This window comes from Orcinus orca, chromosome 6 (assembly GCF_937001465.1).
Source record: "Orcinus orca chromosome 6, mOrcOrc1.1, whole genome shotgun sequence".
Classification (NCBI taxonomy): Eukaryota; Metazoa; Chordata; class Mammalia; order Artiodactyla; family Delphinidae; genus Orcinus; species Orcinus orca.
In genome coordinates, this window is record NC_064564.1 from 71,919,650 (window position 1) to 73,073,082 (window position 1,153,433).

Genomic DNA, 1,153,433 nt, shown 5'->3' on the forward strand with positions numbered 1-1,153,433 from the left:
ACAGAGACTGGCAAGTGCTATTTTCATGCTCTCCCTTTGCCATGCTCCAGAGCATAACTGTCCCTCGGGTGAGAGCTTTCACATGCATCTGATGCCCTTATTTTGCTGGCCACTGCCTGGAGAACACCTCTTGATCGCCTAGCTCTGGAGGCCAGGGTAGCTTGTGTTCCTGGTCCCATAGGACTATAAGAATCAGTGTCACCAGAAAAATCCGGTGCCCCAATTTTTGTGGCTGCTGCCAGCAAGCACCTCTACACTGCCTGACTCTGGTAGCCATGGGGCCTATGCCAGTGGGTCCCACAGGACAATAATCAATGGAGAAAGAGTTCTTAAATAGCTACCATCCCCAGAGAATGGCAAGAGGCAACAGACCCAGGAGTTCAGTCTGTGCAGGAGACCTATAAAAAATCATGGCTGCAGCCTGAGGGACAGGCTTCTGATTAATCACACTTCTGGGGGCTGTCAATATTTTCCAGAGGTCTGGGAGAGGGGTACTATCTTCAAGTTCTCTCATTGCCATGCTCCAGAGTGCCAGTGTCTCCCAGAGGGGAGCTTTACACATGTCTGGTACCCTGGTTTTTATATCCAGTCCTCACTTTTTGCAGCTTCTGCCCAAGAGACGGCCCTTGACTGGCTGGCTGTGATGGCCAGGGGGGCTTGCATTCCTGGGCCCCACAGGACTGTGGCTATCACAGAGACGGTTCTTGGCAGAACACTGCACACAGAGCAGACTGAAATATACCCTCACCCCAGTCTTTCTGTGAAGTTGGCCTCTTTACTTGTCCTGGAGCTTTGGCCTGAGAAGCAGGCTTCAAATTTGGCACACAGCGAGTGGCCTACGAAGTTCTCAAGGGATACAGGCCATGGATGCCATCCTGGTGCTCTCCCTCTGCCTTGCTCCAGCTGGCTGGTATCTCCCAAAAAACAGCTTATACACTTGTCTGGAGCCACAGCTTTTTTGCCACCCAGGGATACCTCCAGATTTCCTGGCTCTGGGAGCCAGCAGGGTTTACACTTGGAGTCCCACAGGACTCCATATATTTCCATAGTATTAAAAGCTGCTGCCTGAGGATCTGGCTTCCTATCAGCCTGAATCTAGGTAGTGAGAACCTCCCCCTGGGACATGGACAGGTCTTGGCACACCCTCAACTACTGGGAGCTATTAACAATATAATAGGTGCTTGGACAATCACAAAGGTTTGAGAGGAAACCAAAGGCTAAGGCAGGGTTGAACAACTTTCATCTGCTACACAAGGCCATTCCTTTAGGACTGAGAGAAGTGGTGGTTTTATCTACTGCACATAGGGAGTCAAGAAAACGAAGGAACAGAGGAATATGTTCCAAACAAAATTACAAAATAAGAGCTCAGGGGGAAAAAAGGCTTAATAAAATGGAGATAAGTAATTTATGTGATAAAGGGTTAAAAGTAATGATTATGAAGATGCTCAACAAACAGGGGAGTAAAATAAATGGACACAGAACTTCAACAAAGAGTTGGAAAACATAAGGTATCAAACAGAAGTCACAGAGCTGAAGAATATAATAACAACTGAAAAGTACACTAGAGGGTTCAGCAAGAGACTAAATAAAGTAGAAGAAATAATCAGCTAACCTGAAGACAAGGCAGTGGAATTCTCCCTATCAGAGCAGCATGAGGGGAAAAAAATGAAAAAGATAGTTTAAGGACTTAGGGAACCATCAAATAGGGTAACATTCACATTATAGGGCTCCCAGAAGGAGAAGAGAGAAAGGCAGAAAAATTGTTTGAGGAAACAATAGCTGAAAAGTTCCCTAAATTGAGGAAGAGAACAGCAATCAGATACAAGAAGGCTAGAGAGTTCCAAATAAGAGGAACCCAAAGAGATCCACACCAAGACACATTTTCTTAAAATGTCAAAGCTTAAAGATAAGGAGAGAGTCTTAAAAGCAGTAAGAGAAAGCCAACTTGCTACATACAAGAGAATCCTCATAAGATTATCAGCAGATTTTACAGCAGAAATTTTGTAGGCCAGAAGGGAATGGCACTCTTTCAAAGTGCTGAAAGAAAAGAAAAAAAAAAAAAAAACTTCCAACAAAGAATACTCTACCTGACAGTGTTATCATTCAGAATTTAAGGAGAGATAAAGAGTTTTCCAGAGAAGCAAAAACTAAAGGAGTGTATCACCACTAAACTGGTCTTATAAAAATGTTAGTGGGACTTCTTTAAGCTGAAAAGAAACTGTATTAATTAGTAACAAGAAAATATATGAAAGAATAAATCTCACTGGAAAGATAAATATAGAAAAGTGTTAATCAATTTTAAAGCTAGTATGAAGGTTAAAAGACAAAAGTAAAAATAACTGATTACAATAATTAACACAAGATAAAAAATATAAATGTAATATCAAAAACAGAAGTTGGTTGGTTGGAATAGAGTAAAAATGTAGAGCTTTAAAATGAGATCAGTCTTAAATTGTTATTGACTTAAGACTCCTACAGATATAAGTTGTTATATGTAAGCCTCATGGTAACACAAGGCAAAATTTTGTAGTAGATATATAAAAGATAAAGGAATTTAAGTCTACCAGTAAAGAAAGTCATCAAACCACAAAGGAGAGGAAGAGAAGATGAGAACAGAGAGGAACTACAGAACAACCAGAAAACAATGAACAAGTGGCCATAAGTTCCTACTTATCAATAATTACTTTAAGTGTAAATGAACTAAATTCTCCAATCAAAGACATGGAGTGGACGAATGGATTAAGAAAAACAAGACCCATCTATATACTGTCTAAAAGAGACTCACTTCAGATTTATAGACACACACAGACTGAAAATGAATCAGTGGAAAAAGATATTCCATGCAAATGAAAACAACAACAAAAGCAGGGGTAGCTATACTTATATCAGGCAAAATAGACTTTAAAACAAAGAATATTATGAGAGACAAAGAAGGGCATTCCAAAATGATAAAGCAGTCAATCCAACTAGGGGACATAATATTTGTACACCCAACATAGTAGCACCTAAATGTAAAAAGCATATATTAAAGACCTAAAGGGAGAAATAGACAACAATACAATAATAGTAGGAGGCTTTAATACCCCACTTATGTCAATGGATAGATCATCTAGGCAGAAAATCAATGAAGAAACCACAGCCTTAAATGACAAATTAGATCAGGTGAACTTAACAGATATATACAGAACATTCCATCCCAAAGCAGCACTATATACATTCTTCTCAAGTACACATGGAACATTCTCCAGGATAAATCATATGTTAGGCCACTAAACAAGTCTTAATAAATTTAGGAGAAGTCATATCAAGCATCTCTTCTGACCACAGCAGTATAAAACTAGAAATCAGTTACACGAAGAAAACTGGAAAATGCAAAAATATGTAGAGATTAAACAAGATACTACTGAACAATCAATGGGTCAAAGAAGTCAAAAGAAAAAAAATACCTTGAGGGACTTTCCTGGTGGCACAGTGGTTAAGAATCTGCCTGCCAATGAAGGGGACATTGGTTCGATCCCTGGTCCAGGAAGATCCCACATGCCATGGAGCAACTAAGCTTATGTGCCACAACTACTGAAGCCCATGCACTCTAGAGCCCACGTGCTGCAACTACTGAGTGCATGTGCTGCAACTACTGAAGCCTGCACGCTCCAGGGCCCGTGTGCCACAACTACTGAGCCCATGTGCTACAACTACTGAAGCTCATGCACCTAGAGCCTGTGATCTGCAACAAAAGAAGCCACTGCAATGAGAAGCCCATGAACCACAATGAAGAGAGTAGCTCCTACGTGGCACAACTAGAGAAAGCCTGCGTGCAGCAATGAAGACCCAATGCAGCCAAAAATAAAGATTAAAATTGAAAAAAATTTTAAAAATACATTGAGACCAAAAAAAAGAGAAAGAAACAGAACATACCAAAATTTATGGGTTGCGGCAAAAGCAGTTAAAGGGGGAAGTTCATAGCTATAAATGCATACCTCACACAACAAGAAAAGTCTCAAACAACCTAACTATACACCTCAAGGAACTAGAAAAAGCAGAACAAACAAAGACCAAAGTTAGTAAAAGGAAATAACAAAGATCAGAGCAAAAATAAATGAAATAGAGACTAAAAAGACAATAAAAAAGATCAAGGAAACTAAGGGCTGCTTTTTGGAAAGATAAACAAAATTGACAAAACTTTAGCTAGACACAGCAAGAGAAAAAAGAGGACTCAAATAAATAAAATCAGAAATGAAAGTGGTATCAATTATAAAATATAATCAATTATAATTGATACCACCGAAATACAAAAGATTAGAAGAGACCAATACGAACAATTATACACCAACAGATTGGATGATCTAGAAGAAATGGATAAATTACTAGAAACATACAACCTTTCAAGGCAGCTGTGAAGAAATAGAAAATCTTAACAGACCGATTACTAGTAACAAGATTGTATCAGTAATCAAAAACTCCCCAACAAACAGAAGTTCAGGATTAAGTGGCTTCATTGGTGAATTTTACGAAACATTCTAAGAAGAAATAATACCAACCCTTTTTCAAACTCTTCCAAAAAACAGAAGAGGAGGGAATTCTTCCAAACTCAATGTATGAGGCCAGCATTACCCTGATACCAAAACCAGACAAGGATGCCACAAGAAAAGAAAATGTCAGGCCAATGTCCCTAATGAACACAGATGTAAAAATCCTCAACTAAATATTAGCAAACCAAATTCAACAATACATTAAAAGGATCCAGTGGGCTTTATATCAGGTACGCAAGGATGTTTCAATGTCCATATTAACAAAATGAGTGGTAAAAATCATACGATCATCTCATTAGATGCAGAAAAACATCTGACTGAATTCAACGTCCATTCATGATAAAAACTCTCAACAAAGTGGGGATAGAGGAAACATACCTCAACATAACAAAGACCATATATGACAGACCTACAGCTAACATCATATTCAACAGTATAATGCTAAAAGCTTTTTCTCTAAGATCAGGAACAAGACAAGGCTGCCCACTTCCACCACTTTTATTCTACATAGTATTGAAAGTCCTAACTAGAGCAATTAAGCAAGAAAATGGAATAAAAGGCATCCAAATTGGAAAGAAAGAACTAAAACTCACTATTTACAGATGACATAATACAATATGTAGAAAACCCTTAAGACTCTACCAAAAAACTGATAGAACTAATAAATGAATTCAGTAACGTTTCAGGATACAGGATCAATGCAAAAACTCTCTTACATTTTTATATGCTAATAATGAACTATCAGAAAAAGAAACTAAGAAAACAATCCTTTTTACAATTACATCAAAAAGAATAAAATACCTAGCAATAAATTTAACCAAGGAGGTGAAAGACATGTATACTGAAAAGTACAAAATGTTAATGAAAGAAACTGAACACAACACAAATAAAAAGATACCCTGTGCTAATGGATTGGAAGAATATTGTTAAAATGTCCGTACTACCCAAAGCAATCTACTAACTCAATAAAATTCTTAACAAAATTCCAATGACATTTTTCACAGAAATAGAACAAACAATCCTAAAATTTGTATAGAACCACAAAAGACACTGAATAGCCAAAGCAAATTTGAGAAAAAAGAACAAAGCTGGAGGCATCACATTCCCTGATTTCAAACTAGAGTTGGCTCTTCAACAATGGAGGGGTTAAGGGCACCAACCTGCCACACAGTCATCTGTGTGTATAACTTAACAGTCAGCCCTCCATATCTGCAGTTCCACACTGCTTGCGTAGTACTGTAGTGTGTATTTAGTGAAAAATCCAGGTATAAGTGAATCCATACAGTTCAAACCCATGTTGTTCAAGGGTCCACTTATATTACAGAGTTATAGTAATTAACACAGTACGTTATTGGCATAAAAACAATCACACAAGTCAATGGAACAGAAGTAAGAGCCCAGAAATAAACCCACACATATATGATCAATTAATTTATGACAAAGGAGCCAAGAATACACAGTGGGGAAAGGACAATCTCTTTAAGAAATGACGTTAGGAAAAGTGGACAGCCACATGCAAAATAATGAAACTGGACCACTATCTTACACCATACACAAAAATTAACTCAAATGGATTAAAGACTTAAACATAAGACCTGAAACCACAAAACTCCTAGAAGAAAGATAGGTGGTAAGCTCCTTGACACAGGTTTTAGTAATGATGTTTTTAATCTGACACCAAAAGCAAAAACAACAAAAGCAAAAGTAAACAGGTTGGACTAGATCAAACTAAAAAGCTTCTGCACAGGACAGGAAACCAGTAACAAAATGGAAAGGTAACCTACTGAATGGGAGAAAATATTTGCAAATAATATATCTGATAAGGGATTAATATCCAAAATATATAAAGCATTCATATGACTTAATAGGAAAAAATACATATACCTACTTAAAAATGGGCAGAAGATCTGAATAGGCATTCTTCCAAAGAAGACATACAGATGGCCAACAGATACATGAAAAAGATAAACAAAGTTGATAAACTTTTATCCAGACTCATCAAGAAAAACATGGAGAGGGCCCAAATCAATAAAATTAGAAATGAAAAAGGATAAGTTATAACAAACACCACGGAAATACAAAAGACATTAAGAGACTATGAAAAGCCACTATGTGCCAATAAAATGGACATCCAAACAGAAATGGACTAATCCTTAGAAAGGTAAAATCTCCCAAGACTGAACCAGGAAATGGAAAACATGAACAGACCAATCGCAACTACTGAAATTGAAACAATGATTTAATAACTCCCAACAAACAGAAGTCTAGGACCAGATGGCTTCACAGACGAATTACATCAAACATTTAGAGAAGAGTTACCATCTATCTTTCTGAAAATATTCCCAAAAATTGCAGAGGAAGGAACACTCCCAAACTCATTCTGACGGCACCATCACCCTGGTACCAAAACCAGACAAAGATACCACAAAAAAAGAAAATTACAGGCCAATACCACTGATGAACATAGATGCAAAAATCCTCAACAAAATACTAGCAAACCAAATCCAACAATACATTAAAAGGATCATACACCATGGTCAAGTGGGATTTATCCCAGGGATACAAGTATTCTTCAGTATCTGAAAATCAATCGGTGTGATACACCACATTAACAAATTGAAGAATAAAAACCATATGATCATCTCAATAGATGCAGAAAAAGCTTTTGACAAAATTCAACATCCATCTATGATAAAAAAAAAAACAAAGAAACAAATGTCTCCAGAAAGTGGGCAAAGAGGGAACCTATCTCAACATAATAAAGGTCATATATGACAAACCCACAGCTAACATTCTCAACAGTGAAAAGCTGAAAGCATTTCCTCTAAGATCAGGAATGAGACAAGGATGCCCACTCTCACCCCTTTTATTCAACATAGTTTTGAAAGTCTAGCCATGGCAATCAGAGAAGAAAAAGAAATAAAAGGAATGCAAATTGGAAAAGAAGAAGTAAAACTGTCACTGTTTGAAGATAACATGATACTATAAACAGAATATTCTAAGGATGCTGCCAGAAAACTACTAGAGCTCATCAATGAATTCAGTAAAGTTGCAGGATACAAAATTAATACACAAAAATCTCTTGCATTCCTATACATTAACAACAAAATATCAGAAACAGAAATTAAGGAGACAATCCCATTTACTACTGAATCAAAAAGAATAAAATACCTAGGAATAAACCTATCTAAAGAGGCAAAAGACCTGTACTCTGAAAACCATAAGATGTTGATGAAAGAAATCGAAGATGATACAAACAGAGGGAAAGATGTACTGTGTGCTTGGATAGAAAAAATCAATATTGTCAAGATGACTATACTACCCAAGGCAATCTACAGATTCAGTGCAATTCCTATCAAATTACCAATGGCATTTTTCACAGAACTAGAACAAAAAAAAATTTTAATTTGTATGGAAACACAAAAGACCCTGAATAGCCAAAGCAATCTTGAGAAAGCAAAATGGAGCTGGAGGAATCAGACTCCCTGACTTCAGACTATACCACAAAGCTACAGTCATCAAAACAGTATGGTACTGGCACAAAAACAGACATAGATCAATGGAACAGGACAGAAGGCTCAGAAATAAACCCACGCACCTATGACCAATTAGTCTAAGACAAAGGAGCCAGGAATATACAATGGAGAAAAGACAGTCTCTTCTATAAGTGGTGCTGGGAAAACTGGGCAGCTATGTGTAAAAGAATGAAATTAGAACACTCTCTAATACCATACACAAAAATAAATTCAAAATGGATTAAAGACCTAAATGTAAAACCAGATATTTTAAAACTCCTAGAGGAAAACATAGGCAGATCACTGTTTGAAACATATCGCAGATATCTTTTTGGATCTGTCTCCTCCTAGAGTAATGACAATAAAAACAAAAGTAAACAAATGGGACCTAGTTAAACTTAAAAGCTTTTGCAAAGCAAAGGAAATCATAAACAAAATGAAAAGACAACCTACAGAATGGGAGAAAATATTTGCAAACAATGTGACCAACAAGGGATTAATCTCCAAAATATACAAATAGCTCATACAGCTCAATATCAAAACAACCCAATAATAAAATGGGCAGAAGATCTAAACAGACATTTCTAGGGACTCCCCTGGTGGTCCAGTGGTAAAGAATCTGCCTTCCAATGCAGGGGACACAGGTTCAATCCCTGGTCAGGGAACTAAGATCCCACATGCCATGGGGCAACTAAGCCCGCATGCTGCAACTACTGAGCTCGTGTGCCTCAACGAGAGAGCCCGTGTGACAGAACTACAGAGCGCATGCACCACAACTGGAGAAAACCCACACGCCACAACTAGAGAGAAGGCTGCAAGCCACAACAAAGACCTGATGCAGCCAAAAAAAATAATAGACGTTTCTCCAAAGAAGACATACAGATGGCCAAAAAGCACATGCAAATATGCTCAACATCACTAATCATTAGAGAAATGCAAATCAAAACTCCAATGAGGTATCACCTCACACCAGTCAGAATGGCCATCATCAAAAAGTCTAGGGACTTCCCTGGCAGTCCAGTGGTTAAGAATCCACACTACCATCGCAGGCGGCACAGGTTTGGTCCCTGGTCAGAAAACTAAGATCCCGCAGCCTGCTCAGTGCAGTGCAAAAAAAAAAAAAAAAAAAAAGTCTACAGATAATAAATGCTGGAGAGGATGTGGAGAAAAGAGAACCCTCCTACACTGTTTGTGGGAATGTAAATTGATACAGCCACTACGAAGAACAGTATGGAGGTTCCTTTAAAAACTAAAAATAGAGCTACCAGGACTTTCCTGGTGGTCCAGCGGTTGAGACTCTGTGCTTCCAGTGCAGGAGGCATGGGTTCGATCCCTGATCGGGGAACAGGGATCCCGCATGCTGCATGGTGCAGTAAGTAAAGAAGTAAAATAAATAAATAAATAGCTACCATATAATCCTGCAATCCCACTCCTGGGCATATATTTGGAGAAAACCATAATCTGAAATGATACATGCACCCCAATTCATTGCAGCACTATTTACAATAGCAAGACATGGAAGCAACCTAAGTGTCCATCAACAGATGAATGGATAAAGAAGATGTGGTATATGTGTGTATGTATATATATATATATATATATATATACATACACACACAATGGAATATTAGCCATAAAAAAGAATGAAATAATGCCACTTGCAGCAACATGGATGGACCTAGAGATTACTATACTAAGTGAAGTAAGTCAGAAAGAGAAAAATACCATATGATATCACTTATATGTGGAATCTAAAATATCACACAGATGAACTTATTTACAAAACAGAAATAGACTCACAGATATAGAAAGCAAACTATGGTTACCAAAGGGGAGGGAAGGGATAAATTAAGAGTTTGGGATTAAAATATACACCCTACTATATATAAAATAGATAACCAACAGGGACCTGCTGTATAGTAGGGACTCCCTGTATAGTACAGGGAATTATACTCAATATCGGTAATAACTTATAATGGAAGAGAATGTAAAAAATATATACACACACACACACACACACACTCATATATATAACTAGATTACTTTGCTGTACACCTGAACCTAGCACAACATTGTAAATCAACTATGTTTCAATAAAAAATTTTTTAAAAAAAGAATCTCAACATCACTAATGATCTGGAAAATGCAAATCAAAACCACAATGAGTTATTACCTCAAACCTGTTAGAATGGCTATTACTAAAAAGACAAAAAATAGCAAGTGTTGGCAAAGATGTGGATAACAGGGAACACTTGTGCACAGTTGGTGGCAATGTAAACTGGTGCAGCCACTATTAAAAACAGTATGGAGGTTTCTCAAAAAATTAAAAATAGAACTACCATATGATCCAGCAATTCCACTTTTGGGTATTTATCTGAAGAAAATAAAAACACTAACTCAAAAAGATAAACGTATCCCCATATTCACTGCAGCATTATTTCCAATATCCAAAATACGGAAGCAACCTAAGTGTGTCCATCAATAGTTGTATGGATAAAGAAAATGTGAATATATATATATATATATATATATATATATGGAATAATGGAATATTATTCAGTTATAAAAAAGATTGAAATCTTGCCATTTGTGACAACATGATGGACCTCGAGGGAATTATGTCAAGTGAAATACTGCATGATCTCTCTTAAATACTGACTCTAACAACAAACAAACAAAAAACCGACCTCATAGATACAGAGAATGAATTGATGGTTGCCAGGGGTAGTTGGGGGAAGAGGTAGCAGAAATGGGTGAAGGGGGTCAAAAGGTAAACAATTTTTTTTAAATTTTTTAAAGAAACTTAGTCTACCAGTGGTATAAAGTGGACCACAAAGACAAATTTTGAAATGCACTAAGTGATATGCAGATTTAATACTGTTGGAATTGAGAGGGGAGTTCAAGATGTTATAAATGTACATCCAATTATTCCCAACTGATCCAAGACAATGTCGTCATGTACAACTCTTAGGGATTTTACTGGCAAAAAAAAGTTTAGCATGGATGAGAGTTAGCTATTCCCCCGCACCCTTGTTTAACACGATATGATGAAAGTCAGTCTTAGATCAAATTCTGCCTCTCACACCTTTGCTGAGCATTACTACAAGCAAGCACAAAACTGTCCATACAACTTGTTTTGTAACTCTGATGAAGTCCTGCTCTTCACCAGTTTGGGTGATTTGATCACACTTTGCATGACAGGTTCACTCATACCAGATGAGATAATATTCCTTTAAATGGACATGAAACAACCAGAAATGCGTTAGACCCGAAGTCTGGCCATGGAACTGCTGGGTGTTCAAAATTTGGGAACCACCTCTAAGGGTAAAGCACATAGAACTTACACCCAGTTCACAAAATAATGGGGAGTGTCTGAACATTTTAGCCAATCTATTAATACATATCTTGAATATCTGTAATTTCTCAGTGAGAGTCCATTTCTAACATTCATCATGCTAATGACAAGCCATCAATTTAATAAAAACCCATTTCTGACATTTGCTGTACTAATTAGCAAAGCATCTGTCTGGTATTAATCAATATATGGATAGCAGATGCACTTGTGATAGCACCTCTCTAATCACTTAGGAAGGTAGAGTGGGGCTAGATAATGGAGAATACGGTACAGAATTTCCACTTAGTTACACAGGTTTGGCTTTGTTTTTGTTTTTTAAGGCAGGGGAGTAACAACTAGAACTTGAATTCAGGAAGATTCATTTGACCATCAGATTTGAGGGAAGGGGGGATGACATGTGAAAAAGATACTGAAAGCAAGTAGGTGAATAATAAAGCCACAACAGTTGCTGTCTAAGAATAGAAGTGGAGAAGTGGAAGAAAAGTACAAGAGCTATTTATATGTAGAATATATAAAAATACTGATTCTGCCTACCATGTGTGTAATGTTTGGTCTCTCACATATCACCTTTAACTTTGATAGAAACTATGGAAAATGGATATTATCTTCATTAAGGGTGAAGGTTCAGAGACATTAAATTGACTTCCAAAAGTCACAAACCTAGTAAATGCTAGAATTGGGACTCAGAGCCAGGCAGTGTGCTACACTAAAAAGAGCATGGGAAATGGCAAAGTTTAGGAAGTAGGCGAGCTTGGGGTGAAAGATATACATGCTTTTTTTGGTGAAAGTGTAAAACTGGGACTACCTCTGAAGTGAGTAATTTAGCAATATACTTTAAATAAGTATCCCCTTTGACTTAGCAAATCCACTTATAGCAATTTATCCCACCTATATACTCTCACATGTATTTCTAAGCATATGTGTGAGAATATTATTAAGTTCAATATTCTTTGAAATAGCAGTAGGTTGAGGATGAGTTAATAAATCATGGTGCAAATATCCATTTAATATAATAATGTACAGTTGTCTGTTTTTTATATACTGACATGATCAGATCTCCAGGATGTATCAATGAAAAGAGCAAAGTACTGAAGAGTGTGTGTGTGTGTATGTATTTGTCATTTGTGTTTAAAAAGAAAACACACACACACACACAGAGCTACATTTTCTGTCTCTTGAAGGATACAAAGAAACTAACAGTGGCTGCCTCTGAGGAAAGGAACTAGATAATTGAACAACAGATTGGGAGGAAGATTTATTTCTCACTAGTCCTTTTGTATGTTTTGAATTATATACCTTTTATTACTTTTTAAATTGTTTTAAGAGAAAAAAAGAGTATGGCCTCTGAACTCAAGGAGAATTTGTTTCTTCTACTTAATTAGCTATGTGGCCATGTCCAAGTTATTATTTTCTAATTTATTGTGACCACATTATAGAACATATAAAAAAGAAACCAAAAAGTCTCTTAAGAAGCCAACACTCAAGACACAATCACTATAAAACTTTGGTGTAATTCTTCCTAGTCTTTTAAAAAACCTGTACTTCTTTCTGGTTACAAAGTAAACAATTTAACTTTTAAATGTATTACAAAATTTATTGGTCCATGTAAGGTACAGAGATTTATTGATGAAGATTTAGAATAATGAGTAGAAAGTACTTAAATATTTGTTTATTGTTCAATAAATGCATCATATTTTCCTGTTCAGGTCCAGGAACTAGCTCTTCTTTATTGACAAATCACCCTTTCTGGCTAATATTATATCCCACCTGGAGAAAAAAGTAGCAACTGTGTTATTACTTTAAATACCATAACTCTTGGGAATTTGTTTATACTGAAACAATATAGGTCATCTCACCTATGCAGTCCCCCAGTACCAATTATTTAATGCTGGTTACATTATTGCTCCCTAGAGTGCAGCATCCAGCCACTTCCAGTGACTGTCAGAGAGGGACACTGTGCTCTTTGATGATGAGAGCAAGTCTTACCCTGAGTATGCAGGAAAACAAGAACCATCATTCATTTTCTAGTCATGTAAAATTTACCATTTGGAATTTTATAGCATGAAAATAGAACAACAGATTTTCCAACAGTGACTTCTCCTGAGCTCTTTAGGCCAGAATCACTGCATTCCTAGACCAGGTTCTCACTCTCTGTTGACCACACCCCTGCCTTCCGCACAGTACTGCCAGGAGAGGAGGAGAAGCAAGGGGCCCATGTACAACAGGAGAACAGCAGCCCCATTCAGACAAGAAACGTCTGACCCTTGTTGGGCATGACTTAAGACCAGCCTGGGAGAGCACAATGTAGCCACATCAATCCAAGGCAAGACAGGACATAAATTGGAAGGGGCTGTTGGCATTATGGAGCAAAAGTTGCAAAAGCCCTGAGAGCAGGAAGACAGATCATCTTTGAGCATCTTTGTTAAACCACTTTGTTTTGTCTCTGTTACAGTAGTACAGAATTATCACACTCCCATATACAACTGTCCCTCGGTATCCTCAGGGGGATTGTTTCCAGGATCCCTATGGATACCAAAATCCTTGGATGTTCAAGTCCCTTACATAGAACAGTGTAGTATTAGCATATAAGCTATGCACATCCTCCCTGATACTTTAAGTCATCTCTAGATTACTTACAATACATAATACAATGCAAATACTAAATACATAGTTGTAAATACAATGTAAATGTTATGTAAAGAGTTGCCAGTCCTTGGGGCTTCCCTGGTGGCGCAGTGGTTGAGAGTCCGCCTGCCGATGCAGGGGACATGGGTTCATGCCCTGGTCCGGGAAGATCCCACATGCCACGGAGCGGCTGGGCACGTGAGCCATGGACGCTGAGCCTGCGCGTCCAGAGCCTGTGCTCCGCAACGGGAGAGGCCACAAACAGTGAGAGGCTCACGTACCACAAAAAAAAAAAAAAGAGTTGCCAGCCCATCGCAAATTCAAGTTTTGCTTTTTGGAACTTTCTGGGACTTTTTTTTCCCTGAGTTTTTGTGATCCATGGTTGGATGAATCTGTAGATGCAGAACCCAAGTATATGAAGGGCTGACTTTATTGGATATTGAAAATCTTTTTAATTTTCATAAATCTGGTAGGCAAGAAAAATAGTATTTTATTCTTGCTCTAATTTAAACCATCATTATATTACTGGGGTTGAGCCTATATTTATGTTTCTCAATCATTTGTATTTCTTCTTTAAATTATCTGTTCACGTTCTGTGCCCATTATTTTCTACTAGGGACTTTTTCATTCTGATTTTTAGGAGATCTATCTATATCTATAAATATATATATATATATATATAATCTCCATTTTCCCATGATATAAGTTATAAAAAGTTATAAATAGTTTTCCCAATATACCTTTTGATTTTGTTTATGGTGTTTTTAGTTGTTCTAGATAAGACTTGTTGGCTTTGTGGGGTTTTTTTTCAATTTTGTTTTAATCAGATTTTTCAATTGCAATTTTATGTCATTTCAGAAAGGTCTTTCCTACTCTTAGATGATATCAATAATTTACTAATATTTTCTTCATTATGTTTATACTTTTGCTTTTACATTTATATTTTTGTTTTGTCTATAGTTGACTTTGATATAAGAATGAGGGAGGGATCAAGCCCCACCCCTACGCCCCCCAAAAAAACCCAATCAGTCGTGCCAATACCATATACTAAATAGTCTACCTTTCCTCCATTAGTTTGAAATTCCATCTTTATCATCTATTAAACCCCAATCTGTATTGGGTTACATTGGTCTATTACCATATTTTTTAAATTACTAATTCTCGACAAAATATTAGCAAACCGAATCCAACAACACATAAAAAAGACTATACACCATGACCACATGGGATTCATCCCAAGTTCACAAGAATGGTTCAACGTATGCAAATCAATGGGATACACCACATAAACAAAAGAAAAGACAAAAACCACACCATCATCTCAGTAGATGCAGAAAAAGCATTTGACAAAATTCAACATCCATTCATGATAAAAACTCTTACCAAAGTGGGTAAAGAGGGAACATATCTCAACATAATAAAAGCCATTTATGACAACCCACAGCCAACATAATACTCAGGGGTGAAAAGCTGAAAGCCTTCCTGTTAAAATCTAGAACAAGACAATGATGCCCACTCTCACCTCTTCTATTCAGCACAGTATTGGAAGTCCTAGCCAACGCACTCAGGTAAGAAAAAGAAATAAAAACTATCCAAATTAGAAGGGAAGAGGTAAAAGTGTCATTATATTCAGATGACATGATACTATAGATAGAAAACCCTAGAATTGATCAATGAATTCAGCAAGGTAGCAGGATACAAGATTAACATACAGAAATCGGTTGCATTTCTTTACACTAAAAATGAAATATCAGAAAGGAATGTAAAAAAAGAATCCCTTTTAAAATCACACCCCCCAGGCTTCCCTTGTGGCGCAGTGGTTAGGAATCTGACTGCCATGCAGGGGACAGGGGTTCGAGCCCTCTTCCAGGAGGATCCCACATGCTGCGGAACAGCTAGGCCCGTGTGCCACAAATGCTGAGCCTGCACTCTGGAGCCCACAAGCCACAGCTGGTGAGGCCTGCGTGCCTGGAGCCTGTGCTCCACAACAGGAGGGGCCACCGCAATGAGAGGCCCGCGCACTGCAAGGAGGAATGGCCCCCGCTCACTGCAACTAGAGAAAGCCCACGTGCAGCAATGAAGACCCAACGCAGCCAAAAATAAATAAAATAAATTTATATTAAAAAAATTGCATCCCCCAAAGATAGAATACTTAGGAATAAAACTAACCAAAGAGGTGAAACACTTATATACTGAGAACTATAAAACATTAATAAAGGAAATTGAAGATGATTCGAAGAAATGGAAAGATATCCCATGCTCTTGGATTGGAAGAATATTGTTAAAATGGCCATCCTGCTCTTTCCACCATCTTTCTGTGCCGCCATATTGGTGTGCATGAATGTCCTGGCTGATACTCTCAACAGTATCAACAATGCCAAAAAAAGAGGCAAACGCCAGGTTCTTATTAGGCCATGCTCCAAAGTCATCGTCAGGTTTCTAACTGTGATGATGAATCATGGTTACATTGGCAAATGTGAAATCATCGATGATCACGGGGCTGGGGAAATTGTTGTGAGCCTCATAGGCAGGCTAAATAACTGTGATCAGCCCCAGATTTGACGTGCAACTCAAAGATCTAGAAAAATGTCAGCATAACGTGCTCCCGTCCCATCAGTTTCTTTTCATTGTACTGACAACCTCAGCTGGCATCATGGACCATGAAGAAGCAAGACGAAACACACTGGAGGGAAAATACTTGGATCTTTTTCTAGGGATGTAATACACACATGCAAATAAAATGCCTCAGAGGACATCCAAAGCAATATACAGATTTAATGTGATCCCTATCAAATTACCCATGAGATTTTTCACATAAGTGTAATAATAATAATCTGGGAAAATATTATGAACAACCTTATGCTAGTAAATCCAACAACTTAGATAAAATGGGCAAATTTCTTGAAAGACACAGATTACCCAAGCTTACCAAGGAAGAAATATATATAACCCGAAAAGCCTATCTATTAAAGAAATTGAATTTGTAGTTTAAAACATTCCCACAAAACTTCAGGCCCATAGGGCAGCACAGGTGAATGCCACTGAACATTTACAAATTCTTCATAAACTCGTTCAAAAAATTAAAAAGGTGAGAATACTTCCCAACTCATTTTATGATTACAGAATTACCCTGACACCAAAACCAGACAAAGATATTACAGAGAAATGGCAAACCAATATTCCTATGTTATAAACACAGATATCAAAAATCCTAAACAGAGGGCTTCCCTGGTGGCGCAGTGGTTGAGAGTCCGCCTGCTGATGCAGGGGACGTGAGTTCGTGCCCCGGTCCGGGAAGATCCCACATGCTGCGTAGCGGCTGGGCCCGTGAGCCATGGCCGCTAAGCCTTCGCGTCCGGCGACTGTGCTCCGCAATGGGAGAGGCCGCAACAGTGAGAGGCCCATGTAACACACACACACACACACACACACACACACACACACAAAAATCCTAAACAAAATTTTAGCAAATTGAATCCAAAATTTATAAAAAGAGTAATACATTTGACCAAGTGAAGTTTATCCCAAGAATGCAAGATTGTTTTGACACTTGAAAATCCACCAGTGTATAATTCATCATATTAACAAACTAAAGAATATTCATCTATAAATATATAAATAATTATTTCTGATTATGTCAATAGATGCAGAAAATCATTTGACAAAATCCAACATCCATTCCTGACAAAAACTCTCAGAAAAGTAGGAATAGAAGGAAAATTCTTCAACGCATTAAAGGGCATTTACTTAAAATCCTACAACTAGCATCATACTAAATTGTGAAAAACTGAATCAATTTTCCCCTAAGATCAGGAAGAAGACAAAGATGCCAAACCTCAACATTAAAGATTCCAGCCAGTGCAATAAGGTCAAGAGATAAGAAATAAAAACCACCTATATTGGAAAGGGAAGAAGTAAAATTGCCTTTTTTTCCACAAATGTCATGCTCCCCTATATAGAAAATCTGATGAAATCTATAAAAACTCTACTAGAGCCCATAAGTGAGTTAAGTGAATTTACAGGATACAAGATCACTATATAAGAATTCGATTTCCGGTTCAAGATGGTGAAATAGAAAGATCCTGAACTCACCTCTCACAGACCCACCGAGTCTACAGCTACATATGAATAAACTTCCTCTGGAAAAAAACTTAAATGTTGGCTGAGCATGGACTACACTGGGCAAATGAGAAGAAAACCACATTAAAATGGGTAGGGGGCTTCCCTGGTGGCACAGTGGTTAAGAATCTGCCCACCAATGCAGGGGACACGGGTTTGAGCCCTGGTCTAGGAAGATCCCACATGCTGCAGGGCAACTAAGCCCATGTGCCACAACTACTGAACCTGCGCTCTAGAGCCTGTGAGCCACAACTACTGAGTCCATGCACCTGGAGCCTGTGCTCCGCAACAAGAGAAGCCACCGCAATGAGAAGGCCGCGCACCGCAATGAAGAGTAGCCCCCACTCACTGCAACTAGAGAAAGCCCGCACGCAGCAACAAAGACCCAACGTAGCCCAAAATAAAATAAACAAAATTTTTAAAAAAGGGGGGTAGGAATGGCTGGAACACAATCTTGCTATACATACCACTGTTGATACAGTGACCCCAAATCAGGAGGGAATTCAAAACCCAGAGCTTCTCCCTGAGGATTGAAGGGTATCAATCGCACATCAAGCACTCCAACTTTTAATACTTGCACCTGAGAGATGAACCCCCAAATACCTAGCTTTGAAAACCAACCAGGCTCACATCCACAAGATCCACAGAACTGTAGCAATCTGAGAAATGGCTCTAGAAGGGTTTGCACACTTAGACTCACCCTCCCCAGGGCTCAGCTGAGGCAGCAGATTGCATTTAGACCTTGAGTGAAAGAGGTTCGTTTTCATATATTAAAGCACTGGCCTGGGGGGCAGGCATCTATTTTTACACACACATCTAAGAGCTGTTGAAACACTCTCCAGAAACAGAGACTGGTGGGGGCCAACTATGTGCTGTCACTCCGCCTTGCTTAGCCAACAGTCGCCCTCTTTTTCTTTCTCTTTTATTCCTATAGGCCTCATTTTTATGCTCCACTACTTCCTCACTGCAGCCAGTGGGCATCATCTTCATGCTCTTAATTCTGCTGTGATCTAGAGCACCAGTATCTCCCAGAAGGGAGCTTTGACATGTGTCTGATGCCCTGAGTTTTGCAGCCACTGTCTAGGGGATGCCCCTTGATTGCCTGACTCTAGAGGCCAGGAGAGCATGCATTTCTAGGTCCCCTGGGGCTGTAACAATCAGAGAGACGGTTTTTGGTAGGCTACCACGCCCAGGGCACTGCACAGCAGACTCAAACACCCTCCCAGTCATTCTGTGAGAGAAGCCTATTTGCTGGTCCAGGAGCTTTGGCCTAAGAGATAGGCTTCTGGTTTGATACACAACTAATGGCCTAAGGAAGCGGTCTCAGGGAACAGAGGCTGGTGGGCACAATCTTTGTGCTCTCCCTCTGCCTCACCAGCTCACCAGTATCTCCCAGAGAGGAGCTTATGCCCTTGTCTGGCACCCTCATTTTTGTAGCTGCTGCCAAGGGACACTTCCACATGATCTGGCTCTGGTAGCCCGTAGAACTATAACCAAAGAAAAAGAGTTCTTAAATAGCTAACATTCCCAGGGCACAGCAAGAGCAAGAGACCCAGGAGCTCAATCTCTCTGTGAAAGAGGCCTATTAACTAATCATCACATCACAGATGCAGCCTGAGGGGCAAGTTTCTAATTAAACACACATCTAAGGGCGGCCTGTAATCTTTTCCACAGACCTCAGAAGGGGGGGCTCTGCCATCCTCCGGAACACCAGCATCTCCCAGAGGGGAGCTCTCACATGTGTCAGGTGCCCTGGCTTTTACATCTGGTGCTCTGGTTTTTGCAGCTACCAACCAGGGGACGTACCTTGACTGCCTCTGCTCTGGTGGCCAGAGGGTCTTGTGTTCCTGGGTCCCAAGGGACTGTAAGAATTGGAGAGGTAGTTCTTGGCAGGCTACCAAATCCAGGACACTGCGCAGACAGAAGACTGAAACACACCCACGGTCATTCTGTGAAAGAGGCCTAGTTGAATCTCCTGGAGCTTTGGCCTGAGGGGCAGCTTCAGGTTTGGCACACATCTAGGGGTCTATGGAGCTGATCTCAGGGAACACAGGCCAGTGGATGCCATCCTTGCACTTTCCCTCTTTCTCACTAAGGCTCAGTGGTACATCCCAGAAAAGAGCTTATATTCTTGTCTGGAGCTCTGATTTGTATGACTTCTGCCGAGGGGACACCTCCAGATCACCTGGCTCTGGTGGTTGGTGGTCCCACAGGACTGTAGACCAGCCTGTGGTTCCACAGGACTGTAGATATTTGCAAACTTTAAAATCTGCTGTCTCGGGGTTTGGCTTCCAATCTGTCTGAATCTAAGTGTTGACTGAGAGCCTCCCCTTTTGGGACGTGTAGTACAGGTCTTGGCACACCTTTAACTACTGGGAGCTATTAAAAGTATAATAGGTGCTTGGACAATCACAAAGGCTTGAGAGACAACCAGAGGCTAGGGCAGGGTTGAACAAGATTCATCTTCTACACAAGGCCACTCCTTTTACACTGAGAGAAGTGGTTGTTTAATCTACTTCAAGAAACCAACACAGGGAGTCAAGAAAATGAAGAAACAGATGAATATGTTCCAAACAAAAGAATAAAAGCTCAGGAAAAAAAGAAAACCTTAACAGAATGTAATTTACCTGATAAAGTGTTCAAAGTAATGGTTATAAGGATGCTCACTGAACAGGGGAGTAAAATAAATGAACACAGTGAGAAATTCAACAAAGAGATAGAAAATATAAGAAAGTACCAAACAAAAGTTACAGAGCTGAAGAATAACTGACCTGAAAAGTACACTACAGGGTTCAAAAGGAGACTAAACAAAGTAGAAAAAAGGAACAGTTAACTTGTTGACAAGGTACTAAAATTCACCCAATCAGAGCAGCAAAAGGAAAAAATAAATATAAAAAGGAAGATAGCTTAAGGGACTTATGAGAAACCATCAGATGGGCTAACATTCATAACATTAATGGGCTAACATTATAGGGCTCCCAAAAGGAAAAGACAAAAAGGGGCAGAAAAATTATTTGAAGAAATAATGGCTGAAAACGTCCCTAAACTGGGTAAGGAAAGAGCATCCAGATCCAGGAAGCCCAGGATCCAAGTTCCAAATAAGAGGAACCCAGAGATCCACACCAAGACACATTTTCTTAAAATGTCAAAAGTTAAAGACAAGGAGAGAGTCTTAGAAGCAATAAGACGAAAACAACTTGTTACATACAAGAGAATTCTCATAAGACTATCAGCAGATTTTTCAGCAGAAATTTTGTAAGCCAGAGGGAAAAGCACTATATGTTCAAAGTGCTGAAAGAAAACAAACAAATTACAACAACAAAAACTTCCAACCAAGAATACGCTACCTGACAAAGTTATCAATCAGAAGTGAAGGAGAGATGAGGAGTTTTCCAGGCAGGCAAAAACTAAAGGAGTTTGTCACCACTAAACTGGTCTTTCAAGAAATATTAATGGGACTTCTTTAAGCTGAAAAGAAAGGGTATTAATTAGAAACAAGAAAACATATGAAAGAATAAATCTCACTGGAAATGTAAACATAGAAAATCACTTTTAAAGCTAGTATGAAGGTTGAAAGACAAAAGTGGTAAAAATAACTATGATTACAACAATAAGTAACACACAAGATAAAAAGATATAAATGTAATATCAAAACCATGAAAGTTGGATGGAATAGAGTAATTGTGTAGAGCTTTAAAATGAGATCAATCTGGGCTTCCCTGGTGGCGCAGTGGTTGAGAGTCTGCCTGCCGATGCAGGGGACATGGGTTCGTGCCCCGGTCCGGGAGGATCCCACATGCCGCGGAGCGGCTGGGCCCGTAAGCCATGGCCACTGAGCCTGCGCGTCCGGAGCCCGTGCTCCACAACAGGAGAGGCCGCAACAGTGAGAGGCCCGCGTACCGCAAAAAAAAAAAAAAATGAGATCAATCTTAAGTTGTTATTGACTTAAATAAGATTCTTATTATATGTAAGCCTCATAGTAACACAAAGCAAAATCTTATAGTAGATATACAAAAGATAAAGAGAAAGGAATTTAAGTATACCAGAAAGGTATCAAACCACAAAGGGAAAAAGGAAGAGAAGATGGGAACAAGAGGAACTACGAAACAACCAGGAAAACAATGAACAAATGGCAGTAAGTCCCTACCTATAAATAATTACTTTAAATGTAAATGAACTAAATTCTACAATCAAAAGAGAAGAGTGGCTAAATGGATTAAAAAAAAAAAAAGTCACACCTATAGGCTGCCTATAAGAGACTCACTTCCAATGTAACGACACACAGAGACTGAAAGTGAATCTATGGAAAAAGATATTCCATGCAAATAAAAACAAAAAAAGCTGGGGTAGCTATACTTATATCAGACAAAATAGACTTTAAAACAAGGACTGTAATAAGAGACAAAGAAGGGCATAATGATAAAAGGGTCAATCCAACTAGGGACATAACATTTGTAAATATGCATCCAACACAGAAGCACCTAAATGTAAAAAGCAAATATTAAAGAGCTAAAAGGAGAAATAGACAGCAATACAATAGTAGTAGGGGGCTTTAATACCCCACTTATATCAATGGATAGATCGTCTAGGCAGAAAATCAATGAAGAAAGCATGGCCTTAAATAACATATTAGACTAGGTGAACTTAACAGATATATACAATATACAGAACATTCCACCCCAAAGCAACAGAATATGCATTCTTCGAGTGCACATGGAACATTCTCCAGGATAGATTAAGTGTTAGGCCACTAAACAAGTCTTGATAAACACAACAGGACTAAAACTATATTGAGCATCTTTTCTGACCACAGTAGTATGAAACTAGAAATCAATTACATGGAAAAAACTGGAAAATCCAAAAATATGTGGAGATTAAACAACATGTTACTGAACAACCAATGTGTTGTTCAAGAAGAAATCAAAGGGACTTCCCTGGTGGTACAGTGGTTAAGAATCCACCTGCCAATGCAAGGGACACAGGTTTGATCCCTGGTCCAGGAAGATCCCACATGCCGCGGAGCAACTAAGCCTGTGCACCACAACTACTGAGCCTGCACTCTAGAGTCTGTGAGCCACAACTACTGAGCCCACATGCTGCAACTACTGAAGCCCACGTGCCTAGAGCCCATGGCCCGCAACAAGAGAAGCCACTGCAATGAGAAGACTGCACACCGCAACGAAGAGTAGCCCCCACTCACTGCAACCAGAAAAAGCCCACGTGCAGCAATGAAGCTCCAATGCAGCCAAAAATAAACAAATAAATTTATTTTAAAAAGAAGAAATCAAATAAGAAATTTAAAAAATTTCTTGAGACAAACAAAAATGGAAATACAACATAGCAAAGTTTATGGGTTGCTGCGAAAGCATTTAAAGGGTGATGTTCATACCATATGATCCCACTTTTATGTGGAATCCAGTGCAAACAAAACAAAAACACAAAAAACAACTAACCTAACAGATACAGAGAATAAATTGGTGGCTGCCAGAGCAGGGGGGTTGGGAAGTGAGAGAAATGGATGAAGGGGGTCAAAAAGGTGCAAACTTCCAGTTATGAAATAAATAAGTTATAAGGATATAATGTACAGTAATGGTGAATAGTCAACAATACTGTATTGATTATTTGAAAGTTGCTAAGAGTGGATCTTGAAAGTTATCACAAGATAAGAAAATTGTTTTTAACTATGTAAGGTGACAGATGTAATCTAGATTTATTGTAGTGATTATTTCACAATGTATACCAATATGGAATCATTATGTTGTACATCTGAAACTAGCATATTATATGTCAGTTATAGCTCAATTAATTTTTTATAAAGAGAACTAGTTGTATTTCCATATTTTAGAAATGAATCAGAAATTGAAAATTAAAAATATAGTTTATAATGTCATCAAAACCCAGAATTCTTAGGAATAAATCTATCAAAAAATGTGAAAGACATACACTGAAAACTACAAAACATTGCTGAGAAATTAAAGAAGATCTAAATAAATGGAGAAATACATATTGTTCAGAAGTTGGAAACTCAGTATTGTTATTATTTTTCCAAATTTATCTCTAGATTCTGCACAAGCTCAATCAAAACCCTAGCAGACATTTTTATAGAAACTGACAAGGTGATCCTAAAATTCATATAGAAATTTGAAAGACTGAGAATTCTCAAAGCAACTTTGAAAAAAAACAAGGTTTGATGGCTAACACCAGAAGATTTCAATAATTATTATAAATGTAAAGTAATCAAGACAGTGTGCTATGGAGATAAAAATAGACAAATCAATGGAACAGAATAAAGAGTCTATAAATAGACACACATACATACAAACAACTAATTTTCAAGAAAATTGTCATGAGAATTTAGTGGAGAAATGATAGCCTTTCATCTGGAACAACTGAATAGTCCTATTTAAAAAACAAAGCAAATAAACCAAAAAAACAACAAAAAACCCACTTTGATCCATATTTTGCAATATATAAAAAATTAACTCAAAATGATCATAGACTTAAATATAAGATCCCAAACCATAAAACTTCTAGAAGAAAATGGGAAAACTTTTGTGATCTTGGGTTAGGTAAATATTTCTGAGATATGAGACCAAAACACAATTTATAAAATATCAAAATTTTCAATTAGACTTCATCAAAGTTTAAAACGTTTGCTCATGGAAAGGACTGGTAAAAGAAAAAATAAAAAGACAATACATCAAAAAAAAAAAAAAAGAATACAGATTCTTTTCAAGTGCACATGGAACATTCTCCTGAATTGACCACATACTGTAGCACAAAACAAACCTCAACAAATTTAAGACTACAGAAATTATTTCGAGCATCTTTTCTGACCACAACAGCATAAAACTAGAAGTTAACCACAGAAAAGGCAATGAGAAAAAAAACGATTACATGGAGACTAAACAATATGCTACTAAAAAGACCAATGGGTCAATGATCAAATCAAAGAGGAAATTTAAAAATACCTTGAGACAAATGACAATGAAAACACAACCAGGGACTTCCCCTGGTGGCACAGTGGTTAAGAACCTGCCTGCCAGTGCAGGGGACACAGGTTCGAGCCCTGGACCAGGAAGATTCCACATGCCGCGGAGCCACAAAGCCTGTGCGCCACAACTATTGAGCCCGCATGCCACAACTACTGAAGCCCATGTGCCTAGACCCCCTGCGCTGCAACGAGAAACCACCGCAGTGAGAAGCCCATGCACCACAATGAAGAGTAGCCCACGCTCGCCGCAACTAGAGAAAGCCCGTGCACAGCAACAAAGACCTGATGCAGCCAAAGATAAATTTAAAAAATAAAAATAAATTTAAAAAAACCCACAACCATACCAGAAGTATGGATGCAGCAAAAGCAGTTCTTAGAAGGAAGTTCAGAGTGATACATGCCTTCCTCAAAAAATAGAAAAATCTCAAATAAACAACCTAACCTCCACATAAAAGAATTAGAAAAAGAAGAACAAACAAAACCAAAAGTCAGCAGAAGGAAGGAAATAATAAAGATCAGAGAGGAAATAAATAAAATAGAGATTAAAAACAATATAAAAAAATTAGTAAAACCAAGAGCTGGTCCTTTGAAAGGGTAAACAAAATTGACACGTCTCTGGCCCAGGCTCACCAAGAAGAAAAGAGAGAGAATCCAAGTAAATAAATTAAGAAACAAAAAGGAGAAATCTCAACCAATACTGCAGAAATACAAAAATACCATAAGAGAATACTATGAACAATTACATGCCAATAAATTCCATAACCTAGACAAGTTTCTATACAGAAACATATAGCCCACCAAAACTCAATCAAGAAGAAATCGATAATGTGAACAGACCAATCACTAGAAGTGAAATAGAATCTGTAATTTAAAAAACAAAAATCTCCCTACAAACAGAAGTCCAGGACCAAGTGGCTTTACAGGTTAATTCTACCAAACATACAAAGAAGAAATTTTACCCATCCTTCTCAAACTCTTCCACAAGAACGAAGAGGTGGGAACACTCCCAAAGACATTCTATGAAGTCACCATCACGCTGATACCAAAACCAAAGACACCATGAAAAAAGAAAATTACAGGCCTATATCTTTGATGAATATAGATGCAAAAATTCTCAGCAAAATATTAACAAGCTGAATCCAACAACACATAAAATAGATCATACACCATGACCAAGCTGGATTCATCCCAGGGTCACAAGGGTGGCTCAACATATGCAAATCAATGTGATACACCACATCAACAAAAGAAAAGACGAAAACCACACCATCATCTCAGTAGATGCAGAAAAAGCATTTGACAAAATTCAATATCTATTTATGATAAAAACTCTTACCAAAGTGGGTATAGAGGGAACATATCTCAACATAATAAAAGTCATTTATGACAAACCCACAGCCAATATAATACGCAGGGGTGAAAAGCTGAAAGCCTTCCTGTTAAAACCTAGAACAAGACAAGGATGCCCACTCTCACCTCTTCTATTCAACACAGTATTGGAAGTCCTAGCCAAGGCACTCAGAAAAGAAAAAGAAATAAAAGGTATCCAGATTGGAAGGGAAGAGGTAAAAGTATCATTATATGCAGATGACATGACACTATAGATAGAAAACCGTAAAGACTCCATACAAAAACTACTAGGACTGATAAACAAATTCAGCACAGGAGCAGGATACAAGATTAACATACAGAAATTCGTTGCATTTCTTTACACTAACAGTGAAATATCAGAATGGGAATGTAAAAAACAATCCCTTTTAAAATCTAACCAAAAACAAACAAACAAAAACTTAGGAATAAACCTGACCACAGAGATGAAAGACTTATATGCTGAGAACTATAAAACATTAACAAAGGAAATTGAAGATGATTCAAAAAAATGGAAAGATATCCCATGCTCTTGGATTGGAAGAGTTAATATTGTGAAAATGGCCATACTACCAAAGCAATCTACAGATTTAATATGATCCCTATCAAATTACCCATGACATTTTTCACACAAATAGAATAAATAATCCTAAAATTTATATGGAACCATAAAAGACCCAGAATTGCCAAAGCAATCCTGGGGAGAAAGAACAAAGCAGGAGGCATAACCCTCCCAGGCTTCAGACAATACTACAAAGCTACAGTAATGAAAACAGTGTGGTACTGACAAAAAACAGACATATTGGTCAATGGAACAGAATAGAGAGCCCAGAAATAAACCCACACCCCTATGATTAATTAATCTTTGACAAAGGAGGCAAGAATATACAATGGGAAAAAGTCTCCTCAGCAAGTGGTGTTGGGAAAGTCGGACAGCTGCAAGTAAATCAATGAAGTTAGGACACACCCTTACACCACACACAAAAATAAACTCAAAATGGCTTAAAGACTTAAACATAAGACATGATATAAACTCCTAGAAGGGAACATAGGCAAAACATTCTCTGACATAAATCGTACCAACTTTTTTTAAAGTCCATCTCCCAAGGCAATAGAAATAAAAACAAAAATAAACAAATGGGGCCTAATCAAACTTACAAGTTTTTGCACAGTAAAGGAAACCATCAACAAAAAGACAATCTACAGAATGGGAGAAGATATTTGCAAATGACACAACCGACAAGGATTTACTTTCCAAAATATACAAACAGCTCATACAGCTCGACAACAAAAAAGCAAACAACCCAATCCAAAAATGGACAGAAGACCTAAATAGACATTTCTCCAAAGAAGACATACAGATGGCCAATAGGCACATGAAAAGATGCTCAACATCACTAATTATTAGAGAAATGCAAACCAAAACTACAATGAGGTATCACCTCACACCAGTCAGAATGGCCATCATCAAAAAGTCTACAAACAACAAATGCTGGAGAGGGTGTTGAGAAAAGGGAACCCTCTTGCACTGTTGATGGGAATGTAAACTGGTACAGCCACTATGGAAAACAGTATGGAGGTTCCTTAAAAACCTAAAAATAGAATTACCATATGATCCAGCAATCCCACTCCTGGGCATATATCCAGACAAAACTATAATTTGAAAAGATACATGTACCCCTATGCTCATAGCAGCACTATTCACAATAGCCAAGTCATGGAAACAACCTAAATGCTCATCAACAGATGAAGGAATAAAGAAGATGTGGTACATACATACAATAGAATACTACTCAGCCATAAAAAAGAATGAAATAATGCCATTTGAAGCAACATGGATGGAACTAGAGATTATCATACTAAGTGAAGTAAGTCAAAAAGAGAAAGACAAATACCATATGATATCATTTATATGTGGAATCTAAAATATGGCCCGAATCTAAAATATGGCCCAAATGAACCTATCTACAAAACAGAAACAGATTCACAGACAGAGACAGCAGACTTGTGGTTGCCAAGGGGGGCGGGGTGGGGGAAGGATGGAGTGGGAGTTTGTGGTTAGCAGGTGTAAACTATTATATATAGAATGGATAAACAACAAGGTCCTACTGTATAGCACAGGGAACTATATTCAATATCTGTGATAAACCATAATGGGAAATCATATAAAGAAGAATGTGTGTGTATATATACATATATATGACAATTACTTTGCTGTACAGCAGAAATTAACATTATAAATCAACTGTACTTCAATTAAAAAATTAAAAACCATCTGACATTTGCAAAAAAAGAAAAAGAAAAAAGACAAGTCATGAACTGGACAAAATAATTTCAGGGCATATATCTGATAAAGGGCTTATATCCAGACCATATAAAGTACTTCCAAATTAGAAAATAACCTAATTTTTTAAATAGGCATAAAGTTTCAACAGAAAATTCACTAAGGAAGATATGCAAGCAAATAAGCACATTATGAAGTTCTCAACATCATTAGTCATTAGGGAAATGCAAATTAAAATCATAACTGGATACAACTACACACTCACTGAAATGGTTAAAATCAAAGAGATATAGTACCAAGGGTCAATAAAGACACAGAGGAACTGAAACTCTCCTACAAGTGTTGGGAAAGTAGAATGACATAGCCACTTTGGAAAACAATTTGCCAGTTTCTTAAAAAGTTATACATACACATACCATATGATACAGTTATTCTACTCCTAAGTATTTCAAGAGAATTGAAAGCACATGTCAATGCAAAGATTTTTACATAAATGTTTATAGAAGCTGTCTTTGTAATAGCCAAGTGCCCATCAATAGATGAAAGGATAAGCAGTAAGCTATGGTATATCCGTGCAATGGAATATTACAAGGATAAAGCTCAAAATAATTATGCTGAAGTGAAGCCATAGTCACCACCCCAAAATAAACAGAACTGTATTATTTCATTTATATAAAATTCTTGGAAATAAAAACAAATTTCTAGTGTTAGAAAACAATCAGTGGTTGCCTGGGTATGTGGCAGAGGTGAGTAGAAAGGAATGGGATGGAGCAATTATAAACAGGCGTGAGAAACTTTTGAGACTGATAGATAAGTTTATCTTGATTGTGATGGTTTTCATGAGGGGTATACGTATGTCAAAATAAATTGTGCACTTTAAATACATGCAGTTTCTTGTATGTCAATCCTAATTCACCAAAGCTATTAAGATCATTGATTTGATAAAATATTGAGAACTTAAAAAAAAATCAATCTGACAGACAGATTGGGGGATAAAAAGAGACTTTCATTCCAGAGCAAATCATAGCATGAAAGTTAATTCTTGCAAAGTCTTGCCTACTTGTTTATGTTTGTTGGTTGTTTTGCCTTATCTATTGTTGATACTAATTCCTTGGAGTCTCCAAAAGAGGGTTTTGATATAGAATGAGCAAAAATTCTCTCCTTTGAAATTAAAAACGACCCATTTGTCATCATTATAGAGGGAGGAGAAGCGTTTCTCGGCTGATTATAACCCAAACTTGTTATGAACTGTGGAATTAAAGAAACCTCAGCTAAAGTTGGAGTTGGGACAAGCCTGTAGGGGGAGCTGTCATGGGTGCCATATATCATCAGTTACTCCGAACAGGAAGAAACCTACGGATACAACTCCGACAGGAAAGTGTTACCTATATTACTATTCAGCAGGAAGAAAAAAACTCTGCCCTGGGACAGTCCAGCCAATCAGAAAGTGTAGCAACCCAACCAATGGGAAGCCTTCATACTTGGGACTCCCAACTTCCTCCAAGGGATTCCTTATTACAGCTGCCCCAACTCTCCCCTTTCTCCTATAAAAGCAAGTTCCCCTTCCTTGTTTCTGGATTTGCCTCTTGTCCACCATAGTTCACATATTCTGAATCCAACTCCTCCGACTGCCCCTGAATAAACTAGTTTTGCTGGTAAAATATCTATATTATTAAAATTGACCGAAGTTATAGCCAAAGTCTAGTCTTAAAAATCATTACTGAGTACAAGGGAAGTAGACTGCCCAGCTTGATAAATTGATTACCATTGTGTATTCTGAGGGAGATAAGAATATAAAAGAAGAAATAGACCTAATGTGGAAATATAAAACTACTCTGTATAAATCTGGATTCATTTTACAGAAATAAGTAGGAAGACTTTGGAACCCATAGAGCTCAGGTGGAGAGATTCTGTTCATTATCTGTCCTCTTGCCTCAGCTACAGCTTCCAAATGGATGAAAAGTCTTTACAGAGAGGCTGCGTTACCATGGAGTACAGTTTTCTGCTGGATTTGGGTCTAAGGAGAACACAAGGGAGGAGTATAGAGAGATGGCTGGCTTGTGTCTCAGTGAGAATTATGAAAGGCAGGTGAACAAGAGGACAGGACACCAACGCTTGTTTTCTTGCTTGGACTTCGCCATTTGACTGTTCATTATAGTATTCTGGAACTGTAGTATACAGTTACTGTTTTCTTCTTGTGATATTCTCATCACATTCTTTCTGCTGCTCAGTTCCACACATTCTGGCTCTTCAGAAACTAAATGTTAACGAATTTAAAGTGACAATACTGAATGAAGCAACCTGTGAGATGCATGGAATATTAAAAACTTAATAACTGGAACCAGGATTGGTTGCTATTGGCATAAATTTTGTATGTATACCCAAATAATAATGCCACCCTTTGAGACTGTCTTGGAACAGTCATTTGAAGTTAAGAGAGACACCCCCGCCTAAATCAACAAAAAACAAGAACATGGAAATGAGGAGCTGTTTGGATAAATGCATTCTTTCCACTTACTGTGCACCAAACTCAACTTTAAAAAACAGTTAAAAGATTAAAGCCATTAAAACCTGCCTTAGTTAGAACATTATCAAGAAGCATTTAAAGAATACTTCATTTCTAATACTGTTTTATTGGTAAAGTACCTTTAATTTTGCCAAAGCAATTTCATATCTCTTTCTCACAGGCTTTAATTATAAAAGCTATCTTAACACTTTACACATTTACATACAATTTCCTCCATCACCTAGCCAAGAAAATTTCCACCAACATTGCATTTTTTAACACAATATACGTATGGCCATTATTTTTCCCTTTTTTTTTTTTTAAATTCTCAAATGTATTTTACATCCTGGTTCCCTTCTTCTGACTCATACTCATTTATAGACTTTCACATTTCTATTCTTTTTAAGACCCATTGTTCTTCCTCTCCTCTCACTTGAAAAATATCCATTAACGAGTAGCAAAGAAAAGCATCTTGGTATAGGACAGCCTGGAGGCTTTGGAGCCATGGAGACCTGTACTTGGAAGCTGGCTTCAATGCCTACCTTGGACTAGTGACAGAACACCTCTCTGTTTCTATTTCAGCATCTGTAAAGTGGAGATAGTAATGGTATCCGCCTCACAGGGTTGTTATGGAGGTTAAATGAGATGATGCACGCTCCAAAACAGCCACCCTCACTCCTCCCTTTTTTTGCCAAGTACTCTCAGGATCTTTTTATATTAATATGTTAATACCAGCACTGGTTGAACTCCATACCCTGTGCTCAGTAGATTATATATACTATCTTATTTAATCCTTACAACCACTATATAAGTCCTAGTATCATCTCCAGCTTGCAGAGGAGGTATCTAAGGCTTAAAAAAAAAAAATCAAGTCACTTGTTTACTCAAAGTTACACAGTGGGTAAGTGGCAGGACTGAGACTTGAGCATCCCCTTTCTTGTTTCAGAGCCCGAGCCCTGGTCTACTGACTGCCTTCTTGCTGAATTTCTGTATCTGACTGACCTCCATATCCTTCTTTTGGAGAGATCATATTTTCCTTCTTGTTCTTTTTTAGATATATTTTCTAACTTTGGTTTTATATTGGTCTTATCACCTCAAATATTTTGCCAACCCAAAATGGATATAAACAAATTTAGTACTGAAATTAATTTTTTTTTTTTTGTACAAAACCTGTCCCATGAGTTCCCATCTTTAACTTTGAATCCTGTAGCCACTTTCTGACATTGTAGCAATCTTGCCTGCAAATCCACTGACTCCTTAAATCATCTTTGAGATTGCCTGGCATTTTAAATGTCTTGTATCATCCTTCTCATGACTTTTTCACGCTGTCTTTGTCCGTTGGGTATCTTTTTCTCTCCAGAGCCATACTCCCTCCTTACCAATCTTAAAACATAGGCAGTAGAAATTCAGAATTTTCTCTCCCATTCTATCTTCTTCACATGGAAATGGAATAATGGAAAATTATTCTAAATTCATCGGACCTTGTGCAATAGCGCCTGACTGAGTTGTTGCTATTTGACTTCTGAGGCTTATAAGCCTCTTCCTCCTGTGCCCCACATCTGGGCAAGTTGACAAGACAGCTCAGGTGCCCCCTCTTTCGATGCCAGCAGGTGGTTCAAACCTCACAAGCCCCTACCCACCTGCAGAAAGCTTCACCCTGACCTCAGCCCCTAACCACAATAAAACCCACACCACTCTCCTCTCCTTGCTCTCAAGTCATTTTGAATAAACTTGGGGCCTCCTCTGCTCTCTCCAGAAAGTCTTGTTATATGAATAATAAACCTTTCCATACCTCTTGCTGTGGTGGAGGCATCATTAATCTTGACGTCTGAACCAAATTTGGGGCAGAGGGTCCATTCTGTTCCTGCAGAGTCTCCACAACACCTTGTGCTCAAGGAAGCCTTGGTTCTTCTTCCTCTCATGAATCGCCTTCTGAATTTGCTACCTTATAATATTTGGTACCCAGAAATTGCTCGACTGCCTCACTGCTGTTCTAATGCTGACTCTTAAATCTCCCTTGAGCTCAGTGTATCTCCTGATTTTTTTCCCCTTGTTTTCTTAGTGTAGACCAAAAATTCTCACCAACCCATTCCTTATTTTGTACTTCTTTATTACTAATATTATTCCCCCTTTCTTCTGTGTTTATGCTTTTCTACTTTGGGTTGCCTCTTGCTCCAGTTTCTGTACTATACTCTTTATTCACTTCCCACAAGTATTACCGAATGCCAGACATGATCACACAGAAGCAGACAGAGTTACTGGGAAATGAGTATTTCCAGTCATGGTTTCACAATTTTTCAACCAGCAATGACTCTTCTACCTTAACAAACAATGGTTATATATGTAGAGTGAAGGTTACAAATACTGCCTATAATTATTGGAAAGTTATACTTTAAAAGTCATTTATTTTCAATTGGAAAGGTAATATATGTATATGGTACATATATAGTAGACAAGGAAGGCTCCCTCTTACCTCAGAGTTCCCTCCCCTTCCCCAGAGGCAATCACTGTAACAGTTTATTAGGTATACTTCCAGAAGATTGCAAAGCAAACATTTTATATGTACATATATGTGTGTATGTGTATACGTACATGTGTATATACATACAAGCATATTTTTAAATTATACTTTTATATATACTTATAGATACGCTTAAAAAAAACCTCACAAATAGAAATATGCAATACTAATGTGGACATGAGAATCAGAGAGCTTGTCTATCTTAAATTCTGTGTCCCCAATGCTCAGACACTGTCTGGCATTTAGAAGGTACTCAATAAATAGTTTTTGAATGAATGAATAATGCTATTCACAACATCTATCCTGAGAAGTTTCCCATATCACACGTACGTTCTACCTCATTCTTTTTAACAACAAATTTTATTCCATTTTCTAAATTTGTCATAATGTTTTTAATTGAGGCTGTGTGATGGATATTTAGGTTCTTTCCAACCTTTTCTTTATAGCAGATTAAATTTATGACAAACAATCTATGCAATGCTTCTCACATGCTGCTTTTACACTCTGATGCTTATAAAACTTTTTCAGGAATATGCCATAAAAAACTGATCATCCTATTAGAGGTTTGGGGTTTTCTGTTTTGAAGAAAAGCTGCTTAAACGTGACAGAAATACCCAATAGAAAATGTGGAACGTGTTGACAAACAGGCAAAGTGGCATCCCTGACTGAAAAAAATTTTAAGTAGTTTAGAACAAAGCAGTTGCTTAAAAATTTTTAACTTGTAAAAGCTCCCTGGGGCTTCCCTGGTGGCGCAGTGGTTGAGAGTCCCCTGGTTCGTGCCCCGGTGTGGGGAGATCCCACATGCCGCGGAGCGGCTGGGCCCGTGAGCCATGGCCGCTGAGCCTGCGCGTCCAGAGCCTGTGCTCTGCAACGGGAGAGGCCACAGCAGTGAGAGAGAGGCCTGCGTACAGCAAAAAAAAAAAAAAAAAAAAAGCTCCCTGGAATGAACAGATGTTATCTATCTGTGAATTGACTGTAGGAGACAGTGTTTTGTTTGTTTACCAGTTTGCTCTTGGACAATTTACTAGGAATTAGAGATTAATAATTATAAACAATGAAAGTATTGCTTACATAGCAGAATAGGTATAAACAATTTAAAATAACTCAAATATATCAGATTGAAAGGAACAAAAAAGTCTGGGAGGGAATCCCTGATACATTAAAATTACCACCTGGGTCCCGGACCCTCTCATTCTGGAAAAAACAGACCCTAAAAGAACAGTTGGTCAATGTAACATTGCAATGCTGTTTGATTTATAATGGATAAACTAAGTAACACAGACTAAAAAAATGTGAAATATATTTGGAAGATGCAAAATGGAGAATCTCACCAATGTGCCCTCCGAAGAAGGAAACTTAAGAACTGAGAGATTGATTCCCCATAAATGCCTGATTCACAGAACCAAGATGATCTCCTGACCAATGAACACCCGCCAAGAATCTCTCTCCTTCCTCAGGGTAATGAACTCACTGCTTGGACTCTGGCTGGATGCCCCCTCTTTGCACTCCCTGTCCATAAATACAGCCCACCCTAACCCTCAATGGACTGGCCTGTAGCTTGCTGGAGCATGCATTTCCCAAATTGCAGTTCCTCTGCTATTCCTGGCTCAATTTCTAGTAACTCGAGTTTGCCTTAGTTTACCTCTTTGTTTAGGTTGACAAAGTTATATCATTAGAAGCTAAATTTAAACTAGCTGAGACAAATTAGGCAATTCACTTACACACAATTGGGAAGTACAGGGTGAAACAGGCTCAGCTGTATCCAAGGTTTCATATATCCTCAGGGTTCACTCAGGTTCTGCTTCTGAGCTCTTCATCCTCTGTACGTTTGTTCTCTTTTTCTCCTTCACACAGTTTTTTCATGCAGCCAGGAAAGATGGCCCTTCGCCGTCCCAGACTCATACAGTCCAACTTAGCAAATGCAGCAGACAAGCACTTCTTCCCCAACATTGTTGGGGCCAATCTGAATATCTGGGAGAGACAAGGTATGGAAGCCCTCAAAGGATGGGGTTGGGTTGGAGGGATGCTACATGAAGATAAGGTCAAGCTACTAAGAGCTTCGGGGCAAAGACAAGAGTAAACAGAAAGCTGTAATTTCATGATGCTGTGTGCTCAGGAGCCCAGAAGAATGAGCAGCCGAATCTTTGTTTTTAAAAATGGACTCAACCTTCCATGGTTAATAACAATGTTGCCTCATCTGAGTAAATGCAGAGTCTTTTGACCAAATTTCTACTTCAATTCTCTAAAGTGCAACATTTTCTCATGAAAAACTGTATAGTAGTTTACTCAGCCCCTTTCCCCACCTTCCTCCCACCCACCACTCCCCCATCTCAAGAAAAGAAGCTTATTCTGACTTTCAAATGAGCGACGTTTTCTAGTCTATTTCCCCAGAATATGTTGACCTTATTGTTTCAATTGTGTTTCTGTATATGTTATCATCAAGATTTCAAATAGTATTTGGGGGGATGGGGGAGCACAGAAGCACCGGGAAAAATAAATGCCAGTTTCAAAAGTAAACTTCAGGCAGCCTCATTTTGAAATGTCTTTTGGAGTACATGTAAACTCTCAGATATTTAAATTGGACGACACAAAACGTAAATATTTAAATGTTGAGACATTCCTTCATAGGATTCTGAAGAGAAAAAAAAATGATAAGACTTGATAATAAAAATAAAACTGAAACACGCATAAAGGATGACTCGTTTAGGTAAATTTCTCAGAGGCCAACTGGGATTTCCATGGGTGGTGATAACAGAAAATCATTTTTTAGGATGCCCAAAGCTGATTACCTAAGACCAGCAGAGAAACACAGAAAGTGATTGTAGGCTTTTAAAAAGTGACTTTGATTTCTATAGAAAAAGAAAACAGTTTTAGCCATTACCAGAGGTACTTAGGAACAGTACCTTTCACGTCAATGCTGATCTCGACCCAGAAAGATGATAGAGAACAAGCGGTTTAGAATGCATTTATCCGTGGCTCCCTTAAAAATGGGGGAAGTTAGCTGGAATCTTGGGCGGCATAAACACTACATAATGAAATTAATCAGCGCATTCTAGAAAATAATAAAAGCTTGGAGAAGCTACAGACGATTTAGCACTTCCTCTCTGGGAGATCTCTGTCTATTTATAACTGTTATGCAAAAGAGTAAAAAGTCTGGCCTCGGCAGGGGTCTAAAGTCTGCAGGAACCTCTCGGAAAAGACCCCAGTAGAGACAAGGCGCTGAAATCAAGGGGCTAAAGGGAGTAGGGAAGGGCTGGTATCCTGTTGCTTTAGGAAAATGGGGAAATTCTGCCAACACTGATGGTTTGCAGCTAGTAAAAATGCAAAGAAGATACAAGATCTTAAGGTTTTTCCTAGGACTAACAGAAAGCAAGCGTATTCTAAAACTGGTCAAATATGGTTGTTGAGAGCTGGCCACAGAAGAAAACCTGCCTGCTCTGAGTCTCCAGGCGGTGTGGTATTTCTGCCTGAGAACAACACAAAGGTCTCTTAGAATAAGCAAATCGAATTCGGTTTGGCTTTGTTATTATCACTCAGACACAGGGCTGTGGCCCTTTAAATCCTGCTCACATGTGTAACATTTTGCTTAGTTAGTTGCATTTAATAGATTTTTACTTTATGAAAGAACTATAAACGGAATGGACGATATGTTGGACTCACCTTCCAATTATTTAGGCTCATTGTACCTATTTATAAAATTTACGCAGCCAGAGCTGGCCAGGTTGCAGATAGTCTCCACCAAAATACCCATTCTCAGAGGAGAAAGGAGAAAAAAAAATCTGCAGAGGCTCTACCCAAGACACCCTACTGTCCCTGTTAGGGGACTGCCCTTTGCACTATGCAACAGAATACTTACCATTAGTATCTGAACATCTCACCTACAGAGAAACGTGACAGTAACAGTGGTCTCACTGCATAGGAATCCTCACATGACAAAGAGATCACAGGGTCCCTTGAAAGCAGCATCTCCTCAGATGCTTTTTTATAAAGTAAATAACAAGAGAGGCCAACGACAAAGGCAGTGTTCTACTGCACTGCTGATTAAATATCAATTGAAACCTATGATAAAAAACAAATCTGAAATAATTACTTAAAAATAGGTATATAACCTAAAAGCTTAACCCTAAAAGCTAGTCTTCACCACTAACTTGGTGGCTCTTAACTAACAGACAGGCAGAGCATCTAGAAAGAAACATGCAGCCTTAGCTGTACCAGGCTTGCATTTCAAACCTATCACAGACTTCACTGAAGTTAAAGAAAAAGGGTGGAAATGGAAACTTCAAAACTCAAGCCTTCAAGAGACATTTATTTTGATTACTTAAAAAATGCAATCCTGTGAGCACCATGTCTCATATTTAAAGCTGGTCTTTAAGAAATACTTAAATAAGAAATAGCCTAGAGCCTAGATAAGAGCGTAGCCTAGGGTCTAGAGCCTAGACTTTTTCTGCAAAGAGCCGGATGGGAAATACGGCTTTGTACTGTACAGTCTCTGTCACTGATCCTCAACACTAAAGGTGTGTGACAGCAGCCATAGACAACATGCAAATAAGTGAGTGGTTGTGTTCCAATAAAACTTTATTTATGAACACTGACATTTGAATTTTAAATCATTTTCAGGTGTCTGATATAAAATTCTTTTTGATTTCTTCAACCATTTAAAACTGTAGCAGCCATTCTTAGCTTGCTGACTCTATAAAGACGGGCTGTGGATCAGATCTGACCAGGGGCCATAGTTTGCTGACCGCCACACAAACACCACCTGCCCATTCCACTTCACACTCTTTTGTAAACAAAGCCTAATGTAAGAAAACGGGACCCACCCATGAGAGAGAAACCAGGTGGTAACTCCTAGGATTAATGGAAGGCCATGTTAATTCTAGGGGTGAGAGATGGAGAGAACAAATATTTCTTGAAAACCTAGTACTGTGTTTAAGTCTTACTGATTTACTGCTCACAACAATACTACTACACTGTGTGTACTAATGTACTACTAATACTATAGTATTACATGTACATGCACACTTTTCATAGTTGAGGAAAGCGAGACTCAGAAAATTTAAGAGCCTTGCTTCCACCTGGTTCCCAGGTAGGGTTTGAACATGCGTTGGTCTTTTCAGAAAACCTTCAATGTGGTATTGTGACCTGGGAAGAACTGAGTTGATAGTGAAGATGGGAAGAACACAAGTTGCACTCGGAAGAGATGAAGCTCGAGAAGCAAGGGCTTTGATGCCGGGGTGACGAGAGCACAGCAGCTCCAGAGGCCACCCCAAATCAACCCAAACCAACGGGAGGATGTGACCCCCCCCAGGTTGGCCTGCCACAGTAAGAGAGGCAGCCCAGAAGCAGACCATTAACAAATCTAATTTAATTAAGGCCAGACCATATAACAAGTTAACCCCAGTTGAAGAGCTAGGGCTTTAATGTTGCCGCTTTTTACAACTGTAATCTATATTTACTTTCTAGAAACTTTAGAAAAATACAGATAATATAAAAATTGCCCATCGAGATAATCACGTTTAACATTTTTGTGTAATTTAAATTCTTCTAGCCTTCTTCCTTTATGTTTTAAAGTGGGACTACGCTGTTCGTACCACTTTGCACCAAATATATCACGAACATGTCTCTGTGTCATTTCTCAAAGTTTAATTTGCAAAATGTCCCCCAAAACAAAGCAAACTGACCATAATCAAACAGGTTTGTGCAATTCTGCACTGTCAGCGCCTCAGATGTTAACAATGCCTGCTTGATTAGAGCAAAGGTTTGCAAAGATCTCCATTGGAGAAACCTGGTTCACCTTGCCCAGAGTATCCCTTAACTTATTTAATCATGGGATCCTTCTATAATGTAACATTTGGAAAATTAATGTTCTACAGAATATCCTTTGGTGAAAAGCTGTTCTATATCATTTGTAATGGATGCACCATATTCCACTGTTATTTAAAGAGTTCATTTGAGGGCTTCCCTCGTGGCGCAGTGGTTAAGAATCCGCCCACCAATGCAGGGGAGACGGGTTCAAACCCTGGTCCAGAGAGATCCCACATGCTGCGGAGCAACTAAGCCCGTACACCACAACTACTGAGCCGGCACTCTAGAGCCTGAGAGTCACAACTACTGAGCCCACGCACCTAGAGCCCATGCTCAACAAGAGAAGCCACCGCAATGAGAAGCCCGCGCACCGCAATCAAGAGTAGCCCCCACTCACTGCAACTAGAGAAAGCCGGAGCGCAGCAATGAAGACCCAATGCAGCCAAAAATAAATAAATAAAATAAATAAATTTCTAAAAAAAAAAGATTCATTAGAACTAAATATTGAGATTGTTTTCAAATTTTCACTATTATAAACAATACCACCATTTACACTTTTGCAACTTAATTTTTGCAGACTTTCATGATAATTCCTTGGACATGCAATTGCTTGGTCAAGGATATGAACACTCTTATAGTTTTTAAGAAATGGATGTTATCATTTATAGAATTTTGTTTCACATGAGAAAGTGAATGCTACATTTCACTTTTATTTCACTAATGATTAATACTTAGACATTTAATCAGGCAAATTTTTACTAGGTGCTTTATATTGTGACTATGCTAAAAGCAACATGTATTGATTTTACAGAGCAACTGAAACTCATACACGGCTGATGGCAGCATCTACTAAAATGAATACATGTGAACTCTATGTATTAGTATTCTACCGCTGTATAACAAATTACCACAAACTTAAAAGCAAAATCATTATTAGCTCACAGTTCTGTAGATCAGAAGTCCGACCCAGTGTGGCTGGGTTATCTGCTCAGGGTATCATAAGGCTGAAATCAAAGCGTTGGGAGGATTGCATCCTCATCTAGAGGCTTTGGGGAAAAAGCCATATCCTATTTGTTGGCAAAATCCAGGTCCTTGAGTTTGTAGGACTGAGGTCCTGTTTCCTTGCTGGCTATCAGCGGAGGGCCACCCTCAGCTCCTAGAGACCACTTTTCAGTCCTTACATGTGGACCCCTGTATCGTCAAGCCCCCAAGGACGCAGCAAGGATCCCTTGCACTTCAAATCTGACGTGCCCTTCTACTCCCGACTGGAGAAGACTCTTGCTTTTAAAGCAGTTGTTGTGATTATATTAGGCCCACCTGGATATCTCCCAATAAAGCCCACCTGGAAAATCTATCATTAGGGCATGGATTCTTGGGGGCTATTTCTAGTATTCTGCTGACAGCCTCCTATGACTTCAGCAGTTCCAGGCCTAGATATATACCCAACAGAAGTGAGTACATATGTTCACCAAAACACATGCACAAGATTGCTAATAGAAGCACTATTCATATTAAGCAAAACCTGGAGAAATTATTCAACAACAGTTGTGGAATATTCTTATAATTGAATACAGAAATGAAAGTGAACAAACTACACCTACTTACAACGACATGAATGAATCTCATAAACATAATGTAGAGTAAGTAGATAAATGTGTTTTGTGGGAGCAAATGGAGGGGTACCTAACCCAGCCCAGAAAGTCATAGAAAGCTTCCTGGGGGAACGTACAGCTTTCACTGCAAAGTATTGGGGGAGTGATGGAGGAAGGGGAGGACAGCACTGAATTTTAAATTTAAAGAATAATATGAACAGAAGTAACACATTTGTAAAAATTATAAGCAGATGGGTATTATGAATGGACGGCAAAATAGTGGGGAAAAAAGGTGTGCCTAGCAAATTTGGCAGGGATCAGAACATAGAGAACCTTGAAAGCCACATTAAGAAGATTGACCTTAATCCTGTGGGACATGGGCAGTCCTTGTGAAAGGAAGGACATGGACAGTTTATATTTGGGACACTGACACTGCAAAGTGGAAGATGATGTTAAAAGAGGAAAACATGGAGGAAACTAGACTGGTTAGGAGGCTATTCAAGGAATACAGGTGAAAGATGATGGGAGCCTCAGTTAGCTGGAGGGAAGAGGAAGAGGGACAATATAAGAAGCATGGATGCCTCATACCCACCTCCCTTCCAGACATCTCTTCTTAAAGTCTTAAGAACATTTTTATAGTTTTTAAATTCTTATGGCCCAACTGTTTCCTAGAAAACATGTACCAATCTGGATTCCCACTAACAATATGCCCATCTCCCCCAGTTCTTGACAAAATGGGTGCTTTATTTTTTAAATCTTCACTAAATGCATAGGCAAATATGACTGTACCTCATTTTTTTTATATTGTGTTTTTCATTGAAAGCATGGTGAACATTTTAAAATATTTATTGACTTTTTGTCAATAAATAAAGTGTCAATTCATACCATTTGCTGGATTTTTCTAAATATGTTTTTTCATATTGACCTGTAAGAAGTTATATATATTAAAGTACTAACCCTTTTTTAAAAATATTTATTTATTTATTTTTGGCTGCGTTGGGTCTTTGTTGCTGCGCATAGGCTTTCTCTAGTTGCAGCGAGTGGGGGCTACTCTTCGATGCGGTATGCGGGCTTCTCATTGCAGTGGCCTCTCTTGTTGCGGAGCACGGGCTCTAAGCACGCGGGCTTCAGTAGTTGTGGCACGTGGGCTCAGTAGTTGTGGTTTGCGGACTCTAGAGTGCAGCCTCAGTAGTTGTGGCAAATGGACTTAGTTGCTCCTTGGCATGTGGGATCTTCCCGGACCAGGGCTCAAACCCATGTGCCCTGAATTGGCAGGCAGATCCTTAACCACTGTGCCACCAGGGAAATCCCAATACTAACCCTTTTGAAGTGCATTTTTCCATATCTGTACCTTTTAATTTTGTTTAGGCTAATTTTTCATTTATAATAGTTTCACATTATTAAATAGTTAAATCTATTAATCTTTCTGTTATTGGTTTCTACCTTTAGATTTGTATATTTGAGTTCTCCCCCAAATCATGATTTATGAATCTTCATCTATATTTTCTTCAAGTGCTTTAATCATTTTATTTAAAGCTTTAATCGATATAGGAGTTAATTGGGTATATAGTATGATGTACCTTGATTTTTTTTCAGATAATCAACTGGCTAAACACAATGGATACTTCCTGTTTTCCCCATTGATCTGGACTGTCACTCTTACAAAATATATTAAAGTATTATGTCTTTAAAACAGGCTGTAATTCCTGGTAGGGCAAATTCTCCCACTTTTCTTTTACAAAATATTCTTGACTATTCTTATAAGTCAGGGTTAAACTAGCTTCCTACAGTGAATTGAGTCGTTTCCCATCATTTTCTATGCTTTATGTTTTAACAGTTTAAATTCTAAAGAAAATATTGGTTCCCTAAAGATTTGAAAGATTTTGCCTATAAAATTACCTGGGTGCTGAAATTCTCTGACATTTGTCAACTTCTTTTATAGTTTTTGGTCTATACTGTGCTATTCATCAAAATTGTTCTTCTCCTAGGAAAGCCATTTAATCAAAATGTCCAAAATTATTAGATCATTATATCTATAATCTCTCTTTTCATTCGTAATATCATGCATTATTTAGATTTTCTATTTTTCTTGTTTTGCTTTTCAAAATTAACTTTTACTGGTCTTTTCAAAGATCCACCTCTTGGGTTTATATGTCAATCTCACTTTAATTTTATTCTCTCCTCATGCTTTTCTCAGATTTTGCTCAATTTCTGGCTTCTTGAATTGATTGTTTTATTTGTTCATGGATAATAATAAAAACATATCAGGCTCTGAATTTTTCTTCTAAGTAAAGCTTTTGGGTATATCTTGGATATACAGTTTTCACTATTTTTATTGACTTAAATGCTGATTATAATTTGTATTTTCTCTTTGATCTAAGAATTAGGACAATATTTTAATTTCTGGTATTTTAAAAATTATCCTTTTATTGTGAATTGTTCACTTTATTGCCTGGTGGTCAGAAAATGTAGTCTCTAATATGTTACTTACAGTCTCATTATATCATATTTTTGTACACATTCCACGAATATTTGAAAAGAATATGCATATTACCAAAATCCTCTCTTTTTTGGATAAGACTGTAGTTTTCATGAAATTCTCCTGCTGTTTTTTGTTTGTTTTTTATTTTTCTTTTTATGTATTTTGATGGAATGTTACTAGCCACTGTTATATCTTCAACATAGAATGTGCCTGTATAAAGTAATCCCCTCTTTCATCCAGTTTTTTTTACATTAAATTCTATTCTTTTTTGTTTTCAGTATGACTACTGCTGAATTATTTTTGTTGGCCTCTGCCTTAATCCTTGTCATTTCATTTTAGGTGAGGCTCTAGTGAAATATGCTCACGCGCACATGCGCACACACACACACTTTCATATTTTGATCCAAATTGAAAAATCTAACTTTAAATAAGGAGATTTAGGTGACACGTGGATTCTAATTTCCTTATTTTGTTTGGTTTTCTTGTGTCTCCTTTCTTTTTCCTATCTTGTGCTGTGTATTGATCAAGGCTGTTTTTGTTTTGTTTTCATTTTCTACAAATTGTGCAAGACATGACTATACTTCCTATTTATGATTTTCCACCTCCTGATTACTCTTCCCCCTACCCAACCAGAGGTCTATTTCCACTATTCTAATGTACTATTCCACTATTCTAATAAGTCACCAATAACCTCAAATACCTAAATACTGTGGACACATTTCAGTACTAGTCTTACTCCAGACCCCAGTGACATTCAACATAATTGATTACTCTGCCTCCCCAACTGCCCCTTATCCTAGGACCCTGCAGTTTTCTAAGTCTTGTTACTTCTTGAGCTAACTTTCTATCTCCCCTCCCCTCTGTTCTAGACTCTAACCCTCTCTCTCTATTCTACCACAGGTGATCCCATTTCTGTGGCTTCAGTTACCATCAGACATGATTGTGACTTCCAAATCTCCACTCCACACCACTTTTCTGAGCTCTAAACTAGTATACACAATCGTTCTCTCAACATGTCCACGTGATGTCTGACGGGCACATCAACCTCAACATGTCCCCGGACGAGTCCATGACTTTCCTTCACACCAGCTTTCTCCTTTCCTCCACCTTATCAAACTTCACTAACCTGTTGCTCAGGCCATAATAACCTGAGGGTCATGATGGGACCTTTTCATCATTCACCCCTGACATCCTAACATCTTCAAGTCCAATGATTCTGCCTCAGAGGTGTTTTTGGAACTATTCACTTCTTCCTACTTCCACTGGTCCAAATAACCATCATTTCTTGCCCGGACAAATGCTAGTCTCCCTGCTTCCACTCTTGCCCCTCTAAAATCCATTTTCCACCCAGCACTCAGAAAGAGCTTCTCGAAATATATATCTGATCATAACCTTCTTCTGCTTGCAAACTTCCATGACACTGCCCGGCCCTGCCCTTAGAATCAAAATCAAACATCACATTGTAACCTGCAATACCAGGCCCCGTGATATGGCCCGTGCCAACCACCCCTACTTCCCATCCCCTCTCATCTTCCTTGTTTATACTCCAGCCACCCCTTGAGTTCCTCCAAAATCCTGATCACCGTCCTGCCAAACTCCTCGTACTGGCTCTCCTCACTCCCTCTACATCTGTAGGCCTGGCTCCTCCGTGTCACCCAGGTCCCAGCTCAAATGTTTAAGTCCCCTCAGGGAGACTCATTCTAAAGTAGCCTTTCCCCAACACTCAAGTCACCCAACTCTATTTCCATCATAATTCTTATCACCATCCAAAATCACATGGATAATTTGTTTACTTGCTTATGTGTTTCCATCCACTAACACATAAACTCCTTGAATGCAGAGAGCTGGTACGTTTTTGTCACCTTCCTGTCCTCAGTGACAACAATGTGTGGCACTAACAGTTGCTCAATAAAATGAGTCAAATGCAAATAACCTGCTGCAGGCATAGACAGATGGAGGGTTGGATTCAGCAGATCCAGATTTAAATATGGTGTATACCACTTACTAGATGTATCTTTTAGCAAGTTAGTAATTTCCTCATCTGAAATATGTGGATAACAATGGTATCTTCTGTAAGGAGCTGTACAGAGCTGCTGAAAAGATAAAATGAGAAAAAAGTCCTAAACACTCGGCACTGTGACTAGCATACAATAAAACCTTAACAAACACTAGCTAGCTAGTATATATCTATACTAGATTATACTACAATGACAGGTTTTAGATTCTCTAGACTAAATTACACACACACACACACACACACACTTTGGTGTTCATCTTCACTTGGTTTAATGGGTCTATTGTTTTGCCTTTGAGACTTCAACTTGTGTGTTCTTATCAATATCATATCTCAAGAGAACAATCTGAGTAATATCCTCTGACTAGTTCCTGGCACACACCAGAACAGTTATGAGCTTTATAAACCTCTTTAAGTGATTTACCTGAAATATAAATATTCCCCTCCAGTATAATACAGTGATTTCACGTGGCCGCCGTTCCATCTACTTCCTCAGAGGTCTGTGAATAGTAAATACACACAGGTCTACACAAATATCTCACGTGTTGAAAGGCCCAGGGTAAATCATCTTTGCACTCATCACAAGTTAAAGAAGTAACCCCCGTTTGACAAGAACATGCCCCTTTTATAACACATAATGGCTGGAACAATTCAATCTTTATCATTTATTATTTTTATTTGGACAACATATATACATATGTACAAAATACCTACTGTCAGAATCCTCTTTTATAATTTCATTTGATTTACAAAAACGGGACAGCAAAATAACTTAGGTCACTAATACTGTACAAAAATAAAACTGATTAAACAGTTGTAAAGATCAGTATCTTACAGTGTTACAGATCATTCATCTGTTGTGAAAGAACATCTCAATCTATCCAGAGTGATGAGTACTGTGCTTAATCTACCTGCAAACTGACAACGAGTCAGTTTCTGTAATTATAACTATACCAAATATAATTCTCAAAAGAAGCATGATGTAGGGCTACACCTTAAAGCCACGGCATCGTTCCACAGTGGTGAAGGGCTTTCTTCTTCCCTAACCAAGGAGAGGAGTTATCTTAACTCTAAAACTATTAAATTTTCCAGAATATGACAGCTACTTACAGTATTAGATAAAACAATTTTTCTTTCTTTTGAAACACCTGCAACAGTCTTTCAAAAAATTCAGTTTGGTTAAAAAAGTAAACAAAAATTACTATCCTCCATTTGGATTTTTTTAAGTTAAATCCATGGTCTTTTTAATATAAAAAGTAATTGTTTCATAGTTTTAGTGTTCAACGAACTCTAGTAGTCCTATTTGAACCATATCTTGATAGAGTAAATCTAATTAGAATGCTGGTTCCTGTTTTGTGACATTTTAAAACAGGATTTATCACAAGGAATAAAAAGCCTTGAGTTTATACGTTATGTTACTATAACATATAAGAGAATATCAAATGTGTGTTCTTCAACGACTTGAAAAGGCAAGTAGCAACTTTTTTGGGGAAGTAAATTGTGCATTTTTTTTTTAAAACAAGTTGCTGCATTTACAACCATCTAAGTGCTGGACAAAAGCCACATGTAGATTTACTCCTGAAACTACAAAGATTGTCTTTCACTGACTTTGCTTGGTTTTCCTTCATTTCGTTCTGTGAGGGAAAGATGAGTTTGTACAAGTTAGTGGGTTGCTAGGCAACGCCAAACTCCTCACTCACTAAAAGGCAGCATGCAGAGGGTCACAAGCAGAACCATTCCATGAGTTCAGTAAGAAATAGGCAGCCTAACCTATTTCATATGGAAGAACAGATGTCCTTAAAACTTATTTTGGACACAGAAATTAAAATTTGGTTTAAAATAAGCGTTTCAAAAATCTGAAACAGAGGTAGAAAGTGTTCTTTATTTTTCCTGACATGTTTTCCCGTGAGAAAACACTTTCCTTTTTATCCCATGGACTGCTCCCAGTCCCTAATGTTAAAAGCAGTTCTCTTTACAGAACTACTAATACAACTACGCTGGTTAAACAAACAAAAGAAAAACACCGTGCTAGTGATGGCTACTGTATTGGAAGTTGGAGTCAGCTGTGACCCATGCCGGCTGCAGGAGCCCACACTGGTTCTGAACTGGAAACAAGCATGTGTCAGGTGAAATGATGAATTCACCCCAGGTTTACACAACACATCTCATAGCACACGTATAAACTAGAGTGCACCATAACTCCCTGTTTTAAATATCAGATAAAATTGTCAGAAAACGTTGTTTCTGATGAAAAAGAAGAATATGTAAACATTTCCCCCACGATCACTGCTGACTCCCCTATTTGAGGTTTCTTCTCAACGATGAAAACTCGGTTCATTTTTCTGACCACGTAAAGGCCAAAATTAAGTTTTCAGGTAAATGGCATATTATGCATATAGTGGTTGAGGCCATTTTAGACCCCTGGATACGAGATCTTATAGTGGTGAGGCTACTGATGTAAAAGATACAGTGTTGTGTTTTCATTCCTATATGTTCCATGTGCCTTCCTTCTCCAAAAGGGATGATTTTGCGCAGTCTCCTCTGAAATCATCGTGGTATCTTCCCTTAGCGCTCACTACTTATAGGGGTATGTTATTTTTCTTTTCACATTTCAGCTCCCTTTTCCTTTTACGTAACTCTTGCACCTGTTAGTGGCGGTTCTGTAGGAACATGGGACGGTAACCGACAAACCTCTTCCCCAAAGAATAAACGTTTCCAGAGCTAGTTACTGTTATGCGCCCATTCAAATAAAACCCAACAGAGTCAAAGCCCTCGCCCTTCCTGGCATTATGGTACAATAAGAAGAGGTTAATTAAAAGGACCGGAAATTTTGGAAAAGTTAATAGCGTTAAAATTGTTTGTTCTTTTTTAAATTAAAAAATATATATACTACCCTCCTTCTCCTTCAGCGTCTGTTGTATATATTCTGCCCTCACATCTCTGCCATGATTTCATAGGGAAACGTGTATACTGTAAAATAAGCAGATTATAACGTGGTTCCAAACAGAATGTCTGCTTCTATCCTTAAAGCATGTATTTAACTTATTCATCCTCTGCGTTAGAAAATAAAAGTGCAGCTTATGTTCAAAAAGTACAATTCATACAAAGCAAGGTTTGAAAGTTCTGTACTTACAGTAACCTTTCAAAGGTGTGTCTTGATTAGTATAAATTCATACTGCTTACCCATTGGCTATAAGTAACTTTTTTGTTTTCAAGTCTTTAGATGACAGATCATGCTGGAGTAGATGTGCTCTTGCTTGCATAAAGACAGCTGTGCTATGGCGTTTCGTATCTCAAAAGGTAACGTGATTCAAGAGAGTGGTTTTGCTAAAGAAACTGAAGCACACTCGTCATTACATTAAAAGGTAAGAAAACAATTCTGAGAGACAGCAAGCAGAAAGGGCCCAGAATCACTGCGTGATGCTACAAGTCAACTCACCCAGTCAGACATATGTACACCAGTGTTGAATCTTTAAAATTCTACCCCAGTCTTGGCTTTAACCCCCTCCCCACACCTGCCACCCCTCCACCCACCCCCAAAAGAAAATTAAGGAGAGGAAAAAAAAAAAAAAGCATTTATCTTCCCTCCAACAGTCAGAGACGGTTCAGAGTTGCCTCTGCAAGGGGGACCAAGTGTTGACTTTGATCTTAGGCTACAATGTGCTTTTTAAAAACAACGCAGGGAGAGGAAAATTAGACTAGTGACCAAAGAACAGTGACTTCCTGTGCTGGCAGCACGCCTCTTCTGGGCCGTGGTTCCCACCTGTCTGTCTGTTCGCTGGGAGTAGTTCGTCCTTCCGGGTCCGTCCCTCCCTGGCTCGGGTGGGCAGCACCTCACAAAGGGTTGGCCAGCGCCTTTTTGGATCGCTTGATCATGCTGGGGTGGAACTCCGTGTGCCGCCGGGCGTGCTTGGTCAGGTGGTCGCTCCTCATGAAGCGCTTCTCACACAGCGGACAGCGGAACTGCTTCTCCCCCGTGTGGGTCCGGTAGTGGCGGGTCAGCTCGTCGGAGCGAGAGAACTTTTTAAGGCAGTCTGGCCACGTGCAGGGAAAGGGCCGTTCACCTAAAAGAAGAGAATCAGGGACACAGGTTAAAGAACGTGTAACCGAAATTCTCCAGGCTGGTCCTGGTCAACCATCCCCATGACTCAGAAAATAACTCCTTTGTGTTCGGGGCTGAATTGTGTGCCCCCCATTCATAGGCTGAAGTCCTAACCCCCAGTACCTCAGAATGTGGCTGTATTTGGAGATAGGGTCTTTAAAGAGGTGATTAAGGTTACATGAGGTCATGTAATCTAATGACTGGTGTCTTTATAAGAAGAGGAGATTAGGTCACAGACTCGCAGAGGAAAGGCTGTGTGAAGATGCTGGGAGAAGACGGCCAGCTACAAGCCAGGGAGACGGGCCTCAGAAGAAATTGACTCTGCCAACATCTTAATCTTGGACTCCCAGCCTCCAAAACGGTGAGAAATAAATTTCTATTGTTTAAGCCACCCAGTCTGTGGTACTTTGTCATGGCAGCCCTAACAAAGTAATACCATGAAGAAATTGCTGAGAATCATCTTCTCTAGGTAAATGAGCTTGCTCTTTGTACCCAATGGATCCCCAAGAGCCTTGGAAACGATATTTTCCAGTTTTTGTCTACACGGTTGCTGGTTTCACGAGTTCTCTCCGAGGAGTCAAAAACCTTAGCCCTTTGCTAAACTTCCTGGCATTGTACAGATGGAAGAGAACTGGGGCATCTAATCCAACCAACCTCCCACCAGAGGCAGGCATCTCCCCTTAAGCTCCTGAATGTGTGGCCACCCAACCTCTGCCTGAGCAATTCCGGTGGCAGAGCCCCTTACCTGCCAAGGAAGCCTGCTTGTTTCTGAGCATCCCTGTAATAAACACTCTTATTGATGTGAAACCTGCCTTCCTGCGAAGGCCATATCTTAAGTTATATTGTCTTAACACTAAAAATTAGTTTTTTCCCTCTGCCACATAATAATCCCTTAACTATCTGAAGACTGCTATCATGCCATTCTCTAATCTCTTCTGGTCTAGTTGAAACAATCCCAGTTTCTTCCATATTTCTCATAAAAGAAGAACTCACATAATTCTAAAATAATAACATAAGCGCAGGCACAGCACTAAGGGTTTCACACGCATTATCTCACTGACTTCTTACAGGACACCCCACGGAGGTGGCCCATTTTACAGATGAGGCTTAACACTTGTCAGAGTTTCCACATCCCTCCCATTACGGTTGCTCTCCTCAGATCCACGCTATTGTCTCCCCGTCCCACTTAAAACGCAGCTAAGCCCGCCCTCCAGACATGATCAGGCCAGCACTGGGGGCCTCCTGACCCCTGCATTGGCAGGGGAGAGTCTGTGTCCATGTTTGTTGGGCAGGACACACACAAGCAGAAAGGCAGAAAGAGCTGCTTAAGATCAGAGGCTTGCTTGCTCTTCTTGTGAGTGACTGTCACCACCCCCCAGCTCTGAGCACCTGCCTACCTACTCCTCACACCTTTCCAAGCACAGACCAAAGCAGCTGCTTCACAGACTCAGGACACAGACTCTGGTTTCCACAGAACTCTCCAGACACTCCTTAGGTAGGTGTGAGGAGTGAATCTTTTCTCACTCCTGTTCCCACCTTCCTGGGACCCAGAGAGAGGCTCAAAGGGCCTGGAGCTGCCCAGCGTGGTGCATCTGAGTCATCCAAAAATGATTCTTTTCCCCCAGCTTCTCCTAACCTGTGCCAGAGATGTGAAAATAAAGATAATAACAACAAAATACCTCTATCACCTTCGTGACTAAGGTTTTACTTGCTGTTCTCTAAGCACAGATATAGCCATCACGCCATGTACAACCTACCTGCTCTTATGGGAAACCTGATGTGGGCAAAACAAATTTGTATAAACAGATTCACTATACACAGGTCTAAGTATAAGTATTTCCTCACTGAGCTCTAAGCTGAAAAGCCACAGCAGCAAAAGGCAATAGCAAGCCAGTGAACCCTGAGCCCTACCCAAGGTGGATGATGCACAAGGATACTCAGAGGGCCAAAAAGAGAGGGAGAGGAAAAAAGAGCTTCAGACTGAACCCTCTGAAAAATCCAATGACATGGAGTTGAAAACTACACTTTTGCAACTTCTGTTGGATTAAAAAGCATTTTTACCCAGTTCAGCAGAACTTTTGAGCAAAAGGCAAAATGCAGGTTATCATAACCCAACAAGGTTAAGCTTCGCTGGGCAAGGACAGCATCCCGTCTGACCTCCGTGCTACTTGTGCTGTCAAGCATTTAGTAAAGGCCTCAGCTCTGTGCGTGTGTGCGCGCTGAGTCTGCTCAAACTCCAGGTCGCGCAGGTGACCAAATCCTGCTCAGAAGTTCCCAGACCACAGGAATATTTCCGGGCTATTTCTGAATCAGACTGCAGCCAAGTCCTCACTAACCCAAATGAAGAATCTATGGGAGAAGTGTTCTTTAAACATGTTATGTTAAAAAATATAATGAATAGTTAGAATTCATAGCGTGATAAGTTGTAAAAAAAAAAAAACAACAGACCAAAAACCCCTGTCTGTTGTCCCTTTCCTGAAGCCCTCTCTCCACTGCTTGAGGATTTGCTGGGGAGGAAAACAATGACAAGGAAAAGTTCTGTGTTTTCTCAACACTTGTTAGGACAGACACCCATCAGAGGTTGTTTCCTTGAAGGAGTGGTAATGTGGTTTAGTTATTCACCGGCACATGTTTCTTTCAAGCGAGTCATGAGGGGAGATTAATTTATTTGAACGGATCTGTGTCCACTGTGGGAAAAATGGGTCAGAAGACCACTCTACTGTGTGCTAAGACTGGAAAAGAAATAAGGCACCCCTTGTTTTAACAAGATGGAAGTGATAGTCAGTGGGAAATCGTCATGAAGCCTGAATCAGCTGCATGTACTGGAGATCTATTAAGCATTTATATGCTTATGATTTACAAAGATTTCAAGTGTAATCAGGGTCCATTCCCATCGGATTCCCTTTCGGTCTAGCTTATGGCTACACACTCTTCACTGCCCCTCACAGTTGGCATGTGATTGTTCTCATTGCTTCTAATCCAGGTGCTGTCATTGACCTAGCATCCTTTTCCCTGAGTGCTTCAGAGACACAGGGTCACCCACAGAGCCCAGAGCAAATAAGAGCCAACAGTAGCCTTTGTTAGATTCATATAACGTGTGTAATTCAAGCTTACAGTTTCCAAGCGTTTAAAAATAGATCTACTTGGAAGTGAGTTGCTGGTCTAAAAGCTCTAGAATCATTTTGATTTTTCTCAGATCCTTTGGAAAAGCATTAGGGGCTTTTGGTCAATGATCTAAATCAGGGGTTAGCAAACTATGGACCATAGGTCAAATCTGACCTGCTGGAATAAACACCATTCCTATACTTAGTTTTTACCTAATGGTTGAAAAAAACCGAACAGTAACATTTTGTGGCAGGGGAAAGTTATATGAAATTCAGGTTTTCATGTCCGCATACAGAGTTGCACTGGAACACAATCATACTCATTGTTTATGTATTACCTATGGCTGCTTTTTCACTACAACAGCAGTGTTGAGGAGTGATAAGAGATCGTACGGACCACAAAACCTAGAATATTTACTATCTGGTCCTTTATAGCAAGTTGGCTGACCCCTGATCTCAACCTGCAGGCCTGAATTTCTATCTAGTGTACACCACAATCTGTAATTCCAAATGTCTTCAGGAGCCAGACACATAAGAAAAGTGGGTGAAATGCCAAGTATATTAGACCATGGATTGTAGAGGAATCTGGGGCCAACTGGGGAGTGCTTTCCACACATAAAGGCATTCAAATTCGACACTTGATGAAACACTGTGCCAGCCAAGCAGTGTGTGTTCAGGGGACCTGGATTCTTCTTGGGGATTTGCAATTTGCAGCCCTATGAAATCATCCACCTCTTTAACCCAGTGGAGAGTTTGCATACAACCTATATTATAGGATGCATTTCCACGTGTTAGTTAATGATAGACACATATTAAGGTATCTAGAAAAAGATACGTGTTTTTTTTTTTTTTTTTTTTTTTGCGGTACGCGGGCCTCTCACCACTGTGGCCTCTCCCATTGCAGAGCACAGGCTCCGGACGTGCAGGCTCAGCGGCCATGGCTCACGGGCCCAGCCGCTCTGCGGCATGTGGGATCTTCCCGGACCGGGGCATGAACCCGTGTTCCCTGCATCGGCAGGCGGACTCCCAACCACTGCGCCACCAGGGAAGCCCCAGGCCCTTCCTTTCAGCTCAAGGCTAAGGCCCCCAAAAGAATGGTTAACCTTCTTTATACAGAACAAATCATATGGTAAAGCAACTATCAGTTAAAGAATATTTAAACTTGTCTTTCGTATTAATGAGAGAGTTACCATCCTCCTGGGGGAAAAAAATAAAAAAGAACAGACATGTACTCGTGCTTTATTTCTGGCCTTCACAGGAAAACACACCCAGAGGCAGTGACACAATAAAGTCTGCTTTACTGGAGCAGAGCTGGTAACAGCACAAGTTTCTGTGCATTCTCATTATTTATATACCACTTCCCTTCCCCTTCAGCAACAAGCTCAGCGCCTCTCACTGACAGACTCAGCTCTGAGTATAAAACATACTGGATCAAAACGGCTACTGAACACTGCATCAAACGTGTAAAAGGCTTTCTTTGCAGAGACAGGTCAGGCCTCCAGAACTCTCCTGGGTCTCCAGTGGGTTCAAGAGAAGCGGAGGGGGGGCCTTCTGGCTATGCACTCGCTAACTTGATGGCTCATTGCTTTTAAGGAGCCTCCACCCTACCCGGTGATTAGTTGATGATGTCAAGTGAAGCTTATTCTTCTCGGTAAAGTCATGAAGTGAACAGTGGTGAGCTTTCCATATAGAGGGAGAATGAGGACAAGTACGGGGATTGCTAACTGGATATATCCAGCCTTGTCCAAGCTCCCCAGAGCTCAGATGGACAGCCATTGCAGTCCTGGCCTAGGGTCTCGACCCTCCCCCTCCCCCCTCTGATCCTCTCTCTTCCCCTCCCACAACTCCACAGAAGAGCCCAAAATGGGCTAAACTTAATTGGGTTTAAGAGGGTTAAAAATACCAACTCTGAAGCTTCCACTGCTTTGAGGAAAAGTAACCCAATCTAGTAAAACAAATCTAAGGGAATTGGGCCTCCTTTTCAAAATAGAACTCTAAAAATGTCAATTAATAATCATAGCTTCACACAGATGTACAAAATCAAGGCTGTTTCTTGAGGAAAAATAGTGTTTTTCTTAATTACAAAAAAGCAACTAGGATTCCAGAGATAAAAGGATAATTTGATATTGGAAAATCATAATGATATTACATGTCATTTAATAGGTTAAATTCACCCCCACCCACACTCATATCTTGCCTTCATAAATTCAGAACAATATCTGATAAAATTCAACATCCATCCCTAATAAAAGCTTTTAGGAAAACAAAATAGTTCCTTAACAGGATAGAAAATATAGATTCAGACCTTTCCCCAGCAGGGTCAACAGTAAAATGAAGGCCGCATTCCCACGGAAGTCAGGCAAGGCAGGAATGGACTCCTGCCCCAATCACTGTAGCTATTTAACGTTGTTCAGGAAATGCTAGTGAGTGCAATTAGATAACAAATTAAGAAGTAAATTGTGGGAAGGAGGAGGCAAAATAAGAATTACTTGCAACTGATACAACTTCCTATTTGGAAAGTCTAAGATAACAAAAGTTAAAAATGCAGAGCAGAGACTGGCACAGCACTGTAAATCACCTATACTTCAATAAAATAATTGAAGAAAAAAATGCATTCATAGGTGTAAATATACAAAAGAGCAATGGTTTTCTTATATGCTAAGCATAGTCAGTCAGGATAAGCCCACCAATAAAGTTCAGGACCTGCATGAAGAAAATCATAAAACTACGATATGAAAGGAAATGAATAAATGGGACATTTCCCATGTCGCATTGATGGCAAGACCCAATGTTCTGAATATGGCAATTCTGTACAAATTCATCTATGAAATTAACACACACCATAGAAATTCTTTTTTCTTGAACTTGACAAAATTATTTTAAAGTTCATTGGGAAGAATAAATACCCTCCACTTGCCAAGACAATTTTGGAATAGAACAATAATAAATGAGCACTTGCAATACCAGTTATTAAAATGTATGATTAAAGCTGCAAAAATTAAGACAGTGTGATACCAGCATAGGAAAAGACAAATCAGTGGAGCAGAGTCAAGTCTGAAGATAAACCCAAGACTACAGGGATGGGCATTTCAAATCAGTGAAGAAAAGAATGTTTAATTCAATAAATGGCATAGATATCTGGTAAAAAAAAAAATTAAATCTGGATCCCTACCCTTATCCTTACACTTAAATGAATTATTTACATTTACTGTACACGTAAATGTAAAAAATAAAACCATAAAGGTAAAAGAAATTATAGGTGAATATTTTTAGAATCCTGGAATAGGGAGGGACTTCCTAAACATGAAATCAAAGGCAGTACCCTATTTGAAGGATAGTTTTAAAATACTTAAAAATGTTAAACTTCTGCATGGTAAGATACATATACATAAACACACACACACATAAGTAAAAAAATTTAAGAACCAAAACAGTGAACGAATAAAGGAAATTGCAGCCTATGACAAAAGGTTAAAATCTGTGGTACAGAAAGGACACTAGCAAATCAAAATGAATAGCCCAACTTAATAAAATTGGGCAAGGATGCAAACAAGTAATCTATAAAATAAGAAATACTAACATCCAATTAATAAATATATGAAAATACAGTCAATCTCATAAGTAATCAAAACATGCCAATCAAGACACCAATGAAATACACATCAGGCTGGTAAAAGTGTTAAAAAGTATGTTCATATACCTATCATTGATGGTGGCATGAGGAAATAGGCATGGGTGGAAATTAGAATTGTTCCAGGACCACCTGGCAATACATTTGTCCAGGAATTATTTGTGGTAACAATCAGGGAGGAACACAAAAATATACAAGGATACCAACATTGTTTATAAAAGGTAAAGCTTGGTGACAACCTAAATGTCTAACAATAAAGAACTGGTTTAATACTTTAGTGTTCCATACAGTGGAATAATATGTGCCTGTTAAAAAGGTACTAGATTATTCTATACAGAAGATGTTAGCAATACACGGCTAAGTGAAAAGAGCAGTGCATGATCTGCTGTGTATGTATGTGAACTTCTAAGGAGAGGAAAAATCCTGGAAGAATATATGCAAAATATGAACAACAGTTATCTACAGGTGAGGGGATAATCTCTACTTCTTTTTGTAATTTTCCCCTATGTTTTCTGATTTTTTTAAGCAAGTACAAATTTCTTTTATAATCAGAAGTCAGAAAAGTCTTACACAAAACAAAGGTAACAACTGTTTTGATGCATATGAGGTCAAATTTTTCCACCAATGGGTTGATCAAGATCCGATTCCATTCGAGGGGTGGGTGGTTTACACTCTATTGAGAAATAGACTCCAGTGTCCAAGACCAAAGAAAGGCAAAGAATCCTTCTGCTTCCTTCTCAAATTGTTAGAAAGTGAGAAACTTTCAGAGTAAGCTACATGTGTTTTCTCACTCCTCCCCCACCTCCTCCTCTCCTTCGAGAAGAGACAGGAATCTCCCTTCAGATACCAAGTGACACAGGCAGCGATGGCAGGGCTGCCCCACCAAGGAGCAGGCTCCTTAGGAAGCAGGGGGAGAAAGAGGCGCAGATACACAAAGCCCAGAGCCCAGCGCAGTGTTCCTGGTGGAGCACCAGCCCACACAGTTGCCGCAACCTGAAGCCATTGACACCCCACTGTCCATTATCATCGGTCCTCCTTCCCCATGGGAAAGCAATGCTAACCTGCAGGTACAAAATGTGAGCTTTGCTTTACTGTTTTTCATTTCCACACCCAAGTGCAGAAGCACCCATACACTTGCATCGTCTGGGTATAGCCAATTCTACATTTCCCTGCATAAATCATTCCAATTAATATCAAACTCAAAAATCAAGAAATTAAAAGCCTCCTGTTCGCCAGAAATGTTGCTACTACCTACACAGGTAGATGTCCTAAAAAGATAAAAATTCTTGATAGCTTCAGAAGAATCCTGCCTGAATGCCATCCCATCACATTATGGTTTGCTCCTGGCCTCTCTCTCTGAATCCCTCTTGTGGTTTGGTTTCCTTTTACATTTCATTTGTTGATACAATGGACTCACTATAGAGTCTGGATGTGAGATTTTACTTCCTGGTCCCTGTGATTATCTGTGGAAAGCAGCCTGTCTCCATACTTGAGGTTCTGAACTGGGAAGTGGGTGTCCGTAACGTCTGCCATGCAGTACTTCCTCACCGGAAGCTGGTGCCTAGCTATTTGGAAGCAAGCCTGTCCGAATATTGCTTGCACATTCCCAACCTCAACTGATCTGTGAGATGGCACATGTGCCAGGACCTCAGAAAGGAAGACAACAGACAATAGAGTCTTGACTCTTTAGGTTCTCAACCCAGCAAGAGATATATCATTATGCCTTGATGTCTCCATTACCTGGCCCCCAGCTCAGCCACTCTGAAATGGCAGAGACGTAAGGTGACCTACCCACGTCCACACAGCTAGGTCCAGGCCCAGATTAGCCAATTCCCACGACTGCATTCTTCCTCCCATCCCAGCCTGTACTGCCTCTGCCCAGTTCTTTGTGGAAAAGAGAAATAGTAAATAACCTACTAGGCACTAAACATTGAACAGGATATGTAAGTTTGATGGCAAAGCTATGCTGAGAACGTAGATTCTTTGAATCTTTGCATTCTGGGTTATTTTTATGACCATCTTAATTCAAACCCATCCTGTTTCAGATGAAGCCAACTCAAGAGAGCCAATGACTCGCCCAAGGACATCCTTAGAACCAGTTTTCAAATTCTAGCTTCAGTTCTGAGCACTGAACAAGATTAGAGGTGAAAGCAGAACACACGCCTTAACTAAATGTAGAGACAGCCTTTTTCCGTGTTTTTCTAATCCTCTTACTCCCAGGCCCTCCTTTCCAGATGCATTGCCTCGGGGAGGGAAGAGACAGTTTAAAACAAGTAAGTTGCTGCTAAGCTTGAGGTTTCAAAATAGAGCTTTAAAAATGTAAAGCAGACCCTGAAATCCTCAAATTCTCTTAATTTGCCAGAGCTTCGTAGCAAGACCTGAGCTATAGGGAGAGAAACTGGAGGAGCTGTGTTTAGGGAACAGATACAGAGGTCTGAGAAGTGCAAGCGTTCTGGACTCTCCTATTAGAAACAGTCTTGGGCAGTCCCAGAGGCCGACCACTGCTGCCTGGCCCACGGCAGCCTGGAGCCTGTCTGAGCCTCTCTAGGGAAGTCGCCACACACACCAGGGCACCTGAGGAGCTGGGTAGCCAAGCTGAGAAAAGGGTCTCAAGTGTTTGCCTAAGTTTCCACCCCTCCTAATGTTTCATCTAAGGACCAGGACCCAAGCTGGTATAGGGCACCCTGGGGGAGACCAGCAAGGTCAAAGGATGGCACGCAACACGGACAGCCCTTCCATGATGCTGGAAGAAGAGGTGAGGCTCTTGCCCACCAAGTAGATCACTCCCAGGAGAAAGAAAGGCAAAAGGAGAGACAGAGAGAACTCTGATTTTGTGACTATGTACCCAAAAGAGAATAAAACTTAACACAAAAGAGACTGAGAGACCCCAAATTGCCAAGATAAAGTTTGTCCACCAACAGCAGAAATGGTGGGGAGGGCAGGGGGGCTCAAGAGAACTCAGTTCTCTTCGGCTCAGAAAAGACAATGAGCAAACCAGGAAGACACAGGAGGCTGCTGTCTGGTTAGTGGATGCCTCCTCTACCTGCCACCCAGGTCACGGCACTCGCAGTGACCCAGAGTGACTAGTGACGGTGCTCCAGCATCAGGTTTCCAGCTGTTTCTCTCCGGGCTCAACCTCTGTACACTGCTGGCACGAGAGTAAGGCTGCGATGACCATAGATCCTACTCACACATGCCACATGCGCCATCAACACATCATTTTTCCAGCTTTTACGGAGTGAGCCACTAATTCATACAGTCTGGTGTTTGTCACCAAAGACCACGAAGAACGGCAGGGTTGAGCTGTCCAGCTCTTACCAAACAGCCCCTGCCTGACTCCCTCAGCCCTCCTGGGGCAGGCGTTCCTGGACAGCGCTTTGAAGTTTGGGAGCAAGCAGGGCACTGAGAAAAAATGACTCAGGTCAGAGGTGCAGATTGTGTCTCTTTCACACTGGGAACTCCCGCTTCGGTGGGTAATGCTCAGCAGACAAGCATCCTGTGGCTGGCCATGGGTATGAATTGCAACACCCACGGGGGAAAGCAGCTGTTTGGTTGTCATTCTGCTTATTTTCATTAAAACAGCAATGGTACAAAACTACTGTAGAATTATGACAGCATAGGGATTTAAGTCATTTTTATATGTTTTTTTAAGTTATTTTTAAGATCTAATTTTTGCCTCTTACGATTTATTGCGGTGTTTTTGTTGGGCATTACGTACACCGAATAGATTTCTGAATCCCATTGGGAAACACCATATAAACAGCTCATCTTTGTAAAGACAAGGCCTCTCTCTATTAGCACACAGGGTGACAAACGTTCATGTAAACACAATTCATTTCTCTGGGCATTAAAATAGACGACTGGAATTAAGACCAAGTGAACGGTGCCACTGATCACATTGTTGCCACTATACGTGTTCCGTGTGAGGTTTTGGGTACTGGCTTCTAGAACATCCACTGAGCAGGCCTATGGGGCTGATCCTGACGATAAGAAATACGTGTTGAAATAATCTATCTTTTACAAAGACTATTTAGTATACAGCTATCTTATAGGTTGAACTCCAGAGAGAGTTCAGAGCTCTTTCTCTTCAAAGGGGAGAAAAATGAGAGAAATTGTTGTCATACTAATCTGTCTCTCATTTTGTCAAACTCTGCCTTTGGGAATATCCTGTCTGTAGTTCTAAATGGGTGGATCGAATGAACAGCTGCTGGTTTTGCCTGTCTGGCACCTATTGCCTCTTTGGGGTGATAAACAGCACACCTTGAATTTCCTTTTGGAAACCATTCCTTCCTCACTCTGAGTTTACGTAATTCCAGGCGGGCGACCCCACACCCCAGGCCCAGAGGTTGGATGTGACCCAGCTGTGCCACAGTGACTGAGTTCAGGGACAGGCACAAAATTCTGTGTTCTGAAGCCTGAAGCCTGGGACTTTTGCTGGAATCACTAGGAAAGGGGAACTGTCTTTCCACAGGGCTTGCTGAATTGGCAGGATGGGAGTCCGAACTGCTGGCAGCTATCTTACCACCGTTCAGAGACAGCCTGCGGGTGAATGAAGCCAAAGCAGAGGAGAGCAAGGCTGGGCCAGGGAGAGAGGAAGGCACTGACCACCTGTATCCAGAGATCCCTAACACTAGAGTGACCCCAAAGGCGGTGGAAATGGCAACCTATGAAGTTCTCATTTTTACTAAGCCAGTCCAAGTTTGGGTTCTGTTCCTTACAACCAAGAGGCTTGATTAAAACAGCTGTGGACCCACAACTGGGATCTTTTTCAATTGGAAGGATGAAGGTTCTGGATAGCTACTGGAAAATACAGGATAGGTTTGGCCAGGTCCATGATTTCTGAAGGTATTCCTCACCAAGCTTCATAAAAACAAGCCAGAAGCCAGAGCTAGAACCCAAGAGTATAGACAATGGTGGCTTCGGGGCCAAAGCCAAGAGAGCCATGCAGAACACAGGGTCTCTTACTACTGGCAAGAACCCAAGGAGTCCTCGTCAACAACCATTCATGGTGCAACTCCAAGCACCTAGAAACATAGTAGGAAAACTTCAGAGTAACCTTGGACTAAGTTAACTAACTCCAATTCCCCCTATAAAATGAGAATAAGAGTACCTTCCTATTGCATAGGACTTCTGGGAGTTTAAATGTAACAATGTGTGTAAACCATTTGGCTTGGAACTTGGAGTGTAATACATGCTGGATGCTTCATTATTATCACTATCAATAGCATTATTACTAGTATTAATAATTTATAATTATTACTATCAACACTATTATTATCCACAACATTCACAGTACCTGCTGTCAACATCTAGCACACCTCTTTGCATGTAACAGTTACTCGATAACAAGTATTATTTAAATGAATGAGCTGCTGCTGGATTAATGTGGAACTGTAAACAAAAATTCTAAGCACCTCAAGGGCTTCTGGCCAACACATGTAGATTATTTTTAATTGTAATACTTAGTATATGGAGACACTGTGCTAAATGCATTAAATACCTCATCTGAATTAAGTTTCATAAAAACTCTATGAATATATAATTACTGAACTCCATTTTACAGATGGGAAAACTGAGGCTCAGAGAGTTCTCATAATTAGAAAGTGGCAGAGGCAGGATTCAAACACAGGTCGGAGGGACCCCTAAGCCGGTGTTCTACTGGCTCTACCTACTGCCTCCCTGCTGAAGGTAGAGACCTCTCTGGAGACCCCTCATCTCCAAGTTCCTTAGGGTGGCCTGGTTTCCTTCTCACAGGCCTTACTCTGCTTTTCTGACTGCCTCTGTCTCATCAAAGCTGGCTCCCTGGAAGGGAGAGATGGTAAAATCTCCATCTCTCTGATGAAAGAGGATCTGTAAGATTCCTTCCAGTTATTAAATGTCCATAATTCTCAGGCAGAATTTTTGTGCTTTTGTCTATTGCCTGCCTCACTGCCCCACTTCGGTTCAAGTCAGGTCTCTGGGAGGCACTTCTAAAACAACGGAGACTCGCCATGGAAAAACGTTCACACTTCGTTTAATACAAAATACTGCTGCCTGCTTTTCAAATCCTTGTCATTAGTTTTGTATGACTTAAGCTCCCGTCTCTTTATTTTAATCTATTTAAATAAAGTCCTCACTTCAAAAAAAAACAAAAAAAGGGCTTAATCAGGGCCGAATTCCATTCTGCTGTTCAAATTTGCGATCATTTTCAATTTTGGTTAAAAAAAAAATACACATGCCCAGTGGTCCTGGGCTTAGATGGTGAGCTTACTGGTTCTTGCAGCTCTAGAACCTTTAGATTTCAGATCCAGACGTTCAATTCTCATCTCAAGACTCGAAAGGCTGATAAACTGAGATTACAAGGGAAGCCTGCGGGTGCACCGTTGTAAACATGGGCTTTAATCACAAATAGAAAGGATGCCTTGGAAAATCCCACGCATGAAAAATGGATGCCTCTCACTCCCTTAGTGGGAAAGGCATTCTCTATGAATAATAACTAACATTAGTCCTATTATTTGCTGAGGGGACCGTTTGAGGCTGGGATAAGACAAATGTCTACTCCTGGCCTTAAAGCACCAAAAAGGTATTAAAGTTTCGGGAGGGCTCCAGGAAGGGAGGAGTAGGAAATCCCACAAGCAATGGCCTTGGCCGCTCCCATAATAAAAGGGCAGAGCTTCCCCCACCCCCACCCCACCCCCACCCCCCCACCCCCACCCCACCCCCACCCCCCCACCCCCCCCACCCCCCCCACCCCACCCCCACCCCCCACCCCCCACCCCACCCCCCACCCCCCCACCCGACTGACTCCACCTCTGCCCTTTCACTCCGTTAATTTGGTTAATGCAAAGCAGCTCTTTAAACCAAGGTTAAAACAAAACAAAAAAATGTTAACCAGATTGAAAAATCCTCAGGAGACCATGGGGGAAAGGAATCCAAACCTAAGAACTGCAAAGAATTCACAGTGAAGGAAGATCTCCATTTGGCTAAGCTCCAGCCTGGAGCACTTCAACTTCCAAGGACCCCATGTCCTCATTGTGCTGCTGAGGAAACTGAGGCTCTGGTAGCTTCTACGCTCTGCCCAACGTTACGTGCCTGCCAAGGCAGAAAGCCAGACTTTGAATCCTGGTGGTGTGCTTCCAAACCCTCCAGAGCACCCCCAATGCTTCAATGGAACAACCCTCATCTATCTGAGAGGGTTAAAAAAAAAAAGCATTCACTTTTTTACAGACAAAATGATGGATGTGATGACCTCTCAAGGTCACTTCCAACATCCAAATTCTATTCTTTTGATACTAACAACTGCTTACACCAAATGCTCTGAGTTGGGCTTAGGCCTGTGACTAACTTCCCAACAAAAAGTGGGGCAGAGCAAGAGACAGGACTGCTCAAAGACCACAGCAGAGGATCCCATTTCTTTCCCTTTTTAACTGTCTGTGGGCTTTTCTCCTTCCTTTGCCCCTCCTTTTTGCCTGTGTTGCATAGAAACAGAAACTGCCTTTGTACCAATTACTAGGCACTAATTTACGCTCTTCAGTGGGGGCGGGGCTTGCTGGAGAAACATTAGGAAAAGGTGGGAGGGTCGGACGTGGGGGAGGATTCTAGCAGCAGAGGCCTGGAATGCTGCAAGCTCTTTCTCCAAGCCTGAGAACAGACAAGAGGAGGAAAGAAAATTTAAAAAGTAACTGGAAAAAATTTTTGGAAGACTAACAAAATTGACAAAGCTGGCTTTTCTTTTCTTTTTTTTTAAATCAAGTATGCTCACGATCATAAGGCATTCTGAAATCAAAATGATGGTCAAGAAATCCGACTCTAACCAGGGCACCACGTCAGGTTGCTTTAGGGGCTCCTGAACGAGTGAATACTGGGAAATCACCCACCCACTTTTTTTCTCAATGAGCTTTTTAAGGAAGACCATTGTCAGCCACTTTCCCAATATGTCACATTATGTTTCTCCCTGGGAAGTTAAATCGGGGAATTTCCCACAGACATTGCAGAATGACTAGTTCCTAGGATAAGCGTCAACAGTTGAGCCAGGAATGTATATCTGACCCTTATGTTCAGAGTCTCAAGAACTGATTTCCCTCAGGTTACATCTTTGCGTCTGAAGGTAATGGGGTGTTACCATCAAAACAGCACGCTGTGGACTCTGGTACCTCCCTCCCTGACCCAGGCTCCACTTGCATTCCTCCCCTCTCTCTTCTCACCACTCACAGATTTGAGAGGAAAATCACGGGAAACAATGGTTTCACTCTGTAATTCTACTCCACTTGTATTTTCTGTTGTGAGACAGTAATCCCGCCAGCAGCAGCAGTTCTTCTAAGGCAACCCCGCTTTGTCTTGCTAGGGCAGCTAGGTGCAGGATGATGAAGGATGGGGTGGGGGGGGGAGGGAAGTGAGGAGGGAGCAACTGGTCCTTCCTACCTCCAGGACCAGGAATAACGAGCTGTTAGGCCCCCTCACAGGCCTCAGTCCCCAGGGTGAGATTACAGCAGTGAGCTGGGGCTCAAGCAGCTGTGGGCCATCTTTCCTTGGAAGCAAGGGAGCCTCTAGCCTCTTGTCTGAAACCCAGAAGCAAACCCTGCAGGACATCTTTGCAATTCTTAGACTCCTATCATCCTCCACAGCTAGAGCCTGTTTGCAGTCCTTTGCTCTCATTTTTTCCCGACAGGTTACATGAGCCTGGGTCTAGACAGTCTCACTGAGGATGGGGATGGGGGTGAAATCGCCCCCACAGGGCAAAGATTGTCTCTTTGGCAGGTTATAAAAGTCTTAGCTATTACAATGGTTTGTGGCCTTATAAAGGGGCACAGTACATAAGCAGCTCTACAGTATGTCTGTGGTACTAAAATGTCACGGGGAGAACAATTATAGGGGAAAAAATGGCTAATCTCCTTAGGGGAGAGAAAGTGGAAGAAAAGGTGGCAAAACGATGATCTATGCAGGCCCCACTCACACTTAATTGTAAATACATCTTGGATGAAGCATGTCAGGCTATGAAATACCACTCTACATCACTTTGGGGAGCATTATGGAAAGAAGAAGGGGGCAGAGAGGTGGTTTCCTTCAGGACCAAGGCACAGGGCCTCCCTTCTACTCAGGAAGAGAAGAGCAAGTGGGAAAGACTGGGCAGGGGCGAATTAATGGGCTGCCCAGAGGCCATTTCAACACCCTGCCCTGTCCCTCAACCGCTGCCTCCTGGGTAACGGAAGTGGGTTCTTCTCATACCTCTGATGGTACTAGACTCTCCCGAACCAAAAAGTTGACTCCAAAGCTTTTTGTAGCAATTAAGGAAGAAGAGTTCACGAGGCACAGAGCAGGCCTGGCTCCTGTATAAGCAAACTTTTAAAACTTTAGTCTCAGGGAAGGAAATCCGCCTGAGTTAGAGCTAGCCAGTGATGGACGTTGCTAGAGGGGCCAGAAAATCTATTTCCTGTTTGGAGGATAACTTCCATGGTGGGAGCTACCCAGGTCCCCTCCACCAGATATTATAGGTAGCCCAGAGAAATGTTCAAACAGGATAAAGAGAAACAGAAGCAGCCACTGCTGGCTGCTTTTGCAGCTCTTGTCTTTCCTTGTTTTTCATGAACTTCCTTCTGCCCTATTAAAAAAGTACATTGTTTTAAAATTTTTCCCGCAAAACTGGGGTGTGCTGATTGGGATTTAGGGCTTTCTGGTTTGCAGAATCCTGTAAGCAGTGTCCTTAAGCTCAACCCACTGTCACCATTTGGGGACAGCTGATTTAAGTCCCTCCAAAAAGATAGTAAAATTGTACCCGGCATGGAAGTAAGGCCTAAGGTTTCTATCACTGCGATGGCAACCTAGCATGACTCTACATCAGCTGGTTCTGATGACTTTTGAGCTGGAATTTGGATGCAGTTGTTTACCTCTCCAAAAGATACCCCCATGTGTCTATGTGTGCGTGGGTGTGCCTGTGTGCATGCGCAGGGTGACCACAAAGTTAGGAAACTTGGGATAATCCTTTTTTCTTTTTTCTTTTCGCGGTCCTAGAGAGGCTGAGGGGACGTGGGAGAGGGTCTGGGGAGTCAGTGGGTTTGGGTGTGGGTTTGTGGACGCCAATTTGGGGTGTGTGCTCAGAGGTGGGGGGTGGCGTGTGGATGTGGGGTGTGCCAAGATAAACTTAAAGTGGGTTGCATTTTCAAATAATAAGCTCAGTATGTTTTCAGGAAAAGTACTCCAATGGGTCTAATACTTAATCAGAAACAATAAATACACTCTAAAGTGTCCAAAAGGTCTGGAGACAGAAAAGTTCATATTCCTTGTACTTTTTCTCAGATTAACCATGGATCCACTGCTTAAATTTTAGAGGTACATCACCTGAGAAGACATCTGATCTAGAGGGTGAAGAAAAACAAACTGAACACAGTATTAGAAAATGTAAAGTACTGTACTACTTAAAAGTAAGTTTCTTCTATGTTTCCTGATTTTAAGCTCTGCCCAGTACACACAAACTATTATCTTTGCACAAGAATCCAAGTTCAGAGATAGTACCCTATCTTGTGGATTGAGAAACTGAGGCTCAAATAGAGAAGAGACTGCAAACTTAAATGCCAACAGAGACCATGTAAATGATTAAAATAAGGGACACTGCCTCATATAAAGAACCGTCAGTTCAAGCCAATTGTTGCTGGGCAGGAATTCAGACGCAGTATTGCCAGTTCATTCGATTTTTCCAGAGAAGCCAGAAATCTGGATTTGTGTGGAAATCCTGATTTTTCCATGTTAGTAACAAAATCTTTACAAACCCTGTGCTAGTCAAGCCAAACAAATTTGCAAAGCAAATTCCGCAGCAGACCTCTAGTTTACAAACTCTGAACTAGGTTAACATCTCACAACTGGGAAATGGAAGGACAAATCAGAACCCACCTCAGTCCACCTCAAAGGGGTCTTTTCTCTTAGGATACTCTAGAAATAACTGCACTGAACTAAACACAATTTTAAGTGTCTCAACTTCTAAAGCCACTGGTTCTGGGACTTCCCAGGTGGTCCAGCGGTTAAGACTCTGCACTTCGATCCCTGGTCAGGAAAGTAAGATCCCGCATGCCATGCAGCGTGGCCAAAACAAATAAATATATAAATAAAGCCACTGGTTCTATAAAAGTGGCATCTGTATGAGACTCTAGGAGGATAGGAGCAAGCAGCAGGAGGGATTCTGGTTGGGCCATATTGTGCAGGGGGGGGTGTGGCTGGAATTTTAGTTCTTAAAAAGTCTTCACAAAATACAGACATTCCAATTGCTATCTCTTGACCATCTTCTGGGTTTAATACCAGCAAAAAGTAGAAAAATTTAAAAAAAAATTTTCAATCAAGATGCTACCCCACCCTAAAGACAATCTAACTGGAAGCTGAATGGGAAACTTCCAAATGCATGAGACCTCCTACGAGTCTCTTATTTAGAGTATCCCTTGCACACACCTTCTCTAGCAGGAGTACACTTCTGACAGTCTTTACAGAGGCTGAGGTTTTTGTCCAACCATGTCCTAGCATTACAGAGCCCCCAGACATAAATAAGACACCTGCAATTACCACATCACTAGTTTCAAAAGACTGACTGTAGCATATAAAATGGGATTAACACTTCACTTCGTTTTCCACTCTGGACTGTGTAAAAGGTTCTCCTGAAACAACTGAGCTCACTTGCCTCATGGAGAATTAAAGAGCAGCGTGCGTGCACGCACACATTAGCAGCCATTTCTATATGCCTGAGAAAATCACTCAGCAGAACGGCCCAGAATGCTCTTCTGAGTTGGACAGACTCAGGGAGCTAACAGAGAAGCTCCGCAGGCCTCCCCAACTGCACAACTGGGCAGCTCCCTGAAGGAGAAAGTGCCTTTGCTCAAGGTGGCAGTGGGTGTCCCTGTGAGCTGAACTCTGGGAACATGGCTGACACAGCCAGGCCCGCCAAACAGCTGTTGGTGAGTAACACCCTCTGGTTAATATACCCCTACTTCACCCTGGGAGCCACGCTAAAGGTCACATCCCCCAAGCCAGGCACATCAACCTTACAGACACAAACTTTAAAATGTGCTGTTTTACGGCAACCTAGATGACAACCGCAAAGAGAACCTGATTTTGCATTAACCATGAGGAGGAAATTCAGCTTTACTCCGGTGCCAGCAGCCACCTCCACAAGAAGCACTTTCCAAAGGAAATAAAATATGAGATGCAGTTACGTGGCCTCTCTTTAAATAAGCAAAACCAAACCAAACCAGCCAATGATCATTTTGAAACCACAGGCCCAGGGCCTCATCTTAAAAGTACCAACAATTACACCAAAAAACGACAATACTTTCCAAGTAACTCCAACAACCTCCTCTTAAACATGGTGTTATAGGACAGAGGGAAAGGAGTTCATGAGAGGACCAAGCACTGTGCTTCCTTATCAGAACAGCAGCTGTAAAGGAACCTTATTAAAGATGGGGAGACAGCATGGTCAAGTGTGAATGCTTTCCAACTTTTTCTGAATATGTGAAACAGAACCAACAGAATTGGCTGACCAAGGTTCCTATAAGTCTCCAAAGCCCATTTTATACTGCAGATGTCTTACCAGCCACATGCATCTGATCAGCCCTGCCTTTGGCTCTCCCTGGGAGAGACCCTTCCACGGGGCCTCCAGAACATCCCAACGTTCATTATCATCAGCCTTGACCTCCGGCAAGAACCACACCTCCTCACTAACTGCTCTATTCAGGGTGGCGGGTGCGACCTAAATCACGTGGGAAAAAATCCACTCTGAAATCTCATTAAAAAAGCTAACTAGTTGTGAAGTTAACCAACCATCACTTGATCAAACTTCTCTGCTGCCTGAAGCAGTGTTATTTTAAACCTCTCTGGGGACTCTTGGCCAAATTTAAAACCACCTTGGCAAGCCCTGAAAAGTAGCAAGCATACAGCTAACCGAGCCCTTAGTCATCCCTAAAAGGTTCCATATAATGTGCGCCGCTTCTCTCCAGGTTTCGGCCACTTCGCGGCAATCCCACAAGACAGTAAAATAAAAGATACGCCATTTGACTGTGCCCCCCAACCCCCGCCAGCGTCTGTCCAAGTGGGGTGGCCCCAGAGTCGCCGGGTGCGGGAGTCCTGGGGGGGGCGGGGCGGGACAGGGGAGGGGCGGCACCACTCCCCATGAAGCCACGCACATCGGCTGGCACTCGGCACTCACTCTGCCCACCAGGTTAAGGCTCTCCGTGGCTTCTAGAGGCTGAGGACGATTAAGGAGTGAGCTTTCCGTCTCTAACCGGTTCAATCATTTTAAAGAGTTAAACAGCATCTCATCCTAAGTATTTGCACCCTTTCGGCCGAGCGTGGTGTCCTTTAACGCCCAGGAAGGCTGCCCGGCCAAAGGTTAACTAACCCGAGAGTTGGGTGGGAGAGGGAGACGCCGCTAACCTGTATGCACTCTGTAATGGGCTTTGAGATGGGAGGATTTTCCATAGACTTTCCCACAGCCACTGTAGGGGCACTTGTGCCTCTTTTCGGAGGCGTGTTTCCCCTTCGCAGCCACTCCAGGGTGGAGGAGGGAGAGCGGGCTGGGCGCGCTGCCAGGATCCTGTCTCTCCTCCGGGCTGTGGGAAGGACTCGACCCAGATTCGGTGGTCACGTCGCTGTCGGATCCCATATCCTCATCTGGACTCTCCAGGCTGTCGCTGCACACCGAGGGGGTCTGGATAGGTCGGTACTTGTTCAGGTCCAACAAGCTCTTGGCGATGGTGACCAGCGTGCAGTAATCCTTCCAGGTGTCCCCCGGGTCACCATGCTCCTTGGTCACCTCGCGCTCAGGTAGTCGCAGCCGCTCGGCGTCCGGAGCGCCCCCATGCTCCGGCACCGCAGCGCGGTTCGAAATGGAAACCAGACACTGGGCAGCCACGAAGTCCATGTAGGCGGCCGCGGACATGGTGCGGGCGACAGCAGCCCCGGAGGCGCGGCCAAACTTGGCGGTGGCTGTGGAGGTTCAGCTCGCCGTGCCCTGGCCTCGGACGACGAGCGCGGCGCGGCGCGGCGCAGCGGCCAAGGGGGCGGGGGCGCGGGGCGCTTCCGACTCGCAGGAGCGCCGAGGCGACCTCAGCCCCTCATCTTTACGTAACCGGCAGCGCCTCCGCACGCAGCATCCACGGCCCCGGGCTCCGCCGCGCTGCCGCCTCTCGCCGCCTCCGGTGCCCAGAGCCGGGCGCAATCCGCCCGACGGGCGCGCAGTCTGCTCCGAGCCGGCTCCCCTGGAAAGATGCCACACGTGGCGGTCGTCGCAAGTTTATTCGACCGAAAACGCCCCGAGGCGCTGGGAGAGGAAACTGCAAGAGAGGTACACGCCCTCGGCCGCCTTTTCAGTCCAGCCAAAGCCCTAGGACATTCACCCAACCACCCGGACGTGGGTGGCAAGGGCCGGACCAAGCGCCAGGTCTAAGAGACACTTTTCCCCCAGTCCACTGACGGCTTCTGAGCCCCTGCTCTTGCCGGTCCGCACCGTTCCGGCATTCTCTCGCTCAGTAACAATTTCGCAGAATCCCATCACGTCACAATCCAAACCCCCTCCAATTGGCCAGTGGGGAGGGTGATTCAACTCTGTTTACTTTCTTCCTCTGCCAGTCAGAACAGCCTTTCGGTGGAGAGGTGCGTCTAGAACTGAGGCGTGCGGCCAATCCGACAGTTCTGTTTCGATGCCTCGTGCTACCTCTACAGCCTCGAACGCTGACATTTAAAAGGGTAACAGCCGGGAGGCTGGAAAGGAGCAGCCGCGCATCTCTGGGAGTGTCTCTCAATCCCTTAGCCGGTCCAGGCCTCTTGGCTTACGTTCCAGCTTGCGGAGCTGTGGGATACACCTTCCCTACTCGGTTGCGTTCCTTCTTACGACAAAAGAGAACTTCAGTTTCATTTTCCAGCTCGCAAACAGTTAAGTGACTTCCTGCAAACGCTACAGTCCCAGCAACCAGTCTTCCAATCAAAAGTAAGTTGGTTGATGTCACTGACATTGGCTCAGCCAATCAGAAGGGCATTCCGAAGGCCAGAGCTGCACACTTGTAAACGCGAAGAGCTGTAGTGAAACTGAACACATCCTTGTACTTTGTGTTGCTGATGGGAAAATCGAGATATGTATGGGAGGGCAGTGGTGATAAATAAATGCAAAGTGAGTCAATAATTTAAAAAAAAAACAATTAAATATGTAAGGCCAAGTTGCTCAAGAATAAACACAAATGAGAAAGCATCAATTCGTTTTTCCATTTCGGGATGCAGCATACTTTGGGGCAGATTTTTAATAATTCTTCCACCCAATACATTAACTATGACTAATTCATCTTAAAAATGCAGAGCTGACAAAAGTTCTGTTTTAAAGCATAGTCCTTCTTCTGTCTGGCTAGTCTTACTTTGAAACGCTTCATCTTTTCTTTTGTGATACCTCAATTCCTCTCCTTCCCTCGTGCAATTTATTCTAAGGAAGCTGTTTTTGTTTTGTTTTGACGCTATTGTAACCTCCCTAAAATAAATGGAGACAAAAATCCCTGCATAACTTTTAAAACTTTAAAAACAACATTCTTAGCTCATTTTCTTTCCACAGACTCCTGTGGGATGTTAGGGCGTGTATCCCTTCCCTCACTTAACAGATATGAAGACTGAGACGCAAGAAAGTGACTTGTGACAGAACTCCATTGAAAACATAAATCTGATTCCTAGCTCTTCGGGCTTCACAACTGAACTCTTTGGTTTTGTGAAATATTAACTCTGCTTAACAGATTCTTAAGAACTGGAACCAGCCAGAAATCCTTAGCCATTGAATATTGTGGCATTACTTGATTAACAATTAGTATGACTCTTAGAGTCTGATTAACTATGTTCGCCTCTCCCTCTGTAGGAATGATGGGGTTGTTTTCCATCTTGATAGCTGAGAAAAGAATCTATCTAGGGCCAATGTCTCTTCCAGGAGGTGTACTATCTGCAGAATTGATTAAAAATACATTTATTTTCCTAAGTGGGTGTGAGGGATACCTGTTTCTATGTGATGTAGATCCAGTGAGGTCTAACCATACCCCCCACTGGCTATTAGCCTTTGTTAAGGTTTGGGAAAGTTACATCAGGTTCTTGGTCTCTAAAGGAAGGGTCTCAAATTTACCCTTCTAGTTTGAAGTCTACTGTAGTTTATTTCGACTTTGCTTTTAAAGTGGTACAGAAAGATCCTGCAGTAGGTGACTACACGGGAAAGGGAAGCTTAGAAAGGGGGTGCTGGTCAACTAAGAATATCATCGTCACCATCCTACTAAGGTAGGTGGTAGGCACATGTAAAGTGAAGCCATCTTAGAGTTCTTGTATTCCAATCCCCTTAATTTTAGAAAAGAATTCGCTGAAGCCCAAGGGAGTCTGCCTACTTCATGATTTTTCTGGGACAAACTCTGTCCCCAAGGATACAAGATCAGTTAGAAATTTCACATTTGCTTGCCTCTTTAAGGTCCACCACAAATACCAGCAAGATCTCTCTAGGACTCCCATGAGCACAGCCTATACAGTCTCTCAGATTTGCATTGTAACTGGCATTGCAGTGGGCACCTTCAGAGAGCAGAAAGCCCTAGAGTTAACATCGGGGTTATTCCAGAAAAGAAGGAAAGTTTGTATCTTTCCTTGAAGATTGTAATCCAGGAACTTGAATAAGTCAATCATCATAGGTTTTTGTGTTTTTTTCTATATAGACTTACTTCTTGCCCTCTTCTCTTTAACTCCCTTTAATTTAATTTTGTTTGGAATGGACATAAACCCTGAACTCTTCCAACTCATTCATTTCAGAGCTATACAAGAAAGTAATAAAATACAACTCAGATTTCATTTACATGAATTTCTCTCACACACTTAAAAACATAACTACTACTTGATTTAGAATATCTTTTTAAACCCAACAATTCTAGAACTGTAGACTGCTTTCTCCTTTTTCTCCTCTTCCACGTATTCACTCTCCAGATATTTATGTTTCTGTCAGTGAGTTAGGCATGGGGGAATACAGAAATGAAAAGGCAGTCTGTCCTCAATGAGGCTTATATGTTAAAAACAACTATAGATATAGATAGATATAGATATCTCACAAGTAATAATTCCTACATCAGGATTTTTTCTTGTGTTTTCAACAATAGGATTTCCTTTCTGTACTAGAGTGCATATTATAATTTAAACCAATTAATGCTGTTTTGCCAGCATGTGGTTGTCCCAATTAAAATTCTGGCAAAACAAATTATCCCAGATCAATGTGAATCATTCCAAATTGCAATGAATAATTTATAGTAAAGTATATATTATGCCACATAAATATAAGAAGTCTGTTTTCCCCCAAGTTAATCTTTGTAAATACACATTTCAAATCCACACAAACCAACTGGGAGGAGCACAGGCAATCGAAGACTAGAACTGTGCTTACAGTTTGTAAGCATGCATTTTCCTCCCTAATTTCTGCCTAAACCTTGGCTTTATTTTCCCAGTTCTCAAGAACAATGGCTTGTAGCAAGAACATCTAAGTCTGATTTTCTGTGCATCCTAAAGTTTTTATTATCATTATCACCCTCCTAAGAGGCAGCGCCTACAGTGAACTGATTTTCAGTTGATTTTCAGTTTAGGCCAGCAAGGGGCAGGGAACTGGCCTCCTGGGCCTGAGAGTGGCTGTGTGACCTTAGGCAACCTCTTAGAGCTACGTCCTTATCTGTGAATTAATGGGATTAGATGAATACATCTCTGTAGTCCCTTCCAAACTCCAAATACTCCAGGGGTCCTCCCTCCAACCAAAAAATTCTAGGCAAGACTTGGGTTCTTTAAACACCACCTCATCTGCTGTGCATTTACAAATGCAGCTCTTTAGGACAGTGAAGGTGTCTTAATTTAATTGGTTAGCAGACACAAACATAAATTCGTCCCAAATCCCTTAAATCCTTTATTCCTTAATTTCTTGTTATAATGCTGCTTCTTTCTTCAAACTAGTTTGTGGGAAGCAAGTGGGGAGGGGGAGGGGTCACAGAATCCCACCCTTTTTCCTAGGCCAGTTTTCCACCCCAGCTCTTAGTGAGATATTTCCAGGCACACGCAGACCATTCCCAGGCCCCTTCCCTGGAGGTTTTAATTCAAATGGAGGGAGCTAATCACCTGGAGCTTAATCTAAAATACACGTTGCCCAGTCTCCCCCTTGCCCAAGGCTCAGGGACTTTTAGGTTAAAATCGCACTCTGTAGGTAGTGGGTTCCAACGCTGGCTTTTCTCCCTCTTTCCTGCTGGGAGGCGTGGACGGTGCTGGGCAGAGCTGCCAGCCTCCCGGTTGGAAGGAAGAAGAACAGATGGCCCGCTGGGGGTAGGGGATCACGTGTCGGACCTCACTCTGGGCTGGATCCAGACTTCTTTCAGGACCCAGGTCCTTCGGCTTCATTGATCCCACCAAGTCATACAGGGCATACTGGGGGGCGGGGGTGCAGGAGGAGAAGCAGTGTTTATTTTAGTGAAACCTGGGTAATTAGGGGAAGGTGGCAAGTTTGGGGAGAAGGGAGGAGGCAAGAGGGGCTGAAGGGATCGGGCTTCCAACAATGGCGGTGTGCCTGGATTTGAAATGCAATCAGGTAAAGCCCTCCCTATCTGTTGTAATACCCGTGGCCATAACGACAGTTAACACGCAGGTGCTGGAGAGGGAGGGGGGCCTCCGGCCCGCGCGAAAACTTGCACGACGCCCTACTTTGCTCTCGCTCCACTTAGCAGCCTTCCGCAAAACTCCAGGCCTCTCCTTTGCCGAGCCGAAAGGCCACCCGTTCATGCATATGTAGGAGGATAAGTTTAGCTCTCAGCCCCGCGCGCTCGGAGGAGCCCCACGCCGCGCGCACGGTGAATCACCCGAGCTCGGGGGCGGGCGCTCGGCTGGGGCCGCAGACTGGCGGGCGGCGCAGCCACTCGCCGGCCGCGCGCCCCGGCCTGGCGTCGCCCTTTTAAAAAGTCTTCCGCGGGCGGCCGCCGCAGCAGCAGCCGGAGGAGGCGAGTTCATCTGAGGACAGTCCCAGTTCTCAGAAATCCCTTCCCTGCTGGAACATCAAGCTCCCTTTACTGCAGTTGAACAAACTGCCCTAGATTAGGGGATGAGGAACCCGCCCCAAACTCGTGCAAGAAGCTCTGGGCGCCCGCGCCCGCGTGAGCTAACCTTGAAATTAGCCCCTGCACCCGGTCGGGAAGGGGTGGGAGTGGGCGGAGGCTGCTCGTTGGGCCCTCGCGGCCCAAGCCCTAGGGTTTGCGCCCTCTGTGCGTATGGCCCCCGTTTCATAACCCTGGCGGGGTTGCATTAAAAAAAAATTCCCTGGGGGAAGACAGGTGTGTGTGTGGGGGACTGGGGGGAGGAGGCACCTTCTCCATCACCCACGCCCGCGAGGAAGAGGAAAACCTGCCCTACGGTCCCCTTGGGAACACTGCGGAGTAGGGTGTCGGATGACATCAGCTTCTAAACATAGCCCGCACCGCACCCCAACTCTGAGCGCCGCGAGCTGGGCTAGCGCGGGGGACGGGGGAGAGCGGGGAGAGCGGGGGAGGCGTGTGCTGCCGGCCGCCGGCGGGGTGGGGCGGGCCGGCTAGCCAGGCTGTGCGGGAGGAGATGACTTTGCAGGAATCGTGCTCACGGAGTTTGCAGGCAAGCCTTTCCCGCGGTGGTCGGGCCACTGGATGCTGGGGCCACGAGGTTAGGAAACATTCGTGCCATTCCGCGCTCTCCCCTGCCCCACAAAAGCCACACGCACGCACGTAGCCCTTGGATCTAAGCTGCCTTTGTTTATATAAATCAACCCATTCCCCAGCTGTAGCCGTAGCGCCGGGCTGGGTCGGTCCGGGGACCCTCCGCGCCCTCCAGCCCCGCGCCGGCCTCCAGGCTAAGCCTGAGAGGGGGTCGGCGGGCCCTCCCGGTGAGTCAGATGGGCTGTGTTTCCTGTAGTTGTTGTGGAACAGTTTGTCCTTTTTAACCCCCCGCCCTCCTCCCCCGCCCCACCCCCCGCTCGGTCTCCACCCCCTTGGTAAATATAGCGCTCACGTTTCATCATCTCTTTGTCCAACGAGCGCTAGACACCCCGGCCCGCGGCCCCCGCCGCCTCCCTCCTCCTCCCGGCTCGCGGTTACCTCACATAACCCCGCGCGGGCAGGCGGCGGCAGCAGCCTGCCCCGCGGCCCCCGCCAGCCCTGCACCCCAGCGCTTCCCGCCGCAGTACACTCCAACCTCCCTCCCAGCCCCTCCCTTGCTTCCAATTCCCACTTAAGTTGTGTCCCCAGGCCCTCGTCCCACCCCCGACCCCCGATACCCCCGTGTCGTGGGGACCGGGTTGAGAAATGTGCATGTGCTGGAAGGGAGACACCCTTTTCCCCAGCCCCAGGCGGCACCCCACGCCCAGGCCAGTACTGGATCTTCCACTCACCCATCCTCCCCCTTCCCAAGGCCGCCCCCTGTTCCCCTCCTGAGCGCAGGTGACAGCTGCTTAGACAGTGTCTGATTCACCGACAGCTGAACCAGCTACGAGTACTTGGGGGTGGGCGCTTCGTGAACCGTCTCCCTCCCACCCCGTCACCCCAGAGGGGGAGTGGGCTGGTGGGTCAGGAAAGGCGAGGTGGGTGGGTAACAGCCGAGGAGCGCTTGCTTACTGTTTGTTCCCTCTCTCCCTTCCCCTCCCAGTTTCATTTCCACACATACAGCCACCCACCGGGGACCGGAGGCGGCTGGTGTTCTCTGAACGCAGGGAACTGGCTCTCTCTGTGGTCTTCTGTTTACTTCCCTCCTCCTCTCCCCCTCCCTCGTCCTCGCCCCCACCACCCCACGCCGCCTCCCGCCCCGAGCAGCTGGGAAACCTGCAGCAAAACACTGCAGTCATGAGACTCGAGCTGCGACTCGAGCTGCGGCCTGGGTTTGCCCTGCCCTGCCTTGCCCTGTGTCCACTTGGGGCACGTTTTTGTCCTGGAAAGGCTCTTGGGGCTCCCCATCCAGGAATGTGGCAGAGGCCTCCCTCCCTCTTCCTCTCCCCTCTTGGCACCAGGTATCGTCCTGTGGGGGCCCTGCCGGGCTGCCTTTTGGGCCAGGGCTCTGGGCCACTGCCATGAGTGGCCACCTGTCCAGGGACAGGTAGTGAGAGAGCTGACGGTGTGTAGGAATTCGGCATCCAGGATGCCGCAGAGCTGGCTTACTTGTTATCACAGGCTCTCCCGTTCATGACAGGGTGCCCAAAGTTCCCTGCTGACCAAGGTTTCAGGCAGATCCCCGAGACCTGCTCCCAGGGACACACCCTCCCCATAGGGAATCTGGCAAAACCTTCCCTTTCAAAGCTTGCTTCCCAGCGGGGAAGAATTCAAGCTCTCTCCCTAAGGAAGCTGAATGAACAAAGAGCTCTGAGGAGGTCATGAGGGTTGAGCTCTGGGTGCCGCCTGCCTGAAGTTCACCCCATTTAAAAACCACCGCTTCACCACTGCTCTGCTCCACTACCATGGTTACCAGTTCCCTGTCCTTCCGCAGCACAAATGTTGCACAGAGGCAGAAACAAACGACGGCATTTTAAATGTTCTTTTAAATATCCAAAACACTGCCTTGGTATTTTGGTAGCAGAGAAGAGAGTGAAAATCCTGACAGTTCCCTGGTTTCCTTCTGACCCTGTAACCCTGAATAAATCCCTCACCCTGGCTGGCCTCTCAGAGCCAAAGGAGGGAAGGGAGCTTACTGAGATACTAGAGAGTAGAATTCAGAAGAGTAGGTCCACCTACACCCAGAGAATTAATACCCAAGTTAGACTAGTTCTCCCCTCTGCCCTCCAGCTGTAAACCCCCAGCTGCTCTGAAGTACCTGCCATAAGACCATACCAAGCCCTGCTTGTCGCTATGTTCTGCCACATCTCTCTCGTGCACCCGCCCCCCCATCTGCCATTCCCGGAGATTCTAGCATCTGACAGCAGAGTTCCGCACCTCCACCTCATTCCTGCTGACATTTCTGGTGAATTTAGCATCCTTGTAGAATAATGACCCAACTGAAACCCTAGTATCTAAACTGCAACCATATCCCCTTCCACCCTACTGTCATGTGGGTACCCTGGACCTTTGCATCACCAAATAACAGCACCACCGCTGAACTGTTCATTTCAAGCATCCTGTTCCCTGATCAACACGTCTTTCCCTTCCAGCTTATTTACTCTAATAACCCCATTTGAACAATTCTTTGCCCCCATTTTGACCTCTAATCTACTTTCCCACTGTTCTTCATTGCCCTTATATTCTCATATCTCTCCTACGCACATTAGATTTCATAGTCATCACTATATCATCCCTTTGCATACACTCCTCACTTCCTTGTTCCTGGGACTACCTGCCAGGCAAAACCCTGATTCTGTCCAGCTTAACACGCTGGACAAAAATAACAGTGTTAACTGTTGTCACTAAATTTATGACCATAAATCTCAAGTGGGCTCTCAACACTGCCCTTCTGCATTTCCCTAGTCAGTTTACTTTCCCACACTCTGAAACGACTGCATTGCACCTCTATCCTCAAATATCAACACCTCTCCCCTTCCCCACTCTGAGCTGAAAAATTTACTTCTCATTTCACTGAGAAAAATAAAAGCAATTTTACAAGAACTACCTCATCTTCCCACCCCATGGCTTCCATCCTACCTGCCTCTCTGCTCGACTCTGCCTTCCCTCCTGTCTCATGTATGTAGTGTCCCTGCTCTTATCTAAGGCAAGCCCTTCCATTTGGCACCATGATCCCTTCCCCTCTTGACTATTTAATGACTGCTCCTGAAATTATCTCCTCATCTCCTGCTCATCAATTGTCCTCTCCTAAATAATTCACTTCAGCACAAAAACATGGTGTACACCCTCCTGTCTTTATATGTACACATATGTCCCTTTAGCCCCATATTCCCCTCTAATATTACTTTAATTTGCCATTTTTCCTTGGCTGCAAACACCTCAAAGTTGCCTGTATGCCCACACCTCCTATTGTCTCTTGATCTCATGGCAATCAGACTTTCACCCCCATCAGTTCACCAAGACCACTCTTGTCAAGGTCACAAATGACCTCCATCCTATGAAATCTATTGGACAGTTATTTCACTTCATCAAAGAAGACTAAGAAGAGTGGGCTGCGAAGTAAGAGGAAAACAGGAAAATATGGAATCCTAGAAGCCAAGAGAAATTGTTTCAAGGAAAAGAGTTTAATTAATTCCTTCTTAGTCTCCTTAGAGGGACTCTTTTTCAGCTCTTCTCCTGGCTCTCTAAGAACTGGGGTGCCCCAGGGCCCTATCCTTTGCCCTTTTCTACATCTATATTCTCTCTTGGTGACTTAATCCACCCTGAAGACGTTAATACCTTCTATATGCCAGTGGCTGCCAAATCTTTATCTTCAGTCCAGACCTGTCTCAAACGTCACACTTGACTAACCATCTATTCCTCACCCCCACTTGAAGATCTAACAGGCATCTCAAACTTGACATTTTGAAACTGAACTACTGAGTATAACACAGGGAATTATATACTGAATAGCTTATAATAACCTATAATGGAAAATAATCTGAAAAAGTATATAGATGTGTATAACTGAATCACTTTCCTGTACACTTGAAACACAACATTGTAAGTTAACTATACTTCAATAAAAAGAAATAAAATTGAACTACTGATTATTTCCCCCCCAAAAGGCTCAATTCAAAGACCCCCCCCCATCTTAGATAAAGGTACTCCTGTGATTCTGATTGCTCAGGCCAAAAACTAAGGAGTTATTCGGATGCCTCTCTTTAATCTATACCCCACAGCAGATCCATCAGGAGCTCTTGTTAGCTGTATTTTCCAAATACAGCCAGAATCTAGCACTGCTATCACCTTCATCTCTTGTATAGATAACTTCAGTGGTCTTCGGCTGGGCTTCCTGCGTCCACCCCTGCCCTGGTTCCTTTTCTCAACACAACTGCTAGAGAGCTCTTTTAAAAACACACGACAGGTCACATCTCTCCTCTGCTCAAAACTCCAGTGATTCCTGTCTCAGGGTGACTGCCAAAGTCCTCACCATGGGGACGGGGCCCATACCATCCACCTGAAAGGTGGCTGTCTGACCTTCTCTCCTTCTTGCACCCCCTGCCTCATTCTGCTCCAGCCACCCTGCCCACCTTGCTCAGCTGGGAACTTTCCAGCCACATTCCTGCCTTAAAACATTCGCAATGGCTCTCCCATCCACCTGGACCCTCTTCTCCAAGATCTCTGCCTGCCTCACTCCCTCACCTCCTCCAAGCCTTGGCGCCAATGTCCCCTTCTAAGCAAGGTCTGCCCTGGCTGTCCTATTTGTACTTGCAACTCCTGCAGTTGCCCTTTTCTACATTGTCTTCCCATGGCACTTATCATTCCCACATGCTACATACTTTGCTTATTTGTTATATTTGTTGTTTATTATCTGTCTCCTACTAAATACAAGCTGTTTGTTCACTGATGTATTCTTAGTGTCTAGAACAGGGACTGGCAGATAATAAGCTCTCAGTAAATTCTGCTGAATGTAAACAGGGGATAAACAGCTGTAATTCTGTTTGAACCTTGCTATATACCAGGCACTCCAAAATACACTCTGTGTGGTCTTAGTACTTCTGGTTTATAGATGAGGAAATTAAGGTTAGGAGAGAATCAATGACAAATCCAGGCTCACACGGTGGCGAAGCTAGGATTTTAACTCAGTACTCTGAATCCAGAGCACATGCTCTTTAGCACTCTATTATCGTGCCCCTGTATATGTAGAAGCTGTAAGGCAACAGTGAGTTCTTTCAGCTGTGGCGAAGCACATTGTGACGTATGCAGATGTCACCTGAGTGTGTGGCAGCCAGGTGGGTCACACAGCCTCCTTCCCTTACTCTAGATGCTCGTGCTGAAGAAAGGGTGAGGGTGATGGGCAAGGACATGGCCATGTATTTAGCTTGCACTACAATATTTTGGCTACTTATGAAGATGCTGAGCATATTTGTAGAACAGAGGCAGCATGGTGCAATAGATTTGTTTCTTGTTCACCATGTATTTTGAACAAAGACTGACTGGAGTCTCTTAATTCAGGACCCAGGTTGCTGGAACAGCCACTATTTGGAACATTCAAGTCATAGTTTCTAATTACATCTCATTTGTCACATCTCATCCATAAAGGGAACAAGAAGAACCATAATCCTTCCATGTGCCCAGATGGCAGAGAGCTAGAAATAGTTGTTGGGCCCATGTCCAGTATTACTGACTATGCTTTTTGTTGGACCAACCCTCTTAATAGATACCAACTATAACTCTGGATAAAATATAACTGGATAAAATTACCTGAGGCTCCTGAAGAGTGAACAAAAGCAGGCAGATAGTGGACGGGAGTTACATTTGGAAGAAGGGAATGACATGAGGAGAATTTCCTGTTTATTATGGCTTTTAGCTTGTGTGTAGGTCCCAAATTGTATCATTTACAGTGGCTAAAATACTGACAGAAAGGCAACAATCTTACTGGCTTAAAGAGCCAGGGGATAAGTTTTGGGGCACCCACAAATGCTGGTAAGTAAGGGAAGAAACTCCAGAAAAGAGAGAGCTAGAGAGGAGGAGCCCCAAATTCTAGGTATAAACTCTGCCCAAATCTCTGGCTGATCGCTGAATCATACATGCATGCGACAGACTACAAGCACCCCAGGTAAAAAGACACAAGTGACCTGAAATCTGAGCAGCCACTCACTGTAGGGGAAATGGAGTTTTGCCGTTTGAGTTCAGCCAAGTTAACTGTTCACTTAAATGAAAAAAATCAATACTCTTTAGAGGAATATAACAGAATCCACAGTGTTTACAACCTGTTGTCCACAGTATCCAGGGCATATTCCAAAGTTACTTGACATATCAAGAAACAGAAAAATATGACCCACTCACATCATAAAAGACAGTCAATGGACAACAACCCCTGGATAACTCAGATGTTGCATATTGCAGATATGAATTTTAAAGCAGCCATTATACTCATGCTCAGGGGCAGAAAGAAAAATATGCTTGTAATGAATGGACAGGAGGTCTCAGTAGAGAAATTGAAACAAACAAAAAAATCAAGTGGAAATTTATAGAATTTAAAAACAGCAGGTAGAAATGACAAGAGCCAGTGAACTTGATGATATCAATAGAAATTACGCAATCAGAAGACAGAGAGAAAAAAATGGGGAAAAAAAGAGCCTCATGGATCTGTGGGTCAATATCAGAATATCTAATACATGTGTCATTAGAGTCCCAGGAGAAGAGAGAGAGAGAATGGGACAGGCAATGTATTGGAAGAAATAATAGACGTAAAATGACATATTCAAAAAGGTCAGTGAACACTAAGCAGCATTAATACAAAGAAAACCACACCTAAGCACATCATAGTCAAGCTCCTGAAACATAAACACAAAGAGGAAATCATAAAAGCTGCCAGAAAAAAGTCATATTGTATAAAGAGGAATAATGATTTGAATGCCACTGACTTCTCATCAGAAGCAATAAAGACTGGAATACAATGAATGACATCTTTGAGGTACTGAAAGAAAAAATTCCAGTCAAACCAGATTTCTACATCTAGTGAAAATATCCTTCAAGAATGAAGGCAAAATAAAGATAATTTCAGATGAAAGAAAACCAAGAGAATTTGCCACCAGCAGGTCAGCACTACAAGAAATGCTAAAGGAAGTTCTTTGGGATGAAGGAAAATCAACTCTGATAGAGACTCAGCTCTTTAGGAAGGAATAAAGAAAATCAGAAATGGCAAATACGTGGGTAAATATGAAAGACTTAAAACATTTCTTTAAAATACATATTAACTATTTAAGGCAAAAATTATAACATTGTCTTGTGAAGTTCACCATAATGTATGTGTACTACATATAATAATTATAGCATAAAAGATGGGGGAGGGCAAGTGAAACTCTATATTACAAGATTTTTAAATTTTATGTGAAGTGGTATAATATTAACTCTAAGTAGATATACTGATGTACAGGAAATTAATGACTACATGGTATACCTTCCCAAAGAGTTCACAGTATGGTGGAAGAAGATATATGTCCAAAAAATTACAACATAGTGGGGTATGTGCAAACAAAACAGGTTGTACAAAGACAAAGACCTCTGGGATTCCAAGGAATCAGTAATTAGCCCTCCTTGGGGGGTAGATAAGTAAAGGCTTCATGGTAGCAGTTATATTTGAGCTGGGTTGTGAAGGATGATTAAAAAATAAAAGAGGAAGAAAGGCATCCCACACCTGGCATAGATGTGAGGGCAAGATGGTGCGGAATGTGTTTGGGGCACCAAGAGTCATCTAATTCTTCCTGTGGGAGTGGCAGGAACTATGAACCTGTCAAGAAGGGCCTAAAAGAGAAAGATAACTGTAGGGTAAATATGGAGGATCAACTGAGGCAGAGAGAACCTGGAGGCAGGAAACTAACTGAGAGGTGATTACAAAGAGAGATGGTCACAAAATAGCATCGTCCAAGCTTAGTAACCAACTGAATATTAGGAGGAGTCCACAGTAAGCCCCAGGCTTATGAATGTGGGGACTGGTGCCATTAACTGAGATAGAAAGAAAACACTGGAGGAGTGAATTTGAACATGGGGGCAGAGACTGGAGTAATTAACTTAGTTTTGACACTTTGAGTGTGATGAGCCTGAGGGCCATTGGGTGTCCACCCAATATCAATTCTCCCATTTCTTGGGAGATGGCAGAGTCTGGAAGATCTTCATGCATTCAGTGGCCATGAGGGAAGCCAGCCACAGGGTGAGTTGGACAGACAGAAGTCAGATCAGAGAGTTGGAAAGGAACTGGGGTCTTTGATCCAGTGAGTTAATTACTCAAATTGACCCTAAAGCTTATACAACCTGCGTATTTTCATGGTACATGAACAAATAAGTACTCTATTTTATAAAGCCAGTTTTGTTATGGTGTTTGCAACACAAAGAGCCCAAATGATCTATTTAGACAGAGATGGCCAGTAGGCATTTGGAAAGATAGGACTGGATCTCAGAAGAGTCTTAGGGTTTAGAGAAGTCAATTATCCGTCTAGGTTGAGACTGGGGTTATGGTAGTGGATGAGATTGTCCAGGGAGCAAATGTCAAGGGAAAAGAGAAAATGATGGTATACATGCTGAAGTGGAGAAGAGGAGAAAAGGTGTGCCTCAAGAGCCAGAGGGGGACTTCCCTGGTGGCGCAGTGGTTGAGAATCCACCTGCCGGTAGAGGGGACGTGGGTCTGATCCCTGGTCCAGGAAGACCCCACGTGCCACGGAGTAACTAAGCCCTTGCGCCACAACTACGGAGCCTGCGCTCTAGAGCCCGCGAGCCACAACTACTGAAGCCCGCGCACCTGGAGCCCATGCTCCACAACAAGAGAAGCCACTGCAGTGAGAGGCCCGCACAAAGCAACGAAGAGTAGACCCTGCTCGCCTCAACTAGAGAGAAAGCCCGCGCACAGCAACGAAGACCCAATGCAGCCAAAAATAAAAATAAATTAATTAAAAAAAAAAAAAAGAGACAGAGGAAAAGAGGGTCCAGAGAAAGGGAGTTGTTACCCGTGATTAAATAGGATGGGGACTGGATTTAAAAATTAAGAGGTGATGGGGCAGTTTGGTGAGTCACACAGTTCACTTCCTAAACAAAAACTACCCCTCCCCTCTCCTTTCTGGCAGAGATCCCTTGATCTCAGAAAACGTAGGCTTATCTCTGCTCTGGAGGTGGGCATGTGACTCGGTTCTGACAACTGGGTGTAAGGAGAAGAAATTCTGTTCATTGAGCCATTCAGATCCCCTCACACAGCTGTGTGAGGGTAGGATGTTTAGATCTGTTATGACCGTGAGAAGAAGGCCAAGAGGATATCTGAGACCAACCCAGAGCCCTGTCATTGGTTAAGTGCTGAACTGCTAGCAGTGACCTACTTCTGGGCCTGTTTATGAGGAAAATCATAGTGTTTGTGTTTAAGCCACTGCCAGTTGGATGCTCTGTTATTTGCAGCCTAACAGACACATTTAGCAAGAAATGTTTCAATAGATTAGGGGCACATGAATCAAACTCAAATGAGCTGAGGTGTGAACTATAGGTAAACACATATCATCAGAGCCTATGGTGTGGTTTTGCAAGAAGTTGGAAGGTTAAGGGTAAAAGCAGATGTAGGGGTATATGGAGGGAAGGAAAGATCATCGGAACATTTTTTTCTAGATTGCAAATACTTGAATACGTTTCATCGAGAAGGAGAGAGTGGTTAGGCACAAATTTAAAATATATGAAGGAGGAGATCACCGATCAAACAAGGTACAGAGGGAAAAGTGTCTCGAGAGCCCAGAAGGAAAGTGTAAAGCTCTGTCTTCCTTTGAGGCAGAAAGAAGACTGTGAGCCTGGTTGAAATGCGGAAGTTTGGAGGTGGAAAGAGGAAAGCCCTGGGGAGTTCATGCCTGTTTTCTTTGTGAAGTAGAAACAAGGTAATCTGTGCAAGGGAGATGATGGGGAATGTGACAGAGGCCACGGGGAAAGTGGCAAGGGTTTGGAACACCTGTCATCAGAATAAGCCACCTTACTTATATCTCCTTGCACCGTGCCTGGCACATGGCAGGTTCTGTCTGCTGGAAGAATGAATTGACTCAATATGAGTAATAGGATCGTTAAACAGCAACAGCTGCCCAGCTGAGATGGTAAACCATGCATTTGTGGGGCTTTCTTAATAACTTTTATTTCTTGTTACGCAATGAATGTATTTTCGTTGTAAAAGAGTTAAAAAATACAGATAAACTCAAAAAAAAGAAATAAAAATTAATCATACCCCACAAACCCAGAGGTAACCGTGGTTAATATTTCAGTATATATTGGTTTTGTCCTCTTTATGCACAGCTATACATTAAAAAAAAAATAAAAGCGAGATCAGGCCATACATATTTTTGTATAACCTGTTCTTCAGCTAACAAGTCAGCTGAACAATTTCAGCTAACAATTCTATGAATGTTTTCCACATTATTTTACATTCTTCTACCTTATTATTTAAAAGAATTATCTTTTGAATAAGTAAGCATTCACATGGTTCAATTTAAAAAGTTTAAAGGGATATGTAATGAAAAAACTTCCCCAACCCTGTCCTTCAGCTAACTAGTTACCCTTTCCAGAAGCAACTAAGTTTTTTTTTTTAAAATCCCTCCGGCGATATTTTATATATATCCAAGAAATACACATATCTTGCCCACATTTTTACACAAATGGTTATATCATAGCAGTGTTCTGCATCTTGCTTTGCAAACTTAATAATATATCTTGACGATCACTACAGATCAATACATACAGTTTCCTCACATCTAAGGACCGCCATAGAATTCTAATACAAATGTACCTTAACGAGTCCCCTGCTGCTCAGCATTTAGGTTACTTTGGGTCTTTGGGAATTTCAAAAAAGACTACTTTAAATAACCTTTTTTCACTTTCGAGCAATACACTAGAAGGATAAATTTCTTAGAGTGTAATTCTGAGTTAAAAGCTATGTACATGCATTTGTAATTTTGATAGATGTCAAACTGCTCTCCCTAGAGTTTGTACTATGTACATGTACAAACTCCGTACAGCAATGTATAAAAGTATAAACTAGCAATGTATAAAAGTGCCTGTTTCTCCACATCTTCATCAATGAGTTGGTTAAAAAGCTGTTTGACCTTTGCCATTCTGATTGATAAAAATGATATTTCAGCCTTTAAATTTTCATTCTCTCATTAGAGGTGAGGTTGAGAACTTTTTCATATGTTTGAGAGCTTTGGATGTTTCCTTTTTTAACCCATAGCTATTGTCCATTTTCTTTTGGACTGTAGGCTTCTTCCCTCTAGAGTCTTTTTATATTAGGATATTAGCCCTTTGTCTTTGGTATGAATCACAAATATTTTTGGCCAATTTGTCATTTGCCTTTTATCTTTGCTTATTGTGTTTTTGCCATGCAGAAGTGGTTTTTTTTGTTATTGTTGTTATATTTATCAGTTTCTTATACTTCTAGATGTTATTTCATAATTTTAAAGTCCTTCCCCATTCATATTATAAAATAATTGTCCCATGGCTTCCTCTAGAGCCCTTATGATTTCACTGATCAATTTTAAATGTTGTTGTTTTTTTTTCTGGTGTACTTTGTGAAGTATGTACCCGATTAAAATTTTTCCAAATGATATCTAGCTATTCCAATCCTATGTTTTGATTTTATTTTTTTAAAGATATAATCATGTCATCTCTGAATAAAGAGTTTTTCTTCCTCTTTTTGAGCTTCATACCTTTTATTTCTTTCTCTTACCTCATTGTACTTGCTAAAAAGTCTAGTAAAATGTTGGCTGAAGTAGGGGGAGTGAGCATCTCTGCCTTGTTCTTGATCTTCCCTGAGAGCAAACAGGTAAAGGACGAGCTGGCTCTGTGCTGCCAAACTGCTCTCCACAAAGTTTATGACAATTTGAAGTACTTTGCAGTATATGGAGTTGCCTAGGAAACCATAACCATTAAGTATGATGTTAGCTGTAGGTTGTAGATACACTTTATCAGATGGAGAAAGTACCCTTCTATTCCTAGTTTGTTGAGTTTTTATCATGAATTTTGAAAAGTGCTTTTTCTACATCTATGGTGATCGTGTGCTTTTTTTGGCCTTTATTCTGTTAATGTGGTGAATTATATTAATTTATTTTTGAATGTTAAGTCAACAGCACTTCTGGAATAAACCACAGTTGGTTATAATTTATTATCTTTTCATATACTGCTTGGTTCTATTTGCTAGTACTTTGTTAAGGATTTTCATGAGGGATATTGATCAGTATCCCTCCTACTGGTCTTTCCCTGTAATGTCCTTGCTATGTATTGATCTGAGATACCACTTTAGTCATATACTAAATTTCCATAAATGTTTGAGTCCATTTCTGGATTTTATGTTACATTTTGTTTCATTAATATTTGTCTTTCCTACCTCATTATCATTAATGGATGCATTGTTGGATATCTGGGAATTGGCTTTTTCCAGGGTTCTGCTACTACAGACAATGCTGTAATAAAGAGTATTTTGGCTAGATCTTTTCCCATTCCATGATTATATACTTAGTATAAGTCTTTAGAGGTTGAATAGCTGGGTCAAGGAGTAGATATAATTTTAAGAATTTAGCTACTTTTCAACCAGTGTCCCATCAGGAAAATAAAAACCATGGTAATTGTTTCAATCAGGTTACCTAATTTAAGGAATAATTATTATTGTTGGAAGGACTGAAGAAGCAAAAAGCGGAAGGTGAGATAACCCCTACATTAGTAACTGCAAGAAGCCACTACCAACACCAGGATTACAGGAGCAAACAGGAGGAGGTAGTGTTGCGAGAACCCAGGACACTCTCACACCGGACACTGATGAAGACTTGTACTTAACTGTTGAAACCACTCACTCTACTGCTAGAATCACTGCAGGATGCAGGAACCACAGTCACCACCACTGCAGCTGCTGGAACCAAGGGATGCTCCACTGCTTCTGGAGATGGAGCCAGAAGCAGAGGGGGATACAAATGCCTTCTTCCTTCCTGCCTTTCAGGTGCCCCTCCCACCCCACCAATGCCTCCCATTGACTGAACCCAATCAGAAGCAAGATGGCAAAGAAGTCTGGAAAAATAGTTTACAGAGTCCAGCTCCATGTGATACAGAGACACAAGGCCAAGCAAGGTCAGCTTCATGGCCATTCCATCTGTGCAGCTGCACAGGGCTTCATCCTTAGAAGAGCCCCATGCTGTCACTCTTTTGAAATTTGTGTTGAACAAACAGTCTAGCATTTTTGTTTTGCACTGACCCTGCAAATTATGGATTTGGTTCTGCAGAGCCACAGATGGGCAAAAATGGAGCTGACAGCAAAGAGGAAAATGCCAGGACTGCTACGTGTTGCCAAATTGCTCTCCACAAGTTTATATCAATTTGAACTTAGTACTGTAAAGAGGTGTCTGGGAAACCAACCATAAATTAGTTATAGCACTGATAGGCAAGTTCCTAAGTTTCCCCTAAACAGTTCCTAACAGTTCCAAAAGCAGAAAAGTTGTCGAACTAGTTCTCTGGCCTCTCAATTCAGAGAGTCAGATTAGTAACCCTCTTTGAGATTTGGTATGTAATTTCCCTACCTCACCTCTTCAAGGAGGAAACAGATCTGACTGGGGAATGTGTTGACTGTGATAAAATTCATTATGTAATTGCTTTTGTATTTGCATATCTGGTCTATCATTACATTTACCTTTTATTGCTCTTCTTTCTATGTCTTGTTGGAGCAGAGAAAAGGGTGAGTCAGATACTCAGCAGCAGTTGGGGTTTTGTGAGGCTCAGCAGGCCGACTTCCAGATGCAGAGCCTCTGGACATGCTCCTGGATGCAGACAGCAGTCTGCACATTGGCCCTGAATAACCCAGCAACAGTATGGGAATGGGGGAGGTGGTCAGAGAAGGGCCTTGAGATTTTGGTATGGTGGTTACATTACAGCAATGACCAGAGCATGCCATGTCACTGAAGGAGGTGCGCAGGTGATGTGGAGAGGAAGTAGAGGGACCTCACAAGGAGCTCAGAACCAATGCTCCAGCCCTTTAGGGACCAAGAAGAGGCCACTCTGGGATAAGACACTTTCAGATATACGCCCCCTATAGTCTCCCCTTGTCTGTAGGGGATACATTCTAAGATCCCAGTGGATGCCTGCAACTGTGGATAGTACTAGACACTATATATACTGTATTTTCCTGTACATACATACCTATGATAAAGTTTAATTTATAAATTAGGCACAGTAAGAGATTAACAATAACAAATCAAGAGAAAAATGATAACAATATACTCTAATAAAACATATGTGAATGTGGCCTCTCTCTCTACCTATCTTACTATACAAATTTAATGCATTTTCTATCTGAACTAAGCACTTATCATGCACTGTGGCCGTAACTTTTGCAGTTTGAAGTGCAACAGCAAAACTAGTACAAATTTCTTTTTCCTTCTTCACAATTTCACGAATACAAGATTCGTTCTCAACCATAGACCTTAGCAACGTCAGCAAACGATTTTTAAAAATCGTTTATTTAACTATTAAATCATGAACTTCCACCTTTTCACTTAAAGGAAGCACTTCTGGCTTCTCTTTGGCATATCTGAATGGCCAGCATCACTACTCTTGTGCTTTGGGGCCATTATTAAGTAAAATAAGGGTGACTTGAACACAAGCACTGAGATACCACGTATGATAACCAAGATGGCAGGATACTCTGGACAAAGGCATGATTCATGAATCAGGTGGGATGTAGCGGGACAGCACGAGATTTCATCACGCTACTCAGAATGGCACAGAATTTAAAACTTATGAATTGTTTATTTCTGGAATTTTCCATTTAATATTTTTGGACCCCAGTTTACCGTGGGTAACTGAAACCATGAAAAGCAAAACCTTGGATAAGGGGGACTACCATACCTGCTGCAGTTGTCTGAAATGTCCTCCTTAACAATCCATTTCCTGAGCTAGAGCATGGAGCCCATAAGTAAGTTTTTACAGTTACTCATAAAGGAAGCAAGTCATTCACTCATCATTCATTCATTTTTCAATAGATTGGGCCTCCATATATGCCAGCATTGGCACAAGGGATATAATGGTGAACAGAACACACATGACTACCGTCTTCCCAATCCTATGTTCTAGAAGTGGCGGGGGTGGGAGAGGGGGATAATCAATTGCAATACAGTGTAATTAATGCTATGACAAGAGGATTAAAAGGTGCTACAAATAAAACATAATAGGGGTCCTTCACCTTGTCAGAGCATCAGAAAAGGACTGAGAGCTAAGCTGAGTAGGATTTAGGCAAGCAAGGAGGGGAACTGGGTGGAAGAACGTTCTAGGAAGAAGGAATAGCAAGTATGAAGGTCCTGAAGTGAGAGATCAGGCTACATATAAGGAACTGAAAGTAGTGTAGCCTGAGAAGGCAGGGGTGAAGAGAGGTGAGGCTGGGAAGGACGGCATGGGTCAGATCTTAAATGGCTGTGAATACCCATATGGCTTTTATCCTAAGGGCAATGGCAAGCCATTCAGGTCTCTATCCAGGAAAGAGACATAGACTTGTATTTTAGAAATACCACTCTGCCTGCAGTTTAAAGAATGAATCAAAAGGAGCCAAGATTAGAGGAACGGAAATGAGAGTCCAGGGAACAGATGGAAGTAGCGTGGAATAGGACCGTGGCAAAGGAATGGAGAGAAGTAAGCAGATTCTGGATACAGTTAGGATGAAAAACTGACGAGACTTGGGAATCAGGTTTGGTGGAGAAGGGCAAAGGAGAGGGTAAGGATGTCTCCTAGGTTAACGGATTCAACAACTGTGGAAAGCAGATTTGTAGGTGAGGATAAAGAATTAGGTTTTGGGGGAGCTGACTTTGCAGTGTCTGCGGGACAGTCCAGTGGACAAGCCTAGTAGACAGCTGGCTAATTATTAGCCACTAACTCCTCACCTTAAATTACTTTATTACAGATGAACAACCTAGTTAACTTAAAGTTCTAAAGGAATACGATACAAGTACTTTTGTTTTGCTGAAGGAGAGAGGGCTAAGTAAAAGCCCTGAACTATCTCCTACCTCAAATTCATATGCCCTCCTAGAGTTCATCCTCCTACCTCTGGCTGACCTAAACTTTCTCCTTGAATCTCCAGTGTAGCACTCTCTCATTGCTTTCCAAGTTGTCTGTTGACTCACCAGTGTCCTTTATCAGATTATGAGTTTGAAGCAGGATCTCTGTTCAATTCATCTTTGGATTTCCAATGCCTTATAGGGTGCCCTGAACAGGGTATACCCATCTCTCACTCAATGACTTTAATTTGTACTGAAAATTCTGCTACTATGTGAAAAGCTATTACATGAAAAAAAATCTCTATTCATTTTAACGGGAAAAATTGTGTTGTATCCCATCCCAAGATACCAAACAACTTTACAGATAAAGAAAAATGTATCAGTTGAACAATGAAAATAAATTTACTTAAGTAATAAACAGCAATTTGAAAGCTAAATCAATACAGTTTATACATAAAACAATGTATTAAAGGCTTACTGTACTTCTTTATCTTCTTTCTTGTTCAATTTTTCAACACTTTGGAGACTTTTGCACTTACACGGGGTTAAAAATAAAATTATAGCATAGAAAAATACCTCTATGGCAAAATAAAAGTTAAACATGAGAGTGCTTCGAAATATATGGAAATAGTGCATGCACTCAACAAGTCAAAGAGTCATAGATGCTGCGACCTCTTCAGTCCTCTCATTGGGCCCATGTACACAAAACAAAATGTTTGGAGTTTATATAAACATGGCTCACAATTTAAATTGGTTCCAAATAATATTCCCTACAATAAACCTGTGTCAAGAAAATTGGTGAGTGGGTTTTTTGCTTGAAACCCCAGTGAAGAAATATTACTTCTTGTTCATTATTTATTTAGTAAGGTTTTGAGTGAAAAAGTTGTTATATCAAAAATAAAGTGGTATGACCCAGCAATCCCATGGCTGGGCATATACCCAGAGAAAACCATAATTCAAAAAGACACATGCACTCCAATGTTCACTGCAGCACTATTTACAATAGCCAGGTCATGGAAGCAACCTAAATGCCCACTGACAGATGAATGGATAAAGAAGATATGGTACATATATACAATGGAATATTACTCAGCCATAAAAAGGAACGAAACTGGGCCATTTGTAGAGACGTGGATGGACCTCGAGACTGTCATACAGAGTGAAGTAAGTCAGAAAGAGAAAAACAAATATCATATATTAATGCATATATGTGGAATCTAGAAAAATGGTACAGATGAACTGGTTTGCAAGGCAGAAATAGGGACACAGATATACAGAACAAACGTATGGACACCAAGGGGTAAAATGGCGGGGGATGGTGGTGGGATGAATTGGGAGACTGGGATGGACATATATAAACTAATATATATAAAATAGATAACTAATGAGAGCCTGCTGTATAAAAAATACATTTAAAAAAGGAAAAATAATAAAGTGGTATAACTTTTCAAAGGCTGGGATGGTGAAAAGTTGTTAATATGTAAAAGAAAACATGGAAGTTGAATCAATAAACGAATAACTGTAAGGTTCTCTGTCAGTAGGAACCCTTGTTGTATGAGAGAAGCCTGAGAAGACTGGGGAGCAGACGATGGTGGAGGAGGTGAAGGTATGCCCAGAGGAACATGGAGAATTCCAGACACCATTTATTGACCATTTAGGACATGTTAGGTGTAGTGACAAGATGATCTCATTTGAGACTTCATTCTTCCATCTTGTCATTTTGTGGAAAGCTGTATACTGTTCAATCATCAGCCTTTTTCAGTAGTATAATTCCAATGAATCAAATATTTTCTAGGATAGTACTAATTTCAAATATTTTGTTCTATTGTCAGATCATGTGTTTCATACTTTGGAAAATATGGTGCTCACAGGGAGACTATAAAGACCTGGGACAGGGCAAAATAATTTTTTGGTGTGAATGAAAGAAAGGAAGGAAACAACTGCTGGCTGGTATACTTTGGGGTAGAATATTTAACTATGGGGTGTCCTTACTGCTATGCACACAGGTTTTTGTGTCTGTTTTAGAATTAACTAGAAATATTTGAAGTAAAGAAGACTAAACTCTCAGGCTTTAAACATCCTAACCACTGACTCTTACCTTAAGTCCTGGCCTCCTTGGTTACAAAGTTGGGAAAACAGGAATCTGGGGTGAATGAATGAGTAAGGAATGGAGGGTTCATTCCACCTTATATTTTACTTCATTCATTTATGATGATTCTTCTCCAACTTTTCTACCAAAATATCCTAATAGGCCAGAAGAGTGAACCACTGAGATTCTAAGGGCTTGCCACAAAGAAAAACAGCAATTTCTTGTCATTTCTTTGAAGACTGGTGTTTTATTACAACGACTCAGGAACTTTGTATTGATGCTACATATCTATATGTATTTTAATATAAAAATATAAAAGTTTTTTTTTCTTACCCAAATGTAATGGTAAAATTGTCCCCCCAGAGAGACTGGTTGTATAGTACTTATTCAGTGGCTTTATGTGTAGTTCCCACCGCCATCACTGCCACATGACCACATACTCCTAATTAGGGTGCATATCCTTATGAGTTCAAGGGTAAATTGATCTTTGGAGTTTCGTTTTAATAATTTAAACATGTGTTTACTTACCAACAGTATGTAAACTCTTTCTTTGACTGGAAACCTCAGGGAGGATCTCTCTACCAAACAAAGGGATCGTTAAGCAGTCGGGCAGCTGGGGTAAACCCTGTGATGGCCACTATCGCTTCTGATGTTGATCAGGAACACAATTACTGGCAAGGCTAAACAAATGCACTCCCCACACACACAAATTTAGGGAGAATATGTGGGACAACACCGAAAGTTGTGAGCCTCCAATCATTAAAAACTCTACAAATAAAAAATGTTGGAGAGGATGTGGAGAAAAGGGAACCCTCCTACACTGTTGGTGGGAATGTAAACTGGTGCAGCCACTATGGTAAACAGTATGAGGTTCCTCAGAAAACTAAAAATAGAACTACCATATGATCCAGCAATCCCACTCCTGGGCATATATCCAGACAAAACTCTAATTCAAAAAGATACATGCACTTCTATGTTCATGGCAGCACTATTCACAATAGCCAAGACATGGAAACAACCTAAATGTCCATCGACAGATGAATGGATAAAGAATATGTGGTATATATATACAATGGAATACTACTCAGACATAAAAAGGAATGAAATAATGCCATTTGCAGCAACATGGATGCAACTAGAGATTATCATACTAAGTGAAATAAAGTCAGAAAGAGAAAGACAAATACCATATGATATCACTTATATGTGGAATCTAAAATAAGACACAAACCTATCTACAAAACAGAAACAGATTCACAGACATAGAGAACAGACTTGTGGTTGCCAAGGGGGAGGGACACAATGGGGGACTGGGGTTAGCAGATACAAACCATTATATATAGGATGGATAAACAACAAAGTCCTACCGTATAGCACAGAGAACTATATTCAATATCCTATGATAAACCACAATGGAAAAGAATACTAAAAAAAAGAATGTATGTAAATGTATAACCGAATCACTTTGTTATACAGCAGAAATTAGCACAACATTGTAAATCAACTATACTTTGATTTTAAAAATTTTTTAAAAAGAGCATATGGGATGGGGAAAAATAAAATAATATTCACAAAAAGAAAGATGCAGGCCTCCAAACACAGATTTTGAATCAACATTTGGAACAACATCCCTGTCCCTTCCATAAGGGTTAAATTCTTCCATGTAGACAAAGGCTTTTGTGTTTTGAGGCTTGGTATAAGAATTAGCTGGAGAAATCTGTAAAGATTGTATTGTAAGTTCATCCTCCAATCAGCATCTTTGCTCCAATGATACCGATGATAGATAAAAAATAAAATGAGAAAGTAAAACTACATAGCCATGCTCAAAGGCAAGATAAACATTTGTTGATCAGAAATGGAGCAGAAAGACAAATAGTGAGTAGGCCTGAAGCAGCAGGCCCTGGGTCCAAATCAGGCAGAAGCAGTGAAGAAAGTTTTTGCTTGAAGTGGGGCATTCACACTTAATTAGATGTGAAGAAAGCCTCAAAATAAATATTGTACTTGAGAAGGTAAAGAGAAAATAACAGAGTAAATCCAAAGAAAGTAGAATCAAGAAAATAGTAATTATAAAACTGAAATTAAGTAAAACAGAAAACTAAGAAACAATATAGAGTCTCAACAAAGCCCAAAACTGATTTTTTTTTTTTTTTTTTTTTTGGCCACACTGCATGGCATGTAGGATCTTAGTTCCCTGACCAGGGATTGAACCCACGTCCCCTGCATTGGAAGGTGGAGTCTTAACCACTGGACTGCCAGGGAAGTAACCCAAAACTGACTTTTTGAAGAGTTTAATAAAATAGTCAAATTACTGGCAAGATTAATCAAGGGATAAAAGAGAAATGTATAAATAAACAGTATTGTGATCATAGCTATAGACACAGATTTAAAAATTCACAGGTGATGAATATGAGCTAGGTTATGACACTGTATTTTAAAACTTAAATGGAATGGACAATATGCTGGAAAAATAAAATGCACCAAAAAGTGAATCAGGAAGAATTATCAGTAACTATTTAAGATATTGGCTTAGTAATTTTAAAAATCTTCACTTAAATGACACTAAACCCAGATAATTTTACAAACAGGTTTTACTAAATCTTTAAGAAACAGATAATTCCTCCTGTACAAATGTTCTACAGAACATCAAAAGACAGAAAACTGACTACTTCGTTTCTTAAAACCAGAAAAAATATCTTTAAACCTAATTTCAGAAATGACATACCATCCCATCTGCCTCATTACCATTAGAGGTACATCACTAGGTCCAGCCCACACTAACGGAAGGCATTACACAAAGGTGTGAATACCAGGAGGTGAGGATTACTGGGGGCATCTTGGAGGCTGGCTATCACAATCAGAATATAGGAGAAAATGTTCATAATTATTCTAATAAATGAAACGAAAACATTAGTTAAAATTTAAAGTATGTTCATGATAAAAGACTTAAATTAGGAATAGAAGGAAAAGTTTTTACATTAATATAAAGTACATTCCAAAAATCTATAAGAAACATGATACTTAGTGGTGAAATTCTATAAGTAGCAGGTATACTTTCAACGGACTTACAGAAATCAAATCCTATAAATCATTAGTAATCAGCTAAGATATGTAACACTAAAAGATTCCATTCAAAATATCAAACAAAATTGTAAGGTACTTAAGGTTCAATATATGCGCAAGACTGTTCTGGAGAAATATATAAAATGTGTCAAGAGACATAAAGGAAGATCTGAATAAAAGGAGAGAGAAACTGGTTTCATGGATGGAATGACTAAATATTTTAAGGATGCCAATTAGTCTAAATTATTCTATAACTTTAAGCCATTCCAAATAAAATCCCTGAGGTAGCTTTGAACAGTGTCAATTTAGCTAGGCAGGAACTTTGTTACCCAAACTTACCTTCACTGAATGGTCCTAGGTTAGGATGAGCCATAGGAAAAGTCTGCGTGAAGACTGGAAGGTGGAGGTAAAGCAGTAGTAATTTTTTATGCTCTGAAGTTCTGTCTAGGGCCAGGCCCTGTTGCAACTCATGAGGTAGCAGCTGCACCAAGTCTGTTGACAATTCTATGGTGAAGGGTGCCAGCTTATCCTGAAAATCATCTGTATCATGGAGGTTGGGGGCAATGAGAGAAAGACACAGGTTTGCCCTTGTGGTTTCCTACTTGTCTCTGCTCCGTCCTTTTTTTCTTGTTTCCCTACTACTGGCCTTGTTGACTTCAGGTCCAACACCAGACACAGCCCTAAAAAAAATCCCTATTCTGTATCATTCATAGTGGTTGTGAGTTTCTGATCAATTCCTAATTAATGCAACTCTTAACTAATGCAGTCCCAAAGAGGCAGTTCATAGAAATTGACAGGCTGATCTGAATATTAATTTGGAAGATGAAGAGGCCAAGAACAAGCTAAGAGAATTTTGAAAACTTAAAGAAGGTGGGTGGGGGGAGACTTGCTCTGGCAGATATCAAGACTTATTATACAGCTATTTAATCAAAACAGTATGATACTGGTGGAGTCTAGGCAAAAAGACTAATAGAACAGAACCGAGAGACCTTAAAGACTCACAAACATACATGAAAACATAATATATGATAAAGGGGCATTACAAATCAATAGGGAAAATGAACTATTCAACGTTGCTGCTGTGGCATTTGGATATCTTATATGAGAAAGAATTAAAATATATCTCTACATTCCATCATACTAAAAAAATACATTCTAGAATATCTAAAGCTCTAAATATAAAAAGCAAAACTTTAAAAAGAATTATAGCAGACTATCATTTAGGATAAGGAAGAATTTCTTAAACAAAGCAAAAATTACAACCATAAATGAAAAATTAATAAACTTAACTATACTAAGAAAAAGAAGAAACTTAGTCTAAGTGATAAAAGACACCAAAAAAACAGTTAAAATATAATTATATTTTGGGAGAAGACTTTGCATTACACACAATATACAAAAGATAAGCAAAAAAAAAAAAAAAAACAACCCAAAAACAAACAAAAAAAATCCCCAAAGGATTAGCATCCAGAATACACAAAGAACTCCCGTAAATACCTGAGAAAAAACCTACTAACCAAAGAAAACGGAAAACAAGAAAAGAATACAGACAGGAAATTCATAGAAGATGCTGACCTGAAGGGGAAGATGCTCAGTCTCACCAGTCATCACAGAAATACAAAGTAAAATGAAAATGAGATATTATCTCATACCCATCAACGAAAATTAGAAGTCAACAATTATAGTGAGGGTGTGGAGAAAAAGGAAACCTCACACACTGTTGGTGAACATAAATTGGGAGGACTGTTACAGGAATAATTTGGTAATATCTATGAAAGTTGGAGATATATATACTCTACCACCAAGCATATATCCTAGAGAAACTCTCACGAGGATTTTATTGCCGTGTTGTAGCAGCAAAAAATGAAAACCAAAAGTCTATTAAAAGAAAAATGAATAAAAAAATTGAGGGCTATTCAGATAAGGGAATAGCATACAACAACTAACTGAATAAATTAGACCTGTAAGTAGCAATATAAATGAATCTCAAAAGCATAATGTTTAAATTTTAAAAAGCAAGTTTCAGGATCCTATGTACTATCTTTTATGCAAAATTTAAAAACACCCTCAAACAATGCCAGCTACTGTTTATGGACGCATATATATGTAGTAAAAAAATAAATAAAAAGATAGATTTAAAGGGTAAACACGATTTTCCTGATTGTGGTTACTTCTCAGGAAACAGGATCAGAGAAGGGTCCAGATAAGTTTCCAAGTGTAGCTGTAACATTTAGAATAAAGATTTAAAGCTAATACAGTAAAGTATTAACATTTATTAAGTCTGGGTGGTGGGTACTATGGCTTATATTATACTTTCCTATGGTGTGACATTTTTCATAATTAGAGAAAAACAAATACTAGTGGTGCTACGGACTGAATGTTTGTGTCCCCCCAAAATTCATATGTTGAAGGCTTATACTCAAGTGTGATGGTATTTGGAGTTAGGAGTCTTGGGGGGGTAATTAGGTCATGAGAGTGGAGCCTTCACGAATGTGATTAGTGCCCTTACAAGAAGAGAAACAACAGAGATGATCTATTTCTCTGTCAGGTTAAGGATACAGAGAAGGCAGCCATCTGTGAACCAGCAAGAGGGCTCTCACCAGGAATCAAATTGGCCAGCAGGGCAACTTGATCTTGGACTTGCCAGCCTCTAGAACTGTGAGGAAAAAAATGTGTGTTCTTTTTTTTAAACAGATTTTATTTTTATTTTTCCATTTTAAAAATTTTATTTATTTTTGGCTGTGTTGGGTCTTTGCTGCTGCACGCAGGCTTTCTCTAGTTGCAGTGAGCAGGGGCTAATCTTTGTTGCAGTGCATGGGCTTCTCATTGTTGTGGCTTCTCTTGCTGCGAAGCATGGGCTCTAGGTGCGCGGGCTTCAGTAGCTGTGGTTCGCAGGTTCTAGAGCGCAGGCTCAGTAGTTGTGGCGCACAGGCTCAGTTGCTCCACGGCATGTGGGATCTTCCCAGACCAGGGATCGAACCTGTGTTCTCTGCATTGGCAGGCGGATTCTTAACCACTGCGCAACCAGGGAAGTCCAAAATGTCTGTTCTTTAAGCCACCCAGTCAGTGGTATTTTGTTATGGCAGCCCGAGCTGACTCAGACAAGTGGACAACCTGTGATTCCCCTAGACCTGACTTCTCCCAGAGATGTAGGCTCTGCAGAGAACCTTGGCAGGTGGTCTGATTTTACATCCTGAGGACTTGCTCTGCACACCAGTCCAGAAGGCCTTCATGTGATCTCCCTGTAGCTTCCTTGGCCCAGGGCTGTGTTGCTGTGGTCAGCACACGGGCTGACATGACTTTCCTCTCTTTGCAGCCAACAAAACTGCTATCACGTCCCATCTCTACTCCTACTGCCTCAGCTCAAAACAATCTGGAACAGAGAACTGCCTCCTTCTCCATCTACCATCTACCTGGCATGTGGATTCCTTGAAAGGTAGATATCTTATTCTCCCCTCTTTGCCTTTTCTTCTTCTCCCTTCTCTGTTTTTGCATTTGCTTCTCTAGTTTCCACACAGGACCTTATTGTTTCACTGTGCGTCCGCTTTGCTCTCTCTGGTCTGTCCTGGTGCTCCATTTTTTTGGATCTGTTTCCTCTGTGTTTCTGCCCATTTGTTCCCTCTGCAATTTCCCAATACATGTATGTGAAGACTGGTGAGAGTTTCCCATCCACAAACCAATGGGAAAACCATAGGAATCTCTGAGTATGAGCATTACATGGACAGAAGTAGATCACAATAAATTGCAAAACAACTTCAGCATTGTAGAGTCTTAAAACCCCCAAGACAGTAGCCACTGTAATTCCATATATCTAAGTGAAATTTTATTCAAGGCTTTCTTTCTTTTCTCTCTTTTTTTTATTTTGGCCACTCCAGGTGACATGTGGGATCTTAGTTCCCCGACCAGGGATTGAACCTATGCCCTCTGCAACGGAAGCACAGTCTTAACCCCTGGACCGCTAGGGAAGTCCCTCAAGGCTTTCTTAAGCTTTCAGTTCTATCCAAGGCATTCTACTGATCAGGCCTAAGTGTTTCCCTTCAGTTCATTAGATTAGTGAGAGTTGGGACAAAGATGGAGTAGAAGGCTAATACAGAGGTTCTCCCAGGGATCTACAATGATTATAGCAATCTTCTTTGGATCAGTAAGCAGTGGTCTTCAGTCAGCTCTTAGCTTCTAGCTCCTTGAGTCTAGTGTTTGCAGTTGAAAGGTTTATGACTTTTGCCTTGGAGGCACCTTCCATACTGCAAGATCTATAATGGGGTTTTGGATTTGACTGGAGACTAAAAGAATCAACTGACCAGATAAAATTTTATCTTGGTGTTAGGCTGATTTCAATAAATTATAAATTGAAGTAGCCACAAGTAGGCCACCCATGCAGCCCAAGTTCTATGAACAGTGGTTTAAGATGTCAGTATTCTCATAGTTCATATTTCCATGCTGGATCTAATGGAAATTTTACTCAACACAGCCACTTAAGAGGGAATAGCATGTGAGTTATTTTAAAAAGACAGTCTGTCTTCCCTTAACACTTTTATCCTTTTGGTGTTTTATAAGCATCTCTGTCACCTGAAATAGAGGCAAGCATTACCACTCTCATGTCATGGATGAAGAAATGGTGCACAGACATTAATTGACTTTCACCTTGCAGGGCAATGGCTGAGTCATCCAGTGTCACAGGTCTCCTTTTTGCTGCTTATTCTATAGGACAGCATCACCTCGTGGTCAGTGAGTTAAAGCTGCTGGGCTCTCCTACGGAGGCAGGCAGTCTGTTGGTGACCTTGAGTGACTTTCATTCTCTCTGGATGCTCATTTTCTTGCTAGAAGTCTGGACAATGAACCCATACTTCTGATTGTATCTTTCTTTTTTAAAATTAGGAATGACGGATTGCCAGTAAATCAGAGGTAAGGGATTCCATACAACATTTAAGCACAGAACCTCCAGGTTGGAAAGGACCTAGAAAGGGCAGCTGTCAGGGTGGCCCTGAAATTTTGCCTTACAGGGGAATTAGTGAACGAGTTTAAAAACAAACAAACAAAACAGATTCTTGAGCCCATCCTACTGAAATGGAAAATACCAATATGAGGACCAGAATTCTATATTTAAAAAATCACTCCAGGTAGTCTGGTGCAGGTTTAGAAACCATGGCTTAAGTGGAAGCCCTCCAAGTGCACAGGAGAGGGGACATGGTCTGCAGCTGCTGGGGGTCAATGTGCACTGTAAATAAATAAGCAGGGGATCAGAAATGCAACCCATTTAAAAGCAACTGAGCAGATGAAAAGATGGACTGGGCAGAGGTGTGGAAAATCCTGGAGTCTGTTTTTGCCAGTAAGTCCTCCAACTTAAGTATGGAAGGATGCTGAAAAGAGCCCAAATGGAGTGAGGCTCAGCGTTGACTGGCTGTGTGATATGGGCAAGCCATTCCCCCTCTCTGTGCCTCAGTTTCCTATATGTAAAATGAGACCATGGACTTGTTGATCTATAAGTTGCTCCTACGACATTTTGAGATTTACCTAATGTCCTTTTCGACGTGAACATGCTAATTCTAAATGTTGCCCAGTATCCTAATCTTTTAATATAATGCTTTGTGGACCCAGTGCTTGTCCCACTGTTTTCAAGTCCTGGGTGTCCCCGAGCAGCTGAATGAAAGCTGTGCTCAGCCTCTGAGTCAGTGCAATTGCCCACAGAACTCAAAGCATTCTAAGATGGCTTTCTGCCACCTTAGGCTGGAAAATCAACCTCCAAGAAGGCAAGTTCCAGGGAAGGGAGGCAGAAGCCTAGACTGCAAAGGCATTTGGAAGAAAAGGTGGTTTGGTCTGGAGGAAGGTAAGTATCCTGCCACACACCTCTGCCTCAGGTGAGGGTAATTCTATCTGCTGCTTGCTGATTCAGAAGGTGACCAGAGAAGGTTCCATCAACTGGCAAAGACTGAATGCTTTCCAGTGACCATGCTCATCTTACCCCTGGGTCATGGCTGCTCTTGGCAGGAAAAGCATGTAATGGTTATAGTTGCTGGCACCAGTGTTAGCTGCTCAGGCCCAAGCTTGGCCAATGAGAGGAGGCTTAGTAGAGAGAGACTTGCATTAGGAGAAGCATCTTGGTAGGCCAGAAATGATCAAGTGTTCACCCTGACTGGAAAGGAACCAAAAGAGAGGAAAGGAACCAAAAGAGAACAGTTTAGGTAAGAGAGCCCAAGGCTGAGGAGGCAAGTGCTAGGTTTTATAGGGTTTTTGTTACAGCCAATTAAATTCAATGGAGAAAACATTTGTTGAGCACCTACTATGTATCTCAAACTGTGCCAGGATTCAGGAATTCAAAGAGAAACAAGGCAAGGTCCCTTTCTTTAGGTGTTTATAACCTTGTAGAGAAGTTCTCCATAAGAACAGACACAACATATCATTCTAGTGGTGAAGCCATGGCAAGGGAGGAGCTTACAGGGTCTCAGGCAGCAGGAAATGAAGGCAGATAAGGTGACATCTGAGTAGGACTTTGCTTGGAGAAGGGAGTGGACAGCCTTCTAGGCAGAGGAGACAAAATTAGCAAAGGCAAGAAGGTACAGGGAGCAGGTTGGAGGTGCGGGGGCCCTAGGTACACTCGGGAAAGAGGAGGGTGGAGAGGTACAGCTGTAGACCCAGCTAAGGAGCTGGGCTGTGTGTGTGGAGGGGGACTTTAGCAAAGGGGGTCTCTTATCATAGTCATGTTTGTGTTTCAGAAATATTGTTCTGGAAGCAGTACAGAGGATGAGGGGGTGGAGGGCAAGAACAGAAATTGAACACGTATTAGGAGGTCAGGGAAGAAAGGCAGCAGTAGAGAGGCTGCGTCAATTTTGTCCTGGGCCACAGAATGGATCTGGTAGCTGTCTGGATGTGGGCGGTGCATGAGAGAGATGCACAAAGGCTCGTTCTTGGTTTTCTGGCTTGGATAATGGGTTCTGGAGAAACCACTTCTCTCCCTTCCTTCCCTCCCCTAAGTCTGTATCTGTTGGGCTGGGTGGGATCCCACTTTCTGCTTTTATAACAATCATCTCATATAACTCAGAAGCAGGCAGTCGAGGGACACAGTTTACGGTACAGGGAGTTCTTAGAGGCGCCCATAAGAAGAAAGTACTTAAAAATAAACTTTTGGGGCTTCCCTGGTGGCGCAGTGGTTGAGAGTCCGCCTGCCGATGCAGGGCACACGGGTTCGTGCCCCGGTCCGGGAAGATCCCACATGCCATGGAGCGGCTGGGCCCGTGAGCCATGGCCGCTGAGCCTGCGCGTCCGGAGCCTGTGCTCCGCAACGGGAGAGGCCACAACAGTGAGAGGCCCACGTACCGCAAAAAAAAAAAAAAAAAAACTTTTGTAAACTGGTTTTAGGGACTGTGCATTATATGGACTGTCTATTAATCTTGAAAACAAAATACATAAATAATTGTGAAGCACTCTCACATACTAAGAAGCATACAAAATAGGAATGAAAACTCTGTGACTGCTCACAAAGCAAATTTTGATGCGGCCATCATGCTGGGCAACACTGCCAGCACCCCAGCAGCCCCTTTCATGTCCTCTTGTCCTGCCACCTACCACCCTCCCCTGCAAAGAGAACCACTCTCCTCATGAAAGTACTTTAAAAAAAACACACATTTGCAAATTAATATGACATAAAAGCAAATCTTATTTTCCCTTTTCCAATACAGGTTAATTTTTCTTCACCTTAGTCTGACTTCAGGGGTCCTGAGACAGTTATTTGGTTCAATACCTACAGTAGTTGCAAAATTGTGATCTGGACTGCCTGTTGCCCTGTGTCTGTGTAAGCTAAGCTGTGGTCTTGATCAATTAATCACCTCTGTAACTTTTTGTAGCTGATACAGCTGTGAGTTTACAGAAAGTCCATTTATCTTGAGAGAGGCATTTGCTTCTGTGTAAACAGTGGTGAGTACCAAACCATTTAAAGGGAGGGAGGAGAAAAGAAAAGAAGTCTGGAATCCTAACATTTACTTATTTAGGTCCTGAGTGTCTTTATAGGCTTGAGGAGCTGTTGTTTTGTTTTGTTTTGTTTTTTAACAGGCTCTTAGAATTACCGGCTCCAGCCACCGCTGATACATCCGACACTTTCATTCATCGCAGAGGGAGTTTTGTATGGAGAGAGGGTCTACCTAGAGGGAAAGGGTGGACGGCGCAGATCTTTGGTCCACTGGAGCAAGCCAGATCAGGAGAGGGGCAGGCAGTGGAGCAAGAGGCATTAGGAAGATTTGGAAAGACCCCAGAATTGGCAAGAAGGCAAGCAGCCCCTACCCCCTCTGCCATCCTGAAGGCAGGCTGGGCCATCCTCTCCAAGTTCATGTCAAGGTTTACGAGGGTCAGTGTGTTTGTGCTGGCCTGGACATTTTCACAAATTGCTCTGTAGTTGTTTTTATTAGTTTTATTCCAGCTGTTGCTCCAGGGCCCTTCTGGCAACCAGGCCTTCCAGGCTGGCTTGGAATGACTTGTTAATTGACTCAAGTCATGAAAAGGTGCCATCTGCTTTGAACTCTTGCCTGTTCCAAGGCTGGACAAATCCCAGGCATGCACCGTAGGAAAAGCCATAATGAGGCTCACACCTCCAAGTTTGCAGTGCCCAGCTCTGTCTGGTCAGGTGTTAAGTGCAGGGGTGAAATGCGAGCCCAGGGTGATGGGTTTGAAGAGTAAACAGGCCCTGAGAATGTGTTTCCTCCTGGGTCCTAAGCGACACCAGGCTTGGGAGGAGATTTCACAGCATTCCTGTCAAAACCCTGCAGTTAATAGCATCATGATGTCCCAAATAAACTCACAGATATCAGTTACTCCCTGTGTTTTCACTTCACACCAACTCTCCACAGATGCGTCTCCACTTGGGAAAAACTTGGGAAGAGGCCTCAGTGAGATTTTTCCTGTGAAGCTATTCGTTTTATCCCACTTCAGAGAAAATAAGAAAAATCTTAAGGAGGTTTAGAAGGAAGGCCACCTGATGTAAGTGATGTGTACTGCTGTTGAAATACTTTCTCATTTCATATATATTATTTACAAGTTATGGCAAGGGCAGCATCAATGGACCAAAATATTTATTGAGTTTTGTGAAATATCTCCCAATAGTAGCATTTTTAAAAAGTGTTACATCAACTGTAGTGTGAAATTGACTTCTATCTCCTCCAGTACGATGTGTAATCAGACTACCTCTCCTTGATAAATTTTGATGGTTTAAAATGGACCCAAATTCAAGCATACCTCTTAAAGTTATACCTTAAAGAAGGGGGTCCAGTGTGCTGTTATTTGTGGATCAGGAGAGATGAGTCACTAGTGGAAATCCGAAAATAGAATGTTCACTAAGGTTAGAAAGACTGCCTCAAAATGCACCACTAGTGCAGGGTGTGGCAGGTGGGGAGTAGTGACAGACGGAGGAAGAATGAACAGATTTAGGAGACATATCAACCAAACGCCGTGTGTAGACCCTGTGTGGATCCTCATTTGGACAAACCAAGTGTAAAACAAAACATGAGACGATTGGAGGAAATAAGACAGTGACTGGATACTTGATGACATTAAGGAATTCTTTAAAAAAAATTTTAGGCATGAGAATGGTATCATGATTATGTTAAACAAAGAGTTCTCAACTTCTCATCTTTTGGAGATATGTATTGAAGTGTATACAAATGAAATGATACGATGTCTGCAATTTGTTTTAAAATAACCCAAAGGGTCAGGGTGAGGGTTAAGTGTATGGTGAAGGAAGGGAGGCAAGCGATGAAATGCAGTTGGCCTTGAGTTGATAATTGTTGAAGATGAAAGATGGATGCAAGAGTTCTGGGTTTACTGTATTATTCTCTCTACTTCTCTACGTTGAACATCCATTATGCAAAGTTAAAAGTGAAAGAACTCAGTGGGCTCTTGGCCCTGTTAGCTTTCTTTGGTAGGGGAGGGAAAAGGTATTAAGGATTTCCTCTCTAATTGGGCATATAATTTTTACCTTTATTAAATTTAGAGTAAAGAAATCTCATTGGGGCTCTTCCTAATCTTATGATTCTTTGATGATACGATTCTGTGAGATTGTGATCAGCTGCTGCACCGGTCACAGCCATCATCAGTGGTTGCTCCACACTAGGGTTGGTGGAGGCAGAAAAGGAAGGGATTACTCCCCACTGGGAAGCTGCTGGTTTTTTACTTACAGGAAGTCAGGGACCTTGTCTGAATATTCATGATGGGGTGGGGAGATGTGAAATAACAGAATGTTATGCTTTGGGGCACTTATATAAACGTGGGTCAGGAGAGTAGCTGCAGCTTGTGTAATAAAGCTCATTTTAAAGAAATACAATATCTTAGGCTCAAAAATAATTTGTACCTTGTAGTGGATTTCCAATGCTATCACAACTGTATCAGTTACCCATGTCACGTAACAAATTCCACCAAAGTTTAGTGGATGAAAGCCACAAACGTTTATTATCTCACAGTTTCTGAGGAATCAGGAATCTGGGCCCCAGAAGACACGCTCTTGTCCCCTAACAGCGCTCAAGCAATGGCTGGTAAGATTGGGTCTATAAATCCCCCAGTCCTCTCATCTCTCAAGTGTTCTAGTGCTCTACTTCTTGGGTTCAGCAGTCTTTCTGAATGAGTCCACCCTATTTCTCTACTTCCTGTTTTCCTTTCAGGGGTCAGCATGTAAGAACTTCTCTGCTTCTAGTCTCTGGTGGGGTATAAACATGCTAGTTACCGCTGGCCAGTCCCAAAGTCACTCTGTGCTTGTGGAAACCTGGACAGACTGTGGCTTGATCTCTGGACATTCATTCATTCAATAAGCCCTCACTGGACACCTACTATGTGCCTATCTTCATGTTAGGTTTTGTAATAACAAAATTAATGAATGAGTAAATGGCCTCAAAAGTTTTGCTTATTAGAAAGGTATAAATAGCACCTGAGTTTCTGGACATGAACTTTTTGGCTCTCTGCCCTTCATACACAGTTAAACTGAGACTAAAGGAAAGAAAGGCCTTTATTCTTTTACCTGCTGTGTTGTTTTAAAATTTTACCAAATGTACAATGCTCAGAAGAAACCCAGACAGAAAGATATCTATGGTGTCTAAAAATGTACAAATCCATCTCTCTAAGAGCCATGGTCAGGTCAGCAGTCACACCTCCGTCAAGGGTGGGATGCAGACTCTCAACCCTTTAACGTTTTTAAAGCCACCACGTATTATTTTTTAGAATGGTTTTACCTACCCAAGAGTAATGCTCACTAGCCCTTCTTCAGAAGTTGTGCAGTCTTCCAAGAGAGACATTTAATTTTAGTTAACTGAATCAGCCATTTACTCTGTTTTTCTAAACCCTCCACCACTCTCAGGCAATGTGAAGAAATCTCTCCCCAAAGGAAACCGTACTTTTGGACACTTCATGTAAGCGCTTTCCACTGCTGCATTCAGCAGGTCGGCGGGGGCAAATCTCAGGGGTTTGCTGAATGTCTGGCACAATGGGGTGCATAATAAATGCTCCTAAATTCTTATTTGACTAATGGATTGATATGTCTCATTAGGGCTTGGACTGTGCCTGTGTCCCCCGTACCTGGTGCCTCATACCTTTTAGGTGCTCAACCAAAATGCTGAATGAACACATGAGTAAATCTTACTGGGAACTAACGAGTTTTGTAAATCCAAAAGTCTGCTCTTAGGTCGACTCATTTGATTCCTTTCTAGCTCTGGGCAGTAAAATAAAGCAAGGCTATGACTTTAGGGTAATTTTGCTTATGTTCTGCATCCTTTTTGGGAAGAGGGGGAAAAGGTTATCAGGCAGAGGCACTGTTTACCAACCACCAATCTGACCTGCCAGCCCATCCTCTATCCTCGGGAAGTGCCACTCCAGCCAAGTCACTGAAGAGAAAAACAAAAACAAAAACAAAACCCCCAGGTTTCATTGTTACTCCTTTCCCTCATGCAAGAGCGCCATGACTCAAAATCCAGAGGAGTGGCCCAAGGGGCTGTAAACAAAGTGAAACTAGAAAGTTAGGACAGAAGACGACTCTGGAAGAAGAGCACCATTTCTGAGCCATTCTTGGGGACCTCCACTGTCACCTGAAGCCTGGCTTGTGTCTTGGCTCATGCTGGGGAATGCTTACTCCCTACTCATGATGTTCCTTCCATGTGGACGGCCTTTTATTACGGCAACATTCCTGGCCTTTCCATACCCTTTTACTCATCCCTCCCAGGAGAGGCTAGGTGACGTAAGAGAATGATGAGCTTGAGACAGCGAATTGAGTCCTGTGGCTCAGTTTCTCCCTATCCTTGGGACTGGCCGGTCGGCAGGCAGCCCCCATTCTGCTCTGCTGCTGCATCGTCTACATAGATCAGCCTTCGCCTCGGTTGGGGTTTGTAATCACTCAGTGCTGCCTATGACTGGGTGAGTTAAGTCTGCCTAATTCTGGGATTCAGCATTAGAAAGCTCATTATTACTGCACACCCCAGACACATCTTCCCACCCAGCCTTTCTGAGTAATGTCTTAGTTTTGGCTGCTATAACCAATTATCATAGACATAAATATCAACATTTATTTCTCACAGTTCTGGCGGCTGGGAAGGTCCAAGATCATGGTCAGGTTCTGGTGAGGGCCCTCTTCCTGGTTTGCAGGTGGCTGTCCTTTCTCTGTGTCCTCACATGGCATAGGGCAGAGAGAGGAAGCAAGCTCTACCATGTCTCTTCTTATAAGGACACTAATCCCATCTTATATCCCACCCTCATAAGGCCCCGTCTTCAAATACCATCACATTGGGGATTAGGGTTTCAACATGTGAATTTGGGGGGCACACAGTCAGCCTATAGCAAGCAATAAAGATGGTATTTTCATCTCCATCTCCCTAACTCCTCTTTTTCTTGATTGGTTCCGAACTTGGGTGAGGAAGGGATTCCCTCAAATAACAACAGCTGAGGTCTAGTATTTGGGTGTAGGGGTGCTGATGTGGTTGAAAGGACCAGGGACAAGCAGACAATGTTTCTTTGGTTCAGTCTTTAACCAGTTTGCATGGAACAAATCCCAGTTTCTTTCTTTGCGTGCCTGCATCCAAGACTGCTATAGCACATTCCTATAGTTGTCACTCCCTCCCCTACATGAGCTGTAACACTCCACTGTTGCTGTTTTGATGCAGCTGCTGCAGACATTTTTCCCCCAGCATCCACCATATGATAACATCATCAAAGAGAGGGGGGAACTGTAGGAACACAGAGCAGGAAGAATGGGCAAAAGCACTCCAAGGAATAGCCCTCTAGGCATCCTTCTTTAAGGCAAACAAACAACAAAGCAGATACTCTGAGACTCATGTTTCATTAGGTTAAATTTTTCCAATAAGGCATCTTGGTTCTACATGCAAATAAAAATCTTCTGGAGCCAATCTCAATAGCTGAATGGGCCATGTCTGAATCTGACATATATATGCAATAATGCTATATATAATAATATACAATAATGCTATATATACACATATATCTTAGGATTTAACACTACAGGTGAACATACATATGCACAAAGAAATATCTGTGTACACATACATTTGCTACATATAATAGAACAACTCTTCCCCAATAGCCTTTAAAATTCAAAGTCAACAAAGGTAAGGAAGGGACTGTTTCCATATTTCTGCTGCCCTCCAGGTTAGCTCTCTGAATCAAGCCTCTCTCCCAAATTGGGATTTAATTTCCTTGGAAAGGGAGTATATGGAAGACAAGAAGTTAAGGAGCCAGGTCCTTTTCCTGACCACATCACTGGCTGTATGACCTGGAGCATCACCCTCCTGCTTCACTACCTGAATTTCACTGCATAGTAAGTATGGTGGAGGCTGTGCTGTACTGGCTCCTTTAGCTCCAAATAGCCAGTGATTTATAGGTAGCCAGAGGAAGATATGATTGGAGGGAGAAGGTGGTGAGGTTTAAAGAAATAGGAAATATGACAGTCCTCATTCACTGGAGAGCTATGTGTTATACAATTGGCAAACGACAGGGGTTCAGACATTCCAACTGAATGCACTGCCCATCTCATCAATCAGTGCAAGAATGATATAAGAAACGGTCAGTTTTGCACCCTTCAAAAGAAAGGCCTTTATAGGTGTGACAGTTGTAAACAGACTTAGTACAGTGGTGGGGGGGTGGCGGGAGGGAGGGAGCGGGGCGGGAGAGAGAAAGTGTGGGGGAGGGAGAGAGAGGAGAAAATATGCTGTGTGTGTGTGTTTGGCAGTCTTTTGCCTACTGTGAGGGACACAGTGGTGGACCAGCCATGGTCCCATCCCAATTGCTTGCTGTCTCTGGCAAGGGAGGTCAGCTATAGGCTCAGGAGAAACTGCTCCCTAAGAGTGGGACAGGTAAAGTGCTATGGAATTTGATAAACTAGAAGTGAAATATAAAACTTCCTTTTTTAGTCAACAAGCATCTACCGTCAGATTCCTTCAGGGGAGGGCCCCATGTAATTCATGTTTGGTTCTCTCACCTTGCTTATGCCACAGAAGCATGATGAATATTTACTGCATGTACTGGCAGCACACATTACTTACAAAACATTGCACTTGAATTGTGCTTAGGCAGGGACATACTTTGAGAACTTTTTTTTTTTTTTGCGGTACGCGGGCCTCTCATTGTTGTGGCCTCTCCCGTTGAGGAGCACAGGCTCCGGACGCGCAGGCCCAGCGGCCATGGCTCACGGGCCCAGCCGCTCCACGGCATGTGGGATCTTCCCGGACCGGGGCATGAACCCGCGTCCCCCGCATCGGCAGGCGGACTCTCAACCACTGCGCCACCAGGGAAGACCTTAGAGAAGCTTTTGTGCTCATCACAACTCTGTGCTAGAAAGATCTGATTTGAGATGCTTAAACTGCGTTTCTTATGTATTTACCTTGATCCTTTGTGCTTTCTGTTTTCCAGTTCCTAATCATTCAAGCTTTCTCTTTCTCCAAAAACATTCAGATGGCTTAGTCTGATGGAACTGTGACTGTCTTACTAGAAACACAGCACTTTGCAGAGCTTGCTTTGTATAAAATTTCTTTTACTGTCTACCAGTGGCAAACTGACTGTTTCCCAGATACAGGAGTCTAGGTCTTAAGGCTGGAAAGAATATTCTTAAAGTGGGAGAAGCAAAATGGCTCTAGGTTCCTGGTGCACATATTATGCTCTGAGCCATAGCTATTGCTGCTATTATTACTAATTAAAACTACTCATTTAATGTTCATGGCAAATCTCCAAGGTAGGAATTGTGACCTGTAATCTACAAAGGAAGGGACACCCAATTTGATGAAGGTTCTATCACTAATAAAAGGCAGAGCCAGTATTAGACCAGACTCGAAGATCTTTTCCTTTGTTGGACGAATGATTTAATGAATGGATGACTGGTGATATCACGACATGCACCAGTTGGACTTTCACTAGGAGTTGACCTGATTGTTGATGTTCTGCAATTCTTTTGGTTTCCCCCAAATGTTGGCATGATTCATTATCTAAATTCAAGGTAAGTTATCTGATGGGTCTAAGTCACGGTACTCTGGTAAGTTCATGAAGTCGCTTCTTAACTAAGCATTTTAGTGAAAGAGGCACCATCAATCAATGAACAAATTTAACTCTTTGTATGTTGAGACCTAGGTGCCCACCAAGGTGAATTTATGGCAAGTTGGCATTCAGATACTCTCAAATGCTCATTTTCACTGTTCCTTTCCCCATTCTAACGTGGATAATATGGAGCAGCACTGAGTAAATTTAAGCTCTCCGGGCTCTCTCCTCACTCATGTGGAATGAATGAGCCCAAGGTGAGCACCCAGGAGGCCATGGGGAAGAAAAAAAGGACTGGGGTGGTTTATATCTTGCAAGTCAATGTTTGAAAAATGAGGAGTAACTTATGACTTTTATTTAGAATTTCCTCATTCTTCCTCTTCTTGTTCTGTCGATTTTAAAGTCCTAGGTGTACTTTGTTGTTTTTCCTGATAATACAGGCAGCTAAAATGTGTATCATCCTTAAGGACTTACAGATGAAACTCTGTGGGAGGTGTCATTACTGTCATTTACAGAGGTTCTAAGAGTCTCGGTGCCCAGTCTGGTCCACTGGCTCCAAGTTCAGGGCTTCTCTAGAGTCGCAGGGTGTTCTCCTGGGAGCCTCTCCTCTCTTCCCTCCACCCCCACTTAGGGACTGTCACTTGCTTTGGAGGAGCTTTTTTTTTTTTAATTTTTGGCTGTGCTGGGTCTTCGTTTCTGTGCGAGGGCTTTCTCTAGTTGCGGCGAGCGGGGGGTCACTCTTCATCGCGGTGCGCGGGCCTCTCATTGTCATGGCCTCTCGTTGCGGAGCACAGGCTCCAGATGCGCAGGCTCAGTAGTTGTGGCTCACGGGCCCAGTTGCTCCGCGGCATGTGGGATCTTCCCAGACCAGGGCTTGAACCAGTGTCCCCTGCACTGGCAGGCAGATTCTCAACCACTGCGCCACCAGGGAAGCCCTGGAGGAGAATTCTTATGTAGAGTTCCTAAAGCTTTGGATTTTCCAGACTGTTCCACAGCCTCTCAGAGATCAGATCACAAGAGTTTGCCCTGAAACACACACAGTGATTTCTGTGCTAGATACTGACTTTTTGGTATTTCCTGCTGGAGCTCTGTCTGGGTGGAGTTCTTTTTGGAAGCACCAGAGTTTTCCTGTCTGTGCAGTTGATTTTGAAAGCCTTAAATAAACTCTGTTGTGATGTGTTCAGAATCATAACAACTCATCAACTATTTATTAAGCACCTACTATGAGCCTGCCACTGTTGTAGCAGCTGGGGATACACTGGTGACCTCAGCAGACCCTGCTTTCAAAGAGCTTTCAGTCGGGTCCAGGACACAGATTAGTAAACAGGCATTTGCCCTCCACGTGGTGAGTGCCATGAAGGACAAAGTCCAGGGTGCTGGAGGTGGGAGGTGCGGTGCAAATAGCAGGGGCTGCGAACCCAGCCTTGGGAGTGGCAGGGCTGGGAGGGGGGGGCGGTGCCAGAGGCTTCGCAGAGCCAGAGCTGGCTAAACTGTATCCTAAATATAAGAAATCAATTTTTATAGAATCTGTTCTCAATTATCTGCATGCAAATAGATGATTCCACTTGGTTTGCAAGAAAACTTTTTTCAAGCCTGCTCTTCAATGGCTTGAGTGTCTCAGCTCCCTCTAGGTACACTGCATGTTAACACAGAGGCACCAAATCTCACCCACTGAGGCACCCACTGAGAGAGAACTTGTCCGAAGGAAGGTTTGGGCCCAGATGAAACACTGCATTTCCTGCTTGGAATGAGAAGGGAGAAGGGAGGTCAGGCAGGGAAAGTGAAGGGCTTCCCAAGCTTCCAGCAATTCAGGTCTTTATAGGGAACTTCACTATTTCACCTGAATTGTATTTTCAGGAGGCCAAGCAGACACATCTCTATTCAAATACCAGATAGGCAACAAAACACGTTCTAGAGCCACCAGATGTAAATGGTTCGTGGATTATTCCCTTTTTAGATTCTCTGGGCCATTGTTCCCCTCCATTGGTGCAAATAATAATGACCAACTTCTTGCCAAAAGAAAAAAATGGGGGGGGGTGGCGGATGGGGAACAGTACAAAGGCATCTGCATGTCTGGCCACATGGAGGTCCCTGAGACTGGTCTTGGATCTACTTCTGATCCCCTGGTCAGGCAATAAAACGCCTATTTGATTTTGAATAAACTTTACTAAGGTATAATTTACATGCAGTAAAACACACCCACACCCATTTTAAGTATACCACTCTGTGAGTTTTGACAAACGTATACACTGGTGTAATCAAGACTTGGGACATTTTCAACTCCCAAAAGTTTCCTCATGCCTTTCTGCTGCTGCCCCAGCCCCTGCCCCAGGCCCTGCCCCAGGCAATCGCTGACTGGCTTGCTGTCACCACAGATTAATTTTGCCTGTTACAGAATTTCCAACATACGAAATCATACCATACACATTCTTTTGCATCTGCTTTTTTCACCCAGGATAACAGTTCTGAGATTCATTCTTGTTAGTGTATCCATAGTTCATTCCTTTTTATTTAAAATGCTGTTTTTTGAAGTAGCAAACAATTGTTCGGTGTACCACTTAGGAAGATAAGCAGAGCTAGGAAGTCCCTCTGGTATAAAAATTCTACCAACTTGTCCGGGTAACGCAGCCCTGAGAATTGCATCAGGCTGGTACAGATCTCAGTTAAGAAGTAGCCAGGCATGTAAATTTTCAGGAGTCCAGAAGGACAGGGAGAGATGCGGCCTCAGTGAATGATGGGACATATTACAGAGGATGACGGGGCTATTTGTTCAGTTCTATTATGAGCTCAGCGAAATGTGACAATCCTGGGAAATATAAATATATACTGCTATATTTATACACGTGTTTGTCTCGGGAGACCTGGCGGGGAGTGGTGGGTGGTAGTGCTTCCTTCAGGATTGGAGCAGGCAGAGATGACTGGGCAGAGTAAGCCTGTTCCAGGCCACATCAATGCCTAGTCAATAAACAAGACTTACAAGGAGAGTATTTACTGAGCACTTACTACGTGTCAGGCACTAAGCTCTGTTCCTTATATGCGTTGCTTCCTTTAACCTGTCCCTGTATCCTGTGTGGGAAAGGCTGCCGGTGCTCTGCCCGCATCCCTTCACAGCCTTTCCCCGTATTCCTGTACACTTATCACCATGTGCTATGCTCCCAGCAGCCAGCACCCTGGCTCTGTGTTGGGGGACAGTCCTTGAGCTACTGGAGCCACTATTGCTTCCCAGCCCGGAGAGCAGAAGTGCCTAGGATTTTACTGGTAACGAAACAGTGCAGGGGGACAAGTGCCCCAGCTCCCAGTGGCACCTATCTTGTCTCCAGTTCTCCCCTCCGTGGCATTTTGCTTCGTCTCAACCTTGCTTGGCCTCCTTCCCTTCATGTTCCCGTTCTTCAGCTTCTCTAGCAGTTTCCCCTGGGGACACTTCCCAATAAACCATGTTCACATGAGGCCTTATCTCAGGATCTGCTTTTGGGGACCCCAAACTTAGACTGTAAAACTTACTACCACTGTTTTACGAATGAAGAAACTGAGACTGTCACATACACACACACCATCCACACTCCTTTCCTGCTCTCCCTCCTTGCCTCCCTCCCTTCCTCTCCCTCCCCTCCCTCACTTCCCCCCTCTTCTTTCTGTTTCTCTATTCTCTCTCTCTCTCTCTCTCTCTACTTATCCTTGAGCTGAAGCCTTGAACTTCACTTTCTCAGGCAGCCTTCCTGGCTCCCCAGTCTCGGTGAAGTTCCCTGCTTATGCTCTCAGAACCATCCTTTGTAGCACTTATCTTGATTCTCAGTTTACAATGATCTGTGTGATTATTTCACTAATGACCACCTCCCCTGCCAAACTGCTGGCTCCAGGTCAGGGGCCCTGTCTCTGGTGCTCTTAGTTTTATCTCCAGCACCCTAGCAGAGTTTCTAGAACATAATAATAGTCCAATGAATATTTACTGAATGAATGAATGAGTTGAAGTTCCTTTCAGATGCTACCTGGCCTCTCAGATACTGCTCATCCTCCTAATGGGCCAGAAAAGCGTAACGTACAACGTTAAGAGTGACGAAGGTCTCCTGCCCAATTCTGTTCTTCTGGGTACTGAGGGAAGAGCCATATCCAGAGCAAGGTGAGAGTACTTTGCTCTAGGGGACTGAAATTTAGCACCAACTGCAGAGCTGAATCTAGAGGTGGGCCTGGAAGGCTAGGAAGAATTTGAATGGATTATTCAGAGGAAATTTGAATACTATTTTAAAGAAACACAATGTCATTTAAAAACACACACATTCTTGGATCTCTGTACTTCTTAACAAAAGTACAGTTAGTCCCGAGTTCTCATTAGGAAGCCGATAAGCATCTATTTCCTTCTACTCCAGCAGTGATGATTCCCCTGCTACATAAAATTTGCAAACTGCTTTGGAAGCATTTATGGAGAAAGGTGCCATATGAATGTATGAGATTATTGAAATAATTGCTGATTTAGAGATTTCCCATGTGGATACTTAAAATATACCCAGGCACACACATACACTCACACCCCACACTCAGGGTACTTCCTGCTCTGATCGGCAGGGATAAATTCTCCTACCTGACAGGTGACTGTAAATCAAGAAGTGTGTTTTAACAGTCACCAGCTCTCTGCTTCTGTGTGCTGCTGTCTCAGGCAATCCTTCACCTCCTGGGACACAGGACCTGAAGGATCTTGGCACTTCTCTGCACTGCACATGGGGAGGGGGTGCTTAGCCGCCAGGTAAATATTGACATGCTGTACATGAGCAGTGAATATAAACAACTCAGGATATCCTTAGAAAAGTTCATCTCTGGATCCACCTTCTGTCTCACCAATAGGTAAGAAAATAGAAAATCATGAGTTCCCCAGTTTTTTTTGCCAAATTAAAACAAAATAGTTTTGCAACAATATAAAAGCTGGAAAGTATCTGAGAGTCAATAAATGCTGAAGAAATAGTTCTGACGGTAAACACATGTCCTTATTTCTACAAACACTGACAACTGGATTAGATTACTGGACTTGCCCCCTCTCACCCTATCCCTCAAAATCCTACCCATCAATGTTTGCTCGGATTAGTGCCAATAAACCAGGCTGTTCTTGTCCAGTACCTTTGCACCTGCTGCTCTCTGTGACTGGACTGGAACGCTTTTCATTAATCCAGGTGGGCCGGGGACACTTTCTGATATTGCAACACCCGGCCCCAGATTAAAGGATCACCTTTAATCTCCTTTATGAAGCTCTTCTTGACAAACTCTCCCACAGCTAGAACTGCCACTTTATCCTGTACAAATGTGACTGCACATATCTATTTAACACAAACACGACTGGGCTCGCTTCAGAAGTTCTGGCTCACACTCTGCACGGTTTGAGGCCATAGTCAACACTTCATTGCTACTCAATTGCCCCCTTGTGACCTCTCAAGTCACCTCCCAAAGTATTTTGAGTAATGTATATATATATTTTTTTTTTGAGTAATGTATATTTTACAGAAATGCTCACAAGGGAGAAAAGTGGAGGGCTTACATTGAACACCATATGGTGAAACTTCATAAATATCCCCATTAAAAATCTCTGTCATTCCCAAAGCCTTTTCTCGCGTTGCCAGCTGCCTTATCCCCTCTATCTCCTCCACTTCCATGCTCCTCCCACCCCTGGGTTCCTCACCACCATCCCAATTCCGGTTAGCAGACTAGCCATTTCAGCCCCTTCTGCTTCATAAATGCACATCCTTGAAATTTTAGATCCTATTCATCAAACAAAGTATCTCTTTGAGATCAATTCTCTTAAAAGGCAATGGTAAAAAACCAAACACATTTCTTCTTCCACGAAAGACTTACAGGTGGGAATCAAGCCTTATCTACCTTTGCAATTTCTATGCAAAATATTTCAAATATTTGTGAAATGAAAGAATATAGCCATAGATTAAAATCCAGAAAGTTCCACTGTAATCATGGCTTCTCCTGTTTAAAGATTTTTTCATGGCTTCTCAAAGCAATGCTTTGGCCAACTGCCATTTCTCCCTGACTTGAGCACTCTGCCCAGCTGTGATGGGCCCTTTCCCCTCAAGCCCACCCGCATTCTCGCCTTCAGGCACTCATTCAGTGGTCTCTCCAGGCCTGGAATTACCTATGCAGTTCATGAGCGTGACTAGTGGTGCATTACCCTCACCCTACTGAAGGCCAAGGTGGATGCAACTGGTCTGCTCCTGTGGGTCCATCCAAGGCCTTCACTCTTCAAGGTTCAATGCAGGCCTTCACTTCCTAAGGATACGTCACTGAGGTCTCTGGTCCAGGCATAATTCTCTCTTGAGTCCTTAGGACATGGCTTGAATGCATCCGTGCCAATGGCACTTCATCTTTCAGGCTTTCATTGTTTGGAATTTGGGGCATGAAGCATTAAGGCCATTCCTCTTCCTAGAATGTGGTCATTAATAGGTCTCTATACCAGATTTTTCAGGTTTTTCTCCATTTCCAGACTCGTGGTAGGTTTGTACTTATCTAACCTCTGAAGTTATGTGGGGCTGTTTAATTTGCTTTGGCTAAAGAAATATGAGCAAAACTGACATGAGCCCCTTTAGGGAAGAAGCTCTCAGAGGAAGAAGCAGTAAGAGCTGGTGACTGGTCTTCCCCCCGACACTGGTGGCTGGCAATGACTGAGATATCTAGTGGACTGTCATGGAAGTCTGATAGAGGACCCAGCTGATTCACAATGGGTATGTGGTGTAAGAACTAAACTGTGTTATGCCATTTAGATTCAGAGGTTGTTTGAATAATTAATAACATAAATAAAAATTAAATAATTGTGTGTTACTACAGCACAATCTATCCTATCTAGACTATGAGTTCCTTGAAGGCAGCGCTCATGCATAACTCACCTTTCTATCCCCCAGAGTGCACAGCACAATGCCCGATGCATGTTCAATAATTATTGCTGACTGATTACATACACTGAGATAAAGTAAAATATCAGAGGTTGGATAGTAGGACTTGGCGTCAGAACTTGGAGACTTCCGTCTCTGAAAAACCAAAATCAACGTACACGATGCTTCCAACAGTGTTCTAAAAAGATCCTTGCATACAGGGAGGCAGACTAATATAATGAAGGGAACCTGGGCTTTCAAGCTGGACAAACCTGGGTTCAAGTGCGAGCTCTACCACATACTTGGCTGCATGACCTTGGGCCAGTTATTTAAGCTCTTTGACTCTGGGATAACATCACTAACTATCACATAGGGTTATTATGGGGATTAAATGAGAGAATGTGTGTAAAGCACCTGGCATATAATAAATGGTCAACTAATGTCACTCTCTTAGGCCCTCCTCCCATCAAGTATGTGTGGGTGGGTATGAACCTGGAAACACTTCCCTTCATTTCTTCTCTCTGAGATCTTGGTTACTTGCCTAAGTCCCTGGATTGATTTAGCTTGGTCTACCTCAGATCCTCAGGGTTTTCCTTTTGCTGTCCCATGCACACTCTGCCCTTTTGAGAAAGTCCATCTGCAACTGGCTGGAGTTGGCAGGAGCCCTTGGCAAAGGAGGTCCAATGGGGGGAAGTGTTTTTGGGACAGGCTGTCTGCTGCGAAAATGTTAAACAGGACCCTTGGTGAGGTGGGTATAGTCAGGGAGGTGATCTCTGTGGGGGAGAGAGAATTCAAGACGTCACGGTACGCAGCTCCAGGGAAGCCCCACCTTGGCCTGGGCCTGGCTCTAATGTCAGATGATTCTTCTACTGAGCCCTGGGATTGTTTCAGTGATGGCAGCAGGGAAGTCTGTGAAATGATCTGCCATGACTGACTCCTTCCCCACGCCGGGGCTTTCTGTGGTGCCCAAGGGCTTGCGTTTTCTTGAACTCCTGGCTCAGTGAGCCTTGTGTTTACAGGTTTATGCACTGCACCTGACTGAGTCCTTGAGGCCACCCCCTCCCCCGCATCGCCAAGTAGAAGCCGTGATGTGGCATGACCAACCACCCCAAAGGTGCTTGTGTAACTTGTTGTTCAAAGTCTTGGCAGGAGCTCTGGTCCTGAAGTGAGAAAGGGTGTTTACATTCTGGAAGAGCAGTCTCGAGAAATGTCTTACATCAAGGCTATTCCCGACCAATCCCTGCCCCCCAGCAGCTTTCTCTGTGGGATGGCTGTGACAGCCAAGGTGGTCTGGGACATGGAAGACATGAGCCTGAACATGAAAGAAGGTCGGCTGTGAGGAAGCATCCATCAAGCCCCAGGGCGGCCACTGCCCTGTGTAAACTCCATCCCTGGTCGGGGAGGAAGCTTCCTGAGGACAAGTCTTTTCTTGGCCCGGTGCCTGCTGCAGTGCCTAACACAGAGCACAGTGCTGGGTACAGGTGCTCAACAGACTCCCAGTAAGTCAATAAATTGTGAACTACGTGGGCAAGAAAATATTTGAGAGCACACATTGGTGGAAGTTCTCAACTGACACCCCAATTAACAGCTTTCTCTGAACAGTACTTAAATTAATAATAACAATGGTTACTATTTATTAAATACCTACTCTATGCCAAGCAAAGGCATATATTGTTTCCTTAAATTCTACAATAGTCAATAGTTCTACGAAACAGGGATTTCTCTCCCCGGTTAACACCTGAGGGAGGGCACAGCGGAGGAGACTCACAGGCACAAAGTCTGAGAATCTCATCTGAGACCACAGAGACAGTAAGCCAGGATTCCAAATTCCTCACATGCACGGAAGCCCCTGCATTCCCACTTGCCATTTCTCTACGCTTCTCCCCCCTACCCCTGCCCAGTTCCCCATCTCTGGGTCCTGCAGCGTCTGCAGGAAAGGGTGACTTTAAAGGAGGCGTGGGGCAGCGATTCTACTCCCCTGCTGCGGGCAGTTGTGCATTCTCTGTTTCTTCCTCTAGCAAATAGGTTGAATCCAGCATGGAAGGAGCACTGGGTTAGCAGCCCCATTCCAGATGTCTGTTTCGTCATCCTGAAGAACACCCACCCACGTTCAGGGCCTTCTAGTACCTCAGTCCCTCAGCCCTCCTCTCCTGGAGAACCCCCTCTCCTCCCCTCCAACCTTCCACTACTGACACATACAGCTTCTCTTTCCTTCCTCCGCTGACTGGCTTCAAGGCCAGGTTTTCATTTCACGAGAACCACCTTGCTACAGGTATAATTCTGTAGACAGTCCCTGGCACCAAATATGCACTCAATAAATATTTACTGAATTGCGTGCTAAATTCTAGACAAAAGAAGAAAAGGCTGCAGATCCAGAAAGAAAACTGAAAAGCTGAGGGGGTGGGGCAGGGGTGCAAACACCAGCTTGACTCTTTCCTTTCATGGCCTCACTCCCCCTTAGTAGGGAAGCAGCCACGTTATTTAGTGTTAATGCTGTCATTTGATTACAGTAACATCCAAACAGATTGAAAAGCTCCAATCAATGCCAGAGCAGAAGTGCACACGCAGGGGGCTGTTTCCTTGGAAATGTTTCAGCTATAATAACTCTCCAAAGAGAAATATCCAAACAACTTTCCTGACCCTCTGGAGAGAAGAAATAACAATTGGACAGAAAGTCGTGTGTGTGTGCTTGGGGGGCGGGGGGCGCATGCGCGTGTGGCTGCACCTTCTGCGTGTCCTGTCCACGGGGTGCCTTTGACAGCCTGTCTATTCAAACGCTGGGGCCATAGGCTGGCGGCGCAGTGCCTGCCGCCGCGGTGGCTGAGATCACGCTGTTGATTTTGTTTTACAGAGAGCAGCCCAGCCTGTTGTGAAGAGTACAGAATGTTCTCTTCTGTGAACTGAGCTTGAACTTTTCCAACCCACTTTGTTTGAGGAATCATACAGACACAGAGGGGAAAAAACAGGGAAGATAACCCCCAAATTGTTGAAATCATTGTGTTCTCTCTGATTTTGGCCCTGATCATTTGCTTTTCACTGCTCGAAATGAAAAATCCCAAGCATTACAGTTCTCGGAAGAACAAGATGCCTGTGATGTCCTTTCTCTGAGTCAGTACTCCAGCTTCCACTTTGGAAAGGAACAAGTCTGTCACCATCTCTCCTAGATTTCTTTCTTTCTTTCTTTTTTTCCTCTTAGGCATTCAAGGGACAAAAACAATAAAAGATATTTTCCTGTAGGGAAAGGAAAGGCCTCCTATGCCTGTGACTTCTTTCAGGTGTTCAAGCTATCATGATGTTACAAACAGTGGTGCCCAATTTACTGTATGGCCTGAGAGAATTGATAGTAAGGGTTCTGAGTCATTTGCCTCCACATGAATCACCAGCTTGAGACACAACCAATGCTTGGTAAGGTGGTCTGAAATTTCTCTTTGAAAACAATCTTTGCCTGGTCTTAGGGCCGAGCCTCAAATTTGGGGGCACATTGATAAATGGTTTAGGGGGTCTGCTTGGAGGAGCTGAATGTGAGACCTCTATAGGATAGGCAGCAGTAGTTTTCCAACTTACTATTTTTTAATAGCAGTAGATTCCTTTCTTTATGCTATAATTAACCAAAACTCACTGGTAAAGCAGAAGAGTACAATTTTGTGAGAGCTGCATGTCTGAGTCTTCTACTTATGCGTGCACATGTGATACTGGTCAAGTCATGCCTTGTAAAACTCAGCTGGTGAAAGGGGCTTGTCTTGTGTACTTACAGAGTCATTCCTAAGTGTCCAGTGCTACACTGCTATGCCAATCAAAGACGTTCTCTTGCATTCAGAGCTCCACCTCCTACGTCATAGCTGAGGGGCTGCTGTCTTGTAGATCTTACTCACTGCTCACTGCTGGCAACTGGGAGATTCCTACAAGAGTGTCTTTACTTCTGAAATGATGCTAGTTCCTGGAGGGTCCCTGTGATCTTTTTTTTTTAAAGTCAACATGCCATCAGAATTTTGGTTGATTAGTTCATACATTCTATAAACTCCCATTGAATACTTGGTATGTTTAAGTTATTAGATGGGACTTAGGGGTTGGGAGATGGATAAGATATGTTCACTGCGTTCAGAGAGTTTGTTGTCCACTGGAAGAGGCAGAAATACACACACACACACACACACACACACACACACACACACATAATACTGTATACATATGTACTACAAAGGAGGTTGATGTTATGTCCAACGGAAGGACAAGGCTATAAACTGTGAATGTAGAGTATCACAGGAACAAGATGAGGATTCTAATAGGTGGAAGTTGGGTCATGTGCAGTCTAGACAGCAAAAGAATGAAATCATGGATTATCAAATAAGAAATGATGATAGGATACGGTTCAAGATGGCAGAGTAGGATGTGTGCTCACTCCCTCTTGCGAGAGCACCAGAATCACAACTAACCGCTGAACAATCATCGACAGGAAGACACTGGAACACATCAAAAAAGATACCCCACATCCAAAGACAAAGGAGAAGTCACAATGAGACGGTAGGAGGGGTGCAATCACAGTAAAATCAAATCCCATAACCGCTGGGTGGATAACGTAAAACTTGGAGAACAATTATACCACAGAAATCCACCCACTGGAGGGAAGGTTCTGAGCGCCATGTCAGGCTTCCTAACCTGGGGATCCGGCAACAGGAGGAGGAATTCCCAGAGAATCAGACTTTGAAGGCTAGTGGGATTTGATTGCAGGACTTCGACAGGACTGGGGGTAACAGAGACTCCACTCTTGGAGGGCACACACAAAGTAGTGTGTGAATGAGGACCCAGGATGAAGGAGCAGTGGCCCCATAGGAGACTGAATCAGACCTACATGCTAGTGTTGAAGGGTCTCCTGCAGAGGTGGGGGGTGGCTGTGGTCACCGCAGGGACAAGGACACTGGCAGCAGAAGTTCTGGGAAGTACTCCTTGGTGTAAGCCCTCCAGGAGTCTGCCATTAGCCCCACCAAAGAGCCTGTAGGCTTCCAGTGCTGGGTCACCTCAGGCCAAACAACCAACAGAGAGGGAACCCAGCCCCACCCAATCAGCAGACAAGCAGATTAAAGTTTTACTGGGCTCTGCCCACCAGAGCAACACCCAGCTCTACCCACTACCAGTCCCTCCCATCAGGAAGCTTGCACAAGCCTCTTAGATAGCCTCATCCACCAGAGGACAGACAGCAGAAGCAAGAAGAACTACAATCCTGCAGCCTGTGGAACAAAAACCACATTCACAGAAAGATAGACAAGATGAAAAGACAGAGGGCTATGTACCAGATGAAGGAACAAGATAAAGCCCCAGAAAAACAACTAAATGAAGTGGAGGTAGGCAACCTTCCAGAAAAAGAATTCAGAATAATGATAGTGAAGATGATCCAGGACCTTGGAAAAAGAATGGAGGCAAAGATCGAGAAGATGCAAGAAATGTTTAACAAAGACCTAGAAGAATTAAAGAACAAACAAACAGAGATGAACAATACAATTACTGAAATGAAAACTACACTAGAAGTAATCAATAGCAGAATAACTGAGGCAGAAGAACGGATAAGTGACCCTGAAGACAGAATGGTGGAATTCACTGACACAGAACAAAATAAAGAAAAAGAATGAAAAGAAATGAAGACAGCCTAAGAGACCTCTGGGACAACGTTAAACGCAATAACATTCACGTTACAGAGGTCCCAGAAGAAGAAGAAAGAAAGGACCCGAGAAAATATTTGAAGAGATTATAGCTGAAAACTTCCCTAACGTGGGAAAGGAAATAGCCACGCAAGTCCAGGAAGCACAGAGAGTCCCAGGCAAGATAAACCCAAGGATAGATATGCCAAGACACACAGTAATCAAACTGACAAAAATTAAAGACAAAGAAAAATTATTAAAAGCAACAAGGGAAAAATGACAAATAACATACAAGGGAACTCGCATAAGGTTAACAGCTGATTTCTCAGTAGAAACTCTACAAGCCAGAAAGGAGTGGCATGATATATTTAAAGTGATGAAAGGGAAGAACTTAGAACCAAGATTACTCTACCTGGCAAGGATCTCATTCAGATTCAGCGGAGAAATCAAAAGCTTTACAGGGCTTCCCTGGTGGCGCAGTGGTTGAGAGTCCGTCTGCCGATGCAGGGGACATGGGTTCGTGCCCCGGTCCGGGAGGATCCCACATGCCGAGGAGTGGCTGGGCCCATGAGCCATGGCTGCTGAGCCTGCGCATCCGGAGCCTGTGCTCCGCAGCGGGAGAGGCCACAACAGTGAGAGGCCCATGTACCACAAAATAAAAAAAAAAAAGCTTTACAGACAAGCTAAAGCTAAGAGAATTCAGCACCACCAAACCAGCTCTACGACAAATGCTAAAGGAACTTCTCTAAGTGGGATACACAAGAGAAAAAAAGGACCTACAAGAACAAACCCAAAACAATTAAGAAAATGGTAATAGGAACATACCTATTGATAATTACCTTAAATGCGAATGGACTAAATGCTCCAACCAAAAGACACAGGCTGGCTGAATGGATACAAAAACAAGACCCATATATATGCTGTCTACAAGAGACCCACTTCAGACCTAGGGACCCATACAGACTGAAAGTGAGGGGATGGAAAAAGATATTCATGAAAATGGAAATCAAAAGAAAGCTGGAGTAGCAATACTCTTATCAGATAAAATGGACTTTAAAATAAAGAATGTCACAAGAGACAAGGAAGGTCACTACATAATGATCAAGGGATCAATCCAAGAAAAAGATATAACAATTATAAATATATATGCACCCAGCATAGGAGCACCTCACTACATATGGCAAATGCTAACAGCTATAAAAGAGGAAATAGACAGTAACACAATAATAGTTGGGGACTTTAACACCTCACTTACACCAATGGACAGATCATCCAGACAGAAAATTAATAAGGAAACACAAGCTTTAAATGACACAATAGACCAGATAGATTTAATTGATATTTATAGGACATTCCGTCCGAAAACAGATAATACTTTCTTCTCAAGTGCACACAGAACATTCTCCAGTATAGGTCACATCTTGGGTCACAAATCAAGCTGTGGTAAATTTAAGAAAACTGAAATCATATCAACCATCTTTCTTTTGACCACAACGTTATGAGATTAGAAATCAATTACAGGAAAAAAAATGTAAAATACACAAACACATGGAAGCTAAACAATACATTACTAAATAACCAAGAGATCACTGAAGAAATCAAAGAGGAAATCAAAAAATACCTAGTCTGTCATACAGAGTGAAGTAAGTCAGAAAGAGAAAAAATTACTGTATGCTAACACATATAAATGGAACCTAAAAAAAAAATGGTTCTGAAGAACCTAGGGGCAGGACAGGAATAAAGACGCATACGTACAGAATGGACTTAAGGACATGGGAAGGGAGAAGGGTAAGCAGGGACGAAGTGAGAGAGTGGCATGGACATATATACACTACCAAATGTAAAACAGATAGCTAGTGGGAAGCAGCCACATAGCACAGGGAGATCAGCTTGGTGCTTTGGGACCACTTAGAGCAGTGGATAGGGAGGGTGGGAGAGAAACACAAGAGGGAAGAGATATGAGGATATATGTATATGTATAGCTGATTCACTTTGTTATAAAGCTGAAACTAACACACTATTGTAAAGCAATTATACTCCAATAAAGATGTTAAAAAAAAATACCTAGAGACAAATGACAATGAAAAGACAACGATCCAAAACCTGTGGGATGCAGCAAAAGCAGTTCTAAGAGGGAAGTTTATAGCAATACAATCCTACCTCAAGAAACAAGAAAAATCTCAAATAAACATCTAACCTTACATCTAAAGGAACTAGAGAAAGAAGAACAAACAAAACCCAAAGTTAGTAGAAGGAAAGAAATCATAAAGATCAGAGCAGAAATAAATGGAAACAATAGCAAAGATCAATAAAACTAAAACCTGGTTCTTTGATAAGATAAACAAAATTGATAAACCTTTAGCCAGACTCATCAAGAAAAAGAGGGAGGGACACAGTTTTTCGAGGCAGGATCCCTCTGTGTTCCCCTTTGCCTGGCAAAGCAGAAAAGCTATCCTTTTCTACTTCGCCCAAAACTCTGTCTCTTAGATTCAGTTTGGCACAGGTGTACAGAGAGGCTGAGCTTTTGGTATCAGGACTCCTGCAGGTCAAGACAGTCTTGAGGGCCATGGCTAGTGAGGGGCAGGGGTCGTTAAAGAAATACCGACTCCCATCTTGTTCTGTGCTTTACCCAACCTGAAAAGAAAAAAATCACCCCTCTGATAAATGCTTATTGAGGGTCTACTCTGGTCTGGGATGCAGGAGGTGGGGGGCTGGGGGGTCAGGCAGGTCAACGAATGATGCATTCTTATGACAAAAAGATGCAGTCGGGGGCGGGGCTGGGGGAACTGTGGCACATGAGAGGCAAGCCCCATCTAAAGGCATCCACTAATAAAAAACGTGTTAAACACATCCCCTCTGTGTTTTAAACCCCAAGAGTGAATGACTTCTCCCTTTTGGGAGTTTACCATCTAGTGGGGAAAATCAGGTAAGCTACAGACAAATGAGGTGCTATGAGAATATACTGTTTCTCTCTCTAAGTATATATGTATATATACATATAGAGAGAGAGAAAGAGAGGTACGGGGGAGGGAGAAATGGGGTGGGGGGAGGGAGAGGGAGACAGGGAGAGAGGAGAGGTGGGAAGTGATGTCTAAATTGAGACCTGAAAGGTGAGTAAGGCTGAAATAGGCACTGGGTGGTGAAGGTAACTGAGATTCCAAAAAAAAAAAAAAAAGAAAAAGAGGGAGAGAACTCAGATCAATAAACTTAGAAGTGAAAAAGGAGAAGTTACAACAGACACCACAGAAATACAAAGCATCCTAAGAGAAAACTACAAGCAACTCTATGCCAATAAAATGGACAACCTGGAAGAAATGGACAAATTCTTAGAGAGGTATAACCTTCCAAGACTGAACCAGGAAGAAATAGAAAATATGAACAGACCAATCACAAGTAATGAAATTGAAACGGTGATTAAATATCTTTCAACAAACAGAAGTCCAGGACCAGATAGCTTCACAGGTGAATTATATCAAACATTTAGGGAAGAGCTAACACCTATCCTTCTCAAACTCTTCCAAAAAATTGCAGAGGAAGGAACACTCCCAAACTCATTCTAGGAGGCCACCATCGCCCTGATACCAAAAGCAGTCAAAGGTACTACAAAAAAAGAAAATACAGACCGACATCACTGACGAAATAGATGCAAAAATCCTCAGCAAAATACTAGCAAACAGAATCCAACAACACATTAAAAGTATCATACACCATGATCAAGTGGGATTTATCCCAGGGATGCAAAGATTCTTCAATATACGCAAATCAATCAATGTGATACACCATATTAACAAATTGAAGAAGAAAAACCATATGATCATCTCAATAGATTCAGGAAAAGCTTTTGACAAAATTCAACACCGATTTATGATAAAAACTCTCCAGAAAGTGGGCACAGAGGGAACCTACCTCAACATAAGAAAGGCCATATACGACAAACCCAAAGCAAACATCATTCTCAATGGTGAAAAACAGAAAGCATTTCCTCTAAGATCAGGAACAAGATAAGGATGTCCACTCTCACCACTATTATTCAACATAGTTTTGGAACTCCTAGCCACAGCAATCAGAGAAGAAAAAGAAATAAAAGGAAAACAAATTGGAAAAGAAAAAGTAAAACTGTCACTGTTTGCAGATGACATGATACTATATATAGAGAATCCTAAAGATGCCACCAGAAAACTACTAGAGCTAATCAGTGAATGTGGTAAAGTTTCAGGATACAAAATTAATGTACAGAAATCTCTTGCATTCCTCTACACTAATAACCAAAGATCAGAAAGAGAAATTAAGGAAACAATCCCATTCACCACTGCAACAAAAAGAATAAAATGCCTAGGAATAAACCTACTTCAGGAGGTAAAAGACCTGTACTCAGAAAACTATAAGACACTGATGAAAGAAGTCAAAGAAGACACAAACAGATGGAGAGATATACCATGTTCTCGGACTGGAAGAATCAATATTGTGAAAATGACTATACTACCCAAAGCAATCTACAGATTCAATGCAATCCCTATCAAATTACCAGGGGCAGTTTTTACAGAACTAGAACAAAGAATCTTAAAATTTGTATGGAGACACAAAAGACCCCGACTAGCCAAAGCAGTCTTGAGGGAAAAAAACGGAGCTGGAGGAATCAGACTCCCTAACTTCAGACTATACTACAAAGCTACAGTAATCAAGATAATATGGTACTGGCACAAAAAAAGAAATATAGATCAATGGAACAGGATCGAAAGCCCAGAGATAAACCCACACACCTATGGTCAAGTAATCTATGACAAAGGAGGCAAGGATATACAATGGAGAAAAGACAGTCTCTTCAATAAATGGTGCTGGGAAAACTGGACAGCTACACATAAAAGAATGAAATTAGAACACTCCCTAACACCATACACAAAAATTAACTCCAAATGGATTAAGACCTAAACGTAAGACTGAACACTATAAAACTCTTAGAGGAAAACATAGGAAGAACACTCTTTGACATAAATCACAGCAAGATCTTTTTGACCCACCTCCTAGAGTAATGGAAATAAAAACAAAAATAAACAAATGGGACCTAATCAAACCTAAAAGCTTTTGCACAGCAAAGGAAACTATAAACAAAATAAAAAGACAACCCTCAGAATGGGAGAAAATATTTTCAAATGAATCAATGGACAAAGGATTAATCTCCAAAATATATAAACAGCTCATGCAGCTCAATATTAAAAAAACAAACAACCCAATCCAAAAATGGGCAAAAGACTTAAATAGACATTTCTCCAAAGAAGACATACAGATGGCCAAGAGGCACAGGAAAAGCTGCTCAACATCACTAATTATTAGAGAAATGCAGAGCAAAACTACAATGAGGTATCACCTCACACCAGTTAGAATGGGCATCATCAGAAAATCTAACAATAAATGCTGGAGAGGGTGTGGAGAAAAGGGAACCCTCTTGCACTGTTGGTGGGAATGCAAACTGATACGGCCACTATGGAGCACAGCATACAGTTTCTTTAAAAAACTAAAAACAGAATTACCATGTGACTCAGCAATCCCACTACTGGCATATACCCAGAGAAAACCATAATTCAAAAAGACACATGCACCCCAATGTTCACTGCAGCACTATTTGCAATAGCCAGGTCATGGAAGCAACCCAAATGCCCACTGACAGATGAATGGATAAAGAAGATGTGGTACATATATACAATGGAATATTATTCAGCCTCAAAAAGGAATGAAATTGTGTCATTTGTAGAGAGGTGGATGGACCTAGAGACTGTCATACAGAGTGAAGTAATTCAGAAAGAGAAAAACAAATATCGTATATTAATGCAAATATGTGGAATCTAGAAAAATGGTACAGATGAACTGGTTTTCAAGGCAGAACTAGAGACACAGATGTAGAGAACAAACATATGGACACCAAAGGGGGAAAGTGGGGCGTGGGGTGGTGGTGGTGGTAGGAGGAACTGGGAGATTGGGATTGACATATACATAATAATATGTATAAAATAGATAACTAATAAGATTCTGCTGTATAAAAAAACAAATTAATTAATTTTTAAAAAGAAACAAATCATGAAGAGGGAAGGTCTTTGTGGTTAATAGAACTGTGTACACTATTTGGGTAGTAATGAGTAGTTCTTGTGGCTGAGCAGTTATTGCTAGAGTATGTACGAAGAAGCAAAAAAAAAAAAAATAGATTGAGCCTAGATTGGGGATGTCTACTTTTTCATCTCATGCCCACAGCTAGTCTTTTTTGCTGAGTTTGTAGGAAGCCTCAGAATCTTTCTCAACGCAATTCTCCAAAAAGCCACCACTAATCAGCTGGGATTGGCACTTGAGATAAAACCATCTGTCATTCTTTGCTTGGGCCTTAAATCCTATCCTTACACATTTGCATTTTATTTTGTTGTTCTTGGGAAGTTATTGCGTGTTTCTAAGAATCAAGATGATATGAGTGAATGACATGATTCAACCTGGGTTTTTGTAAGGTAGCTGATGGCCATGGGAAGGATCCATGGGAAAGGTGAGACTAGAAACCATGGGAGATCAGTAAGAAGACTACACAAATCATCTAGAATCCTGTGAGTGGGAGGGAAAAGTGGGTTGGACAGATGAAACATTGGGGAGGTAGAAGTGATAGGACTTGGTGATGATAGAGGAAGTAAAGAAGACTTGACAATACTGAGTTTTCTCATTTGGGTTACTGAGAGGCTAGAGGCTGCTATGGTCTGAATGTGTCCCCCAAGATCCATATGTTGAAATACTAGCTTTCAAAAATGATGGTGTTAGGAGATGGGGTCTTAAGTCATGAGGGTGGAGCCCTCATGAATGAGATTAGTGCCTTAGAAAAGTGACCACCACCAAGAGGGCTCCCTAGTCCTTTCCATCGTATGAGGATACAAGAAGTCTGAGACTTGGAAGAGGGCCCTCACCCAATCATGCTGGCACCATGACCTTGGACTTCCAGCCTCCAGAGCTGTGAGAAATATATTTCTGTTATTTATAAACTATTCAACCTGTGATATTTTGTTATAGCAGCCTGAACAGACTAAGACTAAGACAGGGGCCAAGAGAAGGAATACAGGAAGAGCTTTTTACTTTTTTTTTTAAATAAAGGGAAGATGATACACTATGCTTCAGATAGGTTGAATTTGAGGGATATGGGACATCTTATGGAGAGAACTCGAGCCATCATTTGGAAATACATGTCTGGAGTTAAAAGCTAAAGAAGTAATTCAGGATTCAGCCACATTAAAGGAACCACTGAAAGCCTTGGGAGTTGATGTTATCACCTAGAAAAAGAGCTATGCAGGTCACTTACAGACCTGTGGAAAAGAGGGCCTGATTATACCTTGAGAGATGCTTACACCAGCGGAAAAGTATCCAAGAAATAACACAAGTTTTTTTTTTTTTTATTCCATTAGTCTTTTATTTTAAACATCTTTGTTGGAGTATAATTGCTTTACAATGGTGTGTTTAGTTTCTGCTTTATAACACAGGTTTTTAACAATATGGGGCACCATTCGTTTAATCTTCTACTCGTGTATCTGATTCTTCTTTAATATAGAAAAGTGACTCACCTGGATGTTACTTGTTTGGTGTCTGTGTGAGAATTAAAGAAAAAAGGTAGTTTTCTCTTGCATATCCTTTAAGGCAGTGTTTCTTATGCTACTGTTGGCTGATCATGTCCCACAATAAGAAATACATTTTACACATACATACTTAATTATGTAACTAAAACAAAGGGCTTTATGGAACAATATCTGCCTGAATCTTCTGCAATTAATGCCATTTTCAATTTTATTCTATTCCATTAAAAAAAAAAGGCTGGTTGGGTCCCAGTAAGTTGATATCACAACTGCTAATATATGGCTAACTGCACTGTGAAAGACATGGGGATTAAGGGGCTGTGGTTTCTAGAAATCTACTCTCCCTCTAGTGGTTGGCATCTTTCAGGAGAGAACAGAGCTTACTAGTCTCAGCTCAGCCTGAAGACCCCTGGAGAAAAGCTTAACTCCATCTCCAAAGGCCTCCCTTTCCTGTAAGGATTTTTAACTTTGGGAGGAAGCCTAGGTGAATTCTACCAGCAGTGTTGCTTGTTTGGTTGCCAGATGCAAATACGACTATTACTACTGCTGCTGCTGCTGCTGTTGCTAATAATAATAATGACATTTTTAAAAAAACAAATTTATTTATTTTATTTATTTATTTTTGGCTGTGTTGGGTCTTCGTTGCTGCATGCAGACTTTCTCTAGTTGTGGCAAGCGGGGGCTATTCTTCCTTGTGGTGCATGGGCTTCTCTTGTTGCAGAGCATGGGCTCTAGGCACGTGGGCTCCTGTAGTTGTGGCACGTGGGCTCAGTAGTTGTGGCTCATGGGCTCTAGAGCGCAGGCTCAGTAGTTGTTGCACACAGGCTTAGTTGCTCTGTGGCATGTGGGATCTTCCCAGACCAGGGCTTGAACCCGTGTCCCTTGCGTTGGCAGGCAGATTCTTAACCATTGTGCCACCAGGGAAGCCCAATAATGACATTTATTGAGTCAGGCACTTTACATAACATTGTTAACACAATTCTCATAATAAGCCTCTGAGGAAAGTACAATTGTTACCTCCATTTTACAGATGAGAAATACTGAGGCTAAGGGAGATATGCCCCAGATATGCCCCTGATCATCCAGCCAGTGAATGGTGAAGCTGATATCCAAACTCAGCTTGCAGAATAGCGAGTGACAGTAAGCTATATCTTCTTTGGTCTACCTGGGCCTCCATGTCATCGCCATCAGTCCCTCGTGTGGCAGGGCTTGTTCTTTTCTCACGGCACTTGTTACTCCTTCTCTCGATGGAGCCTCCATGCGTTTAAAAATTTCTTGAATATAATCAAATATCTGACACGCATTCAGGAAGTGGAGGCAGGAAAGGTAGCAAGAGAGAAAGAGGAAGCGTGGAGCAGGTTGATGAATGGACTTTTGAGGCTGGGTTGCAAACAGCTATCTGAAAGGGTAGAGGCCAGACCTTCATCACCTTTACCTGGCGACAGTGTCTGGACTAATTCCCCGCTTCCATCTTCACCTCTGACAATCCCTCCACCCTCCCCATCTCCACCAGGCTTATCTTTCCAAAGCAGCACTGTCATCCTGCTTCATGCTTCCTGCTGACACTGCCAACTCATCCTGTCCCAAACTGAATGCTTCCTCCCTCCCTTCAGTGCTACCCTTCAATGCTAACCCTTCTCACCCCACCCTGTGTCTACTCTGCAGATGGTCATTCCAGACTTGCACCTGGCCCCACCCACTATTTCCCCACACAAAGCTCAGTCTGGCAAGTTGTCTCTCTGTCCCTGGATGCGCGGGGCTTGTCTGATCTCAGTGGCTGTGCCCCCATTGTGCCCCTGCCTGGAATGCACCTCTACCCCTCCCCCTCTCTATACCTATCCATCCTTCACAACCCAGTTCAGATCTTGCCTCTACCCCTGATCTCTTCTTTTATCTTTGCATCTTTGCTTTTGTATCATCCATTTAGGAACACCACTAAATACTGTAGACTATTTAAATGATTCATGTTTATACTGTTATCCAGATTCATTCATTTATTCATTTTAAAACTATTTATTATTGAATTGCCTATTAAGTTTCAGACACAGGAAATTCAATGACAATGAAGGTCAGAAGAGGTGTCATAACTCCAGCATCCACAAACAGGGCCAGCAGAGTATAGTCCAGAGTTGTTGTTTTTGATACTCAGCTTCCATTCACCTTCTAGGAAAATACTCCAATTATCTTTTGGGCACCTGCTTAAGTATTGGTCCATGTTGGATGAGCAGGGCTGACCTCCCCACCTTGAATGAGAAGTAGGCATATGACAGAGGCCAGTCCAGGCCAGTGAGAGAATTGCATTTCCCTGGTCATAGCTATTGGTTCAGAGATGGTATGCAACTCTGGCTAGGCCACTGGAAATTAACCCCAGGTTTTTGCTAGAACTATCCGAGGATGCTAAGCTGGTTGAACCTGAGCCAGGAACTTCAGGCAATTATTACTGTCACCACTTGTAGAGGGCCTGTCTGAAGATGAAGCCAACATGGAGGAAATCAGAGTGGAGGGATGGAAAGTGACTGATTCTGGATGACATCTCTGAGGTGCTTATGTACCTTAACATAATAAATTATCTCGTTTAGGTCGGTTTCTGTTAAGATTCTGTAATCTACAACTAAAAAGGTTTCCCTAATTAGCCTAGACTGATTCCCATTCCAGTTTAGGTTGGGTTGAGGGTCAGATCAAAGTGAATCTATTGATTTAGCAAGACTAAATGGGTATAGAGGAGCACTGCCTTTTTTCCTGTATAAATCCTTCCCTCATCCCAAGGCAAAAGAAATAAAAGCAATAATAAGCAAATGGGACCTAATCAAATGTAGAAGCTTTTGAACAGCAAAGGAAACCATCAACAAAATGAAAAAACAACCTACGGAATGGGAGAAAATATTTGCCAATGAGATGGCCAACAAGTGGTTAATATGCAAACTATACAAATGTCTCATACATACACACATACATACACAGGAATATTACTGAGCCATAAAAAAGAATGAAATTCTGCCATCTGCAACAATGTGGATGGACCTAGAAGTTATATGCTTCATAAAATAAGTCAGATAAAGACAAATACTCTATGTTATCACTTACATGTGGAATCTGAAAAATAAAACAAACGAATGTACATAACAAAACAGAAACAGCCTTACAGGTAAAGAGAACAAATTAGCAGTTACCAGCGGGGAGAGGGAATGGGGGAGGGACAAGATTGGGGTATGGGTTAAGAGATACAAACTACTGTGTATAAAATAAATAAGCAACAAGGATATATTGATAGCCATTATTTTGTAATAACTTTAAATGGAATATAATCTTAAAAAATTAAACACTATGCTGTATACCTGAAACTAATATAATACTGTAAATCAACTATACTTCCATTTTTAAGAAGCAAAAAAAAAAAAAACCAAACAACTTTCCAAGTATTTATAATGTGCTGTAGTTTGTATGATCTGACCAGGTCCAGGAAAAAAAAAAAAAAGCTAAATCCAGTCTGTTTAAACAGGTTATCATTGCTTAGAATTTACTTTCTATATGCCATAGAATATGATTTTATAATAAAGAAATTTGGAAAAACTTTGTTTCTTTGAATTGTCATGGGAGGGGGAACATCTTCACCTTGCCCGTTCCACAGGACTGCTGTGTAGCCTAAATGAGATTATGAAGCAGTGGCGGTGCGGGGAGCAGTGCTCTGTAAACCGGGATTTGCAACCTCACACACCTGCCTGGGGCTGGGGAAAGGCAGGTAAGTGCCGGCGAAGCGCAGGATACCAGGCAGCCAGGAGCACAGGCCTGGGCTGAGGCAGGAGTCCTTTCTCAAGGGAAACACTGACCCCACTCTGGCTGATTAATGACAAGTGAATCTGGTCTTAATGTTGCCACAACTTTGGGGGAGAATACACACATTAATATTTGTATGCAGAATCTCTTAGTGTTAAGAACACTGAATGCCAAAAAGCACATTTGAGGACCAGATCATCATTTTATGAACTCTGAAACTGTACAGAGGTGGGAATCTGTTTAAAATCAGGTTTCTTGTTTTTTAGTAAATCACTCCATTTCTACAACTTACTTTTATTCCCATCGTTTTATGGATTGACTCATCTATAGACTGCTTTGCTAGGGGAAGAAGCATTCTCTATTTTCACAGGCACTAGAAAACATATTAGTTTGTTCTTTGGGAGTTTCCTAAGCTTTAAGGAGTTGACATGCTAGGTGGGGAAGATGGCCTGGGCAAGAGCCCTGAGCTGGAAGGAATCATACCTGCTGTATTAAGTGGTTTTTCAGTAGTCTGGCAAACCTCTGAACCAGGCTGGCTGGGCCAGGGTCAGGGTCCCTGGGATGGGTCTTGAGGCAAAAGGGAGGAGGGGAGTGTCATGGAGGAACACGGGTCCTGCTCACAATGGCCCTGCTTGTGTCCGGTAAACAGTATCAAGAGAGGCACAAGGGGGCTTCCCTGGTGGCACAGTTGTTGAGAATCCGCCTGCCAATGCAGGGGACACGGGTTCAATCCCTGGTCGGGGAAGATCCCACATGCCAACAAGCAACTAAGCCCGTGCGCCACACCTACTGAGCCTGTGCTCTAGAACCTGCGAACCACAACTACTGAAGCCCACGCTCCTAGAGCCCGTGCTCCGCAACAAGAAAAGCCACCGCAATGAGAAGGCCGCGCACCGCAACAAGAGTGGCCCCCGCTCGCCACAACTAGAGGAAGCCCGCACACAGCAATGAAGACACAATGCAACCAAAAATAAATTAATTAATTAATTTTAAAAAGAAAAGAGGGCTTCCCTGGTGGTGCAGTGGTTGAGAGTCCGCCTGCCGATGCAGGGGACACGGGTTCGTGCCCCGGTCCGGGCAGATCCCACATGCCGCGGAGCGGCTGGGCCCGTGAGCCATGGCCGCTGAGCCTGCGCGTCCGGAGCCTGTGCTCCACAACAGGAGGGGCCACGGCAGTCAGAGGCCCGCGTACCGCAAAAAAAAAAAAAAAGGAGAGGCACCAGGTAGAGAGTATTTAAAGTCAAAGGTAGGAGGTCACTGACAGGAGACTGGAGTTTTGTCACGGGAAAAGGAGGTGCTGAGAGTTAGATTTGAGTGAGACTCATTTGTCTTCATGCTTTTAGAAGCTGCTAGATTTTGAGATGAAATTTTGCCTGTGGGACCAGTTGATATACCTATGATGCTCCCTCATTCTTATGACTTTGGAGCATGCCGAGGGAAAGGAGAAAACCACTGTTTGGACATAAATGTCCTTAATAGAGTTCAGGAGTGATATGAGAAGCTACTAAAACATACAAATGTTAAGCTGATTTATACTGAACTGAATCACACCTTCTGAAGCTTGTTTTCCCACATTTTCTTTGAAAGTATCCTTAGTTCCTTCCCATACTCATTGCACAAGACCGCTTGTAAGCCCTCTTGAGTGTGGAGAAACAGCAGAACTCCTCAAACAAAAACCAAAGAAATATCAAAAGGCTTAAGACATCATATCATCATAATATCTAGAAATAAACAGAAATCAGGAAAGAGGATTTACTGTGGTTAATCCCTTTGTAAAGCAAATGTATCAATAGCATGTGTAGTCTCACCTAAGTTTTTGTGTTTTGTGGATCTGATTTTGGGTTTGCTTAAGGTAGGAGACACCTGTGTCCTATCAACACCTCTCCCCCAAAGTGAAGTGACTTTGAAATGAATGAACACGAGTAATTAATTACCACCATCATCAAATTTCCTTTCAACACCATACTATGTGGGTTTTCTATTTTGTGTTTGGAGTCAAATAGAGTCACAGCACATTAGAGTAGAAAGGGACTGTTGATATCCTTCATTCTGTCCTCTTCAACTTGCAGACAAGGACAAGGAGGCCCAAAGAGTTAGAAAGATACGCCCAGGGTCACATGATCAAGTAGTGGCTATAATGACACTCTTGGTCTTACACAACATCCAGTCCCTACTTCTTACTTTTCAACAGAATTCCAGTTTTGGCATCTATCCTTCCCCAGTGTGACTCAGGGATCACCAACATGACACCATTTCCAGATCCAGGGTAGATCCTGGTTAGTCTAAACCAATCAATGCATGGCATGCTCCTGGCAACCACTACTAATCGAGAGAGGAGTACGTGACCTATGGTGCACCAGTAAGACTGAAGGAGAGAAATTATGTCCTTTGCTTGGGGGAGAAGACTCCTTCTCCTGCATGGAGCCTCCAGTACCATTGAGAGGAAACTTTTCACCATCAGGGATCAATCTGATGCAGGTGTCCAAGCACAATGAGAGCACGGCTCAACCTCTACTAAGTGAGTCTGTTCATTATACCACACAATTGCCTCACAATTACTAGTAGCTCAGAATACTCTGCTGGCATCTGGGCAAAAGGAATTTTTCCAACTTTTCCAGGCTGCTGAGTAGAGGTGGTGAGTAGCCAAAGAATGGCACTGAGGGAATTTCTGTAGTTCAGTCTTTGGCCACTGAAACCTTATGCTGGTCCCCAGTGCTGTGAATGGCACTGCTCGCATTTGCATATGGCTAAGGGACAAAAGAGGAAGAAACTACCTGACCTAGGCAAGATATTTTAGTTGCAAGTGACAGATAATGCAATTCAAGCTGTCTAAATAATAAAAGAAATACATGGGCTTAAGTAAAAAGGATCTTGGGCGTGTGACTCACCTACAGGCTCAAATGCTGCCACTAGGACCCTGCCTCTAGTCACTTTTTGGCTGTCCTATCACTCACACTGTCTTTATTTATTCCCACATTCCACACGGGGTAAGACTGCAGCCAAAACCCCCAGGCACACCTTCTCGCCTGCTCAGGACCAACAGAAAAGAGATGGGTCTTGCTCCAGTCTCAGGTGAGGCAAATGTCTTAAAAGTTGGAGTGCCCAGTGCGAGGTAGGAACCCTTCGCTCCTCAAGGAGAAGTTCCGGGTTTTGAGTTCCGTCCTGCGGCGGGTCGCGGCGCTAGGGGGTGGGGGTGGGATTTATGGCGAGATTGTGTTTCAGCGTTTCCTACCTGCTTCCAGGCGAGTTTCCTCTCATTTGCCCGATGTGAAGGGGTCGCTCCGCCAGTTTTTAAGTTTTTCTCAGAGGCAATCCTTCCAAACTTCGAATTTGGTGGGTCCCCAACGAGCTCACGCCTTCCCGCTTCGCCATCTTAAACCCAACCCCTCTGCAAATATATTCTTGACTCTCATTGGCTCTGGTTGGATCACATGCCCTTCCTGAACCAATCACTAGGGCAGTGCCCTGAAGAGCCGGCCCTAAGTTACAAGTCTCTCCCTGGATTGAAGAAAGTGGACTGAGAATGGCAGCAGATACCCTGGGGGGAAATTACTGTTCTGTTTACCCAGAAGACATGCGAATAGGTTCTCGCTGAACAGCTCAATACCTAGAAGCTTTTCTAAATGTGCAGGGTTGTTTTGGTTTATATTGCGCAAAGAGCGGAGAATTTGAAATCAGAAAAATGGAGATTTCAGTCCCGGCTCTCTGAGTCTTTCTGGTCTCCACAATTGTTAAATGGGAGAGAATACCTTTACCCAATTTGATACCTGTGTTGTCCTGAGGCTTGAATGAGATCCTGTATAGGAAAGTACTTTTATAATAAATGTTAAGGGCTAAATCCAAATGAGGGATTGTCGTTGTTATTACTATTATCATCTTTTCTGAATTTTTCCCACTCATGCTCTGATTATGATGCAATGCTCTTTCAGGCAAGGCGTGGAAAGTAAATGCATCATCAGCAACTAGAAAGAATTTGGCCAGGGTTGCTATAAGCATATATACAATCTCTGTGAGAATCAGAAATAGACCCTTTCCTCCATCTCTGAGTGGTGCAGTTTCCAGGGAACATGGCTTGGCAGGGGAATAGGATCTTCATGCAGAGAAAAAGCCACCCCTTCCTCTAGGTAGACACCTGCATGCTAGGTTGCATGGCTTGGTGAGGGGAAAGCACACTGGATTTCAACTGTCCCTGCCCCGTTGACAGGAGGGCGGGCAGGCAAGGGTGGAGGGTTGTTCTGTGCAGTGCACAACCTGCACAACTGTACCCTGTGGACCTGACTTTGGTGATGAACCATTGAGGACGTTGAACTCTGAAAGCCTAACTCCTCATTTTCCTGGCAAAGTTCACCTAACCTTCTAAGACCATTTTATCAATTTCCCCTTTTCTGCACATTTTCACTTCATGCTGAATGCAGCAGTCTGTGCTGTCTCTTTTAGTTAACTACCCACTAGCAATCCAGATTCTGCTGGCTTTTCAGATGCTCATCGCATCCCACTCCAACTGCAAGGAAGAGAATCCTTCCTTTTAAACCGTCCTGATGAGTGATGTTGCAGAGGATAGCTAAGCCTTTAAAATGAGCACAGCACATTCTTTGCCCACAGTTGTCTGTTGCTGGAAAGTCAGATGCTGATTTCTCCGAATTGCTCAGGAAGATGGGATGCAAACACAGGCAGCTTCAACTAGATTGACCACCCCTGTTTGCTATTCTAAATCCTCCTGGTAACAGCAACTCCGGAAAGAAATTATTTGAACTAGATCCAGCCAGCCTCCAGGGAGCCGGGGAATGCCTTTGTGTTACTATGAGTGAAGGTCTTCCTATTCTAAAAGATTATCTGTCTCTTGTGTGAAAGATGGATAGTTAGAATGAGCTTGCAATGTTGTTGTGACCGTGTTGCCCCTTTCACTTCATCCTTGGTATCTTTTGGGGCACCTGAAATTACAGAAACTTTCCAACGCGATGTGAGCCAGGAGTTAACTGGTCACCATGACATCGGTGGTGTGGTTTAGGTAAATTGGGTCTCAGTTTAAAGCATGCTCAGGTGTCTTTTGCCTAGAAAACACCTTTGCTTGACACTGTTCTTCCCTCATCCCTCTTCTTCTTTACCCAGAAAATAGCCTGGTGTGCTATCTGCCATTTTCTCACTGTCTCCTTGCCTCTTTTACTTCCTCCTTCCTCCAAGTGTATGGTTTTTCCATTTGTCTCCCTCTCTCCACAGATCCATTCTCTGCCCCTCTTGGGCTCCTCTGCTCTGGGGTTTCTGGTTGGTTCACCCAATGGGAGGCATGGCAGGAAACTGGAGGGTGTGAGGGCTGTGGGATGAGGTGTGGGCTGCCTCTGACCCTCCATGGCAGCCTCATGAAGGCTCTGGTAGAGGCTGTGTCCCTCTGCAGCCCCAGTTCCTGGTGGGAGGGGTTCCTCCACGGCTCCAGTGTCACCACCCCCTCTCCTTCTCCTTCAGGCACAAGGATGGAAACAGCTTCCAGCAATCATGAGTCTCTGGGTGACTCATTATCTCTTTCTGGCTCCTTTAATCCTGCCTACACCTTATAAAGCCCCTTCGTGAAATTCTTCAGAGTCCAACTTTTTTGAGTGTCCATCTGTTTCCTGCCAGGACACTAACTATACAGCCTTCGTCCTCGCCACTCTTCCAGAAGAGCTCCCTGGCTGGTCACCAGGGACACTCAAAACAGGTACCCAAGAAAACCTCCCTGCTCTTCTTTTTAACCCCTCGTGCTTAGGTTATTTCTTCCTCTTTATCCTCTCCTCTCCTAGATGCTACCCTATCCTCCTTTTCTTCTACCTTTCCGCTCATTCTCTGACAAGAACTACTCTAATTGTTTCTTAAGTGGTCCTCTAATTTCCATTCCATCCTGCCCTATCTGGAACATCACCCATTAAAAAATAATATTCCCAAAACCCCTGGCAACAATTTATGGAGCAGTCTCACTCGGGATGGAGACGTTCTGGAGAGCTTCCATTTGCCCCTCTTGATCAATTCCTCCTTCTCCATCATGCTCTGAGTCCTGGGAGACAGACCTTTAGGGAGGTAGCAAAGGGCTCCCTTGTCCTCTAGCCTTCTGCTGGGCTCAGCCAGTTAAGAATCACTGGCAAGGACTCTAAGGGCAGGAGGAAGATAAGGTTGTGGTATTCATCTCCCAGGCTGCCTCCCAGATGGCCAGAGGGTCGGCAGTGGCTACATTTCTCTCACATAGACCACAGCCCCCTGCTGGGTAGCCCTTTCTACAGCCACACCTACTTCCTCGCCTTTGGACCTCGGGATGCTAGCATCTCCCTGCTACTGCTAGGCTTAATTTGCCCATCACTTGTAAATAGTCCTGTCCTATTAAACTCTCTTAAATTACCTCCATTTGAAGGTACCATGTGCTTCCTGCTGGGACCCTGACTGGTCCTGAGGCCCCAGTCACTGCTGTCAGTCAAGCTCTGCAGACTTTCCCTTTCCTATCACTGAGGGAGCTCTCATTGTATCCTGGTCATTTCAATTTATCACCACTTAGGTCCAGTCTGGTTAGAAATTTAATCTCATCTCTGACTTAATTCTCATCTCTTCTCTTCCCCTCAGGAATAGGGACCTGAGGGGGAAGGCATGGTGTACTCTTTCCCTTCCTGCCGCCTCTACCAGGCATCTCCTGTATGCAGGTGCTGGAGGAAGGATGAGGAAAAGGTACGGGTCTCTCTTTTCATAACCAGTTGCTGAGATAGTTTGGTCTTTCTGCCAGTGTCTCTGGCTAATGGAGGCTGTCTATGGAGCAAGAGTTCACATGCTGATTCTTGAAGGTTGGGCTAGGTTATGCTGTGGTAACACATCATTCCCAAATTTAGTAACTTACATCATTAACGGCTTACTTCTCTTTCCTGCTACATGTCCACTGCAGGCCACGAGAAGCTCTGCTCACCGGATCACTCGGACGCAGGCTCATGGGACAGCCCTCACCTCCAACACTGTCAGAGCCTACGGCGGGAACAAGAGCTTGCAGATCTTACACCAGGACTGAATCCGGAGGCATGGAATGACTTCTACTTGCATCTCATTGGCCAGGACTGGTCATGTGGCCCCACCCAACCAGAATGGGAACAGGAAGTACAATCTTACCACATGCCCAAAAGGAGTGCCCTGAACATTTGCACATTTGGGAGCAGCACTGATGATTACAACAGGGCACCCGTGTGAGTTCTCCAGAAGATTCAGCATGGCCTCCTTCTCTGGCAAGGAGGGTCAAACTCCTGGCTGAAGACCACTGTCCCTCCCCTCACATTACTGGAAGGATTACGTTCCATGGCATCTTCCTTCTGGATCTCCTCCCCTCACAGGCAGCCCTGGGTGACTGACAAGATGGCTGAAGCCCAGCTACTGTTTTTTAAAGAAAAGTATTGTGGTCAAATATACAACATGAAATATGCCAATTTATTTTTAAGTATACAAATGAGTGGTATTTAGTACATTCATAGTGTCGTGCAACCATCACCACTATCTAGTTCCCAAACCTTTTTTTTTAAGCATCTTTATTGGAGTATAATTGCTTTACAATGTTGTGTTAGTTTCTGCTGTATAACAAAGTGAATCAGCTATATGTATACATATATCCCCATATCCCCTCCCTCTTGCGTCTCCCTCCCACCTTCCCTATCCCACCCCTCTAGGTGGTCACAAAGCACCGAGTTGATCTCCCTGTGCTATGCAGCTGCTTCCCACTAGCTATCTATTTCACATTTGGTAGTGTATATATGTCCATGCCACTCTCTCACTTCGTCCCAGCTTCCCCTTCCCTCCTCCCCCGTGTCCTCAAGTCCATTCTCTACATCTGCATCTTTATTCCTGTCCTGCCCCTGGGTTCTTCAGAACCATTTTTTTTAGATTCCATATATATGTGTTAGCATACAGTATTTGTTTCTGACTTACTTCACTCTGTATGACAGACTCTAGCTCCATCCACCTCACTACAAATAACTCAATTTCATTTATTTTTATGGCTGAGTAATATTCCATTGTATATATGTGCCACATCTTCTTTATCCACTCATCTGTTGATGGACACTTAGGTTGCTTCCATGTCCTGGCTATTGTAAATAGAGCTGCAGTGAACATTGTGGTCCATGACTCTTTTTGAATTATGGTTTTCTCAGGCTATATGCCCAGTAGTGGGATTGCTGGGTCATATGGTAGTTCTATTTTTAGTTTTTTAGTTCCATACTATTCTCCATAGTGGCTGTCAATTTACATTCCCACCAACAGTGCAAGAGGGTTCCCTTTTCTCCACACCCTCTCCAGCATTTATTATTCGTAGATTTTTTGATGATGGTCATTCTGACCAGTGTGAGGTGATACCTCACTGTAGTTTTGATTTGCATTTCTCTAATGACTAGTGATGTTGAGCATCCTTTCATGTGTTTGTTGGCAATCTGTATATCTTCTTTGGAGAAATGTCTATTTTGGTCTTCTGCCCATTTCTGGGTTGTTTTTTTGATATTGAGCTGCATGAGCTGCCTGTATATTTTGGAGATGAATCCTTTGTCAGTTGCTTCATTTACAAATATTTCCTCCCATTCTGAGTGTTGTCCTTTCATCTTGTTTATGATTTCTTTTGCCGTGGTTCCCGAACCTTTTAATCACCCCAAAAGTAGACCCTGTACCCATTAAGCAGTAACTCCCTATTTCTCATGTCCTCTAGTTCTTGGTAACCACTAATCTGCTCTCTATGAATTTGCCTATTCTGGGTATTTCACATACATGGAACCATACGCTACGTGATCTTCTGTGTCTTAAGCACAGCTACTTTTTGAGGTGTCCTGGTGACCACGGGAAGCCCAGGCAGAACTGTGGTTCCAAATGGTGGCTGTGCAGGTGCCCCACAGCTGCCTTCTCTCTCCACCTGCTGTCACTCAGATTTCCTTTTCCCTGGCTCAGAGGGAGAGCAGCACCCTGCTGCCTAAGCAGGCAAAGGATGGCTGCCTCCCTGTCTTCCAAGTGCCTCAGTCTCTATGGGAATCCCTCCCAGACACCGGTGGGAGGTGGGGCGGAGAAGAAGGCGTGTCCCTGCTACACAGAGGAGGCAAAGCCACTGTGTCCGCATCCCTCCTGACCCCCGGCCCCTCCCCAGTGGAACTGCTTATACAGCTCTTCAAAGTGGGGGGGATTAGAGTGGAGCCACAGTTAATCAGTTGTGGAAGAGTGTGGTATCTGGCCCATCTTTTTCCTTTATTTTTCACAATATGTGTTACTTAACTGCTGTTGTTTTCAGCTGTGGTCCGAGCGCCAATCCTGCTGCAACAAGAAAGGCCCTAGTTTGATATCTTCTTATACATCATTTTGATAATGTTCCTCTCGCTCCTCGAACTTCCATATCTCACTATTATGAATGGAGAAATTCCAAAGGCTTGTCTTGGCATTCAAGGCTCTCTTTACCCCCCCACCCTTGCCCCTCTGCCCCAGTTATCCTCAATAGGATAGGTCAAAAAGCAGCCCCAGCCCAGAGTGTATTCCTCCTTGGCAAACTCCTCTGTGTGCTGTGCCCAGCTTTGTTTTTGTGTTTCTGGTTTAGTTTGTTTCAGTGGGAGGGACTGACTTGTGCCTTGGAGGAATTATTCCCAGCCCTGGAGAAATGCCTAGCCCAGAGCTATGGCCACATCCCAGTGCAGTCTGACCTTTCTCAGGATGGCCTAGAGCCACCCTAGACCAGAAATTGCCCTTGGTCATGCAGGCACTTGGAAGTGGGCATGCCCGGTGCCTGCTGCCCCACAGCCTGCAGGGGCCGGGTGCACTCTGTCTCCTTTTAGGGTTCCAACTAGCCAACTAGGTCTCCCTACGTCAGACCAGGCTGGCAGCATTCTGTGTTGAGGCACTCTGACTTTTGCAAATCCCGTGCTCCCCTAAAAGTGAAGGCAGAGGCTAGAGGCATAAGATGTTTCAAGAAAGTTCGCCACACTCCAGGCTTCCGTAAGGCCTATGACTTGGCTTGCATCCAGGTGAGGGCGGCCCACTGCCCTCTGTTGTCTAAACATTATCTCTTCACTTCAATAATGCTAAACATTATTCCCCTTCACAAAGACTTCTCACCTAGACCTCTACGGCAACTCTCCAAGAAGCTCTCTTCCTCTAAATTCTCCCCTCCAATCCATTCTCTCTGTGGCTGCTAGATTCATTTTGCTAAAGCCCTGTCGTATCTTGTTATTCCTCCACTCAAAAACCATCAGTGGTTCTTATATCCTGTGGTATAAATAATTAGTTTGTGTAATCAAGGTATCCCGTGCTTAACTCCAGAATGTACAAACCCCATAAATTCTGCCACCCCTCCCTGAGTGCAGGCCTGGGAGCTGAGGAGAAGGAGGGACAATATGTCATATCCCATTCCCAGTTCTGAGGGGTGCCACTTGGGGTGCTGGTTCTGGGATGCTCCTGCCGGTGCCAAACACCCTTTACATTTGGGACCCCCTCTTATCCTAGACTTTCCATCAGGCCCTCTAACAACATGACTTAAATGTACCAAAAAAGGGAAGTTCTAGATGAGATGAGAGTAAGCCGGTGATGGCTAGTTCTTGGCACACATGCTATCACATTTCTCCTCCCCTCCCGATAGCAGATGTGACTAATCCACATTTGCCCAGGGAGCCCAATGGAGGCCTCAAAAAACCTTTTCAACACTACTGTAGGCAGCCCCTACCAATCAACTGAACTTAGCAAGTGAGATGAAATCTGTTACCCCTACACCCAGCTCTTCCAGGGAGTGAAACTTTAAACCTTGTCAAGATGGATACAAAAGACACGGACAGGCCGCTAAAGTGGACCCACAAGTGGCCAGCGGCTCACTATTGTGGGATAATTGTATTATTTGGAGGTTTAACCACAGTTTTCCCGCTCATTTCATTATGCCCCTAGTCCTTCCCTGAATTCAGGCTAATGACATTCTGCTTCTAGTCTCTTGGTGAATGAATGACTCTGAAAAGGCAGAGAGAGAGCTAAGAGTCTAAACAGACTTTTGAAACTCCTGGCAGAGATGGTACTTTGAGGAAAAAAAAAGAGAAAAGCTTAAGTTTTGGAGTTTCAAAAGCATGTGTCATAAGGGGACTCAGAGCACAGAGAATATATGATGAGTAGAAAAAAAGAATGAAAACAGGCAAAAAGCGAAAAGCTCTTCAAGCGTGGAAGTCAGAGTGGGGAGAAGAAATATGGGGAGAGGTGGGCCTTTGGGAAGAATTTCTGTGCCCTGCATGGCCTTGGGCCAAGTCTGGGGGAGGAATGATGGCACCCCAGGTAGTTTTGAGAAACTGAGGCACAGGGCATGAAGGTTGAGCCCAAGGAAGTGCCCAGCAGAGTGTGGAATATGAAGGTCCTCAGACAAACCCTCTGAGTTTCTTGAAGCCCAGGATAGTGTGAGAACTGCAGCCTGGACCCTGTGCTTCTGAGAGTAGCACAGACGAGGCTCAGGGAGCCAGTGAGCAGGGGGGACCAGAACAATATGGCAGAAGACGGTGGGGGTGGGGACCCCTCTGTGATGCCAGCATGGTGGATGACGACACGGAGGACCTGGCGACACCTTCCCCTGAAATCCTGGGAGCCCTAAAGGAATGCGGATCTCCAGGAATCCTGAACTTACTGAGATTAAAGTCCTGCCATTGAGCAGAGTGGGAGCTGAAAAGGGGAACTTAATCACAGAAAGGAGAGTTATACACTGTGGGCACAGTTTAGCTGCTATCTGTATGCGTTACACATAGAAAGGCTCTCCTCAAACAATGAGGAGGAGGTAACATTCTCTGGCTCTTGACTGTGGCCTGGGAAACATACCGGTGGTCTCTGGTGGGAAGCGTCCAGCTCACGGCAAGGCTCCCCTGTATCTGTAGTACTGGCTGTGGATCTGGTCCTGCACTCCAGGAAGGAACGGCTGTACGGCCTTGGAGAAGACGCAGGGATGGGCAGCGGTGAGAGAAGCAGGAAAGTTGGCGGGGACAGTGCTGACTCCCAATACAGCGGTGTAGTTATGACTGTGGCCTGGAATGCACGGCGCTGATAGGAGATTTAATCAGAGTCGGCAAGGTGAGGATTTAATCCATGAGGGCCCCATGGATTGTTCGTGAATTCCTGGAGCACTGTAGATATATAAACCAGGCCGACTAAATAAGATTGGAGGGAAGGAAAGATTTTATGGCTCACAGAAGGTAGTATATTTCTGGGCCTGTTAGCCCTGTAAGAATAGGCAGGTTGGAAATATAAATATTTTAAAGAAGGGGCTAATTTAGGGCTTCTCAACCTTGGCATTATTGGCATTCTGAGTCAGGGAATTCTTTGTTCGGGGTGGGGATTCTCGTCCTGAGCATTGGAAGATGTTCAGCAGCATATCTGGCCTCTGCCCATCAGAGGACAGGAGCTCCTCCCCCACCCACCCCTGTTCTGATAACCAGGAATGTGTTCAGATAGTGCCATATGTCTCCTAACGTGCAAAATTGCCCCCAGTGGATTAGTTTAATGTTCTCCTCAAATGCAGCATAGACTAGGGGGTCATACAAAAAGAAAGTGGGGTCTATAGTCCAGTAAGTCTGGAAATGCTGAATGAAAACAAGCTAAACAGAGCATTTTATTTGTAGGGCTTCCCAGGTCTGCAATATGCTGTCGGATACATTAAATCTCCACGAGGGAAGATGTGGCATTAGCGTGCATTCAATACATGCTGGGCATTGCTTTTAGGTACGTTCATGGGCTGTAAACACAAGGGTTAATAACAACAAACGTGTCATTAGTGCTTTACAAGTGTTTGCCAAATAGATTTTGCATTTTCCTTATCACAATTCTCCAAGGTAGGTATAATTATCCCTTCTCAGAGGAGAGAGAATTGGGACTCTCTCGATTAAAGTATTTGCCCATGGCCACCCTGCCAAGAGATGGGGAGACTGGGGCTGGAACAGATTTAGATTCTCAGTTCCATATTCTCAACAGGGCTCTGTGCGGCCTCAGGGGCACGGCCCTGCGTTCCTGAAATGAATGTTTAGCCAGGGTCAAAGCACATCCTCACTCTTGGGGACATGGACTCCTTCATATTTACAGTTCTCCTGAGAGACACTGTTAGCTGCATCCACATTTATGCGGGCAAACAGGGGCTTGATGGAAAAATACTGGCTTATCTGTACGGTGAAGAAAGTTTCTTTTCATTACAATTCCTATGTAAAACTTTTTTCTCCTTTCTGAAAATGAGAATTATATAACTATGTTGTTTTATTTTCCCTTGGTTGCCAGGAAGCTCAGATTCAAACTTTCCATCTTGTCTGACAGTCTTGTGCCCTTTGCCTTTGCTTCTATTAATCATGTATTGTATGTACTTTTTTTTTTTTTTTTTTTTGGCTGTGTTGGGTCTTCGTTTCTGTGCGTGGGCTTCCTCTAATTGCGGTGAGCGGGGGCCACTCTTCATCGTGGTGCGCGGGCCTCTCACTGTCGCCGCCTCTCTTGTTGCGGAGCACAAGCTCCAGACGCGCAGGCTCAGTAGTTGTGGCTCACGGGCCCAGTTGCTCCGCGGCATGTGGGATCCTCCCAGACCAGGGCTCGAACCCGTGTCCCCTGCATCGGCAGGCAAACTCTCAACCACTGCGCCACCAGGGAAGCCCCTGTATGTACTTTTATATGGTATGAACACTGACTCAAAGGCTTTGTGGATAAGAAGGGATATAGTAATACATATAATTAATAAATGGAAACTTTTCAAAATATCCACCCCACATTAAAAAAACCCCACATTCTTTAAAAATGGTTCCACCTGATTTTATTTTCCTATTATATTGGAAAGCCCATGTGTGGATTGCAGCTAGGAGCAGTTACACTTGAGTGAAAGATAAGTAGCCATCTATATGGGATGATTAGTTTTTTTTAAAAAAATCAAACTGATATTTGCATAGTGTTCTGGGTGTACAAAGCCTTTGCATAGACATTCTCTTATTTGATCTCATCACCTGGCTTCTCCGAGAGCTGCAGCAGCACCATTAATGACTACTCTCATTTGACTGCTGATGAATAAACCCTGGCTCAAATATTTTAGGTGACTTATTTTTGCTTTCTAATGGTACTGGCCCGGACCAGCTAGTGGAAGAGTTTAGGAGTAGATCTGGGTCTTTTGCCTCCAAATGGGCTGTTGGGCTTGAGCAGGGGTGGCAAATCTGTGTTATGTGTAATCCACACATCCCTCCCTTCCCTCTGTCCCCGCCCAGACACACTCCAGGGGCCGAGAGGTGGCAGTTGCAGCCCCAATTGATCTCAGCTCTCTTTTCCCATTGAGCTCAACCCTAACCAGAGTCCTCAACACAGTGCCCCAAACATACCACCAGTGACATGATACAATACATCCCAGGACTAGACATCTTTTTAGAATTTTGTTAAACTCAAAAAATTCTCCAATTGTATGATTGTATACTAGATTAGAAACCCAAGATCATCAAACATGATGGATTTATCTGTAGCATCTGCATGGCAACTTTAAAAGTAGCAGTGTGTTAGTCTGCTTGGGCTGCCATAACAAAATACCCTAGACTGGGTGGTTTAAACAACAGAAATTTACCTCTCACAGTTCTGGAGACTAGAAGGTCAAACTCTGGGTATTGGCCAACTTGGTTTCTGGTAAGGGCCCTCTTCCTGACTGGCAGACAGCCCAGATTCTCGCTGTTCTCACGTGGCCTTTCCTTAGTGTGTGGGCATGGAGAGACAGAGAGAGAGAGATTTCCCTTTTCCTCTTCTTATAACTCCACAGTCCTATTGGATTAGGACCCTAACTTTATCACCTCTTTTAAACTTATCACCTCCTAAAAGCCCAATCTCCAAGCACAGTCACATTGGGGGTTACGGCTTCAACATACGAACATAGGCAGACAGTTTAGTCCATAGCAAGCAGATATGTCATTTAGGAGTAATTTTTATGCCCAAGGTTCATTCCAGTCTGGATGTGCTAACTTTTAAATCAGCCATTACTAATGGACTAAAAATAGCATAGCCAAACACCTAGAGCAAGTATTATACCTTAAAAAAAATCTGGTTGCTTCAGCTACATGGCACTGAATTCCCTTCTTAGCTGAGACTTGGAATCCTACACTCACAGTAACTGCAAGTCTCGCTCCGGGTCCAAGATTGTGACATAGGCCAATATTACAGGATAGTAGCTATAGAAGCTGTTTGGGAAGAAGGAAGAATGTCTTCTTAAAGGATGACTCAAGCAGAACCCAGTTCTCTGTCCTCATGTACTCCACAATGTCAGGGTTTTGGTTTAAAAACAAACCATTCATTTCTCCAAAGCCTTGCCTTGTGTCTGACTTGCAGAATAAATTAAGAGCGATTAAAATCAACATCCTCCTCATTGCACTGTATTGTTCATCATAAATTTGCTTCCTTTACTCTGGTCATAGATGATATAAGATCTCTATTATCATTGATGAAATCACAGCCTAGTGTTCTTCATCTAAGGATTGTTATTTAAGGCCACGTTCTTGTTCTTTTTGATCCCATTTTCTTAATTTCATATACATGTGCTAGAAAATGACCAAATGAAAAAGGAATCTTTGGACCATTGATTGACAATCATGGATCATCCTGTTTCCAACCTTTTTTTTTCTCTCTCTCTCTCTCCCTCTAAGTATAAGGGATCCTGAGCCTTGCACGATAAAGTCACAAATGGAACTAAATTATGCTGAGCAAAAATAACTTCTTTTACTGAGAATTTCCCAGGAGTTTTGATATTTTTGACTCTTACTCACTAAATATGGAAAACATTGAGACACCATGAGAAGCAGGGGAGCTGTTCTGCTTTTTTTAGTCCTTCTTTTAAGAAATCATTTCATCCCTTTAATGCTGTGTTCACAATATATCAGAAATTCCGTCCCTGTACAAAAGTCACAGCCCTTGGCATGGTCACAGTTTCTGGAGATGCTCTCTGAGCTTCCTTTTTTTTTTTTTTTTGCGGTACGCGGGCCTCTCACTGTTGTGGCCTCTCCCGTTGCGGAGCACAGGCTCCGGACATGCAGGCTCAGCGGCCATGGCTCACGGGCCCAGCCGCTCCACGGCATGTGGGATCTTCCCGGACCGAGGCACGAACCCGTGTCCCCTGCATTGGCAGGCGGACTCTCAACCACTGCGCCACTAGGGAAGCCCTGAGCTTCCATTTTTATATAAAGAGTATATATTTTTATATATATTTTATACAAAGGATTTATATACTTTTATATAAAGAATATATATGAATTATAATTTATATTTTCTAATGGTCTGGAAATGACAGAAATGGACATTTCACAGCATCTTTCATCTTTAAGGAATCAGGTCCCTTTAGACATAATCTCCTCTGTCTCCCATTCAACACAGGTTCAAAGTATTATCCAAATTCAGGGGGTGCATCAGTGGAAATATGGTGGAAAGTATATATATATATATATATATATATATATACACACACACACTTGTGTATAAGGGCTAGGGAGGGAATTTTGTCCTTCCTCATGCTTGTGTAAAATGCTTCCTTATGAAAGAAAGACATGATCAGAAACTTCAGGGTTTATTTTGAGGATATGACTGTGGAAGTCAAGAAGAGGTGGAGCAATGTGAGCAGTTAGGTGGCTCAGCTTCACTGAAAATGGACACATTGTCAATAATCCTTAGGACTCATTAAGAGTTTTAGCAGTTTGACAGAGATGTCAATCCAAGAGCAACCTAGTAACCTGCAATACTCCTGTTTCACATCTTCCCCTGGTGCCATTTAATGCATTTCTCTATCGCTTGTGGCGCATGGTGCGTGCAAATTTATAGTTAGACACAGACATTTGAGTAGATACTCCTCCTGCCCCCTCCCCCACGGCCCCCACTCTTCCTCCTCTTCCTTTTCTTGGCTAAGACTTCAGAATTGTTCTTGTATTTCTGTTTGGTTATCTCTCCCTTAGGGTTTGAGCCATTGATATTGATTGCCTGGATGCATCAATTCATTGGGGTTGCAAGATGGTAGCAGTCTAATTTTATCCTTCTTTACTGGCTGGAACACATCTATGAAGAGAAACTTTCCCACGTCAACTATTTGGTTGCCTTGACATACAGCTCCTTTGGAAAGCAGAATAAATGCTTGATTCTTTCCTTCTATTTGTTATTTTTCAAGATAATGAGTTGGCTCATTAGCATCTTCCAAAAGTAATCAATGATGATGTTTTAAAAAAAGTCACTATGAAAATATAGATATAAACATATTTGTTGTGTTTTCAATCTCTTAGTATCTTTATCTTTATTGATTGCCAAGTTCTCCCATTTTTGACCAATAGGCTGGTCCTGAGTCTTTGGTATGATCCCAGTGATCTTTGGGAAATTCCTTGCTTTCAGGTATGACAAAATGTTCTAGGTTCATCTTGTACACTTTTGGCTTCAGACCAGAATCAGCAATTTCTCTAAGTCAGCCTGGTTCCTTATAGTGGAAAATGATCTTTAGACTTTACTGTCAGGGGTGCCAGAGGAGTTCGTTAACACTGGCCTGGTCATTGTTTCAAAGTTTTTTAAGGGACAGAGATAGGGAATTTTAATTTCTGTTTTAAAGACACATTATAAATTCAAAGTGAAATTTCAAATTTAAATTCAGTTCTACAGGGTTTTAATTTATCAGCCTTATGTCTGTATCTCCTTTCTCTCATGTTAAAAATTATGATTTCTAATGATACAATATAACTGCTAAATTGCTTTATTCTTGCCCCTCTCAGTCTAAAAATAAAAATACCAACACCACAACCAATAATTTAATGACTAAAATAGGGTCTTTCTTTTTTTTGCAGTTCTATATCATGAAATGATTTAAATTAGTTCATCTCTATGTGGTTCTGCCACCAACTAGACATATGGTTAGGTTTATTTGCTTTATTCTGCTTCTTACTTCTCAGGTTGTTTTTGTATTATATTAACTTTGTTGTAATTATGCAAAATAGTAAATAGTTCCAAAGTTAAATCTACAAAACAAAGGTATATTCAAGGAAGTCTAGCCTTTTTCCTGTTCCCTCTACCTATTTCTTCCTCTGTCTATAGGTAACATTAAAAAATTGTTTTATTATTCCATTAAAAATTATAAGCAATGTGCATATATCTACTTATATCCTCCTACTTCTTAGATAAATGAAGTCTACCATACACACTTTTTCCCCTTCTTGTTTTTTTTTTTTTTGTATTTAACAATCTATCTTGAAGATTATCCTGAGTAGCATATAGAGATATTCCACATTCATAAAAGGGCATATTTTTCACTGTATTCATGTACTAACCAAATCTTAACAGTCTTCAGGACCACAAAGGAAAAAACAAGACCCTATTAGAAGAACCTTCCATACACAATTGCTGGAACTGTCAATTGTTGCAACCACTTTGAAAGACAATTTGACAAAATCCGGAACAGACAAAAGTGTTCTGGCTATAACTCAGCAATTCTCTTTCTAGAGAAACTTAGTGTTGAAGGTGTACAACATCGTTCATACTAGTGTGAATAAAAAAAGAAAACCCTGGGCTTCCCTGGTGGTGCAGTGGTTGGGAGCCCGCCTGCCGATGCGGGGAACGCGGGTTCGTGCCCTAGTCCGGGAGGATCCTGTGTGCCGCGGAGCGTCTGGGCCTGTGAGCTGTGGCCGCTGAGCCTGCGCGTCCGGAGCCTGTGCTCCGCGGCGGGAGAGGCCGCAGCAGTGAGAGGCCCACGTACCGCAAAAAAAAAAAAAAAAGAAAACCCTAAATGTCCATCAAAAGGAGAATGGCTAAATTAAATCATGATATGTTTAAGTGATAGAAAACTATATAGCAGGGCTTCCCTGGTGGCGCAGTGGTTGAGAGTCTGCCTGCCGATGCAGGGGACACGGGTTCGTGCCCCGGTCCGGGAAGATCCCACATGCCGCGGAGCGGCTGGGCCTGTGAGCCATGGCCGCTGAGACTGCGTGTCTGGAGCCTGTGCTCCGCAACGGGAGAGGCCACAACAGTGAGAGGCCCGCGTACCGCAAAAATAAATAAATAAATAAATAAACTTATAAAAAAAAGAAAACTATATAGCAATGAAAATGAATGAATTAGTTCAATAACAACCATACAAAATCTATGGGATGCAGCAAAAGTAGTTCTTAGAGGGAAGTTCATAGTGATACAGGCCTTCCTCAAAAAACAAGAAAAACCTCAAATAAACAACCTAAACTACCACCTAAAAGAATTAGAAAAAGAACAACAAGCAAAACCTAAAGTCAGAAAAAGGAAGGAAATAATAAAGATCAGAGAGGAAATAAATAAAATAGAGGTTAAGAAAACAATAGAAAAAATCAATAAAACCAAGAGCTAGTTCTTTGAAAGGGTAAACAAAATTGACAATCCTCTGGCCAGGCTCACCAAGAAGAAAAGAGAGAGGACCCAAATTAGGTCAATATATAACAACAAAGATTTCAAAAACACAATATTAAATTAAAAAAAAAACATTATAGAGTCAATCCAGTAACATCAGTTATGAAAAATTAAAATCTATGAAATAGTACTGTATGTCATGTATGGCTACATAAATAGATAGTAACAGTATTAAAACATGAATAAACATCTTTTTTTTCCATGAAAGAAGGGAACAGAGAGTTGTACTTTGTAAATTGAAGTGGTTTTATAGTGTTTTTCTCTCTGTTCCTCTGCTTATTGCTCTGCCTTGCCTTTCAGCTTTCCCTGATGATTTAGGATTGATTGATTGATATTTTCACTTCGACTCATCTGTGCCAATGGGTACCAAGAAAAAAGTATTGACCATGCTGGGCAGCAATGCATCCTGGGGGACCAGGGGGAGGAAACAGTGGTAGCTAAAGTAAGACAGAACCCCAAGGCCATAATTACTTGGTTACCTCTGCAACTTTCCAGAAGGAAGAATATTCTTGTATCAACATGTCAGATCTGTCAAAAGTACACAAAATCAGCTCCTGAAATTGTGAAATATCAGTTACAGTGTTATGTGTTCTATGACAGTGTAAAGTGCAAATTTTCATCATCGTAGAAGACAGAAACAAAAACTGAGCCCTGGGCAATGTTAGGCAGGAGCCACAGTGTTTTGGGTTGGGGGAAACAGTCTTACACCATGAGAAATGAGATTCAGAGCTACAGGACACAAACTGGCAGCCCACAGACATTTTTTGTTGAAACTGATTTCGAAAAAATAATTTGTTGAATTTTACTGAAAAATATAAAAAAATGTATTATTGAAAAATTTGTGAACATTTAAGTATTAGAGAAGTAGGTGAGGGAGATTAAGAGGTACAAACTTCCAGTTGCAAAATAAATGAGTCATGGGGATGAAATGTACAGGGTGGGGAATATCGTCAATAAGTATATAGTATCTTTGTATGGTGACAGATGGTAACTAGACTTATATGGTGATCATTTTGAAATATTATATAGAAATATCAAATCACTATGTTGTGTACCAGGAACTAACACAATGTTGTAGGTCAATCATACTTCAAAAACAAAGAAACAAGCTCATAGAAAAAGAGATCAAATTTGTGGTTACAAGAGGTAGGGGGTGAAAGAGGAAAGGGGGAATTGGATGAAGGTGGTCAAAAGGTACAAACTTACAGTTATAGGATAACTAAGTACTAGGAATGTAATGTACAATATGATAAACATAATTAATACTGTCGTATGTTATATATGAAAGTTGTTGAGTGTAAATCCTAAGAGGAAAAAATCATCACAAGGAAAAATATTTTTTTTCTATTTCTTTAATTTTGTATCTATATGAGATGATGGGTGTTCACTAAACTTACTGTGGTCATCATTTCATGATGTATGTAATTCATATCATTACGCCATACACCTTAAACTTACACAGTGCTGTACGGCAATTATATCTCAATAAAACTGAAAGAAAAAATGTATTATTCGAAAATGTATAAACATCTGTTTCGGAAGATTTCACATAAAAAAAAAATCCAGATTTCTAGAATTTATTGAAAAGAGAGATTTAAGAGAAAAGCTTTGATACCACGGGGCCCACGGTATAGTGAAACGGAGAGCCGTTGCCTGGAGGTGCTGCCCCCTTTAGGTGGAACATGTGCTCTCCTGCTAACCACAGTCCCCACCTGACAGTGCCACTTATTTACATTACCTGCCTGATTATCAGATTGGTAATGCCTGGTTTAGGGCAGTAGACAATGGCATTTGTATTTTCCCCCTAACACCTTTTCCTCCCTCTTAACATTTTAGTCATGTGTTTCTAAACTAAATTCAAATTGAAACTCAAAGGGTGTGCAAGACACGGCACCTAGGGCCTCACCATCCTTCCTTAGGTCTTTGTGTTTTGGGGAGGGGGCGTTGGACAGTGTGATTCAATTAAAATTACGATCAGAAGGTCCTAGAAACCCTGCTTCCTCAGTGGCAGGAATATGACCTTAGAGCTCATTCTTGGTCCTATGTGGCTGTGAAAGATGAGTAGGAATAGCAGAGTGCACCAGGCCGCCAAAAATAATTTTCACAATTCAGAATGCAGACCACTCTCTAATAGTTATAACACCCACAGAAACAATTCCCAACGAACTAAGTCAAATTAAGGATTCCTGCTCATCTAGCGAGAAAATAGATTAGAATGCGTCCCAGACTCCGTCCATGCCTATGGCATGGGGATGGGGTGGTGGGAGGGTGAGGGCTCCCCAGGTGGTCTCTGTCAGGAGAAAGGGAGGCCCAACAATAGGTTCAGATAGGTCATTCAACCAAGGGACTCATTTCTGCAGGGCAATCTCTCAGAAGATTTCCTATTCTATGCTGTGGGCGGAGGTGGGTTCAGACGAGTCAGTGCAGATTGAAAGACCCAGATGTGGCATGTAACTATAGCTAGACTTTTTCCAAAAAGTGGTCGCATGCATTATGTGAACCTAAGGATGTCGGGAAGAGATGATCCAAGGAATATCCACCACCACCACCAGGTTTCAAATTTCACTTTCTATCTCTGCTTCCTTGCCTGCCCGACATCCCATCATTAGAGTCATTCTTTGTATTCAGGCACTATCCCCAGGCATATCTCTTCTTATATAAATATCTTTTGGAGAGGCATTTTAAAAGCTTAAAAAAAAATTACTGCATGTGCCAGGCTGTTTCTTATGCATAAATTCATGCTCAAGGTTACATAGCTAGTAAGCGGTCACCAGGATTGGAGCTCCTCTAACTCCAAGTTTATTGCTCCATGCAGTGATTTTCAGTGTATGATCCTGGGACATCTGGGGGTCCTGGAGACTATTTCTGTTGATCTGTGTAATCAGAACTATTTTCTCTTTTTAAATTATACTTTTTAAAATTTTTATTTAATTAATTTATTTTTTGGCTGCGTTGGGTCTTTGTTACTGTGCACGGGCTTTCTCTAGTCGCGGCGGGCGCGGGCTACTCTTCGCTGTGGTGCACGGGCTTCTCCTTGTGGTGCCTTCTCTTGTTGCGGAGCATGGGCTCTAGGCGCGTGGGCTTCAGTAGTTGTGGCACGCAGGCTCAGTAGTTGTGGCTCGCAGGCTCTAGAGCACAGGCTCAGTAGTTGTGGCTCACGGGCTTAGTTGCTCTGCAGCATGTGGGATCTTCCTGGACCAGGGCTAGAACCCGTGTCCCCTGCATTGGCAGGCAGATTCTTAACCACTGCGCCACCAGGGAAGTACCAGAACTATTTTCATAGTAATATTAAGACAGTATTTGCCTTTTTTACTCTCATTCTCTCATGATTGTATGGTGGAGTTTTCCAGAGGCTACATGATAGGTGATATCACAGTGAATCAAATACAGAAGCAGATTTGAGAATCCAGTTGCCTTCTCTTAAGCCAGAAATGAAAGAGGTTTGCAAACATAAAACAATGCTGTTTTTCTTTTTTTTTTTTTTTTTTTGGTTTTTTTCACTTCGGAGCTTTTTGGAGTCCTCAGTAATTTTGAAGAGCTTAAAGCATCCTGAGATCAAACTATCTGAGAACCACTGCTCTGTGGCATAGCTGGTGTGGTGCCTAGCCATCTTCATCAGAGTGTCAGCTGAATTCCTTTTTCACCAAGAAGAAAAGAGAGAGGACCCAAATTAGGTCAGTAAGAAAGGCACTGGGTGTGGGAGTGGGGTGGGGAGAAGGATGGCCTTTGTCCATGGAGGATGCAGACTTAGACATGAGAAGATAGCAAGAAGGTCTTCAGGAGAAGGAGCGGGCGCAGAGAGGGGAGTCAGGAAGAGCTAGGAACGAGACTTTGTCCTTGCATGGGACTGATCGTTGGTTATTGTGATGTAGTGGCAGGAATCAAGACCTGGTTCAGAAGACTTGCTGGAGCAAAGCCACTTAGAAGTGGTGTGACCTGGGCAACTCACTTATCTTCACTGGGGCTTTAATTTGCTTGGCTGTTGGTTGAACTAAATCAGGATTTTCAACCCAGGATTATAGAATAATAGATAATAATATGTATAGCAGTAATTAAAGATAAAATAATAAAGTTGCAAAGTTTGTACACGTTTACTTAATAAAAAAATGAAAGCAGATTTAGCACTGTCTCCTATCATAATGTCACTCAACTCACTGGAGTTCAGATGTGCTCTCTTGAATGAGACTACTGCTGGCACAGAATGGCTTAGCCCAGGGAGCAGAAGTCATCATAGCAGAGAAGAGAGGCAAAGAGCCATCGAAAGACAGCTTAGTAAGTTTCTCTTTCAGCTCAAAGTCTCCAGAGGCTAAAACAGTGTTTGATGCCCATCCTGTTGACACATGTTCTTAAAGAACAGAAGAGGGACATACTTAGAAGGAGGGTCAGGAGTTATCAGACTAACCAGCCACACAGACCTGGGATTATTTCTCAACTCTGTTATGTGATATCTGCGTGTCCTTGAGCAAGAGATATAATCTCTCTAAAAGGGGGATAATACTGCCCATCTCCTAGGGCTGTGGTAGCTGTTCAATGTGAACATGTGTCAAACTGGCTGGCTCAGAGCCAGCACTCAGTAAACACCGGCCCTCTTCTCTTTTATCGAAGTGGGCAAATAGAAAACTGAAAGACAGCACATGGAAAGTTTGTCTTTTTTCGGTGTCTCTTGACGAGAGGGGGTGCTGCCTCAGAGGAGTGAGATTAGAGGACTCAGATGCTGAGTAAGAGGGGAAGCAATCTGGCAATGCTGTATCCTGAAGCTGCGCAGGTACGGAGATGCCATGTTGGTGGCCGCTTCCTTCCTGGCGGCCACATGGGAGGTCTCCTCACTCATATCTGCCCCCCTGAGTCTCACTTCCTGGGAGACATCATGGATGAACCACAGCCAGCAAAGACTCTGCTCCCCATTTATCATCTCTGGCTTGCTTAGTGGAGCCATTTGCTTTCCAACAGTTGAGTTGGATGAAATGGATTACATATTGTCAAAATAGAAAGCAATGAGATGTTGTGGTCATTCTTTTGTGATGTGGAAGTGGGAAACATTTAAGCATTTCACCTTAGCTTCACAGCAAGCTCAGGAAATAGATATTCATGACTCCAGGCCTCTCTCCCATTTTACTTATTGACTTTAACACAAAAAGTGCCTTATTCAGGTGTTTTAAAAGAACGACTTTCTTGGCACAAAAGTATTTGGAGAAGATAAACACTGACTAAAACTAAACATCATTTTACAGTACTTTATATAAATAAATATGGTAGGCAGCGATCTGAGAAGTGGTCTGATCTGGGCCAGACATCTGAGGCTGTGCAGGGCCAGTGTTCAACAGTGACACCCTGTGACAACAAGAAGTCATGGCAGCGGCAGACTGATCAGACCTAATTCTCACCTCACTTGAATGTGAAAGTAGGACTGATCCTTTGGATTGAGTAATTCTGGAGGGAGGGAGGGTGCATTTTGCAATCCGCTATGTAATAATTGATTCAGTCAAGGGCTGTATCAATGGTTACTAAAACCATTAGGTGAAAGGTCGGTGGGGGAACAGCACATTCACGTGTTAGCTAAGTATCACTCCACAGGTTGCTCACGAATTGTGGAGGTAAAATACATCTTTACATTGCAGAGATCTGGTGGTCAAACTTAGCACTACTATTCCTAGCAGAAACACCTGGCATTATGCGTTTCCTGGTGTGGTGTGAAAGTATGTAAGATACTTGTGAAGTATTCCTGCCATAAATGTTTAACCTGAATCTGATAAAGTCTTTAGACCAAGCTTTCAGTTTCCAGGAAATAAAGGGGACAGAGGAGCGTGAACAGGACAAAAGGAAATAATCATACAAATTTAGAGTGTGGGGCGTTCTGTAAGACAATTGGCCGTGACTCTTTGAAAAGTCATTGTGAAAAATTAGTGTTTGCTGGGGCCTTGCTCTAGGCTAAAAGGCTAAAGAGATATGTCAACCAAATGTTATGATTTGGGGAATAAAAATTAGCCACAGAAGTAATTTGGAAACAATTGGGGAAATTTGAATATGGACCAGATATTAGATGGCATTAAGGATTATTGCTTATTTTCTTAGGCATGATAATGGCATTGTGGTTATGGAGGAGAATATCAGTATTCTTAGGACATAAATTTTGAAGTGTGTGTAAGTAAAGTGTTTCAATTATTGCAACTTACTTTCATACAGTTTTGGAAAATAATATATACAGAGAGAAAGCACATAGAGCAAAAGGTCAATAATCATTGAACATAGGTAGAGGGTATGAAAGTCTTCACTGTCCTGTACTTTCAACGTTTCTGTATGTTTGAAAATTTTTATAGTTAAGAGTTAGAGCGAAAAAAGAGGGAGTGGGAGACTCAAGAGTTGTAACTTGTCTCAGCTAACAAGATGTGAGGGTTCAAAGAGATATGACAATAGTTGTACTGCATGTTTGTGGGACAGCAGCTCATACCGCTTTAAAAAAAAATAGCAGACGAAGCCTGTTCACTTAGAATACCCGACAGAGAGGAAATCTAGTTACGTGTCAACTCCATAAAGTCACGATGAGAAAGGCTGGGTGCTTAGACAGGGGTGGCTTTCTCATCAGCAGACAGTTCTTCATGAGGTAGAGGCAGGAAGCCTGATCTCAAGACATACTGAGGTAATTGAGGAGACCATTGGTGAACCCTCATTTGCAGGCAGAGCTTCCAGTTGGAGGGCTGGGGAATCTGTGGTTTGCCGGAGACTTGAAAGTGCACAGATGGCTCGCACTGCCTTCATCGGGAATAGATTGACTGACTTAATTCGGGATCTTTCTGTATCGACTTCAGTGCATTTGTTCAGCAGCTGTGGGGGAGGACGGGTGAGCGCCTGACGCTTGCATGATGGCTCACCCAGCTGTCAGCCTGATTTCTTCTGCAGACAGATGTTTCAAAATGACCCTGTGCTCTCTGCTTTGCCAGGCTCCATGGAGTCTCAGAACTCTAGAGCTGGAGAGACATTTGGTTCTTAACCTGGGTTTCAGAGAGTCTTCCCTTGGTGACTCTGGGTGGCTTTCAGGGCTTCCAGGAGCCCCTTTAAACAGTCTCCCAAATCTAAGCTTTTTTCCCTAAGAAGGGTTCCTAGCTTTCAATAGATCCCATAAGTGGTTATAATTCAAGAAATTTAAGAGCCACTGATCTGGTCCAACTTCTAAGCTCCACATAACAGACAGAGAAACCGAGAGAACAAATTAGGAAAAGAAGCAGTTATTAAAATTTTTGGAATGTCTGTTATAGGACTGACCTGGTTTTCTCCCACTGCAGACTGAGCTAATGGCCCGGTAAAATTGGTTGAATGAAACAGAGCCACTAGGGAGCTTTTGCTGTCAGCATAGAAACCCCAAATAGCAGAGACAAGTCTGGTCGAAAACCTTAAGAAGGCAACATAATTTAGGAGCAGCTCCTGCAGTCTCTGGAAGCCAGAGTCATGGGGGGAGACCAGTTAGGTTCTTTTGTGTGGATTACATTTGATCTCTGAGAGAAACTATCATTAAGAAAGATCTCTGTCAACAAATTCCATCCCTCCACCCACCTCCTTTCCCACATGACCCCTCCACCCACTGTCTTAAAAAAATGTGGGTCCCTTGGCAGGATTGACACAAAAGAGGCAAAAGAAAGCTTGATTTTCCTTTTCTTTTTTTGGCTGCACTGCCACATGGCATGGGGGATCTTAGTTCCCTGACAAGGGATTGAACCTGTGCCCCTTGCAGTGGAAGGGCAGAGCCCTAACCACTGGACCGCCAGGGAAGTCCCTCAGTTTTCTTTCTGAAACAGAGACAGCACTCTATTTGATGAAGCACTGCTGTGCTTACCAAATAAGACAGAAAGTTTCTTAATTGAACACTGAGAAGGATAGGGGTGTGTGTGTTGGGGGGGAATTATTGGAGAATAATTATAACTAAGAGCAATGTCATTTAAGTAATTTTTGAAAGGCTTCAAACATCTGGGTCCTGGATAGAAGGGCCTGGTGGGTCCTGAGGCTGCCTCATCTCCCCATCTCAAGATCCTTAACTTAATCACATCTGCAAAGCCTCTTTTGCCATATTAGGTAATATGCATAGGTTCTGGGGATTAGGACGTGAGCATCTTGGAGAGACCACTATTTAGCCTACCACACGAGGAATTTAAAGACACTGATGTTTCTAGACCCCAAAGGTGAACTACAGTCATGTCCCAGGAAGAGTCTAGAATTTTTCTCTTTTCCATAATTGCTTCTGTCTCTGTATTCCTTGTTTCTGTCTTTCTCCTCAGACTGACTTCCTCTGCAGCTCAGCCATATGTTGGAACATGATGGTAGACAATTCCTGAGTCTGTAAGTTATGGTTTCACTAGCCAGAGACTGTCCCCACCCCTACCTCTATTCCAAGTTCCCAAGGAAAAAGCTCTGATTGGCACTCTTGGGTCAATGTCACCTTTCGCCAAAGATGTAGCCAAAACTGTGGCTGAGAGAAAGGGTACAGCTCTTCCACATTGTATAAAACAACTGCCAGCAGGGAGGCATCTCAAAGGATGCTCAGCTGGGCACACAGTGAAAAAGAATCCTCTGGAAAGGATGACTGGTTACTCACCAGGGAATTAAGTTAGAGGTTGACATTTCAAACAGAATGTGCCAGCACTTGGTCAAGTGTTTTTCAAACAGTGAGTATCCATGAAATGTTTCTGGAATTAGGAAGAGTTGTGAAATTTCTTCAAAGTGTCTTTTTATCCAGGGGGTTTTATCTCCTTTTGCCTGGAATCCTGCAGTTCTTCTGACTGTACCTCTCCTTCCTCGGCCATGCCATATCTTTACATGTCACATTTTCGCCCAGAATTCTTCAGTCACTTTCTTTTTTATCTCAGAATAAAGTCCAAACTCTAACCTGGCATTTATGTATAAAGTGCCGAGTCACCTTTTCCCCATTCGGGACAGGAGAATAATAACGCCAGATTCACTGATGTACTGAGAAGATTAAGTGAATATTAGGGATTGTTATCCTCTCCCACAAGTCTCCAGCGTGAACCCTCTGCCCTTTCAGGTTGGCTGCCCAGGGCTCTCCCAGTGAGTCTTATGTGTTCTCATGGCTAAACGTTTGTTTTGCCTGGGACTCCAGCCCTGGAAATATCTGACCCTCACCTCCTATTTTTTCAGTCCTGCATATTACTTTGGGCCCTGCTAGGCTACAAATACTCATTCTTACCTCTTACTTCTAAGGGCATCTCTCCTCTATTCTGTGCAGAGTGTCAGAGTACATTACGTAGCCCAATAGCCCAATTTCCTGCCCAAATGTGAAAAACATCCACACGTTGCCTTTCTGGTGGCCATGGTGCTTCCACATGAACACTTTTAGTGTTGATGAGCTAAACTTGGGCTGCTCATCCCGTTTTTTCAGCAGCTCTAATTAAATAACTGCAATGTGTAATTATCTTTTTAGTCACGACAGTCTTGCCTTTTTAATAAAATTTTCAGTTCTTCCAGAGGAACAAAGTACCAGCTGGAAAGGCATTGATTGTACTTGTGCCTACAATTTCATGACATTAGTAGTTAAACCATTGCTACCACTTTTCTTTTCTTTCACCTTCACCATTTCTTGGGGGGAGAGGACTTGCCATTACAGGGCTTGTGATTATTGTGACCATGCCTAGAGCAGAAATAAGGCAAAGAAAACCCTCTTGATTGATGTCTATTTTTTTTTTTTTTTTGGCCACAGTGCACGGCATGTGGAATCTTACTTCCCTGACCAGGGATCGATCCCACTCCCCCTGCATTGGAAGCGTGGAGTCTTAACCACTGGACCACCAGGGAAGTCCCTGGTTGATGTCTATTGATACTTAAACCAACTTCACTTAGGCTACTTTAGATTAAACAGTATTTGAATTTTTGAAAAAAAAATTCTACTGCAAAACTTTTACTCCTTTCTCTCCCTTTTGGTGTATTCTCCCAGTCTTTTTACTATTTATATACAAATATATCCATATCTATACACTTGGTTTAGTTTTTATAAAAATTGGGATTACACTCTATATGCTGCTTTGTATTTCCTTTTAAAAAGACTTAACAATATACCAATGACACTTTTTCATGTCAATGTACAAAGATTTAATTATTTTTAATGGCTCCATGCGGTGGCACAATTGATCTATATTTTTCTCCTATTGAGCAACATATTTCCAATTGATTCTTGAATTCTGATCTCTTTACCTTAAAAGATATTAAAAAAGATAGGTGTGTGTGATAGTGTGACCATCACACTCCTATTCACAAATTCACCCAGTGTTAAGGGTTAAATTTTGCCACCCCCAAATTTATACGTTGAAATCTTAGCCTCTAGCACCTCAGAATTTGACCTTATTAGGGAATAGGGTCATTGTGGACACAATTAGTTGAGATAAGGCCATACTGGGGCGGGATGGGCCCCATACTGGTGTCCTTCTAGAGAGGGAATATTTGAATACAGACCACAGGGAGAACATTCTGTGAGGATGAAGGTAAAGGTCAGGGTGATGCTTCTATCAGCCGAGGAATATGCCAAAGATTGCCAGAAACTCACCAGAAGCAGGAGAGAGGCCTGGAACAGATTCTCCCTCACAGCCCTCAGAAGGAACCTATTCTGCCAATACCAGATCTTGGACTTCCAGCCTCCAGGTCTAGATTCAATACATTTCGGTTGTTTAAGCCACCCAGTTTGTGCTGTTCTGTTAGGGCAGTCCTAGCAGATTAATACAGTCTGTAAAAAAAAAAATTGTTTAGTGCCTGAGGTAAAGAATATTGGGGCAACAGTTCATGAATTTGAGTGAAGGCCTTTCTAGGGTGTCTGCGTTGTGTCATCATGTCTATCCGATGATATATTGTAAGATAATGACTGTGACACAGCCCAAGGCTTCTGGGAAACGGTTCATACTATAAAAAAGTAATGTGCTGTACGTTAGGGCAGAGGCCAAGTTAACGACCAGGGATCAGCCATGGTGAAAAGGAAATAATTACTGAGAACTTTCCACAGACAAGGGTGTGGTAATCCAGGCCTTTCTATGGTAAGCTGTCTTCCGGCTTTTAATCAAATTGGGTAATGTAAAAAAGGAAATGATGATATATTATCTCTAGAGAATTTAGTCTTTCTCTACCTCCATTAACACATCCTTCAAGGAAGCCCCATGTTGGTCTAAATTTGAGATTTTGGCAGCAAATGATGGTTGACCTGATTTTACAGGAAATCTGAGGGCACATGATTGAATATTGTATGTGTTACATAAATGTGCAGAAAGCTATGCCAGCCATTCCATTTTCAAAAAATTGACCAGACAGAGCCAGTGGGAAATGTAAAGATAAAGGTGCTCACTGGAACAAAGCCTCATTCTCAACATCAGGGTCCATGCTGGAGATGCAGCCCGTGAAGCTGGGGCTGCTTAGAGGTTCTAACCAGGGTGAAGCACTGTAACATTTGGGTGCTTATCAAATTAACGTTCCCCTCACCTTTAAAAATTGTGAATCACTATATTGTACACCTGTAGCTTATACAATATTGTACAGTAACTATGCTTCAATTAAAAAAATAATGTCCCCCTTACGTGGAATGTTCTCCTCCTATCGACTAGTTAAACTCCCCTTGTTTTTCAGGGCACATTCTGGTGTAGCCTACCCCATAGGGCCTTCCTTGCCCTGAGCCACAGAGCACTGTCACCCCTCTGAACCTATAGATTCTTACTTTTCATGCTCTATTTCTTAGGCGGCGAAATGGTAATTACAAAACAATATATGATTACACTTTATTACAGTTAGATTTAAAACTCCACAGGGGCAGGGCCTTTGCCTGCTTTATTCACCTTGGCACACTACTGGGCACAGAGTAGGTGCTCAGCAAATATTTTTTAAAATAAAAGACTGTACGTATATGTGTTCTGCAATTTCTTTTCCCACTATTATTTGAAGTGAAAATATTTGTGCTGGACAACAACACCCCTTCTCTGCTGGCTAGATATGACCCACAGACCACCAGTTGCAGCCTCTGCTCTACAAGTAATTTATGGAGCCCAAGGCAATTGTCTCTCTGTACCCCAACAATTCTTGGCATGAGAATGGTAGAGATCACATGGTGGCAAATAAATGCACAAGGAAGTCCAAGTCATGTTTTGAACTACTGAGTTTTTTTTTTTATTGCAAAACATTTGTTACAGAAATTTCAGAAAGTTTCTCCCGTAGTATCTGCCAACCTTTGCTTTGAATTATATATCTAAATGAACAAGCTCAAAGTGCACTGTGAATCCAATAAGAGACCTTTAAAAAAGAACAATTCCTCTAAGGATTTATATATATTTATAATGTCGATAGATATGCAAACCACTGTCTATCTATACACAAAGAACGAAAAGATGTATGTATCTTTAAGAAACCCAACTGCAAAATTGTTTATAGGAGTTCATTTAAAAATGATATTTGAATAATTTTCCCCATTATAAACTATGGTTAGAACGTTTACAAATGAGAGTCTAAGTTCTGTGTTATGAAACGGCTGTGAGTACAGTACACTGCATGGACTGTTCTGCACAGCAGGAGCAGCAATAAAAACTCAGGTCAGACACTGTAGTGACAGGAAGCGGACAAGCCTCGATACAATGCTACGGTACTCTTCTTCTGAATCTCCCTCACAAAGATCCTGAGTTTAGGTACAGAATGATGCAGCTAGCAAATATACATGCACATATCATTTGGGAGAACAGAAAGAACCCTGAGAAGGGTGAGTTTCTTTCCCTCCCGCCTCCATTCTCAGTGTATTTTGTGTATATACTCACTAAGTTGGAATCAAGAATATGATCCTGGTTGGCTCTGATTCAGAGGTCCCACACTATTGCCTCTGGGACTGAAAGCTGCTGGCAGACACGTTTGTTTGGCTACCACAGTGTTTGCACATCTGAAAGTGAATGTCTTTGCAGCAGGACACATGTTCTCTCGTGCCCTACAAACCCAACTCCTTCCTGTTGTCTTTCGCCAGCCCAGTTGACACATTTGTGTTCTGGATCCAGTCCCTCCACATATTTGAGTTTGCAACCCCACAATCTAGATGTAGATGGCCGGTGCTGATGACATGTGAGAAGCTGGGGTGAAGATGTGAGGGTTGGGATTCAGATAGGCAAAGAACTGATGAGGCTGATGCAAACACCAGCCAAGTTAGGAGCATGTGGGGTAAAGTTGCAGGGAGGATGAAAAGTCAGTGGGAAGGTGAGGGCTGGACAAAGTCTGAATGTTTGTAACCACTGTTTCAGTTTACTGTGCCAGTGTCCAGAGGGTATTGAGGTAATAGAAGCAAGAGTCAACTGGTCTGGCAAAAAACACCTTGTGCTGGGCCAAGAGAAAGGAAGAAAGTTAAGGGGGTGAAGAAGGCTATGCATCCAGGCACAAGGCTGAACACCCCTCTGTGTCCCACAGCTCTCAGCAGTCTGCCTGCTCCAGAGGAAGGCCTGGGTCAAGGTTGGCATTGATGCTCATCAGAAAGCCTATGGCCTTCTGGCCACACATGTCCTTTTCACTTCCCAGCACACAACACTGTGTAAATAGGCAATGGCCTGAAGGTTTAATGGGGCCAGCAGACTAGGTAAGTTAGGGGAGGGAAAATTCACCTCACTCTTACCGCCGTCGGGATTACTTGGCCACCGAATTCCTCTCTTAGATGACATGTAGAAACGGTCATGTGTTGATTTCATTATCAGCGATCAGTGCAAGGAATTCATCAGAGAAAAGGTAACACAACTACATTCTCAAACGAATTACAAAAGAAAAGGAAAAAAAATCTTGTTTTCCTTAAATCAGAACCAACCCCTCCTTTGGTTGACTCTAATCTGAGAAAGAGACTGTTTGACAGGTAAAAAGAAGCGAAAGCTTAGGCCAGTGCAGGCTGAGAGAAAAGTTCTCTCTACTCGTTGAGAAGCCATCATTTATAAGATGTGTAAATTGTGCAAATTGGTCCCTCTCTTGTCCAGATGTTGAATGGCTTCTAACAATGAAATGGTGATTTCCTTACAAGGCAAACTCTTCAGAGTCACCCAGTGCTCAATCACACACCCAGTCACCCATCTCTCACCCTCCCCTGGGCCAGGCTCACATAGAAGGTGAAAAAAGCCCCAAGGTAGGAGCGTGGTCATATGTTGTCCACTGGATTCATTCATACTGATATGTGGATTTCTACACTGTCGCGAATGGACTTCTCTCATCTCTGTTTTAGCAATTTGCACCTAATGGCCCTAAAGAATCAGAAACATGCCTTTCATATATCACAGATGCACCAACACCTAGACCTTGGTAAACCCAAGTGGTATTGGCTAGCTATATCCAGGTCTCGCATAGCTATAGGCCCTGTGGTTAATACTTTAGTCCATATTATTTGTTCAGAGCTTAAAAAAATAATAAAAAATCCTTGGTTGCTTTTTTGTTTTTAATTAAAAAAACTGGACATAATCCCCAAACAGTGTAAGAAGCCCGACATTTTGAGTGAGTTCCTAAGTGGTTTAAGTGTCACAGCAGGCAACAGTAAAATGTTAAGTGCCTTTAAAAAGTCAAAAGAAATGCATAAAGCAGTGCATGCATTTTGTTGCCACAAAATTAAGACTGGATTTGGAGCGGGATTATTTCATTTAAGTCACATTACTATTATTAAAGAATAGTGAGCTATAATGCAATATCTAGAACAAGGATATAACCACCTACACACTAGCATCACTTTATCTAGAAACAAACATATCAGTGTTACTACGTGAACATATTTATAAAATACTGTACACTGCTTCCACGTTGGGTTAGCAGATGTAAACAAACACCTAATTCAACTGGAGCTTAAAATACTATTTTCAGTTCATTTGTCATATAGTCTTTTGTATAACATGCCAGTTTGTCTTTCACAGAATCACAACTTGCCTACCACAGCTCACAGGGCTGGTTAGAAGATGCACATCAGCTTATACAAATATTTTACAGTGGTCTACGGGAATGTGGAAAACATAAAGCAGATCAGGAACAAAAGTGCCCATTTCACGAGGATGCTAAATAACATGGAATTGGGAACATCATTAATCCTTGCAACATGTGCTTCTTTATTGAATGTTACAGATTTGTAAATGATTATAAAGCTGTCCTGTAACGTTCATTAATACAACCACATGCTACAACTATGCTGAGTTAAACACGGGTTACATATATGTTTACATGTGTTTTATAATACAGCATTGCCCCACACACACTGAATGGTATAGCCTATAGATATAGCATGATCGATGACTGGATAATATTTATTATCATTACAGAAGTTAAACAGCCTAAACATTCAGAAAGATTAGACTGTACAGCCTCAGAAACTAGAATAAATGTGCTATCCAGTTATCTACCATAATATTATCTATAGAAACCATCTTTTAGAATACATTTGAAACATTCAGAAGAAACACATTTTGTGTTCTTGCAAGTACATTTTTCTCATTCGATTATTCTGATATATATTTTTTAAAGGGGGAACTTTCAAAGTGCTATATAATATCCTAGACCTGGAAGCTTAGACTTAAAAAAAAAATCCAGTTCTGTAAAGTGCTGCATTCTGACCCCTAATACACCTTCTGGCTGGAGAAATACTCAAACTAGTCACGGCAATTACACTCAAGCTTTCCAGCTTCACTGAAATCCATTAAGCAGGAGGTTTCTAAGTATAAGTATAAAGTATGTTGGTTAATCAGGAATTTCCACGGTCATTTTCATTAAACATCCTTACTTCTTTTCTTTTTCAAAAGGACTGAGTAATTTAGAACAAATCATGACATATAGTAGTATACAAAAATTGGCACCTTAGAAGTACATGATTAAACCAAAGCTATTTACTTCCTTGAGCGCTCTATGACTTTATTTACATTCCTCAATAACTTGCTGCTCACGGGCTGCTTAATTCACAGAGACAGGTAATTAACGTCCCCTCGATCAGGGACATGGTGAAATAAATGAGCTGGACACAAGCTGACTGTACAAGGCCACAGAATCAATGCCACATCGGTGTGCAGAACACCCAGAAATGGAAAGAAATGGATGGAAACATAATACACATGTAAGTGCACAGGAAAGAAATGGCTCATGAAAGTTACACGGGTTGTGTTTAAAGTCACTTAAATTTGGCTTATATATTTCACACACTTCACAAAAGATGTAAGAACTTCATTTTCATGCACAACAAAAGGACCAGGTAGTCACAAGGTCAGGGCTGTTAAATACTTTGTTTCCCAGGTTCTGCTCGGTTCTCTCCAGAAATCACGATGAATGGAAACACTCATGCTCATAATTTCTTTCCCCTACTTTCAATCTGGTCCAGAATGAGGCCCTGGAGGTGCTGTGATATCCTGCTCTGTGGTCAAAGAATAACGATTTCACCTCCTTCTTAGATTCCTCTACAGATTTAGAGAGGCTTCTGGCTTTGTAAATGTGCTCCATACGTAAAACCATCAAAGTGTTAGGATGTAAGTACATCAAACTAGCAAAAGCTAATCTAAGGAACAAAAATAACAAAATCTTGGTTCAAACTCTGGTGCTGAGACTTGGCCTTCCCGAGAGTCACCGAGGAATGGTCTTGAAATGTCAAGTGCCTATTACAACTGCGTTGATTATGAACAAACATGGTTCCTCCTCCTCATTATCAATCAATATGGAACCAGGGGTGCATGAACCCTTTAAGGTATATTGCAACTTTGCATGTATGTACATTTTTTTCTGGGAAGCGGGCCCAGAGGTTTCATTAGATCCTCATAGAGATTCGTGACTCAAGGAAGTTTAAGGGCAACTGATCTATTCTCAAATGTGTGTTCGCTGAGGGGGAAATAGCCAATATGGAGTTCAATAAAAATTTAAGTGTTTCTAGAGCAATTATATATGAGGGACTCTGGTGACTTATTTCTTATTCACTTAAATCCAAGGAGTGAAGAAGGAATTCTTTAATTCTTTATATGTGGCCACATCATTATCTCTACAACTGAAAAGCTTGTTCAGAAGGTTTTGGGTTTTGTTTAAATATTTAAAGGCTAGAGATTTTGTCCATGTACTTACTTGATTTCACATAATGAGACAATTTGGAGTTCATAACTACAGAGAAACAAAAGAGCCAGGTAGTATTTGGGGTCAGAGACATTAAGTCCTTTTCCTTAAAGATCTTTGTTCGCTTTGAAATCAGTGATCCAAATAGGAATCCGAAGATTTCTTTATCCCACTTTAAATTCAGATTCGGATCTAGAAACGTATGCCTATATTCTCGAGTCCATAATACTATCTGGCTTAGACTGGCTTGTCTATTCTGATTGTACTTGGCATAATCGCTTTGTGTAGGAGAAACCAGACTAAATGAGACGTCATGACAGCAAGTGCTTCCGCACAAAAAGGGGCAGAGGGAAGGTAGTGAGTCATGTTCTAGTTTGGTACAAGGAAAAGCTGAGGTCATAGGGATTTAAAAAATTCATAATTTCAACATCTGTCAAAATTTAACATAATGAATTCTTTCAATGGAACTCCTTGGATATTAAAAAATCCTGGTTATATCTCAAGGTGATAGAAAAGTCCAAGCCTTTTAAGAAAGCTCTATATGTCTGTTTATATACTATATATTAACATGTCTCCCTGGGTAAATGCATATATATGTATATAAGCAGCATATACTACAGAACTCTTTACATGTTTATTTGTTTTCTATTTTAGTCTACTGTATCTTTTTTATAACTCTGTGTATAAGAAAAATATTCATGGTATGCGTGCAACTGATGGCTTGGGTTGATACCAAACTCCCAGTCAATTCTAAGGTTATTTATGGTTTTGAAACTTCCTTAAAAAGTGCTTTGGAACATCCCATAAAAAAGATACCAGCCCTTGAAAAACTCCAATTAAATTTACGCTGAGCTCAGATTAAATGGCAAAACTCTAGGTATGAAAATATCTACATGTAACCAGATATTCATATACAAAATGCTCGCGTGATGAGTGGTACGGAAAATTGGCAGTTACATCCTGGAGACGTTCAGAAGACATGGTAGACTCATACAAATGATGAAGGTCACACAGCAGCATCACACATGACATGGATGGTGAGAAGATAACAGTATCCCATATGGCAGTTTTAGGTGAGTTCTGCCTACTATTTTTTTAAGTTCACTATTACATATTCAGTGAGTGGCTTCACTGATGACAGGTGAGATACAAAATAAATTAAAAAATATAAAATTATTTAATTACATTCATCCTGAGCTTGCTTGACTATACTTGAATGCCCACTGTTTATAATAAACCACTTGACATCTGTTTTTAACATCAATTCTTCTTTCATTTTGATTGCAATACAAAAAGGCATTTCTTTTCCCTTTTCTTCAAAAAAGATAAAAGTTGTGGCACCAGAAACGAATATATAAGAGACAGGTGAACTATGACTGTTACCTTGTTTTTTCTTTATAATGATCAATTACAGAAGTGTTGGCATGAGAAGGATGTGGGACGTTAGGTAGAACTGCTTGCTGCCGGCTTATACTGAATAAAAAGGATGCTCTTCATCAGTCACCAGTGATGGAGCCAATGTGAAAAGAAAACAGAATTGAAAGTTTAGAATATCTCATTTGTATGCTGGCTGTTCTATTTTATTTTTGCAATTTAGCCCTGCATCCTAAAACTCTCGATAACGGTCAGAAATGGAAAGATGACTCCTGGCACGGACAGTGCTTGAAGCCCCATTCATTCCCAGAACTCATGGCTTTCTGAAGTGACTAGTGATACACATTCATCTCAACCCTTCTTCTCCCTCTTTCCCCTCCCTGCCCATCAAGTGTGAACATGACTTAAATCCCATGTTTGGCACTGGGCCAGAACAAATGCTTTCTTGATCTCTGCCCAGAAGTCACCTTTGAATTAACTCCTCCCAAAGCAATATTTGTTTTGCTCAGCTAAGAATAAAGCAGATAAGTTTCAAGAAACGGGAACAGGTGAATTTGGGGGAGACTTTTAGGGCTGGATTCTTGAGCCTCCTGCAAAGCTTACTGGGAGGTTTAGTTGTGTTTGCTTTCAAAGCTGTGGAAAGCGGAGGTTCTGGAGAGTCTCCTCATGGACAGACTGTCCCCTCGGCCCTCTGGCTTGGAGGACTTACTCCTCTGGAAGGGATTTCTCAGGCTTGCTGCGTTCCGCTGCCTGTCGAGCTTGTCACTGATGGAGAAGCTCTTCCTGGTGTGTGCATATGGCACACTTGGCTCCTCTGCTGAGTAGCTGCTGGCACGCTCTAGCTTGGGAACTGTGATGTTGTTGGACAGGGTTCTGTCTGAATTATCACCCTCCTGGGGGCGTATTGCAATGGCGGCTCTCCGGCCCTTGGCCTCACTCTCCTCACTGTCAGAGCTGGGGTGACTCAGTTCTGCTTCTCGTTCGGGATGGCAGCATGATGAGTCCTCCACTTTTCCTCCGAGATCTCCTGGGAAGGTGGCTCTGTCAGCAATCACTTGAGGGGCATTGACACACCTTGTGTCAATACAGTCTGTAATACTTGTGTATTCTGCTGTTTTCACAGGCACCCCAATGTTGGCATAATAGCTCCTCAAAGGAGAAAACATAAAGCTGTGAGATTTCACGATGGGGGCCTCTTCTAGAAAGAAGGGGGTGGTGGCTAGGTAGCGGCTACTTTTGGAACGCTCGATGGTGTGGTACATTGGAGGGTCAGTGTCCCACAGGTTTTGGCATTCCGGGTGGTGGGTATAGTCTGAAGAAAAAGATTTAGTGTCCATGGAGGTGATGTCCTCGAAATCAGTGTTCCGGCTTGGAGGTCCGTCTGTGGGTGCAAGAGTTGCATAGGCACTACTTGAAGGAGCTGTGGAAGATACTGGAGCCGAAAAGCTTGGCTCTCCCAGCCCAAGGATGTTCATGGAATTGTCCAGAGGGTCTATATCACAGTGGAGCTCATCCATGGCAGAGACATAGATGTCTATACATGAAGACGGTCTCCTGGAATCAGGAACAATGGCCAAGGTGTTTGCAGGGGCTGCAGGAACTTTGGATTCTTTTGCTACAGAGTGGGAACTAGTGGCCCGGTGTAGGCTCAGGGACCTTTCTTTAAAAAGACTCTCCAACTTTTCTATCCCACCTTTGTCTTTCATACTGACTGAATAGAAAGAATGGCTTCGCACACGGGGCATTAGGGTTGGAGAAGTTGGGGACAAGGTCTCCTCACCTGCAGGATCTATACTCTCTTGGAGCTTGAAGGTGTTCCCCTCCTGGCTGTTGAAGCTGCTCTGGCGGACAATGTAGGCTGCGTCTGTGCAGTCTGAGGAGGTCCGCGAGCGGATTTTGTTGGACTCGGCCCGCTCCAGACCCGTCAGGCGCTCCAGAGCTGTAGCCATGCGCCCGATGAGGTCCTCGAGCTGCGCCAGCCGGATGTCCACGGTCTGGAGCGAGGCCCTCATGCAGTGTTCCCTCTCGTTGACTTCCTCCAGCCGCATGGACATGTTCTCCACCCTGGGAGGGAAAAGAGAGCCAGAGTCAGTTGGGGCTGGTTTCTCTGCAGGAGGCTGGAGAGCACAGAGGGGATCAGAGTTGCACCCAGACTCGGTGCCCTCGCTGTCCCACTGGAGGGAAACTAAGGGGGTGGGGACGAGAGGATGGCAGTGACCCTGTCACTGAGAATCACAGAATCTCCACCTTCTAGAGCTGGAAGAGGCTTTAGAGATTATTGAATCCAGCTGTTTTTAGCTACTAAACCCCTTTTCCCTCAGTGAAAATTAATGCTCAATCCTGATAAATAAACACCAAAGTTGAGTAGTTCTTCTTCAAGTAAAGTGGGCCGAAGCCCCACCTTTTCCCACCCTCCTGGCTTCGCTGTGGCTTGGGGCAGGGTTCAATGACCTAAATAAGTATTAGGGTGTTGGCTTATCAGTCACCAACAAAATGAGAATGTTACATTTGGATAACTTTACCCAGACTTTTGTAGTAGAATTGCAGAATGTAGCTATTCTTACTGCAGTGTACATTTAAATTTGTATTCTATGGACTGGGATTATGTTTATTTTGCGTTTATATAATAATCTTTTGTTGTTGTTGTTATTCAAAACAATCCTTTTAGAATGTAGTGCCTCCAAAGGAACTGATATAGTACTGTCACTGGGTCACCTGGAGCTGATCTAATTTAACCGAATTCTTTCATTAATAAAGGAAAATCAAACATCAAGAAATTCAGCCAAGATTACATAGAGTAATTTATGGTAAATCGCTCTGGAGTGGCTATCAATAAATAAATAGTCCTACTCCTCTGTCTCTGTCTCTCTGGGTAGCTGATCACAGATGCTTTATATTACAGTTATTTCTCCAGGTCTTGACCCTCCCCACTGGAAATTCTTAGGTGTGTGACCTGTCTCATATTCCTGTTCCCATTTCTGTGTTGCCAGCCCAATACATGCCAGGTGTCAATAAAGGTTCACTGAGTCAATCACCGTGATGAAGTTGATTTCAACTGTCCAATAGGTTGCCTGGCCATTTATTTATAAAGACGGAGACCACACATTTAAAATAAAATTGTGCCATATTTTCACCTGCTCAGATTAACTTGGAAGGGACAAACCAAAGCCAAGTTTTGGTTTGAGCTCAAACTTTCACTTTTAGATGCCTAAAGGCAAATCTTTTGGAGAATCTAAATAAGATCCATTCACAACTTTTTGGGGGAGCATAAAGATACTTTTCCAATACTTCCAATATGCACAGCTAATCACTGGCTGCTGACCCTTAAAAGGAACATGGCTGCATGCTTTACGAAGAGCGGTGGGCATCAGAGCTGGGTCCCTCCAGCTGGTGTAGTGGTGGTAGTGATGGCGATGGTGGGCTGACAGTAGCAGTGCCTCTATCAGAGAAGACTGTACATTTCAGTGCCAGAATGAAATGTGAGGCATGTGGCCCCCCTCGCTGAGGAACCTGAGGCCTTTTAAAAGCCTCCTCCTCTGCTGCTGCAGCCTTGGGGCCCATTTCTGCCTCTCTTAGCAACAACCTCCCAACTCACTCTACCTACTCTGCTCTTTTACCTCTCAGCTTCCCTTCACTGGTCCAAGGTTCTGGACTGCTCTCGAGAGCCCTGCTTTGGGAACATTTTTTTCTTTTGCTCCTTCCTGCTGCTCCGTAGCCAATCCAGAGCCTCCCGGGGTCCAGGCACACTCTGCCATCATGTCCAGGTGTATTTCCAGCAGACTTATAAATCGAGCAATTCTGTGTCTGGCAAACACAATGCTATTCATCCAGCTAACACAGATGATTCAGAAGGAAAATTCCACTTTCCTCTGTTTCACTTTGTTTTGTGGTATAAACATAGCCTGAGAAACAAATTACTTACAGTAATAAGTTTGTGTGTCTTACAGACTTACAATTCACTTCTTCACCATCTAGCCTATGGAGTTTTCAAGTATTACAATTTCATTTTTTTTTGTAATTCAATAAGCTTTGTGTAAGTGGACAAAAATACTTCTTCATTAAAGTCAGGAGAAGGACAGATGGTACATTTCTATAGAATGAGGAGTTTTGTTTGGCATACCCTAGGTACTGGGTCCACCTAGCTTTTTAGTGTTGGCAGAGTAACAAAAGGCAGTATAGTTTTCTTCCTCCCTCTCCTGCCCTTTCCTGGAGCCTGGTGTATACAAGGTCGGTATGGAAAGAGATAAAGATGCTCTCTGAGCATAAATGCATGCGATCATTAGTTTGAGCATGGTGAGCTATCTCCCTGCACTGTGGGGACCCTCCCCTCCCTGCGTCCCACCTCGCTTTAGCCCCAAGATCCAATACTGCAGAGAAAACTAGCAGGTGAGAGGCCAAGCTAAGGCACCAAGAGGCAATTGAAGACTAAGGACTTGGTTGTGGGGAATAAACGGAACCCAGAAACTAAGGAGACCAAGAGGATGGGAGGAAGAGAGGGGAGGTACAAGGAGGAAGAGGGTCGTCCAGGAAAGCAAGGAGGTGCCCAGTGGAGCCTCAAGAGCAAAGATAAAGAAGCATGGCTCCAGGGGATGGAAGTAGGGGAGGAAAGCCTGCTAGAACAGGGCCAAGGAGCTATTCTTCACCAAATCTTAATTCTCCTGTGGGCTCTGAGGTGCTTTGGAATGTAAGATTTGAATTTAAAAAAAGAAAAAAAAAAAAAAAGGACTGTTTGATCCATTTCCTTTCAGAATTCTAGATGTGTTTAACCACCTAATTATATCATCAATTAGGCATGGATATAACTGATAGGGGTTTAATGTAGGAGTTATAAAAGAATAAACGTTCCCAGAGTCAAGTTTACATATGCTTGTTCCATAAATAGAGTACTTCTCTTAATCTTTAAAAAAGAATTCTTGAAAAGTTATTTGCAAATGGGCACGCATCACAGATAAAAATAGGTCTGAGGAACAAACCAAGAGTTTCGAGTCATGATTGCAGTTTCTAGGAGCTGACTCTGGTCAAATAAATCAGGAGATAAAATGGAGATAAGAATTATAAGAACTTAAGGATCAATAAGAATTCTTACGGAGATAGATATGGGAAGTGACTAAGTAAGAAAAGAAAAAGGAACTGTGGAAAGGAAGATGCTGTATGAAGGAACACTTTATTTTTCTTTCTTTCTTTCAAATCTCCAGACCTTGCATGGCTTATTTCAGAATAACTCACAAGGCAATCACAATAGGGACCCAGCAGAACCCTGGAAAGATGTGAGGTGGCTCCTGTTCCCGGGAGGCCAAGAAAGTGACAGCCAGAAGCCCATTAGAGAGGACACAATAGGCTGGTGAAACAAACAAACAAACAAACAAAAACCAGGTAGTAAAACAACCAGCCTCTAACAGCCAATGTGATAAGGAAAAGGGCATTCAAAAGAAGATTCTGGTGGCACAGAAAATTTCAACTTCAATATGTAATTTCTTAAGGATTATTGTATTACCTTCCAGAAATTCATCTTCTTTTCTGATAACCTCAAAATGTAGTTAAAGGAAATATGGTAAAAGGAAAAAGAGAACTGGCAGACCATGCCTGCTCTAAATTTCAAATATTCCCTGGAGTGCCAGCAGTAGAATGGGTGTAGGATGAAGAGCAAAAACAATCCCAGAACGCATGAGCCCAATTGTGGGGACTCTTGCGGGGGTGGAGGGGGGCGGGGAGGGTATACTGACACAGGTTTTCAGATCAAAGGCAACGATGCAGAGCAGCTAAAGCGAACTCTTGCTTATCCACAGACTGACACCTAATTTGTGAATTATTTAAGTCCTTTAGGGTCACCTACCCTTCCCTTTGGGCCAGTTATCCTTCTCACTAACTCTGGAACCAAAAAAAGGGAGAAAAGTTTAAACTTGGTTCTATCAATGGAGAGATCAAAGATCAGTTTTAGAAAAGGTCATGGTGGCAAGTGGGTGAACTTCATGTTTTTTGGCTTACGTTATTTTTTGGATTATTTATAAATTTCATATATCCTAAGTTATTCCTCTCTCTTTGTTATGAAAAATTATAAGTTGTATATGCTATTAATAGTCATTGTCTAATACGTTTTAGATCCAGGTGAAGTGAAAAAAGGGCATAGAGCCCATTGGTTTGGGAAAGATAATGTTAGATTAAAAGATGACAGCAAGGAATAATGTATATCCCAGTTGCTCCAATTGTTACTGTCAAGGAGAAAATTCAAACTGAAACTTCTGACAGGTGCGGCCCTGCGGGTGGGTGATGGTGAGGATAAACTGGAAGCTCTAAGTTAGGGGTCTGAGAATCAAATGCCTATAGAAGGGTAGATCAAGTGAGTAGGTGAAGCAGGCAAGGCGTAAGAGAACAGAGTCAAGGAGTCTGTGTCAGCAGAGAGCACACGCAGTCCAAAGGCATTTGGAGTGAATTTTAACAATCATTGCAAGCTCAACACAACAGCCCTCTGTGGGCAGATGCTGCCCATGAGCAACCAGTTTGCAAATTCTGCTTTAAATGAGTTAAAGGAACCGGAAAAGAACTTCCATCTCTGATCAACAGAAAATGTACGTGACCCTTAAAAACCAAAGGGAAGTAAAAAGAAATGCCAGGGACTTCCCTGGTGGTGCAGTGGTTAAGAATCCACCTGCCAATTCAGGGGACATGGGTTCGAGCCCTGGTCTGGGAAGATCCCACATGCCGTGGAGCAACTAAGTCCGTGGGCCACAACTACTGAGCCTGCACTCTAGAGCCCGCAAGCCACAACTACTGAGACCGTGTGCTACAAGTACTAAAGCCTGTGCGCCTAGAGCCCATGCTCCATAACAAGAGAAGCCACTGCAATGAGAAACCTGCAAACTGCAACGAAGAGTCGACCCCTGCTCACAGCAACTAGAGAAAGCCCGCGTGCAGCAACGAAGACCCAACGTAGCCAAAATAAACAAATTAATAAAAAAAAAGAAAAGAAATTCCAGGAGACTGCAGATAGGAAATGTTTTTTCCTGACATGCAACATTCCTGGATTCTAGGAATTATGGGAGTTTGACATCAATTGTAGGCAGCATTACTGAATGGCTTAGTCGTAGGTAATTAAGCAGATGGTATCTTTTGAGTACTTTAAAGAGACAGGATTAGTTAACACGCAACTACATGGGCTCAATGTTAATCTTGTCTCTCTTTTGATAGTCTAGACTAATAGAGAGACACAGATGTATAATACTTTTGACGAAGTACATTGTGATTTTGGCAGGGAGGTTGACACACTGGAGTGACTAGAGAAATATGGACACCTGGCTGGCTGATTAACCGATGGGCCGATGTCATGAAGAGAGGTAGTTTTTGGAGTCATGCAATATCTTAGTTCTGTCTTGGTTCACCTGATCTGTGCTGGTGACATTTTGGTGGATTATGTTGAAGGCATAGTAGGTATGCTTATCAAGCAAACAATGACATAAAAAGAATAGGATGAAAAATTAATAGACTGATGATAAAATCAGGATCCAAAATTGTCCTTAAAATGCGAGAATAATGAGCCAAAGGGGGAACAACTTAAAGAAAAATTTCACAGCGATGAATGTTAAGTCTTGATTTTAGGTTAAAAACAAACATTTCACAAGAAGAGGTTTGAGGATATTTGAATTAGCTCACGTGAAAAAGCCCTGGTTTTAATTAACTGTAGTCTCACTCTGAACCAAAGACGTGACTTGGCTGCTATGATTGTAATGCAATCTCACAGCAAATAAAATGTATGGATCAAACAATAACTACCAGTTACTGAAAGCATAATATCTCACATATGTTATCTCAATAACTTTTAAGATTCTACAGTTAGGTATTAATACTTCATTTTACAGATGGGGACATAGGTTCAGAGGAGTTAAGTAACTTGTTCAAGGTCACACAGCTAGTTACTGCAGAAGTAGTATTAAAATCTTTCCATTATACTGTGTTCTTTCTCTTGTAACATGAAATGAACTGCTTGTTCTATTGTACTCTATGATTATTAGCCTAGCATATAGTAGATGACAAAAACAGTAAATGAATGAATAAAGGAATTGAATCTAGGCTCTAACTAAAACACAGAATTAAGTTCCATTTAGAGACTACATTTAAAGGGTGACGTTGACAATTTAAAGTGCATACTGAGAAAGTGAGCAGGGTAGTGGGAGACCTGCTGTATGCATGGTAAGTGGTTAAAAGATCTTGGGATATTTAGTTTAGAAAAGACAAAGCAAAGTGGGGAGATGATAGTGATCTTCACCTATGTAAAATACTTTCTCAGAGAGAAATGAATTTAATTTTTTTCTGTATTTATTCATAAGACTGGTATCTAAGGCAATTTCTCCTCTTTCTAGGAGGTGCTCAAATAGAGGCTGAGTGTAACGACTATGCATTCTTTCAAAGCAAAGTCCTTATATCCCCACCCCAACCCAGGCCCTGCTCAGTACCTGCTTGTCAAAGTGCTGTTGGTCAGGTGTGGGGGAGAAACACTGCTTTGGGTACAAGTAATCTGTATTCACTGACTTCCCGAACTTATTCTGAATGTAAGGTGCCGAATTTTGTATGTTCCACAGTGAATAATTTTGCACCGTCCTCTCCTACTTTAACTTTTATCTTGTCCATCGTATTTTATTCGTGGTCCCCAAAGTGTGGTCCAGAACCAGCATCAGCATCACCTGGGAACTTGTTAGAAATGCAAATTCTCGGGCCCCACCTTAGACATAGTGAATCAGAAACCCGGAGTGGGGACGGATGCCCAGCAACCTATGTAGTAACAAGCCTTCCAGATGATTTTCAGGCCTTCTAAAGTTTGACAACACTGAGTTAGATGTTTCTGGTTGTTCCTGCCTTGGGTGTACACTGGAACTCAATGAGACTGTGGTTTTTGAGGTAAGGGCCCTACCTTATTGTCTGGTATACAGTAAAGATCCAGTATGCATGTACTGAAACAGAACTGAACTAGTTAAAGGATGATGAACACAGAATTTGATGGAACAAACTCCAAGGATTGGTTATCTTCAGCCAATAGTCAAAAAATCCTCAGAAAAGAAGCCAGTCACCAATGTTGCTTAATAGTTTAGAAATTTGGTTATTTTAATATAATTATCACCAGCTAGATATCGTCCCAAATAAGTGAGGGCACTGGTTACAATCAATTAGCTCATTACATTCTGGAACTGTATTGCTTTAGATACATCATGGTCATTGCTATATAAAAATGGGAAAGTTGGGCTTCCCTGGTGGCACAGTGGTTGAGAGTCCGCCTGCCGATGCAGGGGACACAGGTTCGTGTCCCAGTCCTGGAAGATGCCACATGCCGCGGAGCGGCTGGGCCCGTGAGCCATGGCCGCTGAGCCTGCGCGTCCGGAGCCTGTGCTCCGCAATGGGAGAGGCCACAACAGTGAGAGGCCCGCGTACCACAAAAAAAAAAAAAAAAAAAAAAAGGGAAAGTCAAGGATTTTTCAGGATCAAGTTCCTCCAAGGTGTTAATGATCTCCTGAATATTGTATTGAGCCCTATACATACCATTTGGTGACAAAAATATGATTTAATAATGATCCATTTAAATAGACAATTATGGAAGTATATTTGTATTTCTAAAAAGATTCATGCAAATAGAACATGTATAAATAAATTGTATTTTAAAGGTAGCAGCAGGGGGAGAAGCATGGGGCTCACTATGTGAAAAAACCCTTTTCCCAAGTTTTTAGTAGAGCAAAGAACCAGCTCTTAATGTTTCTGATTTCAAATCTCTGTATTGAGGTTATCTAATATGAAGAGAAAATTATAAAATATTTTATATACTATATAGAATGTGCACAGCTAACTTCTGTAAATTTAACATATGTATTCAAATGTGTGTTTATACATACTTATCTATTTATCACTCTCTATCCATCTATCTATCCATCTAGCTAGCTAGTTAATGTACAACAGGACAGGTGATTTCACATGCCACTCCACTTAGAAAGGACATGGCCTAGAGAATGTGTGAGGTTGGTAACATGGACCCACTCTTCCCTTGGTTGATTCCCTTATGCACCTCGTGGTGCTTCTATTGTGCTGAGTATAATCCTAGTGTTTAAAGATGTTATTTTCGGGTACAATTACAAATGCAAAACAAACCAAAACTACCACCACCAACAACAAAAGCAAAACCTCAAATAAACACAGACAGAAGCAACAGAAGCAGAATGAGGCCCGGGTTTAAGTTCACTTCTCTGGCACCTGGGCTTGGCCGAGAACTCGCCCTGGTCCTCTAGGCCAGTGTTAATCCAGGAGGTCAGCTAACGCCTGGGACACAGGGAGGGTGCGCCTGCACGCTGTCCTGATTTCTGGGAATTGTTCATCTTGGTCATGCTCTGAAGGGTAGGGCTCTGTAACCACCCACAGAAGAATAGGGCCTTGGGGAAGAAGTCTCCTGGTGTGGGGTGAGAGCCTCAGTTGGAGGTGCTATAGTTCCTTTATGTTTCCATCCAAAAGGAATTGGTGACAAGGTCACAGTTTACATGCCCTGGTGTCTGTAACTCTCATTCTAGTTCCCCAGAAAGAAAGACAAAGACTTCCTTGCATCTTAACACTCCTTCCCCTACCTTTCTTTCCTCCCAGGTCTGTGGTTTTCTGAATCCAAAAAGCATTTCAAACATATGCTTTGGAAATATGTCTGAGCAATGGACAATGTGTCCACAGGGCACAATTTTCTGGGAACCACATGGCTATATGTCCATTAATAAATAGCTTTTTCAAGGCCTCAGCATGAGAGAGATCTTTAGATTTGCAGCTCCTTCCTCTGTTTACTGGAAAATTGCTTCACACCATATCATCATAAAATGCTCTATTTTGCAATGACAGATGTGTATAAAATCTGTGCATGGCTTTAAACTTTATTAATATTGGCTGAGTACCTATGGATACAATCACTCAATAGCATATGTGTATATACTCACTTATCTAGACTGCATTCTTTAAAGAAATAAAGGGCCAGGGACAGAAAAATGCCATTTGTGTAACTTCTACAGGGCCACTAGAGAAAAATGTATGACATGGGTAAGCAGACAAAATGTCATTTCATGAAAACTAGAGGCAACTGACTCAAATCTTAGAAGTCTGAGTCATATATCATCTGAAGTCATCAGTATATCATCCTTTTCCCATTATTTATAATTTGCTTCTGCCACTTTTATATTGAAAGTGCTTAAAATTTAAAGTTACACTAATGCTTTGTAACACTTGGGGTGTTCTTTAGAAGAGTAGTTCCTAAATGCTGGGTTTTGAGCGCCAGTCTACAGCAAAATAAGAAAATGTAAGTTCATTTACATAAACTTAGATTTATTAACCTTAAAGGATTCTCTTCTCTTCATTTTGAGATTTTTTTCTTACAGCCCTACTGGTCTACAAAACTATTTGGCCAATGAGATCTAAAATTATATAGTAAGTAAGTAAAAAATCTGCCTTTATTTCTTTGCTTTTATCTTGTTCTATAAGAAGAAAAAACAAAACAATTGAAAAAAAAACCCTCAACCATTATTCTATCTAATTCACAAGTCTCTTGCTATTGTTTATTCAGAAGGTATTGGGCACCCATATAAGCCAGGCACTAGGACCATCCTCACCTTTGGAGAAGATGCTCAGTGATCTACATGAAACACAAACTTGATGGAGAGTCTTGAGTTGGGCTGGGTCTCTCTTGGTTTATGTCTGGGTCAGAACTTTCCAATTTCTGGTCTGAGCCAGCAACTCTTGCCCTGTCCTGGACTCAACAATCTCTAGTGTCCAGGAAGGCGGCTGCTACTGCCTGCTGGAGAAGTCTAGGGTCTATAAGTCTGGGACTTTGATCTATAGACATTTCAGACAACATTCTGTTCTCTCATAAGCTCGATGGTTTCTTGGACAATAAAAATAAGCACAACGGGGTCCCTGTTTTTTTGTGGCCCTGCAAACAAAATCAATTGATAAGGCATGCCATGGTATAAAACAACCCCAGGAGGCATGTACCCATGGGAACACACCTTTCTGAAGTCACTCGTATCCTCTCATCATTGGACGAGTTGAATCGGTCATCCTTTTCTCTGAAATATTCCTCTATGCACTGCTCTTCAAAATCATGTACTTTCTTGAGCTCATCATCAGTTATGAAGAGCTCTGTGGAAAAGAAATGAGAGATATGAGGCAGAGAAGTAAAAGCGATGGCACCTGACTTGTGGGTCGAATGACATTCCTAATCTAACTCAAGGTTAGGGAATGGGGCCCAGATTCTTCACTGAGTCTCAAACTAAATCCAAATCTGGTCAGGCAACTTGTGTCACTGTCCTCTTTCTCTGTGTTAGATTCATTATGGGTCTCTGAAGCTCACCTGAGTATACCTGGTTTACTGCAGAGACCGGTTAGAATTATATATATCGTAAGGACAAAAATGTAGGTAAATAAAGGAAAGGGAAGCTATGCAGAGAACGGAGGTTTCTTAAAAACTCAACTTCTGGGCTGAGGAGTGTGGCAGACAGACATTGTTCATTCACCTTACTAAAAGCCCTTTGCAACCCAAGTTCCCTCTTCCCTCTTTCCACTACTGAGACTGGAAAGCCAAATACACATTTCCAGTGTCCGTTCAAGCTAGCAACAACCATGAGACCCAGTTTGGCTCAAGGAACAAAAAAAACCTGCTGCAGGAAAGGGTTGTGTATTGAGAAGAGATTTTGCTTTCCTGATAAACTGTAAGTATGTGGCTGCTTCTTTCTACCTTTTTTCCCCTTCATGCTTCTTTCTGCCCTGAACATGAATGTGATGACTGGAAGTGCAGCAGCTATTTTGCTACCATGAGACAAGACAGTGTGACAAGGAATAGCTGACTTGGGGTCTTTGACTTCAGTGAGTCATTGTTGAGCTCTGGGCTATTTATTTACCTTTTCACTTTTTGTTGTGTGAGAAAAGTAAAACCTTACATATTTGTGTTACTGTTAGTCTGGTTTTCTATTTATAGCTGGTAAACAAATTCATAACTGATTCAGTGGCAGAAAGAGCCCAGTGGAAATCTGAACCTTTTCTCCCCCTGAGCTTCTACTTGCCTAAATGGGTGTTTCAAATGGAAATAGTGAATTTTGGAATTCTTAACTCCTCTCCAACTTTCCAATTTTAATGTCTCGAAAGAAGTCAGGCATTGCTGTGTCAGAGAAGTTGTTAAAAGCTTCAGACTTAGAGAAGCAGTTGATTATTAAGTGGCTTTGGTTTCAAACTTTAGTTGCACTAGTGATCACCTGGAGGTCATTCTTTGGCCACAATCCTAGAGGCTCTGGTTCAGTAGATTTAGTGTACGTGGTCTATCTGACACACTTTGAGAAACCACGGTAGGTTGCTTGTATGGGGGCTGGATTCCCAATGGTTCTTAACTGTGGGTGGTACCCAGGGGATATTTAGGAATCTGCAGGAGCTATTAGTATTCAATGTGTGGAGGCCTGATGTGCTAAATCTCCTGCAATATGTGGAACAATCCTATATAATGAAGAATTATTCCACCCCAATGTCAATCTAATTTCCTTCCAGAAACACTGGGCTAGAAGGTGGTTGGTGGAGGGTCTTTTTTTTTTTTTGTCCTTGGAATCATGGAAAGCAGGACTGGTTTCCTCATGAAGCCATATAGGCACAACCCTTAAGGCTTGGGAAATGTTTAAGACCTAAAAACATGATAGATCCAAAAATGACCACGGAAAATCAAACTTAGTCACCTACAACTCAACTCATGTCAGGATGCTTAAATTATATATACTGCAGCATTGGGAGCATATTAACATGGTTGATATATCTTGTGGTGGGATGTCTGTAAAGTAAGAAGCTTAGAACCTATGAAGGTGCTAAAACAGCCCTGCTGGAGCCTGGTTTTATCTCACTAAGAAAGGTGTGAGGCTAAGAGTGCTCGCTTTAAGCCTCTCCTGTCTCCGTTCCAGCACCATTTCTCATCATGCATACCCTCCCATCCCTCCCAAGTCTTCGGAGCTGTGGGTAGGAAGCAGGAGGACCCAGGTGCCCAGTGGTCCTGCACGACCGCGTATAGACGTGGTGGGGATTTCTGCTCTGTAGTTGCGGGGGGTTGTCACTCAAAGCTTACTCAGGCCATAGTCCCTTTCATCTGGGTCACTCTCGTGTTTTCTCCATCGGCAACACAGGTGCTGGAATATCATGGTCATGTGGCTGAATATGATCAGAGGTGGGGGCAGAACGGGCCTTTCATGGAAAGTCATGATGAGCTGATACCTCTGAAACTTCCACACTTGGTTGGATATTGATTTTACCTCAAAAAATGTATTGCTGAAATAGAGACCAGAGAGAATCAAGTGAGGAAAACCGCTGCTTTCTGGAGCATCATGCCCCGCTCCTGCCTCAGTCTCCCTACTCCATTCCAAGGGCTCTGAAGAAGGACCCTCTTACTTAAAGACAGCGATGAGGAGGTTGACCAGCAGGATGTTTGCCACTAGGAGGTAGCAGGCCATGATGGCCGGCACGATCCAGGCTCCTGTCTTGCAGGGAGGCAGTTGGATTATTTTACCATCCTCTCGAGTCTCATTCTGTCCACAGGGAGCTGGAGGAAGCAGCACAGGCAAGATGTCAGAAATCGTGTGGCTCTGTGATAGAAACCACAGACTGAGTTGAAGGAGGGGTTTTTACATGAAGGAAAAATACAGCCATCTCAAAACAAACAGAAAAAGGAATTCCAGAAAAGCCAAAACAAACAAACGAAAGCTTCATGAATATCTCTAGGGGCTGTCTCTGCAGAGGGGAGTTGGTTCTGCCAGTCTCCCAAGTTGTCATCTGACACGAAAGAGGTGGGTGGAGCCCCCTGCTGGCTTGCCGAGTCCCTGGGGCACTTAGTGTCCCCCCAAGGAAGCCTGGTGAAGGCTTTCCCAGGGAGTGCAGAAGGGGCAGAGTCTCACTGCCCCGTCAAGTTACTTTCAAAATGTGCTGTGGAGGCCAGAAGCCGACAGCTGTAAGAGCAGCAGCCTCGAGGGGCTATTGACTCGGAATTAACACGGGGCAGCTGTTAATTGCTTCAAGAAACAACCCAGGGACTCTGAGTTAACGATTTGCTGTCTCAGTGTGGAAGGAACGAAACAGGGCAGCACCTTGGGAAGTATTTAGGGGGACTGTTGCTCAGTGCTCCTGATGGATGGCATTTCATGGGGAGGGGCAGTGAGGGGAGATGGGCCAGGACCCTGGAGCCTGTAGCCACCTGCTTTTTTTCCTGCAGCATTTCCATTCCAAAAATGTGCTTCCAGTGCACAGGGAACAAAACCCAACTGCATTGAATAAATGGGCAAATAGAGAAAAATAAAACATCTGACTGCACAGGGGACCATGTGGGGATCTTTAAAAACTGCCAATGCCCAGCTCCACCCCAGTCAATTGAACCAGAATCTTTGAGGGTGGCCCCGGCATCAACATTTCTTTCAAAATTTCCCAGGTAATTCTCAGGTGCCACTAACATGAGTCTACTGAACTAGAATTAGTCTAGAAACATTACATGATTTTTGACATGCTCTGAAGTCCAAAATACATCTCAATTTATGAGGGTTTTAGTAATATCAGGACACCAAGACTCTGTTTTTATAGCCAGAAAAAGATGGCCAAAGTGCTTCCTTTGGACCAGCCTGTAAGATGATCAGGTGTTGATGGACTCAGATGTTCTCAAGGAGCCAGCATCTTTTTTGTTGTTGGCAGCTGTGGCACTATGCACCCAAGACAGCCCTGCGAGAGGTTCTGATCATTTCCTCCTTTGGAAGGAAAACCCAATGATAGAGCCCACATTGGCTCCAGGATGAAGTCCAAGCTCTGAGGGTAGCTAGCCTGGTGCCACCTCTTGCTACTTCCCACCTCTCCCTCTGAGCACAAACTGGACCAAGTTTCTTGCAGTTCCTAGAACTGTCACGCCCTCTCTTACTTCCTGTTTTTTTTTTTTTTTTGCGGTACACGGGCCTCTCACTGCTGTGGCCTCTCCCGTTGCGGAGCACGGGCTCCGGACGCGCAGGCTCAGTGGTCATGGCTCACGGGCCCAGCCGCTCCGCGGCATGTGGGATCTTCCCGGACTGGGGCACAACTCGTGTCCCCTGCATCGGCAGGCGGACTCTCAACCACTGCGCCACCAGGGAAGCCCTATTTCCTGATTTTGAGCCATGCTTCTTCTTTCCCTTCCCAAAGGCCCCCTGACACCTTGCTCCCCCCACTCCCATGCTTCACCTGGATGAATCCTATTCACTTTTCAGTGCTTACTTAGCTTTCAGCTAAATTTCTGCTCCTTTCCAGCTGGGACTGGGATAGGTATTAACAAAGATCCTCTGCTTGACCAAACTCCACTCAGGCAGGCTCTTCTGAGCTCTTTTGTGGCCTCAACTTGTGGACTTCCATGCTTGTCTCTGCATTTGTCCAATTTTAGCAAGAATCCTGCTAAGTACGTTTAGCCAGAATCCCCATCCTCAATTTCTAATCACCATCGATATCTAATCAGTTTCCTCATTCTCCACCATCCTCCATCTGAAGTCTGATCACACTGGTCTGTCTTCAGTAAGAATCCATTACGTCAGGTAAGCCAGAACCCCCCTTACTCCTGATGTTTCCTCTTAGTGAACTTCCATCCACTGACCCACACCCAGCTCATGGCTATAAGTTTCCTTTTTTTTTTATTTCTTCACTCAGAGTCGAGCCCAATCTCTCTCTCCTATTACAGAACACCACTGCAGTAGCCCCCCTTGAACAAAGTCTTCCTTACCATTTTTACCAAATGTCATGAATAATTTTTTCTTTAACAAATAATCTTTTCTTTAGTAATTTTGTCTTCCATATAATCCCAGAACTCCGTTTGCTTGCCCCTTTGGGGGGTTTCTCAGCACTGTATCACTGCTGCCAATTTACTGGGCTCTGTGTCCTACATAAGATTTCCAGTGGTAACATATCTCTTCATGGTTTCCAATTACCTGGCTCAGTGCATACACACAGCACATCCACACATATCCACACATGAAAACTGTTGAGTGAATAAAGGTCACTAAACACAGTTTGGTTGTTGAGCACTAACATTCCCCACAGCTCTGCAAGCCTACTCATGATGGACAGTTCTAGCTCTAAGCAGTTGCTGGCTCCTTCCTTAGGTTCTTCCCAGAAATCCTGCCCTTGGTCTGGCAAGAAGCCTTCTCAGGCTCAACCAGATACCTGGGTCTCTGACACCCACTTGGCTGCAGGCCTCATGGAATGGCTCACTTTGCTTTTCTCTCCTCATGAAGCTTGCCCGGCCACCCTACCCACTTCCTCCTGACTTGACCTCCCTTGGGGTTGTCACTCCTGTGCTGCCCTTTTCTTTGGTTCCTGCTCAGATCTCTATGGGGAAGCCGACAAAGAGCAGGAGAAAGAACTGCTTGGGGTAGGGTACAAAGTGCACACAGTTCTTACAGGTGTGATCCCTGATTTCCATTTAATGATGTCATTCTGAGATTTCTCTTTACATTCTGGGAGAACGTAAAATAAACTTGTGTGGCGCAGAGCTCATCCAGCTTTTGACCCCGTATTTAGTGAAGATGCAGACACTTCCTCCACTAGAGAAGAAACCTTCTTCTAGCCTAAAGAAAAACCCAGGGAGAATAGTAGGTGCTCGCTAGTTTCAAGTGGCCGGTGCGCATTTCCATGGGTCTTCAGATAGTGTCATTAACATGTCTCTAGATCTCTGCTTTATTCCCCTACTAGTTGGAAAATTGGACCAACTCATTACCTTTATACAAGATTTAATGTCATCATGATTGGCTCTGGGAACTCTCTGCCAATTCTTTGGGTATTAATTTATTCCACCTTCCCCCACCTTTTTTTCATCCTGCCTTTATAGAAGTAGTATTACTTTAGTGGTTAGGAACATGCATTATAATCCGGCAGACCTGGGTTCAAATCCCAATGCCACCATTTTCAAATGATGCGACATTAGCTTACTCCATGAATTTCAGCCTCCTCATCTGTAAAATGGGGTAGTAATAGTATATATGGGGGGGAGAATGTCAAAATCATTAAATGAGAATGCATGGAAAGCACTTGGCTCAGTATCTAGCATACAGCACTTAATTAACATTAGTTGATGTCATGACTGGTATTGTTATTTTGTAATTAATAGACTTGAAGCGTCTCAAGGTTAGGGACTATGTCTTATTCCTCTTTACTTTACAATCACTAAGCAGAGCACTTATTCTACAAACATTCATTGAGTGGTTATAATATGCTGGGTACGGGAGATGCTGGGGATTAAAGAGACAGTCCCTGTTGCTAAGGAACTCACAGTTTAGTAGGGGGCACAGAAAGGGAATAGAACATTGCATTTAACGGGTGACGTGAGCTCTGCTGGGGGCTCTGAAGAAGCACAGCAGAACTGCTGCAGTCCTTCTAGCCTCGGTCACACTGAGCAGGCTGGTACTCAGGATTAGCCTTGAGGACTACCATCTAGACTCTACAGCAACACGTGCAGTATAAGTGAATTAGATGACCCTTGTGATAATGAAAATAAAAATGAACCAGTAAGAAACAGCCTTCATTTGGTAATATCAGCAAAGAGGCAGTGAACATTATATGCAGCAGTTAGTGCAAAGCATTGCTTTGTAATGGTTCCTAGTCGTGTCCTTGCTCAGAGCATTTATCTGCACTAGAAAGTGCTATGACTCAAACTTACAGATGTCTACCCCTGATGAAGATGAACTGGGTGCCTTAAAGCCCTGACAAGCAGATTTGGGGATAAGTTATCTGTTATAACTTATATAAGTTATAGTACCAACCAGTATCTGGGGGTTCATATTCCCAGGGAAATACTCCAGGGCACACAAACCCAAGATGGCCCATGGGTGGATGTTTAGGAACGTGTGGGCTGGTGGCTGCCATTGCGCCTCCTCCTTCCCTGCTTTGGAACCTGACACGAGTGGTTTTTCTCCCAACCCTCTTGCAAGAAGTAAATGCACAGTCACTACCACCCTCATACCAAGTGACATGTTGTCACCTCCCTCTTTGTTGATGACAGTCAGTGCAGGGTGCCTCTGGTGGATGTTTGGTGGTTCCACCTGCCTAGTATATACATTTCCCCTTCCTCTGCTAAGAGCATCCTGGTTTCCCTTTGTGGAGCTATTCCTCCCTACTCTCAGTCCATGAAGTTTGGGTGAAATGAGCTGCATGCAGTTCCATATTGAGGAAATTAATCAGTGTATTTTATCTCCTGATTGCAGTGATTAGTTCAGGGATGGACATGTGATCCTAGCCTGACCAATCAGAGCCAATGAGCATAAACCTTGGGACTTTTGCTAGAACTTGTATTAAAGAGAAGCTCTTTTTACAATGCGATATAAGTCTACCAAGCAAAGAGAGCCTGCCCAGGAGTGACTACATCACAGAGAAGAGAAACAGATTCCTGATTCAGCCATGCCTAAAACCAGAATTCTTCAGTTATATGAACCATAAAATTCCTTTTTTCCTTAAGTCAATTTGAATTGGGTTTCTATCACTTGCAGTGAGTCCTGGCTAATACAGTCACCCTTGCCTCCCTGTCCCCTGTCCACGGTCATTAAGGATGTTGATATTTTGTTTATACCACTCCTGGGAGGCAACATCTGGAGCCTTGGAGTAGCATGAAGAGATTGGAAGAGGCAACTGGCAATGTGAAATCTGACCTGACATCAAGGTTGAATCACAGTTTCAGGGTTTCAGGAGCCAGAGGCTCTGTTGCTCTTTTTCTTCCCCAAACATAGAAGAACTTAAGGGGTCTACACTGCTCAAAGCTCAATTGTCCTCTGACTCAGAAACTAATGATACAGATTTCACTTATTATCAAGTCAGTAGGGTAAACACACTTGGGAAACTGGCCAAAGTTTCCAGCTACTCCCAAAGTGAAGAAAACCTTGCTCTAGAAGCTGATCATAGATAGATTAGGCCAAAGAAGCCCCGGTGTGTGGGGGGGTGCGGGTACAGAGTGTAAAGCCTACATCTATGCAATTATGGCCAAATGAGAAGGGATCAAACATTTGGAAATGCAGATTCTCTACAGTTTATCTACGTGGGTCACAATGACACATCACAAGGCAGAAAGTTGGAAGTACATTAACGAGTAGGAGTGAAATGGATGACTGGGCTCTAGAACAATGATAGGTTGTGCAGTTATAATCCAGCCAGGTTACGCAGGTCAGAGTAAGAACGTCCTCCCCTTTCTGTACATGTTCTGGAGAGCAGCCTTCCAATGGCTGAAATTTTTTTTATCATAAATTTTTATAATAACTAAAATAAGGGTCAACAGAGTCCCTCACTAGAATGTAAGCTTCATGTGGAAAAGCATTTTTGTGTGTTTTGTTCACTAAAGAAACAACAGCTATAACACTGCCTGGCACATAGCAGATGCTCAATAAATATTTGCCAAATGAATGCAGGCAGGAATATCACATACTGTACATTTGACCTGCAATGTCAGGCATTTCTGTAAGGGTTACATTCGATCAATTTCACTGGGTCAGTGGTTGTTTTCCTATTTACTTCAAGATCTTAAGTGCCACCATGACCTGCTAACATGAGATGGTTCCTGTAAGAGCAAAAATCTGAAAGAGGGGAAAAAATAGATTCTTGATTATTTGTTTTTGCAATTAACTTGCAAAGGAACATGCCTGACTTCGGTAAAGGCTATAGAAAATCTCCCTTCTGAATGCTGTTGCATAAATCTCCACGGCACACCAGACATAACACCCCATCTTAAACTCACGGCAGACATTTGGTAATCAATCATTACACTCTTCTGTCAGGTTGTAGCCTTGGAATCCTTTTTACGACAAAACTCCCCAAAGCACGACTAATCAACTGAAGTTGACACAAGAGATGGAAACTTTCTCTTAGTTCTTTCAAAAATGAGAACATGAGGTCTCGGTGAAAGATAATTTCTATACCTCTTTTCAGGATCCTCCTTATGCCCGCATGGCCTGGCCTTTGCCCAACCTATACTACCTTGAAGTTGCCCAGGAACAAAAATGGGTCAAATTAGACATCCTGCTTTTCTTAGACCCTGACACTTTTGATGAAGGGCCACCTACATAAGTCCTGGGCTCCTGGACACTGCCCACTGCCCATTTTAAAAGTTACCTTTTAACATGGATACTTCTGGGACTTCCCTGGTGGTGCAGTGGTTAAGAATCCTCCTGCCAGGGATTCCCTGGTGGCGCAGTGGTTGGGAGTCTGCCTGCCGATGCGGGGGACGCGGGTTTGTGCCCCACTCCAGGAAGATCCCACATGCCGCGGAGCGGCTGAGCCCGTGAGCCGTGGCCGCTGGGCCTGCGCGTCCAGAGCCTGTGCTCCGTAGCGGGAGGGGCCACAGCGGTGAGAGGCCCGCGTACCGCAAAAAAAAAAAAAAAAAAAAAAAGGCTCGAGAAGAATCCTTCTGCCAATGCAGGGGACATGGATTCAATCCCTGGTCTGGGAAGATCCCACATGCTGTGGGGCAACTAAGCCCATGCACCACAACCACTGAGCCTGCACTCTAGAGCCCACGAGACACAACAATTGAGCCTGTGGGCCACAACTACTGAAGCCCGTGTGCCTAGAGCCAACGCACCGCAATGAAGAGTAGCCCCCGCTTGCTGCAACTAGAGAAAGCCCACGTGCAGCAACAGAGACCCAACACAGCCAAAAAAACAAAAAAACAAAACTAAATTAAAATGGATACTTCTAGTGGAACTGCTAATCCTAGTTTGTTATTTGGGATCCACTAAAGTGAAGGACAATAGAGATTTGAAATAAATAACTGTGGAAAGCATAGCGTGTGGCAGTCTCTGTGCTGTGTACTTCACATCAGCCATTGCACTTAAGCTTCCTTGCAACTCCATAACAAATGTATTATCCTTGCTACATAGTTGTAGAAACATGCACTGAGGGGTGCAATGCCTTATCTAAGATCACACAACTAATAAGGGAATATGCCAGAACCATTCATTCATCCATCCAAAAAATAATGAGTTCCTGCTACATGCCAGTGGGAATTGGCTCTGGAGATGCACTTATGAATGAAGCAGAAATGGGTCCTCCTCCCCTCTGACCCCAAAGCCTGTATGTATGCCTCTCTATCTCATACAGCCTTTCCAATGTAATATTGCTACTGACTACCTATGCAAGCTTCAGTGTAAGGCCCTGTGCTATGAGCCTTACCTATATCACCTTATTTTAATCTTTATAATACTTTGACATGGTGGATTTTATTGCCCCATTTAAAGGTGAAGAAGTGAGGCTCAGAAAATTTTAGTATCTCTGTCAGTTATTTCAGAGACAGTAAGAACAGAATCAGGATGTCCACACAAACCTGTTCAACTGTAAAGTATCTTTTCTCTCTGTGCCTCTGAAGGAAGAGCCAATATGGGGTTGAGAGGAATCTCAACTATGAACAAATGTAAAGACAGATTGATAGACATCTGCATTTTTCTTGTTTCCATCAACACGAATAAAGCCTGAGCTGTTCAGATCATGTACAAATGTACAGAACACTAAAATTCGAAGTGTGGAGAAAGAAATTTGATTCATATAATAGGTACCAGCTGTAGGCACCCACATCCCAAAGATTAAGACACTTGCCCTTTTGATTTTATCCTATAAGGCATGGGGAAAAGAAACATTTGTTTACTTAATACACATACCACACTGTTTCCAAAAAGCATGAGAGATTAAAAACGAAACACCAATATGTGATATAATGAGCATCATCTTTAAAAATATGAAGAAGAAGGATATTTCCAGAAGATCATCTCTTCCTCACCTGGCTGAAGAAACGTCTCAATAGCTTATTCCAAATCACAGGCAATGGAATAAAGAGCTTAGTTAAACATATGACTACATTTATCCTATTTTTTTTAAACAAAGGATTTTCAACTAAAAATCCATCCTGAAAAGCTAAGGAGACAAAGAGGATTTCCCCACCTCATTTTGAAAATCCATACAGTTTGCCATGGAGGATTTAGAATGCCATTACACAGCTCCTATGGCTTACTCCAAGGAACCAGATAGCTCTGCCTTTTTGGCCTTTTTCCTGACACACTGCTTTCCTTGGCAAGAGAACTGGAGATGCCTCCTTTTGTATGGCTGTATCTATTTAGAAGCTCCTGATCTAAGAGTCCTGGATAACAGTACATCCAGGCAGAAGTCTTCTTTATGTAAGTAAGGGGCTCTTTCTGTTTCTTTTAATAGGCTATAGTCAATGTCCTCTAGAAATGGAGGTCAGGAAGAACAGAGGTAATTGAATACCAGGTAAGCTCCAACTTTGTAGAGTCAAAAGCACCACCCACCAGCTCTTTTACTTCTTTTGTGGTTCATTTCTTTTCCCTTCCCCTGCCCTAAGTGTTGGGCAAGATGCAAGTTGGTAGTGACATGGTACAAAGGCAACCATGAGAAAGGAGTAAGAGGTCTCAGTTCCTCCATCTGTGAATGGAGGGACTTGGACTATTGATATCCCCTACAGTGCACTGCCCACACAACTCAGGAAGTCCAAGATGATTGTGGGATACAGGAACAGCTCACTAAGTAGCACTGAATTGGATAGTGAGAAAGTGATGACCTTTTCAAGCCTCTTTCCATCTTCCTGACTCCATCAGAGAGAATGCGTCAGTTTGAGGATAATATTTCTTTAACACTTCCTTCACATCTGCTAAACTTCCTTTTTAGTAGAGACTGGGCAGGCTGAAGGCTCAAGCATCTGGACAGAATTTCCTAACAATGCGGTGTTTTCATTCTGTTTATTTTATGCTCATTTTCTATTACATCAAATCACACTGATTTTTCAACTTACGGCCATGATGTAAATATTTTTCTTTTCTTTTTTTTTTTTTTTTTTTTGCGGTACACAGGCCTCTCACTGTTGTGGCCTCTCCCATTGCGGGGCAGAGGCTCCGGACGCGCAGTCTCAGTGGCCATGGCTCACGGGCCCAGCTGCTCCGTGGCATGTGGGATCTTCCCGGACCGGAGCACGAACCCATGTCCCCTGCATCAGCAGGTGGACTCTCAACCACTGAGCCACCAGGGAAGCCCAATGATGTAAATTTTTAAAAATAAATTAATTTAGGTTTTAAAATTGAGCCAATTGAACTAAAAACATTAAAGAGTGGACAGATGTTACAAAACAGTGAATGGTTTATGTGACTAACTAAAGGTTGGGAAACGCTAGATGATCTCTAAGCCCCATCTAGTCCAGACATTTTATTACTCTATGAATCTAAGAAGAGGAGCAGAAGACCAGAATAAGCCCCAGGCTGGATTATCTATCCCAGGAGCTTACTGTAGGGCACCTATAAAAGCTGTATTCTTTTTATTCCTGTCAGAAAAGCAAACAAATACCTAGCCCCCACTGCACAACAGAGAACCCAGCCACCACCAAGGGGGAAAAAACTCACCAATGACAGAGCCTTTAACTCTTCACAGGGTTAGGGTTACACATGCTCAGCTTTCAGCTATTTAGGAAACACAATTAAATTAATAAGCTTTGTTTTTTAATCTGGTGAATCAGAAAGCAGGATGTGCAACTACGGAAGCCTGCATGCCTAGAGCCCGTGCTCTGCAACGAGAGGAGCCACCACAAGGAGAAGCCTGGCATCGCAACAAAGAGAAGCCCCTGCTCACCACAACTAGAGAAAGCCCGCACGCGGTAACAAAGACCCAATGCAGCCGCTCCCCACCCCCTAAAAAGAAATACATATATATATAATATATAATATATATATATATTATATATATATGAAGCAGGATGTTATAAGCCTAGGTATGTTGTGTGTGAATTGTGGGCGGGGGAGGGGGGAAGGGGAGAACATCCAATTCCCTCTGTTATCTTGGTTCTGTATTTTAGTTATTCTTAACTTCTAGCTTTACCTAGAGACAAACATGTCATTTATTTGCTGTTATTTGAGAAGGATTCAAAATTCCAACCTTGGTAGTTCATTATTTGGGATCAGGAGTTAGTATCAGTAAGATCCTATACAAATTTTGCCGGCGAAGGATGTGTATCTATACTAGCCTGTTGTACGTGTCAGTGAATTTGTTGCCATGATGCAGCAGATTGATTGCATTAATAGCTCCAATTTCTCTCTCTGTATCCAACCTCCTTTGCCATGTGAGTTGAGAGTTTCATTTCTTTCAATAAACAGATAGGATCTATTTCCTTGCCCCTTGGTTCTGAGTTTAGCCATGTGAGTTTCTTTGGCAATGGGGATGTTAGCAAATGTGACCCATATAGAAGCCTGGAAAAAACCTTGAGTGTTTTTGTTTCCACTCTTCCACTTCAGCCATCACCACGAGGAACATGCTTGAGCTAGTCTTCTGGAGGATGAAACACGGGAACTTCTGCTCCCAGTCATTTCTGCTGTGGGAGCTAAGGTTGTTTTGGATCAGCTGACAGCCAGCTGACTCCCTGGCATATGCCCAAGCCCAGCCAAGACAGCAGAACCATCCAGGCAACCCACAGGCTCCTGAGCTCAATAAATGCTTACAGCGTTAAGCCACTGCCTTCTGGGGTGTGTGTCAAAGATATCTGATATACATGCTCCACTTCCCTTGACCTGCTCACAGCTAGAAGAGGTAGCCCTAGGTCACACAGGTTAACAAACCCTTTCTTAATTTCTTCATCCTCTCCCCTCAATTCAGATCAAATCCCATCATTACCCAAGGAGCGAGGAGCAAATCCATTGAATGACCAACGGCAAATCAGACTTGGTTTTTAGAAATTAAACTGAGATGCAGAGACTTTAGTTAGGTGATGGCAGGTACTTAATTGAAGATCACATAGAATCAGACCAAGTTAGGTCATTTAAAAGTAAAGCCAGGGACTTCCTTGGTGGCGCAGTGCTTAGGAGTCCGCCTGCCAATGCAGGGGACACAGGTTCAATCCCTGGTCTAGGAAGATCCCACATGCCACGGAACAACTAAGCCCATGCGCCACAACTACTGAGCCTGCACTCTAGAGCCCACAAACCACAACTACTGAGCCCACGTGCCACAACTATTGAAGCTCGCACGTCCTAGAGCCCATGCGCTGAAACTACTGAGCCCACATGCTGCAACTACTAAAGCCCGCTTGCTCTAGGGCCTGCGTGCCGCAACTACTGAGCCCGCATGCTGCAACTACTGAAGCCTGCACGCCTGGAGCCTGTGCTCCACAACAAGAGAAGCCACCGCAAGGAGAAGCCCACGCACCACAACGAAGAGTAGCCCCCACTTGCTGCAACTAGAGAAAGCCTGCAGGCAGCAACGAAGATCCAACACCGCCAAGAAAAAAAAAAAAAAAAAGGCAAGCAAGCCATCTGAGAGAGGAGAGGGGAAGGAACGGAAGGAAAGCAGACAGAGAGCTAGAGAGCAAGAGAGAATGAGAGAGATGATTGATTGATTGAGCCTGGAAAGAAGTGGAAAGAAGAGCAGACGAGTGGTCATGTCTTCAGATTCTGGCTTCCCAAAACAACTTCCAGCTTCATTTCCAGTCAGTTTATGTCATGCTTTGTTTCCTGTCTTTGAATGTTTTTGAGGTTTCCTCTTAGACACTTACAGTCAATCTTTCTTTATTTAATCTAGTTTGAGTGGGTTTTGTTTTCTTGCAAGCAATGTTTCTCTAGTTGAGGGCACAGCCATTAACACCTTAGAGAGAATCAGCTTCTCAGGCTGGTAGTTTCATCAGAGCAGGCCAAGATCTAGCAGGCTGGGAACTTATGGCAATTAGGGAGGGGGCTGGGGCCGGGGGATGGGGGGCGGGTAAGAGGCCCAGGGAAGGGTCGGAAAGGTGGGAATAAAAAGCATTTAACTTACAATTTTACAGAGGGCTCATCTCATTCCTTTTGATATTTGCCTAAGCAAAAATAGGATTAGATAAGCTTTTTTCTGCTTCAAACCAAAAACAAAAACATTCAGAGAAGAAGTCAAATAAATGATTTACTCTCCCAGATTTTGTGCTATGTCCACTTCCACTGTAACTCTTGACTGTGACGCTCTTGTACCAACTCCTCATGTTGGAAGAATACACTCTCCAGAGCTACAAGGGCAGAAACAGGTGTCCCTTCCATCCCAGGTGCAGGGAGCGTGATTCCCTTCTCATTGCCTTAACCGGGAAAGGCTTCCCCTGTGGGTCCATTCTACCTGAGCCACCACGCCTCACGTTAAGGAACACTCTTCTTGTTTTTGGTTAAAAAGGGACTGCATAATTTTTCAGAAACCCATATATCTGTCCTGCTGGCTGTATGAAGAGGGAGGAGCCAGGGCCTTCTTCAAGAGGGAGTGTTTTATGAAAAGAAACTAGCAAGCTGACCTCAGGGCTCTTTGCGCTGAGAAGGATCAGTCTAGCGAGCCAGGCTATGCATATCTCTGTGCGGATGTACATCAGGGAAACTAGGCTGGACCAGCTCCACGGAAATGATCCACAGCTCCTGCCAGCTCCCATCGGATTGCGCCCCCGGGATTACAGGACATAAAGGGAAACAATCAATGTGGCCCCTAATATTCAGGAATGTGCTTGTAAGCAAACACAAGCTCCTGCTGACATTATTTACAAATCCCCTGGTAAGTGACAGATAATGCAGGAAATCCATGTGTACTCAGAACTCACGCTCCTGGCTCAGCCTCCCGGCACACAGCCCTCTTGGGCTCCCTTTACTGCCCCCTCCAGACCCCAGGCTCTGTTCTCCCCGCCCTCTCTTTTTACTTTAAGGCCCCTCTGCCCACTTGTCTCTGTTTACTGCTAAAATGTGAGCTTTTCACACTTCAACTCCTGCTCTTCAAACAGCAAAGAATCCGGACCATAGTCAGTTTGTGTTCTACTTAAACCTCAACTGCTATGGGCGGGCTCAGATTCCAGGGTCCATCACTTGCTGTCATGCTGTGAATAGGAGTCCAACTGTATGCAGAATATAAACATTATTATTATTATAACAAAAGATTGGGTGACAGTACACCCTCGTACAGTGTGGACTACCAACTTTTTTCTTTCCCAGAGCAACGCTAGCACACATCAGTGAAAATAAAATAAACACTTTTATCTTGAAAGATTTATCTGTTAAAAATAAGAAACTCAGATGCCAATTAAGTGGAGAAGCAGGATGGGAGGAATAGAAAGGAGCAAGATGGGAAAGGCACTTCGCTGTTAATTGTGGTTTGAATATTTTAAATAATCTCCTTGTCGTACATTTCCTGTTTTGGGATCTATCCATAAGTGACCCATCTTATTAAATCACTCTTTGAAGTCACTAGACACAAGCTACTAATCTTAGTGAGCTCAGTTTGAGTCCTAGACCTGACATTTGCCATCTATGCACGTCATAGAGTACGTCAATTAAAATGTCTAAGCCAGATAAAATAACAGTAATGTTAATAGAATATAGTAGTAATAGAAATAATATTAATAATGATGATGATGCATGCCCAGACTCCCTCATCATTCATTCAACAAGTATTTATGAACCCCCTACGATGTGCCAGACACTGTTCTAAGTGTTTGGGATACACCAGTGAATGCTGCATCAGAGATTCCTGGTCTTCTTCAGCCTGCATTGGGAGAGGTAGGTGGACAGAAAATAAACAGCAGCATCAAAAATAAGTAAACTAAGTGGTGTGTTAGAAGGTGATAAGTGCTGTAGAAGAAAAGAAAAGTAAGGCAGGGCAAAAAGGATCAGGCGGGCGTGTGGGTGCCTGGGAACAGCCATGAGAAGGTGAGACGGGAACAGGCTCCAGTCTTGGATGAGGGAGTTAACCAAGCAGCAATCTGGGGAAAGGGTGTTTGAAGCTGCAGGCAGGGCTAAGGCAAAGGCCCTGGGGCAGAAGTGCTCCTGCTGTGTTCTGTGTCTGCCCTAATGCGGAGGAGAGCAGAGAAGAAAAAAGAGTGCTGAGGGGTGGAGGGAAGTCGAACTTCATGTGGGGCCTATGGAAGGACCTCCCAGGATCCAGTCAGATAATAAGGCATTGCTATTTATTGTAATCCTTATTGGCTGTATTAAAGAAGCTGAGTAATTCCCCTTCATCCATTCCGGCTCCTGCTGGATGGTTTTTTGATTTACTTAGTAAGCCCTCTCTTCGTTATTTCTGTTTTTCCCTATAGACCCCCGATGCCCTTAAATGAAATAGGGACCAACCCTCTGTCCCCAGGTGGTGAACTGAAGGCAGCTGAATCCTGGCCCTCCACAATCTGCAATGAACAGTAGCTCTCAGACTCCCTCTGTGTCCACCTACCATAAAGGGATGGAAGGCTAATGCGAACAGGTGCCTGGGCTCACCCTTTCTCTCAATCCTACCCACGTCAACAGCTATCCTCCCTTTATCGGCCAAACAAGCAGCCTGCTGAGGGAAAGCTGATTTCTAATCTAATTTGAGCAAAATCAACTTTTATAAATAGGAGAAGTCCTCACAGTATGAGGCTTGGGAGAGGGAACAAGGTTCTCACTAATGACTTCAGAGCACAATCCAGCGTTTCTCATTGCTGCTAAACTCCTCAGTGGTTGCTGCTTAGTGCAAACTATTTGCTGTACCTGGTCTGTCAAAGAACAATAAGCTTAGGGACAGGCAAAGCCCCTTTGTTCCTTAAGTATCCTAACCTTTCCCCGAGGCAGGAAACCTAACCAAAGGCTGTAGTCAACAGTTAGTCTGAAAAACTTCTAGGCAGTTTTATTCAACAGTGTGCCTACCCACCACAAAGTATATGCAGAGAAAGGGTGGATTTAAATTCTCATTTCTTTTCTTCGTGAAGATACGAAGGTTGTTACTTCTTTTTAAAGTGAAATAGATGGTTTATATAAAATCTGTATTTTTCTCCTGTACCTGGACAAAACTCACACATACAAAGATGTTGCTTTTTTCCACAAATGATCAACTGAGTTGACCGTGTTGATTCATGTATTTGAAAATTGGATGGCTTCACTTTGTCACTGCACAAAGTACAAACTAGTGACATGAGAGCCGACATACACACACAAACACACACACACACACACACACATTTTTTAAAAGTCTTTCCCAATTTTCATAAGCTTATGCCTCACGCAGCTCTACTCTAAGCAATGCTGTGCAGTGGCATTTCCTTTGGCCAAGCTGGTCTCAATAGACCTGTGGGAAAATCTGAAAACTAAACCAAAAAGCAGTATAAAATTGGCTAGTTTCTGGGTCCTACACAGAAAGGAAACAAGTTGGGCTTTTTCCACTGTATCCCTTGCCTAATTGTGAAACAAAGGCTGTTCTCTGGGCTCTGGTGGACCAGCTTGTGGGTTGCAAACTTGGGGAGTTTGTAAGTGAATGTTCTGTCTTTCTTTCTCTGTATCTTATACAACTATTTAGTAAAAAGAGGATGGTTAACATGCAGGCTCTGGGCTGCATGCTCAATGTTGACAGCAGGAGAGAGAGTGGAGAGAAAAGGAAGAAAAGCTAAAAGAAAGTTATGGGGTAAAATGCAGCTTGATTGCTAAGTTAGCTAACAAGATGTAAAGGAACAGTCTCCTACATGCATTTAATATATGACCTGGCTACAATCAAGTCCCAGTGCAAGATGCAATTCTACTTAAGACGACGTAAAACCAATGTCCGGTGGATTGAGTGTGATCATTGTTCCTTGGGGCCACAACAGAACATGTGGACTTGGACAGACATAAGGCAGATGGCCAGGTTTTTCACTACAACTTTGCAAAGAACAGGGTTGATATGGATCTGATGAAACAAGTTTCAAACTCAAGTACAACAAGCATTTATAATTATACAGCAAACAACTGTGGTTACAAACACCCTAGAGATGGGTGTATCAGATTCTATGCCAGATGCCTTCATATATATTAGCTCGTTTGTCATGATAACAAACACATTTTTTAAAAGATTATTAAGATTATGGAGGCTGATCATAAGACAAAGTGGTGGAAACCCTGCAAGAAACACATTAGAATTTCCCGCCCATTCATTTATTTTTTAGAAATTTCATTTGACAATCAATGAATAAAACACTTGTTATATTTTAGGCATTATTCTGCATGCTTTATAACTTTCAGCTCACAAAAATATGAGAAAAAAAATAAGGTGGTGTCTTAGCTCAAACAGCCATAAAACAAAATACCATAAACTGGGTGGTTTATATAACAGACATTTCTCACAATTCTGGAGGCTAGGAAGTCCAAGATCAAACAGCCAGCTGATCTCTCAGTGATCCCCAGTGAGAGACCTCAGCTTGGCTTCAGATGGCTACCTTCTCACTGTGTCCTCATAAGGCAGAGAGAGAGGAAGAAAGCTCTCTGCTGTCTCTTCTTATAAGGGTCCCACCCTTGTGATTTCATCTTATTACCTTCCAAAGGCCCCATCACAGTCACATTGCAGGTTAGGGATTCAACACAAGAATTTTGGGGGGACACAATTTAGTCCATAACAGGTGGATTCTATTATGTCCATTTTATAGGTGAGTAAACTGAGGCGCAAATAGGCAAGTAACTTGCCCAATGACACACAGCTAGTAAGAGAAAGAGACCTCAGAGCCTGGATTCAAACCTAAGATTCCATCATCTTAACTACCGCATTGTGCTATTTCTCACGGTCAGGGAGTTGAAAGTTACATTAGAGTCATGAAGGTTTGAATGTCCAGACATCTGTATTTAGTCTATCCTTGTGTTTCATTCTTTTGTCTGGATCAGTGGCTCTCAAGTGGTGATGTCCATAAGTAATACTCTTTCCATGTTATAAAGACTTTTGAGAGTAAGTTGGACCAGAAGTGACTTTTGGCCAACATGCTTACTTTAGAACCACATCTGTGTGGATAATACATTCAGTGTAAATGGAAAATGTATATTTATCACCACAAACATAATGAAAGAAATTTAAAAGCCCAGTTTTAATTTTATTTGTTGTCCAGTGGTGCCTTTGAAAATGAGTAAACTAATATTCTTTGGAAGGGGTATGAATAATTCAAGGCCAGGAAATATCATTTTGAGTGCCCTGGGCAAGGCGCTTCATCCCACAGGCTTGAAGACTCGATTTAAGCCCTTCTTGGGCCTCATTTATCCCAGTTAACTGTGTAAACAGTCTGTTTTTAACCCATGGAAACAGAGATTTCTCCATTTCACTAGAGTGTGTAGATGGGCCCAAGAATAAGCTGTTTGCTTAGGCATAGCTGTTTACACCCACCATGACTGATAGCTTCATTTAACATAGTAGTGTTGGGTTTGCAGTAGGATCTCTGTTGAGAAGAGGCTGAGGACCAAAATAGTGTACAATCAAGGAACAAAACCAAATCTTGTTTTGCTATGTGTTATAAAGAATAGACTATTATTTCATATTACTAGGTGAGTGAAGGAATTGGCTATACTGATGGTTACCATGGATATACACTGCTCCAGCTGGTCCCACATTACAACAGGAATCAGTGATGTCGAGTCGAGGACTATCAAATGAAGGGATTTGGCTTTACTAACTGGTAGAAGTCTGTGTGTCAGCATCTGAGACCAACAGAGATGTTCACAGTCATGTTTATGTGCTTCAAAATGCAAGAGAATTGCCACTGTTATGGCAGGTACACAGAGCCAAGTGGGCAGAGTGGTGCCAATAATACAGTCCTTGCAGTCTCTTTCATTTAATTAATTAAATGTTCATATGAATTAGTTAATAATTTTTTTATACTTATGCCTTGTTTAGGCCTGGCTCTAGTCTACGTTATATTTCTGCAGAACTGACCCAGAATATTGACCCACAAACAATCGTTCATGGGACTTAATTTACTCTATTTTGAGATTTAAAGAGATAAAGTTAAGGATGTTTCCATATTTTTGTAGATTTGGTGATCTGAATTATTTAATGCTCAAGATTTAAATTACTTTAGATTCTTAGACTCTTTATTCGTGTGGAATCGTCTTGCTAGGCAATCCATAGCTAGCCTAACTTAAGATATTGTACATGTAAAAATAATAAAACTGCATTTTAAAATATTCTGTAATTCAGACTTGTTGTTTTTTTTTTTTTTTTTTGCTAATTTGATTCATCTGATAGTTAAACTTAGTAGAGTTGTAGGTCATATTATTAAACGATACTTTAAAAAGTTAACTTGCTGGGGCTTCCCTGGTGGCGCAGTGGTTGAGAGTCCGCCTGCCGATGCAGGGGACATGGGTTCGTGCCCCGGTCCCGGAAGATCCCACATGCCGCGGAGCGGCTGGGCCCGTAAGCCATGGCCGCTGAGCCTGTGCGTCCGGAGCCTGTGCTCCGCAACGGGAGAGACCACAACAGTGAGAGGCCCGTGTACCACCAAAAAAAAAAAAAAAAAAGTTAATTTGCTGAAGAGAAACATTTGGGTACTTTTTTCTTCTCTGCCTAAGAGAATCTGGGTGTAAATTAAGTAGACTGAACATCGGGCCATTATGACATGACTGCTAACTGTTCAATAGAGTAGATCCAAGCACCAAATGTCCACTGAATGGCCAGCCAATCATTTAAGAGTAGGAAGAAGCTAGCCACTTGCAAATAAAATACTTGATTCCAAATATCTCCAGCATAGAAACATCTGAAATACCTTCTGTAGTCCATCTTCCAGTCCTTCACATTATGTTTCTCTCCTTCTGTTCCATTATCATTCATTCTCTCTTTTACTTCCTTATTTTTGAAGAGATTATGAGGTCAATTTTCTATTCCATCAGAATAACAATGTCATTCATTTTGAGCTGGCCAGAAAATACAATGTCCCCTTCTTGTGTGTCCTTCCAATGCAAAGCCCCTAGCAGCTCTACCAAGGTTTGACAGGAAAAGACTCTCCTATCCAGATTATTGGGTGATTATCATACCTACCCTCAAGAGTACTGATGCAAAGATAAATGAGTTGTTGATACATGTAAGACTTTAGACAGTGCCAGGTACACAGTGTGCGTTCAGTAAGTTCTGGTCATGTCTATAAGAGGCCCTCTAGCTGGTAGTCTTCCAGTCTAGACTCCTGACCCAGCTGCCAGGGTTCAAAGTTCAGCTCTGCCTCTCAAAATAGCCATACACTTTAGGCAAGTTACTTATTAGGTCAGACCATATGAACTTTCTGAGAGTAGATCATTTTTGACCTACAAAAATGGCAGCTTCACAGGGCTGAACCTAACATGGACCTAATATTCTCTGTGCCTCAGTTTCCTTACCCATTAAAAACAGAGGCAATGGGCTTCCCTGGTGGCGCAGTGGTTAAGAATCCACCTGCCAATGCAGGGGACATGGGTTCAATCCCTGGTCTGGAAAGATCCCACATGCCACGGAGCAACTAATCCTGTGTGCCACAACTACTGAGGCTGCACTCTAGAGCCTCCAAGCCACAGCTACTGAAGGCCCACATGTCACAACTACTGAAGCCCGCACGCCTAGAGCCCATGCTCTGCAACAAGAGAAGCCACCGCAATGAGAAGCCCGTGCACCGCAACGAAGAGTAGCCCCCGCTCGCCGCAACTAGAGAAAGCCCGTGCATAGCAACGAAGACCCAATGCAGTCATAAATTAATTAATTAATTAATTAATTTTAAAAAGAGGCAACAACCCTACTTCATAGGATTGTTATGGGGAATACATGAGTAAGCATTCATAAAACACGTGGGACAATGCCTGATTACAGAAAGTGCTATTTAAGTATTTACTATTATTATTTTTATTACCCTCACATCTCATTACTGCTTGACACAAACTTTTCCCAAGAATAGCCTGCTTCTGTCGATCAGCCTTTCTGTCTTGCCTGCAATGCCCCTCTCCCTCCTTCAAAGCTTGGTCTCAATTCATGTGATCGACCACCCCCACTCTATTCCATTTCTGCCATGTCTCTTCGCATTTGTTTATTCACTAAGGACAAGTTATTTTACATCAGCTGACAGTGGTTCCCATGTTGTCTTTGTCTTCTTCATATATTGACCCTGGAGTGTGAGGGTCCAGGAAGGTTATGACATTTCTGCTGTTTTAATTGTACCTTTTCATGTGATAATTATTTTATATCTTTAGAAAAATTAAGTGACATAATGTCTTAAGACATAATGTCTTCCTATGTTTTTTAAAAAAGACTAAAAAAAAAACCTTGAATAATGGACATCCACATGCCAAAAGAAATAAACATTGACCTAAATCTCACCTTATGAAAAATTAATTCAAAATGGGTCACAGATCTAAATGTAAAATGTAAAACCATAAAACTTTTAGAAGAAAACACAGGAGAAAATCTCTGTGACTTTGGATTGGGCAAAGATTTCTTAGAAATGACACCAAAAGCACAACCCATAAAAGAAAAAAAAACTGTTAAACTAAACTTCATAAAATGTAGAACTCTTCTCTAAGAAAGACATGGGTAGGAGAATGGAAAGACTACCCACAGACTGGGAGAAAATATTTGCAGAGATAGATCTGACAAAGGACCTGTGTCCAGAATATATAAAGAACTCTTACAACTCAACAACAAGAGAGCAAACAAGTCAATTTAAAATGGGCAAAAGATTTGCAGTCACTTCACCAAAGAAGACCTATGGGTGGCAAATAAGCACATGCAAAGATGCTCAACATCACTAGACACTAGGAAAATGCAAATTAAGACTATAACGAGATATCACCACAAGCCTATCAGAATGGCCAAAATAAAAATGAAACAAAGAGGAAGAAGAACAACAAAAGTGACAATACCAAAGAGGATGTAGAACAATCAGAACTCTCATACATTGCTGGTGGGAATGTAAAATGGTACGATCACTGGGAAAACAGTTTAGCAGTTACTCAAAAAGTTAAACATAGAATTACCACATGACCCAGAAATCTCGGTCCTAGGCATTTATCCCAGAGAAATAAAAATTTATGTTCACACAAAAACTTACACATGAATGTTTACAGCAGCGCTATTCATAACTGCCCCAAACTGGAAGCCACCAGAATATCCATCAACAGGTGAATAAGCAAACTGTGATACATCTATACAATGGAATCCTATTCAGCAATAAAAAGGAATGAACTAATAATACAAATTATTGATATGCAACACCATGGTTTTACTTTCAAGGGCATTTTGCTGAGTGAAAACAGCCAGTCTCAAAAGGTTACACACTATACGACTCCATTTACGTGATATTCTGGAATATAGTTGTCAGGGATTGGGGTCAGGGGGAGTCTGATACAAAGGAGTTTTTTGGGGGTAATGGAATGACTCTGTATCCTCATTGTGGTGCTGGTTACAGAAATCTATGCATGTATTAAGACCCACAGACCTGTATACAATCACCACTACCAAAAGCAAATTTGATTTATTATAGGCAGATTAAAAAAATATAGCTCCTTGCTTATTTTGATCCCTAGATCTACCTTGGTCAATAAAGCAGAAACCTGAAAAAAAAAAAAACTTGAATAATCTTAGGTTTATAGAAAAGTTGCAAAGGTAGTACAGAAAATTCCTGTGTACCCTTTACTCAGTCTCCTTTAATGTTAAGGTCTTACACTACTATTGTGCATTTGCTGAAATGAAGAAATTTATATACATTGGTATATTACTGTTAACTAAACTCCAGACTTGAGTCAATACTTTATCAGTTTTCCACTAATGTCCTTTTTCTCTTCCAGGACCCCATCCAGGATGCTACGTTGCATCTGGTCATCAAGTCTCCTTAGTCTCCTGGTTTGTGACAATTTCTCAGTCTTCCTTGTTTTTCATGATCTTGACAAAGTTTTGAGGAGTACTGGTCAAGTGTTTTGAAGAATATCACTCAATTTGTGTTTGTCGTATTTCTTTCCCCTCATGATTAGACTGGGGTTATGAAATTTAGGGAAGAATACCACAAAGGTCAAATGTCTGTCTCATCATATTCTACTGAGGGTAAATGACACCCACATGACTTCTCACTGGTGATGTCAATCTTGATACCTCTCTGGGTTATTTAACAAAGTAAAATTTTTACATAGAACTCTTGACATATTAAAGTTCCCAAGAGACTCTTCAAAGATAGTAAGTAGCAAAATTCCTAAAATCATAGTATTTTGAATTACCAAACATGCTTGTTCAGTTGTTATCAATCTTATCAGACCCAACACCTCTTTTTTATAATAAGTATTTTCTACTGCCTCCTTTACTGCTCTGAAATGAAATTTATTGATGGCATAATTTACCTGTATGCAAAATCAGAAAAACCAGAAAAATCAATATAATGTCCTAATTTTAAAATAAAGGGAAACTAAAAAGGCAAGTGAGTTATAATATAATAATAAATATTTCAATATATAAATGCTCAGGTCTGACTATTCCACAAGCCACAGTGAAGTGGTCAGGTGCTTACACCTACATGAAGAATCTCCACGTATGAGACAGACACAAATGTAGGCTGACAGATGACTCAAGTATAATGGGCAGGATTGTCACTGGTGAGTTGATTTTCTAAAAGGGTGAACAACCCTTGGGAAAGTTCCAAAGCAAACAAAATACCACTGCCATCAATCTTCATGGTAGTTTCATTCCTGGAAAAATTTACTGCTTATTAAAAACATGCAAAAATATTGTATCTTTAAATGTAAAACAGAGCTAGGCTCAGATAATCATAACCAGGTTTTTCACCTACATGAATGCCTGCAGGAACTCTGGAAAACTGTGTGGGACAGAGAACAATGCTTGATTGTGGAAGTGTCCTGTATATTGCAGGACAGGGGCCCTCCCTGGACTCCACCTACTGAATGCCAGTGGTCCCTCCCAATCAGGGAGGGCAAACAAAAACGCTCCTCAAGGGCTTCCCTGGTGGCACAGTGATTGAGAGTCCGCCTGCCAATGCAGAGGACACAGGTTCGTGCCCCGGTCCGGGAAGATCCCACATGCCGCGGAGCGGCTGGGCCCGTGAGCCATGGCCGCTGAGCCTGCATGTCCAGAGCCTGTGGTCCACAATGGGAGAGACCACAACAGTGAGAGGCCCGCGTACCCCCCCAAAAAAAACAACAACAACAAAAAGAAAATATGGAGGCCATGCTGCCCTGTCAAGACCACCACTCAACTAGTTTAAGTCCAATCAATTCAGTCCACAGCAAGGGGCTGGGTTTAGGTCCACGTAGCCAGCATACGAGGGCAAAACTTAGCCTGAAATTCAGGTCTGTGCTCCTGTTCTGCATGATCTGGTGCTTGCTGAGCCCTCAACAGTACCCATGGTAACCGCTGGATTGATGCTGATTGATCAAATCATGCAATTCACATCACATACACAAATACACACTTACATAAGCATGCACACATATATACACCACCACAACCACCACTATCATTACACTACAGCTAAATTCCTGTACCAAACCCTTCAAAGATTTTCCATTAAATGCAAGAGAAAACTCATATCCTTACACTGGCCTAGAAGGCCCTGGACAACTTGACCTTCATTTGCTCTTCAGTTTTTTTTCAAACTATATTTTCCCTTGAATGTTATGCTTCTACCATGCTGGTCTTCTCCCAGTTACTGACAAGAATGACCTCCTTCCTACCTCAGGGCCTTGGCACAGACTATTCCCCCTCCCTGGGTTCTTCTCCTACTCGTTGCTTGGCAAACTCCTACTTATTCTGCATAGCTTAGCTCAAAAAGTCACTTCCTCAGAAAGCCTTTCCCTGAGTCTCCGTGTCTGATGTTCTCATATTACCTCTATTTCTTGAACACACACTTAACAGAGCTTATGATTAAGTATCTGTGTGATTCTATGTTTGTTATCTGATGGCCCCACTCAGATTTTACTCATTACTGTGCCCCCAGCACCCATCATAACGCCTGGAACAGAGTAGGTTCTAAACATTTGCTGAATCCACGAATGGATGAGAAATTGTGTTAGCTGTCCAAAATGACTTTTGGGTTGGCTAGAAGGCAGACACAATAGGGCAAACAAGATCGTGGTTTTTCATTATGATCAGTAACAACAGAACCTTGGTTCTATTTTGCTGTAAAGAGAGAGAGGCATACTATTATTTGAGACAGATTGTTTTGGCTTAACTGTTTCAATGGGCTTTGTTTGAAAAGAACACAGTGGAATAGAGGATGCTGGAAAGCACCTTGTTGTTTGGATGACTCAAGGCTCCTGCACCTATTTAGAGCTGGCTTCCCTGCTGGAAGGGAACAGATTTGCAAACTTTGGCTTTATAGGACTCAACCCTACAAGCAACCACACTTCATCCTTTCCCTGTTTACTACCAATAACACCTTATCTCTGATTAGTCCTTGGTATTGTGCCTTTTAAAGTACAAATTTTGGGACTTCCCTGGTGGCACAGTGGTTAAGAATCCACCTGCCAATGCAGGGGACATGGGTTCGAGCCCTGGTCCAGGAAGATCCCACATGCCGCGGAGCAATTAAGCCCATGCGCCACAACTACTGAGCCTGCACTCTAGAGCCCGCAGGCCACAACTACTGAAGCCCGTGCACCTAGAGCTCATGCTCCGCAACAAAGAGAAGCCACCGCAATGAGAAGCCCACGCACCGCAACGAAGAGTAGCCCCCGCTCGCTTCAACTAGAGAAAGCCGTGAGCAGCAACAAAGACCCAACGCAGCCAAAAATAAATAAGTAAATAAATAAATAAAGTGCAAATTTTGTTTCATTCTTTCCCAAACTTCCAGTCCTTTGGGTATCACTTTCATTAATTTGGCACATCTGCACATCACCAGGGTTATTATTCATTAATGTTTTCTTTGAACACACCACACTTTGACATTGATGCAGATTTTAGCTTCATCATAAACATTAATATGCATGAACTCCTGTATTTCTTGGGCTTATTATACTCATTGGGGAAAGACTGCTCTTTTTCTTAACAGTGTTCCTGGAGGGAGGTTTACCAAGCCAGACCTCCTTACTGTCCTTAATTTGTTAGGAATACTGAAGCATAGAGAGGTTCACTAACTTGCTCCAGGTCACAGAGTTATCAGAGGTGACAGAACTGGGATTCAGAGTGCCTGGTTCTTGGTTCCATCATGGGCTGTCCCTGCTACAGTAACTCACACCATTCTTAACTGAGTTCTACACGCATACCAGGCACTCATGTGTAAATGTGAACTGCTATGGGACTAATGATCACTCCCCAAAGCAAACTTTTCTGTAAGATTTTTTTCACTGAGTATGTTATACCCAGTGCACAGTGCTGGTATCTCAGGGCTAACACTTTTAGCTGCCTCTTCCCAGTCTGTAATCTTCTGACCCATCTGTGAACACGTCTCATTTACAAGTGCTGTATTCTTGTTTACATTACTAAGATGTTCACAGTTCTGATGATGGATGCTGAGATGCTCATAGTGACAGGTCAATATCCTCTGTGGAGGTACAATGTGTTATTCATGTGGGTGTCTAATTCATCCATGATGGGTGCTTCTGAGAGCGTCCAAAGTATCACCATCCCAGTGTCGAAGCAACCCTTCAGTGAGGCCAAAGGATGGCTCCAACAGTGGAGGCAGCTCCCTTCCTGATCCTGGAAGCCACCAGCTTCTGGAAGATTCCCTACCCTCCTATCAGCACATGGTGGAGTGCTGTTTCCTGAATGACTGCAGAGTTGCTGATCTGTTCTTAAATCCAGTCCCTAACTTAGAATTAAGCCACACATTTGAACCCAGGATTTCCAGTATGGCATGTTATACCAAACTGAGCTGCTTTAGACCTTAAACTCCAGTCACGCTGGCATTCTTTCTGATCCTAGTTAAGCACAACTAATAGATCATTTTTACCACATGGCTTTTGTCCTTGCTGTTCCCTCTGTCTGGAATGTTCTTTCTCCAGTTCTTGCCACACTTGTTTTCATCATTCATATTTCAATACAACCTTATCACTTCAAGGTCTTCCCCTGACCATTCTATGTAAAATTGTACCCTAATTCCTCACCCCAATGACTCCCTAGCCTACTACTTGGATTTATTCTCTTTATGGAACCTATTACTATCCCAAAGTATCTTATTTGTTTACTAATTGTCTACCACCCTCCTGCCCCCAATAGACTGTAACTCCCACTAAGGGAAAGATGAGGTCTCTCCTGTACCACTTTCTCTCCAGGGCCAAGTAGAGCACTTGATAAGTGGTTGCTAAGTAAATGAATGCATAACTGTGGTCCAGTCACTGGAGCAAGGTGCAGGGGAGAAAGGAGGCCTGTGGAATCAGATGGAAGCAGCCTTCTGTTACAATGTAGAAATGAGGGCACTGACTTAGCAGTTAGACAGGTCTGGGTTCCAATTCCGCCTCTGCAACCCTGGCTGTGTGCCGTAAGGAAGTTATTTAATCTCTGCTCTTTCTGTACATCAACAGTAAATCAGGATTAAGTGGGTTGCAGTATATCCTGTGCCTGGTCTGGTGCCAGCCACTGTAATAGGATCTCAACAAATGTTAATTGACTTCCCTTCACCTAGAAATGCCAGAAGAAACCCATGAAACTCATGACACAGCCTTTGTAACACACCTGGCAGCTAATAAAGCACTCAGGCATCCTTATATTTAGTACAATCTGCTTAAGTGCAACTGCCGTACATTTTTCAAAAAGCAGTGACATTTTCGACATTTGGTTATCTTATGTAGACTCCTGACAGGTTGTATAATCTTAAATCCACTGAAAAGAATCTAGTCTTTTAGTGCCTGACCTGTTTGATGGAGACGTCCCCCACCCTGTATATTCAATTACTTGCTGTATAATAGAACCCATGCGCCATACACAGTTCCTCTGGTCATTGAACACTATGTTCCTCAGGTGGCATCCGTGACTTTGAAGTACTTGTCAGCAACTGGCTTTCCTGCAACTGTACTGCAACCACTTAGTTCACAGTGGCGTTTTACTTCTAAAGCCCTTGTTCAGAATATTAAAAAGGGCATGCCACACACTATTCCTTTGCTTCAAGGACTGTGATTTTGTAAAGCTGGATCCTGTGGTCTACTCAGGAGAGAGTCACTGGCTCCAGCACAATGTTTAAAAATGGTTTTGGGTTTGGTCCAGTGGTGTTAAGTTGGTCAGTAACTGTAACTATTGAGTCTGCTTATGGGGAGTGTGGTTCTCCTTCCTGCTTCATCTCAGATGATGAGCTAGACTGATTGAACTGGACAATTTCACAGGACTTCTGAGGTCACTGAAGCCACTTTCTCTGGTCATGCAGGATGACCCTTTCCTATTAAAAAATCACTGACATCTCTCAGATAAAAACTTGGGAAGTGTTGAAGTTTGCTAGATTTTACCTGGATCAGCAAAACACGTGGTGAATTCTGAATGATAAGAACTCTGGGTTCTCCTCATTCTTCACTGCAATGGTAGCTGGATTTATTCCATCCAAAACTGGTCCCCAAGAACAGGTGATGGGACCTACTGGTGTTTGCTGAAAGTGGCTTGTCATGTTGACCATTCTGACACCATAATTGCATGATGTCCTAACTTGGTCTTTGGTCTGAAGATCAAATGAGTGAGCAGAGTGGAGAGAGATGTGAAACTCTGTAAGCAATGGCAGATGGGGGCCTAGAACACTGTTCCTGGCATCAGGTTGTGAGAACTTGGGATCTTTTCAGATCTGTCCTTTAGGACTTTGCAGATGTTGACGGCAACTACCTTGTGCCATTTTTTTTTGAGAAGCAACAATAAGTTGAATTTTGGATTCTAATAGACAAGGTTTTCTCAACCTCAGCACTACTGACATTTGGGTTGGAAGATTTTTTTGCTTGGGAAGTTGTCCTGTGTAGTAGCATCCCTGGCCTCTACCACTAGATGCCAGTAGCATCTTTCGAGTTGTGGCAAACAAAAATACTTCTAAGCAGTGCTAAATGTCCCCTGGGGGTGGGGCTGGGGGGCAAAATTGCCCCCGGTTGAGAACCAGTGAGGCAGACCTAACTGTGGGAGATCCTGCGGTCACAAGAAAACTTGAAGGTATTCCAGCTTCTGTTGGCATTCCCGGGGCTTTTTTAGACATTTGAGTTTCCTGGGAAATAGATTTTTAATGGACCTGAAGATAAATAAAGGATGAACTAAAGGAAAAGGTGAGAGAGGGTGGTACCTGAATGCATGTGACTCCTCTCCTCTGTCTTCCTCTCTCTCTTGACTCCTCTTCTCTGTCTTCCTCTCTCTCTTTTGCATCTGTTAGTCTCCTAGCAGGGAGAGGTGGGGTGTAGGTGAGGAGAAACCTGGCTGAACTGGAGAAGCAGGAGTTGGGAACTCCAGCACCTGCAGCCTGAACTGGGGGGAGCCTGAGGCTTTTAGAACTTCAAGTAGTCCTGATATTTAAATTCAGGTATCAGCAATTTATTGCAGACAGCAGAGAAGATGGTTTTTGGAGGTAAGCCGGGCATCTGCCAGGGCCCTTGGCAAAACTGCAAGGTAGGCATAGTTGTTTCTGCCACCAGCTCTCTTTCCGAGCCTTCCACACACCCCGCCTCACTTTCCCTGCCCTCCAGGCACACAGTTGCCTCATGGTGCCCTCTGGGTGCTCAAAGTCTGCCTCGCCCTCCGTTGGAGCCATCTGCTTCCTTCCTTACCTGCCCCCATTTTAACTTTCCTTCCCTGAATGCTGATTTCAGCTTTTTTGGGGGGTTAAGATGAAAGATTCAAATACTTCACACTAAGGGGAGAAGAGTCAGTAGGTTTAACCCATTCAGGGGATGTTCTGACTCTTCGAAACTTGCTATTTCTCTTTTAAAAGACATTTTGGAACAAAGGGCTTTTCTACGGCTCACCGAGCTTCCCTAAAATGAGCATCATGGTTGTATACTTTCCAGCCACAATATCCCCACTGGCATTCACAACCTGCGAATTCCATAAACTACAGCCTTAACTTAGAAATGAGCTCCATACAAGGTAAGCTGTGCATTTCCCATAAGAAAAGATTCAAATTCCTTAGCCTGTCATACAAAGGCTTTACAATCTACCTTTCTAACCTCTTCTCCATTCATTCACTCAAATATGGTGAAAAAGATGGACATGAACCCCGGCCTTCACCCTCCCAAAATGCATATAGTCCAGTGGGGGATACACATAAGAAACCAAAAAAACCAATATGGTGCCATGTGTTAACCCAGGGTAGGTAAAGGAGGCTTGGGAGCACCTTGTAACGGGGACTAACCCTAACTGACCGGTCCAGGGAGGGAGTCTCACTTCTCTGCTGTCTCCACATGCCTACACCTGGCATACCTTGTCACCTCTCTCTAGCTTTGTGCATGATGGTCCCTCTGTCTAGAATGCCCTCTTATGATCTGTCTGGGAAACTCTTAATACCCTTTATGATCCAGCTTAACTGTTACCTCCAGGAGAATTTTTCTGGCTGTACTTTGCCTTCTCTTGTTTTTCTGCTTCAACACGTCCCCCTCACCCCACCCCCCCTCAAATAAAAGTATGTTCTTTCCTTTGAGTTAAGTCCTTATACATCACATCTATGGAAATATATATCATACTGATTTGTTTACTTGTCAATCATCCCTATTAAACATTTTTCGAAGCCAAGGCAATAATGTATGTTTCTTTTTAATCCCCAGCTCCTCGCACAGTGCCTGGCACACAGAAGCGCTCAGTAAATGTCACTGAATGAATGAATCCATTCTAACTAGAATCTAGAAAATGTGATAGCAGCCTGTCTGTTTTATTCCTTTTTATATTACATTGTGAGATATATCATATATACAGAAGAGTCCGTAAAACATATATGCCCAGTGTAAAATGAAAACCCATGTAACGACAACCCAGGTCAAGAAATAGCCCCTCAGGGCTTCCCTGGTGGCGCAGTGGTTGAGAGTCCGCCTGCCGATGCAGGGAACACGGGTTCGTGCCCCAGTCCGGGAAGATCGCACATACCGCGGAGCGGCTGGGCCCGTGAGCCATGGCCGCTGAGCCTGCGCGTCGGGAGCCTGTGCTCTGCAACGGGAGAGGCCACAACAGTGAGAGGCCCGCGTACCACAAAAAAAAAACAAACAAAAAAAACCAACAACAGAAAGAAATAGCCCCTCAGGTTTTAACCCATCAGTGGATGTCATCTACTTGAACTGGGTGTGTCACCATGGCAAGGACTCAAAATTCTATACCCGAGCTGAAGTTATTGGGGTCTTCTGCCAAGCATGCCCTCATCTTGAACCTCAGGCCTGATACTCTAGACACCAAATATCTGGCTGAAGGCCAAGCGATTCAGTCAAATGTCACTTGCCAGACAGAGTCTGAAATCTAGCAGCAGGAAGCTCTTCACTCCACTGGACAGTATCTTGTAAAAGATCCTGAGCACCTAACTTCCCCTCCTCACTGAGGCTGCAGGCTTATTTGGATTCTCGTCACATTTGAGAAAAAACAATTAACATGTAATCTTGCTGGCCCTGTCTGTTAATAGTTAACCTGTGTGGAGGTCAGTCTATTTTTTGGTTGTTGTTGATACAGATCAGTTAAAATCTTGCCACGTTATCAGAAGGGATGTACTCTGCTCTGCTTTGAGTGGAAATCAGCCATCTGCCTCGTTGCATTTGGTCAGGACACTGTGCCTGTGGAAAGGCCCGTAGTTACAGGATGCATGGCAACCACCTCCAGTGTGGCACAATGTGGAGTTGGCAGGGCTCTCTGGGTCTCATCCAGCCCCACTGCTGGGCTCACACAGCTCTCTCTTCCTTCCTCAGCTGCCCTCAACAACCAAATGCCTACCCTCCCTCCCTCCCTTCTTTCCTTCCTCCCTCCCTCCCTCCATCCCTCCTCCCTTCTCTCCCTCTCTTCCTTCCTCTCTTCTAGCTACCCAACAATCAATCTCTGCACAGTCTAGAATGATGACTTGTTCAATAAATATTTCTTGAATGTGGCTGTAATTCTCTTCTTGAATACAAATTCAGCTAAACTGCAGGAAGTTATCAACTCTAGGATCCCATTTGAGTTCACTTTTCTCTGTGTGTGTGTGTTTGAAGTATGAATCCATGATCACTACATTTAACTTAACCCAAATTTTAAATTCCTTTATAATAAACTTTTCATCCTCTCAATTGAAAATTTTCAAATTCCTTTATATGTATCATTGAAATCTTTTTTTATATTATGTAAAGCAGGTAACAACCTTACTTTCTTTCTATTCCTTATGTCAAGGGGTTTATTTCATGCACCAACTATTTTCTGAGCACCTACTTTGTGCCAGACAGTTTGAGATGCTGAGGCTACAGTAGGGAACAAGGCAGATGTGTTTCCAGCTCTCACAGAGCTGCTGTTCTGAAGGATTTTTATATACTAGAACTGAGCTGTCCCATAGGGTAGCAATTAGCAATGTGCAGCCCTTTAAATTAAAACTTCAATTAATTAAAATTAAACAAAAATTCAGTTTCTCATTCACACCGGCCACATTTCAAGGGCCCGCTAGCCACATGTGACTAAAAGTGCAGGACTAGATCAGTTCCACCATCACAGAAGATTCTACTGGACAGGGCTATTCTAGAAGAACTTGCAAGACCTACTACCATTCTGAGACTTTAGGAAATCCCTGCAGCAACACCATGAGACGATTTATTATGATTCCTACACATTTCCTTTGAAACACTGAGATTACATCTAGCATGCCTGGCGCCAATAAGTTTATTTTTATTTGGGGCATCCTGTTTTTACTTACAAGATGGTTAAATCAGTGTGGTGGGATAGCATTATGAAATACTCATTCACATTTCCCGCTTGTTTTGCAAGCAGGTAATGGCTCTGTATCAGGGAAGGAGGGGTTGCAAGGCACAACCCAGAGACAGCCTTTGAGTCTCTGGCTGCTTCTGTGGTCCGGATGTACCAGCTCTCAGGACTTTCAAGCATTTGTAGAAGGGGTAACAGAGAGAGGAATTTGGGGAATAGATGAAATTACGCTGGCGGGAGCAAGACTGGAGGGGAGAGGAAAGAAATGTGTGTCTGTGTGTATGTGTGAGGGTGTCTGGGAGTGAACGCCAGCTTGCATGTGCTTTGTGGGCGCAGGCTGCGTGGTTTTCCTGGCAGTTCTTTTGTGGGTAGCAGGACCCCAGAGGGAGCAACTGTCTAGGATTTGGGACTGTGGGGAGACCTCATAAGTCAGCTACACTTGGAGGGTCACACTGACAGGCATAATGGACATTTTAGCAGCAAACTGTGTGGACAGATTACTCAAAACTATAACGTGCTCCCACCCCCAACATTAACCCACCTCAGGGAAGGTAGAGAGGGCTGAGCCTGAGGTCATGATTCTCCCCCAGCATAAGGGGTAGGTGTTCAAAAGAGAAATAAGCAGAATTATAATAAAAAATAAAGTTGATTTTCTGGCAGCCTCTCCATCTGTGATCTGGGAGCCACACCCACTCCTCAGGCACCAGAGCAATCTGTCCCCAACACAATCTTGGAAGCCTGAGCAATGGCCACTCTAGTCTGCCTCTGAGACCTAGATCTCATCAGCGTCATCTGGCCTCTTATGCTACTAGGGCTCCAGTCTCCAGCTGCCTCAAAACTAAGGAAAAGTTATTCCCACCATACCTTTCTTACCTATGATCCTCTATATCTGCAATGCAAACTCCCCTGGTTAACTATCCTGCCTTATGCTACTGTCCTCATGTGATGTTGTGCTTTCTGCCCACTGAATTTTCCCATTTCTCCCTTTCCTCCCTTTCCCCAGAGCCTTCTGGAAAACGCTTACCACTGAACACAAACTCCTCTGCTTTCTTACACTTATCGTAAGAGCAATACCCCATATTCTTGGCTTAGCTAAACCCATTTTGTAGGAAGACACCACCTCCCTGTAACCTTCTCAAATGGAAATCCCACATTTCCGCTCATCTGCCAGTGTGGTTCCCATAAGTAACGTGTGCATTCTCGCTGACACTCTTTGCCTCTTCTAGACCACTGTTGTTCACTGCTGTACAAAAAGCCCTTCTCCTTTGGGTTTCAGATCATCCCGTTCAGTGTTCCCGTCCACCCCCTCTCTTGTCATTATCATGGACACTTCAATATCTGTAAGTGACAAACACGGAAGAACCTAGCTTCACGATGTGGGACCCTGATTCCAGCATATCCTAGAACCCAGTCTTATAGCCACTCCTGGACCTTATCATTATCCTAAATTGTTCCACCTCTCCATTTTGAATGCCCGTCTACCATTCTCTGACCACAGCATGTTATCATCACTACTCTCAGGATCCTTAGTCCCCAGTGCCCTTGGTGTTCAGGTTAGAATTCTAGTCCTTTGATTATTCTTTTTTCCTCCTAGGTACTTACCAACATTGTACCTTTATTTTCTTCATCCTCCATCCTAGACCTTATAATGCATAACTTTAAGAACCCTTGCAAGCCTCTTCAAAATCCCTAGGCCCCTTTCTTTCTGCCGTAATGGCACAACAAATCTTCAATCTTGACTTAATCCAACTATTTGTCTTTCCTGATCTGGGCTGCTGAGTCTTGACTGAGAAAACAGACAACCTAACTATGCAAAGAGGCAGCCCTAAGCAATTCTTTGATGTGTTTGGGTCAGTGACTTTCCTGAGGGGTGATTACAAAACAATACTCTTCTTTTCCAAGCCTCACTGCATGGACACCCCCAGGCCGTACGTATACACACTTCTCTCCCTCCCTTTTCCCTGGTAAATGCTTTGCCTTGCTACTCGGTTACTCTTACATCACCACTAAATGCAAATTCTCTGGCCAAAGTCACCAGTGACTTTCTAAAGGTCAAACTGAATGGACTCTTTCAAATATTCACCTAGTTGCACTCTTCTCTTGCATTTGATACTGCTGACTCCTCCATTCTCAGTGTTCTGCTCTGGCCTTCTCTTCTCTCTCTACTTGTGCTCTCTGGGAAGCTCACCCACTCCCATGGCTTTGACTGGTGGTAATATTCTTGAACCCCAAATCTGTATCTCCAGTCCAGCTTTTTCTACTTAGCTCCAGAGTTCTATATACAAAATAGTCTTCTTCATAATTTTTTTGGAATTCCAATGGAACCTTCAAGCTCCATCCAAGCCCAAGTGAACAAGTCCCCTTCCCCCCACAGTTCATCCTTCCTGCTCCTCTATCTCAGTAGATGACAGCACTGTTTAGACTGAGCCAGAAACCTTGGAGTGAACTTCATCTCCTCCATCTTAAATCCTCTCCCACTTCCCGCACTCCCACCTTCTGCACCGTATGACTTCCATCCAGGTCCTTCTGACTTTACCTTCCTGAAGTTTTATGCTGCCTATCTTCTCCATCCCAACTGCTACCGCATTAGCTAATGTCCTCCCACCTTCCACCTCCATCCCTTTTATGGACCCTTTACATTTTGCTTGATAGCTCCAACTAAAACATATATCATATCACGGTACTACCCTGAGCAGGGAGTATAACTCCGCTAAGATCTATACTCTTGTCTCTCTTCAGACCCATCTGTCCTGCTTCCTGCCTCCTGCCTCTCACCCTGCAGTCAGCCATATTAAACTACCTGCTGTGCCTGGAACTTTCCATGCTAAGTCTCGGTTTGGAATGTCATTCTTCTCCTTCACACCCCCCCTGCTCCCATCTGTCTAGCAAATATCTACTTAAATTTCAGGGCTCAGCTCAACCTTCCCACTCTTTGCAAGGCTTCATCTACTGTGCTCCTCCTTTCACCCCAGGAAGGACTGACTACTTTCTTTCTGGGGCTCCATCTCCACATGTATGGACCACGTCAGTCTGTCTCTCCTGGACTGTAAATTCCTTGAAGACAATGTCTCTGTCACATGCATCTCTGTACCTCGATGTTCAGCTCATAGTAGGAACAAAATAAATATTCATTGACTGAGAAATGAACAAATTAAAAATGGAGCCTAACCTGTGAGCAAAGGCTAAAATCAGCATGATGACAGTGGAACAAATGTTGGTTACAACAGTGAAATGAATCATCACAATGGCCTGTCTGCAGATAGTTCTGCTGTTTGTAAGCCCGCTAACCCTCAGGTTGCATTAGTAAACAAGTTGGGTGGGGATTCTCTAGAGTGTAAGCTGACTTTCAGGGACAGAAAATGGGGGTGGTGCCTCATATTGGCTTACTTCCTTAGCAATTTGCAAAAACAAAACCCAGCAAAACAATACCCCCTTTCCCAAAAGTTGGCACAGGCTCGAGTTTGTCTTTTCCAAAATACTTTCCTTCGTCAGGGAACACTCCCCACGCCACAGCTGTCAGGCATAGTGTGCTCTGAATCCATTAGAGAAGGTCAGTCCTGAATACCAAACAGATGCAGAGCCCTGAGTTTCCAGAACTGGAGTCTATGGCTTGAAATGCATAACAACAGTCATCTTCTGTGTTCTTGCTGTTCTAAGCTTCACCATAAGTAGGCATATTTTAGAGACCGGCCTTGAGCTATCCTAATTTCCACACCTGAAGTGAGCAACAAATGATTTGAGACAGAAAAGTAATACAGGAGAATGTCTGAGCTTTACATGCCCATGCATGCTCCTTGTTTCCTGACAAAAACAACACTTTAAATCCAGTCAACATCACAGAGACAACAAGCCTATAGAGTTTTTGAACCGCAAAACTTCAGTACTAAATAAACAAATGAGCAAAACCAAATCAAACCAAACAACAACACAAATATCCCTCTTACTCCAGATAACCTATTAATTTCAGACGGAAAGGCCCTAGGCAATAAGGGAAATAAAATGTGATCCATGCATTAGGTAGGTTGGATAGTTAATTTAGGGAGAATAGAAACGGCTAAATAATAAGTTGTCATGGTAGAAAGTAAGTTTTGGACATTCTGCTTCCACATTACTAACCAAACTTGTGAAAATACTCAAGAGAGACAGAAAAAAGGACTAAATTTAGATGCTGATTTAATGTATTCAAGAGCATGATTCATTTTCCCCCTGCCCTGGTACAGCCTGGGGAATCTGTGTGTATGGCAGGCAACGCAAAGATGCCCTGTAAATAAAGGGATGTCTCATTCATTCAGAGGCTCGAGGAAGCTAGAGACCCCGTTTTCTCTGCCAACAGAGGTGAACTTCCAAGCACCTCACACACAAAAACGTAGAACCAGATTTCTCAGCTGGCGAAAATCCATCTAATTTTAGCTTTGCCCCCGCCTTGGCATGAATGTGCTGGAAATTTATTCTGCTGTTCCTCTACTCTGAAGTGGCTTTTTTCCCCTCAGGCTCCAGTGGGATCCTGACCAGCTCTCAGAAGCCATGCAACATGGGTCATTTAATGAGATGCCCAGAAGGATATCATCATTCGGTAGCAATGCTTTTAGCAACCTGGAGCCCAAGTCCCCTCACGGTAGCCCAGAGATTGGGTCTTAGAGAGCTAGTATATATAACATAAATACCTGAGATTATTTTGGGCTATGTGAAAAAAACAAAAACCAGAAACCCACCAATCAGACAATGACAGCAGGTTCAATTCCCATCCATTAATCAGGGTGTTAGGCAAAGTGTCTAGAAGAGCAGATCATCACTGTTCCTTCCTGAGTTTCATTATCTGCTGTTTCCAAACACATTCTTGCACTCACTTCTGCTCCCAACACCAACGCAAATGTTTTAGCCTCTACAGATAATTAAGATTAAGGCTGGACTATCGTTTGTGTTAACCCAACTTGGCTTAGAGGTCAAAGTATATGTCATTTTGTAAATTTACATTCTTTTTTTTTTTTTCTTTTCTTTTTTCCTTTTGCTTTTAGTCTTTAAGCACATTTGGAAAGTAACCTTAGAAGTCTCATTCTAGCTTTTTTGGCCTTATTGATAGTCTCTGGGTTTAGGACTAACTACAAGAAAAAAATGGAATGTATATTAAAAATCTGTAGTTGGGTAATACTGCCTCCCAGAAGTGAGGGCATTAAAGCTGTCCTCCCTTCTGAGGTGTGAGACAGATGTTAATAACCCACCCCGAGGGCCCCATTATACAGCCATATACACTCATCTTAATTAAGAAACATTATTTCTGCAAACATGAAATGGGTTTGACAATTTTGCAGCTAAAAACAAGAAGAGTTAGACATGGAGCGCGTGCGTTACGTTAGCAATGAGCTGCTCTGAGAAGGTGTGCGAGGATGGGCAGCACTTGGAGAAGTCCCCACTGGGCACATCCACACGATGGGGCTGGTGGACCCTGGGCAGGGCTGTGCGTCCAGGGGGATATGAGATCTAATCAGCCTGAACACATGCTTCACAAACCAACCTGCACACGGCACAGAAAGGAGGCAAGACACCGCAGGGCAGCATAAACGATTTGTACCTTTCTCAAATAGCTCGGTACTTGGGTCTCCGGGGCAGTTCTGAACGTCTGGGCAGGGCCATCACCCAATCCCCCTTTGGCCCACTCAGTGCCATGACATGAAGACCAAATCATTTAGAGGACAGGGATGTTCAATGACTTTGGCCAAGTGTAATGACAGGTTTGGGGGCAGCGTCCTATACCCATTTGAGAAAGGACAAATACTCTTTAACACTCTAGACAGAAAACTGGCTGATTTAGCTTAGAACAGTGGCCACCATTGCAGCCAATTTCAGAATATCAAAAAGGAAGGTAAGTGGTCGGGGGGAAGGGTGTCATGAAGGTTACATCCATCCAAGGCTGAGTTGGCTACATACTGGGATATGTGGGATATGGGGTAGAAATTTATTCTCACACACAAAGAGCACCACAGATCTAATTAACAATGTGGGAAATCTCTATTCATACTTCACTCACACAGAACACTGCACTTCCATCTCCAGGGTTTTTTCAAGTTCTAAACTACAATCAGCCCTTCTTTTAAAATAACAATAATAGAACCTCTGATTCAGCCAGATGGTGGTGTTTGTTGCACTAGGCTGGGTTCACAGTACAACATCAATAAATGGCCACTTGTAGACGGACGGACAGAATCCCACTCATAAAGTACACCTACACCTCCCTCCTTCTCCCATCCCAAAATGTTGCACTGTCAAAAGACCCATAGGGGCTTAATTTCATTTGGGGAAAGAAAGGAAAGATAGAAAAAGTAAAATAATGTAAGTGGAAAAGCAATTTCTTGGGGAAAAATAGTACATTTAATCTCTGAGGAGAATGATCATAGGTGGGCTTTTTAAGTGTTGCTTTGCCTTTAGGGACCATTTGAAAAAAGGAATTCAAAAGAGTTTTCCCCAGTCCCTGGAAAGCTGTCTTGGTGAAGGCTGCACATTGTCAAAGATATTCCAACTGGGAGATGGAGTTAAAATTCTTGCTCAGTGAGATGGCTAAGTCTCATGAAATGAGTATTTGTTCCAATTAGGTGTTCCAAAAAACCTTCTTGCCTCAGATAACTCACTGTGAGAAGGAAAGAGTATTTGTTCAAAACCCGTCATGGAAGGGAAAATGAGAGACTGGTGTGTTCTGTGGCCAGTGTACACATGCTCTTCACAGGCCTGTAGGACTCACACTTTTTGGTGCTTTGTCCTTACTTTCCTGGTCTCAGTCCTACCTGGGACTGGCGGGGAGGGGGTGGGGCGGGGGAGATGCTGACTAGTTTCTGTTCCTGTTCTTAATAAGCTATACTACCTAGTTATATAATCCTAATCCATGTCCATAGTCCAGAGCTCAGATGGCTGGCCTGTCAGCAAAAAATGTTAGAAAAATGTTAATTCAACAATGTTGGAAGGATGTTATTTCTAGAGCTAAACTCCTCAGGGAAAATGAGAAATGGTTGCTCCTGGGATTCAACTCCTCCACACTGAAAGATATTTCTTTCCTGATGCTTTCTTCCCAAATAATTTCCCAGTGCCTGGTGTGCCCTGACATTTGATCCAAATAAAATGCTGGAACAGACTCCTAGGACACAACTATCTTCAAACTCTATACAAGAAGGGTATTTATTACAGAGAATCAGCATCTATTAGGGCATGAAACATCGGGGGCCTGCTGGCACTCGCTCCTCACAATGAATCACTTCATGATATAGATACTATTTTTTTTTCTGGCATTACAAGCAAGCAACTCATTTTATAACCTAAGGCATTTTCCATACTTTCAGGCTTCTTTTGAGTCTCAATAGCACATAATTTAAGACAGTGGGAAAAGGAGCTGGAGAATAGTTTCCAGTGCAAGGAAAACACCATGCAGATGTTTGCCCTCTTGAATTCTGATGGCGAAATTGAGAATTGTTTATTTGTTCTGAAGTCAAACCCAAGGAATTTATTTTTTAAAGGCTGGGGGCTGGGGTAGGGTGGGGAGTAGTGACATAATATACTCCTAATATTGAAATATTCAACACATGGCCCTAGGATTTTGAATCCCCAAAGAATTTAGACCTTTTTAAATGGTTCATTCTTGATCAAATTTGGCACAACAGATGTCACAGAAAGGACATACCTGAAAAAAACACCCGAGGACTACTTTGCTAAAATTGTATATTCACCTTCTGTAATTGTTTTTTTTCCTCCAAGATAGCAAGCTAGGAATCAGTCCTCTATCTTGAGCCATTTATTGAAAACAAACAAACTTGGAAAAGATATGACCCAAATGAAGTTAAATACCTGACTTTGGTGTATGAGAATCATAAACTTGCTTACGGTCTATCTGGTCTGCAAACACTTCCCCATAAATCATCCAATAGGGCATGTAGAAGATGTTCTTGGCCAATTTCCATGATGGCTCCTCGTTGGGAAACAGGATGGCTTGCCTGGCGACCCCAAAACTCATCAGCACCACCAGCATAATGATGACAAAGTACATCATGTCTATCATCTGGAAGGGTGGGAAAGCAGAGGGAGAAACAAAAGAAAACCAGAATGACCGAGTATTCCTGTGGTGCTGACATTGAAGGAAACCTTTGAAGGAGGTGCACTTTTGAGACTGCTGATAAGGGATGTTGACATAGGGAGCTGTGTTCAGGTAAGAGAACACTTGGTCTATTGAAGCCAATGTCTATACAAGCTTGTCAGTAACTTAAAAATCATTTTTAAAAAAAAGAAAGCACATGCACAGTGGAACCCCTCCATCTTCCACTGTTTTCTGTGGGACCTAGTCAAGACTAGGCATGAGAGTCATATAACACAGAGGCTTGAGTCTTTATATTAATGCAGTACTAACTTTTTTTCTGCTCCTGGGAAAGGCAAATGCCCTTGCTGGGTCTCTTTCTTCTTAGCAAAACTGGAATTGAGATGTTGAACTATTTCAACAACTATTGCAATGCTGTAAATTCCCTAAATTCTGAAAGGCTTATGGAGAGCTGAAAAGCTCAAGAAAATAATCATTTGTTAACAAGGCTAGGACAACCCAAATATCTACCTTATACCATCTTATTCTTGTGGCCCCTCCCTCATTGCATGCTATTCTATCACAAACCAGTCTCTCAGAGAACCACTTCTTCTGTGCTTTCTTCTGCAGTGCATCCTATCAGTTATGGAGGGTGTTTTTGTAGGCATTAGAATCAGGTAGCCTAATGGCCCATTCCTGTGTTTGCTGCTGAAATGTTGGATTTTCATCTCGACATGTTTATAAAATTCTCCACTCCATTCAAGTACAATGTTATCTCTTGTTCCTCTTTATTCCTTTCTTTTTTGCTTGTTTTCATGATACATGTTATCTGGGATCTGTTTCTCACATGCCAAATTACTTTCCTTTTATCACCGAAAGTAGATGAGGATGTACTATTATTTTGCCTGGCCAGAACCCACTGCCTCCTTCTTTCAGAAACAGTTCCCACCCACTTTGGCCCTAAAGGCAGGTGTCTTTTCCAGGCTGGGTTAATCATGGTACCTTTCCCTCTGGCAACAGTGACAGGAGGTAGGCATGTGACACAGACATGCCAACCAGAATTCCTTCTTCAGATTTTTTTTTTTTTTAACTGAAGCAGGAGAGAGAAGCTCCCTTACTCTCTCTGTAATGACGTGAATTCAGAGTGTCTGAGGCTGAGTCTCCCACTAGAGAAACTGACCAGAGTGAATGAAGCAGCTATTCCGGAGAGAAAGAGTGTGCTGTGATGGTAGTTGGGGGCCTGGCTGCAGTAGCTTTTAAGCCCAGTTCCATCATGCCCTGCTGTAAATCAATCTACCCCTCCTGGGCTTAAGCTAGTTGGAGATTGGTTTCTATCCCTTACATAAAACCACCTAATACAAAAGACTATCTTCCCTTGGATACCAAATTTCCTGAAGGAATGTCCATCCACAAAGAAAGACTGATGATAATTTTATCAATAGTAATGAAGGCTTTAAATTAGTTTTAAAATTTTATTTTGCAAGAATACGTGTCATGGTGCCAGTTATTGGAATTAAAACATTACAGCCTTCCTGTATGCCTTAGGACACTGGGGGCTCAATACATTTTAGGCCAATTAATCAACTTCCAAGGCAACTTAAAAATCTCTCAAGTATTGTCTGACTTTGAAACTAAATAAGAATCTCTCAAAATTTGATGTTCATTTGTATTTGTTCACTGTCCTTAAAAATATATGCTGGTTAATTATTCTTTTCACAACTTAGTGGCCTCAGAACTCTCTTAAAAGTAAACAAGCCAGCTGTGCTGAAACAGTTTTATAGGGAATGTGGGTCTATTTCTCAACCTCTCTCTCTCTTATAAAATTCTTTCATCATTTATTTACAAAAAGTTCTATTAGTGAGAAAACACAAATGGGTCCTTCATGTTATATTTATTTAGACTGATGAAAAGGTGGGTGGGGAGAGGAAGGTGTATACTTATGAGACTTAGGAACTAGTCTGACCCAAGAAAACTCAGCCAGTAAATACAGCAACTGTTCTAATTTCTCAGGACTGTTTTCATTCAGCTTGATTGTAATATCTATTCAAAGGGTCAAAACAACCAAAGAAACATTATTCCCAAACACTCAACTTTATACATTTCAAAAGAGTCTTAGCTTCCATACAAAAACTGGTATCTGTTGGAGTGAACTGCAGAAACAGGACATTATTAGCGAGAACTGGGTCTGGCTACCTCTATTTTTATTTTTTACTTATTTTTTAATTTACTTATTTAATTTATTTATTTTTGGCTGTGTTGGGTCTTCATTGCTGTGTGCAGGCTTTTTCTAGTTGCAGTGAGCGGGGGCTACTCTTCGTTGCAATGCGTGGGCTTCTCATTGCGGTGGCTTCTCTTGTCGTGGAGCACAGGCTCTAGGTGTGCGAGCTTCAGTAGTTGCAGCACACGGGCTCAGTAGTTGTTGTGCACGGGCTTAGTTGCTCCGCGGCATGTGGGATCTTCCTGGACCAGGGATCAAACCCGTGTCCCCTGCATTGGCAGGCAGATTCTCAACCACTGCGCCACCAGGGAAGCCCTGGCTACCTCTGTTTTTAAAGCTAAATTGTCCAATTGGTTCAATATGAAGAGAGCTGATTGTGTCTCATTCTTTCAAATATCCTTTGGTTGGTTTCTATAGAGGAGAGTATATACTGTAGCGGTTAAGTATGTGTCCTCAGGTGTCAGAATACCTGAGTTTTCACCTTGACTCTGGTAGTAAAAACAACTAGGTGATCTTGGGCACGTTGCTTGGTCTTGTTTATTTGTAAAGTGGGGAAAATAGTAATAATGCATATTATTTTTGTAAGGATTAAATGAGATAATGTGTGAAACACTTAATGTGGGTAGTTCTCAGTAAAAGTTTATTATTAGAATTGAAAGGAGGTCAGGCTGTGGAGTCAGATAGATAGGAGTCTGAATCCTTCCTTTGTTCCTTGCCTAGTTTGTTTGTTCAATTATGAAATGAAGATACTAAAACCTATTTCATGGGGTTGTAATGATGATTGACAAGTCTGACATGGCATTTGGCACATAGTAAATGAAACCTATTATTGTTGTTTTTATTCCACATTATATAAGTGAGCTTAGTGCTAGGCTTAGAGACCCATTGAGAAGTGGAATATGAAGAAAAGGGGTTGGAATTCCATTAAGTGATTCTGCATCTGAAGATTAATTGGAATCATACTTGATCAGTATGAGTCCAGGTACTTTAGCAGCCTGCAGTCCCTAGACCACAGGGCACAGTGAGTTACTTGGCTGTTTAGTACTTAACAGGGGCTCTCTAATGTTGGGGGCTTTCGGTATAACCACATCTGGGCATATTTTGTTAAGCCTCCAACCTGGCAGTCCATCCAGCTCACTGATAATTTCCATAGGCATAGTTTACCTACCTTCTGGATCGGTGACTCTATTACTGAACTAATTATCTTAAAAGCCCCATGAAAGCAAACAAAGCCCCCAAATATACTCATTTTCTACTTATGAATGACTTCACTAATCAGTCAAGAATAAGTTAGAATGTAGAAAAACTGCAGTACAATCTCTTTTGCTCACTCCACGGTAAGGTTTCATTCTCATCAAAACTGGGGATAATTATGCCATTATTAAAAAGATAGATATGAATTTGAAAATAATCTTACTGCATTAGTGTGACTAGTTATTTCAAGGATTTAAATGTGACTCAACCTCTTAAAACTAATATATCTGGCTTGTTTGGGTCTTTCCCAATTTTATTTATTGAAATAAGATAAGGTAATGATCAATTAAGAAAAACAACCAATCAGATAATGTATTCACCTAATGTACTGGTTCTCTACAGAGGGCAATTTGCTCCACAGGGGACATACAGCAATAGCTGGAGATGTTTTTGTTGTTGTGAGTGTTTGTGTGTGTGTGTGTGTGTGTGTGCACGCGCGCTCATGCACACACGTTACTGGCACCCAGTGGGTAGAGGCCAGGGATGCTGCTAAACATCCTATGAGGCACAGGACAGTCCCCCGCCCCCCAACGAAGAATTATCTAGTCCAAGATAGCAATAGTGTCAAGAATGAGAAAACTTGGCTTAATTTTGCAGCTGTTATAGTTCTTCACTTTCATTGGGTCCATTTGAGAATATATTTGAGAATTTCACATTTGAGAATCTCATAGATGTCTGTCCCCTCTGTCCAGAAAATTCACACACCTACACATTTTTATACATAAATTGTGTGGAAAGCCAACAGATCCTCTCTCCTAAACCTCTTCTATAGACTAAGTGGAGACTCTGCTTTTAGATGTGGAAATTTTCACCACCATCTCAAATTCATTACTGAAGTACAAAGATGATGTAAGAGTGTTATACAGTAAGATACACATTTGTTTCCTACTCAAAAACCCCCCAAATGAACTGGGATTCAGCTTTGGGTAAGTAACTCAAGCTTATTGAATTCAAGTTTTTCCACTCTAGAGTGGGCTTTGTAATATTTTCCCTAAACAATGCTGGTTTTATAAACACCAAGCTTTTGTACAAAAGGATTAGGAATAGAGCAAGTAAGTATGCTCACCGATTTTTCCTTTTTCCATTGTACTTTAACAACGGTAACAGATATAATTTATCAACTACCTACTGTGAGCCAGACACTGTTGACCACTTAACCTGTGTTATTTCTAACTATCACCACAACCTGAAGAGATATGCATTTATTATTACTACTTGGAAATGAGTAAACTGCATCTCAAAGAGGTTAATAAATTGCTCAAGGTATTATAACCCTTTCCTTTTAGATTCAAAGTCTCCCTCTCTTCGTATGAGTTTGCCAGTGCTTTTGTAGGAAGAGTTTTTGTTATTTAAGACTCATTTTAGTAGAGTTACATATATACACACACAAAAAATAATAATAAATATTGATTTGCTGACTGAAAGGTAAGCAGTAATGATGTAAATAGTAAAACCTGAGTGAGAATGATGAAGGATATCTGTGGACCAACTGTTCAACTGTTTCAAGAGCTGATACAATGGGAGTGGAGTGGAGGACATTAGGAATGAGATTTTTCAGTAAGAGTTGTTTGCCATAGTAAAATGGATGTACTTGGCTTTTCCATATATGCCCTGTAAAGGTTAAGTAAGGGGACACACTTAGAAAAGTGGGGTAACTGATAAAAAGCACTGAGCATCAGACTCTGATTCTTCCTCTAGTAAGTTTGGAGAGGGGGCTGATTTACTTGTGCATTTCCCAGGGTTACACCGATGCTGTCCCGTGAGGGCTCAGTCTTTATGGAGAAAGTCTGGAAACTAGTGTATGGTCCAGGAATACCGGAACAAGTCCACAGCCATATGTGGGAAGCGTATTAACTTGGCACTTGGGATTCTTTTTTTAAAAGAATAAGATAAGTAGGAGCATCAGTCTGGAACCTAGTTTTCAACAGATTCTGGAGCATCATTCTGGAACCTAGTTTTCAACAGATATCATTCTCCAGTAATGTAACAAAACACAAAATATTGACAGAACTTAATGTTCAACTCAAACTCAACCTAACTCAACTCAAATAAACTATGTTTTTTTCCCCTCTGTGTAGGGAAAGATGTTTTTCCAGAACTTCATTAAGAAAAAAGGAATCTGTTAAAAATTTACAGTGGAGATCCATACCTTCTCCGATATAAAATGCAACTTCTGTGTGAAGGCTCCCCTGACCAACCGTCTCTTTTCTATGCTCCTGAGGTATTTTATACACAACTGTGTTACAGCATTCTCACACTGTATGGTAATCACTTCTCTCTTTCTCTCATCATCTACCTTATTAAATGAGTGTCCTTACATACCCAACTCCTACCCAGGTGCCTGGCGCAAAATAGATGATGTTTATAAATATTTGTCAGTAAGTGAATGAGTAAGTGATAGTTAATCCTCCAGTTATGTATTAATAATATATAGATGTAATCAAACTTCTGAACACTCAAAAGGAATTAAAAAATAAAACACCCCCAGGGCCATCTCAGACATTGACAGCAGACCCAAATGAATTATTTCTCTCTTCCTATGATAACCACTCCTTCTCTGAGAACTTATAACATGGAATCAGAGGACCCTGCTTACCATTTTTCCAATCATCATTACATATGGGCCCAAATACTTGTTCACGCCGAAGATGTCTAATAGACGAATGTACCAATAAATGATGTTCACACAATAGATGACCCTCCCGTCACTCCTGAAGGGCTGGTCTTGGAGACGAAGGATCATTCCAACAGAGAACAGAAGGATGGCTATGAGGTCTGTGACATTCCAGTACTCTTGCAGCCACACCTTTACTTTTTGTAGCAATTTCCCTGGCTCTGACATCAAAATCTAAAAGTCAGGAAAGAGAGTGGGGTTAGGTTTGATTTCTGTCTATATTTTCAGCCCAGTTGCAAAGTGCTTGGTCTGTTAGCTGATATCAGTAGCTTGTTTTGTCTACCTGTATCTACTCATCTGGATGGCCTAAGCTTAGCTCAGTTGTATATAAGCAATTAAGTTTGTTCCTTTGGGATGCCTTACAATTCTAAGACACGCATTAGGGTTTTGCTATAAAATTATTGATTCCTAATACCCTGCAAATCTCCAAAATCCTCCTTCATCTCAGTAAACGGTATCACCATATTGAGCTACTCAGGCCACTAACTTAGGAGGACTCCTTCATTCCTCTTTCAGACCCATATCCTCTGCATCAACATGTCCTATTACCTATATTTCCAAATACGACCTAGTCCAACCACTTCTCACCACCTTCACTGTCGCCACTCTATCCTAAGCCCCATTACATTGCCCAGATGATTGCAACAGCCTTCTAACTGGTATCCCTGCCACCACTGTTGCCTGACCAGCCTCAATGTATTCTCTAAGCAGCACACAGAAAGACCTTTAAAAGCCTAAGCCGTGAGCTGGGTGGTGATTACACAGTTGTATGGGTAGGTAAAAACTCATCAAGCTGTACCCTTATGAGTTGTTCGTTTTCTTACTGGTGAATTATACCTCAATTTAAAAAAGAGAGAGACTTGAGAGACATATGAACAACAGCAAAACTAAAGCAAATTGTGATAACTGAATATTTAAGCCTTCTGATGGCTTCCATTACGAATACAGAAAGATCCAAACTCCTTACAGTGGCCTCATTTCATGTCCCACCATATCCTCCCCGTTCACTACCCTGAGGCCATAGTGGTTTGCTCTTAAGCATAACAAATCCATTCCATACTCAGGACATTTGCACTTGTTCCTTTTATTGGGCATTTTCTTCTCCCAGATTTTTACATGTCTGGGTTCTCCTTATACTCAAGGTCTCCACTCAAATTTCCCCTTCTTAGGAAGAACTTCCTTGACCACCTCCCTGCAGTGGTCTCCACACGCCCAAGCCACTAATACATTATCCTACTCTATTTTTTGAAGATTTTTATCACTATACGGGAATCTTCTGCATGCATGTATACGTGTGCGTACACGTATGCATGCCAGTCTAGCTAGCTAGCTATCTTCTATCCATGCATCCCTCTCAACATCCATCCATCTCTCCTCTCATCTATAACTGTAAACTTTGAGGACAGACCCTTTGTTTCCCAGGCCCTGCTACATAACAGACACTCAAGAAATATGTGTTGACTGATTGTTCCAGAGACACCTCATAGCAATTCCCCACTCCCTTGTATATCTTAACTGCTGGGTGGTACTCTGAATTATCTTAAATCTAGAGGGGCTTTTTGCTGCTCCACACTCTATGAAATGAACAGTTGGATAGCAGGAGTTGACACCCATTCTGCACCACAGGATGTTAGGAACCTGGTGAGGCTATACAGTAGGGCTACCTTCACGAATCACTTGTGTTTGCCTCTGAGACTTCCACCTCTTCAAGCCATGACACACCCCTTTCCCGACTCAGGACCTCTCAAAGGAGAGGAGTGCAAAGACTGGGGCCAGGTCTAATCTACAGCTATTTATTTGAATCCTCACGGTGCCTTTAATAGCTTGCCTTGGCCTGAAACATTAAGGAAGGGAGGTTTTAGTGAGTCAGGACTGGGGCTTGGAAGGCTGAGCAAGATACCAGGAGCCACGTGGCAGCCTCATTCTTCATCCTCTAGTGCCTCATTCCTAAACCCTAGCCCTTAGCATGCATCGGAATCACCTGGAGGGCTGGTGAAAACACAGTTGCCTGGGCCCCACCCCTGGAGTTTCTGCTTCAGTATGCCTGTGTGGGGCTTGAGGATTTACATTTCTAAAAGCTCCCAGGTCATGCTGGTGACCACAGGTTGGGAGCCACTGTCCTACCCATGAAGAATTCCTGCAGCAGCTATTGTCCTGATGGCTTCCCACCCAGGCTCCACCTTAACTAGGGGAAAAAACCTGTCTGTGCACAAGCGTACGTGCTGAGGTGGGGAATGCCTTAGAGTTTCTCTAACCCTTTGCCCACACTCGCCTAAGGTTTATAGTATATATGTATATGTATTTTAAATAGTTAAAGTATTTTTCTGAAATCTCAACGTAAAAAGAGATAAAAGCAGAGTGGCTGGGGTGAGGTCTCTCTTAGGATCCCAAGGATCCGGGGAGCGTCTCAGTTTGCAACCTCGCGGGGAGTGGAAAGAGCCGTGGGCCTAGGGCCAGGTCAGTCGGGTTTAAGACCCAGCTCTCCTCTCTAGCTGTGGGACGCAGAAAAATGGCTCAATCCCTCCTGGGTCTTGGTTCCCATACCTGTGCAGTGGAGATGTCTTCACAGCGCGCCAACGCCCTCACGAGTCGCGGGGAGGAGGCCCCACGTGAGAAGCTGCCTACCCGCAGCCGGGGGCAGTTACGCGCTATCACGTGATGACCGGGCTTGTTTGGCTGACTGCGCGCAGAAGTACGTATGCCGGAAGGGGCGGGCCCCGGGAGAAACCACAGCGCCTGCCTATGTCCCCGGAGGCGCGGAAGCCTACAGACTTTCCCCTGTTTTCAGGCTCCTGCGTCTGAGGTCTGGAGGGCCCGCGTGCTGTGAGGAGGCACCAGGCGGGACGCTCGGTGCCTGAGCATGTCCTTAATGGGTTCAGGGACGTGGGGTGAGGGGCCAGGGCGCAACCTCATTGGGCCGAAGGGAAGGTCAGATACTTAGGTGGTCAGTGCCTCCCGCCCCACTGCTTCCTCGGAAACAAGGACTCTTGGTTGACCCCCCCGCTGACCCCAGGCTCCAAAGCCTGCTCTCCCCGCTGTTATATGCCGCCTCAGGAGAAATGGATAGCCAGCCTGGAGATTCCTGGCAGCCCGCCGGCTTGGCAGCCTCTTCCAGAACAGTCCGTGGAGTACAGACTGCTCCCTGTCTTCTTCCAGTCTAGTCCCTGGAGAGATTCCAGTCTCCCTGCTCAAGTCTCTCCCTTTTCTGCTTGTCCTGGGGAAGGAATAGGCATCTGGGCTTTAAATCACAAAGCCAGTGAGCTGGCGCTGCACAGCAACAGAGCCCTCAGCAGTTGCGGCCTCAGTTCTCAGAGAGCTACACAAAGACCAAAGCGAATTTATTACTGTTTTCAGTTTACAAATGGGAAATGCACAACAGTGGTCAGGAAGTGGAAGACATTATGAATGGGAAAGCCTAAGAGTAGACAACTAGTTGGAATGAGGCAAAGGCAGCCACTTAAAAAAAAAAAAAAAAATCCAGTCCCTTATAAAATGGTACTCTCAGGATAGGGGCATGCTGGTTAGAATTTAAATATCCCCAAAGCAGTTAAAAAACCCAAGGAAGGGCTCTAAATATTTATACATGTTTGCTTTTTTAAAAAAAAGATCCCACTTTTTCTCTGGAGGAGAACATTCTAGAGCTAAGCCCTAAGAGAGTAAGGCCCTTTTAACCTTAGTAATGAAGGCAAGGGTGAATTTGTGGGTTTGTAGGAATCCTTTTTTCTATGGAGCTCAATATATTTTCCTACTCACTGTAGTACAGCAAGTAGGGTTGTTCCAGAGCTCTCGAGAATGCAGTGGACTTGACAGGGAGTAAGAAATGCAGAGGAATCATTATAACTTACAAGCCTGCCTCCCCTGTGGGCTTGGGAATGGGCTTTGGGAGCTTGTTGGGCAGGGTTGCAGAGCCCTCTGGTGGATTATTGCTTGACTACATTTATTCTAATGGCTCTGAATCTGATGACCCGAGGCTAGCTTTGACTTCAAGTCACAGGAGGGTGGCATTTTGATGGCTCCTTTTATGCGATGGCGTTGGGGGGAGAAGAGAGGGACCCACATCCTCAACCTGAAGGACAAGAAATATGCTCAATTCACTTAGGGCTGGTAGAGAGGCTGGTGCCCAGCAGGGACATAATAAATGTTGAGAAGGAATAAACCAGGGAATAAATTAATGAATGAAAGCATAGTTCCTCCTAGAGCTGCTGAAATGCATTTGCAGAATCATAGGTATTGGTGGACTGTGTCCAAAGAGACACAGAGTAAGGGGTTGCAATGGGAGTTAAAAGTGGAAAATTTAAAGATTAAAAAAAACTTTCTTAAAGTAGAAAAAATTTTAAAGTCATGTTTATCAGGACGAGGAAAGAGAGGTGTAAACAGTGTTGAAGACAACTGGAGGGTTTCTTGGGGTAAGAGATAACTCTAGCAGAAAACAGACTAGATCCCAAACATGCATGGACTGACAACCTATAAACACACACTGAAGCCTCCCAGGTCTGTCAGCAGCTGTGGAAGCCAAGTCCTTTATTTCTGTGGCAGTGTTAGAGAAATAGTTTCTGGCTTAACTTGGATCCCGAGTGTTCCATGATCCCCTCTATCCACAGATGTAACTAACCACTGTCTTTCTCCTCTGTTCTCTTTTATGAAAGCAGTTACCTCTCTCATCTTTTCTATTCCCAGGGTGAAAATATAGGAAATGACGATCCATTCCTGGGTGGAAGGCCAGCGCTCCATCTTCACTAACACGATATAGTTGAAGAGCATCAAGTATCCGATGTACGCCAGCTGTAAGGAAACACAATACAGTGCTCTGGCTGCGAAGACCTGGGAGCCCTGCCCTTGCGCCAGGCCACTGTGAGTCAGGACACAACAAGGTCAGCAAGCAGGACTAGGAATTCACGACGAAATGAACTTCTAGGCTCTAAATGATCAAAAGAAGTTTAAAAGACTGTGATTTTGAAATAATTTGATATACAATCTTCCTTTTGATCCTTGCGTGTCTCTGCGTCCCAGTACTTTGCTCGTACCTATGTGTCATGATGCACCATTTTGTTTTGCAATTCCCTGTTTCTCGTATTTTCTTGGCTAAAAATGGAACCTCTTTTCTCAGGGGCTGCTCTTGCTCATGCATGAGCCTTGGGTCCTTGAACTAGGACAGCACAGTGAATTTTTGCCTAATGAATGCCAGATAGATTAAATGTCTGTAAGAAGGAAAGGCAGACACATGCTATACGTGTAAATTGGTCAAACCGACATAAATAATAGCCCGGAATTTCTTGGAGCCCCACTTTAATTCTCTTCTATGTTAATGTCTTCTTTTTTCTCCTATCTTAATGTGCTTGGTTTGGCGGTACCCTGGGAAGGTTTTACCTCTTATCCCAGGCACTACTTTCCTGCCCTATCCAAGCTGGGATATTCCTTCCTGGTTTCTGCTTCTTTGAACAAAACAAGAGAAGACAAGCAATTTATAGGAAAGAATGAGTCTGTAAGGCCGACTGTGGCTTGGAGTAAGGTTTAATCCTCAGGAGGCACTAGCACTGCAGGTTGAGCCCTGATGGAACTAGCTGAGTTGCTGGATGTCCCAGGAAAACTCCTCAGGGTTCAGGTTTGGTGAATGCCACTGGACAACTCAGGTACGTCTAGATGAGTGGAGTATAGGAGGGCTAGTGAGGTTCTTACATAAGGGGCTGAGGAGCCTCTGGAGAAAAAAACTCATCCTAGGGGCAATGGCATAGAAGTTAAGCCTTTTCTAGGCAAGGCTTCAGGCCGAGTAAGGTACTTGCTGCCTTTAGGGGCCTCAGGGGCTGTGAATAGGAGCTAAGAGTGAATTTATTGAAATCGGCACTCTTTGGAGCTTAGGTAGCAAAGAACAGGATATGGTGTGGGCAAAAGGATTGAGACCTTGAGAATTTTGGAGATACAGCATGATTCTGGAGCCCTGGAGGCAGCTTAGAAGGTGGAGAAAGATGCAGCCTGGCTGGGAGACAGGGGAACGGGTGGCCCTGCAGAGCTAGAGAAACACTGCTTTCTCTACTAACGGACCTCTTTCCTTCCCTTTTTCTTTTTTCTTCTGCTTTTTTTCCTTTTTCCCCTTCTTTTCTTTTTCTCTCCCCTTTTCTTTTTCTTCCTGTTTTTTAAATCCCTTTTTCTTTTCTTCTCTTTTTCTTCCTGTTTTATTCCCTTTTCCTTTTTTTATCCTCCCCCTTTCTTTTTACCCTCCCCTTTTCCTTTTTTCCTCCCTTTCCTTTTTTCTTCCTTTTCTCCCCCCTTTTCTTTTTTCCTCCCTTTCCTTCTTTTTTATCCCCCTTTTCTTTTTTCTCCCCCCTTTTCCTTTTTATCCTCCCCCCTTTTCTTTTTTTCTTCTTTTTCTTATTTCTTCCCTTTTCCTTTTTTTCCCCCTTCTCATTTAAAAAATAAATGAATACATAGGTCCTTAATATGAGTCAAAGGTACTTTCTGAGACACTATTACACTGATGGATTTATAGACACAGAGATATAACTTTTCATCTCTTGAAGGGTGGGCATATATCAGAGTTGAATTGAGATCACGTATGAAAGTGAGACGGCAGCTGCATAGATGCTGGAGGATCAGCAGACCTCCTCCCCATCCTGAGAGATTCACTTTGGTATACGCCCCGCCCAAGGACCACCATTTATAACCATGCCTCAGTTCCTACCCCACCCTCTTCGGGATCATTAGCATGTTGTGAAAAACCTCACCTGAAAAGAGTCTACTCAATGTGAAAGCGTGTAGGATGGTGTTTAGAGTGTAAATCGTTTCATATGGTTCCTGTTTACCATTATACACTGGCATCCACTCTCTAGTCCCTGTGAGTTCTGTATTTTACAAAACACAAGGAAAGGACTTCAGTGGATAAACGGTGAAATATGCTCTTAGCCTCCTTCTGACCTGAAATCCTTCTCTCTTTCTAGTTGCTTCCTTCTCTTTGTTGGACCAAATTCCACTGCTTCCAGTGGGCCTTGTTAACTGCCCAGGTTTTGTCATTTTACTCAGTTCATTACAAAACATTCCAAAGCGTTATCTTCTCTTGTCACAGGTAGGCCCAGTGACACACACACAACTCTTCCAGAACCTCTTCATTTCAGTACTTAAATAACCCCTTCAATCTGCCTCTCTCCTCTGAACACAGGTCTAATGTACTTGTTTGGCAGAAGGACTAGTGTTGGTGGAAGGAATGTAGACGCAAAGTCAGTGAAACTTGGATTTAAATCCTGGCTCAAGTACATCCCAGCTGTATCTTTTTGTGTAAAATCACTTCGCCTGCCTGGGCCTCCCTTCTGTGAAATGGAGATGTTTGCTACCGACCCTGTAGAGCTTTCAGAAGGATGGGGGAGGGGAATATGCATCTACCTCCTGATACAGTATAGAGGCCCAATGAATGGTGACTGATATTATTATACACCTCTTTTTTCAAGAAACTTCTATGCCTCTCGCCTCCTCTTACCTCAGTCCTTCCTTCCTTTTTTACCCCCCTTAACTACTCATACCTCTCTTCTTCTTTTTTCTTTTTTAAATTGACCTCATTGCTTATGCCTCCTCCACGAACATCCTTTTTAGCTCCTGCCTATTTTTTAAATCAGTTACTCTACAATGCTTTTCTTTCCATAAACAAGCTACAATATAATATTTTGGGACAACTCTCAAAATACGGACTTCCAAAAATAGGGCTTTAAACATGTTTCAGTGGTACAACAGAGGACTGGATGCTGCCTTGGAAGAAACCTATCTTAGAACTCGCTAACATTCATGGGGCCTTGCTGCAGATAACCCTAACATGACATGCTTTAATGTGTGTGTGTGTGTGTGAATATATATTCACATATACACACACATATATATTCTGTAAGCATTAACAAGCTGTGTGTAGAATGCCATAGCTTCGAAAAGAAACAGAACCTTGTGATTCTTAAGTTAGTGGGAATCCTATAAGAATTTGTATTTTATTTGCTTATATATTTTTATAAATTTACCATTAACCAAGGTGCCTGACTCCTAAAGTATGAAATGCGAGCACCAAAGCCTGCTGAAGCTGCCTGGGGATCCCTGGTGGGGCCTGGCCATCCCCGCTTCTTCCCAGGCCTTTTCCTACTGCCACTAGAGCGTGGAGGGGCCCATCGTGTTAGCAGAGGAAGGAGTCTGTTCCTGCTGGAGAAGCCCAGAGCACACCCGGTGCCCTCTGACCTGGCACCACTTTGCACCTTGAACTGGCATCCTCTCCAGCTGGGCACTTGAAACAGGCCCTCACCACAAACTGGTCTGGGAGCCAGTTGGATCCCTGCCTCCTTTATTCTTGGAACAGAAGAGGACTCAACCTGCTCCTCTGGAAACTTGCTAAGACATGGAAGTGAGGTTATGTGGAAGTGAGGTGTGTCCTACCTTTCAGAACCTTGGGAGTGTAGAAGGGGACACTTTGGGAAATCAAGTTGGGAACTACTCTTACAGAAAAAAACACAACCAAAAGCAAATGGGCCCTTTGATCTAAAGCTGCATTTTACTGTTAAGCATCTCTGGGGACTTTAAAGATTGACACTCCGCATCTCCATTTACTTCTTTGAGGCTTTGTCAATACATATGGATTTCTGAAAATCATTGTGGAAACACAATCAGACATGACTGGAGCATCCAGTCTGATGGGTTTGTGGAGGGTAACCAGTCAGCCATACAGAAGGGAGCTGGACACGTGGGCCCCACTTCTCAAAGGGACAGCCTTACAACCTGCAGTATATGGTACAAGAAAAGCAGTATGCCCCAAGCTTCCCAGACCACAAGACTCACCTGGGAAGCTTGTTAAACACAACCGCTCGGGCTCCTCCCTGGAGATTTCATTTAGTGGGTCTGTGATAGGGCCAGGAATTTGCATTTCTAACACAATCCCTTATCATCATGGAAGTTTTGGAAATACCAGGCTGAAAACTCAGCCCTTTGTCTAGGGCAGTGGTTCTCATCCCTGGCTACTCATTACAACCACTTGGGAGCTTTGAAATATCCTGATGTCCTGGCTGTGCCCCAGAACAATGTCAACAGAATCTCCAGGAAAAGAACCCAGGCATCTTTTTAAGTAGATAAACGTATCGATTAAATAGAACTCAGGTTTGTTTTTTTTAAGCACTCCAGGTGATTCTAATGCGTAGCCAAGGCTCAGAACCACTGGCAAGGCATCTGTGATTTAAAAACATTCTGGGCTGATAGATAATTCTTGATACTACTACTGGTTTCTTTCATGCTCTAGATCAGGAGTCTGTAAACATTTTCTGTAAAGGACCAGATAATTTTTAAGGCTTTGTGGGCCAGATGGTCTCTATCGCAAGTAATCAACTCAACAGTTGTAGCACAAAAGCACCCACACTATAGGTAAATGAATGAGTTTGGCTGTATTCCAGGAAAACTTTTTTATGGACACATGAATTACATGTGAATTTCATGTAATTTTCATGTGTCACAAATTAGTCTTCAGTAGATTTTATTTCAACTCTTTAAAAATGTAAAAAACATTCTTAGCTCACGGGCCACAATAATGGGCAGTGGGCTGGGTCTGGCCTGTTAGCTGTAGTTTGCCACGCTCTGTCCTAGACAATTAAAGCAGTCTAATATAAGAGAAAGGTAGGTATTCAATAAATGATAGTTTATCATTGTTGCCTGGGTGGATGAATAAAACACTGACCTTTGCTCTGCAATGGGACCAGCCTAGGAATAACAAGTTACATTTATATTGTGCTTACGTGTTCCAGGCCCTGTTCTAAGTGCTTTACATATTTTAACACAGTTAATCTTTACCAAACCTTATAAAGTAGGTACTATTACTATCCCCATCTTAAGAAAACTGGGAACGTAGTGCTAAAGTAACTTGCTTAAGATGACACAATAATAAAGAGGCCCAGACAGGATTTCTACTTAGGCTGTCTGACTGCAAAGTCCATGCTTGCCACCACTCTGTTGTTTTCTGCAAGGTAAACATAGTGTATATCTGCATGCAATAGATAAATAGAAATGATTTCTGCATGCCTTAGTTATTTTTTTGGGGAGGGGGGAAGGATTTTTTTTAATGCTAATAAATTTAAACTTTAAATTTTTACTTCACTAAAAAGATCATATTTGTATTTTAATAATTTCCCATCCTCTTTGAAGACCAAACTTTAAATTATTGGTTTTCAACTTGTGGCAGTTTTACCCCACAAGGAGACATTTGGCAATGTCTGGAGACATTTTGGTTTCCTACTTGGGGGCTGGAGACTGCTACTGGCATCTAGTGGACAGAGGCCGGGGATGCTGCTGCGCATGGACAGCTCTCCTCAACAAAGAATTATTCCGCCCCACATGTCAATCGTGCAGAGGCTGGGAAAGCCTGGCTTAAAGCCAGCGTTGAGTGTTAGCATACAGGACCACACAAAAAGGACCTCATCTGGTCATTTGCGTCATCTCGGCCTCAGACTCAGATTATCCTGTTGCTGACTCAAGTGACTGGTGTGGAGCTGGTTGTGAAAAAGGCCAAAAATACAGATGCACTATCTTTCATCTGGCACAGCTCCACCGTTGGCTGGAGAGCAGCAGAGACAACCTGGGTCAAAGCTCACCTTAAGCTTAAAACATCATGAAAAACAGGGGCAGACGGGCCATTTCTCCCATATGAGGAGGCTATTTCAGGGATAATCTTTTATCTTGTGGGCAGAAAATATTTGCAGGGTGTGCTTACTGGACAGTATTTGCTGTGATTGTAGGTTGCTTTGCATGTTTTTTGCTGCTTTGGTTTGCATGTTGTTTAACGGTGTCAGAGCAAGAAAGGTTGTTTGATGACATACCGGATTGGGAGTAATTACACACTTCTGATCCCCATCTTTAGTGGTTTTCCTTTGAACACTCTGCTCAGCCCTTACCCACCAAATGTCCCCCCAAACCCAGGGCTGGTGTCTAAAATGGGCAACTCTGATCCATTGCTCATCCATCCAGAAAAGGGAAGCGTTTTGTAGAAGGACCTCTACTTCCCTTCTAGACTAGACTCATATTCATCTCACCTCTATTCTGCTAGTTCTCACTTTTACCATTTCCTTTCTTTTCTGCAAGGAGGAGAAATGTAGAAGCTGTGGAAGCTGCCTCACAGACTCCACAAATCTTGCAAAGCTACAGGAAAAAGCAAGGTCACAGAGCCATTATTCCTGCCTGTATGGTCTTTATATAATAATGACTTGTAGAAGAAACCACCCAGGTGTGTGAGAAACTGACATTGACTCTTTGTGGCCTTTTCTCCTTTAATAAAAGGAGAAAAGGAAAGATGCTTACAGTGTAGAACCAGAACTTCACAATGGGTGCATTGTAGAATTCATAGATTTTTCTGCCCAGGGGGATTAACCGGTGTCTGCTCTGAACTTCCTCTTCATCCTTCTTCCTGGAGGACTCCCCGTTGTTTCGTCCCAACATTGCCTACAGTGGAAGAGAACCAATACCATCACAGCAGGGTTCTGCAGAACATGTTTCAACATGTATCTCATTTTATAGATGGGGAAAGTGTGTTCATAGAACCTAACAGCTTTGTTCAGGGCCCCCAGAGATTTAGAGATTGTGCCTTCCCTAAGTGTGCATTTGCATTATACATAGAATCTATGTATCCTTTCCCTGGGATGGAAGGCCTTAGGGATACTTCTTGACCATTCTCTTCTCTTCCAGCCTGGAACCTCTGGAAGATGAGCTGTTGGAAGATACCCAGAGTTCTGAGAGACAGAAAGAGCGTAACCTGGAAAGGCCAGGAATCTATCATTCCTCCCAACCCCTCTCTCCCTTTATGTATCATGAAACAGGCAGGTCTGGGTTCTCTACTCATGCTAACGACTCTTAAGTCAAGGGTAAATTGGACTAGTAATACCTTATTTATCCGAAGGTGTTGAATATTCAAGAGGTTAAGTTATCTGTAGTGCCTGAACTTAGGAATGTCTACCCAACTCCTAGGCATATGCCTCGGTTCCCTGATTTCAAACCCTGTAAAGCCTGAATTACTGCTGGTGCTAGTTTGGTGATTCCTGGGCACACTGCCTTCCTCTGCGTGGCAGAGTCAACCAGATGGGACTGGAAGTCAGGGCTGACCAGAAAAGGCCCTAATCTCCCAAGTTATTACAGGTCTCCTTAAGAATTCACTATTTCCTCCTCATTTCTGACAGGAGAAGCGGCAACAACAATTAAACATCACAAAAAAGGCAGAACTTGAGAAAAAGCGGACACAGAAAGGGACTGGGTCCTACCCTGGACACTTAGAATCTGTGGCACCTTGGGCAACTCTTTTAACCTCTCTGAGACTTAGTTTCTTTAACTGTAAAATAAGGGTAGTAATAGCACCTGATAGAGGGTAGGTTTACAAATCAATCGGCATCTGGAACGTAATAAGTGCTCGGTAAAGATTAGCTGGTCTTTAAAGTGAACTAAGACCTTCTCGGGTACTCGTGACTGAAATGATCTAGTTGGGATCTCTCACAAGAAAAAAAAAGTATGATATTAGGCACCTATTACAGCACAATTTCTTGGCTTTAATTCTTTCCATATTGTTCTAAGCAAGGTTCGTTCTACAATGTTTGGGAAATGAAATTTTTATTAAGTGTGAGAACAGGGTAAAACCTTATAACTACTGAAGACAGATAAGAATTTGGGAGAAGAAAAAGTATAGGAATATGGGTTTAAAGTTGCAGATCTAATTACCAAAATAATTTACCTTGAAGTTGATAACAGAGACAACAACTAGATAATTCTGGTTTCAAACTACCTTACCCACAATATAGATATATTAGTTTCAACTATTTTTGTCATTGCCTCAAATATCCACTTTACTCAAATATGTAACAATCAACAAATGATTTACCTGTAACCATAGGATTTCGGGAAAGGGTAACTTCCATTCCTTTATGGACTCTCTGGCTGGAAAAGTACCTTGAACTAATGAATAGGTAAGATTCCATACTATGGCCCATCTAAGAATTTATTTTGATCAGTGAGCTGAGTCAATCTTTGTGATGGATATAGCACACTAGACAGCAATAGGGTTCTATAAATATCGATCATTGACCTCAGGAAACTCTGAAGTTACATGATATTTCTCTTCTATAATTCATAATATATGTAACATAATTATCCTACTTCTATTCTGCTTATTTATATGCTCAATAATACAAGACCATTTGGGTACACAATTAGATGAGAGTAAAGGCAGCTTGGAGGGTTTTAGGCATCTTGGAGAATGGCATCTTGGGGTAACCTCTAGGGACGGTGGCTTTCCCAACAGAGTTGTAACAATGCCCTGGGTCCGTGGATGTGTTGAGGCTTTATTAGGAAAAATTCAAGACACTTACCTAGCAAGGCAGGTAAAACAAAGTGAAAAACAGAACAATCTATTTTGCCTTTATTGTTCAAAAATATTTCAAAGTGAGTGCATTTTTAAGAGGCTTGTCTTTCATGGTTTAAGTAAAGCATTTTCGACATTTCATTAATTCCAGCTTAAGCAGCGTAACTTGCTGATTTTGTTGATTTCTTTTCCCAGTAGTCAAACATTTCCTTAGTCTACATTTCTTAAAGCAGATTGTAACAGGGTCAAATACAGACATGACTGCACGATATGGATTTCAGAATCTTTGCTGGCTAGACACAGATGTCAAGTCTGGGAAAGATCCTTTGAGGTGAACTAAGCTATTAAAGGCTACTAAAGTGAAGCAAACTGAAGCTGATATTCCATGTATAATTTTGGAAGGGCCAAGGGAAAATGTTCCATTCCAAGAGAGGATATATTGGTTTAACACAGAAGCTCAAATATCAATGCTATGAAGGGAGTGGAGTTGTCAACAAGCTGTATTCTCCAATCCTGTCTGGGGTGAGCTGAGACCAGTGGTCCAGCAGTAACAGAATTTGTCATTAGGGTGAAAGAAAGTGCCACCTTAAAAACAAGTGCTGTCCAACCCTGACTTTGCCAGCCCATAAGTCCTTTCCTTCCTTTCCTTCTCCCTGCTGTTTCAGCCTGTGGAGAATCAGCTCAGGCAGTAACGCTGTTGTGGTGTCTTCTACTTGGGTTCTCAGTAGACAACGGCGGGGGCTATTTGGGAAGTAGACTGCTCTTAGTCCAGAGATGCATCTTTTATTGTGGCTTCTTGAAAGATCAGATCCTCAAAACTCTGGACTGAGCAGGAGAGGCAGCTGCCTCTTTTGTTATCTTCCTTCAGACCCACCAGAAAGATACTGCTTTAGCTTCTGGCTACCTTCCTAGATTCCTTCTTTGAGCCTTCCTAGGATGTACACCAATGTCAAGGCCATGTCATACTTGACACAGGAGGCCCATGCGTCCCTACTGGATTCTTTCTACTACGTGGTGGACCAGACCAGCTGAGCTCCTACATTTGAGACTAGGAAGAAATTCTTTGCATCCCTTAGCTTTATCAGGTAAAAGCATGGCCAGTGGAGTCTGCATGCCTGGGTTCTAATCCTGGCTTTGCAACTAATTAGGTGGGTAACCTTGGACCATTTAACCTCTCTTGAGCCTCAGCTTCCTCATCTATAAAATGGTATAACAATAGTACCTACCTTGTGGGCTTGTTGTGAGGATTCCATGAGTAAGTGTATGGTTAAGCATTTAGCACCATTATAGCAATATTAGCAAACATCTACCATGTGCTAGGCACCAGTCTACATTAGTTACATGCACACTTGTTACATAGTTTACATGTACCTGTGAGCTAGTAATAATAATAATGTCATTATTCCCATGTTAGAGGTTAAGAAACTGTGCCCAAGGTCCCACAGTGAGTAGGTGACAGGGCAGGATTCTGGCTCCAGAGCGCACACTCTTTACCCCTCTGCTGAAGCATTCAATGAAGATTTTGTATTACTACTACCAATGTTTCTGCTAATGATCAAAATATCATTTCCTATCCTTGAAGGGGTTCAGAGGCCAAAATTATGGTAAGTTCTTCAGGCAAGACAGTCATTTGATCCTGTCATAGAGGAAAGCAGACTCCTCCACTAATTTATATAAGGATCCTGAAACTGAAAGCAAACATAGGACTTGAACTCAGTGAGTCAAAAGCAGTGAATGATTAATCAATCAAAAGAGTGGCCCGATGCATAGCCCCTGTTGTACTTGGGTCTGGGAATGTGCCTGCAAATAGATCTTTAGGAAGGACCTACTGAAGGAAATAGTGTTTATCTGGAGGAAAATCAATTCGCAGGGTGGTCCCACTTAGGATAATAATGCCAAGGCCTTTTGTCACCTGAGCAAAACCAATTTTTGTTTTTTCCCCAAACAGCTTCTTCTGGCTCGTCACAGTAATTGGTCAGGGTGGTGGGGAGGGTGGGGGGTATCCAGGAAGTCCTGTGGAGCTGTTGCCTTATGTCTCCAAAGCTCTGAAGCCTTGTTTGTCCCTTTAATAGCATGTGATGTTTTTAGACTTTGGATACAATCCAGTGGTAGTCATGCTGCTCCAGCAGGGGTTGCAGGAAGCTGTCCCATGCCCAGCTGCCCCATTCCCCCTACAGAACAAACCATCCATGCTCTATAATTATACCAGGAAGAGCTAATAAAAGCCTTCCATACAAACCCCAAAATTCAATTAGTGCTGTATTTGTGAGCCTGACCTCGAAGACAGATAAAGGCTTAGCTTCTGATCAGCACAACGGCTCCAGCTCAGTGGAGCCAGCTGCTCCCAAATCAGATTCCCTTTCCTTCTTCGTGTGCTAAGACTGCCACATCACCTGTTGTTTATAAAGTGTCGCCTGTTTGGAAAATTCAGGGTGTCTTGCTTCTGAATTTCATTGGGTTGTTGAGTGCCGCTTACCTGGCTGAAGGATTCGAATCAGTCCCTTTAGTTATGTTATTTGTGCACAGAGAGGACACTTATTTTTTCTTGGCTGCACCATGAGGCATGTGGGACCTTATTAGTTCCCCGACCAGGGATCAAACCTGTGCCCCCTGCATTGGAAGCACAGAGTCTTAACCACTGGACCGCCAGGGAAGTCCCCGAGAGGACACTTTTGTAATAACCTGGTCTCAATACTTAAATGAAAGTACCTGGTGGGAAGCTGACCTCAAGAGTTATTAAATCTTAAGCCATATCCATGGGAGAGGTGGATTAGGGGTTCTCCCCTCTGACAATAACTGAATAGTTTTTTTCTTACTGTCAGTTCCATGTCCTCTTCGTCTTTTTCCTTCGTGGGCTTCTCCGGTTCTTCTTGCTCCTTCTCTTGGAGGTGAATTTCCTGGGCCTGAGTCATATAGGGCATGTCATCTTTGTTCTTGAACTCCAAGCTGAGAATTGAAGGAGGAAGTAGAATTCCCAGAATTACCTAAAGTAATAATAATGATAATAATAATAATCACATTTAAAGGATTCAGATAAGGGTGGTTGCTTAGAATCAGAGAGCCTGGGGGGTGGGGTCTGTGTGTGTGTGATGTGAGGGTGTATGAGTGTTGGGTGTGCCCACAGTGGGGACCTGCATATCTGAATAACTAAGAACATCCATGCTAAGAGGGTCACTTCTGCCCACATGACTGGGAACTGTTAACTGTTAACTCACAGTAGCTCAGTCTGATCTTGGAGAAACAAAGCATCTTATCCAAATACATCTTATCCAATTAACACCTACTTTGCATGAGGGAAACAGAGGAAAAAGATTCTACCCAAGGCAAAAATGGGAAAAAATCCAGCTTCCCATCGAGTCACTTGATGGCACTTTGTGAAGTCAGTTCATACTTACGTCCACTGGCATTTATTTATTAATATGCCAAGTGGAACTGATTATGTGTCACCTGGTTATCTCTGTAAAAAATACTGTCCTAAGTTGACCTTGAGAAAGTCCATGTAGGAAAACTGTATTCATTTTAGAGCATCCCCCAGCATTTGCTACTATCCAACAGAAACCCCCCACACACACGTGGGCTCTGTATCACTATGAGAGTCCCTCTGCACAAATGCCCCAGGAGGCTCAGCACTGTATTTCTCTCATTATAAACCACATGCTTAAATCTCCACGTGATGACACTAAATTCATTGGCTTTTCTCATGAGAGGGCAATAATTTCATTCTCTATTTCCAGGGACCAAGTTTCTGAATGATAATACTGACATCTGATTTGTGTTTCCTAAATCTTCTCTCACCTCTTCCCTCAGTCCTAAAATGGTTCTGTGTACAAGGCTTCTGAATACAACCCTCCCTGAAGAAAGTATACCAAGGTGAGGGGCTAAGAGAGGCCATGAAGGATAAGTAAAAATGATTCTCAAGTAATGAGGCAGGGACAGTCTGTGCTCGAGTGCCCAGGGACTTGAGAGCAGCTAAGGGAAAGGGGAGAGTGGTGACCCTGACTAAGGGTGCCTGGCAGGCCTGGGAACGCTCAGGTGGCATGCCTGGCAGTCTTCAGGGGACATGACACCCTGTCCTCAGAGCTGAGAGCCAGGCTTGGCATTGTTTGCAGTGTAGTGATGGAATGCCCATGACCCACTTCATGGAACCCTTCTGTGACTCTGGGCCAAGAGCCCACAGAAAGGGTGGAGTTGGGGAGGGTTGCTGGTTCAATCAGGGTGGCCTCAGCAGACTGCTCTGGTCTGGTGGCCCTTTTATTTTGGGCTGACCTCAGAGTTACCTAGAGCAGGTAGTTCTAGGTAAGTATAAGCCTGGCTGGCTTCAGTTGTAACAGCCACAGACTCTAAACAGATAAAGCATTTTAAAACATTCTTTCCATCTTCCCTTCCCATTTTTTTGGTCTTTTAAAAAATTCTCTCAGTTTAATGTTTTGCTTGTAAAACACTGAAGAAAACAAAAAATCAAAAGCCACTTATTATCCTATTTCTTATACTTTCAACCCCAGGGGTAACCACTACAAACAATTTACTGTGTATCCTTTCTATTTTTTTTAATAAAAAAATGAAGTTGTACAAATAGAACTATACATGTACATGCTTTAAAAAAACCAAAGAAATGGACTCAGGCTCTACCCGTTGGTCTGCAACTTGTTTTCCTTCAATGAAAAATAGATCAGGATTATTTAGCAACATCTTTACATATAAATCTATCTCATTTTTATTTCATTTAAAAAATTTCTAAAGTACAGCTGATAAGAGCCAATGTCTCTTTATGGTGCCAAGGAGGGGCCAAGGCATTCAGGCTCACATGGAGGTGAAAGGTTGCCTAAGTAAGTGTCTCCTGGTGCAGCATGGCTTGTGACAGAGCAAATGATACCTCCTATGGTACCCCTGTGTGACCATCACCTTGGATCTTCTGAGAATATTACTGTCTAGGCATGCCATCTCTAAAGGTTCTGATTTAGCAGAACTTGGGGTAGGCCCTCGTCTCTGTATTCAAAAAAACAACCCATTATACAGAAGATTCTGATGCACAGTTGGGGCTCAGAACCACCCTCCCGAGTTAAGAGAATGCCCACTACCACTGCAGATTTGGCTTGGAAAGCTCCCACCAGCCCTCTGGCCCTCATAGCCAACAGGGCCTTCTGGACTCACTGACCTTGAGGCCTGAGTTCTTGCGCATCCGGAGCCGACCCATCCACATGTCCGTGAGCAACATCTGGCTGCATGTGTGTGCGATGAAGTCACGGTGCTTGGCAGCTACTGCGAGCTGCAGGCATGTGGCGTTGCTCCAGTTCTTCAGCTCATACGTCAGCAGTTTCATGGCCAGCTGCTCATCCTGCTTGTAGGACTGGTCCAGGAGCTCCACGGCCAGTTGGCCAAAGTCCCTGAATGAGAGAATGTGAGGAACTGTCTTTTGGCCATCTTGGAGACTTAGATGATGAAAGTGGGGACCCACTGGCCAAGCCACAAAGGGTGGTTGCTGAGTGGTCTAGTTGTTCCTTATGGGGTCTAGTCTGTTCATTCATTCATTCAGGCAACACCCATTAAGCATCTACTGTGTGCCAGATACCATGTTTAGAACTGGGGGTGTAAGTCAAATGAAGCACAATCCCTGCACTCAAGGCCCCCAGTTCAAGGCATATGGATGTGGAAGGCAGACCCAAAACCCAGAGTGCAGTATGTCTTCTTAAATGTGACAGACCTCAGTTCAGAGCTGGGCCTTGTCAACCATAAGTGTGTGATCTTGGACAGGTTACTTAAATTCTCTGAGTCTCATTTTCTTCAGGTGTAAAGTATGCATCATAAGGGACCTACCTCTTGAGGCAGTTGAGAGGATGAAATGAAATCTATATATCTGTATGTACCTCTGTATCTAGCACTGTGCACTGTAAATGTTAACTGTTTGTGTCCGCCCTCTGTGTGCACCATTGGGTTGATTCTGTCTCCCCTTGAAGTATTGGATAGCTCAAAAAACCTGTATCTGGGGACCACCTTCCCTTCTTCTCCCCTGACCACGCCATTTGCTAGGCCGTCCAACCTGGAGTTGTGGTTCAGCTCCTGGGAGATGTCATCAACCATGTCGTTCTCGGAAGCCTCGTGGGCCATGGCTTTGCAGAGCTTACAGGCCACCAAGGCCTTGGCCATGGCCTCCTCGCCGTGCTGCCAGAAGAACAGGGCCATCTTCTGCCGCTTCATCAGGACGGCCCACACCATCAGCTCATGAAAAGGGAAAGGGAAGTGGTTGATCTCAGGGTCATCCAAGTCAATGTCCACCTCTTCTTCACGCTTCTTGGTTGTCTTTCTTCCTCGCCTCAAGGGAACATCATCCTGTAATTTTAGGGAAAAAACACAGAGATGGAGTTAGAAATGAATCCACTCAATTCAGTAAATAGTTCTTGTATGTCTACTACTGGCCCAGCTCTGGAATAGATACAGAAAAAATGAACTGTCTTTTCCTAGCTTCTATTCTAAAAGAACTCACAAGCCCCTGAATGCCTAACTTTAAAACAAGTTATAATAAATGAATAAGCACAGTCCTATGGGAACATGTCAGTGTTATACTTTAATTTTAGAACAGTATTTTTTTTTTTTTTTTGCGGTACGTGGGCTTCTCACTGTTGTGGCTTCTCCCGTTGCGGAGCACAGGCTCCGGACGCGCAGGCTCAGCGGCCATGGCTCACGGACCCAGCCGCTCCGCGGCATGTGGGATCCTCCCGCACCGGGGCACGAACCCGTGTCCCCTGCATCGGCAGGCGGACTCTCAACCACTGCGCCACCAGGGAAGCCCTAGAACAGTATTTTTTAATGGGCTTTTTTTTTTTAACTTTTGTCCATTCTTTTCCTCTACAAGTAGGGTTATTTGTACCTCATGATGGACAGCACTACCCTTTCCACTGAAAAGACAAGGACATCCTATACTTGCAATTGGATATACGATAATAACCACATGAACAGAAGATGGGAGACAGATAATCTTTCTTGAGTTTCTGAATACTTCATTAGATGCATTTGTGAAGAATTTCTGGTCTTTGGATCTGTTGCCATTTGTAAACTTCCATGAATAGATTTCACTTACTGGAATTTATATGCTTTCTTGGTTTTCAAGTCAGTATTTCAAATAGGATTTTTTTTGTTTGTTTGCAATGCTAATATAACCCCATGATAGAATTTTCAAAGCTACTGTGACCTGCCCCCTCGACACTGGAAAAAATTTCACCTCCTTATTTTAGAATCATGTACTAAGCTCTACCACTGGAATGACCTTATATATATATATATATTTTGAAATGTGTAATAAAGAGAATAAACAATTGACACTAATAATTTAAGCAAACACTTACCTCCATTCCCAGCAGTTTCAAGGCTTTGGGCTGTTAAAAAAAATGTTATGCACAAAGTTAGATTTCTTTATAGAGGTAAGAAAAGAATCCTAATGTATCTTAAACAGGTAATGGAACAAATCTATTGTACCACACAGCATGTATTCATTTCACTAAATAAAACACCACAGGGGAAACTCTTTATAGAAATTCTAAGAGAATTAGGGATTTAGTGATTTTGGTAAATTACAGACAATTAGGAAACTGGAGAGGCATAATGAGATTGCCCGAGGGTAGAGCCTGCAGGTTTATAATCTCTTTTGTGGACCAAGATTTCTTCCATCATCCTAAAACCATCCCGCTAGGCCGACCTCTCCATGACATCAAGCACTTGAGTGAACAATGAGACAGTCAGGCAAACTATGAGATGTTTCCCAAACCTCTGAAAGACCTCTATTATCTGGAGACTTGGGATATTATTCAGAAATACTATATGTTGAGATGCTTCACGCTGGTTATCTCTCTTTGCTGCTGTCCAGTAGAGCAAGGGTGAGTGGGACCAGAGGGGCATGTGCTGACGGCAAAAGGCACTCACGGCATGGAAAGTGTAAGCACACACAGTAGCACCACCGGTGATGCTGGGGATGTGCAAAACAGGCACAGACCAAGACGGAAGAGAAGGCAACTCAGCAAATTATAGAACAAGATGGAACTCATACAGATAAAAATCTTTGGGGGGGGTCCTCAATAATTTTTTATAAATAGATCCCAAGAGCAAAAACCTTGAAAAGTGATGTGGTAGATAATAAGATTATTTGAATATAATTACTATTCTCTGATCATTAAGGTTCACCTTTTTTTTTTTTTTTTTTTTTTTTGCGGTACGCGGGCCTCTCTCTGTTGTGGCCTCTCCTGTTGCAGAGCACAGGCTTTGGACGCACAGGCTCAGCGGCCATGGCTCACGGGCCCAGCCGCTCCGCGGCATGTGGGATCTTCCCGGACCGGGGCACGAACCCGTGTCCCCTGCATCGGCAGGCAGACTCTCAACCACTGCACCACCAGGGAAGCCCAAGGTTCACTTTTTTTAAATGAGAAAAATTACTTTTTTAATATACAAAATGACTTATTTAGAAGTTGAGCATGTCATCTCAATTCATAGCATGTAGAAAAGCTAAAAAAGGTTCACTTTCAATGCCAGTTTCTGGTTTGAATTGGATCTAGTGAGGAAAAGAAAGAAGTGTAACACCCAGCATATTCCTTTTTTTCTTTTTTCTTTTTTCAACAGATTTGACGGCAGAGGGAAGAAGAGGCAGGGCAATTGCCTTGTCATCTGATCTCCCCCTTGGAGATGACAAAGCAGCCGCACTCCAAATCTACTGCACACTAGTCCTCCCCAGAGTCCAGGAAATGGGATTTGCTGCCAGCCTCACCCTCTTGGGGCCAAAGAGATTGTGGTAGAGCGTCCGGAAGCGCTTTCGCGTGTAGTTGCAGCGATAAGCCCCTCCCATCAGGTACTCGATCACCAGGCCGATGTCTATCAGGCTGATTCTGTAGTCTGGGGGCAGGTTCCCCTATCACGGAAGAATGGAACAAACAGACACATCCAAAAGACAGCATGGTTTACTAGGGATTCTATTCCATGTGTTCTGTAACTATTTTAGAGTAAAATAATAATAATAATTAAAAAAGAAACATATGAATGTATTATTATTCTGGTTAATCAATTCACCTTAAAATAGATCCAACCGAAACCTGGATATTCTCGCTTGGAAAGAAGACATAAGTTAAATAAGAAGATGCAGTAATCGTCGGCAATAACAGAAAATCAAAATATTTATTCAAGTCTTCAGCTGGGGAGAAAAAAACACCAGTGTAGCAGAAAGAAACACAAGGCTAGATATGGCAAATTCTACCACTCCCAGCCACTAGGAACTATGTCCCCCAGATACTCTCCCTGGACCCCCTCGCTGCTCTGCCTCTGACCCAGGCCTGTTACTGTCCTCTTGCTGATCATTTATTTCTTCACACTCACTGAATGAAGACTCCTTCCAGAAGACAACTGTGATTACCAGGGACTGCATCAGGTGAAATATGCTGAGAGCTCAAATATCTTTTATACAAAACTTCTATTAAACTTTTTAAAAAATTGGCACCCTTTTAATAAAAGGACAGCAAGATGGATGTCATGACAAAGTCCTTTATGAACATCCCCTGTGTTTAAAGAGAAAGAGGGGTGAAATAAGAGAAGTTTTATCAACAGAATATTTATTTTCTCAGAATTAAAGAGGTTTTTCATATTTTCTTTCAGAGAATAGTGCTTCTTAAGGACCTAGAGCTATGGTATAAGTTTAATGTTGTACATATAGATGCAAAAACAAGCGTTTTTATTATTATCTGCTCATTACTGGTTTCTACTTCAAAAGGGAACTCTATAGGGTCTGAGAAAATCCTTATTTTGTTAGGTCAAGGAAGAATTAGTTCTGTTTGTGGGAAATTCTGAGCTCACAGTGAGTTCCAAGGGGTACAAATGATCAAGTCTCACTGTCTGGTTTAGTTCCCTGATGCAGAAGTGTGCTCTATACCATGAATGGCAGGGGTACCACACCGTGTTAGAAGCCTGGCACACTGCATTCTTAGATACATTTTGGAGGGGCCTGAGGGCTTTGTCCACTTTGGGGTTTGTCTTTAATGGAGGATCCATCCAGGATGCTGTGTGAGATTCCTGCCACTTCATAGAAGTGGCTCATAATAGTGGTGGTTTTCCAACTTTGTGGCATCTGAACCATCTGAGGAACTTGGTGACAATGCAAAGGTCTGGACCCTATCCTGCTTCAAGTATGAGACTCTATGCACTTTATGAGCTGTCCAGGTGATTCTGAGGTCTACTAAGTAAAGTTCAGGTGGGATTACACAGCAGAATTGGGAAATTCATAGTATATGAAGATATCATTATCTCTAGGAAATTAGCTTATGTAGTTTTATTAACTGAAGGTAGGTTTTCAGTTATCCTTATCAGCTTTCCTATGGTCAACAGCAATCACTTGAAAGGGATTCAGGATTACAGGTGGCCCACTGTATCCTGCCATCAAACCTATAACTTCATATTTTTAATTGTTTTATTTATCTTTGTATTCCCAATGCCTGGTGTATGGTAGGCATTCAATTTTTTTTTTTTTTTGGTCAAAAATGTGAATAAGTAAAACACTGAAATTAATCAATGTATTTGGGATCAAGCCTCAGTTTGGGGTTCTTCAGTATTATGTTCTCAGTAACAACTAACTAGTTACAGTTTATGAGTCACTCCTGGGTGGGAAAGCCCCAGCTATCCTCTGGTTATCAAGAAAGACCAATTGTCTGACTTCTTTAAAAGGGAACTTAGAGAAAGATTTATTTTAAGGTAGTAACTTTTTATGTATTGTCCTTTCCATAAACATTAAACTGAATCTAAAAATATTACCTGTGCAACACTTTTTCTCCATTATTTTGGGCAGGTTAACAAGACTGCGCTTTCTGTATTGTCTGGCTCTTACTGGACGGTTAGGCGAGGCTATTATTTCAAGAGTAGAAGAGCCCCAGAGCTTCTCTGGGCACATCTCGGTCAGCCTCATCTCCTGTGCATTTGGCTCCTACACGGATGACCTCCAGAGGAGGCTCACCTGATCGGTGCTATTTTCCTTGGCACTGTGAAGCTGGCAGGGGGAAGAGTACTGGCTGCGAGTCAGTTGCTCTGGACTCTGTCCATCCTTCACAAATCATCCACTTTCCCTCAAGGCCTCAGTTTTCTTCCCAGTAAAAGGGGCTAAACTCCATGCCCTTTACGGTTTGTATTGCTCAAGTACCAGGTTTCAGAAAAATCCCCAAAAGGTTTATTGTGATGCTACTGAACAACAATCATAGTGGGTCTATGAATTTGTGCCTATTTTTAGTCTTGTAACAATTTTCCAAATTTAAAACGTGGGTAATAGTGAGCCTAACACCTGTATATTTCCTTTTGAGAAACGTATGTGTGAACATCAGTTTGAATTCTAAGAACAAGAACCAATATTGCCTGAAGACCAATAGTGAATGGCAATATTTATGCTTTTGAGGTCTCTGTAAGCGTGGGTTGTCAGGAAAGTGGTAATAGTAAAATCCAAAATAAACAAAAATTTTAGAGGGGCAACACTTTTTACAAATGTTCTGCAAACACTGGCAACATTGTTTTGCAAAATTTTATGCAAATTCATAAAGGGCTGATAGGCTTACATACTACCAAAGAAGGTGTTAGAATCTTCTTTTCCTAGAAATTTCTTATATAAAGCTTGATTATTTTGGAGTGATTTTTGTATGATCTGGTCTGAAGTAGGAGAAAAGATTCTGTGACCATTCTGGGTTACTGAGCTTTGAGTGATGGCCTGAAAGGAACTGGCCTGATTTCTGTTTGACTACAAGGGGGCGATGGTCACCTAATACAAGGCAATGAGGGTTCTCTCTCTGTACTTCAATTCATGCTCTGAAAACAGGCAATGTGGACATAGTTACTTCTAAGGTCCTGTCTGTTTCTAAAGGTCCAGTTGTTTGATCACTACATGGAAGGCTGCTCTTATTTCCATGCTGCCAGGTCACTGGCCAAAGACCCCTGTCCAGAGCTTCCAGAGTTGATGCAGTTTCTAATAATCTGCTGGAATTTGGTTAGTAGAGATGGAGGCTTAGAGAAAAGAGAGGGTAAAGGGTTAGACAGGGATGGGCTTGTGCTCATAACATCCACCTCCTTTAAAAAAAAGCAGAGAAAAATGCCTCCTCATATTCCACAAGTAATGTCCAAAAGCCTCTGGAGGAGTCTTCCTTTGCTTGTCTCCTTTTCGAATAGGAAGTCAATATACTGCAGTAATATTCATTCTGCCTGCTGTTTCTGTTATTCCCTGCTCCCCGTTTTTGGTAATTACTTTGGTAACTGGTAAAATCTGGACACTTATTTCCCATTTCATGCCTTAACAACACACAGCAAGCCACAGGATTCAAATAATTTGATCCACAGAGTAAAATAGAGAGGCTTGGATCCATGGGTAAGTAAATTTTACAACTTGAAAACATTGTCTCCTCTTTTTTCATGCCATGAGATACTACTCTGAGGCTAAATTTTAATCTATGCCATGCCTAAGGATGTCTTTTAATTAAAAGAATAACTTAAATTCACTTATTAGATCTGCTCTTCTAAATGCACTCTGTTTTTCAGATGTCAGCTCATGATATCACTATCAGATTTCAGCTGTTTAGGAAACTTTTTTTTTCTTTGAAACTCATAACAAGCCTTCAAAGAATACTGTTTCCTTCTGATGTATGCAAGGTATAAAATGATAGCTGGTTGTAAGATTTACCAAGGGAGAGTGGGGAAAAGACCAACCTGGTGAAAATTCATGGGAAAAGAGGACATTCCCTCAGTGTTTGGCATGGCAGTAGACTAGGCAACCAATCTTCTAAAAATTAAGAATTTTGAAAATTTGCATGAATTCAGCAGATGGGGTTATGAAAATGTCCTTTTTTTCCTCAAAGTGTGTCCGAAATGCTTTTTCTTTAAAATTCGGCAAAGCTCTGGGTCTTGATTCCCATATAACTGAATTTTAAGTTATCATAATCTCACCACTACTCTTACATAATACTCAAATATCACCCTTCTTTGGTGGGGAGGGATAATTGAGGCAATCTGAAGTATTAGTACATTTAAGAAAGAAAAACTACTACTTTAAAACATACAGAGGCACAAATTGAGCAGACAGTTAGCTACTAAAATGGCAAGTTAGATTTCATGGAAAAGCGGACAGACTCAGGCCACTCTGGTTTAATATGAGAGCACTGGTACATCCAATGGATTTATGCACAAGAAAGGTTCAGGGAACTGGGTTGGCTGATATTTTAAATTTCTGATTGATACTAACTCCACCTCATTGCTCCTAGATTGCTCCCTTGATATAAATAATTTAAGGTTTTGAAACTCGCTTGGGAGTAATTCTCCACGTTCAGTTCTGTTGGTTTCAAAGGATAGTTGGACTTGGAGATATGCTGGTTAACTTAATGATGGTCTGATAATTCCTAAATGCATTCTCTGGGTTCATTAGTTATTTACATTTTATTTTACAGACATATTATCAAACACTACGTTTAAGGTCCCGAACTGTGTTTCTAATTTTTGAACAGCATTCGTTTCATACTAGGGCTTATCACTTACTGATTAATTTTTGTCATAGATTAAATCAACTAACATGTACATAAAGTCCTATAACCATAAAGCACAAAGCACATGCTAATTATTATGTTCCTTAATTTTGAAAACTGTTTAAACTGCCCAAGATTTTCTTAGCATTTTAAACCTAGTTTTTGTAGATTTTGCATATCTTATTGGCATAAACTGTGAGGAAGATGTTTACCAATATTAATTTCTCTCTCATTCACTTCTTAAAAAAAACACAAACAAAAAAAACTCATTTTTAGCTACTTTCATCCATAAAACATAGACACTTACAGCTCCTTTGGCTACCATTGTTATTCTTTCTTGCTCTCCAATAGTCAGACACTCACCTTTATCATAGAAATAAATGGAGTCTGCATTTCCTGCCCCTATTTCTTCCCAAGGGAAGAAACTAAACATAGGCTTTTGTTTCTCCCAACCATATTGGCAGTCTCTTTTCTCAAGAAAAAGGATAAATTTTTCCTAAGCCATTTCAGTACTATCCTGAATGATTTGTTATTTTTTTCCCGCTACTAAGTTAGTAAGTAGATGAATCCTCGTATAACTATATTCTTGCTCTAGTATTTGGATCACACTTGAAAGAAAAATAAAACTGCTCCTAACTGATAGTCCTCCCAAATTCTTACCATCCTGTCCTGTCTTGTTAGTCTATATTATTTTTGAGGTATACCTTTAGCTAAGAAGTTAAAGAAAACCCTACCTTAAAAATACTCTACATGCCTTCCACTAAATGTAAGCAAATGTAAGAGGCAGCTAATGGAACTTCAGAAAAAAGAAAATGATATGCAAAGCAAAGTCCTACGAGGAAGAGAACCTATTAGGAGGGATTTCAATCATTTATATTCATTAAAATCTAACTGCAAAAATCTCTTTGAAAATCAGGCAAGACATTGAGAAGCTTGGTGATGGAGGTAGATGAGTGACTTTATATGAAGGCTTGGCCTGCCCAGTGGCTGGGACTAAGGGACAAAGGCACACAGCTGTCTCTTCAGAAAGCCTCATAATTCCTTCAGTGACACAGACTAGATTAAGGTGAGGGGGATATTTTACTTATTATTTTAGAAAACCTCAAAACATTTTGAGTTTTGAACATGAGCAACAAGTACCTTGGCAAAGAATACATGCTTGGTGTGTACATCTAATCTTCTGAGATACTTCTGTTTAGTTACCAGGAAATTTTACGCCAAGATAAATTAAACAAAATAGGAAGACTTGAGGAAAAGAGAAGTGGGTTTGTTGAGGGCAGGTATGTTTATGGCTTGAAATGAGGCAGACCATGCAAAGGTGTGATCTTGGCGAAATATACAGATGGCATAGCATCTATTTCCCTTGCTTTGAAAAAACTACAGGCTTCACTCACTCACACGGATGAGAAATTTTTCAGTAAGGTTGTGCAGAGATGGGAGTAAAGTTCCCAAGGGCCTACAGAAGGAGGTTTTTTAGTACTCTTTACTCATTATTAGCAAAGGTCCAGCTGGTTAATAGGTACATTATAATCAGCCCCAGGGCCTTTCGAAGGAAAAATTAGTAAGCGGCTACAGGACACCTAAAGGGTAGTTCTAGCCTATGACTTCCTATGAGATGAAGGAATGGCACTCTACTTTTTACCTCACTTTGTAGCTTTCTCCGAGTATGTCCTATGGAATTTGGCAAAGAATTGCTACCAACTGGTAGGTGGATATACCTGTGTATGTGTGTGCGTGTGTACATGTGTATGTGGTAGGGGAAGCGTCACCATTTATTTTATCCTTTGGTGTTAAAACATCACTTTCTGGGAACCCTGCCAAGCGTTCAGAACTGAAGCTACCTCGGAAAGAGATTTTATGGGGCAGAACAAGCACTTGGTTAAGATGAGATGTAACCTCCCTTTGCCTCATTTTTCTCATCTATAAATGGGAATAACACTATATAGTAAAAAAAAAATAAAATAATAACTCTACTTCATATATTTGTTGTGAAGATGAAATGAGCTAAGACACCTAGAAGGATTAGTGTCACATACCTAGTCATCACTAAATCCTAGGTACCATTACTTATGATTATGATTATTAAAGGATTTGAGTTCTAATTCTAGCTCCTTACCAACCACTCAGTACAGTTCTCACCTCCTTGTGTTTCAACCTCCTCATTTTTAAATTGGGCATAAATCTACTAGATCCAAACCAACTGGCTTTTTCCCCCATCAAATTTGATGATGAATGTGAAAAAATATATTGGAGAAAATAAAGTGTTAGCAGAATGGAATGTATATATATGTTGTAGTCTCTGTTTCTCTGAGACTTTTTGAGCTACGCTTACTATATGCTCTGTGTCATGCTAGATGTGGCGGTGATACACTGTATCAGGAGCTGGTAAATAAATATACCTTTCATGGTCAGTTGGATAGCATGGAAACGAGTTCCCCAAATAGTGAGGAGCACATGAAAAAATACAGGTAATGGCATAAATCCACAAGGCATGGGGGGAAAGCCTAGGGTTCCACTACCCGAAAGCATTATGTCCAATGAAAGCATCTAAAACCATGGAGACTGGCGATAAAACTGCAGCTGCATCATAAGCAGAGATGTCAAAGTTAAAAGACATACACGCACACTGTGTCCTGAAATGAGGGGGTCTGGCAGGGACAGGAATACTCTGGCAGCTCATGCAAAACAGGCACTTTCTAATCACAGGAAGCAGTCAAGACAGGGCCTCCGACCTGCAGTCGCGAGGGTTCTTACCTTTTTGACATCCCTGACCAAGTGGTACAATGTGTTTGAGGGCCCATGTCTCTGAAAACAATAAAGAAGAATCAAATGGTTTTGCTAGTCAGGGGCTCTCATTGGCAAGGCAACAAGGATCTGGAAGGAAGGGTTCTGGCTGGCGGAGGGGAAGTTCATTAAGATGAACCTTGTTCTAGTTGCTCAGTTGTACCTGTCTTTTCTAAACAAACACAGTGGCAGGTTTTTGGATTGTGGCTCCTCAAGAAAAAGCATTTGAGGTTCTAGATTCAAACTTTGCAAAGGAGGCCATCAACTCTGTGGACAGCTGGGCCAAAACATCATTCAAGAGGCTAGCTGTGCAGCAGGGGGAGACAGAAGGGCCAGTTTACTGCATTAGAAGTACAATTTGGCACACTGCCAATCACAACTTGTTTATTACCCATAATGCATGAGAAACTGGCTAAAGCAGGGTTTGGCAGACTTTTTCTGTAAATAGCTAGATGGTTAGTATCTTAGACTTCGTGGGCCATACAGTCTTCATCGCAACTGTTCAACTCTGCCATTGTGCAAAAGATCCTTACCGTTGCTTAAGGTAAGAATAAAGTGAAGTGGTTTGCCATTCTCTTGTCTTTCAGGAACAGGAATATCAGATGAAACACAGGATGCCTAGTTAAATCTGAATTCCAGACAGCCAATGAATAACTTCTTTTTTTGTTTTAATTTTCATTCATTTTATTAATTCTTAATGTTGAACTTTTATTTGTCATATTGATGGCCTTTTTTTTTTTTTTTAATCTGTTTTTATTTTTGGCTGTGTTGGGTCTTTGTTGCTGTGTGCAGGCTTTCTCTAGTTGCAGCAAGTGGTGGCTACTCTTTGTTGCAGTGCATGGGCTTCTCACTGTCATGGCTTCTTTTGCTGCAGAGCATGGGCTCTAGGCACACTGGCTTCAGTACTTGTGGCACGCGGGCTCTAGAGCGCAGGCTCAGTAGTTGTGGTGCACGGGCTTAGTTGCTCCGCAGCATATGGGATCTTCCTGGGCCAGGGATCGAACCCCTGTCCCCTGCATTGGAAGGTGGATTCTTAACCACTGCGCCACCAGGGAAGCCCTGATGGCCTATTTTGTATTTCTTTTTAGTATTCATGTATTTTTTATGTATCAAATTAAAAGTTTTAAATGTAACTATATCTCTTAATCTTTTGATTTACAGCTTCTTTTGCTTTTATGTTTCCTCATCTTTTTTAAATTGAGGTATAATTGACATATATTAGTTCCAGGTGTACAACATAGTGATTCGATATTTGTATATGAGGCAAAATGATCATTACAATAAGTCTATTTAATATCTCTCACCATACATAGTTCTTAGATTTTTTTCTTGTGATAAGGACCTTAAAGATCTACTCTCTCAGCAACTTTCAAATATGCAATACAATATTATTAACTATAGTCACTGTGCTGTATATTACATCCTCATGACATTTATTTTATAAATAAATTTGGAATTTTGTACATTTTGACCAATAACAATGAATAATTTTGAGTATGTCTTGTGCAATATGTGAGACATACTAAAAATTATTTGTTCTTTATCTGAAATTCAAACCTAACTGGGAATTCTGTATTTTTGTTTGCTGAATCTGGTGACCGTATTGGAAGATCTTGAACAGTGATGGCAAATCCTTAAGCACTGTTGGAACACATTCAAGTATTCAAGACAATCCCTGTGTACCGCCTCAACTACTGGTCCCTTCAGGCGGACATACTCATCAGAACTCTTTTTCCACTGAGGGATGCAGTATTGTGTAGGGATTAAACATGCAAACTCTGGAGTCAGAATGCCTGGCTCCAAACCTGACCCTGCTGCTTACCAGCTGTGACCATGGGCAAGCTGCTTAACTGTGACTCAGTCTTACTATCTATAAAATGAGGATAATACTACCACTTATCTGGTAGGGCTGTTGTGAGGATTAAATGATTAAATGTTTATAAAACTATTAAAATAGTGCTTAGAAAATGCTAGCTATTCTTATCACTGAGGCCATTCACTGTTCCATAATCCTTTTCAACAGAGTACTCTAGGGAACGCTGATTAGACTTGACTGGAGTGATGAAATCTATTGGCCTTTCTTGATCTATAACTTTCCTACTTACTTCTTTCCAATCATTGGAATAAATCACTCTACTCCCTTGATTCTCTAATTTATATGAAGGTCATTCAACTCTGTGTTTTCATTTATTTATTTTACTGAAAACCCCATTATTATTTTTCCCCAGTTTTATTGAGATAAAATTGACATGTAACATTGTGTAAGTTTAAGGTGTACAATGTGATGATTTGATGCTCGTCTATATTGTGAAATGTCTACCACAATAAGGTTAGTTAACATATCCTTCACCTCACTTAATAATCATTTTGCTGTTGTTATGGTGAGAACATTAAAGCTCTGATCTCATATTAACTTGCAAGTATACAATATAGTACTGTTAACTACAGTCACAATGCTGTATATTAGATCCCTGAAACATATTCATCTTATAACTGAAAGTTTGTACCCTTTGGCCAACATCTCCCCATTTCCCCCGCCCCTCAGCCCCAATTTTTTTGAGGAACCTCCATATTGTTTCCTATATTTTGTTCCCTTGTCTAATATTAGTTAACTGTATATGCATGAGTTTATTGCTGGGCTCTTGATTCTGTTCCATTGGTCTATGTGTCTGTTTTTATGCTGATACCATACTATTTCGATTACTGTATCTTTGTGATATAGTTTGAAATCAAGAAGTGTGATGTCTCCACCTTTGTTCTTCTTTCTCATGATTTCTTTGGCTATTCAGGGTCTTTGGTGTTTCAGTGCAAATTTTAGGAATTTTTTTTCTATTTCTGTGAAAAATGCCACCAGAATTGCATTGAATCTATAGATGGTTTTGGGTAGCATGAACATTTTAACAATATTAACACTTCCAGTTCATGAACATGAGATATCTTTCCATTTATTTGTGCCTTCTTCAATTTCTTTTATCAATGTCATAGTTTTTGATATATAGATCTTTCACTTCTTTGGTTAAGTTTATTCCTAAGTATTTTATTGTTTTTGGTGCTGTTGTAAATGGAATTGTTTTATTTCTTTTTCAGATAGTTCATTGTTAGCATACATAAATGCAATTGATTTTTGTATGCTGCTTCTGTATACTGAAACTTACTGAATTTATTAGTTCTAATAGATTTTTTGGTGGAGTCTTTAGGATTTTCTGTATACAAGATGCTGTTATCAGCAAACAGAGACAATTTTCTTTCTTCCTTTTCAATTTGGATAAAAATTTTTTATTGCTTTTTCTCCTTTTATTTTGGCCTAATTTCTCTGGCTACGACTTCCAGTACCATGTTGAATAGGAGTGGTAAGAGTGGGCACAATTTTCTTGTTCCTGATCTCAGAAGGAAAGCTTTCAATCTGTCACCATTGAGTATGATGTTAGCTATGGGTTTGTCATATATGGCCTTTATTACATTGAGGTGTGTTACTTTTATACTCAATTTGTTGAGAGTTTTTACCATGAAAGGATGTTGAATTTTGTCAAATATATTTTCTGCATCCACTGAGATGATCATGATTTTTGTCTTTCATTCTACTAATGTGATGTATCACATTTATTAATTTGTATATGTTGAACCATCCTTGCATCTAGGAAGACTCCCACTTGATCATGGTATACCATCTTTTTAATGTGCTTCAATTTGGTTTGCTAGTATTTTGTTGAGAATTTTTGCATCTATATTCATCAGGAATATTGACCTGTAGTTTTCTTTTCTTGCAGTGTCCTTATCTGGCTTTGCTATTATGGTAATTCTGGCCTCCTAAAATAAGTTTGGGAACATTCCCTCCTCTTCAATTTTTTTTGAAGAATTGGAAAAGAATTGGAGTTAATTCTTTAAATGTTTGGTAGAATTCACCTGTGAAGCCATCTGGTCCTGGGCTTTTCTTTGTTGGGAGGTTTTTGATTCCTGATTCAATCTCCTTACTTGCTATTGGTCCACATGCAGCCTTGGCTGATGGAGTGTACTCATGTAGCTGCAGGGTCTTGCAGTTCTAGGGTCTTGCATTTCCACAGCCGTGGCGGTGTGTGTCAGGCCAGCAGTGTACAGGTGCACAGCCAGAGGTGCTAGCTTTCAGAGTGTGCACAGCAGTGGAGGTCAGTCATGGGGGTCTAGGCTGGGTTCTTGCAATCGTGTAGCCACAGAGGCCTGGGCTGGCTGCTGGTGTGGACCCCAGGCGCCAGCAGGGGTGAGGGGAGAGGGAGTGGTGAGGGGCTTGTGTGACTAGTGTCTATGAGCGCAAGTATCTGTAGAGCAAAAGCCAGTGAAATCTGCAGGGCTCTGTGGCAGCTGTGCTGGCTATTGGTTTCTTCACCGGTGAAAAATGCCGGGGTCCTCTGCAGAGCAGGTCCCTGGGAACCGTGGTTACTCAGCCTTCAGCCTGGCTCATACTGTGTTGCTAGCTATCACAGTACGTCTCAGCTTTGCAGGTCTCTGGGCGGGGTGAAACCGAAGTGTGTCCTTTGTGCAGTGCCCTGAAAGGCTCACTGGCTCTCTTTTCCAGTGAGGGGAACTATTTCTAGCTGAGGAGCTTCCTCTTGGCACAGAGCTGTGCTGGCCTCAGGGGACAGGGTGATACAGACACAATGAAGCTGTTCTTCCTCTCCTTTTTGTGTGGTTATTTTCAGATATTTTTTGTTCCACTGTTTTGCTGAAGTTTCTTAATTGAACTCCTGAGCTCTCCTAGAGCTGTCTTTGTCTGTGGATAGCTGTCTAATTGTGGATCTTTGTCGGGGGTGGGGGGGGCGGGGATAGAGGCTGGGTCTACCACTCTGCCATTCTGGCCTATTATTACTGAAAGTCTTAGTATCCGGAACTGAGAAAAATCTGCAGAGAAAACAGAAACGTGGGGTCATTCCGCTAACTTGTTTTCTACTTCCAGCAGTGGGAATGTTACAGAGCCAGGGTGGCACCAGCTAATACCTATCACTGGCTGGGGACAGGCCAACAAGCTCCATCTCATTAGTGCTGTGGGTGGTGGGACAAAGAGGCACTGTGACAAATGAGGGGAAAACAGTTTCTGAGAAAGAAGCTTTGGTTCAGTACTGGCTTCCTTCTTCACTTAGAAATTCTGTTATCTTGAATAAGCCAATTCTCTTCTTGGCCTCAGTTTCCTCATCTGTAAAATGGGGGAAAACAATACCTACTCTTTAAACTTCATTGTATTTTAGTGAGTATCAGCTCAGAGCTGATGTACTTAACTCACTGGATACTCTCAACAACTTCATAAAGAGTAGGTTTTCTTTTGATTACTTCTTGGTATCCCTAGTGAATGAATTAACAAATCATTATAAAACAAAACAAAAAAAATCTTTCTGGGTAACTCCAAACAAGAGGTTTTTACATTTTATCCTATTATAGTGGAATGAATGAACTTCATAGCTCTGAGGATAACAAGATGGTGCAGGATAGTTAATCAGCCTCCTTTGATGCTTGGAGTTAAATCAATCCTCCTCTGCTGATTGCCTCAAACACCCTCTGGGCTTACAGAATAAAGTGTGTTCTAATTTCCAGAGCCGTATGCTTTTGTGTAAGAACCTGAGAACATTACCTTTTGGTGATCACGTAACTTTCTGCTTCTTAGATGCTGACAACTGAGCAGTTAAAACAAGTGGATTCTTGGTGACTTGGTGTTTGTTGTCTATACAGGTCTAAGGGAGCATTTGTGGAAAATGATCCATGCATTTGGAGGGGAGGGCAGGGACTCACAGACATGTGGGGGGCAGGAGAAGGTAAAACAAACACACACAAAAAGTAGAGAAAATAAAATGTGCCTTAGCTTGGTCCTACCGTATTGTACAATTCCTCTAGTCTGGAGATGGTGAGAAAACGGTGCATGCTTACTCCATTCTCTATGAGTAATTTCACAAAATCCACTCTGTCCAGAACTAGGGCATCCAACATGGCTTGCTCCAGAGACCCCACCTGCAAATCAAGTCAGAGTTAGTCTGACCCAGGGTCTAAGGATGTAGTTCTCTGGCATTCTCCTGAATAGTTTAGAAATGGATGCCTTTGACACCTGGTAAACCTTCAGCACCCCCACCCAAGAACATGCTAGCAAGAGTTTCCCAAACCCACTTCTGGGACAGTCACACTCTCTCCTATGTTTTGGGGCTTGTCTTTGCAAACAGAACACAAGGATCTCTAGTTCCAAAAGCTAATTCTTCCTTGAATCTCTTTTTTTGTTCTAGATTCTGAGAAGGTGCAAGGGTTTACAAGGTTTTCCCTCTTCCAACTCTCTGACCAAACTTCTACAAAACCAGTGAAGTGCCAAAGTGAGTACTTTACTGTCTTCACTGTCATCTTCCTTAGGCTCTAAATTGGACTCCTGGCTGACCTGAGAGGAGGGATCCTAGTAAACAGACCAGAAAGAAGGCTGCTCTTTTTTTTTAGTTAAGTGATACTACCTTGTCTCTGCCTCGCCCATTTCTACACAGAGGCCCAGTAACTATTTAGGTCATTTGGTCTGTTTACTAGGGTTTTATTTAACTTCTTTCACAAAAATTTCCCAGTGTCCAGATTCCTTGACAAATCTTTCCACACTAGCAATTCATTTGCACTAAATGAAGCCAGGGTTTCAATCCTAGGCAGAAGCTCTCTGGGGCAGAGGAAGGGTTAAAAAAGACCTGTACATGAAGGTGTTGCCCTGCAGTGATTCCAGGCACAGAAATCAAATCCCAGACTGTTGGCTGCCTCCTGGGCATACAAGCATACACCACCCAACGGCCAATTTTCCAAGTTTTTATTTTTGGTAGAGCCAGTTGACGGAAACAAACCAAGAACAGTTATATAAAGCTTTCGTTGACTCTGTATTGTTCTTGGGTTCAGGGAGGACCTGTGCTCAGCCTCCAGGACCAGATGGCACCGGCACGTGGAAGCCTGCTAATTCTGTATCCTAAGGTGCGACCCAGCCCCACACCAGCATGGGGTGCCGCCACATGGCAGCAGAAACCTCCGGGACAACCAGAAACAAACTGCTAACTCTGCTCCTTACTTAGTTTTAATGAACACAATTTTGTCTTATATATATTTTTTCAGGCATATAAAAGAAATGGCATTAGTTGCAGCTAAACATAGCTATCAAAGGCCACTCAGAGAGATGGAAATGTTTGGAACATTTGGAGCTGTGCTTTGTCATATCTTCCACCAGATGACAGTGTTTTCCTAAATATAAGAAAGGAAGCTGAGAATGAGGACAGCTACAAAGGAACATTTCCACCCTAAAGAAAAAGCAGCGGTTTCCTGGGCCGCTCTCAGAGATTCCTTAAACAAATACCCTTGCCCACGCAAGTGGGCTTTTCAGGGGTGACAACATATACTCTACCGGCCACTGTTGCCCATAAATAAAGATCTGGCTGCGGGCGATGTCGACTCTGTTCCAGGCTAAAGCTAAGCTCAGTTGGTCTGGGGCCGAGGCATTGGCTCCTGTGTGTAGATAAGTAGGAGAGAAGAATGAGAGAGAAAAAACAGCACTCAGTTATTATACCAAGAAGACCCACTCCATCGCTCTCCCATCCACCCCCTCTTCCTGGAGAGCAGACTTGGCTGTACAGCAGGGGTTCTCATACTTGGCCCTACCGCCATTTTGAGCAGGATAATTATCATGTCCTATATATTGTAGAATATTTAGCAGCATCTCAGGACCCAGTAGATGCCAACAGCACCTCTCCCACCAAGCCATGACAACCAAAAATATCTCCAGACATTGCCAAACGCCCCCAGGAGTGAAGGGAGACAATATTAACCCAACTGCTGCTCTACAGCTTTGCTAGTCAAGGTGTGGTTCACAGGGCAGCAGCGGCAGCATCACCTGGGCACTTATTAGAAAGGCAGAATCCCAGGCCCCACCCCAGACCTACTAAATCAGAATCTGTATTTCAACAAGATCCCAGGTGATTCCTATACATGTTGAAGTTTGAGAAGCCTGCTCTACAACACATTTTGTTTCTGCTGGCCAATCACTGGTTTCAAGGCATCATTTGAATTATATATTGCATGGTGATGGTGCCCTTGTCAAGAAAGTGAGCCAGCTTTAACACTGAAAGAAAAAGAGTTAAGAAGATCTTTTAAGACAAAGGCAAACAAGTGGCTGAGGTTTACTTTGATTTGTGAGTAGAAACCACTGAACAATTTTTCAGTTTCCCATTATTCTCCAGACTCTGTCACTAGATCTGCACTGTCTACGTGTGGCTATTTAAATCTAAACTAATTAAAATTAAATTAAAACTTTAATTCCTCACTCATAGTAGCCACATTTCAAGTGCTCAATAGTCGCATGTGGCTGGTGGCCTTTGAATTGGACAGTGCAAGTACAGAACAGTTCCATCATCACAGAGATGGTTTACTGGGACAGAGCTGGTCTAAATCAATGTATCCTGTCCATAAATGCAACCTGCCAAGCAGCGGGATGTGAGATTGAGAATGAAGAGAAAAATGGGCTACAGTCAGGATCTGAGTCTGCCATTTCACTGCTGTGTGGCACTGGACCTCTCTAAGCCACTGTTTTATCATCTGTAAAATGGGGACAATAAAAGTTATCCTGTTGGGCTTCCCTGGTGGCGCAGTGGTTGAGAGTCCACCTGCCGATGCAGGGGACGCGGGTTCGTGCCCCGGTCCGGGAAGATCCCACATGCCGCGGAGCGGCTGGGCCCGTGAGCCATGGCTGCTGAGCCTGCGCGTCCGGAGCCTGTGCTCTGCAACGGGAGAGGCCACAACAGTGAGAGGCCCGCGTACCGCAAAAAAAAATAATAATAATAAAGTTATCCTGTTTACCCAGCTGAGATGTGAGACTGAAATGGGATTATATAAATGAACTCACACGTGAACAGGGTTATTTCAATTCATCAATATCCTTGGTGCACTGAGCAAGACACATCCCTAAATATTTGCCAGACTTCATGCTGCTGGATGTCCCACCTCCAGGGGAGCAGGATAAAGAGATGACACTCTTTCCTGCATCAGATGTTTTCAAATGGCAAAGTATTAGGCACATCCACATGTTATCATATGTAATGTCCCAAATAATCCTGGGAATTTGGTCTTACTGTCTCCATTTGACAGATGATACTGAGGTCCAGAGAGGTTAAAGATCAAACAGCTACTAACAGAGGGTAAACAGAATAAGCATTCATTATGCCAGAGGTGAGATTCAGACTCAGTGCGTTTTCCCTTCATTTTGTCCCTGCTGATTCCGATGTTTGTGAAGGAAGGAGGGATGGAAAATGCTGATGCTGCCCATTCCTCTGGGTTCTTCATCAGTGGAAGCCCAAAGCAAGGAGCTGGGGATATGGCTGCTGTATCAGTGATTCCCAATCTCTGTTGTACATTAGAATCACCTGGGAAGGTTTTACAATATCCCTGTGCCCTGGTTGCACCTCAAACCAATGGTATCAAGGTGCCTTGGGTGGCAAGCCAGGCGCAGATAGTGTGTAAGATCTCCAGGTGTTTTCAATGTGCAGCAGAGTTTGGGGACCACTGTGCCACATGTTTCTTTCCTCTGCTTACCCTTACCTCTTCTCTCTGGGCTTTGAGATAATGATGTGAAGAATTAGGTAAGTGAAGTGTTCTCTAGATGACCCCTTCTCAAATTTGAGCATGCATAAGAATAATCTGGAGAGCTTTTTAAAACACAGATTCTTGGGCCCCACCTGCAAAGATTCTGATTAAGTACGTCTGGGGTGGGACCTGAGTCTCTGTATTTCTAACAAGCTCCCAGGCGATGCTGAGGCTGATGATCTAGGGCCACCCTTTGAATAACAAGGCCCTAGAGAGCTGCAGTGCTATGTTCCCTTCATAGGTCAAAGGGTCAAAGAGCATTTCTATTCTGGTGTCCAGATATTGATGGGTTCAGTATAAATCACATACTTGTAGTATATTAATTAGGAATTAAATTAATTGGAATGATAAATATTAATTCGGTTTACATAGGGATTTTTCCATTAAGAAAAGTATTTCTTGTCTCCTCAGATAACAGCAGGGACTGCAAGCTCATACCAGGGTAACTGACATGCATAAGTGATAAATAGGAATGTGTCAGAACGTACTGTCAACATTTTGAAGGAGAATGAAAAGTGAAGGCTCAATGGAGTTGCATTTGGAAAGGTAGCACTTTATGCTAACTTCCAGCTAAGGAAGCTTAGCTGCCCTATTGGTCCTTGCTGACCTGCTGTGATGGTTTAATCGTTCCCTTGCCATTTGTATGCCACAAATTTGTATGTCACCCAAGTCAACAGTAGCCACACAAATCTGAACAAGAACACAGCAGAAAGCAGTCATTGAGGTCAACGTGAGCTGCCTGAATGTAATCAGGTAAGTGTCAAATGAAAGCATGAAACTGATGAGTCTTAACTTTTCAAAAATTGAAAATATATCACTCAAGATTGGTGCTGGGTGACAGTTTGAATCAGTGGTTCTCAGTTAGGGTAACCAACCATTCTAGTTTGCCTGGTATAGTCACAGTGTTAGCACTGAAATTTCTGAATCCTGGGAGACCCCTCAGTCCTGCACAAACCTGGATGGCTGGTCACCCTATTCTCAACTGTGGTTGAACACTGAAATTTCCTGGAGAGTTTAAAATATACTCATGCCTGGGATGTATCCTCAGAGATTCTGATTTAACTGGTCCTGAGCACTGCAGTTTTAAAAGTTTCTTAACAGCTTTTAAGAACTAGAGGTTCTTAACGTCATTTACACGTTAGAATTGTGAAGACAAGGTTAAGAACCTCGAGTCTAGATAGTATATGGTCATTCATTCACTCATTTATTTATTTATGTATCAATTCAAAGATATTGACCTCATGCCTTCTCATATGGCAGGCACTATGCCAGTATGAAGACCAAGGTGAATAAGACAAAATCCTTTGTCTTTTGAGAGCTTACATTCTAGAGAAGGAGAGAGGTCTGTAATTAAATACACTATTTCATGCAATCATTCATTTATCTGCTCAATAGATATTTACTGAATACCTTCGGTGCCAGGAACTGTTTTAGCACTGAATGTCTGGTGGTGAACAAGATATCTAAGGTCACTCTTTTCACATAGCTTACTACTTACTTCTAGTGGAGGAGTGGCACTCAGAAAATAAATGAATAAATTAATTAATAAACAGTGTGTGTAAATGCTATGAAGAAGCAGAACTTTCAGAACGTGTAAGTGCTATGAAGGAGCAGTGTCATTCCCAGGATATATGGGACCTGTGTCTATATAAAAAATTTGAGTCATTCCAAATCAAAGTGGCAGCAACATTCTGGCAACCCATTTCATATGATCCCAGGACAAAAGTATTGTGCCAGTCAGCTGGAGTGATCTGCTGGCCAGGCTGCCCTCCGAAACCAAGGCTGGACATGGAGCCATTGGATAACCTCATAGCACAAGTCTGGGAGTACTTTGGGGCATCTGGTTGATCCTGTATGGGAAACAGAAGTTTCAAAAATGCCCTGAAGTATTGAAATGGGTCTGGGGTCTATGCAGGTCCTGGTGTCAGCTCAGTCCCTGCCCTCCCCACCATATGGTACTACAGCCCTAGCTGGTGCGGGATCCCTGGTGGCCATGGAGAAGGCCCTTGAAAGCACAGGTCTAAGGATGGTACTGATAATGATCAGGGTGGTGGAGCTGCTCTGTTAAAATGAGTGAACAGGAGACCCGCCCGAGAGTAACACTTGAACCGAGACCTAAATGATTAGAAAAAGCCATCATGTGAAGAATTGGGGGGAAAACATTTTGGGAAGAGGAAACATCAAGTGCAAAGGTCCTGACATAGAAATGAAAACAAGTAGGTATAAGACATTAAAATATGGTTTTATTATTTCCTCTTTCTACAGGTAATCTTCCCTGCATAAGTAATGGCCACACCTGGTTTTAAGGGATTAGTTCACTAGACAAATGAGAGGAAGAAAAGTGTTCTAGCAAAGGGAATCATGTATGCGAAGATTGGGGAGTTAAATAACTCAGTGAATTTGGAAAATTCATGGGAAGACATTGAAGATTCAATGCTTGGGGTATAGTGTGAGTTAGAAGCAGAGAGAGATGAAGCTAGAATAGAAAGACATAAATAATGTGGAGGAGTTTTGTTTTATCCTGAAGTCATGGAGAAACCACTGGAGGACTCTGTCTCAGAAACAACGCAGTCAGATCTATGACTTAGGAAAATCACTAGAGCAGTGTGAAGGATGGATTGGAAGAGCAGTGGACTGGAGAAGCAGTTAGGAAAGTTTTGCAGCATTCTAGGAAAGGGATAATGAGAACCTGAAGAAGCAGCTTTGATGGAAGGATATTTAGAAAGCAAAATTGATAGGCTTGGGTAAGATTTAAAGTGGGGAGCAAGAGAGAAAGAGAAGTCAAATGTGATCCCCTGTCTCCAGCTTGGGAACCCAACTGAGATTGGCAATGCAAGATATAACAAGCATTTGGGGGCAGAAAAATTTCATTCTTTAAGATGTTGAGCTTAAATGCCTGTGGTATGTCCAGGTGGGAATGACCAGAGGCCACTAGATATTGAGGTCTGCGGCAGGGGAGGGGTCAGGCCTGGAGATACAGATTTGGGAAACATTAGCATGAAGGTGACAAGAAGAAGACAGCAGAAGATGGGTAACTGAAAAACCAATACTTAAAAAGCATGAAAGTAAAGCAAATGTTTAGAAAGAAAGCACACACACACAAACAGAGAGATAGGAAGAGAACTGGAGATCATGGTTTCCTAAACTATGGAAAGAGAGGTTCTCAAGAAAGAGGGGATAGGCATTAGGGCAAATTCTGCAAAGAGAGCAAGTGAAAAGACTGGTCTTCCTTCTTCACAACTCTTCTCATTACTGAGCACTAGCTTATGCATCTATTAGTTTATTACTTATTTCCTTCACCAGAATGTAAACTGCAAGAGGTCAGGGACTGAGTCTTCTTTATTCACTGTTGTATTCTTAGAGTCCAAAACAGTGCTTGGCACATAATAGGTGTTTAATAACTATTTTTTGAATGAATAAATGAACCCAAAAGTGTGCACTGGATTTGGCAATTAAGAAGTCCTTGATGAAATCAGTGTGTGCACTGTCAGCAGAGTACGGGAATGGAAGCATGTCTCCTAACTCTTCCTTCAAGGAAATTATGATCTAATAAGAATGGAGGTGGAATGGAATAAAAGGAGAGATATGACAAGTATACAAATCTCTGTATCAAAGAACAAAGTGGTAAGTTCTGTAAAAGCTATACAAATAAGTCTAGAGCACTTCTTGTCAGTTAAGTCAGAGCAACTTTAAGGAGGAAGTAGAATTTTCTGAGAGATGGGGAAGGATGAGGGAGACTTGAACAAATGGAGTTTGTGGTAGGCTGAGTGATGCCCCCATCTCTCAAAGATGTCAACGTCCTGATCCTGGGAACCAGTGAGGCTGTTACTTTATATGGCAGAAAAATTTTGTTGCTGTAATTAAGATTTTGAAATGGGGAGATTGTCCTGGATTATCTGATGGGCCTTATGCAATGTAATCACAAGAGTCCTTAGAAGAGGAACATAGGGGGATCATAGCAGTAGGACATGTGAAAATGAAAGCAACAGGGTGGATTGATGCAAGGTAAGAGCCACAGTCACGGAATGTAGGCAGCCTCTGGAAGCTGAAAATGGCAAGGACATGATTCTTCTCTGAAGCCTCTAGAAGGAATATAACCCTGCTAACACCTTAATTTTAGACTTCTGGCCTCCAGAATTACGAGTACATTTTTGTTATTTTAAGCCACTAAGTTTGCGGTAATTTGTTATGGTACCAATTCTCAAACTTTAATGTGCATATTATTTACCTGGGGATCTTGTTTAAATGGTGATTCTGATTCAGTTGGTCTGGGGTGGGCTCCTAATTATGTTTCTCTAGACAGCAAGCATTAATTAGTTTTCTATTGCAATCATGATAAAATTAGTGCATGGACCCTTTCTCCCTTTCCTTTCCTCCACCATTCAGTTTTAGAATATAAGATTGTATTTTTAGTGTTTTACTCTGTGCTGTCAAATACGCTTATATTTCTTTTACTAATACTTGAATTGTGTCTTAAATTATGTTCCTTAGGCAAAAGGCATAGATATAATAATGGGCAAAAAGCCTACCAACTTTACCTTCATCCTTTTTCCTCCTGTTAATTTTTTTTGTTGTTATGTAAATGGAAAGTAACATTTACATTCTGTTCTGTTACTCAAATTCCCATTTTTATTTTTAGTCTTAGTTCTATTAGATTCTAGTAGCAATGCTCACAATTAGTGATTTTACCAACCTAGCATCTCTTGGTTGGTAGCTTGAATTCTCCAATAGTTTTTTTTAAGAGGAACTTAAGGGAACAATACTGCCAGGGTTCTAGACTGTTTTAAACTGTTTTGTTTTGCTTTTTCAGTAGTCATTGTAGTTGAATGACATTGGTTCAATATAAAATCTACTCCTCTATGGACTCCTGGCATTGAATGTTACTGTAAGAAGGTCTGAGGCCAGCTTGATTTTCACCTCATAAAAGACTTGATTACTTTTCCTGGTGGCCCAAAGTATCTTTTATTTTTCTTTGATGTTCAGTAACTTTACTAGGATTTTAAGTGTGGGTGTTGAGGATTCTGAATCCATTTTTTTCCTAGCATAACGCAGCCCTTTCAATATCCAGGTCAAAGTTTTAAAAATTTTGAATAAAAAAATTCTTAAATTATATTTTTAAATTAAGTAATTATATTTCAAAATATTTGTTCTGATCCGTTATTTTGGTTGTCTTCTTTGGAGTCACCAAGTATGTTTATGTTGGATCTCTTTTCTATCTTCTATAAATATTTTCCTCATTTCTATTCTTTGTGTCCTGCACTGGGGTTTTCACAATGTGTATCTGATCTTGTACCATTTTCTGTTTCTTCTGCAATTCTGTGATAATTTTATTTTTTCCCCCTTTACTTTATTCCTGAGTGCTATTCACATTTTATCTCCTCTTGCTGCCTCACCTACTCTTACCTGAATTTTGGTATTCCAACTCTGAAGTATTTCTTCATAGATAAGTGCTTCATTGAGATTTAATTTTTTTTAAAGTTCATGGTAAAGTATTTACTCATAATGTTCATCTGTTCCCTGGAAACATTTTTATAGAGTATTAGTCTTCTGTGAATACATTTTGCTCTTTTGTTATTTTTTTCTTAGAATAAATCTTATGCTAATTCCTTTTTTATTATTTATCATTCAGTGAGTTGGGTTATAATGGGCCCAGAGTAGCATTCCAGGCCAGTTATTACTCACAGCTGGAAGGCTTTCTTCCCAGCTACCATGAAGGAAAACTCTCTCCTGCAAACATGGCTTATCTGAATAATTCCATATGTGGCTCACCTCCTCTACTTACATGTACTAAGTCAGGAACAGGAGGGTCTCCTGCCACCATCCAACTCCCTCTTGTTCTTGCACATGCTGTTCCTGACAAAGGAGAGAACTTTGTACCTTAGGGTGTTCCTCACATCTAGGAATTACATTTTTGTTGGTGCTTTCTGAGGACTGTCACTGCTGGTTTCTCTCTCCTCAGCTTTCACCCTTTCCTCCTACAAATGTCCCACATATACAAATATTTTGGAATTTTTCCTAGTTTACCAAAAATGGAGTTTGTTTGCTGTTGTCTTCCTTTTTCATTATTGATTTTTGAAGCTTTCTAGGAAGATAATGATAAATTTATGTTGGCAGGTCTATACTGGAAGTCCTGAAGGATTTTGTAGGTAGAAGAGTGTTTTGATCAGATCTTTGCACTAGTAGTATTCCTCTAACTGAAGCATAGAAGATGGATAGGAATATGTTCAACAAGAAGCAGGAAGATCCCTTAAGAGGCCATTGCAATAATTCAGATCAAAAGTCCTGAAGGCCTAACGATGCTGACTGAGCAAGGAGGGAAAAGAAGGGATAGACATAAAGGAAATTATGGTGGTAAAAATGTCCAGAATTAACAAGGATTTGCTCACACAAAAGGAGGAAGAACTTGATGAAGGCTCTGAACCTCGATAGCCAAAAGGATGGCTGTTATATGAACATAAATGGTAGAAATTAGCTTTTTGGGCAAAGAATTTATTTTCATTTATTTATATTTATTTTTATGATAATTAATTTGATTGAATTTGACTACCTAGGGAGCAGGGAGGGAAGCTAGGGTCGGAGGTGAGTCTGGAGGTTATTCATGCAGATGTGCTGTTTAAAGTTATGGTACTTTTAAAGTTTGACAGAGGCAGAGTGAGGAAGTAAGAGGGTTTAATGAAAGAAAACAAAGGAGTAGTCAGAAAGGCAGAATATTCAGTATCTCTGACACCAATGAAAAATAAAAATAACTACCATCATATATACAATTACATGCCAGGCATTTTATATGTATTATCTCATTTAATGCTCACAAAGATCTGTACAGTGAATACCTTTATCCCCAGTTTGCAGATCAGAAAACGGAGGCTCAAAAATTTTTGTGAATAGAATATGTAGCTAAGCTTTTTGAGATTTTCAGAACTATAGTACTTACTTTTTAAGGAATTAAGAGGGCTCCGGAAGTTGTAAAAAAAAACGAGAAAGCAGAAAATGGCTGTCTTCCCCATATAAGGAACTTTAGAAAACATCTTGTCAACATGTAGCTTCATGTCATGAAATGAACATATTTCCAACAAAATTGGAGAAGGTAGGGGCAGAACTGTGTTGAGTATTTGTCCACTCTTTCTTACCTTGATTGTGAAGGATCTCTACTCACTAAATGTTATTCATAGTACTTACTACTAAAATCATTTTTAATTTATTTTTTAAAATAGATTTTCCTACTTTGGGGGATCAGAAACAAGATGACCTTGTTATATTTATGATATGACAGTGAAAAAAGCTTTTTAAAGTATACTCAAATAGATTCTATTTTATTCAAATTTTTATCCCCAGTCCAAAACACTTTGTGAGCCCCTCTTATGGGTCAAGAACTGTTGGTTGAACTAAACTGAACACAATGTATTAACCCTCAAAAATTCCATCCCTCTTTCTTTAGGACATATCATATAAACCACCCGAGAAAATGAAGACATGATGCTGCTCAGCCTTTGGAATAATTTTGAATCTGTCAATGTCAGTATGAGCAGAAAACAAAACATTGTGTAACATGTTTTAAGATTTATTATAAATCCTGTGTTAACAGTTTGTGTGTCTGCTGCTCTGATTTTGAAACACATATGTATATAGATAGAGAAGTTGGCATAAATTTTGTTAAATAAAGCAACTATAAAATTAAAAAAAAAGAAAAGAAAATAGAGGCTCAGAGAGGTGGATTAACCTGTAGAACTAGGCTTTAAATTGAGGCCTTCCCTCAAAATAGAAAAGAGTTGCAGTAAGAAGAGGATAAAGACGACATCAAGTCACTGAAAGCTGTGTGAATAAATTGGCTGGGATAGAATATGGAATGTAAGAATTTGCAGAGTGAGTAAGTCAGTCAAGAATTTAGAGTGAGTGAAGGGTGAGGAATGCTGGTAGAAAGGCAGGCTACCTTTCAGAGTTTGATGGTTAAATGAGAAAAGTAGGATGCTTCCTTGAGGGTCCTGGTGGAGAGGAGCCAGGTCTTCTTAGGTGACAAGTACCTGGAGCGTGTTTATAGCAGAAGGGAAAAAGCCACTGGTGAGGGAGGCATTGAAAATGTAAGAGGAAAGAAGAGCAAGTGTGTGATGGTTGAGTTCCTGGAGAATGGACGCCAGGGAGTAGTTGGTTTTAGCAAAGAGAGGTCTTCAGGGAGAGGAGGAAAAGCAATGAGGCTGAGTGAAGAAACATATTCATGAGAGGAAAAGAAGGGAGCTTAGATGAACCTAAATACTGTAAGTTAAGTAAGAGGGGATACCATCTGCTGTGAGTGAGAGGAAGTGGGGACTTGAAGAGAAGGAAGGAACATGGAGAATGTGTCTGAGGCTGAGGCTTAAAGAATGAAGCAGTTTTGGAGCAGAGTTAGAGCCCACCTGAGGTAAGGCATCCCAAATATGTCATGGCACCAATGGGTACATGTTGCAGGCAATATTTATTTAGGGACTTGAGCATCACTATTAGGGAAAGTTATGTTTTGTTTTGTTTTTTATTACCCTGAGGGTCACTAAACACTTCAGTGGGTTGTAAATAGAGCTGTGGACTCTCTTTGGGAGAGTTTCCAAATAAAAATGTTGGGTGAGTCATTTGACCTGGATAGTTAAGCATGGATAGCTGATGGACTGGGTGGTGGTGGGAGAGGGCAGGAGGTACTGACCTTGCAAGGTCTTAGTAGTGCATTGATTCTGTGATATATAGGATGATGCCGCCCATCCCTATATTAATTGAGGAACATTTCTTCTTGCTGGGATCTTTGGGCCTTTCCTTGTCTTATCTAAAGAATCTTGTCTGGATTAAATATTCTTCCCAGGAATTCTATTCATTTCTATCAATTTACTTTACTGGTAAGTTTTGCAACTAAATGCAGTAAGTCAGTGAAAACCCATCCATCCATTCATTTAAAGATTTCAGATTCTCTACCTACATGAAAACCATAAAGGTGGAAGGAAAGTAGTTGAAAGGCCCTGCCATGTGACTTGGTTGCTAGGATACACCTTCAGTTATCTCTCAGAGTAGAGACATGACCTAGCCTTGTGAGCATCTCTTAGGAATGCAGCTGCTATGTTGAGAAAAAACAAATTAAAGGCTTGAAACACACACATATAAAGTATGTGAGGTCTGTGGATAATTATTCTTTGCTCTATTTTCTTGCCTTGAATGAAAACTATCTCCTCTTGGTAAAAAAAACTTCAGGTAGACTCCCAGGAGAAAGTTAAAAGGAATCAGGAAAAATTGGATTAACTTTAGCTGAAGAAATTCGGATTTGGCTTGTAAGAGAAAACCCAGACAGCTGAGTGAAAGAGCCCTTTGTGGGGAGATGGAGTTTTCTTTCTTGGTTTATCTTTAGTAAATAAGAAAGATAATAATAACTAATATTCCTTTCATGCTTAGCTTGTGCCAGGCACTGTTTCTAAGTGTTAATGTACTGAATTCTCACAACAAGCTCTGAGGTGCCATTATCCTCATTTTACAGATGAGGAAGCTGAGGCACAGAAACTTGTCCAAGGTGAGATGGCTAAGAGGTTCAGAGATGAGATTCAAACTCAGGCAATCTGGTTTTAAGAGCTGAACTTTTCTTTTTTCTGATTCATACAAATTTAGAACATCATACCTACAACAAAAAGGGAAGCAGGCAAACAGGTTTTTGCTTCCTTTATCACAAAATAACCCACATTGCATTAATGAAGTAAGCCAGAATATTCTCTAATGCCCTATGATTAGGTCCAAAATTGACAGTAAAATGTTACTTAAAATTCACATATCAGCTTCTTTAATTATTATTATTATTAGTCAAGCCATTTGGGCTTGAGGTTTTATTTATTTATTAAAAACATCTTCCCCCAGTTTTACTGAGATATAATTGACATAAAATGTTGTACTAGTCTTAGGTGTACAATATAAATTTTGTTAACATCTATCACCTCACATAGTTACAAATTTTTTTCTTGTGATGAGAACTTTTAAGATCTATTCTATTAGCAACTTTCAGATATAAAATACAGCATTGTTAACTAAAGTCGCCATGCTATACATTACCTCCCAAGAACTTACTTATAACTGGAAGTTTGTACCTTTTGACCACATTCACCCATTTCACCTACCCCCACCTCCCACTCCTTGCTGAAATTCTTGATGTCTTCATTTCACTGCCTCTAAGGGCTGACTTTAGAGAAGAGAGCTGGATCCCCAGCTGTTTTCATTTACTCAACAGATTTTTATTGAATTCCAATTTCTCCATCAGCCTTTCTTTTAGGCCCTGGGGAAAACAAGGTTGAACCAAAGTTTCTACTCGCAAAGGGAAAAAAAAAAATATATATATATAAAATAAATATAAATATAAGTAAAATAAATATATATGTAATCTCCTGAGTCCTCCTTTGGATTCTATTATTGAGTCTCTTATTTTGGATAGAGTCCTTAGAAGACTACCTAAGAGTCATGCCAGTTTTTGAAGTGACCCAAAATGAATTCAGTGTTCTTCATTTCCTTTGGAACAGAAAAGATTGGTCCGAAATTGGGCTCCATCCACTCTACCCTACCAGCTCCATTCATTTCAATTATCCCACCTCTACTGCCACCCCTTCCTGATAGTCATAAATAGGAGTTCTCCATTTGAAAGTCTCATGCTGAAACGGAGCAGGACCCTATGGTCCTTTCCCCACCATGTCCACTGCCTGCCTTTCATCTGTAGAAAAACTTTAGTCAAAGAATAAATTTAATCAGAGAAGTGAGAAAATGCAGAAGCAAAGGAAAACAGTCAAACAGGACAAAATAATAAAAGTTTAGTCATTAAGGGACTTCCCTGGTGGCGCAGTGGTTAAGAATCCGCCTGCCAATGCAGGGGACACGGGTTCGAGCCCTGGTCTGGGAAGATCCCACATGCCGCGGAGCAACTAAGCCCATGTGCCACAACTACTAAGCCTGCACTCTAGAGCCCGTGAGCCACAAATACTGAGCCCGCATGCCACAACTACTGAAGCCCACGCGCCTAGAGCCCATGTTCTGCAACAGAGAAGCCACCGCAATGAGAAGCCTGCACACCGCCACAAAGAGTAGACACCGCTCGCCGCAACTAGAGAAAGCCCACGCACAGCAACAGAGACCCAAAGTAAATAAATAAATTTATTAAAAAAAAAAAAGTTTAGTCATTAAGCAAACTCAAGGACCTTTATTTTAGTTCCTCCTCAAGGGCTATAAATAATATTCTGAGCCATATCCTGTGAGCTGTTTTGTAGATACTGAAACCCCCACCAGGTGGAAGAAGTGAACTACATGATGACCAGACTGTAGCCATGACATAAGCTGCCACAATTCTGAGAACTGGGCTCAAAGAAATGGAAACAAACTGACCGGGAACTGAACACTAACTTTACTGAAAACATCAAGATGACACTGATCAGACTACAGCATGACCAACTTCAAGAGGACTGGCAGAACTGACTGTGCTGTTTCTGCATGTGGCCCCCTCCCTCCGCCCATAAAAGCTCTTGCCCCCTGATTGTCAGTTGCAGGGAGTCGGCCTTTGGGCAGGACTCCACCCTCCCCCACAGTTGCTGGCCTCTGAAATAAAGCAAACTTTCCTTTCCACCAGCCTTGCCTCTTTATCGGCTTCAGAGGGACAAGCAGCCTGACCCCACTTTTGGTAACAATATTGTAAAAATGAATACTTACAGAACAGTGACTTAGATGATATTTTTGTAAAAGGATTCTCTTTTGCAAAAGGGCTTATTCTTTCCTTAATTAGGAATGTACAAGTGTGTCTAAAGTATGATACAGTTCAAAAGATACAATTTACAAATACATTGTAAGGAAGGTACTGATTGGATAAAATGTTGCACACCTGTACAGGCAAAAGAAACCCTGTTTGGACATTCTTATATCCTGTTTATTTGGAGGCTCTGATTTTCAGTCTTAATAAGATTTTTAAAAAGTATCTTCTTCTTACAGACTCACAGACTTGGAGAGCAAACTTGTGGTTGCCACAGGGGAAGGGCGGGGGGTACGGATGATAGTTTGGCATTGACACGTACACACTGCTATATTTAAAATAGATAGCCAACAGGGACCTACTGTATAGCACACGGAACGCCGCTCAATGTTCTGTGATAACCTAAATGGGAAAATAATTTGAAAAAGAAAAAAATATATATCTTCTTCTTGATTTTAAATTCCTCTGAAAAAACAATTGGCATACTATTTATTTTGGATTTCTCTAGGCTGTTTATTCAATATAATAGGCTTAGTATTCTGAACTGCAGAGGTGCATTTCAAATGCTGCCTCTATAATAAAACTTCCCCTGAACCCGGGGTCTCTTTCATTTGCACTTTTTTAGCATTTTGTTTACATTTTACATTGGGGTGTGTACTCTACCATATTTTAAGATTTTGAAGACTTCGCAGCACTTAAGATAATGCCTTATGGTAGGTGCCCCAGTGATTAGGCTGTTTATCCCTGATATTACCTGGGGGGCTTGGAAATGTTACTTATCCTCCCAAGACCGAGTTTCTTCATGTTAAACAAGGTCAACAATATCTCCCTCAAGGGATTGAGGATTAAATAGAATAACAGATGAAAAAATTGTTTTGTTAAAGCACTGTGCAAATATTTTGAGTGTCTTACATGTTCCTGACAATAAATTTACCAGGTTAATAATAATATTTTAATAATTTTATCAGGTTAATAATGCCATTGCCATGTAGACACTCCTGGATGGAGAACAATTACCACACAGAACACCAACTGTATAGTGAAACAGTAATTCTCAGTAATTACTGAGAACAGTAATTCTCAGAATTAAGTACTGAGGTCCCTAAATTATCAAGGGCTTATATATATGTCAGAGTTGCCAATGGGTGTTAGGAGTGGTTTTACAAAAAAGGATCTTCCAGTCTCCTCACTGGAGGATGAAGACCCCAGCCACCAGCATGCTGGGAACCAAGTGGAGGGCGAAGGGCTGGGGTCTCAGCATCCAATATCTATTAATTTATTTAGCAACCCCATTGTCAGTTCTATAGCCTAGCCCTCACCTAGCACCTGGTGTCTCCTGGTGCAGAGAATATGTTTTACCCTCTTCAGAGAATAAATCTTTGCTTTTTGATTGGAGAGGGTTTTGGAGTGTACAGGAGTCTAGGGGAGTGGATATGGCATTCTGGCTACTTCTTTAAAAAGGCTCTGTGTGCCCCACTTTTCTGGGCCTTTTGAGCATTTTGAAGTGTAAGTCAGCTTGGTATTAGCTTAGTATTCAGTTTTCTTTGGTGTGTTATTTTCCATTCTTACATTGACTTTTCATCTTCCAGGTCTAGAAATGGCTTACACCACTTCTGATCACATCCCTTTGGTTGAAGCACAGTCACATGGTCCCGACCTCTCTCGAAGGAAGGCTAGGATATTTAATCTTCAGTGTGCAAGAAGAGAAATCAGTGTGGTGAACACAAAATATTGTTCTGCTCCAATGCTTTTAATAAATAACCAGGGCTCCCCTGGTGGCGCAGTGGTTGAGAGTCCGCCTGCCGATGCAGGGGACGCGGGTTCGTGCCCCGGTCCGGGAAGATCCCACATGCCGCAGAGCAGCTGGGCCCGTGAGCCATGGCCGCTGAGCCTGCGCGTCCGGAGCCTGTGCTCCGCAACACGAGAGGCCACAACAGTGAGAGGCCCGCGTACCGCAAAAATAAATAAATAAATAAATACATACATACCATTTACTCTTGTTTTAGAGGAATTCAGTGGAGACTAATAATAGTAGATCCACGTATTCAGTGGACCATATTTAACTAGGAATCTGTATTTTTTTTTATACATCAAGGAAAGTTTAGCCACCATTTATTGTTCAGAACATGTAAAAAATGGGGGTAGTCCTTAATATCTGATCCTGGCCATAGAGGTTTAGGATGCAGAGCAAGTGTTCTGGACTCCAATAACTTGAGTTCATGTCCAGACTCCATCAATTTCTAGCTGTGTGACCTTGGCCAAGGCAGCCTGCTTGTGCCTCAGTTTCCTCAAGTGTAAAATGGCTAATACTGATAGTACCTGCCCTACTGTAGTAGTGTGAGAACTAAATTAGTTAATGCTTGTACCATAGTAAGTGCCATATTAGTTGTTATTGTTACATGTTTTACTATTGTTATCACTATTACTTTTGTTATTAATGTAAACTATTCATTTTGGAATCATGCTCTTACCAATCTGCATGGTTATGTAATTCAGAATATTCAATAAGTGATTTAACTAATGGCTGATTCATTGCTCTCAGGCAAGTCAAGGAAGAAAAGGTATAATTCTGCAGCACTGCTGGGCAGTCGGCAGTGATGATGTCTTCACAAGCTGAGAGCTGCTCAGGAGCTTTGGGTTTGCAATTAGCTTAACGTGCACATGGCTTTGTTCCCGTGCCAATCCTGATGCATGAGAGAGCTGCAGAGTGAAAGGTGTTTACCTTTTGTGTAACAAGAGGCCAAGGATGACAACATGTGCCTCCAGAACTGGCTGCATGATGCAGGGAAGGAGTAACAGACCCGGACATCTGCAGACCTGGATCCCAGTTCCCCTTTGTCTGAACATCAGCAGAGGCCTCTCCCTATTCTAGACCTTTACGGTTCTATCCAGCTTTGTACTTCTACAATGAGACAATATTACGGACACGGTCATAATCTTGAAAATCTGCTACAAATGGCCTGCCACAGCTGCAGACCTGGGGGCCGATATTCACAGTTCTTGCAAGCATCTGAGCCTACTGCACATTGTAACTTGTACTGCTGGTGATTATGGCCCTGGAGCAAAGAACATCGTACTCTCATCTTCTGATTAGAGACATAAGTCCAAGCCCCACTCTCTCACTTACTACCTACATCAAAGGAGCTGAAGAAATCACTCTCTCCTATGAGTTGGCACCAGAACTCTGCTTAGGAAGGAGACTGTCTTTGTTTGTAAAAATACCCTGCAAAGCTGCTTAGGGTAGATGAGCCCTTCAGGGCCAGGGCCAAAATGTCAGAGAACAGGGATGAAATGCTCTGTTTGAAGGACTTTGTTTTACTCTTAGAAGGGAGCATGAAGAAGAGAACAGTGGGAGAAGAGGGGAAGAAGACTGTGAGACAGTGTGACATTGGGGAAGTCAAGGGTGAAGGATCCATGGAAAGTCCCTGTGTGAAACAGCCAAAGGACGTCAACATTGGAGCTGCCTGCTGTGCATCATTGAGAACTTCTCTTCCATCCCTACCTACTTTTTTAGAAAAGTCTACTATGTCTGTTAAAAGCTTTGTGTAAGTGAATTTTGCTTTTTGTTTTGAAACTGTGGCAAGGCTGAGTTTTACATTTTGCCTTCTGTGATGAGAAACAGAAATAACACATGTGGAATCAGGAACCTGAAGGCAGGGGTGACCAAGAGAACTTACATCTTCCAGGAATTTGCAGAAATCCTGGGGAGGATGTGGAATTTGCATTTCTGTGGATCACTGAGTTGAAAGGTTGGAGTCCACCTCAACGAACTTTCAAGGGGTAAGGAGGCCCAGTTTATGTCTAGGTTGTTTATATGACTTTGGCCAGTGACTGATGGGCTTGGGACTAAACTTCACTTCTTTCAATCAGTGGACATTTATTGAATGCTTAGTGTATGTCAAGCATTCTTCCTGGTATTGGGATATGAAGGCAAAGAAGACATAATACTTTTCTTCCGGAAACTTCCTAATTGGAAGGTGGGTATTGTAATCAGGATGCTCACTCTTCCCAGTTTAACCTGGACATTCTTGGTTCATTCTGCTTGTTCTGTCATAATTATCTATACCTCCCACTTTCATGCCCCAGAAGGCCCAGTTTGGAGATAAATAAACTGGCAACCATTCCACAGAGTTGTTATAAAGATTAGATGATAAGACTTATGCGAAAATGCTTTGTGAATTGTAAAACGTTACACAAATAAAAAGATTAAGAGATTTAAGTTCTTTTATTGCATTCTCCTATTAGAGACAAACAGAAATGTCCAAAATTGCTATCTACCATGGTCTCTATTATTGCTCTGAGATCTACTTGGATATGCAAGAAAATAAACTTGCCAGAAAATTAACTTCATTTTAAGGCAGCTTAGCATGTGCTCAACCATTTTCAAGATTAAATTTCTTTTGTGGTCTGTTCTGGTTATTTACATGTATGCTCAAGGGTGTTGTTTTTTCAAATTTATGTGTCCTTTCAAAATTAACATTTTATGATTCTGTTGGATTTTGGACATGGGGGACATCCTAATCCCCTAGGAATTTTTAAAGCCTGTTTTAGAAGGGGAAGAGTATCAACGCACTAAGTGTTCAGTATTTACCATGAAGAAGGCAGAGTGCCTGCCCTCAAAGAGCTTCCACTGTAACCATCTCATGCATCCCTTTTAAACCAACCCACATGAGAAAGGTACAATTTCCCTTTTCACAGTTAAGGGAACTGAGGCATACAGAGGTTAAATAATGTGGTCAATTCTACAGCCAGCAAAGAACTAGGAGATATATATATATATATATATATATATATATATATATAAACTTATCCCAAAGCCTGTTGATCATTTATTCATGCATCCAACAAATATAACATACTGAATACTGATGGTGTGCCAGGCACTGTGTATATGTGTATATCGTCATGAGTAAAACAGATGTGGTCCCTGTCCTCATTTCTAGTTTGGCATCATCATCATCATGATCTGTCCAACCATCATTTATTAAACAGAACTTTCCAGGTACTGTTAAGTGCTTCACTTGCATTATTAATTACAATTGTTACAATGACTATAAGTGAGGTATGATAATTATCTCAATTTTACAGATTGGGAAACCAAGCCTCAATGAAGTAAAGCAATTTGTTCAATCAGGGAGTAGCGATGCTTTGAGTATGGCTGTAATTCTTACCATTATAAGGCCCTTTACTGGTGGTCTCACTGTGGTAAGTACTATTCTGAGGGGTTGGGGTGGTAGTGGAGGATGGGGTGGATGGTGTCTAGTGGGGAAAGCCTGGGACGATTTGGTCTTCCCAGAATCATTTTTTCCTAAGGGATAGACTTTGGTCTTGGGGAAAAAGTGTTAAGATTGTAATCTCCTTTAAAATTTTTGGCAGAAATAATCAAGTACAGACAATTAAAACTGAAAAGGTTATAATGATTATAGTAATAAATAACAATATATAGTAAATAATATTCATAAATTTCATATTTAGGTCTACCTGAAGTGAACTGCCTGAGAATGCCTTGGGAGAATGTCTGAACCCTGATTAGTATTCATTTGACCTAGTTTCCATTTTTGTCTACTGAGTGAAGAATTTATTCCACTAAGGTGCATGAGGTGCTTGCATGTGAGGTAAATCTGACACTCTTTGACCCTCAGTACTTCTTTTAATACAACTGCAGAGACGTGTATATTTTTTAGTTGCTTTTGGTCTTCTCAGCACTCTTTCCTCCTCTACTTTCTGGCTACAGAACCTCTTTTTTGTGTTGTTGGGAATCTATAACTCTGAGACTCAGATGAAGCTGATCCCATCTTGTATTTCATGCTTACAGGGATTCTCCCATCTTATTTGCCACGGTGATGAATTCAGGGATGGGCACTGAACCAAGGCAAGCAAATCCAAATGCTCCCTGGGACTTCTCATTGTAAGTACGAGGAAAGATGGCTCTTTTGAATTGGGGTTTGCTCAGTGGATGGGATGTGAGCTTGGCACTACTGATCGCTGTTTTGCATAACAAGTGTACAGACTAACGTCTAAGAAATGGAGTATAGACCCTGATGACACCATTTGAGTCCTGCATGCTACTCTGCCTGAACTCACTTCACCCTCAGACTTCCTGGCTGTGTGAACTATTTTATTTCTTTTTGTTTGAACTAGGTTGAACTGTGTTTCTATCACATGTAACTAAAAAAATTCCTGGTTAAGTCAATATTTCACCAGAGGTCTAATCTTTAAAAATAAAACAAGTGTCAGACTATACTTCTTCTTCCATTACGTTAGGTTAAATTGTGTGCATTCTAGTTTCATCATTAAGATATTGTGCGTGCAGCTAAGATCATCTGGCAGCTGAGGGCCGTGGTAAGTGTTCTGAGAGTTTTAAGGAAGTCGATGTCCTGATCTGTTATCACTCGGATACCCGTGGAGTCAAAGGGACAAATGCCTGAAATCTCTGTGGCAGTGTAGAGCCAAGAAATCCTGGATGCCCCAAAGACTCATACATGTTTGTAAACAAAACAATAGAAGTTAGGAGACCTGAGTTTAAGGCTTGGCTCTGCCACTGATTTGCCTGATGATCTTGAATGTCTTTTAGACTCTTTGGCCTCAATTTCCAAGTTTGTAAAATGCAAGGGAGTAGCAAGGTGAAAGAGGGTATTGTGGCTTCAGGGTGGCTTTGGGATGAAGTAATAATAAGAGGCCAGTAGCAGACATAGGTCTGGGGGGCCCATGCTAAGGTTCTAATGCTCATGGCCAATCTGCTCCGTGATATCTAAGTTAAAGATTTGGCTAAAGAGGTAAAATGAACCATCAGGAAACAAGTGCATTTGGGGGAGCCTGATTTACAGTCAAAGGACACAAGGAAGATTAAAAGTGGTCTCATACAGAGAAGGGCTTAATAATACTTTTGTTAAGAATCTACACTGTAAAAAATACTGGGTGAATTTCATCTCTACCTGAAATATTTCACTGTTCTCCCACAGTTTACCCCCTTACGCCCTTTTAAACCTAAAATAAATATGCCACACATTTTGACTTTGGAGATATCTTTGGGACAAAATTTCATCTATTTCCATTGCATAATATTTAATAACTTTGCATTGCATATAAATGATGAAAGTGTCAACATGAATGTCTTTTTTGGCCTTAATAAAGCTATCTAAACAGTTCTGGGTTAAAAAAAAACAATATTAAAAAGAAAGCAATCATGCATGTGTTGTATTAAGCTGCCTACACACAGAAAAAAGGGTGGGAAAGATGGAACACATAATTAGAAATAATTTTTTAATTTTCAAAGCAGAGTCACAGTAAATTCCCATAAAACCTATTCATTAATCATCCAATTTTAAGCAAAGACAGCTTCTCAGTAAACATTCTAGGGTGTTAGTTACTTACGAAATGTATCTGGTGCAGAGAATTATTGGACAGAAACTACTTTAGAATATATGTCAAAATTTTTGTTTTATCAAGAATTAATTAAGCCATTTAAAAATGAGTTATTTAGCAAGACTAATTGTGTATTTATATCAGTACTAGTTTGTGACAATAATTCTGCATTTTCTAGTTAATAGAGTTGGAGGGGCATGCATTCAGAAGTAGTTTAAAAACATTAGATTTTACCCACTTTTATTTCAAATTTAGAGTTTTTTTTTAAAGATACAGTTTTAAAGGAAAATGACTCTGAAAACAGTGATTTTCATTGTTTTGTATGATCTAATCAATAGCATTCTTACAAGAAATTTTTTCTAAAGTTAGAACATATTGACTATTTCTTTTGGCATTTGAATTTTTATTTTAAACTTTCTTCTTTATAGTCTGAACAAATTAACAAATACATACCTTAAAAAGAGTTCTTTCTCTGCTTAAGAATAGGTAAGTAATTAATTAGTTTATTAATTACTGATAGCATCAATTATGTCTGAAGTGAACTGTATAAAATAAAATGGTAATTATCTCTGAAATGATTGTGTAAGTCCACAGGACATTTGATTTCCTACAAATTGTTTTCTGTTAGTTCTGTATTCATTACATGTCTTACTTAGATTCCCCAGTGGTTTTTTTTTTTTTTTTTTGCAGTACGCGGGCCTCTCACCACTGTGGCCTCTCCCGTTGCGGAGCACAGGCTCCGGACACGCAGGCTCAGCGGCCATGGCTCACGGGTCCAGCCACTCCACGGCATGCGGGATCTTCCCGGACTGGGGCACGAACCCGTGTCCCCTGTATCGGCAGGCAGACTCTCAACCACTGTGCCACCAGGGAAGCCCTACATTAGCCTTTTAATTCATATATTTTTATGATTGAATGGACACGGATGAACTGTAGTACACTTAAATTTTATGAAATTGAGTCACACTGTAACAGGTCCATTATAGGGGAATTTAATAGCATTAAAAATGTCTTATAACAGAAGCCCTTATGTTATCAATAATTGGATGTGTCATGGTATTATTTGGAATTATATCCACTCTTAGGAGACATAAGGTTACTGTGTTAATCCATTTAAATTATTTTTGCACTCTCTGGACGTAGAAACTCTTTACCTTTAAGCAAAGCTGTCAGGATGGCTAAATCAATGTCCTGGTGTCCTTCTGATCCCATCCGAAATACTGTAATCTGAAATTTGAGACAAGGTGACCATTAGCAATGCATTTTTTATCTCAAGAGAAATTAAATCAATGAGACCATATTTGAACACAGACTATCTTAATATCTATAAGGTAGATTCTTAACCACAGGAAAAGCATGCATACCAAGAATTCAATTAGAGGGGTCTGCAACTCATTAAGAGGGAATTGCCTCAGTAGCCTCCAAACGGAAACCAACTTAGATAATTCATTGATTATGGTTACAATCTCTGAAACCAGAGACCAAAGAAAATGTCCCCTTCTACCATTTCAGTTTTAGAATTAAAACTTTCCAGATTTGCAAAAATGTGTAAGCTATAATTTAAACTATGAGTTGAGAAATTAAGTGTTTAAAAATAGCTAGTTAGTATGCCCTTCAGTAAGTGGCCCCACTATGTATGCATATGTGTGTGCCCCTGTGTGTTTTTGTGTATATGCACGTGTGCAATATAGCCATCACTACACTCTCTCCTCAGCAATAGTTATTCAAGGGTTTCAATATTGTGATGCCTCTAGATCCTTCAATCCTCTCAATAACCTTAAACCTTCTTGAGAATGACTTAGTATCCAGGTTGTAAGAATGAAAAAGCACACAATAAAATAACATTTTTTCCTCTTAATTCTGGTAAGAAAAGTATTCTCTGGGGATGAATGATGGGGAGGAAAGTACAGATGTAGCAGTGAAGGGTTAATACAAGTTGGATTAATATGAAGTCCCCACATCATGCTTAACAATAATGAAGATTTTTTTTCCAAGTCAGATGGAAGCTACTTAAGGAAGCCAAAAGGTTATTTGAATATATACATTGGTTGAATTACTACTGTGCTCAACTGCTTTAGACTTCGTTTCTTTATCTGTAAACTGGGAAAATAATAGGGCTTCCCTGTTTCTAACCACATAGGAAGTAAACTTTGTAGGATTTGCTAATGTATAATTCTAAGTTTTGCCACCATGATGAAGAGAACAGGTACCTAGAATCACGGTTAAACTGTCAGTTGCCTTAGAAATCCTCTAGTCCACTATCCAGAGACAGAGTATCAGCATCAAGTTAGAAGAACAGGTGTGACTGGAACCAAGAACAGAGATGAGAGGTAGTTCTTCTCTGTTCTGAACTCAGAAGTGCCTTATTGGGAAGAAAACTTCAGGTCTACTGGAGAAAGAACCAAGGAGCAGAAGTGGAATTTTGGCTAAATCTTCAACTCTTTAAGCCAGGGCTGGCTAGGGTTTGAAAGGTATTAACCGTGTGCTGAGCTGGTAGCAAGCTGTGGACTACCAGGATAACATCTCTCATTGTTTTAGAAGAATTCAGAAATTAGGCATCAAACGGAATTCCTTAAACATCTGACCGACTTGTTCTGCAGATGCCTAAATTTCACTGCCCAATTAGAGATCCCATTTCAGATGCAAATTCTTCCAAGGTAGCAAATAGATAAATTTACCCTGAAATATAAGAGTATCAGGTTTTCTTAGGAACAGCTTTGAGGAGGGGAAAGGAAGGTTTACAGTGTGGAGCTGCTAAAGGATTTCAGGGTGGGCGTGGTGGAGATGCAGATATGTGTGCTGTTGTTTGTCCAGGAGCCTGAAATAGCATTGTACTCTGGGGCTTCACAGATTTTCTGGAAAACTGGTGTGGAGGGGATGGCTGTCCACCTGTCTGTGGCACCCCATCCCCATGGTGTGCTTAGACTGAAGTACCTAAGGATCCTAGAAAGAGGGAGAGGAAGCACCAAAGGGAGGCTGGAGGATCCAAAGATGAAATTTATTTCATAATTTTCCCTTGAGTTGACCTGAGATATTATGTCTCCATTACTCTAAACTTTTTTTTTTGCGGTACGCGGGCCTCTCACTGTTCTGGCCTCTCCCGTTGCAGAGCACAGGCTCCGGACGTGCAGGCTCAGCGGCCATGGCTCACGGGCCCAGCCACTCCGCGGCACGTGGGATCTTCCCGGATTGGGGCACGAACCCATGTCCCCTGCATCGGCAGGCGGACTCTCAACCACTGCACCACCAGGGAAGCCCTACTCTAAACTTTTTAATTTGAAATTAAAAATTTAAAAATATCAATTACTCAATTTATATGTCTTTCTCAGAAAAAAAAGAGAAGTCAAACAAGAAAACCAGAGTCGTCTTCTCCTATCACCCCTGGTGTTGGCAAAGATTCAGAAAACCAGGTGTTCTTATTCTTGGTGGGGATGTGAATCGAAATAGTAGTTTTGGAGTATGATAGATTGATATAAAATTCCTTGGTTTTTATGTATTATTCTTTAACAGCAATTAGCAAAATATTATTTGCTAATATTTTATTTAGCATCTTTTCAACTATGTAAGTGAGGTTGGTACATGTCACCATTCTTGCCTAGTTTTGGTATTAGAGTTGCACTAACTTTTCAGTATGAATTGGTAATCTTTTAAAATTTACTTATGCCCTAGAACGGTTAGCGTAACAAAGGAATTCTCCTTCCGGAAGGTTTAGTAGGATGAAGCATTTTTAAGGATAGATCACTGATCATCTTTATAAATTTTTCAACAGTTACTAATCAGTTTAGATTTTCTGCTTCTCCTGGACTCAATTTCATATATTCTCCTATGTAATCAAACATTTCATCTAGATTTTCAAATTTATTGGTATACAGTTGTACACAGAATTCTCTTATTACTTAAAAAATCTCTTTTATGTATAGCATTATATGGCAGCTTTTTTGATTCCTCTTTTTCACTTCATCAAAATCATTGTCATATCAAAGAATCAGGTTTTCATTTATCTTTTTATGATCATAACATACTTTATCTACTGTTCTTTTTTGATTTGTATTTTATTTTTTATACAGCACTTTATTAGTTATCTATTTTATACATATTAGTGTATACATGTCAATCCCAATCTCCCAGTTCATTCCCCCCCTTCCCCCCCACTTTCCCCCCTTGGTGTCCGTACGTTTGCTCTCTACATCTGTGTCTCTATTTCTGCCTTGCAAATCGGTTCATCTGTTCCATTTTTCTAGATTCCACATATATGCGTTAATGTACAATATCTGCTTTTCTCTTTCTGACTTAACTTCACTCTGTATGACAGTCTCCAGGTCCATCCATGTTTCTACAAATGACCCAATTTCATTCCTTTTTATAGATGAGTAACATTCCATTGTATATATGTACCACAACTTGTTTATTCATTCATCTGTCGAGGGGCATTTAGGTTGCTTCTATGACCTGGCTATTTTAAATAGTGCTGCAATGAACACTGGGGTGCATGTGTCTTTTTCAATTATAGTTTTCTCTGGGTATATGCCCAGTAGTGGAATTGCTGGGTCATATGGTAATTCTATTTTTAGTTTTTTTAAGGAACCTCCATACTGTTCTCCATAGTTGCTGAATCAATTTACATTCCCACCAACAGTGCAAGAGGGTTCCCTTTCCTCCACTCTCTCCAGCATCTGTTTTTTGTAGATTTTCTGATGATGCCCATTCTAACCAGTGTGAGGTGATACCTCATTGTAGTTTTGATTTGCATTTCTCTAATAATTAGTGATGTTGAGCAGCTTTTCAAGTGCCTCTTGGCCATCTGTATGTCTTCTTTGGAGAAATGTCTATTTAGGTCTTCTGCCCATTTTTTGATTGGGTTGTTTTTTTAATATTGAGCTGTATGAGCTGTTTATATATTTTGGAGATTAATTCTTTGTCCATTGCAAATATTTTCTCCCATTCTGAGTGTTGTCTTTTTGTCTTGTTTTCTTCTTCTTTCTTTAAAAATTTATTTTATTATCTTTGGCTGCCTTGGGTCTTCATTGCTTGAGCGGGCTTTCTCTAGTTGCAGCAAGGGGGAGTTCCCTGCGCTGCAGTGCGCGGGCTTCTCATTGTGGTGGCTTCTCTTGTTGCAAAGCATGGGCTCTAAGCACTTGGGCTCAGTAGTTGTGGCACACAGGCTTCAGTAGTTGTGGCTCGCAGGCTCTAGAACACAGGCTCGGTAGTTGTGGCACACGGGATTAGTTGCTCCATGGCATTTGGGATTCTCTTGGACCAGGGCTCGAACCCATGTCCCCTGCATTGGCAGGCAGATTCTTAACCACTACGCCACCAGGGAAGCCCCTCGTCTTGTCTATAGTTTCCTTTGGTGTGCAAAAGCTTTTAAGTTTCATTAAGTCCCATTTGTTTATTTTTGTTTTTATTTCCTCTACTCTAGGAGGTGGGTCAAAAGGGTTTTCATTTTATTGACCAATATTATTATTTAAATTTGAAGTTACTATTCCCTGCTCATTCATTTCTTCTACTTTTGCTTCCTTAACTGCTCTTTTCCTAGAAGTTGACTTCTTGGTCAATTTATTTTCATTCTTTCTTATTTCTAACAAATACATTTAAGATTATGTATCTCACATGTTTTCATATGCATTATGTAGTTTTCATTCACTTTTAAATATATGTAATTTATTTTCTTTTACTTAAAATTGTTTTTAATATTAGAGTCTATATGTACATATATATGTAACATTTTGTAAATGTATTATTTTGTTTGAATAAAGTGTTTATTCTCTATTTGTTGGGTACAGAGTTCAATATTATATATAGATTACATACTAATTTTTGATTCAAATACTCTACATATTTACTTGTTTCTTACTTCTGAGAGGCATGTTAAAATCTCCTATTTTGATTATACATGTCACAATTATTCCTTGAAAGCAAACACTCTTTGCTTTGTATGTTTTGAAGCTTCTTATAAATGTATAAAAGGTTTGTGACAATCTGTTCTTGGTAGACTGAACTTTTAATCAGCATATAATATCTCCTCTTCCTATTTAATGCTGTTGCTTTGTATTATATTTTGTTTTATATTAATATTGTAATTGTCACACATACACTTATGGAGGATTAGGATTTGTCTGGTATATTATTCCATCTGGTTATTTGTCACTTTTCTGTGATCACTTTGTTTTAGGTGTGTATCTTATAAACAGCAAGGCTAGATGTTTTTTCTAAAATTCAAATAAAATCTCTCTCTGAAAGGCAGAAAAGAGTTCAGCTACGTTTAATATGATTATTGATTTTTTTGTCTTATTTCTTCCATCTTACTTTATGTTTTCTAGATTTTCTTATCATTTCCCTTCTACCCCTTTCTTTTCCTTTAAAAATATCATATATTGGGCTTCCCTGGTGGTGCAGTTTAAGCATCCGCCTGTCAATGCAGGGGACATGGGTTCGATCTCTGGTCTGGGAAGATCCTATGTGCTGCAGAGCAACTAAGCCCGTGCGCCACAACTACTGAGCCTACATGCCACAACTACTGAAGCCCACGTGCCTAAAGCCCATGCTCCGCCAACAAGAGAAGCCACTGAAATGAGAAGCCCATGCACCACAATGAAGAGTAGCCCCTGCTGCGGCAACTAGAGAAAGCCCGTGTGCAGCTACGAACACTCAACGTAGCCAAAAATAAAAAATAAATAAATAAATTTTAAAAATCATATATCTGCATAGATAATACATACACATGGCAAACAAAAATCCCAAGAGTAGAAAGAGATATATGGTGAAAATTAAGTATATCACTTCTGTCTTCAGTTTTCCAGTACCCCTTGACAAAGGCAACCAGTATTATTAGCTGTAGAGATGCTCTACACATATATGGACAGAAATGCATATGCCTCCCTTTCAAACAAGTGGTGGCAAGCTTTACATAGTAGTTTATACTTTGCTCTTTTACACTTGACAATCTATCCTGGAGACCATTCTACTCAACCATGAAGAGATGTGCACCCTTATCTGCTTAGTGCCTAATGTTTCACTACATACCTGTACTTCTATTAATGAACATGTGGGTTGTTTCCAATCTGCTGTCATTATTAACACCACTGCAGGGGATACCCTTGTGCACACATGGCTGAGTATACCTGTAGGATAAAGTTTGTAGATATAGAATTTCTTGGCCCACTTAATCTGAGAGAAGCTCTTTAATTCATTACCCTGATTCTGCTCCCAGGCCTCTCCTGTTTTCTACCTTTATTTTGATCCTGTATGGTAACTGAAATAACTTTTAACTTCAAAGTATATATTTTTCCTATAATTGGAAACTCTAGTTTCTATACCACCTTCTTTTATTTTTAATTAGACTATAGAGTTTATTTGGATTTCACCAGTTTTTTTTAAACAAATTTATTGCAGTATAATTGCTTTAAAATGGTGTGTTAGTTTCTGCTTTATAAAAAACTGAATCAGCTATACATATACATATACCCCATATCTCCTCCCTCTTGCATCTCCCTCCCACCCTCCCTATCCCAACACTCTAAGTGGTCACAAAGCACTGAGCTGATCTCCCTGTGCTATGCGGCTGCTTCCCACTAGCTATCTGTTTTACATTTGGTAGTATAAGTCCCTGCCACTCTCTCACTTCATCCCAGCTTAGCCTTTCCCCTCCCCTTGTCCTCAGGTCCATTCTCTACATCTGCGTCTTTATTCCTGCCCTGCCCCTAGGTTCTTCGTAACCGTTTTTTTTTTTTTTTTTTTTACATTCCATATATATGTGTTAGCATATGGTATTTGTTTTTCCCTTTCTGACTTACTTCACTCTGTATGACACACTCTAGGTCCATCCACCTCACTACAAATAACTTAATTTCGTTTCTTTTTATGGCTGAGTAATATTCCATTGTATATATGTGCCACATCTTCTTTATCCATTCATCTGTTCATGGACACTTAGGTTGCTTCCATGTCCTGCCTATTGTAAATAAAGCTGCAATGAACATTGTGGTACATGACTCTTTTTGAATTATGGTTTACTCAGAGTATATGCCCAGGAGTGGGACTGCTGGGTTATATGGTAGTTCTATTTTAAGTTTTTCAAGGAACCTTCATACTGTTCTCCATAGTGGCTGTATCAATTTACATTCCCACCAACAGTGCAAGAGTGTTCCCTTTTCTCCACACCCTCTCCAGCATTTATTGTTTGTAGATTTTTTGATGATGGCCATTCTGACTGGTGTGAGGTGATACCTCATTGTAGTTTTGATTTGCATTTCTCTAATAATAAGTGATGTTGAGCAGCTTTTCATGTGTTTGTTAGCAATCTGTATATCTTCTTTGGAGAAATGACTATTTAGGTGTTCTGACCATTTTTGGACTGGGTTGTTTGTTTTACTGATATTGAGCTGCATGAGCTGCTTGTAAATTTTGGAGATTAATCCTTTGTCAGTTGCTTAATTTGCAAATATTTTCTCCCATTCTGAGGGTTGTCTTTTCGTCTTGTTTACGGTTTCCTCTGCTGTGCAAAAGGTTTTCACTTTCATTAGGTCGCAATTGTTTATTTTTATTTCCATTTCTCTAGGAGGTGGGTCAAAAAGGATCTTTCTGTGATGTATGTCATAGAGTGTTCTGCCTATGTTTTCCTCTAAGAGTTTGATAGTGTCTGGCCTTACATTTAGGTCTTTCATCCATTTTGAGTTTATTTTTGTGTATGGTGTTAGCGAGTTAGGGAGTTCATTCTTTTACATGTAGCTGTGCAGTTTTCCCAGCACCACTTATTGAAGAGGCTGTATATTCTTCTCTCCTTTATCAAAAGTAAGGTGACCATATGTGCGTGGGTTTATCTGTGGGCTTTCTATACTGTTCCATTGTTCTGTATTTCTGTTTTGTGCCAGTACCATACTGTCTTGATTACTGTAGCTTTGTAGTATAGTCTGAAGTCAGGGAGCCTGATACATCCAGCTCTGTTTTTCTTTCTCAAGATTGCTTTGGCTATTCAGGGTCTTTTGTGTTTCATTACAAATTGTTAAATTTTTTGTTCTAGCTCTGTGAAAAATGCCATTGGTAGTTTCATAGGGATTGCACTGAATCTGTAGATTGCTTTGGGTAGTACAGTCATTTTCACAATGTTGATTCTTCCAATCCAAGAACACGGTATATCTCTCCATCTGTTTGTATCATCTTTAATTTCTTTCATCAGTGTCTTATCGTTTTCTGCATACAGGTCTTTTTATGTCTTTAGGTAGGTTTATTCCTAGGTATTTTTTTCTTTTTGTTGCAGTGGTAAATGGGAGTGTTTCCTTAATTTCACTTTCAGATTTTTCATCATTAGTGTATAGGAATGCCAGAGATTTCTGTGCATTAATTTTGTACCCTGCTGCTTTACCAAATTCATTGATTACCTCTAGTAGTTTTCTGGTAGCATCTTTAGGATTCTCTATGTATAGTATCATGTCATCTGCAAACAGTGACAGCTTTACTTCTTCTTTTCCGATTTGGATTCCTTTTATTTCTTTTTCTTCTCTGATTGCTCTGGCTAAAACTTCCAAAACTATGTTGAATAAGAGTGGTGAGAGTGGGCAACCTAGTCTTGTTTCTGATACTAGAGGAAATGGTTTCAGTTTTTCACCACTGAGAACAATGTTGGCTGTGGGTTTGTCATATATGGCCTTTATTATGTTGCGGTAAGTTCCTCTATGCCTGCTTTCTGGAGGGTTTTTATCATAAACTGGTGTTGAATTTTGTTGAAACCTTTTTCTGCATCTATTGAGATGATAATATGGTTTTTCTCCTTCAAATTGTTAATATGGTGTATCACATTCCTTGCACTCCTGGGATAAACCCCACTTGATCATGGTGTATGGCCCTTTTAATGCACTCTCGGATTCTGTTTGCTAGTAATTTGTTGAGGATTTTTGCATCTATGTTCATCAGTGATATCAGCCTGTAGTTCTCCTTCTCTGTAACATCTTTGGTTTTGATATCAGGGTGATGGTGGCCTCATAGAATGAGTTTGGGAGTGTTCTTCCCTGTGCTATATTTTGGAAGAGTTAGAGAAGGACAGGTGTTAGCTCTTCCCGAAATGTTTGATAGAATTTGCCTGTGAAGCAATCTGGTCCTGGACTTTTGTTTGCTGGAAGATTTTTAACCACGGTCTTAATTTCAGTGCTTGTGACTGGTCTCTTTATATTTTCTATTTCTTTCTGGCTCAGTCTCGGAAGGTCGTGCTTTTCTAAGAATGTGTCCATTTCTTCCATTTTATTGGCATATAGCTGTTTGTAGTAATCTCTCATGATCCTTTGTACTACTGCAGTGTCAGTTGTTACTCCTCCTTTTTCATTTCTAATTCTATTGATTTCAGTCTTCTCCCTTTTTTTCTTGATGAGTCTGGCTAATGGTTTATCAATTTTGTTTATCTTCTCAAAGAACCAGCTTATAGTTTTATTGATCTTTGTGACTGTTTCCACTGGTGAAAGTGGGGTGTGAAAGTCCCCTACTATGATTGTGTTGCTGCCGATTTCCCCTTTTATGGCTGTTAGCATCTGCCTTATGTATTGAGGTGCTCCTATGTTGGGTGCATATATATTTACAATTTTATATATTCTTCTTGGATCTATCCCTTGATCATTATGTAGTGTCCTTCTTTGTCTCTTGTAATAGTCTATATTCTAAAGTCTCTTTTGTCTGATATAAGAATTGCTACTCCAGCTTTCTTCTGATTTCCATTTGCATGGAATATCTTTCTCCATCCCCTCACTTTCAGTCTGTATGTGTCCCTAGGTCTGAAGTGGGTCTCTTGTAGACAGCATTTATATGGGTCTTGTTTTTGTATCCACTCAGCCAGTCTATGTCTTTTGTTGGAGCATTTAATCCATTTACATTTAATGTAATTATTGATATGTATGTTCCTATTACAATTTTCTTAATTGTTTCGGGTTTGTTATTGTAAGTCTTTTCCTTCTCTTGTGTTTCCTGCCCAGAGAAGTTCCTTTAGCATTTGCTGTAAAGTTGGTTTGGTGGTGCTGAACTCGCTCAGCTTTTGCTTGTCTGTTAAGGTTTTAATTTCTCTGTCGAATCTGAATGACATCCTTGCTGGGTAGACTAAACTTGGTTGTCGGTTTTTCCCTTTCATCAGTTTAAATATGTCCTGAGTTTCTGCTGAAAGATCAGCTGTTAACCTTATGGGGATTCCCTTGTGTGTTATTTGTTGTTCTTCACTTGCTGCTTTTAATATTTTTTCTTTGTATTTAATTTTTTTTAATTAATTATTTATTTTTGGCTGTGTTGGGTCTTCGTTTCTGTGCGAGGGCTTTCTCTAGTTGTGGCAAGCAGGGGCCACTCTTCATCGTGGTGCGTGGGCCTCTCACTATCGCAGCCTCACTTGTTGCAGAGCACAGGCTCCAGACGCGCAGGCTCAGTACTTGTGGCTCACGGGCCTAGTTGCTCCGCGGCATGTGTGATCTTCCCAGACCAGGGCTCGAACCTGTGTCCCCTGCATTAGCAGGCAGATTCTCAACCACTGCGCCACCAGGGATGCCCTGTATTTAATTTTTGATAGTTTGATTATTGTGTGTTGGTGTGTTTCTCCTTGGATTTATCCTGCATGGGACTCCATGTGCTTCCTGTACTTGATTAACTATTTCCTTTCCCATATTAGGGAAGTTTTTAACTATAATTTCTTCAAATATTTTCTCAGTCCCTTTCTTTTTCTCTTCTTCTTCTGGGACCCCTATACTTTGACTGTTGGTGTGTTTAATGTTGTCCCTGAGGTCTCTGAGACTGTCCTCAATTCTTTTCATTCTTTTTTCTTTATTCTGCTCTGCAGTAGTTATTTCCACTATTTTATCTTCCAGGTCACTTATCTGTTCTTCTGCCTCAGTTATTCTGCTATTGATTCCTTCTAGAGAACTTTTAATTTCATTTATTGTGTTGTTCATTATTGTTTGTTTGCTCTTTAGTTCTTCTAGGTCCTAGCGAAAGCTCTCCCAGAGAACTCCATTTCAATGCTAAGACCTAGCTCCGCTAAGTGCCCAGCAAGCTACAGTGCTGGACACCCTATGCCAAACAACTAGCAAGACAGGAACACAACCCCACCCATTAGCAGAGAGGCTGCCTAAAATCATAATAAGGACACAGACACCCCAAAACACAACACCAGACGTGGATCTGCCCACCAGAAAGACAAGATCCAGCCTCATCCACCAGAACACAGGCACTAGTCTCCTCCACCAGGAAACCTACACGAGCCAGTGAACCAATGTTAGCCACTGGGGAGAGACACCAAAAACAGGGGAACTACAAACCTGCAGCCTGCAAAAAGGAGACCCCAAACACAGTAAGATAAGTAAAATGAGAAGACAGAAAAACACACAGCAGATGAAGGAGCAAGATAAAAACCCACCAGACCTAACAAATAAAGAGGAAACAGGCAGTCTACCTGAAAAAGAATTCAGAATAATGATAGTAAAGATGATCCAAAATCTTGGAAATACAATAGAGAAAATGCAAGAAACATTTAACAAGGACCTAGAAGAACTAAAGATGAAACAAGCAACGATGAAAAACACAATAAATGAGATTAAAAATACTCTAGAAGGGATCAATAGCAGAATAACTGAGGCAGAAGAACGGATAAGTGACCTGGAAGATAAAATAGTGGAAATAACTACTGCAGAGCAGAATAAAGAAAAAAGAATGAAAAGAATTGAGGACAGTCTCAGAGACCTCAGGGACAACATTAAACACACCAACAGTCAAAGTATAGGGGTCCCAGAAGAAGAAGAGAAAAAGAAAGGGACTGAGAAAATATTTGAAGAAATTATATTTGAAAACTTCCCTAATATGGGAAAGGAAATAGTTAAGTCCAGGAAGCACAGAGAGTCCCATACAGGATAAATACAAGGAGAAACACGCCAAGACACGTATTAATCTAACTGTCAAAAATTAAATACAAAGAAAACATATTAAAAGCAGCAAGGGAAAAACAACAAATAACACACAAGGGAATCCCCATAACGTTAACAGCTGACCTTTCAGCAGAAACTCTGCAAGCCAGAAGGGACAGGCAGGACATATTCAAAGTGATGAAGGAGAAAAACCTACAACCAAGATTACTCTACCCAGCAAGGATCTCATTCAGATTTGATGGAGAAATTAAAAACTTTACAGACAAGCAAAAGCTGAGAGAGTTCAGCACCACCAAACCAGCTCTACAAAACATGCTAAAGGATCTTCTCTAGGCAAGAAACACATGAGAAGGAAAAGACCTACAACAACAAACACAAAACAATTAAGAAAATGGGAATAGGGACATACATATCAATAATTACCTTAAATGTAAATGGATTAAATGCTCCCACCCAAACACACAGATTGGCTGAATGGATACAAAAACAAGACTCATATATATGCTGTCTACAAGAGACCCACTTCAGACCTAGAGACACATACAGACTGAAAGTGCGGGGATGGAAAAAAATATTCCATGTAAATGGAAACCAAAAGAAAGTGGAGTAGCAATTCTCATATCAGACAAAATAGACTTTAAAATAAAGACTATTAGAAGAGACAAAGAAGGCCACTACATAATGATCAAGGGATCGATCCAAGAAGAAGATATAACAATTGTAAATATTTATGCACCCAACACAGGAGCACCTCAATACATAAGGCAAATACTAACAGCCATAAAAGGGGAAATCGACAGTAACACATTCATAGTAGGGGACTTTAACACCCCACTTTCACCAATGGACAGATCATCCAAAATGAAAATAAATAAGGAAACACAAGCTTTAAATGATACATTAAACAAGATGGACTTAATTGACATTTATAGGACATTCCATCCAAAAACAAAAGCATACACATTTTTTTCAAGTGCTCATGGAACTTTCTCCAGGATAGATCATATCTTGGGTCACAAATCAAGCGTTGGTAAATTTAAGAAAATTGAAATTGTATCAAGTATCTTTTCCAACCACAACGCTATGAGACTAGGTATCAATTACAGGAAAAGATCTGTAAAAAATACAAACACATGGAGGCTAAACAATACACTACTTAATAACGAAGTGATCACTGAAGAAATCAAAGAGGAAATCAAAAACTACCTAGAAACAAATGACAATGGAGACACGACCACCCCCAACCTATGGGATGCAGCAAAAGCAGTTCTAAGAGGGAAGTTTATAGCAATACAACCCTACCTTAAGAAACAGGAAACATCTCAAATAAACAACCTAACCTTGCACCTAAAGCAATTACAGAAAGAAGAACAAAAAACCCCCAAAGTTAGCAGAAGGAAAGAAATCATAAAGATCAGATCAGAAATAAATGAAAAAGAAATGAAGGAAACGATAGCAAAGATCAACAAAACTAAAAGCTGTTTCTTTGAGAAGATAAACAAAATTGATAAACCATTAGCCAGACTCATCAAGAAAAAAAGGGAGAAGACTCAAATCAATAGAATTAGAAATGAAAAAGGAGAAGTAACAACTGACACTGCAGAAATACAAAAGATCATGAGAGATTACTACAAGCAACTCTATGCCAATAAAATGGACAACCTGGAAGAAATGGACAAATTCTTAGAAATGCACAACCTGCCAAGACTGAATCAGGAAGAAACAGAAAATATGAACAGACTAATCACAAGCACTGAAATTAAACCTGTGATTAAAAATCTTCCAACAAACAAAAGCTCAGGACTAGATGGCTTCATAGGCTAATTCTATCAAACATTTAGAGAAGAGCTAACACGTATCTTTCTCAAACTCTTCCAAAATATAGCAGAGGGAGGAACACTCCCAAACTCATTCTACGAGGCCACCATCACCCTGATACCAAAAGCAGAAAAGGATGTCACAAAGAAAGAAAACTACAGGCCAATATCACTGATGAACATAGATGCAAAAATCCTCAACAAAATACTAGCAAACACAATCCAACAGCACATTAAGAGGATCATACACCATGATCAAGTGGGGTTTATTCCAGGAATGCAAGAATTCTTCAATATATGCAAATCAATCAATGTGATACACCATATTAACAAATTGAAGGAGAAAAACCATATGGTCATTTCAATAGATGCAGAGAAAGCTTTCGACAAAATTCAACACCAGTTTATGATAAAAACCCTCCAGAAAGCAGGCATAGAGGGAACTCTCCTTAACATAATAAAGGCCATATATGACAAACCCACAGCCAACATCATTCTCAATGGTGAAAAACTGAAAGCATTTCCACTAAGATCAGGAATAAGACAAGGTTGCCCACTCTCACCACTCTTATTCAACATAGTTTTGGAAGTTTTAGCCAGAGCAATCAGAGAAGAAAAAGAAATAAAAGGAATCCAAATCGGAAAAGAAGAAGTAAAGCTGTCACTGTTTGCAGATGACATGATACTATACATAGAGAATCCTAAAGATGCTACCAGAAAACTACTAGAGCTAATCAATGAATTTGGTAAAGTAGCAGGATACAAAATTAATGCACAGAAATCTCTGGCATTCCTATACACTAATGATGAAAAATCTGAAAGTGAAATCAAGAAAACACTCCCATTTACCACTGCAACAAAAGGAATAAAATATCTAGGAATAAACCTACCTAAGGAGACAAAAGACATGTATGCAGAAAATTATAAGACACTGATGAAAAGAAATTAAAGATGATACAAATAGATGGAGAGATATACCATGTTCTTGGATTGGAAGAATCAACATTGTGAAAATGACTGTACTACCCAAAGCAATCTACAGATTCAATGCAATCCCTATCAAACTACCACTGGCATTTTTCACAGAACTAGAGCAAAAAATTTCACAATTTGTATGGAAACACAAAAGACCCCGAATAGCCAAAGCAATCTGGAGAACGAAAAACGGAGCTGGATGTGTCAGGCTCCCTGACTTCAGACTATACTACAAAGCTACAGTAATCAAGACAGTATGGTACTGGCACAGAAACAGAAATATAGATCAATGGAACAGGATAGAAAGCCCAGAGATAAACCCACGCACATATGGTCACCTTATCTTCGTTAAAGGAGGGAGGAATGTACAGTGGAGAAAGGACAGCCTCTTCAATAAGTGGTGCTGGGAAAACTGGACAGGTACATGTAAAAGTATGAGATTAGAACACACCCTAACACCATACACAAAAAATAAGCTCAAAATGGATTAAAGACCTAAATGTAAGGCCAGAAACTATCAAACTCTTAGAGGAAAATATAGGCAGAACACTCTACGACATAAATCACAGCAAGATCCTTTTTGACCCACCTCCTAGAGAAATGGAAATAAAAACAAAAATAATCAAATGAGACCTAATGAAACTTCAAAGGTTTTGCACAGCAAAGGAAACCATAAACAAGACCAAAAGACAACCCTCAGAATGGGAAAAAATATTTTCAAATGAAGCAACTGACAAAGGATTAATCTCCAAATTTACAAGCAACTCATGCAGCTCAATAACAAAAAAACAAATAACCAAATTCAAAAATGGGCAGAAGACCTAAATAGACATTTTTCCAAAGAAGATATACAGAGTGCCGACAAACACATGAAAGAATGCTCAACATCATTAATCATTAGAGAAATGCAAATCAAAACTACAATGAGATATCATCTCACACTGGTCAGAATGGCCATCATCAAAAATCTAGAAACAATAAATGCTGGAGAGGGTGTGGAGAAAAGGGAACACTCTTGCACTGCTGGTGGGAATGTGAATTGGTACAGCCACTATGGAGAACAATATGGAGGTTCCTTAAAAAACTACAAATAGAACTACCATATGACCCAGCAATGCCACTACTGGGCATATAACCTGAGAAAACCATAATTCAAAAAGAGTCATGTACCAAAATGTTCATTGCAGCTCTATTTACAATAGCCAGGAGATGGAAACAACGTAAGTGTCCATCATCAGATGAATGGATAAAGAAGATGTGGCACATATATACAATGGAATATTACTCAGCCATAAAAAGAAACGAAATTGAGTTATTTGTAGTGGGATGGATGGACCTAGAGTCTGTCATACAGAGTGAAGTAAGTCAGAAAGAGAAAGACAAATACCATATGCTAACACATATATATGGAATCTAAGAAAAAAAAATGTCATGAAGAACCTAGGGGTAAGAAAGGAATAAAGACACAGACCTACTAGAGAATGGACTTGAGGATATGGGGAGGGGGAAGGGTACGCTGTGACAAAGTGAGAGAGTCGCATGGACATATATACACTACCAAATGTAAAATAGATAGCTAGTAGGAAGCAGCTGCATAGCACAGGGAGATCAGCTTGGTGCTTTGTGACCACCTAGAGGGGTGGGATATGGACGGTGGGAGGGAGGGAGGTGCAAGAGGGAAGCGATATGGGAACATATGTATATGTATAACTGATTCACTTTGTTATAAAGCAAAAACTAACACACCATTGTAAAGCAATCATACTCCAATAAAGATGTAAAAAAAATAAAAAATAAAAAAAGAAAGAAAGAAAGAAAGGAAGGAAGGAAGAAAGAAAGAAAGAAAGAGACGGGGGAGGAAGCGAGGGAGGAAGGAAGAAATAAAATAAAATAAAATGAAATTATTAAAAGAAAAAAAAAGAAAGAACAACCAAACCAAAAAACAAATGCACCAGTGATAAAAAGCGCTCAAAACTATACTTAAAAAAAAAAAAATATACGGACACACAGAACCCTAGGACTAATGGTGAAAGCAAAGCTATACAAACAAAATCACACAAAGAAGCATATACATACACACTCATAAAAAGAGAAAAAGGAAAAAAATATATACATCGTTGCTTCCAAAGTCCACCGCCTCAATTTTGGGATGATTTGTTGTCTACTCAGGTATTCCACAGATGCAGGGTACATCAAGTTGATTACGGAGATTTAATCTACTGCTCCTGAGGCTGTTGGGAGAAATATCCCTTTCTGTTCTTTGTTCACACAGCTCCTGGGGTTCACCTTTGCATTTGGCCCTGTCTCTGCATGTAGGTTGCCTGAGGGTGTCTGTACCCTGCCCAGACAGGATGTAGTTAAAGTAGCAGCTGATTAGGGGGCTCTGGCTCACTCAGGCTTGGGGGAGGGAATGGTACAGACTGCTGGAGAGCCTGCGGCGGCAGAGGCTGGCATGACGTTGCAACAGCCTGAGGCGTACCGTGTGCTCTCCTGGGGAAGTTGTCCCTGGATCATGGGACCCTGTCAGTGGCAGGCAGCACAGGGTCCCAGGAGGGGAGGTGTGGATAGTGACCTGTGCTTGCACACAGGCTTCTTGGTGGCTGCAGCAGCAGCCTTAGCGTCTCATGCCCGCCTCTGGTATCCATGCTGACAGCTGCGGCTTGCAGCCGTCTCTGGAGCTCGTTTACGTGGTGCTCTGAAACCCCTCTCCTCACGCACCCCAAAACAAAACAGAAATAGAAAATATAAACAGACTAATCACAAAGCAGTGAAATTGAAACTGTGACTAAAAATCTTCCAACAAACAAAAGCCCAGGACCAGATGGCTTCACAGGTGAATTCCATCAAACATTTAGAGAAGAGCTAATACCTATTCTTCTCAAAGTCTTCCAAAATATAGCAGAGGGAGGAACACTCCCAAACTCATTCTACGAGGCCACCATCACCCTGATACCAAAACAAGACAAAGATGTCACAAAAAAAGAAAACTATAGGCCAATATCACTGATGAACATAGATACAAAAATTCTCAACGAAATACTAGCAAACAGAATCCAACAGCACATTAAAAGGACCATACACCATGATCAAGTGGGGTTTATTCCAGGAATGCAAGAATTCTTCCATATATGCAAATCAATCAATGTGATACACCATATTAACAAAATGAAGGATAAAAACCATATGATCACCTCAATAGATGCAGAAAAAGCTTTCAACAAAATTCAACACCAGTTTATGATAAAAACTCTCCAGAAAGTAGGCATAGAGGGAACTTACCGCAACGTAATAAAGGCCATATATGACAAACCCACAGCCAACATTGTTCTCAATGGTGAAAAACTGAAACTATTTCCTCTAGTATCAGAAACAAGACTAGGCTGCCCACTCTCACCACTCTTATTCAACATAGTTTTGGAAGTTTTAGCCAGAGCAATCAGAGAAGAAAAAGAAATAAAAGGAATCCAAATCGGAAAAGAAGTAGTAAAACTGTCACTGTTTGCAGATGACATGATACTATACATAGAGAATCCTAAAGATGCTACCAAAAAACTACTAGAGCTAATCAATGAATTTGGTAAAGCAGCAGGGTACAAAATTAATGCACAGAAATCTCTGGCATTCCTATACACTAATGATGAAAAATCTGAAAGTGAAATTAAGGAAACACTCCCATTTACCACTGCAACAAAAAGAAAAAAATACCTAGGAATAAACCTACCTAAAGACATAAAAAGACCTGTATGCAGAAAACGATAAGACACTGATGAAAGAAATTAAAGATGATACAAACAGATGGAGAGATATACCATGTTCTTAGATTGGAAGAATCAACATTGTGAAAATGACTGTACTACCCAAAGCAATCTACAGATTCAGTGCAATCCCTATGAAACTACCAATGGCATTTTTCACAGAACTAGAACAAAAAGTTTCACAATTTGTATGGAAACACAAAAGACCCTGAATCGCCAATGTATTCTTGAGAAAGAAAAATGGAGCTGGAAGAATCAGGCTCCCTGACTTCAGACTATACTACAAAGTTACAGTAATCAAGACAGTATGGTACTGGCACAAAAACAGAAATACAGATCAGTGGAACAGGAGAGAAAGCCCAGAGATAAACTCATGCACATATGGCCACTTTATCTTTGATAAAGGAGGCAAGAATATACAATGGAGAGAAAACAGCCTCTTCAATAAGTGGTGCTGGGAAAAATGGACAGTTACATGTAAAGGAATGAACTCCCTAACTCCCTAACACCATACACAAAAATAAACTCAAAATGGATTAAAGAGTTAAATGTAAGGCCAGACACTATCAAACTCTTAGAGGAAAACATAGGCAGAACACTCTGACATAAATCACAGCACGTTCCTTTGGACCCACCTCCTAGAGAAACTGAAATAAAAACAAAAATAAACAATTGCGACCTAATGAAACCTAAAAGCTTTTGCACAGCAAAGGAAACCATAAACAAGATGAAAAGACAACCCTCAGAATGGAGAAAATATTTGCAAATTAAGCAACTGACAAAGGATTAATCTCCAAAATATAGAAGCAGCTCATGCAGCTCAATATCAAAAAAAGAAACAACCCAATCTAAAAATGGGCAGAACACCTAAACAGACGTATTTCCAAAGAAGATATACAGATTGCTAACAAACACATGAAAGGATGCTCAACGTCACTAATTATTAGAGAAATGCAAATCAAAACTAATGAGGTATCACCTCACACCAGTCAGAATGGCCATCATCAAAAAATCTACAAACAATAAATGCTGGAGAGGGTGTGGAGAAAAGGGAACCCTCTTGCACTGTTGGTGGGAATGTAAATTGATACAGCCACTATGGAGAACAGTATGGAGGTTCCTTAAAAAATTAAAAATAGAACTACCATATGACCCAGCAATCCCACTCCTGGGCATATACCCTGAGAAAACCATAATTCACAAAGAGTCATGTACCACAATGTTCACTGCAGCACTATTTACAATAGCCAGGACATGGAAGCAACCTAAGTGTCCATGAACAGATGAATGGATAAAGAAGATGTGGCACATATATACTATGGAATATTACTCAGCTATGAAAATAAACGAAATTGAGTTATTTGTAGTGAGGTAGATGGACCTAGAGTCTGTCATACAGAGTGAAGTAAGTCATAAAGAGAAAAACAAATACCGTTTGCTAACACATATATATGGAATCAAAAAAAGAAAAACAGTTCTGATGAACCTAGGGGCAGGACAAGGATAACGACACAGACCTAGAAAATGGACTTGAGGATATGTGGAGGGGAGAGGGTAAGCTGGGACGAAGTGAGAGAGTAGCACTGACATAGCTAGTGGGAAGCAGCTGCATAATAGAGGGAGATCAGCTCAGTGCTGTGTGACCACCCAGAGGGGTAGGATAGGGATGGTGGGAGGGAGACGCAAGAAGGAGGGGATATGGGGATATATGTATATGTACAGTTGATTCACTTTGTTATACAACAGAAACTAGCACAACATTGTAAAGCAATTATACTCCAAGAAAGATATTAACTTTAAAAAAAAGAATCAAATGATATAAAATATGTATAAGCACTGTATAAATGTAGGTTATTGTTTTTCTTGCTACTCCTTTCTTTGAGGATAAATATTACATCCATCACCTGTTCTGAGCAAATTGACAAAGACAGTTTTCTTGCCAAGACTAAAAATAAGACACAAGAGAGACTTGGTGTTGCCCAGGAGAACACATATGGCTATTTAAGTTTGCACTTTCCGAGAAAGCTAATAAAATGAAATACTTAAAAAAAAATAAAAGCATTACATATTCATTTGGCTGGAGCACTGTAAAGGGAAGGTAACTAGTGAAGGAAGGTTGGGGCCGAGTTGTGAACCATCCTCAGTGTTAAGGAATTTGGACATAATTCACTATGTACTAGGCCTTGTGCCAAGCACTTTATATATATTACCTTGTGAATCTTCACATCAACGCTGTGAGGCTCTGTGAGATTAGATTAGTACCCAACAGCGCTTAGCTGGTAAATGGCAGAGTCAAGATTAGATCTCAGATCTGCTCAGCTCTAAAGGCTATGCTCTTAGCCTGCTAGGCTATCTTGCTGAAGTCAAATACTGCTGGATGCAAATTAATCTCAGGGTACAAACTGGAGGTGAGGCCCAGCTTCAGGGCTGTTGCAGCAGGTTTAAGGTGAAGTAACAAGGGCCTGGATTAGGATATGGCTGTGTGATGGAGAAGAGGCTCTGTGCGAGGAACATCAAGAAGGATCACAAGGTGGGTTGATTTTCAGGGGTCAAGAGACAGGAAGGAATCAAAGATGACTCTTAATTTTTCAGCCTTGGTGCTGAGAGCATGGGGCTGCTCTTAAGAGAAACAGAAAAGCCAGGAAAAGTGAAGAGTTTTCCATAACTTCTATTCTTTTTGATTCAGAAGTTGAGTATTGGCCAGGGCAGCACACTACAAGGTAGGGGGTGATTTTTGACAGCGCTCTGCCGGGCAGTGAAACCAAAATGAGTAGAATCCCTGCTGCCCACACGCCCTCGAAATCTTCCCACTGTAAGCAAAAGATGAGCTCTTTGTTAAAATGCCTTTGACTAGAGCTACACCAAAGCCCTGGGGAGATTCTGAAGAGTAGGAAAAGGGAAGGATTTGGCAAAACTTGAAGCTGTCAACAGCTTTTCAGGTTATAACTGCCACAGAGCAATATGTATGTATGTGGAGATACCCAGGACTGAGAAAACAGAAGCTCTCATCAAGTTGCTCTCTTTAGAGAGCAAAATTAGAGGCATGTTTTACTTACATCCTATCACGACAATAAGGAGATATGTGCACGTGCACACACATACACACACACACAGTGGTTTTGTGAGTCACATGACTTGGCAATATTAAATATGCTAACTGCCGCCCCAGAAAACAACTCTGTACGATTTGAGTGTGGTTCTCTTGGATGGAAGAATGTACCTTTCAACGAGCATCGCCTTTCCCACAAAGAACCCTCAGAAAAATGTTCAGCTTTACATTTACCACTTTCATCAAATGCTTGCAGTATTTACATATTCCTGTTACACTGATTGTACAGTTATATGATGATGTCTATCTTATTTGGAGATATTAAAGAATGATGAATTGTTCTATAGAGGTGAATTTTCTAGTTAAGTATGGGTGATTGCTTGACACCAAATGAAAACAAGTTAGTTCTCTTGGATGGAAACGTTTCTAAAATGGAACAGACACATTTGTCTTCTTAGACAACATTAAATAAAATGAAAATCCATTTATTTTTGGTGTGACTTTGTGATGTTCTCATTGACTGTCAGGAAGGTAGCACTACTTCGTCCTATCGAAATGACCTCAGACCGTTCATGTTCAGAGTTCATGTATCTGCTATTTATTGGTTCCTCACTCCACAGTTTAACTCTTCTCAGAACCATCCTTGAGGCATAAAGGGCAGGAGTACCAGACCAAAACTGAACCGAAGAATGGTGGTTTCTGTGGCATTTAGTGCTTTTGACTGTGTGGGACTTAGTGCAGATTGTCTGATATTAATGACAGCATTCAAATAACTCTCTTTTTTCATTTCTTATTTCCTGGTTCTGCATAGTTGAGGATTATGTATAAGAGATCTTCAGATAAATTAGACATTGTCATACTTATAGCAGGAAATTTTTCTAATTAATTTCATTTGAACTATTTCTGCTAATCCCTACTAGGGAGTTAAGAATTGAACATGTCTAGCCTCTTAAGGAGAGCAGTTGCTAAGTGACATTAGCACATCTGCCTAAGGTAAGAATAGAAGAAAGCTCTTAATCATAATAACAGCAGCCGTAGTGTGCAAGCACTCCTCTAAACATTGTACATGTACAACTCACTAATCTTCCCAATGACCCTCAGTATTATTATTCTTGTTTTCCAGTAGAGATACCTGAAGCTTAGAAAGGTAAAGTAACTTATTCAAAGTCACATAGCTGGAATTCTCATGGGGTGTGCTCAAACACTACTGTTGAAGGCCTCGCCGCTCATTCTGCTGGACGATTCATCAGAGTTCCCTGGATTTTATGGAGGGACAGAAAGAGAATGAATGGAAGCTGCACTGAGGTCAGAGGTAGTGTCCATATTTGATGTTGATGAAAGAGACAGCATTACTATTCAGTCTTGAACCTCCTCTCTGTTGCTTCGGCAAGAGCACTTACTGATTGTCAGCTATGCATACAGATTTTTACCATTTATCATCAGCTCTTTTAGACTTTGCTTTTTAAATAGAGAATTTCCTAGATGCCCCAAAGTAGAAATAACATGGAATAAAGCAAGCTGCTAAAGAAAGTCAAGTTCCCAAAAATAGGCTTGATAGAACGGCATGGAAAGGCATATATTTTTAGCTAGCAATTATAAAGCTACTGCATTAAACTGAAGTAACAGTGGTGCAAAGTAGAATGTAATTATTTTCTGTCCAGCACCTGTCTTTGAGTCTGTCACTTCGTTATTCATTTCTGGACATCAGTGAGAAATATTTCTCTCCTTTTTAATCTCTTCCTTATCAGTCAATTGCAGCAGAACATCCCTTAGCTTGAAAGTTGTGTATGGCGAGATGCATGGGAACATTCAAGAAACATTCAAATGTTGAGTCCCTCTCTCATGCAAACACTGCATTTCTTTCAGTTATGTTTTTAGCCTCCCCTTCTCCTTTCTTCCTCATTCCTTCTCTCCTTTCCTTCTTTCCTTCCAAAAATACACACACACACACACACACACACACACACACACACACACACACACACACACACCACACATATTTTCTAGATATTTGTTTCTATGGAATAGGAACTGTAGCTAGGTGAAGCTCAGTTCAAAATTTATAACCTTAAAAACAGCATCATAAGAGTAATTTTATTAGTTAAAAAAGCAAATATAGTTCTTAGATGATGAGAAAAGTGCACCTGGGAGTTTTTCTGGCCATAGTTGTTTAAAATAAGAAACAATATAACATATTAGCAGCTAAATGAAGCTAAATTTAGATGTGTGAAAAAATTACACAATTATGTACTACTCAGTGGGTCCCTGAAATTGTGAATAAAAAGGAAATTAGTGGGTTTATACCAGGTACAATGGATAATTCTAATCCCTTGAAAAGAAAGTAGGTTTTATTTTTATTCACCCTTCAGAAAAGAAAAACCTAGTTTTAACTAAATAGTAGAGTGTGTTTGAGGGAATGACACCATTAGTGGCTCTCCATAATTATGTCATCAATCTGAAAAAGCATGTAAGGCCAAGTTTACCCCATATACAGATACCATAATTCTAAGGGTCTAAGACTTGATAGAACTGTGGCAGCCCTAAAATAAATTGGGCAACAGGAAGAATTTTTTTTTTCCAAAAGAAGAAATATAATGTGAATGACAAATCCTTTAGTTATTCAAGACAATATTTTATCAAGTATCTCACCATCTTTTACAAAAGGCCACCAGAAACATGACCACCATGCTACCAGGAACTAATGAGGAAGACAGCCCACAGCCACCAGCATGCCTGATGTTGCAAAGGAGGGGCAGCTCAGGAACATTTCTCCAGGTTGCTTGGTTTTTTGAGTCTATCTGTCAGGCTAGTTCAATTCCTCCAAGAATTCCCAGATGTGACAGGCAGTCACCAGCTTTGCTGGGCATGACAAGTTCCATTTCAAGGAGTTCAGTGTGTATTTTCAAGTAGACTGGCTGCTGTTATGGGCCCAGTCAACTTCAGGTTTCAATTGCTTTTCAAGCACTGCTTCACTGAGCACACTCAGCAATCACAGAACCACCCAGACCAGTGTGACAAAGGCTGGCAGAGAACTGGAAAGTCCCTTAAAGGAAAGGCATATTTTAGCAGCTTTCTAAATCAAGCACCCTAAACATACCTTTTTACAGTGACTGATCCTATACCTTCTGATATGGACAAGGAAAGGAGGCATTTCTGGAACTGGGATAAAATCCAGGGAGAAGACGTCCTCCTTGTCTTTGGTGACTTACTTATGCTGACTTGTGAGAGAATATTAGACATTCCTGCTCTCTAACTCAAATTTTTATTAGGCTTTACCTACAGTTTCTAAAATAGCCAGGTTTTAAAAATTTACAAATGTTTTTACTCGGCATCAAACAAAAGAGGTTGAAAAATGGCATCCTACATTTTACACTCACACCAAGTACACATATTAAACACACACACTCACTATGCAAATGGAATTTTCCAGAACTGTCCCTATTTCAAATGTTCTGCCCAGTTTATAGCTCACATCCAAGGCCACCCTGTCTAGATTTTAGTTCTGAAAATATGGTTTCTGGACCCATATTATCCACTATTATGACTCCAAGAGAGAAAGTCAGATTTTGAGTCAACAGATATTTTCTGAACACCTTCTTCAGATGCAAGGCTGGTGTTTTAATTCAATATCTAGTGAAATCAGAAGACTTATATTACGTGGGATATGGCATATTATTTTTTCCTGGTTTTCCTTACCAGCACATAATGGACTTATTACAACCCTCTTTAGTGAAAAACAAAATGCATAGAACCTTTCAGGAAAATGGATTTTTGTAAGTTTCAACATATAATAACATTTATTATATAACATCATTGTATTGTGACATTTGACAGTTATATAAATAACGTTATAGACAATGTAATATAATGATATACACCCACATAATATATTAGGCCACTTAACTGGCTCTGTGGCTTCAAGCAAGTCATCTAACTTTTACAAAACAACAACACTAACAATATCATCTTCATAGGTTGTTGTGGGAAAAGTGAATTAACACGTGTAAAGCAGTCAGAAAAGAACTTGGCATATTCTTGGAGAAACTGAACTGGCTTTACAGGTGAGCTAAAAAAACCAGACCAATGAAAAGGTAAGTGCTCAGTAAATGCTGTTGCTATTATTGTTATTATTTTTGTTTTATTGTTATTACTTAAAGTCCTAGTTATTAGTTATTATTTATTATTTAAAGTTATTATTTAAAGTCCTAGTCCTATTATTTGTTTGTTATTATTTTTGTTTTATTGTTATTATTGTTATTATTTAAAGTCCTAGTTTCCTCATCTGTAAACTGGATGGGTGGATTTAATCTTGACGATCCCTACAGTTTCTTTGTTTTGGCGACCTCTGTTAAAGTCCTTCAATTTTCTATGGAGGGACCAATATCCTAAATCAGTGGATCAGGTTAACATTTAACACAAATGAAAATTTACCCTGAGGTATTAAGAGCTCATGGCAGCAAATGGAAGCATAAGAATAACTGTTTTGTCTTGCTCCATGCAAATAACTTCTGTTTGTTTTTTTATAATGCCAGAATGATGAAATGATATTAAGCAGGTAATTTCTCCTGGGGGCTTAAAAACTTGGCCTAGCTTTGAATGCTTTGGGATCCAGGAGGAGAGAGGCCCAGCTCAGCTTTAACAGGGAGTAGAACAGCTTGTCAACTGGTTGTTTTAGCTCCCTGGAGGCTCACTTGTGCTGATACGGTAATTTTATGTTACAAATCTGGGAGAATGTTTGGACAGGCTGATGGCCAGTTGTTCCAACAACTGCTACTGTAAATCCTTCATTCCCCCAAATGGTTGCTCTCTTTCTCAAATATCTTCCTAAGCAGAATAAATGCTAGTCATGGGGGCTATAAACTGCTTACAATTAGGCTTTGAGCTAGTGAGTATGTCCTCTTTTGAAAAAGAGATTTTTTACCTTACATTACCCTGGATTTAGGCTCCACCAAAATCCAAGGGCTATATTTATTGCACCCAAATGCATTAAAAAAAAGTATTAAAAAATCCTGGTGAGAGACAAAGCGGTCAGGAAGGTACAATTTTTCTAGGGAACAATAGTCCAGAGAAGAAAAAAAAAGTTGCTATTCATCAGTAGTTTGATTTCAATGGCATTTTACAAAATCAACCACTTCCTATTAGACACAGATTTACTGGAAATACCCCTTTCAAAAACAAAAGGAAAAGAAAGACAAAAAGATAAATAGAGCATATATGAGAGAAAGAATGAAAGAGGATTCTCTTTGGTGGTTCGAACTGGTTTCTAACATTGTCCCTGATACAGCTTTCATTGAACATAAAGCATATACTGCACAGTGACCCAAGACCTCTTCAATAATAGGTCACTGTTTTGTTGGTCAATAGCTGGTATGTAAGTAAGCTTGCTGGCTGTATTATACCCAGGAAACAGGAAGCTTACAATGGAACTTTTACCAGGGCCAGCATTATAGCCACATTCATGGAGAATGCAAAATCAAACAAGGTAGGACTGGCAGGGGTACATCAGTGAAAGGCTGCATTCACCACAGATGTCAAGTACAAGCTGGGTCTTCATATTTCTTTTCGTCACGCCATTTCTTGTTATGCTGTGGCTCCTTCACATGGACTGTCTATTTAGGGGACAAAGGTTCTCTAGTAGGTTATATTCCATAATGTCTAAGAATCCATGACACTCACCAAGTCTGCAAATTGCCCAATAAACTGTTTGGACATTAAGTGGATTCAAATTAATTGTATTATATAAACTTCACAAGTGAAAAGGGACAAGTAGTAAAGGTCGTCTCTACATTATCCTCTGTTCAAATGCTGGAATATTCAGTACATGATCATAAACAGCATTCATGTGCAATGTTAATGCTTAGGAAGGGCTTTGTTAAGCAGAGGTGGGGTTGGCATGTTTCTTAATCCAAAGTTTTTTCAAGTGTTCTCAGCAGGGTCATAACACTGATTAACAGGATGACCCCAAAATTTATACTTGCCAAGGCGGATCCCCTACTCAAAGTAGTTTTGAGAATCATAGTGGAGAACCATGGTAGAAGAAGCTGCTAGTAGTACTGAGTCATGTATCCTTATAACCAGACACCTATTCTTTTCTAATAGCATGGCTGGGGGACTTAAGTGCACTATCCATATCTTTTCCCAATAAAACCCAACCTAATGTTTTCAGTGGGGAAATCTCACTGTAACATAATGAATAATTTAATCCTAAAAATGTATACTTACGAATGGTATGAAAAAATGCCAATATTTTAATGTTAAATGAAAATTTTTACTTTAAAAATATATGCTTAATTACAACTGTATTTGAAACAAAATAAATCTAAAAATTTACACATAGAAAACACATAGAAGGAAACAATAAAAGTCACTGGTGCTTGTGGGGCTGTGGGTGATACTTTTCCTCCTTTCATTTTTTAGTGGTCTCTAAATTTTCTATAAAAAACATATTTTCAATTAGCAGATATTACTTTCACAATGGAAGAAATAAACAAAATCAAAACTACATTAAAAATTAAGTTTAAGGGCTTCCCTGGTGGCGCAGTGGTTGAGAGTCCGCCTGCCGATGCAGGGGACATGGGTTCGTGCCCCGGTACGGGAAGATCCCACATGCCACGGAGTGGCTGGGCCCGTGAGCCATGGCCGCTGAGCCTGCACGTCCGGAGCCTGTGCTCCGCAACGGGAGCGGCCACAACAGTGACAGGCCCATGTACTGCAAAAAAAAAAAAAAAAAAAAAAAAAAATTTAAGTTTAAGATGATTGTTCACTGAGAGATGTAAAATTAATTTGTAAAAAATAAAAGAATCTGAAATATGAAAGAGTCTTTCTTTGTAAATGAATCATAGAATAAAAGAAAAGCAGTGCCAGAGGGACTTAGAGATCATCTAGATTGTGTGTTCCATCTGATCAGGTCATTTTAAGGTGAGATTTTTAGGCTGGAGAGTTGAAAGTCTGTTCTTCTCACATTAGAAGAGAGAAGAAAAAACACAAGATTTTTATTCAAACAAGTCTGGATTCAAATCTTAATGCTGTTCCATAACTCTGTGTGCCTTGGGCAAATTACTTAACCTCTCTCAACTTCAGAGAGGGAAGGTGACAATAATGGCAACTTCTTACTGTGTTTTTCAGATTTAAATGAGAGGGAAATATATATACACACATGTATATAACTGCTTAATCATTAAAGCACCCTCAAAATGGCAGCTTTTAACATTATCATTATTATTTGACTTCTCTGATTCCTCGGTGGCCCCCAGGCCAGAAGTATTTTGATGCCATTTCTCTTGGGTTTAGAAAAGAATGAAGATAAGTACTGAAATCTCTGTCCTGTGTCTCCGATACTGGATAGGATAAATATTTAAGGTCATAGAATATTTTTTTAATGGACAAGTTATTGTGATATCATCTCTTGATCTCCATTGTCCTCCAGCTTCTTCCCCACTTTTTCTTTTCCTTTATTTCAATTTCACATAGCAGTTTCTACTCACTGTCTCATTCCTTTCAGTCTCATTCTCTTTTTTTTTTTTTTTTTTTTTTGCGGTAGGCGGGCCTCTCACTGTTGTGGCCTCTCCCGTTGCGGAGCACAGGCTCCGGACGCGCAGGCTCAGCGGCCACGGCTCACGGGCCCAGCCGCTCCGCGGCATGTGGGATCTTCCTGGACCAGGGCACGAACCCGTGTCCCCTGCATTGGCAGGCGGACTCTCAACCACTGCACCACCAGGGAAGCCCTCATTCTCTCTTGAATGTACCCTATTCATAGGATTTTTGCCCACAACGCCACCAAAACCATGCTCCTTAAGGCCACCAGTGTACTCCATCTTGCTAAATCTGGTGGCAAACTTTTAATACTTATAGTACTTGATGCGTTAAATGCACAAGATCATACATTTATTATAATATATATTTCCATGTATTTATTTTGTCACCAGCAAATCCCATTAACAAGTCCCCGGAAATAAAAACAGAATCTGGGTAATAAAGTCTAACCTTTTTTCCTTTGTGCTTAGTCTAGTGTCACTTGCTCATAGGGCGCCGCCGGCAGAGGCCTTGCGCCTGGCCCTTCGGGCCAGAGTTCCTAGCGCCGAAAGTCTGTGCTGACGCCTCAGCTGGGCAGGCTGTGTGCAGAGGCGCTGCGCCCGACACTGCAATTCAAGATGGCAGCAGTGGGCTGTGTGCAGAGGCGCTGCGCCCGACACTGCAATTCAAGATGGCGGCAGTGGGCTGTGTGCAGAGGCGCTGCGCCCGGCACTGCTATCTGGAGCCGGAACAGCACGGCCCCGCCAACCTACCAGAACTCCGCTCCCTCCCAGATGACACGATCCCTATAAAGGAGTTCCGCCCACAGCCTGTCAAAAGACCGTGTACTCTAGAGCGTGAGCTCACGCCTCTCCATTCTCTGATCAAAGAATAAAACTTTGCTTTGCTTCTGCACTGAACACGGTCTCGTTGTATTGGCTCAAGTGACATTGGGCAGGAGGACCTTTGTTGGGGCCAGACTCGAAAGGGTCAGTACCAATTTCTTTACTATTTCTTCCCCACTGGAATGTAGGCTGAAATGAGGACAGGTACTGTTGTATCCCTAGCCCCTAGAATAGTGCCTGGCATGTGGCAAGCATACAATAAAGGTTTGTGGAATGAATGACTGCAAAAGTAGTCTGTTCAGCAAAAATCTATTGCAGGTAACAACAGACTGCCTTTCCCTGAAGGAGACCCTGAGGGGAATGTGAATGTATGTTCCAAGCTGAAGTCCACCCCATGGATGCCATGGGCAGTTCCTGAGCACATTCTGGACTTCTGTTCAGTGCTTATAATTTGTTGGTATGTGTAATGATTTGGCTTTAAAAGAGGCATTTCCCACTTGGATTTTTCTGCAGTGAGCTTCAGTTGCAAATGCCCTTGTTTATGTGTATATGATGTATGCTGTGCCTGGCATCTGCTCTGCTTCCTGCCCCTCCGTGTGCCTGTGCCCACAGGGCATCTGGGAGCTGACTGGCATGTTACAAGGGTTAGAAATTCTCCTCTCTGAGCTCTCTGGTTTATTCTATTGGGGATGAGAAAGCTACCAAGTATTCCTAAGCTGGCAGAGTGACAGAATCAACCCACACAAGGAGATAAAACAGCTGTAGTGGAAATGGAGAGCTTCCGAGGACCAATGAAAGAGGAAGACAAAGAGCTTATGGCTCACGGATGGCAGATGGTTGAGGTCTGGTTAGGAAATGAGTTGTTGAGAAACATTTTATCTTAGGCTGAGTTGGAACATGGGCATTTAAAGCTATGCATAGGCTAGTGACAGTCCTAGCAATCTCAAACTTTATCTATGTCAGGATTGGGGTCCTCTCCTTCAACACCCTGATCCGTTTTTTTTTTGTCCACAGTAGAACTTGCAAGTTGGTTCTTGCAAGCCCTGAGTTTGGGGGATGCTGGTGGGGGTGTTATCTGGGCCCTGTACCCTTTCCCCAGAGCACTCAGCCCTTCCAAGGGCATCTCTCTGAAGCTGCAGGGGCTGAGTATGGTGCGTTGAGGTCTGCTGCATTGAGGCTCTAGAAACATAGGTACTAAAAGAGGAGATTTCCATGACTGGAAAAGGAGCTTGGCATTCAAAGTGGCTTTCTGACTTCAGTGTTTCTAAAGGCACTATCTGGGACAGAGATTACTTCCCTGTGTCTCCTGCCAATGGATGTGCATGTTTTTGGCAATGTGAAATGGGGGCATGGGGGGAAGGAATGAACAAATAAAAGGAGAGGAAGAAAGATAAATGAGAAGCACTGTTGTTCAATTCTTTGGAAAGATTATTCATCCACCCCAATAATCCCTCTTTTTTCCTTAGAGATAGTGTCACAGAGTGAAAAGAGCAAAAGCTTTGGAATTAGATACATGTGTGCTTGAATCCGGACTGTTTCATTATGATGCTGCCTTAGGCAAGAAACCTAATTTCTCAAACCTTAATTTCTTAATCTGTAAAATTGGAGAAATATCTATTACATAGGATTGTTTTGAGTCTTAAATGAAATATGAGCAAAGTGCCTAGCATAGGGTTTGAAATAGAGCCCACCCTAAATAAGTTTAAAAAGTTATAAAAAAGGGTGGGGGGAGAAAATACAGCATGAGACATGGCAGATGTAGGCGTTGTTTGCTAATGTATTCAGCAAACATTTAAATGGAGCATCTACGTTATATCTAAAAATGTGTGACTCGCTGGGCAAGATGGATATGCCTTCATCGAGGCTAAAGTTGCAGATAGACAAAAACACATGCAAACATAAATAAATGAGAGAACTGTCAAGTGTGATAAATGCTAATAGGAAACAAATAGCGGAATGAAAGGGGGAACTGCTTTATATAGGGTGTTCAGGGAAGGCTTCCTGGAGGAGGTGATGGTCAAGCTGAGAATGAAGAATAAGAAAGCACCAGCCACATGAAGACTGGAGGGAAACGTTTCAGGCAAAAGGAAGTATATAAGCAAATGTCTTGAGACCAAAGAAGACACAGGGGTGTTTGACGTACTGAAAGAAGACCAGAGTGGCTGAGATGAGAGACCAGTACTAGAGCAAGGAGAGAAAAACAGGGTGAAAATATTGGTAGTCATTCCTCCGGAAAATCTATTTTGAGAGTTGGCCACCTCCTGCCCCTAAATGCTGTGCTGTAAGAGATTTCTCCCTTTGGTTATCATTCTGTCCTCTACAAGTATGGAAACAAAACGATGCCATTTGGTTGAAGTGCAAGTTTGCCCAAATGTTTGAATCATTAGTATTTGACTGTTTCTTAGTGTCGTTAGATGAGAGGATGGTGGGGTTTTGTTAATACTCTATTCTCTGCTGTTCTCCACAACAACTGAAACTGTCCCCCCATTAGCTCAGTAACAGAATTCCTCCAGCCCATTTCCTGGGGAAGCCTGGCAAAAGGACTCATACTCCAGACTTTGCATTCATGTAGCGCCTGCTGGAACCTGCTTGGTGGAATTTGTTTTTCCCCTGACCCAGGTCCCCTTGGAGGCCAACCACTGCCAGAAAAACTCAAACTCCATTTCTTGGCTCCCAAGTCAGCCTGCCTCTACCCAGAGGGCTGAGAGCTGTAATGCTCCGCCCCCTGGGTGGAGGCTGCCCTTCCTCCCACCTGGAACTTTATTTCACTCAGATCTGGAGGCTCTGTGTTCCCTGACCTTCAAAACCAGAGCAGTAGACTTTGAACAGGTGACGACAGTAAGGTAGGAGTGGTAGGAGGAAGCCTGATCAGACCACTTGCTAGCTGAGTGACCTCTAGTCACTCCAAGCAACTTTTCTGTCTGTAAAAATAGGGATGGCATTATTTGCCTCTGCTGTAGAGAAGATAAAATTGCAAAAAGCAACTGGCAAGCTAGGGATGAATTACTCCCTTTCCTCCCTCCTCTTCCACTTCCCTCCTTTCTTCCCTTCCCTCTACCAGTCGGCGACGCCTTGGGCCTCTTGTCTTTTATCACTGAATGGCTCGTCGCTGGCATGTGCAGACAGCCCATGATGTGGTGTGAGACCTCAACAGTCATTCTCACCACTGTTATTAGTCATGGCCGAGCGCATGGAGGAGGATGTGATCACAACATTTAAAATCAAGTCCGTTTGGGGCCAGTTTTACTTAATAATTTTCTCTTTCTCTGCCCAGCCCCCCACCAGGCCTGCTCTCATTGTATCAGGATACTTCATTTGCTGGTATCTTTGAAAAAGGAGGAGTTTCACATAAGGCAACTTTTAATTTATTTCACAGGGGTGGGGTCCAGACATCAGCAGTTTTTAAAACTCCCCAGGTGATTCTAATGTGCAACCAAGGTTGAGAATCACTATTAAGTGGTTTCTTAACACCCCAAGCCTCTACACTTCTGTGAACTACGTATCTATGTTTCTATGAATTAAAAACGAGAAGAAGTAGGGTAAGGAAACTAATGTGGCTGCCATGGGCCAATGCTAAGGCCCACAAGGACAGGGGAAGTGTTAGTCACATCGCTATGGAATGAAGATGACAGACCAGCTCCAGAACAAGGCCTGAGCACTGGCCCTACAGTTGATAGCCGTGTGCTGACAACAAACAGTACAAGTGGGCTGAGAATAAAGAAAATACAAAGGCCAAATGAGAAGGAAAAAGAAAGGAAGTATTATTTAATGTAAAGGAGGAGATTAGTGGGTAAAATATTTAAATTCCCTTTAAGGGAAAAGATGGTCAAGTAAAAACCCAAAGATAAATGATAGAGATAATAGTAGTAGGAGTGCTCTTTATGCAGTGTATGTTTGTCTTCTGATTGGGAAAAATTTTCTCAGGTCAAGGTTTGGGTTTGGGGAAGGCAGATCATGAATTGGGAGAATGATATATTGGGCAACATGTGATCAACACCAGGCTAATGGCCCTGCCTGAAACCTTGGAATTTGATGAATGTATTCATTTACTGAGCCTCACATCTAATAAGAAGCATAAATACTAATATAGAAGGAAGTGTGGCTGAATGAGATCAAATGATAGAAGGTATTTTATACACATTGATTAGCATGGAAGAGAAAGCAGAAAGTATCTGGTTTCAGAAACCTGGTTTACAAATAATCCACACACATAAATAGCCTCTCTAGCTCCTTCCCATTTATCCGCCCCCTCGCCCCCGGCAACTCTCCACTCCCCTCTTCCTCCTGCAAACACTGTGGGTCAAAACCAAAACTTACATGTTTGAGTAAAATTGTGGAATCAGAAGTAGAGGAAGTGTCTTACACTGTTGGTGGGAGTGTAAATTGGTGCAGCCACTATGGAAAACATTATGGAGGGTCTTCAAAAAACTAAAAATAGAGTTGCCATTTGATCCAGCAATCCCACTCCTGGGCATACAGCTGGACAAAACTATAGTTTGAAAAGACATAAGCACCCCTATGTTCATAGCAGCACTATTTACAATAGCCAAGACATGGAAGCAACCTAAGTGTCCATCAACAGATTAATGGATAAAGAAGATGTGGTGTATATATATATATATATATATATATATATATATATATATATATACACACAAAATAGAATATTATTCAGCCATAAAAAAGAATGAAATAATGCCATTTGAAGCAACATGGATGGACTTAGAGATTGTCATACTGAGTGAAGTTAAGTCAGAAAAAGACACATACCATATGATATCACATATGTGGAATCTAAAATACGACACAAATGAACATATCTACGAAACAGATACAGACTCACAGACATAGAGAACAGACTTGTGGTTGCCAAGGGGGAGGTGGGGTGGGGAAGGGAAAGATTGGGAGTTTGGGGTTAGCAGATGCAAATTAGTATACATAAGATGGATAAACAACGAGGACCTACTGTATAGCACAGGGAACTATATGCTATATCCTGTGATAAACCATAATGAAAAAGAATATGAAAAAGTATATAAACTGAGTCACTTTGCTGTACAGCAGAAATTAACACATTGTAAATCAACTATATTTCAATAAAATTTTTAAAAAAGAGCTATGAAAAAAAAAGAAGTGGAGAAAGGGAATAAGCTGGGAAACACCTATTTTGGAGAAGTGATTTTCAAACTTTAGTCCTATGATCTTTAGTTGAATGAACTGTTACTGGAGAAGGGTTACAGAACTAAGATGAATTTAAAACAGAGAAAGGGTGGGCTGGTGTCTGTCATATTCAGCATGTTTTTTATTCTTGCCTTTACCCATCATGAAGATGCTGTAGGAAGCAGAGTTTGGAAATGGTTTGAATATGACAGTTGACATCAGAAGATTTCCAAAAAAGACTCAACATCCTACCTCTTCATTGCCCTTCCCACCTGTATTTCCCCCTTCATTTGTTATAGTACCTTAAAGTCCCCTAATCAATAATTCCTTTGGTTCAATAAGTTTCCTCTATTGGAAGCTCAAGTATGTTACGAAGGTCAAAGAACTATCACTCCTGCTGCTGGGATTCCAGGTTCCCAGACAAGATGCTCTGCAGGGAGGACTTGGAATTGTAGGAGGTGGGAGATGGGTCACAATGGAGGAACAAGATGGGGATGTCCCAAAGAAGGGAATGACAATCTTTTCCTTCTTTCCTACTACATTTCTTGGTTTCTTGTTCTCAGACTCTTTATAGCAAACCAGAATTTTGCTAAATTATTTACATTGCTTTATGAGAAAATGGATTCTGGGTTGTAAATAGATCCTTGGATCACAGCCCATTTATAAGCTGATGACTTCCTGAGATGCATGATTGACTGTTTTGCATGGAAGAAATTACGTGTACAAACTCTTATTGAGAAATGTGGAGGTTCACACATTTAAAAATTTCTCAGAGTTTAAATATTTATCCAAATGGGATTATCTCTGAGGAACTAAAAGGAATGTGAGACAATGTTTATGGCTCCCATGATTCTAATTTGGTTGCTACCATGGAGAGGTCTCTAATGCAGTGGTTCTTAACTCTTTGGGGTTATTTGTACCTTGGGGAATCTGAGAATTGAATGCATTCTTTCCATGAAAGGCATACACACACACACAGAATCTTATGTATATTTTCAGGGGATTCGCAGAACTCCCTAGAGACTTCTAGTTGTTCTTAAACACTAGGCTAAGAATTGTTAGCCTATTGAACTCAGGGAAAACACTAGCCCATGTATTCCTATTTACAACAGAAAAATTCCTATTTGGGAATAGGCTGTAGGGTAGGGGTGAAGAATCCATCCTGGTGCTTGTAGAGCCTACTGCATTTAACATTTGAGAGAGGATTCAAGAGCTTGCACAAAATACAGAAAGATGTATAAGGCACAGTCTTTTTCCTCAAAGAAAATTAGGTATGGAGAGGCTAGAGTATAAGGGACAAGAGTAGTAGTACTGGTAGCTGTGCCTGGAAAGGAGGACTAGATCTGGATCACGGAGGATCCTGAATTCTAGGTTAAGAAACTGCACCTTAATTCTGAAAGCCAGTATGTTCCAGCCTACAGTCATCCTTGTACAATCTTCATCTTTTGGCCATATCTATATCCCAACATGACAATTAGATCTTTTTTTCAAACTGATTCCCCTTTAAAACTTATATTTTTAAAGGCTTAATATATACTTATATTTTGCATTTTATTGTAATCATTTCAAATACATACGCAAAAAACTATATCTCCTAAAATAAAAATATGAATTTACATTCTACCTAAAATGATCTCATGCAATCAGCAGTAGGTATTCTTCACTTTGGGAAACACTAGAGAGTGCAATGGGGACTTCTGAGTGGGTGTGAGGTTATGTTATGAGAGATGCTCTGTAAAAGGAATCCTTCAGCAGTTGAGTGTCAGTTGGAATGGAGAGCCTGGCGGTGGTGAGACCAAGTAGACACCAATGGTCTAGGTGAACATGGTGAGACCTTAGACCAGGGAGGCAGAGGGAAAATGCAGACTGGAGGTGAGATGGAGTCTTCCTAGAGTTGGAACTCAAACCAATTGTCATGTAAACCATTTAGTAAGTCAGCTCCTAAAGGAATAATATAATACAATAATATGTTTATTTTTGTGCATTATTTATATTTAATTATTTATATTTTAATGCTTGTTATATTTTCCCTTTGCCTTAATCTACTAATATTTAATGAATATGGTTGAAAAAAGTCAGGAGCATTAAAGTTCTATGCATTTTTATTGGTTATGAGAGAATGTGAGACCTGGATAGTGGGGTTAAAAATCAGATGGCGATTTTCTGTATACTTCTCTGGTCTTTCCCAATTTTTTTAATTTTTCTGGTTAGCTGAAAAATAGACATGATTCTTGTCCCATTGCTGTGCAGCTCAAATGACACAAGGAGTGCAACAGACCTTTGTCTATTATAAAGTGTTATTATACATCATTAAATGAAAGGTGTTATTATGATCAGCTGTCTTGGCAAGGAATTGTGTAAATGACATTTCCTTCAAATTTCTTTTTTATTTCAATGAATATTTTGTGAGAAGACATAGGAGAGTTGATCTCTAATTGGGACTTCTAGTTAGTCTCATTAAGATATTATGCTGGAAAAGAATAATTTCACTTTGCCCTTGATGCAGAAATTTCAAGTGATTTGGACACTGTACTTACATTTTCCTTGTAGGAATATAATGGCTACAGGGGCAGAGGGCATTCCAGGAATATCAACCAACAATGTATTCTCTTATTTTCCTTCCAGGACTCTAAAAATCTACTAAATATTTGTTCAGATTATTCTAGGAATGAAAGAGAAAATTGGCTCCTACTTTAAAGTCATTTTAACTTGGTCATACCTGATATTTTGAATATGGAATCAGCTGAAATATGGTGGAAAGAGCAGAGGACTTGCAGAAAGATGTTCTTGGTTCAAGTCTTGGGGTTGCCACTGACTAAGCTACATGACGTTGGGCCTGTCACTTAAGTCTTTGAGTCTTGGTTTCTCGCTGTAAAATGGAGATTCTAATACTGACCTTAGCAAGGTTGATTGTAGTATCAAATAAGATGACAAGAAAATTGTCTTCATTAAAAATAAAGTGCTATATAGACATCATCATTGTTACAATAAAAGTATTTATTGAATGCTTTACATATGTTAACTCATTTAATCCTTATAATTAACCCCATAACATAAATATTATTATTATCTCAACTTTCTGGAGGAGAAAACTAAAGAGATTAAATAACTTGCTAATGCCATGTATTAAATGACAGATCTGGGATTTGAAGCCAGGCAAACTGACTCCAAAGCCTTCATCATCCTTATTCCTAGAATAGTGATATTCTATCACCTAAAAGAGTTTCAGAACTTCCAAAAATTAATCAGTAACTCAGTGTGTTTTGAGAACTAATATGAAAACATTTTTAATGGAACAATATTGCTCCTCTATCCTCTTTCCATCTCATTTAAGACGTTTGGATTTAAATTGTTACGATGATAGTCAAATGAACTTAAAAGGAGCTAGGTACAATTCAGCATTGATCTCAAAGAGCATTTCTATTTCTCCCCATACACTGTGTTAGAGAGAACTGTTTTCTAAACTTGATACATGACTTTGACTTTCAGCCGTTTGGCCTAAAAAGCCTTTTTTCAGCTCTAAGAGGTTTTATTTCCTTCATGACCACACAAGACCTACTGCACTTGTTTGGCCATTGGTGTTAAACAGGGAAGGCGCAGGCTCACTCCTCTCCTATCACACGGGAGTTTACATATAAATATGTTTCCTCTTTTCTGTCCTCTCTATCCGTGGTGATGAGCAAGGAAGGAAGACGGAACGTGAAGATGGATGACAAGTGACTCAAGTCAAACTGTGCCCCAGTGACAATTATAACTATCGATAGGACTAGGGAGAAAACAAGGGTAAGAGCAGGTATCTGTGCTTGTACTCTGATTAGCATCTGTAGTGACTTGTCACATAACTGTAATGATAGCTGAGGTTACTGAGTATTTCCTAGGAGCCACAAACTGTGCCAACATTCTTTGCATAGGCTGAAACACTCAACTCTCCCAGCATCCCAGGGTGGTGGAGGGGTAACTGGGATCTTCAGGAATATCTCCTACACGATGCTAAGGTATCAATGCGTCAAGGTACGCTAACTGCTCCTGTCTATGGTATTAAGAGTCTTACAAACATCTATTTTTCTAAGCAAGGAACATCTTGCACTTTGTGGTTCTTCCTCAGATATAGGATACCCATCTGCGAAAGGAGAGGAAACCTGTTTGTTTATAAGTCATGCTTGCTTGGTTTTTATGAATCTATGAAATGACAAGTAGAGAGCTGTCTCTCAGTTTCCCAAATGTGGTTAGAGAGTTGTGATGGGACATCAGCATATGCTTTACATATGCCCTCATAAAAGTAATACATCTCCCTGCATTGGAAGGTAGCGGAGTTGGGCCTCCAAAGACTCACCTGTAAGGCACAGAAAACACCCCTCTGTTGCCTTCCCCAGTGTCTAGCGGATATTCATCAGCTCTGGAGCCTGGGACCATCAAGCAGAGGACAAGAAGCCACGTGAGTGATGTCTGGGTACTGCTTGGCCTTGGACTTGGTAGGGCATAGACATAGGGCATGTGAAATCCTCGTGCCAGTTCTAATCTTTTGGTATTGTGATATTTGTCTCATTGTGGTTAGAAAAAAAAAGAATCAAAGCATAATCTGTACCAGTAAGGAAGAAGCTCTAAATGTGGCAGATCCTGGAACACACAGGTATTATTATCACTCTCTTTTAAAGCTGAGGGCCCTGGGGCTCAATGGAAGTTAAGTCTCTTGAGCGCTGAAGCCAGAACTGGAATCCAGGTTTGTCTGCTTCTACATGCTCCTTATAACCACTGCTTCTATATGCTCCTTATAACCACTGCATTGGGATACCTCCCGTAGGTCCAGCAACTTAAGCAGATGGCCCTGAATCAAATCTATGTCCATAAACCATATCTATGATGCCCTAAGGAGACATGCTGCTGTGTTAATGAAATTTTTAGGGCGATTTATGGATACTGAATCTGTATCTTTCTGCCTTAATGTATATTCATCTGAATTCATTCATTCACTCACTCATCCATTAAACAAAGATTTATTGAGCATCTGCTACATATATGCTATGCTACTAAGTACAGCTAGGGATGAGTGAGAATAACGAATTGGACAGAGATTCTGCTCTTAAGAGTTTACATGGGAAGTTAGAGATACACATAAATAACTTAAGGTATAAATGATAAGTACCACAAGAGAGTTGCAAATAAAGGAGTGAGGTGTCTTCTAGGTGTGTGTGTGCACGTGTGCATGTACATGCATGTATTTGCATGTGTTAGGCAACTGGTTACATCTAAAGAGAGGGTTCTAAACTTGAACAAATTCAGGGAAGTAGGAATTTAAAAAATGACTGCAAGATTAGTTTGGTTAGTGTAAGGGGTCCATAAAAAAGTGATGGAATGTAAGGCTGGAACTATAAGCAAAACGTTATACTTCATATTCAGATGATTGATGTGATTGGTTCTCTGCTCCAGCAAGAGTACCTGGCATTACTATATAGCAGGGGTCAGCAAACCACAGCTTGTGGGTCAAATTTGGTCCACGGCCTGTTTTTCTGTGGCCAGTAAGCTGAGAATGGTTTTTATCTTTTAAAGGTTTGTTTAAAAACAAATAAGCAAACAAACAGAAAAATTATATGACAGAACTGCATATAGTACACAAAACCTAACATACTTACCATCTGCCTCTTTCCAGAAAAGTTTGCCAACCTCTGCAGTGTATAAAATGGATTGTTGGTGGGATACTGGATTAGGAGAAACCATGTTAATAGGGAAGAGTGATAGGAAAGGAAGAAAGGGAATGTCTGAGAGCATGGACTTTGGAAATGAAGGAGCCTGGAGGAAGACAAGGCTTAATATGTGTAATTTGGGAATTGTCTCAAAATGATAACTGAGGTCAGAATAAGGAATGAAAAGGGAAAGAGCCAAGAACTGATCTTTGTTTTTTGCGGTACGCGGGCCTCTCACTGCTGTGGCCTCTCCCGTTGCGGAGCACAGGCTCCGGACGCGCAGGCTCAGCGGCCATGGCTCACGGGCCCAGCCGCTCTGCGGTACATGGGATCTTCCCAGACCGGGGCACGAACCCGTGTCCCCTGCATTGGCAGGCGGACTCTCAACTACTGTGCCACCAGGGAAGCCCCAAGAACTGATCTTTGATAAACATCTTTTTATAGTGTGGGGAGGAAGAAGGGGAATTAGCAATAGAAAGATATATGAACTGTAAGAGAAATGGCAAGGAAACAGAATCTACAGAGTCTAACATCACTGACTCCTCAGGAATGTAACTTGGAAGAGGGAAGGGGGGTTAACAGCATCAAATGCTACAGAGAAGTTACTGAAAAGGACACAAACCTGATGACCTAATATCTTTGCTTCAGTTTATTCCATTAGCACATTTCTATGTCCTTGGCTTTTCCTTGCCTTAAGGTGCCCTACCCAAGTGAGAATGTGACGATATTGAGATGCTATAGCTTCAGCTGCTAGGACATAATAGTGACCTATTCCTTAAATTTAGCTTCTCAGGTTGCACGTGTCCATCATTTTCCAAAGAAAGGTAGGTAGCAGGTCCCCTCCAACTCTCCCCAAACTACCTCTTCTCTATACCTGTAGACATCCTTGGTAGATTCTTGACATCTGATGTCTTTAAAAAATCAGTTTATCTTCATTCTTGTACATCCTGAATTGACTAGAGATGAAGAAAGAGATTGCCCAGTATGACTGAAGACCTAACTGAATTAGAACCAATGACTCAGCTTTGGGAGTGATGGCTTGGACTCTCAACTAGGAGCAGGACAAAGAAAACCACACTCTAAAATATGCTTCCACATGGATGATCTCAAGAATTTGATCTCAGACTAGCAAATTATGGAAAAGCTTGGCATTCAAGTTTGATATGAATAAAGTGATGGTGGTGGGGGGAGGGGAGGGTGACTGTATTTGGAGGTGGGAATGGAATTTAAAGTCTTGGATTTTAGAGCGGCATCAGTCTTGAGTGGAGACATGATCCTCAGGTGTGACTGGGAAGTGGTGGCCAGAAGAACAGCACTGGCCCCTAGCAGGTCCAACGGCTGGGAGAGAAGGGTAGCAAATTAGAGGAGCCATCAGTGTGGAAGTGGAAGTAGTGAACTAGGAGCCAGGCGGGTGCCATCCTCCACCATGACTTGTTTAGGGCCACAGGTACCATGGGGCTTACACTGCTGAGTCTGACCAGTACCCCATCACTACGGAGTGTCAGGAGCAAAGGTACTGCCCAGCCTGGGACTGGTGGGTTGGAAGTGGTGATGGGGGGAGGCTTCTGCAGGAGCTCCAAGAGGCAGGAGGTGGCACTGTTCTCTGGAACTAAAAGGCTCTGTGGTTTCTACACACGCAATCAGCCTCAGAGTACGCTATACCACTTTTCCTGTCCTGATGTTCTTTATGACCAGATCCCTCTTGAGAGGAAGGAGGTGGAGGGCCACTGATCCCTTACATTTGCCCCCAAATTACTATACTGGCTGGGGACAGTTTTTATTGCTTTACTTTAAATTTTTTCCTCAATAACAATGATGGAATTTAGTTCATGGCTTGGTTTCTAGGGGGATTTATCTTCTCAGAAGGTGACAGGATTTCAGGTGTTTTGACCCAAGTTGGGAAGTAAGCAGAGGAGAAGTGAATTTCTTCAAGAACAATATGAAGTTAGTAGAAAGCACTCACACAAAGGGCCCATCAATGCGTATTTTCCATAAGGTCACACAGCCCAGAGGCCTGGGTTTCACAAGCATCTATAGTGCAGATCTTTATGACATAGTTAATAGGATGCTGGGATGAGAAAGATGTACGATCAGCTCTAGAACCAAATCCCTAAGTTGAACTTGGCAATGAATGGTTAGGTTGACCTCAGGATATGACATCCCACTTCATTTGTAAAGGAAATCAAAAGAAACTTGAAGAGGAACCTTCCTTCACTATTGGTGGAAATGTAAACTGGTGCAGCCACTATGGAGAACAGTATGGAGGTTCCTTAAAAAACTAAAAATAGAACTACCATAGGATCCAGCAATCCCACTCCTGGGCATATATACCCGGAAAAGACAAAAACACTAATTCAAAAAGAAACATGCACCCCAATGTTCATAGCAGCATTATTTATAATAGCCAAGACATGGAAGCAACCTAAGTATACCAAAGAAGATATGGTATATATATATATACATACATACAATGCAATATTGCTCAGCCATAAAAAAAGAAAGAAATAATGCCATTTGCAGCAACATGGACAGACCTATAGAATAACATACTAAGTGAAGTAGGTCAGACAGAGAAAGACCAATGTCGTATGCTATCACTTATACATGGAATTTAAAAAAATGATACAAAGGAACTTATTTAAAAACAAAATAGACTCACAGACATAGAAAACAAACTTATGGTTACCAAAGAGGAAAGGGGAGGAGGGATAAATTAGCGATTTGGGACTAACAGATATACAGGACTATATATAAAATAGATAAACCAACAAAGACCTACTGTATAGCACAAGGAACTATATTCAATATCTTGTAATAACGTATAATGGAAAAGAATCTGAAAATTCTTTATATATATATATATATATATATATATATATATATATATAAAACTGAATCATTTTGCTGTACACCTGAAACATTGGAAATCAACTGTACTTCAATTTAAAAAAAAGTTGCAAAGAAACTCTGTACCTAATACTTGATGGATTAAATCTCCAGTGGGGGAATAAAAACTCTAGACTACCTAACTGAGAAAAGAAAAGAAAAAAAAAGCAACTTGAAACATGTTAAAGTGAAGAGGAGCTCCCTGTGCAATGCTGCTGTGTGTGCTAAGCCAGGCGGCCTGGACAAGGTACCTGGGCTCTGCAGCAGGACAGACCTAGTGTGGCTCTTCCTGGCTGTGCGCACATCTCCTCACCTCCCCAGCCTCAGTTCCCTCCCCTGTTTCTTTCTTTCCCTCCCTGAGAAAAATAATGCCTACCTCCTTCCACCTCCTTTCTAAAGCATCTAGTACTGTCCACACACATAGTCCTTCAAAAATGGAAATTATTTAAATTACATTTATGATTTTAAAAATCCTAATTTCTGTCCAGATGTGGATGGGAATCAGGACAATTTACTGCTTGTTTAGATCACATGTCCTTAGCCTAGAGCTAGGGATACCTCACGTTTCTTAGAATAAATATCTCGCATGAAAATGCAGCTGAAATTACAGCAGGGGCCATGATTAAGCAACAAGATAATCATCAGACAGAAAGAATCCCAGGGAACAGCCCTGTAAAGTACCCAGAAAAGTACATTCAGCCTCATTTGATTTTATGACTTCTAACTGGTTCCTAGAATTTTGAGCCTGACTGCCTTTCTAGGAAACTTGCAGGACTGCTGAAATGCATAGCTCTGGTAAGCTTTCACAGTCATTGGCCTTACCATTGGAAAATCCTTAATCCTCAGTTAGGAGAAAATCCCTGCTGCAAGCATGCAGAAGCTCAGTTCCATGCCCTCCTTGGGAGTGCAGGAAGCACATGGGCTGAAGTGCTGTGAGCTAACTGCCTCCGAGATGGGAGGACGCCAGTGGCACTTTCAGGATTGGCAGAGGCTCTGCTGGGACACCAGCGGTCATGACTGTGAACCCAGTCTGCACGTGGGCTTCTCTCTGCAGGGCGGCCAGACTACTTAGATTGGATACTCAAGGATTAGAGGTGTTGCCCCATTCTCCTTACCTCACTCCTCTCCTCCCAAACCTAGAAGCTGCTGAAAGGCTTTTCACAAAGGCTGTGTGATGCTTTCTGGAGTTGGATCTTGTTTATTTGAATCAAATCTTTCTTTTTCTAAATATTTAGTTCCTTAAACTCAGAAACTGCCTCTTTCCCTCCATCCTGGCAGCCTCAGTGAGCACCTGTGCGTGCCAGCCACCGTCACATACACAGGGACACCATCATGAGCAAGACAGTTCCAGCCCAGGCCCAGGGAGCTATAGTCTAGTGGGGAGCTGCCTGCAGGCAGCTCTCTCTAGTTCTTCTCCTCACCACCTACCTGCCTGTGGTTGAGCCTTTTAGGGTCTGGCCCTGGTGCCCCTCTGGAAGAGCTGTGCCCCCCTACGTCTCCGGAGATGATCACTCCAGGATGCCTACGCAGACTTTGAGATCGTCAAAGCCTGAGTGAGGCTACTGCTCAGGTCTGAACTGCTCCTTCGCCTCCCATCAGCAGGTGGGCTCACATGGCCTTTGAGAATAGTCTCCGCTCACTGAGGCCTACCTCAAATCGACCCAGACTGGGTGATTCACTGCATTTGCTTCAATGAGACAATTTCTGAATAAAAATACTTCCCACAGAGATGAAATACCAATGATTTTTTTTTTTTTTTTTTTGCAGTACGTGGACCTCTCACTGTTGTGGCCTCTCCCGTTGCGGAGCACAGGCTCCGGACATGCAGGCTCAGCGGCCATGGCTCACGGGCCCAGCCGCTCCGCGGCATGAGGGATCCTCCCGGACTGGGGCACGAACCCGTGTCCCCTGCATCGGCAGGCGGACTCCCAACCACTGCGCCACCGGGAAGCCCACCAATGGTTTTTGGTCTAGTTCCTGATTTACTCATCAGGTGACTTTGGGCTTCTGTAAGGTGAGGATAATAACTGTACCTCTCACATTGGGACAGTCACCAAGATCACGTGAGCTAATACATGGAAAGATCTGGCACCTGCCTACTCCTTCAGTGTTAGCTCAGGTTATTTCTGTGCACCGTAACAGAAGGTCTCTGTGCTGACACACTTCTAAGACATTTTCCCCAGATGTAAGAAATGTTTCAGTAGTTATTGAAGGACACTTCGGAAATTACAGAAATTCCCACCCTTCCTTGGCTACGTTTCTCCATTTTCCACCTGTACAGATGAACAGATCAGCCTGAACCCTGTGTCACTAAGATCATTGATACTAAGCACATCAGTGATTCATGACTCACAAGTCAAGTGAAACTCCAAACCTAACAGAGTATCAACTGAAGCATTTTCCAAGAGGAAAACCCATGTTCTCTCTTCACCTCATTGGGTTGAGGCAATCGGAGCATTCAGGTGAGCTTCAGTAGCAAATGATGCTAGAACCCTGCTGCCCACACTTCATTAGATCCAGGCAGAAAAGTTTCTTAGCTACTGAAGGGAGGAAGCTACAGGGGCCAGTGGAGGCTGAGGATGGTTGTGAGCTTGGCCGGAAAGGAGAAACAGTGGGTGTGTGATTCAAGAAAATGGTTAAACAGACAGAGGGAATGTGGGGAGGTCTCTGCCACCCATGGACACAATGTTACCTACCAATTCCTTCTTCTTCATGCACTCCATGAGGATGATGAACAGGTGCTGAGCTTGGGTTCGAGTGTATGTGAAAGTCTTCTGAATGGTCACCAATAGCTGGTCTCTCAAAGATTCGTTTATAAGTCTGCAGTGAAACAATGTTGAAAGCGGGTTAACTCAGCTCCTATTTAGTACATATTTCTGACAAATATAGAACACGAGAAAGCATTATGAGGATTTACTTTAGATAGGAGTTATTTCTTCCCATATTTTTTTTCTATAGCAGTTATTTTGATTGTGATTATTTTTTTTTAAGTGCGTTTAAAAATAAATCCATTTCAACATCTCAGTACCTAAATGAGTAAAGGAAGAAGATGGATTTAGTTCTTTTTTGGCTCTCCCTTTTTTCTTTCATATGGCATATGTCTAATGCCCTCTTGCTCAAGTGCTGTTATCAAAAAAATACCTTCAATTAATCCTTTGCATCTTGGTAAAAATTTACTATTAATATATTACTTATTTGAAGGAGATTTAAATTTCACCTTCATGTCTAACTGTGGAAAGAAAAATTTTGTCTCAGTAAGGGATTTCTGAGTATCAGTGAGGAGAAATAGGACTTATGTTTCCTCTAAAATCATTCTGTGAAGGTAGTAGCTGAACTGGCCCACAATTCAGGTCCTCACTATTTATGTTGAACTTTTGCTGTGTTGTGTGCCAACAAGAGTCTGACCCATAAAGAGGTATTATATTGACTACTTTATTTAAAGATAGTTTTCGTATTATAGAGGAGTGAATTAAAACAAGGAACGTGCATCATATCAAGTTAAAGCTCAATTATCTCTTGCATGTGGATGAATCACAATTAATTTTAACTCCTTTACCACGAGGCTGCTGAGAACTGGTCTATCTATCAGCCATCAAATAGCAGGAAAGAAAATTCACTTTGTATTAATAGATACTATTCAAAATCAGGAAGATAAAACTTCTCTTAAGGACTAGTGACAAAATTACCATAATTTGCCTAGTACTTTACAGTTTAGAAATTGTCTTCACACATGAAGCAACAACAACTCCTAGATAAAATAGTATACTATAATTATTATCTCATTTGGTGCCTACAGAAATTTGATAGACAAGAGATCTGTCCAATTCAGAAGGGAAGGATATTTTAGCCAGAAAGAGCCAGATGCTTAAGGTCACTCAGAAAACAAGTGGCACAGTCAAAACCAGAACCTAGTTCTTCTGATTCCTCAGCCGGTGCTCTTTCCACTACACCATGCTGCCTTGTATTACACCTCGCAATACACCACTGCCTCTCTTTATCACTGTGGCTACTTGAGCAGGAAATTATAAAATTTCCTTTATCTGTTTCTTAAAAGAAAGCAAGATGAGAGGCTTGAGAATGTCTTCATATCACTGACCTGCTGTGCCCCAGGATTGTGTGAAGATTCACCTAGACCCACGAGGCTGGATATTATGGTGGCCCTACTTTGAGGCAGCTGCACTCCCCATGATAGAATTATACCAAGGATCCTGGAATGTCACTCACCTTGATGGAGGATTCGGTTACCCTTTTGGCCCCCCAGGAAGATTTATATCATGAACATATACATTCAGAAAAAGAGAATGATCCAGATAAAGTTGAAAAATGATACCAAATCCTCTCAAGATTACTGAATTATTCTGGAGGACTCTGTACTCTTAGTTGTGAACCACTCTGAAACCATCCATTCATTCATTCATTCAACAATTGCTTAGTGATGTCTATTTAGTGCCAGACACTGTGGTGCATGCCAGGGCTACAGGGATAGATGAGATATACACACTCACAGCCTTCAATGGGCTTACACACCAGTGGAGTAGAAAGACACGATCCAGCAATTCAACTATAATTTACAGTGGTCAAGAAGCAGAGAAGCTTGTGACAGTTGAATACAATCTAATCTAAGGGGTTCGGGGCAGACTTCTTTGAGGAAGTGCTCTTTTATCTGAGACTTGAAGAATGGAGGAGCATTTAGCACTTGAAGGGGGTGGGATGGGGGTGGGGCTGGGGGCTAGGTAAGAGCATATTTGGCAAACAAAACCGCATGAATAGGACTAGTTTGGAGAAAATAAAAAAGGCCAGTATGGCTAAAGAACAGAGAGCAAAAGAAAGACTGGAACAAGATGAGGCTGCAGAAGGGGTAAGCAAGGGCAAGATCATGGGCAATTTTCAAGACTGTGTTAGAGATTTGGATTTTTATCCCCCAGGCAAGGAGAACCATTGAAGGATTTAAGTTGGAGAGTAACATGATTACATTTGTGTTGCCAATTAATTTTCTGTAAGAGTCAAGACATGAGCACTCATACCTGGGCATGTGTCTACTTGACAGTCTAGAGGTTTTTGCAATATCAAGTGTACATAAATGTTGTACATGATTAACAACAGAAAAGACTCTCCTGATTAGCCACTTGATAGATCCAATCACTCATCTGCAGGTGTTTAATTTTGACAACAACTCAAAATTTGTTTTCTATTGCCAAACATCTGTAATGAAATCCCAGTTCCCTGAGGTCATTAACGGTTTGAGGGATCTGTCACTTGTACCCAGTCTGTCACTTTGTAACAATTCAGAAATGATGTACAACTCAGCTGACTGTGGGCTTCAGTGGCTAGGAGAGCTGAAAGACACTAAGCATCTTATACTTTTTAGTCCAATTTTGCAACTGACTGAAATTGTGGCTTTGGTTAAATCATTTAGCAACAAAAACCATGGATTCTACTTCTAGAAGTACAAGAATTCTCTAGGTTGGTGTTTTCCAGAGTGTAGGAAAACTGTCACTGCTGGAGCTGAGATGAATTTAGGTGGAACAAAGGTGATTTGGTCCTTTCAAAGCATTAGGTTATACTCATTAAATATTAAATAACTGTTACTCCTGGTTTACTTCTTTTTCTGTCCTTCTGATTGCATCAAGAGGACAATTTCATTTTTGATGCTTCTTTGCCTTTCACAGCTCACACACACTTACAAATCCCCCCTTTTGACAGAGAAATGACAGGTTTTAGGTCCCACACTCTTTGCAGAGAGTTTAATAATATTGTTTTTAAAAAGATACTGTATAATGGTTTGATGTGTTCATAGTGCAGCAGTGTTTATGACACACAATGGGCTTCACAGAGATAATCTTATTTGCTCTTAATAACAATATGTGAGAAAAGCAGGTATTAATTCCATTTTGCAGAAGAGGAGACTGTGGCCCAAAGAGGTGAAATGATGTGTGCAAAGTCACAAAGCTTGCTCATCTCAGTGCTTCAGTTGGGCCTACTGAATTCAGCCTTCCTCCCATGGTGTTGCTTTTCCTGATTGTAATCTATAAATATGCCTTTCACTTTCCTACTCATCTGCACTGGAGGTAGACATTTGCGTGTATTTGTTGTAGGAAATTGCTTTTCCTTTTAGTTACATAGAAAATATCCGAAGGAAATCAGACACGTTTGGAGAAGATAAGGGGAAACTGGTAAATGAGGACAGCGAAAAAGTGCATTTAGTGCACTGAAGATTACATTTGCTTCTAATTTTCCACAAGTATTTTCTATGCTGACCTAGATGATTTCCATTTGGCACAAATTCTTACTGTCTTCTCCACCACACCTTTCTTATTTTGTGACTATACTTATGATACTGGGAGGCCTACTTTCTTGAAATTATTACTTTCCTAGCTCTTCGCATATTTTTTTCTGCACAACACTGGAATGATTTAAAAATCTTGACTGTTATATTTAATCATGAACAAAAAATAGAAATAAGCTCATTTTAGATTTCTTTTTATGGCACTAAAATAGTGACTGAAAATTTCTTGACACCAAAACATGGTCATAGTATTATGTAAAATTTTAGTTTTAGAATTGGGTCTTTGACAAAGGGGTGCCTATTTATGGAAACTGTTAATTTGTGGTTCCATATGTACTGATGCTATTTTTGGTATACTTCAAATTAGAAGGCTTTCTGATTAGGAAGTGTAGTCATTGAAGTGAGGAAAATCTCTACACTACAGCATTTGTGTCTCCATTTAAATGCTGTACTTGTGATCTGAAGCTTTTCAGATGAGTCACAGAGTTATCTGAAATAGGTCAGTGTCCATCCAGTGCTCAGAGTAACCAAAACTTCCCACAGTTTGCTACTAATATTCTGTTCAAATGCTGGCAATTCAACCCACATGTACGTATTTTTCTCAAAATGAATTTATCTGCAATATCAGAGTTTTGTTCCTAGATTTAAAAATTGGAAAACGCATTCAGAATTCAATGGGACTCAAACAGCTAGGCTTAGGCTAATGGCTTTTGAGGAGAGGAGCCCTTCTTATGCCCCCACAGACACTCTCTTAACCTATTCAGATACAATGTGAGAAAATTTTACTTGTATAAATAAAAATGACTGTTAATAATACCACTGTTTGGTACGTACAAAACATCATTTCCCATGGAATCTCTAATGGTCTAAAAAAAAGAAATTTTATTATTTGCTTCAAACCAAAGCAAAGTACTAAATACAACATTAGGGCACAGAAAGTTTACATGTCTTGTCTAAGGTCACAGAGACTGGTATTTTTCTTTTTTTCTCTTCCCTTTCTCCTTCTCTTTCTTCTTTAGTAAAAGTTATCAGTTCTTCCCAAATGGCTGAGGTCACAAGTAGCAGCATGACTCTTCCCAGAGGGGCAGGAGAGCATCATGAATAAAAGCATCATGGTCACCAGGGCCAGGATGTCTGGAGTTCAAATGTCACTTCTAGCTGTGTGATCTTGTGCAAATTACTTAGTATTTCCAAGTCATATTTTTTGTATATGTAAAATAGGAATTATAATAGTACTTATAGACTTGTGAACGTTAAATGGATTAATCTTTGCAAAATGCTTAGAAAAGTGCCTGACACACAGCAAGTCCTATGTAAACGTTTGCTATTATTAGAGCTCAGTCCTACAATGCTCCTTAGGAAAGCGTCACTGACTGACCAGCCCTTCTTGTCAAGTAGCACAACCAGTGGCCAGGGCCTCTGTGTGTAATGCAGAGCTCTCCCCTGGGATCAACAGTGCTCTGCATACCTGGAGAGCCCAGCGGTATAAGGACACTCCAATCCTTATACCACTGGGCTCGCCAGGTGTGCAGTCAGAGAAATAACTTTCTGACTTCAGAGAGGTCAGAGATCACCATTCTTTCTTACATTTGAGACAGAGATACTTAGATTTGGAGGTTTAATTATAATGGAGCCTTGCAAACATCCCATGCAGGCAGCACCTAAACATTCGTTCACTCATTCATTCAACGAACAATATTGTGTTTACTATGTGCCAGGCACTATGCTAGAGGTACAGAGATGAACACTATTCAGTCCTAGCCTCAAGGAACTCACAGGATTGTGTGTCAACATATCCTGGTCATTTATTAATAGGTAACACACCCCAACCTTAGCAATGTAAAACAGTATTTATTTACTGTGTTGATAATCTTGTGGGCCAAGAATTCAGGCAGAGGTGACTCATGCAAATGGTACTAACAGATCACTAATTGGTTTCTTCTCTATGTCCTCTACTATATTCCCCACGGTGTTGATTGAATGGTTCTCTTACAAGGCAAGTAAGATTCTATCATATCCTTCTTAAAACCCTGCAATAGCTTCCCATCACTAGCAAGATAACACCTCAACTTGCATATGGCATTTAAGGCTTAACAGGACCTCTCTCCCAGCTAGGCTCATTCCCTGCAACTCTCTAAACATATTCTATAAAATGCTATTATCGCCCGAACACACCAGACTCTTGCATGCTTCTATGCCCTTGAACTTGCTGTACCTGCTGCTTGCAATGCTCTCTACATCTGATCCTGTCACTCAGGCTCACCATTCATAATTCAGCTCCAAGTCCACCTCCTGTGTGAAAGTCTCTGGTTACCACTCTCTTGATGTTCCCATAGCACTGGATACATATTAATTACTACTATTATTATATTGTATGGGAATTATTTGTTTACATGTCTCCCTCCAGTAGATTATGAACTCCTTGAAGGAGTGAATGCATCTTCACACTTCCTGTACCTAAGCTCTAGAAGAGCACATAGTTCATTGTTGGTTCTAGAAGCAGATCTGTGGATTGACTGAGTGAATGTGTAGCTGCCTACTCATTAGCTACTCTGTGGCAGCTAACCAGGTGGTCTTCCCCATTCCCCTTTGCTCCTCATGCTGGGATGGACTTCAAACCTATTTGGGAGAATGAGAGAAGTGGCATAGGGTTTTGCCCCTCACCCCCCAACAATCTGATTTTCTTGATCGTTTTTCATTCAATCAGATCCATCTCTAAGAAATATTCCAGTTTTTCTTTAAACTCAAAGGGTATTTAGAAATGAATTGGCCACCAAACTCAATAATCTATATTTGGTTCTACTTCTGGAGACTTTTGAATTGCTTTGTAGCTCATCAGGAGGAGATGCATATTCACTGTGTCTCCCCCATAATGCTTAGGGCAATGTCTTGCCCATAAAAGTACTCAATAACTATTTAAAGACTTTAAGGACTTCAGTGATATCAAGATAATTCCTTCACATAGATCTTGGTGTTTTTTATGGAAGTAATTATATCACATAAAAATCAACTCACTGTGATAAACTATAATGGAAAAGAATATGAAAAAGAATGATTATATATATATGTATAACTAAATCACTTTGCTGTACAGTAGAAATTAAAACAAATTGTAAAGCAACTATACTACAATAAAATAAACTAAAATTAAAAAGATCAAGTCAACATACATCTACATTTTTCAACTAATTCCATGTCATATATAGAAGGGGTGAGATCAGTTTTGCAATCTTCTATAGAAGATGGAATGTTATAATTCAAGCACTATGATATGGTGCCTTTGGTTGGAATCCAGTTCTTTCATTTACTAGTTGAGGGATCTGAGGCAGGTTATTCAATCTCTTTAAGCCTCCATCTCCTTATCTGTTGAAAGAGGGTAGAATGTCTTTGTAGGTTGATGTATTTGGAAAAAGATAAGGTATAGAAAGCACCTAGCACTGTTCTTGGTACGTAGTAGGTGTTCAATAATAAGCAGTTTTTTCTTATTATTAAATACCCCAGGGGCTTTCGCACCTGCAGGGAATCCCAATGATGTGCCCAGCTCAGGGCTGAAGCAAGGTATTGCATATGCAAATTAGCTGGAGGAGACCAATTCTATGGAGGAGGGAAAAACTGCAGTATTTCTATAAAAGTTGGATGGAGCAGGTCTGTGAATGGGATGGAAAAGGCTAAAATTTTTTTTAATTAATTAATTTTATCTTATTTTATTTTTTTGGCTGCGTCGGGTCTTCGTTGCTGCACGCGGGCTTTCCCTAGGTGTGGCAAGTGGGGGCTACTCTTCGTTGCGGTGTGTGGGCTTCTCATTGTGGTGGCTTCTCTTGTTGTGGAGCATGGACTCTAGGCACGCAGGCTTCAGTAGTTGTGGCATGTGGGCTCAGTATTTGTGGCTTGCAGTTTCTAGAGCTCAGGCTCTGTAGTTGTGGCGCACAGGCTTAGTTGCTCCACGGCATGTGGGATCTTCCTGGACCAGGGCTCGAACCCGTGTCCCCTGCACTGGCAGGTGGATTCCTAACCACTGCACTACCAGGGAAGCCCAAGGCTATAATTCAAAACCACTTAGAAGGGTATCAATGAAGAGAGTTCATTAGCTCTTGTATTATGTTCATCAATGTCACGTAAAAACAAACAAGTGATGCTAAGACACCCTAAAACCACTACTCTAGATAATTTTATGTCATCTTGAAGTCAAACTGCTGTTAGTATCAGAACTGTTACTTGACTATGACCTCCTCCTGAAGCTTATATTTTGATATTTCTAGAGTCTGTGTGCTCTAGGAAAAGTGCTAATCCAAAAATTCTATTGAGGAATTTGAAGTTCAGGATAAAGGAATGATACAACTTCAGAACAACCACTTTACAGATGAAGAATCTGAAGCCTCAACAGGTAAACTGACTTGTTAAAGATTACATAGCTGAAAGCATCAGAGCTGGGCTTAGAGAACAAGAGAAGAAGGAATAACCTTTGACAATGAATTATACTAACCTAAATACATAGGCTCAGCTCAGTGTAGTAAAGTTAGTGATTTGTTTAAACGATTGGATACAAGAGATTTCTTCTGTTTTATCCCTGAGACAGGATGTTATATATCTTATATGTGAGAAGACTGAGTAATGTGATTTCAAGGATCCACTACTTTCTCAGAGTTACTCCCTTAACTTAGCAGATGCCCCAAGTTCCTTTTAAAATTAATTAAAAGGCAAACAACTATTTTGCTCAACAATTAGAAGGCCTAACGTGATATTTCATGTTAAACTACTTAGCTATAATTGACTGATGTTGATGTTTTTCAGGAAGCACTAGTTGGATAGAAAGTTGGGGAGGATGTGAATGGAATGTAGAAAAGTGACCAAACTACTTTGCCCAAGTTTTACTGTGGATCAACTCCAGGTACAAATGGCCTTTATTAGCTAAGACATGTTAGAAATAGTACCTCTGATCTTGTTTGAGCATCTGGCCTAGAAAAGTTGTTCACCTGGGCTTCTCCTGAGGGTTTCCATCTAGCAATGTGAGGTAGTTAGACGGATCTTAGAGAAGCTGCTTATAATTGGGCAAGATGCACATACCTTGATGGTACAGTCTGCTCTCTGGCAAATTTCACCTACCACTAACCATAGAGTGATGTGTCTTCCATTCCTTTCTTTCTACTTACCTTCCTACCTACCTACCTATTATCTATCTACCTACCTACCTAATATCTATCTACTTTTTAAAACCCACTCTACAATCCTGAGCCAGATATAGTAAAACAGAAGGCTTAGATACACATACAAAAGGAAACAGAAGGTAGGTGGTGAGGTAGGCTTGAGAGTGGTGCTAAGAGAGGCAGTTAACACCTATTATAAGACAAGCTTTGTGCTGTGCATCTTGTATTTGGCATTTCATAAAGAAAGACAGATTAATCTAAGAAAATCCTAACAAACTCTAACTCCTCGGATGCATGGACTACATGTTATATTACTTACGTACTCCTTCTCTCAGTGTTCACGGACATGCTGTAGACAGAGGCTTTTCCTCTACCTCCTTATCTTGATTCCCCTCACCCTTCTCCTTTTCCCCATAGTATATCACCTTCTAAAATGTTCTACAGGCTTATTTATTATGTATATTACTTATTATCTATCTAACCGTGCTAAAATTTAAAATGTAAGCTCCACAACAGAAGAAATGTTTGTCTATTTGGCTCACAGGTGTGTTTTTGCCCGCACCTAGAATAGTGCCTGGAACATGGTAGGTGTCCAAAAATATTGAATGACTGAGTACATAATGTTGGTTGGATGAAAGAATGTACTTTAAAAATGAAGGGAACAATTTCTAATAACATTGGAAATCTGTCAGACTTTCAAGGGTTCCTAGTGTGGTAGAATCCCATTACAGAAATGCCAGAGCTGTGCGAGCTATTAGCCACACGTGGCAATTCAAATTTAAATTTATTACAATTAAATAAAATTTAAAATTCAATTCCTTAGTCACTCTAGCCACAATTCAAGAGCTCACTGCCTATCTGATTGGACGGCAGAGATACAGAACATATCCATCATCACAGAAAGTTCTATTGGATAGAGCTGCTCTTGAGGCAGAGGTGCCAAATCCTCAGCCTTAGTCAGGGACTAGAAGGACATTAGGTGAGAAATCCTGAACAGTGTTGGCTGCATCTCTCCAATTCCTATTGTTCTCTTTGCCTTTGGTTATGAATGTGCCCAAGAGTAGAAACTGAATTGTTGCCAGAGGATATGGGGACTGCCACATGGTCAGGTAGCTTCTCTGCTGCCAAAACTGTAAGGAAAACACATCCTCTGATTTCATTCCAAGTGAAATCCCATCAGTGAATATTGCACATAGCCAGGCAAGAGGAATAATCAAACTTTTGTTGTTTTAGGCCCTGTATGAGAGACAGAATCAGAGCTGGACTGAGATGTGTAGGCTCCTCGGGCAGGCAAAAACACTGGCACCTCTTCAACTGACATGCTTTAAACGTTGGTCCAACATTTAATTCAAAGGAGAAGTTAACCAGCATGTGAAGCAAGAAGGAGAAGATGGAAGCTGGGTGCAGCTTCCTCTGTTGCTCGGAGTAACTCAGCTCTGGGGCAAGTAAACCTCCTGCAGTTCCTGGGGCCCATTTTCCTAGGAGGCAACATGGTGCAGCTGCTACGAGCAGAGTTTCCAGCCCTAATCTTCTTAGGCAGACCACTCTCTAGCTATGCGATACTGAACTTTCCTAACCTTTCTCTACTCAATTTCCTCATTTATAAAATTGAGATAATTATCATAGCTACCTCACAGCATTTATGAAATAAGTGTCTAGATCAGGCTCTTGCATGGAGAAGCTTTAAAAAATAGTAATTTCAACTCCTCAAGTATGCTATTGGGGGGAGGGTCAGGGGTGTGGAGGAAAAGGGAGTGGTAAATATCACTTCTCTTTCAAAGTCATTTGTCAAAGTATTCCTTCTAACCCTGTATCTTACTCTATGAGATGTTGGGGCAAATATAATTTTCTCTATTTTTGTATGTATTCTGTGATGAATCAGTTCCTAGCTTTTTGAAAAAGTTATTCTTTTTTCTAATACATTATCCATTGGCAATTTCACTTTGTCCCTCAGTCCGGCTCCAAACAGCACCACCCCACAATAAAGAGCTTCTTGTCCCTCATATCCTATGCATTACGCTTGTGTGAAAAGGCTCATATCATCAGATAACTTAAAGACTGATGTGATTCACAGTGTTGATAAAAAAACTGAGTATTTCTTAAGTATCTTTTAGGCAGATAAGGTTCTTATTTTTCCCCTGGTTTCATAATTCAATGTGCTGCTTGATGCGTGCCTGGTAGCGATATACACAGGCTAGCTAAAAGATTTTGTTTTTATTCAAGAATAAGAATAGACATCCATGGTATTTTGACTATAAATTTCCTTCTTTGCATCATTGCTAATCTATCACAGTAATCTTTCCAGAGTCCAGATGTGGCCTCAGAATCACTCAACACATCATCCTAGGAAGCCACTACTGGTTGATTATTGTTGACACTCAAGATGAAAACTTGTCATCCCTCTACCAGAGATAACAAATCTCAAATATACTGTCAAATGGTGAAAACCAATAAGATCATAGGGTCAAAGAGCTCCAAATTTTAGGCCTGTCTCTAAGACACTGAACTGTGGTTTCCATGGAGTTAGAAGAACCGATTCTTTATTGCTTACTTAAGACCTTTAGGGGGTCACTGCTCATGGACGGACACTTCATTTACATTGAATAAACCCAGAAAACACAATGAACATGTATATTAACTCTAGGATGGTTGTCCAGCAATTAGGACAATAAAGGACAGGCTTTATTGAAACTGAATGGAGACTTTTCTAGTTTGTACTTTTCAGAAGTACAAACTTGAGTTAACCTTGGAGTCCTACTTTAATGCATCTTTAGTGTTTCTCTGGATGAAGAAGCTTTTATAAGCAGGTAGTTACTGCTGTAAATAGTTTTCATAAATCCTGTGGCTCATAATCAACATCTGAGAATTGCATGGGGAATCTGAGTGAAATCCATTAAGAACATTCCAAACATTATCTATTATTAATGATCACTGGGTGAGATGTTAATACACTGTATTTTTAGCAGCTGCAGGTTCTAATGTCAGCCAGGTTGATTCAGAATTCATTTCCTCTAAGGTAGAGGGATTAAATACCAGGAGAGTTTATTATCTGCACCTCATCCAGATAAGTTTTAAATGTATTTGTGGGTTTTAAAGCTCTCATGAGAGAGAAACTATGCATTGGACTTCAGAAAGAAAAATTTCCTAGAAATTAAGTGGGTAAAGAAATGTACATGGACATCTCATGCTAAGGCAGAGAGGCCTATGGCAGCAAGCTGTGCTTGGAGAGCAGTGCAGGCGGACAGTTCAGCTGGGTTTCAGGTAAATGGAAGTTTCACTGAGATGGCTTTAGAGGGACGCTGGGGCCAGAATGCAAAGAGTCCTGAGTTTAAGTAAAGGAATGTGGACTTAACCTGTAGATTAATGGTCTTCAGCTGGGTTCTACAAAGAAGCCCCTGGAATTTTGAGGATGAGCTCCAGAGCTGCTTCAGAACTGCTTTAGTGGGTGAGACCCAGGCAGAGAGAAGGAGGCTAAGCCAGAGGTTCTCAAAGTATGGACCCTGGGCCAACAGTACCCGTATCTCCTGGGTGCTCCTTTGAAATGCAAATCACCTGGCCCCAACCAGACTTACTGAATTAGAAAATCTGTGGTGGGGCCGGGCAATTCGTTCTAAGAAGCCCTCTGGGTAGTTTTTTTTAATGCTAATGGTTTTTTAATCTTTTTTTTTTTGGCTGCACCAGGTCTTAGTTGCAGCACCGGGGATCTTCGCTGTGGCATGCTGGATCTTTTTTTAGTTGTGGCATGCAGACTCTAAGAAGCCCTCTGGGTAATTTTGATGCAAGGTAAAAGTTGAGAACCAGTGGTCTAGGCCTTCCACCCCAGCTTCAACAGAGTAAACCTGTGTCTTGTCTGTTTTATAAATGGCACTTGTACCACAGATTTCATTTGAGAAGGGGTCCAGGGGCTTTAAAGAAGTGAAAATCAATACTAGAGGCAAGTGGGAAATTGGGACTCTTAAATGGTTATCCACTGCAATTGTCAAGTTAAAGGAAAGTGAGGTAATACCTTCTAATGCTGAAGTTAGTGGCCCCAGTGACTTTCAGTGGCTTCTCAAACAGCTGAGAGCCATCATTCACAACCAACTAGCATTACTTCACTTTTAAGTACTATTGCTTTTCTCATCTGCTTTTCTTTCTCTTTTTAAATTGTTCATACCTTTTGAACTACTCAGAAAATAATTTTCAAGAGAAATAGGGAGGTGAGCTGAATAGCTTTAAGAAATCCATATAAATAAAAATACTAACAGAGAAGTCTCCCAGTCCTGTCTAAATGCATATTTTTATGCTGTATGAAGAGCTATAGCTTGCTCTTCAAGGGAAGAATTTTCAAGTCTGACAGATGTTTGGAACCAAGAACAGCTGTGATAAAGGAAGAAATGAGGAGATTCATGCTAAATACACTTTTCAAGTCAACTGGGTTCCAAAGACAAAGTTTGGCAGAGAGTACAAAGTGTTTGTGGTAACAATGCAATGACTTGCGTGAGTAGAATGCACATGAGGCATAGAAAGTGAAGAAGCTGTTTTTGGAAACACCAGAGAAATATAAAGAGAAATCTAATTTTTATAACCTTTAAAAGAGCTTCTGCAGCCTCACAGATATTGAGAACAGACTTGTGGTTGCCGAGGGGGGGGATGGGGGAGGGATGGAGTGTGAGTTTGGGATTAGCAGATGTAAATTATTATATATAGGATGGATAAACAACAAAGTCCTACTGTGTAGCACAGGGAACTATATTCAGTATCCTGTAATAAGCCATAATGGAGAAGAATATGAAAAAGAATGTATATACATATGTATAACCGAATCACTTTGCTGTACAGCAGCAATTAACACAACATTGTTAGTCAACTATACTTCAATGAAATAAAAAGTTTCTGAAAGTGTGGTCCATGGACCACTCTTATTGGAATCATCTGGGGTTTCCTGCACCCCAGCCCAGCTACACTGAATCGTAATGCTTAGGGGACTTTTTCTTTCACTCTCCAGGTGATTCTCAGGCATGCTGGAATGTGATAACCACATGCTTATTTTGAAAGTTTTCTATATCACAAGTGGCCGAGAGTTAGCTAAGCAAATCTCAGGGGAACACAACTGGTACCTCTGAAGTCTTCACTTGCATTGATGGGGTATCTAAAAGTTCTGGGCAGTGGTTCCCTAAAAAGGATTTCTTTACGGTAATGGATTACCCAGCTCTGTGTTTTTCTCATGTTTGCTCCTTATGTTCAAGACCACATTTTCCCAACTTGGAGTTGAGCAATTCTAAAGTAAATTTAATCAATGTAGAGAACTTATTGGCTAATTTATATCAATAAAAGTTTTCACTGGTACTTTCCTCCATGAACTATCTAGATTTTTTTTTTTAAGTCAATGCTTCATTCTCCCCATGTTGGCACACATGGAGGGACCAAATAGCAAACTCTAAGGCAAAAATATTTATTTTATTTTGCACTTTCCTAAACAAATGAAGCTACTCTAGCCTTGTGGAACTTGGATACAATGACATAAGTATCCATATAACTATATCTTTATATATTCCACAGAGGGAAAAATCGCAGTAATACTCTCTTTATGAAACTTTCTCCATCTCCTCCAACCTCTGCCTCTTTCTGCCTTTTAGAATTCAGTAACTAACAACTAGTTGAAAATTATTTTCTATTATATTAGTTCAAATGAGATTATACCTCTCCAGGAAAGGCCTAAAACAAGCATTCAAAAAATACCTGGTGATTGATTAATTTGAAAAGTGAGGTTATCAGTCCTACATTTAAGTTTTCACTTAAAATTTAAACACACACATACATACACATATTATCATTTATATATAAGTATATATACTTAATTATATAAAATTAAATTTTATAGTATTAAATTATCAATTAATTTCATTACATTGAATTTGAGTATATATAAATTCAGTTTAATAATATCTATCTATACACACACACCACCACACAAAACACCATACTGTCTCATATAATTCGTCCCTTTACCAGCTTTCCTTCAATCCTACTCAGATTGATTCTTTTTTCTGTGTTGACGTGCATAAAAGAGGTTCATATGTTAGCTTTTCCTTGATCATTCATACTGACCCTCACTTTATAGTTTTTGATGGAAAAGGGGAAGAGAAGCAATAGAGTTATTATATTGCCATTTTGGGGATAATTAACAAAAATGTTTCCACTGAATAGATTCTCATGAGGAATGCCACACTCAAGTGCTCTGTGCTCTGGTAACACTTTATACATTTATCATAGCATACATGACCTTCTAGCTATCTGTACTCATGCCTGTGTTGGATATCTCCATTTAATCTCCAAAGTCCTCGACAGTGCCACGTCCTCTAACAGTTAAATGTTAACTTGGAAAACAGTTTACAAAAACAGCACTTTTTTATAAATAAAGCCACCAGTATTCTGTGCCTGTACAAGATGTTTCCAATTTTTCTTACTTCCCTTCTGAGGTCACAAAACAGAATCCAGTTTTGACATGCTTTTTATAGAAAATTCTAGAAAAGAGACAAGGCAAGATGAAATTAACAAAAAATATAATGGACACTTGAAGTTGGCATGCCTGCTATTGGTTTCCTTCCTTCTCACTTGACATTCCCATTATGTCTAAATCATGCTGGAATATAAACCATCGAGATCAATTACCTTCTTTCAGCAGATCTTACAGAGACAAATGATAGGCCTGTGGCATCCTTCAGCTTTAGCTGGAAATCTCTTGAGCAGCATAAGGAAAGAGTGGCCACCACAGAGAATGATATGCCCTAGGGAATACAGTCTATACCTGGGGTTCTATTTTTTTTTTTTTTTTTCCTGGTACACGGGCCTCTCACTGCTGTGGCCTCTCCCGTTGCGGAGCACAGGCTCCGGACGCGCAGGCTCAGCGGCCATGGCTCACGGGCCCAGCCGCTCCGCGGCATGTGGGATCTTCCCGGACCGGGGCACGAACCCGTGTCCCCTGCATCGGCAGGCAGACTCCCAACCACTGCGCCACCAGGGAAGCCCAACACCTGGGGTTCTAAAATGACTAGTTTTCTGGTGACTTTCTCCTGTCCTTGGTCATTTTGATGTGTATTTGGAGAGAAACAAACTTGTCACATCTCTGGTAGGATACAGTTATATAATCTGAAGCCATGCAGCAAAATTTTCCTTCTTCATTTCTACTTTGTGTTCCATTTATGCCTTTATTTCAGCTAATCCAAAAATGCAGGGACCCTATTAAGCTCCCTTTAAACAGGCAAATCAGACTTTTATTTCATATACAATATTTATCTCCCGTATTCAAGAGCAAGGCTTTGCTCATTTATTCTTCACAATACCTGATGCAAATTCCACTGGCACATAAGAATGTGAAGTCTATTGGTGTTTGCCCCATTAATAACTTTCCAAGTGTTATGACTACTTAAAACTTTAAGGCTTTCTGTTACTGCAAGTTCTGCTTCTTGCCTAGGGTATCTAAAAATGGTAAATCCGGAAGATTATTTTTGGGACAAACTTAAAATAAACATAAGCACTGATAATACAATTTGGATGAATGGGGGCAATCATCTCAGGACTCACATTCATTCAGATGCCTTTTTCATGCTGATGTTTTTCATCTGTGGGTCATTGCTCACTAATTGATAAATGAGGGGCTAGACCACATTTCTCTGCAATCTGAGACTTGGGTTGACAATTATCAAGCAAAGTAATCTCTGACTTCAACTTCATAAACCTACAGCCGGAAAGGTGCTCCTGACTATGGGTAATGCTGGTCATCTTGGTTAGTCAACACAGCAAAAAGGGGAATCCTAGTATTTAAAAACTGAGGTAGGGCTTCCCTGGGGGCGCAGTGGTTGAGAGTCCGCCTGCCAATGCAGGGGACATGGGTTCGTGCCCCGGTCCGGGAAGATCCCACATGCCGCGGAGTGGCTAGGCCCGTGAGCCATGGCCGCTGAGCCTGCGCATCTGGAGCCTGTGCTCTGCAATGGGAGAGGCCACAACAGTGAGAGGCCCGCATAAGGCAAAAAAAAAAAAAACTGAGGTAACTGAATCTAACGCTACTTAGATAGCATCAATCTATTTATGTCTGCAGTGTTGAGTCATTTGTGATTCAGAAATAATATTTGATAATATTTCTAAAGCAATGAAATTAGGTAGGGAAAGTGACTTGTGACTCATTCTAAACTGTGACAGATGAGAAATAGAAAATCCAATATGTCAATAAGGAAAAAAACAAAATTTGACCATTTCTTTCTGGTAGTATAGTCCACAGAACAGAGGTGGGGAGAAAAGATAAAAATAAGAATTTAATTGCAATTGTCTCCTAGTCTATCCAAACCCATTTGCATTGGGAGAGATACAGTCTCCTAGTCTATCCAAACCCATTTGCATTGGGAGAGATACAGTCTGACTTTTTCTGCCTCACGTAATCTTATCGACAAAAGTTAATCAGTATTTCCAATGATAATTTGCTTCCAGAGCGATTCCCTTTCAAATTCATATTCTTGGAAGATAGTTAATAACAGGGAATTTAAAGTCAAAATATCAAGTTCACAAAAGTTAAACTACAGGGCTTCCCTGGTGGCGCAGTGGTTGGGAGTCCGCCTGCCGATGCAGGGGACGCAGGTTAGTGCCCCAGTCCGGGAGGATCCTGCATGCCGCGGAGCGGCTGGGCCCATGGGCCATGGCTGCTGGGCCTGCGCCTCCGGAGCCTGTGCTCTGGGACGGGAAAAAAAAGTTAAACTACAAAGTGTGTAAATTCTATTCACTCCTCTAGGATTATAAAATTGAAAACCTTTACAGCTGAATATAAAAATTTATAGTGCTTGGGCCTATACTATTTAACAAATTATAAATGAACTTAAAATTTAAAAAATCATATTTAAATTACCAAAGTAACTGAAAAATAAGTCAAATCCTGATTCATGTTTAATAAACAGGGTATGTATATTTCCTATGTTCAACAGTATATGTACGATCACACACATTTATTTATATAGATTTGTTTATATGAACATATAGTTATGCGTTTATATTTATTTGCAGTGAAACATGTCTCAACTCTGTTAGACTTTGTTGAAAATCAAAGAAGAAATCCTTATTGATGAATGAAGTCCAGGTGGGCCTTTTTTTCAGGAGCATATAATAAAGCACACTAATGATTTTTAAAATTGGCTGCACATGTGTGGCTGGACAATTTCTTACCAAGGTAAATAAACATGATTAATTCTGGCAGTTATTCAGATGGCACACAGAAACATTCTGAATGCATTTTATCATGTTAAACTTATAACTGCTTTCCTGAAGCAGAGCGTATTTTAATCCTAACTTTAAAATATATACATATATATTTAGACTGGCAAATATAATGCTCTTTTTAGTCTTCTATATTCTTAATAACCATTTCTAAATGTTTCTGAAAATTACTGAAGTTTTAATTTTAATAATTCCAAAGATATAAAATTATGTCTTAACTCTTTATCTTCACACTAGTTACACGCATGAAAGGGCATGGTATTTCTGACTCTTAATTTTGGAGTTGAAGTATGATGGTCTGGGTGTAAGAAAGAAAAGAATCTACATGATGTAGAGTTGATCAGCTTGGATGTTGGTTTACAACCAGCAATGCATCGATTTTACCCTTTTTTGAATATACAGAATAATAAAAAAATTAAATTATAATAGAAAGAGGAAACTGAAGGCAGCTTAAGTATACCTATATATTTAAAAGATAGTATCACTGAAGTACTATATGAGAAACACTAGGGCACATACCACGAAACACATTTCAGTGAATTTTTATAATACACCAGAAATGGCCTGGGATCATGGGCTGTGTGGCCTTGGGAAAGCACTTAATTTCTCTGTGTATCTCTCCCCTAGGTTAAATAATATATAGAGTCTTACCCAGCTCTAAAATGTATAACATTTCTCCTATATTAAAACAGAATCAGGAAAAGCAACTTATCAGAGATTTTAATATTTTTCAAGGTACCCAACCCTAGAGAATGACAAAAAACAAGCACTAGGTCCAGACTTTCATTGTATATAGACCTGGAAACCTGAAATGCTGAGGTTTCTGAAAACGAAATGTGCATTCTGAGTGCAAACTTGTATCTACTTTTTAGGGATACAGCAAAATAATTGCAAGCACTAAAAAGAAAAGAAGCAGCAAAGCTAAAAACAGTGTACATTCTCTAACCTATTTCTGAATAAAGAACCAATTGCTATATTTAAATCAATGAGAACTATGGCTAAAAGCAAAGTATAGTTGAGGATCTCGAACTCTTTTTGGTAACAGACATGCGGACACATAGGCAAATGTGACTGATATTCACTATTAAAGAAGAAGATAACAGTAACTTCATTGAATTTGCCAGTAAGCAAACTCGAACTTGGTGTGTATAAAAATTAGCTTTTTTTCTTTTAGTATCAAAGCTTTAACAGGGCCTAAAGTCACAGTCAGTGTTTGCAATGTTAAGCTGAGAGTCTTATGTCTCCAACCGTCTTCCTTTCTCATGTCTAAGTTCATGTACTAACCAGGGAAGTGTGCTGTTTTAATGGCTCACCCAGAGTGCTGGGCTGCTGGCAAAGACAAGAGGAGGACTGCGGACAGAGAGGGTATTAAGCTGCCATGCCGAGTCTATTTTAAGTCAGGCTGGGTGAGAGAGAGGTGGAGGAGGGAGTGGCCTGAGTAGGCAAGCTCACCTGTTATTACTATTATTATAATGATATGCTTGTCTACTTACAAGACTTGCTATGAACTCTTTGGGGTAGGAATAGCTTGTTATTCTTTTTCATATCTTAGTGCTTGGCACCCAGTAGACACTTACTGTATATTTATGAAAGGAATGAATAAAAGACCCCCAACTCCTTCGGGGTTTCTTTCTCCCACTACTTTCGTGTGTTAGGAGAACTGGTTAGGTTATGAAGTTCCTTATTTAAAACTTCAATTGCTCCCTTGAGTTTTCTTCCTTAAAGTCATTCACACCTTCAGATGAATTACTTTGATCTAATCATCTGCAGGAGTGCCTGCACTTCAGGATTCACTGAGGGGGATCTCAGATTTGGGGGGGAGGGCCACGAAAGGAAGTCCTCCATGGGGTTGGGTACTTTGTACTGTTGAGAGCAGCATCAGGGGGTTGCTAGACCAAGGAAAGTGCGTGAGGGGCTCAAGAGCAGGTTACACAGGACAGAGTGGTTACCATTACAGAGAATCTACTTTCCAAGCCAGTCTAGAGGGATCTGATGGGACAGGCCACCAAATGCTTTTGTAAACATTTAGCATTTGTACACACATGGCAGCTTGGGGAAGGTGGTATTTGGAGGTCAAGCCTGGAAGCTGCACATCCTATAGCTTCTCTAGAGTTACTAACCTGTACTGTATGGTCCAGGTTAGCTGTGCTTCATGTGTTAAAACACAATTCCTGTTTCTCCTCAGTGGGAGGAGGACAAGAGAGAAGGAAAATGAAGAGAACAGAAAGGAGACCACATCCTATGACCCCTCCATTCCCCTAGTTCTCTGTATCATCAGTGTGGACTAGTAGAGCTGTCATGGAATTGCCCACTTCACAGGACATGTAGAATATGTTTCCCTGCTCTTCCCCACCTCCCTCCCATGCCAAATGATCAATCAACTCACACCCTCTCTTCCAAGCTTGGAACACAAGCTTAGCACTCACAGGTCAACTCTGGGGTCTGGAAAATTACCTACCCGCCTTCTTCTGAATATTTATGCCCAAATGCCAGGATGTCGGATGCCCGTCCACTCCCATCACAGACAACAACTGGCACGGGAGGGGTATCTCGAAGGTATTCCAAGACAATTGAGATCACATTGGGTCCTCCTTCCACAATGAGTGCCACCACTGGAACGCCTTGACCGATTCCTGCATTAAAAAAGGAAAAGAAAAGGAAAAAAAGAGAAAAGAACACAAAGCCAGCAAACCAAAGAAACAAAAAGAGAAACAAAAAGCACAAACTAAAATTACTGAGCATGGGGGAGGGTAACAACATATGAAGGGCTAACATATGGAGCGAAAATGTACAGAAAACCCTTTAGCAGAATTTTCCCACTAGAGAGTCCATTCGACTCTGCCCTCTCCCCGCAACTCCCAGGGTGCCGGGGATTTAAAGAGCTGATGACTATACCTCACAGGGGAGGCGTAGAGTGAGGAGGGTGGGAAAGGAATTGGTTAGTAGAAGAAGTGCTGGGCCAGCAGCCAAAAGACTGGAAGCTAAATGTGATCTTAAGCAAGTCTCATATGGATCCAAGGGTCAGTTTCCTATATGAAAAATGGGAAGTTAAAACAATGCCACCTCCTTGAAGTCATCACAGTGCTAAGAAAATGCCTAAATGGTTCTTTTTATTAAAGACTACCAAAATCAGCTGGGGGCATATTTTAACTTGTTGAATCAACCAGTGGCAAAATTAGGGGTCTATCTATTTCTGACCATAGGTGATAAGCTTGATTATGGATTCTTAACACTAGAATAGTTATAATAAATTACTCAGGAGATATGGCAACTGCCCTCCGCCATTATTGTGTCCTTCACTACTGAGGAAGGTGCCAGGCACACGATGGGCAAACATTTTCTGAATTCAGTTGAATTAAGGGATTTCAGCTATTTATGCTGAGCCATAGACATTGCTGTTTTCAAGTAAAAACTGCCCTAACATCAACACTTATGTATGTTCAACCTAACAGAGTAAAAAGAAGTATTAAAAACAAATGTCCATGAGAGACATGATGAGAAAGAAATTAAATTAGTTTTCAACTGACATCTCAGTATCATCGTTCATTAAGTTTTTTTGCTCAATTTGGTACCACATTGTATTTTCTCACTCTATCTTCTCAGAATAGTTAGGAAATTGGGCAGTGCCATAAAAATGAAAGGGTTTTATAAGGTACACAAAGCAGTTATCTTAAAAAATAGAGTCAAGATTCTGTACCACTTCTGTAAATATGAACTGAAAAAAGCCCTTAATCACCTCAGTTCTTCCTTCCTCTTCCCCCTTCTGTTATGGTTTTATCTTTTATCTAGAAACTGCTTCCCTATGAGAAATAACAGTTTGGTGTTTGATTTCTTGCTCCATTAGTAAGAGATTTTATTAGACTTGTGTGACCTGTTTTACTTCTAAAGTATAAGTACATCAGTCTCCTAGGGCCTTATCTCTTATAAGTCAGTATTTTTCATGGTTTGATTTTCATCTGTAAAGAATGGTCCAAAATGCCAGTTACACAAAAAAAGAGTGCTGTTTTAAATCTACATTTAAAAAATGTAAGAAAATAACAATTGTTGATTAAGGCAAGAAGCCAAGATTTTTTTTTTCCCCAGAAGGAACTGGGAGAGAGGGATGACCTGTAGCCCCATCAGAGTTTTCTGTGAATGGGGAGTTTTTGAGAATTACTCCTTCAAATCCAAGGAGAGGGAAGTAAAAGGTCATGCTGTTCTCCTTTGACCCAGAAGCTCTAATGACTCAGACAAAAGGCCACTTTAAAGCTCTGTTGGGGTGTCTATGAAAGAGACACTTTCCCACTGCTATTGTTTATGAGGATTAAGTAAATTCCTGTTGAAAGGCATGTTAAAGATTAAGGGCTAACTTGAAATGTTAATACAACACACTTCTTTTGGAGGAGAATTTTCTGACATAAAAAATACCCACCCCTATATGGATTTATGTTCTAATGTGCCTTGGAAAAGAGACTCTTTTCCAAGGCACAGTGAAAGTTATTTTATAAAGTATTTTATGTTTAAAGTTTAAACTTAAATGTTTAAAGTGATTTTATAAGGTATTTCCAAAATACTATGCTATTTAGTTTTTCCCTTTGCTTTTCTTTAGCACATGCTCTCATATTGTTTCATGTCAAGGAACAATATGCTATACCTACTGTTTTATACCAGAGGATATCATTTAGACTATTTCTAGGATCTTCTAAGAGAAGCCTTGGCCAAATTCTGATTCTTGAGCACTGATTCTATCAGTGGATCTTTACTCCTACTCACAGACCAACTGTGACCCACTCATGAAGGAAGAAGTCATAGAATGGATCTTCTAGAATGTTCCAGTGATCCAGAGTCTACCAGACAATAGGCAAGATGGCTGGAAAACTCTCCTCTCTTTGAGAGGAAACACAGGTGCAAAGGATCAATTTTCATAGGAAGATTTGAGAGCAATAAGCTGTCAGTTATATTTATCAATAAATCAAATTGTTATAACCTCTAGAAATACAGAAGCATTTAGATGGTCAGATTTCCTATATTTGGAATGAAGCTGTAATTAACTGAAATGATGAAAAGAACTACATTAATTCAGATATATATTCCAGAGCTAAAAACTGGTTGGAGTAAAGTATCAAAATATCATCTATTTTTTCATAAACTGAATATATCCAATATATCTATGCCTCCAAATTCTCTCCCATTTCCTTTAGTGATAATATATGGAAATTTGTTCCATAGACAATGAAAAACCCTTATAGCCTAAAACAAAAGCATTTTTTATTTTCTTAGTTATAGGTGGTAGAGAATCAGGCCATGCCTAAAAATATGCTTTGTGTAAATTAAACATGCCAATATATGGATATATGGTAACATTAAGCCTTTTTGTCAACACACACACACACACACACACACACACACACACACACACACACACCCATCACGCATATTACCTTTTTTCTGAGAAAAGAAAATGATATCAAATAATTAGTAATGACCTAAAGCAATGGTTCTTAGCCTATTTTTTGGAGACAAGAATCTTTGAAAACTTTTGTGAATCTGATGAAAGCTAATGATCCTTTTCCCAGAAAAATAAATGCTCATAAGGACAGTCACAAAAATGTTTCTATGCATTTCAAAAGTTCATGGATCCCTGAAGCCTATTCATAAAAATCTTGCTAATGGATCCTTACAAAGCCCCACCCTAAATTAAGAACATTGATATACAGTTGGCCCTCTGTATCTGTGGGTTCCACATCCACAAATTCAACCAGCTGCGGAGCGAAAATATTTGAAAAAAATTCCAGAAAGATCCAAAAAGCAAAACTTCAATTTGCCAGGCACTGGCAACTATTTACATAGCATTTATGTTGTATTAAGTATTATAAGTAATCTAGAGAAGATTTAAAGTGTACAGGAGGATGTGTGTAGGCTACAATGCAAATACTGCACCATTTTATAGAAGGGACTTCAGCGTCTGCAATTTTGGTATCTGTGGGGGTGGGGCTGGAACCAATCCCCCAAGGATACTGAGGGACCACTATATATGCAAAAAGCATCAGTTTGTCTTCTTTTATGAAGCCCACTGAGGCCTCTGAGACAGGTTCTAGAATGGGTTTTCAAACAAAACTCTATGTCCAGGGAAACTATATCACATTATTACTACCCGGTTACAGTGACTGGCCAAAGTTTCCAAGGTGAAGCACTGTCTATAGGTTATTTCTCCTCCCATCCTTCATTCCTTTCTCTCTTCCTTGTTTTTCTTTATCCCTTCTGTTCACATTTTCTTTTCTAAATTACATTTTAGACGTAGGATATTAAAAAATATCTCTAGAGAAAACCACAAATTTACAAATCTGTAGCATATGACATCATTAGTAAAGAAAAAGCATTTTAAAAAACAAGAATGGTATATTCTTTATTAGTGAAATAAACATTTTGGGAATTCACTGAAGATCCAGCTGGATTCATAAGGACCACTACAATTTTCTTTATGCCCACAAAAAAATTTAACATAAATTCCTTTGAAGAGCCTCACAAGTGTAAGCCTTGCTCAGCTGAAACTACTGACCATTCACAAAAAGTAGTTTAGATTTATAGTTTTAAAAAAATATGACTTCTATTATCACCAAAACGTTCTCATTTTATCTAGGCCCCTCAGAGATCTTTTTGGTCAATACTTGTTCTTTTGGTTTTGGGGAAAGTAGGCTAATTCCTTGATTGCAATAATTTTTCATTTTCTACTATAACCAAAAACTTCTTAGAGATTTCCATTAGAATTTAATTTTAGAGCAACGCAGAGTTGCTTACTCAGGAAGAGGCAAGATGTTTGCCACACTTTTTAGTTTTTGTAATTTTGGAACTGGAAGCATTATAGCCTACAAAAATGTGAGCTTGAGTAACGGACTTAGCAACTACATTCTAGAGGATTCCAGGTTGACCTCGGGCTTTCAAATTATAAATTGAACCCCAGTTAATGGTTCTTTGCAGAAGATAACCTCTTAGACGTTTGTCCCATTTTGTTATGACCACTATGCAGTTAAGCCTGGGCTTCCAATAATTCAAATACTGTCAAAATTGGTGTAAACAAAGATTGGGTTGGGTGGTGTAAAGAAGGAGGTGGCAGGGAGAGAAGAATGTCTTAAAATTCTGAAAGACCTTTTTCTTCTCTCTCTTTCTGCCAACATGAGACTATAATCTACGATCAGTTCAGCTACTTGTAAAAATATTTGGTGTATTGTAGTGAAATGCTTGGATAAATAGAATTTTTTTTTTTTTTGCAGTACGTGGGTCTCTCACTGTTGTGGCCTCTCCCGCTGCAGAGCACAGCCTCCAGACGTGCAGGCTTAGCGGCCATGGCTCACAGGCCTAGCCGCTCCGCAGCATGTGGGATCTTCCCAGACCGGGACACGAACCCGTGTCCCCTGCAACGGCAGGCGGACTCTCAACCACTGCGCCACCAGGGAAGCCCCGGATAAATAGAATTTTGATCAAACCAAATTAATCCTTTGGTTTACTGTCAACATCATTATATATGATCTAAAATGCCAGTGGGCCTAAGGAATAATTTTTTTGCTGTTGGAAAGTGGTTTATATTTACATGGAGATGGAGCATAGAAAATTGATATTTAGCTAAATCTTAATGACCAAAGCCACAGATCATGTGATTGTTACAGTACAGGTCATTTAGAAAGGAGGCTTCAAACATTACGTGAGCAATGACTTCTTGAAGATCTTAATCACTTTGAGAATGAGTCTGTCAGTGATGGGTAGGTATTTCTGTTTACCAGCTAAAGCTGTTTAGCAATAACATGAACACAGTTAACACACTGGCCTTGCCAGTTCTGGGATTATGTGATTCTTGATGATTTAGAAGTTTGTTTGGAGAATGCATATGCTTTCAAAGGGTGCATACAGTGAGAATTTGTCAATATATTTTATGTTGCAAAATTTTAAATTTATATTATTAAAATGCGTATATTATTAAAAAGCACTGGGCTTCCTTGGTGGCGCAGTGGTTGAGAGTCCGCCTGCCGTTGCAGGGGACACAGGTTTGTGCCCCGGTCCGGGAGGATCCCCCATGCCGCGGAGCGTCTAGGCCCATGCGCCATGGCCGCTGAGCCTGCGCATCCGAAGCCTGTGGTCCGCAACGGGAGAGGCCACAGCAGTGAGAGGCCCGCGTACCGCAAAAAAAAAACAAAACACTGAACATATCACCTTTATCCCATTTCTCATTTGAATAGTCTGGTCTTTGATTCAATGGTTGACTCGACCAATAGATATACTGGTCACCATCTCCTGTATTTGGACTAGAATGGGGCCATAAAAACTCACTAACCCCTTAAGATCTTATATTTTACAAAAAAAACTTTATACAGACCTGGGGGGCATTAACAACTACTGTAGTGATGGGAGAAGCAGTCAAGCTATTTGCCTCATTTTAATGGGCACCAGTTTACTCTCTACTTGAGAAATAGTGGCTGAAGTTTGCATAATACCACGGCTTTTCACAAAAGTTTGAGAATTAGGTTCTTGCTCCCCTTAATGAATCTCTTCTATGGTCTGCAAATTGTGGGATGGATTTATGAAAATTAAATAAAGCTGGTAATCAGCTGTGTTTAACTGACAACACTCGATACTATTCTTATTTATTAAGTTTAAGGTGCTTCTTATAATTAGGAAGATTCCCAGAACATGAATATTCAGGTACAACTGTAGAATATTACTGTATAGAAAGACAATATTTTAATATGCTTTATTTTGGCAAAAAGAAACGTGACTGGAAATCTTTGAGCTACTAAGGAACAGAGTGAGCCCAAGAAAATATAAAGGAATGACGTAAGAAAAAAAAAATCCATCTCATTTTAACTAGAATGTCTCTTCAGTCTTCAATGGAAGCAGATGTTTTAGATATTGCCTTCATGTTTTAGAGATAGAATACATTATCTATTCAAGACAACAGAACTATTACTGGAATGTGCCTGATCCCACTTGGAAATGGGTAATAAACCCATTCATTTTAGCAAATCCTGATGATGTATTCAATTGGTAAATGCCAATCCCAGTTCAAACCAATTATGTATATCCTTACTACATTTTTTTGCCACTATAATTCTGCCCCTAAATGGATTAGAAAAGCATTTGGAAATACAAAATACTGCACAAATTATTAAGCAGTCAAAAGGAAACCACATGCAACAAGATGCTTCACTTTTAGACACTTTTGGTTCTCTAGTGGGGAAGAAATTCCTTGAAAAAGGACTGGGGTCTTTCCCTGAAGCATAAATTTCCAACCCATTGGAGGACTAGGCAGGGGTAAAGATAATGCAAATTGCTTAAATGTCTTTTCCTATCATCACCAATCCCTATGGCAACTCCCTTGTCGATATTTAACTTAACAGACCCCATCCATACACAATCTTTCCATATTTAAAGCTAGTGCCAATATTCCAGAATAAACATACATGTATATTTTATCTTGGCAGTTAAAATCTCAGTAAATTTGGCTGAAGATATGAGGTTGTCAAGACGTTGAAGATATAGAGTTTGAATTCATGGAAACATCTCTCTGAGACAATGATAAAAGACCGAAAACAGATGGTGCATAGCATTTCTTACCCTGGGGACTAAGAATGTTAAATCTACTGAATTAATATGGCCAATCCCCTTTTTTTCTGTTTGTTTCCAATGCATTTTTTTCTGTTGTTGAACCAATCTATTTTTCGCATTATCAATGCTGCAGGTATTTTCTTAGGAATTCAGTACCAGCCCCCACCAGAGGACTATAATTTTGGACACTGCCTTCTTGCTTTGCTTTCCCATGTAGCGATTGAAGGCCAAAGGCCAGAACTGGGGGAGTGGATGAGTGGATTGAATGTAAAAATCTTGAAAGCCAACCAAAGAGGTCACTGTGGCATGTGTACTGGCAACTCCCATCATGTCCTCTCTATCCATACTCGCCTATCAGAGAACTGAACTGTCCGCAGCACAGAAGGGCAGCCTTACTTGGCATCTTTCAAAGCTGATTGGAATGGAGGTAGATTCCAGACCTGCAGTGGGCCAGATTTGCCTTCCTGCACTTTGAATGGAGACCTTGAACCTGAGGTGAGTAACTGGGAGGGACTGGGAGGGCATGAGTATTTGGGGAGTAAAGCCTCTATTAGTGGTGGCTCTGATGGGACCATGTCAGGGTGAATAAACAAGCAAAGAAGTCTGTGTGCAGGAAGAAAAGAAGGGAACTGAGTGCATCACAGAGGAGAGATCACGTGGCCTGAGTGAGAGGGAGGGAAAGAGTGTGTGTGTTTGGGGGTGAGAGAGAGAGAGAGAGAGAGAGCGAGAGCGAGAGTGGGAGAGAGAGAGGGATTTATTGCCTGGATTATTAGTGACTTTTCAGTTCAAGATACAGTCACTTGGCTGTAGTTCGTACAGAGTCCCCTATAGACCAAAGGTAGAAAAGTTTTTTCTGTAAGGGGCTATATAGTAAATATTTTAGGCTTTGTAGGACAATGGGCAAAATAGAGGACATCATGCAGGTACTTATATAACAAGAGAGAAAACAAATTATACAGAATGTTTATGGACGAATTGCAAAACACAACTGAATACATTTTTTTTTGTACTACAGGTCTACTAACGAGAAAAATGGAATTTTCAGATGGAGGTTGAATTTGAATTTGATGTAGTTTTCATATGTCACAAAACTATTCTTTTATTTTTAAACATTTAAAAATGAAAAATAACATTCTTAGCCCATGAGCCATATGAAAACAGGGTGGGCCATAGTTTGCAAACCTTCCTCTAAACATGTTTCTCTTTATCAAAAATACTCCTTTATATATTTTGAGTGAGTTTCTCTTTATTGCCACCAAACATGCCCCTCCCCAGCCTCACCTCTGCTGACTCCAAGGAAGTCTTCGCCTGTCCTTAACAACATGGAAAGTCCTCAGATGCTCTTTTCTCAGCCTGAGGACCCTCGCAGGAAGACAGTAGTTGAGGGCTCTTTGTAAGAGAAAAATGGAGGATAGCAGAGATTTTTTTTTTTTTTTTTTGAGGTAGGGCCTTTCTTCTTTTAAATTTATTTTATTTTTGGCTGCACTGGGTCTTTGTTGTTGTGCGTGGGCTTTCCTCTAGTTGAGGTGAGCGGGAGCTACTCTTCGTTGCAGTGCACGGGCTTCTCATTGTGGTGGCTTCACTTGTTGTGGAGCACGGGCTCTAGGCGCGCAGGCTCAGTAGTTGTGGCACAAGGGCTCTAGAGTGCAGGCTCAGTAGTTGTGGTGCATGGGCTTAGTTGCTCCGCAGCATGTGGGATCTTCTGGGACCAGGAGTCGAACCCGTGTCCCCTGCATTGGCCACTGCACCACCAGGGAAGCCCTGAGGTAGGGCTTTAAGAGGCAATATTCAGTTCTAAACTAGGTGTAAGCCTACCAGCTACACAGTGTCAGGCAGGCCTTGATTTTGGAGCTTAACTGATGCTCATGTGGGAAACCTGGTTACCAGTCATGGTGAACTGCTCTGCTTCTCTCAAAGAGAAGAGGACTCACTCATGTGGTCAATCAAGGAACTTCACTCAGACAGCGGAAGGGATTCAGATGGTCTTCAGAGAGCTCTAAGCCCAAGAGCAGAGAGAGCAATCCATCCTCTCTGAATACCCTTGGCTCCTGGAGAGTGGCACCCTCTTCTATAAGCCAGCCAGCCTGGGACATTTGCTTGCTCCCCCACTGGCAATGTGGGCCCCAAGACTGGGGTGTTGCCTTGATTTTAGTGGACTTTTCTGGAAGCACTTCTTCATGCAACACCACGACCATCTCTGCCCTATACTCTGGAAGCCTGGACCTGTCTCACTCAGATGATGACTCTTTTCTTTAGATCATGGGCTGCCTGGCTGGAACTAGGCTGAACCTGTCCTGTCCTGATCTCTGACTGATTCCCAGTTCCATGACTGCCTCTACCTTCATTTGTCTGCTGCTTCCTGTTGACCCCTACTTTCTAACTCAGCATGGGTCACTCTAGTCTATTGTACCTCCTTGCTACTGTAAACTCTGACAGCATGTCTAGACATTGTACTACTAACATGGTAGCTGGAACTATGCACATCCTAGAAAGGCATAAATACATCTTGATATGACTTGATAAACCAACAATATATTTTAGAATTCTACACAGTGTCTAATACACAGAGTTGGCACACAATTCATAGCACTGTTTTGAGTAATGAGTTATTTGTCAAGTACTTAGAACAGAGTCTGGCACTTACTGAGAACTATATGGTTAAACAAATATAAAGATTCTTATATATATTTATTAGGTTTGTAAAAGGTTTCTATTTTAACTGTATAAATGATTCATGACGACAAATGCATTTTATGGATTTAAACCAAAAGTATGCTCTGACAAATAAATAATTTGATACACACTTTTCCAAAGTTTGAATATTCTCTCATGCAGACCAGTAATATGCTTAGGAAGGCAAATTCCTTTATCTCCTATCCAAAACACTAAAACTTTCTGCTTTGGGGTAGGTGATCTTTTTGTCACTCCCCAGATGTCTTCTACCAAGGGGCCTCTCCTCAGTGCTTCAATGAGCTTAAGTCTCTTGAATTCTGTGGGTTGGACAAAGATGTAAATGCCAAATAACAAAACTCATAAGTTGACTCCAAGTATATTACATGCTAGTAAACAAACTTAGCTTTTGACTTAATCAATGGAAAACAGTTATTCCCTCATGGCCAGACAGCTCTGATTAAAATGTTCTGCTATTAACGTCCATATGTTTCTAGGACATCCAAGCAACAATCCACGTGAATCGTTTCAAAAGAAAGGGAACGGCCAATGGCATGGGCTGTAAGGCAAGTATTACTCTCATAAAAGGAAAGAGCCAGCGTTTTTTTCTTTGGGGCCATTGTTTGCAGGCTGAATGTTTTAATGTAATTGATCTAAGTCTACAAGAAAACTCGCCCAAACAAAGCTACAGTCTTCTTAGTTTCTGCTCTGTTCAAAACCCACATCAAAAGGCATCCTTGCCTTCTCAAATGTAAGGTAATCAAAGTGATTCTAACTCATTTTACTTTATAATTCCTTGCCCACACTCCCCTATAAATGTGCCAGGATCTAGGTCCACAGCTCGTACAAGATCCTTTGCCTTCTTGGCAAAATTAGTAAGCAGCAGAGCAGCCAGGGGAATTATGATTTGGAAAGACCTAGCCCACAGTGCAGGGCACGGCTGGGTAGGAGAGGTAAATGGTAAGAGAGAGGGAAATGTTGCTGGTAATGGCAAAATTGTATATTAATTTGCCCTTCCAAAATAATTAAAAAAAAAATCTCTGCGTCATTTGAAGGAGACTGCAATTACTTCTCCCTGCACCAAATGTGAAAAATTCTATTCCCTCTTTAAGGCATGTTCTTTTTGACTTACTTTTTCTGGAGAACTTATATGCATCCTGCAGTTCCCAGGCTCCAAGTCTTCCTTAGGCCCCTCCCTTTCACCCCCACCAGGCAGAATTAACTATTCTCACTTCTGTGTTCTTATAGCATTTACTTTTCTTAAAAGCCCATGCCAATGAATATACTTTATAAATTTGTCAATCAACTACTATGATATCAAGGAAAAAACTCTCATAGTACCGTACATATCTCTTGAAGTTTTCTCTCATTAATTTACATGTTTGGACATCTCTTTTCTCTGTAGGTAGGTTTATCTTTGTATCCCCAGCATATCATAGAGTGTTCTACATGTAGTTCACTAAAATCTGGGGTACAGAAGGAAGGCAGGATACTGAATCACCTCAAGTATATCCTGATTGCTCATAGGTTATATGACAATGTAATTATTTCTACAGAAATTTTCAAATGTTTTATGACATAAGCAATTTTCCCTTAATCAACTGACCTGAGATCCAGGGCACTTAGATCTGATTTAAATTCTCCTGAAATCAGGAATGATGCCAAATGCCCAGTTTCTGTGCTCACTGGTTTTCCTGTGGACTACTGAGATTGCTTCCTAACTGATTTCTCTGCCTCTACAACAATCATCACATAACTGCTAGTTATCATCTGTAAATACAGTCTTCTCTGTAACAATATTTAGTGGGTTCCCATTGCTTATAGATAAAAGCCCAAATAATTTTGCATGACAGACAAGGCTCCCCATGTTCTGGACCCAACCTTTATTCACAGCCTCAACCCTCTCTCCAGAACTTTCTGTTCATTCTGATTCTAGTCTCATCCAGACTATCTTCCTTATCCTCCATCTAGGACTATTTTTAAATTTCCCTTCAGCCATCCTAATTTTCAGAGAGGAGTATCTTTCCCTACTCTTGGTTTCATGAGGAGGAATTTTTTCTATGCTTTTACTCCTTGGTAGATTTGAGAATAATAACTGGATTTGCCCACTCAGTCTCTCTCTTCTTTCTCTTGGCATCTTCCTGCCTGCAGGAAGCCTGACATCTCCCAAATCCTCCAGGGCCCTGTCCCTGCGGGTGTATATGGTGGGATGGGGAATGAAGGCTTACTGTGGAATTCTGCCTAATTCTGGGGAGTCAATAATCCCACTTGGTCAACAGTCTAAAAGCCATGTCTGCTAACTTGTCCCCCAACTAAAAATGATATTCTGAGTTCCATCAACTACTTATTTCTCAAAGTGTTTAGAACTTGGATGAGGAAAAGAGGTGCTATTTATTGTAGCCCCTCAGAAACCCTAACTCAATCTGCAAAGTCCAGTTCAAATGTTACTAATTCCTGAGGCCCTTCCTAACTCCCTCAGGCAGTATTAATTATTCATTCCTTTGTAGTCCCATTATTTATTTATTTTTCTACATATCCTTTGGCAGTTTTTAAATTCTGCCTTGCTTTAATTAAAGTTTCATCCACTACATTGTAAACTCTTTGGGACAGAAACACCCACACCCCTCTCAGACAACATTCTGGTTTCCATAGTGCCTCATACTTAGAAGGTAGTTCAAATAAATGCTTGTGAAGTAAAATTAGAAGGTACAATGCCTAGGGTCTATACCTTGGGACTAGCACAGCTGAAATGACATGAATAGATGGGTTGTTATAAGGGGACTAAGTATCATACCTCAATACTACTGATGCAAGCTGCTGAAAGTGGAGATGACAGCCATTTAAGTGGTCCCTGGTATCCTTTTACAGGCCTTCACTACTGGCCTTAGTGGTGGTCAGAGACCAAGAAAAGAACACGCTGAGTGACCTGGGTGGGTGCTCACACATTGCCTTGTCCATCTGGATTAAGTCTGCAAGAGTTCCTCAGATTCTGAGGAACTTGAATAGCCAATTACAGTTCAGCTGTCTTGTACTTTTAAATTGAAGCCTTATTATTTCTCAGAATTGGACCCAGCTGCAGTGACAACGTGTCCTGGACACCGGGGAGAAAGACGCGAACAAAGGTTTACACTCTTCCCCTTGCTGGAAGGATGTCTGTGAAAGCTATTATTTCCTCCAGTTGAAATAAATAGGGAACTATATGACTGAAGTAGAAACCTAATTCTATTCTCTCTGAGGTGATGGATACGTTTTAGCAGCTAACTTGCTGTAGGCCAGGAGTGACCTTCATTCATCACAAAGGTTATTAAAGTTATTAAAATAACTGACTGCCATTATCATGTATGAGACAAAGGAAGGGTACTGATTATTTGGGAGCTGGTAATGGTATTTAATCCAATTTCTGACCAGCAATTGGGAAAAGCGATATATTTTTATTTGATTATCTGGCACCTTTTCCAAAAGATAATGTGTCCAATCTGATCAAATTTTCACTGTTACTAAATCCTCAGTGAGAAATATGGTGACAATGTCATGGGAAACCTTCTTTCCTCTGGTGTCAAGTTTCCATGTGGAGGGCTCCATTAATGTGACACATCTAGCCCCTTGTCCTTCTCTTGTCTCTCTATGTAGAATTGAGTAACCTGGTTGGTGGTGACTAATGTCCATGTTTCTTGATTGGATAGGACGAGTCTACTAAAAGTCTCTCAGTGAGGAGGATTTAGCATCCTTTTTCATTTTCCTCTATGGACCAGTGCCAGTCAGTAATATTAGTAAAACTGTTTCTGTAGACCCAAATTTCTCCTCTGGTTGGCTGTCTGAGGGCTGAGGTAAGCAGGCAAACCCATTTGGCCCTCACAATAAGTCATTATCTTCAACTACTTCATCATTAATAAAAGTGATATTTTGATCTCCATCTGCCTAACGCCAGTGTTCAACTCTTGGTCAATTTGAATCTTGTCCTGTCAAGAGTGAGTTATAATTTACTCGACTTCCTCAAGCTCCAACACCATGAATTACAGTGCAGTCACTTCTGTTTCTGGCATTCATTTTGCAGCAGCATCTAACAAACTTGAACCTCTGGTTCAAGTTTGTGAATGTGACCTTATTTTTTAGACGCAAATATGGCCTCTTCTGAAAGACAGTTTTTTCTTAATGTCTTTATAGCTCCTTAAAAGGAAACAACAATTGCCACAGATTTAAAAAAAGCTTATTAAAAATGGAACCCAAACAAGGGGGCTTATGAATTTCTGGGTTGCAGTGAATGATTTCATGTAGTGAAATCCACTCGGCCAACTGACTGAAGACAGTTTCTTATTCCTGTAGGGGAAGTAGCGGCTACGAAGCACCCACCAGGTGCTGGGCACTCAGCCAGGCGAGTTGTATATGCTCACTTAATCTGCTCACCAACCCTATGATAGAGATATTATCATCCCCATTTTACAGTTAAGTAAATTGAGGCACTGAGAGTAAATCACATGTCTGAACAGGGTTTCAGAGACCTATTAGGAAATTCAGAGCCTGCACTCTGCACTCCACTGGCTTGTCTCTCACTAGGGTGACCAGGTGATTTATCATACAAAAACCAGGACATTCTTGCAAGTGAAGAGGTCATCATTAATAATTACTCTGGGATGACAAGGATCACTATAAACCAGAATTATTTAGTTTTGGACAAATCTGTACATATGATCACTCTAGGGTCTCAAACTCGTTTCTAGCAGATTTTTTAAAATAGACGCCAATTCTGGATATTTAGAAAGGGGCCTGAGTTTGTTCACTCTTCCTTTGTTCACCTATTCCTGGCTTAAAAAGGCTAAGACTCACTTGTTGCCCCTCTCTGATTCTTGAGATCCAGTTTCTAGCTCCATCTAAATAAATCACAGCTGTTTGTTATCAGAGATATTTCTTCTTCTAGCCACACAGAGGCATGAAGCTCCAGGGAAGGATTAGATCATTAAGCAAAGGAAAACAGCAACAACAATACAACAGCACCTGCATAAATTCTGTAGGGGGAAAAGATCAATTTAAAGTTTTTCTCATAAAGTTCTAGCATATCCTTGATGGAGTTGGATATAAATGCCTTCTACTTTTCTCTCTTATAAATAAATGTCTCATTACATTCTATCATTTAAGCACACTAGAGTGTCATGATGAAGAATCAGAGACAGTCAAGGCCCAGGGGCATGGGGGTGGTTAACCTCATTACCCTGCTCTGTTGAGTTGGTGTGAAACAGCCACTTGAGTTATTCCTACTGCTGCCACCAAGAGTCATTTGACATCAATACTCAGTGCTAATACTATCATTCTCGTAAATGGGTTATCCTAATGTTACACGGAAGAGCGTGGCACTCTAAGGACTGCTCTTAAAATCCTGATTCTAACGTGCAAAGAACTAGTTTGTGCATTGAAAATTATCACAAGAAGAGGTGTGTGGAAATGCCCATTTCCAGTTCTCAGCTCTTCTTACCAGTGTGTGCTCTAGTGGGATGGCTCTCAAGCCTAGCATCCTCCAGAATCACCTGGAGGATCAGCTAAAATACACACTGCTGGGCCCCACCCTCAGACCTTCTGATCAGTAGGTCTAGAATGGGACTTGAGAATGTGCATTTCTAACAAGTTCCCGGATGATGCTATTGTTGCTGGTCCACGGACCACACTCTGAGAACCAACACCCTAGCATAAAACTGTAGGGAGTGGAGATTTTGCACCTGTGAAAAGAAGTGAAATCTAAGATGTGCCCCCTGGAATAAATTAAGATGAAAGTCCATGGAGTAGGACTGAAATGTCCCTGTTATACTTCTAATAGTCTATTGAAGTCTGACTAGGAGTCAGCAAACATTTTCTGTAAGAGGCCAGACAGTAAATATCTTCAGCTTTGCAGGCTAGATGATCTCTGCTGCAAGTTCTCAACTCTGCCACTGTAGCATGAAAGCAGCCAGAGACGGTGCATGAAAGATGGAGCGTGGACATGGCTATATTCCAATAAAGCTTTATTTACAAAGACAAATAATGCACTGGATTTGGCCCACAGGCCATAATTTGCCAACCTTTGAGTCTAACTAATGTGATAAATATGAATCATATATTGCAACATCTGTTAGTATGTTGAGCCCAAGTATGCCTATGATCAATGAGAAACCAACCAAGCTGGAAACCTGTGTCAGCCAAGCACTGACACCTGTTTTAGCTGCATGTGATTGGGTGACTATTGCCCACACCAGAAGATATGCACTCTTCTTGCAATTCAACACCTACAACCGTTTAAAAACCAATGGCCCACCACTTCATCCTAATTCAACAGGGGTTTCACTGCACTGCTGGAAATTACGTATATTTAATTTACTCTCTACTTGGTACTTTGCCTAGAAGTCAATAATATCTTCCTGTGTAGTGGGATCATTGATTACCAGTTAATTCATATTTCATTTTAAATTTGTTTTTTCTTCTCCTTATTTCCAAAAGGCCCACTGGGCTGTCTTTTCTCACAGGAGGTTTACGCTGGTGGCCTGAAGATAAGCTCTCATGATGGATTTTGTTAAAGAACTAAGCTCGCTGATGCCCTGAAGACGAGGAGGAAAAAGACAAGTGTATTTGATGGGGAGAGGTGGAAGCGGATGAGATGGGGAGGAAATTATCCAACTCCTGGGACAGGCAGAAAAGACTCGCAGCATCCCTGATGGGCAGTTCCTGGGTCTCTCCTTACTTGTCCTGTCAACAGCATTTGACACAGTTGGCCACTCCTTCCTCTTGGAAATAATGTTCTTTGTTTGGCTTCCAGAGAGCATTCTCCTCTGGTTTCCCTCTCACTTCACTAGCTGCTCCTTCTTTCTCTCCTTTGCTGGTCTCTCCTCTGATAGAAGGACTGTCTCGAAGCTCAGTTCTTGGTTCTCTCCTGTCCTGTCCTCTCCTCACACACTACCTTGGTGATCTCATCCACTCACATGGTTTCATATACTGTCGACACACAGACAACTTCCATGTTTATAATTCGAGGCCAAATATCTCCACCGAACTTCAGTCTCACATAACCGTGCCCCTCTCGACGTCTCCACGCGTGCTCTGAGGCCTCTCAAATCTGACATGTCCAAAGCTAAGCTCCTGACATTGTCCCATCCCTGCCATCCCCATCCCCACAGTCTTCTCCAGACTGGAAAATGGAAACTCCATTCTTCTACTGATCAGCCTCCAAAATCTGGAACCATACCCCATATCCAATTTGATGGTAAATCTTGCCTGGTCTACCTTTGTATCATAGTTCAAATTTGACTACTTCTCACCTCAACTGCTACCACCCCTAGTCTAGTTACCATCAGCTTTTGCCTGGATTAGTGCCATTTTCTCTTGACTGTTTTCATTCCTGCTCCCAATCTGGACGACTCTCAACTCGGCAGGCACAGAGAGTCTATTGAAACATACAAGACCACTCATTCCTTTGCTCAGAACTCCACAAGCTCCCACCTCCCACAGAGTGAATGTGAAAGGCAGAGGCCTTACAGTCCTGCCTGGCCCTGGTCCTTGTTTCCTCTCTGGCCTCCTCCGCACTCCTCTCCTACTCTTCCATCCACGTGGTCACACAGGCCTCCTGATGCTCCTCAAACATGCTGCCCACATTCCCACCTCAGAGCCTTTTTAATGTTGTTTCCTCTGCTGGAAATGGTCTCCTCCAAAACATCAAACAACTTGCTCCCTCATTTCCTCCAAGTCTTGACTCAGATGGCCCCTCTTCAGGGAGTCCTCCCCCTACTCTACTGAAAATTGCAGCCCCTTCCCTGCACTTGCCTTTCCGCCTTCTTTGCTTTTTCTCTCTCCCCAGCACTTATCACTATGCAATACACTATGTATTTTACTTGTTTGTTCTCTGCCTCCTTCCACTCAAATGTAAGCTCCTTAAGGGTGGGATTAGCACAGCCATCTGGTCTGAGGGGGCTGCTGTGAAGTGCCTTTGGGGTGCTGAGTCGGGGCTGCAGAGCCCTGGCCACGGGGATGCCAGCTGCAGTAAAGATACCGCTGGCTTTATTCGGCCAGGCAGCACCAGAGCCTTCCACCCTGGAGGGACCAAGCAGGCTTGGGCAGTTGTTTTTATCTGTGGTCACCTTGGCTGAGGGAGGTTAAAAGGCTCTTATTCAGTTTTCCAGGTACACCATAAGCATGAGAGAGGCGGGTAGGGAGAGAGAGAGGACAGTGGGGTGGGGAGAGAAGAGAGGAGAGGAAAGAGGGAGAGAGGTGGGAGGAAAGGAGAGGAAGTGGGGGGAGAGAGAAAGAGAGAGAGAGGAAGAGAGGGGGGAGGGAGGGAGTGAAGGAGGGAGGAGGGGAGGGGAGAGAAGGGGAGAGGACAAGGGGAGAGGAGAGAGGAATATGGGGAGAGAGGAGAGGAAGAGGGAGAGAAGAAGAATGACAGAGAGAGGGAGGGAGAGGGAAGGAGGGAGGGGGAGGAAGGGAGAAAGAAAGAGAGAGAGAGAGAGAGAGAGAGAGAGAGAGGGAGGGAGGGAGGGAGAGGGTGGGAGAGACCTAATAGATAAAGATTGAATTTACCAAAACTAGATGGAAAGGGGGCTTGGAATTGGATTTATTTGAATTAAGGAAAATTGTTACTATGTGACATTTCCTACATACCTAAGTTTATGAACAATAATTCATACTCATAACAACAGTTCTTATTACTTGAATAATGGAAATAAATAAATCAATGGAACAAAACAAACCCTGCTCCACTCAAACCAAGAAAACAGGATAGAAAAATGGAAATACAGGGGGTAATGAACTTTCCACTTCTCCCCAAACTCCACCATGATTTCATAATAAATTCTGATGTTAACCAGAGTCAATATGCACTTCCTGTGTTCTCCCTTTGGGTGGACGAAATGCTGCTAATGAGGAAGGGTTCAGCTCAGATCTTTCTGATGACCAGGAAAGCTGACTCTTCAATCCTCAGTCCTCTGTTTTAGCAAAGGTGCACCTGTTTTTCCACCCTGCCTCATTCTACCAGAAATTGCCCACAGAACCCCATGTGGACCCAGAGACGTCAAGGCTCGTTAGCCAACGAGAACTGTTGATTCCTCTGCCTGGGATTTAGGACTTGAGTGTTTGCCTGCAGGGTTGCAGGCATGTGGGACTCTGCGAGGCTTGTGAAATCTGGCCTCCTTGCAGAACAGGGACAGCCTGTTCAGTAAGGGTAAGAGTGCTTGTTGCTTCAGTGATGGATGCCAAAAAAAAAAAAAAAAAAAAAAGCTGCATGCTTATTTGGCCAGTATTAGGGCATAACATCTCTATTTTTCTCCTATTTCTCAGGGCTTAATGATCTTAAGCTGAGGGTTCAAGTTAAAAGATTTTTATTCTGTTAAAACTTATGACAACTTTATTACTGACATTCTGGGAGCACCACTTCTAGTCATTTTCCTAGCCTATATGAAATACAGGCTTACTTCCACTAGTTTAAATGGCTTGAAATGATCCAAACAGTATTTTCAAAGGATGGGCAAATTATTTTAAATCCTGGGAAGGGGCTTTGAAGGGCCCTATGACAATTGCCCTGGCCTGACCCATCTCCAGTGAAGTAAAATCTCAGCCTGCTTTTTTAAAAGACCCCTAGAGAATGAGATACCTTATCGTCTCCAAATATATCCTACTGTAAAATTGTTGATTATGGCAGAAAAGCACTCAGTCAGCACAAGTTTTCCCATCTATTTTATGTTTGTCTAACTTTCTAAAGTTAGCTATGCATTTCTACTGAATGGTTGATCCTAATGTAGACTGAAAAGCAGCCATGGGCACTTATCACTTTAGATAAGTGCAGAAAAATCAATACTTATTTCTTTTTCTGTGTAAATGGAAATAATGAAGCCATGATGGCATTGGCTGCTACAAAAATGTATATCCTAGACTCTCTAAATCCACAAGATAGAAATGATTTGACAACAAGCACAAGTCAACAGAAATGCAGTCAAATTTCCAGAATAAACGTTTTTATGCCCATGACAGTTGGAAGTATGCATGATGGTCTTTACCTGTACACGTTCCTATTTATTTATCCTCCCTAAATCTATGTATTATTGTTTTATTATGTGTCCCTTCCATATAGCTTTTAGTTTCTAAACTCTTCTATTACATTTTTACATCAGGCTGGAAACGAGAGTTAAAAATAAGGCCAGAAAACCAAGTATTGATGTTTACAATAAAAATTTATTGAGCACCTACCTACCTGCATGTGTCAGGCACTGTGCTAGATTTGCAGGATGACAAAAGTGAGTATGACTCAGGCTCTGCTCACATGGAGCTCACAATCTACAGGTGGTGAGGGAGGAGGTGCAGGCAGACAACCGCTCTACCAAAGAGGCAATGCTACAACACAGGTTTATACAGAGTGCTGTGGAAACGAGGGTTATGTGGTGAATAACTGAGCCTAAGAGGATCACGTGTGTGTGTGTGTGTGTGTGTGTGTATGGTTTCTGGTAGTATTTCAGAAAAAAGAAGATTTTCAAGCTAGACTTAAGAGTGTAGGTTTTTGCCAATAAGTAGAGTTGGGAGAGGTTGGAATTTCAGCAAATGTCAAAATGAGACAAAAACACATCGAACAGGGCATGTCCTTTAAGAGAAACTGCAAGTAGCTTGGAATGGGTGGGACATAAGGTCCACAGGCATTAGGAAGGAGAGGAAAGCTAGAAAAACAACAAATGAGAAGACATGGAAGGTCTTCCAGTTAGTGAAACAAGGAAGAGACTGAGTCCCACCAAGAAAGTTGCCACCAGAAGGACCTATTAGTCCTGACCAGCAACTGAGACCAAAATGCCAGTCAAACATTTGCAACTCAAATCTTTCTAATCTGAAAGGAGATCTCAGCATTCTTCCCTACGTGTAAAAGAACCTAAGTCTTACCAGAATGGTGGACAGTTACCTGTTTCAGACTCATTTGTTTACAGGAACTGTCCCAGTCCCTGAACAGAGAGTTCCAATGTGGAATGGGGTTCCTTCCTAAAAAAGAGAGAGCTCCTAGCTTGAATTGGAAAATAAGTCAGATAAACAAGACAGGCAAATACCAAGAAACAGGTTTCATTAAATTTGTTCTACTCCTTCAATATTATTCTTTTGACTCCGTTATTTTCTTGATTGACAAGGTGACTTTTCATTAACAAGCGTGGCAAACAGTTCAGTGTCACAGCCAACTTCTGTCAAGCCACTTTATAAAATGAAGAGAGGGCAGATGTTTAAACTGTAACTGTCTTCTTCACACAACCTATCCTTTGAAGGGAAAATTCTTTAAAAGGCAGAAAAACTTCAAACAACACATTCAGTTGAGAGCATCTGGAAAATGGCAAGTTATCACAGTCCAAAGTTAACTGATCATGAAGTTGGTATTTGTATTTTGGATGGTCTTCTACTTGATTGGTTGATTCTACCAGTAGTAAAAAGTCTGAATGATTAGGCTGAACATGTTACAGCATCCAAGGAAGACAATGAGATGTTCCTGATATACATGTAACCTGCCCAGAGGAAGTTTAACATCCTTTTCAGGTCACTTGATTTGAATCCAGGGCTGTCAGTCTCTGAGAATATAAATTCACTGTTTCTTACTTCCAGGGCTTCCTGGATGAAGCTCTGCTATGACCTTTAACTTACAGAGTTGTTATTTATCTCATGGAACAGTTATGAGCTCAATGATGGAAAACTTCATGTCATGGTTACCCCAATGCATTGGATGATGGTGCAATGATCAAAAAGATGCCAGTGATGACAATTGAACGTCCCTTTGCCTTCCCAGCCTCCTTCATATATTCTCAGGCATAGGATGACAAAGGGAAGTCCACGAGTCACATGAAGAAAGACTGTAGCCATGGGCACACGATCAGGAGCTCCTCTGTTTGTCTTCACCCCTACCGCCCATGCCACCACCCTGTCCTACTTCCTCCTCCTCTTGTTCCTGTGAATTCCTCTACCATCTTGCCACTAACCACTGTCCTCCACCCAAAGTTCTGCTGACGATTATTCCCAGCTGAACCAATACTCAACCCGTGTCTGACACAGAGTTTGTGTTCAAATAGTTGTTGAATGAAATAATGACCCCAAACCCTCCAAGGTAACAAAATTTTAGCGGAGTGTCTTTTTGAATGAAATAATGCTTCCTTATGTGGGGTGAAAAGAGCAAGGGTTTTGGAATCTTATCAGCCTAGGTTTATACCTGTCTGTACCACTAACTGGATATAAAACAAGGGCTTAACTACTCTGAGATGCCATTTCATCTACTATAAAGAAGGAAGATAATAATTCCTACTTTGAAGGGTTTTTGTGACTATTGAAAGAGACAGTATATATGAAAATGCTAGCACAGTGCCTGGAATATACTTGGACCTCAATAAACGCTCATTTCTCTCTTCTCTGTCTTATGTGGTATTATTAAGATGATAAATAATAGGGAGTAATTAATCTCTGGTGTAGTTGGATGTCTTAGAAGAGATAAACAGCAGTCACAGGGAGGGACAGTGTTAGGAATTTGTAAAGGAAATGATTATTTCTATGGTTAATTTTCTTGGTTGGGGTTTAAGAGGAAATTCATGTTGTCCATTAATTATACTTACCAATTGGGTCTAATTGGCAACTACCCCAAAATGAATAAAACAAGCGGGAATCAAGAGAGAAAAACGGCAGGCATCCTGTCAAAAAATAAAATCTTTGAAATTTCTACAACCCAATGGTTGGATTCACATTTTATTAAAGCAGACCAATCTCCCAATTTATAAATTTACACATGTGATGGCAACCCAACTGCATATTCAGACCTACGCAAAGCATCAAACAGCACTCTGTACCAGCTATGCCTTGTCTCACTGCTCCCTCAGATAAACGGGTCCTTAAAATCAACATTCCCTTTGCTGGAGGACATAGCCTTCATTATTCTGTTTCAGCCTAGATAACTGTTGTAGTGGTTAAAGGGTTAAATGAGTTAATCCATGTTAAGTGCTTGTAACAATGCTTGGCACTTAGTAAATCCTCAAGAAATGTTTGTTTTTGTTATACTAATTATAACAATAATTATGTCTTCCAAGGCTGAATAAGTACTGGATTCCTCCCTCCCTCCCTTTAAAAACATTTTTTTTTCTGATTTCTAGAGATACATGTCTTATTCTCAGGTAATTAGCTACTTCTGACCTAAAAGAAGTACTTTTTCAGAGGCTAATGTACTTAACTTTTCTTTTTAAAAGGGAATTGAAACCAATGCCAATGTGTCACTCAACACAGCTCATGTTATTTACTGAAGAGATCCCCACATTTCCCTCTCTTCTCTCATGGGCCAAGAAAATGACTAATTAGATAGATAGATAGAACCATATATATCTATATCTATCTGTCACATATTATCTCTATCATATACCTCTTTCTATCTGTCTATCTATCTATCTACCTACCTACCTTTCTATCTATCTTCCAAAAAAAAGTCGTCAAAGACATTTCATTATAACAGGTTTCCTACCAATTCTGGCTATTCTATCCCAAACTGGGAGAGAAATTTAATGGTAAATAATGTCTCTGGAGTTGTTAACTTACTAACAAGCTAGTTTTAGGCTAGATGACTCAGGCAGGATCTCATTTCAAATCTAGGCCTCAGGAGAATCTGCCTCTGCCCCTTTCTGCTCCTTCCCTAAAACAGCATTTACAGAGGGGCCCAGATCCTTGAGTTAGGTCTTCGAGCCCTAGTGTCCTAGAATCAAGCCAGACTTCTAGAGCAGCCACAGCTTGGGGTGGTAGTTGTTGGTTGTTGGTTGGGCAGGGGATAGCTGGTTGGTGAGAGGCATAGTAGGGTCTCACCCCACTTTTCATAAAACATCACTTGGTAATTTCCTCAGTGCCCATAACCTGGCAGGGCTGCCTCTTCATAAGAATGTACTCATTGGGGAAAACACAAAGCAATATCACTTGAAGCACAAAATATAAGGGTTGGTTCTTCTGGATTATCAATAGTTTACAAAATAACAAGCCAAGGAGGGTCTAGGTCCTGGCGGCCGAAGAGTGTGGTAGGTAATGGTCGTCAGCGCAAGGGTCATTTCATCACTGGGAAGGGACAGCCCTTGCCCGCGGTGATGGTGGCTAGCAAGATGAACAAAGATGCGCAGATGAGAGAAGCAATTAACCAAAAGTTGATAGAAACTGGAGAAAGAGAATGCCTCAAAGAGTGGCTGAGAGCTAAATTAACTGAATGTGGCTGGAAGGATCAGTTGAAGGCACTATGTAAAGAGGTAATTAAAGAAAAAGGACTAGAACACATTACTGTCGATGACTCGATGGCTGAAATCACACCAAAAGGCAGAGCCCTGGTACCTGACAGTGTAAAGAAGGAGCTCCTACAAAGAATAAGAACATTCCTTGCTCAGCATGCCAGCCTTTAAGATTGAATTAGATTGTGTTGTTTTGTGGTTTTATTTCTGAAAGTAAAACTTGCCAGACTTCTCTGGTGGCACAGTGGTTGGGAATCTGCCTGCCAACACAGGGGACACGGGTTCGATCCCTGGTCAGGGAAGATCCTGTATGCCGCGGAGCAGCTAGGCCCATGCGCCATAACTGCTGAGCCTGTGTGCCTAGAGTCCGTGCTCCGCAGCGGGAGAGGCCACCGCAATGAGAAGCCCGCGCATCACAATGAAGTGTAGCCCCCACTTGCCACAACTAGAGAAAGCCTACACGCAGCAATGAAGACCCAACGCAGCGGGGGCGGGGTGGGGGGGAACTTGCCATAAATTAGGAATCGATTTCCCAAAATAAAATCCTTTTTTGTATGATGGTATACAGTTTTCAGTAATGATGCATACAATTGTATTGATTTTTCCCTAAATGTGTTATTTTAATAAATATCTCATGAATTAAAAAAAAAAAGTAACAAGCCAAGAGTAACTACTGTACATTTTCCAGAAAGTTACTAATTAGCACCTTCCTGAGAACATAAATTCAGTTTGGGAGCACACACCTCCCCAGGCCACTCCACCACTTTGTGCAACAATTAGACAGCTTGTTAAATATTAGGAGCAAAACCTCAAAGAGCTGATGACACAAACCCTCCTGGAAATTTACCACAAAAGCGCTTGTTTAAGGAACCAAGCACAAAATTGGCTTAGCTGTGTCTTTCCTGCAGACTGAATAGCACACTGGTATTTTTAGTTTCTTTCTTTCCCCCCACAGTTACCAAGTCCTAATGAACAAAAGTTAAATGACATTTTAGTGCAGATCAACCAGATTTTTGCCGATTTGTTGCACGGCTAAAAATGGAAATGTCTGAACATCCAGTGTCTGTTGATTGTGATTCCAATTCTCTTGATACTTCCTTGCTTACTCTTCAAGATGCAGTGGAGAAATGGTCTCAAGGGGAAAAACTGGAGAAGAAAGGGCTAAGGATTTTGCATCAAATACATTGATATCCTAAGTGCCCTGCTTTTATTCCTTGCTCAGGTGCCTGGAGAACCTTTTCTTATTTGAGTTCCCCTGGTGCTTTGTTAAACAGAATAAGAGAAGTACCTCCCAAACTAAGGTAATGACAATGCTGAGCAAAGAGTAGCAGTTAGGAGTTTGGAGTCGTGAGTTCAGGTAAAGGCTGTGCCAGTTAATTCACTGTATGAATTTAGGTAGGACACTTGATTGACCTTTTCCAAGTGGGCTTTCCTATCTGGAAAATGAAGGCAATGAACTAGGTGAAATATATATATATATAAAATACCAATGATAATATATAGTTATGGATATATAGAATCCCATGAGTATGAATAGCTCTGCTTCTGCCCCATCTATATATCTATATCTATGTATACACAATAATGTTCCATTTATCATATTACACTATATTCTACCTTTACATCATTCTATTAAGGAGGGTCAATAAAAGGGAAACAGTGAAACATCTATATCTTATCCTTATGATTTTGATGATCGCGTTTCCTAAAGAAACAAACTAAGCCTAGTTCGCATATAGACCTTATTTATATTTGCAGCTGAAATTTTGCTTATGAAGATAGGAAAAACAATTTAATGAAAGTAAAATAAATGTAATCAGACCACATGCTGTGCACTACCTTTCTAAATGTTGAAAGCTTTCACCCGCGTGGCTTGCAATCCATTGCCCACATTCCATCTGTCAAAATCTTCCTGAGAATACCTTGACTACACCGCCCCCATGAACATTCCATCCAGAAATGCTTTCTGTCTGAATTCCTGTTGTATTTCGTATCTTTCAAGGGCATTTGACACTTGTTGCTGTTTAATGCAGCCCTTTGCATACTGAGCCCGTGGAGCACAACAGTTGAGGCATGGACGCAGGCAGACTTCTTGGGTCTGCCACTTTTTAGCAGTCTGACCTTGGGGGCTATTACTTGACCTCCTTTGTGCCTCAGTTTTCTTTTTGGCCAATGGGAATAATAATGGTACTCACTTCATAGGGTCGTTGTAAGGATTGAATCAGTTATTCCTTGTAAAGTTTTAGAATAGCACTAAATAGCTAGTTATTGCTAACTTATTTGTAAAACTCTAAGTTCTTCAAGTGCACAATTATGTCTTATTTATCTTGCCACCTCTATAGTGCTTTATATATTGTAGGCACACAAGCAAATACTGGTGGAGTAACAGAAGAACTATCAAGGGGAAAATAACAGAGGGAGCGATCACTACTTATTTTAGATGACAGATATTTTGAGTTCTCGTTCTTGCCATATTTTGAAAAGCTGACGAACTTCTGACATGTATTTTGGCTCCATACAGAGCATCTAAAGAGTACAATGGAGTCAAGAATATAGTGGGAGCCATTTTTTCCAGTGTGAGCATCACAGACAATACTCAACATGAAATGGCTGTTGAATGAGCTGTGTGTGAGCCTACTCCATCACGGGGAGTAGGATCCAGGGAGAGGGGAGCTGGACTTTGGGGTGCCCAAGAGCCTAATAAAAGGAAAATGAACAATTTAGCTCTACTGAATTGTGCTCATGGTAGAGGTATAGAAGTAGGGCATTTTCAGGAGCCCCATTATACTAGGCTACCTGGTTATGGCTAAGGATTGGGAATAAATTTAGGCTATTTTGTCATTTACCAACTCCAAACAGGGAAGATAATTTTGGCTCTGATTCCAGCCACTATCAAATATAAGATTCAAACCTGTTATGTTGTCTTATTGTTTTATACACATCCTTTATATGATTTGAGAATATTATTCTCCATGGCATGTCTTTAACCAGCCTCTTCCATTAGGTCTCCTGACTTGACTCTTTCCTTTTGTCTTAGATGAAGCAAAGAATTGCCAGCAGACTCAGTGAGCAAGAGAAATCGAGGTGTGTCAAACACAGCTGTGTTGGCTCCTTACCCACAGGTCAAGAATGATAAACATACACTTGTGGGAAGAAAGTACTGAACATGGATAGGCTGACTACTTCCAAAAAGTTTTCTTCCTTCATCCATCCTTCCTCCTCTCTCCCTCTCTCCATCCCTCCTTTTCTCTCTCCCTCCCTCCTTCCCTTCCTTCCTTCCTTTTATAAAAGCTATATTTGGTCATTGTCAAAAAACAACACTGAGAGGTTTTTAAAAGGTATTTAGTGGAAAATGTCAGTTCTCATCTTACTTCCCTTACCTCAAGTCTCATTCTCTAGAAGCTGTAATTGTTCATCTGTGTCCTTTAAGATATTTTGTAAGCATATATACACACACACACATAATTTTAAAAAACATAAATGTGATCATAAACACACAGTTCTACTGTTGTACAATAGGCTTTAACTTAAGAAAAGGACATAAAAACTACCATTGGGTATCTTTCAATAGGAGCCCAAACAGAGCTATTGCATTATTTATAATAACTTCACAGTCTTTCACTGTATGTCTACATATAATTTAATTAGTCACTTGTTGGTGAATCTTTGAATTATTTCCATTTTTATTACCATAAACAATACGGCAATAAATATGCATAAAATAAATCCCTAGAAGTAAAATTACAGGGCCAAAAGATATGTGCATTTAAAATTTAATAGGGGTAGCCAAATTATCTTCCAGATAAGGTTGCCCATATTTGCACACCCTCCAGTACAGATTTCCATACACACTTATTGACACCAGATATTTTTAAATTCTGTTTTTTGTCAATTTGATAGGTTAAAAAAATTTCATTGTTGTCTTAGCTTTCATTTCTTTAATTTTTCTTTTTTTTTTTGCGGTACGCAGGCCTCTCACTGTTGTGGCCTCTCCCGTTGCGGAGCACAGGCTCCGGATGCGCAGGCTCAGCGGCCATGACTCACGGGCCTAGCCGCTCCGCGGCATGTGGGATCTTCCCGGACCGGGGCACAAACCCGTGTCCCCTGCATTGGCAGGCGGACTCTCAACCACCGCACCACCAGGGAAGCCCCATTTCTTTAATTTTGAGTGAAGTTGAGCATTTGTATTTTCTTCCCCAAGATTTTCCTGTTGATATACTTTGCCCATTTTCTTACAGGATTCTCCTTTAGGATTTGTAGATGCCCTTTGCTTATTATGTAAATAAGCTCTTTGTCATGGTTGCAAATATTTTCTTTGCTTTCCCAATTGTTCTTTGAATTTATTTATACTATTTTCTAATGGGGTTTCTAAACATTGAATCTATTTTCTACAGAAACTTAGTTTGTCTGAATGGAAAAGTCACAATACCTCTGAGTTTGGTACTATAAAAAGATGAGGGAAAAAGATATAGGCAAGACAGAAACAAGGCCAAGAAACTGTTCTATTCAAAGAATACCCAGAGAGGAAAGGCAAGGTTTATTTTTAAAGTGCTGGCCTGTGGTTTCATTAAATCTGTACGGCAATAGATCCTCGTAGGCTTTATTCACTTAAGATAGAAAAGAAACCCCAACTGCTTTTAGCTCTATCTTTTTGGTTTTACTGAGGAACACAAGCTGAAATCAAAAGACAAACTAACTAGGGTTGGATCAGTAATACACATGTATCTCAGTCTCTAAAACAAGGTGACCCAGCTCACCATTTGTTAAGAGAAGTTCTACTAATTAATCTTTTTATAACTGTCAGTGTCAGGAAATACTCTTAATTATATATTTATAGGCATTCCCAAGGTTTCAAGAGCCTTTCAGCTGTATCTTGCCAAATTATTACTTATCACTTAGGGGCTATAAAATGTAGGAATGTCAAACTGGATAACTGGTATAAAACAGCTTTAAATCCCTCACAAATGCATCTGCTTTCCAGGTCTCCTCAAACGTTTCCTCAACAGAGTCGGAGGATGCGCTGCTGCTTTTTTACTCCCTAAGATGGGTTTCTCGTCCTTTTTCCCCAACTGGGCCAAGGCCCAGTTACAACCTTTCCCCTTCAGGAAGGATTTGAGAGGCGAGCAATCTCCATTCTCCTGCCTGTTACCAAGAGTACAGTCCTGTGTAGGTCACATGAGAATTATTTCCTAGGATTTATCTTTGAAAAATTAATATTAAGTACAATGTCACAGAAACACGGAATTGAATCTCTTCTATTTATTTTTAATATTTAGGCATTTAAAGGTTACAAATGATGTGCAAGAAAATATGTGGCTATGGATCCATTATGGAATGTGCACAAATTATGCATAGTAGAGCCTGTGCAATTACTTTGAGGCTAGGAGGATCTGTTTGAGTTAACCTAAAAAGTCAACTAAACCAGGATGGTCTAAAGTAATGTATATAATTTTAGACAGCTAGTCTCAATCCCATTTCAAGGGGAAATTACAATTTCCAGAACCAGTGGAAGACTCTTCAGCTACATATCACTAACAAACACACACGTGAAAGTGAAAGGGCATGATATGAAGCATATGCTACAGGAGTCATTTATGGACAAAGCTACTCAATGAACACACTAGAACATGTAGGTGTACCTTATTTATGAATGGCAGGTATGTTTTACCTCATGTGCCAACTCCAGCCAATTCTTAATAACCATCTGTAATGCTATGCTGGAAAGGTGTGGCAAAAAGTGCTGGCTGTACTCTAATATCTATTTTCCTCCTTCATAGTGATAGAATTTTAGCTGTATGCCCAGGATAAAGACTACATTTTTGAATCCCCCTTTTGCTAGGTGTAAATATGTGACCAAATATTGGCACATAGGATGTAAGCCAAAATCCTGTATATGACTTCCTCATTGTGCCTTTAAGGGAACAGGTCATGACTTTTTCCTGATTCCTTCTGAGCAGAATGTAGATGTGACAGTGAGTTCCCGCAGACCATGAAAACAGGGATGTGCAGAGCAAAAGAAAGAAGAAATCTGAGTCCTCAACATTGTGAGGCTACCACAAAAGGCCTGGACTCATGTTCAGAATAACACATGCATAAGGAATAAACTCCTGTCTCATTGAGGCATCCATTGTTTTGAGTCATTGTTACAGCAGCAGAACCTGTGTCTTAGTGAATGCAAAATGGTCCTGAGCTGTAACAAGGCTCAGTGGGAAAAGTGTCCCTCTAGGTCTGCAATGTCAATAGTGGGCAAGGGACCCGATGGTTCCATGCCAACTCTAACCTCTTACTGTATGGCTATCCAACTTACTCCAAAATGGAAAACTTTCCAAGGAAACTCTGATGTGACTCATACCTTAGACCTTCCCTTTGTCATATGCCTCCCTCTCTGTGCTATTGTTGACACTCAGGCTTCGTCTCTCTGTATTTGGTATAAATACAAAGAAATGAGACTTACTTAACAGTCATAATAAGAATAAAAATAAATAATTTATGTAGTATTTATGATACAAATTATTTATTTATATATAAATGACTACAATCCTTTAAAATAGCCTCCCAGGAAGCTACCTGCTTATTTCAATAATGCTGCTGTTGCTAAAATATTTTTGGAATTTTTTGGAAATTGTAAATTCACACATTTCTTACAATAATATGACTGGGTCAAAAATCACTAAAATTTGTTTCATGCCAAATCAGCAACTCTTTATTGAGCACTTACTATGCATGACATTAACTCTAGTTTTGGTATCAGAGAGGTTGGTAAATAGTAAGGATTTAATAGTAAGGATGTCAGTAGTATTCTTTAGATAATCTATGTCAAATTTCCAGGGTAAGTTGGCTTCATAATTTAACAAGAGAAAAATACTAATACGTATAAGGGGTCTATTACAGTCCAGGGAAATGAGAGACATATACTAGAAATGAAATGTGAATTTTTAAAAAGCACTGCTTTATGGCATTTTACATCATGAATTTATTCATTCACTCAAGATTTATATTACTGCCCTGCTCCCTTATTTCCAACATAATTCTCAGTAATATATAGATTAAAAATTAGAGGTCTCTTTGTATTCAGTTTCAAACGTTTTATTCTCCTAGAACCTTGGTTTATTAAAATATTCCCTTGGCAATGAATTCTAGTTAGTAGGCTCTCCAGGGGCCTGCAGGTAAAGCAACCACATTTCTGGGCTTCTGTTTCTACCCCCAAATCAGCTAATAACGGTGGACTGTAGGATTTCTCTGAACATCAAGGACTCTGACAGTAGAGCCCCCAGCATTGAGCACATTTCTGGAGTCACTGAGCCTGAAACATACAAAGCAGTGGTGCTAAGAGCAGGTGCTGCCGAAATGGAAATTCTGATTTACTTCTTGAGTCAGTTCTGCCTGTTAAGCAGGTCAGTGTGTCTCTTCAAATGAAAAACAGCTTCCTTACAGCCATTATGGCAGAAAGGTCAATTCAAGTCCATTTACAGTTTTCAAATAAGCTGAGAGCTCTAACACAGACGATGACTTTGGTCCTCACCCAGAAGAGAACTGATTCAGAGCAAATGAAGTTGGATATAAGGGAGAACTTCCCAACAGCAAGGGATGTTAGGATCTGAAGGACATGTCAGGGCTGACATCCAGCCTATGATGTGGATTGAGGACACTAAAGTCTTCACAGCTTGTTCAATATTTTAAATCTCACTGCTGGCTCACGATTGCTGCTTTTTCTACGTCTTTAGACTAGGACAGAGTATCTTGGAAGTGTGTGGCCCTGCCACATCAGGTGTGGGCTATTGGAAAGATTTGGGGAAAAAAAAAAGAAAAACAAAACTCAAGGAAACATACAGGGTAGTGTTTCCTAAGGGATGGATTGGCATTTGGTCCAGGCAATTCTGCATATGAAACCGTCCTGCACAAGGTAGAATATTAATATTCCCTCCTCCTCTCTGTGTCATTTGGGAGCACCAGAAATTGTATCAACCAAACCCCTCTGATATTTTAAAAGACCTCCTACGGGACGCAGTGTCACCTTAGTTGAAAATTACCACAGCCATGTTTAAGAATTATCACCAAAAAATGGTGGTAATGGAACAAGGATACAGTCATGAGTATTTTTTCTGATTATGGAAATTTCACTGAAACAAAATGCTGTAAATTGATGAGTGTCACATCACAAAGATGATCTTTTTAAAATAAAATGTCCTGGAACCCATGAGACTTTATCACTCTATGGATTAGCCTGTTCATGGGACTCCTATACCAAACAACTCAGTGGAAATCAGAAACATCTGTTCCCATCATAAAGCATAACTTATCAGGGATGACATTCGGTGCTACTGGGTGACATTATTATCGTTATTATTTTTTGTTAGTTTGTGTGAGTAAGCACACAGTCATATATAAATTGGTGTACTCGCTTAGGGACTGCATAACAAAACATCTGTTCTTTTTTCCCAGAGAATTCTAAATAGCAATATCCTCAAATACCAAATTTGATTGTTTTATGAATTCTGTGATCATTTCCGCTACTTGTTTGCTTAGAACTGCCAAGCAGATTTTAATCTACTGCTTTAGAGAAAGTATTCTTTGTGGCTTCATTAGATGAGGCTATGCTCAAATGTCAGTTGTTACTCTGGGGCAAAGAAAATGCAGAGTATCAAATTCTCTTTCAAGAAAACCCTGACAGTGGCAAAAGCAATGGTTACAAAAATCTAAACCTACTCAGACATCCCCATTCATTAGTACTGCAGAATGGGTGTATCTATAATGACTACCATGGGGACAGAGTCTCTTAGACTAGATTTAGTCTGACATAGATTTCACTTTATAGTATGAAGATGACAAAGTTGGAAAATTCTAGCCTCATAATGAAATTTCCTACAAAGTTAATGTTCACAAATTAATTAAGATATGTAATCCAAATAAAACTTTGCGTTTAGCCAAACCTAAAATAAAATTCAAACACAACGGAGTATAGCACTTTCATCAATTAGAGCCCAAAACAAACTAGATTTCTGTCCTCTTCCTCCAATCTCCTTTTTAAACAAAACAGTAAATTATAAGAAGGAAATCTGATATTGGCCCAAATCTAAACTTGACATATAAATCTTATCTTATATATTCGGGACCAATTCACATTTAGCCCAAATTCTAACACCTCCACCAAACAGAGTTCTCTGCAAACTTAACTGACATTCATAATGATTGCTCCAAGACACTAGAATAGCTTGACTCTCTAAAGAAATAGAAATTTTCTCCATTATATTCTTCACTCAAGCAAGAGGAACAACTACAGTTTAGAATATATTTTCAACAATGAAAAAACATGAGTTTTCTGTTTATTGCTTCAATGATCAAGACTTTAAATGAACTACTCTTTAAGAAGTAATGTTAATAGAGGCTTGATAATATGTTTCAGAATATAATTTTGAGTCTCATTTTTTTCTTTGGACCCTTTCTGTAACCCCAGAGATCCATGGCTTTTCCCTAACAAGCAGAGACAGGTTCGCTTTGTGGTAAAGATATTCTGACAGACATCCTAGACTCTGATGGGCTTCGAATGAACGTCTGGATCTCAGGTTGGAATCTATGGCAGCCCATCAGGCTATATCAACACAGAACATGGTTTCCCACTAGGGGACCGCTGTGCCAACGAGAAGGCAGGAAGGGAATCAGTGTTTCTGAACTGCCACGTGCCAGAATCCTTTCACAGGTTGACTCATTTAATCACCACACTGTGAAAAATTATCATCCCTGGTTCACAGACACAGAAACAAAGTCTGAGAGAAATACGGTAATTTACCTAAGGTCACAGAGCCATGAAGATCTGAACCCCCAGGTCTCCCTGTTTCTCTCAGCTTATACCACTGGCAAGAGGCAAAGCCTTCCTTTTTTCCCAAAAGTTATGTTCTTCCCTTCAAACGCTTCCAAAAAAGCCACAATTGCTGGGGATTTTTCTAATCTTCCTTTTTAAGAACTGCAAGGTAATATTTGTTTTAAATGTTTTTTGGCCAGCTTAGTGTAGAATTTGGGACAAGAAAAAATGATTATCAAAATTTTAGATAAATTTTAACATGTGATAACATAGTTCTTAATTTTTATTTTTTTGAAAGAATTGTTAAAGGATACCTGGATCAGTATTTTCCATTATGTTGCTACTAAGTTAAGGAAATACTTTAAAAATCTACCTTGCGTGTGGCCCACGCAAGTTAAAGAAATGCTTTGGTGCTGAAATAGTTATAGATGAAATGATACACTGTTTGGATTTCTTTCAAACTTACCCGGAAGAAGATGTAGGTGGTTATATACATAGAGGAAACAAGATTGGCTATAGGCTGATAAATGTAGAGTCTGGGTGATAGTTATGGGGGTTATTATAATATTCTCTAATTTTTTTGGAAATTTTTTAAAAGCAAAAATGTATGCAGAAAATATGCTTGGGATTTTATAGGTTCATCAGGCTACTTACACGTTACTTTCTGGAGCAGTCCCTTGGTATTCAGTCTTTCTGGAGCAGTCCCTTGGTATTCAGTCTTTCAGGTAACACGTGTTTATTGAACAGCTACTACGTTCCCAGCACTGTGCTAACTTGATTCAACTTATATGAATATGTAAACAACAATAAAATAAATATGAGGAACTGCTTATTATGAACCTTTGTTTACTTAAATGGTTTGAACTTAACATATGTAATGCTTGGCAATACTAACTAAAGGTGTGGGTCACCTTTGATAATTCTCTTAATCACTTCTCTGCACCTTATTCTGATCTTTTAGATGAATGATTTTATGTTCTCGTGAATGGGCACAGATGTGGGTGGGAAAGCACTGCTTTCATCCAGACACTGACAATACTCCTGGGATATAGGTGTAAAGAGTACATATAGCCTCACTCCCTTGCCTCTCTCTTCCTCTTTTCTACTTGCCTAGCAAAATCCCAACAGGCTCTCAACCCAAGTCTCTGCCTATTCTACTACTCAAGCTGAACATGCCTGGAAAAAAACACACATCCCTGATGATTCACGCCACTGTAAATTTATGACCACAAATATCAAGTGGGCAGTCTTACATTTCCCTAGTCAGCTCACTCTCCCAGGCTCTACACTTGTTTTTTCTATTTTCTCCCTAATCTTCTACACCTCTTCTCTTTCCACACTCTTAGACAATGACCTCCTGTATTATTTTCTTCAGATATAGAAAGCATCTATAAAGAACTACCTGATCTTCCCAGCAGAAAATGTTCCATCCCACCTACATCTGCGCACATAAACTCTGCCTTCCCTCCTGCTACCCAGGATGAAACTCTTCCTGTTCTACCTATGGCCACGTTCTTCATTTGTGCACTGAATCTCATCATCTCCCTCCTTCTCAAGGACTTTGTCTCAACTCCCCAGAGATTAGTCCTCAACTCCCTTTTCTGTAAAAACTTACTCCTTAGGGGCTCCCACTAGCCCCATTCTTTGAAGAATATACTGGTGTCTGTAAGGATGACTGTTCAGCATCCTTGATGCGTCTATTCCTCCCCCTGAATGCTCAACTCAGTAGCAAGTTCTCTTGAGCTCTACCTTCAAAATGTATCTTAGGACCAATATCGTATGATTCTACTTATGTGAGGTACCTAGAACAAATTCATAAAGACATGAAGTTGAATCATGGTTACGGGGGCTGTAGGGAGGGAATAAAAGTGTTTAATGTGTACAGAGTTTCAGTTTGGAATGATGAAAAGTTCTGGGGATGGATAGTGGTGATGATTACATAACAATGTAAACGTACTTCATAGCACTGAACGGTATACTTAAAAATGGTTAAACTGATAAATTTTATGCTATATATATTTTACCACATTAAAAGAAAGATCAGTTAAGAAAACAGATATGTATAAATTTGAATCCAACCACTTTTTACTACTTTTATTGCTGTCACCCTAATTCAAAACACTGTCATCTCTCACCTGCATTACGGCAATAGCCTACTGAAACATCTACCTGCTTTTAATCTTGCCCCCTGCGTCAGTTGGATCTCTACACACAACAGCAGAGTGATGTTTTAAACCACAAGGGAGACCCTATAACTTGCCAGATCAAAACTCGGTCAGAATAAAATTCAACTCTTTACAAAGGTCATACTCTTCATCGAATACCTGGGTCTTTGTTCCTGCTTTCACTCCCTCCAGAATGCTCTTTTCAGAGCTGGCTCCCTCACTTCATTCAGGTCTCTGCTCATATATTACACCATACCCAATCATCTAATCTAAACTATGCTCCCATCACACACATGTGCATGCATGCAGACATGTGTACCCATGACACATACATATATCCCTTCCTCTGCTTTATTTTTAACAGCTCTCTTACTACATATATTTGCCTATTTACTTATTTACTTATTACTCTGCCCCTCTTGACATAAGCTCAATGAATTATCTACTGCTGCTTTTCTAGACCTTAACCATGACTGGTACATAATAGGAGTTCAAGAAATATTTGTTTGCTAAAGGCATGATGGGGATTGTTTGAGGCTTTGCATGTTAAATTTGAAGTTTAGAAAATTTCAGATGGAAGAGTGTTCCTAAGTGGCTCACGTCGGAAAGGATTCTCCTTTAACAGCAAAGAAGTCCTTCAGTAACCAATGACAACACTTCAGTAAGGACTGTTAACAGCAAGAATGAGTGGAGGGAGGGGAGAGTTGAGATAATGGATGCCAGAGTGCTGAGAAAAGTCTAAGATGCTGGTGCTTATAATATTTTATTATTCATAATTGTCATGTTGATGAGAAAGGGCTTAAAGGTCTCTTGAAAATATTCTTCAGAAGATTATGCTATTTATGCAAGAAATAGACTTGTGGAAAGAATCCTATGGTATGCATGTCATCCCTAAGTGATGAAGAGGAATGGCACTTTAATGAGTAAAATGCTGACTGTATTCAGACACCTCCAGGGTCTTCTAAGTGTAATAGGTGGTGATAGTATTATTGTGGTATCCTGGTGGAGGGTCTAATTTCAGGAGGCTAAACTGGGGTTTCCCAAAATTGAGTTCCCCTGTTGTATTTTAGATTTCTTAGACTTTTGAAGAGGGAAATTAAGAAGTAGGTGAGATTTTTAGAATTGTTATAGAATAAAATTTTATTTTAATAAGAAGAATTACATTATCACTAATTATGATATAAAGAAAAAAATAGTGTTCAGATTAGAACAGAGAGTTACATTAAAGGTCTATGTTCTTAGTTCTGCTGTTTCTTATTTTAACCAGGTCAACTTTTCCTCCTTTTTTCTCAGTCAGTCCTATTCTGGAGACTTCCAGGTTCTCAGTGGGCACTTTGCTTTACTGCTAACTGAATGGAGATCTCAAGGTCCTACTCTACTTCCGGAGCCTGGGCCACTCCTTAAGCTCTGAGGCCCTCGCTGCTCCTTCCCTGCTTTGTGGGGTGAATGCAGTAAAAAGAGAAGTAGAACTAATGACTCCTGAGTCTGACTTGGAGGGCGACCTGCAATCTCCATTTGCCTGTGATGGAGGTGGCCCAGGGACATGGGACTTTCAATGCTAAATCTGAGAAAGTCCCTGGGAAACTGGGACAAGTTGGTCACCCTCCCACTACTAAGTTCAAGGATAGAACTGGTAGAAGAGCTAAGGCATGGCATCATTCACTACAGCTTGTCGCAAATTCTTGGCCCTGAGCTTATAACTTCCTGTGACCTCAGGGATCTCCTCTGGGCATCTTTAACCTTCTTCTCCTTATTTAATTATTTGCACTGAATGGGAGTCTGTGAATTCCTATTAAGCCTCAAATACAGTCCCCAAAACAAAGAGGAAAATTGTGTTTATAAATTATGACGATTGCAATGACTATTTGCCTCTCTCTGCCCCCATCCTGTTCCAGCTACTATCACTTAACCCAACCTAGGGGCTCAGCCTCTACCCCAGATCCGAGGCCTAATCCTGTTTGTGGACTCGGAACATTTTAGGAGTCTCAAGCCAGCTTCTCTGACCTGGTGCTTCAGCTTGGAACCTGGGTCTGTGTTTATCCCCTACTTTGCGCCCTAGACCCTTGACTGGGATTTCACTTGGCAATGTGTTTGCATGCCACTACCTGCCCTGATGTGCTCGCAAGGGTCCAGTGTCACACGAGTGGCATGAGGCATGTGCCTGGGGTCCTGGCTCCTCCAGCATCCCTGATGCCCTGACCACCAGCCTTGGCCTTCTCCTGGACTCTATGCTGCTGGGCTCTGCTCCTCACGGAGGCCCGGCCACTGTCTATGAGCCTCCCCTTCAGGGCAATCTCCACGCATAGCAACTCTGTGAGCTTTGGAGACAGGTGCTTCCCCAGGCACAAAGGTTACAAAACAATGTCCCCTCTGGGATGACTAATTAGAAAAGAGTATCCTTTCCTTGGGCACCTATAAGGCACAGGGCTTGGCAGACAGAGCGCTGGCTGGGTTTTAACTCCTGCTGGCACCATCGTAGCTGGGTGTTTAAACTTACACAACCGCACACCTAGCTCTTCTCCTAACACTAACGAATACCTGGCCCAGCTGCCACCAGGACCTGGCACAATGGCATGCTTTGTGTGTCTGGACAAATTTGGTCTCACTATTGAGCACTGAACTTGACCCTGCATTTGCTCTTTGTCTACCCTGCTCCCATCTTCTTCAGCTTTCAGGCTACTCCTATTTAGGCTCATTCTTAACCTGCTGGTGTAAAACAAGTAATGCTGTAGCCTATAAAAACGTAAATGGATAATATTAATGATATGAGTTTTGTCCTTCCTGTCAAATATTATAATAAAATTCAATTTTAGTTTAACAAAACCTACCACCCATTGGCTATAGTGCTTTGTTACTTTGGATCTCTGCTGGTTTCTGGATGGATTTTCTAGTCTTTTCTACTCTTTTTTCCCCAAAAGATGTTTACCTTTGGGTAATCCTGTGTTTTCTCTTTCCAAAGATAGTTGAAGATTCTTAGAAGAGAGTTTTCTAATACAATGTTGACTTCAGGCCTACACCAAAATCTATTATTCCAGAATTCTCTGTGAAAAAGATGAAGGTATGAAACTTGACTGCTTAAACAGCAGTAGCTCCTAAAACGTGGAACCAGAAAAGAGAGTACAGGAAAGAGAAGCTGTGGTCTGATAGGTTGGACATCCTAGCTCTGGGAGGAAGGTGGCAAGAGCAAGCAAGATCCATTTGGGACAGATGCAGAGAAAAGACTGGAGATGAGAAAAGCCATTTGGACAGGCTGAATCATATTACACTGAATTTTTGAAAGCTTATCAAGCCAAAGAGAATCTTTTGTTACTTGGAATTGCAGGCTTTGAAAGTTTAATCAATTAAATCCAAGTTTCCCTGATGGAACATACAATTACCAGAAAGCTTGAGCCTGCCGCGAAGCCATGTGTTACTTTGTGAAAACAAATTGAATTTTATTTTGTGAGGAAGGTCAGTAGATTATTTTCATACCTCTACCACATTTAAATGCAAGCCACTGAGTGTGCTGGGGAGCATTGCTGTTTTTACAATGCTACCTTCTCATAGTTAAATGGGTACACGATAAATACTGCATAGAACACATAAGTACTTAATAGTATCATTTCAGTGTAACTATGGGCTAAGTATTATGTGGTACCCATAAATACACACATATACCTAAATATATAGGTATCTAGAGACAGTGAATGAATACATACATAAAATTAAGAGACAGAATTAGTTTCATCAACATGGTTACACATTATGCTTTAGTTTAGACAATGTCAGTTCCCTGGAAATGCCTTCGCACAGCCAGATCTATGCTAAGATCAAAACTTGTTTTTTTTTTTCTTTTTTTCTTTTCTTTAGCCACCAAAAATAGCTTAATAAATAGAAAAAAACTTCTCCAGGGTGCTTTTCCTCCTTAGAGTATTGTGTAAAAGATGTAGACAAAAGTTTGGAAGGAAAAGCTTATCTGCATTTATAAACCCCAGACAGGGTTGACTTTTTCACACATAATAAATGAGCTTGAGTCCACTAATTGTGTAAACACTTATTGCGCCTCCAATCATCCTCCTCTAGATGACTTCCTCTAATTCTAACCATTGGCCCAGTAGAAAGTGATCTGTGTTCAAAATCTGCTCAAGTTTTCTCACTTTCAGCCTATTTGAAGGCTGAGTGGGAACAGTAGCCGACTTACTTGTATTTATCTTCTGGAGTGAAATATGCTTTTCCAGTTGTCTCCTAAGTTTCACCTCTGCTCCGTACTTTCCGGTGGTCCCATTGTCGGCCAGAATGAAGTGAGAATGCATGCTGTTGAGAACAGTGAGCTTGCTCATGGGATTGGACATGGTCTGATATGGCCGGACAACCTGCAGAATTTCAAAAAAAGGGGCAAAGTCAGAGAAAAGAGTGAAAAATATGAAAAGGAGAACCAGACAGACAGGAATGAGAGAGAGAGAAGGGAAATCAATTCTTTGGTACAGTGAAAGGATAGTCTACATCCTCCTCCTAATACTGTTTTGGGTAGAAGCAAGATTTACAGTAAGTATTCCATTAATTTTCTGGATTCATACAGAAATGAGAGTTTGTGCTTTCACTGTACTCAAAAACTGGCAAGTGAATGTCTGTTTCATTTTGAAGTTGATTGTTTATATGCTGATGAACCAAAAATAATTTTTAAATTTAGCTATTTTGTTTCTTTCTTTCTCCTCTCCTTCATGTCCATACATCTAATAGGCAGAGAAGAGCAACCATGATTCTGGAGTACAGTGGAGGATGGGGAGTGGAGGGTGGAGAATGGGGTCAGGGGTGATCTTCTTTGTCAAGCCCATTCAGCAATCTGAAGGTCTGTTATTTAAACAGACCTTAAGACACCTTAAGGTGTCTTATTAGACACCTTAAGTGGAAATGCTGAATGTAAAATAACTGTATCATGATATAAATAAAAATCAGGTTCACAATGTTCATCTCTGTCTTAAATTTTTGTTGTGTTATTTTAATTTCATGGTGAATCAGACTACCTGAAACAGAACAATTCTTAGTATGGTCTTTCAGACTTTTGATCTGAAAAGAAAAACAAAACCTATTGTGCGCCAGTTGCTTTATATACATTATCTATACTCCTTGCAACAATCCTGCAAAGTAGATGTTGTTATGTTTATTTTGTAGATGAAGGAACAGAGATGGAGATTAAGTAGGTTTTACAAGAGTTTACCACGCTCAGAACCAGAAATCACAACCAGGTCTGCCTGATTCCAAAATCTATGCTTATTCATTCCCCTTTCCCAAACTGCTTAGACACAATGGAAACAAGATGACGTGTTGGAAACCTACTCCTAAAACATTTAGGCAGAAATTTTACTCAAGACTATGAAAAGGAACATTTAACCAACTCACTGTTACACGGTGTCCATACAGTTATTTCTGTACTGTATCACTGAAATTGACAAGACAGAAATAAATGCTAAGGGACTTTTATTTCTGTGCCTTTATGCAGTGTATACATTAATTATAGAGTTGAGATGCACTTGTTCATTTTAAGTATATAATAACTCATCAGGCAAAGCTGTAGTTTGCTAAAGGAGTTTAGCAAAGTAGTTTGCTAAAGGAATTACAAAGTGATTCAGTAAAGACAGCATCAGTAGAAAAGATCTCATAAAAGCCGTATTTTACACCTTGATGCTGATTCAAAACCCCACATTTCTGTATGCCTGGCAAACAGAATCTACTCAATGAATAGTGAATGGATTAATTCAAAAGACTTGAGACAGACATGCTTTTATTAAAAGTTGAAAAATAAAAACCCCCTCTTATCTGAATTGTTTGGGAATTGATCTAATCTAAATTTAAAATGGGTAATTCTGAGCTTTTGAAATATCTTTCAGACCTTTTAATAAATGTCCCTATTTGTTAATATACCATTAATATACCATTAATTCACAGCTTATTCTAGATGGCTCTCATTTATAAAGGAAGCCTATAAATTTGTGATTATTGTTTCCAGTAATCACATGGAGCAGTGTTCAATTACCCCTTTGTCTAGATGAGTGAATGAGAGTACCCCCTGAACTACAGAGAGAGTGGTTGGCTAACCCCATCCTGAGTTCTTTTATCACTGGAAGAGTAGGTTGCTTGTGGTTAAAATTCCCATTTTGCTGTTACGCATTTTTTATCATAAAACATTCATTCTATAACAGAGTGCAAGTTAATAAATATTAATGCTTTGTTGAAAAAGGCTTAGCAGAAAGACTTTCTCCTATTCTTAAAGTACCTCTGCACTGTACTTTTGGATAAAAGAAAAAGCTTTAGTTTACTGTTTTCTCTTTCCTAACGGCAGTTCCCCAAGGCTCCATGCCAAGAAGAAGGGAACACCAAAGCAGTTCTGTGAGGGGCATGGGACAGTGGATTTTCTAGAGGTTAAACTATTTGTGATGGAGAACTCCAGACACTTGTTCTAGATGAGATACGGGGCACGTTTTCGAATTCTTGGGAGCTTAATTAAAGACCACCAGTGAAAGTGATGTTTTCAAACAAATAAAGGAATGAAAATGATTCTGGGTCAACCTGACTTAATCACCACAATCTGAGAATAAAAGAACACAATTAAATCATCTGACTATATTCTATATATCTGTTTCCCCCACCACAGGATTCTAAGGACATTGATGCTTCAGCCTTCTGAGTTTTGACCTTCGTTTCTTGTGAAACACGGTGCACCAGCTCTTTGGGAATACGGTACATTTGAATTAATCATAATCATGATAAGAGGATCAAGTTTACAGTGTCACTCATGAATTTTAATGTCTTCATCTTACTGCTCCCCATTTCTTTGGATCTTATGTTAAAGTAAGTTAAAGGTAGTTATATTTTGCCAGGGATTTTTTCTGCCGAATAATGGAGGATATAAATCCAAAAAATAAGTTAAATGTCCTAAATTATTTTCCAGTCATCATTGGAGGAAGGTATGTTGAATCCTGGAACAATCATGAACGTTTGAGGCATGGAAATCTCTTTGAATCCCAGTTCTGTCAATGGCTGTGTGAATCTGAGTCTCACATTTTTATTTCTTTTCTTTTCTTTTTTTTTTTTGCGGTATGCGGGCCTCTCACTGTTGCGGCCTCTCCCGCTGCGGAGCACAGGCTCCTGACGCCCAGGCTTGGCGGCCATGGCTCACGGGCCCAGCCGCTCCGCGGCATGTGGGATCCTCCTGGGCCGGGGCACGAACCCGTGTCCCCTGCATCGGCAGGCGGACTCCCAACCACTGCGCCACCAGGGAAGCCCCCTCACATTTTTAATCTGTAAAAGAGAAATGATAAAACCACTTACCTCATGGGGGTTAGATGAGATTATATGTGCAAAGTACCTGGCACCATGCCTGGCTCCTAGTAGGCAATCTACAAATGTGAATTTCTTCTCAAGTCCTGCTTTATCTTAACAACTATAAACTGATTTTCCAGTTGCAAACTAGTGACCAAAATGAAACGATGGGAGACAATTCAGTCACTTTTGTTTTACACAGGGATTTAAATCAATCAATATGAGTAAAGAAAACAAATTTATCAGTTGCCAAAATATGCAAAGTGGTTTTTTTTGCATGTCCTCCTAGGTCATTTAAGACGGTGATATTCTGGAAATATTTGTTGATTAACTGCAAAGTTGGAAATAACTTCCCAAATACTTCAGAGGAATGCATTTTGGTCTAACTTGTCTACAAAATACACTTAATATTCTTCATAACAAACATACCAGCAGTCTATTTTTGTTCAAGTTACAATTTGCATTTCTACAAAAGATTTGCTGATCTTCCTGTTAAGTTTTTCAAACAGAAAAAAATAATGCCTTTGTATCACATGAATACAAATGAATTTTTCCTTCTGACAAAATTTTAGAGGTAATGTAAAACTTTTATTGTTAAGAGCAAACATAAAAAGGACTTTTTGGAAATGTGTGTATGTGTGTGTGTGTCTGTGTGTGTGTGCATGTGCATGTTTGCATAGCAAGAACAATTGTGATCTGTAGGTATACAGATTACTCTAGCACGTTTCTCAGCCAGTGTTTCCTGGGAGAATCAAGCCCTAATGCTCTGCAGTATTCATTGTATGTAATGGATCACCTTCTCTCCTAAGAATATAGGATGGTCCATGTTATGTACCATCCTTGAGAGAACTGAGAAGAGAGTCATTCAAATAATTTTCTGTGTTTTGTAGCTCAAATGAGGAATCTGGGTTGGGAAAGACTGAATTGTGTCTGAAAAGACTACATATCAAGTGATCTTTCATGATTGGTAACTACATTGGTATCTATAGCTAGAAGGGAAATCTGCTTAGAAATGGATTTTAGATACTTAGTATTTCACTCATTAATCTATTGTACACGCTTTGTATTGGCTGATTGGTAAAGCTCTAGTTCTAAGGCCTCTGTGTACCTTGACTTTGCAGCAAAGAGGGAATGTAACAGAAGCTGTTCAAGAAGTTAATGAGGTGGAGGGCCTTTATATAAGATACTTGTAGGGCCATTATCATTGCCAGGAGAGAACCGATCTAGAGACACTGCGGAGAAACTTAACATCATTTGTGTGTTGGTGCAGCGTGCTGCGTTTATTTTACTTGGATGGGCTGAAATCGATCATTTGGGAGCTGATCTAGGACACCTGCTGGAGTTTTCCTAGCTATTTTCATGCATGTTCTGGTCTCACCCAGGAGTACTTAGTAGGCAGTCAGGAGATGGGACTTCAAGTTCTAGTTCCCCTAACTAGTTTTGTGAACTTGGGCAAGTCTTCAAATTTATTCATTCATTCGTTCACACACCAATTCAGAATTTCTCTAGGAAATGTATGTGATAAGTATTGGACTGGCTTGAGGAGACATATAATCTTGCATCTTATCTCAAATAAATATTCAAAATATATTAATCAAAAGAAACTTTTTGGAGGGTGTTTTTCTCATCTGTAAGGTAGAGGATTTGACTATAAATTCTGAAGGCTTTCTACCTCTAAAATTGAGTCTGTACAGTCTGTATTAAAAAATACATTTGCCTTTTCCAAGTTAGCACAGAACAATGACCTTCTGTGTGTGCTGGCCACAAAAAAATTAGTTCGCTCATATCTTGGGGTCTCCTCCATTTTGTGGTGCTTTCCACGACGCAAGGGCAGTTTGGGTATCTGTGACTTCTTTCCTGAACAGAATTGAATTGAGTTAAATCAGGTTTCTGAGTCATCAATCACAGGCCTTCTGCAATCCCAGACATTATTACCTGGTGAGGTGTGTGTCAACCTGCCCCAGGCAATACCAGGGTAGGGGATGTGTAGCCCACTGAGTCATTCTTTCCCTCCTAATAGCACCATGATTATAATTTAGGCAGGAAGAAAATTAGCATTCTTTGACTACTTACTGTATGCCAGGCACTGTGATAGACACTTTTACATGGATTAATCCATTTCATGCTTATTTTAAAGACAAAACTATAGAGGCTCTGAGAAGTAAAGCGTCTTGACAAGATCTGCCCCACTAACCTCACTGTTTCCTATAAATCGCATGTAGACCTTAAATTCCTTTACAGGGCAGGAGACATTTAGAGGAAAGACAGAGGACCCAGCCTGATTTTAAATTTATAAAGGATATTATGGTTGGTTTTGCTGCTGGACATTTTTGTCAGTGACTCAGCCGGGCATTAAAATCCTGCTGACAGCTGATCAGATTATTTCCAGATGAGTTCTCCAGAACTGTAGAGTAGACAGAGGTCAGGAAAGGCACCAGCAGGCAGCAAAATGGGGTTTGTGCTTTGGAGAGAGACACACAAAAGGAGTGGCAAGGTACTCTTCGGATCAGGCATGCGTTTCTGGGAGGGATGAGGGTATACTGCAGAGAAGTGGGAAACAACCTGTGTCTGAGGTAAAGAAACAAGGGGAATGAGAGAATGAAATAAAAAAAAAAAAGGCACTGTGTATCCTCAAAATCATAGCAAGGCCTGAGCTAGAGGGAACACTGGCTTGTTGTTTCCTATTCAGGCAGCTCAGCTGCAAGTCTAGGTATGAAGCAGGGTCATATTGAAACCCAGATGCTGACTCTCAGCTCAGCAATCCAAACAAGAAACCAGCAAACCCAGGGATCCATCTCTAAAGAATGCCCAGATACTTTAGCTGCGTGACTCCCACTCAAATCCACAGGAAAACAACTGCATCTTTTTGCAGCACTTTGAAAATGTGTTCTTCACCTCATGGGCTGTAGAGCTGCCCCGTCCACATTTCAGGCTTTCTGCTCGAATAGGCTCGCCTCCCTCTGCCCTGTCCAGAGGTGAACTGTGTACCATTCAGATACAGGGCCTACTGGTTGTGGGAAAAGGCCTTGAGTTCTGAAAGGGGTTACTTGCTTTAGAAATCACCATGTATCAGTGGGGTGATTTTAAAATTTGTTCAGAAATTCTTTGAAAATCTTCCCTTAGTCTGGCTGGATTCAGTGACACACTTCTAAGCAGAATAAAACAGAAGTGATGGTGTGTGGCTTCCTAAACTAGGTCATAAGAGGGTTCCTCTTCACTCTCTCTTGGATCACCTACTCTGGGGGGAGCCAGTTGCCATGTTAATAAGGCAGCCTCCTGGAGAGATTCACATGGTGAAAACTCCTCCCAATAGCCATGTGAGTGAGTCATCTTGGAAGAGGGTACTGTAACCCCATTCAATCCTTCAGATGATGCAGCCCCAACTGACATCCTGACTGTGACCTTACGAGAGACCCCAAGCCAGAACTACCCAGCTAAGCCACTCACAAATTCCTGATCCGCAGAAACGGTGATATAATGAATGTTTAAAGTCGTTAAGTTTTGGGGTAATCTGTTACATGGTGATAGATAACTAATATAATACTGCATTATTATTATCTTCTTGGAGACTTCAAAACATATTCTCTTCCCTCTACTCTGGATTCACTGATGCATCATAATTGCATGACCTCCATTCTGCCCCATTCTGGTCCTCTAAGCTGCCTGGCATTCCATCCCTAGGCTCTGATCAGTTCTGGTTCCTATTCTACACTGGGGCTATGACTACCATCCTCCACGTTCCTCATACGTCTGACCCCAAACACTATCTCTCCTCATTTGGCAGATGATCTGACTCCTGTGTTTACACATTTGCCAGCTGGATGACCCAAGGCAGGTTATTTACCTTCTGGTCTCAGTGTCTCCATTTGTAAATGGAGATTAGTAATGATTATAACTACCTCACTGGGTCATTTTTAGGATTCAATGAGATATAAAACGCATGAAATGATCCACATATGAACTCAAAAAAATGACAGTTGCTCTTATATGGAGAAGTAATATTGCATAATAGGTAAGAATATGATCTGGGGAATTGGATGGCCTAGGTTTACATCCCAGCTACATAATTTATTAGTTATATAACATTGGGCAAGTTACTTAATCTCATTGTGTTTAGTTTCACCATCAGTAAAATGGGAAGGATGATAGTGATACTAAAAATAGCAACTTCTGAGTGCCATTATGAGGATTAAATGACTATCTGTGTAAAGTGCTTAGATGGATGCCGATACTTATTAAACTCTACAATTGTGTTGATATTATCATTGTTGTTATTATTATTTCAGTGATAAATGATAAACCTCCAGCTAAACTTCAAAATCCTGCCATCAATTCTCTGCCTACATATTCTTTCCTCGTCTCCTTCGGTTACAAGGGTACAGGTGGTTAATCTCCCCTTTAGCTCTGGACCCCATCACCTCAGGGCCACTCTAGGACTTATTTCATTAATTATCTCCTCTCCAACCCTAACTCCATTTCTACCATAAACTTATAAACAAACTCAGGTCTCTCCCATCTTGAAGAAAAAAATCCCTCAAATTATGGCTCCCCTTGGCTCCTCATGTCCCTTCTCCGCATCCCAGACAAACCTCTAAAAGGTAGTTTCTACTTGCCATCTCTACTTCTTTTTTTTCCTCCTCAACCCATTGAAATATGGCTTGATCCTCCATCATGCTTCTGAAACAGCTCTGACCAGTGATACCAATGATGTCTGTCTTGATCAAGTCGATGAACACTTCTAAGTCCTTCTCTTCCTTAGACTCTCAGTTGTACTTGGCATTGCCCTTCACTCAGTCCTTCTAAAACACAGTCTTCCCTTGGCTTCTAAAACACTCCCTGGTTTTGCTCCTCCCTCTTAGCCCTTCCTCTGGTCTCCTTCGCAGGCTGCTTTTCCTCTGCTCAACCGTTAAATATTGGCTATCACCAGGATCCGGGATATTATCAGGCCCTCCTTTTCATCACTCTACATACTCTGCTGTATGTAGTGATCCATCCACTGCAGTGGCTTTAATTATCATCTATATGCAGATATCTTCTGAATCTAAGCGGGTAACCAGATCTTTCTCACTATCCTGCTGGACATTTTCACATAGATATTTCAAAGGAACTTTGAAATCAACATGTCCAAATCCAAACTCAACACTGTGTTTACTGAAACTGTATTACCCATGCAACTGAATGTAGCCCTGAACCTGAGTGTGGTCCAGGTTTAGCTAGCATTGGCTCCTTCATGACTGTAAAGACTTGGGTGGGTCTCCTTGTCTCAACTTCTCCTCTCACATCCTCTGAATATATCGTATCTAACCTAGTCACAGAAGTCTAATAAACTCCATGTAATAACACTCCTGGGAGGTTTTCTGAGCTTACAGTATGAAGTCACATTTGGCTTGCATCTGAAGTAAATGAAAAATGTACTGAGTTGAAAATGACACTAGAATTATCAATTGCATTATTAAACTTGATTTTTCTTGGCTTAAAATATAAAAATGACATCAAAAGAACACTTGCCAATTAAATGTAACAACTCTTAAAGGTTATAAAATTCTGAGAATATATCTACAGCTTAGGGAAGACAGAATATATTGAACGTCAAGATAATTTAATAACCACATAAGATGATGCTTTGGAAATCTACCTTGTGTTTTCATCCCCAGGCTAAAATGAAAAGTGCTTTTTCTTGTGATCATGCCTAGATTTTTCATTTGCCATGTGTTTTGTTAATCTAAATTTGGGAAAAGACAAATCATAAAGGCTTCATAAACTGTTCAATTACTTGAAACAATTCTGGTCAGATTGTTTTCTAAAGCAAGAATCTAAGTCTGAAATGAGTCATATAAAAATCACAATTCACTGGAATTTCTTTCTTGACTTAACACTGGTGACACTTTCATAATCATCATTCGAGATTGAGAGTATTTAGGGACAAAGAAAAGGGCTCAGGTCACTCTCATTGAGTCTACTTTTGAGTTTAATTTACAGGCATAAGATATCTGCCAGTATCTCAACTAACAATAAAAACATAATATCATTAAATATTTTCTTATATATCACTTGGCATACTATTGGGTTGGACAAAAAGTTCATTCGGGGTTTCCCATAAGATTTTATGGGAAACCCCGAATGAACTTTTTGTCCAACCCAATACTAGTTAAGAGTATGGGCTTTGGAGACAGTGGATCTTGGCTTAGTTTTTTTTTTATGGAATGAAACATATCTCAGCAGGCTAATATATACAATCACAGAGAGCTTCCTCAAATATGAGCTCAATAAATTACAATTACTATTATGATTATGCTCATTGAAGTTGTATAAAATAGAGCAAATGTTTTATAGTCAACTGAGAGATGAAGAAATCAAATCTTATAAAGTTTAAGTGACATGTCAAGGCCTTATGTTCATGCAAAGTATTATGTTAGTGGTTACCATCAAACAAAGAAAACAATTTAATCCCTATTTTTGAGGAGTTTTTAATTAAGTAGGGGAAAAAGACAGTTGTGGGAGAACTACCATCAGGCATATGATACTGTGGGTGAAGTCAGGGAAGCCGTCTGGTGGAAGGGAGCCTTGAGCTTAGTTTGATGGAAGTATAGGGTTACGGGTTGCCATAGAAGAGAAGAGCAGTAGGAATAATATGGAGACACCACAGAGGTGGAGTTAACCTTAAGAGCTGAACAATATTCGTTTTCAGGTCTAATGGCAGGGCAAAAGATTGTTACTATCTCAGTATTCATAGCATTATTCTTCACCAAAGTCTGTTGTTTTTATCTATTAATTGAAAGATTTGGTTAAACAGAGTTGAAGGTATTTAAATTTAAAGAATCAAGGCTAGTTCTATCACTGAGTTGGGAGGATCATGCATCTTTCAAAGGGGTTACAGAAGAGCCTCTTCTCATTCCACATTTGTTTGTCTCCATCCCCAACGTGTAGAGGCTTCACCATCCACCTCCCAACTTGAGCTGCTACATAAGAAAATAGTTTTATATTCAGATACTTGGTTAAAAAATCCCTCAACTATAGTTACTATAGTATGATCAAGCTCTGTAATATGAGTAGAGATTAAGTTGTGGTAAAGTTGTGAACCAGATATAATTTATCATTATATTTTTTCCATAATGTTTATTTTCCCTGAAGCCTGAATTTCATCATGGCCAATCCATCTCCTCAATATTTACTGAGTACCTACTATGTGTGTGGCTCTAAGTTGAACTCAGAATCCAAAGATACATGCCTTATATCTTTAAAGCCTAGTTAAGAGATCAGACTTGAAAGGAAGTACATTTTTCAGAATATCTAGAAGCACACCCTAGGACAAATTAATCTTTCTTCTTTATTTTTAGGGCTAGTATTTGCCTTTATGGTGTCATTCCAAAGGTATATTCAAATTCTAAAATGAATAGCAACTGTGATGTCTACTACTTCTATCAATAAAATAACTGTAGTAGTACTTGAATTTTCAGCTTCTAAAAGTGCTCATCTGAGAGCCAGCCCCACAGAAATAAAATGATCTATATTTTCTATTGGTTTGGATATAAATCTACTGTAATAAAATATCTGGCATAAGATATAGAGCCTTTCTTTTATCCTTATTTTTTAATTTATTTCAAGTAAATTTCCTGGATTTCCCTTGACATTTACTTTGTGCCACTTCAATCTTATTCTGGAACATAGACATAGACTTGACCAAAAATGCAACAATCCTATTTTTTCAAATGATTGCATTTTGATAGAATTCTGAAGTGGTCAGGATTTTTAATAGTATGTTGGTTGTTTTTCTCTGCTACCTGATGTCTGATCCTATAAGGTTTCCTTTTTGATGTTTATTACATGTGTGTTTGTTTATATAAAATGGAAGAAAAAGGATAGAAGGTATTAAATCAAGCTAGCTATGGAAATTATTGTAACTACTTAAGAAGCTTACCAGACAACACTTCTGTTTTAATGAATTTTAGGGAGATTTTTACCAGTGACTACATATTTCACTCAAATACTTCTTTTTATGACAGCCTAACATCATATTCCTTTTAAACTATCATTTAAATTATACATTAGAATAATAAACACATATTTAAATGTCCCTCAAACTATGTCATAAATCCTGTATACCAAAAACAGCACTTTTGGGAATTCCCTGGCAGCCCAGTGGTTAGGACTCTTTGCTTTCACTGCCGAGGGCCTGGGTTCAATCCCTGGACAGAGAACTGAGATCCCACAAGCCACGTGGTGCAGCTAAATAAATAAATAAATAAATAGAAAAGAGGAAAGAATCTATAGGAAAGAGAAAATTACGATTGGAAAGTGAATCACCTAAATAGGTCAGTACACAGATTAAAAAAAAAAATTTAAATTAAAAAAACCTCACAAAAAACAGCACTTTTGCTCCAAATAATTTACAACTTGAAAAACAAACTCTTATTATATAAGAGCCTGAGAAGTCCTATGTGTATTGTGGTTTCCCAATTTTGGGGGAAAAGCATGCCAGAGTGGTTGAAATTCAACAGATCTTGGTCAAAGATTTACTAAAAAATGAAAATACGATTGTTTTTCCTGTGCTCTCTACAACCTGCCAATTTTACTTCCTCTTCTCGGTCTCTCCGCAAGTTCACTTGGATCTTTGTGAGCCATGGCTTGCCTTTATTAGACCCCTGTGAGCAGGGACAATGAATGTGCACATTTTATTGAACTTATAAGTGGCTTTTTCTGCTCCCTGAACTGGGATCAAGTCTAGTTTTGAAGTCAGACAATGTAAGTAAGTCCCGTTGGCACAGGCATATGTAAGTTCCTATTGGCATAGAACAGGTAAGAAATACAGGGAGAAAGAAAAGAAGAATGAAAAAGAGGAGCACATGAGGAGGTGAAATCAGAGAAAAAAAGCTAGAATTGGAGGAAAATGAATTAGGGGTGATTCACCCAACCCAGCAAGGCAAGTAAATACAATATAAGTATTGTCTTTCCACAATCATACAGAAATAGAAGACAAACAAAATGACACAGAAAGGCAGTAGGCCAGCATTCTCTGCAAATGATTAGGCAACTGAGGTAATTATATGGTTACTCTATCTTGAATAAAGAAATAATCAGCCTTCATTTATTCATAGTTCATCTGCATGAGAAAGTTCCAAAATGGTTTTCCCCCCACAAAATTGAATAATAACAACTCAGGTTTACAAGAGAGATGCTGAAACTATGAACATTTAAAAATGACTTCTGAATCATCACGACATTTTAAATAGTTAATTCATTTGTTAATAAAATGAACTATTAGATGCTCTTGGTATTAGGGGGCATTTTAGCATATTCTAATTCTTTAAGAACTGTATTTGTTCTAGTTCGCAGCTGATATATACTTAAAAGCCAACTTGGAATCTAAGGCAAATATTAACCCAAATACGTTCCATCAAAGACTAGTCCCAGATACTTTGAAAAAATTAGTATTACTTTTCCAGTCGGTTCTGCCAACATAACACTTTGGGAATTGCTGCTTGAGATATTCAATTTTTGTATGATACAAAACAGCAAGTACATTTTAGTTAAGAGAATATTACACTGATAAAACTATCCCATTCCTTATTCTACATATTCTGGATAAATTCGTGTTTCTACATGTAATTTGGAAGCATAGATATGGACATTTCTTATCACTTAAAATAAAGTTATTTATCACTTAAATAAAGTTCTGAAGGATTCAAAGAGTGTTTATTTACTGCTTCCATTTCATGATCTTTGATTTTTAAATTCAAAGTATTTTGCATTGCATTTTTAAAAATTGCACATACTGTGTTGCACTGAAATAAGATGGTTTCATTATACTGCAACACAATAGAAGAAGCAGTTTAGGACCAGTTACTTCTCAACCTCTTTGATTAAAAAAAAAATTTTTTTTTTTTTTTGACTCTGACAGACTTCATGTTACTTAGAGAGAACTGCGAAGCACATTTATTACTCTATGGCAGGCCTTGATTGGGAATGGAGGATTGTATTGATCTGATATAGAGAAGCATTGATAAATAATTAATTGCTAAAATTATTGGGGACAAAAGAAATAAATAATGCATGGCAATCTGTGTACATAGTCTAACTCATACCAGTGGAATTTTGGAAAGTATTACATAAGGGAAAAAGTCTGGCTGTTAGTAGGAGAGAAAAACCCTAGAAGGTAGGTGGGGAATGACCTGTTTGTGGTTTTAAACAAACGAAAAAGAGACCCTGGAAATAAGACAGTGACTCAGAAAAAATAGGACCAAATTCTCTCTGGCAAAACTGTTGATTGATTGGTCAGTGTGTGGCTCCTGACATCAGAACAGGAAAGAGAGGTTAACAACCTGCTGAGTTTGGTCAAGGGCTTCTGAGTAGCTCCAGAGCAGGAAATAAAGATCCCAGCTGTGCCACTCCTCACCCAAGCATTTAGCAAAAGAAAGGCCAACCAGGGAAGCCACAAGTTTGAATGGAAAGAATCTCCCTCTGTAGCCTCCTGTCCTAGGTGAAGGGCACTCAAATAAAGAAGCTGGAGACCTGGGGTGAGGAAAGTCCTCATTTTATGTATCAGTCAATGAATTCAAGCTGTTAATTAATCTTAACATAACTGTGCCAAGAGCACTTGCAAAATTTGATGGGTGATAAAAGACCATTGCTTGATTCAAACCAAGAGGGTAGTTGATAAATCTTACTTAGGACCTTTCCTAATCCTAAGAACTGACACGGAGTTCACATAGATAGATTCTGGAAAATAAATAGTCTCCCATAACTATTCCTAACATCAGTTTCATTTTGGGAGGTGGGGACTGACAGAGTAATCCAGTATGCATAGTTTGAATTCTAATTTTATTTTACTCTTTTGATATCACCTCTATGAGAAGTCACATACAGGGAGCTCCCAGGACTTACATCTCTTCCAATCAGGTCCTCCTGGTTTTCCACAATTCCCCAAGGGGCGATACCTATGGTACATATCTTCCCTCGAGACTTAGATGCATGGTCCTTCAAGGCATCTCCAACATGACGAATAACACCTAAGAGGTAAAAGAGAAGTATTACTCTCGCCTTTTAAAGCAATTACTTTCCATTGATCTAAAGGAAATTGTGGTAACTGTTTTTCCTAAGATTAAATGCACTGAATATAAAGTTTTGACACATTTCTACACGAACTACACATGTTCAGGAGAGAACATAAACTTGAACCTCTAATGCCAGATACATTTGCTGGACTTGTATATGAACTCTAGTAATACATTTCTTATTCTATCTCATATGAAAAAAAAGATGTATACAGTATCTATAAAAAGAATAAATACAGGGACTTCCCTGGTGGTCCAGTGGTTAGGACTCTGCACTTCCACTGCAAGGGCCATGGGTTCGATCCCTGGTCAGGGAACTAAGATCCTGCAAGCCGCGTGGCCAAAATAATAATAAAACTTCATTTAAAAAAAAAGAATAAATACGATACTTTAAACTTAGAGAATCTTTTCTTGTATTGTAAGTATAATGATGTGTTACTATGACTAAGTACTAATACCATGACAATATCCTATAAAAAGCATCATAAATAATATTATATTAAATCTATACCACAGTTTGTGTATGAGTTAGGGTCAGCAAATAGAGTAATTACTTAGTTCAGATTTTATTAATCTTGATTTCAACTTCTTATTTATGGACACATAATGTGGAGACCCTGCTTGTAAAGAAAATGTTGACATATTCTGTGGAAAATTTATGTTAAAAATACATAAATACACCTTTTTAGACATCATTCTAATTATTTTCCTCTTCTGTCATAATGGCCTTCCCATCACCACGCCTTTCCTCACCATAGTTAAGAGTGAGAAAATTCAGTTTACAAGATGGTAGGGAACTACCTTTTATCTTTTAATAAACCATTTAAATAAGATATAATTTCTAATCTTTTAACTTCTCTCTCAAGTGATCATTTTTATAGAAGATATAAAATACATTCTCTAAGAAAAGATGCTTCCATTTATACTTTAAGGAAAATTCCACCCATTCTTCAAGGAAAAACTCACACCTAGTTCCATCTCCTATATGAAAGCTGAGTTGGATTTGATTTCTTCTCCATTTGAACAGGGTTGCAGTTGGTATATTTTGAATAGTTCAATATGTCACTGAACATATTCTTCTTTGGTTCATAATCACATGTGAGGATGTCTCTGCTCAGAGTAAACTCATTTAGGGGAAGGTTGGAGATCAGCGTCTTACTCTCTTCAGGTGCCAGCACAGAGCGAGGGCTCAGGAACTGGGCACCACTGAACTAACTAAGCACACAAAACACACCAGGCAATTTAATCACAGGAGACAACAGACATGTGTGAACAACTCAATTCTGAAATATTCACAAGATCAAACAGAAAGAGCCTCCTTTAAAAAAAATCAAATAACAGAGTAGTGTAAATAGCCACTAATCCATGCTGAGCTGTGCTGGGAGCATTGGGAAGCATACCAATTTCACTTACTATCTCATCTATGGATCTTCTAAGAGAAAGTACTGATAAAGAAAACCAAATACAAGAGTAAAGGTGTGAATATTAGTGTTAAGTTTTTTCCTATTTATATGCAAAACTCATTTGGGGTCCAGTCCTGGACAAGAAGGTTATTAACTTCATGGCAGCCCCTCCCTCCATCTGCCACAATTCCGCCTTCACCTTTTACCCAAGCTGAGTGTTCAATCGAACACACTTTGAGTGTTGGATTGAACACTATGCCTGGAGAGAGGCAGAGGTGAACTCTTTGGTTTACAACATTTACGCTGTTAATTCTTCTTTTGATATTGGATGCATTTCACAAAAGAAGAAAAACAATAAACAATGTTCCAAGTTCCCCCAAACAGAAGATTGGTAAGCATTTCTTTTAGAAACCTTTGAGTTGATCTCCACAGGAGATGCAGGTTATTCCAGGAAAGCAAAAGACTGAATAATTATAGGCAAATGATGCCTGTTAAACTGTGAGTGAAAGTTGGAGCTTAAAGCCTGAACAGCCACGAAATAAAACTGCTCGGTAGATATTTGATCATCACAAAGTAAACAGTAAAGAGCCGGCTGAGCAGGTCATTCCAAGATCATGTCACTATACAGACTGAGTCAGGGTTTCACATGACAACGATGGGCACGGCCAATATGCAGATTTCGCTGTGTAAATGAACCTATATTGTTGTGAGCTGAATGTTCACAACTTTTAGGTATGGAGGAGACTTCTGAGTGCAGGTCTCACTCAGACATCATCTAAACTACAAACAAATGAATAAACAACATTGAGATACATTTTATTTTATTTAAAACTAGTCGGTCCAGGGTGATGTTCAGCATGTCCCACTAACTTCAAAGGTGTCCACATGCGCAGACTTTGAGTATTGAAACAAGTCTGAATTAATTTACTGCAGCATTACCTGTCTCTTCCAATTGGCACTTCTGACTCAGGCTGGGGAAATACATCAAAACATTTACAGCATCCGTTCCATTATCTGCTGCACATTCATAATGTTCTGCAGATAAGCACTTAAGTCTAAGTGGGTTTGTAAGAATTGATTTGACAGCTTGCCTGGATCACAATATAGAAACTCATTTGGCAGGTAGAAAAAACTGCTTGGAGTTCAGAGTGGGGTGTGTCTTCCGTTGGTGCAGAGTTGATTCAATGAAATACTTTAAATAATAAACACATGTTACTCCAGACTTTGCTGTCACCCCAGATGGAAAGGGCATTCTGCAAACTCTAAAGCTATTTGCATCAAACTTAAAATCACTTAAAGAACAGAGTCTCCAATTTAGAGCAAAAGTTATTCCTTAAAAAATTACTGGATGCCTATTTGGCAAATTGAGGTATTGAAAATATCCTGTGAAATTCCATTAGTCGTGTTTATAAATTCTGTAGAGTCGAGTATTAAATGTCCCAATCTGTTTCTTAAGTGTAAATAATTCTTCTTGGTTGAGAAATGACAGTACAGTTATCATTTAGGTAGAGGAAGGAGAGAGACTCAGTGAAAGGAGCAATAACCAGCAGGTGTGGACACACAGGTGTAGGGGCTGAGGTGGGGGAATGTAAATATATTTAACCTCAGGAGAAAATGACCTTAGTCACAACATTCTCGTGGCCTTATGTTGTCCTTCTCTGTCCCACTTCCAATTACCTGTGTTAACACCTCCAGTGAATATCCATGCTCCAGTTGTCATGGCTGCTTTGATGAGACCTTTCCCAAAGACTTGCTTGAGTTTTGGCTGGAGTTCAAAGTTCTGTAGGCCCCCATGAACTGAGATGAGAAGCTTGGGAAGTTCCAACTGCCATTCCTTGGTCATCAGGTGTAGGAGGAGATCAGGTTTTGTATCGAAAGATACTCGTACGTACTAGAAGAAGGACGACCATTGATTAGGGAGACAGGGCAGGGCTGACTGTGGCTGCTTACCTTTACTGATTGCAATGATATGTATAGTTACTTGAAGAAAACGTCTTATAAAAACTAGATTTTTTAAAAGGGGCAAATCAATTGCTTTACCAAAAGAGCCTTCTAGACAAAGGGATTCACCATTTTAAAAGATTTTCTTGAAATTCTGAATGACTACAAATTTTTAAATTATTTAACTTTCTAAAATGCAGTGTAAACACAACTTTCCCTGGGATGGGTTCTTTGCTCAAAGGAAATCGTATTTATATTTTACCAACCTTAAAATTTGTGCAACAGTTCAAATGTTGCTAACATTTTCAATATAAATAATCCCTCTATACCAACTGGACCTAGATATGACTGTTTCTGTGACCCTATTATTTTGAGAGGTTTTGAAAAATTCTACAATTCTACATAATGTAACAAGAATTTTAAAATATGGTAACAGCTGATTATATTTATTTAAATCTAAAAATAACTGCATACCAAATGTTTTATCTTTCAAAGAAAAGTGACAGAAGTCATTCCAATTATTTTTGTAGAATAGTTGAAAAAAATTGAAGTGCATAGCAGATATCAAGGTATTACCAGATGCAACTGGAAATAAAGTTATGATAAGGATATATAAATAAAATGCTATAAATACATATAATGATAAACATCTATATAACTATATATATATATATATACACACACATACTCATTTAGGTCTTTAATTATATAAATATTCCATTTCTAGCTGGAAACAACTGGAATATTGGGCAAATGCACCTGAAAGCCTTTTGAAATGTATTGCTGAGCTGGCATGAAAAGAGAGAACATTCAGATAGCTAAACAAAGTAGGAGCTGGAATCTCAGGAGGTTAAGGAAATACCAAAGCAAGCTTTGGCCTTGAGGCTTTCTCCTGAATCCTGGAAGACCATGAGCATCTGCTTTGGTAGCTTAATGCAGTATGGGGGTGCCTAGGTGCCTAAGGAGAGACCCCACATAAAGCTGGGATACTTCAAAGGGCTCCACTCTCAAGTGTAAGGAAGAAAAATAAATAAGGCTGATGGTCAGAAGAATAGAGCAAGGAAACTTGCCTGCCTCAACCTTGATTCTCAGCAGATGGGAAAAAAAAAAATTCTCCTCTGGTTATTTATAAACAAAAGTGGGTCCTCATACAGGTTCTGGTCCACATTCACACTCTCAGTGTGGTTTGAGAAACATCAGAGTATTTAATATAAGACGGTTCTGGTGGGGTAATGGCTCCAGATAACTCTCAGAAGTAAATGCAAATTCTCTGTGGAGGAATACATCATCAATCCACGTCTCAAATAATTCCCATGGGAAAATAAGCATTTCATTGTAAAAAAATAAAATCACAAATTACAAAAGGAAGTAAAGCAACATGAATGAGAACCAAAAGACAACGGATAGCAGAATAAGATCCTCAAAGATACTGAAATGTTCAGAGAGAGAATATGAAATAGCTACATTTAATATGTTAAAAAACATAAATGAGAAAATTGAACATATGAATAAAGAACAAGTGATTATAAAAAATGATCACACACATTTGAAAAAGAGTAAAAAAGAGAACTTCTAGAAATTAAAATATAACAATTTAAATGAAAAATACAGGGGATAAATGAAACTACAGATCAGACATGTTAACTATAGATCCAGAGAAATAAGCCAGATGCAGCCTAGAAAAATAGAGGAATTGAAAACATAGAAGAAAATTTGAGAATTTTAGAAGACGTAATCAGAATTCTAGATAGAAATAAAAGAGATAATGTGGAAGAGGCAATACTTGAAGAGATATTGGTTGGGAATTTCTCAGAATTACTAAAAATACTAATTCTCAGATTCAAGAAGCTCAATGAATCCCAAGCAAGATAAATAAAAAGAAACCCCACGCACAGATACCTCATAGAGAACACCAAAGGGTAGGGGGAAAAGCCTTCAAAAGGAGCTAGAATAAAAGACAGATTACCTACAAAGAAACAGTCATTAGACTGATGGCTTACTTTCAACAGCAACAATGGATGCCAGAACAGTGTCTTCAATTTACAAAGAGAAATTATCTGTCAGTGTAGAATTCAGCAAAAATATCTTTCCAAAATGAGAGCATATTATAGACATTTTTAGACTACCAAAACTGAGAATTTACTTCTAGCAGACTTCGCTGAAGGAAATTTTAAGATATATGTAGCAGGCAGAAGTTACATGATCCCAGATGGATGATCTGAGATACAAGAAAGAATGGTAAACAAAGATATTAGCACATACAGGGTAAATCTTAAAAAGCACTGGTTGTAAAATATAAAATGATAATAGTGTCTAATATATGGTGGAAAGGGATAGAACTAAAGCACTGGATAATATAGCATATAAATTAGGGAGTAGTAATTAGAGTCAAAGCATTCTAAAGTCTATATATTATGTGGGAGAGAAAAGTTTTAATTTTGGAATTTGTGAAGTATTAATGTTGAAGTTGCATAACCACAAAAAGAATAGACTTGCATGTAATCATACAAACATATGCTTTTGGATGTATAAATAAAAAAGGTTATGCAGGAGATGACAATTTATTGTAATATTTTTTGGATCGGGGAGACCCCACTGTTGCAAAAACCTTAAAAATTATATGTCAATTCTTTTGTTAAACTATATTTTAAATATATTTAGCAGAAATGTGAGGTACAAACATACAAAATATCAAAGTAGCTTGATAAATTAAGCTGCATAATCAAGAAATACAGAAGAGCTAAAGTTTCTCATATACATATACTAGAAATCCAAAGAAGTGTTAGAATCTAACAAGCTGGTTCTATATTGATTTAATCTACTCAGCAAAAATCAATTCCAGAATGGAAAGAGTATAAAGGTTGGCAATTTTAGCTAAGTACATTATATCAAAAGAATTATATCACTTATTTTACATTTGGTAGTGTATAAAATAAGTGATATAATAGCTAGTGGGAAGCAGTTGCATAGCACAGGGAGATCAGCTCGGTGCTTTGTGACCACCTAGAGGGGTGGGATAGGGAGGGTGGGAGGGAGGTGCAAGAGGGAGGGGATATGGGGATATCTGTATACATACAGCTGATTCACTCTGTTATACAGCAGAAACTAACACACCACTGTAAAGCAATTATACTCCAATAAAGATGTTAAAAAAAAGAATTATATTACTTATATCAATAAAATTTAACTAGAGTTTACAATGTGGGAAACCGCATATTTTGTACACAAACTCTCATGTAGAGGGCAAGAACTTTCAGATATCAGCAGAAATCTTCAACAACAACATGTGCTTTTTTTGGAATTTGTGAAGTATTAATGTTGAAGTTGCATAACCACAAAAAGAATAGACTTGCATGTAATCATACAAACATATGCTTTCGGATGTATAAATAAAAAAGGTTATGCAGGAGATGACAATTTATTGTCCAGCCTTGGGGCTGGAGAAAGGGTACTGCAGTGGTAGAAGCAAACACAAGGGTTTCTTAAATAAAAGCTTTTAAAATCATCTATTGTTATATTTATTATCTCATTGAGTTACTGTTTATAAGAAAGCTATCTATATAATGAACGCTATAAAATAAAAGAATAAAATGTTTTCTGTGCCCCTACACTGAACTTATGCTACTTAAGTAGTTAAAATTTGGTAGCTTTACTAGATTAAATTTATACCATTTTGAATAATTCTAGAAAGGGATATTTAGTAAAATAAACTAGAACTGAGACTCACAAGGCTTCCAAACTATACAAACCAAGAATGTTCATTGTGGAAGATGCTAAGAAACTGCTTCTCAAATTATTCAGTAACTTTATTTCAGTATCACTTTCTTATTCCTTCAAAAAACCCCAACTAAATAAGAATCCATATTCTTCTAAGGTGAGATATAAATTACACTTCTAAATATAGAAAAACATCTAAAGTATAAAAATCCTTCTAAAATTAAAAAATCCTTCTAAAATCCCCTTGCAAGCCTAGATAGTGGTTCCTAAAATTTCTGAAGAACTGTAAAGCTGTAGTCCCAATGATTAGAGAAGGCTTACATGAGAACAGTAAAATGTTTTGAAAAACAAGAAAAGTAGTGTGATTATGGCTTTTGGAACTTCAAGATGCCTCACTGAGCAATCCTACCTGCACGTTTCATTTAGCCAGGTAAATAATGTGAGATTCTGAGCCACAGGTAGTGTCTGGGAACAGACACACATACATTACTAATGAACTCAATGTGAAGAGATATGGCAATCATACTAAATCACTACAGAGACTGTGTAATAATTTTAGTATGTGTAACCTAGCTAAATAACATATTATGGGGACTTCCCTGTGATCTAGTGGGTAAGACTCCACGCTCCCAATGCAGGGGGCCTGGGTTTGATCCCTGGTCAGGGAACTAGATCCCACATGCATGCTGCAACTAAGAGTTCACATGCCACAACTAAGAAGCCCGTATGCCACAACTAAAGATCCCACGTGCTAGCAATGAAGATATTGCACACGTCGCAACTAAGACCTGGCACAGCCAAAATAAAATAAAATAAATAAATAAATAATATTAAAAAAATAACATATTATGGAGTTCAATTATTTATGGTAATTAGTAATAATAATTCTAATGCATTTTTAGGAATAAGTCTCACTTGGTAAATAATTCTCTTTGGGGCTTCTAAAGTTACAACTTACCAATAAGGAACCCAATTTACTGATCATGTAAGCAGTTCACTGGAAAGTGACCAACGAATCTAGTGAATATGTTAAAATTCCTTTTGAACTAGCTTCATCTTTTTCCTAGCTAGGAAACGAAGAAAAGCTTGCTGGTGATCACGAAACACTTGTTACTCAGTTAATAAGTGCTCCAGTGGGGGAATGAATGAATGACCTTAGATCACCTTGTCCCTGGTTCTCTGTCTTACAGACGAACAAACAGAGGTATTCAGTGTCTGGCCTGTGTAAGGTCATGTTGCTCATAGGCTCTCTATCCATATTTCTCTCTACTCTCAATTTCTTAACTACTGAGAAAAAACCCCAAACCTACAATCAAATCCCTTGTGTTCCAGGTACATACATACTGTGTGCTTTACATGCATCATTTCATGGACTCCTCCCAATTACGAGGTTGGTGGCATCCACATTTACGGGGGACAGGAAAGAACAGTAAGTTCAACAGCTGTTAAGTGGTGATGACAGGATTCACACCCCAGGTCTGTCTGACTCCAGGTCCTTGCTCTTGACCTCAAAAACATAAATGCCTCCTCTCTCACTTCTCCTTTTCCTTCACTTACAACCAAGCAGTCTGCGAGTCCTAACGATCCATTTCTCAAATGGTGCTCTCATCCAGGCCTTTCCTTCTATTGCTTCAGTTGTTATTTTAAGAATAAATAAGAATGCTCTTTACTAGGATGTCATTTTGGGTTGTGGCAACAGTCCTACTGGTTCCTCTAACCCTGTGTTCTCAATGAGACACCAACAGGCAGATTTCTTTCCCCAATTCCTTTTTGATCATATTATTTCTCAATTCAAATAGTTACATCATACATAAACTCCCATTCTGCCTGTCATGGTCCCCACAATTTGGCCTTACCCTACTCATTTAAGAGGCGTTCCCCCGCTTCTCTCTGTATTTGGCTAATGTTATTCCCCAAGTCCTAGAAAACCCAGTCCCTCCCCTTTCATCTACATAAATCATTCTTGTCTTTCAAAGGCTCTTATTGACTGCTCCTTGGAATGCAAGCTCATGTTGACTCAATATAACTCTCAGTCAAACCCAGTCTAATATACATTTTTTTCCTGTTGTTTCTTGTTTGTGTCAGTTTTATTTTCCTATTTGCAAGATCTTTGAGTGGAGGGATCATGTTTGGTCTGACCTACGATTTTGGATAAGCCTTTCAGTACTGGCTATGATGTAGTTACAATCTTAGAAATAAAAGGGAGTTTAGAAATATCTTAGCAATCATGGGAACTAGAAATACTCTATTTCAGTTCTTCTGCTTTACAGATGACACTGAGACCCAGGGAAGGTGAGTGACTGGGAGTCAGAATTAGTTATCTAGTAATTAACCACTCACCTAACCCATTATTAAAGCTACTGTTACACTGAAAACTCTAGGTTGAGCTGTGCTTCTCAAACTTTAACATGCAAAACTCACCCAGGGGACCTCAAAAATGCAGGTTCTGATTCAGTAGGTATGAGGTGGGACTTGAGGTTTTGCATTTCTAACTAGCTCCCCAGGGACCACAGGAGTAGCAAGGATTACAACTCTTCCCCAGACCAAAGATTCTAAGTGGTGTGTCTAGCGTTTATCACTGGGCCAGAGGGAAGAAAGAACACTCAATATTTTACACAAAAATCAAACAGAAGAATGGAGGAAATAATGGAAAATTACTCAGGCCATGAGAAGTAGGAAAGTGCAGCCACTGATAAGCTACTCAATTTCAACTACCTAATTTTTTTTCACCAGGACTAATTCTTATACAAAGGAACACACGATTAATGACAGCCCACCCCTGATATCCAGAAACTGATAAATAACATAAATACTGGGTGTCCCTGTTCCTTTAATGTCGGCCATTATTTTAGATTTATTTTTTCCTTCCCTTGGAGAATAAAAGATTTTTTAAAAAAAGGAAGCATTTAAATGAATCAATTTGTTACTTTTTGTATGTTATTGTTTAGCAGCTCAAGGAAACAGTTTAGGGATAAGAGGATAATTAAAACTAAGGGATAAAATGACACTTTATGATTACCTGGAGATTTCAATTTTTAAATTATATTCTTATACCCATAAGAATCAGGTTATTCAGTAATTCTCCCAGTGCTTGTAATATAACAGTTAACTCAGGTGCTGAATCAGCAGCTTCAAGGTCATAAATGGTTGTACCCAGAGCAATTAATCAATTCCTGCTCAAAGGTCAATGTGATTTGAAATTAGGAGCTATTCTGGTTGTCAAGAGAAGCAATTTTGACTGTCCACTTGTGAGCTCATTAATTGCCAAGGGATCACCTTACAAATAACAAGAAATCTTCCTAATGTGTATATTAAATTTTGTTACCTGGGCAGTACTCTGATGTGGTGATGTGTGCTCCTATTTGCAGGTTTCCCAATCACGTGTGGCATCACACTCTAGCAACAGTTACAGTACTGGCACTGTAAGTCATTTGATCAGTTTGAGACCCTCTCTTGTAAAATAAGGGTGATCCTGACCACCACACAAAACACTAAAGATTAAATTCTGGGAAATGCCTGGAACGTTAGAAAAATCAGTATATGTAAATTGGATAAGAGTTACAAGCACTCACATTATAAATGACTTCTGCATACAACAGGATCCAGATAACTTGCCATTAGCTCTTTAATGTCCCCTTCGAAGCAGCCCTTTGTTTCTCAACTCTGAGCTATCAGAGGAGTGACTGGTGCAAGTTATAAAAAGTACCTGTCCAGAGGGAAAATGTTACCTCTGTCTGGCTACCTATCCTATCCTTCTCCCTCATGCCCTTAGCTCCTTACTTTTAATTTCTAGAAATAAATTGAGCTCAAATGAGTTACCCATGCCTGCACTGCGACCATTAGTGCCCCTGCCTGGCAGCAGAAAGCCTGTGTGATGAGCTAATGAGATTCAGAAGAGCATCTAAAGAATGTACTGTATAAAACAGAAGTTAGCTCTACTTGAAATAGTACTATTTGATCTATTCTTAGGTGCTTTGGAGGCCAATGCATACAAGCATGATTTTCACAAAAACACGTACTTTGAATTCCAAGCCGCAAACTTACAAATGAAATTTTGCAAGTGAGACTATAAGAGCAAACTAGAGCTTTTCTTTTGTTCGAATGGCAGAGGGCTTTGGTAGCTAAAACTCTTGAGTCTTTGCTTCTTCCAGTTGCTAAATTTATTTTTGTTTAGGAGGTGATTTCACTGCAGTTTTTTCTAAAGCCACTCTAACCTGCCTCATCATTAGAAATGTTACTATTCACTTGTCAAAGTAGAACTCAACCTTACTATGGCCTCACTGCATTAAACTGGTAGAGAGGTGTCACAAACCAGACAGTATCCTTCCCTTTACAACACCCAGGGCGGGTGAAGGCTGGAAAGTGGAGAAGCAGCCATCACTGCTTAGAATAGGCTGGGGTTGTTTAATTTAAAATAATAATAATCTTCCTTTGGTATTCTGATCTTGACTTGCTGTGGAGCAATTTGTCTCTGATAATTACTCTGTCACCTTTTCAGCCCTAAATTTTTACTCACATCATTTTGCCCAGCTTTTTAAATGAAAAGGGAAGATATTTACAGAACAATAAATCTGGTTGCACTCTAGGAAATGGTAAATGACAAATCTTTCTAACTCTCACTGTGAAGCCATCTTTAATTTGGGGAAATAACCAATTGGTATATTTCAGTAGTACTTTTTCTGAGTAATGGAACTACTATAGCTAAATTTACTTTAACAGTATTTTCAATGCCTTTCTTCTGAGCCTGTAGTGGGAATTTGTCCCATTTTCCTTTCTGTTAAGATCTGTGACAAGCATCATTTCATTTTCTAATTCTCTGTAGCCCCATTTTAAATGAGTATTTTAAATTAAAGTTGTGGCCAAGGAGAATATGTTGCATCAGACTGCTGAGACCATTTTGCTGATATCAGCTTTCCAAGTCCATGGAGCCGTTGGTTTTGCACCAAATGTTTAATGCTTATGGTGGTTTAATGTATGCAAAAGTTCCCTAGAAAGAAAATATGTGGAATGCAAATGTAAGGTGTCACTGTTATTGGATTCCTAGTTTGATGACCCACAAACTTTGGGACTGAAAATGCCATTGTAATTTATTCTATATTGTTTTTGTGGTTCTTCAATGTTAGATAACAGGTGCTTCCAGGTGATGGATGCTGATAAGCCAAAGCTAAAGGTTTAGAAATAATATAAAACTTCACTGAGCATATGACCTAGTCGCAGGGGTACTCTATGAATTTTCTGCCAGAATTGCTTTTGTATAAAATTTTCTAGAACAAGATGAGTTTCTTGAGGAATGTCGGTTCTTCCTTCCCTATAGGTCTGTGACTGAGATCAGAAGTTGAAGTGATATTGATACATTCTAGTTTTATTCCCAGCTTCAGAAAGGCTTTCCAAAGGTACTGCCAGTCTAATGGTCTAGAGATTTCAAGGTGGCAACTGGAAAGCAACAGAGCAATTACAAAACCCCTCAAAAACCATACCATGCTATATAAAGCTTCTTAGTTAGCTATAGTCCAGTGATGAGCTATTTTGTTTTGTGAACTGGGATTTATTTAATGTATTTTGTGCATGTCAGTCAGTGATTCCCAGATCAAATCTGTATAATGCAAAGAAAGATAATTTTTAAAAAATCAGATTTAATCCTAAAGCATTTTAAGAGTATAAGGTTGTAGACGTCATGCAGCTGACAGCCTCCCCACCTGCCTGAGTATCTCCTCAGTTTTACCTACTCCCTCTCACACACTCTCTGGTAACGCTCAGAGAAGAAGGCTTACATCCCGGCTGACTCAACAGTTACAGCTCTAAGTGTGAAAATGAAGCACAGGGATAATTCTCTAAATTATACAAAAACTGTAATAAGGGGCTCAACCTGATCTAATAAGCTGAGTAAACAGCAAGGGAAAACCCAAAGAGAATTATGTGGGTGACTTGAGAAGTTTAAATACAAGTCCTTAATTAGGTTATACTTACCTGGTCTATAAGTCAGCTCAGCATTAACTGGAAGAGATGATTAGTAAGCAAATAAGAGTCTGTCTAATTAAGTCCAGCACTGCTTACTTTTCTAAATAATTTAATAGACTCAGCCCCAGATAAAGAAGAGTCTTTGAGAAAGGACCCAACAATGTCTGCTGTTGGGCCATTTTGGTATTGCTCTCTCAGTCAGTTTTAAAAGTTACCTGGAACCCAGTCTAGTAAGAAAATGCCTAAACCAGAGCTTTAGTGTCTTAGTACCTTCTTCCTTGGTCCTCATGTTCTGGTTTTTATAAGGCATCTCCATGAACTGCCAGGTTGTTTAACAGCCCAGGAATGGATTTGGGGGGCATGAATTTTTTGGTAAGATGTGGCTTGGTATAGAGAAGAGAGAGGAAAGAGAATCCTTCACTTACTGTCAGCTCTGAATGTCTCTGTTCTGTGTCACAACTTCTTTCTCCGTAAAGTGTGAGAGACGCTGGTTTCACTGCTATCTCACTGGGGTTTGTCAAGTCTGAGAACTGAGGACAGAATACCACAGAGTCCTGGGAAGGGCTCAGAAAATTGCTCCATTAACCTAGGATATAATTTTACAGAGAGCTCTTCCCGCTCACAGCTTTTGAGTGTAATTAACCTCATCAAATACTAGTGATTTTATAATTCTATTAGAAAGTTTTCAAAACCCTTATAAAGAGTTAGAAACATAATAGTAATTAGCTTCCTTTCTAAACATCTGTTATAAGCTGCACCAGGAATACATGACAGAGAAGAAACAGAACTGATGGAGAGTGCTAAGGATCCTGAGTTTGAGAACTATCTTTGTCAAATAATTGGGTGACTCTCAGAAAATAATTTAACCTCTCTGGGCTCGAGTTGCCTCATCTATAAAATAGGTAGAGAGATTGGGATTATTCAGTATTTTTTAAGCCTGGCTGAACAGTAGATTAACCGGGCTAACTTTTAAAACACTTTGGGGACTTCCCTGGTGGTGCAGTGCTTAAGCATCTGCCTGCCAATGCAGGGGACACGGGTTCTAGCCCTGGTCTGGGAAGATCCCACATGCCACGGAGCAACTAAGCCTGTGCACCACAACTACTGAGCCTGTGCTCTAGAGCCTGTGAGCGAAAACTACTGAGGCCGCAGGCCACAACTACTGAAGTCTGTGCATCTAGAGCCTGTGCTCTGCAACAAGAGAAGCCACCGCAATGAGAAGCCCGCGCACCGCAAAGAACAGTAGCCCCTGTTCACCGCAACTAGAGAAAACCTGCACACAACAACAAAGACCCAATGCAGTCAAAAATAAATAAATAAAATAAATAAATAAAACACTTTGGATGTCCAGGTTCTATATCAGACCAATGAAGAAGACTCTCTGGGAATGACTCCTGGGCATGGGCATTGGCAGTAGCCCCACAGGTTACTGTGAGCCTCCAAGTAGAGAACCACTGCATTGATCCCTCAAGGGTCATTGGTGATCAAAGTCCTGTGACATCATGCTGTACTGTCTATGTGGTAACAGAGATATATATGTGAGATATGGTTCTCACATAGCCCACCACATTTTAATAATGAGTCCCTTTTCTCCAACTGTATCTTCTACCAAACTATGGCAGATTCTGCCTCAAATTGTGTCCAGATCACATCAGCATTTTGAAGACCTAAGTGCTTTATTTCGGGCTGTCTTGAGGGGAAAAGTTAATGTTATATCTTATTTTTTAAAAAATTAATGAAGGTCAAAGTTAATCTGCCCTCTAGAATTTTTTGACCACTTTGTTAAAAATCATTTCAACTTTCAAATATTCTTGTCAGGAGAAGGGGACCAAAGACATATTAAGTTAGTTGACCTGTTTCACTTCAGTCTTGGTGAATATTTAACCATGGCTTCCCCATCTAAAGACTGGCACTCTTTAACAGACAGTAGTTGCTGATTTTTCCCTTTGATGAACTGCATGTCGGTTTGCTAGAGAGAACAAGAGGTAAAGAAGGCACAGGTTGGCACAAAATGACTGTCCTGCCTGATAAAACAAGTCATCTGTCCTATGGATAACTCCACCCCTTTGTCTAGACAGGAGAATCAGAATAATTCAAGGCCAAGTATCCAAAGCGGACAAAATGCTCATTGTGCCTAGATGAACAGTGGGGACTCCCACTTGTTAAATATTGGGTTGTAATAAAAAAGAAAAAGTGGTCCTCATTTGGCAGGTTAAGACTCAGAAACAAAGGCTTCCCCTTGAAGTGACTGCTCTGAGACCACCTAGGGCAGGCAAGACCTAGCCTCAGTGCCAGCTTCATGGTCATGCCACCAGCCCAGTCACACTGCTCAGAAGGGCAGTGTTCAGGGTTTAATGTTCTGCACTTGCTGCCTTGAAATTCCTGACAAATTTACCCTTGAATCCGTGTTTTGTAAGTGAAGGCTGATGGGACAGTGGGGCATGTGCAGAGGGCCTGGAGCCTCGGCTCACACGTCATTCACAGTCGCACGTCCTACCTCCTGCTGCCTCGCCAGAATGGGATTTCATTCATACCCGTTCCTGCCTTTAGTATCCCTGCCAGCCTAGCCTCCCCTCCCCAGCCCTGCCTGGGGCAGCTGACAGGGCCGTGTTCCATCATTACCCTCCATCTCTGGCTGGGACCTGGGTGCAGGCAAGGGCAAGGGCAGGGGCAGGGTCGGGCATGTGGCCTGTAGCACTGGAGGGCAGGGTAAGGATGTCCTTGCCTTGGCCTGGCAGTGCCGCAGTGGGTGTTGTGGGCAACTTTGTGGGGAGCCTCCCCCACTGGACACTGAGCACCCCCAGTGTGGAGATGGCAATCCATTGACAGGTTGGGGCTGCAGTCATGGGAAAGGGGCATGGATTTCCCTACCCCTGCTGAGGGCCTACATTTTCATTTTATACTGGGCTCCACAAATCATGTAGTTGACCTTGCCTAACCTGACTGCCAACAGACAGCTCTGGGCTGGACAGAGCTATGTGGGGCCTGGGGAGGGCTGTCAAGGTTCAATGTCCTAATGTGTTCACTCTTCTGGAACAGAGTGAAAGATCTAGCTGTCTCTTCAAGTTTTTCCTCTACTGTTAGATACCATAATATACACATATCATATAGTAGCTGTGTGACATAGAGAAAATTACTTAACTTTTCTGTACCTTAGTATGTTATTCTGTCATGCAGGAATAATAATGCTAGTGTCATAAACATGAAATATACAAACACAGATAAGTACTTGGCACAGTGCTGGGCACATAGTAGATGTTTAATAAGTTTTAGTTGCCATTATTATTGCGACTGTCATTATTATTTGCTACAGACCCTGAAAACAGTTGCAAAAGTATCTTGATTGATACTTTGAAGGACACATGTTCTAGTAAATTTATTTGGAGATTCAATCTCCAGGGTTCTTAAAAATTTCAAATTCACTAGAAATTTTTAGGAGGGGAAAAATTTCAGGTAGAAGAAAATTGTATAATGAGAAGGAATCTTGGCTTTGTCCATCATAAAAGGCACAAATGCCACACCTACAGTAGCTGTCTAATTTTTGAAGTCTACAGTGAGTAAAGTAGAGAGGATACCAGGTAACAGCTCATTTTCCATTTTGCTAGAATAAGTGGATACAGGAGGTTGACTCAATGCAGAAGTCAAAGAGTATAATGTGGTGGTTTACAAGCCACATGTCTCCAGTCACTGATGAACTGGTGTCCACAGTGGTAGCCTCCAATTAGTGACTGTCACTAACACCAGTGTATGCAGCCTGGTACTCCTGTGGAAATATGTTAACATATCTTTGGATTCCTAGGAAGTAAACAAAGCTGCTTCACTGTGCCATTACTATGATTTTCATAAATATATTGAGCACTAGCTGTATACCAGTGATTTTATATTCTCTCTAATCCTTGTAACCATCTCATAAGGAAAACATGCCCACTTTATAAATAAGAAATCTTGAGGCTCAGCTAAGTTAATTGGTTTAGCCAAGACTTTTTTTTTGCGGTACACGGGCCTCTCACTGTTGTGGCCTCTCCCGTTGCGGAGCACAGGCTCCGGACACGCAGGCTCAGCAGCCATGGCTCACGGGCCCAGCTGCTCCGTGGCATGTGGGATCTTCCTGGACCAGGGCACGAACCCGTGTCCCCTGCATTGGCAGGCGGACTCTCAACCACTGCGCCACTAGGGAAGCCCTAACCAAGACTTTTTAACTGGCGGAGAGAGTGAGTGTTTAGACACAGTTCTATATGACTTCAAGATTATGCATTTTATTTTAATTGATTGCAAAGCCTCTCCTGTAACTATAGTAAGTGAACACTTAGTGGAAGTGATAACATAGCAAACATTAATTTAGCTTTAACACCAGGTACTCTTCTAAGCACTTAATATATATTGACTCACTTAATCCTTGCTACAGCCCTATAAAGCAGGAATTACTATCCTCATTTTGCAGATGAGTAAACTAAGGCACTGGGAAGTTAAATAAACTGGGCCAGATTTTAAACCAGTAAGTGACAGGCCAGACTATAAACAAAGCAATGTGGCTTCAGATTCGGGGCTTAAGAACTAGGTGAAGAAATCAGAACTTCTTGAATTATTATTATTTTTAAAATTTTTTTAAGGAATTCCTTTATTTTTATTATTTATTTATTTATTTTTGGCTGTGTTGGGTCTTTGTTTCTGTGCAAGGTCTTTCTCTAGTTGCGGCAAGCGGGGGCCACTCTTCATCGTGCTGCGTGGGCCTCTCACTATCGCGGCCTCTCTTGTTGTGGAGCACAGGCTCCAGACGCGCAGGCTCAGTAGTTGTGGCTCACGGGCCTAGTTGCTCCGTGGCATGTGGGATCTTCCCAGACCAGGGCTCGAACCCGTGTCCCCTGCATTGGCAGTTAGATTCTCAACCACTGCGCCACCAGGGAAGCCCCTCTTGAATTATTTCAAAGGGTTAACTGAAAAATTATGACTTGACTTTCTAAAATAATATACCAAGATATGCACCCAAATGTATGTCCTTCAGAGTATTAATCAAAATATTTTTAAAAATTTTCAAAGCCTGAAGCAAACAATAATGATGATAGTAGTACAAATAGCAGTTAAAATTAATTTTACATCTATTATGTGTCCTGGCACTGTGTCAGATGACTTACATATGCTATCTATTTAACATTTATAATGGTAGTATTATTATTCCTAGATAACAATAAATTACTGAGGCCCAGAGAATTTAATTGATGTTTCTCATGTCACACAGCAAATATATGATGGTTCTGGGATAATCTTAGACTGTCTGCATCCAAAACCCACATTCTTCACTTCCAAACTAGTACTTCATTCTTTCAGAATTTTTAGTGGTGGAAAACTTTATCTTCTGAGAACAGACCTGATTTTTAAAAACTAGCAGAAGCCGTTTGTGACAAAGCCCTAAGTTTTTTGAATTTTAGGTACTCGGGATTAACTTCTGATCAAAAACATCATTTGAAGAAAATACAGAGTGCTTTTCTCTCATGATCTATAAATTGTCTGAAAGCAGTCCCCAAAACTTGTTCTGTGCACTCGTGCATCACGGTAATTAGAATCTCCCTAGGTGATGACTTTGGAGGAATGCTCTACTTAAGACCAAATTTATGCTCTATATTTGACAGACACTGCATATTAATGAAGGAAATAATGGCTAAAATGGGCTTGTGGCACCATGCTTACAGGCATCATTTAAGCACCCTATGAAGTCACTGGGTATACTACTCTATAATGATTATTGACCACTAAACCACTTCTTCATCTGCAGCACTTTTCTTATAGGGAGAACTTTCGTGACTTTTAATTAATGCACGGTTCCAGAGGATCCACACTGCATATGGTTCAATCTCATACTGTGAATGGGGACTGTATTGAATTGGGAACCCTTAAGGATCTTGTGTGGGCATATCCAACTCTTAAGTGGATGAGGAAGTTACCAAATCTTCATTTCCCTTGGTTCTGTCCAGGTCAAGACTACCTAACCCTTTCTTTGTTTTCCCCAGGCCTTTCTGGGGGTTGCACATAGCATCCTCCTTTTCAGTATATTGCTCAGAATTAATTTTCTTAGGGAAGAACTGTGAGAATAGCTTGGTCAGCTATTCTTGGTGAAGAAAATACTGCAGTGGGAAGGGGGGGATGGGGGAAAGGGGAGAGAAGAGGAAAGAGACAAGAGAGGTGGCTTTATTGCACATTTTTAGACTGTAACTGGTGTGAAGTGACTTCCCCTGCATTTTGCAGTATGCTTCTCTAAGAAAAATTTCCTCTCCAAACTCAGAAAGCTCCATGGCATGCCTGAGAACAGTCATCTCCAACTGCTCCACCCTCAACTAACTCTCTCTCTCTCAAAAGTTAGAAGCAAGCTTGTTGGAATACAGCATTTCTAGAATTTCCAAAAACACATGGTAGACTTTTCTCCTGGCAATATCTGTCAGCCAAGTAGAGAGAGGTCCATGATGAAAGCTAAAATTTAGAAGCAACAGGGCTTCCCTGGTGGCACAGTGGTTGAGAGTCCACCTGCCAATGCAGGGGACACAGGTTTGTGCCCCGGTCCGGGAAGATCCCACATGCCACGGAGCGGCTGGGCCCGTGAGCCATGGCCGCTGAGCCTGCACGTCCGGAGCCTGTGCTCCGCAGTGGGAGAGGCCACAGCAGTGAGAGGCCTGCGTACCGCAAAAAAAAAAAAAAAAAAATTTAGAAGCAACAACTCTTAGAAGTAAAATTTGTATACTTCCTAATGTCTCCTTTCCAAAAAAAAAAAAAAATGCTTTTCATATGGAGCTGTTCTATTGAGAACATTATTGAACGCAGCTGCTTGAAGAAAAAGCACTCAATTTGGATGACAAGATCTCTGTTAGAACAGGGAAGGAAATAGTCTGGGATGATAATTTCTACCTTGAATTGAGAGAAATGCTAGTTACGAACAGAATGAAACAGAGACCTAAAGTTAAGATATTTTTTACCAAAGGAGTTAGAAAAACATGTCTCAATGGATGAGACCCAGAAAATAAAATAATGAACAGTGGATAACTGTAGATAGCTACTTGTTATTATTATTAAAAACAAGAGTCACTGTGTCTGATCTCATACTAATCATTTCAAAAATCCTGAGAGGAAGGTTTGCCCCATTTGACAGAGGAAGAGCAGAGAGGCACAGGAGCAATGCAGTTAGAGCAGGTCACCCAGCCAGGGACTGGCAAAGCTGGGATTCGGCCCAAAGACTAAATCTCCAGCTCTTCACCATTCCTTTGCAGGACCTGAGATAGAATTTGAGAAGTGACTGAATGGTTTCTGATTACCATGGCTTTGTTGGAATGGCCGCCTCCTTGGAACTCAATGGTCCCAAAAGCATCTGTGGGGCTGAGTTGAGTGTGCTTGCTGATGGACCACTTCTCAGACTGGATGTCATTTCGGGAGAGGCGACTTTCATTTTTCTCATTCTGAAGAACTGAGATACTGGGAGTGAGGCCGACATGCTGGCCTATTAAACGCCCGCAGCAACACCTATAACATAAGAGGTCAAAGTGAACCCCTTGTATTAGTGACAACTGTAATACACACTGAAGGCAACCTGCTGGAGAAACCTACAAACCGTAGCAAGCCAGCGAGTCAGTTTTCAGGTGGAAACCATAATGTGGCCATACCTGGCAAATGGTGAACTCGGGATTTACTTGACATACATTTCTTTTCTTTTCTGGCCCCTCCACATTTTCCTCTAGCTGTATAGGCTGTAACATGCCTCCCATCCTTCTGCACCTACCACCTTTCACACCTGCCACATTGTTCAGGATTGGAACGAAAAGAACGAATGCCATGTAGATTTTTCTACTTCTCACTCCTCCCATCTATCAAATCTTGCACGAAGGACACTGAACAGCTTTGAGGGAAGAATTTTAACAGGTACATTTAAATAAGGACTCTCAATCATATGTGAGTCACAACCTAACTTGTCTTTTCCCAATTGACACTCTCTGTCATATATCCAATTCTGAGAATGAAGATCTGCAGCTGAAGTGTTGTTGAAGAAACAATGAAAAAATTATTCACAAGGTATTTGAAAACAAAATTCACCCCTCATATCATGAAAATGTCCTTCATACTTTACTACTAGCACTGTTATGACTATTAGCAATAATACTGATACAGAGCTATCATTTATTAAATACTAACAATGTGACATTCATTTTATGAGTAAAATATTATAGTTTTGAAGGTTAGGTAATTTGTTCAAGGTTATACAGCTGGTCTATAGATTCCAGAGTCTATATTTTAAACTACTCCATTTTACTGCCTTTTCATAAGGGCATTTCCAGACATTCATATGTTACTTTATCCCAAATGCTTTCCACCTTATATACTGTTGATCTTCAGGAAGGTAAGTAGAATATTGGATAGAAATCTATCCAGTGATTGGATAGAAATCTGAAGGTCTGCAGTCTAATTAGTAATCTGCTAGGAGTATTTCCTTTAAAAGTCTCTTTTTCACTGTAGCAGAACATTTTGGTAAAAAGTAAGCATTTTGATGAAATGCTGGAAAGGGAAAACCAGTAACCACACTAAATATATATATATATGTATATGCGTATATCTATATATCCCATTCATATATTTTATTTATATATATATATATATATATATATATATATATCCCATTCCTATAGACAGTGATGAATTCCCTTCCCTATGGTGTAGCTTTTATTTTGTACAGGCTCTCAGACAATTAACTGCAGGCATGGCATATTACATGGTGTGTATATATGAGATTGCTTCAAAGATGTCCAGCAACAATTAAAAAATGATCTTTTAACATCTGTTCTCTTGCAATGGATAGTGACTGCTATCATATTTTTGTTCCCATAATTGCTACTTCAAGTTCTTGCTACATTATAGAGACAGCAAGATTACCTATGGGGGTCTTTGGTGCTGGGTATGATGTGAACACATTCTCTTTTATAAAACGCTCTTTCTATCCAGGACTTCTGAGCCTGAAAAAAAACAACAAAAAAAGAAGAAGAAAGGTGAACACAACCTTTAAGCATTTTTGACTAGAAAGCAAAATTTCATAATCACTTAAGAGACTAGTGTATCATAAACTGAATTGAAATTGTGGTTACTTCACACATAAACACTGCATATAACAAAATCAATTATTACCAGAATCTGCTGGTTAGGTTATTTAACATTATAATATGAGAGTTAAAGGAAATGACCATAATAAAAAATGTTAGTAATGAAACTATATACAAGTTCATAGTGACTTTTGAAGAACAGAAAAATAATGCTATTTACGGAGAAAATGAAAGCCACAGAGCAGGATGTTTATAACCCTTTAGTTAACAAGTATTCAGTGGTAGGAAGAAATATATCTAAAGAAGCACATGGTTTTCATGGCTAACACTTCCATTATATTTTCCTTATAGAAAGAGAGAAAAACGGTGAGGAAATTACATAATTCGAGCCCTAATCCATCACCATGTTTTTACTAAAATCCAAATTAGCAATGCTTGAATATGGAGGGGAAGAAAGGAAATGGAAACATAGGAAGATAAATGTCTTCATCACAGTCCAAAATTTCACAGGTAATGCCTTTGGAAGGAAGATACCACATTTTTTGGCAACTGACATGCCTTTCAGCATAGCAAACATGGCTTCTTAGAATGAACACTGTTGGGACTGTCCACCCAGAAGCCTGGCCACTGAGATTGGGCTCCCAGAAGGATAAAGGAAGTTTCAACAAACTGTACCATCTTTGTTCCAAAGCAGTGTCCATCCTTCATCCCTTAACCCCTTTTTTTAGCAGGATTTGAAACAGTAAAGGAGCCTCCTACGAAATCCAGTAAGCTACTCAGAAGATTCCTTCTCTAAGCGCGTGTTTAAGACAGAAGTTGCTAGAGTAACATGTAATGTTATATCTACAAGGTATCGTCTTCTCTCTAACCCAGCATCAGGACCAAATTCCTACTTTTAAAATATACAGACCAAAGTGCAACTAAGCTGTTTACCTGGCCTGTCCCAGTGACCAGTGTTAACTGTTACAAGCCCCTGCTTGTTGGCTGTAATTGATATTGACTCTGCCAGGGACCCAAATGTCTGTATAAGTTGTGCTAAGGTCTGGTTTGCCCTCAACCCCTTAATATTGCACCTGCCTCCTCTCTCACAGTGGAGTCTATGCAAGCATGTAGCACAGAAGGAAGTAGTTGTCTTATATTCATGACAAAGCACATTTTAAAAGTAGCAACGCGGGGGATGCTTGAGGGATACAAAGGACCTGCATCCTGTTTCAGTCATGGTTACAATCAGGTTGCATAATTTCTGAGTGTATAAACATTGTCCAAGTGAAAAGGAGCACCCACCCTGCCACAGAGATCCCTGGGTCCAGGTGGCCCTCTGCCCCCTCACACCACAAAACTAACATTTGCAGTCATTTGTCATCTGGGCATGGAAAAAGCCCCAGTGTCTATTCTTAAAGATTTTTCTTCTCAAATACATAGGAAAAACTAGTGGGTTCATCTTTGCAGCAGAAATGAGCTTAGCAGCATAGATAACCAGTCTTTATCTTCGTAAAAAGCCTGTAAGTTAAACTATTCATAGGCTGTGATTTTTCCTAGAAACTGAATACTTTCTTTGATAACATCTCTTGGCAGATAGATGGTAAAAATATTCCTCACTGGACATCTGAAACCAACTTTTCCTTCACCTTGGGGAGCAGAAAACGGAGAGCATACTTTCCCTTTTTTTGTGGCCCACGATCTGGGAATTTCAGGGAGTGCTGATCAATACTCATTGAGAGAAAGCAGGAATGGCAGTATCATGTGTAGACAATGACGTTTGCAGTTAGAAAATGTTGTCGTGAATGGGATTCTGCAGCTCGGACAAAGTCGTATAATTTCTCTGATCCTTGGTTTTCCTCATCTATAAAATGGGCACAAACATAATGCCTGACACAGAGTTGTTATCATTATTTAGGTACCAAGTTTTCACCTCAAGAACAGGGACCAGTCCTAGGTTGGTCTGGTACTACAAGTTCAGATAAAGGGTTAGATGATATTCCTATGAAACTGCTGTAGCAGATCTGACCTAAATTGATTTCACTTTGCACTGGAGATGATATGCTCCCAGAAGGCCTGGCTGGCCACAAACAAGGTATACAGAAAAGTTATTTAACTTTCCTGAGCTTTTTCTATAACATGAGGGTACCACAGCTACTTTGGAGAGTTGTTGTATTAATCAAAGCAAATGATTCAGAGAAAGCACCTGGCACATAGTAGGCACTCGGTAGTTAATAACAATGCTTAACCTTTATTACGGGTTCATCATGTACCTGGAATTGCGCTGTATACGTATTATCTCCATGGAGCCACACAAGAAGCCCATGAGGGAAGTACTACTATTATGTCCATTTTACCAATGAAAAAATTGAGTCAGAGATGCAGCAGATTAGAAGACAGAGTTTGAACGTGAGCAGTCTGACTCCAGAGTTCACACTCTTACCCACTCTACTCAACTGCCTCTCCAAATTAGGTGTTATTGGTATTAAATACCCTAGATCTGGGCAGTGCCATCTGGGCTTGCCTGGGAGTGCCTTCTAGAGGCATGTCTGGGAACCAGTTCATACCTGCACCTTTCCCCTCCTTATTTCCCCCTTCCAGTCCCCACAAGTGGAGTAATGAACACTCTGCTCTCTGTTCCTCTCTCCTTGGGGCCAAGGATAGAGGTGGGACATTAGGCAGACATCAGAATATAAGAAAGACGTAAAAGAAGGGGGGGGGGATCATTATAATGGCTACCCCAAAGAAGTGTAATCACACAGGACTCCCAACTTGAGAATCTGGGGGCCGCAACAAATAGATTAGACTTTTCAAGGGCACCTCCATTATTTCTCTCACTCATGGATCCTGGTTTCAACTTGGAAGGCCCTGGAAGGTGTGTAATAAGAATGACTGCATATGGATTGCCAACTTGTTTGTTAGTCTTTAAGTAATCTGACTTATGTGCAGTTTAGCAACTTAATTACCTTCTCAAAGGTGAAAAGCTACCTCACTGTCAGCAAAGGGATTGAGGATCAGTTTTTATTTCTTATTATTAGCAAACTAACAGTTTCTCTTGCAAAAGCATAGAAAATTTGAGGGGGGAAAATGTAAAAAAATCTTTCCATCATTCATAATTGAGTTGGATTCTCTTTTTGAGAAGAAAAGCATAATATATAACAGGAAGAGTGCACGTATAGCACATGAATTAGGAATTCTACCAAATATCATGCACAATTTACTATGATTTATTGTGGGCTTTGCTTTATTGTGCTTTTATTCAGTCTTCAGTGTGGATGGATATTAGATTTTTAAAATCATTTTCTTGGAGAAGGCATATTTGATGTATAATCATGATTTAACTTGTTCCCTAAACTAATTCCCTTTTCTTTTGTTCAAAGGCTTTGAACTACTCTGTGTGAAGCTTTATACTTGGTTGCAACATCCAGCTAAGTTAGCACAGAATGGCTAACCTTATTGTTAGAAAGAATGAAGCAGTTTTGACATGCCATATTTCTAGCTGACCCTTTAATTCTCTTCTAACGCAAAACTTCAGCAGCATGCCTTAAAATCTCTTCTTTCTAAACATGCTTTGGAGGGCTCATGTACTCTTAGAAAAGGTGGCTTCTATCAGCTCTTAGAAAATCACTTTTCTAAAGGTAGAACAGTCACATCACCATGACTGAATTTGTGAAGGGCTATTTTCTTTCTTGTCTTTCTGCATTATCAGTCATGTGTGATGTGTAATAGGGAACTGTTTTTCAAAGGCTAATAATTAAAGGACATCTTATTCAAAACAAAAATGAGGACATTCACATTTCAAGAAAAGTATAATAATAACTCTCAAAGAATAAAGTACGTATGAATTTTGAAAGTCAAATATACAGTCAATAAAGCATCAAAATAATTGGAACTGAAAAGAGAAAAAAATATTGTTTCATTTAACCAGGTTTCAACTCTTTTTCACAAAGACTCTGCTACAAACGTTAGTCTCTCAAACTTCTTTGACTCTTCTTACCACCCACTCCCCATTAGCTACAGAATTAAGACCTTCTCCGCGCAACAATGATTTACAAGTACTTACACAGAGTATGTATTAAATCTGTCTACAGAAAGTCTCAGAAACTGCTACTGCAATCTACCCTTTAGCAGGGCAACTTAACAGGACACCAATCCAGTCCAGTAATTGCAAAATTAGAAAAAAAGGAGTCCACTAACTTTATAGGAACAAATAAAGCAAAACTTTACTACATCCCTCATTTTGAGACTCTCAGGTTTAAAAGGTACACTCTGCCCTAAGCAGAACAAAACACCAAAGACCCCAAGGTACTGAATGCCTGTGTTCATTTTTACCTTTTGCTTTCCCTCAACATCTCCCTGGCATTCCCTGGGTCTTCCTCTAGATCCCCAGATCCAGTATTGGGAAGTTGAACAAGAAGAAAATGAGCTGAAATCATTTTACCTGAGCATTGACTCTGGGTGGTGGCAAAGGCAGTCCCACGAGCGGCTCTTGTTGCTTTCATTTTGCTGTGTCTGGGGCTGGTCATCCCGTTAATAATGCTCTTATGACCGCCCACTGGAAAAAAAGTCACTTGCCCGGCTCTTCCCCCAAGAGACGTTTCAAGTAAGCAATGAATTTGGGCAGATTAGCCCCTTGGAATGTGCTGCTTTGGGATTAGCCTCACTAAGAATCCCATGGACATTCCCTCGCAGCCCTCAAACACTGCTTGATTTGAACATCTAATCTGACGCCAGAAGAAAAACAAATCCCCGGAGAGATCGGATTTAACTGGCACAAGTCCTGACAGGCTCTCCCCCCTTTTCTTTTTCCATTTTCAGAGAGAAGGCTTGTGAAAGTGTGATAAGGTGTTCTGAGTTCTGAAAAGTTCAACTTTGGAAAGCAAATCCTTCTAAAGAAACAGTATATTAATGCTCCGAGTGGTTTGAACACACAAGCGGCATTGTTCATTCCTTCCCAAAGGATGGAATGATAGCATTTCTTTAAAGAGGAACTGCTAAAAACTCTGAATGTTTCAAAAGGATAGCTGGGTCCCTGAATGTGAGCCCAAGGAGAATAAAGTTGGGGTCTGTCAGTAACCTTCCACAACTTCTGAGATGTCAATAAATAATAATAATAAAACTGATCACACTTCTTATCCTGCAGCCCCTCCCCCACTACTGTAAATGTGTGACTAGAAACCTACACTCCCCTGTTCCCCTATTAAAAAAAGATGAGCTGGGACTATTACAGCACATGGATGCAGGCTGAAAGCAGTGGCATTGTGATGTGTTTATCTGGGGCGGGTGGAGGGCAACTTAGAGGTTTTGGCTCACACAACACAAAAGGGCTCTTTCAAATATCTTCCAAGAATAAGTTTTTTAGATAATAGTAGTTCTTAGCTAGATAAGTGAACGAACTGGGGAAGAAGAGAGCTCAACTTTCAACAAAAGGCAAAAATACTTTTAAAGAAGTGACTATGTGAACACTTCATCTCCAAAAGACTTTTCTTGCAGATGGAAGTCAGAGCTGAGAGGTGTGTTCATCATCAACTCTGTGGGCTGTGAACCTCTGAGGGCAGTGTCGTTTTGAGCTTCATTTTCCCACAATCTCCTGTCAAAGCACCTAGTATGTGTTATGTGGGCACTCCCTGAGAGTCACAGTGGGAACTGGGTGACTTATTTCTAGCTTGGATCAGATCCATAGCCTTCTCCCTGCCTCTCTGTTTCCAGGATGGATCTCTTTCAAACTCCCCCATCTTCTGGCCTCTCACTTACCAAGGTTTCCCCGGAGACAAGGGGCAACAAACTACTTAGTGACTTTCAAGTGAGGAAACATTACAATAAGCAAAATGCAAATGAATCATCATCAGACTGAGTGTTAGCATTAAACATGAGATGGAGAAGTCCCTTTGACAGTCTTCAGAAGTTGGCTGCAGAATAATATGTAGTGATGGCCTTAATAATGAGGATACCCATCCTTCCATGCAGCTGTAACACTCCTATGCATTTATTCTTAGGGAATCAACAGAGATGTGAGCACACAAAGATGTTCACCGCAGCATTATTTATAATTCAGAAAAACTGGAAAAAAATGAAAATTAATGGGAGGCTAATTAAACTACGGTTCATGCTGTTTGATGACCACAATCAGGTTTCAGAAGACTATTTAATTACAAAGAGAAATATACATTTTCACATTGTTATGTGAGAAAAGCAGGACAAAATTGTAAGTAGAGAACAATTACAAATTTTAAATAGATACAGAGATAACTGGGAATATACTAAAGTGGAAACTGTAGCTAATTTTTATTTTCTTCCTCTTGCTTTTTTATATTTTCCAAAGTTTTCTTCTGTAACCATACATTTATACTCATGAAACTATATTCTATGTGGTCAGAAGATTTCCAGATTTTTTTTCCAGCTGTTAAGCTCGACCTTATGATAATGGGAAGTCACTAGGAAAGAGTAGTTCAGGAAGTGACTTACGAAGAGCTCAGTTAAAAGAGAGGGCTCAGTGGGTAATATTTGGAAAGGGACGTTCTATAATGTACAGGGTGAGTTTCCTAGGGTATAAAGGCAGGAGAGAGTGAGCGAGCGGAGCAGGGAAGGGAACAGAGAAGAGGAGGAGGAGATGGAAGAAGACCGGGGTGGGGGTGGGGGGGCTGGCTGACAGGCAGGCATCTGAGAGATACTGACCTAGTAGTTTAAGAAATATTTGAAAAATCCAGCTTTCTCATCTTCCTTCTTCACTAGATATTACTTCAGTTCCTCATCTGATTTACTTTAAATCTTGAGTTCAATCAGATCCATACTGAGTCTTTTAAATATTGCCCATGTATTTTTTTTAGCCTTATTCTCGCTAGTCTTACTCATTTTTTGTTGCTGTTTTTCTTTTTGCTTATTTTTCCTTCCCAGAGAGAAATATTTGATAGGGAAAAGAATATGAGGCACCTTCTATGAACTTTACACCAAAGACAAAAATACTGTCACCAGAACCACGAGCATTCTATGTCTATGTGAACAAGGAAGCCTGAGGTAAAATCAGCACAGCATCTCTTTCATATGAGGTCACAGATGATCTTCAGGACTCTTTGATTTAAGAAGGTAATTAGTTCCAAAGAGACTTGTAGCTCTGGGCCACACTGTCCACACATATCTTTTAAACTCCTATGCATTACCCAACAATGCAACTCCAACTCCTGACAGGATATATCACCATCTTGTTTCAGATGTAGTTTAGAAAGAATATACTTTGAATACTAACAAGAGGAAACCACAGTGTAATGCGAACTGTGGTTATTCTTCACTCCTATCTTCATGTAATGGCAGATTACCTTATTCTTTTTTTTTTTTTTTTTTTTTTTTCGGTACGCAGGCCTCTCACTGTTGTGGCCTCTCCCGTTGCGGAGCACAGGCTCCGGATGTGCAGGCCCAGTGGCCATGGCTCACGGGCCCAGCCGCTCCGCGGCATGTGGGATCTTCCCGGACCGGGGCACAAACCCGTGTCCCCTGCATCGGCAGGCGGACTCTCAACCACTGCGCCACCAGGGAAGCCCAGATTACCTTACTCTTCCAATTCATCGTTAAGAAAAAAAGATCACACTTGAATAGAATATACTAAAAAGTTCCCACTAGTACACAACTCAATTTTAAAAAATGAAATCAGATTTTCTACAAGTAGAAACTAGACTTTGACATGGATGATTTGTATTCATTTTTATAAAGATGTCCAAAGCATTCCTTTCTGTGATGTCCACATTTAATAACAACAATGACAACAAGAGCATGATATAGAGGAGGGGTCAGTAAACATTTTCTGTAAAGTGCCAGATGGTAAATAATTTAGGCTCTCTGTGGGTCACATGGTCTCCATCACAACATTCACTCTGCTGTTGCAGCACAAAAGCGCTCATAGGCCAGATATAAACAAATGAGCATTGCTGCATTCCAATAAAACAGGCAGTGGGCTGGAACTGGTGTGTACTGGTCAGCCCTTGCTGTAGAGAAAGGGGGTATGTCTGATGGGGCAGCAGGGGCGAGGGGTGATGGTCCTAAAAACCAGGTTTCCATGGCACCACCACTAGCTTGTCTTGGCTCTTCCTTAAGCATGTCAGGCAAGTTCTCAGGTACTTTTGCTTCTGTTGTTCCTTCTACCTGGACAGCTCCATCCTCAGATTGCCCACAACTTGCTCCATCAGCACATTAGGAACACTGACAGGCCCAGACACCCCATCTGAAGGCACACCTGTGTCATCATTCTCTACTCTGTAACTTCCCTCTCTTTTCCTCACAGCTCTTCACATTACCTAGCATTATGACATGTGTTCACGTATTTATTTTTTGTCTATTGCCCCCACTAGAATGTAAGCTCCTGAGGGCAGCGATTTTATTTTGTTACTGCTGTCACCCCAGCACCTAGAACTGTGTTTGGGATGTGGTCAGCATACATAGGTGACTTAGGGACAACATTTGATTTACTTGTACATCAAATCCTCACCTGTAAGATGATGACATCAGATGGACCTGTGTTTCCTAAAGGTGGTACCCAGATGCATTTTTCTTTCAACAGTTGGATTTATAATAATATATAATATTTAAGCAATGGCTAAAGCTGTAATTTAATAAATATTATTGCTTGGTGACATACATTTTCTTTTGTGGAGTTATGAAAAAATGAATCCATAAAAAATTTAATAAATTAGATTAAAAATGATTTGTAGATAATGATGGTACCACGTAAGCAAATGAAGTTTGGGAAACACAGGACCAATTCCTCTTAAATGTCCCTTTGGCTCCTTGTTTTTATTCTAATGCATGAAAGTAGATGTACTGTGTTCTCTAATATTCAGAATTGCCCTTGACCTATAAAGTAAAACAATGCCAGAGGAACATGACAAAGCCAGCTGCCTCTGGAGCATAATACCACCAACATGGTTTTCCTAAAACAGTCAATCAGGACACCCCCTGGTCAATACCCTTCTTTGGCTCCCCAACCCCAACAAGATCAGATTAGTTCAGTATTTAAAACCTTTCAGGATCTGCCTCTGAAACTATCTGTTCAAATCTCTCAATCTCCCTCTAAATCTTTAAACACATTATGCTCCAGTACACTAGATTATTGATTCTTTCCCTAATGCACCATGCTGTGCCATACTCCTCAACCTTTGAATATGCTGTCCCATTTGCCTGGAATGCTAGGTTCCTCCTTCTGTACTTAGTAAACACCTGTTTGTTCTTCCTAACTCTGCACAAAATATTGTATTCTTTGACAAGCTCGGCTGGCCACTGCCAGACAAAATGAATCACCACAACTATTGATCCACTTCCATACCTTGCTCACACTTCCATTAGGAGAAAAATCATATAATTTTATAATTATTTGTTTTCATTTCAAGATTTATAATCACCCACTGCCAATTTCTGCTGCAAACACACAGTACTCTGGGTCTATCATGGCGTAACTATAGTTTCATAGCCTTGCCTAGAACACTCTCCTTTTCTATTTTTAACATTGTTTCTGCAGAAATATCAATTTCTCATTCCTAGTTAGTCATCTTTGGGGAATAATTCTTTGTGGGTTATTTATACTAAATTATTTTAATTACTATAATTAGTATATAAATTATTATACAAATTATTTGTACTAAAATCCTCCTTATAGCCCCTAAACTTAAATCATATACACCTTAACATAAAGTTAAATTAGATTATATTTTTATCACTAGATTTGCAAAAAATTCAATAAACTATGCTTTATAATTATAACTGAAACATCTTTTTTCAGTAGGTCATACTGTGTAAATTACACTTGAATACAGGCAGAATTTTATATAGATGTACTATGAATATATACGAATGTTAACCTCATAGAATATTTGTAAACAATATAAAAATATATTTCATGTTTCTTTGGAAAATTGTTTCTTCATTATGAATCAGTTAATTATTGCTTGGCAATAATATATTACATTTATAAAGTATTCTACAGTTCACAAATGCTTCCAAACATAGTATTTTATGCAATACTCACAATAACTCTGTAAGGTAGGTATTATAAAATTCCATTACGCAAATTAAAAACTGGGGTCTACAGAGGTTTAGTCTCATTCCTAAGTTGTACATCAGCTGTTGGCTTAGCCTGATAGAGCCAAAGCCCTTGTGCTTCCATAGGGTACAGTGGGTACAGAGAACTCTGCATCCTCTATATTCTATGACTAACCTTAGGAATGCTGAGTCATCTTTTTCTTCTTTGTGGTGGGATAGGTGCATTTTAATCATTATGATCTTAATAAAGATATACACACTTCATCAAGCCTAAAAGACTGCTGAAAAATTGAAATGAGGACATAGGCTTCTATTTCAAAAGTATCCTAATTATGATCAAGGATTAGACATCTGTTTGAATATAATAGCTATTTCCATACACGGTGACATAAAAACTTAAAAGCTCCACACATACTTTTAGCGACTTCACTGCCTTCATTGACCAAAAAACATACCTACATTGGAGCCAGCTCTATAAAACCGGTGTACATCTTAAGAAGATAATAATATGATAAACTTCACCCAGAGAAGGAGGAAATGAAAGACAAAATTATGACTAACAAAATTATAAGACTGAGATTTGACATATTCAAGAGCTAGAAAGTTTAAAATGATGGATCATTTGTTAGAAAGCAGCAACAGTGTGACAATGCCAGCATAGAGCAAGTCACCAGGAGGGCTTTTTATATTCCTGGAGGCCGCATACATGGGAAATACAACCTTCTTTTCTGTCAAGTAACTGTGGAGCTGGGGCAATGTAATGTCATCCTTTAAGTCCTTAATTCTGTTTAGCTTTCACAATTCATTCCCGCATCATTCTGATTTTGTCAGGAACCAAAGAAATGTGCTGAGTCATGAAATTGGAACATTCTATGTTATGTTGAAACGTGGAGTTTATGTGACAAATGATATCATAGATTCAGAGGCTGATTTTTATTTTGTTTGCCTCTTTTGCCCTGGAAGGATGAAGATGCTAAGAAAAAGGGGACAATGGATAAGTAGCTGTACTTTTATTTGTAATAGAGTTCTCATATGAGGATTAACTACTTAGGAAATCAATGTCTCTCTCTCTCTCTCTCTCTCATTTTTATTATTTTTAGTTTCTTTATCATCAGTCCTAATTACCTTAAAGTATTTTGGGTACAGAAACAGACTCATCTTAATCAATGAGTGATTAGTTCAGTTCAAACTCTTTATCCTCACAAAGTATAGACTTAAATTTGGTGCAGGATTTTATTTCTGAAATCCTGATTTTCTTTATCCATCCAAAGGCAGAGCCTAGTGGAAGCATGACTGATTAGGGGGTCCCAAAATATGCATCCTAGCCACGTCTTGTTGACACCTAGTCGTGTAAACTTGGGGGAGGACTTAATCTTGGTGATCTCATGGTCAACCCCAGCTCTCAGAGCTGAGGATTCTGGGAATCAGAACCTGACAGCTTTGTCATTAGCTCCTCATTAATGTGTACAAAACAGATGTAGAGGTTTTGTTTTTTGTTTTTTTTAAAATAAGAGGGTAGGGGCTTCCCTGGTGGCGCAGTGGTTGAGAATCTGCCTGCTAATGCAGGGGACACGGGTTCGAGCCCTGGTCTGGGAGGATCCCACATGCCGCGGAGGAACTAAGCCCGTGAGCCACAACTACTGAGCCTGTGCATCTGGAGCCTGTGCTCCGCAACAAGAGAGGCCGTGATAGTGAGAGGCCCGCGCACCATGATGAAGAGTGGCCCCCACTTGCCACAACTGGAGAAAGTCCTCGCACAGAAACGAAGACCCAGCACAGCCAAAATAAATTAAAAAAATAATAATAATTAAAAAAAATTTTTTAATAAATTAAAAAAATAATTAAAAAAATAAGAGGGTATTTTAATTTTTACAAATTCATGAAACCACTATTCTTTTGACAATGAAAATGTAGCAGAGCACACAGTTTTGTGCTTACTGAGCACAAAGCACATAAGGAGATTTGAATTAATAAGTAATCCCTGAAAGAATTCTCCCCAGACGCCAACCATTCTTTTTTTTTTTTTTTTTTTGCGGTACGCGGGCTTCTCACTGCTGTGGCCTCTCTCGCTGCAGAGCACAGGCTCCGGACGCGCAGGGCCAGCGGCCACGGCTCACGGGCCCAGCCGCTCTGCGGCATGTGGGATCCTCCCGGACTGGGGCACAAACCCGTATCCCCTGCAATGGGCAGGCGGACTCCCAACCACTGCGCCACCAGGGAAGCCCCCAACCATTCTTAAGAATGCCCCTGGTTTAGCAATCTGGCACATGTGTCAAGTCCTAATTCTGTTTCAATAAGACTTCAAGTATTATTAAGACATTATTGCAATTAATTAATAACTTGACATTTCTATTTCTGCTATCGAGAGAGTTTTCAAGACCAGAACTTGGTGTTCTCTTGCCCTGATTCCCAACCAAATGATAAATCAAATCTTGATGGTCATTCTGGTCAGAATATGCAGAGTCTGCCCATGATTTGTAATTTTTTTTAACCTAACAATCAAGAATTACTTAACTGGAGAAACTGAGGCCAAATCAATACCATTTTTATCATCAGAAGTAAGTTATAAGCAGATAGGTCCAGCGATGTAACTGTAAAGCTATTCCTCTCTCTCTCTGGAAATGAAAAATTATTAGGTATTAAGGTAATGCAGCATAAATGTATTTCTGTCTGATAGTTATCTTTCTCTGTCAAATTACTAGATTTTTAGGTAGAAAATAAAGCCATCCACATAAATTCAAGCCTCTGGTTATGTTGTACTAATGTGACAGTTTTAAAATGGTTCAAGGTTATTAGCTTCCATATATTGTCTATGCCTTTCCTTACATACTCCCTACCAAAGCCTATATCTTTTTGATTTATTCTTACCTTAGTATGTTAATACAAAAAATTTCTCTGAAAGATTTCAGGTCCTGGAAGATACTAATACATTTATTAGCTTTCTTTAAATATATTAATTTAAATTTGATGCACATAGAAATGAACAAAAATTCAGAAGTAGGTGTAAAAAATGTTAGTAGGTAGTGCAAAAATATAGATTTAGTTTTCAAGTTGTATTCCATTGGATGGCAACATGATATTTTCCTCCTGTTTTCTTACCACCTCACCCTTACTCTGATGTAAAGAATTCCATTCTTTGGATATTTGATGCCAAAATGATATTCTGATAGCAAAATTCTTCTGATGGAAGCTATATTAGTAAAGCTATTTTTAAAAATGGACTGTGCTGGCTTTCTAATTGGTCCCTTTAATTCATTCTCCACCCAGCAACAAGAGTGATCATTTTTTTCTTAATTAATAGACTTTATTTCTTAGAGAAGTTTTAGGTTTAAAGAAAAATTGACCAGAAGTACAAAGAGTTCTCAAATATCCCCTCCCTCCACTTATCCCCATGGTTTCCCATATTATTTAACTCCTTGCACTGCTGTGCTACATCTATTCCAAATGACGACCCGATACTGATATATTTCCATTAACTAAAATCCACAGTTTACATCAGGGTTCACTCTCTGTGTTGTACAGTTCTATGGTTTTGCCAAATGCATAATATCATGTATCCATCATAGCAGTATCATATAGAATAGTTCTACTGATGATCATTTAAAATGATGTATTAGCTCGTGGCATTCCATCTCCCTTACTCTAAATCACTCAGTGACTCCCAGAATAAAATCGAGATTCCTTAGCAGGCCTCAGAGGCCTTGCACAGTCACATCCCAACTCACTACCTCCAGCCATACCAGCCTTCTTTCAGATCTGCAACTTCTCCACATAAAAGAGATGGAAGAGTAAAAATGTCATGATAGAATTTACTCTTTAATTTGAATACTACTTTTTGAGGGGATACAAATAACATTCATGACCTGGGTGGAGGGGGTTGTGGACCATCTGATGTCCTCATTTCGAATGCAAGTTTTCGTAACACAGATTTGTTTAATTTGATAATGTAGTTTATTTTAAGATTCCTGTTTGGCACATGAGAGATAAGTAGATAATGATTTTGGAAGTCATTAGTAAAGATGTTAATCACTGGAAAATCATGGAGCAGAGACCAAGTATCCTGATTCATCTATTAACTTAAACTTCAAACCCTAAGTTTGCTAGAGATCTTAGGTCCTCTCTCCAATATTTAGTAGAAAACTAAGTAAGTTCTTCTGGTGAATGACACCTTGTTTCTAGCTGGTGAGATAACTGCAAAGGAAAATCATAAATACACACACTCACATGAAATTCCTGACTCTGGGATGCGATCCCTTTCATTAGAATACTGTCTGTAACCAGTCATTAAAACTGCCACTACAGGTAAAGTCATAAAATATACTGTAATACTGACTTTCACTCATACACACACAAAATAATAATATATTTCTTTTGTTCAAACAGGTATTTCTTTTCCCTTTTACTTTTTTCTTTGACATACTGATATGTATACTACTGTTAAATACTGCTCTACCTGAGGCCATAGTAGATGAAGAACAAGGATGAAATACGAGACTCACATTAACATACGTGTGTATGTGTTCTGTCTCTCTTCAGATCCTAATGTTATTTAAAAGTCAGTTATTATGAACGTGGGCATGTATTTCTACAAATGTACAAATCTAATATTTCACAGGAGAGAACCAAGTAGAGAAAACACCTTCCTGTGCTTACAGTTCTAACACAGAAGTCTTTAAACAATCATTAAGCATAAGATGTAAACAGAAGCTTAGTTGTACAACTGCTAACTGTACTTCATTAAAGTTGATGCTACCTGGAGCTCTGACTCCAGCCATTACATGGAGAATTTGAAAATGGGCAATCAGAGTTGTAGTCCCTTATTTTAAAATGAATTCTCACAAGCATTCAAGAATATCTGTTGAACACCAACCTTGTACAAAGTTCTTTTAGTTGATGAGGTGGTACAAAACTTTACAAAGACCTCTTATCTGTTTTTAAGTTTATGCTGTGTTCTAGAGCAAAGTTTCTCAAATGATTTGTGGTGAAGGACCATTTTAAAAACTTTTTTCGATCTGTTACAAACTCATAGTTTTGTAAAATGCCATGAATTGATTAGGCACTTGGATTTTGTGGCAGTGGCTCTAAAAGTTTCCAGATGTTTACTCTCAATTTTGCTCTTCTCTCATCATTCACAAACAGCTCGTGGGCCAGCATCAGTTTGTGTACCATAAGGCACTACTCGATGAGTCGTCCATGGACCAGCAGCATCAGGGAACCTGTCAGAAATGCAGATTCTTAGGCCCCACCCCAGACCTACCGAATCTGCATCTGCATTTTAATAAGACCCACAGGGGAAAAGCACTGTTCTGCAGGGAAATCAATCAGACGAATGAAAGATTACAATAACATTTAATAATAGCAATAACAGCAAACAGGTTTATAGCCCTTACCGGAAGTATGCATACACTGGTCTAATTATTATCATATATCATCACCTAATCTGATCCTCATAACAAACCTGTGAAGTTAAGTGCTTTTATTATGCTCATTTTGCAGGTAAGGACGCCAGATACTAGAGTTTAACCATCTAGTTCAATGTCACACAGCTAGGAAGCAGAATGTAGGAATGAGAATAACTTCAGGGACATGAGAGAAGTTGAGACTGACTGACAGGGTGCTCACATGTGGGAAGGATCAACTTTGGACAGGACAGGTATTTGAGCTGGGTCTGGCACATATCTGGCATTCCTAGCATACAGTAGGCACTTAAATGATTTTGGTTGCATTTCGCTGAGTTACATAACTTTTGTCCTTCCCTATTTCCATAGTTTCAGGGAGGTGGTTTCAATTTAATTACCTGTTCGCATAACTCTACACTTTTTAAGATTCAGCTCAAATTTTTCTTTCTTCTCCTATTTCCCCTGTTTCCAACTCTACAGTGAAAGTGTTTGTTTCCTTCCTTGAGCTTCCCTATACTTTGTTCTTTCCTGGCCCATTAACACCTTCTGTCCTGATTAACAATGTGCAGCTAGCCTATGTCCTCAGGCTCACATAGGGAAGGGACCACATCTATTTACGTTTTTACCTTCCTTCTTTCTTCTTTCCTTTCTTTTCTTTCTTCCTTCCTTCCTTCCTTTCTTTTTAACATCTTTATTGGAGTATAATTGCTTTACAATGGTGTTAATTTCTGCTTTATAACAAAGTGAATCAGTTATACATATACATATGTTCCCATATCTCTTCCCTCTTGCGTCTCCCTCCCTCCCACCCCTCTAGGTGGTCACAAAGCACCGAGCTGATCTCCCTGTGCTATGCAGCTGCTTCCCACTAGCTAGCTGTTTTACATTTGGTAGTGTATACATGTCCATGCCACTCTCTCACTTTGTCACAGCTTACCCTTCCTCCCTCCCCATATCCTCAAGTCCATTCTCTAGTAGGTCTGTGTCTTTATTCCCGTCTTAACCCTAGGTTCTTCATGACCTTTTTTTTTTTTCCTTAGATTCCATATATACGTGTTAGCATACGGTATTTGTTTTTCTCTTTCTGACCTACTTTACTCTGTATGACAGACTCTAGATCCATCCACCTCAGTACAAATAACTCAATTTCATTTCTTTTTATGGCTGAGTAATATTCCATTGTATATATATGGGCCACATCTTCTTTATCCATTCATCTGTTGATGGACACTTAGGTTGCTTCCATGTCCCGGCTATTGTAAACAGAGCTGCAATGAACATTGTGGTACATGACTCTTTTTGAATTATGGTTTTCTCAGGGTATATGCCCAGTAGTGGGATTCCTGGGTCGTATGGTAGTTCTATCTGTAGTTTTTTGAGGAACCTCCATACTGTTCTCCATAGTGGCTGTATCAATTTACATTCCCACCAACAGTGCAAGAGTGTTCCCTTTTCTCCACACCCTTTCCAGCATTTATTGTTTCTAGATTTTTTGATGATGGCCATTCTGACCGGTGTTAGATGATATCTCATTGTAGTTTTGATTTGCATCTCTCTTCTTCTTGAACCCCAAGTGCCTGGTACCTCAATAAACCTTTGTTAAAATAATAAAAAGTTACCAAGAAAATAGATCGTTCAGCTGCAGGTGGAACATTCTTTTAGATATTCATTGCTCTCTATTTTCCTAACACGTTCTGCACCAGAACCTTAACATGAACTGTCAAACCTTAAAATATTAGCAAAATATAACTGTCAGACTTAAAGCATTGCCACTGAGTTGACTGATTACACTGATCACATGCCCATACACACAGTGTTTGTGCACAGAAACACACACACACACTTTTTTTCTGTTGGAATCTGGTAGGCACACACCAAGTTCTACTTTTACCAGTTCTATATTACAAAAACATGCTGGAAAGCACTGAAAAGGGAGAAATATATAAAAATGTAATTCATCTCCACCCTTCCTTTTGTTGGCATTATATCTTGTTAGTGCATTTTAAGGACAATGGGTTCATAGATCACTCTTGAATGCTTGGACCTTCAAATTAATATTCTGTAGTCTAAGGATAAAAATCTTAGAAAAGTTCTGGATTGTCAAATGCTATTTTGGGGGTATGTAGTCTTTTCTTAATGTCAGTAGATGTCATTATTTAAATTCAGCCATTTGTTAAACAGTATAATTGCCCATCAATTATATTTTACCACTGAATTTAGACATGTTACACCTCCCCTCTGCTCAAAAATTTTCAAGTCTTAGAAACTACAGGCTGATGAAGATGATCTGAAAAATAATTTTAGTCAGCATAATTCAAAATAATAGAGAGGATCAGAACTTTTACTACCTAGGTAGCTTTTAAATGATAGTCCTTGCTAGATTCTGTTTTACCCAGATAGAAAATTCTGCATTTTATACCTTAAAAAAATAAAACCGTGCCAGCAGAATCCTAAATGGATAGATTTTAGTTGGCATTTGCGTGTGTGTGTCCTGGACAGGCTTAAATGATTAATTAGTCCATAAAATTGAGGACAAAATCCTGAAATGCTTTGTTCAGTTTATTTTATGGCTCCCTTTCCTTGTTCTTAGGTGCACAAATCCTACCCTCATCTGTACTGCACTGCTCATTACTTAACATTTAAGAACTAACTGATGAGTTCCTCATGGCATTGTTACTATCAACTTGAGCTTCTGTGCCAGACATCAATACAAATCACTTGGAGAATATCTATGTGAATCCTAAACCACTCAATTAGTGATTCTGTTCTAACAGTCCTCCCTTACCTGGACTGCTTAGAAAAAGAAAGAGGAATGAAATGGTAGCCTGCTGGTGTTCCCTTCTATGACTGGGGACAAAGCATTCCATTGCCTCTGTTTCTCCTTTTGCAAACCTAAAGAATACTTCTCTTATTACCTCGTAAGGGACTGTGGTCTGGATTGATAACATGATGACAACCTTGGATTCTTTAAGTGTCATACGAAGACTTGTTACACAGAATGCTGGCTTGCTGTATGCAGGATAGAACATTCTTTTTAAGCTTTCTTTTTATGGTAATAGGTGGTTGAATTTAAGCAGTTCTAAATTACATTCTTGCTTGACTTATACCTAAATGTCAATTTTCTCTGGATTAAAAAAAGCACTATATGAATTCATGTGACAAAACACACACACACAACACACACAAACACAACCAACTATTAGGAATTTTCTAAGATTTAAGTAACATGGAATTTGATTACACAGTGCATTCTGGGGCTCAGCCACAGCAGGCTACAGATACCAGGCAGGCTGATTATGACTTAAGCATTGTTTCAATGTGATTTTGCAAAGGATTTCATTTAATGCAGATTAGTAAGTTTATTAAGCTGTTGATAATTGAAGCCTCTTAGGTTCAGTAGGTACTATCCAGCGAGGTAGATTAGTGGGGTTTAATTTGTTGCTCTCAAATAGCAAACAAAGACTTAGCAGAATAATTACATCTCTTCTGTGGACTAATAAAAGGCGACATCACATTGGTGCTTTTGGCCATTTCTGCAGTTTCTTTTAGAGCACTGCCTTTGGAGTTTCCTGCATCTCTCTCAAGTGACACCAAAACCCATCACCTGTGAATTATGTTACTTAGAAATTAAGGTTAGTTACATGCAATGTAAGCCATGAATGGAAAGATTCACGTTAGAGCAAGTTGTGCTCTCTCTACCTTAAGTCAGAACTTTTCCACTATTTCCTAAAATTTTCTGTCTATCCCCTTGTCCAGATTGTAAGTACCTCAAGGGTGGGGGCCGTGTCTCTCATCTGATTCCTTAGCAATTAGTACCATATCTGGCATATCGAGGCACTCAGTCTGTTTGCCTAAAAAACAATGAATTATCTTAAATAATCCAAAGTATGCTCTAAAAATAACATTATCACCAAGTTTTCGAGTTCTAGGAAGTTAGTCTTAGCTAGAGTATAAAGTTGCTGTGTTAGCCAAAAGACTAAGAGTCAACATATGAAAGAGATTGTACGAAAGAGTAAAATGATGATTTATTACCCAATAGATTCTTGGACACACAGAGCATTCAGCCTGTTATTTAGTCAGTCGACTAAATAAATTAACTTAGTGTCTTGACATGACCCAGTCCTCACTTTAGTTGATTTGGTTACATGCGTTTGGTGTCATCACAACATGAAGAGACAGAGGCCTCATTCCTCTGGGACTCCTAGGTCTGCCATATTTCTAACAGAGTCACAAACCAGACAGTGAAAAATGCTACACTGGGGGAAGGTGATATAAATAACATTTCTTAACAGGAAATGCCAAAGCTGTTTGGAATGGTTAGAAATAAGTTTCTAGAATAATCTTGGTATTCTTTCTCTTCCATTCCTGGATATCAGATTATTAGCAAGACTGCAGGTGTGGAGACTCAGGCCTTAGGAATCACTGCTGGTTTCTGTTTTCTCCATTGGCTTTATAGCTACTTTATTTTTTCAGAATGACACCTGAACTTCGAAGTTAGTGAGACATTTTGAGTATTCTGGAACATAGCACCTTCCTCAAAATTAGTTTTAAACTTAATCCCACTCCTATGTCTCCCACTTCATACGAGGTCTACCTTGACTTACTGGTAAGGTTCTCCCTTGCAAGTGACTTTGCAAGGACGTTTGGCTGCAGGTCATGGCGACTGTTCCCAATGACTTCACAACATCATAAAGGGCAGAGAAGAATGAAACCTGATTCTGGTCCTTCATTTGAGTGAGCGGTGATTTTGTTTTAGACTGGGTATCGTTTAAACCATGGACCCATTCCTCAAGACAACATCCCTAGACATATATGTCCCCTATAACACTTAATATGATAGTAACAAACCTCAAAAGGATAGATATATAAGAGTGCTAAAGCATGGATTATAAAGAAGTACTCAAACCAGTGTGCTTCCTAGAGATCTCAGTTAGTGCCTGCCTGTCCATATGTAGCCATTTTTATCGTGATACCATATCCTCACCTACCCCCCCACCCCCGCACCATGGTCATAACTGAATAGACCAGTGGTGGTGCCTGACATCACAGCAAAAAAGTCATAGGCTGGCCACTACCTTTGACTTATGAAGGACCCCAAAGGGAAGCTGATCAATCATAGTCCTTTTCTTGGAAATCTGAACTTAGAAACTCAGAGAAAATGAAGCCAGGAACCATGGGGAACTAATGCAGAAAAGTCTTGAGGCAGAGAAAGCTCCAACTAGGTAACAACACTTAGGTATAAGTAGAAATTCAGAGAGGGAAACATGTGCATTATCAGAGAACTCCACAGTGCCTGTGCAGTTAGAAGTAGAAACGCTGTGTATGAGAGAGAAACAAGGTAGCCTATGAGAGACAGAGAGACGGGGAGAGTAGTCCTGCTTCCTGATGATTTTCCCATTCCAATTCTAGTCAATTTCTAGGCTCACAATAATTTCTTCTTCCCTAACATGACTTGAGTGATTCTCATTAGAACAGCTAGGAAAGGTAACAATAAAATCTTATGAGCCAAAAGATACCAAAAAACCTTATTTTTTCATAGTTCACAGATCCAGCTCTCAAGTGCTGTATCTCATTTGCTCTACCTGAGCTCCATGTTGGGAGAAACTGACGTTCAGAGAGGGAGATATGACTTGCTCAAGGTCACACCGCTAGCAACTAGCAAAGGCAGAACTAAAGCCAGCTCTTCTGATCCAGACACCTGTGCAATCCAGTCCCATCACACTACCCCCTCCACATGGAAGGCAGAGTCAGCTGGCATCTAAAACAAAGTATTTTCATCTCTGAAAAGGGGCTGATTTGTAGGATAAGTAGAGAGAGGCTGACACATTCTGCTTGTATCAAGGACACAATTCTAGTTGTTATTTTGCTTTTGGAAAGTTACAGTGTTAGCTCTGACAACCATGAGTCTTGGATGTCCCAACATTTCCCTTAATGGGATTCAGCTAAAGGAACTTAATGGGTGGGCCAAAATGTGCCTTCGGTATTTTAAATAAAAATAAAAGACACATTTCTCATTTTCACCAAGAACTTTATTGAACAACGTATTCACCCTTTTGTTCCACTACCTTCTGCCATTTTTCAGGCAACTTCATAATTCCATCTTCCCAAAACTTTTTATCTTTTTGAGCAAAGAACTGTTCCAGGTGCCTTTTACAGTCTTCCTGGGAATTGAAATTTTTTCCATTAAGATAATTTTGTAAAGACCGAAATAAATGGAAATCTGAAGGTGCAATGTCTGGTGAATACAACGGATGAATCAGAACTTCTCAGCCAAGCTGTAACAGTTTTTGCCTGGTCATCAAAGAAACATGCAGTCTTGCGTTATCCTGATGGAAGATTATGCGTTTTCTATTGACTAATTCTGGACATTTTTCGTTGAGTGCTGCTTTCAGTTGGTCTAATTGGGAGCAGTACTTGTTCAAATTAATTGTTTGGTTTTCTGGAAGGAGCTCATAATATAGGACTCCCTTCCAATCCCACCATATACAAAACATCACCTTCTTTGGATGAAGACTGGCCTTTGGTGTGGTTGGTGGTGCTTCATTTCGCTTGCCCACAATCTCTTCCGTTCCACATTATTGTACAGTATCCACTTCTCATTGCCTGTCACAATTTGTTTTAAAAGTGGAACATTTTCATTACATGTAAGTAGAGAATTGCATGTGGAAATACAGTCAAGAGGGTTTTTTTTTTGCTTATATGGAACCCAAACATCAAAGCGATTCACATAACCAAGCTGGTGCAAATGATTTTCAATGCTGATTTGGACATTTTGAGTATGTCGTCTATCTCCCGCGTAGTATAACGTTGACTGAGCTCAATTAGTGTCTTAATTTGATCACTGTCAACTTCAACTGATCTACCCAACTGTGGCGGTTCATCCAGCGAGAAATTTCCAGCACGAAACTTCGCAAACCACTTTTGACATGTTTGATCAGTCACAGCACCTTCTCCATATACTGCACAAATCTTTTTTTTGCGTTTCAGCTGCGTTTTTGCCTTTCTTGAAATAATAGAGAATAGGCCAAAAATGTTGTTTTTCTTTCATCTTCAATATTAAAATGGTTACATAAAAATTCACCAATTTTGATGTCTTTTTTTAAATGCACGCTGATATGACAGCTGTCACATACAACCTAACAAAATTGCTTCGAATGAAGTTAAAGATAACTAAGTGCTACTAAAGCCATCTTATGGAAAAAAACGAACGAACCTTTTGGCCAACCCAATAATTTTCGGCATTTGGGTAGTTGTTTTCTTGGCTATATTGAAAAACATATTTTGGGGATCTTAAGAAATCTAGGGACATGTATTTACAGTGAGATTCATCCCCTTTCAGTCTCCATCCTTTGCTGTTGTTCATAATGAAGAGCTTCCTAGGGTGTTTTCCTGTATTAGGGGTGGTTTACAATGATCACTTGCAGGGACAATGCCCACATGCAAACTCTTTAATTTGCTTTTTTACAACTTATTTTGTACATTCTTTCTGTCTTACAAAAGTTGTGCTAATTCACTGAGGGTCCTTTGGAAAACAGTTACACAAAGAGAAGAAAATAATCTTGACTCGCACCCACAGAAAATAATCTTGACTGCTCTAATCTTGACTCCCACCCACAGAGAACTCTGATAACATGTTGGCATATGTTCTTGGTGGAAAAGTATAGGATACCCCAGAAGTCTACAAGGCAAATGTCTGATTTCTCCCTGGGATACAGTGACCTGGTGAAAGCATGCAGAACTGAATTAACCATTCATCTGAGAATGTGCTGACCAGGCACGTGAGGGCAGAACTAGTGATGGCCCCAGCATGGGGCAGAGTGTGCAAGTGGCATGCGGCAAAGGTGCTCCTTATTACAGGAGAGATGTGGCATTTTATACAAATACCCCAAATAGTTCCTGTATACAGAGGACATAGCTATGCCTTTGTTTTTGCAATATCCTAAATATGCCTGATTTATGCCCCTGCTTCACAGAGCTGGGGGACATGTATTTTGCTACTTTAAGTGATGAAAAAAACTAGGATAATCTTGGAGATAATTATAGCATTCTGATGTATTAGAAAACAAGTTTAAGAATCAATGAAGTGGAACTCCTGCTAAAAATTATTCCAGGAGTTTGTGAAAAATGTACATTATGGTCCCTTGTTCATAGATTATGCATCTGTAGGTGATAGTGGGTCTCCAGCATCCCAATTTTTAAATAATAACCACAGTTAATTCCGTGAACTACTGTCTGAGCAACACTAAGATTTCCTCTCGGCCACTGGTTGGAATCTGAGTTTCTTGAAGTCGGCTATTTATGTTTATTTGCAAGATGCCAAACCCACTGCCACTGCCTTGGTTAAGTCCTCTCTCTCACTCCAACATCATTACTCTAGGTTTCCTAACAGGCCTCTCTGTTCCCCACTCCCTCACCCTCTTCCATCCTTCACAGTGCCATAAGAAATATCTTCTTAAACCAGAATTCTTTAACCTCAGTACTGTTGACACATGGGGCTTAATAATTCTTTGCTGGGTGTGGGTACTGTCCTGTCCTTGTAGGATGTTTAGCAACATCTATGGGCTGTACTCACTAGAAACCAGTAACATCCCCATCCCTGGTTGTAACAACTAAAATTGTCTCCAGTCATTGCCAAATATCCCTTTGGGGAAAAACAGACCGTGGTTGAACACCACTGCTCTTAAACCTTAGGTCTCTTCTTCTATTGTCTAAATGTTTTACCATGGCATTCAAATACCTATGTGATCTGCCTCCAAAACATGTTTCCAGCCATGCCTACTGCTAAACTACTCTATGATCCTTGCTCTCCACCAAACTAGGCCATTCTAGTTTACCCAATATCAAGAACCATTGATATTCACAACTCTGTACATTAGCTTCTGCTTTTTCTCAAGCCTTAAGCATCCTTTTCTTTTTTTGTTTGCTTTCCCAGGAAAACCTGACATCTTCAAAGCTTAGCTCAAAATCCACCTTCTCCAAAGTTTTCTTGATTTTCCTAATTATCTCCACTCCTTCCTTGTGTGTACTAGTTTTTTTTTTTTTTTCCTCTATCTAGAGCTTATTTATTCAGATTTGTCCCACAACCAATTTTTTGCCCATCTCTTCCCCTCTCAATTGGAAAGACCAGAACGTATTTCTTCCCAAGTCATAAGCACTGAGCATAGGGAAAGCACAAGTTGGCCCTTAATAACTGCACAAATGAATAAAAGTGACATTTAAAGCACACCACAGAGAATAAAAGTTTTTTTAATCTATATGTTATAACTGACTCACCAAGAATGATGGAAACAAAATTAAATGTGTGTGCTATAGACCTACAGCATTACATTTTTAGTCAGGATATTATCTATCAACATTTTAGAATATTTAATTTGCAGTAAGCCCTTAACTAAAGTTAAAATCAGTAAGAAAAAGTAACCAAACTACTCATAAGCAGCCCAAAATTAAACAAAACCAGTCCCAGACCAACCAAGTAGCAATGCTCACTTTAGTGTTTTCCTGCTTTTAATAGATATAAATTATACCTCAAATCACCTTTGAAAAGCACTGATTCAGTAGGTGCTACGTTAGCATCTTTGGTAGAATTATTACAAAGGGAACTCCCAAGAAGTTCTAGGTTTTAGGAATTACTCTATTAATGGATTAACAATCACAGTAATTTACAACAATTAGCTTGTCTCCATTCTGCCCTCATTGCCCTGTGTCCTTACTTTATGTTGTATAACAAATATATCTAGCTGATCCTAAACACCCAATCTCAGCCCAGATCTAAAGTGCCTATTTTGACCACCTTAGCTACCCTGAACTCAGAAGGAGGAGATGGGGACAACAGCTCAAGGGTGAAATGAGGACTACTGAGGAAGATGGTGGTGGTGGAGGTCCTTTGAGAGTTTTTCTTTTTACCTGTAAGGTGTCTTTATTTATCACTAATAACTGGGAGAAGACAAAACCAAAACAAAGTTTTAAAGGAGAGTCATTCTTCTAAATGGAAATCTGTAACTGCATTCTGCCTAAGTTTACCAATATACACTACCTAACTCCTAAGCCATTTGGAGTTCTTTCATATCACCTATGCCCAACTGATCGGGCTCCTGCTTAGAAAGAAAGGGGTCTGAGGATATGAATTCAGGTGACTTAGTTTACATTGTTCCAGGTCTTATTAAGTCCAAATTGTGTCACATCTATACACAGTCTTCCTCCTAATTTCAATGTTGAAGTTACAAAAGGAAAATTGAAGATTATTTAAGTGTTGGGAAGATCTTCAAAGAGCTAATTATTCACTGTCTACACTGTTACTCATCTAAAGTGCTAATAAAACTTAGTGGGAATCAATATAAGGAATATAAACATAAAAATGCTTTCTCTTCCATTTTTAGAGCATTTTAGAATATACAGTGATACAAATCTAACAGGTATAATTTTATACTATAATATTCATGTCAGTATAAATGACTTCTTTTTATGAATTATTACAGAAGAGAGTTTCCCTGAATATCTGAAATGACAAGAATAAACTTCTGGCAGGAAACTATAAGTTTCCCATTTCGGTAGTTATAATTCTTCTCATTTACGTTACATGTGGGTGAGCGAGGCAGCTCATACAAATCTCATATTTTATTGATATCTGGTTTTCTGTGTGTTTCAACATCTGTTTTTCAACTATCAATCCGTTTATTCCTTATCACCAGACACTGGTTTCCTCCATTATATCTATGTACATAAACACAACATATTTAACTCTCATATGCAAGAAAACTTACATTTGGGCAGAAGCACAGATATTGTAAAGGTCTATAAAGTACCGTGTTCCTTTCCCATAACCATTATATGATGAAAAATAATGTCAACAACTGTGCAACTGCAGTATGAGAAGTGTGAATGCCCTAATTGGTCAACTGGACCAGAATGATGAGTTGTTATTTTTTTTTAAACCAATGTCACTTCTAATCTATTACAATGGTAATGAACAGCCAAGCAGCCTATTTCCCACGGATATCTTCAAAGCTCTACAGATTGCCATTTGAACCATTCTTTAATTGCATCTGGCACAGATTGTAGCATGCTCCATAGAACCAAGAAGGCATATTATTAAGATTTGGCTTTCCCCAAATCACTATAATGATGAGGCTTTCTATCACTAAAGGAAGCTTAGCTTCAATCTTTACTATGAACTATTATAACCACTTAGCACACAGTAGTTGCCTGAAAACTTGAATTTTTATAACAATATTTTCATTTTTAAAAATTTCTTATTGGGCTAATAGGAGTTAAGAGAGTACGTTTTGCTTGTGTGTGCGTGTGTGTGTGTGTGTGTGGTTTATCCAATTTTAGATGTAAAATTTTCTGGATAATTAAGATAAAACTGGAAATAACCAGATAGTATATATTCTCCAAAATTTTGCTCAGAAAATTTCTCTCTGATTAGATTTTATTTTTGAATTTATTTTTCCATTGACAAATACATGTTTTGCTTTCAACTTTTGCTTATTGTCTTACCTCCACTGTTAATGTACATTACATACCATTTTAAACAATTTCTGTGATAACTGGAAGGGCTGGATGTACCTTACCCTCCCCTTCTGAGGTTGTGACAATCCACTAATATTTTTGTCTAGCTACTTTGGCTCAGCAGAGACACTGACTTGACTCCTGGGCCTAGGATGAGAAGAGGAAGGAGATATGGTTCCCTTGCGCTGACCTTTGTGTAAGTTAAGGAGTGATGATGTCTGTTTTGGAATGGGAAGAGACTGATCAAACATGGAAGACTGAATATATGCAGTTTTCCTGGTTCTTCTTAAATATTCTCCTACAATGACAGTGTTGTAAAGGAACAACAACAAAGGCATAGCCTATGAGGACAGGAGCATGGAGAAGGAACTGGGAACACATGAAGGATGTCAACAACATTTTTGGAAGCTTCAAAGTAGATGAGTGATAACTGATTTAGCTGACAAGGGACTCTTCCAAGCTAAGGGACTGGAAAGGGTGGCATAAGCCAACAACAAAGAAGCTGATTCACTCTGCTGAACCTCAAACAGGCTTAGAAATAGAGACATTGGGGTATTTTTGAAGGCTGGGATGTGGGTGGGGTTGTGAGGCCAAGCCCACAGGGATAATTGGTTGAAAATATCTAAAAGAAGGAGCCAAATTTCCTCCTCCACTCCACAGAGCCAGGAAACTGCCCCCGTCCCACCCAGGCAGAAGACCAGAGGTGTATCTTTTGAGAAGTTGAACCTCAGAGGATTGGGTTCTGGGGCACAGCTGAAACAAGGCATGAGGCACCAGATTGAAAACAAAAATATTGAGTGAAAGTCTACAGACAGGCCAGTGAGATCCCAGAAGTCCCTTACCTCTCTCAGCTGCACATGGGCAGACTGGCTGAATATCCTCACCACCCTCCCTGATCACTCTTACTCCATTCTGTACCCACTTTTAGGCAGGACATTGGAGGACTTTCCTTTGGAAATACTAAAGAGCACCAAACAGAGACCTAATGATCTTGATTTTGGGGGGGCTCTCCCAACAAAATATTGGGTACCCACTGAAAAGGCCATCAGTCAAAAAAATCCCACCTCAGTACAAATAATTTCCAATTTGCATTTTAGTGCCTCAGTGTTAAATATAATAACAGCCAAGGGTTACCAGGACTTGAAGAAAGCCTCTAATACGAAAGACAGAGACCATCGAAATCAACAAAGGAAACAGTGCTGAGAACAAGGGGAATGGGTATAAACAATAGTCTCAGAGAGATAAAGAAGCCCCATGCATGAAAGGAGAGAGATGATAACAAAGGGCATTTCAAAAACATCAAGGGATTATTAGAAGCTAAAGATATGATAAAAAACCTTAAAAAAAAAACCTAAATAGAAGTGCTGGAAGATAAAGGTAAGGTTATTTCTTAGTAAACAGAACAAAGAGGAAACAGGAGAAAAAAATAAGAAGATCAGAGAATCAGTAGTGAAGGTTTGCAGAAAAAAGAGAATAGAGAACACTAAAGGAGAAAATTATCAAAAATCAATATAAGAAAAGCTTCCAGAATTGCAGAACATAAATTTCCGAACTGAAGGAGCCACTGTGAATGAAGATGGACCTACACCACAGTATAACACTGTAGAATTTCCAAAGACTGAGAAAAAGAGAAGGTTCTATAAGCCTCCTGACAGGGGAAAGTGGGTTTCATAAATAAGATCAAGAGTCTGAAATCTAGAAAGTGGTGGGAGTTACCTCAAAATTGTGAGTGAAAGTAATTCTTAATCAAGTGTAAGAATAGAATAAAGGAATTTTAGGATCTAAACTATCTCAAAATTTAACCTGCTATGCACCCTTTCTTAGAAAGCTACTGGAAAATATGCTCCATAAATATGAGGAAACATGGTATGAAAGAAACAGGGAACCAAACAGAAAACAACAAAAACAAACAAACACAGATAACCTTAAATACTGTTTAGGAAACGAGGTTTAATAATCTTGCTTGTCTCGGCAGTGAACAAAGTTTGCATATTCATAAAAAACACTGAATATGGATTGTAAAAAAATTTATCAATGGTCTTTTGGGAGTACGGGGGAAGAGGAAGTGTATGTTGGGGAAGGAGAGTAAAATCGCTAAATCCTATCTTTCAGGGTAAAAATATCTACTATGAAAAATAAAAAATGTAGACATATAAGCATGTTATTTACAAACAAAGATAAATAACAGGAAAAGACGCTAAAAGAGTGGAAAGTGAATGGGAAGCACGAATGTGGAGTGGGAAAGGGACTCAGTTTTGGGGTTAAAGATCTTGTAGTTCTATTTTATTTTTTAAGCTATGTAATAAAGTTACGTAGTAAGAATTAAATGAACAACTACAACAAAACTTGAGTAGGAGGTTGGATTGTTAGTTATCCTTCCAGCTCCCCCAGGGTCGTTATTAAAACAAACCTGTATTATCTATTACAAGCCCCTGTGTTAGGCAGTCTCTTAGGCACTATTTCATTCAATGCTAATGACAGTTCCATGAGGCAGGCATTTTTGTCCCCACATCCCAGATAAGAGAACTCAGGCTGAGTTCCAAAGGCTTGTCCAAGGTCAGAGGGCTAGCAAAGTCACACCCTACCATAAGCCTTTTTCACCCTGAGTTCCATGCTCTCATCATATTCTGAAGTTACATTTAATTATATATGGAAGCTTGATTCTAAGAAATTGTTATGGACTGCATGTTTCTTCTAGCCTTCATAGCGTTTCATAATAAAGTGGACATCTAGATGATAACTTTAATCCTTCTTTGGGGGAATTTATTTATAAAGGAAGAGGGACAAAAAAAGCAAGATGTGAGAGGATTCTTTATTTTCAGAATGTATTATCCACACTATTTTAACATCTTGTGTCTTAAACTTTTGAAAGACTATATTTAGAAATTAATTTTTCATGGGAGTAGAAAATTTACTTTTTTAGCCAATAGAGTAGTATACACTATAAAAAGTAAAATGAATTAATAATTCTTAATAACTTCCAGAGAAAGAAGCCACTATTATTGTCAGACATTAAGCTAGGCATCTATAAATTGGTGGAAATACCTAGAAACAGGGTAATTTGCTTTTCTTCCTTTACATTAATGGGGTCAGACCTTGAATTTTGAGATTAAAGATAAAGCCAATTTCTGATATTTGATTAATTTCTGGGGAATAGTCTTAGCTATTACTGAGATTGTGCCACTTTTTACTTTTTAAATAATTATCTTCAAAGAAATTCTATGGTTCAATTCAATTCTGGTTACTTCAATCCTTTATGCTTTTGAAATGAAAAAAAAAATCCCAAATTAATACACTGCTCCTCCTTCTTTAGATTCAAGCTTTGTATTGGCCTATTTGGCCTCAAAAAAGGGATCAAAAAATTAGCCTATCTGTAAACATTTATGAAAAACTATCATGTTCATGGATGGGAATCTATTCAAGGGATCTATTAAACTTAGGGAATCTATTTCTGCATGTAGGTCAAGGGTTTCCAATTAAAGAGACTCTTCTAACTCTTAGTCAATACCAAGATATAAGTGGTTAAAACTGGTAATTGTCATTCCAACCATAGTGTGTGGTGGAACAGAAAAAGGAGACAAGGGAACCCTCCTACACTGTTAGTGGGAATGTGAAGTTGTGCAGCCACTATGGAAAACAGTATGGAGGTTCCTCAAAAAACTAAAAATAGAGTTGCCATTGGATCCAGCAATCCCACTCCTGGCATATATCCAGAAAAAAACTATAATTCAAAAAAGATACACACATCCCTATGTTCACAGCAGCACTATTTACAATAGCCAAGACATGGAAACAACCTAAATGTCCACTGACAGATGAATGAATAAAGAAGATGTGGTACATATATACAATGGACTATTACTAAGCCATTAAAAGAATGAAATAATGCCATTTACAGCAACACAGGTGAACCTAGAGATTATCATAATAAGCGAAGTAAGTCAGAAAGAGAAAGACAAATACCATATGATATCACTTATATGTGGAATCTAAAATACAATACAAATGAACATATCTATGAAACAGAAACAGACTCACAGATATAGAGAACAGACTTGTGGTTGCCAAGGGGGAGAAGGGTGGGGGAGGGAAGGATTGGCAGTTTGGAATTAGCAGATGCAAACTATTATATATAGGATGGCTAAACAACAAGGTCCTACTTTATAGCATAGGGAACTATATTCAATATTCCATGATAAATCACAATGGAAAAGAATATGAAAACGAATATATACATGTATAACTGAATCACTTTGCTGTACAGCAGAAATTAACACATTGTAAATCAACTATACTTCAATAAAATTTGAAAAAAAGAAAATAACTCAAACAACAAAAAAGAATACTATAGTTTTCTTGTTCTGATGTTACCTTCACATACCTAGAAAAGTCACTTAATTACATGACCATATATGTCAATAAATAAAATTGAGAAAATACCACCCACTGCAACTACTTACAAGGTTATTAATATGCTGCAACATGAGATGGCATTTTAAACAAACACAAGGCACCATCTCTGCACAACCTATTCTGAAAAAGAGGCAACACTGATGATCTATTTCCCCAAAGGACAGTCTCCTGTACCAGATCGCTATTACAATATATTGATGCAGATATTGCCTGGGATAGCAGTAACACATTGGCTAATGAAACTACTCCCCATAGGTCCTCCAAATTGGAAGGGCTGCATAACCATACTGTCGATATTTGCTTGGTGAAGTCACTTAGACCATACCAGCGGCTTGGATCAAAGAGCTGGCTTTGTCACAAGCAACCTGGGTCAACTTTCCTAGCCCAAATTTTCTCATCCATAAAAAGAGATCCCTGTGTGCATCACAAGGTTTTTGTTAGGGTCAAATTAATAAAGAATATGAATGTGTCCTGTACAGGAAGCTCTTTTATAAATGGTAAGGTACCAGAGAAATATAAGTTATAATGATATGACTAATACAAATAATAATAGCACAGCATAAATATCAAGATGCCCCATGGTGACCACCAGCAGCTTATGGTATATTATGGGTATTTTCAGTTGTACCTTGATAACTTTGGGATTAAAAGTACACCTCTTAGACGTGGAACAGTTAGGGCCCTATAAACTTATTTACTGAAAAGGGAAAAGTAATTCATGTAGCTGGAGTCACATTACTGTGCTAGCAAAGCCACCAGCGCCACCCCAAATCCCACACGTGGTCAGATTAAAGGGCTAATGGTAATTAAAGACTGACACACAGTGAATAAGATTAATATTAGAAAAGGATTACATCAAAAAAGATTTACATCAAAGGATTCTTTCTTTTTTCTCCCAGAAAGGCCTGGGATATGAAAGAAGTCTTATGCAAAGCATTCTAAGCCTCTCAGTTATTTTAAAAGAAGCTGAAAAATATGACAAGGTAAGCACAATTTTTCTTCTACTGGAAAATACCAGAAGTTATAATGTGTGTAAGGCTTTATCTCACATATAGGAAATAGCACTATATTGGAGGGAAAATTGGGTCATGGCTGTCTAAGAACTTGGGAATCTTGTTTCAAACAGGTAGAGGACAACACATACAGCAGACAGAATGAAAAAGTGTTCATAAGCCATCCCACCAAATTTCAACACTGATATGTACTCCTTGTTGAGTTACCAAGATGTAAGTTCTCTTGTATGGTATCATGTGCAAATGAAGTGGATGCATGTCTATGTTTGCACGTTAACAGTCATCTAACTATGATGTATAGCTTTAGAATACACACACACACGTGTGTGCACACACACACATGTCAATCAGGAATATTCAAAACCAAAATAAAAAAGATATGCAGAAAATTACCATAGAAAAAGTCTACTTTGCTTTACAGTAGCTTAAAAGTTGGGAAGTAACTTCATGATAGATAAGCAAAGGTCTCTAATTTAAAAGTGAGGAAAGAGTGGTTCTTCAGAATCACAGCACCAGAATGGGAAAGGAGTTTAGAGACCAAGGAGCTTGGTAAGCTGCAAGGGCCCGGGATTTTCCTTCCAGAGTTGTTTTGAGGCTCAGATGCCATGTATGTGAAGACACTTTGGTAACTGTTACACAAACAAACAAAAGGGAACATTTTCAGTGGCGTTGTCCAGCGACACTGTCAGCTAGGAGCAGTCAAGCTTAGGACCCAGCTGAGTTTTGCCCTGAGCTATGGGGTGAATGGATACCTGGGCAAGGGGGACCACGGGACACCAACTGGGCTTCCTGGGACTGCACCACTTTGGTTTGCTATATTCAGTGTTTGCAACTCATGGAATATCTCTCTATAAATCAAGGTCTGTGCCTTTGGTACAAGAGCCAGGGATACTGTCATCACTTTTCATCCATTTATTTATTCAACAAATGTTCCTTGTGCATCTACCATGTACCACACACCATTTCAGGAACTTGGTTATATACTATTGACCTAGAAAACGTTGAACATGAGAATAAAATACAAGGTTAGGTGTACTTGAGAATTCTGTAAAGAATAGAAAATGTGGTATTAGGCCTCTCCAGGGCCCTGACCTATATCTGTTTGGGCCATCATATAGAATTGTGATAACATTACTAACATTTAAATAAGAGTACTTGACATTCTGCTACATAAATGTTAGTAACATCATGTCAATACTACTTCCTACAATAGACCTTCTTGAGGGTCTATATCTTCAAGAAGCTTACATCTCAGGGCTACACTGGTTTAACAGGACCCATGAGAATCCTAAATGAGAAATAGAGCACAAGTTTTAGAGTCGCAGACAACATCGGCTTGAGTGCTGCCTCTACTGGGTGCTAGGGCCAGGCCTTGGGGAAAGTCTTATCTTTTCAGAGCCTTTATTTCCTCCTGAGCCCAGGGAAGATGATAAGAGTTCCCAGCTCTAAGGTGAACTGAACATCAGATGAGATATTAAAGTGTCAGGTGCTATATAAACATTAGTAGTAGTATGACAATTCTGTATGCCAGTCCAAACACAGGCAGATCTGAGCTTTGCAGAGATCCAGGGCTGCATTTTCTTCTTTATGGAATTCTGAAGTGTACACCACCTTGAACTGTGTTCCTATGTTTTGTTTTTGTTTCTGTTTTTGTTTTTTGCGGTACGCGGGCCTCTCACCGTTGTGGCCTCTCCCGTTGCGGAGCACAGCCTCTGGATGCGCAGACTCAGCGGCCATGGCTCACGGGCCCAGCCGCTCCGCGGCATGTGGGATCTTCCCGGACTGGGGCACGAACCCGCGTCCCCTGCATCGGCAGGCGGACTCTCAACCATTGCGCCACCAGGGAAGCCCTGTTCCTATGTTTAATGCTTATTAACTCTGCAAAAGCTTTTTAAAATCCATAATATTTTCTACAACTGGGCAGGACCACCTGGCCCACTCTGAATAGGCCCCTCTATCTACTAAATAGCTTATGTGCCACTGAAAATCTAGAGGAACATATTAACTGCCCAAGCTACTTGAAATGAAACTATATAATTAATATCTGGATGGAATTCTAATTTTTCTTCTCCTTCACATCTGATATTTTAATTAGAATGATCTAATACTACACCTATCAGTTAGAGATGACTTATGATAACTCCCAGTGTTTATATAGACAAATGGATTACAGAAAATTCCCTGAATTTTTTAGGCAATTTTCTACTGAATATTATATATGTATTATATACATGTTGTATATATCATACATATGACATGTGCTATATATTCTAATATGTATTTTTATATAATATATGTGTTATATATATTCTAATATATATTTTATATATATTTTAAAAACACTATTTGTGGATAAAATATGTCTAGGATAGTTTCAAAATAATATTAGGAAGGGAGAAAGTGGGTGGTGAAGTCACTGAAGCAAGACTGGCCATGAATTGGTAAGACTGAAGCTGGGTGATGGATAAACAGGGGCTTATTGAATATAGTATAATCCTTTCTATACTTCTGTGTATGTTTCAATTGTGCTAACCTCTATGTTTTTAGGAAAAACTCACCATTTTCAATGAATTTACCACACTACAAGCTATTTTGGGGGAATCTGCACTGAGGATATATTTTAAAGATAGAGAAGAAACTTAGAAAGTTAAATAATATTTATACCTTACAAAAAGAGACAGACCACAGACTAGCCCTCAAAATGCCCCAGAAACTAAAAGGGATAATCTTATAAGAAACACATCTGGAAGAGATAGCAAATTTGAGTAGAGACAGCAAAAGTATTAGATAACCCTAAATTAAGAATGAGGGGATTATCCGGAGAGTGGCTCTGGTGAAATTTCATCACCTAGGGAAAACATCCCCTCTTATAAAATGCATTACTGGTCAAATGGGTCAGACAGCAGGTGGCCTAAATGATCAAAAAGAAACTAAAACAATTATAATTGATGAGTCACAAGAAAGATAATTAGAAATTAAGAATACTTTTGGAGAGAAAGATGAGATGAAGGTCAATACCCATAAAAAGAGATAAAGATTAGAACAGCAGCATTTCATAAAAAGGTTTAGGGTTCAAAAAGTACAAACTTCCAGTTATAAGACAATTAAATACTATGGATGTAATATACAACAAGATGACTATAGCTAACTCACCTCTATGATACATAATGAAGTTTTTATCCTGAATTCTAAGAGTTCTCATCCCAGAGAAAAGTTTTTTCCTTTTTTCCTTTTCTTTTCTTTTTATTGTAACTTTATCAGAAGATGGATGTTAGCTGAACCTATTGTGGTTATCATTTCATAATATATGTAAATCAAACCATTATGCTGTATGCCTTAAATTTATGCTGTGATGTATGTCAATCGATTATTTCTCAATAAAACTGGAAAAAAAGATATAGTTAAGAAAAAAGGTTTAGGGTGTTACCTTTTGTTTTGTGCTAACCTCTATACTTTTGGGAAAAACTCCCCATTTTCAATGAATTTATCACACTACAATGTTTTTGCCGTGTAAGGTGTCTGCACAGTGGCAAATTTTAGGGATGTGTACTTCTATCTGCTTGTCATGCCTTGCTGGAGTAGGCTACACAGGATAGTTCTATAGCCTAGTGGAAAGTGGTGATTTAATCTTACAAATTTATTTAGCTAAACTGATCACTCAAAGGCTAAAACCCTTCACAATATACCAGGGTCTGGATGAATCTCCTACTTCAGCTACACATACTGATTACACTAATTAGATAGCTGCCATAGCTTCAATTTCTTTTATAAGATACACACAGTCACAGAAAATAAAGAACCAGATGCTAGAAGACAAAAGGACTCAAAAGTGAATGTACACGAATTATTACACAAAAAGTACTAATTGATTTGTGAATGGATAGAGACAATGAGTACTTTCAATAATAAAAAACAAAAAAACCCCCACAGAGCTGTTTAATCACTACTGATGTTCATTGTGCAGTAAGATATTTGAACATTTATTAATAAAAGTCTAACATGTTCATTGTATGTCATTCTTGGATTGAATTAGGCAGATTTTAATTAAAAGATTACCACTAACAAACAACAATGATGAGATTTGTAGGGACTAATGCCTAAATCAGGAGATTTATGTTTTATTAAAACCAATTCCTCTAGTTTACAATAGTGCTCTACGTGCCAGAGCAGTGTAAAGAACTTCCTAACACCAAAGAGCATTTTAGAGCTAAGCAGACCTTCTAATTTTTTTTGACAGGTGAGAAAACTGAGGTGCACAAGGGAAAGGGTCTAGTTCCAAACCTGATATCCATTGAATTTTTTTTAACAATTCCTTATGAAGGTCTTTGATTATATTGGACAGTTGCTCCAGAAAGCTCCAGCAAGTCTTGGGTTTAAAAGCTCCAAAAAGTCTAGGCTGAGTTTTGAAGAGGAAATTATTTTCCCAGAGGTAAATTCCTAGAAAAGTTAGATAATCTGTAGGTAAATGTCTACAAATAGGAGAAGGAACTGATTATATTTAGTGAAGGGAAGACTCAGAGTATGTTAATGGTTTGTAAAATTAAACAATGGCTTCTAAAGACAATTCTCTTTATTACTGTGCACCAGCTCACTGGCCATTAATAGCATCTCTTATGAAGGTCAAGGAGAGTCAGATTGATCAATTACAGCAAGGCTGAAGCTGTCTAGGTAGTTGTCATTAAACCAGAGATAATTCAAGACAAAATAAAGCACCACTCCAATTTCTGGAGCTTTTCTAGCTCTGGGGATACCCCTCTTGAATAAGATCCCTGACAAGTGCTACGAATTGAGCAACTCATTAGAACAGTCTTTATTTTGGTATTGAAGGAACACGAATTCTCACTCAACAGCTCCCAATAAGTTTAAAAGTAAATGTTTTTGAAAGATTTACTTGTTTTTTCCTCTACTTCTACCAATTTGAAAGCAGCCTGAGGAGAACAGAAGCTTCTGATAGAATTTGGACTGACTTACTATGAATGAAGGTGGTCCAAATGGCTTTGGGAAATGTGTGCCTAACTGGCAAGCTTGTTACCAATATGCAGCTTGGACAATAGAAATAAATGCACTATCCCTCTGTAGGAAACAGTCAGAGAAAGGAACAGAGCCAAGGCCAGTGCCTGTGTAAAGTGTTCAGAGAACCTGAAATTTGATGCTTCTAGAGAAAGGAGCAGGGCAGGGAAGACAAGAGCAAAGACAGAGACATCAGTGGTACTGGAACGGAAAGCAATAGGGCAACCAAAATTGAAAGAGGGAAGAAAGAGGGAAAGAAAGATTTAATTTTAGAGCATAATACAAACTACCATCACTGAGTGTAAACCTGTTACCACATTTTGTTGTAGCCTTAAAAGATGACTTGTCATTCCTGGAGGTAATCTTACAGTTACTGTTTATTTATTAAAACAGGGTCTCTCAGGGAATCTGATCAGATTCTTCAACAGATCCTCATTGCCTATGGATTTGTGTCCAAACTTCTTATCATCTGAGCTCTCTTCCATCTCTTTCTTTCCTCACCTTCCACTCTGTCTCCACTTCACACCTCACACTTGAGCCACAGAACCACTTCCAAAACCCTAAACTGCTTATATTGGTTCATGTTCCTTGGTTTTCCTTGTATTGTTTGCTGTGGCCAAACTGCTTTTTGTCCCTTCCCCTGCCCCCTTATGAAACTACTGTCTTGCAAAACTCAACTATGCTATACAGTAGGTCCTTGTTGCTAACAACCTAGTTGGGAAAAAAATTTGTAAAAGAATAGATACATGTATATATGTAACTGAATCACTTTGTTGTATACCTGAAACTAACACAACATTGTTAATCAACTATACTCCAATATAAAATAAAAAGTTTAAAAAAACTCAGCTGAATCATTATCTCATCTATGAAGCTTTTCCTTACCTATACCTCAGGGAGAACTGATCACACACTCTTTTGTGCCCCAATGCACCCTCTATAGACGCTTAGACCATAGTAATGATTCCACTTTATGGCATTTGCTTCATTGTGTGTTTATATCTACAAGACTGTGAACTTCTCTGGGTTAGGAACCCTCTTTGCTTTATCACTGTAGAAATAGTTCTTAGCATCCTGTTTGCATATAGATAAGTCACTTAATGTTTGAAGAATATATGAATGAATGGATCAATCAACCAATCACTGGATAAATGTATACTTGAAGAGGCTGGTTTTAATTGTACTACTGCAGCATGAAAATTGCTTTAAAATGTCTGCAAAGAATATAAAAACTAGCACTGAATAAACTCTCATTATCCTTTTTTCTTGGACAGAAGAAATATTTCAGAGAATCTCAGGGGTGGAAGGACCCTTAACAATAAATTCATCAAAAAAGAAAAAATCAAGTTCCAATATGGAAATCATAACTTTAATGACATAGATAAAATCAAACTTATTGGAGGTCAAGAAATAAATTTCTAGAAAATCAAATGATATAACCATGGGTCATGGTTCAAAGATTTCTTGTAGATTAAGAAAGTAAAAGGAAAAAAAAGAGTAGCGAAATTTGGAATTCAAGGGCACAAACAAGGAATAACAGAAGAAAATGGACACAAGCATTATAAAAATAGGTTATTAAAATTAAAAAGAGAAGCAAATTAAATACCTTACCTCAAAAAGCACATTCTATACGTTATAGCAAAAAATTGGGGAAGTATCCACAAATATCTTTTAGCAAGAATTTCTAGTCTTTTCCCACTATAAGTGGATCGTTCACTTGGATCAACCTTTATGCAAACACTCTTTTCATTTTTCTCCAAGTCAAAGTTACTATACAATCTGACAGGGATTCTGATTCTGCTCTAAATTGTGTTCATGGTCATAGGCCTGATAATGAGTGAGAAGGGTCAATCTAGAGGAAGAATCTGTGTCTGGCCTCACAGGCAGGCAACCACGCTACTTTCATAAGGGAGGTTTCCCTTCTGGGCCAGAGACTCTATGAATACTTATGTCTTTGAAGTTTATAAAGAGCTTTTAAAATTATTTTCTATGATATTCTCAGGGAGAAGTAGAGGACAACTTTTCCCCCATTTGTGTTCAACAGAAATCACTGGTTGGTTTGCCTTAACTGTCCTTTGTTTCAGTACTATTTACATACTTCCTTCTTCTTCCACAAGGAACAGGATAGACTAAAATGAAAGTGGCATGAAAAAAGAAAGAAAAATAAGGGTGGAGACCTAAAATGTAACCAGGAATTAGGCAAAAATGCATAGTATAATGACCTACACAATTGTTATGAGTGTGGATATGGTAACACAAATTAAAACCAAAGGAAACACCCTTGATCATTGAGCTCAAAGGGCACATTCATTAATGACCCCATAAGCATTTCCAGATACTACAGAGTCAGTCCTTAGAGAGAAAATCCCCTTGAGGCAGCTCCAAACACCATCAAATAATATGAAGAGGAGGCATGTTTACTTTGTATGAATAAAATTATCAAGATGTAACATTCAGCTTTTTTATTTTTCCTTAACAAGGTAGGTTAAAAAATTTGACTTCAGTTAGCAACATGGTAGATGTTGTGTCCATGGTGGTAAAACATTTTATGGAATTTGAAATATACCGTGAAAAGAACATACTTAGGAATTTTATTATATATCCAGAAATATATTCAACAAATAAATTGAAAATAAAATTTAAGCATCAAAAATTTAAAAAATTAGTTGTTTATAATATGAGAGGAGCAGCAATATGTGGAGCTGTGAATAATTATTAGACTTTGACAAGTTAAAACATCTGAAGCATCAAAGGTTTTAATGTTACTTAATGGCACAGAAGAACAAAAAGAAGGCGAGTTTTGTTTCTAAGTTATTAACTTCCAAGTTACTATCAATTAATGAATGACCCCAGAGAACAATTTATAAGCAAGTTCATGAGAACATATATTTGTAAATTTTAAACCAGCTGAGGATGTTCATCATCATAATTATGTTTCTATTAAATGTCATTTATTGTGCTTGTCGTAGAATTAGGAAAGATGACATGGGCAGACACCTGTAGCCACACAAAGCAGTCTTTATGTTCTGACATTCTTTTTTCGGGGGGGGAGGTACGCGGGCCTCTCACCGTTGTGGCCTCTCCCGTTGTGGACGCGCAGGCTCAGCGGCCATGGCTCACTGGCCCAGCCTCTCCGCGGCATGTGGGATCTTCCCGGACCGGGGCACGAACCCGTGTCCCCTGCATCGGCAGGTAGACTCTCAACCACTGCGCCATCAGGGAAGCCCTGTTCTGACATTCTTGTTCTTTGGTGGTTAGGGGAGGAGTCACATAGAATGTGAGGGTCCACATTGAATATCTAGCCAGCAACACACAGCAATTTTTACGTAATTCTCCTTTACAAGGCCTGCTTCTCTCCAATATGTCTAGCTAATAAGAAACCAAATTCACCCCACTGGTGAGCAAATAACACATAGCAAAGGCAGGATGAGAGAAGTTCCAGAAGCAAATAAGCAGATTCTTGCAAGGCTGGTCATGGCTCCAGCTCCAGTTCAGGCATGCCCCTTCATCTCAACATCCCTCACACTCTGCAAAGCTGTGGTTATGCTTGACCTCACTGCACTCAAGGTCTGGGATGCCTCATTTCTTTTGTGCCTGATACTGTACATATTCAATAAATGCTGACGACTGAATGGGAACTGGTTAAGATCTATTTTGTTACTCTGTGGGCCACTTATTTTAATCTCGGGGAGCATAAGGGAGGGACACAGATTTCAAATTCTGCACAAGACACAAATTCATTGCATCTGCATGAGACAAGTTAGGGTTAGCTCAGTTCTTCCAATCTTTCACCTGCTATTTGAATAAGAATCATGTCAGCTGCTTTCTTCCTTCTTCCAGAGAAGTTACAATGAGCAAAATGCAGGCCATTCACTCGCTGATTCAGTTTTTGAGGACATTTTCAGCCCCAGGCTGGGAGTTCTAGATGAATGAATGAACAAGTGAATAAATATGTACCTGTGACTTGCACTAGCGATCTTTCAGGGGAAGAGAAAGTTGTTGGCTTGACTGTTATTAGAATAAGTCACAGAACCTTTTGAAAGAGCTCACGGTGTCATGGACAAATAGCAGAGTGACATAACCTTGTTCCAGCCTCCAGTTTACAGTCTGGGCAGAGGTTGCCCAAGCACGTAAGATGGCTGTAATACAAGCATAGTGTGTCCTGCTGTAAATGTAAAAGAGGAAACGAAGTGGAGGGGAACGTGAAGATGTTATCCACGTAGCTGGCCAGGGGAAAATTACAGCCGGAACTCTTTCCCAGGAAGGAATTCAGAAACCAAATCCAGTACAAAGGAAAGATGACTCCGTGTTGGTTTGTACCTTACTGTCCTTTCCTGTGTTGAAACGTTAACATTTTCAGATATAATGGGTCCTTTTTCCAGGTCATGAAGCACAGACAATGTGCCGGAGGCCTGAACAAAGTTGGCGCATCAGCAGGGTTTTGCACTTAAAACAAAGATCTGAGCTTTCCTGGTTGTTTAAATGAGAGCTGGGGCATTAATACACAGTGAAATGACTGACACATTTTGTGTGGGGATTAGCTCCATTATATGGAAATGCCACGTTGGCACTCCTACACTAACATCCTGGACCTCCTAAAGTGTGAATGGAGGCTTCATACACCTCCCCCAAAAGATAATTTCCCTTAAAGTACTCTGTTAAAAGTGTTCCTATTAAAAGGGTACTATTTAAAAAAAAAAAAGGGAATTTGGCAAAAAGAAAGAGATCACAATGAGGAATCAACATACTTTTTTCCTTAACAAGGGAACTGAAAGACATTTACTTTTTTTGTTGTTTATTTATCATGAAGAAAATGAAAAAGCAAAATGGTGCATATAAAATACTAAAGAGTGATTTAAGGTAAACTCTACCTACAGAATATTGTTTATTAGCTAAAACTACTAGACAGTTAGGGCAAGGATCTATTATAGTTTGCCACAGTTTTGGTCGTATTGCTTGCAAATAGCAGGGTTCTTCATATATAAGAGGTACATGATAAATGAGTTTGTTTAAATATTGTTCAATTAAAAGTCCATTGTGTATACTCAAGAATAGAAAGGAGAACATGTTTTCTCTGAGATACAGAATTATGTAGGATTTGAAGTTATCATATATTTTCTTTTTTGCTTATTTTTGAAATTAATTAATAAAAATATAAAGATTCTTCGCTTTTCTGGCAAACCTGACCATCCAAAACACAGTCCCAAGCCATAATAATATTTGTTGGCTGAATACATGTTTGATAAAAAAAAAACTAAGAAAGTTTTCTGAAAAGTTACTTCTTTCTAATCAACGAAGTGCAAATTAGGTGCTCAAGGGCCCACCTTCTCTAATTTACTACTTAAACCAACAAGTGTAGTACATATTGTGGTTTCCAAAAGCCCAGCAGATTAGAAACAGCCCAGGGAAGAATGTGAAGGAGGAAGAGGGGTAAGAAGGAAGGAACTCAGAGGCAGATAAGAAGTAATCTCAGAAAGCAGAGCAACCTGGGCCCATCTAGGGATGGGGTAAACGGCCAGCATATATTAATGGGCCTGGAGCAGCAATGCCTTTCAACACAAAATGTCACAAAATGACACAGCCCTCAAGGAAGGGCTAAATTGGGTTTCACATACTCAGTTTGAAAACACATATTCACAGGGTAATCGAATAGAATATCTTCTCTTCAAAGGTGTTGAAATGAAGTTTTGCTAATTTAAAGACATTTTAAAAGAAGACTTAGAGGAGAGTTTTTAATTGACAATTGGCTTTTTTTGAGATTAACAAAATTTGAAAGTAGCTTTTCTAAAATTTTTGCTTATATTCCAGAGTTTAAATTTTTCTTATGGCTGGGGAACCTTTCCTTGTAATGATCCCTGAATCTCATAACATCTGCTTCATTCACAGTGTGGTTTAATGAAGTAGGTAAGCAAAAACTCAATTGTTTTGGTAGGTTTCAGGATATCCTGGGGAGGTGCTAATAATCCTGAAAAGCCATCTCGAGAGCATCGATAACAAACAGACATGGTTCCTGCCAATCACTAATTATCCATTTTCCTCCACTAGAATTTCTAAGTCTACAAAAATAATGTAGGTCATATTCTAGAGTAGTATTTTCAAATTTATGCCTTTCATAGCATTATTCCCACAAGTTGTTTCTTAAAATGGTTCTGAAGTTAAGTATGTCCAAGATTGCAGTACACTGTAATCTCCTTCTGGAGATGCCCAATACACGTGGACATATTAAAGAGCATAAGTCCTGCAGTAAACAAGCTGTTTAACTTTGTTTAAATCAACATTTCCGAAACAAATTAAAAGTCCCTCTCCTCTTTGTTTACAGACCAGTAGCAACTCTTAATACCTTGCAGAAGGTACCAAAATGCCTGTGTTGGAATTTTCACTAAGTGTCATTAAAACCAGCTGAAGGGAATGGCCTCTATTTAACTGTAACTATACTATTTTCTCTCAATAAAGTATATTTAATTACTAGGAAGAGTAATATACCACTGTGCAAATAGACCAACAAGATTTATAGCCATAAACAGAAGCTACAACATTTTATAAATACCTGGACATTAAAAATGCAATGAATAAGCATTTGTCATCTCTGTGATTAATAAATATACCCAAGGGATGATCAATACCAAGACAAAGCATCCTCTACTTCCTGGACCTGGCTTCTGATAAAGTAATCATTTTTTGTTGGAGAATCCTCTGACTTCTCTCATCACAAACAAACTAACAATAACAGCTCACAGGAAGACAGAATACAATTGTGACTTTGTTCTTCCTTCATAACTTAAAGAATCTTTTTTTCTGAATATTTATTTCTGTAATAATATTTAGGGGAAAAGGTCTTGTGAATCAGCAGCTCTTTCCTATTGTATACAAAGAATCCCAGGTAGTAGCCAGGGATTTTGGAGTTTACATCTATCACAGAAAAGAGATGAAGAGGTACAAAAGAAAAGAAAATCTTAAAATGGGAATGACACATAGTTTCATTTTCTGCCATGAGCCTGTGAGGGGGCCAGCTGCATGATTCTTCACTTGGCCTGGGCTCTGAGGAGAGGGTGGAAATCAAAGGTGAAGAGGGCTGGTGACCTCTGGCAGGTGAAGCTAGTGCCATCCCTTTGTTAAATTTCAGGGAAGTAAATGCCAGAAGTGTTTGGGGGAGTTTCGGGAAGTTTGGGGAAGAATCCTCCAGGTTGAGAAACGGTTAGATGGGGATTTTATATATTCAGTTACAGTGGATAAGAATGATGCTTTAAAAAAGTTCAGATACAAGACAGGAAAGGTAGGGTAACTCTGGGATAAATAATGAATTCAATAGGACTAAAACATACCCAGATGTCTGAGTTCTGTATACATTTACTATTTACTTTTGAAATTTATATTTCTTTAATTATAGCAGAGCTTTTGAAAACAATAAAATTTTACTCAGATAAATACAGTTGATACTTGTTAGTCATGGATTCTGTATTTTTTAATTAGCCTACCTATGATAATTTATTTGTAACCCCAAATCAGTACCCATGGCACGTGTTCACAGTCATTCCTGTGCAGAGGGGCAAACACTTTGACTTGCCTGACATGTGTGTTCCCAGCTGAGGTCGAACAAGATGACTCTTGGCTTCCTGTTTCAGCTCTCATACTGTAGACTTTTCACGGTCTATTTAGACACTTTTTTTACATTTTTGTGCTTTTTGCTGGTGATTTCTTTATTTAAAATACTCCCCTAACGTTATTCCTAAGTGTCTTCTAGTGTTCTTGAGTATGCAAAGGCTGTGATTTGCCTTACAGAGAAAATGTGTGTTAGATAAGCTTCATTCAGATATAAGTTATAGTGCTTTGGCTGTGAATTCAATGTTAATGAATAAGCAATATATATTAAATAAGATGTCTTTAAACAGAAACACACATAAATCAAGGTTATGTATTGATCAGTTGATGAAAATGTTATGAGCAGAGGCTCACAGGAGCAATGATCCCGTATTTGCTAATTCAGTGTTCCTGGTGACTTTACAGAATATAATTACAGATAATGAGAATCAACTGATTAAATAATACTTAATTATTTAATACAGATAGGGAGAGTTTCACTTCAGGCAACACTCCCACCAAGAACAACTATATGAACTGGACAAAATATACATCAAGTTTTGAAGACATTAGAAAGCTGTGAAGGTAACAAGGACTTGTGGCGCCAAGGTCCAGGACAAAAGGGAAGTCCATAGAAGCAAGCACAACAATACTGAAAGAAACTAAAGACCTAAACAAATGGAAGGATACTCCATGTTCACGGACTGGATGATCCAAACATGTGGAAATGTTGAGTCTCCCCAAGCTGATTTGTATTCAATGTGATTTCAATTAAAATCCCAGGGCTCCAAATAGTCAAAACAAGCTTGAAGAAGAACAAATTTGGAGTATCCACACTAGCATATATGAACACTCATTATAAAGTTACAGTAATTAAGGCAATGTGGTACTGGCTCAAGCACAGACAAATAGACCAATGGAATAGAACAGAGGTCCAGACACAGACCCTCACATATGTTGACACTTAATATATGACCAACATGACACCTCAGAGAAGTAGACAAAGGACAAATGATGCTGTGTTAACCACATATCCATATGGGAAAAAAAAAATACCCTGATCTCACACCATCAAATGACAATCTCAGCTGGACTGTAGATAAAAATGTGAAATGTGAAATAAAGCTTTGAGAAGACAGTCAAGTACCTTTATATCTTTGGAGTAAGCAAAGATTTCTTCGAACACAGATCATAAACCACAAGCAAGAAAGAATGATTCATTAAAATACATTGAAAATATGAACTTCTGTTAATCAAAAAACTCCATTATAAGAAGTCACGTAATGAAGAAGATATCTGTAATACACATAACCAATTAAGTTTACATATATAAACTCTTTTAAATCAATAATCCAGTTTCCCTAAAATCAACCCTGAGGGAAAAACAAGATAATGCTTTATTGGGGGGTTATAAGTCCAGGGCAGCAAGAGTAAAGGAAAATAGGGAAGAGAGGCAGGGAAAAAGGGAAAGCAAATACCTAGCTACCCCACAGCCTTATAAGAAAACCTAGCTGACTGCTCAGTTTCCAGAGAGGACATAAATACCTAGAGTATGGAAAGGAGGGAAGGAGAAGAATTTGTATGCTGGTTTCCTTCTAGGTCATGTCTTTCACTGTCAAGTTTTTATATTTCCAGATTAATTCGCTTGGCCTTTCTAGGGAACCCCTAGGGAGGTGGTGGGAGAAGCCAGATCCTCCATAGTTTGGTAGGGTTGGGATTGGGAACCAGAATTGCTGTAGCCCCAGGCAAGGTGGGCATGAGGGAGGCCATGCTGAAGCCCAGCCCTTATTCTGGGGAAGCCCTAGGCAGTCTGTGGTGTTAAGGAAAAAAAGCAACAGCATTGGCAGCTTGGGCTGTCCACTGATCAAGCAGCTAAGGGCCCAAAAAGTTGGGGTTAGAAGGAGTGAACTGGGTGGAGGGCACATAAATTGGGTTCAATATACAATCTAATAGGAAAGGTGGCAAAGGACTTGATGAGGTCCTGTGAAGATATCCAAATGGCCAATAAATATTAAAATATATTCAACCTCATTTGTCATTAGGAAAATGAAAATTAAAACCACAATGAAATACCAGTATATTCCCACCCTATGGCTAAAAGTAAAAAGATGGACAATATAGAGTGATGTTGATGATATGAGAATGAAACCCTTGTATGCTGGGTGGAGTATAAATTGCTACAATTTTGAGTGTAAATTGATATAACTACTTGGAATTTCTACTAATGTTGAATATATGTATTCCCTATGACCCAGCTATTCCATTTCTAGGCTAATAGCAACAGAAATGCATACATATGGTCACCAAGGTATGTATAAATCAATGTATACAGTATCATTATTCATAATAGCCCTAAACTGGAAACAACTCCAATTTTTATTAATTATAGAACAGATAAATTAATTGTGGCATGCTGGCACAACAAAATACTATACAGCAGTGAAAAAGAATAAACTACTACATGCAGTATGGTTGACTCTCACCAATATAATGTTAAACAAAATAAGTCTTATGGAAAAGAATACATGATTCCATTTATACAAAGTTTGAAGACAAGTAAAACTAATCACGGTATTCGAAGTCAGGATATGGTTATCTTCAGGAAAAAGGGTATGGATAGTAACTGGGAAGAGGCAAAAATAGAACTTTTAGTGTGCTGTCTGCACCTGGTTGGTAGTTACTTGGGTGTGTTCACTTTGTATCAATTTATTGAGATATATACTTTTAGTTTATGTGCTTTTCTACTTGTTATACTTTAATTTTAAAAATTTCTAAAAATAAAAAGAATAAAACTTGGTAAAATTATAATTGGAAAAATACACCTTAGAAGCTGAATCTTTATCACTTTTATCACTTTCTACTCACTTTTTAACTTCTAGAAATAAAGATTCTGCCATAAAATGCAACCAAAATTGCCAAGCTAAGAATAAGAGTTACCAAATAATAGCTGCTCTCAGCAGTTTGCATACACTTTCTATTTCTATCTTTAAGAAAGTTCCACAAAGTAATTAATAGTATTGCCTGAGCTCTTAACCACTGCAGTCACTGCCAAATGCAATAGATGGCTCTCAGCCCTAAACTGTCCTTGATTTTGTTGCAGCAATGGAAACAGATGACATCCCCCTCCTTGGTGTTCTCATATGTAGACTTCTATTACACTACCTCTAAAGTGTATTTCGGGAATGGTAGTAGTTGTATTGAATGTTAATGAGATATACTGTGTCTGAAAAGTGCTCTGTGGCCCAACACGTTGAGAAATTCCTAGATTATATAACTTGAACAATTTTCCTTACCAGAAGACTCCTCAGATGGGGACTCTTCCAGGAAATCCTGCAGCATTTGCGAACTTATTTGACAAATGAACCCCATGTGACATCAAATCATAGGAGTACTGTCCAGCAGCAATACTTTGGGGAACATTTTATTAGATCAGTTACTCTTGGTTTTTCTGGCCATTCTTTATTGGTTTCTTTTGCAAGGTCCTGTTTTTCTGACCACCTTTGAAACACTGGTGTTCCCTAAGGCTCCCCTGGATGCCAATAGTCTCCCCTCTGTTGTTTACTTTTCCACTCACCATCTAAAAGTCACCTAGTCCTACTGATTCTAGTTTTAATTAATTAATTTACTTAAATTTTATTCTTTCTTTTTTTTTGGCTGTGTTGGGTCTTCATTGCCACGCAAGGGCTTTCTCTATTTGCAGCAAGCGGGGACTACTCTTCACCGCGGTGTGCAGGCTTCTCATTGCAGTGGCTTCTCTTGTTGTGGAGCATGGGCTCTAGGTGTGCAGGCTTCAGTAGTTGTGGCAGGTGGGCTTAGTAGTTGTGGCACACAGGCTTAGTTGCTCCGCAGCATGTGGGATCCTCCTGGACCATGGCTTGAACCCATGTCCCCTGCACTGGCAGGCGGATTCTTAACCACTGCACCACCAGGGAAGTCCTGATTCTAGTTTTTCAATTTGTCATGAATCTGTCCTCTCCTTTTGGTTCCCATTGCCAATGCAACTGTTTTAGTTCATACCTTCATCTCTTCTTCCTGCAGAACAGCAACAGCCTCCTAGCAAGCCTCATCAAGTCCCATCATCCCATCTCCTCATTTGCTTCCCTACGACTAACAGGTATCTCCTGAATACCCCTCACCAACCTCACCATCCCTTTTATCCCTTCTGGACATGGCTAGACCTAGCTTGGAGGGACAAGGGCTGAGTAGCCATGAATGAGGATTGGGATACAAAAATAAAGGAGTTGGCTTGGACTTGAGGAAACAGAATGATGTCTAACCAAAGAGAAGAGTTAGAATAGAGTCAGAATAGTCAAAGTGGATTCCTCCATGACTGTCTCAATCAGAAGCTGACGTCAGGACAACCTTTATGGACAATATAGGCAGGAAAAGTCAAAGAGAGGAAGAGGAGGCAAATAAATATTTTAAAGGATTAATGCAATCTTCCCTGAGAATCATTATATTAATTTTTAGTTTTCCAGGAACTTTTAAATTCTCACTTAGTATTTTTTATCCCAAAGGTTAAAAGTTAAGAATGTTTTCTAGAGGTTAAACAGTTTCTCAAAGTTAAAACCACAAAACAAAACAACTCTTTCATGGGTAAAATATTATGTTTGGAAAAAACCATTGGTACCTGTTAAAGAATCAAAAACAGCAATTCTAAGGTGTTCTACGAAATTCTAAATAGTTGCCTCAACAGGCTTGATAAAGCAAAGTAACCTCAAACAGCTAAAACAAATTGGAATTTCTTAGTCTAATTTCTCAGACAGAATAGACAGTGGGTGAAGAGAGTGAGGAGAGACCAGGGCAGCCCAGCAGAGTAAATGTAAAAACATGTTTGGGCTGCTTATCTGAAAATCAACAGAAGTATTTAGAAAATACTGCTCAGTGAAAGGAGCAGCTGATGGGAAGCCAAAACAAATGTGGACATTGCCCCCTAACAAGTGTTTGAGATCGCAAACTTGGAACGAAAGCCTGGAAAAAACAATAAATAATGGGAAGGAAAAACAAGCTGAAATGCAATGGGCACCAACTCTGCGGCAGTCACCCATTATGCAAGGTATTTTAGGTTTGCCTCTCTGTCCCTCTTTCTGTCTGTTTCTCTCTCCCTCTCTCTCTCTCAATCTACTCTTCAGGTTTACAAAGTAATTGCAATAGCACACCACAGCTAGAGAGAAGCCCATGCACCACAACAAAGAGCACGTGTGCCGCAATGAAAGATCCTGCATGCCTCAACAAAGATCCCATTACCGCAGCTAAGACCAGAAGCAGCCAAAAATAAATAAATAAAATAAATAAAAAATAAATAAATCTTTGGAAAAAAACAAAGTAATTGCAATACAATTGACATTGAATAAACTACACATATATGAAATGGGTTTTGACATATATATACAAGCATAACACCATTACCATAATTATGATGACATACACTTAACCATTCCCCAAAGTTTCCTTCTCTTCCTTTATAATCCATCCCTTCCCAGGCAACCACTTGTATACATGGGTATCCTACTTATGAGAAGGCATCCTGTAAAATAAAATCTGGGTGGGCAACCTATAAATGTAGAGTAGACATATGTTTACCCTCCCAATGGTGAAATTGTCAAACCCAAAACAAAATGGTAGAAACAGCCATTTTTTCCCCTTTTCAAAATTTGTGAATGAGTCACTTCCATGTATTTGATTTTGTTTTCCAGGCCTCTGTTTCTTAGACATGTTTCAGAGGTATGAACTATAAACTTCACCTGTACACAGAGGTGTCCAAATAGTCTTATTTGGTTTACGTAGAAATGATTTACTGTACTCTCTGAGGTTAAAAGTCTTTGGGGGTCAAAAGTCAGTGCTAGAACTAGTACAGAGTATAGTGACCTCCTTTTCCCTGGATTGGTGAAGATCACCCCTGGATTTCACATTTTTCACATCACCACCACTGAGAGTGGGTTAGAGGGAGATATTAAGTAGGAAAAAAGGTCATCAAGTTCATGTACATTTATTTACAATATTCAAATTCAAAGGAGTAGAGGAAAATAGCCACTGCTAAAATTTCCATGATTTTCTATAGCAGAAAAAGACACAAATAACTAATAATCAATGATTTAAAAAAATGAATAGCTTAGTGTTTATCGAGTATTAACTATTCTAAAGCAGGAGGCATAACTCTCCCAGACTTCACACAATACTACAAAGCTACAGTAATCAAAACAGCATGGTACTGGCACAAAAAAAGACATATGGATCAATGGAACAGAATAGAGAGCCTGGAAATAAACCCACACACCTATGGTCAATTAATCTTCAACAAAGGAGACAAGAATATACAATGGGGAAAAGACAGTCTCTTCAGCAAGTGGTGCTGGGAAAGTTGGACAGCCACATGTAAATCAATTTAATTATAATACACACTCTCACCATATAAAAAAAATAAACTCAAAATGGCTTAAAGACTTAAACATAAGACATGACACCATAAAATTCCTAGAACAGAGCTTAGGCAAAACATTCTCTGACATAAATCGTACAAATGTTTTCTTATGTCAGTCTCCCAAGGCAATAGAAATAAAAATAAACAAATGGGACCTAATAAAACTAACAAGCTTTTGCACATCAAAGGAAACCATAAACAAAATGAAAAGACAACCTACAGAATGGGAGAAAATATTTGCAAATGATACAACCGACAAGGGCTTAATTTCCAAAATATACAAAGAGCTCATACAACTCAATAACAAAAAAACAACCCAATCGAAAAATGGGTAGCAGACCTAAATAGATATTTATCCAAACAAGAAATACAAATGGCCAATAAGCACATGAAAAGATGTTCAACATCTCTAATTATTAGAGAAATGTGAATCAAAACGACAATGAGGTACCACCTCACACCAGTCAGAATGGCCATCATTAAAAACTCTACAAATAATAAATGCTGGAAAGGATGTGGAGAAAAGGGAACCCTCCTACACTGTTGGTGGGAATGCAAGTTGGTACAGCCACTATGTAAAACAGTATGGAGGCTCCTCAGAAAACTAAAAATAGAGCTAACATATGACTCAGCAATCTCACTCCTGGGCATATATCCAGATAAAACTCTAATGCAAAAAGATACATGCACCCCTATGTTCATAGCAGCACTATTTACAATGACCAAGACATGGAAACAACCTAAATGTCCGTCAACAGATGAATTGATAAAGAACATGTGGTACATATATACAATGGAATATTCAGCCATAAAAAGAACGAAATAATGCCATTTGCAGCAATATGGATGTGACCAGAAATTATCATACTAAGTAAAGCCAGACAGGGAAAGACAAATACCATATGATATCACTTACATGTGCAATCTAACATATGACACAAAGGAACCTAGCTATGAAACAGAAACAGACTCACGGAGACAGAGAACAGGCTTGTGGTTGCCAAGAGGCAGAAGGTTGGGGGAGGGATGAAGTGGGAGGTTGGGGTTAGCAGATGTAACCTATTATATATAGAATGGATAAACAACAAGGTCCTACTGTATAGTACAGGGAACTATATTCAATATCCTATGATAAACCATAATGGAAAACAATATTTAAAAAAGAATGTATACATATGTATAACTGAATCACTTTGCTGTACAGCAAAAATTAACACTTTGTAAATCAATTATACTTCAATAAACAAAGTATTAACTGTTCTAGAGTAGAATGTGTGGTGTCCAGTAGTACCAGCATAAAGACAATAGGCTGTTACTAGACCAATGGATGAATTAGGCTCTTTTAGGTTTAAATCTAATTTCCTTAGTCTCTGTGGTATTCTGAGCATCTAATTGTCTCTCCCAAATTTCCCAGGAGTAAAATATTGACTTGTCTATCAGTCTTAAAAACATAAAACATGTCGAGCTTACAAGTTCTTGCTTTCCTCTATGTGACGGCCAGCGACCACACCTAGACCCCAGTGCACCAACATGTTCTATTGCGCATGAGAAAGACCAGGTCAAAGAATAGAGAAATAAAGTTACAGATTTCTCACCATGTTCCCTGGGCAAAATAACTTAGATCACAGTCTTTAATGATGGCTGCTAAACACCATAATCTGTATCTCTCAGAGTCACTGGAGGTATAATGAGAAAAAAGCGGTGTCAAAATAAACTTCCTATAGAGACAGATGCTGAAGCAGAATAGACACGTGCAGTGTGATGATGAAAGGGCAGGGATCAAGCTGCGGTTACAACTAAATAATGACTATGCTTTTAAAAGTGTGTAAGAATGACTTTACATGTTTCTTTGTACTTTTCAAAACATTTAGACCCTCAAGAAAGGAAATGCCATTAGAATATATTTTAATGATTTCTAGTCTTGAAGAAAGTGGTACATCTACGAAAACACCTCTGTTTCAAGTTAAATGGGGCTTGCGTTTGTTTTGAAATCTTCATTCCATTTTGTTGGAACTGACCACCACTACTCAAGCATTTAAGTGACTGTCACTTGCTTTGTTCTAGGATTTGGATGTGGATGAGCCTGTGATTCTTCCTTCTTGTATATGTTTTCATCCATCCCTCATCCCCAGAATAAAATAGAAACCCTTTATTTTAAAGACAGATCAGTGCAGTAAAACCCTTAATCTTGAGCTAATGAAGGAGCACATTGGCTTGGGCATTATACAAACATAAAATGATGCCATTTGGGGGATGCTCAGAGAGGAGCACCTACTCGATAAAGAGAAAATCAAATATTTCAAGAGAAAAGTCAGCTTTGGGTGTACAGATTATTCATTTGGGCAGTTTTGAGTTAAAAAAATAAATTTCCTAGGTCCCCAGTTAAAAACTATGGTGACACATGCTGCGGAGCGGCTGCGCCCGTGAGCCATGGCCACTGAGCCTGCGCATCCGGAGCCTGTGCTCCGCAACGGGAGAGGCCACACAGTGAGAGGCCCGTGTACCACAAAAAAAAAAAAAAAAAAATTATGGTGACAAATATGTAATAATTGTTGTACAGTAAGATGATGCTCATGTTTTTCATATGAAGCAGATTTATATTGTTCTACCCAAATTAATGTAGCATTTTCTACAGAAAACCTAAAAACTGTATTATAGATTCAATCCACAATTTATTCAGTCTCTTCGTTCCTTTCCACTTCCATTGCTATTCATTAAATATGAGCCTTCACTGCCTCTTTCTTGGGTGGTTACAATAGTCTCTCAATGGAGTTGACAACAGTTTCTCAAGCGAGCCCTCTGTCTGTCTCTCCACTGCCTTCCCCTTTTCCAATTCATCCTATAAACTATCCTTCCAAAAGAGTAACTTTCCTAAAGCACCAGGTTATCACACTCTCAGTGAAAAATCCCTTAATAGCTACTCATCTGCTAAGAAATAAGTCCGAACTGCTCAGCATGGCAACCAAGGCTCTCCATCATCAGGCTGGAATCTGCTCTCCCAGCCTGACCAGTCACTTTTCTTCAGGAACCTGGTGCCACAGTCAAACTGAGCCCTGCTCTAGAAACATGCCCGGCCTCGGCAAGTGACTTCACCATGGGACAAACCCTGTCCTGGTCTGGAAGGTCTCTTACCCTCCACCCAAACCTCATTATGTATGTTTGTTAGCTTCTTGAAGGCTAGCTCAAGTAGAATTATTTTCATCACTTTCCTCAGCCAGAATTAATCTTACACCTGTCTGCACTCCTGTGCTATTTTGTTCATTTCCCTATTATAGTACTTATATTCTACCTTATCTTTTATTTATGTATGTCCATGACTGATATTTAGTTGTAAAGGTCTAACTTGGTGTTCATTTGTCCATCAACTAATGCAGATATTTTTGTGTATATGGGGTCAAAAGTACAGAACAGGCTCTCCCCAGGTTTGACTAAATTGACCTTCAAGAATACAGTTTGCTTTCTCTAATCTGTCACATCAAGTCCAAGGTTAAAAAAAACCTGAAATAATAGACAAAGATATTTACTGTGGATAATAAATTATCCCATGTTCATCATTTGGTGATTATTCAAGAAGGGTAAGGAGCATGTTTTTTTTTATTACTTTGTTCCTAGTACCTGTTATAAGAGAATTCAATTCTTGTTAGTGAGAAATCAATAAACTTGGGATAAAAGCTTTTCTTCCCCATTGACTACAAGCTTCTTGAAGGCAAAAACTGTGCCGTTCTTATTTGTAGCCCTCACAATGCCTATGTGCCTTGCACACAGTAGGTGCTTACTAAAATTTTGTTTCACCATTTAGTGAGTGGGGTCAGCGCTTTGAAAAGTCTGTTAGTTTTATGCGGTGGTAATGAAATAGGAATAATGGAAATAATGAAATGTGGTAATAGAATAGAAACAAAAAATAATGGAAAGTGACAGACCATTTTAAAATGTCAATAATTTTGGAATTTTAAGTCTCCTCTATCAAACTTCTGGCCAGAACTCTAACAAGGAGCTAAAACAGCTGATTTTGGCTTCTCTGTATTTTCCTAAAACTACATATTTGTTAATATCAAAAAAAAGTGATGAAATACACCATCAAAAAAAATCTCTGAAGGTTAAGGGTAAAAAACATGAAACCTCCAATCTAAATAATCAGATATCTACCCTCAACAGTTTCATAAATAAGAGGAAATATTTATATTCCCAAATATAAAAAATGCCAGAGTATATTTATTTATACTGAATAAACATGAAATGCTTACTATAACATCTTTACTTCTTATTCCATCCTGAACTGATGAAAATTTTGCTGTAGACCAATACTAGGGATTCATTTTTAGCAGACCCCTCAAATACAGGTTGCACACTCTTAGTTCAATACTCCTATTCTCTGTGGACAGAGAAGTGTTGCTGTAAGAGAAAAATAGGCATCAAACACAGATCCAAATCACCTTTTCTTAGTTCTTCCAAATGTTTGATTGCCTTCCCTACTGATTTTCTATTAACAAGTAGATTCATTTCTCTTACATCTGTGTCCTCATCATTTTTTGCCTATTTTATTATTAATTGAACGAATGATTATACTCTTCTATACAAGATGTTCTAGTCTCTCTCTTCCAGTTTTATCACAGTTCTCATTTTAAATTCTGTTTTCCACAATGCACTTAAATAAAATTTTATAATCTGCTTCTCTATTCTATGCTACCTCTAGATTAAAAGGTAGCAGGATATTAAAAGTGAGTACTTCCTGCCTCCGTTTTGCTGAGCTCTAAATGCTGAATTATAAATAATTGCCAACTTCCTTCACGTTGTATAGCAAAATGCTAGCTCATCAGTACAGCATTTGCAAAGAAGCAAGCTCCAGATTAGTACTGTCAGCAATTATCCAGGCCTCCCACTCTCACAATCTACGTAGATCAATATTAAACAGTCCAAGAAACAAAATATTTGTGGGGAGGGTGTTGAGGTGCTTTGACAATTCTCCACTGGGAAAAGAAGGTTGCTTTTTCCTTAGCCAAGTGATAGATCCAAGTGGGTCAATGAGCAGCCCCCTAGCAGAGTTTGGTAAGTGTCTCTTGGAAGGAAGGCTGGACAGAGAGGGACTGTTTCAAACACTAGCAGAGCCAAGGTCTTCTTGCTCTGTCTTTCTCTCTCTGGTTCTTCTCTCTTGCTTTCTCTGATGCAGCAAGCTGCCATGTTGTGAGTAGCCATGAGGCAAGACCCATATGGCAAGGAACTGAGAGTGGCCTTTGTGCAACAGTCAGCATGAAACTGAATCTTGCCAACAACTACTTGAAAGAGCTTGGATGAGGTTCCCTTCCCAATAAGGCTTTAAGATGAGACAGCAGCCCCAGCCAACACCTTGACTGTGGTTTTGTGGGAGACTCTGAGCCAGAGAAATCAGCAAAGTCATACCTGGATTCTGGAACCACAGAAACTGTGAGATAATAAGTGCTATTGTTTTAAACAACTAAGTTCCAAGATAATTTGTTACATAGCTGTAGATAACAAATATACTTGGGAACCAACTCTGGACCCCATGAATGGGATCTGGTCTGAGAGTGTCTTAAAAAGGGATCTCCTTGCAGAAGAGCATCTGGATTGATGAGTGAAACCCCCCAGGAGAGGGATGAACAGTGGAAGAACAAGATACTAGCAGGGAATCTTAAGTAGGCAGCCAGAGGAGGAGAGACACTGCCTGAAGCAAAGGAGTTGGAGAAGGCCTTGGTAAGTTGGGGTGGAGAGTATGCTGTAAAGAAACAGCAAAAGTATCCCATGAATGAAAAAGTCTGTATTGTCCAAGCATTATACCAGAGAGCACTGATGCCAAATTGCAACTGTACCAGTCACGTAATTCCCTGGCCACCTGGGCTGGACTGTAACGGGCGTAGAAACAGCAGTTCAGGGACCAGAAAGCTAGGCAAGATAGGAGGGAAGAATCCTCTAACCATGCCCCTTTCCTGCTGCAGGTTTCCAGCAGGCCTGAGCTACTACATGGGAAAAATGTTCACTCCAAATAAGCTTTTAAGTTTTGATATTTGACCAGATGAAACTGGAATTATTTGATAATTTGCTTAGGGTGAATCCTTAAGTGCTTGAAAATGACCAGAGGACTTTTTATTACCATAAAATGACTGATGAGAAGATATGTATCCTGCCTGACACTTTGTCCATGGTGGGGACCAGCAGATGCATGAATTGAGTTTACAGTCTTGGCACTGTTGATGGTTTGGGCAGAATAAGTCTTTGTTGTGTGTATGGGGGGCTGGGGAAAATATCCTGTGCAATGTGAGATGTTTAGTAGCATCCCTAACCTCCACCTACTAGATGTCAATAGCATCCCCCCTGTTGCGATAGCCAATAATGACTGGAGACACTGTTAAATGTTCCCTAAGATGGGGTGCAGGATCATCCTTAGCTGAGCACCACTGGTTTAAAAGAAAGTAGCAAAAAAAATAATTTCTGTACTTCTACCTTGCCAAGCCCAGTTTGATCAATAAGCTGGTTATGGGAATCAGATGGAGAAAGTGGAGGGTAACTCACTGGCTCTCCAGGACCTTGCCTCAAGGAAGTTCTTAGGAAGTGGATTTGCCATCTGGCAATAAGAACTCATAGAAGATACATGTCTATGCATGGATTGAAAAAATGTTTTCTGACATATAACTCTTAAAAACTAAGCAACCTTTCCCCTTTGCATTAACTACATTCCTTTATAGTCAGTTCTTGGCAAAAGAGACTCAATTCTGAATACATACCATCTCTCCAAATCCTGTCCTCAATCACACACACGTGTGATGCATCATGTTATTAAGGTTTGACTTGGACAATAAAATATTAGGCCTCAAAAAGAAGTTCAATTGGTGTGCTGACTGCACAGTTCTGCACGTTTCCTAAAAATTATTGAACAGCCACTTAAAATGAATTAATTTAATGTTAGGTAAATTATACTGTGATAAAGCTGTTAAGGGGTTTAAATAGCAGGAAGTCAGCCCTTATATTTTTGCATCTCTGCAGGTATTCTAGATATTTATTCGTTCTACTGTATTTGAAGATACGTAATACTTTGCCTTGATTACCATTTTTTCCACTAAATCATTGCTTTCAGAATTTATTACAACTCCTTGAGCTTAGCTTGTGGCTAAACTCTCACACACTGATACTGCATTGCTGAGAAAATTTCATTTTGAAAAATTGGAAAGGGAACCGGTCTGCTCATTTTTATTTGATTTCAGTTATTGCTGGGCTGCTAGGTGGTCTCAGGCTCGTTTTTTCTCCACATATTGAGCTTAGATCTCCAAAAGGTTATTTTTCAAAGGGAGATTTTGCAGGTAACCAGCATGTTATATAGAATGTAAAATTTGGGGCCTGAGGAAAGAGCATCGACTCTGTAAACACATTCCACAAAAGCTCACCTTCTACGAGCTCAGCTGAAACAGTGCAAATGATCTGCTTGGCAAAGATCATGTCCACCAAGAATAAAAGTGATTGGTCTTTCTGACTTTGGCTTTCTAAATGGATTAGACAATTCAGCCTATGATAATCTATGTTACCTATCCAGGAACAATTAACTGGAGCCTAAAAATTTCTTGATTTATTAATTTGACAATTTGAGTAAACTAATTAATGAAAAAGAAGCCAGGAAAACCTGAAGGTAAGTGTTATTAAGATAACGACGTGTTTTCATTTTCATGGCATTTTAAACTTTTCAGTACATGTTCATATTTACTATGGCAATTATGCAGGTTTTGTCCGATTTTAAGATGACGGAAGGGATACAAAAAGCAGATGAATTCATCAGGATTACATCAGGAAAACACTAGCCAAGATTCAAGCATTTGCTTCCTGGTCTGCTCCAAGGGTTTCTTAAAACACATTTACTTTTTCTGATAACAAATTAATTCATGTTAATTGTAGAAAAATATGTAAAATATAGAAAGTGCAAAGAAAAAAAGTTACTCATCATCACCTGTCAGTGATGAGAACTCAGTCTCTTATGCCAAGAAACGACCATAAAGTAATGTAGCTAGTACAAAGGGAAAAGGCCTAAGTTCCTAAAGGTCATATGTCAGAAAATCTTTGTTTTCAATCTGTGCATAGATATGTATCTCCTATGAGTTTTTCTTGCCAGATGTCCAATCCACTTCCCAAGAACTTCCTTTAGGCAAAATCCTGGAGAGCCAGTGAGTTACTCTCTACTTCCTCCATTTGATTCCTATAACCAGTTTATTGATCAAACTGGGCTTAGTATATGTACAAGCACAGAAATAACTTCGTAATGTTTTTACTACTTGCCGTTAAACCAATGGTTCTCAACCAAGGGTGATTTTTGGCTCTCAGAGGACATTTGGCAATGTCTGAAGACATTTTTGGTTACATCTGGGGGAAGTTCTACTATCGTATCCAGTGGATAGAGGTCAGGGATGCTGCTAAATATCCTCCAACATAGAGGACAGTCTCCCAAAATCCACAACAAAGAATTATATAGTCAACAATGTCAACAGTGTTGATGGTGTTAACAGAGGTAACTGCTGTTGACATCTCACTGAGTGTCCGTCAATATCTTTTTTCCTCTCTTGATCCCTTCTTTTCTTTTTCCTTCCAAAAATTATAATCACGCTGGTCATTCACATTCAAATCCCATATTTTTTTACTTATAATTAAATTATAAATATTTCCTCATATCATTATTCTTCAAAATGGGATGTTTAATGCTGCACACTATTCTATCATGGGACTTACTCCTTACTGATATTCATCAGTTTGTATTTCCAGTATTTCAACATCATAAATAATGTTAGTACGAATGTTCTTGACCATAAATCTATTTCCACATCTCTAATGATCTTCTTTGGATGGATTCCTAGAAGCACAATTACTGAGTCAAACTAGATGAATGTTTTTAAAGCTGTTCCTCTTCTTGCCAAATTGCTTTCCCAATTAAGAGTCTCTCCAGCAGTGTATCAGAATACTCAACAGGCCTGCTCTGCTTCTACTGCATCTTGCTGAATTAAAATCTGATATGCTAACACTAACACTTATATCTTATACTCTAATGTGACTTAGAGGGTACAAAGCACTTTAACAACTATTCTTTCAGCTGACTAATGTGAGGTAGGAAGCTTAGGTACTACTACTCACACACCCCAAGACCCATATAAGGAGCTCTTATTTTAAAGAAGTGATCTCAAGGTTACATGGATTAAACAAAAACAAAACCACCAAAAAAACAAAAACAACAAAAAGATGAAGAAGGCTGAACCAGAACCAAAATCCTATTTTCACTCTGTGCTCTTTCCACTGAACCATAAAACGTCATTATCATTGAAATACCACAATTGCCAGTTCAAAAGATGAATTATTTGAACATGGATATGCATACACTTGAGCCAGTCAGGGATTTTGGTCTTCAGATTCTCCAACACTTGGCTAACATGTGTTTCCCTACCTGCCCCCTTCCAGCAGATGGTGCTGTCTTTCCAACATTTAAATTTGCTACACGGCAAATTTATAACTTGACTGATTTGAGCAGGCCTGCGTAAGGCTGTTCAATGAAGTCTACTCTGTGCACTGATATTATTGAAATTGCTCACAGGTCCAAAACTGAACCTGAAAATGAGACAGCAGACTTCAAATACAAAACCAGTCTTTGCTCAGTGTTTAAAGAAATGTGTTTTCGGGGGTACTGAGGGCAAATAAACGATGACTCACCACCTCATAGCAATGATGTATTAAACCAGACCTTTTTCCTAAAGACACATAGGTAAGTGTTTTTGGGGAGGCAGTGGGAGTCAGAGGTGGGTCTTAAACAGGGTAGTTATAAAAAGATTACGAGTCATTATACAGACTATATTTTTCTTATGATAGCTTCACAGAAATGTTGGTAGAATATGGATTGGATGGCTGGGATATTAGCAGTGACTCATTTTCCAAAATAATTTAATGTTAAGATAGAAGAAGCAGCACAATATGTCCTTTTAGGCAGCACAATGGAGATAAATTTCTTACTGTCAATACAGGTTAGAAGTTCTCTTCAACACAGTTAGGATTTGGAGGAGAACAGCACCTTTCCTGTTTACAGTGTGGAACCAAGGCCAGTCTCATTTCTCTGAAAACAGCGTCAGTTTAGGTGAGGGATCAGTTTCAGTTAGGCATTTTATGATCCTCTCATAACTAGAAAAGAAAAAGACTTTGAAAAAAATGAAACACCTTAAAGCTTAAAGCTCCCCCCACCTTTAAAAATCAATCTATAAACAGCATATCTCAAACAACTATTATTAATACACACAGAAAAGTCATCCTTCTTTCAAGGAGACCAAAAATGGTCCATAGGCTGCTGGTATAGAGACTGCCAACCAATAATATTGACAAGAGATCACCTATAATGGTTTCCTTCTCAAATCTGTAACTTGACAAGAAATGGAAATAAATTACAAATGTGGGTTTGGGGGCTTGTGTGATCTTCAGAGTGAGGTGTCCCCAAGATCAAAGTGAGACAAAGCATTTGTAAAATATTTCAAGTCTAGCCCAAACTAATGTATTTGTTCATGAAGTTATCTGTATTTATTTGCAAAGGTTTCTGGTTATATAATTCAGAGATACTACTGTATGTACCATATTTTTTTGCAAAATCACATGACTACATGTGATTCCATAGAGAGACTCACCAGAAAATGAAAGGTAGGCTCTCCCAAAAGGCAGCATTTGAAAAAGAGGCAGGTAGACAGCAAAGGCAGAGCTACATTTTAGATCTTAAAACACCCTGGAAAAAAAGCTACAACTTTTTCTTCATGTAGTACTGCTTCAAAGAAACATAGAGGCACTTTTTAACTCAACTCACATCCTGGTCTGGGACTTCAATAATAGAAGTTAACAACCAGAATCATTTTTCTATGACCTATTATTTTTAAGCAGCTTTTGAAATTTTTGTCGTAATTTACTTAGTCTTCTGCACATCCATCTGATGCTGTGTTGCTCCTAAACACACTATAACTGGTGGGAAATATCAGTCCCAAGTGTGCTTAGGGAAGGCATTTTAAGGACTAGATTTTCAAAGTTGTCAGCATCCTTGCAGATTTGAGATCACAAATACCCACACTGCAAGAACATGTCAACAAAATCTTCCAACCAGAGGAGACCTGTGTTGACAGCTCTCCCTACTGCAGGCATTGGATTTAATCGGAAAATTTCAGCTTAAAGGTTAAGTGCTAACCTGAAAATGCACCACATCTAAGGAAATTACATTTCAGGTAACATGAAAATTTATTCTAGTATTCTCTACGACTGTCATAGTTGAAGGGCTCAGCCTTACTTACCAGGGTTTTATACTATAAGTTATTACTGACATACTGAAACATTTTCCTGTTCATCATCACTTTGTATCTGAATTTACTGTACTCTAGTTCTTTTCAAGGGATGTTGAGGGGGCCAACGAAAAATTCTCTTATTTGGAAGCTTGAGAAAGAATGTCTCCTTACATTTTACGGAAATTCAGATGTACTTTCATGCTATTATGTTCTGCACATAAGAGGTGAAAATACATTAAGCTGCACGTAAGACATTACTGAATGCTCCCTGAATGATATTGGTAAATGCCATCCACAAAGTAACTGTCGGACAGTTCTGTAGGCCAACAGACAACATTTAATGAAATTCATAGCATGAGAAAAGGTAAAGGAATCTCAATGAAACTAGGAAAAGCTTAAAGGCATCCAAATCTTCCGTTTTAATTTTGTAACTTAGAGAAGTACATTAAGGTTTTCTCATGGAGATAAGAGAAAATATGTTTTATTATATACTTTCTTGGGCTGCCAGCTTCCAATGGTTGGTTTAATGATCTCTGCTATTCGCAAGGACTTTCTGAATACTTTTCTCCTGTATTCTTCCTTTCAGTGTTTCTCCAAGGCTTGGGCACAGAGTCTGAGGTGCCCCATTTTATACATAAAAGGGAGATCTGGCAATGTCACAGCACCTGATAGGACCTGCCAGCCAGAGGGCTTTAGGGCAAAACCCTAAAAGCAGGCACAATCAAGTGGGTCTCTTGTCTCCTTTTGGGTATCGTCCATTCCCCCCTAATTTACACTATTTTGTCTATTTTTATTATTTCTAATAGCATTTAAATGCAGTATTTTTCTTTTTATGAGGAGCTTTCCTGAGACATCTCTTAATTCCAAGATAATGAATACACTGCTTGGAAGTGTAGAAACTATTTTGGAGCCTTTAATTCTTTCTGAGTTCTTATGACTTCAAACAAATTGCTCCCATTTTTGCGGGTCATCTGGATATTTAGCTGTTAAGGCAAAATCGGAAGAACGTGAGCTTCGGGGTCAGAGAGATACAACTGGGATGAAATGCCTTTTTTTTTTTTTTTGTAACTTACTAGGTATGTGACATTAGGAAGGAGCTTTAATATCTTGGAGCCTCCGTTTCTTCATCTGTGAACTGCAGATAATGCTATCTGCAGGATTGCAGGTTGAAGCTCTATTAGAGATATTCGGACTTGTCTGAATAAACCAGGTCTCCTCACCCCTTTTAAAAAATCACCTTCGGGGCGGAGGGGAAGAAAAAAAAAAAATCACCTTCTCTCTTCAATTCTTACTAAAAGGGTGATCCTAGGAACAGCTGGAATTCATACTGGTGATCTCGACCCTCTGGCCAAAGTGAGACAGCAATGTGGAAACGTGACACCAAGAGAATGCACCTAGGGATTAAGTACGGCCTATTACAGTGTCTTGAAAATTCAATCTAAAACACACATGCCAAATATAGTTGCGACAATATGGAGCACTGGAACTCTGTGACACTGACTATCAAATGGGGTTGCCTCTCTATTTACTTCACTGGGTCTGGCAGCTGGATCCAAAGGAAACAAGGCAAACCTGAGCCACGGATGACAGGAGGCTCTGAGAAACATGATCTCAGAGAGATGTGGGAGAACAAAGCAGGTACGTGGCAAGATGATGAAGCGAGGATCATGCACCCTCATGAGAGACCTGGCTGACCTTTGCTCCTTGCTCTTGGGTATCTGAGAGGTTGCCCTGACAATTAACCATACAGATGATTAATCATATACATGTTAATTTTTAATAATCAAAAATTCTAGCTTGAATGTGTTTCAGTAGCTTGCAACCAAGCTGTCCCTAAGAAAAGCCCTCAGTTCCTGTTCTGGCACAGCACAATATATGATAAAAATTACTATGATTCCTAGTTGACCAGCCAACAATGGCTTCCTCCACATTCCAGGAAAGACCCAGCACATGTACAGGAAAGAAAGGATTCTACATCCTTGTGGTTTTTCCAGCCATATTCACAAATGGTAGAAAGTAGCCTCTTGGTTTACTTAGTTGATATCTGATAAGTTCCAAGAGTCTTCAAGCATTGACTTCTTTTTTGTATCATCTCTTAAATATAATTCTTCCTCATGTCTTTGGAGCCTAAGCTATATGATAATAGTGTTTTACAAAATCACAGGTTCGGATGGCCCTTGAAGACAGTTCTATCCAAAAGCGTATGTTCCACTGGGTCCTGGCTGAGTTGCTATGGCTGGCATTGATAACTGGAAAGTCTATTGTTAATACGGTCAGGGAAAAATTGCTTCCTCCCACGGTTTTCTGGCACAGAACCCTTATCTTACCAAGAGCTTCTCCAAGGGCTTGAACATGCTTAAAGAATTTTTTGTGTTTTGTTTTCTTTAGGACGCGCTTTTGCTGTCCTCCTCCCCAGCCCCTCGGTCTAGCCTTTCTTCCCTGTATACAATTAGAATTAGCCCTCGATATTTCAGCTCTTCAGTCTGTCTGGTACAAGAGAAATTGTGGAAACTTAAGTATCAACCACTGGGTGTACATATGATTTGCTCTTCACAACAATTTTTTGAGGTAGATATTTTTATTCTCATTTTACCTGTGCAGCAACTGAGGCTTAGACAACGTAAAAAGAGAAAGTACAGATTCTAAACATAGTAAACGGTTGAGTTGGGATGCAGTATCCTTGGTTTTCCACAGTTTCTCTTTCTACATTTGTTTAAGGGTGGTGGGAGAAATGAAGAGATCCACAGGAGACAATGCAGGACAGGGGTGGGGTGAGAGAGAACAAATTAATAGATAGAAATATAGTCACATTTGTAAAGTACCTAGCATAATGCCTTACACTGAAAGCATACAGAAAATGGTAGCTATTTAGTATTATCTTTTTCAAAACTGTAGTTCAAGAATTTGTCCATGTTGTCACTTAATGCAGATTATGTAAGTTCCTATGTGAGGATTCAGCAATGCCATGGAAATTGTTTCTCTGAGTGAATTTTTATACTTTCCTTTATCATCATTATGTTTTTCTTGCAATTGTTTTTTGATTATTAAAAAATAACATGTATATGACTGACTTATTTCATTTATTTAAATCTTAACATTTAAGCCACAGTGTGTTAATATTTGAATCCACAATAAACAAAAAGTTAAGGATAGAGCAGAGCAGCACACATTCTTATTAATGTTACATTAGGAGCTGTTAAGGAATGAAATGCAGGATTATCAAGGAGTGATGAGGTCCTGTGACATAACTGCGTGGTTGTTTTCTTGTAATGAAATATGATTTCAACTCAATTAACTTAAATATCGAAAGTGGTTTCCATAAATACTTTGGCAAAAGCAAGAAAACTGTTCATTTTAAACAGTCACTAAAACCAAGACAAAATCTTGCCAATGTGTTTGGTTGACATGTGGGAGTTGGGAGCAGGAAAAGCAGAATAAAGGAAACTAGCTGCAGGAAAAATACAACACACACATTTATATGTATCATATGCAATAGTCAAAGCAGAGAAAATGTAGATAACTTTGAATATTGGGGCTCCAATAACCATATTTTCCAAGCTCTGGATTGGATAAAGAAGCATAATATTCACTTTGCCCCAAAAGTAATTTTTTTAATGTAAAGAATTGTTTTCTGCCTTTTATGAGTTTTATAAGGATAATAATAAGCAAGGCAGCTTTGGGAAGACAATGTTCAGACTCTGAAGAAACTTATGCTCAATAGGGTTTCTGGTGTAATGATAATTATAGTAAATGCATTTAAATGCATGTATAAGTTATATATTTTAAGAATAATTAGAAATGCATTTGAAAAAACTGTAAATTTTAAAAACTCCTATTTTGTGATTGCACTGAAGAAATATAAAAATGCAAAGGTTATGTAATTTTAAGACAGTGTATTCAGAATCCATTAAGAAAATGCACAGGGCTTCCCTGGTGGCGCAGTGGTTGAGAGTCCGCCTGCCGATGCAGGGGACACGGGTTCGTGCCCCGGTCCGGGAGAGTCCCACATGCCGCGGAGCGGCTGGGCCTGTGAGCCGTGGTCCCTGAGCCTGCGTGTCCGGAGCCTGTGCTCCGCAACAGGAGAGGCCACAACAGTGAGAGGCCCGTGTACCGCAAAAAAAAAAAAAAAAAAGAAAAGAAAATGCACAAAGAAAACAAGTCCATAATTAAGAAATAAGAATGGCTTCATAAATGTGAGCTCTTGATGACTAGAACTGATTGGAGACAGAACCCAGAAAATAGAGCTATAACAATAAGAGCAATAACAACAATAAAATGAAGTTTGAAGAAAACATTTCATTTAAAGACGTGAAAGGCAGGACTGATCACTATTTCACTCTTTTTGTTTTCTGTGCTATAGTTTTTTTTTTGCAGCATAGAGAATGATCAGAAAGAAATGGAAAAATGAGCTCTCTAAAGAAATGTGTATTTTCTCCAAATGACAAACCTTTTAATATTTTCACCAATGCTTTTCAGATTTGTAAAAAAACTTTAAAATCAAATTTTTGTAATAAACCTCGAAGTTTGTCTATCCCATATATTTGGGAGTTTCTAGGATAACGAGCATAAAATTGAACATTCTACTTGATGCATAAAACTTTTTTTTTTAAAGCTTTTTAAAAATATTTATTTATTTATTTTTGGCTGCATTGGGTCTTTGTTGCTGTGCACAGGCTCTCTCTAGTTGTGGCAAGTGGGGGCCACTCTTTGTTGCGGTGCACAGGCCTCTCATTGTGGCGGGCTTTCCCGTTGTGGAGCACGGGCTCTAGGCGCACAGGCTTCAGTAGTTGTGGCTCGCAGGCTCAGAAGTTGCGGCTCTCGGGCTCTAGAGCGCAGGTTTGGTAGTCGTGGCGCACGGGCTTAGTTGCTCCGCCACATGTGGAATCTTCCTGGACCAGGACTTGAACCCATGTCCCCTGCATGGCAGGCAGATTCTTAACCACTGTGCCACCAGGGAAGCCCGCATAAACTCTTTTACTAAACTTAATTCCTAAAGTTACGGAAGCTACAAAACTGCATTCCCCGGCTTCCACTGCTGTACCAACATGCTGGATAATAAAAAAAACTTCCCCTGGCTGTCCAAAACATGTATTTGTCAAAATCTTTTTATAAGTGTACCAAATCCTTGGAATACACAAAGCAGTATCAAGATGTGCTGAGTCCCAGGTAGACTCAGGAATAAAAAAGAAGGCACGGTTGAAAAATCTACAATATGGAAGGATAATGAGAGGATTTGGCAAGAAAACATAACATTTGATGATTCTAGGATTATGCCTGGGAAAATCAAAGAGCATTTCAGGTTTGCTTTATAAGCATAAGTGACAGTATTGGGGAAAAAAATAGGTGTTGGAATCAGCTAGACTTGGGTTCAAACCCCAGTTCTATCATAAGCAATTTATTTAGTCTTTCTTAGCTTCAGTTTCCTCATCACTAAATAGGAATAAAATATGATCTCAGGGCTTCCCTGGTGGCGCAGTGGTTGAGAGTCCACCTGCCGATGCAGGGGACATGGGTTCATGCCCTGGTCCGGGAAGATCCCACATGCTGCGGAGCGGCTGGGCCCATGAGCCATGGCCGCTGAGCCTGCGCATCCGGAGCCTGTGCTCCACGACAGGAGAGGCCACAACAGTAAGAGGCCCGCGTACCGCAAAAAAAAAAAAAAAAAAAAAAAAAAGATCTCATATGGTTGTGAAGATTAAAATAAACAATACATGAAATATAAATGATGTATGCATTAAATGTACTTGCAATACATTTGTAATATGTTAAGTGTAACTTGCAAAGTTATTATGATGGTGAATTTGGGCTATTTAACTACTCTAAGAGTATCAGTTTTCTCAACTTCTTCATCCTAAAAATGAGGTATTAATAATACCTACCACCATAGACTTGGAAGAATCAAACAGGATAATGTAGGTAAAATGACTACTACAATAAAATTCCTCTTTCCCTCAGAATAAATGTCAAATATCTTTGTTTCTTTTGCCCGTGTGTGTCTGTAATAAGGAGGTGTGCCGCTGAAATACATGGGAAATGTAATTTACATGTAACTAGTGGGAAATTTAACCTGAGCTTTTATGAATTGTGGCATACAATGACCAGAGAAAACAACTGGGTAATCATGGGCTTATATAAATTTTGTAGGAGAGACACTGGCAGTCTAGAAGACCTTTCCCAAGGTATCAAGTTCTTGGAAAATGAAATGCAAATCCTTACAAAATCCTTCATAGTTGGACCCCAATGTACTTCATCACCTCATCTTCCATCACTTCCCTATGCCCTACTTTGCAACTACACCACAGTCCCCATCCCATCCCTTTCCACGCACTGTTTCTCTTATCTACCTCATTAACTCCCACCCACTCAATGGAAATATTCTTTCCTATGAAGATTTCCCCAATTCTCCAGGCAGATATCTTTTCTAGGCTTATAGAACACTGACATTTTGAACATACCCCCATTTTAATACTTACTGGGTTGTATTTAATTAGTCTGTTAATTGATTTGCCTTCCCCACCAGACTTTGAGCATCTCAGGGGTACAGGATTCAATCCATTTTTGGAACCACGTTAGTGCTTACTCCAGGCTAGGTACCATGGTGCTCAATAAATGTTAGATGAAGTAAAGAATGAATCCTGGGGATAGTTTTAATGGCAAGGCTGACTTGCACAATTATCTAACATATATATATATATATATATATGAAAAAAATACCATCTAAACAGGAAGTTGTTTACACTTTACAGGTTGCCTGTAAATATACCTAAACTTTGGCCTGTGCATACTGAAAATGCATGATATTATCCATTACCATTTTGCTGCACCTGCTTTGCATCTTTCCCTCACCAATGTGTGTCCTACATATTTGTCTGGGTCACTGGCCACTAGGAACTCTGACAAACTAATTATATCTAATAGTCTGATTCCAAGAGTAGGTAGACACTTAAATGTCTTCTGGATGAGACTTAAACATAATCTTGTTTATATTTGTGAACTTTTTAAAAAGAAAAAGATTTTCGCCCCAAGCATGATAAACGCTCCACATCCTAGTATCTTTAGGTATGCTGCTCATTCAAATCAGTAACCCATTTCCAAATTTCCTCTAGCGTGCTTCAAAGCTACAAAGATTAGGAAAAGGAGTATTAGCGGTCCAGTTATTGACAGAACAAAAGGCCTGCAAATACTTGTGCATTTATGCACTTCCCTTCCTTCAAAAGCTTTCTGATAATGCCAAAGACACCTGGCATTGCTTTAGCAATAGGATTAACTTTGGCTGCCAAGACATAGGAGAGAGAGCTTTCTTGGGGTGACGGCTCCATGGAAGTAACTTTATAATTTCCAGTCTTCAGCCTCCAAGGGTTTAAAACTTGATTGTATGGCATAAATGTACTGTAAGTTCAATAAATGCAGTAAATGGGTAAGTAAATAAATGCCTAACTGTACCAAACTTCAAATGTGAACAACAGTATTGCTTTGCTTTGATTCTATGTTTAGGAACTTCTAAAACAAAGCAAAACAAAAACTTCACTCAACCCCATTCACTAAAATCTGTATGAAGACCTCCAGCCACAGAATTTTCCATTGAGGGAGAGAATTATGTCCATCCTCTGTGAAATTTGGCAAAGAATGAAATTCTGTACTCTAGCTCTTGACAGAATGTTTAATTAATCCTTTGGGATCAGACAAGGAAATTCAGGTTGAACTGGTAGAAATGGGACACCTCAGCGGGAAAGCAACTGATATATTCAGAGACCACTAATGGGTTAGCGGAGGAGTGGAAATCAGAACTGAAAATAGTGTGATCACTACTAGGCTGCTGGGTGATTTGCCTAATGGTTCAGATGAACTGAAAGCTACAACCTTTACCCCTCAAAAGTATTCGTGAGACTTCTGTATCACACAAGTCTCCTCCTATGCTTAGAGTTCTGTTGACTCAGTAAACAGATTTTCATTATGACTCAATGAGATACACAGTCCACCCTCATTATCCGAGAGTTTCATGTCTGCGGATTCAACCAACTGCAAACTGGGTAGGTTGAATATGTGGATGCAGAACAGGGGGATACAGGACCAGCAGACACAGAGGGCCAACTGTATTCACAGTACTACGTAAGCCGTTTATATAGAAGACTTGAGCATCCACAGATTTTGGTACCAATCTGTGGGGGACTGGCTTCTGGAACCCATCCCCCAAGGATACCGAGGGATGACTATACTCTTTGCTCAGGACGAGAGTTGTTCTTATAGGTGAAGTAAACTAAGATCAACCTCATTTGTACTCAGCTCAGCTAACTCCAGGCTTTAGCATCTAAGAGGAAATTTAAGTAGGATTTCTGTGCCATAACTCATATGTCAAGATCTTCCAGCCTTTAGCTTCCCAGACCATACAAAAGATACATGTCTTATCACCAGTTTTTAATCTCTACTATCTCAAAAGCCTTCGGAAACAAATCAGCCTGTTGCATCAATTACCATACTTTTGTTCAATATTAACACAATGAGGAAATATGTCATGAGCTGAAAATAGTTTTAAAAGAATTAATGAACTTGTTTTATTATACATTTTGATGAAACTTCACCACATGGCATGAGTTGATGAGATAACTTCATAATTATACATTTCAAAATGAAAAAGTTTTAAAAGTGGTTAGTTAAAAGTGGATAGATAGGCATAGAAACAGGCACTAAGCTTGGAATCAGACTTAGGTTTCATGTTATTCTCTCGTTTCTCTTCTCAGCTTGGCCACAAACTATCATCTTTGGGCAAATCTGTTAGGTACCTCTCCCTCAGCGTAGCCATCTCTAAATGACAAGATTTATTTATGACTTTAAAATCAATCTTTTGAGGATCTAAATTGTAGGAACTATACTGCAATCAGTAAACATGGTAATTTTTTATATTATGTTATTCCATAACATCTTATGGAAAAACCCGAATGAACCTTTTGGCCAACACAATATTTAATTTCATTCTTGCTAAAATAACTTTGCAACATATTACAGACAGAAATGTCCAAAGTTACTGAGACATTACAAATTTTCCTGCGAACAAAGAAACCAAACCAACAAACAAAAAACCCTTAAAAAAATTCACTAACAACATTCTTGAGTTAAAAGAAACTGAATACATAGCATAGTCCATTGACTCTTTTGTACAGAAACTTCACCAGAAAAGAAGCCTCGAAGTGTGACTGACTGAAAATGTGGCCATCTCTAAACAGAAATTTGAATGTTTACCAGGTGGACTGTGAAATCCTCTTTCAAAGTTCCTGGGGCAGGAGGACTCCAGCACTTGTATCCGTGAGCCCTTGTCACTCTCGCAGGTCCTGCAGAAATCAGCTAAGAGCCTAACTAGACTCTCAGACTAAAAGCTATCAATGTTTTGGGAGGGGGTTGCTTCTAAAGAACTCCCTTTACAATTTAATAAAGTTCAGAAATTTGACCTCTTAGTTGATTTCTGAGGATTTGTTCTCGAATATGCTACTTTCCTATGAGAAACCTCTTCTATGATAATTTCTCAGTATATTCTGTCCAGTAAGTAAGCAGAAGTTGGAGACCACTTTCTGGACTTCTAAATGTTCTGGGGTGGGCAAGAGGACCTGGGGCTGCATCACTATAATGGTGTAAGGGAGGGCTGGGCAGAGGGGCTAAAGTGCTCTGTGATTTTTGTTGTGAGTTTTGAATTGATGGGTGAGGGTGCATCAAAAAATACAGAGATCTGGACAGATTCCAAAACAGCAATTCAAACATGTAGTAACCATGTCATCCCCACTTCCTCAGGTTCTGTTCCCTTCTCAGTTTACTGAGCCCTGAGCCCACTCTACTCAAGGCACCAATGACTCTCTGTTGCTAACTCCTGCATGCTTTATGGGAGTTACCGTCTATGAACCCTCCTCACATCTGCCCCTGCTAACCACAACTTCCTCCTGGGTGCTCTCTCTACCTTTGGTAAATATGTCTCCATTTAATCATGCTTTTCCTTCTATCTCTCTGCTGATTCTTTCTCATTCTTTGCAGATTACCTGTCCTCTGAACATTCTTTAAATAGTGATGCTGCCCATTTTCAGCCCCCTTCATATCATGAAATGTTGCCAATTATCAGTAATATTACTCCTTTCTCCCTCTACCAAGGTGTCTCAGCAGCTGAAATTCCACCATTAGGCATTTGTTTCTTTAAGGTTTACCTTGTGTAATGCAATAACTTATGCAAGAGATACCTTATTAAACTACTAATGGGTTAAAGTACACCTGCTTTTCAGAGCCATTCTCCTCTGTGAAAGGTGGAGGCATCACAAATAATGGCTATTTCAAAGCAATTAAGTAAGAAGGGGAAGAGAAGAGTGAAAGGGTGGCACAGAACACTAAAATGAGTTTTGTTTCCTTTACAGTTTTGTTACCAAAATTCTCACCAAAGTTATTGTCTTGATGATAGAACTTTTCAAAGTGAGCAAGAGTTTCCACCTCCTCCTGCTTTGCTAATTACCCAAGAGTCCCTGAAACTTCTCTCAGAACTTGATAGTACTTCCCCACCTTTTCTCACATACGTTAATTATTCAGCAAGATTAATGAGTTATCACTTGATTTCAGCAGCAGAGCAAATATTAGTCAGCCCAATTGCTTAAAGAAATACAGGATCTGAAAAGCTGCAGAGAGATTTACTTTAATGATTCAAGGAACAGTTTCTTAAGATAAATCAACAAATCCCTAATTGGGTTATAGTGATCAGACACACCCACAAGGGTTGATTTTGCCAGTGAAAGACTGGATATAAGCTCAAAATGGATTAAAGACCTAAATGTAAGGCCAGAAACTATCAAACTCTCAGAGGAAAACATAGGCAGAACACTCTATGACATAAATCACAGCAAGATCCTTTTTGACCCACCTCCTAGAGAAATGGAAATAAAAACAAAAATAAACAAATGGGACCTAATGAAACTTCAAAGCTTTTGCACAGCAAAGGAAACCATAAACAAGACCAAAAGACAACCCTCAGAATGGGAGAAAATATTTGCAAATGAAGCAACTGACAAAGGATTAATCTCCAAAATTTATAAGCAGCTCATGCAGCTCAATAACAAAAAAACAAACAACCCAATCCAAAAATGGGCAGAAGACCTAAATAGACATTTCTCCAAAGAAGATATACAGACTGCCAACAAACACATGAAAGAATGCTCAACTTCATTAATCATTAGAGAAATGCAAATCAAAACTACAATGAGATATCATCTCACATCAGTCAGAATGGCCATCATCAAAAAATCTAGAAACAATAAATGCTGGAGAGGGTGTGGAGAAAAGGGAACACTCCCACTGCTGGTGGGAATGTGAATTGGTACAACCACTATGGAGAACAGTATGGAGGCTCCTTAAAAAACTACAAATAGAGCTACCATATGACCCAGCAATGCCACTACTGGGCATATACCCCGAGAAAACCATAATTCAAAAGAGTCATGTACCAAAATGTTCATTGCAGCTCTATTTACAATAGTCCGGAGATGGAAACAACCTAAGTGTCCATCATCGGATGAATGGATAAAGAAGATGTGGCACATATATACAATAGAATATTACTCAGCCATAAAAAGAAACGAAATTGAGCTATTTGTAATGAGGTGGATAGACCTAGAGTCTGTCATACAGAGTGAAGTAAGTCAGAAAGAGAAAGACAAATACCGTATGCTAACACATATATATGGAATTTAAGAAAAAAAAATGTCATGAAGAACCTAGGGGTAAGACAGGAATAAAGACACAGACCTACTAGAGAATGGACTTGAGGATATGGGGAGGGAGAAGGGTAAGCTGTGACAAAGTGAGAGAGTGGCATGGACATATATACACTACCAAACGTAAGGTAGATAGCTAGTGGGAAGCAGCTGCATAGCACAGGGAGATCAGCTTGGTGCTTTGTGACCGCCTAGAGAGGTGGGATAGGTAGGGTGGGAGGGAGGGGAGATGCAAGAGGGAAGAGATATGGGAACATATGTATATGTATAACTGATTCACTTTGTTATAAAGCAGAAACTAACACACCATTGTAAAGCAATTATACTCCAATAAAGATGTTAAAAAAAAGACAAAGATTGGAAAGAGAAATTTCCTAAGATAAATCCAACTAAAATTTATATTGAGAGAGAGAACAGGAAATCTAAATGAGGGACAGCTCAATCATTTGAATTGAGTGGTGAATTATGAAACAGAGCTGCTATAACCTTTTCCAAGCACCTTTATTATTCACTCTTTCTATGGCCCTGGGGAGTCTCTTCTCCTCAATGTACCCATCTATTAAGTAAAATTAATTAATACTGCTAATGACATAAGATGTTGTTCCTTGAAGTGTGAAGGTGGCAGGGTCCTTTAGAATTCAGCTTGATGAGGCAGATTCTCCATTATAATTACAGTCAGCTGCTCTAGCTAAAGTTAAGAAGCTAAAGTGAGGAATCCAGATGATATCTCAGTATTTAAAACACACAACACAGGTTCTCAGTTGGGTGGTTTCAACCTTCCTATCATCAATTCAGAATTCCTGCAGGTGCTGGAACCCCGCCCTGTATGGAGCTTTTGAAACTATTCTGGCCAGAATTTATCTGCCAGCTACTATTTTAAAAAGCATATAACGTGTCAACTTGTGTAGGACTCATTACAACCTTCTGAATTAGATACAAGTATTATCTTCAGTATATAGAGAGGAAACTTAGACACAAAAAGGTAAAATATTTTGCCTAAGTTCACCAACCTATGAAGTGACAAAGCTGGCATTTAAGCTTGTGTTTTTCATCAGCAAGTTACATTATCTAAATTTCTTTGAAACTCTGTTAGGATTCCACTGGAATATAAAAACAGCATGATTAGAGAATACTCGGTAGGGAATGGAGACAAGAAAGGGGCTCAATCTCAATCTCTTAGTTTTGGTGGTACATCAATTCAAAATTTCTTGAACTATGTGCGAAGTGTGATGCTAGGCTGGGGGTGTTCCTTGCCCTTATGGGGTTTATGGTATGGTGGGGAAACAAAGACATATATAACAAAGGCGGTAAACAAAAATATATAAGAGTATACAATATAAATGGTGTGAAGGAAACAACTGTGAAGCAAATAGAAGACCAAGGCACAGACAGACCTGTTTTTATAAGGTGGCCAGGAAAGGCTTCTCGGAGGAGGTGGCCGTGGAGCTAAGGCTGAAGGATGAGTTAGCAATGAGAAGTTTGGGGACGGAGATGGAGAGTGGAGGGAAGGGAGTGTTTCATGCTGAAGGAGCATGTGTGCAAGGGCTTGAGGAGAGAGGTAGTTTGTATTTGAAAAAATGGAGTACAACCAGTATTGCTGTGTCTTAGTGAGGGACAAAATTAACTCTCTATTTAGAAATCATTGCAGCTTAAGTATTAAGATTCTTCTTTAAAATAATAAATATTTTACGATTTTTAACAGTTTGCATATAAGAAGGCAAGAATGGAATTTGAAAACCATTGTGTAGGGTGGGGCAAAATGTGAAGAGGGTATCAGTGTGATATCTGCCCTGGGTGGATTTTGTTGATGCACAGGCTGATTCAGCAAGGCAAGGGGCACTTCATTAAAGGTGGCAAACTGTCAGCTTTCTATTTACACTGCAAAAGACCCAGAGGGAGTGAATTGTACCAAATGAGCATCTGGATAAGATTTTGTTCCCTTGAATCTCAGGCACCTTCTGAGAACTCATTGGACTCTTTGGAAAATAGATCTGATTACTGTTTATCTTGACTCCACAATTCAGCAAGTACTTTCTATCCCCAAATCTGTTACGTGAAAAAAAAAAATAACCAGTCTCTATCGGTTCCAAAAACAATCAGTAGAGGCCCTTATATTTTGTTCTAAACCTGTAAGTTTTTTCCTCTTAAATCTTACCACATACTGTTTTCAACTTCTCTTTGGATGCCATTTGATTTTTATCTGGGAGACAAATAAATCATGCAGCTCAGTTTGGCAGGCACTAGCAGGAGCAACTGGCCAACCTTTAACTGAGATAGTTTCCAGCAACAGACTTTTGAAAGAGGAGAGACAATCTTCCTTCTTAAAAATCTACCCCAGGAGCATTTCTTGACATTCTTTTTAGAGTTAAACTTGGGAATCTCACACAGGCTGTTATGTAGGTTTGTACACACACACACATACATAGACAAATGAATTAACCATTCAGGTTAGAGAGTCCAGGCGAAGTAGAGATTGGCAAACACATTTAGGCCAAAAAATGTACAGAAGTCCAATAGGAGAGGCAAGAGAAAAGGATGGCAAGATTCAGGAAGAAGAGGTGAGCATCTCGACCTTCAACAACCCTATTGGCACAATGCACAGATTATTTACAAATCAACTTTGGCTCTTGGAGATCAAAACCTTGTTGGAAAATTCACTGGGCAGGGATTTTCTTCTTTATCAGTGATATCATTTTTTCCACCTTCTTCAGAAATAAAGACTGGTTCTAGGTAGCATATGCCTTCCTTGCCTTCTATCTCCACTGGCATCCCACTGCAATTTCAGAAGCAATGATTTGGGATCAGACTGGGGTTGAGTCCTGGCTCCCATCTGGAGCTCCACCAATGGCTCCAGCATTGCCTTTGGGCAAATTATTGTACTAACCTCTGTAGATCATCTCTAATATGGATGGCTTTGACCAGTGTTTCTCAAATTTCAGTGGAGCTAATGAAGAACACAGAGGTCAAACTAATTAAAGGAGAACAAAGCCTGGGCATTTGTAGTTTCATCAAGTTCTCAGGTGATCCTCATAGTCACCAAAGTTTGAGAACCACTGATTTTGGAGATCAAAGAGGAGCTAATGTAACAAGTACCTGGCCCACTATAAATGTTTTTTAACTAGGATCATGTGGTAAAATGGAAAGGAGTTTTTTGTCTTTGTGGAGTCCAAGATCTGAGTCCCTATGTGGGTTCTACTGCCTACTAACTGTGGGAATTTTGCTGAGTCACTTAACTTATGTGACCCATAGTGTCCTCATTTGTTAAACAGGGATGATAATGCCCACATCAAGGGGTCATGAGTTGGATGAGACAAGGTGGCTCACAGGAGGTGACTGACAGATGTTGGCTGAAGAAATCTCTTACCACATTTGGATTTCTTTACATATGTAGAAACTTCTAGACACAAAACTTACATGGCTTAACTCCATGAAAACTTTCTCAAGACTTAGATCACAAATACCATGAATGTAGAAATTGAAAGTATGACTGCCACTGCATTTACCCATGATACTCAGTAAAACTTCTGACACAAAATGCTTTGATTACATAACACATAGTTCCTGTATGGTTGGTTTCTTACACCCGTTCAATAACCTGAGTTAACTTTCCCTAAAAGACTGAGGGAATATTTGTTTTACTGGGTTAGGAGTTATTTTTATTGACTGTGTGCAAATCCTCTTAACTTATGACCAAAATCCTAGCTAATGGCAAACAAAGGTCATAGTTACTAACCTATGCTTCCAAGTTAAGCCATTTTTTCATTCTATTAAACTCAAAAAAAAAAACCCCTTACCATTTGGTTAAAAGATTTTGTATAGGCCTCAAAGTCTCTAAAAATGTCTGATACTGAATAATAATGTTATTGTGCATGAGTAATTACAATGGTGATGATGATTTCAAAGTAATTTTTTTCGTAAAAAAATTGACTCCACAGTAGTTATACAAGTACCAGAGAAGAAAGCTCAATCTGGCCTCTGCTCTAGTTGGCAGTACAGAAAAGGAAGTAGTTGGAGGGCTGGAGGTGGATGAATGAAAAGCAGAGAAGAGAAAACACGGAGCAGCATCATGAATGACCACCCTGCTTGAACAATCCTGCCTTCATTAAGCAAAAAGAAAGCCACAAGCCTAAGTGAAAAGCAGCCTTGGAGCAAGGCGTGTGTTTCTCTAACGTACCTTTATTTTGTCTTCTGACTTTTGAGTCGGCTCCATCACTTTAGACCAGAGTCCCCATCCCTCCTTCATTTCCACACTCTCACTTTCCTTATTTTCTCATTCCTTTCTTTCCTTTTTCTCCTTCTCTTTTTCTCTTATCTCTTTTTTTCTTCAAGGAATCAGATCATAAAGGAAGGGTTATTCTAGATTCTCCCTGTAAAGACTTGCCCTTTTCCTTCTCCACAAACACCCCTCATACCTTAATGGGTAAAGGTGGATGATAATGTCTTTTGACACCAATTCAAATTCCTCCATATGGACAGCTTATACCAGCAGTAGATTAACAGACACTTAGTAGAAAAATTATAACTTCATATTTCCCTTCAGTCTTTTCAAAGATTTCTTGATTAAAATGTTCAGGAAGATGACATTAAGCCCTTGAACTTTAAACTTTTAACAATAATCTTTTGTGGTTTGCAAGGAAATGTTTATGCTCATTTATGTTTGGAAGGTTTTATCTTCTTCCATTGCATAGAGACAGATTACTCTGCTCATGGGGGAAAAACCAACAGAAAAGCCTCAATAAAAACTAGGTGAGGGATCAGAAATCAATGTAGGCATGTTCATGTTTTGTATTAAATTGAAAGCAACAACAGAAGCAAGTGCTGTCATTCTTTGGGCCTCATTCGTTTTTTGCTTTAAAAGGTATTACGCCTAATTAAAAAGTCTTTCTGCAGGTGAAGCACGGACAGAGGTACTTTTTTAAAAGCTCGCAGTGTATTCTAAAGTGCAGCCAAAGTGGAGAAACACTGTTTACAAGAAAGTGAGAAGGCCCAGGAGACTCCGCCTTGAATTTCTCAGGACAAAATAGAGTTCCTGCCCCAGCCTTGCTGGTCTCTATCTTACCATTCTGTTTTATTCCTTTTTCATAGCATTAACTTACATTTAAATTATCTTTATATACTTGTGTGTTATTTGTGTACGATCACTCTCCTCTCTCAGGAATGTAAGATCTTGTGGACCCAGAACAATATTTGGTACAGGGTAGTTACTCTCTATATATTTGTCAAATAAATACATTTAAATACATTAAACATCAGCTTTCTCATCTTACAATGACCAAAATACTACCTACCCAGCTAGACTGCTGTGATGATTCAGTGAAATCATGGCCACATAAACTAATGTGGATAACGTAAAATGCCAAGAAATGTTATTCTTATTACTACAAAACACTACCCAACCCAAAATGTTTCCCTGTATAGTTCCTGGCTTGAAATTTTCAACATTAGGTTCCTTTATTTGGCTATGACTGACTATTGTTAAAATGTAAATTCCTTGTTTGGTGGAATAATATTAATTAGATGAGTTATTATCACTTGGCAACCATTAGCAACCCTAAAATATAGAGCAAGGTAATTCTGAATTAAATTTAAAATTGAGGGAGGTTCTGTACTATTCAGGCAGGGCAGCCCTAGTTAGTAAGAACTGCCTGGAGAGGTACAGAGGAAGAGAGAAATGGAGCAGAGTGTTGAGGACACGGGGTCCAATAGGACCAGAAAAGGGAGAGGGAAGTATGTGAATAATAAACTTTGTTGACCCTGAACTAGGAAGATCTTGGGTCAACTATGGTCAGAAAGGTGGAGCAGACATGCTTTTAGTTAATGTTAGTTAAACACCTTGTGAGCTAGACAAATGTCATATACATTTGGCCCTCTTCAGAGGGTTCTGTGGCCGCAGACTCAACCAATCATGGATTTGATCCTTGGTTGGTTGAATCCACGGATGCGGAGGCCAACCGTAAGGGACCTGGGCATCCATATATTTTGGTATCTGCAGGGGGTCACCCGCAAATACCGAGGAATGACTACATTACATCAAATGATATGTTACTTAATCCTTAGTGCAACTTCTGATGTATTATTATGCTGACATTATAAAAGGGAAAATGGTAGTTCATAGATATTAAGTGCCTCTGGAAGCAGAGCAGTGTAGTGGTAAGAACACTGAATTTGTAGAGAGGCAGGCAGAATCGGAAACCCAGCTCCAACATGGACCAGCCACGGGGTCTCTGGCAGGTTACATACATTTCCATGCATCAGTTTCCTCTTCTGTAAAACCGGGGTGATAATAATCATAATTATCTTCCAGGGTGATGATTAAATGCATCACTATTTATAAAGCTCTCAGAATACTGGCACAAGGGTGGGTACTAATCATATACAAGGATGCATAGCTAGTTATTGGAGGCACTAGAATTTCTAAAAGCTATTAAAATTTATGTATAGCTTGATAGATTTTCCCACACTGAAAACACTCATGTAACCAGCATCCAAACCATGGAACAGATTACCAGCACCCAAATGCTCTGCTCATGCTCCCTTCCAGTCATATCCCCAAACCCTTCACTACTGACTGTCTGACTTCTAACACACAGAAGAGTCTTTCTTGTTTTTGTAATTTATATAAAAGGAATCACACAATGTATAACCTTTTGCATCTGGCCTCTTCTACTAAACTTTGTATTTGTTGTTATATGTGGATAAAAATCCTTTATTCTTATGGTTGTATGTTATTTTATCTGTAAATTTACCGCAACTAATATATCCAATCTACTGCTGATCCACATTTGAGTAGTTCCTAAATTTAAGCTGTTACTAATAGTACTGCTATAAACCTTTCAACAATGCTTTTTGGTGAACATGTATACACATTTTTATTTGGTATATATCTACAAGTAGAATTTCTGGCTCATAAGGTATTAATATAGTCAGCTTTAGAATATAGCGTAAAACAGAGATTAGTTGTAAATAAGTACTCCCCATGAGAATATGGAAAGTCTACTTTGTTTTCTTCATTGCAGCCATTCTCGAGGGGTAGAGTGGTATCTCATCGTGGATTTACTTTGCATTTCCTTGATGACTAATGAAATTAAACACCTATTTATTGGGTATTTGGATATCTTGTATAAAGCAACACCAAGATTTAAACTGAGGTTTTTCTAAGTCAAAAGCCTGTGCTCTCTCTTTTTTATTTTATAAATAACTATCCCCACCCTTCATTTTACAAATAACTGCCTGTCTCCAAAGTTTTTCAAAGAATTATAAGTTCCAATTTAGAAATCAAGTGCATTCACTATTTTTATTCTGTATTCACTTTTTTTTTCTTTTGTAATTTAGAGAACTATCCTCTGGTAATGGAGGGGAGTAAGGGGGTCTTTTATAAAAGACTGTCTTGCACTTCCTTTTGTTTCCATTCAAAGTGGAATTAGAAAATTATCTTGGCTCTGCAGTCCTGCTCAGCGTTTGGAGGGGGGGAGGGGACGACAGTAAGGAAGGATGACCTACTTCTGGAGGCTCCATGACATCGTTTTTAGTGACTGCAAGGTGTTTTCATGACATTTATGTTTGAAACTGAGCCAGGGGTGCGTGGGGGGCAGGAAGATTGGGTGTATGTGTGAGAATAATGACAGTACAGCATGTCTGTGAGTATTTTGCAGGAGAATGCATGATTGCAGCTTGGGTTTTAAGTTTTACTTTTACTGTTAGCACATACAGGTATACCTAAGTCTCCCATACTTCCTCCAAAGCCTTTTGTAGGGACAGTAAATAGGGAAAAATTACTATTATAAGATATATCTCTTGTAAACACTTAAGTTGTTCCTGCTTTTCTTTATATTTATGAGAATGCACAGAAACACCACCAAACTCCTTAACATAACTTGATTTTATAAATAACAGTATTAGGGCTTCCCTGGTGGCGCAATGGTTGAGAGTCCGCCTGCCGATGCAGGGGACACGAGTTCGTGCCCCGGTCCGGGCAGATCCCACATGCCACGGAGCGGCTGGGCCTGTGAGCCATGGCCGCTGTGCCTGCGCGTCCGGAGCCTGTGCTCTGCAATGGGAGAGGCCACAACAGGGAGAGGCCCGCGTACCGCAAAAATAAATAAATAAATAACAGTATTAGTATTATCCAGGATACAGCTCCTACATATTTATTCTCAGCCTCAAAAGCCTTTCTTGCCTTCAGATAGAACACTAAACTGTTCTTCATTGTCATAAAAGGGTTCCAGCTAATGAATATACCTTCTTGGCTTACGTTCAAATCACACACAGTTTTTCCTCTCCTGGATTTGAAAGAATATTCTTCCTTTAGAATCCTTCTCAAATATAAATTATTTAAAAGAATTTTTTTTTTAATCTTGGGAAACACTAGAGAGGTACATTTTTGAATCATTTGTGCCAATGTGAACACTGCAGAAAATAAAATATACTTTAACAGTTCCAACTGTATGCATTCCTTGTCTTTTTCTCTAATGAAACATTAAGCTTGAAAAATAAAGAGGCTTTTGACAGCTGAAATAGGTTTTTTTAACATGCTTTCTGGTTTGGTTATGTCGATAAAAAATTGAAACTGTGACCAGTGGGCTGGGTTGCAGGTTAAAGATGAATGAATCTATTAACAATTGAAGAGACTGTCTTCAAAAACATGGCTTGGGTAGTTGAGAGACTATTAAACAAACATGACCCTGTTAGGAATTTACAAGCAGCAAAGAGTATTTCTGCTGCTCTCAGCAGTTGGTATTCCAGACACTACTCACAGTAAGTGGCCAGCCCAAAACATAATCCCTGCTTCCAGTGAATTCACAACATGACATTGGACCTGGAGCCACTTTTGACACAGATTTCCCTGAACTACTTAAACCATCTGCCCTATTGCCAAGAGTGGTAACTAATGCAGGAAGATGCTGACTTTTTTGCTTCAAAGGTATGATCATATTATATCCTTACTACAGACTGATCTCCTGTTTTGCTGATTCTGGAATTTTTCTCTATGTTGTGGTTTTAGGGAAAGAAACTGTAATGCTCTTAGCTTAAATTTTCATGACATCTACCTGACTCAGCAATTATACTCAAATTTATTTGTTCTTCAATTAGTATTTAAATATCTACCATAGGCTGAGCATGGAATCAAACCCTGGGCAAGCAGTGTTCTACAAAATAGACATGACCTATGGATTCATGGAGCTCATAGGCCACTGGGGGTGAAGGAGGCAGTAATAAATATGTAGACCATCAGATGTATGTTTTATCAGAACTTTGGTGCTTTGAATGAAATGCACTGCAAGCAATGATAATGAATAACAGAGGTAGGGATTAAGTTAGATACAGTAGTCAGGGAAGGACTTTCTGAGTCTGTAGAATTAACAAGAAGCACATGTAGCAGGAGTACAGTGTCCAAAGAGAAAAGAACAAATTGAAGATGGGTATTTATCATAAGGCAATAAATAGGTAATTGTACAAAAACAATTGCACAGGGCTTCCCTGGTGGCACAGTGGTTGAGAGTCCGCCTGCCGATGCAGGGGACACCGGTTCGTGCCCCAGTCCGGGAAGATCCCACATGCCACGGAGCGGCTGGGCCCGTGAGCCATGGCCGCTGAGCCTGCGTGTCCGGAGCCTGTGCTCCACAACGGGAGAGGCCACAACAGTGAGAGGCCCGCGTACCAAAAAAAAAAAAAAAAAAAAAAATTGCACAAAGCTATTTATTGTGGCATTGTTTATCATACTGAATGCTAGAAAAATAGCTTCCATGTCCAACAATAAGGGAACTGTTAAATAAAGTTCATGCTTACAATTTTAAATTGTGCATCCATAAAAATAAGATTGAAGATGGATGATAGTGTTGTCCAGTGGTTCTAGACATAAATTTAGAGCAAAACTGTCTAGGCTCAAACTGAGGTTCAGCTACTTAGTAGCTATGTGACCTTAGGCAAGTTACATAATTTCTCTGTATTTTAGTTACCTATAAAATGAAGATAATGACAATCTACAATAGGGCTGTTTTGAAATTTACATGAGTTGATATATGTAAAAGACTTAGAAAAGTATCTTTTCACATTAAGGACTATTTTCATCATCATCTACATTTATTGACTGAGAAAGTAGGCCATAATGAAGTTTAAAATGAAGGTTACACAACTACACAAATAGCATATCTAATATATTCTCTAAAAATACCTTTGCATTAAAAGGACAGAGAATATAATAGAGAATATTAATGGTGGCTATATCTGGATAATTTTTATTTTCTTTTTATTTTCAGTATTATTTGCATTACATTTCTACAATTAGCCTGTATTACTTCTATAATCAAATAAACTAAAAAACTCAATTCACCTTTATAAAAATACATTTTTGTATTTCTATTTTCAAAATCTTCCACTGAAGTGTGATCTTATTTTTTATATGTGGAATTAAAAGAAACAGAACAATGACAGCAAAAAACCAACCTCATAGATACAGAGAACAGACTTGTGGTTGCCAGAGATGGGGGTGGGGCATTTGGAAGGTGGGTAAAATGAGGGGGTCAAAAGGTACACACTTCCAGTTATAAAATAAACAAACTGTGGGGACTGAAATTTGCCAAGAGAATAGAACTTAAATGTTCTCACCAAAAAAAAAAAAAAAAAAAAAAGATAAATATGTGAGGTGATGGATAGGTTAATTAACTAGATGGGGGGAGTTCTTTCAAAATGTGTTTTTAAAAAGAAGTGTTTTTCTAATGTGCTGTGCTGAACATGATGCTGAACACTGAGAATACAGTGATAAATATGACATTTCTTCCCATAAATAGCTTACAATCTAGTTGAATTAAACAGAAAAGTAATAGTTATATTACTTTAGTCCTGTAGGTGCCAAAAGTGGTCCAATATGTCTGAAAGGCTTCATGGAGGAGGTAACTCATGAGGTGAGTCTGGATAAATAGGTAGGGACAAATGGAATGGTTTAGGTAGGGTGGCACAGTGTTCTAAGAAGATATAGCCACATTTGGAGAGCGTGGTGAGTGTGGACACACACAAGATTCATATGGCTGCAGCTTCAGGGAGAGGGAGTGAGCTAGACTACAGAGGTTGGGGGTGGGAGATGCCATCCTGGAAGGACTTGGACTTCACCATGACAGGGAGTTTGAACTTAATCCTAAAGACAATGAAGGGGAGCCAATGAAGGATTTTAAGGAAATATATTATGAAGATGATACAATGGGTGTTCATAAATAAAAAACAAAAACAGACTCACAGACATAGAAAACAAACTTATGGATATCAAAGGGGAAAGTGGTGGGGGGATAAACTGGGAGTCTGGGAGTAACAGATACACAAGACTATATATAAAACAGATAGCCATTCTGACTGGTGTGAGATGATATCTCATTGTAGTTTTGATTTGCATTTCCCTAATGCTTAATGATGTTGAGCATTCTTTCATGTGTTTGTTGGCAGTCTGTATATCTTCTTTGGGGAAATGTCTATTTAGGTCTTCTGCCCATTTTTGGATTGGGTTGTTTGTTTTTTTGTTATTGAGCTGCTTGTAAATTTTGGAAATTAATCCTTTGTCAGTTGCTTCATTTGCAAATATTTTCTCCCATTCTGAGGGTTGTCTTTTGGTCTTGTCTATGGTTTCCTTTGCTGTGCAGAAGCTTTGAAGTTTCATCATCAAAAAATCTAGAAACAATAAGTGCTGGAGAGGGTGTGGAGAAAAGGGAACACTCTTGCACTGCGGGTGGGAATGTGAATTGGTACAGCCACTATGGAGAACAGTATGGAGGTTCCTTAAAAAACTACAAATAGAACTACCATATGACCCAGCAATGCCACTACTGGGCATATACCCCGAGAAAACCATAATTCAAAAGAGTCATGTACCAAAATGTTCATTGCAGCTCTATTTACAATAGTCCGGAGATGGAAACAACCTAAGTGTCCATCATCGGATGAATGGATAAAGAAGATGTGGCACATATATACAATGGAATATTACTCAGCCATAAAAAGAAACGAAATTGAGCTATTTGTAATGAGGTGGATAGACCTAGAGTCTGTCATACAGAGTGAAGTAAGTCAGAAAGAGAAAGACAAATACCGTATGCTAACACATATATATGGAATTTAAGAAAAAAAAAATGTCATGAAGAACCTAGGGGTAAGACAGGAATAAAGACACAGACCTACTGGAGAACGGACTTGAGGATATGGGGAGGGGGAAGGGTGAGCTGTGACAAAGCGAGAGAGAGGCATGGACATATATACACTACCAAACGTAAGGTAGATAGCTAGTGGGAAGCAGCTGCATAGCACAGGGATATCAGCTTGGTGCTTTGTGACCGCCTGGAGGGGTGGGATAGGGAGGGTGGGAGGGAGGGAGACGCAAGAGGGAAGAGATATGGGAACATATGTATATGTATAACTGATTCACTTCGTTATAAAGCAGAAACTAACACACCATTGTAAAGCAATTATACCCCAATAAAGATGTTAAAAAAAAACAAAACAGATAAACAACAAGGACCTACTGTAGAGCACAGGGAACTGTATTCAATAGCTTGTAATAAACCTATAATGGAAAAGAATCTGAAAAAGAATATATAAATACATATATAAAACTGAATCACTTTGAATCACTTTGCTATACACCTGGAACTAACATAACACTGTAAATCAACGACAATTCAATTTTTTTAAAAAAAGTGAAAAAAAAAGAGAATGATGCAGGTTTCCAGAAGAAATTCAACATTCTCTTATTTCTAGTAATGGGACTCATCTTCATTTGTGACATGGGAGTCACTGCCTTGGCCAAGCGAGGTCTGCTTTTCTTTCCCGTGCCTAAGCTATAGGACAAACTGACTCCTGTTACGGAGTCCATGTGACACGTGGAAGCTCCCCAAAGGCTAACTTGGCACTGCAGTTGGGAAGGATACTAATGCAATTCACTTTGGCCTGACTGATGAGTTGTTCATATGTTGTTTACTAAGATTTGGAAAAAAAAAATCTGAAATGCTCCCTGTGCAGTCATTGTCTTTCTCTTAAATAGAGATGGCAAAGTCTATGTGGTATTGCAATTTCTATCAAAACCTTCTTAAAGCTGCCTTATTTAAACAATTTAGAAAGTATTTAACTAGCAAAACGGCTTTCTTTTTAAATAATGCCACAGTACAGATGTATTTAAATTCACACCAGAACATGATTTGTAGTTTCAAAAAACCTTTCAAAGAACTCTCTATTTGCTCTTAATAAAGCATTGTCACACACTCGTGGTGTTATTTTTCAAGTGGCTGTGGTAACATTTTTAACTTGGTCCATCAAAAATTGATGGTCAAACCTCCTCAATATTTTCATGGATTTGGGTGATATATTAATTGTAGGCTCCTGACAGTATCACAGAAGGAAAAATAAGCTGGTTGAGAACAAAGAGAACTGAGACCACCTGTTATTACATGGGAATCCTTTGGAAAAGGCATCCTTTTCAGGGAACAGGATTCTTTGAGTTGAAGCACTGAGAATGGGGGTTCCTCCACAGTTACCAGACAGACACGTTCTAAAGCAAATGGAATTAACGAAGATGAAGAGAGGAGGAGAAAGCCAACAGCATGACCCATGAATTGACTGAAATTAAAAATCTGAAAAGGCCTATTAAATCTTATGCAGCCTCTCCAGACTGCACTGAAGTTTGTTCTCATAGCACATATACCTTGTGGTTTATTTAATTTATTTTTCAATTATTCAGCCTTCAAGTTCTCCTGATCTCTTATAAGCACATATTTTGGGGCTTCCCTGGTGGTGCAGTGGTTGAGAGTCCGCCTGCCGATGCAGGGGACACGGGTTTGTGCCCCGGTCTGGGAAGATCCCACATGCCACGGAGCGGCTGGGCCCGTGAGCCATGGCCGCTGAGCCTGCGCATCCGGAGCCTGTGCTCCGCAACGGGAGAGGCCACAACAGTGAGAGGCCCACGTACCGCAAAAAAAAAAAAAAAAACATATTATGATTTAACCAACTTAGCTTGTGGAAACAATGACTAGATATTGCATCTCAGGATTCATCCTTAGTAGATGCTTAATGAAGAATTACGTTTGAATAGGTGGAAAGAGAGAATGTCAACAAATAATGATGATAAACTTCTTGAGTAATTTTCAGTTGAATATAAGTAACTCTCTAAATTGGTGAACCATATGACCAAGGTAATCAAAAAAAAAAAGAAAAAAGTACATTTGACAACATTCTATTATGCTGTAAATAATCAAATTATGGATTAGAGGAGTTTGGCATGAAATATATATTATGTATGTAAAAGATCAAAGAAAATATAGGTACAACATTAAGAGGTAAACTAAATCTTTTAAAATATAACATTCTATTTTATTTTATTACATTACTAGCTTCTCCTCACTAAACACACTCTGTAAATCAGGCATATTAAACCATTATGATCCTTCTAGAATTTGAGAAATAGGACAGAATGTGAGTACTGTTGCTTACATACCCAAGGGCAGTGAAGCTCATTGATAATATTTCCATTATACAGTCTGTTCTTGAGTCTCTGCAGTAACTTCCAGGGATATACAGATTTTGCAGAGCTAAAGGAATGTCTTCCGGAAGGGCTGCTTGTTCTTTTCTGTTTCCTAATAGCACTCAACATGACAAATGTTTTGGTAATAAGGATGGAATTCTATTTAAACAAGCAAAACAACTAATACACATTCAAACAAGCTGTGACTTGTTTCACTGCACTTCAGCCTTCTAGAATTACTGATCAGTTGAACAAAGCTTTCCCCTAAACCTATGGGCTGACTCTGTGCTAAAAATGGCTGCTCTAGGGCAGACCAAAATGCTCAAGGTCAGGAGGCTCCCTGGGATCCACAACCCAAGAAGCCTTGATTCTACCTCCAGAAAACAAATGCAATGCCCTGAAAAGAAAAGCATCATTTCCTAACCATCAATGAACCCAGATTGCTTCCTTAAAAGATTTGCTCACAGTCTTTCAACTAAGATTCTAATATTTGATGGAACTTGTGGCACTAATGAAAGCACACCTTTCTTTAGCAGCAAAGTTCTATTGCTCATCTTATAGCCTGAACCCATAGACAGGGGATGGTCTCACTCCTACAACTACAATTTGTAGAATTCTTAAATGGTGTGTTAGGACATATATATATATTTTTTTGTGGTACGCGGGCCTCTCACTGTTGTGGCCTCTCCCGTTGCGGAGCACAGGCTCTGGACGCACAGGCTCAGCGGTCATGGCTCACGGGCCTAGCCGCTCCGCGGCACGTGGGATCCTCCCGGACCGGGGCACAAACCCGTGTCCCCTGCATCGGCAGGCAGACTCTCAACCATTGCGCCACCAGGGAAGCCCAGGACACATTTTTATATGTGGAATTCATAATACAGCTCTTAATAGGGACTTTGGTAATGAAGAGATTCTTGCTAGTGAGATGTCACGGAAATTAAATGAGCAATTTCTAGTAATTGTTCACATTACCTAAGCAGAAGACTCTTGAAAATGTACAATTATAAAGTTCATTTCAGATACACTGATTGTTTCTGAGCACCTCTGATGTACCAATTTTCTGATAGGCACCAGGAGTTTGGAGATGAATAGGACATGGCCAATTTATGGAGGCACTTAAAGTCTGTTCTCCTGAAGGTTAAGTAGCAATTCATCTGAAAGATGAAGGGAGGGAGGGGATTAGGGGAGATAGGAAGCTAGACAGAGGGGTTAGCAGGTGACCATGAGTGTCGGAGGAAATGACAATAGCTTCGTCAGGCTGTAGTGGAGCTGCAGCCTGTGGGAGGTCACTGGAAGATGAATCTGGATAGGCAAGGAGGAACCAGTTACTGAAAGTCCTAGTCAAGTCATGTGAAAAAATCTGAACTTTATCCAGAAAATAAGGGAGAGCCACTGAAGGAATTTTAAAGCAAAGAAGTGACAAAGTTGAACTAAACTCAGCAAAGAAATGATAAAGCATTCAAACCATTTTTCCTGCAACCATGCCAAGTACTAAAAAAAATGGTTTCTCTACTGACCCAAATAACAGAAATAACCTCAAAAATGGGTGCTTCTTTTCTGGTTAAAAGGATATATTGGCTAAAATTGAATACTGGTCCATAGCTCTGGGACTCCAAATGTTTCATGCTTCATTGCTGCTCAACAGAACTTCTATGGCACAAATAAAAGACAAGGTCTATGACAGACCCCCAAGTATTCTCTTTTCTTTTCCCATGGTGGGGAGTTTGCCTGACAATGTTTCATGCACTGGTCACCCAATTTCAAAGTGCTTTTGCTTCTCAAGGTCACCTAACCAGCTTAGGCTCTGATGAGAAGGCTGTCATGTTAGCATTTATGATTGGGGCAGGGTGTCCATAGATATTCTTCCAAAGTGAAACCTAGTTCAGAGTGAACCAATCAGCCCTCGAGAAAATTATTGCAGGTAATAATCTTCTTCTGGTCTCAAAAAAAATCAAAGTAGGACACAATACCATTTCCAGAAAAATCTGTGACATTATCAAGCATTTTTATGAGTACATATACACTCTTTTCAGAAATCAGGAAATAACATTTTTTGAAAATCCTGATTGTTAGGAAAATAGTTCTATATATGTAGTTTTTTTCAACCCTGTTAGCTGCACAGGATAGGCCTTGGGCCTAGAATACATTCTCACTGAAAATTAAAAAATCCTCAAAGCCTGTGCTGGACTTGAGAAAGAAGAGCATCTTTCTCTGTTTCAGACTCGATGTGAACTCCTTTGTTCTGCTTAAGTGTATGTGTCATATGGCACCTGGTCAGCTCCACAGCTCTACCTGTCCCTTCCAGGGAGGGGACGGGGTTTCTGTTCTGTGTCACAACTGGGGTGCATGTAGGCACCATGGGTGATGGATGCCAAACTACTGAAGCTGGTATTGCTCTGTCTCTTCTTTATTAAGTAAAACACTATTCCATCCAGTACTTGACATCATTGTGTTTTCCTTGGCAACTCTAATATCAAAATGCAGTACGCAGAAGTGTTTGGACTTCTACTTCTGATAACAGGCAACATATGCCAGGTGCTCAACACTGATTATATGCTAAAATACTTAAAATTACTTTCTAGGCAATAAACATGGCATTATTCAACGCAAAGTGAGATCACCACAGAATTTGGCCAAGAGTCCAAGAATCTAGGTCATAAATTGGCCATCGCTCTTTACCAGCTTCCAAAGGAAATTTATATATACATAACCACTAAACTCCAATGCAGAACTCTCCAGTGAGGTGGAAGAGGCCCTGGGTAGAACCACTATGGCCTAAACAAGGTGGACTGAAAAGACCACAAGCCAGAGTAGAGGGCGCCACTGGGCCCAAGCCCAAATCTCAGCCACACCACTGCAAAGGCTCTCATCCAGGGCCAGTCCAAGAGCTCAAAGAGGAAGATGGAGGAAACATTTTCTGAAACGCCTATAGTAGATTTAGTTTAGAGAAACTTCGGTAGATCTTCTGAGGCTGGGGCATCAGGAACATCCCTGAAGAAATAGCATCCCAAAAAGAAATACACAGAGAAGACCAGGCTTCTTCCAGGAGGAAATGGGCCACCTCTACCCTGGTCACATGGGCACAAAGGTCAGAAGGGAGCAGAAGAAAACCAGAGAGAAAGAGACAACTAGCTACTTCTCCCTAGCATAATGTAAGGAAGTCCATGTACGGAGAGACTGTGACACTCCCTGGTCCCCCTTCCTTCTCTGCCCAGGACAGTGACATTCTCTCCATTACCCCTATAGCTCAATAACCAATGATACATCCTTGAGCATGTCCACCAGGCCTCTTTAGTGGAAGAAGAAAACGCCTTGATCCTGACCCAATTTGATTAAAGGATCAGTTGTCAGTGTGTAGAAGGATGTGAGAAGGATAAGGGATTTCCAACTTCCTCCCACTAGAACCCCCCTCAATATCACAGTAACATCCTATTTCCTTATCTCTGAGACTAATCTCTGTACTATGAACAACAGTGACTTGGGAGGGGGCAAGTCTTCCATTGGATGTGTACTTTTTATGTTGCTTTTTTTTTTGAAAAGCTCTTATTAAATTAATGGTGCAACTCCTAATTGTTGGAAACTTAGAATTGTGGCAATAGTATAACATATGAGAGAGTACAGAAATAGTCTAGTTTCTCACTCTTAAATAATTCTGATTTAACATTTGAGATCCTTGCTTTCTAACTCTAGTCTTTTCATGCAAGTGTTATTAAGGAAATGGCTTTGAAGAGCAGGAGTGTGTCAGCTTGTGTTGTCAACTGCACATCACTCCCATCCTTGGGGAGAAGCCTGGTACCCACACTTCCTGGGATTCCTCGCCCTTTAGGTTCCAATTTGAATTATGCCAGTGGGAATCCTTGCAGGAAAGCTGGAGCACAGAAGAGGAGAAGCCTGCATTCTCCAGCAGCAGCCAGGCGAACACTGACAGATGCCTAGAGCAGATTTTGCCTGGGGCTTATTACGTGAGCAGTGGCAAGTCACTCGGGAATTGCCGGCAATTAAAGATCATCAGCAACAGCTTCTCTGTGTTTCCTGCACTTCTGGAGTTCCTGAAAACCAGCGGCATTCTCCCCCTGACCTTTGTTTCTGCAGCCCTTCCAACAGTTATATCAGCCTCTAATTCCCTATATTACATTCTTTTTTGCTTGAAGTAGAGTGATTGAAAACAAGTGACAATCACATTCTTCTTTTTCCTATGTAACATCCCTCTGCCTTTAGCTATCAAAATTTTTTTAAAGTTAGGGAGTAGTCTTTTTTTGGAGGCTGTTTCTGCACTGCAGAAGACATTACAGGAAGAATGAGGAATATTCTTTGGCTTATTTAGTTCCCTTACCTCATCTAATTATCTTTATTTATATTTATACTTCATAGATATCTTCACTATTCCACATGGCTACATAATTATAGTAGCAGTAGCAGTTAACATCTCTCTTGTTCTTAACACTTTTAAATTCATATTTATATATTTTATTTCACTTGATCTTCATGGTACTTTTATACCTACAATGGAATGGCATTATATCTTCCTAGTTAACAGGTGGGAAACTTGAAACCCAGAGAAGTGATTTATTTAAGGTCACACAGAAAATCAGGGATTATGCTAGAACCAGAATCCATGATTTCTGACCACTACTATTCCAGGGTGTCTGATAGTACTCTACTAGCTCACTAAGATGGTGACTCTGCATATATCTTTCATGACTGGTGAAAATTTCCTATAGAATGAAGCCTGTGAATTCTGAGTTACCATGTTTCTTTTCTGTGAATAGTCTTTGTCAATTCTTCGAGTCTCATTTTTCAAATTAATATAACAAGCTCAATGGGTAACTGCAAGATCATTGGGGGGCAGCTCCATGATTATTAATTGGCATCTAATATATTTGGTATACTGGAAAAGTATAACAATAGTGAGAGTGACAGTATATCATTATCTCTGACAACCTTTCAGTGGCCAATGCCAATTACTCACTGGTCTAATATCTACTGAATGAGTTTTCATATCAGAGGCACTCCCAGGGTTCTAATCGTACTATTTGGCAGCGTTACTTGAAGGGCATCCAACTGAGAATCAGAAAGATATACATATTTGCTTACTCCAAGATAAGCTTTTCAGAATAAAAAGATAAAGAAATGGGGCAATATTGAGAAGAGCATAGCACATAATATACTTAATATATAAATAAATGCAGAATTTGGACAGCTTTTAGGATTTAATCTTATTTTTTAGTCACATGAATAAATATAGCCAAGACTCTACTTAGAGAAACACACATTTTTCACCTCAGAAAGGTTTGTTAATTAATTCAACATTTCTACCTAAGGATAGTAAATAGATAAAAATAAGAAAAAATAAATTTGCGGGCTTCCCTGGTGGCGCAGTGGTTAAGAATCCGCCTGCCAATGCAGGGGACAAGGGTTCGAGCCCTGGTCTGGGAAGATCCCACATGCTGAGCAGCAACTAAGCCCGTGTGCCACAACTACTGCGCCTGTGCTCTAGAGCCACAAGCCACAACTACTGAGCCCGCATGCTCCAACTACTAAAGCCCGTACACCTGGAGCCCATGCTCCACAACAAGAGAAGCCACAGCAATGAGAAGCCCGCGCACCGCAAGGAAGAGTAGCCCCCATTCCCCACAACTAGAGAAAAGCCCGTGCGCAGCAACAGAGACCCAAAAAAAAAGCAACATATTAGCAAGGCAAATGGAATAGTTGTAGCAAGCTTTTTTTTTTTTTTGCGTTACGCGGGCCTCTCACTGTTGTGGCCTCTCCCGTTGCGGAGCACAGGCTCCGGATGCACAGGCTCAGCGGCCATGGCTCACGGGCCCAGCCGCTCCGCGGCATGTGGGATCTTCCCAGACCGGGGCACGAACCCGTGTCCCCTACATCGGCAGGCGGACTCTCAACCATTGCGCCACCAGGGAAGCCCTGTAGCAAGCTTTTAATGCAAAGATAAAGATGTTGAAAATCTCTAAGAACTTAGCATTGACTAAAGATAGGGATGTATTGATATGTATATGCATTTATATGTATATCATATCTAAATGAATGAAAGTTTTAATGGTTTACTTCTTACATTAAAAATGCTTCTAACTTTTGAAGTTTTATTTTTAAACTGCACTTGTGTATAATTGCAATGACAACATCAATTTAAGAGCAGAACACCTGGCCTGTTTAGACCAGTAAGCACTTAGGAAGTACAGGAACACCTGGCTTCACAGATACTGTGTGTTTTACAAATTGAAGGCTTGTGGCAATGCTGCATTGAGTAAGTTTATCTGCACCATTTTTCCAACAGCATTGGTTCACTGTGTGTCTCCGTGTCACATTTGTTAATTCGTGCAATATTTCAGACTTTTTCATTATTATTATATTTGTTACGATGATCTGTGATCAGTGACTTTGATGTTACTGTTGTAACTGTTTTGGGGCGTGGAAACCGCGCAAATACGACAGCAACTTTAATCCATAAATGTTGAGTGTGTTCTGACTGCTCCACCAACTGGCTGTTTCCCCCATCTATCCCCCACTCCTTGGGCCTCTACTTCCTGAGATACTACTATTTTGAAATTAGGCCAATTAATAATCCTACAATGGCCTCTAAGTGTACAAGTGAAAGGAAGAGTCACATGTCTCTCACTTTAAATCAAAAGCTAGAAATGATTAAGCTTAGTGATCAAAAGCTGAGAGGCTGAAAGCTAGGTCTCTTGCGCCAAACACTTAGCCAAGTTGTGAAGGCAAAGGAAAAGTTCTTGGAGGAAATTATAAGTATTACTCCAGTAAACACACAGGTGATAAGAAAGTGAAACAGCCTTATTGCTGATATGGAGAAAGTTCTGATGATCTGGGTAGAAGAGCAAACCAGCCACAGCCACAACATTCCCTGAAGCCAAAGCCTAATCCAGAGCAAGGCCCTAATCCTCTTCAATTCTATGAAGGCTGAGAGAGATAAGGAAGCTACAGAAGAACAGTTTGGAGCTGGCAGAGGTTGATTCATGAGATTTAAGGAAAGCAGCTATTTCCACAACACAAAAGTGCAACATGAAGCAGCAAGTGCTGATGTAGAAGCTGAAAGTTATCCAGAAGATCTGGCTAAGATCATTAATGAAGGTGGTTACACTAAACAAGATTTTTAATGTAGATGAAACAACCTTCTATTGGAAAAAGATGCCATCTAGGACTTTCATAGCTAAAGAGGAGAAGTCAATGCCTGGCTTCAACACTTCAAAGGACAGGCTGACTCTCTTGTTAGAGGGTAATGTAGCTGGTGACTTTAAGTTGAAATCAATGCTCATTTACCATTCTGAAAATCCTCATGGGTGCTTAAGAATTATGATCAATCTACTCTGCCTGTGCTCTACAAATGGAACAACAAAACCTGAATGACAGCACATCTGTTTACAACATGGTTTGCTGAACATTTTAAGCTTGCTGTTGATATATACTGCTCAAAAAAACCAGATTCCTGTCAAAATATTCCTGCCTGTTGACAATGCACCTACTCACCCAAGAGCTCTGATAGAGATGTACAGTGAGATTAATGTTGTTTTCATGCCTGCTAACATCATGGAGTCATTTCAACTTTCAAGTCTTTTTATTTAAGAAATACTTTTTGTAAGGCTATAGCTGCCATAGATAGTGATCCCTCTGACGGATCTGGGCAAAGTCTATTGGAAACCTCCTGGGATGGATTTACCATCCTAGAACATTTATGATTCATGGAAGAGATCAAAATATCAACATCAACAAGAGTTTGGAAGAACTTGATTCCAACCCTTATGGATGCCTTGGAGGGGTTTAAGACTTCAGTGGAGAAAATAACTGCAGATGTGGTGGAAATAGCAAGAGAACTAGAATTAGAAGTGGAGCCTAAAGATGTGACTGAATTGCTGCAATCTCATGGTAAAACTTTAACAGATGAGTAGATGCTTCTTGGATGAGCAAAGAAAGTGGTTTCCTGAGATGAAATCTACTCCTGGCGAAGATGCTGTGAAGATTGTTGAAATGACAACAAAGTATTTAGAACAGTACATAAACTTCATTGATAAAACAGTGGCACGGTTTGAGAGGACCGATCCCAATTTTGAAAGAAGTTCTACTGTAGCTAAAAAGCTCTGTAGTATTTCAGGCTACAGAGAAATCATTTGCGAAAGGAATGGTCCATCAATGTGGCAGACTTCACTGTTGTCTTATTTTAAGAAATTTCCACAGTCACTCCAGCCTTCGGCAACCACCACACCCTCATTGTTGAGGAGCCGTCAACTTCACGGCAAGCCCTTCTATCAGCGAAAAAGATTACAACTTCCTGAAGGCTCAGATGATGGTTAGCATTTTTTAGGAATAAAATATTTTTTTTAATTAAGGTATATACATTTTTTTTTTAAGATATAATACTACTGCACACAATAAAGTATAGTGTAAGCATAACTTTAACATGCCCTGGGAAACCAAAAAAATCATGTGACTTGCTTTATTGCAGTCATCCGGAACTGAACACACATCTCAGAGGTAGGCCTGAGTGTATTACCACTACCCAAGGTGTTTACACTGTTGAGGTGGAAAGCCCTCTGGCAGGACCAAATTCAAACTCCAGCTTTGTCACTCAGTGGTTGTGGAACAATAATGTATTTGGGTAATTTCTTGCAAATCCTTAGTTTCCATATCTGTAAACCTCATACTTTGTTTTAAGATTAAATGAAATGAATATTTAAATTATTTAGCAGAGGCTCATAGTTCATCAATAAATACTCCTCTCAGTTTTTCTAAATCCCACAATAATTCAAATACTTGGCCCAAAGTCTTCAAACCTAGCAGCTACCCTGCTCCCCCTTCCTCCAACTTCCCCAAACATCAACTGGTCCATGGTGTCCACATAAATATATTAAGAAGAGGCAGAACTTTTTCCATTTAGGAAACAGACTTTCCTTTACTACGATATAAAAGTTCCCCTCTAGTTCTTCAGCACTCTTGCCAAGCTTTAGTCTCTGTAAAGGGATGTTACGTAAAAAAGATGGTGGTTTGCTTTCTGAACCCATTTCCGTGGAGATATTCTCTGAGTCCACAGGGAAGAGGGTTTAACAACCAGAAAATTCGGAATACCATGTATGAGACACCTAACTAGACATGGAGCCTGCAACTTCCCAATGAAGCACAGAAAGGGACATTGGGTGGTAGGAGAGCACCGACTTGAGTCACCTTCCCCTTGGGGTCTCTCCTGATTACCACAGTGGCTACCACCTAATGTCAGTGACTCCAAGGCCATGGTCCTCTTCTGTCTTTTGCCTCTCCCACTGCGGAGCACAGGCTCCGGACGTGCAGGCTCAGCGGCCACGGCTCACAGGCCCAGCCGCTCCGTGGCATGTGGGATCCTCCCGAACCGGGGCACAAACCTGTGTCCCCTGCATCGGCAGGCGGACTCTCAACCACTGCGCCACCAGGGAAGCCCTCCTCTTCTGTCTTATACCCCAAGCATGGGAAATGGGTTCAAAAAGGATAGGTTGCTACTGCTTTGTAGTTTGTTTGGTTTTGCTGTATGAGGTGAGGAACTCTTTAAAGGTGGCAAACACGTGCATGAATTCACTAGAGGTCATCGCTCTTGAAAATAATAACACTCCCATACTGAGTTTTTAAGTACAAATGCCTTATTATGTTGTATAGTCATTAGTTGTTTATGCATATGTTTCTATCAATCTAGTATATGTCTAATACTCCAAACCCTGAGTCTTATAATTTCATGCAATATAACAATAATGATGATAATAATAATAATAAACACATCCCTGGACTTATCCTCCTTGGGACCCCATTCTGAAGTCTGAGTACTCTTGATGACTGAAGGGCAAGATGTTCTTGAATGAAGAAAATGGGAAGTATCACTTTTTTCTTTTTTAAAGGAAAAAGAACCAAATAAAAAAAGAGGCATATTCAGTTAGCAGCCAAGGAATACATTCTCCTTAAAAAGCATTCCTCTGCCAAGTTTCTGGCTTCTGTTTGCTGTTGTTTAAAAGGTAAACGCAATTAAGAAAGAAAACAGCAAGTCTTTAAAAGCAATGCTGAATATTTATGTTTTCCCTCAGAGACTTCTGGGCTTATTTCTGAGGATCTTTCTTTGCTATTGAACATCATAATGGTTAAAAGCCACCAAAATAACTCTGCTATACCATTCAGCCTTGGGAAGGGGGAACATGTTCACTTCATAACATCCATCCCTTTCAGATTGTGTTGTAATTCCTCAAAGTCTGAATACCAACATTATAATTTTCTCTCCCGTTGCTGAAAACACACCCTTTTGTTCCAAAAATTCCATGTTATCAAGTCTTACTAGGCAGTTGGGTGCAGCTATCTGATCCCATCTTAATTGCTTTACCCTAGATAAGCAACTACACTGATAACAGGACCCCCAAATGAGTTAATAAACCATTTGGGCTTGCTCACTCCTGAATTATCTGAATTTGTTTGGCCAGAGAGGCAACTCCAGCCTTTGCCTGTATGTCAGTGAGAATTCTAAAAATTTCTCAGGCTGCTGCAAGTATGCTAATTCATTTGATGCTTGGGATTTGGGGATTTTTTTTGTTTTTGCCTAATTTCAAACCCGTGTAGAGCCATAGTTACAGCTAATTCCAATAAAGCAGTGTCTGAACAAAAACTCACTGTGTGTGACAACTTATTTCAAATTTTGGACAATACAGAGAGGGAAAACAATAGAGAGGCAAGTTAATGAATAGCATCTCAGCTCTGCTCTGAACACCATTCAGACTTCCTGTTAATCAGATCACTTCTCCTGGCTGCCACTATGTGACAGTCCCTGCCACCCCAGGAAACAGTCTCTCTGGGAGATCACTGCAGCTTGTATAATAGCCCATCACAGACTACTTTTTAAAAGATCTTCTTAAAGTAGGGAAACCCCCTTGGAACACCTGGATGGTTGTCTGGAGAGGTAACTCCCAGCTCTCTGAATGTCCCATATTTTGAAGTATAATGACAATTACTTAGAAACCAAAATCCTTGCACATCACCCATGCTCTAACAGGAATACTGGGAGGCAGGAAGAGGTGCACGTCTCCTCGGCTGGCCGCTTTCCCATGGCTAGGCAAATATCCATTTGGAACAAGCTTAGGCAGTGTTCACAAGTACAAGTGTAGACAGACATGTGGGTGGTCTGTCACACCCACACATGACTGACATACAGACAGGCAAAGATGACACACCACATGCACACTGTCCAGTGACTGACTCAGCACTCTCTGCACTGGTCTCCTTATCTCTAACCACTTTTCTAACCACTGCTCTCCCTTTTACTCTGTGCTTTGCTCATGTCACTTCCCAGATTGAAATGTTCAATGGTTTCAAGTTGCACCAGGTAAACTTCAAAGCCTATCACTCAAAAACCTCCTCAGCATGGTGCTGAGCGAAATCTACAGAATAATGCCTCCCCCCCCCACCCACAGATGTCTGGGTTCTACCCCCCAGATCCTGTGAGCATGTTATCTTACCCGGCAAAAGAAACCTTGCACATGTGATTCAGTTAGTGTAGAGATGATACACTTAGAGATAAGCCTGGACAGTTCCAGAGGGCCTAACATAATCACAGGGCCCTTATAAAAGGAAGGCAGGAGGGTCAGAGTCAGAGAAGGAGATGTGATGACATAAACAGAAGTTGGAAAACAGAAGTTGGAATAATATGCTCTGAAGATGGAGAAAGGGGCCAGGAGCCAAGGAAAAGCCAAGGAAACAGATTCTACCCTAGAGTCTACAGAAGGAATGCAGCTCTGCTGACACCCTGATTTTAGCCATAGACCTATTTTGGACTTCCAACCTGCAGACTTTTACATAATACATTTGTGTTATCTGAAGCCACCAAGTTTGCGGTCTTTTGTTACAGCAGCAATAGGAAACAAATGCACTCAACCTTCTACCCTCTCTCTTCTCGTCTTCCTGAATCCTTGAGTAAAGCCATGTTTATCAGCCAGGGTGTTTTACAGTCATTCTGCAGATCCTGTTCATGTTCTAGAAGCACCTTCAATCCCACTGCTTGACGGACAGAATGGACTTGAGGACACGGAGAGGGGGAAGGGTAAACTGGGACGAAATGAGAGAGTGGCATGGAAATACATACACTACCAAATGTAAAATAGATAGCTAGTGGGAAGCAGCCACATAGCACAGGGAGATCAGCTCGGTCCTTTGTGACCACCTAGAGGGGTGGCATAGGGAGGGTGGGAGGGAGATGCAAGAGGGAGGAGATATGGGGATATATGTTTATATATAGCTGATTCACTTTGTTATAAAAGCAGAAACTAACACAACATTGTAAAGCAATTATACTCCAGTAAAGATGTTAAAAAAAAAAAAAATCCCACTGCTTTTCTGACCATGTGATTCCTGCTTTCTCTGAACATCTGTGGTAATTATTCTGAGACCACCTTAAATGTCCTGTTACTCATAGGCACTATTGTTAACATTTCTACTACTGCTTTGAACTAACATTTAACTTTCTGTGATTACACCTTTGTCCTCTTCCCCAACTGAATTTCAAGCACTCTGAGGATGGGGCTTATGTCATATAATTTTTTGTTATACCCCCCTAGAATAGTATCGTGCACAAAAAAAATACGAAATAAGTATTGGTTTGACATATTAAATAATGCTATAAGAAATTTATTACAAAACGTCTTACCAGCAACTTCACAGGATTAAACCTGGCAGTGGTTTTTTACAGGGGCTCTCTAAATTTCTGAAGTAGCATCACGAATGACTCTATAGGGCTGTGATTATTGGTCAATAATGGAAAATAAAGAAATAGGTAAATAGATAAAAAGAAGGAAATGGTAGTAGAACTAGAGAGGGCACTAAAATCCCCAAAAGCACTTTCCTAGATAACATGACATGCGCTCTAGTGCAGGGGTAACACAATAAACATAGATTTAGGCCTTAAATTTTAGGGCTTTTCATGAGGCATATGTGGCCTGTGTCTTCCAAACTCTGTTCACTGAGGACATTTCCTAGTAAGGTTAGAGGGGAGAGTGTAAAACACTTTCTTATTATTTTTTCAACCAAATCTCTCCAATAAGTTGAAATCTACATGTGATAACTTTTCCCAAAGAAGTACAGTAAAAATGACAGGATCTGTTTGTACCAGGGCCCTGCACATCAGCAGCTAGCCAACATTCTGGAGATGAACTGCCTAGGTTGAAATCCTAACTCCATCTCCTAGAGGCTGGGTAAACTTTCAAGTCTTTCTGGCTTCAGTACCTCATCTCTACAATGGGGATAATAGGAATACCTTCCTCATTCGGCTGTGGTGGGATTAGATGAGATAAAGTATGTGAAGTGATCAGTAGAGGGCCTGGCACATAATGAGTCTTTAGGAAAAACTACTTATAACTATTGTTCTCTCTGAAAACCTGCTTGGGTCACTTCTACAAGCTTCTGGTGCACAAACCAATTGAGCTCATTTGGAGACTAATGGAGAAGGAACAGCTACTCCACAGGAGGAAATGGCATCAGGAAAAGAAGAATTAACTGCCAAGATAAAGGTTCATGTTTTAACTGTAGATCTCAAGGCAAGGTCAGGTCTATCAGACGCTTCCAAATCCAACCCATCCTTGTCACTAGCATTTCTGCATGTTCACCTTGCTGCTTGTGAACATGGAACTAGGGAGGATAAACCACTCCCCTTTTCTCCCAACTAGTTGGTAGCCATGTACTTTCCAAGCTGCAAAATTCCAATATCATTATCGTAACCACAGTATAAGGTAGGTATGATTTCCCCCATTTTACAGATACAGAAATGTGCCTCTGTGAAAGAAACCAGACACCAAACAATACATATGATTTGATCCTATATACGCATAAAGTTTTAAAAAAGAAAGTACAACACTAAATTGTAGTGTAAGAAGTTAAAAGACTGGTTACTTTAGAGAGGAGAGAGGGGAAGTGACTGGAGGTGGCCTGAGGGGGATTCTGATGGGCTGGCAATGGCCCACATCTTGGTTTGCCTGGCTACACAAATTTCTTTTGGAGATAATTCATTGAGCTGTATATTGATATTTTGCACATTTTGTGTGTCAACTAAAAGGCTTATAAAAACGAGGTTCTGAGTGGTTAAATAATCTGTCCATGTCCACATGGAAAACGTGTGGAAGAGTACAGATTCACACACTTGTTTCTCAGTGTGGGCACCAAAATCCACAGTCTTCCCCAAGGTCTGCTGCCCTTAAAGAGAGTGAATAAAATATGAGTCTTTTGCATCAATAGTAGGCCATGCTTTGGTCTAGAAAGTTTCTGTCTGGGGTCAGAAAGAAATGTTTTAAAGCAAGATTCTTTTGGTGTTGTTTTAGCTAATGAGGGACAATTATGACATTTAAGATCCTGTTAACTTTATATTCTTTCCTTGGAAAATGTGTTTTCTCTGGCAGTGTCTTTTTTGGGTTAGAGACCTTTCTAATCTTTGTTTTAAATGTCACAAGTGCTTTACTGGCAAATCAGTGAGTACAAATCAATATAATACAATGATTTCTCAAAGGAAGGTGAAATTTCTGTTCACCTAGACCTGTCATACTGAAGTATTCACAATCATTATTTTTAGTCTTATTATTTATCCCAATTATGATTTTATATATATTTTTTCTTGTTTTTTGGCTCTTCTGCTAGACCACAAACCCTAGGATGGCAGAGTGTATACCTAGCACTTGGAACAAAGAATAGGCTACAAGAAGAGGTTTTGAGTGAATGAATGAATGCTTAAACTAATGAATGAGCTAACAGAGAGGAGACAGAATAAAGTGAGTTTAAAAACTATGAGGCATTCTGGTAAATGACAGAAGTGCGTTTCTTAAGTCAAGGCAATGATCTCACTATCATTGTTTTTTCCTTGTGGTTCCTAATTATTTTTTGGTTTTTGTTTTTTAAATTGAAATACAGTTGACATACAATATTATGTTTGTTTCAGGTATACTACATAGTGATTTGACATTTACATACATTATGAAATGATCACCATTATGAGTCTAATTACCATCTGTCCCCATATGAAGTTATTTACATTATTATTGACCATATTCCTTACACATCCCTGTGGGTTATTTATTTTTTAACTAGAAGTTTGTACTTCTTAATCCCCTTCACTTCTTTTGCCCAATCTCACTCTCCTCCTCTCTGGCAATCACCTCTTTGTCCTCTGTATGTACGAGTCTGTTTTCATTTTGTTTTCTTTGTCTGTTTTTGTTTTTTAGGTTCCACGTATAATACATGAGATCCTGCACCGTCTTCCTCTGACTTATTTCACTTATTCACTTAGTACCCTCTAGATCCATCTATGTTGTTGCAAGTGGCAAGATTTCATTCTTTTTTATGGCTGAGTAATATTCCAATATATGTGTATGTATATATTTGCACATCTTCTTTATCCATTCATCTATTGATGGGCACTTAAGCTGCTTCCATCTCTCTCATTCTGTTTTATTTACCCACATGACTAATCTGGAGAGCAAGTATTCTGTTCCAGTTACTGTGTAGTTACTACATTCCAGGCTCTGTACGTGCAGTGGGAATAATGTGGTTGAGGAACTCATAGATAAATTTCCAGTTATATTCTGAACTGATCTGTATTATTATAAATAACTCCAGTTTAAGTCAGAGCCACAGGTGTAATTGTTATCCTTGACTAATTTTCAGAAATCATAATTTGAATTTGACTAATGGTATTATGATTAACCACAGGATTTCAAATAAATCACCCTTTGTGATTCTGCTTAGGTGGCTAGTTCTATTTTAGAGAAGCATGAGAATTTTCAAAATCAAACCTCTTCTCTTTCCTGTTATATGAAGCCACAGAAATTTACATCAATCTTTATTTCTCTGCCTAATTTAATTTTCTCTCTGTAGACTGAGCACCACATTTAGCTTGTGGTTGTTCTTAAGTTAGTACAGTAAACTAGTGCCTGACACAATCTTTTCGTACCTACACCCCGGTGTGGCTGATCACTCGTTCACCCTCTCCTACCTAACTCCAGCTTCTCCAAGGACAGCTACAGTGCCACACCCTCAAGCTATCCTTTATTTTTTAAAATTCATAGTAGAAGCAGGTCATGGGCATTTTCTTTTAGCACAGATTACATTTCCATTGGTGCATTAGTCAGAGGGCCAAAGGATGGCTCTCTTGCAAGAGCAGCACTGAGCATATTTAGGACATTTTAAACAGAGTAAACACTGTACTTTAATTTCACAACTTTAATAAAAGGGGTCCCCAATAATAAGTAAGGTGCTAAATTTCAATTAGGAATGTTGCACTTCATCATTTTTTTTTTTTAAAGTGATTCTGCATAGAGACTCACCAATTTCCATATAGCTGGGAAGTGTTACAAATTAAAATCAATCAAGGACTCACAAAGGGAGAAGAGTCATTATTTTTTGCAGTTGTATTTTTAAAAAAAGATATATGAGAAATTTAAATGTAAATCCATGTCCAAGTTCAGAAGACTCAAACTGAATATCTGTTTTTGGTAAATAAAATTTCTGTAACTCTGTACTCAGGATTGGATCACAAAGAAGAAAGCAAGAAAGTTAGTTTCCCCTTGTGAATTTCTTCTCAGCTAATGAGGAAATGTTGCCTTTTGTTTTAAAACTGTGGCTTTCTCACAAATTTCAATCTATTCCTATTCAGCTCCATCAAATGCAGAACATTTTAATTCCGCATAATTCTAGTTTCTTAGAGACGACTCTGAAGCCCCAGTTCCTTGGGGACAATCAGTGCTGAGACAGGGCAGAGAACAGAGGGATCCCTATGGGCTAGAGGGGAGGGAGGCTTGGGAAGATTCTGTGAAAGAGAGAAACCTTGACCAGGATTTGAGCGCCTTGAATTTGGATGGCAAGACATAACCCTAAAATTTATTTTTATTTAAAAAATATTCAAGTGGGCAAAGCCCACTTGAGTGATCATATCACTTTATACCAGTATACAAAGGACTTTCATTTGTATCAGCATCTCTCACACTGTGTCCCATGGAAGTTAAGGATGTTAACAGATAAACTCTGAATAAAGAGGTTCTGTGGTCAAAATATTGGGGAAACCCCTAAGTTAAACAAGGTTCAACCATTTCTTTTTAACCTTAAGTAGTTCTCAGCATCATTACAATGTGGATGTACATTGAGAACCTATAAAAGAAAAACATAGTCAGGGTTTTTCAAATTTGTTTTAGCATAAAACCACTTCTCTTGGGATATTGCAAGAGTCTAGTAGTTCCTAAAATGTACCGTGGAGAATGCTGATCCACGTTGTGTCATGTGAACTACACAGAAAACAAGTTGGTATCTTTACCCCTTAAATATCTACCTACAGCTATATCTATATAAAGTTTCTTAGAATGGTGCTTGATACACAGTGATGGTAACTATTACCACTACTACTATTATTACTATTCCAAGCTTGAATAGCTAGCATATAATAAGCTTAATTTGAAGCTAGGTCTGCAGGTCTCTACACTATACAGTAAAATCAGTATTCACGTGCTAAACCAGAGTCTCAGTTAAACAGGCATCCTGAACAACAGAAAGAACATAAGCTCTAGCATCAGACAGAACTGTGTCTAATCCCAGTGGAACAGATCTTTCACTGTGTAACTTGGGTTAAGTCAGGTAAACTCTCCAGATCTCAATTTCCTCATCCATTATATGGAGATGTTAAGACCTGTATTTTTTCATTGAAAAGCTGTTACGAATATTAGGACTAATTTATGTAAAATGTCCCGATCACAGTGATTTTTACAAAATGGTAATCTTCACTAACGAAAACAAATGATGCTGGTTAGGGTCACATTCAGGAAGAGATTGGTTAAGACCCAGTATCTTGAATCCAAATCCTGAGCATTTTTCATGCATCAAAGCTGCATCAGAATTCCTTTAAGCAAAAGGAAAATTAAGATTAATTCCTCCGTTAAGTCCACAAAGGCTGCCGGTCACTCCTTCTATATGCCTGTGCTCATTTATTACCATTCAAGGTTTTCCAAAGAGAGCTTTAGTACAGCTGATAGGTTTTTTTTCCCTTGAGGGGTGGGTAGCAATTTCCTTATACTGCTTTAGTCTACTTCTTCCCTGCTACTCTCCTTTCTGTAGTGATTTCTTTCTCCTTTTTGAGCTCACATTATTATCCTGAGCAGCATTTGCTCATCATCTTATGTTCAACTATATTCACTGCGGTAAGACTGAAGCTAAAAAGAAAGCTGGGAGGAAATGAGGCTACAGTGAATGCTTTTAAGCAGCAAAGCTGATCTGCCTGGCAAATCACTTACAAAATATGCACCGGCTAGAAAGAATGTTGGCACTTGGGAAGCATCCTCATCTTCATCCTCATCATCACTAGCCTTGCTGAATAGTCTCAGCAAAAGAGAACACTGGAATAGTGGTTTATCACCTACAGATCTCATATTTCCACGATACGACATTCAGAATAAAAAAAAAACAAACCAAAAACAGAAAGTTGTTTTCCTAACGCATTTGACAAGACTAAATAATCGATATAAAGCTATTTAGAGTTTTCTTCCCCCTTCATGTTATATACTTTTGATGCTGTATTTGCTTATGGGATGCTGCCTCACCCTACCTGGGTATTATATTGTATATAATACATGACACACCTACTGTAATATATTCTAAAATCGGAAAAATACTTAATTATAAAACGTATCTGCCCCAAAGTATTGTGGATCTGTATAATCAAAACACTATAACTTTGTATATTTAAAAGTAGGTTTCCTTCCCCCTTCCACTGACCAATCTCTCCACAACCTAATCTCTCCCCCACTGTATTGAGCTGACCTATAAGACCCTTTCTGCTACCTCAACTGTTGTCAACATGTTGGAATAGTTGAAGCTCGTCATCATAGTGTTCTTGGTCTCCCCTTTTGTGCCTTTCTTTTATTCATTTGGTGATTCTTATTTTTTGCTATTCAGGTATGTGGGCTCTCTACTCACTCCTAGGACCACTCTCCATCCATTACTCTTACCAAAACTTGCTTAGAATAATGGTATGGAAAATGGTACCAGAATTTCCATTAGGGAGAAACCTTTTTGGGGGGTAGGGGAATACATTCTTGCAGAAAAGCAAGTGAGAAACCATGAGGAACTCAAGTAAGGAAATGAAGAAGTTAAGCTGTGCTACATGAGAAAATGAGAGACATTTGTGTTTCGGTTCTCAAGAGCCTGGAGAGCAGTACAGGGGGGAGAGAGAGGAACTGAACAAAGAAAAAAACCACTTAGAAACTGCATCATACTGGGACAATTAACAGTGAATATCCCTTGGCCAAAAAAACTCTGGAGGTTAGAGATGTCTAAAATGTGATTTTAGGTTGTTTGTCTGATATATGATGTGACTATTAAAATTTTTGTGAAGTATACTATCCTGGGGATGTTTTATAGAAGAGGAGTTTAGGTGTATGTGTGTGGATCTGTGTGTGTGTGTGTGTGTGTGTGTGTGTGCGCGTGTGTGTAGAAATCAAGGAAGGGCCTGGTTTTCCTGTGTGTCAATATGAGAACAGAGACACTATGTACAAAAGTAGGAACCTGAGGGTAGAGTTACCATAAAAGCATCAGTGCCACAGCACACAGAAAAATTAACTCAGTTAACTCAAAACTGACCTAAGACCTAAATGTAAGAACTCTTAGAAGAAAACACAGAGGTCAATCTTTGTGACCCTGGATTAAGCAATGCTTTCTTAGATATCTATCTCAGATATTTAGATAACTAAAGCACAGGTGACAAAAGAAAAAATATATAATTTTGGACTTCATCAAATTTAAAAACTTTTGTGCAGCAAAGCATACCATCAAGACAGTGAAAAGACACCCACAGAATGATGGAAACTATCTTCAAATCATACATCTGATAAGGAACTCGTATCCACAATATATAAAGAAACTTTACAACTCGGTAATAAAAAGACAAATAATCCAATGAAACATGGTAAAAGGACTTGATAGACACTTCTCTGAAGAAGATTTACAAATGACCAATAAATACATGAAAAGGTGCTCAACATCATTAGTCATTAGAGAAATACCCATCAAAACCACATTAAGATACCACTTCACAGCCACTAGGATGGCTATAATGAATAAGGTGGACAATAACAATTGATGGCGAGGATGTGGAGATATTGAAATCCACATACATTGTTGGTGGGAATGTAAAATAGTCCAGCTGCTTTGGAGGCAGTTCCTCAAAATGCTAAAGAGAGTTAACCATATGACCCAACAATTCCTTTCCTAGGTATATGCCCAAGAGAATTGAAAATATATGTTCACATAAAAAAAGTGTACATGGATGTTTATACCAGTATTATTCATTATACAAAATGGAAACAATCCAAAGGCCCATCAGTTGATGTGGTATACCATACAATGGAATTATTCAGCCATAAAAAGGAATGAAGATGTGATACATGCTACAATATGGATGAATCTTGAAAACATTATGGTAAAGTGAAAAAGGCCAGACATAAAAAGCCACATATAATTCCATTTATATAACATGTTCAGAATAGGCAAATCTACAGAGGCATAAAGTAGATTAGTGTTTGTCAGGGGTAGGATGAGGGGAAATGGGAACTGACTGCTAACTGGTACAGGGTTTCTTTTGGAAATGATGAAAATGTTCCGGATTTAAATAGTGGTGATGGATATACAACTCTGTGAATACACTAAAATCTATTTAACTGTACACTTTTAAAAGGTGAACTGGGACTTCCCTGGCGGTCCAGTGGTTAGGATGCCTTGCTTCCACTGGAGTAGGCATGGGATTGATCCTTGGTTGGGGAACTAATATCCTGCATGCCTCACGGTGCGGCCCAAAAGAGGAAAAAAAAAAAAAAAGATGAACTTTTTGGTATGTGAATAATATCTCAACAAAGCTGTTATTTAAAAAGCGCTTTAGGAATTTTTTTTAGATTCTTGAAGAGGGCTTTGGACTTGTATCAGTGCAGAATTTTTTTCTACATCCCAAGGGGCAAGAAACCCCAGATAGTATCTGGCTTATAGTAGTTGTAAGGTTTCATCTGGTAAGCATTATTCAGCTGGGGGCCCAGTATGACCCACCACTATTATTATTTTCTGTGGAAGCTATGATATCGAAAGGATTGGGAGCATGGACTGAGGTTACATATGATCTGCCTTCTCACGTCCTCACTTTAAAAATCTAACCCCTACATAAGATGCCTCATCATTCATATAATGCCTTTGGTTTTTAAAGTACCTTGGTATTTATGCTTTCAATAATTATTATTTCCAATATAAAGATGAAACAATTGGGGCCTAAATGAGATTTTAAGTGACATAGATAAAAAGATGTGGACAGATTCCATATATGGAATGTGAGTCTGCTGAATCATAGTCTAGTCCTCTTTACATCTAACTGTGTACAATTATTTCTTAATTCAAAGGACTGACTTTATCACATCAATGACAGGTTGTGGGTGGTTAATACTAGCAGAGATCTTTTTTCCTTAGTCTTCTTATCATACTGACAAGGACACTGCTTACTTTGCTTATTTAAGCTGAGTTAGCCCAAGTGCAAGGAGGTCTCATTCATTTGTGAAAGCATTTAATTTCTAGTAAAAGTGACTCATTCTTATGTAGTCTTCCTACTGGTTTGTATTTATATAAGATTTCAAACCTTATCAACTATACCTACATGAGAAGGTAGTAACTGTCTGGCAACTAATATCCTCCATTTCATGAGACACTTCTTTTTTAAACCTTATCTAGGAATTTAGGTCATTCTCACTAAACTCAAATTTATAGCATCTTTAAGATAAGATATAAAAAGACCACACTCACGGGAGCTGCTTGTTAGCATTTCTTCCCAATTCCACATCGTGACACCAAATCAGCCATGGTTTTACACCATAGGAATTGGCCAATGATACAAATTAAGGTCTTAATCCCTTCCCCCAACCTGGTTGTTAAACATCATCTATCTGGTTATTAAACATTTACAGCACACCACTGGGTCAAAACTATCTCCCATTGGAAAAAATTCGAAAATTCAGACTAAAGTCACTGAAAAAAGGACTACCAACTGTAACAAAAACTTCACTGAATACAAATTTTAAGATAAAGTTCTTTAAATTGCATAGCCTAGAATTGGTCAATTTCAAAGCTGTGATAAAGTTCCTCACTAACAGGGAATTTTATAAAGTAGTTGATGCCTAAAAGGACAATATTCTGAATAAGTTAGGTGAGTTACTATTCACAAAATGCTTGGCGCATAGTAAGTGAAGTATACTTACGCACTTCATAAGTAAAAAGGAATGATACTTACAAAGGTTATTAACTGCCTACCGACCAGAGAAACCAGCAGGCTAATCCCAAAAAGTAATCCAGTCACCATGGTTTGAAAGCAAATTCTTTCTCTTTGTACAGCATGATAAATTTCCTGAAACATTTTCACATGTGTAATTTTTCTGATGCATATAATAATTTCCAGATATAAATGAGAAAGGTTTTTTGTGTTTGTTTTTAATAGGAGAAACGTGAAATTTACAAAGGTTAATAAATGTACATAAAGACAAAAATTCAAAATTGATTACAGTTCCATGAGAAAGAAAGACCATTAATTTCTTCAGGAAGCTAAAGATAACTTCTGCAAAGGAGTTGCTGAGTAGAGCCATCTTGTAGTATCATGTTACTCCTATTTCAAAATGTATTTTAAGAGTAAGAGATAAGAGATGAATAAAGGATTCTTTAAAGGAAAAAGAACTTGTTACTTGCACCACAGCCATTTCTAGGAAATACCTAGGGGAAAAACCTTTTGTACATCTACAATGTTATGAACACCTCTATGTGCCTTAGAGCACATACATAATACTACCCAGGGCCTTAAGCCAGAATGCATTTTGATTCATATCAGTAAAAAAATAAGTGTTTATATGTACACTTATCTAACACTGAATAGTCACAATTTCTAAAGAAGTTTCTCTAATTAGTTGCAGTAGATAAATACCACGTAAGACCTTAGGCCTGGAGAACCTCTCAGGTTCAGCTCAAAGGTTAAAGATGTAAGCTGCATGTTAGGATCACCTAGGAGCTTACTTCAGCTAGCCACCTGCGTTGTCTTGGCCAGCACGGTATCATGGAAGGAACACACTCTCTAGAATCAGATAGGCCAGAATCTTTTAGCTGAACAAACTTGGGCACGTTACCTAACTTCTCTGTGCCAAGAGTCCTCATCTGTAAGAATGTAGATAACAGGTACCTTGAAGATCATAGACCCAAATGATCAAGCACAGTGCCTACGACACTTATTTTAGTATCCCTTCTTTCCATCCCTGCTCTCTAAAGCCTGATCTCCATTCCCAGCCTTAGAATCCAAGGGGACTCTCATTTCACCGTATTCAACATGCACTTTCATTGCAATCACTTCGAGAGAATCAGTCTGCTTCCAGTGTAGAGAAGACTATCCATGGTGAAATTTCCTGGACAATAAGAGGAAGATGAACACAGATACGCTCTTCACTCCTGGTGCAGAACAACTCAGCATGAGGCATTGTCAAGAAGGAGCAAGGTGAACTGAGTATTATGTCATGAGCTAAAACCTCAGGAAGTGAAGGGTTTGTCTACCGTGAAAGAAAATACAAAACACGGAAGCTCAACTTCTCCTGCCTAGGAGGTCACGCAGCTAGTGATTTCTCCACCTGATTCGCCAACATCCACACCCAGGTGAACGTTCTCACGAGGCCAGGTCACTAGGCAGAATGCGCAAAGTACACACTGAAGTCAAGAGCTTCAAAAGCACCCCAGCCCATCTCAGGTACAACTTATCCAGAGAGAGCTGAGGTTTTCTAAAGCATCGGGCCCAGCCACAAGCACCTGAACATAAAAGATTTCTGGGCCCCAGCCCAGACCTTCTGAATCAGAGGGTTCCTGGAGATTCTTATGTATACTATAATTTGAGAACATCTTCTAAAAGCTCATTTCCTGGGAATTCCCTGGTGGTCCAGTGGTTAGGGCTCCACGCTTCCACTGCAGGGGTTACAGGTTCAATCTCTGGCAGGGGAACTGAGATACTGCATGCTGTGTGGCATGGCCAAAAATCAATCAATCAATCAAAGCTCATTTCTTTGAAAGTGCTTATGTCTTTAAAAAGGCAGTCTGTGCACTGGTTAAGGGCAAAGAACCTGAGAACCAGATTGCCTGCATTTAAACGCTTGGATCCTCACCTTAGCAGCTGTGTGACCTTGGGTAAGTCTCTTAACCACTCTATGCTTCAATTTTCTCTCTGTAAAAAGGTACAAATAATAGTTTTTACCTCACTGGATTATTGTGAGGATTAAATGAGATAATGCATCACTCTACTGGATTCTAGTAAGTCCTTTGTAAATAATAGTTATTAATAATAAAAATTCCTGCCTGAGAATGAAGAAACCTGGGTGCAGCCACAGATGGACAGTGGGCAAGTCTCTGAAAGATTCTTCTGAGTCATGATATTCTTATTTCTGAATCACCATAATGTGATTCTCCTTTAATTCCAGGGATTTTTTTTAAGAGAAAGGCACAGCATTACTTTAATTATGAAGGTCAAAAAAATTTTTTTTTTCTTCCCATCTGCTCCTCAGCTACACCTGAGAGTATAACTTCAGAAAGGATGGATAACTGAATTTTATAACATGGAGAAAGTTAAACTGTTTCTGGTCAAAAAATATTTAACAAATGCATGTGACTAATGTGCACAGGTAAAATGAAAAATGTCTTGGATGCTTCTCAGGGCAGCTGCCTGCTTGGATATTTATGTCTAGTGACCAAAGCAAATGCAATTCAGCCCACTGAGTGTAAGAAAAACCAGCCCCATGCATACTCCACAATCTGTCAATATAGTGTATTTTACTCTTTTGCAGTCAGTTGAAATTGCTCAGAAAATCCCTTTACAGGTTTCTCCCTTCCCAAAACTTATGTTTTTTCTCTTTTTCCAGCAACAATCCTATTTATTTCATGCATCTACGAGAGATGCTTTTAATGCTTTAGAGACATCATCAGGATTCAAGTTATTTCCGATGCCATGGCTTGCATCATAAGTTCCTGAAACACTGCCTCCACGAGGAAATACTGTAGTTCCCATCATGGGGTAAGGCATTTAGCTTAGTGTTAATTTGCCATCAGCATAATTTAAACAACTTCATAAAACATAAATGGCATGAATGGAAACACATTTGTTTTGGTGTCAGACGGCTCTGTTTTATATGAGGAAGTTTGTCTCCTGGCTACATGCTCACTGGGTGCCCTGCCAGTGTCCTCAACATAAAACCTCGAGGTTGGATGTCATCCATATTCCAGGAAAATGAACATAATTGTTCCAAAATGCCACACTCATACCTTTTCCGCAAATGCCAGAGAGAAACAAGTTAAAATGAGACTTTTTCCTCCCTAAGGAAGAAAGAAAATTGGAAGATTGAATGTTATTGCCCTGATGGATATCTTGAGATGAGTCATCTTAAAGGAATACCTTTCTAGAGCAGAAAAGAATTCCAACTAATACAACTGCTAAGATTAGGTGTGTAGTACTTCTTGAAACCAGTGATAGGTCAACATACCAAGTCCCCTTTGGGCCAAATGGCTGTTTTTTTAAGCCCATGCCTTTCACTTGGCTTTCCTTTTCTCCTGTTACACCTCTCCATTTGCCATTCCATTGCTCACACTTGGGGAGATGTGGGTATGGTAATTTCATTCATCCATTTATCAAATATTTATCATTTGCTTATGTACCATGGATTTTCTACTCGTGGTGAATGCAAAGATGAATATGATGTATTGTTAACTTTCTAATTTTAACCCCAGTCATCCTACTGCATTCTGAGGCATCTCTATGAAACATATGATAACCAGTAAAAATCATCATCTTTTGTCAAAAGGATTGTCCCAGGTCTCTCATATCTGCCTGGATTGGTGAAATCAAGGAAGTTAGCCTGTGCTAGCATGTGGAATTTTCTATTTCTCTTACTTTTGACATCTACTGATAGCACTTCAGTTGAAGCTGCCCTTTGCAAGAGGCTTTCTCTCACATTTCACACTAACTCAGAACTCTTGGTCTGCCCCCCATAACCCCGCTCCCCTCTCAGATTTCCCTACCTCAGTTGATGGCTACTCCACTTTTCTGATTCCTTGAGCAAAAAACCTCGAAGCGGGTCCCTGACTCTTCTTCTCTTTCGCTCACACCTCATGTCCAATCTGTCAGGAAATCTCACTTGTCTCTGCCTTCCAAACGTATCTAGAATCTGATCTCTGCTTCCAACCTCTCTGTTACCTCCCTGGCCCAAACTATCATCTTGAGCCCAGATTATGACAGTAGCTTCCCATAAGTCTCCCTCCTTCTACCGTTGCCCTCCTACAGTCTATTTTCAACAAGGCAACCAGAGCATCAGTTTAAAATGCAAGTCAGATCACATCAGTCCTCTTCCCATAAGTCTCCCTCCTTCTACCGTTGCCCTCCTACAGTCTATTTTCAACAAGGCAACAAGAGCATCAGTTTAAAATGCAAGTCAGATCACATCAGTCCTCTTCCCAAATGCCTATAATAGGTCACCACCACTGCAGTCAGAGTAAAAGCCAAGTCCTTAGGAAGACTGAGGCCCCTTTCCCTCTCTGACCTTACCTCCTACACCCCGCTACACACACAGCCAAGCCCCTCTCCACTCCATTCTGTCATACCAGCAGCCTCTTTGCTGGCCCTGAACATGCCCGGTGTGCATTTGCACTGGCATTAGCAGTTCCTTCTGTTCATTTACCCAGAATGCTCTTCCCCCAGTATCTGCATGGTTGACTCCTTCATCTCTTTTAAGTCTCTGCTGGAAAGTCATCTTCTCCCTGAGGTCTTCCCTGACCACCCTGTCTAAATTGACAACCTTCCTCCCTTTCTCCTCTACCCAGTACATCCCATCCTCCTTATCTGCTCCATGTTTTCTTTCTGCATCACACTCATCCCTTTCTTACATATTACATAACTTATTTCTTATGTCTTTTGTTTAATATATGATACCCCCATGGTTGTGCCATGTAACTAGTTTTTGACAATAAGCTGTGAGCCGAAGTGCAATGTGTCACTTTCAGGTTAGAGCATTTAATTGCCGATGTGAGACACTCTAGAACTCTCTTGCCTCTATATGGAGATCAGCAATGTTTGTGGATGGTGACTTTGGTCTTTGAGTTACTCCAATGAGCAGGACCTTCTCACCCCTTCAAACCATGATAAATATAAAGCATGAGCAAGAAATCAGCCTTTGTCATCTTAAGTCACTGAGATTTTGGGGTTGTTAGCTAGCACAGCATCACCCAAGCTACTTTGACTGATACATGAAAGATGGAGAAATTGCTTGCCTGATGTCACACAGCTAGGAAGTCCAGATATTCCTCTCTGGCACACATAACAAATTTCTGAAAGTGTGTTGGAAACACAATGGTATGAAAGTCAAACAATATATCTGCATGCTTTATATTGAGATCCAGTTCCAAGGAACTAAAGCATTTTACAAAACCCTAGATATGGCCTGTGCAGCTGCAGCCTTCTTCAGAATCCAAAAGCTAGTCAACAGGTGAAGACTTTGATAGACAACTAGGCTTATAAGTTATCAGCAGATGCTGGTTAGGTCCATCCAGGCATTTTCCTTTTCCACTGGAAGGGAAACCACTTCAAGCAAATCCCTGATGAACTTCCTTACCAAGCTGCCTTCAGAGCTGAACTGATTATCCCAATGTTTCTCAAACTTCAGCATGGCTCAGAATTACCTGGAGGGCTCGTTAAAATACAAGCTGCTGGGCCCCACCCCCAGTGGGTTTGGGGTAGGCCTCAGAATTTGTATTTCTTATACATTTGCAGATGATTCTGATGATACTGGTCCAGAGACTACACTTGAGAACTAGTGGATTTAACAATAAGCAGCCCAACATCAACTCTTTCGAAAAAGAAAAAACAAACTATATTTATATTAGAGAAAGAATTTAGGGGGTAAGAATTTGATATTTCCAAATCAAATTAGTCATCATGGAAAAAGAACTTTCTTATACCTCTTTTATGGTTTTGAGTTGAGGTAATCATACATCCCCATTTGCTCAGGACATTCCTGGCTTGTGTCTGCTGCCTGACATTTGTCAATAGCTCCTCCTTTCTCACAAGTGTCCAGGTTTGGGTGACAAGGTGTATCGCTATTCCATTTAGACTTATTTACATTTTTGATTTACATATGAGAAGAGGTTCTATAACGGTTCCAGGGTTCAGGGCCTCAGGGGTTTTAATCCCACCCAGGTCACAGTGCTGTGGGGAGGAGAGGGCATAGGGATGTGAGTTAGGAGGATGTGTGGTCCTGGGGGAGGAAAGAGTTCCAGGTCCTCGTTCCTGACCTTAGGACCCCTTTTGGTTTTCATGGGGGTTGGGGGATATGGGTAGGGATGGAGGTGGGAGGGAGGATGTTGAGCCTGGGCTCTCTTTCTCTCTCCCTAACTGGCCAGCACCCTGCAAGAGTTAGGAATCAGCATTGCTCATTGATATATGTAATACAGAATCTGGTGCAAGAAAGGCTTTTGAGGTGCTGATGTATCATGTAGGAAAAAAAGATGCAAGAAAATGGAAGGTCTTAATAGTCCCCCTCCTCCCGACCCTTGTAATGGGAAGAGAACCAGAATTAGTCTTCCTGCTCAATGGCCAATGCCATTTTACATTCCAGGCTGTCTCTGAATGAAGTCTTATAGAGGGCAAACGTGCTTTTTTGCCAACCTTGCTAATACTCTTTTCTGAGGTCCATGTTGCTAGATTGGAGTATCTAATGATTAAAAAGGGTGAGTGCGCAGGGGCACATTTATTCCTCACATGAGGAGAGCCCCACAGGGACCACCCTCTTTCTGAGTCAAAGGGAAGGATTCCTTGATGTAAATTACCATGTGGGTGCGCTGGCCCAGGGAGGAGAATGAAGCATCCTCCCTCCACCTGCTTTTAACAGCAACTAATTACTTTCAGGCTTCTCCTAGGCAGTTTTTCAGCACAATAATTACGGTAGTAGGGAAAGCGCTTTTTCAGCTAAGCTGCCATCTAATACCTACTTCTTGATAACTGCCAGTGTCCTTACTTGAAATAATTTATCTGAGTTGAGTTCTACAACTAAAAATGCATACAACTGGCTACAGCTTTAATTTAATAGAAATGCTATAGAGTGTGAAATATCTACATCTAATTGGCAAAGCCTCTCAATTTTCTGGGGTATTAGATAACTTTACTCCAACCTTGTCCTGTAAAATCCAGAGGTTCCAGTACAGGCATACTTTAGAGATATTCCGGGTTTGGTTCCAGACCACAGCAATGAAGTGAACATTGCAATAAAGCAAGTCACATGAGATTTTTAGTTTTCTAGCGAATATAAAAGTTATGTTTATACTTTATATTGTAGTCTACTAAGTGTACAACAGCACTGTCTAAAAAGATAATGTACATACCTTAATTAAAAATACTTTATTGCTAAAAACCACTAACCATCATCTGAGCTTTCACTGAGTCATAGTAATTACATTAAAGATTACTGATCACAGATCACCATAACAAATATAATAATAATGAAAATGTCTGAAATATTGCGGGAATTTACCAAAACGTGACACAAAGTGAGCAAATGCTGTTGGAAAAATGGTGCCAAGAGACTTATTCGACAAGGACTGCCACAAACCTTCAATTTGCAAAAAAAAAAAAAAAAGCAGTATCTCTGAAGTGCAGCAAAGCCAAGTGTGATATAACGAAGAATACCTGTATTGCTATATCTGGGTCCCTGGTTTCAGGTAAACAGCAATTTAGGGGAGGGGGGAGCCAAACGGATACATAAAGAAAAATAGGCAGAAGACATTTGTCATTTCTGTATTAAAAGAAACAGCAAAAATTTACTGGTATTTATTAGGTACTGGCGTCACATAAACACTTTGCTTATTGTAAGTACAGTTAAATTGACAATTCTTGCCTTATGGGAGTTTTATTCTAACAATGGATGACCTAAATTCAACTAACAGTCTTCACAACTGCCGCTACCCACACACACTGCCATAGACTGCTTGGGCTGCCATGACAAAATACAACAGACTGGGTGGTGTAAACAACAGACATTTTTTTTTTCACAGTTCTGAAGGACAAAGAGTCCAAGATCAAGGTTCAGGCAGGGTTCAGGTTCTAGTGAGGGTTCTCTTCCTGGCTTGCAGGCTGCCTCCTTCTTGCCGTGTCTTCACGGGGTAGCAGGGAGTGAGGGGTGCGGGATTGGTTGGGCAGAGGATGGGACATCTCTCTTCCTCTTCTTATAAGGCCAAAATCCTATCAGATTAGGACCCCACCCACATGACCTCACTAAACCTTAACTACCTCCCTAAGGACCCTATCTCTAATACAGTCACATGGGGGCTAGGGCTTCAACATATGAATTGGTGGGGTAGGCAATTCAGCCCATAGCACGTGCACATGCTCATGCACACACAGCACACTAAGCCAAGAGCTAATGCTGTGGTGAGGGCACCTGTCATTAAATGTTTACACTGAGGGTAACCTTCTTAAATCAGGCCTTGCAGTGTTCTCTGCCAGACTGCTGGAGGGAGGAGAAGTCAGCGTGACCTCTTTTCATTTATCCAGGAAAGGCTTTATGGAGGAACTGGGATTTCTGGACATCTTTGGAGGGCAGAAAGAAAGATTTGAGTGATAACAGGATAATAAGACCAGAGGGAGCGGTAGCATGAGAGAGATCAGTGTTAGAAGGAAGAAAGATGGGGGCAGTCTGGGCGACTTTTCGTATTTTCTCTTTGCTTTTCTGAAGTGGTTTTAAGGTGGTTTTCCTTCATGTTCCTGAGGAGGGAAGCTAATCAATGTCGGCTATGTGTAGGTGTTCATTTTTCTTTCTCCCTCTGCTCACTTCTGTTGGCTACTCCTGGCGGTTCTAAGGCATCTGTTTCATGTTCTTCTTTTACTCCAGTCTCTATCAAGCTGACTGATTAACTCATCCCTCTACATGCACTCATCTTGTTTCCATCTCCTTTACTTCCCACGTCCAATTTATTTGTTCGCTAGCATCCTGGCCCCTGCCAACACATACCCCCTTCAACTGTCTTACCTTGAGCTTCTCTCTAAAAAAAAGTGGGCAGAAGTGATTAAAAATCAACTGAACTATTTTTTAAATGTGGGAACTCAATCTTTGGGTACTTTGTGCTGTTTTTGCCTAAACTTCGAACTAGATGTTTCACCAGAGATAGGCACACTGCTGTGGCCTTTTCTCTCCTTTTTCCATCCTCCCGTATGTTTTAGGACTCAGGAAATGCATTATGTTCATTTGTTTTAAGAAATCTATCTCAGAAAAAAAAAAAAAAAAAAACCCTACAAGAAACAGAAAAGATAAATATATGAGGTGATGGAAAAGGTGTGTTAATAAACTAGATGGGTGGAGGGGTAATCCTTTTAAAATGCATACATACATCAAATTATCACAATGTACACTTCAAATATCTTACAACTTGATCAATCATACCTCAATAAAGCTGAAATTTTAAAAAACAAAAAATAAATCTAAAGCAATTTCAATACACACATATGTGCGTGCACACACACATGCATGCATACACAAGATGCCTCTTTCCTTGGGTGACTGGAAGCTCAAGAGTCACATCAAATCAGTTGCTTCCTAATTAGCATAAGCTTTGATGAACCTACAATCTGAGTCACTTCTCTGCTCTCCCATCCCCACAGGCCTGCTCACTTTTACTGAGAAAGATGACAATGTGATTTGGTCCAGAACAACAGGAGTCTTGATTTTAGGGCCCTAGTGAATGAAAACAGTTAGTTACCGCTTCTGCAGTTTTACAGCACAGAATGACCTGAAAATGGGAGAGCAAAAGCACCATTAGAGCGATCTCACTGATTTAGGCCAGTGTCTCCAGAAAGTTTCCTAATAAATAATGAATACAATGTCTGGGAGTACATGATTAACCCATTAGCAAAGAATGTTTTATTGCCTTACTTGGAAAAGAGATAGAAGCTGTGTCATCTTGGGGAGGTGGGAGCTGTTAGGCAAGGTCTGAGAAAGTAAAGCTGGAAGAGAACCAGGAATTTCCTGAAGATCACTTTCACTGACATCACAATTTTGCCTGAGAAGGTCCTGGGTTCTGGTCCTGACTCCATCATTTCCCAGTAGGGGGACCTCCAGCAAGTCACCTAGCCTCTATAAACCTTAGTTTCCTTGATTGTAAGATGGAGATAAGAATGCTACCTAAATTACATGGTTGTTGGGAGGATGGAGTGTGGAAATGTAGGCAAATATGTAGCACAGTGTCCGGCTTATTGTAAATACTCAAATCATGCTAATAATTATTATTATGTGAGGATGATAGCATCTCTTTCCCCATTCCATTTGAAGCTCGTGCATCTAAGATGTGCAATACAAATTTCAAAAAAGTAATACAAAAGCACAGAAACATCCTAATCTTAGAAAATATTATCTTTATATTATTTCCAAACAAATTGGACTTCACCCAATAAAGCACTAAAAGTATTCTTAGATTTATAAAACACTAATCACTAATTTATAAAACACAAGAGGACATATGCTAAAGTGCCTTGATATACTGGTGTGACTTGAGCAAACCTTGCAAAGCTTCTTGTTCTTCCTGAAACCTTGGAAGACTGGGGCTATTTCACCATCTAAACCTCACCAAACCTCAGTTCTGGGTTATATACACTCTCCAGACTAACTTCACCTCACCCATCATGAATGTTCTCTTTTTCCTCTCAGCCCAGCATGGAATCTTTCTGGTGATTATTTCCTCCAAGTCAGTTATACTGTACAACCTCACATTCTTGGATCAATTTACTGATGTGACAAAAAATCAAGATTATAAACTTCAAATGGGCCTTCAACTATGCCTAGCATTTTCCCATCATTTCCCTGGTAAACTACCTCACCTAATTTCCACAGTGACTATTTGAAATATTTCCAATATCATTATATATTTTTCAGAAAATCAAAGATTTCCCAAGGAACTCACTTGAAAATGACAAACCCACTGACCTAGTCAACAGCCCTCATCTTCTTTCCTTTTAGATTAAAGGAGTTCTTCCTTTTTATTGCCTTTGCCTAAGCTTTAATCTCTCTCCAGTCTCCTCAGGAACCTGACATATGACTATTCATTTTCCCCTCGCATATAATCAACCAATACCTTTCAAACAACTCGTTCTTGTCAGCATCTAAACACGCGCAAACCTTAGATATTTTCAAGTAACCCTCTCTGATCCTCACATTCTACCTCAGCCCCCAGCACATTTTCATCCCCCCTCTTCACAGCCAAACTTGTTGAAAGTTCTTTAAACTTTTGGTCTTTCTTTCCTCATCTCTTTCTATTCAATCTCCACCAGTCTGGAATCCAGGCTATCACAGTAGCATTTCTGCTAGGAGCACACTGACCTCCATGGTGCTAAATCCACTCAACTCTCATCAGCATTAGATGCTGTCGATCAACTCCTTCTGAAAGCTCTCTTCCCTTGACATCCATGACCTAATGGCCCTTGTTTTTCTCCTATTCCCTTCTCATCCTTTCATACTCTTCTGCAGGCTGATACTGCTTTTTCCAACCATTAGATGTGGGAGTTCCTCCAGGATCGGTTCTAATACCTCATATCTTCTCACTTTGTATATTTCTCTAGGCAACTTTATCCACCCTTCATAGCTTAGGCCCTTCAAACCAATAAGTCTAAGTGCCTACTTAACACATGTATTTTGATACTTCAAAAGCATCAAACACATCCTATCCAAGATTCATTTTCTTTCATTTCAGCACTTTCTCTCTCATTGAAAGATACCTCTGTGGAAATAAACAAAAAGACGACTCAAATGAGACCAAGCAAAGACTATTTATTCACAAAAAGGGAGTCAGCCACCATCACCGGTGTTTGGCAGAGACTCAAAGGCAGGGAGAGGAGTGGGGATGCTTTACAGTCAAGAAAAAAGGGCTCCAGGTATGCCCTGATTAGAAGCTGTTGGCTTGGGAAAGCTGGACGTGGGCTAACTAGAAGTGGGCCTCCTATGTGATTGGTTAGAGGTATATATTTGGATTCCTCCAGTTGGAGAAAATATAAATGGGAGGTTCACTTCCTGGGCTGGTTGCTGCAGATTATGGGTCAGAGCTCTATTTTATATTTGGTCTAGCCATTGTCCATTTATATATTCAGTCTCTCAACTCCCTCAGTCTGGTCTCGTAAACCAGAAACTAAGGAGGCAATATAGCATGATAGTAAGAATGTGAGCTCTGGAATCATACTGTGTTTATATTTCATAGGTCTACCACACATGAGCTCTGTAACTCTGGACAAGGTACTTAAATTTTGTTTTAATTTTCATTTACTTAACCTAAAAATCAGTAGAATGGGAGACTTATCTGACATCGACACAGTTATTGCCTACTCAACAGCCATTACCCACACTTTTCTGAAGTGTTAAAAACGTTTAACTACTGGCTATGTTCTTGGTCCAATGATAATCAGGAACGGTGCATCATAAGTAACAGACCCTAAAAATGAGAATTTGATTGAAGGACGAAAGGAGATGGAGGGTGTTGAGAATTCCGTTATTCCTAGATTGGAAGTTGATAAGCTTTGTCATTCAAGGTCAAAATGCTTGGTTTAGTTATTGCATTACTGCCTTGTAATGAAGACAATTTTACTAACAAGGCTGATGGTAATATAAGGAAAATTCAGCCTACTCATATGTGTTAGCTACAGCCCCACAGAATTCAGTATAGTATTTTAAGAGTCAAACTTGCTAAGAGAAGCTCTCTGTGCCAATAGCCTGAAATTAAAATCAACCAAGACTTCTATAATTTGAAGTCTTGCAGTGTTGGAATAATGGAATTCTCAAACCTGAATTAAATATAGAGAGAGAGGTAGGATATACACTTGAGAAAACAGTGGACCTGGCATCTTAATCATTCTCTGCTTGACAAAGGGGAAAAGACTGATGGCAAAAATAAGCTTAAAGGAGGTGTGTTCCCATATCACTGAAGATGCTATTCCATATTTTAACATTAAAATCAAAGCTCTGGGTTTAGCAGAGGAAATGCGCCAGTGACCAGAAGACAGATATTCTTAAGGATTATGTACAAGGAGATTGTTGGCGCTGGTTTTACAATATGGAGCTGCCTGTGGGGAAAAAAAACAGAATGGAAAGCTAGTAATTTTTTATTTCTGAGTACTACACTGCTAAATTTACAACGTGCTTGGCTAAAAATAATCTGTAACAAACCCTACAGTGATTTTGGGGCCCTACAACTCATACTTACAAGAATTATAGTGCTAAAACAATTGGCTCAAAGGAAGGACATTCTACCCAATAAATGTCTCAGATGTCACCCAGAATGACAACAGATAAGAAAGATCCTTCCTTAGGGCAGAACCAGAGAGGATCATAATGACTGACTGATCTCTATCAGAGAGTCCTGACCTTTCCTGTGTAACAGGATATAATATATGCCATATTTCAGTGGGTGTGTTATTTCTCATTTTCCCCCTTTTCTTTTTTTTAATCTTTTAATTTATTTTTTAACATCTTTATTGGAGTATAATTGCTTTACAATGGTGTGTTAGTTTCTGCTGTATAACAAAGTGAATCAGCTATACATAAACATATATCCCTTTATCTCTTGCCTCTTGCGTCTCCCCCCCACCCTCCCAAAGATGAACTAAATAAATGGGGAGATATTCAGGGAGAGGAAGACTCAGTATTTTCAAGATGTCAGTTTTTCCAACTTGATTTATAAATTTGATGTAATCCCAATGAAAATCTTAGCAAGTTAATATGTGGATCCTAAAGTTTATATGGAGAGGCAGAAGTCCCAGAATAGCCAACACAGTACTAAAGGAGAAAAACCAAGCTGGTAGACTGAAACTGCTGGACTCCAAGACTTACTACAAAGAGGCAGGAATCAAGACAGTATAGTGTTGGTGAAAGAATAGACAAATAGATCAATGAAACAGAAGACACAGCTCAGAAAGACCTACATACTGTCAACTGATCTTTGACAAAGGAACAAAGGCAATACAATACAGCAAAGACAATCTTTTCAGCAAATGGTGCTAGAAAGACTGGACATCCAAATAGCTCCATTCATACTTCAACTCCTTGCATAGCAGGGATTCATGAGACCCCCTCATAGGATTCTTATAACTGCTCCTTCAAAGCACAGTAATGTTCTGCAGCCCTTAGGTGCATGATAAATACTGGTTATGTGGTTATTGGCATCTCTCAAAACAACCTTATCTCATGCTTAAAACTCCCTTGATTTTGAAATTTCCTTTTGAAACTAGAAAAAGACTTCAGAAAGTGGCCTTTTGAAAACTGTTCTCTTATGACATCATACTTTATCTGTTATTGGCACTGGTACCCACACTGCCACTTTTTTTTTTTTTGGTATCAAACTGACATCTTAAAAATAAATGAGAATGACGCTTAGAGTGAGTAGAAAGGAGACATGATGCAGTGTGAAACAGAAGCTTCCTTTTCTGTTTTTCCTGTTTTGACCTCCTGGATCAACTTTCCCTTAAAACATTACAAATAAAGCTCTTGTGCATATAACATATAATCTGCTTTGGCAGGCATAATAGCATTAATGTACTGGTGCATTTGAGGGGTCATTTTTCTTGCCTGATCCTTCTTATAAATTATGACTCAGACACCCGCTTTCTGCCCCAGATTCCAAAACAGTCAATTCAGGTAAGTCATGTCACCTTATTTGTAAAAGAAAAGAGGTTGCTGCTTGGAGATGCAAAACTCCATAAGAACAGCATTTACTTAGTGCCTTATAATTAATAAAGACTTCAGGTAAGTTGTGTTTCCTGATCAGACATTTGTTTCCTACTTACACATATTTTTGATGGTGTACAACTGAACTGCCTATATGTAGTAGGCTGAATAATGTCTCCTCTCCCTGCCCTCCCCCAGAAAAGATGTCCACGTGCTAATCCCTGGAACCTGGGAATCTACTACCTTACATGGCGAAAGGGACTTTATAGTGTTAAGAATCTTAAGATGGTGAGATTATTTTGAATTATTTGGGTAAGCCAACATAAACACAAGGGTTCTTATAAGAGGGAGGCAAAAGGGTCAATGGAACAGAAGGTGATGTGACAACAAAAGCAGAAAATGGAGTGAGGAATCCATGGGGCAAAATATGCCAACCCCCTCTAAAAGCTGGAAGAGGCAGGGAACAACATTCCATGGAGCCTCCAGAAGGAAAAAGCCTTGCCGACATGTTGATTTTAGCTGCTTAAGATTCCTTTTGGAGTTCTGACTTCCTGAATTGTAAGAGAATATATTGTATTGTTTTAAGCCACTAAATTTGTGGTAATTTGCCCAAGAAACAATAGGAGGCTAATATGTCATCCACTGTCTCATTTACCTACAGATTATTTGGGGTCATGTGGAGCTTCCTGCACCTGTATCCTAGGTTCCAGCTTTCTGCTGTTGGGTTCTTTATCTCAGATTAAATACACATTAAGATGCAGATGTAAACAATACCCAGCAGATGGCATGGAGTGCCAAAGAACAGATGGGAAAAAAGAAGAAAAAAGTAAAATGAAAAGAGATCACGAAGGTCTAATTATGGCATTATTATCTATGGGGCTTAGGGACAGCTTACTGTGGCAGAGGTTGTTGGGGCCAGTACCAGACATTCCTTAAGCTGAAAATGTCATCAGTAACCCTAACATCCAGTGCTGACTAATTTAAGACCTCTTTTGTCGAGTGCCTGGGAAAGAATTTTTTCTTAAAGAGAAATGGATGAAGAGAGGACCTTTCCTTCCCTCCCTTCCTCTTGGTGTGCCTGATGTCCGGACATGTATACTGAATTTCTGCAGCCATTTTGGAACCATGAGGAAGAGGCCAAGAGAATTCTAAAGAGGGTAACCCAGTGCTCTTACAGCACTGAGCCTCTGAACCAGCCCTGGGGATGCACATTTCCAAACTTTTTGTACAAGCAATGAAATGTCTGTATTTGTTTTTAGTCAGGAATTTATTCTATTACTTTTGGTCAAAAGTATTATAACTAAAATGCTACTTAAAAAATGAAATTTGGCTTCTAAATCCATCCAAAGTACTTGCTAGTAATCTCAGCTCGAGTCAAGTGTTTTCTGAGAACTGACTTTTTCCAGTATTGGGCTCTGGTGGGTATAAAAGTGGGCCAGATATGATCCCTATACTCAAGGAACCTATAATCTAAGCAGGAAAGAGAAACATACTCTATTTGCAATATTATAATTTTATTACTTATATTTTAATAAATACCCAAAACCCAAAACTTGACTACACATTCATCTCAAGAGGAAGTTTGTTATGATTCAGAATTATCTGGTGCTTTGAGATGTTTTCCCCTTGAACTATATAAATCAAGTCAGACAATTTCCATGTGAGGTCAGTATTATGATCCTATTTCACAGGTGAGGAAAGAGAGACCTACAAATGTATGGTGACTGCTCTGTAGTAGCAGCATTCACAAGTGAATTAACCAGATTTTGAAGCAGCACTATTTTTCTTCTACTATATTACTCTGCCTCTTTCTTTAACATTTGTGATTTCCCAAAAATGTAGGCAAATAGAATACAGGCAAATGTGCAAAAACAGATGTTTAATCTAGTGGAGCCTCTTCAGATCTCTGGTTTTAGAAAACTCTTCAAAAGAGCACAGGTCACATCAGTCCCTTATTATCTGTAGTTAACCTTCTAGGAGCATCATTTATCCAATGATGGGTCAGTATATTCCAACAGAGATTTCCGGATGATGGAAATGTTCTATATTTCTGCTGCATCTTTCCAATATGGTAGCCTCTAGCCACATGTGGCTCTTGGGCATGTGAAATGCAACTAGTGTGACTGAGGAACTGGATTTTTAATTTTATTTAATTCTAATTAATTTACATTTAATTTACTGAACAGTACAGGCACAGATTACAGATCTCATTAATCTTTTTCAGGATGGATGGGTAAAGAAAATGTGGTATATATACAATGCAATCTTATTCAGCCATAAAAAAGAAGGAAATCCTGCCATTTGTGACAACATGGATGGACCTAGAGGGCATTATGCTAAGAGAAAACAGTCATACGGAGAAAGATATATACTGTATGATCTCACTGAACAGTCATACAGAGAAAGATATATACTGTAAGATATATACTGTATGATATATACTGTATGATCTCATACAGAGAAAGATATATACTGTATGATCTCAAGATATATACTGTATATACTGTATGGAATTAAAAAAAAAACCCACAGAGGTGGGGTGGGGGAGGGGAGGAGTGGGTGAAATGGGTGAAGGTGGAAGTTTAATGAGAAAAAGAAAAATGTAAGGGTTTGCAACCTTTGTTAATGTAAACCTAGCAAGAATTCCCAAGCACTCAGTTTCCTTTTCGACAAAGCTGAAAAATACTATTTTAGCTTCCATAAAGCTGTTTCCAAAAGATGCTTATTTAAAACAGTGAAGGGAATACATGTGGACACTTCCTTTTTATTTTTAAATTCTCAGCTCATCTCTTCTTCCTTCATCTGCCTCCTTTTCCTACTTTTTCAAATTTAGTTGCATCCAGCTTAAACACCACCATGTCTGTGACTCCTTCAGTCAGTCACAGATAGAAATCCAACTCAAAGAGCTTTAAAGCTTTAAAAAGTCCTACAAGAGAATAGTATATGTCCATTAAACTCCATCAGTGTAATCACATGGACTCAGCAAAATCAACACAACAACGATGACACAACAACAACAAAAGCAAAAAACAAAAACCAACATGTGTTTTTAAAACACAAAATGGGCCCCAAACTTAAGCCAAATACTTGAACTAGTGCTTAACTGAAGTATGATCTGTTCTATCCCTTTATTTGGTTTCAAAGGTAATTTTGATTTTACGTAACTTTTGCATTTCCTGCTAAATTCTGAACACAGGCTCTGAGTAAGATGCAACTTTCATGTGCTACATTTGATGTAGATGGTAATTGTAATATACTCACTGTTTGGAAAATTCCGCTTAATTCTTCCATTTCTTGTGTCCTTTTCTAAGATCTCTAAAATCTATTATATTCCCCAATATTTTAAGAACCAATATTATTTCTGATGTGAAATGATCAATTTGTTGCCATAGAGATTATGTCCAATGACTAATTCTGGTATTTTTGAAACCTGAAAGCCAGAGACAAGTATATGTGATACAATAACTGTCACTAATAAGTCAGAATATATATTTGCACATGTATGGTTATATGTGGGTAAACACCCACATATATTAGTTATGTGTTTTACAAGCAATGAAAATTCTTTGGGAAAAGAACGTATGAAAACAAGATCAGAGAGGCTCTTGCTGTCATATTATCATCCTGAGGCTATAGTCATACATACAGAATAAAATACTGTTAATCTAGTAATCTATCAGCTGGAACTTTCCATTAAGTAGTCCTTCTGCACATCAACCAAACAACAAAGATTAATTCTCTGTTGGTTCCTGAAATGTCTTCGGAGTGTTAAAAATTTTTAACACTATATTAAAATATTCCTATGTTTTAAACTACAGTAAAATTTTATTTCATGGATAATTAATGACTTGTATGTTATATAAGTAACTAATTTAAAAATACTCCAACTATGGTATAGAACAGTGGTTCCCAAATGCCAGACCTGGGATTAGTAAGTAAATTTCATGACAATTTTGTTATCATTCTATGGAGAAGGGTGAAAAATAAGGACCTAAGAGATTATCTCTTATTCTGTATGTTCTTCTAAATTTTTCAGGGTTAAAATATCTGTTCTTCATGTAGGCAAGCTTGTGTTAGCCACTGAGATTCTTTGGAATCTCTGGGAAACACTGCGATAGAGCCAGATTTCTTGAATAGTAACTCCTAGACCATGATCTGGGAGGACGGTCTAGAAATTAACATGTTTAACCAGTTTTCCTTGATTCAAATACATCCTAATGTTTGAGAAACACTAGTATGGAGTAAAGTGTACAAACGTTGAATCGACATACTCGAAAGTTTGAAATCTTGCCTTGCCATTTACTAGCTGGGTGACCTAAGATACTTTTAAAGTCTCGCAGCCTTCATTGTCTCCCCTGTAAAATGATTGGGCTTTTAGGAGAATGAAAACATTAATCAATATAAAGTTTCCAACAGCACTTGGTCCAGAAAAGAAACCCAAGAAAATCAGTTCTCCACCATACCCTCGTACATGCTAGTTAAGTATTCACCATGCTACTTAAGTGTCCATTATATACCTTGCATATGTATTTTTGGATAGGCAACATTTTAAGATGGTCCTCTCCAAATTCCCAGCCACCAGTTATTCAGTTAAACACAAATCTAGGTATTTCTGTATAGGAATTTTGCTTATGTAATTAAAGTCCCAAATCAGTTGATCTTAAGATGGAAAGATTATTCTGGTGGGTCTGACTTGACTACATGAACCCTTTAAAAACAGAGAGATTTTTCTTGCTGGCTGTCCCACAGGAAGTCAGAGAGATGCACTTAGGCAGGCCTGGAAGAAGACCAACATCCATGTTGTGAACTGCCTATGGGGCCACATGGCAAGGACCTGAGAGTAATTGCTGAGATCAGTCCCCAACTGTCAACCTCAGTGCTACGACTGCAAGGAAATGAAATCTGAAACAACCTAAAGGAGCAAAGGGGGAGATCCTTCCCTAGAGGAGCCTCCAGAGGAGCATGCAGCTGGCCGACATCCTGATATCATCTTTGCCATACCCTGAACAGAGAACCCAGCCATTCTGTGCCAGACTTCTGACCTATAGAACTGCAAGATAATAAAGTGTTCTTTTAAATCTCTAAATTTGTGATAATTTGTTAGATGACAATAAATATATATATACAACAGAATTGTATTATTGATTGTTTTTAAAAGTTAACATTATTTGAAGAACAAATTCCTCCTCTTGCCTTTTCCACCATATACCTATGCTTGTATCTGTAACAGAAATAAGAAGTGACAGTTCTTATCTTCCAAGGGCCAAATGGAAGGAGAAACAACATATTCACTATTTTGACATATTACCAAGGACTACATAAATGCACATCTCTTTCACTCCATCTCCTTTAGTTTGTTATAAATGCCCTACAGTGAAATAACGTTCCCATCTTGCCCACAGGCTTAGCTAAGAATCTAGAAGTGACAGGAACTGAACTATTAACTTGAAAAAAAAGCAATTCCCAAAGGTTTACAACTGTGAAGAGCTTCCTTCCTTGTTATTGTTGTTGAATTTTCATTTTCTTAGTCCTTCTATATGGTTGGGGGAAGGGAATTGGTACTTTTGGCCGTCTGATCTGATCAAGAAGATCAAGATTTTTTTTTAAAGTCTTGGGACTTCAGTAAGAACATGCAGCTTTATATGTTCTTCAAACTAAATCCCAATTGGTTTGGATTATTTAGACCAGGAACTTAGACATTCAACCAAACTCTACCTTCTAAAGTATTTCAAATAAAAATAAATCATGTCTCCAATCTCAATGAGGTCAGATCTAATAGGAGAATACTGATCTCTTTTCCCCTTTTTATAACCTGAAGCAAGTGTACATAGGAATTTCTACTTGTGTAGGAAACATGTGTGCATTTCCCATGTAGACAATAATATACAACATTTATTAAGCAATTGTATGCCAGATCCTGTGTGGGCACTCTAAGTGTATTAATCTAACTGTCATAACATCTCTTCTAGAAAGGTAGCATAAGTTCTAACATTATGCCTTTTGTACAATGCAGAAACTATATATAGAATATTTAAATAATTTGCCCAAGATCATATAGCTAATAAGTGGAGAAGCTGGAACTCAGAAATTCTGGCTCTTGCGTTGTGTCTATAATGCTTACTCTATTTTGAGATGAGATGTATTACGTCTCTTAGTTGACAAATCTACTGCATGCAAAGTGCAGCCTTCAGCAGAAGACGCAGGACCTTCGTGTCAAAGAATGTTGCCTCTGCTTGGAGAGGCAAAATGCACAGGCGTGAAACAAGGAAACATCTAAAAACCAGTAACTGATTCCAGACCTTTCCCTCTCCTTCACTACTGCTCTTGGCAAGAAAAATGAAGGATACAAAAGCCTATTTTAAAGCTTCTGCCTAGAGCCTAAAAAATTCAGTAAGGCACCATAAAACAAATAGTATACTTTAATAGTTTATAACAAGATAGAAGCTTTTAGTTCAAGTTATGAGATGAATAGGTCTTGAAGGTGACTCCCTGGATCCCTGTTCCTTTATAACATGTTCTTGGCCCAAAACACCCTGTGCTTGAAATGCTTGTGTTGAAATGAAGGAAGGCACAATTCACCTCTCTTGGTCCTGGGCTTTTGTTACTGTCACGGAAATCAGGATATTAAGCAGTGTGTGTGTGTGTGTGTGTGTGTGTGTGTGTGTGTGTACGTGCACACACACGTTGAAAAACAAAACAAAGGCATAAAATGCACAGAAGGGATCTTTTTCCTGGAATCACAATTTAGAACTACTCAGTTTTCTTCCCACCATGTTAGAAATGAGCTTTGAAAAATAGAACTAGCAGGGACCTTCAAGATGGCGGAGGAATAAGACGTGGAGGTCACCTTCCTCCCCACAAATACATCAGAAATACATCTACATGTGGAACAACTCCTACAGAGCACCTACTGAATGCTGGCAGAAAAACTCAGACTTCCCAAAAGGCAAGAAAATCCTCACGTACCTGGGTAGGGCAAAAGAAAAAAGAGAGACAAAAGAATAGGGACAGGACCTGCCCATCTGGGAGGGAGCTGTGAAGGAGGAAAAGTTTCCACACAATAGGGAGTGCCTTCAATGGTGGAGACGGGGGTGGGGGGGTGGCGGGGGGGGGGAAGTTTTGGAGCCATGGAGGAGAGCGCAGCAACAGGGGTGCAGAGGGCAAAGCGGAGAGATTCCCGCACAGAGAATCAGTTCCGACCAGCACTCACCAGCCTGAGAGGCTTGTCTGCTCACCCACCGGGATGGGCGTGGGCTGGGAGCTGAGGCTCGGGCTTCGGAGGTCGGTGAAACGGTGAAATACTGAAACCATTTCCTCTAAGACCAGGAGCAAGACAAGGTTGCCCAATCTCACCGCTAGTATTCAACATAGTTTTGGAAGTTTTAGCCACAGAAATCAGAGAAGAAAAAGAAATAAAAGGAATACAAATCGGAAAAGAAGAAGTAAAACTGTCACTGTTTGCAGATGACATGATACTATACACAGAGAATCCTAAAGATGCTACCAGAAAACTACTAGAGCTAATCAATGAATTTGGTAAAGTAACAGGATACATAAAATCCTGTTCACAAAATGAATGCACAGAACTCTCTTGCATTCCTATACACTAATGATGAAAAATCTGAAAGAGAAATGAAGGAAACACTCCCATTTACCATTGCAACAAAAAGAATAAAATACCTAGGAATAAACCTACCTAGGGAGACAAAAGACCTGTATGCAGAAAACTATAAGACACTGATGAAAGAAATTAAAGATGATACAAACAGATGGAGAGATATACCATGTTCTTGGATTGGAAGACTCAATATTGTGAAAATGACTATACTACCCAAAGCAATCTATAGATTCAATGCAATCTCTATCAAACTACCAACAGCATTTTTCAAAGAACTAGAACAAAAAATTTCAAAATTTGTATGGGAACACAAAAGACCCCAAATAGCCAAAGCAATCTTGAGAAAGAAAAACAGAGCTGGAGAAATCACACTCTCTGACTTCACACTATACGACAAAGCTACAGTAATCAAGACAGTATGGTACTGGCAAAAAGACAGAAATATAGATCAATGGAACAGGATAGAAGGCCCACAGATAAACCCATGCGCATATGATCATCTTATCTTTGATAAAGGAGGCAAGAAAACACAATGGAGAAAAGACAGGCTCTTCAATAAATGGTGCTGGGAAAACTGGACAGCTACATGTAAAAGAATGAAATTAGAACACTTCCTAACACCATATCTAAAAATACACTCAAAATGGATTAAAGACCTAAATGTAAGGCCAGATACTACAAAACTCTTAGAGGAAAACACAGGTAGAACACTCTGACATAAATCACAGCAAGATCCTTTTTGACCCACCTCCTAGAGAAACAGAAATAAAAACAAAAATAAACAAATGGGACCTAATGAAACTTAAAAGCTTTTGCACAGCAAAGGAAACCACAAACAAGACAAAAAGACCACTCTCAGAATGGGAGAAAATATTTGCAAATGAAGCAACTGACAAAGGATTATCTCCAAAATATACAAGCAGCTCATGCAGCTCAATATCAAAAAACAAACAACTCAATGCAAAAATGGATGAAAGACCTAAACAGACATTTCTCCAAAGAAGACATACAGACTGCCAACAAACACATGAAAGGATGCTCAACATCACTAATCATTAGAGAAATGCAAATCAAAACCACAATGAGGTATCACCTCACACCAGTCAGAATTGCCATCATCAAGAAATCTACAAAAATAAGTGCTGCAGAGGGTGTGGAGGAAAAGGAACCCTCTTGCACTCTTGGTGGGAATGTAAGTTGATACAGCCACTATGGAGAACAGTATGGAGGTTCCTTTAAAAACTAAAAATAGAATTACCATATGATCCAGCAATCCCACTACTGGGCATATACCCTGAGCAAACCATAATTCAAAAAGAGTCATGTACCACAATGTTTGTTGCAGCTCTGTTTACAATAGCCAGAACATGGAAGCACCTAAGTGTCATCAACAGATGAATGGATAAAGAAGATATGGCACACATATACCATGGAATATTACTCAGCCATTAAAAGAAACAAAATTGAGTTATTTGTAGTGAGGTGGATAGACCTAGAGTCTCTCATACAGAGTGAAGTAAGTCAGAAAGAGAAAAACAAATACCATATGCTAACACATATATATGGAATCTAAAAGAAAAAAAATGGTTCTCATGAACCTAGGGCAGGGTAGGCATAAAGACACAGATGTAGAGAATGGATTTGAGGACACGAGGAGGGGGAAGGGTAAGCTGGGACAAAGTGAGAGAGTAGCATTGACATATATACACTACCAAATGTAAAACAGCTAGTGGGAAGCAGCTGCATAGCACAGGGAAGATCAGCCTGCTGCTTTGTGACCACCTAGAGGGGTGGGATAGGGCAGGTGGGAGGGAGATGCAAGAAGGAGGTGATATGGGGATATATGTATTCATATAGGTGATTCACTTTGTTATACAGCAGAAAATAGTACAACACTGTAAAGCAATTACATCCCAATAAAGATGTTAAAAAAAAAATAGAAAATAGCACTAGTATAACTTTATCTCTCCAGAAATACTGTGTCTCTGAAACTTACATATCTCAAAGTTAATATAAATTAAATCTTAAATAAGGTAAGGGGGAACCTATTTATAAGGGATTTGTGATGTATCATTTCTAATAGAAAAATTACCCTTTAAATGATCTATTTTGGAAGTGAATTTGTGCCACATCTGTTTTAAAGGAATTGCTCCCTTCAAGCTTCCTCATCTCTCACTGAACTATGGTACTATCTTTCTAACTGCTTTCCCTGTCTCATCACAAGCCTCACATTCACCCTTATTCTTTCTCACCCCCAAGTTTATTCTCCGTATCACCTATAATAGGGGCTCTATATCTGGACCCATGGATAGAATTCAGTGGTCCATAAGCTTGGATAAAGTATCTTTTTTTTTCACTAATCTCAAACCGAAATTCAGCATTTCCTTCTACGATGAAACAAATTTCAGTATTATTTGTAGTGGATGTGAGCTAGTCGCCAAACAAAACCACAGACATTTTCATATCTCACTATAGTTACAGCAAATATCCCCAATAGCATGTAAGTGCACCACCATTCAAAATTATCTTAGTTATTAGACCTCCTCCTAGATCTTATTATTTAGTGCATTTAATAAAGAAGCACATATATAGCTGTATTACAGATTTGTTTCTTTTTTATATTTTGATCACTGTGTTTCAAGTAATTGGTCTCCTTTGAAATTCTATAGGTCTATTTAAAAAACACTTCTGGGGCTTCCCTGGTGGCGCAGTGGTTGAGAGTCCGCCTGCCGATGCAGGGGACGCGGGTTCGTGCCCCGGTCCGGGAAGATCCCACATGCCGCGGAGCGGCTGGGCTCATGAGCCATGGCCGCTAAGCCTGAGCTTCCGGAGCCTGCGCTCCGCAATGGGAGAGGCCACAACAGTGAGAGGCCCGCGTACCGCAAAAAAAAACCAAACAAACAAACAAACAAAAAAAAAACACTTCTGAGAAGGGATCTCTAGGCTTTCCCAGACAGTTAAAGCAGTCCATGGCACACATACAAGTATTAAGAACCTCTGCTCTGGAAGGATCTTTCTAACGTTTTCATAATGTTACTCCCTTAACTTAAACTTCTTCAGTGGCACCAAGCCATCTCCCTAATAGCATCCAAATCCTTTGTGGTTCACAGAAGACCTTCCATGATCTACATGTCTCCTTCCACTGCCTCGCTGCCTGTGTGTTGATCCTTGTACTCTGCTTTCTATCTGTTCCAAACTGTTTCAAGTTTCCAGATGCACTGAACCATCACAGTTCTCTTTTATCTCTGGGCACACTGTTCTCTCTGATAAAAAGTCTTTCCCTAATTGACTGCTGGTAAATTCAAGACCCAGCTCAAGGGTGAAAAATCAAGAGTTCAGTTTTGGATATGCCAAGTATAAAATACCTATGAGACATCCAAGTGGAAATGTCATGTCTGGAATTCTAATGAAAGGTCAGAACTGCGAATGTGGGTTTGGGAGGCAGCAGCACAGAAATGGTCTTTGAAGCTGAGGGACTTGATGAAATCATCTGTGGCATGAGCCCAGACAGAAAAGAGAAAGAGTGCTCCAGGAGGGCTGGGTACGCTGACCAGCACCTGCACAGTGGTTATTCTCTTTAGATTAGGATCACTTCTCTTTGGGGCAAAATGTGCAAATTCCAAGGGCCCAACCATCAGTGACCCAAAGTTCACACCACAGAGGTGTACTCTGAGTTTTGCACTGAGCAAATGGCTACAGTCAGGGAGGGGGAGAACCAACAGTTACTAGCTGTGTCACCCTGGAAGATTAGTAATAGCTCCTCTATTTCACAGAGAGTGTAACTGGTATACAAACAGTCATACAGACCTGAGTTAAAATCCTGACTCCACTCTTTATTGGCTGCATAACCTTGGACAAGATACTTAATGTCTCCCAAATTTCATCAGTAAGTGAAGCTGTAAGGAGAATTAAGTAAAATAATGGATACAAGTCCAATGCCTAGCATATAATAAATGCCCTAAATGCATTAGCTGTTGATATGAAATACCTTGGTCAGTGTTACTAATTCCGTTACTGTGCCTAAGAAATTTACCCAGGTGTACGCAACTCCAAAGCTTGTGATCATTCCGCTGTGCCATGCCACGACTCCTGTGCTTGACAACTACCTGATTTTGGCTCTATCCCTTCTTTCTCTGTTTACTTCTCTAATGCTCCCTAAGAATAATTTTTTAATTTAATTCATTTTTTTTTTAATTGGAAAGTGCTGCTTCCAGAAACTGGCTCTGCCTACTGCTCTCTGGCAGGAAGTATGTAATTTCACATGGCCTTTGTAAATGTGTGCCCAGGGAAACCCAATGTTTCCCCTTTTCCTCCTCCCAGCCCACCTTACTCTCCAGGGGAACCTCACCAGCTTACTCAGCATGCAGGGCTTGCCAGCAAGGCATACAAGCACTGCTCTTTTCCCAAACTGCAGTGAAACATGTGGATTAGCTACATTCCTGCTGACTCTGCTTTCGTTGTGCATTCTATTTAATAAATCTTCAACCACTGTGGATATGAGAAACAAAAAAGATGGGAGACAGTTAATTTATCCCTGAAGATCAATTAGAAACATGGACCCAGTCTAGCATGATCATCTTCAAAACACCTTTTCTTGTTTTCTGCAGAGTGTGCTCTCCAACCCACTTTGTATTTGTACAGGTGATTCATTGGATCCAGGTGGATGCTCCTAATGAACAACCACCACCATCAAGGCAGGTACAGAGGACTCTTGCAGAAATCAGAGCATGTAGGTTTCCAAGATTCCTGCTTCCTCCTTTGTATGAGTGTAAATGTGTATGCGTGTTTGTGTGTAACCTCATCACATTTTTCTATCTTACGTTTGGTTGAAAATTGGTCTAGGAGTCTTTATAGTGCAATACATGGGTGCTGACCAGTTTTTAAAGTCATTTTCTAAGGTTAAGGAATCTACTTAACTCTCTTTGAACTGTCTTCATCAGGGTTTCCTAAAAGGATCTACTAAAAAAATACATTTAAATCAGCAGTTCAAGCAAATTTTCTCTAGATCAGGGCAGATGAAAAGTGGAAGAGGGATGGATCACTTACTGCTTTTAACTCTTATCTTTGCAAAAGTGTACAGGTTAGATTATTCCTTTTTTAAAAAAAATTCATCAACTTAATCTCCAAGCCCAACACGCTGTTTCCATTTTTCTTTGTATCTCCTTTTGTTTTAGCATTTGTCATCCCTGCCCATCAAGTGTCCTTGTAGCAATTAGGAAAGACATCTGCTAGGATTTCTGACATTTTTCTTCCATTAGTGTGGCAGAATCTGCTAACAAACAGTGCGATGTCGTTTGCCTAGCCATTCGTAATGCCACAACAAGAGCCATTTGTTTTAATTAGCTAGGTCAGAGGTTCCTAGCATCTTTCCAGATGTGTGGGCAAGATGATGAATAAATGTAGCATTCCAGGCTCTTAAAAATTAATTGCTCAAAATAAAGCCCTGCAAAACCCAAGTGCTGTCTGCTTCTATGCACACTGATTTACACACATGCATACTGCTGGACTCATTTACTTAATTGTTCTATCTTGGTGTCCCAACTTTGGTTCCTAATTGCCATAATTTTATGCAATTTCAGGAAGAAACTCTAATCTTGTCCCTTTTTCCTCTATAATTCTCTGGATCCATTAGCTCTATGCATGTCTTTACCACATCTTTGAAATTGGCTGGGGCTTGTTCACCCCAGTGGACTGAAAACTGCTTAAGGGCAACTACTGTCATATTTACTTTTGTAATCACAGAATCTAGTGTCTTATACATTGAAGGTACTACAATATATTGTTGGATTAATGAAAGGCCCTTCTTAACTTTGGCAGATGAATGGCCACTGATACATTCTCCTTAGAAAAACTAAACACATATCCATAGAAACGGAACCCTGCCTACCATTTGAAGGGATTAAGAACTTTGATCTATAGACACAAACTCACCTTGCTCAGTCTATCTAGAGAGTGAAGTCCTAGGTGGTGAAACGCATAGATCCAATACTGTTGAAAGTCACGGGGAATCTGATAGAGGAGTTCTGTCCTCTTGTTCCCTGCTCCACAATGACACCGAAGAACTTGGGCCATCTATGTCTACTGTAAACAAATCCTGATAGTCCAACCAAGTGAACAAGATACCCAGGAGCATTTGTTATGTTGGCTTATGAACGACTGAGCAAACAGGGATGGTAAATATATGGCTCCACTTACATCTACATCCCATGGCCAGAGCACTCAGATTGTATGCAAGGCTAACAATGAATCACTGGCCAAGCCACAATATTAAATCACACTAATTTCTCACATTTAGGTCAGCCCATTGGGTCATTCCTAGTGTACTGAATACTATCTGCTTTAATAGTTTATTTGGGATTTCCTTTTCTTTTCACCTTAACAGTAGCCTCAAGTTTTCTTCTGTTGGGTCAGGTAAATTATCCAGTTAAACTGCCTCCAAAAGATTTAATATGTAGTACCTAGTATCTCAAAGTAACGAGAAATTTGGATTAAATTTCTTCTCATGTTAGTTGGCACCCATGACCAGGTAAATGGGAAGAACACTTTTTAGATCTCGGGAGTTGTGGGAAGGTTTGCCTTTTTTTCATAAATGAGAGTAAACTTATAATCAGTCATAAATATACCTTTAATGGGGGTTTATGACTCCTATGTTTTTCTCCTGTGGGCCATATTAGGGTTTCTTTTGCCTTAATCTCTTTAATGCTCTACTGAGTATGGTTTGTTGTCTACACCTTAAGAAGGACTAGATGGACAACATATTTTCCAATTACAGAGCTCAAAACTGTTTTATACCTTCAGTAATGTATATACCCTTTTCTTTTCTTTTTTTCTCCCCTGTGTCACATTTTTATACTCATTAACCAGAATGCTTTCTTTGGCTTCCTTCCACCTTTTCAAAATCTGATTCTTGCACAGTCTTTCCCAGACTATCATTTCCAATCTGTTTGGAATCTAGTCAATCAGAGTAGATTTTCACCTTCCCCTTAAGAAGGTAGGCTAGCTTCTTTTGAAGGCCACATCATTGATGTCTAGTTCCAGATGATCTTCAGAACACACACACTGTATAGTTAATCTGACAGAATCTTCAGTGTTCACGGTTCCTGGGTATCAATGTTAATTATAATGCACTGTGGATTTCTACTAGTTCTTTTCTTTTCTTTTCTTTTTTGCATTTCTTGGATGAACTGTTGTGCCCTTTCTGATATGCTCTGTCTACCTCCTCTGAATTGAGAGTCTTTTATAAGTCTCAACACTGCTCTAATACCAATTTACACAGCACCCAACAAGATCTCCCAAAGCCTCACAATAGAATATCCCACATCCCACAGCCCACATAATAACAAGAAATACCTTGCCCAGGAATTCAACCAAGATGGTGGAGTAGAAGGACATGCTCTCACTCCCTCTTGTGAGAACACCAGAATCACAACTAGCTGCTGGACAGTCATCGACAGGAAGACACTGAAACTCACCAAAAAAGATAAACCACATCCAAAGACAAATGAGAGGCCACAGTGAGACGGTAGGATGGGTGAAATCACAGTAAAATCAAATCCCATAACTGCTGGGTGGGTGACTCACAGACTAGAGAACACTTATAACATAGAAGTCTGCCCACTGGAGTGAAGGTTCTGAGCCCCACATCAGGCTTCCCAACATGGGGGTTGAGCAATGGGAAGAAGAATTCCTAGAGAATCAGACTTTGAAGGCTAGTGGGATTTGTATGCAGGACTTCGACAGGACTGGGGGAAACAGAGACTCCACTCTTGGAGGGCACACACAAAGTAGTGTGCGCATCAGGACCTGGGGGAGGGAGCAGTGACCCCAGAGGAGACTGAATCAGACCTACCTGCTAGTGTTGGAGGGTCTCCTGCAGAGGCGGGGGGCAGCTGTGGCTCACTGTGGGGAGAAGGACACTGGCAGCAGAAGTTCTGGGAAGTACTTCTTGGTGTGAGCCCTCCCAGAGTCTACCATTAGCCCCACCAAAGAGCCAGGTAGGCTCCAGTGTTGGGTTGCCTCAGGCCAAACAACCAACAGGGAGGGAACCCAGCCCCACCCATCAGCAGTCAAGCGGATCAAAATTTTACTCAGCTCTACCCACCACCAGTCCCTCCCATCAGGAAACTTGCACAAGCCTCTTAGATAGCCTCATCCACCAGAGGGCAGACAGCAGAAGCAAGAAAAACTACAATCCTGCAGCCTGTGGAACAGAAACCACATTCAGAAAGATAGATAAGATGAAAAGGCAGAGGGCTATGTACCAGATGAGGGAACAAGATAAAACCCCAGAAAAACAACTAAATGAAGTAGAGATAGGCAACCTTCCAGAAAAAGAATTCAGAATAATGATAGTGAAGATGATCCAGAACGTCGGAAAAAGAATGGAGGCAAAGATCGAGAAGATGCAAGATATGTTTAACAAAGACCTAGAAGAATTAAAGAACAAACAACAGAGATGAACAATACAATTACTGAAATGAAAAATACACTAGAAGGAATCAATAGCAGAATAACTGAGGCAGAAGAATGGATAAGTGACCTGGAAGACAGAATGGTGGAATTCACTGCTGTGGAACAGAATAAGAAAAAAGAAGGAAAAGAAATGAAGACAGCCTAAGAGACCTCTGGGACAACATTAAACACTTCAACATTCGCATTATAGGGGTCCCAGAAGGAGAAGAGAGACAGAAAGGACCAGAGAAAATATGTGAAGAGATTGTAGTCGAGAACTTCCCTAACATGGGAAAGGAAACAGCCACCCAAGTCCAGGAAGCGGAGAGAGGCCCATACAGGATAAACCCAAGGAAAAACACCCCAAGACACAGAGTAATCAAATTGGCAAAAATTAAAGACAAAGAAAAACTATTGAAAGCAGCAAGGGAAAAACGACAAATAACATACAAGGGAACTCCCATAAGGTTAATAGCTGATTTCTCAGCAGAAACTCTACAAGCCAGAAGGCAGTGGCACGATATACTTAAAGTGATGAAAGGGAAGAAACTACAACCAAGATTACTCTACCCAGCAAGGATCTCATTCAGATTCGATGAAGAAATCGAAAGCTTCACAGACAAGAAAAAGTTAAGAGAATTCAGCACCACCAAACCAGCTCTACAACAAATGCTAAAGGAACTTCTCTAACTGGGAAACACAAAAGAAAAGGACCTACAAAAACAAACCCCAAACAATTAAGAAAATGGTCATAAGAACATACATATCAATAATTACCTTAAACGTGAATGGATTAAATGCTCCAACCAAAAGACACAGGCTTGCTGAATGGATACAAAAACAAAACCCATATGTATGCTGTCTATAAGAGACCCACTTCAGACCTAGGGACACAGACAGACTGAAAGTGAGGGGATAGAAAAAGATATTCCATGCAAATGGAAATCAAAAGAAAGCTGGAGTAGCAATACTCATATCAGATAAAATAGACTTTAAAATAAAGAATATGGGCTTCCCTGGTGGCACAGTGGTTGAGAGTCCGCCTGCCAATGCAGGGGACACGGGTTAGTGCCCCGGTCCGGGAAGATCCTACATGCCATGGAGTGGCTAGGCCTGTGAGCCATGGCCACTGAGCCTGCGTGTCCGGAGCCTGTGCTCTGCAACGGGAGAGGCCACAACAGTGAGAGGCCCGTGTACCGCAAAATAAAATAAAATAAAGTAAAATAAAGAATATTACAAGAGACACGGAAGGACACTACATAATGATCAAGGGATCAATCCAAGAAGAAGATATAACAATTATAAATATATATGCACCCAACATATGAGCACCTCAATATATAAGGCAATTGCTAATAGCTATAAAAGGGGAAATCAACAGTAACACAATAATAGTGGGGGACATTAACACCTCACTTACACCAGTGGACAGATCATCCAAAATGAAAATAAATGAGGAAACAGAAGCTTTAAATGAAACAACAGACCAGATAGATTTAATTGGTATTTATAGGACATTCCATCCAAAAACAGCAGAGTGCACTTTCTTCTCAAGTGCACACGGAACATTCTCCAGGATAGATCACATCTTGTGTCACAAATCAAGCCTCAGTAAAGTTAACAAAATTGAAATCATATCAAGCATCTTTTCTGACAATACTATGTGATTAGAAATGAATTAAGGGAAAAAAAAAACGTAAGAAACACAAACACATGGAGGCTAAACAGTACATTACTAAATAACCAAGAGATAACTGAAGAAATCAAAGAGGAAATCAAAAAATACCTAGAGACAGATAACAATGAAAACACAACGATCCAAAACCTATGGGATGCAGCAAAAGCAGTTCTATGAGGAAAGTTTACAGCTATACAAGCCTATCTCAAGAAACAAGAAAAGTCTCAAATAAACAATCTAACCTTACACCTAAAGGAACTAGAGAAAGAAAAACAAACAAAACCCAAAGTTAGCAGAAGGAAAGAAATAATAACGATCAGAGCAGAGATAAATGAAATAGAAACAAAGAAAACAATAGCAAAGATCAATAAAACTAAAAGCTGGTTCTTTGAGAAGATAAACAAAATTGATAAACCATTAGCCACACTCATCAAGAAAAAGAGGGAGAGGACTCAAATCAATAAAATGAGAAATGAAAAAGGAGAAGTTACAACATACACCAAAGAAATACAAAGCATCCTAAGAGACTACTACAAGCAACTCTATGCCAATAAAATGGACAACCTGGAAGAAATGGACAAATTCTTAGAAAGGTATAAACATCCAAGACTGTACCAGGAAGAAATAGAAAATAGGAACAGACCAATCACAAGTAATGAAGTTGAAACTGGAATTAAAAGTCTTCCAACAAACAAAAGTCCAGGACCAAATGGCTTCACAGGTGAATTCTATCAAACATTTAGAAAAGAGCTAACACCCATCCTTCTCAAACTCTTCCAAAAAATTGCAGAGGAAGGAACACTCCCAAACTCATTCTATGAGGCCATCATCACCCTGATACCAAAACCAGACAAAGATACTACAACAAAAGAAAATTACAGACCAATATCACTGATGAATATAGATGCAAAAATCCTCAATAAAATACTAGCAAACAGAATCCAACAACACATTAAAAGGATCAGACACCATGATCAAATGGGATTTATCCCAGGGATGCAAGGATTCTTCAATATATGCAAATCAATCAATGTGATAAACCATACTAACAAATTGAAGAATAAAAACCATATGATCATCTCAATAGATGCAGAAAAAGCTTTTGACAAAATTCAACACCCATTTATGATAAAAACTCTCCAGAAAATTGGCATAGAGGGAACCTACCTCAACATAATAAAGGCCATATATGACAAACCCACAGCAAACATAATTCTCAATGGTGAAAAACTGAAAGCATTTCCTCTTAAGATCAGGAACAAGACAAGGATGTCCACTCTAACCACTATTATTCAACATAGTTTTGGAAGTCCTAGCCACGGCAATCAGAGAAGAAAAAGAAATGAAAGGAATACAAATTGGAAAAGAAGAAGTAAAACTGTCACTGTTTGCAAATGATATGATACTATACATAGAGTATCCTAAAGATGCCACCAGAAAACTACTAGAGCTAATCAATGAATTTGGTAAAGTTGCAAGATACAAAATTAATGCACAGAAATCTCTTGCATTCCTATACACTAATGATGAAAAATCTGAAAGAGAAATGAAGGAAACACTCCCATTTACCATTGCAACAAAAAGAATAAAATACCTAGGAATAAACCTACCTAGGGAGACAAAAGACCTGTATGCAGAAAACTATAAGACACTGATGAAAGAAATTAACAATGATACCAACAGATGGAGAGATATACCATGTTCTTGGATTGGAAGAATCAATATTGTGAAAATGACTATACTACCCAAAGAATCTACAGATTCAATCAATCCCTATCAAATGCCCTACCAATGGCATTTTTTACAGAACTAGAACAAAAAGTCTCAAAATTTGTATGGAGACACAAAAGACCCCGAATAACCAAAGCAGTCTTGAGGGAAAAAAATGGAGCTGGAGGAATCAGACTCCCTGACTTCAGGCTATACTACAAAGCTACAGTAATCAAGACAATATGGTACTGGCATAAAAACAGAAACATAGATCAATGGAACAGGATAAAAGCCCAGAGATAAACCCACGCACCTATGGTCAACTTATCTATGACAAAGGAGGCAAGGATATATAATGGAGAAAAGACAGTCTCTTCAATAAGTGGTGCTGGGAAAACTGGACAGCTACATGTAAAAGAATGAAATTAGAACACTCCCTAACACCATACACAAAAATAAACTCAAAATGGATTCGAGACCTAAATGTAAGACCAGACAGTATAAAACTCTTAGAGGAAAACATAGGCAGAACACTCTTTGACATAAATCACAGCAAGATCTTTTTTGATCTACCTCCTAGAGAAACAGAAATAAAAACAAAAATAAACAAATGGGACCTAATGAAACTTCAAAGCTTTTACACAGCAAAGGAAACCATAAACAAGACGAAAAGACAACCCTCAGAATGAGAGAAAATATTTGCAAACGAATCAGTGGACAAAGGATTAATCTCCAAAATATATAAACAGCTCATGCAACTCAATATTAAAAAAACAAACAACCCAATCCAAAAATGGGCAGAAGACCTAAATAGACATTTCTCCAAAGAAGACATACAGATGGCCAAGAAGCACTTGAAAAGCTGCTCAACATCACTAATTATTAGAGAAATGCAAATCAAAACTACAATGAGGTATCACCTCACACCAGTTAGAATGGGCATCATCAGAAAATCTACAACCAACAAATTCTGGAGAGGGTGTGGAGAAAAGGGAACCCTCTTGCACTGTTGGTGGGAATGTAAATTGATACAGCGTCTATGGAGAACAGTATGGAGGTTCCTTAAAAAACTAAAAATAGAATTACCATATGATCCAGCAATCCCACTACTGGGCATATACCCAGAGAAAACTATAATTCAAAAAGACACATGCACCCCAATGTTCACTGCAGCATTATTTACAATAGCCAGGTCATGGAAGCAACCTAAATGCCCCTGGACAGACGAATGGATAAAGAAGATGTGGTACATATATACAATGGAATATTACTCAGCCATTAAAAGGAACGAAATTGGGTCATATGCTGAGATGTGGATGGATCTAGAGACTGTCATACAGAGTGAAATAAGTCAGAAAGAGAAAAACAAATACTGTATATTAACACATATATGTGGAACGTAGAAAAATGGTACTGATGAACCAGTTTGCAGGGCAGAAGTTGAGACACAGAAGTAGAGAACAAACATATGGACACCAAGGGGGGAAAGCAGCGGGGGGTGGGGTTGGGGGTGTGATGAATTGGGTGATTGGGATTGACATGTATACATTGATGTGTATAAAATGGATGACTAATAAGAACCTGCTGTATAAAAAAAAAAATTAAATAAAATTCAAAAAGAAATTCCTTTCCCATATGCCTTCAAGCTTGTTTCTATTGTTTTCAGGTTATCGCTGTTGCTGAAAAATTGTTTTTAATTTTATTCTCTATATAATCCATATATTATGCTTCAATTCTACTTCTTAGTTTCAGTTTTTTACTTACCCTGATGTAACCACTTTTACTGAATTTTACTTGTATCATTATCACTATTTTTTAGTTGTTTTCTAGTACGTGTTCTTTCACCACTAGCAACTTCTCCCACAAATAGGATACATTATTTACTCTTAGAACTCAGATTACAACACAAACAGTTTCACTAGCGTGGTTTTAGAAGTCCTGGAACTGCATTTCCATTTATTTTGCAATGATGGTCTTCACATCTTCTTCACACTTTTACTTTCTACCCCTTTGTCCCCTGCAGTACTACACAGTGCACTCCTTATTTTCATACTTTCCAGAATTTTTTGTTCCACACTTGCTAGATATAAGGCACTGTGATGGAAGGTAGGCACATTTACGAGACATGATTGTAGCAAAGCCACTTATTTCTGCCTATTGACAGTCACTGCCTTGTGGCTCCTTGGTCACTTCCCATTTCACCTCAAGATGAGTTTTCCATTTTCCTTCAATTCCAGTTGCCTTTCAGAGAAGGGAGCATGCTGGCATGAAAGCACTCAGTAAAGATGAGTCAGAGTATCTGGCCTATCTCCCACAAGGCCTCACTAGAAAGAAATAATTATGAAGGCATTGACCTGGTAATATGCTGTCGATCACACCTGAAGTAGATTGGATGTGTGCTTTCAATTGAATTGATTTTTCCAGCTGTGTGAATGGGGCAGTCTTTGGATGTTTACACTTCTTCATTTGGACTCCTTCCGGCAGTGGTTCATGCCAGAACTTAGCATCATACTTAGAATTTAGTGGGACAGTGATCAGAAATAATAAGCAGAAGTGGTGATACTACCCTGGATGAAACCAGAAAAACTCTTCACTTCTTTTCAAAGGCAAAAGGGTAAAGAGTTAGGTAGGTAATATCAGGGGAAATGAAAGACTGGAAACCCCATTAATAATTATTCCTCTACAATAATGCTTCTTGGCTACCACAAGTAGTATCATGGATTCGGCATACTTTAATTGCCTGTTATTTTCGGCAAGGTGGCATTTTAAGTTTTTGTTCCCTAACTGCAGAATGGATAAATACTGCATCTGACTAATATGCTAATCCAGGATTATTTTTACTCTCCAGCACCTTCCAATGTCACACCAGAGAGAGGGGCAACTCTCTCTGGGCAATCCTCCTACAGACGGTCTAAAATATCCATGCAGGACAGCATTCCTAATGACTTTCAGGAGCATCTGAAACAATCCACAGTGTGGTTCAGCAGAAGTCACTTGGGGGAAATGTGTCCCTTTTCTATGACTTCAGCATTCGGGCCGCACTTAAAGTTAAAGCCCTCTGCAAGGGAGGGGCGGGGCTGTGCCAAGCCTTTGGCTTCATATCTTCCGACAGCTTGGTGCTTTCCTGACCTCATCCTGAGAAAGCTGTCAGAGGCGGCCCCTGCAGAGACAGCTGGCCCAACTTACCGCTCCTTTCAGGGCAGGGAAGCCCCTCTAGGACAGACAGGAAGCGATCTTTCAGCATAACGTATTCCCATTGGGAGCAAGCAAACAGCTTACTTTTCAGTTCAAAGCAGTGAATTCAAGGCACATAAGTTAGTTTTGGCTCCATGTGACCCTAAAATCAAGTCAAATGGAATGAGTTTACAATTTAGAGCCTTAAGATTTTGTTTGGCTGAACACTGAGGTTAAAGTGTTGAATTCCATCTCATTGTAGTTATTATTTTTTCTTTAGCCATTTCCAAAGTACTGCTAAGTTTTGGAAATAAAATAAAGAAAGTGCTAAATTGGTTTTCAGATCCATGACCGGGCTTTCCTGGTGTAAAAATAATCCCCTGAGCTGTGGTGCTTACATGAAAAATAAATTTTAAAGTGTATATATAAAACTCAAATAAAATTTCAATCTAGTTGGGATCCAGAGAAACTTAGATTTTGCTTTTTAATTTATTTGACTTTCCTCTTCCAGCTGTCAAACTTATCTAGTTTTATTACTTTTAGAGCTAATTAAACACAGTTCGCTGATTAAATCACATAATCACCTGCCATCATAAAGGAACGGGATCTTGCCGTTTACCTCATTAACCTAGACCCCTCACACAGTTCATGAGAAGCTGACAGTAAAGTGCGTACCTGCTATTTAGTCCACAGGATTGACAACACCCTGAAAAGGGACGTGGGCTGTTTCTCCAGTTCTTTTCATTAGTATGAACAGAATAAAAATCTTCACAGAATCAAGATAAATTATAATCATATTGCAATTTATCAGTCCTGCCACTTTCATAGCAGAAACTGGTATTGGTCTGATAAGTTTTGTTCCTATAAATATAATTCTAGCTAGAAAACAAACAAAATACCTTTTCTTATTAGAAGGGTCTCAACAAATTACATGCAGAATGCAAAGTAATGATTTGGCCTGCTGAATTTCCTCAGATCTACCTAATTGCCTTCCACTCCAATAGATGAAACATTGGTGTAGAACATATTTGAATGGTGGTTGGTGGATGGGTGACTGAGTGAATTCTGATTATTAGTGCTGTTGGAACCCAAAGCCAGTTCTGAGCCACTCCAGTGCCAGGACCTGGGAGTCCAGACTGTGGTAGGTGGTGTGGTATGAGAACCCTTGGGTCTTCCCAAAAGCAATCCCAATCTGGGGGTTATGTCTATAACCAATTCAGCAGTCACTGTGCCTTTTAATTAATTTTATCAACCCTAGGATAACTAACACATAGAGATAAAGATAAAAATATATACACACATGTCATTTTCCCTTAGATTTTTACATTTGTTTTTTCCATTAAGGTCATTTTAAGCTTAAATATATCTCAGCAAACCTAAGATTTCTGCTACCTCATAGTTCTAGTTTCAAAAGTTATGATATTCTTACTGATCTACATGATTTCGGAACAGGCATACTGAGTTACTTCTAAATGCCTTGGTGCCATGCAATGTCCATTAAGGACAAAAAAGCCAGGAACAATAGAGACATTGTAAAAAATAAAACCAAACACTCTCCTCTTTTTTTGTCCTCCTATAAAAACAGCAAGTCCCTAACCCTGAAAAATTAGCCTTTTTGATGTAGAATCCAAAGCAAAACATCATTCTAATGAAAGGAGGACTGCATTGTTGATCCCCGTGTGTCTAGGCAGCTATTTTGATTTCTAACCCAAGAGGGAGTATGAGACACATGGCATCTATTGTGTGTTGGTAGTAACTTGAAACTTATTCGCTTGTTTCCCCTTTGCTACTCAGTTGGCGGGGGCATATGTGAAAGAGATGGGAGCTGCTCAGGATGGTTCTGTACAACCCCAAGGAAGAAAGGAAACACCTTTGGAATGGCACACAGGCCACAGACCAGGTATTGGGTCTTGGGAGCCCCCTTGTGGTTGACAAGCTAATAGAGATGGAGGAATGAACAATGAAGGGGTGGGAGATGGAGGGTTGCAACCTTGTTTCTACATTCATCTTTTCCGTTTCCGTGCTCCAGGCATACTGACCTTCTCTTAGCTCCCAAATGCACCATTCCCCTCGTTTTTGTTCTTTGTACGTGCTGTTCCCTGTGCTTAGAATACTTTCACCTATCCCATTTGCCTAGTTAACTCTTATCACTCTTCAAAGTTCACCTCTGACATCAATTCAAGGAAGCATTCCCTGACTCCATGTACTAAGTCATTTTATGTACTATATGCCGTAAGCTATCAATCAGTTGCTAGAAATACTTCTCTTCACTGAAACTGGAGCCAGTGGTTTTAGCTTTCAAACTTTAAAAAGGAATCTCAGTCTCCAGGAAACCATCTAATACAAGGGACTACATTTCTTTTTAATGAGAGGTCTCAGAGAAAATGAAAGACCAACTTTTTAGACACACAACACAATTATTCTACACTGAGGTTTTCACTATAACTTCATCCATCGTGTTGATCGTTTTTCTGCTTTGACTCTTTTCTCCTTTCATTATACATATCTATTCTCTACCACACCTCAGACACAACAGGCATTCCATGAAGGCTTATTTGGTTAGAATGACCAATTTATTACCATTTAACATTACTTAAATGTAAGCTCAAACTCCAATGAACTACAAAATAAGTAAATGGCATAGCTCTAATTTAAATTATTTTTTATCGTGGACATCCCTTTTGTCCCTCAACTTTTTACTTGAAAAATTTCAAGTCTGATTTTGAGTTGAAATAATAGTATAATGAGCACCTCTATACCTTCAGCTAGATCCGTTCTCCACATATATCCTTTAGAATTACTTGCATACAAGTTGCAGATATCATTACACTTCATCCCCAAACACTTCAGCATGTATCACTTAACAACAAGAATGTTTTCCTACATAACCACAATACCAATATCTCAACCAAGAAATTTAACATGGAAAAGTATGATTTAATATATAGTCTATATTCAAGTTTTCCAAAGATGTCTTTAATAATTGTTGTTGTTGGATCCAGGACTCATTAAAGGATTACTTAACAGCATTTGGTTGTCAAGTCTCTCTAGTCTCTCTTTTTTTTTTTTTTGCGGTACGCGGGCCTCTCACTGTTGTGGCCTCTCCCATTGCGGAGCACAGGCTCCGGACGCGCAGGCTCAGCGGCCATGGCTCACGGGCCTACCCGCTCCACAGCATGTGGGATCTTCCCGGACCGGGGCACGAACCCGCGTCTCCTGCACCGGCAGGCGAACTCTCAACCATCTAGTCCCTCTTTTAATCTAGAATAAGTCTATTACCTTCATATTTCTTTTTCTGGTTATTCATTATACTGACATTTTCAAAGAGTCCTAGGGTTAGTTATCTTTAATGATTTTTCCACAAACTGACTTGTCTAACTATAGTTTCAAGGCTAGATTTAGTTTAAATATTTTGAATCCTTTGAATCTTGCTTTTTTTTTCCCACTTGACGGTATATCCTGGAAATCATTCCACAGCAGTTCAAGGACATTTTCCTCATTCTTTGTGTTTTCTTATGTTCAGAGTACTTCAGAGTACTATGAGAGTGTCCCCTTACCATTCCACTCTGGAGTTTATCATTTGGGGTCTTTTACATTTGTTTTGTGTTTTCTATCAATTAAATCAGAGCTTTCCTTATGGAAAATCTGCTAAGCAAAAAAGAAAGCCAATGAACCAGAGTAGTTTAGTTTAATTCAGTAGAGTTTTGGGTCTATTTTTGTTTTGAATGGAATATCCATGTGTCACACTGAGGAGCAGGTTTTGGACAGTTCCCTACATACTTGCTTCAGAGTAATAATAATAAATCACGAGGGAGGTAAAGAAATTCTGACGACATTGCCAAATGTGAGTATACTGCAGATCTCATCAACATCTCTTTTATATAAACTGTGGTAAAATATACATAACATAAAATGTACCTTTTTAACCATTTTTAAGTGTACAGTTCAGTGGCATTAAGTACATTCACACTGTTCCACAACTATTACCAACATCCATCTCTAGAACTTTTATCACCCTCCCAAACTGACACCCTGTACTATGTGACTAAAAGAAATATAGTAACTAGAAAAGAACCTAAAAATACATTTTTAGGATTAGTAAGTGAAATCATTTAGTTCACTGGCTAAAGGTCAATATACAAAAATCAATTTATTTCTATATTTCATCAACAGCTAAAAATGAAAATTTAAAAAGTTTCTGTTTATATCAAAAATCTTCAAATACCTAGCAATAATTCTAACAAAAGAAGTAAAAGAAGTGTAAGAACCCAGAAAACTGAAAAAAATATATTGAGAGGAGGTTTTTAAAGAATTAAATAATTGGGGGGATATGTATTAGATTCATGGGTTGGAATATTGATATTGTAAAGATGTCATATCTCTGCAAATTGATCTATAAACGTCAAAATCCCATGAGAATTTTTTTAAATGATAATCTGATTCTAGAATTTATATGGAAATTCAAAGGGCCAAGAATAGCCAAAACAATCGTAAACTGGAAGGCTTAAACAACCACATTTCAAGAATCAGTAAAAAGCTAAAGTGTGTGCTGGTACAAAGATAGGTAAATAGAACAATGTAACAGAATAGAGGGGCAGAAACAGACCCACACATCTATGGACACTTGATTATGGCTAAGATTTCACTGTAGAACTTTGGGAAAAGGATGGCCTTTTAAAGAAATGGAACCAAATTAGTGGATATTTATATGGGAAAAATATATTTTGAATCCTACCTCACACCATACACAAAAATTAATTTCAGTAAGTCTAAATATGAAAGGTAAAACAATAAAGCTTCTAGATGAAAATATTATGCAATGTTTCTATAAACTTGGGATAGGCAAATACGTTTTAAAAGGGTCAAAAAACACTAACCAAAACAGAAAAGATTAACTGGATAACATTACAATTTTTTTTGCTCATTTAGACAGTTTTAAAAAAGTGAAAAGCCATAGAATAAATAAAAATAGATTCAAAACCAGAATATTTAAAGAACTAGCCAAAAAATATGAAAAACTATTCAACCTCAATTATTCATCAGGAAAATGCAAATTAAAATTACAATGAGGTAAAAACATCTACTCACCAAACTGGGTAAAATTAAAATAACTGCCAAGCCTAATTGTTAGTGAAGAAATTGATCAAATAGAATTCTCATACATGTTAGTGAGATTACAAACTTAGAAAGACTGTTTAGCAGTATTCATTATACTTGAAAATATTCATATTCTATAACACAGTAATTATACTCCTAACATATACCCAACAGCAAGTTTGTATGTATATACTCAAAGACAGGGAAAAGAAGATTTAAAGCAGCATATCCACAATAGCCAAACTGGAAAAAAATGCCCAATCACAGTTGGAATAAAGACATTGTGGTATTTTACTACAAAAACTACTTTACAGCAACAAAAATAAAAGAATTATTGCTGAATGCAACCACAAAGATGTCTCTCACAAACTTAATGTTAAGAAGCCAGACCAAAAGATTAATATTGTATCTCTCAATTTATATAAAATCCAAAATCAAATAAAACAAATACATATAGTGTTTGAAGTCAGGAAAATGGAGAAGGGCAAGTGATGACTGGGGTGGTGCAAACAAGGTTTTGGGGGTACTGCTAATGTTCTATTTATTGTGAAAATATATCAGGCTATACAGTTATAATCTTTGCTTTTTATGTATGCATATCCTTCAATAAGAAAATTTATTCCAAAAAGATTGATAATATGCAACTCAAGGAATAATAAGAAATGCATCATTCAAGTGTGAAGTAATCTAAAAGGTGACTTAATTTTGACGATGGTGGGGAGAGTCTATTCAACTTGGTATTAGGAACATTTATAATGGGAATGGTCCATAGGGCTATTTGGCAGAGTCAAGAAATTTATGATGAAATATTTACAGTTTTAAAAAGCTAATAATATCTACTGATTTTCAACTTTTCAAATAAGACTACAAAGAAATAAGACAATTATCATTCATTACAAAACAGAATGAAAATGTTGAAAAGTTCAACAATGTATAAGACAACATGAGGTGAAAGAGTTGGGGGAGCAGTACTGTCATCTAACAAAGAGGGAAGTCAAGAGAAGAAGGTTCAGGTATGTCTTTTTAAGGTACACAAATGACCAGTGAACAAACTAAAACTAGTGGCTTAACAATAGCAAAAGGTAGGAGGGAGAGGGAGTGGGGATTGATTTAAGTGAGCTAAGACACTATATATTATAGCAAAAAGTAATGCAAAGCATCGAAAAGCTGATAAATCAAGAGGTAGCAATATATACTATTAAGAAATAAAGGGTAAACCACCAAAAGAAACTAAAATGCAATTACTCACAGATGCTGCCTCCAGGAGGTTGGAATAAGAATGTAAGTGGAGCATGGGCTGTTGTTTTTCATTATAAATTAACATCATAAATTAAATATTAAATAGTTAAAGCAAATCTGAAAAGGACTAAAGTGGGAGGAATCACTCTACCCAAAATCAAGTCTTACTATATGGCTACATTACTCAAGACAATATGGTATTTGTAAAGGGATGTGCACACAGATTAATGGAACTGAATAAAGAACCCAGAAATAGACCCCCACAAATATATCCAACTGATTATTGACAAGGGTGCAAAAGCAATTTATCAGAAAAGATAGCTTTTTCAAGAAATGATACTAGAGCAATTGGAATCCATAGGCAAAATGAAAAAATAAATAAGTGAACCTCAAACTAAACTCACACCTCATATAAAAATTAACACAAAATAGATTATAAACTTAAATTGCAAAACATAAAACTATAAAAATTGTAGAAAAGAAAACTGAGAAAAACCACTGAGATCTAGGGCTAGGTAAAGAATTCTTAGTCTTGATACCAACAGCACGATCCCTAAAAGGAAAAATTGGTAATTTGGACCTTATCAAAATTTTTAAATTTTGTTCTTTGAAATACTCTGCTACATGATAAAAACACAAGCTACAGAATTGAAGAAAGTATCTGCAAACTACATATCCAGCAAAAGACTATTACTTAGAATACATAAAGATCTGCCAAAACTCAACAGTAAAAAAAAAAAAAAACAAACCCAATTAGAAAATTAGCAAAAGAGATGAACAGACATTTCACAGAAGCAGAAATAAAGATGGCAAATAAGCACATAAAAAGTTGTTCAACATAATCAGACATCAGGAAAATGCAAATTAAAACCACAATGAGCTATAATTATACACCTATCAGAATCACAAAAATTAAAAATAGTAACAGTACTAGATGCTGGTGAGAATGGGGAGAAACCTGGCTCACTCATTTACTGCTACTGGGAATATTAAATGATAGAGTCACTCTGGAAAACAATTTAGCAGTTTCTTGTAGAACTAACCATCAGCTACCATATAACCCAGTAATATTCTCGGACATTTATCCTAGAGAAATAAAAACTTATGTTTACACAAAGATCTGTGTGTGAATGCTCAAAGCAGCCTTATTCATAACAGCCCAAAGTGGAAACAACCCAGATGTCCTTCAACAGGTGAACTGTTAAACCAACTGTGGAATACTACTCAGCAATAAAAAGGAACCGTTTTTTGATATATGCAACAACTTGGAAGAGTTTCCAAGGTATTACAGTAAGTGAAAGAAGCCAATCCCCCAAAATTACATATAGTAATTTCATTTATAATAAACATTTGGAAGGACAAAATTTAAGTAATGGAGAACAGGATAGTGGTTGCCAAGGTTTAGGAACAGGGAAGGGGAGGTACAGGAGGAAGATGGCGTGGTTATAAAAAGGGCAACACAAAGGATCCTTGTGGTGATAGAACTCTTCCATATCTTGACTATGGTTCAGACACATGAACAGACCCATGTGACAGAACTGTACAGAACTAAGTATACACACACACACACATACACACAAATGAGTAAAGTAACACTTGGGAAATGTGAATAAGATTGGTGGATTGGATAATGTCAATATCCTGGTTGTGATATTATACTGTGGTTTTGCAAGATGTTACTATGGGGGGAAACCAGATAAAGGATACACAGGATCTCTCTGTATTATTTCTTACAACTGCATGTAAATTTACATTTATCTCAAAACAAAAATGTTTAATTAATTATTGAACACAAAAATATACCTCAGCTATAAACTCAAAGAAAGAATATAGATGTAACGGATGGACCTAGAGGGCATTATGCTAAGTGAAATAAGTCAGAGAAAGACAAATACCATATGATTTCACTTACATGTGGAATCTAAAAAATACAACAAATGAACAAACATAACCAAACAGAAACAAAGATACAGAGAACAAACAAGTGGTTGCCAGAGGGGTGGGGGGGGTGAGGGGGGTAGAAACAGGTTTCTTTCCTGAGGGAGATTAAGAGATACAAACTTCCAGCTACAAAAATAAATGAGTCATGGGTATGAACTTTACAGTGTGGGGAACACAGTGGATAATTATGTAATGTCTTTGTAGAGTGACAGATGGTAACTAGACTTAATAGTGGTGATCATTTTGAAGTGTATGGAAATGCCACATCACTATGCTGTACACCAGGAACTAACATAATGTTGTAGGAAAATTATACTTCAAAAACAAACAAATAAATTCCTAGAAAAGGAGATCAGATCTGTGGTGTTGGTGAGGGGAGGGGAACTGGATGAATGCCGTCAAAAGGTACAAACTTCCAGTACAGCACTGGACATGATAAACATGATTCACATTGCTGTAGGCTATACATAAAAGTTGTTAAGAGAACAAATCCTAAGAGTTCTCATCAAAAGAAAAACATTCTTTTCTATTTCTTTAATTTTGCATTTATATGAAATGATGTTCACTGAACTTACTTTGGTAATAATTTCACAATGTTATGTAAGTCAAACCATTATGCTGTACACCTTAACTTTACATAGTACTGTATGTCAATTATATCTCAATAAAACTGGAATAAAAACAAAAAACATATGTGCGCACACACACACACAACACACACAGGACAGAGGTGCAGAGTATCAAAAACTGAGCCGTTATCATTTTCTGGAAAAGAAAAATCAAATTGGGTACAGGATATCAGAGAGGTAGAAGTAACTACTGGTTAAGACTGAAACTGAGATTTTAAGGAGGAGGTAACAAGCTTCTACTTAACTAGGGATGAAAATCCAGGGCAAGTATTTCGTGGTGCCTTCTTGAACAGAATACACCCAAAATATACAGTAGAATATAACTGTTGAGTGTGAGCTCTAAACTTGACTGCCTGAGACCCAAAATCAACTCTGTCAATTATTAGCAGGATGACCCTGGGCAAGTTATTGAAACCTCTCTATGCCTCAGGTTCCTTATAATATATGAATCCTATAAGCCTATTATGAGGGCCAAATAAATTAATGTATATAAAAATCTTAGAAGAGTGCCTGATATTCAGTCTTAGCTGATTGTATCATTACCTGATCACAGGGCAACATAAGCTATAATTTTCCTGTGTCTTTCTTATTACTGACCGTGTTTTGATACTTCTACTAACTGAGCTTATGCCACAGCAGCTGGGGAAACTGACACCTCTGCATCTCTGATTTCTAAAGTTGTTTGAAAGCAGGCCAGAGAAGCACAGTATTGTGTAGGTGGCTGCTTACCCATCCAAGTATAAACAATGTTACTTGGAGAGGGAAACCACTTCAATACATCTCCCTCAAACCTGTCCCCCTTTTCCTGACTGATTTCCAATAATATCTTTGTTTTGTGAGTCCAACCCAAATTAGAGATAATTCTGCGGTTTCTTCACCTTCTCAGCACCAAGCAACCTATTTATTCTCTGACAAAGTACAATGCATCACAAGTAATGAAACACTCATTCCCCAAAGAGAAACTGTAATCATCATTTTCCCGCCCTGCTGGTAAAATTTTTTCCTTATTTTGCAACCCTCTTGACTGATGAAGATTGGCAGGCAGTAATGATCTAGACTGAACTTGTTGGCTCTAAATCCCCTACAGATAGACTTGCTCTGAGTAGTGCAGAAGGAGCTGCTGAAGTAGCCCTGAAGTCTACAGGATGACAGCTGTGAGAATTCCACTCTACAAGAGCCTGAGCTTTACTGGCAAGAATACATGATGCACAGAAAAGGAATAAATATTTATGGGCATGAACTATATGAGGCTCATATTTTCTGATGAACCAGGATACGATCATTTGCAGGGAAAATACCAAGTTGGTGGTATTGGCACATTTCTTCTTTAATAAGGACAAGCACTGACTTAGCAGCCACCGCTGTTGGCATACCATACACAACATGCAGCCAGAGAAACAAAAACAACCACGCAGCGGGAACACCAGAATACAGTCCAATTGTATGGCTCCTGTTAATGTCACCGAAGGGTATTTCGTCACATGCGGTGGTTGTCCTGTCAATAACTTCAGTAGTTTAATAAGCATGTGGGTTTATCATTTTAACATTCCCTTAATGAAATCCCATTGGAAAGCCACTATTCACACACTCAACTGTTTTCAGCCCCCCTTTTTTGTTTATATTGATGAATACCACCATTGGAGACTACCAGTTCCATATGTTTATTACTTGCAGTATATAGTGATTCTGTCATTTATTTTTATTCAAATTCTTGAATCAAATCCCTTTTAAGAGTTCTGTGTTGGGCTTCCCTGGTGGCACAGTGCTTGAGAGTCCGCCTGCAGATGCAGGGGACACGGGTTCGTGCCCCGGTCCAGGAAGATCCCACATGCCGCGGAGCGGCTGGGTCCGTGAGCCATGGCCGCTGAGCCTGCACGTCCGGAGCCTGTGCTCTGCAACGGGAGAGGCCACAACAGTAAGAGGCCCGCGTACCGCAAAAAAAAAAAGAGTTCTGTGTTCAAGAATTTGGTTAACAGAGCCATCTCCATCTTGTTTATAATCTTCAAATTTTTACAGGCCTTGCATTTGTTCAGTCCTCACTTCCTCAAATCAAGGGATATATCCATCCGCTGATCATTTTAGTTACCACTCACTCAACTTCCTCCATATTCTTCATTCTTTTGTGGAAGTACAGGATCCAGAAATATACCTCTGGCAAGAGTGTATAATGATAATCAGCACAGGATTTTTTTTTTTTCCTTCTGGAAATTTTCCCAGCTTTGCAAGGGTGGGGATGAATGGGAAAGGGGAAGCATCTCTGGCTGCAGACACTACTACACTTTGGGAAACAGTCAACCACGGCTTCCAGATTTAAGTCCTCTTTCTAGAACTATATTCTGCAAATTTACTGCCTTTCCTTATGAAAGCACATCTGCCATGTCTTACTAGGCCTTCTTGAAATGATCCTTATTAATCTGGCAGCTCATCACCTGGATGAAATTAGCATCATGTATAAATAGAAATATAAGAAATTTCCTCTTCTAGATCGTCTGGAATCACCCTTGTTTACTCTTCTCCTTCTATCGTTTAATCATTCCCTTTTGTTTGTTTTGAAGTTTCTTTCTTATCCAGTTCTTCCAAGTTCTATAGTCATTTTTTAAGTATGAAAACTAATCAGAAGATATTTTTGAAGTCTAAGTACCAAGAAAGATACTTACGCTGTGTGTTGGTATATAATCCTAATGTTTGGAAGAGTAAAATAAATAGGTGAAAGATACAGTCGCATCATCAAAATAGTTTTTCGTGCATAAACTACATCTATTTACAAAGAAAACCTATTATATTGAAATACTAAAACACTAAATATTGTTGAAAAATTAAAGCCAGATATTTGTTATAAAAATATGCAAGCCCTTATTAATATACTAAATATCAAGATCTAGCAGTAGATCTAATAACTTCCATAATTTCTAAGTAGTGATGAATGTAATGATATTTTAAGATATCTATAGCAACTATAAAGTGACATGAAAATATCTGTCAGTTTCAGTGGTGACAAAGTCAGATATTGCTAACAGTACTGTGGTTTGTTGTCTACATTTATAATTGAAGAAACTGCTAAATTTTAGTCAGAGGTTAGTGAATATGAATATGTATATGTTTTTCTATACAAGTTCACAGACCTTATGAATTAAATCCTTGAACCCTTGGGAGTCTAGGATTCTAGGTAAAGAACTCCTGACCTATAAAATGGCCATCATCAAAAAATCTACAAACAATAAATGCTGGAGAGGGTGTGCAGAAAATGGAACCCTCCTACACTGTTGGTGGGAATGTAAATTGTTGAGAACGGTATGGAGGTTCTTCAAAAAAATAAAAATAGAGCTACCATATGATCCAGCAATCCCACTCCTGGGCATATAGCCAGAGAAAACCATAATCCGAAAAGATACATGCACCCTAATGTTCACTGCAGCTCTATTTACAATAGCCAGGACATGGAAGCAACCTAAATGTCCATCAGCAGAGGAATGGATAAAGAAAATGTGGTACATACATACAATAGAATATTACTCAGCCATAAAAAGAACAAAATAATGCCATTTGCAGCAACATGGATGGACCTAGAGATGGTCATATTGAGTGAAGTCAGACAGAGAAAGACAAATATCATATGATACCACTTACATGTGGAATCTAAAAAAAAAGGCTACTAATGAACTTATCTATAGAACAGAGACAGAGTTACAGATGTAAAAATAAACTTATGGTTACCAGGGGGTAAGCTGGGGGAGAGAGATAAATTGGAAGATTGGGATTGACATATACACACTACTACATATAAAATACATGACTAATAAGGACCTATTGTATAGCACAGGGAACTATACTCAATACTCTGTAATAAAAAAGAATGGATATATGGATATATATAACAGATTCACTTTGCTGTACCCCTGAAACACAACATTAAAAAAAAAAAACTCCTGACCTATAATAAGACCAAAATATTCTCATAAAGAGAGAGTGAAAAATAAAATGCTATCAGAAATTAGCTTAATAGTTATGAGGGACTTTTAACATGTTCTATGTATTCACAGATTTCTAGAGCCAAAGATATACAAAATTCAGTATGGAGTAAAAGCTACATACTGAAAGGTGACCAAAATATAAAATGACACCAAATAAAGATGTAAATATTCATCAATAAAAAGTTCAAGATTTACCCATTCCAAATTCAATTACTATGTGAAGACATAATAAAAGAAGAGAAATACCATAATACAGTTTAGACAATCTAAGCTTATGACCAAAAAAAGGAAAATCAACAGATTTTTCATGCATGTATTCTGGGGAACAGTCTTTCAGGAATTAGAAAGTCTTTAAGAATTAAGGTATATAATGATGTGTTATGAGAGAACTTCAGCAAAAAAACTACATTGGTCACTCCATATCCTTACATAGATATGCATTCAAATGTCAATAGATACTATAGATATTGATAATAAACAATAGTCAGACAGATAACTGGAATTCAGAAGAGAATATTTAGTAGGAAAATTAGAGTAGAATTAGGGCTATGACATTACTTTGGTGGGCTGCTTTTATCATTTGAGTCATGTACCAGGATACAGACTGAACTCTTAGCTCAAAGAAGCTACTTCAGGGGTCCAAAAGCCTGAAATTACATGCTGAAGCTTTCTATAAAGACAAGAATGTCTGATTCATGTTCCCTTTCTACTGACTCACCTATCTGTAAATAAAGTATAAAGTCTCTTAGCAAACACAAACAAATGTTAATGAATATTCACTGTGGTCACCTAAGGCTAAGGAGGTATAATTATTTTTAAATTTTTGATCATATTTTCTAAAGTTTGTTCAGTAAACATATTTTATAGTTACAGAAAGTTATTAGAATTATTTAAAAACAATCTGCCATGGGACTTCCCCAGTGGTCCAATGGTAAAGAATCCACCTTCTAATGCAGGGGACATGGGTTTGATTCCTGGTCAGGGAACTAAGATCCCACATGCCGCAGGGCAACTGAGCCCACGCATCACTACTACTGAGCTCGTGCGCCTCAACGAGAGAGCCCACGTGCCCCAAACTACAGAGCCCACGCGCTCTGGAGCCCACACACCACAATTACAGAGCCCATGTGCCCTGGAGCCTGCACGCCACAACTAGAGAGAGAAAACCCGCATGCCACAGCTAGAGAGAAGCCGGCGCACCCCAACGAAGAGCCTGCAACGCACTGCAATGATAAAGATCCCGCATGCCTCAACGAAGATCCCGCGTGCTCCAACTAAGCCACGACACAGCCAAAAAAATAATAAAAAATAAATATTAAAAAAAAAAATCTGCCATGATTTTGTTTTCAGAGGTAACAGAGATGCCTTCTTTGACAAGATGCATTCAATTTCCTTCTAATGACAGAAGCATAAATTTTAATGAAGCTTAGATGGCTAAAATGACACTCAGGTTTTCCTTGACCAATCGGACTAAATGGCATTTTAAAAACACAAAACATTATTTTAGTATAGACAAGATTATTCATTTTGGAATCTTGTGCAGCAATGCGAGCTTGGACATAAAGGGTATATTAAGTTGTAATAGCAAATTCATGAATTCAATGCCCAGGATGTAGTCAATGCTATTTGGTAGTTTTATCTGGGTTATAAAGACTGAATGAATCTGAAGCCATTTCTCCTAGAGATTTTAATTCTTGCATTTATTATGCTGATATTGACATGAAACATATGAAAAGAAATTACATAGGCACAGGGTATTTATTGATCACCACAGAAATTATGTGAGTTAAAGTTTGAATTGTTGAACTCATTAAAATTTTTAATTTATTTCAGCATCTCTGTAGTCTTTCATAGATTACACTTGGGGGCTCCTGCTGCTGCATGCTGAGCACTAAAATGCTGCAACCACACTAAGTCATACGGCTTCATTAAATGTCTGAAAAGTTTAACAAAAATTTTTAACATTATAATTCTCACTTTCAGATGGAAAAAAATACGACAGCTAACAAGAATTTAAATGAGAGATTTCATTTATTCTTTCAACTCACACATATAGATTGAATGCCAAGCAAATTATTATGTGCTAGAGATAGAAAGATGAGCACAACCAACATGGTCTCTGCCCTTTCAGAGCTTAAAATCAGATGGCCATAGTAGTAAGAGAGCAGAATTACGGTCAGCTTGATCTGAGTTTGAATATTGGTTCTCCCTCATATTTCTCTCTAAACTTTTCTAAGCTTCAATTTCTTCATTTATAAAAACAGGATAGTGATAACTCCTTTGTCAAGTTTCTCTCAAGAATGAATGCAACGGTGGCGCAGTGGTTAAGAATCCGCCTGCCAATGCAGGGGACACAGGTTGAAGCCCTGGTCTGGGAAGATCCCACATGCTGCGGAGCAACAAAGCCCGTGCGCCACCACTACTGAGCTTGCACTCTACAGCCCATGAGCCACAACTACTGAAGTCCGTGTGCCACAACTACTGAAGCCCATGCGCCTAGAGCCCATGCTCCGCAACAAGAGAAACCACTGCAGTGAGAAGCCCACCTACAGTAGCGAAGAGTAGCCCCCACTCACCGCAACCAGAGAAAGCCTGCGGGCAGCAACGAAGACCCAATGCAGCCAAAAATAAATAAATAAATAAATTTTTTAAAAAAAGAATGAATGCAATACATATGAAATACCTAGTATATACTCAGCACATAGTGATACTTAAGAAAGTCAGATGCCTGGCACAATGTAGATACTTTAAGAAAGCATACTCACTATTAATACTTTTGTGGCTGTTGTTGATATTTTTAGTCAGATTACAAAATACCATCCCAAGTTATAGTCCACTAGGGCCTTGAAACATGCAATTTCTGAGATTCTGAGACATTTACACACTCCCTTTTCATACGTAAACATCTTAACTTCAGGGTCAAGGCTGGAGACACTGGGCTAATCCTACTCTGAATTATGTTTAGCCACTGATTCTTTCATAAAATATATTTCACGAACCATAATTTGAAAACCAATGAAATTCGACACTTCCTAAATATTAACCTAGACGAAAGATACTGGGACTCATCCTTGATGTATTTACTAACACCAAGGGTTTTAAAAATAAATATCAGGTTATAAACCCACCACTAATTTCAACATATTACTGAAATACAGTCTGAATATTGCAGAAGTAAAACAAGCTAATAGGACAAGAGAAAGAAGAGAAGAGATTGCAGAAATGAGGGGTAGGATAAGAAGATAGTCATTCTAAGTCTCCAAAAACGTAATAACATTTTAACTAAATAAGGATGATATAAAAGTGTGACCCATAGATTGAAACAACAATCACCTGTGTCCAATTAACCTCACATCTGAAAATGTGGCATTTATTTTTTTCTACCACAACACCAAGGGGTATGTGTATGAGTGTGTGTGTTTTAAATGTTTTATAGCAGTTTTTCCATAAAGATTCCTCCTGTGTAGTACATAGCTATTCATACCATCAATGGTTCTCAGTGTGTATCCCTCTATTAACTTCCTCCCTCTCAGAAGCACTTTACTTATTTGGATTAAATGTAACCTTTCTTTTGGAATTATACTCTATTACTTCCTGGACTCCATTTAGCTATCTATTTATCACCGTCCCATTTACCTTGATTAAACTCCCTGCTTTACTTAGTGCCAATTATTGATTCTAAGCAGAGTCAAACAATCAGATCCTATTTCCATCTGAGTCTTTTGGCACCCGTCTGATACTCCATTCATGAGCCATATCTCCATCTCAAGCAGGCTGGGGCTTGCAGTCTCTGAAGCAAGAAGGAACACAGGAAATAAGGAGAAGGGGTCCTAAACTGCTGGGAAGCCAAACAGACAGAGTTGTTCAAAGAAGCAGGTTGTGGCTGAGAGCAAGGTCACTGGGAGGCTGACTTTAATATCTTCAAAGCCAGGACTCTGAAGCTGCTCTTTCTGGTTCTCATGGTGGCCATGCCCCAGCTCTGCTTGGAATAGCAGAGATCCAGTCAGCACTCAGCTTGGTCAGTAAGTTCGGGTCATCAGCAAAATGATAGAAGGTTTGGTGAGGGCTTTATGCTGGCAGATATCATTTATCAAGTGAATGTGTTTCACCAAAATGAGCTTATTATTCCCATGAAGTGGCAATCCTCATTGTTCTGTTTAGTTGCCTGAAACATGGGAAAAGAAAGGCGAATATTTCATTCTTCCAGTTTAGATATTTCATACTGGATTTTGGGTCACACCTCTACATATGATTCACAGGATTCAGTATCTGAGATATTAGAAGTTAAATGGTATACTGGGGCCGAGTGTGCAGTGGTTTGTTTGAGCTGGTTTGCTTCAGTGTAAGAGCTGATTGTGCACATCTCTTCCTAACTGTGCTCAGTGACATCACCTTTGGAGGCTGAAATTGGCCATGATGGGAGAATTTATGCTGGAAATCAACAATGCTACAAATCAGGGTATTTGTATCATTATTTTTTTCCAGAGAGCTTTGCATTGTTAAACATACATCAGCACACTACTCAGTGTGTGTCTGTGTATGTGTGTGCATGCACACATTCTGGAAATTTAGTTTCTGGAAAATTAGTCAAAATAACTTTAAATCTTCCTCTAGCTCACCCATGCATTTAAAAATGGTCAGATATATGTTTCAGCAGCTACAAAATCTCTTAACAGTTTCCTCGTGCTTATTCATTTTTTACAGTGGGAAGTTGGTAACAGTGGACTAATCTCAACCTGTTGGTAATTCCAGCCCACTCTTTCCTTCAGTAGGCCAACCCTTTTGTTGAAGTTAATTAGAATTATTCCAAAAGCTTTTGCAGTTGAGCTCATTTGCTTTTCTTCATTAGTAAAAACTTGGTTAACAAGCACTCAGCTAACTGCACGCATCAAGTAACCAGCAATTCAGAGAGTGCCGACTGATCAGGAAGAGAAAGATGAAACTACCAAAAAACAAATGAATGCGAACTTTGAAATCTTTCCAGAAAATATTCTAACAACAACAACAACAACAAGAAGCCAGAAACTACTTTTAGAGACTTAGCATATTTCAAGAACAGGCATTAGGAGACACAAATTTGCGAATTCATAAAACATAGTATAAAAATTTACTCCATCAAACTTTATGGGGGCCTGCTATAATTAGGATTTCTCAAAGAAAAAACTCCAGTATCAACACTTGAAGAACTCATCATCTAGTTGGCAGCAGATCACAGATTATAATATTTATTAAATAGAGATAAGTAAGTATACAGGAGGTTTTATAAAGAAATCAGAAAAAAAAGAAAAAAAATCAGAAATCTATTCTAACTAAATTTATTGTATACCATGTTAAAACTCAACCTGGTGATGGAAATATTTTTTAAACAATTTTGGGATTTTTTTTTCAGTTTCTGTAAGAGAGAAAACAAAAATAACCACTAACACTAATTTTATGATCTGGAAAGAGGTTTCAGACTGAATTTTTAAAGTCTCCATCTTCTAAGAAGTTAGATTTCCCTCTTTGCCACATTACCTTTTCACAACTATGGACATTAATTTATTAACCCTCAGCTGATTGAAGGAGTCAGCTAAATACAGTACCTTATTCCCTAACCAAACCAGCAACCTGAAGTGTAACTGTAATTGCTTCTTATCCAGATGACAGAAAGCAATTTCAGTGACTGCTTTACTTAATTAGGATGCATGAAGCAGGGACCTCCAGGTCACATCTCTGTAAATTATGCCTCTTCAATTTTCTTGAGAAAGCACTTATGTCTCAGGCACCCTGACATGGTTTTTACTAAGACCATATAAACTCAGTGCAACCAAATTTCACTTATTTGTGGGTATATTATCTACACTGCCTTGTGGCTTTTCCACAGACTCCAGTTCATTTAAATTACTTATTTTTCATTTGATGGGCATTAACTAAAAAGTTAACAGTACAAAGGCTTCACTACACATTTGTTGGCACACTATTTTTTTTTTTTTTTTGGCACACTATTTTTGAAGGAACAGGTGAATGCACGAGGGAACTCCCTCAATTTACTTTGCCTGAGGGGAACTCTTCGAAACAGAAGTTTTTGGCCCTACGCCCAGATAAAGAGAATTTTTGAAAGAAGGCTAAGTTTGCATTAGTTTGAAGTAGCTGCCTACCATTATGAAGCAACTTATAAGAATGGCAGCATGGGGAACTTGACAACTCCTTTGTGCCTTGGGGATGTCATTAGGTGGTTCAACAGGAGTTGAGGGACAATAGACACTCAAATATGAGTGAAAACACACATTTCAAAATTAACACAGATTGATCATTTTTAAATTATGCTAAATTTAGGACAATCTAGTACAATATGACTATAAGCATTTATTAAGCATCGATGATGACAGAAAGCTATGATTGAGATACCAAGAAATATGAGACAGAGTTGCTATACTCAGCTCATGACCAATGACAGCAGCAACAAGAGAAGCATCAGCAATAATGAAAAACTTTAAAAAGCGTCCCACGTGAAAAGGTACGCTATAAACTCTGTATTTATTTTTTTGTTAGGGGTGTTAATTGAGAATTAACTGTATCTTGATCATCCAGCCGTGTTCAAGTCTTATCATGATTATGTTCAACTTACAATAGTGAGGAGAATTCAACACTTGGATACTTAGGTATGTAAGACTAGCCTAGTTTAAACAATTAGTAGCTACCCCCTAAACCTCAGAGTACGTTTTGGTATCATGGGAAATACTACATTTAAAGTTTGAATATGTAACACAAATCCAGTGTTTTGACTGGATTTAACTTTACTGGGTAGAATCCAAGTGTTTCCTAAAACTCAGTGGAGTCTCATGTGTTCATAAACATTTGTATGTATATACGTGATATGTGTGCATAAAATGTATGGCTTCAAGTGAGACAAGCTCACACATACGTGTGCGTGTGTGCACAGGCAGAAAAGTGGCCCTTGCCCATTGACTTAGCATAACTTGTCCATTATGAAGGTACAAAACTGCACTTCTTGCTTATTCAAGTCTTCCCACCTTAGTTGACTGTGTGGTTTACCTCATTTCTCAGCTAGCAGCCTGCAGAACATTGGTATGATGTGGCAGGCATATGCAGAAGCCTCTCAGTGAAATGGATCACCTCAGATCTAATCAGTCATGTACAGAGCCCACTACTTGTTTAATACAAGCCAGTCTGCTGTTCTTCCCTCCTGCCCACCCACACAGTCCCATCAAGCATGGATGCCACAGGAGAATCCTAATCAAGAAAAACCTGGATAACATGAGTCGTCCTAGAAAACGACATTCATGCATTCAAATAAATGGTGCAGCCTATCATTCTTGCTGCTAATGCTTTTACATGCTGTTTCGGTCTTTTTCAGTCAAAATATAGTAGTGCTTACAGATTACAAGGGAAAAGAAATCGACGAGCTGATTTTAATGACCCTACTGAATTTTCAATAGTCTTAGACAGCTTAGTGAGATAAAAGCTGGAGTGACAGAGCATAAAGTGTTTTCAAACAGATTTGTATTGTTCAAGGCCGTGCGCTGTTTTAGTCTTTGGGGAGTTGGAGGAGAAGTGGAGAAGTGCATATCAGGCATTTGAGAATACTTATCCACTAACAATTGCATTTCTGGAGAATGACAGAGTTTGAAGGGATCTGAGATGCCTCCTGTCTTCAAGTTCAAATCCTTATTTTACTGATGAGGAATTAGAGGTTCAGAGAGGGGAAATAATATATTCAATGCTATGGAACAAGTGAACAAAGGGGCATCTGAATTCATCTCTACTGGCCTTAGGTCCAGGAAGTTTTTGCATTACAACATGCTTATTGTATAACCTGAATGAGAATTTTTCTCTTTCTTCCCCTCTCTGCCTTCCTCTCTCTCTCTCCCCTTCCCTCTTGTCTCTTTCTCTTTAACAATATTCCTCCCTCCTTCCTTTCCTCTCCACCTCTTTCCCCTTGTCTTTTTCATTTCCCTCTTTCTCTTTCACCCACCCATCCATCCATCTATTTAACATTTACTGAGCAGCTATTATGTGCCAGGCATAGGGTTAGGGACTAGGGCTTCAGTTGCGTCACTGACCTCATGGAACTTATAGTCTAGTCGGGCACATGGACAGGTCAGGAGAAGCTTTCTGGTGAAGTCATATTCACACTGAGACCTAGGGATAGGAGACAGTCTGTCACAGAATGGGGGTATATAACATTCCAGGCAGAGGACGTGGTTTGTGCTAATGTTCCACAGCAGAAAGCTGCCAGAAGAGGCCACTGGAGGATCTCAGCAGAACTGACATATCAGGCAATGGCAGAAGAGTATTATCTGACTGTCTTCAATGTCATGGGCCCAATTCCCAGCCCAAAATTTCCTCTAAAATATTTTCATTTCTGTATAATTTTGAACTTTGCATTAATAAATCAGGAATAAAAATTTTGAAGTAAACTTAAAAAAAAAGAAATAGAGGAAAATGTGCCTTACATCATGTTAAAACCCTGTCACCTCAACCATGCAACGTTGGTCTTTTTCTTACCTACACATCCCTGCACCTTTATGAAAGCCAGTGTTGTCAGGGTACTATATGGATTGTGGACTCTGAAATCAGACAAATCATGGAATTTAATCCTGACTCCGAACTTTCTGGTGTTTTGGTCTTGAGCAGATACTTCTATCTCTAAGTTACAGCTTTCTCATGTGCAGAATCAGAATTAAAAACTACCCTCCAGGAAGTATGGAACCGGGTGGTTATACATGTAAAGAGCCCAGCATAGTGCCAGGCATATTAAGTATTCAACAAATATTTAATAAGTGGGTAAAAAGGTATATAACATTTTAAAAGTAAAAGTTTTAAATCATAATATCAATAGATGCTCTTTAATAATATCAACGATTTACAAAAATGTAAATCTATAGTCTCTAGCTAGATACTGCCAGGAATGAAAGAATGTGCTATTTCAAGAAAACATATTGGGTCTGGAAATGCCACATGTGGCCATAAAAGTAGAAAATATCAGTGAGCCTCTTTGGGCCACAGGTATGGTCAACTCAATCTCAAGACTATTCTCATTAACACAAATGAACAAAGATAGGTTCTAATTCTCAGGATTTATGAGTAAGACTCACAAACACTGGAAACGAAATGAAGAGCACTTAACTCTCTGTCTCAGTTTTGTCTTCTGTAAATGGGGATACCACCTCAGAGAGTGGTTTTGGATTAAATGAGAATATATAGACTATTAGTATATCCTGTACCTGGGGCATAATAAGTGATCAATAGATGTCATACTTTTTTATTCATGGTATACAAAGATCACATTTCAAAATACAATATTTGAAATGCTAATACTTGGTAATTTTATTATAAGGGCAATAATTTAGAAGTAGATGAACTTTTTTCTCTTCCAATACATCTCACAGGTACTATGAGCATTAATTTTTTGCTATAATTTTCAAGTAAGGGGAAAACGGAGCAGGAGTCCCTATGCAGGAAAGAGAAAGCCTGTAGCTGTTACAAACAAGCCTTTAAAGGCTTCTAATCTGCTTTCAGTCATTTACAAAATAAGTTTATTGCTTGAGTAAAAGCAAAAGACAAAAAATTCTTTATGTCTTGAAGCAGAAACAAGTCCTGGTGGCCAGAGCTAGAATTCTTCATAAAAATAGTTTATCTCAAAGCACACAATATTTCTCAATATATTTTATAGATAAACATTAGTGGACAAAGCTTTCTCTATAACAGAAGTTTTGAAATGCATAGCTGTTCATCAGCCTGATATTACTTCCCAGACTTTCTCAGCAGTGCTATCCCCACAACATTAACAGTCACAGCTGGGTGTTAGGGATGTTTCCTCATGCTGTATAAAAAACATTATTTCAGGGTGGCATTCTGTAAACTAGAGGCATTCACATAGAGTAGCATCTCTCTGATTACATAATTTTTTAAAATTGCTTTTGACGTGGACTTTAAAAAGCCATCATTTGGCAGCCATCATGGTTATAACTGATTAAAAAGAGTCATCAGTGGATGCTAAAACAAGTAGTATAAACTTTGATTAGTAACAGGATATTTATATAATTGCAAAGTGAAGCAGAGGCAAACAGGAGAAACCTAGTAGGTACTGCCTTAACCTAGTGATGAAAATGAACATCACCAGCAATGAGAAACAGGCATCAGGTGCCTCCAGATATGATGCACAGGGAAGGACACAATGACACTTCTGTGACAAAAATGTATAACCTGCATATAATCACAAGGAGGTATCAGGTAAGATCAAAGATTGAGAGAGTCAGCAAAATAAGTGTCCTAAACTCTTCAAAGTGTCAAGGTCAGGAAAGACAAGGGAAGACTGAGGCACTTCCCCAGGAAGAAGGAAAAATATGGCAAAATCTGAATAAGGTATGTGGATTAGATAATGTTGTACTTGTGTTAATTTCCTGAATTAGATCATTGTCCTATTGTTATGAAAGAGAATGCCCTTGTTAGGGGAAAATAGGGGAAAATAGGGTAAAGTATTTAAGTGTGCCACTACACACACACACACACACACACACACACACACACACACACACACACACACACACACACACACACACACACACACACACACACAGAATCTAATTTAACTCCTGCATCTTCTGTGAGATAGGCATTATTGTTCCCATTTTAGAGCTCAGAAAACTGAAGATCAAAAGTTAAGACAAATTTTTATTTGTCTGGCTTTGTCCTTTCCATTCTCACTTCCTAAAGTATACACCTTAGAATGTTGAAGTTGTTATTTGAAAAAAAAGGGGGAGAGTATAATGGTCAAATATGTTTCAGATATATTGCATTAAATGAAATTAATCAACTCAGCCTCTACTGTGCTAATTTATGTCACTACTCTTCTGTTATGCATTATACAGCATTCCCCACATAATGTATACCATGCCACTCAACAGCCACTTAAAAAATATTGTAGCTATTTTATGTAATTTTGTTTAGTTGCCCAAAGATAGTATTTACTTGAAGAACTCGATGTACCTTACATTTCAGTTTCTTTTACATGTTAAGCAAATAGTAGATATTCAATAAATATCCCATGATTACTGGCAGGGACACACTAAGCCTCTTATACTGTTTCTTTTCTTCTTACAGTATCTCGTGGTATTGAATTTTCATCCCTCCAATTTCCTCTATCTAAGCTAATATTTACATCCAAACTAAGTGACCTTTGGATGTCCTGAAGCTGACTTCTAATCATTAATAGAAGCTTCAGCCTTCTGACACCCTGTGATTACATTTGTGTAACTCTTCATTCTCTTCTTACCCAGGTTAAGAGTCAATTTTGCAAAGAGGAGAGTCCTTAAAAGGTTTTGAATAGGAGATGAAAAATTTAATTTAAGTAAGCATTACATACCTGGCAGTTGGGAAAAATCAAAGGGCCATAAACAGTTCATCAGGAAGCACCATGGTGTTTTAAATTATAAGTAATAAAATCATCGTGTCATGAAGGAAACCACTACACAGACTTTGAAATGACTTTTCTAAACTACGAAAGTTGCATTCTTATTTCTTGGGATTACACACGAGCATGACTGCATTTGGTCCAAAGCACAGGCTTTCTGCCAAGTTCTTGCAGTTTTCTGAGAAACAGAAAATTTGATATCTTTGCAAAACAGATCTTGAGCTTTTAAGCACATAAATGTAAGGATGCACACACTGCGGCATTTTCAAGGCTAAAGTGATGTCTGACATATTCTCCTTATCTTTTAATAGCTAAACTCTTTGCAGACAGCCTCAAACCTAGCTATCCCCCAACTTTGGTAGTGAGGTGATTGTCACACAACTGGTATATTTTGGACATAAGATGGAATTCGGGGGCAGTTTCTGGCAAGAAGAGATGGAGGAGTTTAGAAGAGGTGACTACACGTAAGGCTACATTTAAGAAGTCTTTGCTACTAGAGCAAGGAGAAAGAAATGGCTATTGGTTATCTTCAGTGTATAGCTAGTCCCTGAGAACCTAATATATATAAGCTACCGTGCTGGGTGCTATGGGAGGAAAATTTAGCCCACAGTCTACTGCCCTTCCCCATCTTCTTTTCATAGGCAAGTATTCTGAACTTGCCTCCATTTGCCACATAGACATCTAGATTATCTTTTATTCCCTTATTCTCTTGCATCTGTTACAATCTTCCATCACTCTATTACAGTGATTCTTGACGTATGGTTCCTGGACTAGCACATCTGCACCAGCATCAGCTGGAAATCTGTTAGAAGTGGAAATTTCCGGGCTCACCGTAGATCTACAAAATCGAAATTTTGGCAGAGAGTGGTTAGGGAAGAGAACTGAACAGCCATCTCTGCTGTAACCAGCATTTCAAGAGATTCCAACGCACACCACAGTCACAACACTGCCCTCTTGGAACCACTCTCTCAAAGTTCAGTAAGGACCTCTAATTCACCAAATCTAGGGGTCTTACCCTAGCCCTGATCCTTCTTTATCCCTGTACCATTTCACTTCACTGCTTGAGACTTCCTCCTCCCTTGCTTTCTGTGGTTGTATTACCCTGACTAATTCTCTTTTTACCTCACACAATTCCTTTATCTCTTTCAGTGACATTTTTCCCTATTATCTGGAGTTTTCCATAGTTAAACCTTGCCTCCTTTCACTTCGTACTTCCTTCCATGAGAATCTGATGCATCGCTATGATCTCAATCATTCATTTTAGCCACAGGACTTTAAAAATTTTGTCTTTTATGCAATCTTAACAGAGTCTCCAAGTTTACCTTTCCAATTGCTTGATTAGAAATGCCATCCCTGTGCCCCATGGCTTCTTATAAGGAACACATCAAAACCCAAACACCCAGTCCTTACCACCCCCAAAAGCCCCTGCTCTTCAGCTTTCCTATTTCTCTCCCCAGACTCTGACAAGAAGGCTCAGAGACTCAGACTCATCCTTGTTTTTCAGTCACTCCACAACTGATTACTTGCCAAGTCTTGTTGAGTCTGTTTATATTATTTGCATTCCCATGAACTTCTCAGTAGACCCAGCCTCTAGTCATCTTTCACCTGAGTTTTTTTCTAATAATTGCTACTCAGTTAATCTCAAGGTTTTGATTGTATCATTATAAAGACATACAATGATTCTCTAATACTTGCCACTACCTCACATATAAAATCTTCATTCATTAGCTTGACACATGAGATTATCTACTACATTACATAACTCCAAACTTCCTTTCCAGGCTTAGTTCATACTGCTCCCTGTTATAGTCTAGCCAAGTTGGGAGACTCTCCATTAAAGACTCTCTGAGCTTCATCACTATTTTGAATATTTCTGTAATTTTATTTTTTTAAGCTTTCACTCAACCTAGAATACCATTTCAGTTATCCTCCATGTTTCCTTCTTAGGTAGCCCCCATTAGGACATTATCTTTCCTCTATTTTCACCTTCTTTATACCCTTCTTATCGCAGGTGACACATCTGTAAGTTATTATGATAATGTGTACAATGGCTTCTCTTCTTCGCTCGACTGTAAACTCCTTAAAGACAGGTACTGAGCTGGTCTCTAAGTTTTTCTTTCTCACCTGAGTATCTGAGTACCTAGTGCACAATTTGTCACGCTACAGATGCTTAATAAATATTTTTGAATTGAATAAATTCTGTCTAAAATTTGCCCATGAGATGACTGATGGGTCTTATAAAAGAAGCAACCAAAGAGGAAGGTGGAGGAACAGAAAAGGCATAAAGCAAGCAGACAAGAAGTCTTATGACCTAGAGAAACAAAGACTAGAGTATCCTCCAGCAGAGCTCTAAGGAAGTAATGTGGATGTTTTCAATTGTGGAGAGTGCTAACTACAGGCTAAGGGACTCTTAGGGAAGAATACCTGACAGGGGTGCTTCCCATAGAATTTAGCATACTTTGCGCAACATTAGTTCTGAGTAACATGAGTAACTGCTTGCTATTTAAATTGGGGGTTCTATGGTCAAATAATTGAAGAAAATCTGACACATAAAAATGAAAAGGATTCTTTATTGTACCACTTCTTAAATCTTTCATTTACTAATGTATGACTTTCCAGGAGAATCTGCAGCTTGTGGTATTTCCTGCACTTATGTGACAAGACATTCTTCTATCATAGAGCATCTTGTAAGAACAGCATTTCTGAGGAACTCATGTTGGGAAACACTACATGACTGACCCTCTGCAATTTGATATTTTATGATCTTTTAAATAAGAAACTGGCAATTCTAATATTCAGTACCTTAGAAATGGAAAAAATAAATTAGCTGGCCCATAAAATGGCAAAAAGGGCCCTTCTCTTTCAAGCATCCAAATAATGTTATCTGCTCCACAGTCCCCTCTCCTGAGGATTTCTCAGACTATCAGTTATTTGTTGCCTGTTTCCAGCTCTATCCTCCTCCAACCACCCCTCTTCCCTATTCCCACTTTGTGAAACATGGTTTTTTTGTTTGTTTTTTTTTTGGAGGGATTTTCTTAGCAATCCAAGCAAGGTGGGAAAAAGAAAATTAACTACACATACAACTCTCAGACTCATAATTTAAAATAGGTTTACCACAACTTGAAAGTGTTGCTAGAGCAACATATATATCGAACAGATATTTTGCCTGGGGGCACAGAATAAAAAACTGATCAGAATGGAATAGAGTTAATATTCTATCTGGTCTTTGATATTTCAGAGTTGTGGTCCATTTTTTTTCCTAAATGCCATGACATTTACTTATAATACTTTATAAGTATTATAGGTCCTGTGGCTATAATAATACTTTAAATTAATAAGCACCAAATACCACATGACTTTCACACACATGCCAAAATAGGCTTACCCTTGTAATCCCTAAGAACTGCCCCTTGGAATATTTTAAAGGCCAAATGCAAGCTGCATTTGCAGTGTTTAAGGATAATGAATTCCTCAAAACTCTTCTTGTAGGGAAAGAAATCTGTGTGTGTGTGTGTGTGTGTGTGTGTGTGTGTGTGTGTGTGTGTGTGTGTAAAATCCATTTAATGAAATGCTTTTCCAATAGATGAAGAGGGTCCCAAATTAACCCAAGATAAAAGTTCATATGTGGGTATCTTCTGGCAATTTAGAACCAAGATCATTAGAGATTAATAGGAATTACTATATACTGATTATACAGATGTATAAATATGGTATAATCTTTAATCATTCATGGACTTTCAATTATTTTTCTATTATTCCAGTTTTTGTTGGTTTTCTTCTAAACATTCAAATGTTCTAGCCTGAACTGATCATCAGGTAAAAACATTTAAAATTTTTTTTTTTCCTGAAAGCCTTATGATACACTTTACCTGAATGCCCCAGAATCAGGATCCACCATTAAGAACCTAGGCACAGCACAAATAATGTTGGAAAGAATTCAATCAGTAGCTTGATTTTGTGTAGGGGCTGAAATCTTCTGATACAAAGGAGGCTGTCCCAAACTCCTGCAATTCTGGCTATCCTCTGGATAAGTCAACACCTTGCTCATCTGATTATTTCACTTGAAGAGTATCTGGAGAAGACAGGACCTGGTCTTCTGGTTCACCACATGCAAAAAACTCATTCTTTCATGATCAGTGAAAGCTGACAATGGCTAAATCTGCCCCACAGACGAACTATACAACTGCAAGTTTACAGATATTCAATCACCAGAGAAAATCATTGCTTTCAAAATGGAAGCCTACTGGTTGCATTCCTCTAGAACAAAAGGGTGTCAAGGGCAGAGAATCTGACTTTCATTCACCAATGATTCACCAATGCTTTGTGGAGTGCCTGGAACACGGTTATGTGCTTAGTAAGTATTTGTTGAGTGAATAAATGATTTCGTATTTTCTACTCTTGCCATCTCATCATTCAACTTTAGTATAGATATTTAATCTAATATGTTACTGACACTTTTTTTGAAAGGTGAGGAGTAGTATTTTCATTACCCCATCCGCAACAGAGCCTAGACTGTGTTCTGCTCAGAATAGGTGCTCAGTATATTTGTTAAATGAAAGAATGGCTAAAACTATCTTTTAACTTTTTAGAGCATTTAGTTATTGAATTACCTATCTCACTTTATGCCAAAGAACTAAGTAATTCCTCTAGCCTCAACTGCCCAGAAGGTCAGCTTCCACTTAGGGGCAGGCCTACTGGCCTCAGATCTTTATATCTTTGGGGACAGTTTACTCACTAGCCATCCATGAAGTACCGAACCTTCCCCAAGCAGGAATGCTTGTCAGAGTGTGCTTTCAGCAACAATACTATGGTTCTCACCTACCATAAAATCAGGACAATTCCCTTCGGGTTCTGTTTCCTCTCCAGGTACTTTATGGCTCCAGCCAGCGGGGAGAGCCTTGTCTTCCTCACCTCATTCAATTCTGTGACGTGAATCTACCGTGTTTTAGGTATGGGTTAGAATCTGAGCCTTGCACTGGGGCAGGGATGGACAACTGCAGGCGGTCACACCCACGCACAGAAACTGGGTGACTGAAAAGCAGTGGCCAATTTTTGAGACGGCCACAGACAGCAAAAATCTCACTTTGATGCTGCTGTGAGAGGAATGTCAAGACAGATTTCCTTGGGGCATTAAGTAACGAAAGGGACTGAAAATCCCTCACTGCTAATGTGAAGGAGACATATGATTTTTCATCAGGACCCTGAGCTATGGCTCTATTCTGGCCCACGCTAGCCATTATGAGATGAAATCAGATGAAAATTACTCATTTCCTTCAAATCCATATTATTCAATGCCATTTTATAAAATAAAATAGCTTTGACATGATCTTTTACTTCCAGGGAAATAACAATAAATGAGTCTTTCCCCAGAGCAGGCTGAAGACCCTCACTTTCTTCACCACATCTTTGCTGCACTAACACTTTTAGCACCATTCTTGCTGATGTGTCACAGTCGTTGTCAATGACTCCATCTCACTTATCCTTTTTATCACAAGGCACACCTTGGCTCCCTCCCTCCGAGGCTATGCTGACCTGCCTTAATGACTCGATCCTCCTCCAGGCACGTAGCTCCTGTCTTGTACCCAATGACAGCCACGTCAGCCAAAATGCTCAGTCATAACCAGAGTTAAGTACTCATCTTTCAGGGCACGAGAAAACTCTGTAAAATGATGCTCTGTCATGTCCCAATCTGAAATGTGAGTTTTAGTTTCTAAAAACATCATTTTATATGCAGAAACCAAGTTAACCAACTTTTACTTGGTTCATGAGAGGAAAAAGGAAAGGGTGGCCCCAAGGAGCCCAAGCCAGTAAGGAGGCATATGTGTTACCTGGGTTTGAGGGAGGAAGGGAAGAAGTGGCCAAATGAGAGGGTCCTTGAAGCGACTGGCCCTTAGCCAGTTCTACTTTTCCTGGTCATTATAGGTAGATTGTATCTGCCCAGCTGAACTGTCGCTCTTTGAAGGCAGAGGTGGCACTGTGGTGTAATGGAAAAGAGGATAGGTTCTAGAGTTCCAACAGCCCAGGTTAAAAATCCCATTTCCCCCACTTTCTAGCTGTGTGAGTCTGGGAAAATTATCTCACTCTCTGAGACTCAGTTCCCTTATCTGTGACCCAGGGGTTAATAATAACTTCCCTTCAGATCTTCTGTACAACACTGTACCTAGAGTCAACAATTATGTATTGTACACTTAAAATTTGTTAAGCGAGTAGAGCTCATATACAATGGAATATTACTCAGCCATAAAAAGAGTGAAATAATGCCATTTGCAGCATCATGGATGGACCTAGAGATTGTCATACTGAGTGAAGTAAGTCAGACAGAGAAAGACAAATATATGACATCGCTTATATGTGGAATCCAAAAAAAATGGTACAAATGAACCTATTTACAACACAGAAATAGACTCACAGATGTAGAAAACAAACATGGCCAAGGGGGACAGGGGGTGGAGGGATAAATTGGGAGATTGGGATTGAAATATACACACTAATATATACAAAACAGATAACTAATAAGGACCTACTGTTTAGCACGGACTCTACTCAATACTCTGTAATGACCTATATGGGAATAGAATCTAAAGAAGAGTGGATATATGTATATGTATAGCTGATTCACTTTGCTGTACAGCAGAAACTAACACAACACTGTAAATCAACTATAGTCCAATAAAAATTAATTTAAAAAAAGAGGGTATAGCTCTTGTTAAATGTTCTTACCACAATATAAAATAAAAGCAAACAAAACAAATCCCCGTCCAGATTTTGTGAGGCTTAAATGGAATACTGTAAAGTAAAATAACGACTGGACTTGGAACACAGAAGGTGCTGAAGAGCCTTAGTAAGTGTAGCCTATAACTATTAATTGTGCCTCCCTCAGTGTCATGCAAATACTAGGAAAACAATGCATATAGGAAATTGTTATATGGGAATTGTGACATTTTCATTACTGTTTTGCTGGTGTAGAGCATGGTGCTTGGGACCTAGGAAGCTCTCAACTAATATTTAGGCACATCAATTAGATTCATCAATTATTTTTTGTGAGACTCATGTAGGTCTCAGATACACATTGGTAACAGATAAATTAAAAAATAAATAGAAAAAAGTACAATTTGTACCTTTCGGTAGGACGGGGATAAGGCACAACGTTGCTGACAGAAATGGAAGTGTTTCTCAGATGAGTCCTGAAGCTCCTGCCATGTCAGACAGCAAAAACTTGGCTTTCCATAATAAGATTTTCTTTGAACAAAGTATTATACTATAAAGAATCTACTAGGATGGTGATCTTAGCCTCTACTGCTTAACTGATTGGCATTCATTCAGCATGTCTTTGAGCATCCCTACTAAGACTCTAAAATGTGTTTAAGTGCTTTGCAGTTTACAAAATGCATTACTAAATTCATTATCTCATTTCAACACTGCTGTGAGGTCAATAACATCATTCTCCTCCATTATGAAGATCAGGAAGCTGGGAAGCCATGTATCCAAAGATACACAGGTAGTCAGTTATGGAGCTGACACCCGAGCACAAGTATTCTGAGTCCCAAGCTTAGTGTCCCTCCCCCACCTGGGGGGAGCACACTGCCTCACCCACATACCTGCTCAGACTATACTACACAAAAGAAGAGAGAAAGGGAAATGGAAGATTGTTCAGTCTTACTCTGCATTCCAAATGTGCTCCGAATATTGAGGCCAATATGTTGTTTGGCTGTTTCTTTTTACTGTCACCATGGATTACTGAAGAACACAGTTTTGGTGTTCATTTCAGTCTCACCATTATCTAGGGGATAGGAGAGGAAAATCCATTATCATTTAATTTCATCCTCATTAGTGTTCAGGTCTGGCATGTCTTATCTGCTTCTGTACTATATCTCTTAATCAAACATATTCCTGGCATTGGAAGAACTGTATCAGAAGGAGAAGAAAAGCAGGCAGGGTGAAGGAGAAAGTTTAAAGACAGTAAGTGGTTGGTTCTGTATCATGGGGGAGAGTGAAAATTTAGGGCACAACGTGGCTTCATGTTAAGGAACCATGTTTATATGTTCATGGTACATATTATTATCTCCATTTAATACTAAAGGAATGAGATAAGTTAAGAAACTTGGCCAAGGTCACACAGCTAGTAAATGGCAGATCAAGAATTCATACTCATTAATGCAAATCAAGCTAAATTAAATATGTTGTATTTAGAACCCATATCTATTTCTTGGATGCCCACAGGGATGAATCTCGGAATAGCAATTGGGTTTTAGGTGCTAGATCATTCTCATTAGATGATAGCAACTTCCTGAATTGTTGTGTTGAGAAAGGATTCTGAGGTCTTGATCCAAGTCAGGAAAGACTGCCAGTTCCATCAGTTATGTCTACACAGGGTGTGCACACCAGAGTGAGGCCACGAATGCTCCATGCTTCACGACCTTCACTCCACCTATTGACAGCAGAAAATAACTAGTGCTCATCATAATTATTTTACAGTAATTTTAACCTTATAGGTCATACTGAAGGCTTGTTTCCACCTCTACTCACTAGCTGAGCCAAAACACATACAACCTTCTAAAAACACCTACAACTCCAGGTATCTAAGAGTTTGCTGCAAATGGCCAAGGTACCATCATTTGCTTCCTTCAGTGCACAAAGCAAAACTCAGTTTCACCAGATAAAATGAACCTCCCATAAGTTCATGTGAGGTAGTTATTTCTCTTTTTTACTGAAATGACCATCAGAAGCTGTACTTTCATGGCAAAAAATCACACTATTACAAAAATACAATAACAAACCAATATTTACACCTACCCAAAGTGCATCTCAGTAACTCTCTTGGCATCAGCGATGCATCTGGAGTTTTATAACACAGAAAAAACTAACGTTCCTTTTTTATAGAACCATGCTATGAAAAAGAAAAAAAACTGAGCAGAGAGGGAAGAGGGAAAGTATCTTCCAGTCTAGCAGTAAATCTTGCAATTAAACAACCTGGAAGGGACCTCAAGATCATCTATTTCCAATCCCTGCTGAAGAAAAGTCTCTTCAAAGCTTGAGCCACAACTGACCTCTGCAGATGTCTGTGCAATGCTGGGCCTTTCAAGCTAACTCATCCTGCCTCATTATCCTCACAATATACAGTGCTGTCCACTCATTTCCTTTCGCATTCATTTAAGTACCTCTTATATCACTCCAGAGATTGTGAAGGGAAGTGTCCCAAAAGTAAAAAGATTTATTGTTAAATACACACACACAGTTTGTGGCCCTGAGAATTTCAGGTCTTCTTTCAAGGTCACGGTGGCAGAAGATGAGGGTCAACCTGCTGATTGTGTATGAAAACAAGATTATAAAAGAGGTGCAGATGCCACCTACAATTCCACTACCCAATTTTGAAAAATGTGTTATTTTTCAGTTCTTTTAGAGAGGTTATCTGACAATTTGAAAATATTTGAAATTTGAAATATGTAAAATTTTAATTTAAGTATCGAATCGCCTCTCAGTGACACGGACTTGGCAAAAGAAGCTTTGTTCTACTGTCTGCTCTGCCTGCACACCCTCCCCAGCCAGCAGCCCTCAGCAGATGTGAGCCAGACAAGGCTGCATAATGGCTGAGATCCCTCCAGCAGGTCCCGCATGGGCTAGAAGTACAAAAATCATTACCAAACATCACAAAACAGAGTAAAGGATCCTCAGACAAGGGAGTGTAAGAGCCTCCAACCAACTCAGAGTCAGAGAGAACATGTGGGAGATTCACTGAATTTTACAGATGCAAGGGACTTAAAATAGTAGCATTAAGGCTTTAAATTCAGTTAGTTGGCTTAAACCCTAGCTCTGCTCATACTAGCTGTGCTAGTATGTCACGGTAGCTGTTACTATCTCCACCAGCCCCTCTGCATTAGAGATGAGGAACTTGGTCAAAGAGGTGAAGTCTTGCCCAAAACAACCCAGTAAGTTGAGTGGATGCTAAGCAAACAAAATGGTCCCCAGGAGGGCAGCAGCCTGATTTTGTTGACTGGCCAAGATGTTTCCCCATGTGCAGAGTTCTGCATCTTCAGTTATTCAGGATGCCTGATATGAAACTTTATTCCCTCTCAGAGGAGGCCACACATGAGCAATGTTCTTTTATAGGTATGAACTCATAAAGTTCACAGAATCTGTTTATTCTGCCCTTGAGGCAGACTGAGGTAGTTGTGCAGTGAAATGAAATTTAATTCAGCTCAGCTTTTGTTTATGTTTACAGTAGCACTGCATACCACTTTTTTACTTTTGTTTTATGCTTCATCTGAAATCGTCTGTTCTGTCCACTCAAACAGGTATTGAGTATCTGTTATGAGGCTAACACTATGCTAGATCTTATGAGCACCAAATATATATATATATATATAAATATACACACACACACACACATACATACATACATATAGTGGCATCTCCACGGTCCCTATAATAAAGGCACTTACAATTTTAACTAGTGGAGATGCTTCAGATGTACCTTAAAGGTCTGACTGGCAGATATGAAGAAGCAGCATTTGGGGCAGAAGGCAGGCTTTGGAGTCAGGTAAACCCAGCTCCATCACTGCTAAAGCCACTTAACCTCCTCAGGGGAAAGCCACTTAACCTCCTCAGCCCCACTTCCAGCCTATAAAATAAAGATAATAACAGTATCTTACAAATATTTCTTATAGAGTTACTGTGGTGATTTGAAAATACATATAAATCACTCCACACAATGCTTGGTAGATACTAAGCACTCGTATCTACAAATGTTTGCTACATATGTAGTTTAAGTAGTGAGTTCAGAACAGATTTGGAGATTCCAGTTCATTTGAAACACAAGTTAGGAGGTAAGGTGCTGTTTAGTTATGTTGAAGCCAGAGATTAGGTTGTGCTTAAACCATTTTGGAGGCAGTCTGCTAACTAAATATTCACTTTTTCAAGTGCTGGGTTGAAGAGAGTCACATTTTAAGAAACTTAATCAGGTAAGTGGATGGATTGGAGAGGAAAGAGAATAAAGTCAAGGAGACTAGTTATAAAAATAATAATCTTGTCAAGAATTAGTGAGAACTTAAGGTAAAGTCCATACAACAGACATATAAAAATAACAAGGAAGCAGTCTAAGGATAATTAGACACCATTGGAAATAGAGAATAAAATGGAGGAAATTACAGGTGTCTACAAGATTTCAAATATAGTGCTTAGAAAAGTAGAGTATTCAGGGTGAGCAACAGAATCAAGAGGGGAAAGACAAAGGGTCCAATTCCCTACTTTTCAGCAAATATTTTTAAAGTCAGGGCTTGTGAGTAGCAGGACAACATTCAGTACACATCCTTTCTTATATCCAAGTGGACCATTTTTCCAAAAAGGCAGCTTCAGATGAATCAGAATGCAAATGCATGCATGTCCAGGCAGTATCACTTACTGCTTTGTGCTATCTGCTCTGACACCTATTATATAATCTCTAGCCTGGCTGCTTGCTCTCTTAAAGGAATGGATAATGTAGATAGAAGTCATAAGGATTCAGATCTTTATGCCAATTCCTTGAAGATAATATTACATGTGCTGAAGCCACTACAGTTCAATGTGAGCATGTCCTTCTGAGCTTGTGAATGAATGTTGATTTTAATGAATGATTTGGTAGTAATCCAGAATAGCTTCTGTTCTTGACAGAGAGCATGAGTTGAAGGGGACCACACCTTCCTTTTTAGTTCTTCCTAATCTGACAGCTAAGAATCCACCCTCCTTTCTATATACCCTGTATACAAATAACCCTTAGAGCTTTACTTATCATGTATTGAGTGCCTGCTATATGCCAGGCATTGTACAAAGCACTTTAGAACCATTATCTCCTGTTATCCCCTTAGCCTCCCTATCAGGTAATTATCATCCCCATTCTACACAGCAATAGACTGTGACCCAGATGGGCAAAATTGCCCAACGCCACTCCAGCAGCTAGTGGCAGAGTCATGATTCATATCCATCTTAAAGATATATTAAAATAACATGTCTGGGAGTAGAATTGGGACTAGAAAAATTGAAGAAGAATAAATTATATTCCAGTGTTTACAAAGTACTCATTAGCTGTGAAGGGAAATTAAGATACCAATTACAGTGTGCTGCCTCTTGTTGTAATCTTTTCGTAACGTGTTGAAACGATATCTGATTTTATTAATTTTAAAACTTCAGAGAAGGATGATTATTCAACTCTAATCTTTAGGAAACACTGCAAAGATACAGATAATTAGACACTCTTCACTGAAATGAAGATGAAGCTTGTGGTCTAGTCAGCAGGTCATACTGTGTGAATTCTTTTCTTCCAGGAGCAGTTAACAAACATGTGTATGGGCAGAGTTGTGTCTCCCCAAATTCACACGTTGAAGTCCTAACCCTCAGTATCACAGAACGTGACTATATTTGGAGATGGGGCCTTACAGAGGTACTTCAGGTACAATGAGGTCATGAGGGAGGACGATAATCCAGTATGACTGGTGTCTTTACAAGAATAGGAAATTTGGGCACAGACAAGCACAAAGTGAAGACACAGGGAGAACACGTACATTTGCAAGCCAAGGAGAGAGGCCTCAGAAGAAACTAACCCTGCTGACACCTTGACCTCAGAATTATAGCCTCCAGAAGAGTGAGAAAATAAATTTGTGTTTAAGCCACCCAGTCTGTGGTACTTTGTTACAGCAAGCCTAGCAAACTAATATAGCATCCTTGGGTTCATCCACACTCCAGAACCTGACCTCCCTTGTGAGGAAAAGCTTATTAGTGCATTGACTAAGATGGACAAAACAGTGACAAGGAAATGCTTTGGAGGCTTGGGAGTTTAGTGACAAAGTGTCCTATTTTAGGTTTCAACAAAATAGAGGAAGAGGATAAACGATTCAGTCTGTACTGTTGTTTTTATTTTACTGTCTCCAGACACCCATGTAATGGGCTCATGAGACCCCTGATGCAGAACTGGATCTCCATGCCCCTCTCACTGCTCCTCTGCTGGACCAGAGGGTCCACGTCACTTTCTCCCTTTCCTCTGAAGGGCCAGAGAGCTGTCAGTCCTTCCTCTCTGAACTTTTAACTGAAAAATCTTTCATGACACTTTCTATACCACTGAGTCTACTTCTGAGTCTAGCCTGGCCTCCCCAATTGTGTCTTCATGTTCTACTTTTGTATCTGAAGCTAGCGTCAGATAATGAAGTGCTCTAAACACAGTCAAATGAACTACTACACTGATGCAGTCTCACAACTTAAATAGTTTTCTGTCTTTATGTCTTATGCTAGATCTCCAGCCTTTGATCTCATCTTTTTGATAATTGTGCCATTTTCTTCTAACAGATCTAAAATACTAAAAGCAATAATTTCTATTTATGGAGTACCTATGATGAGCCTGGCACTTAGTATTATTAGCTCTAATCCTCAAACCTATCCTAAAGGTTAAGTATTAACATTTCCATTTTATCGATGAGACACAAAAGACCATAAAGAGGCCATAATAGAACTGATATCAGAACAAAGGTCGGATAGTAAAGCCCAGACTTTACTCATTGGACATGTGTTTTCTGTGGTCATTCTCATGTCACTATCATAACTTTTACCATATCTGTATACTATCTGTACTATTATCTATTGAACATTTTTCTTTAAATAGCCTCAAATTTTTACCTTAATGTTGTCTTAAGCAGTATGCAACAGCTATACTTTTATATAGCTCAGTGAGACAACTATACTTTTAAAATAAGCATTAAAATATACGAATATATGAATATGAATATAACCTTACAACACATTTCACAAGAATATATACTAAAATAAATAAGCACACAAGTCTAGAATAAAATATGATCATCCTTGTACCACCTAAAATTATCTGTGAGTCACCAATAGTATGGGTATCATAGTCTGTGAAATACTGCACTACAAACTGATACCACTTATGAACAAAATAACCCAGGGCATAGCCCAGTGCAAGCCTTGATGCTTTTCCAGAAGCTACTATATACATGTTTTAAGCAAGTTCTGCAGCCACCTGGCAGTAGCTTCAAATCCAGAGCTCTGACTGATGGGTACTGCAGGCTACAATATTTTTGAAGTAACGTGCTCTATTCTCCTGTTTTCTCCTGCTGATTCGTCAGCTGCTCAGTCCCTCTTAATATTAATATGGGAATTAGAAAAACAACCCGGGGCCAGAGGCAGCACAGCTGCCTAGATGTAGGAGGGCTAGCCTTGCAAGGCTAACCGAGTGCACACAGTTCTCGCAGAGGTCAGCCTCCTGACCTCCTTCACAGCCTCCTGACAGGGACAGTGAAGAGATGTCAGGAATGGAGAGCAGCTGGTCCACCTGATGGATCTTGTGCCTGTTTCCAAAAATATCTCCCTCCCTGCCTGCCTCTGAAGCCTGAAGCTCTGCTGCAATAAATATATTGCTATGACTTTTTTTTTCAAATTTCAAGAGTCATCTATTAGGCTATAAATAACCTATAGGAGAAATAACACTGTAAGTTACTATTAACTAGTGTTATGCTACTAGCTTCTGGGTGGCAGTTAGGGACATGTGAACAGAAGAGTTGGTTGGGAGATGAAGGGTATGTTAAAGGCTACTGGAAACAAAGTAGGACTGTGTCAAAGAACACTGTCTCCTTCCCTCCTCCAGGCTCCTTGACAGAATCCCTCCCTCCCCCCACTTCCTCTGATCTGGGGTTTTCCTTTGTTGTCAGGCACCCTCTTACCTGGACCAGGAGCTTCTGCAGCAGGGTCCATGCCTCCTGCATGCAAAGGTAGCAGATATGTTTAGCACCAACAAGTCTGTGTGGCCTGGCTATTTTTTAAAAATTTAATAAAATCTTAGACCACATTAACACAAAAGTAGTTTTCAGATCCAGGGAGCTAACATTCTCCCGTGTTGGACTCTAGTCAGAGCGAATGTTTCATGCTCAGTTCTGGCATCATAGTTTAAGTATATCATCTGTGATAGTTACTTTTATGGCAACTTGGTTAGATGACAGTGCCCAGTTATTTCATCAGACACTACTTAGGCATCGCTGTGAAGGTATTTTATAGATGTGGTTAACTTTAAGCAGCTCACCGTTGATAATGTAGGTGGGTGGGCCTCATCTAATCAAGTGAAGGCCTTCAGAGCAAAAACTGAGGTTTCCCAGGAAGAAGAGATTCTGCCTCCAGACTGCAGCATCAGCTCCTGCCTGAGCTTCCTGCTGGGGCCTTCTCTACAGATTCTGGACTTGCCAGTGCTGGCAACTGCATGGGCCAATTCCTTAAAATATATACATACTGGTTCTGCTTCTCTGAAGAACCCTGACTGATACACCACCCAAACGGAGCATGTGTGGGGAGGGAGGCAGCCAAGACTTCAAGCGATCTGGAAACCAGGAAGGTCTGGAAATGACAGTATGTGAGGAGAGGTTGAAGGCACTACAGATATTCAGTCTGGAAGAAGAAGGTCTAAGTGGGATCTGACAGCTGCCTTCACATATCTGAAGGTCCGAAATGCAGAAGAGAGATAGCCGTGTTCTGTGTTGCCCCAGAATACAAAACTGGATCCTAAGGTTAGAAGTTACAGTGGGCAGACGGGCAATCAATAAACACAAGAACTGAAGCAATTGAACTGGATCAGCTCCCAGGGACCAGCTTTCTAAAAGGACTGTGATACGTGGCAGGAGATTTAAAAAGATTCTTCTTGGTTAGGTGAGAGGAGAGAGTATGACCTGGAGGCTCCTATCCAGCTTGACAGTTCCCTGATCAAAGCCACCATTTACTGAGTCCTCCCTGCGTGCCAGAAACTGTGCTCAGCACTTAGATATCTGATTTCACAACGTCATCCTCCCAACTTCTAAGGTGGGCTTAGTGCCCTCACTTTAAAGACAGGAAAAATAAGTCTCTCGGAAGCTCAGTAACTGGCCCAAAGTCATCCAGTAAGTAGATTTCAAAGCTAGGTTTCAAACCCAGGCCCAACTGACTCCCCAGACTCCCCTGGGAAGCCACTGTGAAGAGGGCAACTCTCTGTGGAAACACTCTCCTTACCCTGTGATAGAAGGACTCAAAATCTCATGCATGAGGCACAAGTCATTGTCTGTTCGATCCTTAGTACATGCACCCTAATTATATGTTTATCTGCCTTGAGTCCAATGTAGTGAATTCATCTGTGATGGGGCCATGCTTTATTTTTCAGAGCATTAAAAGTGAAAGAATTGTATTCTTTCATTAAACAAACGCTGGTCGTTCACAGGTACTAGTCATCCAGGAATACAGCAACAAACAAGACCGATACGATCCCAGCCCCATCAGATACATACATCTACAGAGAAGGTAAATATTAAATTAAAATGTATTGACGGACCTCCCTGGTGGTACAGTGGTTAAGAATCCACTGGCCAACGCAGGGGACATGGGCTCAAGCCCTGGTCTGGGAAGATCCCACATGCCACGGACCAACTAAGCCCATGTGCCACAACTACCGAGCCTGCGCTATAAAGCCCATGAGCCACAACTACTGAGCCTGTGAGCCACAACTACTGAAGCCCGTGAGCCTTCAGCCCGTGCTCTTCAACAAGAGAGGCCACCGCAATAAGAAGCCCACGCACCGCAATGAAGAGTAGCCCCTGTTCGCTGCAACTAGCAAAAGCCCCAGTGCAGCAACGAAGACCCAATGCAGCCAAAAATAAATAAATTAATAAATTAAAAAAAACCTTATTATTTAAAAAAATGTATTGATAAGTATTTAATTACAATTGTCATCAATGCTGAGAAGGAGGACAGAGTGCTCAGAGAGTAACAAGTGGGTCCTTATTTCATCTGGAGGGTCAGGGAAGACATCCCTCAATAAGTAATTGCCAGGGTAAGAGCTGAAGGATGTACAGTGCTCAGCCAGGTGCAGTGTACAGCAAGGCCCTGAAATAGGAAACCACTTGGAGCACTGAAGAACTGAAAGAAAGGCAGGGTGCCTGACTTATTAATAAAGAGAGCAGTGGAATCAGATGCAGCTAGAGAGGCGGACAGAAGCCACTTCATGCAAGGCCATGTAGAATATGTAATTTTCTAAATGAACAAATGAATGCATAAGGACAGAGATAACTTGGTGGCTTGGGACATCCCAATCACATAGTCCTCAATGCAGTTGCACATGGAGGTTGGGTGGTATGTACAAACAGCACAGCAGACCTGAGACTGCTATGCCTAGAAGTCCTGTTTGCAAGGTTGGCCCTTGGCTGGCAACAGGACACCTGGATATTGAGAAGATTCCCACCCTTTCCAGAACTGATGAGAGTGGCTCACTGTGTCTAAACTGTACAAACAATATGGTTTTTGCTGAACACCTGCTTTCTTTCTGGGAGTCTGGAATTCTGGTATGTGCTAGGCAGAGGGTGCCTACATGACTAGTCCGCAGTAAAAACCCTGGGCACTGAGAGTCTAATAAGCTTACATGGTAGACAGTATTTCACAAACATTTTCACAACTACTGCTGGGGGGATTAAGCATGTCCTGTATGACTCTACTGGGAGAAAGCACAGAAGCTTGTATTTAGTTTTCTTTAGACTTTACCCCATGCATCTCATCCTGTTGTTGATTTTGCCTTGTGTCCTTTCCCTGTAACACATCCTAGCCATGAGGATGACTGTATAAGTCTTTTGAGTGTCCCTAGTGAATCACCAAACCTAGTGGGGCAGGGGAGGGTGGTCTTGGGGACCCCTGATACAGGGCTTGTGACCTTGCTGACCCCAAAGCCTATAGTGACCATGTAATCAAACCTTCCCCTCCAACCACTGAAGAGCTTACAAAGGTGGGTTAGAATGGGCAACTCTCACCTCTGCAGTTGCTTCACGACTCTAAGGTCTGGAAATGTCTACAGTGAGCCACAGCTGGGTAATGAAAATTTAAAGACATATACTAACTTCCAACAAAGATTAATAATAAATATTAAACAACCACCTGCAATCCCCAGTGCCACTGCCCTGCATTTGCCCAGGAACATGGCATCTTACCTTCAGGAGTTCAGAAAACCAATTTCATAATGCTCTATAGCTTTAATTTATCTGCCTTTATTAAAATGCATGTTGTGCCAATGAGTGTAATAAGGTCATTTTCATTTTATATCTTTATATTAAGCCAGTCAACGTTACGGTCTGAATGGCCTCTTTCTCTTATACTTTCAATTTATTATTCAAAACCTAGGAAACTTAGTCATTTCTTTGTACTTTATATTCTGTTAATTGCAAGAACTATCAATACAAACATACTAGAAAACCACAAAGGCAAATTTTACAAAATATATGCCAACTTCACTATCTCCAGTAGAGCAATGCTTAAAACTGGATATTGCTTACTAAATACTTTTGTTTCTTTGAGTAAATGAAAATCCAATATACTTACTCTTCCGTTCTCAGAAGAGGAAAACAGCAAATAAAATATTGATGAGATAAGAACTGGCATGGAAGACAAATCTTGCTTTCTAAGGTAAACAACCAAACACTACTGGTCTTCTTTCTCTGGAATCCGGCCATCTTACTCACATTATCAAAGCAAGTATAAATTCCTATCACAGCACTTACTCTCCTCCCATGAACTTCCACTTGGAAGAGTCAGAAAGCTCTCAAACTTGACATCTCTGAGGAGCCTGGCACGCTATTCCTATGGAGATTCTCACTGATATAGATCTACAGAATGCCTTCACCTTTGCTGAGTACAGTTAGAATCCTTTCATGAAATCAATATTTACTGGGCACCTACTTCATGTAAAACATGTGCTATGTCCTGAAAGTGACATAGTCCTTGATATCTAGAAACCATCAGCCTTAGGTGTGTAATCACACATTGCAATACAATGAAACAATAGAAAGGCTATGTTGTTAAGTAAGAAATGCAGATTACTATTACGAGTTCAGAAAGGAAAGGACCCTCTGAGGATGTAAACATCTTTACAGGAAGAATCTACACTGAAATATGAAGTTTGGTGGTATAGAATGCTCCAAGGTGGGAGATCATTTCCGATGGAGTTGATAACGTGCATAGACGCACATTCAGGAGACAATGAGTAGACTAAGGTGGCTGAGGGGAGACTGTGTTTAAGGGAATAATAGACAATAAGGCTGGGTAGGCAGCTGGAGCCAGGCTGAGGACAGCCTAGAATGCAGTCTAAGAAGGCTGGCATTCATCTTGCTGGTGAGGGAAGACCACCAAAGGTGTCTGTAGAGCAGAGTACTTCTGCTTTCAATGTGGCATTTGTGGATGCTTCGTCTGGAGGTGTGGTATAAGAAAGACAAAACTGAAGAGAGGTATGAAAGAGGTTGTAAGTCACTGAAACAGAAATTGGAGAAGGCCTGGAATGGAAGGGCAGCAGAGTATGCCTACTGAAATAAGAAGAGGTCGAATTAGTTTGCAAACATGGGAAACAGAAAAAAAGAAATGGATATGAGAGGCTAAATGACAGTACAGTCAATAAGCACTGGAGACACTTCATGATATGGAGGTCCCATAAATGAAGTTTAAAAAAGTTGGTTTTAATACTACACTCATATAATGTGCTAAAATTCTAATTCATAGCCTTCATTATAATTGTAACAAAATAATTATTAGTGTAATTTGACTTATTGTTATTCTTTTATAGCCATAAATTTCTGCAGGCTGTGATTGCGTCTCAAGTACCTGGGGTAGGGCGTGGCATACTGCAGTTGTTCAAAAACTGGAATTAATATATAAGCATATTAGGACGAGGGGATAACTTGAAAAAAATATATGATAAATCAAATTTTAAGCAAGGTGAATTAGAGGTGAAATGTCTAGCAGGAGTAGCTTATTTATAACACATTCAACTACATTTAGGTGGTAAGGCTTGTAAGCAATTGATATATCAGATCTTACATGATATTTGCAGGTGACATTTGTATAAATCTCTGTAATAATGAACTGTACCATATGAATGAGTTTTATTGTCAAAGGTAATAGTTGTTGAAGAATCTCAAAGCTAATAGATGAAGAAAACATGTTCAAGTAGGATTGTCAAGTAAGGGTGACTTTTCATGATAAATTATTGAAATTGCTTCTAACTGGCTTCAATTGCTTTCAACATTATATGTCTTTGAAGCCCCGTTCCCTCTTAAGTCTCCATAGCTTTGAAATCATTCTACACGCAAGTATAAAATTAATCCTTCTTAAACTACCACTTTGATGAATGAATGAATGAATGAATGAGAGCTCTGACCCCTGGAAGATTTAGGAGACCATCAGTGATGCTACCGATGGGCTGCTGCTGACTGGCTAAGTCTTAGGCCGCAATCACCAACACAGAATTCTGTGACTCCCGTCACTCACTCCACCTTTCTAAACAATGGGACCACTAACCTCTTCTAAATACTTTGAGAGCATATCATTAAGGGAATTTATTGAAAAAACATTAAAATATATATTGCTGCTCATAGCAAAATATCACTTATCTAAAAAACATTTGTCTAATCACCTCAACTACCTAAAGCAATCCTGGAACCGAGGAGATTAAGGAAAGTCATCAAAATTCATACAACATGTCTGTGACTGGCACACGGGTAAGAGGAAGAAATGGTATCTGGAAGTGGGATGGATAGTAAGCAAAGAGATCACAAATTCAAACGTAGACACACAAACTGACCCAGGAAGGCAGTCTGGGACTTACATGCAAGGGGAAACTGCTACATATGCACCAATACTTTCTGAGAATTATCAATTGCATGTACAGTGGTGACCCCCTAGCCACCCAGAGTACAGTGCTTTGTTTCAAAAGGGACAGAAATGTATAACATATTTGAGAAATGTTCCTCCCATGTGTTTAAAGTTAGAGAAAATAGCCTTAACACCTTAAAGTTATGAAACTCAGTCTTCTGAAAAAACTTACCGAACTGAAATACTTTATATCCTGATGACAGTAATATCTAAGCAAGACTTGACTCTGTGAACTTTATTACTAAAATATTGGCAACCTTGCTTATGGTGCAGCTTGACACTAGAGAAATGTTAAGTTTCCTGAAAGACTAAGGTAGGGTCTGATGCTCATACCAACAGATACAGTTTAAAGAAATGAATTCCGTGTAGGTTTTCCAAGGAATTATCCGTTAATTTGAGACTTGAAACTGAAACAAACTCCATGACACAGACCTTCCCAGCCATAAATCTATTCTGAAAATGTTTTGTAAATGGGGTGTTGGCAGATAGGGTGCCATCTTTAAGCTGTGCTGACACTCTTTAGTGACAGCAAGGAACAGAGAGGGTCCCTGATGGCCTTATATGCAGAGCAGGCCATATTTCATGCTGCTCTATCTATAATTAACCACTCTGAGTTTCGGCATAACAGACACACACTGATAGATCATTCCTGAATAGCACTGAAGGCTGGTGCATATTAAATTACTTTTTTTTTTAAAGGTGTGGAAATCAGGGCTGAACATCATTTATTCTTCAGACCACCTATTTCTATGTGGCTTATCCTAAAGCTTTCCCCCCTGCCAGTCTCTCCTGAACCCTGTTCCCCCTTTTCATTTAATCTCACCATCATGTCCAGTCTTTGTTTACCTCTCTGTACACAAAAGTTAACTCCTACCATTCATCCATTCAAAGTGTCCTCTGGATAATGTTTGAAGGAAAACTGTTTCCTTTTAGGGGTTGGTGCTATGGTGCCATATTTCAACCCAGGAAAGCATTAGAGCAGTTCTGTCAGCCCTTGAAACTCCCACTGTACAAAAGCACTCTGAAGATAGACAAGAATACACCCCAGAGGCCCAAAACCTGACAGCAAATGTCTATAGAAGGATCCCTTCCAATGGTTTGAGACAAAAAAGGGGGCAATGAACTTCTGGGTTTCTTATACTGTGTATAGTATCTTTTAAATAATATTTATTTTCTTTTTGACTATCAAAGTGGCAGATATACTTTGTAGAAAACTGGGAAAACAGAAAAGCACCAAGCAAAAATAAAACTGCATACTGGAGAACTCAGACATAACTACTGTGGACGTTTTAGTGTATAACCATCTTGTCGTTTATCACTGAAAGCGTCTCAATGGTGTTTCTTCATTCTAGGGCTCATGTTGAAGTGCAGAAGTTCCCGGGAACAGAGCCAAGATTACCTTCTCTCACATCTCATGAAAATGTGGATCTGTAAATGATTTGGTGCTCATTCTCCCAGTTGACATTAATCATCATTTCAAAGAAAGAAATGGCATAGCGTAATGATGAACATGGTTGTGGAACCAAACTGCTGGACTTTAAATCCTAGCAGATAAATTAATTTCTTTGTACTTTCTTTTCCTCATAAATAAAATGGGATGATAAGAACAACAACATATTGAATTACTTTTTTTTAAGGTGGGGAAAATCACAGCTGAACATCATTTATTCTTCTGACCACCTTTTCCTATGTGGCTTACCATAAAGCTTTCCCGCTGCCAGTCTTTCCTGGTCCCTGTCCCCCTTTTCATCTAAATCTCACCATCACGTCCAGTCTTTGTTTCCCTCTCTGTACTCAAAAGTTAACTCCTACAATTCATCCATTCTTAGGGTTCTTTATGCAGTGATTATGAGAATCAAATGAGCTAATATGTAAAGTACTTAGAACAGTGGCTAGCACAAAGTAAGCCGTCAATTAGCATTTTCTATTACAAAGACTGCAAGTCCTGGCAATGGCATGCTCCTTGCCAAGGGCTCTTACTAAGCCACCTTCATATGCTGTTTTCAAAGTCTTGGAGATATCAATCACCAGATATGAAGATTCCCATATTCTGGCCCCATCCCTGCCACAAATATTTATGTGACCTTGGAAAGTCATTGCAATTCTTTGCATCATTGTTTCATCATTGGTAAAATGAAGGTGCTAGGCTATATGGGTGGTCCTTAATCATTCTGAGAAGATCAGAAACTCCTTTGACACAGTACTTTATGATTTTGTGGGGTTTACTGACCTCTGGAAGTTAAAGGGTCCATTCTAGAGGCTCCATGTTAAGAATCCTCATGTTACATGACCTCTCATGGTTCTTCAAGCTCTGGCATTCTGTCGTGGTCAGTCCTACAGAAATGGTCTCATTCTTATAATTCCTGACCTGACTATGGTGGAAACAAGAAAGAAGTGAAAGGTAAGTTCAGGAAGCAGTTCTTCCTCACTGAAGATTTCTCTGTTTTCTGTCTCATTGGAGATTCTAAGAGTTTCCTAATTAAATCCCTTGCACATATTTTCAATTCCTGGTGCACTCAGGATTTGGGACTCCAACACCACCTATTTATACGCTAATTTGCTACAGAGAACTAAAGTCTTTCTCAATCCCAAAGGCACAAGAGATATTCAGCCTCATGCTTTGCTGCACCCACTGGCACCTAAGGCAGCCTGTACAGCCAGGGTGCAAAGTGAGCTGGAGAACAAAGCCCAGCCCAAAGCACCACAGGGAACCAGGTGGCAATGGGGGTCAGGGAATGCTTCTGACTACCAAGCATGATGCTGTACACAAATACTATACACACCCAGGGACTATCTACAGCTGTGTGTTAGAGTGTGGCTCAGGGATCGCTGCCACAAACCCTCTGGAGTATATGTTCAAATGAGTATTGCCGACCAGAACCTCTATGTTCCACTCTATGTGAATAGCCATGATGGAGTTGGGCTACCTGGGAGAGCTGTGTTCCAGCAACTCACCCCAGACATGCTCATGAGAACTTATGAGAGTGCCGCCCAGGAGTCTGCATTCTCAGAGGCGGCAAATGATTCTCTTGTACTCTGAAGTTGAGAACCTCTGGCATAGGAAAACGTACTTGTGAGCATGTGAAGGAAGGAGATTTTCTTAAGAATAGCCAATATTTAAGAACCGATACTATTGCTTCCACCATGGTGATGTAATATGAATCCACCTACCAAACCCTGGAAGATAGAGATCACCGTGGAAGCACTGTAGAAGCTCCTAGAGCCTTCGTTTTCTCTGAAAATCCAGATTAATAATGTCTACTTTAGAGCTGAGGATTTAACTAAACAATGCTCCTCAGACTGGTAAATAAACTCTGACAGATCCACAAAAAAGAAACGATGCAACTCTATGAAAGAATGATGAAGCTGTCTATGTACTCATATCAAAAGCTCTCTAAGACGTCTTATGTAAGAAAAACAAAGTACACCACAGTATATATAGTACGGTATATATTAGGTTGGCCAAAAGGTTCGTTCGGGTTTATGACCCTTTTAGCCAATCCAATATATACCTTTTATATAAGAATGGCAGGGGAGCATGTATTTGCATTTATATTTAAATGCATAAAGACAGTAATAAGAATGGTTACTACAGGGCCTCACATGGTGGGGAGAGATAGGTAGGTAGGAACAGGAAGACCTGTTTACCCAAATTAATTTTTTTAAAAAAGCATGCCTCTTAGTCTCTTCCCCTAACATAAATGTATTCTAAGCAAAGAAAAGTGGATTTAAAGTCACCAGTCTAGTAACTTAATATGCTGTGTTATCATTTTTGTTTAATTTCGATTTTAATGAGTGTTGACCATACAACGATTATATTTCACTCTAACAGTTGCCAAAACTCTCATCACCCAAATCAACTTCCAAATTAAGAGGAAACATATCGGGATGAAGTGTTATGATTAAAATGTATCAGTAATTTGCTCCTGAAATGGGAGGGGGTAATGTCCTAGATCAGCAGAAAACAAAATGGAGACGTCTGTAACCTATTGGTCAACTTATTCATGCAGTGGATTTCTGCACTGATTGTTATGCACTCTGTCTACTCCATCAGGTCATGAATGATGCATGGTGCTACAAGAAGTTCAGCCATACAGCTCTGTACTCAGAATGAAACAGAGAAGACTGTTAGAAAGCAGAGAAATATGCTTCACTTTGCTTTTAGCTTTGCACCAGCTTGTGGAACAAATCCATTGCAATTTCTGTAAGCTTTGTTCTCTAAACTCTCTGGGGCCAGATTTCTTATCAGATGTATTTTCTTTTTTTAAAAACAAAATCAAAGCAAAACAAAACCACAGCAAGATATTTTAGAAGGACAACGTTTGCAAAACTCTGAGTTGCCAGACATGCACTGTCAACTGATACCCATGCAAATAACAACATATTCACCTTTTTTTTTTTTAATAATGAGGTTTGGAGAGGGAGAGAAGAAGAGATATCCAATTCTGAAATTATCTTTGCAGTGTAGTTATTGCCTTTTTATGATACAAATATAAATCTTCGTGTCTAGTTAATATGAACACAAATCTCATTTTCCCCATCTCACATGCAGCACTCTTCATCCTGGGGAGGGGCTGGACATTTTTCCAACTCAGCTGATGGGCCTGTGATATACAGACTTTTACATATGTCAAAACCATAACTGTTGCTTTAAAAGATTTCTTTCCGGCTCTAAAGCTGACATAGCCCTATGTTGGCAAGGCTCCAGGGGAAAAAACTGAATGGGTAAGGTGAGGCAACATTACAGAGGACACTAGAATCTAGGTCAGCTTCAATAACAGAGACAGTGAGGAGTCTCAGGGGTTCTTTAGTCGGGGGTGATGAGTCAGAGACCACTGATTGTGCCCCAGTATATATTTTCTTTTCCTTCTTTTAGCATAGAACATCTATCCCCACAGTCACTTGGTTAGAGGGTTCTCTAGTTTTGTAGCTAGGTTTGTTGTATTAATTAGTCTGAGCCAATAAGATGTGAGTGGCAGTAACGTGCCATTTCTGGGCTATCTCCTTGCCTTGGCCTACCTCTTTCCCACTTTCTTGGAAAGAGGCAACATTCAAAGCAATGTTTTGAGGATGGCAGAGCTGCTTGCTAGCCCTGGATTGCTACATGAGACAGAAATAAACTCTTTTGCTTGACGCACTATGGTTTTGGGTCTTTGGGTTACAAAAGCATAGCCTGACCTCATATAGGAGCGTGTTTTCAGAAATTAGCTTAGCTAATGAGTAATCAAGAATCGGTAGGGTCACAAAGAATAAAGGATGAGAGGTTGTTAGAAGATTGTAGCCACAGAACTTCAATCATGATAATGAAATAAGTGATATTAAACTACCCAGGAAAACCTCTCTTCAAAAATTGACAACACAAGGGACTTCCCTGGTGGCCCAGTGGATAAGACTCTGTGCTCCCAATGCAGGGGGCCCAGGTTCGATCCCTGGTAAGGAATAGATCCCACATGCATGCCGCAACTAAGAGTTCACATGCCACAACTAAGGAGCCCGTGTGCCACAACTAAGGAGACGGCGAACCACGACTAAGGAGCCCTGGAGCTGCAACTAAGGAGCCCACCTGCTGCAACTAAGACCCAGCGCAACCAAATAAATAAATACATAATATTTTTTTAAAAAATGTTTAAAAATTTACAACATGAATTGTAACCCAAACTGTACAACCACTGCAACTGATTCCTAATTAAGCAAGACTTAATTAACGCATTATAGCTATATCTTTATCCACAGACTCTGTGGTAGAGTGATTAGATATATAGAATAGGCTGTATCCATAAGAGAATGGGCTTTAGCACCATACAGACCAGGGTTTGAATCCAACTCTGTCACGCACTAAATGTAAGATTTGGGGGCATACACTTAAGTCCTCTGAACCTGCAACGTAAGCGCGGATATTAATACCTACTTGCAGCATGAGGATGCAGGCTAGAGCTTCTAGTAGATAACCTGGTTCATGCAGAGGGAATCAACAAATGTCAGGTGTATTTATCTTTCTTCTACTCCTTCAAAGGACATCACAGAGATCTCAGCACCAGGAAAGCAAGAATGAAGGAGGCAAGAAGAAAGAATAGAAAGTGGGATTCCAATTTTTTTTTTTTTGGCATTTGATCTCTTGATTAGGTATGATTAATCTCTTAATAATGTAGTAATCTTAGGATTTTTGGCCCAGAATTACAAGACATAACTTCAGAGAGGAAATAATTGACACTAATGTCACAAAACATATCCCCATCTGACTTCGGAGACCCAGACATTTCAGATCTAGTTTCCAGTAGTTTATGGAATGCCTTCATTGATGACAATGTCTACACTGTTTGAGATTTCTCTATTTGCTGTTACAGTTGGTTAAGTATCAGGGCCACATTTTGTTTTCAGGGTCACCTTCAGTTAATTTTCTTTTAAGTTCAGGTAGTTAAACCTATCATCATTTCTACAAAGCATTTTATCTTATATTTGCCTATTTCTCTTCCACCTAGAGCATGTCTGTCCATCCATCGCTTCAACAGCTAATACTTACTGAAAAGTTACCATGTGCCAGACTCCCTTCTAAAGCACTGAACATATATTAACCCATTTAATCCTTACAGTAACCCTAGGAGTCGGGTATCATAATTACACAATTCTACAGATGAGAAAAACAAATGACAGATGAATTCAGTTGTTTGCCTGAGATCGCACAGCTCTTGACTGGCCGAGTCAAGATCTGGTCCCAGGCAGTCCTACTCCAGGGCTCATAAAGTTACACTGTCTCTTCAAGGATTCAGAATAACTTGCAAAAACTAAAACAAAACATAGTATAATGCATAGAAACGAGAAAAAAGTAAAACTATGAACTGAAGACTAAAAAGGGAAATCAAAATAATAAGGATGAGAATGAAGGAGTGGAGAGAAGGTGAGGCTTAACAGTCAAAAATGTAGGCTTAACGCAAGATCCTGTATTTGAGCCAAACTTGTGCCTCTGAACTTCTTGTAGATCAAGACAAAAAGGAAGATCAAATATATGACATGGTTCTCACTATATGGTAAAAGGAAGATTACAGTTTTCAAAAAGAAACATGCTGTATCTTACTATATCTTCAGCTCTGCATTTAATTTCCCGGTTCCAAGCTTGAGAAAATACAGAGGTCTCATCAGTAATTAGCCTCTGACACTGTCTAATTGCTTTAATTTTGCTGGCCAGAGATGCAGCTTCAACTAATGCCCATGTTCTAATATACCCATTTGTATTTTCTTGAATTCTATTTTAAAGTAAAATGTAATGTGTTTCCCTATTCCACTCCACCAATCGTCAATGAACAATAAACCAATTTATTTGGAAAATCTTATTTCTTGTATCACGTAATATTAAAGCAGAGAGCTTTGCTTTTCAAGCTGGCAGCTTACATATGGCAGGGACTCCATGATGCACAAATTTAATATATTAAATACTGCTGAGATAATGTTGAAAAAGGAGTGCTGAATTTTATAGTGACACAAAGGCATTTATCATTATCTTGATTTCATTTCCCTAAGAAGCTGTAAAAAGTTGGAAAGTCACTAACCTAAGGAGAAAAATACGCTTCCAGCGTACAAATCTACTCTAATTTAAACTTTCTTTGCTGTACCATTTTTCTTCTATGTAAAGAATACATCTTTTGATTCTATTAATTTGGAGCTTTTAAATAATAATAAATAACTTTAAGAACTACAACATGCCTTTTTTCTTCACCTAAAAGGCTAGCAGCACCATGATTACTGTTAACAATATAATTCAATAGCCTGCAATTAATTCTATTTTAGTAACTACCAGAACAGGCAAGGTATATATAGTTAGCTCTTATTTAAGTTACTGTCTAAATATTATACAATATTTTTCTGCTTATGGGGCAAGCAGTCTGTGCAGCTGTTTCTTGCAGCATTTTAAACTCTGATTAACATGTGAATAAGCCAGTTATTAGGGAGAGGATTTCCCGGTATTGGTACTTATTAACTCCTGTTAATATAATATTCATCTTATGTTTTAAAGTAGATAAGAATATGACTTTTGGTCACTTCACCATTAGAATTTGAGGCGTTAAGCATTTTAATATTTCTTGGCCGTTATGTCACTGGTAAACACTGGCAGCAGGCTCTGGCATCAGATTACCTGTGTCTGCTTCCCCTCCTTAGAAAGTTACTTTCCAGCCTCTCAATTCAGTTACTTCATATCTAAAATGCTGTTAATAAATGTTTCTACCTCACAGGGTTGTTGTAAGGATTAAAAGAGATGACACTTGTGAAGTACTCAGAATAGCACATAGGCATAGAATAGTACATAGCATATTCTCAATAATTATTATTGTTGTCCTTATTACCAAAAAAGTAGGGACCTGGCAAGTTCTGGATTGAATTCAGGAGTACATCATTATATGGTTATTTAAGGATTACCATTACCTGGAAAAGGCTGACTTGAAATGACCCTAATTAAAGCAGGAAAAAACATTTCATTATAAATAATGAGGGTGAAGTTTGAATGGAACCTTACCCAGGAAAAATGACATAAAATTTTGGCAAATTTTGATAAATTCATAAAAATTACTAAAATAACATATGTTATACGTCAAAAAACTAAATTATAATTGCACCCACTGTGTACTGTTGTCCACAGTGAATTAGGCTATTGTTTCTAAGAACAAGTGGCTCTACTGTAATTGTTCTTGTTTTCTGGGTTTTTTTTTTTTGTTTTTGGTGGATGGGAATATAGCTAACTTTCCTAACAAAATTACACGATACTTTGTAGCACCATAATTAAGAGAGCCATTTTGGCAAAAATGTCTATCATCAACTTTTGCAGAGGTCTCTCTCAATATTTTGATGTTGAATAATTCACTTCTGAAAAACCTATCCTATCTTCATCTTCAGATTTCTTTTCTACTTCACCTCTTGATTCAGATGACTCAATCAGATCACCATTTGTTTACGGCTCTGCACAAGATTCAAGCCATTCACAAGCCAACACTGCCTTCAAAGAAATTCCTCATATTAAAGGATTTCCAATGCACTTTGAAGCCAGTTTGCATTGCATTTTGTTCAGTGTTTAAATAGATAAGATGTCAAGTGGAGAGGGTGGTTTGAATGGGGGCTAATTTTATAAGTGGTCAGTTCATTTGTGAATATTTCTATGATATGTTCAACTTTGCTCCCCTATGCAACCTTAATTCCCTTAGAGATTTGGATAATAAATGCTCAAAAGGCAACCACTCGCTCTCCCATACCACTTGATAGACTTAATTTAAAAATACATCTGTTTTATTTTTTTAAATCTGTAAAACTTCCACATTATAAGCCAACCTCATAAAGCCATCTAATGAGTGTCTTGTGGGTCATAAATAAACCATAAATAATATCTAGGCCATTTATTTAAATTTTGAAAAGAAGCAAATATTAAAATTTTTTTCTGCTTTAAGGAAAACTAGCTTTTTTGGCATAAGCTTTATAACAAGATGTCTCAGAACAAAAATATTTTACACTATTTTTAATTGTGATGTTCATGTCAATGAAGAGTCTTCAGAGGTCATATTAACTAGCAAGAAGGTAAGTTGTCCCTATAAATGAAAAAACGCAGGGCAGAGATGGAAATCACTGGCACAACTTTAGCCTCAATACTTCATTTTGGTTTTTGTTTTATTGTATAATTGATATATCACTTATATAAAATAAAGTGTCAACTGTACATTTATGTGAAAGAAACTATCAAAAATAAAAAATGATTGGCATGCAGAGGGGTGGAGGAAAGATGCATCTAGTGGTGTGCTGGCTTCTAACTGCTCAGGATTGCTACTTGTTCCGCTTTCAGGAACCTTGCAAGTGAGGTGTTTAACTGCTGTCAGCTTGCAATCAGCCATGGGAGAGTATTTACACCATGAAATTAGCACACACTACCAGTTGCGGATTCTGTTTTCTTTCCAGAGCCGGTTGTTAAACATTCACTAGCACATCACAAAATCTTACAATAAAAACAATGGACTAATTTGCTACTGGGTCAAGCAGCCATTCTTAGGAAGAGGAGAAAAGCTTTTATCTGCTCTCAGATGCTTGGACTGGGTGGGGAGTTCCCTGCATCAACCATCAGCTGGAAAAGGGACAGTAGCTCCACACACGGGAAAGTCCTCAGGGAGTCACTGAAGATCATAGCTCTGCTGCTCTTAGAGTTCTCCATCTCTTAGTACGATGAACAAAACACTCTCTCTCCTCATCTCAAAAATTTTTGACAGTACTAGCATCTTTTCTTACACCAGAAATCCAGGAGGAGAGGGGAACTAAGTTGGGAGAGGAGAAACACTGGAGACAGGTTACTGTTCCCTCTTCAACCTCATGCAAATTTAGACAAGGTTCTTAATACTTTCACTGTTGAGAATCGCCTGGAGACCTTTAAAAGATATCAGTGCTTGAGTCCCGTCCTGGAACCAGGGGATCACAGCCAAGAACGGACCAGGCACTAGGTGCAGTGTGATTGAGAATCACTTACCAGAATCACTGAATAGAGTAAAAAACAGAATATGAACTCAAAGACAGCAGGGACCTATCTTGTTTACCATCCTGTCCCCAGGAACAGAGGATTCGTACCTTCCACTGCTCCAAAAAGAGGAGACTGCCCTTTTCTGAAATATAAATAAGCATTCCATACATTACAATCACTTGGCTTAAAGAAGTGTTTTTTACACCATCAACAGGTTACATATAGTCTTTCTCCCCTTTCACCCAAGGCTATGAAGTCCAACCCTGTAGTGGTTCCCAGGCCTGGCTAAATATCAGAATCACCTACGTACATTATGCACTTGGACAGGAAAACAGAAATTTCTTATCAAATCTCCAGTATTAGAGCCAGGAATGTGCATTTCTAAAATTTCCAAATGACTGTGAAGAACTTCCAGGTTTGAGAACCACTGATTTAAAGGAAGCACTACCAAGCCCACCCGCCCTCTCAAAGACCAGCCAAGGCATTTGGGACAAACATCATAACCTCCTGGGCAGACTGTAGAATTGTGCGACTCCAAGCTTCATCACTCAAGTATTCAGACACTCCTCAATTCCATTTCAGGACACCTCTTTCTCACGGAGATATACACACCCTACTTGAATTCATTTTTCTTTCTACTCTTTCTTCCAACTCTTTCCTTTTTTACCTCAGGAAAACCTTTCCCTCTGATTCATTCCATGAATTACAAAACCAAGGGAGTGCAGAGGACAAAAAAGTAGAAATTAGGATGGATTGGCTAGCTCCGAAAACCCCTGAAAGTTTCCAGAGAAACAGCCAGTACTTTTCAGAATCTCCACAGACCTTTTCATCTTCCTCTAACTAAACCTAGTAGTCTTCAAGTGCAGGCATTCATGGTAAGCTACTCATTTAAATTGACTTGTTTTGTCTTTTGCTTAATTACCTGATCTTACCAGAATATTACTGCCTTCTTTAACCACATATGCACAATTTTTCTGCTACACTGTGGGTGAGATTGCTTTTATATGGTTTAGGAATTGAAACAATTTATGGCAATGTTTCTGTGAGGAAAGGTCCTCTAAGCTCCAGATGGACTTAAAACCAACTTCTGGAATTCAACCCATGGTTAAACAGGGAGCAGCCCGTAAATCAGTTCTTCCTGAATTGTACATAAATGCTATAGGCTGAAGCAGAAAGATATCTGAGGTACAAAAAAGTACTATAAACATGAGCCCTCTCCCCACCAACCCCACACGTATCTTAAACCTTCTCACCTGTGCTTCTCTAACACCTGTGCTTTCACCCACAACTGCCTACACTAGTGGACTGGGGACCCCGTCAAGGTAAGACAAGCATGCAGCCTTACTCACCTGTGTCCACTATCCTCCCCATGACCTCCAGCTCCTTCTCATCCACCTGACACTGCTCAGTACACAACAGGCACAAGTGTTTGATAAACTGAACTAAACTACTTATTGTTTTTAGATTCCATTCAAATTACTATTTCCTTTATGCTTTTAGTAGAATATATTAATTCAATTCATAGTCATCTACTTTGGTTTTATATCTGTCTTTTTCTATTCAATCACGGTTTTTCAAATGCTAACCAGTCACACAAACTTCTTAGAGTGTTTGGAAACATCACAATTTTTAAGTGCATGTATCTTTTGAGCCAGCAACTCTACCTCTAGAAAATCACCTTACACATGTATGTACATATGTGGGCAAAAACATAGTCATGAGGTTTTTTACAGTGTTGTTTGTAATTGCAAATATCTAGAAAGCATCCTCTTTAGATCATTTGCTACATAAATTAAAATACATCTTTGAAATGGAAATATATGTAGATGTTAAAAAATGAGATCTATTTGTGCTGATAGGTAACTATCTCCTAGATATAATTTTACATGGAAAAAAAAGCAAGATGCAGAATAATATGTAAACTATCTTCTCAAGTGTATAAACACACACTTTTGTTTATATGTAGCAAATTTCTAGAAAGATACAGAAGGAATTCTTAACAGTAATTGCCTCTTGGGATGGAGAATTTGGAATTAATTATTGGTGATGAGATGTCACAATATTTTTCATTGCATGCTTTCTTGTACTCTTTAAAATTTTTGCCATAAGCTATATTACTTCTTCAATTAATAATTTTTAAAAACAGAAATCACCATAACTAAAAGGAGTTTTAAAGTATTTAGACTTACATGCATATATGTAGGTATAACATTTTGTTAATTAAAAGTTTGCAATGTTAAGATTACCAATAGGCTCTTCCCCTAATCATCTTGCTTCTTTAAATATATGCTGAGAGGATTTCTGCTGGCAGGGCCTAATGGAGGAGCCGGTTATGAAAGCTCATCAATGAGCCTAGAATTTCAGCTAAAATATTTTCCAATAGCACATCAAATTATAGCATAATAAATCCAGGAAGAAATCCAGAATAAGCACAGAAGCTAATACAAAGCAAATAGGTGGCAGAACTACCACCCTTTTTGCCCTGGCACCGGGAAGGCACTACCAAAGGCCAAGGTACACTTTCCCACTGAGCCCCTGGGTCAACTTCAGAATCCTCAAGGTGCTCACTGCCAGCTGAGTAGAATGAAAACCAGTTTTTCCACATCAGGCCTCAACAGTGTACCTTCTCATCCACCTTGAACTCTTGGGGAGGCAGAGAGGAGAAGCCTCTGTGCTGGCCTGGCTAGGGCTCTGTCTGTATAACCCAAATATCTCAAAGAAGAGGAAAGATTTTACTGTGTCCATCAGAGTTGGTGATGGGTTTGTGGGTGTTGTGTAGTGGTTTGATACTGTAAACAAAGAATGTTGCCTGCCATTCCAGTAAACAACCAATGTTACCTGTCATCAGCGGCCCACTATGGTGTGCCCTGAGGGTAATTCAGGATGGAGAGAACAGGATACCGGGCCTAGTTAAGATGCAAATCAAAGTAGTAATTTCAATGAGCCCAGACTCTTGCATCTTCCCATATACAGAAAACCAATAAAATCATTAACTTGAAATGTCTGGGGTTTTTTTTGTGTGTAAATTAGCAGTTATCTTTTGATGTTCAACTATATGTTCTTTTTTCCAACAGAAATGCCTATGTATCCTGTCTCATCCCTTATCCCTTACATCTTTGGAACAGTCCCTCAGAGCTATCTGAAAGGCTGATTCTCTGGGCTATAGCCCTCAGCAAAGTACCCAAATAAAACATAACTCTCAACTTCTAAGTTGTGCATTTTTTTCAGTCGACAGTAGAATTTCAAATCCACTTGTTTTTTATGACAAAAAACTCGACTCATTTTTAAAATGAAGTTGTTTTTAAGAGTAAAGTTGTTTTGGTCTAAAAATGAAGTTGTTTTTGTAAGTTGTTTTGATATAAAAGTGAAGTTGCATGTGGGGATGTTGTCATCCACACGTGTGGTTGCTGACGAGCACTCAGTAGCTCAGCTGCTGGGGGTGCCATTGGGGCTTATTAATAAGAACATACACAGAGGCAAGTATGGTGATGGGACATTTAGACTATAAATACTCAGAGTTTCTGAGGACCAACTGAGAGTCTTCCATCCAGGCAAGGCGGCTCTTTGCTGTTGCTGATCTAATAGCTCTGGGAAGACTTTGGGGCATTAGCTCCTGCCTTGGTAAAGTCCACTCTTTTACTGGCAGTGATGAAAGCTGTGCAGTTGCCCCGTGAAGCAGATCATCTCCCCCAAACCAGCACCATCACTCCCTAGCAACGTGCTCCAACAACAGGGGACTTTCGTTTTTGCCAGCAGCTGGACATCAGCTGATGACTGACTAAGCTGCCTCCCCAGAGTACTAACTCATAAAAAGGTACACCTCAACTAAATTTGGACTTATTTCTGTCACCTCCCCTTGCCTAGAAGAACAGTGTAATTATCATCGTTTTAGAGTATGTTACTTCTTTATTGGCTTGTTAAGAGACATTTTCCTGTATGCTATTGGCCTATGAAATTATAATTTGTACACTGAATCTTCGTTAAATAAAATACTGGCAATACAATCTCAGTCTCTGAGTATAATCTGCCCTGAAACAAAACATTGGATAGAACACCTGAAAAATGAACAAGGTGAAAAAAGAATGTGCTCTCTGGGGAAGGAAAAGTTTATCATCTGTGGACACTGACAAGTTGGGGTTTGGAGTGAAGGAATGATTGAGAGGGTAGCACTCTGAACTGTTCCCTCAGGTTGGCTTCTGTCTCCAAAAACTTGTGTCAGACTTCGAGGGAAAGGTGTGCTGTGTTAAAGACCAGGCCGAATGAAAACTGTATCTCTGGAGGACTGTGACCTTAGGTAAGTCAAGGCACCTCCCCAGGCCTCACTTTTCTCTTTGGTAAAGTGCCTGGCTGGGAAGGGATGATTTCGAAAGTCCCATTCAGTCTGCACATTCAGGACTGTACCATTTGGAGATAAGCTGGAAAGTAAATGGTTCTTTATTAAAAATGCATGAGAGTCTTCCCCAATAGAGAGTGTAAAGCTTGCTTAGTAGTCAACAATGTTTCTCAGTGAGTCCAGTGGACGTGAAGACTCTCTGCCATCATAAAGTGGTACAAGTCATCTTTCTGTTGGGTTGCACAGGCTTGTCTACCCTCAAATGGACTTTCCATAGTGCCCTCATTACCCGCAGTGGTCCTCTGGTCACCTTGCGAGAGTTCATAAAGACACAAAGGAAATGCTTTGATCTCAAAGATTTGCCATCTAGTCATTGGGATGAGACAACAATACCTCAAAAGATGCTATCACCCTAACAGTGGAAGGAGCAAAAGACAGCTTAGACAGGCTTCAGCCATATTCTTCATCAGCTCTGACCCCTAAGTCAAACCAAATTAATAGGTATAAAGAACCAGCTTCATGGGTCTGGTCTGCAACCAGTGCTCTAAAGGGGGGCCTACCCTTGGGGGTTAACTCTGCAGCTGCCATCTTGAAATTCTTAGTACTTTTATTTTGAATTTGTGTTCTGTAAGGTCTGATGAGACAATGAAGGATGTGCTGGGCCTTCAGAGCCTAGGCTCAACCATGGTCTCATCTCCCACTCCCTCCTTGGAGCGGACTCTTGGTCATCCCCAACCACAACCCCACTCAGCCACTGCCCTCTCCCCATCTCCCTCCTGCAGGGGCCCTAGGTGCATTCGCTTAGTGAGTTCCCCATGCCTGAGGGAGCACAACATTAAATAACAAATAAAAACCACCATGACAGATTGAGAGAGAGACCACAGTAGAAAGGAATAAACTTTTTCCTGATTTTTGAGTAAAAGGTCATACATTTTTATTTTGCACTAGACCTAGCAAGTTATGTAACTGGCCTTGTATTTTCACAGTAGGCATGGAAGTCCCTAAAGTCCCTTCTCTCACAGGGTGGCTAAACCCCTTGTATATACACATTCTGGAGTCAATCCTGCACCTGCAAAGGATAAAACCAAGGACCAGGAGCAAGTGAGGGAAGAGACAAGAAATGCCAGGTGGTTGGAGGCAAGACTGGCCCTTCCAGCTTGGCCCTCAGAAAGTCCAGGACACTTCCTCTACTCTTACCCTTCTGGGCATGAAGCTAAACTGGTCTTTACCAAACAAAATCTACTCTGCCTTTAAGAGTATAGGGCTTCCCTGGTGGCGCAGTGGTTGAGAGTCTGCCTGCCGATGCAGGGGACATGGGTTCGTGCCCCGGTCCAGGAAGGTCCCACATGCCGCGGAGCGGCTGGGCCCGTGAGCCATGGCCGCTGAGCCTGCGCATCCGGAGCCTGTGCTCCGCAACGGGAGAGGCTACAACAGTGAGAAGCCTGCGTACCGCAAAAAAAAAAAAAAAAAAGACTATAAAGAGGAACAGTGCCTATAAAGCATTAACAAACTACCTGGAAAGATATGATATAATGTCCCAGAGAATGGTAATTAATAGTGAACAAGTGAGGCAATCTATAGAAGTAATTAGGAAGGCACTGCCTGGATTCCACTCCTGCCTCATCTTTCACAGGCTGTGTGACTCTGGACAAGCTGACCTCTTATTTTAGTGTTTTCATCTTTAAACATAGGATAATTAGAATAACTTCTCTAGCAACTGTTGGAAGGATTAAATGCTTAGAACAGTACTCAACACATAAAACTGCTTCACCAGTGTTAAATATAAGGGTTCAAACAAGGGAAGTTTTTGAGGGACTCAGGATAATCGAGGAAAGATTTGTAAGGTGCCAAGACAAAAGTCCTTTACTGAAAATTTGTATGCCATTGCTAAGAAAGAACTGTGAGCTTAACATAAGAACTTTTGTTAAGAAGGATCTTTGGTAGAATATCTAGATGAAAATGCCTTACGTCATTTTTATTTGAAAACACACACACACACACACACACACACACACGAGCACTTAGAAATTAGAGACTTAGTTTAACTACATGCTTTGTAAGCTATTTCTGAAATGATTACCAATGGTTTTTCCAAACTCAGAGTCTTGATTTGGTATCAAGCAGTTCTAATAAAAGTGTAAACATCTGTCTTACATTCTGGCTCTTCCTTTAGCTGTACTACCACACTGACTTATTGGAGTTATAATTTCAGATGATTCTGAGTAAGATAACAGCCACATCTGCCTACTCACCAATCTTTTAATTTTTCTCGTAGCAGAACCTTATGTCTGCACAGATGTAACAACATCAACAGATGTTTTAAAATAAATCGTATTGGAAAGAATGCAGCAACAGTGCATCTATCGGGCTTTGAATGTTTTACATGTAATAGACAGTGTTCCTGAAATACCAATATAGTTAACTGTGTGTTAACAGTTGTATACTCTCAACTAATCCCAGCGCCAATCTCAAGGATCACAAAAATATATCGAATATGCTAAGGGAAATTCCCTTGGTGTTTACTGATGATCATTTGGTTGCTTTGGATTTATAAGTGCTCGCTCCTAATAGTATATGTACAGACTGCCAAACAGCTGATGTCGAAAATAAAAGTTAGGAAACCATTCAAATGACGCCAATTTTCCTTACATCGATGGAATGTTACCTTATTAACAAGGCTGCATAATTTTACTGTTCTATCATGTCTTCTCATGTAATACCTACCAAGACAAGGAACAAAGAGAGGATGACCATAAGGTATGTTAGAGCCATGTTCTAATTTCATTCCAGGTAATTAAAGAGAATCTTTTTTTTTTTTTTTGCAGTACGCGGGCCTCTCACTGCTGTGGCCTCTCCCGTTGCAGAGCACAGGCTCCGGATGCGCAGGCTCAGCGGCCATGGCTCACGGGCCCAGCCGCTCCACGGCATGTGGGATCTTCCCGGACCGGGGTACGAACCCGCATCCCCTGCATCGGCAGGCGGACTCTCAACCACTGCGCCACCAGGGAAGCCCTAAAGAGAATCTTTGTTTGGTTTCAAGACATAAATCTCAGACATTGAATGATAGTTCACAAGGTGCCTTAACTTCTCAGAACTTCCCTTTTATCCTGTATATAAAGAACAAAGTGAACTAGATAATCTATAAAATGCCTTCCAGCTCTAATGGTCTATGATTCTTAGTGGATTACGTGATCTTACATGGCCTGATGCCCTGTCAAATCAAGGAAGAAAGAACAGGTCGTTACTGGAATTAAAATGATCTGTGTCACATGCCGTGGAGCGGCTAGGCCCGTGAGCCACGGCTGCTGAGCCTGCGCGTCTGGAGCCTGTGCTCCGCAACGGGAGCGGCCGCAACAGTGAGAGGCCCGCGTACCGCAAAAATAAATAAATAAATAAATAAATTTTTAAAAATGATCTGTGTCAGGGAAAAGAAGTCAAAGGTTAATAATGTAATCACTGAGAGTGTGTTTAACAAGAAGAGTGACTCTGTGGTAGTAAAGGCAAGAAGAGTCATACAAAAACACAGTAAGGTACTAAATTTTACTTCTGTTGTACGAGATTTGGGGATAGCAGGAAGGAACTGAAAAGGCAGGAACAGGACAGATAACATCTTAGAAGACAATCTGAAAACATTCTTTACATGGAGATTTCATATGGAGATGTCTAGCTTGTCCTGAATAGGGAAATCTTTCAAATATCTCTATGTATGTGTTCCAAAGAACAGCCTTCATTTGGATGATATGACAGGTACTGCATTTCATAGAATTCACTGAACACATAAAGGAGGTATGAGTCTGAATTCCAAGTAAATCCCTTAGAATATACATGGATTGAAGTGGCTGAGTGATTGTGTGAGACAGAAATAATTTCCTAAAACTGTAATCAATGTCATTTATTGTTACCACTTATTTAGTGCCAACCATGGATCAGAAACTACACTGGATGATTTACATATATCATCTCATCTAATACTTATAGAATTGCAGGGGGGAAATTTAATATCTTAAACAAATATTCAGAACAGTAAGCCATCTGCTCAAGGTCACAGGGCTGGTAGATAGGAGATTTAAACCCAAGCCTTACTGATTTAAAGCCCATGCTCTTTCCCATTCTGCATCCTGCATCTCTCTGAATCTTACTGGGTGAGCCAATCTTAAGAGCTACATATTCTGACGTTGTAAACATCACAATGCTCTGCACACGGCACTTTTTTTGATGGATGGGAACGTATATAAAAAAAGTTAATGTAGCCCTGTGTTTAACGACTATGACTTTACATACTATGTGTTGTTTTTGGACTCAGTAGACTTGTACATTGAAGGGCATGCATGTGTATGTGTATATATGTATGTGTGAGTATGTGTGTGTGTGTGTGTGTGTGTATATATATATTTTTTTTAACCAACTTTCCTTCTAAGTGGTGGGGTACAATATAATAAACCAATCAATTAATTGCCGGGCATAGGATATTCAAATAATACTTTAGAAAAATTATCTTAGCAGTGGAATCTTGAAGTTGAGTGATGTGGGCCCAGTCTGTGGGGGAGAGAGTGATTCTACAGAGGAAGGAGATTTTTGAGAGAGGGGAAGAAAATGAGCCAGTATTTGACTGAGGACCTACAATGTGCCAATGTTGTGCTAGATGCTTCCTGAATATCTCCTTTGTTTCTCATGGGTGAGAAACAGGCTGACTGACTGTAGAATGGATAGTCATATGCAGTGTACACTAATTTTAACAATGGACCACTCAGTATATTTATAAAATGAAAACTGCTCTAAGAATCTATGATTGTACAAGGCATCATAACAGGCAATCGATAATGAACAAGCAGTAACATGAAGGGATCTTGACCACAAATGAGCAAATGTTCTGTGTCACCTACTTCTTGGTTTTAAAAAAGAAGAGATTCATTCTAATTTTCTCCTCCTCTTCTCAGCAACCTTACAAATGGGCAGAAAGTCTGGATTAACCTAATGGGCCACTGACACAAATTCTCAGCAACCTTACAAATGGGCAGAAGGTCTGGATTACCCTAATGGACCCACTGACACAAATTCACAGCTCAGAGTGCAGTGCTCCTCACCATTCAGTCAGTGTCCTTTTCTCTACCTCAGACTGAGAATCTAAATTAAAGAGTTCAAAATCAAAAGACCTGGGTGTCATTATGCATATCCTGTCAGGATAAATGGGAGCTTCAGGCTCATGGAGGTAAGACCTTCTTCTTCTAATTGGCCTGGTTCAGTGTAATATCTCATTGCAGTGCAACTTTTCTATGTGAATTAGCCTTCCTCTCCCCTTACAGAAACTGAAAATGGTGGCCCAAGGAAAGAATCCAGTAGACCACTTTGAAAGTAGACCACTTTGAAACTCATAGGAAGCGAGTTCTCACAGGAAATGTCACGAGTATCTTTTACAGTAATGCCAATTTAATATTCCAGGCAGTGTCAGAACTAGACTAAGGTGAGAGAGGTACAATTTCATGTACTTTCACGGCCCTAAGAATGAGTGCCTCCTATAAATTTATACCCTACTCACCTCACATGCTTTGCCCTGGTACCAGCACTTACTTGAGAAGAGGTGAGGAATTTCTGGGCATTTTATTTCCTTATGAAGATTATCAAGTTTCCTCCTACTTATAAATTCTCTGGCCACTGGCTCTGATGCCTCTGATTCTTGAAAACTTTTAAACATCACAGCTTGTCTCTTCTTTTCTTTGCCTTAAAAACTTTCATTTTCTCCCTGCTGCCTGGGAAATTAAAGCAAGATCCTCACCTCTTACCAAGAACTTCTGACCCAAATCTGACTTTCCAGTCTTATCTGATACCCCATCTCCACTCCTATATCCCATCTGTGCCAAAGAATAGCTTTTAACCTTGCTGCTTCCAGCCTTTTGACCAAGACATTTCTTCCTCTTGGAAGTTTCCTTCAGACTGCTTATACTGTACAATGTTTATATCATGAACTTCAAAGCTTGATTCAAATGCCCCTTCCTCTGAAAGGCCTTTTCAGATCCCACCCATGGCAATTAATTTTGTCCTTCCTTGTTCTACCCCTCTTTCTGTTCACAACATTGAGAGAGCATGTATCTCAGGGATCCTTTATGAAAAACATTATTTACAGTTATATCTGTTCTGTGAATACCGTTTAGACTCCTGGAGGGAAGTGTCCATTTTATTTGTCTCTGTACTCCCACAGAATCCAGCACATGGTGGGCACTCAATATATTTACACTTCACTGCATGACCGGGTACATTCTTTAGTAAAATAAGTGTACATGGATTAATAAGCTTTGGGGGAGAGCAAGCAAGCAAGTACAAGCTCATTTCCTTCTTTTAATCAGCAAAGTAGATTTTAAACATAGGCTGTTGCATGTTTAGGCCAATTCTACTGGGTATAAAGACTAGGAAAACACTTATAACTAATAAATGACTTCAGGGTGAGTACATGGACTAATTGTATTTCGAAAATTACAAACTGCATAAATACAAAGCAAATAAGTATTGGAAGCTCAAATATTTGAAAAGCTCAAAAAACTGTACACATGCTGTTCCTTTTTTTTAAATCGAGGTAACATTGGTTTCTAAGATTATATAAGTTCCATGTGTACAACATTATATTTCAACTTCTGTATACTCTACAGCATGTTCACCATTGAAGGTTTAGTTTTCATCCATCACCATAGGGTTGACTCCCTTTACCCATTTCACCTTTCCCCCACCTTGCCTCCCTGCTGGTAACCACTACTCTATTCTCTGTATCTATGTGTTTGTTTTTTGTTTTATTTGTTTATTATATTTATGTTTATTATATTCTACATGTGAGTGAAATCATATGGTATTTGTCTTTCTCCACTTACTTCACTTAGCTTAATACCCTCAAGGTCTATCCAAGTTGCCACAAATGGCAAGATTTCATCTTTTTTTTCCATTATGTATATATATGCATGTATATCCCATTTTCTTTAGGACATGATGTTCTTTGGATTTAAATGTTGCCAGAAAGCAATTGCATCTATGGCTGTAGATCTGCCTTAACCCTTATACTGTTATTCATTCTTTAATCAAGAGGTTACTATGTGTCTCCGTTATGCTTGAGATTGGACTAGTTGCTAGAAATAAAATAAGACCAAAACATGTTCTTCAGTAAGCTCCTGTCAACAATGAGATACAGTTATACCTATCAGGTTACAGTGACTCCATAGTCAATTGTGGAAGAAAAGTAGCTTGAGACAAGTGTTGGTAGAGAGAAGCATTTATGAACCCATGTTATACAGAAGATAGAATATTTGGTTATAGCTGAAAAGAGAAAATGGATTTCAGGATTGAAGCTGTTCAAACAGATTCTGAGTGGGACCTTTAGAAAGCAAGGGAGGAACTTCACTCTACGAAATAAGAACAGAAATATATGGAGTTCTGAATGGGTTTGATATACCACAAAATCTATTATATCATAATTTAAAGACTGATATAAAATATCTTTGGAAGGCAACATAATATACAGATATAATCTAATTCAGCTTATTATACAAACTAAACTGTATATATATGGTTATCGAAATGTTTCCAAATATATCAACAATGTTTTCCTCTTGTTCTAGACTCAAGCTAACTACCATTACATAATTTCAGAAAGTCCAAAATTTTCTGTGCTAACCAGAAAGCCAAGTGACACTTCTAGGTATAAGCAGCAGAATTTCCAAGGCATAATGAGGTTTCCTCATTTTCACCTAGCCCAAGGTAACATAATTGGTATGTGGTTGTTGGCAAGGCACTAAATATCCACAACACCACCTCACACAATTTTCCTCTCTTTGAAAGATTCTTTATGCTCTCTTGATTTTGGAACTCACTCCATTCAAACTTGTTATTTGCACTAGTACACTGAGACCAGATGATAAGATTTGTAAGTAGAGAGGTGGAAAGAAAGTGGGAAGAAGGTGTAATGGAAACTTGAGGGGGAAGGAGACAGCTGCTGATACACTGTTCCCTTCTTTCTCTAGTTCATCCTTTCTGAAAAATAATCCCGGCACTATTTCAGCTGCCTTCCAGGGTAAAAGGCAACCTCAAATATCAAGGCAAGTTTATACATCACTGTAAGCGTGTATATGTGTGTGGATAATATACATATGCATTGTATATATACATGTATACATATATAATGTATATATGTATGGTTATATATATATATGTTATATATACAAACATTTGCTCATAGGTATATATAGTTTTTATATAACTATAAAATGAAATGATTTTTGCAGAAGGGTTTTATAACTCTAAACATGCTATACACAGATACAGCATACATGCAAGAATACATAAATACAGGGCTTCCCAGGTGGCGCAGTGCTTGAGAATCTGCCTGCTAATGCAGGGGACACGGGTTCGAGCCCTGGTCTGGGAGGATCCCACATGCTGCGGAGCAACTAGGCCCGTGAGCCACAACTACTGAGCCTGCGTGTCTGGAGCGTGTGCTCCGCAACAAGAGAGGCCGTGATAGTGAGAGGCCCGCGCACAGCGATGAAGAGTGGCCCCCGCTTGCCACAACTAGAGAAAGCCCTCGCACAGAAATGAAGACCCAACACAGCAAAAATAAATAAATTTTAAAAAAGAATACATAAATACAATACATACTTTTCTTAATATAGCATTTATAGCTCCATATAACTTGTATAGATCTACTTAGGGATAGATAAAAGTAACAGACTATGGCTATGTTATCTGTATCTTCCTTTATATTGATATGACCTGAAAATATTTCTGTCTAGCTAGAGACATCTAGATACTTAAGAGCCAGAAATTCATTTAGGATTTTTTTTTGTTATCAGATGCATAAAGTCATGTTTCAACAATGATGTGAAAAAAAATAAAAAATAAGTGTAAAATTATGCCATAAATATCACAGAATATTAGAATAAATGAGGTCTTGGAAGCAGTTTCATGTGCCTCCCACTGAATGCAGGGATTTATCCCCGTAATCACTGTCTTCAGCACTCATTGAAGATGGTTAGGAACGGGAGCTCCCGTCTCACCAGCCAGGCCATCTCAGGAGGTGTCCTGAGCATCTGCTGCGTGCAAGGCCAGATGGGGCACTCTAGAAAGGTTCATGGATGAGGCTGGCAAAGCACTCGTCCTCAAAGAGCTTAAGGCTCAAGTCAGAGATAAGAGCTCTACATTAATAAAGCACAGCACAAGGTCCTAAGGCAAGTGTCTTAGTGCTCTGGGAGTTACTGGAAGGAGATACCTCACTTTGATGGCAGTGGTAAAGGCAATCAAGCAAGGTCTTGTGGAATAAATGGCATTTTAAGCTTTCAAGGATGGGTTGTATTTAGGCATGTAAAGAGAATGGAGAAGCACTGTAGACAGAAGTAACAGAATATGCCAATGGGTAACTGCTAAGAAGTCTTACCTTATCTGCAAACTGTCTTTCTGAAACATCCAACAACCATTCTATGCAGGGTAAGTATAATTCCATATCTGCGAGCCAGTTCTCACAAGTAGAACGGTACAAACTGAATGTGTATCCCCAAAATTCATACGTTAAAACACTAAACCCAGCGTGAGAGTATTTGGAGATGATGGCGTGTTTGGGAGGTTATCAGGTCATGAGAGTGAAGCCGTCACGATGGGATCAGTGCCCTTATATGAAGAGACATGAGAGAGCTTGCTTCCTCTCTCTCTGCTCTCTACCATGTGAAGACACAGAGAAAGGACAGCCATCTGGGAACCAGGAAGAGGATCCTCACCAGAACTCTGCTGGCACCCTGACCTCAAACCTCTAGCCTTTAGAATTGTGAGAAATAAACATTTGTTATTTAGGCCTCCTAGTCTATGGTAATTTGTTATAACAGCCTCAACTAAGACAGAGGCAAATCATGTCTTTTTTCCTCGATATGAACCTTCTCATCTGCCAATTTCCAGAATCATCACCATCTTGGCCATCTTCTATACCATGCCTTCATGTTTCGGAAGGTCTCCTCTAAAATACGCACTTCTCCAAGACTGAGCATCTTCATTTGTAAAATGAGGATACCTACCTACTTCATGGGATTCCTGAGAAGATTAAGTGAGGATTAAAAGTATTTAGCATAATGTCAGGCATGTAGTAAGTACCAAATACACGTTAGGTACTATTAGTATTACAGTACCTAACTGTGCAATGATTTTAAAAGCTCCAGTAAAACTTTCAAATTCTTGATTTATATCTGTAGTAGGAATTTTTTAACACCCCCTCACCCCGTTCTTTTAACAAGTCACAAAAATTTACTGTCACTTTTTACTTTCTAAATTAATTTTTGCTTCATGGCTCTTGACCCTACCTTTTGACTCTAGCTTGATAAGAAACACCTTGAAATATCAAAACTTAAAAATGCTATGCTTGCCATTCCCTTGTAGACAGGACATCTCATTCTTTAGCATACTGGCAGCTTTTATTACAAAACTTGTCTTGATTGTGGTAAAGGATAGATAAAGAAGGTCGATTTTCTCTTTGTGCCTGTGTGATTGACATCTATTGTTCCAGAATTCCTTTCACCCCACTTCTGGTAATTGAAACTCAAACTTCTGAGGAACCACCCCTCTCTCTGAGTCTCAGTCACTAGTCTTCAGCTGGAGAATCCACCCCAGTTCAGGGCTGGAGCGTGTAATGTAGGTGTAAGCTGGTCAGAGCATCACATTCCCCTTGCAACAATGGTTGGTTTGGATTTGCCATAGGATCTGATCACAGCCTTTGAAACATGATCACATTAAGTCCAGAACTGTTGCCGCCATCTTGGGCCACATGAGAATGGAAACAATCCAGAGTAAGTGTAATAAAAGATGGAACAACGGAAACCAAATACTAGCGACATTGTCTACTTGAAGCCAAATAGCTCCTTGGATTTTCAGTTACAAGACCCAAAAAATTTACTTTGTGCTTTAAACTGGTTGGCATTGCATTTTCTGTGATTTTCAGCTCACAAAGAGCCACAGCTGATACAAATGAAATCACTCGTTACATGTACTGCTAAAGAAAATCAAGGATATAAACCCTAGAAAAAGGCCAGTTTCCAAGCATCTTCTAGTACTAGAAAGCCCCTGGGAACAGGGAGTTTGGGCTATTGCGAACAGCAAGGATGTATCTGAGGGATGAAGAATTTTGTATGGATGACCCAACTTTAGAACATCATAATAACCTTGATTTGCAGCTATCCAAGCATAAGCATGTATTATATATATCTCTATACATCTATACCTCTGTATCTGTACCACTTAACCATCAATCACATCTATCTGTAGATAAAGATACTATCACATCAGTTTAGTATTTTTCATTCTGACAGATGGTAAATCTCTTTTAGAGATCATGTCCTACTTATCTGCAAGGTTCTAGCCTAAAATTTGACATAGGTATTCAATAAATGCTAAAATAAACTATCACATCACACAAATATGAAAAAAATCCCTGGATAAATTGATCGTTTTTGCAAATAGGAATCTATTTAGGGTAGGCCTAAATCATCTATATGGACAGAAGGAATGGCAGGGCTGCCAATGGCTGTGAAACTACAGCACCCCTTTAGCCCAGAGCACCATTCACATAGATTCACTGCACTGGGAATGATGCCCTCTGGAGTTGTTCAGTGAAGCAACTTGAGCAAGCTTTTTAAATTATAGAAAATAAAATAACACTGATTATCTATCTTCACCATAAACATGAGGAGATAATGGATTTATTTAAATTTCAATGTGATTTGTCACAAATTTGTTCCCCTAATGGAAATAAGACCAACTTCTTCACTTACCAAGTATAGACTTTTCTGCTTTCCTTTAACATTTTATAAATTATAAAATAGACTCAATTTGAAATTTCAGGATCTGATTAGGAAGTTATCCACAAATAATGTCAGTATATTTCTTAAGACTGTAATACTGACTTAAGAATAACAAGGGGGCTTCCCTGGTGGCGCAGTGGTTGAGAGTCCGCCTGCCGATGCAGGGGACACGGGTTTGTGCCCCAGTCCGGGAAGATCCCACATGCCGCGGAGCGGCTGGGCCCGTGAGCCATGGACGCCGAGCCTGCGCGTCCGGAGCCTGTGCTCCGCAACCGGAGTAGGCCACAACAGTGAGAGGCCCGCGTACCGCAAGAAACAAAAACAAACAAAAAAAAAGAATAACAAGGGCAAAATAAGTTTTCTACTTCTTTCTGCCCTGATTCTAAATTTCGGAATCTTTAAGACCAATACAGAAGCATTTATTTGAATTGATAAAATCAATGTCCTCGGCTCCTTGAACGTTATTATAATGTATCTTTTACATTAAACACTGTGATAAATTTAATATAAACATTAATTTATTTTAAAATATTTGGTTGCCTCCATTTGCCAAGCACTGTACTAGGTGCTAGGGATGCAAGAATGAAAAAAAAAAAAAAAGAAGACAAGGTTCTTATTGTTGTATAAACCATCTCTGACAAACATTTAAGACTGGAAAATTGCATTTTCTTCCAGGCCTGTGTACTCTCATTTTATTAGCTTGACTGCTTCTCTATTTCTCTTCCATTTCTAAGTATTATGCTTTACTCTTTTTAGAGAATCCATAGTATTTCATGGAAGAGACAGAAGAGCACAGCAAGAGGAATATAATAGGAGGAAATCAGTTAGTAGTTAACAGCACAGACCAGGTTCAAACCTCAGCTACCATTTCCTACCATTTCCTAGCAGCATGATATCTAATGCTCTAAGCTGTATGTAGAAAGAATGATCTTTTGTCACAGGTGTGTTGGGAAAATGAGAGAGATAAATGTATGAAAGGTAGTAAGCACCATGCCTGTCATACAGTAATTGTTCTGTGATACATTAGATGTTGCCATCAAGGCACATTCTAAAAATCAAACTTTGCCTCTGGTTTAATTATATATATTGTTAAAGAAAAAAAATCCATCCTCATAAAGAAGATGTGATATATATATATACAATGGAATACTACTCAGCCATAAAAAGGAATGAAATAATGCCATTTGCAGCAACATGGATGAACCTAGAGATTATCACACTAAGTGAAGGAAGGTAGAAAGAGAAAGACAAACACCATATATCACTTATATGTGGAAACTAAAATATGACACAAATGAACTTATCTATGAAACAGAAACACACTCACAGGCAAAGAGAAGAGACATGTTGTTTCCAAGGGGGAAGGGAGGTGGGGAAGGGATGGAGTGGGAGGTTGGGGTTAGTAGATGCAAACTATTATATGTAGAATGGATAAACAACAAGGTCTTTCTGTATAGCACAGGGAACTATATTCGGTATCTGGTGATAAACCATAATGGAAAAGAATATAAAAAAGAATGTATATGTGTGTGTGTGTGTGTGTGTGTGTGTGTGTGTGTGTGTGTGTATATACATATATATATATATAACTGAATCACTTTGGTGTACACCAGAAATTAACACAACACTGTAAATCAACTATACTTCAAAAAAAAAAGAAAAAAGAAAAATCCATCCTCAGAATAGAACATATACTTGCAACTCAGAAATGTAACATTGATCTCAATGGATATAGTCAGGGTTTACAGGGAGGACCAGGAAAAGGACAGCCATAAAACTCTCAAGTTTCGGAAGTACACACAGCTCCAGCCAGTAAGGTCCTAAGTCCTCTTAGCATACTCCATCCAAAACAACTACTTCGTATTCAAAAGAGGAACTATATCATCCCTACAGATGAGTATCTACAAAATGGACTGTAATCCAAGCCCTGGGAAATGCCTTGGCTTTTATCTGGAGTAGGGCTCAAAGGACATATTACTTTTTCCTTTTTTGCTTCTTGGACTGAGTTTCTGATTACATTTGGCTGTTAAAATTCATGTGAACAAAAACTCTCCTATTTTCACTAACAAAAGATTTGCTTATTAAATGAGTACAGAAGGGGTCAAACTGACTCCATCATCGTATATAAGAGATAGAACCATTTTCCAGATTCCCTTCTTTTTCTTCTCTCATAAAAGAACATGGAATTGGAGGGAGGTATGATGTGGGGCATGAAGGGAGAACACTTTACTTATGCTCTTGGACTGTTTAAGTTCTTAACCACAAATTAAAACAAGCAGAAGACAAAAGTAACTCTCCCAATGCAGGAGAATGAGAATTTTCCATTTACATTTATTCTCTTCTAATAGTTATATTAGAAGATATAACTTCTAGCAGAGGATATTTCCACTGCTCACTTAGATAGCTGCCAGAGATATGGAATGGACACCTGAGATTTTCATTAGCATTTAACTTCTCAAGGAATTACAATTCTCCTCTTCCATTTTCAGATAGATCAGTCATAAAAATTAAAGTGAGCCTATGTTTTTCTTTTCTGGAGACCACCATGGCTTTATCCAGTTAAGAGTTTTAAAAAAGGTATTTATCCAAGCAGGATAACTTTCCAAGATTAGCTTTCTTGATTCTGGAGAACCAAATCTGATTTTAAGTCAAGTTAATGTTTCAAAAATAAGTTCATTTGCTCCAATCTAAAAATAGATCGGTGGTTTGAAAAAAATGTAAATTCCAAATAATGTTATAAATGCTATGCTTCTATCAGAATCAAAACATCAGAGTGTGGTAAACTCTTATTGCACTTTTTTAGATACAGTTGCTTTTCTCTTTCTTTACTAAAAATTGATGTAACTACCCTGCTAGGATCTAAAGGAAGACAACAGTCATATCCATGGTCAAATTTCTAACTGAAAATCATTAGCGTAACCTCAGTCAGGAAACCTGTGAAAAAGCAAAGACTACATACTACATTACCTCTGGGCTCTATGGAACTCTTCCAGAGGTTAAGAGTGAAAACGGGACCCAGCAGATGAGAAGCTTGCAGGATCTCCCACTGATTGTTGGAACCCCCATCCCCTGTGTGCACACACACCCAATTAAAGAAAATGGAGAAGGAGTACAGGAACCCACAATGGCAGTGGCAGATTTTATTTACCTGGAGTGCTACAATCATTATCTGTAAAAAAAACAGTCCTTCATAACTAAATGCTAAATTTCAAAACAGCTGGTGGTCAACTTAATTTGTTTCTGGAGTTTCTGTGAGTGAACTCTCTGGAACTATCTGAGAGGAAACAAATTTAGAATTCAAACATAATCAGACTTTGTCTCTAGAAGAGAGGCTGGAGTAATTTGTTTGGTTATACCATCTCAGTCACCTCACTGATCACATACATCATTTTGTCTCAAAACAGCTGGGACCTCAAAGAAGGAGATGGGAGTGGGGATGGGGGGTAGGGACCAACTCCTGTGACCTATTTGGCCAGAGCCCAGGGAACATTTGCAATTTCTATGTCCTTCCTGACTCTGGCAGCTTTTATGGTGTGCTGTCAGACTCCAAGCATGGATTTGCTTTACAATGTTTGGTTGTTCCTTTTTATAAAAGGCCTGCAAGCTCAGTTAAAACTTTGAAAAGCACAGAAAATATATAAGAAAATATATATTTTCTGTAATTCTGCCATATAGTAATATTATGAACACTTTCAGATATACATACATATACAACTGGCCAACACTTTTTGTACACACAGCCACATATATATACAAATGTATACGTGGTGTAAATGAGGGTATGTTTAATTTGTATGTCTGTATGGTATTTGTTTATACTTAGTATTATGGACACAAAATAAATTTATATATATATATATATATATACTTTTTAGTTTCTTGGTTCCAAACTTTTCTGAGCTTAAAAAACACCACGGAGAACTTTCTGACTCTTCTAACGATGTATTCTCTTTATTCTCAACGCCACCACTGAATATCCTAGAACCAAATATACACCCCATAGGAAAATCAAATTTCCCATTATTCAAGCTCGTGTGCCTCTGCATTTTAGGGCCTGAAAAGAAACAGAGGTCAAAGTGCCCAAAGGTGCCATATATAAAGGAAATGATTATCCCAACATAACAGGTGACAAAATGACCATTTATGGTTTTGAAAGACATTACCGATAGATAAAATACTTCCAGCTTCATTCAAACCAACAGATGCTGGGGCCAAGGAGTATTCTGGATATACCAGCAGCTGCCAAGTATCACAGATGGCATGAAGACAGAGATGAAGGGAAAGGAAGGGGCATATGATTAAAGCAGTCCAGGAAGGGAAAGATGCAGAGAAGATAGCTCCTCAAACCATCCAGGACTCTCATGAGCATTCTTCTATAAAGAGGAAGAAAAGAAAATGCAAAAATTCACCCAATACCAGCACGGCCTCTTTGATTTGTGCTCAGGCCATGAGCGTTTCATTGTGTAATGATCGCTCTGTAGTCAACACTGGAATATCTGTAATATGTTTACTTATCTCCTATTAGCCCCTTTAATAGGGCCATGGATCATGCAGATGTCCTCACTCTACCAACACAATCCCAAACCAAAAAGTAATGAAAAAGAATAAAAGCAACAACTAAAACAACGGGGTAGAAATCAACAGTTCTCAGTGAACAGAGTGGCGCCTCAACACTAATTGATTTAGTGTGTAGGAGTTAAGGAAGTCTGTTTTCACATCATCAGTTAGCTAGCAACCGTTAAAGAGAGATAAAGGAGCAGATATATGTGGGGAAACAAACCAAGCAGGCTGCTTGGCTGTTCATACTGGTGTTTTCTGGTTTAATGCCATCACTCTCATATATATTTAGCTCACTCACACTTTTCATAACGTTAGTAAGTAATGGACATATGCAGTGGTGAATACTCCCCTGTCACTCAAACTTTGTTACACAGATTCTTATGGCAGGTGATCGTGGGAACATTACTTAGGCTCTCTGGACCACAGATTAAAGGATAAAATTGAACCAGATGACCGGTTACATTCTTCTCAGCTCTAGAATTCTACATAATTCCTATTCCCCTGACCACAATGGCCTGGAAGTTGTAAATGTATGGATATAATTTAGCTCAGTTCTCTGTCTCTAACGTCAACCAAAGGATTTCTAATCCTCCTCAAGTCTTATCCAAAGATGTCTTGGACTCCCCTGGAGATTTCAGTGGCCAGGTGAAACCGATGATGGCATCTCACAAGTGTCACCACCTCCAGACCTACCATTCAGGAAGTGATACCCATGCCTCCCTGGGCATCCCTACTTCCTTCTCTCCCAGAGCTGTCAGAGTGGTGCTGCTGCAGGCACCAGGCTGGGCTGCTCAGCTGAGGGGGGGAAGTGCTGTTCCCTACTCCTTAGGCCTCATGCCATGACACTGAAGCCAAAGCAATGTTAGCTGGTGCTTCCAATATCTCAGGCACTTTATAGAAAAGAACTCTCCCATCTCCCCACTATATTTAATTCATAATCCCTGTCTCCTGAAATGCACAGGGTAGGTACAATGCTGTATACCACAACCAACCCTCCTCTCTAGTGTGGGGCCTTTTCAATGATCCAAGCGTATGTATGACTGTACCTCTAGATGAGTTCTTTCCCAAAAAGCCTGGGGCAAGCCCACTGTACCCATTACATACATGCCAGGATAGAAAATGCAACTTGGACTCCAGGAGATCCATGCTATATTTGTCTTATGACTCTAAGCTCCCTTTCCCTCATTCAACATCAAATAGTAATTGTTAATATTTATTGAACATTCACTATGTGTAATGCCTTAAGTAAGTGCTTTATGTGCATTACTTTATTTAATATTAATAACAACCCTAGGAAGGAGGTATCATCTATTTCCTTTACAGATGAGGAAACTGAGGTTTAAAGAGATTAAGTAATTTACCCAAAGTTTCCAGTGACTGAGATGAGATTTGGACCCAAGCAATGCCTATGATATCCTGCATCCCTGTTGATGTATACTGAGCCTATTATGTGCTGGACAGTGCACTGTAGCCTCGTCCATTATTTTTAACACTGGAAGAAGTTTTATGTGCCTTTATTTTAGAAATTTTACCTGACATAGCAGAGCCTCAGATCTTATTGGCCACACTTCAAGGGACTGGTATATTTCTATGTTTTATCATGTTTTATAAAAATTAATTCCTGGGCTTCCCTGGTGGTGCAGTGGTTGAGAGTCCGCCTGCCGATGCAGGGGACACGGGTTCGTGCCCTGGTCTGGGAAGATCCCACATGCCACGGAGCAGCTGGGCCCGTGAGCCATGGCCGCTGAGCCTGCGCGTCCGGAGCCTGTGCTCTGCAACGGGAGAGGCCCCAACAGTGAGAGGCCCGCGTACCGCAAAAAAAAAAAAAAAAAAAAAAAAAAAAATTAATTCCTTTCTGACTTTCAATTCCTAAGTTTCATATCCTAAATTTTAACTTCTTTGATTTAACTTCTTTGATTAACACATCAGTTAACAAGCAGCCAACTGACTACGATAATCCAAGCATTTTGCTAGCCACTGAAGGAAATTCAAATCTTGAATTTGAAGGAAATTCAAATTCAAGTCTTCATGCTTAATGAATATATAATCCATATAGCAAGATTCACATAAGCATAAGAAAATAAGAAACCACTGGAAAATTAAAAGCAAAGGATACTCAAGCCTCCAGCCTCATTCCCTTGCCATCAGGAAGCAGTGACCTCTGGAGGCAGAGTCCCAAAGTTCAAGTCCTAGCTCAGCTACAACTGTTCCCTACGTCTAGACTATAAGGTTAAGTTTTGTTTCCTTAACTACAAATGACCAAAATACTACCCCCACTCACAGTGTAGGCTTATGAGTAAGGATTAAATGAAATAATATATGAAAGTACATGACACCTGGCATAGAGCGATCATTTCCTAAATCTTTACTACAATTATCTTAGATGATTACATCTTTTAAGAGTTTCCAACTTCCTTTTATCTCCATCAAAATTTTTGTACCTAGAGCCAATCTTTTTTATGTCTTAGAAGATGAAGTGTCTTTACTCACCCATTGATTCATTCAACAAATATTTATTGTGTGTCCACTGTTAGACTTCTCAGCTCCAAGGAAAACTCCTGGCCTGATATTGACTCATTTTTCTTCTTAAATCATGCTTGAATTCTAAATCTTTTCTTTTCTTGGTTTCTGTCATGTATCTAAAAGCTAAATATACCTTTCTTTTGGGACCATGTAAGCACCTGAAGCCAACTCAATATGTTTCCTCTCCTCCACTGCTTATCTTCTTGAAATAGTATACCCACTGCCTCTACTTCCCACTTGTTCATTTACTGATCCATTCAGGAAACATACAAGCATCTGTGACTTCAGTGTAGGTGTTGTGCAATGAAACATGAACCAGGTATGGTCTCTGCTCTTGAGATGGTTGTGGGTATTTTGCCCCTTGAACACCCTGCCATAGATTCTGACTGAGTCACCCTGAACCCTCCAAATCGCTCAATCCAAGCGTCTTTTCTTAGTCCTCACTGACACCCTCCTTCCAAGGATGCTGATGTAAGAAAACTGCTGAAGCAGTCTCAAACAATTGTTAAGACTGTTTCTAATGTCTGAAGGGAGGGCTGAATTGTGTGTGTATGTGTAACTGAGACAGATATAGAGGAGAAAAGTGGAGAACACAGGTAGCAAGGGATAAGTAATTCCCAAGGAATTAGTTCAAACTCAGTTAAGAAAATCTAAAAATTGGTGCAGGGCTATACTGTCAAAGATGAATATTGTAAAACACTTGTTCCATCAAAAGCAATTTGTATAGGAAATACAATTATTTTCTTCACGGTAATGAAGGCCTAAGACATTACTTTCTATGAGAGAGAGAAGACTGTAAATGCACTCTCTGCAGGCATTCTGACCCAGTTTAGTGACTAGTTTAATATTCAAAGGGTAGATGTGTCCTCTTCACTTTAGGAAGTTTGATGTTCAAAGACAATTTAGGTCACTGGCTCCTGTGGCAGCATTTCCCCTGTGAGAAAGGTACATTTAAGCACCCATCTCTTGTATTATTGATAACAAAACTGGTTAAAAGCCTGCGAAGCCCAACAGCTCTCTCTCTGGGCCTTTCAGAAGCAGCAATTAAATCAAGACTCCAGCTTTCCTTTTAGGGGGATATGTGTGTGTTTTGAGCCAAAATCTGTGAAAGTGGAGTTCTAGTATAAATTTTTCTTTTCAAATGTATTTCAAGCATCCCCTCCATGCCAAAGCAAAATCAGAAATGACGTTACTGATTTATTAAGCTTTTGGTTCATAACCTGAACATTTTTGTCTTGGTAGTGAGTGGTATGTGTCCTTTCAAAGGTAAAGCAAAACAAGCACCTTCCCTTCTGCTCCCAACTCTCTTCCCATGAGGTAAGAGAACCACCTATCCTTGAGTCAACCACATTACTTCTATGTCGGTCTAGCTCTACTTGGGATTTCTCAGCACTGGGAATGAATTTTTATTCATTACTGTATTCCTAGTGCCTAGTTCAGACTCTGCCACACAGCTGATTTCTGTAAATGTTTGTTGAATACATTTTCCCCTAAGAACATTTTAGAAACAAGTTCAGATGTAAAATCCAAGCTACTGAACACTGCACATGAAAACCTTCTCATTTCCTGCCCTAGTTCCTTCTACAATGCCTCCTTTTCCCTCCAGCCCACTTTGCTCAGATACACTGATCAACTTCAAATCACTGATCAACTTCAAGTCACCACACATGCCATGCTCACTCACACCACGATGCTTTTCCACATATTCTTTTCTCCACCCGGAATGTCCTTGCCCTCCTTAAAAGATGTTGAAATCAACTTTTAAGATTCATATGAGCCCAATATAACCCATTTTTGATGCCTTTTTCTTCAGGAAAAATTAGTTATTTTGCACAGTGTTCTCTTTTAATACATGGAACATTTTTCTATTATATTTTTTATTAGAAAGCATTATGGTTAATTGTTCATGTGGATTTCTCCCATAAGTTGTTCAGAGCCTAGAATGTATAGAGTATGTCATTTTCATCTTCATATTGCTTACACTTAGCATGGAGCGTGGAATATAGGAAATGCTCAACAATATTTACTGAATTGACTTGAAATTATGAGAACAGCACATATGCTTTGCCCCTTCTGACAAACTAGGACATTTCTCCCCCTCCCAATATTTGTGTTTTAACAGAATTCTGAGGTATAACTAAAAAATTTTTTAAACTAGCCAAAGAAGATTTTAGTTTTAAGTAAAGATATTATTACCTCAAATCCTCTCTGACGTAAGAGGAATGTAAGTAAGTAAAGAGGATAACAGCTTTGGTCATTTAAAAGTAGCTATCCCTAATAAATCACATGCTGAACTGCACTGTTTGAAGTTTTCTCAAACACTTGTATTATTTTTTCCATTGAATCTTGATTGTAACCGATGTAAATACCCCTATTAAATTTTATTACAAAATGAGAATTACTAAAAAGAAAAAGTGAAATAGGAACCTTAGAGCAAACTGATGAGTATCTCCTCTCTTATCACCTGAGTATTCTATGAAAACTAGTCTTTCAAGCTGCCGAGGTCAAAATATGGTTATTTGAGAAGGCTTCCAAATAAGGTGAGATTTCAGAAGTCAAAGTTGAATAAAAAATTATGAAATACTGGTATAGTCATTTGTGTCACTGCAATCTTTGATATTTATTTACAGGGACCTCAAAACAAAACCAGAAACAAAAACAAAAGCAAAAGCCTGCCCCAAACACAAAGATCTTTCTAACTGCAGAGTCTTGGAAGCTGTTAAGTCTTCAAAAGCACCTGACATGGTCTAAATGTAACTGATTAAGGAACTAGATGTGATGGGCTGGGAAAATAGAGTATGGAAAGATAGTATTTTCTTCTCTTCAGCTCCATGAAATGTAACTATAATCACTATACAAGTTTGTATTTCCAGCACTCAGTATGACAACCCATGTGTAGGAGGCACCTGACAAGTTTGGTGGAAGCAGTGAACACATCACTCAACGAATGACATCCTATGCCCTCTTTCTGAAACGTGGACACTCTCCATCCAAACCAAGCTGCGTGGAATAACTATAGCTCAGAATAATCAGACCCATTCAGCAACTCTTCAAGGGTGACCATCACTACTAATATTGAGACATCCCTAATAGAACAGCCAACACTGTATGAAACTTCCTCATGTTGACTTCAGATGTGTAGATCTATAGCCTACCACATCCTGACTTTCCTTAAAAACCACAAACTAATTGGTTGTTATTTACAATTTGTAGCACTATGTTTCAAAACAACAAAAACATACTGAGTGCTTCTCATATGCCAAGCACTATTCTCAGTACCTGACAGTATACAACAAAATGTGTATAAATGTGTATGATTCATTTATTTCTTCCAACTACATTGCAAAGTAATTAATATTATAACTATCCCTGCTTTATCTAATGTCTCTTAATCATAAATTCCTTGCCTGAAAACTGGATAATAATACCTCATTAAAGATTAAATGACAAGATACAAATCATGCATCATGGTTTCTAGCCACAATAATAACTCAATAAAAATTATTTTTCCTCCCCTTTCCCTAGGTTTATCCATACATTTTTGCTATTGTTTTCATTTTTTTAATATGTTTACATGTGAAATTTAACATCACATTACTCAGCAGGGAGATGAAAACTATGATACAGTAAGATACAACTATACACCCAACAGAATGGCTAAACTTTAAAAGAAAGACAATGCTAATTTTGGTGAGAATATGCAGCAACTGAAACTCTCGTATATTGTGTAAAAGGGAGTACAAAATGGTATGGCCATTCTGAAAAACTCTTTGGCAGTTTCTACTAAGGTCAAATATATGCCTACACTATAACACAGCAACTCCAATCTTAGTATATAGCCAACACAAATGAGTGCATAGGTTCACAAGAATGTTTACAGCACCTTTATCCATAGGAACTCAAAGTGGGAAAGAACCCAAATGTCCATTAACAAGAAAAAGGATAAACCAGTTATAGTATTCATACAATGTGATATTACACAGAATGATAAAACAAAATGGATGAATCTCTATGTTGAGTGGAAGAAACCAGACACAAGAGTACACACTGTATGATTCCACTTATTCAAAATTCTAAGTCAGGCAAAACTAATAATAGAGTGATAAAAGCTTTACAGTGGTTACCTTGGGTAGTGCTGGTTGTAATGGTATTAACTGGGAAAGAGCACCAAGAATTCTTTAGAGTGATGTAAACTAACACGCCTTGATAAGGGTAGTGCTCACACAGGTGATTACATTTCCAAAAAATTATTGAGCTTAGAATGAAAACTCATGAATTTTACTGTATGTAAGTTTACCTCAACTTTAGAAAGTCTTCTGATGTTTAACTGTTCACTTGAGTAGTTCACCTGGTAGAGGCTTTTACAGGATGATGGAGGATGACTGAAATCCCAGAGTAGTCAGTTTAGATTTAAACAATCTTGATGTCCAGAGTTCACTTGTTTGCTAAATGGGGACACATCTGAAGGCACACCTACTCTCTCTACTCAGTGATATGCCATTATTGACAACTACACAGTAAGCTCATTATCCCCTGTGCCTAACATTTTACAGCTGTCCAGAACAAAAGAAAGATGTTCTGTGTCATAGCTTTTGTTTACTATAATTTTCATAAGGCCATTATCACTCTGGATGAAGACATTTTAAAATGTATAAAACAGGACAAAACATTTCTCCATGATGAGGCAAAGTGAGTTTGCCGGGGCACAAATAAAAGGAAGAAGGAAAAGAAAAATGAAGAGCTCTCCTACAGTGTAACACTCTTAATAGAGCATCCTGCAGCTGCTGAACAATTCCTACATTTAATGATTAATGAATCTGAGTTCGCCTCTGCATTTGCGCAGCTGGGGGCAATGGTACTATCTACAGAGCTTCTTTGAGGCAGAGGGTGAGGAGGTGGCAGCTTGCACTTCAATGTGAGCAGCCTAAACTGGGCAGACTGTCAAATGAGTATGAGCTGTACACGCCAGAGCAATATAAATACACCCCACACCCACCACCAGAAGTAGTCCCTTAGCTACATGGCACTCTTTTTGGCCCACTTCTCTCCATGACAATCCCTTTACACTTGATACTTCAGCTTCCCTCACGGGAGTGCTCTCCATGAGCTATACTCTCCAGGATCGCCTTGCCTTTGTACATGCCACTCTATCTATCTGGAATATTCTTTCTACCCAACTTCCCATAGGTATCTCTTTCAATATTCAGTTCAGGAGTTACCTTTTCTAGTACCTTCCAGGCTATTATTTGGTGCCCCTTATCTATGTTCACCAATTATCAAACCACAGTATCCCTTCGAATTTGCTTGTCTGTCTCCCTAACTTCATTTTATCACCTTTTGATGGGGAGCCTAGTATTCTTCCTCTCTGAATTTCTAATACCTTTGCACGTTTCTGACACATAGTAATAGATAATTGTAGAATCAATAAGAGTGTGAAGAATGAATAAGTGAATGGGGAGAAAAGCTAATTTTATATTCCTGTTTTGATTTGTGAATTGCTTGCTGTACACCTAGAAACAAAACAATACTCACTTTGACAGCACTAAATATCTATGAACTTTTCCCCTTCAAATGAACACTGAGGAAAACAAGAATATTCTGATTAAAACACTAATCTCTCAGACTGAATCTCCTTTAGCATGGTTAATTTTTTTAAAACATAAAACTTTTCTCGTATTTAGTTCACCATCATGTTACTACTTCTAAACAATGTGCTATTTTGCTTTTCTCAGGGATATACATTTGGGATGGTGCAATTTCATTCAGTCAGAAGAGCTGACAAACCCCATTAAAAGCTCCATAGGACCTTTCAGCAGTGGTGAAACCCTGAAAAATGGGAGAACCCAAGGAGGCATTTAAGGGGATATTGGAGCCCATCATGCCATCTTGTAGTGGACTCTAAAAAGCATTTCTTCTTGATTCTAATGGAGGAGAGCCTACTATTTTCCCTGGTTCTCTAAGCCCCTTCCTCAGAAATATTGTCTTTATAGTACACATAAAATCAGGTTCTATAATTGGAATCCATTTCCTCCTGTTACATACTAGCGAAAAGGTGCAGATTGTTTATCTGCACTTGCAGGATGAAATTTTAGTTTTGGATTGCTTGCTGTAACTTTTGGGCCTGGATGGCTTCCAGAAACATTAAGCTATTGTGTGTGTAGGGGATTCATACTAAGTGAATTATCCTTGCTAAGAGAATCTGCCCCTGCCCACATCACCTACTAGAAGAATGTGTCTAGGTGGCCATATTTATATCAGGTGATTCAATTTCCTTGACCAAAGATATGTAGGCAAGGATGGATATCTGACCAAACCTGAGTCAGGGAGATTCCTCAGGAGAATGGGAGAGACAAATTGGTAAGATGTAAGGAATGCAACAGCAAGATCATATAGAACTACACACTGTGGCAAGTATGAGAGAAATACAGAGTGATAGAGGAAGCTAGTCTACAAAGAAAAATGGGAATACAGAATAGATGGGCTAAAAGAAGCCAAAATGAGAGATTCTAGGGCCCCATTACAGTGAAGCTTGGGTCCCTGTGTTGTCTGGATGTATTTCCATTCCAGTTGCTAGATATCCCAGAGATTAGCCTTAGAAGAAAATCTTTATTTAAGTTAGCATGAGTGGATTTCTGTTATTTGCAAGCAAAGTACAGTTGACCCTTGAACAATAATACAGGAGTTAGGGGCAATGACTCTCCACAAAGTTGAAAATCCACATGTAACTTTAAAGCCAGCTGTCTATATCCACAGTTCCACATCTTTGAATTCAATCAACCTCAGATCACGTAGTACTACAGTATATATTTATTGAAAAAAAAATCCACATATAAATGTACCTGCACAGTTCAAGCCCATGTTGTTACATCTAAAATAATAACTTTAACTGTAACAATCATCTATGCAATGGCCAATTTTATGTGTCAACTTGTCTAGGCCACGGTGCTCTGGTATTTGGCTGAACATTATTGTGGGTATTTCTGTAAGGGTGTATTTGGCTGACACTTACACTTAAATCAACGCTATTTGAGTAAAGCAGACTGCCCCCCATAATGTGAGTGGGCTTCATGTAGTTGGTTGAAGGGCTGAATAGAACAAAAGGCTGACCCTCCCCCAAACAGGATGGAATTCTCCAGAAGACTGACTTTGAAATTCATTGGCAACATCAGTGATTCCTGGTTCTAAAGAAGACTGCCTTTGGACTAAAACTGCAGGCCCTTCCTGAGTCTCCAGCCTGCCAGTGTCCATCATCAGATTTTGGATTTGCCAAGCTTCCACAATCATGTAAGCCAACTCCTTAAAATAAATCTTTTTATTCACACACACACACACACACACACACAGATGCTTCTGTTTCTTTGGAGAACCCTAACTAATACAACCTACAATAACTACAACGTGTAATTAGCTGCACGTGAATAGTATGTATTACCTAAACCCAAATTATTACAAAAGACATCTTGAATTTTGTTCATTTGCACTGCACCATTTCTGTTTTATTAGGCTGGAAGGGAGGAACTCATATTAACTGAATACTGGCTATAGAGTATGCCGACACCAAACATATTAATTTCTGAACATAAAGCAATATTTTTATTTAATTTATAATTAAGGAAATTAAAATTTGGAGAAGTTTTCCTATTTTGTCAATGATCATTTTGAGAATATGCCATTTAATTATTTTGGTAGCAAGTACCCAAATGTTCTGCTTGTGTGTATTATCAATGCATGAGTAACGCTATCTTCTAGCTGGGTTTCAGATGCAGAGAGAGTGAAGGTGGTGGGGATGGGGCAGACGTAAGGAGCGCGCAAAAGAGGGAATTCTGAGCTCGGGAACAGCAAAGTCCAATGATGTGGGTAACCTAGGTGGGTCAATTCTTCAGCTCGAAAGAGGGATAGCCGTGTTTTCTATACTTGTGTCACAGGGTTGCTATGAAGTTCAGTTTGTTTGATGTAAAGCAAAGAACTCTGTAAACTGAAAAGGACTTTTTAAATGTTAAGTTTTAATATCATTTCACTTGTAGTCTCTGCACCTTTCAAAATAGTTGGTGAATAATGACATCTTCTGAAGGACAGAGACATTCAGATTGCTGGAGATAGAAAACAAGCATTCCCTACTAACATTTACTAAATGTGAGCTACATCACGAGATAGTAAGTCTACTCCACACCGCTCTCCAGTGAGCATGAGATAACGTTATTATAATAAATGATTTACTCTCAGCTCTTTCAAATATCAAACTCATTTTAAAATAAATAGGAGCATGAAATGGCTTTCTATTATTATGAATTAATCTAAAAATATTAGAGCTATAAGGGACCTTAACAATCACCTCATGATTGGCAAACTGCACTCCACAGGCCAATTACCACCTGCCCTCTGTTTGTGTATAGCCAATAAACTAACAATAGTTTTTACATTTAAAACTGGTTGAAAAAATGAAAATAAGAATAATATTTCATGACATGTGACAATTATATGAAATTCAATTTCAATCTGTCTTAGTCTGTTCAGGCCATTATAACAAAATACCACAGACTGGGCAGGTTATAAACAGCAGAAATTTATTGCTCACAATTCTGGAGGATGGAAGCTCAAGATCAGGGTTCTACCGTGGTCAGGGTAGGGCCCTCTTCTAGGGCACAGACTTCTCTTTGCTGGAAGGAGATAGTGAGCTCTCTGGAGCCTCTTTTACAAGGCACCAATACCATTCATAAGGTTTCCACCCTCGTGACTGAAGTACCTCCCGAATGCCCCACCTACTTATACCATCACCTTTGGGGTTAGGATTTCAATATATGGACTTTCAGCACATGAACACTCACCATAGCACAGTGTTCATAAGTAAGTCTAACTGGAACACAACTACATTCATTTGTTATGTATTGTATGTGGCTGCTTTCTCAAACTACAATGGCAAAGCTGAACAGTTGTGACAGACACGGTAACTATATGACCCACAAAGCCACTTTACCATCTGGCCTTTTATAGAAAAAGTTTGCCAACCCTTATCTAACCCAATCCTGTCATTCTATAGAGGAGAAAACTAAAGATAAATCTATTTACTCTAGGTAACTCAGCTAGGATATTAATTAATCAGAATTAGGGCTAAAACCCAGTATTTCTGTCCATTTGATCATGCTCAATTTAATGATTAAAAATTAGCTTTAATTATACTCATCTTTAAATTATGTAGCCTCCTTGTGCTAATGACTAGATTTATCTCAGAATCTTTGCTCACATAAGCTAACATTATACAAAAAATTCATCTTGATGAAGTAAAATATTTTCTTCATTTATTCATTGAAATGTATTTTATATTGTATTATTCTTAAATAGTTCTAAGTAGAAGTTACTGTAGAATAAAATAATGGTAAAAATTAAATATTTTGATTAACACATCAATCAACTGACACATGCTCTGCTTGTAATTCATAAAGCAGTAATATATGGAAATTCAAACACTTTCAGACAAACTAGCCACATTCAACTTTCTTACTAGAGATGACTGACAACAAGATGAGAAAATAATCCCTTAGCCTTTCTGTGTTTAGTGACTAGAACTTGACCAGCTAATTTCCCAAATGTAAATTGGGATTTAAATGTAAATGTAAATTTCAGTCTTTTATAAAATGAAAAAGGAAGTGTGTCTAAAGTTAAAGCATCCCTTTTACATCACTAGGATGTATCTGTTGGGTTTCCAGTGTAATCAATTACCTATCCTCCATCTTCAAGAGGAAATGTTTAAAAGCAGCACTTCTCAACTGGGGATGATTTTGCCCCCAAAAGGAGATTTGACCATGTGCGTAGACATTTTTGGGTGTCACATGGGATAAACTAAAACTTCTATTTTATACCAGCTATCTGTGATACCTGATATAATAAAATATTTCTATCCATAATATCTGATACAGTTAAATAACCTAATGCTAACAGAAAAACAAATCGTAAGCCACATTTGCCTTTAAATGAAAATGACAAAATACTTCAATATAATTGTCTACGTAATTATCTCTAGACATGAGCCAATGGCATATTTAAAGATTAAAGCAAGAATAGCCTGAGTTTAACAGTATAGTTTTTCTTCTAATAGTACTTTCTCTAATTCACAGTGTAACCTAGCCAACATTATTGAAAGTAACATATTAAAGTCTCTTAGATCACTAAATTAAGGAATGCCCTTTCTCCAACATAAGCAATAGATGAAGTAATTTCAACATCTCACTTTCACTTTCAGTAAATATTTTCAAAGCAGACATCTGGTGCTACCTACTTACAGTTTCTTCCTTGAGTACATATTTTACTCTGCATCACTTTTACTGAGTAATAATTATTAGTTCAATTCCCTAACTAATCTTCCAATTTGGGGAACATATGAAGTATATCAACTCAAGCTCGAAGTATCCTTTAATTAGACAAAAATGCCAAGACCCTATAAAACCATTTGGCTTTTCTAAGCAGTGACTTCAGAGCACTGCATCAAGAGCACAGTTATCCATGCTCTCCAACATTTACCTACTCATCTAGCACCCTAATTATCCTGTGCTCTCTGCTAAATGAGGTACAGGGGAAATTGTCTAAGATATGGTTGCTAATTTTAAGAAGCTCCTCAGAGTGAGGTGAAAGAGCTAATAATGCTACAACATGCTAAAAGCAAAGACAGAAATACCCACTGATTTTTATGAATTTTTTTATGAATAAAAGAAGAGCCTAGGGCTTCCCTGGTGGTGCAGTGGTTGAGAGTCCGCCTGCCGATGCAGGGGACATGGGTTCGTGCCCTGGTCTGGGAAGATCCCACATGCCGCGGAGTGGCTGGGCCCATGAGCCATGGCCGCTGAGCCTGCGCGTCCGGAGCCTGTGCTCCGCAACGGGAGAGGCCACAACAGTGAGAGGCCCGGGTACCGCAAAAAAAAAAAAGAAGAGCCTAATCTGGCTTTAGAGATTCAAGAAATTCTTCTTGAACTCATCTAACTCACTTGAGTTGAGTATTAAAATATGGGCAGGAGTCACGTAGGAGAAGATGTGGTTCAGATTTTCCAGGCAATGGAAATAGCTTGTGCAAAAAGCCCAGCTAAAAGGAATTTCATGATATGAGAAAGGGAAAAACAAAGTATAAAGGCAGAGAAGTAGGCAGAGGACAGATCACAGAGGGTCTTATATACCAATCCAAGGAACTTAGGATTTTATTCTACAAGAAATGTCAAACATGGCAGTATCCTGGTCTTACCTGCATTTTAAGTGGACCATTCTGGTGGCTGTAGAAAGGATCAATTTGAAGTAGACAGCTGTAGTATTTTGGGCCCAAGAAAAAGAGAGACTGGTCTTGGGAACTAGGAATAGACAGAAGCAGGTGGATCAGAGACATATTTATGAGAAAACATGGCAGAACTGATTGGCTGATTATGTAAGGGATGAGAGCAAACAAAGCAAAAGGCATAAGCCCAAGTTTTCCAGTTTGGGCAACCTGGTGAATGGGTGATTCTAGCAATTGGGAGAAAACAGAGGAAAAGGATCAGGTGTGAGGGAGCTTGCTTATTTCAGCAATGGCTGAATGATTAGGGAAAAAGTTAGACTCAGTCAGACTTACAACAGGCAGTCTTAGACCATACTTTGAGAAACACTCCTAACTTCCTTCCTTCCATCTATCTATCTATCTTTCTATTTGTCTATCACCTATCTATCATCTAACTATCACCTATCTGTCTGTCTCTCTAAATATTAAACTTTGAAATTCTTTAATTATTTGGGGGAAAAGAAGCAAAAGTTATCAATGCTATCCCTAAACTGCAAACTTCTATGCACGTGCCTCTGAAAATGGAAGTAGAGAAGAGCCAATGGCTGGAACAAAATTCCCAAATGCTTTAAACATAAATTTTATGTGAGACAAATGTAAAAATTAAACATCTCCGTCTTAGAGGTTTTGTTATACCTGCCCCCACCTTACCCTAGCAATTATATTATTGAATCTTTCTCACAGTGCTCAGGAGCCAAGAAAATTTTGTTCAGCTCAATTTTCCACACTTAATATTTAATACCGGGCATCATTTTAAAAATTCAAATACAAAATTAATTTTAAGTTTGAACATTCTTTTTCTTTTTTTTTTTTTCGGTATGCGGGCCTCTCACTGCTGTGGCCTCTCCCGTTGCGGAGCACAGGCTCCGGACGCACAGGCTCAGTGGCCATGGCTCACGGGCCCAGCCGCTCCGCGGCATGTGGGATCTTGCCGGACCGGGGCACGAACCCGTGTCCCCTGCATCGACAGGCGGACTCTCAACCACTGCGCCACCAGGGAAGCCCCTGAACTTTCTTTTTCAAATGAAAGCCCTGGATGTTCTATTCCTCCCCCTCCCTGTCCAGAACCTCTTCCTTAGTTTTATAAGGATGTAGGGTAGAGCAGACAGGGGGCAGGGGTGGGGGGATTATCTCTACTAATGTAGTCATCAGTTATGGCTGCTTTGGCCTTGGTCCCCAAGTGAACTGACCACTGCTCAGTTGGTACTATCACATATTACTGGAATCTAAGGGACATGCACTTGAGGGACCACTGCAATTCCAAGTACCATCATTGGGAAGTTTAAAGGGGGCATAAGCAGGATGCTCCGGAATCTTGACGATGGACACTACCTTTGGGAGCTCTGGTTCACAATCATATCTCTATATAAATTCAGTAGGATAGAAGAATCTAAAATTGTAGGTCATGTGCCTGAAAAACATCATGAAAATAATACACAGAGAAATCTCAGATAAATGAAAAAGAAAAAGAATAGAGACAAACATTCCTTCACTTTATGATGTTATATCATCTACAAACCAAGACGGGGCAGCTGAACTCAATTACTTCTCTAGATAAATATTTCATGATTAAAAATTTTGAAAACCTGTGAACTGTTCACTTAAAACCCTTTGCTCCCACTGTTAACTAACACATAATCTGTTCTGCCCAGATGCCAGCAAAAGAGAGAGGGCATTTAATTGAGTTTCCCTCCAGCTCAGTTGAATCTACAGCAGTTTTTCTCAGTGTGCGGTCCTTCTAAGGGGTGTTCATACCAGAATCACTAAGAGAGCTTGTTAAAATGAAAATTCCTGGGCCCACAACCTACCTACTGAGTCAGCACCCACAAGGGGTGGACATGAATATCTGCTTTGCTCACAAGCTCCCCAAGTGATTCCTAAGCATTCTTAGCATATCATGTATCATTCACATGTTCCTTCACTCATTTATTTTTCAATAAACATTTACTGAATACATTTTGTGAGCCACAGTCTTTAAAACTCTTTTTCATGTTAGCTAATGGAAATGGAGAAAGGATATGATCTAGTTGTCCGCAGATGAGCTTGGAGCCAGTTGAGATTATACCAACAGACTAAGAGAGGGGGAGGAATGTAAAGCCACTGCTAGAGAGGCAGTGTTCCCCCGCCCGCCTCCCCACCTGCCCCCTGTAGGAAGTCATCTACAGGGAAGGCAGAACCCTTTTCCTTGACACAGACCTTGTCCCACTTTACTGTGACTCCACAAGTCATCCCAGAACCAGATGGTCCTGAGCTTGGACATCCCAGCTATGCCCTTCCTCATTCTGCAGTGACCACACACTTTCATTCTTTACTCCACAATAGTGGGCATCAGAAGACAAAGCTCTCCAGAGAGACAGGTTTCTTGTTGCCTCAGGAATTTCCTTCAGGCTGCCCGAGGAACATTTCACAAAAAGGCAAATCACATGGTCACTGTTCAGCAGTCTGAGTTGAAGCCACCCCTTGAAACACACCAGACAGATTTTGTCTCTCCTGGGTTTTAGTTTGGGCACATTTTCTTTTCTTTTTCTTATTTTCTTAAAGGGAATCTGAGGCTGCCATACTGAGATGGAAAGACAGAAGTTTCTTTATTAGTAGCCCTTAAAATTTGCCTAACCACACACTGCATTTTCCTAAAAGCAATTTATTCTTCAAGCTTCCCATCTTTAAGGTGCTTAGTGGAATTGGTCCATAACAAGTTCCCTGACCTCACTTACCACCATTCATAAACATATCTAGATATAATAGGTGTATGTTTCCTCTCTTCTTGTGGGAACTTAATGGCTACTCACCAGCATGTGGTTTAGGAGTGCCTTGTCCTGGCTAAGGAAAAGCTCTGGTGTATTAATATTATTCTACCTGCCATGTAAAGATTCAATTTTAGATGTGAAAAGAAGACATTAAAAGTAATAAATTTAACACACAAATTGAAATGAATCTCAACATAATTGTTTTCTAAGAGCTTGAGAATAGCAAAGGGAAGTCAGTTTCTGGAATGCCTGGCATCAACTGTAGAAGACAGACCCAACTTATTTTGTCATCAGGATCTTGCTATGCTTCAGGGACAATACAATGGATATTGATTACCATGACACAAAATTACAGGAGTAGAAAACATTGGTACTTGGGCAGAATTTGTGATCTGGTAGCCTAACTTGATCACTGCTCTTTCAATTATTTCTCTTGTGTCATACCCAGTTCACCTTCATTTATCCCTCTTTTGCATAATAACATAAAAGAGGGAAAGGAGGGAAAAAAATGAAATGAAACTCTGAGCTTTCTGACTGGATTTCAAAAAATTGGGAATTTACTATGCATTGTTTTATAAGAGCAAAAAAAAACAATCTAAGAAAACTAGAAGTGATATTTCTGATTGTATATTATTTAATCAAAGAGTTCTGCTATCAGGCATCCAATGGGGCTCTTACTCATCGATGACATGAAGTTACATTCCTTACTTTTGTCTTAGTCCCACTAGAATTAGTAACTGGCATACCCTTTCTAGCTCACCAAAGAACCACCAATCAAGAAGTTCTGTCTTTCCTTCTCAGGACCTTTATTCTCAGACACTGGAAACACCACCACTGGGACCATGAGACAGCAAAGTAGGATATCTGAAGGTATCCTAGATTCTTTCTTCCACCACAACTGATCGATTTAACAAGTCCCTATTTATTTTACCTTCATTACTTTTGCCTTAGCCCTGGTCCTCATGAACTCGTCAGGCCTCTAATTTAATCTCTCAGCTTCCAATCCTACCATCTCCCATCCACTCTAGACACTACAGCCAAAGCAATCTATTTAATAGCTGAATCTAGCAATCGCTTCTCTGCTAAGACCCCTTTAATGGCCCTCCCTCATTTTCAGGATCATTGTCAACTGCCTTGGCTTAGCAGACAAGGCCCTTTATGATCTAAACTCTGCTGACTGTTCTAGTTCTTCCAGTTTAATGTTCAATACAGATTAACTACTTTTAGCCTCAATAGACTATGTTCTTCCATGCCCACAGAGCACGGCAGCCTTCACCACAGGGAATCATAGCACTGAATCTAAGTCAAGACCTAAACTCTTCATTTTAAAGAGAAGGACACCAAGTTACAGAGAGGTTAAGTAATTTCCCAAGGTCACACAGGTGATTAGGAACATGAAGGAATTAGGACCCAGTGTTTAGGCCTAACTGTCCAAAGTATAATTTATTTAATCTCTTTCTGACATTACTCAAAGTGGCAAAGTCATACTCTTTCTTTGAAAATCATAAAATGATACAGACCATTTGGTCTTCATTAAGAAACTGGCTTAAACATGTGTATCCAAAGTCTGTTACAAGTGCAGAGTTTCCTTTTCCCCAAAGCAATCCACTTTTCAGAAGCCCCTTTACTAAGTCTACCAAGACGTCAATACAAAGAAAGCTCTCTGCTCTAAAATTGATATTCAAATTCAACAGAAGTAACCAAAATAAAATCTCCCAAACAAAACAACGTCAGAGACAGACCTTACAATGAATATAAAATATGCTAAGAACATTCTATCACTGAAATAAATTAGACTTTTGGAGATTAATAATAAGATGAAATCTTGAAACACATAAGAATGAAGCAAATGACAACTGAAGAGAAACATTTTGGAAAGGGTCCCATTTGAAATGTATCCGTTTGAAAACAGCCTCTGACTTTTGGCTATCATGGTCATGTGCCTGTTCAAAAATTCATTTTCAAATGGTATTTCTGAATGCAATCCCAAATTCAAAATGTGAGTTGGTTGGCATGTTCAAAATTTTCTCTGAGATGGACAAAACAACAAATGAGATGTTTTCAGAAGGAATAATAAGTATATTCCACCACTCATTGGGTTTAATTCATGCTTCAGATGCTGCCCTTTCCCTTCTAATTCTTTAGTATCCCGTTTTCATTAGGAAATGGGAAATACAGGAAACAGGATTATGAAGCCATTTCTAAACATTAGCATGGTACTGAAGTAAGTTAGCAAAGAAACACACATTTTCAAGGAAAGGATAGGGAGGGAAATTGGCTTGAGCCCAGTCTGTCAGAAACGGTGAGCGACCTGAGTTTAGTTAAATCTAATCATGCCATCATGTCCTAAACTGCATTTACTGACAAGTCAGGGCATTGGAAAGGGCATATCACACCAGAAAAAGCTTGAAAGAGGAACAAACATTACCTATTGAATAGGAGAACTGGGTTTATTCACTTCCAATTTCAACAGACTCCAGAGAATCCATCCACTATACTACCATGGTTGGGGTAGTGTAGGGGAGAGAATAAGAGACTGAGAGAGAAGGAGGAGAGGCAGAGAACCAGCAGAAAGTACGGAAAGAACAGTAGGATTGCGGTTATTAAATATTTAATTTATAGACTAAACCAGGAAGAACACTGGGCAACAGTTGCAAATGATTACTCAGAAACTTCCCTTCTACTCAAAATGTAAAAGCAGAGCAAGAATACACAGGGACTAGGAAAGCAAAGACAATGACAGCAACAATCCAGAGGGGAAAAAATTACATGGCATTCATATCCAGAATGTTGATAATACAATAACTCATATACAAAAGCAGCTTTTATTTCTTTCCAAATATTGCTGAAAGAATTTGGTAGCACTTTTTTTTTCTAGTTTGAAATGTGCTCAATATCTGAAGTCTCCTAGGACAGGTATAATCTTTCAAAAAATACAGATGTCATTTGGAAAGAAAGTTCTCAGGTAAAACAAATCCTATCTTTCAGATATTGAGAGAATTGGAAGGATACTCATGAATGTACTTTATTAGAATGAACTGTTATAAAGCACCATGTTAATAAACCATGGTAAGACCGAGCTGTATGCCAACCATGGTATTGGTGTAGTACTGACAATGTCTGCTGGTATATAGCATGGATGGTACTCTCAGCTAAAAAAGATGACAGCTCTTCTAAAAATAAGTAATATACCTCAAAGAGATACTTCTCTGCTGGTTCTGTGACTAGCAAATGATAAATAACATTTCCATTAAAAAAATGAGAGTATTAATGAATAATATATTGAAGGTGGTATACACACACCTGTTTAAAAAATCATTATGTAAGTTAAAAAGCATTGCTTTGGGGTAAAGCCAATGAATGATTTAACTGAAAAATGCTTCTTATTGCACATGGAATTGCTAAAGTCAATTTTCTCAGTCATAGTTAGGTTTGACAAGATACTCTTCGCCCCAGACCCTGGATTCAGGAGTAATTCTGGAAGAAAATTTACATTTGTTTGTTGGTTCCCTGGCCTCATTCTTTTTCATGCCCTATCACGCATGTTGTTCCAATACAGCAAAAGCCCTTATATGCAAGGAAACTTCTCTCCCACTCTCAAACCTGCTTTTCCTCCAAAATACTCTTTTAGAAAGGAAGCAAACCACCATCATAACAACAATATGATAGGTGTTTGAACAGTACGTGAGGGTAGCCTTTGAGAAAGTTAATCTCAGTTTGTGCTGAACAGAATAAAGGAAACTCAGACAAGGTAATACTCCATTGTAAGAAGCCACTTAGCTGTACAGAACTAATTTTCCACATCAAATTTGACCCAACTAGAACACAGCCTCAGAAAAAAAAAAATGTTCCAAGTGTAATTTATTCAGGGTTAACTTATTAATCCTCTATTGTGACACTGGACTCAAGGTCCAGTGGTCATTATATCACAGTATCATATTAATATGGAAAAGAGAATTAAGAACTTCACCTTGCCTTTTTAACTCCACATGGATGTGGGAGGAACATCCAGAGATATGCACTTTTCCCAAATAAGTATTACCACATTCTCTTTTCTGAGGGAAAATAATACTTGTTTTCTGCACCTTTTAAATTTTACTTGTATTTCCTTCCCTACAAGGCAGATGATGAAGATGAATTATTATGAAGTTGTGGGGAATTTCTCAGTATCTTTAATGTATTTGCTTCTAGAAAGAGGAGTGCTGCAGACACCAGGTAGCATCCTAGCTCAGGTATATTACCATTCTTTTGTGTAACTCAGCTAGAGAGAAAGCTAGAGGCACACACTCGGTATATATCTAACAATAATTTTCCACTACCGACTTCACTTAAGAGACTAAAATTATCATGCCTTTAAAAAAACAAAAAGTCACCAAAAAAGTCACAATCTGATGAGGCTTGTTCTTTGTCTTTATCTGAGAGACCACCTAAGGACACAGGGCTTTTAAACTAATAAGGAGAATCCTTTGTTCTCCCAGGTTCCATTTAAAGGAAAACTGGGTCGAAAGGCTTCCCCAGGGAGGGAAAAGAATCCAGGAGCCAAACACACAGGAGTAAGAGATTTCACTCCCACCACTGTTCCCACCCTCCCAAAGAAGTTAATTATCTCTATTTTAGGGATTTGGGGTGGGGAGCACTCAGGCAGCCCATTCTCTACCACCACGATCTCATTCTCAAATGTGGCTCAGACCATCCTCCCTCCCTGACACCATGGGGTGAGGGGCGTTTAGAACCTCTCTCCAGCCATGGGCAGCAGAGCCAGTACTACAAGGCATCTATACTCCCCAAAAGGTGTGTCCCAGCCCAAGTGCAAAGTTGGGTATTTAGACCTGCAAAGCACAATGAGAGCCATTCAAAGCAGCAAGTTACAGTACCTTAAGAAGTCTGACAGATGGGAGAAAGGCTGCGTGGCACAGCTTCCGGATGGTCCAGTTTAGGGGTCGAGGAGCATCAGTTTGATTCATGACCCCGTCCAAATTCCACCGGGAAAACCAGAAGCCGCAAACCTGAGCAGTGCCTAGAAAATAAACGGTCCCCCACAGCCCTGGCATCCCATGGTCATCTCCACACCTGAGAATTCCATCAGGGCAAAGGCTTCCTGCAACTTGGGAGACTAGTCAAGTGGCGCTGCCTGAGCCACTGAACCTTCTTAAGAAAGCCACCTCCCCTCTCCCTGCAGCCGTGCTCATGCATACCAAACGTGGCTGAATGGAGGCACACTGCCTGCTGCTTCGGGGAGGGGATGCACGGTTTTGAAGGAGAGGGACAGCCTGCACGGAACAGCCAGCGGTCGGAGTCAGAGCAGCCTGCTCAGAATGTGCGCTCCCTCTCCTGCTCTCCTCCCAGTAAACGCAGGTCAGGCATTGGGGGAAAACCCTGGCCATTTGTTCTGCTCACTTGGTTTGGGGGGGAGCCAGGAGGAGAGCAAAAGGAAACATCAATAAAGCGAGAACGGGGAACTTGCACTTTCTGGTACAAAGCATCTCTGAGGGACTGGAAACTGGCACAGGGGGGAGGGGCTAGGACACAGAAGGAGAAGGGAATGCCTCCGAATGATAAGATAAATACTTTTGATTTATGTGACACAATAAATTGAGAGCTATTGTAAAATGGATCTACAATAAAAGAGATCTCTGTCATGTTCTGGGTTTTTTATTAACTGTGACTGACAGTCCTCACCCTGATATATACATTATATAGATTAGAGGAGGCAGACGGCAGAGAGAGAAGCAAACTAACACACACAGTGGAAGCGATGAGTTATTCCTTTCATAGAAAGCAGTGTAAACTAATGTATCTTTGGCTTACCTTTTAGAAATGGCAGTTTCTAAATTGGGGGTTATCCCATCCTGAAAAGCCACCTGATACTCTATCTGCAACAAAAGTTTAACCCTTAAGGTGCCACATGGAATGCTTTCTATAAAAGATGGAGTTTCCTGAATTGGGGATACCCACCCCCACCATTTCCTACGGGTAGCTTTAAGAGAGAGTTGCTGCGGTGGTGTGAACAGTCTTTAGGGCTCCTGTGGTGAGAAAGCATAAAGGGGAACTCTCCCAGTTGAAGGCAGTGAGGTGGGTGGGAAGAGGAAGTCACCAGCCCCACGTAAACGCCCCCATCCCGAGGAATTGGACGTCAGTGAGTGCAGCTGACTGACGGCTGCCCAGGAGAACCCTCACATCCTTAGAGCATTTCCAGCTTATTCTTCCTCTTTATGTCCCTCCCTATGACTGTACTGATTTTCAATTTTTAATTAACTAGAAGAGAATGGTAAATCCCAGCTCCATGACTATTATGCATTCTGAAGCAGAAACGGGAGATGTGAGAGCAGATGTGATACACGGAGACGCTGCTGTAATTCAGAATTTGGAGCAACATGGATCCTCCCTGGAGTGTAATATACCTGAAACACCACATTACAACTGTATTTCCCTCACAACGGCCCTGTGTTACAGATCTAAGGACACTAAGAATTTTTTTTATAGAAAATCTAGTCCATGGGTAGAATCCAGACTATTGACTTGCCTTGTGTAATAAAATTCATGCATCTGATTTCCTTCTATTAACCAATATCACTTTATAGACCCCACTCACACACAGTTGGTTCACTATCTGCCACCATTCTATTTCCACCAGAGATTAAAGGCAGCTTAAAACAGTAACAGCTAACATGTCTGTGTCAAGCATTGTGCTAGGCACTCTAAATGCATTACGTAAGTTCACATCAACAATAACTCTATGTAGTACATGCTACTGTCATATCCACATTTCACAGATTGAGCAACTGAGGTCTTGAGAAATTCGTAATGAGTAATTAAGAATTAGTAATGACATAACTAATAAAACTGGGATTTAGACTGAAACCAGTCTACAAGACTATAAAGACAAGCTTATCTTCTTTCCTATTTCTTTCATAGTTATGGCAGCCACAGCATTTAAGCTACTGCTTCAGTTTTCTGGTGATTTAACCCTACATAAGAGTTGAGCTAAAAGACCATGAAGAAAAAATGCTCAGCATTTGTTTCAAATTATTTCTTTGGTTTGACGTTGATATAGTAAATATCATGAATTCTAGAATCAGGCTGCATGGTTCAAACTCTAATTCTGACCCTGGCCTTGGGTAATTTACTGGCCTACTCTGCACCTTAGAGTCCTCATCTGTAAAATGGAGATAAAAATGAACCACACACCTAAGGCTGTGAAGACTAAGTCAGCTAAGAGATCAGTAAAGCACTCAGAACAGTGCCTGGCGTATACTGAGTCTCCTATACCATGATTTATCTTCCAGGTAGCAAGCACTGATGCTGAGGTGGGAACCTGCTGATGATTCCCTTAAGCATGCACAAGTGTATACACTTTTAGTACCAGGTAATGAAGTCAAGCAAGGCAGATTAAACCTGACAGCTCCTTATGAGTTACCATGAGATTAATAAATGGGGTAAAGAGAAAAGTGGGAAACTAAGACAGCAGTATGGATTTCCTCATGCTATACTGCAGAGTGGTATTCATCAGATTGCAAGATGTTGCCTTTGGTTAGGCTACCAGGCACCAACCTCCCTAAGCTATTAAACGCTATTAAGTGGTTGGTTAAAATGCTGAAACACTGCAGTTGACTTTCCCCCGCTCCAACTGTTCCTCACTGTTAAGGGACCCCACAAAAAGGACAGCATCGGGGCTTCCCTGGTGGAGCAGTGGTTGAGAGTCCGCCTGCCGATGCAGGGGACACGGGTTCGTGCCCCAGTCCAGGAGGATCCCACATGCCATGGAGCGGCTGGGCCCGTGAGCCATGGCCGCTGAGCCTGCGCATCCGGAGCCTGTGCTCCACAACGGGAGAGGCCACAACAGTGAGAGGCCCACGTACCGCAAAAAAAAAAAGGACAGCATCATTCTGAAAACACACAGCCTTTGATCCTCCTAGCCCCCTTAATTTTTACTAAATAACTTTGGTCAAAGAGAATAGTTTGGAACTCTGCGGAATGGAGAAGTAGGAGGATTCACAGCCCTCTCTAATGGCAATTAGAAGAGCGAGCACAAAACCTCTAGAGAATTGGAGACTACACAAAAGAAGTAAAGATCAAAGAAGAATGACAGTGCATGAGAGAAGGTTTTTCTTCCATTGTTGGAATAGTTTGGGCCACAACTGTTTGCTATCACAACATCTGAAGCAGTTTTCAGGATCCCACCCTGCTTCAAGAAATGATATTTTCACATGGAATGATGTCTTCCTGGCTTTTAGAGAGGAGTCTAATGAGGAAAGAGCAGAGGGGAGCAAGCCCAGCCCCAGACGTCTGCCTCTCATAAATCCAAAATGCTTGTTTACCAATTTTATGAATGTGGATGTTTACAAAGCTACACAATAAATTCCAACAGACTTAAAAGCCTGACATGACCACATCAGCTTTCAGTATCTCCCAAAATAGCAAGCCCAGCGCATCAAATCTCTGCTCTCTGAAGCCTGCCTTTGAACTAATTTTCTCCTATGCTATGTAAGCCCACTTCCCACTGATCATCTTTGTGTTTTACTTCCTGTCTTAATGATGCTAAATTTAAGAATTATGATAAGATTTGAGCTGTCTCAATGCTGACGACGAGCCACAGTACAGACAGGCTGCCTGCCTTCCTTTTGAAAACCACATTCCCTCTCTTTAAAAAAATCATGGCATCCTCTACATAGCATTGCTCCACTTTGCACACTGTCTTCCCTTATATTTCTTAGATATACAAGAGGCTGATCCATGGAAACCTAAGAAAACAGAAAGGAAATGACACAGTATACGGGTGGTTCAGTGTTCCAAATCTGCCGCCTAAAATGTGTTTTTAAAATATGCTCCAATGTAATTTTTCACAATGTTGTTAAAACACGGAAATTCATAGGTATCTGACGTTAAATGAACAGATATTTCGAGGCTCTCACAGTGAATGTAGTGTACCTAGTTCAGAAGGACGATACTCAAGCATCCCAGTGAAATAGCAGAAACCAGTCCAAGGGTAAGCTTTTGCAAGATAACTTCATTTGCCTTAATATTTTGTAATTTCAATATCATCACCCTATTTGTTGTGTCTGATAATTCATCACTTTTATCAGAAAAACACTTGTGTTGTGAGCACTGGCAATTTATCATTTTTATCAAAAAACCATGCTTTTCCTCTCTCTTCGCTTTAACCGCAAATAAAATTTTTAGAAATTTTAGATCCTTCAACAATATTTTCTAAGGTATTAAATGTCTTTATAGATTCCATTGATACAGAACAGTTCTTAATTTAGTTTCAAATATGTTTTCCAAGTAGATTAATTTTTTTCTACATTTATTCTTCCCCTTTTGGTATCTTTTATAGATAATAGATTCTAACATACATTAAAATCTATTAAAACCCATGACTCACTCAGTTAAGTAGCTTAAACATTTATGCTGTATAAAATTAAAAGGTCTCAAAATTAGAATAGTTGTCTACTCCACTTCTCCCCGGCTCCTTGAGTGCTATCCCCCCCTCTGCATGCAGTGGCAGGGAGTGGGTGTGTTTCTAAGGCATCCCATTCCACGGGTGGACAGCTCTAGTTGAGAGGAAGTTCTTCCTACAACTAAGATAAAATGTGTCTCCCTGGAACTTCCCAGTCAAGTTTCTCTTCCAGAGAATGTTCTCCCAAAGTATAAAGACAGGCAACAAGCTCCACTCAAATCTCTTCTCCATACTGGACATCTTGGACCTTTGATCCTTCTTCACATGATGGAGTAGCATTATGTAAAAACCCTCTTCATGGTTATAGTCAATATTATGTCATAGGGCACTTTAAGTATAATGGTGTCTAATCCTCTTTAATTACTTCTCATAAAGGTCCTGTAGGGAGCTCTGAGGGCAAACTCACTAATAATTTAGTTTCTTTAAAAATTTTTCTTCATGAATTAATTAGTTTACTCAACCTACAGTTTGATAACTGACTCCCCCCCTCTCTCCCTAAGTGAAGTGTGCCATATAGAACCTCTGTTACAAACCGACCTCCACTGTATCTGAAGCCTGAAATGCATGTAATTTCCTCTTTTTTGCCCCTGGAATGGAGGTACTGATAAGCTCCAGCTAATGAGAAGCCATGTTATCTAGAAATGGGCAGGGATTAGTCTGTGTTTCCTTCTCCCTGTCTTTATTTGCTAGCTTTGCAGTCAGATTTAATTCAAACTCAAGTCTTACCTCTCACAGCTGTGTAGCCCTGGGCCGGTTAACCTCCCAGAGTCTTAGTTTCCATGTTGTAAAATGGGGTCTACAGCAGTTTCCACCTCAAGATGTTTGTGAAGATTAAAATCAATTGGCACAGTGCTTATATAGTAAACACACATTTAAGTGTAATTATGATGAATGATGATGATGATTGTTACCTCTTTCACTGAAACCACTGGCATAGTGCTTAAGAGCACAGGCCATACAGCCAATGGCCTGGATTTGAACCCCAGCTTTACCATTTCATGTAGCTTTGGCAAGTTTCTTAACCTTACCATGCTTTAGTTTTTTCATCTGTAACTTGGGGATAATACTACTACCTATGTCAAAGGAATATTGTGAAGTTAATTAGCTAATATATGCAGAACCCTCAAAAGAGGAACCAGCACATGGTAAAAGCTCAAAAAATATTAGTAATTGATTATTAATAATATGACGTCAAATGTACTGTCTTTCCCAAAGCTGCTGCTCTAGGAAAAGCAAAGCAAAACGCCTTCATTTCCTCCTTTGCTTGTTCCAGTAAAAGGATAAGCTTCAGAAAACACAGAAGAAAACACACCTGCCTTTACTTACTGCTTTCCTTTCTGCAGCTGGGAGGAGATCGTATATTCCACTAACAGAGTACAAAGCTTTAATATATAAAATGTTTCAGTTGGAAAACATTAAGGTATATAAGCAGTTTCTGTTTCATCAAAAATAGAAATCACACACACACACACACACAACGTATAACAAGTATTCAAAGGCCAAGAGCTAAAATACATCCTCATGCAAGCTTTGAAACCCTAATACTTTCATTAACAAAGGGGATTGCTTTTTTGTACAATTCCAAAAACTTTAATGAGTCCATGGAGGCTTATTAAAACTATAGGAATTGAGATGTGCATTTCTAAACCACTTAATATTTGCATTCTTTTAATACTTGCAATGCTACTGATTATTGCAGATATTCTCTATTCTGAGCCTAGACATCTCACATACACATATACACACACACACTCAAGTGCACCACATACAGAGAGAATATAGGTATTTTAGAGAATCCTCCATTATGAAAACCACAAATCTGGCCAACTTGGTACAAAACTTGTGAATGAATATCTTTTGGGAGGGGGATTTAAGCAGTGAATCTCCAATTACTGCTTGAATAAACTATGTGAATTGGAGGGAAGCTCACTATTTCCTTGCTAACAGTGCAGCATAAGTCTGATCTTTTGACTAACTGGATGCTCAAATATGATACAAGTTCAAGCTCATGCCTCACATATACCTTCTCAAACACCATCTGACTCCCACCCATGAGAGCAGAGAAACTGCCTGAGCTGCACACTCCACCTTGTGCATCTGGGCTTCTGACACTAATGGCTACCACTGTGTTGAACCATAAGGTCTGCTCACCTGGGAAACAGACATGCTGTGATCTGGAAAATCCTCAAAGCAGTAGATCTGCACAAAAGAGGATTTTAACAAAGAAAGCTAATGAAAACCATACTTGCTATCTACTTTTGTCAGCCTACCATAAAATGTATCACTGTTGATGTTTATTCTGAAATCACATCTTTAACAACCATGAGCCTTTCATTTTTATTTTAATTAACAATAGTGGTGGGGATTACACGATTCTAGTGTTTAAGGGACTGGTCCAGTTTTTGTTTTGTTTGTTTTGCTTTTCTTATGAGGCACCATAAAATCAATGCAAACATGGATTTCGAAATCAGGAAGAACTGGGTTTGAATCCACATTAAGTCACTGGGCAATTTATACAACTTTTATGAATCCTCATCTTTAAAATAAACATACTAGTTAATTATAATAATGTTAAGATGATGATTGACAACTTTGAGCACTTATTATATGCTAAAGTGTGTTAATCCTTCTAAGTGCCTAGCTCATTTAGTTTTCACAACAAACCTATGAGATTTGTAGCATTACTATCTTCATTTTACAGATGGGGAAGTAGTCTCAGAAAACCAAAGGCTCAAAAAAGTTAAGAAACTTGCAGTAAGTCATAATACAAGAAATTTTCACATATTGAGATACAGGGAACTCCCTCTGACTTATACGTGAGTTAATTTGAATTTTATGCTAACTAAAATATCCTGTTTGTGGCCTATCAAACATACATTGTACATCTGCTTTAATGAAAGAAAAGGGCACATTGACCAGAAATAAAGAATGTCCATGTTAAAAATAAAGATTAAATGCCCCTCTTCCTAGAATGCCAATGCTGGTACTCCTCTGATGATAAGGCTACCTTCCCTGGTGCCAAGGCCATACTGACTCACTGTGTACATACATGCTGGTCTGTTCTTTTTTTTTGAAACCCTGAAGAAATGTAACCCCTGAAGAAATGATTAATGTTCTTTGTTCTGACAAGATATAAAATTGTACTGAAAACCCTGCTTCTCTGGAGCGGTTTCTCAGAGTAATCTGGGAAGCGGGCTTCCAGGCTAGTCCTCAGTTTGGCTCAAATAAAACCCTTTCCTATTCTTATTACTGACTATTTACTATTTTTGTCAACAGTCACATGGGTAGTAAATGGACTTGAATCCAGGTCTGATTCTAAAATCTGTGCATCTGGTTCTATAATCTGTGCTGTTCACACTACACCACTACAATTAAAAACAAAAAGATCTATACAAGTTTTTGGTTGCATTCCAAAAGGAAGGTGGTATTTGATCACTGACACAATCTGAAAACAGAAGAAGTAACTTGTGCATCTAACCTTAACGTAAGAATCCTGCAGAGCACAGGAGGACCAATGGTTCTCCCAATAGCTCTGGGTTTCTTTTTTTTGTTTTTTTAATTAATTAGTTTATTTTTATTTATTTATTTTTGGCTGCGTTGGGTCTTCGTTGCTCCACATGGGGTTTCTCTAGTTGTGGCAGGCAGGGGCTACTCTTCATTGCGGTGTGCGGGCTTCTCATGGTGGTGGCTTCTCTTGTTGTGGAGCACGGGCTCTAGGCATGAAGGCTTCAGTAGTTGTGGCACGCAGGCTCAGTAGTTGTGGCTCATGGGCTCTAGAGCGCGGGCTCAGTAGTTGTGGTGCACGGGCTTAGCTGCTCTGCAGCATGTGGGATCTTCCCAGCTCTGAGTTTCTTATGTTCTTACAGCTAACATCCACATTCCTTCCCTACTCTCCTGTTCCATCTGGCTGGGGCAGCCTGTCCTGGGCTAGAAGCTTAGGTCTCTCTGGTGAGACAATGATTTCTCCTTATTCATTTGGTATGCCAATATTTTTAACACAAGGCCCGGGACACAGTAGTTATTAAGCAGAAAAATGAATTTTTCTGAAGGATTCACATGATTCTTGCAAACGTGGGGTAAGTTCTCCATATACTGAATATATATACATATACATATATGAACTCATTTAATTCTCATTACTATCCTACTTTTATCCCCACATGCATTTTCTAGATGAGAAAATGGAGGCACAGAAAGGTTAAATACTTATTCAAGTTCACACAGTAAGTTATAGAGCCACGGTTTTAATTCAAATATAAACTCTTGAGATATTGTGTAATGTTTTATTATATATAAATTAAAAATAAAATCTATTTTTAAGGCAATAGAATTAGTTTCATATACTTTAGTTAGATAGCTCATAAAACCAGCAGTCTTCATGACTGAAAGACAATATTCTAGATACTTACTAGGGTAACAAGAAGTTTCAATTATACAAAAAATACACTTGGCCTGATAACTATCATAGTAAGTAAATACCAAAGGTATCTGTGTAATCATATAAAATTATGGTGATTATTCAAAGTTACTTGACCCTTGTATGAAATGTACAAAAGCATCTGGGGAGAAAACAAAATAATACCAAAACTTTACTACTGACCTGAAGCTGTTAAACTAGAAAATTAGGTAGCAAAGAAAAAATTGACTTAACAATAGCTTCTAAATTGGCTAATAAATCAGATTCCGACTGCTGTTATTCTAAATCTAGCCAAAGCCACCCACAGGAGCCTAAACAATACATGTGCTGGCGTGGGGTATCTGGCTGACTGCATGGGACCCCCAGGTGTTCCTGGGAAGCCTTCCCCAATAAGGAAGTGGAGGGATGATAATAGAGGAAAGAACTATAATGTCCTATAGTACCTGAAATTATCTCAAAGCGAAAATCTTAAATTATTATTTTAGAAAATAGGTAAATAGGGACTTCCCTCGTGGTGTAGTGGTTAAGAATCTGCCTGCCAATGCAGTGGACACGGGTTCGATCCCTGGTTCAGGAAGATTCCACATGCCATGGAGTAACTAAGCCCGTGTGTTAAAACTACTGAGCCTGTGCTCTAGAGCTCGCGAGCCACAACTACTGAGCCTGCGCACCACAACTACTGAAGCCCACACGCCCTAGGGCCTGTGAACCACAACTACTGAGCCCACGCACCGCAACTACTGAAGCCCGTGCACTCCAGGGCCCGCGTGCCACAACTACTGAGCCCACGTGCTGCAACTACTGAAGCTCACGCACCTAGAGCCCATTCTCTGCAACAAGAGAAGCCACTGCAATGAGAAGCCTGTGCACCGCAATGAAGAGTAGCCCCCACTCACCGCAACTAGAGAAAGCCTGCACACAGCAATGAAGTCCCAACACAGCCAAAAATAAATTTAAAAAAACTTTTTTAAATAAATAAAAACAAGTGACCATTAAAAAGAAAAGAAAATAAGTAGGTAAGTCTTTAATATGTGTAAGTTTTCTTTGCTTCTTAATTAAAGTCTTTGCAATTAAACGGTTCGTTACAGATCAGATGAGAGAATGATCAGTTCGATTCTATGAAAACAATCAGGATTAAAACAGATTAAGGCACCCCCATGAGTAAAACCATCCAGTTCTCCCCAGGGAGTTAGGATAGAGCCCAAAGTCTTCATCTCAGTCTGATCTGATCCTGCTTATTAACTCTCCGTCTTCAACTATGGACCTTTCCGTATTTATCGTGTGTCAGCCATATTGATTTTTTTTTTTAGTTCCTGTATTTCTTCTCACAGGGTATTTACACATAGTGTTGCTTCTTCTCCTCCTAATGCTCTTTTCTCCAGCTCTTCCCAAGATTAGCTCCTTCTCATGCTTCAGGTCTTGCTTAAGTGTAGTCTCCCTGGAGATTCCTTTCTTGATTTCTCTAGCCTTACACTCCATCACCCATTGCAGTTTTTGTTTGAATTCTTTTTACTCTTATCAGAATCTGTAACTATTTAATGATTTGTTTATTTTTTGTCTTCGTCTCCTACTTGATTGTAATTTCTATTAGGACGATTACCAACTATATCCCAGGTCTTACAGAACATCTAGAACATGATGGAAACTCAATCAAAATTTGGTGACTGTACAATGAATAAATAATGAATGAATGACCTAGACATGTTTGTTGTATCCTTTCTTTCAAGTTATTTAAAGTTATTTCATGGTGCTTATCTGCAAACTGGGTTGCACATTTATTGGGTTTCACTGGCTTTTTGTTTCCCCAAATCTTAACTCCATTCCCTTGAAAAGTCTAAGAATTACTTATTAGATATCAAAAAAGTTAATAAAGGGAGTACATTCTTATACTCTAACCTGCTAGTAGAGACCAAGCTCTAAATGTAGAGGGATTTGGAAAAGAGAAAGAGGAAAGGGGGAAAGTATAGATATCAGGACCTGAATCTGAAAATAACTCATGCTAGAGAATTCAATCATTTACCACTTGTGACAGTCTAGTCCATACTCAAACATCTCCCATGATATCAATTTATTAGGGCTTAACTTAATGTCAGAATATAACTTTACGAAGGCAGTCCTCTATTTCACATAAAGGCAAATCTCCTTTTGAAGGAGATAGGTACACTGACCTACACATCAGCAATAATCATCATACTCACAATAATAATTAAGACAGAAACTGATACACATGCTTCACAAAGTGGTTTAACAAGCATATTCTAATTTGTTATCCATAATGATGCTGAAGTATAGGTAAGGAAAATGTTATTTTTAACCTCATCTTAGAGATGAGCAAACTGAGAATCAGAAGATGTAGATGACTTATCCAGACTCTCCAGCCTCAGTATTTCTTTTCATTATGCCCCATCACCTCTTCACCCCTGGGTTAATTCTTGGAGTGAACCACATACTGAATATTCTTTCAAAATAAAATCCTTAGAACAAAAAAATGGCATATATAAGCAGCATGGATCTCAAAATGATATATGAAATTCTAGAGAGGACAAACAACAGTGACAGAAAGAACAGAGACTGCCAGGAATTGTTTGAGGATAGAATTGACTGCAAAAGGACATGAGGTATTTTTTAGGGTGATGAAAATGTTCTATATCTTGAATGTAATGCCAGTTACTCAACTGCATATAATTACTGCAATTCATCAAACCATACAATTAGTGAATTTTTTGTATGTAATAAAGCTGGGGAAAATATATTTTTTCCCTGATTATAAAAAAGAACTTTTCAATACAAAATTTTTTTAATTCATAGGAGTATCAAAAATTAAAAATGCCTATAATTTCACTACCCATAAATAACTATTGATGTGACTTAAAAAATTTTATCAAGTATTTTAGGAATTATACTTGATATATAACTTAATATGATGATATCATAAATTGACCTCCATGTTATCAAATATTCTTAGAAATTATAATATTAAATTGATATATAGAATTTTATTGTGTGGTTTTTTTTTTATATTTATTTATTTTTTTTTTTGCGGTACTCGGGCCTCTCACTGCTGTGGCCTCTCCTGCGCGCTCCGGACGCGCAGCTCAGCGGCCATGGCTCACGGGCCCAGCCACTCTGCGGCATGCGGGATCCTCCCGGACCGGGGCACGAACGCCGTATCCCCTGCATCGGCAGGCGGCAGGCGGACTCCCAACCACTGCGCCACCAGGGAAGCCCTATTGTGTTTATTCACTGCAAGTTATCAGCCTGATTCCATTTTCATTGTAATAAATAATTCTATCTATATATAAACTTGCTCATACATTTTTGTGCACATCTGTGATCATTTCCTTAAGATACAATTAGGTTGAAGGATAACTGGTTCATAAGTGATGAATATTTTTTTAGGTTCTTGATAGGTATTTCCAAATTTTTATTCAGAAAAATGTACCATTTTACATGCCCTTCAGCAATAGATAAAAATGTCATTACTGAATCATTTACAAAACCAGGTATATCATTAATATACCAAGTCGATCACAGAAAAAGAAGTGTATTGTGCACTCACTGAGTAACTTATAAAGCTCCATTTTTCCTGTTGCCAATTGTAATTCTTCTAGTAAATTGCTTCTTCTTTGTAATAGAGTTTTATTTTTCCTCTTAAGCCATAACAGCTCTTTTTATACTAAAGGTATTGACCCGTCGTCAGATGAGTTATTATTTTTACAGTTTTCCACTTTTTTTTTTTTATAAATATATTTTGGCTGTGCTGCGAGGCATGTGGGATCTTAGTGCCCTGATGAGGGTACGAACCCGCACCCCCCTGCAGTGGAAGCATGTAGTCTTAACCACTGGACAGCCAGGGAAGTCACTCCACTTGTCTTTTAATTTTGTTTATGTTCTTTTTGTTAACTTATAAAGTTTTTTTAACATTTATACATTCAAATCTAGCAGTCATTTCCTTTGTAGCTCCCATAATACACGTTAGGCTAAAGGAAGGCCATCCCTGACCCAGGTTCCAATAAATACTCATTTATACATTCTTATAGCTGTTCCATAGTCCGTTAGCATCTCAACACCATCTCTGGTCCATTCACCTTCCTTTGTGACCTCATTATTTTGCGTACTATTTATAAAAGTCTGTGTGTGTGTGCACATGCACACACACATGCACGCCTGTCTCAAATTCTTTCTTTCTCATTATATTTAAACTATTTGGAGTAACATTTCTTTGCTGATACTTAACCAAACTGCAATCCTATATCACTCTTTTTATTAGAGGCCCATCCAAATGGTGCGATAAAATTCCTTAAACAGCAACTGTGACTAAAGGGATCTTCTGTTCTATGATATAATCCACAATCTGTTCTAAATGAAGTTTATTGCTTCATATTTTCAAAGTATTAAGGCTTCTTTTCTCTCCCACAATCACTATCTCCATAGAATAAAAGGATCCAAATGCCATGAAATCTCTGTCATCCCAGTCTCTGATAGATGCAATCCTGCAGATTCAATGTGGCTATGATCTCTGCCACAAAAATGACTGGTAAAAGCAATGAGTGAATTGAATGTACCTTATTGCCTGGCTACTGAATAAATGTAACATGGATTTCTGAGTTTGCCAGAACTTAAGCCACTAGAGACTTCGAGGATCAGAGTCAATACCTCAAACTAAGCTCTCTGGACTAGTAGCCAGAAAATGGAGAACATCTGTTTCTAAGAGCTGTCAACTGGTAGCAAACCAGTTGGGGAAAAATCCAACTTGAAAACTCACTAAACCTTAACAATAGGAAAGATGGGCAAGAGGCAAAATGACAAAGAAGAAAGTCAACAAAAGGAACTCATCGTAACACAACCTTATAAAAACATACTTAGCTAAATCCAAAATTTCTGGAATTATCAATTATGACAATTTTTAGTCTCTTCGAATTATGTGACTCCTTAAGCATTCATCTGTAAGGTCATCTTCTGTTGGCATCTTTCCCATATACTGGACAGCAAATTTTCAGTCACCCTTTAGCTATTTCCCTCTGCAACACAAATCTGCCATCTGTCACCTCCAGTTCTGATTGGGGTTAGAGAGGAGGGCGAGAAGCAGAAGCCACAGAGACGTGATTACGTAGAATGGGAGTAGTATGGAGAATGGGAGTAGTATGGAAGCCAAGGCAGCTGGATTCTTCTCCAGGCTGTACCACTAAGTAGGAGTGGGGAATTTTGTGATGGCACCCCCCTCCTCTGGATCCAGGATAATGGTATAAAATAAGAGTGACGGTCATGAAAAGATGTTCAACATTGCTAACCATTAGAGAAATGCAAATAAAAATTACAATGAGGTACCACTTAGCACCAGTCAGAATGGCCATCATTAAAAAAATCTACAAAGAACAAATGCTGGAGAGGGTGTGGAGAAAAGCAAACCCTTCTACATTGTTGGTGGGAATGTAAATTGGTGCAGCCATTATGGAAAACAGAATGATAGCTCCGCCAAAAAATGAAACTAGAGTTGCCATATGATTCAGCAATCTCACTCCTGGGAACATATCTGGACAAAACTATAATTCAAAAAGGTACACGCACCACTATATTCATAGCAGCACTATTTACAACAGCCAAGACATGGAAGCAACTTAAATGTCCATGAATGGATAAAGAAGATGTGGTACATATATACAATGGAGTATTACTCAGCCATAAAAAAGAATGAAATAATGCCATTTGCAGCTACAGGGATGGACCTAGAGATTATCATACTAAGTGAAGTAAGTCAGACAGAGAAAGACAAATACCATACAATATCACTTATATATGGAATCTAAAATATGACACAAATGAACTTATCTGTGAAACAGAAACAGACTCACAGACATAGAGAACAGACTTGTGGTTGCCAAGGGGGAGCGTGGATGGTAGAGGGATGGATTGGTAGTTTGGGATTAGCAGATACAAACTATTATATATAGAATGTATAAACAACAAGGTCCTACTATATAGCACAGGGGAGTACATTCAATATCCTGTGATAAACCATAATGGAAAAGAATATGGAAAATAATGTATATACTTATGTATAACTGAATCACTTTGCTATACAGCAGAAATTAACACATTGTAAATCAACCATACTTCAATAAAATAAATTTTAAAATATAATAAGAGTGATGTTGATGCTGTGCTGAGTTTTTTCCAGAGCTAACATTTTAGACTTTAATACTAATTCCTTCCTAGATAGTTTCCATCTATTTCATTGTGCCACAAATAAATCATTTTCAGCATTACCCATTTTGAATAAAAAGTGAATACTGCCTAACACTTACTATAGGGTCTGTGTAATAGGACAGCCTCATAAACTCACCCAGAGCCAACTGGCATCACAGATATAATTGGAGAGTTTTATTCTACTGGAGTTTATGCTATGAAATATCTGGGCCGGATATACCTCAGCATATGCTTATCTTCAGGAAAAAAGAAAAACATCAACAAGTTTTAGATGTCTTAATTTTTCTCAGTAAAATAGAGCAGAATTTTAAGGGCTGTTAACATAATACAAATACTACATATTGTTTGCTGAGGAATTACATAAATATCTATCCCTAGGTCTAGAATTTGTTTGGTGCCACACTTGCAGCCTAACCCTGAATTTAAGATTTTAGCAAATTTATGAAGACACCATTTAAAAGTGATATAATTAACATTTACCAACTCACTGGACAGATTTGTTAATCTAACTACCCTCTGAATGTCTGCTATGTGCCCAGAACTATGCCAGGTGCTGAGGATATAAAACGATTAGTATATAGTCCACACAATGATGACATAAGCACATTACTTGAGAAAACAAGCAGTTCACATAGCATGGTAAGTGCCAGACTAAAGGCAAGACCGGACAGAGACAGCCTCCTAGACAAACTCAAGACATAAATTCTTTACGTAGTGGCTCAAGAAGGGCTAATCATTTAAACCTTACTTTGGAGTAAGGTGAGTGTCATGTGGGGAATGATTTAAGATTGCTAGGCCCAGCCTCTCCTCTATTGCCCTGATTTGTTCAGCTCTAACACCAAATATGGATGCTCCATCTGGCAACGCAAAAGTGTCACAGGTAACTAGACTCATATACCTGAGAAGGTAGTTTGGGACTAGGACCACTTTGTGATTGTAATCTACTTCCTGGGGATTTTTATTCTTCAACCCTACTTACTTTTCAATCAAATCTTCCCAACCACATACCTTAGTCTCCTTAAAAGGAGCTCTAATAAATGTAATATCCTCCTCCTTGGGACATTTTCAGTGTTATGTATGTCTAAGGAAATCAAATGCCCATTACAGAACAGGGACCAGGTAGGTACTCCCAGGTTTGCTCCTTAATCCAGATGTAGATAGGGCTACACACAAAATGCTAAAGGGAGCATCTCGGGGTGGCCTCTCAGTCTGGAGCACAGAGAGAAACGCAATTTCTGGAAGCAAAAGAGTTTGGCAAATTTAGCCACAGATATGAGAGTAAGATAGCACTCTGGTAAAGGCAAAGAAGTAAGAGGCCCCATGGTACTTTCTGAATATAAGAAGTGTTGTATAGCACAACAATAGGCTGGGGGTGGATGGGGACAGTTTGAACTAAGATGTTTGAACTGTATCATTAAATTGGATGGGGTGGGAGAGGTTTTAAGGTTTTGTGATCAGGATTGTGTTTTAGAAAATGACTCTACTATCCGTAGAAAACAGATCAGAGTGGGGCAAAACAAGAGGAAGGAAAGCAAACCATGTCAATTATAGAAAATTATTAGTTCTTCAGTTTTTAGTGGTTGATACCAAATTTTCCTTTAACTTCTAGACCCAAAGGTAAAATTTTCTTATAGAATGGAGGTAAACATAATGTTCCAAGCATGTGCTTCATAATGCAAAAAGTTATTTTTTATGTTGTGGCTTTTCCTTAAAACTTAATTTAAAAAACTACTGAAATTCACACAAAATAGACAAAGATATTACTTCAAAGAAATAAAGATGAAATGCCCCCATTTTCACAGCTTCAGACTAAGGCAAAATTCTATTACATCTGATATAGCTTCTCCTCTGTTAAAAAAAAAAAAAACGAGTATCAAATAAAAATCTAATAGTCTAACAAATATCAAGTGAATAGATAACCTTAAGCACTTAAGTAAATACTTAAGACAAGCCTGTCTGAGCATAACACAGTAACATGAAGAAATGATAACTGAGTTTTGAAGATTCATTAGTGGGATTACAGACAATATACATATTTGGCAACTGTGTCAACATAAACTTTGGTAAAATGGCTAAGCAATTCCAATTATTTTAATCCTTTTTTTAAAAAGATGGTTATCTTATTTCTCTTTAATTTTCCACGCGGAGAAGCACATGACTTTGAGCTGTAATCCTCATCAGTTCCTTACTTTTGACATGTCACTGAAGGACTCATATGCAAAAGATTCAAGTTCTGCAAAATGTCCAAAAGGAAGCTTCAGGCTTGGATGACACATTTCAAGTATTATTTTTAGGAAAGTAACCTTTTTACATCATTTAAACAGTTGAAAATCTATGTTCAAGGAACTTTTGCAGTTAGAAATAGACAACGAAACTTTGGAAAGAGGAAGTATTAGAAATCAAGAAAAAATAAAAATGAAGCATGGCAACAAAAACCTCCTTTCTCAAACTCTCACACCTGGTTCCACATCAAAGGTCTCTCCTATTTCCTTCTCCTCCCAGCTTTCTCTTAGTTTATATTTGTTTCCAGTCATCTGAGGAGAAAAACTAGTGGTTTTCTGTTCTCAGGCAGGTGATCCTGTGCTAACATTAAGGTTGCCTGAACTCAGGATACAGAGAATGATGCAATGCATAAATATTACTTCTAATTTGTTCTGGGGTTTTAAACGAAAAATTTGTCTTCCAATTGATTTTTTAGTACTTACATAAACTTCTAATTGGAAATCAGCATTTTCCAAGCATTCTCTCTTTATCTTTTATCTTTTTTTTTTTCAGTTTGCTTCACTTAAAAATAATAGAATGAACCACTGAACTGTATACTTCAAACGGGTGAATTTTATGGTATAAAAATTATATCTTAATAAAACTTTTTAAAAAAGAAACAATACAGCATACAAATAATAACAGGTCTGGGTTTTAGTGCCATTTTCCTCATACTTCAACCATTTATTAAACGGAAATCACATCAGGTTTCCCTGGGGAGATACTCTCCCTCTAATTGGGCTTCTGATCCTTCCGTATACCTGTGACATATATTTCAAATAGTCATGTATGTTTCTGCTTGCTCCAATATAAAAATTGATTTTTAAAATGTGATTATTTGCTTTTCTACATAGAAACATGAAAAATACTATTGTTCAAGGCTTCTGACTTTGCAAGTTATACTAGTATATAACTTGTTTAATATAAAAGACTAGTGATTAGGACATTGAAAGAGGTCTCCTAATTTGCTAGCATAAAAACTGTGATGTAGATTTTATTACTTTCATCTTTCTGTCTCTTCTCTAGAGTTCATTTTTCATTTTTGTTTGTTTTGTTAACCTCTTTGGCACTCTTACTTGATTCCCTGAATACATGCTATTTAATCTTCCCCAAATGCTGTCCTCTCTTACTACAATTCATGTTGTAACTGAAATAAGTGATGTCCTCAAAAATTAAATTGATGAGAATAGCATATAACATGAATTTTCCCATTAGCTAAACAGTCCACATAGAAATGGCTGTGTGGCAAGTTATTACCTCAAGAGGTTCTCTGCAATGAAAATTTTATTAGTTGTGAAGCTCTGAGGTAAAATTTAACCTTAATTCCTGAGAATATTAAAAATAATTAAAACAAAAGTTTCCATTCATCTTAACTGATATGTTAGAAAAACCACTGTTTACATTTCAGTCTTGAAAACAGGAAAAAATGACTTCTCTTAGTTGGCAATTTACACAAATCAGAGTAGGGGTGTGATAAAGAAAGGGTAGGGGTAGGGATAATACTAAGAGGAGAACAATAGTAATGTCTGAGTTTGTAAATAATTTATAAAAATAATTGTAAGTGGTAGAAAGGAGTCTATATTCCCTTGGAAAACCTTTAATAATACTGGATTTATTCTCTTCAATGCATTCCAGAGTAGTTATAATAATAACTGTAATATGTATCAAATAAGTATTCAATAATAACAATAATAATAGTAATAATAACAACATCAAATCTGTGCCAGGCATGGTGCTAAGCAGTAATAATCCTTACAACAAAAGTGACATACTCTTGGCTGGCAAGTCAGTTCCCATTCTTAACCACTTTCTTATTTGTCCTTCTGCTGGAAAGGCTAAGAAAAAGATACTTGTTTTCTAAGCTTCCCTCACCTTTAGTTCTTGTCAAAAAGGGAAAGAACTGATGTGCGTGTTAGGGGAAAGATTTCCCTTTATGAAAAACAAGAAAGGCACCAAGTTCTCTTGCAGCCCCTATGCCAAGTCACTTACTGTCCCTCTACTTGTTCCCTACCTTTGGGATGCTGTCATTTGAGAAGGGGAGGCCTGGAGCTATAACAATCATCTTGAAGCCATGAGTGAGAGGTCAAAAGACAGACAGACATGGCATCCAGGGCCTTCATATCCTGAGCTGTTGAGCCAACCTACAATCTACTACCTCTGAGACTTCTACTTATACTATATAATTAAGTGCCTTCAGTATTTAAGCAGCTAGTAAGTCTTCTGTTACTTGCAGCTTTATTCATTAGAATAAACAGCCCTATGAAGCAAATTATGGATGAAGAGACTGAAGGACAGAAAAGCTGACCTCCCCAAAGTCACACAGCTAGGAAGTGGCAGAGACATGATTTCAACCCAGGCACTTTGTCTCCAGTGTCTTAAATCCCTGCTCTACAACACCTTTCATTTCCAAAGGAAACTGCATGGTGTTTGAAAACAGAGTTACTTCCCTTTTCTTCTTCATCCTCCTAATATTTTCCAATTCTACATCTTTTAATCTCCTCTTGTTCCTCAATATGGCATCCTGACATCTACTCAAGTTTGGTCTTTTGTGCCACCCTAGAATAATGTTTGAAAGTATTTTAATGTTATGGTACCTTTAAAGCCAACAGGCACATAACGTTCCTCAATGACTGCTCTAAATTAGCATATTTTTCATTCATTCATTCATCCATCCATCAATCCACCCAAACATTTACTGACCTTCCACTATGTGCCTGGCCCTGAGATACGAGTAACAGGACTTGTGTCTAACAGTTGAATCATACATGCACTTATACAGGAAAATACTGTATTTTAACATATTGTATAAACAGATTACAATGAAAAACATAATAAAATAAATGTAAACAAGCTATGATTTTAGCAGAGGAATAAAGCAACTGGCTCTGTCTGCGGTCATCTCAGGGGTTCAAGAGGGTGTGCTTGAGCTGGACTATATCATATTCAAATGTAATTAGTTTCTATGCTCAGAAGTATGCAGATTACACCCTTGATGTCGAACTCATTTGTCACGTGTTCAGTAATGTTTAAATGTAAAAATTATATATATCCCATTTTTACCTTTTTATATTTACAAGATCCAAAATCAAGTACACTGAACATGATACATTTAACTTTGACATGTAAAATTAAAATTTCCACAGAAACCTAAGGAAGCTAGACTATTAGCATGTTCTTAAGCTTCTGGTTCTTAATCTGCTACTTTCTACAATTTAATTAGTTGTATTAAAAGTACTAAAATTTACCAATGCACTTAGCTTCAGACATCTTTATAAATAGCATCTAGTTGACTGGGATTCTGATATCGTCGCACATTTTACAAATACTTTGAGTACTTAATATAAACACAAAAAATACTAAAACTCATATTTAAGATGGATTTTCATGTTCAAAATGATTGTAACAAACTGTGAACACCTAGTTTTTAATTTGGGGATGGATATAACTCTGCCTTTTGACCTCTGATTCTGATTCTATTCTTTTTCCGATGATTTCAAGTAGGTCTTTCTTCACTCATGTTTTAGTTCCAAGACATCCTTTTTTTCCATGCATTATTTATTGAGTTAAAGGGACTTTTCAAACACAAACCTGGAATATTCTGAGTTAATGAGATTACTTGGACAACATCTGACTGTCTGAATCTGCAATAAAACATGACAGTGTTTGAAGCATATCTGTGAGGTCTTGAACAATGGAATTAATAATATTACTACCACTTACAATAAATTTTTATTACATTTCATAGGCTGACTACATTTTTTTATATACCATTTTCACTCATGTTTGTAATTCTGTTAGTTGCTCTCCTGCAAAATCCCAATTATGTTGGCATGACCTTTTGATTTCCCATGAAATGAAGCTGCTTCATCCACAATAACATCTTTAATACCCTGTTACTATACTTGTATTTTGATGGTTTCTGAAATTCCATTCACTGGGTCTGTAATACAGTCAAGGTCCTTATCTGTGAAGGATATCATCAAAAACACCAGTATATAATATCTGAATGTTTTCAAAACTGAACAGAAAGTGTTTTGTTACCACTGCAGGATTTCTATATTAAGCTTTACCTTTGTTATATATATATATATATATACACACATATATATATATATGTGTATATATATATATAAACTTAATGTTGACTAGTGTCAAAACACTAAATTTGGAGTCCAAAGGGTAGAATTCTTTCTTTAATGTTTGTGACACTGGACCAGGCATCAATCTCTCTAGACCTCCAGTTTCCTATTTCTCAAGAGAAGAGCTTAAGCTGGGAAATTTCTTGACAGCGCATCTCTAAAATGCCTTTGGACATGGTGGCCACTTGTTCTGAAATGTCTTAAATATTTGAGGTTGAACTCCCTCCAAAACAAACCCTGGAACAAGAATTTGAGCCCAAGCAGTTTGTTTGGTAGTTATCCCAGGAAACAAAGAAGGAAAGAAGGAATTGAAACCAGTTAGGGGAAAGACAATGAGGATGTTAAGTTACCACAGTGAGTACCTGGAGCTTCATTTCACTGGGATGCTTTGTATGATGTCGAACCTGCTTCCCAGAGTTATCCTACCCAAAGGCTGAGGGAGCCAGGGCATTTGTACACCAACGCCTGTCAGTCACTGGTTGGGGGCTACTGAGGGGGGAGGGTTCTATTCACCAGCACTTCCATACTGCCATGAAGGGCTCTAGAAGCCAGCATTATCAAGCAAAGAGATACAGATGTGAGGAATTTTATGCTGAGGCAAAGTGCACTGAAAATGGGTTGAAAGGACATAGGTGGAATCTACTACACCACTCCTTCCCATGCTCCTCTCCCAATCTACCTGGCAGACTTGTAATCATCCTCTGAACTAGCTCAAATGTTATATCATCTGTGCACAGCTTCCCCTGACTCCCGAGCTCTGTCGTACCACATACATCATTATAGGAATGATTGCACTGCATGCCTATCTCCACTAAACTCTAAGTTCTTTCTATCTCTAGCTTAGTAGTCTACCTACATCTATTTGAGCAATGCTATTGGGTAAGCCTGTGGTTCTTTTGTAAAAATTTAACATTCACCAAGCTGTCTCTTACCTAATTTCTGTGAGGAAACAGAGCACGCAGAAATTACTACAGTTGCTTATGCCAAATACCCATCCCTGTCTGTAACTCAAATTATTTAGACATTGAAACAGTGGAACAGTTTATGCTGACATTTTAATGTTGTTATCAAATTCATAACACCAAAAACTTGGTGAGCCACGCTGTAAAATTCATCCAGCAGTAGCAGCTCCAACAAGCATATATTGAATGTCTACCTAATATGTTTAAGGCTCTGTGCTGCTTAAGACTTTTCCATTTTTCTACATATTTTATATGTATAATTTAACCTGAGATCAAATCAGATGTTTAATTTTTAATATTAAAATCAGATTATCAAAAAACACCAATTTGAGCACACTAACTTTAACAAAGGTAACATTCTCAGATTTATTTTTCACTGATAATTTATAAAAAAGAAGCTTGCCTTGCAATTTATATTAAAGTTGTCTCTTCTGCCTATGTGAAGATGCATTTTTCACGCACTGTCAGATTCTGTTACTTTATATAAATAGTACACAATCTTCAAAGCAGTTTTGTATTTTTCCACTGGTAGAACCTTGTCCCATTAGCTATTATATTAGTTAATAGAGCTGGCTTTTAAAAATATGTATTCTAAACTTCTTTTCATATTTGTCAGTTATCAAACAAAATGTATATTTTCTCCATTATGTTTCACCAAAATATCCCTTACTTTATGGCCAACCCTGTGGGGAAAAAAAAGTACAAAAATGAGTTAAGAGTTCTAAATTTCATAAGGTTCATGATTTTTAAACTTCTGTGTACCTAGCAGCAGTATGTTTTATCCAAGCAAGTTACTTCAACAAAGTTTCATCTGATCATTTTAATTTTAGTCTTACGCAATCTTGGTCTACTCAAACAAACTAAAAAAACCTTTCCCAATTCTTTTTATCTAACTCTTTGCTCCTGGGCAACCTGACCTATACTGTTTCCACCTACCCATCCATTCATTCTCTTTCCCCTACTTTCTTAGCTATCAATGTGTTTTTTGGACTTCCCTGGTGGTCAAGTGGTTAAGATTCTGTGTTCCCAACGCAGGGGGCATGGGTTCGAATACTGGTCAGGGAACTAAGATCCCAGGGAACTAACATGCCGCATGGCACGGCCAAAACAAACAAACAAAAAAACCCCAAAATATAATTGTTTCAATGTGTTTTCTGCTTCTAGTCTGTTTTTAGTAATTGTTATTGTACCCTTAAAAGGCAAAGCACAGGGAGATTTGCTGACTTTTTTTAGGGCGAGCTAGGGTTTTATTTTTTTTCCCCTCTGGGTCAATTAAATTTCTATGAGCTCCCTAGTGAGTTGGTCTGACACATTATAATAAGCATTATTCTGAGGGTTATATATAGACCTGACTTGACATATCAGCCAGAGAAAGGAAAGGCAGCAAAAGTCAACCTAGACTGCTGATCAGTCATTTTGACACAAAGTTTAAACTGTGCCCTTTGGCAATATAATGTCTTTAGAGAAAAAAAAAAATCAAAAGAAAAACAAGGAACAATATGCTTAATAAGATAACCTTAGTGAAAACGAAAATGAACCTCAATTACAGCAGCAGTTTTTTGGATTACACTACATTACATACTAAAAATAAACAGGTAGTTTTGTAATAAATGTATGAAATAAGTTTCTTCATGTATGTATCCATGACAACCTACGTTTACGTTTTTGAGTTTCAAATAGCTATGTTACCAGGAATATGTAAATTATTTAAAACACTGTAATAAGATAAAATTATGTTTCCATAAACATCCATTAGCTAATAGTCCAGCAAAAAATCTTTACAGCAAATCAAAATTATGAAAAGTTTTGATTATCATTCTTAATGAGAAACTAGAAAAGCTGTTTAATATCATAATTATAATGAAGACCAAAGAGTCAAGGGTCACATATCCTTCAGACTACTGTGAAGTCAAAAAGGATATGAAAATATGAGAAAATGTAAATGCTATCTTAGATACCAGATGGAACTCCATTTGGAAATCTGATAGGGCAACTTCCCTAGAGGTGATATACTCCAGAGGAGAATAACAATAGAAAAATGACTGAATGTGGGCATTCAGGCAAGGACTTCTGCTACTCTTTCCTTTTTCCAGTAAGAGATGTAGGTTCCTTTAGATATGGGACTTTGAGAATGGATTCTGGAATACTCTGTAAGTTAAGAAAGCACTAAATACCACGTCATGATTTTGTATTTTCTCAGCCAACTTTGAGAGCCCTAGTAAACTGCTGTGAAGCCTGGAGGTGACCTGCAGGAAAAAAACTGCATTTCTGGGAAAAGAAAACAGACATAATATGAAGAATGGACAGAACGAGCATTCCAAAGTCTAGTTTTTCATGTAAAATCCTAATTTTAGTTTTGTGTAATCAAAAAGGAAAAGTATACTACTGTTAATATATTATTATGAGTAACATACCAAAAAAAGCATTGAAAGAAACATAGCTTAAAATATGGAACTTAGGGCTTCCCTGGTGGCACACTGGTAGAGAATCCGCCTGCCAATGCAGGGGACACGGGTTCGAGCCCTGGTCCGGGAAGATCCCACGTGGCGTGGAGCAACTAAGGCCGTGTGCCACAACTACTGAGCCTGCACTCTAGAGCCTGGGAGCCACAACTGCTGAGCCCACGTGACACAACTACTGAAGCCTAAGCACCTGGAGCCCATGCTCCGCAACAAGAGAAGCCACTGCCACGAGAAGCCCTCGCACCACTACAAAGTATAGCCCCCGCTTGCCACAACTAGAGAAAGCCTGCGTACAACAACAAAGACTCAATGCAGCCAAAATTAAATTAATTAATTAAAAAAATACGGAATTTAAATTTCAGATTAAAATTTTCTAACAGAGGAAGAATTAATATTGTTAGAATGGCCATACTATCCAAAGCAAGCTAGATTTAATGTGATCTCTATCAAATTACCCATGACAGGAATTCCCTGGTGGTGCAGTGGTTGGGAATCTGCCTGCCAATGCAGGGGACACAGATTCGAGCCCTGGTCCAGGAAGATCCCACATGTCGCAGAGCAACTAAGCCCGTGCACCACAACTACTGAGCCTGCCCTCTGGAGCCCCCAAGCCACAACTGCTGAAGCCCACACACCTAGAGCCTATACTCCGCAACAAGAGAAAGCCACCACAATAAGAGGCCTGCGCACTGCAACAGAGTGGCCCCCACTCGCCACAACTGGAGAAAGCCCGCGTACAGCAATGAAGACCCAATGCAGCCAAAAATAAATAAATTAACTAATTAAAAAAAAATTACCCATGACATTTTTCACAGAACTAAAACAAATAATCCTAAAATTTATATGGAGCCATAAAAGACCCAGAAGTGCCAAAGAAATCATGAGGAAAAAGAACAAATCAAGACGCATAACCCTCCCAGACTTCAGACAATACTACAAAGCTACAGTAATCAAAACAGCATGATACTGGCACAAAACCAGATATACGGATCAATGGAACAGAATAGAGACCCCATAAATAAACCCATACACCTATGGTCAATTAATCTTCGACAAAGGAGGCAAAAATATACAATGGGGAAAAGGCAGTCTCTTCAGCAAGTGGCGTTAGGAAATTTGGACAGCTGTATGTAAATCAATTAAGTTAGATCATACCCTTACACCATACACAATAATAAACTCAAAATGGCTTTAAGACTTAAATATAAGCCATGACATCATAAAACTCCTAGAAGAGAACATAGGCAAAACATCTTCTGACACAGGATACAATATTTTCAACAAGGAGATAACCCCATGATTTCTTGTTTAATACTCAATAGAGCTTAAAAACAAGAAATTCATTAAATGATTCTCCTTATAAGACATTACAATGTTGCAGATAGAGCAAAAGTTTCCCTTGCCCACTCCAACATCCACCATATCCATTTTTATCAGTTTAGTCTGTATCCTCAGGACTCCTTTTTCTTCATGTTTACAAAGAGAAGATGGAGAGAGAGAGGGTAAATGGATAGTTGGATTAATGAATAGGTAGATATATAGCCTCTTCTATAGATGTAGGTATAAAAATAACAGATTGATGAGTGGATATGTGGGTAAATGAATAGACACAGAAGTAGTTTATATATAGTTCAAAATAATTGAGTCCTTTTATGTATGGTTGTATGTGTTTGCGTCATGTTCCACTTGCTTATCAATACATTGCAGTGCTCCTTTAAGTGTCAGGATATATTGATCCATCCGTTTTTAAATGCTAAATAGTTCCACTGAAGTGGATGTATCATCATTCATCTATGGATGAATTTTTTTTTTCTTTTATAATCCTATGGATTTTTTTTCTTTTCTCTTTTACAATCTACACAATGATACAATAACAATCAACCCCAGGCCTTTCAAACTCAGCACCTGACTTATATATACCCTAGAGGACACTGCTGATTATAGGAAATGAGGCATCACCCATGTCCTTGGAACCCTGAAAGCACATGCTTTCTTTTGAAGATCTCAGCAGCTGGAAGGCTTGCATAATTTATTAATATTCCTTCATAATGAACAAACATTTGTTTCATTACTGTCTCATGCAACACACTGTTCCTAACTCTCAGATAAAAAAACTGAGTAGACTTATTTCATGCCTTTAAGGAGTTCATAGTTTATTGAAAACAATAATTGTGAGAGGAATATATATCACATACACATAATTATTGACAAATTATTATATGTCAGGCACTTGGCGAAGTCCTTTACCTATGTTACCTCATTTAATCTTCATAAGGACCCTTCACATCATTCCCATTTTACAGATCAGATTAAGAGCCTAATGTCACACAGTTAATAAGGCTCAGAGATGCAATTTGTCTCTAATCCCTCTGTCTACAAATCATAAGTTTATAAACATTTCATAAACTACACCTAGAATAAATGAAAATTTTAAAATTTTCTTGTATTGAGTGAGAACTGATTAGAAAGTAAAGGTGCAGCAAGAAGGACATGCCACAGGCCTGACTTATTAATGATGGTCACAGGGAGGCCAAAGACTTTGGGTAATGGATATTGGATGCTTAAGAATCCCTAAGTCCAGGAAATACCAAACACGCCACAGAGTCCCCACTTAGTTCCATGTACTTCCCAAAGTTCCCATGGATTTGGTCTCTGTAGACAACTGCTTCCATGGATTCTTGGAATATATGGGAGGTATTTTATATATCTGTGTTTCTCCAATTCACAATGCTCAACAAATGTTTGTTGAATAAAATAAAGAATTAAAATATGTAACATACCTTTAGCTGTACCTTAGGAAACAGAAAAGCCTAGAAATTACTGTAAAGATTCACAGTGTATTGCAAGGCATGGGTTAATTTGCTCCTGCTTTAAAATCTTCATGTGTTAAAAATAGACCTTGGAACCTTTAGAACAGAAATTCCATACAGAAACTACTAAAATAGTAGTTCAAATACTAAACAGGAGTTCAGATAACTATTTTTCTTTAAAACAAAATACACACCTGTCATTAAATACTCCCCCTGACCTCCCCACACACACCCAGAACAATAAAAATTGTGCTGGCTGGTTAATGGAAAGCAAATTCAACTGTTTTTCCTCATAATGGAACTTTTTCCCAGAGCTTCTCTGAAGTCCTAGGTCCATACTTGACAGAAACCCTCAAGAGATCTGAATTGAGAATCACTCAGTGATTCTTTTCAACCAACCTCCAGTCTGAATGGAAATCAGGTTAAGATAGCATTTTGGAATTTAGCCTGTTTCAAGTGCTCTAATCACATAACTGACTGAAAAAATAACTTCGTTTGCTGCCAATCCTGCTGATTCAAGTTCTCAGAGACAGAAAATGCTGCCTCTGGACAAAGGTAGGTACACAACTCATATCTTAGACCAGCCGGAAAAAGTGGCAACACTATAAACAGGACCCTTACAAGCAGTACTGATTATGTGGCACTTTCTGACCAACACTTCATTTTCCAGGGATCTACAAATATGCTCCCTTTCCCTTCTACCTTGACAAAAATCTATACAGGTCCAGAGTCACCTCATCAAGAAGCTTGCCTTAAAAAATTCAGTCCAACAATGTTCCCTCTCCTTCTCCCTACCATATTTCATTTGGTACTAAATTACCAATTCTCAAACAGAAATGACAGGGAGTGGTGGAATTGTCTAATGTTTAAAAATCTTCTCAAGTAAATATGACAGTTGTACTCCCATTTGAGAAAAACTGTTATAGGCAGAAGCACCGTATTTTTCTTCAGTCCTTACGATATAATTAATTTCACAGAACTAAACTTTTTAATCAGCTAAAATTACCAGATGTTTAAAATATTAGACTAATATAATTAATACTAATTAATATAATTAATCAGTAGAGGGATATTTATAAACAAATTTACATTTGCCTGAATTTTTATAAATAACATTGAAAGTAATTTACATTTTTCTTAACACCCTGGGACATGGTAATGTATATCATTATCACATGACATGCTACAATAATGTTTTTAGATACAACTGAGGTGTATTGGATGTTGTTTTGAAATGCTTTGCTATGGAGGGGATTTATTTTAGATTTTTATGATTTTTAAAAATCTCCTCTCTTGTCCTTCTGTCAACTGTTCACACGATTCTCCGGAGCAGAATATATAACTAGCACATAGTACAGTGATACCTGGGAAGATCTTAGGAAAAGCATGAACCAAGAATTTTACTCCCAACTAAGCAATCATTTGAGTATAAAGGCCACAGAAAAACACTTCTGAACATATAAGAACTCAGAGATCATTGTTCCAAGAAAGCTTTCTTGAAGGAGTTTGAAATTTCTTGAAAGTCAGAAGCTAAATTGCAGCTGAAGAAGAGGAAAATGGAGTAAGAACAGCAAATGCAGAGGCTACTGAAGCCATCTAATTCTAGGATAAAGAAAAAATGCAACCCTGTGGCCATTATGGTAATAGAAATATGAAATGTAAAAATAATATAACTACCAAAACTTAAATGAGAAAGAAGGAGACGGTAGTAGATGTATGCTGATATTCTCTCTTTTTAGAGCTGGAGATTCAAAATGCATCATATACAGCTGATAAATCAAATAACAGAAAGAGAAGATATTCAAAGATATAATTTAAATTTCAGGACTAGTTAAAATGTAATCACCCAAAATTGTGAAGGGAATGACAGGAGGGAAGGCAAGTGAGACAAAGTGAAAGTATACGAATTTAAAGACCACATACAGAGGAGGGCCAATAAATTGTCTAAAGAAATAGAAGGAGCACATATAGCACTAAATATAGTGACAGAATCAGGCCACACAAATTGGTCTTATATATAATTGTAAAAAGAATTTCCTTGTCTATTGAAAGACAGATATTCTTGAAAGCAAAACAGCTATATGAGGTACACAAGAGATATACTTAAAACAAGGTGATTAGGGATGGTTGAAAATGGAAGGGTGAGCAAAGGTATTCGAAGAAATGTAAACAAAAGAGGTTTAAGGGTTTATGAACTAGTACCAAACACATTAAATTCAGGGCCATAAACATTAAATAAAAACAAAGAAAGCATTCAATGATGGTGATAATGATTTCAACCAACTGAAGGTTTACAGCTATGATATCTGTGAATCAAATAACATTAAAATTCATAAAGCAAAGACTAGTGGAAACAAAGAGATATAGATGGAATCACATCAGTGATAGGGAATTTGAATTCCTTTCCCCCACTCACAAAAGAGCAAGTAGAACAGAAATAAACAAGGTCTTCTTATACCTAAGGGACAAAATTAACAAGGTAATTGATATAAATTTCTATAATCTTTAAACAAACAAAATAACTTCTTTTAAAGTAATAACAGAATAGCCACAAAAAAATTAACCAAGTATTAGGCCATTTAGAAAACCTAAATAAATCTCCCCAAAATATAATTAGTACAGATACATGTGAGTTAAAGAGGAAATAAATTAAAAATTACACAATACTTAGCAAACATAGATAATGAAATTTATCTTAAAAATGGCAAGAAATAGCTAAAGTCAGGTTTAAGAGAAAAATTTAGTCTTAAAATGTTTATGTAATAATGAAAAAGAAAATTACTGAATAATAATTATCCAGGTAATACATAAGAATTTTCAAACAGAAGAGGAAAATGAAACTAAGCAATACAAAAAAGAAAAAAAACACAGTAAAGAGAAATGAAAACCAAATAATTAGAATACAGAAATGTTGTAGAATTAATTTAAAATACAAAAGATGAGTCTTTTTTAAAACTACAATTGAATAAACAATAAACACAAGCAAGGAAAAGTGGGAGATGTAGACACACACATACATATATACATGCACACGGTGAAAGGGGAAATAATCCCAACAGAGGAAATTAGAATAAGAGACTGCTATTATTTTCAGCAATTTGAAAATGAATTTGAAAATCTGTATAAAATGTATGGTTAACTAGGAAAATATAATTTTACAAAAATGGAGCTAGAGTGGTAAGAGATGAATAGGTAGAGCCCAGAGGATTTTAGGGCAGTGAAAATACTCTGTGTAATATTATAATGATGAATACATGTCATTATACATTTGTCCAAACCCACTGAAATGTACAGCACCAAGAACCCTAAGGTGAACTACGATGATGTATCAATGTAGCTTCATCCTTGGTGAAAAAATGTACCATTCTGGTGAATGATCTTGTTAACAGGTGAGGCTATGTGTGTATGAGAGCAGAGGGTTTCTATACCATCCTCTCGATTTTATTGTAAAATTAAAACTGCTCTTAAAAAAATAAAGCCTTTATAAAACCACTAATCTAAATAAGCAGAATATATAAATATCTTAATTGGTGAAAATAAAATCGAGGAAACACAGAAGAGTGATTCCTCTACCCCCTCTTATACCTTTAAGCACAAGTCTCAGATTTTCCCAGGAGAAAAAAGTCTATAAAGAGTAAATAGCTCTGATACCATATCAAATTTGAAAGTACAGATACCTCCAAAACTATTGAGACAGTTCCAAAGCATTAAAAAAGAAGAAAATCTTTTAATTTATATGAATTTAGTATAACATGGATGCTAAAATCCAACGAAATAGCCTCCCACTAAAATCACAAATGAATAACACTTAAGAAAATAGATGCACAAATCTTAAATACAACTGCAACATATATTTTAGACCTATACCAAACTGTTTATTTAATTCATGTGGAAAATAAATGTGTACAAAAAGGAAATTTTTAGAAAAGAATTCTAATGAAGAAGAGGGGGTGGAATGAAAACTAGTTTTATTATAAATCTACTGCTTCTAAAATATTGTGATGAAAGAAAGAAAGATGGAACAGAACAGAGTCTAGACATAAAACCAAATAAATGTGGGACTTTAGTTTATGATGTAAGTGGAATGTAGGAGAACTAGATTAGAAATTGAGACAACTAGGAAATCATATGGGAAAAACTAAGGTTGGATATCTATCTCATAACAAAATAAATTCCAGATAAAACCGTACAAACAAATGAGAGAGAGAAAGAGAGTGAGTGAGGTGGGGAGGGAGGGAGGGAGGGAGGGGGAGAGAGAGAGAGAGAGAGACACAGAGACAGAGAGAGAGAGAGAGAGAGAGAGAGAGAGAGAGGTTATGTGTGTGTTGGGGGGGAGAGTTTGCAATGAGAAGTCATCAAATTAAAGATTCATAAATTGAATAGGTAAAAAAGAATCTAAATTTTCTTCATGACAAAACATATCACTAAATTGCTTCAAGACAAATGAGGAAAAATAATATTTGCAAACCCTATCACAAAGGCATAGGTTTTCCAATATGGAAAGAGTTTCAACAAATCAGAAAAGAACAATCTAAGATTTAAATAAAGAACAGAAAATACACAGAGCGTTCATAGAAAATGAAATATAAATAACTTCAAATGCTCTTATTTGTAACAAGAGCTGTGTAAATTAAACGTGTTCAGATACCATTTTTCACCCATCAGGTTGGTAAAGATCTAAAAGCTTGATGTGAAGAATTATGTATCTTCTCAAACCCCTGGTGAGAGTGTAAATTAATACAACTTCTATGAAAGACAATTTGGCTGTCTTTATCAAAAATAAAAAATGCAATAAAATGTGCAATTTTACTGCTAGGTATTTATTCTACAGAGTATTCACCCAAACGCTCAATGACATGGACACAGACATTCTTTGCATCATTGTTTATAGCAGCAAAAGTTTGGAAACAGCATAAATTTCCATCCATAGGAGAATGGTTGACTACATTATATAAATCCAAATAAAAGGAATTTACTATCCCTTAAAAAGTAAAAGGTAATTCTATACACACTAATATGGAATGGGCTCCCAGTGGGGAAAAAAAAAGGTTGAAAACAACCATGCTTCCGTTATTACAAAATTATGTGTTAAACTCTCGTGTGACTGTTCTGAGGTTTTTGCTTCAACTATCTGCCATCAACAACTGAAAAATGTACATTATAAAAACCACTCTGTGATATATATGCCTTTCCTTTCAAAAGAGGTATAAGAACTATGGCTTGTTGGCTTCCCTGGTGGCACAGTGTAACTTGGAGATTTATTTCTCAAGTCAAGGCCACGGCTAAAAACCAAGTTACTTTAGAGGGTATATGTTACGTATTCTCAAAAAAGGGGCTGGATGTTGACTGCCTTGTACCTTGCTCCTCAGGACTTAACGACCTAACAAATTTCTTTATAACAGTATTGTACTTATATGAGTAAACCATTATTAAAAGGTTTCAATCTCAAGGAAATACTTAAATGGGAGAGCAAATACACCTTTAACACACCCCCGCTCAAAAAAGTTCTATTTTCCGGGCTTCCCTGGTGGCGCAGTGGTTGAGAGTCCGCCTGCCGATGCAAGGGACACGGGTTCGTGCCCCGGTCCGGGAAGATCCCACATGCCGCGGAGCAGCTGAGCCCGTGAGCCATGGCCGCTAAGCCTGTGAGTCCGGAGCCTGTGAGTCCGGAGCCTGTGCTCCGCAACGGGAGAGGCCACAACAGTGAGAGGCCCGCGTCCCGCAAAAAAACCCCAAAAAAGCAAAAGTTCTATTTTCCATTTAACTGGATCATTAATGTCCAATGAAAGTAATATAAACAAGTGAGAACTTTATTTTATGAATTCCAACCCATTATATTGCCGATGAACAGAAATACAGAGGGGAGAGCCAGCAGAATTAGATATAGTCTGTCCTCACAATGGAGTGATCACCACTGACTCTTCCTGACCTTACTGCTGCCCAAGAAGGTTGAGGCCATCTGGGGAGTAGAATTGGTACTCAACTCTCCTTTATTAGCTCATCTGTCCTATTAGGACAGAGATTAGAGCTCTCAAAATGATAACAAGATCCCCAGTTAAGTAACTTTTAGATGACTGTATACATTCATTTGAACTCTTCAAAAAGGAACTATTCCACATCAGGCACTTACTTGGTAGACTCAAAGAATAAAACAGTACAATGACCTTACCCTGCAGAAAGTCTAGTAAAAGAGATATCAGGTTGATAAGAAAGTCAACATAATACTAAACTTAGAAACCTGAGAAAGAGCTCCTGTCACAATGGCCAATGACTACCATTTATACAGTCATAGCAGCATTTTACCTCATGGAATCTTTATAACGCCCTTGTGAAGTTGGCATTATCAGGGCGGTCACTGGCAATACTGAGCCCACAGAAAGTAGAACCATCAGATCATCTCGGTAATGTGCCTCAGGTGCAGGTATCGGTAACAATACTTGTCACATGGTAGCTTCCTGTTTTAATTACTCTTTCTTGCTAATTAGGTACTAAGCTCAGTGCATATGCTGTCAATATGCAAATGTTACATTATTTTAAATGACATCATTAAAATTTCAATTTTTAAAAGGTTTGTACTCCCTTAACATTGGTGCCTTGGGACACACCCTTCCCTGTTTAGTTCACTTCACTGTACTTTTTATCTCAGGGTAATTTTGCAGCTAAGCCAAAGGAGGGTCAGGGATATTCTGTCACTTGCCCTAGAGCCCTGGCTCATAAGCAGTAGTGAGACTTGTACCCTGTTAGACCTGACTGAAGTCTGTGCTTTTTCACTACATTCCCATAGGAGTTGGAATTCTATACCGCTAAAATGGGACCCAACAAGTATAATAAGCACCTTCATTTTTTCTTGTAATTTAGCAACCTGATTTACTTGCACATAGTCAAATAAAATATTTTCTTTCAAATTCCTTTAATGTTTCACAATTTGAGGTTTATGTAGCCATTTTTCTGTAAGGCCAATGTTAAAAACACCAGGAGTAAATTTAGTTTGGCACTGTGAGAGTGAACCTGAGGGAAGCTACAATGGCAAAGTTCAAGTCTTAAACAGCAAAAACAAAAACAAAAAAAACTTTGGAGCTTATTTTCCTTGAATTCTCCAAGTAAATGTTATTCTATTTTAGATAGATCCACAGAAAAACTTTAGCTTCAAATTGGCACTTCAAATGATTGCTTATGCCTTAGATCTCTTATCCAGTGATATTTTGCATTTATATTATACATATACAATTATTAATATATTTAAAACATGTATTTTTAGCCTTTATACGTACAAAGCAAAACACTTCTCGATAAAACACCAAAAGATACAAGAGCAAACCTTTCACTACATTTGCTAGAAAGGCAGAGCATGTAGCTACACTGCAATTACTGAGGGAAGATAGAGTTCCACATTTACTTCTCCTATTTCGGCCCCAGTTTCCCTGATGTAAAATAAAGTGATTGAACTAAACGGTACGTAAGTCTTCTTCACATTTAAAGATTCTTAAGTCTATTGCTACTTTGCAAGCTAACAAACTTTATAATCAGCAGCAGGTCAAAAGATACTTGCATGGGATGAAACCCAACTGACCTTCCTCCTTCAAAATATTCTAACTGAAGAAAACTTCCCCATCTCACATTAAGTACTAAGCCAATGTCAATCAAGAAGTGAGCTTTCTTTTATATTATTCTAAGAACTTGCTTCAGTGGTTTCTAAGAACTGCCATCCTGGATAAGCAGACAAAGGCCAAGAGTTATGAGGTATTTTAATAACTCCCTGTTATCCAAGTTCCCATTTTTAGAAACTCAACTTTCCCAAATATCAATAGTTTTATTTTATCCAAAGAATATTGTGCCAAGGTTATCAAAGAAAAGAATGATACAGTCTAGGATTCAAAATCAAGATTCCCTTCAAAATGGTACAGACTTGCAGAACTACATCCAGTGTACTAATCACATACTCAAAAACCATTACCTTAGACTTTTATTTTCGCTGGATAGTCTAAAAAACTAGACTTGCTACGTATCAGAGATGTCAATTTATTGTAAAACACAATTAATATTTTCCAGAAACATGGTTTTATCATCAAGTAAGAGTCACAATCCCAGCTACGAATGAAGGCTTTATCAAATCACCTTTATTTTAAACTGAATTCAGAATACCTCTACCTGTGTACCAGGTGTGTTCTTTTTCCAGTTATCTAGGAAGTAAGGTACACAGAATTTGTGTTCAAAGTTGGGAGAGTCAGTTTAGCTTATAAACAGATGGACTAATCAAAAATCTATGCTAAATTTTCACTGTTCATTCATTCATTCAACAGACATTTATTGAGTACTTACCCTATGCCAAACTCTACTCCTTGTGCTAGGGATAGACACATGTTAAAACAAGACAGACAAGATCTCTGTTTACATTTTGCAAGGAAGCCAACAAAAAACAAATGAAAATAAGACAATTTCAGGAAATTAAAGTGTTTTAATGAAAACCTTTAAAAACAATGAGATAAAAAATCGGGGGAGGTATTTTGGGAGACACTCACAGTCTCTCTAAAGGAACAACAGAGTGGAAACCTTAATAAAGAGAAGAAACCATCCAGGCAAAGCTTCAAAGTATTGCAGGCCAACTGCAAAGACCCTGAGGCTAAAATGAGCTTGGCTCATCCTGAGATTTAAGGTTTGTAGTTAATACAACTGATTGTATATTTTATTTTAATTAATAGTTCAAATATATTAAAAATTAAACTTGAAACAAAATTGAAGTATTTCCACTGAACGCTGCTGTCTTACAAGACACAGTCTGCCCTAAATAAATGCATCTATATCTCGGCTACACATTAACATCAATTATAGGGCAATTAAAAAAAATACCAGTGTCCAGGTCCCACCCAAGACCAATTGAATCAGAATCTCAGGATGTTTTAAAATTGCACAGATAATTTTAATACAAAATGAGAGTTGAAAGCCATTGTTTTAAGTTAATCTAGAAACTGCCATATCTAGTAACCAGACTGTGTGTTGGCATTCTTCTCCCTAGTGGTCAACCCTAGGCTGATGTTTGTTAGTTCAGGTACATTGGGAGTTTGAGAAAGGCCATGGCGTCTGCTGGTTGAGGTCCTGAATTCTGCAGTCAGATCATTCCTGGTTTGAATACTGTCATCAGACTTGGGCAAGTCATTAAATTCTTAAGCCTTTGTTTCTTTATACAGAATATAAGTATACCACCAGTATATACATTGTTCATCAGCTTATCACTGCACCAGATACATAGTAACTGATCAGTATGTACCAACTATGATTATTAATAATTAAATGATTAGCCTAGTCTTTTAATCTACTTTTTTTTTTAAAGCAAGTCAAATTTCTTGCTCTCTTTTATAGATTTAAATGAGAAGAACTGATTGTGCTTAGGTTGCTGCCCATATAATCCCATATGATGTTATTAAATGCTTTTCAAGTTATGAGAAAGACAAAAATGTACTTAAATTTCTAAATTACTCATCACCGTACTTAAGAAAACTTGCTATAATAAGCATTCTTCAGGATTCTTAAGAGACTTGTAGACTTATTCTTAATATAGGATCAGGAAAATTTCACCCTGTTAAAAATTTGCAAACCCTTATGCAAGAATGCTAGATGTCACTTGTGAACGCATTCCAAATTGTTTTGGAAAGAAAAATGATCACAGCTTGATGTCATAATAAGCATCTTCAAGACAATCATTCTCCAAGGCCAAATCACTTGAAAGTGCTCTAAGTCATAACCCTTGTTACAAAGGGGCTTCCATGAAAATTGTGTCCAAGAATGTCAGAGTCCAGTATAATTTCCATAAAGCATATTTGATCAAATATTTAAATGTTTGACTTCTGCCTGCTTCCCACACACATGGATGAGTGAGGGCTTCCCTGACTGCAATAATCCACATTGGACACACACTTTCTTAGACTCCAGGTTTATTTTCCAAATATAAATAGAAGATGAATAATAGTACATTATAAACAAAAAGCATAACACCTACACAATGCTGAGGGAACATTTTGGTTTGCTTAGCTAACAAATGTTACAGTTCTGAAGGCAAAGAATATTTTGCCTAAACAAATAGCAAAGTATCATAGCTTAAAAATATCAGAAGCAAATTACCATAAATGTGTCTATAATGCTATCTAAACATCTTTAAAAGTATTACCTTTTACTTCAAAAAGTTTTAAAGGCTATAGCTACTAATTTCAAAAAATGTTAGTTCTACTACTTTCTATCCTACAGTCACCTACAGTATCCTACAGTATCATTTACCCAACTCTTGCCTCTTTCATAGTCAGAGCAAGATAAAATTAAACCAAGGGCACCCTCTAAGGAATCTTATTACACTACACAGATAATATCAATTAAAATCTATCAATTAAAATCTATAAGTCAAAATCTATAAGTCAAATGTATTAATGGAATACATATATGTCTATATGTATTCCATTAATACATTTTTTCAGAAACTTAAAACTCTAATCAAAGTTGGCCAAGCTATTAGCTTACAAATGCTTTGCTACATCATTCTTGTTTTTAAGTATGACCAGGACACGAGAACTATAGATCTGTGATGGCCTAATATTTAAGCGACAATATTTGAGGGTAGATAGCAAGTAATAAAGGAATTGGGTTAAAGATATGCTATTTTTAGTTATTCTTTCATGGATAGGAGGAATCAAGTAGTTTAGTAAGAGAAGACCTAAGCTGAAGAGCACACAGATTGTTGAAACTGAAATAATGAAATTATTTCAAAAACTATGAGGACAGATTGTCAAAAAAATTTTGCATTTGGTACCACAGAACATTTGACTGGGTTAAATGAGGTTAACACAACTTGCCATGCAAGACTGGTTGTGAACTTTTCTAATTGAAACCTAATTATAATATTACACAGGGAGCAATACATGCAATCTTAAAGCTGTGACATAGCTTGGACTATTAATCCTTGATATAAAAATACGCTCTGCCAACCACACAAAGAAAAGGTCTTACATTCAACTAGCAAAAACGGAAAGCTTACTTAGTCCAAAATATGCCCTTATTCAATTCTGCCAACAACTCTGCAAGGTAGCCATGAATCCTCACTTTATAGATCAGTAAATGAAAGCTCAAAACTGTACAGTAACTTGACCGAAGTCATACCATTCATAGAGGGAAGGTAGCATTTGAATCCAGGACTTTTAAATGCCTACTACCTAAATTAGGATACCATATCGGGCAGAGATAAACACCCAGTAGCTACTACCCTATTAACAATTTATTCCTTCTCCGGACTCTAGCTACATATGGTTCAAAGGGAATTAAAAAGAAGATGACAATTCAATCATGTGGAAATTACAAAGGATTTGGGGTCAGAGCAATATGAACTAATATTACAGCACCACAACGAATAGACTGTTAACTTGGGCAGAATTATTTTACCTCTGTAAGCTTCAGGTAACTCTTGAAAATTTGACTAAAAATCTCTGTCTTATAGAGTCATTGTAAGGATAGGAAATAAAGTATAGTGCAAACAGTAGTGAACACAATGGGTCAGAGAGGGCCATTAACACAAAAACTATGTTTTTGTACATCCTTGCTGTAGATAGAGTCACGTGAAGAAATAAGGCTTGACTACATCATCTCTGTTAATTAAAGAGGAAACCCAAATATCATTATGTTGAATAAAACATATCAAGCATGGGCTTCCCTGGTGGCGCAGTGGTTGAGAGTCCGCCTGCCAGTGCAGGGGACACGGGTTCGTGCCCCGGTCCAGGAAGATCCCACATGCCGTGGAGCGGCTGGGCCCGTGAGCCATGGCCGCTGAGCCTGAGCGTCCGGAGCCTGTGCTCCGCAACGGGAGAGGCCGCAACAGTGAGAGGCTCGTGTACCGCAAAAAAAAAAAAAAAAAAAAAAAAAAAACTATATCAAGCATGCATACTTCAATATCTGGCCAAAAAAAATACATATACGCTTTTTTAAAAATCCTAATGAACCTAAAACCTATAAACATATTTTCTCTCCATCTTTCGTTTTTAAGAAACTTATTAACAGAATTGTTTGTTTTCTTTTTTTTTGTCTGAGCTGCTTGTCACGCGGGATCTCAGTTCCCCAACCAAGGATGGAAGCTGCGCTCCCTGCAGTGGAAAAGTGGAGTCTTAACCACTAGACCGCCAGGGAAGTCCCAAGAAACTTATTTCATAACTACCGTCTTTCTTTCTAAAAATTCCCTTTGAATATATATATATATATTTTTTTTTTTTTTTTTTTTTTTTTTTTTTTTTGTGGTATGCGGGCCTCTCACTGTTGCGGCCTCTCCCGTTGCGGAGCACAGGCTCCGGCCACGCAGGCTCAGCGGCCATGGCTCACAGGCCCAGCCGCTCCGCGGCATGTGGGACCTTCCCGGACCGGCGCACGAACCGGTGTCCCCTGCATCGGCAGGCGGACTCTCAAACCACTGCGCCACGCAGGGAAGCCCCCCTTTGAATATTTTTGAAGTCAAAATTTTCCAATGAAAAATAACTCCTACCTGTTATATCGAAGGCAACATGGGAGTGCCTCAGAACCCGGTATTTTTTCCATAAGCTTCTTTGCCGTAAACGTTTGTCTCAAGCATTTTGCTGCAAAACTAATTGGCCGTAAGGCAATTTTGCCGTGAAAGATACAATTGGTTGACAGTTTTTGTTTCAACAGTTTGGTTTCAACTGGTTGAAATACATTAGCATTTCTTCCAGTTAGCGACGTTACTGATGGCTTTGTCCACCTGACAGATGAGGATGATTTGCCTCAAGAGTTGGTTTCTTATTTTGAAACACACTACATTGGAGGAGAAAGAGGCCAGGGCCTCCAAGGTGCAGAGTTGAATGCAGATTCCTACAGGACTTTAGAATGTCTGTCAACGGACATGTGACAATATGCCAAGAACAAACAACAGTGTAGAAGGCTTTCACAATGCAATACAAAGCTCAGGTACAAATATACATCCTAGTATTTGGAAACTGATACCTCTCAATGAAAATTTTGGCAAAAAAGAAAAAGTGTGATGCCAGATAAGGACATGAATCAACAAGAAAAAAAAAATGCAGAAAATACTAGGAGAAAATACTTGGAAGACAAGTGCTTAGGTACAACCCACAAAATAAAATCAGTTATTTATGCAGAACTGCCATGAATCAACACATTTTAAATGTATTCAAATATTTTATATTTCACAAGTTTTTAAATTTTGTTATTCATTTCTCATATTTCATTACGTCCTTTTAAATGTCCCTCTTTTATTTTTTGTTACTGTATCTTTTATGGAAAAACTGCCTTACAGCCAATTAGTTATGTGGTGAAAATGTTTGCAGCAAAGATGCTTGCAGCGAAAGTATTTAGAACCATGTCAATCATGGGGGACGTGTAACAATCAGAAGTACTGCTTCCTTACTATTTGAAGTCTAGCAAAATCATCTCCCTTCCAGAGATCTGTATGGTTGAGTCAAAAAATGTGAAATAAAATAGACTATGTTGATTCCATACACTGTGCTATGAATAGATGAATCACTACATCCCTTCCAGGGAACACTGCCTCCATGTTTTCTTTGACATTCCAAAACTGTGGAACTGTTAGAGTGTTTGGGGAAAATATTGGCAGAGGAAGCAAGAAAGGTCCTAAACCTTCGATTAGACCCTATAGGACACATCCCCACCTGCATCACACACCACTTTACCTGACTGTGTCTTCTACTTCTCTCCTCTGCACTCAGCTCCAGTTACACTGGTGTCCAAGTCATTCCTTGAACAAACCAAGCACACTTTGGCCTCATCGCTCTCTTCCTGGAGCATTCTCCCCTAAGATATCTGAATGTTTCTCTCCCTAATCCCTTTCCAGGCTTTGCTCAAAGGTCACTTTCTCAATGAATTATGCTTGGACCACCCAATTTAAAATGTTAACTTGCGTCCTATAAGGCACTACAATCCCCCTTACCCTGCTTTATTTTTTCTTTTTTTAAAAATCACATTATCACTTACCAAATCCTTTATAACTTTCCTATTATGATTATGGCTTATCATTTCTCTCTCTCCACTTGCACATAGTAAGTGCTCAAGGTTTGCTGAATGTGGAATGCAGAGCATGTTCTGCCACATAGGGCATTTCCTTACCATGCATCCTGACACCTCTGCGCCAACCCAAGGAGCCTATTCACCATTCTCCTTGCTCTCCCTAACTTCCACGTTTTCCCTCTGAACATATTTTAACTACAGTGGTCTCCGTACTTCACTTCCACTTGTCAGAATCCAACTGTCTTCAAAGCCTGCTCAAGTTCCACCTCCTCTGTGAAGCCTTCCCAGATTCCACTAGGGAGGATCAAATCCTCTTTTCTTCTTTCCCATTATAACTGGACCTTAGTTACAGCATTCACCACAGTTATTTGTGCATCTCTTTTTCAGGCTGTTCAAGAAGCTCTCTAGTCTTCTAAAAATTGTCTATATATTCCTCTTAGAGCCTAGCATAGTGCCTGGCCCTTTATAGTCACTCAACTATATGTATGAGAGTGAACTGGCCATAACTTTCTGGTTTTGTTTTTTTACTAGACAAAATATTAGATATAAGTAAGCCTTATACTTTGTAGAGAAAGGTACTTAACTACTGCCAACTCAGTGCAAATAGATTTGGTCTGCTGAAATATGAGATTTCCAACTTAGTGGCATTTTACTGAGCAAAGAGGCAACACTAGGAACTCATTATTTCCCCCGTGATGCTTATGCAAAATTATATTTATCTTCCCCATAAAATAAATGGGAATTTTACTTTCTGGCTTGGTAGTCTTGCTTTTATAAATATCCTTCGATTTAGTTATCATGAGTTTTAATGCTTCCTTAGGAAGAAATCACAACTGCTTTCATGGAATCCAAGTCCTTCTCCATCTCTTGGTTACCTCTGGTTTGGCCTCATCTTCTACCATGTCCTAACACAACATCCTTCACTCCAGCCATAATCAAACCTGATTTCAGAGCTAATCTGAGTTCCATGGACCCAGGAGAGTCAATGAAATCCTTTTAGAGCTCTATGACCCCCTGAACTTTTAACGTTTGTGAGTATATGAGTATGTGCATTTTCCTTGAGAGAGGACTACGTCAGATTCTCAAGGGGCCCACAATTCCAAGGAGATGAAGAAACACTCACTCTACTTCCTGTTCCCTGCTGTATTATACCCTTAAATAAACCCTTGGCTTTGCAGACAATATATTAGGGGCTTTGGTGGGTTGAAAATCCTCTAAATGTGGTAAAACTGAAAGGAAGAAGAGTTTCAAGGATGTAGACTCAAGAAACAGTCACTGAGAACTTGCTGAGTATCTGGTACCATGCTAAGGAGAAGGTGAATAGGGGAGCCTCTGATTACTCAGCCTCTAGGGGAAAGGGAGACTGTTTTAGGAAAAAGGCTTAGACTTTAAGAAAGATACTATATTCCAGGAAATGATTCCAAAAGGACATTCTTAGTAATTTAATATGCTGCACAGAGATGAGTGAAATACCTAAAAGTTTGCTATATTCACGTTACTGAGTATATGCAGATGTCAGAAGATCTTTTAAAACAATGTTATTAGAAGGAAGTAGCTGCATTGGGGATTAGAGCAAGATTAGTTCATAATAAAATATAATACTTCTGACTTTCTCATGACCTACAGGTTCCTTATCTACTGTATAATAATAATTGACAGTCATAACAATGAATAAAGGACAGAAAAACAATGTAGACTGAATCATTTGGACTACAATATTTTGCAGCACGTATTTTATTATATTCTTATTCAATAGAATGGGCATACTTTACATGCATAACTAGCTTTACACAATATTAATTGAAATATGTAATTAGCAAGAATGCAACTGCCCTCCAAACATGCAAAAGAGTATTTTAAAATAGAAATAACATTACGTAAATGAAATTGTTCAGAGGAATCACTTGTATTTTTAAGTAAGAAAAATTCTTCTGTTTTAATTTTCTTATTATATTTCACCCATTCATTAATATATTAATCATTTAATAAACAATTATTGATTCCCATTCATTAATATATTAATCATTTAATAAACAATTATTGATTACCTCCTATGTACTGAGCTAGGTTTGGGGGAGATAAAGTAAATAGGTTTGGACTTAGTGTAAGAGACAGAAAAGTAAATAGACTATTCCAGAAGGGTATGATAAGCATTAAGGCAGAGATATATGTGTATTCGAGGCTGTAGGAACACAAAGGAAGAGCATCTATGTTAAGCTGAGGGTTCAGAGAAGGTTTCCTTGGGGAGGTGATGCTTCACATGGGTCTTACAAACAGGTGCGAAACATTAAGGTACATGGCACATTTAGGAAATGCCATGTTTGCTATTGCTGGAGTGATGAATACATGTTAGAAGGCAAAAGAATAAATGTTAGAGAGCTAAGCAGAGGCTAGGTTACAAGGTTTCATGTTACATGTCACCAGCTTACATGTTCATGCTAATGAGATAACTCTTTGTTCTAAAGGGAATGGACATCAATGACAAGGTTTACCCAAGGAAGTGATATGATCAGAACAGCACCTCAGAAGCTCCCTCCAAGGCCACAGTATGAAGGACAGATTGAAGGGAGGTTAAGACTGGAAATAAAATAATTATTCAGAAACAGTTGTAATGATTTGGGAGAGAAAAGATGCAGCTCTGCACTAAGGCAGGAGCAATGGTGATGAAAAAGAAAGATAGAGGGGGAAAAGAAGAGGGAGAAGCAAAGAGGGAGAGAGTGGTTGATGCTGACTTAGAAGGTGGAAATGGTAGGATGTGGTGAAGAAGGTGGAAATGGTAGGATCTGGTGACTGAATGGGATGACAGAGAAGGCTGGGTGGAGTGGGTAAACAGTGGTGCCATTCACCAGATGGGCAATGTCGAAGAGGAAAATTTGGATGATGATGAGTTTGAAGTGCTTGTGAAATAACCAAATTGAAATGAGTGAACAGTTGTTACGTGTCTAGAGCCCAGTAGAGAGGCCAAAACAAGAGATAGAAATTTGGGGATTTTAAGTAGAGATGTATCAGTTGAAGTCATGGGCATGGATAAGCGTGTTTAAGAATGTAAGGTAGGGACTTCCCTGGTGGTCCAGTGGTTAAGACTCTGTACTTCCAATGCAGAGGGCCGAGGTTCGATCCCTGGTCAAGGAACTAGATCCCACATGCCGCAACTAAGAGCCCGCATGCCGCAATTAAAGATCCCACATGCTGCAACTAAAAAAAAGATGCCACATGCTACAACCAAAAAGATCTCACATGCCGCAACAAAGATCTCGCAAGCGGCAACAAAGATCCTGCGTGCCGCAACTGAGGCCCAGCACAGCCGGGTAAGTAAATAAATAAATAAATAATTTTAAAAAATAGAATGTAAGGTAAGGTAACTAGAGCGTCAGAGCCTGAGTCCTGAAGAAACACATTATTAAAGGGAGTGGGTGGCTAAAGATAGATTTGTAAAGATGACAGAAATAACAGTTTATTTAAAAAATAAATTTTTATTTATTATTAAAAGAGAAACCACAAATCCTGGAAAGAAGGATTCTGGAAACCAAAGAAAAAGATTTTAAGTAGCAGAGAATGTTCAACATTGCAAAAATCAATAGGATTATCAGGAAGTATAATGACAGAATTGTAGCTACTGGATTTGGCCATATGGAGGTCAATAGTCTCTGTGACCAGAGGAATCTCACCAGAGAATCCAAAATCCAGCACTAAGCTAACCATAACCGTAACTCTAACCCTAATCCTAACCCCATCAGTGTGTATCTACAATATAATATACATATTAAAAAGTCCAGGTTTATACTGTGAGCAAGACAGGTGCACAGACCACAAGTGATCATAGGAACTCTGAAAACAGGAGAGCCAGGTGGCCCCAGAGTTTTCTGCTTCTGCTACTCCCAACAGACCTGCTCAGAGACTAGCTGAACTAAGGTTCAAAGCAGTCAGGGTTCTTTCCATCAAGTCACAGAGGCCAACCAGCTTAAGCACAAAGCATGCTGGGATAGGTCATGGTATCAAAGGACAAGCTGAACAACCAGAAAGGCAGGAACCAGGGCAGCCTCAGGGCCAATATCTCAAAAGACAATTCACCATTTTACCAGCTGACTGAATGGCCACTTCATTTAAGGCTGGATTGCTGAAAGTCAATCCACCAAATAACAAGTTCACTGAATCTACTTGTTTCTTTTTCCTCTTTTAAATTGGAGTGTAGTTGCTTTACAATGTCGTGTTAGTTTCTGCAGTACAACGAAGTGAATCAGCTATACGTATACATATATCCTCTCCCTCTTGGACCTCCCTCCCACCCCACCCTGCCATCCCACCCATCTAGGTCACCACAGAGCACCAAGAAGAGCTCCCTGTGCTATACAGCAGGTTCCCACCAGCTATCCGTTTTACACATGGCAGTGCACATACGTCAATCCCATTCTCCCTATTCATTCCCCTCTCCCCTCCCCACGTCCACACATCCATTCTCTACATCTGCGTTCTCTATTCCTTCCCTGCAAATAGGTTCATCTGTACCATTTTTCTAGATTCCACATATATGAATATACGATATTTGTATGGTACATATATACATTGGAATATTACTCAGCCATAAAAAAGGAACGAAATTGGGTCATTTGTAGAGACGTGGATGGACCTAGAGTCTGTCATACAGAGTGAAGTAAGTCAGAAAGGGAAATACTTGCTTCTTTTAACAATTTGAAATGGTTTACAGAAATGTGTATGGGATGGGGTAGAGATAAGAGCTTGTGAAAAATTTATGCCATGTTTTAGCTGACCAGTTTTCTTTCTTTTTCTCCATTAGAGCATTGTCAAGAGAGTTGAATTTGCCCCAGATACCCATTGTTAGAACTGCAGGGAGCTGGCCAGAGAAGGGGTAGAGGGCAAAGAACACACAGCAGGAAGAGAGCAGAGAAGAGACTCAGTGCACCTCAGAGCTGGTGCAGTGGACAGCCTGAGGGGAAAATGAGTGGGTGGAGAACGAGGGGCAGAGCTGGAGACAGAGGAGGAGAGGGAAGGGGAGTATGAGAGATATGGTCTGAAAAGCATCTGTTTAAATCTGGGAGAAGATCATCAGTGATTTTAAAGAGATGCAAGGCGAGAACAATGGACTTCATCGTTCTGAACTCTGATTTTTATTTTCTTACCAACAAAGAGATACCAGATAGCGTCTGAGACTAGATAACCAATATGGTTTGAACTTTTTAAACTTACTTTTACAAACATATCTAATATATTCAGGGACAGTCACTCATTAAGTAACTGTTCTGACTCATCTTTAGAAGGAATTGTTTTAATGTTCTCAATTCTTTCGGGACTAATTTTTGCTTATATTTAATCTATAAAGTTTCATATTCACTGAGTTCAACAATAATTTATGAAGTTGCATGCATAAATAATAATCTGATTTTTCTCTTAAGTAAAATAATTCACTTAAATTAAAATTTAACATGTTCCTTCACATACTAAATCAGACTGAGCAAATTATCCCTGTTTCTAATTAACTTTACCAACACCTGTTCACAGTAAGGCCATATGCTTGTGACGAGGACAGTCAGTATTGATAAACCTCAGAGCTAGGCTGCCTGGGTTCCAACCCCAGCTTCATCACTTATCAGCTGTGTGACTTTCAGCAAGTTACTTAACCACTCCATAACCTACTTTCACAAGCTAAATTGCAGCAATAACAATACCGGCCTCGTAGGGTTTGTGAGGATTAAATGCATAAATATATATAAATCTTTTAGAACAGTGCCTGACCTAAAAAGTAAGCACCATTTACTCTTTTTACTATTATTATTACCAATTTGATATCAATTTTATTGTTAAAGTGGTAGTTAGAAGGGATGAAAAAGCTGCAATATATGGTTTCTGCCTCAAAGTAGCTTAAAATTCATGGAAGAGAGAGGCTGTCACACACACACACACACACACACACACACACCCTAACAGCATGCTGAGAGGGACCTTTTATATTACAGGGAGGGCGCAATATCGTACTAACAACAAGCCCCCCAGATATGTTCCTCTTCTCAGAGAGGCAGAAGCAGCTACCAGAGCCCCCATTCACTAACTTTTTCTCTGTCCTCTATTCCCCCAAGTGCATAGATGAACGATCCTGAGGGTCAGCCTTAGACTTAATGGCTATGCACTCTTTGTGGTTAGAGGTTACTCATGCCTGTCCCAACCATAAGAGAAAGGCAAGAATAATTTTTTGCTAAAGTCAAGCAGGTCAGGGGAGGAGGAGACTCATGTACAGCAGTCGGTGAGGAAACCTGGCTGGCTGATTCCTGAGCTGGAGTTGAGAACAGTGAGAAAGTTCTCAGGTGAGGTCAATATCCACCCCCTGAAATGTAGGATAATAATAAATATAGAACCTGGTGTCCATTTCTGGACTAGGGTTGTCCGAAAGCAGAAAGGTCTTCAGAGTAGTCTATTGTCAGCAAGTCTTAAAAGGACTAATGTCCATTACACTTGTGAAGAAAAATGGTGGGGCAGCCCCTTCTAAGTTCCCAGAGGCCATCAGAGGGGACAGAAGAAGCCTCCTATGACTCCTGTGGCCCCATATGAAAGAGCAAGGAAGACAGAGGAAGGGCAGAGACAGATGAGGAAGTACCAGAAGGAACTGGGAACATGGCCTTCTGGAAGCACTCAAGGGAAACTAGCTGTCTTTCTCTGCAGGAGTTGTCAGCAATAGAGGTCATCAAAAGGAGGATGAACAAAGCCCTCACTCCCCCACCCCCACCCAAATGTAACATCTACACGAAGACCATTCTCTGAGTAGATCACAGATGGAATCAGAGCAGCTTAGTTACAGACAAGCTTTGCTTCCACTATTCCTCTCTCTCCCTCTTTCAAGAGACTGGACCTTGAAAAGGAAGAGGTAATGAAGATCTAAAAGGCAGACCCTCCTACTCTCCAAAGTCCAAGTAGCCTAGATCACAATCTGCAGCTGGGGGGAGGGAAGAAAACAATGAAATCAGATATGATATTGGAAGTTAAACAGGATTAGACTAATTATAATAAACCAAAGTGAGCAGAAAGTGATGGTGACTGGCCAAAATGGACTGGAAGGAAACAGGAAATTCAACAAACACAGTAGGTTGACAGCTGCGGCTAAAGAAATAAAAACATAATGTTTCCATGTTAGTATATTCTTTTTTTTTAATTAATTTATTTATTTTTGGCTGCATTGGGTCTTCGTTGCTGAGCATGGGTTTTCTCTAGTTGCGGCGAGCGGGGACTACTCTTCGTTGTGGTGCGAGGGCTTCTCATTGTCCTGGCTTCTCTTGTTGCAGAGCACCGGCTCTAAGCGTGCAGGCTTCAGTAGTTGTGGTGCACAGGCTTAGTTGCTCCGTGGCATGTGGGATCTCCCCCGGCCAGGGCTCGAACCCGTGTCCCCTGCATTGGCAGGCGGATTCTTAACCACTGTGCCACGAGGGAAGCCCTGTATATTCTTTAAAACAGTGTTTTGAAGAGAAGAATTAAAAGGACTCATGGACCATCAACGTATAGGCGCTAAAGTGAAACTTAAATATATCTTTTCATCATAAAAAAGTAAATTTAGCCATGCTATCAAGCATAAAATATTTGGAAATTGACTATTTAAGACAGCAACAATGTAAAATAATGTGTTGCACAGATTGAAGGTTCATACAAATGACTGGAATCATACACTGATTAATTTAAATTGATTAAAGGAATTATGGTGAATAACATGGAAATACCCCAGGTACTGTCCACATCACTTTAATCTCTTCTCATCATCTTGTTTGAGAAAAATGAGGTAAATTGCAGAAGGGATTCAAGAACTCCATTGAATATTCCAATATTATACCAAGTAAGTATCACAGTTGGTCTCTAAAATATAGTTGGTCCACATTTTTTCTTTAAATGTTTTATGCTGTTTCAATGATTTTTTTTTTCAAGTTTCCCCCTTATATCAGAGAGATCATCATTTTACGCTCTTATGCCAAACTATATTTCTCAACCAATACATATGTACTAGGCTCTCTCAAATATCTGGCACCACAAGGAATAAAACAAATCTAAAATAAAAAGAAAAGCAAAAATAAAATTTATTTATTACAGCTATTATTTCAAAAATTTGAATCAAATGAAAGACATTATTTGGGCTAGTCAGTGGTTGTTATAAAGCCACTGATTAAAAGGCAGTAGAACAATATCCAGATAATTCTGAAAAAAGATGTATTCATTTCAGTCTGACCTACCTGGATGATTTCCTCATTTATTTATCTTACCTCCCTCACGTGTTTTTCCTCAAGGACACTGAGTATGGTAAAAAGATATTATCTTTCATTTAAAATTCATTGTTATTTTTCTCTGCTATGCCCATACTTTATTCTAGAACACAAGAGTGAACTTACCATACCTCCTTTGTCCATAAAACCAATGAAAGAACCAATTATCTCCTGCCCCCCCCCGCCAAAAAGATAAAACAAACAAACAAAAAACAAAAAACATACACACACTTCTTTCTCTCATGACACATTTCATTTTGGATTATTTATAGATATCACTTTTCCACATAGTGACAATACATTCCTAAATTCAATATAGTCTTCTACTCCATGCAGAAGTTAATTTTGAACCTAATTAGCAGTTTTCAGAATTCTGAGAACTATATGCTCATGGCTGAGGTTTCAATTAAAACTCCCTAGTAACTTCACCCCTTGCACAAGTTGAGTTGAGTAAGAGTTTTTTGTTTTTGTTTTTTTAATGTTTTCCCTGCTGAGCTATGAGATATTTACCCAAACTTTCCCAATAAGCTAATTATGGAGGGAATCATGACAGCATAATTTTTTTAAAACTCTAACAACATTCTACCTTCACTCTGCAGAAGAAAAAATTGAGAAATTAGAAGGGGTAAGTGGAGGGCAGGATGTGGGAGAATGGAGGAAATAAAACAATACTTTTTATTAGGTACATGGTTATCGCACCAACAGCTGCACAATACCATGACAAACAGACTGCTATGGAATTGTTTTTGTTGAAGCTAAAAATAAGTGCACTATGACATACCTCATTTAGAAGAAAAAATATTGTTATCATCTTACAGAGAATACAAAAATAGATTGCCAAAAAATGGTATTTTAATGGGCAAAGCAAACCAAATTATCAGCTACCATCCATCACTGTATACTATTTATTCATGTTGTTTATATGGCTTTGAAGCCACCAAGACACTTCTGCTTCCAAATGGCATACAGACTACAATGATTCTGAAAATAAAACTTATGTGCTGTCTTCCCTGTGGTCCAGTTTTCACTCACTTGGATTTCTAAGTATCCAGAGGGTAAATTAAGACAGATCCTACGCTATCTGTCCTCTCCCAATCCAGGCCCCATATTCCACTTGTGTGGAGAGGATGAGACAGCAGTGGGTATTACACGGGGATCTAGAGTTTAAGCAAGAGTTTAAGTCAGAGCCTTGCTTCACTGTTGTTTGCCACTTCAACATCTCCAACACCTTTCTTTAATCCTGACCTTCTTTCTACATGGATTCTCCTATGCCATTGGCAATGAGTTACTTCCTGGAATGTTGTCATTATTTTAATAATATCATTCTTTTTATTTTTCAAGGGTCACAGAATATGTATACAAGAACAAGAAAGTAACTTAAATGAGTGAAGATGCCTGGTTAAAGTTCCACAAACACATTTTTTTTTTGCATTTGATATATAAAAGTATGTGTCAGTGGCACAAGGAAATAAGCTACTTCCACTTTTTGCATGAAATAAACTGCCCTCCCCAGTCATTTTTCATTTCCCTATAATTGACAAAACCAGGGAAACAAGGAAGTACTTCTCCACAATAAGAGAATACAGTGGAAGAGCAGAGATGCATTGGACCTCCACATTAGGGAGACAATGAAGAGTGGTGACGACTGTGGTCTATGGGGAGTGGATATCTGTATAAATGAAGTAATTGCTACTAAGCCCCACTGATTTTTACCATGTCATAAAGCGGATCATCTGTTGGATTTCAAAACAAGTTTTAAAGAAAACTTGTAAAGCTGAATTCTTATGTGAAATCTTCCAATTTCATTTGTTAAATAAAAAACAATTTTTCCAAGTAGTATGCTTTCTAAATAAAGCACATCTGCAGGTCAAAGACCCCAGTTTGCAAAGGCTTGCTCTTCATGTTCACCAGTGGCTGGAAACAGGACCCCCCAGATCTCTTCTATGTAAGAGAAAATTGGAAACGCAGACTTGAAAGGGGAGAGTATGTAGGTGAATGTTGTTTATATGCAATAGACAAATGATGTGCAGAATGAGGCCACGCATACTGATCAAGGGTAGATTAGGAAAGTCACCTAAAACCTATTTCTAAAAATAAAAAAATATTTTAACCTATTTAAGAGGCATGCACCCTAATCAGTTATTCTGTTAGACAAACAGATTTGCTATCTAATTGATATTACTAAACCTATGGATTTTTCTTCTGCCTTCCTCCCAATTGGGGAGGAAGGCAGAGAAGAAAAATATACAGTGATATAAAAATCTAATTTCAACCTTTATTGCTGAATTTCTAACTTTTGGTGGCAAGTGTGGAGGAGGAGGGGAGAGATGCACAACAGAAGTAAGAGGGGGAAAGACCTAGAGGAGAAACTGGAGTTGGTAGAGTTTTCAAAAGATTCTCCAGTACTTGTTCCATAAAGTTAATGAGTCAGGGGAATAAGGTGATAATGGCCAATGAACAAGATTACAGCAGACAGAGAAAGGGACGGGGAATAGATGGGGTCAGAAGGGTACAAGGCTCTTAGAAAATGGAAACCCTGGTATTTTGGATCAGGAGTCAGAATTGGGGAGAAAGTCTGGACTGCTACACCTATGAGTCAGGATATGTAACAACAGTGTGAGTTAAGCATAGGTCTTTAGAGACATCATTAAGGTATGAATTTTACAAAGAGGTTCCATTCAACTTCTTTCTTTCCTTTTCACTAATAAAATAAACCTTTACTCTGTAATTACTATGGGTGGAGAATTAAGTTACAGTTTCTGTCTCTAAAATACTTACAGTGTGTTAGGGGACAAAATCATAAATAGAAAGGAACAATAATGTAATAGTTGAGGCATAGGGTACTATGGGAGAAGCACCCAAGGCTGCTGTGTACTGCTGTTCAGGCTGTGAGCTGCGTAAATCTGGGAGGTGGCACTCACATAGACTGGAAGTAAATGGCGTCCCCTGGAACTGCATAACGTGGCAGATTCTAACATCAAAATGAGAATAGTATGGCATCATAGAAGGCTTTTTTGAGGAAGCTGCTTCTGGACTAAATCTTAAAAGTATCAGAAGAGGGGCTTCCCTGGTGGCGCAGTGGTCGAGAGTCCGCCTGCCGATGTAGGGGACACGGGTTCGTGCCCCGGTCCGGGAGGATCCCAAGTGCCGTGGAGCGGCTGGGCCCGTGAGCCGTGGCCGCTGGGCCTGTGAGTCTGGAGCCTGTGCATCCGCAGCCTGTGCGTCCGGAGCCTGTGCTCCGCAACGGGGAGAAGCCACAACAGTGAGAGGTCCGCGTACCGCAAAAAAAAAAAAAATGTATCAGAAGAATTTAGCTACACAGATACTTGTTGGGAGAGAGACGGAGGGGAACAGGGATGACCTCATTCCTGTGAGATGAATGTGTTAAAAACAAAAATAGACTACAAGTCCTTAAGAGTTTCATCATTGTTATGCTTAAAGGACATTTGCCACCAAATAACAAGTCATATCTTTAGTTGTGAAGTCTCAGAGAGGAACAATCAAAGCTTTCTCATTGTAGCCCAGATTTACTGAATGTGAGGTACGTAAAAGAACTCCCCAAACAGAATAGCTAAGTAGGTTCTTCTCATTGAACTAAAGCGGATTGAATCAGGGTACAGCATAAGAAACACAAAAACTAAAGATGGTGTAAAGTTTCGCAAGGACATCATACAAACAGAGGTATCTAAAGGGCAAAGGTATTTACAAAATATTAATATGTGACAAAGTAGAAAGTCACATAGATGTGGGAAGGAAGGAACAGCTGGTAGACATGGTTTTTCTGCAAACCATGTCTTCCTCCTCTGAACACCTTTTGACTGGACCACCCACTTGTCAATGATACCCAGTTGCTTTTATAATTGTTGTTCTCTCTTCATAACTAGACTTGTAAGTGCCTTGTCTCATAACTGCATTTTCCATAGTGCCTCGAGCATCAACCCGTGCCTTGAATATATGTTGATGATGAATATGAATAGAAAACAATGGCATCACAACTGCTTTCTGCTATGTGAGTTGTGTAACACCACCCTATGCAACCACCACCATGCAGTCTTTAGGAGTGCCATCAGTGTGTAGGGATCTTTGCATTTCCAGAAAGAATCTACTTATACTGAAAAGGATTAGTGATCAAAGTTGACTTCCCTGAACATATTACAGTATAACTGGAGAAAGGCATCGTGTCTTATTCCCTATAGCCCACTTCCTAAATCCTCATTTCACACGTTCCTTTTCCTCCAGTCCCTTCACCCAGCCTCCTCCTACTGGGGTTTCCCATACTGGGGGAATATACCGGGGCAATATATTTATCATTTTTCCCTGATCTTCCTTCTCTGCCCCTAATACTGCTACCACTTTCTTATGCATCACAATTTAACTTTGCCCCAGATTCTTCAAATTTCCATACAAACACTTTGGAACAGTTTAAAAGGACTTTCCTGTTCCAAACACCCATTTTCCTTGGTAGAGTCTTTTTTTTTTTTTTGCGGTACCCAGGCCTCTCACTGCTGTGGCCTCTCCCGCCATGGAGCACAGGCTCCGGACGCGCAGGCTCAGCGGCCATGGCTCATGGGCCCAGCCGCTCCATGGCATGTGGGATCTTCCTGGACCGGGGCATGAACCCGTGTCCCCTGCACTGGCAGGCGGACTCTCAACCACTGCGCCACCAGGGAAGCCCCCTTGGTAGAGTCTTATAAGTAAGTTTTCCTAATTACAGAAAAATAAGGACAGCTAGAGAAACAAAGAATGCAGGAGGTAAACTGTAAATGATGGGGTTCAGTACATACTATCCCAAAATATGTCACCTTAGTATGTTGAATACTGTAAGCTGAGGGAGTTTAAGAAAACAGTAGAAGCAGGAAGGTCACTCTGACCTTTCCCTACAACTTCTCCCCTGAAACAGGTTATGACTACAGAACCTCACATGTGAGAGGTATAGATGAGGATGGTATAGATAAGGATGCTCCTCTATACCAGGAAAGGAGCATCCTTATCTCTGGAGACAAAGGATGCCCAGAAGAATCCGAACAAACAGGTCTTGCTAATTCTTCCCCAGATTACTACACTTACCTCATACTCTTTGACCTATCATATCTCTCCACGTCTCACCACTCTTCATCAAACCTAGCATAAAAATACTCAGGGCTAATTGTTTCTTTGGGTCTCTATTTCCTTATGAAGGCTCCCATGTCACATAAAACTTACATTAAATAAATGTGCATGCTTTTCTCCTGTTAATCTGTCTTGCCAGTTTAATATTCAGATCTAGCCAGGAACCCTAAGAGAAGAGAGGAAAACTTTTTCCCCTCCTATGGAACATATATGGAAAGGCAGTATATTTACCTTAGAATCTTACATTTGGTAGTGATGAAAGAAACAAGTTATACTTTGCAAAAATGCTATTCCTTAAAACGTAGTTGGCAAGTATCTCCCTACATTTGGGAGAAGGTAGGTCCATGGCTGTGCACTGATGGAGGTGTCTGGGTTCTTTATGGAAAATTCCATGGGGTGCTGAGGGGAGAGAAAGATTACTACCTGCCTGTAAACGAGCTTTGGAGACAAGCATGTCACAAATTGTCCAAATGTTTTTTTCCTACCTTCATTCAAGGTAAGAATGATATTGAAACAGCTGGAGGACAGCATGAGTCAACTTTTAATTTGTTTTTAGATGTACTACCTAGGAAGACCAATTTATTTCCGGAAATTACTGTTCTTACTTGTGAGTTTTTACTTGTAAAAATACAATGAATTTGATCAGCAAATAACTGACATGATCTGGGCAGTGCATTACATTATAAATTGCTAAAAATAAAATCATTCTACATTCACTGTACTCCAAGATAAACCAGATCACAATAATCATCTGCAATACAATGTACTTCCTATGAAGGAAAATATTTCATAATCTACAGAAGTGATAACTGAGTCTGCATATGATTATTTTGGCACCAAGTCAAAAGAGTATGATTCCGCCAGTATTATATTTCTTCCCTCAAAAATTAAAATAAAATAAATTTGGAAATGAAAAGCCATTTGGAAAAAAATGTCAAAGGGGAAAGGCTTTGGAAAAAGATAACTGATTAACTTTTAGACAAGCTAAATGGAAGCAAGCATAGGAAAATTAAGTTGGAATGTCCAGTAGGCCTTTGAAAATAGAGCTGTAACTCTAGAGAGAGATTTGTGTGGAGACATATCTTGGGGCATCATGAAAATACAGTTGATAGTTGGAACTGGGGAATGCCAAGCAAAGAACCAGGAGGGAAAAGTATCAAGGATAAACTTTTTTAAAAATATATTTATATTTAAAGTCTAAAGGGTAAAAAGGAGCTATCAGGTAACAGGAGGAAAACAGGGCAGGACTATTTATTGGGCAGAATCCGGATAAAGCAAGTTTAGAAGTCAGAGTCCGAGAACATTAAGAGATGCTGCTGATGAAGGTGATGCAGCCATCAGGTGAGGACCACCCATTCTAACAGCTCAACAGAAGGAACAAAGCCATGTTTGAGTACTAAGATTAGAGAGCGAGGCCAAGAAAAACACATTTGGCTGTTTTGTTTTCAGATACCGAGGGCTAATCTTGCTTAAAAGTAGAAGAGGAGCAGCTGGGGCTACTGGGATTGGATGAGAGACCGAGAGCCTTGAAGCAGTCATTAAGAGAATGGCAGGTGGGCCAAATACCATGGGGACAGGGAGTTTAGGGAGAAGAGGACTGGGAGGAAGGACGCAACCGATGGAGGTAAACATGACGGAAGATGCAGAGCAGCTCCTGCCAGACTGTAATGATCTTAGCCATGAATTTGGAAGTGAGGGAAGGCAGGACTGGGATTCAAAGAAGAGAAAAAAGGTCACAAGTAGCCCCTGGGAGAGTAAGGTTAGGATTGCACAGAAGAGAAGTAAATGTCTTGCAGAGCTGCAATGATAGTCAAACTGCATTTGTGTGAACCTGTAATAGGCTTGGCCTGTACAATTCTATGCTTCTCTCCCATCAAGCCTGGCAGTTGAGGAGCAGAAGAGCAGAGAACATAAGCTGAAACAGTTGCAGGCGTTATCAGTGCATTTGGGAAACAATGGGGCAGACCAAGGGAAATGTGGGTAGAAAAAATAAATTTCTAATATAATGAAGACTAGAGGTAAAAGAGAGGGAGGAGTGTGATGAGCTGGCAGGCAGCCAGTGATGTAGATGTGACAGGCAGGCTGGTCTCAGTGGTGGTAGGCTGTGAGGATGGTATAACAGGGAAAGAAAGAGGACCAAGAAGAGATCTCTGAAGCAAAGCAATACTCATTGTACTTAGTGTCTGGGCTGCTGCCAAGTAGCTGTGCTATCAAAGAAGGCATAAAGCCAGGTGATGGAGGAATCAAATGGCTTTTAACGTAGAAATTGAAATCATCAAAAGGTAAAGGACACGGATAGGAGAGGCATTAAAAATCTAAGCCATGAGGAGAAATACCGGAAGGTATGAAAAGCAATCAGCACACTGAACACCCAAGTTTTCACACACATAGACAGGATTCAGTGTCATTCATGCATTAGGAGACCCAGCTATTGCCACACACAAATACTCAACTTAAAAAAGACCCAAACGATATTATAAATATTCTTAAAGTTACTAAACCCGGACCCCAAATGTCACTGGGTTTTTAGAATTTAGCTCTTGCCTCCTCTGCCTCTGGGACTAGCACACTAAGGCTTAGTTTTTAGTCATATGGAAGCACCACATAGGGTTATCCTAATTGACTTTTATGAGGTTTTCATTTTTTGTTTGCCTTAAGTTCCTTAAGCTAACAGGGAGATTGTATTTTTGTACCACAATGGAAAGGATAGTTTGGAACAAAAATGCTTCTAACGAACCTGCCTTTGCTAACAGAAAATGTTTTATATTAAACCAAGATATGATCTTAAACTCAGTATAAGAATTATTCAGCTTGGTAATTTTTGGAATTCATTTTCCTCTAGATAAGATTTTTATCATATAGCCACACTGTAGAAAGAGTGCAATAAACCTACACATGGCAAATGTAGCAATGGGTAATATATGATTTACAGTGTATTACTGCAGTTATATTGATAAGACTTGCAAGGAGGAATTCTTATGCATGTGTTATACATATTTACAGCTTAAAATACAACAGAGTGAAGAATATTACAGAAAGTGGGTATGTAAATTCAATATGTTTTATTTTAGGTAGTATAAACATAATAATATGTTTCTCATAGTAGTTTAATATAAAAGCTTCTGTATAGAGTAGGTTACACACCCAGGCAATTTATAGTGAAATGAGGAAAAAGAGATGGTAACTATGTGATGGGGGTAGAGGTGGTAACTAACCTATGATGGTAATCATTTTGCAACATTTACATGTATCAAATCAACATGTATACCTTAAGCTTACATAATGTTATGTGTCAATTATATGTCAATAATGCTGGAAATAAATAAAATCAAAAGGAGTATAAAAACAAAATATAATTTCTCTCACTCTGTAAGACTGTAGGCACCTTTTCTTTTTAGACATTATGTTACTGGTGTTAGAAGATAGTATTTAAAGAAATAATCACTTAAGAGTAGGCAAATTATAAGATGAAAATATGCATGAAGAGGAAATAGCAATTTTATAAGATTTATTCAGTTTCTAAGAATATTTCCCAAATAAATATAAGACATAAATATTATAGCATACATAACTATATCAGAGTCATCATCCCTTTGTCCTTGCTATTCCAAGCTGCTGTTAAAAACGCCTTCATCCTTCACTCTGAAACCCTGACAGGCAAAGGCTGCTTTCTTATTTCAAAGGAATTACTTCTAGGAAGTCAAGGTAATTAACCTATTTTATTCCCTCAGTGACACTGCAGCTGCTGTGGAGCCTAGATTCTAAAAATTAACTTTTGTTTAAAAATATTTTAAGAGGACAGTTTAAACTTTTATTAATAGAAATTTCATACATTAGAATGATGAACTAGATAAAGGAGAACTTCCAGAAAATATTGAACCTTGATTTTCCTTAGTTCTTAATCCCAGCATTTCCCCTGCTTTCAAGGAATTGATAACCCAGTTTAGGACAAAAAGCGAACACACTTGAAACAGAGAACAATTTGATGTGAAATGCAGTGTGCCAGCTAACCATGCATTGTTAGTTCCAAAGTGAGGGCCTGGACTGGACTAGTTAGACTGAACCTAAAAGAAGTGATAGGATGAGCCTATCATCAAGAGGGAAAGGGAAAGGCAGGGGCCATCACCATTCATGATTCTAAAGGGAGTTATTCGACATCAAACATTTATTTGTCCAGCAAAATAGCAAAATGTACACCATATTCAAAGTTGCAGGCAAAGAGAGTGCCCCATATTCCTGTTTTTTGTTCTTGACGTGGCTTTGCTTTATTAAGAACCAAATCTCAATGCATATTATGTGAAATAAAATGGAGAATCTGCTAATTTTTGGTGAATTTGATCAGTTTAGATAATTTTGAACAAGTCAGTTTTTAATGGCATCTACTTAGTAAATACTGAGACCATAAAACAAAACTGTCCTGAAGGAGGCAAGGCAGTAAGGAAACCAGACTCTACACTTTTTCCAAAGGGGCAGGATGCTGACTTAGCTGAAGACAGCTGTGATTTGTAGTGATCCAGAAGTGCTTTACTTGTCATACCAATTAAACATCACCAACATATATTCCCATTTGGGGAATTTTTTTTTCCATAAGCATCCTGTGTAAACAAAATTTTAAAATCATAACGAGACTTCCTAATCAAATCTGCCTCCCAGAATAGGAAGTAAATTTTAGTGGCTCACCTGGCCATAGCAGCAGGACTCACCATATGGCATTAATGTGTGTGGGATGCTGGTGTTCGTCGTTGTAGGAGATTGCTTTGTTGGAACTACCATGTTGGAAATCATCTCTCTCTCAGTAGAATATAATAGATTTACATTACACAACAGAAGGGGAGATCTTTATCATCCATCTTTCTTAGAAAGGGACATCATTTCCAATGTACTTCAAATTCAGTTCATCTGAATAGGAATTTAACCTGGATATAATTCCCTAAGGTGTGTGGGCCATGACCTGACCCCATTTCTATCAATAGAAAGAAACTTACACTCTGTTAAGTACTACACTTAGTGAGAAATGTGAGTTGCAATACCTTACATGGGAATCCATAACAGACATTCTAAGGTCAGATTAATTTCTGAAAACATGTCCTATTGGATATAAAGGAAGGAGGCGGAGTGGCTATATGCTCCCCACTAAAACTAGTAGTGAGTGGCAGCTGTCCTAGACCACGTGTTCTCTTTGTTGCCTAACGAATTCTGAAAATTTTTACCAAAAAGAAGAAAGCATAAATCCCTAGGAATTTCTCTCTTGTGTAAAATAAGATTTGACCCCAGCTAAAACATCTAAATCCCAAGATTAGGCAGTTAGAGTAAATAAAAGACTAATAGTTCTTCTAGAGAGGCCTTTCATCTCCCCCCAAACTCTGGCATATTGGATTTTCTAATTATAGGATAGAAGTACTCTTTAAAGGTTTGGCCTTTCAGTCCTCTGTGAATTAAGCTGCTAGAATAGAAACAAGCAGTTCATAGAGGCTCTAGTGTTTACTTCCATCATGCTAATTTAGTCACAGGGGGTTGACAAGACTGCCCTTACCTGAGGACCCAGATGCTTCAGAAATTGGATTCATTTCCATTAAAATTAATGTAATATGCCTTTTTTTTTTAATACTCCTACTTTATAGAGCAAGAAAGAGCTTGTGATCTTCCTGAGAACAAAGGCATTATCCCAGTCATTCACCATTCAGACTATCTAAGGTTCTCTTTTAAATTGGATGGAAACTGATCTTCTATTACCACATCCCTCTACAACTTGGAACCCTATAAGTAAAAGCATGTAAGCATTTTTTCTACTCCAACTCCTGTTTTAATCAAAATACTTTTGTTATTTTTCAAAAGAATAATGGAGTCAGTAACTGCTATTTTCTTTTGATGCAGAAAAAACCTAGCTCTTCAAACCACAAGATGACCAACAAGCTCTTAGGTCAACTTACTTTACTAAAAATAAAACAGAGAATAGGAAATGCATAGCCTAAATAATAACGATAACAAGAAGAATATATCGTGTTTATTAAACTTAGTATTAGACATTATGTGAAATACTATATGAAGTATTTTACAATCACTATCATGTTTAATCCTCTCTATGAGATAAATACTATAATATTGCATTTCTACAGATCAGTTTTTCTTTCTGAAACTTACAAACGAAATGTCAAACTTACCATTGTCCTTTAGCAATAAGAGGTCATTTTTCACTTCTATATTCTTGTATGTTGCCATACACACTCACTCACGTGGGATTGCTATAGCTGAACTAGCTGCTGAGTAATCCTTAGATATAACTTTTACTCAAATGTCTGGCCCCAGGTAACAATTTAAAGATTATCTCACAGTGGTCAACATAAAGCACAGTTTAAGATTACCCTCTCAGTGTCTCCTGTACCACCTGCATCATAATCACCCAATGTGTTTGTAAAAGTACAAATTCCTGAGCCACTTCATACAGAACCAGAATCAATGGGGGCATGGAGATCTGCATGTTTGACAAGCCCCACAGGCCATTTTTAAGCACACTGAATGGTGAAATCCACAACATCTACATGATTCATGCCCTGTACTCTCTTTTGCCTATCATCCTCAGCTTTCTTGTTTCTTTTTTATATGGACCATATTTTACCAGACTCAGACAAGCATATAACAGGCACTTTGAGTGTGTGTTAAATAAACGTTCATTTGTTTTTCTTTCCACACCTAAATATAATTTGGTACTAAGATTTCAGAGATGATTAAGTTGAAGTCATAGCAGAGAATAGGAAAGAAAACAACTATTAGGGGGGTTGTGTGATAAATATTGCTAATCTATCAGGCCACACATAATAGTGATGTAAATACTTCCGGTCTCATTGAATTTCCCTCCTCAAAAGATAGTCACAGGAAGAAGAGTAGCTCTCCAGGATTCCAAGGCTTTGAAAGGAATCTGGATTCCTCTGAGTCTTTAAATATTTCTACATAGCCAAGTAAATCTGATCATTTCTTTTTTTAAATTTATCTTAACATGGCAGGTAAACCTCAATGAAGAAAATGGTCCTAAATTTATACATATCTATCAAAAACATAAAGGAGTCAATTTGTCCTAAAAGATATTTTTAGCAACTCTGAAGCTTATTTGATCAAATTAAACATAACAAAACACAAAATAGTATAATGGCTTACTTATATGACCAAAAATGCTCACTACTGAAAAGTTTTAAAACAAGCAGTTCATTCCATCAAGGAATCGAATGATTTTACGCATTCCTCAAGTGGGGTAAAAAAAGACATTTATTTATCTGGTGATATTACAGATAGAATGTACCTGGCAAGGCAGTAAATAGAGAATTTAGTAAATAGAAGGATATATTATGAAATTATCCATCACTCACCACTTGGGTGACCCAAAATCAAATAAGTATTCAGGATCCAGGACCTATGGATGTGCACCTGAATTAGATCGGCACAGTCCACCAGCCCTGCAAAGTCAAGTCCAAGGCATTTACTGTGCTTTCTCATTCTCAGCACCACCTGTTCATCTTCTCCCAGATTCTTTAAGGATAATAAAGGTAAGCAAGGGCTTCCCTGGTGGCACAGTGGTTGAGAGTCCGCCTGCCGATGCAAGGGACGCGCAGGCTCAGCGACCATGGCTCACGGGCCCAGCCGCTCTGAGGCATGTGGGATCCTCCCAGACCAGGGAACGAACCCATGTCCCCTGCATCGGGAGGCGGACTCTCAACCACTGCGCCACCAGGGAAGCCCCTCCTGTCTTGCTGACCCAATCTTTATCCTTATGCTTACTTCAGTCTCTGATCCATTAGAAAAAATCACTAGTGCAAGTAAGGATCTGACACCAGCTTTTGCATGCTCATCCAATTAATTCCATGCATTGCACATTCCCGAAGAATCTACACTTAGGTTTTATTTCTAATGAAGAAGTTTGTTTCATTCTCACACACACACACACACACACACACAAAAGTGGAGAAAGTAAAAGACTGTCAACACACACACACACACACACACACACAAACAGACACACAGATTACAACAGCAGTTATCAAGATACAGGATGACTGCCTTAAGATTTGTTGGTCTTTCATAACAAGTAAATATGAAAGTACATACACTGATGGGTAAACAAATGTTCAGAGAAACCAAGTGACTTTCAAAGACTGTGCTCTCGAACGAACCACAGGGAACTTTTGGGGGTGGAAAACTTGCTGCGGGGAAGCTACAACTACAGTAATAAAAATTCATTGTACAACTGGTACATGTAAGGAAAGAGGAGACATTATGAAAGAAATCAATTCAGAGCAACCCTGGGTACAAAACTTAGAAAAACCACAGCTGTTTCATTTCTACCCTTTACTTCTCTGCTTCTCACCACTGAAAGCATAATCCTATCCGACCTAAAGCAAAGATATTAACCTGTAGAAATTCCAAAAGTATCTATATATTTTATGTGGAATGACCACCGCCACCACCACCAACAAAAAACAGAAACAACAACAACAACACAAAACCCAAAGAAGCTTGTTTTAGAAGTATAGATAGACCCTCTATGCTTCCTGCTAAGCTGTTTGGACCAGTGGGGAATAAACCCAATCACTGACATAGACCTGGCTTCTCTTACTCAGACACTAATTAGGACAGACTTCAGACAAAGGCTCTTGGGGAGTAACCTTCTGCCCTGCACAACTCACAGAGAGGGAATGCACGAGAATTCACATGTACCTCTGAAGCATCCATCATGTGCCAGGCTCCAGGCTCCATCCTCCGTGTTACATGTGTGGACTAATATGCCATTAGGTATTAGTCTAAATATTTTACAGATTAGGACACTGAGGCTCATAGAGATAAGGTAACTCAACCCTGGGATCACTAACCACTCTGAGTATCAGGAAAACTTTGCAGAGAAAACAGCACACGCATGTGAAAAGCATCACAATCTCGCATTCATGGGAAAATCATTCTAATTAAATGCTTTAGTTCCTAGGTTATTTACTATATTAACAACATTGCAGAGATTAATTAACCAATGAATTTAAACTATTTTCTAACTGCAAACTTAGAAAAATCTAAGTAATCATATTATAAAGGCCACCCAAGCCTCTATTTCTCCTTAAATTCATATCCTCTCTGTCTTTAGACTGTATGTTTTTTGAGGGCAAGTTCTTTGCCTACCTTAACTTCCTATCTCCAAGGCATTTTGTTTGCAAATCATCCCTCAGAAAGGCAACTGATTAATGTCCAATGATGAACTATGTCTGACTGAGAGAATATATAAACGCATCATGGATGTGGTCAGCCCAGACCAAGATTAGGAATGAGATCTATTAAAATCCTATAAAAATTTGTAATATTCCTAAATGGAAATATATTAAGGGCAGAATTTGCTATTAATTGGTATACTTAGCTCCTTTTAAAGATAATAGATTTGAATGTCTATAAAATCTTCAAGCCTTTCTCACATGCATTGCTGCTTGACTAATGTTTTGTATAAGAAGATGAGCTAGCAAAAGTGTAACCATCTCATTCTACCTCAGCTGGGTCTACGAGCAAATCTGAGAATGCCACAGGGTTTTTAACACATCTCATAAACATGTTTTCCCCTATCAGTTAAAAACAGTTAAACATGTTTTCCCCTATCAGTTAAAAACTCTTCTTAAAAATCATCTGCAATAGTGCATAATACTTTATCATGCGAGCATACAGTTCTGGGCCAGTTTTAATTAAAAGATAAGGTTGATTTATAATTACTAGTACCTTTGCATACCAATAATTAGCTCACTTAATTGTTAACAGTTCTATAGAGCAGATAAAACAAGCCTTTGGCTATCTTTATAACAGTACTATTGTGCTCGGCAGATCTCTTCTCATAGATCAAATAAAGTTAAACTTTAGTTCAATTTAAGTTAAATTATTCCCTCATTTCTAATTAGTCAATCTACATGCTAGAGGTTATATGCTGGCATCACAATCTTTGTTTCCACATAGTTTGCTCCAACTGAACTACCTTTCAACACACAGTATGAAGTTTCCTCTTCCCTCCAGGAAATTCCCAGTCACAACAGCAACAAATTCTTGCTCACCTCCTACTTCACCTCTTATTGTTCTAGGCCTACAGGCTAGAAGAAGGAAGGAAGGAGAAGGAGGAAAGATGTGCTCTCTTGGTCATCCTAACCAGGCATATATACACATTGTACCACTCAAGTGGGAAACACAGAATCGTCTTAGGGAGAAAATCATAACAAAATCAAGTGACTTTTTTAAACCTAATGTTCATTTTTATTAAAAAAAAAAGCAACATGCTCTTCATAAAGTTAAAATACTCAAATGATACAGAAGAATATTATGCAAAACTTAAAAGCTCCCCTCCCTGCTTCCCCATTACCCAAAGCGGACCACTCCTAATTTTGTTATTTCTTCAGGCATTTTCCAAGAATATAAGATCATACAAGGGCACATACTTTTTACACCACAAAAAGGAATATATTTTACATGTTATTCTACAATACCCTCTTCTCTGAACATACCATCTCTCCTCGCGTCCATATACATACAAACCTTTACATATATACAGACAGAGATATGGTTAAGTTAACCAGTATTCAATTATATAGTTATAATAATTTAACATTTCTCTCTCAACGAACATTTAGTTTGCTTCCATTTTTTCTATTATAAACCACTGCAATCAATATCTGTATACACCTTCCTTTGGACACAAATGCAAGTATACCTATACAATAACTTTCTAGAAAAGGAAGTACTGAATAAAAGTTTTGCACCATTTTAATTTTAATTAGAAACCTCTAAAGCTATACCAGTTTACACTCCTGGCAGCACAGTGTGAGAGTGCACGTTCCCCCACATCCTTACCCATACCAGGTACCATCAACATCTTCATCTTTTCCAATCTGATCAGGAAAAGGGAAGTTCTTAATTTAAAACATCCTATCGACACAACAGCAGGGCCATCTATAGTTGACATGCATAGGCCAACCATGTCCCTCGATAGGTTTCTATCCCTGTAACAAGACTGTACAAGCAATTTCATATTTTCTCTCCTTGTTTAATCTGCTAGATGATACTTTTGATGTTACCATGTGATATTTATTATTATAACGCTGCATAGTAGAAACTCCTAATTGTAGACTTTGAAGTGCGCTGGGAGACAGGATCTTAGAGAGCCCGGGAGCTAGGGGAAAAGTGCCTGTCTCTCAAACACCTACAGAACTGCTCTCAGCCCACCTCTGAGCACGGTCTGCAGACACCCCAGTATATTCCGTCATGACCCAGGAGCCACCATGCTACCTCACCTGCACATGAATCTATGTAGCTACTCACTAGCTTTGTGCCAGTGAACAAGCTACTCAACATCTCTACGCTTTGCTTTTTTCTTCTGTAAACTATACATAATAAATGATACTTATCTCTTAAAATTTATGTTAAATTATATAAATAATGTATACAAAGTAATAGGCACAGCACTCAGCATACAGTAAATGTATAAAATTTGTATTTTTATATTACTGTGCTTTTTTTGCACACATGTCCACCAAGAAAAAAAGGACCTATTTTACAAATTCAAGAAAGGAAGAGACTGATTGCTCTCTTCCCCAAACTTTGAGCATGTAATACCTAGAAGTGGTTTTTTTTGTTGTTTTTTTGGCTGCGTCACGTGGAATGTGGGATCTTACCCTGACCAGGGATCAAACCCGTGACCCCTGCAGTGGAAGCACTGAGTCTTAACCACTGGACCGCCAGGGAAGTCCCCTAGAAGTGGTTTCAAATCAATCTGTGCCAACACCATGCCAGTAAGGATGCTTCCAAAAATCAGGTAATCAGCAACAGCCTCTCTCTGGTGTCCAGGATTTCTGGGATTCCTGGGGTGTCAAGGATTTTTAAATCTTTTATCTCCAAGAGTTTACATATCAACAGACATATATAGTGCTTCCACTCACATGCACTATTCATATAAAAATCCATCCGTGGCCCACAATAACTAGGAAAGAATTTGCAAAACCAGCAGAGGATTTTTTTCTCCTCTTGACTGATTTTGGTGTCATTTTTATACACTTTAAGTTACAAATTGATTTCCCCAATGGCCATAAGGGATGTAAGAATTTGAAAGAGTAAATCTAACACCTTGCCCTTTCCCTTGACTTTTGTATTAAAGGTACATGGGCTTGGCTGTGTTGACAGTTCAGTACATAAAGCAGGAGCAGTAATCACATCATGTCATTCTGCACAGTTGCTCAATATAAACAAGGCAGCAGTGGTACTGAAATCCCGTTTGACTTGCGATCTACAAGTGATATCTAATATGCTGAACAAAGCAGCTCAGTCCAGCTTACCTCTAAAGAACTTGCACAAATATCTAAGTACTAAGCATTCAGTTAATATCTGTTGAGTAAACGCCCATCCTTTTCATATTCTCACCAATGAAGGTACTCCCACACATATCCGAGTATCAAACTGAAGAAACTCTTGCCACAGAGATTTAATGGAATTAGCTCAAAGACAACAATCCTCTTTGCACATCCAATTATTTTATTTAATGTATGAAATATCTGAAAACATTCAAGACTTCCAGGCATCTGAGACCTCTCTATAAGAGGGGATGGGTAGGATAATGAAGGACTGGGTAAAGGGAATATTCAACAGTTTACAAACTCCTACAGGTAATGTCGTATATTCCATACATTTATAACATGCACTTCCTTATGAAGTCTCCACATCTACCTAAACACAGAAGACCACAATATCATTTTTCTGGGACATCAAGCTTGAAAAAAAGCCACCCAGCCAGCCACCTTGCCCCTCTGATCTAGTCCACCTGTTATACACCACAGTGATCATGATATTCCCTGGGCAAGACTCTCCACAACCTATAGAACATGTCCAAATTCCCAGACTGGCATTGAAACCCTTTCACAGATTGTCTCCCAACCAAGCAACTGGATACATTTCTTACTATTCCACTAAATATAAGCTTCAATCCAGGGAAGAGCAATTCTTATTTACTGAGCTCTTATTACATACACACCCTGCACTGTTTAATAGCTGAGATAAATCTTCTCATTTATTCTTCTCATTTATTCCCTACAACTGCCCTTCGAGGGAGCCTTTTTCTTTTTTTTATATATATTTAGAGATGAGGAAACTTAAGCCTAAAATGATAAGGTGACTTTTCTAAGGCCATACAGAACAAAAATAACATTGCCAGTGTTTGAATACTTATTCCAAGCCTTCTTAAACCTAAAGCTATATTGAATAGGCCTGTAATTTCTGACTTCAACACTTGTCTCTGTCCTCAGTGACAGCGTGGTGTAGGGTACATAGTAGTCACTCAATAGATTTTTGTTGAATAAATAAAACAAGATCCTGTGGGTTTTGTCTGTTTGCTTTTTGACTATGTTGGAAATGCCCATCTACCTACCTACAACCTTCAACCCCTTTCTCAAGTCCACATTCTTCCATAATGCTTTCCATAATGCTTAGCAGCTCACCTCAATCTCTCCTTAATTCATGGTCTATACTAGAAAATCATAATTAATACACAAATTCCCTGTAACATTTATGTATTTGTTGTCCTTCTGTTTCACTTATTTTTATTCTCATGGTCTCATTAATTCTTAAACTTTGAATTCTTTACACTATCTAGCTTAATGTCTGGCCCCCAGTGATAACTGATACAGGCATTTTCTGTGCTGGACTACTTGCCTGTAACTATGAGATAAAAACTGTAAGTATTGCTGTTTTGACAATTTGGAGCACTTCTTTTTTACATGTAAACATTGTATCCTTTGTTATGGACAAACTATTATTTTAACTTTAATCTGTATTTGTTTCCTTAAGAAAAAACTGAATAGCAAATTTCTGAACCCACCACATCATCAAGGATCAGAGAACTAAAGTGTGAATTCAGCCACTGGGAGCCTTGGCCTCAGGGTAATACAGTATCTGTGAGACACAGTACCTTTCCCTTTTCTGACCTGGAGGGCTGGTGAGAAGGTGCCTTTGACTGCTTTATTCCCTCACATAGAAATGAATGCAACATTCTGATAGATTTGTTACTTTATTGTGCTGACTTTTCAGTAGTGGAATAAAAAAAAATTTTTTTAAGAAAAATGTATTTAATATACGGTGACATTTATTTCTAAGCTAAAGGAAGACACTATCTTAAATCTATTTTTTTAAGCTTTATGTAAATATAGCAAAAGCATAAATTATTGAACAGAAATTCCAATGGGTATCATGGTGATTCTCTCCTTTTTAGAGCATTTTTAATGTTGTCTTCTTCCAAATCTAGGCTTCAGGGTGGGGATGAGGCTGAAATAAGGCATGAGGTTTCTGTCTCTGAAAGCAATTTGGCAGTTTAAGGTCCAGGCTAAAGGAGACTAGTGAATGAAAGTTTCTTTAAAAGAATTTGTAACAGATGGCCAATAGGCACATGAAAAGATGCTCAATACTGCTTATTATTAGAGAAATGCAAATCAAAACTACAAAGAGGTATCACCTCATACAAGTCAGAATGGCCATCATCAGAAAGTCTACAAACAAGAAATGCTGGGGAGGGTATGAAGAAAAAGGAATCCTCCTCCACTGTTGATGGGAATGTAAATTGATACAGCCACTATGGAGAACAGTATGGAGGTTCCTTAAAGAACTAGAAATGGAGTTACCATATGATCCAGCAATCCTACTCCTGGGTATATATCTGGAGAAAACCATGGTTTGAAAGGATACATGCACCCCAATGTTCATCGCAGTGCTGTTTATAATAGCCAAGACATGGAAGCAACCTAAATGTCCATTGACAGATGAATAGATAAAGAAGATGTGGTACATATATGCGATGGAATAATACTCAGTCATTAAAAAGAATGAAATAATGCTATTTGCAGCAACATGGATGGATCTGGAGATTACCATACTAAGTGAAGTTAAGTCAGACAAAGAAAGACAAATACCATATGATATCACTTATATGCAGAATCTAAAATAATGATACAAATGAACTTATTTACAAAACAGAAATAGACTCACAGACATAGAAAACAAACTTAGGGGAAAGGGGGGGAGGATAAATTAGGAATTCGTTATTAACAGATACACATTACTATATATAAAAAAGATAACCAACAAGGACCTACTGTATAGCACAGGGAACTATATTCAATATCTTGTAATAACCTATAATAGAAAAGACTGTGAAAAAGAATAGATAGATATATTTTACAAGTATAGTTGATGCTGAAATTATCTCATTTTATTGAAGGGGTGATATTTTTTGCAATTTTTGTAACTTGGTAGTTGTAATTTTGTGATTTTTGTAACTGGTAGCTTGAATCAGGTTCCCCTCTCCCTCACTTTGTTTCTGCTAGATTAGAAAATTGAACTTACAATTACAGATCACTGAAATTTTTAGTAAGTGATTATTGGCTCTAATAGTTCAGGATTTCTCATGGGAAGGGGGTGAGAATGTTCCATGTATGGGAGGAAGAGTGAAATAGAGATATGGTGACCAAGAGGATCAATGGTGACAGAGACTATGTGCTCACTAAATCCTTCTCTTCTTCCTTAACAAACACACAGCTACACCATGTTTCCCAACCTCCTGTTAGGTGCGGCCCTGTTGCTGAATTCTAGCTAACAGAATTGGGCAAAAGAATGCATTCTACTTCCAAACCCTGTCAGTTCATGAAAACCCCCTTCAGGCGATTGGCTGGTTGGAGTGAATATGGCCCCCAAGGTGAGCCTTGGTGTCAAACTGATGACAGTGAAATCACAAGACAGAGAGAGCCTGGGCCCTGAATTACTGTTTGGAGAAGAGGTACCCAACCAGGGACACCCTCACTGAACTCTGACACATGTGAGAGAGAAACTCCTATTGTGCTAAACCACTAAATTTATCTGCCACATCAGCAAGCTTTACCTTAACTAATATACATGCATTAGAAAATATTTTAAGAGTAGGACCAGTTGTATATGGATCATATTAAAAGTATACAGTTGGAAGTGTGCTGAAGTTACTTAGAAAAAAAAGAAAACACTTTGATTTCAATTAGTTCTGAGAACTCAGCTAGACTTGAAAAGGGGATCAAATGTTACCAAACTATATACAACAATATCAAAAAAAAACCCCAAAACAACAAACAAAAACCACCAAGAATAATCACCCTGAACCAATTTCTAAGTAGGTAATTCACTAGGAGCAATGACATGTATATTACCCATAGAAACATTGACACCCTGTGTGTTATTTCATTGAGTTAACTAAAAAGAAGCAATTTATAATAGGCACCGACTGTCACTTTAAAGACTACTATAAAAGATACATGCATTTAAAAAATTCCCACAAAATAGTGTTCTGTATCTTATTTGCTCTACTTGTGGTGTATTTATTTGGCTTCCCAATTTCTTGATCTTTAATATATGTTTCTTTCCTTTCTTTTATTTTTTAATTGTTTTCTTTCCTTTCTTTCTTTTTTTTTTTTTTTTTGCCGTACGCGGGCCTCTCACTGCTGTGGCCTCTCCTGTTGCGGAGCACAGGCTCTGGATGCACAGGCTCAGCGGCCATGGCTCACGGGCCCAGCCGCTCCGCAGCATGTGGGATCTTCCCGGACCGGGCCACGAACCCGCGTCCCCTGCATCGGCAGGCAGACTCTCAACCACTGCGCCGCCAGGGAAGCCCTCCCTTCCCTTCTTTTTTAATACTTCATTTCAGATAGTATTGAAATAACAGAAAGCAAAAAAACAAAACAAAACAAAACATTACTTCATACTCACATCCTCAATTGCATTGTTGAAAATCTTTATCATCCTTTGGTCCTTGTTCATGTGCATATTTGATATTTACATTTTTACCCTAGTATCATAGGTGGAGTTTTATAGTCTACATTTTCTGTTTACAAATGTCATGTGTATTTCACCAGATTGCCTCCTTTTTCCCTATATATTGACCTATCCTGTTGCTGTCACCTCACCCCACCTCCACCCCAAATCATCCCCAATATTTGGTTTCCTCATTGACAGCTGGCAATTAAATTCCTGCTAAACCAAATAAGTATCAGATGCATTAAGAGGGAGCTTTTCTTTTCCTTAAATTTTATTTAATAATACTTATAAGACTTTTATATATTTCTAAAGAAAACTAAGATATGAACAGGGGATTAAACCATTGTTTATGCATACACGTGACACTGCACAGCACTTTGTTATGAGGCAGGATGGATCACAGGTTAGGTCCTTGTGTATATCTCACAAGAGAACTCGATTATTAACATTTTAAAAGGATCCTGTTATAGAGTTTTCCGGCACAGACTTCATAGGCAGATAGAGATCCCAGGCTGTTATTTTTAACACTTTCTGACTTTTGCTTTGTGCTTGCTCTGAGTGTCTTTCCAGGTATAGCGTGGCAGGTACATATAAGCCTCATGGGGAAGACCGATGGGCCCAGGTACTCAGTTGGACAATGTAGGATTATGTGTCAGTTCTTGGTTGTAACACTTTAGCAAAGAATCATTTTTAAGAGCTCAGACTGTGCAGCCAGACTGCTCAGATCTGAATGCCAACTATGCCACTGACAATGTCCTTTCCTCCTTTGTACCCTCATTTGTGAGATGAACCTAATGGTATAGCTGACCTCATAAATGTGTTGTGAGGGTTAAATTAGAAAATGTATGTGAATAGCTTAAAACAGTGTCTGATACATAATAGGTATTCGAAAAATGTTCTCTATGTAAGGACATTATAAATATTGAATTATGCATTTCTTTTTGTAAACGAGAAATCCCCAAATAGGCAAGTAATACTATGGTAGGCCCACTGCAGTGACTGTATGAAAACAGTATCAATTATTTAAGGCCAAGTTACAAATTGGTGGCCTGCAGGTTGGCCCCCAGAAGTGTTTGGTTTAGCCAGTATAGATATATAGCTGGTTCTGCTTCTCTGGTTGACACTGATACATACTCTCTGAGGAAGGTCTAGCTCCAGAGAAGCAGAAAGCTTTGGAGCAGGACAGAGCTGTTTAGAATGCTGGCTTCACCACTTTAGTGTCACTCTGGGCACATTTATTAACCTTTCTTGGCTTCCTTCTCCCTTATCTGCAAATCTGAAAAATACCCCCTTACTGGACCATCGTGGCTCATAATGCATATTCAGTATTATTGTTAACCCCACCTTTCCCTTTTAACATGTTTCAGTAAGCTGCAGCCAAACCTACCATTCCTAATTTTGTACCAAAATGCAACAGACACAAATTCCAGTCTATGCGTTTATCTTCTCATGTGTTTATTCAGCCAAAATTACGTCTCAAAGTCTCAGTAGGGGCTGGGTAAAACTGAGTGCTAATGATATTAGAAAGGCAGAATAACCCTGGAGACAGATTGTCTGGTTTGAAATCCCAGCTCTGCTATCAACTATATTAGCTGTGTGACCTTGGGCATGTTGCTTGACCTCTCTGTGTCCCAGTTTCCTCATCTGTAAAACAGCAATTATAGTTGTGTCTACCTCTGAGGGTTGTTGTGTGATTAAAGGAATTAATACACCTATGGTACTTTGGATAGTGCTTGGTACAGTGTGAAGAGCATTATGAAAGTATCAGCTAACATCAACTATCATCATCTTAAATGCAATTTGGTGCCACAGATAGCAGTAGAATTGTTACTAATACCATTTCAAAGATTTGAGTATAAAAGGAGGGAAGAGATCACCTCTATGAAAATACATATTAGTCTTTATTCTCAAAGCTTAAAAATAAAGCTACTCATTGAGTTCAAAATGAATTTAACTTGTTCTACTTTGCTTGAATTTATGAGTGTCCTGCCCAGGTTTTTCTTAGTGGGGTAGACAGTGGTTGAGGAGGAATAGGGCTGGACAGGAGGGTGAGGAAGATGGAATGGCACCCATGTCGTTTGTCGGGCAAACACTTTTAAAATAAAATTATATGCAATGCTGTGTGAAACGTTAAAACACAGTAGGGATTGTCTGAGGACAAAATAAAGGTATATTACTAATTATGCATTTTCTTAAAAAATATGCTGATACATTTTGAACTACATACTATGTAGTTTGAATGATATCAGCTCAAGAAGTAATTACTCATCCTTCTCAAATTCACATTTCATGTAGCATTAAAAGTGATTCATTCACGTGAATTTACAAATATCTCTTACCTAAGACTGCAAATGAACAAACTGAACCATCTCCTGGTAGTTTCCATGAGAAATGACAGGAATCCTTGTGTTTGCACACTACGGTTTCAGTAAAAATAAGAGTGTGAAAGAGTTACCTCAGCAGAAGGAAACAGCAAACGAAGCCCTGGCTTCCATTCTAAGAACACTCTTTCAGGAACTTGAAAGGAAAATGGAGTTTTAAGATGAAGGATACTGGACAGCTGGGGTAAAGAGAAAGCTTACCAAGTAAAATAAATTCAATAGTCCCCCCCCTTACCCACTGTTTCACTTTCTGCATTTTCAGTTATCCATGGTCAACTGAGATCCAAAAATATTTAGTGGAAAATTCCAGAAATAAACAATTCATAAGCTTTAAGTTGCACACTGTTCTGAGTAGCAGTGCTGAAATCTTGCGCAGTCACACTCCGCCATGCCCGGGATGTGAAATCATCTCTTTGTCCAGCCTATTCCTCCCATTAGTCACTTAGCAGCCACCTCGGTTATCAGATCCATTGTCACAGCATCACAGTACCTGTGTTCAAGTCACCCTTATTTCACTTAATAACGGCCCCAAAGCGCAAGAGTAGTGATGCTGGCAATTCAGATATGCCAAAGAGAAGCAGTAAAGTGCTTCCTTTAAGTGAAAAGGTGGAAGTGTCTGATTTAATAAGGAAAGAAAAAAAATCGTATGCTGAGGTTGCTAAGATCTAGGGTCAGAATGAATCTTCTATCTGTGAAACTGTGCTAGTTTTGCTGTCACACCTCAAGGGAAAAGAAATTTGTGCTAGTTTTGCTGTCACACCTCAAACTACAAGTTACAGCCACAGTGTGTGATTAAGTGCTTAGTTAAGATGGAAAACGCATTAAATTTGTATGATAAGATATTCTGAAAGATAGAGAGAGAGAGATCACATTCACAAACTTCTATTACAGTATATTGTTATAATGGTTCTATTTTATTATTAGTTCAGTGTTCAGGAGTCACCTGTATAGAGTTGGGTACTATGTGCAGTTTCAGGCATCCGCTGGGGGTCCTGGACCATATCCCCTGCAGATAAGGGGGAACTAATGTACACAAGTTTGCCAAAAGCCTTGTAGGGCAAAAATGGTTTATGTAGGTACCAAAAGGTTTCTCTAACTTACCTCAAAGAATAATTCATGACCCCGAAGCTATCTCAAAGATGGTCTTACTGGGATGTTCTTCTTTTCAGCAGTTGAAATGGGTACAGAAGTTAAACAAGAAGACTGAAGAAGTAGCTACCAGTATAAAATAAAGTGTTGAACTTTTAAATCCATGCTATATACTTGGAAACTGATTAGGAATGATAGTTTCCTTCCTTGAAATTTTATGGAATAAGCAGCTGATTTCTGCTAAAATTTCTTTTTCTTAAGTAAAAGGATTAAGACACTATAAAGACATCTAACATGCTATTAACAATTACAGACCTACTTTCTGGAATAAATAATACATCTCTTATGTATCTTACCTCTTTTAAATGAAAAAAATATACTGAGATGCTTCAATAGTGTGCCCAATTAAGTCAAATCGGTCATTATTCCCTAAATTGATTTTTGGCATAAAAGATAAATGTGAAATATTCAACATATATTTTGTAATAAATATTACATATCATTTGGTTAATTCTTCAGTGGGAAATTTGGCACTTTATAGTGTGGTACTATAAAATTTCCATACAGTAATGGATAGTGTAATCACAGAAACTCCCTGAATCAGTTATTGTTCAAAATGAGAATGAACTTTAGAGTATCTTTAAATATGTCATAGAAAACCCGTTGGTCTATTTTAATGCCTTTCAACAGATCTTCATTGCCCTTTTGAAAAAAATCAATATGAAAGAACAAAAAGAGTTGATGCATGTCAAGTGTTTTAAATTTTCATCAGTTCTCCAATATAGCTTAAATTTTTATTTTTCCTTACTGCTCCAAAATTATGCTGATCCATTCTTTGATAGGAATTGTTTCCTTATTACCAAAGCCTCCCTTTCTTAGGTCCACACTTGACCAATAGAGTAAGGCATCTTATATCAGAAGGGATAAGGAGGAAGGAGGGCAGTTAACAAAACAGGAAAAGGCCAAAATTATTTCAATTTTGTTCTTCCATTTCTAGCCCTGAAAAGGACAAGGAATGAGCTCCTGAAAAAACAATTTTGGTGTTTTTCCAGAAAAACGGCGTAGACACAACACATTTGTATTTTAAGCTAATTAATTTGATCTGGCATGCCTATCTAACCAGTAATTGATATTGACCTTTGCTGGAACTGACCACTGAATAATAGCACAAAATGATATTGCTGGGGTAAGGGGAAAGGTGAGAACACAACTTACTGTTGCAGTTTAAAATTTTCATTTTAAACAAAACATTCACAAAACATAGCAATAATTTAGGTATTAAAAAGTTTTGGAAACACTGAGTGAAATGCTAGACCTTGACTTTCATCCTTTACCTAAAACCTGGAATAAAAGTCAATAGAAAACATTACTGCAGTAGAAGATATACAAACATTTGGTGGTGGTGGTGCATGTGTTAAGAATAAATAGTTCAAATTGCTTTATAAAGGCCTAATTTGGTTTGCATTCATTAACACTGACTGTGAGGTCAGTTTCCAAGAAAGAACCAAGAATTTACTTGGGTCTTTGAAGTCAATCAAATTTATTAATCCTATAATTAACATGAAAAAAATTTTAATTATCTCATCAGAAATACTTACCATCATAGAAGTACATCTCATGGTCAAAATAACATCTCTAAATATTTTTATGATATCTGCTAAACTAGGCACTACAGTTCTCCCTTTATTGTCCTATTTTCCAAGGTAAAAATTGAAATGGCCAGGAAAATATAAACATAAATGTAACCCTCAGTGATTTAAAAATTCCTATGAAGTTTTATTACATATCTTGGAAACCCTAGTAAACCTAGAATCTGTCCAGTTGTGAAAATATCAAGACTTTTAGTAGTGGTCCCTGAAACTATTTTCTTGTGAAGAATTTAAATGCATATATCTTAGCCCATCCAGACATAACGTAAATCATGAAACTTCAATCCTTTTAATTATTCATGTGCCATAGCTAGAAAGTGAATTCTAGCTGATGTTAGAGTGGGAAAGAATAATTAGCAAATTGATGCCCCATTTCTATTTTGCATAATGGCTGCTAAAACTAACTGCTTGCTTTTTTAAGGAGCAAGCTTCTAATTTCTCAATATTAGGAAGTGAACATTCACATTTTCATAAGCAAAGTTTATTCATTTCTTAAGTTTTAACTCTTGTCTAAGGGAGCCAGTTCCAAAAGTAATTTTTTGAGTTAAAATATCTAACCAAATCAAGGGAATTTAAACTGGAGAAACAGAGATAGAGTTAGGGACAGAGATAGAGGAGAAAGAGGGAGAGAGGAGAGGAAGAGAATTTGACACTCTTGAACAAGAGAATCAAGAACACATTGTCTTTCTGTCAATCTCAAGAACACATTGTCTCCTCTAACATGAATATAAATCGACTGGACAAAAAGAAAAAAACTTTTTCAAAATAATCTCAAGCAAAACAATACCTGGTAGTGGAGCCCATCTTATTTGCTCCCCTACATCTACCAAATATGTACTGTTGGCACACAAAGAACAATAGTGAGCTTGGCAAAAGCTGTGGGAGAGGCTAAGTACACCTGCTGATGGAGGAGGAGGGGAACTGTCCATGGTGGGGAGGCAAACTGCTGCCTACAGGCCAGATCCCACTCACTGTCTGGTTTTGTATGCACGTGAGATAAGAATGAGTTTTACATTCTAAAATGGTTGAAAAGCATCAAATAAAGAATACTTCACAACACAAACATTGCATGAAATTTAAATGTCAGTGTCCATCAATAAAGTTTTATAGGAGCACAGCCATGTAAATCTGTTAACATTTTGTCTCTGGCCGCTTTTGCACTACAATGGCAAAGTTTAACAGTTATGACCAAGATTGTGTGGTGCACAAATCCTAAAATATTTCCTAGCTGAGCCTTTACAGATAAAAGTTTGCCGACCACTAAACTAGATATTCACTTTATTTCTTTCTTTGTTTTATTACATTTAAGCTCAGAATAAATAACTATTATAAACATGAATTATAAACTCTTATAAACATAAAGGAATATGACACAGATGGGAAACATCAGTTCTTGAGGCTACTAGGAAGTGGGAGTGCGTTCAAGAGATATTACAAAGATCTCCAACTTTTAAATTCTTACCAGAAGTCAAGAACGCCTCATTTTTTCTGACCACAAACACACAATGGAACCTGTTTGCCACAGTAGAGCCTGGTGCAAATTTATATTTACTTTGAAAACTTAAGTCTTGTTAAAAAGGAGACAGCAGGCCCCAAATGGAGTGACTTGCGCTAAATCCCACGTTAGCAAACAGACTTAATATCTAACCTAACTGCAGTCCCTCCCGTTATGTAACATTTAACCCATCAACCTGGAATTACCTAGTCAGCACTAGTAAGGATAATCTGTTCCCCTTTGGAGGGTGACCTTCTCTGAAAGAATGCATTCCTTGCTAATAACTTCCTATTTTTCAACCTCTTTCCACCTTTAAAAACCTTTCCTTTTCTACAGCTTGGCCTCTTCATGACTGTCATAAGTCTATCATTGTTTATGACAGATTTTATTGTTATTTATCTGTCCACTGTTGCCAACAACACACACACACACACACACGAAACCTTCAAAACTGTAAGCTCCATGAGGATAGGAAATATGCCTTATTCATGCTTAATACAGATGCCTGACAAAAAGTTGTGGTTCATAAAGTATCTGCTGAACGACTAATATCCCTGAACATAGCTCATATTTTCATTAGAAAGCAACATTTTTAAAAAAAACCTTACTTCTTAATGTATCTTAAGACAGTGAATTTGGCTTGCGTTGGAGGAGACAATTGAAAAGTAGTCATTTCAAACAAGCATGCCAATAAACCAACAGTGAAGACAAATACCATTGTTTCCTGGCATCTGTTTGTATTGTTACAATAGGCATTCTCTGTCACCTCCTCTGTGAAAGCCTCCAAAGTTAAGTTAGACTGGGGGCTCCGCTTTGCAATTCATTTTTGCCCAGGATCACGAGTTTAATGCTAGGATTCATGGAATTACAGAACTTTTTAACGCCTCTTATTTTTCAGCTTAAGAGATTCCTTCAAGAAGCAATCAGTTAATTTTTTTTTTTTGCTTTGATCTTGTCTTAACTAAATGTATTATTGGACCACTACCAATGGATGCACTAACTTTTCTTGACATTCAAATAGTAGTCCAAAGGAAGACTACTATTAAGAAATTGGCAAAAGAAAAAGAAATTGGCAAATTTAAGAGGCAGGTTTACTTAAGTGTGAAATAAAATTGAATGGAATCTCTAAAGCACTCAGTTCCAATTTGGGAAAGAACTGAAGACTTTTGTTTGGTGGTTTCAATTGCATAAGGCACTTGCTCATGTACTGTTTAATAGAGTTTTCCATGGCTTTTCTTTTTTTTATTTTTAATGTCAGGATGAATAGGCATTTCAGTGCAAAACAAAGGAAGTTAATATCGCTAAGTAGCAGGGACACCTCAAAGTTATTTGCAACATATGGGAATGTCTACCCCTGGTGGGCTCACAGGATGGGAGAGTAGGGGCACATGTTACACTGAGGATGGATCAGAAGTTAATAGGCTGAAGCCAGCAGAGGTCTGCAAAAAAGGGTCCAGTGGGCATCTATCGTGAAAGCTAATAATTTGATTGCTTTAAGTGAGAACTTATACCTTGACTGTAACTGAAGCATAAAATTACTGACAGAATTTTGCTCTCAGCTAAAGGGACCTGTAAAAAGTCTTGGTTGTTTAATAACAGATGTGATTTTATTAAAAGGTAATTACTACAAACAATTAACTTACAATACTAATCATTCTTCTACTCATTTGTGCACATCTTAGAATGAGTTGATCTCACAGATACCTGTCAAACAGATTAAAATGGATTCCGAGGTATTTATGCTTATTTGTCTCATATTTGTCTAGTTCTTGGTGAGTTACGGTAAACGAATCAAAGACTATAAATCACTTTCATATTGCAATTGCCTAAAAGGGCTAATCCAATTATTATACTTTAATCTACATAAAATAATAAATATAGCTCTTTTCTTTGGCACAAGGCTTGAAATTATGCTTTGGACCTTTGTGTTCACATTCCAGTACACAAGCCCATAATGCCTTTTAGACACGTGTACAGGGAAAGGTAACTAATGTGTTAATTATTCTATAGGGCTGAATGGAAAGTGAAGAGCTAAGCAAAGAACATGTTTGCACTGAACCCAGTATACATGGAATATTTAAATTTAGTTAGATCCTCTTCCCTGTAAATTCTTTTAAAGAAATGATGAATCTCTATCTTACTAGGAGCTCAATACTTGTCTGTAGCATTGAACTGAATATGAGCTTTCTAGCCTTACCCCTTGGGGAAGAGCAAATACTTCCTCACTGACACCCAAGAAAATTTACTTCGTGAAAATATTCAATAAGCACACCCTAGCCGTACTTTGTGAGATCAGCTTTGTGCATGCATATTCTTTGGGCCTCTCTTAGAACACTGTCTCTCCTATGGACTCTAGACAGTGTAACGGAGTTCATGGTCATACTTTTAACAAAGACATGCCACGCAACAGTCATCCTGTTACACTTTTACAGGCACTAAAGAATGTGTGTGTCAAGGGTAGGGAGAGAAAACTGAGGAATGTTTCATATGTGTCCTCTATGATCAAGTAAAGAGTTAAGCAGAGCAGTCTTCTGCCCAGACACCTTCATCACTCCTCTCTGAAGTCAGAATTTATGTCTATGGTATTTTGTACATTATTATTCTTATAATATGCATAATACACATTTATTGATTAATTAATGCCATTTAATAACATATCAGGCTAAGGATGAATGGAAAACTTGTGACATCTAAAGGTTTAAAGCAATGGTTTTGAGGTTTAGATTAAAATCTAGCTCTCCTAACTAAATCCAATGTTCTTTGGGCCAGATCATTCTGCTTCCCAAGCCAGACAGCTCACTTGGGAACGAAGCCAGCACACTTGGCGTCAGAGGAACAATGCTTTAAGCAGCAGTGTGTCCCGACCACAGTATCCTCTCCAGGGCTCTTCTGCTGGACTGTACTTGACAGCAGCCCCTCTACCACCTAACTTATAACCCTGGAGCCACTAGAACCTGGAAAAGGAGGAACCACTGTTTCCATCCAAACATTTCCTTTCCAAACTACAAATTAGTCCACTTGGATCACAGACTGTTGGAATTATTTATAAATAAATTTTTCCAATAAGAACAGGATGGCTTTGCTTAACTGATTTTCATCATCTATTAACAAATTTTATATAAGGCAAAATAAGAGAAGACATACGTGGTTATTTACATTTCATTTACATTTCTAACTTTCCCCATCCACATAATCCCACTATATCCAGGGAATTTTGAGAAGTGGAACAGGGCATGTGAATTGTCTGTTCATTCCTCATCACTGCAAATATACATAGACTTAATACTAACGACAAAAAGAACACACATATAGTACTTCTTACATGTCAGCACTCTACAAATATTGACTCATTTAATCAAACAGTAACATAACCAACACCATGTATAAGGTAGATATACTTTTATAACCATTTCCAGATAAATAGATTGAAATGTAGTGTAGTTAAATAACTCACCTAAGGTCACCCAGCTAGTAAGCAGTAGTGTCAGGCTTTGCACCCAATCTAGCTCCTGAGTCCCTGTTTATAACCACTAAGTTATACTGCTAAAGCTCTTCGTCATCTATAAAATTTGCCAAGGAATATCACCAACAGTGAATTTTAATTCCCAGCATAGATATTTCAGTGTTTCATTTGGCTACCTGATATGCTTTTGGTCCTTCTTATAGACGTTTACCCATTCTCTCATTCATTAAACACACATTTGTTGAGCACATACTATACACAAGCGTTGTGCTTAGAGTTGGGGATACAAGGGTGGACAACACTGTTTGCAGTCTACTGGGAAAGGCAGGCTCATAATTCCAATACATGCTGCATAATCTGTTCAAAGTGCTATAGGAGCACAGAAAACGGTGACTGTTTGCCAAGGCAAGGAAACTTTTACACAGTGAGTGATAATTTAACCGAGTCTAAAAGGATGAGAAACATTGACTGGTGGTTTCCTGGCTATGTTATGACGTCACTCAAAACTTTCCAGGGAGAACAGGCTGTATTTCTATTTCTTTGCAGTGGATTTATTTAAATGAACCAAGTCAAAAAAATGTTGGTAAGAGAGTAAATTAATTCATGGGTCTGAATTATCGTTATTTAAGCACCTTCCAAAATATTTAGAGCATGTATACAGTGCCATCAACTTGACACAAAATAGCACACATCAGTGTATTCTCTAATCTCTAAAATTCCGTACATATTTCTGATGTTCTTTATAGTTAGCTATAGCGGGGTTTGATGATACTCTGTGCTATTTAAATCTATAGCTTAAGTTTTCAAGGGATACGTTAAGCCAGCCTAGTCATTCTTAAAATATTTATATCACTGACAGGGAAAAGTAGCTGCCATCCAAGAAACCAATAAAATTGTCCTGAATTGAGAAAAGAAACTGTTGTCATCTACTACTAACTGAGGATAACTAAAAATCACGTACTCTTGCACACTTATTTTTCCATCATGCTTCTTGACACAAGTATTTAAGCATATGCTACAAGATATCACATACATTTTTCCAGTCTCAACAACTGTGTCTTAGATTCTGAAATATGTGAACAACATTAGTGTGGGAGTTGGGAACCAGGGAATCTTGGGTAAATTTAAGCAACTCAGTTTGCCCAACAGAGGATGTGGGACAATGAACACACATCAGAGCGTCTTAAATTTCCATCTATGGGTGGCCTTCAAGGATCTATAAACTGCCTGATATTGTATACAAAACTGTGTGTAAGTGGTCAAAGCTACATTTGTCCAGGACTGATTTTTATTAAAATCTTTGTATTTCCTTTCTCCACCTCCCCCAAAAGGTTAAAAACCATCAGGCTAACAGTTATCACTAGTGAGAAAGCAGGTGATATCAGGTCTCCATTGTTTCAGAATTCATTGCTTATTGTATATATTTTTGCCTGGTTCACTGTACAATAAAATGTACACATGAAGTTCCCTGTTTGAAAGCTTCTCCAGTATTGCTTTAAAAAAACAGGAAAAAAAAACCCCAAAACTGAACACAAAAGGTCAACCATCGTTTAAGAAGAATCACTAATCTCACATTTGACACCAGCCACCATATATCAAGGCCATGTCTATACTATGCGAGATTAGAAAATCCTGCCCTGGGGATATTAAGAGAATTGATAGTAGATATCATTACTTCCTTCTTTGTCCACTGTCCTGGATATTATCATGCAGTGCTTTTTAATTTTGAGAAAGTCTGATTTTTTTTTTTTTTTGGTACTCAGTTTACCAACTGACCTAAATAGGTAAGTTAAGGAAGAAAAACTGATCCCACACCACCTGCTCCCAATAGCCTTTAATTTATTAGCTAACTCAAGGGCCAACTGAAATTTTCTTAGTTTATGCCCTGTTCTGAGATTTCAACACAACTTCAGACATTTAGGACCGTCACAGGAAGCAGTACAACTTAGTAACAAAAGAATATGAGCTTTGGTCTCAGACAGCCCCAGTTCCTACCCCAGCTCTGCCTCTCACAAACTATGTTCCTTTGAACAATGCATTCGTTAGCCTTTCTCAGCCACTCTCTCCTTATAAAATGGTCTTAATAACATACTTCACAGGTTTTGAAGAGTAAATAAGATAATATGTGTTTGCACACAAAAATCTGTGATTACCCATCAAAATCAAAAAGTGCTCTCAAGGGAAAGCTAACAAACTTATCGGCACCGCCCTGTGCCCACACCACATCCTTCTGTGCTCCCACAGCACTGCTATCTGGCCATTTACTGAAAAAGTTGGTTGACCTCTGTCCTAGAGCAGGGCAACAGAAACACAGTGTAATTTTCAATTTTAAATGTTATATAATATAGGTATTATATAAACATACATAATTTTACATTTTTACTAGCCATATTAAAAAAGTAAAACAGACTTTAATGTTTTATTTAATCCAACATATTTAAAAGCATTAAACATTATTAGTGAGAGATTTTACTTTCTTTTGAACCAGCCACATTGCCAGTACTCGGTAGCCACGTGTGGCTGCCATATTGCACAGTTCCATTCTAAAGGTCCACATGTGCCAGTGGCATCATGAAGATAAAAGTGGCTGTGTGATCAGACTTTGGCCACGTCACTGATCTCAACATAGGCAGATTACCTCAGCGAACCCCGTCAGGCAATGGATAACTCGGGAGACACTGTGAGATAAATCAGGGAACAAAAACCCGGCAAGATTAAAAGCAAGAAAGTTAGAATATGCTTGAGGGAAAAGGATGAAGGGACATAATAGCCCCAGAAGACGAAGCTGCCCAGAGCTGCAACAAGTAAGTGTGTATGCACAGTTGCTTGCAGTTTAATAAAATGTCCACTTCCCTACCACTTAGGTTTGAAATAATTCTTACATCTGTTATATACTTAAAGGATCATTAGCTTCTGAAAGGAAAAAGCTATGTTACATTCATCTTCTTATGTGATTATGGTACCCGCCACAGTGCTTGGCCCTTAGTTTGTGCTTGAAATATATTACTTGAAGCAGTATACTGTCGATAAATGGATAGTGAATAAAAAATTGTCTGCATGAATGACTTAAAATATAATAATGAACCAGTTTTCAGTGACTGATAACAGTTTCAATCTCCCCAGGATGCTTAGAGTTTAATAAGTATCAGAGTCCAAAAGCTAAAGAAATCAAGTTCCATTGACTAAAAGCAAACATTCTGTTAACTGAAGTCACCCTTTACTCTTTTGGTTGGTTGTTTTGGGAGGGGCAGTGGAGAGTCCTGACCATAAGTCACCCATATGTATTATTTCCAATAATTAAGACAGGCAATTACAGCAAAGTAACTTAATACAAAGGTGCTTCTAGACCAACTCAGCCAATTTCTGTCCCAAATTTTGCACTCAAAAAGTTGACTTGGTTGAGATTGCTCATGCTCTTACTCTGAGTAAATTAGAGGCCTGATCAGCATAGCTTTCAGGCAGTGAGATTCAAAATTGGACATGAACTGAAGACAACCTAAGGGTACAGCCAAGCTTCCAAGATTTGGGGGATTGCAAATGCAGTTCTGTCACTTCTCAAGCCTAGTGTCTCTAAAGCACATATTTCTGTTTTGGCTTCTGTGTTGTCTTTCTTCCACATTTGAAAGGCAAACTTCAAACTGCTCATATCACAGGAAAGTATTTGTTGCAGAACAGGAGAAAATATTTATTTATTGCTTTCCAGTTTTACTAGATTTCAGAGCCACAGTTTAACCAGTATTAGCTAAATTTCCCCAAGAGTGACACAGGGTAAAAAGCAGTGTTCTTCTACGGAATATGGCAGCTACTTAACCTCTCCAGTGTGGAGGCGTTTTGATCAGGACAGTAAAGACTATATCCATACATTGTAATGGGTAATTAAAATATATTAAGATAGAATAGGAACTATACTCATAACTATGATGGTTAGGTGTCAACTTGACTGGGCTACTGGGCCACCTAGACATTTGGTCAAACGTGATTCTGGTTGTACCTGTCAGTGTGTTTCTGGAAAAGATCAACATTTAAATCTGTAGGCCTGAATGGAACAGAACGAGAGTTCCTTCCACCTGACTGCTTTCAGTCAGTGGGCTGCAGTAGGCTGAATAGTGGCCCACCAAAGGGACCCATGTCCTCATCCCCAGAACCTGTAAATATGTTACTCTACATGACAACAGAAGTTTCGCAGGTGTGATGAAGTTAAGGATCTTGAGATGAGTGGATGAGCCTGGATTTTTCAAGTAGACCTAATGTAATCACAAGGGTTCTTATCACAGGAAAGCAGGAGGGTCAGAGTCAGAGAAGGAGATGGGATGATAGAAGCAGAGAGGTAGAGAGTGTGAGAAAGAGGTAGAGAGTGAGATTAGAAGATGCTGTCTTCTCTGTTTGAAGATGGAGGGTAGATCTGTGAGCCAAGAAATTGAGGCAGTTGCTAGAAGATAGAAAAGGCAAGGAAACAGATTCTCCTCTAGAGCCTCCAGAAGGAACATGACCCTGCCAACTTATTTTAGGATTTCTGGCCTCCAGAACTGCAAGAGAATAATGTGTGCTTTGTTAAGCCATTAAGTTGGTGGTCAAACAGCAGGGATAGGAAACTAATACATACATATTATATAAACACAATTACATTTGAATAATAGATTTAAAAATCAGGTATTATTTAAATGTTACATTTATAGTAGTCCTTTCAAGGAGCTCAACTCAAAGTACTCCAAAGGCACTGTGTTCCACTGGAGACTTAAAAGATGTCTGTTAGTTATAAGCTACCATATTTTACAAATTAAAAATAAATAGCCTTAGAGAACAGGATTTCAAGCAAATGTTGATACCAAGTGGAGTGGATGCTAAGAAGGAAAAGAATATAGCAAATATAAAGAATCTGAGCTTCCAATCTAGAATAAGACTAGAACCAGCATTGTTTGTACTTCTTGCATGTTAGTCTGGCCTGTGCTAGGTATCTTGTTGCACTAGTATAACAACCTGCCAAGATCACACTATTGATTAGTAAAGTGTGGAACCAGAGGTTAAACTGAAGCTGATATGACTCCAATGTGCATGTTATCAATGCTCTACCATCCTGCTTCCCATGTACTCACCATGAGAAGACTGCCTGTTCATTTTCCTTACCTTGTCCATTTCCTGATGCATATTCTAATGCATTTATAAATTGGATTCAGTGTCAAGGTACCTATTCTTTAACTTGTGCCATCTCTCTTCCTGGCCTACAACTTAAGTTTGTCTCTTCTCCCTGCACTGTAGTGTCTTTGCCCCTCTGCTTTGGTGTGCTAACTCTCTAGCCCCCATTATCACACCACTGTGTTGGGGGAACATGGGGTTCACCTTGCTTCCATGAGCAGACTCTATCAGCTGTCTGTCTTCAGCCTCTATCAAGGAGTGACCTGCCTCCAGCCCCAGACTCTGTCTGGGGTTACATGTGTAAGTTCCATATGTAGCCCAGAAAAGGCAAGCCAGAGTCTTCATTTTACCATCCTGCTTTACTTTCCAACAGTATACATAATCCTTATCTAAAAGAGCATAGGACAACTGAATTAACAAACCTAGTAAACCTATAAAACCTAGATAAGAGGGGATATCCTTTCAAATCAAATCAATTTTATTTCCTTCTTTTAAAATTCAAAAGGAGCATGTCAAACCCACAGCCAACATCGTTCTCAATGGGGAAAAACTGAAACCAGTTCTTCAAAGATCAGGAACAAGACAAGGTTGCCCACTCTCACCACTATTATTCAACATAGTTTTGGAAGTTTTAGCCACAGCAATCAGAGAAGAAAAAGAAATAAAAGGAATCCAAATTGGAAAAGAAGAAGTAAAGCTGTCACTGCTTGCAGATGACATGACAGTGTACATAGAGAATCCTAAAGATGCTACCGGAAAACCACTAGAGCTAATCAATGAATTTGGTAGAGTAGCAGGATACAAACTTAATTCACAGAAATCTCTTGCATTCCTATACACTAATTATGAAATATCTGAAAGAGAAATTAAGGAAACACTCCCATTTACCATTGCAACAAAAAGAATAAAATACCTAGGAATAAACCTACCTAAGGAGGCAAAAGACCTGTATGCAGAAAACAATAAGACACTGATGAAAGAAATTAAAGATAATACAAACAGATCGAGAGATATACCATGTTCTTGGATTGGAAGAATCAACATTGTGAAAATGACTATACTACCCAATGACTATACTACAGGTTCAATGCAATCCCTATCAAACTACCAATGGCATTTTTCACAGAACTACAACAAAAAATTGCACAATTTGTATGGAAACACAAAAGACCCTGAATAGCCAAAGCAATATTGAGAAAGAAAAACAGAGCTGGAGGAATCAGGCTCCCTGACTTCAGACTATACTATAAAGCTACAATAACCAAGACAGTGTGGTACTGGCACAAAAACAGAAATATAGATCAATGGAACAGGATAGAAAGCCCAGAGATAAAGCCACACACACATGGTCACGTTATCTTTGATAAAGGAGACCAGAGTATACAATGGAGAAAAGACAGCCTCTTCAATAAGTGGTGCTGGGAAAACTGGACAGCTACATGTAAAAGAATGAAACTGGAACACTCCCTAACACCATACACAAAAATAAACTCAAAATGGATTAAAGACCTAAATGTAAGGCCAGACACTATAAAACTCTTAGAGGAAAACATCAGCAGAACACTCTATGACATAAATCACAGTAAGGTCCTTTTTGACCCACCTCCTAGAGAAAGGGAAATAAAAACAAAAATAAACAAATGGGACCTAATGAAACTTAAGAGCACAGCAAAGGAAACCATAAACAAGATGAAAAGACAACCCTCAGAATGGGAGAAAGTATTTGCAAATGAAACAACTGCCAAATGATTAATCACCAAAATTTACAAGCAACTCATGTAGCTCAATATGAAAAAAACAAACAACTCAATCAAAAACTGGGCAGAAGACCAAAACAGACTTGTCTCCAAAGAAGATATACAGATTGCCAACAAACACATGAAAGGATGCTCAACACCACTAATCATTAGGGAAATGCAAATCAAAACTAGAATGAGGTAACATCTCACACCAGTCAGTATGGACATCATCAAAATATCTACAAACAATAAATGCTGGAGAGGGTGTGGAGAAAAGGGAACCCTCTTGCACGGTTGGTGAGAATGTAAATTGATACAGCCACTATGGAGAACAGTATGGAGGTTCCTTAAAAAACTAAAAATAGAACTACCATATGACCCAGCAATCCCACTGCTGGGCATATACCCTGAGAAAACCATAATTCAAAAAGATACATGTACCACAATGTTCACTGCAGCACTATTGACAATAGCCAGGACATGGAAGCAACCTAAATGTCCATCGACAGATGAATGGATAAAGAAGATGTGGTACATATATACAATGGAATATTACTCAGCCATAAAAAGAAACGAAATTGAGTTATTTGTAGTGAGGCGGATGGACCTAGAGTCTGTCATACAGAGTGAAGAAAGTCAGAAAGAGAAAAACAAATACCGTATGCTAACACATATATATGGAATCTAAAAAAAAAAAAAATGGTTCTGATGAACCTAGGGGCAGGACAGAAATAAAGAACACAGACGTAGAGAATGGACTTGAAGACATGGGGAGGGGGAAGTGTAAGCTGGGACGAAGTGAGAGAGTAACATTGACATATATACAGTACCAAATGTAAAATAGATCACTAGTGGGAAGCAGCTGCATGGCACAGGGAGATCAGCTCGGTGCTTTGCAATGACCTATAGGGATGGGATAAGGAGGATGGGAGGGAGACGCAAGAGGGAGGGGATATAGGGATATACGTATGCATATAGCTGATTCACTTTGTTATACAGCAGAAACTAACACAACACTGTAAAGCAATTACACTCCAATAAAGATGTTAAAAAAAATTCAAAAGGAGCATTATCAATCCATATTAACTTTATCAGACTCCATGCTTTCATTTTATAAAAGCTGCAATCACTTATAGCCAACAGACATCTCATTTGTCTCCAAATTACACATTGATAATTCAGGTTGAGTTTCAATACCAAATACTCATATTTCAATCAACATATCTGCTTTAATTATATGCAGATATCTTCATTTGCTCCTTTCTTGGTATAAGTAGTATATGCAAAAGTAAAAGGCATGTTAAAATGGGAGAGAGTCTTATTTTACTTTGCAAACACATCATTTATGCCATAAAAACAAAACCATCATCTTATACGTCATCCCATGGGAAAGCAGCTTTGATAATTTTGGAAAAGCACTATGCAAATTCTAGGAAATCGCAGAAATAATTGCCACCTTCCAAATTAAACTAAACTCATGTGAACATGTGTTTTAAATTACAGGTAATACACTGTAGGTGTTATTATTAGCATTAGAAGGTCTTTCAGAGTTTTTAAGAACCTCAACTTTCAAGACCCTAGCCAAATATTCAGTTAGCCCTTTTAAATGTCATTCTAGGCTTCGGATTTCTTTTGCAGTGAAGCTCAAAAGTCTTTTCCTTTAATTCAGACTGAATGAAACCCCACTGATCAACTTTGAAATTCGCAAGAAGGAATATGGCTATCTTGGTGAGTCCTTTCTCCTTTAATTATTATACTAATTACCTATCATTATGTAATAAATTACCTTCAGATTTGCAGATATAAATAAAAAGAAGTAACTGGAAAAGTTTAGGAAGAGCAGTGGTATATAAGCAAATAATCTTATTTCACTTAATAAGAATCAAAAGAAAGGTACTATTCATTCTTCAACTGCTGTTCCCAATTCATCCCTAGAAGATTTTCTGGAGGTTTAAGTTATCACACTTCATGTCATAAGAGTAGTCATACAATACACAATTCAATTGATGGTTCAATTGGAGGAAAATAAGCAGCACTCTTAATTCTGTTAAAACAAAGGCAGGTGGCATTCAATTAGCTATGATGACTTTCATAATTTGAACTCTCCACATATATGACACCCTAGTCACAAACATTAATTAAGTCCCCTCAGGATAGAGGCAGGATCATATATCTTATGTCTTATAGCAATTACCTAACTAGAATGCTGAATAATTGTTCACAATATGCCAATGTGTTTCTCCCTACAGCAAGTTTTGTGCAAAACTTTTCGTATATTCCGAGCAAAAAAAAAAAATTCTGTACATAAAAGTTGCTAAATGTTCAAATAGTTTAATTCTGAGCTATACCAGAAATGGATACAATTAGGCTGTGTGGTTTTCACATTTCCTGATTCACGAACTTGACCTATCTAAAGCCTTCTTAGTATATTCATGAATCAAATATTCTTTGCTTTTCTCTGAATGACGTGATGATAGTGTGAACATAGTTCTAGAGCATGTCCAATATGACTTTGACATTTGTCTAAATCATATCCTTTCAAAATACTTCCCTCTTGGGATTTTAGGTAGTATTTCTTCATCCAGGTACACTGTTTCAGAAACCTGCTTCAATTTCTTACAAAGCGGCTGGGGGAGGAGGTATGGGTAGCAATAGAAAGCCCAAATTTTATACTTTTATTTATTAGGTGGTCTGGAAGATGAACTCCATTGTAAAGTCTTTAGGCACTTCTGATAGGATTTAATTCTTTAGGTTTTGATGCCATTTTCAATATAAAGATGAATCTCCCAAGCAAAAGATTAGAAGACTACCAAAAAGTGATTGGCAGATCTTTCACCTTCATATTCCCCATTGGGACATGTAGGTTATACCTATCAAATTTCTAATGGCTCATTACAATAAAGGGTTAGCAGAAATTCAACATGTTTTTCAAAGTAACACATTTTCTGCATTTCCATAATACATTTCTATGAAAAATAAAAGCAGTAGCAGCATTAAATTATTAATATAACCATTTTCTCCTCAGTAAACCTACTTTTATTCCATCTCACATGGATCATGAACAATGTCTGCCAAAGATGATGCCCAGTATTTCAGGAAGTCAGTCTGGCTTCCTTCTCCATATCACCTAAAGTCAGGTAAAATGACAACTATCTCTCCCCATCCAAGTGTTACACAATGATGTAAATTAAATTATCAGCTCAACCACAGGAAAAACATTCAAAGTGAAACCAGGCTCTGATGTCCTCCTTGATTTTGTCCTCAGTTAATTCTGACCATTTTGCGCCTTTATTTCTCGGGTTTCAGTTCTTAAGTTCCCATGCTCCAATATCTACTGACTGTTTAAGGAAGCCCTCTTTCTGGAGTTATGATTAAATGAAGGTACCATGAATATAAAATTTGGCATTACACATCTTTATTCTTCAAGGGCCGTTTACTCATAAACTCAATGTACCTCTAATCAGTAGAACTTTAAGCAATGAGAGTATGTGAGATTGTCAAGAAAACTTAGGGAAAGGCGGATCTTCTTGGTGCTACTTAAATCACAACTCACAGTCATCTACTCTTCCTTGTAGAAGGGTATTGGGCTCTCTTTTTCCCTAGCACACCTCAAAAATATTAACGTTACTTTTGAAGAACACTTTTGAAAAACTTCCAACCCTTGTTCTAAGAGATATTAATATTCTCTTTGACATGGCCCCCTACCAACTGTACAATGTGGTACAAAATATCTCAGATTAGACTATTCTAAAATATATACGGTTGTATTGTGTCAAATGCACTTCTCTTCTTGAGATGGCCTTCCCTACCTCCTTCCCTTGAAGAAGGGAAAAAATGACAGAATTTTACAAATCTCGTGCTACAAATCCAATGTGCAATTTTTAACATTTCATGCAGTAAAATTTAACCATATTAATACGTTTTTATTTATAGCATTTCTCATACCAGAATGGCAGAATAGGTTTACTACCACTACTATTAGTGTATTTTGAAAAGTTTCTCACAGATAAACATTTCAAAGTGCACAGCTCTTGCAATTCAAACATCTTCAGGGCACTTCTAAATCACTGAAATATTAAATTACAATCACTATAGTTCAATGTTCTATAGGAAAACATACAACTACATTGATCCATGAATTTGTCATTCAAAAATCATCAAATAAATATTTTGAAGAAAATACACTTCACTAAAAAGTAGCATAAATTTAAAACAAAATCACCTTTCTACATCAAAAGTCATGAATCAAAAGAGGGATTGAATTAGTTACAGGAAGTATTTGCATGTTTCCTTTGATATAAACTCAGAATATAATTCAACAGGAAATATAATATACTTATTCATTCCTTAGAATGATAATATACTATGCATTTCTTAGAATAAGTTATTGATGGCCTGTTTTTTTCTTTTTAGTTAAATAGGAAAGAGGAAAATATGTTTTCATGCAATTTATCAACTCCAAGTCCTTAAATATGCCAAATATAAAAGTTATGCACTGAAACTATATAATATCACCAAGATTCAGCCTCATGGATTGGGGTTTTCAAAGATTACTTTGCCTATTTAGATCTTTGTTAGAAGAGGGATTTCATTGTATTTAGAAAATGGAATTAATTAGGGCAGCCTGTGGAATTTATTCACATTTGCTATGTAAGAATTTATTCGCTTAAAAGGTTTCATTCTTTTGTCAAGGATTAGCTGAAGAGAACTTTATAGCATCTAAATATAGCTCAGAGGAATAATTTAGTGCATCTTGAAATTCATTATATAAATGTAAAGTTTTTTTCCCATTGGAACTGGATGAGCCTTACATACACCAATTTTTGCACCTGTTTCAGATTCTTTTTTGGAAATTTATTTTGTAAATTTAAAAATAATTTTCTACAGACACTGAATAATTATTTGGATTCTTTTAGGGAAATGTTAAGTTATTGTCATACTCTTCAAAATAACCATCAGGGGAAAAGAGATTGGCCAGATTACAAATTCCTGGAGGGCAAGAATTAGGTCATAGTCATCTTTTTATCCCTGGCATCCCATTTACCGAGAAAGCAATAACAAGTGTTATCTTGAATGAGTGAACCAATAAATGCATTGTAAATCTAGCCATGACTTTTAGCCAATGGGATGCATTATTTTTACCATAAGACTTTACCCATTAGTTTAACACCTTTTATCTACGTCTACATTTACTCTAATATAGATAGTTTCTGAAAGTGTCAATATAAGTTTAAATATTTGCATTAAACACCCAGAATTAAACAACAACAATAACAACAAGTGTATTTTTTCATTTTTGGAACCAAAAACAAATTTGAAAAAAAACAATTTCTTGTGCTTAATGCTTTTACAAAAACATTTTTAGTGTTTAAGGTAGAGTTGGCGAAGGAATAGAGGAAAGAAAAAAGAGAGAGAAAGGACACAAGAGTGAGAAAGGGAGGGAGGAATACCAACATTTTTGAGAAAAAGCAAAATAAAACAAAACAGAAGTCTGTAGTCTACCCATTGTAGGATTAGGTCTGCTACAAGGAATTCATAGTAGTATCTAGGTCATGCCAGGAATAACATTTTAATTGAACGTTTTTGGTTCCTAGAAGGATACCAAATTTTCTGGGTTGAAAATTTCCTACAATGTAGATTCTGCTTTATATTATTAGTTGATCATTAGAACTTTTCTGAACATTGTGTCTTTGTTAAACTATTTCTTTTATTTCCAAAGATATAAAAAGCTTTTAAAATGCTTTAAGTTTCTTAGATTCCAAGAGAAATGCAAATGGAGGAAAATACCTCAAAATGATTGCTTTGTAAGATTTAAAGTTAATAGCAGAATACATTCCTTCACCTACATGCACAGTTCTTCAAACAGACCTTGAACCTCAGGCAATCACACACTCACCAGTTCTGTTTCACACCTTTAAATTTAAAATCCTCTTCAGTGGTAATGATGGCAAAGCTGCTAGAGCTCTTTCTGCTTATACCCTCATAGCTCTTTTCACTATAGTTCTGGTGGCCTTTTCTTAACCGTATCTAGCCAAAAAATTCAATTGGTTCAACACTTTAAAAATAATTCTGGTTTGAAGCCTGGGTTCATGTAAAAATGCTTTACAGAATATACTGGAATTCTATTATGCAATGTATGAATGCCTCATAAGCTTACTAATTTGATATGCTATGAAATCTAAACTCAACTGGAAAAAAACAAGTTATAGAAATAAACATTATGTATGCAGACTCATTTTAAAAGTAAAGGTTTAAGAAACGGACTTTGTGCAAATTAGTGATTTAAAATATTCTTAAGCGAAAATCCATCTCATGTGACTTTATTCAGGACATTCATTTCATCAGACATCCAGCAGCAATGCTCATTTCAACACTGAGCACACAGAATCAGGATGACTCATATACATTGCTTTTGGAAGGAGACTTTAAGACAAAAGCATCTCTCACATTTGCATATGTGTCAACTTGGGAAATCACTGCCTCTCAACAGCTTTAAATAGTTTTTTTGTGGCAGACAGATGTGGAAAGCAATATTTCAGGCATAAGTTTCCATTGTCCTTCAGCAGCACAAGGTACTGGGCTATGTACAGAGGGTGGCTGTGATACAGACTAGAAGCCACAAAGAAATCGAGGCATCTCCAGCTTAGGTCACTAAATCCTCAGAGGCAGTTTGTTCACTGGCAAATGATCCATAGGACCCACAGGATGAGTTTCAGCTCTAAAAGGCTGACCCTGTGAAATGATCAGTTAGCTGAGGAAGTGTATGATTCCCCGTAGCCAAACACCCTCTATAACTGTATAGCCCTGCTCTGAAAAGTCTAGATCCTTAATGGGTTAAATAGAGAAAATGACCTATTCATTTAAGATTGACTTTTGTTAACAGAACAACATTTCAATGAAGGAATTTAGATCTTGATGCAATTCCATTCCTGGGTATATATCCAAAAGAAATGAAAACGCTAATTCGAAAAGATATATGCACCCCAATGTGCACAGCAGCACTATTCACAATAGCCAAGATGTGGAAGCAACCTAAATGTCCATCAGACAGATGAACGGATAAAGAAGATGTGGTGTGTATACACACACACACACACACACACACACAGGAATATTACACAGCCATAAAAAAGAATGAAATTCTGCCATTTGCAGCAACATGGATGGACCTAGAGAATATTATGGTTAGTGAAGTAAGTCAAACAGAGAAAGACAAATGCTGTATGATATCACTTATATGTGGAATCTAAAAAGTAATGCAAGTGAATTTATATAGGAAAACAGAAATAGACTCACAGATATAGAAAACAAACTAGTGGTTACCAGTGGGGAGAGGGAAGGGGGGCAGGGGCAAGACAGGGGGATGAAATTAAGAGATACAAACTACTGTATATAAAACAGATAAGCAACAAGGATATATTGTACAGCACAGGGAATCACAGCTATTATCTTGTAATAACTTTTATTTTTTTGTAATAACTTTCAAAGGAATGTAAACTGTAAAAGCACTGAATCACTACGCTGTACACCTGAAATTAATATTGTAAATCAACTATACTTCAATAAAAACAGAAATCAATTTAAGTTGGCTACCTAAAAATTTATTTCTACAGTATTCAATTCAGAACCTGACAAAGAAAGATAATTCTATATTATCATCATTGCTGTTATTTATTGCTCTTATTACTGATACTAATGCTGATGTTACTTTTTATAATTATTATTAGTTCTACTTCTATTACTATGACCATTGTTATCATTACCACAACCACTCTTTGCCTGGGCCTTCTGTAATAGCCTCCCCACTAATTTTACTAGCTCTACTCTAATACTTTCATTATCCATCATTGCCTTCATCACTTTTATCATCCATTCTGCATACTGCAACCAGACTGAGCTTTCAAAAGTATGAATGAGACCTAATTCAAAAAGACACAAGCACCCCAATGTTCACTGCAGCACTATTTACAATAGTCACGTCATGAAAGCAACCTAAATGCCCTTCGACAGATGAATGGATAAAGAAGATGTGGTACATGTATACAATGGAATATTATTCAGCCATAAAAAGGAATGAAATTGGGTCATTTGCAGAGATGTGGATGGATCTAGAGACTGTCATACAGATGAAGTAAGTCAGAAAGAGAAAAACAAATATCATATATTAACACATATATGTAGAATCTAGAAAAATGGTACAGATGAACTGGTTTGCAGGGCAGAAATGGAGACACAGATGTAGAGAACAAATGTATGGACACCAAGGGGGGAAAGTGGTGGGGGTAGGGGTGGTGGTGTGATGAATTGGGAGATTGGGATTGACATATATACACTAATATGTATAAAATGGATAACTAATAAGAACCTGCTGTATAAAAAAATAAAATTCAAAAAAAATTAAAAAGTATGAATGAGACCTTATCACACCTCTGCTGAAAGTCCTCCAGAAATTGCCCATCTGCTCAAAGTAAAATGCAAGCTGCTGATCCTGTTAAATATGAATAATCTTGTCCCTGTTTACCAATATCATACCACACTAGTGTAGCTGGGGTACAGGGGAAGGCACAGCTCATTGTACACTGGCCCTCAATGCCCCCAATCTTACTGAACTAATTTGGGTCCCAGAGCCTTTGCACCTGCTATTCCCACCACCTGGAATTCTCATGCCCCAGCCTTTGTGTGGAGCTTCCTGACAGCTACTGTCATTTCCATTGTTCAAATGTCACCTCCTGATGGAGTGCTTTCCTGGATGCCCAGTGCTGTGCTATCACTCTCTAGATTATCATCTCATCTTTTTATTGCTTTTGGCATAACTTGCAATTTTTCTGTTCAAGTTTTCACTGTCTCTCTAAGATATAAACTTCATGAGGGCAGGAATCTTGTCTGTTTTCACATAAAATTGTGATTAATCCATTGTAAGTACTCAATAAAAATATTTTGAACAAACAAATGGAGGAATAAATTATTATTAATGGGAGCTTGTATTTACTGATCACTTACTAAGAACCAATGTGCTGTGATTACATTATCATAATTAATCTGCAGTGTCAGACTGTAAGGGAAGAAGTGTTAATTATTTCAGTTTTATAGCCTATAACATATGCAAGGCTTAGGGAGGAAGACAAATGGGGACCCAGACACTTTGAGTCCAAATACTCAAAAGTTATAAACCAAGCTAATAAACTGTTACATAAAATACGTTCTCTACTCTTATCTTGGCAATATAACATCATAAAACACATAAGATCAGGCTTGAATTTTTTAATTCCTCGGATTCCACACAAGGATGCAGAGATATGGGAAAAGATCATTCTGGACCCCCACCCCCCAGCCTACCTCCCTTATCTCCCACCCTAGGCCATGTCCCATACTGCAAGGGTCTGTGGACAGCGCAGCTCCCATGTCCAAGCTCAGTCCCTGCCCCATCAAATAGCTCTCCCTGGAGGACACTTTGTTCCTGTGGTCTACCCATGAGAAGACAGGTGAGGAGAGAGGCCTTTGCAGGACCTGGAAGTGGGTACAAGGTCATGTGCATAAAAGGCCTCAGGAATCCAGAAGCATGTTCTAAAAGTGGAGATACAGGCTCCAGGTAAGAATATCCTTTTGGTGGCATGAACTCTTCATCTTGTGAAGAAAGGTGTGGCCAGAGGAAAAGCAGAGCTTTCTAAAGCAGGGACCCCTTTCACCCGAGTCTAAAACTAAAACTAAGACTCAAAAGTTGGAGCCTTAAAAGAGTGAGTGGCAGTTTGATTTCAAATCCAGCCATTCTGATTGCAATACCCATGCTTTTAAGCACTCTGACAACCATTTCAAATCACAGTTAACATAGAAAATGACAATGTTTGTAATGCATATTGGGGTAAATCATTCAAGGTACCCTAAGCCCTGTCATGCTGCCTTGAATGCTAAGACGATCAGTATTTAGACATATCAAAGATCATTTGAGGCAAACCAGTGCATTGAACACTAGAAAGTTGAACACTGTGCTTTACTTTTCATTGTAAATGCCATGAAATTATAAAGATCACATCAAAATGTAAGCCAGACTATTTGAATAACAGGTAATTTCATTCCAGCAAATGTTACTGAGTTCTTGCTTTGTACAAAACACTCTGCTAAGTGCTTGGAGCAGGGAAGTGAGAATAGCTACAAAGATAAATCAGATTTAGTCACCATCTTCAAAAGATGTGTCATTCATGGAGGAAAATACAAATGTACTATTGGATACAATAAAAAGCAGGATAAGTGAAGTGATTTGATAGCACTATAAGAAATTTAGTTTAGGAGTACAGGGAATGTTGGGTTAATTCTCAACGAAGGATCAAGAGAAGGAGTTTATGAAACTCCAGATGGCATCTGAAGTGGATCTTGAAAGGTAAGTAGGACTTCAGTAGTTCAGGTTGGTGGGGAGGACTTCCTGGGTTGCTAGAACAACATGAGCAGAGGCAGGACAGTCAGAGTGACTGGTACATCGTGGGCAAGTCCAAGGTGGGTAGAATGAAGAATACTCTGGGAGAAGATGTTGGAAAAGTAGTTTTATGTCAGACTAAGCAAGAGTATGAATGAAATGTGAAGACATCTGAATTTTATCTTTAGACCACAGGGAGGCACTGATGAATTTTGTTGAGGCAAGGAGTAACGTAATTTTAATTGTTTTGAGAACATAGCTGAAGGAATTCATAAGAAGAATAAATTAGTAGTGCCAAGGATGTGCAGATGAGCTGGGTTTTACACAGGGCAGTAGTGGTGGAAATGCAAAGAATTTGATAGAATTATGGAGAAGCTGAATAAACTGGGATGAGTAATCACTTGATAAGGGGCTCCCAATAGGGGCTGACAATGATTTGGAAGTGTGTAGCCTGGACAACTAGAAGGATAGTGGCTAAAGGCTCGGGAGACAGGAATAAATGTTATCAATTACGTGGGTTTGGAGTTTATGTTGGAAAAGAGGAGGGCTCAACTTCCCCAGAGAGGGAAAGAATGAAAAAGAGATTTACAGAAAAGAAGTGGTAAGGACATCTCATGAAGTTAATAAAGAATGGCTCGTATTTTCTCAGTGAAGCAGAATCCAAGATCATCAGTTGAGAAGGAAGGGATTAGAGTAGGGCTGGAGTTTTAAATAGTTTTAAAACTTTTAAAATTATGGGACTTGAATGAGGGTTTGGGAAATGGATTGCTGAATAATTTGGACCCTTATTTGGTTGCCTAATGTACCCTTTACTTGATCCACTGATAGGTGGAGAAGTAAATTCAATAAAAGTTCTAACACTAAAATGGTTTTGCCGGAATGTTTTATGTTCTTCTCTAGAGTTTGTAGATACTTAAATGATTTTTTTTTAATTTTCAAAGTATTTATATTTTAGAAACAATTAGAAAAAAGGCATGTTTGTCATGTCTGCAAATAAGACTGATCATATTTTGGATTTGTGAATGGGTGAAATCAATGAAAACGAGTAGAACAGTGAACAGAGAGTTGTGTACAAACTAAATAAAATTACTTAAGGTGCTTCCCCTTTACACGTTTTAGCATATGGTTCTGGAAAATGAGATGTTTCCCCAAGCCCTTCAGGCTTGGCAATAGTATAAAATGGATTGAGATTTTCAACTAAAAGGAAAAAAAGAAGAGTAAACAATGGCTTTAATGAAAAGCACCCAGCATTGAATTGGCCCTATTTAATAGCCATTTAGACAAATAGCTGGTTTCACAAAATTAACTGACATTTGCCTACAATACTATCAATCTAATTTTAGGGAGTAAATAATAATGGGATTTATTTTGTCATCTCAAAATTGGCCCCTGTAAATTCACACAGTTCTAATTTATCTACCCTAATATAAGGAAGATTTAATTGTAAGACACTTTAATTAGTGCTCTCTCTGTACTTGGTAGTTAGTTGCTACCATTTCAGCCTCTTCAGGTTTTATGTGCATCCTGCAATTCTAGTGTACTGCAAAGCAAATATAGATCACCAAAAGGTTACCTCTCAGAATACTTAATAAAGATAAAAAATAGCAAAATAGAAACTCTATTTCAAATGCCAGACTACTGCACAACTCGATTAAAGGAACATAATCTGAGCTCCAAGAACCTAAAATTATTTCAGTACGAGACAACAGTGGCAGCAGGAAGGAATGAGTGATACCTGAGGAGAAGAATAGAAATTGGCACCTCATTGCATGTGGGGGTCAAAGTCCAAAGTGTCCAGCCCAGGTGACCTGGAGAAGGACTGGAATGACAGAGCTCAAGGAGTCAGGAAAGAAAAGAATCAAAAACACTAGCGGAGGAAATAGGAAGGGAGGAGAGGTATTCCATACTTGAAAATGAGAGGGAAGGAGGAGAGACTCAGAAATGACAAAGGGAGGATCAACCTATGAGCTGACCTTTATTTTCTCAGGGATACAAGGTAATCAGCCCAGTGTGAGGGAACAGCTGCTGTGGGAAACCGGCTAGTGGAATACAGGATAGATTCCCTTCTCCTGCCTGATAATTACTGATGGTCTAGAATCACCATTCCTGGCAGAAATATGAAATCCAACATTTATGAACTAGGGTTTAAAACAAGGAGGCCCAGAACCCCAAGTCTTCATTTTATAAATACTCTATTTTACTAGCTAGAGTGAAGATTTTAAAGCTGATATAATAGCGAAATATTTGAGGGAATAAATAGGACACCAGTTTTTCCTGAGCTGACAGCACAATCTCAAAGGCTAATGGATCATCATTCCCAAAGGGTCCACGAGCCAAGAACATTACAACTACTGAGATTTTAAGCAAACTCTCCCTCTTGTCTGATTACCGAATTTTTCCAAGCTCTCCCACACCTCCACCAAGTGAGAAAAAGGTAGGGCACCAGAAATTATTGGTTGTCTACACTAAGCCCATCCACCCTTCTTGTCTGTTTCTCACTGGAAAGTTCTCCCCTCCACTATGTGACTCAGTGCTAAACTAAATAGTCTGAGCCATCATGGAAATCAAATTGCTTTGCAGAGGAAATAGCAGGAATGGATTGGTTTAGAAAGGAGTATACATACAACAAGTTCTGGCCAATGAGACCTGAGGGAGTTGCCTGCAGGACCTCTGGGTATGGTTAAACATTATCTTTTTTTCTCTGGACATTCTGGTGTTTGAATGTGGCTTCTGGAAAGATACAATCATCTATTAACCGTGAGGGGACAAGCCAGAAGACAATGCTGACAGGTTGGGAATGCTAGAAGGGGAAGACAGAAAGGATATCTGTCAGGTTCTATGTTAACCAACCCTGGAAACATCACACCTCAGCCCTCTCTTCTATATGAGATAACACATTTTTCTTACACGTTACTTTAAGTTTTTGTTTGTTGTTAGTTGAAGCAAATCCCATCTTAACTGATTTAAAGGGGTGGGGCATAGGAGAAAGCTCCTATTCTCAGCTAATTACCAATGTCTCTCATTTTCTGATTGATTCTCCCATTCAGCAAAGGTACTTTTAAAACTTATTATTATTATTATTTTTAAATTTATTTTTGGCTGCATTGGGTCTTCGCTGCTCCGCGCGGGCTTTCTCTAGTTGTGGTGCGCGGGCTTCTGGTTGCAGTGGTTTCTCTTGTTCTGGAGCACTGGCTCTAGGTGCATAGGCTTCAGTAGTTGTGGTGTATGAGCTTAGTTGCTCTGCGGCATGTCGGATCTTCCTGGACCAGTGATCGAACCTGTGTCCCCTGCAGTGGCAGGCGGATTCCTAACCACTGCACCACCAGGGAAGTCCCCAAGGCACTTTTAACAGAGCCCTGATCTGTGTTATAATGCACATCCAATTATTGTTATGCACTTACATAGCTCCCTAGGGTTGTCAACTTCCCTAAACACCAACATTCTGAAAGAGCCCTCAAGATCATAAATACAAGTTCTGTGAATTGTGGAACAAAAGAGCCTTATAGCACAAAGTACAAAGAAAAGCCATTTGAGGATACACAGATAAAATCTTCATGAGGGAAGAATATGAAAACAGATTTATTTCAAAGCAGATCAACTCTAATGAGCTTTAAGATATTTATGATTTGCTTTTAAACAGTAGGCAATGCAAATAATGTTTCATGTGGAATACACTCTCTGACTTAAAAACAGCATTTGCAAAACTTGGTCATTTATTTGCAAACTGCTGGTTAATAGCTAAACTTATCTGGAGCATCTTTTTTTTTTAACATAAATCTTTATTGGAGTAAAATTGCTTCACAATACTGTGTTAGTTTTTGTTGTACGCTGAAGTGAATCAGCCACATGCATACACATGTCCCCATATCCCCTCCCTCTTGAGCCTCCCTCCCATCCTCCCTATCCCACCCCTCTAGGTCATCACAAAGCACCAAGCTGATCTCCCTGTGTCATGCTGCTGCTTCCCACTAGCTATTTTACATTCGGTATAGTGTACACATGTTGATGCTACTCTCACTTCGCCCCAGCTTCTCCCTCCCACTCCGTGTCCCCAAGTCCATTCTCTATGTCTGCATCTTTACTCCTGACCAGCAACTAGGTTCATCAGTACCATTTTCTTTTTTAGATTCCATACATATGTGTTAACATACGGTATTTGTTTTTCTCTTTCTGACTTACTTCACTTTGTATGACAGACTCTAGGTCCATCCACCTCACTACAAATAACTCAATTTCGTTTCTTTTTTTTTGGCGGTACGTGGGCCTCTCACTGTTGTGGCCTCTCCCGTTGTGGAGCACAGGCTCCGGACGCGCAGGCTCAGTGGCCATGGCTCACAGGCCCAGCCGCTCCACGGCATGTGGGATCTTCCTGGACCGGGGCACGAACCCGTGTCCCCTGCATCGGCAGGCGGACTCTCAACCACTGCACCACCAGGGAAGCCCCTTGTTTCTTTTTATGGCTGAGCAATATTCCATTGTATATATGTGTCACACCTTCTTTATTCATTTATCTGTCAATGGACATCTAGGTTGGTTCCATGTCCTGGCTATTGTAAATAGTGCTGCAGTGAACATTGTGGCACATGTCTCTTTCTGAACTATGGTTTTCTCTGGGTATATGTCCAGTAGTGCGATTGCTGGGTCATATGGCAGTTCTATTTTTAGTTTTTTAAGGAACCTCCATATTGTTTTCCATAGCAGTTGTATCAGTTTACATTCCCAACAGTGCAGGAGGGTTCCCTTTTCTCCACACCCTTTCCGGCATTTACTACGTCTAGATTTTTTGATAATGGCCATTCTGACTGACGTGAGGTGATACCTCATTGTAGTTTTGATATGCATTTCTCTAATAATCACTGATGCTGACCATCTTTTCATGTGCCTCTTGGCCATCTGTATGTCTCCTTGGTGAAATGTCTATTTAGGTCTTCTGCCCATTTTTTAATTGGATTGTTTGTTTTTTAATACTGAGCTCCATGAGCTGTTTGTATATTTTGGAGATTAATCCTTTGTCTGTTGTTTCACTTGCAAATATTTTCTCCCATTCTGAGGGTTGTCTTTTTGTCTTTTTTTATGGTTTCCTTTGCTGTGCAAAAGCTTTTAAGTTTGATTAAGTCCCATTTGTTTATTTTTGTTTTTATTTTCGTTACTCTAGGAGGTGGGTCTAAAAAGATCTTGCTGTGGTTTATGTCAAAGAGTGTTTTTCCTATGTTTTCCTCTAAGAGTTTTATAGTGTCTGGTCTTACATTTAGGTCTTTAATCCATTTGGAGTTTACTTCTGTGAAAAGTGTTAGTAGTGTCCTAATAACATTCTTTTATACGTAGCTGTCCAGTTTTCCCAGCACCACTTATGAAGAGGCTGTCTTTCCTCCATTGTATACTCTGGCCTCCTTTATCGTAAATTAGGTGACCATATGTGTGTGAGTTTATCTCTGGGCATTCTATCCTGTACCATTGATCTATATTTCTGTTTTTGTGCCAGTACCATCCTGTCTCGATTACTGTAGCTTTGTAGTATAGTTTGAAGTCAGGAAGCCTGATTCCTCCAACTCCGTTTTTCTTTCTCAAGATTGCATTGGCTTTTCATGGTCTTTTGTGTTTCCATACAAATTGTAAAATTTTTTGTTCTAATTCTGTGAAGAATGACATTGGTAGTTTGATAGGGATTGCACTGAATCTGTAGATTGCTTTGGGTAGTATAGTCATCTTCACAATATTGATTCTTCCAATCCAAGAACATGGTATATTTCTCCATCTGTTTATGTCATCTTTGATTTCTTTCATCAGTGTTTTATAGTTTTCTGAGTACAAGTCTTTCGCCTCCTTAGGCAGGTGTATTCCTAGGTATTTTATTCTTTCTGTTGCAGTGGTATATGGGAGTATTTCCTTAATTTCTCTTTCTGATTTTTCATTGTTGGTGTACAGGAATGCCAGAGATTTCTGTGCATTAACTTTGTATCCTGCAATCTTACGAAATTCATTGATTAGTTCTAGTAGCTTTCTGGTGGCATCTTTAGGATTTTCTATTTATAGTATCATGTCATCAGCGAACAGTGAAAGTTTTATTTCTTCTTTTCCAATTTCTATTCCTTTTATTTCTTTTTCTTCTCTGACTGCTGTGGCTAGGACTTCCAAAACTATGTTGAATAAGAGTGGCGAGAGTGGACATCCTTGTCTTGTTCCTGATCTTAGTGGAAATGCTTTCAGTTTTTCACCATTGAGTATGATGTGTGCTTTGCATTTGTCATATATGGCCTTTATTATGTTGAGATAGGTTCCCTCTATGCCAAATTTCTGCAGAGTTTTTATCATAAACGGGTGTTGAATTTTGTCTGAAGTTTTTCTGCATCTATTGAGATGATCATAGGGTTTTTATTCCTTAATTTGTTAATGTGGTGTGTCACACTGATTGATTTGCGTATACTGAAGAATCCTCGCATCCCTGGTATAAATCCCACTTGCTCATGGTATATGATCCTTTTAATGTGTTGTTGGATTCTGTTTGCTAGTATTTTGTTCAGGATTTTTGCATCTATGTTCATCAGTGACATTGGTCTATAATTTTCTTTTTATGTGATATCTTTTCCTGGTTTTGGTATCAGGGTGATGGTGGCTTCGTAGAATGAATTTGGGAATGTTTCTCCCTCTGCAATTTTTTTGGAAGAGTTTGACAAGGATGGGTGTTAGTTCTCTAAATGTTTGATAGAATTCGCCTGTGAAGCCATCTGGTCCTGGACTTTTGTTTGTTGGAAGATTTTTTTTTTCTTCGGTACGCAGGCTTCTCACTGTTGTGGCCTCTCCCGCTGCGGAGCACAGGCTCCAGACGCGCAGGCTCAACGGCCATGGCTCACGGGCCCAGCCGCTCCGCGGCATGTGGGATCTTCCCAGCCCGGGGCACGAACCCATGTCCCCTGCATCGGCAGGCGGACTGTCAACCACTGCACCACCAGGGAAGCCCTGTTGGAAGATTTTTAATTACAGTTTCTATTTCATTGCTTGTGATAGGTCTGTTTATATTTTCTAATTCTTCCTGGTTCAGTCTTGTAAAATTGTACCTTTACAAGAATATGTCCATTTCAGTGAGGCTGTCCATTTTATTGGCATATAGTTGCTTGTAGTAGACTCTTATAATCCTTTGTATTTTTGTGGTGTCAGTTGTGATTTCTCCTTTTTCATTTCTAATTATATTGATTTGTGTCCTCTCCCTTGTTTTCTTGATGAGTCTGGCTAAGGGTTTATCAATTTTGTTTATCTTCTCAAAGAACCAGCTTTTAGTTTTATTGATCTTTGCTACTGCTTTCTTCATTTCTATTTCATTTATTTCTGCTCTGATCTTTATGATTCTTTCCTTCTACTGACTTTGGGTTTTCTTTGTTCTTCTTTCTCTAGTTCTTTTAAGTGTAGGGTTAGATTGTTTATTTGAGATTTTTCTTGTTTCTTGAGGTGAGATTGAATTGCTATAAACTTCCCTCTTAGAACTGCTTTTGCTGCATCCCATAGGTTTTGTGTCATTGTGCTTTTCATTTGTTTCTATGTATTTTTAAATTTCTTCTTTGATTTCTTCAGTGACCTCTTGGTTATTTAGTAGCGCATTGTTTAGACTCCACCTGTTTATATTCTTTACAGTTTTTTTCCTGTAATTGATATCTAGTCTCATAGCACTGTGGTCGGAAAAGATACTTGACATGATTTCAGTTTTCTCAAATTAACCAAGGCTTGATTTGGATCCAAGATGTGATCTATCCTGGAGAATGTTGCTTGTGCACTTGAGAAGAAGTATATTCTGCCACTTTTGGTTGGAATATTCTATCAATATCAATTAAATCTATCTGGTCTATTGTGTCATTTAAAGCTTGTGTTTCCTTATTTATTTCCTGCTTGGATGATCTGTCCATTGGTGTAAGTGGGGTGTTAAAGTCCCCTACTATTATTGTGTTACTGTCGATTTCTCCTTTCTTGGTTGTTAGCATTTGCCTTATGTGTTGAGGTGCTCCTATGTTGGGTGCATAAACATTTATAATTGTTGTATCTTCTTCTTGGATTGATTCTTTGATCATTATGTAGTGTCCCTCCTTATCTCTTGTAACAGTCTTTATTTTAAATTCTATTTTATCTGTTACAAGTATTGCTACTCCAGCTTTCTTTTGATTTCTATTTTCATGGAATATCTTTTTCCATCCCCTCACTTTCAGTCTGTATGTGTCCCTGGGTCTAAAGTGGGTCTCTTGTAGACAGCATATACAGGGGTCTTGTTTTTGTATCCATTCAGCCAGTCTGTGTCTTTTGGTTGGGGCATTTAATCCACTTACATTCAAGGTTATTATCAATATATATATTCCTATTACCATTTTCTTAATTGTTTTGGGTTTGTTTTTGTGGGTCTTTTTCTTCTCTTGTGTTTCCTGCCTAGAGAAGTTTCTTTAGCATTTGTTGTAAAGCTGGTTGGTGGTGCTGAATTCTCTTAGCTTTTGCTTGTCTGAAAAGGTTTTGACTTCTCCATCAAATCTGAATGAGACCCTTGCTGGGTAGAGTAATCTTGGTTGTAGATTTTTCTCTTTCATCACTTTATGTATCTCCTGCCACTCCCTTTTGGCCTGCAAAGTTTCTGCTGAAAAATCAGCTGATAACCTTATGGGAATTCCTTTGCATGTTATCTTTTGCTTTTCCCTTGCTGCTTTTACTATTTTTTCTTTGAATTTAATTTTTGTTAGTTTGATTAATATGTGTCTTGGTGTGTTTTTCCTGGGGTTTATCCTGTATGGGACTCTTTGTGCTTCCTGGACTTGGTGACTACTTCCTTTCCCATGTTAGGGAAGTTTTCGACTATAATCCCTTCAAATATTTTCTCAGTCCCTTTCTTCTTCTCTTCTTCTTCTGGGACCCCTGTAATTCAAATGTTGGTGTGTTTAGTGTTGTCCCAGAGGTGTCTGAGATTGTCTTCAATTCTTTTCATTCTTTTTCTTTATTCTGCTCCTTGACAGTTATTTCCACCATCTTGTCTTCCAGATCACTTATTCATTCTTCTGCCTCAGTTATTCTGTTATTGATTCTTTCTAGTGCATTTTTCATTTCAGGTATTGTGTTGTTCATCTCTGTTTGTTTGTTCTTTAGTTCTCTTCTAGATCTTTGTTAAACATTTCTTGTATTTTCTCAATCCATGCCTCCATTCTATTTCTGAGATTCTGGATCATCTTTACTATCATTACTCTGAATTCTTTTTCAGGTAGATTGCCTATTTTTTTCTTCATTTATTTGGTCTTGTAGGCTTTTACCTTGCCTACAAGGTAGGCATTCAGATGCTCCTTCATCTGTGACATCTTTTTTTGCCATCTCACTTTTTTTTTTTTTTCTTTTTAATGAGTGGGATTGTGTTCCTGTCTTACTGGCTGTTTGGCCTGAGGCTTTCAACACTGGAGTTTGTAGGCTGTTGGGTAGAGCTGGGTCTTCGTGCTGAGATGAGGACCTCCATGAGACCTCACTCCGATGGATATTCCCTGGGGTATGAGGTTCTCTGTTAGTCCAGTGGTTTGGACTCAGAGCTCCCACTGCAGGAGCTTCGGCCTGAGCCCTGGCTCAAGAACCAAGATCCCACAAGCCGTGTGGGGTAGCAAAAAAAAAAAGAGAGGGCTTCCCTGGTAGTGCAGTGGTTGACAGTCCGCCTGCCGATGCAGCGGACGCGGGTTTGTGCCCCGGTCTGGGAGGATCCCACATGCCGTGGAGCGGCTGGGCCTGTGAGCCATGGCCGCTGAGCCTGCACGTCTGGAGCCTGTGCTCCACAGCGGGAGAGGCCACAATGGTGAGAGGCCTGCGTACCGCAAAAAAAAAAAGAGAGAGAGACAATAACAAAGAAAAAATAAAATTAGACTAGGAAACTAACAGATATGTTAGAAAGAATATAAAAATATAGATGAATCAACAACTGGAAGGTACAACAGTACCACCATAGTAAAAAAGAGGAGGAGGGAGAAGAAAAAAATGGGGGGGGGGATAAAAAGGCCTTGGCTGTGGAGAGCGGGGCCTAAGCAAGGGTGAGGTTTGGACAGTGGGTGGGGCCAATGCTCAGGACCCACAGGGCTGGAAAAGGCCCTGGGGGCTGTGGAGGGTGGGGCTTAGGCTCAAGGAACAGAAGGGGCCCAGGCGTGCCCCCCACCCCTGGTCTCAGACGGTGGGGGACCTAATCTGGGAGCCCAGCAGGCTCCCTTAGCTCGAGTGGGTGGGGCAAATGCCCTCCTCTCCTCTCCTGTGGAGTACCTTTAAAATGCTTGAAAGAGTGACCCCTGAAAGTATGATACCCCAAAGCTTCACTTTATATAATGGCCTTATGAGAATTTTGGTTGACAAGTCAAATATGTTAACGAGAAAATATCCTGAGAGGAAAAATTACCAGCGCTTAAAAATACATACACACACACACACACACACACACACACACACACACACACATACTTTAAAAGGTTAATTTGCCTGCAAACACTATAAAATCAAAATCTAAATTACACTGGAATGCTGATGTAGTTCTACATTTTACCCTAATTTTTTTTTTAATCAGGAATTTTTAATAGGCCAAAGAGGTGTAAACAGTCTATATTTTCCTATGAAGGGCAGAGCTTAAAGCCCCTATATGGAATCATAATATTATAGTTCAAAAACGTGATGCTATTGTACAAGCTAATCCTAAAGCCTTTCAACAAAAACATCATTTGCTCACACACATTTTTTCCATTAGAAATATGCATGTGTGTGTGTATGTATGTATATATGTATATATATATATATATAAAATTTTCTCATAATGTATAAAGAATCCTATGCAGCTTTCTGTTGCCTTTAAAATACAAGAAAAAAATTCTTCTTTAAAGTACATTTTAAACAATTAGAGTGGAAATTTTTCACAATGAATATCATTCAAAGGAATGTCCTAAAGACCTTCTCTTTAGGGATATATGCATGACTAACATTGCACGTGGGAGTCCATGTGATAGGGAAGAACTGCAGGAGGAAAGCGGTGCAGACAGGGAACACAAAAGGAATCAAGATGAGTGGGTCAAGAGTTCTTGAAAACAATGAAGAGATGCCATCAAGTGGCTGAAGAAAGAATTCTTTTTGAAGTGGGAACGTTTTCCCATACACTGCCATCTGGTGGCCAATATTGAGAATCATTTTAGACTGATAAAACTATACAATGTGCATATCGGTCTTTCACGTAGTCCATAGTTTAAGGCTTGGTAACTCCCCACTGCCATTAACAGAGTAAACCCCATTAACAACACTGATTATTTAACTTAGAGTAATGACAGATTCATAAGGAATATTAATAATGGATTATCAGCCGCAATTCTATGGTGGAGAGGGAGTATGTTTAAAATTATTACATCTGGTTTAATAAATGATGTTTAAGGAATTTTACCATAATAAATTCAAATTGAGAAGATGATTACATGTATTTAACCTTGAAGCTATACTTTTTAAAAATTGACTAATCAAATGTTTACTTTTCCTTCCCATACCTATTGGCAAGCTATTGGTAGGATCATATGTTTTTATTATTATTATTGCCCTTGTTTTCCTTTTTTGCTTTTTACCTGAACTAGACCTTGATTAATTCATTTCCATCTTTAAAAAAATATTTCTTTAAAATCTTCGTTGAACTGGGCACTGATCTAGGTAATGGTTATATGACGGTGACCAAAACAGACATTTATCCTGCCCTTAAGAAGCTTATATGTAATCTAGCGTAGGGATAAACACTTGAAGAGATGTATTTGTCTACGCATTCAAAGTATACACTATTTCTTGTGCCTTGTTCAAGGATATATTAGTGAACAAAATAGACAAGGATCCTACTTTCACGTAATGCTTTGAAGTGTAATGGAGGAAGTGAATAAATGTAAATAAGGACCTTTTCTAGGCAGTGACATTTAAGCTGTGATGTAAAACATGAGAAGGAGACAGCAGAGTGCCGTGCGGGAGCCAAGAGCAGAGGGACAGAACTGAAGGTGCATATGAAATGGTCCTAAGATAGGGAAAAAGGCACAATAACTGGAAGGAAGAATGGAAAGCAAGAGAGGGTATTCTTGCATTTTTAGAGGACTTTTCCTGTTACTGTTTTGTTTGAAGAGAAAACTGAATTTGAGAACAATCTACTAAAACCATATCACAGCTTTCTACCAGCTTTATTAATACTAGAGGATGACACTTTTTTTTTTTTTTTTTTTTTGGCGGTACGCAGGCCTCTCACTGTTGTGGCCTCTCCTGTTGCAGAGCACAGCCTCCGGACGCGCAGACTCATTGGCCATGGCTCACGGGCCCAGCCACTCCGCGGCACGTGGGATCCTCCCGGACCAGGGCACGAACCCGTGTCTCCTGCATCGGCAGGCGAACTCTCAACCACTGCGCCACCAGGGAAGCCCAAGGATGACACTTTTGACCTGCAAATATTCCTGATATATATTATTGTGCTCAGGAAATCAGAAAGACAAAGGGTTGATGCTCGTTTTTCTTCATTCACCAGTTATAATTCTTCACTTTCTCATCTGAACTCCCCTATTACAGCACTAATCTTACCTTCTGATGACTTAGCTTGGTTATTTAGTGCTCATCTTCCCTATAAGATGATAAGTGCTTGAGAGTAAACACTGTCTTCTTCATTGTTTACAGTCCCACAATACTGTCCTTTATACTTGGTAGCTATACAATAAATACTTAACTAAATAAAATTTTACATATAATACTAATTCATTGTAACATAGAAATTTAATTTTTAAAATTAGAACGTTCGCCTCCGCAAAGGAAAATTCAGATACAAGCTAATTTTATTTCGAGTTTCTTTATTGTTAGCTTTTCTAACTTAAAAGAAAAACATTATTCTTTCACATATTCTAATTATAGTCAATGCAGGTAGAACACATGATTTTTCATTAACTCTACTGCTCAGCTCTTTAAACAAGGGAAACACGGTATCTTAGGGTAACAATAGTTTTTCTTGGGAATTTATGTGACATTCTGAGTTCAGTTCATTGTCTTTAAAGTGATGACACTGCCTGATGTTGACTTTGCTTATTTCACATTTCTCAAAATGATGAAAGTCTGTGATATCGACCACCTCTGTCACGATGACTCGTCACATCAACACAGAACAGTGCTGTGAAAGTCGCACACCAGGACCAACTTCTTCCAGCATAAAATTGTGCAATTTTATTGGGAGCAGGTTCTTATAACTAAAATCAATGACTTTCCTGCATCTATGGGGCTAAGAGGGGCCTCACCTCCCAGGGAATGTATCTAACACAGGAGAAACAGCTCTGAAATAATCCAGAGATGCCTTGCATCACAGAAGTTCCCTGAGTTCTTCACTCCGAACTTGGTTCTGCATTCTTGGAGCTTGCGTGGCACCACGGACTTACCTCTACAAAATTACACTCGAACCCTATACAGTAATGATTTATTTCATATACCTGTCTTCCTTACCACAATGTAAGTCCAGAAGGGCAATTTCTTATTTATTTTTGTATCCCCAGGATCTGATTAATTGTAAGATGTTCAACACATGTGTGATGGATAAAGAAAAAGAGATTTCAGCACTAATTGAACGTTTCCTGACTCAAAGGCAAGTTTTCACTTCATAGTAAGCAGGAAACAATACATTCTGCTTTGGGTCAGTAATTTTCAACCTGGGGCAATTTTGGCCTCCAGGGGGCATCTGCCAATATCTGGAGATATTTTTAGTTGTCACAACTGGGCGGGCCAGGGGTTGTGTTACTGTCATCTAGTTGGTAGAGGACAGAAATGTTGCTAAACATTACGCAATGCACAGAACAGCCGCCTACAACAATGCATTATATGGTCCAAAATCTCAATAGTGCCAAGACTGAGACATCCTCCTTTAGGTTAAAGTTTCAATTACTTTTCACACATATTAAAATGAAACAGCAGCCACCAAATTTATCCTCCTAGAAGCTGCTTTGGTTTTACCCAAAGTCTTATGATCTATCAAAACAGTATTTTTAAGAGGTTGAACGCAAAAGCACTTTAGCATTCTGGCCTTGTATATCCTTAGATAGTTTGTAAAACTTTATGTGTGGATGGTGCTTAAGTAAAATACAGGGTGGGATAGGGAGGGTGGGAGGGAGGGAGACGCAAGAGGGAGGAGATATGGGAACATATGTATATATGTGACTGATTCACTTTGTTGTGGAGCGGAAGCTAACACCATTGTAAAGCAATTATACTCCAATAAAGATGTAAAATAAATAAATAAATAAAGTAAAATATAAAGTGGAGACTCAACTTGAAAATCCCCTGAGCAGACAAACCATTTAAGCCATGTAAGCAAAACTAAATCATAAGCAAAATTTAATTTAGGTAAACACTGGTAAATGTTTCTGGCAATCATAAAAGAAATTAAAGTCGTCTTCCTTAAAGTATAAGATAAACACTTTTAACCAATCTCCTTCCTTCTAGAAATTCCCACTGTAATAACCAATCTTTATAAAGGTTAACCAACTTCCTCATTTTCACTTTACAAGCCATTCTGTAAGCTTCACATCAGTTTGGGGTTTGAAAGCTCCCAGTTCATGAACTCTTCTTATGTGCACAATAAATTATTAACAAATACTATTTTGCTGATCTGGTTTTAATTTTTACTGTTGCTGGATTTGATCTAACAATGGTAAGATCAAATCTCATGCAGCCTCTAAAGTGCAGAGGAGGTAAGGGCAAGGAGAAAAGATAAACTATCCCTCCTACCTCTCCTTCAGATAAGGTTGGCTGAAGCTTCCCAAGTATCAAAAGAAAGCCCCTCCCTCCTTCATAGATAGCCCTCATCCCGGCAAAGGCACACCCTGGTGGCTGATTTCGGTAGCCCTGGAGTTGTGCCCTTCCTTTAGCCAGCCCAACTGAGTCCACAAAAGGATTACATCAAAGTCCTTACAGCTACCACCAATCCATCTCTGGGCCTGCTCTAAGCAAACACGACCAGAAGCTACTACTGTGACCATCTCTGTTCACGTCTATCTTCCCATTGCCTCATCTCTCAGTTAACCTGCTTCCATAAATGGTAAAGTTTTCTGTTGTTTTTTAACAAAATTTTAAATGCTCACTTTAAAGAAAATGCTAAGTGGTGAGTCAATAATATGTGGTCTTCTGTACTAGGAAACGAAAACGAATGAAAATTTAAGAAGAATGCTTTAGATTCATCTTGCAAAACTTTTACAAGATGGTGATCCACCATCACCCCCAATGGCTGGCCAAGCATTTGCCCACCCTGCCCCAATTTACAAACACCACCCATCTCTTCCTAAATCATTCCTTGATACCCTCTCCATGTATCTCTGTAAAACATCAGTTAGTGTAAAAATTACTTAAAAGACGTATGCTCTACACAAATGAAAGGTAAAGAGACAAAAGCTTGACAATATGATTTTGCCTGCTGATCTTAAAGTCTACTTTGCTTTATTTCTCTAGTCTTATGTGAGTTGTATTTTTAAACATGACTAAAAACATACCTTTGCAACTTAGAAAAAGTAAATTTTTGGTTCTTGTGACCCTGGGCAAGTCTTTTACCCTGTTCCAGCATCATTTTCTTCCGTGTAATAATATGGGTTCTATTTGCCCCTTTTAATTGTAAAAACTCTAATGTTATTATTCTGAGTAAATTTACTCTCTGAATATACTTTGTCCTGAGATAAAGCCAACTCTGCTATTTGCTTCTTACAGAGAGCTGTTGCCATAATTATCTTGATTTCAAAAATGAATGATCTATATAGCCAAGCAAGAGTGAGTGGTTAAATCAAAAGGGGGAAACCCTATTTATTGTTTCTCCTTTGATCTCTTTCCAAGATCTGAGATGTGACATATTCAATAATGATTCCAGCCTCTCTGAAGGCCATTCTGTTCTTTTCTCTTTCATTCAGAGATATGGTGATCAGGAAAGCAGAAAAAAAGTAGGAAGTAACCTTCAATGTTACAAATGCTTACCATTTGATTTGAGGACATCGTTGTTAGTAGACAAAGGCACTGGTATTCAGATGCTGTTTCTGCTGAAAATGTTTTCATGTCTGAAGTTGCCATGTATTAATCAGCAAACACAGTCTTGCCTCTGTGATTTCATTAGAGTCTTAACTTGATTACACTGTATGTCTCTCCTCTGACAATAGGGTGTCCATTTACCTCTACAGAAGCACCATTCCTTTTCTTACTCAGCATCAATCATGGACCAGATGCCAGGACACAGGATCAAAGAATACTGACCATTAAGGAACCCCTAGTCTGGTACAGAAGGGGGACTATATACAAATATTTTATTTTTAATAAAATTTGATTAGAACTACAAGAGAGGTAAGTACCAGCAAGTATGGAGGAGAAAGAGACTGACTGCTTGGGTCGGTCCAGGAACATTTACAGAGTAGGTGTCATTTGTACCCCATCCCTCATCTTGAAGGATAAAGAGGAGTGCATCCAGCAGGCAAGGTAAGAGAAAATATTTCAGGTAGAGAGAGAGCGGTGCATATAAGGCATAACAATACACAGGACATTGGGTCTAAATATAGTTTGACAGGATCAGAACAAAAAGTGTGTGTGCAAGAGCAGTAAATGGAGCTAAGGTGATACCAGGAGGCTGACCGTAGAAGTTCTTATAAGTTATGTTAAGGAATTTGTGCTTTATCTTACAGGTTAATGCAGATTTGGAGAGGCAAATAAAATGGTATTTCACAAAGTCCATTCCGAAGGACATCAGCCCTCTCTGTACTATACCCCAGCCCCCCTCCAAAAAGTTTTTGGTCAGTACAGTTTAGGAAAAATTACACACTAAAACACCATTTTGGGGACTTCCCTGGTGGTCCAGTGGTTAAGACTCTGCACTTCCACTGCAGGAGGCGTGGGTTTGATACCTGGTCAGGGAATTAAGATCCCACATGCCGCAAGGCCAAAAATTTTTTTTGAATTAAATTAAAATAAAAAAATTTTTTAAAACACCCTTTGGATATCATAATGTATAAATCCCCAAAGCCCTGATAAGTCTTACGATGAAGAATCATGTTTCAACATGATTTAACCCAGAATTTCCCAAATGTAACATCTTTAACATCCTTCAGAATGAATATGTGCAGAGCAATATGGGAAGTGTCTGGCACTGTAATTAAATTTGCATTTTAGAAGAGTTGCTTTAAGGTCATCTTCTAAAGTAATTTATTAGACACGAGGAAGAAACAGGTAGGAAAGTGCTATAATGGTACAGATGAAGACGACAAGTTCTTTAACAGGATAGCAGAAGATTTAGGGGAGAGACTTCTGAGAGTGTGGTAACTGACTGGATGGGAGGTGGGTACTGTGTAAGGAAGATGAGGAGAAGATGGACCCTGTGTTATCAAACAGGGTAACTTAATACATGGTGGGGTCATCTGATAAAAGAGGGAAATAAGAGCAAGTTGGGAGCAAATAATGATCTTGTGCTGATGTGGTGAAAACCTTCATGCCATGGGCTCAATGGCTGGTCAATAATACCATGTGACAGTGATGACTAAATTATTACATATGAAATATGTTTCATCATAATAGCAAAGGTATGGGTCTGATTGAGCTATTTGAGACATATTTTATTTACATATTTATATATACAAACTTACCTAAATGGAGTTGACTTACACCAAGAGAAATTATTTATAGAAATCCTCAGGAAAATACTTTCATAAATCCTGTAATCACAAATGAATGCATTTGTACTAAGTCTGCACCTGAATGCTTGCTGATTTTTAAATCTGAGATAAGCAGAGTGCTGGTGAGTCTTCTGATAATATCATTTGACAGTCAATACTCCTCCATTCCAGTTAATATCCTAGCAACTGAGTGAACTGTTTTAATTTTCATCCAGAGGTCTTATGGCTTCACTTCTGAGAATGAAGTGGTATTTCTTTATAAGAGACATAAAATTGGGGGTAGTGTAATATGGTCACTATGTGTTAAACTGCTCTATGGAATGACTTGCTTATACTCATTCAATAAGTATTTACACCTCGAGAACACACATCTGAAGATTTTCACCATCTAAAAGCATTAAGGCTTACATTTTCCAAGAATGATATTTTATTTTATTAATACCGTAAGTGGTTTCTTATCCAATCAAAACTGGATGAATGGCTAAAATTATGGAAACAAACTTATAATAAGGCTTAAAACTTCATAATCACATTTTCTAAGTAAATTACATGGCACTCATTAATGTACCAAGTGCTGCTGTCGGATCTTTGCAAGTATTGACTCATTTAATTCCTACCATAACAGTATCAAGTAGGTGATGTTATTAATCCTGCTCTATAGATGGTGAAACTGAAGTTAGGTAGGGTGTCCAAGTTCATGCAGCAAAGTTGGGACTTGAACCCAGGCAAACTGGCTAAGAGTTTGAGCTCTTGACCCCCCTGGCCATCACTTATTTGTACTTGTCTAGCATTAACCTTTCAAGCAGGTGTCCCCACTGTTCCCATGAATTCTTTTTATTGTAGGAAATCTATCCATCTAGATTTTGTATCTATCCATGATCTGGATTTTTTACACTGAGAAAAAGTTTCCTCTTATTTCTTATTTTCTTATTCAAAAATAAATGACTTTCATGATAACGATAAACTGGTATTTACCTTGCAGAACTTTCACTTTGAATTTCTATCCCTTGAAGTAATGTTTTTATATTTTAATTAATTACATCAATACTCCTAAATATACCAACTCATTAAGATCTTTGTGTGATTGCTGACTTCCAGGTACCATGGTAATTGCATTACATGCATCATCATATTTAATCTTCCCAACATCCACAGATTATTTTACAGATGAGAAATCTGAGAATCAAAGGGGTAAAGAAATTTTTCCTGGTCTCAGCATCCAGAAAGTTGTCCTCTTAAAAAATTACAGCAGCACTATTTACGATAGTCAAAACATGGAAGCAACCCAAGTGCCCATAAACAGACGATTGGCTTAAGAAGATGTGGTGTATGTGTGTGTGTATGTATATAAAATGGAGTATTACTCAGCCATAAAAAAGAAATATGCCATTTGCAGCAAGGTGGATGGACCTAGAGAATATTAGGCTTAGTGAAATAAGTCATACAGAAAGACAAATACTACATGATATCACTTGTATGTGGAATCTAAAAATAATACAAATTAATCTATATACAAAACAGAAATTCACAGTCATAGAAAACAAACGTATGGTTACCAAAGGGGAGAGTGAGGGGAGGAAGAGACAAATTAGGAGTATGGGATTTACAGATACAAACTACTATATATAAAATAGACAATAAGCAACAAGGATTTACTGTGTAGCACAGAGAATTATATCTAACATCTTGTAATAACCTATAATGGAATATAATCTGCAAATAAAAATGAATCACTATGCTGTACACGTGTACACCTGAATCACTATGCTGTAGACAATATTATAAACAAAATATACTGCAATTTTTAAAAATTACAGACTTCTTACTATTTTAGGGATCAAGGTGGCTTTGTAAACTTATTTCCTGGTGATACTTGTAGTTGGGTACCTGACCTCAATTTTATTTTAAAACTACATTTGTAACAACTTTAGTGGACTTAAGGAAAACAGGAAAAAACTAAAAATCACTATAATCCTACATTTCACACTGACTAGCATTGTCTTTTTTCTCTTCTTTCTAAAACTATAATATTGTTTTCACTTCACATTATGTTGTGTGTTTTTATAATTATCATTTTTAATGGGTACATCTTATTTCACTTAGTCGACATTATAACTTAGTTAACTTTCTTCCAAACATCTGGACTTAGTTTGTTCACAATTAAAAAATACTTTAAAAAAGTTACAGTAGCTGGAGGACCTTCAAAGTGGCGGAGGAGTAAGACATGGAGATCACCTTCCTCCCCACAGATACGTCAAAAATACACCTACATGTGGAACAACTCCTACAGAACACCTACTGAATGCTGGCAGAAGACCTCAGACTTCCCAAAAGGCAAGAAAATCCCCAGGTACCTGGGTAGGGCAAAAGAAAAAAGAACAAACAGAGACAAAAGAATAGGGACAGGACCTGCACCTCTGGGAGGGAGCCGTGAAGAAGGAAAGGTTTCCACACACTAGGAAGCACCTTCACTGGCGGAGATGGGGGTGGCAGGGGGGAAGCTTCAGAGCCATGGAGGAGAGCGCAGCAACAGGGGTTCAGAGGGCAAAGCGGAGAGATTCCCGCACAGAGGACGGGTGCCGACCAGCACTCACCAGCCCGAGAGGCTTGTCTGCTCACCCGCCAGGGCGGGGGCGGGCGGGGCTGGAAGCTGAGGCTCGCGCTTCGGTCGGACTCCAGGGAGAGGACTGGGGTTGGCGGCGTGAACACAGCCTGAAGGGGGCTACTGCGCCACAGCTAGCCGGGAGGGAGTCTGGGAGAAAGTGTGGAGCTGCTGAAGAGGCAGGAGGCCATGGTTTCGGGGTGCGCGAGGAGAGGAGATTCAGACCACCACCTAAACGAGCTTCAGAGACAGGCGCAAGCCGCGGCTATCAGCGCAGACCCCAAAGACGGGCATGAAATGCTAAGCCTGCTAAGCAGCCACCAAGAATCCTGTGTGCGAGCACAGGTCACTATCCACACACACCCTCCTGTGCAGCCCGCCACTGCCAGGGTCCCGTGATCCAGGAACAACTTCCCCGGGAGAATACACGGTGCGCCTCAGGCTGGTGCAACGTCACGCCGGCCTCTGCCGCTGCAAGCTCGCCCCACATTCCATACCCCACCCTCCCCCCCAGCCTGAGTGAACCAGAGCTCCCCAATCAGCTGCTCCTTTAACCCCGTCCTGTCTGAGCGAAGAACAGACGCCCTCCGGCGACCTACACGCAGAGGCGGAGCCAAATCCAAAGCTGAACCACGGGAGCTGTGCGAACAAAGAAGAGAAAGGGAAATCTCTCCCAGCAGCCTCAGGAGCAGTATATTAAAGGTCCACAATCAACTTGATGTACCCTGCATCTGTGGAATACCTGAATAGACAACGAATCACCCCAAAACTGAGGTGGTGGATTTTGGGAGCAACTGTAGACTTGGGGTTTGCTGTATGCAACTGACTAGTTTCTGACTTATATGTTTATCTTAGTTTAGTTTTTAGCACCTGTTATCATTGGTGGATTTGTTTATTGGTTTGATTTCTCTTTTTTTAATTACTTTTTTATTTTAATAATTTTTTAAAATTTTTTATTTTAATTATTTTATTTTATTTTATTTTTCCTTCTTCTTTTTTGTCCATTTTGTTCTCAGCCGTGTGGCTGACAGGGTCCTGGTGCTCCAGCTGGGTATCAGGCCTGAGCCTCACAGGTGGGAGAGCCAAGTTCACGACATAGGACCACCAGAGACCTCCTGGCCCCACGTAATATCAATCAGCGAGACCTCTCCCAGAGATCTCTGTCTCAATGCTAAGACCCAGCTCCACTCAACGACCAGCAAGCTCCAGTGCTGGACACCTTATGCCAAACAACTAGCATGACAGGAACACAACACCACACATTAGCAGAGAGGCTGCTTAAAATCATAATAAGGCCACCTCAAAACACACCACCCGACTCGGTCCTGCCCACCAGAAAGACAATATCCAGCCTCATCCACCAGAACACAGGCACCAGTCCCCTCTACCAGGAAGTTTACACAACCCACTTAACCAACCTTACCCACTGGGGGCAGACACCAAAACCAATAGGAACTACAAACCTGCAGCCTGTGAAAAGGAGACCCCAAACACAGTAAGTTAAGCAAAATGAGAAGACAGAGAAATACACAGCAGATGAAGGAGCAAGGTAAAAACCCACCAGACCAAACAAATCAAGAGGAAATAGGCAGTCTACCTAAAAAACAATTCAGAGTAATGATAGAAAAGATGATCCAAAATCTTGATAATAGAATGGAGAAAATACAAGAAACATTTAACAAGGACCTAGAAGAATTAAAGAGGAAACAAACAGTGATGAACAACACAATAAATGAAATTAAAAATTCTCTAGAAGAAATCAATAGCAGAATATCTGAGGTAGAAGAACGGATAAGTGACCGGGAACATAAAATAGTGGAAATAACTACTGCAGAGCACAATAAAGAAAAAAGAATGAAAAGAATTGAGGACAGTCTCAGAGACCTCTCGATAACATTAAAGGCACCAACATATGAATTACAGGGGTCCCAGAAGAAGAAGAGAAAAAGAAACGGACTGAGAAAATATTTGAAGAGATTATAGTTGAAAACTTCCCTAATATGGGAAAAGAAATAGTCAATCAAGTCCAGGAAGCACAGAGTCCCATAAGGATAAATACAAGGAGAAACACACCAAGCCACATATTAATCAAACTATCAAAAATTAAATACAAAGAAAAAATATTAACAGCAGCAAGGGAAAAAGAACAAATAACATACAAGGGAATCCCCATAAGGTCAACAGCTGCTCTTTCAGCAGACACTCTGCAAGCCATAAGGGAGTGGCAGGACATATTTAAAGTGATGAAAGGGAAAAGCCTACAACCAAGATTATCCAGCAAGGGTCTCATTCAATTTGATGGAGAAATTAAAAACTTTTCAGACAAGCAAAACTTAAGAGAATTCAGCACCACCAAACCAGCTCTACAACAAATGCTAAAGGAACTTCTCTAGGCAAGAAACACAAGAGAAGGAAAAAGACCTACAAAAACAAACCCAAAACAATTCAGAAAATGGTACTAGGAACATACATATCGATAATTACCTTAAATGTAAATCGATTGAATGCTCCAACCAAAAGACACAGACTGGCTGAATGGATACAAAAAGAAGACCCCTATATATGCTGTCTACAAGAGACCCACTTCAGACCTAGGGACACATACAGACTGAAAGTGAGGGGGTGTAAAAAGATATTCCATGCAAATGGAAATCAGAAGAAAGCTGGAGTAGCAATTCTCATATCAGATAAAATAGACTTTAAAATAAAGACTATTACAAGAGACAAAGGAGGACACTACGTAATGATCAAGGGATCAATCCAAGAAGAAGATATAACAATTGCAAAAATTTATGCACCCAACATAGGAGCACCTCAATACACAGGCAAATGCTAACAGCCATAAAAGGGGAAATCAACAGTAACACAATACTAGTATTGTGTTAAATAATAGTTTAATTGGGGACTTAAACACCCCACTTTCACCAATGGACAGATCATCCAAAATGAAAATAAATAAGGAAACACAAGCTTTAAATGACACATTAAACAAGATTGACTTAATTGATATTTATAGGACATTACAACCAAAAACAGCATAATACACTTTCTTCTCAAGTGCACAAGGAACATTCGCCAGGATATATCATATCTTGGGTCACAAATCAAGGCTTGGTAAATTTAAGAAAATTAATGTTGTATCAAGTATCTTTTCTGACCACAATGCTATGAGACTAGGTATCAATTACAGGAAAAAAACTGTAAAAAATACAAACACATGGCTGAACAATACGCTAATAAATAACCAAGAGATCACTGAAGAAATCAAAGAGGAAATCAAAAAATACCTAGAAACAAATGACAATGAATACACGATGACCCAAAACCTATGAGAGGCAGCAAAAGCAGTTCTAAGAGGGAAGTTTATAGCAATACAATCCTACCTCAAGAAACAAGAAAAATCTCAAATAAACAACCTAACCTTACATATAAAGCAATTAGAGAAAGAAGAACAAAAAAACACCAAAGTTAGCAGAAGGAAAGAAATCATAAAGATCAGACCAGAAATAAATGAAAAAGAAAGGAAACAGTAGCAAAAATCAATAAAACTAAAAGCTGGTTCTTTGAGAAGATAAACAAAATTGATAACCCATTAGCCAGACTCATCAAGAATAAAAGGAGAAGGCTCAAATCAACAGAATTAGAAATGAAAAAGGAGAAGTAACAACTGACCCTGCAGAAATACAAAGGATCATGAGAGATTACTACAAGCAACTCTATGCCAATGAAGTGGACAACCTGGAAGAAAAGGACAAATTCTTAGAAAAGCACAGCTTCTGAGACTGAACAAGGAAGAGACAGAAAATATAAGCAGACCAATCACAAGCACTGAAATTGAAACTGTGATTAAAAATCTTCCAACAGACAAAACCCCAGGACCAGATGACTTCACAGGCTAATTCTATCAAACATTTAGAGAAGAGCTAACACGTATCCTTCTCAAACTCTTCCAAAATATAGCAGAGGGAGGAACACTCCCAGTATCATTCTATGAGGCCACCACCACCCTGATACCAAAATCAGACACAGATGTCACAAAAAAAGAAAACTACAGGCCAATATCTCTGATGAACAGAGATGTGAAAATCTACAACAAAATACCAGCAAATAGAATTCAGCAGCACATTAAAAGGATCATAAACCATGATTAAGTGGGGTCTATCCCAGGAATGCAAGGATTCTTCAATATATGCAAATCAATCAATGTGATACACCATATTAACAAATTGAAGGAGATAAACCATATGATCATCTCAATAGACGCAGAAAAAGCTTTTGACAAAATTCAACACATATTTATGATAAAAACGCTCCAGAAAGTAGGCATAGAGGGAAGCTACCTCAACATAATAAAGGCCATATATGACAAACTCACAGCCAACATCATTATCAATGGAGCAACATTGAAACCATTTCCACTAAGATCAGGAACAAGACAAGGTTGTCCACTCTCACCACTATTATTCAACATAGTTTTGGAAGTTTTAGCCATAGCAATCAGAGATGAAAAAGAAATAAAAGAAATCCAAATCAGAAAAGAAGAAATAAAACTGTCACTGTTTGCAGATGACATGACACTATACATACAGAATCCTAAAGATGCTACCAGAAAACTACTAGAGCTAATCAATGAATTTTGTTAAGTAGCAGGATACAAAATTAATGCACAGAAATCTCTTGCATTCCTATACACTAATGGTGAAAAATCTGAAAGAGAAATTAAGGAAACATTTGCATTTACCACTGCAACAAAAAGAATAAAATACCTAGGAATAAACCTACCTAAGGAGACAAAAGACCTATAGGCAGAAAACTATAAGAAACTGATGAAAGAAATTAAAGATGATACAAATAGATGGAGAGATATACCATGGTCTTGGATTGGAAGAATCAGTATTGTGAAAATGACTATACTACCCAAAGCAATCTACAAATTCAATGCAATCCCTATCAAACTACCAATGGCATTTTTCACAGAACTACAACAAAAAATTGTACCATTTGTATGGAAACACAAAAGACCCTGAATAGCCAAAGCAATCTTGAAAAAGAAAAACGGAGCTGGCAGAATCAGGCTCCCGGACTTCAGACTATACTACAAAGCTACAGTAATCAAGACAGTATGGTACTGGCACAAAAACAGAAATATAGATCAATGGAACAGGATAGAAAGCCCAGAGATAAAGCCACACACACATGGTCACGTTATCTTTGATAAAGGAGACCAGAGTATACAATGGAGAAAAGACAGCCTCTTCAATAAGTGGTGCTGGGAAAACTGGACAGCTACATGTAAAAGAATGAAACTGGAACACTCCCTAACACCATACACAAAAATAAACTCAAAATGGATTAAAGACCTAAATGTAAGGCCAGACACTATAAAACTCTTAGAGGAAAACATCGGCAGAACACTCTATGACATAAATCACAGTAAGGTCCTTTTTGACCCACCTTCTAGAGAAAGGGAAATAAAAACAAAAATAAACAAATGGGACCTAATGAAACTTAAGAGCACAGCAAAGGAAACCATAAACAAGATGAAAAGACTACCCTCAGAATGGGAGAAAGTATTTGCAAATGAAGCAACTAACAAAGGATTAATCTCCAAAATATACAAGCAGCTCATACAGCTCAATATCAAAAAAACAACCCATTCCAAAAATGGGCAGAAGACCTAAATAGACATTTCTCCAAAGAAGATACACAGATTGCCAATAAACACATGAAAGGATGCTCAACATCACTAATCATTAGAGAAATGCAAATCAAAACTACAATGAGGTATCATCTCACACCAGTCAGAATGGCCATCATCAAAAAATCTAGAAACAATAAATGCTGGAGAGGGTGTGGAGAAAAGGGAACCCTCTTGCACTGTTGGTGGGAATGTAAATTGGTACAGCCACTATGGAGAACAGTATGGAGATTCCTTAAAAACTAAAAATGGAACTACCATATGACCCAGCAATCCCACTGCTGGGCATATACCCTGAGAAAACCATAATTCAAAAAGAGTCATGTACCACAATGTTCATTGCAGCACTATTTACAGTAGCCAGGATATGGAAGCAACCTAAGTGTCCATCGACAGATGAATGGATAAAGAAGATGTGGCACATATATACAATGGAATATTACTCAGCTATAAAAAGAAACAAAATTGTTATTTGTAGTGAGGTGGATGGACCTAGAGTCTGTCATACAGAGTGAAGTAAGTCAGAAAGAGAAAAACAAATACCATATGCTAACACATATATATGGAATCTAAAAAAAAAAAAAGAAAGGTTCTGATGAACCTAGGGGCAGGACAGGAATAAAGACGCAGACCTAGAGAATGGACTTGAACATATGGGGAGGGTGAAGGGTAAGCTGGGACAAAGTGAGAGAGTGGCATGGACATATATACACTATCAAATGTAAAATAGATAGTGGGAAGCAGCTGCATAGCACAGGGAGATGAGTCGGTGCTTTGTGACCACCTAGAGGTGTCACTTAGGGGGTGGGAGGGAGATGCAAGAGCGAGGGGATATGGGGATATATGTATACGTATAGCTGATTCACTTTGTTATACAGCAGAAACTAACACAACAATGTAAAGCAATTATACTCCAATAAAGATGTTTAAAAAATTTTTTTTAATAAAAAATAAAAGTTACAGTAACTAAATCTATGCATATTTTTTTCTTCTTTGGGGTTAATTCTATAAAATTAAACTTTAAAAATGAGCAGGAGATGATGCAGTCAAAAGACTGCATATTTTGCTTGAAATTTACTTCCAAGAGCATGAGGAAAAAAAAGTCCCAAAAGATAAGATGACTTCTGGGCCTACAACTATCTATTTCATCTTTCAATTCTTTGAGCCATAATTCTCATGGCCCTTATCACAGATCTCCATGGCACTGTCAGTTAACATGTATGCCTGTGATGACACATTCCTTAGGGTAAGTGATCTTGTCTTATTTATCTTCTCTAATACTCTTAGCACTTAGATTATTCTGCATAGAAGAGATAAGCAAAGCTGTGTGTTAATTCTGGCATAATCACAGTGAGTCCAGAAATACTGTGCCCATGAATATGTACAAGGGTGACAGAACCAGCCAAGGGAATAACCACCCCAGATCTCAAACATGCAACTCTCTCCCCCTGTTCAGATTTGAACTAATCCCTAACTCCTTGTTCTGGCTCACACAATTAATGCTGTTACCTTTGACCCAACTGTTAAGATTCTGAAGTAACAGGAGAAGGGAAAGGAAACAAAAGTAAGAAAGAAAAGGGTAAAGAGCTGAATAAGGAAAAACAGTGTGGGATGGTATGTCGGTCTAGAGGGTAGAGAGGAGAACTCATATTGCTAAAAGTGGGCTTGACCTCCCTTACCTTCTCTACTGCCTGCTATCCCCAGGAAACAACGAAGTGAATGCTGTTTCCACAGTCACATTAAGTGATCCAAAGGTAAGTGCCCAAATCAGCATAGGAATAGCCCTCCTCTTAGAAGAAAATAATAGATGAGGTTTACAGTAATGAGGCTGTACCATGTGCAGTCTCTATGTGAGCTTTGCATTCACTTATTTGATCCTTACAAAACCCCTATGAGGGGAGAACCACTATCGCCCATTTTGCAGATGTGGAAACTGAGGCTAGGAAAGTTTGGGTGACTTGTTCAAGGTTGCCCTTGAATGGAGCCTCAGTAAGAATCCAGACAAGTGTACTTCAGACCTGCACACATATCCATCGTGCCTCTCCGCCTTTCCTTAAGCTTCATTTCTGTCTTCCTTTCTTCCCACATTATAGAAGTGTTCCATCTTCTAGCCTTTGTGTCCCAAAGCAGAGATTTCTATGGTAAGGTATATTTTGAAAATCCACTTAATTCCAAATTAAAAAAAAAATTCTTAGAAGTATGTTGGTTGTGTGTGGGCGTATCATTTCCATTAATACTAGAGAAAAGAATGTTTAAATCTTACCACAAGGTTTTTTAACAAAGAAATACATTTAATTTGGATGATAGCAAAGAAAGATATTTTTATAATATGCAACACTCACACCCACTCGGCTCTCTTAAGTCCAAGTGTGGGATCTTTATTATTTCAATATGAATTAAGGGAAAACATGAATTAGAACTTCTCTGACACAAAGAAAAAGGTTAATAAAGCCATTCTCATATGCTACTTATAAAATGTCTTTTTAAAATATAAAAAATTATTTTGTAATTTTAAATTTTCTTTGAGCATAATGATACCGAGATGTCCTATGGTAGTCACACAGACTATCATCCTGGGTTATCTTTCTGACATTAACTTCCTCATGCAGCTTATTAAACTTGTTTTCTCTCACATCCTTTAGAAGAGAGAATCATTTGGATAAGAGATGGAACTATAAATTAGTAAGACTGATTTTTAAAAGCCTTCTTTGAAATGAGTGACATTTGGGGAGGTGTAAGTGAATGTGTGTGCTAAATAGCTATTGCTTTATTGTCCTGTCTGAGTACATACATCAAGTTAACTGAGTTCAAGACACCTTTGATTTCAGTTTCACTAATTTTCTAATCCCTCCTCACCTACCTCATATGTTTTTAAAAGATGCTCAAAGCTCTTTAACTGATTTCACTCCTCCATGATATGTAGCCTAGGGCTATTCATAAGTTTATTACAAGTGCTCAAGCATCAAGGACAAATCCTCTTGGTATTAAAAAACAACATCTTTTGTGTATTCACATTTTTCTTTCTAATGCCCAACAGTTGGCTGAGTTAATTGGCTATTTACTGCTGTAGTTCTTCCTTTACACGGTCACCTCTCCTAACCAGTGACTATTCTCTTCCTCTCTCACCATTTTTTCCCCATATGCTAAATTCAAGTGACCCACTCAATTAAAATTCAAAACTGTTGCGGTTATTATCAACTTATGTTGCACCGTGATTTCTCTTTGAATATAAGTAACTTATCATACCATTCAGTGTGAACCAACTTGCTGTGCTTGTCCCCTCTCAGGCTAGAGAAAAGGGAATGGTTGTCTCTCAATAGTGCCAACACTGTGAGTGCTTGAGGCCTATCAGGCCTCTCAAACCTAGGGAGTCTACTGCAGCCAAACACAGAATCCTAAGATATTTGCTATTTCCTGGACATTTTCATATCCTAGCTCACCCCTTTGAATTCCACTGACAGGACTAGTGACCTGAAGCCCATCTAGAGCCCTGCCTCCATTTTGTCCTGCTCTCAAAATTATGTGATCTGGGCACTGAAACCTGGAGAATAATTTATCGGAAGATGTCAAAATAAAGTTGAGGGCTGTAAACACAGACTAACCTTGTAACTTTTATATCATGAAGGAATGAGAAAAAATAGTGATCTAAACCTTGATGTTCCAGCAAGAAAGGACAAAATCATTTTTTAATCGCTGATACAAACAATGCATCACTCTATTCGTATTTTATCCTGCTATTTTCTCTTTCTCTGCCTTTGTCTCTTCAGTAATTCCTTCTAGGAGTCCGCTCCTTCCTTTTATCTCTCTTTCTCTCCCTTCCTAACTCTCTCCATAAATCGCAGAATGAGCACAGAAGCATAAACAAAAATTGTTTTAATGTGTTCTGTATTTTTATTAATGAACAAAATTTGAATCCTTTGAATATCATATCTTTCTCCCTCCCCAAGAAAAGTCATGTCAAAAGTAAATTTTACTTCCACATAACTCAAACTTTAGAAAAAAGCAAGAAACCTAACTCTGTCCATCTTTTATGGCAAATTCATCCATGGAGAGTGCCCGAGAGGCGGTTCTACCCACCTGGAGCTTGATCTCTCTCCCCCATCCTGGCCTACTTGTCCTTCTCCCCATGTCCCATTCTCTTTGCCTGACTACCTTATCCTTTAAAATTCAACTTAACTGTCACCTCCTTAGGAAGGCCTCCTAAGGGCCCCCACTAGGTTAACACCCTGGGCTTCCCTGGTGGCGCAGTGGTTGAGAGTCTGCCTGCCGATGCAGGGGACACAGGTTCATGCCCCGGTCCGGGAAGATCCCACATGCCGCGGAGCGGCTGGGTCCGGAGTCTGTGCTCCGCAACAGGAGAGGCCACAGCAGTGAGAGGCCCGCGTACCACAAAAAGTTAACACCCTAACCACTACTACATGCTCTAACAACCCAGAATATTACTTTATGGTATTTATCAAAAGGATAGCAGACAAATTATTCATGTAATCATGTTTGTCTTCCCCTCTAGACTGGAAGCAACATGAGGGTAATATGCTTCTGTCTCATTTATCACTGTACCCAGCACAGTGACTTCACATAGAGAGAGCTCCATAGATGATTGCTGAATTCATGAATAAACACATACACAGATAAGTAAACACATGATAATTTCCCTAAGGACTCTGTACTGCAGCTGCTTCCTGTCACTCCCCCAGGCACAGAGAAATTCAAAAGTCCCAGGGAGGCGCCTCACTCAGACTCTATTCATCATCTCTGCCATTCCTCCCCTCAGAGGACCTAAAACTCCACAGCCCGTATCCCACTTTACATGCCAAGGCTCACTCTTTCTGTGTGATTAATTATACTTACTTTTTAGAATGCCCAGAGATGTGAGTCGGCATTTGTTTACTGCCACATAATCTAAATAAATGGACATGACAGAAGATGAACTCGCGAGTATCATGTTTGATAATGTTCCCAGTGGGTGATAAATGATGATATGAGAACAATCATCACACAAATAATATGAGCCTCTGATCTTCCTGACTGTTGCTACCAAAGCTTGTAGGGTGTATAAGAAAAGTCAGGAATTACTTTCCATCTCAGTGGATTTAAAATCCCTTGAGATCAGTCACCCTGAAGTTGTTCCTTTTCTTGAAGCTGTTACAAGATTCTGATGAGCAAAGGACACAGAAGCATATTTGCTTGATAACACTGAAATACTTTATATTGATTACTTAAAATGATTTTGGGCTGACTGGTTAAGATAAATATTTATGAGCCTATGATACATCAGAGACTATGAATTGAATTACATCATTAAGCAATTATGGTACTTAGAACTAAATGCTCTTTGCAGAGACCTGAATGTCCTAGCACGGGTTTATGGTGGGAATTGGAGATAGATCTGCTTATAGGGATCAGAGAAGGCTTCTCAGGGGAAGTGATATTTGTATTGAACTTTGAAAGAGAAATATAAATTCATGACAGAAGTAAGGTTAGAGGATATTTCAGGCAGAGCAAACCACAGGAACAAGGAGTGAAGACAGCCAAGTACATGGCATACTTATCGGTGACTAACAGCATAGGGTGTAGGGTGTGGGCACAGGTGGAGAGTGAACCAAGATATGGGTTTTCAGTTCCACAATGCAGGTACATTCCAACTGTTAGAAATATTTAAATAATAAAGACACGCAAAATTTAGTAGATTTGTATTTGAGGAGCTGGTACATTATATGCAAGTCAAAAGTTCCTGTTCTTAAGTAAAAAGAAGGAAATGTAAGCAGTGAAGAGATAAGAATGTCACATCAAACCATTAGACCTGGAGCAAAGGTTAATTTTGTGTACATAATCAGGATCAGAGACTATGAACTTTTTTTTTTTTTTTTTTTTTGGTGCAGTACGCGGGCCACTCACTGCTATGGCCTCTCCCTGCTGTGGCCTCTCCCGTTGTGGAGCACAGGCTCCGGACGCGCAGGCTCAGCGGCCATGGCTCACGGGCCCAGCCGCTCCGCGGCATGTGGGATCTTCCCGGACCAGGGCACGAACCCGTGTCCCCTGCATCGGCAGGCGGCCTCTCAACCACTGCACCGCCAGGGAAGCCCCGACTATGAACATTTTCATGTGCATAAAATACATTCTATTACTGTTGAAATGTTTTGAGGGGCATGGCAGGTAGTTAAGAAAAACTGTATACATCCCTCCTCCAAGTCAGTGAACCATGGCCAGAATCTCAGCACCTGCACAGAGCAACAGAGCAGAATAATCTCATTTAAAATAAAATGCTGTGTTTTCTCTGTAGATTAGAACCACCTTCTAAAGGGCAAGACATCACTGGCCAGTGAGCTGAGAGGGTGGGGCATGGTGTCAAGAGAAGAAAGAGCTATTCTTTTATATCTGAAGTGAATTTTCTAAAAATGAGAACATTTTTAGAAAATTTTCCTGCTTTTTAACAGCACGAAAAAGAACTGGAGAAATCGGAGTGAATGACATTCTATCTGGCAAACAAAGGGGAAAACACCCAACTGCTTCAGCAGGAATTCAACCTGGCCTTTGAAACATTTATAAAATATCTCAAATAGGTATATTCCTGCCTGAAATTCCCTGTGGGTTTTGGTTCCTATAAATGGTCGGGGTCAAAAGTACAGCCTCCTTTTGATGACAGAATAGAGAGTTTGGGCTAATTCAGAGACGCTCACACTTTATGCTTAAATCTCTGGATCAATTTTGTTCTATTACTCAACAGAGTTGAATAAATACACGTCACATCTTTGATGCATTTGCACAGTATGACCATCAAGAGTCAAAGTCGAAAGTCTTAGTCAAACTCATTCTCTTCAGTATTACAATTTTTCAGGGCCAATTCAGTTCTTCAAAGTGTACTTTTGTTCAACACATACTCATGTGATTTGGTTATTCCTCTGCTTAAAACCTGCCAACAATTTCTCCCCACATTCAGAATATATTCCAAACCCCTGTAAGGTCCTATGTTAATCTGGCCCTTGTTCTTTGGACTCATCTTATGCAACTCTCCCATTTACTCAATCTAGCCTTGTATCTATTCCTTGATAATACCAAGTATTCTCTGCCTCAGTGTCATACGAACTGTTGCTCCTGCCAGCTGGGATGCCCTCCCCCTGAGCATTCGTCTAACAGATTTTTTCTAATTATTCTGGCCTGAGTTCAGCTATCCCTTCCTGTGGTAACCAGCATCCAAAATGTCCCCCCACCCCACAAATGATCCTCACATCCTGGTATTCACACCTTTATAGTAGTGTCCTCCAGCATTAAACTGTGTGACCAACAGCACAGAAAGTGGTATCATGCGACTTCCAAGGCTAAGAAATATATCGCTACTCTGCTTTGCCCTCTTGGATCATTTGTTTGGGGAAAATCAGTCAACATGTCACAAGAACACTCATGTGCTCTTATGGAAGGATCCACAGGGGAAGGAACTGAGGCCTCCTGCCAACAGTAGTGGGAGTGAGCTATCTTGGAAGCAGATTCTCTAGCCCCAGTCAAGTTTTCAGATGGTTGCAATCTCCTAAGAGACCCTGAGATAGAACTACCTATTTTAGTCATCACTGAATTCCTGTCTAACAAAAATCATGTGATACAATAAATGTTTTTAAGCTGTTAGATGTGGGGTGATATGTTACACAGCAATAATAACTATTATGTCTTCTCATATAGGTCTCCCCTGACATATAATCCAAGACTCTACACATTATAAGACCCTGTCACATTTTATGAAATTACTCCATTTTATTTTCTTTCTTCCACTTATCCATAGCTTATTGTCTTGTTCATTTTTATTTTGTTTAGTGCTTGTCTCCCCATCACTAGAATGTAAGGGTTTTTTTTAGGGTTTTTTTTTTGGGTGGGTGGGGGCACGCCACGCAGCATGAGGGATCTTAGTTCCCCGACTAGGGATCGAACCCACGCCCCCTGCACTGGAAGCGGGAGTCTTAACCACTGGACCACCAGGGAAGTCCTGGAATGTAAGCTTCTTGAAGACAGAAACTTTATCTGCCCGATTTACCAATGTTTATGCCAAGAATTGGGTCAACTAGAGTAGATGCTCCATAGATACCTGTGGAGAGAATAACTTAGCCCTCTGTGAAAATTTGATTTCACTTTTTTCTCCAAAGGCATATAAGAGGTTGGTGAGTTGAATCCTTCTCCCAACCTATGTAGTGGCTCAGATTCCATCCAAGAGTGAGAAGTATTTGAACCCAGCCAAGAAGAAGAACCAGGGGCTCGGTTATCCCTCGAGCAAAACTGCACATTCTGAACTGCAGAAAGGGTAAAATTTTTTGTTTTGTTTTATTTTGTGTGATAGCCACTATTTAGCGAAGATTTTAGGGCAGAGAATATGGAGATCTAGTAGAAATGTACATGATGTAGACAAGAAGGTTTTTTTTAAGCAAGAACCAACTGGGGAAAATATTAGAGGACCAGAGCTAAGGTAGAAGAGATGATCATCAGAAAAAAAAAGAAAAAAGGAAAAAGAAAAATATGATGAGGTGGAAAACAATTCAAACAAATGTAATAGAGGTAATCTTTTGGCTGTCTTTAGACCTTCTAAAAGATTTGTACCCAAGTTGTCCAAAGCAGTTTCAAAGAGCCAAGGCAGGGAAAACTGCTCTATATCCAGCCACTTTCTCTGTTAAATAAAACATCCTTTTTTAAACTTCTACATAATATGTATATGGTTTAAGACTTCACCAGTAGGTAGTAGGTGTGGCATATACAATTCCATGACCAAAAATAGGGGTAAAAGATCTACACACATCCAGCATGCATGCACATGCAAATAGCATGTACTTTCATGTGGTTTTCCCCAAACTTTCAGTGGAGAAAACTAGATCTGTTTCTTGGCTTCATTTTAGAAAGCGCTTTCAGCCTCTCTGGTTTAGTCCTGCCATCTGTACAAAGTCACAGCCACAGAACGTGTCTGTTTAATCAGAGCTCTCAAAAATGAAGCAACATTATACCCCCTCACACCCTCACATACTTGCAATGCATTCCTGTGTGTGTGACTTCCCAATCGTGCTGCAGTGGGAAGTATAATGGCATTCGTGTACCTACAAAGACACAAACCATCCAGTGTGTCTAATTCCAGTCAAAATTTTAAGAGGAAATAAAATACAGTTCTCCTAAATTTGATGTGCAGAGTATTTTCCATGTAGTTAAGAGAGAAATTTTGCAGGGAGTGGAGCTATTGGAGTTCTGAATAAACATATTAACCCTATATTTTACAATAAGTGCTAGTAATAAAATGAGTCCCAGTTGACAAGTATAAAAAAGTATGAGTATTTTTCCCTTTTTCCTACCTAAGAACAAAGTTGACAAAGAATTTCCCTATATTCAAAATTATTAAGCCTATTTTAGTTCCAAAACTTAACTACTGAATTAAGAGAATCACAGTTGGAAAGGGTCTCTTATCTTTTGACTTAATATATTTTCTGGATTTCTCCACCATGGATGCAACTTAGCACCAGCTTATCATGGTCATGAGTAAAGGAAATGTAGGTCATTCTTACAACAAGGAAAAGGAGAGTGGGCTTCTGAGAGACCATGATAAGTGAGGAATACAAGTTCCACTTAAGAGGCAGAAGAAGAGTGTCTGGTTGTGGAAAAAACAAAAGCAAAAGTCAAAAATAAAATAAAAGAATCAGAAGGGGCTCACAGAGGGACCTGGTTTGATTCGGAAAATGACTAAACAGGCAAACACACCTCTCAATGGGAGGTGTCACTATTGTCTCCCGGAGCCCTAGAAACGAAGTCCCAAACACACTGAGCCATTTTTCCACCTGATGAACAGTAACAGAAGTTGTCTCCTTCAATCAAAAGACATGAGAGAAAGGGGTGAACAGAAGTGTGATGGGAGGAGGAAAAGGATAAAGATCTATTCATTCTCTATCCCTGGGGGGCCAAACTAGTGGCTCTCATCCATTGTCTTATGAAGAGCAGACCTGTACCACTTATCCCAGCCTTGTTTTGCCAGCTGGATCATCTGAGACATAATTTTGGGTAACAGAGGGAATACCTTTTAATTCACAACTTGGAAAGCTAAGAGCTGTGCTTCAAAGGAATCTTGGCAAATGAACCCTGCAGGTAGTAAACTGAATGAGAGAGCATCCTATTCAAACAGTGCCTGGGTATGGAAGAGAAGTGTTTGATTTTTCTCTCTCTCTCTTTTTAAATTTTCAGTGATGAAGACATCAAGAAAGTAGAAGTGGCATAGAAAGAAACTGACATTTCTAAAAGGTGATTACAACTTCACATAGCTAGATTCTAAACAATAACAAAAAATTTTTAAGTTAAAAATACAAAACCTTGTACATTGATGTAAGGGGTATAAAAATAATGAAAGTCTATTTGGCAATATAGTGCACAAAGCCCAAATAAGCCAATATGTACTAACCACTTTTCCTAGAGAAATACCAAGTATTTATGTATTTATGTACTTATGTATTAGCTCATTTATTAATTTACTAACTCATCCATGTATTTATTCATTCAATAAGTACTTAAGGAGCTTGGGAAGTACAAAGATGAAACAGACTCAGAAGTGTATAATCTAATGAAAAGATTAAATGCACCTGTATCCAGCAGACCAAGCTCACATGCTTGGTCTACTTGGTTAGACTTTATTCCTCAAGTCTAACGCTGTGCAATTAGCCCATTTGTAATAGGAATCACACAAATTTAAAATTTCATATTATATATTTTATCATTTTATGTGATCATCTATTATAGAGTCATAGTATTTATTCATAATTATGCTCTATGTAGAGAGAGCTCAGATGTACATTTCTAGGAAAGCAAAGAGCCAGGATCTAAAAAATTTACATGAATTTATAAGATAGAAATGATATTGAAGCATGTTTAATTCCCTAACAATAATTTTACATGACCACAATCTTAAAGTTAAAAGGGAAAAATCAAATCTGACTTGTTCTATGTCCCCCTTCACCATCAGAGACATGTTCAGTTCCATCTATACAGTCCTTCAACAGTGGTTACTAGAGCAAAGCCACAATCACTGCATTGTGGTATTGACAACAAACATGACAACACATTATCAGAAGAAAGGAAGGATGGCCCTGCCATCTGACTTCTCACCACCAATCCTGTTTTCCTGTCTTCTATTCCCTTTCATCTCTTATCACAGGAACAGGGAGATAGCATTGGCCAGCCAAGTTGATATCAATAAATGATAACTTGATAAAGTATCACTATGCCTTGCATTTTTCCCTGTTAGCATTGTCATTAGGATGTCAGTAAAGTTATACATTAAAAGTTTACAATATCAAAAGGAAGACTTTATGTAATTCTGGGAACTTTACAATGTTTACTATTAATCTACTCTCTAAAGTGCCAATTAAGCATGTTGTGCCCATAATGGGTTTGGAACTCTTGGGAGAGATGATGAATCTCTAAAAAAACATTTCAAGTTTCTGCATCTTTTTCATGTTTGTGCCCGGAGCAAAGCCTGGCTTACTCTGCCCAAGAGGCACGTCCACTAGCCATGATGAAACATGTTTTCTAGGCCAACCAACATCCCAGTTATAGCCTACACATTGTTCCCCGAGATGCTCCCCCGAGTTAACCTGTGTGTCTCAACTCTAGTTCCTGACAATATAGGATATGCCATCTCTTATCTCTGAGCAATTGTGTAAGAATAACATATGCCCATGGCTACAACCAACATATTTCTTCATCTGTAACCAATGGTTTCTGTATAATGTTCATTCTCTCCTTCCCTGGAGCTGTGAATAAACTATCTCCCTTGTCCATATTCACCCAAGCAACAGGCTGCTCCTGTGACTCAGGGCACTTTCACTGAGACAGGGGTGTGTCAACCAGAGGTGCTCCTAGATTTGCTATGCCTGGGGTTGACTTCTAAAGCCTCCAAGTGGATTTCAGGAGGATGAATGTCTACTACACAGAAAGCCTTCTTTATGTCAGGACCAGCACCACGTATTCTGTTTTTATTTGGGATGGAACTGAGTGGTTTTACTGAGTGAGACTTCAGAGGCTCTGGGTTTTTTTTCTTTTTTTTAGAATGAGACATTTGTGTAGTACAATTGTCCTGTTTTTTTTTTCTATCACTTACACTTACCTAGTAAAGTACTGGTTAAAGAGCAACCAGGTCCCTCATATACTTATTGGGACAGTTAAATGGAACTGCAAGCACCCTGTCACCTTCCTTCCTCCAGGAAATGCTGCAATGACTAGTTAATCTGTCACCCACTGTGTTGCTCTCTAATAGGGAGAATTTTTGCAAAGGAATTCCTTAAGAAATTGTCCACTGAGAGAGCTGGAAAATGCTCTGACGGTATTTTCCTCACTGGAAAAAGTATCATTTTCTTGAATCTATTCACTATGTAGTGGGAATGTACCTTAGTCTACAAACTTAGATGTACAAGAAATAACATCATTTTATTTTTCTCTGGTAGAAATTAATTTTTACTTTAAGGTCCTAATATGCTTTGTGGCAGAAATATAAATTTAAGCTGGCATTCTCTCCTTTGCCTCCAGTGATTTATCTCAACTTAGGGGCCTACACAATATTAAGATCTAGTGCAGACAGAGAGAGCCCATCTGATTCTCAATGTTGAAATACTGAAAGTATCTCTTGAGTTTGCAAAGAAAGGCAAAGATGCATGTTATCACCCCTTCTGTTTGCCCTTGTTCTTAAGTTCTTAGCAGTAAGGCAAGGAAAAAATAAAGGCATAAGAATTAGAAAAGGAAAAACAAAATTATCTTTATTCACCATGATATGATAATGGTTGTAGACAATAAAAAAAAGATTCAAACAACAAATTACTGACTTTTAACACACTTAGCAAAATTACTGGATATAAAAATCAGTGCACACAAACAAACTTGAATTTCTATTCACTGACAACAAAATTTAGAAAATGACAACTTAAAAATAAGTCACCACTTAGAGTAGCATAAAAAATCACATGCAAAATCTCTATGGTGAAATTATAGTATTTTATTGAAAGACATGAAAGAATAATTTAAAAAGTAGAAATATTATATTAACAGACTGGAATACTCAGTATTGCAAAAATATTATTTGATCAAAAATTTATCTATAAATTCAATTCCAATCAAAATCTCAACTCTGTGTGTGTGTGTGTGTGTGTGTGTGTGTGTGTTTTATATGTGACACTTGAAAAACTGATTCTAAAATATATAAGGAATTTCAAGGTTCCAATAATTGCTAATACACTAATGAAGAAGAGGAATAATATCATGGGACTTGACTACCAGATACTAAACTTTATTATAAAGCCATATTAATAAAGGTAGTCAAGTATTGGAACAGGGATTAACAAATAGAGCAACCAACCAAAATAGAGAGCCTGGAAATACAATGATGACTGCACAGTCAAAATATATGACTGAGATTATAATACAGATCAGTGGAGAAAGAATGAACTTTTTAAAATAAATTGTACTGGGACAACTGACTACATATGTGGGAAGAAAAAAAATCCCCTTCTAGGCCATACAGATAAATCAATTCCTGATGAATTAAGCACTTAAATGTAAAAGACAAGATTTTAGAAGCAATTTAGGAAAGATTTATTTTTTCTTTACCTTAGGAGAAAGAAAATTATTCCTTAAACAAGGCACAGAATGGGCAAATTATGAAGGGAAAAAATTGGTAAATACAATTATATTTTTAAAAGAAATACAAAATTTAATATAAAATATATATAAATATATAAATATAAGAATAATGTAAATAAATATACAAGCTATAAATTTGGATAAGACACTTAAAACACGTAATCAAAGGGTTACTATGCAGTGTATATAAAGAACTCTATGAATTAATAAGACAAAGTCAAACAACACTATTGAAAAATGGGAAAGAGGAATGAACATGAATTCAAAATAGAAGAAACAAATGGCCCCAAAGCGTATTGAAAGATATTAACCTTTTCAGTAATCAAGGGAGTGTAAATTAAAAGCACAATGAGATACAATTCATGCCCACAAGGTTGGCAAAAATGTAAATGCAGGGTAATACTAAGTGTCGTCATGAATATACACAGAGGATTCTCATCCATTGAAACTAGGTATGATAATGGGTAAAACTACTTTGGAAAATCATGTAGGAAAGTTGAACTTGTTGCCTAGCCTATGATTCAGAAAATTCATTATTAGGTATTTACCCTGGAAAAAATTCTCACACATGTGCACCAGGAAATACGTATATTTACAATTATGCTGCTTGAAATAGCAATAAAACTGGAAAACCCCTATGTGTTCCTCAAAAGAAAATGCAAAAATAGTTGTGATATATCCATACTATGAAATACTATGTTGCCATGAAAAAGAAAGAATGTAAGTTGCATTCATCAAATAGATACATTTCAAAAATATAACGTTGAATGATAGAATCAAATCACCTAAAACTTCATGTGGTATGATTTTATTGTAATTACCTAAATTACAAAAACAGATAACTAAACAATATAATATGTCAGAATTCCTAGAAAGGTTGTTTTCTAAAAGTTATCAAGAAAAATAAGGGAATAATTAACACAATAGTATTCAGGATAATGACCCTCCCCACAAAGGCCTGCACAGATAAAAGATGAGAGTAAGATGGAAATGGTAAATAAATTTCTTGCTTTGAGTAAAGTATATAGAGATATGCATTTCTTTATTGATTTAAACTTCATGTTTTCCTGTGCCTTTTCATATGTAGTCATTATTCCTCAATAACAAACTTTTAAAATTTTTGCCTTCTAAAAAGAGTTTATTTGTAAAGCAATTATACTGCAATAAAGATGTGAAAAAATTAATTAAAATAAAATTAAAATAAATAAATAAATAAATAAAAAGAGTTTATGATTAACTATTTATACTTGATGTAAAAGACAACATTTATGAGAGGAAAGTTTTGGAAAAGTTAGTGTGATAAATCAAAGTAGCATGACTGGATTTGGTGATTTTTTTTTTCACACAGGCTTGAAAAAGAAAGATGTGGTCAGCAAAGAACAGTACAAAGTGGGAAATTCTGAAGTCTATGAATGAGGTTAATGGCCTACAATATGTTTATGATCAGGTAAAATGCAGAGCATCTCCCCAAATAGAAAATGCCTACAGTCCAGCCTGAATATAATGATATGACTCTTCTAATTACATTTTTTTCAACAAACATCTAGCCTATATTTAAGTAAAATGAAGAGTAAAATATTCAAATAGGAAAACACTTCATCATGGTGTAATACACATGCACATGAAATAGTTAAACATTGCACTCAACAGATGGGTTTCAGGAAAAGGATGTAGAGACAAGATCAGAGACTAGCAATGTAAGGAAGGAGGTTATTTTGAAAATATAAAAAGGAAAATAAATTAGAAGGAAAGAAAAAGGAAGAGAGATCTAATTAGAAAGACTGTAGGATCACAATGCAATTCAGCACATTTTGTTCTCAGGGTCCTATTATGTGTATCAGTGCTGCGCTGAAAAGGCTACTTGCGTGTATATCATGTCAGCTATAAAAATAACGACTCTATTCCTTGATCCGTGGGAAACTCCTGCTCAAGTAGTTTAATTCAGGTAAAAGGAACATTAATTGGAAATTTATTATGAGGCAGCCAGTATCTTGGATCCTAGGACTTGGAAGTAAACAAAATGTGGTCACAGATTGGAGGTGGAGAAATCAACAATCCCAGTAAATGTCGTAAATTTCAGGGGAGAAGGATATACATAGTCCCACCAAAGCACAGAACATTAGCACCAAACCAAGCTAAGGGGGTCAGAGGAGGCTTCCCAGAGGGGGCAACTCCTAAGCTGAAGCTAAACAGAGTTAAGGAAGGGTATGAACACCACTGTATTAGAACAAAAGCAAAAGGCACCAAATCAGATAAAAGCAGTCCATGTTAGAAGAGAGAGTTTTTAATACACTAAGGAGTAATAAAGTACTTATTTTCAAAAAAACACAATTTTTAAAGGATTATATAGGTTATTAGGCATGAGAAAAAAAGTACATATGAAACAATATAATCTGGGGTGAGTACAAACTCTAAGTCATAAGCTATTTAGGTTGAACCGTTTGTAATTTCTACATTATTTTTTAACCATGTTTGAAGTACAGAAACAGCAACAGCATATGGTTCAACTTGATATAAAGAAATAGACAGATCTGATCAGAAATAAGAACCTGGAAACATATACGACAAGAGCGTTAATGATTACATACTAACATATCCATATGTGACATATATAGAAATCTTACTTATCAATAAGAAAAGTAAAGCCTCAAAAGAAAAACGGCTAAGAGACAAGAAGAAGCTATGCACAACAAGTAAACCTAGAGATAGTTCATCTCAATAGTAATCAAAGAAATCCAAGTTAAAACAGTAAGATGCTACTTTTTGGACATCAGATTGGCAAAGATTACACTTATTTCTCGATTTTTCTTCTCACTAAACTTATCCCGCTTCAGCACAAAAAACACCCGATGACCATTTCTGTGTATTATTTTCTTCCAGTTTCTCCAAACTGCTGAATACCCCATAGTGGAAATGAAAGGAAGTAACTTAGTTTCTTTAACAGATTGTCCTTTACCACAAGTATTTCCTTTGCCCCAGTTACTAAGCTCAAAATGTTCACACAGGCAGAAGAGGGCAACCCCTTCCTGTGAAAGTATCAACAGCTGGAGTGTTACCCACTGGGTAAAAAATATACTATGGGGAAAAAAAAAGAAAACCCCAAATATGGACAGTTACACAACAGAGCTCAAAGGTATGTTGGCTAATTGAGATTTACCAAGGCAATTCAGAGTGTAGTTAAATATTTGTCTACCTGGAACTTTAGAAAAATGCAGTATTTTTAAAGGAAAACCAAAATCTAGACTTAAAAGGAAAACTTTATCTAACTGAAAAAAATTAAAATTGTCTCTTTTTACCAAACATGTGTGTCGGTGACCAGTGTCTCAGAAGGGCGTCAAGCCTCTGAGGAGGTCTGGTATGACACGGGAGACTGATGGGGACTCAGTGACTTCCTAGGAAGAACAGCGGTGGGAACATTTGGAAGTATTGGTCGCCCCGATGCTCAGAAAACAAATCTCTGGGAACAGAGTCTAGGTGGTGGGACTCAAGCTAGACAGGGAGAGGTGGTTCTGGGAGCAGTGCTGATTCATACTTTGTCAAATGCACCAATACCCAGCATGGATGGAAATAACCCCCAAGTTCCTGAAAGAGGGGTGTGTAGGAAAAAGTAAATAATGGAGTCAAATAAGGCTTTACCATCAGGTTTGCTTTAAGAGACAGATTCAGGGCACTCAGTATTCCAATTCCAACTCAGTCCTGCCAAAGCTTTCATGCAGATCCGTGAAGGCGCCGGATTTTACTCCCCTTGGCTAAGGGACTTTGTACGTGGTGTTCTCACGGCCTGAAAAGCAACCCTCCATCTTCCCCTCACACAAATACACAAACACATAAATTAAAAGGCTGATTCCTTTCCTTCTTCCAATCTCAGGATAAAAGGTACACTTTCTAGGAGGAGTCCCCTGACCACCATGTCTTATTATTCTCTATTTCAGAAGTCTCTTTGCTTCCTTCATAGAACTTATCCGATTCACTTGAGTGTTTACATGTTTATGTTGTTTGTTTCTCTTCCCCCTATCCAGACAATAAGCTCCATGCAGGCAAGGACCATGTATGTCTTACCACTGTGCCCCCAAGCACCTGGCACAGTGCCTGACATATAATGTGTTCTCAATATAGATCTGCTGAAATGATCAGTGAATACACTGCGGGAAGAAGCACCATTACAGACAAAATCAGGACCCCAAAAGAGAAATTGAGAGGTGTATCAATATGATAAAGACCTATCCTGGCTTGTTGTAACCTTACCAGGTTAACCTACACTATAGACAAAGCCAAGAAGGCAGCAGCAACTCAGGACACAGGGGACAGAGGAGAGGCAAACTTCAGCAGGGACAGTGATAGAACCAGAATGACCTTTAAAAAGAGTACAAAAGCACCCTCAGGGGCTTCCCTGGTGGCGCAGTGGTTGAGAGTCTGCCTGCCAATGCAGGGGACACGGGTTCGAGCCCTGGTCTGGGAGGATCCCACATGCCGCGGAGCAACTGGGCCCGTGAGCCACAACTACTGAGCCTGCGCGTCTGGAGCCTGTACTCCACAATGAGAGGCCGCGACAGTGAGAGGCCCGCGCACCGCGATGAAGAGTGGCCCCACTCACCGCAAATGAAGAAAGCCCTCGCACAGAAACGAAGACCCAACACAGCCAAAAATAATAAATAAATAAATAAAATAAAATAAAATAAAAAAGCTGATGCAGCCACAGATAAAATAAAAATAAATTTAAAAAATTAAAAGCACCCTGAGACTCTTAAAGGATCAGGAACAAACTTGGGTCCCCTTACCTCCAAAACACTCACCTCCACCTAGCATACTATTCATTATTTACCTATTTTATTTTCTAGAATAAAGCTCCAGGGGAATGCATTTCTTCATTGCTGTCTCCCCACATAGATAACTGGTATGTACTCAAATATTTAATGATTCCATGAATTCTCCTGCTGGGGGTTTTCAAAAAAGTCTTTTTTAATTGTCACTTTTGTTATCTACATCTCTTTGATTGTAGTTTTCTAAGCTGGGGAAGTGTGCTTTTCATATTATTCTAGAATTTGCTCGATCTATGAGCCATCATATTGTTCACATCCCGTTAAAGCCATTAAAAAGACAGGAAAACCACGTTTAAGGGTACATGAACATTCTCAACCATAGTAAGGTACATCTAAATGTGAAAAGAGTAATTATACAGAGTTCCGCTCACCCCAAGGGGTTGAGAGTGTGGTACTATTTTTAAAACAAGAGGTATGCCAAAGCACTACAAAGTCTGTGTGTATTTGTGTTTGAAGCCTCAAGTAGAGTTGTGATTTTTAGAAGTCTGTTGCTTGGAAACATCTGTTAGCACCATCTGTATAGGAATTCAACATCAAAAGTAGCAGCCCGCTCTTTCTTGTTTGAGGCTCACCAACAGGATAACTTATAACCTGTTGTATCAGTGTTCTTATCTAAGGAATACTAACACCCTGCCCCCACCCCCTGTGAAGTAACTCAGGTACTTCAGACTGAGCCTAAGACTCCGTCTGATTATAGGGTATAATCAGACTCTAAATGTGGCTGATGTGACCAGACACCTTTAGGTCACTTTCAGGTGTTCTTATTCAAGTAGGCAGTGTGTGGTGTGTTGGACAGCCAGCACTGCCATCTGCCCTCAGCTGCTGAGAGTGTCTGTTCCCTCCCCCGGAGCACTGCCAGACAGCAGCCCTCCCAACCCACTGACCATTCCTTTGTAGTGTCACTTTCAGGCCACCTTTCCTCTTCTCTGGTGTTCCCTAAGCTTCCACATTCTGACCCTTCCACTTTTAGCAAGAATTCCTGTCTTAGAAATTGTATCTACTCCTATATATAGATTTTTAACATCTTTATTGGAGTATTATTGCTTTACAATGGTGTGTTAGTTTCTGCTTTATAACAAAGCAAATCAGCTATACATATACATACATCTCCATATCTCCTCCCTCTTGCGTCTCCCTCCCTCCCACCCTCCCTATCCCACCCCTCTAGTTGGTCACAAAGCACCGAGCTGATCTCCCTGTGCTATGCGGCTGCTTCCCACTAGCTATCTATTTTACATTTGGTAGTGTATATATGTCCATGCCACTCTCTCACTTCGTCCCAGCTTACCCTTCCCTCTCCCTGTGTCCTCAAGTCCATGATCTAGTATGTCTGTGTCTTTATTCCCGTCTTACCCCTAGGTACTTCATAACCTTTTTTTTTTTCCTTAGATTCCATATACATGTTTTAGCATACGGTATTTGTTTTTCTCTTTCTGCCTTACTTCACTCTGTATGACAGACTCTAGGTCTATCCACCTCATTACAAATAGCTCAATTTCGTTTCTTTTTATGGCTGAGTAATATTCCATTGTATATATGTGCCACATCTTCTTTATCCATTCATCTGTTGATGGACACTTAGGTTGCTTCCATGTCCTGGCTATTGTAAATAGAGTTGCAATGAACATTTTGGTACATGACTCTTTTTGAATTATGGTTTTCTCATACTCCTATATTTTTAAAATTTAATTTTTATTGAGGTATCACTGGTTTATGACATTATCTAAGTTTCATGTGCATAACATTATGCCTCTACTTCTGTATACATTACAGAGTGCTCATCACCAAAAATTTAGTTTTCATTTGTCACCATACAGCTGATCCCCTTTACCCATTTTGCCCTCTCCCACCCCACCCCTTTCCTTCTGGTAACCACTACTCTGTTCTCTGTATCTATGTGTTTGTTTTTGTTTGGTTTGTTCATTTATTTGGGAGTTATGTTTGTTTTTTTACATTCCACATACGAGTGAAATCATACATTATTTGTCTTTCTCCGTCTGACTTACTTCACCCTGGCGTAATACCCTCAAGGTCCATCCATGTTGTCACAGATGGCAAGGTTTCATCTTTTTTTTTATGGCTGTCTACTCCATTTTTAACTACCACCACTATTCAGAAGTTTAAGATTCCAAGCTGCGTGCACTTTCTAATACACCAACATCTATGTGAGTACAGTTATTGTCTTCCGAAGTTTGTGTTTTATAATCCAATCTGTATTCCTTCTTTTTTAATGCATTAATCTGTCACATGCTCCAGTGGGTTCCTCAAAGTCTTCTGACAGGGAGATAATATATCAGGAAGCCAGACTGCTTGGGTATGAGCCCTGGTCTGCCACTTGCTAGCTAAATTACCCTGGGCAATTTCTTTAACCTTTATGGCCCTTAGTTTTCTCATCTGCAGTACACCAGCCTCAATGGGTTGTCGTAAGGATAAAAGGGAAATAATACACGAGAAGCATAAGCACTATACTAATACACAGACTAGTGCCTGATATATTAAAAACCAAACAAAAAGGCTAGCCATTATTACCTTAGATTTTAAATTGGAATACATTATCTTTGAGAAAATAAAATCAACTTATATTTCTATATAAAAATAGCTAGTGATTCTGGTTAAAAGTCCAGGGTTTTTAATACTTCAGGTAGCTTGCCTCAATGTTTATGAAGACAGAGAAGTTCAATTTAAGTTTTTCTTTAAAATCAGCCATCCTTACGTGTGAAGAAAACATGAAGAACACAACTCCTGACCTGTCTAATGGAAAAGGAGACTGGATGAGACGGCCTTACAAGTTCTTTTTCGGCTCTCGTCTCTCTGAATCTGATTCCAAAAAACTCTGTACTGTTTTATTAGTCTACGGTCCTTTTGAGTGGTGAGACTGCATATTTCGGGCGATAAAGAAGCACATTATATGCTTAAAACCCATTCACAAATTCAACTATTTGAAAAAGGAAACTTATCTATAAATCATTATCTAGGAACTTTTTAGTATAGAAAACTCTGTGACTTAGTAACTTTACTTGGCACTTTAATTTTTAAGAAAGAGCTTGCAATTGAGCACAAAACCACAAATCTATATCCCCTTTAATTCAAGGAAACAGTCAAAACTGGATTGCTTATTTTGTTTCAGAAAATGGACTTTTTAAGGCCCTAGTTTGAGTGGGAAATGTCTTTCGTTAATGTTTTTGCACTTCAAGACTGAATCAATCTTATTCCATTGTACTTGGCAGGTTCTGGCTCCCACTTTTCAGATCTTCAAGCCAATTTGCAAATTCCAACATTTCTGCTTATGAGATTCATCTATTTCTAGAGTTACCAATGGATAAGCAAAGTTGAATATGCTGATCACTAAAATACTCTCCTCAGGTTAATGAAGGCAAAGTTATTTACTAACCTTTACTAACTTTGTACTTTACCATACTCAAGTAAGATTTTATAGGTTAAAGACTAATGTGTTATACATTACTTAGCACATATAGTTCTGAACTCAGCTAGGGAATAGAAGAATAGTCATTCTGAGAAATGCTATAAAGGCTGGATTAACTAATTCTAAGAAAGAAAGAATTAAGTCTGATTTTTGTATTGTACTTAAAAACTATATTATAATTTTGTCCAAACTTTTATAGACTAAAAAGCTGTAATTCCCAAACATTTAAAAAAATATATTCTCCATAATTTATATTTTATTTAAAATCAGCAAAAACAGAATCCAGTAAATACAGAGGTGGATCTACCATGAATTTCATGAGGTTTAGGTGATAAGGGAGGAATCCTAGTTGTGTTTACATGTTTGCCGGATTTTGTAAAACTTAAATAAGATATTTTGCATTTTCTTCTAAAAGGGGCCCCTAAGTTGTATAAGCTTTAGGCCCCACTAACGCAAACCCAATCCTGCCTGGGTATGCATCATTTATCTGAAGGCTAGAAATAATCCTATTTTTCCAGACTTGCAGTTCAAATTACCTGCATACTTACCATCATCCACTAGAGGGCGCCAGCTACATTATGTAAAAAGAGGCTCCGTGCCTCTTGTCTTTCTATTCTTTTTTGTGTACCCAGACAAGCAAGGAAACACTGAGCAAACAGTCTAACTCTCAGAGTTGAAAAGGTGCCTATTAGACCGTACTGCGTACAGCTGCCATCAAGAGATTGATGTGGCAGAAATGTCTTGCTCTGTTCTGCAGCTGCCAACCCTGTCCTTGGCAAACTCAGAGTGAAGCAAGGCCCAGCATGCCCTTAAGTTTAACAAAGTTGAATGAAAGGCCATTTCATCCCAGGGCTACTTAGTCAAAATCAAATAATGCCAGTGCTGTTTGGTCCAAATCTCTCAAGTGCTCAGACATCATACGAGGCTCTCTCTGCTGCTGAGAACAAGCGCCAACACCACCAGTTTCTATGCACATTTAGCTTGCTCCTGCTGCTTTCTGTAGCCTAACTTCCCAGCTGGGGTTTGTACCAAATTTCCAAATCAAGTCTCACGGAGCAATGCCAACTAGACGCCCTTTGACAGTCACCCTGCAGGTGCAAATTACCATTATGCTCATAATTTCAAAATAGTAATCATATCCATTTTACAAAAGCAGAAGATTGATAATGCCACAGACAAAATTATTCATATTAGCTTGCAATTTTCCTTCAAATACTTATTTCTTCCAATGCAAAAAGCCATGCGACTGTCAGAAAAGAATGGCCCTATGTCAACACTTCTAGAGACCTATAAGCCACAAGACCAAGGGCCCTGCATCTATGAGAAGGTTATGAGAAGGTTTAACGATGTCCCCTGAGCTCCTAAGAATCCCCTTTCATAAGCTCTTCCTATGGGTAGGAAGGTGTGGTAACCACTGAAATGCTGTGTCATCAGATTAGAGATAGTTTAATAGCTTCACAATCAACTTGTTGATAAATCATGATTAACAGTTCAGGAGACTCATATTAGACAATAGTAATTCAAATTAAGCTAAGCCAAGGGAGGACATGTAATTTATTCAGATTTGTGATCTGTTTATTGCAAGAAGCCAGAATCTTGCTGTGATCTGCCCTTCACGTGCAAAGCTCACTTTTCAGAGGGAAAATCTCTTCCCAGAGAATCCAGACCTTAATACATTTAATCCTTAATCCCTTACTAATCAAACTAGCTTTTGTGGCCATTTGAGTTATGTGTGGAAGGCTGAGACAGGAAAAGAGACTTTCACTGGCATAGATAGCTTAAGCAAAGGGAATAGCAGCAAGTCTACAGGGAGGAGAAACAAAATGAAACAGAAGTCAATATGGTAAATCCTATTCAATTGCACCTGGAATACTGTTAGTAAAAATCACGTATTAAATGATCCAGCCCTGGTCAGCTTCTCAGATTTCATATAGTACCAGTCTATGTGCCTTGTTTGTTATGTTCCAGCTACAATGGCCTTCTTCTTGTTTTTCAAAATGCCAACCTCTTTCCCCTGCCTGATTGTTCTTCTCTCATATCCTCACATGCTTGGCTTCTCCTCATTGTTTAACTCAAAGCTCGAATATCACCTCTTACCAAGGCCTTCCCTCCACCTTAGCCAAAGTGATCCTTCCCATCCCACATCCATTAATGACTGCATAGCACTTACCACTATTTATAATCCACTGTAATTTACTTGTTTATTTTCCAGTCTCTCTTAAGCAGATGTAAATTCCATGAGAACAGGGCCTTGTATCTCTTGTTCACTGACATGTATACCCTAGGACCTAGAACTTTTCTTTTAGGTGCTTTTTTTTTTTTTTAGGTGCTTAATGAATACTTGTTAAATGAATGAATTAGGGATATGATTATTCTCAAAAACTTAATATATATTGAATAATTAACATAAGAAAATCATTTCAGGATACCCACCCTCTATAGATTTACCACCTAATTTGAGAAATACAGTACTGAGAAAAACAATACCTGGATGCATTGTACAAATGTCAAGAGGAAGAATTATAGGCATTCAGGGAAGAGACGATGACTTGCTTTTCCTTCCTGAGTCTCAGAAATCTTGGAATATGCACCATTGTGCTTTCGTGGCTGCATATCAAACAGATTTTAAAACTGGAAGTCACTATAGGTTTGGCACACAAACTCCACCTTATGTGGAGTATAGAAAAAACACTAACCTGGGTACAAAAATCTACATGTGCTCCTGGTAATAGACAAGATGTTTTTGAATGCTGATCAACCTCAGAAAAGTGGGAACATGACAAGTGTAGGTTCTCAATTTGGGGGATAGGTAGGAAGGCCTTCAAAATTCAGTTGCTGGATTTCAGTGCATAAAAAGGCTAAAATTTCAGAATCATAGAACATGTTGTCACTGACTCAGAAAAATTAGACTGGCCTATTAATACTTTACATTAATCACAAATGTATATCCAACTGAATAAACTATTTGATTTCTCACAGCAGCTATATGAGACAGACACATTTATTATTTTCATTAAATTCATTTAATAAATGAGGAAATGGTGGTTAGAGAGGTTAAGAAAGGCATCCAATGTCACCTGTATAATAAGAACTGGCATTTTAATTCTAGAAGCCAGCTCTGCAGGCAAGGTCACATTTCTGAGAAGTCCTCTGCCAATTTGCTTATTTACAGGTACTGCCAAGGACGGGTACCTATGGCCCTGAACTTAAACTTTCTAGCAGATAGAAGGCCTATGTTAACTGTCTGTTTTCTGTGACCAAGTCCAATCCTAAGTATTTGTTAAATTGGCTTATCCTTTGTTGGCTGGATGGAAACTTTATAAGATTTGCTATTTCCTGAAAATGAAGGGTTTTTCCCCCCATCATTCCTCATTCTAAATGCCTGAAATTTTATCTAAATTATGAAATCAAAAAGAGAGATACCTTGGGGATAGGAGAAGACATGTTAGCACAGGAACAACTTCTAAATCTACAATGCCATCCATAGTATATGTTATTTTCTGTATGTAGAGCTAAAACTGTTTGATTATTAGCAAAATAAAAATTTATGATGCTATTTATCCATAGCTTTAAATTGTTTAACATATATTTGTATATGTTAAACACATGTATATGCAGAGAGACACAAACACACAGACAATAAAAATAAAGCTCATCTGAATATAAAAAGAAGTTCTCTAGTGAAAACTATGCACATTTACCTTCCAGTAGTATGGCAGGCTTGTTTTAAACACACACACAGACATCTTTATAATACAGAACTAAAAATGATAGATTTTTAAAAATTAATTTCAGTGCAGGGCTGAGTTGATTGAGAAATGAAGAGAATTCATTGGAGGAGAGAAATGACAAGAAAGGATGAATTCAGAGAGGTAAGATAGCACTGAAGCCAGTGTTTACTCTGGGAGTATCAGCCAAACCATAGCTCCCCAGAGCCTGGTTTTTTGAAGACTGCATGACCAGAAAATACAGGGGAAAAGCTTAAGGCCTAAGTAGATGGGAGGTCAGACAGAAGACCAGTGTACACATAGCTGGAATGTCTTAAGTGTTTGAGAGAAAAATAAAACCTCCTGCAGAGGGCAACAGTGGGTATCATCCCTTCATGCTCTTAACTATAAGTGGGAATGAGAGAAAAACTTTTCCCTGAGACTTTCTAATCCCACATCCTGTTGTACAACCTGATTCGCTCAAGAATCCCTAATGTATACATTTACTTTAAAGAGGGACGGATGAGTAGTGTCTCTAACACCACACACAAAGCAAACTCAAATCCTCTCTAGAGGAACACACTGTAAAACCAGGCCTGAGAGAATTTCCACAGGTGAAGTTCCAAGGAACAGGAAGCTCATAAGAAAAAAGTTAACAAAACATGTAAGGCAGCAGTAGACTCAAATAGTCAGCAGAAAACACAAACTGCAGGGGCAGTCCTGTAAAACCCAGAAATATTTAGCATCTATAAATGCTTTCAGTGCAACAAATAGAAGATGACACTGAGAGTATCTCAAAGGAAAAAGAGACCTTCAAAAATGAACCACAGAGGGCTTCCCTTGCAGCGCAGTGGTTAAGAATCCGCCTGCCAAAGCAAGGCACACGGGTTCAAGCCATGGTCAGGGAAGATCCCACATGCCGCAGAGCAACTAAGCCTGTGTGCCACAACTACTGAGTCTGTACTCTAGAGCCCGTGTGCCACAACTACTGAAGCCCATGCACCTAGAGCCTGTGCTCCACAACAGGAGAAGCCACTGCAATGAGAAGCCCGCGCACCACAATGAAGAATAGCCCCCACTCGTTGCAACTAGAGAAAGCCCACGCACAGCAACAAAGACCCAACACAGCCAAATAAATAAATATTTATTTTTTTAAAAAAACAATTAACCACAGAGTTTTGCAAAAGAAAGCAATAAAACTCCTAGAGATAAAAACCTATAATAGAAATCAAAACCTTAATAAATGAGTTTAACAGGAGGTTGAGCAAAGCTGACAAAAAATTTGTGAAACTAAAAGATAAATCTAAAGAAATTACTCTAATGTAGCACTGAGGGGCAAAATATAAAAGAGGCTAAAAGGCTAGAGAATAGAATGAGAAACAGCAACACAGATCTATTAAAAGTTCACAAAAAAGAAGAAAGACGAAATGGGACAGAGGAAATATTTGAAGAGATAATGACTTAGTATTTCTAAGATAGCGATTTATATATTTAAGAAGTTCAAGATATCCCATGAATAAACAACAAGAAATACATACTTAAATATGTCATAGTGAAATTTCAGAATACCATAAACAAATAAAATAGATTTAAAATAAAAATCTACATTGAATGATGATTTTTACATGCAATAGTGGAAACCAGTAGTTGGAATAATACTTTCAAAATACTGAGAGAGAAAAAGTCAACCAAGAACGTCCAGTGTAATGAGGGTGGAATAAAGATTTACAGACCAATCGACAGAAACAGTGTTTAGAATCAAGACACTCTCTCTATAGGCCCTTCTAAAGCTTATATGTTAGAAAAAAGAAAATGATCTCAAAAGGAATATATAAGATTCAAGAAATGATGAAGAAAGGAAATTTGCAAACATATGTGTGACACTGTATATAATAATAATAATAATAATACACGCCTTAAAAAAAAGAAGAATCAAAATACTGATCCCTTTAAAAAATAAATTAATTAAGCTAGTGAAAAAAAATGCATGCCTTATTTCTGGTGTTAAAAGAATCAAAATATAGATAAAAGCTAGGACAATTATACAAGTCAGAAAGAAAATACTAACTAAATCATTCTAAAATCCTTTTATTATTTGGGTGGATAATAAAATATGGATTAACATTAGACTCTGATAAATATGCATTTAAAGTGTATTGACCTAAAAGAATAGACAAAGCATACATAAATTCTAAACTCAAGGAAGAGAATAATGGAATGAGAAAATAATTCTGGAAAAAAAAGGACAAGTGAAAAAATATATACAAACACAAGTAATATGTTAGAAATGAAGACAAATACACCTGAAATATTCAACATAAATGAACTAAATCTCCAATTAATAAAAAATATCAGATGATTCAAAAAAGATAAAATTCACATATGTGTTTACAAAGACATAAAAAGTTAAAAGAAAAAAGGCAACAAAAGTTATATTAGTAAAATACTACTTGAACCAAGCTAATGCAATTTATTATTACTAATCATAATAGACTAAGGTAAAATCTTAGCGGAGGTAAAAGTTTGTCACTATCTATTGGTAAGTTGTTTAACTTACCAAGAATATGTAACAATTTCAAATTTCTATGAACCTCAAAAACACAAAAGGAAAAATATAGAAACATGAAAATGACAAATCTGCCATGATAGTGGGAAGTTCTGATATACTTCACTTATGAAGTATAACTGATACTATAAAGGAATATTAACAAAATTGGTGAAAACAGTAAAGCCTTGAATAACATAATTAGAACCCTGATCTGATGGACAATCATTAATTGAAGAGTATGTATTCTCGAGTTCACATAAGGCATTTAAGGAAAACTGATCACAATGTAGGACAAAGAAAATCTCACCATATCTCAGAGGATCAGTGTCATATAGATCATGTTCTCTTACTATAAACAAGGTAGAAACAAATAATAGAAGGGATAAAAAGAGGTGGAAGACAAAAAGCAAATAGAATAAGGAGGAGAAAGAAAAATAGAAATTAAAGAAACACACTTCTAAATAGCACATGTATAAAATAAAGCATAATGAAAATAAAGAAATCCTTAAAACTCAAAGATGATAAAAATACAATGTATCAAAACTTATAAAGTACACTTAGCAGGAAAAGTATAGAATGCATATGTGTACACATATACATGGTTAAAATAGGCTAAGGAATTTAAGAAGTTGTAAAAAAGGCAAGTCATTTTTTTAAAGCTGGCAGTAAAAAAAACAACATAATTAAAAGCAGAAATAGAAAATAAAGAATGGAAAATAGAAAAAAAAGATACAGTAGAAAGGATTAGAGAAGTCAAATTTTTTAGTTTTTAATGGCTAATAAAACTGAGTAATCTCCAGAAAAAGACAGATTTTTTAAGAAAAAAAGGCACAAATAAACAATTTTAGGACTAAAAGAAACAATTTAAAAGATAAGAGGACATTATAAACAACAAAATACAATTAAATATGAAAACAAAGTAGAAAGGACAAAGTCTTAGAACTGTACAAATTATTAGTCCTGAGTCAAGAAGAGAGAAAATTTGAATGCTAATAACACTTAAAAAAAAAAAAAGACAGCTATAAAAAAAAAATCTTCTTTTCAAGAAAACATTATACCCAGAGCATTTTAAAAGCAAGTTCTACAAATCCTCAAGGAATCAATAATCTCGTATTTATTAATCTTAGGTAATAGAAAGCAAAGAAACAATCTCCAAATAATTTTATGAGTAACTTTTGACACTGAAACCAGACAAGCAGATAGGAAAGAAAAATATCAGACCAATGCTAATTGTAGAAATAAAAGTATTCTAGAGATTATCATACTAAGTGAAGTCAGACAGAAAAAGATAAATATCATGTGATATCACTTATATATGGAATCTAAAAAAAGATGATACAAATGAACTTATTTACAAGACAAAAGTAGACTCACAGACATAGAAAACATGGTTACCAAAGCGGAAAGGGCAAAGAGGGATAAATTGGGAATTTGAGATTAACAGATACACACTACTACATAAAATAGATAAACAAGGACCTACTGTATAGCACAGGGAACCATATTCAATATCTTGTAATAATCTATAATGGAAAAGAATATATACACACATATATATACACACAAACATATATATATATATATAAAACTGAATCACTTTGTTGTAAACCTTAATCATTGTAAATCAACTATACTTCAGTAACTAAATAAATAATAAAAGTATTTAAAATAGTATGACAAACACAGCAATGCACAGAAAAACCCTAAATTTTTATGACCAGATTGTGTTTATCTCAAGAATGTAAAGTTGGTTGAACATTAGAAATCAGAAACATACTTCATATTAACAGTTCAAAGGGAAAAAATCTACATATTCATCTTGATTAACGGGTAAAAGCACTCTATAAAATTCAGCATCCCTCCATAATAAATTATTTAAAAACTAGAAATCAAAGAACTTTCTTATCTTGAAAAGTATACCTACAAAAAAATTCGAGCAAACATCTTATTCAGTGGTGAAATATCAAAATCATTCCTTTTGAATTTACATTAAAAAACTGCCCACTATCACTTCTATTCAACAGTACCTTTGATTTTTGAATCAGTGGAATAAGTAAAAAAAAAAAAAAAAATACAAATGGTTTGTAAATTAAGAAATAAAACTTCTATTATTTCAGGATAACATCATTGTATGTATAGAAAACTTAAGCATTTCCTAATTATCAAAATTAATAAAAGTACATTGCTTTTTAATAGAAGAAATTAGAAAATACAATTTGAAAACACATCATTTACAAATCCAAAAGATGAGGTACCTAGAAAAAATTTTCATATAAAGATGTGCAAATTCTTTATGTAGGAAGTACAAACCTTTATTGAAAAACCCTAAGGGAGAGCTAAATAAATGGAGAGAGATGCTATTTTTATGGATAGAAATACCCAATGTTGTAAAGGTATCAACCCCCTTCCCCAAATTGATCTACACTTTCAATGCAATTTCAATAAAAATCCCAATGGGACGTTTTATAGGACTTGACAGAATGATTCTAAATATCTTCATGTAGGAGTCAAGAAAATGATAAAAAAAAGGTTAGCCCTACCAGTTATTAAGACTTATTATAAAGGTAGAGCAATTTTAAAACTATAGCATTATCCCAGGGATAGACAAATAGGCCAACAAAATGAGAATGAGAGCTCAGAAACAAATTCATGCATAATTGGAGATTTGATATATGATAGAGGTGGTAATGCACATCTGTGGGAAATGTACACATTATTCAATAAATTATGCCTGAATAATTACAAATTCACATGAAAATACAAGATTCCTTCCTTGGAATTCATACAAAAATCTATTCAAGGACTTTAATGTGAAGAGTTAAACATTAAGGGTTTTTGGAAAAGGTAGGAGAATATCTTTATTACATCAATATGGAGAATGTTATATGTGCCAATTTTTAGAAAAGGAAAATACTGGTAAATTCAACGATATTAAAATTTTAAATTCTGTTTATCAAAAGGAATCATGAAATGACAATCCAAATAATTGGGAAAAGGTGTTTGTTGTACATATGACAAAGTAGTACCTAGAATATGTAAAAAGAACTCATAAATCAATAAGACAAATACAAAAAAAAAACCCACAAATAAACATTTCTTAGAAGAGAAAATGGGAATGTCAAATAAATATATGTAAAGATGATCAGTGACTTTAGTAAGCAAAGAAATGCAAATTAAAGTCTCAAGGAGATACCATTTCACACCTGCCAAACTGGCAAAACTTGAAAGCCTGACAGTCTTCCTGACAATGTTCAGGAAGACAGAAAGCCCCGTGAATTTTTGTGTACCACTGGAGGGAAATGTAACTTGATATAATCACTTTGGAAAGTAAGTTGGTATTAACACAGGAGAGCTGAACATGAGAATATCCTATGACAGAGTCATACAATTCTAGGTATAAACCTTAGAAAAACCCTTGCACACATGTACTAACAAGCATAAGAAATTGTCCACAGCAACCCTGTTCATAATAGCAAATAACTGTAAACAGTTCAAATCAACAAGATGGGGGAGAAATAAATTGTGATTTATTCACACAATGGAATTCTGTACTAACGTGAGCCTGACTGAATCACAGTTGTATTCATCAACATGGATGAATTTCAAACACATAATATAAAGTGAAAAAGCAAGTCACCAAACAATATATACAGTATGATTCCATTTGTATGAAGTGAACAAAAATAGGCAGAACTAAACTTATATTGTTTAGGGATATAAAGGAAAGCAAAGAAATGATTATTACCAAATTCTGTAAATAGAGGGGGGCACACAGGAAATGTCAGTGGTACTGATCGTATTCTATTTTTATAACCTGGATGGTGAATAAAGATGCTTATTTGTTATTGTTTAAACTATATATATATACATATATATACATATGTGTATATATGTATATAAATGCTCATGTTACACACATTTGTACATATATCTCAACACTTTTCATTGTGTACAATTTGATCAGTAACATAGGTACCTGAATATGAATCTTGCTAATTCAGTATGCAAACAACATGAAGCTCAGAAGGGTAGAATATGGATTAGGTATGGAAAATGATACATAATTATGGTCAGCGCTTTCAGCTTGGAAATAAAAAATTTTAATTACATTAGGATTTAAAGTAGACTGAGTATAACACTACAGAATGAGAACTCAATCCAAATGTTGGATCGTAGAAGAGGTGAAAAAATATAGATGATTAGCTATATCTTAAACATTTTAAATGATTACAGGATAATGAATTAATTCCATCATAGGTTCAAATCTGTTCTTGTGGTTTCCTTCCTCTTTAAAAAGAATTATTTGTATGGAGTATGAAATATATATAATGTCTCTTAAAACTTAAATGCTGAATAAATTTTACCATAGAAGGTGGTGACATAGTGAGAGACATCCTGGACCTGACTCTGCTTCTTTGCACCCTCCAGATATTAGGGGGAAGGGGAGTCTCTTGAGCCTCTTTCTCCGTACCTCTGAGGGGACAGAACAGGAAAATGAGGAAGTGGCATAAAAATACTAAGGAATACTAAGGGCAGATACTAAGCAGCTTCCATCTGCTAAGTACTGAATTCAGCTGCTTTATGTGTCGTTTCTCTTTTAACCCTCAAAACAAGCTTGCGAGATGGGTACCATTAGACCCTCAAGCAAAACTTCATTCAGTCATTAAATATATACTTAAATGGAAATAATAAAATTTATTCTAAATGCCCATGAACAAGACTTGCAAGATCTCTACCCCCGTGCAGCTTTACTTTCTGGTTGAAGGATGGAAAAATAAACACATAAACAAATTTAAAAATTCAGATAGTGTGTTGGGGGCTACTACAGTGATGGCAGATTGTCTTTCTGAGAAGGTAACACTGGACTCAGACCAGAATAGAGAGAGGAACCAGGCGTATAAAAATCTGTGGAATGAATACTGTAGGCAAAAAGAACATCAAATACAAAAGACCAAGGTAAGAACAAACTTTCTGTGTTTCGCCAGGATGTCCAAAGCACTGGGAATGAAGGGGATGAGATTAGGGAGGCAGCTAGGGACTCTGAAGATCATGGTTAGATGTCTGGATTTTATTCTAATGCAATGGGGCCCTAGGCAAATTATTTGATGTAAGTTTTAAATAAGCACTCTAGTTGCTACTGATAAAGGGACTATGGGGGATCACAAATCATTAGATGGTTATTGCAGGATTCCAGGGAAGAGATGGTGGTGGCTTGCACTGTGATAATATTAATAAATATCTCAAAAGAACAGGTTTTGAGATATAATTTGAAGGATATTTTGAAGCTAGACGACAAAGAACTTACTAATTGGCCTCCTAAGTTTGGGGCCTGCACTACTGACTGAAGGCTAATGCCATTTATTGAGATGGCAAACACTATGGAGAGGAGAAATTTTAAGGAGATAAAAATTTAACAATGCGTGAACCTGAGATGAAACTCTTTCCATTCCTTCTCAATATCTCCAGGAGAGAAGTCTGCAGGTTCCCTTAGCAATCATCACTATCATCATAGTAGTAGTAACGTTTGTTGAAAACTTATTATGTACCAGCCCCTCCCTGCTTCTGGTCTGAGCCCTACAATGTAGGTACTATCATCATGTCCATTTAACTGATGATAGAAAATGAAGCACTGAGCTTCTTAACTTGTCCCAGTTCTCAAGGTGAGTAAGTGGCAGAGGCAGGGCTTGAATTTTGAATCCAAGCAGTCTGGTTCCATTATCTTTATTCTGGACCACTTGACTGCAATAATTTCATGGTTTACTTAGCACGCCTAGAATGTAATTGACCCTCACATATAATAAAAGGTGAAAGGCATAGCTCAGCAGACTTACAGAGCTGGCTACCAACTCATCTGATCTCGAATTATTTTTTGGAAACATAGCATCGAAATGTTTACAGTTGGGATTTAGAAATACTCTAGTCCAGAGTGGTCAGTCCATGGTATGTCAATGAACTGTGTCACCAAAAAAGTTCTTTTAAGACAGTGAGTAAAATAAACCTATCTTTACTGAAGGATACTTTGAGTCTTTAATATAATAATGTGTATTATGAATCTCTAAGAGGAATATAGGATGTATTATATGCTGAACTTATTTGATCTAGAATAAAGGATTTGTTTGTTATAAAAATAGGTTATAAATAGGTTATAAAAATAGGTTATAAATAGGTTATAAAAATAGAATACGATCAGTACCACTGACATTTCCTGTGTGCCCCCCTCTATTTACAGAATTTGGTAATAATCATTTCTTTGCTTTCCTTTATATCCCTAAACAAGTTTTGTTGCTTGTTTGTTTTGCATGATATCAGGAAATATAATCCGTAGACCCAGCTGGATCAATCCAACAGATCAGGAAACTCATGCACTGAGCTAAGTGACCTTTCTAAGCCCCGGGGGTAGAATATGAGTTTATGGCCCTGTGGACAATAAATTTGATCCTCCAAATTATCATGGAACAAGAAAGGACTTTAGAAATAATCTGATCATATATTTTTTTCTTACTTAGATGAGGAAATCAGGGTTCACAGTTTTAAGTTTGTTCAGCAGCAGTAATGCTTAGTATGGTACTTCACTAATCCTGACACCACCATCTACTCCTTTTTGTTTTAGTTTTGTTTCTCTCAATATTAGGAATTCAAAGCCTAAACAGATGCCCTATCTCTGCTTGGCCAGGGCCCAAGACCAAACTGCAGGTAGCAACACAGGAAAGACCTTCCAATGTCACCTCTACGATCTTTCTACACTTCCCTCTAGCTCAAAACAGGCCACCTTCAGGGTATTTGCGTCACTAAAGCAAGGTGTTTCCACCTGCAGAATAAATATGAGTATTTTTATAGAACCCTCCCTTTTAAGGAAAAAAAGACACAGAAGCAAAAAGCAATATGGGAATAAGAATCAATTCAAATTATAGCCCACATTGTCCTACTTTTCTAGGTAAGGCAAACAACTCAGTATTTTATTCTTCCCATTTTCACAAATGTAATACCAGATAAATCTTTGTCCAAAGATAAGTAAAAAATAAAAAGATACTATTGGATTTGATTTCTTAATGTCCTCCTTGAACTTAGAAAACTTATTTCTACTCATGACTGGTACTTCGTAATGCACACCTTCTGAAGGATGAAAACCACTGATTTTGCTTGCAGAGTAGAGGAAAGGCTGAAGAGACAGACTCAAAATATCTGACTTCAAGTTTTCACATTGCCACTAACTAGCTGAACTACCTTAAGCAAGTTAACCAACACTAGGACTCTTAAGACTATTAGGGCTCTCAGATTCTAAGTCTGTATCTGTTTTGACTGAGATGATGTTAATTTTAAGAACAAATATCATTGTGCTTAATTTAATCACCAAAACTTCACTGCATACTTACCATGTGCCAGGCACTGTGCTAAGTGCCAGTACATGTTAATTTAATTTCAACAACTCTCTTAATATATATTAGGTACTAATCTTATCCCAACCTTATAGATAAGGAATTCGAAACCTAGAAATGTAATAAGCATGAATAGTACTACTTCTTCATTTTAAGGTCAGAAAAATGATTTTGAAGGACTGTGCCTGCCATACCTTGCCATGGAGTTTGAATTTTAATTTTTGACCAGATATGTGAAAAGTTTTTTGGTTTGCAGCACTCTTAGTGTCAGTACCTTTTTTCACTGAGACTCTAGGCCAAAAGAGATAAATAACAGTTCTCTTTAAGTAGTTATGTCTAAAAAAACCCAATAAATAGTTATGTCCTAAAACTTAGTAGCCATTTGAAAACATAATACACATAAATTTAAAAGAAAATTAACATTTTTATTTCATCCTTAAGTAGCCACATTACTTACCAATGCGACATTCTTGCTTGGGCACTGCACATCTTCACAGATTTTGGAATCAGATTGAACACTGCCACCTTTTTTGTTTTACATTGTTTTTTTACACAATGCTTGTTTTACATCACAGCAACCACTGAAAACTCAGCTTTGTAAAATATGACATCATCAAAAGGAATGGAGCCAATCTAATGTTGAAACTGAACTACCTCGAGCTATTACAGAGGGTGTTTAAGGGATAGATTGCTTTGTTTCCCACAAATATTTAAAATATCCCATGGTACTGATGTGAGTTAACTGCCGTGCCTGGGGTGCCTTAGCACACAGTTTGGGAACCACGGCTATAGTCAATGAGGAACCATGGAAAGATGTGAAGCAGGAGAATGACATGATTCCGATGTACTCTCTAAAAAGATCACCCTGGCAGCTGGCTGGAGAAAGGATGGAGATGCCAAAACTGGAGACAAAGGGATAGTTCAGATATGGCTTCAGTATTCCAGGAGTAAATTCTCAGTGATATTAAACCACAGAAAATCTCTGAAACAGCCTCTTTAATGGGATTATTATATTAGAGAAAATTTTATAAAAATTCACTATCAGAGTGTAAATAAGGATAAGTGGTAGAGGGAAAGGAAAGAGGATGTGGACTGAGGTTATTTCACTGTATCCTTGTGAAACATGCATTTTTGGGCTTCCCTGGTGATGCAGTGGTTAAGAATCCACCTGCCAGTGCAGGGGACATGGGTTCGAGCCCTGGTACAGGAAGATCCCACATGCCGCGGAGCAGCTAGGCCTGTGTGCCACAACTACTGAGGCCCGCGTGTCTGGAACCCGTGCTCCGCAACAAGAGAAGCCACTGCCGTGAGAAGCCCACGCACCACAAGGAAGAGCAGCCCCTGCTCGCCACAACTGGAGAAAGCCCGTGCACAGCAACGAAGACCCAACGCAGCCAGAGAATAAATAAATAAAATAAATAAATTTATAAAAAAGAAATGGCTTGTGTGTTTCTGCCCTTCTTTACTATGAACCATTAGAGACAATTGCCATAGCTTTGGAATAATAGAGCAAATTCCAAATATACATTTATTTTTGTTTTATATATATAATTTAGTGTCACAATGAACTCCTACATAGTAGGTTTTTTAATTGCTTTCTATGTAACTGTAGTTTTAAAAACCTACACAGTTAAAAAATAAACCATAGTTGTTTAAATCACACAGTGAGAATAAGGGTCATTGCAGATACTCCTTAATATGTCTGGGATCATAGAAATTTGCCAATAAATATTAGTAAATATTTTATGCATCCTCATTACATACTATTTTATGATCAAATTGAAAAGCCAACAGACTATTTGAGTAAATAGGGCTATCTAATTGATATGAAAGTCCAAAACCCACCAAAATAGTCTCTGAAACAATACTGGACAAAATCATTATGTAAGATCTGCAGCACGTAAGCTTATTTGAAGTAGTAATATCAAATAATTCCGAAATGTTATTTGATATAATTTCATTTATTTAATTATTGCTAACCCTCAGTCTGTGCTCCCTGAAGCTGAGGTATCGGTTGGTTCAGGAGAAAGGCAGAATCCAGCAGAGAAAATAAAATTATACTCTACTTTTGAATTCCAAAAAAAGCTCTTAACGTCCATTTTAAAGATGACACTTGTGAGAGCAAAAGCTTTTATTTTGTAAGAGCCAGGCATTGTTGCAAGGATGCATTCAGAGGACCAATGAGTCAAAGCTGGAATATTCAACACAGAGATAAATAAGGTCAACTGCAGAATACGGAAAAAAAAAAATTTTTTTTAACCAAAAAAAGGTATTTTTAAAGCTGTTTACAAGCTGTATTGCAGAATGAAGAGAGTGTAAAATGAGAAGTCTAGCATTAAGATACTGCCTGTGTCCCTGAGAAACCCTGGCTGGGGTGAAGATGACGGTCCAAGGGGAAATTGTATAAACTACAGATAGATTGAAGGGGAAGTTAGAGAGGGATTGTGCCCTGGCTCCTATCTGGGGCCCTGAGAGGAGAATACCTGGTGGCCACAGTGAAGTTAAAGTAGACGCTTACAGAGTTGCTGAACTTTGAGGCCTGATTCTATCACAGACTCCAGGGACACTAGCAGTGGTGCTGACCACTACTCAGAGGTGAATAAATCTGGTTACCTCACCCACAGTGGCCAGAAGGAGACTCAAGACATCCTGAACACTCCACCCATTCCATCTCACTACTATAAGGTTCGATAAGCTTTCCCCTCTTTCTCAAGACAAGGAAAGAGAAAGGAGATGGTAGGAAACAATCTAGGACCCACTGCCTTATCTAAAGACAAAATTGTATAAAGGAAGAAAACAAATTATTTTGAAAAAGTAAAAGTTTATTTTCCCCCACCATCAGCAGAAATGGGAGCTCATGATCAAATCGAGTTCAATTACAGAAAACAAAGTCAAGTTTCTGTACATGTACATCCTACAGTGTAAATCCCAATAGATGACAGTGCTTTCCTAGGGGTTAACTTTTGAACACTGGCGGAAGAGAGTAGCAGAAATGTTCAATAAGAATCTCTAGAGAAGTAGAAGGTTGGCAAGAAGCCCAGTGGATACATATAAAAGATGTGGGGACTACCCTCATCCAGGGGTCTTAATCCCATGTGTTTTTTGGCGTATCACTATTAAGTTTTTAGCTCAGCAGTGAGAGGAAGAGATGAGCTCCTTGAGGAAGAGAGGAGAGGGATGGTCACCCTATAGAAGAAAGCTCAACCCTTACCTAGAGTTGGGCAAAATTAAATCTAAGAGCCTAACTTGTTTCACTAGCTTATTAAAATAAAAAGAGACAGAAATTTTTATTACCAAGACCAAGAGAAAAGGTAGAATATAATGATTTTTATATTATTTTAAATGGGTTTTTAACAGAAATACTGAAGGAAAGCAAAATTATGCTTTATGGTCATTATACTACAATGATTATTCAAGGGTTGTTTTTGTGCATTATAAAAACAACCAAACAAAATGCTCACAGATCTATACAAAAACACACACATCAAAACACCTGTAAAGACTGAGACACACACATTTTGGGAACCACTATAGAAAATTCCTAACTTGAAGAAACTGAACACATAATTGATGCAACAAGTTGAGCCTAATGGACTTAAACTAAACCATACATTTACATAATGATATTATATAGTTATATAATCATATCATAACCTTGTTAAATTAACATATCAAGATAAGAATAATTAGAGTTCTCCAGGTGTGGTTTTGATTTTGGTTTTGTTTTTTCACATGGACTTTATTTCTTCCAAACTAGCACTGACTTTGAAAAACTACAGTAGCCTGCTTGGTGTATCCACTTCATTCAATGGAGGGTAAAGTTCCAAAACCCTTTTTGTTGAGGGAAATGAGAAGTCTGTATTGCAAGGACTGGTTTAAGCTGTAAATAAGCACAGTCTCACAAGGCATCAGCCATATGATCATTAGAATGAAGATTTACAAACTTCAAAGAAATCCGCCCTAGCTTTTATTGTGAAGGTAATCCTTTAATTAAATCAAGTTCCATTTTTAATTAAGCCTAAATGAATTATTGCCAAGAATCCACATTAAAAATAGTGCCTAATAGACATATCACGCCACCATGTAAAAATGAAAGACAGTACTAAAAACTAGGTCAACAATCATATTTGCACAAGTTATTTTTTTTAGAGCAGGACTCTGACCTGCAATGTTCTCCACTGACACATTTTAATACTTTAGAATAAAGTACAAAAGTAATGTAGACATGTGGTGAATTCATGTGTAGACACAATGGAGTTACATATGATTTGTTTGATTTGGTTCTGTGGCTTGGGTGAATATCCATTTTTGATCATGGCATCCTCTCCCCACACAGAGGATTCCAAGAGCTTCTTAGACCCCATCAACACCACAAAAAACAGCTCCCACTTATAGAGCACTTTTTAGCAGGCACTATGCTGGGGACTTGGGCCTCCTCATATCTGATCTTGCAATGTCCTTGTGAGACAGGGATTATTCCTAACCATTTTACAGATAAGAAAACTAAGGCTGGGAGTGACCAAGCAATTTGCCCAACCTACTCTGCTAGTAATAGTAATACAGATATGTCTGTGAAGGCCTTGCTCTTCTTATCACACTAGCAAGAGAGGCATGAACATTTGGTACAGTGAGAAAGCCAATGTACATACCTGTTTTAAAAGGTATAATTATGATTAAAATACATTCAGAATTCTGCAGGATCAGGTCAAGAACCAAGATTTGGGAACTCCTAACGTTCACTGGGTTTGAAGATGCTCTTTAGACATTTTTGGTAAAAATAACCTTTCCAAGAATGGCGAGCCTCATAAAATGATGACTGAATTTATCATACCAGGGGAGTATAATGCAGAGAACTGCCCATAAAGATCTAGTTTATTTTAGGCCTGCTTATGCTGTGGTTGCTATTTTTCTTCAATTTAAGGGTCTGGTAAATAAAATTACAGGAAAATATAATGAAAAATATCAGCAAAGATGGAGTTCTTTGAAGCTCACTGATACAGCTAGGAGCAACTAAAGTGACATATTTGATACAAATATAGTTTTGTTTAACAAAATTAAATTGCCATATAATTTAATGGGCTCCAATGTAACTAAGAGCACAACCCCCCAAAATACTTTAGTCTGTAAAAAAAAAAAAAAGGTTCACAGTGGATTTGAGAGCTATTATTTAGCCTGCTAGGGAAGCCGAGGTTAATGAAGTAGCTAACAGCTGAGCTCAGAGAAAAGGCAACCTCTGCGCAGAGCAGCCATGCTATCTAGAGTCGTACACTGTAATCATCAGAGCAGTGGTCTTCAAAGTATGGTTCCAAAACCAGTAGCATCAGCATCCCCTGGGAACCTGTTGGAAATGTAAATTCTTAGGCCCCCAACCCAGGCTTACTCAATCATAAATTCTAGCAGTGGGACCCAGCAATCTCCAACAGGCTTTGCAGGTGATGTTGATGCAGGCCAAAATTTGAGAACCACTAACCTAGGGAGATTTGAAAATATAACAAGACCAGGTTCCACCCGTGAAGCATCAGATTTAATTAGTCTGGGGTGGGAGTTGGGGGTCCAAGCATTCAGCCTCTCACCTCGAAGTTGCCTAGGATTTTTTGATGTCTCAGCCACAGCTAAGAATCACTGGCCTGTTTCTTTTAAGATTTGTTCCAAATGGTAGCCTTCCCAGAAAATAATACAGAAAAAATATCTGGCTGAACTGAATATACTTATGCTTTCCCTCTCTCAGTAATTCTGACCTCCAGAGAGTTCAATTACTAGGTCCATGCCTGACAAATGGCAGCTCCAGTAAGTAACATCATAATAACAAGGAAATCATAAGCAGCTTCCAGGATGGGCCTCATGATTCAACTGTCTTAGAAGATACACCAGATACACAAAGACAAGGAAAAGACAGACACCACACTTTCAACCAGACAATCCAAGAACCCGTATTTGGACTATATGAGGTACAGGCTCTGGGGTTCCCCAGTCACCATTCCCGTCAACATGCCAGGAAGTTTGGAAGTGCAGAAACGGCTTCCATTGATTGCCACAGAAAACTTAAAGGATAAGGATCTCAAGTGGCTCCTACAACTGTCAATTAATAGAACCTGAAGATCAGTGCTGGCCCTATGAAAAAATACTTTATAATATTTATTCAACATTTGTATTTTATTTTATTCAAAGGAGAACTCTAACACACACACCAAAAGAACATCATTTCCCACTATCAGAGACAAAGGTACAAAAATAGGTTAGTGGGAAAATGAGAATTAAAGATCCTAGACCTAAGGATCCAAAATGTAGTTCCCAGACCAGCAGCAATCAACACCAGCAGGGAACTTGTTTGAAATGCTAATTCTCAGGTCCCATTCCACACCTACTGATCAAAAGCTCTGGGGGTGGGCCTGGCAATCTGTGTTTTAACAAATTATCCCAGATGATTCTGATGTGCACTGAAGTTTGAGAACCACTGCTCTCCAGATATAACATCAATCTTTTGTCTAGCCAGCCAAAGGAGGACATATTTTTCTCCCCAAATTCTCTCCAAGAACCAACTTGGTGAAAAGGCCATATGGCAGATTATGTGAGCTGTTTAGATCATGGTGGTAACAAGAGGAAGACAAGATTTCCATATCAACAAGCCACAGGATGAGTCAACAGTGCAAAGATCTGTTCCAACGTCTCAGACCTGACTGATGTTAGTTCCTACAGTTCTCATCGTCCCCACTAAGCCCTGCCAGAGTCTATAGAATATGCCTGCCCCTGGTAAGAGCTGATTTAATGTTACTATAGAGTCACTCATTATCAAATCTCTTTGGCCAGTAGTCTAAATCTGACCACGTGCCTTAAGTCTAGCGCCTTGACCTTATTTTTGAGACAAGGCATCTTTTGTAACTGAATCTGGACCCTGCTTATTTTATAGCCAATAACAGATTCTTTCTGAAATGATGCAATAAGGTCAACTGCTTATGCAGCCTCAATAGATTTGCCTTAGACCAAAACATATGAACTGCCACCCTGCTGGCCAGATTTAGTCTGTGAGCAGAAAAAGCTCACAGATGTGTTCTTTGGCTTGCAATGTTGATGTACACTGAGTTTTTTTTTAAATTGAATTGCCAATATATAAATACTGAGTGACTTCATACGCAAATCTGAATCTCTGTCTTCTGAAATATCCGAAAAATATGGCAATGATTGGATCTACATTCCTGCATGGTAACCAAAGGCCAAGGTTGAAGAGCAGCTGCCATGGTATAGTCTACAAATGTTGATTGTCTTTTATTATCACCCTAGTGCTAGGTTTTCATACAATAAAGTAAAAAGTGAAATATTTCTTGTGCTGAGCTCTATCAAAATTGGCCAAACCAAAGATAGGCCCAAGCCAAAAACAGACCCAAATGTATTTTAATAAAAACACAGGAAAACATTTTTTTTTTTGGCAGGGGGCTGGGTAGAAGAACAAAGCATTCCTATACATTTAATATGTAAGCAAATTGTTGGCTTTGAAAAAATACTACTGAAGACACAATTATGAAAAAAAAAACCTGGTCAGCTTTACTCATTTGCACTACCTATCAGGACCCCATAGATATTTCATAAAATAGGGGTTGCAAATAAACATAACTGTCTTAAACCATTGACACTTCATTAAGGCACTGGTTCTCAGCCTTGGCTGCATATTGATATCCCTTGTGGATATCTAAAAATAATGATGCCTGTGTCCACCTCCAGAGATTCCATTTTAATTGCTCTGTCATGGCCTGGGTGTCAGGAATTCTTAAGCACTCTAAGGTGACGCTCATGTGCAGTCAGGCTTGAGACTCATTCTACAGAATACGTGAGAAGGACATAGAATATGAGCTCTCAGACTAGGTTTTAGAAATTCCAAAGAGCTAGTGTGGTCCTGGCTTTCTCTCTTTCTTCAGATCATGGTGACTATTCTTCACAGCTGTATCATCTTATTACAAGGATTTACCTTATTTATGTATGCCAGAATTATTTCTTTTGGAAATTTCTTTATGCAATCATGGCTTATTTCTGATCAGAATGTTTCTTTGCAATTTTCTCTAACTGTAAGGAGAACATCCAAGAAAAGTGCCTCATGTGTACTAGATATTCCCATTCTGCATTTCAAATTGATAGTTTAATCCTCTTGTAGGGCTTTATGGTTGCCATTAATAAAAAGGATGTTTGATTGTCATGCATATACATAATTGTTTTAAGTGCATAGTCTCTTAAGCAAAAATGCACAGGGGCCTTGCTTTGCTACTTGCTATTACCATAAACATATTTGGTCCGTTATAGTTTAGAAGGTGGAAAGAAACATTCTGGTTACTGAGATCTTATCATAATCCTGCAGTCTAAATTCTGGACTGAACAGGAAATCCATGCAGATCTGTTAACTTTCCAGTTACATGACTGGACCATCTCTCCTTTCTTACAAGTTCTTGCTAGACTCAACAGCCATGACTTCTGTTGGCCTCCAGGGCCTACATTTGTAACTGGCACCACTCGGCAGTGAAAACCCTACCTGAATTGAATGAGGAACATCCATATGAACACTTTTTTTCGTTTTTTGCTTAGTTTCATATTTTTATAAGTAATAAACAGACATAGTCAATTTGGAAAGTTTCCCTTTTTCTCTCAATTTAAAGTTTATTCTTTTTATATTACAAAATCCAATTTGGCAAACAGAGTGGGATATATATATAAGCACTATTCTACTATCTATTAAGTTTTCTCTATATTTTTTTTCAAATATAGATAGTTAAAAAAACTTCAAGTATCTATTCAAGGATATTTTGATATTCTCTATATTGTATCATTGTCACTGTCCATAAAAGACTCCCTTGACATTACAATGAAACATAATTTAACAATTCATTTATTGTTCACTAGTTTGCTACCAATATTCTTACTAGAATAAATGTTGCTGTGCTAAACATTTCATGCATCTTTAAGCCTAATGATTTTGGCTTTATCATCATTTAGATTAATCTGGGATGCCAGAGTGGGATTACTGGGCCAAAGGCTATGCACACTTCGGTGAATATTGATAATTGTTGAAGTTAGTTTTATGTGGACTGGTTGCAGCAGTACATGGGACTAGTGGTTTCATGGCAACCTCATCAGGAGAAACCATTTTCTTCTTATTTTTTAAAAAAATTTCTTTTAGCTTTGTTCTTTTAATTTTTCCTAATATAATAATGCTTTGATCTTTCTGTTTTCATGTTTATTTTTCAATATAGCCCCTCTTTTATGAATCTTATGTTAGACTTGGTCCTTTATCTACTTGATTAAATACTTTTCTTACCAAATTAGATATTTATATAATACATTTATTTTATAAATACATTATATATTTATATATTACTAATATAAATATATTGTCTTTTGAAAAATTCTATTTGCTCTTAACATTTTTCATGTATTGTACTTAGTTACCTAATTATTTTGGTTCCTTAGGGTGCCTACCTTTTTTAAAAAGTTATTTAATTAAATTTGTTAATTTTTTTCCTTTTAAACTTCTTCTGGAACTTTTAAATTCAGATTATTTTTTCAACTAAGAGCTAACACTCAATTTTATTATTTTTTCTTATTTATGTATTTATTTTAATTTAATTCTTTGGAAATTATTGTAGTAAATTGTACAAAATGTGCATCTAACTAAATTTGTCACCCAAACTGACCACCATTTATTTAAAACTGTTTTTATCTAAAACTTTTACTCATATTTTAATAATTAAATGCTTAAGGTTTATGTAAGCCTCAATATACTTTAACATCCTTGCCTCTCAAAATCAATAAAAATAATTTATACTTAGTCTATATGAAAGTACGATAACTGAGAAATATTTATCTCAGAAAAAAAAAAGATTACTTATTTTTACACATTGTCACCATCTGAGCATAGAGAATTATTTGAGATTTTCTCAGCGTGAATCCAGGAGAACCGAGGGGAAGATTAATAAGGTTGTTTAGACATATAATTTAAACACCGATTTGTGATTACTACATTTATCTGGTCTTATTAGCACATTCAGTCAGAATGTATAGTTGTCAAAACTATTTAATGATCAGTTATTTCATTAAAATTCCTCTCCTAAAGGTAGTACTTAACACCCTTAAATTAAAGAACCTAGTCGTTTTATTTTCTGAGGCCAGTTGGAGATTAGGTAGGACTTGTTCTGGCTCAGAATAAAAATTATTTTACACTTCAGCAAAGTAATGGGGGGCTTTGACATAAACAGTACTTCTGTGCTCTGTAACTGAAGCTCAAAGACAGACCATGAAACCACAGAAGCAGAAAACCAAGGTAAACTTTCAATGAAAAGATATACAGACCAATGGGCTTCAGACCGATTTTCCCAGTCTTTAGGAACATAAGATTATGAAGCCCATTCTAATGAACTGAGATCTTGTACTGGTATTAAATTATATACTTCCCTAAATATTTCTCTTTCAAGTTTACCAGAGACTATTTTGTTCTAGCATCAAGCGACATCGTACTATAAGATTGACTGGCACTCTTGTCTGGTCAATATTTGAAGATCCTGCTACATGTTCCAAAGCATCACAGGAGTCACCTTATGAAACAGAACTTAGTGTGAGAGATAGAAACATCAACATCTGAAACTCATTTTTAATTTTTTAATGGGCATTGAATAACATAGCTTCTTCAGATTATGTATCCTTTTCAAAAGGACTCACAACAAACACTCTAGGCTATTGCCCATTTCCTTACAGCTATAATTTTAGGACATCTAAACTTTCTGAGGTGAGTTTAATAAATATTCCACTTTTGTGTTATATTTGTGGCAAAATTTCTATTTGTTTCCTGAACAGTCTTAATACAAACAGGCTCAAAGTAATAATAAACATTTTTCATATTTTTTCCATAAAGATACCAATGTAATACTTTCGTTTTCAATGAATGCAAAATAGACATTTCCCAGCACAAATGGTTAAAGACAAATTCATTTTAATTACTTAGTAGACACAAAGTATTCCAGCCATCACTGTAAACACGTATCACTCAAAAATAAAGTATGCTTGGCAAGATCCACCAAACTTCATTTTTCGAATGCTGGATCTGTCATTATTTTCTTGATTTTACAACTCTGTAATTCTGAAATAATGTACAAAGGAATAACAAACACACTGTATTTAATAATACTTCAGGGGAAAACACAACTTGAATATTTAATTCATTGTTTCGATTTTCTTAGAATGACATTCTTCCTACAACCTTTATACTGACATGTTAATTTGCAACTAAAATATACATTCATTTTCATCAAAATATCATGAAAATATCATGGCAGAGTTGACAAATATTACAGCAAAAAATTCCCTCACCATACTTTTTTACTTTCTGAAGGTGATTTACAGAATTTAAAATTGAATGAAGGATTTCTATCATTCAGCCCATAAACCAAATTATGAAAGAACTTTATAATGGAGAACAAAACTTTAAAAAGAATTTCTTTCATAAAAGAAAGAGTATAACATATATTAAGGTAGATAGCAAAAATGCTATACTACTGATATTTTTAACTATAAAAATAAAATATAAAATTAAAATTCAGATCATAGGTATAATCTATCATTCAATATGCTACAGGGAAACAAGAAAAAGCCAAAAGAATAAGGCAGAACCCTAAATCAAAGTATGGCAATCTCTGAAATTAATGGAGGTAAGAATCAACATACAATAGCTGGAATTCATTGCAAACTATACCATTATTTTCAGATAGTTTATTTTTTAGAGGAAGATCTGTCTCCAGGAGTCAGCAGAACTAACTCATAGTAAAATTAAACAAATACGAAACATACTATAATCTTGGAAATAGAAACCAACATTTCATGAAGGATGATTTCATGACAGTATGTTTCAGTAACCTTACACAATCTAGAGAAAGGAGAGGTAGGTCAAAAAAAAATTTAAGGAAAGATCTGAGCAACATCTCTTATTATAATAGAAAAATTCCTAGAGGGGCAAAGGGCAAATTATCAGGCTCCTCTAACTGGAAAGAAATATCTATTAATATTCAATTCCCATTGGTCTAATTTCATAGCCTCCAAGAAATTTTCCTATCTATAGTTTGGCCACTAGAGTACATCTACTCACCCAAAGGGAGTGTCTTGTATAACTGATCCAGTTATTGTACTAAATGTAGCTCCCACCGTAAACTAATGAGTGGGCATTAAGACTTATAAATCAGTCTCTTGTGACTTTGGCTAATACAAATCAATCTTTCAGGCTGTATCACCTCTAGCTGAACAGACATGCTCTGAGATTTCAAGCATAGACCAATATTTTGAATAACTTTCTTTACCAAATGTTGGCACCAAGGAAGGCTAAACCTGAAACAGCTTGATGTGTTTATCTTTATCACAAAGCCAGTCAAATAAGAGGTGAAATAAGAGATACAATTTTCAAAATTTTAAGAAATTATAATAAATCATTGAAACAGTTTCTAATCTGATATTGATTTAACTTCTCAATCTGTTCCTCAATTGAGTTTTATTCTTCAATATAAATTTCTACTAAAAATTATTAGAAAAATTACTCTAGAATTGTGGTGAACAGAAACCACAATGTTATACTTTTTCTTTCTTCATCTCTTTTTCCTTACATACTTTTTGGAGAGTGACTTTAAAGAAAACACACACACACACACAAAAGAAAATATAATGTCATTCTGATAATTATTTCATGTCTATCCTTGCACAAATGAGTAGTTTAAAACTTGTATACAAATATGTATAGTGAAACCAAATTGTCACTAGGAAAGTGTATTTTTCTGTAAATTCATTTTTTCAACACAATTTAAGCTCTTTAGGATATTAGAACTAATTTCAGCACTAGAGAAACATGTTCTTAAGAACAATTATGTTCTAGAAAATATGTATCACAGTCAAGTAAAAAAAACTCTAATACCTTCTTTTAGTTTCATAGTAGTAACTCTTCAAGACACTGTGGTATTAGTGAAAGAATAGACAAATTGACCCGTGGAAGAGAACAGAGAGCCCAGAAATATGCATAAATATAGTCAAATTTGCATAAATATAGTCAACTGGTCTTTGACAAGAGGAAAGGCAATACAATGGAGAAAAGATAGTCTCTTCAGAAAATGGTGCTGGAACAATTGGACATCCACATGCAATAAAATGTATCTAGACACAGATCTTATACCTTACACAAAAATTAATTCAATGTGGATCATAGACTAAATGTAAAATGCAAAACCATAAGGCACCTAGAAAATAACATAGGAGAGAATCTAAATGACCTTAAGTACAGCGATGATCTTTCAGATACAACATCAAAGGCACGACCCATGAAAGAAATAATTGATAAGCTGGGCTTCATAAAAACTTCTGTTACGTGAAAGACACTGCTAAGAGAATGAGAAGACAAGCTACAAACTGGGAGAAAATATTTGCAAAAGACATATCTGATCAAAGGCCATTATCCAAAATACACAAAAAACTCTTAAAGGTCAACAATAAGAAAACAAACAATCCAATTAAAAATGGGCCAAAGGTCTGGACACCTCATCAAAGAAGATATAGCGATGACAAAAAGCTTATTGAAAAGATGCACCAAGTCATATGTCAATAAAGAACTTCAAGTTAAAACGCACTTAACAGAATGGCCAAAATCCAACACATGGACAACACCAAATGCTGATGAGGATGTGGAGCAACAAGAACCCTCATTCACTGTCGGTGAGAATGCAGGATGATACAGTCACTTAGGAAGACAGTTTGTCGGTTTCTTATAAAACCAAATATAGTCTTACTATATGATCCAGTGATCATGCTCCATGGAATTTACCTAGAAGATTTGAAAACTTACATCTACACAAAATCCTGCACACATTTATAGCAGCTTTTTTTAAAATTACCAAAACTCAGAAGCAACCAAGATGACTTTCAGTAGGTGAACAAACAAAAAAACAGTGCTCCCTTCAGACAATGGAATATTATTCAGCGCCAAGAAGAAACAAGCTATCAAAGATGAAAAGACATGGAACAAACTTAAGCGCACATTACTAAGTGGAAGAATTAATGTGAAAAGGCTACATGCTGTATGATTTCAATTATATAACATTCTGTAAAAGGCAAAGCTATGGAGACAGTAAAAAGGTCAGTGTTTGCCAGGGGTTAAAGAAAGGGAGCAATGAATAGGCAGAGCACAGAGGATGTTTAGGGCGGTGAAACTCTTCTCTGCATACAATAATGGTAGATACATATCATTATATATAACACCCAGATTGAACCCTAATGTAAACTATGGACTCTGGGTAATAATGTTGTGTCAATGTAGCTTTATCGATTGTAACAAATGTACCACTCTGGTGTGGGATGATGATGGTGGGGAGAGGGAGGTTGTATTTATGTGGGGGAAAGGGGTATAAAGAAATATGGGAACTCTCCATACTTCCTGTTCAATTTTGTTGTGAGCCTAAAACTGCTCTGACAAAGTCTATTTAAAAGAAATAAAACACTAAGAATTTAAAAAGTAATATATTTATGAATTTACATAATCTAACTCATTGCTTACTGATGTTAATCCCTAAATATAGTACTTTAATAGCTTTAAAAAGGATGAACTGACACCTGATAGCTGGTTTCCAAATTTCTACATGACCTATGTGGTTCTTTAGACAGAGCTAATATTATATCAAAGGAAATTACAAAAAGTAGAACATAGCAAATGCATTAACATACTATTCATATTTTACTTCAAAATTACATAATTGACTTATTGTTTCTACAAACATTTTAATGTCTAAAACATGTGCCTTATATGACTCTTGACATGCCTTTTCTTGATTCATTATAGTTGAAAAACTGTTGCACAACTTTGCTTATTATTTTTTCCTATTGTTAAAATAACATGATAATTAGGTGTACAGTCACCATCTGATTTCTACTAGCTTTAATCTAAACAGAAGGATCACTGAATCAATTAACTTGCAGTAATATTAAGTCTCATCTGGCCAGGAAGATCTTTTGTTTCCTCACTGGTCACTTGAGAATACTCATCAAATCTTCTGCTTTTTTTTTTTCTCATCATGGAAACTTATTTGTTTTTCTGCTTGTAAGTGTTGGAAAAAATACAATGAAGAAGAAGAAAAAAAAAACAGCAATAAACCGGAATTCCCCAGGCAAACACTGTTAACATTTAAGCAGTTATGTTTAGAATTTTATGCAATTTCACAATTAAGAAAAATCATATCCCCAACTTTCCATCTTGTTTTTAAAATATTAAAGGTTTTTTGTTGTATCACTATTAACTCTTTATAAACATCAGTGTTAAAGACTAAGGATATCACATTGAGGTACAATCATTTTCTTGTTGCTGGGCATTATGATGTAATCAACACCTTTTCACAGTAAAGCCTGCCTATATTTTAAGTTCCCCCATAGGTGATTTTCTAAATGATACCATACTGGATAAAATATATCTGTGATAAATACACCATGAACACAACTATATTATTTTTTATCACATACAAAGATCACATAGATCTGCATCCTTTTCATCAAACATATTTTCCACATATTCCTGCCTTCCTTACTCCACAACACATAAGAAGTTTTTATCCCCTTTCAGTAGCCTGTGTGATAATTCCTTTTATTCTCTAGTTTCAACTTCAGTCCACATTATTGAAGTTCTTTTAAAATAAGGAAAAATGATTTGGGCCCCACATTCTATCCTGTTAACCCCTGATGATTATAAGGAAGGGAGCAACAGATAGGGAAGCAGGAGTCCTCCGAGAAATCGCATGGGAGTCAATAAGACAGGAAGATCCGAGCTGAAGTATAACCATGCCCTGTCACCATGCAGAGAGCATGGCTGACTTCAAAGTCCATCTGTTCCTGGAGAAGATTCATAACTTGGAAGTGAGGCCTTCGGTTAAAGGAGCAGATGGCTCACACAACTATAACAAGAATGGCTCCTTGACTTGAAGGCTTTTCTGATTTGGGGCCCTGGGATACTTTGGGGAATCCTGTAAACCTGTCAGTGTCACCGGTTTTGAGGGAGCTGCCTTTCTTTTCGGTACACAGTGCCTTCTATTTAAGGAGAGGAATCAGAAAAATGGGTCTCAAGGTTCAGGAAGGAAGCATAGAGACAATGAGAAGAACAAACCTTTGGAGTCAAGTGTACGTGAGTTCAAGTCAGGCTTTATTGCCTAGGGTATGTTTGACAAAATTCTTGGCCACTGTAAGTTTCATTTCTCTTTCTTGGATAATAACTAAAGTTGTAGCAATACATGTAAAGCATGAAGCAGTGTACCTAGTACACAGTTGGTGGTAAGAAGCATTCATTCCCTTCCCTGCCTCCAGTGGCCTCGACTTCACTCAATCTTTCCCATTTCTCCTCCAAGGCTCAAGGAAGAGTGAAATCAAGCAAAGTCTGGATTCTTTCTAGGTGTCTAGCCCACTCCAGGAGGTGGAATAAGAGAGTTATACAAGTAAATATGGTGTTGATTTACAACTACATAGAGTTAACTTTAAAAAACAGACCAAATAGTTCTACTGCACAGTTCAGCTATTTGTTATATGTAAAACCAGTTTTTCCTTATAAAGATCAGAGAGCATTTTTTAAACGTTCTACATATTTAAAGCTGAGGAATTTCCCATGACACACAAAATTATCTTTCCACTCTGTCTGGATCTCTGCTTTACTCACCTGTCACTGATTTTATAGTCTGAGCTCTAAATTTCAAACTACAATTAATTTTAAGACGATCAAATCTAGCTATATTTACAGCTATCTATTAGATTCAATTGAATACCAATTTTATCCAGCCCATTTATTAAAATCAATTTTAAAAAAGAAAAATACAGTTTGAAAGGATTCTGTAAGGAATTAAAGGTATTTAATCAACTAAAACAAAAAGAAGTGTTTTTAAAAGATTATCCAGCAGTGTTTTTAAAAGATTCCTGAAGTATAATCCGCCTTTCCTTATCAACTGAGTTTTATGAAAACTGGAATTTTTTTGTTTTGCTAATTTAAAAGCTAGAACTAATCTTGCACTCCTATTGATGTTCACATATCAGTTTTATCTATTTAAGTAAAAAACATCTTCTAAATGTTTAATCTTCTTTATCTTTAATACATCCTAAGCAAGAAACTCTAGGTTTAAAAATGGTATTAACCTAGCTTTTCTTTTACACTAGTAATTGTCAACTCATTCTCGTAAATGTTTGCTACAGAACTTCAAGTACCTAAGTGATGGAGTTGTATCTGCTACCAGATTAAAAAACAGATGACAGAACAGGCCCATTCGTGTAATTAGCTTATTTAAATATTGACTGAACAAAGAGGATTGCTTTTTACGTGCAAAGTGTGGCAACTCCTAACTCAAAGTGCTATCCTGATGCCTGATTTTCTATCTGTTGATAATTTTTTTCGTTTGTTGACTCTTCTGTTGAAGACCACACCAATAGATACTCTCCAAAACATATCCATTAATTCAATCTCTCCCTGCTCTTGTTTTAGTCCTTAACTGTTCTAGAATTTCACCCATATGGGAGGCAGAATAATGGCCTCCCAAAGATGTCTATGCCCTGATCCTTGAAACCTGTGACTATGCTACTTTTAGTTGCAAAGGTGACTCTGCAGATGCAACTAAGGTTGAGGACCTTGAGAAAGGGAGATTATCCTAAATTATGCAGGTGGGCTCAAGCCTAATCACATGACTCCTTAAAAGAACATTTCTGGCTGAGATAAGAGTCAGAGGTTACAGAGAGATTCTATCTTGCTATTTTTGAAGATGGAGGGAGGAGGACATGAGCCAAGGAATACAGGGCAGCTCTCTAGAAGCTGAAAAGTGCAAGGTAATGGATACTCCCCTAGGGCCTCTAGAAGGAAACACAGCATTGCTAACACCTTGGTTTTAGCCCAGCAAAACCTGCATCAGACTTCTGACCTACAGAACCCTAAGGTAATAAGTTTTTATTGTTTTAAGCCACTAAGGTAGTGGGAGTTTGTTATGGCAGCAACAGAAAACTGATACAAACTCAAAAGCTTTTGCACAGCAAAGGAAACCATAAACAAAACGAAAAGACAACCCACAGAATGGGAGAAAATATTTGCAAAGGATGCAACCACTAAGGTTGCGACCCACTGATATGTTAAATGAATGTTGGCCTGTGAATTTGTCCAGATATTTCACATCTGGAGAAATCATTCAAATGATTCACACAATCAGATGATCATGTCATAGTTGTTGGGATGAAATATTGTTATTCAAAATATTTCTTGTAAGATGGCAGTAAATTTGTTAAGCATCTTCATATATAACTAGCTAGTCAACCTGATACATTACGCTACAAATGACATCTCAGCCAGTCATATTACCTCAGGTTACAGCAGAGTTAGACTATGCCAGCATGTTCTGTGTGAGTGAGGTGGTTACAATGAAAATGTCAAGTCCTCTCTCATGAACATTTTAGGAACAAGCCATAAAAAAAGCAGTTAGTTTTTTCCAATTTATATTTTATGAGGTCAATGGAGACGATTAAAAAATAAACTACACTAGATAGACATTTAGCCCAGGATTGCATGTAAAAGCACCATATCAACCAGTTAATTATTCTTTATTTTTTTGGCTGACCTCTAAGTTCTGATATATTTTCTAAATGATGAGTTGCACAGTTAAGCAATTCTTCCTAGATTCCATCAGTAAACAAAGATTCCAAAGTAAACAAAAAACAAACAAAAAAAGCCAAAAAACAAAAAAAAAATTTTTCTTAAGGCAAACCACAAATTAAGTACATTGACTTGATAAAAAGAAGTAGTTAGTTCAAGTTAAAGGTAATAGTTCATCTAAAAAAGTGTGTTTGCTGACAGAAAGCTCTGCCACTCCATTCACATTTTTTGCAATATTTCTAACTCTTTTTTGCCTTTTAGAATAAAAAAAGGTGATACATTCTAAATGTCAAGATTGGATGGATATTAAATATACTTCAACATTTGGGAACACAGTTATTTTTTCTCCTCTGCAGTTCAAGCTAATTTGTCCTGTTTTCACACCCCAGTAATTTAAACACACTGTGGTCTCTATTCATTCTTCAGAGATACCATTTCATCAGCCTTCATGTCTTATAGCACGATTGGGACCTAAGTCCTTGAAATGAGTTGGAGTGGATGTAAAGGGGAACAGCTGTAGATTCAGGAATACTAGCTGCCAAACACTTCAACTTACCCAATATCCATTAACCCCTAAACAGAAGTCTTTACACTTTACCTATCAATATTTGATTTTGATTCTCACATTATACTTTGAAGGAAGTAGTGTTATCCACATTTTTTCAGATGACAAAATTTATCTGAATCTTATCCAAGTTTACTAAACTAGTAAGGGTTTTACTAGATATGGTTTGCTGTCTGTACCCTTCCCAACAAAAACTACTAAACTGATCAGGCATGGATATTTGACCCCAAACAACCCATGAGATTGTCTTGAGAATCTGAACCAAGATACAAAGAGACTGTTGTCAGTTGGATGAGGCATCAAAAATCAAAGTCCACACTGTAGTCTGAAGGATGAAAAAATGACTTTGTTAAGCCATATCAAATATGAGCAAGCCAAAGAAAATGGTTAAGAAAATAAAATGAAGTTGACACACTGAGATCAGAGAGAAAACATGAAAGGAACCACACAACCTAGAAGAGATAAAGATCTTGTACCTGGCTTTCCAATTCTGATTCCCATGAGGTCTGGCTGTACTTTACTTCCTGATCTTGGATGACAATGAAATTGACTACTAGAGACAATGAATGCCTTTGCTTAAGCTAGCTAGAGTGGGCTCTGTCACAATCCAAACTGCCTTGACTAAAAAACAGAGACCTAACTGGAACCATCATGCTCTGGATTTTATTCCCACAGCTCTTTGTCATGCACAAAATTGTGAATTTGCTCTTCCTTATGGAATCTATTTCTTTGATAGCCTTAAATAGTGTCAGAATGTGCTCACTGGTATAACTTTCTATTCAATTTCTATATAGAGATATATAGATTTATTGTTGTTTTATTAATATAATAGAATTATTATATATATAAATAATTAGGAAAATAATAATCGGGAAATAATTAGGGAAAATATGTAAATGAAAAGAGTCTTGGAAAACACAGGTCTCTTGAATATGTGATCCAAACTCATGGAATTTTCTGCAACCCAAACCATAAATGCAGACCTTCCCTAGCACAAAATTTTACAACAGGCTTCCACATGACTGTGAAACAGGACTAATATCAACAGAAGCCAATTTCTACATTTAGAGCTGTGAAATAAAAATTCATAGTTTACGGCAAGACAAGAAAAATTTAAACAAAAAAATTTCTCTGCCCTTTGGGCTCCTCTCTCCCCTTCACTGTGCGTCGCATATCTGTGGTATGCATCAAACAAACTTACCCATCAGCAGAAATACCTGCTCAACCATAAAGAGCAACATTCTCCTAGCACCAACAAGACAACTCCTTTAAAGATAATGCTCCTTCTTGATCTTGTAAGTGGTCACATGACCTACCACTTTGTACTTGCAGATCTGGATTGTGTGAACTGTCAATAACACGTCATTTAATGTACAGTCCTCCATCTCGAAAAACTTATATAACTGCTTTGACTTCTAACAGGTAGAATAGTTCTTGGAGCTTTCTGAGAGGTTGTTACCAGGTTATAATCCTCAATTTGGCTCAAATAAAATTTTCTATTTTTTTCTTAGATCGACGGATTAATTTTTCATCGACAGAGCTGATATGGTAAGAAAAGGTGTTGACGTGTCTTCGAGCACCAGTTTATTATCACATGTCATCTTTGAAGGCTACTGGCATATGTGTGACCTTTTTTTCCCACATATATGCTTGTTAAGTCCTCACAAAAATCTTGGGAGGAAAGTGTTCCCCCGTTTCATAGGTGAGGAAATTAAGGCTCAGAGAGAGCAAATGTCAAGTCTAGAATCACAGAAATTTTAAGTTATAAAACTAAGAATTGAAGAAACCATCACATAACTTCAAATACATCTCTGCCCGTATGTGAGAGAGGACAAGACACATTTTTGAAGAACTGCCTTTCACATAACAGGTAATTAAGTTTGTTAATGAATGAAAGAATTGCTTAGGCAGAAAGATCATGGCAATAACCAAGTCAACAAAGCTGCAACTTCTCCCTTCTTTGTTCTCAAAGATGCCAGCCATATTCTCATATTCTCTCTCTCTCTCTCACACAAACACGCACGCACACATGCACACAGTGATCCAGATGCTGCCACATACTTCATTAAATGGGCATGGTAACTTGATGATTTTCCTTGGGGATTTTATCTCTCTCACTCTGCTTATATTTTTAATTGCTAACCATAACCAAATTCACTTAGGGATTTTAAACATTTGTGGCCAGCTTGGGCAGAATCTAAGACTATCATTTCAGAAGATATTTCTACTATAGCAGAAGTCCATTCTAAAGATCAGATTCCAGCCATATGATAAATATTGCATGGTACTTGACTTATATATTTCCTTCAATTCAATAGTACTTGCCCATGTGAGAAAATATCTTTACTTCTCAGGTTTTAAAGTGTTAAAATATAGTCATTGTATTTTATTACCATAATATTGTTGTTCAAGTATTTGGTAACTGTGGGCAAGAGCACATGTAGTAATTGAACCAACAAATTGAGGCTATCAAACAAAATATTCTGCATTCCTAAGAATGACATTTATTGATAACAGGTCAGAAGGAATCACGGAACATCCAACTAGAGAAGAACCAAGAAACCATTTTATACAACGTTTCCATTTTAGATGAGGAAACTAAAGCTTTCCCAGGTGACCGGCAGGTTGGTAATGCTTACCGGGTGCTCTTTACATTGCAATTATTTCTTTAGCTGACTATGAGCTTGGGACTATGCATTTCACTCATTTTGCATCCAAAGCACCCAACAACTTACTTGGCTCAGCATGAGTGTGCTATTAAGTATTGTTTGAATGAGTCAAGAATCTGTAAAATGCAACTCAAACTCCTCAAGCATGAGTTATAGCAAAGGCAAATAAGGAGATGATTGTTATTTTAATGCAATTTTTACCATGGTTGATGCTGTCATGGTATGTTCCTGATTGGCTGGCAAAGCAGCCCAAGAACACTCTTTTGTGACAGGGAAGATCAACAGGAGAAATAGACAACTGGAGCTTTCCCAAACCCAGAAATATCTTCACATCCTTAGTAACTCTGAGCCCTGGTAATGGATGAGGGTCCCTCTCATGACCTCCTCTGACCCAGCAGACAAGAAACAGGGCTAGTGTCCCTGGTGTGGCTCCCAAGTCCTGGTCCTCCTGAGGGCACACAGTAGGAAAACAAGCTATCTACAACTCTCTCACTCCAGGTGCCCAACACACTGATGATGAATTCACCTGGCATGATGACATCAGGACTGCCTCTCTAGATAAGGCTCCATGGCCAGACCAATTGTGTGTGCTATTGGCAGAGCATCTACTACTATGGAAAACTCTCCTCAGTTACAGATCCAAGATTTTACACTGAGACTAGGACCTGCTGTTTGTAGTTATGTTACTACTTCATCTTCCTTGGACCACAGCATTTGCTTTCTTGTGGTACTGAGGCTGGAGGTCTCAGCTTTTATTAAGGGGATGCCGAAGATTTGATATCAAAGTTGGGATTTTGTTTAAATGTTACAAGGGTCAAAAGATCATTGAAAAAAAGGTGAGTGTGGAAAGCAATGGACAACCATCCAATGGTGGTACTTCTGGGGATGTCTAAGCACCTAGCATGCTAGAACAAGCTAACTGATCAGCCACACCATACACTCTGCCTCCCCAGCTAATGTTGCCTCCAGCAGGGATGTATTGGCTTTCCAGGGATACAGAAGGATTTTTATCCGCAATAAGAGTCACATTTACAGCTTCTGAGACAAAATTCACCAGATAAATATGAAATATGATATTAACACTATAACCAAATGGAAGAGTGCAGAACAAGTCACCCACTGGTTTCCAAACCAAAAGCTATAAATCAGTGTTTCAAAAGGTTTAAATAATGTAGCCTGGTTTTTAATTCTGTGTATCTTAAAGAAAACACACACTGTTCCTAGGTTCCCTCAACTCTTCTTTTATCTCTCCAACAACCTCTAAATTCCCATCAGAAGTTAGCTTTGCTTTGGAAACAATCTGCACCTACTAACATCTTCCTAAGAGGTTCTACCAATGTTTTAAAAATGCTGTAATGTATTAATCATTATCTCTTCCCTGCTTCCAAAAAGCATGTAAGGGGAATCAGTTCATGAGTGTCAGCTACGCGTGGTATTTAACATTAAGTAGCACAATGGGAATGCAGCCCTTCAAGGAGCAGTCCTCCTGTCTGAAGCTGTGCTGGCTGCTCTACAGCACTGCTGAGGTGGATTTATTTGGGAGTGATGATGAGTCTCTGAATATCAAAAAGAGTGGGAATGACTACAGATGCATTAGCCAAGGAAAAGATATGCTTTGCTGAGTAAAAACTACCTAAGTGACCAGAATGAAGAGGCCAAAGGGTCCTCAATCCCCTATCTATATTCTGGCTTCTCTTTCATCTTTGTTACCTCTCTGGAAGCCCAACTTGTCAGGTTTGTGAGTAGGGTGTCTAACTAGGACACCTCATATTTCACCCTGATCTTCTCCTCACCTCTATCAGGCCATGGGGTATCAAATGATCAAGAGCTCAACATGTGACTGAGATGGAGCGTCTCTGAAATTCTGAGCCAAGGGGAAAAATCTTTTTAACTAATTTACTAATATTCAAGAACTGATTGACCACAAGAGTCTAAAGATTGCCAGTAACTACTACTGGCTGGGTGACTGCAATTAGGTTTCATGCAAGCAGGTTTTGAATTCCTCTACAATTGCTATTGGGGAAGAATATGATCAAATAATTAAGAGGTTCAAGTTTAATTCCAGGAGAATTTGAAAGATTACTAAAAAAAAAAATGAAAAATAGGTATGAATCAAAGATCCATGTCCAAGCAATTAATGTTAAATTCCCACCCAGTACTTCTTTGACAAACATGAAACATTGTTACAGAATGAAAACTGCTATTAGTAAAAATATTCAGGCAGTCCACAAAAATATCCATTTTTTACTCTGTCTCCCAATTCTGAAGAAAACCTTGGTGGATAGGAGTCCAGGATACTGATTTCTATTGCTAGATCTATTCCTAGCCCTGTAACCTAGGACAAGTCATTTAAGATCTTTTGGTATATTTCCTCATCTTTCCAATGTGCATAGCAATACCTGTTACAACATTAGCTTATCATGAAAAATTCATATCTATGATAATGTATATAAAGCTGCTTTCAAAATGAAAAAGATTATTCAGCTGATTTGTTATTTTTATTATGTCTCATGCATTGCATTATAGCACAGATCTCATTTATATTTTAACGCTACCTTGAACGCTGTCAGACTAAGAAATTCATCCCTATCGCCATGCCCCAGAGGCCAAGACCTTCCATACTCACATATGGACAACTCTAAATGCCAGCAAAGTATAACTATCAATAGTTTGAACACAGCAGGTTTTAAAACTCAGCTCTGGTGCATATGGGCAAGGCATTAACCTCTCTGATCCTCAGTTTCCTCATATGTAAAAGAGAGGTGACAACAGAGCTGTTATGAGGATAAAACAGGTTAAGGCAAGAAAAGTACCTGACACTACTGAATAAAAGTTAGCCACTATTTGTTATCTTGGGTTTTGCAGCATCCATGAAGAGTATCAACAGCAAGAACCCCCAGAACTGTGATAAAGTTATTCTTAATTTCTACTGCCTTGATTTTTCACCCTTATTTCATGTATGTTTATCTCATCTCTTAAGTTAGCATCTGGAGAAACATGACTGGGTCTTATTTTCTATATTTTGTACAGCATCTAATATGAGTTAAAACATACAGTAGTCAGAATAAAAAAGTTTTAATTATCTGATGATTCTTCAATACGTCAGTTGGTCAAGAAGAGTTGGGTACATAGTCTCCCAAAGCCATATAGCTGAGCTGAGCCTTGGGGATACAGCGAAGGGCTCAAAGTGGCCAAGGAGATTCAACTCCAGAAGCTTTATTTTATATACTTTATAACGTGGAGATCTGAATGAAATTGAAATTGGGTAAAAGGGGAAGAATTAAAGAGGAGTTGAAAACCATTGCCATGGGTAATCAAAATGATATGCCACCTTAAAGACAAATCAATACATACCTTAGATATCTTGCATCAAACCACTTATCTCTAAATACTACAGTGATCTTCATCTATACTCTTCCTGCATTCTGAGGAAAAGAGATATATGCACGGGGCTTCCCTGGTGGCGCAATGATTGAGAGTCCGCCTGCCGATGCAGGGGGCGCAGGTTCGTGCCCCGGTCTGGGAGGATCCCGCATGCCGCGGAGTGGCTGGGCCCGTGGGCCATGGCCGCTGGGCCTGCACGTCCGGAGCCTGTGCTCTGCAGCGGGAGAGGCTACGGCGGTGAGATGCCCGCGTACCACAAGAAAAAAAAAAAAAAAAAAGAGATATATGCACGACCCCAGAATTTGGGGGATACTATCTCCCTATATAAAAAGGTAAAAATGTGTTTTATAGTCCTGAATTTTTTAAACGAGCATTCCTGAGCACCTACTATGTGCTGATCATCCAATACCTCAAACACAAGTATTCATAAACCTTTATACACATATAGAAAACCTTTTGGAAGCATCATATTCCGAGTTTTAATTTGAAGGAGTTGTTGGAGGTAAGCTGGCACACCAGGAAAAAATAGTGAGAAAAAAAGACCCATATTTAGAAAGACAATAGAAGAAAGCTAACCCCTCACAAATCATAGCCTGGTAGCAGCTGTAGCACAGTTCCCAACATAGCACCCAAAAATACATTCTTTATGCACAGTCCTAGTGCATCCTTCATGCAGGCAACTCACATCTGTCAGACCACAAACAGGAACATCTCACTAATGCTGGCTAATCAGAGCAATAATTGTAGTCTGGATTTCTGAAAAACTAAATTGCAGAATTTTTTTATGTTATGTAGTTTAATTACTTAAGGACACACAGTAACTCAATTAGTCTAACAAAAGGTTTTTAGTTCAGTGTGGGACCTGCTTTAATGAGAGAAAAGTGTTTTTTATAGTCATTGTATTAATTCATACATAAATGGCATTCCCAAAATTCAGAATCTTATACTAATTAGTTGCACTAATAGAAGGATAATGAGCATTATTTACTGAATACCAGTCACTTACCAAGTATTATATTACTAATGGTCACAACATCCCTGAAATCTTAGAATTTATTATTGCCAATATTTTTGTAATACTGGGAAATTCTCAATATGGTGTAACAGAAAGAGCCCAGAATACATTTCTGATTTCTCCATCTCATAGAAGCAGGAACAAAGGTGATGGGTATCTCAAAAGCTAACACTGAGGCATGTGCTAAAGGCTGCAGTGGATACAAGGATGTGGAGGGGAAGTGTGAGAAGAAAGAAAACCATCCCAACTGTCCATCCAAATAGGCGAATTTATAAAACTTCTTATAAAAACAAATATATTCAGATTGGAAAAGGGAAATCTGAGAATAGGATTCCGCCTGTATTAGAAGTATTGATTGACGAGATAATAACACACGTATTTGAACACCAGAGTACCAGCAAGTCTTCAACTTTTAATAGGTGGGCTTCTAAAATTTCAACTCTAAGCTAGCATTCAGAACATACTTTACTGTAGCAAAGGATTATAAATGGCAGTTGGATTCCCATATCCATGTACAAATGCCTGTCACTAATTATCTGCCATTTCAGATAGAACTCGAGAGTTTCAACCAGGAGGCTGCTAATACCCCCAGTTCTAGTGGTGGCCTCCTCCTGAGGGGCTTTTTATGAGTGTCAGGAGGGGGTTAGCATGAAAGACGGGATGAGGCAAATTCTTTTGGGTACCAGGTTCCTTAACCACATGGCACATCTATAGATAATACAATAAAGCCATTTCCATATTGGAGTGGTAAATGGAGTGAAATAAAAACAAATACTATGCAACAAAAATGTATCAAAAAAAGTTATACTGTGAACTCGTAAAATATCTATGTTTAAAAGCACAATAAACTTTTCATTAATGTTCGGATAAACTAGCCACATATTTATTTTGATGCATAAGTAATAAATATCCTTGAAGAATACAGACTTATAATAAATATGATTAACTAACATTTGATTTGCTAACATTGTTACTACATATAGCTGCCACAATTCTCTACTAAATTCTACCCGGAGGGGGGATAAATACCTAAGAGGAATCTCAGGAGATCTAAGCATATTTTTTATGTTTCTTATCATTAAAGTAATATCCTAAAAATAGTAATAAATAAACATGGTAAATAAAATAAGTATTTAGATAAGTTACTGTGTAGACAAAGTGTTTATAAAATGAACTCTACAGGTCAGGGAATAGCAAATTCTGGTTAATTGAATATGGTAGTCAGGTAACATAATAATACATCTGGGTAACTGATAATCTCTTCAAGGTGTAAACTATACTATGAATATTAAATCTTGGAGATTAAAAAAGACACTTCAGAAGCTTGCTGCACCTCCGAGTTTGTATTTTAAATATGCCGCTCCACTATATCTTTTATTCTAAATGGCTATTTTATGATTTTGTTTAGGAATAATACAGCTTTTACTGGAAATATCTCTTGCTAAAGTTTCTTTAACCTAAAAGAAAATTATTCCACATCAGTAGCTTTGAATGTTATTTGTTTATGCTTTTTAGGAGTGAAACTCTTTGCTCAAGTGAATTCTTACACAGTACTGTAATTGAGCTAAAAGTGGCATTTTATTAACATAAGTTCATGTTTTTAAAAATTTACTTATAAAGTCAATGAGAATACATTGATACATTGATCTGATAAACCCAAAAATGTGAAATCAGAGTATTAAAGTTACAGTGTTATATCAACTTCATCATCAATTTATTAATATATTTTAGTTGCACAATTTCATGAAGAGCTTGCTTCATACCATTCTACCTAAATGCTTCATACCACTGAGCATTCATGCAGAATTTCACAGAACTTTTTTAAAAAAAATCAGTGCAGTGTCACAAGCTTCTAATTAATAACACATTTAGAATACTTTAAAATGTATGTGCAAATGAAGCTTTACTGGTTTCTAAGTGTGACAACTTTTACTAAATACCTCTAGTAGGTTTACTTAAACAGTTTTTAAATTATTGAAATATCTGTATTAATAAAGTTTAATTCAAAATTTGGAGAATACCTAAAGAACTTCTGAAAAACTAAGTGGTATATTTTAAACAGCTAGTCTATATTAAATCTGGTCCTTTTCAAATCTACTATTCTGACTTCATGTGGTTATTTTGTCTCCACAGAGCAGAGAAGGGAAGAATTTGGAACTGTGGAAAACATCTCTACAAAAAAGATTGTGATTCCTGTTTAATGTCATTGTCACTAACTCAACTGCATGTAGAATCCCAGTAGGGAACATAAAAAGGTTAAGGGGACTGGACGAGGTCAGCTCTGGACCATAGAGTTCATGACCCACTCATAAGGAGCCCGTCGCGACTCAGCTCTAACGCATGCCTGTATTGTGAAAACTCATGAACAGGAAGCAATGGATGACTTTTAAAACAGCTCATGACAGCATTCATTCCCTTGGGTAATGCCCTCCCTTTGAGCGTGGGCTGGACATAGTGACTTGTGTCCAGTGGGAAAAAAAAAAAGCAAAAGTGTCTGGATGGGGCTTCCCTGGTGGCGCAGTGGTTGAGTCCGCCTGCCGATCCCGGGGATGCGGGTTCGTGCCCCGGCCCGGGAAGATCCCACATGCCGCGGGGCGCCTGGGCGCATGAGCCATGGCCGCTGAGCCTGCGCGTCCAGAGCCTGTGCTCCGCAATGGGAGAGGCCACAACAGTGAGAGGCCCGCGTACCGCAAAAAAAAAAAAAAAAAAAAAAGTGTCTGGATGGCATTTCCAAGATTAGGTTACAAAAGATGGTGACTTTAGTCCTGCTGGTACTCTCTCTGTCTCTTCTCATTTTTGTTCTCCGACGAAGCAAACTGCCGTGTGATGAGCTGCCCTATGGAGATGCCCACATGAAAAGGAACCGACGGAGGCCTTAAACCTACATCCCCTGAGGAGCTCAATGCTTCCAACCACCTTGGCAGTGAGCCTGGATGATCCTCCCAGTGGAATCTTAACAATGGCTGCAATCCGAGTACACACCTTGAGTGCAGCTTCGTCAGAGGCCCTGAGCCAGAGGGGCCAGTCAAGCTGCACCTGGATTCCTGACCCACAGAAACTGACATAACAAACATTGTTGCGTTAAACAGCTAATGCAGAGTGTCACCAGATTTTCCAATTTTTCCAAAGTAGCTGGAAATTCAGAATCATGTGTGTGAAATCTCCTAACTTTTAAAACTTGAAAACCAATTCATTTAATAGATAAATATGTAGCCACATCTGAATGCTAGAGGGGATTACAAATTTCCAGTTTCTGATACACTAACAAGGTAAATGCCAGAGACGATGACCAAAAGTGAACACGCATTGATAAGACCTTAAATCAATCAAAGCTCTAATATTAAAGCTGCTTAAAATTTGGCTCATGTGTTTCTACCAAATGGTAATAAGCAAGCAGCAAAGTAAACCCAAGGGATTATTTTTTCCTTTTTAAATTTAAAAACCTATACTATGGTTAATATACATGAGTTCCTAACTGCTAGGAAAAAGAGGCCAATTTCCAATATAAAAATGTACTCAGGGATATAAGTCATACTAAAATATTTTAAGACAGAATGTTTCTATAAATTTGTGCCACAGAATTACCATAGCATCATCTGCTTTCATATGGATGATGGTTAATCCCATTTTACTCACTTTCAACATTTCATCTATCACTTCGATGAGCATGAATCCCAAATATGCATTTCATCCCTGGCCAGATCCTTAAACTACAATCCTTTATCTCGAATTGTATTTTCTCTTAGCTATTCTATTTCTTATTCAACACTCATTTTTCTCCTCAAATTGCCTCCCCATTGCACTACTCCACCATAGCCATTTTCATCCACTTACCAAGTCAAATTATTCTTTATTTTATTTCTTTAATCTAATTATCTTAAACATTACTGCCTTTATATTTCTACAAGAATGACAGCGGGTTCAAACCCTCACCAACTAACACCCTAATTACTATGTCACTTTCTTCTATTCATCTTTTTCTTTCCAACTGTTCACCCTTTTATTAATTTATACTATACATACATACATACCAATATCGAACTCTTTAAAATGTCACTGAATATCAATTGTTGATGATAATATAATAGAATTTTGCCCCATATTACAAAATGCCATCACAACTGAATTTTTAACCACCATAACAGGATGAAATGAACTATAAGATATTAGGAAGGAGATTATGGATAACCAAACATTATGGATAACAGCAACTATAATCAATTTTAGTGACATGAAAGCATATTAGTAAGTTTGCAGACATGAGTCACAGTCATGGCTCACTGGGGACTTGTAGTTAGCTCTGCTTTTTGGCAAGGTTTGCTATTTAGCATAGATTATCACAGATTTCATTGAACCTAAACCCTCCCCTAAAACCCTGGGTAGAAGTTTGGCAAATCAATCTCTTTTTCTTTTTTTTGGGGGGGGGCTGTATGCGGGCCTCTCACTGCTGTGGCCTCTCCCATTGCGGAGCACAGGCTCTGAACGCGCAGGCTCAGTGGCCATGGCTCACGGGCCCAGCCACTCTGCAGCATGTGGGATCTTCCCGGACCGGGACACGAACCCGTGTCCCCTGCATCGGCAGGCGGACTCTCAACCACTGCGCCACCAGGGAAGCCCAGAACACACCTTTTATAATCTTCCCATTATATGACTCATACCAACACTTTATAACTTGATGAAGCTGCATATGAAAGTATCTCCTCACCATTGACATGAAACAATTCTGAAGACAATTGCCAAAATTAAATTCACCACTTTTCCATTTGAAATAATGAGAAAGAAATCATATGTTAGTCTGTATTATGCTCTAGGACCAATAAACTGGGTTACTTGAAAGAACAAGCAAATAACCATTTTTTAAATGAGTTTCTCTCTTACAGACATACCATATACTTTCCAAGTCTTCACATTAAATTTATAAACATGAGGAACATATTAGAAAGGTCTATTATCAAGTAGATGCTAACAAATACAACATTCATAAACTAGTTTGGGGTTGCAGTACAAAATACCTTTAACCCTTTTAGAAGTGGCAAGATATAGTACTCTTTGACTTCAGATTCTGCATATAAACAACATAAAATCAAGAGAGGGGTTTACCAAAGTCAGGCAAATTACCATGGGTTCAGTGAGACTGATCAGTACAGGAGAAAACAGTCAAGGTAGTTACTCCTCAAAACCACCAATCAGGGCTTCCCTGGTGGCACAGTGGTTGAGAGTCCGTCTGCCAATGCAGGGGACACGGGTTCGTGCCCCGGGCTGGGAAGATCCCACATGCCGCGGAGCGGCTAGGCCCGTGAGCCATGGCCGCTGAGCCTGTGCCTCCGGAGCCTGTGCTCTACAACGGGAGAGGCCACAACAGTGAGAGGCCCGCGTACCGCAAAAAAAAAAAAAAAACAACTACCAATCAATTCATTAAAAACAGCCAAACTTAGTTGCAGCATGCGGACTTCTTAGTTGCAACATGTGGGCTTCTTAGTTGCAGCATGCAAACTCTTAGTTGTGGCATGCATGCGGGATCTAGTTCCCCGACCAGGGACCACAGGCCTCAACTAAGACCCGGCACAGCCAAAATGTAGATAAGTAAATAATTTTAAAAAAACAAAACAAAAAAACAGCCAAACTGTTGGCTTATTACCACACTCCAAGAAGACTACTTATGGCAATCTAGCTTTGAAAAATGACCAGAAAATAATAAAAGTCATTTCTCACACCTAGGAAGTACCAATAAAATAGGTAGGGAAGTGTGGTAAAATGGAACAAGCACACACTGTGGAGTTAATTCCACTGGGATTAATCTTGGTTCTGTACTTCTGGATTCAAGTAATGGCAGAGTTATTGTATCAGACTATATTGTATCCTGCCAATAACGATAAAAAAACTAAGTAAAATATTTTTAACGTGTTTGGAGGTACTGGAAAGTGGCTGAAAAACAGATAGGAACTGGACAGAATCCATCCCTTGAAAAAAGAAATGACACTGAATGAGATCCACATGAATACAGCTTTTCCTCTGCAAGCACAGTCCATTCTTTCCAGAGCAAGGGCTAGAACTCAAGCAGAAAACGGTGATCTTAATGAAGTAAAGAGTCCAATGTCAGAGTTTGGGGTTGCCAGAAAAACTATAAATCAAGGAGGAAACTCCCTGAGAGGAGGGAGCTAAAATGTAGAGAGTCCCAAAATCTGCATAAAATTTTCTCAAAAAAAAAAGAAATTTTCTCTCAAGATGTTTGGGTGACTTCTAACTACACTGTACATGATTAAAGGCAAGACCCCAAACAGCCCAAGGAAAAAAAAAAAACACAGAATACTGAAAGAACTACTATACTAAGTCAGAGGGGCTTAGTAAACACCTCAGCCATTCCACTGAAGGTCTCAGTTTACCTGAGGAGTATAAATCATATTCCATGACTAAGACGTTCCTTAGATTAAGGGAAAAACTGATATAGGGCCACTCCAACAAAACCTAAAACCAAGCCTCCAGAAAATAAAGGTGATCTGCCAGTAATGTAAGGGCTTGCGAGAACAACCCTCAACACTCTTCAGAGGGATATGACAGAACCCAAATCTCTTCAGTGTGTCATATGTAATGCCCTGTATATTATCAGAGAAAAAAATATGACTCCTGGTCAAGAGAAAAAAGGTCAATATAAACAGATCCACTGACAAGGCAGACTTTGGAATTAACATACAAGAATTAGAAAACAAAAAAGAACAGTTGATCAATGTTAAACTCCAAGAAAAGATGAATTTATGAATAAAGAGATGGGGATTTCAGGAGAGAGATGAAAACTATAAAAGAAACCAATGGAAATCCTAGAACTGAAAAACAAGCACTGCCTGAAATAAAATATTTAATTGGTAGCCAAAAAGCCTTTGAAAATATTCAACAGTTATTTCTAATAAAACCCTTGATGAAGAATGGATAGATACTTTCTTACACACACACACACACACACACACACCCATCCCTACCTCAGTCTTGGGAGTCAGCATTTTACTTGATGAGGAAACAGCATAAACATTCCCATTAAGATCAATAACAGAGCAAGGATTCTAATACCCACTATCTCCAAAACTATTTAACATTGTACTGGATGTATTAACTAATGCAATTAGACAAGAGAAAAGAAGAGATAAAACTATCTTTATTTGTAAGTAACATACCACTACACCAAGAAACACCTAGAGAATCAATGTTAAGACTAGCTCAAATTATAAAAGAATTAGACAAGGTAGCAGATACAAAATTAGCAAGCAAAAATCAATATCCTTTATATAACAAATAATAACTAAGAAGATAAAATGGAAGAGAAAACAATTCACAGTAGCAACAATAAAGATAAATACTCGGAAATGAACTTAGCCAGTTAACTTCAAAACCTTTATGAAGTAAATTATAAAAACACCCAAAAAACATATAAACAGAGACTTGTGTAAATGGAAAACATCCCTTTTATTGGTTTTAAAGTCTTAATAGCATCAGGATGTAAGTTTTCTCAAAGTTAACTCAAAAACTTAATTTGATCACAATAAAAATCTTTTTTTCCTGGAGCTAGACAAGTTGACACTACAGTTTAAGTGGAAAAAATAGATATGCAATAAAAACTGGGAAAACAGTGAAAAAAAGAGCTCTGAGGAAAATCTAGCTCTACCTGATATTTAGGCATACTACAAAGCCTCCAAAATTAAAGCAGTGTGTGTACTGGTGCATGAACAGACAAACCAATAAAACAGAACAGAAAGCCTTGAAATAGACCTAACAACTTATGGAAATTTAGCATATTATAAAGGTTGCATCTCAAACCACTGGGGCAAAACATACTCAAGTAAATAGTATTGGGATTATTGTATAGCCATGTAGAAAAAGGTAACATTGGGTCTACCGAATCAATTCCTCATACCACATACTAGAATAAGCTCCAAACATAAGTGATCTAAACTTTAAAAATAAAACTGCCAATATTAGAAGGAGAAAAATGAGTGAATTCTCCTGTAACCTAAGTGTAAGAAAAGTTCTCAAACTAGAACTCAAAAATCTATATTCAATAAAATTATAGATTGATAACCTTGACTACTATATACAAATAAAATGATTTACATGGCAAAAAATACCATATTAAGAGAATGAAAAAGGCTGCTGACAGACTGGGAGAAAATACTTACAAATCACATTTTTGACAAAAAACATATATCCAAAATATATAAAGAACTCTCAAAATTCAATAGTAAGAAAAGAAACAAAGCAATTTTTAAAATGGGATTTTATTTTGTTGACTTGGGTTTCTCCTTCAAGTGCATGAAGTTACCACCTCTGTCATCTAACCTACAAATCATTTGCCAAAATTTATGTCACCCAAATTTAACAAACATTTATATCACTCAAATTTAACACGATGTGTCTTCTGGTGAGACCATTTGAAAGATCAATGATAACTGATATTGAAGATATTTTGGGGAGAGGATGATAGATATCAATATGGCCTAATCACCATATGGACCTATCTCCATGCTCATGAAACAAATATTTCTAAAATTTTCTGAATTAGGAATGGCTAAAAACAGGCTTTTTAAAATTTAGAATTCAAGACTGAAAAGACCCAGAGTGTGACAGGATCTGATTGGGTGACCATTTCTTACAATAAATAATTCTTTGAAGGTGAATCTGCTGGGCAACCCTGAAGAAGCTGATATGAAAATATTTTCCTGTAGATACCTACCAATTTACTGGCCTCTAACAAATTCACTGGACCTAGAAAATATTAAGTTAGGGAGTATGACCAGAGCTTCAGCTTTATTATGGCTCACTGGCTCCTCTCCATTTAGAAAGTCATCATTAGTTCCAATTGTAAGCTTAGGCACACAATGTTCAAGTTGTAATTAGATTCACACAAATTTAGTTATTGCAATGTTGTCTGTTTTTCTTTAATCTTCCTGAAAAATGGCTGTATACCTTAGATGATCATTGAAAACATGGAGGAAGGAGGCAGCTATAAATGGCAAAGATTGAATAATTTAAGTTATAGGTATAATTAGTCATGAACTTGATAGGTTGTTTCTAATTTAAATGCCTATCAATAGGAGAATAAATAAATCATTGTCTTTTTAGATTGTGAAATACTATAAAGCAAAGAAAATGAATGAAGTAGTGATACACATCAATAGTGATAGATCTTCAAAGTGTAATGTTGGGCTAAAAAAAAAAGTTGTGGAAAGATATGTACAGGAAGCTATGATTTTAAAAATGTTTTAAAATGTCCAAATTACTATATATTTTTAGGGTCATACACTTACACAGAAAAATATTTTTAAATGCCCTAGATGTTATCATTTACTATGTAAGGGTATAACTATAAAATATGTAGTAATTTGGACATTTTAAAACATTATTTAAATTGAACACCAACTGAAACTGAACACCAAGTTCAATAAGAAGTGTTATGGGAGGGGTTGGGTGATAAAAAGAAGGGAGAAGGAAGTGAAATCAGGAAGATTTTTAAAGTGAATAGGATACATATAGGTGTTCATTATATTATTTTTACCCTTTTATATATTAGAAAAGTTCCATAATACGAAAGAAAAAAATCAGTAAGTTTTTTAAAGAAAAGTGACTTAAGAACTTCTCCCATGAATACTTTGAAAGTGACTCAAATACAGTGTAACTTCAGAGATTTTTTTCACTAGATTACATAATGAACCTTTTTCCTAGAAAGAATAGCATAAAGATGTCACTGAGACAACCAAAACTGATGGTCCCATTTATATTCCTTTACAGTTTTTTGTTGATAAGAATGGGATAAGCTATCACAGCATTTGGCCTATGACATTAAAGCAAAATATCTACAAATGTTGTAACAAAACTAACAGACACTTGTCACATGGTTCGCATGTGAGAGAGGGCACCTAATGAACACCACTCATCATGTGACTTAACTCTGCCACAAGTCTTTGAGAATGAAATACTTCCCCAAATACATTTTTTCAAACAAGAAGAAAAAAGGTCCTCTCATGTTGCTTCAGCAACTCCTTGAACTTATGCCCTCTGGCTGGTCCAAGCCACTCCCAGAATGCCCTCAGAAGGTCCAGCCTTTGTCTGTCTCAAACACGACCCAAATCCACCCAGAGCAGGAAGCTACCTTGGAGGTTGTAATCTCTGGCATCCAACCAGGTTCTTTACCTGCGCTTTTCCAAAATGATTCAGAACCTCCAGGAAGGACCTTAGAATATGTGGGGTTCCTGAAGCCAAAAACCTAAAACTCAGGGTTCACAAACCAGCCTGACATTCAAACCACTCTTTCACACTATAAATGCCCAGGCCCACACCTGCCAAATCAGAATCTCAAGTGAAACTTAAGCTGCTACATCAGCACCTGTCCGAAGTTTAAGGGCTAGCTCTAGATTCTTCTCACTTGTTCTCTCTGCTACAAACACTTTTCTCTCTTTACCTTCTTTCTTCTCCCTTCACTGGTGTGCATCCTTCAATGTACAACGTGAACGTTACTTCCGGGATGATCTCCCTACACACACACACACACACACACACACACACACACACACACACACACACACACACACACGTTCTTAACTGTACCTGGTCCCATATCAGCACTTCTTGCACTGTATTCTAAGTGCTGTCTAACTCTGTGCTCCTCTACTACACTGAAAATACTGTGACGGCAGGAACTGGGCTCCTCTTGGTCACAATTATATCTTTAGTGTCTAGAACAGTGACTGGCACTCAGCAAGTGCACAGTAGATGAATGTTTAGTAAATAAGCGAATGCATATATTTAAGTGAAGTCCAAGGGCATTATGAAACCCTGGCTTTTCCCTGACCTAATGTCTATGTATTTATCCATGGCAGGAATTATGATAAAGGAGCAAGGTACAAAGCCTCAACAGTCAGGCCACCTTATCACTAGCTGTGTCATTTCGGGCAACTTCTGTAGTTCCATCTCCTTTTCTAGGACTGTATGCAGATTAATTGCAGAAAAAACAGAACAGTGTCTGTTAATAAGTATTTATTTTTACACTCAGTAAATATATTATTTTTTCCTATGTTTGCTGTATGGCAGTTCTGATACCAAACCTGAGATACCCCTCCTTTACAAACATTTGGCAGTTTTAGGAAAGAAAGCTTTCCCCCAATGTTGAGGACTGCCTCTTTGCCGTGAATCACTGACCACGTATATTGATGAACAGAAAGATGAAAATGCCCTTAATCATAGTACTTCACAGCTAGAAAGGAATTTAGGAAATACCTGTTTCAATTTTAAAGAAAATGAGTGATTTGCCTAAGCCATAAATGATTGGTGACAAAGCTTGGCCTAGAACCCAGCTCTTCTCTCTCCCAGTCTTTCCACTCCATCTCCTGGCCTCTCATTTTAATTAACTGCTGACTTCCTTAAGATCTAGGCCACTCACCATAGGCCACAGCTATAGCCCTTCTGTTATTTCCACATGCTTCACCCTCTCTACTTCTGAAATACTGTGTCATTTTTTGCTGACATTTGAGATTTTCATGCATGAAAGTTCTCATCGCCACCAATTCCTAGCCCCCAAAACTGGGAGATTGGCAATCGGGAAATACAGAGTCAAGCTGTAGAAGGCCATAGAGGAGGGTTCAGGAAGATTCATCCTATAATAAGAGATGGCCCTAGATAAAGGTTGTTTTCAGATGCCCCCATCTCAATGACTGTATCATGCCACTTGGCAGATCCTAAGCATACTCCCTGCATCCCAACCACCCACATACTGGTTAGGTACGCAGTATTCTTGTGATGTTGCTACCACTTTATGGATTCACTGTCATCCTTTACACTAAACTCATGACCCAAACCCCATGGAACTGACTCATGGATACTTTAAACAAGCTTCTGATGGGGCCTCCTTCTTAACCCCAAAGGCATTTATTTCTATGCATTTCCCACAGCTTATTTATCCAAATATAATTCATTTTTAAACTGCAGAATTTAATCACAAAGCAATTTTATTTTAAAAGATACCTGAGTATTAATTAACCAAAAGATACAGCTTGTCAACTTTTCAATTAATCCTGAATTTTTTTTATCATTAGTTTATACAGTCATTGTTTGTAATTAAACTGTGTTCTTTGTAGTAAATCCTCAATCTTGAGACATCCCTGGCACCAAAATGTCTTATCTTATTTCTAATTTATCTTCTGTTATAATCACCACCAAGAGAACACACATATCCTACACAAAACGCTCCAGTTAGGTAAAAGACGTCGTTTTTATTTCTGCCCCTATGCTCACAAAAGCCCTGATTCACTTCCTTCCATGAGGTGGCAGACATAGGTAGAAATGCAGAGGCATCAAACCAGTGAGACTATAAATAATATCTTTGTGTTCTTTTCCCAAATAGTATCCCTCTGCTATTCATACATTCTTAGCAGGTCAGTATGGTTAACATCCATAGTCAAGTCTTAGTTCTTTGAGCTGCTAACCTTTCTTAAACTCCTAGCTATTTCTGAAAAGAAGTGTCTCCTCTTCAAATTTCAAAGAGCAGTGCAGCCATCACTAGTGCCCTTTGCCATATATTTCCATGTCTCTTCCTTTCTAACCTCATGGTCTAATTGTACTTCATGGCCCTTGTTGAGGGTTGAATTTATCCTCCCAAAAGATATGTCCAAATCCAATCCCTAGTACCTGTGAATGTGACTATTTGGAAAAAGCATCTTTGCAGAAGTAATACTGGATTAGGGTGGGCACTAATCCACTGACTACTGTTCTTATAAGAAAAGGGAAATTTAGACACAGATTGTGGACCCACACAGGGAAGAATCCCATGTGAAGACAGAGGCAGAGATTAGAGTGGTGTTTCTACAAGCGAAGAAGATTGTTGGTGACCACCAAAAGCTAGGAGAGAGGCATGGAGCAGATTCTTACTCAGACCTTCAGAAGAAACCAATCCTACCAACACCTGGATTTCAGACTTCTAGCTGAAATCTGTGAGAGTAAACTGCTCTTTCTTTAAGCCACCTAGTTTGTAGTAATTGTTATGGCAGCTGTAGGAAACTAATATGGCCCTTTTATGGCTATTTGGGGCTATGTGACTATTTTTCTCCAATAAGCTATAAGGAGAAGTACATGTATTACTTACAGGAAAAGCAATTTACTGCTGATGTGAGACGCTCCAGAATCTCTCATTCCCTCATACAATGGGTCCCTAAAATCCTACAATGGACAGGGACACACAGCATGAGCTAAACAAAACCTTTGTCTCTGCAAACCACTTATAGTTAGGATATTTTTATCACAGCATAATGCAGGCTATCCTGGTTTTCCTAGGGGCTACACTTACTATAAGCCTTTGAAAGGAGAGAATACACTGAAAAAAAATTAAGATTTTTAATGGAGAGCTAACACATTAAAGTCCAAATGATCTAAACTATGGCACTTAGAAAAAGCACACTTTAGGAAAAACAAAATCTGCCAGTTAGTAGCTCATTAGGCATCAATGTGTTCTCACTCCTGGAGAAAACCCCTAATTGTGAAATTTCAGGCAGTAACCAGCAAGTGGGTCTCTCTGCCACACATGAAATCATGCCAAGTAAGTGACTACCCATTCAGCCAATGAAAACAGCTACACTGGCCCAGAAGATCATGTACTTTTAACTGAACTCTTTTCATGGGAGGTCTGTGACCCAGGAAATTCAGAGGTTAATGTGTCTATACTATAGGATAGTAGCATAGAGAAGTGATTAGGAAGATGTACTTGAATTCAAATCTCAGGTTCTTTCCACCTTTATGGGCATGTTACTTCACTTGGCTAGACCTCAGTTTTCACAGCTATAGAATGGGGATAACAATTTCATTAGGTTGCTATGGGAATTAAATGAGATAATCCATGGGAACTGCTTGAGTCAGTGTCCAGCACATAGTAGATTCTCAGTCGATGCTTGAGATGCTCAATTGTTACTTATGAACAATAACTTTTTGACATAGCACAAAACCCAGAGACTTTCTACCACTTTGTTTATCACGCATATTTATTTCTTAATCTTTCTTACTCCTTCTGTATCCCAACCCTGAGCCCCAAGGAGAGAGGCTAGTGGAAGGCCAGGAACCACATGACTGGACCAAATGGAGACAAGAAAATTCTTCCAGAGCAGTTGGCAAACCATGTTGTTGATGGCACCCGTGAAAAACAAAATAGTGAACAGGGACAACAGGATGTATATGAACAGAGAGCCCACCCTCCAGCATACCACTGCACTTAGTATTACCACAATGCTAGGTTTGCTATGGAAGGAAATTGATTGTTTTTGTGCGGTACGCGGGCCTCTCACTGTTGTAGCCTCTCCCGCCGCGGAGCACAGGCTCCGGACGCGCAGGGTCAGCGGCCATGGGCCCAGCCGCTCCGCGGCACGTGGGATCCCCCCGGACCGGGGCACGAACCCGTGTCCCCTGCATCGGCAGGCGGACTCTCAACCACTGCGCCACCAGGGAAGCCCAGGAAGCCGCGGAGCGGCTGGGCCCGTGGCCGCTGACCCTGCGCGTCCGGAGCCTGTGCTCCGCGGCGGGAGAGGCTACAACAGTGAGAGGCCCGCGTACCGCAAAAAAAAAAAAAAAAAAAAAATGAACACACTACTCAGTTAAAATTGATTTCTTTGACTCATTTTCAAACATCGCAAGCTTTACTTCTTGCTGCATTACCAATATTTTCTGTGTAGTCTGTTATTTCTAAAGAAGCAAATGGTACATGTAAAGATACAATTTCATGCCATTTATCTTCAAACCAAAATGTAATATTTCCTAAAAAGCATGTTCACGTTCTTCAAGTGCCACTTGCTCAAACGGTGAGAGATGTGTAACATGACAATGAACCAAGCTCAGGAGTTCCAAATGCAAAGCTAAGCAGACACGTTTTATTGTGCTGACATTCATAACAACTCTGTCACTCACAAAGACAGCACTACTGTGCGCTCACTTTGGCTTGAATTTGCATCCATCAACATTTTCTGGCCTAGTCTCTAACAACAGCATGCACTTGCCAGCTGTTTTGTTGGAACTAGGAACACTGTCTGTATTGTGATATTACACACCAAAACTGACTGACCTTCTCTGAAATACAAATCATGCCCCCAGTTCACTGGAACTAGGCTCAAAGCAGGCTTAACTGCTTCATACTCAAGTGATATGTTATCTTTGAAAGAAAAAAAATTTTTTTAATCATTATAAAGAGATCCAGAGTCAAATAACTATTCAGTTCTAAAGCTTTTCCCATGAACCTGTGATGAAGGAAAGTGATTCCAAAAGCATTTGGAAAGCAATTTGAAAGATAATACTCTGTTGCAAACAAATTTCAGTTTATCAGAATGGGCTAGATTACTCACTCCACATTTCTGTCCCATATCCTAATGCAACAAGGGCCTTGGGGAGTAGGAAAAAGTGTTGAAACAAATGAATACAGTGGAGGTAAAGTATTTGTTGTATTTTAAGAGAATACAATACTTACTCAACAGAACCTAATTACTGACAAGAAGGTAGCAGGCATTTTATCTTCAATAAACTAGATAAATTTGGGCTCAAATCTCACTTTTGGCAAAACAGTCTGAAAGTTCAGTAATTACCAGAACATCCATTTAATTTGTTATTAAACATTATAATTCCCAACAGTGTTTGCTGTTATTGTTGTTTTCTCTTTTTCTTCTTTTCTTTATCTAAACAATTCACTCATTGGTAGGGATTAATGAGGCCAAGGTTATAGGCTCAATCCCCACATGGTTCTGTTAACTCTACATCACTTTCAAGAGCACAGACACTTAAGCCTAAAACAATCTTTTAGAAAATGTGCATTATCTGTCCCGCAGGGCCAAGTGAGATGCACAGCTAGACGAACACAACCCACCACCAGTAAGGCAAAACAACTAAAGGAGACCTATACACTATTGATACTATGTATAAAATAGGTAACTAATGAGAACCTACTGTATAGCACAGGGAACTCTGCTCAATGCTCTGTGGTGACCTAAATGGGAAGGAAATCCAAAAAAGAAGGGATATATGTATACATATAGCTGATTCATTTTGCTGTACAGGAGAAACTAACATAACATTGTAAGTCAACTATATTCCAATAAAAATTAATTAAAATAAACTAAAGGAGTCTACCCTAGAGATTGTGGGTTAGAATATACTCCAAAATGAAGGGCTCCAAGCATCCCTATTTGCTCAAGCTTTCTGTTCTCTTCAGATTAAATGGACCATAAACAGAAATGTTTTAAAATCTACTGACAATCCCTCTAATTACAAGATATTTCAAATTTCAGATCCTAAATGTAAAGGTACTGAAAATAGAAAATAGGGTGTGGTCAGAAGACCAGAAAGAACAGATAACAAAGCAAGGTGAATGGGGAAGTCAGCAGAAGTTTTAAAACTGGGATGTGACATCTCTCTTTTACCAAGTATCTGATCATAGGGGAAGGAGATAAAACTGACAGATCTAGAATTTTTTTTCATGGAAAAACAAAGTTTTTAATACAGAGATAAAACAATTTTTCAAAGAGGAGTAAACGCAGAAGACTTTCCCTATCATATGTGAAGTCATATAACAAATACACAGAATTTACAAGAGCACAGTTCTGGAACAATAACAGATAAATAGAACAAGGAAATATAGTAGAGAATACAGAAACAGAAGCATTTACACGGGAACTTAGAATGTGTCAATCTGGAAAGAATGAACTATTTAGTAAATAGTGTTGGGGAAATTAGTTCTATATACAGAAGAACATAAAATTAGATTAATACTACATATCAAATTCAAAAGTTAAATCCAAATAGACCAAAGATATAAATGTGGAAGGGGGAAAAAAATCATAAAAACTACTAGAAGAAAATGTAGGAGAATATATTTGTGACTTTGGTGTCACAAAGACTTCTTCAAGCAGACCTGTAATGCACAAGTCATTAAGAAGAACATTTATAGGTTATGTTTTATGGAAATTGCATACCTTTGGGAATTATCAGGGCTTGTAACACACAGATGCTACTGCTAAAGGAATGTACAGATATAGCCTGTAATTCCCAAACTTTTTGCCAGCAGCAGTTATACCTCAGGCCTTTTAAATTTTTCTAAAAATAATTTATGACTTTTATACATCAAAATAAATTTAAATCACTCTGTTGACCATTTGTTTAAGAATTCAGTCATATTTCTTTTGATGATATGGTGCCTCATTGAGCCTTGAAACGAAGGCTAGGTGTCATTTACCTAAATGTTAAGAACTGGGGTTAGGGGAGGATTAATTATATCAATTATCCTATTCTACCCAAAGAAAGAGAATTAGGGGATAACAATCAATATGCAGAAGAAAGAGGAGGCTTAGTGCTTGAATGTGAAGCAATAAATCTGTTAGAATTTAAACAATCCATTTGATGAAGAGTCAAGAAATGGTTAGTAAGGAAAAAGGGAAACATGCCTGTTTTGTGAGCTGTATCTGTGATCAAGTATAGCTGCACCCATGAAGAAAGGAAATCTTGAACAGAAGTCACTGAAACCTTGACAGAAAATTCTGAAATGCACCTAAGTAAATGCTTTTATTCTAAGATATAAATAATTTTAAACCCACTGCATTAACTTGTCAATTTAATTGCTGGAGACAAATTTTATGGGTAACCTCCCATAGTTCTTATTATGCCAATATTTAAATTTTTAACTTGTATATTCTTAATAATTTTCTCTTTCGGTGCATATTTCCATCCTAGAGTTTCACATTAAGAAGAAAATTTCATTATTTTCAGGACTCAGGCTAAAAGAAGGGGCACACAGGGAGTATTTCTTGGTTCCTAAGCAAGAGTGTCAAGATGGCTCATGAGGGGATTCCCTGGTGGCGCAGTGGTTGAGAGTCCACCTGCCGATGCAGGGCACACGGGTTCGTGCCCCGGTCCAGGAGGATCCCACATGCTGCGGAGCGGCGGGGCCCGTGAGTCATGGCAGCTGGGCCTGCGCGTCCGGAGCCTGTGCTCCACGGCGGGAGAGGCCACAACAGTGAGAGGCCCGCGTACCGCAAAAAAAGATGGCTCATGAAAGATGTTAAAATTTTAAATCAGGCACCACCCTCGATTTTGGTCACAACACAAATGCCTTCGATGTCTTAATGGTTTTAATCCACTTCAGAACTCTTCATGGCTATTTCTACCCATGGATTCTTCCATAGAAGCCTTTGCAATTTAGGGCCTTGGAGACCCAACTTAATGTCCTTAACACTTATATTTAATAGCTCACACTAAGGAGGGAAACTACCCTTACTCTGTATGAAGCCTTTAATAGGGAAACAAACCTAACTTTCGATTCTGAAGGCCTTTGTTTTACTTTTTAAATTCAAACATCTCATCAGTTGGCATATTTTCTAGGCACACTATAAGAAAATGCTTTTGTTGTTAAAAGCAAATTCTTAATTTCCATGTTGTCAATTTCTGGCTGCTTTAATTCATTTCTTTGGCTGGTTACTAAGTCTCTCGCGTTCTGATATATTCTTTATGAGTGAGTACTAGAAATACGCTAAATTTCTTCTTATTTCCTACTTTCTTCTCCCATAGGAGAGCTATCTTTTAGAAATTAAAAAAAAGTACTTAAAATGTGGTAATGATATTTTAAGAAGTCCATTTTCCTTCCCTCTAAATCCAATTTTATATTGACTGACTTCGGGCATCTCAGCTGGGCAGCTCAAAGATTGATCCCAAGAAATAAAGCTGCTCAGATTTTGAAAGAAGCCAGCACTCTGTGTTACCATCAGAAAAATCATAATTGAGGATCTTACATAACATACCAATGACTGAACAAGTACGGAGATACAACTGTCCCCTTGCCTCCAAAAGAAGTTCCCTGGAAACACGTTGAATCACAGGGATATAAAATCTGTTTGCCATCCATGTTTCACTTTTTAGAAAAAGTTAAGAACTTCAGTAAGAAATGCAGAACTAGAGGTGCGGCATAGCAGAGGGATCACAAATAAAGGCTTTGGAGCTCAATATGGAGACGATAGGGCATGATGCTTATAATAATGGTTTCTGAAACCAAACCATCTGTATTCAGATTCTGCGTGTTACATCCTACCTGTGTGACCTGGAGTTTAAGATACTTCAACTCTCTGTGACTCAATTTCCCCAACAATAAAATGGGAAAAATAAAGAGTAGCTATCTGTAAAGTTGCTGTATAAATTCAAATAGAATGATCTATATAGAATACTACTACAAGATAAGATGCATGAGAGCAGGGATTTGGGGCTTTACTTACTGCTACATTCCAGCAGCTAGAACAGTACCTGGCACTTAGTAGGAATTCAATACACATTTATTAAATAAAGGAGAAAGAATGAACAATGTTGGTGGAAAAGTAGCTGACACATAGCTAGAATAATTGTTGGTTGTTATTTTCATCAGTATTGTTCTTATCATCATATTTGTCCTAATCTTAACTTTCTAGCTGTGTAACCATAAGGTAGTTATTTAACCTCTAATTTCCCGCTGGATTTTAGAAAGCACTATAAGATAGTGGTAAATGTCCTGGCCTAAGAGCCAGGGATCAGGAGTCCAGTTCTAACTCAACCACACACAATTATTTAACCTTGGACAAGTCTCTACCATTTTGGTAATCAATGAACTGATAGAATGGTATGATAAATATCACAGTTTTGCTATTAACATTTCTGGGTACAAAGATCACAAGAGCTAAAACAATGAATAAAAATGTTATGAATTTCAAAATGGTATCTTAATTTCACTGAAATCAGCTTTAAAATAAATTAGAATTTCCCCATAAATTGTTGGATTAGGTATTATAGTTGGATGTAAAAGGGTAACAAAAGCTCATTCAATTTCTAAATTTAATCTAAATTGAAAACCACAATCGAAATACTGTGAACTCATTTTAAAAAAAAAAAAAAGAAAGCTGCTCTCACAAACTTGCATTCTAGTAGATGATTCACTAATAGGATAGTTTCATATACCAACTCTGAGAGACTGTATGATTGCACAGCATCATCATAACATCATCTCTTTGGAATCAGACAACACAGCCTAGTTGTAGTTTTCTGTACATTCAGAGTTTTTCTAATTTAGAAGAATTTCTAATTTAGGAGATTCAATAGCCAGAGCCCAGCACAACATCATTTTATATCACAACACTTTTAACTGTAGCAGTGGAGTTTGTAGAAAAATGCTCCAGAAAAATAGTCAGGAAGAAAGCAAATTGCCAACATGTTTAAAATTGTGGAAGCTAGAGGATAGATATGTGAGGAGTAATTATACTATCTTCTTTTGGGTATATTAGAAATTTTTCATAATAATTTTTTAAAAATTAGACATTGACAAATCTTAACTCTAATGTAACTTTGAAATGAGCCTTGCATTTCCAAAAACTCATAAATATATGAAAATGTCCCTATGATGTTTTGAAAGATCACAGAATAATAAATTTAACTCTCAGTCAAAGATCTTCAGCAAAATGAAAGGGACAAGTTAGAGACAGAGGAAACAAAAGGGACGGGAAAAATTTATCCAAAAACACTACCTCCCTGAGGTGGAAATACTTATGGCAGGAACTGGTTCATGTGCAGTCCTTGTGGTTGACCATACCAAAATTGTTGATTAGACAGTGGTAGCTATAGAAGTTTTACGTACGAGGGGCTCAGGTATAGCAAGCTAGCTGGAAAAGAGAGCAAGTTTTTCTCTTACATATGTGTTGCACCCAAGCTCACTCTTTTGACCAGATTGCTTACTTATTGGTGGTTATTCCTATGGCACTGCCACAGCAATGGAGAAATTCTGGTATGTAAAAATGGCTTTCTTTGTTTCTAGTGACTATGAATTATTCTTTATGAAATTCTTCCAATTTTTTTCAAAGTCTACACTACTCTACAACTTCTACCCAAAAGGTGACACTAATTAAACTGGATTTATTGTTGAGTTGAAAGACTAGTCATTTCTCCCTAATCAGTTTCAAATATATTTGAAAAATAAAACATTTTCATTGTTTTTTTTTCCTGCAGTCCAATGGAAGCAAGTGTGCAAAAAGACATGAAAGAGATTACAGAATCACAGGATGTTCAAGTTGAAGCTTTTTCATTTTGCCGGCAAAAGATCCAAGGTTCACCTAGGAGGCGATTTGCTTCAAGATCATCACACCTTACTTAAAGCCACATTGGGATGGGGCCTTGGACAAACTCCCCTAGTGCTCTTCACCGCATGAATGATGCCCATGGATAAGGCCACACACGTATATATGGATGGCTGGAGAAACTTCAGGCAAGGTTCCTCCATCCCCGGTCTAGGCCTGTTCACAGCCTGAATATCTTTCATTTCAGAGAAGGCTTCTTAAAGGTTGCCTTGTTCAGGAATAAAGAATTACAAACCCAGTTCCCCTGGGAGGAGGTGTGCCCGTAGCCATTAAGTCAGCCCAGAACAAAGGATACTGACCTTGGGAAGGGCAGGGTCCAGTGAATAGGAAGTCAAAAGTGCTCACTTCAGGGCTTTCTTCAGAACAGCAAGAAGAGTTGTAGAACAGGAAGCTGTGACTGGATCCAAGAAAAACTGTCAACTTGACTATTTCCCCTGCGGCTGGCCCTGAAGGACTTTACTCTTATCTATTTAAAGCAAATTTCAGCAAGGGTAGCCCTTGTACTCACACATTCTAAAAATACGAGTTGAAATTAAAGTTTCAAACTATCAACATCCAGAATGATCCTCTCTCTTTAATATTACTGCCTGTCTCTATGACTACAGATAAACCTCCTGAACATAATGGATAACAATTCTTGAAACTTAATTAAACACATTTTCTTTAACATAATAAATTAGACCTAAAGTTTCAAATTAAACAGTACCTGTATCTACTAAAGCTGAGTGACTTGGGAACACAGATTATGGCTCTAGTTAACAACTGCATAAAATTTAGGCCAGAATTTATAAAGATAATAATAATAACCATCTTAGGAATTAAGCTTAGTAAGCATGGGTTTGGGAAAACACACTGGCATTTCATTGGAATTGCTTAAGATCATAAAGAGCAATTCTTTCATTTAAAACAAGCAAGCTAAAAAAGCAAAATCTTCTTCAGAACGATACTTTGAAAACAAGAAGCCTTGCCAGTACTATGATTGAGAAACCAGAAATGTTGATTTTATTCATTTTACTACCTGTACTACTTACTCCTGAGGGATCATTCTGATAAAATTTTCATATTGCAAAATTTTTGCATGTGGGTTCTGCTAGAACTTAAATAACTACTGGAAAGTTATATCAAGGGAAACACTCAGCTAAATAAGAGGATACCTGCCCTCACTTCCAGGTTAATAACACCATTCTACCATCCTTTACTGGTATGATCATGGAATAACTAATTTTGTCTTAAGTCCTGTCTATACTAGATATATAAGCAGTCCACCAGCCAATAGACCTGGGGTTGTGCTTTTTATTTTTATGTTACAAACCAAATTGAGAAATTATAGTTACCATTAATTAAGCCCTTGCTCTATGCTAAGCATGTAGTATATGCTTACATTATCTTAATTGACCCAGAAATTACTATCAGATGGCTATTATTATTATAATAATTATTACTGTAGAGATGGGGAAAGAGAGGGTTGGTGATATTTACTTGTACAAGTAAATATGTAGCAGGGCCAGAACTAGAACAGTCAGGGTAACTCTGAAATCTTGGTCCCCAGCACTATAGTGACTGCTTCTCATGCAGATGCCCATACATATTGCTTAAATGTAATGTGCCATGAAAATGCTCTCCACAGAATTTAGATTAAGAGCTTGTTAAATAAATACTCTTGACTCCATCAAGTTCATCTATTTTTAAATTAAAGGAATAAAACACAGAACTCCAAAGCTGTGCTCCAGAAAACCACATAGCAATGATAACTCCAAAATGTTGGCATAGGTTCTTAAGTCCAATAAGAACATATAAAATTCACTGTGTTTGTAAAGCTAACTTCATTTGTATTCACTACTAACTGAAGAAAATTTGAATGATCATCACCATCTTTCCTGGCTTGGGTAATTTTATCCTTAAAAAAAGGTGCCCATGCCATGTCATGAATAAGAGAGCAAAAATGGTCACTCAAATCAAATGCCTTTCAGTTGACTAGTTTGCTCACCCTATTTGCAAATGTTTAATGTGATAGATTGCTTTGAGTCCTGAATCAGTAACAAAAATGATACCATGTAGACAAGAGCTACTGTATGCTGATACTTTATACCTCATTATTATATCCAAACAAACCCTAGGTAGAGAAGAGAAAACTGAGGGTTGCCATAGTTAACTAATGTGTCCAGGGACACACAATTAATAAACAGCAGAGGTGCGATTTGAACCCAACCCCCATCATTTTAATGTTATTCCATTTTCATGTCACCACACTGCCCCATGTGGTTTCATTATGTTTTATTTTTTCAACTCGAGTTGCTTTTCGTTTGAAACAACTCTTCTGTCCCTAGCCATCTTCATAAAATACACTTGTTGGAACTAGAAGCTCATAAGCATAAAAAGTAAAAATGTATTTTTGTAACAATCTCTTTTTCTAGGCTAACTTATTCTCACCCATCACTTCTCAGCCTACAACATACCTCCTCTGGGAATTCTTTCCTGATCCCTGAACAGGACCCCGACACATGTTCCCATAGCTCCCATGCACTACCAGAATACATCACACCAGAATTAACTGCTACTCTCTGTGAGAGTAGACCCTGAACACGGCTTAGACCCCACTGTGTGCCCAGGCCTAGCACGTACAATAATGTACAAAAATATTTATGAAATAAATGGATGAAATAATATGCTAACCTTGTGGTACTGAAGTTCATTTGAATCCTGAAAGCTGTTTATTTGTTAATGCCAACCAGGAAAAATAATAGGACTGGAAAAAAGATTTAGTGCTATCTCGTAGTAGGATAGTAAGACATCTTTATGCAAAAAATAAATAAATAAGAAGCAGAGCACATGGAATATGACGAAGAAAAAATAAAGTATTGGGCTCCCATATACAAAGAGAACATCGTCCATTCCTGGGGCAGCCTTAATATTTCTGTTCACCACTATTAGAATACATCAATTCCAAAAACAATATTGCAAACTAATTCCTTAATCACTTAAGGAAACCTGAGCACTCAAAGATATGAGACACATGCAGTCATCATTTATCTTTGCCTAATTAAATGGGATATTTTTCTGAACATTTTCAGCCACTAATTGGTCAGGGTAAAACGTGTGTGGTGGGCAGATTACCTTAACACATCTGCCTTTGGCAGTGTCCGTGCAAAAGGGAGAGAGTCATTAGAAGAAGCTTGGCTAATTTGTTTGCTTATCGCAGAACCGACTGCTTATTCCTAAGGACTATAACAATTATAAATCCTATTAGAACTTAACGTGAGGTTCAGAGCTAAACTGGGACAAAGAAGTGATTTTAAAATCTTCACAAATCCTAGGAGAGGGAAGGTGGTAAGGATCCTATGGATGAGACAATAAAAGAATATTTATACCTACAGCTTGAGAGTAGTGTGTGGGTCTCATTAAATAATATGTCTTTTACCATCCTGGGTGACTGAAGTTACTGACCCAGGGTACTAAAAGTGACGACAGAGAAGGCTACAATTAAGAAAACCATGAACTGTGAATCACTAAAGATCTACTCAGACACAGGAATACATCCCTCTTCTTTTTAACTGAATAATCACATGAATGTTCATAGACATTTGCCTGGGGGAAAAGAATCTATTTTTCAGAAAAGAAATAGAATAGTAAGATACAATCTTATTTCTCATTAGAATCTGCTCATTTTAACAATGTAGACCTACTGACAAAAAAAGAAAGACCTGGTATTAGTGACACCAGGTCAGAAAGGAAAAGGAAAGGAAAAAGAAAAGGTACAGAAGGAAATAAGCTAACTGATAGGGGATATAAGAGAAGAAGAGCTGATTACTCCTTGAGGTCACTGCAGACAACAGGCAAAGACCCCTCTTCCCACTCCATTCCATGACCCTGGGTCCCTGGAATAAATGAGCAAATGGAGTCTACCAAAAACGTCCCACCACCGGTTCCTAATGAATTGCTTTTTTACATTAAATCACATAATAGCATGGTTTGTTTTTTTTAACGTTTTTATTGGAGTATGATTGCTTTACAATGGTGTGTTAGTTTCTGCTTTGTAACAAAGTGAATCAGTTATACATACACATATATCCCCCTATCTCTTCCTTCTTGCATCTCCTCCCTCCCACACTCCCTATTCCACCCTTCTAGCTCGTCACAAAGCACCGAGCTGATCTCCCTGTGCTATGCGACTGCGTCCCACTATCTGTTTTACGTTTGGTAGTGTTTATATGTCCATATATACACTACCACTCTCTCACTTTGTCCCAGCTTACCCTTCCCCCTCCCCGTGTCCTCAAGTCCAGTCTCTAGTAGGTCTGCGTCTTTATTCCCATCTTGCCCCAGGTTCTTCATGACTTTTTTTTTTAGATTCCATATACATATATGTGTTAGCACACGGTATTTGTTTTTCTCTTTCTGATCTACTTCACTCTGTATAACAGACTCTGGGTCCATCCACCTCACTACAAATAACTCAATTTCGTTTCTTTTTATGGCTGAGTAATATTCCATTGTATATATGTGCCACATCTTCTTTATCCATTCATCTGTCGATGGACCACTAGGTTGCTTCCATGTCCTGGCTATTGTAAATAGAGCTGCAATGAACATTGTGGTACATGACTCTTTTTGAATTATGATTTTCTCAGGGTATATATGACCAGTACTGGGATTGCTGGGTCATATGGTAGTTCTATTTTTAGTTTTTTAAGGAATCTCCATACTGTTCTCCATAGTGGCTGTATCAATTTACATTCCCACCAACAGTGTATGAGGGTTCCCTTTTCTCCACACCCTCTCCAGCATTTACTGTTTGTAGATTTTTTGATGATGGCCATTCTGACTGGTGTGAGATGATATCTCATCGTAGTTTTGATTTGCATTTCTCTAATGATTAGTGATGTTGAGCATTCTTTCATGTACTTGTTGGCAATCTGTGTATCTTCTTTGGAGAAATGTCTATTTAGGTCTTCTGCCCATTTTTGAATTGGGTTGTTTGTTTTTTTGATATTGAGCTGCATGAGCTGCTTGTAAATTTTGGAGATTAATCCTTTGGTAGTTGTTTCATTTGCAAATATTTTCTCCCATTCTGAGGGGTGTCTTTTCATCTTGTTTATGGTTTCCTTTGCTGTGCAAAAGCTTTGAAGTTTCATTAGGTCCCATTTGTTTATTTTTGTTTTTATTTCCATTTCTCTAGGAGGTGGGTCAAAAAGGATCTTGCTGTGATTTATGTCATGGAGTGTTTTGCCTGTGTTTTCCTCTAAGAGTTTGATAGTGTCTAGCCTTACATTTAGGTCTTTAATCCATTTTGAGTTTATTTTTGTGTATGGTGTTAGGGAGTGTTCTAATTTCATTCTTTTACATGTAGCTGTCCAGTTTTCCCAGCACCACTTATTGAAGAGGCTGTCTTTTCTCCATTGTATATTCTTGCCTCCTTTATCAAAGATAAGGTGACCATATGTGCGTGGATTTCTCTGGGCTTTCTATCCTGTTCCATTGGTCTATATTTCTGTTTTTGTGCCAGTACCATACTGTCTTGATTACTGTACCTTTGTAGTATAGTCTGAAGTCCGGGAGCCTGATTCCTCCAGCTCCGTTTTTCTTTCTTGAGAAATAGCATGGTTTTGAGTTTTGTTTTCCTACTAAGGAAACCCCAGACCCCATGTAGAGGCCATAGGGATATTTTTTCTATTTTCAATGTCCAGGTGACATATTGATCTTCATATTATTTCTCTCATCCTGTAATGTTACTTTTCACTTCATTTCACTCAAGACATCATTTTAGAGTCTAAAATTCCCCCAATAGAAACATGAACTGGGCTAGCTATACGAGTAGAATTGATAACAACCTAAGCATTATGATTTTAGGGATTCTGAACGGTGTGACTTAACAAAGAACTGTCTCTTGAAGAGCTAGTGGCATCTGCCATTTATTTAGTTAGGATCCCTCCTCGGTATGTGGGGGTGGGAAAAGTTGCACCGTGATGTAAATAAGACATGAAGGATTTGGGCCCAAACAAGCCTAGATTCCCACCCATTTCCATGCACTTTCTAAGTGTGTGACTTTGAGCTCATTTTTCAAAGCCCAGTTTTTTTCAACTGTGGAAACAGGGATAATGTCCAACTTCATTCAACAAATATGCATGTAATACCTATTGTTATAAATACAGGGAAATGGTAGCAAACAAAACAAAGGTCATACCCTCATCAGACTACCATTTTAGTTGATGTGACAGAATATTAACAAACATATGATCAATATTGGATATAACACCAATGTGATAAATGATATAAAACATAATGAAATAGAAAAGGAGGATAAAGGGTGCCATGCTATCTAAAATCTTTTGGAAGGTCTTTTGGAGGTTACACTGGAACTATAATGTGACTAAAGTGAGGTGAAAGCTGTTAAAAGAGCTTTCCAAAGATTAACCGTTATACAAATTTTTACAAATATAGGAACTAGTATGTCAACGCTTAGCACCTAGTAAGCACTCAAACACAGTAGGTGTCAGAACAAAACTATAAGTTTATTTCTTTTCTATTAAGGCCCATGTTATTAAAATACTCAAGTGTTATTACTTGTACAAAAGCACGCACAAGCACCTTACCATGGACAGCTTTATCCTCTTACTGTTTCCTTGCAAAACAGGAGAAATGGAGTTAGAGAACCTAAAGGAATGACACTTTGTGATGGTACCAGGGAAAAGAGCAGGGAGGTGGATGGGGCTTGAGACACACACTGGCCGAGGAAGGGAAGGACCATGTTAGGCTCAGCAGCTCAGCAGACAGCCTGGAGTCTTGTGGAACAAGCATGAAGAGAGGCTGAGGTGGTATGGGGAGGACAGAAGGAAATATGGGGTCCACACCTGAGCCCACCTATGTGACCAACTTGCTTAGGACTTGACCTTATAGAGTCACTGTAATTCTCTTTGTATTTTAAGGGCACAGGGCCAGGTGCTGTCTTAAAGTATTATCTCCAAGAGAGCATTCTCCTACGAATAATTTATTCCATAGGGCAGTGAGTCATGAGAAGAAGTTTCTTTCTAATGCAGATTAGATTACTCTCTAGTAGAAATAATTTGGCAGTGGTGAATCTGCACATTCTGAAATTTAAAAGATCATTACAAATTCAAATAGACTTCTTATAGATGAGATTCCACCAACTGAAAGAAGTGGAAGATTTTTACAAGGCGAATGAACCTATTTAATTGACTGTTTCAAAGTGCCAGGCAGACAGAGGGCATTAGCTTGTATATGATGAATAGAATTCATAAGGGATTTCCTGCAGATTTTTTTTTAGAACTGTCTTGTTCTAACAAGATGGATAAACAAAATAAAGTGATCATAAGAAAAACATTCAGTGCAATCTCAGAATCAAATTTTCTTCCTTAAAACAACAGTTTGAAAAATCTGGGGATATTAGCAATGCTTTACCCCAGGCTAAGAGCACAACTCGAAAAGGATGTATATAAACAATGAAAAGAGACTACACACAGTAAAGCATTTTGGAACATGTTGCATAATAACAGCTGACCCCTCTGGAGTGTTTGCCTCTTTTCGAGGTGCTGGGGATAAGGCCATTAATCCTCAGGAGAACTCAATGATGAAGATTTTATTTTCATCTCCATTTGGAAGATAGGGAAATGGAAATTTTCTGAAGTTCAATAAGCTGTCTATAGTTTACACAATAAAAGTTTATAACATTTTGTGACGTTTTGATCAGAGACAGTCATGTAGCAGAAAAACAGTAATAGGAGGAGAAAGAAGACCTGAGCTCTAGTTACAGTTTCACTACTCTCCCCCAGCCTGTTTTCTCATCCAAAAAGATCTAGTGCAGGTACAAACTCACCAAAACCATTAAATAAAAGGATAAAGGCAAAAGTGCTCTGTAGGGCTTCCCTGGTGGCACAGTGGTTGAGAGTCTGCCTGCCGATGCAGGGAACACGGGTTCGTGCCCCGGTCCGGGAAGATCCCACATGCCGCGGAGCGGCTAGGCCCGTGAGCCATGGCCGCTGAGCCTGCGTGTCCAGAGTCTGTGCTCCGCAACGGGAGATGCCACAACAGTGAGAGGCCCGCATACGGCAAAAAAAAAAAAAAAAAAAAAAGTGCTCTGTAAACAGATGAGAACAGACATGAGGAATTAGCAATTTCTCCATGTTGCTAAGTTACTGGCAGAATACCCATGGGGAATTTGTCACATCTCCTGGGGAATATGTACTATTAGTGTCTGCCCAGGTCCTGGGCAAATGTTCAGTTACTCTTAGGATGGTCTGAGGTTGCTTTTTTAACATCCTCCTAATAGATATGTTTCTCCTACTTTGAATGTCTTAAATACCTGGTCTTCCTACTCGCTGTCATAGTATCTTCCTCTGAGTGTGTGTGTGTGGGTGTCTGTGTGTGTGTTAGGTTAACTGACTAAAGAACTATCCGTAACCAGGGATGGATCTGCAACCATTAAAGAGAGGACCAAGATTTTAGATGTGCCACTCTGACCTTAAAATAATTTTCTTTGGTAAAATGTGATGAAGACTCCCAACAGCGCTATTCCCTCTGATTGTGAGTACAACTGTAGAAGCTGATTTAGACCTTCTGATTACTTGTTTGACAGCTACAGAGTTTATCCATTAGCTCAGGGGAGCTACTGCTACCTTGAAACTTTTACTGACAAACTGAGGATTAGAATAATCCTCAGTCACCTGGCCAAACTCCAGGCCTGAACTCCCATGTGAACCCTAGTGACAACAAGGAAATTTTTATCCCAAAGCCTATAGGAAAAAAGTTCCATGATTGGATTTTTTTTTTTGATACCTAAGGAGTAAAGCAGTGCCCCAACCAGTAGATGGAAAGCCCTGACAACAAGGACCCCGTCTATCTTGTTTAATTGTGTTTGCCCAGTGTGGAGCAGAAGGCCTACATTTAGTGATGTGGTCTGGAAAATGTTTATTAAATTAATAAATGAATAGACCTGCAATAAAATGTGTATGTATATCTAGGGGAAGGGTCCTTTGCATCTATACTATACAGAGCTCCTGAAAGTACATAAGTTGAGTCTAAAAAGAAAAAGGAAAGAAGAGGAAAGAAGGCAAAGAAATATTATAGCTAGCTAGAGTCCCATATGTACTCTAGGGTAATTCATAAATAATACATGAATATTTTTATTATCTATGCCATGACTTTTTCCAATAAAGTTTAGAGACACAAATCCTACAACTCTCAATTGTCCTAAGTTCTGTGTGTCCTGGAGTTTCCTGCTTAATAGCATTAATCAAATCACATAATGTTGTAACCTACTACAATGGGAAGCATGAGTATTTATACTGCATATTGCAGACATGACATGCATCTTTAGCAAGAGGTGCCACAAAATATACACATATGTGGCCCTGTGTACTTTAAACCACACTGTTGGTTTAACTGACTCACTTATTTTTTCTTCTTCTTTTCACTTTCACTTTCATTTTCTCTTTGAATCAGTAGCTAAATTTCCTGGTTGGTTACCTTGCTAGTTCATTGGCTATCTAGATAATGCCTGCTTGCAGTAGTCACAGGAATACAATCTAATGGCAGCCAGAGAATAAAAACCTATATAACCATATTTATAACCATATTCTCATGTAAATAAAGGTTTTAAAATTTCATATTTGTAGACTTCAGGTAGTATTTACTAATCCACTGTCCTTTAAAAAAGGGAAATAAGGTCAGACAAAAATTTTTTTTACCCATTAATTACTAGGATCTTAAAGCTAGAAGAAAATTTAAAGTTAAAAGAGGTTTAAGAATCACAAGTTCAACTAACCGAAGCCATTTCATCATGAAGAAACCAACTCACTACAACACAACAAAGTAAAATCATAGTTGGTCACCCCAAGAAGTGCTTTGGAAAAAGTAACACAGTATGAGGATTATAAGGTCCCACCTCCCACTTTCATACATGCTAAATACAAGCTAAAGTGTTTTATTTCATGGAAGCCTTCTCTTATTTTAATGGAATCTCTAATTTTAAGAAATTTCCTCCTCCCCCGCAAAAAAAAACACCCACTGAGCCTACAGTACAACCTGCATAGACATATCAGTAAGTCCCTTTAACAACGTATAACAAAAAGTTCCAATAATTTCAAGCTAAGAGAAAAGAAAGCATAATTATCAAATTCTAAAGACGTTCGGTTTGGTAATACAGTACAAATAAACATCACATTTTTTAAAATAAAAAGGATTTTCATTTACTCAAATAGCAACTTTTAAAATTCCCGTATACTTTATTATCTCATATACCTAGAGTATTGCTTTGGGAACATTCACAAATTCCTCACCAGGAACTGGAAAATGCACTACATGCAGCTGTTATAGGAATATCCATATACCTGTTTTTAGAGTCTTATCACTTTACCCTGTTGTAGGGATCCTCTGATTTTTCTTCCTAACAATGATGTTATTCTTCATTGTAGGCATTGTATACTTTAGGTCAAAATATATAATATGATACTAGATTTTGAGTCAAGATTTTAGGTTACCTTTAAGATTTTTCTTACTATTGAAACGCTACTGCCTCATAAAAATTGTTAAACTATCCTTTGATATGTAGAAATATAAGATCATGACTCACCAATTACTGTTATTATTGCTCCTCTAAAGCATATAACTTTCAACACTCTGTCTTTTTGGGCCAAAAGTTTCACTTAATTAGTAAAATTTAAATAGCACTTTAAAGATGACATATTAATTTTAATCTATGTTTTTCTAGATGTCATAGCATTGAAATAAAGTTTCTTTCTGGTCCCTTATACATTAAATTTCATTAGTACCCTAAGCAGAGCTCCAAATACCCACCAATTTCAGTATCAGGCTAAAATGAGCTTAATCTTCCATTATTCCATATTAGTATTAAGGTTCTAAAACAACAAATCAAAATAGGTAATGCTTAATATGTGGTATTATTTATAATACCTTTGTTGTATAATTGTCTCTAGCTTTAATATAATTGCTTCGAATAATTTTAGTGATTTACTGTTCTGAAATGTTCTTTCATACCTAAGTTTAGGCAATAAACAAAATGCTTTGGCTCTGGTTCATGAAAAGAATCAAATATTTCCTATATGATCCATAACAAAACAACCAGATAAATACTAAAACAAGCAAGCTAGACAATTTGTAATAATGGACTTCTGTTGAATCCACTCAATTTTTCAGAATAAAATATTAAGTGAAAATAAAATGTATGACAAGCAGAAATTCCCACCCCAAAAAACAGGTCAATAAAGAAATCACAACAGAAATTTAAAAATTGGTAAACTGAATAATAAAAATAGGATATACCAAAACATGTAGGATATAGAAAAAACCATGCTTACTGGGGATATAGTCTTCAAAATATGTATATTACCAAAACAGCTAAAAATCAATAAACTATCCATCTTAACTTAGAAAAAGAAATACAAATTAAATCCTTTAAAAAGGTAAAAGGAAAAAAATAATGAAAATGAAAGCAGAGAACACAGATGAATGAAATGAGGATAAACATATAAAAAGAGAAATTAACTTTGTTTTTCTGAAAGATCTAATAAAATTTCTAGTAATGCTGATCAAAAGACAAAGAGGGAAAATACTAAGTCTAATACCAGGAACTTAAAAAGGGATAATACTCTATACATTTAAAAAATAAGAGGCTATTATGATCTTTATGCCAATATACTTGAAAATATAAATAAAAGGACACATTTGTTTAAAAAAATCAAAACTTAGAGAAACTAAATGAAGACAGACAATATACTAGTGCTACATCTAGGGGGATATACTAGTGCTACATCTAGAGTAGGCTAGTGGGGGATTTCTGACTTGCTGATAATGGTCTTGATTGGGGTTATGGTTACACAAATGTGTTCTTTGTGAATATTCAATCAGTCTCTACACCTATAATTTGTTGTTTGTTCACATATATTACACTGCAATAAAACATTTCTTTAAAAAATTATATAACTAGATACTTCCTGACAAGAGTGCAATCTCTTTCCCCAAACTCACAGATAGTAATTTCTAACACTGAGTGGTGAGGGGGTGGGAGTTATAGTAAAAAATCTGAATTAAACTAAATGAAATCTGGAAAAAATAAACTTTTATTATATGTGCTGCCGAAGCGAGCACAAAATAAACTTTTATATTTCATTTTCATTTAGGATTATGGGAGATCAGACAAAATATAACAGAATTCTAAGGCCAACTCTTGCAACTTGGAGAAAACAACTTTCCCCTCCAAGTGATTTACATGAAACTTCTTAATAGAGTAAGATTTAAAATCTACAACACTGTTTCATAATTATCAGTAAATGGCTACATAAGCAATTTTCCAAAAGTTCTATATTTATAGCATGTTTTAAATGATGTCTTAACTATACTCATTTCTTGTCAGTACAGTAGGAATATAAATGTTCTATTTTACCCAAGTTGTTAGGATTAAATAGGAAAATGCATATAGAACTAATAAAACAGTGCCTGCCACATAGTAAGGGCTCAATAATTGCTTGCTATTTTATCATCATCATTATCACCTTTATCATTAGAATCATAACTCCTTTTTTCCATATTTAAATGCATACATCCAGGTTCTAGTCATCAAAAATAGGTAATATGATTTACATTCAGTGCTATTTGAATTTAATGACATGCTAAGAAAACCGAAAATTTTGAAATTCTGTGTTTCTATTCACAAAGGCACAGTGAATCATGGATTGAAAATTTATATATCTGTTTAATATTTAAGTTAAATTTGAAAGTGTTTTCTATTTTCAATGCTATTTATGAAATGTAATCTTCATCTGTATCACTGCAATTAAGATTCAAAGAATGGAATTTAAAATTCAAAAGTCTATAAAAATTGCATAATAGCTACCAATTATCATGTATCTACTATTTGCTATGAAGGTGTTTCTCTGAGTACTACACAACTGAAAAATGGCTCAAATAATTAAGGAAATTACACAAATGCAAACAACTGATACATGACAGAAATGAGTTTCAAACCACTTTTTGGAGATGCCAAGTCATTTTTTTATTTCCACCTTGCTATACTGCCTCGTACTGATAAAATATTTAAATATAATAGCCATTTATTAGAAATTCCTATTAACCAAAGATATTTTGGTAACAGATTATTATAATAAACCTGAGATATATGGGCATTAAAACATTCTAATTTTTTCTTTAACCTCAGAGATGGAGTATTAACCACTATCCAAAGATAATCATTTGAGTCATTTGACAAGAAGGAAATAATCATATGGAGGTTCTCATCTAAGTTTCTTTAGACCAAATCTCAAGTTTAAGCTTAATATGAAATATTGGTTCCATTGAATTGCTTGTATTCAGTAGCCAAAATTTTGATGTGACCCTGACCAGAACCAGCTCATCATAAGGTAGATCTATAATAAATCACCATGCCCATTACTTTTCATCTGTTAAAGAGTTTCTATTTTTGATATATTATCCTTCTATAAGTGGGGTTAGTGTGTACCTCTTTTATGTAAAGTTTTTATTGAAGTATAACATACATATAGAAAAGCATACATATATACAGAAAAGTATACAAATCATTAGAGTATAAGGTTTATTTTTAACTAAGTAAACACACCAACATGACCAATATTTATGTGAACAACACCTAGATATAAAAACAGAACATTACTAGTCTCCCATTGATTACTTTTGCCTGTTTGCATTGTATCAGACCATTTATATAACATTCACATACTATTTTGTATCTGGCTTCCTTCACTCAACATTTTGTTTGTGAGACACAGCTACTGGGTTGGCCAAAAAGTGCCTTCAGTTTTTAAGTAAAAATAAAAGACACATTTTTCAATTTCACTAAGAACTTTATTGAACAACGTATTCACCCTTTTGCTCCACTACCTTCTGTCATTTTTCAGGCAACTGCATAACTCCATCTTCCCAAAACTTTTCACCTTTTTGAGCAAAGAACTGTTCCAGGTGCCTTTTACAGTCTTCCAGGGAATTGAAATTTTTTCCATTAAGAAAATTTTGTAAAGACCGAAATAAATGGAAATCCAAAGGTGCAATGTCTGGTGAGTATGGCGGATGAATCAGAACTTCCCATCCAAGCTGTAACAGTTTTTGCCTGGTCGTCAAAGAAACATGCGGTCTTGCGTTATCCTGATGGAAGATTATGCATTTTCTGTTGGTTAATTCTGGACATTTTTTGTCGAGTGTTGCTTTTAGTTGGTCTAATTGGGAGCAGTACTTGTTGGAATTAATCATTTGGTTTTCTGGAAAGACCTCATAATACAGGACTCCCGTCCAATCCCACCACATACACAATATCACCTTCTTTGGATGAAGACCGGCCTTGGCGGTGGTGCTTCATTTTGCTTGCCCCACGATCTCTTCCATTCCACATTATTGTACAGTATCCACTTTTCATCGCCCGTCACAATTTTAAAAACGGAACGTTTTCATTACATTTTAGTAGAGAATTGCATGCAAAAATACGGTCAAGAAGGTTTTTTCGCTGAACTTACGTGGAACCCAAACATCAAAGCAATTAACATAACCAAGCTGGTGCAAATGATTTTCAACACTTGATTTGGATATTTTGAGTATGTCGGCTATCTCCCAGGGTATAATGTTGATTGTTCTCAATTTGATGGCTATCAACTTCAAATGGTCTATCCGACCGTGGAACATTGTCCGGTGAGAAATCTCCAGTACGAAACTTCACAAACCACTTTTGACATGTTCGATCAGTCACAGCACCTTCTTCATACACTGCATGAATCTTTTCTTGTGTTTCAGTTGCATTTTTACCTTTCTTGAAATAATAAAGCATAATATGCTGAAAATGTTGCTTTTCTTCTTCCATCTTCAATATTAAAATGGCTACACAAAAATTCACCAATTTCAATGTCTTTTTTTAAATGCACGCTGATATGACAGTTGCCGCATACAATCTAACAAAATTATTTCGAATGAAATTAAAGACAAGTAAGTGCTACTAGAGCCATCTTATGGAAAAAAACCGAATGAACCTTTTGGCCAACCCAAGATGTTGTCCATGTAGCTGCAGCCCTTTTTTTTCATTGCTATATAATATTCAACTGTATGAAATTACCACAATATATTTATCCATTCTATTATTAATGGATATTTGGATTGTCAAGTGACATTATTCAAAAAATAAAAAGCAAGCTTCACAGTGGGCGAACATATTTGCCATACACAGGTCTAAATGACTCATATCCAGAATATATGAATAACTCAAATCAAAAATAAAAAGATAGGGCTTCCCTGGTGGCGCAGTGGTTGAGAGTCCGCCTGGCGATGCAGGGGACACGGGTTCATGCCCCGGTCCGGGAAGATCCCACATGCCGCAGAGCGGCGGGCCCGTGAGCCATGGACGCTGAGCCTGCGCGTCCAGAGCCTGTGCTCCGCCTCGGGAGAGGCCACAACAGTGACAGGCCCGCGTACCGCAAAAAAAAAAAAAAAAGATAACCTTATAGAAATACGAACAAAAGATTTAAAACAGGTACTTCAAAAAATATGCAAATAGTCAATAAACGTGTCAAAAGGACTTATAGTTTCACTAAGCATCAGGGTGATACAAATTAAAACATAATAAGATATTACTATACACAAACTGAAATGGCTAAAGTGGAAAAAAACTGAAAATACCAAGTACTGACAAGAAAATGGAACAATTAGAATTTAGGCACACTGCTGATACAACCACTCTGTAAATTGGTGTAACTACTTTAAAAAACTATTTAGCAAAAGTGTTCATAGTTGCACCATCTGTAATATTCCTTATTTAATAATGCTATAGTTAGAGCCATCCAAGGCACTGAAAACCTTTGCCATAATTTTCTTGATTTGGGCAAAATGGAAATGCTATTCAGTCAAACACTGAATACCTAGTAAGTCGTAGACATTGTACCAGGTTCTGAGGATATAAGACTCCAACTTAGTTCTTCCCTCATATTTTCATGCTGAGATGCTTCCTCTTGCTGCCCTTTGGAAACTTTGGGCGATGTTTCTATGTTGTCACTATTCAAATTATCAAAACATTAGACTATAACTTTAACGATGCCCTTTTGAGTGAATATCTTCAAATACCACCTATGTAAAATTTTAACAAGTTGTTTGTTAAAAAATTCCCTTTGCTAGAACCTACGCATGCCCATCTTTGCTTTAGATACTATTACAGCATTAGATATTACTGAATAATAATATACAGTGTGTACAACTATCGCTGAAACACAGTCAATGGTGTAATTTAGATATATCTTTGTTCTTAAAAGTCTAATGATAGTAAAATTAGAACTGCTATGTGATATGAATGTGAAGATATTAATATTAAAGGAGCATAAATTTTAAGTAGCAAAAATAATTGTCTTATTTTTTAAATTCCATTTTAGGTACACTATTGCATCACAGAAATTTACAACTACTTGGGGTGACTTAAAGGACATGGAAATAAGACCATGTTTCTCTTTCTTTATCATATAATACTTAAATAATATTTTGACTTTTTAATTTTTTTCAAAATGTTGGAGTTTTGTTTTGTTTTTTAATCACTAAGCACATTGTTTATTTTTTCTTTTCTTTTATTTTTTTGGAGTAAAATTGCTTTACAATGTTATGTTTCTGCTGTACAATGAAGTGAATCAGCTATATGTATACCTATATCCCCTCCCTCTTGGACCTCCCTCCCTCCCACCCCACACATCTAGGTCATCAGAGCACCAAGCTGAGCTCCCTGTGCTATACTGCAGGTTCCCACTAGTTATTTTACACATGGTAGTGTTTATGTCAAACCTAATCTCCTGATTCATCCCACCCTCCACATCCCCACCTTGTCCACATGCCCGTTCTCTATGTCTACATCCCTATTCCTGCCCGGCAAATAGGTTCATCTGTACCATTTTTCTAGATTCCATATATATGTGTTAATATATGATATTCGGTTTTCTCTTTCTGGTTTACTTCACTCTGTATGACAGACTCTAGGTCCATCCACATCTTTACAAATGACACAATTTTGTTCCTTATTATGGCTAATATTACATTGTATATATGCACCACATCTTCTTGATCCATTCATCTATCATTGGACATTTAGGTTGTTTCCATGTCCTGGCTATTGTAAATAGTGCTGCAATGAACGTTGGGGTACATGTCTTTTTGAATCATGGTTTTGCCATATGCATATGCATATGCCCAGCAGTGGGACTGCTGGGTCATATGGTAGTTCTATTTTTAGTTTAAGGAACCTCCATACTGTTCTCCATAGTGGCTGTATCAATTTAGATAAATGTAAAATATTAAGTGGCATATTTATGAGAATATAAATGATATAAATGCTTAATCATATCTTTATGACATGACAGAACAGATCTTCATTATTCAAGCAGGTCTTATGCAAATATAAAGAGCATTATTTGGAATAATATTTTAAATATTATCAATTTTTCTAAGACAAGATAATGATTGCCCAGGTTTGTAAAAGCAATGCATTAATTTTCACTGCTTTCACAATGCTTCAACATAGTCAATTTATTAATATATGTAGATTCAAGAAGTACAAATCTTTTTTTTTTTTTTTGCGGTACGCAGGCCTCTCACTCTTGTGGCCTCTCCCGTCGCGGAGCACAGGCTCCGGATGCGCAGGCTCAGCAGCCATGGCTCATGGGCCCAGCCGCTCCGCGGCATGTGGGATCTTCCCGGACTGGGGCACGAACCCGTGTCCCCTGCATCGGCAGGCGGACTCTCAACCACTGCGCCACCAGGGAAGCCCAAGAAGTACAAATCTTGATTTAAAAGGTTAGTGTCCAACACTCCCAAAATTAGAAGGGACTGTCATTTTTCCTCAATGTGCAGTGGTCTTCTTGGTTATTTGCCTAGGGAAATTCTTCTTTCCAGGCAAAGACAGGGTTATAAAATGTCATTGATGTTCTTTGTGCTTCACACAGTAAGTCCTTGGCCATTCCAATCCCAAAGGATAATACATACAAGACAGAAGAAGAATATATGAAATAGCACGTAAACACTTTAAATCTTGTCCTATGTTATGAGAAATTATGCATGCTTGTGATTTTGTAATATTATCAACTAGAAGACAAAGAATCCCAACTCTCAGCACCACAATTAAAAATGGAAAAGTTCAAACTTTATTTCATCTTTGTCAATCATTTCATTGCCTAAGGAGGGAGGCAGGTCATTTTGACCCTGGAGAAGCAGTAACCAACTTCAGTTCACAGGGCTGAACCATGGATCAACCTCCCTAAAGCACCCCCTTCTAAGAAAGACAATTCTTCCCAGGGAAAGAACCTTCATCAGCAAAGAGCTGAGAAACCAGTACTGTATGGCCAATATCTGGTTATTATTATTGAACATTCTATTACATAAAAAATAAGTGACTTTACTAAAAAAAAAAAAATCCATTCTTCCTGAGTTTTGTCTCTTGGATTTCTAAATCTTTCACTCACTACATCATAAATAAAACCTACTTAGTAACTTAGGGCCTGACAGGGAGAATGCACTCCCCAATCTTTGGCCAAGACGACTCTGAAGCACTCAACATCTCAACTCAGAACTGCTTAAAACTTACAAGGGAAGAAGTTATTATGCATCTTGCCCCTAGGTACAAGGGAATAGAAGATTGAAGAATGAAAAGCTGGAACTATCTTGTAACCCACTGGAAAGACGTTACACACACAGGTTTAGATAAGTAGAGTCAGGTCAGTCCCCTGGTTGAAATAAGGACCAACCATGACTAAAGAAATGTAAGACATAATCACTGCCCTTAAGCCTCATGCATATGGAATGATACCAGATGACCTCAGACAGCATAAAATATTGTTGCATTATGTGGTAGAGACTAGAACACTCAGCCATCAATAAACACTAGAGCATAGAAAAAAATTCTTAGAAGAATGAAAGTTGGAATTAAATCTTAAAGAGCTAGTAACAGTCAGATGGGGGAACAGAGAAGATGATCATCCCAGACATAAGGATGAATATTATCAAAACCACAGAGGTAGAAGAGAGCAGATGAGTACATCCCCGAAGAAAAGAGTAGGAAGAAATAGGAGTCCTGTAAGTATGGTCAAGTCAGAACCTGGCCATTTCATGGGGCCGGGTAAGGCCCCATGTGTCATTTAGTACTCTCAGTGATTAAGTGGGACTCTAGGCAACTACCAAGTTCAAAGTTGAAAAAATATTTGTGGCTGAATTGAAAAATATATGGCACTGAAGTATTATTATTATTGAATGCTTCATATTTGTCAGCATACAAGTGCTCAGGACAACATAATGATGTAGCCACTATTAGCCACAACTTACAGGTAAGGAAACTGAGGCTCACAGAAACAAGCAAATTCACTCTAACAAGCAAATTAAAATGTGAAAGTAGGTACGTCTATTTCAGAGCCCACGCAATTCATTATGTTACACGGTTTTCTCTAATATTGGGATGGCTTTAGTTCTTGGACAGAGGGATTATTAAATATTCTAAGTTCCTCATCCTTCCTATTTGTCCCCAACAACTAGAGAAGAGGCTGGGTTCAGTAAATGCTGAGTGATTCTACAGTTTTTGAGCACCTCCTCTCTACTTAGACCTGACCTCACAGTGCTGACAGATCCCACAGGAGAGAGGAGAAAATAAACAATCACAGTATTCTGTGACGCATGCCACGGTTGATTGAATAAATGAATGGATGGATAAATAAATGTGTGCCCTTTAACACAATTAAGTATTTGAAACTGGTTTTGGTTAAGAACATTGCTTTAGTGTCTGACTTTATTTTGAATCCCACTTCTGTCATTTATTACCTACGCAGCCTTGTGTAAGTAATTTCTCAAAACTCCAGTTTATTCATCCATAAAATGAGGATCAAAAAGCCTAGGAGTTACAGGGTCCCTATTCAGGTTAAGTGAAGTCATGTATGTAAAGCACTCAGTGCAGTATCTGACATTGAGTAAGCACTCAATAAATTGCTGTCATTCTGGTGTTAGAAGTGGTGGTGTCCTGTGGTCTAAAGTCTAGACAGACCTGCGTTTCCATGCCACTAGGCACAAGCACTAACAAGTTTGAACATGAACAAATGTCTACCTTTCTCACTGTTCATGAATGTATACAATTACCACACTGGTCAGTGAATTCAAGAAAACCAATTCATAGTTTCTATAGACTTGGAACTCGAAATACTTGTGTAAGTTTACAAGAAGCTAAGTATGTATAACTCATGGAGCCAATCTAAAGATTCAGTTATTAAACTGAGTCCTTGAAAGGAACTACTTGCTTCACACCTAGGGGGAAATGAGTCATGGACTAGAAAAGTCAATGAGAATTTTAGTTAATTAAACTTTTGAAATGGTTGCTTCTCTAACCCTCCATAAAAACCTGACTGAGTGCTTAACTGATAAATACAAGGACAGGCTCCACTTCATTTATAGGGTTTACTGTGCAGCAGCTGCATGTGAAAAACCTTTCCATTTATTATTTTCTTCTAAGTTCACATTTTACAGATAAGGAAACTGAGGCGCTAACGTTAAAAATCCAAACCACTCTACAAGAAAATGGTAAAACCAAGATGTGAATTTGTGTTTTTGTTCTTTTTACTCTAAGTACCGTGGTATTTAGAATTGAATTTAAACAGTAAGAGAGGGAAAAAAAAAATCCACACATAAGACTATATAAGGGAGAACTAACAGAAAATGCTTGCCTTGCGTAGACCCAGCAAAAGCACCAGATGAACCCTGAAATGAGTGATATCCTGATTTTTCTTGTTTGAAAATCTTAAAAAAAAAACACCTCAAAACAGTTATGGAACTTTTATGTCTGTAAAGCCATAGTTTTTGCAGTTTATCCCATATTGCTTTTAATGCCCTTTAGTCTCTCGAATACACATTTTTCTTTCTCAATTAAATCTTTAGCTCTTTAAAGGACAAAGCAATGTTTCATACTTCCTTTTTCACCTTTACTCAGAAATGAGCATATGCATTTTATTTATCAATTCACTGAGAGTTGATACTACATATTGTCTCAAAGTAGAGAACATGAAAATAGTGTCTGATAATCCTTTTCAGTTCTACAGTACTGATCTTTAAAAAAGGGGACTTTTTTAGCTTACTTTGTATAAACCCCAAATAATATTATATATTATATATGGATACTAGATAAATGACTATCAACAATGATGAAATAGAACTCATTTTAAAAAGACATTCATCAATATTCTGTATTACTATTCAGTTTTGCTTTTTTAAAAAAACAGAGCATAAAAAGATTTCTCTAACATTTTACATCAATATTTACAACACTATTAACCCAAACTACTATACATACATGTATGTTGTGGTATTTTTAAATCAAGCTAATTTTTATTCTTGACACTTTTAAATGTCTCACTTCTGGTAGTGCTGGATATCTTGTATTTGCCCCTCCAGATTCATTTTCCACCCTTCTTTTCCCTGTTCTGTGCCGTTGGCAATTGACCTTCAGAGACTATTTGCTTCTTTTGCCTTCTGACCTCTGTTGGGATCAGCCGATGGGAAACACGAATGAGAGATTGAGAAGGGTGGAAAATGCGTTCGGGGTGTTTACTCTCAGCTCCTGCTCTGTTAGGCTGCTCCAAGTTAGTTATCTGTGTCCTTCTACAAAAGTGCAGCAGCTCCTCTCTCCAAGTTTTGGGATTGCCTTCTTGTCCTGGTTAGCCTAAATGCTTCCAGCTAGTACCAGCCCAGAGAATACTATCCCTTTTTCCTCAACCCTGTTTACAGTTTCATAAATTTTACATTTCCTCACTAATACAAACAAATCAATCTTACCAAGCAGGTCTCAAAAAATGGTTACACAAGCATCTGCCCATGAAATGAAAACAAAATGTGTTCACCAAGTGTTTTAAACCTTAGGCATAAAGCCAGTGTTTTTTTCTATGGTTGAATCGATCCTTAACTAACACTATGTATATGAGTCCTTAATTATGCACACAACACACTAACCGCATGGTCTGTTTCCCTAGTGCTTACATTAGAGATTACAAAATGCAGCAACAAGGAAAATTCCCCAAGAGCTCTTAGAAATCGAAGCATAAGAACTTGAGTAGTAATTAGTCTTGAGCATTCTCTTATTCTATGACTGCTGTAATAAATCCTGTCTCTCTGATACAACAGGAGGAAAGCTTTAATACATCACGCATTCTGGCTGTTGATTTATGTTCAGAAACAAGTTAAATAACTGTAGTTATTTTCACATTTGGAGGCACTGCTCTCTGAAATAAATGTTGAAATTTAAAAGTAAATACATTCGAAAAATCTGTACTCTTTGGGTTCTTTATCTCAGACATGCTGCCAAAGGAGTTATTTGTACGTCAGTAACCCCTTTTGTAATACCAATATTCAAGAATGTTACTTTCTCAAATATTGGAACAAATGGAATTCCTTATTTTGACTATGTATTTTTTAGGGAAATAATAATAGAAAAATATATTGATTTGGCAAGGATTTTCTTCTAAAATAACCCAACAGGCTTTTAAAACAAAATCTCATGAGCGTACATTTCCCCATTCACAGTGCTGTCGTCATGGAGACCAATCTCTGGCACATTTGATGGTGTAGCGTACACATCTTTTTAGCCCGAAAATTCCGTTGTTGCCATGGAAACTGCCAGTCACTAGCCTTTCTATTCCTTGACTCTCCCATAGATACCACTGAATTTTCCGCTATGATTTTCTTAGGCTTTAGCAGTCTTAGGGCTTTCTGGCAATGCCAGAAAGAAAAAATAAATAAAAAGAAAACAAAGAAAAAACACTGTTGGTATCTTGTACCTAAATGTAACAATTTTAGTCATTGAATGCTGTGCAATGAACACAGTATGAGCAAGAATTCATTTTAATACAATCCCAGGTGAGCCTTAAAACTGCTCAGGAGCTCTCAATATTGTTAAATAAAAGATTTATAATGTCATTTAAGAAGAATCAACAGTTATAAAAGGCATTAATTCTTCAGTTAATAAAAATCTCTTGAATAATGGAGAAGAAAAGTTGATATAATAGAATTTGAAGTCTAACCCCTTTGGCAAAATGTAACCAAGGAATTATAAAATTTTGAATCTCTTGAGATAATGGGGACACAGTTATCGTCCATTCCATTTCGAGAGTGAAACTAAACTCTCCCTTTGATAAAAGGAAAGACAAAGAAAATATCTAAAAACTTTGAGCAGCACACGGAGAGCCCTAAATTTGGATTATGGAAGTTTGTCCTTGAAGTCCCAGAGAATGGTTCCAGAATATAAGGAGGTAGAATATTATCTCCACATTTGTCTCTGCAGTATTCTCAAAATATCAATCTAGAAAAATCAATTTTTCTGAAAAAGAAGTTATTTCTTTAATAACTATTTAGGAAAAAACCCAATTTGAATGTATATGAAACATAGTACCCAACATGATCTATATGCATAGATCTAAAAGGTGGCAACCCAGAGGGTAAACTGGATTTACAGAGTTTATTAACTAGCCTGGCATATTCTTTATTTAAACTAGAAGCTTACATTTAAAAATCAGGAGTTGACACAAAGATTCAGATTTCCAGCTTCTCTTAAAATACTGGAATATCTGAAAACTCGGAGTCTGCACTTCTGCATGGCTACTATGCAGTTTGCCACAATCCCTGCCATTCCCAATCACTTTACAACCAAACTGTGATGCTCAAGTTAAATGACTAGCCCTATCTACAATAAAAACATACTAGTCACTACACTGACATTCACAGATTATCTGTTATTTTTAAGTAATTCTTAGAATATACAGGCATATAAATCAGTAAGAAATGGTGGCTGATTGGACTACCACCACTTGGAACTTACAAGGGAAAGAGGGGAACTAAGAATGACTGAGATTTCTGGGTTGGTGGGGATAAAGGGGAAGAGTGGTACACTACTACCTAAAATAGAGAATACAGGAAGAGGATACATTCAGAGGGGCAGAGGTAACAGAATTAATGAGCATAAATCTAGAATCATTGGCTTTATAGTACCTGTGCAATATTGAGGTTCAGATACATCAGGTAGCCAATTGGATATTGGGAGTGTGTGTATATATATAGCTAACCTTTATTAATTTTCATGCTGCTAGTAATGGTAATCCCTAGAAAATTATACTGCTGTGAATAGATTTGGCCACTTGAAAAGTCTTATCGTGCTGTAAGAACTATAGCAAAGCAACAGCTTCTTAGAGCAAAAAAGGAGAACAAAATATTACATGATAAAAATAAGAGATAATCTCAACCCTATATAAAATTCAAACAACCCATCTAGAAGACTTAATATTTTAGACAAGACAGCATTGACTATATATACACACACACAGATAGACATGTATACACACACAGATAGACATGTATACACACATACATACATTCATCTACATTCTCCATATGAGATGGATAAATAGATCTCACTGGCACACAGAAGAGAACAAGAGGTAAAACTATTAGGAGCCCATTTATTTAAAGGAAGAAAGGAAATGAGAGGGAGAAAGGAATGAGTGTCCTGGAGAAAGGAATGAGTGTACTATGTCGAGAGTATTAAGTTTCCCTTGTTTATGTGCATAACAAACAACTAAATAACTTTCTTCATCTCAATCAACAATTGAACTTGGCTGTTGTCATCTGAGCAGCACTTATATTTCTAGGAGTTGTCTAAATTTCAGCTTCAGTCACTTGCATATCTTTAGATTCTGACCATTCGAAATGCAGAACACAATCATTGGTTTGGCTAAAGACAGGACTCTCCTTTCTACCAGCTCCATAAATAAGAATCAGTAGTCCTCTTTTAGACACAGTTTAAGCTGGCAAATTACCTTGAGGTGACCACCTAACAGACTCTTCCTCCATCCTGATTGTACATGCACCACTTTAGATCTAGACATTCACTAATTAGATGTCAGTCAGTCATGGATTCTGCAAACATACACTGAACCCTACCCTACTATGGACCAGGTACCATGCTTGGCCCTGTAGTGATGGTGGTAAATTAAACTGACATGGTCACGGTACTGGAGATTTAAATCTAGTGAAGGAGGAGATAATAAACACTGAAGTACATGGTTGCTTTTCACTGCAGTTGTAGTTACATGCTACGAGGGAGAAAGCAGAGTCCTGGGAGAACTGTCCTCATTGAGTATGGGGAAGACTATAGTTCGAGCAAAGATTAAAAGATAACCTCGAGTTGGCTAGAACAGAGGGAACAGCAGTATAATGAAGAGGTAAAAGGTGTTGAACACAAGGCCAGAGAGATTCGGCAGATCCAAATGAATAACATATGAATAAATAAAAAAGCAAACATTCCCCATAGCCTTGATGACTACAAATTACCCTCATTTATCATCAACATACTCCCTAAGACCATCCCTGCCTGAAGATCAAAAGGAAGGAAACCAACATGTGCATCTATTACACGCTAGGCACCATCCTTGGCCTCTTGATGTATATTCTCTTATTTGATCCTCCCAACAAACCTGTGAGGGGTATTATTACCATTATTTCTATTTCATACAGTAGAAAACTGAGGTTAAAAAGATGAAGTGACTTGTTCAGAACCCGAAATCAAGTTCAGATAACTGATTTTACAATAATACAAAAGCAACTACATCTATCTACCTCTTTATTTCTTGAAGAAAAAAAATTTATACATAGGTAAAATATATAAAGTGATTCTCCTATGATATTACCTTTCCTCAAAACTCTTCCTATTATAAGTATAGGTTAATAATGATTATTCATATACTTAGATTAAAATGAATTTTTAAAATTCTAATTCATGAATATAATGGTCAAGCTTTATTAAATGTTACTGGAATTTTTCCACATGAAGGATGATAAATAAATCAACCTATACAATTAAAAAATTCATTTTAGGAAGTTTCATAAGTTTGCAAATTTAAAAATCAAATTTGATTTTTCTTATGTTGAACTGTTTGAAATTGTTAATATTCAACCATTTGGACCAACACAAATAACAATTTCATATGGTTCAACCTAATATTTGTTGCACTCATGCTGAATGTAAGGCATTCTTGTGGCATGAAGAACTTGTAAAACATTTCTAGCTCCTACATACCCAGTGCTGAAGATACTGGGTATAATAGTTAAACATCTTTGCAAATTTAATCATTAAATCCATAGACATTTTAAAGCAGTACCTAATTTCCAACTGAAGGAGATAAAACAGTAAGTTCAGAGAAGGAAGAGAATTTAAAGATATAAGTCATTTCCATGGGCTAGAGTGATTTGGAAAATCATTAAAGAAAAAAATCAGTGGGATTTGAACAAGTTCATAGGAATTGCAAACTCAAATGCTGACAAGGGCCTGGGTGGGAACTAAAAGGAAAAGCCTTTTTAAAAAAATATGACAAGAGAATTTAGGGGAACTGCAGTGAATGAGAGCATATGTGCCCCACATTCAGGCATTCAAGTTTAATTTAAAAACAACATTGTACCTGCTAAACAAGACATATCTTCAGAAGTGAGTCAGGACCCATAACTGATAGTCTGAACTTTGGTTATGGAGAAAATGGGAAAGAGCCTACTAACAGAAACACAAAGGCAAAGACATGAAGACAGGGAAATCAAGGCATTTGTCATAGGATAAAGTATAGGCCAATTTCGTTAGAACAAAGAGTGCATTTAAGGACATGAAAGGAGTTAAGTTAACCAGAAAGAAGGTTGAGCCAAGGTCTGGAAGGCCCTCAATCCAAGACTAAGTTTAAACTACAACTTGAATTTCCCCAAATGTGCCTTGGCTCAGTGTCAGTCTTTATTCTTATTCTCCCTGTTTTCAAAGCCTATTGCCCCATTTCTCCCTCATCTATATCCCATTCATTCTTTCAGTTCTGGCTTTAACAAGCCTTCCTTACTTCTCTCAGTCAGAGGGAAACATCAGCACTCTCCTCTCAAATTCACTATAACTTTCTACCTCTCAAAATTTAGAGCACCTTCTATCTAGCATTATAGTTAACTATGCACATCTTGGTTTTCCTACTGAACAATTTCTTGAGTGACTATATCTATATCACATTTGTACGCTATATAGCATGGAGAAAGGCATTTAAGACATGTTAGTTGAATAATTATTCACTTGAAAGCACTTTACCCTCTAGGAAATGGGAAAGCCATTAAGCGTTTTAGAGTACATGTGTAATGTGGTCAAAGTAATATTCTAGAACATGATTTGGTAGGAATATAGAATACAGAAAGGAAACCAATCTAGGACATAAATTATTGTCCTGGATTAGGCCAGTAGTAGTCAGAATTAAAAGGAGGAAGTGATTTGTTTTCTAGGAGGAATTAGGATACCATAGTTCTAAACGGCCAGTGAGATGAAGGTGTCAAAGATGACCGGGCAGTTGAGTCTGGGGGGACTGAAATAATGTAGCAGTAAGAAAAGGAGAGACAGATTCAAGCCAAGGGAGTGAGATAAATGAATTAACTTTTAAATCTGTTAAAGTTTCTATGGCAATAAAACAGCCAAGGGGAAGCACAGAGTTAAGTTTGAGAACACCACTTTCTAGGTATTTCTATAGATACTGAATAGCATAATATGGGGTGAAATGCTCCACGTATTGAGAAAATAGTATCCATTTTCATTCTTGTGTTCCAGAATTTGGCCTAGGTTGAAAAGAATAAAACAGATGAGATTGTGATGGGGCAAGAAATGAAAAAGGAGATGCTGGTAAGTGCTACTTAAGGGTGTTTGGGGGGGAGAGTTGCAATAGAGCTTAACTTAAGGATGCAATGTCAAACAGAAGGAACAAAAACACCTGAAGGAAAAGTGGGAAGTCACCAACAAAAATCTGGATACTACCCAATTCTGCAGCAAATAAGCAGTGCTCAGAGAAAAAGCCTTATCTCTAGACTCTTTGGAAATGTGGACTTCAGTTCTTCCTACGTTAATAACTTAGAGACTCTTCATATCCCTTCCAACACTACACAGCCAGTTCCATCAATAAACAGGTTCTGGTACAATGGCCTGGAAAAAGCGAACTCTAGATGGCCTCAGGGTTCAGAACAGTTGGCAATAGCACACCACACAGCACACTCATGTCATTAAGTTCCACTGAGACCACCAAGTGACAGACATCTCAACAGTGGCATTCATTCTTCCCCTGACATTTCCCGCATTTGAGAGAAAGTTTATGCTGAAAAATAGGAGTTTGTAATCCAATATTTATATTTCCTTAAAGGACCCACAGAGAGTCTTCAGGTCGTCTAGAAATTTTCTGAGCATATACATATATGCCTTTTTTTGAGGGGAGATCCACTGACTTCCTTAGGCCCTCAAAGAGATGTAGGATGCAAGAAATTAAGAACCATTGCTAAAAGAAAAAAAAAATCAATGACACCTACTTGCCAGGATTCATTTAACATGAGAGGTTTCATAGAACTGATAATAGACAAAATGTACTACAACTGACTCAATCATTCATATTACATATTCTATTGATGCATGACAAATATGCTTATGAAGAGTTCAATATATATGTAAAATACTTTCATCAGAACTTTAAGTGGGAAAAAAGCAGGAAACTACATTGTATGTATGAACCATAGAAAACATTGAGAAAATATCCCTCATTATTGAGGTTATAATTTTTAGTTTTTTCTTCCCCACAATGTTTGGTGTCCTCTAAATTTTCTTAAGTAAGCATGTATTGCTTTATCCTTTTTAGACTTAATCTGTACATGTGTACATAATTTATAAAGATACATGGAGAGTACAGGCTTCCAGAATTAAAAGTGAAGATATTTTCCCTGTGTAGGTATATCAGCCAAAAATGATTAGTCCCAAAACTCACCAATTTCAGAAAATTATATTTTATTGGTGTCTATGTTGTCCTCACACATCCCAGTCTTTTAAATTATGTATGATCTACCTATCTCACACATGATTTTCTCTAACCTAAAAAAAGGTTTCTCCTGGGTGACTGAAAAACTCATTTCGAAATAACTTCAAGAGAAAAATCCAACCTATCCTTTAAAAATACTCAAGTCTACACCTTCTAAAATATGTTACAGTGTGAATAAATAAACCTCTACTTCCTGTTACTTGGCATCATAAACTCTGCCTGGGAAAGCCAAAATCAGGACCATCCATAAGAGGATGGCATGTTCCACAGTGGTTCCCAACCAAGGGCAGCACAGCACCCATGCAAGTGTTTTGGACCTGTGTAGGGTGCTTTGATTACACTGTAACTGGAATACTGCTGTCATTTAGGACCCAAGGACCAGGGATGCTAAATATCCTGCAATGACCAGAGCGGTCTCTCATGATGAAGAGCCGTACTGCCAAAATGCCAACAGCACTTCTACTGAGAAACACTAAGCCTTTGTCTGTGTTCTTCCCATACACTCTTATTCTCCTATGGGGCTCAAGTCCAAATCCATCTTCTCTATGAAACTTCCCCCAAACACTTCATTCGCATCCCTTCTCTGTATCTCCATCTCTTGTACTCAGTTTGGTACTTATGTTTTTTATATAAGGATTAACAACTTCATATATAAATGCTTTGCATTCCTAAACAGAACCTTGAGGTCCTGAGTGTGTGGTCACCTAGGAAAATTCTGAGTACTATCATCTAGGAAATGCTAAACTCTATGTCAACAAATCAGAATACGTTATATAGAAAAAGGTCAAATACTGCAAAAACTTCAGACTTTCTAGGAAGAGTTATTTTTAAAGAAACAAGCACATGTTGAGCTGAACTGTTAACCTTAACTTGGTATAACTGACAATAGCAGTACTGTGCTGAGGTAATACTGGTACCACAGTAGATGATCAAACATTAACTATTTCCCTTTCTGATTTTTCTAGCTGCTAGAAAATTAATGAAAGCTTACTTCAACATTTGGATTAGACATCTTGATTAAGGTCTTAAACTCTAGGTTAGTTCATTCTTTATCATTATGATCAGAAGAACTTATTAGGTTCATGTGCTGGGCAAGCTTCATACCAATTAAAATTGACCTAAGGTTTTTTAGTAGGGGGTCAAGGAGAGAGAGCCTTGAAGCAAAAGATGGGAACAAAGAAGAAATTGCATGCTTTGGAAAAGACACAGCTGGAGGGAAAAGTAATGCCCCTCTTTAACTGGTAAAGATTTAGTGGGAGAAATGGAATTACAGAATTAATGTAAATTTTTAGAAGCTGACAGTCTGAAAGCAGGGGGAACAATTTCCACTGGGTGTGAATTTGGGGAATGAACAAGGGTAAGAGTGGGAACCAAAAAAAAAAAAAATCAAGTGAAGAAAATGTTCAGGAAAACCACCTAGAAAAGCAAAAATGGAAAAAAAATGAAAATAGGAAAAGTTAACAAAAGTAAGAGGATTACGTTGAAGAAGAGTTTGGTAATTTGGTCTTAATTCCATGACCAGTGGAAAACAACTCCTAGAGCCATAAAATGGATTCAAGCAGGCTGGTAACAGAAATAACTGTGCAAATTGTTTTCTGCTCTGGCTCATGATATTTAGAATTAATCACAGACTATTTAGCAGATATACTTTTCCTATATTTAACTTTATACATTGTTTTTAAGAACTATTGTTTAAAAAGATACTCTTGGGGTACACGTTTATACATCAGTAATGATTATGGTTATCAAAGCACAGTTTTATTTAACCACTTTTAAGAGTCCAGAGAGTGACACAGTTTGGTCTTAAACAGCTGTAAAACAATCATAATTTACAGAAGCTTTGATTTCGTTTTCATTTAAAGCAATAGGTTTGTTGCTACGGGACAGAATATTTTAAAGTCAGAGGGCCAGTTTTATATGTGAGTCATCCTATTATGCCCTTACACTTGGGAAATTCCAATCATAGGAGTATGAGCTCAGAAGATAGATGTTTAAGAACCATGTCTAGGAAATTAAAATCCATCTTTGGAACAAAATCCTTCTGTAAGAAAAATACAACATATACAGTTGAATAAAAACATACACAAGCTCTGTTTTGCCAATGTTTACATCTAATTTATGTTAATTAGGCAGGAAAAATAGTTTCATATCACAAATAAAATAGAAGTTGTGTCTCCAATGTAGAAAATTCAATAACATTCATGTAGTACAATAAGATATTTCTAAATAAAATAGTACAGTTGGTAACCAGGATAAAACCATGCTCGTCCAACGATGAAATGTGTCTCAATTTAGAGAAGGACCACTTTTCAAGCTACTATTATTCCCTTTACAGCCAGAAGAGTACAGCCTTTATCTGGAGGGTACTGGCCAGGGATAATAGGTTTTGTTTATAAGGCATATATTTTCTAATATTATTCTACTGTCTGTTTTTTAAGACCTTTAGGTATAACCACTCTTCGATTTTTGCTTCTCCTTTTTACTCTATAGTCTTTCTGAATCAAATAATCTTATAAACCATACCTTAATAACTGTGATTTCTGATACCCTAAGGTCTGCTGATTATTACATAAAACATCACAATGAATGTTTGTTAGATTAAACCTAAAAAAAAAAAAAAAACCCTCTGTCCCCCATAGTTCTCTGATACCTTTTTTCAGAAGCACAAGGAATGACAAAAGAGTTAAATCCCTGGCATTAAACATCTGCCCAGGGCCTTCCCTGGTGGCGCAGTGGTTAAGAATCCACCTGCCAATGCAGGGGACACAGGTTCAAGCCCTGGTCCAGGAAGATCCCACATGCAATGGAGCAACTAAGGCCGTGCAACACAACTATGGAGCCTGCGCCCTAGAGCCCGTAAGCCACAACTACTGAGCCCACGTGCCACAACTACTGAAGCCGGCGCACCTAGAGCCCGTGCTCCGCAACGAGAAGCCACCACAATGAGAAGCTTGCGCACTGCAACGAAAGAATAGCCCCCGCTCGCCGCAACTAGCTAAAGCCCGCGCACAGCAACGAAGACCCAACAAGCCAAAATTAAATAAATTAAAAAAAAAATCTGCCCACCTAAATTAGAGGAGTTTGAAATGAAATTGTGGAAGAGGATTATGCAATTTGAAATGCAGTGACCTGAACTCATGAGTCTAATATTACAATGCATTTTTAGAACTCATTTTTACATCATAAAGACTGAAAAAGATGGAGAACCTATAAGATATACTCCAGAATACTGAGTCCATCAAACCTCATTAACTCCACATTACAGATTCTTTAAATTGGCAAAAATTGCTTTCAAATGTAGGTCTGAACATTGCCTGATAAATAGAATGGATTCTTTACTAAGACAAACTCCCATCCAAACAGGTTAGATTTTCAATCAAAACATGCATGCTCCCAGCAACTTTATCCAGTTTATCCAACATAGACTCTGCCCATTTATTTACTCAGCAACCATGTATGAAGTGCATCACCTGTGTCAGGCACTGGCATAAGACTGTTGAGTTGACCAACACTGGTCTGTGTCGTGATAAGCTTCATGATACATTTAATTACACTTGATACTCTCACATAGTATTAATTTTTCTTTACAAGTTCAAGGATCTCTCCTTTGAAAAGGTTTTCTTTAGGCCAGAGTACTGTTGAGGGAAAAGCTTTAGGATAACAGTAAAAAGGCACGTTCTGGTCCCAGCTGCATCTGTTAGCCCATTACCCTGAGCAAGCAGTTTAGCTTTTTGAGTCTCTCTTCGTATATAAAATAAGGCTCATACATGGCCCTATTCTCCAAGAAGGTTGTTACAATGAGTAAATAAGGTGCTATGTGTACAGATCTTTGACTTAAGATGGGGTTACATCCCAATAAACTCATCATAAATTGAAAATAAAGTCAAAAAAGCATTTAATACACTTACCTACTGAACATCACACCTTAGCCTGGCCTACCTTAAAGGCACTCAGAACACTTAAATTAGGCTACAGTTGGGCAAAAATCATCCAACACAAAGCTCATTTTATAATAAACTGTTGATTATCGAAAGTAATCTAGCGAATACTATACTGAAAGGGAAAAACTGAATTTTTTTTTTATAGTAATGAATCTTTATTTTTGGCTGCGTTGGGTCTTCGTTGCTACGCACAGGCTTCTCACTGCAGTGGCTTCTCTTGTTGTGGAGCACGGGCTCTAGGCGTGCAGGCTTCAGTAGTTGTGGCGCACAGGCTCAGTAGTTGTGGCACGCGGGTTTAGTTGCTCCGTGGTATGTGGGATCTTCCAGGACCAGGGATCGAACCCGTGTCCCTGCACTGACAGGTGGATTCTTAACCACTGGGCCACCAGGGAAGTCCCTGAATGGTTCTAAATATCAGTTGTTGACCTCATGATAGCATTGGCTAACTGGAAGCTGCATTGTACCTCAGATTGCTAGCCTGAAAAAAAGATCGAAATCCAAAATCTGAAGTACGGTTTCTACTCAATGCGCATCACTTTCTCACTACAGTAAAGTCAAAAAACTGTAAGTCAAACCATCGTAAGCCAGGGACCATCTGTACTTTGAGTCTGTAAATCACTACACAAATGTAAAGTGAGAAATGTGAGGAACGTCCTCATAAAACAAAGGCCACATGGCATGAACAGGCAACTGATAATATAATCCATAAATGTTAGAAAACTGTTCAATTTCATAAATAAGAGAAATGAAGGCTTTAAAATTCTCCTTTTATGCATTAAACAGAAAGAGAACAATCTCAAAAGTGATAATATTTATCAAGGGCATTAACAATACCCATAATTTGCCTTTAAATAGAAGAATTTTGGCCATAAGCTTTGCCTCAATTCTAAAACAATAATATTTACCATTTAAGAACACCCAAATATGTACAGAAACATCTGTGTTCAAGAAGCTTCATAGCAGCAATTTTATAAGGAAAAATATGGCAACAACCTAAATGCACAAAAACAGGGGATGTTAAAATAATATAGTATAATTGTAAGCAGGAATATAATGAAGCCATTAACCATCAGGACTTCGAAGACTATTTAATGTGGAAATAAGCAGAGGGGATTGTCCTTGTCAACACCCAGCATACAGTTGAGAATTTTCAAACCACTGGGAGCTGAGTGGAGAGTAAACAGACAAACTCGCTGCTTCAAGGAGCTTAGAGTCGAAGTGGAAATAACTAGATAAATTGTAGATTTCATATGGTCACAGTGATTGTAGTATGTTATGTATTATATGTATTCAAATAAAGAATACAAGGAAATCTAAAGTGAGAACAATGTTATCTTCAGATAATTAGAAAACAGGTGTTAATTTTACTCCTATACTTTATTTGCCAGAGCTCTTAACAAGGAAAAAGACAAGCTTTATAACCTGGTGGTGCAGTGGTTGGGAGTCCACCTGCCAATGCAGGGATAGGGGTTCGTGCCCCGGTCCGGGAGGATCCCACATGCCGCGGAGCGGCTGGGCCCATGAGCCATGGCGGCTGAGCCTGTGCGTCCAGAGCCTGTGCCCCGCAACGGGAGAGGCCACAGCAGTGAGAGGCCCGTGTACGGCAAAAAAAAAAAAAAAAAAAACATTCAAAGAAGGGGTTTCTAATTTTCATTAAAAAAAAAGATCACATATTCATTAAGAATCAATGATATAGCCACTAACCTCTGCTTTCAAGGAACTTAGAGTTCCATTTAATTGAAACAAATGGACATAGAGTAGGATAAAGATGAGAAAAGGATATCAGAGTAGGCTGGGGTAGTTAAGGGATGTGGGGAACTGGAGGGGTTCAGAGGGCACCCAGGATTCATATGAGCAGACAGAGAAAAGGCAAGCAGATGGGGGACATGGTTTTGGCAGGCCTAAGGGGCAGTAAATAATTCATCTGTTGGGAATAGTGGGTTTTTTTTAAAAAACAACTTTATTTATTATATCTTCTATGTATAAATACTATATTATTTAAGGTATATAACAATGTTTTGATAGATGCATACATTGTGCAAAGATCACAATCAAGCTAAATAACTTATTACCTCTACATAGTTACAATTGTGTGTGTGTGTGTTTTCCAGTATACAATACAGTACTGTTAACTATTTTCACCGTGCTGTATGCTAGATCTCCAGAACTCATTCCTCTTGTATAACTTTGTACCTTATTTTCTCTTTTCCCCGCCAGCCCTGGCAACTACCATTCTACCCTCTACTTCTATGAGTTAGACAAGAGATATCTGCACTCCATGTTCACTGCAGCATTATTTCCCAATAGCTGAGATATAAAAATAGTGCTTTAAGTTAGGTGAAAGAGAAAATTGAGGGTTGGACAGACAGGATGGAGCTAGATTTTAGCAGTCTTAAAAGCAGAGTTGAGGGCTTCCCTGGTGGCACAGTGGTTGAGAGTCTGCCTGCTGATGCAGGGGACACGGGTTCATGCCCCGGTCCGGGAAGATCCCACATGCCACGGAGCGGCTGGGCCCATGAGCCATGGCCGCTGAGCCTGCGCGTCCGGAGCCTGTGCTCTGCAACGGGAGAGGCCACAACAGTGAGAGGCCAGCGTACCGCAAAAAATTAATTAATTAATTTAAAAAAAAAAAGCAGAGTTGAAGAGTTTGCTCTTGATGATGTGCATAGCAAGGATTCATTGAATATTCTGGAACAGATAATGATATCCTGAAAGCAGAAGTAATACACAGGGTGGTTAGAGAGTAATCAGAGAATGGGAAATGAGCTGTAAGGCTGAAGTGCTAAAGAGATGAACTTGAGTGATGACAGCTATAATGGGGAGGAAGGCAAAGCCCCTGTTTGTCATTTCAAAACAGTCTTTGAAAAGATTGACACAGCCTAAGATTCCTTAGGCTAAGTCAAAATAAAGCTTAGACTCAAATCTGACTACAGACAATTGAATAACTGAAGAATTATTTCAAGTAAATGACTTAACCAGCTGAACAGCCGTTAGGAGGAAGAGGCAAAAATCGAAATTTCAAGTTAATATTATCTCCTCAGATCACTCTCATGGGTTACTAGGAGAAAGAGTTCTAAAAGGGTACACCCTTCATGATCAATATGTAAGCAATAAAGTTATGGCTAGCCTACATACCAGAATTGTTTCAGCCACCTTTTAACCAGCAAGGTTGAAATGGAGAAATGAACACTCAAACAAATTGTCATCAACTGCTTATCACAAATTAGAATCAGCATGCAAGTCTACATAGTCTGTCACTTTGCTGCTTACATATGCCAAAATAAATTTAAATCCAAAGCTATTTTAGATATTGGATTCATTTTTATGTGTCAAGATAACTTAATGAAAATTTGAAAAGATGCCACAAAACCTTGCTGCTTCAGTAGTCAACAATAAGAAATGTACACAATCTCCTGAAATTGGAGATGATAGAAAATTATCAAATTTAAGATATCTGGTTTGCCATCTTCTCCAGATAATTCTTTGATAATTTTGGTAACCCCTATCTTTAACCTCCTCCCTACTCAGCTATGTTGAAGATGCCCTAAGGGCTTGTATGGATGTATCAAAGGTCCATGGTATTTCTTCTACCTACTTCAATAATCTTATAGGACAGGTACTTCCAAAGCATACAATCAACACTCACTTTCCAAATTTTTCCCCACATCATTAAATTTAAAATTGCACTTAACTGAATCACCCCATTACTAAGAAATGAACAAACAGTTTTTATTAAATTGTTTCACTTCAATGGCCTCTGAAAGTTGTACTCTTTTACAGGGAAAATACAGCAAACAGAAAGGAGTGGTATATGCCAATTTCATGTTATCTATAAGACAGAGGCCACGCCTTTTGAAAGTATGAGCCATGCTGATTTGGCCTCAATTTGAACCTTACACTAATCTTATCAGGTTAGGCCAGATTTTGTAAAGAGCAAATGAATCACAAAGTCAGTGCACAGCATCTTGTTAATGAGATTCATCCATTTCCACAAGAAACATTAATGAGACTTCTCTGCCCTTGGAAAGGTATAAAAAGCCAGAAAAGACAAGATGTAATCCCTGCTCTCACATTTCTCAGTCTTATGAGAGACAGAGAGACAAATAATTTCCTGAGGGTAAAGAATGCTTGGTTACAGGTAGCATGAGTGGGTAAAGGCTCATCTAGAAGAGCACCCACCTCAGACTGGGAGCTTCCAGAGAACTTTCCAGAAAGGGGGTTGGCAAAATATGCCTACAAATAAAACCAGCTCACTTGTTTTGTGAGAAAGCTTTATTGGAATATAGCCTCAATTATTCCTTCGATTGATGTCATGTCTGCTTTCATGGTACAATGGCAGCATTAAGTAATTGCTATGGATACCACATACCACACCCTAAAATAGGCCCTGTCTGGCCCTTTGCAAGAAACAAAAACAAAAAAAACTTGCCAACTCTTGTTCTAGAGAAAGAGGCTATGGAGGATTTGGAGATAGGATTTGGCCATCCTGGAAGGGAACCACGTGCAAAGATAGCAGAGTGACAAAAAAATTGGTTGTTTCAAAGGAAACTGTTTGTGGCTCAGAGTAGCTAGAACACAGAGTGTGCTTGGGGAGTGGGGAGGAATGTGGCTAGAGGGATAACCATGGACCAGATTACAAAGCACTTCATGCGTAGGTAGTTGAAAAAATGTTAATAATGACTACCATTTTTTAGTGTTTGCTTTTTGCCAGGTACTACTCTACTAATCCTTTCACATTCATTACCTCATTTAAGTTTCACAACAGTCCTGTGAAGTAAAACTATAACCTTCATTTGATAAGTGAGTAAATGGATGCAGAGAGAACGGAACTGAGGTTACATAGCTAATGAATGACAGAGGAGAGGTCTGAACCCAGGCGGTATAACTCCTATAGCTCTATACCACTAGTAAGGCAAGTATGAAGCAGTTATCACCACAAAGTCTTCGGGAGATGCGATCCAAAGAGGTAGGACTTATGGAACCCCACAGACTCCTATAGGATAAAGGACACGTGCATTTTCCTAATAAGAATTAGGAACCCACAGGAATAAGACTTAAAGGAATTTAGAGCATGTCAGCAAGTTGGTGCTTCCTAATGACCAACTGGGAATATTTCTCCTTTCAAAATCCTGAAAATGCAGGGTATATGAAATTCTGACATAGAGAAGCAGAGTAAGCTAATGAAAAGAACAGTTTTAGAATCAGAAATGTCCAGTTTTTGTTCAACTAGTAAACCTCTTATAAGTTCAATTACACAGAAAACTAGATATCAGAGTTTCAGCATCCTCATATATAAAATTAGGACCATAATACACACAACCCAGGGTGACTGTGAGAATGATAGAAACATCTGATATCTAAGATATCTAGATAGAAACATCTAAGTGTGCAGCACCATGCCTAACACAAAGTAGTAGCTCAATAATGCTAGATTTTCTTATTAGAGTTTTAAGGATAAAAGAGTGTCCAACACATAAGAAATAAACAGGTGTTCAATGATTGTTTGTTACATTAATAGACTTTCATTAGGAAATAAATTTAGCTAATATCAACCTTAATCAGATGCATTCCACTTGAGCAACGTAGCATAACATGGGAATATTCTGACTTTGAAATTATTCCAGTTGCCTTTCTCTTACCCATCTTTCATCACTCCCTTTCCTACAATTCAATTACTCACCAATTTCTTTCAAAGCTACCTTATGAAATCTTAAATCTCTCCTCCCTTTCTTGTCCTTATGTCAGGTAGATCCTGGTCATCTCTTGACTGGACTGGTGCGATCACCTTCTGAAGGCTTTAGCTGTATCAGTCTCTTCCTCTCCTCCAGCCTGTTCTCGAAACTGACCAATGGGTGTCTTAAAATGATGCCACTGGTCGTCTTAGAACCTCCAATGGCTCCTCATTGTATGGAGACTGAATTCTGAACTTTTTCACACAACCCCCAAGATGCATCCTTACCTGGCTCCCATCTAACTACCCTGCCTCAATTTCTGCCACCTCCCCACAAAATAGATTCATCGGCCCTTGTCGTGTTCGACACCTAGAAAATCTTTCTAGGCCTAAACCAAATATCTCTGTGCTTTGTAAGGCCCTCCAACTTATCCAGGCAGCATTGGTACATGACCCTTCCAGCTCTTGCAGTACTTTGTACACATCTACATGTTGGTATTCCTGTATTGTACTATAATTAACATGCATGGGTCACACCTAAACTGTGGGTACCTCTAAATTGGAAGTTTCTTTTCATTTGACTTCATATCCTCCACACTTGGTATATTTATCTAATTACTAGTAAATATCTGTCGACTGGCAAATGTAGCGATAATTACTCCTTGTCTTACTGTCTACATAGATTCTACCATCATATAAAAACAACTTCATTCTGAGTCTACTAGAAATTAGCACTTCCTTACCATATGTATGGCCCTGTCCTGTGCCCAGTGGAATATACAAAGTCAAAAAGAAATAGGATCTTTCCTCCTGTGCTAAATTCTAGGAATTTAGGAAAGGGCACAAATAATCATTAGACATTGGGTTTAGAATAGGTGGAGACACAAACCAGCTGCTCACATCCTCCCAATTCCCAGAGGTAGTTCAACAGTAGTAGATAATTGGTAGGTTTTCTTTCCATGTAAACAAGATCTTATCCTGAAACTTCAACCATAAACATGGATTTTTTTTCCTGCTTGTCAATGTTATACAAATAGATTTGCGTCTTTTCCTTTTGGAAAATGAGAGGAGGACAAAAGTAAGCTTAAACCACTCTAACCACCATAAGTTCAGAGAGCTCTGTTGGAAAAATTTTGTTTGCTTTGTACATACTGAGATCTAATTATAATTACTTTATAACAAAAATGTCCTTTTATGCATTTCATCTCCTTCTGATGATTCCTTTTTTCACAGTGCTATGCAAAATTATCAACTCTATTTGTCTTTATTCTCTGTACCAGGCATGCTTCAAAGAACAGTAATTAATAGTTGGCAGATGACAACTAATACATATTCAAGACGAAAATATATTTTAAAGGATGCCAAAGGCTAAGAAAAAATCTCTGTACCTATTCTTCATTGCCTCACACCTAAGTGCATAAATACTCAAAAGGTAACAGAGGAAAACAAGAAAAATAAAGCCTTCCATTACTGAATACAGTGTCATTATTTTAACACAGTAAGAAGTTGGTAAATAGCTCCCCTTATAAAAAAAAGATCCAACCTTGTCTATTTTGTTTACTGTAGTATTCCTAGCACCTAGCACAATGCCTGGGATATAGGCAGTGCTTACTATTTGTTGGATTAAAGAGATGAATGTAGAGCATGGAAGAAGGCACACAATATGGCCTCTGTCTACAGAGATATAGTTTGTAGAAAAGAAAAATGTAAGTAAAAGTAGACCAAAATTTTCCTCAAGGAATAAGAGGACATTCAGATATATTAGAAAGGGGTAACTCCAAGGGAAGAAAACATCAGAGAATTAACTTAAACATTTCCAACATCAGCATTTAGCTAGAGCCTGCCTTCCTAAATAAGAAAACCATTTACATCAATTTACCAAGAGAAAAAATACAACACACACCACACATAAATACACATACACAGGAAGCAAAAATTAGTTTTGTTTTGACATAAAGAAAATGGAAATTCTGTCCATGGAAAAAATGTAGCTGAAACTTCTCCAGATATTTAGAGTGACCTGAAATCAACACAACCCAAATGTGTTTGTTTTGTTCTACCGTTTTTGTTACAGTCACGTCATTTGTGTCACTACCTTTATGAACCATAACAAACAGTTTCCATTGGATTAGGGGACTTTGTTTCGAGGTATTTAGTCCTCTTTAAAAACGGAAATAATGGTATTGATTGAGGGATCAAGGACTGAACTCAAAGACAATAAAGTGGTCTGGAGTTTTAGAACTCAGACTTTAGGGCTGCAGGTTTAGAGAAATGATTAGGTTTGATGTGAGGAATTTGAGGGCCAGTTTGGAAGTTGCAAAGAAACTCTGATCCACACTGAAGGAAAAACTTTTGTTGGTCATATGCATTGAATATGGCCTACTTATTAATTTGTATGAGTGTGGTCATGGCTTAAATTCATCAAACTGGCTATTATCTCCTATATGGTTTATATCTAGTTCAGACCCTGAAAATCAGTAATTCAGATTGTTAAACATTTAGTATGTGCCAGTCCTAAGTGCTTCTTACAGTTCATCTAACTTAACTTTTAAAAGTATGAGATAATTTCTATTTCTTTTTTATAGATGAGAAGAAAATAGACTTTTGGTAGCTGAGATTAAATAATTTTCTCAAGGTCATAAAATTAGTAAGTAGTCACAATGTGATTTGTATGCATACGGGCAGGCCCCCCAAACTACACCCTTAACAAGCCTCTCAACCTTGTACAGGGCTCTTTATATTTGCTCAATGGATGAATGAATAGTGCATACTCTTCACTGGCTTGTATACTGTCTGCTCACTTTTCACTCTTCTGTACTTCACCACACCTCATCGATGGACACTATTCTAAAAATGGCTTCCCAAGAATGACCCTTTGCTTTGTAATATTCATAAGGCTAAACTGAAATATAACCTTCTAATTTTGCTGTGTAAAAATAAAATTTAATTTGTCCTATTGTACTGCAATTGTTGTAGCTCCATTCTTTATGATGTATAGGGTAGCTCTGACCTCTCACACAGAAGCAGCATGTTCTGTGGCCTACAAGGCTAAAAGATATTGTTAAAATGAAAAAAAATATTATACCATTTGAGGGAAGATGTCAGCATCTAAGTGAAACCATGGAAATGAAATTTTAATATGATGGATTTTTTTCCCTACATCAATGCCTTATTACAAGAATCATTTCATCATAACAATAGGCTGTTATCATTTTATGTTGTGAAACAGACTTGATATTGCCACTCTTAACAGCTTATTCATTGATTACCTTTTTACTTCCTTTCCCAAAATGAAAAAAAATAGATGTGGGATATGGTGAACTAGCTTTAAAAAACTGAAATGCCGTTATTCTCTTGAACAGATATTTTTAAAAGTTCTACTCTATCAGATGGTCTGTATACAGCAATCACATTTTCTGAATCAAAAATTTAGCATGTAATAAACACATTGGTTAACAACAGGACTGAATATTTTAAATTAATACTATCAGCGAAATTCTCAGGTTCACAATACATGGCATAGTATCACATAGGTCTTGTGCTCAAAATCTTTACTACTGTAATGGAGACACAGGACACTAACTCATAAGGCAGAGAAAACCTAAGATTCTTCTGATTATTGTAAATGACAACAGACAGTGTGTTATACAACAGAAATAGTCTTTTTTGGGGTAAATAAGTAATATATTTAAACTACTAAATGTGTAGGAAAGACCATATGTGCTTTGAAATGACAGGAAAAAGAGCAATATAATCGGCATAGCAAGCTTCATTTTTTAGGTCTTTGCAGTAGCCTGAATAATGACATTCAAAGATATGAGGTCCTAATTAATCTCTGGAATCTGTACATGTTACCTCATTTGAAAAAAGGGTCGTTGCAGATGTGATTCTGGATTATCTGAGTGGGCCCTAAATGAAGTCACAAGTCTGTCTAGGTCAGAGAGAAATCTGACCTAGACAGAAGAGAACATGGCCATGGAAGCAAGGATTGGAGTGATGTGGCCACAAGCCAAGGAATGCCTAGAGCCACCAGAACCTGGAAAAGACAAGGAACAGATGCTCCTCTAAAGACTTTGCAGGAAGTACGGCCCTGTTGACACCTTGATTTCAGCTAGTGATACTAATTTCAGATTTCTGGTCGCCAGAACTACAAGAAAATTAATTTCTGTTGTCTTTGTGGTTGTTATATTAGCCACAAGAAACTGATACAGTCATAATTAAGTTTCAATATGATATAATTATCTAATTATTCTTCAAACATATATAAAAATATTTTTCTACTTATCTAGACCTGTTAAAGACAACCTAATAAGAAAAACTTTTTCCTAAATTATAAATAGAAGTATTAAGGGTGCTACCAAAATATGCTTTTAAGGAGGTAAACATTCAAGTTTCAGAACTATTAAAAAAAATGCAAACAGACTTAAATTATAAACCTCCACTGCTACGTATGGCCATTAAACTCTTAATGTGGAAGTTGATTGACTCCAGCTTACAAAATGCTTCACCTACTTTCTACTGCTGCCTCACTGGGAGAGTTTTCTATACCCTGCCTCTCCCAAATGGGTATCCAAGAGACTCTTTGTGAGGTTCTCACCTATAATAGCCTCTCTAGATTTATAGTGAATGGATTTTTAAAAATATAAGCACTAAAAATGAAATCATGTTAGAAAAGTAAAAATTTAAAGGAATTGTGAGGAGACTGTTTCCTGAAAAACTTACTTTGAAATTGCATTAAAAGAACAGATGGTAGAACACTGAATTTCTATTATTACCTGAGGCCTCAGGAAAACATTTAATAATCCTGTTATAATATCCCAATGATTTTTTTTTTGCTAAGGTATTACTTTCTATTAGCTGACAGGAAGGCTGAGTATCACCATACCAATAAATGCGTTTTTAATATACTTTTATTTCACAAAGAAAGAACCTAGTCATTTTACCTACAGAATCAAAGTATTGCTTGGGATTTGTTTGGCACCTGTTAAAAGATACAAGTCCATGGAGACGATTTCACAACACATAACTTAAAGCAGGTGTTTAAGAAAGCAGGGGAGAAATTAACACATGGTTTCTTACCATTTTAATAAAACATAATAAAATATTGAGTTAAGTATGTTAAAATTATCATTTTATATTTGATAAATGAGTTTGGACTGGTTGACAATTTATTACCACCTAGCATAAATTTTTTTGCTGTTGCTGTTTTAACATTTTTTCCCCAAACTAGTAGCACAAGCTACTTAAAGATATGAGGACTTGTCTAACTCTTGTTCCATAATAAAAGATTATTTAATAGTGGAAAATATATTTGGTTTCTTGGATAACTTCCCCATCCTATATTATTGTAAATAGATGGGAATTTTGATTTAAAATTCTCAAAAAAGCACTATACTTTTAAAAATATAACAATTAAGTGCCTTGTGATGTTTCCATTTTAATTAGTCATATTTCAAATTGGCTTGTAAAACAAAAAGACAGTATCCACCTACATTTTGCCAGTGTTATTGAGGTATAACTTACATACAATAAAATGCACTCATTTTAAAAGTACATGTCAATGAGTTTTAACAAAATTATACACCCGGGAAACTACCACTGTGAGATACAAAACATTTCTACCACCCCCACAAGCTTCCTTGTGCCCCCTTCCCAAACACCTTAACTCCCATCCCTAGGCAACCCCTGCTCTGCTATCGATTTTTTTTTTTCTGGAATCTCATATAAGTGAGAGCATACGATATGTACTCTTCTGTTCTTTCCTTCTTTCACTCAACATATTTTTAGGATTTAACCATGCAATTTTATATATCAGTTCATTTCTTTTTATTGCTAAATATTCTATTATATGGATATACCACAATTTGTTTATTAATTCACCTATTAGTGGACATTTGGGGGTGTTTCCAGTTTAAGGCTCTTACAAATAAAGCTGCTATGAACATTCAAGTGATAGTCTTTGGGGGGTGATATTTTTGTAGGGAAGACAGCAAAATATGGTAAGTGTACGTTTAATTTTATGAGAAACTGTCAAACTGTTTTCTGAAGTGCTGTATCTGTTTATATTCTCAGTAACAAATATGGGAGTTTCACTTGCTTTATGTCCTTACCAAAATTGGGTACTGTCAATCTTAATTTAGTCATTCTGTTTGGTGTGTAGTTGTATCTCATTGCGGTTTTAATTTACATTTTCCAGATAAACTAGTGATAATGAGCATCTTTTCGTGTGTTTATTGGCCATTTCTATATGTTCCTTTGTGAAGTCCCTGTTCAAATTTTTCAGTGAATAGTCCATTTGTTGAAAGATATCTACCCACACTAACACAATTCCCACCCCATAAACACTCAATAGTGACTGAATAAATGACTTGGTATTCCAAAGTATTACCTCATAATCCTATGACATTAATGTCCTAATCTAAGTTAGTGGATAAAGAATCTACAGGAAACAGGTATTAGAAACACATGCGAGAGGGCATAAAAGAAGTAAAGTGCCAACAAAATGGAAATATTAAAGAACACAGCATGCTGGGTTCTTTTATCTCACATGGACATGTAAACAAGAAGTACTCTAAGAAAATGACTTCATAGTTTAGGAGGAGACATGATTACTTTGAAATCCAAATATCAAACAATTTCACACCCATCTCTATCTAACCATTGACTTACCTCAACTCTGAGGTAAGATTTTTTTAATTTTCACTTCAAAACACATTAGTTGCCTGCACTAGATGAACCATTTCTCTTTATCATGCTCTGTTACTGTCAGCAGAGGGCCTGAAGAAAAAAAAAATTTTAAGTTTCTAAAAAGACTAAAAACTTTTCTTTGTTGAGAAGGGCATATGGAAAGGGGGAAAAGGAATGGGAATTAAATATTAAAAATATAACAATTAATTGGAAATCTTTTTTTAAAAGGATAAGCAATTGTTTATTAAATTAAAGTAATTGGAAATCTTTTTTTAAAAGGATAAGCAATTGTTTTAATTAGCTTTAATAATATGCTTTAAAAGAACCAATATTTGATGGAACATCATGAGGGAATATTTGGGTCCAAGCAATGATTTCTACCACACTGACACTGGGAATGATCTTGTGTTGGTTTTGGGGTGGCAAGCAACAGAAAGAGATTCCAGCAAACTCAAACTAAAGGGAATTTATTGAAAGGATATCAGGGACTCCCAGAGTCTCCAGGAGGCTTCAGAACCTGGAAAAGAGGAAGCAAGGCCACTTCAGATTGAGGAAGCTGGAAGCTCTGCAGTGCTCTCAGCAGGAACAGTCAAATCAAGACATGCCTCTGCTGAGATGGAGTAACCTCAGCCTCTAGCAATGTCATTGTTCATGCTGCAAAAAGGGAGCCTCTAACCGCCTGTGCTTTAGGTCTCATACCTGCCCCCACGACCAGGTATTGGTGGGCCCCTCACTACAGCCCTAGGTGACTGTATCTAGGGGGAAAGGGTATTCATGTGTTGTTAGGAAATAGAAAAAGGTCCTGAGAATTCAGGAACTAATCAATCTCCCCTAATGACCTCAGGCAAGTTAAATATCTTAATCTATAAAACTCTGAGAATGGCCCCTCCTCCCCAACTGAAAGGTTTCTAAAAGGCTCTAATAATACAATATATGTACATAAGTACTTTGAAAACCATAGGCACCTAGCAAATGTTAACATTTCGTTACACTGATATGAACTTAAAGAGGACATATGAAAACACATAGCAGTGAATGTAAACCTAAGGTAAATAAAACTAAAAAGCTATCATAAAATGTAAAACCTCAGAGCTATTATGGGTTTTGCTCATCTTAATATAGCATCTACTTCCTAGGGCAATTTCTCTTCCAAAGTATTTATAGAACTCATAATAGAAAAGGCCTTATTGACAGGATTTAATGCAGTACAATCATTATTTATGGTAGTAGTAATGTGTGGATATTTGTATTATAAAAAGACTTTGAATTTAAAAATTTTTCCCAAAGGACCAAGAAATCCAATGACAGTTTAGATAAGATTGAGAAATGTCCAATGTATACACCAGCGGTGTTTTTGTTTGTATGTTGGTAGGCTTCTCTTCGCCTGAGGAATAATTTATTTCTGAGCATGTTGAAAAAATCAGTCAGGTATCAAGTCAGTTAATTTATTTTGGCCATAAATCTTGAATTCTCTTAATTTTCATAATTGGATAATAGCAAAAGAGATCAAAACATTTGCAATAAAAATTTATAACCAGAAATACATGTCACAAAACGTGTTTCCTTAAAAGTTCTAATATAACAATGTTAAGGTAGTTAATGTCATTGAACTGTACACTTAAAAGTGACAAAATGATAAATTTTATGTTATATATTTTACCACAATAAAAAAGTAAAAATACATTAAAAAGTTGATATAAAAAAATTTCATTTTGGCTTATTTCCTTTCCATAATATGTGAGACTAATGGTTTCTGTTCTATAATGAAGGTCAGAATAAGGGTAACAAATGCTCGTATCTTGGTTCAGATACATATTTAAGATATAATTCTGATACTCACCGAACATTAAACCTCCTAAGTTTCAATGAAATCCAACAAAACTATTCTTTTAAATCAAATTATGAATTGTTATTAATAGTCAACCAATCACTGAGACTTCCCACAGGTACTCCACGCTTCCAATGCAGGGGGCATGGGTTCAATCCCTGGTAGGGGAACTAAGATCCCACATGCCATGTGGCACAGCCAAAAAATAAAATTTTAAAAAAAATAGTCAACCAATCACAGTCCAATTGGTCATACATTCTTACATTTAAAATGTTCTGCTACATGGAAAGATGCTCAACAACACTAATTATTAGAAATGCAAATCAAAACTACAATGAGGTATCACCTCATAACAGTAAGAATGGCCATCATCCAAAAGTCTACAAACAGTAAATGCTGGAGAGGATGTGGAGAAAAGGGAACCCTCCTACACTGTTGGTGAGGATGTAAATTGGTACAACCACTATGGAGAACAGTATGGAGGTTCCTCAAACTAAAAATAGAACTACCATATGAACCAGCAATCCCACTCCTGGGCGTATATACAAAGAAAACCATAATTCAAAAAGATACATGCACCCCAATGTTCATTGCAGCACTATTTACAATAGCCAAGACATGGAAGCAACCTAAATGTCCATTGATAGAGGAATGGATAAAGATGTGGTACATATATATAATGGAATATTACTCAGCCGTTAAAAAGAATGAAATAATGCCATTTGCAGTAACATGGATGGGCCTAGAGATTACCATACTAAGTAAAGACAGAGAAAGACAAATATCATGATATCACTTATATGTGGAATCTAAAAAGATGGTACAAATGAACCTATTTACAAAACAGAAATATAGAGTCACAGATGTAGAAAACAAACTTATGGTTACCTGGGGGAAAGAGGGGGGAGGGATAAATTGGGAGACTGGGATTGACATATACACAGTACTATGTATAAAACAGATAACTAATGAGGACCTACTGTATAGCATAGGGAACCCTACCCAGTACTCTGTAATGAACTTTATGGGAATAGAATCTAAAAAAGATTGGATATATGTATTGGGTTGGCCAAAAACTTCGTTCAGGTTTTTCTAACAGCCTACAGCAAAACACGAATGAACTTTCTGGCCAACCCGATATAACCGATTCATTTGGCTGTACAGCAGAGACTAACACAACATTGTAAATCAACTACACTTCAATAAAAATTTTTTAAAAGTAGGACTTCCCTGGTGGTGCAGTGGTTAAAAATCCACCTGCCAACACAGGGGACACAGGTTTGAGCCCTGGTCTGGGAAGATCCCACATGCTGCAGAGCAACTAAGCCCCCACACCACAACTACTGAAGCCTGTGTGCCTAGAGCCCATGCTCCGCACGCAACAAGAGAAGCCACTGCAATGAGAAGCCCACGCACCACAATAAAAAGCAGCCCCTGCTCACCGCAACTAGAGAAAGCCCACACACAGCAATGAAGACCCAACGCAGCCAAAAATAAAATAAAATAAATTTATTTTTTTAAAAAGTAGATAACCAACAAGGACCTACTGTATAGCACAGGGAACTCTACTCAATATTCTGTAATAACCTCTATGGGAAAAGAATGTGAAAAAGAATGGATATATGTATATGTATAACTGAATCACTTTGCTGTACACCTGAAACTAACACAACATTGTAAATTAACTATACTCTAATATAAAATAAAAATTAAATTAAAAAGAATAAAATAAACGGTTCTGCTGCATGTCATTTTGAATAAGTTTTCATAGTTTCCATGTTTAAAATCTTTATAAACATTAGCTACCATCTTTGTCTTACATTACTCTTCATAACGAGGAGAGAACCTGCAGGAATCTGAGACATCACCAGGTGGGTGGTGTGGGTGGGAAGTCTGGTAAGGAGGGGACTGGAAAAGCAGAGAATTAGAGAGGTAAATGAAGGAAAACCAAGGACGGGAATGCTACACAGACTTGCTGTTGCCCACTTCCTCCCGTAAAGGGCCACCTAATTAACTGAACAAATGTGTCTTATATAAACCCCTTTTTCTTTCAGGATGATGTTTAGAGCAAATATGTCAAGCACAGACTCTGAAGGGAATACTGGAGCAAATATCACAGAGGTATGATAATACGACTACTAACTTAGGAAGGAACCATGACCATTCTGACATCATACTAAAAGGAAAATATGAAAAAAAGGAATCAGTATCTCAGATGCTGAAGGAAAATGTGGCAGATTATCTCTACACTTATAAATAGACACTCACAGCAAGCAATGCCATCTGTATGTATTATTTAAGGCAACGGTTTTCCATCCTTTTGACTTGGGTCACCTTCTGCCTATGAGACCCCTCAATCTGCGTTCACTACTGGACCCAGTAGCAAAAGTTACGACCACTTGACCACACGCCTAGTTCCAAGGAATCCCAACAGACATTTTATGAAAACCTGGGATTTCACCAAGTAGTTTGAAAAAAAAAAAATCACTGTTTCCTTATACTTTAGGTAACATAATTTGAAGATTTTTCTAGTAGCATATCTCCAAAGGCTTCAAGGGAGCTAAAAACATTTCCATGATCACTGAAATTAAAAAGGGAGTCCAAATGAGACACATTTGGCTGAACCCATGTCATATTGCTATGCTTGGCTTCTTACAGTTAGCTTTTGAAGATTATTCAGCTGATAAAATACATTAATTTTCCAGTATCTCCGAATCTTTGAGACAACTACATATTATAGCAACTCATAAGTTTTTGTTCAGTGGAGATTTAAGAATAATTTTTACACCTTTGGTTTTATCAGCTCACCCCACATACCCAGTGATATGGGTAATCTTTGAAGTGCCCCCCACATTCATTACCACATCAATATGCAATATCTACAAAGCAAAAACTGCTCTAATTCCTATCCCAGTAAACTGAACAAATCAATTCTATGACAATCCTCTATATAGCTGATTAAGAGTTTCGTTCAGTTCCTAGCACTTTCATTTCAGTCTCTCATCACTTGCTCACCAAAGCAGAAAACCTGGAGCAAAACTCCATTCCCTGCTGTGAGCAAGTCGCTTTCATTACCATTAAACTTACTTCTCCTGTTCATAGAAGATTTTCACTCCTTGACAGACAAAATTATACGAAATAAACAGGAAAGATCCAGTAAGGATGGCCATAAAACTCTTTCAATAGGATTTTTAAAATATTCTATTTATTATTATAATTTTTTTTTTTTTTTTTTACAAACTATGCTTTAAAAACCAATCGGAATTTGCCATTTTGTTTTCAAGATTCATCCTTTCAGACTATTTGGGAATGTGACCAGAATACAGGAGAAGCAAACACTGCACCTAAACAATAAATAAACCTGGCATTTTTGAGTAACCATTCCTTTGTTCTCTAGGAGTTATTCATTGTCACCATTCTCTACAAAACAGTCTTCCAGAACTAAAGCCTGGCACCATAAAAGTAGTTTAAGTCTGTTTTCTCTCAATATTTTATGCTCATTACTGAGCTTTTGTGAATAGAAAACAGTATCATGTTCTTCTAGAAATAAAAACAATGTTTTTGCTTTTAATGTTTTGTTTTTTATATTTTGGCTATGGAATTTAAGAAGTATATATTTGAAAAAATCTCAAAGGATAATTCAGGATGTTAACATTATAGAGCAATGACAGCCTTGCCTAAGCCATTGAATAATATTTTTCTGCTATTTCTGACAGTTTTTCTTCCTAAATCTTAGCCTCAGCCCCCAATTTCTTAACCCAGAGAAACAATGTTTTTTTTCTGATGAGGCTAAAATTATTAAAATGTCAACCAAGGCTTCATGTAATTAACCTACTTCCTTCATCGGCCTTTCTTCCAAATCCAGTAATGTTTCCACCTTGTCTGGGACAAGGTGACAGAAAGGGCTGCATGAAATCGGGCTGGCTGAGCTTCTGGACCTTGAGTGCTCCCAGTGAGAGTAAGTACACCTCAACAGTTTTCCAGCTTTCCAGGGTCTGCCTTTTGGTTTCCACCCAGAGCTCATATCATTTGCATTCTTAATGAGGCCTTATAGACCACCATCAACTTTACAACATTATACGGTTTCTTATAGATAATTCAATACACACTCTTCCGTGAAGAAATCTTATTTCTTTACTCTTTTTTATCCCAGTTCAGCAACCCTAGGTCTGATATGCATTTGCGCTCCTTCCTATACTGTTCAGAAACAGTCATTTTGTGCCTTATGGCAAACCATCTACCAATTCTTAAGATAGCTGGTTCAAATTTCCATTTTTTTCCTACTACAACATTTTAGAAAACTCATCTGGATGACACTTAAGCCAAGATACTGTGTAAGGGGTCAGGTAAATTAGGCATGTTCTCTTTCTCTGGGAGCTGACAAGCCAAGGAGAGAAAAAAATATACAAAACAGGTTAAATAATCCAAATACAAGCAATATCATAAGGGAGGACATAGTTCAAATGTTAGGTTTACCCTGCTGGCCACTTATTCTCAGTGAGTCACTCTGCTTTTCTGCATAATTTTATAGATCCCCTCAGCCTTCTCTATGACTTTGTGTTTAACAAGCATCCCTTCTCTCCATCATTATTCTTTCCCTATATGTGGTATCATTCCTATCAGCACACAAACATGCCCTGGTATTATTCATCCTAAAAGAAAAAAGAAAAGTACCTTGACTGCACATGCCCTCTTAAATGCCCATCCCCTTTTTCTCCCACTCCTTTGTACATTAAACTTCTCAAAATATTGAGTATACACCCTGTCTCCACTACTTCACACCTCATTCCTCAGCCTACTCCACTCTGGCTCCTGTCCCCATTACTGTAACAAAACTGCTCTTAGCAAATTCACAACAGTCTAAATTGCCAAGCCAAATACAATGGGCTCTTTGGTATCCTCATCTTCCTTGACCAATCTCTGCAGCATTCAACCCTCTTGGTCACTTCTCCCTTCCTGAAAGATCTTCTCTTGGCCTCTGTAACATAAGAGGTTATATACATCTCTCTGGTTGTTCTGTTTCCTTGGATGGTCCCTCTACTAAATAGATCCACAGGGGTCTTTTCTGGACTCCCTTATCTATGTACTGTCATGCTACTCATCATTCATTCCCAGGGCTTTAATATTGATACCATCTATAAACAGATAACACCTGGATTATCTCTAATTCTGACCTCTCCTCTAAACTCCAGTCACATATATTCAACTAACCAACTTGATACCCTCATCTCAAAATCAGCATGTTCAAAACTGGACTTCTCACTCTCCTCCAAAGCCTGTTTTCCTCCAGGTCTTCATGATTTCTGGAATATTACCATCCACCCAGTTGCCCAAGCCCAAAACCTGGGATCCATTCTTGATTCATCTGTCTCTCTTCACACTCACACAAATCCCAATTGCAAATTCAATTGCTCCTACCACCAGAATACATTAGAAAATCAATTTCTTCCTACCTCCACTGTCACAAACCTAGTCCATGCCATTATCATTTCTCACTGGGTTTTGCACAGTAGCCTCGCACTTCCTCTTCTGTCCCTCTTCCAACTATTGTATGCAAAGCATCTGGAGATATTTTAGCAATATCCATCAGCACACATCATTTCTGTACTTAAAAGTCTTCAATGGTTTCCCATCACACTTAGAATAAAATCCAGACTTCTGACTCTCACCCACAAAGGGCTACGTTCTGGTCCTATGTTCCTCCCCAATTTCATCTCCTACCACTCTCTACCTCATTCTCTAGTAGTCTTACTGGTCTTCTTTCAGTTCCTGAAACACACCGAAGTCTTTCCTGCTTAAGAAGCTTTGCACGTGTTGCTCTCTCCAACTTGACTTCTCTTCCCCTAACTAGATTTTCCTCACCTGTAGATTGTAGTGTTGCAATGCCACCTCTTCAGAGAGGCTTTCCCTGGCCTCCCTCCAAGGCCATACCTCTTGTGCCAGTTATTTTCTTCCATCACACTTCGCATTTCACAATTATGTTTTCATCTACTTTACTGGCTGTGTCTCCCACTAGACTGTGACCTGCACAAACACCAGCACCTAGGACGCTGCCTAGCACTTTATAAGCAGTCAACAAACCTTTAATGAATTTGTCAGTTTTATACGAATATGAGAAATGACACACTCATACTGGTGAGATCAATAATCTCTGCAGCCCTACCAACTTTTTATTTAGAATTTTGAAAAATTGTCTACCCTATGCCATGTGCTGCCATAGAGAGTTTCATCTGTTCCCTAACTTGTTTTTCTCAATGGATTTTCAAAGTAGGGATTATTCAACAAACTGTACATATCAAGAAACTGGGGAGCAAAAGTATATCCCTCAAAATGACACAGTGTCAGGGATGGAATTCAAATCTAGCTCTAACTCCAAATCTCTTGAAGCCCCTTTGCCTCTATACCCAGAGCTGGCTTCATGGATGTGAGATCGGGTTAGTCTCACAGGGTCCCACACTTCGTTTAATACTTTCCTGTTGCAGTCTTGAAATCTTAGTAATTTCTGAACATGGGCCTCACATTTTCGTTTTGCACTGGGCTCCACAAATTATGCAGCTGCTCCTGCCTGTACCACAGATTTTGTTGTGAAGAGATTCCTAAATTTATTTCTACTAGCTTGGCATTTTCTTACTGGGAAGAATTTAGAATCTAAGTACACTGAGTGATTTACCACGGTATTCACAGTTGTAAGACATTTACTAGCATTAAAGAAAAGAAATTCCCAGACCTACTGCCAAAGGTAATTCACTATTTTGTTTTCTGTGTCTTTAAAAATGCTTGCTAATCTCCTTTTCACGTCTGTCGTTAAATCTGATCTCATCCTTGAAAAAAAGATTTCCTTCGCACATCCACTTTTTCCAATTCCATGAAACTAGATTGTTTTAGAAGTTCTTAGTCTTTGGCCTATAAATTATATTTTCCTTGTTAAGCCATTATTCACAAACTTACTAAAACCACAAACAACTGAATTGGTTGAATATACCTTAGAGCAATAACGTTGCCTTACTCACCATATTTTTTTTATTTTTAAGGTCACTGATTCTATCCCATACCATGAAGTCTTCCAGATTCCATTAATGAAAATCATATTGCTTACCTGTCCGGCTGTCACCCACATCCTACTCTGAAGTTCTTATAAGTTATGGCTCCAAAAGCGCAATGCCCAGACCAGCAGCTGCCACTACATCTGGGAGCTTGTTCAAAATGCAAGTTCTCAGACCACGCCTCAGGTCTATTTATTTAGAAACACCGGAAGTTAAGGTCCGCTGGAAGTTACAGCCCACCGGAAGGTGGTTTAACAAGTCCTCCAGGTGATTCTGATATGTGCTAACATTGAGACCCACCATCACAGATAATACTTATAAAAATAGTAGTATCCAAATATGGGTTATCATCTAAATCACGTGAGGATCTCATCAAATTATTGTTTTTCCAGCCTTGTCACAGAGATGGAAAGCCCACAGGCAAGGTGTGGCCAGTCTAGCAGTCTACAGTTTCAAACAGTTCGCAGGTGATCCTAATGGCCAGCAGATTTGGGAACACTTCTCCAATGCTGTGGCTATTTACAATCAGTTACACATTTCAATGAACTGCTTTCCTATTTCACAGTTAAGTTCCTTCAGAATTCCTGGATAGATTTTTTGTTTGTTTTAAATCTCACTGATGTATCTCTACAGAGCTTTCGACAAATTTAATCTAAAACTACTTGTTCTGATGCTTCTGGCATGTTTCAGCAGCCAATTTACAAGAGAAACAAGCCTAAAAGTCTTGCTCAGTGAAAAACACAAAACAGAGACACACATATACAAAAAACAAAAGCAATAATGAAAACAAATTTATACTGTCTCATGGTTTCTTTTAACCCTTGAGCACATATTTAATACATTATAATCATCCAATTGCCCCCGGTTTCAATAATTGGCTTCTTCATTTAATATAAAGATTATTTTTTAAAAAAGAAAAAATAATATAAAGAATATTTTGAAGCAGATTTAATGAGCTCTTTATTGAGGACAACTATGTGCACAGTACTGTACCTCACTGGCTAATCACCTTTTCACCCTAGCCAAAAGCCACAGGAAAACTGAGATGAGAAAATACTTTGACTAATGTGTATCTTCACCATCCTCCCCAACTGATTCTGCCCAAACTTCCTTTTATATTCTTCAGAAGGATAAGAGTAAACTTTGTTTCTGATAGGTCATCTGTCAATCTTTGTTCCATACTTCAGGAAAGTGATGGGAGAAGATTTTAAAAAGAATTTTTTAAATTGTTCCACGTTTTCTTTCAATCTCACCATTCTTTAAGAGTACAGAGCCAGGCATCCTGATTTCAAATCTAAATTCCATGGCATTGGGCAAGTTACTGTATATCTCTGTGCCTTGGTTTCCTCTCCCATAAAATGGGTACAATGAGGTTGTTATATGGAGGAAATTATTCAATACATGTAAGTCTCACAGAACAGTTCCTGGCACATGAAGTTCAACACGTGTAACTGTTATTAACATTCCCATGTCAATGCTCTTTTCATTTTAATCTGCTCTTTGTAGTTTGAATCTGCAAGCCCACATTTATGTGTATCCTAGAGCCCAAGTCCATGTCATCCTGCCTCCAACAAAACATCTTTCTGTTCTATTCTTGATTTTCTACAATAGTTACAGTCCATACTATAAAGTCTCAAATTGTTTTCAATTTCCTGTGTCATTCTCTAGTGCTACACATCTTCCCAATTCATGGTGTGACAGGAATGTTGTGGACATCAGTTTGGAGTCAGACAGACCTGGGTTCAAATCAGATTTTATCTCCTTCCCCTTTCGTCCTGGCTCATTCTGCTCCAGCGTCTTTGGTTGAACACATCAGACATTCCTCTGCCTCAGGACACTTGTACCTGCTGTTCCCTCTGCCTGGAATGTTCTTCCCCAGGTATCTCCATGGCTTGTTTCCTCACTTCATCTTGACATCTGCCTAAGAGCACCAATCAGAGAGGCTTCCCCTCTAGCTAAAATAGCACCCTCACTCATTCTTTACCTCCTGGCCTTGTTTTATTTTCTCCTCATAGTACTTATAATCACTAGACATTTTATTACATATTTACATGCTTGTTTGTGTATCTTCTGTCAGCCCTCACTAGAATATAAGCTCCAGGAGGGATGCTTACCTAATCAGGTTGTTGTGTGAACTGAATGAGATAGCATGTATAAAGTATAAAGCCTTCATAAATATTTTTTAAAAAGCCTAACAAAGTGCTGAACATACAGCAAATGTTCATTTTCTCCCTTTCTTCATGATAACAAGCAAAGAGGGTGGGCACATTGCCTCTCTTGTATCTCGACCACCACCATCATCCCCCACAATCAGTATCCCAGAGATCTGAGAAGAATGGATGGAAACTTCAATTTTATGGTCATTATTTAGATTTACAACAAATGTCAGCATATCCTAATTAGATTTTAAACACCCTTGGTTGTGAAAATATAGGCATATACTTCTTACACACACACAGAGTAAGATTAAATAAGAATGCTTGTGAAAAGGGTTCTTTTGATTGTTTTTTTTCCTAGTTAATCAACAACTCATTTTCTGTCACCCATTTTTATTGAACATCTCTCTTCCTGATCTTAACGCAGCTTATTGCCTTAGTAAGTAGGAAGCACGGAACACAAACCCATCTTTCTCTTATGTCTGAGTACAACACCTTGGCTCAGGGTCATTATTATGGACTCCAATTCCATTTGATTTAAGATATTAACGATTCGGTACATTGGCCTGACTCTACTCTGACCTCAAGACAAACCAAGGTAATTACTTTCTCAAATTAAACTCCCAGGAAAGGTTCTTATTTATCTCTTATTTGTCACATTTTTCTAACACACACACACACACACACACACACACACACACACACACAGAGAGAACGTATTTAACAAGGGTTCTGTACTCAAGTTTCACTTGAAATTATAGTTTTCTAAATCTGGTTCTGTTTGACATCACAAAAATGAAATAACCAGAGTTTATTTAAAACTTGAAAGAATAAGTAAATGATTCAACATATTTTGGAAAATAAAGGAAATAAAGTATCACAATCATGTAAATGCAACTATATTGCCCTATTCTCACCCAACAACAGTAAGAGAAGTAGCAACAATAACAAGTTACCATGTTTTTGCTTTTCCATTCAATAGTTTATACCTGGGACTAAGCTTGTTGGCAGGACTGTTAACAATACAGTTTAATTGCTTTCATTACTCAGTGCTGCTCTGACTTAGTCTCACTACCCATAGTGACTTTTAAGCCACCTCCAAGAACAAATCACCCTTGTGAGGGAAGAGACATACATAAACTTTGTTTATGCTTTTTAAATCATCTTATCCCTAACTCACAAGTCAGCAGAGTATTGAAAAAAAATTAATGGATGGTTGCATTTGAATTCTATGTCTACCATTTCCCAGTTACCCTGGTAAGAACTGACTTGACTTCTTTGAAATTCTGTTTCTTCATCTGTGCTTTGGGCATCCAAATCAATCCTACATCAGAATAATGTACAGAAGATTACATAAGAGATCACTGAAAGTGCCTGGTATTTAAAAATACCAAAATAATGTTTATTTTTCTTCCTTTCTTCACCCTTTTTCTGTCCAAGGTATGAAACACCTAAGTCTAGAGCATTTTCACTATGTTCTCTCATTTACTCCACATACAAGTACTGAGTTTCTACAACATGCCAGGCACTGTGCAAAATGTGGGGCTACACTGGTAAATAAAATACAAACCTCATCCTAAAGGAGATCCTAAACAAAAGGACTAAATTATACTCTAGGCACATTTAAGGTTATATTTGACAATCAGACATTTTCCCCAGGAAGAAGAAATAATTCCCAGCTATCCAAAGGTTTTACAATGTGTAGGATTCACAAACTATGCAGTAATACAATATCCTGTGAATTACCTCACTGCCCAGATCAATGCAGGACGGTGATGTTATCATACCAGCTTAGTCGTCTATCTCCATCAGTGGACCCAAAGGCACCAGTTATACAAGGTACAGTATAGTCACACATTTTTTTCCCTCCCTTCCCCTAAGTGTACTTAATGGGTAATGAGACAAAAGTAGGACTTAGCCATTATTTATCACTGGTTCCTTCTGCATTCATTTTTCAAAGTCTATTCACCTGGAGTATGTGATTTTCATAACATGATTTAAGCTCTTCTTTTAGTTACTGTTACCACTGCATTCTATAGTTACATCCGATAACGTGATGCACCTTTCAAACAATGAGCTCTTTTTGTATCTGTAATCCAAATCATTCCCACTTTGTCCTAGGCTCTAGTAATTTGAATCATTATTGTTTATCTTTTAAAGAAAACTAATTTCATTTAGTGCTAGGGTATCTAATACTTTTAAATACTTAAAAACCCACATTCCCACAAAATGGCTGCCAATAACTCCGAAAAAAGGAAAGCAATTTTAAACTTTATCTTTTTGTTAAAAATGTGTCTTTACATGGGGGGTCAACTTTGTGATATAAAGTCCAAACAAATGGAAATAGATCTTATTCTGAAACTGGCACCCACATTGGACAATGGGCTGGTGACAAATGTCTGTCAGGTCCAATTCTGCTACTTCCCCTCAATAATTCCTGAAGGTTTTATTTTATGACAGACTTTATAAAGTCAAGGAAAAGGGAATAAAACGGAGTTTACTCACCAATATTACCTTAAACCTAATCACACATATAAGTTGTAATCATTAATAGTAACAATAATACGTAGCTATAACCACAGGAAAACCCTTAGTTAGGAATGATAGAAGGAAATGTCTTTATCTTGAGTCAAGGTCCAGATCTTTTGTCTTCATCTTGGTCCTTTTGCCTTTTATAGTGATCATATAACAATATATAAATGTATCAAATTAACATGTTGTATACCTTAAATGTACCCAAGGTTATAGTCAAATATATTTCAATAAAAATAGAAATAGGAACATTTTTAGAAAGAGAGACTCAATTTCTCACCCTATTTGACCTTAGCATTTTGAAGACTCTACCTATTACTATGTCCTCACTTGGTGCTAATTATTCATCCTTCTTTCTTTTCTATTAACAGTGATTTATAAAAATTATCTATTGTTACAATGATTATTGAATAAAGGAGACAAGCACTTACATGAATAATCAGATGTACTCAAATAACGGGAAAAAACATTAAGAGCCCTATTTAAAAAGTAGTTGTAACTCAAAATTTCAAGTTAAGGGTTATTTTCATTCATTTAAAAAAATCAATAAAATATTTACAAACTAGTAAAACTGCTTTTTGAAACATCTACATAGAAAAAGTTTTGCCATTTTCAGCAACCTGGATGGCCTTGGAGGGTATTATGCTAAGTGAAATGTCAGACATAAAGATAAATACTGTATGATATCGCTTATATGTGGAATCTAAAAAATACAACAAACTAGTAAATATAACATAAAAGGAGCAGACTCACAGATCTAGAGAACAAACTAGTGGTTATGGGGGGGCTGGGGGGGCGGAATACAGAGGTAGGGGAATGGGAGGTACAAACTACTGGGTATTAGACAGGCTCAAGAATGTATTGTACAACACGGGGAATATAGCCAATATTCTGTAATAACTGTAAGTGGAAAGTAACCTTTAAAAATTGTATAAAAGTTTAAAAAAAATTTTTAAAGAAAATACTAATTAAAGATATCCCCAAAATCATTTTACCTGTACAGCTTCAAGTCTGTGGATCAAAAACTGAAAGTTCCACCATGGGTCCAATCAACTGATTTTCTCAACCATTTGACAAGTCTTACCAAGCTTTTTAGAAGACTAATAATATAATTAAGGCAATTTTAATATACTCATGAGTAACAGTCATAATATATCATTTATGTATAATTGCTAACTATATACCTAATATGTTACAGTAAATATATCATGTTATATGCCAACTTATAGTTTCATCCCTCCCACCAATCACAAGTAAGTCTTTTTCACATTTCTTTCTCCTGTAGCATTTGAGGCTTTATCTTGTACAGAGTGGGTGCTCATTAAAATGTATGTCAAAACAAAACATTCATATCCCCAAATCTACTGAATATCCACTGGTAGGAAAGGTAATTTTCACTTCTATAGTTTTCACTGTGAATTCAACATTCAGAAAACAAAAGAGTATAAGTTTCAGTTATGCAGGATGAATAAGCTCTGGAAATCTAATGTGCAGCATGGTGCCTATGGTTAACAATACTGTACTACGTACTTGAAATTTGCTAAGAGAGTAGATCTTAAATGTTCGCACCATAAAAACAGAAAGGTAACTATGTGAAGTGACGGATATGTTAACTAGCTTGATTGTGGTAATCATTTCACAATGTATACTATATCAAAACATCATGTTATATACTTTAAATATATATAATGTTTGTCAAAAGAGAGGGTCAGAGAAAGCATTGTGATGATAGAAGCAGGGGTCAATGACAGACAACTTTGCTGCCTTTGATGTGAAAGAGAAAGGAGCCGGGAGCCAAGGAATGTTGTCATCTGCTAGAAGCTGGAAAGGGCAAGGAAATGGACTCTCCCCTTGAGATTACAGAAAGGAACACAGCCCTGTCAATACCTTGATTTTTGTCTAGAGAAACCCATATCAGACTTCCGAACTACATAACTGTAAGATAATATAAATTCACGTCGCTTTAAGCCACTAAGTTTGTAGTAATTTTTTATGGCGGCAGCAGAAACCTAACACAATGCCCAGGGTTTTTTTAAATACTGAGAGCAAAAGCCTTAATACAGAATCAGTTTGACAATATGTTTTTACATATTCCATTTCTTAATGACAGTTTAATTGGCCTCCATAATAAACGGCCAAGTATTTTCTGATGGTTAACCAAACACAGTGACCCAATTAAAATCTAAGGCTTGACAGTAAACTAAGAGATCAATGCCACCACATAGCTCCTATTATTATTATTAGCTCAGCTTTTTAAAAACTGTCTCTCCCAAATATTTATCTTGACTTTATGGTATGAATTATAACTCAAAGTAAGCAAATCGTTGATGCAGTGGTTCCTATCTATAAAATTTCAGCTAATAAATGAAAAAGGAAAGATAGAATTGTATATTATCATTTTGCAATGCCCTAATAAAGCAATGGATCTTAGTCAGGATCTTAGTCAAACTCCAGCTAAGGGCCAGATCCAGTCTGTGGCTTGTTTTTTTCTTGGCCTGTGAGCTAAGAATGATTTTTACATTCTTAAATGGTTAAAAAAAACTAAAAGAAGAATAGTATTTCATGACATATAAAAAATTATATGAAATTCAAATTTCACTGTTTATTTATAAAGTTGCATGGGAACACAGCCATGTCCACTTATTTATATAATGTCTATGGCTCCTTTGGGGCTATAATAGCAGGGTTGAGTAGTTCTAAGAGACCTTATGGTGCACAAAACCTAAAATGTTCACTATTTGGATTTTACATAAAATGTCTGCCAACACCTGCTCTAGACAATGATCATCAATGGTAGCTAATACCTAAAATGAGAGGCAACCAGAATATCTATGCAGGATCCTCGCCAAAAAAGTCAAAACCGATCAAGGCTCCTGATCAAACTACCAGTTCACAGGAAATACAATGGACAGAGGAAAATGTAAGATTAACACCACTGGGATGTATTCTGAAAAATATATAATGTAGGAAACTCTACAGGACAAATAAATTTCTTTGAAAAATAATTTTCAACAGAAAAACAGGAGACCTGGACAGGAAACTTATAGACTGAAAAACACAAATAACTGTAATGTGTAAATTACAGCTGTATTCTGATTCAAACAAACCGTGAGTAGAAAACAGAATTATGAGATCATTAAGGAAATGTGATCCCAATTTAATATATGTGGGTATTAGGAAATTATTAATTTGTTTAAACTTCATAATGGTATTGCAGTTTTGTTTTGACAAGGGGTCCTTATTTTTCAGATATTTATTAAAAGTAATATGATATCTGGAATTTGCAAATAATCTAGTGAAGACGGAAAAAACAGGAAATAGGGGTATATAAATGAAATACGATTTGTCATGTTTTGATAATTGTTGAAGCTGGATTATGGGTAAATGTGGTTATTACACTATTCCCTCTAGTGTTGTATATGTTCGGATTTTCCTTAATAAAGGTATTTTAAAAAGCATTCTTTCCCAAAAATCTTGAGGTTCATGAAGATAACAATTTTATAATCATAATTTGTTTCAAAACATAAAGAACCCAATGGTAAAAATACCAAAAGCAAAGAGTATCCTGTATTTCAATATGGTACAGATTTCACATTTTATTTCTAAAAATGTCAATAAATTTACCTTCAGTAAAAACACAGAATAATGGACATTTCAAGGACGAGAATCAACTATGGAAAACAATCATCTTGGAGAAGACAAGCTGACTTTATTTTCCGAAGCACTTTCAAAACCAGCAGCCCAATACAAATGATCATTAGCCTTATATTACCTCTTGTCTGTAAACAACATTTTAATTTCAAGAGAATTAAAGATTATAAACACTTCCCCATCAAACAAAGTCTTATTTGTTGTAAGACCTCTGATTAATACCGAGAGTTAGGTAACATCCATTTAACAAGTAGCTCTTGCAGACACTGAAATAGCTACACACATCAATACACTTAACATTCACAATTCATCCTGGAGACAGGTATTCCCATCCTCATTTTACGATAAAGGACTGAGACACAGAAAGATAAAGCTGCAAAACCAGTTAATGACCTGAGCCAGACTGGAAATCAAGTCTGTCTGATCTGAATGTCAGTCCAGTATTAAAGAAGGCCAGCACCATTCCCCTTCAACTCCTTGCAAATTCTGGATCTGTTCAGAGATAAGGAGCTGGACAAGCTTGACCTTTCTCTAGGGAAGAAGCCCTGGTCCTTATATCTTCCAAAGAGCAAGGTCAGTTCCTGAGTTTATATCCTGTTTTTGCAAGTTAAGGACCAAAGAGACAAGTACAAAGATTTTCATTGAATATTGTTTGTAATAGCCGAAAAAAATAAGGAAATAAACTAAAATTTTGCCAGTAGAGAAATGACTAAATTACCTGTGGTACAAACAGACTGAAATAATATGCAACATCTATTTCTAACTCCTTGATATACCTCAAAAAATACAATGTTGAATGAAAAAAAGCAAATTGCAAAAGTATACTATACATTCACGTAAAAGTTTTTAAACATACAGAACCATACTATTTACACATAGTTATGAATAAATATGTAGTAGAGATTTTTTAAAATAAACCTATACGAGAAGAATGAACCTCAAGTTCAGAATAATTCTTACCTTCGGGAAAGGAATCAAGAGAACGGTAAGCAGATATTTTAGCTGTGTCTGTAGCAGTTTACTCTTAAAAAGATATAAAGAATATACGGCAAATTGTTAACCTTGGTTTAATGTGTATTATGAGTATGTGAGTTCTTTTCATAGTATTTTCTATTTTTGCCTATTTGGGCCAATTTAAATTTTAAATAAAAATAAATACAATAATTACTTTTTCTTTATCAGGAAAAAAAAAGAACACAAGTGAATCTTAAACAGTGGGAAAGGAAGAAGGAATCCTCCTGATAGAACTGGGGAGAAAACTGAGAGAGGCCAGGGTTCCAATCTAGATCTGCTTGCTTCCAAAGCCACCATACTGTTCTCTAAAATCAATTCAGATTGTCCATAGAACTTTCCAAGTAGAGATGAACTGCATTCAAATTGAGCCTGTTGGGAACACTTACCCAAAAGAGTTGTCCCTCCTAATCTCACCATTATAAAGTTCATTCCCAAGGAAGTCCTAGAAAAATCAATGCTTGTGGAGGACAAAACCTACTGATTATCACTGTGAATGTGTTCCGTTTTGTGTGACTATTTTGTGGTTGAAGTTCTGGTATTCTACAGAGGCATTTTAAATAAATATACAGTCCCATGACATTGTATGCAGGGACTGGCAGCTTGCCATGTCAACTCAACTAAGATAACCATCCTCAGGAAAACTGATGTACTGATTCCCACCTTGTTGAGATCTGAGGAATTTCCCATATCTCTTGAGGTATTTGGTGAGATCAAAGAATTCAGGTACTTAGGTCAAAGATACAAAGTAGCATTTCAGCAATCTATTAATTATTAACAAACAATAGTTTCCCAGAAATACATATATTTGCGTGATAATTTTGAATTATTCACTAACACTATAGACTAAATATGTACTAAGTAAAACCTGCAAAATAATCAACGATCGGGTCCAATTTCCACCAGGCAAGTCCCTAAGACAAAGAGGGTAGAGCCAGGATTGAACATGAGGGAAAACAGATCTTTAACCCTCCCATTAAGCAAATCCCAACTCCTCCAAATGTATAAACTAGTTTCATTGCTTTTCTCTCTTCCTACTTGTTTAAACCCTCCTTCTCTAATAGGTTCTTCACCCAGCAAACAGAAAGCTCAAATTTCTCCCATCTTGAAAAAAAAAGAAAAATTGCCTGTATTTCTTTTTTCCCTCATAGCTAAGAACCTAAAGTCTACCTCATATTAATCAAAAAGCACCATTTTACAATTAATTGGTCACTTTATTCATTGAACAAATATTTGAGTGCTTAGTACACACCAGGCACTATTCAAGGCATCTGGATAAATCAGTGAACAAAACAAAGATCCCCACTTTTGATTACAGTCTAGCTGAAGTCAGGCAATAGATAATAAATTCTGTGATGCCTGGCACATACTGAGTACTACCTATGTGTTTTGTGTTGTTGCTGTGTCATCGCTGTTACTTCTCTGTCTCATCTGCTGTGCAGTCAGGCATCGACCCTCATGAGTCTGTTAAAATGACTGAGAAAGGAATTATTGCCCTCTTTCCAAACTGCCAAAGCCAAGCAACTCTTTTTCTTCCTCATCTTTTGAGAATCAGGCACCAAGTCTAGGATGCTTCTTATCTAAATTTTCCATCACCATCCATTAAGAGGCACTGACTACTTTAATCTTTGCTCCACTGTATTCTGACCATGAAGCTAGTCTATGTATAACCCTGTCTTGTTGCTTTGCACATCTCTGTCTTGTGTTAAACCATTAGTTCTATTGAGGAAGTTGTTCAGTACCTACCATGGTGCCTAACACTTCCTAAGTACTCAATGAATGTTAGAGGAATAAAAGTTTCTTTAAACATTGTTCTCTATAATCCTTTCATATTTGCTCTAACAGCCCCCCATTTGGCTTTGCAAATGAAAGAAACAAAAAGTAAAGCCAATGCACAGACCAGCACAGCTGGTCAGAACAAATGAATATGTTTTGCTACTATTTATAAATGATTTTTAATGATTCAATTCTTTTTCAAGATCTCAATAAATGATGGCAGAAGAAACTGCTGTAATATATTTGGGAATAACTGAAAACATGTTTAAAACCATCCCCATACAAGGATATTTTTCCTCCTCAAAACTTAAAATATTGAATTACCTGCCACCTAATACCATGGCCCTCAAATTAAAGATGAAACTAAATTAAATTAAATTTTTAATTCACTGTGATTGATGAGAAAAAGCTTGTTAGTTATATTAATTACTAGAAAAAGAATTCAGAAATGCTTAAACAAAATAGACGATTATCAGAAAATGGCTTTTTTTCCCCAACAAAAAATCACAATAACAAGAACATACAGCCATATTCCTAAGTGATACAACATTGTCCCTTTTTTTATTTTTTCAACACAGGGAGTAAAAGGCAGTAGACAAAAATCAACCTGTCAAGAAATGGTTTATTCAGTAATGGACTCACTACAGGGGATCTGTTCTGCTTTCACCAGCGAGCCCTTTGTGTAACAAGAACAAACTATTAAGGGTTTAATGACACTGCAATAGCATATTAGACACTGAAAAAGGAAATGAGGATTCTTTTCACCAAGTTGCTGTTGTTTCTACGGCCACCATGGGATCTACCATTCACACAACCCTCAAATGGGCAATCGATTGGGAAATGAGTTTTTCTGACTTTAGCCCTGCCTTTGACTCAGCTTTCTCTCATTTAAGATCTTGTAGAACCCAGCTTTTGGCAGGAACAACTGGAAGTCACTTGCTCCAAAAGAGACAAGTCAGCCTCAGAAACAGAACCAGGTTTGTTCATGGAATCCCCCCTGCGCACACAGCATCTCAAACAGCTGTGGGAGTAGTGAATGTGGTACCAGCTGAACGGTTCTCGTCTACTTCTCAGGACTGCTGTTTCATAGACTCACTGCTGCTTCTATACGCTCTTAGCTGCCCTCTTGTCTGCACAAGGTGTGATGTGCTGTGGTGGGCACCTGCTGATGAGGGTAATTATAGCATTAGTGGAAGCAAGCATGACATCTAAGATTGAAAAACAACCATCATTTGACTCCCTCAGAACTGCTTCTTTTTCTTTTGCAAGAGATTACTCAGAGATTAAATTAAATCTGCCTCTATTTGAAAACAAGCCTTTAAATAGTTGTATAAATGGACTAGAGGAGGAAATCGCCTTTCAAAATTAAAAGTACTGTTATATGCGCAGGTGAACATTTGATATTGTAACACCAGACAGCACTTGCTGACTCAACTTTCAATAGATTTCCATGTATTTCTGTGTGGGTGGAATTAAAACAAATAATAGGAATAACAAGAACAATACTTCAAGGAGAAATATGAAATCCAGATCTTATAGAATGGAGGCAAAGAAGTTTTAAATTACTTTTATGCTTATTAACCAATTCAACAGAGACATTACATAAAACATTAATATCCAGAAACTTCATTTCATATCCAAAATTCAAATATATAACTTTCATATTAATTTAACTGTAAACTTGATATAAAATTCTTTACATTTACTAAAAAAAAAAAAACCCAGTATTTTTAGATTTTAAAAAATAATCCATGATGCACTTTCAGAGAGGAACAAATTCCAAGGAATGAATATGATTAAATCCTGCTTCACTCTATCAGAATTTTATGATTTGGGGTATATTTTGAGTATTGTAGCTTACTGGATTAAAGCTTTCATTGTCAACCATGAAGTCTAAAAATAAGTGGAGAGGAGAGTGTTTCTTGAATTAGAAAAATGAAAAAAAAAAAAACTTTTCAAATCAGCAAGGATTGATTTGTCTGACACACCCAGGACTGTGGTCCAGAAATTGAAAACATGCCCTTTAAATGCCACTGTTAGGACTCAGAACGGCTGCCTGTCCTCCAGCTATTGCACAGGGTAGTGCTGCTTCTGCAGAATAGAAGCAGACCTCAGAGAGCTGGGGCAGGGGTGGCACACACTGTCCTAATGTGGGCCTGCCGTAATCTGTAAAGACTATCAGGAGACCATTTTCTGCGTACCAAAGGGATTGCCAGGAATGTGACTTTTTGATTTCTAATAGCAGCATTAAAATCATGGGACCAGCCCAGCCTCTAAGATATTTCTAAGAAAACCCCAACATATTTAGTGATAGGTAGGAAATCTAACTGCCAAGGTTGATTCAAACACACCTCCTCTATACTTCACACACAAAATCACCATGACTCAGATCACAGAAGAAAAGTACTTCTGGATAACCAAGAATATAGCAGACCTCTCTTTGCTGAAGAAAATCTCCCCCATTATCCATGATGTATGCCTGCTTTGTTGTTAGTGAAAATGGAAAATAATGCAATCATTCCCATTGGGGACAGAGTCACAGGTTGTATCTTTCCCTGGGAACAACTTTAACTGGAAGTAATTTCAAGACTCTAACTAAAGCAGAGAAGAGAGTAACAAAGGCCACATTATTAAAACAACTATATAATCATTTTACATTCTCAAAAGAAAGAAGACAGAAAGATGTTAGAAAGCTTCCATGTTTTATTAACTAATTTTTTCCACATTTATCTATTTTGTCTTCAAAGGAAAGAGTAAAATCCTTATACGATTTTTATCAGGATGGATGCGACAATATTTCTGCGTACAACACAAAATGAATAAGATCCAAAGCCACATCACAGAATATCTTATTTATTCATAAGAATAAATAAAAAGCAGTATTAATCAAATTAACTACTTTAATCTCTTCCTAATATCTATAATTTGAGCTATTTTTTACATGAAATACAGTGAAAGTTGAAAATAGCACCAGCTCACTTTAAGAGGGAGTCAAACATCTTACCTTAAAGATTAAAACCTTTTATAAGCATATCTGTTGCAAACATTATTATTGCTTCCCTCCTGTTTGCATAAATAAGTTGGATGTCTTACTTACAAATGAAGTAGAAAGTCTTTGTTATGAATTAATGGAATCAAACCTTGGTTAAAATCCATCATCCCAGCTCCAACATTTACAAAACCTCATTATATTTGTTTTAAAAATTCTGATAATTATAATCACAGCTAGGAGCACTTATTAGACTTTTTTAAAACAAAATCAATATCAAACTTGCCATGCAATGTGAGAATAAGCACAGGCTTTTGCCATAACTGGTTTTTAGCTGAATTACTAATGTTGCAATTAACAAGTACTACAGAGAAATATAGCATCATCATCACCCTTAGTAGACATGGTTACTTTTCCAGATGTCTTCTGGTTGTCATGGTATCTATTATGTCCTCTTTCTCTCACATTTTTATTCTAGCTAACAGACCTGCAAGCTATTTAATCTAACTTACAGTTTTATGAAGATTTTATATGTTCCTGATATAGACTCTGAATGTATCTGTTGAACAAAATCAAAGAAGTTACTTAAATTGATATTTACACTTTCTGTTAAAAAGGGGATAAAATTAATTCGTAGTTCACATAATTGATAGAAACCAAAATCAATTAATTTTATATGTTCTACATAATTTATTTCAGAAAAAACCTATCTTCAGAATATTTTCCTTTTTAAAATATTTTCAAGTCTACATTTCTAGAAAAATAATATTTTAATGGCTGAAATAAAATTAATTGCATTTTAAGTGTTCTATATCCATATTTTTATTAAAAACCTACCCATTCAACACACTAAATATTAAAATAGTTCAAATAAATATCTAATAACATTTTCTGCTAGTAGTTTTTGTGAACAAGCAAACAACATAAACACAAATACCAAAAAATGGTATGCATTTATATTTTACTCTTTTGAAGGAATATTTTAGACATCCTGCTTTTTAGGGATTAATTTTTGTCCTGCAATGATGACCTTTCAAAAACAGAACAGGGTAACATTATTCGTGCTATACAATGTTTATGTACCATCCTTTTTTAAAAAAATGAATTCAATTTCTCTTCACTATACAATCTCTGCTGTCAACTCCTCTGGATGTAAAACATAAATACACACACCCTGATGTTCTCAGTGATGTCTTGGAAGTTAAAGTGGTGTACCCTTCTTCCCTAGGAGCAACAGGAGGGCTCTGCACTCTCTTCTAGAACAGAGTTCTCTCCCTCTAGGCTGAAGGAAAACATAATATTTAAATACTAAAAATGCAAATGCGGCTGAAGTTTTTATCAACTGTACTTCTCTACACACATACGATGCCTATATTAATTTCGCTTGAGTGCTTTTATTGCACTAATTAGACACTGAAAAGGAGCTGGCACATGGGAAAACTTTTCTGAACGCTGTATATGTTAACAGTCAGATTATAAACACCTGGGATATTCTTGCTATTCTCTGCGTGTAAATGACTCTGCAAACAACTAAACGCACCTATTAACATAGTGGGGGTGTGTGATGGAAAAGAGCAAGTGTTAAGAGTAAAAATATGGCATGCCCTTCTTATTCCGCCCTCATTCAGCGGATGCCTAGTACCTTTGAACACTCTGCACAGGCAGACCCTCGGGACGTATGCGAGTCACAACAACACACTCGACAACATCTCCCACGTCCCATTAATTGCAAAACTCTAATGATCTCACAGTGAGCCCTCGCCTCTCGAACATGTTTTCCATTTTTTGCAGAGACACCAGAGATGTCAGGAGACCCTCCCCTAGCTGAGGAAAGGAAAGTCGTTCCTTCTTGCCCCTCCTCACAGACCCCAACACTTTCATTAGAAGCGGCTCCACAAGTTCCTGGCTTGAGCCTCTAAGGAGGCAAGTTCAGCACCATGGAAAGGGCTCGAGTCGCGTGCAGAGGGGGAAGACACCAGGGGCTCTCCCCCAGCCACTCACCAGCGTCTGCTGCGACGGGAGTCCCGAGCGCTTGGTGGATCCCTGCTTGGAACTTAACCTTTTCCACGACTCGGCAAACCTGCCCCGGCTGGCGCTCCGGCTGCGCCTGCGGCTCTCCGCGCTGTCCTCGCGGTCCTCGCAGCCCCGCTCCATTTCGGCCGCGTCTCTCCACTTCTTCCCCATGCTAAGTTCGCCTCGCTCGGCCGGGCAACACCCCGGCGTCGAGCGCTCTCGCTCGCTCCTCAAGCCGCCGGGTCGCACTCCCGCATGCACGTAGCTCACTGTTGGCGCCGCCTTTTTGCCTCCGCCGGCTCCGGCCACAGCCCTGCTGCACTCCGTTACCGCCGCCGCTGCCACCAGGCTGCGCTTGAGCCCGCGATTGGCCAAACTGGGGGCTGGGGCTGCGAGCGCCACCTGCGCCCGAGACAGCTTCCTTTTGCGCCCCCCAAACTGCTCTCCACCCGCGGCCGCCGCCTTCCCTGGGGGGAGGGGGGGCACGGCCCACACCTGGGGCTATTGATGCGCCGCTGGGTAGCTACCTCCGGTCACCCCGCCCCGCCCAGTCCCCCAGGCCTGGAGATCAACCTCACCCCACCACGAGCTGCAGGTGCAAGCCTGGGTTACCCACACTGGGTGGGTGGAGACTCCAGTTGGCTTGGAGAAAGACTGGAAACGTATAACTTTGTTCTTCCTTTTCTCTTTCTTCCCCTTCTCCCCTGTGCAGCAACAACTGTCTCCCAAGTATCCCTGGGGAAAGTAAAGCTTCGTCTCCTTGTCAGACGCCACGCTAATTCCTTCTCACGCCTGGTTAGACTAACCTACTTGTTCTCAAACTTGGCTGCACACTGGAGTTTACCTAAGGAAAAAAAATTTTTTAATGCTGATATTCCTCAGACTCTAATTTAATTGGCCTGGCTGTAGCCTGGGAATCAGGATAGTTAAAAGCTCCCCGGGTGATTCTTGCTGTTCTAACCGCAATTAAGAGCCTTCAAGGACCTGAACTATAGGGACAGGGCAAAGGAGGATCCTTGGAAGGGATAGAGGGTTGATACTTCTTAAATCAACACACTTCTCTCTCCGAGGTAGGAATGGGTATTCAGTTTACCCTTTCACTCCTGGGGCAAGGGTGGTACAGCCGTTAAGCAGTGAGGATGATGATGTTTGAGCTTCTGTTTGTTGTACATTCTTTGACACCTCCACCTCCGCCTGTGTTCATGCATCTGCCTCTGCTCATCAGAAGGAAAGCCAGCAGTCTCTCATCAGTTTTGTGTTAGTTATTTTACCAGATTGAGCTGTCCTCATATTCAGAAATGTCCTTGATCAGATGAGAGAAGGCCGTAGGGGGCATCATAAATTTACAAAAACTGAAACAATGACCTTACTCATTACTAAAGGGAAGGAGACCTAAACTCGCTCCTAGTTGAAAAGGGCTGTCTGGTTGCTTAACTGTTGCAACAGCAACAGATGTATTTTCATTTCTTTCTGAAATCAAGCATTCTCCCTCCTATTTGAGTAATTCCAGGTCTTCCCAGGAGGAAAAGGTGAAAAGGGAATAAGAGGGAAGGAGAGAGAGTGAGAAATGCTGTGGGAAAATTGGTGTTGTGGTGCCAGTTATGAAAAGCATAATTTGATTTGTCAGTGGTCAGTCTGATTAAGCAGAGGTTTTGGAATTGGCTAGTTCACAGGAATGGAATACAGAGCCCTAATATCCCACAGCTGTGCACCTGTATGTAGTGTTACATTAATATTAATCTTGTCATTTTAAGCAAAGCGACTCACAGAGCATACTTTCTACCTTTTTAAACAATCCTCTGTGTCCAGAAATCACACACCCATATTAAATAAAATGAGACTCTAAACAATGTTTGCAACACACAATGCCATTTAATGAGAAAACCACAGGCTCCATTCTGCGTTTTCACACTTCCTATCTAGGTTCATGGATTTGAAATTATTAGTGACATTTCATGGAAATATAATTCAGCCCAGATTCCTCCCCCTGACAAAAATAAATCAAAATGATTATGCATAGTTTACAAATTAGACAAGTATGAGAACTAAATACCAATTAGGGAGTAGAATAAAAGTCAATAAATTATGATAAAGTAAATATTTACCTTTTCCTTTAGTTGTCAATGAAGGGAAATATAGGTGAGAACACCCTAGAAGATGAAAAGCCTGTGTGCCAACTTGGATGACTTGAAAGTTCATTCTTTAGGTGTAATGATAAAATCCTTGAAAAGGAGCTACGAGGGGCCTTCACAGATATATCAAGGCACATAAAATCCAAGAATGCTCACCTCACAGAGCCACAAGCCCCTGGCTCACCTGCATCTGCCTATTAAGGGGAAAATAACCCTGCTATCAATCAATGGTATCTGTCATGAACGATGGTACCAGCACATCCATGAGCATTCAGAGCAACTGATGAGTTTTTTAAACACACTTAGAAAAATTTAATGATGAGTTTTGATTGCATATGTCATTTTTTTTAGCTGTTTGGTCTGAAAATGAGCTTTCAATTGCCCTTATCTTAGAGCAATTTTTTTTTTTTTTTTTTTTTTTTGCGGTACGCGGGCCTCTCACTGTTGTGGCCTCTCCCATTGTGGAGCACAGGCTCCGGACGTGCAGGCTCAGTGGCCATGGCTCACGGGCCCAGCCGCTCCGCGGCATGTGGGATCTTCCCGGACCGGGGCACGAACCCGTGTCCCATGCATCGGCAGGTGGACTCTTAGAGCAATATTTTTAAAGCCTTGTTTGAAGACCATCTCTGCATTTCTTTTTGCACTTGACAAGGACCAAAAATGTCTGGGAACTGTACAAGAGGCTAAATTAGACATGATTATAAGCAAGCAGAAAATCGACCCCTTCCTCTTCTTATGTTCATTTGTCTTTTTTCAAGTTCCCTAATAGCCAGGAACTGGAAAACTATGTTAAATGTCTATCATATTTCTCACAAACTTAGCAGAGAATAGCAGCATCAAAACTAAGAACACGTTTAAAATCACCAGCATTGAAATTCTGGGAGCAGGCTTAGAAGCCATTTCCAGAGCACCTTAACTTTCCCAGAAGAGTCACCACAATTACAAAGGTGGATGTTAATACATTAAAAAGGTAAACGGGAAGTATGACATAAACCTTTTTTTCTCCATTGTTTCTTGGCATTAAAGGATGTGAATATAAATAAAGATTAAGGCAAAATTACTTATATTGTTAAATAATAGATTTTCTACATAAAATTTTAAAAATTTTATGCATGAATCAATCAAAATATAATATTGTGAAGTGTTCTGGAAAGTGAACTTCAAGTAGGACTCAAAAAAATTTTTTTCAAGAAAATATTAGATGCCAAAGGTCATCTGTTAGCCCTAGGTACTCTATGAACACACATGGTCCTACTAGCCTGTTGAGTCTATTATGAGTCTATAATCAGAAGAAACTCTCTCCAAATCCCATTTGCTCTGGGTCACATGGCCATGCACTGTATTGCAGGAGAGTTAACAGTAAATATATTTTCCTTTGGTTATTTCTAGTTATTTCCTTTGGTTATTTTCCTTTGGTTAGTTCTAGGCATGCCCTGGGACTAACTAGATCAAGCAAAGTGTGAGAGGGGAGAGTAAACATAGAGAAAGTGACGAAAACTACAAAGCCATGTTTGGTCCACAATTTCTCCTCACAAAATAAGAGAATATGAACCACGTTTCATCAATTTTAACACTCTCAATTTTTTACATTTTAACCTCCCTGAAATCGGGATGCTTTTTATAATAGATGGTATCTCAAATTCAGACTAATACGTTTTACTGAATCATAGAGATTTACAGTGAGATAGACACTTAGAGGTCTGTCCGTAGAAACCCAACAAGCTATCATTCATCCTCTGCCTAAACATTCAGTCTGCAGCATTAGATATCTTCTTTCTCATAAGCAGGACATTTCCTTACTAAACAATTTTAAGCATTAGAAGCTCATCCTTATAAACTAAGCTGAAACCCATGCCTTCTACCCTTATTTCAAATTCTAGAGTCACCCTAATTTAACATATGTTCTTTTCCTCATAGTCATCAGGTCCTTGAAGATGGCCTTTACAAGCTTCCTAACTTTTATCTTCTCTTAAGTTAAACAATATCTGGTTCCTTTTGTCACATCCTCACACACATGGAGGAGCAAAGTCAGAACTGGCATTCTAGCATACTAAGAAATTTGAAAATGGTGAGTGTGAAATGAATTTGGAGCTAACTGCTTTGTGAATTCACTAAAAGCTTAATCACTATGACTAGACTCACAGTGAAGTGGGATTAGTCAATACCCATGAAGCAGGAGATAGGATGTGTTTAGTTATGATTAGATTCCCTTCAGTAGATATGAGGCTGATTCTCACACAAGCCAAACAAATGTGAGAGCTGAAACAATTACTCCTGTAATTCGAGCAAAAAGATCTCCCAAAGCCCACGACTGTTAATGAAGAAAAGGAGCAGTAGGGTTATCCTGGTTATATAAGTTTGCCATCTATGTGGATGAAATTCTCTGGGGATCCCCTCCTGAAAACAATGTCATATCTTTCCTGAAATACCAGCTGCTACAGCTGGTACACACCCAAGTCCTCCCTGCAGGAGTCATTGCAGGTCAGAGAATCTAGCTGCATATCTGCACTGTTTCTTTTCTTCCTTCCTCCCTCCCTCCCTTCCTTCCTTTCTTCTTTCTCCTCTCTCTCTCTCTCTTCCACTCTCCTTTCCCCCTTCCTTCTTTCCTATTCTTAATTTTTCTGTAGACCATTCCCTCAACATAAAACAAAATCCTCCAATTGCCCACTAAACACATTATGATTTGTAGAAATTTTTAGTATAAACCCTCTTTATCTTTCATTGATGTATTTGCATAAAAACACTTTTCCCTCTTTCTCAATCTACATGGTTTTTTAAAATTTTATTTCAAAATTAAAAGATCATGACTAAAGTAAGTTGTGTAAGAATTATAAAAATAAATTAATAGAATTGAAAATAATTTAATGATTAAAACTGGGGAAAAAGGGAGAGAGAACAAAAAAAGGAAAGCATAAGTGAACTAAATTCTTATCTATTATAAAATAATGTCTAAGATTTTTAAATATTAATATAATACTAGCAACAGAATGGCTAAAATTCTATAGATAGAAAATTTAAGCAGACAAAAAAATACCAAGTGTTGCCAAGGATGTGGAGCAACTGGAACCCTCACACTGCTAGTGGGAGTATACTGGTACAACTATTTTGGAGAACTATTTTGCACTGTCTACTAAAGCTGATGATATACATACTATGACCCTGCAATTCTACTCCAAGGTATATACCCAACAGAAATGCATGCACACGATCAATAAAATACGGAAAAAACAGTCACAGCAGCACTATTTGTAAAAGTCCCAAACTAGAAACTACACAAATGCCCATCAGCATAAATATGGATATATAAGTTTTGGAATAGTATACAGTAACAAGAATGAATGAATCACTGTTACATGCAAAACCATGGATGAAGTAATAAGAATAATGTAGTGTAGACAAATGTAAAAATAAGAATAATAAAGTAGAAAAAACACAAAAGTTCACTTCCACCAAATTGCTCTACAGTTATCATTAATATCTCTATTTTAAAGAAATGAAACTGGAAATTAGATGCTACATGATGGTTGTGGTTTATGTAAAGAGGTAAATCAGAGGTTCAATGACTAGTACCATTGTCAAAGAAAAGACTTTATCCTTATATCAAAAACAGTAAATAAATATAATGTTTTAAGTTAAAATACGTTATTTAAGCTTAACTGACTTTTCAGCTGATATAGGATTCAGCTATCCCCAGGAGGAACTGGTCTTGCTGACAGTCAAAGAAATTGGTAGCTACCCATCTAGAAGGGACACATGTTTTCTCAAACTGCTTTTCTGACACCATGGATACCTGAACTTTTGTAATTCCAGTACTTTTCTTCTTTAAAAATGCCACTCCTTCTTCAATGAGTAATCCTTTAAATTTTATCACTCATTAGCACCTTTCTGAAGTCAAGATTTTTTTAGGTGTGTAGCAAGAACTCCAGGAGACTGGGAGAGGATACACAGATGTGGTAAGGTGAGGTACAGAATGCAGCACCTGCAGGTTTCTAAAGGGAAACTATTGTTTCCTTCCTCCTCCTGAGTTAGACCACTAAAACAGAAGGCAATCATTTCTTCTAAAGTCCAGTTATTTCTGTTTGTCCAGTATAAAGAGCAAGAAAACATCAAAGGTCAGCTTCAAAATGAACACAGGGTCTAATCACTAGAGGAAGACTTTACTTTTTCTCCTTTTGAATTTTTAAGAAAGTATGAATATCTAAAAGCACCACACAGGTCAATAAAACTATTCAGTAATGTCCTACACAGTTAGGTCCAGCACTTAAACACGTTTAGTTTCCTAAATGTAAGTGTATTAAATGGCTTTATGAAACTAAAATTTTAAACTGCCCACTTGAATAATTTTGTGCAATTTTGTCCTTTTCTGCAAAAGGACAAGTAGTGTCATCTACTCCAATACAAAACAGAGTGAAAAGGGAACATGTAAGTGACCATGCAAAACTCCCATATTTCTTAAAGACACAATTTCTATTCACACTGGAAAAGAATTATTCAAATGTGATTTTTGAATTTGAGCATATTAATTAGAATCCTATTAAGCATTTTTCACTACTCAAAACAGAACAAATTTGTGCATTTTCCCCCCAAAGTATAAAGGTGAATGAAGTGAAAGCAATTAGTTAAACAAGAAACAGCAGCTTAGTAACCTTTTCATCTTTGATGTATTTCAAAGTTAATTTCCTCCAACTCATGCAAAATCATTATGGGGGCTTGAGAAGAGTCTGAAGGCAGACGCTCAATGAACGAACTAAAACTCTCAAATGCTTCACATTTCTCCTTTGACTTCCACAAAAGAAACAAAGCCAACAAGATGCTAAAAATGAGACAAGCTATTGTCATTGACACAATGTATTCCATTACAAATTACCTTTGCCTGGTGAATGGGCTCTTAAGAGGTTCAGTAGATACTCCAATGCCTACTATAACACTTGAGACTAAAAGATGGTTTGTATTAAATTGGGTTAAAAGAAATGTATGTACCAAATAATGTAGAGTTATGCCATTTAGCTGAAAAGAAAGTTGGTCTGATTGTCTGAAAGGTATGAATTATGGTGCAACAATGAAAGAACTTACATGTCCAGTTTGGTGGCTTGAAAACAAAATTCATCACTGTTGAAACTACAATAAGATGTAAAGCACTGCCAAACTGGTTAAAATAAAAACTTAACCAAAATGAGAATGCAAATGGGAAAGTCATAGTGCTCTAAACGCTTCTTTTCTGTTAAGGCTTTATTGACAAATGTTTCTTCTACCTAAAGGTGAACATTTAAGTGATTTTTAAGATCTCTAACAACAAGATGCCTCAGTATTTGTTCACTGGTTAGTTAGCTTCACTTCTTACTTTCTACCAGTATTTTTCAACCAGACCTAACGTGGAGTCAAGGCAAACACATGAAGCACTCCTGTTCATTACTTCCATCATACCCACTAATACAGATGGATGCTACAAACTGTTCACCTGTGTGAACAACTTTGCAAGATGGTTGAAAAGCCAGCTTTTCTATGCATGTATAGAAATCTATGTATCTGTCATGACCACATTCTTTCCAAATTACTTTATGAAGTAAAGTAAACACACTGATTAAGATCATGGCAGTAATTTTAGTTTCAAGTGTCAACAATTTATTCATGTAGTATTCAAAAGTGTCCCTAAAAGTCCAAGTAGGATACGAGAAACTAAAACATTAATAACAATCATATTAAAATGGTTAACATTTATTAAGCACTTACTATGTGCCAAGCTTTTAGGGACAGGGACTTTAACATCTCACTTACACCAATAGACAGATCATCCAAACAGAAAATTAATTAAGGAAACACAAGCTTTAAATGACACAATAGACCAGATAGATTTAATTGATATTTATAGCACATTCCATCCAAAAACAGCAGGTAAAACTTTCAAGTGCACACAGAACATTCTCCAGGATATATCACATTGTGGGTCACAAATCAAGCCTCGGTAAATTTAAGAAAATTGAAATCATATCAAGCACCTTTTCTGACCACAACACTATGAGATTAGAAATCAATTACAGGGAAAAGAAACGTAAAAAGCACAAACACATGGAAGCTAAACTATACATTACTAAATAACCAAGAGATCACTGAAGAAATCAAAGAGGAAATCAAAAAATAGCTAGAGACAAATTACAACAAAAACATGACGATCCAAAACCTATGGGATGCAGCATAAGAGGGAAGTTTATAGCAATACAAGCCAACCAAGCCTACAAGAAACAAGAAAAATCTCAAACAATCTAACCTTACACCTAAAGAAAGCAGAGAAAGAACAAACAAAACCCAAAGTTAACAGAAGGAAAGAAATCATAAAGATCAGAGCAGAAATAAATGAAATAGAAACAAAGAAGGCAATAGCAAAGATCAATAAAACTAAAATCTAGTTCTTTCAAAAGATAAACAAAATTGATAAACCTTTAGCCAGACTCATCAAGAAAAAGAGGGAGAGGACTCAAATCAATAAAATGAGAAATAAAAAAGGAGAAGTTACAACGGACACCGCAGAAATACAAAGCACCCTAAGAGACTACTACAAGCAACTCTATGCCAGTAAAATGGACAACCTGGAAAAAATGGACAAATTCTTAGAAAGCTATAACCTTCCAAGACTGAACCAGGAAGAAATAGAAAATATGAACAGACCAATCACAAGTAATAAAATTGAAACTGTGTTTAAACATCTCCCAACAAACAAAAGTCAAGGACCACATGGCTTCACAGGTGAATTCTATCAAACATTGAGAGAAGAGCTAACACCCATCCTTCTCAAACTCTTCCAAAAAAATTGCAGAGGAATGAACGCTCCCAACCTCATTCGATGAGGCCAACATCACCCTGATACCAAAGCCAGACAAAGATACTACAACAAAAGAAAATGACAGACCAATATCACTGACGAACATAGATGCAAAAATCCTCAACAAAATACTAGCAAACAGAATCCAACAACACATTAAAAGGATCATACACCATGATCAAGTGGGATTTATCCGAGGGATGCAAGGATTCTTCAATATATGCAAATCAATTAATTTGATACACCATATTAACAAATTGAAGAATAAAAACCATATGATCATCTCAACAGATGAGGAAAAAGCTACTGACAAAATTCAACACCAATTTATGATAAAAACTCTCCAGAAAGTGGGCACAGAGCAAACCTACCTCAACATAATAAAGGCCATATATGACAAACCCACAGCAAACATCATTCTCAATGCTGAAAAACTGAAAGCATTTCCTCTAAGATCAAGAACAAGACAAGGAGTTCCACTCTCACCACTATTATTCAACATAGTTTCAGAAGTTCTAGCCATGGCAATCAGAGAATAAAAAGAAATAAAAGGAATACAAATTGGAAAAAAGGAAGTAAAACTGTCACTGCAGATGACATGATACTATACATAGAGAATCCTAAAGATGCCAACAGAAAACTACTAGAGCTAATCAATGAATTTGGTGAAGTTGTAGAATACAAAATTAATGCACAGAAATCTCTTGCATTCTTATACACTAATGATGAAAAATCTGAAAGAGAAATTAAGGAAATGCTCCCATTTACCACTGAAACAAAAAGAATAAAATACCTAGGAATAAACCTATCTAGGGAGACAAAACACCTGTATGCAGAAAACTATAAGACACTGTTGAAAGAAATTAAAGATGATACCAACAGATGGAGAGATATACCATGTTCTTGGATTGGAAGAATCAATATTGTGAAAATGACTATACTACCTGAAGCAATCTACAGATTCAATGCAATCCCTATCAAATTACCAATAGCATTTTTTACAGAACTAAAACAAAAAAATCTTAAAATTTCTATGTAGACACAAAAGACTCCGAATAGCCAAAGCAGTCTTAAGGGGAAAAAATGGAGCTGGAGGAATCAGACTCCCTGACTTCAGACTATACTACAAAGCTACAGTAATCAAGACAATATGGTACTGGCACAAAAACAGAAATACAGATGAATGGAACAGGATAGAAAACCCAGAAATAAACCCACGCACCTATGGTCGACTAATCTATGACAAAGGAGACAGGGATATACAGTGGAGAAAAGACAGTCTCTTCAATAAGTGGTGCTGGGAAAACTGGACAGCTACATGTAAAAGAATGAAATTAGAACACTCCCTAACACCATAAACAAAAATAAACTCAAAGTGGATTAGAGACCTAAATGTAAGACTGGACACCATAAAACTCTTAGAGGAAAACATAGGAAGAACAGTCTTTGACATAAATCACAGCAAGATCTTTGATCCATCTCCTAGAGTAATGGAAATAAAAACAAAAATAAACAAATGGGACCTAACGAAGCTTAAAAGCTTTTTGAAAGCAAAGGAAACTACAAACAAGACAAAAAGACAACCCTCAGAATGGGAAAAAATATTTGCAAATGAATCATCGGACAAAGGATTAATCTCCAAAATATACAAACAGCTCATGCAGCTCAATATTAAAAAAACAACCCAATCAAAAAATGGGCAGAAGACCTAAATAGACATTTCTCCAAAGAGGACATACAGATGGCCAAGAAGCACACAAAAAGCTGCTCAACATCACTAACTATTAGAGAAATGGAAATCAAAACTACAATGAGGTATCACCTCATACCAGTTAGAATGGGCATCATCAGAAAATCTACAAACACAAATGCTGGAGAGGGTGTGGGGAAAGGGAACCCTCTTGCACTGTTGGTGACAATGTAAATTGATACAGTCACTATGGAGAACAGTATGGAGGCTCCTTATAAAACTAAAAACAGAATTACCATATGACCCAGCAATCCCACTACTGGGCATATACCTAGAGAAAACCATAATTCAAAAAGACACATGCACCCCAATGTTCATCGCAGCACTATTTACAATAGCCAGGTCATGGAAGCAGCCTAAATGCCCATTGACAGACGAATGGATAAAGAAGATGTGGTACATATATGCAATGGAATATTACTCAGCCATAAAAAGGAACGAAATTGGGTCATTTGTAGAGACGTGCATGAATGTACAGACTGTCAGACAGAGTGAAGTATGTTAGAAAGAGAAAAACAAATATTGCACATTAACACATATATGTGGAGCCTAGATAAATGGTACAGATGAGCGAGTTTGCAGGGCAGAAATAGAGACCCAGATGTAGAGAACAAACGTATGGACACCAAGTGGGGAAAGCAGTGGGGGGTGGTGGTGGGGTTGGTGGTGTGATGAATTGGGAGATTGGGATTGACATGTGTACACTGATGTGTATAAGATGGATGACTAATAAGAACCTGCTGTATAAATAAATAAATAAAATTCAAAAAAAATTATGAGGCACAGAAAATAGTACAATTCAGGAGTCTTGGTATTTGCTAGAGAGATAAGGAACTTGGGCAAATTATCCTGCACATTCTCCCTTCTCCTCTATTTTGATATCAGAATGCTGAAAAAAATCCAGCTAAAACAAATTTAAAACATGAAAAGAAGTAAAAAACTGATGATGTTTACCCCACCACATTGGCTTGGTTGTGGTGGAGGCAAGGAAATTGTGGGTTGAGGTACAGTAAGAGCCCTCAGTTATTTTAAAAAATAATCATCGGTGGGTAGAGCTGCCACCTCCCCACCAACTGCCTCCATGACTCATGGCCCATTCCCCATCAGCCCTGGGGAGCAAGTATGGGGGTGGCTGGGTGATAGACCTTATGTAGTATTCAGTTGTTAGCTTACAAGTTTGGCTAGCAATCCAGCTGGTGAGAAGTGTTTCCCAAAGCACTGAAATGCCTGATAATGTCATCCTGGATTAGGCCAAAATCAAACAGCAGATAAAATAGTAGAAACTTATACAAATAAAGCATATCATCATCATTATCATTCATAACCCCTAGCACCATCACTGCTGTTGTACTGGAAATGAGAAATCAAGAACTGGGTGGCTTTTCTCCATTAAATAAATTGCCAGCATTTGCCTTACAGCAGATTCAATATGTATATTTATATCTGTTGCAACTATTTTCCGCCATACTCTCACAGGGCTATTGGGAAAATTTTAAATTGATTATGTAAGCGAAAAGGGAAACAATATACAGGTGCCAGACATTATTTTAAAATGTGGAGATTGGTTCAAGACTGGAGAGTAAAAGGACATGTGCTCACTCCCTCTTGCAAGGGCACCCGAATCACAACTAGCTGCTGAACAGTCATCAACAGTAAGACACTGGAACTCACCAAAAAAGATACCCCACATCCAAAGACAAAGTAGAAGCACAATGAGACAGTAGGAGGGGCGCAATCACAATAAAATCAAATCTCATAACCACTGGGTGGGTGACTCACAAAATGGAGAAGAACTATACCACAGAAGTTCACCCCCGGGAGTGAAGGTTCTGAGCCCCACATCAGGCTTCCCAACCTGGGGGTCTGGCAACGGAAGGAGGAATTCCCAGAGAATCAGATTTTGAAGGCTAGTGGGATTTGATTGCAGGACTTCAACAGCACTGAGGGAAATAGAGACTCCACTCTTGGAGGGCACACACAAAGTAGTGTGCGCATCGGGACCCAGGTGGAAGGAGCAGTGACCCCACAGGAGACAAAACTAGACCTACCTGCTAGTGTTGGAGGGTCTCCTGCGGAGGTGGGGGGTGGCTGTGTCTCACCGTGAGGACAAGGACACTGGCAGCAGAAGTTCTGGGAAGTACTCTTTGCCGTGAGCCCTCCCGGAGTCTGCCATTAGCCCCACCAAAGAGACTGTAGCTTCCATTGCTGGGTCGCCTCAGCCAAACAGCCAACCAGGAGGGAACTCAGCCCCACCCATGAGCGAGCAAGCAGATTAAAGTTTTACTGAGCTCTACCTTCTTCTTAGCAACACCCAGCTCTACCCACCACCAGTCCCTCCCATCAGGAAATGTGCACAAGCCTCTTAGATAACCTCATCCACCAGAGGGCAGAAAGCAGAAGCAATAAGAACTAAAATCCTGCAGCCTGTGGAATGAAAACCACATTCACAGAAAGATACAAAAAATGAAAGAGCAGAGGACTGTGTAACAGATGAAGGAACAAGATAAAACCCCAGAAAAACAATAAAATGAAGGGGAGATAGGCAATCTTCCAGAAAAAGAGTTCAGAATAATAATAGGGAAGATGATCCAGGACCTCGGAAAAAGAATGCAGGTAAAGACTGAGAAGATGCAAGAAATGTTGAACAAAGACCTAGAAGAATTAAAGAACAAACAGAGATGAACAACACAATAACTAAAATGAAAAATACACTAGCAGGAATCAGTAGCAGAAGAACAGATAAGTGACCTGAAAGACAGAATGGTGGAATTCATTGCCATGGAACAGAATAAAGAAAAAGAATGGAAAGAAATGAACACAGCCTAAGAGACCTCTGGGACAACATTAAATGCACCAACATTTGCATTATAGGGGTACCAGAAGGAGAAGAGAGAAAGGACACGAAAAAATATCTGAAGAGAGTATAGTTAAAAACTTCCCTGTGTGTCCTCAGAAAGTTGCTGAGGCTCTCCAAACTGCAGTTTCTTACTCTTTAATACAGATGAGAGGATGAGATTAAGTGTGTGCTCCGCTGTGCTTTGCACGGTGCCTGGTTACATAGGAAATACTCCATAAATATTAGTTGTTTACTATTGTTATTTTTTTGTTTGAATTTTTCAATTTTGTTTATTTTTTTATACAGCAGGTTCTTATTAATTCTCCATTTTATACATATTAGTGTATACATGTCATTCCCAATCTCCCAATTCATCACACCACCACCACCGCATAATGCCCTCAAGGTCCATTCATGTTCTCACAAATGGCCAGATATCGTTCTTTTATATGGCCGAATAATATTCCATTATATATACATGCCACATCTTCTTTATCCATTTAACCATTGATGGACACTTACGTTGTTTCCATATCTTGGCTATTGTAAATAATGCTGCAATGAATGTTGGGGGTGCATGTACCTTTTTGAGTTAGTGTTTTTGTTTTCTTTGGATAAATACCCAGGGTTGGAATTGCTGGATCATATGGTAATTTTTAATTTTTTGAGGAACCTCCATACTGTTTTCCATAGTGGCTGCATGAACTTACACTCCTACCAACAGTGTACAAGGGCTTCCTTTTCTCTACCTCCTTGTCAACATTTGTTATTTCTAGTCTTTGATAACAGCTATTCTAATAGGTGTGAGGGGATAGTTCATTGTGGTTTTGGTCTGCATTTCCCTGATGATTAATGATATAAAGCATATTTTCATATACTTTTTGGCCATATGTATGTCCTCTTTGGGAAAATGTCTAATTAGATCTTCTGTCCATTTTTAAATCAGAGAGTTTATGTTTTGGTATTGAGTTGTATGAGTTCTTTAAATATTTTGGATATTAGTCCCTTATCAGATATATGATTTGTAAATATTTTCTCCCATAAAGTAGGCTGCATTTTCATTGCATTCCTTTGCTGTGCAGAAGGTTTTTAGTTTAATGTAGTCCCACTTGTTTATTTTTGCTTTTGTTGCCTTTGCTTTTGGTATCAGATTCAAAAAATCATCACCAAGACCTATGTCAAAGAGCTTACCACCTGTGTTTTCTTCTAGGAGTTTTACGGTTTCAGGTCTTATGTTCAGCCTCTAATCCATTTTGATTTAATATTCATGTATGGTGTAACACAGCAGTCCAGTTTCATTCTTCTACATGTGGCTGTCCAATTTTCCCAACACTATTTACTGAAGAGAATATCTTTTCCTCATAGTATATTCTTGGCTCCTTTGTGGCAAATTAATTGACCATAAATGAGTGGGCTTACTTCTGGACTCTCTGTTCTGTTCCATTGATCTATGTGTCTGTTTTTATACCAATACCGTGCTGTTTTAATTACAACAGTTTTGTAATATAGTTTGAAATCAGGGCACATGATGCCTCCAGCTTTGTTTTTCTTTCTCAAGATTGTTTTGGCTATTCAGGGTCTTTATGGTTCCATACAAATGTTAGGATTGTTTGTTCTATTTCTGTGAAAAAATGTTGTTGGAATTTTGGTAAGGATTTCATTGAATCTGTAGATTTATTTGGGTAGTATGGACATTTTAACAATATTAATTCTTGCAATTCTTTTTTTTTTAATTAATTAATTTATTTATTTATTTTTGGCTGTGTTGGGTCTTCGTTTCTGTGCGAGGGCTTCCTCTAGTTGTGGCAAGCAGGGGTCACTCTTCATCGCAGTGCACGGGCCTCTCACTATCACAGCCTCTCTTGTTGCGGAGCACAGGCTCCAGACGCGCAGGCTCAGTAGTTGTGGCTCACGGGCCTAGTTGCTCCACGGCATGTGGGATCTTCCCAGACCAGGGCTCGAACCCGCGTCTCCTGCATTAGCAGGCAGATTCTCAACCACTGCACCACCAGGGAAGCCCAAATCTTCCAATTCATGAGCATGGAATATCTTTCCATTTATTTGTGTCTTCTTCAATTTCTTTCATTAATGTCTTGTAGTTTTCAATATACAGGTCTTTCACCTCTTTGGTTAAATTTATTCCTAGGTATTTTATTCTTTTTAATGCAATTGTAAATGGGACTGCTTTCTTAGTTTTTCAGATAGTTTGTTATTAGCATATAGAAATGCAATAAATTCTTGTGTATTGATTTTGTATTCTGCAACTTTGCTGAATTCGTTTATTAGTTCTAACAGTTTTAATCATAATTTTTTTTTATTTTATTTTATTTATTTATGTTTGGCTGCATCAGGTCTTCGTTGCTGTGCATGGGCTTTCTCTAGTTGTGACGAGCACGGGCTTCTCATTGTGGTGGCTTCTCTTGTTGCGGAGCACGGGCTCTAGACGCATGGGCTTCAGTAGTTGTGGCACGTGGGCTCAGTAGTTGTAGCTCACCAGCTCTAGAGTGCAGGCTCAGTAGTTGTGGTGCATGGGCTTAGTTGCTCCATGGCATGTGGGATCTTCCCGGATCAAGGATCGAACCCATGTGCCCTGCATTGGCAGGCGGTTTCTTAACCACTGCACCACCAGGAAAATCCCATGATTTCTTTTTTGTAGCATTTATTTAGATGTATGCCATGCAAATCTGAGTGTGCTAAAATAAAACAGACATATAACTAAAGAGATATGTAGTAAGAGAACTTTCCATTGTGCAATTTGTTGCTGAAAGTCTCAAGAAAAAAAAAAATGTAACAGAACATACTGATTTTAAATTGCCTATAACACCTTTCATCTGAAGCTTTCAAAGCATGTTACAAATTTATCTATCCCATAAATAATCATGGGTAGAAAGAGAAATGAGAAAAATAGATGCAGATCCAGGACTTTTGCCCTTTTCCCATTATATTTTCATTTCTTGGATGACACAGCAGTAATCTGATCAACCTCAAGAAAAAAAATCCACCAAAAGACTGTCATGCTGAAGTGTAAAAGATGACGACAGCTATTTTATAATGGGAACTTGAGGGCAAAGAACATATGAATTTTTTAAGGAGCTCTCAGAAAGTTAACTACTTAACGAAACGTCTCCGTACTTTTATTATTCCTATTACTACTGATAATGTTGTTGCTTTAAATTGTAATACCTTGCTCTACAGTTTAAAAAGAATTCTCAAATACATTTTTACTTAATCCTGAGAACAATCTTATGTGGTATGTGGGCAGGTATTACCTTCATTGGATGGATGGAAAAACTAGAGTTTAAAGGAGTTGTATCCCTTGCCTAGAAGCACATACCTAACAGTAAGTGAGAAAACAATTTTAAACTACTCAGTAGAATGTAATTGTTGTGTACATAGGTTCAGGAATCAGGCTGCCTGAGTTCAATCCTCAACTCTGCCACTTGATAAGTTACTGAATATCTCAGTATCTCAGTTTCCTCATATAAAAAGTAAGTATAATGAAAGGATTGTTATTAAGGTTAAATTTAAAGTATATAAAGCAGTATGTAGCATATGGCAGATACTCAAAGAAGTTAGCTCTTTTTATATTCTAATAACTCATTTTTGCTCTAGATTTTTTTAGTCTTCATGCCTGTGGTGTCACAAATTCCTTCTAAAGGGCACAGCCCTACTTACCCACAGCCCCAGCACTGGGAAGCCATCGATGGATGATGGATTAGACAAGGATAAAGGCACTTGACATAAATACAACAAGTCCACTGTACACAGATGAGCTGGGCCAATCTTATTCTCAGGCAATTTGTATTCTGGAAATGGTGAACAAATTAAGTAGTTTGAAGATAGGCCAATTTTTTTTTTTAATGTCATGAAGGGGAGAAGTAGAGTTGGAATTATGAGGGATAAAGGCACCATGAGATAGAAGGAAAGAGTTTGGGCTTATCTTCTTGGTTCCTAACTTCTCATCTCCATTCTATTTAAAGTTTTAAAATACTTTCCAATATGGTTTTCCAAAGGCATGTGGGTCAAGTGTGGCCCTCATCTCAGTCCTTTTAAGACATTTGAGGCCAGTTACTCTTTTTAGCAGTGTCTATGTTTTCCTAAGTCTACTCCACTCAGCTCTCTCATCTACTGACTTCATTGTTTCCATTTTACTTACTGTATGCCTATTACTTCTGAATCATAATTTCTGTCACTTCATAACTCCATCTTGTCTCATAAGCACCAAAAACTTTGTCTTATTAACCATTCAATTATTGAAGGAATGAATGAATAAATTAATTTATTATGTATGTTTATTTAGAGCACCCCGCTCTTATGAACACCAAAGGCAGTGCTTGTGTGGTCTGGTAACAGGGATATTGAGAAGGATCCCCTATCCTTCCTCCCGTGACCCTCCATCTGGGAGATTAAATTTTGTCTTCTACAAAGTTATAAGGTGCTTTCCTGAGAGCAGATTTTGAAAACTGAATGGCATTAGAGATCCAAAGAAGACAACACAGTGTGAAGAGAGTTACTAGAAGAAAAGATAAACTGAAGGCCCTTCAAGCCACCATATACCTGCTGATAGTTCTCCTCCATCATGTGTTGCTAAGTGAGTAAACTGTCTTCCATTCAGCTCTGTGTCTCCGATTTTTGAGTTTTTGGTTGTTAGGTCAGAAACGTGTTATTACTTTGTAGCAAATAATTTAGCAAGGAATAATTTTGGTTTTAGAAGTTCAGTGTTATAGAGCAATAGAGAAAAATCTATTTTTGCAATTTAAAGGCTCTGCCGTAAGTATTCATTAAAAATTTCCTATCCAAAATATTTGCTTTTGCATGAGAAATGAACCACTCAAGCGCAGGGGTCTCTACAGGGAATCAGGGAAGTCAAGTCAGGCAGTGTGGATTATATATTATGAATTATTTGTCATTTCATTTATTCATGTATTGAATACCTACCATAAGCAGGTCAACATGCTAGTTGCTTAATTACTAGGAATGGCATGAAGAGAATGTCCCCACTGCCAGCCTATAAGATTCTTGAAACCAGAATTTGTATATTGTATCCCCAGGACCTAGCACAGTGCCTGGTGGAGGGTTGGAATTCTTTATATATTTTCTGAAAAGAAGGAGGTATGTAATAAAGGCAGACCACACTCCTGAGAACTACACAGCCCATCATTTTATTCAAAATGGTAGAAAGAGGAGAATCTTACCAAGTCCATTTGGTTGACGAGGCTAATTTTCCTATAAGCTGTATCTTTTCCTGCTACCCCTATCTCCATCAGAGTGTGCAGAGGTAGTCTCTGAGCACTGGCCACCCATCATTCTTAGCCCAGAGAGGATTGCCATCTTATTGATGACTGCCCTGAATGAATATTCTGAAGGCTCATTTTCTATACTGGTGCTTTCAAAAGTAATGTTTAAGTTTACCATTTTAAAAGAAGAATATTTGCAAGCCCAGATGAGGCTTTTTCTGAAGATGCAATGAGCCACTTGGATGAATATTATATGTGAATTCAGCTAAGTGTTCAAAGAAAATCACTCCCTGAAGAATCAAGCTAAGTTGATCTTCCAGCCATCCTTCATGTAGATGAGCCGTATGTAGCTTTTCCTTGCCCCTATTTACTTTTTAAGCCTATACAACTGAACAATTCCCAATTGGTCAGGTCTAGGGAGCAGCTCATGTTGTACTTAAGCTAATAAATTAGGGCTCTGTTTAAATAGTGCACTCATTCTTTATATCAGAGATATGAAATGATAAAATGAAAATGATGGATATTTTTAATATTTTTAATAATAAATTTTGGTCTTATAAGATGGTTTAAAATCCTCTCCCTAAGTAAGTACTGACTAAATAAATGAGGCATTGACTCAACAACTCAGTACGCAGACTATCAAACAATGATCTAGAAAACTACAAATGGATTATAAAAATTGTGTCATCATCACTTTATAAGTCTACATGATTTCTTACTAATAACCTTAAAATATTTATAAATTTGGTTAAATATTATTTACTTGACTTCTATCATTACCATTGTTAAGTCTCTTGTCTGGTCTACTGTAATAACTCCCTGATTACATCTACATATATACACCCACACACATGCATACTTTCTGTTCAGTCATATTTCAGTAACTGACTATACCATGACCCATTTGCACAATTTAGAAACTTGCAAGTCATCTTTGAGGCCTCCCTTTTCTCCATCCCATATATCCTATCAATCCCCAAATCCTGACAATCTCATCCATCTGTTTTAATCTATCCCCGCCTGACTGGATTATTACCACAGCCTCTGAATAGATCTCCTTACTTCCATTTTTAGTCCCTTCCAACCCATTCTGCTCACTAAAGCAAGATTAAAGCTTCTAAAATGAAAATCTGATCATACAGTTTCTCTGCTTGAAACCCATGATGACGCCCTTTTCGCCTTTTGATAAAGTTAAAATTTTTAACATGCCTATAATGTGTTTCTGCCTACTCCTCCACATTACTACTTTCCACTCTCTCCTTTTTCATTCTATACTCCAGCTATATTGAATGTTTTCTGGGTCCTGGCGGGCTCAGTGAATGGTATTGGTCACTTCTGGTTGTCTGTACATGTCATTCCCTTGCCTACAACACTCTCTGCCCTCTTATTTGCCCTGGTAATGCCTATACATCCCTCAAGTCTCAGCTGAAATGTAAGTCCTCTAGTAAGTCTCTGATATTTTCCCTGACCTCAGAGAAGGTTGTTCTCCCTTGTCATGGGTTCTGTGTCTCCTTCCACTGTACATATTTCATTGAGTTGTATTTCCTTGTTTAATTAGCTGCCATCTTTGCCAGGTTACAAGCTTCGAAGAGCAGAGGCATCTTCCATCTCTCTTTCCATTTTAACCCCTTCATCAAACACACAGCCAGGCACTTAATAATGTTACATAAATGAACACATGCCTGCCAGAATAGCTCTCCCAGAGTACAGCTTTCCCTTCAACAAAAGCATTTTAGCAGATTCAGAAGAAAGATCCAATAGATTTACCTAGGCTATTGCCTTTGAGCCACCTCATATACTGTGTTTCTAGAAAATTCTATGTTCCCCACACCTAATCTTCACTTTTCTGCTTATTTCCTTTTTTCATGCTGAAATACTAGTCCTGAGCATCTCTAGCTATTAAATCCTATCCATCATTCAGCAGCTAACCAAGGACTATTCACATTTTCAATTATTATTATTTCCTCCTCCTACAAGTTCAATCTCTTGTCACTCCATGCAAGACTAACTCTCTCTCCTATAACACTTAGTACATTTTTGATAATATATGCCACATTCTGCTTTGCACTGTAGTTAACTGTCTGTACATTTGCTATAGAAATAAACTGTAAGTTCCCTGTAGCATTTTTTTTTTCTGTACATCTGTCTTCTCTAACAAATGAGATCCTTAGAGAAGGAACGATGCCTCTTTCATTCATATCCTATAGCTAGTATAGTGCCTGGGGCATTGTACAGGTAGTGGGAGAGTAGAAAGTGAAGGCATTTCAGAGTCAGACATATTTGGATATTTGATATTGATCATGTTACTTAATATATGTCAACCTTGGTTTTCTCATCTGTAAAATGGGGATTAAAGGGCTGCTGTGAGTTAAATGAAGTAATATTTCTAAATGCTTTATCGTTTAATAAATATTAAGAATTTATTATGCATCATTAATTTGTTCAACAAATATTAATAAAGCACCTACCATGTGGCAGGCACTGCTGTGGGTGCTTGAGCGGCATCATTGAACAAAAGAGACAAAGATCTCCACACTTGTGAAGCTTACATTCTAATGGGAGAAGAGACAATAAACATAATAAATCAGTAAATTTCCTGGTATATTAAATGGTGATAAATGCCATAGAACAAATAGCACAGAGGAGGGGAGAAGGAGTTCAGAAATGCTAGGGATGGGTGGGAGTCATTATAACAATAAATAGGGCAGCCCAGATAGACCTTACTGAGAAGGTAATAGAGACAAATTTGAGCAAAGACTCAAAGACGTGAAGAAGGTGAGTGAGAGAGTGATCTATGTGGATATATGGAGAAATAGTGTTCCAGGCAAAGTGAACGAACAGCCAATATAAAGGCCTACGTGCAAACATGATGAGTATATTGCAGCAAGAGCCAGTGATTGTGTGGACATGGCAAAGCAAGGAGGAGAGGAACAAGACATGAGGCCAGAGAGGCAACAAGAAGTCACCTCTTACAGGGTTTTGCAGTCCACTGTAAGAACTTTGGCTTTTACTCAAAATAGTGTTGAACCAAAGAGTCACATGGCCTGATTTATATTTTCGCAGGATCCCTTTGGCTACTATGTCGAAAACAGACAGTAGGGGACAGGAGTGGAAGCACGGATATGAGACAATTGGCCATAACTCAAGAGAGGTTAGACAGAGTATGTTGAATGAGGGTGGTAGGAGTGAAAGTGGCCAGAGTCTGGATATAGGTTAAAGACACAGGTAACAGCATTTCTAACAGATTGGATGAGGGGTATGGGAGAAAGAAAGAAGTCAAAGATGACCCACTATTTTTTTACTTGAACGTCTGGAAGGATTTGTTCAGCATTAGTTGAGATGGGAATACTGAAAGTAGAGTAGGTTAGGGGAGATTAAAAGTTCAATTTCAACATGTTAAGTTTGAGATGTCTTTTAGACATCTGTATGGAGGTGTTGAGTGGCTATATGAGTCTGAAGTTAGGAACTGTTGTCTGGGCTGAAAATACAGATTTAGAATTGTGGGCATATAATGGTATTTAAAGCCACAAGCCACAGGAATGATATGGTGGCAAATGAAAAGCTTCTGCAGGTGGGAAGCTTATAGTCTAGAGACGGAACATAGTAACTACTCACAGAGTATCTGTCCTTTTCCCCAAACAGTGCTCCTCAGTGTATGCTTTGTAGAGCATTAGCATTAGCACTCCCTGGGGACACTGTTAAAAATATAGATTTCTGGGCCTCATTCCTAATCCAATGAATTAGAAATTCTGAGGGTGGATCCTGAGAACACTTTACATAAGCCTTTCAGGTGATACTTCCATGTGTTATTTGAGAACTACCCTAATGGGACCTTAAATATTTATTGAACTCATTCACATTTTTAGGTTTTAATTTCTATTTAATGACAATGTGACACTCATCAGTTCAATGTGATTTCATTTCTAATCATAATTGTGAGGCTGAATTTCAATCCATATCTTACATATTAGTGCTAATATTTCCAAGCTGTTGAGTATCACACTGTGAAAGCTCAAATGATGGATGGCAGGGAAAAAACCCAAGTGGTTCCCTGATCCTAACTTCCTCTGCTAGCATGGGGAGAGAACACCGGCATTATACAGTGTGCCAGCAAGAGGGAAGAGAATCAGGGTTCGGTTTTTTGTTTTTCTTTTCCTTGTTTTCTTTGTCCTGGGCTCTCCATGGGAGGCAAGGCCAAATGATTTCTCAGAGGTCCTCCCAGTTATATCATTCCATGATTTCCTCCCCTGAGGTTTCTACAAGGAGCACTGTGGAAATCATCGCCTACAGCCAAGGGTGATCGCTCACACAAGCACACATTTTCAATTTCCAGCCCAGGGCATTCAGACACAGTCTGTAGCTAAGTGGGCAATCCCAGGGGCTTCATGCAGCCACCACCAGACACAAATAGCCTGGCCACAGCCTGTTGCTGGCCCTTCAAAGAAAATGCTAAGTATTTTTCCAAGAAACCTGTGAATATGTGAGCCAGGAGGACAGAACAAGAGAGTAGAGGATCAGAGGTATTTTGAACTGAAGTTGGTTATGCTTTACCAAAGAGTTTGTGTTAATGCAACCAGCATCTCAGTCCCTACCTTGCCAAGCTCTATTCAGCTCGAAGAGTGAAAACTTTTTATCTTCAGCGTTAGTTCCAACCTAATTCATATCTGATCAGGAATAAGTTTTGCTCCTCCAGGAAGTGAACCCTGGTTACCTACAGGTCCACAAAATTGCAAGTTTCCCTTACCCTCTTTTTACTTTGCCCCAATTTATGATGGAATTCTGGTATAATTAGCATCCCCATTCCCTCAAAGGGCAAGAACCCTGTCTCCAAAGTCAGTTGGTATGGATGGGATAGGGAAAGGAAGGATAGAGCCAAGCCTGCCATGCTGCCTATCTTTTGTCTCAGCCTTCTCTCCTGGAAGATTAGACCTCGTCCTCAATACCTCTGGCTGATGGCTAGAAGCCTCTGCTGTATTTGCCAATCCCCTGGAACCACAGTGTTTCACTCATCAGCTTTGATCATCACTCCCTTGCTGAAAATGACTCTATTATGTCCCACTAAAGCAACAGTTCTAAACTTGGGGGTACATCAGAATCACCTGAAATGCTTGAGAAAACACAGGTTACTAGGCCCCACCCCCAGCGTTTCTGACTTAGTAGGTATGAGAAGAGCTAGAGGGGCTGCGTTTTGAGCAAGATGCCAGTGATTTCAGTCTGAGGACACACTTTGAGAACATCTGCATAGAGAACTAGATCACTTAATCTGGAAAGAAGCCTATGTGTAGCTTGTGTTTGAGGGCATAGATAGATAATTAATAAAGTTAATATTTATTAAGGGTATTGTGTTAAATACTTGACACTTTTCACTTACCTCACAACCACCCTATAAATTGAGTATTGTTGTTATTAATAATACAATATTAATGTTCCCATATTACTTGGGAATTTTGGCTTAGCAAGTTCATATACACAGTAGATGGTGGAGTTTGGTCCTGACTCCTCAGATGTCACTTTTTTGGTAACAACTACATGTATTTCCCTATATGTTGTACTTCTGCTACTCTCTGCTGGTCAATGCTACAGTCAGGAGCCAAGGCAAGCCCCCCAATCCTGCTCACTCACCAGTTCCTCCCCTCCTCAACCATCAGTGCTGTCAAGGTCTCAACATGCCTCAAAGACAGACTCACCCAAGTTATTACCATGCTCTGTTCTTCAGGATTTCCACAGCAACAAAATAATCAATAAACATGCCCACAATGCAAATTATTTAATTTAGTTACCACACATTAAACCACTGAATGAACCAATATAACTTAATATTAGCCACATCTGTATGAATGTAGTAACTGCTCCATTGACAGACCTCTGGCATACTGCCTGTCTTTGGGGTACATGCTATAGTTCAGCAGCTGGAAGCGTAGACATTCCTCATCTTGACTGCCCAGTTCCTTTGAGTGTTGAACACACAGCCCTATCCATTGTAAGCTACATGTATTTAAACCTACCAAAATATAATAGCAAATTAAAGGACAGAGGCTGCTAGGGAGGCACCCAGGAGGAGAGGAGGGAATCTCCAGGTCAAGCAAAACATGATGGAGAGGGAGAGGCAACCATGTTATTCTTCAAAGGAGTCTATCATAATCAAAGTGTATATTAAGGATCTGAGATGAAATTATTATAGTTTGAGCCCAAGTAGATTTAAATATGGTGAAATTGTCAACTTGTACTTTTTTGAGGACAGAATCTGTGTTTGAGTCACCTCTCCCTCTACAATCTTGAATTATGTTTGCACATATTAGGGACAAGTAAAAATCTAGTGAGTGAAGAAGGTAAGGGAAGAAAATGAAAGGGAAGGGAAGGAAAGAGAAGAAAAAAAAGAAAGGAAAAAAAGAAAATGGAAGACAGAAAGGATATTGTTGTAGCCATTGGCAAGGTTTTCATTAAATCACTGAAGTAAAAAACATACTTCTTCTCCAAAATTACCTTGACACCAAAACCAGGTAAGGACACCACAAAAAAAGAAAATTACAGGCCAATATCCCTAATGAACATAGTTTCAAAAATCTGTAACAAAATATTAGCAAACCAAATTCAACAATACATTAAAAAGATTGATCATACACTACGATCAAGTGGGATTTATTCCAGAGATGTAAAGATGTTTCAAAATCTGTAAATCAATCAATGTGATACATCACATTAACAAAACAAAGGATAAAATCATGTGGTCATCTCAATAGACGCAGAAAAAGTATTTAACAAAATTCAACAGCCATTTATGATAAAAATTCTCAAAAAGTGGATATAGAAGGAACATGCCTCAACACAATATAGGCCCTATAGGACAAGACCACAGCTAACATTATACTCAATGATGAAAATCTGAAAGCTTTTCTTCTAAGATCAGGAATAAGACAGTGATGCCCACTTTTATTCAACATAGTATTGGAAGTCCTAGCCAGAGGAATAAGACAAGAAAAAGAAATAAAAATCATTCAAATTGGAAAGGAAGAAGTAAAACTATCACTATTTGCAGATGACATGATTTTACATACAAAAAACTAAAAAGACTCCACCAAAAAACTTTTGAACTAATAAACAATTTTGGTAAAGTTTCACAACACAAAATCAATATACAAAAATTTGTCATATTTCTGTACAACTAATAACAAACTACCTGAGAGGGAAATTTTTTTAATTCCATTTACAAGTGCATCAAAAAGAATAAAATACCTAGGAATAAATTTAATCAAGGAGTTAAAAGACTTGTACTCTGAAAACTATAAGAAAATGAAGAAGGAAACTGAAGATAATACAAATAAATGGAGAGATATTCTGTATTCATGAACTGGAAGAATTTATATTGTTAAAGTGTCCATACTACCCAAAGTGATCTACAGATTCAGTGCAATCCCTATCAAAATTTCACATGCATTTTTCAGAGAAACAGAGCAAACAATCCTAAGATTTGTATGGAACCACAAAAGACCCTGAACAGCCAAAGCAATCTTGTGAAAGAAGAACAAAGCTGGTGGTATCATGCTCCCTGATTTCAAACTATATTATAAAGCTATTATAATTAAAACAGTATGGCACTGGCATAAAAACAGACACGTAGCTCAATGGAACAGAATAGGAGCTCAGAAATAAACCCATGCATATATGGTCACCTAAGTTACAACAAAGGAGCCAAGAATATACAACAGGAAAAGGAAAGTCTCTTCAATAAATGGCTTTGGGAAAACTGAACAGCCAAATGCAGGAGAGAATGAAACTAGACCACTATCTTACACCATTCACAAAAATTAACTCAAAGTGGATTAAGGGCTTGTATGTAAGATCTGAAACCATAAGACTCCTAGAAGAAAGCATAGGCAGTAAACTCCTTGACACAGGTCTTGGCAGTGATCTTTTGAATCTGACTCTAAAAGAAAAAGCAACAAGTGCAAAAATAAATAAGTGAGACTACATCAAACTGAAAAGCTCCTGCATAGCAGAGGAACTCTTCAAAAAAATGAAAAGTCAACCTACTCAATGGGAGAAAATATTTGCAAATCATATATCTGATAAGGGGCTAATACCCAAAATATATAGCTGGTCCCCAACTTATGATGGTTCAACTTACAATTTTTCATTTTTATGATGGTGTGAAAGCAATATGCATTCAGTAGAAACCATACTTCGAATTTTGAATTTTTATCTTTTCCCAAGCTAGCAATATGTGGTATGATATTATCTCATGATGCTGGGCAGAGAAAGCAAGCTGCAGCTCCCAGTTAGCCATGCAATCACAAGGGTAAACAACTGATACAGTTACAACCATTGTGAATGCATGCAATCATTCTGCTTTTTACATTCAGTACAGTATTCAATAATTTACATGAGATATTCAACACTATTATAAAACAGGCTTTGTGTTAGATGATTTTACCCAACTATAGGCTAATGTAAGTGTTCTGAGCACATTTAAGGTAGGCTAGGCTAGGCTAAGGTATGATGATCAGTAGGTTAGGTGTATCAAATGCATTTTCAACTTAGAATATTTTCACCTTACCATGGGTTTATCAGACGTAACCCTATCATAAGTCGAGATAGAGCTGTATAAATATTTATATATATATACATATATATATGAATATATATATACATATATATGTATATATATAATGGAACATTAGTCATAGAGAAGAAGGAAATCTTGCCATTTGTGACAACATGGATGGATCTCAAGGGCATTATGATAAGTGAAATAAGTCAGACAGTGAAAGACAAATACTGTATGACTTCACTATATATGAAATCTGAAAAACAAAACAAATGAAATGAAACTCATAGATACAGACAGCAGATTGGTGGTTGCCAGAGGGGAGAGGGGTAGGGAGGGTGGGAAAAATGGGTGAAGAGGGTCAAGAGGTACAAACTTCCAGTTATAAAATAAATACACATGGGGATGTAATGTACAGCATGGCGACTATAATCAGTAAGATGATATTGCACATTTGAAAGTTGCTGAGAGTAAATCTTAAAAGTTCTCATCACAAGACAAAAATATTGTAACTTGGTATCATGATAGATGGTAACTAGACTTATTGTGGTGATCATTTCACAATGTATACAGATATCAAATCATTATGTTGCATACATGAAACTAATGCAATGTTATGTGTCAATTATACTTCAATAAAAATGTAAACAAAAGAAAACACAACACTGCCTCTTCTAAGCCATCCTGTCTCCTTTTTGCCTATGCTGATTATGTCTCTCCTTTTCAAGATTTATACTATAGTAAAGGTTTTCTTTCCTCTAATACACCTAACCAACTTCTATTTCAGTCAATTAGATTAAAGTTGTATATTCAGAGCCTGTCTTCATCACTTTTAACAAAAAATAGATACTATTCATCTCTGGATACCTTGTAAAGCACGTCTTTTATCCTTGCCATCTCTCAGCAGCCTACCACTGCTCTCTACTTTTCTACCATTGCAATCCCTGAAAAATGTTCATTACATAGAATACTAGGTATAGGTCAATGTAGTTCTCCAGGAAGAGAAGCAAAAAAAAAGAAACCTTACTTCTTGTTAAATGCTTGTTAGTGTGAAAGCACAATAGATTTGTTGAGTTCTTTGGTTTTGTTTTGTTTTTTAATAAACCAGAGGTAAGGTCAGCCTACACTGGATGTGAATTTGTTTTCTAACCAAGTAATGAGTCACTCTAAATAGGAACATTAATTTATTTGCACTTATCAGGGTGGGAGGATGGGGACAGGTGTATCACCTAAAAGTAATGATCAGGAGGAACTTCTATGAAAAAGTTAATACAGGCAATCCTGCCTTATAACTTTGTCAGAAATAAAAATTCAGGAACTTTGTGTCACATGTGAATGGAGAAAATTGCATTATAATGTAACTCACTTCTTGTTTTATTTATACCTAACACAATAAATGGCTCCCCTGAGGATGGTGAAACAGAGCAACAGCATCACTGGGGAACTTGTTAGAAACGCAGATTCTCAGAGCCCACCTCATACCTACCAGATCAGAAACTCTGGGGAGGAGGAGACTCAGCACTCTGTGTTTTACCAAACCCTCCGAGCCATCCTGATTCATCCTAAAGTTTAAGAAGCACTACTTAACGAGTTCTACTTTTATAAAGAATGAAGTATCAATCAACCTTAATGTGAGTTAATTAGGTGTGTGCGGCTTTATCTGTCTGGCTAGTGTTAGCAGCTCTGTTGATTCTTAATAAAGGATGTACAGACCAGGAGGTGATCTAGCTAGAAAGCTCTGTGATGGAGCCAAGGCCATTGAGTTCAACAATATGACCGGCCACCAGATGGCTGTTTCAGCCTTCCAACTTCATCTGACAACATCCATGACCCAGGACTGAGGAACTCTAAGAAACATCTTCACGTGTGGGCTGACTGCCAGCCACCTGGTTTTGATTTTGCCATGGAATAAAAATGAAGCAATTAGCTTCCTGTTGCTAAATGGACTTCTCCTGATGCTTCTTACCCATGTATTTTTCCCCTGTTGAGCCTTGCTGTGATTAATTTGGAGTTTTATTTTCCCACCCTGCATTCTACATTCTTAATAAATACAAAGTTGGCTCTGTTGGAAGGATCTGAAGCTACAAACACCACACCACCCGATATCTGTCCAACACTGAGCTGCCCAGATCTAATATCACAGCCCACAAAACTCACAAAAATAAATCTCTCTCAAGTTCTTTTCCATTTATTTATTTAGATACTTCTCCCAGATATTAATTCTTTCTAATCTGTTTTATTTATGTTATGATAAAGAAATCATTCTTGCTGAAGAAGAGACTGATATTTACTTTATTTCTTCAATAAGATAGAGGATTGGCAAAATATGGATACAGGCTTTTTACTTCTTTATATCTATTTCTCTACTTTTAACCATAACATGCAGAAGTAAAAATATTATCAACATACCATTGTGGGGATAACCTGTAAAAATATTAATTCCATAAAATATTACCCTTGGTCCTCAAATATGCATTGATTTCATCCACCTCTGGCATTTTCAGACATACCTCTTTTTTCCAATATTTTTACTCTTAGATTCTGACCCTTCCTGCCTTTGCAGCATATTTCAATGCAAAGTCATAACTCTAAAATGATAAAAATAAGTTTCATGCTTGACTGTAAAATCAGCCTCAGTATTTCAGAGTCGTAACTCCTATGTACACATATCTATGTCTTTGTATAGCAATATTCTCCAAGTAAATCATGTTTCCATTAGTTTCTATGGAGTGTGTGTGTGTTTATGAGGATAATTCCCCAAACAGGCAGCCCTATGATGTCCCAATTCAAGCACTTTTCAACAAGGGCTAAAAGTAATAACAACATAGCCCTACTCTTCTACTCTTGAAGAATTCATGTCATCGGCACATTCAGGTACAAGAGGACTCTTTCCTGAGAAAACTGGGCAGCTAATTTTCTGAGATTGTGGTGCTGGGAATCATCTATAATCAAAACGTTTGATTAAACTAATGCTTAAATGAATTAAAAATATTTGAATGAAGTGATGAATAAATGGAATACTGGCAGCTGAATTTGTTGCTATGGGCAGAGGCCTCCCAGGACAGTATCTTGAAATAGTTTGAGTATTTTCTTGCATTTCTAACAGTGCTGTCCTGCTTCATAATACCTACTCACAGCGCTCCCAGGGTTGGCTGCTCAGAACTCTCGCTCTCTCCTAAACCCCCGCCCCCTTCTGCTGCAGTGTCTTTCCATGGGCAGCCTTCCTTAGAGTAAACACAAGCGTAAAGTAATGTATAAAGTTCAAGACATTCTATGACACCTAATCCAGACCAAGCCTGACTCCTGCCTCTGAGCCATAGGATGCCAAGGATCAGTCAGGTATGAAAGAATATCTTCCTTCCCAGGACATTGAGGAGAAAGTTACTTTCAAAGAAGAAATTCCCTTCACCTTAGTTGATGGGTACAAAATGGAAACAACTGAGAGGAAGTGAAGGCAGGGAATAAAAATGTCTTCATTCTGCCATGGGAGAGATTAAAAGACTAAAATGATGGGGAGAAAAGTGTGAGAATGAATTACGTTACCTTGGAGGCCAAAGACAAATAGCCTACCAGAAAGGTACTTAGAATTTGGCTACAGAAAACCAAATAAAACAATATTAAAATAGATTCCCATAAAAATCTTTTGATTTCATTTTTGTTCTTGGTGTATAAACCAGTATTTACATGTTATAAAAACACGTGTATTAAAAGGTTCAAAATTAAGAGGTTCTGGGCTTCCCTGGTGGCGCAGTGGTTGAGAGCCTGCCTGCCAATGCAGGGGACACGGGTTCGTGCCCCGGTCCGGGAAGATCCCACATGCCGCAGAGTGGCTGGGCCCGTGAGCCATGGCCGTTGAGCCTGCGCGTCCGGAGCCTTTGCTCCGCAACGGGAGAGGCCACAACAGTGAGAGGCCCGCGTACCGCAAAAAAAAAAAAAAAAAAAAAATTAAGAGGTTCTGAATTATCAATTCCTTGAAACAGAAGAACAATTTCCTTTCAAGTTTAAAGTAATACAGTAAAATCTAGAACCCACCAGAAATACCTTATTAATATCAAATGTCATGTTACCGAATATTCACTTGGAGATGCTGTTCCTTTTAAAATCTTTCAGATGAGAAAAGGACAGAAACCCAGACTTAGACAGAAACTGAAAATAAAGATTTTTGTTCCAAAGTAGCAGAGTTGACACTCTTGATGATGGTGGTCTTTTGACTTCAACAGATCATAATAAAGTCCTATCATCTTTACCCCATCTCCATAACTCTGCTCAAGTCAGTGAGCAAAGAAATCATGTAAAAAGTGCATGAGAAATAAGCTGAGAGCATCAGCTGTGACGTTTATCTGGACCCCTCCAGGGATTTTGGTCATGGCTTTCTCCACCTAATCTTAACACAGGTCTAATGATCCTAAGAAGAGAGGCTCTAGGCAAGTTGTCACTTTTAAATTAATCCGCTTTCAGGCAGAGAAGTTCCTATAAAATATTATTACTGTTTTCATTTCTGGTTCCCAGTGAAAAATAACGCAAGACTGGTTTTCTCTGCACATTCTTCCAAAACATGCAAGATGTAAGAACTTTCACATGTTCTAGACTATGAATTCTTAAAATACATACTTATAAATACCTATATATTATGTAGACAACATGGAAATGCGTGGAGAACATTGTTGTTGGAGACCGAAATACTGGGTCTGGGTACCAGCTCCAGCGCCGTATGATGGGAGTGAATCTTTGACTTCTCTGAGCTTTAGTTTTCAGATTTATAGGAATGCTTCCCATTCCCACTTGGCTTGGTTGTCACAAGGCTCTAATAGTGAGGAATAACCTGTGAAATCACTTCATACCCTATAGAATGTATAGAAATTACAGTATTACTATGCTTACTTCTCACTTGTGTTCATGTTTTGTTCCAGTAAGAGTGTCAGGATTTTTTATAGTACTTGTGTCTCTTTGACGTATGTCTTTTGTTGTTGGTTAAACCTTATTTAAGATCCTCACATTAGAATATATGATCAATTAATCAAACCCTTTGGTAAATCCTTTATAAAGCATTTGCTTGGTTTTAAATCTAGTTTTTCTCACAGTCTGCTTAATGCAGGATAATCTAAGATTTATTATTAAAGCAGGTTTCCTCAACCTCAGCACTACTGACATTTTGGGCTAGATCATTCTTTGTTGTAGAGACTGTCCTGTGCATTGTACAATGTTCAACAGCATCCCTGGCTTCTACCCAGGAGATGCCAGTAGCAACCCCCCCTGTGCACACACACACACACACACACACACACATTCAGTTGTGACAACTGAAAACATCTCCAGACATTGCCAAAGGGCACACCTGGGAAGCAACACTGCCCCTGTTTGAGAACCACAGCTCTGGAAGCAGAGTATGTAGAGAAAGGAGGGGAAAAGATTTGAAGAGGATTTAGGAATCCTGGATTCTAACCCAACCCCAGCCCTGCCTCTGGCTCTGCAAGCTTGAGCAATTTACTAACTTTTCTGAGCATGTTTCCACATCTGCATGAAGCAGTTGGACAGATAACCTTTAAGAGACCTCCCAGCTCCAATGTTCTATAGCTTTTGTGTATGCATTTACTGATTTTCTCCATGAATAGATTTGTCTTTTCAAGAAACTGAGACTTTATGTCTTTTATGTTACAAGAAGGACAGCTTCAATGTTATTAATGTACACTTCATAAAGGCTTTTTATTTGGCTGGCATAATTATGTTTCCACAATTCCATGTTTGTGTTCCACAGTTCCTACAGCTGGCACCTCATCTAATCCACTGCATTTCTAAGAAAAGAGGAGGAACCCACATAAGTAGACCTGGAAGGAGAGTGATCTCCTAGGTAACTATATACTTCTTGTCTGGTTATTAATTGTGCTTCCTTTTATCTAAAACATCCATTTGTTGCTAGCTGTGAGTCAAACTTCTAAAGAAAAGATTATATTCTGCATCACTTTGAACCAATTCTTTTCTCCAAAAGAAAATACCAAAATAAACAACTTTGCTGGTTGACTTCAGGGGCAATACGAAAAAGGTCTAACATTTTTTTTCCCACTCAAAGATAATGCTCAAAAATGAGAGACACGTAGTCCCCACCTTAAAGTACTAAGACTTTATGAATTACCCACAGTGAATCTCCCACAATGATCCTACTTCAATGACAATAAAACCCTTCTCCAGTTTGACCTCAGAATCTGCTGTTAATGGGGTCTCGGTCCTTCTTTCCCTTCTCTAAGCTTGTCCCTCATTGCCACAGCCCCATTCTCTGCAGGAACACTACCCCAGTAAGAATCAGAAGGCCATGGAGTGATAAACCTCCAGCCCAAGGAACCTGTGGTGAGTTAGGATTGAGAGTCCTGGGCTCTGGATAATACAGAGATCCAAGGACATGTGACAGGGCGATTAGGGTTGATTTGGTCTGGGCTACATTGTAGGTTCCATCATGTCTGATGAAGGGACTTAAGAACCTAACTTCTATTTACATCATTTTGTCTATGAGTATAGTTATTCAAAGTTCTAAACTACCTACTGATATTAGAATTTTAAAAATCTATGAAGATTTAAATAAGAATGGAATTGATCAAATAATAATAGGATTTACATTTTTTAATCCATAAAGAAAAATTGGGCTTTAACCTACAAATAAGTTTGGAAGATCTTTGTGTAAGCATAAAGATCTTCTACTTTCAAAATAGCTCCTAAAAATATACCACTGGTATATATTAAAAAAAACAAGAAAAAGAAAATGCATTCCTCCCATTTCCCCTCCATGAAAAGCTAATGTTATTTTCCTTTCTAAAGTGTAATTGAAATGTTCTCAAGACCAGTTACTTCATTGGACAGTTTCCTTTTACAGTTAAGACCATTCCCTCAGATTAATCTTGAGAAAACTTGGCTTATTTTCATGTGCAATGACAATTACACCTTACTGTGCTTTTGAGATGTACTTTATGAAGCAAAGAGGCCATAGTGAATGTCCATTTTCAAATGGAATAACAATTCCATTTTGCCCAGGTTTTACCAGATTATTAGGCATTGTGTCTACCATGAATCATTACCACAAACTTTGCCATATTAGGTAGGGACCAGTGACTGGAAGGCCCTCTAACGATGTCCCCTCCCTGATGTTCTGGATAAAATCTACTCCAGACCTGTGACTCCTCTCAGTGGAATCAAGCCTTACTACTCACAAATAATATAAGGGTCACCTGGGGGAAAAAATTCATTCTAGGTTCTCACTGGCATCTGCTGTGACCTGCAGTCCTGCACTCTCCTCTTCGTGCTTCAGTTGTTAATTATGATCTCCTCTGGCCTCTTTAAATATATCAGCACTACATGTGTGAATTTTAGCAAAAGCATCCCTAACATTAAAGGGTTTCCCTTGTTTCTAGATTATGTCTCTTATGCTAATATAAGCAGATCATATGGCACCTCACAAAGAAAATAAAGACAATTTCATTTCATTCCACTGCAGTGTGGTAGGCAAGAATAGCACTAGGCAAAATTATGAGATAGATAAATATCTTTAATTCCTGCTACCCTTCCACACCTATGTTCCTTTTGTAAGTGATTCCTGCCTTTAGCATCTCAGGGTTCTCAGTTAATCCTGGTCCTTCTGCTACAAAGAAGCTGATTAATGTACTCATATTGAATCATCCTGTATATTTGAGGATTCAACCACAGTTGAAAGTTTTAAATACAAAGGAATGAATTGGTAATGGTGGAATTTCAACTCTAAACTACATATTACTTGAGGAGATTTAGATTTCACCATCTAGACTGCACCTCCACATAAGTGTAGCAATGGTTTTAAGATGCAGGCAGGCTTCCCAAAGAGGATCTAAGGCAGCTTTCAAGATTTCTTCTCATCCTACTAAATTCAGTAGCCAGAAACAGTCAGGAGCCTATGTCAGTCTCATTCCTCCCTGTCCAGACCTAAAAGCTGAGTGGGATCTGAGAATGATGGGAAGGGTGATATAATTCTGGCTCGTATCATGTTTTCAACTGCAAGAACTCCATACTGCAGTCCCCCTTAGATAGACTTGGACAATCCTGGGAACAACCATCATATGACTAAAGGGCCTCCTGGAGAAGATAGCATGTGTGCAGGACTCTACTAGCTGGAAGAACATGATTCCGTGGCAGGAGAGAAGATGGCTGTAACTGTTACCAATGATGGGATGAGTGAGGAAAGGTGTGAGAGTTAGGGGAAAACACCTTTTATGCCAATCTTCAGCTTTCAAACAGTAGAAGATCTGGGCATTTCGGGCCAGCTGGATGCCTTCTACACCCAGATTACACTAACACATACCTCATCTTTCAAGAGCAGGGAGACAATAATGGAGTGGGGGACTGGACCATTCCTTCCTGCCAATGAAGAAAGCCACTGAGGACATGGCCTGCCCCAGCACTCAGTGTCCTTCTATGCCAGGGCAATGCCAGGGCAAGTTTTGCTAAGTCAGGTATTTCTTCCTCATTTTGGTAACAGAAAACTGACTGTAGAACTTACTGTATCTTCCTATTGTTTTGGCTGAACAGAGAATTTAAACCAAGTTGTTAGTTTAATCATAGCAAGTAACCAAGATTTTATACATTTTTTATTTGTACTATTTTCTCTCAATCTTGACTTCTTACTCAAATTGTTTTTAAATCTTCCTTACTTTTTATTGTTTGCTTGTTTATAATATGTTATTTTTAAATCTATCTTTATCTTAAGCTATTTCTACTTCAGGTCTTTTGTGTAATAAACCAGGGGATACATCCCGACACCAAGATGGTAAGACATGTCACCCTGTATCTATGTGAGACAGTTCTGCTCTTTATCACAAAGGTCCAACGACGTCTATATCAAAGCGTGAGCTCATGACCACCTTAAAAAGAATCCCCTGTGGGATTTACTTTAAATGCTGATTTTCAGTCTCGTTCAAGATACTGAATCAGAAACTCTAAGGTGGGTCCTGGGGATCTAAAGTTTTAATAAGCAACCTTGAATATACTTATTATCAATTCAAGTTAGAGAACCAATGATACGAGGGAAAAATATCTTTCTCTCCTGCATGCATAGTATGTCACAGACAAAAGTTAAAGAACGTTAGTATTAGGGACATGAATTGAAATTTGGAGGACTGGTTGTGCCTTACATTGCTTTACCATCCAAGTATCATGGGATTCCTTAATATATGTTTAATTAGATCTCCAGCTTCTACAAATTCTGTATCCCAACTAGCATTAAGATATTCATAAGGATGCAAGGGTTAGTTGAATGTTTCAACAACTTATAAAATTGAAATGACTCATTTTGTAACCTGTCAGTGAAGAGTACCTGTATGTTTACAAAAAATTCAAGAGATCACAATGTTCCTGGCCAGAGTATAACCCTTTCCACTGTTGGCAGGTATAGATCATCTGCCAATGTTCTTCCTATCTCCAAAAGCATTTCTCCCTAGGGAACCATGCCCATGCTTCATTTGCATGATGCCATAATTTGGATCAAATTAGTTCCAATGGTGGCGATGGTCTGGTACCATTATTTGCAAACCAAGTGGTTTTTGCTTACCTGTTTTATAAAGACAATGAATTTCTGAAATTAGAATTAACAGACTGGGACACCCTACCAAGAACTGAATATTTATACTAATTATGTCTTTATTTTCATTTGGTGTTTAGGTAACATGAGTGAGAAAATGTTTATTTGCTCCCAAATAGAGACACAAACACTAATTAAAGAGGAAAAGGTGAAATGTTATTTCAGTCAAAGGATGATTTAGTCTAATAACATTTAGGGCATTTGTAGCCAATGGAAATATCTCAGACTAAGAATGCTATTACTTTAAAATCATTTAATGCTCTTATCTGCCGATCATTCATTCATTTGTACTCTGTTATCACCAACTTGATGATCCCATTCAAAGCCAGCTGAATCTGTGTCTTGCACATTATGCCAGAAAATTCATTGTAATCCAGTATGCTAAACTTATTCATACTGCTAGATCATCAGTCTGTTAAAAGTCAAACCTTAAGTGAAATGGCAGACTAGAGTTTATTACTTCATGAGTCTCCTCTATAAGCTATCAAGGTCATTTTCAGGCTTTCCTCAAGCAGCAGAGTAGAATGTGGTAACTGGGTAAAATTTGATGTGCTAAATGGAATTCATTGGACCCTTAATTTATCCAAGAGTCCTTATGTGAACTTATCAGCCTCTTCACAGACTGAATGGTGAGAAATAACTGCAATGTCTGCTAAAGGTATCCTACTTGGAAAAAAAATTTGTGTTCTGTCCCTCTCCACTCCTACTTGTGCAATTTCTATTCTTCCACTCTATTAATTTTACTCACTTTCTTGGCAATTTGGCTTCAGAAAATTCAGCATACAGGTTGGCCTAACGAAGAATAATTGCACTAATAACTAATATTTGGGCCTCCAAATGAAGACAAATGCAGCTAATCTGAGCCCAACACACAGTGAAAAGCCAAGCTCAATCAGACCTACTGCTTGAAACAGTTACCCAGCCAAGTTCAGCCTTGATCATATGACTCCCAGCCAACTCACAGACGTGAGAATTAATGAAAGCTTTTAGGTTTTAGCATTCAGGTTTATTACACAGCAATAGCTGACTGATACAGGGATCTTCTATGAAGTATGGCAATTTGCCTAACAGTAGACTTCCCAATAGACATGATGGCATTTGGCTTCAACCAGCATCATCTGTTAATCCACAATATATGATGGCCAGAGGGAAAAGGAGTTTGCTGAACATGTAAGGACCCTCCCTGGACCAAACGGTTTGAGTCACATCTGGCTGAGACGCAAGCAATGGTCCCCAAACTGTAATAATGGCTATAATTAAATATCCAAGAACATGTGAAAATTTTGTCATCACTGAGCTATCACTATAAAGATAGGAAAATATCTCACAATAGGCAGTGTAATCACTTAACCTCTCTGGGTCACTTTTTTTCAACTTCAAAATGAGATCAACAATAATACCTACCTTAGAGGATTGTTATGAAACACATTTCATGAAGTTAAACATACAACTACTATATAACCTAGTCATTCCACTTTTAGGTATTTATCCAAGAAAAATAAAAATATATATCCATACAAAGATTTGTACACGGAAGTTCATAGCAACTTTCTTTGTAAAAGCCAAAAACTGGAAGCAACCCAAGTGCCCATCAACAGATGAATAAAGAAATTGTATTACATCATACAATAGAATATTACTTAGCAATGAAAAAGAGTAACATACAACAACACAGATAAATCTCAAAGTAATTATGCTAGGTGAAAAAAGCCAGACTGACAAAGTACATATTGTATGATTGCATGTATATAAAGCTCTAGAAAATGCACTAATCATAGTGACAGAAAGCAGATCAATGGTTGCATGGGGATAGGGTTGGGGGAAGGGCTGAGGGGAGGAGTGTGAAAAAGGTATTACAAAAGGGCAGGAGGAAACTTAAGTGCTAACAGGAAAATGTGATGGAACAATGGTAAATTTTGCCTACTTAGAATGGCCAGGACTCGTGCTTCTCAGTCTTTAACAGTGCACACAAGTCACTTGGGTATCTTCTTAAAATGCAGATTCTGATTCAGTAGACCTGGGGTGGGGCTGCCCACACTGCTATCAAGGTGGGTGAGTGGACAGATGGATGGATGCCCATGCTGCTATCGGGGGATCCAAGCTGGAGTAGCAAGGCTCTAGAACCACTTCTCAATGTGGTTGTCTATTATATTCACCTATGGAGTTTCAAAAAAAAAAATCACTGATGCCTGAAGATTCTGATTTAACTGATTTGGGGTGATTCCAGGGAATTGGTATTGTTTCAAAAGCTTCCCAGGTAATTCTAATATGCAGCTGAAGTAAAAAACCACTGGCTTAGGCTGTGATTGAAGCTATACAGATGGCATCTCCATGAGCTAAACTGTGTGCAAAAGAGGCACATGTCACTTTCCTCAGAGGTTAATAGCCCTGATAATTATAATAACAGTATGCTTGAAACAAGACTATTGTTTACAAAACCAAATCTGGCTCATATCTATTAGGTATTCCTATAATGCCACCCAACTCCGTGGTTACAAAGGAATTTTTCTTCATAGCTACCCCAGGGAACTCCATAGCACAGCATGACTCTGTTTTCCTTCCTCTTTCTTCCCCTTTACTCCCAGAGCCTCCTGTTGTCTCACCATCCTTAGGGCTCCCTGTTGTGGCCTCGTATCAGTGCCAAGCTGATCATTTATCCCAATATTCCCTCTTCAAATAAAATGAACATTTCTAGCACTTCAGCTGACAGGAATTGTTCTGTGTATCAATCAGAATTCAGTCAGAAAAACTGCAGCCACTCCACATTTTCCAAATTTGGAAATAGAGACATACATAGCCATCGGAAGTGTTGAGAGAACAAAGGGGTAGGAAAGCTGCCACCAATGAGCTCAACCTATGGCCCTTTTGTTGGAAAGTGGCTGTGAATCTCCAAAACTTCTGAAATGCTCCCACCAGCTTTCTCAGCCTTTGCCATGAAGTGAGTGGTTCTCAAGGAATTACCTAGAAGCTGCTTGGAACTGCTTGTTGGGGCACACATCTGTCCACTGCTGCATAGGGAAAAGAATGGTCTCTCCTTCTCCTCTTCCTTCTAACCTCCCACAAGTGGCTTTCATTGGCAGACCCTAACTAAGATCCCTATGACAAAGGGGATTCTGGGAAACATGGTTCCTTGCATTTAGAAGTGGTGGGGATACTAACTTGATAACATATAATGCAGCACATGCTGAATATTTTCCATCTGTGTCCTCAGATCCAATGTCCACGCTTACCTACTTACCCTAAGCCCTTGGAGGCTCCCTTGTCTCTGGCTACTGGTTGGACTTGGCTAATTGGAAGTACCAGAAAAAGTAGGAAGACAGCGAAGCCAGGGAATGTCTTGCCCAGGATCCCTCCCTGTCAAGTTGTCACAGGTTGGATGTGTCCCTCTCCACGAGGTCACAGCTCCTGTCAGAAGGCTGCCTCTATACAGCAACTTTGGGTAACAGGTAAATGCTTCCTCCCATTGCTCCTTCAGTCGAAGGTAAGACACTTTTTGGTTTCCCTAAGCCCTTTTTCCTTTTATTAAATGCTCTTCAGTTACTCCACATGTTTCTTGCTAGGTCTCTGACTCACAGATTAAAGGCTAGAAAAATGAATGAGGAAGGAGGGGAGGGGGAGTAAGGGGGTCTTTCCCAATTTAAGAGGAGGGGCATCAAAACACCCTTCCAGGGGGCTTCCCTGGTGGCGCAGTGGTTGAGAGTCTGCCTGCCGATGCAGGGGACGTAGGTTCGTGCCCCGGTCCGGGAGGATCCCACATGCCACGGAGCAGCTGGGCCCGTGAGCCATGGCTGCTGAGCCTGCGCGTCCAGAGCCTGTGCTCCGCAACGGAAGAGGCCACAGCAGTGAGAGGCCCGTGTACCACAAAGAAAAAAAAAAAAAACACCCTTCCATCAGAGATAAAGGCATCAAGATTGTACATGCCAACTCTTATGTGACAGCAACAAATTTCTCTAGGAGAGAATGCTCATTGCTTATCTTTGTTTTGGTTTTCCATCTTATCAAAAGAACAAACAAAAAACATTGTTTAAAAAAAAAAAGAACGCGACTTATGCTTCCAAATTTAGGTAGCAATATTCATGTTTCAGCTTCTATCAGATTTCTGACAGTTAATAATTCATGTATTCCTCAGTTTCATCAGGACTGCATTGTGATATGGGAGCAAAATAATCTGGGGTTCGCAGAAGCTTATACAAAGTATAACAAATTATTAATTTTACATAATTTGATTAAATGATACTTTAAACATAATTTCTGGTCATATGTATAACATGGTATTTTACACATTGAAAACATTCAACAAATGGTTATTAGAAAAATTAATATGAGTCAATATATTAGTAAAAAAATGATGTCCATAACTGTAATGGCTCCAAAGTACGAGATATTATGTTATCTTCTGAATAATCGAAGAAGGGCCAAACATATGTTCCACTAATCAAGATATTTTTTCTCAGAGCATCTTACTTTCTAACCATGGCTATTACAGAGAAATTGCTATATATAGAATTTTGTAGTAATGAACAAAATATACTTGGGGGCAGAAAAATCAGATGAATAGTAGTACTGACAAATAAAAAATACCTCATATTTACAAAATGTCTTTTTTTTTGTTGTCCTGAATCATCACCCTTGTTATAGGAAGCAAACTGACTTAGACATATGATGATGTTAAAAACTCCTCTATTTCAGCATATTCTCTGGAACATTTACTATCTCTAACTACGTTGCAGAGAAGTCATCTGCCCTGACTTATGGGCTCATTAGAAACCAGCAGTAATGGCTCCAGAGTTGAATCCCTTTGATTCATTATTCAGTATTGGTATATTTTGGTATAAAGAATCATAGGCATTTGAAACCTCTCTTTGAAATGAAAAATACCCAGAGTTTTTACTAGTGTTCAGCCATCTATTCAAATGTGTGCCCTTCTTAAGAGATTTAAAAGTAACTTTTGTAAATGAAAAATAGTATTTTTAAGATTTTTTTCTCTTTGGATTATGTTTTGTTAGGAAGATCCTTAGATACTGAATTTGTTACTGGTCTTTAGTATACTCTGTTCCAACTACTTAACTCAAAAAGCACATCCTCGGGCTTCCCTGGTGGCACAGTGGTTGAGAGTCTGCCTGCCGATGCAGGGGACACGGGTTCGTGCCCTGGTCAGGGAAGATCCCACATGCCGCGGAGCGGCTGGGCCCGTGAGCCATGGCTGCTGAGCCTGTGTGTCCGGAGCCTGTGCTCCGCAACGGGAGAGGCCACAGCGGTGAGAGGCCCGCATACCGCAAAAAAAAACAAAAAAAAAAAAACAACTGATAAACTAGACCACAGAAGTTCTATAACATAGAAATAATATTGCTACCATATTTTTCAATGGATTAAAATAGTAAGTCAAATAGGGCCTGGGAGTCAATTAACATCAAGTGCCAATATGTAAACACTGTTATAGGCCAAAATGGGAAAATAGGCAATGCAGTCTTGCTTTCAACAAATAGATACGTGCTTTCATGAAAATCGTATTTTTTTTTTCTTTAAATAATATACACATTGACAATAACTTTGACTCACTCACTATCATTAAGATATATATTTGGAATGTCCAAAGATAGATAATTTTATAGGTGATCAAATAATCATTTTGTAGATAAGCACAAGGGAAAAAATAAATCAACCCAAGAGCCAAGGCTTGATTATTATTTTTCCTCTTGGTATTGAAAATTTTATTAAAATGAAATTCTATTTGGTTATCTGAAAACGAGTGATATTCATGTCCAAGGAAATATACTAGTAAAGGACTCATTAGTCATGTTTAAATGTGACTAAAAGAAGGCATAGGGTAGGAGTGGACACTTGAAGGAAGAAAACAGAAATGAGCTTCCTGATTTTTAAAGGCTTTAGTTTAAGGGCAGGTCCCTTCCATCATCATGCTGACAGAAACCTGCAGTTTTACTGGCTTGATAAAGAGAGAGATTTCAGGGCAACCACAGTTGGAAAGTGAGGAGAGACGTTCCAGAAAGAAGAGAACCAGAAAAGAGATAGCCCCAAATTTGGTATAAAAACTCTGCCCAAATCTCTCACTGACCTATAAAATTCTAATAATCTGGGAAGACTCCAAGCAGCTCAGCTAAAGCTAATAAAACTAACCTGAGACTTAGCTTCTGCCCACACAGGGGAAGCTGAGTTGAAAATATGAGTTCAGTCCATTTAAATGTCTGCTAGAACAAAATGGAAAAAGAACAAACAAACAAAAAACACTGCAGAGAAACATAATAAAATGTAGAGTCTCTGTAACATACAACCACAATTTGCTGGATACAATCCATAATCACTAGATTTATGAAGAATCCAAAAAATATGGCCCATATTCAAGGGAAAAGGTAATCACTAAAGACAGATCTCCAAATAATCCAGATATTTGAATTAGCAGAAAGGGTTTTGAAAACAGCTCTTCTAACTATCCTCAAAAATTAAAATCTATCAATCAAGACAATAAACTATCAAATAAAATTTGTTTATCTCCTCTCTTGAGAAAAATAACTTTGCTATGATCTGAAAGACCAGATTCAGGTTTAGAATTCTTGAACTCCTTGAAGTTTTAGTCCAGAATGCAACAGCCAACCCCTGGAGAGCATGGCAACACCCTGGCTGCATTCATGCAGCCTCCTTCTTATCACCCTCAGTTTCATCCCACACCTCAAGGTGCCCCATCTCCCCACTGTGTACACAGCAGCTTACGAGTCCACTTGGGGTTTGCACACCACGGATAGTCCATGCTCAGGAGGATACACTGGGGATAAATCTAAGCAAGTTTGGGAAGCTGGCTGGGGACTCTGAATGCAGAGAATTCCAAGGCCCTGAGTACCCAGTCTGTAGTGTAGAAGAGGTTACAGGCTCTGGGTGAGCATCTCCCCTTTGCTCCTCAGGCTCTTGCCTCTTAGGAAAGGACACAGCCAAAGGAGGGTCAGAAGAGATCCTTTTAAGGGTAAGATGAAGGGCAAGGGCCCATGGGCCCAGGCGGAAAAGTGGTACTGGTCATAGAAGACCTTGGGATTTGGATTAAGACAGAAAAGTTTCCAGCTCTGGATCTTCTACTTGCTAGTTACATGACCTTGAGCAATTAATTTAATCTCTACAACTCCACATCCAAAAAACAGGAATAATAAACACCCAAGTGCTTTGCAAATATTAAATAAGATCATGTTCTCTGTGCACAAAATAAACTTTCAGTTAATTTTGGCTACTATCATTGTTTTTGTTTTTCTCATGGTTATTGCTATTATAATTTATTATTGTATTTCCACAGATCTGTACAAATTACATATCTGAATGGTTTTAAAGTATAAGCTGTTAATTTATAAGACCTATATAACATCTTTTTTAAATTTAAGAACTACTGTGGTATTTGAACTGAAAGTGAGCCTTTCAAATTCTTCTTAGCTACCAGATAATGAATAATGCACAAGTTCTTGCAATCATCCATAATGAATGAGAATGCTTACATCCACTGAATGTCTATTAAATGCCAGGCTTTGGGCATAAACCTCTAGATAGAGTATTTCATTTAATGTCCTTAATAAATGAAACAGGAATTTTCCCCGTCTTACAGATAAGCAAACTGAGGTTCAGAGAGGTTTAACATACCCATGGTCCCACTGTTAATAAGTAGGCATATTGAGATTCAAATCAAGCAGCCTCCATGATTTTTGATTCAAGTCATTTGAAAATTGCTACCTGTTTTTAGAAATGCCCTTTATCATACACACAATTTAAGGAAAGTAAAGCTATTCTGTTTTCAGATCTTTTCAGGTCATGCTCTCAAGTTCACAGAGCATGAGTAAATAATTTCCTTTTATACATTACGTGAAGATATTAATTACCTTTAAATGCACAGCATAACTCTATTATTTCCTATGTGCACATGGATAAGGTCCAAAGACAATCTTCAGAAATCAGCAATCATGAAAAGAGAAGTAATGTCATCAAAATGGTGACACAGTTTGTTCCTGACTTCGATCTCTCTCACAGAAGGTCAACTAGCAACTCTTCACAGGCAAGGCGCCACTGTGGGGACTTCCCTGGTGGCGCACCACTGTGGGGACTTCCCTGGTGGCGCAGTGGTTAAGACTCCGCACTCCCAATACAGGGGGCCCAGATTTGATCCCTGGTCTAAGAACTAGATCCCACATGCATGCCACAACTAAGGAGACCACGAGCCGCAACTAAGGAGCCCACCTGCCTCAACTAAGACATAAATAAATAGATTAGATAGATAGATAGATAGACACCAGTGTGAAAATCCCAGAACCTGGGGCCCCCAGGACCACAGAGTCAGAGAAGGACTGCATTAGAAAGGTAAGAGGAGTGCACTTTGACTGCACCACCTCTGTCCCAGACTAGCACAGTGCCATATGAGGGAAACCCCACCTCAACCCTGGCCTAAGGTCTCTCTAGTGGGGAAAGAGAGCCCAAAGTGGACAACCAGGTTCCCCTCCTGGGGTGCTTCCCAGGAGGCCCATTCAGGACTCACCTCACAGGGAACACTAGGGGAATCTATGGAGCTCAACACTGGTGATCAGACAGAGACAGAGAAGGGGCCAAAGCTTACAGCAACTAGCGCTCAGACTATGATGGACAACCTTCCCGCTTGCAGCGGTGCCAAAGCAGACTTCCCAGCCAGTGATTCTGCCCATCTGCAGAGTTGAGCTGGTGGCCCTCTCTGGTCAGGTAGCTCAGTTGGCAGTTCTGCCTGACTTGGATCCCCAGCCAATGAGCTGTACCAGCTATGGAGCCACCCAGCAGCCAGCAGCCCTGCCCAACTGTTGAGGGTAACCTCTGGTCTCACACAATCAGCAAGCCTGAACAGTGGTGCTGACTAGCCTTGGAACCCAGCCTACAAACCCGATCCAGCAGCAGAACCCAGCCTATGGCCATGCCTGATTGCTGTGCACAGCCTGTGGCTTTGCCAGGCAGGTAAGCCAGAGAGTGAACCCACCCAGTTGCAGAGCATAGCCTGAAGTCCCACTCAACCAGGGAGTGCAGACACTGACCCAGTCTGACCACAGAGCAGTCTCGAGCCCTACCCAACTGGAGGGTACAGTCAGAGGCCCTACCCAACCAGAGAGCCCAGCCAGCAACATTTCCCAACAGTGGAGCACAGCCTGTGGCCCTGCCTGATCACACAGAGTATAGCCTAAGGCCCTGTCTGACTGAGAAGCTTGGCCTGTGACCCTGCCTGAACACGGAATCCAGTCAGCAGCACCATCTAGTTGAGGAGCACAGCCTGATGACCCAGTTGACCGTGAGTAATTATGGAGCATATCCTGCAGTCCTGCCAAACTGCAGAATCCAAAGAGTGGCACCGCCCTGCTAGGAAACACTGCCTGACCAGAAGTGATTGCAGAGTCCAGCTAGTGGCTCCACCTGACCATAGAACACCGTCAGCAGCCCCATCGAACTAGGGAATCCATCAGCATCTACTTGAATAGGCCCAACCAACCACAGAGCAGAGCCAGTGGCAACCCCCACTGACCTCCAAGCATGAGCAGTGACCTTACCCAACTAGAAACCCTGATAGCAAGCCCTGCCTACCCATGAACACTATAAGCTGACCCATCCAGTACACCAAACTGAGCTGACTGGTGAAGGTCTTTCCCTGATGAAGTGAGCCTGCAAGTTCTAAAAATACTCAAGAATACTCAACAGAGAATACTATACCTGGAAAAGCTGTCCTTCAAGTATGGAGAAATAAACACTTTCTCAAACAAACAAAAACTGAGGGAATTAATCACCACTAAACAAGCCTTACAAGAAATGCTAAAGGGAGATCTTCAAGCTGAAATGAAAAGATAATTAACATGGTAAAAACATATGCATGTGTAAAACTCACCAGTAAAGGTAAATACGTAGTAAAAGTTACATTCTCTAATATTGTAATAATGGTGAATGAATCACAATTCTAGTTTAAAAGTTAAAAAACAAACATGTTAAAAACTATATATTAATTATTTATTGGATACACAATATAAATTAAAAAAATATTGTAACATCAAACCTTAAATGTGAGGGGGAGAGAAGAAAAAATATTGTTTCTGTATGCTATCAAAGTTAAGTTATTATCAACTTAAAACAGCAAGTTATAACTATAAAATATTTTATGTAAGTTTCATGATAACCACAAAGGAAAAATCTGTAGTAAATACATAAAAGATTATGATAAAGAAATCAAAGCATACTACCCCAAAGTCATCAAATCACAAAGGAAGACAGCAAGAGAAGAAGCAAGGAACAAAGGATCAGAAAACAATGAAAATGGCAATAGCAAGTTCTTACCTATCAATAATTACCTTAAATGTAAATCAATTAAATTCTCTAATCAAAAGACACAAAATGGCTGAGCAGGTTTTTTTAATTTAAAAATTAAAAAACAAGATCCAATGATTTGCTGCCTACAAGAGACTTTAGCTTTAAGGATACACATAGGCTGAGAGTGAAGGGATGGAAAATGATATTCCAAGCAAGTGGTAACCAAAAGACAGCAGGGGTGGCCATGCTTATATCAGAAAAAAATAGACTTTAAGCTAAAAGTGGTCACAAGAGTCAAAAAAGTCATAATATAATGATAAAGGGATCAATTCAGCAAGAAGATACAATAATTGTAAATATATATGCATTCAACATCAGTACATCTACATATATAAAGCAAATACTAACAACTAAGAGGAGAAATAAATAGCAATACCATAGTAATTGGAGACTTTGATACCCCACTCTCAACAATGGACAGATCATCTGGACAGAATCAATAAGGGAACAGCAGATCTGAACAACACTATACCAAATGGGCTTAACAGACATACAAAGAACATCCAACAGCAGCAGAATACATACCCTTCTGGTGAGTGCATGAAACATGTTCTAGGATAGATCATATGTTAGGCCACAAAACAAGTATCAACAAATTCAAGAAGATAAAAATTATATCAAGTATCTGTTTTGACCACATGGTATGAAAGTAAAAATCTATAACAAAAAGAAAGCTGGGGGCTTCCCTGGTGGCGCAGTCGTTGAGAGTCCGCCTGCCAATGCAGGGGACACGGGTTCGTGCCCTGGTCCAGGAGGATCCCACATGCCGCAGAGCAGCTGGGCCCATGGGCCATGGCCGCTGGGCCTGCGTGTCCGGAGCCTGTGCTCTGCAACGGGAGAGACCACAACAGTGACAGGCCCACGTACCACACACACAAAAAAAAAAAAAGCTGGAAAATACACAAAGGCATGGAAATTAAACAACATTCCTGAACAACCAATGATCAAAGAAGAAATCAAAAGGGAAATTAAAAAAATCTTAACAACAAACAAAAATGGAACAGAGCATAACAAAACTTATGGGATACAGCAAAAGCAGTTACAAGAGGAAAGTTTATAGCTATAAACACATACATCAAGAAAAAAGAAAGACCTCAAATAAACAACCTGACATTATACCTCAAGGAATTAAAAAAAGAACAAAGTCCAAAATCAGCAGAAATAAGGAAATAAAAAAGATTAGAGCAGAAATTAGTGGAATAAAGAATAGGAAAAAAATAGAAAAGATTAACAAAATTAAAAATTGGTTCTTTGAAAATAAAAACAAAACTAACAAATCTTAGGTAGACTAACCAAGAGAAAAAGAGAGAGAGCCCAAAAGAGGAGACATTACAATTGATTCCACACAAATACAAATGATCATAAGAGACTACTATGAACAATTATGCAGCAATAAATTAGACAACCTAGAAGAAATGGATACTTTCTTAGAAACCTACAAGCTACCAAGACTGAATCATGAAGAAAAAGAAAATCTGAACAGATCAATAACAAGCAAGGAGATCAAATCAGTATCAAAAAAACTCCCAACAACAAAAAAAGCCCAGAACCAGATGGTTTCACTGGTGAATTCTACTAAATACTTGAAAAAAACTTAACACCAATTCTTCTCAAACACTTCCAAAAAACTGAAGAGAAGGGAACACTCCCAAACTCATTTAGAAGGCCAGAATTACTCTGATACGAAAGCTAGATAAGGACAGTACAAGAAAAGAAAACAAGCCAATATCCCTGATAAATACAGATGCAAATTTTCTCAACAAAATGAACAACAAATGCTGGAGAGGGTGTGGAGAAAAGGGAACCCTCCTATACTGTTGGTGGGAATGTAAATTGGTACAGCCACTATGGAGAACAGTATGGAGGTTCCTTAAAAAACTAAAAATAGAACTACCATATAATCCAGCAATTCCACTCCTGGGCATATATCTGGAGAAAACCATGGTTCAAAAGTATACATGCACCCCAATGTTAATTACCGTGCTGTTTACAATAGCCAAGGCATTGAAGCAACCTAAATGCCCATCTATAGACAAATGGATAAAGAAGATGTGATACATATATACAATGGAATATTACTCAGCCATTAAAAAGAATGAAATAATGGCATTTGCAGCAACATGGATGGACCTGAAGATTATCATACTAAGTGAAGTAAGTCAGACAGAGAAAGATAAATATATGATATCATTTATATGCGGAATCTTAAAAAAATGATACAAATGAACTTATTTACAAAACAGACTCACAGATGTAGAGAACAAACTTATGGTTACTGGGGGGGGAAGGGTGAGGAAGAAGGATAGATTGGGAGTTTGGAATTGACATGTACACACTGCTATATTTAAAATAGATAACCAACAAGGACCTACTATATAGTACAGGGAACTCTGCTCAATATTCTATAATAACCTAAATGGGAAAAGAATTTGAAAAAGAATAGATACATGTATCAGTATATGTATAACTGAATCACTCTGCTGTACACCTGAAACTAAGACAACATTGTTAATCAACTATACTCCAATATAAAATGAAAATTAAAAAATAAAATAAGCTACAAGGATATATTATACAGCACAGGAAATACAGCCAATATTTTATAGTAACTATAAGTGGAATATAACCTTTAAAAATTGTAAATCATTATATTGTACATCTGTAACATATAATATTGTACATCAACTATATTTCAATAAAATAAATAAGGAAAAATAAATGATACATCACATTAACAAAATGAAAGATAAAAATCACATGATCATCTCAATAGAAGCAGAAAAAGTGTTTGACCAAATTCAACACCCTTTCATGATAAAAGCTCTCAACAAATTGATTATAGAAAGAACATCCCCAACATAATAAAGACCATATACAACAAGCCCACAGCTAACATCATACTCAATGGTGAAACTCTGTAAAATTTTCCTGTAAGATTATGAATAAGACAAGAATGCCACTTTCACCACTCTTATTCAACATAGTACTGGAAGTCCTAGCCACAGCAATCAGGCAAGAAAAGGAAATAAAGGCATCCAAATCATAAAGGAAGAACTAAAATGGTCTCTGTTTGCAGAAGGCATGATCTTATATATAAAAAACCCTAAAGACCTCACCAAAAAACTGTTAGAACTAATCAATTCTGTAAAGTTGCAGGATACAACATTAACATACAATAATCAGTAGTGTTTCTATATAAAAATAACAAACTATCTGAAATAGAAATAAAGAAAATTCTATTCACAATATCATCAAAAATAATAAAATACTTAAGAATAAATTTAACCAAAGAGGTGAAAGATCTGTATAGTGAAAACTATGACACTGATGAAAGAAACTGAAGATTCAAATAAATGGAAAGATATCCCAAGTTCATGGATTGAAAGAATTAATAATGTTAAAATATCCATATTATCCAAAGGCATCCTTAGGTTCAATGCAATCCCTATCAAATTTTTAAGAGCATTTTTCACAGAAACAGAAATGACAATCCTAAAATTTGTATGGAACAACAAAAGGCCCTGAATAGCCAAAGCAATCCTAAGAAAGAAGAACAAAGTTAGAGGCATCCCACTTCCTGACTTCAAACTAAACTACAAAGCTATAGTTATCAAAACATTATCATACCGTCATAAAAACAGACAGTCCATAGATCAATAGAACGGAATCAAGAGCCCAGAAATAAATCCATTCATATACAGTCAACTAATATTTGACTAGGGATCCGATAATACTCAGTGGGGAAAAGATTAATGTTGAAATTGGGATTGGTGTTCAATTAACGTTGAAATTGGGATTGGTGTTGGGAAATATGGATATTTGCAGCAGTAAAGAGAGGAAAGGTCCAGAACACTCCAAAGTTCTAACTGTCCAGAAGTACAGAGTACACTCAGGGCCTGCATTAAACTCCCCTTTATTTATCTGCCTCACTCTGTCTCTAAAACACAATAGGCACCATATCACATCTATTATTCTTATGACTTGTCTGTTACATGCTGTCTAACAATTTAATACAGCTTGTCCTGTTTGTTTCTTTTTTGGTTTTTGGTTTGCACATCTTGCTAGTCTAACTAGAATACAGGACTCCTATTGCAAGTACTTTGACCCAAACCGCCCTTGTACCATGTATGGTTTTCTTCATATGCCCACTGAATAGTGGAGCTAACAGTCAAAAAATCCAATTGAGACAAGCACTTAGCCAAATAAGAAATCAAAAGCAACTCCATCTGGGGACTTCCCCAGTGGTCCAATCCCTGGTCAGGGAGCTAAGATCCCACATGCCTCAGGGCCAAAAAACCAAAACATAAAACAGAAGCAGGGCTTCCCTGGTGGCGCCGTGGTTGAGAGTCCGCCTGCCGATGCAGGGGACACGGGTTCGTGCCCTGGTCTGGGAAGATCCCACATGCCGCAGAGCGGCTGGGCCCATGAGCCATGGCCGCTGAGCCTGCGCGTCTGGAGCCTGTGCTCCGAGACGGGAGAGGCCGCAGCAGTGAGAGGCCCGCGTACTGCAAAAAAAAAAAAAAAAAAAAAAAAACAGAAGCAATATTGTAACAAATTCAACAAACACTTTAAAAATGGTCCACAATAAAATATTAAAAAAAAAGCAACTCCATCTGATCTACTTTCCTATGCCTCTTGGCTTCCTGATTTTCTCAGAATTCTATGTTTACTCACTTCCTTGCTTACTTATTTATATCCTTTCTCTCCCACCAGATTTTATGCTCTAGGAAGAAAGAGATAGGTCTATTTCGTTCACCACTGTTTTCTCAGAATATAACAGAGTGACCTAGTTCAAAGTGAGCACTGATCACATATTTGTTGAATTAAGAGAATGGATGGATAAAAGGGCTCTGATGTCATTTTCTGTATGCAAATTTCTGAATTCCCTTAAGCCCAACAATAGGGGCGTACTAGAAGGAATGTGATCTCTTATTCTGCCAGCTGTGATTGTGGCTTATGGGAATTTTTCAGATGCAAGGGTATTTAAGAACTATTTTGGGGGTTATAGGGAATGAGAAAGAGTGGGCTGGGATAATGACCTGACAGTTGGGCACCAGTATATTCAACAGAGACCTTACTTCAAACTATGCATTTACTAAACCACTTGTGCTGAAATTTGGCTTGTGAGGCCTTGAGTGAATTTTTTCCTCTTCCTACATTTTTTTAAACTTGTTTAATGCATGTGCTTTTTGAACTGGAGAAAAAAAGTCATAATTGTTCAGAGTATTACTGAGCACCTACTACATGCTCAGTTCGGTGACAGGCAGAATTGGGAAGACAAAGAAAGTAAGAGGTGTGGCTCCTGCCAAAAAGGAACTCACAATTTAGTTCTAGCCTTAGAATGGTCCAAGGCTATATTTAGTTGTTTGTATTGCTGAGATCTCTGCAGGGCTTTCTCCTCTTTTATATCAGCATTGGTCTAAAATTGATTCAAACTCAGTTTGGTAGTGTAGAAGCTGCAGAACCCAGGCAAATAGCCAAGAAGTCTCTCATATTTGCAAAACTGAAAGGCAGACTACTCAGATCTGTAAAGAAAATCTGGGGCATATTATTTGCAGATCCTAGGAGCAAAGAGAATTCTTGAAAAGGGATTATGATGATTAATGTTTTTTTTAAAGATATGACTGCTTTCTGGTTTAAAAAATGTTCTTTGAGTGATATCCTCATTTTTCAAGTGAAACTTCATGTTAATTCATATGGAATTGGCAGCTTTAAAATCCACGGCTCATTTGATAAGAAAGCTGTTCCATCTGTAGCAGCTCTGTCTTTGAGTAGCAGAAACCCAAGGGTTTCTAAGGAGTGACAGGATAATACATTGTTACTTGGAGAGAAGGAAATACAGTTGGAGAAAGAGCAGTGCAGCCATGACAGTGAGCTTTCTGCTTGCCAGTGGTGAGTGAAAAATTAGATGCCAGCACCCTTAAACTGTTGTTATTATAGGGGACAGGATGCTTCTCCTGCAGCTGCAAACTAATGCTTCAGAAGGCTACATTGCTTTGACTGGATAATAACTGCTAAAAATAGAAAGATGTGAAATATCATAAATGATGACAAAAACAGCTATGGAGAATCCTACAGAGTTGAGAGGTGATGTTGACATAGCAGTTTACATCTTTTGAAGTTGGTAAATAAGAGTCTTCTTTCTGTGAAAAAAAATATCTATAAAGGTAGAACAGTAGGAAATGTAGGCTTTTCTTTCCTTAGCAATGGAAGAAGTCTGTTTTATACAACTCTCCCTGCGGGTCCTCAAGGAAGCTGAGCAAAGGTAGGACTGTGATGTAGGTGAAGAATGAAGGACACTGAAAAATGGAATATCCCTGACCCTACACATCTGCTAGGATGTGTTAAGCCAGTTTTTCCTTTTATTCTTGAAACTAACTATGACAGTACTATTTGAATCCAAATATTTGTAGACTCCAGTGATGGAAATGAGCAATTTAATTGAAATACCTTTAAACAATAGAAGCATAAGTGCATGTGTGTCTAAAGGACGTTTTCATCATATGATAGCACATTATGACAGAAAGCCACGCCCTTATCACAGAGAAGGAATCAGGCCTTCTTGTTTGCAATGACAACAGGACCCATCTGTGGGTCAAAAACAGAATCAGGACATTTAGGTATACTTGTGGAAGACCTTTACATCTGACATACCAAGAATTCGATCTATTTTGATTCTCCTAAGGCTGTTAAAAATGCAGGTTTTCATAAGCATTAACAGCTAAAGCTCAAACATTACAGCCAACTTCAGTTAAAATAAGTAATAATTAAAATAAATTATTTTATTTAGTAAGATAAAATTTTTAGAATGAAATTTTGCCATTTGCAGCAACATGGATGGACTTGGAAGGCATTACACTAAGTGGAATAAGTCAGACAGAGAAAGACAAATACTGTATGTTATCACTTATATGCAGAATCTAAAAAAATACAATAAACTAGTGAATATAACAAAAAAGAAGCAGACTCACAGATATAGAGAACAAATTAGTGGTTACCAATGGAGAGAGGGGAAGGAGGAGGGGCAAGATAGGGGTAGGGGATTAAGAGGTACGAACTATTAGGTATTATAAAGTAAGTTATAAGGATATATTGTACAACATGGGAATATAGTCAATATTTAATAATAACTATAAATTAAGTATAATCTTAAAAAATTGTGAATCACTATATTCTACATCTGTAACTTATATAATATTGTACAGCAACTATACACTTCAATAAAAATAATAATAAAATAAAGACCTATTTAAACTGTACAAAAATTTTTTTTATTAAAAGCCATGTTACATACATTAAACCTGTAAACAGAATTGTGGTTTTCTTTCTTGCTTTTGTCTCATAAAATGTGAGGACAATAGTTAATGACAGAAAGGATTCACCTAAAACATATTCTCTTCATTTTTAAATTATTAGATTCACAATAAGAGACAAGGAAGGATTGTTTTTGTTTTGTTGCTGTTGTTCAGTTGCTTAGTGTTTTGATTTAGTTTAATTTGAAAAGCGGTTAAGAGGAGAAAATATAAGTGAGTTTTGGATCCCTAAAAACATATGAATGTTGCCTTGTTTGGTTGGTATAGGGAGAACCTCTGATGCCCCTAATCCCAAGAAATAAATTAGCACTTGTCAAAACAAAAATGAAGGCCTTCCTACCCCCAGAGTATTTGACCACACAGCCTCCCTCAGCACTTGTTTCTAGAAATGATATACCTATTTTCATGTCTGCAAATCTCTACTGAGAGACCCAGTCCAAATAATTCAGATATTCAAATGTCAGCTCTTGGGGGACGTGAAAGGAACTGTTTTCATTTTCAGTTTCCACTGCACATTTGTCCTCCACTCAACCTTTTTGAGATCAGTAGGCAGTCTGCAGGGTACAATCAGAAATGAAAACCCATCCAGAACATGGAGAAATGCATGTTGGACCAAGGAAACAGCACAGGGAATATCTACTGAATTCTCCAGCATTTAGCATGTGTAATTTTTCAGTAAGGAATGTGCATTAGGGAATATGGAAGGCCAGAATTTCTCCCTCTATACTCCCTCTTTTTTTAAACCATAAACAGAGTTCTCTTTGACTGAGTTTAGAGGGGCTTCAAGAACAGAGGCCATAGGAGGCCAGTGTTGGCTCCAAATTCTAACCATAAGGATTGTCCAACATTTGCATTCACTCAGCCTCACTTGAAATCTCTGGTTCTGGAAAGAAAAAAGAACTTGACAATCTGGTTAACATCTGGTTTTCTGGCAGCAACTTAAAACTTTGCTGCAGCTCTCAGTTTTAAGACATTGTGGAACTCCCTGTAGATAGTGCCTGATCTTGGAAAGTTTAATGAAGCAGATGGCTCTCTTAAATAGAAAAATCTAACTGCAGGAGGCAAACACCCAACAAGCTCCCTCAAAGGAGCAATTGTTCTATTCTCCAACACCCACTCTGCCAACACCATAGGAAATCACTTTACAACTTGTTACCAACTTTCTAAAAAATGAAATAATATTAAAGACCAAAGTAGTCAATTACAGCCTTTTATCTCATTTCTCAATCTCTTGGTTATCAGCATCTTCTATAACTTTTTCTTAAAGAAATTCAAATTTCTTCCTTATCTAGAGTCTTCCCCCATCCAGGATAAAGATTTTATTTAATATTATTTTCCTTCAAAACAAGGGAGCACCCATTTAAACTTCTGTTCCTCAGAACCACCTTCTATTCTAAGGTTTTATATCATTTCAATCAATTATTTTCATTAATACATCAACAAATCCCTCATGGCTTAGGATGCACACATCAGGAAGTGCCTCATAATAAGATGTTGTGTAGTAAATAAATGCCTCTCTGTTCACAACTCCTTCTAGAACCTCAAAGGAACAACTTAGCAACTGTGACTAATACCTTAAATCAACCACAAATACTCTGAACACCATATTTTTCTCCTGTACGGAGGAGAAGAGAAGACATATGCCTTCCCACTTGGCATAAGAATGAAATTCTAGTACCTACAGCATGAGAAAAACTACCTGTAGTCCCTTAGAATGTCAGCTTCCGGTTGTTTCAATATTTACTGAGAACCTACGTGGCAGAACTGTGCTTATTGCTGGACATACAAATAGTGAATGAGAAAACACGGATCCTGCCTCACACAGCTTATAGGCTAATGATTTCCCAATCCCTCAACCACATTCTACTGTGAAAATACGATAGATGAAGCACACGTGTCACACACTGCCAGAGGTAAATTCAAAATTATAGGCAATTCTCACTGTGCTATCCCAAACTCCACCTATTTTCTTCCCACTAAGGAAAATGTTGAAATTCAAATGAATAAGAGTGACATCTTTATAAACATAACTTTGAATGTACTCTTAAATTTTAAAAGGGCTTCATAAACATTGGATCTTTATGATTAATAATGAATTACTGGCAACAAATAATTAACCCCTCACAAATTATGATGGGATTCCAGGGTATCTACATTGGGCTTGAGAACCACAGCTCTAGTTACTACTTCTTTAAAACTACTTTAGGGCTTCCCTGGTGGTGCAGTGGTTGGGAGTCTGCCTGCCGATGCGGGGGACGCCGGTTCATGCCCCGGTCTGGGAAGATCCCACATGCCGCGGAGCGGCTGGGCCTGTGACCCATGGCCGCTGAGCCTGCGCGTCTGGAGCCTGTGCTCCGCAATGGGAGAGGCCCATGTACTGCAAAAAAAAAAAAAAAAAAAAAAAAAACTGCTTTATAGGTTAAAATCAGTTTTACTCCCAACATCTCATTCAACTTTTATAAACATCTTGTAAGATAAGTGGGGCATGCATTATTAGCCCCATTTTATTGATAAGGAAATTATGGCTCAAGTCACTCAACTAGACAGTAGCTAATTCTCTTGTAAGTTCTTGTGGCTCCAGATGACATGCTCTTATACTAATGTGAGAGTTACCCATATATATCTTCCAGGTAACAAAAAAATACATAGTGAGGGCTTTACAAGCATGAGTAACTACAACTGAAACACTGACATCAGAGAAAGTGGAGAACAGAACTCTGAGGAATTTGATAGTTGTCTCCATGCTGTATAAACTAGGTCTAGAGCATATGTATGGTGCCCAACTTCATCCAGATTAATACATCTACAAAACAAGTCAATCATTTCCTCTCTTTTGCCCCCTTCAATGTTAGAGAATGCCCACATCCTCCTCTCAGGTCATCACTTAGCCCATTCCTGCTGCAGAGATAGCAAGCTTCTCTGAGCACTGCTAGCTGGACCAGAGTAGAAACGGGACCCAAGCTAGGCCAATGAGATTCTCATTCTCTGAAATCTGACTGTTGGATATGTAAGACATGTAAAGTCAGGGCTGAAGTGGCCATGCTTAAGATATGAATGATGATGAGCAAACAGAAAATCAGACTATAAAGAGAAACAGAGAAGGATAAAATAGAAACACACACAAAAAGAGAGGAGAGGGTCCAGAGAGAGAAAAAAATAGCAAAAAATAAATAAATGTTTCACTCGCTGTACATTCCCATATGAGGCACTAGTCCTCTGTGAGTCCAAACAGTATGTCTTGTCCTTTGAGACACTCCTGTATCCTTCCAGTAAATTTCCTTTTCTTCTTCTCCTTCTCCTCCCTCCTCCTTTTTATAACTTCATTCAGTTGAAGTAGATGTCTGTTTCTTGTAACTAAGAAATAGTTAAGGCTATCTATAAATGCCTGTTTTCCAGACCAGCAAGGCTAGAATACTTTCTTTCATTCTCAGGTTCCAAACTTTAGGGAAGACCAAGGCCATTTGTAAGTAGAGTCCATACCCACTCTTTGGTTTAAGATAAATCTGCCCTCCCCGAAAATTCTGCCCCCCTCCAAATTTTGTTGCTCTACATTCTATAATCCCAGAAATCTATTATTCATACTTCCTAGGTTTACAGCCTAGGTCAGCCTCCTCATCAAACATTTGTGATGAACCCAAATCTTTTATTCCAATAGCTTTTTCCCTTCTTAATTTTAAACTTTACCAGTTTAATTCTTTCATTCTTTCCTACTGCCAATTTCTGTAGGGGATATGGGGCACCATTTACTCTGTCTCATATCATTATATTTCTTCTTATTTCATTAAACAGCCTTCAAAATTGTCAAAATCAACATTGACTTTTGGCCAATATAAAGTAGAACTTCCCTAGTACATAGGGCAGGTATAACTATGACACTATATTAGTCACTATTTTTTGCTACCAAAAATAGAAGTCCTACTCAAATTGATTAAGGAAAGGGAGGAACTTATTGGTTCACATGACTATGGAAAAGACAGTAAACAAAGTGCCAGTAGGACTTCTTCATTTTTTTTTAATTTTTTTTTTTGATGTGGACCATTTTTTTAAGTCTTTACTGAATGTGTTACAATATTGCTTCTGTTTTATGTTTTGGTTTTTTGGCCGTGAGGCATGTGGTATCTTAGCTCCCCAACCTGGGATTAAACCTGCACCCGCTGCATTAGAAGGCAAAGTCTTAACCACTGGACCACCAGGGAAGTCCCTAGAAGGATTTTTTCATTTTTAATCTCTACTATTTTTCTGCCTGATGTTTTCATTTTCTCCTCTCACAGAAGGGTCTTCTCCACATGACAAAGCACCTAGCCACTGAGAGCATCTAAGCTTCACAGTTTCCCCTATGCAGAAGGCTGAATTATTTTCTGCACTTGGAAAACTCCCAGGGAAGAACTCTTATTGGCTTCGTTTGGATCAGGTATTCACCTGTCAGCCAACTGTGACAAGGAAAGGCACGGTGCTGACTGGATTGGCGGCTTCCATCAGAACCACATGGTTGGAATAGGGATAGGGGCAGTACTCCTCAAAGAAGAGGAAGTATGCCAGCAATTCCACTTCTGGGTATGGACCCAAAAGAACTGAAAGCAGGGTCTTGAAGTGATAGTTGTACACCCCTGTTCATAGCAGTATTATCAACAACAGCCAAAAGGCAGAAGCAATGTAAGTGCCCATTGATGAATGAATAGAAAAATAGAATGTGGTCTATGCATACAATGGAATATTATTCAACCTTAAAAAGGAAGGAAATTCTGACACATGGTACAACACAGATGAATCTTGAGGACATTTTGCTAAGTGAAATGTCAGTCACAAAAATATAAATACTGTGTGATTCCACTTACATGAAGTACCTAGAGTGCTCAGATTCATAGAGATAGAAACTAGAATGGTGACTGCCAGGGACGGGGAGGACAAGGGGATGGGAAGTTGTTGTTTAATGGATATGGAGTTTCAGTTTGCAAGATAAAAAGAGCTCTGACAATAATATGAACATACTTAAACTACCACTATATTCTTTAAAATGGTTAAGATGGTAAATTTTAAACAATTTTTAAATTTATTTTTTTAACTGATAAAACATACTTAATATAAAATTTACCATCTTAACCATTTTAAAGAGTACAGTTTAGTGGTAGTTTAAGTATGTTAAAAAAAATGTTTAAAAAGAAGAGGAAGTACTATTCCCAGAAGGACAGGGTGACAGTCAGATGAAACAACCTAGGCCACTGCAGTTAGAGGTGGGGAGGAAGACTGTTTATCCTAGCAGTAATGGGAAAGATTGCAGGGATGAGTGAGCAAAGGAACCATGGTGTTACCCTAAGGAATGAAAAGAATCTTGTCTAGAATAATCACACACAACCAGAATGGACAGGAAAGAAAAATGCAGCAAAGCTACCAACAACAGCTTCATAGAGATCTACAGCTTATAACTATAAGCCAGGGACCATTCTTCTGGCATGCGGGGGTTGGGGGGAAAAGAATTTAACATAAGTTCCAATTGCATTCACAAGTTTGACTTCTTTAAAATACACTTTTAAAAAACTGAATAAAAACCAAATGCAGGATAGCAATATTAAGAAAAGCTGAAGATATCCTAACTCTACAACTCAGTAATTCCACTCCTAAATATATATCTTAGAAAAACTCTTACCCATAATTACCAGATAACATGATCCAGGAATCTCTCTAGCAATGTTACTTGCAATAAGAAAACATGAAATCAACTCAAAATGTCTCTTGACAGAATGGTTAAATGAATAGTGGAGAGTTTTTTTTCATACAATGGAATACTATGTAGTAGTTAAAATAAACGAACTACAAGCTACCCACATTTACATGAAGCATAATGTTGAGCAAAATAAACAGAATACATATTTATTTATATAAAGTTCAAATCCTGCATGCTCAAAAATCGTTTATGGAAACACGCAGATATAAAGTAAAGCTTTAAATCCCACTACTGGGCATATACCCTGAGAAAACCATAATTCAAAAAGAGTCATATACCACAATGCTCATTGTAGATCTATCTACAATAGCCAAGACATGGAAGCAAACTAAGTGTCCATCGACAGATGGATAAAGAAGATGTGGTACATATATACAATGGAATATTACTCAGTTATAAAAAGAAATGAAATTGAGTTATTTGTAGTGAGGTGGATGGACCTAGAGTCTGTCATACAGAGTAAAGAAAGTCAGAAAGAGAAAAACAAATACCATATGCCAGCACATATATATGGAATCTAAAAAAACAAAAAAATGGTTCTGAAGAAACTACGGGCAGGACAGGAATAAAGACGCAGACATAGAGAATGGACTTGAGGACACGGGGAGGGGGAAGGATAAGCTGGGACAAAGTGAGAGAGTGGCATGGACATATATACACTACCAAATGTAAAATAGATAGCTAGTGGGAAGCAGCCACATAGCACAGGGAGATCAGCTCGGTGCTTTGTGACCACCTAGAGGGGTGGGATAGGGAGGGTGGGAGGGAGACGTAAGAGGGAGGTGATATGGGGATATATGTATATGTATAGCTGATTCACTCTGTTATAAAGCAGAAACTAACACACCATTGTAAAGCAATTAGACTCTAATAAAAGTGTTATAAATAAAGCTTTAAAGAAAAGCAAGAGATGGTAATAGCTTTCAGAATAGAAGCTATCTCTGAGTAGATGGATGGGAGGGGTTTTAAGAAAGGACATGCAAAGGACTTAGAAGGTACTGATCTATTTCTTAAGCTAGTTGGTGATTACACAGGTGTTCAATTTATTATTAGTCTAAATGGTACATAAACGTTACACATATACATTATACGACCTTTTAGGATACAGTTTATAGCAAAATGTGTTCTTAGAAAGCTAAATAAAGAGAATTCTTTTTCACCTGTCTCACTGTGCTGACGCTGTAGGACCATATTACTATTTAAAAGACACTGGACTACAGGGTGTGTTTGAAATCAGCTACCCAATATTGAAATGTGCAACAAACAAGGATAGATTTTAGTTTGCATTGTCTCTTCAATGCATTTGTGTTTTTATATTATCTTCTGACACTCAGAAGACAGAAGAAGAAAAAACATAATGGAAAAAATTATCTGGGAGGAAAAGTTAACATTTAAACATATTGCCCAATAGGCAGGTAGAATTATGCATCTGCACAATTCACAATAAAGTTCTACATGAGCAGCTGAGAAAAAAGAAACAAATATGGAGCTGGAGATCTGATAAAAATACATCCTCATTTCAATGCTTTATGCTTGCAAAGGGTGGTTCAAATCACAGCTCCTCGTAGGTTATATAAAGCCTTACCCCATGAGTGAAAATATTTCTGATTAGAACACTCCCCAGGTTACCTACTGTGTTCTGTTTATTCAGCTTATTTCAAACATTTGCAGGGGAGGGGGCACAACATTTACACAGAGAAAAAAGACGAAAGCTGTGACGTGGACTTCTGGCTTGACTTGGCAAATTGGAACAGGCCCATGGATATAATACCCAGATATTAAAGTTCATGGACACTGAATTTGTCTCTTTCAACCAAGTAGGGTGATTAATCACTGCTGAGATTTTTGACATATGGTCCTGGACTAGTTGACCTTTGCTGGAACTTTATATGTGTTTCAAAAGGTCTCCACATAAGGGGATTAAAAAATAAGTAAACTAGTGGCTTATATATGCTATTCAGAGTGATGGGTATCTAGAAAATGTCCTTTATCAACCTCTGAGCAGCAAGAGACTTTATCAATCATTCAATTTGAAAAGGAGCATTCTCTCCCACAATAGAGGTAGGACAGATTTCATACATAGTCTTTGGGCATTTAAAAGAAAAGGTTTCGTACACAAGAGCTGTCATCTGTTTTTTCTTTCAAAAGAATATAAGTGGGAAAACATGCGGGGGATACGGTTTATACAACATCTGTTCCCTCTGAGTCTCTCTGAGGCCACAGAAAATTATCCAAGAATATTGGATACCAAAGGGAAAACAAAATTGGTGACCTCACACAACCCAAAATAAAGACAGAACATGTACAAAATAGTATCTGTAGGAAAAATTAATTTGAAGCCTATGTTCTTTTTGGCAGGGCCACAGACATGAACGATAGCACAGGAAAAAATTACTCAGAACTATATAAATGAACTTCACTGTACACAGCTTTAAAAAAAGTTCCAACAGTTGCAAAACAAAACAAAAAGCAATTCAAAAATTGTCCAAGACCACAGTTCCCAATCATCAAGTCTGCCCAAAGAGAAGAGGCCAATATGGAAACATTGTGTGGGTTAGATTACAGGACCTTCCTTTTGGAATATCTCCTCAATACCTATTCAACACTCAGGCAACATTTATTATTTGCTCCTAAATACAGTTTTCTGAAGTTAAGCTCTCTAATGAGTTGTCCTATTAAACTACCTAGAAACATATCTGTACACAGATGACAGAGAGGACCTTTTAAATTTAACAAGATGTATTTTGTTATCTTTGTATGTCACAATTCACACAAGAGGGGAAACTGCAAACAGATTCTACTTAACAGAACCTTTCTTTGGATGAAATGAGCTCATCCATTTGGAAGCTCTGATCGAGGTGAAAACAGGAAGTGACGTCCTTTAAAATACCTTAGAAATGATTATAAATAACAGTGATCTGAGAGGGTCAGAAAAGAGAAGTTTTCCTAATCAATAAGTAACTTTAGAAATTATGATCCTAACAAGGTTCCAATGTGATTTTTTATGTCAGTGTTCTACCCAGCAGAGATCTTCCCTGGAACCTAAAAGTGCTATGAAATGGTGGAAACTAATGGGGTGAATATTTTTAATTACATAATTTTTTTTACAGCCCCTCAGCTCTCCTTTCTATTGGAATTAGAACACAGAGAGATACAAGGCACCTGTGCAGAGGTAGTTTAGAGACAAACTGTGAATTGTCACTGTCCCAACACTTATTTTTGTTGTATATAATTTTTCTTTAACACTCCACTCTTCTATAGTCAGAAAGACATCCTCTTTCCCCAACTCCCTACATTTACCAAAAGGTAAGTGCTCTAATGACCCCCTACTGATGGCTTTCTGCTATATCAACTTTATAAACTACTTAACCCAACTCAATCCATGCACTGACAGCAAATTGACTTTGTCCCAAGGTCCTATTCTAATTAATTGGTAATGCCTCCTGTAGCATGTAATGGCAAAGATTCTAAGGCCCAATCGAGATTCAGTGGCAAAGAATACCACAGCTGATTTGCAGGAGTAGAGGATGGTTACCATATATGCCATGCATTTGTCATCCTTATGCAAATGTTACTCCTCCCAGATGCTACAATTCTATAACTTTCTTTTAACACAGTTTCACCAGACAAGTTCTTTATCCAAAAGCATAATTCTGAAAGGAGAGAGCTCAGTCCTGTAGCTACTTGACGGAGGAGAATATATGGGGTGGACTCAACTTTGCAGAACTTCTCAGTTCACCTTACATAGAAAGCAACTGCAATGAGTTAAGAAACAAGGAAGTATAGGGCTTCCCTGGTGACACAGTGGTTAAGAATCCACCTGCCAATGCAGGGGACACAGGTTTGAGCCCTGGTCCGGGAAGATCCCACATGCCATGGAGCAACTAAGCCCGTGCACCACAACTACTGAGCCTGCGCTCTAGAGCCCACAAGCCACAACTACTGAGCCTGTGTGCCACAACTACTGAAGCCCACAGGCCTAGAGCCTATGCTCCGCAACAAGAGAAGCCACCTCAATGAGAAGCCCGCACACCGCAATGAAGACTAGCCCCCACTCACCTCAACTAGAGAAAGCCTGCGCCCGGCAACGAAGACCCAATGCAGGCAAAAATAAAATAAATAAAATAAATAAATTTATTTTTTTTAAAAAAAGGAAGTATAAAAGGCACACTTCTTATATGTTTGTTTTAAATAATAGTTCTCTTCCGCTAATGGTGGCCTGAAAGGAAACCAACAACAGTCTAGGCAGCATTGTAATGTGGTAGAAGACAGCCGTGTTGACCTTACATATGCATAAAGGCATGTAAGGTTTGGAGTACAAGATATAGTCTAGTGCCAATAAAAACATGGATACATAAAACAGCACTTCTCTTTATATAAAAGTATTTTTAAAGGTGAGATGACTATGCCCTTTGTAAATGGGGCCTCTCTAATAAAACAAAGATAGAGTCAGACCAAATCATTGCCATGAATTTAGAAGTAAATGGACTCAGAACCAAGGAACAGCCAGTTTGCCTCAGAACTGTGCAGTGCTTTCAGAAGGGAGGGGGCCTTCCTACTTCCTCCACCTCCCCTCCATCCCCTATTCCCTGTAAACAAAGCATTTACAAAGACAAGTGGAAATGTGGATTCGCTGCCTGTTGTAAACTTTAAATGGCCTTGGCTCACTTCTAGTATGTCCTAGAATATTCTAGATAGTCTAGAAGATGTTCCAGCCAATCTCTCTCAGTAGCTGCAAGTTTTTCTTCTGGCTAAGGACTATTTTTAACCTCTTAATACATATCCAGCTCTTCTTTCAGGTTCTATGGCTAAACTTTCCTCTCCTCCATATCCCATAATCAGTATTTCTCTCCTTCTATATTATGTTGTCTCTAATAAAAAATGAGAGTCAGGCTAAAATTACTCTGGTATCCTTCATCCATTCTATTGGATATCTGAAGACCATCAGATTTCTTATAGGCTAGAGATCGCCTTCCAAAGCTTAGGGTAGGGAAGGTTAACAGAATTGAGAAGCACCCCATGTTCCTCTTTCTTGATCCTTTTTCTCTTAAACTTCATAAAAACTTACATGGAAACTGATAAGACAAAGCCTTTCCAACGTGTCAGAGAGCTAGGATGTTTTCTTTCCTATTACTTTGAAAATGTACACCCACCCTTATCCTAGAACATCCTTAAGAATAATTCTAATCATGGTCTCAGGCTCAGGGATTGAGAAAGTATTTTTGGTTAGGTAGGTCCTTCTGTAATATCAGATTACTCCAAAAGGAAGGTGTTTTCTCCACCATCTCTGAAATCAGCCCATCGTTAAATATTTTCAGAACTTTACAGTGGAAGACAGTGAGCCTCAGCAGAGTCAGGAAATTCAAAAAGGATCTCAAAAAATGTGACCCAGTACTGTTTTTTTTTAAGGACAGCCATTCAGACAGAAATCTAAATGCTCTGGAAAACTGATGCTGCATATATGTCACACTGAAAGGAAGACAGGCAGAATTCAATTACTATTCACCAAAATCCTCTAATGAGATAAATGTAAAAGGGGTCTATTCAAGTAGGGAAAGGCAGGAGATGGTTTTTTTAGAAAAAGATCAAACAACTTTCTATGACTTAAAAATCCCTCATGACCTTGTCACTCTCTACCTTGATCTCCCTATCTGCCAACACTCTTCCATATACATCACACACAGGATTCTAGTGGTTCTGTTCTCTCAGGACTCTGAATCTTTGCAGATTCTGTTCCTCTTCTTTGGGCAGCTCCCACTTCCAGCTAACTGCCAGTCATTCAAGGACCAAGGAGCACATTCACAGGGAAACCTTCCTGACCTTCTTTTCTTTTCAGGCCTGGCCTTTGAACATGTATCCCTAGTGCTCTCTAGTAATTTGGAGAGTATTGAGTGTCTTTTCTCACCAAACTTAAAATCTTGATGGTAGGAAGCATTCATTTTTTTCTTTCCAGCCATAACCCACAACTAAGCACCTAAGAGACCTGAAATAATATTTATTGAGGAAAAACAGTGTAACTATTTAACAGATGTAAGAATGAATGTTTAAGTAAATAGCTGAATCCAAAGGACAAAATAATGGAAGATGTTTTTACAGCAAGTTGGGCTGCAATGCAGAGAAGTGGGTTCAGGAAACTAGTATTGGATTTAATTATATATAAGGAGTTTGCAGGAAGATAACCTAGTTCCTGGCAGAGCTGGGGCATTAAGCAGGGCTTCAGTCAAAAAATGACATGGCAGAAACTGGAGTCCTCAGTAACCAGAGAAGGAGAGTAAAAAGAAGTTGATCATAAAGTTAGAAGTGGTCAGGCTGTTGTCACCCTACAGAACAGGACAAGGAGTCAGTCATAGTGAACCCAATAATAAGCAGTCATAGCAGGAACTCAATAAATGGAGAATTAGGCTACCAAGTTTGGAGTGAGACCAAGAGCAAGACTGACTTGATGCTGTACTGGTAAATTATGCACGGTGGGCTCCCTATGTGACCCTCACCTTTCTAAGATTAAAAGGAGGGCTGCCCTCTAGAGCCTGAAGTGGAACTGCAGTCAGAAATGTGCACCAACCACACTCAACCTCCTAGGACTGAGGGATTTAAAAGGACAGAGAGTGAAGAGGGCATTAACGCTTTTATCATTGTTTATTTTATAAATATCTGCCATACCCATCCCTATTAGCCCAGAATACTATTAGTGCTTTTATTTCTTTTCTAGTGGATATTCATCATCATAATCCCATTTTGGAAACGGCTCTTCCTCTACCTCAAAGAGCCTTGCTTCCCCCAGAATGAAGGTGAACATGTGACCCAGACTGGGCAATCAGATTACATCATCCCTCTAGGCAAAGTGGTTATTCAAAGATGGGCACCAAATCCAGGTAAAGCTGATCAGAGTTCCTCTACTAGATTTTGCTGAAATTCCTAGCAGAAAGAATAATGTAAGCCTAGATCAGTCAGTGGCCAGCCATCTTTGCCTCTTCTTGGAAAGAGTCTTCTTAAACATGAAGCTAACACAGAGAAAACCAGAGTTGAGACAGACCAATTCTCATTGGCATCAATTGTACGCCAGCATCCAGTTGTGCCTCAGTCTTGGATTACTATATTTACTTAAATAATAAAATACTTTATTTTTGCTTAAAATAAGCTGTTTTGAGTTCTTGTTACCTGCTACCAGAAAACAGAAACAAAAACACTTATTGAACTTTCTCCAATAAAATAACATGCAAAACATCTAGCAGAGTGTCTGGCCCAGAATAGCCCTCATATTAGTTCCCTTTCCCCCATTCACAAAATCCTCATGCCCACTTTTCTTCCTTCAGCTTAGGGTATCCTTTTATCAACAATATATCTGTGTTCAGAACTCTCTTGTACATGAAAAACAGAAATATTTTTAGAAAAGAATTCTCAGCTCTCTCAAGGAATTTGTATTTTCTTAGATGATGAAGATCTCCATAGTCAGAGTTTATCCCAGGCATCTAGATTTCATGAGGAAAAGATAAGAAACTGATTATTCTCCTGGAACAAAATGTTCCTTCAACATTTTTATCAATACTAGGCATACATTCTCCTTTAACCTTTCAAATGTTTCAGGTATTTGTTTCACCGAAAAAGGGATAATTTTCTTGTTCAGATTATTTTGGGGGTTGCTGTCTGAAGCAGATGAGTTAAGATAAGAACTCTAAAATGTAATCACATCTTCAGGATCCAAGGTTTAGTAACAATTAATAGACTCAGGTGGAAAAGATTTTTATTAATGTATTCCATAGTCTAGTCTTCATTTTTAAGATAAGTTTACTATATACAAGTAAATATATAGCCACTAGAAAAGCTGGATTTGTTTATATTGCTAAGTAAAATGTAAGACTATAAATAGAATAAGCTAAATCACAATACTAACCCAATATTTGGGAAGTCACTACCACATGGTCTTTTACTTCTTAAAATATGACCCTTTTATAAATAAGGATAATATTTCTTCTGACAGGAAATTCTCTTATAAAGAAAAAAAATCAGAGCAAAATTAGAGCAGGACAAAGAACTCTGGTAAGTGCCACAGAAAGAAAAAGAATCTATAAACAGTTTTAAAATAATAATACAAGAGAATTGTAATACTAGATACATAATACCAGGAATGTCACATGATCCTTTACAAATAAAACATACAATAATAATGTAGCAATAGTGTTAGCTAACACATATTATTAATATATGTCAGGCACTGTTTTGAGAACTTTACATAAATAAATTCATTTTATCCTCACAATAGCTCTATGGGATAGGTACTTTTGTTATTCTCATTCACAGATGAGGAAACTAAGGTACAGAGAAGTTAAATAACTTTCCCAAGGTCACACAGATAATTGGTGTCAGAGCTAGTGTTTGAAACTAGGCTAAGAATGTAAACTGAAACTTTAGAAAGGGAGAAATCTCCATAGGTCTGAGTAGTTTAAGAGACATAATGGAGGGGAAAAACATGAGACAGTCCTCAAAGGATAAACAGGATATGGCAAGAAGGCATTAGAAAATGCCACGGGGAAGGAAAAGTGCATTGCATGCTTAGAGAACAGTGATTTGACCAGGTTGCCTGGAGCAACAGCATCACAAGATCACAAGCAATGGGAGGGCAGCGACCAACCATTCCTTACCAGTCCATGGCACATGATAGATGCCTACTAAATATTTTTGAATGAATGAATGAATACTACTAGATGCAGGGAAGTAGTTGGCATGAAGGCAAAAGGTTAAATTAGGGTCATATTTTAGAATCTCTTTGAAGGAAATCTAGCCTAGCAGTTACATTCATAGTCTCTGGAATCAGGTACATCAGCTTCAAATCGCAGCTCTACCATTTATGCGCTGTGTGATCTTCAGACTATTACTCAAACTCTCTGAGCTTCTCTTTCCTTCTCTATAAAAGGGACAATGGTATCTACCATATAGGATTATTGTGAGGAATAAACAGAACAATGTACATACACAGCCCTTAGTATCTGGTAAATACTGAATAAATGGTAGCTACTTTTGATTGGTAAGCTAAGTAGTTTACCTATCAACTATTGGTAAAATGAGTCACTGAGCCACTGAAGGGGTGTAAATGATGAAGCAGGCACTCAAAAGAGATTAATCTGAAGAGGCAGAATGAAGTGGAGGGGGGACACATGGGAACAGAGACTGCTTAATGTGTTATTACAAGAGTCCAATGAAATAAGTGTCTGAATCTAGTCAGTGGCAGCAGAAATAGAAAAGAAAAACTGGAACAAAACTCATGGTTAAAACAATAATGTAATTTCCCCTGTTGTGTATTGAACTAACATTCTAGTTTATTAAGTTAGGACTTCTATGAGAAATATATGTTAAAAACTCATTGTAACCATTAATATTAAGTGCTAAGTTGATAGCCCAAAAAAAGATAGGTGGAGAAATCCTATACAAATATTAATATCTAATGTGCCAATCCACCTTTTCCATTTGTAGACTCATCTATTTCAGTCAAATTACACTACTTGTACCCAATCCTTCACCTTTTGATAGCATGCAAAATTGTGACAGTTGTTTACCTTCTAATGGTGTATGTATTATTTTAGAAGGTTTTATGGACTTTTGTGAAAAATTACTAGTTTGGGAGCTGAAGAAAAATTTTTGAAGCCTGACACCGTGGGTTAAATCTGTGCCAGTGGGTTAAATCTGTGCCAGAGTACATTTTAATTATAATGCAGTTTTAGGTTACCTACGGTAGCAGTGTCATCATAATTAGCTCTGTCAAATGTTCAAAAATAATTTTTGTAAATTACTCATTTAACTTGTTTTCATCTTGCATATAGAGACATTCTTTAATTAGGCATGAGTCAACTAACTGTTTCACAGGCTAATTTGCTGATATGAGTAGAGTTTATACAAGAAGCAGAGTGCAACCCTGGAAGATGCTTTTTATAAACCTTCCAGCCTTGCAGAAATGCTCTTGAGTGTTGCCTTCTTCAGCATGAACACGATTTCCACATGTGGTGAACTACTCTTGTCAAAGTCAAACAGAATAATATATGGAAAGGTGCCATTTCCAACTAAGAATCCACAAAAATATAAGCCACTTTTTGTAGATTTTATTGTCAAATACCAAAGGTACATTAGCATTGCTGACCTGATCAGAGAGAACTGACTTTTTCAGAAGCATCCAGAGATATAGACTAAGAATTGGGTTAAGAATTCCTATTTGCCCAAAAATAAGCTTGCCTCTGTTTATGTAATTACAATGTTCATGTCTGTGATAACCCCTTTGTACAGGTGAGCAAGCCACCACAAAAAGCAGCCCCACCTGGCCCTCCGTACCCTTTCTTGTTCCAAAGCAGCAGGCCCTTTTCTTGAACCTATTCTTTTATGTTTCCTTACCTTCAAGTTCCCAGAACTGGACAAAACTCACCAGTTTCATTTTTTCTAGTTTGAGTTTAAGAATTGCAAAGAAGACTAAATGGATCATTCCCATCATAATTTTCTTTCCTGTGTAAACCTGATTTTATTCTTCTGTGCATTGACCAGTAAGACTGATGTCCAATTTCCTCAAGAAATTTTTCAATCACCTTCCTTTTTGTTCATCTCTATCATTGTATTAAGATTCACTGAAGAACAAAATAAGACAAAACAGTAATCTTTTAGGTACAAGGAAAAATTTGCCAATCTAATAAAGATCTAATTAGATTGACAACCATGGCTTGGGTATAAATTCTAATATCCTATGAATAGAAACTTATCTCATGGCCTCATCCAAAGCCTTCATGTTGCACCAAATATTAAAGCAATTTACTTTCCTACTGTTAAGAAAAAATGCTGTCACAAAAAAAATTTTTTTTTTTAAAAAGAGAAAGGAAAGAAATGTACTTCATAGTTACCAAATAGGAAATAAAGGGGGGAAAGTGTATATGCTTTGGAATAAATTGCCCTTACCAAGTTTCCCAGAAATAAGTATACTCGAGCCCTGACAAACCCAAGCACAAATGAAGTGTCTGGACCAGGACATTTGAGTTGCCTGACTGGACAAGAAGGTGGGGTCTTCCTTTCAGGTACCTTCTCTAGCATGGGATTTCTTCATTTGAAGAGACACTGGGCCCACAGTGGGTCCACATGTGTGGAACAGGAAGGCTGCATTTGAAAATACATGACAGCCACTGTGGATGACACAGCAACTGTGAGGCAGGAGGCCAGGACAGTGAACATCATGAAGCTTCAATGCAAACATTTCAAATGGTCTTCAAAGATTATTGCTAAAAAAAAAATCATAAAAACTATGTACCATCTATACTTTTAAGTTAATATTTAAACATCGTTATATGTTTAATAGTCGCCTCAGGTGTAATTCATGGCATATATTAAAATGCATATGACTTAAATATTTGTTTTTTCAAAACCGCAGAACTGAATATTTAGCTCATTTGATTTAGAGAAAATATGTCATATTAACCTGATAGGTAACGTCGGTCCTCATTGTCAAATCCATCAGCCAAATCAGATTTATTTTTCATCCTAAAAAGCCAGGTTTCATTTTCATTTTAAATAAGTGTATTACTACACATGCCTGTGACAAGCAGGTCACTTCTGAATTCCTATTCTAAGATAGAGAGTGAGAGAGAGAAGCCACAGGGACTCGCCATGAGTTTACTGCATGAATGACATAAGGTGCCACTGCCTCACCACCTATTTCTTACTGAAAACGTCTTTGCCTTACTCTAACTATTTATTCCCTATGGAGTTATGGATTCTCAACTGTCCCTTTGTTTGGCATCCAGAAATCTACCCAACTTAGGGTCATTCACCACAGTAAGAATCAGCATGGGGAAGAGGTCTGCCTTCCTTTCATAAAATGAGAGAAGTGTAATGTGACCATACAATGCAGTTTTATCCAAAATAACCCCAGTTCACACTTGCTGCCTCACCATAATTATTAAAATAGTTCCCTCATTCACTCTCAAAAGTGTTCCAGTTTGAATGGTAATTACATGGTAACCCAAGAAAGGGCAATCGTGGAGGGCAGGATTGTAGAAATCCAACAAACCTCAGGCCCACCGGTATTAGGGGAAAGTACATATGAATGTTAAGAGTCTGGGATGTCTTCATGCTCCCCCAGTGTGTGTGAACCCCCATGTGAAGACAGCTACCTTGGAACACTGTTCTACCTGACCAGAACTTTTGCTCTGAAATTTTTCTACACCAGACCTAAAATTATAAACAAAGTACAACTGTAACCCAAGCCAATGCCAAGGCCCATTATTTATTGAGAATCACTTGGAAGTCACTCTGTTGCTATCCCTGAGATGAAATAACACCCAAAGTCTTTTGCCAGAACCCAAGGATGACAGAGTCACTCAAGACCCAAACACCTCCTACTCAATAATGCTATCCATAATGACTAAGTAGGCACTCCCTGCACATTTGTTTTTAAACTGTTTCTAGGCAGAGTCCACTGCCAAAATCCACATGGATCCACCTCCCCAGAGATCAAGGCTCCTCACAGGCACACACTGCAGGAGCATAAGTCTTCTGTGTGCAGAGAGAACATTCAGCATCTGTAAGCACTGGTGTCAAAATGGAGGCAGGCAGAAAAGAAACGCTGACGAGGAGTCCAAACCAATGTCAGCGTATCTTGGTTTGGAGTTTCTTTATCTTTGCCACAGAGAAAATGGGCCCCCTAGATGAGATGATGATACTAGAAAAGCAACTTCCTATCCAGAATGGTCTTCCATGACCCTACAAGCCATCACAACTTACATATACATTGCCACAGGCCACGCGCTCACCCCAGCACATCGATTCTGCCCGTGACCAAAGAGTGATCAACAAGTCAGAACACACACCTCCTCCCAACACACAAAAATACAAGCACACATTGTTATAGAGGGGTTGCTGTGGTATTATCAAAAAACACCATCAAGCTGGAATCCCAGAGAAGCAGAAATGTGCTCTGGCCGTGCCCCTGGCTGGCTGGCTGTCTTTGGGAGACTGAGTTAGCCTCTCAGACTATCAGTTCCCCCATCAGTGGCAGAGGTGTAGTCATGCCCATTTTGGAGGGTGTTGTGTCGTGTCCATGAAGTGGTTTGTAGGCAAGTACTCTGCAGTCTGAGCAAGACGGCATAATTCCAGAGTTTTCTTAATCATGCACGTGACTCCTTCTGGCTCCATCAGAGCATGCCTCCTGCCTTTGATGAGTGGTGGACAGTCACTGGTTGGTTAGTGACCTCTTTGTTCGCTGAAATATGTTTTGGAAAAGCTCTAACTCAAATAGGATGGACTTAAGAACATTATGCAATGGACTAATTTGCAAAAGCCACCATGAGGCTCTTCACTGAATGTACAGATTTGAGGACCCTGTAAGAAGTTCCTGGGATACCCCTGACCTATTACTTTTGACTTTAGTTATGGGCTTTTGTATTGGAGACATTTTGTGGGAGATACTCTGCTAGAACAATGTTTTACTATAAGGAAATTCTGCATCATAATAAATATAATACCCCAGAACAGATACAAAAATCCCCAGGCCCTACCTTAGAGCTTCTGATTCTAAAAACATAAAAAGGAGAGTAGTAATCTGTATTTACAGTGTATTTACAGACACTGTTATTCCTAACAACAGGCAAATTGGACATATATTGCCCTAGGGAATGGCAAATTAAAATAGTCACACTGAAACCTGTGGTGGGTGACTTTAGATGGGTGACTAAATTTGGCTAATGTAAAATAGCAAAACATGAAAGAGAAAAGTCAAGTCACCAACTGGTGGTCCTCAATGAAAGGTCTGAGATCATCTATCATAGTTAACTAGGAATGAGATAGAGAAGCATCAGGAATGGCTGTCCAGTTAATGCTTCCTCTAACAGCAACTGCATGGATCACTCTGGTGTGGTATTGAATAAAAAAAAAAAAACTTCAAACAAATATTCATCATAACCATATTTCATGAGCTCCAAATGTTGCTTGAGAAGAGGAGGTAACATATACTAGGCCAACAGATACAGCTGTCCAAGTTATACACTGCACAATTTAAGGGTTGCCATTCACTTTGATAATGGTAGAATGAAATCCCTCATACAATCCCTAGAGTTACATGGTGCAAAATCTGTACAAGCCTACTTAGTAACCCTGCATGAAGTGGGAGAGTACCATGAAACCCACACATTTCTAGAACCTGAAGACAAAAGTGTCACGCTTATTTTGCACTAATTTTTACGTCGAATATTTAAAATATCATTTTTTAATTTGTAAATTTGCTTTCAAACTGATACTTCAAAGCTACAGGATATCAATAATAGAAGGAAATAAAATTGAAAAAAATTCTTAAACAATGTACCTGCTTTACTTGAAGAGTGAACTAAAAGGAAATTTAGAATCTGAGTTACCTAGTTGAAGACAGCATTGGTTGGAGAAAGGTGTCTAGATGTTGACCAGACAGGAAAACTACAGATGTAAGAATCGTTGGTGGTGCCTGGCACATAGTGGGGGCTCCATCCACTCATTCAAGTGTTTATGTTCTCAATAAACTGGTTTGTGAGCATGTATTTTGTGTTCCTGGCTTTCCTCTCTGATGCACTGCAGCTCCTCGTCCTTGGCCAGAAGCATGCACAGAGTACCTTCAGCCTTTACTTGAACCCTTAAGCCTCCCTTCCTACTTTCAGCTTTATGGACAGCCTTCCTGTCTATTCCAGTTTCAAAGGCAGGACCCCAAATAAAGCATTATGGAACCACTTGAAACCTAAAAGAAATAAAGATAAACTCCAAAGAAGGAATACTAGTTACATTATAAAACTGCAACAACCACACAGGCATAGCCATCAGAAGCAGAAGCCTATGAAATTTTAGTAGGTTGATTCTTCATAGCTATTTGCAAGACTATATTGTAGTATTATAGCACATTTTCCCATCTGCTCTTAGCACCACAGTGTGAAAGCCTACATAACCACAAGGCAGAGCCCCTAGATATAATCAAAGCTAAATTTGAGCTCAAAGAAAAAAAGGCCACAGTAACTGATTTTACATTAGAAAGAAGTCTTAAATGAAAATTGTCTGCTGATAATTCTTGGCAGACTCTGATTTTGTGCATGCATTTATACAATTATACAGCCTCTGATTATTAATGAAAAAATTTGTTTTACATGAAAATATCATTATGCCTTCCTGTTAGTTTAAAATGGTGATTCTATTTAGGGGTGAACAAATATTTCAAAACGTCTTTAATCTAACTCTACACGGTTTATTAATTGAACTACCAAAGACCTGATTCTATGTCATTGTTTTCAATATCTACATTAGGAAGTCCATGGAATTTTGAAATCAGAAAATGACAGTCTGTCATCAGTATTTAGAACACAACTACTAGAGAGAGAGCTGTGAAGCCTGGGATATATTTAAGATCAGGGTTGGGAGCAATGAAAAGAAGATTGGGAATGACCAAGAAACAGAAGACAGAATCCCTGACAAATATATGTGAAATCTAGCTATAGACCCAGACCACCGAGTCATGAAGCAGCACATCTGCAATACAATCATAACTACTAGTATTCATTAATGTCATACAGAAGAGAGGTGTGGCTCTAAGGTGTAAACAGCAACAACAGGGAGCAGCAGGCACTGTTTACATGTGGTAACTGACAATCTTAACTCACAATGTATAGTTGAGGAAACAAAAGCTCAGAAAGCCAAGTATCAATATGTAAATGGCTGTTAAAATTTTAACCAAGTCTGCCTGACTTCACTGCTTATGCTCTGTCCACTAGACAATACTACCTACCCTAAACATGAGTGAATTGTAACCAGGTATTAAAGGAATTAATGCACAGGCAGAGCCCACAGAAGGCAGAAGAACAGACAAATTGGTTTATGTGATACAGAAGTTTGGGGGAGGTAGGCTGCCGCAGCTGATTGGCAGGAGCTGTTACTGCAATCAAGCAGAGGGCACTGGGTAACACTTACAGCTGCCCTGCTTATCACAGTCTTCACACACTCTCTCAATGTCTATTCACAGCCCTGCTGGGCATGATATCCACAGCCTTGGCTGTACACTTGGAATCACCTGGAAAGGAAAACTTTTTAAAACTATAAATGCCTGAACAAAACACCCAAGAATTCTCAATAAATCCAGCTGAGGTGAATCCCAGGTATTGATGTGATTTTTAAAAATTGTTCAGGTGATTCTGATACACATCCAAGGTTGAGACACACTGACCTCAGCATAACGTTTTTAAACTATGGTTCAAAACACTGGTGTTCAAAAGAAGGGAAAGGATAGCTTTCAACCCAATTTTCAAAGGGAAGCAATGGGATAATGAGTAAAACATTACTAAGTCAATCTCTCATGAGTTTTCTTCACCCTTTGGTTGCTGCTACCACTTGTTTATAATATAATCTCATATGAGATTATGTGTGATTGAGCTCCAAAGATATGTTTAATAATTCTAAGTTTGTTTTATTGTTATTATGCTGTGCCACAAAGAACTCTCCAGTGTTCAGGTCCTCAGCCACCTGAATAAGTTTGGGAGCCAGTACTGCAGCACCTTGCAGGTAGGAGGAGGCTATGAGGAGGCTAAATTGTGGAAATGGTGGGGGGATGGTCTGTACACAAAAGACAAAAGAGAAGGATACAAAACTGAACTAGTACACCTTACAACTCTCAGGGAATCACTATGAATATCAGAAGTTCAGAGTGCCATTTGGTTGCTCACCTCTCAAAAGAGACTTTTCCACAAAATGCCTAAATGGCACCACTCAATTCACCAAGAGTTGTCAGGTCTTTCGTAAGGGAATTCTCATAATGAGGTGAATGAAAAAGAGAATAGAATTGTGTGATTTTATGGCTCGATGGCTAAAGATTGATGCAAAGACCCACACTTAAAAGGATATATTTTGCTTCTGCTCATACTACCTTTACGTCAATTCTAGGAAACTCAGTTTCTGTAAGCATATGCCAAAGCAATAATTTTATCTGTAGATTCTGACGGTACGTCTGGCTGATTAGAAGCTTCATTCTCAATGCTAAAAATAATGTAGATGGGAAAGGGCACTAAAAGTAGTAACAGCCACAAAGGCTAAGGAAAGAAATAAGGAGAGAAACCACAGAGTTATTCGTTTCTTGCTAAAATATTACACATTTTTCTTTTTGCCTTTACAACATCAGCCTGCTTTTGTGGTTCTGTGTGCTTCGTATCATTGACTTAATAAATATAGAAAGTATTTGCCCAATGACTGACAGGGAACTGACATTTCTTGTTTTTTTCTTTCCTCTGAAGCTTGATAAATGTCACATGCAATGCTTTGTATACTTACTTACCTTTCAAGAAAGATATTTCTCAGTATTCTGTGCTCTACATTAATAAGAAAGGTCTCATAAGTGAAGGAGATTCTGACAATTAAAGAACTGTTTTCTAGCTTCCACTACCAGAGATCTCTATGGTCTTTTTAACCACATGCTTCATACAGTATCTTTTGAGAAAAAGTAAGATGATATTTCCCATCACTTCCCTATTGTGCTGTTTAGCATTTACCATTTTATAAAAGTCCCCACCTCAACTTGAACAGAAATTAAACTTGCAATTTTAATATACCTCCATTAGGCAAGGCTGCCTCCATCATATAATTCAAATCACATGGTAAAGTGGCCTACCACAAATATGGAAGACTCTAGTCAGATCTCCCTCATAAAAGGATAGGTTTTTTTACTTGTTAAAAATATAAAATTTGGCAAATTAAAAAAAAATTTTATTAAATGAGCATCATTTTAAAATCGGTATTAGAAAGCAATTTTTAAAGAAGTTTAACCATCAGAAAAATGTAAATCAAAACCACAATGAGCTATCACCCCACACCTGTCAGAATGGCTATCATCAAAAAGTCTACAAATAATAAATGTTGGCAAGGATGTGGAGAAAAGGGAACCCTAGTACACTGTTGGTGGGAATGTAAATTGGTGCAGCCACTATGGAAAACAGAATGGAGATTCCTCAAAAAACTAAAAATAGAACTACCATATGATTCAACAATTCTACTCCTGGGTATATATCCAAAGAAAAAGAAACCACTAACTTGAAAAGATACATGCACCCCAATGTTCACAGCAGCATTATTTACAATACCCAAGATATGGAAGCAACCTAACTGTCCATCAACAGATGAATGGATAAAGAAGACATGGTATATAAATACAGTGGAATATTACTCAGCCATAAAAAAAATGAAATTCTGCCTTTGCAACAACATGGATGAACCTAGAGAGTTAGTGAAATAAGTCAAACAAGGAAAGGCAAATAATGTATGTTATCACTTATATGCGGAATTGAAAAAATAAAACAAATGAATGAATATAGCAAAACTGAAACACACTTACAGATATAAAGAGCAAACTAGTGGTCACCAGTGGGGAGAAGGAAGAGGGAGGGGCAAGACAGGGGTACAGGATTAAAAGGTACAAACTACTATACATAAAATAAATAAGCTACAAGGATATATTGTACAGCACAGGGAATATTGGCAATATATTATAATAACTTTAAATGGAGTATAATCTATAAAAATATTGAATCACTATGTTGTACACCTGAAACTAATATAATATTGTACATCAACTGTACTTCAATACAAAAATAAAATGAAATACAGTTTTTTAAATAAAGAAGTTTAATATGCTTCTCATTGGTACATAAGGTTTCCTTTAACCACACACACTCTGAGCTTTTCTTAGCTTGTAGTGAAATGCTCTTCCAGGAAGTTGGTCCTAAACTTTCAGTGAGGTTTAAATCAGTTGACCTCAAGCTGCCTCTCACTCTCAGCCAAGTTTCTCTTCAATGAGCAGTTAAAAGTCTAAGCGCTTCACCTAGGTTACATACTTAAAATGTAAAACCTTACTTACCTTTCCCCTGTTTGTGAATTCTGTTTTTTATTTATTTCCTTTCTAGGTATTGAAGAAAAAATGGCCATGAGATAAACAATTAAAGAGAACCCAACCAACCCATTCAATATCACCAGCTTTCCTGAAAAGGACACATAATATTGTTAGCAGCCACATCCACCATCTATTCGACTTTTCAAAAATCTCAAACTATCTTTTATAATAGCTGTACTTCTGTGACATCGTTTCCCATTTGCAAAAGCTGCAACTCGACACCCTTCAACATAATTTCCAGAGTTTTTGCTTAAAGGCTTATATGCATGTTAAACAGCATTGTTACAGGCTTTTTATCAAAGCCCCAAATGGTTTCACTGCTACTTCTATAGTATTTACAGACAGGAAGAAAGTAAGAAAATCAATATATCCAAAGCCACAGACTAAAGTCAAACTAAACCCAGAGAGAAAATCACCTAAAAAATACCTTTTTCCAAGGTCAGTTGTCAAGAGGATTAACAATAATCATGTTATACAAACCTTTCTTGAACACATAGTATCTATAAGCAGCTCTAGGGTTATCTGTGCTGGCATACTTTCCAGAACCTCCCCAGGTCAAGTTTAGAACTCTGCCTACCTTCTCTCCTAACATGTGTGTGCCAAATGGTATTTATCATATCATACTGTTATTGTGGGGTTACTAACAGTTGTGAGCTACTTGATGTTAGGAACCCTAAAATCATAACAATTTGCTTTCTCTGCCCTCCCGGAACACTATTAAATACTGTTTCCTTTGCAAATCACTCACTTCTCTACATACATATGACTTAATTCACACAGTTTATTTTATCCATAAATATACATATTTTTAAGTCTCAAATCAGCAGAATTTAATAGCTTATGACTCTTCTCCTAGCTATTATTTATCTTAGTTTATTGTTTTCAGTAGCATACCAAGATGACATGTGATATGTTTACTTGTGAGTGTCAATATATTTAACCATTCTTTTGCCTTGTGAACAAAATTTTAGTTGAAAAACATATAGGTACAAATGATTGAATTTTATATTATTAGATTTTATCACTGACTTATTTACATACAAATATTTCTTTGCTATAAATTATCAGCTCTAGGTCAAGATCTTCCCCACAATCTGGAAACCATTTATACCTCTTAGCTCAACTTTAAAAGCACAATGCTTTGGGCTTCCCTGGTGGCGCAGTGGTTGAGAGTCTGCCTGCCGATGCAGGGGACGCAGGTTCATGCCCCGGTCCGGGAGGATCCCACATGCCGTGGAGCAACTCAGGCCGTGCGCCACAACTACTGAGCCTGCGCATCCGGAGCCTGTGCTCCGCAACGGGAGAGGCCACAACATTGAGAGGCCTGCATACCGCAAAAAAAATAAAAATAAATTAAAAAAAAAAAAGCACAATGCTTTGAATTGCCTTTGTTAATGATGACAATAATGACAATGACCAACAATGATACTGAAGAACTGATGACCTCTTATTTTCAAAACTCAGGAAATGTCCTAAAAATTTTCCTCCATAGCTATTATACCTACATTCATCATTCAGTATTATTAGACCAGTCATATTACATATCAGTTCTGCATTAACCTGGGTACACTGGATAAACTAAACTAGACAGTCGAATCTTAGCCATCCAGGTTAATTTCTTCCACATGAAACTCTTTGTAAAATACCAAGTAAAAAAAATCTACTGCATGAAGGTGAGGAGTGGGAGGAAGGTGTATTTCATCTCCTTTCAAAGTATCTGAAGCACAACGTGATGACTCCTGAAACACCTAAAGCAATGATTCTCAAAGTTTACCTGGAGATGCCTGGTGCAAGGGCATCCTAGGGCCTTACCTCCAACAATTATTATTTTGCTCCCACTTTGATAAACACTGATAGAGACAAGCTGCAAAATGAGATTGGAGCAGGAGGGAATCTACATAAGTTACAAACTAAATCAGCCACCTTAAAAAAAGTGTCCATCGACAGATGAATGGATAAAGATGTGGCACATATACACAATGGAATATTACTCAGCCATAAAAAGAAACGAAATTGAGTTATTTGTAGTGAGGTGGATGGACCTAGAGTCTGTCATACAAAATAAAGTAAGTCAGAAAGAGAAAAAAAAATACCATATGCTAACACATATATATGGAATCTAAAAAACAAAAAAAATGGTTCTGAAGAACCTAGGGGCAGGACAGGAATAAAGGCACACATGTAGAGAATGGACTTGAGGACACAGGGAGGGGAAGGGTAAGCTGGGACGAAGTGAGAGAGTGACATGGACTTACATATACACTACCAAATGTAAAATAGATAGCTAGTGGGAAGCAGCCACATAGCACAGGGAGATCAGCTTGGTGCTTTGTGACTACCTAGAGGGGTGGGATAGGGAGGGTGAGAGAGAGACACAAGAGGGAGGAGATATGGGGATATATGTATATGTATAGCTGATTCACGTTGTTATAAAGCAGAAACTAACACACCATTGTAAAGCAATTATACTCCAATAAAGATGTTAAAAATAAATAAATAAAATAAACAATGTCCTAACTGGGAAGCTGCCTGAGAATCAAAAAAAAAAAAAAAGAAAGAAAAAGTGAAAGGATGGCTCAATCCCACACTCAATTTTAACTTTCCTATTTGGTATAAATTCTATAAAAGGTAAGGTCATGACAGACAAATGACAAGAAATGAAAATCTGGTCTGGATAAAACAGTAGCCATGGTTTAGCAGATGATGCAACACCACCCAACAGGGCTTGCTGTAAATCAATAATCTCAAAGGGATTTTCTCTTCAAATGCCACCAGATCAAATGGCACTCAGAAAATAGTTTGCCTGTGAAATTTTAGCCTCTCTGCAACAATACTGATTTCCACATTTGCCAAACTGTCAATTTAAAACTGGCAAGGTCTCCCAAAGTTTACAAAAAAGGTTTTATTAATGAATTTTAGCACACATCAACTGCATCCAAAGAAACTAACAGAAATGGAATTGACCTACAAAGAATACAGGAATGAGAAAATAATTTGGACATTTTCCCACAAAATTCCCAACTCAAATCTATACATAATCCAGGGTTCTACACAATTCATATCCTTTTAATTATGCAAGTCAGGAACTCTTCTCCAGTTCTTTGGAAACTTATTAAAAGAAAAAGATATCCTTGGGGTATGTTTTATTTTCTGTGTACTAAAACAAACCTACATTGTTATTTTAGCAACTGTGACTGAAAGAACAACCTAAATCAGTTCCTATTCTATTCGCTTCCTGAATCATCATCACTTCCAAATATCTGTTCTTTGGATAGCTACGTATCTGAAAATTTTGCTTTCAAGGAGACGCTTAGGAACTCTGAGGTAAAGCAGCAGCACACCCAGACACTCGTGTCTACAAGGAGTGAATATGCTATGAAAACAATTGTGTGCTAGTGCTCAGGTTGCACAGATTCCTATCTTTCCACACCTACTCCAGGCCACTGTCAACAACCTATTCTCTCAAAACTACAATGAGATACCACCTAACCCTGGTCAGAATGGCCATCATCAAAAAGTCTACAAATAACAAATGATGGAGAGGGTGTGGAGAAAAAGGAACCCTCCTACATTGTTGGTGGGAGTGTAAATTGGTCAACCGCTATGGAGAACAGTATGGAGGTTCCTCAAAAAACTAAGAATAGAGTTGCATATGATTCAGCAATCCTACTCCTGGGCATTTATCTGGACAAAACTATAATTCAAAAAGATACATGCACCCCTATGATCACAGCATCTCTATTCACAATAGCCAAGACATGGAAACAACCTAAATGTCCATCAACAGATCAATGGATAAAGAAAATGTGGTATATATATATATATACTGGAATACTACTCAGCCATAGAAAATAATGAAATAATGCCATTTGCAACAATATGGATGGACCTAGAGATTATCATACTAAGTGAAGTCAGTAAGAGAAGGACAAATACCATATGATATCTCTTATATGTAGAATCTAAAATATGACACAAACAAACTCATCTACGAAACAGAAACAGACTCAAAGACATAGAGAACAGACTTGTGGTTGCCCAGGGGGAGGTGAAGTGGAGGAAGAATGGACTGGGAGTTTGGGGTTAGCGGATCCAAGCTAATGTATAGAGAATGGGCAAACAACAAGGTCCTACTGTATAGCACAGAGAACTATAGTCAACATCCTGTAATAAACTTAATGGAAAAGAATATTAAAAAGAATGTATATATATGTATAACCTAATCACTTTGCTGTATAGCGGAAATTAACACAATACTGTAAATCAACTATACATTAATAAAATAATTTTTTAAAAAAACTTATCCTCCTAATGCTTTAAAAAAAAATAAGGCAACTACTCCCATTAGGCTCAAACAGTTACAGTATTTAGCCGAAGATGCTCAAGTTATTTGTTACGTTTATGTGATTTTAACTTCACATAGAAACCTAAATTGAGAACAAAGCCTCAATGGTAGTGACCATGGCCTAAACATTCGAAATGGGTTTATACTATTTCTTTTGTTTTAGAAATTATGGAATCTCTAGTAGGAAAAATTTCATGGCAAACTGCTTCATTGATTTACCTAAAAATGAAACTTAAGGTTGCAATGCAGAGGCCTGTTATAAATTGTCTGAGGTTTACGAGTGTGCATAGTTTAAACATATCATTTAATAACTTACTTAAGTTTTCATCTCCTACCGGTGTGCAAATTTTCCCCATCATCTGATCCAGGACAAACATCACATCTCCTATTCCGCACTCAACACAATTTTCTATATTCGGGGTGGCTGATTTAACATGAAGTCAATTTCCTAAACAGAGTTTTGTTCCTTAAACATCTAATGCCCCTGATTACGTTGCATTCCTTTTTCCTCTAAATTGTAAGAGAGAGAGTTTAAGGATGATTTTACTTTTCTAAGACTACTTAAATCCAAAGAGAAAAGGCAAACTTATTGCAAAACCAAAGAGAAGTAAAGCCCTAGGTTTTTTATTGTGTTTTCACAATTAAAATACCATGGAGATAAATCTTGAGAGTCCCCAATGACAACAAGGCGAAATGGCATTAGATATGGAATACCACCTTAATGTGCAAAGATATTTCCTTAGTTGTCAGTTGTAAGAAGTAGTTATTAATCTAAGAGCACCAAGATAAAACTAGTCAGCTTGTAAGCCTAATGTGTGTGAGACCTTTACCCAAATCCAAATTAAGTTACTTTCAAAAATATCCTCCCCCCCAAAGTTGCTTTTGTTTGCAGATTCTAAGAGCCATTTAAAATATTATTAAATTCTAATTTATAGGGTATGTATCAAATAAAAAATATAACTGTCAGAAATTAGCACAAAATGAATTCTGATTTGATATTTTTAAATATCCCAACAACTTGTGTATTTATACCAAAAAAAGTGTCAAATCTACTTGTTTCATTAGTTTTTCTGTAATGGTTTGCTCTATTATGTATACATTTCACATTTAACTTAATATTCTCTGAAGACAAAGCTTTTGTATTGTCTTTGACCTTTTAAAGTATGCACATATACACACGAACACATGCAGAAATTTTTATGCACTAAGACAAAATATTGGGTATGTCATATAAAATACTCTTAAGAGTCATAATTACTCACATTATGACCTGTCATATACTTTTTTAAAAAGTATGTAATGAGTGAGATCACCAATGACAGGTAGAGAAAAGGGCTACACGGAAAAGCCTTTAAGACTAAAAATTATTTTAAATTACTGGGACAGGCACAATAATGTAGAGAATGCCTTCAGCTCATCTTCCAATGATTTAAAAACTGCTGATGCCTCAAAGAAATATTCAGAACAATATTGTGCTTGGAGGGGGTTTTATTTTATTTTTCATTTTGTACTGCATCCATCTGGAACAAATCTCCCTGGGTGTGTTACATCTTGAAAACACAATTAAAAACATTAATCAGATCTGGCCCACCAGATCACATAACCTTGGTTGCCCAGCACTCTCTGACATTCTCTAACTAGAGCAAGGGGGAAAATTGTTGAGATTATAAGAGTTGTTTCAGGTGTGGTTTTTGGTATGGCTATTCCAGGAAGGAAGAAATTCTCGGTGACTAAGCAATCCTTGTCTCTTTACCACAATACCTAACCAACCTGTGTGTGATAAACTAAAAGGTGACTGTCACTGAGACTTCAATTCAAAAGGAAAATAGAACTATCGACATCTTCTCATTAGATACCTTCACTAAGTAGGAAAAAGCAAATAAAAGGAGAGGCACGAAAGACCCCAATTATATTGCTGGCACACAAATGAATACAAAACTTTTTTAGTTGTTTTTCTCTTCTTAGTTAAGGATAATTTTCTTTTTTTCATTATTATCAATAAATATTATATACAGATTATTTTTAAGTCAAACAAAAATCACTCACAATCCCATGATCTCAGCATCCAGAGGATAGCCAGATTATCTTCCTTCTGGTATTTTTAAAATATATCTGTTATCTAACAGAATTGCACTCAATTTCAATAAAAAAAAGAATTCAGCCAGGTGTTTGCCGACAGACAAGGAGGCAAGGAGACTCCCTTGACCTCACTCTTGGTCAGCTGGGCTCTGGTCACATTCCTTTCTCAGTTTTGCTGCTGGGACGTAGACTGATTCGCACAGCTCCCATCCCAATTTCCAGGGTCTAGTCACACTTGCACCATGGTTCTGCTGGCCTTGGTATTTCTCCTACCTACACAGCCTGGGTTTCTGATGCTCTAAAGATAAGGCCACCACTAGGACATGCAAGGTCTTTGTATGAAACACACACACACACGCACAACTACACAATTTCAAAAAGGCACTGTTCCTTTTTGAGACAGCCTCCATCTGCCCTGTTCATTTGGGGCACAAACTGCACTGCCCAGCTCAGGTAGCCCTGGCCGAAGAGATAGAGTAACACCCTCAACTCCATAAGTACTGCTCCTGGGCTTCTCCCAGTCTCTCAGCCTGCCTGCAAAGCTTTACTGAGTGATGCAGGCCACCACCAACATCGTCAATGTTCCATCCTCTTTCTCCACAGCTGTTTATGTGGTCTACCACCTCTGACAATTTTAGAAAGAGAAATACTAATATTTGGGAGAGGCAAAGACAGAGTACTTTGGCTTCCTCAAAAGCAGCACCCAGTAAAGAGATGGAAACCCAGTTCCCTGTTTAGTATAGACAGTGAGGTTGTAAATTAAGAGTCAAATACAAGAAAAAGTATAAAGTGGATTTCTTCCTATTTTCTGGTCACACTGAACCTTGTGTTACAGATATTTTCTAGCTCAGTGAAATTTCTCCCAGATCCTAGCAATAGGTTGACTCTCAGCAGTGGTCTTTGGAAGTATAATGAATTCATCCTTTAAAGTGCCTTCCTAAGAATTTTAGTATGAGCTAGGAAACTGTTGCATCAGGGACTGCTAGCCAAATGTTAATTTAAGCTAGTAGCTAATAATTAATATTTAAAAATCCATCATCCCCTGCTAATTTTATAACCCACCTAAAACCATAGACCTCAGCTGACACTACTATTGCTATATTAGAGGTAGTAGTATCAGAGGTACCTTGAGAATTTTAATAAAGACAAATATCCCTCTTGCTTGCAAATATACAAGTGGGAGGAAAAGTGTTCTAAATGATTTGTAAAGGAGACTCTTTGCAAGGTGCTCTGTTGATGTATTAATGGCATATTAAGTCTTTTAAATGAATCTTTGTAGAACTCAATCAATATATTAGCTATAATAATAGGTGTTTCCAATGCTTATCACTAAAATTAAAATGAAGGTGTTGAAATCACTCAAAGAGCCTCTTTTATCCATTTCCAAATGAAACATTCCATTTTGAGAAGTGAAAACACATTTGTAGAATAGGGAAGAGCCAGTGTTTTCAATACTGCATTGTACCAAGGAAATCCTGTTGTATCCACTTACTATAAAATGAACCTTTAAATGTCAACAAATGAATATTTTAAAGAATTATGGCTTATCCATTTAACAGACTATCATATATTAACTTAAAAATAGCCAAGAGTGCTTAAAAATAATTAATGTTTTATGGGAAAAATCAAAATACAGTTTGTACACATTATGACTCCACTTTTTAAATTATACATGCTTTATAATAATTAATACACCATAATATTTAATAGTTCTCTCTGCCTATTGAGACTGACTGGTTTTTATAACTGTTTTTGTACTCTTCTACATCTTCTAATTTAACTACAATGAACATGTACCATGTTTAAAAATTTTTTCCAAAAGTAACATGTATTTTACTTTGAATTAAAAGACATCTTGATGAAGTTTCCAACTCCAAAGTACCTTGTGAAATACATACCCCAGTCAATGTCTAATGAAATTAACTAGAGGCTTTATTTTACAAATTGGATGGCTTTACTTTATAAATGTAAATTAAAAGACAAAAACTTAAACATATACCATTGGGTACTGAAATAAGAAAAAGGGTAGCATTTTACATAGAAGGCCAAAGATGGACAATCACAGTTTCTTTCCAACAGTCAAATCATATTCCAATTACCAAATTAAAATGTTTGTGAATTACTCCTCAAATTTGAGGAGAAACAAATAAAATGGCTTTTTGATGAATAGGTATAAACTGTTTTTAAAGTTTCATTTCCAGAAATTCTATACACATAGTTTAAAAACTAGAGTTTCTCTTGCAATTAGATGTGTACACGTATTCACTTGCCTTCTGTTGGAGAACCAACCAATGCTATAGCTCAGCACTTTTACAAGAACTTGAAAGTATACCTGAATGAGGACCTCATTTGTAATTCCCCTCGTAAGCTGCCTGGTATGAAGATGAAATGAAAAACCTACCTTTGGGGGATCCTGTCCTCAAACCTACCTTTTATGGAGCTAACGTCTTAGAGGCTAAGAAAATGAAAATCAGGTCAACGGAAGAAAAAAATACATCAAGGAGGTTAGGACTTAGGACTTATTGGAGGAAGACATCAATATCCATGGTCAACTGTGATTTAGAATTATGATGATGACAGCAGTGTTTGATGTTTAACCTTTATACATTATTTAATTCAAGAGCTTCTTCCACACTCAATTCCTCCTTCCCCCTCCTCAGCAAGCCCCTTAAAGCTGTCAAAGGAAGATTCAAACTTGACCAAAATGACAAATTATTAAATAGTTCTCAATTAAATTTGTGAATTAAAATGATTTCAGGTGGAAATTAATTTTCAGATATATTATTTTAACAAGAAAACAAAGTTAACTGAAAGCAACTAATCAGTTTAGAGAATAGAAAAAAAAAAAACTCAGAATAATCAAGATAGATTTTTTTCATGCTTACAAACATCATCAACAACAATCGAAATGTACCACAGAACACATTTGCCATGTTAGTTCTATCCCTTTAGCATATTTAAAATTTTTCTGATGCAAAATAGAGAAGTGAGAGGGATCAAGAAGTCATTTAAAGCATGTCAAATTAAAGAAAAATAACTTTAAAGTACAAACCATTTACAAACCAGCCATTTCCCAATTCTGGTCAAAATAAAATTAAAACTGCAACTTAAAAAATATAATGTTTATGATTTTTGTGTTCAGAAAATTGGAATATTCAAATACTATCACTTACTTTTTCTATTGCAATCTACAATAAGTAATTTTACATTCTTTTACAAATAAATAGAAATTTTAAGAAAATTAACAACTGCTAAGGTACTGATAGAAATAATTAACCATTTTTTTGCCCCAATCACTGGAATCTAAGCTATTTAAAATACTGCAACGTACATTGAAAAGAATATGCCAGTTATTTTCCCTTCGCAATGTCTTTATATTTTAAGACATAACTTCAAATTTGGAAACTGAGATCAATCTTCATCTCACACCAAGTACTGAAATTACTGAATGCTTTGTAACATATCTTTGTTTCTCGCTACAAAATTGACAATTAATAGGCAATCAATCATATCACCGTATCATTCTACTAAATAAATATTTTCAACCATGCCCTTGACTCCTACCACCCGAAACAGAAATACAACCTCAGGGCTCACTGCACTAACACATTCTCCACAGGATCATCAATGAGGACACTTAATGAACTTTTCACAGTTCAAACGAGTTTAATAGACCTAATCCTCTTCTGCAACTTCCTTCTAAAGTTTTCTAACAAATCTCCATCAAGGATCAAGCCAGGAAGAACACTTTGGTGTCCTAAATTTAAAAGGCTCCTTTGATCTCCTACACCACTTAGCAGCTGCATTTCTGTACACTTAAAAGAAACACGAAACTCACCAGATTTGTTTGTTTGTTTTTCATTTGGGCAACCTTCAAACAGAGGAAACTACAGTGACTCCAGCTGTCTCCTCATATCCTTCTGCCAAATCCAGGAGGTGTGACAGGTGCAGGCGAGCGCAGCCGGCGTGCGGAGCAGGACTGAGGGGTCGGGAGCCGCCGGGGCGGGGCAGGGGGGAAAGCCCAGGCAGGAGCCTGCCACAGGTTGGGGCAGCGATTGGCTTTGGGCGGCTCTGTCTTCTAGCTTTGCCTCCAGTGGCGTGGTGAGTTAGCAAATGACGGCTAACTCCTGTGCTCCGAGGGCTGACTCCTAGTGAAAGCCCCAGTACTCCTGTGTCCACTGTGGAGCTGAATCAATGCAAAGAGGAAAAGCTGGATTAATCAAACATTCCTTCATGCAGTCACACCAAAGGCCACCTACAACAAAGGAAATCATTTCTTCGTTTCCTAACGGGATGATAATGACTCCGGCCCTCACCTTACACTGTCTGTGTAGTGCATTGATTATTAATACTCCACAAAATGTTTTCTGACCCAGGTCCTATTTATAGCAGAAGTCTCCTTTGTTTACAGCGCCTTGTGGGATCAGGAGGGAATATACCATTTACCCTGCAGAGCTGGGGCTTTGCCTCCGGAAGGCTCATCTCTTAAACTAAATATAAATATGAACCATGATGCTTCATATTAGTAACAAAGTGCAATAAAACGAATAGTGGCTGCATCCTTGTTCACTTTTCTCTTTTATGCATGAGTGAGTGCACAGATTAAGATGAACCTGATGAACCACCAGCATCCTGATGCTGATGAGGTGCTACCTTCTGACGTAAGAGTCGCACTTGGGGAATGTACACAGTTCTCTCCAGAGGTGCTAAAAGTTTGTTTTCCTATATTGTGCAATGCTCCAGAAATAGAGACAGGGCTCACATCTAATCCAACTTTCACATTCCTGAAATGTTTCTGAAAATAAAATTCTCATTTCCTTTTTTGTGACTTTAGCTATGTTTTGCTTCTCAATTTCACAATGAAATTTCTGAAAAGCAATGATGATCCTCATACAATTTTTTAAGCGCCTTTCTCAAATTAGACCTCTTCTTGCCTTCTTAAATTAAAATCCGAGGGTGCTGATTTTAATGGACTTTTTTGGAGGCGAGGGGGGGAGGATGATAATACCAAAGCTAAATAAATGAAGTAAGTGGGCCAGATTAAAATATATGATGATAATATGCAGTATATTTGATAGGGGTAAAAATCCTATAGCAAATTAACATCAACATTAGCCAGGAGGTGTTAGTATCAAGACCTTAAAGAGATCTTGAACAGGCCATCACGTCACATATGAGGTCACTGAAGCCCCCAAAGGTTGTATGACTTGCTTGATGCCCCATAGCAAGTTCACTTGTTCATGAGGAATGAACCCAGGTATCCTATGTTCCAGAGCTGCGCTCTTTCCATAACATCGTGGTTTGTACTTGTTAAGTATTGTATTCATTTTCTTTTGTTGCATAAGAAGTTACCACAAAGGTAATGGCTTAAAACAACAGACATTTCTTATCTCATACAAGTTTCTATGGGTCTGGAGTCCACGCAATGCCTAGCTGGATCCTCTGTCCAGAGTCTCAAAGGTGTCAGCCAGCCTGCATTTCTTTTTGGAGCTCAGGTTTTTCTTCCAAGTGCATGTGGTTGTTGGCAGAATTTATCTCCTTGTGGTTGCAGAACTGAAGGCCCTATTTTTCTTGATAACTGTGAGCTGGGGACCACTCTTAGCAACTAGAGGCCACCCACAGCTGTGGCCCTCTCACAACTTGGCAACTTACTCCTCCATATGGACCAGCAAGAGAATCTCTCCCCAGTCCACTAAGACAGTCTTATGTAATGTAATGCAATCATGCGACTGACTATCCCATCACCTTTGCCATAATCTACTGGCTAGAAGCAAGTCCCAAGTTTTGCCTCCATTCAAGGGGATAGGATTATGCAAGGCCATGACTCATAGGGGGTCATCTTAGAATCTTGCCTACCACAAGCATAATTTAAGAACTAAAAGCACCGGGGCTTCCCTGGTGGCACAGTGGTTGAGAGGCTGCCTGCTGATGCAGGGGACACGGGTTCGAGCCCTGGTCCGGGAGGATCCCACATGCCGCGGAGCAACTGGGCCCGTGAGCCACAAGTACTGAGCCTGCGCGTCTGGAGCCTGTGCTCCACAACAAGAGAGGCCGCGACGGTGAGAGGCCCACGCACCGCGATGAAGAGTGGCCCCCGCTTGCCACAACTGGAGAAAGCCCTCTCACAGAAGCGAAGACCCAACACAGCAAAAATAATAAAATTAATTAATAAAAAAAGACTTTGTTTAAAAACATGGTCTCAGAACTTTAAAAAAAAAAAAAAGTAAAAGCACCGACATATATGTGCAACAGTCCTGCCACTTCCTATTAGCTACTGTTACAAGACTAGTTGCATCAAGGATTTCTGTTCATTGTTTGCGCCTTCACCTTAGTCTGCTCAGGCTGCTGTAACAAAATACCACAGACTGGGCGAGTTAAACAACGGTTTATTTCTCACAGTTCTGGAGGCTGGGAAGTCCAAGATCAAGGTGCCAGCAGATTCAGTGTCTGGCGAGGGCCCTTTTCCTGGCTTCTAGCTGTACTCTCACATGGCAGAGAGAGAATGCTTCTGTCTCTTCCTCTTTTTATAAGAGCATTAATTACATCATGAGGGCCCCACTCTCATGACCTAATCTAACTCTAATTACCTCTCAAAAAACCCATCTCCAAATGCTATCACATTGGAGGTTAGGGATTCAACATATGAATTTTGGGAGGACACAAACACTCAGCCTATATCAACCTTACAGTTTGGTTCTTTTTCTGTTTCTTTCACCGTAGTAGCCTGAAGCTGTGAGGTCTTTTTATTTTTGTCAGTTGTCTTATTTCTTTAGCTCACAGGCTGAGAAAATTCTTGATCGTGGACTATCTTAAGGATCAGCCTATTTTACTTGAAACAGGAAGCATCTAATAGGGCTGAGTCTTCTTTTGATGCCATGCATTTGGGAGGTACCCAAATGATTTCACAAATGGATAGCATTTAGCCAAGCAGAGACTGGGAAAAAATAAATGGTATGTTGACAACCAGAGGAGAAATTTTCACCATTTGGTATGAGCAGCTTTACAGACATCCATGGCTAGGACTTGGATGAGTGTTGAGTTGTTGGAAGGAGCTAGGAAAACACTTGCTTAGCAGCATTTGTGATATAATAGAAAGGAAAAAAAATGGAATTTGAGATTAAGGTCTGGATTAAGTGTCACAACTAGCTCTATGACTTTTGGCAAGTCAATGAAGACCTCTGATTCCTTCTTCCACATACTGTATATAAATACAGGGATAATAATATCTTTTCAGGTTACTGATGAGAAGCAGATGAGAATATGAATGAGAAAACAGCATCTTAGCAATCACTTTAGCATAAGGAGAATAAATTCACTTTGGGATAAGATCAGAATTTGGTTTAGGTTATGTTGGCCACAGGCCAGGGTTGATATGTTATTTGATTGAGTCAGATTTGTAGAATCTAAAAGTTATACATATGTAAGGTATTACATACTATTTAAATTTATTTGGTGTGTTATAAATTGCAAAATTCATTCAAGCTTAGTATAAGAATTAAAACAACGCATAATAAAAGGATAAAGATGTAATCCCATCCTTGTTCCATTCCCACCTCCTAAAATATGCAATATTAAGACTAGTATGTACTTTTCCATGCCTATTCCCTTGCCCATGTTTGTGTATAAATATATACATATATGTGTAGAAACATATACACACAAATATAAGTGATTATTTACTTGTTTTAACAAAAACAGAATCATATTATACAAAGCACTCTGTAAATTAAAACTTGACAGAGTATCATGGGCCATTCATATAAGGCAGTATACATAAAACTACATTTATTCTCTTTCCCCCTAATTTCTGTATGTGAATTTGTGTGTGTTTATTTGGATATCGCACATCTACTTTTTAGTCTAGATATTTTTATCCTTGCTTTCCATCTATCATCTTTCCTTTGCCCCCAAACCTATCACCACCCCTCCAGGTAACCCTATGTTAAAATTTACTGTGTATCTCTCTAATCATATATACACACATACACCCAGTCACTTATATGGGAGAGTCGTTACTGTTTTATAAGAATTAGATTGTATTATACATATTTCTCCAAATCTTTGTTTGCTTAGTCAACAGTATTTCCTAGAAATCCATCCATCCAAGATGACTGATACAGGTCTAGTTCATTCCTTTTAATAGATGAATAACTTTCCATGCTGTGGGTTTGTCATAATTTACTTAACTATTATGAACGATATGACAATAAATACTATTATTTATATTTCCTTTTGTAGTTGACATTTTATTTCCATGGAATACATTTCTATAAGAGGAATTGATAAGACAACAGATATGTATATTTTTCTTTAATTTTAGTAGGCCTTGCCGCGTCTCTTTCCAAAAGGATGTCACAAATCCTATCATCAGCATATGAATGTACTCTTTCATGTGTGTGTCCCCCAAGACAGGACTTTACATTTCCATGTTTGTTTAATTTTATCAGTCTAAGGTCAGTAAATTGATATATCAACTTTTCATGCATTTACTGAGCACATACTTTTTCCATATTTCTACTAGTTTGTCTTAACCAAGTTTTAAGTGATGTGTGTATAATTATGGATATAAACCCTTTGTCTTTTGATTTACTTTTTCTAAATGTATCATTTATTACTTTGATTATGCTATCACATATCATAACTGTTAAGTTTTTTTTTTTAATTTATTTATTTATTTTTGGCTGCTTCGGGTCTTCGTTGCTGGGTGCTGGCGTTCTTTGTTGCAGCAAGCAGGGGCTACTCTTTGTTGCAGTGCGCGGGCTTTCTCACTGCAGTGGCTTCTCTTGTTGCGGAGCACGGGCTCTAGGCACGTGGGCTTCAGCAACTTTGGCTCACAGGCTCTGCAGCGCAGGCTCAGTAGTTGTGGCACACAGACTTAGTTGCTCCGTGGCATGTGGGATCTTCCCAGACCAGGGCTCGGACCCATGTCCCCTGCACTGGCAGGCAGATTCTTAATCACTACACCACCAGGGAAGCCCACATATCATAACTGTTTTTAACTTTGAATAAATATAACTACATTTTTCTTTTATAGGTCTGAGTTTCCAGTCTTGATTATGCATTTCTCTCCCACTGCTCTATGTAGTCTAGGTTTTCTTGCAAAAATTTTTTTTTCAAGACACATAGGTTGGGCTCCAATGTTTACAGTTATCAGGGGAACTACTTTTTAGATCAAATTTGGAATATTTTTTTCAAGAGAAGTTAAAGTAATTAACTGTGGCCCAAAATATCTCAATAGAATATTTTTTTCAAATAGATTTATACTTTCCCAAGGTTTTTTTGTTTTTTGTTTTTTGCGGTACACAGGCCTCTCACTGTTGTGGCCTCTCCCGTTGCTGAGCACAGGCTCCAGACGCGCAGGCTCAGCGGCCATGGCTCACGGGCCCAGCCACACCGCGGCATGTGGGATCTTCCCGGACCGGGGCACGAACCCACGTCCCCTGCAACGGCAGGCAGACTCTCAACCACTGCGTCACCAGGGAAGCCCCCAAGGCTTTTTATTTTATTTTTTATATTTTTATTGGAGTATAGTTGATTCACAATGTTGTGTTAGTTTCAGGTGTAAGCAAAGTGAAACAGTTATACTATACATACATCCACTTTTTTTAGATTCTTTTCCCTATAGGCCATTACAGAGTATTGAATATTAGTTATCTATTTCACATATAGTAGTGTGTATATGTCAATCCTAATCTCCCAGTTTATCCCTCCCCCCACTTACCCCCAGTAACCATATGTCTGTTTTCTACATCTGTGACTGTTTGTTTTGTAAATAAGCTCATTTGTACCGTTTTAGATTCCACACATAAGCAACATCATATGATATTTGTCTTTCTCTGTCTGACTTAGTTCACTCAATGACAATCTCTAGGTTCATCCATGTTGCTGCCAATGGCATTATTTTGTTCTTTTTTATGGCTGAGTAATATTCCATTGTATATATGTACCACAGCTTCTTTATCCATTCCTCTGTCGATGGACATTTAGGTTACTTCCATGCCCTGGCTATTGTAAACAGTGCTGCAATGAACATTGTGGTACATGTATCTTTTCGAATTATGGTTTTCTCCGGATATATGCTCAGGAGTGGGATTGCTGGGTCGTATGGTAGTTCTATTTTCAGTTTTTTAAGGAACCTCCATATTGTTCTCCATAGTGCCTGTGTCAATTTACATTCCCACCAACAGTGCAAGAGGGTTCCCTTTTCTCCACACCCGCTCCAGCATTTATTGTTTGTAGATTTTTTGATGATGGCCACTTTAACCAGTGTGAGGTGATACCTCATTGTAGTTCTGATTTGCATTTCTCTAATAATTAGTGATGCTGAGCATCTTTTCATGTGCTTTTTAGCCATCTGTATGTCTTCTTTGCAGAAATGTCTATTTAGATCTTCTGCCCATTTTTTGATTTGGGTTGCTTGTTTTTATGATATTGAGCTACATGAGCTGTTTGTATATTTTGGAGATTAATTTCTTGTCAGTTGCTTCGTTTGCAAATATTTTCCCCCATTCTGAGGGTTGTCTTTTTATTTATGGTTCCTTTGCTATGCAAAACTTTTAAGTATAATTAGATCCCATTTGTTTATTTTTGTTTTTATTTTCATTATTCTAGGAGGTGGATCGAAAAACAACTTGCTGCAATTTATGTCAAAAAGTGTTCTGCCTATGTTTTCCTCTAAGAGTTTTATAGTGTCTGGCCTTACATTTAGGTCTTTAATCCATTTGGAGTTTATTTTTGTGTACGGTGTTAGGGAGTGTTCTAATTTCACTCTTTTACATGTAGTTGTCTAGTTTTCCCAGCACCACTTATTGAGGGGACTTTGTTTGTTTGTATGAATATTTGCATTCCCATCTTTAATCATCATAGAGACCTAGCTTCTGATTTCTAAATTCATTCTGATTACTAGGACAAATTCCTAAAACCAAACATTCAGTGTTGGACTGATTCATTTTTCTCCTTTCTACAAGCCTGACAGAAATCTTACAATTCTGATTGTCTGATGTTTTACCCTCATTTTCAATATATTCAAAACAGTCATTTCTAAAACTCTTTCATTGGTTTTAAGTGATTAAAGTGTAATTCAAAATTTTTCTTTCCACCATATCATGGCATAAATATAATAACTGCTTTCATTTATTCACTGCACAGAAGGATAATGTATTGAGATATTAAAATGGGCTTTGTTTCTGCTGCAGCAGAACACAAGAGGTGCCCCACAGAAAGTAGAAATATTGTGATATCAGTCTCCCTTCCTGGCTTTTATTCTTAAAATGTGAACTTCCTGAGATTATGTTGGGTTGTCCCAGAGGAGGATGGGGGGTGGAGGAGAAGGAGCATCACTGGGTGAGGAAGGGGAGACACAGAGTCATCTGCCGGGCTGCGCGTTTAGTGAGACTGGACCCTACCCGCTGCCTCCCGCGTAGGGAATCTGGGCTGGAAGCTCCCAAGTTCTAGTGTCAGTCAACAAAGTCCCCAAGCCTAGACGCAGCACAGAGTCATGTGAAATGGCCATTTGAGAGTGGCATGAACTTCCAAATATTTTAGCAATTAAGGGCCTCCAACCCTAACCCTTTCTTTACCCTAGGCAAACAGAAGGAAATCCATGACTAAGGTTGGAGTTTGAACAAATCTGACCGAAGAAGAAAGCTCCAAAGAGATTAATACCAGCTTAAAAAACAATACTGTGGCCCTTATTTATACTTTTTAATTTCTTGAGGTATGCCAAGTTCTTTACATAAATGAAGTCTTCTTTAAAGGTGATAATCCTGTGAGTATGGTACTGTTCTTCTCCAGATGAAGAAATTTATATTAGTTCATCCAATATCGCATTGCTGGTGCGTGTCTGAATTATAGTCAAAACCCAGATTTAAAGTGTGGACTTTTAACCATTTTTCTCTATTGCTTCAAGATGACATAAATAAAAGCATTTTGTAAACTATAAAGCTTTATATAAATATAACACAAATGCAATATAACTTTTAACTACAAATGTAGTAGGATATTTTTTATATTGAATTTCCTTCCCTACCTGCCCTTATCCACCTCTCTTCTTTGAACTTGTTATCCTTTCCACCAGTAAAGCTGAGCCATGAACACAAGGCTAACTTCCCTGGATAAAGGGAAGACAGATACCTCCTATAACAAAGAAGTCATTGCTTGGCTTTGAGTTTCAAATAAAATGTTTTTATACCCAGAGGAAAAATAATCCTCCAAAAGCTAAAATGCTTTTGATTAGTCAGAGCTAGGCACTAAAGTGAAAGGAGGTTATATTTTGAATTGCAAAAAAGACCAAGTTTAGAGCACTGAGCTCAAAGAGTTTGCAAAATTAGGTCATAAAGTAGAGAAGGAAGAGAAGGATTTAACTGATGTGAGACCGGGGTGGGTCACTGAGACAAGTTTCCAACACCCTATTCTCTGAGCCTTAGCTGCAGGGAGTGTGAAATAATAGGACACCCAAGGAGGCTTGGCAGAATAACAAAGAAAGTCAGCTGGGCCCGGCTTTCCAGGGAATACCTGGAAAGAGTATAAGCTGCCTCAAGGGAGCTTGGCATTCAGCCTGCCAATGCAAGGACATGGTGCTTAGGTGATAAAAATAGCACCTGTGGATTGGCCCAGGGGAGCCTGAGGGATGCACACATTCTGAGGTGGTGCAGAGAAGGCAGCCAAAGTTTTCTGGGCTTTGTAGAGGCCAGGATTTCTTGTGAACCAGAAAAGACCCAAGTTTGAGATAAGGAAGCTACAAAATGTAAGATCCTCAAGATCACAAGCATGGCAGAACCTGGACATCATCAAGGCTTCCAGGTGATGCTCAGCAACCCACGCAGGTGCCAAACAGGATAACCATGGCCAGGCAGGACCGCAGTGGGATCCAGGGGTCAGAAGATGGCGGCAAAGCAGATGCTCCCCTCCTCGTAAGAAACAGCACTCAAACCACCCAAATATAGACCACCCTCTCCATGAAAAAGAAAAGCTTTCTTTCCTCAAAGAGACTGAGTTAACATGGAAGAGACTAAGTCGTAAACGGAAAATTGCTGAGTGACCTTTAAAAGCCAAGTAAGGGCACAACAGTCCACTGTACATCAAGTGTCACTTGATTTATATCACTCAGTATCACTTGATATTTGAGTCACAATGTGAATATTCAGATCTGACTAAACTACATTTCCTATTAAATAACCATTTCCTGTTGTAGTGTCTTTGAGGACTATAACAGAAGATACTCTGTCACCAATGGAAGCATCCACCTTTGGCTCACTGTAATGAAAGCTGTAACCTCTCTTTTGCAATCTAATTCCAAAACAGTTAATCATTCCTTAAATATATAGAGTGCCTATGTGCCAGGCTCTGTAGTCATACTGAAGATACAGTGGTGACAAGACAGAAATGATTGTTTCCCTCATGGAGCTTACAAACCAGCAGGAAGAAATACATAAAGATGCTTAGTGGTCCAGTGTGGTAACTGTTACAATGGGAGGGCACCAGCAGCTATGAAAAAGCATAAACAGGCCAGTTTGAGCACAGGATAGGTATAAGGCAGTAAGGGAGCTCTTGGCTGAGCCCTAGAGGGAAAATCAGTCCCTGATAGGAGGTGATATGGGGGTGTGGGTGGGGGGACTGCTCTGGCAGTAAAAACAGCAGGTACAAGGGCTGGAACTATATGCGAACATGTGATACTCAGTTTGGCTAGAACATATCTATGTGTCCAGATTTTTCTTTCTTTTAAATGGCATCTTTGCAGATGAATCACTAAAATCTTAAAGCTCCACTCTCCAGGATCCATAAATGTTACCTTGAGTTTCTTAGGCAAGGCTTCTCCTATTCTCTTGACATTATTCCAACTGCACAGTCCTCATAGCCCAACCTTGAGTTCAGTCATTCTAAGATCAAAATGGGATAATGGAGGGCAGGAAGTTAGCTGTCAAGACATTAAAGAATCGACCTCCCCAGGTATGCTCTATAAATATGGCCATGGTGAATAATAATATAAATAATGCCTATTGTCAGAGGTTCAAAAATGTTCTCAATTCATGGAGTCCTTAGTGTCTTCAGAATTTTTTCATGGCTCCTCTAGGCAGAGACATATCTAAAAATTCCACTTACTAAAGTAGTTAGGACACAGAAACTGCCAAGATATCAAAAAGGAATGTAGCACAATCTAATGTTGAATCTGTGAACTACCTTGAGCTAGTATTGCATGTGGTGTCCAACAGATATCAAGTATTGCTGTGTTAACCTCAAAAAATTTAAAATATCCTGCAAGGTCTCTGTGAGTTTGCTGCAGCACTGTGCGATACCTTGCTGCAGATCTAACACAACACATATGTGCCTCAGATCCACAGCTTGCCTTTCTCCAGCTCTGCTCAGTCTTTCAGAAGAGCTGACTTCTTTAGGTGCCCTTATCAACTGACTTACAGCAAGGGAGATTGGACTGTCTACTTTGGAGTGGGGCAGAGTGGGGAAGAAGCAGGTTATTCTCCCATTCTCTCTATGCTCATGTAGCAGAGAGTTTGGTAGCAAGAGTCTTCTCCACAACCCCACCTCTGACCAGACAGCTTACTGTGGTCCTAGCTCCTGTCAGGTGAAAGCTGGTCCACCAGGCTCTTGTGAGACTTGCCCCCTCCCTCTGTCTTCCAGACTAGCAGTATGTGGTAGGTAGCTTCTAAAACAGCCTCCAATGATATTCACTGCTATGGGTTGACTTGTGTCCCCCACAAAAAAGATGTATTCAACTCCTAACCCTCAGAGCCTGTGAATGTGACCTTATTTGAAGATAAGGGTTTGCAGATATAGTCAAGTTGAGATCATCAGGGTGGACCCTAATCCAATACAGCTGCCATCCTTATACAAAAGCAAAAATATAGAGAAAGACAAACACAAACACAGGGAGAACATCATGTGAAGATGAAGGCAGAAATTGGCGTGATGCATCTACAAGACAAGGAGTGCTAAAGATTGCCAGCAAATCACCAAAAGCTAGGAGAGTAGCATGGAACTGATTCTCCCTCACCGCCCCCAGAAGGAAACAACCCTGCTGACACCTTGATCTCAGACTTCTACACTCCAGAAATGAGAGACAATAAGCTTCTGTTAAACCACCCAGTTTGTAGTATTGTACTTTGTTACCGCAGCCCTAGCAAACTAATATACATACTTCTAGTATTCTCACACTTGTATAATCCTCCCCCCCTTTGAGTGTGGGCTGGACTTTGTGACTCACTTTTAATAAATAGAAAACAGCAGAAGTGATGGGATATCATTTCAGATATAAAAAGACTGGGGCATGAGTGAAATAGGTGAGGGAGATTAAAAGGTACCAACTTCCAGTTACAAAATAAATTAGTCAGGGGAATGAAGTGTACAGCATGGGGAATACAGTCAATAACACTGTAATGTCTTTATATGGCAAAAGATGGTAACTAGATTTACCATGGTGATGATTTTGTAATGTACAGAAATATCAAAACACTATGTTGTGTGCCTGGAACTAACATACTGTTGTAGGTCAATTATACTTCAATAAATATATTTTTTAAAAGACTGGGACTCTATCTTGAGTGCACTCTTTCCCTCTCATAGACCACTTGCTTTAGGGGAAGCCAGCTGCCGTGACATAAGGGAACCCGGTGGAGAGACTCACATGGCAAGAGACTGGAGCCTACCAACCTTCACCTAAGTGAACGTGGAAGTGGATGCCTCATCTTAGTCAAGCACCCATAGGTAAGACAGCAACCCCAGCTAATAACTTGACTGTAAGTTCATGAGGGAATCTGAGCCAGAGGTAAACATCTAAACCACACTAATATTCCCAACCCTCAAAACTGTATGAGATAATAATTTTGTGGTAACTTTATGGATAATTTGTTACACAGCAACAGATAATTAATATAGGATGGTAATGACTTCCTGCTGTTAATTCCTAGATTACCTAAGTGTCCCCCATTTGGTTTCTCAGCTTTCCTATCACCTGTTTAGCCAATCTGGTACTAAATCTCCTGTTTTAAACTCAGAGTAGTTTCTATTTGGAGCCTGGCTGATACTTATACACAATATCACACATTCTAAGGTACAGAAATAATATAGCTGCTAAACAGTATCCATATTTGTTTTATACAGACAAAGGTAAGCTTCATCTGAGAATTTTAATGAACATTCCAATAAATCAGAACACAACAGCCCCTGCTCTTTTTCTTGTAGCCAATGGCCTGAAGGTAGTGTTTCATTGTAAAGAATGTTAATTTCTACCTTGATTCATCAAAAACGTCTTGAAATAACTGTCAGTGAGAAAGAGGCAGCATTTCTAAGGTCATCCCAGGCTCTTGGACATAGAGGAAGTGAACATTTATTATTTATGTACTGTCACAGCTATGTAGTCATAAACAATAGCTGACATTCCACATGTCAATTCTGAATTCCAAAGAGCTTAATAGAAAACTCACAACTTAACGCCAACTCCAATTCCCTTAATTTCTAGAGCAGCAGTTTCTATTTAGCAGGTTTCCCAACAATTTGAAATAAAGAAGAAAAAGATTTTGTTTTGTCTGTATTATTCATCTAAAAAGGTATTGAGGGACATTTATCTCTTCTTCAAAATCCTTATGTCTAAGAGCTTGCATGGGGACTCTGCAAACTGTATTGCTTTCTGAAATATTTCTGTGGGCTATGCATCTGCCTATGATCACTCTTGTTCATTTTCTCAGACTCCCAATCTGTGTGCTTCAATTCCTGGGGAGTCTGACTACAAATCAGAATACTGCATTACACATGCAGGGGTCACAATTAGAAAGTTTTCTCAATTATAATTAATTATCTGTTTGCATTTTATCATAGAAGCCACCAGACTACATTCTTGGTTCTATGGGCCTATATATATATATATAATAGTTGGTTGAAACTTTGTGTTTGGGGAGGGTAGACAGAAGTGGAGGATTCTGAAGAGTAGGTGATGGTTGTGGTGGTGATTTTTTAGGACAATTTATACATCTGAGGGCCTTGAAAATATCTGCAGGTGTGGGGTATTTGTGGGCAAACCTTGGGAGCAAAGAACCCTCTACTAGCTATTCCTGCTTTACAGAAAAATTATGCCTTCTCACTGAGCCACAATGAGTGCAATGTGATGCTCTGATATGTTCAAATGATGAGCTACCTAAGAATGAAATAAGCTGTGGGCACAATAGCCTCCAGTGATAAGAGGAACGTGATTCGCTATTTACAATAGCCAGGACATGGAAGCAACCTAAGTGTCCATCAACAGATGAATGGATAAAGAAGATGTGGCACATATACACAGTGGAATATTACTCAGCCATAAAAGGAAACGAAATTGAGTTATTTGTAGTGAGGTGGATGGACCTAGAGTCTGTCATACAAAATAAAGTAAGTCAGAAAGAGAAAAAAAAATACCATATGCTAACACATATATATGGAATCTAAAAAAAAAGGTTCTGATGAACCTAGGGGCAGGACAGGAATAAAGACGCAGACGTAGAGAATGGACTTGAGGACATGGGGAGGGGGAAGGCTAAGCTGGGATGAAGTGAGAGAGTGGCACTGATATATATACACTACCAAATGTAAAACAGATAGCTAGTGGGAAGCAGCTGCATAGCACAGGGAGATCAGCTTGGTGCTTTCTGACCACCTAGAGGGGTGGGATAGGGAGGGTGGGAGGGAGGCGCAAGAGGGAGGGGATATGGGGATATACATATACATATAGCTGATTCACTTTGTTATACAGCAGAAACTAACACAACATTGTAAAGCAATTATACTCCAATAAAGATGTAAAAAAAAATTTTTTTAATAAAAAGAGGAATGTGATTCGAACCTCAAGAAAAATCAGTGAGGAAAAATGAGCTGCTCCTATACCTCTATTATTGCTCGTTTTTCACTAAGAATGGCTTCTGGTACTATTTGTGTGCCTTTAGCCACTTGGGATTCAGAATCTCCCTCAACATTTTAGAAAGCCCACAGCTAGCAGCAGCATCTCAGCAGAGGTAAGGACTGACTAGTTTATATTGCTTGTTCAGGAGATTTTTTTTCTACCTCTTTTGTAGGCATCAAAGAGATTGAAATGATTTCGGCTAATTCATTTTCAAAAGGTAAACATTAGCATAGTTAGTCCATTCAGCTATGTGTCCATTCCAGGCTGGCTCCCAGAAAGACAGGAACACTTTGGTCACTCTTTACAGGTACTCTCAAACAAACAGACAAGAAAATAGTGAATTTTAACAAATAAGTAGCCTCTCACATATATGAAGTATCACTCAAATTTAACATGTGTTTTGCAAGGACAGAGCACAACCATGATATCTTTAAGGGAGAAAAGTATGTTGGAAATAAATAAATGAAACTCAAGGGTAGTGTATAATATTTTTGTTTATCCCAAAGCTTTTTACTAGTGGCAAAAATTATCATTGCTTTCATATTCTTTATGCCATCATCATGTAATCTGCATATAATAAAGGCAATAGAAAAAATAATGAATTTGGAGCACCACTCTGTTTAATGCATCAGGGTTAAAAGTTGTGAATTTTAAAGACATTAATTTTAAGATCTTAGTTGTTTACCTAAGTTTTTCCAATACTTTGAAGGCAAAGAGAAGATTACCTGTATTTAAATGATGGTTAAAAACAATTGTGCTTATGGATTTTGTTGCCTCAAGTAAAGCAAGAGCTATAAGGTATATAAAAGCAATTACCACTCTGCCCTAAGGAAGTCATAGGCCAGCAAGGTAGAAGAGTCCAGAATTGCTATAAGTGGACACTTTTTAATCAGTCTCAGAAGCAATGCTGAAAGCTCAGCAGAAAGAGAGGATAAGGAAATGAAAAAGCCTCGCCTCTAAAATTCATATTACCCCCAGTTGGAAATAATACTGCGAATTTCCACATCACATGACCACACATTATACAAGCAAGGTTGTGGGAGTTAGACCAACTGGGTTTCTAATGTGCATTACATGAATTTTTATGTCTGTCCTTGAGCAAGTTACTTAACTTCTCCCAGCCACAGTTTCCACATCTGTAAAATGATGATAATGTAATAATCCTCCCATGGAAATCTCAAGACTACATTAAAGACTACACATACAGCGTTTAACCCTGGAAGCTAAAAACTGTTGTTTGTATAATAAATAAAACTATTTTCCAATAGAAATACAAAAACAAAACATTCAGCAGCATATATGATTTTCATATTGCCCAATATTTGGATATTATCACACTTTTGCTCATCTCCATTAACACTGATAATTAGAAGTTACATTTACAGTTTAAAAGTTGCAAAAATGCATAACCTTTAAATCCTCTTTGAAATAAGGAACTTAATGATATGCATCCCACTCATCAATATTTTAATGTATATAGTAACCAAGTCATACCACCTACACAAATAATCTCACAGTTAGCATGCCACAGGTCATCCACGTGTGATGAGAAAAAAAATCAAATTAAATCTATAAATTACTGCCATCTTTAAATAGATTGTATTTTGCAACATCAAAGTATCACTTCTGATGTGATACTTCTGAAAAGAGGGAAATACTGGCCTGAGGAAGCAGGTCCTTCTCCTTCTGGCCATAAACTAGATTCATAAGTAAAATAAGACATCTGCACTCTGATGCTTTAAAAACATATAATTGGCTAAAAAATCAAAAAGAGGTCAAGGGCTTCCCTGGTGGCACAGTGGTTAAGAATCCGCCTGCCAATGTAGGGGACACAGGTTTGAGCCCTGGTCCGGGAAGATCCCACATGCCATGGAGCAACTAAGCCCGTGCACCACAACTACTGAGCCTGCACTCTAGAGCCCGTGAGCCACAACCACTGAGCCCGCATGCCACAACTACTGAAGTCCGCATGCCTAGAGCCCATGCTCTGCAACAAGAGAAGCCACCGCAATGAGAAGCCCACACACCGCAATGAAGAGTAGCCCCCGCTCACTGCAACTAGATAAAGCCTGCATGCAGCAATGAAGACCCAACCACAGCCAAAAATAAATAATTAAAAAAAAAAAAAAGAAAAGAGGTCAAAAGCCTCCCACTCAACCCATAAAACAAGTATAAAACTGGGGGAAAAAAATCCAAAACAATCACCTCTGGCCTCTGGAAATTAACTAACGGCAGACAACAAATTAGGAAGCATTTATTCATGAAAATCAGCTGAACTTTGGGTAAGAGGAGTGGAATTATGCAGCCTTTTTGCCTAGGGCTGCTCCCATTCCATTTCTGAATCCCCCAGTTTGTCAATGCAGTAGGATTACAAAAGCAAGGCTGACCTTGAAAACCAGCAATTTTCTGCCAGTGCAGGAAGACCTGATTTGGGACAGAAGGTAAAAACCCACACCCAGAAAGGCTGTTAGTAAAAGAGGCAAATGCAGTAGAAAAAGAATAGGGCAAATCTACAGCTCTGCTAGCTTGAGATTGAAGTACAGTTGGGGGAAGCAGTAGACCAACCAGAAAGTTAATAGGGAAAATCTGAAAATGAGAGAGCCATACAAGAGCTAGATAAGCTCTCCACACATCTCTGGGTGACTACGAAACTAAACGTGTGCAAGGGAAATTTGAGATAGTCTCGTGGTAAATAAAAGTTAAGGCAGATAATAATTACCTGAACTTTGAACATGCTACCAAACATACATACTGATCCATCAGCAGAGGGTGGAAGATAATGGGGTTAAGGTGTTTGAGTACAACCTCAGCCCAAATCATTGGCTATCAACTGAGACATGAAGACACAGGGACAGCCATTAGGAAGCTAGACTAGAAATAAAAATAAGAACTTAAAAACTGCCACATACCACAGGAAAGATTCTGCAGATCAAGTCCAAGTTACAAAATAAAAAATAAAGCTTTTTGTCAATGGAAAAAATGAAAATACAGAGGTGCTTCAAAATATTATCCAAAATGTCCAATTTTCAACAAAAAATTACAAGACATGCAAATAAACAGGAAAGTAGGACCCATACTCAGGTCAGAAAAAGAACAGTGAAAAAAAAAATAAACTAAGTCTATATTTGTCTATAAATAAACTGTCTAAATTTGTCCTTGTCATGAGAACTCAGGATTTACTCTCTTAACAACTTTCCTATATAACATACAACAGCATTAATCATATTTATCATGTTGTACTGTACATCCCTAGTACTTATTTACCTTGTAACTGGAAATTTGTACCTTTTGACTGTCTTCATCCAGGTCCTGCACCCCACTCTGCACTTTTGGTAACCACAAATCTGATCTCTTTTTCTATGAGTTTATTTGTTTGTTTGTTTTTGAAGTATAATTGACCTACAATACTATGTTAGTTCCTGGTACACAACATATTGATTCAATATTTCTATGCATCTCAAAATTATCACTGCAATAAGGCTAGTTACCATTTGACATCACAGAAAGATATTACATAATTATTGACTATAGACTATATTCCCCATACTGCACATTTCATATCCATGACTCATTTATTTTGCCACTAGAAATTTGTACCTCTTAAACCTGTTTCTCTCCTCCCCTCTGGTAACCACCTGTTTGTTTTCTGTATCTATGACTCTGTTCCTATTGTCATTTGTTTTATTTTTTAGATTTCACATAAAAGTGAAGTCATATGGTATTTGTCTTTCTCTGTCTGATTGATTTTGTTTACCATAATACACTCTGGGTCCACACATGTTGTCTCAAATAGCAAGATTTCTTTTTTTTTTTTTTTTTTCGGTACGTGGGCCTCTCACCATTGTGGCCTCTCCCATTGCTGAGCACAGGCTCCGGACGTGCAGGCTCAGCGGCCATGGCTCACGGACCCAGCCACTCCGCGGCATGTGGGATCTTCCCAGACCAGGGCACGAATCCGTGTCCCCTGCATCGGCAGGCGGACTCTCAACCACTGCGCCACCAGGGAAGCCCAGATTTCACTATTTTTTATGGCTGATTAATATTCCATTATATATAAATATATGTATATGTGTGTATATGTGTGTGTGTGTGTGTATACATATATATATATATGTATATATTACATCTTTGTCCATTCATCTATTGACGGTCGTTTAGGTTAGCAGACTAGAACTTTGAAGCAGCTAATATAAATATTTCAAAGTATTAAGGAAACCATGTTTAAAGAATTAAAGGAGAATATGATGAGAATGACTCAACAAACAAGTAATCTCAGTAGAGAAGTAGAAACAATAAAAAGAACCAAATGGAAATTTTAAAGTTGAAATGAATGACTGAAATGAAACATTCAGTAGACAGGCTCAACAGCATATTTGAGATGACAGAATTTAAAAATCAGTGAATTTAAAGAAAAGTCAATGGAAATTATCCAATCTGAGGAATAAAAAACAAAAGAGGAAAAATGATTAAAATCTCAGAAACTTGTGGGACAACACCAAGTGTACCAACATATGTATAAGATAAGTCACAGAAGAAGAAGAGAGAGAGAGATGGAATAAAAAAATTATTTGAAGAAATGAGTGAAACTTCCTTAATTTGATTTTTAAAAATAACATTAATCTAACAATCCAAGAAGCTCAATGAACACCAAGTACTATTAACACAGAGATCTACATCTTGACATGTCACAGTCAAAACGCTGAAAGTCAAAGACAAACATAAAAATATCCAAAACAGTAGGAAAAAAATGACTCATCACGTACAGAGAAGAACAATACAACTAATGGCTGACTTCTGATCAGAAATAAGATAGCCCACAGGGCAATGGAATGACATAATATACTGAAATAAAAAAACTGTCAACCAAGAAATCTGTATCTAGCAAAACTATCCTTCAAAAATGAATAAAGACATTCCAAGGAAATAAAGACGTTCCAAGATAAATAAAAATTCAGAAAAACTGTTGCTAGTAAACCTGCCTTATAAGAAATGCTAAATGTTGCCATGTTGCCATTTGCAGCAACATGGATGAACCTGGAGGGTATTATGCTAAGTGAAATAAGTCAGACAGAGAAAGACAAATACTGTATGATATCACTTATATGTGGAATCTAAAAAGTACAGCAAACTAGTGAAAATAAACAAAAAGAATCAGACTCACAAACTAGTGGTTAACAGTGGGAAGAGGGAGAGGAGGTGCAATATAGGGGTGGGGAATGGAGGTTCAAACTACTGGGTGTAAGACAGGCTACAAGGATCTATTGTACAACACAGGGAATATAGCCAATATTTTGTAATAACTGTAAATGGAGTGTAACCTTTAAAAATTGTATAAAAATTAAAATAAAATAATAAAACTTTAAAACAAAAATTTTTTAATCCTAAAGGTAATCTTTTACACTGAAAGCAAATGACACCAGAGATAACTGAAATACACTGGAATAAATAAAGAGTACTAGAATTGATAAATATGTATGATAAGAACAAAAGGCTATATGAGGAATTCCCTGGCAGTCCAGTGCTTAGGACTCCACGTTTCCACTGCAGCAGTCATGGGTTCAATCCCTGGTCGGGGAACTAAGATCCCACAAGCTGCATGGTGCAGCCAAAAAAAGAAAAAGAAAAGGCTAAATATATTTTTTATTTTCCTCTCAATTTATTTTAAAAACATAAGATTATATAAAGCAGTAATAACAGCACTGCATTATAGGGATTAATGCACAACATATATGACAATATTAGTACAATGGCTTTGTTGGAACAAAGTTTCTACATTTTACCAGTACTGAGTCAGTATTAACCTGAGTATACTGTGATAAGTTCAGACGCATGTTGTAATCCCTAGAGTAACAACTAAGACTATAACTCAAAAAAAAATTTAACTAACAGAGAAGTTGCAATGGTACACAAAAAGCTTTGTTTAACACAAAAGAAGACATTAAAGAGAAACAAAAAAACAAAACAACATGAGACATATGCAAAACAAATAGCAAAATGGAAGATGTAAATCCAAATATATTGGTAATTACATTAAATGTGAATAAACTAAATACTTTAATCAAAAGACAGATTGTCAGACAGGACAAAAACCAAGATCCAATGAGATGCTGTCTACAGGAGACAAACTTTACATTCAAATCCACAAGCAGGTTGAAAATAAAAGGATGAAAAAAAGATACACCATACAAGTAGTAACTTTAGAAGAGCTGGAGTGACTATATGAATATCAGACAAACTAGACATTAAAACAATAAATATTACTAAAGCTAAAGAGGAACATTTAATAATGATAAAAGAGTCAATACATCAAGAAGATACAAATGTATACACACCTAAAAACACATAGTAATGAAAGAAAGAAACAAGTATAGAAATTTCAAGGTAGCCTCACTTACTGATTCCTTACATTTTCTGCTCTCTGAGTTCAGGGACTAAATTAATACAGTTTTGAAATATAAATTCACAGGGAGTTACACAGATAGTACAGAGACATCTTGTGTACTCTTCACCTAGTTCCCCCATAGGTTATATCTTACGCAATTATAGTACAATATCAAAACCAGGAAATTGATATAGGTATAACGTGTGTTTATAATTCTATGTCATTTCATCACATGACTAGAACTGTGTAACCACTGCCACAATCAAAATAAAAGACTATTCCATCACCACAAGTATCCCCCTCATGCTACCCCTTAAGGCCATACCTACTCCCTTCTCCCCACCAACCCTAACCCCTAACAACCATCAACTGGTTCTCCACCTTTATAATTTTGTCACTTTAAGAATTTTATATGAATAAAATCATACAGTGTGAGAAATTTTGAGACTGGCTTTCTTTTATTCAGCATGAGATTCTTCCAAGTTGTTGTATCACTAGCTTGTTCCTTTTTCATTGAGTAATATTCATGGTATAGATATATCAGAGTTTGTTTAATGATTCATGTATTGTAAGACATTTTGTTTCCAGTTTGGGGCTATTACAAATAAATCTACTATGAACCACTGTATACAATTTTTTTCTAAGGACAAAAATTTTCATTTAACTGGAAAAATATGCACAAATGTGATTACTAGATTATATAGTAAGGGTATATTTCATTTTTTCAAGAAACTACCAAAAAAAAAAAAAAAAAAAAAAAAAAAAAAGAAACTACCGAACTATTTCCAGAATGGCTATACCATATTACATTCTCAACAGTGATTTAGAGTCCAGTTTGTTAGTATCCTTGCCAGCATTTGGTGTTCTTACAATTTTTTATTTCAGCTGTTCTAATGGGTATGGAGTAATATCTCACTGTGGTCTTAATGTTCATTTCCTTAATGGCAAAGGATGTTTTACATCTTTTCATGTGCTGATTTGCCATTTGTTTATCCTCTTAGGTGAAATGACTCTTCATGGTTTTTGCCCACATTCTAATCAAATTTCTTGTTTTCTATTACTGCTGAATTTTGAGAGTCCATTACAAATTCTAGATATGACTCCTTTATCAGATATGTAGTTTGCAAATATTTAAATGTAAAATATAAAACTTTTGGAAGAAAACATGAGAGAAAATCTTTGGAACCTAGGGATTGATCAAGAGCTCTTGGACATACCAAAAAGCACCATTTGCTTTGTGACCACCTAGAGGGGTGGGATAGGGAGGAGATATGGGGATGTATGTATATGTATAGCTGATTCACTTTGTTATACAGCAGAAACTAACACACCATTGTAAAGCAGTTATATTCTAATAAAGATGTTAAAAAAAATTTTTTTAAGCATCATTAATAAAAGAAAAAAATCAATAAATTTTCACCAAAATTTTTAAATGTTGCTTTGTGAAAGACCCTGTTAAGAGAAATGTTAAGAAAATGGAATGGGAATGCTGTGAGAAGCAGGTATGAAATACCATGTGCTGTGTACATTTAAGTTTATGATCTATTTTGAGTTAATTTTTGTATAACATATAAGATTTAGGTTGATTTTTTTTTGACTATTGACATCCAGTTGTTCTAACAATACAAAAAACTATCATTCCTCCATCTAAGTGCTTTTGTACACTTGTTAAAAATCAGTTGAGCATACTTTTGTTTGGGTGTATTTCTGGGTTCTCTGTTCCATTCCATTGGTCTAAGTATCTATCCCTCTGCCAACCACACAGTCGTGATTACCATAGTTTTATAATGTCTTGAAATAAAGTAGGATGATTCCCCCCACTTTGTTCTTATTTTTCAAAACTTTTTTATCTATTTTAGTTCCTTTGCCTCTCCATATAAAACTTAGAATGATCTTGTCTATTTCTATAAAATACCTTGCCAGTTAATACAGTTCTAGGGGCTAGAATACAGTCCCTTGTACAGTTAATACAGTTCATTAAGTGCATATAGGATTCATCAAGGGCTCCTTCTGCCTAAATAGTCATGCCTATGTGACCCCATACCCAACTGTTTGAAATCTGGAGTGAACACCTGACTCAGAGGTAAACCCTATATTGACTGACTGTAACTTAAAGCCTAGAACAAAAAGCGAAAATCTGGCCAATTGGGATCATCTTCTTGGTATTTGAATTAGGAAATAAAAATGCTGTGGTCAGCTGCAGAAGTTGAAGAGAAAACAAATGAAGGGCAGTGTGAGATGGAGTTGGCATGCTGCAAGCCAAAACCATGGACAAGACAATCTTATGGTAAAGAAGAATGACATACTACCCAAAGCAATCTACAGATTCAATGCAATCCCTATGAAACTACCACTGGCATTTTTCACAGAACTAGAACAAAAAATTTCACAATTTGTATGGAAACACAAAAGACCCCGAATAGCCAAAGCAATCTTGAGAACAAAAAATGGAGCTGGAGGAATCAGGCTTCCTGACTTCAGACTATACTACAAAGCTACAGTAATCAAGACAGCATGGTACTGGCACAAAAACAGAAATATAGATCAATGGAACAGGATAGAAAGCCCAGAGATAAACCCACGCACATATGGTCACCTTATCTTTGACAAAGGAGGCAGAAATATACAGTGGAGAAAGGACAGCCTATTCAATAAGTGGTGCTGGGAAAACTGGACAGCTACATGTAAAAGTATGAGATTAGATCACTCCCTAACACCATACACAAAAATAAGCTCAAAATGGATTAAAGACCTAAATGTAAGGCCAGAAACTATCAAACTCTTAGAGGAAAACATAGGCAGAACACTCTATGACATAAATCACAGCAAGGTCCTTTTTGACCCACCTCCTAGAGAAATGGAAATAAAAACAAAAGTAAACAAATGGGACCTAATGAAACTTAAAAGCTTTTGCGCAGCAAAGGAAACCATAAAGAAGACCAAAAGACAACCCTCAGAATGGGAGAAAATATTTGCAAATGAAGCAACTGACAAAGGATTAATCTCCAAAATTTATAAGCAGCTCATGCAGCTTAATAACAAAAAAACAAACAACCCAATCCAAAAATGGGCAGAAGACCTAAATAGACATTTCTCCAAAGAAGATATACAGAGTGCCAACAAACACATGAAAGAATGCTCAACATCACTAATCATTAGAGAAATGCAAGTCAAAACTACAATGAGATATCATCTCACACCAATCAGAATAGCCATCATCAAAAAATCTAGAAACAATAAATGCTGGAGAGGGTGTGGAGAAAAGGGAACCCTCTTACACTGTTGGTGGGAATGTAAATTGATACAGCCACTGTGGAGAACAGTATGGAGATTCCTTAAAAAGCTACAAATAGAACTACCATATGACCCAGCAATCCCACTACTGGGCATATACCCTGAGAAAACCATAATTCAAAAAGAGTCATGTACCAAAATGTTCATTGCAGCTCTATTTACAATAGCCCAGAGATGGAAACAACCTAAGTATCCATCATCGGATGAATGGATAAAGAAGATGTGGCACATATATACAATGGAATATTACTCAGCCATAAAAAGAGACGAAATTGAGCTATTTGTAATGAGGTGGATAGACTTAGAGTCTGTCATACAGAGTGAAGTAAGTCAGAAAGAGAGAGACAAATACCGTATGCTAACACATATATATGGAATATAAGAAAAAAAAATGTCATGAAAAACCTAGGGGTGAAACAGGAATAAAGACACAGACTTACTAGAGAATGGACTTGAGGCTATGGGGAGGGGGAAGGGTAAACGGTGACAAAGCGATAAAGAGGCATGGACATATATACACTACCAAACGTAAGGTAGATAGCTAGTGGGAAGCAGCCGCATAGCACAGGGAGATCAGCTCGGTGCTTTCTGACCACCTAGAGGGGTGGGATAGGGAGGGTGGGAGGGAGGGAGACGCAAGCGGGAAGAGATATGGGAACATATGTATATATATAACTGATTCATTTTGTTGTGAAGCTGAAACTAACATACCATTGTAAAGCAATTATACTCCAATAAAGATGTTTAAAAAAAAAAAAAAAGAAGAATGACAAAACTCTGAGTAAGCAAAAAAGTCACTTTAAGGAAAGTGAGAAGAAAAAAAGAACAGGATTGATGTGACAAGCAAGGATGAGATACCAGATAATGTAAATTGAATGCTGTACCCCCAAAAGATATGTTTAAATATTAACCCCTGGTACCTCTGAACGTGACGTTATTTGGGAATAGGGTCTTTGCAGATGTAATCAAGTTAAGTTAAAGTCATACTGGATTAGAGTGGGTCCTAATCCGGTTTGGTGATTTTATATAAGAAGAGGTAAATTTGGTTTTTTGTTTGTTTAATTTTATTTATTTCTGGCTGTGTTGGGCCTTTGTTGCTGCATGCGGGCTTTCTCTAGCTGCGGTGAGTGGGGGCTACTCCTCGTTGCGGTGCGTGGGCTTCTCATTGCGGTGGCTTCTCTTGTTGTGGAGCATGGGCTCTAGGCATGTGGGCTTCAGTAGTTGCAGCACGCAAGCTTCAGTAGTTGTGGTGCATAAGCTCAGTAGTTGTGGCTCGCGGGCTCTAGAGCACAGGCTCAGTAGTTGTGGTGCACTGGCTTAGTTGCTCTGCAGCATGTGGGATCTTCCCAGAACAGGATCAAACCTGTGTCCCCTGCATTGGCAGGCAGATTCTTAACCACTGCGCCACCAGGGAAGTCCCAGGCCAGTACACTTTAAAGCAGGGCTGGTAAATTACAGCCTATGGGCCAAATTTGGCCATAACCTGTTTTTATATGGCCCTCACACCTAAGTACAGTCTTTACATTTTTAAATGTCTAAAAAAAAAGTAAGAAGAAGAATGTTTTGCGACACATGAAATTATGTGAATTTCACATTTCAGTGCCCATAAATAAAATCCTATGGGAACACAGCCACACTTATTCATTTACATACTGTCTATGGATGCTTTTACGCTCTAACGGCAGAGTTGAGTAGTTGTGATAGATACCATAGTACCCACAAAGCCAAAAACATTCACTATCTGGCCCTTTATAGAAAGTTGGCCAAGTCTTATTTTAGAGAATTCAGTAAGTTTCCTTGATTTTAATCTTTACATTATGAGGGTTTTACCCATCCATACTTTGGTTGAACAGGAGTAGTTGCAGGAGGAACTCATTCCAGTAGACATGTGGTTCCAAGTTACAGCCATGCCTGCCATTATATGTGTATTTGCACCTTGAACAAAAACTCAGTCCCCCTAAGAGCTAAAAAGTTTATTTTACAGTGATTTGTCTTAAATCTACTGAGTATACAAATTACTATTTCGCCTGTCGTCATGTTTTCTTCTTTTTTAAAATGGTATAAAAGAGCATGGCTTATTTTGATATATCTCACATACAATCATGTTATCAAACAAAACTGCCCCACTGATCATTTTTGTAACATAATTGTGTCATTGCTTTTGAAATACAACTACAACATCTTTCTGGGACACAACAGACCTTCAGAACAAAGACAGATGTGGATGTAGATCACAAGGTGAATTAGTAAAAAAGGTACAGTAAATCATTAATATTTTTAAATATACACCCATGTTTAAGCTTCCACATCTTCCTTCCAAAAACCAAATATTTTCACCGCATTTAATATGACAGTCTCGTACTTTAAAAATCTGACTGTATAAATTAAGAAAATCTTTCTACTATTCTTGCCCCTCAATATGATGTTTTCATATAATATTCATTCTTACTTGTGTTTTCTTCTTATAGACTCCTTTTATTACCAATCAACTTTGGTATTTCCCACAAGCTTTCTTTTTCTTCCTCTAAAGCTCAAATAACAGTAAACGATAAATGTAACGATAAACGATAAACAGTAAACGATAAATTATCATAAAATGATAATTGTTGCTCCTGGTACCATTTGCCTAATTCAAAACAAATACCCAGTTGTACTTTTAAAATTCAGGCCCCCAAACAAAAACTACTGAAAGAGTTTCAGAATTCTTCATTAATGAAAAAAATTTCAAATGCTCCTGGGGGACTATAATATTGAGCAAGATACCCAGTCTCCTTATACTTGAATCCCAAATATCCAAACTATCAAATTATAGAAACGAAAAGCTATATATGGTTTTTACTATGTATGGCTATATATGGCTCTTACTGGTTATTTACCTGGCTACAGTTGAGAGAGATTTCTTTTATTTCAATTTACCATGAGCATTTCTTCTTAAAATAAGAAAACGAAATTTAATGGAACTAAATTTGGCACAGTTCCTAGCATATAATAGGCACACGATATATATTTTTTCAATGAGCAAAAGTAATTGTAATAAATTATTATTTAGTAGTTTTTTATCTCTCCAAAGCATTTTTCCATTTTCACACTTTACCTATCCCTGAGAGATACACAGGTAGGTTTTCTCAAAGATTACACAGGTAGATACCTCAAAAAATATACCTGCCAGACCTCTGTCAAAGCCCCATAGGGCTGTTTCATTAGACACAGTCTGGTGAATATTAGAAGCTACAATTTCAAGTGTCTGGCAAAAGAGTAGGCTCGAATGTGTCAATTACCTAAGAAGGAAAAGGAACTGGACCTTCTGGAAGAGGTCTGGGTCCATGAAGCTACGAAATGCCCCGAAGTACCATTTTTATTCTAGGGAAACTAAATAAACATATTAATGCAACAGATGGCAAGTTAGCAAGTAATATAACAATTCACCTCAGTAATTAATCTTGAGCCGGTGTCAGGAATAGAGATAGCCATGATACCTACCCCTGATTTCACACACATCACCCCCCTCCTTAGAGAAGAATCTGCCACCTAAATCCCTGGAAAGTGCAGCCCTATGTATAAAGGCATCTTGTTTCACTGGCCATAGACGATTGGTTTAGGGATGGATATCTGACTCAAAATGGATTGTTCATATTCATTCAAACATGAGGAACTGGGACACGGAGTATTGTGACCATTTGGTTTTGGCTTTTTGGGCTGCCCAGAATCTAAATACCCTTCTTGGGTTTGAGGAATTTCCCACCTTATGAGACATGGTGGAAGGGACAGCCTTCTTTTTACTATAGAGCCTGAAAGTTCCTGATACTTGCTTTCCCAGCCTCCTGTGCAGCCAAGGAATTGGCACATGACCTAGGCTTGACCAATCAGAAGTACCTGCCCTGGATTTTGAATTGGAAGCTAGTGATGCACAGTTGTAGGGACACTAGAGAATCTTACTTCAAGGGGGCCAGGATGGGCAGCAGTAGAAGTAGCAATACAGTTAAGTCCCCTACATACAAACATTCAAGTTGCAACTTTCAAAGATGCAAACCTGCCCCTGTATGCCAGCTGCTGTACTGTACTACTGTACTTTTCAAGGTACTGTACTGCAAGATTAAAAATGTTTTATTTTTTGTGTTTGTTTTTTATGTATTTGTGTGAAAAGTATTATAAACCTATTACAGTACAGCACCATAGAGCCTATTGTGTTAGTTGGGTACCTAGGCTAACTTTGTTGGACTTAACGAACACACTCTCAGAATGGAACTCGCTCATATGCAGGGGACTTACTGTATTTAATCCAGTGCCCCCAGGGTCAGTGGTCTAAGCACTAGTCAGGTCTAGTACTTGGCAGCAGTAGTGTCCTCACAGGGCCTGCTCTGTGGCTCTGGTTCTGGCTATGACGTCCCCTGTTTCCTGCCCATTTGCCAACAGTTTCCAACAATTCTGTGAGCTCCCCAGTATCCCCCAGTAAATTCGTTTTCTGCTTAAATTAGCCATGGTGGTTTCTGATGCTTACAATTAAGAAGAGTGACTGATATACAGAGTCCAGGTCAGCTGGCTGCCAACATGAGACTATAAAATAGGGAAATTTTAGAACTGAAGCTACTGTTTGGAGATGGCCATGATAGGCTATGCCAGCAGCACAAGACAGTCTACAGATGTTCCAAGAAAAGCAGACAGCAAATACAATGACATTCCAGAAAGAAAAGTACAGAAAGAGAAAGAGAGTTTGCACCCTGACAATATTTCCAAATCCCCGTCCCATAAGAACAGGCCACACTTCATTTCCTACCTGTGGACTGCCTTGAAATCCCCTGTTGTATCCTTAAAATGAATCCTTCATTTTTTTTTAAGCTGATTCATTTTACTCAGTTTTATTCCTTACAACCAAATGTACCCTGATTGAGTTAGCCAGATAAGTAGTAGATTGTAACTATCTAGGAATATGGAAAATAGCACAACTGGGACATGGAGGAACTTAGGGGACAAACCATAAGAGGAATCTCTCTCCCTTTCTACTCACAGTAGTTATTGATGACTCTACCTTCAATTCAGGGGTGCTGCAAACATCATGTGCATGTATTGTTGTACTCAAACTTATGAATTAGCAGGTTTTTATACTACTCAGTATACATGAAAATCACTAGGTCATAGCTATATACTGCCCAAAATAACAGAGAAAGATTTAACTAAAATGTTAACTATAAATTGAGGGCTGAGAAAGCTTCTCCTAAAACAAAAACAATTATAACATCACGTAAGAACCATCTGTCAAGATAGGGCCTGAATTACAGAGAAGATTGTGGCAAGGCCTGCTGACAGATGGAGAATCAGATCCACCCTGGGAGGAATGTGGAGAGCTGGCTCTTATAGCCCAGGCTTCTGGCCATCCCTCACACATCACGACTACATTATGACTACTCCCAAACATGAACAAAAACTTTGAGAAAGCCACCCAAGATGGGCTGACTGCAGCTTAGAATCCTATGGGAGACAATACCACAGTCCACTCACTGCCTGAACCAGAAAGTGTTCAATTCTGTCCTATCCCAGGGAGGGTGTCAGAAACCAAAGACAGGTAATCTGCTCTCCCCCTCTACCATCTGCCCTTTTCTGCCTTCTGATCTTTTATTCATTTTCCAGGTTAACTAACTTCGGAAATGATGAAAACCCTCTAGAGAAGCCACGTTGCTCTTGTTCTCAGAGTGTTCCTAAGGGACTTTAAGCAAAGTTGCCTCCTATCAAGGAAAGCTAAAGAATGATCATTCCAGTTTTGAAAATCAAAGCAAAAATACCAATGTTGTGGGAAATTCATAAGAATGACAGTGACAAGACCTAAAGCCTGAGCAAACCACAGATCTCTATAAGTCAGTTTTTTCTCACTGGTAAAAATCTGTAAAATACTTCCAATTTGGAGATTCTGGGAATCCAAGATTAACTGTTGAAACTTTGGAAAATCTCATAATGTCTCTGTACAACTAACATAAAAATAGCTCTGTTTACCTCAATGGTTTGTTGCAAGAATCAAATGAATTAAGTGTGAGAGTGGTTTCAAAGATGTGTAGTACTAAACAGTCACAAAGCATTATCATTACAGGGCTAGTGCTAATATTTGTAGACATAGTTACCACTATTGATATCTTTATCAAATTATCAGAATCTAGGACCTGATCTTTGTAGATCATAATTAAATGCTTCCATTTACGTAATGCACTTAGAACCAGTGTTCCATGGTAAGTACTCTCTAAGCATGCACTCTTTTATTAGGATGATGATTACCAGGAGTAGTAGTGGTGATGGTTACCTTAATTCTTATCATTATTTGAAAATAATGAAGTAATGGGATGGAGTCTTTGGCTTTATGGTACTATATAACTTTCTTATAATAGTAACTCAAGTGTTTGGGAATTATCAATCCCCTAATGCTGTCAGCTGTGATTACCTTTACTGGCATTTTATACCCAAGAGGGCACTGTCTCACTACCACCTTGAGACCCAGATTCAACACAGCTGCTGCCAGCAGACCAATGACTACTGTTACATTTAGTTAAGACCCCTTCTCAAAGTTTATTTTACATCAGCCTCTCCTAACAGCCCCAAGGTCATATATTTCTTTTAAATTAAAATGAAAGAGAATTTTTGCAGAATTTCACGGCAGCTCTAAGGCATCACTAAACCCAATTGGGGGAATCACTGCCTAATAATTAGTAATATTGAAGACAGTCAAAAAGCTTTCTCATGTCATCCTAGAAAGTCTCAAAGCACAGTCTACATACATAACAAGTGATAAATTTTATACTCCATCATAGCCACAAAACTAACCCATATCACAGCCTGCTACAGCAAAAGGTCACTTCATGGGTGTCCCAGGGCCCAGCCACTGAAACAAGTCCAAAGTTAGTTTCGCCTGATGGCAATACTAGCATTCAACTGTCACCCTCTCCTTATATTAGCATGCTGTGATTATTCCCAGCAGTGGACCTGGGCCTCCATGGTAACGCTCTTCAGGGAGCTGGGGAAGCTCTTTAATTATTAAAATGAATAATTCTTACCAACACATTTAATTGGGAAATATTACGTTAAAGGGGCACTAATGGAACAGCTCTGAGAATCGAGCGGTATGACAGAGGATGCTTTTTGATGTGAATTTTAGCAATACTCTCCTTATCCCATCACACCATGCATTATTTAGTTGCTTTAAAAAAAATCTATCATTTCATTTCTAAGTGGAGATGGAATTATTGAACTCGCAAAAGCAAAGCTTTGAATTACTCCCATGTGTCTGAACCACTACCAACCCACAAAAATCAGACACAGTGAAGCGTCATATTATCTCTGACTCTAGGAAATCAACCAAAAAATACCCTGAACATTACATCAGCCAGTTAATACAGAGTCAGGTTAGCTTTACAGAAGGATAGCTGTAGTATTTCCTTTCTTGACAAAAAAAAATTCAGATATTGAAAGTATTCATCTAACGTCACCATGGAAATCTTAAGCATTTTGCCATATTTATACAGTTATCTCAATGTATTTCTCTGTGTATTATGTATTCTCAGAGAAATGAGACTCACCCCAGAGAGAGATAGAACTCAATCTTATTATTAACTTGTCACATGAAAAGACAGATAATTTAAGCCTTCTGACATGTTTCCCTTAATGTTCTTTATAAAGAAAGTTTTCATCATTGAAGAAGAAAAGAAAAATACAGGACGAGAATTCTCATTCAATCTCTTCATTTTGAGTAGATCACAAAGCTGTTTCTATGAGGGAGAAAATGATAAAAGATAATAACACTGGAAAACTAAAGAATGGAAGGCAAACATATTTATCCACTGGCAAGAAGCTGTGTAATCAACAGAAATTTCACCCTTCAACTTGTAAGCATATTCTCTGGAAGTAGGATGTTGCTGATACTAGGTTTAAGGATTCCAAGAATTTTTTTTTTTTAAGCTAAAAGAAGCTACTTCGGTTCGGGAACTCTATTTAGAGCTTTTTGTACATTCAGTTTAATTAATGTTAAGATTTCATAAGCTTTGAGTGATGATAAATACCTCACATGCTGCCTACAAGAAAGATGATGCTATACATCTTCCTAAAGCTCCAAGGGTCACTGGCACACCACCCTTGGGCCCTCAGAGAGCTAGAAAGATCTCATGGGAGAATGGTGAGAGCGGCTGTTAGTGTTCCCCTGACCTTGGCTGGTTCTCCTGCCCACCTCCTGCCCACCAGTACACATCTGTGGGTCCTGGGATTCTTGCTCCTCGTCTCCATTCTCATCCCACACCAGTTTGCCCCTGATGAATTTCCACTTAGTGATTAAAAAGCATGACCCAATGCACTCTTCAGATGATACAAATATCAAATTACATGCTGTCTCCAAATTCCTTAGCCAGATTTCCAGATTCTCTAGCTTTCTAAACCACCCTTCTTGCTTCGCTGTCTCTGTCAGGCTGCCTGGTCCCCTAACACTGGAGGAAAATCAAAGAGCTGCTTGACTGGAAAGGGGTAATTACTATCAGTGACATTTCCATTAGGAAGTTTCCTACTGAGCTGTTCTCATCTTAATACCAAATACTCATATTAATGTCCCTCCCCAACTCAGCTCCCTACACTAATTTTTAAAATTAAAATTCTAATGATTTATAATGAATGACTGCTCACTGTCAGGCTGTAAAACCAATGACTCAAGGGCACGTAAATGACATGTGTGTCTAACCACCTAGACTTCCATGTGCCTCATCTTAACTGTTTGGTCCATATCACACCTCACTGTTTGATATACATCATATGATAGCCTTCAGCAGTTGTCAGTTGTTTAATAGTACACGCAGCATAGGATACATGTAAGCAAATAGAACGGTGGTTTCAAACTTGCTTTAGCAGCAACCCTACTTTCAGATGAAATCTTACATTAAATAAGTATAAAGGCATTATTTATTAACATAAATTCATTAGCATAAATTTGATGTATAACATCATATACATAACAATTTTATTAAGTCAGTAAGTTTATTTTAATGAAAAGAAAAAAAGCAGAAATCGGGGCTTAAATGAGAATTAAATTATACATTAACCTCAACATTCAATTTATCTGCATAATTTTTTTGCTTCTTTGCATAGATAAACTATTTCTGATAGTTTGCTTTGTGTTCTAAAGCTATTCTTCAATTTGACAGAAATGGCAATGGTTTCATTCCAAGGCCTACAGGGCATCAAGATAACCTGGCACTCTAAGTTGTTTTTTTAAATGGTCCTTAATGTATTAAAATTTGGTATATAACACACATGAGTTATTTCATGTGGCTTGTTTACGTGTTATTTTATTACAGTTTTAATAGTTGAACTGTATTTTTAAATGAAATCTGGAGCACACATTTAAGAAATCACTAAAACACAGCCATGGAACACTAGGGCTCTGTAGAACACAGTTTGAAAACACCACTGACACAAATTTGATCGATGTTTACAAAGAAACAAGTAACTAAAGAGATAAGGAAAAGGTTAACTTGGAGAAGGCTGTGGCAGTTACTAATGGTAACCTCTTAACTCCCTCAGCACTTTCTTGTATTCCTATCCCAGTGCTGATTCCACTCTCCTTGCATTGCAAGAAGTTGAGCATGTCTGTCCCCTCCAGGAGATGATACACAACTGAAGGTAGAGGACTGCTGATAGGGACTGGATTGTGTCGCTTTAAAATTCGTACATTGAATCCTGAACCCCCATGTGACTATATTTGAGATAAGGCCTTTAAGAAGGTAATTAAAGTTAAATGAGGTCATAAGGGTGGGGCCGTAATCCAATAAGGCTAGTGTCCTTATAAGAAGAGGAAGAAACACCAGATATCTCTCTCTCTCTCCCTTTCTCTCCTTTTCTCTCTTTCTCTTTTTCTTTCTTTCTCTCTGTGTACTTGCAGAGGACAGGTCATGTGAGGCTACAGCTATAAGTCAGCCATCTACAAGCCAGGAAGAAAGGCTTCCCAAGAAACAAATATTGCTAGCACCTTGATCTTGGACTTTCAGCCTCCATAAGTTTGGGAAAATAAATTTCTGTTGTTTAAGCCATCCAGCCTGTGGTATTGCGACATGGCAGCCCAAGCAGACTAACACAATCATGAAACAAACATCCAGAAAAAATATTGTTAAAATGAACACAATAAAGGGAATGTCCTTTCTATCATCGTGAAGTCATCTAAATTTGATGCACTACAAAATGCTCAGTAGGATCACTCCGTAAGGACTGTCTATATTCTTCTGCCTGAGTAAAAGTCAAGCTTTTGGCATTCAGGATTTAAAGCATGGGTATCCATGGATTTGAAGGAATCCCGGCTTTATCTAATAGTTCTTTGTCCCCAGAGCTCATAGTACAGGGTTTTGTACATACTTTTAAGCAAGTTACATGTTAAATTGGGAAAAGATATCTTAGACTTTTCAAAACTAATCCATTTAGTTTTTACATCATTGCTTATCCTAGTTTCTTTATCTTTATTCTTATTATTCTTCTAATAAGAACCTGCTGTATAGCATAGAGATCTCCAGTTCGCTGTAGAGTAGAAACTAATACAACACTGTAAAACAACTATACCCCAATTAGAAAAAAAAGAATTTGAACCCAGACCCCATACTCTTTTTTTTTTTTTAATAAATTCATTTATTTATTTTTGGCTGCCTTGGGTCCTCATTGCTGTGCGCAGGCTTCCTCTATTTGCAGCGAGCAGGGGATGCTCTTCGTTGCGGTGCACGGGCTTCTCATTGCGGTGGCTTCTCTTGTTGCAGAGCACAGGCTCCAGGCGCGCAGCCTTCAGTAGTTGTGGAACGTAGGCTCAGTAGTTGTGGCACACAGGCTTAGTTGCTCCATGGCATATGAGATCTTCCCAGACCAGGGCTCGAACCCGTGTACCCTGCATTGGCAGGTGGATTCTTAACCACTGTGCCACCAGGGAAGTCCTCTCCATACACATTTTGAGGATGATGAGATTTCTTCTTTGGATGCTACTCTAGGTGATTCTTCAAAGCTCCGCCCTTCCTCTGAGTCTGCCGGCTGCAACTGCCTCTCCCTTATTCTGCAAGGCTTCTTCCTAGACCTTGTGTATGTGAATTATCTCTACTCAACCATAGTCCAGGGATGGTCTGCCTGGGCTTGGTATTGTCAGCGGGGAGGCTGCACACAATGATTCATGGTCCTGCTCTCTAGCCACTCCTGCCCAGCCTCAGTCCAGTCCCTGATTTCACTCTAGCAAGCATAAAGGAGCAATATTTGGTATTATCTGCTCTGGGCTTTTTAGTTTCCCTTTTCAGGCTGCAGTCAGGCCCTCCAGGTTTATGTCTTGGGGTAGGACAACTACAGGAGAACAACAAAGAAGAGTCCTGTCTCAGCTCTCTCCGTAAGGAGATCTAAAGCTCTCAGCACAGGAAATACATTGACAGGGATGCTTCTGAGTCTCAAAAACTGGGTTTTAAGGACCAAGAAGCAAAGTTTATCTTATAAATAAAAGCCAGTTCTCAGGCTCAAGTTTGATTAAAAGAACAAAGTAAAAGTAAGAAAGTTAAGCCCTGCTAAGTGTCCCCTACAAGTGCCCACCTCTCTTGGGACAGATCTCAGGAGAGGGACAGTAAACTCCCAGAATACAGTGGGGCTTCAAAAGCAGAAAAGACCCTAAAGCTGTACCCCAAGACTCTTATACAAGTCTGTGGTGGTATGAGAGAACTAAAATTTTCCTGTATTCCCAAAAGGATGTCAAAGTGGTTAAAAAAGGCTTGCAGACTGAGCGGCTCCTTGCAAACAGGAACAAGTGTACCCTGAATGTCCTGACACTGACATTCACTGAATGACATTGAAGGTCAGTGGGCACAGATGTGAAAGACAGAAGTCCAAATGGGATGAGTTAAATCTCCTATCAATCAAAGGGACAGCTGCCAATGCCAGGGGACAGGACTCCCCCCGACCCCACCACAGTAAGCCCCTGGATTTAAGCCCCTGGAACTGAGAAAAGAAGAGAGAAAATAAACTCGACTTTGTGGTGTTGGGGGTCAGGGAGAAGTTAGAAGACCAGAATTGTCTGGATTGAAACCTGAAATAACTGAAATTAGCAAAAAATGACGGAGATTAAGTGTTCTGTCATTAGGCAGACACATCTTTTAATAAAGACAAGACGTGTTACAGAAAAACTGAACAGTTATTTGCACACCTAGTTAAAGATTCAAACTCCCTCATAAGTTTTGGGGGTGGGTCTAGGTCTGTGTGGTACAAGGATATCTTCCTGTTATCCCCATATTATGTTCTCTGATATATATATATTTATATATATACACCAGTATTTCTGGTACTATACCAGAAATAGTACATGAACTCCCAACATACAAGGCTAAGTTCTTTCCCTCTGACTCACACCCATGCCACCAAACAGACAGACTAGCAGTACTATTTGAAAGGCCCTGCCAGCATACACTGTACCTCTTTAGAGGCCAGGCTCTGCCTAAAGAGAGAGAGAGAGACATGGCACAAAGTGGGCTTAGGAGGGCTGCTTCTAGCCCACTAAGCACTTTTTCTTTGCAAATTAGAAAAAAGATGCCTGCTATGCCAGGTACTCTTGTGCAGTAAACAACCTGCCCAACTGTACACAGTGGTTGGAAAGTGAGATATTTAATCTATTTTCTTCACAAACAAGAGCTAGAAGGAGAGATGCTCATTTACTGGTTGTATTAGCCCTGGCACTACAAATAAGGAGCAAATGTGGAAGAAACATGATATGTTTTTCTGCCTTTTTGTCAGATCGTCTTTCTTTTATGAAGTAGCATCATAGTAGAACGTGCTAATTTTTTTTAATTCAATTAATCCATCTGCAAATGTCTTTTAATTAACATCAATTCCTGGCCAGATACTGGGTTTAGTTGTTCTTGATAAATGCAGATGTTTTGGCCACAGAAACCCTATGCAGATGGCATTCAGACTCAACGTATCCCTTACCTCTCTCCACAGAGCTTCTAGCTCCTAAGCTAAGTCAGCAGAGACAAATAGAGAGGATAAATTACCACTGTGCTCTCCCACAGTCCTTCCAGTGTTTTGCAGATGCTGTATGTACTGATTCTTAAAGCTGTTTTTAGTATTTTCTGGAGATCCAGCATGCATGTAAAATAGCCCCAGGTGGCCATCCCTAAGCAAATCATGTAAATTCACCAAGCCTCAGATTGCTCATAATCAAAATGGGTACAATATCCACCCTGTAAGATTTTGTGAGGTTTTGTGACCTGGCACATGGTGAGAACATTTAGTAACAATGCCTGGCACAGTGAATGTGTATGTACCTTAGCGTCATGAGCCTGTGATTACGATGAGGTCACACTGCCAATGAGAATGCAAATTTCCCTGGCACATGCCACATCTGTGTCATGCAGGAGCTGCAGATCCATTTCAGAGATGTGTGTGGTTAATTGTGGGAAATCCTGGAGGCGTCCCTGTGATTACATTTAGCATTCATATAATTTCCATCAGGGATTCCTCACTTAAGCCTGCTACTTGCAGAGTCCCTTAAAGGCTGGACCTCCCCACAGCCTCTATTGTAGATTCCACAGGAATTATATTGGTATCAGTGCTCCTGAAACAACAAGCCATCATGGGCTAAAGTAAGCACTGTATTCCTACTGCCTACTGAGCAAAAGAAGGCCATCCTATCACCAGTTTCATTGTACCCCTTCTTCACAAAGCAACTCCTACAGTTTGCAGGGACACCAACTGCCCTTGTTTTCTCAGGACTATCCTAGGATTGGCTTTGAAAACCCCACATCCCCTGGAAATCCTCAGTTCCAGGCAAACTGGAACCATCAGTCATCGTAAGTTTCAGACATCAGACCCATGAAGCCCTCAAGGAAACAGACACCATTCTCTCTTCTCCAACCTCCTCCTGCCCCAGCTCCATCCCATCTATGTTTGCTCCTAATAAACAAACATAAACCAGTATTAGTTTCCTATTAATGCCTAACAAATTGCCATGAGCTTAGTGGTATAAAACAATACGCATTCATTATCTCATTGTTTCTGTAGATCAGGAATCTGAGTGTCTCCCTTGGGATCTCTGCTCAGGGTCTTCTGTAGTGGAAATCAAGGCATCAGCCAGCCTGAGTTCTCATCTGAAGGCTCTGGGGGAAAATCCACTTGTAAGCTCATTCAGGTTGTTAGCAAAATTCAGTTCTTTGTGGTTACAGGACTGAGGTCTCCATTTCCTTGCTGGTTGTCGGTTGAGAGCCACTCTCAGCTCCTAGAAGCCACCTGTATTCCTTGCCATGTGGCCCCGTCCATATTAAAAGCCCCCAACAGGAATCTCCCTTGCATCAAATCCCTCACACTTCCAATCTCTTCATGGAGAACCTAGTCCCTTCCAAGGGCTCATGTGAATAAGTGGGGTCCACCCAGGATTTCCCTTTCTCAAAGTCAAGTGAGACATATAACTCATATAACATATAACTCAATCATGGAGTAATATCTCATCATATTTAAAGGTTTCACCCACTCTCAGGGAAAGGAGGTTATACGAGGGTGAGGGTCAGTGGGGTTCATCTTAGGATTCTGCCCACCACACCTCCTTTCCCCAAGTATATCAGAAGTTGCAAAGAGATGCTGGATGAGAGCAAGGCCCCAGCAACTCACCAGATACATCCAGACAGTCTCATTTGAGATTCTTAAGATCAACCATGTCTTTGAAACATTCATGTATTCCTTCTCATGGAACGAATACTTATTGAAGGGCTATTATGAGCTTGGCACTGTGTCAAGTGCTGGAGATCCATGATGAACGAGAGATATATGATCCTTGCCCTTGTCTAGTGGGGAAAAATTAATCAAATAAACATAAAATGTGAAATTGTGTGTTTGACCAGTGTGAAAAATGTGAGGTATATAGTGCTATGAGATCCCATAAAAGGAGGACTTTACCTCATCCAGATAAAAGAGCAGGGACATCGATTGCTGGCTGCCCACCAAAATCCACTCTCAATTTCTATCACAGAAGAAGGCACAGGGCTATCCAACTGCACTGCATTCCCCAGCTTTTTTTCACCGTTAGGGGTGGCAATGTGACAAAGTCCTCCAATGAGTACAAGTCAATTGGTGCCACTTTCAGGCCTGGGCCATTAAACTCATTGTCATTCCTACAAGTGACAAAAGCATGACCCAGAGCAACCACAAGTCACGTGTTGAGGATGGCAGAGCCACAGTCAGCCTAAGTCCTTGAATGACTGCATGGAGAGAATCTACCCCCACCACCTGATCACTACCACTATCACCATTAAAACCACTCTGGACTGTTATGTGGGAAGGAAAAAAACTTCTCTTTTTTTGAGCCGTTACTTTTAGGTCTATTGTTTTAGCAGTTTAGCTTTCCCCTAGTAATACAGACCTACATGCTGCAGGTAAAATAAAACATAACACTTTCTTATCTTACATTCATATAAAGTGTCTCTGAAAGGCTTTCACATCTAGTAGGAGATTTAATTCTCTCAATAACCCTGTAAGACAAGTAACAGGACATCTATTACTATACCTCCTGCCAGATGAGGCAGAGGAATTAGTGACTTAGAGAGGCTCCCATACCTCATTAGTCACTTCTGGGATCTCTGCCTCTGGCTCACCATTTGGATTTGGACAAGCCATCCCTTTCTTTCTTCATTTGTAGGATATGGTTATTCCTGTTTTCCCAACTCAGAGGAAAAAATTCCATGTGCCTTGTCTGTAAAATACTCTAGCAGAAAGACAACACAAATATGATACTCAGTTCCATAAGTTAGGTATGCAGGAGAGATATTGACGATTCCTTCTTAATTATTTACTCTTCAATATCTTGGGTCCACTGGAAACAAATTGCTATGCAAAACTATAGGCTACTAAGTTACTCTTGGTCTTTGATCCCTAAATTTTAACAACTGAGGTAATTGCATCCTTGGTCTGATTTTTGGTGGAGTCCTTTTGATTTCATTTACTTACCTGTATACATTATCAGAAAATATACCTTTCAAAATCTTTCATTCACTCATGTTCACAAAAATTTACGAGCATTTACTGTGCAAAAGTCACTGCGCTAGGCAATGGGTATCCAATAGTAAAAACTGCAGGCACAGTCCCTGCCCTCAAGATTAGTCTAGGGCTTCCCTGGTGGCGCAGTGGTTGAGAGTCCGCCTGCCAATGCAGGGACATGGGTTCGTGCCCCCATCCGGGAAGATCCCACATGCCACGGAGAGGCTGGGCCCGTGAGCCATGGCCGATGAGCCTGCGCGTCTGGAGCCTGTGCTCCGCAACGGGAGAGGCCACAACAGTGAGAGGCCACCACAAAAAAAAAAAAAAAAAGATTAGTCTAATCAAGATAGAAGATAAGAAACCAGAAAAGATGCAATTTTATATGATTACAAATAGTTGTAGATGCAAAAAAGGAACTGAGCAATAAAGATGATGAGAACTGAAACTGAGTCTACTGAGCAAGCCAAGGTTAGGATTATTCACAGAAGTATTATTTCCAAGCTGCTAAGACAGCCTATTTTTGGCTCCTGGACGCTTGAGTAGTTTTGCTTTGCTTCTAGGAAGTTTAGAGCTACAGTATTGGTACATTGCTATAGTAAATGGCCAAACTAGGGTTCCTAATTCAGGTATTTTTCTACTCCTTTTAAATTGTTTCTGCTTTATTTCCTTTTTCTGGTGGGAAAGGATAGAAGGAAAGAGGGAGGGAGGGAGGGAGGGAGAGAGTGAAGAAGAAAGGAAGGGAGGAAAGAAGGGAACACTGTTATAAGTGAGAATCTTGCTCTTTTGCACCCAACATTCTGATCACCTGTCGTCAGGCCCTGACTGGGAGACTAGATGTGATGTGGGCACTGAGCCAAACTGAGAGATACTTCTGTTCAAGGTCAAGGATGCCCCAGAATTATTATAATTTGAGAAAACTATGTCCTTGCCCTGAAAGCTGAAGTAGAAATAGTGGCCCTGCTACCACAGTTCTGCTTCCACAAAACCTGCTCTATGTCCCCAAACAAGATGGCAGAAGAGTTGGTAAAATCTGAGGGCCAGGATGAGGAGGGAAATAATTTTAGCAAAGGAAAAGAGGAGAACGTTTATTGAGTGTTTATTACATGCTTATTATATGTTCTAAGTGTTTTCATGACCATTCTGTCATTAAATCCTCACAACCTTATGGGTCCACAGTCTTCTCTGAGCATCCCCCCAGCCTGCACCTCCCGGCCCAGAAAGGTTAGGGTCTAACGCCATGCTTCCCCATAAAGTTCCCTGCATCTCTAAACCCAAAAGGCAGAGGTAAGCCCCCCATATAGCTAGCCTGGTCATTTTACACACACCAATTCCCACATTTAATTAATGAAAAGCTTACCAGAAATTAGGCTGAAATTTTTGCCAGATCATAGGCTCAGAGCCATATGGCAATGAGAATAAAACCATAGGGCTACGCATTTTAATCCCAATCTTTTTTGCAATCTCCTGCTCATGCAATTTTTTAAGCCAGAAGATATAGCTTTGATGTCCCTGGCTCCCTACACATCTATGAGACACACCAGCACAGAGGTGAAAGCTTGAGGGAACTTAGACCCAAAACATTTAACAATAGAACATACGGCTTTCCTGAAGCAGAGTGGCACTGTGACATGTGTCATTACAAACTAAACAGGCTGTAATCTGCTACAGCTGCTATAGAACAGCCTGTCTCTCTTGGCTTTTGACATCCTCTGTTCATGAATTAACTATTCAGGGGGATTTAGGTATGGAAACCTGACAGCTTCTGAAGTGAAAGAGGCTTCTTAAGGAAAACTAAAAAGCAGATGCTGGGCTGAGTACTCATTATATTTAGCTATTTTGTTGGTTAATATAACAGTCATTTCTTTATCAGTCATAGAAACATCAGCATATCTATACTGAAGGATCACAACTTTGTATATACAGCTTTGGGGGGAAATGATACTTTCTCGTCTGGGGAGGAATCTCCAGATATACAGCTAGGAAAAGCGTAGGTCCTCAGCAGTTATATGCTTCTCTCCACCACCACCATCACATCACTACCACCACCCCCTTCACCTCTCACCAAGGTCTGTTTTAGATGCTTTCGGGTGCTCCTGTAACAATGGCCTATCATAGTATTTTCACTCTGTTGTAACTCCCTCTTTACTTGCCACTACCCTTGCTAATATGGAAGGTCAGTGAAGACAGAAGTCACATTAATATTGCTGACCACTGTATTCCCAACACCTCTCACAGAACCTGACATATAACAGACCCTCCATGAGGATTTGTTGAATGGAAAATAAATTCCTTCTACTCTTACATTAGATTTCTTCTTTCCTTTTGCACACTTTCCCCAGCCTTGGTGTGTGCTTCCTGGCCTCAGACTTTATTGTCCCCAGTTGGTACCTCACAAATGAATTTTGTCAAAATCCGCATTTGCTTCATACATGCATTAACTGCAAAAGAAGCACACTTGCAATGCACGTGCAATAGAAGAGTGGGTTTGTTCATCACAGCCTGGGTGGAAGGAAGATTCCTCTGTCCTTGAGACCATAGAGAAACAGCAATATTTTAGAATCAGCTAACATCTTAAAACATTATTGTTCCAAGGACTTTTTCCTCTGCCTAAATCACACTGCTAAATTCCTTCTCCATATGACTTTTTCTAAGTTTTATTTTATGATATAAAAGTAGCTACTGCTCATTGTTAGAAGAAAAAAGATACAAAAAGTGAAAACAAGAAGAATACTGAAACTTCCCCTGGTGCCAATGTCCACACGGGCACTATTAGCATGTTTCCCTCTGACTTTTTACTCTGTTCTTTCGCGGTACAGTTATATAATGTAATACCTGTCCCTTAAATATTGTGGGTTTTTCCTAGGATTCTGTCATCTTTTCCCTCTTTTCTCATTTTACATACTGTCCCTGTCTTCTCTATTTACTACCAAGGCTTCAGGTAGCCTACTTGTTATTTAAACGCACTCAGAGTTGAGTTGAACTGAACTGAATTGAATTGCCACTCTCCCCTCCTTCTCTTTAAGACCTAGCCAATGGAGTATGCACACAGAGATCACTGGCCAAATAAAACTTGCTGTTTACTACGGCATTAGCAAAGCAGAGCTCTAGTGAAAGCTAGAATGGGAAATACAGCTCAGGCTCAAGGTCATAGTGAGACCCACTGCTTCCCAGCCTTGAGACCTAAGACTCAGCTATGCCTGGAGTTAGTAAGCAATAAAGGCCAGCACTGCACAGCAACCCCACATCCACTTACATATCTACTCACATGGATGAGAATCAGAGAGAGGCCTGCCTCATCAGCCCCAACACAGATGAACAGAGAGACAGCCACAGACAGAGCAAGCTCAACTTGAAAGCTTTTTTCTGAGCTTACCTGAGTTTGCAGTCCCCCATCTGACAACCAGTCTGACCCATGGGGGAAGATCAGAGAAAGGGAATAACCATACTTCACACAAGGGGAAAGTCCTTGACAATCTAACCTGCCAGCAGCGAGGATGCCGAAAGCAAATGAAAGAAGAGGACATGCCATTAATAACATTCACCACTAATACAGTGGCTCAGCCCACAGTTAAAATGCAGTCCATTAACTTCAAATTCTGAGCTACTGATGAACCTTTTCTCCCTCCCTTAGTGAGGAGTAAACAAAGGGATGTAAGAAGAGACAAAGCACCCTCCCTAGTACTTCCTCAAATAGTCCAATTATCTATGGGCTACAGCTACAGTAAACAGAGAACAGTGCTTCCCAAAATGCACCTGGCACATAGTAAATACTCCATAGATATTTGTTGACTAAATAAATAAATGACTCCTGCATCTGCATCTGCATCTCCAGTCCAGATCCCTGTCATGAACTCCAGACCTACATATAGCCACATGGCCTATAGCCATCCCATCTTAATAAATGGAACCATTATTCAAGTCATCATCTTTCAACTCTGCATAACTCTCTCTCTCCATTAAGCATGGATCACCTGAAAAAGAAATTAATTTTATCACCCAGTAGTTAGTCGTATGCGCTCTCGCTCTCTCTCTCTCTCTCTCTCTCTCTCTCTCTCGTCCCCACTCCCTTTTCCTCTCTCTAGAGAGAGAATACTATCTAGTAGTCAGTCTCTCTCTCTCACTGTCTCTTTCATGTTTCTAAGGACAAGCAGGCAAAAAGAAATTTGGCTTATTCAAAGGAATTTATCTATACTTTTGGTGTCCAAGAAACATTCCTTGAAGACAACAAAGGTTGAGCTCCCTTTTTATTGCCTTCACTGTATTCCCTTACTTGACGGGTAATTTGCCTGCAAACTTTCCTCTTCATATCTTATGAATTACCTTTGTCAGATATTTAATTCAAGTATATAAAATTATCTTTTTTATGAAGACCCCAGCCAAAAAAGAAAACCTCCTTAGATGTTGTTTCTTACATACACTGCATTTCTTAAGCAAACTGAAATTACTCTGCAACTGTTTCTAGTATTAAACTGGTTAAAATCATCTCCCATTGCCTTATTATTCCACGTACTTTTTCTTGGCTTTAAAATATTGGAAATCATCATTAACTACTGAATTATCAATCAAAAAAAAGCACTATTTTCTCTGTGATATGAAACTTTAAAAGGAATGTTAATAACTCTTTTTTATACAATATAAAAACATCTCATTTCCTCTACAAGTCCTCTGAAAATAGCCAAAACTCAAAGTATCAACATGAAAGACCCATATCAACACCAATATCTTCATCGTACTTTATATACATATTTTTTAATTTGCCAACCAGTGCTCATCTTAGCAAGAGTCTGGATAACTATTTACAGAACATCTTATAGTTCACTGGTCTGATTTTGCTAGAAGTGGCTCACAAATGTATAGCATGACAAGGAATTCAAATAAAACAATTAGGTATGGTATCAAACAGTGCTTGAACTGAAAGAAAACAGGTATGAAACCAAGGCCTGACTGTAAAAATAAATTAACAAATGAAATGTGTACAGAATGTAGAAACAAAATGTTGGCCCTACTATAAGACTATTGTAGAAGGGGACATAACATTCATGTATTTCTTCTCGATTATTAGAGAAGAATACGATTTCTGCCCAGGAAGGACCTCAGAATATTCCTCCACTGGCTCACAGCAATACTGCCCTGCATTTTATTTTAACTAGAATATTTGAATAACCAAAAATATTCCATCTATCTACATTATGGAAATTAATAATTTTTACTCTGTAAACTAGTTCTTGGCATTTTCAGGCGTTATCCCTCTTTTTTTATTATCTGGCCCTACATAAAACTATTAAAGTAATTCTTTTTAGGATTGGGTATTTTTTCTGAAGAAAGTATTTGTAATGACTTCTTTTTAACTTATGAATTTATTCAAATTAAATATAGGCAGGCAGGGTCATCTCTGGAATATGAAATGCTTGAAAAGTTCATATTCTATGGAGTTAGAGATCTGTCTTCCAGTTGTGAATCTACCACTTCTCAGCTGGGTGACCTTGAGTAAATCCTGTTTTCTGACCTGCAATTTTTTCAGTTGCAAAATAGAGATGATGATAATATCTACCTTATAAAATTTTGGTGAAAATTTAATAAAATTATAAATGTAATGAGGCAAACACAGCTCCGAGCACATGTAGACATCCAATAAATGTTATTTTCAAAGAAAATACAAATGAATAATTTTACATCTTCAAATGAGGAATGCCTTTCCATGCTTAGTGCAAAGTCAGAAACTATGAATGAAAACATTGAAATTTTATTAGTTCATATTATTAATGTAAATATTAATTATGAAAACAATTATGTTTTATTTTCATAAAACAAAGATTTTTTAATAACAAAAAGATTTCAATCAAGGCTATAAGAAAACACCTAGAGAAAAATGTTTGCAACATATGTACCAGGAAAAGGGTAAATATGCATAGTGCATCAAGTTCTTATAAATCAGCACAAAACAGAAAGAAAAATGGGTAAAGAATATGAATAGGCATCAAAAAAAAACAGGGCCAATAAACATATGAACAGATGTTCAGCCTCACTGGTAATCAAAGAAAGGCAAATAAAACAACAGATTGGCTATAATTTAAAAGATGGGCAAAACCCAGTATTTGTGTTTAGGCAGTAGGCTTCTCTCATACATGTCTGGTAAGTATGTTGATTGAATCTTTTTGAAGAGCTCTTTGGTGATATGTATCAAAATTTAAAGGACTATTCTTTGTTTTTGTTTTTTTTTTTTTGGATATGCTATATAGGTATTATTTCCACAATCAGACCCAAAAAAGAAGCTATTTTCATTTTGTAAAATTAAAATACAGTTGACCTTTGAACAATGCAGGGGTTAGGGGCACTGACCCCAACACAGTCAAAAATCCATGTTTAACTTTACAGTCAGCCCTCTGTATCCACAGTTTCTTATCCATGCATTCAACCAACCACAGATTGTGTAGTACTGTAGTACACACTTACTGAAAAAAATCCACATATAAGTGAACCCGAGCATCTCAAACCCAAGCTGTTCAAGGGTCAACTGTAGTTTCTTCCCTTCTTCTCAGGATTGTTATGAGAATGAAATTACATTCTCTTCTAAATAAGATGTCAGACAGTCTTACAGGGAGTGGTCATAGCAGTAATGACTACTGACATCCATGTAGTACCTCATGGATTGCAAACTACTGCCACTTATCTTAATTCTCACAACTGCTGGACGTAAAGATAGCTGAAACTACCACTACTCCATTATGAACAGTTAGGAGCCTTGCGACACTTTTTATCCCCAAGTGGCATCAGGCATTGCCCCACAGACTGTCGAAAAGTGGAAAGGGGGCCAAAATTCTGGATCCTGGAACCATCTTCTCCACTGGCCACTCCCTAGGGGCTGCTCAACTGTCAGTAAATTAGTACCTGCACAGCATTTTCAGGCCCTTTTGCCTACGATTCCTTCGCCTACTGCAATAAATTACATAAAAGAGACTGCTTGCCATCTGTTGACTATTAAAGAGACTCGCTCTCCTCACTGTAAGTTTGTGACATTAGTCTTTTTCTTTTCAAGCTCCTTATCAGACCTGTCCATGGAATGTAAGAATTGCCCCTTCTCCCCATAAGGCCCAAATTTTACATACTTATCTATGACCACATCAGAAATTGTGATGCACAAAACTATGATTGGGCGAACTGCCCTGTAGTGATCCCAGACCCCAAATTCATAAAACCTCTACCCCTGCCCCCACATTCCCTCACTCCCTTCACCCTCCCACCCCTGCCACCGTACCAACCCCCCAACCTCCCCCATCACACTTGTCAGGCCACCTTCCTATATTAGGTACCCAACATCATTATCCTCTTTCCCTCAAACAACATTTTTTAAGAAAGAATCAGAGAAAAAAATTCACAAGCCTTCTGAAACTCATTCGCCATAGGATAAATGATGCTAACAACTATAGCATTTCATAATCATGGAATCAAAAGGTAAAATAATAAGGTCACTTTAAGTAGGATTTCACAGTATTCAAATATTGGAAAAATATTAAGGCAAGAAGCTATTTTCTGACATCACATTAATAATGGTGGTGCCGACAGGAATAAAGACGCAGACATAGAGAATGGACTTGAGGACACAGGGAGGGGGAAGGGTAAGCTGGGACAAAGTGAGAGAGTGGCATGGACATATATACACTACCAAATGTAAAATAGATAGCTAGTGGGAAGCCGCCGCATAGCACAGGGAGACCAGCTCAGTGCTTTGTGACCACCTAGAGGGCTGGGATAGGGAGGGTAAGAGGGAGATGCAAGAGGGAGGAGATATGGGGACATATGTATATGTATAGCTGATTCACTTTGTAATAAAGCAGGAACTAACACACCATTGTAAAGCAATTATACTCCAGTAAAGATGTTAAAAATAATAATAATAATAATAATGGTGGTGCTGATTAACATATGTCCAGAGCACCTGGGCCCAGATTTAACCAGATACAGGTACCTGAACACTGTTTATCAGTATGTCCTGAAGGTTAGGAAATTTTTCTGAAATACATTATAAACTTCTATGTGGGACCTTAAACCTCACTAGCAATTGTTTGACTGTTAAGGCTGATATGACCATTATGTTTGCCTAGAATATTCTGGAAAGCCTTAAGAGACTTAGAATTTTTTTTAGAGGCTTAGAAAAGAATATGCCAGGTGGCCAAGATGGTGGAGTAGGAAGACCCTGAGCTCACCTCCTCCCACAAGCACACCAAAATTACAACTATTTCAGAGCAACTATCTATGATAACAACCTGAAGATTAGCAGGAAATTTTTCTACAACTAAAATTTCTACAATTTGCCGGAAATTTTTCTACATATAAAGAAGGAACCACAGTAAGACTGGCAGGAGGGGCAGAGATGCAGTATAGTCAAGACTCGTACCCCTAGGTAAGTGACACACAAATGGGAAGATAATCACGATTGAAAATGTTCTCCCCAAGGAACGAGGGGTTTGAGCCCCACGCTGGGGTCCCCAACCCAGAGGTCCTGCACCAGGAAGATAAGCCTCCAGAATGGCTGGCCCTGCATACATGAGAGCCACAAGAAACACAGACTCAGCTCTTAAAAGGCACATGCAAAATCTCACATGCTCTGAGTCCCAGCACAAAGACTGGGACTTTGAAAGGAGCCTTGTTCAGATCCACTTGCTGATCTTGGAGAGCCTCCCAGAGAGGCAGAAGGCAACTGTGACTCCTCTGGGGACATAGACACTTGCAGCAGCCATTTGAGGGAGCTTATTCTACCATGAGGACACTGGTGCTTACAAGGGCCAATTTGGATTCTTCCCTCTAGCTTATTCATGCTGGAGGATTACCCATCCACCACTAGGCCAGCACCAGGTCTAGGACCCCTCAGGCCATGCAGCCAGCCATGCTGGAGAATGCCCAACCCACCAGTGGGCTGGCAGCCACAACATGAGGCAGGGCCTGGCAGCCAACTGGGCTGGGGGTTAGCCCTGCCTACCAGTGCACCCAGAGTATTCAGCCCTGCCACAACAAAAGGGTTCATGAAGCCCACAAAGGGGACACCCCTAAAGCATAAAGCTCTGTTGACTAGAGGGGAGTGTGTTGCTGGGTCCCATAGGATGTTTTGTACACAGTGTCACCTCTCCAACAATCAGAAAATGTAACTGATCTACCTAACACATAGAAATAAAATAGAGAGACATAAAGAACAAAGTGATGGTTATCAGTGGTGAGAGAGAAGGGGAGAGGGGTAGGGATTAAGAGGTACAAACTATTATTATGTATAAAATAAACAAGCTATAAGGATATACTGTACAGCACAGGGAATATAGCCAATATTTTATAATAACCAAAAAAATAAATAAAAGAAATAAACAGAGAATTAGGCAAAATGAGGAGACAGAGATATGTGTCTCAAAAGATGAAACAAGATAAAATCGCAAAAGAACTAAGTAAGTGAAATGGAAATAAGCAATCTACCCAATAAAGAGTTCAAGGTGATGATCATAAATATGCTCAATGAACTCACAAGAATGGACGAACACAGTGAGAAATTTAACAAAGAATTACAAAATATAAAGAACAACTGAACAGTGATGAAGAATACAATAACTGAAATGAAAAATACACTAGAAGGAATCAACAATAGTCTAAATGAGGGAATTCCCTGGCAGTCCAGTGGTTACGACTCCATGCTTCCACTGCAGGGGGCCCGGGTTCACTCGCTAGTAAGGGAACTAAGATCCTGCAAGCCATGTGGCAAAAAAAAAAAAAAAAAAAAAGACTAAATGATACAGATAAACAGATCAGTGAACTAGAAGACATAGTAGTAGAAATCACCCAAGCTGAGCAGAAAGAAGAAAAACAGAATCTTTCTAAATGAGGATAGTTTAAGATTTTAAGATCTACAAAAAAGATTTTTTTTTCTGGGACAATATCAAACATACTAATATTTACATTATAGTGGTCCCAGAAGAAAAGAGAGACAGAAATGGGCAGAGAACTAATTTAAAGATGATAGATAAAAACTTCCTTGACCTGGAAAAAGAAACAGACATCCAGGTCCAGGAAACACAGAGAGTCCCAAACAAGATCAATCCAAAGAGGCCCACACCAAGACATATTATAATTAAAATGGTGAAAATTAAAGATAAAAGAATCTTAAAAGCAGCAAGAAAAAAGTAACAAGTTCTTCACAAGGGAACTACCATAAGGCCATCAGCTGACTTTTTAGCAGAAATTTTGCAGGCCAGAAGGTAGTGGCACAATATACTCAAAGTAATGAAAGGAAAACAAACCTACAGCCAAGAATACTCCACCCAGCAAGGCTATCATTCAGATTTGAAGGAGAAATAATCTTACAGACAAGCAAAAGCTAAAAGAATTCAGCACCACTAAACTGGCTTTACAAGAAATGTTAAAGGGACTTCTCTAAGCAGAAAAGAAATGACCACAACTACAATTATGAAAATTACGAAAGAAAAAAATCTCAATGGTAAAGGCAAATATATAGTAAAGACAGTAGATCAACCACTAATAAAGCTAGTAGGGAGGTTAAAAGACAAAAGTAGTAAACTCATCTATATCCATAATATCCACATACATTCATAAATATATATGTTCTTATATATGAACCTCATGGTAATCACAAACCAAAAACCTATGATAGATACAGACACACAACAGAGACAGGAATCCAAAAATAACACTAAAAAATCATCATCAAATTACAAGAGAGCAAAAGAAGAAGAAAGGAACAAAACCTATGATAGATACAGACACACAACAGAGACAGGAATCCAAAAATAACACTAAAAAATCATCATCAAATTACAAGAGAGCAAAAGAAGAAGAAAGGAACAAAGAACTACCAAAACAACCTGAAAACAATTAACAAAACAGCAATAAGTACATACTTATCAATAATTACTTTAAATGTAAATGGACTAAATGCTCCAATCAAAAGACACAGAGTGGCTGAATGGATTAAAAAACAAGGCCCATATGTGTAATGCCTACAAGAGTGTCACTTCAGATCTAAAGACAGGCACAGACTGAAAGTGAGAGGCTGGAAAAAAATATTCCATGCAAATGGAAATGAAGGCTGGGGCACCAATATTTATATCAGACAAAATAGACTTTAAAACAAAGACTGTAACAAGAGACAAAGAAATACACTACATAATGATCAAGGGATCAATCCAATAAGAAGTCATAACAATTATAAATACATATGCATCCAACATAGGGGCATCTAAATACATAAAGCAAATATTAACAGGAATAAGTGAGAAATTGACAGTAACACAATAATAGTAAAGGACTTTAACACCTCACTGACATCAATGAACAGATAATCAACACAGAAATTCAATAAAGAAACACTGGCCTTAAATAACGCATTAGATGAGATGGAAATATATATATGTATGAATATGTATACGTATGGAATGTGTACATACATTCCAGCCACAAGCAGCAGAATACACATTCTTTTCAAGTACACACGGGACATTCTCCAGAATATGCTAGGACACAAAACAAGCCTCAGTAAATTTAAGAAAATTTAAGTCATATCAAGCACCTTTTCTAACCACAAGGCTATGAAACTAGAAATCAACTACAAGAAAAACAGCAAAACACACACACACGTGGAGGCTAAACAATGTGCTACTAAACAAACAGTGGGTCACTGAAAAATTCAAGAGGAAATGAAAAAATAACTGGAGGGACTGCAGTGTCATTCATCCCACTTATGTACACAGCCCACCTGAGCTGAGGTGTTGGCAGCAGCCACTCTGCACTAGGAACTCCAGTCGGAGGAGCCGGATGTGAGGCCTCTGCACATGGCCCTCTGTGAGCAAATGAAACCCAACTAAGCAAAAGGAACAAAAAAGAAAAAAGCCATCTCAAGCTGTGACTATTTTCAAGGCTACTGTTTTTCTCTGTGGAACACTGCCTTTGGGGCAAAACAAGGAAGAAGCAGATGGCTCTAATGTGCAGTGCAGAAGGAGAGCCACTGCAGGCCAGCTTCTCCAACTCTGAAGGCACTCCAGCTGTGTGGCTGACGGGGTCTTGGTGCTCCCGCGCGATGACAGGCCTAAGCCTCTGAGGTGGGAGAGCTAAGTTCAGGACATTGGACCCCCAGAGACCTCCTGGCTCCACGGAATATCAATCCGCGAGAGTATTCCCAGAGATCTCCATCTCAACGCTAAGACCAACTCCACTCAACAACCAGCAAGCTCCAGTGCTGGAAACCCGATGCCAAACAACTAGCAAGAAGGGTACAAAACCACACCCATCAGCGGAGAGGCTGCCTAAAATCATACTAACTTCACAGACACCCCAAAACACACCACAGGATGCGGTCCAGCCCACCAGAAAGAAAGGATCCAGCTCCGCCCACCAAGACACAGGCACCAGTCCCCTCAACCAGGAAGCCTACACAGCCCACTGAACCAACCTTACCCACTGGGGGCAGACACAAAAAACAACGGGAACTATGAACCTGCAGCCTGTGAAAAAGAGACCCCAAACATGGTAAGTTAAACAAAATGAGAGGACACAGAAATATGCAGCAGATGAAGGAGCAAGGTAAAAACCCACAAGAACAAACAAATGAAGAGGAAATAGGCAGTCTATCTGAAAAAGGATTCAGAGTAATGACAGTAAAGATGATCCAAAGTCATAGAAATAGAATGGAGAAAATACAAGAAACGTTTAACAAGGACCTAGAAGAACTAAACAGAAAACAAACAATAATGAACAACCCAATAAATGAAATTTAAAATTCTCTAGAAGGAATCAATAGCAGAATAACTGAGGCAGAAGAACGGATAAGTGATCTGGAAGATAAAATAGTGGAAATAACTACCACAGAGCAGAATAAAGAAAAAAGAATAAAAAGAATTGAGGACAGTCTCAGGGACCTCTGGGACAACATTAAACATCCCAACATTCGAATTATAGGGGTCCCAGAAGAAGAAAAGAAAAAGAAAAGGACTGAGAAAATATTTGAAGAGATTATATTTGAAAACTTCCCTAATATGGGAAAGGAAATACTCAAGTCCAAGAAGTGTAGACAATCCCACACAGGATAAATCCAAGGAGAAACATGCCAAGACACATATTAATCAAGCTATCAAAAATTAAATACAAAGAAAAACAATTAAAACCCGCAAGGGAAAAGCAACAAATAACATACAAGGGAATCCCCATAAGATTAACAACTGATCGTTCAGCAGAAACTCTGCAAGCCAGAAGGGAGTGGCAGGATATATTTAAAGCAATGAAAGGGAAAAAAACTAAAATGAAGATTACTCTACCTAGCAAGGATCTCATTCAGATTGGACAGACAAATTAAAACCTTTACAGACAAGCAAAAGTTAAGAGAATTCAGCACCACCAAACCAGCTTTACAACAAATGCTAAAGGAACTTCTCTAGGCAGGAAACACAAGAAAAGGAAAACACCTAAAAAAACAAACCCAAAACAATTAAGAAAATGGTAAAAGGAACATACACATCGATAATTACCTTAAATGTAAATGGATTAAACGCTCCACCCAAAAGACACAGACTGGCTTAATGGATACAAAAACAGGACCCCTATATATGCTGTCTACAAGAGACCCATTTCAGACCTAGGGACACATACAGACTGAAAGCCAGGGGATGGAAAAAGAAATTCCACGCAAATAGAAATCAAAAGAAAGCTGGAGTAGCAATTCTCATATCAGACAAAAGAGACTTTAAAATAAAGACTATTACAAGAGACAAAGGACACTACATAATGATCAACGGATCAATCCAAGAAGAAGACATAACAACTATAAATATTTATGCACCCAACATAAGAGCACCTCAATACATAAAGCAAATGTTAACAGCCATAAAAAGGGAAATCAACAGTAACACAACAATAGTAGGGGACATTAACACCCCACTTTCACCAGTGGCCAGATCAACCAAAATGAAAATAAATAAGGAAACACAAGTTTTAAATGATACACTAAACAAGATGGACTTAATTGATATTTATACGACATTCCATCCAAAAACAACAGACTACACTTCCTTCTCAAGGGCTCATGGAACATTCTCCAGGACAGATGGTATCTTGGGTCAGAAATCAAGCCTTGGTAAATTTAAGACAATTGAAATCATATTAAGTATCTTTTCTGACCACAACACTATGAGACTAGATAGTAATTACAGGAAAAAACTTTAAAAATACAAACACATGGAGGCAAAACAGTATGCTACTAAATAACCAAGAGATCCCTGAAGGAATCAAAGAGGAAATCAAAAAATATGTAGAAACAAATGACAATGGGGCTTCCCTGGTGGTGCAGTGGTTGAGAGTCCACCTGCCGATGCAGGGGACACAGGTTCGTGCCCCAGTCCGGGAAGATCCCACATGCCGCAGAGCGGCTGGGCCCGTGAGCCATGGCCACTGAGCCTGCACGTCCAGAGCCTGTGCTCCGCAACGGGAGAGGCCACAACAGTGAGAGGCTCACGTACCGCAAAAAAAAAAAAAAAAAGACAATGAAAACACGATGGCCCAAAACCTATGGGACACAGCAAAAGCAGTTCTAAGAGGGAAGTATATAACAATACAATCTTACCTCAGGAAACAAGAAAAATCTCAAATAAACAACTTAACCTTACAGCTAAAGCAATTAGAGAAAGAAGAACAACAACAAAACAACAACAAAAAAACCCAAAGTTAGCAGAAGGAAAGAAATCATAAACATCAGATCAGAAATAAATGAAAAAGAAATGAAGGAAACAACAGCAAAGATCAACAAAACTAAAAGCTGGTTCTTTGAGAAGATAAAATTGATAAACCATTAGCCAGACTCATCAAGAAAAAAAGGGAGAAGACTCAAGTCTACAGAGTAAGAAATGAAAAAGAAGAACTAACAACTGACACTACAGAAATACAAAGGATCATGAGAGCTTACTACAATTAACTATATGCCAATAAAATAGACAACCACAACCTGGAAGAAATGGACAATTTTTTAGAAAAGCACAACCTTCCGATACTGAACCAGGAAGAAATAGAAAATATAATCAGGTCAATCACAAGCATTGAAATTGGGATTGTGATTAAAAATCTTCCAACAAACATAAGCCCAGGGCCAGGTGGCTTCACAGGAGAATTCTATCAAACATTTAGAGAAGCGCTAACACCTATCCTTCTCAAACTCTTCCAAAATATAGCAGAGGGAGGAACATTCCCAAAGTCATTCTATGAGGCCACCATCACCCTGATACCAAAACCAGACAGAGATGTCACAAAGAAAGAAAACTACAGCTCAATATCACTGATGAATATAAATGCAAAAATCCTCAACAAAATACTAGTAAACAGAATCCAACAGCACATTAAAAGGATCATACATCATGATCAAGTGGGGTTTATCCCAGGAAAGCAAGGATTCTTCAACATATGCAAATCAATCAATGTGACACACCATATTAACAAACTGAAGGATAAAAACCATATGATAATCTCAATAGATGCAGGAAAAGCTTTTGTCAAAATTCAACACCCATTTATGATAAAAACCCTCCAGAATGTAGGCATAGAGGGAACCTACCTCAGCATAATAAAGGCTATATATAACAAACCCACAGCCAACATCATTCTCAATGGTGAAAAACTGAAACCACTTCCACTAAGATCAGGAACAAGACAAGGTTGCCCACTCTCACCACTATTATTCAACACAGTTTTGAAAGTTTTAGCCACAGCAATCAGAGACAAAAAAGAAATAAAAGGAATATAAATTGGAAAAGAAGAAGCAAAACTGTCACTGTTTGCAGATGACATGATACTATACATAGAGAATCTTAGAGATGCTACCAGAAAAACTAGAGGTAATCAATGAATTTGGTAAAGTAGCAGGATACAAAATTAATGCACAGAAATCTGTTGCATTCCTATACACTAATGATGAGAAATCTGAAAGAGAAATTATGGAAACACTACCATTTACCACTGCAACAAAAAGAATAAAATACCTAGGAATAAATCGACCTAGGGAGACAAAAGACCTGTGTGCAGAAAACTATAAGACACTGATGAAAGAAATTAAAGATGATACAAACAGATGGAGAGATGTACTGTGTTCTTAGATTGGAAGAATCAACATTGTGAAAATGACTATACTACCCAAAGCAATCTGCAGATTCAATGCAATCCCTATCAAACTACCAATGGCATTTTTCACAGAACTAGAACAAAAAATTTCATAATTTGTATGGAAATAGGAAAGACCCCAAATAGCCAAAGCAATCTTGAGAAAGAAAAATGGAGTTGGAGTAATCAGGCTCCCTGACTTCAGACTATACTACAAAGCTACAGTAATCAAGACAGTATGGTACTGGCACAAAAATAAAAATATAGCTCAATGGAACAGGATAGAAAGCCCAGGGATAAACCCACGCACATATGGTCATGGTCAGCCTATCTTTGATAAAGGAGGCAAGAGTATACAATGGAGAAGAGACAGCCTCTTCAATAAGTGGTGCTGGGAAAACTGGACAGCTACATGTAAAAGAATGAAATTAGAACACTTCCTAACACCATACACAAAAATAAACTCAAAATGTATTAAAGACCTAACTGTAAGGCCAGACACTATCAAACTCTTAGAGGAAAACATAGGCAGAACACTCCATGACATAGATCACAGCAAGATCCTTTTTGACCCACCTCCTAGAGAAATGGAAAAAAAACAAAAATAAATGAATGGGACCTAACGAAACTTAAAAGCTTTTGCACAGCAAAGGAAACCATAAACAAGACGAAAAGACAACCCTCAGAATGGGAGAAAATATTTGCAAACAAAGCAACTGATAAAGGATTAATCTCCAAAATATACAAGCAGCTCATGCAGCTCAATATCAAATAAAACAAACAACCCAATCCAAAAATGGGCAGAAGGGGCTTCCCTGGTGGCGCGGTGGTTGAGAGCCTGCCTGCCGATGCAGGGGACACAGATTCGTGCTCCGGTCTGGGAGGATCCCATATGCCGCGGAGCAGCTGGGCCTGTGAGCCATGGCCGCTGAGCCTGCGCGCCCGGAGCCTTTGCTCTGCAACGGGAGAGGCCGCAACAGTGAGAGGCCCGCGTACCGCAAAAAAAAAAAAAAAAAAGGGCAGAAGACCTAAACAGACATTTCTCCAAAGAAGATATACAGACTGCCAACACACACGTGAAAGGATGCTCAACCACACAAATCATTAGAGAAATGCAAATCAAAACTACAATGAGGTATCACCTCACACCAGTCAGAATGGCCATCACCAAAAAATATACAAACAATAAATGCTGGAGAGGGTGTGGAGAAAAAGGAACCCTCTTACACTGTTGGTGGAATGTAAATTGATACAGGCACTATGGAGGACAGTATGCAGGTTCCTTAAAAAACTAAAAATAGAATTACCATACGACCCAGCAATCCCACTACTGGGCATATACCCTGAGAAAACCATAATTCAAAAAGAGTCATGTACCACAATGTTCACTGCAGCACTATTTACAATAGCCAGGAGATGGAAGCAACCTAAGTGTCCATCGAAAGATGAATGGTTAAAGAAGATGTGGCACATATATATAATGGAATATTACTCAGCCATAAAAAGAAACAAAATTGAGTTATTTGTAGTGAGGTGGATGGACCTAGAGTCTGTCATACAGAGTGAAGTAAGTCAGAAAGAGAAAAAGAAACACCATATGCTAACACATATATATGGAATCTAAAAAAAAAAAAAATGTTTCTGAAGAACCTAGGGGCAGGACAGGAATAAAGACACAGATGTAGAGAATGGACTTGAGGACACGGGGAGGGGGGCGGGTAAGCTGGGACGAAGTGAGAGAGTGGCATGGACAAATATACACTACCAAATGTAAAGTAGATAGCTAGTGGGAAGCATCCGCATAGCACAGGGAGATCAGCTTGTGCTTTGTGATCACCTAGAGGGATGGGGTAGGGAGGCTGGGAGGGAGAGGCAAGAGGGAGGGGATATGGGGATATACGTACATGTATAGCTGATTCACTTTGTCATACAGCAGCAACTAACACAACAATGTAAAGCAATTATACTCTAATAAAGTTGTTAAAAAAAAAATACCTGGAGGCAAATGAAAATGGAAACACAATGATCCAAAATCTATAGTGAGCAGCAAAAGCAGCTCTAAGAGGGAAGTTTATAGCAATACGAGCCTATCTCAGGAAACAAGAAAAATACCAAATAAACAAACAAACCTTACACCTAAAGGAACTAGAGAAAGAAGAACAAACAAAACACAAAATTAGTAGAGGAAAGAAATAATACAGAAAATAGCAAAAATAAAATAGAGACTAAAAAAAAATAGAAATGATCAGTGAAACTAAAAGCTGGTTCCTTAAAGAGATAAATAAAACTGATAAACATACAGCCAAACTCATTACAAAAAGAGAGGATCCAAAAAATAATATCAGGGCTTCCCTGGTGGCGCAGTGGTTGAGAATCTGCCTGCTAATGCAGGGGACACAGGTTCGAGCCCTGGTCTGGGAGGATCCCACATGCCATGGAGCAACTAGGCCCGTGAGCCACAACTACTAAGCCTGCGCGTCTGGAGCCTGTGCTCCACAACAAGAGAGGCAGCTACAGTGAGAGGCCCATGCACCGCGATGAAGAGTGGCCCCCGCTTGCCACAACTGGAGAAAGCCCTTGCACAGAAACGAAGACCCAACACAGCAAAAATAAATAAATAAATTTAAAACAAAAACAAAAAATAATATCAGAAATACAAAAATGAGAAGTTACAACTGACACCACAGAAATAAAAAAAGATCATGAGAGATTATTATGAACAATTATATGTCAATACAGTGGACAACCTAGAAGAAATGGATATGTTTTTAGAAATGTACAATATCCCTAAACTAAATCAGGATGAAATAGAAAATATAAACAGATGAATTACTAGTAATGAAATTGAATCAGTAATTAAAAAAGAAAAAACTTCCCAAGAAACAACAGTCCAGAACCAGAGAGCTGCACAGGTGAATTCTACCAAACATTTAAAGAACAGTTAACACCCATCCTTCTCAAACTATTCCAAAAAATTGAAGAGAAAGGAATGTTTCTGAACTCATTCTATGAGGCCAGCATCACCCTGACACCAAAACAAGACAAAGACACCACACAAAAAAGAAAACTACAGGCCTATATCACTGATGAACACAGAAGCAAAAATCCTTAACAAAATATTAGCAAACTGAATTTAGCAATACCTTAAAAGGATCATACCATGATCAACTGGGATTTATCCCACAGATGCAAGGATTTTTCAATATCCACAAATCAATCAATATGATATACCACATTAACAAATTAAGGAATAAAAATCACATGATAATCTCAAAAGAAGCAGAAAACGCTTCTGACAAAATTCAACATCCATTTATGATAAAAAACCTCTCAACAAAGTGGGTATAGAGGGAATATAACTCAACACAATAAAGACCATACAAGACAAACCTACATTCAACATCATACTCAATGTTAAAAAGCTAAAAGCATTTTCTCTAAGATCAGGAACAAGATAAGGATGCCCACTCTCACCACTTTTATTCAGCATAATATTGGAGTTCCTAGCCAATAGCAATCAGAAAAGAAAAAGAAATAAAAGGAATCCAAATTGGAAAGGAAGAAGTAAAACTGTCACTGTTTGCAGATGACATGATACTATATACATAGACTATCCTAAAGATACCACCAAAAACTATTAGAATTAATAAATTAATTCAGTAAAGTTGCAGGATACAAAATTAAAATACAGAAAATGTTGCATTTCCATACACTAACAATAAACTATCTGAAAGAAGAATGGAGTTTACAACTCCATCCAAAAGAATAAAATTCCTAATAATAAATCTAACCACGTAGGTAAAAGATCTTTATACTGAAAACTATAAGACACTGATAAAAATAACTGAAGATGACACAAACAAATGGAAAGATACACTGTGCTTATGCACTGGAAGAATTAATATTGTTAAAATGACCATACTACCCAAGGCAACGTACAGATCCAATGCAACCACTATCAAAATACCAATGGCATTTTTCACAGAACTAGAACAAATAACTCTAAAATCTGTATGGAAACACAAAAGACCACAAATAGCCAAAACAATCTTGAGAAAGAAGAGAAAAACTGGAGGTATCGGGACTTCCCTGGTGGTCCAGTGGTTAAGACTACACACTTCCAATGAAGTGGGGGGGCATAGATTCAATCACTGGTCAGGGAACTAAGATCCCACATGCCACATGGTGCAGTAAAAAAATAACCCAAAAAACAAACAAACAAACAAAAAAAAACGGAGGTATCATGATGCCTGATTTCAGACTATACTAAAAAGCTACAGTTATCAAAATAGTATGGGGATTTCCCTGGTGGTCCAGTGGTTGAGAATTCACCTTTCAGTGTTGGGGGTGTGGGTTTGATCCCTGGTTGGGGAGTTAAGATCCCACATGCCTCACAGCCAATAAACCAAAACATAAAACAGAAGCAGTATTGTAACAAATTCAATAAAGACTTTAAAAAAATGATCCACATCAAAAAAAAAAATCTAAACAAACAAACAAACAAAAATGGTATAAAACTGACATAAAACCAGACACATAGATCAATGGGACTGAATAGAGAGCCCAGAAATGAACCCACACTTATATGGACAATTAATCTACAACAAAGGAGGCAAGAACATACAATGGGTAAAAGACAGCCTCTTCAATAAGTGGTGTTGGGAAAACCAGACAGCTACATGCAAAAGAATCACACTGGACTACTTTCTCACAACATATACAAAAGTAAATTCAAAATTGACTAAAGACTTAAATGTAAGATCTGAAACCATAAAACTCCTAGAAGAAAATGTAGGTAGTATGCTCTTTGACATGCATCTTCGTAATATTTTTTTGGAATGTCTCCTCAGGCAAGGGAAACAAAAACAAAAATAAACAAATGGGACTAGATCAAACTAAAAAGGTTTTGCACAGCAAAGGAAACTATCAACAAAATGAAAAGGCAACCTACTGAATGGGAGAAGATACTTGCAAATGACATATCTGATAAGAGGGTAATATCCAAAACACATGAAAAACTCAGACAACTCAACATCAAAAAACAAACAACCCAATTAAAAATGGGTAGAAGACCTGAATGAGCACTTTTCCAAGAAGACATACAGATGGCCAACAGGCACATGAAATGATGCTCAACACTGCTAATCATCAATGAAATGCAAATCAAAACCACAATGAGATATTACCTCACACCTCTCAGAATAATTATTATCAAAAAGACAACAAATTACAAGTGTTGGTGAGCATGTGGAGAAAAGGGAACCCTTGTGCATGTTAGTGGGAATGTAAGTTGGTACAGCCACTATGGAAAATTATATGGAGGTTTCTCAAAAAATTAAAAATGAAATTAGTATGTGATCCAGTAATTCCACTTCCAGGTATTTTTTCAAAAAACAAAAAACACTAATTTGAAAAGGTATATGCGTCCCTATGTTCCACAATGGGATAGGCCACAACAGTGAGAGACCCGCATACCGCAAAAAAAAAAAAAAAGATATATAGTCCCCATTGTATCCCCATATCATTCACACAAAAATAAACACAATTGTGTGTGAGGTTGGGGAAGGGGGCCCGGGGGGGCGGGGGGCGGGAATGATATCTCTTGCCTAGTAAGATGACAGAAGTAGGAGGTAGGTAAATAATGTGGCATGTGACTTAGAGCAGGCATTCTTCCATCCTGATCTGGCAGCAAACCTTTCTCCCTCATAAGTGCAGGCTCCATCCTGCTTTCAAGCCCGGGCCACTTTGGGCCACTAGAAACTGAACAGTTCTCCAAACTAGACAATAAACCAACTACTGCTTTCAATTACTCATTAAAAGTGCACTGTTAAGTAGAAAGAGTATGTTCAGTGACTGACCCAAAGAAGAATCTTCCCTAAGGAAATTCTGAATAGGATTTTCTAACAGCACAGCCAAAGAGAAGTTCTAGGCAAAGCAGGCTGTGATTAGCAAAAAAAAAAAGAAGGAGGAAAATCTCATGGTTTGGGTTTCAAAACTGTCTATGTGCCATTTAATACAATAACATATTGCCAAAAGCAGTCAGGCTATGGAAAGCATGACCTGTAATCATTAAAAACAGAGATTATGTCTTCTCCATTCTCAACAAATTTAAATTTAGGACAGATGACATGACTAGCCTCATCCCAGCCAAGTTAGAGAGGTTTTGTCTTTCCCCTCTCATTATTCCTAGAGTATGATTTTCTAGGAACTAAAATCTTTACAAATGTAATTGATCCAACCAATCAGAGTTGCCAACTGGTTCTGAGCCGAAGGCCATGTCCAGGGAGTTCCATAAACTTTGTGTAGTGCCAAATACATGATTCTGGTCTCTAAACTTTCACAGTATGCTTTGACAATGGCAAGACAAAGGGAAAATTGTTATTCTAGTTAAAGCAATTGTTCCATGGAGCCCGAGGCTTGTGGAAGAACGATGACTAGATGGAAAAACATAGATTCTGACTTCTTGGGTATGACATGGACCAAGGCACTATATGGGGCACAACAAACAGCTTTCAAGGCATTCTGCCTGCTGAGCAAATGGAACAAAGCTACAGAACCATGAAGCTGGGAGTCAAGATTCATAAATTAATTCTGGTATCATATTTGATTCACTCCTGCCAAGTTTTGCTAAACATCACCATCCAATACCACATAAATGTTTGGAAATGCTTTAATTAATATGTCCTGTGACTATGTATTTTCCCCTTTTTTTGGAAAGGCCAAAAGAGCTTAGTCACCAATATTGTTGGAAAGGAACAAAAGTTGGAATGCTAAAACAGAAAATACTTCAAATATCATTGTGTGGCTGTTTAAGCCAAGCTTGGTCTTCTATGTTTTGTCCAAGTTAATATTAAATGCAGTTTCTTTTTTCTGAGCACATGGTCTAATGGGGAGGCAATCTTAAAAAGAAGTATTAATTGAGAACCATGGAGCAATGTAGTACCATGCCTACCTTGCAAAGTAAAAATAGGCAAATGAGATTTAGCACGTGCCTTTGTGAATGTGTGATTCCTATATTCAAGTTAAATGTATTTAGCATATACGACAGGACAAGAGAGCCATAATCCTTGACTTCACAGGGCACACAGAATAGTGGAAATGACTAATTAAACAAGCTATTACAAAGCACTGTTATATGTGTCATGCAAGAAGAAGACAGGGATGGTGTGGGAGCACAAATGGGCACCTAACAGGAGCTTAGAAAGTCAGGAAAGACTTTCTAGAAGAAGCTGAAGCCTGAATAATAAATAGCCTTTTTGAGATAAAACAGGAATACTCCCAGTTTTAGAGAAGATTACACTGATGAGGGTAGGTGTTTGTTTGTGGCTTGTTATTATTCATCCACCAATTCTGCAAATATTTATTGAATGCACACTGCATTTCAGGTATATAGTAAAAGACATTCCCTTCTTAATTTTATTATAATAGTAGTAATAGTATAGTATCGAAGATAACTATCTAATAAGTTATAGATGATGTGTTTATTAATTTTGTCTTTCATTCAACAAACACTAGGTTGAATGCCTAGGACAGATAGCTAACATTTCTCAGGTTGTTGATATAAAAGGAAGTCAAAATCAGGCAAAGCCTCTGCCTACATCTGAAGTCAGTTCAACTGGCTAGATATTTATTCATTGTACTTCAATCCTTTGTGCTACTGAAGCATGGTGATTTTAAAATACAGTTACGAAGTTCTGTCAGGGATCTATGATTCTACTCACTCCATTCATATAGAATACTAACTGTGTAACATAATATTAATAATTTTTGTGGGGTCTATATATAGTTTAGTCTATATATAGTTCATTCCCTACAGCCCCTTAATTAAGAGATAGATGTATTTGGCCTGAATAGTATTTTTAGAAATAGAAATTTCACATAATTTTCTCTTGATAACATTGGGTTTCTCTTGAAAGACTTGAAAATCTAGCAATATTTGCCTGTTTTCACAAGGCAACAACTGGCTGGTGTTGAGAAGCAGCTACCCCTTTAAAATGCTAATGTGCCACAGCTGCAACCCCTTCCTATTGTCTTACACGTGGCCCACTTCTATCATTTACATGACTTGGCTGGTACCTCTGGGCAGGTAAGTTTGTGACCTATGTCCTACATCTATGCTACTCAAAGTAAAGTCCACAGACAAGCAGAATCAGTGATACCTAGAAGTATGGGATAAATGTAAATTCTCAAGCCTTACTACAGACCTACTTTGAAAAAAGAAAAAGAGCTAGAGTTTCAACCTAGTTTTCCTCTCCCGTAGCCAGTTTTCCCTTAAGGATCCTTACAAAGGATGGCTTAAGCCTTACTTAGTAAGGCTCTCAAGTCTTACTACAGACCAATCTCTGAGAATGGGGTCCAGGAATCTGTGTCTTAACATAGTCTCTTATTCATATTTATGTCCTATGTGAAACTCTATGTTAGTAGTTGCTTTTAGAATTTACTTAGCTACCAGAAAGCTCAGACACTAAGCTTGTGGATCTTTCCTAAGGTAACCGTATGGTCCACACACCTCTATTCTATTCCCCCTTATTACTCACTGCCCCTTTGCTTTTTACCTCCTATTGAAACTTACTGTTCTCTGGACACCAACATTCTGGGGTTTTTTAAATATCAAAATTTTATTGATATTTGTTTCTTTTATTGTACATATTTCTTGAAAACAATCTGAAATCCATTATATAGTGAAATGAAGGTATAAATAGATAAACTGGTTCTGAAGTTTGACTGCCTTGGTTTAAATCTTTGCTCTTCCATGTACTGGCCATGTGACCATAGACGAATCACTTAATGATTCTGAGCTTTCATAATCTCTTAAATGGGAGTAATATTTGTACTTCATAGGATAGGGCTGTTTTTGGAGTTATATCAGATCATTCATGAAAAGCAAGTAGCATATGTCAGCTGCACTTAACAAAAACTCTATGCAGGAATTACCAAATAAGAATTTACTGTCCCTCAAAAAACATCAACTTGAGGTGGTCCAAGGCAACATCTCCACAGTGTCATTGGTTGTCCCAAGTTAGTTCTTTTTCTCTGCTCTGTCAGCCTCAGTGAGTGGGGCCCTCAACCTCATTGTCTCCCTGTGGCCTCAAGATGTAACTCTACCTCTATCCTCATCTGAACCTTCTGATCAAAACGCAGAACAAGGAAGTGACAAGAAGAAAGAGGAAGCAGCACTATTATTGCTTTTCCAGAAATCACCCAAGACATCTACTTTCTTTTCCTTGGTCAGAGCTGTGTCACATCACCACTTCTAGCTGCAAGAATGCTAGTTTTTAGCAGGGCACATTAGGACTTTGTCAGGAAAATGGGAGAAAAGATATTGTGTCGAGGGACTTCCCTGGTGGCGCAGTGGTTAAGAATCCGCCTGTCAATGCAGAGGACATGGGTTTGATCCCTGGTCCAGGAAGATCCCACATGCCGCGGAGCAACTAAGCCCGTGCGCCACAACTACTGAGCCTGCGCTCTAGAGCCCGCGAGCCACAACTACTGAGCCCACATGCTGCAACTACTGAAGCCCGCGCGCCTAGAGCCCGTGCTCCGCAACAAGAGAAGCCACCACAATGAAAGCCTGTGCACCACAATGAAGAGTAGCCCCTGCTCGCCACAACTAGAGAAAGCCTGCATGCAGCAGCAAAGACCCAATGCAGCCAAAAAAGAAAAAAAGAAAAAAAAAAGATATTGTGTTGATAACCAGCATTCTCTGTCATATAAAGGTTCAATATATGTTAATTATTTTATTTACAAACACACAAAACTAAGAGATCAATTATATACACCTGAAAAAGCTCTCCAGTTGAATGTTCCTATGCAGTCTTACATTGTTCAGGATACTTATAAAATCACCAGTAACAATAATAATAGCTACTGGGTATGTCCAGGCACTAAAATATTTTTATACATTATTACATTTAATCTTGACAATATTTTTATAGACAGCTATTCATATATATACCCATTATACTGATGTGGAAACCCATGTTTCAAAAAGATAATAACTTGCCCAAACTTAGATAGGCAGTAAACGGAATAGTCAGAATTTGGACTCAAGTCAGACTCAATTCAAAAACCTCTGTTCTAAATTCCTCTTTCTAAAGGTCATTTCTTTTCCTTCCAAAAAGAATATTTACTATTTCTTATCAAAGTGAGCCAGACCATCATTACCCCCTGAGCAGTTTTTTGCCGAAACATTTCTCTCCTAGGCAGAATACATTTCTCATTAAAATATGGTCCACAGTTCCTCCTCACTGCCTGAACAATGTTCCTGAGTAGGTGTGGGTTTTTTCATGTTTCTTTTTCAGGCATTGAAACATATAGTCACCCCTTAGCTCTTGGCCTTAGCCAAATACCACGTCGCTCCTATTAGAGACACTGAAGCTCGCAGAGATGCATTCTAATACTATTTTTGCAGAAATACTGTAGATCTTTTTTCAACCCTCAGACCTAAGAAGAATGTGAGAAAATGGCATGTGGGAGGACAAGAGCCCCTTGCAGTTTATTTGAGAAGACAAATTGCTTTTTCACAGAAGATGAAAGATTACCAGAAAACAGCATTCACTGCTAAACACACTTCAATGTTAGGATGGTTACAAAGGAATTGGCATACCATTGGAAAAACAAATTCCAGAAGGACCACAGAGGGAGACAAGTGGCTACAGCCTGTCAACCTGTGCTATGATTTTCTCCTTGCTGTGAAAGCAATAACAAAGTCCTGAGCTATTCAACTAGATCTTAGAGAACTGAGAAACATACATAGGCTTGAAAAAAGAAAAAGAGCTAGAGTTTCAACCTAGTTTTCCTCTCCCATAGCCAGTTTTCCCTTAAGGATCCTTACAAAGGATGGCTTATCCTTATAGTCAGCAAATGAGGCATTCAGGTCCAATAACATACTTCTAATGGGCAGCTCCTTAAAATAGAAGGATGATACTTTTGTGTGTCTCTCATAGAATGAAGTTAGAATAATGAATTGTTTCCCCACAGAGACTCAGTTAATAACTCTAGATTATATTCCCCAAATAGAGGGTCTTTCCGAGTATTTAAACTGGGTAACAAAAGACCAGACTGACAATCTTACATATTTAAGTCTTCAGTTATTTTTCATTAGACTTCATGGAAGCTGCAGAAGATACTACAGATTGGTACACTCAACACCCACCTCAGGTTCTTTCTAGTATGCGCCTTCATGTGCTAAAAAGCTAATATCTACATCAGCCAGGTTCTCTTGTAGAAATTTACAAGGTTCTCTTATAGAAATATATTTCAAAGACTTAAAATATATAACAAATTTTTTGGTACCAATTTTAAATACAGTTTTATTTAAGGCATTGCATTTTCCACTTATAAAACAGTGCTTATGAAGTGCAATGTTATTTCCTTTCCCGGTGCACATTTTCCATATTCAAGTATCAAGAATGCCCCGTTATTTACTATAGCAGCTGAAATTTAAAACTGCCATGGAATTTGCTACAAATTTGGGTCCTGCAATGTTCTGTGTGGAACAATGCTAAATCTATGCTCAGGTTGGCTTATTCAACCTCTTCAATGGTGGGCCTAGAGGAGGCATCACCAGACGGAGAAGCTCCACCACCAGGGAAACCCCCAGGCATTCCTCCTAGCATGCCTCCTGCACTCTGGTACAGCTTGGTAATGATGGGGTTGCAGACTTTTTCCAGCTCTTTCTGCTGATGTTCAAATTCCTCCTTCTCTGCAGTCTAGTTCTTATCAAGCCAGCTGATGATTTCACACTTGTCAAGAATCTTCTATTTGTCCTTATTGTTGATCTTGCCTTGAAGTTTTTCACCTTCAACAGTTGTTTTCATGTTGAATACATAGGATTCAAGTAAATTCTTGGAAGATACCTTGTCCTGCTTCTTGTAGAAGAAAATGTTACAACATTCTCTTGTAGAAATACCTTTTAGAGACTTGTAATGCATAACCAATGGTAGGTGGCAGCCCCAAAGGGAGATCAGAACTTTTGACAAGAAGAGGCATTTGGCTTTCCTGCAGTAACTGTGGCTGAGGTTCTACTCTCATGCCACTAATATCATAAATGTCAAGGAGCATGCAACAGCAACAGGAAAGTTTCCATTAAAACAATCCCAAGGTGGTTTAGAGTTTCTCTACACTTATGTTTTTCCTGATTGTACAGTATATCCAAACTTAGCTCCCTGGCCCTCCTACAAATTTGGCATGTTACATAATGCTCTAAAATTAATCACTTTCTGCATAAACAACTTAAAGTAGATTCTGTTGTCTGCAACTAATAATACTGGTCCATATGGGAATTTGTACTGGAAATGCTTACAAAAAGTGCATCCTTTAAGGAAATGGGAATTTAATGTTGGTTATTGTGTTAGCCTGCTTCGATTGCCATAATAAAATAACAAAAACTGGGTGTTTAAACAACAGATTTATGTTCTCCAAGTTCTAGAATTTGGAGGGTCCAAGATCAAGGTGCCAGCCAATTTGGTTCCTTGGTGAAGGCCCTCTTCCTGGCTTGCAGAGAGCTTCTGTCTCACTGTGTCCTCACATGGCAGAGAGAGAGAGAGACAGCGAGAGAGAAAGATCTGGTCCCTCTTCTTATAAGAACACTAATCCCATCATGGCAACTCCACCCTCATGACCTCACCTAAAACTAATTACGGTCCAAAAACCCCACCTCCAAATAACATCCACACTGGGATTAGGGCTTCAACACATGAGTTTGTTTGTTTGTTTGTTTGTTTGAGAGGGAGGAAGGGAGGGAATATAAACATTCAGTCCATATCAGTTATCTATTCTAATTAGGTGTGAAGTCAGTCAGTGCTGGTTAGCATTAGAGGTTGGAGCACTAATTATCTAATGAGTTTCCATGGAATTCAGGGTCAAATTGTCACTGTGGTCCCCATGAATGAAGAAACTACTAAAGGCTTTCATAGGCCAGGTTAGTGCTATGAAAAGCTATTCTGAAGAACATCGTGCATACAATGATCATGTTGGAAGTAGGCTAGCTATTTCTAACTGTGCTGGAGAGCTTTAACAAAGAAAATGACATGCTTGGGCTTTTAAATTCTTGGCCAAAGGCACAGTCAGAGAAACATGACTTCCCTAATACGGACATTACCTCTTGCAGCTGCTGGGCAGATGTAGCCCAGAAACTGCAAGGTCTGATCCTATTGATTACTAAATTATAATATAAGGTCAATTCCAACCTCACTCAAAAGTCTTATATGAGAGTTAGGGCACTAATTTGCAAAGAGTAAGACCTCAAAAATAGAAAGAGGGAAATGGGGGGAATTTGGAAGACTTCAAGTTACCCATTCTCTTAAACCCCACTGAGTCTCTCTTATCAGCAAAAGTAGCCTTTACTGCATAAGACTTCTGCTGCCTCACTTGAAGACTTTATCATGTTACTTTAAAAGGAGTTGTCTGAAGTCAGGGAGCATGATTCCTTCAGCTCCGTCTTCTTTTTCAAGACTGTTTTGGCTATTCAGGGTCTTTTGTGTTTCCAAACAAATTTTAGAATTTTGTTCTCTGTACTACAAAGCTACAGTAATCAAAACAATATGGTACTGCCACAGAAACAGACATATAGATCAATGAAACAGAAGAGAAAACCCAGAAATAAACCCACACACTTATGATCAATCTACAGTTAATCAACAACAAAGGAGGCAAGAATATACAATGGAGAAAAGACAGTCTTTCAAATAAGTGGTGCTGGGAAAACTGGACACCTACACGTAAAAGAAAGACAAATACCATATGCTAACACATATACATGGAATTTAAGAACAAAAAATGTCATGAAGAACCTAGGGGTAAGACAGGAATAAAGACACAGACCTACTAGAGAATGGACTTCAGGATATGGGGAGGGGGAAGGGTAAGCTGTGACAAAGCAAGAGAGTGGCATGGACATATATACACTACCAAACGTAAAACAGATAGCTAGTGGGAAGCAGCCACATGGCACAGGGAGATCAGCTCGGTGCTTTGTGACCACCTAGAGGGGTGGGATAGGGAGGGTGGGAGGGAGGGAGACGCAAGAGGGAAGAGATATGGGAACATATGTATAACTGATTCACTTTGTTATAAAGCAGAAACTAACACACCATTGTAAACCAATTATACTCCAATAAAGATGTAAAAAAAAAAAGGAATTGACAGAAAAAAAAAGAATGAAATTAGAATTCTCTAACACCATGTACAAAAATAAACTCAAAATGGATTAAAGACCTAAAGTTCAAACCCATGTCATTCAAGGGTCAACTATAGTTGTAGGGCAAAGAATTCTGCCAACTGACTCTTGGAGGGCTCATGCCAAGGAGTACTTCCCAGAACTTCTGCTGCCAGTATCCTTGTCCCACGGTGAGCCACAGGAGACCCTCTAACACTAGCAGACATGTGTATGACATAATCTTCGTGCTCCAGCCTAGTGTCAGGCCTGAGGCTCTGAGGTGGGAGAGCCAAGTTCAGGACATTGGACCACCAGAGACCTCCCAGCCCCATCTAATATTAATCAGCAAGAGCTCTCCCAGAGATCTCCATCTCAACACTAAGACCCAGCTCCACCCAATGGCCAGCAAGCTCCAGTGCTGGACGCCCCATGCCAAACAACTAGCAAGACAGGAACACAACCCCACCCATCAGCAGACAGGCTGCCTAAAATCATAATAAGCTCACAGACACCCCAAAACACACCACCGGACGCAGCCCTGCCCACCAGAGACACAAGATCCGGCCCCACCCACCAGAACACAGACACCAGTCCCCTCCACCATGAAGCCTACACAAGCCACTGAACCAACCTCACCACCCGGGAAGACAACAAAACCAATGCGAACTATGAACCTGCAGCCTGCGAAAAAGAGACCTCCAAAAACAGTAAGTTAAACAAAATGAGAAGACAGAGAAATATGCAGCAGATGAAGGAGCAAGGTAAAAACCTACCAGACCAAACAAATGAAGAAGAAATAGGCTGTCTACCTGAAAAAGATTTCAGAGTAATGATAGTAAAGATGATCCAAAATCTTGTAAATAGATAGGAGAAAATAGAAGAAATGTTTAACAAGGACTTAGAAGAACTAAACAGCAAACAAACAATGATGAACACCACAATAAATGAAATTAAAAGTTCTCTAGAAGGAATCAATAGCAGAATAACTGAGACAGAAGAACGGATAAGTGACCTGGAAGATAAAATAGTGGAAATAATGACTACAGAGCAGAAAAAAGAAAAAAGAATGAAAAAAACTGAGGACAGTCTCAGAGACCTCTAGGATAACATTAAATGCACCAACATTACAATTATAGGGGACCCAGAAGAAGAAGAGAAAAAGAAAGGGTCTGAGAAAATATTTTAAGAGATTATAGTTTAAAAATTCCCTAATATGGGAAAGGAAATAGTCAATCAAGTCCAGGAAGTGCAGAGAGTCCCATATAGGATAAATCCAAGGAGAAACATGCCAAGACATATATTAATCAAGCTATAAAAATTAGATACAAAGAACAAATATTAAAAGCAGCAAGGGAAAAGCAACAAATAACACACAAGGGACTCCTCATAGGTTAACAGCTGATCTTTAAGCAGAAACTCTGCAAGCCAGAAGGGAGTGGCAGGACATATTTAAAGTGATGAAAGGGAAAAACCTACAATGAAGTTTACTCTACCCAGCAAGGATCTCATTCAGATTCAACTGCGGAATTAAAACCTTTACAGACAAGAAAAAGTTAGAACTCAGCACCACCAAACCAGCTTTACAACAAATGCTAAAGGAACTTCTCTAGGCAGGAAACACAAGAGAAGGAAAAGACCTGCAAAAACAAACCCAAAACAATTAAGAAAATGGGAATAGGAACACACATATCGATAATTACCTTAAATGTAAATGGATTAAATGCTCCAACCAAAAGACACAGACTGGCTGAATGGATACAAAAACAGGACCCCTATATATGCTGTCTACAAGAGACCCACTTCAAACCTAGGGACACATACAGACTGAAAGTGAAGGGATGGAAAAAGATATTCCAGGCAAATGGAAATCAAAAGAAAGCTGGAGTAGCAATTCTCATATCAGACAAAAGAGACTTTAAAATAAAGACTATTACAAGAGACAAAGAAGGACACTACATAATGATCAAGGGATCAATCCTAGAAGAAGATATAACAATTGTAAATATTTATGCACCGAGCATAGGAGCACCTCAATACTTGAGGCAAACGCTAACAGCCATAAAAGGGGAAATTGACAGTAACACAATAATAGTAGGGAACTTTAACACCCCACTTTCACCAACAGACAGATCATACAAAATGAAAATAAATAAGGAAACACAAGCTTTAAATGACACATTAAACAACATGGACTTGATTGATATTTATAGGACATTCCATCCAAAAACAACAGAATACACTCTCTTCTCGAGTGCTCATGGAACATTCTCCAGGACAGATCATATCTTGGGTCACAAATCAAGCCTTGGTAAATTAAGATAACTGAAATCATATCAAGTATCCTTTCCAACCACAAGGCTATAAGACTAGATATCAATTACAGGATAGAACTGTAAAAAATACAAACACTTGGAAGTTAAATAATATGCTACTAAATAACCAAGAGATCACTGAAGAAATCAAAGAGGAAATCAAAAAATATGTAGAAACAAATGATAATGAAAACACAACAAGCCAAAACCTATGGGATGCAACAAAAGCAGTTCTAAGATGAAAGTTTATAGCAATACAATCCTACCTCAAGAAACAAGAAAAATCTCAAATAAACAACCTAATCTTACACCTATAGCACAAGAAAAAGAAGAATAAAAAAAAACAAAGTTAGCAGAAGGAAAGAAATCATGAAGATCAGAAATAAATGAAAAAGAAATAAAGGAAACAATAGCAAAGATCAATAAAACTAAAAGCTGCTTCTTTGAGAAGATAAACAAAATTGATAAACCATTAGCCAGACTCATCAAGAAACAAAGGGAGAAGACTCAAATCAACAAAATAAGAAATAAGAAAAAGGAGAACTAACAACTGACACTGCAGAAATACAAACGATCATGAGAGCTTACTACAAGCAACTATATGCCAATAAAATGGACAATCTGGAAGAAATGGACAAATTCTTAGAAAAGCACAACCTTCTGAGACTGAACCAGGAAGAAATAGAAAATATACAATCACAGGCACTGAAACTGAAACTGTGAATAAAAATCTTCCAACAAACAAAAGCCCAAGACCAGGTGGCTTCACAGGCGAATTCTATCAAACATTTAGAGAAGAGCTTAAACCTATCCTTCTCAAACTCTTCCAAAATATAGCAGAGGGAGGAACACTCCCAAACTCATTCTACGAGGCCACCATCACCCTGATACCAAAGCCAGACAAAGATGTCACAAAAAGAGAAAACTACAGGCCAATATCATTGATGAACAAAGACGCAAAAATCCTCAACAAAATACTAGCAAACAGAATCCAACAGCACATTAAAAGGATCATATACCATGATCAAGTGGGGTTTATCCCAGGAATGCAATGATTCTTCAATATATGTAAATCAATCAATGTGATATACCATATTCACAAATTGAAGGACAAAAGCCATATGATAATCTCAATAGATGCAGAAAATGCTTCCGACAAAATTCAACACCCAATTATGATAAAAACTCTCCAGAAAGTAAGCATAGAGGGAAACTACCTCAACATAATAAAGACCATATATGACAAAACCACAGCCAACATCATTCTCAATGGTGAAAAACTGAAATCATTTCCTCTAAGATCAGGAACAAGACAAGGTTGCCCACTCTCACTGTTATTATTCAAAACAGTTTTGGAAGTTTTAGCCACAGCAGTCAGAGAAGAAAAAGAAATAAAAGGATTCCAAATTGGAAGAAAAGAAGTAAAACTGTCACTGTTTGCAGATGACATGTTACTATACACAGAGAATCCTAAAGATGCTACCAGAAAACTACTAGAGCTAATCAATGAATTTGGTAAAGTAGCAGGATACAAAATTAATGCACAGAAATCTCTTGCATTCCTATACACTAAAGACAAAAATCTGAAAGAGAAATTAAGGAAACACTCCCATTTACCACTGCAACAAAAAGAGTAAAATACCTACGAATAAACCTACCTAGGGAGACAAAAGACCTGTATGCAGAAAACTATAAGACACTGATGAAAGAAATTAAAGACGACACAAACAGATGGAGAGGTATACCATGTCTCAGATTGGAAGAATCAACACTGTGAAAATGACTATACTACCCAAAGCAATCTAGAGATTCAATGCAATCTCTATCAAACTATCACTTGGCATTTTTCACAGAACTAGTACAAAAAATTTCACAATTGTATGGAAACACAAAAGACCCTGAATAGCCCAAGCAATCTTGGGAAAGAAAAAGAGCTGGAGGAATCAGGCTGCCTAACTTCAGACTATACTATAAAGCTACATTAATCAAGACAGTATGGTACTGACACAAAAACAGAAATATAGATCAGTGGAACAGGATAGAAAGCCCAGAGATAAACCCACACACATATGGTCACCTTATCTTTGATAAAGGAGGCAAGAATATACAATGGAGAAAAGACAGCCTCTTCAATAAGTGGTGCTAGGAAAACTGGGCAGATATATGTATAAGAATGAAATTAGAACACTCCCTAACACCATACACAAAAATAAACTCAAAACGGATTAAAGACCTAAATATAAGGCCAGACACTATAAAACTCTTACAGGAAAACGTAGGCAGAACACTCTATGACATAAATCACAGCAAGATCCTTTTTGACCCACCTCCTAGAGAAATGGCAATAAAAACAAAAATAAACAAATGGAACCTAATGAAACTTAAAAGCTTTTGCACAGCAAAGGAAACCATAAACAAGACGAAAGGACAACCCTCAGAATGGGAGAAAATATTTGCAAACGAAGTAATCAACAAAGAATTAATCTCCAAAATATACAAGCAGCTCATGCAGCTCAGTATGAAAAAAACAAACAACCCAATCCAGAAATGGGCAGAAGACCTAACACACATTTCTCCAAAGAAGACATACAGACTGCCAACAAACATGAAAGGATGCTCAACATCACTAATCATTAGAGAAATGCAAATCAAAACTACAGTGAGGTATCACCTCATACCAGTCAGAATGGCCATCATCAAAAAATCTACAAACAATAAATGCTGGAGAGGGTGTGGAGAAAAGGGAACCCTCTTGCACTGTTGGTGGGAATGTAAATTGATATAGCCACTATGGAGAACCGTATGGCAGTTCCTTAAAAAACTAAAAATAGAATTACCATATGACCCAGCAATCCCACTACTGGGCATATACCCGGAGAAAACCATAATTCAAAAAGAGTCATGTACCACAATGTTCATTGCAGCACTATTTACAACAGCCAGGACATGGAAGCAACCTAAGTGTCTATCAACAGATGAATGGATAAAAAAGATGTGGTACATATACAATGGAATATTACTCAAGCATAAAAAGAAATGAAACTGAGTTATTTGTACTGAGGTGGATGGACCTAGAGTCTGTCATACAGAGTGAAGTAAGTCAGAAAGAGAAAAACAAATACCATATGCTAACACATAAATATGGAATCGGAAAAAAAAATGGTTTTGATGAACCTAGGGGCAGCTAGGGGCAGGATAGGAATAAAGACGCATAGGTAGGACGTCCCTGGTGGCGCAGTGGTTGAGAGTCTGCCTGCCGATGCAGGGGACGCGGGTTCGTGCCCCGGTCCAGGGGGATTCCGCGTGCTGCGGAGCGGCTGGGCCCGTGAGCCATGGCCGCCGGGGCTGCACGTCTGGAGCCTGTGCTCCGCCACGGGGGAGTCCGCGGCAGTGGGAGGCCCACGTACCACCAAAAAAAAAAAAAAGACACAGATGTAGAGAATGGACCTGAAGACACAGGGAGGGGGAAGGATAAGCTGGGACAAAGTGAGAGAGTGGCATGGACATATATACACTACCAAATGTAAAATAGCTAGCTAGTGGGAAGCAGCTACATCGCACAGGGAGATCAGCTCAGTGCTCTATGACCACCTAGAGGGGTGAGATAGGGAGGGTGGGAGGGAGACGCAGAGGGAGGGGATATGGGGATATATGTATACATATAGCTGATTCACTTTGTCATACAGCAGAAATAACACAACACTGTAAAGCAATTATACTCCAATAAAGATGTTAAAAAAAAAAGAGCCAAAAAAAAAAACCACAAGCAAAGAATTCTGCCAATTGGCCTGTATGAACCAACAAATTCAAAGATGCTTAAAACATCTATCATAAACCAGGATGTTTTGTGGTAATTGAAGCAAGTTTAAAAAGAAGGATCACAGTATAAGCTTTTTGGAATTTGGAAAAAAAACATGAACTTTTTAGCAAATTACTATTTTCCTTCTAAAATAAAATTTCTGACTTGGTCCTGGACACTGAGAACATGGATAATGAAACACAAAGTAACCATGAGATCTGAAATACATATGATGAATTGGGGTTATTGATCCACCAAGCCATAAACTTGAGCGTGCCCAGCATCACCTCATAATCAATGAAGTTTTATATTTAATATCAGGCTCAAGTATGTCATGAAAGCACAAATAAGTTGCATGAACATATATTTTTATATAAATACTTCTTATATGCCTACTTCTCCTATACTGCCACATATATGACCTGGTGGGAAGCTGCCTTTCAGAAGTTTATCAAGGAGGGGGAAAAAAATATATTAGCTTGACTCACAAATGGTCTTGTTCAATATACTGGCATCAGCCATAAATGGACTACCGCATAATCACAGCCTCAATCAGGCCTGGCCCTAAGGACAGCAGATGGAAAATGCCTAGAGGACAAATGCCTGGGGACTCAGATCTACAATAATTCACAGAAGGTTGTGGCTAATGGTTTGTCTGGATGGTCATGGACTTAAATTAATGACTAGGTATCAGGAAATAAGTATATATATGATATTTTCAGAATGAACCAAGTATTATTACATATATATATAGCAATACTCATCCAAAATCCCCTCCTTATAGCATTGAACAATAATTACGTGGACAAGATGACTTACTCTGTGGATGTCAGTTGGCATCTTTATCCAGACACTTTTCAATAGGCTCATCTATCAAGTAACAATAGTGGCAAGAATGGAAAGCATGCACTGGTATAACAACACCAAGGTTTATCTGGCTAATACCATTGATGACTATCCAAAATTCCAATCACAGAAACCAGCTGCTAGCACCGTACCTCTGGGAGATCAGCCAGGCACCTGGTGGAGTGGAGGAAGTAATTTGTCTTCTCTGAAATAGACATTTATCCTGGATATGAATTTGCCTTCCCTGCCACCCATGCTTATGCCAACATCACCACCCTTGGACTCTCTCATTAAAGGAGACCACAAAATATTGCTTCTGACTAATGAATTCAATCTTATAGCAAAAGAACTAAAGCAATGGGTGCCACTCACAGGAGTCACTGATCTTATGATGTCCTCCATCACTCAAAAGCAACTGATTTTATTAAGTAGTGGAACTGCCTACTAAAGAGTCATAACATTAGCTGGGAGTTTGGGTTGCTCTTCTACAGTTTGTTCTAAACAAGTAAATAATATATGGCACTGTTTCACCCATAGCCAAAATATATGGGCTGCTATCATAATGTAACATAGACTGGGTGGCTTAAACAACAGAAATTTATTTTCTTGTAGTGCTGGAGGTTAGAAGTCTTAGATCAAGGTGTTGGCAGGGTTGGTTCCTTCTGAGGGCCATGAGAAAAGGATCTGTTCCAGATCTCTATCACTGACTTGTAGATGGCTGTTTTATCCCCATGTCATCACATCATCTTCCTTCTATATGTGACTGTGTCCAAATTTCCTCTTCTTATAAGGACACCCATCATCTTAGATTAATGCACACCTTAATGAATTCATTTTAACTTGATTTCCTCTGTAAAGATCCTCTTTCCAAATACAGTCACATTCTGAGGTACTAGGGGTTAGGATTTCAACATATAAATGTTTGAGGGGACACAATTCAGCCCATAACAAGGGTTAGAGGGGTAAATGTTTGAATGGAATTTCTCAACATTACCTCTAATAAACTGACAAAATTTTTGTTTTCCATTCTTGTGTCTTTGGGCTCAGTTTGTGTAGCCATCTTAGCACCTAAGGGAAGGACAACTTTTGCTGGCAAATAGTTCCACTGATCAAGAAGGTAAGAATGCTACCTGATCATTTTGAGCTCCTCAGTCTCCACAATGTGTTGGAGAAAGGGCTGGGGGAATACTTTGTTGGTTGAGGTAACAGACCCTAATAATCAAAAGGGAAGAAGGTTGTTTCTCTACAATGTAAACAAAGAAGCACATGTCTAGAAGCCAATGATTCCTTTGGATCCTCCTAGTACTGCCACGTTCAGTAGTAATAGTCAATGAGCAACTACAACAACTGCATAGAGACAGGACCACTGACGTGCAGACCCTTAAAAATGAAAGCATGGGTTATTCTGCCAGGGGTATTATACCCTCACTGAGGGTAAAAGAATGGGAAGTGAGAAAAAGAAATTGTTAATGTGTTGTAGAAATGATGACCATAGCATACACTCATATTGCTCAAATATGTTAACTAAGCTTTTCTTTTTCAAAAAATTTCCCTTTCCCCTTTTATTTCATATGTGGTGCATTCATGGTAATTACTTTAACAATTTAGTTATGGGATATCAAGACAGGATTACAATTAGCTAGAATAGGGGTCAGCAAACTTTTTCTGTAAAGACTCCAACAGTGAATATTTCAGGCTCTGCAAGTCATACTATATCAACAGCAATTACTCAACTCGGCTATTGGAGCACAAAAGCAGCCACAGACAATATTTAAACAAATGAGTATGGCTGTGTTCCAATAAAATTTTATTTACAAAAAAAAATGAGTGGTGGCTGAATTTAACCTGGAAGCTGTAGTTTGCCAAATCCTGAACTAAAGGATAAATGTACATCAAAATATTTGCATTAGGGACTTCCCTAGTGGTGCAGTGGTTAAGAATCCGCCTGCCAACGCGGGGGTGACAGTTTTGATCCCTGGTCAGGGAAGATCCCGCATGCTGCAGAGCAACTAAGCCCATGTGCCACAATTAATGAGCCTGCACTCTAGAGCCCACGAGCCACAACTACTGAGCCTGCGTGCCACAACTACTGAAGCTCATGCACCTAGAGCCCGTGCTCCACAACAAGAGAAGCCACTGCAATGAGAAGCCCATGCACCGCAATGAACAGTAGCCCCCGCTCACCACAACTAGAGAAAGCCCGCACGCAGCAACAAAGACCAAATGCAGCCAAAAGATTAATTAGTTAATTAATTTTTAAAAAGGTATTAAAAAAGATATTTGCATTAAACTGGTGAGACTTTGATTCCCCCCTTTGGGAGGAGGGTAAGAAATAGTTGCATTATGTTTTTCAAGAAAGTGTTCTTGTTGCCTTTATTGTTTTGAAGTTTAATTATAGGTCTTTGTGGACCTAGCCAAAGAGGTAGACTGTGGAAGGTATTACAAACTTGCTCACTAAATTCCTAATGCCAACCCCTTTATCATGCTTTTCTGTATAACACAGAGTGGAAAGCTAACACTTCATTTCTATGAATCCCTTTTACCTGGGGCTTTACATGTGACCTAAGTTCTACCAAGAAGACACATTCATTCAAGATCTGGAGTAGAAATGAGTAAAGGTAAGTACACAGTACTCAAGAAGATTAGATATTCAGACAAGCACAGCAGCAGGACTGTTTGGTTCTCTTAGGGCTAAAATGGTGAAGATTTTACTGTGTGGTCCCAGAATCACTGGAGTTGAGCAGAAAGCAGCAATGGAGGAAAACTCTACTAGAATAGTTTTTGGCAGGATCTGAGGTTTCTTTAGACTGCATTCTTTCCAACTGTTAGCATCCAAGGTTACTTTACTGCCTTCCAGGAAAGAAGAATACTAAAAAATAATAGTTATTATATGAATCTCTCCTCTTCTGAATCAGAACTCTGTTTTAATAAGTTTTTATTTCCCAGAAATTTGTATAATGACTAACACATAGTTGGCATATATTAAATTGTAGTGAATTGAAATTAGTGCCTCATTTTTTACTTTTTATTTTTTTGCAGTACGCAGGCCTCTCACTGTTGTGGCCTCTCCCGTTGCGGAGCACAGGCTCGGGACGCGCAGGCTCAGCGGCCATGGCTCACAGGCCCAGCCACTCCGTGGCATGTGGGATCTTCCCGGACCGGGGCACAAACCCACGTCCCCTGCATCGGCAGGCGGACTCCCAACCACTGCGCCACCAGGGAAGCCCTAGTGCCTCATTATTATCCTAAATAGAAGGGATTCTTGCCTGAAGCATGTAGGGCTGAAGAACACTGTAGTGGTATGCCAACTTTCTTCTCCCCATATCAACCAACTTCTGGGACTTTGGCAAGGGACACTAATGACACAAAAACTTTTGAAATAAGGCTCAAAAGTGGAAGGCACAGATTTTGTTAGGTTAAAACTCCACCTTTCACAAACAAAACAGATCTCTAGAGGTAGCAGTGGATATCCACACAACAGCACAGAGCCTGATACACAGTAGGCCCTCAGTAACTATTTCTTGAATGAATGAATGAATGAATGGATAGATGCATGAATGACTACCCTGTGCCAGGAATATTGCTAAACACTTTACCTTAATTATCTCATTCAATCCTCACAACAAACCTATGAGTTATGTCCCTATTTTTAATCCCCATTTTGCAAATAAGGAAGCTGAAGAGCAGAAATATAATAACTTGCCAAGGTTTACATACATAGTGAGTGACAGAGCTGAGATCAAAGTCTGGTAACTTTCCACTTCACCATATTGCTATTACTATGTATTTCAATTAGCATCTTCAGATAGATCTTTATTACCCTTCACATGAAAGTGAAGAATAGGCACTTTAAGACAAGCAAACAATCACAAACATCATTTTATCACATGTGAAGGCTGCTACAGATGGATAAAAACACAGTATCAGGGTCAGACTTGAGACTGTTTTCACACTTTTATGATAGGAGGCAAAATCTGGGTATTGCAGAAAACAAACTTTGCACTGTTTGAACTTTAGAAATAGCTCAATAAATCCTACTGTATACACTGAACTTCTATAACACCATAATTTAAAAGAGTGGTCATTTTACGCTTTTGCAAAAAAAAAAAAAAGTCACTAAATAAAAAGCTATAAATAGATGAGTGTTTTCCATAGAGTTTTGCTTTTCTGGGAAATTATCTTCACAAATTCCATCATCTGGATTACTTACTTGTAAATTAACTTTTATTTATGAATATGTATATATTCAGACAGGATTTTATGTAAATGCATAAATGTAGGATGTTTTTGTTGTTTGACTTTTTCAAGCTTTTATCTTCCCTCTATACATACCAGCCCTTGTTCCCACCCCAAGGGAATTCACTTTTAAAACTTAGTCCATATCCTTTCATATATTATTTATGCTCACATAATTCTACTTAATCATATATATATTTATACATACACATCTATACATCATAATGACAAGTTTGGGGGGCATTGTTTTACAAGAGGGAGTGCACATTATTTATGCTTTTTTGGAAGCTGCTTTTCTCCCTCAGCTCCTCATGGAAATCCCTCCAAGTCGACTGGGATTGCTCTAATTCATTTGTACATAGTGAAGTAAGTCAGAAAGAGAAAAACAAATACCATATGCTAACACATATATACGAAATCTAAAAAAAAAAAAAAAATGGCTCTGAAGAACCTAGAGGCAGGATGGAATAAAGATGCAGACGTACAGAATGGACTTGAGGACACAGGGAGGGGAAGGGGAAGAGAGAGTGGCACTGACATATATACACTACCAAATGTAAAATAGATAGCTAGTGGGAAGCAGCCGCATAGCACAGGGAGATCAGCTCAGTTCTCTGTGACCACCTAGAGGGGTGGGATAGGGAGGGTGGGAGGGAGATGCAAGAAGGAGGGGATATGGGGATATATGTATGCATACAGCTGATTCACTTTGTTATACAGAAGCAACTAACACAACACTGTAAAGCAGTTATACTCCAATAAAGATGTTTAAAAAATAATAATAGAAAAATAAAATTAAATGGCTGCATCGTATTCCACGGTCTGCATATATTGTATAATGTATTCAGTCCCACTCCTATTGATAAGAAATGTTCTTTTCCTACTGGCCACTAGAGAGCACCAGTGAAGCAGTGTCAAGTTCGGCAGTCCAGTTTGGGGTGGAGATTTGGGGAGAGACTTGTTATTAAATTTGCCTCTTTATTCTCACTGTCCTGATCAAGGTTTTATTCATCCTCAGCTCAGGGAGGGAACCCAGAACTCTCTGGCTGTCTCCAAGTAGTATCTTACCATTCCACCCCAGGGGATGTAACAAATTCACCAGGATTCTTTTTCAGATTCCGTGCAGTTGTTCACAGGCCCAGAGCGAAAACATTGCAGAAATACTATAATCGGCATAACCAACAAAAATAGCCACTATCACTGTTGTCACTGCAATTACTACAATTTATGGAAAGCAAATAATTGGCAATAATCAGTCTAAGACCTTGACACATTATCTCACTTTATCTTCACAGCAATCCTATGAAGTAAACACAACTGTTATCCCATTATACAGATGAAGGGTGGGTATAGAGATAACACACGCACATATCCAGACCCTTCAGAGAACCCAGGGATTTTCCTCATGCCTGTGTATTGAGTCTGTCACTGGGTGGCCCCTCCTGGATCTCTGTCTTCAACTGCTGGCACCAACCATCTCAAACCAAATCCAATCCAAATTACCTACAGTTTTCCAAAGACTGCAGCATTCCTTTGAATTTGCATTTGCTCTTACTGCTGTCCTGTAAGCCTTCGCAAGGGGCATCACCGGACCCCAGTCAACCCCTTATCTTCAATGCAAACTCCTCCTCCTAAAAAGGAGCCAGACTACATTTTGCCCTGTCTGGGGAGCTTCCCCAGGTAGACTTAAAAAGGTTCCTTGTACCTCAAGATAACGGAAAAAGTTACTTATCTAATTCCCCTTCTAGAAAGAAAGTTCTAAAGCCGAGTTTTACTGTTCTTAGTAACCCTGTGCCTGGCACATTGGCTGGCACGTAGCAGGTGTTCAGTATATGTTCATAAATGAATAAATGAATAAATGAATGATCTGTAAGGGTTCTCTCTTAAAAAACTAGAGTCAAGCCCAATTCTTAGCAGCATTAAATAAATAAATAAAAGCCAACAGACTTGGGTCACTTCCTTTCAGGGAGGATTTCTGTGACATTTACCAAGCCAATCAGTATCAAATAAAGAGCCCCAGGCTTTTGTTCTGCAGCTGAGCTTGCAATGCTTCTTTGCCTGTGGATCTTGACAGTTAAAACTGAAGAAAGAGTGTGTCAGGCTATTCACATATGCCGAGCGTCTACTATTAGTTGCTGCTGAGAGATAAGGTGCAATTTTTATTAGAACAGAAGCACTTCAAGCTCCAGAATTACAAAGCAGTTGTTGGGAGTGGGGGGCAGAGAGAAAATTCATCTTTCATCAGAAAAATTTGTGGTCAAAGTGGGTATTATTTTTCTCTTAAGAACACATGCAGAAACTGGCTTGGTTACTCTATTTCCTCTTGCAAAAGACTTACCAGTCCTCCTGGGGAAAGAAATGAAGATCTAGCAATGTGAAAGTCACTGGGACCGCTATTAGAAATGTTCCTTTTCATCCTTTTCACCCAATTATTACATCTATTGACCAGGGGCAGTACTCTTTGCTGCCCAATAATACAACCTTCTCTGGCAGCTCATTCTAATGAGAAACTGGGTTATTGCAGGATTCTTTACCCAGGAATACAGTTGGGAAGTTACAGTCTAAGTTGAACTTGCAGCCACAAATGCATACATTCAGAAGTATTACAAGGAAACGTTTAGAGTTTTTTGCATGTTTCAAGTCAAATCAAGTAGAAATACATATACAGTATTTTTCCTTTTTGTACCTCCAATTTTTAAATGCATTTTTAATATCACAGAATCAGAGATTTGGAATAGGAGCTCTAAACTTTATCTGCCCCCCACACGCAAAACTCTACTTAACTCATCAATGGAAGCAAACCACCCACCCTTTCCTCAGGAATATCTCAAAGGGACATCATACACTGGTGCATCCTGCTATCTCTTGGCACAATTTGCTTCCTTGAGGCTCAAATACCATTGTCTTCATTTCCTCTATAGCTCAAGTAGGAGCTTATCTTTTCCACTGCTTTCATTTCCTCTTCTGCTCAAGTAGAAGCTTTGTTTTTTCATCGCCTCCAGAGTCACTGTGGGCTTTTAGACTGTAGAGAGAGCTGTCTATAGACAGGTTCCTTGTACACTTTGTGCTGTTTTATGTCTCTGTGTCTTTGTATATACTGTGCCATCTGCCTGGAAATCCTCTCTTTACTTACGATTCACCCTCTCCCACATTAAGCGCTCCTATTGAACTTGCAAGACCCAGGTCCTTTGTGAAGAGCCTCCTCGTATGCATGTTATGCCACTACCCAGTCTAGGATATTAATTACTAGTTCTGATGCTGAAAACTTGGCCTCTGTGCACCAGTGCTGAATCGAATCTCAGAGACAGAGTTTTGGGTGACGTAGGAAAGAACAGCTTTTATTGCTTTGCCAGGCAAAGGGGGACACAGCAGGCTCCTGCCCTCAAAAACTGTGTGTCCCCAACCCGGGAGGATTTGGTGAGGAATTTTATAGCAGTGGTTCAAGGCCGGAATTGCTAAGAAGGATTAGGGTGTGTGAAGGGCTTGCACTCCTTTAATCTGGCTTCAGGCAGTCTCTTGAAGAGCTTCCCTGGTTCCTTTAATCTGAAATTAAGAATGCTAACATCTTCCATTTTGGGGGGGTTTTAGTTCTGTAAAGAGTTCAAAGATATTGTTATGTGTATCCCTTGAGGCAGAACCAGGACCTGCCCCAAGGCTGCACTCTTGTTTCTTGGCTGCTCCTCTCTTGTCTCTGCATCCCCTCCCTTCCCTGATTAGCAACTGTTTGAACCTGCCCTTTTGGGACTCAGGGAAGGTCATGGAGGCTGGAATCTATTCCCTACAAATAAGAAACGAAGGACACAGAAAGGCTTCTGTGCCCAGGAGCCGCATAGGGTCCTGCTCAATTTCAGTTCCTGGGTGCTACCAACAGCTCTTCTAAAACTGTGCTATTCAAAATGTGGTCCTTAGACCAGTGGGAATAGCATCACTTGGGAGATTATTAAAACCAAGCCTTCATAGGCCCCACTTCTGACCTACTGAATCATTATATCTAGAGCTGGGTGCTGGGAATCTGGGTTTCGACAAGCTTGCTTAAATTTAAGAAGCACTATTCTACAGTAGTTTAATCTCAGATAAACTTTGGCAATTGTGGATTTAATATTCTTGATCGACCAGAAGAAGGTCCGTGACATAGAATTATCATTTTACTGAACAAAACTGGAACAGAAGCCTGTGGAGGTCATTTAGTGAAAAGGAATCTATAAAAGCCCAGGCTCTACGTCTCGCTGAAATTGTTGCTCTTCACTCTCGATTACAAACATATTTCGGGGGTGGGGGGAATATATGGAAAATTTGGAAAGCCACAGATACCTCTCTCGAGAATTCCAAGGGGCAACACTTTTGCCCTTTTGACATTATATTGGGATTATTCCTTTGCACATTTGTATATTGGGATTATTCCTTTGCACATTTGTCTCATTTCAGCCATAAAGTCTAGATCCATCTCTCATTCATTTCAGAATGAATATGCACAGGCCCTGACACATATATAACATTTAAGACATTAATTCAAACAGTGAATGGATGAATGTCCTCATGAAGCATTTCTTTCTGAAACTTCACTGCCTATTTTGGAAAACACAGCCGCCAAACTCAGTTTTCGTTTGGTGGCCGCAAATAGTTTTGGATTATGCTACTGTTTTTCAAACTGAGGTTCCTGGACTGACCAGCTGCATCAGCATATGGGATGTATATCCTGTGCAGATTACTAGACCCACCCTATAATACTGTATCTGAATCTCCAGTTTGTGGGATCTAAAATCCCGGGTGATTCTTATGTAGACAAAGTTAGAGAACCAATAGATTATGTGGTTACCCTAACTTGTAGCACTCTAATATTGGTCACTAACCATGAAATAAGGAAAACACATCCCTAACCAGAAAGTTCATTATCTAAATTCAGCATAGGAGGAGTCCTAATGGGATAGGGAAGAAAGCAAAAATCCCACAGAGAAACTTCATTATGCAAAGATTCCAAACAGTCCCATGAGTTCCACTGTATGTTTGGATTGAAATCCATACCTTTATCAACAGTTGCTTTGGGAAGTGGGAAAAGAGTTTAAGAAGTTTCTTTTGCTAAGCCACCTCTTACATAAAAAAAAAAAAAACAGTGAAATATACTCCCACGAATTCAAATCAAGGAAGGAAAACAAGTGGAGGAAGTAGGGGAATTGTTTAAAAAAAAAGAAAGAAAAGAAAAAAAACTAAACATAGAATTATATATATTCTTCCCAAGCCCCGTTTCTCAAAAGAGTCTGATGCACAGGCCCAATAAATACCAATTTACCATGGTATGATTTCAAGGGGTTGAAAACTCGATACCTGCTCCCTGAGAGCTCTGGAGATGTGTTTTCCTGTTCTGTAATTTGAGATAATACCTAAAACATAAATATCCTGAAAAATAATACACTGGCTTAAATTCAAAATAGAATATAGGAAGATAGTGGTGAGAGAGTATAGTTTTTTAATCTCCCTGAATCACCCCATAAAAATAGAGCCAAACCAAAAAGCCACAGACAATACCTATAAGTTAAGGAATAAATTATTCTCATGAACCCAAAATAGGAATAAGTGCGAACAAATCACAGACCCATATAGTATCAGCATCTATACAGGAAGAAGCCAAGGAAAGTAAGGAGGCATCTATTCTCATGAATGCAAAATAGGAATAAGTGCGACAAGTCACAGACCCATACAGTATCAGCATCTATACCGGAAGAAGCCAAGGAAAGTAAGAAGGCATCTAACAGATCTGAGAACAAAATAACTCCAAAATTGCCAACATATATTGACTGGAAAGCATGGGTAGCCAATTTGAGGACTGCAGCTGAATTGGAAGGGGTGTTTGCAGGTAAGTGCGCTGGGATGGCAGTAAGAGTTTAAGAGGCTGGATTAATCTGAGACTTAAAAACTGTGGAACTGAATTTGCCAAAGTGTTCTTCCAGAGCAAAGCTCTACACGAGGAAGAAACTACTGGGAATAGAACGTAAATTGACCAAGAGAGGGAAGAAAAGAGCAGGTCCAAAGAAAGTGGAGATGAGGAACAAAACCAGGAGGTATCCAAAAGTATGCGACCATGTTTTTGAACAAAAACAATAATTAACAGAAAGACAGAACTCCACAGCAACGGAGCTAGAAAAGTTATCCTAACTCATCCCTTCTTCCTAAAAGTTGAGGCAAACTAATCTCATGTAAAAAATAAGCAACAGAAAAGAATCATAGTTGAATTCTATACAATATTTTTATAAGAAATAGAAAATGAGGTGCAAGAAAACATCCCTATAGATGATTAAAGCACTCCAGAAAAGTGACCACAGAACAGATGAAAGCTGTAACTTAATATTTTTCAAATTAACTAATGGAAATTTTTTAATGATAAATTATATGAAATAACAGCAAAAATCAGAATTAGAAAAACTCAGAAATTCAGTGATAGAACTAAGGACAAAATAAGAAATTTTTTTTAAAAATCATTTCAAAATATAACATGAATCACATCACAAAAGATATCCAAATGGCCAATAATAATAAGAAAAAAAGCTCAGTGTCACTCGTCATCAGAGAGGCAAATTTAAACCACGAACTATCCCTACATACCCATTAGAATGCTTAAAATTGAAAAGACTGATAATACCAAGTTCTAGCAAGGATGCAGAGCAACTGGAACTCTTATACACTGCTGGTGGGAATATAAACTGTTACAGCTGCTTTAGAAAACTGTTTTGACAATTTCTAATACAGGTAAAAATGCATCTGCCCTATGATCCAACAATTTGGATCCTAGACATTTTCCAAGATAAATGAATGCATATGTTCTCTCAAAGGTTGATATAAGAATGTTCATCACAGCTATAATTTATAACAGGCAAAATCTGCAAACAACACAATGTCTATCAACAGAAGAAAGAATAAATTATGGTACATATATATATGAACTGCTGATGTACACTACAATAGATATTCTATTGGATATTTTGGATATATTGGATTTTTTAATGCATTTCAAAAAACATTACCTTGAATGAAAGAAGTCAAACATGAGAATCATACTATTATGGTTCCATTGATTTGAAATTCAAGAACAGGCAAAAGCAATCTATGGCAATAGAAGTCAGAAAAATGGTTAGCTCTTTTTGGAAGTAATAATGGTTAGCTCTTTTTGGAAGTAAGGGTTTTTACTGCAAAGAAGCATGAGGAAACTTTTTGGAATGATAGGAATGTTCTATATCTTGATCTGATTGATAGTTACACAGGTGTAAACATATGTGAGTCAGGGGACCACAAGACCACTCTCAGTTCAATGATTTGCCAGGAGGACTCGGAGGACTCAGCATAAAGTTAGACTCATGCCTGTCACTTATCACAGAAAAAAAAGATGAAAAGTAAAAGCAGAGAAAAAGCACATGAAGCAAAGTTCAGAGTAAACCAGGAGCAAGCTTCTAAGAGTCCTCTCCCAGTAATGTCACACAGGATGTTCATTCCTGCAGCAATGAACTATGAAATTCATTTCATAGGCTATGTTGTCGCCCAGGAAAACCCATTAGAGATTCAGTGCCAGGGTTTTTACTGGGAGCTAGTCAGAGAGGCAGCTTCTGCAGAGCATGTACCAAAACTTCAGACTCCCAGAAAAAAAGTCAAGTGTTCAGCACAAATCTGAACATACACACACAGTGAACCATTCTCATCAGGGAAACAACACAAACCTTCCTGAAATTGAAGTTCCTAGATGCCAGATGAGGGCCAACCTTACAAGCAGGGCTTTCTAAGGATAGAATTCAGGCCTACTATGTTAACTCTTTACTGCACAATATGTAGGAAAAAAACGTCAAGCTGGACATTTAAGATTTTGGCGTTTTACTGCATGTAGATTATGTATCAATTTTCTTAATTTAAAAATACAGATAATATGAATGAGGGGTCCACAGATTCTCTTCTACGAGCAGGTTGTCATGAGTAGTTAAAGTAGTTAAAGTTAAACCACAGCAACTTTTGAGGCCTTCAAACAGGGTGAAGTAAAGAGGCACAACCTCCCCCAACTTGTTACAGCTCAACCCTCTACGGGGCATAATGAGTAGTTCCTGTTCCTGTTCTTAAGCTGCACAATGTTAACAGAAAGAACATGGACTTTAGCATCAGACCAAACTGGTTTTAAAATCTGTCTCCATCATTTGCTACCTGGGAGATAACAGTTAAGATAGTTCACTTCTCTGAGCTCCAGTCTCTTCATCAGCAAGATGACAATGTTCATATTTATCATGGAAACGTTTTAAGGATTAAATGAAATAGCACACGCAGCTAGCACTCAGAAAACATCAAGTTCCTTACAACAAGAGCTAAACCTCTAGAAGATACATATATATATATATATATATATATATATGAAAAATTATAAGAGAAAAATGCGTAAGAGCCATGAGGGTTGTTCAAAGGTTCAACATCTATAGGAGGCCAGATGGAGAAGTTCCTGATGGCCTGAAATAGAAATTTATGAAAAAGGCAGAATCTGAACTGGTCGTTAGATATTTGGTAGGATTTCGATATTCAGAGATGAAGAGGAGGGCATTTTAGTACCAAGGAAGGGTACATTCAAATTAGCAAGTTGGATTTGTCTTGGGCTTTTGCCATCTCAAAATTTGCTGAAAGAACTAGTATTTATTTTATTTACCTACATGACTTGCCAGGACCAGGCCATTATGGGTATCAAATAATGCCATGCTGAATGGGGTGACACAATGGGATCTTCCAGTCTGGATCTAAGGCAGATGCTACTTTTTGCCTCTTGACACACAGCAACATGGAGCATGAGTATGACCTCAAGAAGGAACACTATTGAATCCACAAAGCAAAATGATGTCTTCTAGAGAAACATCAAATACATGCACAATTGTCCCTTTGTTTGTTACAGTCTGGTCAGACTCTACCTTTTTTTTTTTTTTTTTTCAATTACTCAATAGATATTTATTGAATGTGTAGTCTGTTCTAGGCATTGTGTTACACCCCAAGGATGAAATATATGGGTCCCAGCCCCAAGAACTTCACAGACTGGTCAGAAAAGCTACATGCAAATGCATGGATTTCACTACAAAACAGTAGGAGCTTTAGGTGAGAGATGAACAAAGGACTTCAGGATCACACAGGATAGGACTAAGCCCTAGTTTGATGCATCTGGTTTCTACTTTGACAATATACTCACTGCTGACTGTTAAACTGAAGAATGTACATGATAAGCTAGCTCTTTTCCAAAACTGGGCAAATGAAAAAAACACTGGGCTCTAGGTAAGGTCAGAGTGCCCTCTGCTGAAACAGAAAGCTGGAATTAGAAGACAAACTATTCTGAGTTGGTCTATGTAAAAACACTCTCCATACCATTTTATTTGAAGAAATGAATAAATACCTTCCTCTCCTAACAGTAATCCATCTTGAGCCTTGTTGGATTCTTATGTTTATTGAGTTGGGAGGCAATAAAAGAGAACCACACAACATCAAACAGTTCTGAACATCCCAATGGCAAAAACAGACAGGCAAACAGGAATACAAAAACTTTCCAGGTTGACTGGTGGGTTATCAAAATCCAAGGTGTGTTAGCCTAAGGTGTTTTCACAGAATGACCACAACACTGGAGGCCCAACTCCTGGAAAGCTACCATGTGTTTTCATTCTCCCCACCCCAACACAAACAAAAAGAAATGTTTACATGAATAAAAAGAAATTCAGCCAGGAAAGACATGAAGGAAAATTAACTTCAAATTACTAAGTGATAGAAGCCAATGTGAAAAGGCTACATACCATTTTACATTCTGAAAAAGGTAAAATCATGGAGACAGTAAAAAGGTCAGTGGTTGCCAGGGATTGGGGGAGAGGGAGAGATGAATAGGTGGAACACAGAGAAATTTTAGGGCAGTGAACACTACTTTGTGTGACATTATAATGATGGATACATTTGTCCAAACCCATAGAATGTACAACACCAATAGTGAACCCTAGTGTAAACTACAGACTCTGGGTGATAATGATGTGTCAATGTAGGTTCACTGACTGTAACAAATGTACCACTCCAGTGCAGGATGTTGATAGTCAGGGAGGAGGCTACGTGGCAGTGGGCCTAGGGGTATGTACATGGGAACTCTGTGCTTTCTGCTAAATTTTGTTGTGAATATTGCTCTAAAAGAAAATCTATTAAAAAATTAATTCTGGCTAAATTCATTCTAAAGGCAGGTCTCAGAAGGCAAAAGAGGTAATCTGTCTTGCCGTATAAAGGGGCTGTAGACAGGGAGAGAGGATGTGTGTGTGTGATGGAATGTATGGTAGTATGAGCTTCGAAGCAAGCCACCTTACCTCTTTCCTCTTGCCCAACCTCCCTACAAAGCAGCAAGTCCCAGAGATAATGACCATCATTACATGTGGTTTAAATTCCAACTCATTTAGTAGAAATGGAAGCATTCGCTCCAAAGTCACAAGGATTATAATCTTAACTTTCATTTTTAACATACATCTCAAACTGTAGAACTCAAACCAACATTCAGATTAAAATGTGACACCAAAAGAAAAGAGACTTGTTTAAGAACCCACCTCCAACAACCTGGGAGTGCCTGGGAGGCCCCAGTGATTGGCATGTGCTAAGTATACAACATCCATGTAACAGAAAAGAAGGGACAATCCTGTGCTTCATAAAAGTAGAAGATCTACAATAAGTGACTCTTCAGCAAATGAGTTACCTTATAGCAGCAACAGGGGCTACTAAATGTCAATATCTTTCCTTTGGGTTGGATTATTTGGTCTGAAGTCCTTTTTCTACTCTAAATTAACTTGCTAAAGTGGATCTCATATTTTGAAACAGTGTGATTAATAACTCTTCAAAAATATCCCAGGAGGAGCTCTATAGTCATTTACTTAACTGGCATTTAGAGTAAAGTAATTAACAGTTTTAGAAATTTTCGTAGCCTCTTTAATTATGTTGTGAGACTAAATATTTCGTCTCTCCTGCATGATTAACATGCTAGAGCACATGAAAAGGTAAGGGGGTGGGGAGGTCTCTTTGGACAGGTGTTGAATACCTTACTTGCAATAAACATCTCCAGCCAGTTTGGATATCTGGTTGAGATTCTGTAGTGCTGAAAATCTAGAATTCAATTTGCTACATGTAATAGAAACTCCTTCCGTGAAAAAAAAACAAAACAAATCAAACAAACAAAAAAAAACTCTTCTTTATTCAAAGTAATTTGCAATCTCTTAAAATCCACTCACACCCCCAACCCAGCACCTTGGAAAAAAAAAGTCTCCACAATGCCTGTTGTTGAAAACCCTAGGAATTTCTTGGCTTTGCAAAATGGTAACTTAATGCAGTTCAAGCAAGGTTATTCCAGTTCTTTCTCCCTCACTTCAATCCATTGATGAGCTCTGGCTTTATAATTAAAGTGATCCCTTACAACACTTCAGCTTCATTAGTCGATGCTGTCATCTATTCCATAGCCTGTGGATTCAACAATACGTATGACGACGTGTTAAGAGGTGTGGGGAAGAAAGGCAGCAGGGAGTTTATTTGTGTTTACTGCATACAATGTTCTTCTTCCTGTGGAAAGGGGGTTTTGTGACTGTTCTTTTCATATAGTTCATTAGATTGCTTGCTCCACTGCAAATGACTGCTACCAATAAACACCCTTACTTTCATTTATGAGACCCAACCACCATTTCCGGAGATAAAGATGGCTTAGATTTCAGCACAATGTAAAACATATTCCAAGACATTTCTTGAATGGAGTCAGGATATTTAAAGAAAACCTAACAGACAGACCTTAGATAAGATGGCTCTTCCTCTTTTATTTTTTGCCATCCTCAAATGCAGGGCAAACACACCTCCAGAAATCAAGAAGGAGCCTTGATATAACGTCAGCCTCTTCTTCAATCTCAAGGGTGACAGGTTGCCCTACAGGATGAAAGGCTAGAAGCTGACATTTAGATCCTGATTGTGTCTTTCCCAATCCTTTCTAAACTTGGCCTATGGGCAGTTTCATTTGCAATATAAGCCAAAAAGTACTTCTCAGGATGATTTCCTCCTCCATTGAAACAGATCCCAAAAGGAAACGTTAACTCTGACTCTTCCCTCAATTATTCATATTCAGCATTTCATTTCCTACCATCACTAACACCCATCTCATTAAATGGGAACTGTCCTCAGTTACGGCTGTTACAAAAATTTTATGTTCCATTCTTTCATCTATTTCTCCTTATAACAAATTTTCTCTTTAGAGCTAAAATATCAGATTCAATCTGCGAAAGCTCTTATTATTTTTTAAATAATTGAAACATGAATTAATTGCCTGTGAAAAACATGTTCAATCCAGAAAAACACAACCCTGTAATTGGAACCTTTTGAAATGGAAAGTCATATGGGAAATATACAATATGGGAACATTTCTCTAAGTCGGTACCAGATGAGCTTCCTGTAGTCTTTAGCTTTAACACAAAATGAAACCTTTACTCAGTCCTTGGCTGAGTAAAGGAGGACTTGTGGTGGTGGGCTTTGTATATATATTAGATTGGGAACATATGTTTTTAAGGAAAAGAACCCTGACACGGTGAAACCTTTTCACATGACAAAGGAAGGAAATCGATCTGAGTGTCTTGTCTGTAACGTGCCATTTGCTGTGATCAGTCTCTCATCCAACCCTGATCTCTGGTGTCCCTGTTTGTATTGGAGCCATTTCCTGAGTGATAGTACATTCCTGTTTGACACACCATGCCTGGGAAAAGGCAGTATCACTTACCCCCACCCAGCAAGCACAAGCTGTAAGACGTCATCAACCCTCTCTGTTTCCGTTGCTGGGCGTGGGTTATTCTGCAGGGTTTGCATCTTTCTCTATTTACTTCCTGCTCAGTTAAGGGAAAACTATAGAAGTGTCCAAAACTTGGTTTCAAAATGAATTGACAAAGCTCAGAAAAGGAAGGTGAGAAGGAGGAGGAAATATATTTCAAGGTTCGAGATTTTATAATCAGAATTTTTAAGCCTATAGAATTTATCTCTTCCTTGCTACTCAAATATGATCCATGGACCAGCAACATCAGAATCACATGGCTGCTTATTACAAATGCAAAACCTCAGACCCCACCGAAGACCTGCTAAACCAGAACCTGTCTTTTAACAAGATACTCAAGTAATTCATGTGCACGCTAAAGTTTGAGATGCATTGATCTAGTTCAACCTTTTTATTTACAGATAAAGAAACTGAGTCTCAAGTAAGCAGCTTGTGCCAAACCACACAAATGGACATCAGAGTGGCTAGGACTAAAACCTTAATATGAATGTTCTGTCTAGTCTATTTTCATTGTTTATGAAAAGACAACATGCAGATCAAATGCCCAGGGATAACATTCCTTCAAACTGGTCATCATCTTTCAACCCACAGGCCAAACCAATTTCTCCTTACCCATCAGAGCCTCCTCACTTCTCTCCTCATCCATCTCAGATTCCACTACAATCCTTCTCCTGTAAACTCCTAGACCTCCCTAGGACCCTTGTCTCAAAGTACCCACCCTGAGTGAGTTCAACCACCCACTTGCCCCATTCCTGCACCCAAAGAGCTGAGCAAAGCTAGAGAAAAATCATTCAGCTTTATAGATTGCTATCACTTTACATTTATAATCAGCAACATCAACTGTGCCCTCAACAGTGCCCATTAATCTTATTATTTTTCTCTAGTAGTAGCTTTTCTATTTTATACCTTTTCAATTTCCTCAAACTCCCACACCCATTCTCAAGTGATGACTTGTCTCCAACTTCCCTGAGATAATAAAAGTAATTAGCTATCAAACCCCTCAACTTCCTATCACTGATTCTAAATATACATACCATCCTGCATCTACCTGCACCCACCTTCTCCTTTTTCCCCCTTTTACAATAAATCACCTACCTCCTAATAAAGGCTAGTTCCAAATGGGCTGTGAAACTCCTTAACTCTCCTCTTCTCTGGAAGGGACCTTGATCCATAGATCATCTCCCTACATATGCCACATGCACACATCCTTGCTTCTAAATCCATTTCATCTACATTCAGATATATTCTAGTACCTCTCTTGTTAAACAATAAGCAAACTAGCAAAGTTTTAGAGAAAACCTCCCTGGTTTCATTATATTTCAATTCTCACCTTCATAGTTAGCTTCTTGGGAGAGCATGTTCTCTACACGTGTAGTATGCACTTTTTCATCTCCCATTTATTATTTTTCAGAATGACTTCATTTTCCATGATTTTTTTTTTTATGTGAGCAACAGGGGAAAAGAATAAAGAAAAAATCACCAGAACTCTCACAACCGCAAAATAATCATCTCTTTTCTCTTTATAACATTTTTTCTATTACTATATACCAACAAGAGGGTGGATACATAGGGGGAAAAGAATGTAAAATAGAATTGTATTCTAAATGCTGTTTTTTAAGTAAAATTTAATTGTTCTTGAATTTAACAGAAGAAATGTTTAGACTGAATGAACTTAAAAGACTGACTCTATACTTTGAACAATAAGGAAGTTATTAGCTTTTTATAATTCCCTTCACATTCTTAGTTTTATGAGTTATATTGTGGTTTTAATGTTGTCAAGATTTTTAATACTTAAAATTTCTTTTGTAATTATAATCCTCCAAGTGTTTACCCTTAGTTTTCTATTTAAATGTACTTGATCCTCAACACTGATCATTTTTACCATAGGTTTTCCATTCCTGAGTATATTCAACAAATATATTTGAGGCAGCTAGACACTGGGGAGATAAGACTGAAAAACAGGTAAGATTCTTACACTCATGGAGCTTACCTTCTAAAGGAGGAGAGAAAAAATAAAATACGTAAGAAAAAAGCCCAAGATAGTTTTCAGATTGTGTGTGATTGGTGCTATGTACATAAGGACACATGGTAAATAAGTGGGGAAAAGGCTATTTTAGCCAAGAAAGACCTCTCTTTAGATGTGACATGTGAGCTGAGTCCTTGAATGATTAAAAAAAGTCAGAAAACTTCTTTAAGGGGTAACATTCTGCATAGAAGGAACAGAAGATGCCTCAGGCAAAAATATGTGTAGCATGTTTGAGTACCAGAAAGAAGGCCAATGTTGCTAGAGTTTACTGGAGATTAGGAGAGGACAGTATATGGCTAGAGAGGTAGACAGAGTCATTTCACACAGGGAATTTTAGGCCAACATATGAGACTGAGACTTCATTCAAAATATAATGTAAAGACTTTAGAAGGTATAAGCAAGAGGAGGAGAGAAGGACATGAACTAGTTTAGTTTACATTTTTAGAAGACCAAATTTTGATTCCTGTGTACAGAATGAATTGAAAGAGATGGTGGAGTGAAGAAGTAGAAGTAGGAAGTCCAGTTAGGAGAGTACTGTAGTAATCCAGGCAAGAGATGATGATGGCTTGGACTAGAGCAATAACAGCGAAGACAAAGAAGAGTAGCAGATTTGAGATACACGTTACAAGCAGAGAAGAAGGGACTTCCTAGTGAGATGGAATTCGAGGTGGAGGAATGAGAAAACTGGAACCAAGGACAAATTCTAGTGTGTGTTTGGTTGGTTGGTTGGTTTTGTTTTACTTGAGCAACAAGTTAAAATTAGTGCCCCTTTTTTTTTTAGCATCTTTATTGGAGTATAATTGCTTTACAATGGTGTGTTAGTTTCTGCTTTATAACAAAGTGAATCAGTTATACATATACATATGTCCCCATATCTCTTCCCTATTGCGTCTCCCTCCCTCCCACCCTCCCTATCCCACCTCTCTAGGTGGTCACAAAGCACCGAGCTGATCTCCCTGTGCTATGCGGCTGCTTCCCACTAGCCATCTATTTACATTTGGTAGTGTCTATATGTCAATAGTGCCACTTATTGAGAGAGGGGAAAGGCTGGAGAAGTAATAGGTTGGATTGGGAACAGGAGTTTAGGAATGTCTCATTTGAGATATCTATTAGAAATCCAGTAGACAGAGCTATCGATATCTAGAGTTCAGCGGAGAAAGAAATTTAGGAATAGTCAACATATGGATGGAATTAATACCAAGGGGGAAATCACCTTGGGTAGAGAGTGGTCCTTAGTCCTCACTCTGCAACAAAACCACCTGAGATGCTTTAAGAAATACTTGTGCCCAGTTCCCTACCCCCAAATAAATCAGCACATGTGAGGATGGGATGTGGCATCAGTGTAGGTAGAGAAGTGGACCCAGGACCAAGCCTTTGAATACACTCACATCTCAAGTGGAAGGAGGAGAATCCAGTAAAGAAGACTGAGAGAGAGTAGCAGGGAGGGATGAGGAGAACTAGCAAAGCCCTAGAACAGAAAGTGTTTCACGAAGGATGGAGAGGCCACTCTGCTGCTGAGACACTGAGAAAGATAAGGACTGTGCAAATATGAAGGAGGAAGTCAAGTCACCATCTGCTTGCTTTTATCGGTCATGTAAAGAGAAAACATCAGCTAAGAGAGTGCAGAAACAGAGGGATACTGAAGGTTGGAGGAGAGGAAGTGTGTAAAGGTTATTTTGAAGAATCAGAGAGTAAAAAGAACACACAAGAAAAGCCAGGAAGTATCAAGTGCTCTTTTGAAAATTATGAGCACAAATTTATAGTGAGACTAGTCATTCCATTTGTATTAGTAATTCCAACACCATTCAAGTGCTCAAAGTAGAAGATAGCTGGGTTTAATCATGCAGGGCTTTTGTTTTGAGTTTTAATTTTTGTTTGTTTATTTGTTTTGCCAAATGAATATAATGAAGGGAGAAGAGGGGAAAGGGAGTGAAACTCCTGGTTTCCCAGGGGTTGACTGCAGCAACAGACCATAAAATCAAAGCTTTCAATATGTGAAATCTTTTGCTCTAAACCAAGCACCATCCATAACAGAAGGGCTGTCATTCCAGTGGGAATATGCCAAAAAACAAAATAAAAAGCATTATTCAGATTTTCAAGGAATGTGTTTTTAAGTAAATCTAATCTGGATAAAGAGGAAATAAGGCTAGAGAGCTTGACGAATAATGAAAAGTGGTAGGATCAATGGACTGGGGATCCCAATGGGGTAGAATTCGTAGAGTGTGAACATGAGCATGAGGAGAGGACCAGTGGCAGTGAGACTCTTTGTTCTAATTGCTTTCAACTCTTGCATTTTTCCTCTATGCTCACTATGACTTCCTCCAGCTTTTTCTCTGTGTAAATAATTTGATTTTCAGCTGTGTGTACTCTGTTCTTTGTTGTCTCTAATTTATGTATAAGTTTGGTAATGACGTTGTTTCGGTTCTTAATTTGTTCCCTTAGCTCTGAAATCTTCCACACTTCAGGCTGTTGTTTTGTACCATTCTATCCTTGAATTCTTATTTCTTATAACCCTGTTCTTAATAAGGAATTCCTGTTCTTAATTCTTTTATGACCCATACCACTCACAGAAATATGGACTGAACTATTCATCTGTTTTGCCCAGTATGTTCCCACTTCCTTCCCTCCTTCACCCTCTTCTTTCCTTCCTTTTCTTCTAGTCTGCCTTTTCCTTCCGTCCCCCCTCCCTTGCTCTTTCCTGCTCTTCCTCCTTCCCCTTCCTTCCCTCCCTCCTCTCTTCCTTTCTTCCCCTTTCCTTCTTTCTTTCCCTATTATCAATCTATCTAACACCGCGGAATTTTTTTTTTTTTTTTTTTTTACACAAGCTTAAGGTAGACAACTCTAACCAAAGCTCTCTTTGCTCTGACAGAACACAAGTCAATTCTTGGTGACACTATTTGCAGCTCATCTGAACCTGCATGGTCTTCTCCTCTGAGCTACAGGTTAAAGAGTGATTATTGTATTAGATTCGTTTTCTATAGTCTGTGGTGCAAGGGGAAGGGGGAAGCTCTGCTGGGGCTCTGGGCAATAGCCCAGAACTCACGGGCTATTGAGTGAGTTCTATTTCTTCAGAGATTCTCTTAATATCTTATCTGAGAATTCACATCACATAGTTGTGGGTGCTATTCCTCTAAAAATATTCCCATGGGTCAAGGGTGCCCAGAGTCTTCAGATTATTGCTCAATTTATTTGAAGCCCTGGAAAATGTAAAGTTCTCGGAGCCCTTCTTTTCTCTACTGAAACCCTGTAATGATAGTTAAGGGTTTCTCTTGACTTTTTCCAAAGCTGCCTACTGCAGCTTTGCTACTACCTTTGCTAGCCTACTGCTAGCTGCCTACATGCTAGAATTTTCTGATTTTCTTTGGCTACCAGGTTTTCACAGTTAGAGAGTGAGACTGTAACTATTTCCTTGTTTGACTGCTGGTGGTGAACTTATTGCTGGTTTCAACTATATTTGCTGTTTGAGAGACAGATTTTTGTGATCCTCTTTCACACTACGGTCTAACCAGGGAGCACCAAAAATGAAGTGTCTGTCTTCATGGAGCTCACATTCTAGTGGAGGGAGACAGACATTAAATAAATAGGTAAACAGGAAAGTTTCCAAATATTTCAACAGAAATAAAATGCAGAGAAAATAGCACTCTTTAGAATCCTCTCACTAATTTTAACCTCTGTTACTCCCTGGATCTATACTTCATAGGGATCTAGCCCTACAAAGAGCACATTAAAGGCAGTTCCTTTGGCTGGATGCACTGAAGCTTTAACTGAGGCTGCTCTTAAGTGAGTTGTGATGTAACATTTAATTGAAACTTTGTTACTTGGGATAATCAATGGGAGCAATGACAGGTCAGACACACTAAACCAGTTCTGTAAACTGGCTCTCCACAGGTGGAGGGAGCCCTCACTTACAGTGTTTGCAGATTCCTGTGATAAAAGTACTTAACACCATGCAATTTCAAACTACTAACAACTTAATAATCAGCTTGGAAAGTCCTGAATATTTAACAATGGGCTCTTGAGAGCCAATACAAAACAGGAAAAGGCAAATCTTTCAACTTGTGACCACGAGGGCTGCTGCTCCCCAACCCAAGCTCCAGTCCTTATTTTCCCAGTGGCCTTGAACAAGTTATTTAGTCTTGTTCAAAGTGTCCATACTTTCATCTTTATTAAAAGATCAATGCTTTTTAACTGATGGGAATTTGTGAAGGTTAAATCAGATAATGTTTAGTCCATAAAATCTTCCTAATTCATCAAGCACATACATTGGGGGTCTACTGTGAGCTGAGCTCTGAACCAGACATTTTGAGAAGCCTCATAACAACTGAAGACAAGTTTCTGCACTCAGTCTCTATATAACTCAGTGGCGAGGTTGCATTCCCTTCTCTTGGGCCCTCTTTCTCATACACATAAATATCTAGTTTAAGCCTCCTGAATGTCCAGTGGTAGAAACTCAGCTTTTAGTGCTGACTTCCTTGGGGACTTTGGACAAGTTATTCTGGCTCTTGGCCCTACCACTTCCCCACGTGTAAGGGGAAGCTCATTCTCAGCACTCATACCCACAGACTCACACAGAAACTTTCCATGGTATGTGGTATTAAATAAAAAGGTTTACCTCCCTCCATAGCCTCTGGTCCATTATTATATGTGACCCTGTGAATCCTCTTCCTCAAAAACTCCCTAATAGGGAAATCTGCAAAAGGCAACCAAGAGGACAGGAGGGAAATGCGTCTTGGCTGTTGTGGCCCAATGGAGGACAAGCCCTGTCTGTGCATTACCTAGAGAGCCAAGCTCTGTCCCTCGAGGCAATAAACCTCCTTCCTGGAAGAGAGAAAGCACTAGGTTTGGATCCAGCAGATCTGGCTTTTAAAAAGGGCTTGGTTTTTCTCATCAGTAACCTGGGCATAATAATTATATAGACTTCATAGTGTTATATAAACATTAATTGAGAGCATGAATGTAAAATACTCAGTATAATACTGGGCGCCCCTAATACTCATAAATGTTCGCTAAAATTATTATGATTAAGTGTAGCTTCTTATTATTAAGGATATCTTTCCAGTCTTTGAGAAGTTCTGCCTATAACTTTCTTAAAACATGTGCCCTTAAGTAAATTTCAAACTTGCTGTTTCAGGACTTGTTTCACTATATTGCTACTTTTTAATTTATCCAAAAAAATATTCCATGATCCTTTATGTCATTTTGCCTGATAGGAATTTTTCTGTCTTTCCTTTACATGTCAGTTTTTTGTTTGGTTGGTTGGTTTTTTTGCAGTACGCGGGCCTCTCACTGTTGTGGCCTCTCCCATTGCGGAGAGGCTCAGCGACCTCTAGCAACCAGGGTGGCTTCTGGCACATTGTATCTGGTCCATCAATAAATGCATGTTCAACACAATTGAAGTCAAGGGCAGAAAGACGTTCAAATAAGAGGAAATAATCAACTCTATGAACTACTTCCAAGAAGCCAACTCAAAACATTATACTTACAAACAAGACATCAGTTGGCAAATTCTTGGCAAGAGAACTTAGTGGACTAAGAGGGGCAGCAACCAAACCACCATGGAAGTGGATTGAGACAGTAGCAAAAGGAAAAGTAGATCTCTCCTTCAAGAAGTTTGACAGTGAAGCATTATGTTACCTCATGTAATAGATGGTCAGGAAAGGATTTTCACCATAATGGCTCTTCACTTAGCAATAAAGTTTTCAAAAATGAATTGAAGTTGTTGAGGGAGGAGTACACGTAGTGGAAATGAAAGGATCAAGGGGGATTTTTTTTTTAAGTTAGAAGATAGTTAAGCATAATTACATACCAAAAGGAAACAAATACACATAGGAGAGAATAAAGACACAGGAGCCAGAGGCACCTATGATAAAGTGATATTCTGAGAAAGTAAAAGGAAAGGAGGTCCAGAACACGGATGGATGAATTAAAGTAGAAGAAAGGCCGTTGTACTCACAGAAACTAAGGGGAATAGAGAGAATAAAGGCTCCAGATTCAGATCTGTGGGTCAGGAGAAAGACAGGGAGAAGCTCAGGGAGGAATGCCTACTGACCTCTTTTTCCCTGATTAAATGCTGGAAGGTATCATCTGCTGAGAGTTTGGGTGCTGCT

General features: G+C 39.1%; 3 protein-coding genes, 2 long non-coding RNA genes and 1 pseudogene across 15 annotated transcripts; 2 read left to right on the plus strand and 4 right to left on the minus strand.

Annotated features, from left to right (window-relative positions):
• The first annotated feature begins 16,039 nt into the window (after positions 1-16,039).
• On the plus strand, positions 16,040-17,449 carry LOC101284181 (40S ribosomal protein S15a-like; annotated as a pseudogene).
• Positions 17,450-46,359: 28,910 nt separating this feature from the next.
• Positions 46,360-71,740, minus strand: KLF9 (KLF transcription factor 9). The gene is made up of 2 exons (XM_004276408.4): positions 69,933-71,740; positions 46,360-49,773 (listed from the first exon to the last, which is right to left on the minus strand). The coding sequence occupies exons 1-2, from the start codon at positions 70,435-70,437 to the stop codon at positions 49,544-49,546; spliced, it is 735 nt and encodes a 244-aa protein (XP_004276456.1). The 5' UTR covers positions 70,438-71,740; the 3' UTR covers positions 46,360-49,543.
• Positions 71,741-168,089: 96,349 nt separating this feature from the next.
• Positions 168,090-704,459, minus strand: TRPM3 (transient receptor potential cation channel subfamily M member 3). 11 transcript variants are annotated; one of them, XM_049710919.1, is made up of 28 exons: positions 704,408-704,459; positions 683,351-683,493; positions 437,330-437,409; positions 435,724-435,928; positions 418,487-418,700; positions 415,237-415,361; positions 401,237-401,408; positions 383,458-383,532; positions 361,101-361,275; positions 340,666-340,789; positions 294,563-294,635; positions 272,094-272,194; positions 270,560-270,694; positions 264,695-264,745; positions 257,478-257,513; positions 257,179-257,319; positions 255,770-255,799; positions 254,467-254,756; positions 253,585-253,813; positions 251,246-251,413; positions 246,386-246,526; positions 239,744-239,872; positions 235,013-235,264; positions 228,758-228,932; positions 188,810-188,960; positions 188,490-188,689; positions 186,400-186,532; positions 168,090-176,455 (listed from the first exon to the last, which is right to left on the minus strand). In XM_049710919.1, the coding sequence occupies exons 2-28, from the start codon at positions 683,438-683,440 to the stop codon at positions 175,003-175,005; spliced, it is 5,148 nt and encodes a 1,715-aa protein (XP_049566876.1). In that variant the 5' UTR covers positions 683,441-683,493; positions 704,408-704,459; the 3' UTR covers positions 168,090-175,002. The 11 variants fall into 11 exon arrangements, with proteins under 11 accessions (XP_049566876.1, XP_033296081.1, XP_012390886.1 ...); XM_033440190.2 differs by lacking the exon at positions 704,408-704,459 and having other exon boundaries at positions 168,090-174,508; positions 176,172-176,455; positions 683,351-683,793; XM_012535432.3 differs by lacking the exons at positions 383,458-383,532; positions 704,408-704,459 and having other exon boundaries at positions 168,090-174,508; positions 176,172-176,455; positions 683,351-683,793.
• Positions 384,874-385,318, plus strand: LOC101275861 (transcription and mRNA export factor ENY2-like). The gene has a single exon (XM_033440194.2). The coding sequence runs from the start codon at positions 384,958-384,960 to the stop codon at positions 385,261-385,263; it is 306 nt and encodes a 101-aa protein (XP_033296085.2). The 5' UTR covers positions 384,874-384,957; the 3' UTR covers positions 385,264-385,318.
• LOC125964643 (uncharacterized) lies at positions 602,297-617,192 on the minus strand. Its single transcript, XR_007477842.1, has 3 exons — positions 617,167-617,192; positions 615,877-616,022; positions 602,297-602,422 (listed from the first exon to the last, which is right to left on the minus strand). It is a non-coding gene; the product is annotated as an uncharacterized LOC125964643 (long non-coding RNA).
• Positions 704,460-975,554: 271,095 nt separating the features above from the next.
• Positions 975,555-983,167, minus strand: LOC125964642 (uncharacterized). The gene is made up of 3 exons (XR_007477841.1): positions 983,082-983,167; positions 979,052-979,182; positions 975,555-975,589 (listed from the first exon to the last, which is right to left on the minus strand). It is a non-coding gene; the product is annotated as an uncharacterized LOC125964642 (long non-coding RNA).
• Between the last annotated feature and the right edge of the window lie 170,266 nt (positions 983,168-1,153,433).

What these genes read in the sequence shown, in the direction of transcription:
- KLF9 (XM_004276408.4), bottom strand. Translation starts at nt 70,437, where the DNA reads ATGTCCGCGGCCGCCTACATGGACTTCGTGGCTGCCCAGTGTCTGGTT. An exon ending in CCATTACAGAGTGCATACAG is followed by an intron (nt 49,774 to 69,932) that starts GTTAGCGGCGTC and finishes CTCTTCTTTTAG; the next exon opens with GTGAACGGCCCTTTCCCTGC.
- LOC101275861 (XM_033440194.2), top strand. Translation starts at nt 384,958, where the DNA reads ATGGTGGCTAGCAAGATGAACAAAGATGCGCAGATGAGAGAAGCAATT.
- TRPM3 (XM_012535423.3), bottom strand. Translation starts at nt 683,527, where the DNA reads ATGCCAGGGCTGTGGGGGACCGTTTATTTTCTAGGCACTGCTCAGGTT. An exon ending in AGCACCAAAGACCCCCATAG is followed by an intron (nt 435,929 to 437,329) that starts GTAATCTTGCTG and finishes CTTATGTTATAG; the next exon opens with GTGTTGCTGCGGGCGTTTAA. An exon ending in GCCATTCCAACAAAGCCATG is followed by an intron (nt 418,701 to 435,723) that starts GTAATCAGAAAC and finishes TCCTTCTTCTAG; the next exon opens with TACGTACGAGTATCTTTCGA.